At 44.5% G+C, this 975729-nt stretch overlaps 9 protein-coding genes, 8 long non-coding RNA genes and 1 pseudogene across 43 annotated transcripts; 12 read left to right on the plus strand and 6 right to left on the minus strand.

Moving 5' to 3' along the window:
• Nucleotides 1-10809: 10809 nt before the first annotated feature.
• Nucleotides 10810-30957, plus strand: RSPH9 (radial spoke head component 9). Of its 3 annotated transcripts, XR_014006190.1 has the most exons (6): nt 10810-11653; nt 12885-13044; nt 14527-14656; nt 15600-15746; nt 28980-29089; nt 30269-30376. XR_014006190.1 is itself a non-coding variant. In XM_081187288.1 (5 exons), exons 1-5 carry the CDS (start codon nt 11235-11237, stop codon nt 30241-30243), a joined length of 861 nt encoding a protein of 286 aa, XP_081043414.1. In that variant the 5' UTR covers nt 10811-11234; the 3' UTR covers nt 30244-30376. The 3 variants fall into 3 exon arrangements, 2 of the variants coding, with proteins under 2 accessions (XP_081043414.1, XP_081043413.1); XM_081187288.1 differs by lacking the exon at nt 28980-29089 and having other exon boundaries at nt 10811-11653; nt 30239-30376; XM_081187287.1 differs by lacking the exon at nt 28980-29089 and having other exon boundaries at nt 10816-11653; nt 30269-30957.
• A 1483-nt stretch (nt 30958-32440) lies between these two features.
• Nucleotides 32441-72757, minus strand: MRPS18A (mitochondrial ribosomal protein S18A). 4 transcript variants are annotated; one of them, XM_081187290.1, is made up of 7 exons: nt 72602-72756; nt 71701-71753; nt 69682-69713; nt 63937-64041; nt 44612-44735; nt 43476-43548; nt 32441-32858 (listed from the first exon to the last, which is right to left on the minus strand). In XM_081187290.1, the coding sequence occupies exons 1-7, from the start codon at nt 72739-72741 to the stop codon at nt 32714-32716; spliced, it is 672 nt and encodes a 223-aa protein (XP_081043416.1). In that variant the 5' UTR covers nt 72742-72756; the 3' UTR covers nt 32441-32713. The 4 variants fall into 4 exon arrangements, with proteins under 4 accessions (XP_081043416.1, XP_081043417.1, XP_081043418.1 ...); XM_081187291.1 differs by lacking the exon at nt 71701-71753 and having other exon boundaries at nt 72602-72757; XM_081187292.1 differs by lacking the exon at nt 71701-71753 and having other exon boundaries at nt 72465-72607.
• Nucleotides 72166-87267, plus strand: LOC308583395. Of its 3 annotated transcripts, none has more exons than XR_014006192.1 (3): nt 72166-72327; nt 86253-86348; nt 86948-87267. It is a non-coding gene; the product is annotated as an uncharacterized lncRNA (long non-coding RNA). The 3 variants fall into 3 exon arrangements; XR_014006193.1 differs by lacking the exon at nt 72166-72327 and adding an exon at nt 72647-72734; XR_014006194.1 differs by lacking the exon at nt 72166-72327 and adding an exon at nt 80617-81710.
• A 145235-nt stretch (nt 87268-232502) lies between these two features.
• On the plus strand, nt 232503-262562 carry VEGFA (vascular endothelial growth factor A). Of its 5 annotated transcripts, none has more exons than XM_081187255.1 (8): nt 232504-233636; nt 240669-240720; nt 248285-248481; nt 251287-251363; nt 252630-252668; nt 255763-255812; nt 256991-257122; nt 259212-262562. In XM_081187255.1, exons 1-7 carry the CDS (start codon nt 233571-233573, stop codon nt 257104-257106), a joined length of 597 nt encoding a protein of 198 aa, XP_081043381.1. In that variant the 5' UTR covers nt 232504-233570; the 3' UTR covers nt 257107-257122; nt 259212-262562. The 5 variants fall into 5 exon arrangements, with proteins under 5 accessions (XP_081043383.1, XP_081043381.1, XP_081043379.1 ...); XM_081187253.1 differs by having other exon boundaries at nt 232505-233636; nt 255763-255834; XM_081187254.1 differs by having other exon boundaries at nt 232505-233636; nt 255763-255816.
• A 34090-nt stretch (nt 262563-296652) lies between these two features.
• On the minus strand, nt 296653-347722 carry LOC308582626. The gene is made up of 3 exons (XR_014005777.1): nt 347242-347722; nt 344469-345269; nt 296653-297155 (listed from the first exon to the last, which is right to left on the minus strand). It is a non-coding gene; the product is annotated as an uncharacterized lncRNA (long non-coding RNA).
• Nucleotides 347723-378448: 30726 nt separating this feature from the next.
• Nucleotides 378449-380368, plus strand: LOC308583376 (dnaJ homolog subfamily B member 5 pseudogene; annotated as a pseudogene). The gene has a single exon. The product of its transcript is annotated as a dnaJ homolog subfamily B member 5 pseudogene (transcript).
• A 5479-nt stretch (nt 380369-385847) lies between these two features.
• On the plus strand, nt 385848-390314 carry LOC308583394. Its single transcript, XR_014006191.1, has 2 exons — nt 385848-386046; nt 389890-390314. It is a non-coding gene; the product is annotated as an uncharacterized lncRNA (long non-coding RNA).
• Nucleotides 390315-466605: 76291 nt separating this feature from the next.
• On the minus strand, nt 466606-909995 carry LOC308583396. Its single transcript, XR_014006195.1, has 3 exons — nt 909821-909995; nt 895806-895986; nt 466606-466810 (listed from the first exon to the last, which is right to left on the minus strand). It is a non-coding gene; the product is annotated as an uncharacterized lncRNA (long non-coding RNA).
• Nucleotides 630028-654702, minus strand: LOC308583221. The gene is made up of 3 exons (XR_014006134.1): nt 652778-654702; nt 647815-648120; nt 630028-630184 (listed from the first exon to the last, which is right to left on the minus strand). It is a non-coding gene; the product is annotated as an uncharacterized lncRNA (long non-coding RNA).
• Nucleotides 659525-701077, minus strand: LOC308583399. The gene is made up of 2 exons (XR_014006198.1): nt 701024-701077; nt 659525-661160 (listed from the first exon to the last, which is right to left on the minus strand). It is a non-coding gene; the product is annotated as an uncharacterized lncRNA (long non-coding RNA).
• Nucleotides 661990-684885, minus strand: MRPL14 (mitochondrial ribosomal protein L14). 5 transcript variants are annotated; one of them, XM_081187296.1, is made up of 3 exons: nt 684770-684885; nt 672925-673020; nt 661990-662555 (listed from the first exon to the last, which is right to left on the minus strand). In XM_081187296.1, exons 2-3 carry the CDS (start codon nt 672996-672998, stop codon nt 662192-662194), a joined length of 438 nt encoding a protein of 145 aa, XP_081043422.1. In that variant the 5' UTR covers nt 672999-673020; nt 684770-684885; the 3' UTR covers nt 661990-662191. The 5 variants fall into 5 exon arrangements, with proteins under 5 accessions (XP_081043422.1, XP_081043420.1, XP_081043421.1 ...); XM_081187294.1 differs by lacking the exon at nt 684770-684885 and adding an exon at nt 684164-684254; XM_081187295.1 differs by lacking the exon at nt 684770-684885 and adding an exon at nt 684141-684234.
• On the plus strand, nt 684403-768436 carry TMEM63B (transmembrane protein 63B). Of its 5 annotated transcripts, none has more exons than XM_081187264.1 (24): nt 684403-684553; nt 730114-730312; nt 730936-731019; nt 734872-734906; nt 741217-741307; nt 742509-742546; nt 743181-743323; nt 746815-746866; nt 747064-747172; nt 748505-748575; nt 749682-749762; nt 750192-750315; nt 751709-751842; nt 752560-752697; nt 752993-753146; nt 755402-755508; nt 756673-756759; nt 758243-758308; nt 758900-759062; nt 759988-760093; nt 761268-761435; nt 762830-762945; nt 763710-763793; nt 765387-768436. In XM_081187264.1, exons 2-24 carry the CDS (start codon nt 730136-730138, stop codon nt 765552-765554), a joined length of 2496 nt encoding a protein of 831 aa, XP_081043390.1. In that variant the 5' UTR covers nt 684403-684553; nt 730114-730135; the 3' UTR covers nt 765555-768436. The 5 variants fall into 5 exon arrangements, with proteins under 5 accessions (XP_081043390.1, XP_081043392.1, XP_081043393.1 ...); XM_081187266.1 differs by having other exon boundaries at nt 765390-768436; XM_081187265.1 differs by lacking the exon at nt 684403-684553 and adding an exon at nt 684764-684869.
• LOC308583398 lies at nt 736288-740197 on the plus strand. Its single transcript, XR_014006197.1, has 2 exons — nt 736288-738781; nt 738838-740197. It is a non-coding gene; the product is annotated as an uncharacterized lncRNA (long non-coding RNA).
• On the plus strand, nt 778103-809741 carry CAPN11 (calpain 11). 3 transcript variants are annotated; one of them, XM_081187270.1, is made up of 23 exons: nt 778114-778260; nt 788392-788472; nt 789487-789777; nt 792094-792163; nt 792866-792984; nt 793527-793660; nt 793837-794005; nt 795564-795647; nt 795734-795819; nt 797063-797137; nt 797398-797558; nt 797989-798158; nt 798253-798264; nt 798728-798939; nt 799377-799416; nt 800516-800581; nt 801543-801600; nt 801698-801762; nt 803627-803695; nt 803888-803966; nt 804628-804744; nt 805737-805795; nt 806507-809741. In XM_081187270.1, the coding sequence occupies exons 3-23, from the start codon at nt 789532-789534 to the stop codon at nt 806531-806533; spliced, it is 2118 nt and encodes a 705-aa protein (XP_081043396.1). In that variant the 5' UTR covers nt 778114-778260; nt 788392-788472; nt 789487-789531; the 3' UTR covers nt 806534-809741. The 3 variants fall into 3 exon arrangements, with proteins under 3 accessions (XP_081043395.1, XP_081043396.1, XP_081043397.1); XM_081187269.1 differs by lacking the exon at nt 788392-788472 and having other exon boundaries at nt 778103-778260; XM_081187271.1 differs by lacking the exons at nt 778114-778260; nt 788392-788472 and adding an exon at nt 778267-778417.
• Nucleotides 782244-809741, plus strand: LOC308583397. The gene is made up of 2 exons (XR_014006196.1): nt 782244-782319; nt 809358-809741. It is a non-coding gene; the product is annotated as an uncharacterized lncRNA (long non-coding RNA).
• On the plus strand, nt 830413-837882 carry MYMX (myomixer, myoblast fusion factor). The gene is made up of 2 exons (XM_081187299.1): nt 830413-830729; nt 837663-837882. The coding sequence occupies exons 1-2, from the start codon at nt 830628-830630 to the stop codon at nt 837879-837881; spliced, it is 321 nt and encodes a 106-aa protein (XP_081043425.1). The 5' UTR covers nt 830413-830627; the 3' UTR covers nt 837882.
• On the plus strand, nt 838031-880725 carry LOC308583377 (uncharacterized protein). Of its 4 annotated transcripts, none has more exons than XM_081187258.1 (32): nt 838032-839100; nt 843557-843661; nt 846990-847151; nt 848610-848741; nt 849672-849860; nt 850787-850870; nt 851493-851611; nt 851777-851891; nt 851979-852065; nt 853024-853139; nt 854081-854168; nt 854899-854978; nt 856172-856265; nt 857933-858049; nt 858659-858924; nt 859409-859532; nt 861169-861396; nt 861675-861830; nt 862220-862437; nt 863508-863685; nt 863980-864126; nt 864682-865089; nt 865513-865632; nt 868290-870053; nt 870538-870618; nt 871880-871966; nt 873375-873469; nt 875218-875303; nt 875990-876056; nt 876705-876850; nt 878076-878231; nt 879391-880725. In XM_081187258.1, the coding sequence occupies exons 1-32, from the start codon at nt 838687-838689 to the stop codon at nt 879627-879629; spliced, it is 6468 nt and encodes a 2155-aa protein (XP_081043384.1). In that variant the 5' UTR covers nt 838032-838686; the 3' UTR covers nt 879630-880725. The 4 variants fall into 4 exon arrangements, with proteins under 4 accessions (XP_081043386.1, XP_081043384.1, XP_081043385.1 ...); XM_081187259.1 differs by having other exon boundaries at nt 838033-839100; nt 873378-873469; XM_081187260.1 differs by lacking the exon at nt 843557-843661 and having other exon boundaries at nt 838031-839100.
• On the plus strand, nt 887312-968354 carry SLC29A1 (solute carrier family 29 member 1 (Augustine blood group)). Of its 2 annotated transcripts, none has more exons than XM_081187283.1 (13): nt 887312-887465; nt 949451-949542; nt 952261-952342; nt 953359-953552; nt 953896-954035; nt 954672-954806; nt 955260-955357; nt 955817-955913; nt 957389-957480; nt 957623-957731; nt 958992-959077; nt 964201-964400; nt 966931-968354. In XM_081187283.1, the coding sequence occupies exons 2-13, from the start codon at nt 949517-949519 to the stop codon at nt 967040-967042; spliced, it is 1371 nt and encodes a 456-aa protein (XP_081043409.1). In that variant the 5' UTR covers nt 887312-887465; nt 949451-949516; the 3' UTR covers nt 967043-968354. The 2 variants fall into 2 exon arrangements, with proteins under 2 accessions (XP_081043409.1, XP_081043408.1); XM_081187282.1 differs by lacking the exon at nt 887312-887465 and adding an exon at nt 938362-938527.
• The last annotated feature ends 7375 nt before the right edge of the window (nt 968355-975729 follow it).

The following is a 975729-nucleotide window of genomic DNA, read 5'->3' on the forward strand; positions in this document are numbered from 1 at the left end:
ATAGGTTTAGTAGCTTAACTACTTAATCAGATAGGCTAGTCCTATACCCCTAATTCAGCCACAGCAGCTGGAGTAGCATGGAATTTATTCTAATTTCCCCACTCTTAAATTCAGTTTTCCAGACTCCCACATCACTGGAATTTTTTGTGTGTGTGCAAAGCCTCTTGAAAATTAATCAGCATTTTAGTGCAAAATTATTTTTTTATGCAGTCTTGCCCAGCATACACATTTTTTTTTTGTAAAGCAATTTCCCCTGATGTAAATAATTTTTTGTATTTTGTATTAACTAATACATGCATTTTACCCCAATATAGGCATGTTTGTACAAGTTAGTTACTTGGCTTCCATTGCGAAGTTCAGAGAAGTGTGAATTTCCATGATTGTGCTTCAGAAGGTGTGAGATTAGGTAGGTTCATATTTAAATGCAATGTGAATTGAATTTATCCCCCATTGCTAAGTCACTTCATTGCCTCAAACAGAGGCTCCCAAGGTAGCTTACATAAAAGCTAGCAAATTTGCTGCAACATCTGTTGCTCCACAGGGTAGGACCCAAACCAATGAGCTCAAATTACAAGAAAAGGGATTTGACTGAACATTAGGAAGAATTTCCTGATTGTATGAGCTGTTTGACAGCAGTACAGGCTGTCTTGCAAGGCGGTGGGCTCTCCTACATAGGAGGAAGGGTTGTTGAACAGAGACTGAGTGGCCACCTACACCTTTCAAGGAAAGCTCTAGCAGTGGATTCCTTGCATTAAGAGCCAGATGGAATAGATGACCTAGAGGTCTCTTTCAGATTCTGGGATTCTAAAGGCCAAACTACACATTACACTTGATATGTAGAGTCAGTGCTTTTTTTCTGGGGGGACGGACGCATACCCCTAACTTTTGTCCATTTACTGTATTTACGGTATTTCCTCCAATTTGAACGATAAAATGGTGATTTTCTTGAGTCAAAATGAGAGTTCCTCTAAACATTTTTTTAAAAAAGCACTGTGTAGCATGAAGTTATGTCTCCAAGTTTTATATATTTCTATAATTGCAGGTTGCCCATAATTCTGACTGTTTTCAGGATCACAGCATCTGAAGAGTGGAGAAGATGTTTATCCCTTCCTGCCCTGCAATGCAACTACAAGGATTAAGAAAACATTTCCATTAGCACCTATGGGAATTTTTTTCTTATTGTTGTAGCTGTGCTGGAGGCAGTGCAGTTTTTGACCTGATCCTGGCTTGGAGGGAAGAATAAACCTCCCCTCCCTGTGCCTTGTGATCCTGATAACAATTGTTCCCTCTGCTCCTGTTATTAATTAAAATAAAACTGAAGCTATAGCTGCATGCTGTACACTAAGCATTATGGGAAAGCCCAGCCAGTTGGGTGGGGTGTAAATAATAAATTATTATTATTATTATTATTATTATTATTATTATTATTATTATTATTATTATGTGTGGCTTGGACCTTAGTGTGCCTGGGACTGCACTCTCAGTTAACCTCGTGCAATGCCTCTTGCTACCCATAGGTGGCAGCAAAGTGGGGCAGATACCCCATAGAGCAGGCATGGCCAGACTTGGCCCTCCAGATGTTTTGGGACTACAATTCCCATCAACCCTGGCCATTGGTTCTGTTAGCTAGGGATAGTGGGAGTTGTAGTCCCAAAACATCTGGAGGGCCAAGTTTGGACATGCCTGCCATAGAGCATATCCTTCCTCCCAGTGCTTGACCTCTGTGATTGCTGGCATTTTCATATACAAATTATAACAATGATAAACTGGGAATTAAAACAAGTCTGCAGTCCTAAGCATACAAACTTGAAAGTTAACACCATCAAAGTATTTAAGAGTTACCTCAGAATTTGTTTAGGATGGAGGCACTACCATGAAATATATGATTGTTGCTCTTTCAGGGATATCTTGCTCCCACCTATGAAATACAATGTTCCCCTACTGCTCTGCTCCTCCATTCCATCCTCTCACCCCCCCCCCCGGCAGAAGCTGCCACTGCTTACTCCCTGATGCAAAGTTGCACATCAGAGGGCATGCCACACCTATGAACCACATTTCCTGGGGCACTAGAATGCTCTGAGCACCCATTAAAGTACCCCCCCCCCCGATGCACGAATAGCTTCACATGTGAGAAGGGTTTTCTTTCTCTCCAAACCACATATTACTATGCCACTTAACGTACTCAAAGCTTGTTCTGCTTTTTGGGAACGTGATTTCATTTGCCCTTGCACTCCATCAAAACGCAATAGAAATAAAAAGGCCATATAACACCCATTAAAGTATATTAAAACAGATTGTGTTTGCCTAGGAAACATCTTGTGCCTGTTTTTGTAACTGTCAGCTGCATTTGGACAGCAAACTGATGCACTCTGCTTAGCAGAACACTCCAGATAAGGGAGTCTCAATCCTGCTCACCATGATCATTTGTTTTTGATGAACATTTTCTACTTGCCAAGGCCCTGCACACATAAAACACTCGTCACATGGAAGCTGCTGTAAATCACTTTCCAGGGAGCTTTTCTCCACACGGTGAGTTTTTCAGGTGCAATGCTTGCCCATCTACTTTAGAAGTCAAATAAAATGATGGAATGGCATTAACAAAGTTGGTCAATGTGGGTGGTCAGCTGGCATATACAATGGTTTTTTATTGTTGTGGGTTTTTTAAAAAATAAAAACCCACTAAGGTCTTCCTTTCTTTTACACTGTTATACTGGAGGGTGGGAAGGCACAAATCGGGGGGGGGGGGGAGGAAGACCATAGGAGGTGTACTGTATAATTAGGTCATTTGAGCTAACAAAAATCAGTCAGGCAGGAAGGACAAAGACAAAATACAGTTGAATGCATTACAGTGGTACCTTGGGTTAAGAACTTAATTCGTTCCGGAGGTCCGTTCTTAACCTAAAACTGTTCTTAACCCGAAGCACCACTTTAGCTAATGGGGGCCTCCCGCTGCCGCCGCGCCACTGGAGCACGATTTCTGTTCGTATCCTGAAGCAAAGTTCTTAACCCGAGGTAATATTTCTGGGTTAGCGGAGTCTGTAACCTGAGGTACCACTGTACAGGTAGTTTATTTAAAAGGCAGGCACTGTTCTGTCACTCATTAATATAAAAATGGATGTGTTCGCTCTCAATTACTAGTTCTCTTTCCATTGCTAGTGGCAAGGGATGGACAGTTCTCATTTCGTAGGTGGAATCTACACACATATAAAAACTGTTTTGAAAATGCTTTTTTAAAAAGGGTTTTAAAATATACATTGAATTTTCCATAAGGCTCACCACCCCCAGTTAGTGTCACATTGTATATTGCACTTAGAACACACTTAAAACATTTTACAGTCGTACCTTGGAAGTCGAATGGAATCCGTTCCGGAAGTCCGTTCGACTTCCAAAACGTTTGGAAACCAAAGCGTGATTTCTTATTGTCTGCAGGAAGCTCCTGCGGCCAATCGGAAGCTGTGGAAGCCCCGTTGGTAGTTCGGCTTCCAAAATTAGTTCGCAAACCGAAACAGTCACTTCCGGGTTTGCGACGTTCGGGAGCCAAAACGTTCAGGAACTAAGCTGTTTGACTTCCAAGGTGTATTTGCAGCTGTATTCCAAATCAGTTTGCAATTTTTAAAAAGGTCTGCACTAAAATTCTTACAGAATTTCATGTGCATTTCACAAAATATATGCATTTTTGCAAGCAATTTCCCTATTATAGGGAAATTATAGTATATCATTTCACAAATATAAGCATGTTAATGCACAGTTCCCCCTAATACACACTTTTATGGTAGGCATTTTTTGGCTGGAGAAAAGAATCACAATAGTCAGAGAAGTCTGAATTTTAAAGATGAATTTTAAAGAACAAGTGTGCTTTGGTCTGTGTATCCGTTCAGAAAGTATGAATTAAGTAGGTTCACATTAAAAGAACCAATTTTCCACCCCACATCCCTACTGGTGCCATCTTTTGAATCAAGAAAGAAACAAAAATATAGCCAATGAAAAAGAACATTCAGCAAAAACTTTTTCCCAACACAATATAAAACACAACAGGGTAGCTTTTTTACTTCACTCTTTAATATACTGTAAGCTACATATGCTCTACTGTGTTTTGTTGTTGCTAAGCTGGGGGTATAAGTCCATTAACTATTTCAAATATTTCTCATGCGACCCCCTTAAGGAGCTCATATCTGCAATTAGAAGAGACAGTTCCTGTTCTGAATTAGATGTATGTTTATATGAGTGTACAGCTCGATTTCATGCATGTTTACTTGGAAGGAAATCCTACTGAATTCAATGGGACTCACTTCCAATAAAGTGAACAAACATTTGAGGTTCACGTGGGCAAGATTGCCTCTCAGTCTAATGACCCTCTGATAAAACAATGCTGCTTTGACCGCTTTTGGGAAGGATGGGACACAGATGCAGCACATAAAATCAAGAGTGCTATGCCATTAACATAAGAGAAACTGCTTCTAAAGCTGAATTTAGCAACCTAATATGAAGCAGCATTATGTGGTTTCTAAGGCTGTTGTTTCAAATGTACCTGCTATTTAGAAAGTGTCATTCAATTTAGTGGGACTTACTTCTGAGTAAAAAGGCACTGAACACAAGGTTGGTCTGATATATAAACAATAATATGTTCAGGTCCTTTGTTTTTGAAAGTGCATACTCAGTCTGTACATAAAAGGCACTGAAGAATTTTGGGTGCCAGTATTGGGGAAAGGTATTAGCAAATTAAACCATTTAATCCCAGTCTCTACAACTCTCTGCCATCCAGGAGGCTCAAGTTTCTTCTGATGTGATCACAAGATTGAACCACAAGATTGGGGAAGGGGGAGTGTGGATTGGATTTCAGGAACAGGGCAAAGCTTTCTCTGAAGCCAATGCTCCCTTTCCTACATCTTGAAAACCAGAAGGAATACCCCTTCCTCATCACCAATTTTATTCTATAGGCCTTTCTAAATACCTTTTGTGCCATGAATGTGCCATTGTTGCTCATTTGATAGAAGACAGGACGTGTCTCCCATCAAAGCTGTGCTTCTGTGACAGGGATGCCATATTTTTTTGAGGAAAGCATCTATTGCTGTGGCCAGGCACTAGACCAGCATCTTCAAACCCTCACCAGGCTCCTGTGAGGAGAAATAAAGTTGTTTGTCATCTGCATATTGATGACAACGCAGACCAAACCCCACTATGACTTTGCTCAGCAATTTCATGTAGATGCTGAACATCATGGGGATAAAATAGAAACTTGTGCTATTGGTTTGAGCAGAAATTCCTCAGTACCATCTTCTGGAAAGCACTGTCCAGCTGAACTGCCACAAGGCAGACCACAACCAACTGGTTCTGGCCAGTCACTACTGACTGAATGTAGGTTGGTTGCCATAGGAAACAACTCCTAGGGGCCAATAAAATATTTGAGCCCCCCCCTCCACAAGTTGATGGGCATTGCCATTCAAATGGTGTGCGTGCGCTGTGTCATGTGATCGATTTCACGGGATGGGGCTTACCTCCCCCCCCCCGTATTTTATTCAAGTTGGCAGCCCAGCATTCTGCCAACCCCTGTATTCATTTCAGGACATTGTGAGCAGCATATCAGCATTTTTTGCACAGTAACTTTATATTTTCCTTAGAGGCAACAGATGATCTGGGAATGAAGTTCCCTGGAAAGAGCTGAATAAAGTAAAAAGATTGAGAAAACTACATGTAACCACATACTTTAATTAAGGCAGTTCTTTGGCGCCTATTGCCTGTCTTCTCCTGGACCTGGGCATGATAATCACACTCTTTGGGCACACTGCCTTCCTATATCATGCCAAAAGAAGGCAGTGAAAACATGCTATACAACTCCTCAGCACAGCTGTTCTGATCATGACCCTCTGGCCTGTTGGGGTTTGTTTGCTGAAATGCTACTACAGGGGTTCCAGATGTTGAATGCATCCAGGGCACTGCAGCATTTAGAATTAACCATCTCTTCTTTTCATGGAAACTGAAGAAACGTGGCAATATGTGCTTCCTGGGGGTTTGTTCACTCGTGTGTGTGTGTGTGTGTGTGTGTGTTGTTTGTGTGTGTACAACAAGCCCACAATTTACACACATTTAAATTGTGCACATTCAGCTTTATGAGCTTGGCAATTTTTTTAAAAAGCGGGAAGGCATCTGGGGAAAAAAGACTTTGGCAATCCCACCTGCCACTGAACCCAGTGTATTTTGAGTATACATAATTTTGGCTTGAGTTTTACCAAGCTGCTGGAGGCAGTGGAAGACAGGAGTGCCTGGCGTGCTCTGGTCCATGGGGTCACCAAGAGTCGGACATGACTAAACGACTAAACAACAACAACAACTTTGGCTTTAGGTGCAATCTCTGGAACATAAACCTCATGTAAATTGCAGGTGTGTGTATATAACTGTAGTTTGTTAAAAGTGCTTGGAATTGTAGCTCTGTGAGGAGGAAACTACAGCTTCCAGGATTTTGGGGGGAAGCTATATGCTTTAAATGTATGGTGTGGATGTGATGTCATTCCTTACTTCACACTCACTACTACTATTACTACTAATTGCCTCAGCCACTCTGGGTGGCTTCCAACACATATTCAACACTATTTGAATTAATTAAATACATGTTAGGAAGCGTAAGACTTTTGTCTGACTTTTTTTCCTTACCAAAAAAGGTTGGCATAGCTTAGCACTGAAAGATGTAACTCTGACTGGTATCACAAATGAAATGGAAAAAAATAAGTGGAGCACTGACTTCAAGTAAACTGATATAAAAGAAAAGACTTTTAAACAGCATGGAAAATCTAAGAGCTTAAATGTCCTTTTAAAATATAATGAAAAATAATTAGGAATCTAATTAGTAGCTTAAACTGAATGAAATTGGTAGAACCATCATGAGGGGATTAAGTACTTTTAGGGATTGTACTCATGTATTTGGAGCACAATGCCCCTTTATTTGAAAAGGAAAGCAGTTATCGTAATCAAGCCATGATGCAAAATGGTGACGTACGGATGGGAAGCCTGATTATGGAGTCTGAAAAAAGTGGGGCAGAAACCTGGAATAACACAGAGAAGCCAGAGGTATACTGGGAAGACCAGAGAGCAAATAAATGAGAAGAAATGAACATGGATAAAAGATGCCCTCTGTCCCTTGGTAACAAATGTTTGGATTGAGTTAGTCTGCAAAACATTTTGTGTTTGTTTTATACAGAGCTATGCACATTAATTTTTTTTATTGTACTCCCTTTTCAAATTCATTACTAAGAGGTGTGAGAAAAATCCCCAGTGGTTTATGGGGTGAGGTAGGAGGTGTTACTGAGGAAAAGCTTTAGGGTTGGGGAGGGCATGGGTGTAGCAGTGGGGAGGAATAGCACAGTTCCCCCATAGTCTAAGCTCTGTTTTATACTGTACACTAGCAACTGTACAGCGAGAGTGTATTCCTAGAGAATGTGCTTGATTCCTCCTCTTTGAAGTAAATCTTAGAGTTGGTAATAAAACAAACAGTGTGTTCCTAGCACATTGTCAGATAGCCAAAGAACAAAGTGCTACAAATAAAAAACATAAGTATATGCTTGAAACACACTCCTTCAGTACTGAGGGAAGGGAAATGGCAAGTAACTCCAAGAAGTTTTTCTTCTCATATTCTGTGGCATCTTTTTCCTTGACTTTGTATTTAGTAACAAGTTCCTGCTGAATAAATCAGTCTGTTCTAGAGCAGGAACTCTATACACACACTGCAATGAAGAGCAATTATGCTGCAGAACGAGCAAAGTTGTACAAAATGGCTCAGTATATTTATTCCAAGCCATGGTGGGAAGACATGTAATGCAGCAATTTTGCTGAAGCTGATCAAGTCTGGAGCTGGTCAATGATTGGCTATGAGATAGCTTGAGAGCTCTGTGTATTTCTCCTTTAGTTCCACTGTAAAAGAAAGATGAGATATAACTGTATAAATGTAATGCATAAAATGTAGATGTGATCTTTCACATTTTTGTAAAATCTGGAATGTACTGCAGACTCTCCTGTTCTCTTGCACTCATATTCTTCTCTACCTTTCTTGGTTTTCTGACATGTGAATTGGATAAACTATAGTTAGTGCTACTGGGATTGTCTCCAAACAATAGTTTACAAACCTGTTTCAATGAACCTATTTGGAGGCAGTCTAGTTAGCTTGATCAGTTTGCCTGATTTGGATGTCATGGCAAATTATGGTCAAACCATGAAAAGAACTGGAGAATCAGCAGGCAAAAGCAGAGGAGAGGAATGAGACATGATATTTTGTGATGTGCTCCCAATCATCGTTCAGATGATTATCAGTGTGACATCTTAAAATAGACAATACTAATAGCATACGTAAGCTAGCTGTCCCATAAAACCATTTTATACAGACAAACCATGATATAAACCAAACCCGTCACTTCTGAATATTGCTTTCTATGCTCATTTCCCCCCCTCAAACATTTATGGCTATTTGCTTCTCATGTTCACAGTTTACCAGGTGAATCCTTGATTTGGTCCAGTTTCTCATTAATTCATAATATTTCTAGACCATATTTCAACAAAAGTACTTTGTAAAGCAGTTTAACACAGAACAACTAGATACTGGGCTAAACACACAGCATTAATAAAGCATTGTTGCTAATCTTGGGCAGGCTTTCCATAGTACTATAAAGATGGGAAGTGGACCTGAATGTCCCATTGCAATTTGCCGTGGTCCTACAGTAGTTGGCTCATTCATATCTTTCTCAGCCTACTAAGAGCCAAAGTGTAAAAACAGACGAGAAGAGAAGCAGCAACAAGGACCAAATCAGGGAGGCAATAAGTTTCTCCAAGACCATGTTTCTTGAGATACTGGAGTCTAATCCTGGTAAAGATCTAGCAATCCCACAGGAGAGATCACTTTCATATTGTTTAATGACAGTGATGGTAACCTCTGACCTTGATGAAAGACAGTGCTTCTGACCTTCCGTTTGTTAAATAATACCAGCCACTTACTTTCTGATTTTTATCAGTGTTTGGTAATTGGGGGTCAGGACAAAGCCAGCAGAGAACACTTACCACCAAGCTTTATTGAACGTAGAAGAATTTGTATTAAGCAACAGATTTTGTTGTTTTTTGAAAAAAGAAAGCTCAGCCACGATGGGTGGGAAGTGGAGACTGAGTAGCTTGTAAAATCAGTTATGGAATAATGAGCTTTCAACTCTGACATCTGCTTTGAATCCGGTTTGTGCTCAACAGTGGAAAATTCATTAACACCTGAGATTGATTAGTTGACCTTGCTCATATAATCTTGGGTCCTAGGCCAGTTCAAACTGGATAGGTGTTCATGCAATAAAATTTACAGACACCATTTATTCTAACTGGCACCCTCAGAGGCTGACACACCAAAGGTTCTGTGGCAAGACAGAGGGTGTAGGAAAGCAACACATGGCTGCATTTTACAAAGCCATTTCCTGGGGTGAGTCTCTTGGATAAACTTCAACATGAACCCTGCACTGCTCATGCCTCTCTCAGTAGCTTCATTTCACTGGCCCTCGAGATCCCTTCCAGCTCTGTGCCTCTGTGTCTTCTCTGTGTGCTTCTGTAGAATTCAGCTACATGTAAATAAACGTCTGCAAGCCTTTTCAATGAAATCAGAATAGTAAAGCTAATAAATAAAAATACTAATAAATAATCTTTTTTAAAATAAGGGAAGTCTGGTCCGACTGCATTGGCTTTCAACCAGTTTCTGGGCCCAATTCAAGGTACTGGATTTGACCGATACAACATTAAAACAGCCCAGGACCACAACTCTTCAAGGACCACCTCTCCCCATATGAACCAACTCGGACCCTCTGCTCATCATGTGAGGCCCTTCTTCTTGTGCCCTCACCACAAGAGGTTTGGAGGGTGGCAACATTAGAATGGGTCTTTTTTGCAGTAGCTCCCTACTTGTAGAATGCTCTCCCTAAGGAGACTTGCCTGGTGTCATCATTATATATCTTTAGACACTAGGCAAAAGCTTTCCTCTATAACCAGGTCTTTGGTCTTTAACTATCTGTGGTCTTTTAGAAGTAGGTGAGTTGTTCTTAATGTATTTCTCTTTCTTCTTGGGTTTGTCTGTTGGTAGGTTTGTTGGTTGTAAGTTGCTTTGGGTTGCCTTAGGCAAGATAAAGCAACTAATTTAATAAATACAGTGGTAATAAATACAGGTTACAGATGCTTCAGGTTACAGACTCCGCTAACCCAGAAATAGTACCTTGGGGTAAGAACTTTGCTTCAGGATGAGAACAGAAATCGCATGGCGGCGGCGCAGTGGCAGCAGGAGGCCCCATTAGCTAAAGTGGTGTCTCAAGAACAGTTTCAGGTTAAGAACGGACCTCCAGAACGAATTAAGTTCTTAACCTGATGTACCACTGTAATAAATAAAATAAAATAATAAAAATAATAATTAGGTAAGCAACTTCTGTAGTGTGGTGTAGTGGTTAAAGTGTCAGACTAAGATTTGGGATACTAGAGCTCACTTGGCCATGAAGCTCACTTGGTGACCATGGGTGAGCCACTGACTCTCAACCTAACCTCAAAAGGTTGTAGTGGGGATTATATGAGGAGGGGGAGATCCATGTATGCCACCTTGAGCTAATTGGAGAAAAGGTAGGATATGAATAAAACAAATAAATAACCATGTACATTTTAGACAATGTGCATTCAGCTATTAAGTTACACATATTTTGCACAGCCATACAAAACAGAGTTCAGTCATATCACCATTTTTTCAAATACAGGTACAGTATTTTGGTTTGTTTGTACTGAATGAGTGGGTTATCGTTTTCCAAAAAGGGGGAAAAAATCATTTGCTGATTCCATGGAAAACCTCGTACATTTCATATGTTCCCCAAAGTGAAGAACATTTGTTTGTTCACCACTGCAACTCTTGCCAGTGAAAAAAGACAGAATCCAATGCATCATATTTGTTCAGAAGTCCCATGCAGGGCTTCCTCTGGAGCAAGTGTGCATGGGACGGTGCTTCTTCCCCGTTATTATTCTGGGTGCCCTAGACATTGTCGTTGCTTTTTAACCAGGCAGCAATTCCTCAAGCAAAGCTTTCTGGCATCCCGGCGTCGCCGCGGCGAGATCAGAAAAGCTGCGCCTGTTGAACTTTTGTCCGCCGCGCTACGGTTAAAGGGGAGGACGCCAAGTCGAAGCGAGGACGCGTAGCAACAGCGTCAGCTTTCACTGCAGGCCCCGTTTCTAGGGCATTGGGCTCGTTGGCTATGAATGGTTGTGAGGGGGGGCGGGGCGGGGCGGGGCAAGATGACAAGCTGCCTTCGAACGCCGAGAGGGGGCCGAGGCCGACCTCTGACCTCACGTCCAACGCGGCGCCTTGGAAACGGTTGCCCGGCAACGGGACGCAAGCGTCGGGGCCTGCGCTCTCTGGTCCCCACCGCCACCCAAGCCCGGCGGCCATGGATGCTGAGACGCTGCCCTACGCGCTGGACCTGGTGGCGAGCAGCGGCGTGTGCCTGAGCCCGGAGAAGCGAGCGGCCCTGCGGAACTCGCTGCTGCTGGTGCGCCGGGACTACCGCTTCGAGCAAGTCCGCCTGTGGGGCCGCATCCAGGGCATCCGAGGAGCCTACTACATCGCCGAGGGAGTGGGGCCCGACAGGGCGGGGGCCAGAAGCCGCCTCTACAGGTGGGCAGCTGGGCTCGCAGAAGATGGACTGCGGTGAAATAGGGCAGGTGAAATAGCGGGGAGGGAGGGGGGGAAGACATGGCTCCAGCAGGTTGTCCGTCCCTGTCTCCTCTTTACTCCTGTGCCTTTAATAGCAGCTTCCCAGGTAGAGGTTTGCACAGGTGCGCTGTTTTCTGAGAAGGGTTGCGAGATGCCTCCAAAGTGTCAGCTGTCAGACTTTTCAGCAGGTCAAGCTTTTCCCAGCAGCGCAGCACCACGCTAGAAACCCTAATCTCACAATCATTGGTTTTAAGCCCCATACTGGGTGAAAGATTCCCCACATTGCAAGAGTTTGGCTAGATGATCCTCGTGGTCCAACTCTACAATTCTGTGATTCTTATGGTGAGCCTTAGTTAATCACAGCTACTTTTTAAAATCCAGTCAAAACATTAAGTTCAAGTCAATGGAACAGAATTGAGGTCACGAGGGGACAGTAATGTCTAGAAGCAACATCCTCCTGATGCCTTATTAAAAATGTGTGTGATAGAGGGAGTGAGGTTAATTTTAAATGGCAACATAGGTAGAGAGGGCAAGTTAAACTCTAAATGAAAGTTAACACTTGTGGAGCACTTCTGAGTGTTCAGAACACTTTGCAGGCATTATCTATTATCTCCATATTGCAGATGGGGTGACTAAGGCTGAAAGAGTGACTTGCCTAAGGCCATCTAGTGAGTTAATGGCATAGGCAAGAGGTGACCCATGAATTTCACAGCGCAGTCCCTCAACAGTACATTCCTATTTAGAAACTAGTCTTATTGAGTTCAGTGTGTCATACTTCCAGGTATGTTTGTACTGGATTGTAGTCTTAGTCACTTTTTAAAGCCATTTTCTTACTGGCAGTGGCCACTTTGAGGCATGGAGCCACAATACAAGGAAGCTATATATATATATGAAAGTTGTTTTGCAAGGCAAGGGGCATATTCAGGGAGAGGTTCATCTACCGTCTCTTGTGTGTCCCTGCTTTATATAGCACCCTAGCTTGGTAGGAATTCTGACCTGATCCTTTGTGGTGCCATGAGGGGGCAGTTGGTTTTTATCTCTGCATACCATTTGTGGATTCTGCCTGCTTGCCACCTGTTCTCTTGCTTGTTTCTGTGAGATCTTTCAGTAGACCTCCAAATGTCTGAAAACATGAGGTTTTTTGCCAATAAAAATATGCTTTACCCTTTTATTATGTATGTGTGAATAACAGCTTGAATTGTGTGGAATGGAGCCTTCTGCCACCTCCTAATGAGGAATTTACTGCACTGACTTCAGTGCTAAAGGGACGTTTCCAAGGGGACCCATCCTATGAATATGAACACTATGAGAAGAAAGAAGAAGGTGAGAGACCATATGAAGAGGAAGCAACAGTGAGTACATTGCAGCACCCCTGGGATCCCGTCACCTAATGCTCACAAGATATTTTGTCACAATTTGCACTTGTGCTTTTTTGAAGTAAAACATTTTTCCTAGTTTTCTAGGAATGCAGAGCAATATGATAAAATTATGACATAGGACTACTAACATTTTTGTGTTGCTTCATTTTTTTTTACTAGTGTAGGAATTTATTATTTGGATTTTTTTAAAATTGGGTACCAGAGATTTGGAATTTCTTATAAACCTTTCTTATCCATTTAACATATCTGGTCCTTGGAGCTCACTGGACTTGGGGCAGACAAAATACTAAGTTAAAAGGCTTAACAGAAGCTTTTTATAAACACACACACAAACACACCTGCACTCAGCTTCATACAGATATCACACAGGCATATAAAGAAAAGATAAAGGTAAAGGGACCCCTGACCATTAGGTCCAGTCGTGGCTGACTCTGGGGTTGCGGCGCTCATCTCACTTTATTGGCCAAGGGAGCCGGCGTACAGCTTCCAGGTCATGTGGCCAGCATGACTAAGCTGCTTCTGGCGAACCAGAGCAGCACACGAAAACACCGTTTACCTTCCCGCCGGAGTGGTACCTATTTATCTACTTGCACTTTGACATGCTTGTGAACTGCTAGGTTGGCAGGAGCAGGGACCAAGCAATGGGAGCTCACCCCATCACGGGGATTCGAACCGCCAACCTTCTGATTGGCAAATCCTAGGCTCTGTGGTTTAACCCACAGCGCCACCCGCGTCCCTAAAGAAAGGATACAAAAGAGCTAATTCCTATGTTCCAAGGTTGGAATGGAAAGATAGTAGAAGTTAGAGGTACCAGTGGTGACCTGCTATCCTTTATCCACCCCAGCAATCCAGCTACATATTCACTAGAGTTTGTCAAGAGATTCATACCACGATTCTTCTCCCTCTATCCTTTTTTATACAGTTCTTGTAAAACATTGAGGTTCCATAAAAAGTAATGTACCCCACTCCACCACCCTGCTAGTAATCTAGCCTTCCCTTTCCCTCCACATTTGACTTTGGCCTACGCCCCAGATGTATCCTATATGTATGAGTTGAATATTCCAGCAAGTCTCTATATACTTATTTCCCACTTCTCTCTGTGTGTGTCTCATGTGGAACACATACATACATGTGCTGAGTACCTTCTCAGTTGAACCCTAATCTCACTTTCCTGTACTCCTTACAGCTGGTCCCTCTTTTCCTAATCTTGCTGTAACCTAATTGCAGGCTGTAGTTCCTGTTTTGACACAGCTGACCTATTGTGTGTGTGTTAAAACAGCATCTGTCTTAAGCCCCAATGCCATGTAATGAAAATAAATGTATTGGCATATGTTTCTCCTATGACAGATGAAGGCAATATATATTTTAAGTTTGTAGGTGCATGATTCTGTTCCAGTTCTCATTCTAGTATGTAAAACTAAGGTGGCTTTTCTTAATGTTTGCTTTTTACTAAAGAACTTGATCAAGGAAGAAGTCCGTCTTGTATCTGCAATAGATCAGATAGATAAAGCAGTGGGTATTGTTCCACGGGGTGCCTATATAAAGTCACCACTGGGAACTGTGCATGAAAACAGAAACTTTGAAGGTAAGTCCGTGTAAGTCATAACTGCGTCTTTGAACACAAAAGTAGCCACAAACAGTTATTTCTTCCATGTTTGACTTGGTGGCGAGGGTCTCTGGTGCTTGTTTTTAAGTTGTATTCATTCAACTTGTTTTTATTATTGCACTTGTTAGCCGCCCTGAGCCCGGCCTTGGCTGGGGAGGGCTGGGTATAAATAATAATAATAATAATAATAATAATAATAATAATAATAATAATCATTACAGTGAGCTGAGGGGTAATAAGGGGATGCACACACTCTAAAACAATAGAAATACTTAACTAACTGACCACTTCAGTTCTGCTCTCCCTAACCAAGTCCTGCCTCCGCCCCCAAATCCTGGCTATGCCCATGGATGCACAACCAGAACTATTAATTGTTTCTTGGGGCAATGATAGCACTAAAGTAGGAAAAACTACTTTTCTTGATAAATCTTTTTTCAGTTCGTTTTTTGCACTCAAGCTCTTGAGTCTTGCTAGTCATGTGAGGAAATGTTACTATGCATGGCAGTGTAAAGCATCCTGTCCCTCATGTGGAGGACCTTAATCATAGGAGATGTATGACAAGCCTTGTACATTTGACAACATAGGCCTATCTGGAATGACTTTGCTTTTGGAGCTGCCTATCTCATGATCCTGTAGTGCTTTTGGTTATGGTGCTAGTTTGAAGAATTCTTCATTTGATTTCAGGGCTCAGTTTAGATTGCAGCTGCTACCAATATATTTCCCTTGAGCAACTGCTGGCTCAAAGTGGGCTGCATAAAAGTAACTGATTTTCCATGGTGCTGCAAGACTACCTATTTCTAGAGGTCTCTATCTACTTCTGTGGGTTCATTTAGTGTCATCAACACATAGATGCCTTATAAGTCTATTAGATAGTAAGCTTGTAGTAAATTGAAAGATGACAAAGTTCTTATTAACCCAACAGGTCTGTCTTTGGTGGAGGCTAAAAAATTAAGCTCCTATTTCCATTTCACGGAGCCTGTAAATTTGAAGAACAAAACTCTCCTGGAGAAAGCTGACCTGGACCCTGCCATTGACTTCCTGGATTCACTTGAACATGATATTCCTAAAGGTAGGGAAGATGTGACATTCCAAATGCAAAATGAAAATAGTGTTGTGAAGCTTTCATATCCACTTAAGAAGTGCTATCTGCTTTTTCACTGTGTAATAATAACAATAAGCATTTATATGGAGCTTCTTAGTGCTTAGAGAACTCTTATTTCAACCCACTGCAGGTTTGTAGGTCTACAATTTCCATATTGTAGACTGCAGGAAGGACTCTGAGCATGATGGCAGTTTACCTAAGGCCATGTAGCTTTTTCATGACCTAGCTGAGGTCACAGTTTCCACTCTTGTTGGTGTGTGTGCATAAAAAAAAGATGTATGGCCTTCCTTTCAATACAATAATTTTCAAAGTGTAGAACAATCTAAATACAGCAATAAAGCACACACACACAAAAGCATGAATCCCATAAGCAGAGTTGCTAAACCCAAATAAAATCAGATTAGGCACACCAAATAGCGAAGGTTGCCCCAAAACTAACATGCTACATTATTTCTCATAACAAAACATGATACATATAATTTGTGCATGGTCTGGTTCTTCAGATATACCAACCTTTCCAGTGGCAGGATAAAACACATAAAAACAAAATGAGCTGTTGCATCCTTTCACTGGGTAGCTTTGTCTGTGTCTTGTGTCAGCACCCTGTTCTGCTTGAATTTTCTGTGTTTTCTCTTCATTAAAAGGGGCTTGCAGCAGCCAGTGTCCTGGTGGGCAAGATAAGGCTACTTAGAGATAGGAACATTTTTATGTGGTTTGAAGTATTTTGCAAGACCATTTCCACCCAATATCGCCTCTTATCTAAATGGGGTCTTGTTAACTCTAACCTTGTATCCTGGGCAGTCTACGTTCAAACTTTTCTTTGATAAATCTTTTACCTTGGCAGGAGAAAATGTAACAGTTTAGGAAATGGATGAATACACTCATTATTAAATGTGAATATCTTAGCCCCTAAGCGCAATGAAAACAATTAATGTAGCTCTTATTGTTTTCTAATATATGCTGTTTTACAGCTCCCTCCTTAAAATACTTTTTGCTTCCAAATAAACATAACAGAGCTACCAGAACTGAATAAAGATTGCTCTTTTGTACAAATATGACCCTTTATTATCTGCAAATTGAACATGTCAGCCCTTCTGAAGTTTCCTAACCCCTCATCAACACAAACCTTATTACCTCTCCCACTTTCACACATTTCTTTTGCTTCCTATATGCTGTTCTTGAGTTCTCATCCTCTTAATCCCTTCTCCAGAGCCCATTCCACACTGCTCAGTATGTTGAATTAAACTATTCCATGTTGTGTATCCAATGCATCTCCTTCCTCTCTAGCTTCTCATTAAATACTTCCAACAGAGTTTGTGTAGAAAAGGGTGTTTTAGAGGCTGTGGTGCTCAGCCTAGAATTTGGTTTGTAGCTTAGGACCTTTTTTATCATGAATTTTTATATCCTTCACATAAAAATCTTTGCTGATTTTGTTACTGTAGTTAGGGCTAACGGTGTTTGTGCTCATCCATTATTTCAAACAAGAAGTCAAAATGGAACAACAAAAATTACACGAGTTTTTGTATTTAATGCCCCCCCCCCTTTATGGCCAGTATTAGTGAACTTCTCACAGCCAATTTGCTTTTCAAAGTCATTAATCTGTTACCTTTACTTCATGAGCAGAGTAGCATGTGGCATGGCTCCTTCCTATCAGTAGGGTGGCCATTTGTCCTACTTTACAGAGTGTAGTCCTCTGTTTGTAGGGCTGTAAAGTACATGTCCTGAATAAAGATAAAGAGCTTTAAGAGGAGACAGCAGGGTCTTTGAAGTTGCTCATCTGCATTCAGTAGACTGAGCATGCAGACAGGTTACCTGGTCACAGTCTTGCTCTCTGGTGAGAGGTCTTGTATTTCTGTTTCTAAATCTGCATCATACTTCTAAATTGCACTTGAAGCAGCTTGGCTTGTCAGTAAATGCTATAAATTTGATACGGCTTCCAATATGAATTTGATGAAGAATTGTACAGAATTTGAGAATGGGAAGCTGGAGTGAGAGAGGGAGAATATTTGTGCTGTGATCAGCATGACTGCATTCAAAACAGCAGTTATTCATCCTGCTAAATACAGAGTTTTATAAATTTGTAACACAAGGTGGCATCCAAATACAGAAATGTCTGAATAAATTCCACATAAATGCATGAAAATATCACCCCAATATCATAATGCCAGTGAAAATACAATTTTTTTTGCTCATGTTCACTCTACAGAAGTGACAGGAAAGTATAGAAGCAGCTGCAAAAGATAGGACTTTGAAGCAAGTGACAATGGGATAGGCACTCATATGTCTGTGAAAATGTGTAAGGCATGCCTCACAATACAGTGGTACCTCTGGATGCGAACGGGATCCGTTCTGGAGCCCTGTTCACATCCAGAAGCAAACACATCCAGAGGCGTCTGCGGGTCGCAATTCGCCGCTTCCGCACATGCGTGTGATGTCGTTTTGACCGTCTGCGCATGCGCAAGCGACGAAACCCGGAAGTAACACGCTCCGTTATTTCCAGGTCGCCGCAGCGCGCAACCGGAAAATACTTATCCTGAAGCTACTTCAACCCGAGGTATGACTGTAGAGCTATGAACTCTGAAATATTAGAAGAGGTTTTAACAAACAGGCTTGCTATAAATCTTATTATTATACAGCAGATCACTTCATTTGAGCCTAAGCAGTTGCTCTAGTTTTGTGTGGTATACCATATTTTTCGCTCCATAAGATGCACTTTTTTCTTCCTAAAAAGTAAGGGGAAATGTCTGTGTGTCTTATGGAGTGAATGTGTGGTCCCTGGAGCTGAATCGCCCGAGTGTGGCGCGCGCCGTTGCCCTGTGCTCCCCAGTTGCTGGCAGCCTCCCCTTTCCCCTGAAGCCCCGAAAAGGTTTGGGAGTGGCGGGCAGGCTGTGCACTGTTGCCTTGTGCTCCCGGGCCGCTCTCTTTGTCTGATTCTAGAACAGAGATCTGATTTTAATCTTGAGCTCTCAATCTTTCATTTATAGAAATTATGTTGAGTTGTGTGATTCTTGAATTGGCCCTCACACATTTATGGATATGTAAGATGAATAGAACAGAAATATAGCTCGTATTATGACTATAATATACCACAGCTACGAAATGTATATCACGAGCCAGAGACCCAACTTCTTCCAACTCTCTTGCCAAAATAACTGACGATGGTGCTCATTGTGTCTGATTACCAGGAGTCACTATTAGGTCTTATTATACTATATTATACTTCCCTCACTGCTTCTGAGAACTATCTGTATCAGAATTATCCAACACTGGTTTCCTTTGTAGGGTTGAACTTTATCGGTACAGCATTTAATGGGGCTTTAGTATTGGGCGATGGGGCCTCTTTGTGCAAGTGCTTGGAGAAAATCCTCCAGGTTTTATGTTAGTGCTTTAATAGATGCAAAAGCCCCAGGTGCTGGGAGGATTGAAGCTAAGAGACATGAACCTGTTTTATATCCAGGCATTAGCACAACTAATTTATTCCCTTTCACAGTCCCCCCGCTCCCCCTGAAGTGATTAATCCCCTATCAAACTCTGTCTCCAGCTATTCAAGAAGCCTGAGTCTGTAGGGTTTTTGGTGGTGTTTTTTTTTAACAGCCCCTCGCCAGCAAGCAGACTGTAAGGCAGCCTGTTATCGGTGTGTGGTGGAGGTGGTTTGAAGACAAATGGCTGCCTATCTCCCAAGTGGCCTTGCAAAACCCAACAAAGTGCTATGCTGTGCTGGCCACCTACTTTCCCCCAGCCTCCTCTCCCTGCTAACGTTTCACAGATGTGACCTGAGCCCTCCTCTTTCATAGCTTAACACTAAGCAGCACCTCCACAGCCTTGTGAAAACTCTGAGCCCGACAGCACTTTACCTCGCAGCCTGCCAAGAGCCACATGGGCACAAGACCTTTCAAGCTGCTTTTCTGAAATCCAAACTAAGAAGTTTATAATGGATGAGGGGGAAGTAATGGTGTCGGAGACAAAATGATGTTACCAAGAAGGCACAGAGAGGGGGGGAGTCTGGTGGTGCTTCTCTAGTCTGTTCTTGAGTGGGGAAGGGCAGCTTTGAGAACTTGTGGGTTCAAAAGATAACAGCAGTGCAGCCTTATGCAACATAGTAGAACATGCATAGGCAACATTTGGCCCCCCAGATGTTTTTGCTTACAACTCCCATGATCCCTAGCTAACAGGACCAGTGGTCAGAGGTGATGGGAGTTGTAGTCCAAAACATCTGGAGGGCCGAAGGTTGCCTATGCCTGTGGTGGAACAATCCAGGAAGCAGCCATGCAGTGAAATGAGTTGCTGAAGTATATGCTTAACCTTCTGGAGGATAAATGACTCCCCAGACTGTGTGGATAAGTTGATCTGGTCAAATGGCCAAGTTAGCAGGTAATTTGCTTGTCCGTTAATATTATTTTAGCATCGGGCTGCTGTACCAGTCACCTTCCAGTAGGAGACACTGTGGGGTCAGCCTCAGTAGGAAGAACAGAAACCCTAATCAAGTAATATGAGAAAAGTTTGGACTCTTTAGTGAAGTGAAGACAGAGAAACCAGACTGTGTGTGGTATATGCTGACCTCTTGAACTGTGGATATGGAGAAGAGACTATCAGCCCTGCTAGAGTTCACACAACTTTCAGGAGGCTATATTGCTTTCTCTTAGTACCAGCATCTTATGTGTGTTCAGCTCAGGGTCTCCCATGATTTTCCCTATCAAAGGCCACACACTAGGCCTGTTCGTGCCAAGAATGTGTGTCTGTATTGACACTTTTGGAGTCTGATGTTGCTACTCCTACACTGATCATAGGGTGTTCCCTCAAGGTGTGACCTTTTCTTTGGAACTGATCCTTATGAGACAATTGTAACATGAACAAGAGCCAGTTAGAATTGTTGCCTTTGACTTTCTGACCACCCACAATTTGCCCAAATTATTGGAACTATGCCTATATCTCTTGAGCTTTGCTTCTGTATGTAATAAACTGTCATACTGTGTTTTTGGGTTCAAATTGTCAAGTACTTCAGGGTTCTGGTTTATCAAGAAATCTTGGCTACTCTTCGTGAAGGAGACTGTTCATTGTTTCTGAGGTGGTTTTACCGTCCCAGAGCAAACAAGGACAGGGGAGCCAAGAGTCTGTCGTGTCATTCCAGGGCATGTAATTATAGGCTTTTAATTTTACTTTTTGAAAGGGGGAAAAATATTTTCTCCCTTCAATATGTGACTTAGTTTCTGCTTCATATCTTTTCTTTCAGTTTTGTTATAGGGCTCTTGATTCTGCGTTAATAGCTGCTGAAGCCTTGAGACAGAACCAGGTTATATTTATTACATAAATCAGATATGGTCTAAATCTTGTTCTAGGGACTGATGAGCCTTAATGAAAGTAAAACCCTACCACAAGAGGCCGTTTTTAGGAAACCAGAAGACAATTTAGCATAGTCACACTTCATAAAGCTCTATCTGCAACTATCTGGTGGACGTTGCTTTGGGAAAGGAGACATATCCCAGCTTCCCTTTGTAAATGAGGGGAGGAAAGGTAAATGTATACGTCTTCTTTATGAATAAACTGTATGCAAAAACAACTTCAAAGCATGACAGTGAAATTTTCATGCAAGTTGAGAAATAAGGATACAAAGCCCCCCCCCATGTTTTCATAGCTAATCCTTTTTAAAGTTGACATTAGGGATTCACTGTTTCATAGCTCCCAGCTAGCTACCTGTGTGCTCCATTTAGTAGTGGATGGTCTGAATATTTCTGAATACCCACTGATTGACTTTTAGAAAGTCGTTTCTCCTTGGCTGTTCTTAATATTTGTGATGAAGAAATCTTATAGTTGAGCCAGATGTTGAGATCTCAGTGATGGTCATCCTCAGAACTGCCAGTGCTCTTCTTGCATGCTGAAGAACTTTTTTTTAATTACCTGATGCAGTCTGCCAGTCTGACCCTGCACAATTTGTGCAAATGTTGGAAGAATTTTTCACTGTTACTGTCAGAGCATGATGCTTATCCCAGAATTAAATTGTTATCCTACCATGTGTCCCAATGCATGTCATGGTCAATACAGGATATAGTGGTTTTGAATCCAAATACAGATGTTATCAAGTAGCATTATTGGAAACTGCAGCAACAAAAATAAGTGCAGACAATAAACTACCAGTGGATTGTAAAGGAGATTCACTAATTTGAACAACTAAGTAAGAGAAGCCTTTGGAAGCTGTCATCAGAGTTTTTTTATTTCTTATTTTTGTCCTGCTTTGTATGCTATTTATGAATTGGTAGCTTAATTTGCACATTGTATGTCTGTTTCAGACATGTCCCTCTTATTTGTACTGTATGCAATGACCTATGGCAACAAGCAAACATTTATTGTACCAACAGAACATGTGTGCCTTAGTCTTTGAGGTCAGCATGAAAATTTCAGTTTATATCTAGCATATTTGCAAGTTGTTTTGGCATTGTATTCAGCAATGTATTATTCTATTGCAATAGTACCTGACAGAGATCACTGTTACTAGATTGGAAAGCTGAGATGAGAGATAAGAGATGAGTACATGGAGAACAGTAATGCAAAAGAGAGCTTCAGTGTGACTCATTGGGTAATTTTTAAGATATAGACATGGAAGACCTTGTTTCAAATCAAAGTTCAGCCATGGACTCATTGGGTGGCCTTGCGTTCAGTTTCTATCCACAAAGTAGGAAAAATAATAATCTACTTAACAGGATGAAAGTAAATGCTTTGAAGTAAGTCATTCTATAAATCTGAAATAAATAATAAAAATTAATCATGTACTCTGGCATGATGTAAAGGAAATAAAAGAAGCAGCCATCTTATGAGCACAGGTCTATGCTTTCTGGACGAGGCTGCTATACCACCACCCTGCTCCTCCTTTTTTATTTCTGATGGTGAGAAAGGAGAGGTTGGGGTCAAGTTTATGTACATGATACAAACCGGATAAGCTGTAATGAAATTCCCATCAAAAGCCTACCCACATTGACCTAGGGCATCGCTTTCCCCTTGTTGTGGGAAAAGGTTCTCAATCCACATCCTTCTCCCTGCTGTGTGTGTTGAATTATTAGTTGGAGGACTAATTGCCCTTGTTCAGGTTTGCCTCCTGCCCCAGCTTTTTTGGAGTGTGGCCAATTAAGGTGCTTCTGCCCCAGCACTCTTGTCACATTTCATCTCATTTCAGTTTTGATCCCTGTAGTTCTGGAACTAATCTTTATATGTTTCCCATACACGTACACTTCCTCCTACCAGAATTGCTGTTTTTTGTTTTTTTTAAAATATTCCTTTCTTAATAAATACTGAATTTGTACAATTCTATCCATACTCATCTCAACAAAATCTATCATATGTCTGATTCAGATGTAACGGGAAACCATGGTTTCTTATAACTCCCATGAGCTGCGGCAAGCCTTGAGCTGTGTGCTCCCTTCTCCTCTTGCATGCCAGAAGGGAACAGAAGCTGCAACTTCTAATTTTAAACTACCGTATTTTTCGCACTATAGGACGCACTTTTTCCCCTCCAAAAATGAAGGGGAAATGTGTGTGCGTCCTATGGTGCGAATGCAGGCTTTTGCTGAAGCCTGGAGAGCGAGAGGGGTCCGTGCGCACCGACCCCTCTCGCTCTCCAGGCTTCAGGAAGCTATCCCAAGTCTTGCAAGCCCGGCGGGATGTACCGCGGGCTCGCAAGGCTTGCGGGCAGCAGCCTGCACCCAAAAGCTGGGGACAGCGGGGAGGCGCAGAGCCGCCACCCCGCTATTCCCCGACCTGATCTGGAGGCTGGCGGGGGGAGAAGCAAGCCTGCTTCTCCCCCCCACCAGCCCCACAACCTCCAGATCAGGTCGTGGAAAAGCGGGATGGCGGCGCTCCGCTATCCCGCTTTTCCCCGACCTGATCGGGAGGCTGGCGGGGGGAGAAGCAAGCCTGCTTCTCCCCCCCCACATCCCCACAACCTCCAGATCAGGTCGGGGAAAAGCGGGATGGCGGCGCTCCGCTATCCCGCTTTCCCCCGACCTGATCGGGAGGCTGGGGGAGGGAGAAGCAAGCCTGCTTCTCCCCCCCACCAGCCCCACAACCTCCAGATCAGGTCGTGGAAAAGCGGGATGGCGGCGCTCCGCCATCCCGCTTTTCCCCGACCTGATCGGGAGGCTGGGGGAGGGAGAAGCAAGCCTGCTTCTCCCCCCCACCAGCCCCACAACCTCCAGATCAGGTCGTGGAAAAGCGGGATGGCGGCGCTCCGCTATCCCGCTTTTCCCCGACCTGATCGGGAGGCTGGGGGAGGGAGAAGCAAGCCTGCTTCTCCCCCCCACCAGCCCCACAACCTCCAGATCAGGTCGTGGAAAAGCGGGATGGCGGCGCTCCGCTATCCCGCTTTTCCCCGACCTGATCGGGAGGCTGGGGGAGGGAGAAGCAAGCCTGCTTCTCCCCCCCACCAGCCCCACAACCTCCAGATCAGGTCGGGGGAAAGCGGGATGGCGGCGCTCCGCTATCCCGCTTTTCCCCGACCTGATCGGGAGGCTGGGGGAGGGAGAAGCAAGCCTGCTTCTCCCCCCCCCCACATCCCCACAACCTCCAGATCAGGTCGGGGGAAAGCGGGATGGCGGCGCTCCGCTATCCCGCTTTTCCCCGACCTGATCGGGAGGCTGGGGGAGGGAGAAGCAAGCCTGCTTCTCCCCCCCCACCATCCCCACAACCTCCCGGCTTCAGGAGAGCCCCACCGCCAGCCCCACAAGCTCGGGGGACAGCGGGAGAGGCGCAGCGCGCCATCCCGCTGTCTCCCGACATGGTTTGGAGGCTGGCGGAAGGCTTCCTCCTCCCCCAGCCCCGCAAGTTCCCAGAGCGATGCCAAAGCATGGCTCTGGGTCCCGTTCTGGGGGTGGGGGAAGCTCGGGCTTCCCCGCCCCAGCCCCGCGCCTGGCGGGGGGGGATAAATTTTTTTTGCCTTTATTTCCCCCCCCCCAATCTAGGTGCGTCCTATGGACCGGTGCGTCCAATAGTCCGAAAAATACGGTAACCAGTTTTCTGCAGTGTCCACAATTGGGGTAACTGATTTGCCTAAATCGGGGTGGGAATCCATTTTCAGCCTGAGGGCCACGTGTGAATGGCTTGTATAGGTACCCCTCCCTCCTTCATCCAGGAAGCAAGATGTATCACCACAGTTCAAGAACAGGCACAAGCACTTGCAGAGGGATGGGGCTTGGAGTAGGCAAGCAACTGCTGGACGGCTGATTAAAGAGGACTGGAAGGCTGCCTTCAGCCCATGGGTGTGAGGAACATAAGACGCCATCTTACACTGAGTTAGACCACTGGTCTATTTTCCACAGTATTATCTACACCAGGGTTTCCAAACTTGGATCTCCAGCTGTTTTTGGACTACAGTTCCCATCATCCCTGACCACTGGTCCTGCTAGCTAGGGATGATGGGCGTTGTAGTCCAAAAACAGCTGGGGACCCAAGTTTGGTAAACCCTGGTCTACACTGACTCACAGCTGGTCTCTATGGTTTCAGGTGAGGGACATTCTCAGCTGTGCCTGGAGATGCCAGGGATTCTTCTCCATCCTGTTAGTCATCTGTTTATCCCAAACTTCTCAGTGCATCCCCCCCAATCACTTTTCAAACCACAAAAAGTCTCATTTGGTTTTTTAAAGTGGATTAGTTGTGCTAGGGCAAATAACTTTAATCCACGCTTAACTGTTCAAACCTAAAGTTCTGGAATACCTCTGAATCCCTCCCACAAAACAGCGATAGTCTGGAGGTACCCTCAGAAGGGAAAGCAACCAATCCCCTTCTTGTGGGGACAAAAGAGTGGGTTGGAACTGCACAGGGGGAGCAAAGAGGGGATCATTCCATCTGGCAAGTCAAAATGCTTGCCTAATGTTTAATGTTGGCAAGAACATGTTGGGGGAAATGGGAGTAGTTCAAAATCAAAGTGCAACTGTATGTATGGATGCGAGAGAAGTGACGTAGTTAATTCTGTTGCAGTTGTTTTAGCAGGAGAACAAGGAGCAGAAAAGGATGTATGCGAACACAGCCATAGCCATACGATGCTTTGTGAATAGTATCACCTAGATATAATAGAGGTGTCACTGTTTTTGTTTCCCTAATGCGACCTTTTGGAACAGGCAGCTTTTACCAACATTGAAAACTGCTTCTTCCCATCCCCACCCCTGTTCTTTGAAATACATCCAAAACAGGAGTGTTATGGAAGAGTAGATTTGAAGTGGATCAGCTCTGTTGTTTTAAGGGCCTCTCATTTTACAGTTAGTAGATCAAGCGTCTCCATTGCCTGCATATCACAGAGGGCCCAGGTCAGAGCCCAGACAGACATGGGGGATGAGAGTGGATACAGTGGCAGGCTGGAGAGAAAGCAGAAGCCGAGGGGAGGGAGGTTGACGTTTAAAACACAGGCACTAGGGTCCTGGCAGTTGACAGAGGGCCATCGAGGAGTCAGTGGCTGGTTGAGCAGACAAGCTTTCGGAGCAGTGTCTTGCTTGGGAAATGGTTAAGCTCCTCCTCAGCATTCCCACCCGTATTTGGCAGGGTGAAGGTTGCAGCCTGCTCCAGAGGGGGAATGGGAAGCTCCAGATCTTCATCCAAAGGATATTTTTCCCAGGCTCTTTCCTCCCACACAGACCTGACAGGCAATTTTTTTCAGTCCAGACAGTATTTGGCTTAAGCTAGTTCTGGCGGGTGCAGCTTAAAAAGCAAATTATGGGGTTTATAGTTATTTGAAAAAATAACACAGTAACTCTGCAAAGCTTTTCTCATGAACGTGCCATATGCCGGATCTCTGATCCTTAGTGAATGTCATCTTCACTGCTGCTGAAATACTGTTGGAGCCACACCTCCTTGTTCACTGCCTCCGCTGGTGTCTTCTGCTTGCTGCTACGTGCTGAGCTCTGCCCACCAAAGTTTCTGACTGGGATATTGAGGCAAGAAAAGTATCCCCTTCAACCATAGATAACATTTATGTGCTTATTTAAAATAAAAGTTGTGCGGCTACAGGAAATAAAGAAAGCATTAATTTTGGTTATAATCCAGCTAAATTGTGATTAAGTCTTTTTGAAAGTTGCAACTCACTTGTTCCTTTGGTTTCATTGGAAATGCAGTGCAATCTTACAAATGTTTATTTGGAAGTAAGGCCCACTGTGTTCAGCAAGGCTTCCTCCTGTTAAGCCCAATCCTAAACATACTAGGGAGTAAACCTCACTGAATGCAGCGGGGCTTAATCCTGCAAAAACATGCATAGCATTATGCTCTCAGTCATGCTTAAATTTTTTGTTAACTCATTATGAGAACAAGATACATTATGTAGCATTAGTTGACAATTCTGTTACATCCTAGGGTATGAGTTTCTATTGTACATAATACCATAAAAGCTACTTGAGATTCTACTGTATGTAACGGATCATAATTTTGAATCTGAATTTAATACTTAATTTTCTTATAGGATAATTTATATCCAGCACCTTCTGCCCTAAAAAAGTCCATCAGATAGATCTCCCAAGTATTCTGTTAGAACAGCCATGCTACTAAACCCCTAGTCATTTACTGTGCTACGCTGCAGGGTTGTTTTTTACCTGCCTGCTTTTTTTTTTTTACTAAAGTCCTCTTGTGAATAAAAAGTAAAATATAATAATAACTAGCAGGCTAGAGGATGCATAGCAGCTGCTATACTTCCTCCCCTACTCCCCATCATTACGGTCTGTCCATTTTCTCCCCTGCTCCATTACTAGAGATCCTCATAGGAAAGGGCTCCTTTTTCTTTTTCACAGTAAAGGGCAATTGGAGCCGGCTCCAGCTTCTGTCTCCATTTGCTGGAGCGTATCTTGGCCTCAAATAGCAGGCACAGACAGAGCTGGCTCAATGATCCTTGTGCAGAAGCTGACCGGGCTGGCGAAGCAGGGACCCTGCTTCATCAGCCTGATCACTTGCCTTGAAAAAATTCCATGCATTTGCCTCTGTGAAATTCCTGGGCGCCAATGGTGATCAGATGAATGGTTAATACAACTCTGTATTAAAAACAATAATCCTGCCTTGCAGAATTACAAACAGACAAGAACTCAAAAAATCATTGTCTTCCAGGAGTTGAATTGAATTGAGGCATTTAGTGTTTTTAGCACCCCAACTTTGTGTTTTGCTATGTAATTATGTGTAACAAAATAGGTAAGAGGTTCTGTGAATAAATTGCACCTTAATTCACAGCCTGATCTCTTTATGGAAGAAATTTTATAGAATTGAGAACGTAGCACAAATGTTCCCAATTTCACCTCCATCTCAATTGTGTGAAGCAGTGTGTTGATTACAACTAAAATGGTGGCGTGCGCAGAGAGTGACTCATTTGGGATAGTCAGAGTCTCAATTCGGCTGCTCAAAACAGGAGAAATGGGACATTGTGGTGGGTCTGAAGTTTGATTGGCAGGTAACAAGGGGAAAAGCAGTGCTCTTTTACGCAGGGCAGCTGCTTTGTGTAACAGCTGCAATTTTTGAATGGCCTTTAATGGCAGTCCCAAAGAGGATGTCCCAAGGAAAGTGTGTCAAGGAAATCAATATAGGAAAATATGGCTTGCTGGCTGGGGTTGTGCTGGAGAAGATGCATCAAATTGGCCTTCAGAAAAGAAAGGAGAGCACCCCTGCCCATTGCTGCTCTTTCGAGTGTCTCTGATATTTATCTTAAACCTAAGTTGGGATAATGTATGTAGCTAACACACCTTTCAGTCTTCTTGCTTCCTGAACATTTCTTTTGCTATATGAACTACATGTAGCATCAAGCATTTGCCAAAGCTGACAAGCAGCTTTTCTGAATTAGCTCTGTCATCAAGTGAGGATTATCATCTGTGAGTCTTTTTCCTTTCATTGCTGTATTTTGATGGTTTTAGGTTACTGTCTCCCCCAAACATCTTCTAGCCTCATGGAACCAAATCTGCTTTAATACTCTTGCTTCTCAGGCTGTCATTTCAGGAACTGAAATACTCAGCAAGCCATTGAGCAGCTGATTATAGTAGAAAGTTCATTTTCACATTGTCTCTTAACCTTCTCAGCAGCACCAAAGCATAATTAATATTGAAGCTAATCCCTTTACTGCCCCAGTGCACACTTCCTCCAAAGGTGGAGGCAAATTAAGACTCCCAAGGAAAATTAACTCTTCTATAAACTACTTCTGAGCTGGAAGCTCTGTTAAATTTCTCTGTCATTCACTTTCCTCTTGCTTTTTTTCCTTAGCTTGTCCATCGGCCAAATTTCCTTCCTGATACAGGCAATCGGGAGAATGTGTCCCGCAGTTGCATTTTAGCCTCAGGATAATAGTCTCTCAAGTCCCAAATCAAAACATAGTAGGTGCCTTGATTTCAGTTGATCTATGCAGTGTATGACTAATGTTGGCTATTGACAATTAGGATAGCTAGCCCACATGTAGTCTTGCTTCAGGTGGAGCACACACACACACACACACACACACACACACACCAAAAACCCCCCAAAAACTGGATGAAGAGCTGCTTAGTCACTGCCCCTAAAATGCCTCATGCAATAGCTGTGGCTCACACCTATCGATGAAGCTGGGGGAAAATGAACAGCTATTGGCTCCCATTTCCTAAACAGTTTGGTATTATCAATCTGACTGGAGCTGCACATAGTTTTGAGTATCAGCAACTTTGCATGTAGAAACTTTCATTTATTAATTTATTTATTTTTACTATGTTTTTATACATGCTGGAAGCTGTCCAGAGTGGCTGGGGCAACCCAGTCAGATGGGCATTGTACAAATAAATTATTATTAAGCCAATGTGCACCTCATGCTGCTGGTGGTTGGCCCTGAAGGCTTTTGCCCCTAGAAATCAAATAGGCTGTAAGGTGCAATGCTTGTCCTTTTGGAACTTCTCTTTGGAATAAATCTAGCTGATTCCTGTACACCTTCCTGATATTATGGGAAGGGCCTTAGCTCATTGGTAACCTGTTCTGCATGCAGACGGTCCTGCCTTCAATCAGACATCCCTAGGTAAGGCTGGGAAAGACTCTAGGTTATATCCAACTAAGTCTTACTTAGAGAGAATCACGGCAAGTCTTAGAATGAAAAGGCAGAGCACAGAATCCTAGACTTGCAAAATAAGTCATCTAGAGAGGTTACTTACCTATGCTGATATAATAGAGAAGCTGAATGTCGCTCATTAGCAGACCTTCAGCCTCAGGACTTAATGAGAAAAAGGTTATCATATGATAACTGGATCTTACTAGCATTATTTGCTTGTTATTTTGTGGACCTGGGACCTCATGCTGGAGTTAACACGCTTCACATACAAAGGTAGCAGCTACATGAGGGGGTAATACACAGTTACACTGGTCTGTTTACTTGTGTGATTAACTGAGCCAAGAATACAGTAGTCTGTACTACAGCTAAGTCAAGCTTGTTCTAGTGCCAGTGTTCACTGAACACATATGATCCTAGTTTGGCTTATCACAGAAAAGCTGTCTTTGTCAATTAGGATGAAATCCAGCATCCTATTCTTATGCAGGGTCCTGGAGCATCCAGTTTGAGAGGGGAGGCAGAGTGGTAGTACTACGAAGTTTGCTCTGGCCTGGACTCACATTCTACCATGTCCCCAATACTAAACAACATGGCTACATCTACTTTGGCAACGCAGAGAAGAACCTGGACTTGCCCTTCATGCTATGAATAACAGCACAAGGCCGAAAATGGAAGAGATGCCTTGTACTAATTTTGTATTTGAAACTGGGTATGTATTTTTGCTTTAATAGATCAGCATGGAATCAGTCTAATGTGTTAGTGAGACCATATTTTAAAATATTAAGTAGATCAGCTGTGTGCCATCTAGCCTGTAAGCCAGCTGTATGTCATCTACTCCTTCCCTCTAAATTATAAGTCAGTCTCCTTAGAGTGCAGCAAGACCAGTACCAGAAGCATAATTGTTGGTTCACTTTTGTTTTACTTTGTATTTATGTACTTAAACATTGATTTGGCAGGGTTTGTTTGTTTGTTTTGGTAATACTGATTTATTCTGCATTTGTTGAATTTTGATTTTTGTCATTTGAATTTACTAACATGCTCTGTAATTTGTATGTTTGTATTTTCAATGTTTTGATTTTTTTGAATGTTTGGTGTGAGCGGCTTTGGGCACAGCTCATTGTGGAAAAGCAGCTTATAAGTAAACTAAATCATCAGTAAACACCTCTTGATAAATTACCATATGCACTTGCCATGTGTACTCATTCCCTGCAGGGCTCATATTCTGCCTCCATTACTTTACAAAGGAACTAGAAATAAGAGACCTCCTAGGATTAGGAAATCAGGAATCCTAATTGTCGGTTTGCTATCCAGGCACATAAACTATGTAAACACAGAAAATGAAATTGTTTTGTGGTATAAAGTGTTACAGATGGTTATGCATAGTCTACAAGTCTAGTAGGACACACGAGTGATTTCTGGTTTGACTATTTGCTCTGGACTCCAACATTTCCTTTAATTATGCACACTTTCTAAACACACATCACTTTTCCAATTGCACCAACAAAATCAGGCTGTAGTACAATCATTTTTCGTGTACAGTACTTCAGAACTTGATACTTTATGGACATTATTTTTGCTTTAAGTATACATTATATTGGGCTGACTGCACATATTCACAGATTCCATAAGTTGCATGTATTTCTGAGATGTAATTGTGTGTGAAAATGAAGTTTAGAATGCACAGGTCCTCTCTAGAAGGTTTCATTTGCAGCATAAAAAAGCCATTACAAAAATACCATTCTCTCCAGAGAGAATGGAATGTTGCTGTGTCTGATGACTTTGGTTAATAGGTTCAGGTAGGGAGGGATTACTGCGAGCTGGTAGATCTAATAGATTGCTGGCCAGTGCCTCAAAATAGTGGCTGCAATAAAACAAGCATTAGTACTGAGCAGCAGAAAGAATTAAGCATATTTTTTTTGACCCAGAGCATTTCCCAGCATAGAAACTGAGGTAGCCTGTAGAGGACGTGACAACTACAGTTGTGTGATACTAGCTGCCTCACTTCTATCCAGGCTTTCCCCCATATTTCCCCCACCATTTAAGGCTCCCTTGTGCATGTTTCCCAGCAACCTGGCTATAGCAATACTCCCCCAGTCTACCCCATCACCTTGAAATATTCAAAATTTTACAGGACAAAAAGTATGCAAATCATAGGCTACAGATGAAAGGTGGCATACAAATAAATAATAATAACTGAGCAAAGTTGTTTGATTTTGTCCATACTGGTTGCAGGCTGTACTGTTCTCAGAATCTCCTTTTGGTTTCACAAATATTAATCTCATTTTTGTCCTCAAGATCATAAACTTTTCTCTCAAGGCTAAAGTTGGCCTATAAAACTGATCAGAAGATTGAAGCTGAATGTGTATTTATTGCATCTGTGGGGAACTACTTTGCGGTAAATATTCTTCCTAAGTTTACACATGCACTCCTGTAGGATTTTGTGGGCGGGGGGGACAGGACAATGGGATTTTTATTCTGTTTTAATTGTCTTCCTCCCATCAGCATCATGAGCAGTAACAGACACCAGCTATTGATGTCAATTAAGGACATCACTATGGAAGGGGGGAAATCCACTTGAGCAGCGAGTTACAAATTATTTCTCTATTGTACGCGTGCAAGAGGTTGAAGCTACCCAAAGAACTGAAACAGTACACGGCACTAGGAGTCAACTCAAGAGTTTAATTGGGATTTAAATAAAGGAAGATAAAGTTTTGTTATCCTGAAGCAACATCTATTGCATTATCTTTCAGTTAAATGACAATTCTTCTTAGCCATTAAATTCCCTCTTTTCTGAAAATTCCTGTATGCCTCCAGAGGAAAAATGTTCATTTGGCTCTTTCCAGAGCACCAGACATAAAAATACCTGTAATGGATTGACAAATACTGAGCCACAACTATTGTAATTTGCTGTCAACACTAGCTCTATACCATCCTAGTGGTTAAAACGAAGAGGTTTTGTCCCATAAGTAACATTATCACGGAGTATAGGGTGCGATATAGGCATGGGAACCTTGCACCACTTGTGTCCCTTGTTCCAAATGGGCCGCACAGATTTGATAGAGTATCGGGTAAGGTACCTGTGAAGAGAAGCAGAAAAGAGGTCATGAGTGACTCACAATTGAGAAAAGGTCTGACATTCAGGGGTTCTCAGTTTCATTTGTACAAGAGTGAATGCTGGGGCACTGTGAAGCATAGTGCAATAATCTTGGTGTCTTATTCTAATGGGTTTTTGACAAAAAGAAACTGAACATCTTGGAGCAAGTGGGCTGCATCTCTTAGTTGTGACAGCGGGTGCAACTCACTGAAGCTGCACATACCCAGAGCTGCTTGACTCAGCAGCAAGGACTTTGGCAAGGACCAGTGTAGCCTATGACAGGATAAATGCAGCTCCTGTTCCCCTTCCCTACTAGCTGTTGTTACACAAGACTGGGTTGGGGCATGTACAGTGTTTCTGAATCAAGATCATTCACCCTCTTCTCCATTTCAATATTTAAAATAGATCAGACCCAGATACTGACTTAAGCCTCTGGCAGGTTCCAATTCTGACTGGCTATAGCTGGATGTCAGGTTTTTTTTGACTGCATCAAAGGCCAGTTTCATGTGTATTCCTCCCGTTTCATCTTTTTGGGAAGACCCCAAGCTCTACAGAGTCATAAGCTGCAGGCACAAGACAACTACATAATAGGCCAGATTCATTAGAGAGTCTCCAAAGGAATTAAGTCTATTTTCCTAAGAAACTAGGTTAAGTTTTCTTTCTGCTTGGGAATAAGAATTTGGCAGGAGAACATATTTTCACACATGCCTATAAGAGACTATAGTGAGGCTCTTGTAGGATTCCGTTTGATTTGCTAGTGTTGGAAACAGAATCTGCAAAACAAAGAGGTACAGCTCGAAAACTGATGTTATGTGAGTCTGGTTGGCAGTGTCTGTCAACACCCTGGAAGCAGCATTCTGCACCAATTTCAGCCTCCATTTTCAAGGGCAGTCCCACATAAAGTATATTGCAATAGCCAAACCTGGAGGTTAACAAAGGGTGGATTATTGCAGCCATGCTTTCTCTGCTCAGGAATGGACACAGTTGGCAAGTCAGCCATATAGCTCAATGCAGGCACTCCTAGTCATTGTAGCCACCTGGCCTCCAAGTATAAAGGTAGATCAAGGAGTACCCCACTTACTCTTTCAAGGGGAGTGTAACCCTATCCAGAACAGATTGTCTTTACAACTTCTGGACCCCAGAACAGAAGTCCCCCATTGCTATTGGAAATTGTCCTGGAACATTACCACTGTAATACTGAGCCTCCAATGCCCAACCCTCAGAGCTGTTTCAAGAGGTCAATTGTATCAAAGGCTGCGGAGAGATCAAAGAGAATCAACAGGGTTGCACTCTACATGTCTCTTCCCCAACAAAGGTGAACAGTTAGGGCTACCAAGAAAGTCTTGGCACTAATTCTAATCGTGAATCCAATCCTGACTGAAATGGGTCTAGAAAATGTGTCCTCCAAGCATGTGTGAAGCTGAGCCACCACTACCGTCTCCAGAACCCTGCCAAAAAAGGGGATGTTAGCAACTGGGTGAGTTGTCCAACACTTCAGGGTGCAGAAAGGACCTCTTAAGCAGGGAGCAACCCCTGCCCAACTATTTAAAACAGCCTGACACATCAACTCAGGAGGCATTTACCACTCCCAGCACCCACCCTCTGGCTAGCTTTTTATTAGTCTTGATTGGCAAGCCAAATACATTCAAGCAGCTTTCCCACATTCTCAGGCTGCAAATACATAGTGGTTGAGATCATTTTTACCATAAGCAATTAGTATTTTGGTTTTCAATCTACATTAACACAATTGTCATTTATTTATTTGCGAAACATTCTATACCACCAACCTTTTTAAAAGGGTGGTAAACAACATGACAGCCAACAATAAAATTGCACTGATAAAATACAGAATACTTCCTAAATCAATAGGGAAAGCCAAGCTGTAAATGGTGTGGGGGTGCTGGTCTATCAGCATGGTGGTGGTGAACTACTGTTCTTCAGTGCAAGCAGTTGGGATTGGGGGAGGAGAGGAAGCAGGCTAGGTTCTTATGTAGTCTTGCAAGAGCACTAAAGCACTAAAAACATGACCACAGTGTAATCTGCACCACTAGACCTTGGCTCAGTCCAAAACTGGAACTGATCTGCTTCTTCTCTGAAAAAAATGCAACACTGCTGAGCACACAACTCTCTGGTGAGCAGTAACATGGTCTTATGACCCCAGTATGCCCCCTCCATCCCTGTGGTTTGGTCATCCTGTCTTCGTTGCACCATGCAAATTTAGATGTTAAGTGCTCTGGGCAGATCCTAGTGTAATTTATTTGATCAGTGAGCAAGCATTGGGGGCCTGTAAAATGGTAATGAAATCTCAACAACACCAAGCAGTTATGGAACATACAAAAACCTCTCACATTAATCCAGCATTTTTCACAACAAAGGATCCCAAAGAGCTTTTCAAAGAAAGTGAAAAAACAGACTGCATTCTGCATTCAACACTGTCAAGCTTCAGAAACAAAACAGCTTCCAAAGTGAAGCTCAGCAATAACCCTCTATCCTCAGCACGTGGCAGTAGCTAGTATTACAGGTCCATTAGTGCAGAAGCCACTTCAGGTACAAGTCAAAAAGATCAGCAGCAAGGAATTAGCAGAAGTATATTATGCTTTATGCAAAAGGAGCACCAATTATTATTATTTTTTAAATCAGCCCAACGCATTAACTCAAACAAGCCTTTGTGTTTAATTCTGGGCAGAAAAGAAGAAAGCTGGGTCTGTGGGGTCAATCTAGGAAGGACAACTGAAATTTAAAAACTCTAGTTCATTCTGGAAATGCTCTACTGGTATTTCATTGAAAGTGGGTAAATTTGTTTTACCTGAAGGCCAAACAACAATTGATTTCGCCCAAAGGCACTCAAGGTGGCATACACAGTTCTCTCTCCCATTTTATTGCTGCAACAACCCCGTAGGTAGATTATGCTGAGAGTGAGTGACTGGCCCAAGGTCACCCAGGGAGCTTCATGGCTGAGTGGGGATTTGAATCCTGATCGCCCATGGTCATAAACCCAAAACACTAACCACTACACAACACTGGCTCTCCACTGGATTATAAATAAAATCCAGTGGAGACACTGCCTGTTCACTGTAACGGTTGAGGAGGATACCAATGTAACCCGCCAAACAACTTTTATAGGCATTTAATGGAGGAAAGGAGGCTCCTTTGATAATAAATGATCTCACTGGAAGAGGAAATCTGGAGGTACACAAGCAATGAGAGGTAGTTATGTTGAAGTCAATGGCTTAAGACATCCCTCCATTTTCAATTAGAGCCTTGGGAGGCACACACTCCAATTCTGGGAAGGAAAAGGGATTTAGCAAAGGCCAAATTTTAAAGCTTTTATTGTTTTTCTTAAGCAGGTTAATCCAACTCTCTGGTCCAGGCCTGTGGCTTCTTTTGTGAACAGCAAGCCGACTGGGGGCTTTTCACTGTTAGCTGAAACAGACTTTTGGACATATGCCCTTCACGGAACACACTTTACTTTTACTACTTCAAACATGCTTTGTCCAAAACTAAAAAATGCCCCTGTTTATTTACTCCTTTTAACGTTGATGATTTGGCATGGGAGAAAAACAAGCATTTCCCTCAGGCTGGAGGCAGTCTCTGCTACGCCAAACATTCCCTCTTTGCCTAACCCCATTTCACTTTGGTGAAACTTAATTTTCTGCAGAGGAATAGGGTTTCCACATGTCCCTAATTTCCAAATACAGTCATCAGTGGTACACTTGGCAATAAGAGAGATACTGCAGTTCCTTTATCTCTTCTTTTCAAAAAAATTAAACCAAGCAACACCAGAGAAATCCAGGTTAATACTTGTGGGCGTTTATTTTGGACAAAATCCCAAGGTGAGGCTTTTCCTGAAACAGGGAAAGGTGAGGTTACAGGGAACCAGGCAGAGGGCCTTCTCGGTAGTGGCGCCTACCCTGTGGAACGCCCTCCCATCAGATGTCAAGGTAATAAACAACTACAGTGGTACCTCGAGTTACAAACGCTTCAGGTTACAAACTCTGCTAACCTGGAAGAGTTACCTCAAGTTGAGAACTTTGCCCCAGGATGAGAGTGGAAATTGTGTGCCGGCGGCGCAGTGGCAGCAAGAGGCCCCATTAGCGAAAGCACGCCTCTAGTTAAGAACAGTTTCAGGTTAAGAACAGACCTCCGGAACGAATTAAGTTCGTAACTAGAGATACCACTGTATCTGACTTTTAGAAGACATCTGAAGGCAACTCTGCTTAGGGAAATTTTAAATGCTTGATCGTGCTTTTAATATTCTGTTAGGAACCGACCAGAGTGGCTGGGGAAACTCAGACAGATGGGCGGGGTATGTATGTATGTACGTATGCATGTATAAATAAATAAATAAATAAATATCAATCACAGTAGTCAAGATTGTGATCCTGTTGATCCTAAATTGTCCAGCATCCATTGACCTTCAAAAAGCATGCTGCAATTACTTTCTATTGTTTTCAGAGAAGAACAGCACAAGATACAAATATGGTCTTAGTACATCCACAGATACAATGGGTATTACTTTTACCATCTACAGCAATTATGAATTTAACTTCATTCAAGTAAAATAGCTAGGCTACAATTGTTAGAATGTTGGACTAAGATCTGGAAGACCAGGTTTCAAACCTTCATTTGCCTATGAAGCTCATAGGCTATTCTTGGACCAGTCACCATGTCTCAGTTATAAGCCCATCATAATACAACTACAACTGATCAGATACTATGTCTAAACTCAAGAGCATAAACGTGAAAGCTTGCTAAAGGTAAAGGCACCCCTGCCCGTACGGGCCAGTCGTGTCCGACTCTAGGGTTGCGTGCTCATCTTGCTCAAGAGGCCGGGAGCCAGCGCGGTCCGGAGACACTTCTGGGTCACGTGGCCAGCGTGACTAAGCGGCATCTGGCGAGCCAGCACCAGCGCCACACACGGAAACGCCGTTTACCTTCCCGCTATAAAGCGGTACCTATTTATCTACTTGCACTTAGGGGTGCTTTCAAACTGCTAGGTAGGCAGGAGCTGGGACCGAACGACGGGAGCTCACCCCGCCACGGGGATTCGAACCGCCAACCTTGCGATCAGCAAGTCCTAGGCACTGAGGTTTTACCCACAGCGCCGCCTGCGTCCCTGTGAAAGCTTGCTAATGCTTGCCAAATTGATTCTGGTACAAAAGTGTCTACCCCCCTCCCCCCGTGCCAATTTTTATGAATGGCTCAACAAGGCTTGAAACATTATAATGGCATTAACAATATAGTTGGTCTGCACCAACGTAGATGAACACAACAAAAACAGTTTCAGTGGCCTAAAACAGGGGTTCCCAAACTGTGGTTTGTGAACCACTGGTGGTCTGAGCTTCATTCAGGTGACCCACAGCCTGTCTGTAAAAATACAATTTAAAATCATAAAGCACCTATCACAGTGCATTAAAATTGCTACAATAGGCAAAAAAATTCCTAAGTGGCCTGTCAAGATTCTCAGCAATTTTCAAATGGTCTATGGAGAAAAAGGTTTGGGAATCATTAACCTAGAAACTTATAGAAATCCTTGGAATGTGCAAATGCACATATTAACATTTGGTTTATGGAACTATAGGAGTTTCTACACAGAAATCACATCTTTTTAAAAGTTTGCTAGCCATTCCCATTCTGGGACAAACAATGAAAGGAGAAGGGCAGTCCAGCATCCTGTTGCCATAGGTATCTGGTCGCCCACTGCAAGCTCACAAGCAGTACATGAACACAACAGCACCCTCCCCACTCATGTTCCCAGAAACATATTCAAAGGCATACTATTACCAATGCTAAAATAAAAAAATTCCTTCCTGTAGCACCTTAAAGACCAACTAAGTTAGTTCTTGGTATAAGCTTTCGTGTGCATGCACACTTCTTCAGATACACTGAAACAGAAGTTGCCAGATCCTTCTATATAGTGAGAAGGTGGGGAGGGGTATTACTCAGAAGGGTGGTGGGAATCGAAGATACCCCTCCCCACCTTCTCACTATATAGAAGGATCTGGCAACTTCTGTTTCAGTGTATCTGAAGAAGTGTGCATGCACACGAAAGCTTATACCAAGAACTAACTTAGTTGGTCTTTAAGGTGCTACAGGAAGGAATTTTTTTATTTTGACTATGGCAGACCAACACGGCTACCTATCTGTAACTATTACCAATGCTGGAGGTAGTACAGAGCCATCATGACCTTGCCATTGTCAGTTTTATCCTTCATGAATCTGCCTAATTCATTTTAAAGTTGCTCAAGTGGATGGCAATCACTATAACTTGAGGTAGCAGATTCTGTAGTTAACGATTTGTTGTGCAAAGAAGTCCTTCTTTTTGTCGGTCCTGAATCTCAACACTTTAGGTTCATCCATTTTTGCCACCAGAGCACCAGCAAGGGATGATGAGCACTTGTCAGGATCAGAGGGAAACCCCACCCCTCTGCCTCCCATCTATAGCTCTGAGCTGGAAGCAGAGGCATGTTGGCTTGCTCTACCTCCATTCCTGAAAGTGTGAAACAGGGAGAATGCTCTGAGCTCATAGTGCAAACCGACGCACCGTCCTCTCCAGCCTGGAGTCGAGGATGGTAGGCAGAGGCTTGTTACTGCTGTGTACCTGCACCTGCCAAGTGCAGAGCAAAAACAATCTCAGGCTTCTGCCACAAATTTGGAATGGGGAGGGGATGGAATTCATCAACCTTCACTGGAGGAAACCTTGGACTCATCTCACTCTCCAGAGACTGGTTAAACACTCAGCATTGTGAATGGTGAGGGAGACTGTCAAACCCCATGAAAGTGAGAAGTTGAGCTCCTTGGAAGTAAGGCGTGATATAAAATAAACTTATGGTATCTCACTACAAAACTTTAAATGACCTCAGTCTGAGGTTTCATGTAGATGGTAATTCTCTGTGAGCATCTGGATGCAAGATGTGTGTGGTTTGGGAGTTCAGGTTTGGGGGCTGGTGCTTGAACGATATCGCTTGCATTATAGATACAGCCTGAACTTTTCGTCATTTGGTCCTTTCCATTTCAGAATCACTTTTCTTGTTTTCAAGCAGATCATTTACCCCCAAGCCCAGTTGGTTGCTCAGTGGCCATCTGATATCAGCCAGCTTCTTCCCACTGTCCCATGAGAGAGAACGCCAGGCCTTTGTACAGTCAGGGCACCAGGCCAGACAAAGACAGCTCAATGGGTTACTTATCTCTTTGCTTAGGGGGAACAATGAAAAGAATTTTGAGGGGGAAATGGGCATGGAAAGTGGCCTTCAGGTTAAAGTAACCATTTAACCATTACATGTAAAGCAGAATTTCCCATGAAGTCACACACTCTGTATGCCTGACTTTCCATTCTGAGAAAATTAAAAAAGAAAAAACCTCTTCCTGTCCTATCATGAGGTGGTAAAATGCAAAATTCTGAATGCTTGTGTGAATGAAAGAAAAGATCTGAGACACACAAACTCTAGTGGAGAAGTTTCTCAGTTCTGATATTTTTCAGGTAGCACTGCAAGCTGCTCTCACAAGATCTGAACATGTTCAATATATAGTCTATAACGTTTTTAGACAACCATTTCTCATGAACTGTTATTTCTGATTAAGCTTTTTATGCCTTCTTCTCTCAGTACATATAAAGAATAGGGAGCACGAATGCATCTTCCTGCTGAACAATTTGTTCATATTGCAAATAAGGACCCCGCAGAAACAGACACAGGACGGCAATTTTATTAAGGAAACAGCTTTCTGGGTCAATTTGTTTTAATGTATGGTGAGATCATTGGGGGGTGTTGTTGAAAGGAATGATTGGGTGGGACACACACACTAATCAGGGATTTGCTTACTTCACCCCCTTTCAACTTTAATTAACTTTATTTTGGGAAATATATTCCTGTATATTAAAAGTGTGTTAATGGAACCACAATAAGACCACTCTTTTGAAAAGCATCCAAGGTCATTTTCTTGTGTTTGTGTGAAGGCAATCTAGTCAAGCTGTAACCAGTGGGACTCCATCAGTCAAGTCAGAGCCACTGCACAGCTTTTCTGTCACTTTTCCAATTCTTCCTTGGAGAAATATTCAGAACTCTATGGTGGTATTTCAGATGAAGGACCTGCTTGCTAACTGAAGCAAGCATGAGGAGCCTGCTGCATTTTCAAGGAGCTACTTTGATCACCATGGACAAAACAGGCTCAATGTGTGAGGCAAAGCCACCTGTGGAGGGAACAGATGTATCCATCTTTTGTTTCCTTTGTCTTTTGCTTTGAGAAGGGAAGCAAACTGAAAAGTCTGAACAAGCTATGCTAAAGGAAGCCTTGAGCTAAGAGAACTGGTGTTTCCAAAGCAAAAAACATTTTTTCTCCTACAGTAAAGACGTTCAGTGGTCTGCCCAACTGCTCAAAGATGGCACTTCAAGTCTTAGTAGCCCAAAGGCAGGAATGACAGATGAGATGACCAAGAGGAGTAGAGAAACGAAAGTCCCCAAAATATTGATCTTTCTTCACAGCAGGAAAATGTCTCTCTATTTCCTACCGAAGATCCTGTCACTTCCCCCTTTAAACACTGTGATTTATGACACTGCAAATTATGTAAGTCTTACAGGTGGAAGCAAGAAGCACCGAAGTTGGAGGTACTTAAACAAGACTGCGGAGGAGCTGAACACGGCAACTTTCAAGCTTGGGGCCTGTACCTTAAACACAATTGCTTCTTTTGAAGCTGCTCTAAAGAAAATGGGACATGGCAGTTTGGACAGAGTGTCATGACCTAACCCCCCTAGGGCTGTAGAAAGGAAGTGGTTAAAAAGTCTCCTGTCCTTTGCATCACTGGCTGTTCCAGAGATCAACGTGGGAGGCACAGGTGGGGGTAGGCACAGAGCCAAACCCCTCAACACTGCTGTAGCGGTTGAGACATGGCAAGACTCCAAAAATGCAGAATTTTCTACCTCCAGCCGACAGAGACAATACCCTGATGAACTGGAGTAGCATTCCTAAAAAGCAGAACTCCAAGCAGCCCCCTTAAATATTAGTACCTACTTTCCTTAACTATCCCACCCTAATAATGCCTTCTCCACATTTAAAGATCAGCCCTTGTTCCTCCCTGGCTGCCTGGCTCTGTTGCCAGATCCATTTCTGGCTTTCTCCTTGAGCTCCCCACTCACCCCCATCTCTCCCAGATTCCTTCTGGGTGGTGGGAAAAGCAAAGGAAAGCAAGGACAGGAGATGAAGCAGGGATACCAAAACTAATGTTGTTGTAGATGTGATGCCAGACAGAGCGACTACTCCTTTTGCCTGTTCAAATTTGGAGGGGGGCAGGGGACTAGAATTCATCACTTCCTGCCTTCATCTAGTAGGCATTATTTCACAGCTGCAGTGAGTCACCCTGGAGTTAATAAATCAATGTGTGAAACTTGCAAGATACAGATTTGATATTCTGAAAGCAAAGCTGTGGAGCAGCAGGAGTCTTCCTTTTCAAACCTCAGGCATGTGCCACACTTAAAACTCTTCCCCAATATTTGCACAGAACATGATCTTCAGAGAGAAACACTGGCCTATGGCACAACATCTTAAGAGAAATGGACTACCAAGGGCTAGGCCCACACTGCAAGAGGCATCTTGTGCTGAAAGCCTGGAGCCTCTGATTTCTCAAGCAACGTGCCTGTGGCCTTTAGTAACCCCACAGCTTGCTAATATGAACTTCATAAACTGCTTTGACATCCCCATGGAAACAGAAGGCGAGGTCATAAATAGGGGATTAGCACCTCTTAACACAGAGCAAAGCAAAAGAGGCAACAGGGGGTTTAAGTTCCCCCATTAAGGGGCAAGGGGCTGCTTGGCAAGGAGGGAGGGCAGGATGGAGAAGGAAGAGAGCAACAGAGGAAGGGCAAACCGTGGGTGAACTACAAACTGTAGACAAAAGAGGAACAGGCACAGGACAAAGAGGGCAACAAATCTAATGAGCTCCTCCTTCCTGTCCCGTCCACCACCCACTGCCAATACCTAGACAGCCTGTCTATTTCAAAGCTCACACCAGCACAGAAGACGGCAGCGACTCTTTTCCCCAGCTCCATTTTTCTTAAATGGCACTCAGCTCCTTCAAAGTTGACAGTAGGCAAGAGAATTAATGGGAGAGGGAGGAAAGATAAAGAAGGCACCTTCTCTCTCTCTCTCTCTCTCTCTCTCTCTCTCTCTCTCTCTCACACACACACACACACACACACACACGTTTTACAAGGTCAATATAAGCAGGTTCATTCATGTGAAAAAAATGAAGAATGGAAATATCAACCTTTCTGCAGCATTTCTCAAACTTATCCCCTGCCCGTGTCTTAAGCCCTCAATATCTCATTTCTCTGCTCCAGTTCACCTCAAGCACTTGGCAACCAGGCCTGCACCAGTCAGCAATTGGCAATTCCACTCTTTTCATTCAACAAATCCAGTCACATTATCACCAACATAGCATAAAGAGGCTGCTTGCACTCTCTCCTCCCCAGGGCTAGAAAGGCCTGCTCCCCATTTTGAGAGAGGTTACATTATAAGGTCTGGCTCATGAATAAGTTTGTGGCCTTCACTCCATGCATTCTAATTCTGAAAACAACAACAACACCCCTGTTTTCAGAGGAAAACTGACCTGTTGAGCTTTGGTTTCTTGTTTTTTGGAACAAAACCTTCAGGAAGTTTAGGTTTATGATTTGGCAGCAAACCTGAAAATTGGGGTCGGGGAGGGGAAGAGATTGAGATGTCAGTTTGAGGAGAAAATGTATGCCTAAGATCACAGCTAAAGTACATACACACCCACCCCAGAGTGGGATGCCATAGGCTATTCTAGCTTACATACTAATCCCCAAATTATTATTATTATTATTATTTAAATAGAATTATATTTTTAAAATGCTAGTTTTAATGTATGTATGTGTTTGTTTTTGCTTAAAATATTGTAAGTTGCTTTGAGTTGCCATAGCAAAAAAGTCACTAACATATTTATTAATAGAAACCTTACTCAGATTCCATCTATTCACCAAAGTACGTCACCAAAACTGACCAGAATTTTCAAGTCTCTCTCTTAGTCCAAAACTAAAAGCCTCAACATCTCACTGTAGCAGTGTTTTTCTTTTTCCTCAAAAAAGAGATCTGTTTGACATACTGCAAAATAACTGCAACCTAACTGGTTTCTAGACTCCCTGTATGTATCAAAATGCTGCCGATGGTAAATCTCTAGCCATACTGGGCAACATTCCAATATAGAAAACAGGAGTCTGTTTCCTCTGTGTCCTCCTGAATGGTTTATTTCACACACAGCATATGGGAGCCTGCCTAGTATTAAGGTCAAAGAACATAAGGAGAAGAGGGGCAGTGGGGAGGCTCCTGGCAGCTCTGCTGCTGTTTTGCTCTGTTATACCTGGAGCACTAACAGGATTCAAAATCCAAACATTCAATGAGCTCTACAATGTTACACCACTGCCTAGCTAGCCTAACTCATTGTGAGTTGTCATATGCATCGAAATAAGGGTTTAATTAACAAGTAACAGGTAGCCATTAATTACTCAGAAAATCATAGTTGGACTGACACTCTGTGGCATTGCAAAGTAGTAGTCTGGGAAGCATTCTTAAGAAGCAAGGAAATCAGGATGAGCAAATCCTTCTGATCATAACATTATAGGGTCGCTGAGTCCTAGTTATCTTTGGCAGCCCAGTTTTTGCATGTAATGCAATCCAACACAAGGAAGCCTCAAAAACTGAAGTTAGCTCCCAAACAAAACGAGTTACCTGCTCGATGAGCCATTTTCACACACACTTCAACCTTTCTGTGCTCTTCCGTACAGAGGCCTGTGACTCTCCTGGGCAGCATCCTTCCCTCAGAGGTTATGAATTGACTGAGCAATAAAACATCCTTTAGAAGCAAAGAGAAGGGAAAAACCCAATCAACACCAGAGCATGAATGACATAATACCTGCAAAGTGATGTTTGAGCCAAAGCTTCCGAAAAGCAAGAGAGATTAGCAGTCTTTGATGTTTCTGCACAAACAGCTCCTACAACACTATCAGGCCTTTCCAAGGTGCTTTGCTCTATCTACTGGACTAAAAACCACTCCCTCTAACTTGCCATGGAATGCAGAGGATGGAAAAAGGGAAAGACAGTGTCATTTCAGTAGTGCAAGTAACACTGCAAAAGAGGAATCATAAAATAATCTGAGCCTGAGCATGCCCATGTCAGTTACAAATTGGTTTCCATCCTGAAACAAGGCATTTTTTATTTCTTATTTGTAAAAGTTAAACCTGCCTGCTTAGTGTTATTGGTGCCTCTATAAAATGAAGAATCCAAAACATCACAATACCCTCCAGAAGAAAAATGTTTTGCACCTTTTTTGGAAATATATCCACGGAGCAATATTGCAACTCTACCTCAGAGGACATTCCAGAGCTTTCAACCAATATCTTGTGGCAAAATGAATAACATACAGTATTTCTTTAGTGGAACTGGAACAATAGATAGAAATTTTGCTAAGAGGAACATTATTTTAAAAGCTACGTTGAGTTGAGATGAAAGAGCAGGATTTAGGTAACTTAAAAGGCTAACTTGCACATAACTACATCAGCATGGGAGTTATTTCCCCATGAATTCTTCCCATGCTGCACACAATGTCTTGGGCCCGGTCTTATTTAACATCTTTATCAACGACTTGGATGATGGACTCAAGGGCATCCTGATCAAATTTGCAGATGACACCAAACTGGGAGGGGTGGCTAACACCCCAGAGGACAGGATCACACTTCAAAACGACCTTGACAGATTAGAGAACTGGGCAAAAACAAACAAAATGAATTTTAACAGGGAGAAATGTAAAGTATTGCACTTGGGCAAAAAAAATGAGAGGCACAAATACAAGATGGGTGACACCTGGCTTGAGAGCAGTACATGTGAAAAGGATCTAGGAGTCTTGGTTGACCACAAACTTGACATGAGCCAACAGTGTGACGCGGCAGCTAAAAAAGCCAATGCAATTCTGGGCTGCATCAATAGGAGTATAGCATCTAGATCAAGGGAAGTAATAGTGCCACTGTATTCTGCTCTGGTCAGACCACACCTGGAGTACTGTGTCCAGTTCTGGGCACCACAATTCAAGAAGGACACTGACAAACTGGAACGTGTCCAGAGGAGGGCAACCAAAATGGTCAAAGGCCTGGAAACGATGCCTTATGAGGAACGGCTAAGGGAGCTGGGCATGTTTAGCCTGGAGAAGAGGAGGTTAAGGGGTGATATGATAGCCATGTTCAAATATATAAAAGGATGTCACATAGAGGAGGGAGAAAGGTTGTTTTCTGCTGCTCCAGAGAAGCGGACACGGAGCAATGGATCCAAACTACAAGAAAGAAGATTCCACCTAAACATTAGGAAGAACTTCCTGACAGTAAGAGCTGTTTGACAGTGGAATTTGCTGCCAAGGAGTGTGGTGGAGTCTCCTACTTTGGAGGTCTTTAAGCAGAGGCTTGACAACCATATGTCAGGAGTGCTCTGATGGTGTTTCCTGCTTGGCAGGGGGTTGGACTCGATGGCCCTTGTGGTCTCTTCCAACTCTATGATTCTATGATTCTATGATTCTATGATTCAATAATTTATTTATTCAAGCCAAAGGGAAGTCTACTACAGGCAAATAGATAGAAATGCATAAAATAACAAAATCCTTAAAAACAAACAACAAATCACTCTTAAAAAAGTTACTAATAACAGCAGTAATTGAGTCTCTCCTCCCCCAAATGCCAGCTGATAAATATGCTTCTTAATTAGTCACCTAAAATATATAGAGAAACAGAGCCAGATACACCTCAGTAGGGAGGTAGCTACACATATGAGGAGCTACCACTGACTATGAAGGGAAGGGAATTCCAATACACAGTTGGCACCAATTCTTGAGGTTTTCTGCACCCCTTGAAGGCCCATCTGTTTCCTTAGGCATTTGCTAAACATTAGCACTTCGATTGATTTTGTTTTTCTCTCTCTAAGAGAAGGTATTCTTTTTATCATTGCTATGTTTCATTTTATGTTGTTGATTGAATTTTAATGTACCCTGCACCAAAACTGCCTCAGCAATGAAGGGTGGGAAATAAATATTTTTAAATAAAATAAACACTGTAAACAAGTTTACTTGTTAGGGAACTGGGATGGGAGTGGAAGCTGCTTGAAAAGCCAACAGTCAGCTCAAATAATATGCACACCACCCACATGAGCAGTCACTTTGCCCAAGTAAGCTGTTTAATATCATTGGATTGACTCCTTGTTACAAAGTTTTGCAACAGTGTAATGTATGAAACAGCCCTGGGCCACCTCAAATGACCTGGCATTTGGGGACCAGGATGAAGCTTTCAAAGATCTAGGATTACAGCACACGCTCTTACATGTATTATTTTTGAACTGTATTAGCTTGTAATGTGAATTCCAAATCTTGTGTTTTTTGCAAAATGATAACCATTCCCCCCCTTGTCTTACACACTGTCTGGTTTACAAGAATTAAAAAAATAAATCAATTTAACTGGAGTTGGAGAACTACCTAACAGCAATAGTAACTCTGAGCTATGTAAATGAAGGTTGTTTTAAAAGATTTGTGATCTGGTGTATTCATTTGGACCTAGTTGGTGTATTTGCCAAGTTTAATTCAATAAGCATCTCCTTATGAAAAAATATTTAATACAATGGTTTTAAATACAAAAATAAAAATAAGGGTGCTATCCAAACAAGGACTTCTTTTAGTGCCAATAAGTTTGGCTGAATTTCCGCTCCCTGCACCCCTTTAATCTGCTCTGGGTCCCCCATGCTCTGCAGCAGATTTAGGGCATGAGGGGTGTAGTGGGGAACGGAAAAAGTAAAGTTCCACTGTGGAAATGGAAATCCTTGCATTAATGGAACTACGTCCTATTGGAGAGATGTTGTTTGTAGATGACACAGCTTTGGCAGGGCACTCTGAGGAAGCTCTACAGAGTCTCATCAACTGTTTTGCCCAAACCCACACGGAGTTCAGCCTTAGCATCACCCTGATGAAGACCAACATCTTGGGTCAGGACATTGCCAGTACTCCACACATCAGCACTGGTGACTACTTGCTTAAGGTGGTAGACAATTTTGTCTATCTCGGCTCCACCAGAACCAGCAACCTCTCCATCGATGCTGACCTGGACAAGCATATTGGCAAGGTGGCTACAGCAATGTCTTGCCTCTCCAAAAGGGCACGGGAGAATGTGATGCTAATGACCAATACCAAGATGAAGGTCTACCAGACTTGCATGTGGAGCACACTGCTTTATGGTAGTGGGACGTGAGCAACTTACACCCACCAGACATGACGCCTCAATGCCTCCCACATGCACAGTGTCAGGAAGATTTTGGGCATCACATGGCAGGACAAACAAAGTCCTCCCAAGCCCACATTCCCAGCATGTTCGCAGATAATCTACATTGGCTTGGTCATGTCCACAGAATGGAAGGTAGAAGCATCCCCAAGAACATGCTTTACAGGGAGCTGGCTTCTGGCACCAGGCCCATTGGCAGACCAACTCTGCATTACAAAGATGTCTGCAAATGTGACATAAAAGCTGGCAACGTGACATGAAGGCTGGCAACATCAACCCTGCCATGTGGGAATCCCTTGCGGACAACCACAGTGCCTGGAGACAGGGAGTCAAATTGTATTTCCATAGCAGTGACCAGAGGAGAAATGACCACTTGGAGGTGCACAGAGAGAAAAAACGCCATGGTGTATCTGCATCAGCAGACACCTTCATCTTCCCCAGCTGCAACAAAACATGTCTCTCCTCTCTCTACAGCCACAGCAGGCACTGTGACTCTCCAACAGTTTGACTTCACCCGCAAAGGCATATATACTTTCACTGCCTCTCGAGGCAGACATATGCCAACCAAATTCTGTTAAGCCAGGTGGTGCAGCAAGCGGCTGAAAACTCCACAAATTTTATACAACCCAATTTCTCTCTTTTAATTTTTTTAAATTAACATTTGTACCCCATTCTTCAAATCCAGAGAATCATCAGAACAACTTGCAAGATTTAAAATCCATAGCACTAAACAATGAGATAAACACATAACGGACAAAGAGAAGAATTCAATCTCATTGACAAAAGGCCTGGGGAAATAGGTTCCTTTGGGAGCTGATGAGAGAAACTTGGCACCAGATGAACCTTCCAGGGGAGAGAATAGTGAAGTTGGGGCAGCATCGCTGTAAAGGCTCCATCTGTGGTCCTCACCAGTCACAGCACCTTGGCAGTAGCAGAATCTGATGAAGAGCCTCTAAAGCAGACCTGTGAGAAAGGGTCATGTGGGAGAAGGGGGCCCTTAAGTACCTGGGTCCTGTGCCAACTATATGTAGAGCAAAGTACTTAAAAAAAATACGAAGGCAGAAACTCTGTGTCAGGTAAATGGGATCACTATGGGTTTTAGTCATGCTGCTGCTCTCCTCAACATGCCCTCTGGCTTCTCAATATTTAGTAGATCAGTGCCTGCACATTTCCAGACGTAAGATAAGATGTGCAAGCTTAAAAAGCACATCAACAGAAGTTTTAGAACACTTGCCAAAATGACTTTTGTAGCACTGCTATCAGGTTATTCAGAGAACCCATAACCACCTGCCCTCATTCAATATTTAATTTTATTTATTAAACTAGTATCCTGACCTTCTTCTGAAAAGAGTCCAGGGTGGCAATCATCAAAATGTTAAAACAGTGAACTGCAAGTGTGATGGAGTGTTGGGATTAGGATCTGGGAAACCAGAGTACAAATCCCCACTAAGCTCACTAGGTGATCTCAGGCCAGTCACCACCGCTCAGCCTAAACTACCTCATAGGACTGCTGTGAAGAAAAGATGAGGAAGGGGAGAACCATGTATGCCACCATGAAGAAAAGGTGGGAAATAGATAGATGATAGATAGATAGATAGATAGATATAGATAGTCATACTTACCCCCTACTTTTTTAAAAAAAACCTCTATAGAAGTGCTTAGCAACTTGTTGCACTGCTCACTTTATCAATCAAGTACAGTGGTACCTCGCAAGACGAATGCCTCGCAAGACGGAAAACTCGCAAAACGAAAGGGTTTTTGGTTTTTTGAGTTGCTTCGCAAGACGATTTTCCCTATGGACTTGCTTCGCAAGACGGAAACGTCTTGCAAGTTTGTTTCCTTTTTCTTAAAACCGTTAATACAGTTGCGACTTGACTTCGAGGAGCAACTCATAGCACGCGGTGTGGTAGCCTTTTTTGAGGTTTTTGAAGACTTTGGTGATTTTTGAAGCTTTTACAAAACTTTTCCAACACTGTGCTTCGCAAGACGAAAAAACCACAAGACGAAAAAACTCGCGGAATGAATTAATTTCGTCTTGCGAGGCACCACTGTAGCTTTCTTCAAAACAAAGTACAGTGGTACCTTGGGTTAAGTACTTAATTCGTTCCGGAGGTCTGTTCTTAACCTGAAACTGTTCTTAACCTGAAGCACCACTTTAGTTAATGGGGCCTCCTGCTGCTGCCGCACCGTGAGAGCATGATTTCTGTTCTCATTCTGAAGCAAAGTTCTTAACCTGAGGTACTATTTCTGGGTTAGCAGAGTCCGTAACCTGAAGCGTATGTAACCCGAGGTACCACTGTAACTAGTAGTTTGAAAATCTCCTAGTTACTTTGGCCTTTACCTGAAAGTTTCAGCAGCAAGTCTGCAGGAAGCAAGTCTGCAGGAAGTCCTGCCAGAGATGGATTGTAATCTGCAAGGTCCCATCAGCAAACATCATAAGAGACAAACTTATCTAGTGACTGTATAGTTACCAGTTTGTTTTGAGAGGCGGTGCTGACAGTGCTACACCCCAATGACTGCATGTAAAGTGAACTCACTTCCATGGAGGGAACTGAAAGAAGAGTTCAGCACAGGGTGCCCCAGAGACACAGGCCTCAGTTCAGTTACACAAACTGTTTGGGAGCAGCAGAAGTCAGTGGCAAATTTCATGCTGCTCAGAGCAGCTAGCATAATTTACATGAAATATGAGAAGATTTTAGTAAGTCCTATGCCTATTATGTTCAGGTTCCTTAATGTTCCTGTGCCTTTCTAAAATGCAACACTGCTCATGTGACATTTTAAAAATAGGGAGCAGAAAAAGGCGCTGTTTCTTTATCTCAGTTGTCATCAACAGAATGGGCTCGTTTCCAGTTTCTGTTTGACCAAATAGAGGCAGCAACTAATCTGCTTCTCACTTGCAAAATGTCATTTCAAAACAAATCAATTAGGTCCCACCCATTTCCAGCCATGAAAATTGTACCCTAAGCCATTTGGCTTAAGAGGGCTGCTTGTTACCAAAAGGTCACAGCAACTTCAGAAAAGTCCCAAGTGCAACAGGGACTCTCTCACTAGCATCATCACATGGATTTATCTAAGCAACAGGGACAATGCAGAAAGATACAGTCAGGTTTTAGGGCACAGGAGAAACAAACAAGAATGTAAAAGGGTTAAAGGAGAGAAAGAGAATTCTGGCAGATTTGCACACTGCCGTCATGTTCCATGAAATTAACATTTTGTGCTAGTGGGCAGCCAAGACTGCAACCACAGATTTGCTTTAATCACTGGACAGCTCCTGGGAGAGGCTGAACCCAGATTCCCACCCCTGTAATCTGTAGGATCTGATGAAAACAACTTGGATTGAATTAATTCAAGGCTAATAAGCAAATACTGCAGTTCTGTCTCTGCTTTGTGCTGCCAAAGTGAGATGACATTTACTGCATGATCAGACTAATCATGTTCCAAGGGGAAAAAGAGGAAACATGTTTTGCCTTCACCTCCATAGGGTATTTGATTTCTCCCACTAGGTAAACAAACTCCAAAGTGAACAACACATTTTCTGGATTTAGAGGTTCACTGGAACAGTGGACGGAACCAATACCTGAGGCCACCCGGAGAACTGACAAGTGTTAATAATCTGACTGAACACCATCAGAATCTGAGCCAGAGTCTGTTTATACAGCCAACACACTCTTATCTTAGAACACATACTATCCCATCCCCTTGGGTTGCAAAAGATCTGCTGCCTCCAAGTTCTCCTCTGGTACTTCAAGCTATCAATTTAAAGGGTTTTTGCTGTCTAAAGTTTCCACGTTCTAAACCTCCCAATTTCCCAGTGAAAAAAAATCTGTTTTTATTTCCAATCATTTAAGAGTGAAATAAGTAACAAACCTAAAAGAAGCAAAAATTTAACATCAATATAGCCCTTCAAAGTCTTTTTACTATAACCCTTACAATCACCCTATAAAGGTGATTAGTATTACTATCCAGTGGAAGCTGAAAGAGTGGCTTCATTAAAGGCCACCCAGTGAATTTATGGCAAAAGGGAGATTCACCAGAGGTCATTAGCAGCTTGTCAAAACAGTTATGCCTGGAATGAACTCTAAATTTTCACCCCAAATTTGCATTTCACCCCAAATGCAATCCCAAGTCATTGCATTCAACATTACAACACCAGATACATAGATTGCCTGTCATGTCAAATAGACAATGAGAAAAAACTGCATAAAAATGCAAAATTTGAATATCTGGAGGTATGTTAAAACATAGAAGCTCATATTTTGTAATGTTGACTCTAAGACTGCAAATCTATCTATTTCACCTTTCAACAGAAGAATAGCACCAGTTGGAATCTGAAATGTTAAAATCACACCATCAGCTTAAAACTACCGGTAACCCTGCTCCGCACATGCTATGAATTGGGGAGCAGTCTGGCAGTGCACTCAAGAGTGAGACTAGGAGGTCACATCTCTGCAGATCTCTATGAAGGTTTGGCTCGGGGATCAGCTGCTTACCAACTTGAGAACATAGGAAGAGGCCCTCTTTTTACATTACATTTATATGCCACCTTTTCCTCCAAGGAGCTCAAGGTGGTGTACATCATCCTGTTTTCACAGTGGCCAACCAGATGCCTGTGGGAAACATGCAAACAGGAGCACAGCACAAGAGCAATCTCTTCTCCTATGGTTTGCAGCATCAGGATGAAAGTTTGCAACTCCTTGGAAGCAACACTACTACAGTGTTATCAGCCGTGACCCCCGCTAATTGATTTACGAACCTCGATTAGCGTTTTATGGCTGCCCGGCACGCTTCCGCCCCTGCTCCTCTGGCGTCACGGCTCAGCAGAGCTTCGCACAGCGGTGTAAAACTGTCACCAACTTGATTCAGCTTCCAGACAAACACACAGAGTCCCGTTTGTCTATATACAGCATTTTATTCCGACATTCCCCCAGGGATTTCCTGGGCTCCTCTCCGCCATTACAGGCTACGTCTTTTCCCCACAGAGTACACAGTGGGACTGACAAACTCCTCCCAAAAACTCCTCCCAGCTTCTACAGCTGACGTCAGAATGGTGAGGCATCATGGGAACAACTTAACCAGTTAAGTTCCAACTCCAACACCCCCCCTTGCATCACATTCTGACCACACCTTTTTGAGTTCAACACCTTCCCCTTTGCCTTGTGCCCCTTCCCGGCATCTTTCCCAGGCACCTGTTGAACCCCTTCAACATTCCCAGAATCACACTGTGCGACACTTTTCCACGCACCTGTGATCTGATACCCTACTGACCCACTTGGGCCAGCAGTTGTGTCTTCTCCATCAGACGTTTCCCCCTCTGACTTGACAACCCTTCCGTGAGCTTTCTCCATTACCGGAGATGAAGCCTCACACCTGGACACTCCTTTCACAACCCTTGGAGATGCCCAAACCTGCCCTGAACCCTGACCCTGGACCTGGTCCTCATCACCGGGATCTGAACCCTGATTCTGGACCTCATCCCTTTCACTGGGTTCAGCCACAGCCTCCCTTCTCCCTTGAGAAGACTTTGCACCCGTCACCTTGTGACGTATTTCCTTTTCCTTGAAAAACTCCTCCAGAGCAGACCCAGTAAACTGTGACCCTCGGTCGCTCTTGAACCCTTGCACCCTGGTGGAGAAACTTCGTTCCACCCCCGCAACCCAATCCTGGATCAGTTGCGTCACCTCCCCCTCTGATTTGAGAGAGAAACACCAGCCAACCTGGCTGTGGTCACCTGTCAGCGACAGCACATACCTGGCCCCACCCAGACTCTCAGACCTCTTGGGTCCTGACAGATCTGTGTGAACAAACCCAAAGGGCTCTTTGGTTACCCTCCCAAACCCGGGAAAACCAAGCACCTTTGCACCTTTGCATGCCCTGCACCCTTGGGACCTCCCACATTGTGTGATTTTGCACCCTTTTGTGCACCTGTGCAACTTTGGCACATCTTTGGGAACCTTAGCACACTGCACCTGTGCTTTTCCAGCATTCCCACCACCCTCCATAGGTGACTCCAGAACAAAGACGTTGTTCCCCCTCTGCATGTTGACCCGTTGTCTCCCTCCTCTGAAAATGGAACAGGTGTCATTTTCAAAACGAGCATTGTATCCCTGCTTCATTAGAGCTGATACATATAAAAGACAACACTTCAGTCCCGGCACAACGTAGAACTTTTCCTCCTCCTGGAAAAGCACCTCTTGCCAGATCCGCCCCCCCTGAACTGCCGCTTCATTCCAGCACGTACAGTGGAAAACTTTGAACGTGCCTTTGGAAACCTTCCGCCCCCCCGACCTGCTCAGCAGCACTCCTTGTGGCTAAAGCATCAGGGACAGGGGCTCCAGCCATCTTTAGGCTTTTGTATTCCTTCTCCAGGGCTCTGGCCTCCTGCTGAAGCTTCACAGCAAACACAGCAGGACATTTCCAAGTGCCAATAGTCCCTTTGCCCCCCCCTCTGGGGCCCACAGCCTTTCCCAGCTGTGCACCGGCTCTCATATAGGTGATCAGCGCCATCTTGTCTTTCTGTTCTGAAGCAGCCATCTCCCGGCCCTTGCTTTCCGCCTCCAGCCTCACAAACACCCTGGAGCGCTGAACGGCCTCTGGCTTCCTGGCACCCAGAACAGTAGACCTTAGATCAGCAGCCAGGTTGCCCAACTTCTTAAAGTGAGCCTCCCACAGTCCTCCAAGACCTGGCAGCCTGCCATCCTCTTCCGTTCTCCCAAGGGGCCCCAAGCTGTACTCACAAGATCACCAGCTCATCCAGCACCCGTCCGGAGAAACGATTCCCTGCTGCTCTCAGCTCCTGGCAGTTCTCAGCAACACAGGCACCTCTGCGTTTTGCAGCCTGCTGCTTTCAAACTCCGCAGCTGCTCCGTTGCCTCTTAACACCAGGCAAAAAGTCCTTCCGCCTCCTGCCGGCCCCCTGCTCGACACCGCAGATCAAAGCTCCCGACAGTTTTACAAGCGGTGATGACCCATAACCTGTGCTATTTGTTATCAGCCGTGACCCCCGCTAATTGATTTACGAACCTCGATTAGCGTTTTATGGCTGCCCGGCACGCTTCCGCCCCTGCTCCTCTGGCGTCACGGCTCAGCAGAGCTTCGCACAGCGGTGTAAAACTGTCACCAACTTGATTCAGCTTCCAGACAAACACACAGAGTCCCGTTTGTCTATATACAGCATTTTATTCCGACATTCCCCCAGGGATTTCCTGGGCTCCTCTCCGCCATTACAGGCTACGTCTTTTCCCCACAGAGTACACAGTGGGACTGACAAACTCCTCCCAAAAACTCCTCCCAGCTTCTACAGCTGACGTCAGAATGGTGAGGCATCATGGGAACAACTTAACCAGTTAAGTTCCAACTCCAACAGGCTTGTCCCTGTTCAGCTCAGGCAAGTACAGCAGAGCACTTTCCCCACCCAAGAACTTCTGGATGGAACATCAACCTTGATATGGCTGGCTGATTTATTAAAAGGGAGTAATCCAAAGAGACTCCTTAGTGGAAAGGATAATACTTTGAACAAAAAACGTATTACTGAATCACGCCGTATGTCTGCAGAAGCAGCAAGTCTTTATGCCTTAGTCTAGAATGTAGAGAAAATACTATGTCACCCTGTGAAGTTTGGTCCAAATAAAATCTAGCCCCTGAATGGGAAACTAACAGGAGGAACACACACGACAGATGCAAACACAAAAACTTATCTATACATAACCAGTTAGGTATTTAGGATTTTTCAAAAAGAATTATGTTTAAAGCCATAATCTTTGAGGATTCAGCAGCATTAATTAACATGGGCAAGAGCTGGTATTCCATGCTAAGATGGAATCTACTGAAAATTCAGCTATAAGAGATCCTATACTGTTGTTGGCATCTGTCTGTCTTAGGAGACAATGGAGGAGTGCGCCTTTGGGAGTGAGGTCAAGCTGTTGGAAGGTGGCAGAGCCTCCTGTGGCTGTAGAGACCAATGCGGGAGAGACATGTTTTCTTGCAGCTGGGGGAGATGAAGGCGTCCAGTTGTGCTATTGCAGATACACCATGGCGTTTCTTCTCTCTGCACTCCTCCCAGTGGTCATTCCTCCTCTGGTCACTGCTATGGATACACAATTTGACTGCCTTTCTCCAGGCACTGCAGGGATTCCCACATGGCAGGGTTGATGTTGCCAGCCTTCAAGTCCCATTTGCAGACATCTTTGTAAACAGTGTTGGTCTGCCAATGTGACTGGTGCCTGAAGCCAGCTCCTTGTAGAGACACGTCCTTGTGCATCCTGCCATCTTCCATTCTGTGGACATGTCCAAGCCAACGTATACGTTGCCAAGACGGGAATGTGAACATGCTGGGAATGTGGGCTTGGGCGAGCATATCTTTGTCTGGAATTCCGTCCTGCCATGTGATACCCCATATCCTCCTGATGTAGTGCATGTGGAAGGCATTGAGCTCCTGATAGTTGTAAGTTGCTCACAACTCACTTTCATAAAGCAGCACACTCAACATGAAAGGCTGGTTCCAATACTAAATCTTCAGAGTAACTGCTGCCTTAATCAGTACAAATAGAGTATTACAAAACTTCTGAAAAAATGTTTGGCCAGCAAAGGGGGTTCAGTAGTTGTTGAGGGTCAATCAACAATGTTTCCTAATACACCCTAGTTGTCAACTCAGCACACTGATGGTTACTTTGGGATCCTCTAAGTCACCCTTAGCAACGACACAGCCATCTTCTATTGTTCAAACCTATATTAATTATTAAAGACAAGAAGATCACCTTCCCTAATATTATTTTTCCATGTAAGGCAGGCCGATTTGACAAAATAGACAGGAGTTATGTGTCTGGACATCATAGAATCATAGTTGGAAGAGACCACAAGGGCCATCGAGTCCAACCCCCTGCCAAGCAGGAAACACCATCAGAGCACTCCTGATATATGGTTGTCAAGCCTCTGCTTAAAGACCTCCAAAGTAGGAGACGCCACCACACTCCTTGGCAGCAAATTCCACTGTCGAACAGCTCTTACTGTCAGGAAGTTCTTCCTAATGTTTAGGTGGAATCTTCTTTCTTGTAGTTTGGATCCATTACTCCGTGTCCGCTTCTCTGGAGCAGCAGAAAACAACCTTTCTCCCTCCTCTATGTGACATCCTTTTATATATTTGAACATGGCTATCATATCACCCCTTAACCTCCTCTTCTCCAGGCTAAACATGCCCAGCTCCCTTAGCCGTTCCTCATAAGGCATCGTTTCCAGGCCTTTGACCATTTTGGTTGCCCTCCTCTGGACACGTTCCAGTTTGTCAGTGTCCTTCTTGAATTGTGGTGCCCAGAACTGGACACAGTACTCCAGGTGAGGTCTGACCAGAGCAGAATACAGTGGCACTATTACTTCCCTTGATCTAGATGCTATACTCCTATTGATGCAGCCCAGAACTGCATTGGCTTTTTTAGCTGCCGCGTCACACTGTTGGCTCATGTCAAGTTTGTGGTCAACCAAGACTCCTAGATCCTTTTCACATGTACTGCTCTCAAGCCAGGTGTCACCCATCTTGTATTTGTGCCTCTCATTTTTTTTGCCCAAGTGCAATACTTTACATTTCTCCCTGTTAAAGTTCATCTTGTTTGTTTTGGCCCAGTTCTCTAATCTATCAAGGTCGTTTTGAAGTGTGGTCCTGTCCTCTGGGGTGTTAGCCACCCCCCCCCCCAGTTTGGTGTCATCTGCAAATTTGATCAGGATGCCCTTGAGTCCATCATCCAAGTCGTTGATAAAGATGTTGAATAAGACCGGGCCCAAGACAGAACCCTGTGGCACCCCACTAGTCACTCTTCTCCAGGATGAAGAGGAACCATTGATGAGCACCCTTTGGGTTCGGTCAGTCAGCCAGTTACAAATCCACTGAGTGGTAGCATAGTCAAGACCGCATTTTACCAGCTTCTTTACAAGAATATCATGGGGCACCTTGTCAAATGCCTTGCTGAAATCAAGGTAGGCTATATCCACTGCGTTCCCTTCATCTACCAGGCTTGTAATTCTGTCAAAAAACGAGATCAGGTTAGTCTGACATGACTTATTTTTCAGAAATCCATGCTGACTATTGGTGATCACAGCATTCCTTTCTAGGTGCTCACAGACTGTTTGCTTAATGATCTGCTCCAGAATCTTCCCTGGTATTGATGTCAGACTGACTGGGCGGTAATTATTTGGGTCCTCTCTTTTCCCCTTTTTGAAAATAGGGACAACATTTGCCCTCCTCCAGTCTGCCGGGACTTCGCCTGTTCCCCAGGAATTCTCAAAGATGACTGCCAGTGGTTCTGAGATCACATCTGCCAGTTCTTTTAATACACTTGGATGCAGTTCATCTGGCCCTGGAGACTTGAATACATCTAAACTAGCCAAGTATTCTTGTACTATCTCCTTAGTTTTTCTGGGCTGTGTTTCCTTTGCTGAATCATTTGCCCCAAATTCTTCAGGTCGGGCATTGTTTTCTTTATCGGAGAAGACTGAGGCAAAGAAGGCATTGAGGAGTTCAGCCCTTTCTGTGTCCCGTTTGCATTTCACCATCTTCTCCTCTGAGTGACCCCACTGATTCTTTGTTCTTCCTTTTGCTACGAACATACCCATAAAAGCCTTTTTTGTTGCTTTTAACCTCTCTAGCAAGCCTGAGTTCATTCTGTGCTTTAGCTTTTCTGACTTTGTGTCTACACGTGCTGGCTATTTGTTTGAATTCCTCTTTGGTGGTTTCCCCCCTTTTCCATTTTTTGTACACATCCTTTTTTAATCCTAACTCAGTTAAAAGTTCTTTAGATAGCCACCCTGGCTTCTTTAGGCACCTTCCATGTTTCCGTCTCATTGGTATTGCCTGACGTTGTGCTTTTACTATCTCCCTCTTAACAAACTCCCAGCCATCATGAACTCCCTTTCCTTTTAGTATTACTGTCCATGGGATCTCACCCAGCACTTCCCTAAGTTTTATGAAGTCGGCTTTCTTAAAGTCAAGAAATTGAGTCCTAGTATGCTTGGCTGCTCCTTTCCGCTGTATAGTAAACTTCAGAAGAGCATGATCACTCGCGCCTAATGATCCTTCCACTTCTACCCCACTAACCAGGTCATCAACATTGGTTAGGACCAGATCTAAAATGGCTGTTCCTCTTGTTGCTTCTCCCACTTTCTGGACAATGAAGTTGTCTGCAAGGCCAGTGAGGAATCTGTTTGACCTTATGCTCTTGGCTGAGTTTGACATCCAACAAATATCCGGGTAATTGAAGTCCCCCATTACTACTATCTCCCTTCCTTTTGCATGCTTGGCCATCTGTTCCAGGAAGGCATCATCTATGTCCTCCGTTTGGCTTGGGGATCTATAGTAAACTCCCACAATGAGGTCACTGTTATTCTTCTCTCCCTTAATTTTGACCCAAATGCTCTCACTTTGGCTTTGAGGTTCTAAATCTTGGATCTCTTCACAGGTATACACATCCCTGACATATAACGCCACTCCTCCTCCTTTCTTGTCTGGTCTGTTTCTCTGAAATAGATTGTATCCCCCCATTATTACATTCCAATCGTGGGACTTATCCCACCAGGTTTCAGTGATGCCTATTATGTCATATTTAGTTTGCTGCACCAAGAGCTCAAGCTCATCTTGTTTATTTCCCATGCTTTGCGCATTAGTGTAGAGACATTGAAGTCCATTAATCATTCCCTCGTGTCTCTTATTTAAGGATTTTTTCCTCCCACCACTAGGTCTGCGCGCTGTTTGCTCTATTTGGTCTATGACATTTGGATGATCATCTTCATCAATTGATAGACTCCTACCTTCAGGAGCACTGTCTCCCTCCCCCACATTAGTCAGTTTAAAGCCCTCCTGATGAGGTTTCTGAGATTTTTGGCAAAAACATTTTTCCCAACCGTTGTGAGGTGCAGCCCATCGCTTGCCAGAAGTCCATCTTCAAGAAACTGCAGCCCGTGATCTAAGAATCCAAACCGTTCCTGTTTACACCATTTGCGAAGCCAGCTGTTCACTTCCACTATTTTTCCCTCTCTCCCTGGGCCACGTCGTTCAACTGGGAGGACAGATGAGATGACAATTTGTGCATTTAGTTGCTTCAATTTCCCGCCGAGAGCCTCGTAGTCTCTTTTGATCTTCTGGAGGCTATTGCTTGCAGTGTCATTGGTTCCCACATGAACCAAGAGGAAGGGGTATTTGTCAGTGGGTTTTATGATTCCTTGCAGTCGTTCAGTTACATCTTGGATCTTAGCCCCGGGGAGACAGCACACTTCCCGAGACATCTTGTCAGGCCCACAGATCACTGCTTCTGTTCCCCTCAGTAGGGAATCCCCTATCACCACTACATGCCTCCTCTTAGGTTTGGTCGGGGTTCTTCCGTGAGCTGTCTGTTCCAAGGTCGCCTGCACATTCCCTGAGGACTGACTTTGCTGCTAGTCTTCATATACCTGATTGACTGTAATGAGGGAGAGATCCTCAAATGGAGTCTGCTCTTCGTCTTCCATGCTAGGGGAGAGGACCTCAAAGCGATTGTGTATTTCTAAACAATCAGAACGAACCCTGGGCCTCCTACTTCTTTGAGTCACGTTTCTCCATATATCTGGCTCCTGTGTTGGTGAACTAGCCTCCTTCTCAGGGGAGTCCCCTGTCTCCTCCTTGGTGGAGACGGTGTGCTCTGTTGCTTCCAAGAAGAGCTCCAGCTCTCTAATTCTTTGGAGCGTAGCTACACGTTCCTCCAGTTGCTGGACTTTGTCTTTTAAGAGGGCAATCAACATGCAATTGCTGCAGGTAAAGCTGCCTGCAACCTTTGGCAATATGGCAAACATTGCGCAGGAACCGCAGGCGACTGCAGCTGTTCCCTCCCCCTCCATCTTGAGAACGTGTCGTTGGGGGTGGCTACAGCGGTCCTCCATCATAAAAAGCGTGAAGACAGGACAAATAACTCCCCCCACAAAAAAACCTAGGTCTCCCCCAACAAACGTTTGAGACTAGCTCCCCTAAATCTAAAAGATGGATCAAACTGCGCGCGCCACTAGGCGTGCGCCGCTGCCCTGCTAGCTCTGATAAGCTCCTCCCACAGCTAATCACCTGCCTCAACAGAAACCCTGCCCCCTCTGACCTTTGCACAGGGAGAACAGCTAATCAGCCACAAAGAAACACACACACACACACACACACACACACACACGAAAACCCTTTTTGCTCCTTCTTCAACTGCTGCCCTGCATGAGATGAAACTCACATGAGATGAAGCTCACCAGACAACCTTGGCCAATTCATTATCGCAGTCTAAAAGTGCCTTACAGGATTGTTGTGAGGATGAGTTAAGAACTGTATACTGTTCTTAATAACAGTGGATGCCAAAAAATGGCTTGACAGTACTGGGTAAAAAGCAGGCCTGCCAGATGTCTCTTGTCTTAAGGGAATGCCTTGTATTATCAGAATGCACAGACATAAAAAATAATGGGTTCTCTTAGGACAGACACTTCTTCCTAACTTTTGTCTTATTAACCTGTAAGTGCAGTAGGAGGCAAAGAATTTTTTGGAACTAACTATGGCCTACAATATCAGATCAGCTGCTCTGCGGTGATGTTTGTGTACTTTGCTTTACAATTGTTTTGAATTATCTGTTCATTTAACATTATGTTCTTCGAGATAATACACTTGATCTGAGCTTCTCAAAAGCAAATAGCAGCTTCAGAGAAGCTATTTTTGTTGGGCCTATGACAGGGGAAGAAGAGGGTAAATTTTCCCCACCCCCAACAGCCCCAGTGCTGACATAACTCCATACAACTACTATTTGAGCTTAAAACAAAATACATGTGACATTAAGCCATGTGTTTAAGGTCATATAGTGCCTGGCCTTAACACTTTCCATGTGGCAAATGTCATGATCACTTCCTAAACTTTTGATTTTGGCCTGTCATTTTCCATTATTTCCACACAAGCCTCCTCAGCCCTTTGAGTTTCTAAAAATGACTCAGTGGAGCAGTATCTTAGCAAAACCCCTTGGGATGCCTGTATTCCAGACCTGCTAATTAACTCCATGTCTCTACTGTTTCCTTACCTGCTTTCTTGAAAGCTCATTCAACAAGGCCATTACCACTAAATTGTTTATTGCTCCTTTTCAATTCCTTATTTTTCTTGTTTCCCCCTCTTTATTAGTGAGCCAGCCATCTCACAAACCATTTATTTTTCTCCAGATGCATTTTTGTCTCTAGTCTATTAATCCAATTGACATTAGCTTATTCTGCAGCTATGGCTTCCTTATCTTTAATGGTGTGCTCTTGTCTGGTTCTCTTCCTTTCCATTTCCAGCACTGTATTGCCTGCCCCTTGTCTATTCCAGACTTGGAATAACCTTTGGAAAAGCAACTTCTGAGAGTGCAAACATTGTTGCTCATATTCAATGGTACTTTCATTTGCTTATTTTTCTCTCCTTCTGTATTGTGTCTATTATACTCTAAGCCAGTATTGGTTAAAGTACTGGTGGAAAGGTGATGTGCAAACATAGCAATGACAGCTACTTAACTGTGCATAGCTGCCAATCAGGGAAACAAGTGTTCCACTGGTATGTGAATGGCATGGAAGGACGTGGAATACCAGTTTTATCTATGTTATGGACAGCAGACTGAACAGGGTTGATGGTACCAAAAGCCACTGGAATATGAAGCAGAATTAGCAAGGTCACACTTCCCTTGTCCTTCTCCCAATAAAGGTCATCTATCAGCGTAACCAAGGCCGGTTTGATGCCAAACTCAGGACTGAACCAAGAATTAAATTGGTCTAGATCAGGGCAGCCCAACTTTTCATACCAAGTGGGCCACAAGAATACTTTGACAAAGTACCTGTTGTGGCCACACACTGCTTGGGGGGTGAGTGAGCGAAGCCAAAATTTGACGTCTCCCCAAGCCCTCTCATTGCCTTGCCAAAGCTGGCTAAGCGAGGCACAGCCTTTGGGAAGGAGGTGCGAGGCTCTGGCAGGGTCCTAGAGCCTTCCCATCTCTTTCCCAAAGAGCTGTGCCTAACTTATCCAGCTTTCAGAAAGCAGTGAAAGGGCTTGGGGGGGGGAGGGTTAAGTGTTGTTGTGGTCCACTAAAAAAAGGCCTAGAGATACCTGATGGACCATCCTAGTCTAGATAATGTTTCATCCAGAATGCCCGCAGTTGCTCTGCCATTACCCTCTCACCCATCTTCCCAAGAAAAGCAACTGGTCAGTAACTATCCTAAATGAGTGAGTCCAGGGTGTTAAAAAATAAATAAATGAGCAAGTGTTCCACCACCTCTTTCAAGCCAGCAGGCACCACCACTGTGTAACATCGCATTCAACACACCTGGATTCACCCAGTCATGCTTTGTCACATAGATTTTATTAAACATGAACAACCAGGGATTGAGAGAACATGCGGTTGGACAAACAGTTCTAAGCACCTTGTCAACACTCTCCGGCCACATCAACTGAAACTGATCTCATAAAACTTGGCTAGATGTGGTGTTGGACATGTCACAGTTCTACACTAACTATGGCATCAAGACTGCTACTGAGCCAAGCAATTTCACCCTCAAATTGCCTCAAGAAATATGTCATAGTGGGCCTCCAAAGGGTCCAGGAAACGTCCCTCAGGAGCCTGTAACCTCTGAACCACTCCAAAGAGTAATTATTCTGCTAAGAAACAGGAGAGTTGAGAGAGTAACATATAGTAGTATCTGGTAGCTACATGCGATTTTTAAGCCTTGAAAATACACTACAGGTCCTGAAGATGTACTCACCTCGTAAGAATACTTGTGCTTTAGGTTCCAGCGACAGATAGGACATTGACCAGAAGGATTTGGAGGAGTTGGGGCTTCCTCAACTTCCAACATTTTGCCTTCAATCTAGGAAAGAGAGGGCAGATGGAGGGGAAGATTTAGATTTCAGACCTCCAATATATATTGTACTGCTTAATTTCCAACAAGTGCATCCCCCCCCAAAAAACCCTTAAGGAAACTTAAGGAAAGGGTTAACTGGTATTAGCTACTGGCAATCCAGAATACAACAAAGAATGGACTTGATGACAAATGCAGCAGAGACCGCAGTTTAAGCATGCACACACACACACGAGATTTCAGCACTTTTGCAAATGTCAACAAACTCAAGAATATTAGTCAACTACTTACAAGGAAGATTCCAATTTACTATGCAGCAATAAATTCATAAATGGGCATGGCTCCCTCTAAAAGACACAAACTGCACCTCCCTGGCCACGAATAAGAAGACATACTTTTGAAATTGCCGCTTTGAGGATATTAGCAAACATGGGCTCTTAAGTTGCATAAGCCTGGAGTAGACTCTTTTTAAAAAATCGGCTGCAGGACAGAGACACTTCTTCCATTGGTCAAAACTGCAGGAATGTTTATAAAAACTGGGGTGGCTCTCCACAGCACACTTTCCGAAAGTGTAGTCTGAATTTAGCTTTAAATTGCTCAAACTGATGAAATTGATAGCGTTTCCCTTGGGGAAGTATTTAACAACTTAGCCTATCTGACAAGAAGCATTTCCTGCCAAGCAGCTCATGTATTCCTTTTCTTTAAGCAGACCACGGCAAGCTTTTAAAAACAAACCAACCCCAGACCTCTCTCATTTGATACAGCCAGAACCAGGGAGTTCTTTTTTAAGTATTCAGCTGCAGTCAGAACTCATCAATTTAAAACTATCCTGAAGAAAACTCAATTTAGATGCAGTAGGCCTGACAGCTACAAACTTGGACAGGCTATACATATTCCAATTTTGTAAATGTTCAGGCTTTACATGTTTACATGCTATGATATAAAGCCATTATTCATATTCACAATTTATAGTAGTATTCTCAACCAGTAAAAGAACTAAATGGCATATGCTATTTGTTTCACATAGTTGTGATTTGGCGGTGGGGGTGGGCAGAAAAGACATTCCTCCTTCAGTCAGGGAAGGAACACGACTAAATGTTTTTCCTAGAAGATCATTATTCACGCAACAGAAATCTACGTAGATTTGAAGAGCAGCATGTACATTATGTGAAATGATTCAGAGAGCTACATCAATCTATGGCAAAAGAAATATCAGAAGATGCTTTAAAAATGGGCTTTTAGAAAATAGCCTGACAGTTGAGCTTTACATCTCAATGTTTTCCTTCTGCAACTCTTTCCAGAGTCTCTTTGAATGAGAACTGTAAAGCTTGAAACATGTGACACCAGAGCAAGTCTTCAACAGCACCTTTTGGATTGTTTCCTCGTGTTAACTGTCATTTTTTGTAATGATAAATGATATATCTATGTTTAAAGCAAAAAAAGTACATAGTTTGGGAATAAACAGTACTCAAGCAAATTCAGTCTTCTGTAGAAGGATGGCCATCTTGAAATCATTTATGGTGAAGGAACAGAATAATTCTTTTTTGGAGATGTTAAAACCTGTATCCTTTTACTGTAACTTATTATTCTGAAATGAATATAGCTGGGTCACAAGTACACCAAATTGATTTAACATGGTTAGTAGTACACAAGAAGTATATTAAAGATGTATATTAACATCACCTGGCTCAAAAACAGCCTAACAATTCAGATAGCAAAATGTTTTATTACACCACTCAAAATGTAACATGAGTTATTCTGGAAAGGCCCAAAGATCAAAGCTAATGTTCATGCCCCCACCATGAGTATCTTCACAGAGCTTCACTAAGTGCTGGCTAGAGGTACATGCACCTTTCTCCCCCAAGATTTTGGCTTTATTTATTTCCCCAACCAGACATTTATGATGCTAAAGAGAAAAGCAAAATGTTCCAGAAAGCATATTCAGATCACACATATAAAATCAAGAGAAAATTAAAATCAAACGAATGACCTCACTTTTTGAGCATATTTAATTTCATCTGTGCTACATCTTTAACATCGCAGAGCATTCTTTTCCCCATGAGAACATTCACCCTTCATCAAAGCACAGATGGGGATTTTCAGTGAACCATCCCTCATTATTCTTGAGGATGCTAGGGAAATCTTCACCATTCAGTACTGCATATTGATGGTCTATCAACTACAGCAGTCTTGGGAATTCTTCATATCTAGAGTGTTTTTGCTTGCCTTCTCCCAACATAACCTTTGCTTGCAGAGAACATTGCATTTTAAGCAAAAATCCAACACCCAAAGCACCACATGATGCATTTTTATTCTGTAGCGCTGTGAGGTCTCCGTTTCTTCCCAGAGAAGATGTCTCTGTTAGAAAACCTCCCTATACCCAGGAATGATGTCAGCATATGAAGCAGTATTATCATCATATCATAAACATTTTAAGATGTGTTTTCCCCCAAGTGCACCTCAAGTGGGGAAATTCATTCCTTCTGTTTACTGACAGAGAATGTAGGGAAATGTCTCCCACCCAAAACCTCAAAGTATACAAGATACTTAAGGCTGTCTAATTTCTGCTTGTAACTTACAAAGATATTCTGGAAAGCTAATGATTAGGTTTTTCTTGGCTGTATTATCACAGGCAGTTTCATAAGTTATTCCTCCCACTTTCACTTGTTTGAGGAATTCTCATGGGCTAGGATTAACCTAAAATTTCCAAGTTCAACTAGCATTCCTCCACCAATTTACTTGTGAAGAATTTTATACATTGCCCTTCACCAGAAAAAGATTCTATGATTTGTAGAAAAGAATCAATAAAAACCTAAAGTACAAATCAGCATAAAAAAAATCAAAACACTAATGAAAAGCAGCAGACTGAGATTTAAAAATCTGTAAGTGTCTGGGAAAATAAAAGGAGGTTTTCCTGATGCCTAAAGAACTCTCAAGGCTGTGGTATGCTAATGCTAGAAGACTGTATTCTCCTATTAGTATCTTTATATTTAATAATAAAAGCCACAATTCAGCAAACATTTGTTCTGACTTAGTCCCTTGAAAGCAATGGAACCAAACCAAGCTCCATTCCATTGCTTTTTTGGGGCCTAACCAGATAATAAATACTGCCAGAGGAGTAAAAATAATCTATAGAGATAACATACTTTGGGCAATATAATCACTGTAGGGATAACCTGGTATTTAACTTTGGGAAGGAGATCTGGGGTGAGACCAGATGAAGAAATGAAATAGAAGAGGGGACTAGGAAGAGAGGCCACAGCACTAGTACGTAAGTCATTTTGTGAGCTTTGGGCACATTTTTGGGGAGAAGTAGAATACAACTTGATAATCTACTACATATTTTGGAAAGCTGTCTATTTGTTTGCTATGCATTTGTACACCTCTGAAGGTATCGTAACCAAATTTTGCATTAAGGTTCCTGAAATCAAGAATCAGGTTTTCATCTATGTTTAGATATAAATGAATGCCATTTTGAATCAAGATAATGGACTAAAACTTTCAAAGCTACACTAATTTGTTTGTTTGTTTGTTACAATTCCTGAGCAATGCTGGGGACAAGGCTTTTGCGTTTGTTATTAATATTTCTCCTACTAATAGTCACTATGGTAGGCCTTCTAACACACTTGTTCACTCTTCCAAGACAGTGTTTATTAAGCAGTAAGGCTTAGCCTAGTGAATACTATATTTATAGTCTCATGTAGCTTTCAGAATTAAAAATTCTATGCCACTGTGCTTATTAAACTAAATTCCTACTTTTTGGTTTTTATTCATAGCACATTTGGTTGATATTCAAGTTGAGTGCTACTTGTCTCTTCGGGGAAAAAATTAAAAGGAAATTCCAATAAATTAAAGCACAGTAAGACTTATATGGGCACATATAGACACTACATTGTGAGTGCTTAATTTCCATTCAGAATAAAAAGAAAAGTTTCAAAAATATCAATGAATGGAGAGATTTCTTAAACCCTTTTCATATTACTTCATGGTGTGGGAGCCACTGCGGCATGACTTCTTCCTGCACCATGAAGTCAAAAGCTGAAGCAGCAGCTTCCACATACTGTTCTCTCAGCGGCCTTTGACACCATCGACCATAACATCCTTCTGGACCGTCTAGAGGGGCTGGGAGCTGGGGGCACTGTTATACAGTGGTTCCGCTCCTTCCTCCTGGGCCGTGTCCAGGAAGTGGTGGTGGGGGATGAGTGTTCAGACCCCTGGGCTCTCACTTGTGGGGTGCCTCAGGGTTCTGTCCTCTCCCCCATGCTTTTTAATATCTATATGAAGCCGCTGGGAGAGATCTTCAGGGGGTTTGGACTGGGTGTTCATCAGTATGCAGATGACACCCAGCTCTACCTCTCCTTTAAATCAGAACCAGTGAAGGCGGTGAAGGTCCTGTGTGAGTGCCTGGAGGCGGTTGGAGGATGGATGGCGGCTAACAGATTAAGGTTGAATCCTGACAAGACAGAAGTACTGTTTTTGGGGGACAGGGAGCGGGTTGGTGTGGGGGATTCCCTGGTCCTGAATGGGGTAACTGTGCCCCTGAAGGACCAGGTGCGCAGCCTGGGAGTCATTTTGGACTCACAGCTGTCCATGGAGGTGCATGTTAACTCTGTGTCCAGGGCAGCTGTCTACCAGCTCCACCTGGTACGCAGGCTAAGACCCTACCTGCCCGCAAACTGTCTCGCCAGAGTGGTGCATGCTCTAGTTATCTCACGCTTGGACTACTGCAATACGCTCTACGTGGGGCTACCTTTGAAGGTGACCCGGAAACTGCAATTAATCCAGAATGCGGCAGCTAGACTGGTGACTGGGAGTGGCCGCCGGGACCACATAACACCGGTTCTGAGAGATCTGCATTGGCTCCCAGTACGTTTCCGAGCACAATTCAAAGTGTTGGTGCTGACCTTTAAAGCCCTAAACGGCCTCGGTCCTGTATACCTGAAGGAGCGTCTAGACCCCCATCGTTCAGCCCGGACACTGAGATCCAGCGCCGAGGGCCTTCTGGCGGTTCCCTCATTGCGAGAAGTGAGGCTACAGGGAACCACACAGAGGGCCTTCTCGGCAGTGGCGCCCGCCCTGTGGAACGCCCTCCCATCAGATGTCAAAGAGATAAATAATTACCTGAGATTCAGAAGACATCTTAAGGCAGCCTTGTTCAGGGAAGTTTTTAATATGTAACGCTGTACTGTTTTTAACACTGATTGTGAGCCGCCCAGAGTGGCTGGGGAAACTCAGCCAGATGTGCGGGGTATAAATAATAAATTATTATTATTATTATTATTATTATTATTATTATTATTATTATTACTACTACTACTACTACTACTACTACTACTACTACGGTAACTTTGGGCTCTTTTGAGTATACATAACTGCAGGCATTCCTAACCTCTGCATACACCTCTAATTTCTCACAAATTTCTTTCACTGATGCAATGGGCACTAGAAAATTTTGAACAGGGTTCAGGAGATGAAAAGGTCACCTGTTTACTCTCTTCAGGAGAATCACTGTATTCAAGTGAAGAGGCCTAAACTTACATTGGTTACATGATGGAAATTATTCAATTGCATTTTTCTGTACAAACACAGTTGCTGCGTAACAAAGACAAGGATCTGAGACTTAGAAAATAAGTCAGTTATTGTACTTACAATAGTGGTGTTTCCTTCAGTAGTTTCTACAACTGCAGGTACAAAAAAAAAGACAGGATGTCAGATTCATTCAAATACACTTATATGCATTCTTGTTCAGTACAGAAATTGTGCCTATGAAACACTGAGAGGAATGCTGTTAAAAAACTGCTATGACACTGACAGCAAATAAGCATTTCACTAAAACTAAGATAGAGGTATTTCACTTAGTGCAGGTAGAGACAGATGACATTAAGTATTTGTTTTTACTGTCTGCCGTCATAAAATCATCTCCCTAATACTGCTCCCAAAAACTACAGAAAACCTTATTAACTCTTAAGGATGGTGCAATAAAAAATAATGCTAGCCTGTACTGAGGGATTATTCTGCCTTGTTTTACAGATTATTGAAATAACATTTTCATATGCATTATAACTTCTCACCGGGAACCATTTCAGAACTGCTTATGGCAAAAGCTACCTAGCCCTGTTGTCCCTCTGTAAGGCTTTGGGCCACAGAGATAGCATTAGTATTTGTGCTCTCTCGAATATCAGAGGGCCATACCTCTTCCTTTCAGAGGACCTTCTACTGCATAACTCCCTAAATACTCCCTGACAAGGAAGCTAAAAGCAACCTAATACTAGAGTTGGAGCCTTTTTCGAATATGGCTCATGTGCTCTTGACTGCTAGATATCCTGGCTTTTCCTAACCTTTTTATTCTAACTTTCCTGGTCTTGCTTGGACCATTTCCTATCAAGGTTCACTCACAGTAGCTACTCCCCTTTGCAGGGATGAGGGAGTTGGTGACCCACTCCAAAAGGCTAATGAAATAAACATAATTCTCAAGGATGCTTCTGGATTTTCTGTTGGCATAACTGACTTTCCTGTCAATGCTTTGGTCACTCTGTGGAAAGTGGAGATGACTTGGGCCAGGAGCTGACACAATCACACCTAAGTGCCATTTTCTGCTGAGCAGATCCATGTCAACTTGTTAAGGTTCTGGGGAGCTGAGGACACGGAATCAAATAGGAAGGTATCTATAGTGCAAGCAGGAAGAGATTCACTGGGAATCTGAACACTAACGGAGTGCTCATTTTTGAGCCTGCATGGTAGATGTGATGTCAGCAGTGCAACAGCTCTTTTCCATAACCGCTGCATCCTCACAGTGCTGGGTGGTTCAGGGCCTTTTGGAATCTGTTGCTTGTCATGCAGGTTTTAAGTATAGCCACAATATTAAAACAGAACCTCCAGGTTTAGAGGCAATAATCAACTGAATACCAGAAGCTGGGACAAATAATTCTGGTGGTGGGAAAGCTATTGCCTTTAAGTCTTGCTTTTGAGATTCCCAGATCATCTGGCAGGTGTGGTTGCTTATTAACCAGGGGAAAAAACAAGTTCATTATTCTTTCAACTTTTCCAGGCTAATTGCCAAAAAGTAAGGGTCAAGGCTGCTTTTATCTCACTTGTTTTGTTTATTTTCTTTTTTTTAGAAAAGGTGTACACTTTTAACTAAATAGACAGTTCTTTAGTATATTACATTTATAGACCGACCATAAAAATAAATGCTGGAGCCCGCCCTCAAATCCACCATGCCTCTGGCTCTAAATTTCTCATTCAAGGCTAGAAAACCCTACTACCAGGTAACCAGCATTAACAGCCGTGACAGAATTCTAATATGCCTTTTATTCTTTTACAGGACTCTTGAACACAATAATTCAGTGTTGCTCAGGGCAACATAGTAATAGTTCCTGCTGTGACCAACAAGTTCCTGAGAGATACAATGTGCTGGAGATGGGTTATTTTGCTTCTGTTTAGCTGTTGCCCCAACTACAGACAGAGTTCTGATTGCACCATCAGCAACTGCCCCATAGCAGCGAAGAATGGGACTCCCTTGCCTCTGTCTCATCCCAGGCAGAGAGGATAATACTATACACACAACAATCAAAAAATGTGCAATCTGTATACAAGAAGCATACAGTCTTGCATACACAATAGTTCAACTATATAAATCAACAAGTGTACATTTTTTCACACAAATACCTGTAGGTGTGTAGACAGTTTGTACCTGTATTTGGCATAACTGGTGAATAAGCCTGAAATGAAACCTGGAGTGAAGAATAATGCTGTTCCCAACCCGCCAAAGCAAAGAGCAGAAAATGATACAAAAAGGGGAAAACACTAGACTAACAAATGATCTACCTGGGGTCACTGGTGCTTGTGATAAAAATGAGGGGTGCAGGACACGAGAATTCTGAACAGCAAACTAGAATTTTGGGACTCTGAAAGGATTCCAACTTGATAAACTAAAAACAGGATGCTTGACTAAATCTGCCATCCAATGCACCCACCTGGGAGTAAGACCCAGCTCATGAGACCCTTAATCTCAGGGTTGCGGGTTCGAGCCCCAGGTTGGGCAAGATTCATACATTGCAGGGGGCTGGACTAGATGACCCTTGTGGTCCCTCTTCCAACTCTTACAATTCTATGAACTTAAGCGGGGCTTACTTCCAAGCAAACATGCACAGAGCGGCACAGTACAGGTGGATCCTCACTCTGCCCCTTCCACGTCCAAAGGAGACTTGCCCGAAGCTGCTGCCCTTTCAAGCCTTAGCGCCTGCTACCTAGCAAGGGCCCATGGCCACCTCCTCCGAAAGGATGACTAACCAAGTAACTGTCCTTTATTATTGTCGTGTTATTATACTCCCAGCCGGCCTCGTAGCCCCGACTTGAGCGAGAGGGATGGGGGAGGGGGAGGGGGTAACACCGCGGCTCAGTTGTTTATTCTTCCCCTCCTCGGCGGTTACCGGAAAACGAGCCGGCTCCGGTCATCCAGGAGCTGACGGGAAGGCGCCTCTCTCGCCGTCTCCCTACCTCAGCCCCTCGGCTCCCCTCCCCGCTGCAGCCGGGAGAGAGAGAGAGAGCAGGAGCCGTTGGCACTCACCCTGCCTCAATCCGCGAGACGGGGCGCGAGCCCAGCTCCCCCACAAGAACCCAGACACCAGCCGCCTGCAGCCGGAGAGCAGCGACATGGACGCAGCCATCTTGGCAGAACCTCCGACGGCTTCCGCTTCCAGGTTTCATTGGCTGGCGCGAGAACGCGCGCGCGCGAGGGGGAAGCCGCTTTCTTCCTCGCCCGCCCCGCCTCTTGTGGCGGGAAAAAGCGAAAGGCGTTGAAGTGCCGCCATTTTGGTTTCCAAAGCGGGGATTGGGGGGGGGCGGACGGGGGCGCGAGGATGGGATGTGCTTGGGCCATGCCTGGTACACGCTTGTTGTTGGTTGTTATGGCAGATTTGAAATTTCATTTTTCATTTTTCCTTTTAGTAATAGATTAAAAAACCCAACATTGTCAGCTGAAATTTAGGTTACCAAAGCGCACTTTTCTTTCGATTTTTTTTAAAAAAGGTCATTTTATACACTGAGCTATATAACCTGTTTTTAATATTGGGTTCTAATGCTTTAATATGCCTGTTGTCTTTGTCCATGGAGTTTTCTTGGCAAGGATACTGGAGTGGCTTGCCGGTTCCTACTCCAGGAGGATCACGGTTGGTCAAAACTCTCCACTATGCCCTGTGCGTCTTGGGTGGCCCTGCAAGGCATAGCTCATAGCTTCTCTGAGTTATTCAATCCCCTTTGAGAGCTGGACCATAAAGAAGGCTGATTGCCGAAGCATTGATGCTTTTGAATTATGGTGCTGGAGGAGACTCTTGAGAGTCCCATGGACTGCAAGAAGATCAAACCTACCCATTCTTAAGGAAATCAGCCCTGAGTGCTCACTGGAAGGACAGATCCTGAAGCTGAGGCTCCAATATTTTGGCCACCTCATGAGAAGAGAAGACTCCCTGGAAAAGACCCTGATGTTGGGAAAGATGGAGGGCACAAGGAGAAGGGGACAACAGAGGACGAGGTGGTTGGACAGTGTTCTTGAAGCTACGAACATGAGTTTGACCAAGCTGCAGGAGGCAGTGGAAGACAGGAGTGCCTGGTCCATGGGGCCACGAAGAGTTGGACATGACTAAACAACTAAACAACAACAATGCTTTAATCTGCCCTGGGACTGTAGGATGAAGAGTGGGTAATTAATCATCATCATCATCATAACCCATCCTGGCACTTTAGAATGAAAAGTGGGTAAACAACAACAACAACAACCACCCATCCTGGCACTGTAGGATGAAGAGTGGGCAATTAATACTACTACTAACCCATCCTGGCACTATAGGATGAAGAATAGGGAAAATACTAGCAACAGCAGCAGCAGCAGCAACAACAACAACCCATCCTGGCACTAGGATGAAGAGTGGGTAATTAATAATAATATCGTACAAATCTTTTTCAGTACCCTAAAGTATTGGGAGGATGAGATATAGGCGCCTTCCCTTTGCTTAATCACTAGTTTTACTGGGGTACAATGCCAGCCTCTGCTAAAAGAATTTGAGTGGTGCTGGTTAGCTACTTAGCTGCATTCAGGGGATTGGTAGTGGTGTGCAAAGCCCTGGGCAATTTGGGAACAGAATACCTAAAATATTGTTTCAGCCATTGTATATCCAACTGAGCTTCCTACAGGTATTGCTACAACAAGAGCTCTATGATGTACAAATCAGGCCTTCAGTGTGGTGGCACCTGCCCTTTGGGACTCCCTCTTGCTGCACATCAGACAGATACTGTCTCTTTTATCTTTTTGGTGCTCACTGAAGACCTTCCTCTTCCAACAAGACTTTTAAGAAGATTTATATCCCAGCCTTTTTTCTTTATTGTATTTTTAAAAATATTTTCATTGCAGATGATTTTATTGTAAATCATCCTGGGGTGTTTTATGGGAAGTGATTCATAAATTAATGAATCACATAAGAAATGACACTCTGAAATAGCTAACCTTGTAGAAAAATACGAGTGCAAAGTTATTTGCATTGCTATTTGTGAATGAAGTATCTCAAGTGAACTTGTTTCATGTTGCATGGACGTTACCGCAACAACCTTGTGGCATTTACCCTTTTAGGCTGCGGTGTAATTTCTCTTAAGTGCAGGAAGTAAGTCCCATTGAACTCATACAGAGTTCCCTGAACTGTCATAAATTCATATACAAATACACAGTTCATTGAACTGTCAACCACTAACCTTTTACAGGCTGTTACTTGGAACATACATGTTTATTTAGCAAAATGTATACACCACTTGATTGTAACAAAACCTCCAAGCAGTTTACAAGAAATATTAAATTGTCAGGAAAACAGTTAAAAACAAATAGTGAAGAACATTTTAAAACAAAATCAGCAGTAAACTAAAAAGAGATTAATACATGTCTCTATAAAAGGTAAAGGACCCCTGACAGTTAAGTCCAGTCGCAGACGACTCTGGGGTTGTGGAGTTCATCTTGCTTTTAAAGGCCGAGGGAGCTGGTGTTTGTCTGCAGACAGTTTTTCCGGGTCATGTGGCCAGCATGACTAAGCCGCTTCTGGCGAAACCAGAGCAGTGCACGGAAACGCCGTTTACCTTCCCACCGGAGCAGTACCTATATATCTACTTGCACTTTTGGCGTGCTTTCGAACTGCTAGGTTGGCAGGAGCAGGGACCGAGCAACGGGAGCTCACCCTGTCACGGGGATTCAAACCGCCGACCTTCTGATCGGCAAGCCCAAGAGGCTCAGTGGTTTAGACCACAGCGCCACCTTGCCTAAACAAAAATGTTCCAAGCAGGTGCCAAAAGGAATACAGAGAAGGTGCTGACCTGATGTCAATAGGCAGGAAGTTCCGAAGTGTAGATGTTGCTACTCTGTAGCACAGGGAAGTGCCACTGCTGTGGCTGCTGCAGTGGCAGTAGTGGCATCTTCCACTGCTGCCATCCTTGTTGAGAAAGGGGCCTGCAGTGAAGCAGGTTTGCTGCTGCTGCTCACCAACTGCAGTGAGATTGCTCTGGACGGTGCAGACAAGTTTGACCCCTTCCTGCTGCGGAGTTGGTGAGGCATGCAGCTGTAGCTGTCATGGCAGCTGTGGGTGGAAGACAGGAGGCTGTGAAGAGACCTGACCTCAGCACAGCTGCAGGATCCACCCTACTTAGCCCATCCGTGCCATGCTGTGACTTCCTTCTTTCCCCCCAACCCCTACCTCAGCTGTATGACACTAGTCCTGAAAAGTGGACCTCTCCATCTTTTCCAACAGGAGGAGCATCAGCTCATAGGAGACAAGCAGATCAGCACTGGACACACACACACTGCCCCATGCATCTACTAGAAGTGCATCTGGGTCCAAATAGATCATTGCTTCTATTTTGTCTTTTGTAATACAGTGGTACCTCAGGTTACAGACTCAATTCGTTCCAGAGGTCCGTTCTTAACCCGAAACCGTTCTTAACCTGAGGGGCACTTTTGCTAATGGGGCTTACTGTTGCCGGCGCGCTGTTGGCGCACGATTTCTGTTCTCATCCTGGGGCAAAGTTCTCAACCCGAGGTACTACTTCCGGGTTAGTGGAGTTTGTAACCCGAAGTGTTTGTAACCCAAGGTACCGCTGTACTTAAAAAATGTTATCTGTGTGAAGTATTAAAATGGCTATTCTTCAGGGTCTAGCCTTCATCTCAGAAAATCGTGAAATTAAATATTTGAATGGAAGGCAAATGCATCTTTATCTCAGTGGACTGGCAGAGACAGGAAGACAAAAAGCAGTTTTTGACATAGCTAAAAGCCTGTTTGAGAAAAGGCTTCATGCTCCATTTGAACGCATGTTCCTTTTGCCCCAGTTAAACAGGTTTTTAAAACAATACAGAAACCAGTTTATGAAACGGAAATGTGGGATAAATTTACACACCAGAAAATGCCATCTGACTGTTGGACAGTTTTCAGCTTTCTGTCCACAACCAAAATGTCAGTGCATTCCTTTCCTTCCAGCTCCTCACAATCACCTACTATCTAAATTACCTACGTTGCTAAATGTTTTTATTTAGCTGCAGTTATTCTGTCATTAAGTATGACCAATCCACTGAAATGAAATAATCAAATTGTTTAAACTCTTGTTAGTGAGCCAGCATGAAGGACTTTGGACCAAAGGTAGGTCCATATATTACAAATACTCGAGCAATGTAATGTTTCCTCTGAAGTATTCTTTGCTGGACACTTTGGAGAAAGGACAATGAACTAAATTGGCCTGTGATCAAATCCAAAAAGTAGCACCAATCTTCTTCATTTAATGGCATCTAGTGGCAATTCATACTTTCCAGAAGTGACCAGGCAAGTGGCGACCTGTCAGGCTAATCTATGCAAAAATGTAATTTCTTTTCTTTTATACATAAATAACATTTCCCTCCTAAAGATGCATTAATTAATCTCGATCCATACCTTATGTAATGCCACCTGATTTAATGCAAATTAACTGTTCTCAAAGCAAATTGGAATCAGAGAACAGCCTGAACATTTGTTTCTCATGTTTTCTTTCCTTATCTGATCAGACAGCATTTTCTGTCGTGATTGTTAAGTGTAGCTAATTCAATCCCAAGGCTACAAACTGTGTGCCAGCTTGGATAGAAGGCCTTAATATTTTTTTTGCAGGCTAACCATAGCTTTGATTCTTCCCTGCTCTTCTGTATTTGGAAAGATTATAAGATTTGTCCGAAAGCTTTTCGTTGAAGGAGAAAGGGGAGAAAAATAATGATAGAAACAACTTGTATGTTGCAAGAAAAGAGTGTTCATCTCTCTATAGAAGGGGTGGCCAACCCATGTTCCATGGGCCGCATATGACCCCCCAAAGGTTTTGTGGTGCTTCCCCAGGACCCCTCCAAAATGTGTCATTTCTCAAAATAATTAATTTTTAAAATTATTTTTAGCAAATCCTTTGTTTCCCTTGATGTGATGCTATGATGTCAAAAGGTTTCTTTTTGTAGACCCTCAAGAGCACCCCAATTTTTAAAAAAGTTTCAAAAAAATTACATCTTTTCTTGATTTTTCCCATAGGTCCCCCACTGTGATGCCAAAATAGTTTTTGTATCCACCAAGGCCTCTTGTGCCTCATTTGCTTTGATTTTTTGCTCTTTTTTTGCTGGCCGCTCTTGGGGGTTTCCTGCTGCAATTATGTGCTGCCAAAGAGTATTTGTAACCACCCCGCCCCCCAAAAAGTGTATTTCAAAAATGACTATACTCACTTTTACACTTTGGACATGCAAAGTTTGACATAAGGAATTTTTTATTATTGATTTTTAAATAACAAATTTAAAGTAAAAGAGAATAAAGAGAATATGAGAGATGGAGAGAGAGAAAAAGGGAAGACACCCTCTCATTAAAAATAGAATAACCTTTGATACATCCACACAAAAGAATGGTTTCAAATGTAAGAAGGGCAGTGAGGCCCTTGGACCATTGCAGAATACGATATTTCAACGTGAGCATTGACCATGGTTCATGTGACACTTGATATACGATGGTCAATTTTTAGCTTTATAAGCCAAACTTAAACTGAAACTTTGGAAATAGGGGCTGTGTCTTGAAGGAAACGGGCAGCACTTGCTTGCAATACGTGCCCTGCCCCCGGGTATTATAGAGTAGGCAGGCTCCTGTTTTGGAAGAAGGAAAGTGGAGCCATTATTACTGTGATTTGAATATTCAAGAAAAGGGGCTTTCTCTCCATCTGACTTACTCTTTTCCTTGTTCGTCACTTCATGTTATGCCTGCCTGCTTCCAGCCACAGAGGAAATGTTCAGGCTCCCATTCCCCTCCCTGTCCGTGGCCTGCCAATGCTAATGAATGGCATGTGTCTGCCTTGCAGGGTACCTCCATCCAAACTGCAGATCTATTTCATTGGCGGGCTGGTAGCGTTTTAGACAATTCCTAATTAAAGAACTAGAGAAAGGAGATGGAAAAACCTATTAGGTCATCCAGTTCCCACACAGTAATGCCCTATTCAGGTTTGCTCCCCACAGGACATTTTCTTCTCCTTTCCAGAGGGGGCACTGCAGGTCAGACTCAGTGCTATTTTTATTCAACAGTCCTCCCAGATTTAAGAAACTTCAGGAAATTTCAGCAGCAAGTTGGCTGCTGGATTATTATAGTCTACATTTTTGAAGTCATAGCTATTAATTCTTTGTGGCACTGGGAGATACCTTGGGGCAAAAAAACCACCCACATGATCGTTAGATCTACAGCCTCTCACAAAATGAAACTGGAAGACATAGGCTATAATCCTAAACCGACTTTCTGGCACAAACTCTATTCCCTGCTTTGAAAAGACTTGACAAATCTGATTGCCAGTGGCAACTGCTTCTATCAACTGCACCTGCCCTGACAAGAATACTGAGCAGCACGCAGATCCCCACTTCCTTCACGATTTTGCAAATTGGAGAGAATTTGCAGGTCTCATGCACACCTTTAGGACAGGCAGAATAGCTCCCTTTTGAGTTCTCTGGCGTGAACTTGGGGGATAGGTGGGGATCTCTCAATTCCTGCTGAGCTTTGGAGGTGTTTCCACCTGTCTCTTTACTTACTGGAATATTTATAATCCACACTTTGATAACAGCATATAAAGGCGGGACACATCACACAAAATATAATAAAAAAGGCATCCATTAAAACATAATTCAAAAAAATCAGGAAATACTGGTTGTGTAAAAGAGAAATTCCTATTGTGAAGCCCTGTCTAAACTATACAGTTTTCAGAAGACGTCTGAAAGAGCTGACATCTGTTGCACAGCCCACCACAATATGAGACCTCCTCCTGAATCCTCTGCATGCTAGGGAGCTTGGGGGCTGATGTCTTGTGCCCTTTGAAGGGGTGGAGCAGGCAGAAACAGAGACATCCCAGCTGCTCCTGCCTCCTCCAAGCCCAGTGCAATGTGGGAGCCCTCCTCTCGCTTCCCCAAGTCCTCTGTGTGTGCCAGAGGAGGTGTGTGCATGTGTGCGAGGTGGTTGGTTGGTGATGCCCATAAAAAATGATTGCTCCTCTGTGGTCATGGGGAAACTCAGCAGCATGCAATCTGGGAGATTACCCTTGAATTCTGATTTGGAGGTAGAGTTCTTGATGACATTTCATTGTCATCAGATTATGTTATCAGAATGGGAGTAGGCTCACCCACTCGGGTATATTTCCTTTGTAAGCATGGATCTTGAACCCTTGCTGGGGAAAAGCAGTTTGTGCAATGAGGGTAAAGTTGGATGAGGAAAGTGCTGGGAGAGGGGAGTTCCCTCCTCCTGCTTCCTGCCTCTTGCTTGAAATTGTTCCTTCCTGATCCTGCTTCGCAAAGGTGAAGCAACAGCCAGCATTTAAAGGCACATGGTGGAATCAGCATATGTAGTTTTACCCAGATGGACCATTAGAACATTCTCCTGGAAATGATGCATTTAGAATATATAATGGGAATCTTTGCTGCCACTTCAATTTAGGATAAGGTCTTAAAGCCCACAAAAAGGCATAACGGTGGGAAAATATGAATAACAGAGGATGATGGCACACTGAATAGGGAAAAGGGGGAACTGGCCTCAAGATGAAAAAGTGGACTTGAAAACAACATGTTTATATCGCCAAGGTTTCTTGGTTTTCCCAGTGGACATGGCTATTTTTCATAGTAAAACAACCAAGTCATAATTTTATTAGATTTCCTTCAGGCTAAGTGTAAACAAGTCAAATCCAGTGGGGAAATTAATTGAAATGTATTTTGCAACAACATTCTAGTCTAAAATGATTTATTCTACTACAACGTTTGTTCAATAAAGGAAAAGTAAGTGAAGATTTAAAGAATAAGGTTAAGAAAGCAAACATTTGAAAGCAAAGAAATCCAAAATTAAACAGTTCCTTCCCTCGGGGGCTAGCACATGTCCTCTCCTTTGCATTGTGAAAGAGGTGTTAAAACAAACAGCAACTTAAACCAAAATAATTGGACACTTTAAATGAAGTTCACCAATATCAAATAAAATAACCATTGTTACGTTGTTTCATTTATTCACGTTTCCCACAAACTATTAATTTATGGATTGCGAATATATTAGGTGTACCTTCCTTATTTTGCACTTTCCTCTGCTTATTCCTTTTGTGCTTACCTCATTTACTGGTGCAGATTTAATGCTATTGTGCTGGCCACTTGGGTGGGGTAGGGTGGTGGCAGGAATGGTTCAGTTTTCAGTTCTTTTGCTTTTTGGCAGCTAACTTTGCAATTATGATTTTTGGCATTGCAATTATTTGTGTACTTGGTATGCCAGATAGCTAACAAGAGTATCCTGCAGTTAAATATATCTGATATTTGCTCCTAAATAGAAAGCAACTGTGCTAGTACTTGCCTTTATTTCGAGATATTCCTTAACTCTCTGAAACCTCCCACCACCACCTCCTTCCCTCCAATAGTTTCTGCCTTACTACAAATCTCATTTCCTTCTCACTGTGTAGCAGCACATTTTCCTCAGGAGGACATAACCCTATACCTACATTCATATGCAAGCCCAGAACGACCGGCATTTGCAGCCCCTCAGCACTATTCTTCACCACTATCTCTTCAGCCAACAAAACTTGGTCCCTCAACTGTCCTTCCTCTATGAAAACAGAATATTTGGAAGGAGGGAAAAGGGGAAAAATTGACATTCAAATGAAGATTGCCACTAAGCATTGGGACATTGTCTTATTTTTATCTGCCTATTTAACAATTATATATGGCTTGCGGGAGGCAGTGGAAGACAGGAGTGCCTGGTGTGCTCTGGTCCATGGGGTCACGAAGAGTCGGACACGACTAAACGACTAAACAACAACAACAAATATGGCTTGTAATAAGTGTCAGAATAAGTGGTTTACAAAAAGCCAACTTTTAAAGTATCAGTAAACGACAGCTGAAAACAGGCATTTAAAAATATTGAATTCTTGGTGTGAGTGGGCAAGAGAGGGAAAATGGGTCTGAAACCCGAGGACAGGTCTGGCTCAGCACGTCTTCACCTGCGGAAATATAGGTGATACATTACCATGGGAACTAATTCTTAGAGTAATTCTTAGTTGGAGACCGTTTGGGAAAGCTCCCTGGGGAAAGTGAGCTCAGAAAGCCATTTCCCCACAGATAGGGACTGGATTCAAGGAGTACCATTTCCTTAAGGAGCTGGGTAAGGAAATCAGCCTTCTCTCAGTCATGCTTCACGAAGGAGGCTTAGGGAAGCTCTGCAGTTCCTCCGACAAGCTTCCTCCCTGGACTAGGATTGCTCAGGGTATGACTTTCCCTTGTCCCAGCTTCTGCCGTTGTAGCCCGGAAGACCAATCTGACCCTCTCTGGGTGTCCCCCCCCCCACTTTTCAGTGAGTACCATCATGATGATCTTCTTTAGGCCTTCTTATGACTGCTTCAGCTGGATGGCTTTATTCTTCTATCCAATTCTTTGTGTATGGCTTATGGACAAGCCCAATAGAATTTGCGTTCTCCCTTTTCTCCTTTCGCCATTGTGTCTTGCTAATGAACTATCAATTTCTTCTTCCATGTGATTAACCAATAACCCCTCCCCAAGAAAGAACCGTCGCATAACTGACCTAAGCAGGATGATTAAAAACTGTGTGGAAATGAATTACTAAGCAAAAGTTTGCCTTATGGAGATCAAGAAAAGAACAAGGGCTTTTGGAATGACGCAGCAATAAAAAGAGAGTCGCCATGTTGGCAGATTCTGTCGAAAGATTGATGACTGGGAGGAGGAAGCTATGGATTTGTTTTCATACTAGATTCCTGGCAGAACCTCCTCAGAGGACTGAGAAAGGGAGTGACAGACCTGTGAAGATTAACGAGTAGACGGTAAAAGTGTTTTTCTTTATGGAAGCGATGAAATACGGTAGCTGTCTGAATATGACTCTTGGATGAATGAAAAACCCCACACAGGATTACAATTTGTTTCAACCTGCTTGTGGAGACTATCAGAGGTCACAAAGAGAAAGGAAAAATATATGAAAATAACAAGAAGAGATGTGGAAAACAACAAGAAAGGATTGGATAGAATTGTGAACATTATTTGGACAGATTTGTGGACATTAAAGCAGCAGCAAGAAGATGATTGGATCCCCTTAGGAATTCAAAATATGGGTACCCCCAACAAAAATTTAAAATTCGGCTTTGTAATTTGGAATTTATGTGATTTGATTTCATTTGATTGGTCGGTTAATAAGAATTATTTAACAAAAAAAAATTCTTCCTTCCTTTCAAGCCTGGAAGAAGCAACAATATTTTATTTATTAGTTTCTTTGAAAAAAGAAAATCAGTATACATTATTTGGCAAACTGAGTAGTGGAGCTGGCACCACTCAGGCAAACATGCTGGGTAGAAAACAAAAACAGGCCAAATGGATCTCTCTCCAGTTTCTGAAATCAATGTACAATTTTAGCTTCACTGTTTTGGGTGTCTTCACCGATTGTACATCTTTTTACTGATGTTTTCTCCAAGCCTTCCCTTTGCACACTTTACAGAGTTTGATTCAAGTTTTCAGGCAGTTACTGATAGTTGCCAGCTTGGAAAAGCTCCGATATTAATTCCCCAATGTTATTCTGCTCCTTCTAAATTGGCCAGAGCAGGTGACTTTTGGGTGACCTCTGGAAGGATAAAGCACTGAGTAAAGAGAAAATTGGAAGAAAAATATTGATGTTTTTGATTTTATAAAATCTTAATGGGTGGATGTGAGATTTAAACAAAGATTCAAATTGGTTGGATTAGAAATTTTAGGTGAAGGTTCATGTTGACAGTTATGTCATCCAAGCCAGTTTACTTCATTTCTAATCAATGTGTGTACCCTTTGCTCTGCATTACACATTTCCCAATGAATGTTTGTTGATACAGCGATGGAGACATTTTCATTACTCAGAGACCTGTGGCCTGTGAGAGGTGGGAACTGCTGTGAAATACAGCACTCTTGTTCTTCTCCTCTCAAGAAATCATATGCCTTTTAGTCAGGTGGGTTTAATCTCCCAGCAAAGTTTCATGAGAATATGTTTGAAATATTGACTATCTTAGCGAAGGATAGTCATTTTTTAACCCAGATCTTGGAGACCCCTAGCAAAGTTTATTGCTGGTTCTAAGTCTCGGGGGACTGCTCCACCACAAATTAACTCATTTTACACCTGTCTAACTCATTTCTCATTTCCACTCTTCCTGCTTTCTCTGGCATAGGGTATCTGGTTCATGTAAATGTTCTGAGCCATTGTCTGAAAGTAGTAATGTACTGGATGGATGTTAATAAATTGAAATTTAACCCAGAGAAGACAATGGGGGCTGCTAGACTATTACTATTTTACAGTAGTACGGACCCTTTCTTGGTGCAATGCTGCCTAACCTCAGAAACAAACTAGGATGAATGCTCAATAAACAGGTTGTCTGAAAGTGCCCAAATGACAGGACTGCTGATATGGAAAGAGGAAACCAACCCATCTTGGATGGGGTAACACTTCCTTGAAGACTCAGGTTTGCACTTGTGAGGTATTCCTGGATCCTGCCTCCTCGTTCTTTGATGCTCAGGTGGTGCCTAGGAGTGACTTTGCCCAGCTTAGGCTGGTACGTCTATTCCTGGAGTGGTCCAGTCTGGTGGGGGCTACACACGTCTTAGTTGCATCCAGACTGGATGACTGCAATGTGCTCTATGTGCAGCTACTTCTGAGGTGTGCCTGGAAATTTCAGCAGGCTCATACTGTGGCAGTCAGAATGCTGATATGAACCAGACCTTGGAAGCTTGCAAGTCTCATTAAAAGAGGCACAGTGACTTCTGGTTCATTTCTGGGCATAGTTCAAAGTGCTGATCATTAACTTTTAAATATTATAAATGATTTTGGATCAGGGCATCTAAAGGACTGTCTGCTCCAGGTTCTGAGACCCTGAGCTTATCCCCTGAAGTCCCCAGTGTAACCATATTATTGCCATCTGGAGGGCTACTCTTGTGCACAGCAGAAGTGGGACAACACTCCCCACCCCCTGGGACATTAGTGGTATGAAAAGTTACAGAGTTTTCCTGCAGGACATGCAAACAAAGTATTATGACCAACCGAAAACTTTTGCAGGTGCCAACGGTGTTGGAATTGTGATTGCATATAACTGCCCTGGTTACGTGAGCACAGACCATGATGAATGCTCGATAAATAGTACGTCCGCAGGGGCCCTCAAATGCAACAGTCTGATAACTGTTTATTTCTTCTGCTTTTTCCCAAGTTAATTGGCCATAGTAGAGAGTAACGAGCTTGGGAAAGTTTTCTTAAAAGAGGACAGGTTAGATAAACAACCTCTGGGCGGCTCTATCAGCATGATGCTGAAGCTTACGTAGGTGGAGAGATGCACAGCCGTCATAGTTTATTATTACGATGAGCTTGGTCTGTGTTCGTGCATGGCTTGTGAAATGGGGGCAAGAACATATGTCTGAGACTTAGACTCCTGTTGGCCACTCGTTTTTTTGTGTTCATGTCACTGAGATTCTAAACAAAAGCTAGAAGTGAAGTGGTTGTAAGGAAATGCTTGGAGAGTTTGAAAGGGGTGTTTTAGCAGTGGCCTTTTCTCTTGAGTGTCCTTCTAGCATCTGTATCATTAACAACAGAGATGAAATGGTTTTAGGAAAGGAAAACTCTTTCAGAAAGCATTTTTTTCTGCAGGCATTCCTAGCACCAAAAAGCATTGGCAAGAGTAGGCCTAGGACGGGGAAGAAGCTGCAGAAAATATGTATTCCATGGCAAAGGAGCTGTAGGAACAAATGCCAAAAGATCTGACTTAACCTCACTTTCTCTCCGCCTTAGTTCCCCATTCGTAAAATGGCACGATAAGCTACAATATGGATTGATGAAATACAATTTGTAAAGTCCTACTTAATGTTCTCAATATTTTTTGCTATTGATAGTTTGTAAGGATCTGTTTCTGTAGACTTGGACCATCAATTTATATAATCTTTGCAACAACTCTGCTAGATAAAATATTATCACCTCTGTACAGCAGATAAGGGGCTGACTAATGGCCTAAGTTTACCCACGGACCAATGCAGTGGTTCTCAAAGTTTTTATAGTGCTGGAATCCTTTACAAAATTTTGGCAGAACCCTTACAGTAAAATTTAAAATTATTATTATTTTTTTAAAAAGCAAAGCAAAACAAAACAGAATGGGGTTGATTATTGGGAGATCAAGGAAGGGAGAGCCAGACAGAGTGGCAACTTTTAAAATTAGTGACCTTGAGACTTAAAAAAAACTTGGCTGTTGATCTCCTCATCTCTGATAGGAGAAGCCCATGCTTTGCTCCAGCTCATTGGAAAGTGCAAAGATTCCTATGATGTGGGATGGCACAGGCAGCCTGGCATTTATATTCTATACAAGTAAATATCCTGTTGGACCGTTTAAAATCTATTATTTGTCTCTAGTGTTACTTGAAATTGTTTCCATGAAAGGAAGTTAACACCCTCCTCTGTAGACTCTGAACTATTTAGCACATATATACAAAAAACCTAATCTATACTTTCCTGGATTCTTTTCAAGGAACTGTAGAGCCTTGTGAAATCTCTTAGACTGCAATCCTATGCACACTTACCTAGTAATAAGCCCCATTTAACTTAATCGTACTTACTGAATATACATGCAATGGATTGTGCTGTTCATCATGTTTTAAAACACAAGTTCCTGTTTCAGTTGAATACTTTCTTCCTAAACACTAGGAAAGAGGTTTCCAGCCAGAATCTGCTCCTTGCATTTGAGAACTTTGTATGGATTTCCCCTCATCAAACTTCCTTTGAGACTAGCAGCTTTGACATGTGAGTGTATTTGAGAACATGCTGGCTCAGCAGAACCTGTGAGGTCCTCATTTGTCTTGTGAGAAAAAGGACACAGAATTCTCCTCCAGAATTTGGGACAAGGCTACCTGCTTTGAGCACCACGTCCTATTTTCAAATTTTATGCCAATGCATTCTTGGCTTTTATGTTTCAGGAGACACCCTTTGTTTCTTCCACTAATTTGAGGGGAAATAATTTCTGTAATCTTGTAGGGGACTTTTTTTTTTTTTTAGGGGGAGGGGGAATGAAGCACAGTGCTAGTAAAATAACTACCAGGGGCACCAAATCACTGCTCCTTTTTAGCTACGATCAAGGTCCATAAAAAGCTGTGAAAATGAATAATGCAATGCATTTTGTGTGTTATTTTCGATAGTATATGCATTTTGTGCAACCTTTGCCCTAGTATAGGCATATCTGTGGTTTGCCAGGGATAGTACAGCATTATCATTCATGAAGCCCAACGCATAATTAGAAGATTTTTAATGGTTTTGGCTTCAGTGCCCAACCGAGCTCAACATCACTTAATGGTGGTTCCTGCACTATTTTTGTTATGTAGTAACATTAAAACTACTTTGAACAGATGTAAAGGCATGAGCAGCAGTGACCAGGAACAGGTCCAAACCATGCAGGAGAATGAAGCTATGATTACTCAGAGCAAGAAGACTTGTTTGCTCAGAACTAATGGCCAAGATGAAGTCTGACAGGTCCACACAAGTGGGCTACTCTCCCAGCAGGGAATTTACAAGGTCTTGCCTTATGTAGCCACTTCCACTTACTAATGGAAATGAAAACCAGATATGCCCTTCCCAGCAGCTGCCTCGCCACCACCAGAGCTTTGCATAACTCTTCCTCCACCATCCTTCTCTAGGGGAGCTCTATAAAATAAACAGATTCATTACATGCGGATTTCCTCTTCCTCTCCTCTGGTTAAACAAAAAGCCTATTAGAAACAGAAACACACACATGCACAATGTAATTATGCATATATATACATACATACACACAGCACAAAAGGGGTATGCATACACACAGAAACATGCACAGTACGAAAATATTCACTTCTCTCTCTCTCTCCATAGTTTTGCAAATATGTAGCTTTATAGTTCCATGCACACTTTACCAAATGCAAACCGTGTAGTAGAAGGTTCAGTTTGCATCTTCATTTTGTTTGTGATGTTTCTACTTAGGTGGGGTTGCCATATTTCAAAAAGTAAAATTCCTGAAACATGCAAAGTTCTTGAGTTTTTTTGGGGGGAACCCTCCCCCCAAAATAGTGATTTTAAGCTTTTGGAGCTTTCTGCTGCTCTTTCCTTCACATTGCCATACATCCAGGTTTTCCCTGACATTTTGCCGATTTGGCAAAATTCCCTCCGACGCCATTTTTACACCCGAACACCAGGACATGTCAGGAATTTTCCTGATGTATGGCAAGCCTAACTTAAGGCCAAGCTGGATCTCTGTTTCTCCATAACTGCTGAATCAGGAGAGGATCAGTGTCTCGGTGGGTGAGGGGTTTGTGTGTTTGAGACATCGGAGAATCAATATTATTATTATTATTATTATTATTATTATTATTATTATTATTATTATTATTATTACCCCGTCCATCTGGCTGAGTTTTCCCAGCCACTCTGGGCAGCTTACAGGACATATAAAAACACAGTAAAACATCTAACATTAATTTTTTGGGGGGGATGAATTTAAATCTTTGGATGGGGTTTTGCTTCCACTGAAGGAGAAAGTATACAGTCTGATCCTGGATACACCTGAGGCTCAGGTGGCCTTGGTGCTTTTCCCCAGCTTCAGCTGGTATGACAAATGTGGCTGTTCTTGTACTAGGATAGTGTGATCCTAGTAGTCCAGGCATTGGTAACTTTAACTTCAGCTTCAGCTTAAACTTCAACTGCAACTTCAACTGGATTACTGCAACCAGAGGCGGAGCTAGCTGCTCTGGCACCTGGGGGCGGGGCGAGCATCCTAGGGGGGCGGTGCGGAGATGTCAAACTCCCCCCCCCAGGGATGACACCTTCCTCCACCAGTGACTGCAATGCACTCTAGGTGGGGCTTCCCTCAGGCTTGGTCTGGAAACTGCAGTTAGTGCAGAATTCCACTGCACAAATGCTGACACCATGAAAGAGATCCTACCGGTATGTGAGAATCTAAGAAGAGTCGGGGGGGGGGGGAACGACCATATTGCTTTAGCCAGACATAGGGTGCTATCAAATGGTGGCTAAGTATTGTAAATAGGTGTGATTTTTCAAACTTAAAACAGAATTATATGATAACAATATTTCTGTTTAAGTTTGAAAAATCAATACAGAATGTTTAAAAAACTAAAAGCAAAAGAATTTGAAAATGGGCCATTCAGATATTGCCAATGGGTAATTGGCAACAAGATTGTTTACGTTCTTGGATTTCCCCTGAGAAATGTAAATCTGGATTAAATGTGGGGCGGGGATACAGGCTAGAATTTAAATGCTGATGATGTTGTGTGGATGCTGCAGAAATACAGCATTCACTTTAAAAATGAGTACTGAACAATATCCTCAGGAATCCCTAGTTCAAATTGATGGAGACCAATCAAGGTTTTTAAAAAGAAGCAGCTGATGGCAGCGTGGCCACGTTCCTAGAAAAACAGAAGCTGTGTGGAAACATTTCTTACCTTTGTTTGAGGCTCCATCTCCCTTCTCACCACAAATTGCTTCCAGGGACTGAGACAGCAACTAAGACCACAGAGTTCAGCCAGTGCTTCAAACAAATTCTGGTTAACCAGGAATCTCTACCGGCTCCCACCAGCCTTGTGCCTACATGCTTGCCTCATGGCTGAGGGAATTATTTGGTTGCATCTGACCTCCTGGAAGGGTGTGAGGTTTGAGGACCTTCCCAGAAAAAGCTCAGAGATGATTCTGTTTCCATGGCCACAAATATCTACATTTCTCTCCTCCGCAATTGTTTCCCCCAAGTTTTTGTGTGCTGTTTTGATGCCATTGCCTATCCACACCCAACTAACACTGATGTCAAGTAGAAGGGGAAAAAAATATAGTGAGGGAATGATTTTTATTTTTATTTTTTGCTGTTTGGCATTTTGATCTTGAATAAGCAATGATCTTGGTATTCTAGCAGGCTGATTTATCGCCTAGCAGGAAATATGGTGTTTGAAATCACCTCCTTTTACTGATTCAATAGAATTCAACAAGTGAGAAGTCACTACTCAAGGTGTCCTGTGAGTAGGGGCACCATCGTCTGACAGCACCGGGATAGTGGTGGGTGGGATTTCAGCCTTCCTGCTTCTTGCGGCACCCTTGCCAAATCCTATGGGAGGATGGAAACTCTCACGGGATTTTGCAAGGAATTGAGGAGCTGTGGGCTTAAAAGTCTCAGCTGTACAGCAACTTGGGCTATTTTGCCCCATGTGCTCCCACGAGCTGTGAGATCAGGACCGGGTCCTCCTGCTGGAGTAGTCATAAGAAACATACATTTTACCTCGAGGGTTCTGGAACTGGAATGTTGGGATCTCATTAATGACAGGTATTGGCTTGAATTGTTCAGCCCAGGCAGGTTGGATAAAAGCATGGTTGCCCCAAATGGAAAGGCCCTACTTCATAACCCTCCCAAGATGGTTCGCTGGGAGTACAACCAGGGCAAGTGTCATAGGGTTAGCTGCTGGTATGGTCATGACTGTGACTCACACATGGGACCACACCCCAGTCAAATCATAACTATGGGCAGTCTCAATGCCCAGGTAACAAAAAAGACAACCCCTCTTCTGCCTTTGCCACCAAGAAACGACTCAGTTCAGGATGGTGTGAGCTCCCTGGGCTTGGCCCACATCCTAAGGACCCATTGATCTCTCCCTGATGCTCACATCCACTGTCAAACAGCAGTTTGTTTCTGGGAAGGCTTCACCCATGGTTTCCAGATTCTAGCTATGGGTCAGCATTGCACCATTGATGCTCCCAATCCAATATCAGTAAGGGGTATGCTTCATATCACAGACAAAATGATAGAAAAGGAAGTCACAGTGGGCAGAATCACTGGCCCCTTCTCTCCTCCCCCCTTTTCTGGACTTGAGGATTCCTACCTCCATCATTCCAGACAGTATCCAAAAAGGCACCAGGTGAGTTCTGACTGATTCACAACCCAAAGGGTTCTTCAATTAAGGCTCTTGTACCACTTGAGCACTGCTCCATCAGATGTACCTCTGTCAGCAAGGTGGTGGAACTCATGCAGAGCTGTAGCCCAGACACCTTTTTGGCAAAATCCGATACCCATGGGTGTTTTGGGTGCTTCCCAATCATCAGAGGCTGCCTGGAATGCTGACCCAACCTTTACACTTCTGCCATGCCATTTCCCTCATGTATAACCAAATAAAATTGTGGCCTGCTTTACCCAAAACCATTACCTAAAGTATATTCTTCTGTACACATGAAGCACAAATCTGCAACTGCTGCACAAATAAATAGTGGCAAAAATGTGACATTCCACTCTTATCATTTTTAATATTGTAAAAGGCATAGTGGAATACTTGCAACTTTGCTACCACTTCCAGCTACCATGATTTAATTTTCAGCTTTAAAATGAGAACATTAGCTAAGAGATAGATCACCTAGTCCAGCACCCTGTTTCTAAGAGTGACCAGCCAGCTATTTCAGGGACGCTAACAAGCGGGGCTTGTCTCCATTGTTTGCCCTTCAACTGGCAAAGGGATGGGAAACTGGTGGTTCTCCAGAGGTTGTTGAGCTGCAACTCTCATCATCCCTGCCCATTTAGCATGGTCATCAACATCTGTAGGGCCATAGATTCCTCATCCCTGCCCTACCAGCTAGTATTCAGACGCATAATCCCTCCTATTTGGTCTGCAGTTTCCTCCTGGATTCCTTTTTATAATTGAGTTTATGTTGCTCCAATGCTCTGGGTACCAATTAAGGTGGAGAAAGAGGGAGAGAGAAAACACCAGGACCTGCATTGTGGAGTGTCTTCCCTCCCTCTAAATAAATGAGAGATGTGGGGCAAGCCCAACATCCTCAAGGGCCCATAAAAAAGAAGCCCGTAAACCAGGAGTGAAGGAACAAGATGAAGCAATCCAGTTAAGCAGGGAGGAAACCACCAATTAGGAGTAGCCCCAAAGGAATTTTTTTGTGTGGCCTGAGGGCAATTTGCCAGAGGTACATTTTGAGTTGGATCTGGGTTGGCTGAGAAGGGCAGATGTGGTGAAAACTGCTCCCCAAAGACAGCTTGCCCTTCTAACCTCCTCCCTTGTGTCTCTGAAAGTCGAAAGAGCTTGGGCTGCCCTGGAGTTTAATAGCAGTGAGGCAAGTATACCAAGACCTGGAGGGGAAAATGATACATTCTTCTTTCAATTTAAATTATAGGCAGGACAATTTGATCCAGTAGCTAACAGTAAGGTGGGCTTGCCGTACAGTAATACATATATAATCATGGCCAATAGGTTATTTTATGAGTGGGATAAATGCTGAGAAGAATACAGAATATTAATGCTAGAGTAGTGCCATTAAATCCCTGGTTATTTACTGAGGGAAATCCAAATCCTCTCAAGGCACACCAGCAGCTTACATTTAAAGCACTCTTATACCACTTTAACTGTCATGGCTTCCCCTCAAAGTATAATGGGAACTGTAGTTCTGAGGGTCGTTAGAAGATCTCTATTCTGCTCACAGAACTACAGTTTTAAGAGTTCCCTGTGAACAGGGATTGATTATTGAATCACTGAGAATTGTAGCTCTGGGAGAGGGAATAATTCCCAGGCCTCAGACTCTCTACGTACGCTCAAGTAAATGAGACTCCAAAATTCCCTTGGCTGCTTCCTCCACTACTTCTAACATACACCATCTAACAAATACCAAACCTAGTCTTGATTCTCCCTTTTGTTGGCTTTTTGCAGTATAGTGACGCTGCAGAGAGCTTGCTGGGGAGATCATGCATTAAAAAGAAAGGACTCAAAAATAACTTAAAGAAGGTTTTAATAAGAAAAACAAAAACTCCATTTGCACTAAATACATCAACAAACCAGACCCAACCACCAACCCATCCCCCAGGGTAATGGGAGAGCTAGGTGCTGCTCCTTATATACTACACCCAGATGCTGACACGCCTTAATCAAATACAACTCAGCAGCACCTGCTATGTTTCACAGCTGTAAAGCTGGGTCTCGTTATCTTGCTCTGGCCCCTTAAAGACACACACATGGAATGGAACAATGATGAACCCTCACATTTAAAGAAACCATTCAACATTTCCCCTGCGGTTCATCATTGTGGAACAAAAACATAAAGCATACTTTGTACATGTTTTTCATGTGTGATGTAAACTGCAACCTATAATGTTTGGTATGTTTAAGGTACATCACCACTCTCTCAAGAGCAGAGAAACATTGCGTAGTGGGCTTTTCCACATTGTGATGCATCTTTTAACAAAAGCTTAACTGTTTCATATTTTACACTTGGTGAATAGCACAAATCATAATCTTCGCCTGGAATTTGTTGAAAACCTCTAGCAACTAGTCTTGCCTTGTACCTTACAACTTCATTTTTGTCATTCATTTTAACTCTATAAACCCATTTTGAATCAATAAGTCTCATATCTGGGGTTTGTGGTACGAGAGACCAAGTGTTATGCTCTTTTAAAGAAGCTATCTCAGAGTTCATAGCTTTATACCAATTTACAGCTTGGTGCTTAGGTAAATTTTGAACATCATTGTAGCTTTTTGGCTCAAAAACCACCTTATTGGCATACACAGTATTAAAATGTTCATCTGCGAAACGTTGTGGCTTCTGCCTCTTTCTATCTGAACGTCTCAGTCCGGAAGGAGAGTCAGACTCCTCACTTAATGGGACTGAGTGAACTACTAGTTTCAGGTTGTAAATCATCATTGTCAGACTGAAGAGGTGCCTGTAGGCTAAGCTCACGGTCAGAAAACTCAAGAGAATCTAACCTCCCCTCAGGTGCCTGTGACTTTAAATCAAACAAATTACCAGATTCAACAGGCTTTTTGTCTTTCCCCATTAATTCAGAAGCATTATTTCCTCCTGCTGCTGCTTCTTCCTCTTCTTCCTCAGTTTCATTTATACCATTAGCATCTTGGAAAACAGCAACCCCATTCCAATTTACAGTTTGTATCATGCTTCTGGTAATATGAAATTTGCCAGTTGCTGGTATGTAAATTCTGTACGCCCCCTGCTGGTAGCCCATTAATTTTCCCTGAACACTACGTTCACCCAATTTCTGCTTAGCAGGATAATGCATAATTACATCTGAACCCCAAATGCGTAGGTATTTCAGATTAGGGCATTTTTTAAACAGCTTCTCATAGGGGGTGACATCTAAACCAGAATGATAACTGCGATTTCTAACATAACAAAAGGCATGGAGCGCTTCAGCCCAAAAGTCTTTGGGCAGATTAGCATCGTGCAGATAAGTTTTAACCCCTGCCTGCAGGTCACGCTGCACAACTTCAACAAGCCCATTTTGCCAGGGACTTCGGGAGCAAGATAACTCATGAGTAGTCCCCTGCGCTTCCAGGAATTTCTCAAAATCTTCAGAAACAAATTCCCCACCCCGGTCAGAAAACAGGTTCTTAATTGGTTTGTTAAAGTGCGTTTTTACCCAGTTGCAAAAAACCTTGTACTTCTCAAATGCTTGGGACTTCTCAGCTATTGCATAAGTCCAACAATATCTACTATACTGGTCTATCAGGGTAAGCCAGTACTTCGAACCTCCTAATGAGGGTGGGAGTGGCCCAACTAAATCACAATGTACACGCTCAAATGGCTCAGTTACTTTCCTATCTGAGCACCTACCCTTGCGTGCAACCTTAATCTTATTCTTGCAACAGGATAGACACTGCATAAAGAATTTACATGGTTTTAAGTTGAGGCCATTGACAATATTCTGTGTCTTAATTACATCAGCAAAATTCAGGTGTCCCAGAATTCTGTGCGCCATGTGGACACATCCAGAATGTGGTCTTACATTCCTCAACCCCTGGCTTGACTGTGCTGCTCTGCAATTTATAGGCGATTGGGAGTAGGTTCGAAAATACAGTCTATATAAACCATCAGATTCCCGGGCATACAATAGACGTTTGTTCCCCTCGAAAAACTCACACATAGACTTTAAGAAACGCACAGCTATGCCTTGATGAGCAAAACACCTTACTGATAATAAATTGTCCACTGACGGGCAGTAAATGCAGTTCGCTATTGTAATGTTTAAAGAGTCAAGTTTAACAGTACCCCTGCCAAGCGACTGCAGGACTTGCGAATTGGCTAAATGTACATTACCAATTTCCTCTTCGAAAGAAATAAACAAGCTTCGATTGTTGCAGACGTGCTGAGATGTGCCTGAGTCCACAATAAAAGAATTCCACTTGGCACCTTTAATTCTTTTACGATCTGTTGTCCGAGCATGAAAAGCTCGCGGCTCGTTTCTGTCTCTACTATACGATGCCGGCTGCTGGGCTGACGACCGTGATTGACGAACAGAAACAGGCTTGGGAGTACTTTGCTTTCTTTTGGATCTGCAGTCCCTTGCAAAATGTCCTTGCTTATTGCAGAACCAACAACGCTTTGCAGCTTTAAATGCAGTTGTATCACCACAGGTTTGCATATGGTGTTCCTCATTCTTTCTGGAAACAGGAGTGCTTATTGCACAAGCCTCCCTTCTATCCAACTCTCATGGAACTTTGAAGTGTCAGGCATAGCCCTACTGGCTTTAGCCCAAACGTAGCAGAGTTTTTCCTGCACAGCGAGGAAGCTAGTTGCGGCAGTAATGACTAGTCAGCTAGACTCAGAATAACTATTTACAGGATTTATTAAAAGGAAAAATAAAACCAGCAGAGTTTCTGCATACAAATAAAAGCAAAATAAACCCTCTCTTTCTCTCTCTCAAAACCATACACAGCACTTCTAACTCCTAACACACCTCACACCAAACTGTGCTAGCAATCCCTAGATAACAGAGTTGAGTGCTGCTCGTTAACCAATCAGAGTGAGTAGTTTCTAGGTCAAGCAGACCTGGGCTTTCTGCCAAGAGTAAATTGCCACCAGCTGGAGTTAATTGGTGAAGCTAGAATCTGCAAGTTTCTCACGAGAACCAATTAACAGAAACTGAAACCGAAACTGAACACCCCCTCACAGATTCTGCTGAACAATTAACACCAAATACACCTATGTAGGAGATTATTTTTCCAGCAAACCTAAACCCTTGCACATTCGCTTGTTCTTTACCTTTGCCAATGGTTTAGTTAACACATCTGCTACATTTTCTTCACTTGACACATAAGTACAGGTGATTACATTGTCTTGTACACAGCAACGTACATTTTGGTATTTTACAGAGATATGTTTGGAACGCGATTTGAAACCCTCTGTTTTACTTAAGGTTATACAAGCTTGATTATCAATGTAAACTTGTACCGGTTCTCCACAATTTACATTTAAATCTGTTAACAAATGCTTGAAATAAATCACCTCGTTGCACAATTCACTCAATGCGGCATACTCTGATTCCGTTGATGACACACTTACAATGTCTTGCTTGCGTGACCGCCAGCTGATTAAAGCTCCACCGACCATTATGACTAGTCCTGTGACAGATTTTCTATCTGGCAAATTTCCCCAGTCACTATCACAGTAGCAACTCAACATTTCGTCCTCTGAAGAATTTAATTGTAACATATAGCCAATTGTCTGTTTGAGATATCTCAGAACTTGTTTTACCCCTTTCCAGGCATTTAGTGTGGGTTTTGAGACCAATCTACTTAATATGCCTACTGCATAGCTAATATCAGGTCTGGACCACTGTGCTATATACAATAAACTTCCAATTACAGAGTGATATACATCAGGATGTTCAAATTCAGGACTCTCATCTATGTGAAGTGTTTTTATGAAACCTGGATCCATAGGCACCACTGCCCCTTTGCAATCCTGCATCCTGTACGTAGTCAGTAGTTGTTTAACTTTGTTCTGCTGACTAATTAGGCAGCTGCCATCTTGGGCCCAGCACACTTCCAACCCTAGATATGTCCTAACCGGGCCTAAGTCTTTCACTTTGAACTTACTGGACAATTGCTTGGCAAACCTTTTAGTTTGTTTATCTGTTTTACAGGCATACAATACATCATCTACATAAATCAGACAAAACTCTTGATCACTGCCTGTACCACGTACATAAACACAATTGTCAGCTGTACTCTGCTTGAAACCAAATGACACTAAGGCCTCATGGAAACATTTGTTCCAAGATCTTGCAGCCTGTTTGAGACCGTATAGAGCTTTGTTTAATTTCAACACTCTATTGGAACCTGTCTCATAACCAGGCGGTTCAGCTAGATACAGGTCTTCTGATATTGATGCATGTAAATATGCAGTCTGAATGTCAAAATGGTTTAACAGGAGTTTTCTCTTTGCTCCAAGCGTTAGAATCAGCCTTACACTGTCCCCCTTAGCAGTAGGGGAAAAAGTTTCGTCATAATCTTTTCCAGGCCTCTGAGAATATCCTTGAGCAACTAAACGAGCTTTGTATTTGTACTCTCCTGTCACCAGAGGTTTAAGTTTGTACACCCACCTGCAGCCTACAATCTTTGCCCCCTCAGGCGCTGCTACTGGTGTAAAAACCTTGTGCTCATTCAGAGAGGACATCTCTTCCTCCATTGCCTGTTTCCAGCGCTCTGCCTCCTCTTTTGGTAACTTTAACACCTCCTGAAAACTCTTGGGTTCTGCACTTACACTAAACACATTTGCAGTATCAGGAGAAAAACGCACCGGAGGCACTCCTTTGTTTTGTCTTTTAGATCTTCTGGGAGAAAATTTTTCTTCTGACCCACTTTCCTCCTCAGAACTACGACCTCTCTTTTGTTGCTTAGCAACTGGTCTTTGGCTAACTTCACTTTCCTGAGAGCTCTTATCTGAACTTTCCTCCCCCTCAGACTCTGATTCTCTGTGTCTACTTTCAGAGTCATGAAGCTCCTGGGAAGGTTCAAACCAAACCTCAGTATTGGCATGTAGTTTCTCCCAGCCACTATGTTCACAAAAACTGGCATTCCTGGAGATCACAATGCCATTTGTCCCTTCAGCAAAGCGGAAACCTTTTCCCAGCTCCTGGTAACCCACAAACACTAACTGTTTGGTCTTAGGATCTCCCTTCTTCCTCATTTGTTTCGGAATTAATACCCAGGCTTTTGATCCAAACACATGCAAATGGTCAATTTTGGGTTTTTTCTGAAACAATTTAAAGTACGGGGTTGTACCTATTGTTTGGTGAAAGAGCCTATTTTGGAGATAACATGCGGTGAGCATGCTCTCCCCCCAATAAGACATGGGCAAATCAGCATCATCAAGCATGGCAAACATCATATCTTGTAAAGATCTGTTTTTCCGCTCTGCAACGCCATTCTCCTCTGGGGAAAAAACGTTCGTTTTTCTATGCCCAATGCCACGCTTTTGTAACCAATCTTTAAAGGCATTTGACATAAATTCGCCACCTCTGTCCGTCTGAATCCTTCTGAGTTTAACAGACAGAAATCTTTCCACAGATGCCACCCAGCCTTTAAACTTAGTGAACACGTCACCCTTATTTTTCATGGGAAAAACCCAGGAGTAACGCGTGGCGTCATCCACAATTGTTAGTGAAAAGCGCGATCCACCCCTGCTTACAGCAAATGGACCAATTACGTCCATGTGAACCAGCTGTAGCGGTGCCTCACTAACTCTGTCACTTCTGGGGTAAGAGACTCTGTGGGTTTTAACCTTTTTACAGACATTACAATCAAGGTACTTGTTACAACTCTTTAAATTACCCCCATCAGCCAATTCAGACATTTTTAGTACACTTTTCCAGCAAGCATGCCCCATTTTCCTATGCAATAAGTGCACACAGTTGTCATGTATAGCTTTGTTATTCACTGCAGGCTGAGATTTACTGACTACTGCTGCAACTTGAGATCCTGCTTTAAGCCAAAACAAGCCTCCCTCTGACTTAGCAGTGCCTAAAATCTCACCAGCCTTCTTAATAATGCAACTGTCTCCTTCAAAATGCACTTTAAACCCAGCTTTTAGCAAACAATCTACAGACATCAGATTGCTCCTTAATGACGGCACACAAAGTACATTTTGCAGGCATTCACGAAGACAAGGAACATAAACTGCACCCCCCGAAATCACTTCGGAAGTACTTCCGTCTGCTAGAGCCACCTGGCTGCGCTGTGCTGAGTTCTTGGAAACAAACAATTCATCTGAATTCACGATGTGGCGAGACGCTCCCGAATCGACCACCCAGACCGCTTGTTTCTCATCAGCACTCTTGACCTCGCCGGTCACCAGCTGAGCCGACTGTTTTCGTTTGAAGAATTTCTTTTTACGCTGCTGCTGCTGCTGATCTCGTCTCTGCTCCTGCACCGGCAACTGAGACTTGACCAACTCCGGACATTGTCGTTTTAGATGCGCTGAAGACCCACATCGGAAACAACGCCTAACAGCAAACGCTGACTCCTCACCGGTACGCTGCTTTTGCTCCACCTCTGGCACGGCATGAGAACTCCTTCCAAACCGTCCACCTGTAGAAGCCTCTGCAGCCAACAACCTTTCTTGCCTCTTCTGCCATTCTTCAATCAAACGCCCAGTAACGTAACTGACTGATAAATCACGCTCCTGCATGCCTTCTAGAGACAAAACTAAATTATCCCAGCTTTCCGGGAGAGAACTCAAAATAATAGCCACCTTCTCCTGCTGGTCTAGTGCACAGTCTCTTTCCTGTAGCGCAGCAAACTTTAACTGTAAACTGTGTAGGTGTTCCTGCATTGTAACCCCAGGCTGTAACATTGCCTTGTACAATGCCTTGCGAATGAACAGCTTGGAAACCGCTGTCTCACGCACATGGAGTTCTTTAAGTGCTTGCCACACACCTCTAGCTGTCTTGATTCCCCTCACATACGGCAACTGGGAATCTTCCAGCCCCAAGACAATTGTGGCCCTTGCTCTTTGGTCTTTATCGAGGTCTTCATCATCAGGCTTCGTAGGAAACTTACTCACCACTTGCCAGAGACGATCCCTCTGCAGCACTGCCTGCATGCGTTCCGACCACAGCAAGTAATTGGAGTCATTCAGACGCTCAAAAACCATCTGAACTGGTTGTGAGGCCATCTTGAGAGCGATGTCCCTGGAACCCGGAACCAGCTACTCACGACCACCGAGAGAGAAAACAGGAACCACAGCACCCAGCACTCACACGCTGCAGCTGTTGTCCTTGTGTCCGCTGCGTCACCAGCTCACCACGGTCAGGAACCAGCCAGGAACAACAACCTCTGGAACTACTGGAACCAACGCCGTTGATGCTGACACCACCGCAACTCAGGCTGGCAGCACAATGCCCATAACCTCATGGAACTTTGAAGTGTCAGGCATAGCCCTACTGGCTTTAGCCCAAACGTAGCAGAGTTTTTCCTGCACAGCGAGGAAGCTAGTTGCGGCAGTAATGACTAGTCAGCTAGACTCAGAATAACTATTTACAGGATTTATTAAAAGGAAAAATAAAACCAGCAGAGTTTCTGCATACAAATAAAAGCAAAATAAACCCTCTCTTTCTCTCTCTCAAAACCATACACAGCACTTCTAACTCCTAACACACCTCACACCAAACTGTGCTAGCAATCCCTAGATAACAGAGTTGAGTGCTGCTCGTTAACCAATCAGAGTGAGTAGTTTCTAGGTCAAGCAGACCTGGGCTTTCTGCCAAGAGTAAATTGCCACCAGCTGGAGTTAATTGGTGAAGCTAGAATCTGCAAGTTTCTCACGAGAACCAATTAACAGAAACTGAAACCGAAACTGAACAAACTCGCCCATTAATCTTGCCGTTACCCCTTCCACAGTTAATTGTGCTGGTGGAACGGCAGATATCTGGCTAGCTATACCATCAAAGTCCTCATTAAGGGAACAAAGGATGATAAAAACATACTGAATATCAGGTATCTCCATGTCCCTTCGAATTAACTCGCCGCGTATTGCCTCCAGACGTCTCAAGTGTGCTGCCAAATCACCACCAGGCTGCAACTTCGTCTGGTACAACTGCTTGAAAAACGTCAATGCAGACGCTGACTCTTTTCTAACATGCACTGCTGCAAGACTGTCCCACATTTCTTTGGCAGTTTTCTTATTTCTTATATAGACTACTTGCTGGTCGCTGACTGCCAAATTAATTATCGCCCTGGCTTTTGCATCTCCTTTCGACCAAGCATTAGTTACAGGGTTAGGAGGGTCATCAGTTACATAGGTCCATACTTCTCTAGAGGTCAAAAGCGCCTCCACCCGAAAAGACCATAAACTATAGTTCTCATCTGTTAGCTGTGGGAAGACCAGAGCCTTCTCAGCTTCAGGAACCCGGTCAACCATTCTGGAACTCTTCCAGACCCACAAAAACTACGCTAACAGGAGAAGGAGTTTTCAAACCTTTCTCAGAGTCCAAAAATATGCAGTCATCCACTCAGCAGCTGGGCCCATAACCAAAGATGTTGGCTTTTTGCAGTATAGTGACGCTGCAGAGAGCTTGCTGGGGAGATCATGCATTAAAAAGAAAGGACTCAAAAATAACTTAAAGAAGGTTTTAATAAGAAAAACAAAAACTCCATTTACACTAAATACATCAACAAACCAGACCCAACCACCAACCCATCCCCCAGGGTAATGGGAGAGCTAGGTGCTGCTCCTTATATACTACACCCAGATGCTGACACGCCTTAATCAAATACAACTCAGCAGCACCTGCTATGTTTCACAGCTGTAAAGCTGGGTCTCGTTATCTTGCTCTGGCCCCTTAAAGACACACACATGGAATGGAACAATGATGAACCCTCACATTTAAAGAAACCATTCAACACCTTTTCCTATCTATGGAGGGGATTACTCATGCTGTGTCCAGCCTTTCCACCTGCGTTAGATATACACAGTCACTTGGAATAAAACATTATCATATTGGTTGTTCTTTGAAGTATCCATAATATTCCTAGATCATAGTGCCCACAAAAGGCCACAAAACATCAGCAGAGCCCTGGCTACTGCCAAGCAGAAAAGTCTTTACTTCCTGTACAGTATTTGGGAAGCAGTGCTCTCTGAGCAGTCAGTGTAAAATGGATAAAATTATTAATAGATTGAGGATTGCTTTATTGCATAGCAAATGTCCTACACTATCACTTTTCCAAAGTCATTTGAGAGGAATGCACATTATGTAAACTTGCCACCATGGGCTTAACAAATGTGGCAAAATGGGCATGATTTGCACATGGCTTAACAGGAACACAAGCAACAGAAAGATTTAGGCTTGATATGTGATCTTTTATTTCATCAGGTTAACTATCTCTTTGCGTTGACTGTGCTATGTCTGATGTCAGAGTTGTATTGTCCTCCTTCTCCATCTCTGGCAGAAGATAGGACGATCCAACCAGAATCGCTAAGGCTGAAATGCAAGGATGTGGCTTGTGGGCTGACTATGATTCTGTCTAACAAAGACCAAACCACTGTGCTGTGGTTCTTATTCTCTTCATTCATTCTAGCTGCTCAGACTCTCTTGGGGGGTTCAGGCTGTCCACAGGGCAACTTTGTGGGGAGACACATCTAGCTGGAAATCATTGACCAGTTCAGTCAATCCCCAGCCTTTTGTTTGGGAATATCACTATGTCAAAGGCCGCTGTGGACATGTTGCCTGGAAATAAGGAAAGATTGTTGTAGAAACATGCAGCTAAATGGATTTCATTTCTGGGTCAGGATTGGGAAAGATGGATGTTTCTCAAACAAAAACATATTTTGCTGCAGTCGAATAGCTCTGGGAGGGGAATAATTACGCTAGAAACACATTGTTTAGGCTGCTATCCACTGCATGTCTACTCAGAAGTAAGTAACACTGGGTTTTACTGAACTTGTGCTGTTGGGGAATAGGGAACACATGGCTCTCTGGATGCTGCACGTATCCACCAATGTATTCACTTAACAGGGAATAAGTGGTGGATACATGCAGCATCTGGAGAGCTACATGTTCCCTATTTCCCAACAGCACATGTAGCTCTGGGAGCAAGGTGGTAAGTTTACCTTATTGATACATGAAAACCCACTCTTTAGTGCTCAAGAAGAGCAAACGTCAGTCAGGGTTTTCAGAGGATTGCCATTTGTTCCAATTCAGCTTTAAAGAGCAGGTTTTCACATGGAAAGCTCAAGAAGAAGAAGGAAAAAAGTGCTTAGACACAGAAGTTTAAAGTGTGGACCATGCCTGGAAAGAGCAGAGGAAAGCTAAATGTGGATAAGTGTGCATAAACCTCAGGAAGACACCTTTGTTTCTGTATGCATTTGACATGGGGATTTCTGTTGTATCTTAATTACATGTCAGATTGCTGACAGAAGAAATTTGCTGGTGTGAATTCAGTATGTGATATCTGTTCCATTGATGGGGGATATTTTTTTTAAAATGGAATTTCCGAACCAAATGAATGCAAGTCTGGAAATACCAAGATAGATTGGTGGAGCAGTTATTCAGATTATAGCAAGAGAATGATGCAGATTCCTTCCTACTTCCATAAAAACCGCAACATTATGGAAAAACTGAGAAATTTGCTTGGTCAATTAACATTTCCAGGGAAAAGTGAGATTTCAAAAGGAGGGGAGTAGGTGGTTTTCATGGGTATGAACCACTAAGACTTTTCTTCCTGATTCATTTTTGAACTTTGATTCCATGTTACGAGAAGTTAGTGATTCAACAGTTTGTACTTTCCCTTGCTGAATTCACCTAGAATGGCATAACAAGATAGGGGGCACTCAAGCAGAAGAGGTACCATCTTCTGAATGGGATCAATTGCCATTCCTTTTTTTTTTTTTGGTTGTAAAATTCCAAGTAGCGTTTAGACAGTGCTGTGTGGAACCTGGGCAACTTTTATTTTAATTGCTTCCCTTCTGTAGTTTTCAACTGCATGTGAGATTTACCTTTATTCTCTAAAATTGGGCCTGTTTTCTTTCGCTTTATTCTCTTCGATCTTCACTGCTGTGTTACTACAGCACCTACAGAAATCAGGATATAAATATTGACCGTGGTGTTTGAAGGCATATACTGACTAAGATAATGCTGGTTATAGTATAGCAGAATTTGTTCGTTGTGGAAGTGTAATGTTTAAAAAATATCCTCCATCTTAAAATTTCATCCAATATGCCAAAATTTCTCAGTTAAATAAGTTTCTCAGCCCCTTCAATATCACTATATAATATTGTAAATCAGGGGTCAGCAAACTTTTTCAGCAGGGGGCCAGTCCACTGTCCCTCAGACCTTGTGGGGGGCCGGACTATAATTTGAAAAAATAATAATGAATTAGTTAATTCCTATGTCCCACAAATAACCCAGAGATGCATTTTAAATAAAAACACGCATACTACTCATATAAAAACACCAGGCAGGCCCCACAAATAACCCAGAGATGCATTTTAAATAAAAGCACATATTCTACTCATGTAAAAACACACTGATTCCTGGACCATCCGTGGGCCAGATTTAGAAGGTGATTGGGCCGGATCCGGCCCCCAGGCCTTAGTTTGCCTACCCATGTTGTAAATGGTGGCCCCAAATAATGCTGCTCTATTTGTTGTTTTCTTTAAGATCTGACAGTGGCATGCAGGCTTACCAGATTGTGGTTAAACCGCTATCTGATTATACACCAACCACCAGATTGTGGTTACACTGTCAGCTGATTATTACATCAGCCAAAATGCTTGGTTTCCCCCTCTGTGACTCCTCTATGAAGAAAGATTGCGGTGTTTGAAAACGTTTTAGTTTAGAGAAATGGTGAGTAAGAGGTGACATGATAGAAGTTTTATAAAATTATATATAGCATAGAGAAAGAGAGTAGAGAAACCTTTTTCTTCCACACTAGAAACTTGTGGATATCCAGTGCAGTGGAATGCTGGAAGAGTCAGGAGAGATAAAATAAAGTACAATGGTACCTCGGGTTAAGAACTTAATTTGTTCTGGAGGTCCGTTCTTAACCTGAAACTGTTCTTAACCTGAAGCACCACTTTAGCTAATGGGGCCTCCCGCTGCCGCCGCCGCACAATTTCTGTTCTCATCCTGAGGTAAAGTTCTTAACCCGAGGTACTATTTCTGAGTTAGCAGAGTCTGTAACCTGAAGTGTATGTAACCCGAGGTACCACTGTACTTCTTCATGCAGTGCATAGTTAAATTATGGAACTCTCTCCCACTGGAGGTAGTGATGGCCACAGACTTGGATTGCTTTAAAAGAGGATTCAACCAATTCATGGAGGGAAGGGCTATCAGCAGCTACTTGCCATGATAGCTATGCTCTGTCTCCACAGCTGGAGGCAGTAATGCTTCTGAAAACCAGTTGCTGGAAATCACAGGAGGGGAGGGAGCTCTTGTAGTCGAGTCCTGCTTGCGGGTTTCCCACAGGGATCTGGTTGGCCACTGTGAGAACAGGATGCTGGACTAGATGGCCCAATGGCCTGATGCAGAAAGCTCTTCTTACGTTCTTATGGTCAGTCGGCAACAAACTGAGTACATTTCTTTTACTCTGTCACGGTCCGGCTTACGGGTGGTTGAAGTCCTGGCGGAGGACGTCGGGACCGGGGGCAAGACAGCGGGGTGGGAGCAGGAATGGGAGTCAGGAAGTCAAGGGTCTGAGGGTCAGAGAGCCAGGAGTCAAGGGTCCGAGGCTCAGGAAGCAAGGAATCAAGAACCCAAACACAACAAGACAGGAAGCGTGTTGCTGTGGCAAAGAGCCAAAGGGAAATGCTGACCTTATATCCCTTCCCGGCTATTGCCACCAGGTGCTATGAGTTGGCCTCACCTCTGCCTCTTGCCTCTTCAGAACAAACTTAGGAAAGCCCCAGTCCTGCAAAGCCCTACCAGTCACAGGGCCTGGCTCCTGCACACACTCCTGACACTGTGCTCGTCACAGGGTGACACTCTACCTGGATGCATGGTTAAGCAATTGAATATCCACTTTGCCATTGCATTGGAAATGCAATGAAGCCTGTCAGTACGTGATTTTTGATGAAGCTAAGAGGCAAGAGGCAGTGTAAGGATGCTTCCTTACACTGCGTTTGACCACTGATGGTTGCAACAAAACTGGAGGTGACACAGGGATCATTCATGAACGAAGTTATCAGAGGAATTGGTTCTACCATGGCAGGCTCTCTGTGACGGTTGCTATTCTCACCTGCTGATCTTGCTTGTTTGTTGGAACTAGCTGCAGCATGAAGCTGGCACAACTAACAATTGTGGGTGCCAAGCATGCCAGCAAGTTACCGTTCTGGTACTCAGAAAAGGACCCTGTTCACTGGAGAACGCTTGACAGCTGGACAGTTCCTAAAATGCAGCTACTCCAACGAGTAATTAAGCAATTAAAGCATAAGAATCCCCATGTCAAATTACTTAATATATTTTATCTGAAGCAGTGAGGGGCTTATTCCAAAGTGCTGAAAGATATAACTTTCTTTGTCACATAATTGAAGGGATGCTTAGCGCAGAGTGCTTGGATTGACCCGATTGAACAGAACAGTGTAAATATGAGATTTTCCCAGAGCAGACTAGTGAGCCCGTCCAGCAGATAAATGATGCAGAAGCCTATAGACTCTCCAAGGGCTGTTTATCCTCAGCCCAAAAGCGTCTCCAGGCCTCACCCTGGGCCTTTCTGCCAAGTTGCACATGGAGAATGATGTCAGGCTCAACGGCTCACTCAGATTCTAAAGATCTCTGACACATGCAAGGGGGAAGTCGGTGACGATCCTTCCAGACCCCACTGAGGATAACACTTTTAAGGACCAGGCTTTGACCTCACTTTATCAGACATGGGTCTCTGAGTGCAATGTGTGAAATCATGTCCTCCAGGCAACTCACTGCAGCTGTGGGGGGAAAGCCAAAAGAAAACGAAATGGCTTCACTGTGTGCTTAGTAACATGTTGCTGTGAATACATCAGTGCTGCAGCTGCTCAGGACTCTCTGCCTGCACACTTAGTTAAAGGAATCTTCAAGTCTCTTGTTTGCTTTTTGAAAGATAATTGTGCATGCCATTGACGGGGTGGCCCAACGGATGTGACTGTACAGTAGGTTACAGCCCAGGCATAAAGAAACCAGAGGTTTCTATACATATTTATGTATAGTTTCTATACAATTTATTGTTGTTCATGTTTTATACTGTATTTTATGCTGTTTTTGTTGTATCAATTAAGTGTCTTAAATCTGTTGTTAGCCACCCTGAATCGGGAAGAGCGGGGTATAAATAAAAAAATATTATTATTAATTATTATTATATCTATGTCCAACTGGGCAAGCAAGGGCATTATTACTGTGCAAGGACACATTCTAGCCATGCCAAAAAGCAAAATTTAGAGGAAGGTGTGAAGGAAGCACAGTGAGGGGTATGGACAGGGGATGAGGCACGGCCTGTGGAAAGTCCTGGGAGTCAGGCAGAGGAGCTCAACCAACCATGTTTGGCACCCAGGCCTGAGGTTACCCCCTGCATTAGCTGGATAGTGTCACCTTCCTTGGAATCTTGATTGTGTCATAGCTGAGCCAAAGGCAGCCATGAAAAGTGAGACTGGAGATGGGTGAGAGAACAAGCTGCTCCTGAACTAGTGAACATTGTCACTGCCCAGGCAGACTTCAAGTCTGACTCCAAGACTCCTTCCTGGTAAGATCAACCAATGGCCAGCCTGACTGGACAGAGCTACTCCAGTATCCAGGATCTTGTTATTTTCTAGAAAACTATCCTGCCCTGTAGCCCTTGTACATAGAGCTGTGTGTTTCCAGCCCTAGCCCTGTCAATTCCTGTTAGATGGAAACTGCATTCCAAAAACTGGAAAAGCTATCCAGGAACATTAGTATAATCTTGTGAAATCCCTGGCCCCTATCAGAAGAACTTGTGTGTTTCTTTCTGTTTGTTTTTTGCAAAACCGTTCAGAGTAATCAGAACAGTCCTAACTCACAACACCAATATGCTGCTAATTTGAGACAGGGGTGAACAAGGGCTCAGTTCAATAATATATCAAACGAGGGTAAGTGTGCCATGGCTCCTTTTTGAAGAAGAAATCAACTTCTGAAAAGGTGACTGGTAGCCGAGAAGGCATAGACAGGCTGAAACTGCTTAACCCTTTCTACTTGCTCTTTCTGCATTCCAGACTGCTGTTCACCCACCCCAGCAGCTTTCAAATGCATATTATGAGTGCTTGCGTGTAACATGTGGTTGGACCTGAAGTGTTATTCAGTTATGCTATATGGCCTGTATATTCTTTCTTGGTGTGCTGTAGTAGTTGACTGATAGATAGGGCCGTAGCTAGGGGCGGCAAGGAAGGCCCCCATCAGGGGCGCAGGCAGGGGGTGGGGCGCAAAACCGGCTAAAAAATATGTCCATAAATATGTCTATAAATAAACATATTGACTATTGCCTCATAAAAAAGGTTTTAAATACAGTGGTACCTCGGGTTACAGACACTTTAGGTTACAGACGCTTCAGGTTACAGACTCTGCTAACCCAAAAATAGAACCTCAGGTTAAGAACTTTACTTCAGGATGAGAACAGAAATTGTGCGGCGGTGGCATGGCAGCAGCGGGAGGCCCTATTAGCTAAAGTGGTACCTCAGGTTAAGAACATTTTCAGGTTAAGAACGGACCTCCAGAACGAATTAAGTTCTTAACCCAAGGTACCACTGTAGAGGGTCTTTGTATGATATGTGGGGGCCCTGTTTTTCCCTATTTTTCATGGCTAGGAGTTGCAACCTTGATGGTTCTGCCAGGGATGCAAGATCGTATAGCTACAGCTCTGCTGATAGATGCTTGTACTTTGCAAAGAGACTGGAGATAAAAGAATCAACGTGATGCAGTTATTCTTACTACAAAGCCAGAAGGCTCCTGGGTGAAGTGGCTCAGAGAATCCATCCAAGGGAATATATTGACCAAACTGAACTCACTGTACTTCTCCAGTACAGATGTAAGTTAGACTTACTTCATTGCTTTCTGGAATAAACTGCTCTCTCCTTATTCCCTGTAATGTTTAGTTCTAAAGATGCCCAGAGCCAAACTAAACAAGGAAAACGAAGCAAGGAAGTGTCTGAGGAGAAACCCAGTGTAACAGAATAGACTAAGCGCACCAGAGGGGGCACTGCCTGACATTTCAAAGATTCTGCAATCTTCAGAGTGCATCATGACCATAGAAGGGTGGTAAGGGGAAGGCAAGCTTCTTATCGGTCATCTTCAGCATCTAAACAGTTAGATCAGCTGTACGCAAGACTCAGTGAGGCAAAGAAGAGACATAAGTTTGAGGAAAGAGCCAAGTGCACTCATCTGCAGGGAGGAGACAGCTGCATTGCTGGCTCCAGGATAAAGGAGGAAATGTGTAACTAAAGCCCATAGAGAGAAACATGATTAATTCATGCTGGCATCTGCTCACACTTTGCATCTGGCCAGGTAGTTGATATGGAAGGAGAATTGTGCCTCAGAAATGATTTCCTTGGTTGCAGATGTTTGGGGAATAGTGGTCTGTAGGACTAGTTAGATATCTGGCTCTCTGTTCTAGGGACCAAAAATATTAAGTAACAATACCGTAAAAGATGGGTGGAGAAATTGGCTTCCTACTAAAACCGTGGATATTCCAACAAGAAGGATCCACCCCCAATAATGCTGCCATACACATATTTCTTGGGAGGAGGAAGTCAGCAGTTCCAATATTTCCATCCCTAGGCTTCAAAAACTAGGTCACAGGGGACACAGCCCAAGTCTAATCAATATAATGTGCTGTGGCATGCCCTTGGTTCAGAGCCTGAACAAGTCACATTTCTGAATTACATTTATTTAGTTGACCCATAAATCTAACCCCAAGACTTCCTTTGATATGCTTTGCTTCAGATTTCCTGTTAATACCGGATTGACAATTCCTGGGCAAGGTTCAGGTGTCACTTCCGACAGGATCTGTCCTGCACTTGAGACTAGTAAGCACTGACTGTCTTGTGGTTTCTGGTCTAGCACTTGAAATAGGACTCTGATGAACCAGCAAATGTAGTTTGAGACAGTGGGGGTGTCTACTTTCCAATGAGGTCAGATGATGACCTAAACCAATTGCTCCTACAGACTTGCGTGAGTAGATGCAGAAAAGTCATAAATCCCAGATACTCACTATTGACTCACTAGAGAGAAAGTAACATTCACTGGAAAATAATAATTCCATCCAAAGCTTTCCTAAAAGTTTTCAGAACCTAACTACCGAGGCAACTGTTATTGCTTCCAGTTCTCCTGTGAGCAGATGGCTGCAAGGGAGATGCACTCACAATAGCCAAATAACAGCTCCTTCCATCTGCCCCATGGCTCCAATCTAGAGGGCATCAGGTTGACCCACCCTGGGTTGACCCGTAGACCATACCCTTCCCAACAGTCCTTGCATGCATCACACTGTAAAAGAGGTGAGCTATGGGTCTTTGGGGACTGTTGCATGGGGAATGGTATGAGTTGTCCTATGGTGCTTTCGCTGCTGAAGGAGGTGCCCAAAGTATAGGTGTTGACTGCATACCAAGAATTTTGCTTCGGACAGTTTGTGGCATACAAGACAGCATGCAGGCTAGGAAAGACTGGGACCAGGCTGCAGAACATCTGGAGGACATCAAGCTGGCAAAGGCTGCACTGGCACAACCTCCAGATTCAGCTCCAGAAGTGGTGGCAGGCGGACTGGAGGGTGTTGTAATAGTTCACATGCTTTCATTAGGAAACTCCCAAACATTTCTAGAGTACATCAATCCAGTTTCTCTGGCGTACTTTTTTTCTAACACCTAGAGCAGGTCCATAGTACAGGATGCCTACATTAAAGATAGGGACAGGAAAATCTGTTAATCTGTTTCTCATTTTTTCCAATGTTAAATTCAGTTCTCTCCACATTTCCACATCAGTTTGTGATTTTTTTAAAAAATCAAAAGTCCTCATGAAAATTCATCAGCATTTAAATGTAAATTTATCTTAATGCAGATAGGTTTGCGTGCAGTTTTGCGCAATCGACACATTTTTACAAAGCAATTTTTCCAATCATAATGCATTTGTATGTGCTATTCTTGCAAATATATGCATTTTAATGCACAACTTGCACCAGTATATGCATGTTTGTATGCATTGTTCACTGGAGAACTGATCAATTCCAGCTCAGTTTATGCCAAATGAAATTATGTTGTCAGTTTATACTGGTGGGATGAAATAAGCAATCGGCTGGGCAATGTGGACTGGATAGAATAGGGTTCCTCCAACAGTACTAAATTGGGCTGGAATTGCACTGGAAATTCCCTACCTCCTATCTTCAGACAGTGAAAATTGGGGGGGGGGGGATTATCCAGCAGTTCAGAGGCTGCCCCAAAACTAAGATTCCCAGAAATGAGTTTTCTGTTGTCTCAGCTGTAGCATGCAAGTAACACAACTGCTGTGTCAAATGCGGAGCAACTGTGAATCTCCATCCTCTGTGGGGCTGGAGGTTGATCTTGCTGCCCTGGAAACTACTCATGTCCAGTCTCTGCTTACAAGCACACCATGTCTCCAGACAGCCTCCTTCCTCTCCCACATGTCTGGTTGCTATAGACTGAGCTACAACCCAAATTGGTTATGTGCAGCTTTTGCAGACAGCCTCTAGGTCTGTTAAATATTCCAGCTGTCCTTGCGCTTACAGCTGCTAGGCCTTGCTCAACACTTTACCTACCCATCCAGCCAAACTGGCAGCTGAGAATAATTTTAATAGGCATGGGCAGAAGGTGGTTCTGCAAAAGGCCACCTTGCTCTAAACCTCCAGTGGGTGTTCTGTGCACTGTGCCAGAGGAGGTTTCTGAAGCTGGCCTATGAGGTTTTTTTTTGGATGGGTGGGATGTTGTGGTTTAGGAGGAAGTGTCTCATAAGTCCTCCTTAGCTAGGGTGGCTTGAGTCCTATTTTACAGTGCACAGGAATCCAAGTCTGGTTTAATGATAAAGAGTCATAAGAATGGAAAGCAGGAGCCTTGAAGTTGCTCATCAACACCTGGGCACCTGGGCAGCAGCCTGATCAGGCAAATAGATCTCCTGGCCATAGCTACAGCGAGGTGCATTGTATTTCTATTTAAATCATAGTGGTTATTTCTAAGTTTGCATCTATGCCTATGAATCAACATATGCAAATTGCATGCAAATTGCATCCTGACCTGCCTCTTTGTTGGTGATACACTTTCTACATTTTGGCTTCTTCTTCTTTGGCAATCACTCGTAGCTGAGTAAGATTGTCTTCCATGAGCACGGTCTTAACAGTGAGTCTGTAAGTGACTGTCCTTCCACAGTGGGGACATAGGTTTCCAGGCAGAAGTTGATCATGATGAGGGTTTGCCAAGCGTGCCTTCCTCTTTGCATGTTTCCCCCTTTCATCCTGAGTTCGAGTGACTTCAAAACCCATGACACCTTTGGTAAAGGTGCGCTCGCGGGCCAGTGTTTCCCAGTTGTTGGTGTTATACGCAAGTGACCTCCCTATGCTTTGGTACTCTTCAACCCTCACATTCCTCTGTGTCCTCCATCCCTTCAGTTACATAGTATTATAGTATCTGTTTCTCCTGGTTAGTTCTGGTTGCTGATGCATGCTCAATGCATACCCAACACTAGAGCTTACCAGTTAGTTTACTGTCTTTGGCAGTCACGATACAATCTCCCTTACATTACTTTACTGGATTTCTCAATCTTGGTAGTGTGTACTGTATTCTGAAACATGGTAGTAGTCTGGCAATGTATTATTGCATTTAGATTGTATAAATACAATATGTCTAAGGAAAGCAAAAACCTGCTTTGGGAGCCTAGATAGATGTATATTTTGAAATTGTCTTTGGGCATGCCACAAAATTAATGAAGTCAGCTTGCTCATTCGGCTATTATTCTGTGAACTTTGGTTCAGTTAATGAAAAGTACAAATACACATGTTTTTGGTTTTCTTTTCCCTTTGGCAGAAGGGATTTTCATAAGAGGTGGGAAAATGTATCTATTCTCAGACTTTAGGTGGGTATGAGTTAAGGCTTCCTAATTTTGGAATAAGCCTAATTAAGCAAAAAGGTCCTTCCAAGTAAGCATGGATAAATTCAGGGATACAGAAATGTTAGAGGCTATGCAGAGGCATAGGAAGGGGGGTGCGGTGGGTGCAGTGCGCCCTGGATGTCATGACTGAGGGGGGTGACAAAATGGCGGGTGAGTGGGCAGCACACCTCGCGCCCGGCGGAAGCAGCTCTTCTGACCCAGCGGCAGAGAGCAGCCCTCCTCAGCCGTGGAGAGGCACACCTGGCCGGTACAGCTCCAGTGCCGGGTCATGTCTGACCCAGCTGCGGAGAGCAGGAGGAGAGTGAGCAGCAGCTTCCTCACCCCTCTCCTCCCCTGAACTATGGCATGGCGGAGGGCACCCTCTGCGCCCCACCTCCCTCGGGAGCAAGCCCGCCCTGGGCAGCGCAGGCATATGCTCTGCCGCTGAGGCTATGACAGTAAAAAACAAAACTCATTTGTAGAAAAAGGAAAAACCCCAAGCTGTGTGGTAATCATATTCAAGCCAGCCAATACTCTTTGAAGCTCTGGAAGGTCATGGAAGACACATTTAACTCATGAGTGCTCGTGCGGCTTGAGTGGAAAGAGGATGTAACTGCAGTCTCAGATTTCTCAAGTGCACTATGTTCCCTGCCTGCTGACTGCTCCAGCCTTTACTTTGCCAAAAACAACACAACGCAGGATGATTTTGTCACAGATGTGAATCAAGCGTAAGCCATAGTTCTGGAGCACTGTGATGCATTCAAATGAAGTCAGTGATGACACTTCTGGCTCCTTTCTGTGTTGTTCAAGGAACATGCTTAAAGTTAGGTAGAGGCAGATGTCTTAGTCATAGAGCCCCAGATCTGGATAGGCTGACTTGCGTAGGCTGGGCTTGATCTAGGGATGGTAGAGGATTTGGGTTTGGACCACAATTTGTTGCGATATCCTCTTAATCAGGGGTGGCACATCCTGTTTTTCCACCTAAGGTGAAACGAGAAGGTGCTGCTCCAAGCTGTCATAGTTCCATGGAAGCCTTCCTTACCTGGGTTGTGTGGTGGCACCCGTGAAGCGACATCATCTGTGGGTTCTGGCGAGATACCATTGCAAGCTGGCGATGCTTCTCTACTGGTTGCGGAGGTGGGGGGGCAGTTGCCTGCAGAGGTGCTTCTGGCCAAGGCAGTTGCCTCAGCCTGCTTCAGAGGTGGCCTGACCCTGCTCTTAATCACCCATCAAACCATTACTTGGAACAAACCACAGATCCCCAATACCAGTGTTCGAGCACTGGTTTCACCATTGTACTCGTACTTTATGTGGTGGAGCAAAGGCCACTTTCTTTCATTTTCTTGTTTTAGAAACAGTTTGGATCTACTTCAAAGTGTGGCGCTTCCACCACGCTGGGTAGAACTGCTTTTTAAAAACGATGCAAGAAGCAGCACGCCACTCCCTATGCAATTGTGCATACAAAGGGCCACTATTTGGACAATGGGAGCTTAGATCATGCTGATGGCTGTTTATCCTAGAGAGAGATAGAAAGGAAAAGGTGTCTACAGAAACCAAAAGTCAGGTAGACTGCTTGTAGGCCCTTTCAGATGCTCTCTTTAAGAGTTCAATGAATGGGTGGGTCGGGCTGTGGGGATGGACACAGACTAATTTCCCACCATCCATGAGCAGGGAAGCAGCCTGTGCTCAGGGAGGCTCTCTGCATGTTTAAGAGTTATGTGAGGGGCCTCTATGTCACTCCCAGTGTCATAAGATCACTCTCCACAACAGAGACGAGGGCAAAGCTAGTCCCCATAGGCCTCTCCTCACCCATTTAATGAATTCTTAAAAAAAAAAAATGCCTGAATAGGGCTTGGTGAATTGAGCTTATGGTTGAGGGCGGTTGAGATTCATTGAGATGCAGAATTATATTGGTTGAAAAACAGCCACTCCCCAAAGGAGCATGGAGGCTGAGGTGGATTTAGGGGAGCACAACCAGTTTGGTCGCACTGGGTGCGGAGCCTCACGAGCACCTTAGGGGATGCCACAACTATCCTTTAGAATGGAGTGTGAGAGGCGCGGGGCACCAAATTTTGGTGTTGCACAGGGCACTGCTGAAATTTGAGACCCCAGGTTCTGCCACAGATGGGGGACAGGAGTGGAGTGGCAGTTGGCCTGCTCTAACGCTAAGTAGATTAGGGTTGGGGGACGGACACATGTTATGAGGTTAAAAACTCCTTTCTGTGCCCCAGGAAGGGATGTTTCAAAAAGGAGAAAAGTAAACATGAGGTCTTTTCCTTCTCTCCAGAACTTTACATAATGCTCAGCTCTACTGCAACATTTTGCTCCAGCTCCTGCTTGTTTATTTGCAATTATCTAATTGGGGAGTTTGCTGCAGAAATCGAATCTCTTTTGTTTTTATGTTTATAGCATCTCTCTGCCTACTGCTTCTCTGAAATGTTTGTTTTTCGAATGTATGAGCATGACAGGTGAAGGAAGTCTACTGTGTTGGTTGTGGCATTTCTTGGATCACTGTACGCTCCCCTGTGTGGTTTGGCCAGACACCCTGCTATTTCCAAAAGCTGTAGTGTCACAAGCTGCATCTTCCTTTTGCTGTAACAATGGTTCCACAAGGGGTGAGGCGGAGCTGAGTCATGCTGTCTGGGCCGGTGTAAACGTGCTTTCTGGCCACACCACTTGTGCTCTGAATCACAAAGAGTGAGTTCTCAGGAGAAGAAGCTGTAACATGAGGAAGCTAAAGCTGCAATCCTGTGCATGTTTACTCAGGGCATAACTTCCATTGAAATCAACTGGGGTGATTTTTGAGTAGGCTTGCGTTGAACTGCACTCTAGTTACCAGTTTATGAAAAGGCTATACTGAGTGAATGGTGGAAGTCGGGAGAATAAAAAGAAAGAAAAAAAGGATGGGGAAAACAGATAAAGAGTAAAAAGGGAAGGCAAATAAACAAGGCAGGCAAAAGAGAAACAAAATACTTATACAACAGTGGTAACAAAAAAGAAAGATCTCTGGCTATTTAGTTTCTGTAGCAACACATAATCTATACTTGGTGATCTCTTTAGTTATCTAAAGACCCATTCTGCCTACATCAAGATTTCTGCCATATAAAGCTTGTCCTCCTGGTTTGATCTCTTTCTTAACTTTCTACAACCAGAGTTGTAACGTTGGGGTGGTGGGGCAAAGCCCTATCTAATCTAGCCCCCAACTTCATTACTGTATATTTACTCAAACATAAATCCCACTGAATTCTGTTGAACTTTACTCCTGAGTAAATGTGCATAGGAGCACATTCCATCCCTTCCCAAACAACCCAAAGTGTTTTCCAAGTCAGAAAGGCAGTTTAGAATCAAAAACCTGGTAAATGCTCTTCATCATTCAGGAATCCATGAGTTAACAGCAGTTCTCAACCTGTGGGTCCCCAGATGTTGTTGGACTACAACTCCCATCATCCCTGAGCTCTGGTCTTGCTAGCTAGGGGTGATGGGAGTTGTAGTTCAACAACATCTGGGGGCCCACAGGTTGAGAAAGGCTGAATTAGGATGAAATGTTAAGAGCTCCTACATCCAGGTTGCCAACAAGCAGTTCCCTGTTTTCAGGGCTGGCTAACCTTTGCCCCCCTGCCCAGATATTGTTTGAGTGGAATTCCTATTATCCTGGATTGCTGTCTGTGCCAGATGAGGCTGATGTGAGCCAGAGTCAAACAACATCAATAATGCCACCCCATCATTTGGAATCCTGTAATGTGGAAAACCACTTTGGAGGCAACTTGGAGTGGAAAAGCAACTTGGAGTGGGTAAAATGTTAGGGATATCTTCTCCACACCTGCTTCTCAGCTCCAATTTACCCCCTCCCAATATGGCTTGTCAGGGTATTGTTAGATACATTGATGCAGTGCTTTTTCGGGGGGGTGGGGTGGACGGGACGCAGGGGTACGAATACCCTAAACATTTTGTGAATCTAAGTTTGGCCTCATTGAAGGGCAGTATTTCGACATGAGTAGGAAAATGAGAGTACCCCTAAACATTTTTTTAAGGAAAAAAAGCACTGCATTGATGTGTATTGTGTAGTTAGACCCATTATTTTCTGAGTTTCCTAGGTTCATCAGGAAGCTCCATAGACACATTTTGATGGGGATTTTACATGGCATCCTCTAGAGGGCAGCCACTCCTCATTAGCATGTGCTAATTTAGTAAAATATATACAAACCTAAGGCCTCCCATTGCCAAACCACTGATAGTTGCAACACACCGTTTTTGTGAACTGACACTATGTGAATGCTTCATCCTAAAAGAATGAAAACAGAAGACCTCACAGGTACACAGAAGACAATTTACTGCCCAGTGCATTTCAAGTAGTAATAACTCTTCCTTAGTGGCAACTCTGATTCAGTTCTTTCAAGGAACTGAATTCCACACTGTCTCAAAATGCCTACATTTCCCTCTAAAACCCAAGTAGATTTCGAGAGGAGTACCTAAACCTTTCAGGGCTGATGGCTGCATTAACTCAAACCCAACCTTCTGGGAGCTGCAAGTGAAAGTGGCCATGGCCAGTTTTTTGGTTTTTTGTTAAAAGGGACACATTTTTCTATCTTGAGCAACGGTAGATTTTTTTGGGGGGAGTTATGGAACACAGCAGGGGACTCTTTGAGAGTGGTCGGTATTTGTTGTTAAAAAGTATAATTGTTGTTATTTTAATGAGCAATTTGGGGGCAGGTACACAAAACCATTTTACATCTGAGTATCACAGAGGGACCCCTATGGGTGAAGTCAGTAAAAAAACCGGAGAAATTGTATTTAAATTTAGTTATTCTGACAGGAGCTGATGCAAAATGGTAATGCAAAGCATGTGGAGGGCACCAGATTGGGGAAGCATGGAGATGGGGTACACTGAAGGATTACCTTTACTGAAACTGGACACCATATTTTTATTTATCCCATTTTAGCACACCATTAAGGAGAGCAATTTGCTGGAGTTTAGTTATGAACACCAATTGAGGCCCCTTCTGCACTATACCTTTAAAGCAAAACTATACCACCTTAAAAATCATGGTTCTCTCCCCCCCACTCCCGAATTTTGGGGACTGTAGTTGTTAAGGGTGCTGAGAGCTGTTAGGACACCCCTATTCCCCTTATGCAGCCACAATCCCCAGAGTTTCCTAGGAGGAGAGATTGATTGTTAAACCACTCTGGTAATTATAGCTTTATGAGGGGAATAGACGTCTAATAGCAATTCTCAGCATCCTTAACAAACTACATTTCCCAGGATTCTTTGCAGGAAGCTGTGACTGTTAAAACGATATAATAGTGCTTTAAATGTATGGTAGGGATGTCCCCTCAGGTAAAAAGCAGGTTTGATATTTTTCTGTTTTCTTCATTTCTCTGTACATTGATTTCACCCTCTCATTGGGGGCTAATAATAAGGAAAGAACCAGAGGCTGTCATTTTTGCTCATGTTGCCAAAATCACATTAACTTGCTTCCCCCAGACAGCATCTCAGTTGAGGCTGCCATGTTCTCACATGAAGAAAATTGGCCACTGACTATGCCATATGTCTCCTAAATATATACGGGGGCACAGCAGGCCCCCGTATTTCACCATACACATTCAATGTGCTAGCCACTCATGAGACAAAATATACCGGTTACCACCCTATGTGGAAACCCCTCGAAGGAAACCCCTGCTTCATTTCAGTCAGAGAAACTTCGCTTCATCCAGTCCTTCTAAAGCAGAATAAGGCTAACACAGCTGGAAGCATTCTCATTGCCTAACGCATTCCAGATGTGGGGTCACATGCTAGAGTTTCATACATGTGGTGTTAATGGAGGATTCCCCCAGGATGGGCTTACAGATGGATAAATGACATCCACTGTCTTGGAACTGTTGTCATTGTCAGATTCAACTCTTACGGTGAGGTGATTCACTGGGGGAGGTCTCTCTGACTGTCTGCCTCCGCTGGAGCCAATTTAACTCTAGCTGCTGCCACGAGTGAAGAAGGAAGTTTAATAGGTGCATGGTGTACGGCTCCAATGAGCACATACTTTCACAGAAGTGCATTGGATGGAAGTTATTGGGGCTTGCTATCAAGTGAATTAAATGAGCCTGTGGCATGACGCCGTGGTAAAAGGGGCTGAGAGACCCACAGTACCCGTGGTAAAAGGGGCTGAGAGACCCACAGTACCCAAGAGCCTTTCTGTCTTGCCCTCTCTGCATTTAGGCACACCCTACAGGACATGGTAGAGGCCGGTAGTCACATGGGACAGGCATATCGTGACCACATTCCCTGGATGTGGAGACATTTAAAATTCCAGTGGCCTTCTCAGTATGGCCAGACGTATTTTCTCTTATCACATTCCAGGCATAATGGGCTTGAGAGACCTTCCCAGGAGGCGGTTGGAGGATGGATGGCGGCTAACAGATTGAGGTTGAATCCTGACAAGACAGAAGTACTGTTTTTGGGGGACAGGAGGCGGGCAGGTGTGGGGGATTCCCTGGTCCTGAATGGGGTAACTGTGCCCCTGAAGGACCAGGTGCGCAGCCTGGGAGTCATTTTGGACTCACAGCTGTCCATGGAGGCACAGGTCAAATCTGTGTCCAGGGCAGCTGTTTACCAGCTCCATCTGGTACGTAGGCTGAGACCCTACCTGCCCGCGGACTGTCTCGCCAGAGTGGTGCATGCTCTGGTTATCTCCCGCTTGGACTACTGCAATGCGCTCTACGTGGGGCTACCTTTGAAGGTGACGCGGAAACTACAACTAATCCAGAATGCGGCAGCTAGACTGGTGACTGGGAGCGGCCGCCGAGACCATATAACACTGGTCTTGAAAGACCTGCAATGGCTCCCAGTACGTTTCCGAGCACAATTCAAAGTGTTGGTGCTGACCTTTAAAGCCCTAAACGGCCTCGGTCCAGTATACCTGAAGGAGCGTCTCCACCCCCATCAGTCTGCCCGGACGCTGAGGTCCAGCGCCGAGGGCCTTCTGGCGGTTCCCTCACTGCGAGAAGCAAAGCTACAGGGAACCAGGCAGAGGGCCTTCTCGGTAGTGGCGCCCGCCCTGTGGAACGCCCTTCCAGCAGATGTCAAAGCGATAAACAACTACCTGACATTCAGGAGACATCTTAAGGCAGCCCTGTTCAGGGAAGTTTTTAACGTGTGACATTTTACTGTATTTTTGGTTTTTATGGAAGCCGCCCAGAGTGGCTGGGGAGGCCCAGCCAGATGGGCGGGGTATAAATAATAAATTATTATTATTATTATGAGAGGGAGCCCAAGCTTTGTTTTCCTGTGGGCGTCATTGCAAGACACTTATGTGGTGGGGTCTCAGAACACAGGGTTGTCACAGAGGGAATAATGGCACGAGAGGTAGCTTTTCTGTGCATGAAAATGATCATATGGGCTAAGGCTCTAGCTGTCGAATTTCTGCCTGACATGCCTCTTGCAGGGTGGGAGAAAACGATCAGGACACTTTAATCATTTCTTTCTGAAGGACCAAGACTGTATGAAATAAATTAAAACAGACCCAAGTTTACAATCTCGAAGCCAGATGAAGGCCAAACAATGAGAGGAAAGGGAGAGGTGGAAAGAAACAGAGGTTATTTCCAGTGGATAATTGCACGCAAAAGTAAGATGATGAAGCAGGGAACTGAAGGGTTGGAAGCGAACACAAAAGCCAGCCAGGCCAAACTGCAGCCCTGAGCATCCATCCAAGACAGCCAGAATATCAAAAGCAACATATTTATCCACGTTAACAGAAGAATAAAGGTTACTATATCTGATATAGCATGTTGCAAGTGATATACACCAGTAAAGTTTAGTAACAACATAACTATCCTTGTTACTTTATTAATTGAAGGCATTCACAGAAGGTACCACCTGGCTCACTGCTGTTCCACTGGACAATTTCTGGTGACCAGGTAGTAGCTGTCAGTTGCTGGGTTTCTTGAAAACAATGCTGGATTAGATGCGCCTTGGTTTGGATTCAGTAAGGACCTTCTTATGTTCTTAAGGATGAAAGCATACTCAGGATCAGTTAGTACAGATTAGTTATGGCTTACATAACACATTGGCAGCCTGTCAACTGCATGCATCCCTCACTGGACCCCTGCAGCCTCCCGAACACCCCCTGCTGCTACCGATTTTGCCGTTGATCTGGCTGCCAGAAGACTGCCTTCCATGCCCCGCCCCCCGCCAGCCTCCAAATGTTCTAACCAGGGCTGATCCAACCAGCTGTTTCCTGCTTCTCCTCGGAACACACTGTGGTCGCTCTGGCAACCGGAAGCAGAGGACCAACCACAAACAGAGCGTGTGAAGGAGTGGCGAGTGAATGAATGAATACGGAACTGCTTTGAGATGCTAAGTTATCTACAATTTTGCTTTGTAACTTTTAGCGCGACCTGGGGGAGGCTAGTTAAAAAAGGAAAATAAACAAACAGATAACACAAAGCTGACCAGGCAACCTCCATCAATTGCAAGCCTGGAGAATTATGCAACATGCATCCTGCTTGCTTCCCTTTGCCTCTTTCCATGGTTCATTTTGCATATCATAAATTCCTGCATATTTTACATAAACGAAACCATTCAGCATTCCATTATTACATCCATCAAAACTTATTTACACTGTGGAATTTATCTTACTGCTGCCAACGTTTTCAAGTGTACACAATCCCCCCCATATTCAATAAACATTTTTCAATCTTCTCTAAACGTATGTTCTTCTTGTTCTCTTATTCTATATGTTAAGTCTGCAAGCTGCGTATATTCTTGCATCATTCCCATTGGAAATTTGTTTAGTTGCAATGCTACGCTCTGGATTTCACACACACACACACACACACACACACACACACACACACACACACTGCTATCTCAGTGCTATCCTAGCACCACTGGCATGATATTCCTTGCTCACAGATTGCATGGGACTAGCCTTTCTTATGCTCCAAGCGTACTGGCTTGAAGAAAGGCAAACTTTCCCCATCTTAATTCACTATACTGTCCCACCACCAGCACCAAAAGTGCACATAGAGAAGGGAGAGTCTTAGGAAGCAATTTAGGGCTCATCCACACTTCCCCTTGCATGGGGCTGAGCTGTTTTCCATTTGACCGAGATCCGAGTGATTTCCCCTGCCCCACTCCTTTCCAAGGGAAAACCCACTCTTTGGAGATAAATGGGAACAAATGGTAATCCAGGGAAAACACAGATAGCTGTTTGCTCTGAGTGAGTGCTAAAGAGTGGTTTCCCGGGGGGTGGGGGTGGGGAAGCAGCAGGACAAGAGGAAGTGTAGATAAAAGCCCTTGGTCTCTCTCAGATTCAAAAAACATTTTTTGTACATTTCCCCTTGTATACCTGAAGGAGCGTCTCCACCCCCATCGTTCAGCCCGGACACTGAGATCCAACGCCGAGGGCCTTCTGGCGGTTCCCTCATTGCGAGAAGTGAGGCTACAGGGAACCAGACAGAGGGCCTTCTCGGTAGTGACGCCCACTCTGTGGAACGCCCTCCCTTCATATGTGAAGGAAACAAGCAGCTATCCTATCTTTAAAAGACATCTGAAGGCAGCCCTGTTAGGGAAGTTTTTAATATTTAATGCTGTATTGTTTTTAACACTTGATTGGGAGCCACCCAGAGTGGCTGGGGAAACTCAGCCAGATGGGTGGGGTATAAATAATAAATTGTTGTTGTTGTTGTTGTTGTTGTTGTTGTTGTTGTTGTTGTTGTTGTATTTTGTGCTCCCATATGGTTGATCAGGTCAGGGAGTTGGGGAGGACACATCACCTTGCAAAAGTAATAAAATGCAGGAGGTGGGCCCATGATTGATGGAGGCATAGGAAATGGAGGCATAAGTAAAGGAGGAGCCATGAGAGGTGCAGCCAGTCAGCTCCTCTAGTTGGGCAGTGTAAGGATAGATGCATTCAAGGGCACCTCACATATCTAGTTTGGAAGATCACGCCCAAGCAGGAGGCAAGGCTAGAAGCAGAGTGGGAAAGTTGCTAAAGGAGAGAAGACCTGTTGTACATCCTTCTTTAAGAGAACTATTTCTTGTTCAACACCTCTACCTGCTCACCATTTAGACGGAGAACATTACAGCCAGTTCCCGTCAGCCTCAGGCTTCATACACATACACACCATACATTTAAAGCAGCCACCCAAAGAATCCTGGGAACTGTAGTTTATCCCTCACAGAGCTACAGTGCCCAGCACCCTTAACAAACTACTGTTCCCAGGATTCTTTAGGGAGGGTGTTTTAAATTGATGGTGTGCACAAAGGTATAGAGAAGCCTCCTCACAATTAGTAGCCTGATTGTGAGAAAGGGTGAGCTCACAAGAAGAAAGGCAACACTGGTGTAAAATGGGTGTGGACAGACACATAGGCGCCGACTCCATGGGGCTTGAGGGGGCTCGAGCCCCCTCAAAAATTTTTTTGGGGGGGCTCAGCCCCCCCAATAATCTCGGGCGGGCGCCCTTCCAGCAGAGCGCCGCCGCCGTCCCCCGCCTCCTCCCCACCTGCTCCTTCGCCAGCCAGCCAGCCGCGCGCCCTAATCGGAGAGCCCCGGCCGTCCCCCGCGAGATTAGGGAATCCCCGGGGGCGGGGGCTCCTGCCTCGCTGCTTCGCAGCACCACCGCCACTGCCAAGGCACTGCCGGAAATCCCGCGAGAACAGGGGAATCCCGACTGGCCACACCTCCCAGCCAGCCAATCGGCTGGCTGGGGGGGGCGTGGCTTGCCCTATTTAGGGCCGGAGCCACTTTATTTGCATATTCATGAGCTTATTTATTATTCATGAGTTTTCCCGGGCCCCCCCAATATTTTTTCTAAGTCTGCGTCCCTGGACAGACAGCCATGTGTACAAGGCAGAGGCAGGGCTGGCACCAAAGGTTAGTATCACTGGACACCTGCCACAGACCACAGCTCAGTCTAATTTTGATTTCTTTTCTTTTTTAAAAAGTACATAGTACACACCTAAGCAAGTCACATGGCACCCATTGCAAATGAAGTTCCCAGATGTAGGAAATTGTGGAGTTAGCACAAGGGCATGGATAGGCAGGTACTGTCTACATATCTAGCTGGAGTGACAATAGTCCTGCATGTTGGGATCATGTTATGCTTGTTCCCCTCCCCCCACTTCTTCCTTGCTTTCAGTTTTGCATTAGAATGGAGTGTTCCTCTTGAGGGCCACCTTCTTTCTCCAGATTTAGCAATGTAGTAATTTTTCATGTTTCCTTCCAAAGAGATTATTTCCTTGTCTTGCAGTGACAATCGGGGCATGTAACAACTAGGAAAACCCAAAAATGAGAATTTTCTAGAAAAGTTCTCTAAATAATTAAAATGAGCTGCCATTTCATGTTCAGAGGGCAGTAATTCTCTTCCAGTTCTCAAACTGAAAAGTGCAAAAGCTTAATGAAGCTATGTGACAGTTTGTTCGAATTATCTGCAGGAAATGCTTTTTATCATTGAAATGTCCAGCTGTGTAATAACTAGGATTGTGGAAAGAACTTAAACAGTGACAAGTTAATGCTATAAATGTAGCTTATGAGCAGCAGAGATTAATACAAATAAAAAGACTGAAAAGGGACTCCCACTCAAGAGGGAGGCAACAGGAATGTGTATTAACACAGGGCAAAAATGAGGGCCAAAGGACTTTTTGCAAAGCAGGAACTTCTTTTGGGGGGAAGGGAGGTCTAATTCAAACAGATCTCAACTTCACACAGTACAAAGATCTGTAGGAACCGTATACCATGTGGCAAGTCTGCTCAGAAAATCTCTCTCTCTCTCTCTCAGCACATTGGTTTCCATGAGTAGCAAGTTGCAGCAAGTGTTTACTTTATGTATGTCAAGAGACTCTTTTACCATCCATCAGCAGAGTTTCCGGAGCAGCTTATGAATCAAGATAAAACATAAACATGGCATAAAAAAATATTTATACATTAAAATACACTAGAAAGTGGCAAAAACTGTATGACTGGAAATGGAAGAGCCCACAACTCCCAACAGTAAGGGTATACAGTAGTTCCTGAAATGCCTAGCGCTCGCAGGGCTGGAGAAGTTAACTGCTATACAGTGGTACCTCGGGTTACATACGCTTCAGGTTACATACGCTTCAGGTTACAGACTCCGCTAACCCAGAAATAGTGCTTCAGGTTAAGAACTTTGCTTCAGGATGAGAACAGAAATTGTGCTCCAGTGGCGCAGCGGCAGCAGGAGGCCTCATTAGCTAAAGTGGTGCTTCAGGTTAAGAACAGTTTCAGGTTAAGAACGGACCTCTGGAACAAATTAAGTACTTAACCCGAGGTACCACTGTAATATATAGCAATAATGGTTGCCGAAAAATGGAAATGTTTTGTTGAATATAGAAACTTGTGACTTGTCGAGAGGAGTGTATCTGACAATGATTGAACACTGTGCTTTGTGTAACTTTTGAGTTTGTTTATAATAATTATAATGCGAATTAGGGCAGGAAGTAAAGCCAGAGAAAAAGAAAGGCTGAGGAAATAAGAATAAGAAAACAAGAATGTTGGTGCCAGGTGGGCCTCTCTGGAAAAGGGAACACCACGGGATTAGATACTGTGAAAAACCTATATATGTGGTGGTGCCTGCTGCCACTTGGGAATGGTAAGCTGGGAGGCAGTAAAGGGAGCCAAAGCCAATGACAAGAGAGAGCCAGCTAATTCTAGCATTATCCCCGGTCTGAAGGCACCTCTGGGGTCCCCCCCCCCGCATGGAATTAGATGAAGGGAAGCATGAGTCTTTGGGTCACTTTTTGCCCACCCCTGATATACAGAAACAGTCTTGTAGGGTATTCTGGGAGCCTTCTTTGGGTGAAGAGTAGGGCAAAAATGCTTCAGATAAGCAAACAACAAATGAGTAAGAATTGCGCTGTTCCCACCTGGTGATGCGCACATGACTTTAGGTATCAAACATATGCATGCTCAGGCTGGTCCAGCGTTCTTTTCAACCCCCCTCCCTCCGCCATGTTTTGCCATGTGGTTACTTAGTATGCGCAGCATGAAATATACCCATTTCATTTTGTGTCATGTGAAAGATCCCTCTGGGTTTCTTTATTGGGCTTATGTAACGCTTGTTATGTAACGGGTGGCGCTGTGGGTAAAACCTCAGCGCCTAGGACTTGCCGATCGCATGGTCGGCGGTTCGAATCCCTGCGGCGGGGTGCACTCCCGTCGTTCGGTCCCAGCGCCTGCCAACTTAGCAGTTTGAAAGCACCCCCGGGTGCAAGTAGATAAATAGGGATCGCTTACCAGCGGGAAGGTAAACGGTGTTCCGTGTGCTGCGCTGGCTCGCCAGATGCAGCTTGTCACGCTGGGCACGTGACTCGGAAGTGTCTGCGGACAGCGCTGGCTCCCGGCCTATAGAGTGAGATGAGCGCACAACCCTAGAGTCTGGCAAGACTGGCCCGTACGGGCAGGGGTACCTTTACCTTTTAACGCTTGTCACAACACTGGTAAATATCACAGTAGTTTTCTGAAGGGGAGCACTACCCAGGCCTCACAGCCTTCTCGCTTGCTTGTTTAGTGTTCGTTTTTTAAAAATAAATAAATTATTTACTAATTGTAAAATAGATTCATAATGCTCCTTAACTGTAAGAAAGTTGAATGCACAGCTGTTTTTCCTGCACTCCGGTCAGGAGAGGGAGAGGTTAGCCCCGCCTGACATGAGCTGCTCCAGTCAGAGGAAGATCGGAACAAACAGCAGAGCCTGAGTTGGCAGCTTGCTTGGTTGCCTGTAAAGACTGCAGCCGGCGGAAGGTGGAGAGCAAACAGGCGTAAAAGAAGGTGGGGTGGGTGATGTCATTGTGGCTATCGAATACCAATAATCAGAACACATGACAAACGGAGAAATGCAGAGAAAGAAGAGAGTGAGGGCTGTGGAAACACCGTAAGCAGCACCACATTCCCCGGATATCCTTCCTGCCCCTGTCAAATATGAGTGCAGTGTAGACGCAATCTCTTGCCTTTCTCTGCCGATGGGCTGATTGGACCAGAGGAGATGCCAAGAAGCTGATAGGTTCAACCCAGGATGTGACTCAGGCTGATATATATCCCTGAACAAATTGCAGCTGGGTCTGGTTCTCAGCACACCATTGACTAAGCATAGTGGCTCCACCATCATCTGGACCCTCCGGCGAATCAGATGCTGGTCTGCGTCCAGCAGCGGTGATGCAGGGATAGGCTCAGCCCACTTTTCATCATGCCCTGTATTACTGGCAGAGTCAGAACCATTCCAGACGATGATGCAGAACATGTTATTTATTGATATTTTTGGTGATGAAGTCGTGCTAGCCCAGACCCGGGGCTAGTTGCACGATATCTAGGCCACCCACAAGATTCTTTCTGTAGAAGTGTGCAGACGCACTGAGGGCGAATCACCCACATGACTTTTTTATAAAACAAAGTAGATGTGGATTCTAGGGCTGGGGAAGGGGAGAACTCAACTGAGACAGACCAAATCGTGGAGGGCAGAAGCAGGAAATAAAATAACTGGGGTTTCCTGAAGTTATGAAGTTGCTTTGCCAGGGATTGATATAACATTTACAATGTTGGTGACATGGTAATTCAGCTTTTTAAATAGTCAGGGGGAAAAGACATTAAAAACCTTACTAAAGTTTCCAAAGTGCAAGCCCAGAGGAGGAGTGACATTCTTTGTACTCTTCTTATTTCATTAATGAATTGTATCCCATGTGGCATTGTGAAGTGATTTACAATATACAGTGGTACCTCGGGTTACAGACGCTTCAGGTTACAGACGCTTCAGGTTACAGACGCTTCAGGTTACAGACTACAGAAATAGTACCTTGGGTTAAGAACTTTGCTTCAGGATGAGAATAGAAATCGTGCTCCGGCGGCGCAGCGGCAGCAGGAGGCCCGATTAGCTAAAGTGGTGCTTCAGGTTAAGAACAGTTTCAGGTTAAGAACAGACCTCCGGAACGAATTAAGTACTTAACCCGAGGTACCACTGTACTAAAACCATATATAAGAAAATGATATTTTGTTCTTTGGAACTCCCTGCCTATTGACACCAGAAAGACGCTTTCACTGTACTTTTTTGTTGGCACCTACTAAAAGCATTTTAGTAGACATTTGGAATGTTGACATGTGTTTTAATCTGGGTTTTAGTTTATTGTCGATTTTAATTATTTTTGAGGTTTTAAGTTTTTTTACAGTCAAGTGGCATATACATTTTATGGGGGGGGGAAATAGCTATCAATGATTCTAACCCCAGTTTCTGCTATGATTGAAAGACAACAACACAAAACCTGTAATAAAACTCTCCATCCCATGTAGTTTCATAGTGTAATATTTGGGGAGGACAGAGAACCCTTTCCTGTGCTCTATACCTTATTGTGAATAAAATGCAAATTTGCAGCTTGTAGAGCTTCAGCGCTGGTCACTATATGTTCACTAGAACTTCTGTCAGTGGAAGTAGCAAGAATTGGAATGCTTGGGTGAAAAACATTACTGTAGGAAGGCTGAAGAACAGAGGGTTTTCATCCTTTCCAGAGGGAACGAACCATTGTGACAGGTATATGGCACAATGCCTTTCTCAGTTAATGTGGGTGCCTACCACGCCTTTGGGTGATTACCTCAGGGGAGAGTTCCCTGTTCTGTCTGGCCGAGATGACAGTAGAGAACAATGCCATCATTTACATGACAAGAGGGTCAATAGCCACGTCCCTAGCTGTGTCAAAATTTAGAGCACTAGTTGCCTGCCGAGCCGGAGAAGTGGAACAATGGTACCATTTCGTGTTGCAACAGAATCTTGGTGGGATTAGCAGGACACCCGGAAGCTGCCATCCTGCCAGTCTGTGGCCTCTGCATAGGCACCATGGACGGCCCTATTGTTCAACAGAGTGAGGCAGCTTGATCTCAGGTGACTTATTTCAGGTGCCATGAAAGGACAGCAAATGGTTAAAAAGGAAAAGGTAAAGGTACCCCTGACCATTAGGTCCAGTCGTGACCGACTCTGGGGTTGTGCGCTCATCTCACTCTATAGGCAAAGGGAGCCGGCGTTTGTCCGCAGACAGCTTCGGGTCATGTGGCCAGTATGACTAAGCCGCTTCTGGCAAACCAGAGCAGTGCACAGAAACGCCGTTTACCTTCCCGCCAGAGCGGTACCTATTTATCTACTTGCACTTTTGACATGCTTTCGAACTGTTAGGTTGGCAGGAGAGCAAATGGTTAAGTTACTTTAATTATTGTTACATTTTTAGGAGGGAGAGAGGTATTTGTGGAACTTTGCCCATAGAACTTGGCCAGCTTTATGCATCTTGACTTGAGGGAATGGGTGGTGGAAGACCAGTTGCTGCTGTACCTCAGGCTGACCCTGACGGGGGAAATCGAACAATTCAAAAAGTATAAAGTAGAGATTCGGCACAGGATCGCTCATCTCTTTTAACCCAGCACTAGATTCAAGTGATACTTAAAACGAGCCTCAGCTGAGAAAGCCTCAGAATAATCTGAAATTCTTCTCCCATGCTAGTTTTAGCAGCTTTGGGGAAGAATTAAACAAATGTGTGGCAGTACATATGGAGGGAACTGACTTTTGGGGGGGTGGGGATCTCTAGCCTGTTTTACATATACAGTGGTACCTCGGGTTAAAAACGCTTCAGGTTACAAACACTTCAGGTTACAGACTCCACTAACCCGGATGTAGTGCTTTGGGTTAAGAACTTTACCTCAGGATGAGAACAGAAATTGTGCAGCAGCGGCGCAGCAGCAGCGGGAGGCCCCATTAGCTAAAAGTGGTACCTCAGGTTAAGAACAGTTTCAGGTTAAGAATGGACCTCCAGAACGAATTAAGTTCTTAACCCGAGGTACCACTGCATATGAGAAATGGTACTATTCTGCTTTATGTGATTCAGTTGTGGCATGGAATACTATTGTACTGTGAGAGCCTGAGGCATTGGGCTCCAATTCATTTGCTTGCTTGCATAGTTTCCCCCCCTAGTCATTGACTAGCAGGGGGTGGGAGAGAAATTCACTTCTCATTAAAAGATACATCTACCTAATATGCCTTTTCAGAAACAAGATGCAAACCAAAACACAACCATCCTTCAGAAGTCACTTGTCTCTGAATTTTGCAATTCACCTCTTCATTCAAGAAAAGTGTAGAAAAATGTATACACCGAAGTATGCATAAAAACAGTGAAATGGCATACAAAAATGGATTATATCAGGAGAAATTGCTTTGCAAAAATGTGACTATTGGGCAAAATTGGATGCAATAGTGTGTCTATTCAGAGAAATTCAGAACAATATGCTGATGAATTTTCAGGTGGACTTTTCTTTATTGCAAATTGATGTGGAAATATGGAGAACTAAATTTAAGATAGGAAAATAAGAAACTGAGTTAAACAAAAATGGCCAAATTGGCCCATCCCTAGCTACAGCAGTCCCGCTTCCTGATGCACCCTGGGGCTGTTTGTTTTCCACTCCTGGGATTTATGCTCTTTGCACATATGTGGCGTAATATATGGGGATACTGTGGAACTCCCACAAGGCAGAAACCAACAAACTGAAAGTTCCCAAAAGACTCTCCAAACCCATGAAGTAGGTCAGCCTTTTTCATTTTGAAAAAGTCAAGCGGGGAGGGAGGGGGCAGTTACAGAATTGTTCTAGTATGACGTCTAGAAACCTAAAGCGTGGTTGAACATGCATTAGTGCAAATGTCTTCCCCTAGACTTTGCAATGGACCAAAGTGGCAGCACAGATTGATTGCAGGTGCATTTTACCCTGGGGTGTGTGTGGAATGACACATTTGCTTCGTGAAGGTAAGACTGCATAGTGTTAGTGGGACTAGACATGGTAAACAAAGCAGCCAGACAGAGAACCCAGACGTTTTGCTCTGCATATTCACAGAGGCACCTAGACAATATAGGGAGCAATTCATGTATATGGAATATAAAATAAAGGGCAACACTCAGGGAGATGATTGGGATGCAAGCTGCAGCCTTTGTTGACAAAGACCTCACAGGGGCATGGATGCAGCACATTTCTATGTGTAAAGTACATAGAGATGTATTGCACTTGTTTGGGGTCTCTACGATATACAGATCTTTCCTCCCTGCATTATGGTGACAGGCATTTCATTAGAAGATCAATAAACTCTCAATGCCAGGGAACTCAGCTGGAATTTTGTTTTATTTTTCTTACTTTTGGCAGGATGCCAGAAGATCAAATGTAGTCACAGTCCTTATTTCCTTAGGGGTGTGTACGTAGTTCCCATTGCATGAGGCACACAGTCTTTCTTTAATAACAGGGCCATATCCATTTCCAGAGGGGTAGCCGTGTTAGTTTCTTGCAGCAAAATCGCAAGGAGTCCTGCGGTACCTTTAAAGACTTAACAGATTTATTGCCGAATAAGATTTCATTATCTCTGTACACAAAGGGAATGCCAGCAAGCATTCATGTGCGGAGCAGAGAATCTCAGAAAATTATTGAGTGAGGTGATATGACAATGAGAAGGCCACTTGTCTGCTACATTTAAAACTAGGCAGGTGAGATGGGTAGAAAGTCCAGAGAAAACATACTCAATTTTGCTCTCACATGCAGCGTATACAAGAGTGCAGATGAAGGAACTGTGGGTCAGGACAAAAGGTACAGGGAGCATGGCATGATGAGGACATGAGGGGGCAGGGATGGGGTACCTATAGCCCTCAAGGTATTGTTGGACCCCCAACTCCAGTCAGCCTCAGCCATCATAGCCCTATGGCCAGAGATACTGGCAGCTGTATTCCAATAACATCTGGAGGGCCATGGGAGGTTTAAAGAGTGGCACAGACTCGAATCCCTTTGAACCAGCCATGTACTCATCAGCGTGACTCTAGGGAAGAGTATCTGTTTTTGTAAACTGTGACTGAAATAAGATTTATGAGAGTCCCTCCCTATCTATGCAGGATGGTGCAAGAGGATAAGGGGAAACCCTAATTATAGCATCAGGGAATTTCCTTGAAGAGGAATTGCTGGGAAGAAACATGGCCAAATGCTGTGAAACTTTCATTTTCATCTAGGGAAGAACCAGTCCTGATGAGAAGAAGGCTGTTGGCAGTGGGGGGGGGGTGCACACTTTGCAGGCTATGGGGATGAGAAGCTTGCGGCTGGCTTTGTTGAGAAATGATTTGGACCTGGCTCTCAACACTAGCAGTCGTGGTTAATGTGACCTGCTGCCTGAGGCGTTGTGAGGCGGACTTCAGATGAGGTTTATTCTCATTTGCTTTTGAAAGGGTCTCCTGCGGCTGCGTCACGCACACAGTTTGAACAGGCTCCAAGTGTTTCTTTTTATCAACATTATTATTTTTTAATAAAGTTTCCTCATTAGCTTCTAAGGCTTTGTGTAGTCTGAGGGGTCTGGGAATTCATTTCCTCTTCTCTGTCATTCTGAGTGAATTCCAAGACCACTCAGATCTGCGAAAGGACAGAGGGGAATGGAGAACCACTTCTCAGGAGAGGGGGTTAGGGTCAGGGCACCAGCCAGGCTGGATTAAAGAAGGGGGGGCCCTGCTGCAAAGGCACATTCTGGGGCCCTGCATTTCTCTGATCCACAAACCATATTGTTCAGTTCGTAGTCTCACAGACCGACATACAGGCTGAATCTCTTTGCCTGCTCCATCCAATCATATACTTCAAACCTGCCATGGTAAACAGAGAACTTTCTGCTTCTGAGTAAAATAGGATTGTATGGATTTCATGTCCGAAAAAGGACCTCACAATAATTTTATCATGGCCTGCTTTTGATTAGCAGACCCTCCAAGTGTCCCTATTTTCCCGGGACATCCCTGATTTGGAGAAGCTGTCCCGGTTTCTGATTTGATCCCGGAATGTCCCACTTTTCCTTAGAATGTCCCTATTTTCATTGGAGAAATGTTGGAGGGTATGGAGTTTTCCAACCCCAGAGCCATCTGAAGACAATCCTGTATAGGGAAGGTTTTTTTTTTAAAAAAAATGTTTAATATTTTATTATGTTTTTTATATATGTTGGAAGCTTCCCAGAGTGCTGGGGCAACCCAATAAGATGTGTGGGGTATAAATAGAAAAATTATCATTATGGAATGGGACATCCCTGTTTTTATCAGAGAAATGTTGGAGGGTACGGACTAGTACTGGATCACTTTGGCAACTTGGGTCAGTTGCCTTCTTGGCTTTGCTAGTAAGTTGAAAGAAAAAGCAACCAGAAAAGATATTTTCAGTAATTTAAAAGAGAAACTAAGCTGGAAAGGGAAAGGCCTATAGGGAAAAAGGACCGACAGATTCATTATTTCTACTAGAATACCCAGTGCTCTTGAATTACTGGATATAAAGCACTTCAAATTAAGGCCTGGATCTCATCAAGGCCAAAAAGGTTAAGATGAGACTTGGCTGACAGATCACAGGACTCATCCTTCTGGGATGGAAGTTGTTTGGAAATTCCCCACTTTGGCCAATGGTGGGAGTGAACTGAGGGCAGAGATTGGAGAATAAAATCCCTGGAGGAGGACTAAGTGATCTCTCTGTTCCCAAGACACTTGTATGGATGGACCTCTTGGCAAAAACAGAAATCTCTGGATGTTAACAAAAAAAGGGAACTGGTCTTAAAGGAGAGATGGGGTTGCTTTGCTTCACAGATACAGGTAATAATGGTGTCCGGGTCAGGAAGCTATTTGAAATGACTGGGTTTCAAACCACCACACAATAACAGGCTGTCTTCTTCTTCAAGAGGTGTGTTGCTTGGAACTCACCTTGGCACAGGTAGCCACAGGGAAAGGGGGCCTTTTAACAAAGGTGCCCTTATTGTTCTCCTACAGGGAGTTTAATTTAATTTAACAACACAGTGTATTCGTCTATCTTTTCCTCAATAGCAACACACAAAAAAGAATTTTAAATAGTATTTATTAACATCAAAATAGATACATTGCAGGGAACGCTTAAGATACCAGTTCCCAAATAATACTCATGTCCTTCCTCTGGGCACAATGGAAAGGAAGGGAGGACTATAGTTTCAGCCCTGAATTTGGTGTACTGTTCAAAGATTTAGAAAACAAACAGTGGAAAGTTTGCTATTTTCTAAGGGTCGAATCCAGAGATCTGTGAGCTGAACTCTGTTCACAGAATGCTGCTGTAAACAAGGGAGCGGGGGATTGAAAAATATGGTCTTCGCTACCCCCCTTCTGTTTGCAGGAACAGAAGGCAGGGAGGAGGGCAATAGTCAGCCATCCCCACCCCACCCCTGGCAACCCATCGCACCTCTGAAAATTCATTCCTGAGAGTTGAGGGTTCCTCTGGTGCTGGAAGCTGCACCAGGTTTGGAGGGGACTTCAAAGTTGATACCTGAACTAATGGGTGTAAAAAACAGGGAAGTTTACCACAGCCTCCTTCCAAGCCTGAGTGCTCTCAGGCTGCATATTGGGGGAAGTGGAAGGATGAAAGCAAGTGAAGAACTTAGCTGCCTCTAACCAAACAGCAGTGAGTTTGGTGATGAAAGAAGTCCTACTATGGCCCATGTTTAGTGACATGGATAGGCAGAACAGTCACTCTCCGAATTATATTCTCACTTCCTTCCACCCTTTTACCCTGACTATAAAGATATTAGGAGCATGTTTTCCATTCAGTGAAAATGGGCATTATAAACTGCTGCATGGTAGACATGCAGAGTCAGCCATCTTGGCTTAGAGCCTAACTGCAAATTATACGACTGGTTGCTGGGCAGTGAAATCTCTGGCCCCTGGCTCCTCTTGGATTGATGGGAAAGAATGCAGTTTTTGGTATGGGGTCTGCCTCTTATAGGTCAGACAAGTTCATGTATCGATGACAATTGAAAGTGAAGGATGACATTCCTGCCTTCATATTTCTGGTCTCAAACGGGCAGGTAGTTTTCAGCTAGCCTAATTATGACAGCAGATCCTACATTGCTTGCAAAATATCTGGTTTAAGATCCATCCTTAAACCAGAGATGTGTCTGGGTGGGTGTCGGGAGCAGGCCAGCAATAACTCACAAGGTGTCAGGGAAGTTAACTCTTAATTCAAAGAAACAAAACAGCTCAGGCCTGGTGAGCACAACAACTTTCCCCAGCAGATCTCTCCCCCGTGAGGCAGTTGTGAGGACTGAAGGTACCACAGCATTCCCACAGCTCTCTAAGGCCCCTCCTCCCCTGAGTCCTTCCCAAGCAATCTGAGACACCTTGTCTGTCTCTGCTCTGCCCTCTTCATACCTCTGGGAGTTCTGGGAGTCTGTGGGGGCGGGGGGGCAGGGAGAAGCTAGTCACAGCAGGATGGTGAGACCCCCTGGCTTCTTCAGCAGCTTGCCTCATCTCTACCTCTTGGTCCCTCTTCTCTCCTGCCTCCACTTCTGCCTTTGATTCTGGACTGCTCTCTGCCACAGCCTCTTCCTGCTCACTAAACCCATTTACCTCTTTAGATTCTGACACCTCCTCCCAGTCTGCTCCTTCTCCCCACTCCCTCCACTCATCATCATCCTACCACCAGTCCCCTGGCTCTGAGCCTTCTTCCCTTGGGGGTTCCCCAGCTGGTGCCTCCCTGCACTCCACTGCATCCACCCTGTCCATGACAAGATGGGAAACCTGGCTGTGGTTCTCTAGTTGCTGTTGTATTTCCAACTCCTGTCTCCCCTAACTACTGGTCATGCTGGCAGCAGCTGATGGGAGTTGATGTCCAGCAACAGGTTCCTGACTTTAACCTTCAAGTTTCATATTCACAGCCACTTCAGGCACACACCTTTATAGAGAAATTCAGCAATAGCTGTCCTTTAATAACTTTTCAAGAACTCTAGTTGAGTTCTTAAAACAGTCGCAGGCAAACTTTAAGCTTGTGGCACCTACATTGTGTGTGTGCGCGTGCGTAGAATTCCAAGTTCTACCAACTGGAGACAGGTGTGAAACAGCTAGAAAGAACACATACTTTAAGAATTAATGCTTAGCTCAGGAATTAGTTTTAGTACCAGAACTGAGTTCGAAGTCCTGTTACAGACAAAAATCCATTCCTGGCAAAATGGATGAATTGTCTAAACTGGAGAAGTGAAACTTTGATACCCCGCAAGCATATTGTTGGATGAGATAGTTTTAGAGCTAAATCTGTTGGGAGTGGGCATGGGAGCAATACAAACAAGCACACTCTCTGTTCTATCCATAACTGGAAAAAATTGGGCTCCTGAGAAGTGGAACACATTATGCACTAAGTTTCTGCACCACAGTAATGTAAGTTCCTTGACTTGAATAAGTTAGTCAATGTGGTTATTTTGCATAATTATTCAACATGGGGGACTGACAAGGGGCACTGACTGAACACCAATTTCCGACAAGTGTATTGCTGGCCACTGGAAGTTCTCCTATCTGCATTTTGTTTTCTGAGAATCTACTAGATGAGATGGTGTTGTGCTTACCAGGAGGGAAGGGTGAGGCACAGGGAACTTGGTGCAGTGCCATGCATGGCGGCAGAGCCAAGCTGAGGCTCCTGCTGCACCCTTCCTGGTAAGTGTCAGTGACCCACTGTGTTGGGAAGCTAGGCGAGTAATGCTGCCCCACTTGGACCACCTTGCCAGCCATTACTGGAATCTACCAAGAACAGCTTTAAGAAACCCAACACTACCAGTCACTCTGGACTCATCTGCACAGCTGCAAATAAGACGTTTTAAATGTGTTGTAAAGTGCAATATACAAATACAGTATTAGATGGTGACAGTGAGCTATGCAAAATTCAATGTATTTTTCAAAACATTTTTTTAAAAAACATTTTCACTGTGTTTTTATATGTTTGTAGGTTCCACCTCTATAGAGATTTGTGTGAAGTTCTTTCTCCATTTAAGGGCCCATGATGGACCCTCTGTCATGACAAGATCTACCGTGTCGTTCCCATTATGTTGCTGCCATGCTAACATTTATGTATCTCTATAGCCCACATCCTCAGACAGTGATCTCCTGCTAGCTTAGGAAGGAAACCCCTCTAGCAGGCCTTTGACATGCTGAAGAACCACAGTTTGGATGGCTATGTCATGGCTAAGTTAATATTTGAGAGACACGGTTTGTCTTGGAAGGGGAATCCTCAGTTAGAGATGTTAACATCAAGAAGCCTTCCCAAACTGAGAAGCAGCTTTCATCAGGCCTAACAAATGCCAAAGAAATGAGGCAGAAATCTCAGCAGAGAATTATAAATTGCAGAAAGAGTCCACTATTCAAATACTTTCTGTACTTATTTTGGCACACAAGGCTAGAGATTAATACCCTATGCCCTCATATGCTTCCAAAGATATAACCAGAATTCACTGCAGTCACAATTAATCCTGGGTTACAGTACCATTTGTCTTATAAATGTTCTTATGCTCATTTTCTTTGTACCAGAATAATTCAGTGATCAACTTCTAACATGGCCTTTGTGCTCCTTGATACAATATTGCTCTTTGCTTTCGTAGATTTTCACGGGTACAGGAATGTAGGTTTTGGTGTCTTCGGGTGTCTTCCCGTGTAAGAGTTGGGGTGTCTAGGCGACGTTTCGACGAGGTCTCACTCGTCATCTTCAGGCTGGTGCTTTCGGCTTCTTGTTACTAGAACAGAGCAGGATCTCAGTGTTTGAGTTCCTATAAATACTGTTGAGGGGGTGTGGTGTATAGCCTCCAACGTTCTGGGCAGAGAGGAAGTTCCTAGGTTAATGTGCCTTTTCTTCTTTTGTTCATTAATTACTTGAGGGATATCTTGAGTGATTACTTGAGTGATATTCTGAGTACCACTTAGGAGGGTCATTAGGTGTGGATTAGTTGCTAAAGCTTTCGTGTCTTGACCTCTTGACCTTGTAAAGAGTTTTTCTGAGAAGATGGCTGTACTGCACTTAGTTGTGCTCTGGCTTGGCTTCGTGTATAGGGGCGAGCTGTGGTTTTGTGCCCTGTGCCAGCCAGATCTGTGTAGGGATTGCAGGGGGGTGCAGCATCCGGAGGTGCCACTATGGTTTGGCTACTGGATGGTGTCTGTAATTTATCTGTGGAGAGGGTCTGGGTTTGGGTCTGGTGTGGTTGATTGGAGATGGCGTTCTGTGTGCCTCTGGTTCTGGTGTCGGTTTTTGTGGGGAGGGCTAATTTCCAGATGTCTGGCAGGCGGGACGTGTCGTCACGCTTGTTCATGTTGTGAGGGTGTTTCTCTATCTCGATGGCTTCCATGATTATTCTCTTGTGGTGATGTTCCATGTTAAAGAGCAATTTGGAATCTGCAAAATTAATTTCGTGTCCTGTTTCTTTCATGTGTTGGTAAAGAGAGGAAGTTTTTTCTTCTTTTTTGACGGCATTCTTGTGTTCTGCGATACGTGCATTTATTCGTCTGTTTGTTTGTCCAATGTACGTGGCTGGGCAGACTTTGCAGGGTATTTCATAGACCCCTTGGTTTTCTAACTGGATTTTATCTTTTGGGTTTCTGAGGATATTGGCTATTTTTTGGTTGGTACAAAAGGCTGTTTTGATGTTGTGTTTATGGAGGATTTTGCTAATTTTATCTGTAGTGCCCTTGATATAAGGAAGGAGGGCCATGCCATTGTTTTCTTCTGTGTCTTGGTTTTTGGGGGGTGTTTCTTTTTGGATTAGCTTCGTAACCCTGTTTTGCTGGTATCCGTTGGCGATTAACACATTTGAGAGATTCTGTAACTCAGTTGTCAAGTGGTCTTTGTCAGCCAGGCGTTTGGTTCTGGAGATGAGAGTCTTGGCTACGGAGTTTATTTGTGCAGGGTGGTGGTGTGATTGTGCATGTAAGTAGCGGTTGGTGTGTGTTTTTTTCCGGTAGATAGTGTGTCCTAGGGAGCCATCAGGTTTTTTGTAGATTAGGACGTCAAGGAAGGGAAGTTGGTTGTTGGCTTCTATTTCCATAGTGAATTGTATTTTGGGGTGTAGGCTGTTGAGATGTGTGAGGAAGCTATCTAGTTTTTCCTTCCCGTGTGGCCAAATTACAAAGGTGTCGTCAACATATCTGAGCCAAAGTTTGGGTTTGTGTTCTGACTTGTCTAAAGCATTGGTTTCAAAGTGTTCCATGTACAGATTTGCGATGACCGGTGAGAGGGGTGATCCCATAGGTGCTCCTTCTATCTGTTTGTATCTTTGTCCATTGTGGATGAAGTACGTGTTGGTTAGGCAGTGGTTGGTCAGGTCCAGGATGTATTCGGGGGGATTGTATTTGTTTTGAATGGCTGTCAAGGCTTCATTAATGGGCACTTGTGTGAAGAGAGATACAACATCGAAGCTCACAAGTAGGTCATCGGGATGTAGGTTTTGCTTCTTTATTGTTTCTATGAACTGGAAGGAGTTTGTAACGTGTGAAGCGATAGATTCTGCATAGGGCTGAAGTTGCTTAGCGAGAAATTTAGCGAGATTTTGTAGAGGTGAGCCTATGGAGCTGACTATTGGTCTGAGTGGTGTTCCTTCTTTGTGTATCTTGGGGAGACCGTAGAGTTTGGGGCATCTGGATGATTTTTCTCTGGGGATGATTCTTAGCTGGATTTCTTCACTGATAGGAGAGGCTTTTATTTTGGATTTGGTGGTTTTTTCCAGATAGGTGGTGGGATCTGTTTTTATAGGTTGGTAGGTAGGGTCTTGGAGTAGATTTGATAGTTTTGCTTGGTAGTCCGATGTGTTCATCACAACAGTGGCATTACCTTTGTCTGCTGGGAGAATGATTATGTTGTTGTCTTTCCTCAGGTTGGTGAGTGCTTTCTGTTCTTCTTTGTGTAAATTGCTTCTGGGTGGTTTGCTGGAGCAGAGGATGTTGGTGACTTCAAGTCTGATTTTATTGGCTTCATCTGGGTTGATTTTGGTTAGGCTAGCTTCGACTCCGCATATGATGTTTTCCGTGGGGATGCGTCTCGGGGCGACTGCAAAGTTGAAACCTTTGGAGAGTACTTTGGTTTCAGTTGAGGTGAGGATCCTGTCTGATATGTTATGTACTGTTTGTTTCATGGGTTGTTGTGGAGGGTGGCTGGGCTTCTGGCGTTTCTCTAGTTTGTGGAGTTTGTTGGTGTGTATGTCTGTCTTATGTGAGGACTCTGTTTCAGCTCTCCAAACGGCTAGTTGTTTGCATTTGTCCCAGAGTGCAGGGTGGATTTTGTTACAGAGTTTGAGGTGAAGAGTGAGCAGATCTTTGTTGGTTTGGTTTAGTAGGTATCTTTTCTTATGTAGTTCGTTTCTGATTAGGGATAGTTCAGTTCGTTTCAGGATCCTTTCGGTAGCTGGGGTTTTAGAGTGGAATTTAAGTTGGAAGCATGTGGGAATTAAGTTGTTGTCTCGGCAGTTGCGTAGGAACAAGAGATCACATAAGATGGTGGCTCTTCGGATTTCTAGTTTCTCGTAGGTTCTTGTCAGCTGGAAGGTTTCCTCCCCGTAGAGGTGAGATATTTGCTTTCGTAGATTTTCACGGGTACAGGAATGTAGGTTTTGGTGTCTTCGGGTGTCTTCCCGTGTAAGAGTTGGGGTGTCTAGGCGACGTTTCGACGAGGTCTCACTCGTCATCTTCAGGCTGGTGCTTTCGGCTTCTTGTTACTAGAACAGAGCAGGATCTCAGTGTTTGAGTTCCTATAAATACTGTTGAGGGGGTGTGGTGTATAGCCTCCAACGTTCTGGGCAGAGAGGAAGTTCCTAGGTTAATGTGCCTTTTCTTCTTTTGTTCATTAATTACTTGAGGGATATCTTGAGTGATTACTTGAGTGATATTCTGAGTACCACTTAGGAGGGTCATTAGGTGTGGAAACGTCGCCTAGACACCCCAACTCTTACACGGGAAGACACCCGAAGACACCAAAACCTACAATATTGCTCTTTGCATCTACTTCTTTGAGAGGAAGGGCAGGATATAAATTTTAATAGCAATAATTTCAGTTTGAGAAGCTTGTGCTTATCCACTTCATTACCTGCATGCTGATTAGCTCAGGCATCGGGTATAATCATCCCATTTACCCTTTCCTCAGAAATCTGCTTGCCTAAAAGCTTCTTCAATTCACAATTTGCAATGCCACCCAAAAGGCATTTGGAATCCTGCCTGGGTCTCTACAATGCCTGTACTCAGGGTGCCTCCAGACTATCAGTATTTTGTAGGAGGGACTCAAGTGCATACTGGGAAAGGTTTGGCACAATTAAAGTAGATTAAAGCACTCAGTCGCCTTGGTGCAACAAATCCTTAAAAAAAGAGAAAGACACTGCCTTTTTGCAGTTAGGAAAGCGATGGAGAAGTGCCTTGAAAAATGTGAAATGATCCAGTGCTGAACAGAAAGACATATAAACACAACAAAAGCAAATCAGGATAAATGCAGACTCGTCGTCGTACAACCTCCACACAAACAAATCAGAATGAATGCTCAATAAAGACCTGCTACAATCCTACCACGTTAGAGAATCAAGTTGAATCCTCAACAAATACATTGTCTGGAGAAGCCCTTAGGTTTCATAGACCTTTTGGCAAGTCCTTCCAGTAAAAGCTTTTCTGTTTCTGTGTAGTTGCCAAATAACTTGTATTGCAAGGAATGTGTTTTTCGAAACCACAGTGAGCTCCATATTTCAGGACACTAGCATACCCCCCTTTTATAACATTTGTGCCAGGGTACACTGTAACATTAGCTTACTGAATTTTGTTGCTTTCTGAGAAACAGAATCTCAGGAAACGCGACAGCGGCATATGGCTATCCTCCAGTGACGTCGCAGCAATTAGAAGATCCTTCAGATGCATATGGGGTCAGGACCTGTCAATGAAAAAGCTATCCACATCAAGTCCCTATAACCAATAGGATCTCTTCCATCTCTTGAGAGCCAAACTAGATGTTACTTTAATTGCATGGTTAACAAACAAAACAAAGCTTTTAGTAGTTTTCATCAGGGCTACAATGTGTGGAGGTTTAACTCTTCCTTTCCCAGCAATGATCCTAATAAAAACCACTCCCCTTATGGCACCTAGCATTAGAAAAATGCTCCTGTTGTGTCATAGGGACTGTAGGGAAGAGTTAAACCTCCCTTCCCTGTGTGCTCTGCTCCTAATGAAAAGCATCCTTAATATCATTTTTTTTAAAACACCACCCCCACCTCAAATGGCGTTTCTAGCCATGCAATTAAGATTTATTTTGGCCCACAGTTGCACCCAAAGAAGGGAAAAGAAGTACACAGAAATCAGTAGGGCTGTGCAGCAGATTTGGCAACATCCAAAGCCAAATTGGGCTTAATCAGGGGAATTAGGGCCTCGGTTAAGTTGGGTTGAGACATCCCTAGATTGCTGCAGTCAGGTTGAGAGACCCAGAGCCCCCTGGGGGCAGGGGGGCAGACAGGAAGCAGAGGCAGGTGTGAGAGAAGAGGAGCTGTGAAAAGGAAGGACCTATTGGCCAGCTTCTATTGCAGGAGAAGGAAGGAATGGGTGCCTTTCCCTCCAAGTCTCTCCTTCTTCCTATCAGACCTCAACTTCTTCCTGCCCTCTGAAGCAGACCTTCCACAGACCCCAGAGCTATATACTTTGTCCCACACAGGAACCCTTAGTTGAACCTCTTAGAAATATTATTAACACTAATGATTGTAAGCATTAACTATATTGTTATGTGTTTGCCATCTGATTGTTGGGTTTGCCTTGAAGTGATGCTGGATCAAGAGTTTGGGGTTTGGACAGGAGGGAGTTAGTGGTGCCAGAGGGGATGCTTAAATTGGTCAGAACTATTGGCCAGATCTAACAATACCTTTTTTATTTTTGTAAGGGAGACGCTGGAAAATTGTGGAGATTGTAGAAAACAGCTGGAAGGCCCTGAACTGTTCTGTTCTGGATGGGGTGATAACTTTCTCCCCCACACTCTAGCTAAGGATGATGTAATCTAGCCCTTTTTTGTGAAAAGGAACAAAGGGACGGCCGTTTTTAAGTTAGTTGGAGAGGAGGCTGAGTTGAGTTTTTGGCTTCGGCAAACTGAAAGCGTAAGAACATAAGAAGAACACTGCTGGGTCTGACCAAAGGCCTATCTGGTCCAGCATTTTGCTCTCACAGGGACCAACCAGATGCCTGTAAGCAGGACCTGAGCACAACATCACTCTCTGCATCTGCAGTTGCAGGGATGCCTCATTCCACAGATCTGATGGGGGACAGTTTATTTGCTGATAGCATGCTTGGCCACATCCTCCTATGCTCAATGTGCATATTTCCAAATAAATGCAAATCGTTAAGGAAACCAAATTCAGGCAAGTATGCCCTGTGTCCTTGAACTCCACACCACCCAGGGAAAGTTGGGAGCACCGAACTCCATGGCATTCCTCTGTTCTGCCTGCCCAGAGCAATTAGCTCTGTCCCCGGGAGACAGCGAAGCAATGGCTTGCTCCTCCTCCCCCCTCCAACAGAGACAGGTGACAAGGTCTGTCGTACAACGGAGGGTCTGTGTGGCACACTCGCTCCCAACAGGGTTGCTATAGGAAAGGGCAGGAGCTGGGGGGAATGCATGGGACCTATTCACACCCCAGTCCTAATTCAAAGGGTCCCTGAGGTAATGTTTGCTTGGCTTGCTGCGATGGCTCCCCAATAAAAGAGTGGGGGCTGCGGAGGATCTCATTAGGGATTAGAGAAATATTTGCTCTGAATGGGAGTGACTTTTTGAGGTGGAGAGAACAAAGAAAGCTGTTTGAAAGGGTGAGCGAGGCAGACAAGGATGGGAGGATGAGGCGGCACACGGACGCATAGACAAGCTGCCCAGGGCGAGCTGTGAACAGCACTTTCCCTTCACGGTAGTCGACTGCCCTGGTTTCGCTCTTTGCACTTTCAAACAAGGTGAGGCAAATAAAGTAATGTTGTTTCTCCCCTTGCTGCTCAGTAGAAGAAGGCTTCACCAGAAATATGCCGCACCTCGAAAATCGCAGAAAGAGAGTCTTTGCATCAGACCGAAGACTCACCTAGTCCAGCATTTTGTTCTCCCAGTGGTAACCAGACACTTACAGGAAGTCTGCAAGCATGATCTCGGTGCAACTGTGCTCCCTCAGCGCATGGGGCCTAGCAGCTGATATTGAGAAGCTTACTGCCTCTGAAGTGGAGACAGAACTTAGCTATTGTGGCTAGTCCTCCCCAAATTTGACTACTATCCAAGTTGGTGACCATCACAATCCCTTATGAAATCAAATTTAAAGAATGTACTGTGCGAAAAAGGATTTCCTGTTGTTTGTCCTCTGTCATACAACACTCAGCTTATTGGATGGCCCCAAGTTTCTGTACCCTCCACACTACGCCATTGGAGACATGCCACTGAAAACCACCATCTTGGGTGGGTGCTTTTCCCTAGTGTGGTATTTTTGGCTAATATCTCCATGTAGAGCATCTTGAAGCCATTGCAACATTACTCTTTTTGTTCATTTGAATCAGTCCTCTTCTTGGTGAAAAGGCTGGTGAAAGTACCGTCTGCTGAACTTACACTCAGCATGGAGACTTTTCTTGACCACAGTCTGGATGCTTCATGGACTTTTTGGTTGCTGCAAGTACTGTATCACATCATTCTATAAACACAAAAACAACTTTCCCAAACACTTTGGGTTGTCCCCTGCAGGAGGCTTAGGCTGATGATGCAGGCAGGGTCATAGGGGATGAAGCTCCCATTCACTTGCCTGAGAAACTGAAGATGCAAGCTAAGCTATATTATCTCTCACGTTTCCCTTTTTAATGCAATAGTGGTTAAAAAAAAAGGTTCCCTTCCTACAAGAGTGCCTTCTTAAAGCCACATCTTCAGATGTCCTGCTGGCATCTTAAACTAACTTCAGACCCTCTGAGAACTCCTGTGGGTAGCAAGGATTAAGGGAACTGGTTCATATTTCTAAACTAACATATACAGTTCTGTGGATCCAGCTGGAGCCTCCGCAGAAGTGAGGCAGGAGTGGGAACAGAGACATTCAGCGACCTGGAAAGGGATTTAGCCAGATATCTTTTTCTTAGAACTGAACAGAAAATCAATTCAACTCCTCTGACAGCAGTGGAAAGGCTTCAAAAATCCTTCCACAAGCTTTTCCAGCCAGCTGAAGCCCAACGGGAAAGGGGAACCTTGCTTCAAGGACATATCAGTAAATAATATTGGCTGAAGCCTATTGGCCTGCGCTATGTAAGAGATAAGACGATGAAAGCCGTCACTTCTGGCATTAGAATCTAGGATTTATGAATTGTCATCATGGCTGCAGCATACAGGAACTTTATTCAGAATGTGTGTAGAACACTGGCACTAGTTTACTATTTTGTAGCCCCAAAGAGCTGGTAGTGGGATTAGAAAGACAAAGATATTGGGCTGAGTGAGGGCCTGGTGATGTTAAATAAGCATTGAAACATCCATTCTTTTTGTGTCATCTTAAAATAGTAGCCACACTGTGTGTGTCTGTAGGGTGAGGTGTGTGTTCAGGATTGTGATGCATGTGGAAGAGTTTAAATTCTTTCCCTTTCCTGAGGCTAATAACAATTTCTGAGGAGGTATTTTTGGAGGCAATCCCATCTCAATATTATCTGCTTCCCTTCTAGGGGCTCTTCCAGACAGCCTTTTTATTATGCATTCATGATGAATCATGCTCATGATGCTGTTGGAGCAGTCACACGGAACTCAGTTTTGAGTACTGTTTGTGCCTACAAAAGTCTGAGGGTGGCCACACTGCTTCATTCCCAGACAATGCATAACCAGCAACTTTCTGCTGAAATCCCATCGCTTCATACCACAAGTGTCCTGGTTTATTTTTGGTCCCACCTTTGTTGCTCTAGGGATGCGGGTGGTGCTGTGGTCTAAACCACAGAGCCTAGGGCTTGCTGATCAGAAGGTCGGTGGTTCGAATCCCCGCGATGGGGTGAGCTCCTGTTCCTCGGTCCCTGCTCCTGCCCACCTAGCAGTTCGAAAGCATGTCAAAGTGCAAGTAGATAAATAGGTACCGCTCCGGCGGAAAGGTAAATGGCATTCCTGTGTGCTGCTCTGGTTCACCAGAAGTGGCTTAGTCATGCTGGCCACATGACCCAGAATCTGTCTGCGGACAAACGCCGGCTCCCTTGACCTATAGAGCGAGATGAGCGCCACAACCCCAGAGTCGTCCACGACTGGACCTAACGGTCAGGGGTACCTTTACCTTTACCTTTTTGTTGCTCTACAACCCTGCAATAATGCGGTAGCATTTGGAGAAGCATTGCAGAAGAAACTAAACCCACCACTAATGTACCATTATTAGGTCACAAATATGTTGCAGAATCTACCCACAATAAAATACCAGCCTGGAGATGCCCTAGGCTTTCCCCTCTGATATGGGCACTATTCCCTCCACTCATTTGTTTCTTGTATGATTTTGCCAGGTGAAATACTATTCCAGTCTCTCAAATTGCAGAATGCCAGTTTTCTTACCCCATTGCCTTAAAAAAAAAAAAAAAAGAACTGGTTTTTGGAGATCCTTTCACAGTTGTGGCACAATCCCTTCTGGGATGGCCCTAGCGTCTCACCTGATTTGGAAACATAGCTTATGATATGTTCAGGCTATTGTGTGTGATCTTGCCTCTATTAGGGAGTTCCATAAAACGAGGTGCAACTAGAGAAAAGGCCCTGCCCCCAGCAGCCGCAGGGGAACACAGAAAAGAGAAAATCTCTGCTGGCAGGAAGTCTGCGATCAGAAAAAGCAGCCCTTTAAATGCCCTTTATAGAATAGCATAGCAGACTTCTTGGTGTGGGAAATTTCTGTATAAGCCACACTTTCATCAGTCAAAGCTAAATATATTGTGAGTAGAAAAAGCACAGGTTTAAAAATAAGTTTCCAAAATATTTTTCGGGACACCAGAGGGTCGTTTCCAGCCAGGATTGGAGGCCCCGGGGAATCAATCATGTAGGCCTCTCTAAAGGCAGTGGCTCCTTTCCTTGTTCCGTTTCTCTTCAATTTGTCCTTGAGCCTCTTCACACAATCCTATCACTGGTTCTTTCATGTTCCTTTCCCACTCCCAGGGCTTTACATGGAGAGCACTATTGATTTGTTTTCTTAGTGTCACAATCAATCATTGTCATCATCTCTCTCCCACTCCCTCCCTCCCGGGTTTTCTTCTAGGCTTTCATTTCAGTCCAGATTTTTGTAAGCGAACCATACAATCTCAGGATGAATCCAGACAGCTCCTATTTCTTTATAGCAGTGATAACCAACTTGATGGTCCTCCAAACATTGTTTGACTACAGCAACTATCATCCTCTTGACCAGCGGCTAATGGGAACTGTAGTCCAAGGATATCTGGAGAACACAATGTTGATTTAAAGAATGTCATATATTGTTCTCAGTTCCCAATCTAAGTGTGGAGGATTGTCATGGAATCAGACTGACCCTAGCTGATTTAAGTGGGACATCCCAAAATTACAGAAGCCAACTGCAGAAAAGTGCCCTTTGGATTTATTTGTGAGGACACTGAATTAATCTGCCATCAGTTGTGGTAGAACTATTGATCCCAAATCATTTCCCACAGTAAGTCATCAGATTTTGAAGGTCTCCTGTTCAAATAGCATCTCTTTCCAGGAAGTGATAGCTTTTTCAAAATGTTAGTTTAAACCGCAATGATTAACAAGCCCTATAAAGAGATATAGTGGGACATTAGAGGAGCCTTTCTTGGTCACAATAGATGGGAAAAGATGTGAATTCATTGCATTGCATTGTTTTCACAAATGAAACTGACACCTGCCCTTAAAGTAGTAGTTCCTTCCCAAAGACATGTTCCAGAACACACTTTGGGCACTCTTGAGAGGTCAACAGCAGCTAACTATTTTCCTTGTAGATACTGTAGCTAAAAGGGACTGGGAGAGCAAATGACCAATAATAGCTGTTATCTACTGAGTTGAATAGGATCCAAAATGCAGCAGTCTGATTGGTCCTAGAACAATAGGATTCAGAATGCAGCAGTCTGATTGGTCCTAGAACAATGCAGCAGTATGATTGGTCCGCAGGAGCCACCCAATCCAGCTCCAGGTGGAAGTGAATCCACAACCTGATTGGCCTACAGGAGAATCCCAGAATTAGCCAATCACGTGCAGCCCATTGTGTAAATAATGTATATAAAGCAGATATTGTGGGGGAACTTCCATTCCTCCTCACCACTATGAGCTGAATAAAGAGCATGAAATCAACTCTCAACTCCGAGTATATTTCAATAGCACTTTTCAGTCTGCCAGTAGAGGTCATGACAATCCCATGCCATCTTTGCAACCTAGTGCTGCCCAGTATATGCTAAACATCTTCCCACTGTTTGACTGGCTTCCAAATTACTTCCTAGATAGTTCACACAGACGCCATGAATCAATCAACCCTTGCCTCCTAGCTGTCCTTGGGTTACTTTCCTTTTCTAAAAGGAGGGGAGGAAAAGAGTTGTGAATGCTTTAGTGCAGCTGATTTAGGACCTGGTGAGGGTTCCTGTTCAGTACCGGCTCTGCAGCGAGACAGGAGGACTCCATCAAATCATAAAATTTGAGACCAGCAAGTCCATTTTTCTACAGTAAGAATGAGTTGTGCACATGGTGCACATAATACTTATGCCTTCGTAAAAACTGGCTTAGGTAAAGGTAAAGGGACCCCTGACCATTAGTTCCAGTCGTGGCTGACTCTGGGGTTGCGGCGCTCATCTCACTTTACTGGCCAAGGGAGCCGGCGTACAGCTTCCGGGTCATGTGGCCAGCATGACTAAGCTGCTTCTGGCGAACCAGAGCAGCGCACGGAAACGTCGTTTACCTTCCCGCCGGAGCGGTACCTATTTATCTACTTGCACTTGGACGTGCTTTCAAACTGCTTTGAAAAAAAAACTGGGTTACCTTGGTATAAATTTTATTTTCATTTTCATGTAAAACTCACAGAACCCTACACTTTTTTTTAGTTGCTATGTGTGAAGGACCAGGGGGAAAAGTGGGTATATGTCACAGGAAGCTTCCTCATACTAGGATTCTAGAACATAAGGGTTCCTGATCCTGTACACCAGAAGGCGCTAGTGAGGCGCCCATGGGCATACATTTGTTTTTAGAGACCTTCCCTGGAGCCCATGGGGTCTCCTTCCCCCACTGAAATTAGGCTTAAAATAAGCATTTTATTGTAGCCACCAGAGTAAGGTTGCACTCTGTGCTTGGTGTTTGTGCAGTTCCCACACAGTATCTCTAGTTTGCAAAGGCCCCCCAAAAGATTGATAACCGCCTGTTCCTCCTAATATTTAATAAAAAATTGTTTTTTGGAGGGTAATTTTGGAATCAATGGATTCATTACCTACCCTTTGGGGCAGGGGCAGCCAACCTGATGCCCTCTAAGGTGTTAAACTACAACTCCCATCAGCCCCAGCCAGCATGGCCAGTGGTCAGAGAGATGGGAGTTGTATGCCAACAACGTCTGGCAAGCACCCTTGCTCTGAGGCAATAGAAAACGATTTTTCTCCATTTCTATGAGACATCCCAAGAGCAAAAACACAAAGGTGGAATCTCTCAGCCCTGCATTCTTAATGCATTTAATGCTAACCACACTGTTACCATAATTAGTACAAACAAAAAGAAGGATATGATGCAAGTCAGAAAAAAAGAAGAATGAAATGAATATTAATGTGAGTAATTCAGGAGTCGATGGCAGCTGATGACATGCCACTTTGGAGCTGATGCCATACACCCCGAGGTACTTAAGGAATTGGCTGATGAAATTTCAGAGATGTCAGATGAACACGGAGAACCCAAGGAAATCACAGGCAATCAGGGATGGGGAATATTATCTAAAGATGAAAGTACTTACCTGGAATGGCAGACTTCGGTATCTGTTACCAGAGGGGAAAAAGCATGGATGATGCGGACAAGTACAATATATGAAAGATGTAAACAAGAGAAGGGGACGTGGGTGGCGCTGTGGGTTAAACCACAGAGCCTCGGGCTTGCCGATCCAGAAGGTCAGCGGTTCGAATCCCTTTGACGGGGTGAGCTCCCGTTGCTCGGTCCTAGCTCCTGCCCACCTAGCAGTTTGAAAGCACGTCAAAGTGCAAGTAGATAAACTGGTATCGCTCTAGCGGGAAGGTAAACAGCATTTCTAGATCAGACCATTTCACCCATATTCATGACTACATCTAGGGCCAGGTTACACATGTGCACTCCATACAACACTCTCACAAGCATGCAGGGCTGCTGTTGGACTCAAGGCTAGGCCATGGTTATGTCAAGGCACCATCCGTGTGAGCAGCCCTTCCACATGGGCTCTGCACACAAAGCTGCCAACATTTCGGCAATGGCAGTGGCACTGTGGAGCTGCTCTTTTTAGGGAGATCACTGTGGCTGCACATTCCACAGCACACACATGGAGTCGCTTTTTACCAATATTGTACCGCCACTGAAGCACAAGCAGACTCCTTCAGAGGTCCTGAAGCTGTTTGAGACTATCCTCATGTACAAGCTGGTCCTTAGAACGGTGCTATACCATATAATATTATGTGAGTTTAAAAGCACGGTAAACCATATTAGGAAAAGCTGAAGAAAATGTGTGTCATTCTTAAGGGACATGGTAATAACTGCCTTACACTATTGAACATTGTCCCTAAGAATAACAGCTGGCTTCCCCACCTCCTTTTCACTGAGGTAAGGCTACCATGCAATTGCAGTGGCAGATATGGAAAACTTGGATTAAGTAATAAACAAACCTCCTGTTCTAGGAAGAGTCAGTGATGTGTGCAATGAGGGCCAAACTATGTGGAAGGCAGCAAGTTGTATTTTCCACCTATCCCTTACCAGGCAAATAGCAGCTTCCAGGGGGCAAATTGGTTGGGGAAACAGTGCAGGTAGAAGAGTAAAACACCCTCTTTCTCAGTACTACTAATCTGATCTAATCTGGAGTTGCTTGTACCTTTGTTGAAGCTTATTTTTAGTTTTAAAAAGCTGAGAGCTCATAAATCTTTCAGGTCACATGCGGTTTGGCCCTCAGTCTTCTGACATTGTCTGTGTCATGTGTGGTTTGGCTCTGATGGACAGGAATTTATGCAAAGTAATTCAGCAAGCTTTAGAGCCAAGTAGGATCTTGAAACTCTGTTTCCTTCCAGCATCCATACCCTGCACTCTGGCCCTGCACTACACTACACTGGCTCTCAGTGAAATTGACGGTTTCAAAACTAAAATTGACAGTACCGCAAATCCACACCACAGCTTCATTATGGACTCTGGAGAGGCCCTGATTCCATCCACACACATTATTTTTATTTTTCTTATTAGTATTAGTGTTACCTGCCCTTCAGGTCCCGCAGCAATCTAAAATAAAACAGTTGAAAAACAGTTGAAAACAAATTATTGGCACTTTAAACTTTTTGGTTCAATCTGCAGCTACCCTTCACTCCACTGGAAACTGCGACTGGAATGCAGGGAGGAAGACTGAGGAGCAGCACTGGTGGGGCCTGGAAGAGTTTGCTCAAAGGCTGTGTGACCCCAATCCTCTGCGCAGGAGGAAACAGCCCTACTAGCCTAGAGTTGGCTTCTCTAGAAATCAGATGTTCAAAGTGGACCCACTTTCTGAAGTACCATCTTCTAATCTACAGAGGTAAGGCTCCTGAGAAGAAATGGGTGTGTAGTGAAACCCATAAGTAAAGTTTTAATAAAATAAAATAAAATCACACTATAATATAGAATGTGGGACGCGGGTGGCGCTGTGGGTTAAACCACAGAGCCTAGGACTTGCTGATCAGAAGGTTGGTGGTTCGAATCCCAGTGACAGGGTGAGCTCCCGTTGCTCGGTCCCTGCTCCTGCCAACCTAGCAGTTCAAAAGCACCTCAAAGTGCAAGAAGACAAATAGGTACCGCTCTGGCAGGAAGGTAAACGGCGTTTCCGTGTGCTGCTCTGGTTCGCCAGAAGCGGCATAGTCACGCTGGCCACATGACCCAGAAGCTGTACGCCGGCTCCCTCGGCCAATAAAGTGAGATGAGCGCCACAACCCCAAAGTCGGCCACGACTGGACCTAATGGTCAGGAGTCCCTTTGCCTTTGCCTTTGCCTTTACCTTTATAATATAGAATGGAGCCAATGAATCATTTGCCCCAATTTACTGCCCTAAGATGGGGTAATCTGTGTCAATGGCAACTGTAACAGGTGCTTCTTAGCTATCCAGCTTCACAGGTGTTCAAAAATAAGCTGCTTTTCCCTGATCAGCTATAGGAGAAGTGGGGAATCTCAGACTCAGGAGCTGCATGTGGCCCTCCTGGCTTCTGCATCTGGCCCTCAGAATTCTCCCCAGCCCCTCCCCCTCCCTGGTTCTGCTTTGCTCCTTGAGTAACTCTGATAATGCCTAGATGGAGGATGCGGAGGTGTGGGTGTGCCTGGAAACTACCCTAGTGTGTAAAGGTAACATTTATATTTGTTGCTCACCCACTTTTGCCTTTGACCCCACCCATGACTGGCATGGAGCCCTCAGGCTGCGAAAGGTTCCCCAGCGTGATCTACAGAGATCGCTATCCTCAAGATGGTTCCCAGATGCTTTATTGGGGACCTTGGTTTCCTCTCAACTTAATGTTCTGAGTCTTCCAGTGTTCTAGTTTTCACTTATCGAGACTTCACGGATGAATGTATATTTTGGCATTGTGTCAGGCGCCGGGATAAAACTGTGCAATTGTTATAAAGTAGGTGATGCAACTGAACTTTGCATAACCTGACACAACACGTCCAGAAAGTTGAAAGTTGAATATCCTGGGCTCTTCTTTTATATAGCACATGAGGGAAGGCAGTGTGGTTGGCCTGCAACTTTGCCCAAGGCATCACAGCTTCCTTATAGTTATTCTTGAATTTTAAATGGTTGAGTGGATCTCTCACTCATGGGGGGGGGGGGGGAGCTAAGTTCACAGGTGCATTCAAAGCACCAGAGAGGAATGGAGACCTATCAGAAAGACGACCACATTGCCACCGCCACCAAGGAGGATAGGTTATGGTGGGATACAAGGACTGATTGGGAAGGGCATGGGAAGTGTGGAAGGGAGGCCCCCAATGATGTCATTGAAAGCAGATGGGGTCCAAATTTTAGAATAAACTGAAATATTTCCCAGGGAGGTGGTGAGGTGAGTGCGGAAGGGATATTCAGTTTTTCCTACCCAGTTCTGAACTGAGTCAAAGAGTCCACCTTTCATTACCTAGCAATCCTTTTTAGAGCAGTGAGTTTATTATTTATTTAGAGTTTGAAAAATGCAAGTATGGACAGGCTTCAGCTGACCTAAATCTCTTCATTACCTCTAGGATTGTATTTATATAAAGCATACCCACAAACCATTTAGATGGCAAGTACTTCACATCTTCCTGAAAGCTTTCTGCCGTTTCTGTATAGCTTTCCTAACATGAGCATCTATATATGTGGTGGCCGCTTAAAAAATCCTACTCAGTCCGGCAATCTGTGTACATGTCAGAGACGGATGCACACCGAGACTCAACAGAATTGGAGACCTTTGCAGAAGACACAGCTCATGTTGCACAGCACCCAAACCATTAAATTCTCATGAGGCTTCAAAGGAGATGAGGTTTCACAACCATCCAGTGTATGCCTCTTACGATATGCCCTTCATGAAACTGGTGGGGAAGGCCAAAGAGAACTTCTTGGACCAAGCCTGTATCAGCAGCAATAGACTATTAGAAGAAGGATCAGGATGAGCTCACCCTCCCTTATTGCTAGAGCATTGGGAGAGGATTTCAGGCTGGGAAATTGGCAAGGTCCCTTTCACAGTGTGTACATGGGGCCACTGCCACAGGATTCCACTTTCAGACACATGTTGGAGCTTGCATTGACATTTGCCATGGCGTATCCCACACTGAATCCTGAACAGCACCTGCATCTTGGTGGCTAATTGGCGGAGGTGTACCTAGGGCTGGCGACACTGGCACCTGCCAGAGGCACAGGCTAAGGAGATGACGACGAAGCAAAGATCACCTATCAGGTGAAGTTCTCCTGCAACACCTGGAGTGCTGCCCCCTAGCTCAGCGATACAGTACCTGCTTCCACCCGCAGAAGGAATTCGCTGGGATCTCCAGCAGGAAAACCTGTTAGAGGGGGAGATGGAAAGGGGTTCCTTGGAGTGGTTTTTGGGCAAAGAGCAGTGCAGGCGCAAGGAGGCATGTTCCTCCTCTGCAGGCAACCTTGGCTGCTTCTCAATTTTTTTCTGGGGGGTGGATGCCAATAGAGCTCCTTGCCAAGGGTGCAAAGGACCCCAGGCATGCCTTTGCTATTCAAAGACAAAAGAAACAAGAACTGGCTTTCCAAGTGGATTACACGTGAGGTGCTGATGGTTGTATGAACTAGCCCTAAGACATTTTTTTGAACAGCACATGGGAAAATAGGCTGTTCTGCCAAATCATCCTCACCACCTCTTTGCAAGCTCATTCAGGAATCCTGTTTGTGCTACTACACATATCATTAACCTTTCCCATCCTTCCTGTGGCTAATCTGATCCCAGGCACTGCCAGTGCTGCTCAGTTTGCAAACAGGAGGACTTGAAGCAGGAGCCAAGTATCTGTGACTTCTAAAGAGCAAGTGGGAGGAGAAGGATGACGAAAGCTCAGGTCTCCTTCTTCACACAGTTCTTGAACTTATGACTCAACGTCAGGGAAACTTGTAAAACAGTGGAAAAAAACAAACACCAAACCAAACCTGACTACAGAGGATGGCAGGGCACATGGTTTGAAGTATGAATCGCTTTCCTTTCATGTTGGCCATCATGATGCAACAATTCAAATGAATTTCTCTACCAGGCAGTCAGGAATATGCCAAATGGGGAGAGCTTCTTCCCATTGCTCTGTGTGCTTTGTCACATGTGAGTCACTCCTGAGGAACAGGTCTGCAGTTCCGCTTTAGAAGAAGTGTGTACACAGTTTAGGAGAACAAAATGGGTGTAAATAACAGGCAAAGCTTTCCTTTTAGAATGCAGATGTCACAAAGGTAGCAAGTCGAGTCCCAAGAGGATACAACATAGACAATCTGTTTATGCAAAGAACCCAATAAATTCAACAGGAGTCTGGTGGGCTACCATGGAAGGGTTGTTGGGCCACCAGCCCCCCACTCTGCAGTTTATGGAGAAGCCTAGTGTGAAATATCCTACAGTAGAGGAGAATGTTTTGCCCTGACAAAGATGCGCAGTGCATGTTTTTCTTTCTTCTTCTCTTAGTTCTCAATGACTTTGGGCATGTTCTTGGAGGATCTTGCCTAAACACACTTAAAACGATTCCCCAAAAAGAAAAAAAGGGGATAAAATAAAAGAGCGGGAGTACAAGAACCATGAGGACAATGACACAGGAACACAGGAAGCTTCCTTATTCATTGACCTATCTAGGTCAGTATTGCCTATGTTGATGGCCAGCAGCTCTCAAGGATTTCAGGCAGCATTCTTTCCAACGCTACCTGGAGATGCCAGGGATTGAACCTGAGATCTTCTGTGTGCAGATCAAACGCTCTACAACTGAGCAATGGTCCTTTTTGGCTAAGCAGACTATTTGTAGTGCTAAATATAACAGATTCAGGCTGGGGTTTATAGTTAAAGATAGCAAAGGGACAATGTGACAGTATGACCATTTTGAGATGTAGGGATCCATTCAGAGGCAATCCACCTCCTTCCTTTCTGCTGAGGTCCTTCTCCTCCTTAGTTTTCTTTCAAAACTTTTGTCCTGCTATTATTATTTTTTACTCCACTGATGGCTGTTACGTTCCATCTTACTGTCTTGGCAGGCAAACCAGATTTGATCTTTGAGACCTACTTTCCCGCTGCAACCTATCTTTCAGTTGGTTACTGAAACCTGGTGTGTCATCATCCATAACAACAACATCATTGCTAAGACATGCGCTTTAAAGTTGGCAGTGAGCCCCGTTGAACGAATGTATTCATTTAGAAAATTCGCTACTTGCTTTTCACTGTCTGTAGTCCCAAAGTGGGGTACAATGTCAATTAAACACAATAAAACACATAGCAATCTGTCAACAGAACATGCCAACGTAAACAGAATCAGCATATCCATTTAACAGCATAGCACTTCAACTTTAAACAAAGGCCTGAATGAATAAGGGCTCGTACATATCTCAGCTTAAAGTGGATTGTGAGCCTCTCGCGTCTCCTTTAATTCTCCCTTATGCATGCGGCATTCTCCTCCAACTACTGCTGTCCCACACTTTCTCCTCCATAAATTCAGAGATTCCCTGTGTGACATTGATTGCATAGGGAATCTCCAGATTGAGGAAGGAGACTATCCTCTGTATGGAAGCAGCCCCAATAAACTCACCACACTGTCAATGGCGGCATGAATGTTTGTATTGGTAATGGTTGTTTCTTCTTTGTTATTATTTAGCTTTGTCTGTCATTAGCTGCCTGTGTTACTTCATCTGCGTTGGCTACAAACTGTGATAGGACATGTTTGGGTCAACTAAGAGATGGTGGAACAAAACTTGGTGTTTGTGGCACAAAGCACAGGGATAGGCAGGGCTTTTCCCCCCAGCCAGAACTCATCAGAACTCAGTTCCAGCACCTCTCAGGTGGGCGCCATTGCCATTATAAGAGAACAAGGGAGGCATTCATGGTGAGTCCTGGCACTATTTTTTCTAAAAAAAATAGCACTGGGTAGCTTCTGAGGGAACACTAGATTTTGAGTTCCATAGTTCATGCTTGTATTTATACACATATTCATCAGTGTCTGGAGTGAATGTTCTTCAGCTTCTCCTCATCTTTGGTCTTGAATGAGGCCTCTCCACTCAGATTCATCTTTCAGGATTCACTTCTTAGAATGTATCGAACCAAACCTGGTACCCTGAACAGGGTCTTAGTACTGAGTTTGACTAGTACTTTTCTCAAGATTGAGCTGTTGTCAGAGAACTGCAAAAAGGAAGGCAGAGAAGGAGGCCATTGATTAAGGAAATATATCAACTTCTTGTGTGCATATGATTGGAAGTATCCCTGTTTGCAATTCTCTATCAGAACTCTTAGGAGAGAAAAAGATCCATGCAAAGAAAATTGCCAGAAAAAGCAGAACAGGCCTCAATGAGGAAAGGAACAGAATCACAGGAAGAAATGTCTGTGACAAGTACACCTCTTGTGGTGCTGGCCAAAGTGAAGTTCCACTTTCCCTGGTAGTACCAGGTGCCTTCAAATGACAGATCAGCACAGAATTGATCCACTAGTTGTGGATTTGCCTGCAAAACTAACTGTTACATAAAAGCAGGAACCTTGATGTTAAAACAAAACAATGAATGAATCTGGCATGCGTACAAAATGAGAAAGCTCTGTTGTTGGATACACATTAGAAGCTGGTCCAACTGGGAGTTTTAATGGCATTTGTGACTTTCATCCATTTGGCAAGAGCGTTTGGAGGCAAATACATGAAAATAAAGAAATAAAGCAGCATTCCACTGACACGGCAACAAAGGAAGACAAGAAAAACAAAAACAAAGAGGATGAAAGATGACTTTGTTCAATACATGTTCAGAAGCTGCTTGACCTCACCTCTGCATTTCATTGCTTGAAAGTATCATAAATTCATAAACAACCCTGCCCCCATTTCCCTCCCATTTCCCTGTATTTGTTCCAGATTGTAAGCCGCTTTGGGCAAGTATCTTTCGTAATTGATATTTATATAGAGTGGCACTACAGTATTAGATTATTAGGGTGCTGCATGGGGTGTGGCTTTTGGGTCCGTTTCTTCCCAAACTGCCTCCCATACAAGACAACCCCAAAGCTTAGGGGAACATTGGGGGGGGGGACCTATAATGCAGGCTGAGATGTTCCTGGAAGGAGGAAATTTAACAACATAAATGCAAATCTGTGCACATTTATTTTTGCATATGCTTGATGGGACTCTTTGGAGCACTGACATTTTAAAAAAATTAATTTAAAGGAAACATTTTTTTCTACACAATGAAATTGCTATTACTCTACAATAATTAACAAAGGTTTGCACTTGCCTGCCAATAATATTGAAGGCTACTTCTCTTTCTAACATTATCTGTCTGTTGTCTATATTTGATCATTGGAAATGTTAAAGCTTTTCAGTGGCTGACTATAATATTTTTTTCTGGTAACAGATTCAGAATAAAAGGTTTTATAGAAAGATAGAGAGGATTATCAAAATTATTAAGATAAATGATAAGATGATCCATAATAAGATTAGCTTCTGATATTTGACCGGTTAGTATCTCTGAATTATATTAGACTTCCACAAAAGATTTATAGTTGCACATGGGTGATATGGGGAATGTAAGGCACACTGGCATGTTAAAAGTACAAAAAGTACCCAACATGCTACACTGGCAAAGTTGATTAAATGGTAGGCTTCTATATAAACCAGTTACATTTGTGCGTAAGAGTGTGCTATTGTTCCTACTGTCTAAAGGGTTCTCAGACAGTGCATTATCCCGGTTTGGCTCAGGTCTGCTTAGCTTCGGAGATAGAATTCTATGAGGTGCTTTCTCACTATTCTGCTGTTGTAACTAGAATCTGTCCTTTAAATAATAATAAAAAGATTTTTTAAAAGTCTGTTTACTGGGATAAGTGAAGGTGGATTGGGGATTAGCTATAGACTTTAATAGGCCACATATTATTCTTGGTAACAAAGCAGTCACCCTCAACACAAAAATGATTCAGGAAATTTAGCAGAGGAGTTGAATGCCAGTCATATTATTTTAACAGCAAGATTCCCATGAAATGGTGGGAATGTGTTTGGAAATATAGCCATAAAGAGGTTCTATAGCTGATGAGGGCCAGACCCAACTTTCCTTTCCAGTTGGATTTGTCACACTTTTCTTTCCCGTGGACTCTGCAACTCTTGAGATCTTCCTTTCTGCCATTTCCCCAAGGCCTGCATTGTTGCAATGGGCAAATGTCAATTTTAGTTTCTCATTTTCCAACATTTCTACAGCAGCTTGTAGTTGTTGTTTTTTTAAGTCCTCATAAAAATCTGTCAGGACTTGGGTACAAATTTCTCTTACTATACACATTTTTAAATGCAATTTTGTCCAATATACTTTTTTTTGCAAAGTAATTTTCCCCACTTGGGGGTATTTCTGGAACCTTTGTTGTCGTTTGAGGTTCAGTTGACCCCAGTGGCACCGAATGCCTTCCATCGGCTTGGACTGGGGGCCCATCTGCACCATAGCTGTCAACTTTCCCCTTTTCTTGCGAGGAATCCTATTCGGAATGAGGGAAGGTCCCTTAAAAAAAGGGAAACGTTGACAGCTATGATCTGCACTGCCTGCCAATTAGTTTCTCGGCCAAATTCAAAGTGCTGGTTTTGACTTATAAAGCCCTAAACAGCCCAGGACCACAATATCTCAAAGACTGCATCTCTCCTTATGAACCTACCCAAACCCTGAAATCATCTTTATTGGAGGCCTTTCTTGGTGTGTCTTCTCCATGAGAGGTCCGGAGGGTGGCAACACGAGAACAAGGCCTTTTCTGCAGTGGCTCCATCTGCAGAATGCTCTCCCCTAGGAGTTTTGACTGGTGCCTTCATTATACACCTTTAGATGCCAACAACAACAAAATGCATTTGTATATGTTATTTTGTACTCATTATGTGTCTGGAGCACTGCACTACAGAATTGAGATGAACGTGAATTTCAAAGGATAGCTGTTTTTTTTTGTTTTGCATTATGTTTTAACAAATGCACCTTTAAATGTGAACCGATCCCTCCCCTAACCTGTGACTAGTTCTTTCTTGACCATATGCTTCCATATGCTTCCAGGCCTGTTAAGCATTGGTCTGTGCTCTTTTCTTAGCATGTGGTGTTTTGATGTCTAGGCATGCAAATAGGTCTGAGATGAGGATGAAGATTGGAGAGGTAGAGGGGTGGAGCACTTACTTTGCAGTTTAGTCCCCATCATCAGCCCCTGGGAGAGACTCCTGCCTGAAACCCTGGAAAGTGTAGACCATAGATTGATGGTCTGACTTGGTATAACGCATCTTCCTGTGTAACGACTGCTGATGTCACAAAGGCATCAATCCCCCTCCAGAAAGACAGTGAAGAGCAGTGCCTTTGAAGTTCCTGAAGGGAAGAGACATTTTGGCACAGGGATTCTGAAAGACTTTACATTCTTCATCATTTTCTAGCAGCGCCTTTCCTGCCTGGGCCAGCAACGTGGATCAAAAGACAAACAGACTTGCAGAATTGTGGGACAATATTATGTCAAGTTTGTAATGAACAAATATTGTGCAAAATGTGAGGACTGGAGACATAAAAATGAGTGTGTAATGCCCCTCGGGCCTCCAGTTCCTTAGTGGGAGTTTAAATCATTGAGTTGGAGGTACATCAAGGTCAGGATCATGCAGTAGCTCCACCCCTTTCAATGAGTAATGTAGTGCTTGACGCTGCAAACTGTTTGAATGATGCATGTCAGGGATTACTTCCACGAAACTCTTACATAAGAAAATACGACTACTTGAGTGTCACGTCAGCACTGAGCATAAGAAAGGCCTGCCGGATCAGGCCATTGGCTCATCTGGTTGAGCATCCTGTTCTCACAGTGGGCATGCAACAATCAATTTTTGAAAGTTGGAAGATTCAATACAAACAAAAGAGATGCTTCCAGTGGTAGAGCATGGGTTGCCAGTGCCCGGGGCTATGTGCGGGGGTGGGGGAGGGAAACAGATGGAGTAGACATGTGCATTCAACTGCCTAACGGTGTCCGCATCACCCAGGAGATTGCATCCACAGAGATAAGAAAAAAGGAGTCTGGAGAGATCATTTTCTGGTTCATTTTGCACCTGGGGCAACCACCTCTGTAGCCTCCCTGCTATGCCACTAGATACTTCACACAACACATATTGATGTCATATCCATAGGAACCACCTCCACTGTCAGAAGCAATGTGCCTCTGAATACCAGTTCCTGGGGAGCACAAGTGGGGAAAGTGCTGTTGTGCCCAGGTCCTGCTTGCTGGGTTCCCATAGGTATCTGCTTAGCTGCCGCGAGAACAGATTGTATTTATATGAGAAATGAGATCAGACATCCAGCTTATGTTCTGTTGAATTCATTTCTCTCTCTGTTCCTACAGTCTAGACTGTCACTTAACATGAGTCATGATGCCAGGGTGGCCAACATGCTGTTGATCTAGCTAAAGGGAAGGTCAGTGCTTGTACAGTCATCCTATGACCTGGAAGGGAAAGTTTCAAGTGAGATCAAGATGATTTAGAGACCTTGACCCAAAGAGGGAAAACATCTCATTGATGCCTGTGGAGAACGCAAAATACAGCAGACTTACAAGATCCAATTCACAGCAAGGTGAACTGGAGGGCATCTGGCTAAACCATCTCTATCTGCTTGCTCATTCAAATCCAATCTCCCATTTAAAAATCATATTAGCTGTCTAGGTACTGCTCTGGGTTTCAGATTGAGCATATAAGCAGTAATACCTGACCTCGTTTGGAAACCACTTTGTAGCAGTATGGCTAATAAACCTCCTGCGCTTATGAAACATCACATTATGCTTGTGAAATTGCAATGGTGTTATGATGATATTAAACCAGCCTTCCTCAACCTGTCCAAATGCTTTGGACTACAATGGGTAGCCAACATGGAAAATAGTCAGAAAAAAATCATGGAAAACTGTAGTTCAGAACATCTGGACTACAATCCAAAACACTGTAGTCCAAAACATCTGGGGCATGAGGTTGAGGAAGGCTGCATAACAGCACTGTAACATTAACTCAGTCTGAGATCCTATGCTCCCATATCCCCCAACAGTGTAAAGATGCATGTGCAAAATAGCTGTGTTGTAGCTGAATGCACATACAGTACATTTCAACCAGTGGGGGACCTAACAGCTGACCCTTGCTTCCTCTCCCTGCCCCTTGGCCAGCCGCAGATGGATAACCCTTGTCTTCTCAGAACCCTGACTGCAGACGCAGGGAATCTTTTTCAACCCAACTTCTGCATTCCCTTGCGGGGAACGTTATGAACACCTCATGCCCGAGTCAGAAGTGGGTAGGAGCAGAGCTGTGCCTCAACTCTTTTTCTTTCTCTGCCATGTGCACATGACTCGCCCTCATGCAAAAATTAGACTATTATTATTATTATCCCCCATCTTTCTACCCGGACACTGAGGCCCAGCGCTGAGGGCCTTCTGGCGGTTCCCTCACTGCAAGAAGCCAAGTTACAAGGAACCAGGCAGAGGGCTTCTCGGTAGTGGCACCCGCCCTGTGGAACGCCCTCCCACCAGATGTCAAAGAGAACAACAACCACCAGACTTTTAGAAGACATCTGAAGGCAGCCCTGTTTAGGGAAGCTTTTAATGTTTGATGCATTACTGTATTTTAATATTTTGTTGGAAGCCGCCCAGAGTGGCTGGGGAAGCCCAGCCAGATGGGCGGGGTATAAATATATTATTATTATTATTATTATTATTATTATTATTATTATTATTATTATTATTATTATTATCTTCCATTGGCACTAGGGATGAGCAGATATGCCAGTTTCGGCTTCTTTCACTTACTCTCATTTTTTCCAGCCTTCAGTTCTTTACATTTCAACATCAGTTTGCAAGTGTGTGTGTGTGTGTGTGTGTGTGTGTGTGTGTGTGTGTGATGAAAAAGCTATTTGAAGTGAATTCTTGGCTCCATACGCTTCTGGGCTTCTTACACTTATGCACATTTTTGGTTGTTCCTGCTTCAGCTTTGAAGACCATTGAGCTTTGCATTTGGGACATGACTCTCGTTTCATGAAAAGCTTTATGGATAAAGTTGCTTTTCTTCCAAGTGTTGGCTTTTTACCTAACACTGTTTCTAATGCTAATGGCACTCAGATATTGTTTTAATCCCCCCCGCCCCCGCCACACCACCACATTGATGTGGATGAGGATGAACATTTGTTGCATTCAACGGATGTCAAAAGGGCTTTGCCCTTTTATTTACGCTCATCTTTTCATCTGTTTGATGGGGAAAGCATCAAGGGAAAAGAGATTCTGCACAAACTCTTTCCAGGCATATTGTCTCAGCCATTATAGTCTGGATCAAGTAGAGTATTTGTTGCAAATGCACACATGTTCTACTAGATTCCAAGTGACATTTGCTGCTGCCTTCAGAGGCATATTGGAGGAAAACATCTGTAGAGCAGATTTACAGGAGGAACTGTTGCTTTGTGGTTAGAGGGTTGGACTAGAGGTGGAGAGAACAACTCAGCCCTATTCATAGAATCATAGAATCATAGAATCATAGAGTTGGAAGAGACCACAAGGGCCATCGAGTCCAACCCCCTGCCAAGCAGGAAACACCATCAGAGCACTCCTGACATATGGATGTCAAGCCTCTGCTTAAAGACCTCCAAAAAAGGAGACTCCACCACACTCCTTGGCAGCAAATTCCACTGTCGAACAGCTCTTACTGTCAGGAAGTTCTTCCTAATGTTTAGGTGGAATCTTCTTTCTTGTAGTTTGGCTCCATTGCTCCGTGTCCGCTTCTCTGGAGCAGCAGAAAACAACCTTTCTCCCTCCTCTATGTGACATCCTTTTATATATTTGAACATGGCTATCATATCACCCCTTAACCTCCTCTTCTCCAGGCTAAACATGCCCAGCTCCCTTAGCCGTTCCTCATAAGGCATCGTTTCCAGGCCTTTGACCATTTTGGTTGCCCTCCTCTGGACACGTTCCAGTTTGTCAGTGTCCTTCTTGAATTGTGGTGCCCAGAACTGGACACAGTACTCCAGGTGAGGTCTGACCAGAGCAGAATACAGTGGCACTATTACTTCCCTTGATCTAGATTCTATACTCCTATTGATGCAGCCCAGAATTGCATTGGCTTTTTTAGCTGCCGCGTCACACTGTTGGCTCATGTCAAGTTTATGGTCAACCAAGACTCCTAGATCCTTTTCACATGTACTGCTCTCAAGCCAGGTGTCCCCCATCTTGTATTTGTGCCTCTCATTTTTTTTGCCCAAGTGCAATACTTTACATTTCTCCCTGTTAAAATTCATCTTGTTTGTTTTTGCCCAGTTCTCTAATCTGTCAAGGTCGTTTTGAAGTGTGATCCTGTCCTCTGGGGTGTTAGCCACCCCTCCCAGTTTGGTGTCATCTGCAAATTTGATCAGGATGCCCTTGAGTCCATCATCCAAGTCGTTGATAAAGATGTTGAATAAGACCGGGCCCAAGACAGAACCCTGTGGCACCCCACTAGTCACTCTTCTCCAGGATGAAGAGGAACCATTGATGAGCACCCTTTGGGTTCGGTCAGTCAGCCAGTTACAAATCCACTGAGTGGTAGCATAGTCAAGACCGCATTTTACCAGCTTCTTTACAAGAATATCATGGGGCACCTTGTCAAATGCCTTGCTGAAATCAAGGTAGGCTACATCCACTGCGTTCCCTTCATCTACCAGGCTTGTAATTCTGTCAAAAAACGAGATCAGGTTAGTCTGACATGACTTATTTTTCAGAAATCCATGCTGACTATTGGTGATCACAGCATTCCTTTCTAGGTGCTCACAGACTGTTTGCTTAATGATCTGCTCCAGAATCTTCCCTGGTATTGATGTCAGACTGACTGGGCGGTAATTATTTGGGTCCTCTCTTTTCCCCTTTTTGAAAATAGGGACAACATTTGCCCTCCTCCAGTCTGCCGGGACTTCGCCTGTTCTCCAGGAATTCTCAAAGATGACTGCCAGTGGTTCTGAGATCACATCTGCCAGTTCTTTTAATACTCTTGGATGCAGTTCATCTGGCCCTGGAGACTTGAATACATCTAAACTAGCCAAGTATTCTTGTACTATCTCCTTAGTTATTCTGGGCTGTGTTTCCTTTGCTGAATCATTTGCTCCAAATTCTTCAGGTCGGGCATTGTTTTCTTTATCGGAGAAGACTGAGGCAAAGAAGGCACTGAGGAGTTCAGCCCTTTCTGTGTCCCCTGTTTGCATTTCACCATCTTCTCCTCTGAGTGACCCCACTGTTTCTTTGTTCTTCCTTTTGCTACGAACATACCCATAAAAGCCTTTTTTGTTGCTTTTAACCTCTCTAGCAAGCCTGAGTTCATTCTGTGCTTTAGCTTTTCTGACTTTGTGTCTACACGTGCTGGCTATTTGTTTGAATTCCTCTTTGGTGGTTTCCCCCCTTTTCCATTTTTTGTACACATCCTTTTTAAATCTTAATTCAGTTAAAAGTTCTTTAGATAGCCACCCTAGCTTCTTTAAGCACCTTCCATGTTTCCGTCTCATTGGTATTGCCTGACGTTGTGCTTTTACTATCTCCCTCTTAACAAACTCCCAGCCATCATGAACTCCCTTTCCTTTTAGTATTGCTGTCCATGGGATCTCACCCAGCACTTCCCTAAGTTTTATGAAGTCGGCTTTCTTAAAGTCAAGAAATTTAGTCCTAGTATGCTTGGCTGCTCCTTCCCGCTGTATAGTAAACTTCAGAAGAGCATGATCACTCGCGCCTAATGATCCTTCCACTTCTACCCCACTAACCAGGTCATCAACATTGGTTAGGACCAGATCTAAAATGGCTGTTCCTCTTGTTGCTTCTCCCACTTTCTGGACAATGAAGTTGTCTGCAAGGCCAGTGAGGAATCTGTTTGACCTTATGCTCTTGGCTGAGTTTGACAATTCATCACAAATCCCACAGGGTGACTTGGAACCAGTCACTGCCTCTCCATCTAACTTAGTGGTGGGGACCCTCAGGCCTGTGGGTGAAATGTGGCCCTCCAGCCCTCTATATCTGGCCCTTGGGACTCTCCCCACACCCCTCCCCAAACCTGCTCCATCTCCTCCTAAGCTGCTTTTGCTTGGCTGGCATGTGTCCTTGGATAGAACTTGTTTGGATGGAGGATAGAGGGATGCGAGTGGGTGGCTGTAGAAAAATCTGACTTTTGTGTGGCTGGAATGTAGTTTGTTGTACATGGGTAAAAGCCACATCCATTGCTCTGTCCATTTGTGTCTCTGACCCTTCCCACCAGTGGCATGTGGGCCCCATAAGGTTCTCTATGAGGAAATGTGGCCCTCAAGCTGAAAACGGTTCTTTACTCCTGGTCTAACCTATTATACTAGGTTATTTTGAGGATAAAATGAACGGGAGGGAAATAAGCATGGGGAGGAATTCATTTTTGTAAGGATTTTAAACACAGATCTCTCTAATTTGTTCTTTCCAAAACAACGTGCAAACCAAAGCACAACTGTCCTTCAAAATTCATACTTCTCCACATTTTGTGTTGCAGTTCACCAACCAAATAATGTGCATGAAAAGCGTATAGCTACATGTGTGGGCAAGGAGGACATATGATGGCTAGGGATGTGAGGAAAAGCAGGTGCAAAATCTGTTTTGATTCCACAGGGAACACTCTGTCACAGTTCCCTGTGATCTGTTAAAGCAAAACAACAAACATTTATAAACAGAAATAAATATAAATATACCCAACTATGTTGATTCCTGTTCATTGAAGAGTTTTGTTTACTTAATGCTAATCTATTTCTGAAACAATACACAAACTAAAACACAGCCAGCCTTCTAAATTTGCACTTCTCTGAATTTTGCAAGGGAGTTCTCCAGCCAGGTAATAGGGTAAAATGTGCATTAAAATGCATACATTAGTGAAAATAACATATGGAAATGCATTGCATTAGGGAAAATAGTTTGCAAAAACACATCTAGTAGGCAAAACTGCACAAAAAGCAAAATTTGCACTAATATGTTGATGAATTTTCATGAGGATTTTTTTTTTTAAAAAGCCAGAAATTGATGTGGTAACATGGAGAACTGAACCTAAGATAGGAAAATGAGAAACCAAGAAACTGAAACTGATTGATTAGCCTATCCCTAGTTTACAAAAGCAGTGAACTGAGGTGGTAGGAATTTCCCCTATGAAAAAAAACTGGCATGGTTTTAGCTCAACCCTTTCCTTGTTGTTTTGGCATTCTCTTTCCAGGGATTTCCGGATAGGCAGCCAGCACTGTGTGGAATCTGCGACAACAAAACCAACAAAAGGGTCTTGTCGCACCATAAAACACAAGATTATTTTGGCATAAAGTTTCCAGGAATAGAGTCCTCTTTAACTTTTCTTTATCACAAATATTTCTTTCCCAACTTGCAGAGCCAAGCCTTTCCAACATAGCTCACATGCAAAATAGAATACATTAAAAAAGAACATTTCATTACAGTACCAAACGGCAGTCCAAAAACATCGTAAAGACAAGCCTAGCACTCATAGAAGACCAATTTAAAACAAATTAAACAATGCATGCAGTGTTCAAATGTAAACAGTGAGGTCAGGGAAATGTAATGGAAAAAATATAGCACAGCAATGATGTTAAAGCTAGATGTACATAAAGCAAGCACAGTTACCCTTCATAAAGTAGGTTAGTAGTAACATAAAAATTCTGACATTTGCAGGAAAGTGATTGTTATTATTATTCATATCTTTTTTCTTATGTTGAAGAGTTACAGTGCAATAAAAGAACTTTTATTCAGAAACATTTGCTCCATAATGAATTTAATCCATCCTTTCCCTAACCCATCCAACCCTCCCTAAACCAATTATAGCCCTCACTCCCTAAATGTACTTCTAAATATTATCCCATGCCCAAGATGTGCACAGTTAACAAACAAATTGGAAGAGAAAAGAATAAGAGCAGCAAAAAGCAAAAAAAGAAAAGGAAAAGGGGGGGGGGAGAAGGAAAAAAGACAGGGGAAAGGAAGTTTACAGGGTGATTTTAATGTAGAGGAATATTTGTAATAACACCATCTTCAGTCTGAAGTGGTTTACTGCATTCTCTTCCATGTGTGGATTATAGGAGCAAGTGTTACACTGATTCCATTGGCCAGGATTCTCTGGCAGGGCCCCTCTAGTCAAAAACCCAAGCGATGGTGTCATTCATAGGGGCAGTCCTCAAGCAAATGAACCACAATGGGGCCTTGTTCTCCGCCTCCCCCCTCCCCCCTTGACTCCCTAATTTGACTTTCCCTTCCCCCCCTTTCATTTACTGTGGCTTCCCTCCTTTCACTGTTATATAAAAACTTTTCCAACTTTGGTCACTTTTCTCCTTTCATATCCAAACAATTGGCCCTTCCATCTCCTGAATCCAGCACTGAAGGCTTAAGGCCCTACATTGAGGTTAGAGAGAGAACCTGTCAGATCCTCACCCCCCCCTGCCTTCCTCTTCTGCTGACAGAAGGAGGGAGAGTCACTGACCTCCCATCGGGGAGTGACACAGGAAACCTGTAATTACACGCTTGTGACAGCAATGCTCTATCATCTTAATCATGCTGTTGCTGCCATGACAGAGGTGCTGCCTGGTGGGGATTAAGCAAAACACAAACACACACAGTGACGCAGCGGCCGCGGCCATGCCAGGGAATCTCTTTGCGCCAATTGGAGCGGCACTTCTGGAAACGTACGGCTGGCTCTGAACCTCTGAAAACCCTGATTCCTCTGTGTTCTGCGAGAAACTGCTTCTCCTGGCTGCTCACACTAGCCTCTCTGAGTCTATTCTTCCTTCCTCTGTAATTACCGTCTCACGCCCCAGTCAGCATGACGCAGAAAACATAATCGGCCATGGAGCTCAAAGGCTGATGTAATTTACAAAAGATTAGCGTAATTGATTTCGGTGTTATTGTTGACAATTTCCACCATACCCCGATTCAAAAAAGCCACGTTTCCAGCTCAAAACCCGCCGATTTTCATTTTCTGATCTTGCATTTTGTCGCAAATCTCCCTTTCACTGCTCATGTTCCACACCCACCCCACTTTTCAATCACAGACTCTCCAAAAGTGCTTCCAAGATGGGTGTTTCTTGTGATCGGTGCTCCTCATACGTGCAAGTTTTTTGCAGCATCCACACAACATTGTGGTCAACAAAATGACAGCACGTATCCCCTGCCCCGCCCCACAAACTGATCCAGATTGACTGTTTCCAGGGGGAAATCTTGCAAACACCTATTGCCAATGACAATATCTCAGCAACTGTTTATATATTAAACCCCCGTCTGGAAGTACCCAAGTGCCTTGAAAACTTAATGGCACCACCATTCGCTTTCCCCACTGCATGAAGTGTAAACTGATGCTGACCTATGCATATGCTACAGGGCTTTTGCCGTGCAGAGAGATGGGCAGGAACCTCCCCCCTCCCTCCCCACATCATATTTCCTCCATATAAGTGACAGAAGCTTATACAGCACAGTTGCAATACCAGAGCTGGGGCAAGGATAGTTGACGTCCTCTGTTGTTACTACTGCGACGATTCATAGGATAGGGTCACTGGATGAGAAGACTCAACAAGTAGCATAGGTTCATTGCAAAACAAGTAGTTAGAAATCAAATGGCCCTAAACATGAAAACAAAATTGTGGGAATTATGTGCATAATGTCATTTGGTGCTAGTGTTAACATTCTTCAAAAGAAAAGAGTTTGGGTTTCTTTTTTTCTTTTCAAAAACCGTTCCTTAACCGGGTTTTGAGATGAAGAGAAAAAAATAAACAAATCCAAAGGTCCATAATCTAGAATGCATCAGGTTAAGATTATCAGCATGTAAAGTTATTGAGTTCTTGTCAGTCTGCTGCGCTAATACTCACCCTTTGCGTTTTGTTTGACTTTATTTTTAATTAGCATTTTCAAAAAAGTTCAATAAAAAAGAGAAAGTATTATAAAAATGAACAATATGCTTTATGCCCAATGTGCATGGCACCATGTTGACAGTACGCAGAATTCATGGGTAGCACAGTTCCCTGGTTTGCTGGTTATCCAGACAGAACATTCATTTTATTTTGTTTAGAATGATAGCAACCCTTTTAACAAAGAAAAATAGGGTAAACACTGCACATAAAGAGATGGCTGGTGACAGCAAAATGCCACCGAGTCCTCTTTATACTTAGATCTCAGTGTTTATTACATTTAAAACTCATATTAAATGGTGCATAGGATGCCCTTCATTTGTCTGCTCTCATATCTGCTCATCATTTGGCAATTGGTTGTTCGCTGGCTGTTCTACTCTGTGCTCTCAGACCTCCAAGCTTCAGCCCCCGTTTAATCTTGCATACGGCTGAGAGGATCAAGAGAAAGAAAGGTTGTTCTGTTTCAATTCTTTTGAAGTCAGTTCCGATTCTTGGTAATAATAATAATAATTAATAATAGTAATAATAATATCTACCACAGCTTTTCTCCATTATTAACCCAGGGTGGTGTAAAAAGGGAAAGGACCCCTGACAGTTAAGTCCAGTCGCAAACGACTCTGGGGTTGTGGTGCTCATCTTGCTTTACTGGCTGAGGGAGTCGACGTTTGTCCGCAGATAGTTTTTCCAGGTCATGTGGCCAGCATGACTAAACTGCTTCTGGCGAAACCAGAGCAGTGCATGGAAACGCCGTTTACCTTCCCGCTGGAGCGATACCTAAATACCTATTTATTTATTTACTTGTACTTGAAGTGCTTTCGAACTGTCAGGAGCTGGAACAACGAGAGCTCACCCTGTCGTGGAGATTCAAACCGCCGACCTTTTGATTGGCAAGCCCAAGCGGCACAGTGGTTTAACCCACAGCGCCACCAGCATCCCTTAGGGTGGTGAACAGCTAAGCAAAAATTAAAACATAAAATAAAAACCCAATCAATAATAAAAACTCTGTAAGCATACAAAAGCATATCAATACTCAGTTGGTTAGAGTTTGGTGCTGATAACAAGAAGGTCGCAAGTTTGATTCCCATATAGGCCACCTGCACATTCCTGCATCACAGGGGGTTGGACTAGATGATGCTTGGGGTCCCTTGCAACTCTACAATTCTATGATTTAAAATACAGAATTCACAGTATAGTGGACAATAAATAGCAAGTGGTTAGCAGTATTCGGCCCTCCTCAGAGGCTCAGATAAGTAAGTGGGTCTTTAGCTGTTGATGGTAGTGTGGGGGACAAACACAGCTCTACCAGAAGAAAGTCCCACAGTCAGGATGCCAGCTGTGGAATGTATAGCGCTCATGCACCATCAAGGGTGCTTGGGCAGTGGGTGCAGCAAGAGACTAGGAAGTGGCATTGATGTGGTTGAGCTGGAAGGCTAAAGCCAGTGATTAGATGAATCAAGCTGCATGTTCTGAGCGGTATTGCTAAGCCTTCAAGGTATATGATAGGGACTTTCTGGGTGGTGCTTAGTGCTACAGTGCAAGCTGCCAGGGCTCAGGCCAGGCCAGAGTACGTGCCCTTTGATTTGAAAACAACCTTCCCTTCCCCCACCAACCCCAGGGGTGTTGGTTCTGATAATCGCAGTTGCACACTTTGCACATGCCCCATGGACACTCTCTTCATTGTTCTGGATGCTCTGGCTCAAATAAAGCCTCACCTCGGTCACTTTGTCAGCAAGAAAGGAGAAAGCAGGACTTGCCTGCAGATGAATCTGGCGAGGGATACAGCCAGAGAAGGAAAGCAGCCGGCAAGCTTCCAGCCCAAGCCCTCTGCAATTCCTCTCGCTAAGTGACAGCCTACTGCAAACTCCGATCTTATACAAACAACTCTGCTTTGCCTTGCCGACCCCCCTCTTTTAATGAATTCCTTCTCTAGGTTGTTGTTTTGGCCTGGGGAGGACTTTAGTTGTTTTCCTTCCTGCAAGTCACATGGTGCAAACATTGCCTAAATGAAGTGGCTCTCCTGCTCGCTCCACTCACAGACAGGAAGACACCTGCATGTCTACCCCCCACCCCGCAGCCCAGTTTTCCAGACTGGTTCATTATGGTTATTAGAGAGCAATGCTAAAGCCAGACCACACCACATGCCAGCTGTTGTGCCCTCTGGTTTCTGTGTCAAGAACAAGAGAGAATGAGAGGACTCACACAGAGTTCGTTTTCCCCTCTGGCCGTGGCTGGTTGGAAAGACTCTGTTATTAATATGCATATATTTGAATGGTAAACCAATGCCTACATTGCCCAAAGGGGCCAGTAAAACCAAACAGAAATGGTGTTTTACATTAAGGGGCAATGTGTCCCACAAGCACATAAAGCAAGCAACTACATGAACAGGCCTCAGAAGGTTAGGGGGCATATGATGAACCGAGCTGTGGAGGGGGAGGGACGTTTGAGTCATGGCAGAAGGTGGAGGGTTCAAAATGTGTGGGTGGGAGAATGCACGATTCATACCTTTGCTGAGCAACATGAAACCTACTGGACCTCATGTTGCTCCAGTCACATTTGTAAGTAGAGGCTGCATGGGTTGGGTGCATGACCAAGTTCCTTCTCAGGCCAGCATATCATTAGACAAGCTTAATTCATTATGATAAATGTTACAGATTCCAGAGAAAGACACAGAGCTGGTGATGCAATGTGAGGCCTGTAATAGGGATGGCCACAACCTGACCCTCTTCACGCTTACTGTGTATGGTTGGAGCATGGCATGGGTGCAGGTGACGCTGTGGTCTAAACCACTGAGCCTCTTGGGCTTGCTGATCAGAAGGTTGGCAGTTCGAATCCCAGTGACAGGGTGAGCTCCCATTGCTCTGTCCCAGCTTCTGCCCACCTAGCAGTTTGAAAGCACACCAGTGCAAGTAGATAAATAGGCACTGCTGCAGCGGGAAGGTAAACAGCGTTTCCGTGCACTCTGGTTTCCGTCATGGTGTTCCGTTGTGCCAGAAGCAGTTTAGTCATGCTGGCCACATGACCTGGAAAGCTGTCTGTGGACAAATGCCAGCTCCCTCGGCCTGAAAGCGCGATGAGCGCCATAACCTCATAGTCGCCTTTGACTGGACTTAATTGTCCAGGGGTCCTTTACCTTTTACAACATCCAAATTGAGATATTTACATTCAAGTCACTTTGCGGACATAATATTGTTACAATGGGGGTATGCCAACCCTCACTCTCTGCCAAGCGATACATAAGATTACAGGGGGTTCTAGGCAAGCACCCCTGGGTCATGTTTCCACTGAGAATCAAGACATGGCGGAGGCTGTTTAGCTTTAAGAAATATGATTCATTCACATATTTACACCTGAATTGAGATGGAGGGAGTCCAGATCTTACAGCATAGTCATCTCAAGAGGGGCTTGTTCCCCACAGCAGTGCAGCACATGAATGCAAGGCATCTCTCCCAGCCTGCCTTCATCCAGCCTGCCCAGATGGTTGTGTCTTTGTTCTTTTCTTCTTCCCAACACACCTCTGCTCCAAGCAACTCTTCCCCATCCATCTGCTATCCCAAGCCTAGTTTTTTTAAGGCACATTCTTCCTGTGAGTACAGCCTACCTCCTCCCAGTCAGCTTGACAACCCCTGTCTGCCCAGGCCCAAGGATTCCTCTTTGATGTGGGTCCACCACACCTTTTGTCATGTTAATGCCTCAATCCCAGGTGAGGTCCTGCTTTGGGAAGAATGATTAGCCTGTGTTTTCCACCAGCCTCTAACCTTCCCTCCAATACTCCAAGTATTAGCTAGATCCTGAAATTCATAAATTTCCACTATTCACTAATAGACTCTAATACTCCAAATCTCTAACAATACATGTATGCCAAAGCAACTAGCACAATTCAAAATAACTAAGCGCCTTTTTCTTGCTGGTGAAACTATAGACAACACTTTCATTTTAGCAACACAGCGATTTGAATCCTGTAGAATCAAATGATATACATTTGGAAAGCTAGTTTATGCTCTACCAGGAGGAAGGAGTGTAGGGAATCCTAGTTCAAAGGCAGAGCACATGGTTTGCATGCAGAGAGTCCAAAGTTCAATCCCAGGCATCTCCAGATAGAAACGATCAGGAAGCGCGTGATGGGAGAACATGTGCCTGAGATCTTAGAGAGCCACTGTTTGTGGGAGTAGGCAATACTGGGCTATATGGAAAACTAATCTGACCTGGCACAAGGCAACTTCCTATGTACAGTTGGTCACCTTTAATTTCAGCTGATGAGCCATTCAGAGGTGTGGACATAATTCCTGGTGGTTTTCCTTGATCAGACTGCCTGGTGCAATTGAGCTCTCCTACATATGCTGAGATTTAAATATGAAAGGCAGAACAAAGTGCTGGGGGAGGGGATTTTGAATGAAGGCTTGGTTTCCACATGCTCGAGGGAGTGCTTCTTCCATTGTCAACCTGCCATGCCCTAAAGGTTTTAGAGGAGCCATTTCTCTGTGTACCATCTTGGATGTGCGTGCCAGGTGTGGGGAGGTTTGTTGCATGGTGACCCTTCCTGTTAGTGCTGATGTTTTTGCTGTTTTGCCACTGCTTGCTCGGGCTTCTTTAAGGGGTTAAGAGTGGAGTGGTAATAGTTTGCTTTGTTGTGTTAGCAATGGTCAAGTTGCTCCTATGATTTTTTTAAAAAAATATTTTATTGGTTTCCCCAAAAAATAAATTAAAAAAGCAACAAAACAATACAAAACAAACAAAACAAAACAAAACAAAACAAATTGACTCCCCTCTAGTCCCTTCCTTGATTCCATTATTTGTCAACATGCTGCATGTCCATTAAAGTTGCTCCTAAAGTTTTAATACATTTGGATAAGTTTATTCTATAGTGTGCTGTACTGGATTGTATACATTGTAGTTTGCACCCTGCTCTGGGATCCCTCAAGATTAAGGATGGGCTAAAAGTCACTTTAGCCCATAAAAATAAACAAATACTCTGGTACCTTTGGACAGAAGCTTTGCCCTCAAACCTTCCTTCTAAGTCAGCTGATTTCTAAACAGAGCAGTCCTGCCCATCAAAATACAATCACATAGAATGTCACCTTCCTCGGGGTTTGATTGGCTTTCAGTTATTCCAGACCATTTATTCAGTGTAAATTTCCTTGGTTACCCCATATTCTGGATATTCTTGGCTGCCACCAACTTAACACTATGCCAGAACTCAGTAGGCAGGAGCTAACCCAGCCTTGAGTTCTCTTCTCCCCTTGCCTCTGCTCCTCTACAGACTCTCCCTTGCCTTTCTGGCTTCTGATAACTTGTTTAATTTCACATATATGGTTAATTCGTTGCACTGTGAGCAGCTGGGTCTCAACCGTGCATCTGAGATTGTAACCAGTCACCTACCAAGCAGGCTCCTACAACAAAGAAGACTAAAATGATTTTTTTCTAATTTAAGTTTACTGCTTAAATATATTGTTATGAGTTTAGGGTGTTAAGCTGTGTGCCGAGTCCCTTCTAAGCCCTGGACCCAGTAAGTGTTAAAATTTAATCAGGGCTTCTAATTCTTGGAATAGCCAGGCTAGCCTTCTGATGAGGTGATCACCTGGGTGATGGGCCATTAAGGGGAACAAAGGAAGTGGGTCCCTGTGAGTGTAACCCTTCCCAATCAACTGGCAACTGGTTGGTAGTTAGAAAAAGACAAGAATGAGAGTAGAGGAAAAGCAGCAAGCTGGAGAGAGAGTCAGAGGAACGTTTGATTTCTATTTGAATCCAAGGCTATGGGAGAAACAAGACCCTTTAGGGCTGTTAATGCTGTGAACACCTTCATCATAGACTCAGGTTGTATATATATGTAAACAAACCATGTATTATAAAGACACCACAGTCTCCGCTGTGCCTCATTTCCAAAGGACACGTGAACCCTGGGTAAGTGCCTGGAACCCATGGAATCTTGCACTTCTCGGAGATTGGGGTGTTGTGTAATAATATACGGGGTCAAGCCACATATAATGCTGGATTCCCTAGTAATCACAGCTATTCCAATACTCACTGTCTTTTCCCTATGCAAATTAGCACCCCATTATATAGGGTTGCCATATGTCATGTGTTTGGGCGGAAATTTCAAAAATGTCCAGGAAAATCCAGATATATGGCAACCCATGCCAGCAGTGTCATTTTTTGCTTAAAAAGGTCCAACAATTTTGGGCAAAACTAAAAACAACAACAACTGAACAACTTTGCCCCCAAGGAAAAAAAAAAGCTGAATAACTTTTCTCTCTGGATTTTTATCAGAAATAGATATCAGGAGATCTGATCATGGATCTGCCAGCTCAGTCATGTAATCTGATCCTTATAAATCCCTGAAGCAGACCATGAATTTTAAAAAAACTTCCCATCACAAGCTGTATTCAGTACAAACAATGAGGCCATATCTTTGGTTTTCACCAGTGGTCTCACCTCATCTGGGGTTGGTGGTTGCCGACTTACGTTTTATAAATTCCAGACCCACAAATCCTACAAGGAATTTCTGCTTGCGCATACCATAAGTGCTGCTTGATCTGACTGAGGCTGCATTACTTTCCCACAGTCAAGGATTTCATCATGCTGCGTATAGCATCTCCTGGTGTGAGAGGACAAGACTTAAGAAGCAGATTACCAGCTCTCATGCAGCCAGAGATTCTGGCTTTGTTTTCCCTATAATACCAAGGCTGCAGGCTTGTTCAGATTATTAGATTTTTCAAGACATGAGCAACAACTCATTGGCTGGAGTGGATACAGATGTTTTCCCCTCCAGGGCAACTCTGTTGTTAGAAAACTGTTTTTCTGGCACTCTGACTGTTGACTTTGCCAGCACGATCGTAATGTGATTTGCTAAATGGAAGGTGCTTGTGCAAGTATCTGAGGCACGTGATGCCCCTGCTGCCACATGACACAATCCCCTCACACTTGTGCACTTTGTTTACTTTTGTGGTCCCCTGGATTTCTTCCCCCAAATCACCCCTGAATGTACTGCTGTGATCATATAGCCTCTTAAAAAGAAAAATGGAACGTTCCCAGTTCAATCCTCACGATCTCCAGACAGAGCTGGGAGAGAACCTTACCTGAAACAATGGAAACCTCTTGCCAGTTGGTGCAGACAATACTGAGTTTCATGGCTCAGTATAAGGTAGCTTCCTGTTATTGCTATCACATGTGGTTTGGGCATCAAACTATGCAAGATATGCTAATGTAAGGGAATAGCAAGTCCTAATTCTTAAAGCTGGTAAAACTTTGGTGTTGATTTCTAACCTACTATCTGGTTCGGGCCTGTTCATGTGTTGTGCAAAACAGTTTGAGCAGCTTCCTGACTGCTGAGATTTGATAGTCGGGGATAGTCCATGTTCTTAGATTCTGGATGCCTGCAGACAGACACTGTTTTTGAGTGGAATCTAGTCACATTCTGATAAATTAGTTTGCACCTTTTCTCTCTCCCCGCCCTCCCTCAAATCAGATTTTTTCCATTAAGGAAAGTGATGAGGCAAATATCGCTGACGCAGTTTCCTTGATGCAAAATTGTCTCACTTATCCACAAACAAACTGGAATAAATTCTCAATAAATAGTCTGTGTTGTCAAACCTCCCTGAACACTTTGGAAAGTGCAGAATAACATTTGCTTGACTCAACATTCTCTAACTTACCTGTCAACAAATCTGGGTTAATGCTCAATAAACTGGCTGTCTGGGAGCAGCCTGCACCACACTCACCATTTGTGAAATGTGAACTTGGGTCTATTCCAAACAACCTTGTTTATTGAGCACTCACCCTGACTTATTCACAGGTAAATCAGCCGATGTTGAGTCAAACAAATGTTATCCAACGTGTTTCACTGAATTTCCCCATCACTTTCCTTATCACAAAAAATCCGGTGCCAGGGAGGGGAAGTAGGGATGAGGGATAAATTTCATTCAGTTTGCATTTAAAGGCGAAGCTACCAAATCCACACTTTCCAAAACAATACACAAACCAAAACAGAGCCATCCTTTTAAAAAATCAACAGCTCTCCAAATTTTGAAATGTAGTTCTCCACCTAAGTAATGTGTTAAAAAAATGCATATACATGGGTAAAGTGAGCATAAAGATGCATGAGTTAGTGAAAATTACATGCAAAAATGCACCATATTAGGGGAAACAGTCTTGCAAAGAAAGGTGAATATTAGAGAAAAGTGTTTGTTTGTGTGTTATGTGTTTGGAGAAATTTGCACTAAAATGCTGATGAATTTTCATGAGCATAAAAATAAATAAATCACAGACTGCTGTGGAAATATGGAGGACTGAATTTAAGACTGGAAAAATGAGAAAGAAGGAAACCAGAAAGAAGCGATTCCTCAATCGCTAGGGGAAAGTGGGTTTGTTGCACAAGAGCTCCAAATCAGCTTTAATTGTGCAGCCGAAATTTGCTGGGATGTGACTGAATTCCACTCTTCAAAATAATGAAAGTCTGGAAGCACCCTTTGTTGTAGACAAAGAAAAACACTTTTAATTTTTAGGTTTAGGAGACTGAGGGCTGCTGCTGCTGTTTTGGGGGCAGATGCTGGCTTCCTATGTGCTGGCGTGAACACTACCTGGACATTTGTAGATAGAAACAGATACTAAAAAAACAAAGCTGATGTTCATTCTTTTATTGTAAAAAGAAAACTGACCCTGTAAAGCTGCCTTGGAATCTTCCACCATTTGGAAAGAGAGAGGTGTGAAATAGTACTCTGCTGTTACATCACTGTAATTTCACTGAAATAAGGAAATATAAACTCATGCACGTGAAAATCATGTAAAGTATTTTTAATTTTTTTTTAGATGTGCTGTTGTTGCTGTTGTTTGCAGAAGTTAAATGTGGGGCTACATGTAGGTTATTCAGATTTTGCAAATATTCCTTGCCAGGTGCTCCTGCTACTCAGTTTTAGCTGTATGAGCACAATCCACTCAAATGGAATAGATGCTTAATCCTTCACTAATCAGGCACAAACAGAGGGACAAATTAGCTCCTGCCATCCATTTTATTCCAGACTCACCATCTAGAGGCCCCCCACTCCTGCTCCCTGTAAGATCAGAATCTAAAATTACCTAACTGAACCACTGGTCTGTACTGTTGGGTGTTACGGTTATAAGCACACACACACACACACACAGACACACACACACACACACACACACACACACACACACACGTAATATTCAGTATTTCTGTAGTGAAGAGTTTAAATATTCAAAGTGCTTCATGAACATTCACTGGGCAGATCTAAGGGGAATCATAGAATAACAGAATAGAATCATAGAATCATAGAACTGTAGAGTTGGAAGGGACCCCAACGGTCATCTAGTCCAACCCCCTGCATTGAAGGAATCTCAGCTAAAGCATCCATGACAGATAGCCTTCCGATCTCTGCTTAAAAACTTCCAATGAAGCAGAGTTCACAACCTCCTGAGGGAGTATGTTCTTACTAATGTGGAACTAATGTGGAATCACCTATTACCTCATCAATCCTTGCAACAGTCCGATATGATAGGCTATTATTATGACCAAAGGAGTAATTTCCTGGATCAAAATATGAACCTGGGTGGCTGTAAATGCTTGCCTTCCGTCATCTGAGTGGGCAGAGAATTCCTCCTTCCCTCCCACCTCTCTTGGTGGCAGCAACAGCCAAGAAGTCTAGGAGGAAGCCATTTTCCCTTCACAGTGTCAAAGGATGGAAACCAATATCTTTAGCTTCAAAAAAGACATGTTGAAGATATTATTATTATTATTATTATTATTATTATTATTATTATTATTAATATCATCCCACTTATATTTCAACAAAACCAAGTGGTTTGAAGCTGCCTTATAAAACACCTAACCATATTTAATGCTAACCACAGTTCGTCTGTCTGGAGAATATTATTTACCATTATTTGTTACAATATATCCTGCCATTTAGGATACAAATCCTTCCAAGAAACCTTAACTAAAAAACAAAAAAACAAAAACCATACACAATAATAGCAACATATAAAAAGTAATCAGAATCCTGCCCACAGGGCAGTTGATGGTAAAATGTGGTGGTGGGGATACAGGATACAGTGGTACCTCGGTTGGCGAACCTAATCTGTTACGGAAGAAACGTTCAACAACTGAGGCACAAAGGGCGGTTGAGAAAATTGAGAAACCCTCAGGGGAAGCATTTACTTTTGGTTTTCAGCATTCGAAAACCGAAACATTCGGCTTCTGAGATGCTCAAAAACCGAGGTACAGTGGTACCTTGGATTAAGTACTTAATTCATTCCAGAGGTCTGTTCTTAACCTGAAACTGTTCTTAACCTGAAGCACCACTTTAGCTAATGGGGCCTCCTGCTGCTGCCACGCCGCCGGAGCACAATTTCTGTTCTTATCCTGAAGCAAAGTTGTTAACCTGAAGCACTATTTCTGGGTTAGCGGAGTCTGTAACCTGAAGCGTATGTAACCTGAAGCGTATGTAACCTGAGGTACCACTGTAGTTCAGCTGGAGCAGGCCCTGAGGTGACATTCCCCACTGCCCTGTCTCTTCTGGAATCCTTCCCTCAGGACAGTTGATGGTAACTGGCCCTGTGTGGGGTGGGAAGGGAAAGTCCAAGTGGAGCAGGAGTCTATCTCTTCATGACAAACTGCAGCAAACCTAAGGTAGAAAAGCCCAGCTCCTTCTCCTGGCCACATGGAAGGAGGAATGGGGGGCACAAGCCTTGGAGGAAGCTAGGCTCATTCATGTTATGCTGAAACCATGGTTTAGCTTGATGTCCAAATACTCTCTTAAGCATGTTGCCTTTTGTGGCTTTTTACCTGCAACATGCAGCCTTCATAATTGCATCATAAGCCCCTTTGTTCTCTGCTCAAGGCTCTGCTATTTACATTTTAAACAATTTCTCACTGCATGCACAGCACAAGGCTTTTATTATGTCTCGTGCACAATAGATCCTCCTGTGCATTATTATACCTAGAACAAGAGAGGATATTGTAAAGGTATAACATAATATCCCCTCCGTCTGGCATGCTGTTGCACCTAGGATGTGGAAGTGTTAACAAGGCAGGAATGGCTAACAAGTGGCATGTTGTGTATACTGTCAAGCTTTCATTCTGCCAGGTTACCTGAACTTATCTGCTTTCCCTGTGCCAGCAATGTTTCTCTTGTAACTCAGGCAACTGGAGGATTTTGAAGGTCTGGAAGGTCTGTGAAATTCCCTGCAGCTCAATTCCCTCATGAAATTTTCCACTTCTTATGTAACAAAATTAAACCAGGAGGGATAGCAGCTTGGGGAAGTGAGGGAAGAGAACTCTGATCTGAGAGGCACAGGCTGCGGCCTTGAGTGCAGGTCAGTTGTGAGGTAAAAAGTCAAGTTAAGCAGGGCTTTTCTTTTTCTTCCCTTTTTTCTTTCTGCTTCAAGGTACTTTCCCCCTGGAGCGAAGAGGGAGTTTGGCAAGCATTAAAGCTGCGCAATTTTATCACAAAAAAGGCATTACAAACCACCCTCCCTAAAGAACTGCTCAACAAAAGAGGAAGATGCAGAAGTGAGGGAGCTGTCAGGTGCCTCAGTCTTCGCTATATTTCTGACATACTGTACATGTCAGTCGGCAGACAATTAAGCAGAATCAGATGAATGCCCAATAGACAATAATTTATTAAGTAAATCTAGCCTCAGTTATTTGCAGGCTCACACTTTCCCTTCAAAGTATTCAGCATTTCAAACTATTTGACTAGTCAACTTGTTGGGGCAAAAGTGGACTTATCTCTGGGAGCAGGAAGAAGTGGGAGGATGCTACACACATACAAACACATACAAAGGAGTAACCAACAAATGCAAAGATATTGGTTCTTATGTGTAACGGTCTCTTAGCTAGCTAGTATGGTTGACCTCTGAAGTCATCCAGGCTGAGCTTGGGTTCAGGGCCCTTGCTTCCCTCCCTCCAACTCTCTGGTCTATTGGACTATCACCTTTTGTCCATGTTCATCGTTCCAATTTGCTGTTTTATATGTATTATATTTTGTACATTGCCTCGAGACATAAGTGGAAGGCGAGTGAAAAACAATAATAATAATAATAATTGGGGTATCTCTTTCCAATTGGCTCCCAATATTTTTATCTTCCCCTCAGAAATAACCTCTCATCTAGTTTTCTGCTTTGCTGTTCCAAGAAAGTTTGGTCTCCAAACTGCAGTACAAATGTATCCCATTTGGCTCCTCATTTTTATCTTTATCTTTACAAACATCTCAAGCGTACGTGTTGCTGAAAACCAGTGCTCATCAAATCCACATTTTAAAATCTTGCTGAAGCATAATTGCTTCTGTATCAAAAGTCATTTTTGCTAATTTTGTGCTTGCTCTGATTTGATATTAGCCTATACGTGTGGTTCCCAGGCAGTTTTGTGGGTCTAGAACAACATGCACATATTGACATACTATACTTATTACGTACATGAATATACCTATACCCATACATACTGTATGTATGTATGTATGTATGTATGTATGTAAATATGCACATTTTGTTCTAGTCTTACAAACTGTATGGGAACCACATGTATGCTGCTGTGGATTCCATGATGGAAAAAAGATGGACTACAACTGCAAGAAAATAAATATGTATTTCATTTAATGGTTGTAAAATTGGCATTAAATATGACAATGTATAAAACTGAGTGAGGGAAACCTTCAAACTCTCCAGAAACTCCAGGATCAATCTGACAGGCGTTTGAATTAAGTCCCAAGCATTTAAATGTACTCCTGAGAGCATTGGGTCTCTAAAGGCCTTTGGATTGCATGTTCTGTCTTTTACCTTAGGGTCTCTGTACTTTACAAAAGCACTTCCAAAGGACAATTCCTAACTGAATGGATAATAAAGTTTTCAGGACTTTTGTATAGATCAGGGGTGGAAAACATGGCCCTCTAGACATTAGATTACATTTGTAATTATCACTAACGATTAAGATTGCTGAGAGGCGAGTACTAATGTAGTAGACCCACAGCCAGCAGGGGCCCAGACTCTGAGCTTTCATTACAAAAAGTCTCTAGCCCTCCTAGAAGGAAAGTTATAAAGCAAAAGGTGAAAGTATCATTCTAAGCAATTTCTGTGAGATGAGCCAGCCTGACAGCTCCTGACTCTAAGTGCTTTTATCCAATGTGTGAGTCACTGGGGTACCAGGTCATAAAGAGCTGCTGTTTTCCTCTCTCTTTTAGTGCACATTTCCTGTTTCTGCCTCATTTTCTAGTCATTGGAATCTCCAGAGTTTGCTCTCTGTTTCCCCCCCTAGTGATGACACATCTTTCCTGTGGGTTCATCTGAGATCAGGTACTCCCTAGAAATTATTTTCTGCAAATACTACTATACAGTAAGTGTTGGTGGATGTTAAAGATACCACGCCCCAGCCTGCAGATGACAAATACAAAATACAAAAACTTTGCAAAGAAGCTTACCATCTCTGCAGCTTGTTTTCCATTCTGTCCTACAGTCACCACATGGAGCAGTTTCCATTCCACTGCAGTTTGTCTATTGCCAAAATCTATGTTAATTATCCCACTGCCTGCTATGGCAAATTTAGGTCATTTATCTAATTTATTATTTAAACTATGAAAGTTATGTTGTCATCCTGTTATTCCACCCCATTCATTTCAATGCAAAGGAAAGGCAATGCAAATTGCAGGGCAGGTGCGGGGAAGTATTGTTTGTGGTCTGAGAGCAACAGCAGCAGCAGCAAATGCTGACCATATTCACTGGATTTGTTTACGTTCCAGAAACAGGTAGAATAAATGAACAATGGCTACTTCCCATTCTTGTTGGAATTTTCCAACATCCCTAGTTCCTACTGAATTTTAATCCAGATAATCTCCAGCACTTGCTTTACTGTTGTCAGAAACAGACCTGGCAGCGGTGGGGTGGGGGTTCATTCCCAGAGTGACTTCAGACAGGAAGGCATACTTCACGTGGGTGTGAATGTGGCTGGACTGAATTCCATGTTTTATCTCATATCTTTCAGGTGGCAATGCATGAGAATGTCTTGTATGTTTCCTGTGAACCAATTCAGCCTGCTACATGCCCTCTGGTTGTGCTGGATCAACGATTATTTAACAAGATACGCTGAAATTCAGTAAGTCACAATTAATAGGTCATTTTGTCTGTACTACACAGCTAGGCAGGGCAAGAATGAGGATGTTTGTATGCAGGTCATGTGAAACAGAAATTCGTCGTGCCGAATTATTTTTAAATAGCTCTGGGTGTATCCTAAGCCTTAATGCACACATTGCAAATGCTAAGGATGTTTGGAACCCAAATAACCCTAGAAACTATGCCACAAAGCTAGTTGTGCTCTAGATTCAGTCAGCAGCCTTGACAGAACTCACATATCACAGAACTCACAGGTATTTGGATGCCCAACTTTTAACCGTGGTTCAAATAAAAAGGTATTCACACCCTTAACAAATGTGTCAAGGCATCAACTTGTATATAGAATCTTCCCATTTACACATGACACTGAAATAACTTGAATACTTCCAAGTTGCCAGGAACCACTCAGAACAGCAATTAGATCTGTCTTCTGCAATCCAGGTCTGTTCCAATAGACAGGGCTTCCTCACCTCTTTATGTGCTGTGTAATCTTGTAGACTATGCTGTGCTTTGCTGAATGATGCTTGTCCAGCATATTGATACCTGTGGTCCTGGTTATACAACAGTCGTGATCATGTTTATATATTGTACACTTTAAGTGACCTGTGGCAGCCAGCCAATATAGATACTTATGCGGGCATCCCAGTTACTCACTGAACAGGTGGCTGACCTTGAGACTCCGCCAAGGCCTATCTAGAAGGAAATAACAGACTCCCAGCACACACTGTCTTAGACAGATGTAGACATAGCTGGCTCAGCAAAAAATGGCAGCGAAAGCTATAGAAGCAGCAGCAAGGCTGACTTCTAAGAGACTCAGGTAGACTCAGCCTGGAATGAGGCTGTGCAGCACTCCACACGAACTCCTTGACACACAAGGTTTCTGCATATTTCCAGTACAAGTCTTCCAACTTGCCCCCAAACCAGGGACTAAATTTAAGTCATTCTAAGAGCTGATTTCCAACCGGTGGGAAATCATTTTTATATATATGCACACTAGAAAAGGATGGTGTGGGGCAAGAACATTTTTCCATTTCCACTTCTGCCCTGCTGGCAAGAGCTCTACAGAGTTCTGAATGAGGTGGCTGAGATGTCTTGGGTCCCCCCACCCCCAGCAGTAGCCTTAGGATTGCATGGTTAGTGACATATGTACTTTGGCCCTTGACTCATCTTGTGGCTTCATTTTTGACATGATATTTCAGTCATAGGCTTCTTAGCTCCCAACTTGCTTTCTTAACTGGCTGCTCTTCTAGCTAACGCAGTTCAAGGTGGTGCTCAAAGTTCAAATGCAGCTCAACAGAAATGAGGGGCTACTGGACAATGTCATTTGTGCAAACCCAGGTACAATGGTATTCCTTGGAGCAAGATCGGAGCCTCGGGTTATTAGCAGAAATACTCAGCAGCTCCAGCCTGCCTTCTGCATGGCCTTTTCATGCTTTACGTTGTCTGATCGCTCAGATAAAAGTTCAATTCCCCTTTAAACTTTTAAGCGCTTTATAAATTATCAGAGGGCTTTAATCCCCCTTTTTCATGAGATAAATGTAGTCTAAGCCTCAGACTCTAATTGACTGGCTTTGGTTGTGTCCCTGCCCCCAGAGGTTTGTCTCTGAAGGAAAGCAGACCCTTCACACTGAGGGAGGCTTTCCACAAGGAACAAGAATTGAGGAAAGAGAGCAACAAACAGCTTGGCTGCTTTGTTTTAATAAATTATTGAAAGGAAATAATAAAAGCTAATGGATAGGATTTGTAGTCCAACAACATCTGGGGGACCACAGTTTCCTAGGACTATTGTGGAAAGAGTAATTGGGGGCTGACCCACACAGCAAGGTGGTGGGCAGTGGGTAGGAAGGGAAGAGTTTGTACACTGTTGGAAGTTTGTTCAGGACAAAGTGTGCATTCCAGAAACATTCAGCAAAGTACAGAAACATCTCCTCTCAGTAAAAGAAAGTGGGGGAGGGAGGGGAAGAGAGAGCACATGATAAACGCCCCTTGCTGGGGAGAATGAAGCTGGGGCTGAGCTAAGGTTCTGTAGGTGCACTTCAGTATTTCCTGACTTGTCAAGTGATTGACAGATGCTGAGCAGTGTAGAAGATATAGGAGTGGCCAGTAAGAGAGGGGGGGGGGAGGATTTTTTCTTTTTTCTTTTTGCAAGATTACTGGCAGGCATGAAAGTCTCCAGCTCCAGACTTATAGCCTTCTTTGGTTCCTTGCCAGTAAAGGTCCCTTCTGGGTCATGATGCACAATTTACTGTTTCACTCACCATATGATGGAGTCTAGTAAAATCAGTAGACTGGTTGACTCTGCCTTTTGTATGGAGAGCATGTTGCATTACAGTGGCCAACTTCCAAGCCACTCAGTAGTTATAACGATCCACTTTGGGGGAAAGGGTTTCCTTTCTGAACTCTCTTAGCAAAATTCTGGCTTCAAGGCCCCTGGACGTTTTGTGTATGCATTAAAATGGGTCCTGCTTTTCTCTTTGCCCTGGATACTCAGCTTTTTGACCTCAAAGTATCCAGGCAGTCAGACAAGGAAAACAATGGCAATTTTGCAATGTCAACGACCCACCTGGGGAAGGGGGTCCTCCTTCTCTTTATGCATTTTCCAAGAACTTTCTTGCTTATTTTGCCAATAATCTGGCATTTCCAATCTCTTCTTTCTTTCTTTCTTTCTTTCTTTCTTTCTTTCTTTCTTTCTTTCTTTCTCTCTCTCTCTCTCTCTCTCTCTCTCTCTCTCTCTCTCTCTCTCTCTCTCTCTCTTGTCATCATAGAACTGCTCCAACAACCCATCATTTTTTAATCTTTGCAAATGTTTGCAGGGTTCCTGCCAGCCCTGTGTCCAAAACTCATCCATCTGTGAAACAAGCAGCGATCTACAGCAAAGTGCTTTTATGATGGGAGGTCCAGAGTTTCCAGGAAAGCCAGATTCTCCTTGTGAAATATTGCCTTGTGGAAGCCGTGCTTATAGTTACAAGGGTTGTGGGAACATCTTCTGGAGTCTGTGCCTGCCTCATCCCAGATCCAGCAAGCCCTTCAACATCTTTACCCTCAGAGGACCAATGCTTTCATTACATTTTGGTTCATAATGGCCCATGCTCATGCTCAAATATGTGCATATATGCTAATGATTTAGGAATGAACACTTAAGTTTACATTTTTAGGCAGCATATATCCTGGAAAGTCAATGCACATGTTGCTGTTGTTGTTTTCTCACATGATTTGGGGGGATAATATGCACCACATCCCCATTCTTATATTACAACTTCCAGAGGGGAAGCTGTGCTAACTTGTCACAACAAAAGCAATGAAGTCTTGTGGTGCCTTAAAGACAAACAGATTTGTGTGGCATAAGTTTTCATCAGAAGAACTCTCAGTTTGTAAATACAGAATAATGTGTATATGCATATTCACAGGGATAGGAAGAAAAAATGTAAACAGAGGGGCCAGGGACTGTGAAAAGCAAGAGGAGCAGCCTGTGGTACTGCTATAGTCCTATTCATGTGTTCCCCTCACATATTTCCCATTGTGTGAGGGGGAAGATTGAGGACATGCCTGTTTCCCCTTGCCCCTTCCACTTGCATTCCTAATAACCTGCCCCCACCAAACTCCATGCATTGAGACTGAGGGTCTCCAGAAGGAAGCTGGCTCTACTTATGAGGCTCCCAGCATGATTTAGAACTCTGTGTGGGCAGGTTGGCATATGAGAGGGGATGCATTTATATCCCACCTTTCCTTCAAGGAGCTCAAAGTGGTGTACATGGCTCTCTCCTCATCTGATAATCACAAGAACCCTTTGATGTAGGTTAGACTAAGAGGCCGAGTTGAGGTTTGAACCCTGGTTTCCCAAGGTTCTAGTACAGCACTCTCACTTGTACACCACACTGCCTCTCTTCAATTATCCCAAAGAAGTATAAATCTTTATTGTTTACAAAGTGTTAGCGCAAGGGTCAGCAAGCTTTTTCAGCTGGGAGCCGGTCCACTGCCCCTCAGACCTTGTGGGGGGCCAGACTATATTTTGGGGAAAAAATATATGAACATATTCCTATGCCCTCACAAATAACCCAGAGATGCATTTTAAATAAAAGCACACATTCTACTCATGTAAAAACTGTAAAAACACACTGATTCCTGGACCGTCTGCGGGCTGGATTTAGAAGGTGATTGGGCCGGATCCGGCCCCCGGGCCTTAGTTTGCCTACCCATGTGGTAGCCTGTTGGTTGAAGAGAGAGTCAGTTAGCTTTCTGATCTGAGGGAAGAACAGAGCAGATGGAGTTCCCTTGTGTTGCCAGTAGGAAGGAAGGGATGATCATCCCTCCTACATTGCACCATTATCAGCCTCAGGAGGACAGACGTCAGCTGCAAAGTCACTGATGGAAATAAGAATACTTTTACTTGGGGGAGTAGGTAAGGGAGAGATCTGGAAGAATAAACAGATTCAGCAGTTTTCTTCCTGCTGAGCATGGCTGGATTTTGTGATGATGGTAGTTGGACTTCATAGTCTGGTCACTGTCATCCATGTGCTGGTAACCTCCAGGCTGGATTTCTGTTGAGTTCTTTCGACAATTTATATACTGCTTAACTACAATAGCCTCTAAACAGTTTTCAAAGGTAAAGGGAATAAAAAATAGTTAAATTGTCAGGCCATTGAGCTTCTGAGGAGCCTCCTTTTTTCTTTTTTCTTTTACTTTGCCTCAGGAGGCAAAATATACTGGTTTCACCATAGCAATTTGGGTTTCCTGGGCCTTTCCTCTATTGCAAATTTTGTACCCAGGGGCCAAGGTACACTAAAGTGCTTGATGTTCTGTGCCATGGACCATAGATGGGAGTGTCATCACTTGTATCCTTTTGCTATCACTTGATCTTACATCACTTGGTCTTAGTCATACTTGTGATGCCTTGAACAAGGCTTTCTTCTTCTGGATTTAGGCTCAGTCAAAGACTGAAAGTCTCTGCAAAAGAACAGAGATTTTACCTTAAATGAATTGAAAATTGGACGCAGCGGCATTACTAATTTTAGAAAGCTTCTGGGAAGCTACAAAGGTTTGGATTTTTATGTGACTCTGTAAAGTACTTCTGTTCACATATTAGGCAACCTCTGTAAGAAAACAAGATAATTCCCAATTAGGAAAAGATAGTATATCCACCGATATCCAAGGAGGTTCTTCCCATAGACTGTTTATTTGTTTCTCCATAAGATCTACTGCAGAGATAGTGTTGCTTCAGGCATTTTACTGCAGGGATATTGCAGTTTTACCTAGCACTGAAGCCACAGTAATTTGTCATTGGGAAAACACAATTTCTCACCCAGCTACTGGATCTATTCCAGTACGATGTGTTGTGTGGATAGTGGCTGTGTGGCATAACCACCTGCTGGCTACGGTCTGCAACATCACTCATCCCAAGCATTATACTTTCCACCTCCATATACACCTGCCATTGGGAACTTTTAAAAAGAGTTTACATTTCACTTCTTTGGAAACCTGAACATTCCCCAGCTGTACTGCATCAACATAGTCGGGGCTTTTCAAATGGCTTTTAAAAATACAGAAATTCGAATAATTCGGTCAATAGCAGCAACATCATCCCCTGCCTTGCCCCAATGCATTGTCATTCTGGGAAACATTTCTTACTCTTGCCCCCCTTAAATAGTTTTAAGCTATGCAAAGCCATCTTCTGACATTCCTGTTTCCTTGATTTCCAAATTTATTCCTAATTGCAAACAGAGGTTTGCAGAAATAGGAATATAATTCATTGTCACCAGCATAGCTTTACAAAAACAAGCAGTTTTTCTTCTAATTTTGTAAATGGGTTGCAAATAGGGTGTGGGCAACAGGCTTGGGACTAACAAAATGCCAGCAATATTGTGTGAATGCTGGGGAAAACTGCATGGGAGCAAATAGAGATTTGTCCGGAAGCACCCTGTTATCTGTTCCACTGGGATAAAATTACCCTTTAAAAAAGGGCACCATCAATTATAATCATTTTGTAGAATTAAGAGTCTCGTCAGTACTAATATGTGCATATTCTAGATATAACTGTTGGATTAGGCCACTGGCACCACCCAAGAGGAGTCTGCAAACTGGAGGGCCTGGCGTAGGTGTGTGAATTACGGCTGACATTTGCTGACACCTTTCTAGTCCTGCAGTCCAGAGACTCATGACTGCTTTAAGAGTGAAGCGTTTCATTCATGCCTCAGGCCACCCACCTCTCTAACAGATCAATGCTGAATTTTTTAGTGATAGATTTAAAGCTATTGAAGGGAGGTGGGATTAGCAGGTCTGGACCTTTTGGTCACTTATCTCTTCCTAATGCAGCAAGTCCTTCATGCTGCCCTAATCATCTTCATCCATGCTGTACTTCCCTTGCTATTCACTATCACAAGAGCCTTTACTTTCTGATTAGCGAACCTGGGCCAGTATTAATTTAAAGAGGGGGAAATGATGTAGGTTTTACAGTGTGAGGAAGGAAATTTTCTCTCGCATGTGCTCCTAGTTTTTGCACCCCCTGCCTATAATCTATATCAGGAGAGAACTGACTTCCTGTCTTGCAAATAATAATACTAATAATAATAATACCCATGGGGCAGTAATGTGTTTTAAATTTATTTAAAATACAGTGGTACCTTGGGTTAAGTACTTAATTCGTTCCTGAGGTCTGAAGCGTATGTAACCCAAGGTACCACTGTATATAAAACAAGAATACAAAGAATGTTTTCATGCATGGATCTTTTGCTAAGTCAGAAAAAGTCCTCATGGATGTGGAAGAGGCCTTCTCCTTGTGGAATGACATCTCTAGATCTAACCCAGTACATGAAGCAATGAGAAAACGCAAGCGACCTCTTGTTTTATTAAAGATGTGAGTATATTTCTGCAAGTCATATTCATTTTTGAAGAAACAGAAATATAGCATTAGCTGTATTTGCACTGACTGATCTCCATGAGAAGACATTTATAGAGTCCTTTTCACAGTTTTATTTCTGTTTTCTCTCACTTAACATTGATTTTATTGCCGCTGTCTGCTACTACAGCCCTCTTAAAAAGGTAAAGGTTAAAGGTACCCCTGCTCGTACGGGCCAGTCTTGACAGACTCTAGGGTTGTGTGCTCATCTCACTCTATAGGCCGGGAGCCAGAGCTGTCCGCAGACACTTCCGGGTCACGTGGCCAGCGTGACAAGCTGCATCTGGCGAGCCAGCGCAGCACACGGAACGCCATTTACCTTCCTGCTGGTAAGCGGTCCCTATTTATCTACTTGCACCCAGGGGTGCTTTCGAACTGCTAGGTTGGCAGGCGCTGGGACCGAGCAGCGGGAGCGCACCCCGCTGCGGGGATTCGAACCGCCGACCATGCGATCGGCAAGTCCTAGGCGCTGAGGTTTTACCCACAGCGCCACCCGCGTCCCGACAGCTCTCTTACTAAACAGCATTTGCAACATCAGTTTTGTAGCCCAGCTCCTTTCACTAGAACCAAGGGTGCAATTGATGCCTTATGTCAGGGATTGGAAGGTTTGCAGGTTTGTTCAGTCTACTATGATTTTTACTTGATTCATAAGAGCTGCGAACCAGAGTCTGATGCAAAATAGGAATTCGGAGTCAAGGAATTCATTTTGAGTACCAGAACTGAATGAAGTTTGCAGTTTTTCCACACTAAAATGCACCCTTAGCTGCACCCCATTCTGGCTTAACTTCAGCAGTATCGATTTGCTATTGCTGAACAACTGGGAGTCAGAAATCCTATCCAAGGTACTGAAATTCACTCAGAAACTGATCTATCTTCTGCTCACCCTTGTCTTACATTGGGGAGAGCATAATTGGCTTGGAGTTTATCTGAAGATGGTTCTCCATAGTAAAAAACTCCCCACAACCCCTCAGATCCATTTGTCCATACCATTTGCTTGGTAAATGCTGAAGAGGTCACTTTGCTCCATTTTAGGAGGACCAACTGCAAACCTGAATAGCTTCTTCTTGGCCTTTGTGGGGAAGGCAGAGGGAGTTTTGGGAGCAGAGAGCCATTGAGTATGGTGACAGCCACATGTTTGCAACCCCATTTGTGAATCTTGTTTCTTTTCATTTGCTAAGGATAGCCTTCATTGCCTTGTTTATTTTTCATTAGGCCCCTTAGCTATTGCGCTGGAGACAAAGGAGAGATGAGGGCAAGGGAGAAAGAGAGAGAAAAAACAGCAGCCTGACTGGGCTAAGCCACGAGGCCTTTTGAAAAGTGAATTGAAAGCAAGAGAAAGGATCTGTATAATTAGGCCGTAATGATTTCAGACCTTGTGAGGAGCAGAGAGGTGAGAGTATGGCATCAATACCAGCCTCCGTTATGACAGATACTAAAACGCAATGGAGTAAAGAGCAGTACTTTAAAAAAGGAGCTAAAAAGACTCCAAAACTAGTGCTCTCATGTAAAATAAACTGGCCCAGTATTAGGTAGGGCTTCTATCCTTTCTCACTATCTCTACTCTACTCTGTATGGATGGTTTAACCAGCTGGGAAATGTTCCCTCCTTAAGGTACTTGTTCCCATTAGTGAAGCACAAGGGGGAGACTGCAACAAAAATGTGGCAATACCTCCGGCACTTTCCCCATGAAAACCTGCTCTTTACTGCTGAATCGGACCTAGCGGCAACCTGTGGATAACCTGAATTGCCGTTTTGTTCCAATTCAGCATTAAAGAGCAGGTTTTCCTGGGGCAAGGAGCAGGGCAACAACAACCAAAAGCGCTCAGCTATGGCACTTTAAAGTGCTGGCCTGTGCCTAGAAAGCATGGGACAAAAGATAAGTGCATATCCACCAACTGGCTCAGAAAAAATGGGACACCCTGTTTTCTCTCACGATAACACAGCAGCGAAGGTGGCCATTGTGATCTCATGAGATTTCGGGCTGCACTTTTTCTGGGTATGGCACCAAAAAATGTGTTTTATGGGGTGCCATGCAAGATTGCTGCCCTGAAAAGGTGCTTTTTGGGAGCAGCGATCTTGTGTGGGTCATGTGACCTGCATGGGAGTGTGGACCCAGAAGATGGCATCCCAGATTTGGGTCTTATCATATTAGAAGGTATCTATCTGTGGATGAGTCCTTGGACAGAGACAGACCACTGGTCCATCCAGATCAGTATTGGCTGCTCTGACTACCAGCAGATCTCCAGGATTTCTAACTGGAGTCTTTCCCCGCCTTACTTGGAGAAACCAGGGAGTGAACCTGAGACCTTTCGTGTGCAAAACCTGTGAGCTATGGGCTTCACTGTGGGAACCTGAGCTCTTTACAGCTTTATTGAGAGCCAGTGTGGTGTAGTGGTTAAGAGCGGTAGTCACGTAATCTGGGAAACCGGGTTCGTGTCTCCACTCCTCCACATGCAGCTGCTGGGTGACCTTGGGCCAGTCACACTTCTGTGAAGTCTCTCAGCCCCACTCACCTCACAGAGTGTTTGTTGTGGGGGAGGAAGGGAAAGGAGAATGTTAGCCGCTTTGAGACTCCTGAAGGGGAGTGAAAGGCGGGATATCAAATCCAAACTCTTCTTCTTCTTCTTCTTCTTTATTATATAGCTCCGTGTGGGAGTAGAAAGAGGGGAGTAGAGGTTTTTAAAAAATCTATGGTGTGCATCCTTCCCTGACCACCATGCTCAGCTCAAAGATTTTATAAGCTCTCCGTATGCACAGGCAAGCCAATTTCTGCCTCAGTGCTGAAAGGTCAGGGTGGAGCTGGAGGGGTTGAGTTTGTTGGGGAGCAGATGTTGGGTGCAACGTCTTGTCCCCTCCAGGCTTTATTCACCCACAGGCATTTCTGGAACGCTGGAATAGGGCCTGCCCAATCTGTTACTTGTTTTGTTTCTCCCCCAAAGATAAAGAGAAAGCTGTCCATAGAAGACAATGGAGAGATCTTGGATTTTAGCATTGGTGTGAATGATTGGTCAGCAGCGTGTCCTCCACCATTAACCAAAGGTAGCAGTGCAAAACAGCAGGTTCCTTCTTTAGACAACAAGATTAATTACTTTAGTGTTACCTTAATTCAATGACCTTAACCATGAGTGGAACCAGAGGGGGGTACAGGGGACAAGCACCCCCCAAACAAGCAACTTGCCTCCCACTTGCCCTGCTTCTGTTATTTCTCTTTCAGCGATCTTGACATGAGGGGCACAGCTTGCCCACCAATGAATATACTTTGCAGCAGCTGTGCTCCCTCCAGATTTTTCTGGTGTCACTACTGCCTTTAATATTCCATAGGTCCTGGAAGCTCACAGGGCCAGTTTGCTGGTTTAATAAAAGAACACAGCCCCCTCTTTTAATTTTACATATTCTGGAGTCCCCTGAATATGTAGAAAACACTATCTTATTTTTGGGTGGCCCCATTCTGTTGATAGGCATGTAATTACACAAGTTCATGATTAGAGGGACTGATGGCTTTCTCTGAGATTGCTATTCTCTGATAAGGCCGGCATCAGTCAGGGGAGTCTGGCACTGAGGTGTGGCAACATTTTATCCTCTATAACAGCACATACTCCCCCACCCCTGGCAGGCCAAAATTGGCAGGTGGGCACGGCTGCCCATTTGCCAATCAGCTGCTGCCATGGTGATTAGATTCTGGCATGGTATTGTCTATCAGGACTGGCACTGCCTCTCTGGGGTCTCAGGTAGATCCTCCCCACACCCATTATCTGCTCCCTGAGCATTTTAAAATGGGGGTGCCAGGGCTTGATGCCACAAGGAAAGCATGTGCCCTGCCCCTGAGTTTTTGTCCCTCTGCAAGAGAGCTAGGCCTGTTTCTCCCTGACTTTTATCTCAGCCTGGGATCTGTTGGCAGAACACGCAGGCCTCTTCTTCTTCCTCAGTATGGGCAATGTCAAACTGTCCTCATAAGGGTATATAGAAAACAGACCTATGGCAAGTGTCAGGGACAGGCCTGATTTACAGACGAATGAGCACAGTCATGTATTCTTCTCCTGACACAAACCTTCCAGAGCAGATGGCCACTCTACCTACAGTGAAAATAGCTGAGACGATCCCTTTTAGCTCGGTGTCTGCAGAACATGTGGCAATACTCGGAGACAACATTTGCAAACCAGTGTTTATATTGCTGGGGGTTGCCCATGCCCCTGTTAGAGGTTGCATTGCTCTTTAATTTCTTATTAGAAACTGTCCGTGGAAAGCTCACTCAATTACTGAATGAGATACTCCCTCGGAATGCCAGGAGAGAATTTACAAGCCCCACAGATCCCTTCCTGCCTGGGGGATGCTGAATCCAATTAAAGGAACAGAGGGAGTATGAAATGCAGCCTCTATCTCCAAAATATGCCTGGAATCAGATAGCAATGGATAGTGAGCAGATGAAAGACACCAGAGTTCGAATGGTGAACCACAGTTGCTAGGTAGTTTCCAAGACCATTTTGCCCCCTCCTCCAATTTTCTCTCAGAAACCAAAAACCAAATTGGAAAAAGTGACCAGTGAATGGAAAGAAAACAGGAGGAAGGATGATAGCAGCAAAAAAATGTGTGCCAAAAATATAAGGCACGGTGCGGGGTGAGCAGGAGACTAATTTGAGGCGCAAAAGTGTTTGAATTTACAATCCTATTGAATTTCAAATAATTCCAATATGCTAGCAGTGCTGTCCCCAAGAAATGGCTTGGAGGCACATGAGATCACACCTTGATGAAGATAAGCCGGTCACATGGGTGATGGTTTTGTTAGAATTCCCAACCCATGATGGAAGCTCATTGAAAGTGGTTCAGTCTCCCGAGATTGATCTTGGCATGCACTGAATTGGATTTGTCACTATTTTAACATGATTCCAAATCGCGTATCAAAAGGCTGTTCTTGAAAATGTTGGTTGAGTGAGGTTGTGTATATACCATAACTTCAGCCATGTCACAGCTGGGCAAGTTGAATATTGTCTCACTTATCATTGCTGTCATAAAGGGTCACTATTATTGTTTTGCATTATTCTAGCGCTAATTGAATTGTTGCTCTCTGTGACTTACCTGCATTTCAATTTCCTTTGGCCTCACTGCTTACAACTCTTTCCCTCAGTCATATGTGATATCTATCTATCTCTATCTATCTATCTATCTATCTATCTATCTATCTATCTATCTATCTATCATCTATCATCTATCATCTATCATCTATCATCTATCATCTATCATCTATCATCTATCATCTATCATCTATCATCTATCATCTATCATCTATCATCTATCATCTATCTATACCTGAGGATTACACATCATGATAAAATGGGCTCTAGTCCATGAATGCTTATGTTGTAATAACATGAATCTTTAAGGCGCCTCAAGATTTTGCATTGTTTTTGCTGCAGCAGACAAACAGAGCCACCTCTCTGAAAATCTTGACATTGGTCAGCTAATTAGCACCTGGTGTGGGATAACAACCTGCTATCTCAGGTCAGGCCAGGGGTAAAAGAATTGAGCTTCTTGGTAAATAGTAATTCAGCAGTTTCAGGCTGAAGTCTCCCTTTGAAATTCCTTTGCTCAAGAATGTCACTTTAAGAGCATAACAGAGTGACCTGGGAGGCTGACATGTTCTTCCACTGCTTTGTGAATATTGCTCTTTCTAATGCCAGATTCTATCGGTGTGAACATGTTTGGGATGTGGGTGTAGTTTTACTAAGGTGTGACTTTTGTACTATTTAACTGTTGGCATGTTTTTAAAGTAAATTAGAACCACCTCCCTTCCTGTGTATACTGTTAGAAAGAGAGGTTGCTGGCAAGAATAGAAGCAGAAAAAATGGATGGGATTCGCGGGCTGGGAGAGTGCTATTGTGCTGAGATCCTACTTGTGGGCATCCCATAGGATCTCACTGGCCACTGAATGCTGAACTTGGTGTGTCTTTGGCCTGATCCAGCTGGCCTCATCTTATGTTGTTAACTGGAATGGCTGACACAACTAGAGCAGAACACAATTTGGTGGAAAAATACCATTTATGAGCACTTAATGGGCACTGCTGTCCATGTAAAATTTGGCTATTTTATTGAAATGTTATGACTTAGTCCACTTTTGAAGTTATTGATCCCAGCATATTTAAGGAAAATAGAACCCATGGTTTCACTGATATGTGCCTTGCATTGGCTCAAAGGGGCCCAGAAGATAGATGAAATGGAAATGTTGGGGCCCGAGGAATAAATCCTGTAACTTTCTGAGCTTCCTTATCTCAGGATTATTGATTCTGGTTTGAATGTTTGTGATGACAGCTCCCACTTCCTCCCTGTGTGGCCAGAGAGGACACAGTATCGCCAGCCATCTGCTGAATTTACTGCCAAGGGTCTGACACCCCTTTGCAGGCATTGCCTATTCTCTCATGCACCAGATTCGATCACAGGAGAGTTGTGCTTTTCTGAGCACATGTCCCCCATTCAGCAAGCCAGCAGGCTTCCCTTTTCGTGGCATGTTGGTGCGAGAGAAGGTACGTGCATGCAGTAATTGAAGAGATCAAGGCCGGGTGCACTCAACAGACCGACAAAGCCAATTACCTCCCAGGAATTCCTGCTTTTGAGACTCACACAGTGATTACAAAAATCGTTGCCATTTAAAAATTAGCCAGGGGAGGGACTTTTCACTGGAACCCTGTATGACTTTCCCATGGCCATCCAATACAAGGAGCATCTATAGCACACACAGTGATCCCAATCTGGCACATGGCACAACACCACATCCTCCTACAAAGAGCCAACTATATTATTGAGTGGGCTTTGTGAATTGTAGTAAGTGTGTTCATCTGTTACTCTAGGCATTCCTTCTCAATAGTTGTACAAAACATTTTACTATGAACACATCCCTGATTTTGATCCTGTCAGCTTAAACATACAGCAGCTACAAAAATATGAGCAAGAGCAGAAGCAAATATTTTTGTAAGGACAAAAAAGAAGAAGCAGTGAAAATGGGGAAATGACTATCAAGCTTGCCAAAAATTATGCTTGCAGACTTCATAATGACATTCTCAGTGCCACGCTGATGCTTATTGTCAGACATTTTTCCAGACACAAGATCAGAACTCCAGTTTCCAAGGAATGTAAACGCACACAGAAACGTGATCCCTGTCAACCAAATCTCAGTCACAGTTCTAACAATCACCCATTTCCACTCAAGCTGGTAAAACATTAGGAGCCGAGTCCTTTCAGGTGTATAGCAAGGATGCTTTATCTTTAAAAAAAAGCACCCAAGCCATACTATGTATCGTGTCTGCTAGTAAAAAGAAGGTGCCAGCTATGCAATTAAGTCACTGCTTGATAGTTTAGCGGAAAACAGAGGGAAGAAAAAGTGAGGCAGTCAACAGAAGTATAGTGTCCTGATCAAGGGAAGTACCGGTAATAGTTCTGCTCTATTCTGCCTTGGTCAGACCACACCTGGAGTACTATGTCCACAAATTAAGAAGGATATTGACAAGCTGGAATGTGTGCAAAGGAGGGCAACCAAGATGATCAAGGGTCTTTTTTTCCTTTTCTGCTGTATCACACTGTTGACTCATGTACTAAGACCCTTAGATCCTATTCACATTTACTACTGGCAAGCCTAGTGTCACCTATCTCATATTAGGCTAAGTGTAGAACCTTACATTTGTTCCTATTGAAATTCATTTTATTAATTTTGACCCAATTCTCCAGTCTGTTAAGGTCATCTTGAATCCCAATTCTGCCTTTGTGGCATTAACTACCCCTCCCAGTTTGGTGCCAACTGCAAATCTGATGAACATCCCCTCGGTTCCTTCATCCAAGTCATTTACAATGATCAAACAAGACCTAACTTAGTTGGTCTTTAAGGTGCTACTGGAAGGAATTTTTTTATTTTGACTATGGCAGACCAACACGGCTACCTATCTGTAACTGTATTTACAATGATGTTGAACAACAACAACGGGCAGAACCCTTTGTAACCTCATTTGTCAGTTTTTTACAGGATGATGAAGAACCGTTAATGAGCACTCTTGGGGTTCAGTCAGTCAACCAGCTACAAATCCACCTAACAGTTATGTGTTCCACATTTTACCAGCTTCTCTACAAGAATATAATAAAAAAAAAAGAATGAGATTTATATGGCATGACTTGTTTTTGAGAAACCCATGCTGGGTCTTAGTAATCACAGCTTCCTTTTCTACGGTGCTCACAGACCGACTGTTTAATTATCTGTTCTTGGACCTTTCCTGGTATCAACATCAACCTGACCTAGGTCCTCTTTGCCCACCTTTTTGATGATGGGGACAACATTTGCCCGTCTCCAGTCTGCAGAGACCTCATCCATTTTCCAAGAATTCTCAAAGTCTTTAAGCAGAGGCTCTGAGATTACATCCACAAGCTCCTTTCGTACTCTTGGGTGCAGCTCACCAGGCCCTGGAGATTACAATTCATTTAAGGTAGCTAGGTGTTCCCTTACCACCTCTTTCCCTATCGTGGGGCTGCAGCTCCCTCCATACATTGTTTATTCTGTTATCACCATGTTGGGCACTGTTTTCCTTTTGGGTGAAGACAGAGGCAAAGTACCGCATTTTTCGCTCTATAAGATGCACCAGACCACAAGACACACCTAGTTTTTGGAGGAGGAAAACAAGAAAAAAAAATATTCTGAATCTCAGAAGCCAGAACAGCAAGAGGGATCGCTGCGCAGCGAAAGCAGCAATCCCTCTTGCTGTTCTGGCTTCTGGCATAGCTGCACAGCCTGCATTCGCTCCATAAGACACACACACATTTCCCCTTACTTTTTAGGAGGGAAAAAGTGAGTCTTATAGAGCAAAAAATACGGTAGGTGCTGAGCAGTTTTACCTTCTGTCTGTCACCCAATAGGATTTCGCCATCTTCTTCCCCCTAAGGAACCTACTATTTATTTGCTTTTCCTTTTGCTTCAAACATAGCCGAAGAAATCTCTGTCAATATTTTTAACCTCCCTTGCAAGCTTGAGTTCATTCTGAGCTGACCTTCTCCCTGAAACTGTTTACCACTTATGTGTACTCTTCCTTTGTGGTTTCTCCTTTCTTCTATTTCTTATACATTCCTTTCTTACATCTCAGCTCACCTACAGGCTCCATATGCAGCCCCATTGGTTTCTTTAGATGCCTCCCGCTTTTTGTTCTCGTTGGGATTGTCTGTCTTTGTGCCTTCGGACATCTGAAAACTTGAAATTTTGGAAATGAAGTGTGAATTCCTCTACCAATTGCTTTCAGCTCTTGTTAAGATATGGGAGTATATCACATATGCCAATTTCCCCTGAGATATAAGAATTTATACAATTTGGAATATTTAGCCATTAACAGCAGGTATTGTTCCCTTTCAAATCTAGCCCCCCCCCAAAAAAAACCTGAAGTTCAACTTCTTTCACAAAATGTATGCATTATCTCTCCTCTCTCATTTCCCCCTGCCCGAATCTGATGAGTAGCGGACAACATGGGGGGGCGGGAATGGGGCTAATTTGATCTCTGGGGAGATAGAAGGGGAGGGGCACAGTGCCAACTCACTGTCCCTTTGCACTCACTCCTCTACCTCCCCATAAGCAGCAATAATGCAGTTGGAGGCCAGGTGAATGCTGCTGTCCTGCCACATCACCTGCTACTGAATCTGGCATGCCTTTTAGTTAGTAAACAAACAAACAAACAAATCACACAGACTTCCATGGGTACATTCTGTATGACCCATGGGGTCCCTAGAGTTGGGTATCTGGTTCCAAACTATGATGGAGAAACTATGCATTCAGCACTGAAAGATGACAGAAGTGCCCACTAACATCTTTTAGCTGATGTTGACTACCTGTTTAGAAAAAGAAACTGAACCTAGGTTCTTCTCCAGCTTTGCGTGCCCACCTGTCTGGGATAGGGAACTGAACCGAGGCATCCCTCCAGCTGTGTTTGTGGGGTGTGTGTGTGTGTGTGTGTGTGAAGAGCCTGGACTAAGGCTCCCCACCTCTCCAAACAGGTAACGAGTAATTCCAAAGCTGAGAACAGGGCCTGTCTATTTGACAGTTTGTGTTGTTTCATGAGATAATATGTCAGTGATGAGATGATTTTTTTTTAATGTGTGCGATGCTGTGATAGTTCTGTTACCAAGATTCAATATGTTTGTTAATTTTCCATTTTCTTTTTCCATTTATTTTCTCCTCCACAATGGATAGCATATGACTGTTTCACACATGCAAACACAAAATGTACAACTCTGTTCTCAAAACACAGAGTGCTGTATAATCAGTATACCCTACTTTTATTGAGCAACCTTGTTGCATTTCTGTAGCTACATTCCAACAACTGAGTGATGTTCTATGGGCCCCCACTTTCTAATCCCTCAAAGCTAGGTCTTGAGTTCAAGGGCTTTGGACATTGCGTAAGCATAAGCGTTAATGATAACATCTGCTTTTGAAAAGGGACTATAGACAGAGACATAAACAAAGGACCTTTCCATGTGATAAAACAAAACATGCCATGTGTGCATGTTGTTTTTTGTGTAATACATTCAGAAACCCCAGTGATACATTCCAGTAGTGGTGGACTTTGAGATCTCAAATGTCAGCAGCACCCTGTGCAACGCTACAGTTTGTGCTCCCCCCGCCTCTTGCACTCTGTTCTACACCATTGTTGTGGTGCCCCCGTGGCGCTGGTGCCCAGTGTGGCCGAACCAGTCACACTACCCTAAAACCGCCTCTGATTCCAGCACCAATATCACTGTAGAACAGCTTAGCAGAACGGGTAGGCATTCTCCTTTTTGCCGTTCTTTTCACAGTTGTGGGTGCATGCTCTAACACAAGACAGAATGCAAAACCTTCAAATATTTAATTATATAGATTATAAATACCTAAATAGGTAATTCCTAAAAGTCTGTGAATGACAGGGATGAAGGGGTATTGTAGCCGCTATTTTGTCACTTTAAAAAACAGCATTGGCTTTGTACGCATGCTTTGATGAGCCGCCCCTTGCATTGATAAGGACTGGAGATGTGTTGTTTTAAAAATAGAAGTTGATATTCATATACTGAACGACTAACAATGGTTGCAAACCCAATTTACATCCTTTTGACTGTACTGGCACTTTCCCATTTCCACACTAGAAATAATTTTGCAAAAGATTCCTGCATTTCAGGGGTTGGACTAGATGACCCTTGTGGTTCCCTTCCAGCTCTGTGACTCTATATATCTTCTAGTCTCGCAGAAGGAATTGCTCTGAATTCTCCCTAGTTCTTCCCCTCCTGCAGCTGCTTCATTCTGTTTGGTGTTTCTGACATGGCCTTGGTTTTCTGTGGCTACTTCCTGCATAAATGCAATGTATTTGTAAAGGAAATATTTGCACTGATTTGAACAAGTAGATAAGAAATTGCTTGGAGTCTTCTTGCTCTTTAAAAGCTAACTTTGGTGATCAGCGAACGCTGAGGCTGTCACCACACTCAACTTTCCTGTGTTTTCAAGGGTCACATATCAGGCAGACGTTCAGCAGGCCACATCTTTGCTCAGCATGGAGAGGGAGTAATGCCAAAAGCTTCTGTTGAGCTTCTTTCAGTGGGGAACTGTTAGAAAACACTATAATGGTTAAGCAAGAGCAAAGGGACTGTTAACAACATAAGTGATTGCATAATCGTGAGAGGTCCAAGTGTCCTTTAGGTCATGTCTAACTGGAGCTTTCTCAGTACACTCATGAAATTAGGCTAGTGAAATCAATACCCATAATCCACAAACAACTGAACACAGACTCTGCCTGGTACACCAGCAGTCTGCATGGGAGCTCTGGGAAACGGAGGCCATTGCTGAAGAGACACAGTCCACTCTAAAAAATAGCAATTCTATTTCCTATAGTCCTAGTTTTATGACAGAAAAGAGAACTGAAATATTCTTGCAGAGGAACCTTTTAAGAGCGCATTAAACTGATTTTAAATCTATTGTGTTGTTTTAGCTGGTTTTTGGTTTATTGTTTTTCAAAAGTAATTATTTTGATAAAGTATTTTCAATCCTTTGTTTTAATATTGCAAAGATATTTGATTCTAATGTACACTGCCCTGGAGTTCATGTGTGGATGGTGACTGCTGAGCATTTAAACCTGAAGTATGGGAAATAAAATCCCATCAGATGACATAAAAGCATTCTGGATCCTAATGCAGTTCATGTGCATTATTTTCCTCTGCAATAGCTGAAGTCCACAAGTTCTTACACCACAAAAACAAATGTAGATTTCCCCCCAAGGTTTTCCATTACTTGGCTACTGAAATCCTAGCTGCAGCTAACATCCATGTCAAAAGCTGGTAATGCAATGTAGGAAATGCAATAGTCAGCTGGATTCTGTAATAATGCATCAGCCAGGCAGCTGAAGAAGGCCGAACCATGGCTTGGCTTCTTCTGAGGCCTGCCTGGGCCTAACTGCCAGTGACTACAAAACTACTAAGCTGTGTTGTTAGGGACACCCCCCCCCCTCAAATTCACAACACGTGCGCACACACACTCCAAAGTCTCATTAAGCCAATGGTGGAATACATATCTTCATCACACAAAGAATGACTGAACAGTAAGCTTATATGGACCTGGAGAAGCATCTACACAAGGGCCAGTACCAGTAAGGGTGTCTCTCTCCCACTCCCCATAATGAATTGGACATAAAAGCCATCCAGGCACTTCAGCATTACTGAATCAAATCAGTTGGTGCTGGTGGGAAGGCAAACGTTAGTGCTCATCTCTTAAACAAATATTCAAGGTTCAATGCAGGGCAGAGCATAATATTTTTGTAACTGAAGTAATGGGGACAACACTACCAGCCTTGCTCTGCTGTACCTCAAAGTGCATGAAAATGTTGCGCAAAAAACTGTGTTATGTCATATTCTGGGCTTCTGCTTTGACTTACAATGACTCTGGGGAGGCAACGCCAAGTCTTGAACACAAGCCAGTTGTGGGGACGTGCTGCTTTGGGAGCAAGCCAAAGGTTGGGCTGTGTTTGTGTATTTGTAAACATGACTGAGGTCTTCACACCAGAATTATTATTTTTTCAAGATGCTTAGTACTTACAATACGAGTTCAATTTTCAGTCTGTCCGACTGGTACTTTGTACCTCCATTTTCTCCTCTGTTTCTTAAAGAGAAGATAAATGTAATCCTATTTGTATTTTAATGGCATCTCTGTGTGTGTAGTTAATAGCATTTAAAGTGTGTGTGTATATAGTTATGCCACTAATTTTATATTGTAAGTCACCTTGCGTTTATTTTTCGTTAAAAAGTAAAAAAGCTTCAAGAAGTACAAAGCAAACCTTAGCTTACCACAGATTTGGGTGGAGGATATTGTTACTTTCACATTCTTTACTGGGTGGACATGGCTTGTTGAAAACGGCCGATAGATGTAAAGAACATAATGTAACATAAAATAATAAGTTCCTTTCTAGGGTATGAGAGCTTGGGAATACTACTTTGGCAATATGTTATTCTCATTAGATGAAATAAGCAGTATTAAACTACAGCACAGTGAATGATCCTTTTAAGAATTTAATTCTACGTCGGTTTCATAGAATCATAGAATCGTAGAGCTGGAAGGGACCCCAAGGGTCATCTAGTCCAACCCCCTGCAATGCAGGAATCTCCGCTAAAGCATCCACGACAGATGGCCATCCAACCTCTGCATAAAAACATCCAAGGAAGGAGAGTCCACCACCTCTCGTGGGCATCTGTTCCACTGCTGAACAGCTCTTATTGTCAGAAAGCTTTTTCTGAATGTTTAGTCAGAATCTCCTTTCTTGAAGCCATAGGTTTGAGTCCTACCCTCCAGAGTAGGAGAAAAAAAGCATGTTTCCTCTTCCATGTGACAGACAGCCCTTAAGATATTTGAAGATGGCTATCATATCTTCTCTCAGTCTCCTCTTTTCCAGGCTAAATGTACCCTGCTCCTTCAAGCGCTCCTTGTAAGGCAGCGGTTCTCAACCTGTGGGTCCCCAGATGTTGTTGGACTACAACTCCCATCATCCCTGAGCTCTGGCCTTGCTAGCTAGGGGTGATGGGTGTTGTAGTCCACCAACATCTGGGGACCCACAGGTTGAGAAAGGCTGTCGTAAGACTTAGTTTCCAGACACTTAATCATCTTGTTGCCCTCCACTGCAGATTTTCTAGCTTGTCAATATCTTTTTAAATTGTGGCTCCCAGAATTGGAAACAATATTCTAGATGTGGTCTGAACAAGGTAGAATAGATTGGTACTATTACTTCCCTCGATCTGGACACTATACCTCTGTTGATGCAGGCTAGAATAGCACTAGCTTTTTTGCTGCTGCATCACACTGTTGACTCGTGTTAAGCTTGTGGTCCACCAAGACCCCTGGATCCTTTTCACATGTACTGCTTGTAAGCCAGGTGTCCCCCATCCTATATTTGTGCATCTGGTTCTTCCTGCCTAAGTGCATGAAATATACTCAGAGTCGCAAAGTGATTTCATGCTCTTTATTCAGCTCATAGTGGTGAGGAGGGATGAATGAAAGTCCCCTCACAGTATCTGCTTTATATACATTATTTACACAATGGGCTGCACATGATTGGCTAATTCCGGAATTCTACTGTAAGCCAATCAGGTTGTGGATTCACTTCTATCTGGAGCAGGATTGGGTGGTTCCTGCCAACCAATCATACTGCTGCATTGTTCTAGGACCAATCAGACTGCTGCATTCTGAATCCTATTGTTCTAGGACTAATCAGACTGCTGCAATTTGGATCCTATTGTTCTAGGACCAATCAGACTGCTTCAGTTTGGATCCTATTCAACTCAGTACATAACAGTGCAGAACCTTACATATGTCCCTATTGAAATTCATTTTGTTAGCCTGTGCCCAGTTTTCCAATCTGCTAAGGTCATTTTGAATTCTGATTCTGTCTTCTGCGGCATTAGCTACCCCTCCCAGTGTTATCTGCAAATTTGATTACCATCCCCTCAATTCTTTCATTCAAGACACTGAACAACAACAGACTCAGGACTGAACCCTTCAGTACCCCACTTGTCACTTTTCCTAGGATGACGAGGAACCATTAATGAGTACTCTTTGGGTTTGGTCAGTGAAGCAGCTACAAATCCACCTAACCGTTACAATGTTCAACCCACATTTTACCAGCTACCTTGTGGTAATATCCAGGGGTACTTTGTCAAAAGCCTTACTGAAATCAAGATACACCATGTCCACAACATTTCCCTGATCCACCAAGTTTGTAATTCCATTTAAAAAAAGAAAAGAAATCAGATTGGTCTGGCATGACTTATTTCTGGGGAACCCATGCTGGGTCTTAGTAATAACAGCATCCTTTTCTCAATGCCCACAAACCGATTGTTGAATTATCTGTTCTAGGTATTGATTCCCTGGTATTGATTCTCTTTCAGGGGAATATAATACTGTATCAAGAAAATAAGCAGAAACTCCTTTAAACGAAGACATCTGGCAAGCCTAGTACTCCAGGCGCAGCTGATGAAATAAGGAAGGACGCAAATGCAGCTTAGCTACAAAATATAAAGCATTTAAGTTTTAGGAAATCCTCCTGTTGGAGAGGCATGGACTAGAGATGATCCTTCTGGCTATAATCTGATTATAATCTGATTTGGGTGGCCAGTTATGTTACGCATTGCTCCCAAAAAAGAGGCAATTCAAAAGGCAGAAAATTTGGGGCAGGTTTGCACAAAATTTGCACATGATAATTTATATATATAGATGCACATTTAAAAATAATATGCTTTAAATAGGAATTCAATACTTTTCACCCTAGTGGGGAAGACAGGCGGCAAGTCTCCCCCCCCCCCAGCCGAAACTCACCAGAACTCAGCAAAACTCAGTTCTGGCACCTCTCAGGTGGGTGCCATTGCAATTACAACGGTACCTCGGGTTACATACGCTTCAGGTTACATACGCTTCAGGTTACAGACTCCGCTAACTCAGAAATAGTACCTCGGGTTAAGAGCTTTGCTTCAGGATGAGAACAGAAATTGTGCTCCGGCGGCGCGGCAGCAGCAGGAGGCCCCATTAGCTAAAGTGGTGCTTCAGGTTAAGAACAGTTTCAGGTTAAGAACGGACCTCACGAACAAATTAAGTACTTAACCCGAGGTACCACTGTATAAGAGTTCCAGCACCTCTTTTTCTAGAAAAATAGCACTACCAGGTGGCCTGTATTGTGTGTGCTCATTCTGTTCTCCAGGTGCCAACTTTTGAAGGGCAACTTTAAGGCCTTTGCTGCTCTCCCTTGCTAGGGTCCTTCATCTTCAAACAAGACAGCCTTCAAATACTTATTTATTTATTTTGCAAATTCAACAAATAAATATATACCGTAGATATTTGAAAGGGCTGCCTGGTTCATGTCTGGTTGAAAGATAAAGAACCCTAAGGAAGGAGAGCAGCAGAAACCTTGAAGTTGCCCATCAACTGGACCTCTGAGGACTACTCTATGAAAGCTCTTCAAACAGTGGGCAGGACACATGGACCCCCTAAATATGTTGCTAGGATTCAAGGGGGGGGGATCATAGCAGGCATGTGGAAAGCAGTGTGTGTGTGAGAGAAGGAAAGGATGGATTTATACCTTTTTAATGTCATGGTTTCTCAGGGCAACACATCTAGGACAGGCCATATTCAGTGTGGCACTGACTGGTAAGAATCAAGTAGTATTGGCTGAAAACTGGACGCGAAGTAGAGTTGCACACATATACGCCATTGGCCAAAATCTATTCTGGTGTAAGCAGGTTCAACTCAATTGACCTCAACTGGTGAAAGATTTAACATGTCACATAATGTGCGCCTTTGTCTTCCCGAGAAAAGTGAATTTCAATGAACGGGACCTAGGCGGGAGGAATTAGCTGCCAATGAGGAAGAAGGGATCACCAGGAAAGAGTGAAGGCTGAAACCATGGAAACCATCATCCGCTCTGACCCCCGCTCCACCCCCTAGCCCCTTCCTTTCCCTCTGCCTTTCCCAGAACAGACACTGAACTCCAGTTTCTTTTGATGAGGCAGACACTTGGGTCAATGGAGCTGTGATTAAAGTGGTCGGTGAGGTAGCCTAACAAGGGGCGATTGGCGAAGGATCCTCCTTCCCCTCCCCCCACCTAGGCTGGCTGTATTATTGCCCAGTAAGGGAATGTTCAATATCTCCCGCATCTCCCACTTTAAACAACAACAACAAAAAAACACCTTGAGGAATAGGGATGTTGGTGGCGAAAACGTAGCCCTCAGTTAAAAAAAATCTGTCTTACTGCAGCCCATGCCAAAGGTTCACTTATTGTTAGAGATGAAATAGGCCTTTTGAGGAAAATCCAATCAAATTCAGAAAATCTTAGAAAAATATCCTTTAATATACTTCAAAATTCTCAAAAAAAGAAAAAAAATGTTTTGCCTCACCCCAATTTGCCTGAAATTTTGCTGTTGCTGAAATCTAGTAGCACCCCTCAGAATCTTAAAATTGTAGAGTTGGAAGAGACCCGAAAGGTCATCTAGTCCAACCCCCTGCAATGCAGGAATCTTTTGCCCAATGTAGGGCTCGAACCCATGACCTTGAGATTAAAAGTCTCATGCTCTACCAAGTGAGCTATCCCTTGAGATTATGTTTTCCTGCATCTCTCAAATATTACAATGGTGGTCTGTGCAGCAACTTCTGGCATACTATAACCAAACTGACAATGGCCTTTCTGTGCCTCTTAAAACCGTGGGCACATTCGCAGTTTATCTACATCTATCTGTTTATATAGTCCAGTGGCTGGACTAGATGACCCCCAGGGTCCCTTCCAACTCTACAGTTTTTTTATGTGTCTGAAGCCAAATCCTGAATCTTTTCCTGTCTTCTACGTGCAGATATAGGTTTGAGTTAAGTAACTGGGAATCCTGGGAATTTTACTTTGTTAAGAGTCCTGAGAGTTATTAGGAGATCCCCATTCCCCTCTCAGAGTCTCTTGGAAAGAGGGATTGATTGTTAGGCGACTCTGGCAATTGTAACTCTGTGATGGAAATAGGGATCTCCTAACAACTTTCAGCACCCTTGACAAACTAAAATTCCCAGGATTCATTGGGTGAATCTGTAACTGTTTACAGTGGTGTGATCCTGCTTTCAATGTATTGTGCAGGTGGGAATTTAGCCATGCTTATGCTACTCCTCCATCATGCCTAACTTACCAAGTTTGGCTCCAACCCATCTTTATACATACAATTATGCACATCCACACCAGAAAAGTCAGTGTTGCACTGAGCCTTAATGTCCAAAGTTCTGAAAGTTTTGAGGAAGGAGAAGAGGAGAGAATTAGAATTTTTACAGAAGAAAAGAATGACATGGATCTGCAGCTATAAAAGATCAATGGAAGCTGGGGAGTGGAGGGAATGAAGACAGATTGACCAGGCGTAGAAGCTTGGTTTGGTCATTCCCGCGAAGAAGCAGAATATTTAACTATGGATTCTCAGAGAACTGCTGTGTTCTAGGGGCCTTAGAGCAATATGTTCGTCTCTTAGCTCCTGAAAACTGTTGCCGATACTTACATCATATTCTAAGAAGGAGGGGACTTTTACTCATAAAAACACAACAGGAACATTGGGCTCAAGGGAAGGCTACTTGAAAGGCGTGTTTCTTTAGGATTTTATGATTATGTAATTGAACAGATGCAGATCTCTTTTCTTCTGTGTAAAATCTGAAACTATTCTTCTGGGACTTCACCAAGTGTCAGATCTGAGGGTTCAAGACACCCTTACGTGTGTGTGTGTGTGTGTGTGTGTGTGTGTGTGTTGCTTTTGCCCAAGCTGATAAGTATACAATGTGAGCAAGTAAGAGGAGGAGGATTTTAACAGTTTCTCTGTTCTTTGTATTTTCCGAAGCTTATTTGAAAGGATTAACTATGTGATTCTTTGGAAAGCACTGCAAACAAAAGTGAAATGTAAGGAGCAGGGCCGGCTGCCTGAGGTGCAGGAGAAAATGGCACTGTGCTCCCCCTACATAAGTATCTTCCACTAAGGCAGCAGATTATTTTAAGGGGTCAAGGGCAGGTTGTGTCCATACACAGCTCTCTGCCATCTAACATTCTATTGTGAATTCATGACTCTTTAAAGTAAGTTTAATTTTTCCCCCTTGTTTTTTTGAGGCACAATTATATATTTCTCCCATGAATAGTTGCCCGGCTTCAGTTCAGGTGCGAAACTGCATAACTTTTGTTGATCTCCTAAAGTGCTCCTAAGGCTGTTTCTCGTTTGTTTGTTTGTTTGTTCATTATTTTTATATCCCACCTTTTCCCCCTCCAATGAGCTCAAGGTGGTGTACATGGTTCACCCCCTTCTTCATCACAGCAGTCCTGTGAGGTAGAGACAGTGACTACTACCCCAAGGTCACCCAATGGGCTTCTTGGGCACCTGAACTCTGGCCTCCTAGTCCCAACAATCAAACCACTCTTGCATACTGGCTCTCATATGGTGGTTGCTGTATTAACACTGTAAACTGTGAAGGAGAGTGGCATATCTCCAAGGCGTTTGAGATATATAATGGAAACATGCCAGAAAGTTACTGGCCAAGGATTCGTTCAGGCCCATGCCTACAGTTTGCACACTGCAGCGATACCCCTCTCCACAGCATTCTCCCGATAAGGCCACCATCCTCTTTACCGTCAAATCTGCCCTACAGTCTTGCTTCTAGGCAGGTGCAATAGAACATGGAACTGCACCTCAGAGGCTTCTTTCGCAACAGGAGCAATGGCATAACCCACTAGAGCACCAGCGTAACTGATGGGCCCTCCTCGCTCTGGCAAGTAATGAGGTGATAATGAAGCTATCAGGTTTCACTATAGTTTGCAACAGATTAGCAAGGAAACCATTGGGGCTGCGTTTTCAGATTCTTCTTGGTGGGCTGCCATAATGGGCTCCTGCACATCAACAAGTAGCCTTGCACCACTGCTTCTCGAGTTGTTCCTTGTCTTTTGCCGCTCTGTGCTAGGCCCATGCAGCCAAAGGACTAAATGATGGCTTCCCCCACGCTTTATCTGCACCCCACCCATACCCACCACTCCCAGTGACAACGCTGCTTTTGTGTTGTGTGATGTGCAGACTCAACCTGCAAGTGCTTTCAGGAAGGAAGATCAAAAGCAACCAGATTTGTGAAGCGTTCTCTGACAAGTTGGTTGCTTCCGGTATCATATTTTAGGCCTATTGAGTTTCTGTTTCCATCTTCTAACTGAAGGAGGAACATGCTCTTTAATAATAAATCATTTCTAGAGGAAATGCTGAGGGAAGCAGCAGAAGATGGAAGCATGGGATGGTGGAGCATGATGGATGAGAGGTAAATCAGGCCACAGCAATGGGGAGGCTCTTCTTATCTCCCAAGTCAACAGTCCATTGCTTTCTATGTATAGTAGGGACAAGTTAGGGACAGATGATGGTGAAGTGAGGCATCCAAGGACTTGAGAGTATGGAAGGTTAACTAAATGACATACCACAAACATTGTCACAGCAATGGCTAAATTTGCAAGCCCAGCCAGAAGAAACGTAATATGACTACTGATATAGGTCAATGGAAAACCACGCCGTACAAAATGATAAGGCTAATTTCCAGCTATATACACCATGACTGCTTACAAATCCAACCTTTTTTGTTGCTTTTGGTGGCAATGGAATTTGCTTGATTTGGAAATAATTTATATAATTGGGTTAAAATTTGGAAAATCGATATAAAAAAATGAGCAGACTGCAGTGGAATTTGCTTCTTTGTAAACATGCATGGGATTGGTGACTAGATCAACAACAGCCTAATCACAAGATGGCTAGCAAGGGAAATACATATAACTATGCTGTTAAAACTATTATGATTTGCTTAAACCTGCACTTAAATATGATTGGGGTTATAACAAAATAATATGAATGTTCTCAGAGCAGGAACTTGGTGCTTTCTTGGGTCACACAGTGAAGAATGTTGTTCCATTTCCAGAAGAGAAACAAAAGTCTCCTGGAAGTCCCAGATTACACCATGTGTCCCTTTTACAGTAGTACCCAAGGTATTCAGCACCTGAAACATATTCATAAACTCAGCAGCCCTGACTGGCAAGGAGGTGCTACTCATCTCGAATGAAAAGCTAAGACAGAGCTAAAACAGGTAATTTGCCCAAGGCCATAGAGGAGGTTTGCGACACAGACTAACCAGTGGTCCAACAAACATGTCTAAAAATCTGAAGTCTTGGGATGTGCAAACAAACTTCATTCCTGGCTGGAGACAGTGCCAGATGGCACACACATTTCCTTTATCAGTTCACACAGACCAAAGGAGCCATGTGCTGTTATCCTAAAAGAGGTTTGGTTTTCTTACATACTTGTTGAGTACTTGAAAAGTTTCTCATTCCTTTCTTCTCAATAGCTTTGCGTGCCCTCCCACCAAACGAATAGATCTACCAGAGCTCTGCTCATGTGAATATGGAGTTGCATACCTTATGCCATATAGTGATACTTTGTTTTTATTTCTAAGGCTGTATATATTCACTGCTTTTTTATATATAAAAAAAATCTAAAACCTGTTTACGTTCAGCAATTTGAGCAATTTTTGTCCTGCAATTTTGCTGTGTTGCATAATTTGTTCTGGTTTTGCTGGTCGTGGGAAGGGCAGCTCTCTCCCCTTACCATGGAAACCAAATTCAATATATATCCTCACTTCTGGGATTTCACCACCACACACTTTCAAGCACACCTTTTCAACCACAGGGACTAGAAACTTTTTTATTTAATGGAAAACAAAGATTCTCTGGAAGCTGAATTTGTTGCCTAGTGGAACATTATCTGCACTCAATACCCCAATGCTTTTTCCCCATTGTGCATGACATTGGACCTGGAGGAGATGTGATACAGTGACATTCATGCTTCTCTTCTGCTGAAGGACTTTCCATCAGGTGCATATTGCACATTAATGACTTCTGCCTGTTTGAAGCCAATGACTCTTAAAACAGCAACAGACCATTGTTATCTTTTCCAAGGCAATGGATGTAAATAAAGCTTTCCACTACCTTACTCACTGGATGCATCTACCTTTGAAGCCAAGATTCTCCCTGTAATTTCTTTCTAACCTCACAGCTCCCAGTAGTGGGTAATAAAGAGTTGTTTAAAATGGACAGTTTCCCCAAGAAATTTGGCACATGTCTAGAAATGATCTGTCCATTGACAACAGGGAAGTTCAATGGTATTTCTGCTGGAGACAGAAGACCAGTTTACTGAAGAAAATATCTCAAGCTACTAAAGCAACACACATTTTCTTCCTTGCTTGCTCAACCATCGCTGGAAGTGACATATTAGCAAAATCACACCAGGGCTGGGAATGCCTTTGAGTACTGGTTTGGCAAGAAACTCTAGGGAGCATAGAATCTATTCATAGAATCCTGTTTTTAAGAGATTCTATTTGCATTTGGAAGACTTGACGGCGGGAGCACTTACTAAGCAGCATGTGCTGAAAAAATTCCTAACCCTGAGGAGACCTAGGGTTGGCTTTGATTTAATATTTGTGACCAAGTCCATAGAAAATATTAGTAACTCCACTCTTCCCCCACTTGAACCTTCTTTGGGACCTTCTTCAAGTTGACTTCTCCTGTGTCTATGCCCCCTGCAGGCCTTGGCATTCCCACTGAAACCAACTAGGATTTTCCAGTTGGCATAGCAGGCACTCCTGCTGAGGCTCCCATCTCTCTGTGGAATGGCAAGATGGAAAGAGCCATGGACAAGGTCATCCTTAAGCACCTCCTCCATTGTGGAACTTGAATGATTCCTTGGCTTGGGGGCTTATTGAGGGTTAGAGCACAGGTGGCACAAGTACCATATAAAGGCAACTGAGTGAGCACAAGTCAGAGATCATAATCACACCTACTGTGTGGTGGCAAAGAAACAGACTTGTCAGCTGCAACTGCTCCAAGAGTTATCCAGTGGCGCTTTCCCAGGTGGTTAGGGGGCTGGTACAATCCTCTCCTCTGGGAGAGAGCCCTGAGAACTTGGAGGCCTGCTGTGGCAAGTTTCCAGGGCACTTTGAGGCAAAAATCGCCTGCATTGGAGTTGAACATCACATCACAGTTGTTACAACTCTGGCATAGGCATCCTGAGCGTATTGTGTCTGGTTATTTCAGATTATTTTCAGTCGTTGCAGCCTTATTATGTGGCGTAAAGTTGTTGGGCCTACCACCTGCAACTTTGACCCTTTCCCATCATGACTTGTGGTAGCTAGCCAGAGGAGATTGACTAGGTCGGTCCAGGGAGTGCCGACTGCTTCCTCGAAGCAGGGGGTGAGGTGAGCTGCCTTGAAACCAGAGGACTCCATGGCAGAAGCCCTGGTACAACCAGAGTCTCCCCTGATCTGTCAGAGCAAAATATTGCTGTTGTGAGCTGGACCCCTTTATTTTCAAATGCTGTGGCTTGGACCTGAATTATTCGACTGTGTGAGAGAGGGACAATCGCATGATGCCAAGTGTTGCCTTCTAATTCGAAATTAGCAACAACTATTTTCATGGGAACAAGAAGCTACAGGGCCAACCACTCAGAGGAGGACATTATTCAGGATCCTTATCTTTTGGAACTGGAGTTGGTTGTGATTGTGGCTCCTTGTTGAACAGAGAATTTGCTTCTACCCGATCTTATTTGTACTCCCTCTCCTTCAGCTTTCCGTGTGATGTGCTTCGTTCTGCTCGAGTCATTTTGAAAGTGGGACTTGTGGGCCAGAATGGAAACACAGAATGGAAATACAGTTATGGTCAGCATTGTGTGAAGCCTTTTTTTTTTTAAAGTGCTGGACAGTAACCACAGGATATTGGTTTCTGTAATTACTTTTGGTTTTTGTTCCTCATTCCCCCTGGATTTCTAAAGGGAGAGGGAGCAGTCTGCAGAAATTGTATAGACTCTGGGTCTGGAGACTGATTTAAGTTTTTAAGGCCATTTTTGTGCTTGCGGGCAATTGCTGTTTGGACTAATTATATAAGAGTTCACAAAAGGAGGGGGAGGGGGAAACTTGCAATTATTCTTCACAAACATTGTTTGCCTTTTTCTTTTCAAATACATGCATGCTGCTTTATTTTAAAAGACTGTGAGTGTTTTTCACCAAGGGATGCCAAGAACACTTTTAGGGTACAATCCTACCATCAAGTTTGTGCAATGTATACAGAAAGTACAGGAAAGCAGCCTAAAGACAGGAATGTCACTTTTGAACGCTGTTAATGTGGTATAGAAAGCAGAAGAGAGCCATTTTTTAAACTGAATGTGCCTCCTAGACAATGCAGGGCTTTCATTCAATTTACAGACACGGAAAATGCAAAAAGCAGAAGCATCACTTGCGAAAAATAAAAATACCATTTGTCATTCATGTGAAAGCATTCTTCAAGTCAGACAGCAATTATGTCTTGGCTGGAGTACCATCGCCATCTTTAATTGTAAAAGAATGTGAGGACTTGCTATTTATAGTTTGGTAAAATTATTTAAAAACAATAACCAAACAGGATTGTAATAATTACTTTCTGTTTCAATTTACATTGTTTTGTTAAATGAAACGTCTTAAAAAGAGAAAAGAAAGACTGCTAGGGTTTCAGGGCAAGGGCGTATTTGGTGATCCTAAGCCAAGGGATCTTTGGCTACTCCTGTAGGTTAATGGGATTAATGCTGTGGCCTTCCAGTGGTTCCAGGAGCAGGGTAAAATCTATCCAGCAGAGATATCAAAGGCTGGGCTTACGGAGCTTCAGAATTAACAGGGACACAATGGAGTTAGACCAGCACCAGAGCCCACTCCATCGAATGCAGCATCCTGAGGGGGCTGGCTGAAGCGAAACTGTGACATTGCTCCGACTTCTTCTCCTCTTAGTGCTCAGCTGAAACCTGTCCTCCAATTTCTTAGAAGTTTTCTTCCCCTGTGAAAGAGGCTTCCATTTCTCTCTTTCTCATGCTCAAGACACTTCAGAAATTCTCTAGTGTGGATTATTGTTGTGCATTCGTTAAAGGTGGTATGCACTTTTATTTCTTCCCTGTAAACATTTCCCCAGCACTTTGCAGCCCCCCTGTCTGCCCATATGCTTCCTGACCTGAAAAGTCCCAGGAGAGGAATTACCTCAGGATGTCAACCCCTAGGCATTAATTGAAGTGTGGGCACCCAGGAAAGCTGCAGAGTGAAGCTTACCCCTTGGCTGCTTTGAAAGTATAGTAGACACAGCAAAACCCTTGTGACAGCACTATATTATCTTGATGTCTAGCTCAATAACAATAAGAGGATGGAGAAAAGGAGGAAGGAGAAAGAGTTGACCACATCTATCCCAACCACAGAATTACATCCTCAAATTATGCTGGTTTCAAAACCAGTTAGAAATAAATTTTTTTTTTTTTACCTCCAAATTTCTGTTCTCTAAGTTCTGTGCTTTAATAATACAGTATCCTGCTTCTTTAGTAGAGAAAAGAGCAATGGTATTCAGAATAGAGCAATACAGTTTCTAAAAAACAGGGAACTTGCGATCTGTGAGGAAAAGATAGAGGAAAGGGATGTGGTAAATATAGCGATCACATTAAGGACTGGGTGGGAAACCTTGTGAGTTCAAAACAACAACAATTCTATGTGTAATTTTAAGGATTTTATTTATTTAATTTCTATACTGCCCTGTTTAAAATATAAAAATACAAAAATGCACAATCTAGTAACAAACAGAAACAATACATCCACCCACAGTTTAAAAGGCCAAAGCTTGTTTAATTGGCCAAAGGCCTGGGAGAAGAGGAATGACGGTTCATAGCCAGTAGCTGATTGTCCAAATCTGATATTCAGTACAGGGTATTTGCAACCCAAGCTGTCATGGATCGTTAGGGAAGCTATTGGTTAAAAATGCTTGAGGAAATTCTAATCTGGCACCTTACTCTAATTGGTTGCCTGTGTCCCTGGTTGGGTTCTGCTCAATTAACAATGGCTACAATTGACTGGTGTCTAACCTGAAACAGCTGCTCACCACCAGCAGTCGACCACCCAATGCAGCAAAACATCAAGACCTGCCGCTCTGGCACCAGCTGTTTCCCTTCATTTACTCTGTATCGCAGGGGGCATCAGCCATGCTCTCAAAGGTACATTCACCTGTGCATCACTATCTGTTCTGTGCAAGATGCTGGTACTTGTCAGGGGTGCCCTTTAGGATCTACACAAACACAAAAAAGGGAGTTGTCTTTAGTCACATCCAACAGTAAAACACACACACAATGCAAAGGTGAGGGTAAAAACTTCAAGGCTATTTCAGAGCCAAATAAATAGAAAAGATTTATTGATCAACACAATAGAGAACTATAATTCAACAGGCAACACCCCCATTTGATGAATCTGTAGTGAATTATTGTTCATAGTGGCTCATGACACAATTAGCCACGTGCCTTCCTCTTAGCATGTTTCTCCCTTGTGTCCTGAGTTCGAGTGTCTTCAAAGCCCGTGACACCTTTGGTAAAGGCTGTTCTCCAATTGGAGCGCTCGCAGGCAAGTGTTTCCCAATTGTTGGTGTTTATACTACATTTTTAAAAAATTTGCCTTGAGACAGTCTTTAAACCTCTTTTGTTGACCACCAGCATTACGCTTTCCATTGTTAAAACCATGTTTATGGAAGACAATCTTACTCGGCTATGAGTGATCGCCAAAGAAGAAGGAGGTGCTTCAATCATTTACACCAAGGAAAGCCCCTCTGTAGAGGGGGAAAGGCTTCAAAGTGCATGTAGATGGTCAGATATTATTATCAAATCTATGCGTAGGAAGTTGTGACTGAGTGTGGCTTCACAGGCCAAATGTACTATGGGTTGTATTCAACGTAGGGCCAAGGGGAGCGTTCTGTTAAGAGTATCATGCTCTTCTGACTGAACTATCTTAAACCTATATAAAACACATGCATCTCTTCCATACATAGCCTTGCTAATAGCATCAACCTACAGAGGGGTGGCCTGCTAGCCTATTGCGGCAAAAATAAGAAATCTTGTGGCACCTTAAAGACTAACAAATTAATGATGGCACAAGCTTTTGTGGACCATAGTATTCAAGACTAGTACCACTGAGCACACATCTGCTTAAATAAAAGTAAAATTCCCCCAACCCCAGTCTGAAAGCTGTCACTCCTAATCCCAGATGGGTTGAAAGGCCTTGCAGTTACTGAGCACCAGTCAGCACTTCTTCTCCTCATCTTCCTAATTCCCCTCAAGCCTAGCTTTCTCTCACACCACACCTACAGCTTCTGTGCAGTCACACTGTCTGTTTATTCAGCCATCGTCATCATTTGTTTGTGAAAGGCTTGCAGGTTTCTTTAATATGCGATATCCACAGTTTAATGAGCATTCATTTTGATTTGTTTCTGATGAGGTTTTATGACATCTCATGGAGCAAACTGAATCCCACCCTTTTCAGTGCGTTTCTCCATCATGTTCCTTACTGCAAAAGTCTAGTTTTTATTTTATTTTTGGAAGCGGGTTTGTTGTGCAAGAGCACAAAATCCTCTTTAAATGGCGCAACTTGAATTGGCAGGTATGTGACTGAATACCACTCGCAATGACAGTTTGTAATTTTAATATACGGAACAAAATTATCTGTTTTTAACAGGACCACAGAACACACTGTGTGACCAAGAGGAGTCAATTGAAACAATTTATTTAATTTGCATTATTTGTTCCAGTTACAGAGTTTTCCCCCCACCTGGTCCTGGGCCCAGCCTTTGGAAATTTCTAGCAAAATGTTGAAGATTAATTGATTCAAGCAGCAGACCGTTTACAAGGTTCTCTTGAGGATGCAAGATAATTATAGAATGATATGGCACAGATGAAAAAAACTAAATGGTTTGGCCAAGTTGTTGCTGATTACAAGGTAATCACTGTCTTCGAAAGATGCAGATTTTTTACAGCCAGCACAAGTTTCAACCCTAAAAGGGGCTATTAGGGAAAATGGCTTGGCAATGTGCTAATTAATAAATGAACTGCGGAAGTGCAATATAAACGTGTCAGTTGATGCAGGATGCTAGATGTCAACCCCACAAAAGACAGACTGGCCTGAAACTTGCTTTAAAAAGAGGTGGAACAAACAGGAACTTCACTAAAGAGGTGCTTAACAAACAAAGCTCCCTTTTAAAAGTAGTGAACATTCCAAATCAAAAATTAAAAATTAAAAAAATCCACCCTCAACCCAAGCCACCCCTCCCAACAAAATAGCTGCATGCACCCAAGACATGAAGTAAAGAAAGAAGTTTGGTGTGTAAATATATTAGCAGTACCCAAGGGAAAGTGCAGGTGGTAAGGCAGAATAATTAAAATTTAGAAACTACCTCCTGAGGCAAATCAAATGAATATGGTTATTGGAGTCTCGCAGTTCTTCTTTTGTTTGATTTTTTTATTTCCACATTTAACAAAGAGAAGTAAAATGGCTATTTTAAAAAGAAAGAAAGAAAGAAAGAAAGAAAGAAAGAAAGAAAGAAAGAAAGAAAAGAGATCATATGAGTAGTAGTAGTAGTAGTAGTAGTAGTAGTAGTAGTAGTAGTAATACCATTACCTCATGTTAAGGATGCAATCAGTGCATCAATCTTAAAGTAAACATAAATTATAATTAGCCCTCCAGATGTCCAAATAGGTATCAATACAAAATTGATGTCTATATGAAATATGTTCAAGTGCAGTCAGAGCAGTGAGGTCCTCAGGCCATTTTGTGATAGACCGTGGATATTTATGCTTCAAGTATAATCTATTCATGGCCATAAGGGTTTTTAAAATATCAATTTTTGTTGTCCTGCCATTAATTCCCACACTACAGGAATAAAATTTAAAAGGTATACTGCAGGGACAAAACTGTGAACCTTCAGACAACCTCCCCTCCCCACCCCAAAACCCACTGGACAAGGCCACATCATGTGCCTCAATGAGGCCTTTTCAAAATTTCACCTCCATCATCTATTTGTATTGAACAGTGCCTGCCTACACAGATGTTGTGGAGTCCAGTATACCTGAAATATTATGTTTTGACAGACTGATCTCAGCTTCAAATCTAAAGAATCATTCCATATAGATTCTAAAGCAATTCTACATTGTTTACACTGTAATAGACATTGTGTGTTCAGACCCAGAGACCTCCCCCCTAAATAAATTCACACTTGACTCAAATTTTGGTTGGGTTTTTGGCAGAATTTAGGCCACAACTTTATTGATTACAGAAAGTTGCATAGGCTCTGGTTTGATTAGCTCCCTGCACTTGCAGATAGCGCTGACCCAGCGTTCCAGCATAGGTCAGCCAAGGGTGAGCACCTGGATGGGCGAAAAGTCGGGAACAGACTATGTCCGCCACCCAGATGTCCCCCTGGACTCAGGCACGGGCACAACCCCCTCACAGGGGTTGACCAAACCATTTGAGTCCCTGGATTCCTTTAATGGAATACCCTTCACATAGGGATGGCGAGAGCGTTCTCCCATCCCTATCACCTGAACCAGAGCCTATCCGCAACCTTACAAGTTGTGACGATTTGCTACGTGGCAGGCGAAACCCAAATGGCAACAGCCAATCAGCCAAGTGGGGAAAATTCCTGCCATGCCCCTGTCCCAACAACAGACAACACACAATGGCATATCAAGGTCAAGTGCAAAGCCCTAAAAGTAGGGAGAGGTGGGCGGGCGTTCCGAATGCACACACCAAAAAAGGAAGCTCTGGGTCACGTGCATGGGTATATATATAGGTCCCTCAAGCTGTTTGGACTGCGCCCCATTGGCCAGATTGAACCAAACATTGAGGGACCTACCAATCAGGTCTTGTGGCTGACCAATCTTACTCACCCACAAAACAGGGGATCGGTCTCCAGGTCTCACCACAACACGTGCCCTCTTTTAGGGAAGACACAATTTCTAATTCCCTAATCCACACTTCTCTAAGTTCCTGAACTTTTATATCACAAAAGTTCCATTAAGCATTTATAAACAGCAGTTTATCCATAAAGATCCAATAATCCATTCCAACAATTGAGGAGACTTTGAAATACTCATAACAGTTGACCCATACATAGACACTAACAAATGTTGTAATTGAAGATATTGCCATTCATTACTCATGGATAACTGATGTTTAAACTGTAAAATAGGAAATGACAAAAATGAAGTTGTGGAGTGGATGAGGGCTAATAAGCTGATCGGCCAGTTCTGGATGGGTTGCCCTCACTCTGTAATAATACATTCAGAGTTTGGAGATGTTTCTGGAACCATCTTTGCAGCTGGAGTCTTGGGTAGCTTCAATACAGCTAAGGCTGATATGCCAGCCATGGCCGTTCTTGGACAGGGATAGTATACCACTGGTGACTGATCAAACAATATACAAATTATTAAAATAAAAATGAACACAAAGTCTCTCTAACAGCAGAGTACTTAGCTGCTGAAAAGAAAATGCATTTTCTGATAATTTTGGTTCCATCTTCTAAGTATAACTTGAGTGTTAGGGACTGTCCTATTCAATTCATGCCGTAAACTGGAAAATGTACAGAGGAGAGTCATATAAAAATGGTACCAGGATACGCTGATAATGGGGTTACAACTGAGCTTATATGCCAAAGTAACATTTTCAAAGTGGTTGGATGGTGTGATTGTGCTATCACTGCCCACAGTTTATACATATTCCTGTTGTTGTTCTGTTGCAGGATCTGCTCAAACAGGTTTTGTAAGTTTTTAGCATGCATTTGGTGTAGGAGTAAATTCAATTTCTCCTCTCAGATGGGAGACAAATTCTGTGTGCAGGCATGGCCTTTGGAGTGATTGCGTTCTTTACTTGATTTAAAACTGTTACAAATGGCAGACTTTGAGACTTTTCTATCATCCCTTGAAAAAGCTTTGTCTCCCCATCCCGTCTGAGATTTTTAGTTCAATATTTAGCTTGAAGAATACCTAGATAATCAAAAGCTTCCTCACTGCTTGTGATGCATTTAGTCCAGTCCATACATTGCAGTTGAATGAATCCTGAGACAAGCAGTTCTGCTCAGGCTGCAGCTGGGAACGGGCTGGGAATGCCATTTTGGAATGCTTTCCCCAAGGCGGAATGATCTTCATCGGTTGATAATTTTGCCAATATTCCTTAAGTGACCTTCTATTTCTAGGCAGATAAGAAAAAGTGTTTGATCTTAAACTAAGCCAATCCTACCCAAGATAATTGGCATCAGAAAGGAACCTTCATTACTCCTGAATCCTTTATCATACCCATAGCTGTCAATGTTTTCCTTTTTTTAAGGGAAATTCCCTTATTCCGAATAGGATTCCTTGCAAGAAAAGGGAAAAGTTGACAGCTATGATCATACCTATGTTGTACAGTTTCTTTAAATCTTACCCCAATTGGCAGTTTTACTTCCTGTTTCATGTTTGACTCAGTTCAACAGAATGAACTTCACATTGGCTATTGGGCTTCTGTGAGTTAATTTAAATCTAGGTAGCCAATGTGATATATTCCAGATGTTCTGGGACTACAACTCCCATCATCCCTGGGAGTTGTAATCCAACAGCACCCAGAAGGCACCACATTGGCTAGGCCTGCTTTAAGGCTGCACACATAACAATATCCTCTACTTGTGCAGGTAGAAATTAAAAGCTTCAAAGAGGAATAAGTTAAAGTTTAGGAAGGAATAGTGGATGAAGAGGAGCACCAACGATCAAGTTCTACAATAGGCACAGAGAACCAAAGGTCATTTTCACATGGAGACTGGAGCAATATTGTTTTCTCCTGCTCCAGAGTGTAGGACAGGACCCGATCCAATGGCTTCAAGTTACAAGAAAGGAGATTCCGACTAAATATCAGGAAGAACTTTCTGACAGTAAGAGCTGTTTGACTCCCCCAGGAAGTTGTGGACTTTCCTTCCTTGGAGGTTTTTAAGCAGAGGTAGGATGGCCATCTGTCTTGGATGCTTTAGTTGAGATCCCTGCATCGCAGGGGGTTGGACTAGATGACCCTCAGGGCCTCTTCCAACTCTACAATTCTATGATTCATCAGTAATGCTTAAACGCTTAAAAAAAATCCACATGTATAAATGGGTTGATAAAACTAACTACAACTTGACCTTTGATTTGAAAATAATCCTATTTGATTTCTATATTGAAATGAATAGCATAGACTAAAAGGTGTGTGTGAAAACAGACAAAAGCAACAGGCTTGCATAATATACTTTAAAAAATGCACTTCTATGCATGCTGGCTCAGAAATAAATTCCACTGTGCTCAATGGGGCTTACTCATAGGCAATGCTGTTGGTGGGTAAGAAATTGAGGTGCTGGTACTCATAGAATAAGAAAAGGGCCGTGGATGTCATCACAAACTGGCTGCCATCAGCAGCAACAAAAGAGGAGCTGCTACATGCAAGTGGGTGCAGTCACAAAAAAGTCTTGCTCATCAGTGTACACAGGGATGGATCTGAAGGAAAATCACGCTTCCAAGGATGATACTGGGCAAATACAAAGTGTATTTCTGCCTTGAACACACCAGAGGGAGCGTTAGTCATGCTGTGTAAAAAAAGTATCTCTGATATCTTAAGCTACTCATGCAAGTGCAGCTGAAACGAATCTTGCTTTCTTGCAAGAGTCCCAGTACTATGCAATAATACTGTACAACTACTGCATGTGATTGCATTTTTTAAATTTATTTTGCAGTTTTGGTTGGTATGAGTGACCTGAAGCATTTCTGAGATGTGAGGATTTCTGGACTGCTTTTCCTCGGAAGTGAATGCTCTTTGGCCTTTTCCCTTGATCTGCTGAGAAACCCAAGGAGTCGGCTGCTTTTTCTGGTGCTGGGCTTTGGGTTTCCTGTCCAGGATTTTATATGAAATCAGAGTGTGGTTTGAGAGTTAAGAAATAAAACTGGCATCACACCAATACCACCACACGATTCTTCTTCTTGTTTCCCTGACTTCTCTCCCGAATTATCCAAATCCAAATAACTTCACAAGATGGAACTCTAAGAAAATAAGTATTTAGTTTGGTTTCTCTAAAGCCCGGATTTTCTCAAATAGAAACTGACATTTGAATTTTGCATAGGACTCCCTTAAAAATGTTTTGGAGGACACAGATCAAACAGCTTCCAAAGAATGGGAATACAGTCGTACCTTGGATCCTGAACGCCTTGGTACTTGGACGTTTTGGCTCCCGAACGCCACAAACCCGGAAGTGAGTGTTCTGGTTTGCGAATGTTCTTTGGAACTCAAACGTCCGCCGGGGCTTCTGCAACTTCCAATTGGCTTGGGTTTCTGAACGTTTTGGAAGTCGAATGGACTTCTGGAATGGATTCAGGATACGACTGTATAGTTTAATGGGATAAGTTTCAGAAGTTATTACTAATGTGAAGTGCCTCAGACTTTTCAGTGTGCAGGACAATTTACATGGCTTGGACTATCTCTGAGTAGGTAGTACTCTTGCACAGATGCCTTTTGCCGCTGTGGGTTGAACCACAGAGCCTAGGACTTGCCGATCAGAAGGTCGGCAGTTTGAATCCCCGCGACGGGGTGAGCTCCTGTTGCTCAGTCTCTGCTCCTGCCAACCTAGCAGTTCGAAAGCACGTCAAAGGGCAAGTAGATAAATAGGAAGGTAAAAGGCGTTTCCAGGCACTGCTCTGGTTCGCCAGAAGCAGCTTAGTCATGCTGGCCACATGACCCGGAAGCTGTACGCCAGCTCCCTCGGCCAATAAAGCAAGATGAGCGCTGTAACCCCAGAGTTGGCCACGACTGGACCTAATGGTCAGGGGTCCCTTTACCTTTAAATGTACAAAAGAGAAAATCTTTCTTACACTTCTTCTTCTTCTTCTTCTTCTTCTTCTTCTTCTTCTTCTTCTTCTTCTTCTTCTCCTTCTTCTCCTTCTTCTCCTCCTCCTCCTCCTCCTCCTCCTTCTTCCCTAGTGCTTATTTAATGCTGTAGAGCAGGAGTGGATAATTTGTGGCCCTTTGGATGTTGCTCGACTACATCATCCCTGACCATTGGCCATGCTGGATGGAGATGCTGGGAATTGGAATCCAGCAAACATTTGGAAGACCAAAGGTTCATCAGCCCTGCCACAGAGTGTTCAAAGTTATTCATCTACCCTATTGTGTTAATATTCATAGCAGCCCAGTAAGGCAGGTCGCTGTTATCTCTTCATTGCAGTTGGTGAATGAGTTTGAAAAGAGTAAGGGCTCATCTACACTTCTGTTTGTCCTGTCTGGAAAGCATGGGTCTGAGTGGCTTTCTGCTTGACTCACTCTTTAGCTTTAAATTGGAGCAAAGGGCAATCCAGAGAAACCCTAACTTGCTGTTTGCTCTGATTGAGTGCTAAAGAACAGTTTTCTTTGGGTGGAAAGCAGCATCGCCAGAGGAAGTATGGATAAGCCCTTACTTAAGCATGGGTACCTATGGCTATGATGGAATTTGAACTGTGGATTCCTTGGTCTACCATTCACTGCTATGCTTTAAATCTATACACAGAACCTGGGAATAAGCTCCATTGAACAAAGTGAGGCTGGTAGAGGAACCCTGGACATGTCTACTCAAATGTAAGCCTGAAGGAGTTCAGTGGGACTTACCTTCCATGGAAGTGTGCATAGGATTCTAGACTGAGTAAACTTGTTTAGGATTGCACAGGTAGGCTCCTTACATTTGAATTAACATGAATAGGATTGGGCTGCACGCTACAATGCTATACATTATATAATAATAATTTAACAGAAACAATGGTGTGGGTGTGTGAGAGAGAGCAGAAATAATGCACATCATATTTTTAAAAACGGCATTATTTTGTTACTTTGTAATGCTGAATGCCAGCATTTTAAGATCCCTGGAAAAACATATAGCTGTCTCCAACACCAGAGTTTTTGTTGGAATTGGAACGAAATAAAAGAATTGGGCTTTTCATGGCTTTTTTACTGAATTCATGCACTTGCACGAACTCATTTAACGTTGACTGATTTTTTGGGTACAGGATGTTGTGGCAAGTGTCAGGCCCATGAGATCCAGATGAAATATAAAACCAGCCAAGCAAAGCCATAGTGGTAATTTTAGAAGAGAGGCTGCACTGAAGCTTTACAGGGATATCCCCTTTTAGTGGACAGCAAACTATTTTGATGGATTACTTTACCTTGAAATTCTCCCCAGCATGTGATGGTCCAAACAAGGAACCGTGTGCCACTGTGTTGATTTCTCTCCCCTTTATATTCACCTTCATGTATAGTTTCACATACGGAATTTATTTGAGAAACCTGGCCCATGATTCAGCTGCTGATTTACTCATAGACAACTTGCGGTTTGCTAATAATTTGTTTGAAATTATTTGATCAGTAACCTCTAGGTCCATTTATTGGCTCATTGCATTTTGCTGATTTCTGCCTCTTTTATTTTTACCCTGAGTCTCATTACAAGGGAGTATTTATTTTCTTTAACTGGGTGACCAAGCGCCTTGAGAAGGCTGATTTTTCAGATCCTTTGCATTTGTTGTAGATTTTTCAGCTCCAAAGAAGACATTTACAGTGCAAGTCTATGGATGTCTACAGAAGCAAGCACCATTGAGTTCAGCAGGACTTAGGGTTGCCAGACCTCTAGGGCTGACCCAAAGTCTCCAGCTTTACCTTCCCACCCCCATGGCAGGGGGAGGGATTGAATCTCCAGGTGAGGGAGAAGGCCTCTGCAGTTTTTTTAACATTAAGAAAACTATGTGTGCAGCTTGCAAGCTTCAGCCTGGCACGAGCTGGCTGCAAATTATTGCAGAGTCTCTTGGAGAACAATCACCAGGGGCCACTCCATGACATCACCAGGGATTGCCCCTAGGTCTCAAGTTTGGGTCCTGAAATCTCCAAGGTTTTGTGGAAATGCAAAGAAAAAGAAGGTACCTTTTTGTCATATGTGGTGGATGTGTAAAGTAGTAAAAAACTTTTGGGAGATGATATATAATGAAATGAAAAAATATGTTCAAAATAACATTTGTTAAAAAAACAAAAGAGTTCTTACTAGGAATTACAGGTACTGAGATCCCAAAGGATCCCAAAGTATTGTTTATGTATGCAAAAATCTTCCATTCCTGGGTAAGGTGATTGAGAGAGCGGTTGCTGAACAGCTTGGCAGGTTTCTGGATGAAACATCGGCTCTGGTCCGGCTTCCGCTCTGGTCATGGGACCGAGATGGCTCTGGTCGCCCTAACAGATGATCTCCGCAGGCAGCTGGATCGAGGTGGGTCGGGGCTGCTAGATCGAGGTGGGTCAGGGCTGCTGATTCTTCTAGACCTGTCAGCAGCCTTCGACATGGTCGATCACGAACTCCTGGACCACCGCCTTGCCGACGTGGGGATCCAGGGTACAGTCCTTCAATGGCTGCGCTCGTTTCTCTCTGGTCGGGGACAGAGGGTGGTGCTTGGGGGGGAATTGTCATCGCACCACCCCTTGGTGTGTGGAGTGCCCCAGGGTGTGATACTCTCCCCGATGCTTTTTAACATCTTTATGCGCCCCCTCGCCCAGCTTGTCCGGAGTTTTGGGTTGGGCTGCCATCAGTATGCCGATGACACCCAACTCTATCTGTTGATGGAGGCCATCCTGACTCGGCCCCAGACACACTGATCAGATGCTTGGAAGCTGTGGCTGGATGGTTACGTGGGAGCCGGTTGAAGTTAAATCCTTCGAAGACAGAGGTCCTCTGGCTGGGACGGGACGATATGGGATTGAGGGGGCAACTCCCATCTCTTGCGGGGGTGCAATTAGTGCCAGCACCGTCCGTTAAGAGTTTGGGTGTAATCTTCGATACCTCCCTCTCTATGGAGGCGCAGATTACAGTTATAACAAAGGCGGCATTTTTTCATCTCCGCCAAGCTAAGCAGTTGGCTCCTTACCTCTCTCGCCCTGACCTAGCCACTGTGATCCACGCGACGGTCACCTCCAGACTGGATTATTGTAACTCGCTCTACGTGGGGCTGCCCTTGAGACTGACTCAGAAACTCCAGCGGGTGCAGAATGCCACGGCGAGACTCCTTACGGGGTCTTCGCTGCGAGATCACATTCATCTGGTGCTATACCAGCTGCACTGGCTCCCGGTGGAGTACAGGATCAGGTTTAAGGTGCTGGTTTTAACCTTCAAAGCCCTATACTGCCTAGGACCCTCGTACCTACGGGACCGCCTCTCCTGGTATGCCCCACAGAGGAACTTACGGTCTTCAAATAAAACCATCTTGAAGGTCCCAGGCCACAGAGAGGTTAGGCTGGCCTCAACTAGAGCCAGGGCTTTTTCGGCTGCGGCTCCAACCTGGTGGAACGCTCTATCACAAGAGACAAGGGCCCTGCAGGACTTGACATCTTTCCGCAGGGCCTGCAAGACAGAGCTGTTCCACCAGGCCTTTGGTCAGGGCGCAGCCTGACTCCCTCCTTTGGCAATCTTAACAGAACTTTAGTTTATGGTTGCCATCAATTTTGATTTTAATTAATCTTTATAATGTTTTTATAATGTTGCACTATTTTAGTGTTGTTAGCCGCCCTGAGCCCGGCTTCGGCTGGGGAGGGCGGGATATAAATAAAATTTATTATTATTATTATTATTATTATTATTATTATTATTATTATTATTATTAACAGCCGCACGGATGCTACTGGCCCAGAGATGGAAGAGTCAACCTCGACCAGAGAAGAATGACAAATCAAGATTTCGGACTATGCCGAAATGGCAAAACTAACTGGGAAGATCAGAAATCAAGAAGACAAGAACTTTTAAAAAGAATGGGGAAAGTTTATAATTTATATATGAGACCACTGCAAGCAGGTTAAAACATTGGCAGGATTTTCATAGAATCATAGAATCATAGAGTTGGAAGAGACCACAAGGGCCATTGAGTCCAACCCCCCTGCCAAGCAGGAAACACCATCAGAGCACTCCTGACATATGGTTGTCAAGCCTCTGCTTAAAGACCTCCAAAGTAGGAGACTCCACCACACTCCTTGGCAGCAAATTCCACTGTCGAACAGCTCTTACTGTCAGGAAGTTCTTCCTAATGTTTAGGTGGAATCTTCTTTCTTGTAGTTTGGATCCATTGCTCCGTGTCCGCTTCTCTGGAGCAGCAGAAAACAACCTTTCTCCCTCCTCTATGTGACATCCTTTTATATATTTGAACATGGCTATCATATCACCCCTTAACCTCCTCTTCTCCAGGCTAAACATGCCCAGCTCCCTTAGCCGTTCCTCATAAGGCATCGTTTCCAGGCCTTTGACCATTTTGGTTGCCCTCCTCTGTTCACACTTGTAAAGTAAAGGAAACTATGGAAAATTTAGAAGGAAAATATTTGGATAAACTGTTCAACTGTTACTGAGATCCTGGATAATCCTTATGTAGCATCTCTGATTAATACCAAACTAACTTATCTGACATGGTAATTCTGAACACTTCTCCTATCCTAGCATACTAGGACAGATTTTTCCAAATCACTGGCTTTGTTCACTTTTGGCAGAGATATTTTTAATTCCCTGACCGTCATAGGTATACAGTGGTACCTCTGGATGCAAACGGGATCTGTTCTAGAGCCCTGTTCACATCCTGAAGCGAACGCAACCCGCGTCTGCGCATGTCACGTTTCGCCGCTTTCGCGCATGCTTGCAACGTCATTTTGAGCGCTCCGTTACTTCTGGGTCGCCGTGGAGCGCAACCTGAAAAGGCTTAACCTGAAGCGACTTCAACCCAAGGTATGACTGTAGTTTTCTACAGAACCTCAAAAGGAACAGAAAAATAATAATTAAAAAATGATCTGCACTCATAGGAATGGGACTGATGGCATTTGTTGGTTTATATCATTTCCTCTTCTTTTGTATTTGTCCCAAAGTCTTCCTCCCCTAGTTGTGAGTAGTTTCTTGCTCTGAGTAAGTTTCTTACCTCACTGAAACTCCTTCCATTTTGATAATATTGCAGCAGCCACTAATGAGCGATTTCACAATAAACAGGACAAGTTAATAACGAATTTACTGTTCATAAGAAATTTACAGAATTGTTAGTCAAGAGGAGAAATCTGAGTTCAACTGAATCTGATGTCACTGAATCTCTGAAGCTTTTGCTTGGTGTTAATGGGTTGGAGCCAACAATCATGCAATTCTTTGTGTAAAAAGCTAGTGGGGGTAGCCTGGGGAGCCTTGAGCCATAAGGGTGGGGAGAAGAAGGGAAGGAAAATAATAATAACTCTTCTCTCCCTGCCATGGTCCTGATCAAAAACTTCTCCAAAACTGTCCTTTGCATTTCAAGGGAAGCCTCCTTTGGTGCCAAGGAGAGTCATAGCTCAGTGGCGGAGCATCTTATTTGCATCCAGGTTCAATCCCTGGCAACTCCAGGTAGGTCTGGGAGATATTCTCTGTCTGAAATCATGGAGAACCACTATTACTATAGACCAGGCATGCCCAACCGGTCAATCGCGATCTACCAGTCGATCGTGGGGCATCCCTGGTCAACAACTTAGCTGAAGCCTCCCCAGAAAAAGCTCAAAAACTTTGGGGAGATCACTGACAGTTTCTTTTAATAGTGGGAGTAGATCACTGTGTCTTGGGAGCTGGACAATACTGAACAAGATGGACCAAGAGGTTGCCTCTGTTGCCTATAATCCTGTGCCCAGTAGCTTCAGAGCGGAGGTTTTCGTAGTCAGGGAGAGAAATAGTTCTCCACACCACTTACACGAGGCTTTCACAAAACATGTGTGCATTGTGTCTATACAGTTAACATCACAATTGGTTTGGTACTCAGCAGGTAAGTGCCAAAGCAGCAAGCCAGGAGGCAGGCAGGCAGGCAGGTATAGGGGCAAGTGAGGGAAGCAGTTTGGAAGCTCAGTGGAGGTAGATGAAGGGAGGATTGAGCCCTCGTCCATCATTGTGGGCACAATGGGTTCCCATTTGGCTAGGAATCTGGCTTCGAATAAGCTACACAAATAAGCCACATTCAAAAATTCAAAGAAAACGCTTTGGTTTCCTTATTCTGAAGCCTGACTGGGGGAATTTGCTTCGCCTTGTTCTCAGGTATTTGTGCATAGAGTTGAAGGTTGAGAATGTGTGAGGAAAAATAGAAGACCCCCATGTATATTATCATATAAGATGATCCTGATGTGTATAACCTGCTGCTCAGCATGTATACAACTGCATGAAACTGCCCAGTACCTGTATACCTGATAAGGAGGATGGAGTAATTCCCCAATGAGGAAAAGTTGGCGGCATTTGAGACTTTAGAGAAAAGGTGAGCAAGAGGTGACCTGATAGACATGGCATGGAGAAAACGGAGAACGAGGAAAGTTTTTCTCCCTCTCATAACACTAGAACTTGAGGACATCCAATGAAGCTGAATACTGGAAGATTCAGGATGGGTGAAAGAAGCTACTTATTCACTCAGTGCATAGTTAAACTATGGAACTCACTGCCACAGGATGTAGAAATTGCCACCTACCTGGATTGACTTAAAAGAGGATCAGACAAATTCATGGAGGAGGAGAGGGCTACTAGTGGCTTTTAGCTATGATGGCTATACTCTGCCTCCATAGTCAGAGGCAGTATGGCATTCATGTCCAGCTCACAGGCTTCCCACAGGGATCTGGTTGGCCACCGTGAGAACAGGATGCTGCAGCGGCGTAGCGTGAGTTGTCAGCACCCGGGGCAAGGCAAGTAATTTGGGCCCCCCCTAACCCCTAACCTGCCGATCTGAGGCGAGTTGCCGCTGGCGCTGCCGCCCAAACGACACAGCTTGCCCGGAGGAGGAGGGGGGCAGAGAGGTGAGGAAAATGCAACATGGCCCAGCAGCTGCGGCGGAGGCGGGGCTGTGAGGAGGGGCTGCCTGGCGCGTCCTCTGCGGCCCTGACGCGCGGGGACCACGACGAGCGCTGAGAGCCGCTGCCTGCCGGACGCCTTCAGCCCGGACGCGCGCACAGCTCGTCGGTTCCGCGAGACATGGGGCTCTGCTACAGCCTGCGCCCGAGGCTCTTCGGCGACTCCAGAGGCAGTGAGCGCGCCCCCCTTGCACCCCCCACGCTACGCCACTGGGATGCTGGACTAGATGGCCCAATGGCCGAATCCAGCACACTCTTCTTACGTTCTTAGTGAAATATTATATACAGGTGTGAACATCACGCACGATCACAAAGTGCAAGTCTGTTTCACGCTTTCCCCTAAATGGATTCCCCCTGCCACCAAGAGGAAAAGTGTCATATTTAATGTGGCCGGTGCAAAAAACAACAACATAAAAAATCATGTTATTTTCAATCTGCAATAACCATGCCTCCGATTAACCTCGCTGACTAAAAAATATGCTGCCAATGTGCAAAGCTTTAATGCAGCAAATATTCAAATAACTCCTTTCCTCACACTTTCTGTGAGGAGTTAGCCACATTTGCTCGTTTCTTCAAATTTCTGCCACCAGGTAGCGCTACAGTCACAGCTCTGCCCATTTCATTCAAGGTCCCTCGGTTTAGCGCCGACTGCTTTCTAATGATATTTCCTCTCCCCCTCCCCACCCCCCACCGCGCTTTGCTTCCTTCAGCTGCGGCGAAGAGCTTGCATTTTGCCCGGGCTGAACTTCTGAAGTGTGGAAACCATTGCAGAGTTCAGGGAGAGATTCTGATTCAGAAGTCGTTGGGCAGGAAGAGGGGGGTGAAACTGGGCTTCCCAAGTGGGGAATACACTGGGAATGGCTTTCCAAAGCCAAGAGGGGGCTTGATGAACTTGGAGAGAGAATGGTGCGCGCAGCTTTTGGCCTACGCTCACCTATGGAGCAGACAATAAGGCCAGTTCCCTGGAAAGCACAAAGTATGTCCACATGCGCGCTCAGGAGTGGCATGCTTGCCTCTTTTGCCGGCAAAAGCGGGTGGGAGAAGAGAGGCTTACAAAAGCTGCCTAGAACTTTAAAAACTCGCAAGCCTTATATTCAAGAAAAACGGGGCGGGAAGGAAGCCGCCGTATACCAGATCGTTACTCTGTTTAGTTCAGCACTGTCTGCACTGGTTGGCAGAGGCTCTCTAGCATTTCAGATATGATCATTCTTATTTATTGAATTTCTATACCGCCTTTCACCCGAAGATCACAGGGCGGCTCACAGCAGATAACCACCGCACTTCGGTTTTTTTTGTCCCAGGAGATGGATAGGATCGAACCTTTTCTACGCTTTACAACTGAGCGAGATCTCTTCCTCAGGGAACACCGGGACAAGGAAGGAACTCCACCCGCGACTTCGCCTTGTCCCACGCCAATAGCTTAGGGTCTTTTTTGAAACAACCGACCCATGAACAGGCGCCATGGTCACTATATGGACTTGGTACTTCATTTCTTAATGTGTTTTTTTTTTTAAGCATTTTTATAATGAAGGTCATAACCGCACTGGCACAATTCAATCAGAAACCCTCGCGTAAATGAATGGGACATCTGCGCTCTTTCCACTCGTTGAGTGAAACAGACGCGCGCGGAAGCCTTTCCATGCGCCTCGATCCCGGATTCCCGGCTCAACCTTCAATGCGCTGAAGGATCTGCGTGTGCAGCGGAGGGAGGCGGGCGGTGGTAAAGAGGAGGGTCTTTTTTAATTCCAGGTGACAAGTACGGAGTGTCATAAGTAGGGAGGGAGTGGGGGGGAGGAGGGAGGAGCGCGGAGGAGGAGGGCGAGGGAGGGACTACGGAGCCTGAAAAAGAGTCTCTTTCCGAGCAGAGTCGCGAGAGGCAAAGCTCACCGAGCGCGCCAGCCAGTCAGAGCGTCGCTGCTGCTGCTGCTGCCTGACATTCAATCGAGAGAGAAAGGGAGCCGCGGACGCACAGAGAGCGAAAAGTGCAGGCTCCCTCGGGAAAGGAAAGGGAAGAAATAAAAGAGGAAGGAAGGCAAGAAAGACAGAAGAACGGGAAAGAAAAGATTCAGGCGAGGAGGAGCGATCTTCCCTATATCCTACGCATTTAGGATCTGCTATTCCTTTTTTTCCTATTAATTTATTCCACCACCACGATCGGCTGAGAGGTTTCGCTTTCCTCGCTAAGCAACTTGGATTTTTTGATTTTTTAATTTTTGGTTAAGTGGAAAGAAAGAGGGGGGACATTTTCTGCTCCTCTTCTTCACGCCTAGCAGAGGAGAGTCCCGAATCGAACTGGGCTGAGCGATCCCGGGCCCCGAAGGTGGTGCTAAGACGAGAGAAAGAACACCCCCCCCCAACCACTTCTGCTTGGAAGCAGCGACAGCGGCTGCAGGATCCGAGCCCACGCGTGCGTTCGAGAGAGACCCGGGGGAGAGAAAATGCATTGAAACTTCGCGCAAACTTTCCTCGCTTCCCCCTCTCTCTTTTTTTTGGTGTGTGTGTGTGTGTCTGCCTGCCTGTGCAGTGCACGCTCGCTCGCGTGTGGTGTCTTGCCACCGAGGGTTGGAGAGTGAGAGAGTGGGCGGCTGGAAATCTGTTACAATTCAGAACCTTCTGACGAATCTGGTGGGATTCCTGCGGAGAGGCTCCGAATCCGAAGCGAGGAAGCCCCGAGAGCCTTTCTGCAAGCCGAAAAGAGAGCCGAGAGGTGTGCGGAGGGGAATCTGCGTCTCGGGCGCCTAGGGAGCCGGGCTTATGGACGGGTGAAACCAGAGACTGAAGTCTCCCCCCTCCCCCCCACAACCCACCCCTGCGCTTTCCTTGATCGGAGCGGCCCCAGGAAAAGGAAGAAGAGGAGTTCAAGAGAGCGAGCCAGCGCGGCTCCGACCAGCTACTCCGGCTCCTCTTTGCCTCGCGCCAGGAATCATGAACTTTCTGCTCGCTTGGATGCACTGGGGGTTGGCCGCGCTGCTCTATTTCCAGAACGCCAAGGTAAAGCAGGGGGCGGGCGGGCGGATCCGGGGCGGCGGGGAAGCCTTCCTCCTGCCCCCGCGTGGCCTTGCTCGCTGCACGCTCGCTTGGCGGCCAGGGCGCGTCGCGGGGGTTCAGGGGATCGTCAGCCGGGCCAGAAAGAAATCCGCGCGCGCGTGTCGGAAGCTGCCTTGGCGCAAATGGAGGGCAGATCCAGGTGCCTCGGTGCTCCTCGGCGCCAAGCCGCCTTCGGCTTGCCCTGGCGCGCTGGTGCGGACATGCGGTGTCTGCGCCGCTTGCGGCTGCCAACAAAAGGCCGGGAGCGAGGCAGGGTCGAGGCGTGGAGGTTTTTCCCTGCTGGCGTTCGCGCGAACGGGGCGCGCGGGGCCTGTGGCAAGGAGGGAGGCGCGAGATCGGATCCCCCAGGAGGACAGGTCTGACCTCCTCTTCCTCGCACGTTGCCCAGACGGTTCCTGCTGGGCTGCCCTCCTGTCTGTCTGCGGAGTTGAGCAGGAGTTGGAAAACCAGGCGTGAAGACGACACAGGCTCTGCGTCGTCATCGATCGCCGAGCGGGGAGGCAGCGGAGCGCGCTGACTTCTTGCATCAGCACACACACACACTCTCTCTCCTTCCTGACATTGCAAAATGGGGCGGGGGGGTGGCTGTTTCGGCCTGTTTGCTTTAGGTAGAGGCAGGTTTGCTGACCGGAGTTCAAAATTCCTGGCTTGGAAAAGCAAATAGAGATCAAAGACCACAAAATGGATCCTTGTATTTCTTCCAGATTGATTTTCAAAATAAACGGCTGTGCTGAGCTACCATAAGTAGGAAGTTTGTTCTCCTGCCCTCATAACTCCTTTCCTCTATCAGTTTATTGGTACTTCTGATTGTAAAAGTCCACCCCATTACTCCTAATATATACCACAAAGGGCTTTTATCCTGCTCTTTTATCGGACTTTTGTTTGAACTCTCCTTGTTTAAAAAAAGAGAGAGTCTCGAGTTGGGTATCAGAGTTTAGACAGATTTTCCAGCTGAGGTGGCTCATGTGTGCTGTTGCGTAGAGATTCATGTCATAATTAGTACGTTAAGTTTTATTCTGCTGTTTGTCTTGAGAAATTCTAGGGGAGGTCAGTGTGGGCACAGACCACCCCTGCAACAACATGTGAGAATCAGTGTGTCATAGGAAAATGAATCTGCATTTGTTTAATTTAGCAGCAAATGTAAGACCTCAGTTAGGAGCCATTTCAGATGTCCTGTTGCCAGGGGGGTCACATGCTTTTCCTGCTAACCTGTTAGCCTGCCACTTGTCTTCAAGTGACATCAGCAGATTAGGCTGTGCCTGATGGGGAAACGTGGCTCCGATTTCTTTGGGGAGCCTTGCAGCAAGGCAGCGTGATACCATTTCCGTGCTCGCTTTGGAAAGCGCTCTTAAAATGGCATTGTTTAAATATGAGGTCCTGCAGGTGAAGTGAAAGAGGGAGGGTTACTCCGAGGTGAATGAAAAGTTGAGTGTAGATAGACTGAGATAGTTAGGGGGAACCAGAGATGCCTTTTCTTCCAGGGAGGTGTGGTGACGGATGCTCAGCTGTGAAGACTGCGCAGTCTCTTGGGTAGATTGTATGGAACTATAGTCAAGGAGAGTAATAGGAGTGTTAGCCGAAGCTCACGTTCTTGGCAAGCTGTGTCTCTGCTGGGAAAGGGAAATTGATAAATTTATATTTATCAACTTCCTGCAGTTCTGACTACACACATCTGCCTGCCGCTGGATGTGTTGAGGGAGAAGTGGTGTTTGGGAGGAGAATCGGAGTTCTGTGCAATTGCTTTTAAGTGAGCACAAAAGGGGAGGTGCCGGGCTGTGATAAGGTTCCTTTGGTCAAGGGAAAGATACATTTACTAATCACAGATGGAGGCTGTGAAGTGAGTCTAGGAAACCTGCAAGTCAGTGACCTGGCAGAGGTACCACAGGTGTTGGTTTCCATCCACAGGAGGTACATATAGACATATATTGGTGCAGTCAGTGGCCATACCTCACCTCCTTGCCTACCCCAACGATTAGCCAGTTCTGAAACTGCTGGTCAGGATATGGTGGGAAGAGGGTTAGATGACTTGCTCCAAACTTGTCAAGTTACGACTTTGGGTACTTCATGTTCCTGTTGATTTTCTTGCCCTAGTTCAGAGACCATTTGGATCTAGGCTCCGTCCAAGACCTTGGACAGTTCTATTCTGTCCTGGTTTTTACTTAACTGGCATCTTGCAGTTCCCTTTCCACCATCACCTTAGTGCGGTTTGATGTTAAGTTAGGTGTAGTGAACATGCCTTGGAGCTCCTTCCCAGGATGTGTTTCCAGTGGGATCAGGCAAAGATCAAACGCGGAGGGGGGAGGAGGAGGAGGAGAAGGAGAGGGGGGAGGGGACAAGAGCGTGTGACTAGACTGCTAATGATCTTGCAGCCACTAGCCGCTTGCTGTTGATCAGGCCACACTGGGGACAGGGCTTTCCTCCCAACTCCTTGTGTTAAGCTTGAAAGGAACAGAGTGGGTCACCTCCCACCAGGATCAACAAGTATTCTCAGCAAAAGGCAGATTCCCCCCACCCCCCCTTCCAGTGCTCCTCTGATAATATTCCTGTCATTTCTGAACAGTCCAAGCCTCTCTTTCTCCTCTTAATGTGCCATTTCAGAGATCCCTCTCTTGCTGCTTGCCTGGATTACTGGCCTCTCTCCCCTTGTGTGCATAATGGGGGTTGGGGTGGAAGGGGAGAGATTTTGCAGACCAAAGCTCCTCCTTAAGTAGAAACCTCTGAGAAGACTTTTTTAGCGCCTGAGATGGAAAGGGTTTTAACTCCTGTCCCAGGGGGCCTTCCAAAGTAGCTGGATTGTTTGTTCCAGTCCTAAACAGTTACAAAGCTCTTTTAATGAGGCTGCAGAGATTAGGGGGAGGGGGAGGAGGGAAAGGGGTAGTTGTGGTGTGAAGGAGTAAAGTGTGTGTGTGTGTGTGTGTGTGTGTGTGTGTGTGTAATTTATTGGATTAACCTTTTCCTTGGCTCAGACTGGAACCGGGCACCTTGTTGTAAAAGCAGGAGGTAGTGGTTTCAAGAAGAGAGTCTTTCTTGGTGACCTGCATTTTCCCTAGCGCCCAGTTTGCTCTATCTTTGCTCTAAGGCAGAATCTGTCTTATGGGAAACTCTGAAGTGAGATGGAAAGATAGCCATCGTATAGAAACAATGAGTAAAAGCCCAAGCCAGCAAAGGAGATGGGTGGAAGCAGCCTGACCTTCAGAAGGGCACTAGGCCCTTTTGTCCCTCGGAAGGATCCCGCCCCCCTTTAGTGTCTTCCCTGCGATGGAGAAAAGTTTGGTGTAAATGGGGACAAATTGCCCTCCGCCTAAGCACTGCTGCTTTGGTTGGCTGAGGATTGCCCAGTCGCAACAGCAGAGAACATAATTCAGCACTGTAGGCAAGCAAAGCACCTTCATGTTTCTGATATAGACTCAAGGTGACACTGCTGTATAAATAGCTCCAAGAGGCTGTCTCGATCCCAAGGCAAATGGCATGAGCAATGCTGTGAAAATATTGTACGTGATGGCTAACAACTGTGTTGTTACAGGAGCAATGGAGATAGATGGCAATCCCTTTCAGGAGAATACCTCGATGTAATACAGCTGATCTCTGTTAATCAGCAGTATTCAGTCTCGTCTTAACACATACTTAAAAAAAACAACAACCCAGAGTAAATCTCCATTTAGTGTCTGGAATGATTTCTAGTGGCCTTTCAGCCAGCTCCGAAACTAGAGGTTTTAGCAGAGCAAAGTGTTGTAAGCAATAGCGTAGCCCAGGCATAGGGAGCCAGTATCTCTCCACATGTTGCTGGATTATGGCTCCCATCATCTTTGTCTATTGGCTTGCTGGTTGGGGCTGATGGGATTTGGAGTCTAACAAGACATTGCAGGCCACAGGTTCCACATCAATGGCTTAGTTGGCAGTCCCTTTCCTAAATGTATTTTTGTTTTGTTTTGAACATTGAAGATAGAGAGCGAGAGCAAGAGAGAGAGAGCGCTATTTCAAGTGAAATTAGCAGGACTTTGAAAAAACAACACAAAGTACCTCAAAGGCAACTTTAGCTAAAAAGTAATGAGCAGCTTGTAGCTGATTCAGAATCTCCCAAAGAAGAATAAGAGGAAATAAAGGATGGCAAGCTGAGACATTTTGCTCTTTCACTAGGGCCCTGAATGTGTTTGGCCTGCATTGTGTTCTTGCCTACTCATGTGGGAACAGGTGCATGCGATCACGTTTGCTGCAGGTGTGGTATTCCATCATAAACTGGAGGAGTCCCAGGACAGCTTGCCACTTGATGCTTGCTCATAAGGGCTACGTGCGATACGCGGTGCCGGCGAGGTGGGTGGACACCTGCCTGACAGCTGTGGCAGCTTGCCATCTCACTTGCAGGCTGTGCATCTGAGGCCTCAGACGCAACTTTTCCTTGAGTATATTCCAGCTGCCTGTTGGCCTTGGTTGGTTACTGGGGTTCAGGTGTGGCTTCTTCCTCCCAAATCATGGTTATACCTGTTGTCATCACCTTCACACTGGGATAGAAACCGCTCCCTGTTTTTGAATAGAAATCTTCCTCTGTTCTTAACATTGTAGCCTGTTGACTACCAAGCTCTCTTTGCTAAGAAAGCCAGCCAGTTGTGAGTTTTCTTTCTGTTTAAGAACAGGTGGTTCTGTCCACTTGGCCAACACACAGTTTAGGCTGCTTAGATTTCATGGATGTAAATGTGAGTTCAGCAGCCGAGATGTTCAAGAGCACAGGCCGGGCATCTTCTGCTGCTTTCCTCTCGCTTCTCCTGCAGCCACCTTTGTGGGTTCTTATCCATTATCTGCAGATCAGGACTGTTGACACTAATGGAATGGCCTGATGGCCTTCTCTCCTCACTGAAACTGGATTATCGACCTTGGCTGAGTAACTCAAGAGATCTGAAACTAAGCATCACTCAAATTCCTTGAAGTTTTGGGACAGAAACCGAGAGACTTGGAGGCATATTAGTAGCAAATGCAAACCAAAGGGGAAATTTTATGTGAATACTTCCCCCCTTCCTCAATTTTAAACCCCCATTACTCTCTCTAAAATAAATGTGCAAACTGCTTGCATATAGATATGGCCACCTGCTGTCTACCTGTGCCATCCTTCTTCACTCTTCTGGCTAAATTTCCATTCATGCAGCTATAGAAATTAATTTGTTGACTAAACGTGCAACCTGCAAATTGTGTGTTGCTTGTATATATACACTGCACGTTCACCCCAAAACACATAGACACCAGCGAAGAGAATGGCTTAGCTGGAAAACCAGGACTGTTAATAGTGACTTCCTAAGGGTTTTAGTATTTGAGCACTTGAGAAAGGAGCTGGTTTTGAAGAAAGCCATTTAAACAGTTCTCTGATAACAAGAACTATAGAGCGTATCTTGGGCAGGTTAGATGTGAGATAGGTGCTTGTTTGCGATGGAGTGATTGAGAAAAAAAGATGGAAGTATTTTCAGGGATGGTGAGGACTAACACTTATCCGATTTTAATGGGACATCTAATTTCAAAGACTTTTGGGGAAACAACCCAACATTTTGTGATACTGCATTTAAGACTATTTATTTATTATATTTATATTCCTCTTTTGTTCCAGGCAGCTCTAGGTAGCATGAATGTTCTGCCTCCATTTCATATTCACAACAGACTTGTGAAGTAGGTTAGGCTGAGAGAAAGTGACTGGCCCCGGGTCACCCAGTGAGCTTTATGGTGATTATAGCTCTAGTCTCCCAGGTCCTGGTCCAAGGCTAAGCACCACACCACACGCTGGCCCTGAGACTAGCTGGGAGGAGCCACCACTCTTGTGCAGATGTAGCACAGGTAGAGTCTCCAACCTGAGGGACACTTGTTCTCCGAATCTGCCTTGCATCACGCCGTGCCCATCCTGTTACGAAACTAGGAAGGGGAAATTTTTTTGATTGTGGACCCTTTAACGGCTCTGCCAGCTCCCTTTGGCGCTCTGCTCCTGGAGTGCTTTGTAGCAGGCAGGCCCCTTTTCGAAATACCTTCTACTGACTTTCCATGGAACAGGGACGTGTACAAATCTCGTGGCATATTTGTCATGTCAGCGCTAGAAGGTCACCAATGTTGTTTTCTCCTCAGCCACCCCGCTCCCCAGTTCAGCTTTGCTCTCTTGTGTTTCGACCTTAATAATCTGAAATGCCTTTGAGAGCAGCTAGTTGCACTTCTGTTGCCTGTTAAAGTGACAGGGAGAAGAGCTTTCTGTGAGATCTCTCTTCCTGAGCTCCCCTCCTTTCACGGACGGGGCCTGTGGAACTTGGCTCTCTCGGGCCTTCTTTCCCCTCTGCCCTTCCCTTGCCCTGATGGGTGGCATTTGAAGCCCACTTTCCCTCCTGTCTGAGGGAAAGAGAAGGGTCTCTGTGGGTGGAAACGGGAGAAATACACCCCACAAATGAAAAGAAAGAAATAATTCCACGCAGCCCTGCCGTACCCCAGAAGTGTTTCAGCTGATAATTCAGACACGTTCCTTTGAGGATGTCTCATTTCCCAGTGAAGAGAAGAATTGCAGACTTGCAACTGTTTGCCACCAACATTTTTGTAGTAATGCCACAAATTATGGCAGGCCTCATCTGCACTTTATCATAACTGTAGCATCGTGGCCCCCCGCCAAGAGTCCTGGGAAATGTAGTTTGTCAAGGGCGCTGAGGGTTGTTAGAAGACCCCTGTTCCCCTAACAGAGTTACAGTTCCCAAAGTGGTTTAACAACTTCCTAAAGATCACTGGGAACTGTAGCTCTGTGAGAGGAATAGGGCTTTCCTCACAATGCTCAGCACCCATAAAAAACTACACTTCCCAGGATTCTTTGCAGGGGGAGCCATGGCCGTTTAAAATGGTGTCTTGATTTTGCCTTGCTGTAGAGTCCTGGGAAGTAACTTGGTTCTCTTGTTTAAAAGCATTTATTTCTGGAGACAGGTAAACAGTATTTTTGTGTTTTGATGAATTTTCTCTTTGTTTTCACAGTTCTCGCAGGCTGCTCCTGCCCAGGGAGATGGGGAAAAGCAACAGAGTGAGGGTAAGTGGCTTGTCTTCCTTCTGCTCCCCTAATTGGCATGGTGGGTGCAGATACATTATGGGAGAAGGATGGCAGGTTGTGGAGGTGGATTGGATCCATTTGCTGGGCTGCTGAGGGGCGGGGGCTCATTAATTCTGCCACCTTCTGGAAAATGGGTATAAACTGTGGGGGATCAAGCACACATATTAAAAGGAAGGAATGGGAAATACAATTTGAACAGTTAACGACCACATTTAACCTTGCCTTAGCTTCACTATATCCCAGCTTGTCCCCCCCCCCCATTAAAATTGCTCCAACTAAGAAAAATATTGTTTTGTTTTGGAGCACAGACAGTGTGAAACCCTGAGTTTTACCAAACCCTATAAAACATATTTTCTGAAGCTTATTTTTCAGTTTCCAGGATGCTTGCCTTTTAATTTGAATTAATTAAAAATAAAATTAATTCCCCTCCCCCCATTCTCAGCAACCCTTTGAAGAAGTACGGAGGAATTTGCCATGGTTTCTGTGGAAGGTTTGGCAGTTATTTGTTATCACTGGGCACCTATGCATCTTTCCCATTGGCAAGCCTTTGACCCAGGTTGTATTGTTCAGACACAGAAGCAAGACACCAAACTAGTAACCAGTGTTAGAGTCTTCCAAAGATCATGCCACTAGCAAACCTGAGTTAGGGAATTAAGAGGAGATAATTTTCCAGTCAATTCCCTCTCTATCCTTAGCAGCAGTGAAACTTATCAGAACGTTGGCCATCTTTTCAAATGCTGCCATCCTTGGCATACTTACCTTGGGACAAACGTCACTGAACATAGTGGGGTTTACTTTGGAGGAAACATGCACACGATGGCACTGTCAGTGTATTGGGAGGAGGGAAAACGCATGTGGTGGTGTGTGGGCGTGTTTTAATTTTTAGATCAGTTGTTCTGCACAAGGCAGGGCATTGGGGCTGAACTTTTCCAGTCAATACATTGCTGGGGATCAGAGTCCAGTATAGCTGGGAATATGGGCAAAGGGTGACTAGAAGCTCCTTAGTGCGTCTGACGTTATAGATGTTGGAACAGGCAATTCAGCCACTTCTGGGGCCAGGATGTTGTGACTATACCGATTTGGAGGGTAGTGGTGGTGGGTCTGAAGGCATTTGCTTTCTGAACCAGGGGGACCCAACATGCTGCCCTCCAGATGTTTTTGGACTAGAGCTCTCGTCAGCTGTGGTCAGCTTGGCCAATGTTGAGGGGTGATGGGAGTTGCAGTCCAACATCTGATGGACACCATGTTGACTGTCCTGGTCATTAGACTTTCAGCAAGTGCTGGGCAATTAGGTGTTGTTCTGGAAGTGAGTGCAGCCTTTTCACAACAAGCCTCTTGAGAGAGAGAGGGAGCAGCCAGCTCCCTGCTCCTTGCAAAAGTCTTATATCTTGCATGAATGTGCATCATAAAAGAGAAGGTTGAGAGATGCTGGAGGCAGGAATAGCACTGGGTGAAGAGGTGGAGCCAAGAGGAGGATTTAGTGAGTAAAGAGAGCAGAGCTTATTTTGATAGGTGACTGAATCACCTCAGCAAGACTTACTTCCTAGTTGTGAGGACCTCAGTTTAACAATACATGATGCAAACTTTGGACCTTTAGGCTGTGCAGTCTCCACCCACAGTGAGATCACCAAGTTGCTGTTTTCCAGCTTTGCAATGTACCACTTTTGCAACGGCAATGTCACCTGCCTGCTTTGGGACACTCAGGGAGTGGCACTGGGCTGCTGTTCTTAGTGCAGGGCACCAGGGGGCAGCCTCTCATCTTGCCACAGTAGGTTACAATTGCAACAATTTCTTTTGGCTGGGTAAACTAGAGGAGCATTGCCAGAGGCTTATAGGAGAGCAAGTTTGTAACAACGGACCCATTTTATATTGTCGCTGGATTTCTTTTCCTGGTGGGACAGTTGAACATTTGTTACTCTCTGGGTTTGTTTTAACTAAATGGGAGGAGAATTGTTGAGTTCTAGAGGAAGGAGTAGGACCGGAATTCTGAGTTTCTCTTCCCAATTATTGCGTACTCATGCTTAACCTCTATTCCTTAATATTCACAGAGCATGTACTGGTTTGGGGATGAAAGATCACTTTGTTCCCCTGGGGTTTTATATGGGCTTAGGCATACACTGGTCTTCATTGATTAAAATGATTTATTCTGGGGATAGCCACTTGTATTTTACTGTTCCTGGCCAACGACTACTTAGCTGTCGGTCTACATGATTTAGGAGCACAGTAAATTGTAGCGCAATCCTATGCATGCATACTCGGAAGTAAGCGCGCCAGGTTTAATTTCTGCTATCCACAAGGGGATCGGCCACCTGTGGAGCCTGTATATATACAACTCTGTGTGGGTAGGCCAAAGCCGTGGGGTTGATCTCTTGATTTTCTGTGGAGGATCAAATGGACATATTTACCGTATTTTTTGCTCTATAAGACTCACTTTTCCCCTCCTAAAAAGTAAGGGGAAATGTGTGTGCGTTTTATGGAGCGAAAGCAGGCTGTGCAGCTATCCCAGAAGCCAGAACAGCAGGAGGGATTGCTGCTTTCGCTGCGCAGCGATCCCTCTTGGTGTTCTGGCTTTTGGGATTCAGAATATTTTTTTTCTTGTTTTCCTCCTCCAAAGACTAGGTGCGTCTTGTGGTCTGGTGCGTCTCATAGAGCGAAAAATACGGTAGGCCTATGCTGCATAGGATTATATGTGTGCAGGCCCTGGGTTGTCCCTGTGTGGGTGACAGAGACAGGGGCAGCTCCACACACAGGGCCAGATCAGACCTCATAAGAACATAAGAAGAGCCTGCTGGATCAGGCCCATGGCCCATCTTGTCTGGCTTCCTACTCCCAACCAGATGCTCGTGGGAAATCAGCAACCAGGACCCACTTTACCACCTGTGATTCCCACCAACTGGTATTCGGAGACGTATTACCTCTGACAGTGGAGGTAGAATTTGGAATTTACATACCTTTGAAATATGTGGACCAGCGCAGAGAGAATCCAAAAAACCACGTTTGCTTTCAGGGGGAATGCTTCCTCCCTGTAGTATGCATATAAGGGAAAGCTCTGGCTGCTGTGATTGCTCATTAGATTGTATAGCCCTTTATATTGAGCTGCAGGTATATCAATGGCAGCAGAGGCTCAAGCTGTGGTTCATCGTTGATGCTATTCTATCACAAAGCAATTGTTTGGGTTCCTTCATCCTTTAGCTTTAGGCCTGATATCAGTTCTACAGAATGCTATGTACTGAAACTGTCCAGCCAAGTTGGCATTGCTGTCAAAAGCAGGCTCCTGGTTTTGTAGGTTTATCCTAATTACATTTCAAATGCTGTTTAAAGACACTGGAACATGCCTCTCGTGTGCAGATGCTTAAGAAGCAGCCAGTTAAAGTGGCAGCTTCTATAGGAAATCTCTTGTGACAGTGTGTTTTATCACTATGCATTGTCATGATTGTCACAGACGAATATAAGTGGTGGGCAGATGTGGAACAGTCACTGAGCTAGATTCAGGCAACTGCATTTAAAGCTCACCTGCAGATTCACTCTGCTACATTAATAATGAAATTTATCATAATGCACTATCTATAAAGCACCACAACTGTATGTGTAGCCACAGATGTGGGACTCTACAACACATGCTCTCTCCTTCCAGTTGTGCATCACTTTCTCCACAAAGCTGCCTGATTCTGCCATCTGGGATTGATATCTTAGAATTTAGTAGCACTAATTCTCAAAATTATTTATATTCACACAGTTTCCCTTTCTTATTCCTCATCTTAATGTGTAACTCATTGTAGGCAACGGAAACTGTCAGGCCACTTTCTTTGGAAGCTCCTAGCTGGTTTACATTTCTGCTTCTTGTGCTGTAGATGTGGCTGTGTATTGGGATTCCAAGATTCTTAGAGGCTAGGCAACCCCTCTCTTCACCCCCTTCCATTTAAAGGTGAAAATGTCAGAATAAAAAAAGGAGAGCATGATGCCTATAGATTATATTTGGGCACCTGGCGTATTTCTTTGAGTGATATGCAGATTACATGTTCAGTCGCACATTTTGTTCTGTGTAATTAAGTGCAGCCCTCCAGATTTTGATGAATTTTGATGTGACTGGGGGTGAAGAGGTCGCTCATGTAAGAACAGTGGATAAATCAACACACTTAATTGCTACCACTTTGCATACTCTGTAAAAAACCCCACACCTGCTGGCTTTTGTGTTTTTGCAGCATGGATGGAAGGGATCTTGAGATGCTCTGTCCCTGTGCCCATAGCTGCTTGGCACTGGTGTGTGTGTGTATGTACATACATATACATATACATATACATATACATATACATATACATATACATATACATATATATTACAGTGGACTCTTGGGTTACATTACCTTCGGGTAATGTAACTTTGGGGTTGCGAACGTGGCAAACCCGGAAGTATATACTTCCAGGTTTTGCCATGCGTGCATGTGCAGAAGCACTCTATTACACCATGCATGTGCGCAGAAGCGGCGCCTCTAGATACGGACTTTTTGCGGTACGTACAGACCCCCAGAACGAATTAAGTCCGTATCCAGAGGGTCCACTGTATGCAGACGCATACTGAGCAGAAAAAATATTTTTACCCTAACAAGTTCCTTGCTGCCTCATGCTAGGAAAGGTGTGAATAATCAGCAATGTGGTTACGTGTCTGGCTGCATGCCTGCAAGTTTCCCAGGCGCTGAATTGTTTAATTCTCCAGTTTATAGATAGCTGTATTTTAAGGTTAAGGTCACTCTGAAGGGGAAGGAGAAGGAGGTGGCCCCATACCAGGCAAGAAAGGATATGAGAGGCTGATTCCAGACTTTGGACTGGGCAGAGGAGGGGGGAGGCGAAAGCAATGAAGGGGCTTGCATTTCCTCCATGAGCACTGCCAGTCAGTACTCTTCATTTTTGCTTCCTGAGCAACTGCCTCTTTAATAGGCACTTAGGCAGGGCTGCCCATAGAAATCCCAGGCGGAGCCTCCTCCTTAGTTATACCTGCTGCCAGCAGCACTGTGGCACTGTCAGCTCCACATGACCGAGAATTAACTTTTGACAATTAATTGAGAAGCCCTGAGCTCAAAGCCTGGCAGCTTCTGTACATTCCTTTCTTCCCTCCCTCCCTCCCTGCACCTCCACTGCTTCGATGGAACAACCTTTATGCAGGTTTGTCACAGGTTCAGGGCTCTTCAGAAACGCTTACCGGAGTCCCTTTTTTTTCCATGATGCAAGCAGTTTGTGCTTGTTATCACACCGGGTTATCAACCTCACTACTGCAGGGACTCTGCATACGGCCGTATGATCTGAAGGCAAGAAAGCTGGGGTCAGATGCTATCTGCTGTGTCTGTGAACTGAGCCCTGCTAACAGCTTTTTTAAAAAAGCAGTTGCACGCTGGAGGAAGAAGGAAGGATCCCATGCTGCTGGGAGTGTATTTGGAAGTATGCAGCACAATCTTGGAACGAGGACTTTGCACGCTTGCATGTGTTCCTTTTGTGTTGTTCTGCAGCCTTTCCTCCCCAAGTCCGAGCTCTGCTGTGCACTTGGGAACATTGGGAAATTGGTGTGTGTGGAAATTGGTTAAGTTTTTCTCTCTTGGCATATGCACAAGGTCTTTGGGGAAGGGCTGCAGCTCAGTAGTGGAACATCTGCTTTGCATGCAGAAGGTCACCAGTTCTGTCTGCAGGGTGTCTGGGTAGGGCTGGGAAAACCCTTTAACCGAAGCCCTGGACTGCTGGTCAGTGTAAACAATACTTAGCCAGATTGACCAATGGGCTAATAGTATAAAAATTATAATTTAAATTGCTTGCACATACCTTTGCTCACTTTTTTTGGTGATCTTTTCCAACATAAAGCAGTGTATAATTTCTTGAAATCGAGGAGGCAGCTTCCTATGTTTGTATAGCATGGGAAATCTGCAGCTGAAATGGGTGCACCTCAGCCCATTGCACCTTTTCTACTAGCTGCATATTTGTGGCCCTGTTCATGTCTTCAATACTGTTGGAATACAACACTTCCTTTTATATTCATAAAAAATGGTGACACAAGTCTAATAACCGGTCTTGATAATGAAATACATTATTAAAGCTTATGGTGATGACGGGTTGGACTCAGGCTAAGGCTTTCCCCCAATACTGGAAGTCAGGTAGGATCCTTCCTGCAAACACACAAAGTACAGTGGTACCTCGGGTTAAGTACTTAATTCTTTCCGGAGGTCCGTTCTTAACCTGAAACTGTTCTTAACCTGAAGCACCACTTTAGCTAATGGGGCCTCCTGCTGCTGTCGCACCTCCAGAGCACAATTTCTGTTCTCATCCTGAAGCAAAGTTCTTAACCCGAGGTACTATTTCTGGGTTAGCAGAGTCTGTAACCTGAAGCGTATGTAACCTGAAGTGTACCACTGTATAGAGCATGAAACACAAGCAATAGGAAGGGGGGGAGGAAAAGTGCATTAATTTTGCTAATGCCATACCAATATACACCCTGTCTCATTGTATAGTATGGAAGCAGCCTTGTTGGAGGGTGCTGGTAGCTTCTTTGCTCTTTGCCAGGTGGGGTGGGGTGGAGGAACATCCTGGGACACAAGCACTCCAGTGCTGAAATGAGGAAGGAGTGAGAGCACAGCTCCGAAAAAAGTAACCTGAACATTTTCTGAAAGGCTTGCAAAATGGCAGGTCATTCCTTCCTTTACTTTACCTTAAGGGTTTACCTGAGTGATGGACAGGTATCCAGTAGGTGACTCTAGAACTTGCATAGCTGCTGTTCCAGATTCCATGCCAATCGCAATAAGCCTAATATTGTAGTTGAAGGAAAAAGCACATTTTCCTTGTGATGAAACATTATGTGATGAGTGCCAGGAAAATATCCCCACCGCAGAAGTGCTTCCTTAGGAGATGATGTCTGGTTCTCCCCAACAGCTGCCTTTTATTCTGTGAAAAATGCCAATTTTTAAGAGAGGCCCTGAAATACACAATGTCTAGGACTTGTAGTGGATTTTTTGTTTTTCATATGGTGAGCTATTGGGCTGAGTTAACTGGGTTTGGTAAACTGGTTTCTGAGCAGAGTGTGTCAAACTCCTCATTCCACTTCCACTAGCTTCAGGGGAATGCTGCTCTAATAAGGTCTGCCATGGTCCTCTGTGAGATCTGCTCTGATTTCTGAGGCTCGCGATTCGCTTTAGTTTCTGCCTTGCCTTGCAAATGCGTTCAGAATATCTAGCTCATTAAAATTCAAATGGGCAAATGCTGAACCTGCCAGTGATTTGGCCCTATCTTGCTTTTCTACAACCCCTGTTCTACTCTGTATCTCCTTGGGTTTAAGTGCTTTTTAACTGAACTAATGCATTTATTGACAGCATGTTTCAGTGAGCCCATGAGATAATGGGAAAGGTATCTAGGCAGAAAGAGCACCGAGTGCAGAGCCATTAATCCACACACCCACAGCCCTGTTTCCTACGTTGCCTTGAAACAGCTTACGAACGATCACAGTGCAAAACAGAGATGTTCTTAATTCCTAATTTCTCTCCCTCCCCCACCTCTTGTTTTTTTGTAGTTATCTCATTTCTGGTGGTCTTTGAGCGCAGTGCCTGCAGGACAATTGAGACCATGGTGGATATTTTCCAAGAATACCCTGACGAGGTGGAATACATTTTCAAGCCATCCTGTGTGCCCCTGATGAGGTGTGCAGGGTGCTGTAATGACGAGGCGCTGGAGTGCGTACCCACATCAACGTACAATGTCACCATGGAGGTGAGGCTCTAGCTAAGGAACTGGAGGTGGGGGACAGAGCAAAGGGGGAGGTGACATTGCTTGTTTCCTTCAGTGTAACTCACACAGGACCACGGGTGGTTTATCTAAACCAGGAATGGTCAGCTGGTAGCTCTTGAACCACATCTATCAGCCTCCTCCGTCTACTGATGCTGTCGGCTGTCAAAGGACTGGAGCGGAAGGATTCTTTATTATTCTTACTTTTGCTCTGCTTTTTGCCTGCCGGGTGGCAGTCCTTCCTCGAGCGATTTTACTTGCTAGGGAGTGCTAGTGAAGTCAAAAGGAGCACAAGAGACTCCTTGCATCAGAAAATAGGGGAACTGACCTAGTGATTTCTATAGCATTACAGAGACCTCTCCTCTCCTCTTGAGGGAAGGGTACCAAGCAGCTAAATGAGAAATGTGGCTCTTTTTGGGGGGGCAGGTATTACTGGGTTACTGCTTTTATTTTTATTTTATATACTGTGATATTTTTATGTGAACTGCCCTGAGACCTCCGGGTATAGGGTATTATAAGTAATAGCAATAATAATAATAATAATAATAATAATAATAATAATAATAATAGTAGTAGTAGTAGTAGTAGTAGTAGTAGTAGTAGCTTTTCGTGCGCTGCTTTTAGATCAGGTAGCCCCTCAAATTTGAGAAATAGCTAGCTGGTCTATCTAGAAGCAGAGTGTGAATTGTTGCCCTTCACTCAGCTGCTGGGCTGCCCAGCTGGAGTGTCTGTGATTTTTTGAGCAGCTTGAATGGGGAGAATCCATCTACTCCCTGACTGAATGTTGCCCGCTCCAATCTAGCTTACACACTACCCCTTGTACTAGATGAGCTTGAGGTTTTTTGTCCCCATTAAGTCTCATAGAAAAGCTGGGGATGGGGAGCCTCTGCACCTTGAGATGCTCTTGGCCTGTAACTCCCACCATCTCTGACCATCGACCATGCTGGCTGGGACTGGAGGGAGCTGGAGTCCAGCAACATCTGGAGGGAACCCGTTAGCTAGCTACAAATCTGAGGATCTATGTGTAGACAGGGATCTCCTCAGGTCCATTGGCCCCTCTTCACTCTGGCTTCTGCTTAATTCTTGTTTTGGCTTCTGTATCTTCCAACCCCATCTCCCAGTGCAGCAGACTGTGGCATACAAAAGGAGCTGTGAACTTTCTTCATCAAAAGTTGGCCAGGTCAGGGTCCACTGGCCAAGCTAGAGTTCTGACTTGTTAGTTGCAAAGGCACTGCAGGGGTAGGAAGAACAACAATGCAGAGACAAATGGAAGAGCTTCCTCTCTCTTTTACTTTGAATTAAGTCATCCTGAAGGGAAATGGTTGGAAAGAATAGCTAAGGCCAAAGCATACTGTGAGGATGCACGCTTTCCACACAGAGCACAGCCAATACGCCTCTGCCAGAACTTGCTTCCTGTCTATTCCTCTCAGCTTTGCAAAAATGTCTTGAATCCTCATCCGCATCCGTGCCTAAGAAAACGACTGCTGATGCCCCCCAGTTACCATTTACAGATGTCAACCTGCCATTCTAGACCTGGCCTCACCAAAACAGAGGGTGTAAATGCCGTGGTGGTTTTTTGGTATCCAGACCCAAGACCACAAGTGGCAATGTGGATTCCAAGGAAACCAGTTCTACTAATGACCTTAGTGAAGTATGGAGTTAAGCTTGCATACCTGCCAGTTATCATTTTGGTGGTGCCACCCTTGCGTGCTGTTGCACAAGGCAGAGGAACAGGCCCCCAAGCTGAAGGGTTTATCACCTAAACCTGCTGTTCACCAAACAGACTACACTAGCAAGCCTGTCTTTGAGACAGAGTTTAGTGTCTGCAGGACTAGGGAGCCTCATTATTTATAGCATTAGTACCCTGCTCTCCACCCATCTTGCATGCAAGCAGTTCAGACATGACAGTCCCTGCCTGCAGGTGTGAAATCTGAAAGATCTAACACAAAAGGAAAAGGGAGGGAAGAGGAGGAAAAGCAAACTCAGATGCCAGTTCTTAAAAGTTGAATAGTTATTTTAGTGACCAGTTCAGGGCCAGGAGGGGTCAGGGCCAGGAGCAGAGCTGATGGATTGAGCCCTGCTTCCCGTTTCTTCTGCTAAGGCAGCCTCCTGGAATGGCTGCTTCCAGTGGACAAGCGAGAGAAGAGGCCCGATGGCTGATGGAATGAGCCCTGCATGTGTGGTTTGCTCCTGCACGCATCTCTCTTTCCTTAGTATTGCAAATGCACACGCACTCAGTAGCAACCTGCACTTCAAGTTTCATCATCCTGTGTGCTCTACATACATTTGAAATCATTGTGGCTGCCAAAAGTCTCCTGAGTCTGTAGCTGCCTTGCTCAAGTCGTGTCTCATTGTGTCTTCCTGAATCCAGGCACCAATATGCCTCCAGAAATGGTCCTTTGCCCCACCTGTGGAGAAGCATGTCATTTTTGTGGGCAAGTAGGTTGCTTGGTAGCTAAAATTCAAGTAAGAGGAAGACAGTCAAAAAATATGTATAGACTTGCCCTTTTAACAAACTTCTGATTGAGGGTTCTTGTGCTGGTCATCCGGAGCAGGAATTACACAGTTTTATATTTCTTACTGCTTTAGAAAGCAAGTCTATGTATGCCTACTCATGAGTAAGTCCTACTGAGTTCAGTGGGGCTTGCTCTCAGGTTAGGTGGGTATAGGATTGCAGCCTCTCTTAATTTTGTTTTGCCATAGTGCTGTTTGCCTCTTTGTTTTGAGAGGTTGTGATTGGTGAATGAGACTCAGCCTCTACCTTCTTTCTTTCCCCTCCTTTCATTTCAGATCCTGAGAATTAAACACTTTCAAGGCCAGCACTTAAGCCGGATGAGCTTCCAGCAGCACAGAGAATGTGAATGCAGGTGAGAGTGGATACCTTCTTGGAATTGAACCGACTGCTTTACAGTTGCATCTTAAAAAAAGAAAAGACTAAAAAGGTTCACAGCCTTAGTATGGAAGGGCCTCTGTTTGATGATTGCTTGAAGGAGAATATTTCAATAGAGGTATTATGTTCTTAATATAATAGTTGTAGGTTGCTCGCCACCAATTAGGTATGTTCACAGGATGGTGAAGCTATGAATGCATAGTGCTCGCGAAGTTGGGGCAGGGACACCTAGTTAAACTCCCACCTCCAACTTCTCTTGCCACATGGACTTCCCTTTAGATCTTCACTCTACTGGTTGTAAACACCTGGAATGGGTTTATAGGTACGTTCAATCAAACATGGTTAGAAACAACCAGGAACCCTACTAAGCTGTGTCTCCCACTTGTGGGGAGGTTTCTAAGTGTGTTCAATGGAGCACACTTGCAAAACCCTCTTCAGAAGCTTCCATTAAGCTCTCTGTGACCTCTGATGCACGGGCCTAAGGAGGCAGGCCAGGCCCCTCTGAATGGTCATTTCTAGCAAACCCCAGCCATGTGATGGCATTTGACAATTATGTTGACCTTCCTCACCATTTTCCACAGTCTTCCTAGGGCTTCATTTTACGTATTTTGCATTCATTTTTACATATTTTTGAAATATTTTATATACAACAGTATATAAAAGTATGTAAGATATGTTTTGAAACCAGCCCTACCCCCTTCTGCCTCTGCTCCTGCCCACTGTTGGAATGCAGCCCCCGGAAGAAGGCCAGCCAGCTTAGGATCAGGCCCTTGGGCAGAAAGTGGCCCCCCCCACTCCCAATCTAAAGGGAAGCCCGTGTGCCTAGGGAAGCTGGGGGGGGGGAGGAGCTTGTATGCTCACCCCTGCCTCCATCTCTTGCTTTTGAGCATCACATGTTCAGGCAAAATACCTGCACACAGCATGAGACTCCATTAGATGCCAATAGCTAGCTGTGAAACATCTTAGCATCATGGCCAGGAATTATTTTGCATCTGGCTGCGATAATTTATTTAAAATGTTTGTTAATGGCCCTTGATTGAGAGATTCCAGGATGGCTTACAGAAGTGTGAATAAAAACAAATTCACACACAACATTCACACACAAGCAAAATGCTGAAGGATTACACCCTTGTAATCATTTTTTTGGGGAGAGGGGGTTTAACATGGCGAAAGCGGGTGTGTGATACCTGTGTATATATTCTTGGTTCCCTCCTGATATCTCTTCTCTTGTCTTTCCACACAGAGAGAGACCAAAGAAAGAAGTGAAACCTAGACAAGAAAAGTAAGTAACTTGGCTTAAGTTCTTTTTCTCTTTTGGTGTTGGTAATTTCCCTCCCTCCCTCCCTCCTTTCCTTCCAATCATGGGAAACAATAACTGATTTAACAAACAAACAAACAAAATTGCCATCATAAGGGCTGCACCCTGAATCCATTCTTTGTAGGCAGATAACACATACACACACCTAGCTTTGATGACTATTGCTTCTTTCCTGCCTGATAACATACTGAAGCGGCTTACTCATAGAAATTTGTAAAGAATAGCAAGGACAAAATTGGTAAAGAACAACAATGAAGCAACAGAATCTTCCCCTCCCTCCTTCCCTTTGGGAATGGATTCTAGGTTAAAGTTTCCTTCCATGAGCAGTTGTTGTTGTGGACACTGGAAATCATTGCCTCTCTCTTGCTGCTTGGGTGAAAACTTGCTGACTTATTCATAGCTGCTTGCATAGATTCCTAACACCAAGGCTATGCATGTGAGCTTTGCTGTCCCTCTCAGAGAAGGGGAGTTCTGCCCGCTATAGGGGGAAAAGCTGAAAGTAGAAGCCTGTTCAGAGTACGGGCAGTGAGGTGACATAAATGTGAATGAACTTCGCATATTGATCACAATGGGTAGAATAAAATAAAGTGAACCTTCTTGACATGTGAACCTTCTTGACATTGGATGGGCTGCCTTGTGGGAAAGGGACTAGCTGATGTTATAATGTGAATGGCGATCTGCTTTCAGCTTTGTGTGGACTAATGCGGCAGTGTTGATCGGGGGAAAAAATCCCTCTCTATCCATCTCCCAGACCATACCGAACAAGGGCAAATGTAATGTTTTCTCTTCCCGCTCCTGGATTAAAAATAATAATTACACATGCATTATGAGGGCATGAGTAGGACAGTGGACAGTCTCTGATTTGGTATGGCAGCTAGGCAGAAACAGAGAGAGAAAGGAGAAAGGAAGAAAGAGACTCTTAATGGCCAGCTATGTTGCCATTACCATGTTCTAACCTTCTCCTTGGGATTCGTTTCATGGAACCATCAAGAGGGGAGAGCCCAGCAAAGCACTTTCAGCTTGGCTTGTTCTTTCTGGAATATCTTGTTCAATGGAGTGGCTGAAAGAGATCAGGGTGTGCTGCTGCGATGGAGAGAAAATGCTCGTGTAGCCAAAGTCCTCTCACCTTCTGCTGAAACTTCCACTCCTCACCTTTGGCTGAACTTCAGGTGGCTTGCTTCACTTTGCAAATTTCGCAGAACATGGGGCACTCTGCTTTGAGTTAAGCTGAAATTCCTCTTGCGCTCGATGCTGTTGGTTTTGCTTTCCTCCTGGGGAATGTGTCCTTCACGAAGTCAAGCATTGTGGAAAGGGTTTCCTCAAGCAGGCACCACTCCCTCTGTCTTGTTTGTAGCTCTAGCTGCGATTTGGGGGTGCTTACTACCTGTAGTAAGGAAAAGAGAAACTGGTGCCAACCAACAGGCTTGAACAAGTCCCGGGAAAGATGCAGCCAGTTACCCTCACAGCCCGCCTCTTCTTCCCATCCCATTGATGTGGACTTGCCTGTGGGAGGGAAGGAGGTAGATCTTGGGAGCGAGACGTAGGAACCCTCTCAAAATGCTCTTGCTTCTTTCTGTGTGCACCTCTCCCTTGATCTGCTGCTAACACAGGGAATCAGGGTTCCCCAGACATCCACCTGGGTCATGGGGTTGGAGCCGAGCATTCCTGCCGATCTCAATTAATTCACATTATCAACATACATTTGGAAGGGCTGTAACTCAGCAGTGAAGCATAAGCTTTCTACCCAAAGGGTTTGAAGTTCAGTCTTGGGCATCTCCAGGTAGGGTTGGGAAACATGACTGCCTGAAACCCTGGAGAGCCATTGCTAGTCAGCATAATAAATACTGAGTGGTCTTGCTTGCTATAAGGCAGCTTCCCATACTGGAATAAGACTTGAGTTCCTATATTAGCAGGTTATCAGTCTTATCTTAGCTACAGGAAGGTGGCTCCAAATTCTCTGGCAGGACTGTGCCATAACCCAAAGAGTGCTAGCTAGGTTGAGGCTTTACTTCACCATCTCTTCATTTAGAAATAGGCTGTTTGGCAGGTCTTTATTCCCAGCAGGGCTTGAGAGGCAAGAGAAGTTCAGCAGCCGGTTCTTTGGGTTAGGACTCCTCTTCTTGCATCGTTGTTCACCTGCCAGCATCAGTTATGGCTTCAGTCTTTGTGGATGACCCCAGCAGCAAAGCGATAGCAGAACTGGCTGCTTTGCTGTCAGTTGCAACATGACAGTCATAGCTGTGGAGCAGCATGCTGGGTTCAAATGGACCCAGAGTTCATGGTCTCCAGAGTAAGGCCAAAGGGACTGAGGTTGAGATTTTAGTCAGCAGTTCCATTTGCTGCCTGCCTACTTTTGAGCACCACTTAGGGCTGAGTTCAACTAAGTAGTTGTGCTAGCGGGAGCCAACACAAGAAGTCCAGCTAGTGCAATGGGGCTTCCTTCCTTCTGTGCCCCCCAAATCAACCCACAGAGTAGGGGCAAAGATGGGTGGTCTCCTTAGTGCTACTTTGAATTCCACCCTTATAATTTTACTGGAGTTCTTCAAACTGGATTTCTGAGGTCAGAAGTTCTGTGTGTCAGAATAATCCAGACATATGCTGGGCAAGGCGCAAATGCTTTATCAAGGATGCCTGCCTGCACTGTCTCTTACCAGCTGATGGTGAACAGTGCATTTCATTTGGGCACAGGCGGCTTCCAGGCCTCTTTCAGCAAGCCCCACCTCCATGTGGGGAGAAGTAGCTCCTCCCATCTCTTGGGCCAGTGGCAGGGTTGCATGCTGAGACATTGTTGGGTCCTGCCATGGTTCAGCTCCGTAGCCCTGACAGAGGTTGTGCTGGTGGTGTGAAGGGGGCTAGAGTAAGAGGTGGCAAAAAAGAAACCTTGAGCCAAAGGCTTTCCAGCCTTCTCTTCTTCCTGGGCTTCCTCTTCACCCAAGCCCACAGGGCAGTTCCTTCCCCATTTCCTGTCCTCCCTCCCTGTTTTCCTTCCCGCTTCTTCTCTTCCTCCTTCCTTCTCTTTTCTTTCTTTCTGCTTTTTTTTGTTTTGTTTTTCTTCCAGAAAATCAAAGCGAGGAAAGGGGAAGGGTCAAAAGAGAAAGCGCAAGAGAGGCCGGTATAAACCACAAAACTTGTACGTTTGCATCATGTGCTTGTAGACTCTGCCCGTTCCCCATTTCTTCCCATCACCCCTCAAATCAAAACACCTGCTTGCAATACACCTAATTACAACAAAGAGACAATTCCCCACCCACTTCTCCAAATCACTCCTTCGTGGAGAGCTGGGGTGGCCTCACTGGTGGTGGTAGCGTAGCAGCTTTGGCACGTCTGACACAGAGGCATAAAAGGAGGAGCGATTCTTCTTCTTCTTGGGATTACTCTTTCTTTTCCGAAGGCACAACAACATGAAGGGACAGGCAGGCTTATTTGCTTCACTGTTGCTGCACCCTGCAATTCCCCCTGTGTGATTTCCCATCTCCTCGCTTCCCTTAATTTCAGCTTTCCCTTTAAGGCTGTCATTGTTAATGAGGCTGGCAACAAGGGCTTGGTGCTTGCCATTCATGCATGTTTATGTCTGTGTGTGTGATCTGATGGTAACACTAACCAGTGAGGAGCTAGAGGACTCTGGGAAACATATGAGGAGCGCTCTCTCTCTCTCTCTCTCTCTCTCTCTCTCTCTTCTGGATATTGGTGGTTCCTCTTTTACTCTCTCTCTCTTCAATTCACAGAATCCTGCATTGCTAATAATCTGGTGGCAGTTCTGCAGCAGGAAAGGGATTTGAAAAGGAGCTATTTTGATTCAATCCCTAAGGGGAAAATTATTATTATTATTATTATTATTAAGGCCCCCACGCACAAAGCAGCTGAATCTAGGAAACTGTCTCCTCTCCTCTCCACCTTTTGGTATAGCTGTTGCCCCAGTTGACATTAGCAAGACTTTCTTTGTAGGAGGAGCTGCCACTGGGTATTTAACATGTTTTCACTCTTGTTTTGGGGACCTCTGTTAACATGAGGAGGCTCTCGCCATTTTTACCTTGGCCAATTGGACTAATGCAGGATTTGTGAATTGTGCAGCTGCAGAGAGCCGGTTTCTTTCTCTTTAAGCTGTTGCAAGTAAGTGTTGGAACACCTTTGGGACTGTCTGCCAGCCAGCAGTGTTCTGAATGAGCAGTGCTGAGCGAGTGGGGGTTGGGGGCAGGGATTGCTTCAATGTTTAGGGTGTTGCATGTGTAAATTTCTTCCCGCTAAAGCGCTGTAGCTTAGACCTCTTTCCTTTTGCCTTTTTGCAGTCACTGTGAACCTTGCTCAGAAAGGAGAAAGCACTTGTTCAAACAAGATCCCCAGACCTGTAAATGTTCCTGCAAATTCACAGACTCACGTTGCAAGTCGAGGCAGCTTGAGTTAAACGAGCGCACTTGCAGGTTTGTGTCCTGAAGAATGAAAGAGAGAGAAAATACCCACAAACATATGGGCACACACACACACACGCACACACGTGCGTGCAGCTCACACAAACACACAAACACTCTCAAGTTGAGAAAGAGCAAGAGAGAGAAAGTTTGCTTCCTGCTGGCTTCTGTTGCCAATGTTCTATGATCCCTCCTTTCCCCTGCTTGACATGGATAGGGAAAAGGACAGGGCTATTATGAGTCTCATGCCACAAGCTTCCTGTGTTATGGTAGGGCTGGGCTGGAATGACGACAAGACAGGGCGGTGTTAAGATAGAACGTGCTCCTTGGCTAGCAAGATGGCTCATTTCATGCTGCTGGAAACCAGGGGAAAGGGCTCAGTACCTTTGATGCAAGTGCTTGTATAATAGGATATAGGCTATTGGATCATAATAGAAGTCCCCTTCGCTCCAGACACAGGGCTGTAAGGAGAACTGGAGTGTAACTAGACAAGCTCTTTAAAATCTTTATTAAGGCTTGCAGCAGTAGTCCACCTTAGGACTGAGTCCTTCTATCTGTGGTGTAATTGGAAGAGTGACTTGCATGGACTAGAATAGGCAGAGAAGCAATGCCACAAGCCAATGATATGCACCACCTCAAAGTCTGACTGAGTGCATACAAGATGTCATCATCTCTGTATCCACTTTGTAACCACAAATACCACCCAACCCTTCACAAAAATCCCAGAGCTTCCTGCCACCAAGAGGTTTCATACATCCTGTTTTCACGTTTGGAAAATGAGCATTTCTCCCTCGAGAGAAAGGGTCCCCTGCAGCCAAGGCTAGAAGGGCAGGAGTCCATTTAGTTCTCTGAGAATAGCACGTGGTTCTACAGTAGCTTTGTCCATTTGGTGCCCTGCAGATGTTTTGGACTTGCTGGGACTCTGTAGAGTTGCAGCTGTAGTCAGAAACATCTGGAAGACACTAGATTGGTGAAGACTGACCTACAGAATCCGCAGTCAACCATGTGTGCCTGCAGATGTTGAGCTGGATACGTTGGGCTTTTTGATATGATTGGCCAGCAAGCTCCATTCTCTGTTAGTGGAGGAGTTTGAGACACACTGGTCTCTATGCAGGGGAATCTTGCGAGGGGTTGTAACCTGAGTGTGGATGCCTTTTGCTGCAGAAAGAAGGGAGCCAGCTCTTCTTGGGTTACAGTTCACCCTGCAGAAGTAGTCCCTGGAGAGAAACCAGGCATCTTCTTGCCCTTGACCTTTATAGTTTTTCCTCAAACTTTCCAAAGAGCAGCTTTGGAAAACCATCCTTGCTAGAAGCTTAAGGCTCAGAAGGTTTCTCAAAGGAGGAGGAAAAATGCTCTAGGATTTGGAAATTATTCACCCCATGGTTAGGTTCTCCCCTGTGCCAGGGTGAAATGTTGATTTTCAGAGTGTCTTGTCAGTGCATCGGGTGGGAGGAGAGGCTGTATTCGTTGGGGCTGGCAACCTCATATCTGTGTGAGTGTGGAAAGCTGCTTCAGATGAACTTTCATTCCTACTGAGTTATGAAATCTGGACCTTAAAAGGGCACAGCAAATTCATCTTCTTCCTGCTTCTGCCACAAACTGTTGCTGCTGTGTTCAGGCACTAACCACTGTCTCTTGGCAAAGAGTGGAATGACAAACAATATATATTTTTTGTTTCCCTTTTGCCTGCGTGAGACACTCACGGCTTTGTTTGGCTGCACCTCCACATAAAAAAACAAAACAAAAAACAATATAGATTGGGAGGGGATAATTTGTGTATGTGTGAGTTGCGACGTGCAAGGAGGTATGACAGTTTGGAGAGGAAAGTAGTTTTCTGTCATTATTTGGGAGCGGGGATCACATGGAAATGCAGTGGTGTTGTGGTTTCCCCCCCAAAAAATTGCTCTTTAAGACAAATCTCAAGTCACTCACCTCACCTGCTTTGTATGGATTTATGTGGGGGAACAATGGGACTGGCTGATCTTTTAGTAGCTCTGTAGTTCTCCTCTTCCCCTACCACTGCCTTCATCACCTCAGAAAATCCCACACCTGTTACTTCAGTTAACCATAACCTCTTCTCCCCACCCATTCTCTTCAACAGATGTGAAAAACCGAGACGGTGAGCAGCAGAGAAGAAAAGGAGTGGGGGAAGAGAGCCTTGGTTTCTGGAGCCTGATATCTCGCCTGGTCAAAAAACACTAATCCAAATGAACACTAAAATGAAGGATCAGTAGAGCACAGCACTTTTGAGTACGGACGATGGACTCCGGAAGGAACATTCCCCGAGGACCCTCACAAGATTCACCTTTTGGTTTTGAACTGGTTTTCTATAGAGACTTTCCTTCTCATGCTGCTAAATAATAGAGCCAGGGAGACTGGAGTGGTATGTTTTAGGACTCCCGTTTCACATGAATAAAAATATATATGTTTGTAAATATAGATATACATATATATTCTGAGTTTTAAGAAAGAAAAAAAAACATTGCTAACATTATTGGTGTCTTCACTGGATATATTCAACTGCTGTGGACACAAGTGGGCTACTTGGGGCGTAAGAAAGAAACGATGACTGGACTTCAGCCAAAAGCGCTCAGTGTAATCTTCATACTCTTGCTGACTCTGTTAAGCATGCTGCTCCACCAAGCTCAGTTCCCCAGGCCCTGTCTTGTATGGAGAGACATTGGCACCAGAGAGGAGGTGGCAGGGGATTCCAAAGATGGGGCCTTGGAATATTATGGGTCAAAAGGTCAAGGAAGTGACTCTAGCCACTAGGTCTGAGGATTCGGTCAACTTCCCTCTCCCTCCTCTCCAAAACGATCTGCCCCAACTTGTCTTGCAACCTGCCTGTTTTGATGGGACACTGGTGTATGTTGTCGAATTGACTTTGCTGCAGGAACTTTGCCCTGGATCTATGTTCTGGCCTTAACAGTGATTGTCAGTGGCTGGTGCTTGTCAACTTGAGCAGGCGTTGCTGGGATCTACAATCTTGCAACCTCTCTTTGCTACTTAAATCAAGGATATGGGGGCTTGGCAGTACACGGAAGCAAGAATATATAGCCAGGCAGTTGAGCAGTGCTGTCTGTCATCCTTATGCACAGAGCTGCCATTGAAGATGCTTATGGAACATCTCTGGAAAGGGATATTAATCTGAAGTATATATGTACAATAGATTGGGGCGGGGGGTGAGTGTGTGTCTGTGTGGGGAGTATATGCACACAAATATACAGGTTCAAAATTGGAAAGTGGCATTTATAGCCTGCTGGGCAGTATCCGATGAGAGATTACTTCTCGTTTTGTGAATTCATTAATATTCTCAATCTGTTGTAACATGAATGTGCCAAGACATCTTGTGCTATGCTGGAGTTTTGTAACTTTATTTCTTTCCACCATCATGCTGGTGGCGTAATGTTGCCTATCCTACCAATACACGGTCTTGTTTATTTGAAAACGTGCTCCGTTGCAACAGAAACTTATTTAACAAGAGACTTATGAAGCATTCACCACCAAACGTTGGATAATTCATAATGAGTTTATTTGCCTGAAGTAAACTCTCATCTGGACTTTGGGGGTGCCCATCTTAAATTTTCCTTCCCCCTCCCCCAATAACCTTGAGCTATGTGCCATGTAGAATCTTGAATTTTCAGTGTTGAATTGTTCAGAAAACTCTTGTCTAACTTGGCTTGATGTGACAAAGAAAGCCTCAAATTGACCCCATTCATCATGCTTCTGCACTACAAGGTTCGGAACATTCTTATGTGGAACCTGATTAAAGTTGGTAGCACCCTAGAGTGGCTAATATATTCAGGCTCTCTAGATATTGGCAGTATCGTTTAACCCCCTTTAGCACAGCTTTCCCAACTTGGTGCTTTCCAGTGGCTACTGTTGTTTTTACTACAACTAAGTTTTTTGGGGATTACGACTAACTCAGCTAGGTTGGGGAAGGCTGTTGAATTAAAGGTGTGTGTGTGTGTGTGTGTGCGTGTGTGTGTTTGTAAAATCAGGCCCAGTCAACAGCCACTATAAACATGCATTGCCTGCGATGTGCGGGACCATGTGTGCACAACCCTTGGGAAAGTAGAAAAAAACTTTGCAACTCTTAAAACTGGCAAGAGTTCCATTGTAACACTGGTATGGGGACTGCATTACAACACAGAAGCTTGGGCTAGTCACCTAGATATAATGCACAAATTTTGAGTAACGGATGCCTAAGTGCTCTTGTGAGATCAGGCTATAATGCTCAGTGCCTTTGCAAGATAAAACACTATAAACACCAAAGCACACCAAACCACTAGGTATTAAGTAAACATTCTGATCTGGAAAGGAGGTGGCAGCAATGTACTTTAAATATCTGAAGTTTGTTGACTTGCCCAAATGCACCCTGGCCTTAGCCAGCAAATGAGTGCTGATGATAATAGGGCCATATTGATGACTTGGCAAGCGCAACATGGATACAATCCACTGGTAGCCTTTCCTCCCCTCACTCATTAGTTCTAGATGAAATTTACTTGGTGGGTGAGTGGAACTGGTTCTCCTGCACTTGGATTGATCCTGGAAGGGCAGTGCTTCCGTTCCCCCCTCCCCCCCCAGTTGGATTGGACCCAGCACCTGTGACGTTGTGGGCAGCTTCTGCTGCCTTCTAAGCAGGTGCATGTGGTGCAGACTCTTTGTGATTTGAAGCAGCATTGTTGCCTTTGAAAACCTATTCCTATTTAATTTATGTAAAATACGTTGGCGTTCAGTGTGTGTATGTGTGTGCGCGCGCACCTGAGGGATGCTGCATGCATGGACCTGCGGCTGCCTGGCTGCTCAAAAGGTAGTAAGGCCAGCTCTGATTGGCTCGGTGAGTGGGCGGAATGAATCCAAACTTCTTCCCTTGCTGTAGGTTCTGGATTCTCCACCCCACCCCCCCAAAGAGATTCAGCACTTAGCGCTGGCCATCCATTTCACATTGCAGACCTGTTTCCTAATTCAGTGGTGGATGGATGTGAATGCAGAGGTCTAGAACCATGTGCCCATTGTGTGTGTGTGTGTGTGTGTGTGTGTGTGTGTGTGTGTGTGTGGAAGCTTGCTTCCAATTGCCTTCACTGGAGTGGGGTGTACGCCTGGTGCTCAGTTTCAGAAGTTTGGGTTTTTAAAAAATCAAGTTACATTTGGTCTGTGTGAGAATGCTGCCAAATGCCTGTCTGTTTCCAGGCAAGCAAAAAATCAACTTGTTGCAAGTTTGATGATTAACCACTATGAAATTCCCTTCTACCCAATAGCAAGTGTGGTGTATGTGTGAGTGTGGGTGCGTGCGTGTGCGTGCAGGGGTGTGTGTGTGCTTGTGCGTGCACACACACGCACACAGCTGAAATGTATATATTCATGCTGTGCAAGGTGACAAACATTGTTCTATATACTTGTTTAATATCCCTTTTTAAAAATTAGAAATTAAAAATAATAATTTAAACTAGGTATTTTTCAGTATTCTTTGTTAATATTTAATTTTACTATTTATAAGCCGTACCTCTTTTTTTGTACTGTTATGTATAAATTTTTAACTCTTCTGCTCCATCCAATCTCTCCCCAGTTGTTGACAGAGTCAGTAGCATGATCAGTTATTTAATTAATATCTCTTAACACCCTCCCCCTACACATTCCTTTTGAGGCAAGGGTTATACATCTACATATTATATATATATTTGGTTATATGTATGTGTGTGTGTATATATATATATATATGTTTATGTATATGTGTGATTCGGAATAAATAGACACTACGATTTTTATATATGTAACCCGCTCCTGCGCCCCAGAAATATAGAAAAATTTACTATCATTTTATTTATTGGTGCTACTGTTTATCTGTAATGTGGCAAGAAAAGAATACATTTGCCACACTGGCTAATCTCAAGATTCCATATGAAATATTTATTTTTAGACAAAAAAATAACAAATATATCTTTAAAAAAACCACCATCTATGGCTTTTTTTGTAATAAAGAATTTAATTCTCACTTGGTTTATTTTCCCAAACTTCTTTTGCATCTTTTTTTCTGCTGGTGTTTTTGAACTGATTTTGCTAATCGGCTGTGGGGAGGGGGTCACGGGGGGAAGGGCTTGTATAGCTGTGAAAGTGCATTGTGAAAAAAAGCAATGTACAGAATCAACACTCTGGGCATGCCAGGACAATCCATACACTGTAGCCCAGTCAAAGGAAAATCGAGAGTATATGTGAGGTTGGGAGGTAACAAGTAACCAATTAATGGTTAAATGAAAAATGCACTTGAATGGCCAGGATCTCAACTGTCATAGGGGAGAAATAATTGTCTTATGTAGTGACATAAGGCCACAAAACAGCCCTCTTTGATCTATGGGCAGAATACCAGTATGCTTTCAATGCTCCCTACTTGTGTTGTTACGATATCCAAATATTCCTATATACAGTGGTACCTTGGTTTTCGAACGTCTTGGAAGTTGAACGTTTTGGTTTTCAAATGCCGAAAACCTGGAATTAAATGCTTCCGTTTTCGAACGCACCTTGGAAGTCAAATGGCTTTCGTTGAGTCCCCCCCCCCCCCCGTTTTCTCTATTGAATTTGCAGGCGGTCCTTTGCGCCTCGTTTTCGAATGTTTCAGAAATCTTAACGGTCTACTGGGAGTGATTACATTCAAAAACCGAGGTACCACTGTACTAGCAAACAGTTCAGTCAGAAAGTAAGATGTCCACTCAGAAGGCTCTAATGAACACAGAGGTTGCTGGAAGATCTAACAACCTAGCATTTTCATACGACTGCTGTTTATCTGTGCAAGCTAGTTGTGGTGGACATTATTGAAGGCTCTTTCATATGAACCTATGCCACAGATGCCAGTCTTTTGATGGCATTCGCAACTAAGTTTATCAATACCCTAGTGATTTCCTGAAGTACATATCCTCAGCAAGAATGAGTCTGGGCTTTCAGAAAATACAATTTCATCACATGCTTGGGTTAACTGCAGGTGAGATGATTCTGTGGGGCCGTCTGATGGGTGTTCCAGCTGGTTCAGGGCTCCATTTTTATTAAAACATGGACACCATGCCTTTCTTTCAGAGATCTTTAAAAATGGCTCACAACACATAATGGGAAAATAAAAATGTCACAGCTGCAACTGAAATTAACATGAAGTTGGAGTGGTTCCCCTATGAGGAAAGGTCATGATGTTTTGGGTGTCTAGAGAAAAAAGTGAGGTAAAATTGTGGCCAGAGGACTTCATGTTGGATTTTAAACTGGTTTTCCCACTTTGGGCAGGGCTTCAAAGTCTCCAACAACCAGCTGGTTGTCAGGCACTTGGCACTTTGGAAGCTGGACAAGCCCCACTCTTTTGGTCACACACCTGTATGACATCAGTTGCAGGTTGGGGGGCTATGGTTTGCTCAAAATGGCCTCATGGCCCGATTATGGAAGCCTGTCAGGTCAAGACTGGGCCATCTTTTGAGGTCTCTTGCCTGTGAAATGTTGAAGGCAACCTTGGAACACAAAGCATAAATGAATTTCAACATAATTTAAGATAAATGCTACAACCATGGGGAATAATGTCCCTAGGAGAAATGTGATTATGTTGAATGAAAGTGCAGAAGCAGAAACAACCAGTGAACTACTAGTGTCAGTTGGCAATTTCATTATTTTTGGGTTTAAGACTGGGAAATTAAAAAAAAAAAGTGGACTGGGTGATGCAATATTATATTCATTAACATGAAGTCATCTTCAAAAAGAGGAACTTTTTTGGCATTTGCCTTCCTGAAAATGACAACTGTTTCGTTGGAAAGAAGCAAGTCATTTGAGTGTTGCCTGCAGCTAAGTATACAGTGGTACCTCAGTTTACCGTACATACGCTTCAGGTTACAGACTCCGCTAACCCAGAAATAGTGCTTCAGGTTAAGAACTTTGCTTCAGGATGAGAACAGAAGTCGTGCTCCAGCGGTGTGGCAGCAGCAGGAGGCCCCATTAGCTAAAGTGGTGCTTCAGGTTAAGAACAGTTTCAGGTTAAGAATGGACCTCCGCAACAAATTAAATACTTAACCCGAGGTACCGCTGTAAGTTCCTTTGGAAGTTGCAACTTCCCTCATGGACTTGATGCTGACTGGCAACTTGTGAATGCAAGGGGGTTTAGCTTTGGAGCTATTTGTGGATGTCTATCAGTGAATTGTCACATGTTATATTGGTCATGATACATTGGTTCCAGGTCATTTACCAGAGAGCCTATTTCCCACAGTTTCCAATAAACATTACCATAATTTTGAGACTCGTCCATGAAACATTAGCTCAGATGGAAAACAAATTATTGAGCCATATTTTTTTGTGGGGGGGGGGGAAATCAAAGTTACAGATGAATTATTGAGGTTGCAAAACTTTTACTTTGGTCACATTTTTTAAAAAACAAAACCCACAATAAAAAAAAACATTTAAACTACTTGTAGCATATTGATTGGTTGAATTTATTTATATGCTGCTTTTCCACAATGAGCTTTGCCCAAAGCAGCTCACACCAAACATTTAAAAACATCAAAACATTGAAAATACAAACATACAAAAATACAGAACATGTTAGTAAATTCAAATGACAAAAATCAACAATTCAACAAATGCAGAATAAATCAGCATTACCAAAACAAAGAAAAAACCCATGCCAAATCAATGTCTAAGTACATAAATACAAAGCAAAACAAGAGTTAGCCAACAATAGGGCATATTTCATTATTATTTTTGTAGGGAAGATTAAACCAGTTAACAAACAGTTTAATGTTAATTGGAGTTAAATAATGATAGCTAAAACATAAAATATTATTTAAAGAAGCTTACAAATGCTACATTGGTCACCAAAGAATTATCTGTACTTGAGAATACAGACTGAGAGTCCCTTTCAATCTGTGGGACCCTGCTCCTAAGAAGACATCTATGAAGATGACACTGTTAAACTTGTAAATTTGACATTTTCTATTAAAAGTCAAGTGGTCTTGGAACTTGAAAACCCTTCATGATCCTCCAACAGCTGAAGCATGGTCAATACAAGAAAAGAAAAGAAATCCTTGCCTTTTTGTCAGTTTCAAGACCAATTGATTTATTACACACTTTTACTGGATATGTATTTAGTAATACTGCCTCCTAGGCCAAGAACTTTCTGTTAATTTGTTACATAACGTTACACAATATGCATTGCAACCAGGGGCGCCGACTTATAAAAAATATTGGGGGGGCCCATACCGGGGTCCTGCCGCTGGTTCGCTCGGGTAGCCGGGAGAACGCAGTTCGAGGTGGCGGTGTTGGGGAGAGACCCTCGCTCAGGGCGCCACAAGACTTGGCGGCCGGCGGCCTATCTGGCGGGTTTTGGAGCATATTTCGGCGGAGCGTTTGGGGAGGAGGGGGCTTGTTGCCGGATTCTTCAGCTGGGCCGGAGATCCGCTGCTGCGGGTCCCTGGGCCGAGTTGTGAGCACGGCCTGCTGAAGGGAGATCCAGCCGATTGCGCGACGGGGACGGCCGAGGCTCTCCGGCTAGGGCGCGCGGCTGGCTGGCTGGCTGGTGAGGGAGCAGGTGGGGAGGAGGCGGGGGTCCTCACTCTCTTAGGAAACGCACCCGCGCGCCCGATTGCCACGAAGTCCGAAGGGTGCGTGTGTGGAATTAAAAAGCAAAAACGAGATACGGGCAGGGCAGGCAAAGAGTTTTCCGCAAGAGGATGGAGGGCAGGTTGAAGAGAAAATCACTCAAGATGAGACAGTCAAATCAGCCATGATAAAATGGGCTCAGGATATTGGGTATAACATCATGTTTGAGGACTGGGAAAGGTTATGGACCACCGGAATGAAATTCACGGCATGTAATGCCTTGAAGGAAAATATTATGAAAATGATTTATAGGTGGTACATGACCCCAGTCAAGCTTGCAAAAATATATCACCTGTCTGATAATAAATGTTGGAAATGTAAGGAGGCTGAAGGGACATTCTTTCACCTCTGGTGGACTTGTCCAAAAGTGAAGGCATTCTGGGAAATGATCTATAATGAGTTAAAAAAGGTATTTAAGTATACCTTTCCCAAGAAACCAGAGGCCTTCCTCTTGGGCATTGTTGGCCAGAAAGTGTTAAAGAAGGATAGAACTTTCTTTATGTATGCAACTACAGCAGCAAGAATATATAAAAGGATGTCACATAGAGGAGGGAGAAAGGTTGTTTTCTGCTGCTCCAGAGAAGTGGACACGGAGCAATGGATCCAAACTACAAGAAAGAAGATTCCACCTAAACATTAGGAAGAACTTCCTGACAGTAAGAGCTGTTCGACAGTGGCATTTGCTGCCAAGGAGTGTGGTGGAGTCTCCTCCTTTGGAGGTCTTTAAGCAGAGGCTTGACAACCATATGTCAGGAGTGCTCTGATGGTGTTTCCTGCTTGGCAGGGGGTTGGACTCGATGACCCTTGTGGTCTCTTCCAACTCTATGATTCTATGATTCTATGAATACTTATCGCAAAATATTGGAAGTCACAAGATTTGCCCACACTGGAAGAGTGGCAGACGCAAATGATGGACTACATGGAACTGGCTGAAATGACTGGCAGAATCCGAGATTTGGGAGAAGAAACAACGGAAGAGGACTGGAAAAAATTTAAGGACTATTTACAAAAACAATATAAGTTGTATGAATGTTAAAAATTTGCACGATTCGGAAACTATAGCTTCAGCAATTAGATTTGGGAAACAGGAAATTATATTTTAAGTAAGAAAAGGTCAAAATCTAAGGTAATACTATGTTTAATTTAAGATATAAGTAACTGATGAAAAGTATGTTAAATTTAGAGGTATAGTATTTGAAAAGTACAAAATAAGGTACGAAACAAGGTAATAATTTGCTGATATCTTTATTATAAAGAATGCAGGGTAAGGGAGATGCGAGGAAGTCCAGTTAGTTATATAAAAAATGTGTTGAATGGTTGGTTTTCTTTTCTTCTTTTTCTTGTTCTTTTACTTTTTTCTTCAGTGTATGTTTCTAACTTTGTATTTGAAAACTTAATAAAATATTTATAAAAAAAAAAAGAGAGAAAATCCTTTCGCTTTTCTGGGGCGCAGGGAAGTCTCAGAGCCGGAGGTTGGGGAAGGGACCCCCTTTGCTCTGCCCTCTTCTCCCGTCTTAGATTCGCATGGGGGTCCCCGCCCGAGCTTGCCTGGCCACCGGGCCACACAAGGGCCGCGCTCTACGCGGCGCACCTTGCTAGCCGCGCAGCTGTCCTCCGCGGCTGCGGAGCGGCCCTGCGCCGGTGCCCAGCCCCTCTGGGTGCCCGCTGCGCTGCCAATGACAAGCGGGCGACGTCGCGGGCGGGGAAGGCGTCGCTTTCTTTCCCGATCCTTCATCCTCCCAGTCTTCCAGCCCTTTTTTGGGTTGGAAGCTCGTCTCGTTCGCCCTTCTCCTTTCTTCACCCTGCGCGCAATTTTCCTCCCTCGTCTCCCTCCTCATTTCTCCTTCCTTCCTGACTGACTGACTGACTGACGGGCTTGGGCTCGGGCTCAGGCTCGGGCTCGGGCTCCGGGTCGGGCTCAGGCTCAGGCTCGGGCTCGGGCAGCCACAGCGTCGGCGGTGTTGGCGATCGGCGGCGCGGGGGGATGGCCCTCCCGGGGGAGCCGGCGCTGCTCAATGGGGTTGCCAAGGAGACAGGCCGGCCGCCCCCCTCCCCCGGCCCGGCGCCCCCCGCCGCGCCGGTGCCCTATAAAAGCCGCGGACGCGCCAAGCGTCAACAGGCAGAGCCAGCGCGGCGGCGGCGCTCTGCTGGAGGGGCGCTCGAGATTATTGGGGGGGCTGAGCCCCCCCAAACGAATTATTGAGGGGGCTCGGGCCCCCTCAAGCCCCATGGAGTCGGCGCCTATGATTGCAACACAATGGCAAACCACAATGCAACTGTCAAATACCACTTTCACTAATACATAGAAAAGTTGCTTTAAAAAGGTTGAATTAGCTTCTGAAGAACGATAATATGCACTAAAGAGAGAAGAAGACCAACGGATGCAACTTTTAGGAGTGTGCTTGTTTCTTGTTTTAGTTTTTGTGCCCTGAACTCACATATTAAGGGAAAGTCATGTGGAACATTGAAAGACAAGTGGACTGCACTGAATCAAGAACAGAAAGCACACTGGGTATTTTAAGTGTGGGGTACAAAGAACCCAGCTCAAATTAAGGCCTTTTTACAGTGTGATCCTAAGCATGTTCACTGAGAAACAAGTCCCACTGATTTCAGGGGGGTTCACCCCCAAGTAAACATGCCTGAGACTGCAGCCTCATGGTGTAACCCTATATATGTCTTCTCAGATGTAAGACCCATTGAGTCCCTCGTTGTCCATTATTCACAGGTTAGTGGGTTGATTTAATCAAGAGATAGAAAGTTATGAGCTTAACTCATTCGTTGAAATTGAAAAAATTGACCTCCACCCTGCAAAGCATCCTACAGGAAAGATAGGGCAGGTATATAAAGGCCACCAAGGGCAAATATAATGTCAGGAAAAGAAAAGAAAATGTCTTCTTCATCCCCATACAATCTCAACCTGGTGGTAGCAGAATAAATGATGCAAGGAGGGAGCTGCAGCCCAAGATGGGAAAAGAGGTGGTAAGGGAACATCTAACTACTTTAAATGAATTTCAATCTCTAAGGAATGGTGATGGTGCTAAAGGAGCTTGTGGAAGTAATCTCAGAGCCTCTGTTTAAAATCTTTGAGAATTATTGGAGAACAGGTGAGGTCCCCGCAGACTGGAGGTGGGCAAATGTTGTCCCTATCTTCAAAAAGGCGGCAGTGGGGTGGGAGAGAAGACCCACGTAACTACTCACTGGTGAGCTTGACACTGATATCAGGAAAGATCATTAAATAGTCTGTATGTCAGCAGTTTGAAGAAGATGCTGTGATTACTAAGACCCAATGTGGGTTTCTCAAAAACAAGTCATGCCATACAAGCTTGCTGGATCAGGGGAATGCTGTCTACATAGTGTATCTTGATTTCAGTAAGACTTTTATAATAATAATAATAATAATAATAATAATAATAATAATAATAATAATAATAATTAATAATAATAAATTTATTATTTATACCCCGCCCATCTGGCTGGGTTTCCCCAGCCACTCTGGGCGGCTTCCAACTGAATATTAAAAACAGTACAGCATCAAACATTAAAAACTTCCCTAAAGAGGGCTGCCTTCAGATGACTTTTAAAAGTAAAATAGTTGTTTATTGCTTTGACATCTGGTGGGAGGGCATTCCACAGGGCAGGCGCCACTACCGAGAAGGCCCTCTGCCTGGTTCCCTGTAACCTTACTTCTCGCAATGAGGGAACCGCCAGAAGTCCCTCGGTGCTGGATCTCAGCGTCCGGGCTGAACGATGGGGGTGGAGACGCTCCTTCAGGTATACTGGACCGAGGCCATTTAGGGCTTTAAAGGTCAGCACCAACACTTTGAATTGTGCTCGGAAACGTACTGGATAAAGTCCCCCATGATATTCTTGTGGAGAAACTTGTAAAGTGTGGACTGGATGAGGTAATTGTTAGGTGGATTTGTAGCTGGTTGACCGACTGAACCCAAAGAGTGCTCACTAATTATTGCTCATCATCCTGGAAAAAAGTGACAAGTGGGGTGCCGCAGGGTTCTGTCCTGGGTCCGTTGTTGGTCAACATCTTTATAAATGACTTGGATGAAAGAATCAGTTCTATGAAATTCAAGGCTCTCCCTACTTATGGCTCTTTATCTTTATACTAAACTTGGACCAGATATCCTTTCCCTGGAGAAGATGCCTCTTTTGTATCCTGTAAAGTAGGACATATGTCCAGAGTGGGAAGAGGAAGTGATTGTTAAAGCACAATTGTAGCTCTGTGAGGGGAATATGGATCTCCTATCAACTCTCAGCATCCTTAATAAACTACAATTCCCAGGATTCCTTGGGGGAAGCCATGACTGTTAAAGTGGTATAATAGTACTGGATATGGCCTTGCTGAATTGTTTTAACTGGCTTTTAATGTTGTCTTTTAACATTGTTGTAATCCGACCAGGAATCACATGGTGAAAGGCAGGTAAGAAGTCCAATAAATAACACTAATAATATTAAACACACTACTTATACGGTGGTACCTTGGGTTATATACACTTCAGGTTACATACGCTTCAGGCTACAGACTCTGCTAACCCAAAAATAGTACCTCGGGTTAAGAACTTTGCTTCAGGATGAGAACAGAAATCGTGCTCCAGTGGCGCGGCAGCAGCAGGAGGCCCCATTAGCTAAAGTGGTGCTTCAGGTTAAGAACAGTTTCAGGTTAAGAACGGACCTCCGGAAAGAATTAAGTACTTAACCCGAGGTACCACTGTAATAACCTGATAATCTGGTGCCTGGAGCCAAAGTCCTATGAAGGAACTGGGTATGTATAGCCTGGAGGAGGGACAATTAAGGCGCAATATGATAGCCACCTTCAAATATTTGAAGGGCTGTCACATAGATGGCTGAGCAAATTTATTTTCTGTTGCTCCTGACGGTTAAAGCAATGATTTCGAATGACAAGAAAATGGATTTGAACTAAACATTCAGCAAAAAGACCCTAATGGTGCAAGCTGCTTGAGTGACTACCTCAGAACCTTTATTAGAGGTTTTTATAAGCAATGGCAAGATGGTCTTCTGTCAGGGATGCTTGAATACTCTGGGATTCCTGTATGTGGAAAAAAATTATCTAAAAAAAGTTCCCTGCCTCATTTTACTCCAACCCAGCTTCCTCAGGCCTTGATCCTCCTGTGAGCTGAAGTAAGCATTAACAGGAGTGAGCCGACTCCATAACAACAAAGATCTCAGACCTTGGCATGTAATATCCTCCATGCCACTGACTGTTGCTGAGCAATAAACACCTCTCACACTATTAATAAACCCTATATGTCAACCTTGGTATTTGTAATATTAGGACACAGTGCCCTAGTGTGCAGAGCGAAGGCTAAATTCAGATGCGAGTTTTGAAGCTGGTGTAACCTACGCCTTGCTCCAGTGCTTCCTCTGTGTATATGCAATCATGTGTTTGTCTCACTCTGCTATAAATACGGCATGTACACACTGGATGTCATTGCACCGCAGTTCTTCCTGATAATTGTCCATCAGTTCAGCTATACTTGGCTATTCCTAGGGTATCCCTTGGCAGGAAACTCTCCTCTTAGTGGACTTTGCCTTGAAGAGGCATGAACGTGCAAACCCTTCAGCCTATCAGAGGGATGCTATTAAATGCTATTGGCTAGCATGAGTCAGCAGAAGCACCTCAGCATCTTCCAAGCACCCTCTGCCACCTGTTACAGGGGTGACTGTGTGAAAAGCCTTATGTCCCACACATTGCCGCCTTGCGAAAGGCGATACAACACATCATGTTGCAAGTGTTTACAGACACAAATGCCTGCAAGTTGTGGTAATAAAGATTAAGCTATTTGGGTGTGCAGTTTGTGATCAAAGGTCCATGGCTACTCACCATGCCTACAAGTTTTGTTAGGCTCTATGCAATAATTGGTAACTGTAGAGTTAAATATTGTCTCTAGTTATTGTGGGTTGGAACTAAGACTCCACCCTTCTGCTTGTTCTTGTGGTTACTTTCATTTTCCTATGCAGTTGTGTGTTAAGCCTGTTCTAGGCCTAGGAAGTGCGTAACCTTGCCTTGTGTTAGAGAAGAACTATACTAAAATCTGGCTAAGGCTACAACCCACTTACCAGGTTTGGCTAAGCCCCACTGACATGTATAGGGCAGGGTTGGAGAACTGAAGGCTATTCAGATCTTGTTGGACTCCAATGGCCCCAGCCGGCATGGTCAATGGTTAGGGTGACCGTATGCCCTGCTTTACCAAGAACGGTCCTCTATTTTGAAGGGCTGCCAGGGGACATTTGTCCATTGGAAGGTGTCCAGCTCATGTCTGGCTTAAAGAGAATGAACTATAAATAAGAACAGCAGGTGCCTTGAAGTGGTCAGCAGCCTGAGCAGGCACAGATGTCACCTGGTGTCTTCGCCACTATGGTGAGATGTATAGTATTTCCATTTAAATGACAGTAATTATTTGTAAATTTGTAGCTATACATATAAATTGCCACCAGCAAATTGCTTGTCGCTTTTGATCTCCGTTTTGTTGATGCAAATCCTCATTTTGGCAAAGCCTGACTGGCCACCCTGCCAATGACCAGGAATGAAAGGGATCATAGTCCAACAACACTTTTGGCACTTTGGTAGACATGATTAGGATTGCCCCATGAGCAGAGCTTTGGACATGAAGAAGATGTGGAATAACAGGAAGCACAGGTGCCCACACTTCCTGTGGTGGTGCTTCACTACCATGGCTTGAGGTAGAACTTTTGCATATCTTCCCATGGTGAGCTGTATACCTTCCTGGTACAGGAAGCTCCATAGCTTCCTGATTAAGAAATGAGCTGCTGCTATGAAATCTTCTACGCACCCAATCATGCCCACCATCCACGTTTTTACAAAACTGCCACCTGATCATCTGTTGAAGAGTGATGGTATAGAAATTAAATAAATAATACATAAAAATAAAAACCTTTCTGACTTCCTTCGTCTGTTTGCCAGTTTCTTGGATGTGGCTATAAAAGCCATGCGACTCAAAGAAGAAATAATAATAATAATAATAATAATAATAATAATAATAATAATAATAATATTTAATTTATACCCTGCCATCTGGCTGGGTTTCCCAGCAGCTTCCAATAAACCACTGGCAGTTGTGACACCTGCTAGCTCATTGCCATTGGTAACGCATGCTGGGGCCTCCACTCTGGGCAGCTGTGGTTGTGCCCACCATCTAAAGCTCCCCCCTCTGCCATGTAAGGTCCTCCATGATGAATTCTTCCATGGTCTTGTGGGTAAAAAAAGGTGCCCACCACAAAAACATGGCTGCCACCATGTTTTCTTAGTGTCAGAGACTGAAGGAACATCCAGGGCATTGCATTTTGGGTAAAGAAAGATGGCGCCCACAATTAAAGCATTGGGAGCCTATGAAATGGCAACCTACTGAAACCCCGCCCCCTATCCCACTCCTATGTTAATTCATTCAAATGCACATTTTAAAAAACAATTCATGGCCAGCATTGCTGATGACTGCATATTCCTCCCTGCCCAAAGCCTGGGAAGAAAACAAAAAAACGGTTAGGTCAGTATAATAAATACCAGATAGCAATCCTTTATGTGAAAAAGAACATTAACTGGAAACACAGTCAGAGTGACTGAGCTGACACACACACATTGGATTCCCTATGGCCTAAAACATAATAATTTAACAGGAAGAGGGACAAGAATTCTACTCCTGCAGCTTCTCTACCATTGAAGTGAATCAGCAGTTACCTGTTTAAGTATTTACCCTTTGGCCTGTCTGTGTCTCCTCTCCTGGTTCTGCTTCTTATGCAAATCAGGTTGTTTAGAGGAGCTTTTTCTACACACCTCTCACTGCTTTCTCTTTGTCTCCTCAGGCATGATGTGAAACTGATAGCTTACTTTTGTTTATTTTGTTGATTAGGTACCTCCCTCCATTACTCATGTATCCCACACAAAGAAAACCTCTGGGAGGGGCATCTTCACCTGATTGTTCTTGAGACACTATGTACAGTAAGAATAAGATACCCTGGAATGATACCCTCATGGGGCCAGCTCTTCCATTAAGCAGACCAGGCAGCAGGTCCTGGGGGCAGGGAGTGGCACTGAAGGACTGGAAGGCAGATCTTTGTGTGTCCCCTAAGCTAGCCTGCTGCTCTCCATGTAGTGAGGTGTGCTGGCCTGCTGCCAGCATTTAAGCAAGATTCTCTCTCTCTCTCTCTCTCTCTCTCTCTCTCTCTCTCTCTCTCTCTCTCTCACACACACACACACACACACACACACACACTATCACTTTCCTCAGGAAAACCCACTCTAAAAAGGGTAAGGTTTCCATATTTCAAAAAGTGAAAATTCAGACATAAAAGTTGTTAAAAGTTTTTGAGCTATTTTTTTTAAAGGAAATTTGCCCCCAAAATCAACACTTCCAACAAGGGTTGCCATACGCCTGGGTTCTCCTGGACATTTTCAGTGATTTTTGGAAATTCCACACGGACACTATTTCCAATGCACTAATGTCTGGGAAATGGAGATTTAGAGCAGGGGTCAGCAACCTAAGGCCCATGGACCCCTGCTGCCCACTCGGGGACCCCTGCCGCCCGCTCAGTCTGCTCTCGTGAGCAGCACTAAACCGGCGCAGGACAGAGCGGGAACTGCCTTCCGCGACGCCCACTGCGGCATCTGCAGGACTCCGGCCCACTGTAGCCCACTGCGGCATCTGCAGGATCATCTGCAGGACAAACAAAGTCTGGATGAGCCCTAAATTCTTTGGCACCAGGTCTCTGGTAACTTCTTGGATTGGCTGCTTAAAAAGCATTATTTAATTTACTGCATTTATGTAAATGCTATTTCTGAGCACAATTCAAGTGTTGGTGCTTACCTTTAAAGCCCTAAATGATTTAACCATGGGACTGAAACTGCCTTGGTTGCGCTGGTTGATGATCTCCGGCAGGCTAGGGACAAAGGTGAGAGCTTTTTCCTAGTTCTGCTGAATCTCTCAGCGGCCTTTGACACCATCGACCATAATATCCTTCTGGACCCTCTAGAGGGGCTGGGAGCTGGGGGCACTGTGGTTCCGCTCCTTCCTCCTGTGCCGTGTCCAGAAAGTGGTGGTGGGGGATGAGTGTTCAGACCCCTGGGCTCTCACTTGTGGGGTGCCTCAGGGTTCCGTCCTCTCCCCCATGCTTTTCAACATCTACATGCGGCCGCTGGGAGAGATCATCAGGAGGTTTGGGCTGGGTGTCCATCAATATGCAGATGACACCCAGCTCTACCTCTCCTTTAAATCAGAACCAGTGAAGGCGGTGAAGGTCCTGTGTGAGTGCCTGGAGGCGGTTGGAGGATGGATGGCAGCTAACAGATTGAGGTTGAATCCTGACAAGACAGAAGTACTGTTTTGGGGGGACAGGGAGCGGGTTGGTGTGGGGGATTCCCTGGTCTTGAATGGGGTAACTGTGCCCCTGAAGGACCAGGTGCGCAGCCTGGGAGTCATTTTGGACTCACAGCTGTCCATGGAGGCGCAGGTTAACTCTGTGTCCAGGGCAGCTGTCTACCAGCTCCACCTGGTACGCAGGCTAAGTCCCTACCTGCCCGCGAACTGTCTCGCCAGAGTGGTGCATGCTCTAGTTATCTCACGCTTGGACTACTGCAACGCACTCTACGTGGGGCTACCTTTGAAGATGACCCGGAAACTGCAATTAATCCATAATGTGGCAGCTAGACTGGTGACTGGGAGTGGCCGCCGGGACCACATAACTCCGGTTCTGAGAGATCTGCATTGGCTCCCAGTACGTTTCCGAGCACGATTCAAAGTGTTGGTGCTGACCTTTAAAGCCCTAAACAGCCTCGGTCCTGTATACCTGAAGGAGCGTCTCCACCGCCATCGTTCAGCCCGGACACTGAGATCCAGCGCCAAGGGCCTTTTGGCGGTTCCCCCATTGCGAGAAGTGAGGCTACAGGGAACCAGACAGAGGGCCTTCTCAGTAGTGGCGCCCACCCTGTGGAACGCCCTCCCATCAGATGTCAAAGAGATAAATAATTACCTGACATTCAGAAGACATCTTAAGGCAGCCCTGTTCAGGGAAGTTTTTAATATGTAACACTGTACTGTTTTTAACACTGATTGGGAGCTGCCCAGAGTGGCTGGGGAAACTCAGCCAGATGGGCGGGGTATAAATAAATTATTATTATTATTATTATTATTATTATTATTATTATTATTAACACCCAAATACCTGAGGTTGTAAGTCATGTTGTGTTGCCTTGGGCAAGATACAGCAACTAGCAAATTTAATAAATAATAATCATCAATAATAATAGTCCATCTTCCTTCTCCTAGGTGCTTGCATGCATTTTAATGTTGTTTTTAGCATGCTGTATTCATGGTTGCATTTTATCTTGTTTTTGTAAATAAGATAAATATAAACCAAGCAACAGATGAAAAATGAAGTGATTTCTGTACTTGCCACCTTAGAAACCCATGTTCATTTCACAAAGGCATCAAAAACAGAGATCTACCCAGCCTTATGGTGTAATATCTAGTTGTCACTTTTAGGAAGCTCACTGATGTTATTGACCATAAACTTTAGTGGACATCATCATACTGGAATAAAATGCCAGTGTTTCATCTAAAATAAACCATCATGCCTATAAATCAGCCGAAAGGGGATATTTTAAAGGGCCCTGTTTGTTCCTACTGTAAGGCCGCTGTTGATACACTGATATCTTCTCAGTGACACAGGGAATTGACAGTAACCTCCTGTTACAATAATGCCAGGGTCACAGTCTGTCTGATGTTCTCTTGTTATTACCTGAATGATAGGCTTTGTTCCAGAAACTTTCCACATTTCTTGAGGGAATTTCTGAGGCTTGTAAATCTGTTAAGTGTTTACAAGAAGGAATCTGTTTGGTCCTTGGTGGTTCAGATGAGACAGAAGAGACCTGAACAACAGCTTATTCAATGCCACAACTTTTAGCTCCATGTGTTGCATTCATCTATAAATATTAAACCTAAGGATACTTTTAGCCCAATAAGGATGCCTTTCAGGTATTGTTGGCCATGCTGCTGGAGTTGATGGGAGTTGTGGTCCAAAACATCTTCTTAAAGGCTTCTCAAAGGCTGTTTTAGTTTTAGGAAAAAGATGACTGACTGGCGGGGAATAAAATCATGAGCGAAGAAACAAGGAAATAATTAATAGATTTTCTTTCAAGCAGAATCATTCAGGAAATGGATAGATGGCATGTTTAAGAAGGAGATGGGGGGCATGGAGGAAGGATATCTTCACAAAATGTGGATTAACCTATTAGACTCAAATCAGAGTTGGGGAGCATGTGGCTGCCTAGATGTCACTGCACTACAACTCCCACAGTCTCTAAGACAATTGGCAATGTTGCCTGAGCTTTATGGCAGTTGGAGTCCAACAATATCTGGAGAGAGACACAGGTTCTCAACCCCTGCATTAGATAAATGCATAGGGCTAGATCCAACACAGCTTCTGCAAATGGAACTGGGAAAAGGGATTTTTGTTGTGGATTTTCACCCTCTTCCTGTGGCCACTCTGCCTGTGCTGTTGCTGAGCTCATTTCATGGAGCTCAAGATTCAACCCACTGAAGAAAGTTGTACCCATGAAAAATCAATGTCTAACTACTAAGCTCCAGGTCAGTATATCTTCAACGATCTGATGTTGGGAACAATTAATTTTAGCAATTAATATTATGATGCCATATTCCTTCATGACCGTTTCTCAAGGCAATCCTTGTAGACCACCCCAGGGCTGATGCTTTCATGAACAGCAGAGGTGGTGGCAGTAGGGATGTAAGCAAGACATCACTTTCCATTCTGACCTGTGTGGTCACTGCAGCTATCCTGTAAGCAAAGTTTTTTTTGTTGTTTTTTTAAAAAAAAGTTTTAAAGGATTGATATCTGGAGTCTGGTGTAAAAGCCCCAATGTTCTGGCCCCCTGGGCCTCCTCTTAAACAATTCAAAGAAGGGATCTGGATTTTATACTGGAGCGAGAAAGCTTTGGACTCTCATGCAAAATGGCAGAGGTGGTGGCAGTAGGGATGTAGCAAGGCATCACTTTCCATTCTGACCTGTGTGGTCACTGCAGCTATCCTGTAAGCAAAGTTTTTTTTAAAAAAAAGTTTTAAAGGATTGATATCTGGAGTCTGGTGTAAAAGACCCAATGTTCTGGCCCCCCTGGGCCTCCTCTTAAACAATTCAAAGAAGGGATCTGGATTTTATACTGGAGCGAGAAAGCTTTGGACTCTCATGCAAAATACATCAACATCACAAGACTATTTTTCCTGCCTCTGGTCACATATCAGGAATGAATCATCTCTGTGCTAAAGAATGCCATTCGTTTTTTCAAGTAATTTCCTCAGAAACGTGGAGAAGTATGTCAGGGGTTTTGAAGACTGGACATAAGAAGAGCTTGCTGGTTCAGGCCAATGGCCCATCTAGTCCAGAATTCTGTTCTCACAGTGGCCAACCAGATGTCCGAGGGAAGCACACAAGCTGGACACGAGGGCAAGATCACTCTGCCCCCCTGTCATTCCCAGCAACTGGAGATAGAACATAGCCATTTTGGCTAGTAGCCATTTACAGCTTCTTCTTCATTAATTTCTCTAATCCTCTTTTTTTTTTAAGCCATCCAAGTTGATGCTCATCACTGTGTCCTGTGTTAGGCCTGCACGGCCCTCGTCTGCTAAGCACAGTGATGTCAGTCATTTCCAGCCATTTTTATGTTGGGTGGGTGTATCTAGGGATATCCCTCTCCAGTATTGCTCTCATATTTTTTTCTGGGGGGAGATCTCCTGTTGAATCCTCCCTCCTTGCTGCTGAGGGATCCTCTAACACCCTGGTCCAGCCAAAGTTGGAGAGCCAAAAGGGTGTGTATCACGGCTTGTTACAGGAGAACTGGAAATTGCCTTGGATCTGAAGGATCCAGATCTGGCCCAATCCCCTGATGTGCACTCAAAAATGGGAAGAAATATGAAGGAATTTGGGAGATTTGCCTTTATCTCTCCTGCAAATTTCCCACCTATTGTTCCATACCATCCAACGTTTCTCCAATGAAAACAGGGACATACTATTCCATCATCACTTTATTCTTTACACCCCACCCATCTGCCTGGGTTGTCCCAGCCACTCTGGGTGGCTTCCAACATGTATAAAAAACATTAAACATTGAACAATATCCCTATTCAGGGCTGCCTTCTGATGTCTTCTAAAGGTTGTATAGTTACTTATCTCATTGGATTGCCGGGCACATAACTCCATACCCTACACTATTTTTCTCCAAGGAAAATAGGGATGTCCTAAGGAAGAATAGGAGACGCGGGTGGCGCTGTGGGTAAAACCTCAGTGCCTAGGACTTGCTGATCGTATGGTCGGTGGTTCGAATCCCCGCGGTGGGGTGAGCTCCCGTCGTTCGGTCCCAGCTTCTGCCCACCTAGCAGTTCGTAAGCACTCTTAAGTGCAAGTAGATAAATAGGTACCGCTTTATAGCGGGAAGGTAAACGCCGTTTCCGTGTGCTGCGCTGGTGCTGGCTTGCCAGCTGCAGCTTCATCACGCTGGCCACGTGACCCAGAAGTGTCTTCGGACGGCGCCGGCTCACGGCCTATAGAGCAAGATGAGCACGCAACCCTAGAGTCGGACACGACTGGCCCGTACGGGCAGGGGTACCTTTACCTTTTTAAGGAAGAATAGGACATTCCAGGATCAAATCAGAAACCAGGATGGCTTCTGTAAATCTGGGACTGTCCCTGAAAAATAAGGACATTTGGAAGGTCTGTTGTTCCCAATGAAAGAGAATCTGCCAGGGAAGAAAGTGCCCCCCGCCGAAAAGATGAAAGGTCTTGACTTTTTGTGTGTGACTTCACCTGCTGGTTTGATCCAGGGCATAGGATAAGGCAGTTAAGCCACCTCCTTAGGATTGTACCTTTAGTATCATAAAGAGCCTTTGCGATTTATGAAATCTGTGAATCAGGGAGCCACAATCCATTTTAAAGTTAAACCCTTTTATACCACACTGATTCCAATGGGAGAGGTTAAAGATATGCTTACCGCTTCTTCGAAATACTAAGAAATACTTAAGTCAGCTGAATCATGTATGTTTGTAAGGCCTGGAAGCAGACTGGAGGGGGTGTGTGTGTTAATGCAAGCAGCATTCCATGATTATTTTACATGCTCTCCTTTGCCCCACTGTTTGGATACATTGCGTTCCCTCATCTCTTATACACACATGAACAAAACAATACACATGTTGTTGTGATTTGAAGTTCTTTAAACAAGGAGCCAAGGTCTTGGAAGGAACAAGGAAGTGTGTGTGTGACGGGGGAGCAACAGGAACAAACATTGCTCTTTGAGACAGAAGGAAGAGATGAATTACTTTGGAGTCATAATTTCACCCACTTAAGCAAATGTACCTTTATTTTCTCTGAGGAATGGGGTTAACAAAAGCTTTGTGGTCCCCTCACACTTCAGAGGAAAACAGATCACATTTTGAGCAGAATAAAGATGCACTCAAGAAATAAGCCATATTTCTAATGAAGAGTAACGTAACAACCAAACCCCACCATGGCTTACATGGTAAGGATGGGAAATGTGTGACCCGACTTTTGGCCATGCTGGGAACTGGAGGGCCCAAAGTCCCATACTTGTAGGAATGGGGGGGGGGGAATCTGCCAATTTTGGTTTTTCTATTTCTCATTTTTCATTTTAGTTCAGTTTGCCCTATTTTCGCATCCGTTCACATTTTCTTTCTTTAAAATAAGTCTGCATTTACACTTGCATTTCTCCCTATGTATGCATTTTGGCAAGCAATTTCTCCATATAAGTATGAGGTCCGTTCACTAATATTTCCTTTTACTAAATATATTATTACCTGCATGAAATGAGGGCCAATCCTGTTATAGGAGGAAATCAGAGGTTATTATTTCTGATTCATTCTGGCATCTCTGATTTACAGGACCTCATCCAAAGATTCATTGCCAGTCAAATAAGAAAATATTGGGCTAGCTGGAACATTGGACTGATTTCAGTATGTCAGACTCCATATTGCCTTGGAAGTGGAAATCTCCACAAATTTGCAGATGTGGTTTCTTAGTAGGTAATAACCTCTTTGTGCCAATTTCCCTTGCATTGTCTCACACTCCCCATTAGTATCCTTCCACATATGCACCCACTTATACACAGAGCTCATATATACCACAAACTAATATATATATGTAATTTTTTAGAGTTTTCATTTTCTACATTTCAAATTAAACATTTTACAAACTTTAAAAATATCCAATGACTTCCCTTCTCCTTCCATGGTTCATATTATATATCACACTCAACTGCATATTTTACTATAACCATTCAAATCAATTTTCCACTTTTACATCAGTCAAATATTGCTTACTCTGTTGAATTTATCTTAATGCTGCCAGTGTTTTCAGCTGTGTACAATTATTTTTCATATATTCAATAACTATTTCCCACTTTTCTTTAAATATATGTTCTTCTTGCTCTCTTTTTCTGTGTGTTAAACCTGCAAGTTCTGCATATTATAACATCTTAAATGGTCATTCCTCTTTACAAGGGACCTCACTCACTTTCCATTTTGGGGCTAACAGAACATGAGCCACTGTTTTTGCACACATAAATAAACTTTTACGGCACCTGGGAATTTCTGTCTGAGTTATTCCTGCTTGGCAGGGGGTTGGACTCGATGGCCCTTGTGGTCTCTTCCAACTCTATGATTCTATGATTCTATGATTCTATTCCCAACAAAAAGGACTCTGGCTTTTTTGGGAAGATAAATGTAAACATTTCCCCCCCCCAACTCATTATAAATCATTTCCCAATATTCTTTCACCTTTCTGCATGTCCACCACGTATGAAAGAAAAGTTCCTCCCATTTATTTCTATTTCCAACACGTATTTGATTCTGCTTTATACATCTTAGCCAACCTAATTGGAGTTAGATACCATCTATGAATCATTTTCAAATAGTTCTCTTTCAGAGAATAACACGCAGTAAAATTCAAATCCCTTTTCCAAAGTTCCTCCCAGAGGTTTAAGTCTATATTATGTCCTATATCTATTGCCCAGTGTGTCATTGATACCTGCTAGAAATGAATTACCTGTCTCCATCTTTTCTAAAACCTTGATCATAAATGACCAAGAAATATTATCAAAGGCTTTCTCCACATCTAGAAAGATCAAAGCAACCTGTTTTTCATTCCTTACTTCCAGGTACTCAATTAAATTAATTACATTTCTTATATTATCTTTCATTTGTTGGCTTGGTATATACCACAAACTATTCTCATATAAACCACAAACTATTCTCATGCAGTACTCAAATACCACTTTCATACATTCACAGCACTCACGTACAGTTTAGCAGCTGGTTACTTCTGGTGGTTAATAATGCTGCCTATTCTATTCTGTGCAGAACTCTTCCCACCAGTAGCACACAGCCCCATACATCTGCTAGAATGCGTGCTGACAGCTTTTAAGCCTCTGAATATTTGGGATGTTCATAAACATTCCATAGCACCTTGCCAGCCGAACCAATGACCTGAGAACGGCTATTTTGATAAAATGAAACCAGAGCTTTCTCACACAGCATAGCAAGAGAGGTTAGACTGCAGCTTTTGCTTACTTCAGCTTGTTGATGTTGCTTATGTTGTGTGGGGGGGATTGGTACAACCCTATTATTTTTATTCAGTCTGTTTTAATTTGAAGGTGCTTCGTTTGTCTGCCTATGTCAATAGAAAGGGCCCTAACAGATTATTCAAAGCTTGTTTCGACTTTCCAAATCCATCCATCTGTCTCTTCGTATAGCACTGTGATGTCATCATCATATTCTATAAATAGTGGTGCATGTTCTAGAAATAGACTGGGCTCACTCCTTTTCCTATGCAGACTGTGTCTTGTCTTTGCCATGCAGACTGCACCCTTCTCTGTACTTGCACTACTGTGCCTCAGACCTGCTGATCAGACAGGTGGGGAAACAGTACAGGCACCTGAGAGGAGAGCTGCACACAAGCTCCTTTTGCACTCCTACTGTTTCTTAAAGGTGGAATCCCTACTATTCCCCACATACGTTTCAGTAATATGCTATACCCCTTAGATGTGACATAGTTCTTTTCCACGTGGCAATGTTGAAATGGGCCGCACAAGTTGGATGCTATCAGCAATGTCATGTTGGACTGTCCTCAGACACATTCTGATCCTTTCTCTCTCTCATAGGTTGTCAAATGCACACTTCTGCTGTGCATTTTTTGGAACCTTGTGAGTGGTATCAGTGACGATGTCATATGAGAGTTTTTTATGGTCAACGACCCCTCTATTTCCCCTACCCATTTATTTATTTATTTATTTGTTTTATTTGTGATTGCCCCTCTTCTAACAAGAGTCCAGGGCCATGCACAGCAAAGGATAAATAACAGAATTAAACCAATGGCCAAAACAAACTCAAATATCCATCAAATAACAGTCATGTAAAACAAAAATCCACACACAGGGAAAATATTACTATGCCAGATTGAAAATGCCTGGGTAAACAAATGTTTTTAGATGTTCTTAACACTTGTAAATGTTTTTAGATGTTTTCCAGTGTTTTAAATATATTTTAGTTTTCATCATATTGTTTTACCACTTAGGTGTTTGCCATCCTGGGCTCCCTTTGAAACAAATAATAAATATCCAGCTCTTTTATTTTCCCCCTCAGTGAACTTGTGGATGTATCCAACATCATACTGTACACAGAATAGACTCGTTGAAATTAATGGACATTCCTATACTGGTTTCACAACCAATCTCTCTTCCGAGGGTACTCTGGGAATTGTAGCTCTGAGAGGGAAATAGGGGTCTCCTAACAAGTCTCAGCACTCTTAACAAATTACAGGTCTCATAATTCTCTGGAGGAAGACATAGTGCTTTAAATGTATGGTGTTAATGTGTGCATCTACTTTGGATACAAACTTGGCCTCCAGGCCTCACATTGACTATGTTACCCTGTGCTGGTGTCCTTCTTAACCTGCAATGATTATGTCATGAACCTAGGGCTGCCATATATCTATACATCTGGATTCGTTTAATTTGGGGTTTCTTCTATAAAAAAAGCTCAAAAATTTCAGGCAGTATACAAATTTAATAAATAAAAAACCCCAACAACTAAAACATTTCTTCTTACAATCCAGACGCAATACTTCTGCTGACGCAACCTAGAATTACCTTAGCCATTTTAAACTGTCATGCCACACTGTTGACTCATGTTTAGTTTGTGGTCTACTAAAAATCCTAGATCCTTTTCACATGCACTGCTGTCAAGTCAGGTGACGCCCATCCTGCATTTGTGTATCTGATTCTTCCTACCTAAAATGTAGAAATTCATACCCTCCAACATTTCTCTGATGAAAATAGAGACATTCATTACGTAATGATAATTTTACTATTTATACCCCACATGTTTTACTGGGTTGCCCCAGCCACTCTGGGTAGCTTCCAACATATAACTCCATACCCTCCAACATTTCTCCAATGAAAATAGGGGCATCGTAAGGAAAAGTGTGACATTCCGGGATCAAATCAGAAACCGGAATGGCTCCTGTAAATCAGGGATATCCCTGGAAAATAGGGATACTGGAAATTTTGTTTTCATCTCGTTTCAAAATCATTTTGTGAGCTCTGGTCCATTTGTCCGTGGTAGAAATTGCCAATGTCAAATGACTTCTGCAGTCAAAGCTCACTGTTCAGTTGTGATAATAATGCATCACTAGGCCACACATGCACAGCAAGAGACAGCATAAGAGATAGATGAACCATCCCAACTCAGAAAAATAATGGAATAAAGAATTTAGAGAGTGCAACAGAATTGACTGTTGCATTGCCTGGATTCAGAGTGAGTGAGATGTTATGGTAATGTGTTTGTGTGTGGTGGGTAGTGTAGTGTGTACTTAGCCAATGGCTTCAAAAAATTTCTGTGCAAATCTGCCTGAAGATGAACTACTGATTGCCAAAGTTCAGTAATTGGAATAATATATTTTTTAATGGATTTGATTGCCTTTTGCAACATAGAAATGATTTTTCTGCTTGAAGAAATAGCACCTGATGCACCTTCCCTTTCTAAAATGTGGTTGAATGAAAATGAACATTATAGCACTGTGAGAAAGGGTGTTACTTGAACTCAAGTAACCTAGATCTAAGCATTGTCTATCCACATTGGGTCCAGAAGACCACACAGTATCTCACATTGTCACTTCAAGCATGTTTCTCCTCCCTCCTTTCCACCAACACTTGCAACACAGAGTCAGATGACTCGATAGCATTCTTTTTATGCCTCTTGTATGAGTGTGTGCTTTCTAAAGATAGGTCTAAAAGTCAGAGAGTACCATGAGAATTATGGGTTTCTATATCCTATTGTACTTTATAATAATTATAATTATTGTAAATACTGACCCAGACACTGTAATTTTCTGCTTTCCATTGGGCCTTTCTTTGCATTTTCTTCATTTTTTATGACCGTTTTCTAAGAAAGTTTCTACATGTCACCTTATGTATGTTTAAAATAGGAGCCAGATTCAAAATAAAGGGGGTTGGGTGGAAGGTTACTAGAGGTAAAGCAGGGCAAGATCAGGGGACATAACAGTCAGTCCTCTGGCTTGAGAAACACGAAGAATGTTCTAGTTTCAGTATAGAAAGGGCCTTTTCAGTGGTGGCGCCTTTTCTTTGGAATGCTTTCCTCAGACAGATTCCCGAGCCTCCTCCATTATTTCTGTTTAGGTATGAGGTTAAGACCGTCTTATTCATCAAGGCTTTTGATTTAATTGTGCTTCTGCCATTTACTTGGCTTGTTGGTTTTTCCAACTGTTGCTGGTTTTAACCATTTTTCTGGGTTGGGCTGCAACTCTTTATCATATGCAACTCGATTGGGTCTCCCTCTCTGACTCTGGAGACAAAGCTCCATTGTTAGAAATGAAGACCTGATGTGGAATCCTTCTCTCTGCCACAGCAGAAACATCTGATGCCCTGGCTCCAGTCTATGTCAAGGACTAAAAGGGACGTGGGTGGCGCTGTGGTCTAAAGCACTGAGCCTCTTGGGCTTGCCGATTGGAAGGTCGGCGGTTCGAATATGCTCAATGGGGTGAGCTCCCATTGCTCTGTCCCGGCTCCTGCCAACCTAGCAGTTTGAAAGCAGGCAAGTGCAAGTAGATAAATAGGCACTGCTGTGGCGGGAAGGTAAATGGCGTTTCCATGCGCTCTGGTTTCTGTCATGGCGTTCTGTTGTGCCAGAAGTGGTTTAGTCATGCTGGCCACATGACCTGGAAAGCTGTCTGTGGACATATGCCAGCTGCCATGGCCTGAAAAGTGAGATGAGTGCTGCATCCCATAGTCACCTTTGACTGGACTTAACCGTCCAGGGTCCTTTACCTTTACCTTATGTCAAGGACTGAAAAGGGAGTATGTTAGAGGGTTAGGAAATGGCTTGGATCCAAAGCCATCTCAGCCACTTGACACACCTTCAAACTGGGAAAAGATTTAGACTAGCTCAGGAATTGATCTAATTTTGGGGGAAACCTAGCTAGATGAAAGGAGGAGGGCAAGTGTGCACCTCCACCAGGCCAGCATGATCCCAACAGGACTCAAGAAAAGGCACTTCAACTGTTTTCGGTTCCTTTTCCCACCTAAAAACTGCACACATGTTTTGTTGCTTTTTAAATCATTTTAACTTCTGGTCTGTTATTGCCATTTTACTGCCTGTCACTTCAAATACTGTTTTCAATAGAAAAAGCAGCACAGAATACTTGGAATAAATTCTTAAAAATATGCCAATGAGCTGTTTCTCTAAGACACAATTGGAAGCAGTTTCTCTCCATAAGTATAGAACTTCAGACTTCACTTTGCTTCACAGTAAAATGGGAATGAAGGAGCCTGTAGTGTTTGGGAGATTTCATCTTTTTCAAAAAGTTGCTTGCTACTAACATTGGTTAAGTCATGGTTTTGCCACCAATTATTTTTCTCTTCATGCAAAATTGCTTTGAAATGGTTTGAAACCGGCTTAGGTTGACACAGTCTTTCCTCCAAGAAACCTGGGCACTATAGTGCTGAGAATTATTTCTTGAATATACTTCCTTCCTTCACGTACTACTATTCACAAGATTCTCCTTGGCTGGGAGCCATGACAATTAAACACATTTGCAGCAGGGTTAGATTTGCAATCTAGACATGCCTGAAATTGAAACTACCCAAATACGGCACAAACATTTTGGAGGGGAAGTCATGGCGAGGAAGGCAGCCCTGCAGATCAAAGGGCCACTGCCTTTTAAAATTGGGTGCATATCCAGTGTCTCTTCTAGATTTTCTTCGGTCCTTAATATAATTAGGTATCAGTTTACCACTGCAGCAGTTACAAAATAAGGGCTGATTTGGAAGATGCTGAATCTGAAATAACACCCAATAATATGCCATGTTCTATCTCTCACTGATCGAAGTGTTAATTGCCCATTAAAATTAAAAATGGCAGTTAAGTAGCTAGAAGGTCACAGGAGTTAAAAGAACAGCTGAAGCATTAGGAAAAGCACTAAAATCCCCAACTATTTGCATTTTTTTAGCAAATACCATGGATTCTTTAGGATTAGGACTCCTTCAGATTATGGCCCCTTCATTAAGAGTGGATGGAGTTGATGGAACTGGTAATGTTTCTCTGTTTTGAAAAAAAATAACAATATGGGTAACAAGCAACTAGGTCATACTCAGAGTAGACCTTGAAATCAATGGACTCAAGTCCATTTATTTCAAATAGGTAAAAGGTAAAAGTAAAGGACCCCTGGATGGTTAAGTCCAGTCAGAGGTGACTATAGGGTTGCGGAGCTCATCTCGCTTTCAGGCTGAGGGAGCTGGCGTTTGTCCACAGACAGCTTTCTGGGTCATGTGGCCAGCATGACTAAACCGCTTCTGGCGCAATGGAACACGATGGTGGAAACCAGAGCGCATGGTAATTGCACTGGTGTGCTTTCGAACTGCTAGGTTGGCAGGAGCAGGGACAGTGCAACGGGAGCTCACTACGTTGCGGGGATTCAAACAGCCAACCTTCCGATTAGCAAGTCCAAGATGATCAGTGGTTTAGACCACAGCGCCACCCATGTCCCAAATAGATCTGCTGTTGAGCCTGGCTAATGTTGGAGACCATCCTATGTGTTTCCTTGGCTGAGATGTTTCAACAAGTATTGACTTCTACTCCCCCTCCAAAAAAACTTAATTGTGATCACATAAGTAACATCATGTTCAGTTTGGTCCTGATTCTATTTCACCTGGCTAGAGTTCTGTGACAGTCTTGGCGTTGATTCAGATATACCAGAAAGGAACACAGTGCATGCAATCTTTCCTTGACTGTATCACTTGACTGAAGGTAGGTTATCCACCCCAGTAAGTATTAAAGAGGGGGAGGGGGACAATACCTACCATTAACATTTTATAAGTCTTAAAAGGTCAAGACACACTGTATAATTCCATACCATAATTCATTTCCATAGCCCCTTGGTGTTATCTTATGAAGCTGTGGTAGGATCACAGCTCGTTTCTTTCTTCTATACACAGAAGCAAATCACTCTAAGGGGGCAATAAAAGGAAATGAGGCACTTTTCAGTAACTCTTAAGGCTAGTGGGACCATTCTGGCAAGAAAACGCCTATATAACTTTTACTGCAATAAACAGAGTTTGTGTCAGGGCTCTTTAAGTAGTTGGGGAGGAGGCATGCTAGTGTTCATAAATGCTAGCAGAGAAGAGAGTAAAGTTCAACTTTCGACATGCTCACTATACAGAGAATGTGATTTAAAAAACAAAACAAAACAAAAAAACAAACCTCTGGACTCTCCTAGTGAAGAATGATATGAAAATAGGCAGGACTGCTATTAACTCTTTCTATAAACTTCTTACCTGGGATCCATTTATTTAATATATCAGATTGGCAGAACAGCCCCCCCCCAATATAAAACTATTATTATAGTGTGCATTAAGGTTTTGCAATTTCAGCCCACTGAAGGTCCCCAGTACATTGACAAAAGCTTCCCTGGTGTAGATTCCTTACCAGCAGTGTTCTGGTAGTGGGGGAGACTGGGCATGTTGGGAGCAGGCATGGGTCTCTGGGGAAGCTCTTATTTTGGTGGACAGGACTAGCTTTTAATCAGCATGGATTGTTTTCCAAGGCCACTTCAATCAGAGCAGTTTGGGGAAGAGGAATGCTGAGGCAAATAAAAGGATTTTTCCCTCACATGGGTCAAGTTTTGATTGTGAGAACAGAACATAAGAGGTGAATTCTTGGGATAACCGCCTTTTCCCCCTCAATCATTCTTTTTCCTCACAAAAATAGTAGCTCTCTCTATTTTTTTCCTCATGTCCAAAATAGGGGGGGGGGTATACTAATGGCATTTATGTGTTTTATGTATTTATGTAATAGATGCATGCAAAATGCATATCCCACAAGTGGGGTGGGCCCATGACTCAGTGCTGGTGGTGAGATTGAAATGGGATGGGAATAGGTGCTGAGCCCAAATTTAAGTTGCAGCAATGCACTTCACTGGCACAAATATTGCAAGAAGAAATACACATAAAAGCCTTGTTGCACTTAATAAACAGGTGAACTGCATACACATTGCAAGCTGGGCAAGGTTGAAGGCCTTGGCAGACCTCCATTAGCTGGCTTCTCTCTGCCAATGTCCACATGCACATAGCCACACAGAGAGAGAGGGCTCATTCCTCTTGCACCAATGCCACACCAGCCGCAGTGTGGAGGGAAGCACAGGTGTTTTCCTCTTCAGAATCGAGAGGTGACAGACCTTTGAACTGCATTCCTATTCACTTGGGAGCACATCCCATTGAACTCCATGAGACTTGAGTAGCCATGCCTAGGATTGCCCTGCGAAATGGCTCCACAGCTGGGAACACTTTCACAGATCTTTTCCTGAGGGGGACAGGGAAAGAGTTTACCACTTGAGTTTACTACTGAAAACAGGACATACGGCTTCTCCAGCTGGAGCTACCGAGGAATTTCACCACAGCAAGAATTTCTGTTTGGCCGGGACATTTCATAGTAAGCTTGTTGGCATCACTGACTACCTGGCTAGATCATCTGCTGGAACAAGCAGTAGGCAAGCCTACCGCCCCAAAATGACACCCTCTTTTTAACCTGCGCTGGTCTCTCCAGCAGGAGTTCACCTTTACCCCTTCAGCAAATCCTTACGAGCTATATATACACACACAGCTCCTGCCTGAACAGTTGAACTGTAAACAGAGGCTGTGATCAAAGGTGAGACAAACAGGAGGTTATGAAAATCAAGTAGCATAACCAAGCAGCTCTCAAATTAACTGCGAGCTGGAGGCTGAGCTGAAGTCCAAGAGCCAACCCAAACGCTCGTGTTTGCTCGCCCCGAGGAACATAGAACATTGTTTGTTTTCTAGATTCCCTGTCAGGAATTTTGCTGACTAATGCTGACAAGGCGATTCAGGGTGGGGGTGGTTATTAGTAATTATAAATAGGTTATATTTTTGTAATAGTTAAATTACGTATTAAACAGGTGTTTTTTTTAAAAACAACAACAACCACCCTAGCACTTTGCTTCTTCATTTTTGCTTGGTACTTCATTTTGTTCAAGTACAAAATGCATATGTGTAAATCTCATGTGCATGAACATGCACTGCACATCACCCAGCATAGTGCAGGCACTCCAGGCCATTCTCCTCACCAGCACCAGCGGCAGAGTGGGTGCAGCCCTTTGCTTAATTTTAAAAGCTGTCTGCAATGAATCAGTTCAGGTACTGGTAGATCTGTCTTTCTTCTAGCAGCTCACAGAAAAAAGGGGTGTCAGAAGAGAGACTGAGAGAAAAGAGTGGCCCTGTTGAGTTTAGCTCTGCTTCCTATTGGATTTGGTCTTTATTTATCACAAGATCTCCTTGAGCAATTTTATTGGGAGGGGGACATAGCATGTCCCCAGAGCCAAATGACTCCTAGGACCTGTTTTCATGACCCACCATGATTCTATGGAGGTGGTCTGCCCCTTCTGGGATTTCTACTTTGCTAGACTCAGTGCTGTTGTTGGCATACAAAGCGACACCACGTCCAGTTCATCCTTCCCTGTCCTTCCTATAGAGTTTATATCCAGAGATAACCATGTCCATTGGTTCTCTCTGTCCCCACCAGTTTTTTCTTATATCCACCTTGGCTCAAAGGCTGCTAACATTATTGTACAGTCGACTCTCAACTTATGCACATTTAATTTGCACGAACCCAGCTTGATGTGCTTGGCCAAATAAAACTGATTTTAAAAGGGGGCAGGAGAGGTGGGGAAGTGTGGGCAATCCCACCTGTCATTGCACTCACCTCGGGAGAGCATTTGGAAGTGCAGGGAGAGTCTGTCTCAAGCAGCAGAACAGACCACGTTGCCCCTGGGCATTAAGGTGGCTGCCCAGTGTCAAGTGAGCTACTGAGACATCTCCAAATAATGCCAACGTCTTACCCAGAAGCTTCTGTTGTCTGGTGTGTGTGTGTGTGTGTGTGTGTGGATTCAAATGTCTCTCTCCTGGCATTGGCTGAGAGAACCTTTGAGTATTTTTCATTCTGCAGCTATGTCATAAACGCCTGTGTTTTCTAATCTCTCAGTGAATGTATAGCAATTATAAAACCACACCAATTAATGCCTAACTGTTCTGACAAACTGCCAGAACATGAAGGAAATTCCCTGAGTCAGAAATAGAATTCTAAACTACAGTACTTGAGTGTTCTACATTTCAAATGAAAGGTCTGCTGCAATGGAAAGGCAGGTCTTGTGTTGATTGTACCTCAGTGAACAGCTTTGAAACCTACCAGCTAATGATTGCCATGTTTTTTTCCCTCATCAGCTTAAAATGGCTTAGAACCAGTTTTTGTACCTGAGCAATATTACATGTCTTTAAGTGGAATGTGCAACAAAAGGTTGTAGTTTATTTGTACCTCCTAAAAGGAGTGCAAAGGGACGCAGGTGGCGCTGTGGGTTAACCACAGAGCCTAGGACTTGCCGATCAGAAGGTCGGCAGTTCGAATCCCTGCGACAGGGTGAGCTGCCGTTGCTCGGTCCCTGCACCTGCCAACCTAGCAGTTCGAAAGCACAAAGTGCAAGTAGATAAATAGGTACTGCTCCGGCGGGAAGGTAAACGGCATTTCCACATGACCCGGAAGCTGTCTGCGGACAAACGCCGGCTCCCTCGGCCAATAAAGCGAGATGAGCACCGCAACCCAGAGTCGGTCACGACTGGACCTAATGGTCAGGGGTCCCTTTACCCTTTACCTTTAAAAGGAGTGCTTCTGTTCAGAATTCCAGAAGGTCAGCTATGCTCTCTGCAAGTAAGTCCTGGTTTACTACTTTCCTTTCTCATTTGGCATTGAACTTTCTGTAACTATTGAGCATACTAAGGACTCAGCTGTACAGCTGCAAATAAAACGTTTTAAGTGTGTTTTAAGTGCAATATACAATGTGACACTAGACAGCGATGATGAGCCTTATGGGAAATTCAACGTATTTTTTAAAATGTTTTTTAAAAAGCATTTTCAGAACGGTTTTTATATATGTGTGTAGATTCCACCTCAAACTGCACTGAACTGCTTTGTGGGTAGGTTGCTCCCTTAGGCTTTCAAAAATATTTTTATTAAATATTTCTGCGCCGCTCAAGTTTTCCTTGAACTGCCCGATATCTTCCTCTTGTTTCTCAGAGACCATCATTCTCAGAGATGGTGGGGTTGCCTTTAGAACTCATAAAAGCCCCGTTCAGCTGCATTGACTGCCAGGTTGTTTCCAGTTCCAATTCAAGGTGCTGATGTTTAAAGCCCTCCATTACTTAGGCCTCAAATATCTGAAGTACCTCCTCCTTCCCTGTGGACACTTCTGGGTGTTAAAATCAGCAGTGGGGACTCTCTTGGTAGTTTCACCTCCCTCAGAAGTTTGTGTGTGTGGCCCATAGGAGGGCATTCTCTGTGGCAGCCCCTAAGTTGTAGAATTACCTCCCCACAGAACTGGATCTGGCTTTTTCGCTATTTGGCTTTTGGGAAATGCTGAATACTTGCCTCTTTACCCTGGCCTTTGGACACCCAAGATGTGTTTTCTCAGGGCACAATCTATTCCTGTGACTATGATCTGTTTAACAGCAAACTGTCTTAAATTCTGAATTTTAAATGGTTATAACCCACACTGGGACCTGCAGGTGAAGGGTAGGCTTATTTATTAATTATTTGCTTAATGGCTCTCTTGGGTAAGTGTTGTGCTAAAAGGCTTTTATCTTTTAGGACTACTTATGGAGGATTCAGGTGGATTTCTTGCACTCTTTGGGTCCATGAACATAGGTGCGAAATCAGGTCCTCCCTTAAAGAGGGCACATATTGCGGTGAGACCTGGACAACCGACACCCTGTGTTGTGGGTGGGTACAATTGGTCAGCCACAACACCCGATTGGTAGGTCCCTCAAAGCTGGGTGCAGTCTGGCCAATGGGACACAGTCCAAACGGTTCGAGGGACCTATTTATGCCCATGCATGTGACCCAGAGCTTCCTCTTTCGGCGCATGCATTCGGAACACCCACCCGCCTCTCCCTACTTTTAGGGCTTGCGCTTGACCTTGCTATGCCGTCATGTGTTGTCTGTCATTGGGACAGTGGCATGGCAGGAATTTTCCCCACTTGGCTGATTGGCTGTTGCCATTTGGGTTTCGCCTGCCACGTAGCAAATTGTCACAACTTGTAAGGTTGCGGATAGGCTCTGGTTCAGGTGATAGGGATGGGAGAACGCTCTCGCCATCCCTATGTGAAGGGTATTCCATGAAAGGCACCCAGGGACTCGATGGTTTGGTCAACCCCTGAGAGGGGGTTGTGCCCGTGCCTGAGTCCAGGGGGACATTTGGGTGCTGGAGTTAGCCCGTTCCCGGCTTTCTGCTTATCCGGGTGTTCACCCTTGGCGGGCCTATGCTGGAACCCTGGGTAGCGCTACCTGCAAGTGCAGGGAGCTAGTCGAACCAGAGCCTATGCAACCACTCATTTTCTGTAATCAATAAAGTTGTGGCCTAAATTCTGCCAAAAACCAAACTAAAATTTGAGTCAAGCGTGAATTTATTTAGGGGGAAGTTTCTGGGTCTGAACACGCAAATGCATCCTTTCACAAAGGAGTGAAATAATCCTTTGCTAAAATGGAACATCAGTGATGTGTGTGGCACAGCCTTTGCCTTCTGCAAATAAGGTGATGACCTCTCCCCTCCGACTCCACTGCGGAAGGCATTCTCTTGCTGCCAGAGTCATTTACAGCCTCTTGACTGTCACTCCCGCCTTTGGGCTTGTGCTGCCTAGTGTATATTACCCAACAAGCAACATCTGAATCATTGTTCTCCCAACCACCTCTGCCTTGCCTGGGATTGACAAGGTATTCATTTCCGATTTTGAAAGGTGCCCCGTAGCATTTCTGGAAGTGAAAGTGTCATTAGTGTTCCTGTACTTGACGTGTAAAGGAAATGCTGTTCTTGGATATCCGAGAGAGATTTATTGAGCCATCAAATTCGACAGGCTGGAGCGATAAGGAAGCTTGTGCAGGATGGGTAGGTTTTAAAGCTGGTGTGATTGCATTTGGCAGCCGTCGCTCACCGCAGTGTGTTTGGGGAAAGGTGTGTCCCTTGGATGGAAGTGTCTGCCAACAGTAAGAGAGCACAGAAGAAGGAAGCTGTTTCCTCACTGAGTGCATTAAATGTGTGGGACTTCTGCCCAACGGATACAGCATCTGTGTAAATGGTTTGCAGTTATCAAATGAATAGGAAAAGGCAAATCTCTAGTTTGCCTCTTCCCTCCCCACTCCACTGTCCTCCTTACAGTTAGATGTTAATTCTCTTTCACTGGTATATATATATGCATTAGATATACCGTGGTATCTCGGTTTTCGAATGTCTCCGTTGATTAACATTTTGGTTTTCGAACACTGTAAACTCGGAAGTAAATGCTTCAGTTTTCGAACACGCCTCGGAAGTCGAACATGCCACACAACTTACATTTTGAGTTTTCTGTTTTCAGGCTTCTGTATTGAGTATTTGGTTTTTGAACATTTTGGAACTCGAACGGTCTTCCAGAACGGATTACATTCAAAAACTGAGGTTCCACTATACATTCAGTATTGTAAAATCTATTCTTATAGTATTTTTTTCTTTGTATATCTGCCATGTCCATGATGTGTGTTTTTTGTTTTGCTTTGTGTTTCCTTCCTTTTTTCCAGTCTGAAGTTCGGTTCATTGTAGTTTCTCATCAGTTGCAAATTTCACCCCACCCTGAAAGGTCCTCACAAAACTGTTAAGTGCACATTGTTCCTAATATACACATTTTTATTTGCGATTTTGCCTGATATGCATATTTTTTTGCAGATGATTTCCACTAATATAATACATTTTGTATGCTGTTCTCTATAATCTGTTTTCATGCCCACTCTCCCCTAACATATGCATTTTTCGACAGGCATATCTCACTTATTATTTGGAGAACTGTACCCCAAAAATCAAGAAAGTGCAGATTTCAAAGTACAGCTGTATTTTAATTTGCATATTAGGGTGTGAGCATTCAGTAGGTTCACATTTTAGTTGAACCTGAGGCTAATTTCTATTGCATCCCCTCAAGCGAAACAAGTTCAGGAATTTTACTTGGGCATAGTGAAAATCTAGGAAGAATAGCTATTTAAGTTATTGATGTTTTTGTGCAGCTACACAATTTCAGATAATTGTCCAAATCTTAAAAGAATATATTAAGAAGAAAATAATAATAATAATTGTTGTGGAAGCCACCTCCCTATACGCCTGATGACACACTGGGGTGATATGGGGGTGGCAGGATGGCAACTCGGCTGGGCTGCCACCATGGGAACATCAATTTCTGTTTAAATTATAACAATTGATTATTTCAATGAAATTATGAAATTAGCATGTGTCAATGTTATGCACATATGTTACGCAGTGCTTCTTTTCAGCCGGAACTCACCAGAACTCAGTGGGCACCACTGTCATTATAAAAGAACAAGGGAAGTGTATGTACATGGTGAGTTCTGGCACCTCTTTTTCTAGAAAAATAGCACTGGCTATGGACATTGCTGTCTTCGATCTCATGGTCACTGCAGAATGATATGTGGGGAATCTACAACGACGGCCGCCTCACAAACTCTAGAAAGGCTGGATATGTGTGATGGGCCCCAGCATTAACCATGGCTAACTAAAGAAGCTGCTACAGCTGAACCTACTCCCTCCTTTTATTAAAGTTCATTCTTTCCTCATTTTTGTGCTTTACATCTAAGGAACCCAAATTCCTGGCAGTCTCTGCTTTTCGTATTTCAGCACCATTGAGATGGCTCGGCATAAGAAAGCAGTTCAGCCCGGTAGCTGGGCTTTTCACAAGGTTAAGCAGCACAGCCGTGACCTATAACAAAAGTGAACAAAGATATCAAATATTTGACTTGTATTGTAATTCTTCGCAGGCTGCTCCCATTAATCAGCAGAGATATCACCAGGCATTCAAAGGGACTTGGATAAGCACAGATTATTTGAAATCAAAGTATTGCGTAAAACACTTACAAATATATGAATGGCACAGGAAGCCACGCAGGACCTTGTTTATTGAAAAGGTGGCCCGAGCTCAGTGAGATGCGATTGAGGCAGCCTGAGTATTTATCCGCATGGTTTCCTTTCTGGCAGGTTAGAGCCTTTTATTTTTTAAATGAATTGGACCATACAGGTGAGGGGAACTAATAGTGGAAGTGGATGGAGCTGGAGAAGAAATAGCTTGTCACAACAGCATGCAGTGGGGTAAGGGGGGAGAGGGCAGTAGCCACGGCAAGGCGTGGTGTGATGGAGCCACGGTGCTGCTCTCCTGATATTGGCATTGCTGCTGCTTACCTGGACAGAGCTGAGCTGGGCTAATGGTGAGGTTGTGGCTGTGAGGCTTCAAAGGCAGGCATGCTGGATTGGCTGGTGGCAGTTCCACTGGTGTAGCTGCAGGACCCCACCTCACAACTGCCCAGCCCCTGTCCAGGTGAGCTGCAGTGACAACAGTGTTGGAAGGCTGGCTCCACCCCATATTGTGGGGGTGGGGAGAGAAGAGCAGGGCTTAATTCCCCTCTCATGTGCTATTCTTTTTATGTGAAAAACAATCCAACCTCCATTCCCCACTTCATCTGTGAATGGAGCAGATCAAATACACAGGTCTCCTCTTTGGCCCAAAGTGATTTGTAGTTGGAGATCTTTCTCACAGAGCCTCTCAACCTGTCACATAGGAAACTGGGGACACACCTGTGTCCTGTTCTCGTCTAGGGATGGAGGGGAAATTCGATTCAGTTCCCTTTTAGAGACAAACCCTCCAATTTGTGAAAGAATGTGTGAAGCAAAACACAGCCATCCTTTGAAGATTCATACTTCTCCAAATTCTGCAATGCTCCAAATTCTCCAGCTAAATAATGTATACTTGGGCAAAGTGTGTGTAGAAATGCATAGATACGTGATAGTACACTAAAATGAACTCTATTGGACAAAATTGCTTTGCACTGAATGTGCGTGGGTTTTAAAATTCAAATAGCTGCTGCTGAGGTGTGTGGGATAATTATTAGGAGAACAGCAGACAGGGGTGGGGAGCTTAACCCTTCCCAACTGCTGTGGCCCTGACCAATATCACTCATCTGAAGCTACTATTTGCACTGGGAAGAAATTCTCTCTTGAGACTGAAGACACAAAGAAGTAACAAAGATGTGCAAAGATCTAGCAACAGCCACAACATCAGAATAGTCATCACTTCACTCCAGTGAACAACATATATTTTTTATCCATTGTACTGCATATACTGTGCATGGTGTCCATGCAGATCTGAGCCCCAGGCTTATTACTCATCTACTCTTTGCACCTGTTGTTGGAATATGTGAAAAACTAATTTGAAACCAAAGGCAACCCAGCTCCATGGAATCCCACTGGCAGGAATCCAATTTGTTGGCCTGATGGCAGACTCCAGATTCAGAGGAATGTTTGAAAGGCAGGGATATGTGTTGACAACAATGCTTGATCTTCATGTCAAGAGTCGAATTAACACCATACTTCCACCCCAAGCAAGCATAGATCACTCATTGGATGTTGTCATAAATAAAGCTCTAGGGGCTGTGACATTGTTTTCTGAGTGCCTCTGCCCCTTTCTACTATGTTGTTCAAAGGCACCTGCTAACACATAATTGCCTCTCCTAACAATAGTGAACAAGAGATGCCTCGAGTAATTTGGTTCTGGATCCTGTTACACAATTGTATCCTTACTGGTCGGTCAACCGTAAGAGACATTTGATTGACTGACATAAATTTATCCGCATTAAATGTCTGAATGTATTCCACAGGAATTAAAACTTGCTTCAGTTCTGTCCAAAGGGAAAACAGGGAAAGGAATCAAAATGCTCTTGTTACATAAGTGTGGCACTAGGATTTTCGTCTAATACGGGCACTCTGTGAAACCTATTTAATTAGTTTTGACTGGAACTGCCATGTTTAGTCAGTAATTGACATCAAATAGGTGGTGTTTTACTATCCCCCCCATAGTCAGATTTTTCAGTTATTTTCAATTGCAGATGGGTGATGCCAGCTTAACCCAAGCATTCACTCCTGTTTATAAGAGAACAAAGGATGCCACTTCTAAAAACAATGCATGTTGTGTCCATCATCTAATCACAATCATTTGGCTCCTTAGAAGTACCAGCAGAAGATGGTTGGTGGGAGCTGATTCCAGCACTCATCTTCTCCCTTACACCCCAAATCCTTTCTAAAAGCTACTCCAGAGGATCAGGAAACCCACCTGAATGGAGCAGGCTGAACACTGCTGAAAATCAGGTGCAGGCAGAACCATGAGTGGGAGTTCTAGTCATGGAAGGTGTCTCTTCCCTGATATTTGGTGCCCCTCTTCCAGCTGTTTTCACTTCAGCTGGCCCCCTTCTGGAGGATCTTCAGTGTCCAAGACAAATTACAGTATTTCAGGGGCAGAAGGTGGGTCGCCTTCTGCTGGCACTTTTCAAAGATAGGGTTGGAGCAAGACTAAGCTACTTGCACTTAGTTCTCCTTCCATCGCAGTGCAGCCACTACTAACTTTTCACATTCCTTTCAATGGACTCCAAGGGCAACAAACTTAGTTTGGATGTTTTTTTTCTTTAGAACCATTTCTTCCCTCATGTGCAAATTTATACAGGTTTAATTGATTAAATATTCAGTTAAAAATGACCAAGGTTTCTTTCTTTAACCGACAGTCCAAGCCTAATTGTCTCTCACAGCATGCTGTGCTTGTAGGCAGATATTCAAACCACCACAATCCCACTCTCAATTTCCCATTGCCTTTGTAGGAAGATGTGAGTCAGAGACAGTTTGACCGTGGTGAACTCTTAACTACTTTCTGCCTCATGAGGGGATATGTATATGCTATGACAGTCAAAAGCAATTTAGAGCAGAAATTGAATGTCGATCAACTGACATGAACAAGCTAATTTGTTGGCACCTGGAGCACTGAACTATTTGCTTGTGTTACTTCAAAAAGGTTCATCCACAAGAAATATATGGGATCTAACCATAGGTAAAATTAGATTTTACCCATCTGAGGTTTCCAACCATGCAAACAGCTGTTTGGGTCATTTCAACACGGCTGGTTATAATTCATAACACTGGATATGCAAAATGGGAGAATTTGAGGATTTATCCCAGTATTAGGGGAATGGGATGCTTTAAAAGAAAGCTATGTAAGGATTGTAAGACCTCTGTTAAATGTTATATACCGGTACATTTCATCTGTTTAATAAGGCTTATGAAAGAGATGACCCTCATGGTCCCTTCCAACTCTACAATTCTATGAACTGTCTTTTTAAACTTGTATTGCTTTTATTGTCCCTGAGTTATATATTCTATTTCTTGATGTATGCCAGATTGATAACTTTTTTATAGAGTAGTAGCGTATAATTTTTCTTAATAAATACATAAACTAGATTGCTCATTTTTGTTTATTTTTTATTCACAGTGACTTTTGGTCTGGAGGGAGATAAATTTGAGCAATTTAAATCATTCCTGGGGGAGGGGCAGAAATATTTTAAAAACACCCTCCCTTCTTTCCTGTCCACAATTCTCATATTTTTACAGGTGGCGCAAAAAAGAAGAAGAAGAGGAGTGGGATGATACTGTCACATCCCGGGGGCAGCACATCCTGTGTTCAGAGGTTTCGCCTCTTCCAACACCACAATTAGACCTACTTACAATGGTAAGTGTTCTGATGACGGCAAAGGACATGTTGATAGGATGCATCCTTACCAAAAGGGATATTGGTAAAATGAACTGGAAGAGGCCGATGATTGAAATTTGAGTCATATCACATGTCAAAGTCATTAGTTACAAGAGATTATACCTTTGACCAGAGATAATGGCTAAATTCTAGTGACTAATCTGGAAAGGGCTGTGTATTTTCTAGTGCGTTTCTTTAGTTATTTGATACGTTTGTCCTTTTGAGCATGGAGTGAAAACAAGGAACTTTGTGATTAAGGGTGAAATCCCCTGGTTCCTGGAGATATGTCCTGGGGGCTGCCTGTGGGAGAAGGAGATCTGTGCAGGGAGGTGGTGGTCTGCCTTTGCAAGCATCCCTGTTGCAAGCACGGAAATATCCACCACTATGGCTGTTTGTAGTTCTCGAAGCTACGAGCATGAGTTTGACCAAACTGCGGGAGGCAGTGGAAGACAGAAGTGCCTGGCGTGCTCTGGTCCATGGGGTCACGAAGAGTCGGACACGACTAAACGACTAAACAACAACAACATGGCTGCTCCAATGGTGGTAAGGACAACATAGGGGTGGTAGAGAATAGAAGGTGTTGGATCTACTAGATTTAATGCCTGTCCATTCCTTTTACACACCCCTGGAGCTGGTGTACTTATAGTACCTCCCACTGGGAGAGGGATTATTACTTTTTTTATGCCCCAAAGTGTAGAAGAAAACGCTGCCCCACCAACCACCTTCCACTCTGCCAGAACAAGACTGTTCCTCTATCTTGGATCCTGCTTCCTCCAACCATTTTGCTCTGCCCTTCTGAGTACTCTCTGTTACCATGACATGCTGGATGAGCACACATGCATGTTTCATCGTTTGCAAATGTTAGCACATTCAAGCTACATCTGCAGAACCTATCAGCTGGGATGGGTCCCCTTCTTTGGTTCCTCTGATGTTGTCAGGCTGCTGCCAGAGACTCCCGGCCGGCTGCCCAGGAATGTACAAAGACAAGGAAAAGCTTCTTACCGTTCACTTTTTATTCAGTATTTACAGAGAGAGGCTCTAGAACCCAGCCTCTTGGATAATGGCATTGTCCCAAGTGAATCTCCACCTCCTGGTCTCTCCCACTTCCTCATTCGTCAATCTCATCGTCTCTCCTATGGATGCTGCTACATGCCCTCTGTCTTTGAGCTCTTTGCTCTCCTACTTTCAAGGCTCGCTGGGTTCTGGGGCGTGGGTGGGTCTGGAATGCTTTCTAAAGACACTGTGTCCATCAGCTGTCACTCCCCTGATGCTTTCTCATCCTCATCTCCCATTATTTCCCAAATTTCCCCCTTATCTGCCTCTGAGCTGTGACCTCCCTCAAACCCCTGTTGTAAATCTAAACAGTCTTCCTCTTCCTCCTCTCTGGAAGGGTCAAACTGGAGAGGCAGTCTCCACCATTCCTCCTTTGCCCAGTCCCTGAAAGATGTCCAAACATCTGGGGCTACTGTACCTTAGCACTGGGTGCATGCACACACATCACAAGAGAACATCCATTCTTCCTTAAGGTAGGGTATCTAACATGGATACAGGCAGACAGGCAGCTTGCAGACTTATAGGCTAGACAGTGTGGGACCAAGTTAGAAATTAGAAATAGAGCAGGGCTGAATAAACCGAGGCTCTTCAGATGTTGCTGAACTACATCTTCCACCATCGTTCACCATTAGCTATGCTATCTGGAGCTTATGGAGGACCATAGGTTCCCCAGTCCTGAAATATAGGGTGGATATCATTCTCCCAACAGTGTTGTTGTCGTTTAGTCGTGTCCGACTCTTCGTGACCCCATGGACCAGAGCACGCCAGGCACTCCTGTCTTCCACTGCCTCCCGCAGCTTGGTCAAACTCATGCTGGTAGCTTCGAGAACACTGTCCAACCATCTTGTCCTCTGTCATCCCCTTTATTACCATAGTGAGGGAAAGATGTCTGCCTATTGCTCAGTAGCATCAAATTGGACCTTCAGAATCACGTGACTTTTCCAAGCCAGGAGGAGGACCATGGACTACTGTGGAAATAGCCTCTATTTTCTCCTTTGGGGAGTGACTGCCTGGTCAACAGGGCTCCTGACATTTATGTGCATCTTCGCATGTACTAGTGGCAGGAATGTGTGTTAGCACAGCTTGGAGCAAACACTGTGGGTTAAAATAATATGACTTTGTTCTTTCTGCTCTACTGCTTTCTCCCATCATTTGGCGACGTTTAAAGGGAACAAGCTCCTGTTATTAAAATAGCTCTTGCCAGCCTCACTTGGTCTATTTCAGGGGCTGGTTCATTCTGACATATATAGGATACAGTGTCCTTGTAGAAACTGCAGCCACAAGAAGCAATCATTCAAAGTAAAACAAATTCCCGCGGAACCTAGAGCAATTCCTTTATACCACGTTCCCTCACACTCCTTAAAATAAATTGTGGCTATTGTTTTCCTTTGGCTTCCTCTGCTCATTGGGTTTGGTGTGTTTGTGTTTAGTGGTGAGACTGCTGACAGTACTGCAGTGGCATCATGGACCCCTGACCTCTAGAGTTATATATCTGGAGTAACCGTGAGAATAAAAATAAGCCATGTGTGGCTGCTTTGATTCTAGAGCTGAAGGCAGAACCAGACTCCATCTTCCATCAGTCCCAGCCCAGTATAGGCAATGGTCGGGGATGAGTTGCAGTATGACAAGTTCTCCATCCCTGCTCTAGAGGGATTCCTAATGTAAATGAGTCTGGATCCAGCCTGAAATCAATGGACTTGATCCTTGAAATGGTGTACCGGTTGCCTGCAAATTATCACTGGCTAGGGCAGTGGCCACATGAAAACAACACAGGGATATAAGGCAGTAGTTCACTAATGGAATTAATGGAATGAATATTTGCCTTATTTTTGGATACAAATCCTCTGGCCTAGATGACCAGGGAGGTGGGTGGTGAAGGCACTCCAAGTACTGTCTCCTTTTCTTCAGTGGTATTGTGAACTGTGGCCTGAAAACACGAAAGCAACAGAGCAATCCAATTTAACCCATCTTCCACCCCCCAATCTGCTGTGCTGGAGTGTGTTTGGATGTGGCAGAGGCATTCCTCCACCTGGCCCTGCTGGGGTTGCCTGCTGCCACCATGGAGGTCCACACCATGCCTGCCAAAAGTGTGGGCAGAAGCTACCGCCAGCTTACTCCTGCCAGCAATAAGAGACAGGCTATTTCTGGGTGGGGAAGGGCAGAGCTGGACTTGCCAAAGATCTTCTGGAACTTAAGTCAGTCCAGCTACTAGTGACCGATTTGATTTGGGATTTTCTGCAAAAATAGGAGAGACCCACCCCATGGCTGGCGTGTATGGCTCTTCTGATCTTAGCCCAGTTGCTCCCAGCTGGGAGTTAGGATTCCTCCCTTAGTCTGATGCTGACTTCTGTTTCCCCAGCCCCCTCCAGCTGCTTTTTCACTATTTCATGCTTTACTTTGTTTTTGTTTTTTAATATACTTATTTTTTATACACAAGCCAAACAACTCTGTTATGGGGTGGGGCATACAAATGTCACAAACAAAGCTAAGGAGATAGTGATGAGCAAAAATCAACACTGCAGAGAGGTGCTTGGTGGGAGTTCTGAGCAAAGTCAACTGCAATTTGTCGGCAAGTTTTGCAACAGCACCTCTTTGTTTCCTAGCAACTTAGATGATTTTTCCACACAGAGCAAGATATTTAAGAAATGACTATACAGGTGCATGAAATGGTTTGGCAGGTCACGGAGGGCATGCACTTGGGTGCGTGAGAGTCTTTTTCAGAATTTACGACATGTACCGATTTGACATTTAATTGAGCGTTTGGCCCCAGTCACAAGAGAACAGTAGGATGGGCTTGGAAAACAACAGTTTATCCACCTTAACGGGAAAAGGCAAAGTGAAGGCAAGCATTGGGAAACCTGAGAGTTGCTGATAACTTTTTTTGTTCTTTGACTGAAGTATATCTGTAGTTTTAAATCAGCCTGTGGAACATTTTGCCTGATGGGACTACATCAGAGTGACTAGTGGGGTAGAAGAGTGACTAGTGGGGTGCCACAGGGTTCTGTCTTGGGCCCGGTCTTATTCAACATCTTTATCAACGACTTGGATGATGGACTCAAGGGCATCCTGATCAAATTTGCAGATGACACCAAACTGGGAGGGGTGGCTAACACCCCAGAGGACAGGATCACACTTCAAAATGACCTTGACAGATTAGAAAACTGGGCCAAAACAAACAATATTAATTTTAACAGGGAGAAATGTAAAGTATTGCACTTGGGCAAAAAAAATGAGAGGCACAAATACAAGATGGGGGACACCTGGCTTAAGAGCAGTACATGTGAAAAGGATCTAGGAGTCTTGGTTGACCACAAACTTGACATGAGCCAACAGTGTGACGCGGCAGCTAAAAAAGCCAATGCAATTCTGGGCCTCATCAATAGGAGTATAGCATCTAGATCAAGGGAAGTAATAGTGCCACTGTATTCTGCTCTGGTCAGACCTCACCTGGAGTACTGTGTCCAGTTCTGGGTACCACAGTTCAAGAAGGACACTGACAAACTGGAACGTGTCCAGAGGAGGGCAACCAAAATGGTCAAAGGCCTGGAAACGATACCTTATGAGGAACGGCTAAGGGAGCTGGGCATGTTTAGCCTGGAGAAGAGGAGGTTAAGGGGTGATATGATAGCCATGTTCAAATATATAAAAGGATGTCACATAGAGGAGGGAGAAAGGTTGTTTTCTGCTGCTCCAGAGAAGCGGACACGGAGCAATGGATCCAAACTACAAGAAAGAAGATTCCACCTAAACATTAGGAAGAACTTCCTGACAGTAAGAGCTGTTTGACAGTGGAATTTGCTGCCAAGGAGTGTGGTGGAGTCTCCTACTTTGGAGGTCTTTAAGCAGAGGCTTGACAACCATATGTCAGGAGTGCTCTGATGGTGTTTCCTGCTTGGCAGGGGGTTGGACTCGATGGCCCTTGTGGTCTCTTCCAACTCTATGATTCTATGATTCTATGATCTTTGAAATGTGCTGCTGCTGCTTGCTTGTCTGGCTGGAGAGAGGTGTGTTTAGAACCCTTTGACTTCTACTTGAGTTTTCACTGAAATGAGGCTGCATTTTAATGTTTTAATGTTGTATTTTAATCTTGTTTTTTAAGTTGTATTTCAATTAATTGTTTTTATATCTGGTGTTACCCGCCCTGAGCCCGGTCTTGGTTGGAGAGGGCGGGGTATAAATATTATTATTTATTATTATTATTATTATTATTATTATTATTATTATTATTATTATACGTGGCTGGCATGTAACCTACTGTACAGAGGTAAAAGTAACATCTCTTCCTCCACCCATTATTTGCCTCTGGCCCCACAATCTACTGGCATTCAGCCCTCAGGCTGAAAATGGTGCCCAATCCCTGCCCTAGTTGTCTCATAGCCCTTTGACTGGAGATGTCAAGGATTGAACCTTGGATCTTTGTCCCTCAGCTCTGATCAATAAGCACATGTCTCTTTATCCATGACCACATGCACGCCTAGGAAATGACGGCTGAAGTTGACGTCCTGCTAAGGCCATGCTGCTTAATGTTTGTCAGCCAAGGAGCTACGTGCAGGTTATCATGCAATCCTCAAAATGGAAGGAAATGTCATCTCCAGTGAGGAGGCCAGGAGGGGAAAGGCTTCTAGAATGGAGGGTGTGGCTTTGAGGCAGGTTTGAGCAAAGGCATCTCCAGTCTTAGTAGGTCTCACAGTGTCAGTTGGCAAATCCTTTGATTGCCTAGGGTTGATTTTGAATTCTAAGGAACTTGCTCGAATTATATCCAATTTTATACCTTGACTCACACTGTGGGGCCAAGGCAACTAACTGATTAGGGCGTCATAAATCACCCAGTACCCTACACCTAGTAAGGGGCCGAACAATATAATCCTTAGAATTAGAGGGAGGTTTCTCATCTATGAGAGGCACAATTTACTACTATTGTATAAAGTCAGCCTCTGGAAGAAGTAAATTAAAGACACTTCCAAATTGTATTTATTTAAAGATAGATCAATAGATATTGAATGCTTGCAGCATATTGGTGGGTACCTAAGGCCTACTTAGATTGGAGGCTTTTCCACACTGGAGTTTATTGTATGCTTGCAGCTGTTTGTGTTCCCATTTATTTTGGGTAGTCCACATGGCATTGCCCTTAAACAATACAGCCTCAATACTTTCCCTCTGTAAATTCAGGTTTATCCAATATGGGGAAAAACCAGTAAGCTGGGGAAGATTAGGCTCCACACCACTCCTCTCAAGGCCACAGATAATTTGGTTTGATATTTTGGGTTGTGTGGGTCGGTTGTCACTTTTGGCTACTCTCTTTCCCATGTCCACTACTTCCTTCATGTTTTCATTTCTTTTCTGGCAATGCTCGTAACTATTTATGGCGTGGTTCTGAATGGGGGAGCAATAGATTTATAGATCCCTCAGATTTGCTCTGTGGAACGCCCTCCCACCAGATGTCAAAGAGAACAACAACTATTAGACTTTTAGAAGACATCTGAAGGCAGCCCTGTTTAGGGAAGCTTTTAATGTTTGATGCATTACTGTATTTTAATATTTTGTTGGAAGCCGCCCAGAGTGGCTGGGGAGGCCCGGGCAAATGGGTGGGGTATAAATAATAAATTATTATTATTGTTGTTGTTGTTGCTCAAAATCAGAAAATGCAGACGTGCTGAGAAATTACAGTTGCCTGAATGTGTGCTTCTGTGCACCTTCTGGGTGGGGAATTCTTTTAAAAACAAGAAAGTACCTGTTGGCACTTAATCAGCATAGTAGAATTAACAACTTAAAAGGTAGGGACAAACAGAAAAGGGAACGCCTACTGATATGAATGGGAGAGACCAAAGTTGTTCCTCATACAAATTCAAGTATACTTTGGTGTGGATTACTCCAGTCTAATTCAACAGGAGAGCAAGTGGATTAACAGCTGAATAAGGCTCAAATGTGACAAGCTGCTAGTTTTCCTGGAGGTGGTAAATGTGCATGTGCATTAGACCACTTCAGATGGAATGTGGAAAGTCTTAGAACTGAATGATGAGTCTTAAACATTTTTTTAAAAATCTGAACTCCAGAAACAAATATGTCTGGATAGAATAGAATAGAATAGAATAGATTCTTTATTGTCATTACACAAGTGCAACATTGTACAAAGTGCAACGAAATTGGATGCCATCCCTTAAAACATCAAAAGCAAAACAACAACAACAACCAAACAAACCACATTCCAGCCACACCCACACCACACCCATCAAACTCCCAGGTCACACTATCGAGTTACAGCATTCAAAAAGGCCACAGCTCTTGGGCTTCCGGGGGCGGCGCGAAACTGTAATGGCGGTCCTCTTCGAGCTCTGAAGAGGGGCTCCGCGGAAAAGGGTCGTTCGCTGCGGCATAGCGACGACCCATTAAGATAAACCACGGGTAGAGTGAGCCCGTGGCCGTGGGACTCGGCGGGCACCAGAAGCTGCTCCGAAAACACAGAAGGGACCCCGTAAGGAGACCCGGAGTGAAGGAGGGGTAGCGGTGCTGTGAGTTCATCGCTCTTTCCGCGGAAGCGAAGCCGCGCGGCTGTTACAGATGAGCGCTGATCCTTCTTCCTAAAATCAACGCTAAACTGCAAGCAACATACCCGTGAGTAAAGGGGTTTAAAATTTGGCAAAAGAAATTCGGTTAATTTGGCTGAAAGCGGGAGACGAGAAAAGGGAAGTCCGTCTTCCGACATTGCTGACAAGATCAAAGCAAAGCTTTTAGAAACGGAAGCGTTCGAAACGGGACTGTGGGAAGCTTAAACTTTTTCGTGCTATAAGATCTGCTTATCTTATTGAGCTGAAGGTGGAAATGGACATTGATTAAAAGAAGCAGTAAATGGTGACTTTCCTCCTATCTTTTTTCTCCTTTGGGCTGTGTTTTTAAAGAGCCAGATTGTCGGGCTGCCAGAGAGAGAGACTGTGTCAAACTGCGGAAACAGTTGCAAACAGTTAACAGTTAACAGTTGCAAACTTTGCTGGAAAGTAACTGTTATATTTGAGCAGAAAAGATTGATTGGGATACTGTTACAAGCACCTTTCATGAAACTTGGCTGATTTATAAAAGGTGCTTTGGGAAATCTTGAGTTTTTGAAGGGACTTTTGGACTAATGAATTTACTGCCTTGAAACAATTTGGAACTTTAATGGCGGATTACTTCCTTCTTTGTCTTTGAAACCGGGTGGCACTCCCCCTACAGGGCTTTCGGATTATAAAATCCTGGGAACTGATTTTTGTTTTGAATTCCATCTCACTGGTTGTTTACTCCTGAATTTGTCTTTCCCATGGAACAATAGACAATTTGACCTTGAACATTGACAGATGTGTAATGAGTGGTGCAGGGAGAACAAGAGCATCTAAAGCAAAGGAAACTAAAGAGGCTAAGGAAAAAGAAAAAGAAAAGGAAAGAAGACCAGCACAATTTGTACAAACAACATTGACCCAAGGACGCCGTTCGTCGGTTCCAGCTGTACTGGTGTCCCATAGAGAACAAGGGGAAATAACTGAGAAGTCCACTGAGGAAGATATGGCAGCAGGTGGGTCAGATACACTATTAAAACAAATATTGGAGCAACTATCAAGTTTAAACCAGAAGGTGGACGATCAGTCTGTGAAGATAGATAAAGCAACTTCCTCGATCCAAAAATTGACTGACCAAGTTTCCCAGCACACGCAAGCTATAGAGAAATTGCAAGGAGCAACAGCGGAAAATCGAGAATTAGCTGGAGAAGCAATCCAGAAAGTGGGAGTCCTACAAAAAGAGGTTGAAGAAATTAAAGGAGAAGTTAGGCCCCTGCACAAACAGGTGGGTGAACAACAAGTCTATCTGTCAATGGTGGAACTGAAAAATCGTGAGAGCAACATCAAATTGAGAGGTATTCCGGAACTCGAGCAAGGAGACTTGATTGGATACTTAACACAGGAATTCTCGAAGTTCTGGGGTTTAAAGGAAGATACAGATTTTAGGATTGTCTCAGCATATAGACTGGGAAGACTGGTAAGGAAAGACAGATCCAGAGACTGTTTGATAACTTTAAGAACAAAGGAAGAGAGAGACAAGATCCTAGGCCTTCATTTCAAAAAAGCAATTGAAATACAAGACAAAAGGGTGGAAATTTACAGAGATATCCCGAGGCAGCTGCTGGACCTTAGAGCCACCTATACAGAATTAGCAAAATTGCTGAGACACAACGCAATTCCCTATAGGTGGGAGTTTCCACAGGGATTATCCTTCACCTACAAAGAAAGGAAGGTTAAAATAAGAACACCTGAAGATAACCAAAAGTTCCTTCACGACCACGGAGAAGATCTCCAAAAAGGAGCGAATTGGCTTCCAGTTTTACCAGCACCAGTACCGCCCGGAAGTGGGCCAACGCCTATACCTTCGGGATCTGAGCAAAAGGAAGACACCCCATCTTAAGAACATCTTAAATAGAACAGGATGTCTCTGCAGCTACTTAGTTGGAACATAAATGGCGGGAATTCTCCGGAAAAAAGGAGAAGGATATTTCATATCCTAAAAAAAGAACAATTGGATGTAATATGTTTGCAAGAAACACATGTGACTAGGCTCCACAGGAAAGTATTAATCAATAAAAGACTTGGCCAAGAATTTATCTCATCAGACAAAGTTAAAAAAAGAGGTGTTGTAATTTATGCAAAGGAGAACCTGTCGCCAAAATTTTTGTTTAAAGATGATCATGGAAGAATTCTCGCAATTGAAATTCAAACACAAGGAGAAAAGATTTTGATATTAGGAATTTACGCGCCAAATGATGGAAAATCAGAATTCTACAAGAAGCTGCATGAGACAATGATGGACTATTTGGACTATGCCAATATTATTGTGATGGGAGATATGAATGGGGTGGTGTCTACAAATATGGACAAATCCCAAAATCAAAACTTAACAACAGACGGCAGACTCCCTAAAACTTTCTTTGAAATGACAGACAATATGGACTTGATTGACATCTGGAGGACAAGGAACCCCTTGGGTAAAGAAGGAACCTTCTTTTCTGAGGCCCACTTGTCATGGACACGAATCGACCAAATTTGGATATCTAGAGGGCTGGCTCCGAAAACGAGAAAAGTGGAAATCTGCCCAAAAACCTGCTCCGACCATAATGCCATAAAAATGGAACTGAGACTTTTCCCATCTGGATCCTTCAGATGGAGAATGAATGACACCTTGTTAAGAGATCAAGAGATTGTGAAGAAGGCCCAAAAAACACTAAAGGACTACTTTGAAATAAACTTGAACACTACGGTGGAGAAAAGAACAATCTGGGATGCAAGTAAAGCTGTAATGAGAGGGTTTCTGATTCAACAGAATTCGATAAAAAGAAAATATTGGAATGGAAAAAAAGAAAAATTTTTAGAGAAAATAAGTGAAGGAGAGAAAAAGCTGAGAATCAAACTGAAGTCTAAGGAGGTGCTAAGAGAGATCAAATTTCATCAAGCACAATATTCGAAACTGATCAATCAAGAGATTGAGTGGAAAATCAAACAAATGAAGCAGAGATCGTTTGAATCAGCAAATAAATGTGGAAAGTTGCTGGCTTGGCAGTTGAAAAAAAGACAAAAGTTAAATACGGTTACAAATTTGGAGATTCAAGGAAAAATAGTTCAGAAACCAGAAGAAATAAGAAAGTGCTTCCACAGATACTTTAAAGAGCTCTACGCACAGGGGCCTCAGAAAGAATCGGAAATGGACCAATTTCTGGAAACAAATGGACTACCTAAAATAAGTCAAGATAAAAGATCAATTCTTAACAGCAAAATAACTCAACAGGAAATTGAAGGTGCCATCCAAAACATGCAGCTGGGCAAATCTCCAGGCCCGGACGGACTTACCTCCAAATATTATAAAACTTTGAAGGATTTCTTGATACAACCGTTGTTGGAGGTTTGTAACCAGATTATGGAGGGGAGGAAGGCACCGGAAACGTGGAAAGAAGCATTTATCACATTGATTCCCAAGTCAGAAAGGGAAAAGACTCAGCTTAAGAACTACCGTCCCATCTCACTCCTGAATGTGGATTACAAAATTTTTGCAGACATTTTAGCATGTAGACTTAAAAATGTATTAAATGAAGTAATTCACAAGGACCAAGCAGGCTTTCTCCCTGGTAGACACATGTCGGACAATACCAGGAACATTATTGATATATTGGAGCTGTTGCGAATTAGAAACACAAGGGCTGCTTTAATCTTTATTGATGCGGAGAAAGCATTTGACAACATTTCTTGGATGTTTATGAAGAAGAACTTGAAAGGGATGGGAGTGGGACGGGGGTTTGAAAATGGATTAGAAGCAATTTATTCAGAACAAAAAGCTAAACTGATAGTGAACAATGTGGTATCGGAGGAACTTCAAATTGAAAAAGGGACACGACAGGGGTGCCCTCTATCCCCTCTGCTATTTATTTCTGTTCTGGAGGTATTGCTGAATATGATTAGGGGGGACCAGTTGGTGCAAGGTATAGTGGTCGGAGCGAAACAATACAAACTGAAAGCTTTCGCAGATGACTTAGTCTTGACATTACAGGAGCCAGAATCTAGCACAAAAAGAGTTTTGGAACTTATCTTGGAGTTTGGTCGGGTGGCGGGATTTAAGTTAAACAAACAAAAAACTAAGGTTTTGGTTAAAAATCTGACACCTACAGAGATAGAGGGGTATCAGAAAGAGACAGAGTTAAGTGTGGTTAAAAAAGTGAAATACCTGGGAGTATCCTTGTCCACTAAAAATTTAAATCTTTTCAAAGATAACTATGAAAAATGTTGGTTGGAAATTAAAAAAGACTTGGATATTTGGTCAAGATTGAAACTTACCTTGTCAGGCCGAATCGCAGCTATAAAGATGTGTGTTTTGCCAAAAATGTTATTCTTATTTCAAACCCTTCAGGTCGTGGACAGAATGGAATGCTTTGGAAAATGGCAGAAGGATATTTCTAAGTTTGTCTGGCAGGGCAAAAAGCCCCGAATAAAATTTAAAATACTGACTCAAAAGATAGAGGGGGGTTTGCCCTGCCGGATTTAAGGTTGTATTATGAAGCTGCAGCCTTCTGCTGGTTGAAGGATTGGTTTCTGTTGGAAAACACCGATGTCCTAGATCTGGAAGGGTTTGATAATGTGTATGGTTGGCACGCATATTTGTGGTACGACAAGGCGAAGACTCATAAATTGTTTAAAAACCATATTGCCAGAAAATCAATTTTTGCCGTCTGGATGAAGTACAAGGACCTATTAGAAAGTAAGACCCCGAGGTGGTTATCACCCGTGGAAGCCAAGATTTCTAAAAAAAGGCCCAATATGGAGGCCTACTGGCCAAAATATTGGGAATTGATTGAAAGAGTTGGAGATAATTGGAAGCTCCAAAGCCAGGATAAACTAAAAGGTAAGGTGCGAGATTGGTTGCATTATGCTCAAATCCAAGAGGTATTCAAAATAGATAAAAAAGTGGGTTTCCAGTTGGAGAAATCGAAACTGGAGACGGAGTTACTAGAACCAAAGACTAAGGTACTTTCGAGGATGTATGACTTGCTGCTTAAATGGAACACACAGGATGAGACAGTTAAATCTGCTATGATAAAATGGGCACAGGATGTAGGACACAACATTATGTCTGAGGACTGGGAAAGGTTATGGAACACCGGTATGAAATTCACGGCATGTAGTGCCTTGAAAGAGAATATTATGAAAATGGTATACCGGTGGTACATGACCCCAGTCAAGTTGGCTAAAATATATCATCTTTCTGATAATAAGTGTTGGAAATGTAAGGAGGCAGAAGGGACATTCTTTCACCTCTGGTGGACCTGCCCGAAAGTAAAGGCCTTTTGGGAAATGATACATAATGAGCTGAAAAAGGTATTTAGATATACCTTCTCTAAGAAACCAGAGGCCTTTCTCCTGGGCATGGTGGACCGGAAGGTGCCAAAGAAGGACAGAACTTTGTTTATGTATGCAACCACAGCAGCTAGGATTCTCATCGCTAAGTTCTGGAAAACACCAGATTTACCCACACTGGAGGACTGGCAGACGCAGTTGATGGACTACATGGAGTTGGCAGAAATGACTGGCAGAATCCGAGATCTGAGCGAAGAAACAATGGAGGAGGACTGGAAAAAATTTAAGGACTATTTGCAAAAACACTATAAGTTGTTTGAATGTTAAGATAGCGCACGATTAAGAAACGTTATGCTTCTGCAATTTATTTTAAGCAAATGATAAAGTAAGCATTGATGGAGAAAAAAAACGAGACATATTTGAAACAAAATATTATGTTTATTAAGAGTCTTAAAACTAAATTACAAATTTTTGAAATTGGTAACATAATATATTTAAAGGTATAAATTAGATGGGAAACAAGATAACAAATTGCTGAACTGGCTAGAACAATGAATGCAATGCTGAGAGGATGTGAGGAGGTCCAAAAGTGAACTGTTGAAAGACGTTAAGGAAAGTTTATTAATATTTCTTCTTTTTTATTTTTCTTCATATATATATATATAAAAAATGTTTCTTGTATGTTGCCATGTAAACAAATCTGTTAACCTATGAAAAGAAACGCAATAAAAAATCTTTATAAAAAAACAAAAACAAAAAGGCCACAGCTCTTGGATAGAAACTGTTTTTCAGTCTATTTGTCTTTGACTTGATTTTTCTATATCTCCTGCCAGAAGGCAGTAGTGCAAACAGACCGTGTCCCGGGTGAGATGAATCCTGCAGGATGTTATTTGCTTTCCTAAGACAACGGGAACCGTACAGTTCTTCCAAAGATGGGAGAGGATGACCAATAATCCTTTGGGCTGTGGTTATGACCTTCTGGAGCACCTTCCTCTCCCTAGCTGTACAACTGGAGAACCAAGCACAAATACAGTATGTAAGAATGCTCTCTATGGAGCCTCGGTAGAAGCACACCAGCAGTCTCTCACTCAGATTGTTCTTCTTTAAAAGTCTGAGGAAATAAATTCTCTGCTGGGCCTTCTTCACCAGAGCAGTGGTATGTGCGCTCCAAGTCATGCCCTGATCGATAGCTACTCCCAAAAACCTGAATTCCGCCACCCTCTCCACCCGTTCCCCGTTGATATACAAGGGCTGAATGTCCGCCTTTTTTTTCCTGTAATCCACCACCAATTCCTTGGTCTTAGCCGTATTAAGAGCCAGATTGTTCTCTCCACACCAAACACAGAGCCGCTCCACCTCGTCCCGATAGGCGGACTCTTCCCCTCCTGAAATGAGCCCTACCACCGTAGTGTCATCAGCAAACTTGATGATTTTGTTGCTGGAATAGATGGCTGTACAGTCATACGTATAGAGAGTGTAGAGCAGGGGACTCAACACACAACCCTGTGGTGAGCCGGTGTTAAGGCTAAGGGCTGTGGACATGTGTGACCCTACTCTAACCCTCTGAGAACGTTCTGACAAAAAATCCAAAACCCAGAGACAGGTGGAGTTGGAGAGTCCAATCGCCTCTAGCTTGGACACCAGTCTATGGGGGAGGATAGTGTTAAAAGCAGAGCTAAAATCCACAAACAGCAGCCTCACATAACTCCCCGGTTGCTCCAGATGGGACAGAGCAGCATGGAGAGTGGTGGTGATAGCGTCTTCTGTGGATCTATTTGCTCTGTATGCAAACTGGTAGTTGTCAAAAGTTGATGGAAGACAGGAAATAATGTGACGGCGCACCAGTTTCTCAAAACACTTCATGATGATTGGAGTCAGTGCAACTGGTCTATAGTCATTCAAACTACTGATTGTGGATTTTTTAGGCAGAGGGACAATAGTTGACGACTTCAGGCAGGGTGGGACAATAGACTGGTGTAAGGACTTATTGAAGATCTTAGTAAAGACCCTCGCCAGCTGATCCGCACAGCCCTTCAACACCTTTCCAGTGATGCCATCAGGTCCAGCCGCCTTCCTCGGATTCGCCATCCTCAAAACCTGTCTCACCTCATGTTCCTCTACCGTGAATGAGGGGCCCCTATGGGCTGGTGGCTGTAATACCGGCGTCTCAGGTGGCTCCTTCTCGAAGCGAGCAAAGAAGAGGTTAAGCTCCTCCGCCAGCAAGGGGTCACCGTCGACAGCACCAAGGTTAGGTTTGTAGTTGGTAATATGCTGAATCCCCTGCCACATCTGCCACATTCTGATTTTTTTTAAAAATCTGAACTCCAGAAACAAATATGTCTGGATCAGGTTAGTATTAGGTATTAGGCTAGAATACTTCTCACTGACATTCTAGTTTTCAAGCACATGAGCTCTCCACCCCCTGAGGTTAGCCCCTCAGTAACAACTATGTCTTATATTGGTGCTTGGACTGGAGAAGTTGAAATGGTTTTGAGAGAGCTGTCGCTAACCATGATGTGCACACACATTTCTTTTGTTGCCTATGGCTAAAAAGATTTTGAATGCTTTCTGAGCACTGCAAAGCCACAGAGCCTCTTCACCAAACACAATAGTGGGATGAGTGTACACACTGCAATCAGTGTCTTCTGCTTCAAATGGCAATCAGCTTCCTAACCAGAACTCTCTTTCCATTTACAGCCTGTCTCCATTTCCAGGAGTCCACCAATTGGATTGTCTCAATACTATTGGTCTTTTGTGATCTCTCAGCTTTGCTAGTGTTCTAAAATGTCAAAGATCTGGTTTTTTAAAAAGAGCAGTTTTGGCAGTTTGGTAGGTGAAACAATTGTTTATTTCATTGTAGGGGAAAATACACATCCTTCATTATAAAAGCAAACCACATGGCAAATGTCAACAGGATAAGAGCCAAAATGCAGCTACTGGGAAACAAGAGGGAGGCACCTGTATACTGGGGTTTCCCTAGGGATTGCATAAGTATAGAAAAACCCCTTTTAAACACCCTAAGGGTGCACACACCCAATTTTCAAATGTGGACTGAACACACTAGTTGCAGATTTTTGAGTGGCAGATGCAGTGTTGGTTGGCTGGGTGCTGCCACTCACCTGATCTCCCATCACCCACATCCTAGCGGTAGCAGCAGAGTACTGAGGCAGTGTCAGGGTTGGTGCAGTGCAAATGCAGTGGTGGAGTCAACCTGTCCTCTGGCCAATGTGTTTGCACCACACCAACCTCACTGTTGTCTCCTCTACCTTGAAAGCAGCAGTGACTTGGGGAACAGGAAGTCAGGTGAATGCTGCAACTCTGCAAACTGTTACTGACCAGAGGGAAAAGAAAGATGAAAAATGTGGGGAAACAGAATGGAGTATCCTGGAGGAAGATATGACTGGCTGGCCATGACCCTAAATAAGAGCATTCCTGCTAGACAGTGTGGATGCAAACCCATATTTTGTAGTATGTTATACTTGTTGAAGTTACTGTTTAGAACCTTGGCCACAGTCCACCAGAGCAATCTCCTGGGCCTCTCTGAAATGAACAGGAGCTGCTCCTGTTCTTTTGTAGATGGGATCACTTAAGAGAACTTCCTGGTGGATCAGACCTCTTTTGTGCTTGCTACCGGATCCAGTGGATGTGGTTCATTCATTTGGATTGTTCCCTGTTTCATTTGAACCCCTTGTTCTCTGAAGAAGAAATAAATGAACCATTTAAGTCTCCTAAATCTTGTAAGTTTACAATTTTGAAGTGCATAAAGGACGCAGCAGCATACAAATGATTACCTAAGAACTTGGCAACACAGAAACCAATTAATGCAGTTAATGCAAACCCTTTGTTAACCGAATGCAGAACAATTGCATCTATTTTTCTCTGCTGAATGTTGGAGAGCATGCAATAATGATCCCATTCAAAGGCCCCTTGGTATCTTAAAAATGCATGGTAGATGCCCTGTTAAACCAGGTGGGACACACACACAGCTAAAACATGTAAATTATTTCTGGCATCCTTGATCCTAGTCTATAGTGTTATTGTTGAATGTCGTCTGTATTAATTGGAAGATGTGGTGCTTGGATTGTCAAAGACAATAAGCCCAACCCAGGGTGAAGGCACTAATAAAACAACTGTAACTCTCCATCACAAAAGCCAGCGAAAATGAATGAGAAGAATAAAACATAATATTTTTGGAACATTACACATGCCAAGCAATGGAAAATGTGGGTGGGCTTAGGCCATCACCATCAATACACAGGATACAATGGCTTTGTGGAAACTACCAGTTCCCAAGACCTCCAGTCACCACTCCAAATTACAGCGTGCAACTTTTTCGTGCTTTCATACCACCCCCAAGAGATTTTCCATGACGGAAACGTGTTGGAATGTGTGAAGCACCCCTGAGTGGTAAGTAGATGTAGGATTTCCACTTGGTCAGTTTTTAACCAATCTGGCCTTTTGCAGTTTGGGGTGTGTGTATTTGTGTGTGTGTAATGCAAATGTATCTCTCTCCTGGCTTGTTACTTGCCATGCATTTCTCCATTGTCCTGCCAGGATCTAAAGATACCTCTGATCAGAGGTTACATTCCCATCTTGCAGTTAATGCCATCTATGCGTCTTTTGTTTCTTAAAAGAAAATAAAAATAAACATTGCACTTGGACTAGAATCTGTTCTGTAAAAGGCTTCTCATTGTCTCTGAGTGTTTCAGAGGAGACATCTGTCTTCTGCCACGGCATAATACTGTGCTCTTAAAGTTGGCTCATCTTCTGACAGCTTCCTTTGTCTCCTTTTACCTTCTTTCTCCTGCTGTTTTGACTCCTGCTTCAGTGTTATATATCCTTCATCCTTTCATACTTGTTGTTATTTCCCCATTGCCAGGCAGCCATTGAAGTCATTATTTCTTTGGTAAAAAAATATGAGGGGGCCAGTACTCATATCCTGATAAATTGTAAAATGCCTCTCCCACCCCTCTTTTCTCCTTGTGCCCCCCCCACTGGTGGTTACCGTATTTTTCGCCCCATAAGACGCACTTTTTCCCCTCCAAAAATGAAGGGGAAATCGGGGTGCGTCTTATGGGGCGAATGCCTGCAAGCCTCGCGCGCCCGGCAGGAGGTCCGACCGGGTGCGCGAGGCTTGGGGCGGCAGCCTGTCGCCCGAAGCACGGGGAGCCCTCTGGAGGGCTCCCCCTGCTTCGGGCGAGTGTCTGCAAGCCTCGCGCACCCGGCAGGAGGTCCCACCGGGTGCGCGAGGCTTGGGGCGGCAGCGGACTGCTTGCGCGCACCGAGAAGCTTGGGGCCAGCTGAGCTCAGCCCGCCCCAAGCTTCTCGGTGCGCGCAAGCAGTCCGCTGCCGCCCCAAGCCTCGCGCACCCGGTGGGACCTCCTGCCGGGTGCGCGAGGCTTGGGGCGGCAGCGGACTGCTTGCGCGCACCTAGAAGCTTGGGGCCAGCTGAGCTCAGCCCGCCCCAAGCTTCTCGGTGCGCGCAAGCAGTCCGCTGCCGCCCCAAGCCTCCCGCACCCGGCAGGAGGTCCCGCTGGGTGCGCAAGGCTTGGGGCGGCAGCGGACTGCTTGCGCGCACCTAGAAGCTTGGGGCGGGCTGAGCTCAGCTGGCCCCAAGCTTCTAGGTGCGCGCAAGCAGTCCGCTGCCGCCCCAAGCCTCGCGCACCCGGCGGGACCTCCTGCCGGGTGCGGGAGGCTTGGGGCGGCAGCGGACTGCTTGCCGGCACGCAGAAGCTTGGGGCGCGCTGACCTCAGCTTGCCCCAAGCTTCTGGATTAGCGCAGCGCACCTGGGGGGGAAATAAATTTTTTTTCCTTTATTTCCCCCCCTAAAATCTAGGTGCGTCTTATGGGCCGGTGCGTCTTATGGGGCGAAAAATACGGTAGTAGTTTCTGTAAGACAGTCCCAAGAGTAAAGTGAGACAGTTCCAAGAGTAAAGTGACTACTTACAAATAGTAGCAGCAGAAGAGTCAATGGACCTGGGGGGGCTGCTAGAAGGTCATGGAGGTGTGGCCAATGAGGTCATGGAGGTGTGGCCAGGTTGTCCTGGTTTTTTTCTCATCCGCCACCTTTGAAAAGATACTGTGGACAATTAAGTACTGCAGTTGTACAAATACTTGGTACCAAACTAAACTGAAAAGCATCTTTGGAAGCCATCTTTTGAAATTTGCACTTTGTTGAATTTTGCACTATGCTTTTTCCAGCCAACTAATGTGTACAAAAAAATCATGTATTAGGAGAAAGTGTGCATAGGAGTGAATATATTAATGGAACTAACATACAAAGTGTATTAAATCAGAGGATAGTTGCAAAAATGTGTATATTAGGAGAAATTAGCACCAAAATGCTGGTGAATTTTCATGAGGTTTTTATTTTATCTTAAAACAATTGCAAATTACTGTTGAAAAGTGGAGAACTGAATTTAGGGGGAAAACAGAATTGGAAATAATGAATTGGGGAAAATGAGAAATGGAGAGGACCATGGATGGAGAGGTAGATCTGCTCTGCCCTGTGGTTCCTGGGACAGCCTGCCAGGGACCATAAGGCTGTGTCCTAAGTTAAATTTAAAAATCCAAAACTTGCAATTAATACTTTTAAAATATTTTTTTTATTATCTTGAAAAGAAATCTTTTGGGTATATGTTCAATTAGGTCTCAGCCTAGGTGTGACTAACTTTTTCTCATGATGAATTCCAAAGTGATGCCATATACAGAGAGACATTCTTAATGGCTGGTTCACATTTTTTGACCCCCTTTCTTTGGAAAATCATTAGAGTTTGTGACTTTTATACTTTAATACTTATGTCCCCATTAACAATCATGCATATGCTTTGGGCAGATAATGTGTGAACCAATGTGAGTTTGTTGGGATGCTATAGCTTGCTAGAAGGAGGAGGAAGAGGAGGAGAAGGAGGAGGAGGAGGAGGAGGAGGAGGAGGAGGAGGAGGAGGAGAGTTTGGACTTGATATCCCACCTTTCACTCCCCTTAAGGAGTCTTAAAGCGGCTAACAATCTCCTTTCCCTTCCTCCCCCACAACAAACACTCTGTGAGGTGAATGAGGCTGAGAGACTTCAGAGAAGTGTGACTAGCCCAAGGTCACCCAGCAACTGCATGTGGAGGAGCGGGGAAGCGAACCCGGTTCACCAGATTACGAGTCCACTACTCTTAACCGCTACACCACGCTGGCTGCTAACCCACCTTGTTTGACTGAACAGGACAGGTGCTGTGAAAAAGCAGAGAGAGGAAAGAAGATAACAAGTGTTCTGCCCCCATCCCCTGCCCCTTACCAAGGCCACCTGTGTATGCAGGCTTGAGTGCTATTGTGACACAGCAGCAGGCACGAGGCCAGCACAAGCCCATCCCTATTTGCATGATTAAGAACACCTAGTGCTGAATTTCACAGATCTTTAACTAGCTTTGAAGGATCAATGCAAGAAGAATTGCTAGTGTAAGAAGTTCCTCTGGGCTTGGCACAGGAGCTGCCTCTTCTTGCCAGCATGGCTGCCTACTGAGGTCCATTCGCTTCCTTTATTTTCAGATGAGTGAATCATCAAAATCCTTACGTCAAATCTGATTATATAACTTGCCATCAGTGTCATCACCTGTCCTCAATGGGTTCATTGTTGAGCTGTAAAGAATCATAGCGTGAAACCAACCTAATAATGAAATAACAGTTAGATGTTGACTTTTTGCCAGGGCTGTGTGTACTCTGCTGCACTAAAAATTAATAAATTAAATCTCTCTGTTAAGGCAACCTGAATTCTATACCAAGAAAAGCCAGATTTGTTGGCCTGTATGAGTTACACACTTTAAGTAGCTTTCCATAATTTCTTTTGTTCTGCATAATTTATTCTACTTTTTTCCTATTTTGCATAATTTATCATGGCTCTGCTGGGAGCAGGGAGACAAGGTCCTATGCCTGACAGTGAAACCTCAATGTTTTGTCTGCTTAGAATTGAATTTAGCCTCCCTTCTGGCTTCAGAGATTTCATACACAAACTTCTCAAGCATTCTCTTTGCATTCACAAAGATTAGAAACTTGTGGGCTTTTAAATTTTATTTTTAAATGAGAGTTAACATTCTCGGGAAGCTGAAATCTGTATATAACGCCATAGTTTGACTTTTTCTGCACTTCTGTGGCAACCATCCGAGGTTCATTATATCTGCATAAACTGCCTGTACACTGTTCATTCCCATTTCCCTATGCTATAAATTCCTCTGAACAAACTTCTGAATTGGAGATACTTAAGGGCTGGTTGTCCTAATAATACATTGCCTAGACGGTTTGTGCTACACTACTGGTTATTAAAGTGCCTGGAAAGGCAGGAGTGAGATGGCCTGAAGTTGCCAGGTAGGAGACTTGGATGCCAGCCGACTGTCTCCCTGCTCCTGAGGAGACCACCGCAAGGTAGTGGGGATTCCATGCCCCTTCTCCTAGGTGATGCATATACAAATGGTGCCATGCAGAGAGAAAGAAATAGGACGAGTCACCTATCCGGGCTATCCTACAGGGTTGGTGCTGGAGCAGGTGGTGCTGTCCGTCACATTTATTAAGAAACCTGGAAGAGCTGGCACCTTTCCCTACTGCATTAATTCATTTTAGATTTCTTCATTTAAACCTCTTGAAATTGTTTTACTTTCATTTTGTTTACCATATATACTGATTTAAATTTTAGCCTACATTGTTCGAAGGATATAGGATGGGTGACAAGCCTTTAAAGACAAAGCAGTCGCTGCAAATTAAAAGCACCTTCAAGTACAACAACTACACTTTATTACGGTCGTAGACCAGCACCTTCAAGTATAACTTGTGACTATCTCATGCTATATTAACCATGGTTTTTAACTGAAAGGCTTATTCAGCTTGTCTGACTGAACAGCCAGCAGTTCTCAGTACGTTACCTGTGGCGGGTGAAGAGTTCTGGACTAATCACCAGAGCATCTGATCACCAGAGCATACCTGAAGGAGCATCTCCACCTCCATTGTTCATCCTGGACACTGAGGTCCAGCGCTGAGGGCGGTTCCCTCACTGTGAGAAGTGAAGCTACAGGGAACCAGGGACAGAGGGCCTTCTTGGTAGTGGTGCCCACCCTGTGGAATGCCCTCCCATCAGATGTCAAGGAAATAAACAACTATCTGACTTTTAGAAGACAACTGAAGGCAGTCCTGTTTAGGGAAGTTTTTAATGTTTGATGTTTTATCGTGTTTTTAATATTCTGTTGGGAGCCACCCAGAGTAGCTGGAGAAACCCAGCCAGATGGGCAGGATATAGATAATAAATTGTTTATTATTATTATTATTATTATTATTATTATTATTATTATTATTATTATTATCTGATCAGTAAAGTGGTGCTGCTGAACGATGTTTCCCCAGAGAAGCTGCTTGTGCATCTGTATGTCTGTGTGTCATATGAGATATATATTGCGCTCTCTCGCTCTCTCTCTCTCTCTCTCTCTCTCTCTCTCTCTCCTTTTCTCAGAAGCTGACAAACGATCAGTTGCAAGCTTAGTCATATGAGTGACCCTTGAACAGGCAGTTGTATACGACTCATCCATTCCAAGCACACGTTGCTACTACTGACTTCCTGAGGTCATGTGCTACATATTCACTGCCTGTGGCTCCTGGTTGCACAAGAACACCAGCAGTGTCAAGTTTCAAGGCCTGCTATAACATGCTTTCTCTCTCTTGTACTGTAATCTGAGGTTACACGCCAAAGTTCTTACTCATCCCCCCACCCCATTTCTGTTATAGGGTTAGACCCAGCCTGAGACTTAGGTTAGGCTGAGAGATAGGGATCATTAACCCCAAGGCCATCCAATGAATTGAATAGTTGTGTTGGGAACTGAACCCATATCTCCATGGGGTGAAGCTGATACTCTATCAACTGCATCCCACTGGTACATAAACACCCTTATACTATCCTGATGGGCATAAGGATTCAAAATATACATATGGTGGGAGAAAAATGGCGCTGACATTTCAAGTGGGTATTTATATTATTGACTTTGAGGAGGGTTTTTTGTTTGTTTGTTTTTTAAATCAGACCACGCCACAGGGCAAAGCGTTCAAAAAAGGGCCTTCACTCATGCATTGGGTCTCATTCTGGTTGCCTTGCTTCTAAAGTTGTAAAAATGACAAGGTGTGTACTAAATAGGTGAGAGGACTTATCTCTAGTGCAGCCTGATTCAGCCTGAGGCCCCTGAGGCTGTATGATGAGAACTCATCCTCCCTTTCACCCCCTGAAGCAATTGCTGAGGGAGCGAAGTGGTGGCAGGGAGGCTAGGGAGGATGACATCCAGCCTGGATTGTACATCACAGGGAGTCAGTGGGTCAAATCCACCTCTCCATGCTGTGTTGCCAGTCCCCAAACTGACCACTATAATGTTACAGTACTATGGGGTAGGGTGGAGTTTAGAGCTGATTGGAAGACTGCTGAATCCTTCCATCCACACTGGCTGGAGAATCATGGAACCAACCGCAGGGCTGGAAGGAACCTAATCTAATCCAAACCTCTCATAACTGCAGCCAGTGCTTTTTTCAGCTGGAACTCATCGGAACTCAGTTCCGGCACCTCTCAAGTGGGTGCCATTGCCATTATAAGAGAACAAGGGAGGCGTTCCTGGTGAGATACAGCACCTCTTTTTAGCACTGACTGCAGCATTCCTGCTAGGTGACCATCTAGACCATCTAGGAAAGTTTACCACCTTCCAAGGGCAGACTGTTCTCCTGTTGAACAACTCATACCATCAGGGAACTTGAAACCCCCTTCCTCATCATTTAAACCTGCTGAGTTTGGAGCAAGAGAAAACAAATTTGCTCCATCACCTGAGTCTTTCAGAGTCTCTCAGAGTACCCTCTCACTTGTCTCTTCTCCAGGCTAAATATATCCAAGTCTTTCAATCTTTCCTCACTGGACTTGGTCTACAGACCCCCTCATTATCTTTATCATCATTGGAGGCAGTAATGCTTTTGAATAACAGTTGGTGGAAACCACAGAAGGGGAGCGTTCTCTTGGGCTTGGGTCCTGCTTGTGGGTTGTCCACAGGCATCTGGTTGGCCACTGTGAGACCAGGATGCTGGACTAGATGGGCCATTGGCCTGATCCAGCAGGCTTTTCTTATGTTCTTATGTCGCCTCTCGACACCTCCTTTCTAACTTTCCCCCATGCCCTATGGGAAGGTTTTGGGACTGCACAGCCTGTTTTTGCAAAAGTGACACTTTCCTGCACACCCAGGAAGGCCTCCAACAATGCAAAAACTCCCTACCTTCTCTATGGGTGGCCACATTTTATTGCCCTACTGCTGGCACAGGTCCATCAAGTTTGCAGTTAGAGTGAATGGTATGGTTGACTGAGAGAGTTGAATGTGCTTAGATGTTGCTCTTTGATTTGATTGGTTTAGATATAGGATATGCAAATGGGCTGTGAGTAGCTTGAGCTTGATTAGCCAAGGTACTTTGTTGTCTTAAAATAACAAAACTGAAATGAGAACTCCAGAGAGAGCAATTTTGGCATCTCACAAATAATTCTGGCATGGAAGCAATAGATACTATGGCCAAGTGGTTCTGTGGCTTTCACATACTTTTTGCGGCTCCTTGATCACCAAATTTTGACTATGATTATAGCCAGTCGTACTATTTTTGGGGAAGCGCACAATGCATGGGGAGCCATGGAGATATTCTGGGTGGCCTTGTACGGGACAGACTGGAGCCATTGTTTGTCACTGGCAATGCATGATGGGAAATGTTCCAGAAGAGCCACAGACACACTTTCCGAAAACATTCAGTATTAAATCCCTCCTTCACTCTCCACCTCTCTCTCTCTCTCTCTCTCTCTCTCTCTCTCTCTCTCTCTCTCTCACACACACACACACACACACACACAGAGCTATTCCTGATTGCCCTTTTGGGATCCGTTCAATGATCTGAGGAATGGTAGCTAAGAGACATTTCACCTATTGTGAATAGGCTTCCTAAAATTTTGAAGACGCAGTCTCTTAAAGAATGTATGGACATTCTTTGTTGCTTTTCTTGATAGGCTCCCAAGCAAAACAAGGTGGTAGGTTGTCACTATGCAATGGGTGCTGTGCAACATTTCCCCTAGTTTTGCAAATTTGACATAGCTTTGACCAAGGTCACATTTTTTTCAACCATAAAGTTTTGCGAAATAACAGCTTTTCTAATAATAAACAATTCAAACCGAAAAATACCCAAACCAGGGCTCTGGGTAAAAGTTCGCCAAACCATCATAATAAGAAATGGACAATGTGGTTGCATTCATACTGTTACTATTGTGGAGGAGTGAGTCAAATGCAGACTGTAAATTTAGGTTTGTCACAATTAATGTGGATTAAAGTGCTTTGTTGCCCTATTACAACAAACCCCACTTTGAAAAAAGTAACAAGACTCTTTGCAGTTCGGAAGTGGATGGGAAATACATTGAGGAGTGTGGGGTGAACAAATGACTAAAGTGAAGACATATAATCACCCTGTATGTAGATCAGGATGGATGTAGGATGATTACATATTGCCATATAGCTTGGCAAAACAAATCAGAATAAGTGCTCAATAAAGACAGGAAATAGTTGAACCTCTGTGTAAGCTTTGTACAAGCATATCAGGACGAATGCTCAATAAATGGACTGCCTGGAGGATAATATATTACATACATACACACATACATACATACAGTGGTACCTTGGTTCTCATACTTAATCCTTTCTGGAAGTCTGTTCCAAAACCAAAGTGTTCCAAAACCAAGGCGCACTTTCCCATAGAAAGTAATGCAAAACGGATTAATCCATTCCAGACAATTAAAAATAACCCCTAAAGCAGCAATTTAACATGAATTTTACTATCTAACGATACAATTGATCCATAAAATGAAAGCAATAATCAATGTTCTGTTCTATAAAATAAATAAAACAGTATTGTAGACGATAAATATATATATATATATTATCTTACCTGCACTGATGACAGACTGTTTGGATAGGGGGCTTTTATCCATTTCCACAGTCACACAATCAATCAGTCAATCAATCAATCAATCAATCAATCAATCATAAAACGAAAAACATGCCACAGTCACAAAAATGAAAAAGCCACACAAAACCCCCCGCAAAAAAATTAGCAAAAACAAAAGCACCAAGTATCACCTCAGAACAGTGCAATCAGAAACAGAAGGCCTTAATTACGATGAGGAGGGGATTCAAATGAGTTGCGCACAGGTAAAAGCAGGAGGAAAAAAGCCTTAATTATGATTGGGAGGACTCAGATGAGCTGCGCAACAGTAAAAATGGAAGGAAGGAAGCCTTCATTACTTTGCAGGGGACTCAGATTAGCTGCACAACAGTGAAAACAGGAGCACGTTCGGCTTCCGAGGCAAAGTTCAAAAACTGGAACACCTACTTCTGGGTTTGCAGCGTTCGAGTTCCAAAGCTGTTCTAAGCTGTTCAAAAACTGAGGTACCATTGTATCACTATCCTCATGATCACAACAAGACCTTAAGTGTCTCCCTCTAATTATTTTGTTTTAAACAAGACTCGCACTTCGGTGCAAACATAGTTCTCATATAATATATTTTATATGTTTTTAGCTTTTTCTGTCATATCCATGCTTGTTTTAATTTTTGTATGCTGTCTTGAGTCCCACTTCTGGGGGAAAGGGAGGATACGATGATGATGTTGTTGTTGATGATGATGATGATGATAATGACAGGAAATCCTGCCTATGGAATTGAAATCTTAAGATGCCACCATCTGGCAAAGCCATCTGTCAACTCAAGTTTAGTGGAAGGGTCATGGCTCAGCAATAGGACATCTGCCCTGCATACAGAAAGCCCCAGTTTCAGTCCTCAGCATTTCCAGGTAGGACTAGGCATGTCCTCCACCTGAAAACCTGGACAGTTGCTGCTAGTCAGCATACTGAGCTACATGGACCAATGGATTCGGTATAAGGCAGCTTCCTATGTAAGCTTTTCAACATCAGATGATTATTAGGATTTGGACTGAAGTAGTACTTAAGGACCTCATTGGCTCTAGGGCTCTATTGGCAGAAACTTCAAACAGGCAGAATATATATATATATATATATATATATATATATATATATATATATATGCTTTCGTAGATTTTCACGGGTACAGGAATGCAGGTTTTGGTGTCTTCGGGTGTCTTCCCGTGTAAGAGTTGGGGTGTCTAGGCGACGTTTCGACGAGGTCTCACTCGTCATCTTCAGGCTGGTGCTTTCGGCTTCTTGTTACTAGAACAGTCTGTTCTAGTAACAAGAAGCCGAAAGCACCAGCCTGAAGATGACGAGTGAGACCTCGTCGAAACGTCGCCTAGACACCCCAACTCTTACACGGGAAGACACCCGAAGACACCAAAACCTGCATATATATATATATATATATATATATATATATATATATTACAACCCCCCCCGCCCTCCTAGAGGCCAATGTTTAAACAAGTAGTAAGGAGTTGATTGACCCTAAAAGCAAGTTTCATAGTATAGGGAAAGCTTTGATGTGCATTTGTGGATAAATCTTAAAGTAGCAACAAGAGGTCTTCAAGGACTGCTGTGTGTAAGAAAACCCTGGCAGTGGTATCTTTCTTGAATAAAAGTCCAATGGTAATATAAAACCTCGACGCTGTAAACTAGCAAATCTTAGAGCATGCCACATACGCTAAAGCAGATAGGTTTTTCTTACTGTTTGAGGAAGAATGCAAGACTACATGAAAGTAAGTGCAAGCCCCCATCCTCAGTATTGGTCTTAGATAATTTTCTGAAGGTCTGTTGAGATAAATAGACAGGAGATGATAGATGATAGATAGATAGATAGATAGATAGATAGATAGATAGATAGATAGATAGATATAGATAGATAGATGATAGATAGATAGATAGATGATAGACAGATAGATAGTCTGGAGTCACAGTCTTACACCAGAGCAGTTACGTAATGGTCCTGCTCTCTGAGTCTTGTGAAGAGTTGGGAATATTGTGTGTTACATTTTTATACTAAGACTGTTGTGGAGGATTTCAGCTGGGGAAAAATTGTATTGTTTTAGTCCTTTAATATATGAGTACTGTAACCCAGACTTTGATTTTACCTCAGTGAATGATTATTATTTTTTATCATCCTAACAAGAAATAGTGGATAGCACTTTGGGCAAGCTCTAACTGTTTGTGTTCTGCCAAAAATACCTCAGAGCTGGTGCCCAAATGTAATCAATTCTTCTGGGCATGTGAAACTGAAGCCCTAACACCTCGCCTGACTTCAGCAAACCGTACTTCAGTTCAAGGCTTGTGTGGGCACTCTGAGCCTCAACGAGGGCTTTCATGGCATCTAATCCACTAACCTTATCTCCCTAATCGCATTATATATGAACATGATGAAATATAACTTAAGCTGGCACCTGGAAGGCTCTTGGCTTAGTCATTTCAGTTCAGCAATGTGCAGGGGATAACTTGATTTCTTTTGTCGAGTACAGAATTTACTTTGCCAAGGTTTCGTTTTCTTTCTTTCTTCCTTAATTTGAAGCAATGCATATAGGATAGGATTTTATCAGACAGAGGTGACCTACCTGGGGTGGTTTTTTTAGTGAAAATGAAACACTGAAGAGTTATAAGCTAGTGGATTACATTACTACCTGAGAAACATGCCCACTTTCACTGGGGCTACCAAAGACTGAGCACCTTCTAGCTTAGCTTGCTAAGAATAAATAATGGATGTTTTGGCACAAGCATGGAATGTAATTCTTTACAGCTACACCTGATGCCTATTAGTAAAGAAGTCTTCTGAATTATCTGATTCACAGGGGGCCAGTTCTCACTTCATTTAAATATATATATATATATATTCAGCAACACACATTCAAGTATAAAATACATGCACTGTATTTGAGAAATGAAATGGACTCAAGCGCTGTTTTCAGCAATTGTCACTTTAAAATATGCACAACAATTGGGAAAGGATCAGATGCTGCTCAGTTACATTTGAGAGGGACAAGGACCATCTGGGGAACAGCAGCAGGAGAAGGCTCTTGCCTGACTGAAGATCCAACAGGGCTCTTATGCTCTCAACAAAACATGAATGAGCACTTCACATTTGATGCAGCTCATGTGCGTTTTATACTGTATTTTTGTATGCCTAGATAGCCAATTACATAGTTAATGTAAGAACTGAGAACCCATAAATTAATTTTCTTTTGGGATGACGACAGGCACATATACACACGTTAAAAGGATGCTAGAAGTGATTTGGACACCCACCTACTGCATCCCAATGTATTTGCTTTCAGGGCAGAGAGTGTCTATCCAAGCCACTTCTACCACAGTTCAAATGTATGTTGGTCTCCATCCTTTGTTTCAAATGCATCTGCCAGCTGGGTCCTTGAATCCAGATGTCTCCTCTGATCACGGATCATGGGGTGCAGTCTTGCTTTCAGCGTTGTGTCACTGGTAGTGAGCTACTGAACAAGAATTCTGTGTCCACTTCCATAATATGAGACCCACTGTTCTGGGGTTGATTTCTTCAACAGGGTATTTCCCTGAGATAAAGGGCATGGTGTTCTATGCTTGCTTTTCTTCACCCGCTCTTCTGGAAGCAACTATCTATGCAAACTACTCACCTTAATACAATGGGGCAATTTGAATTGTTCATAGATAAAGGTACCTGATTTATGACTTTATCACTCCCTGCCACCAGTGAGAAGGGAAGGGAAGCATGAAAAAGGGGGAAAGATCAGTTTGTGTCCTCTTCTTCCCAGCAGGAGGGCAAGATTGAGCAAGAATAAACATATAATTTTCCCATCCTTTTTAGAATAACAGCCAGCAACGAAGATGATTGAAATAAAGATCTGAATGAAAGAAAACTGGCTACAGCTCAAATCCATGATCACTGGCAAAGGAAATAATAACTCAGGACAGACGGGTGAAACCTCCTTGATGCCCAGATTATCTATTGAAGGTGCAGGTCTATTTCCAACCTAGGAGAATTTACTTACTTTTGTTAGGCAATATCCATAGCTCTAAGGAACAACTAATTCACTAAACACGCCTGGTGAATCATTAAGGCAGAGAGAAAAGTAAAGACAGAACTATACTTATCAAAGGAGTGTTGAAGAAGAAGAAAGAATTATAAGCTGTTGATTTGATGATTATCTCCATCAAATAACACAGCAAAACAAAACAGGGGGAATATCTGTATTTTTTATCAAGGGTTTCCACCCATAATGCTGGGTACTTCCCACCCGAACAATGAAGCAAGGAAGCAATAAATAATCTTTTGCATTCTGGGATACAAAGCAAGATATTGTGCTAAGTTCAGAAAAAGATTAGCATGGAGGAATGAGGTCAGAAGAAAAGGAAGAAAAAGAGTGACAATAACGGCTTTTGAAGGGAGGGGCTCATGAGCCGCTATTCAATTTCTCATGACTGATTGGTATTGTGTTGTATTACTGGTAGGGACATCGCCCCTTCCACAAACTTTTTGAAAACATAAGAACCCTGCTAGATAAAACCAGAGGCCCTTCTAGTCCAGCTTTCTGTTCCCAGAGCTACTGAGCAGCTGTCTATGGGAAGCCCCTAAGCAAGTAATGAGAACAGCAACTGGTAACCAGAGCAGCAGGGCTCACAGCAACAGGCTTTCGGTGGCAGAGGGATGAGGCGACACCGAGTTCAGGACCGTGTGGATCCACAGGCAAAGTTAATCTTGGTGTTCCCACTGATGCACCCACGAAATCCCAGCCTAAATGCCACCTTGCCCCTCGCCATTCCTGATAAGTGGTAGAGCTTCCGCTGCCGAGAAGCTGTTGCTGTGACTCTGTCCAGCCGTCAGGAGCTGAAGTCAGACAATAAAGCAATAAAGCACCTGATGTCAGTGAAGTTAACTCTTTATTCAAAGCAGCAAATCAGCTCAGCCCTAGTGGTCACAGCAACCTTTCCCAGTAAGTCTTGCACCAATGAAGCAGTTGTGAGGACCGCTCTCTAAGGTGCCTCACCTGGTTCCTTCCACAGCAGCCAAAGGCTCTCCTCTTGTCTCTTATTCCTCCATCTTCATTTCTCTGCATGTTCTGGGAGACCAGTGGGGAGGGTCACAGCAGGAGGGGGAGACTCCCTGGATTCTTCAGCAACCTGCCTCATCTCTGTCTCCTGGCTCCCTTCCTCTCCTGCCTCTGAATCTGGACTGCCCTCTGCCACAGCCTCCTCCTGCTCACTAAACCCTCTTGCATTTTTAAATATTTGGTGTTTTATTATGCTTTTATTTTTGTTGGAAGCTGCCCAGAGTGGCTGGGGCAACCCATATCACGCAGTACAACTGTTTCAGACTGCAGGTGTGAAATCATTTGCCTTAATGCTCTTCTGTGGAGGAAATTTTCCACCTGTACATGTCGAAAATGAATATGTCAGGAGAAAATTTAGGCTAAAGCCCTTCTTCCTTATTTTTATGTGCAGGGACTTAGACAGACAGATCATAGATCAATATTTCTCTATTGATAATCCCTCACCCGCAGATTGAAGTGGTTCAGTCTATGATCAGTTTTATCACACAACTTTCCATTTGTGCAGACTAGCTGTGAATTTTAGTAATTTTCTTTAGGACTCAACTGTCTTTCCTGGGTTATGTCCTAGAATAAATAGGATGAGCTCATGGGTCTGCACCTCACCCTGGTCATATTCCCAAATACGGTTCTAGTTTGGGGATCATAATGCCACCCACTGTTCTTAGTGAACAGGCTTTTTGGGTTCTTGTAAACAGTGGTACCTCAGGTTACAGATGCTTCAGGTTACAGATGCTTCCGGTTACAGACTCTGCTAACCCAGAAATAGTACCTTGGGTTAAGAACTTTGCTTCAGGATGAGAACAGAAATTGCAGCGTGGCGGCAGTGGGAGGCCCCATTAGCTAAAGTGGTGCTTCAGGTTAAGAACAGTTTCAGGTTAAGAATGGACCTCCGGAATGAATTAAGTTCTTAACCCGAGGTATCACTGTATATGCAGTGCAAATGCACAAAGATGAACCCAAGACATGAAAGACAACCAGGGGACAGATCAAAATAAACCACAAAGAAACAAACTGCAACAGAGAGGCACTGTGAGCAGGCATAGCACCAATTCATATCTTGTCTCTGAGCGTGTACCTTTTTGTGCTTGACTGTTTCTGTCTGTCTTGGGAGATGAAGCACACAAGGCTTCCATCATGTCCGCATGAACTGTTGCTGCTTGTTCCACATGACTGTGCTGAATGCTGACAAGTGGAGCATGTGCCCCTGACAGCAGGTCTGCCATTACAAAACGATGTCCTGGCTGACATGCAATTGTCTTGCACAAAATACTTTTCTCGAGTCAGAGACAGAATCCGCACATGCCACTTCGAGTGGCATGCATGTGTGAAAGGCAGCTTGAAATGTGCTTGTATCCTTTATATTTTTTAAATGGCTGGTGCCTGTGCAGGGAGCTGGATGTATAGTCGCAGCTTCCAGAGTCTTGTGTGTCATCTGTAAACAGAGGGGTTTTATCTGAATTACATTTTTACTTCTCTAGTTACAATTTCCCCCCACATATCACTTTCGGTATCTTTAAACCTTATTTATTGATTTTTCACACAAAAAACTTCACAGATTTTAACATAAATTGTAAATTACTTTATCCATCCATCCTTTTAATTGTCAAATAATTCTGTGTACATTGCGGCAGCCTTTGGCTATGTGCAATAAAACTGACTGACTGACTGACTTATCCATCCATCCACCCCTTCCATGGTTTCCCTGTTTACACTTGAATGCTGCATATTTCTCATATACTATTCAATATATCCATTTTAACCTATTTAATGCTGTTGCTCATATTTCAGATTCTGCAAGTATCTTTTTGCTCACTCACTTTTGCTTACTTGATTCCTCCTTCATACCCTTGACTGTGAGTATCTATGGTATGGCTGGTACATTCATATACACATCCCTCTGAGGGTAGGGACATCTTTGGTGAAATTAATAAGATGGGGTGTGTGCTTATCAATTTCAATAGGATGTTATTTCTTCTTCTTCATGTGCGTCCACCAATGCTGGTGCACAAAATATCTGTAATTAAGCAATAATCACGAGGTTTCAGTGAAATTGTCATGGCTTTCCTATGTCCTTGTCAGTGTCCAGGCAGGACAGAGAAGTGGTTGTACCCACCCAGCCACCCACACTGGCAGATTGTCACTGACATGTCAGACTGGACTGTCTCTATGTCTGTTGTTGTTGTTGTTGTTTAGTCGTTTAGTCGTATCCGACTCTTCGTGACCCCATGGACCAGAGCACGCCAGGCACTCCTGTCTTCCACTGCCTCCCGCAGTTTGGTCAAACTCATGCTGGTAGCTTCGAGAACACTGTCCAGCCATCTCATCCTCTGTCGTCCCCTTCTCCTTGTGCCCTCAATTATTCCCAACATCAGGGTCTTTTCCAGGGAGTCTTCTCTTCTCATGAGGTGGCCAAAGTATTGGAGCCCCAGCTTCACGATCTGTCCTTCCAGTGAGCACTCAGGGCTGATTTCCTTCAGAATGGATAGGTTTGATCTTCTTGCAGTCCATGGGATTCTCAAGAGTCTCCTCCAGCACCATAATTCAAAAGCATCAATTCTTCGGCGATCAGCCTTCTTAAAACATTAACGTATGGACAATGGTATAGTAAGAAGTGGGAGGAGATTCCTAAGTGATTAAAAACAGCACTTTGTAGGGCACATATGAGTTCAGTCAGAGACATGGATTGTATCTAAACATAATAACGTAAGGCGAAAGTCATTCACTGAAAGAAGGTCCGTGTCATGATGGGGGCGGGACGTGTGTGTCAAACATATGGATGGAAGGAAGTCCTCATGATGGTCCATTCTCAACTGATTCCTCTGACATCCCTAACTGCATCCCAGGTAGTAATAACTGAATCCACTATATTGCCTGCAGAACCTAACATATTTAACTGATGAATATGGTCGGGGAAGAATCCGCTGGGATTCCAATGCATTCCAATGGCATAAGAGCATGGTTGTGCTTTCCCTTTTATTTCTCCCTCTTCTGCTACTGTGCCTGACAGAACCACCTGTTCAGTGAGGTGATGCTTTTAGAGTGAATTGTTTTGATGGGTCAAAGAGCTGCTCTGCTAGAGCTGATGTCTAATGCATGGATGCAAATCTTTGAACTCTCTGCACCACATTCGTATGCATGCCCATTCTGACTATTTAAGGAACATGTTGCTTGAACTGCTAATTGCTTATGAATCTAACAGCAGATGTGAACATGTCTGGCAGTCTTTTTACTTCTTAAGCTTACAGTTTTGGCATGTTCCGCATTGTCTGACCTTTAGATTAATCACCTTTTATGTCTGGTCTCTCCTAGGCAATTTCAGGTTTTTGATCTTGTTTAGCTGAAATCCTGTTACCTCTTGTACTGGAAGCAACACACTGCAAATTCTTGGTATTTAGCTGTGGTGCCATCTCAGGTGACCATAATCATCACCAAGGCTGTGTGTCTCCTGCGTTGTTGTGCAGACAAATCCTTCAAGGGAGGATGAAGGATGTCAGTAAATAAATAAAACAACACTTAATTCATTCTTGGAGATCTGAAAATCCCCAGGCTGAAAATTTGCCAACTTAGTTGGACATATGCAGTCATTTGGTCCGCCTCTAATCACATCATGCATTTTGAAAGTATCCCCAAAATTCCAGAACTTTTCCATGAGCTAGTATATTATCTAATAATGATTCTACCACCATACAGAAGAATTTGCATTGCATCCTGACACCACCTCTTTGCTTTCCCTTGGGTCAACATTGACCATTCCTGTCTTCAAATAACCCCCGACTTAAAGAAGCAAAGTTTTAAGAGTTGTTTATACTTGGATCCATTAAAGAAATAGTGGTGAAAAATAAGTGTCTGGCCTGCTCTTCAAAATACCAAGGTAAACACTAGGTGACCTATTCCTTGTTCTTTGCCTAACCTGGCTGAACTCTGGAAGAAAGTAATAAATAGCAATGGTTAATTGGCGTCATTTCTAAGTATAACATCCCCACTTCCTCACATCAAGTTTGCCCAGGATTCAAAGGTTTGTGAGCTAGACAAATAAAAATATATGGTGCTGCTTGAAAGAGAAGGGGCACAAGAGTTTTGTGGCCTGGCCCAAGACTCAGGGTCAACTCACACATCACAGCGATGTTGCCAGAAATTGTTTCCCAATGGCAACTTTTCCCTGACTGGCCTGTAGCATTTAGGAGCACCACAAAAACTAGTCTTCAAGCACAACACAACTTCAAAAATCAAAGAGAGGTGAGATGCCGCCTGATGATTCCAAGCTCTGCACTCTGGTGAACAATTTATTTATTTATTTATTTATTTACGGCTATTAGCCCATAAAGTATGTACAAACATAAAAGCACAGAGGCATAAAGACCGATATATTCGGCACCAGAAGGCGAACGCCATGATGCAGGGGTGGGTCATTGAGCAGAGCCAGATAAGAGCTTGGGGCCCGGAGAGCTCCAGGGGACGGATCCCAGAAAAAGGAAAAACTGAAGACGAGATCCGACATGCACTCTTCTTCATAACTGTCCGATTAGTTTTTGATGTTGTTGTTGTTGTTTTTGGTGGTTTTTGTGTGTGAGATAACCGCATTCAGGAATCTCGCCACCTGCAGAGTTACAGAAGGATCTGTATCCTGCAAAAGTAGTGCGGCATGTGACTCAACAGGCCTGCCAACCAAGCGCAGTAAAGCAGGGCCCAGGAATTTAGTCCTGGCTATGCTATGTAGGGGACAGTTGAACATTATGTGTGGAAGAGAATCAACAGTTTTCCCGTCACACACGCATAGCGGAGACACCAAACCCTTGGAAAATCTGTGGCTCAGCAGGTTCGATGGAAGGACATTGAACCTTGCACGAATAAATGCAAGTCGGTGTGGTACAGATGAAAGAGATGACATGTATGATGGGAGGCCAAGTGGTGGGGTTATTCCGTGATACCTGGGGGAGCAGACACCCCCACCCCCGGCGAGGTTGTGTTGATTTTCAATGTCTGCTAATCTTTGCTCAATAAGGCTTTTGGCTGAGCGTAAGTTCATCTTTAAAGAGTCCGCTGGGGAAATTCCGATGCTCAGAAGTTTGGCATGGATTTTTCCTACCCACGGATTGACAAAGTCGTCCCGCCAGAGGCACTGAAAAAGGTAATGGTCGGGAAGCCTATGCCAGCTGGACAGCCAATAACCAAAGACTCGCTTCCAGATGACAGTCTCCAATGATGCACTCCTTAACTCCAGACGTATGGCTGCGTTGCTCACACACATGGGGAGTTTCAGGAGGCGACGGAGAAACTGATTCTGCAATGTCCCCAACGATGTTAAATTGGACCCTGGGGCCCAGAGTGGGGCAGCATAACAGAGGGTGGAAACCACTTTTGCATGGTACACCTTCAATGCAGAAGGGATGTGGGAGGCTCCGTCGGCCGCAATTTTCCAGATGGCACAGTTTTGGGCCACAGTCCAACAGAGTAAGGTGCTCTTAAGCCTACTGCTTTCAGCTAGCTTAATCTTGCCTAACTTTTGTAGGATTGTGGGCTTTATGTATTAAAGCCACAATGGATATTTAAGGGAATGTACTGCCACTAGATCTAGTTGTATATCCAAAACATAGATTCTAGATTTGATGCAAAGTCTTTTGCTTCCCGCGATTAAAAAAAAAAGCACCATCAAAACTTCAGCGTTGCCTTCAAAGGAAGTTTATTCTGAAGATGTTTCCCTGAACTACTTGATGGGGCATGACTATAAGAATGCAAGAAAAGCCCAGATGGATTAGACCAAAGGCCCATCTGGTCCAGTGTCCTCTTCTCACAGTGGGCCGCCCAGATGCCTATAGGAATCCAGCCAGCAGAACCGGAATATAACAGTGCACTTCTCAGTTGTGATTTCCAGCAACTGGTATTCAGAAGCATACTTCCTCCAATAGTGGTGTTATAAGAATTCTAAGGTCTCAAATAAAAAAAATAAATGTTCATAAATGTACAAGGCAAACACATACATAACAATATAAACCACATGTCTGACCTGGATTCAGGAACCAAACTATTTACCATCACAAAAGAATGGCTAGGCTGCCCAGGTAAAGCAATCAGTGACCATTATCAGCATATCCTGGCAGACAGGATTTCTGCTGTAGACCGCCTCCTTCTGTGATGTAAGTATGATGTTTTGGGGGGTGGTCTTGAGCTACAGGGTGGGCAGTTTCAAAAGTATATATAAGGGCTTGCGCACCATTGCTCTCGTTTCTCTGTCTTCCCTCCTGTTTGTGGTGAGTGGGGACCTTGTTGCAACAGTTAATAAAGTTCAGGCTTACTAGCTGCTTTGCTTCTCAGTATATTCTGGTTGGCCTCTGTTATTTTCTCCTACCAATAGGGAACCCACTTAAGGATTCTATATGGGCTCTTGGAAGTTGAAAGGAGCAGGTCCCCCCCCCCATAACAGTAGATTCAAAAGTAACCTTTGTGCCCAGTAGCCATTGATATCTTCCATGAAATTTCCTAAACCCATTTTAAAGCCATTTAAGTTAATGGCCTTAACTACCTCTTGTGGTAGAGAATTCCATAGTTTTCCATGTTATGTGTGAAGAAGTACTTTGTAGGCTGTCTAATAGCAGTTGGTGGGGTGGCACAGGTAGGGTGGTGTTGCTCACAAATGGTCCTGCTGCTTCTTGAGAGGGAGGGGTGAGGCACACTCTGGAGTGTGGCCATTGTGTGAGCGAGATGGCAGCAGTGTCAGATTGGCACTACCACCACACCATGCTGAGCTTCCTGCCCCTCTCAGGAACTGGCAGCGATGCTTGGTGTTTAGAAGGCAAGTGAGCAATGCCACCCTACCTGTGCCACCCTACCAGCTGCTACTGAAATTTATATATATATATTATATGCTTGCTGTGGAGACAAATCCAAAACTCTCCACAGCTACATTGCATAGCAATGACAGGAAATCCTTGTTTCATGAAGAGATAGTCAGTCAAAATAATACGTCAGGCCAGTGGGACCCTACATCCACAAAAGGTGACCTAGACATGTTAAGTCCCTGGGCTTGCTTGTTCTCTTCACATTCCTTTCTTCTAATCTCATACTTTGTGTCTGGAAGAGAATGTCTTTCTACTCGGGTTAATAAGAACATCAGTACATCTAACAAGAATTGGTCTTCACTTTTCCCCACCTGATTTCACGAGGAATTTGATGGAGCTCTCAGGATCCACAACAACAACAACTTTTTTTATTTATACCCCATCCATCTGGCTGGGTTTTCCCAGCCACTCTGGGCAGCTTACAGCATATATAAAACATGTATGTTATATATTGTCTCACTAAAATGGCAGTGTTGTTGGTGGAGGGAGGCTAAATAAGAGCAAGGCCCTTGTCGCTTGCTATCGTGGCCATTTTTCTTTTTGCTCATTCTCTTCTTCTGAATCACAACTATAGCATGCATTGGACCAACTGAAGCGAGAGTAAATATATGCTTAGGCTACAAAGAGAATCCCATCCTGATGCTCTTCTTTGAAGTACAGATGTAACACAGGTCCATATATCTTCAAGCCTTCTTTCAGGTATGCCCAAATAGATAACTGAGAATCTTCCCATAAAAAAGCAGCCTAGTTAATTTCCCTGAGGAAATTCACGAGGCTATTCTATACATAAAGCCGCCTGGTTTATTTGCTATCCCAAACACTTAAACAAAGCAGCACAATATGATAGGTATTTACAATCTATCAAAGCCTCAGTACTATTGTAAACTGCATTCCAGCCAGCACGCCTTCATGGTTTAAATAACTTCTACATTTAGAAAAAAGTAACTGGAATATCCAGCCCAGTTAAATTTAGTTTTTTCTTCTGTACCCCAAGCTATCACAAAGCTTCAAGAATGTGTGCATGGGCAATTTTCAAATGGAAACCTACCCAGGTAAGATCTGAGCATATCTGGTAGGTTGGCTCAGACCCATAAAAGGTTTAGAGAACATTCTTATGCATGGCATTTCAGACAGAAGTCCTACTGAGTTGAGTGGAGATTACTCCCAAGTCAGTGGGAACAGGATTGCAGCCTTACTGACACAATTTACCCTGCATTTTCTTTGGAGAAGGTAATATTGTGTCCTGAGCTATCCATGGACACAACCACAACTTCCTAGCAGCTATTTCCATTTTGATGGCTGCTATGATCATGGAAGTTACTTCTGGGTAACTGTGGCAGTATTCCCTAAGGTTCTGGATCACCCAGTTCTTTCTTCATGTGAAGCTTTCAAATATATGAATGTAATGTATGAATGTACCAACTGTTAGTCTATACTGTAAATGAGAGCAGAATGCCTGTGAAAATTCAAAACTGCCTAGGAAAGAGCCATATAAATTTTTTATTTGTACAAGTTTTTCTATGTCGCCATATATAATATCATGGCAGTATACAAAATGAATACAAAAAAACCCACCATTTTCAAAATAAAAGTACAAATAATTGTTAAGACTTCTAATTAAAAATAAAAGATTAAACAGCTGCAAAGGCCTGTTAATGGGGGGGGGGGGAAATGTTTTCTCAGAGATGCCTGAAAGTCAAAAGCAAGGATGCTCTGCCCAATCTCTCCTGGAAGACTATTCCAAAGCATAGGACTGGGGACCTTAACTGCCCGACTTCTGTTCACTCAAATGTAAGCTCCATTGAGTTCAATGGGGTTTCCTCTAAGATAAAGGTGTTTAGCCAGGATAGCCAATGTATTGCCCTCCAGATGTTGTGCTACAACTCCCATCAGCCCTCGCTAGCATAAGCAATGGTCAAGGATGATGAGACTTGTAGGCCAAAAATATGTGGCGCGCACCACATTGTCTATTCCTAGTGTGTTGGACTGTAGCTTTAATTACATCTTTCTTTACTTAAATTCCTCCTAATATACATACATTTATATGCAGGTTTGCCCAAGATACGTATTTTGGCAAAGTGATTTCCCCTAATACGTTGCATTTTTGTATGTTGTCTTAACTGATACATGAAATCTTATGCACACTTTACTTCGTTTTTGTACACATTAAGGGGCTGGAGAACTGCATCGCGAAATTTGGGAAAGTGTGAGACAGAATGCCTGCAGAAAAGTGACCATTTGGAGAAATCATGGGAATGCTTAGACAGACAGTAACACAGAGAAAATTAACTGTGTTGGGAAAAACATGAGAATGCTTCAAGAAGCAGTAGGGTAGAGAAAATAAAATGTGGGTGGGGGAATGGGATACTTCGGGACAGACCTTAGAGTAAAGAGGCAGTGTTGAGAAACCAGAGTGATGTGTGGAAAATCAGCAGACGTCACCATTTAACAGTCAAGTCATTTTCGGTGAAATAAAGGGCCCTTTTTCCTCAAAAAGAACAATTTATGTTTCTGTCAGGTGTACGTCTGGGCTTCTGATGAAGCTTAGTGAGGTAATGTCTCCAAAAGTGGAGGGAAGGGTGCAGAGTAGAGGAGCAGGCCCTATCACTTTGACACGGCCCATTCACATGGTGTACTTTCCTCCAACCATTCACCAAATTTATGCCGAATGTTGGTTATTTTGAAGCCTTTGACTATTTCCCCACCCAACAAAATCTGTGTGAAAGATAGACATTCAAAGGCCATGTGATGATGCCTCTGTCTGTGATATGAGGAAATCCAGTCTTGTTCCAAATAATTCTTCTTTAAACTACAGCGCCTTTTGGCCTGGCTAGTGAAAGGCTTTCAGACAGTCATATCCGCAGGTCAAATGATTGTGACTGGCCATAAGGTAATTCCCCCCCCCCCAACAAATAAACTGCAAACAGTGGATATACAGATACGAGCTGTTAACATGCATCCTATTAGGAATATTCAGGAAACAACAGCTCATACACAAGTTAGCCATGGCCCGCAATCCCAGAGTTCCTGTTTCCTGCTGTTATTCATGGAAAACAACACACTCTGCACATGCTCAGAGGTACTATGCCCAGGGCTGACAATTATCCTGCTTGTTCTGCAGTCATTCTCCTAGATTTCTTTCTCTCTTAGATTTCCCCTGACTCCATTTAAAAACTCATTTGTTGAAAGGTACCTGCGCCTTTAATAGCTGCCTGTGAGGCAGAAATTCAACATGTAACTGGAGTTTTTGTGTTTCTTTCCCTAAGGGACAGTGGCCTCAGTGGGGCTACCACAAAAGCTTATAAAAGAAATGAAGAGTGCTTGCCCAAGAAGATATTTCAATTTGTGGTTGACAGCAATGCTTACATGTGCTGGCAGACATCATTTTAATGCAACTGCCAGGGCACCTAAAAATTGTAATGTTGTGAGGGGTGGTGCTTGCAGTCAGCCAGCATGCACCGGCACACATAAATCTATTTTTAAGTGGCCTGACAGCTCTGTGAATTGACCCTGAGTTTAGTGAAGCCAATGGGAGTGATTCTTTGACTGCACAGAGTGGCACCGCAATCCAAATACATTTACTTCCTTGCAAGTAAATCTCACTGAAAACAGTGGAAGTCTCACTGAAAGCAATGGAATGGACTACCAAATAAGGCAGAGGTGTCACATTGCTTTCTGATCCAAGCAGAGCTTCAGCTTGGCTTGACTCTGTTCTAAGCAAATTAGTCAAACTAATTAAGCCCATTGAAACGGATGTTTAACTTTAATTAAAATGCAAACCGAAGAAATTAATCTATGTCAAAAACTTGTCCAAGTTTTCAAAGAGGTGCAAATTTGAATGTGAGCATTAATCAAAGAAAATGAATACGGTTTAACCTATTTTATTCAGACCTCCCATAGGCAGCCTGCTATATATACTAAATCTGCTTTATGACCTCCTCTATTCTAGACACAAATTTCATGCCCCCCGAAGGGTCTTCACAAAAGAGCCCGTACTGCAGTGGAACTAGATTCATTATCTCTAGAAGTCTTGTTGGCATCAAATCTGGCAGCCACAGTCCCTCTGCTTGCAGTAATGTTCCAGTCTGTAAACATGGTGATGCATTATGAGCTACCTCCATTTTTCAAAAAACAAAAGCTTAAACCTTCCTCCTTTTTCTTTTGTTTCATTCCTCTCTCTCTTTTCTGTCTGTTTCTCTTTAAAAGCAGCACTTCCTTTTTTGTCACCTCAAGCCAAGGTGTATGAAAAAGGAGGTTTATAAGGGATGCCTCACACATTAATTTGTAGCGCGTCGTGTGGTTATTTTATTACTTTTGACCAGTGTTATGTTTCCAGAAAAAGAGGTGCTGGAACTCACCACGAACGCTTCCCTTCTTCTCTTATAATGGCAATGGTGCCCACCTGAGAGGTGCTGGAACTGAGTTCTGATGTGATTTCTAGCTGAAAAAAGCCCTGCAAAGTCTCTTATGAAGTTCATTTAGGAATACTAGGATGAATGCCTTTATGGATCACTCTTTCCCTCAGTGGCTTCCTGAAAGCTCACAAGAACAATAGCACGGCAAAAACCTTCTGCAGTGATGACCCCTCCCCCATCAACAACTATTTGGTGATACGTTGCATCTGAACACAGAGGTTCCAGTTAGGTATTGTGGCTAATAGTCACTAATAAACCTAACCTCCATGGGTTTGCCTAACACAGGTGAGGGGAAACCATGGCCTTCCAGGTGCGATTTGACTCCAAACTCCTCTCCGTCCCAGCAAACATGGCCGACAGTCAGGGGTGATGGGAATTATAGTCCATAAAGTTCACCATCCCTGATTTAATCCCTATCAAAAGCCATTTTAATCAGAGGCCGCCACCACATCTAAAGACCAAGCATTCCACAGGTTAATTATGAGTTTCGTGATAGAATACTTGAGAAGGCGGATCTGTCCTCAAACTATTGCCAGTAAGGTTTATTAGAGGGCCTCAAGTATTATCAAAGAAAGAGAGAATTCTCTCCATGCATTGTCTTTCTTTTTTCTGAGTCACCTAACACTAAACATTTCAGCCTTATGACCTGGGGAAAGTGTCCAAACTGCTGCACCATTGTGGTTCCCCTTCTCTTCACAATTTACAGCTCTGACATCCTTTTCAAAGTGGGATAAGTAGAACAGTACACGGCATTTCTTCAGAAGAAGAGCCAGCTGGATCAGGCCAATGGCCGATCTAGTCCAGCATCCTGTTCTCAGAGCAGCCAACTGGACGCCTATGGGAAACTCAGTTTCAATTTCAGACATACAGGCATTATGATAATGCCTATTCTGTATTTAGTCCTTTTCTGAAATAATCTATAGCACAGAAATTCCTGCCCCCAACCCTCAGTGTTGCATACTGAGTTGATGCTTTCATTCAGCTATCCACCAGCTATCTTTTCCTACTTGATTCTTTTTGGTTACTATGTACATTTGTTCTGTGGTATTCAGTTCAATCTTATAATGCACTTCTACAAAATAAAAAAATAATAAAAAAGAGGCTAGCCACCATAAACACCAAGATCTCTTTCCTGGTTAGTCTTTGCCAATTCAGACTGCATCTGTGTAAAGGTTTCCCTCTGCCCCGATGTGCATGAATTTGTGCTCATTGAATTTACCTTTCCTCCAGGGATCTGAAGACTGTGCCTTGTTGCCTTTGCTTTGCTTTCAGAGCTTATCTTGGCTTGGAGGCTTCTTGCATAAGCATAGACACACCTCTCTAAATGTCATTTTCATATGCGACTGTTCCCAAGACTGTTTTGGCTGCTCCAGACTGGCTTCGCCCCAGTTCTTCTCAGCTTTCCCCCAGAAAAATCAGTTTAAATGCAACTCTGTTGCCTTTTTGATGTTTCTCCATTTTTCATGAGTTGTCTTGGCACATTGGTTACTGCCATGTGGGTTCTGCTTTTTCTAATTAGAGACAAATGGATTTTGCCACACTTGAAATGGGAAACTTTTCCTTCCCAGAAGCTGGAATTGTTGTATGTTAACATTGCTGTGAGTTTGGACCATTTGTCGTTCAAGTGTCAGCGTGGGACCGTGGGAATTACTTGCACTGACACCATCAGGAAAAAGATACCCAGATATTAATTAAGGGGTTTGTGTGGCATCTTTGCTGAACTACTGGCAGCAATGAGAGAACAGAAAATGCAAACTTTATAAACACTTTAATCATGGCTTCCTGTGTGCATATAAAATAGAAAAGCTTCAGACATTTTCCCAGTAGGAGGAGAGCTGTTTCTGCTTCCATAGGAACACATGAAGCTGACACATCCTAAATCATACTATTACTCCATTTCACATAGTATTGTATACACTGACTGGCAAGGACTCTCCAGGGCTTCAGACAAAGGATATTCCCAGCCCTATCCAGAGATGTCAAGGAAGCGGAAGGCTCAATTTTACATTATGTGGTGGATCTGTAAGAAAATAAAGGAATTTTGGGATGTAATTTATAATGAGCTCAAAAGAATGATCAAAGTATCCTTCATAAAAAAACCGGAGGCTTTCCTCATGGGGATATTAGGTCCAGACATACCAAAAAGTGTGAGTGAAATATTATTGTATGCCACAGTAGCTGCATGAATATTAATCGCTATGAACCGGAAAGGGGAGAGAATTCCGACAAAGGTGGAGTGGCAAAGTAAACTGTTGGAATACACCAAGTTGGCAAAAATGACAGAAAAACTGAGAGGTCATTCTGATCAAACATTTATTAGGAAATGGGACATGTACAAAAAATATCTTAAGGACTACTGTAACAATATGATGTCAGTGGCAGGCCTTGAATGACTTCTGTGGTATGATGGATAATTATAAGAGAATATAATATTGACGAAAATTAACAAAAGACTAGATAGACTAAGTGGTATATGCATGATGGGGTGGTGGAAAGCCTTTAGAAACTCAAGAAGAACTTATTGTGATGTGCAATAACAAATATTACCATTTTCTTTCTTCTGGATAATCCTTATGTTTGTTATTTCTTTTTAATCTCAATAAAGCATAAACTCCCCCCCCCCCGAGATGTCAGGGATTGAACCAGGGACCTTCTGCATGCAAAGCAGATGCTGTACCACTGAACTACTGCCCTTCCCCATACAGAGGGAGGAACAATATCTCTTTCTGGCAGCAACCTCTGTGCCTGATGGGTGCTAAACTGGGCAGTTTTTTCAGGTGGCGTGATGGGGAAAGAGACTGAGAAAGCCCTCTGTAAAGAGAGCAGTCCCACTCACATGTAATGTCACATGCATACACATAGAGGACACACACACAGGTGCACAGCTCCCTGTTCAGGTGTGATATATATGCCAGCATGCAAACCAGCCCACCAGAAGCACTTAAGGCTCCCAAGTCATCATTAGCAAAAACTTGGGACTGATCTCTTTTATATGGGAAGCACCTCCAAGTTGCTGAGGTAAAGGTAAAGGACCCCGACAGTTAAGTCCAGTCGCAGATGACTCTGGGGTTGCACCACTCATCTCGCTTTACTGGCCAAGGGAGCCGGCATTTGTCCGCTCCACAGACAGTTTTTCCGGGTCATGTGGCCAGCATGACTAAGCCACTTCTGGCGCAACGGAACACCGAAACCAGAGCAGTGCATGGAAATGCCGTTTATCTTTCCACCGGAGCGGTACCTATTTATCTACTTGAACTTTTGGGGTGCTTTCAAACTGGAAGGTTGGCAGGAGCTTGGACCTAGCAACGGGAGCTCACTCCATTGCGGGGATTCGAACCGTCAACGTTCTGATCGGCAAGCCCAAGAGGCTCAGTGGTTTAGACCACAGCGCCACCCGTGTCCAAGTTGCTCAGGTAACCAATACTGTATCAGGATCAGTTGTCAATAAAATGAAGCCCATCTCCCCCCACTTTGGGATTCCTGAGAAAATAATCTCTAATAATAGGCTGCAGTTTTCATCTGATTTAGCAATGAAAGAATCTGTCAGTTTGGTTCTCTCTGTTTCCTCATGTTTCCAGTCTTAAATTCAGTTCTCCACATTTCTGCAGCAATTTCAATTAAAACAAGAATTCCTCATGAAAATTGCTCAGTGTTTAAGGCAAATTTCTCCTCATAAAAACATTCTTATATACAGTTTTGACTAATGAACACATTTTTGCAAAAGTTATTTCCCCTAATATATTTTACACATATATTCCTTTTTATGCAAACTGCTCCCTAATATAAACACTTTCATGAATATTGTTTGGTTGGAGAACTGTGTCGTAAAATTCAGAAAACTGATTTTCAAAAGATGGGTGTGTTTGGATTCTCATATTGTTTAGGAAACTGAGAATTTCGAAAGCTTGACTTGTAAGTGCAAATTGAATCAAATTTCTCCCCATCCCTAATATGAAAATTTGCAGAGGCTTACAGATTTCAACCCTTCTTACCTCCAAGTCTGTTGTTTCTCCAGAGCGACAGTGAAATAGAACATGTTGTCCTGACTAAAAAACACCTGTGGTTGAAATCATCCATCCTCTACCTTGTCCTATTGACATAGTAGCCAACACCTTTGGCAAAAGGCTTCAGCCCAGTTGTTCCTAAGATGGAAGTTCCATTCCAAGATTCCAGCATTTGCCACCTAACTAACTCCATCTTGGTCTGATTTCCACAGCTTTGCAGAACAGGATGCCTATTATAAAGTTTGCCAGAAGAACATCTGTGGCAAATGGCATAATGCTAAACTCATGAAACCAGAAGACCTGCTCTGCACAAAGGAGTCCTATGAAAATATGCCAGTACAGGAGAATGCAGAGATTCCTTGCTCCTATTTGATTGCAGTTCTAACAGGAATTATCTGTCACAATCGGACACAACTTGTTCTTGTGGGAGATGCTCCAGTGCTCTCCTAAGGAACCACCACAATGCAGGCTGCAGAAAACACTATCCAAGTTACACCCCTAGAGATGTTCCAGCTCCTCCCTCTCAGAGAATATGCCCAGGCAGGAAGCAACAACCACTCGCATTCCTGAGAGATGATGCTTTGCACAGAGAATGTCCCAATCCCCAGCATCTCCAGGTAGGGTTGGGAAAGAAACCCCTGCCTGAAATCTGGAGAGCTACTCCCAGTCAGTGTAGATAATACTAGGGTACAGGGACCAGAGGTTTGACCCAAGTCAGCTTCCTCTGTTCCCTTTTGGAAGCCCACAGAATGGTTAGAAATAGTGGTTGCAATCAAAGCTACCAGCATGAGTTTGACCAAACTGTGGGAGACAGTGGAAGACAGGAGTGCCTGGCATGCTCTGGTCCATGGGGTCACAAAGAGTTGGATATGACTAACCAACTAAACAACAAAAGTGGTTGCAAGTCATCAGAGTAGAGTATTTCCTGATACATAGTCTACCCTGGCCTTCAGAGGATTTTGCAGTATTCATCATAATAGTATATTCTTGTTTAATTTTATTTGTTGCAGTTAGTGTGTTGAGTAGTTACCCCTCAGAAAGGAGGATGTAGCATTAGCTGTAAAAAGGGCTTCTAAGTGTGCTGGCGAGGAGAAGGGAGAACTAAAGCCCAACGTGGTGTCCAGATACTCTCAACTGCAACAGAAGGGTAAATGGACTAAGAAAATGTTCACTGAGTTTTAGTATGCAATGGAGAAGTTGTGTGATTTATTCACTTAACGCTCAAGTCCTGGGCTTGTTGATTTGTTGAACGTTTGACCACATTATTATTGACTAAGGATGGCCAGTTTATACTAAGGATGAACACAACCCCCACAAATGGCTGCTTCTACTCAAATCAGGGCCAGTCTGGCCCAGGCACACTGAGTCTGTATTGCTGCTTTTTCATTGGTGAGAATGAGGAACAAATTCTGAGGCCAGGGCTTTATAGACTGTGGTGACCCAGGATTGGCTAGTGAGGTCAGTTGACTATTCCTGAGGCAGGCTGGTACTGCAGCCGAGTTGGTATGCTCGCTCTGTTGGAGCAGCAAGTAAGGCAATGGCTCCTGACTGCTGAGAACCCTCAGATCACAATGTACACCTTCAAGGACCTTACAGGTCCGTGTTCATGCCAAACGCATTCCTCACCAAGCTAATGGGAGAATGTGATTTGAAGGAGAGAGAAGGGTTTTGTTCACTGATGTTGAGGTACAGTGGTGCCTTGAAGTATAAAGGCAGCCTGCTTTTCAGTGTGTATCCAGTGTGTGTATCCAGCCCTCACTCTTTATACTGTGCCCGAGCCTGGTTGCAGCTTGCAGTTTGCTGCTGCAATACAGATAAAGGAGTAGGGATGGATAAGCATAGCCGGTACAGGCTGTATCGTGCAGGAGTGATTGCAGAGTATTCATCGTTTGTACGGGAGAAAAAAATTCAGCTTTTAGTGGTACAATCTGATGGAGTCACTGAAAAGCCCATGGAAGAGCAAATGATCATCTTGAAATAAAAGCAGCAATATCTAAAAATTGGCATGCATACATATAGAGGGTCACAAATGCTAATGATGGTGTCAATCACTGTTCTGTTGACATTATTTCTCACACTGCATCCATTTGCAAGGGTGCAGAGGCTTTCAGCCACCTGGGTTTCTGTCAGCATGCTCGAAAGGCCCATCTATTAATGTTAGTGAAGCAGCAAAGTGATCCAGTCATTGAATGAGTGTCTTGCTCCACCTGTCAATGATCAATATCTCCAGATCACTAGCAAAATGTACGTTTGCCACCCTTTGGTTTACCAAGGGAGAAACGTGCACAGTAAAATGTCCCTTGTTAAAGTTTGCAATTCTCTATTAGGAAACATCATAAATGTTACATAAGAGGTGTTTTTTTTTACTGTTGCTTTATAAAACTTTATTTGCTGTTGCTTTTTTGTTGACTACCATATTCAAAACAATCTTGTAACATACCCACTTTTGTCTGCTATGGTTCACTCACAAGAACAAGTTATCGGGGCATGAATGCCATCAGTTTTGCTAACAATGCTTCTAATGAAAGGCATCTGTATGAGTGGGTAGGCAATGTACATTTTCTACAGTCCTATGCCAAAACAATGACCACAAATTATTTGACTACATCTGGGTTGTTTTTTAAGTGTAATTAGAAAATTCAGGGCCAGAATGTGATGACAGTTTGAAGACCAAATTGTTTTCATAATGGACTGAAACAGGACAGAGAGCTCTGTTGTCACCATGGTGGGGAAGAATTTGTATTTACATCTGGCTAATTCTGAGTTCCTAAAACAATACATGAACCAAAATGCAGCTTCAAAGTTTTGAAATCTGCACATCTCTGGAATTTGGTAATGAAGTTCTTTAACAAAAAAAAGTCTGTATTAGAGGGATATGTGGATAAAACACATAAATTTATACCCCACCCTTCTTCCCAAAGGAGTCTAGGACAGCAAATGAACAAATGATAGAACAATTAAAACATATTTTTAAAGATCCAATGCAGGTGCATACAGGGAATGATATCTACTTAAAACACTTGTTGGAAGAAGAAGGCATTTAGTAGGAACTGAAAATACAATCCAGACAGTGCCTGTCTAGTATTTAACAGCAGGAAATTCCAGAGGGTGGGTTCCTTAAAACTTAAGGTCTAATTCCTATCTTCTGCAGAATGGACCTCCTTTTGAGATGGTATCTGCGGGATGCTATCACCAGCAGAGAGTAGGGTTTGATTGCTATATAAGGGGAGAGATAGTATTTCAGGTATCCATATATACAACCACATACCTTTCCACCATTGGGTTGGCATTTTGCTAGGAGAAAATTAAGCAGATTATTTGTTCTATGCCCACTGCCCATGTGCGAATTACCTGTTTTGTAAAGGGGTATTTTCAAGTGCAGCATCAGTTCTTGGGATTCTATATGAGGGTAGTCCACTCATAATTCACTCCCCTGTTGGAGTATATTGGATATATGCCATTCATGTGCATGATGAAAGTTCAGCCAACTGAACAGAAGCAAAGATAAATAGTAATAGATGCTTGTGTTCAAACGTCCCGTAAATGCAACATGTTCGGTAATGACAGGGGCCTCTAGGGGGTGCCACTTGCCTCCAAGCATGCTTCGTTGGTCTTTGAGGATCTGGCACACTCTCATTCCTCCAGCTTTTGGATCCTTTTCAGCTGCAACAGCCCAGTTCTTTCTCTATGAAAGACGTTGGCTGGAGGATTATACACCACACCTGGAGAGCTTCCTTCTCCCAAGTCCTTACCCAGGTTGCTAGCCCGCTCTCAAGGCAGTTCACTGAGGACAAGGACATTCCATAAGGATCACCTCAGCCTCCCCAGCTGTCCTTTCGGGAGAGCACATACAACAAGCACATGCACTGGTCACTCAGATCATGGGACGACACCCAAACCAGAACAATGAAGTGTGCAAAGGCTCACAACTTTCTCAGACCAGAGGCTGGGAGAAATCCAAGGAATGCAATGAGAATATGATTCTGCTGGGGCAATGCCAGGGTCTCGGGGCTCACATGCCCACATGATGCTTAATATGCAGCGCATTTCCTCTAGGCTTCGGTTGCCACGCCAGGTCTTAATCTGTGGGCCTAGGAATTAGGAAAGAATCCAACTAAAGGGAGTCTGGGGTGTTTATAGGGGCCTTTCCGAGGCAAAAGATAGGTCTGCCTCAAAACAATATCTCTTGAATCTCTCCATTGTTTGGCATGCAGAAAGCCTTTTGGCTGTAGATCCATAGCAAATGCTGCTAGTGGTCTGCCCTAAACGTGATTTGCTCCTTTTCTTACAACTGTGTTTGTGTGGAGGAATGAGAAAACGGCCTGTGCTCTGTTCTTCTCCGGAATTGCTGGCTAGTTGCTTTGCTGAAATTGGCAGTCTTGGTGCAATTACCACATGCCTTTAATAAGGATGCAGGGGCAGCTGCGCCTGATTTGCATAATAATTTGAAATTTACATATTTCCCTCTTTGTCAAATGCCCTCATCTTACTTCCACCCACACCCCCCGACATAAACTGGGGGCGAATGTATACTACAGTGGGAAGTCAAGAGAACTCAAAACTAAGCAACTGAAGAATAAGCAAAACAAAAAAACATAACAATTCTTTCATAGAGTTTTACCATCCCTTGGTACTTTTAAGATGACCTTAAAGACCTGAAAGACCTTAAAGACCTATCTTTCTACATTGGCTTTTAGTGGGCAATCTGTGTTGAAGTAGTGCTCTGTTTTGATTATACTGGGCTATTGTGAGTTTCGTGCCAGAAAATGAAACGTTCCTTTTAACTGTTTCGTATATTATAGTACCTTGGGGGTGGGGGTTTGGGGGGTGGTGGCATATATTTATTTGTAAACAGCTTGGGGTAGAGTTTCCCTTTAAAAGTGGGCTATATGTTTATTAATCAAATTTTAATCAAATCTCTGCCAATAGGCATTTGCAAATATTTATAGATATTTTAAAGGAAAGACTTTGTTTCTGTTTTTTAAAAAAGTGTTTGTGGGAAAATAAATGCTTCTTGTAGGCAGAACTACATATATGTGTGAATCAGAACCTTCTTGCAGAACAATATTCAAAACCTTGTACTGCTAAGTTGCAACTAAGCATCTTTTCTAAATGGAGACGGAGAACCTATGACCCACCAGATGTTACTGGGCTCTGTCAGTACCTCAGCCAGTATGGCCAATGATCAGAGATCATGGGAGCTGCAGTCCAACAACATCCAGAGGCTACAGGTTCCTCAACCCTGTTATACATTTTTACAGTGTTCCAGAGAAGCCTGAAATAATTTGGGACATTGGGAAAACATGGCTGGCATTCTATTCTTTCACACTTTGCATATTGTTTGGTCTTTACTTTTTACCTGCCCAGCTGGCACAATTACACATCATGAATGCAAATCAAAGCTTTGGGAGTCAGCAGTGATGCTGCTAATACTTAATATGAATACAGTGGTGCCCCGCAAGACGAATGCCTCGCAAGACAAAAAACTCGCTAGACGAAAGGGTTTTGCGTTTTTTGAGCTGCTTTGCAAGACAAATTTCCCTATGGGCTTGCTTCGCAAGACGAAAAAGTTTGTTTCCTTTTTCTTAACACCGTTAATACAGTTGCGACTTGACTTCGAGAAGCAACTCATAGAACGCGGTGTGGTAGCCTTTTTTGAGGTTTTTGAAGACTTTGGTGATTTTTGAAGCTTTTCCAAAACTTCTTTTGCAGCCATTTGGTAAGTTAAACTTTTAAAACTTTTTGGGGGGTTTTTGGATTTTGGGTTGAGGTGTTTGGAATTCAAGGACTTGGTGTTGGGGAGGGGTTTGCAAGAATCTGGAAGCTTGTGTGTTTTTTTCTGGATTTTTATGATTTTCTGTGACCATTGGGCCACTCTGCTGTTTTTTTAAAAAAAATTCTGGATTTGAATTTCGGTGTGGTGGGTGGCTGGGGGAACAGTTGAGGAGGGGGTTCTTCAGCAAGAAGCAAAGAGTGGAAGAGGAACCTTCTTTGAGTTGTCCCCCAGAGTCTTAGAAAATGTACTGTACACTTTGTTGATTTTTAAATGTTTTTCTGTCATGTTTAGAAACTTAATTTATTGTTCCTTCAATTTTTGAAATGCTCTTTACAGTATGTGTGACTTTAAAGAGCACTTAATAAACTCTTGTTGTACCAAATTTGGCTTTGTTTGGACTTTTTTTGACCATAGGAACACATTAATTGAATTTCAATGCATTCCTATGGGATTTCGTGCTTCGCAAGACGAAAAATTCACTAGACGAAAAAACTCGCGGAACGAATTAATTTCGTCTTGCGAGGCACCACTGTACCAGGCTCACAGTCCCCTTCTAAAATACAAGGTGAGCATTAGAGCCTTTGAATTCTTCTGCAGCTCATATTTCGATCTTTGCTGGAGAAGAATTCAACTGCTTCCTCCTCCTCGTACTCAGTCCCCAACCCGCTCCTACTTTCTCACCCACTACTTTCTCAACCCTACCACCTATCCGCCTCCATAACTGCTCCAGTAGCAGCACCAGCAGGTAAGTAGGAAAGGCAGTCTCTTCTCCTCCCTTTGTCTGACTCAGCTGCTTCCTTTTTGTGAATGACAGCTTCTCTCTGCTTCTGGCAAGTGGACTGTCGTCCTCTACCACTACAAACAGACCCTGTCGTTTTGCACATTGCTGTAAAACTTCTTCATGCCATTTGCCTGGGGCCAAATGGGATTTGACACTATCCATGCAATTAGCAGTCTGCCTGTGCTGGCTATTTGCATCAGGAGGAAAGTTCTCCCATCAGGAGGAAAGTTTTGCCTATGGAAGTCTTCCTCCCAATGCAAATAGCAGGCACTAGCCTCCTGATCTGGATTGGGATTGCAGCCAGGGGGTGGGGATGCATTAAAGACCCCAATCTCTGCCAGGGTCCTGATCTGCATCAGGCCATCAACTTCTTACTCTCAAAAAACATACACACAATTGCTGATAACATGCCATGTCTAGTTTTGTCCACAGAGGTGAGCAAAATTGCCAGTTCTATTCATGGTGAATAAGTGAGATGACCTTGCTGCTGTCAGCAAGAAGCTATCAACATGAGCTCACAGATAGAGCAGCAGCCATGATCAAGACGGTCACATACACTGGCCTTGAAAAAGTGTGGATAATTTCCTCTGCAAGGAAGGATCGTCTTCAAACTTGACACGTGCCAGCACAGTACAAGTAGTCTCTTTGTACTGCTCCAGAGTAGAGGAGAGAACAGTGCCTCTCTCCATGAAAAGACCACTTCACCAGCCCAATAGAAACTGGCTGCAAAGGAGAATTCTGTTAATGATGCAATGAAAATGAAAGTTGCAAAGGGCAACACACCACACCTTTGCTTGGATTAAGATAAGTGAATTTAGGGAAGTTCACAAGAGCTTCCTGTCTGTTCCCCTCTCCGATCACCTGTATTCCCTCCTCCCAACCCCATATTTAGAGGCTCAGGGGGTCCTCCAGAATATTTTGGGTCAGGTCATAGGATGCTATTTGGAGAGATGGGATTAAGTGGGATCATGCCTGCTGTCAGTCTTTGCCTCTACCCTGGTCCCATATGTGCATTTGGCGTGTGAAAAAGAGCCTACACACATACAAGCTGTGCATAGCTTGCACCTATGCAATCAGGGACCTTACCAATGCAATCATTCCCCATCACATGAAGAACCTACAGGATGGGTATCATTTGTATGCAGGTCTGCCAAATACGCTTACAAGACGGGGCAGCAGCTGTGATACTACTCCCAAGTCTTGTATTGAGTTGACCACACAACTAGTACCCAAGTTCAATGAGATGATGTGGAAAGTTGTGGGAGGCAGGTTGCCGCTCTGTACAACATTGGGGAGAGGGGGACCTGGACACACCTGGCACACCCCTTTCACACCCCTACAAGCACGACATTTATGTCCTCCCTTTTTCATTTGCAAAATTCAGGACGTCAGAGTTTGACAAGGTGTGACATTTAAGAATAGATGCAGGAGTTCAAGTGAACAGCCTGACATTAATGGACTTTGCAGAGAATAAACAGAACAAAATCCAGTTGTACAAGAGATGGTTATGGTAGGTAGCAAAGTGCACTGGTTATCTGCAGGGCAGGGAAAGAGAAGGCAGTGCCCCATAGACTGTAATGTTGGGACTCAGCTATAAAACAAGCAGCAGAAGTTAGGCAATTCTGAGTGTAACAATAGCAAAGGGGCTTGACAAATAATACAATTTGTAATAGAAAACAAGCAAGTTCTCTCAGGTCCAGGAGGATTATTGCAGGATCTACAGATCCAGCCACTGAAGAGAAAATCTTTTCACAAAGCCAGTGGCGGGAGCAGAGGCTTGAGAAACTTTTCTACAAGCTCCTGAAAGCAGGAAAACCACAGTCTAAGGAAACTTGGGAGAGGAAAAAAACTATATGCAAAAGGATTCAAGAAGTTGGAGGTCATGCTTATGCCAAAGCGATTTTAAAAAAACAACAACTAAAACTCTCAAAAAGCACAATGCAGGTACCTACAGGTGCCAACAGGCATAGTTCCCTTTGATGTAAATGTATCAGATTCTTAAATGCCACTATCTGCTGCAAAACAAATGGGTCAACTATTGAAGTTGTTTCTGAGCTTCTGGGTTCTGTGGATTCTGCCACCACAGGCTTTATGGCTGGAGGCAGGATCAGGCATTTGGCAGGGCCAGAGGGGCACATCTGCTGTAATGTACTAATTCATACCAGAAACAGGAATATTTGGATGGCAACATGTACTACTTTGAAAAGGACAGTCCTGTAGTTGAAGGAGCCCTCTGTTTGAAAGGCTTCCCAGTCCAAGTTTCATTTCAATACAGTGGTACCTCGGGTTACATACGCTTCAGGTTACATACGCTTCAGGTTACAGACTCCACTAACCCAGAAATAGTGCTTCAGGTTAAGAACTTTGCTTCAGGATGAGAACAGAAATTGTGCTCTGGCGGCGCGGCGGCAGCGGGAGGCCCCATTAGCTAAAGTGGTGCTTCAGGTTAAGAACAGTTTCAGGTTACGAACGGACCTCTGGAACGAATTAAGTACTTAACCCGAGGTACCACTGTATAAAGAACTGTGAGATTTGTTGTATTTCTATTTAATTTATAGTAATTATTTCTAAGTTGGCATCTATACATGCAAACTGACACATGCAGGTTTTATGCAAATCTGTGGCCTCATTCTGGTTGATGCATTTTCTCTTTTGAGGCAATGTATAGGTGACAGCACTAGTTAAAATGTGGTCCCCTGGAGAAAGTAACAGATATTTCCCCTATTTTTAGATGCTTATGGTTGTGTACCATAAGGGAGATCAGTTTGTACATTTGAAGGGATGGTCTATTTTTCATTCACCCAGAGTTTCATCTTTCATGAGGACTGTCTTCTTGCAGAAGGGCCCACAACAACCTGGAGCTGGTTGTGGCAGATATTTCATGGGGGTTCTGCTTCAGGACCCCTGCATGTCAGACTAATATTTAGTCTTTTCAAAACAATGAAGCAAACTCGTATTTAACTGAGGATGCTCAGTTTTTGACATATCATCATGCAACATATGAGAAATAGATGTGCATTTATAGTGCAATCACAATGCTGTGCCTCTATGGTTCCAGGGATGCCAACTAGTCTATGTTAGCTTTGCTCCTGTGCCTTTAAAGGTAGGATTATATGCAGAAATTAATTTAACATATAATTAACATATAATTAATAATTATATGCAGAAATTACCTGCTAATCCCCCCACCCAATATTAGGCTGCTGCTGAAGATTCGAGACTGGAATGAAGTTGGCAGCCAAATGTCTCCTCCACTTACCCTACCTCTCTCCCCAACATCTTGCTCATATCCCTAACTCAACATGTGACATTTGTGTCCCACACATTTAATAGATGAACCCTAATTGTAAACCCCATGGTCACAGCTGTGTGCAGACGTTTCAGGTTAAGAATGGACCTCTGGAACAAATTAAGTACCACTGTACAGAATCACGTGGAGAAATTCCCTGGAGTGAAGTTCACTGAATTCAATAGGACTTGCATCTTCTGAGTGGCCATGGTTAATACTGCATCATTAAGTGGTTAAAAGTAAAACCAGAGACAGGCAAGTGGTTGGGAGTTTCCGGTACCGCACCAAAAAACATGGGAGACCAGATCAATGTACATTAAGCGCTGCCCATTGACAGGTTTTCAACCCTGACCTTTGTCTCTCAAAACCCATTCAACAAGGTTTATTTAGGGCCTCTTTGTCAATCAATGCAGACATTAGCAGGATGCAAAAGAGCATGCCCCTGGTGGGAGGTATCCATAGTAACGTGACACATTTATTCAGGAAAGGGCAAAGGGGGAACCTGTGTTTCCTCTCTCCAAAGTGCAAGGAGATGAAATGTGAACAAGTGGAATGATCAAACAATGCTGGTGGAGCATCAAGCCATGGTGATTCAGGCACTTCCTGCTTCAGAGCACCAAGGTAAACCTGTCAGTACCACAAGGTCTTGAGTTTTCATATCTGAAGGTCCACACATTTCCCCAGTTGCAGTCTTCCTTTTTTGTAGTGCCCATGTAGACACATGGATTTTTCATCCCTTTTGTAGACTAATCAGGTGGATTGATTAAAACAGAGCTAGGAAATGAGCTAGTGGTGCCTACATTTGCGCATATGCTCAGACATGTACCTTCTAAGAAGAAAACATCGCCATTTGTTCCATTCTTCTCACCGTTTTGTCATATAATGCTCTGCACTACAAAGGAGTTGCCAGCTTTTTAACAGCGACGTTTTCCTGACATTAAGATAACTTTATGCCGTGGGGGACAGAAACGCTTTTCTAGTTAATTTCTGTATTCCAGACTGTTTTTAAAGGCACAGAAGCAGAGGCAGTAATAAAACTTATGCCCCCCATAAGGCAGCCAGTGAGTCTATCCTCCCACATAGCGATGGGGGAGAAATTTGGTTCTGTTCACATTTCAAGGTGAACCTGCCTAATTCCTATTTTCTGAAAGAATATGAGAAGCAAAACATAGCCATATCTCAGGGTGATTCACAACATAAAAATGCAATGTAAAAACACAAAATGCATAATAAAAACAAGAGCAAAAAACCACAAGCCAATAACCCCCCCTTCCTTCCAGTTCATTTCTCCAGACAAGTATTGTGCACAAAAATGCATATACTAGGCTGTAGTGTGAATAAAAGTGCATATACTAGTGAACATAATATATAAAAATGCATTATACTGGAGGACATTGCTTTGCAAAAATTTGTTTATAAGGCAAATATACACAGAAACATGGAGAAATTAAGAAAAATTCACACAAAATGGTGAATTTTCATGAGGACTAACAAAAATTGAACACTGATGTGAAAACGAGAGAAATGAAATTAAGTTTGTAGAAATGAGAAACTGTTAAAATCTGAAAGTGAATAAATTTGCTTACTTCTTAGCTATCTTCAAGAGAAATTATATAAAAGAGTGTCCACAGGGAAGTTTTTAGCATTCCACGTATTAGTTTAAAATTTGATCTAATGGCAGTGTGTGCAGAGATTCTTGTACATGTTTAAGGTTATCTGCTCTCTCCAACACCCCCGTCCTGTAGCACACACAAACAGGACCATTACAAATGGGTAGCCTTGTGCATGTGTGTGTATTTTCACTTGCAACAAGCTTCTCTCCAACTCTTAGCATGACACCAATTGACAGATCTATAGGAGGAACTGGGCATGGAGGAAGGTGAGTCTGTCTGTGAGTTGGAGTGTGTGTTACATTTTGAATTGCTGGAGTAACAGAAATACTTCCCACTTGTATATATCTGTATCTGTATCTGTATCTGTATCTGCAAAGCCTACAAACTGTATGTATAGATCAACATCCAGAACAGCATTACTGGAGCCTGATCTTCGACAGCAGTGAACTATTTTGGATCTTAAGTTGCCTCTGTGTGGTGACTGAGAGCTGGGGACAACTTCGGCCACGTGGGTATTTCACCTCAGATTCCCAACAAGATCCTCAATAATGATTCACCATAGTTACTAGCTGCTGCTATATAAGGCTCCTAGTTATAAAATAAGGAGCTGTTTCCATTATGGCTGTAGTTCCTATTTCAGAAAGTCAGGTGAAAACATTTGGAAACATGTTCTGCCAGGTATAGTTCTTAAGCACTCCTCTCCTTAAAGCAGGCACTGCTTGACCTTATTTGAGCCTGTCACAAAGAAAATATAGTAGTTTCTCAAAATAAATACAACACTGGGTATTATTATTTTTACTTGTTTGTTATATTTGCTGCAGACTTGTGCACCTAAGAAACTGCTTCCCAGTCCAGTCCTAAATTGCTGAATCGGAGTTCTATTTTAATTCATGGGTTGTTGCCATGTTGAGCCAAGTGAATGAGAGACTAGCTTATGTTCATAAAATATGCTAACCGCCTTCTCTAGAACACAGTCAGTATGAGCAGGGTGAGACTAGGACATAACTTTTTATTATTATTTTTGCACTTTAGCAATAAAGTTTTAATGGTCCTGCTATCTCTGACTTATCTCTTCCCCCTCCTTGTCTCTCAGTGAGATTTGATGGCTGTTCCAGGCTTCACAACTATCCTTGGGCTGTCACTGGCACCCTCTGTCCATTGGTTCTTTGCCTGCCTATTTGACCTTGGCTCTTCCTTTGCTCTCTGATATTCCTGGGCAGCAAAGGCAAGCATGCCAAGGTCTGTCAAATGTTGTCTGCTACCTGGAAGATATTAGCGAATGTTGATGGTTGCCGCATGCCAGCAAGCAGATACTGTCAAATGTTGACAGCTGCATATCAGATACTGCACAGACATTGGTTGCTGCTGCAAAACTATTATATGCTGATGTCAAATATTAGCCTTCCCAACCCAGTGCTGTCAGAAAGGGTAACTCAGATAAGAAGACCCCAACAGTGGTCTGCCTAGCCCACTATCCTGTTCTCACAGTGGCCAAGCTGGCTAGCAGAATCTGAGTGCAACAGCACTCTTGCCCCCTGTAGTTTCCAGCAGCTGGTTTTCAGAAGCATACTTCCTCCAGCTGTGGAGGTAGAACATATCTATAATGGTTAGTAGCCTTTTTCTCCATAAATCTTCCTTTTGAAACCAGAGCAGGCTTATCTAGGATGTGACCAAATCTGATAGGGTCATAGAAACCTCATATCCATTTTCCACCTTTGTAAGCAAAAGGAACTGCCAACCCCAAGTTCCCAGGGTCTCAAGAAAAATTGGGGGAATAATTTGTTAAAATAATACATGGGGTGTTCCTGCAGCATGCTAAGGGTTAAGGCTTTGCGCGGCATGTAATGGCATTCCAATGTCTACTAATGAGTGGGAAGACCGTTATATTGTTCTGAGTTTGTTGTTGTTAACTGTGAGTTTATTTAGTTTAAATAAATATGACATTTGCAAAAAAACCTTCTTATATCTAGAGAATGACTGCTATCAAAATGCACTTAGGAAAAATGAAAGGTGGATTAATTTCAGCTCTAAATAAATACAGCATTTATTTTGACGGCTTGTGAATATGCTGCTTCATATATGAGTACTGTGATTTTTGGAGTAAATGGCGACAATGCACTAGACTTGGACCATAAGCAGCAATCATTCTCAGATGGCCAAATAATTTCTGTAGAAGAAGAAGAAGAAGAAGAGTTTGGATTTGATATCCCGCTTTATCACTACCCGAAGGAGTCTCAAAGCGGCTAACATTCTCCTTTCCCTTCCTCCCCCACAACAAACACTCTGTGAGGTGAGTGAGGCTGAGAGACTTCAGAGAAGTGTGACTAGCCCAAGGTCACCCAGCAGCTGCATGTGGAGGAGCGGGGAATCGAACCCAGTTCACCAGATTACGGGTCCACTGCTCTTAACCACTACACCACACTGGCTCTCTCTCTCTCTTCTGTGTTTATTGTAGGTAGTATTTGAACTTGCATTGCTCATATGAGTAGCAATATCACTGATCTTCGCTTACATAGTCTATGGTGGATGCACAGAGGGAGAAAACGGAAGGTGAACTTATTTTTAGTGGCTCCATTTGGGGTCCAGACCTGTTAGGAACATAGGAGCATAGGAATCTGCCTTATACCGTTGGGCCATTGGTTCATCTAGCTTAGTACATGGAGATGCCAGGGGTTGAATTTGGGACCTTCTGCATGCAAAGCAGATGCTCTACCATTGAGCTATATCCTCATCCTATAGCTGTTATCACATCAGTTTACTATTAGATGGAGTCACATCCCCTATTTCTCTTCAAATGTATCCTGAAAGGGGCTCTGTGAATCTGATTCTGTGCTTCAAACTTCAGCTGCCAGTGGATGAAGCCAGTTCCTTTGAGTAGCCATTTATAATAATAATAATAATAATAATAATAATAATAATAATAATAATAATAATAATAATAAATTTTATTTATATCCCGCCCTCCCCAGCCAAAGCTGGTCAAGCCCAGCCTTTAAAGAAAACTTCTGCTTGCAAATGCAATCAGATGCAGAGACAGAATCCTTCCTTTTAATCACACTATTGCTCTCCTCGGTCTAAGGTTACCTGTTCTTCACAATCTTCTCTTTTGATGATCTAAATGACATAAAGTGATTGTTTCTTGATAATTAATGGGGACTTTTCAATCAGAAGATTTTAAGCCTCTGTTGTCAAGGGTTGGTTAAGAACCAGGATGCACCCGGGCAAATGGAATGCACCCAGGGAGGGAGGTGAAATCCAAAACCAGAGGTTTAGGACACCATCTTAGTCTGAGACATATGCACACAGTGACCCTTAATAGACCCAGCTCCCAGCTGTTGATAAATGGTGGATTTCTGTTTATTTATTTTTCCTGCCTGTTGCAATACTGGCCAGGGAAACCTGTCCCACCAGTGCTGTGATTCCAGTTTCTCATTTATCCTTGGTTTCCAGCCTCTCAAGAAAGTCAACAGTAGTCAATGGAACAATAATGGGAGAGGAGGACCAGGATTAGTGGCAGGGCTTGTCTCTCACCAGAAGACATGTGACCCGGGGGCTGAGTGCTAGCTGCTAATTATTATTAACAAAAGCAACTTGGAGGGTGGAAGGAAATCTGATCTTCCTGTACTGTGGTTTCCAAGTGCTATTCTTGAGTACACGTACAGAAAATGTAACCCTTTAAGGGGTGAAGAAGAAAGGAAGGCTCCATTTTCATGCCCATTTCATTTTAGGCATTGTACCAGCAGGCTACAGAAAAGCTTTCCATTTTTGTTTATTTGCTTGCACCAAGTTTAAGTTACTTGGGCACACAGTGTAAACAGCTTCAGGATATAGGTAAGAGAAGCAATGCCCAGAAAACAAGGCTGGGATATAGACTAAGAGCTGGTTACACTGTGTAGGCGCTTAAATACTGTTGATTATATTCAACAAACTTTTACTCAGAGCAGACCCATTGAAATTAATGGAGCTAAGTTAATTGTGGCCATTCATTTAACTGGGTTTACTCTGAGCAAAAGTTGGTTGAATACGACCCTTTTTCTGTAGGTGTGTTGTTTTATTGTTTATTTTACTTATGAGCGTCTATATTTTAATGTACATGCAGCTGGCTTTTATATTTTGCAAGCTGTTTCAAAGCCTATTTTGATATTGAGAGATATATAAATTAAAAACAAAAGACGCTTGGCAGGTAAATGTTGTCAGTCATTGCTCTCTAATGAGTACATCTGTATCACAGGGGTGGGGAACATTTGACCATCCAGCTGTTGTTGAGCTGCATTTCCCACCATCCCAGATGGGCCAGGCTGGCTGGGTTTATTGAGAACTGGAGGCTAATTCAAGAGACCTACACTGGATCAGAAATTTTATCCCAAATTCTTATAGGACTGAAACCTCAAAGCAGCCTTTTCCAGTTTGGTGTCCTTCCAGATTTTCTGGGCTACACCTCCCAGCAGTGCCAGTTCACACAATTGTCCCGATTCTGGGACTGATAGGACTGTGGTCCAGAACATCTGGAAGTTACCAGATTGGCAAAGGCTGCGTTAGAAACAGTGAGTAAGCCCAAGACCCAAATGAATCTATTGTTGAATAGGGGTATTTATTTAAGCATTTCTGTCCCCTCCATCTAAGGCAAATGCATCACTCAGGGCGGTTTGCAACAAGTTTAAAACAACAATTTCACAAAATAGCAATATAGCTCCTGCTTTTCCAAGAACAAATCCAACACGCTTGCCAAGGTTCCCATTGGCAGCCTAGTATTTTGTGCTGGTTTCAAATGTTATCAACACCTTTGGTTCCAAAGAAGCTAATAATCCAAAAGAATTTGGAAGAAAGTTCAGCAGGATTGAGTGAAAGAGTGTTGTGTACACAGTGCCTGGCCATAATATACTTTATCTGTTCTCAGAGTTTAAAAAAACAAAACAGCTTTGAAAGTATACCAGCTGAAATGTCAACTGTCTTCCTCAAATGAGCTGTGATCATTCCTATCAACCAAGGATTTGTCTAGAAGTTCAATGACCTCGTGGAGGACCATACGCCAGACACAAGGAAGTCATAATAAGACCTTTATCCCCTAAGGCTGGGTTGGGCAACCTGTGGCCCTCCAGAGGTTTCTAGAGTCCAACTCTCGTCAGCCCCAGCTTGCAAGGTCAGGATTGTGGAAGTTGTAGTGCAGCAACAGAAAAGCAATGACAAACCTAGACAGCATCTTAAAAAGCAGAGACATCACCTTGCCAACAAAGGTCCATATAGTTAAAGCTATGGTTTTCCCAGTAGTGATGTATGGAAGTGAGAGCTGGACCATAAAGAAGGCTGATCGCCGAAGAATTGATGCTTTTGAATTATGGTGTTGGAGGAGACTCTTGAGAGTCCCATGGACTGCAAGATCAAACCTCTCTATTCTTAAGGAAATCAGCCCTGAGTGCTCACTATTTATTAAATTGCTATCCATTGTATTTTGATTCTACCCCTCCTCTCAATTTGAAGCCCACAAGCAACTGGGGTGCTTGGGAGAGCTAAGGACAGAGGAGAAAATAATTTATTCATATTTTAATATGAATTTACCTAGTTCTTACTTTCTGAACCAATAAAAGTGCATCTGCTCTTCAAAATTCACACTTCTTCAAATATTTTGAAGTCATTTTCCAGATAGAAAATGCATTTAAAAGCGTATATTAGGGGGACAAAAAAATATTAGTAGGCACACCATTGGCCAACATTGCATACAAAAATGAGCGTATCCGGATAATTGTGCACCAGCGAAAATGAACACAAACTTCCTTTAAAAAAAATATGCAAGTTGATGCAGAACTGAACTTGAGACTCTAAAAATGAAGAACTTAGAAACAGCTAAACTGACAGATGTGTGCATCCCTAGGAGAACTGGATATAAATCAGACACTGAAAAAAATAGATAAACTCAAGCGAAGGCTGCATTTCAGTGCATACTTACTTGGGCGTAGGCCCCATTGAGCATAGTGGGATTTACTTAGGAGTTGAAAAGTTTCTCTTACCTATTTGCCTGTTTATCTCTCTGTTTGTTTATTACAGTAGACAAATGAAGGAGTGGGACTGAAGTCTGTTGTGCAACTCAGAATAGGTTTACAGTCAAATGGGAAATGCAAATGAAGAGAGGGAGGTTGTTAAGGGAACTATAGCACAGATGACAGTACAAAGGATGGGACAAAGGAAAAGGTGGGAGAGGGGATGGAACAAAGTTGGAAATGCAAAAGCCCAAAAAGAAAGAAGGCAGGCCACCCCCCCACCCCCCCACCTCCCGTGCTCAGTATTTATCATCTTGCACTCGTACAATATAAGGGAAGAAAAAATGCATTGGTATGTGTAAACATACACACACACCATTTTTGTCCACTATTTTTATCTGCTGTTTAAAATGGAACATGGCAAAAATAAAATGAAAATCACAATATTCGTTTGCCAAGATCAATACAATTAGAGATTGGCTGAACTATTTTTAAAACAATAAATAAATAGTCCTCTTTGCTGGAGTCTTCCCTGCACTTCATTCCAGGGCCTTTTGTCCTTTCTGGTCTGAGTTTTTGATCCAAAAATACGCAAGGATCTGCCAAACCACTAAATGCAACCAACATAAAGTAGAATGGCAACTGAGCTGAGCGAGCTTGTATATGAGGGTGGTTTGACTTTATGTTTGTTTAAATCACATTTCAATTTCTTGAGTATGGCTTGACAATATTTTAAGTTGAAATGCTGTTTTCCTAGTCTGACCGCACAGGTCACAAATGGGACTGTTTGTTTTACAGAGATAAGAAACAATGAAATTAATTTATGTGTCAGGATGGCACAGACTGATTCGCACCATTTTATTTTAACAACCCTGTAAAGTTGTGACATGTCCCTGTCCACACAGCGAGCCCCATAGCTGAGTACAGATTTGAAACCAGGTCTACATTATCACAGTGGTTCTCCAGTGTTACATGGTGAACAACACATCTCCCCCTCCCAGAAGTGTCCCTCTTCTCCCTCTGACCACTCACTCTTATCCCACCACCATCAATCAGCTAGAAGAAGAAGCCCTCTATATTCCTTCCTCTCAAAAAAGTCCCAATGGATAGCTTGGTTGAGAGGATTCTGTCCAGCTCTTGAAAGTTCTTTACTGAGAAGGAGGAAGTTTTGTGTGTCACCGCATTCGGCGCCACTCACAAATCCACAGCACCTATTTATTAATGCAGGCGTTTGTCCAGTCCCAAGAACAGGCTTTCAGTCAAGTTTATCCCCCCAAAAACCATCACCATGGGCCAAATGTATGACTAGAGATGAGAAGTGGAAATAATATAACACTGTTTTTCAGGGACCATTGTAGATTAGAAAATGTCCCATCCAGTTTGAACACAATTGCTCCATAAAACCTTCTTTAACTAAAGCTGTAGGCAAACACAAAACACATTTAAATCTTGAGACGTGTACATTGCCCCTCAATATACTGTTTCTGTACCATCAGGACAATGGCATCTAAACCATAAGGGAAGTAAGAGATTTAAAGAAAACCAAATGTTCTGGCAAAGATCGGCTCCCTGCATTCATAGGCTTATGGGACACTGAACGAAAACACGTGCCCCCTGTTGGAATGGATGGAGCCCATGTCTGGATTCACTGCTAATTTTAATCCAGCAACAATCCCACTGAATTCCATTCAAGAAGAACATCTTGACCAAAAATGCTGTTGAGCAATTGCAATAGTTGAAAGCAATTACTGGGCCCAACATAACAAAACGACCCTCTGGATGTGTATGGCCTTTATAACAAGGACCCTTTTCCTGGAGCTAGCCAGCACTCTGTTATGATGCGGGATTTTGCAAAAATAACTAATAAAAATGTCCATCTTTTGCCTAATATATTTCATTTCAGGCAAATGGATGCCCATGTGCCATAAAGACAAGAATATGGTAATTTCTGCAATGCATAGGGTTCAGAGTAAAAGTCATAACTTGCAGTGAGTAATTTCAAATTTTACCACCCAAATGTATTATATAAATAGACACATATTATTTATGCTACATAATTTGCTTGATTTGCCATGGAACCTGGGATTACAAAACAAACAAGAATTGAGTTACCATTGGTTGTGGTGCAGAAAACAGGGCTGCTGAAATTACTAGAAGCTACAAGTGAGAAAGACCTAGAGCACATCCCCAGTGCTTGGCATCTTGTAGATTATATGCTCCATTGTTAGGAATCATTGGGTGGAAATCATTGTCGAGCTACGATGAATGTCCTGTCTGCAGAAGCATTTCAGCTTGCCAGACAGAATGATCCCTCAACCCATACCCCCACACACTGTTGTGGGGTTCTCCCAACTTCTCCAGAGCCAATCTTTTGATAGGGGCGGGGGAAGAAAGGGGAGAGCCCTGTTGTGCAAGCAGAAGTCCTTGCACTGGGCTTCCACTGATGGGCCTTGTTAGGTGAATCCCACCCATCAAATTTTGCTATAATTTGCAAAGTCCCAGAAAGAGGACAGACAGCAAAGACCACTCCAGTGGATCAACTGCCATTTTGGCTCCTCTTCTTCTACAACTAAATAATCAGTGGCCATTCCAACTATAAGATTATGTACATTGATAAGAATTTGCTTTCTCCCCCCCCCAATTGCTTCTTTTTTCTTTTCTGAAGCCAGGTACCATCTTTTTTAAAACTCTGTACAATGCTTAGAAAACAATAGGTGCATTGTTTATGATTACTATTTCTTCAGGGCAAGCTGTATCAAGCACACAGCCTTCACAAACCTGATGTCCTGCATATGTTTTGTGCCACAGCCTCCATTATTCATAACCATTGGCCATGCTGGCTGTCACCATTGTTGGTGTGACTCTCCTACCTGGAAAGGTGTCCATGTCTATGGTCTTATGGTGGGATCTTATGAGCCAGCTCCTCATGTGAACTAAAATTGTGATTGCCCCAGAAATATCATAGAGATTCTGTGACACAATGTCAAATCACATGGAGACACCTCAATTTTACCCCTGTTCAACTAGGTATTACAAAAACTTAAACTAAAGTCAGTTCTCCTGGCTTTGGATTATTATTATTACCACAGTTTAGTCCAGCAAATGGTTGCCTCCCTCCATTTCATGACATCATGCATCATAATATGTAGCTTATCCATTAATTTTAGGACCTTCTGAATGAGAGTTAAATATTCTGCAATGATGTTAGTCCACTTTTCACTAATGCATGCACTTGCTTTGATTCAGCACTAAAATGATCCATTAGTTAGTGTGCTGCTTTAAAGAAAATAAAAATTCAGACCTTGCCCTGAGGGTTCATGTGCCTCAGATTAAGTCATAGCGAAGGGTGTGGCATGAATCACTTAAAAATATTCAGATATTACATTAAACTTCTGGGCTTGTGCAATTCTCAATGATTCATACTTCAAACACACCTTTTGCTAGCTATGGAGCTAACTATTCCTTCATTTCTTCTAATGGATGCCGGGGACAGAGTGTTAGGTACCGTACTTAAGAAAAGCCTTGCTGGATTTGAGGAAAGGCCCATCTTGTTCAGCTTTCTGTTCTCATGGTGGCCAACCACTGACCTTTGCCCATTCTTTGATAGAAGCATGAGCAGCAGGTGGTACTAAATGCTCAACTGTGTTTTCCTTGTTTCTAATTCATTACCTCAGAGGTTGCTTTTCCCTACCTGAGGAAGCTAAATCTAGCACAAGGGCCTATGCTCCCGTTAAGGGAGGGAACCCAGGGGGGAAGGATTAGAAACACAAAAAGGTTGGTTGTCAAAGATAGTCATGCATCATAGATTCTGGATGTGCCTCCTCCCCATCTGTCGTCATAGGATTTAATGTTCATTGCAATCGCCTCCATTTGTGCATACACTGTTAGAAGAGCTCTGCTCTCCCAACCTTGACTTTCTATAGCTGTCGTGAGGTCTTCTTGAATTTTCTTAGGAGCAGGAAAGGCATCCAGGTACTTTTCTATCTGGGGGCCTACATGAAATTGTTTTCAGGGGCAGCCCATAACATCTGAGTGCACAGCCAGCTGCTTCTTGATATTTAGAAGTATGTGTGCACACATGCACCAGACTGCAACCTCCTTCTGGCAAATGGATCATATGAGGGCACCACAAGAGACTCGGGTCATGCTTAGACAGTTCACCGCATAATGGGTTGAGTTCCAGGAGACTTTGAATGGGGGGGGGGGGAGAGAACTTAGTTAAGATCTAGAACAGGGGTCAGCAAACTTTTTCAGCAGGGAGCCGGTCCACTGTCCCTCAGACCTTATGGGAAGCCAGACTATATTTTGAAGGGGGGAAAATTTAACGAATTCCTATGCCCCACAAATAACCCAGAGATGCATTTTAAATAAAAGGACACATTCTACTCATGTTAAAACATGCTGATACCCAGACTGTCCGCGGGCTGGATTTAGAAGGCGATTGGGCCGGATCCAGCCCCCGGGCATTAGTTTGCCTACTCATGATCTAGAACCTGTTTGTCACAAGGAAACAATAATTTGGTTTCTGCATATCTCATTGAGCATCTCTCCCTGTGCAAGCTTGCTCACTTAATACTGATCTTCTGGAAACTCTGCTTTGTCTAAATGCTTTCCACCCTCAGAAGAGGAGATATGACCTATCCTATGTATGGTCCTGGGATTGCATCCTTATATTTGTTAGCTGCTTTGTAGGGCTTTTCAAAAAATGCAGATAAGTGGGAGAACATTTTTTTTTTTTAAAAAAAGAAGCTAAAAGAATGGAATGAAGAAGAAATAAGGGGGGAAGAATCCCATAGTCTCTACTTGTGCTATTTCTTTCGATGAAAAGGTTAGCTTTCAGTCAGCCGGTCTGGTGCTGCTGTGTTGGTTGAAAGGTGCCAGAAGACCTAGATATGTTTTTAAAGGGAATGGGGTGTGTGAGTGTGGAGAGGAGAGAGAGTGCGAGAGAGTCATGCGCTTTGCTAAAGCAAACAAAGAGAATTGGTTGGTTTACCAAGAATATTCTAAGAGTAGGATAGCTCCACCAAAAAAGAAAAGAAGAAAAGAAAAGAAAAGCCATCTGACTCAACCTTCAATTTCCCTTGTCTTGAGGGCACTGGAATGTGTTAAGAGGCATTCAGTGCCCACAAAGCCTGATGCTCACAGCCAGAGCATTCTGTGTGGCGCCAGCAGTTGCTCTGAGCTGGTCCTTTTCCGGCTCCTGGGAGGTACCGCCCTTTGGAGCTCCCAACTGCTGCTGTTCCTGCAGCTGCCAGGGATGCTGCTTTGTCTCGTCTGTCACCACCACGCCGGTCCCATTTCTTCGGCTGCAATTACACACCTTGCAAATATTGGTTTGGTGAAAGATTAGGCAGTGAGCTGTGAGTGGCTTGCCAATTGGCCAGGATTTATGGCTAGGGGTTAAATAATAGAATAATTGCACAACGCATTATGCTGCATGTGGGGGTTGGGCGAAGAGGTGGAGAGATTATTTTTTTGGAAAGCATGCAAAAGGTATGCACAAAGAAGGTTTATAACAGGAAACCTCAAGGATCATTTAGGGAGTGCAGAGTTGGCAGACCTCATCCCTCTCCTGTCTCAGACCACACATTACTCAGGAGCACCTCAATCCTGGGTCAGCTCTCCAGCTTTGTGCATTGAATAAACATGATAATAAACATTTCGATGTGCCTGGGCATCAGGGATGCATGCTAAAGGCACACATTCTTATGCTTTTAAAAGAAAGGTCACTGTCTGGCCTGTGATGACACTGAAAGGCATAGATATTATGAGATATAAAGAAGTAACCACAACAGATGCTATTAATATATACTGGGTTTGAGTGGTTTTTTGCAATTTAATCCTGGATATAATCTAAGAGTGGTCTGTAAACCTTGTTGATAATCTAACGCCTTTCAGAAATCCGCACACACACTCAGGAATCTATAATAATGTTCCAAATACAGATTTTATTGTATAGTCACTGATCTGATAAAAGCAAAATAAAATACCCAAATCATTCAATTTCTAACATGAGCCAGGTTACAATCTTATAAAACCAAGGAAGGGAACAAACAAGATATGATTAAATCCACAAAATCTATTCACTGGTCTTTGCAGCAGAAACCAAGCAACTGTTTTTGTTTTTTTGTCTATGTCAGCTGATAAGTAAGTCAAACATCACCCAAAAGTCCTTTTAGTATTTTAGTAGGATGGAGGTAGATTATCTATTTTCCTCATTTCTATAAAAGTTACATACATTCCCTCCCATGTGTTAATGTTTCAGTTGCTCCGCCCCCATAGAGGGCAGACCTATTTGTTTACTGTGTACCCCCAAAATGACCATTGAACAGAAAAGAAAAACACATCTAGCCCTAGAAAAGATTAGCTGATTTTTGGGGAGAGTCAGGCCATCCAATTAATTGGCATGACCCTTAGAAAAGTCAGAAGACAAACAAAGATAAATTGGAAAGTAGATTTTAGGAGCAGCTGACATGGAACACTTTGCATCCATATTCTTAATCAGAAGGCTAAGAATCTTTTTTTTCCTGGGAATGGCTTTGAGTCTGAAGGAAATTTACAGAAAGGCCCAATAAATGTAGTTTATTATTAAAAGCTTTGAACCATGAGCTAACACAAATATCCTTCTGTAGAAGGTACAGATGTCCTGAGAATGTGTTTGCATAAACCATCTTTAGCCAAAATCGTAAGGCTTGAGACTTGCTTTCAAAGGAAGAACGAGTGCTCCTAGATAAAGCACTTACAGATATACAATAGCCTCACCCTCCTGTTTCACGAAGCTGATTTCAGAATGCAGTGGACAGTCTTGATAGTCATTACAAAAGAGAGGGTTGAACTGGCCCATCACTCATGCTGAATAAATACCACTTATAACAGTTCAAAGAAACTTAGTTGTGGGGATTAAATGAGGAGGGGGAGAACCATGTCCACCACTTTGAGCTCTTTGGAGAAAAAGCTGGGATAAAGCTGCAGCAGCAGCAGCAATCACAACAGTTAGTCTTGTTGTGGTTAAGAGCAATGTTCTTAAAGGGACCAGGGGAGATCTGTGTACAGTTTTACCCCACCATTGATTTGATTTTGTCTTTGCAAAAAATTAAAATGGGTACAACCCAATTTAGCAAGATCCAGTTTTGCAAAGCTTTCACACACACTTGCCCAGTTAAGCCTGTCCTGAAGCACGTGACTCCTTCTATGTAGTCCAGCTGTAGTCAGAAGCAACTGGTGCTCTGGATGTGCATGCCCATTTATATCACAAAGCAGTGAGTCATTGTGCTGTAGTGGGCTTTATATGGAACAACATGGAGCCCAGAGCTTGTTTGCTCCAGTAATTGCACACAGGCCACTAAAGATGATTCTGCATAAAGCAGAATACAATTGTGCCCTGGTGAAGAGGACAGTAGGTCAAGGCTGGGTTGCTTATTTTATTTCCCCTGCATTACATCACTGTTCCTTTTCTAACATTCATCCGCTCTGATCTGCCCCCCTCAAGAATAGGACAGCTTACCTAATTTTAGATGCCTAGAGCTATATGTAGGCACATGGGTTGCCTACATGAGGCTAACGCCTGTAAATGTTAGTCTTGCCTAAAAATGGTACAGAGGAGTGGTGAGCGCTTGTACTTTGCTCCATAAAGGCGATGGCTTTGTGGTTCTGAATATGACATTTAATTCAGAGGTGTCCAAGTACAAATTGAAGAAGGGAGCACTGCCCTCCCAAACACCCATTCTGGCCTGTAACTTTCCTTCAAGCTATTGCAGCACCATTGTCTCTGCTTTTTGGGGCCTACTCAAAAACACAGACCCTGTTGTTGTTGTTTAGTCCTTTAGTCGTGTCCAACTCTTCGTGACCCCATGACCAGAGCATGCCAGGCACTCCTGTCTTCCACTGCCTCCCGCAGCTTGGTTAAACTCACGTCCGTAGCTTCGAGAACACTGTCCAACCATCTCGTCCTTTGTCATCCCCTTCTCCTTGTGCCCTCAGTCTTTCCCAACATCTTCCATTCTGCAAGCCCAAGAGGCTCAGTGGTTTGGACCCATTCCCTTTCTCCTGTAGTAGTAGTAGTAAAATTATTCAACTTACACCCTGCCCTTCCTCCTGAAGGTGCCCGGGCAGCAAATACATCAATACTGTGCCAGAAGAGCATTTACAAAGCATTCTAAAAACAGTTAAAAACAGTCTCGCAATCAGGGGTTTTAGGTACTTCTTGAAAGTCAGCAAAGGGGAGATCTTATCAGGGAGAGCATTCCACAGATGGGGATCCACCACTCAAAAGGCCCTGTGGCAGGTCAATACCAACTGGAAAACTCCCAGCTACAGCACCAACAAGACCCTACTTCAAAATTACCCTAGTGAAGTAATTGACTATCTTTCCTCTGAGTAACTTGCTTCAAAATAAGAGCAGAAACCTGGAAGGGGGAAAACAATAAAAGAAAAAGAGGAACGATAATTTCCTCAGGGGGAAATAACCAAAGGTTCAGGGAAATGGATTTGGGAACATTTGTTTGAACAACCAAGCAGGCAAGTAGTGTTGTTTGTTACAGGACAGTATCATTTCTAGAAAGGATAATTCTTCCTTTGAAAGCCACCACTCATCAAGTTCCCACGTGCAGAAAGTGGAACATGTCAGAGGCAGAGTTCTATCCCAAGTTTCTTTCTGATGTGATGGCTTTGCATATAAAACAGGGGTGGGAAAATTTTTTCAGCCTGGGGGGCACATTCCCTTCTGGGCAATCTTCTGAGGGCCATGTGCCAGTGGTGGGTGGAGGCAGAGGCAAAGCAGGCAGAGCAATGGATGTAAACTTTGTAGAGTAGGTTAGTTTCTACATACATTTACAAACTCCTCTCTATCCTTTATCTGAACCAGAGCCACTCGCACAATTTTTGTTTTTAACCCAAAATCTAGGACATTGGCTTTAAAATATAGAATTTCCCCTGGATGGGCATGTAGGACCACCAAAAGAGGACATATCCAGGAATTCCTGGATGTATGGCAACCCTAGCTTTCACTGACACTCAACTTAACATGGCTTTATTTTTACAGCTCCATTTGATTCGGCTTTAGATTTCTGTATTGCCACCATTTCAAGATTGCCACTAAAAGTGGAACAACTATTTCCACAAACTAAACCCCTTGTAATAAAAGCAACTTCCTTTAAGATGATTTTGGAATTTACAAATATAAACCTATATTTTTAGACTGTAAGAAAAGGGACTGCTCACAGTTCAAAAAACAGTCTCTTCCCTGTTTTTTCCCCATGGGAAAATGGAGACAGTTTTCTTATTATATATTTTTTTTAAGGAATGTTTTTGGTTATTTTTGTATTATACACATAGAAATAAACTCAGATTGATGTTTCAGATCTATTTTGGTTGTCATTTCTTCTTGGTGTGTTTTAAGCATGTGCTGTATATGAATTAATTTTATAGAGGTTTAGAAGAAGTTGCTGGGATGAGTTGGCTGTTTTCTAGGAGTCTAGAAAGACAAATATGGAGTTCATTGGATTTATGGCTCGTTCACCTGCTAGCAGAGGGCAAGATGAGGTAAAGTCACTTGGAAGTGTGTTCTTAATGGCAGCATTTTCTGGATGAGGGCCCAGTGTAGGCAAGACAGGTTGTCTGGTCTATCAACAGAACAGACACCCATAGGTGACCTTCATGGATTGCAACGAGCAATTCTCAAGTAGTTGGAAATGGCACAGATCATTTGGGTGGAACTGAAACATGTGAACCAATTAAAAGAGGTGCCTGTGGTGTGAAGAAGGGTATGAATAGAGAGGGATAAAATCAGAAGACGGCCTGGCTTACAAAGGGCAAATGCTGCATAACATAATTGGGCTTTGTTTTAAACCTAAAGTCATATTACTTGCCCCAAAGAAGATTCGTCTATCATCACTGAGTGGGGAAAGCAAGTATTTTTTTGCAGGGTTTGCTGTTTCTTTTGTTCTTCATGCTGTTTGGATTCCTCCAAAGAGATAGGCTGTAGCTCAGGGGGATAGAGCCCATTTGTTGTCATACAAAGGGCACAGGGTATTCCCTAGCATCTCCAAGAGGGCTGGGAAATATTTCCATTGGAAACCCTGGAGAGGAACTGCCAATCAGTACACACAATTCTGAGCAAGATGGACCAATGATCAGGCTTGGTACAAGGCAAATTCCTATGTCCCCCTTTCCAACTATAGTGGTACCTCAGGTTACAGACACTTCAGGTTACAGATGCTTCAGGTTACAGACTCCGCTAACCCAGGAATAGTACCTCGGGTTAAGAACTTTGCTTCAGAGTGAGAACAGAAATCACATGGCAGAGGTGCAGGGAGGCCCCATTAGCTAAAGTGGTACCTCAGGTTAAGAACAGTTTCAGGTTAAGAACAGACCTCCAGAACGAATTAAGTTCTTAACCTGAGGTACCACTGTAATGCTAATCCGGAAAAAGATGGAGTGCTTTTAGTAGTTTATTTTTGGATTATGAATGTCTCAATCTGATATCAATGGATAGAGTTCCAATGAAAATATAGGACAGGGGTGTTCAGTTCTCCAGGCTCAACATGCCTTTGGGCTGATCAATGTGGCAGGGGAGAGGAGACACACTGAAAAATGTTGGTCAATTTGGCAGCATTGTCTCCTCTTACTTTCTCAGAAGAAACCTGCTGGTTCACTGGAGGAAAGCAGCAATGACAGGGTTAGCGTGGGGAATCCTGCACAGAGAGAGGGAACTCAGATGAAGAACATATGTACATATCAATCTGTAGATATCCATCAACAAAATATCTATGCCCAAGTCCACCTGCTTTGCAGCACACATTTAAAGCAATGCTACACCCCCTTAGGAATACAGCCCTAAGAGTAAGGATGGGGAGAAATTCAATTTTAATGTGAGCATGCCTAATCTGCACTTCCTGAAACAATGCATGAAACAAAATGCAGATATCCTTTGAATATTTCAGTTGTATGAATTTTGCAATGCAGGCTTCTGAGCCAAAAATGTGAACCAAAAGTGTTAATGTTAGGGGGAAGTGTTCATTAAAATACATATAGTAGAGAAAATACATTATATTAGGCAAAACTGGATACAAAATGTGCATTTTGGGAGGAACATTCACTAAATTGCTGGTGGATTTTAGGAGTACCGTTTTTTTAAAAAGGAAATAATAATGCAGAAATGTGGCAAAATGAACTTAACATTGGAGAGATGAGAAACTGAGAGAAACCAAAATTGACCCATTTGTTGGATGGAAGATTCAGGACAGACTAAAGGAAATATTTCTTCACACAGCATATAATTAAACTATGATATTTGTTACAGCAAAATGTAGTAATGGCGACTAACTTGGATGGCTTCAAAAAGGAGTTTAGACTAATTCCTTGAGAATGAGGCTATCAATGGCTACTACAGGGCTACTAACATGGATTTGCCTTTTTCCAAACTGCATATGGGGTTGACATTTTCATTGAGAGATTCAGCTAGGTGCCAGGCAGATATCTAAGATCTGGTGTCAATTCAAGATCAACGATCAGAATCCTGTGTTGTTGTTATTCCCCAGGCTTAATATTGAGCCAGTCCTGGGAGGCAGGCAAGCAAATGAATCTGTATGTGCAAAATAGGGTTTGTTTGTTCAGTTTGTATCCTGACTTTCAACCTAATGGTGCTCAAGGTGACTAATAGCAATAAATTATAAACACATTAAGTTGATTAAATATAGTAAAGCAGCAATAAAATGCAAAATTGCAAATACACAAAGCAGATAAAACACATCAGTAAAACTGACAAAAATGAGTTGAAACAAGTGCACTAACACAGAATGTGCATAACAAGTCGAAAAATCTATCTGAATAAAATATCTTTGTCTGCAGTCAGATGACAATTAGAGATGTGATAAGATGCCTTAGACAGAAGCTGCAGAGCCTATGAGCAGCCACCAAGACAGCCCTCTTTTGCATTCTTGACAACTCTGTTCAGATGTCAGTGGGATAGAAAGAAGGACCTTACACAATATTTTCATCACATAATTTGCTTAGATTAAAAAAAAGGCGGGGGTGAGTTTTACTCCCAGGGAGTTCCACGTGTTTACTGGGGACATCCTTTGGGTTCACTGTACTTAGCACTTCCTCATTCAAGAAGTATGCAAAAGAGTAAACAGGTGTTCCATATCCCCATTTTCTAGACTTTTTGCTGTTTTTAATCTATTTCAGTCATGCCCTTTCTCAGCCGGCACTTTTCTAGACTCAAGAGATCTAATCTGAAGAAATTACAAAAGGGGTTTTAACCTCAAGATGAACTTTCCAACATATACACGTCATTGGAAACTGTCGCATTAAGCTCCCTCATTACCTCCTCGAAGCTGAGGCCCACAGCTTGGATGCCATTACAGACCTGATTGTCTTTCATTTTAGTTCTGCTTTGCATCCCCCACGTATCTGAGGAATTGTGAAAAGGCCTCTCTCACCTCCCAGAGTCATTAACCGCTCTGACTGATAGTCACGGTGTGAAGAGGAATCTTAATTTAACAAATGGCTTTGGCTGCAAAACAACTTCTTCCAAGTGCAAGAAAATGCCAGAGCACAACAAAAACAAAAAAACACCACAACACAGCACAGCACCTCCCCAATGCTTTCACAATCCTTGGACTGTGAATCAAGAGGAGCCTGCCAAGAAGGGCAGAGTGGCTGCAATTGTGTTGGCAGGGAAGAAATGATCCTCTGAATCCAGTCTTGCTTTTGATCTTGTCCCAAACAGTAAAAGATACGCAATAAAGAAGAAGGCGTGAACAGGGAGGAGCATCACATTGGCTGGAACACCTTCCTAGATCAGCTATGTAGTGCCATCCCTCCATCTCGCTCCTTAGAATGGATCTCATTCATGGTTGAATTATCCCCTTTGCTCTTGGGCTCAGCTGAAGCAGAACCTAATTACTTGTAGCTGCCTGTAGCTTTTCCCTTATAACCTTTGCATCCGTCCCTGTGCCTTCCTCTGCCCCTGTCCCACTCCCATCTCCAGGGATAAAACCGTAAGACTCTCAGGTATTTGGTGCTTCTAACTCTCTGGTGGGAAGGTAAACGGCGTTTCCATGTGCTGCTCTGGTTCTGTCATGCTGGCCACATGACCTGGAAGCTGTACGCCGGCTCCCTCTGCCAATAAAGTGAGATGAGCGCCGCAACCCCAGAGTCGGTTATGACTGGACCTAATGGTCAGGGGTCCATTTACCTTTACCTAACTCTGTAAAACACCAAGTACAATGATGATGTTTTAGAAAACTTACAAACCGCATGCTCTAACAACAACAACCCCCTCAAAACCTCCAGTAATGATGTCCCCAAGAGGAAGGGACACAGGAGAGGCTGGGCAAAGAAGGGATTATTTACAATCAAGAAGCTAGCAGACAAGCTCTGGGATAGCCAGGTGGTTCCCAAAATGTCCTGGTATAAAGTATCCAGGAGCCTGCTTAATCCTTTCAGAAGGCTGTAATTCCAATAAACAGGTTGCAGGTCTTACAAACCATTGGGAGGTTTTGTTATAATCAAGCAGTATATAAATGTTGTTAAATAAAGAGAAATAAAAACGAAAAACTCCAGATCCCATAGCCCCCAGTGACTTTATTAAGTGTAAAACCATGTCCAGTTTGTAGACCTTCCTAAATACAGTGGTGCCTCGCAAGACGAAATTAATTCGTTCCGCGAGTTTTTTTGTCTTGCGTTTTTTTTGGTCTTGCGAAGCACGGTTTCGGAAAAGTTTTGGAAAAGCTTCAAAAATCACCAAAGTCAAGAGGGCCCGGCCGAGGGAGGCGGGCAGGACGGGACGGGACGGAGGAATAAAGAGTCTGCGGCGGCGGCCGGAACTGTCTCCACCACCAACATGGGGAAGGACTACTACAAAGCGCTGGGGATCCAGTCCGGAGCCAATGAAGATGAGATCAAGAAGGCCTATCGGAAGATGGCCTTGAAGTACCACCTGGACAAGAACAAGGACCCCAATGTGGAGGAGAAGTTCAAGGAGATTGTGGAGGCTTACAATGTGCTGAGCGACCCCAAGAAGCGGGCCGTCTATGACCAGTACGGGGAAGAAGGGCTCAAAACCGGCGGTGGCTCATCGGGCACCTCTGGGAACACCTTCCACTACACCTTCCACGGAGACCCCCACACCACCTTTGCCTCCTTCTTTGGGGGCTCCAACCCCTTCGACATCTTCTTCACCAGCGGCCGCTCCTGGGTCTTCAACGGCTTTGACCACGACGACATGGACATCGACGACGATGACGGCGGTGACCCCTTCAGTGCCTTCGGTTGGTTCGGCTTCAACGGGCTCAACGGCGTCCACCACCGCCACCCGGAGCCCATCCACATGCGCCGGAAGGTGCAGGATCCTCCCGTGGTCCACGAGCTCAAGGTGTCCCTGGAGGAGATCTACCACGGGGCCACCAAGCGCATGAAGATCACCCGCCGGCGGCTGAACCCGGATGGCCAGACCATGCAGCCGGAGGACAAGATCCTGAACATCGTCATCAAGCGCGCCTGGAAGGAGGGCACCAAGATCACCTTCCCCAAGGAAGGGGACGCCACTCCCGACAACATCCCCGCTGACATCGTCTTCATCCTGAAGGACAAGCCGCACTCGCTCTTCCGGAGGGACGGGACAAACATCATTATCCACACGGCCATGATCAGTCTGAAAGAGGCCTTGTGCGGTTGCACCGTCAACATTCCCACCATGGACGGGCGCATCATCCCGCTGCCCTGCAACGACATCATCAAGCTGGGCACCGTGAAGAGACTGCGTGGCGAGGGGCTGCCCTTCCCCAAGGTGCCCACCCAGTGCGGGGACTTGATCGTAGAGTTCAAAGTCCGCTTCCCGGACAGAATAGCCCCCCAGACCCGGCAGATCCTCAAGCAGCACCTCCCCTGCTCTTAGGGCCCCCCCTCCGGGCTGGACGGCCCCCGGCCTCCCTGCCAGGCCGGCCACCTAGCCTTCCAAGCAGCAATACTTCATGCACGGGTGCTGCGGTCCACTCGACCTTCACGATGCACGGGGAGGGGGAAGCGCCCCTGGCTGCCCACCCATGTCCTCCTTTTCCAAGAGACGCTCTGACCTGGCTTGTGTGCATGCTCCCTCTTTTGCCCCATGGCCCGGCTGGCACCCACCCACTCGCTCTCTCCCCCTCTCCCTCCCTCTTGAGCCTGGCACAAGCCTCGAGACCCCTCTCGCTGCTCCTGGAGGGTTTCTACTGGGTAGTTTGACAAGCAGCTGGGACGTGGCTACCCCCAACCTGCTCCGGTGTAAATAGGACCTGGACTTCTCTCCTGCTTCCTGTGGACGGTCTGAGGACCTCTCTAAGCGACTCTTTGCTCTGGCTGCTGCTGGACAATGTGCCAAGGAGCCATCTGATCCTGCCTTGCAGAAGCAGGGCCCATCCACACCTGGACTGGGCCCCCACGGTGCCATTCCTCCGTCGCTGTGTGCCTCCGCGGGGAACGGAGAAGGCCTGCTCCTGCCCTCTGCTCCCACGCCACCTTCGCTTTGGAGCCCACGAGACGTCTGGGCTCTGTGGAGCCAGGCCAAGCTCACCTGCCTGGGTGGGTCTTCCAGCCGGTGTGCCAACTTGCCGCGTTTGCCACAGAGCTTGAGGCCTGCTTGGCTTGGCGGCTCCTGGTTTTTTGGGTTTTTTTACGCTTAATAGAAACTTTGCAAGGGTTGCTTTCTACTGTTCAGTGTGGTTCATCTGAGCACTCCCTTTCTTTTGCGGGGGCCAGGGATGGGAGAAGCCGGTCTGAGAACGGCGCAAGCTACGTAGGCCTCAAGGTTCAGAGCCAGGGTCCGAGGAGAGGTACGAGGGGGGTGTACGTGTGCGTGTCTAGGGGCACGGGGGTGCCATTTTTCAGGGAGATCCGGAAGGGCCAGGCCAGCGTGGGGAAGAGGAGGAGAGTCGCCGGGAGACCTTGTGTGGTGCTTTATTTTAGAGGCTGCATTTTAAAAACTTTTCAGAGGGACATTTTCAGAGAAGTGTTTCTTATCCTCTCCAGCTGAGACTTTGCTCCACCCGCAGGGACGTCTCTGGGAAGTGGGCTTGGCTTCCAAAGGGTTTTGATGCTGTTTTGCAAAAACACCCTTTCTCCTGCCCACCCCCCTATTAAAACCCCTCCCTGACAAAATGTGGTGCCAAAACCTTGGGATCCCTGACTTCCGTTTCGCCTGTCTGGAAGCTGCTTTCTCTGACTTGAAACGGGGGCGCCTGCCTGGGCTGCCCACAGCAGTGCCCCGGGGGGTAGGGGTGGCGGTGAGCAGAGTGACCGCCCGCTTCAGCCTGGCTTTTTTCCTGAGCTGACCCTCGACTTGCCCTGTGGTTGGGCAGAGAGTCTGGACGCAGCGCAGCGGCTGCTGCTGCTTCCTGTATAGCTGTACAGAACCTCACACTTTGGGTCCTTTTAATGTGCAATTTTTCTCTCCGAGGAGATTAAAACTGTTAACGCAGTGTTGAACTTACCAACCAGTTTGAATGGTTAAGACGATGCCTTTCTTCCCCCCCAACGTGTGTGTGTGTGTTTTAAAACAAATACAAAAAAACTCAGGCTGCTGGTGGAGGTTGGCAGGGCTGGCGGGTGAGAGCGGGGCTGGGAGGAGCGCCTCTGGGGTTTTTCTCCATTTCAGGGAGACCCCGAGTGGTTTTATAGCGTTTTTTTTTGTATTTCTTTATTCTTTTGTAATGTCCCGTATTAATATTTAAAGAAAATAAAGTATTTAAAAAATAAAAATAAAAAATCACCAAAGTCTTCAAAAACCTCAAAAAAGGCTACCACACCACGTGCTATGAGTTGCTCCTCGAAGTCAAGTCGCAACTGTATTAACAGTTTTAAGAAAAAGGAAACAAACTTGCAAGACGTTTCCGTCTTGCGAAGCAAGCCCATAGGGAAAATCATCTTGCGAAGCAACTCAAAAAACCAAAAACCCTTTCGTCTTGGGAGTTTTCCGTCTTGCGAGGCATTCGTCTTGCGAGGTACCACTGTAGTGCACACAAGGGAATGGTGGAATGCGAATGATACTCCCTCCTTCTCAGTGTCTTCTGATCCAAGTTGTTTCTGTGTCCTTGTGTACACTGTCCTTCCTGTGGCTATTTTGTTTAGCTCTTTGAATTACCAAGGCTTCTTAGTACGTAAACTTCATTCAGTGCAGCGGTCTAATCTTCCTTCCACAATGGAGGTCTGGTCGTGTTGGTGGTCTGTAAACCCTGCTGCAATAAGAATGATTTATCCTCTTATCAGTCACGAATGGTGTTTCAGATTTGCTGTGCCTTGTAACTTGATTAATTTCCCCATGTTTATTCCTGGTCCAGAGATACATTTCCAGATGCTTCCCTGCATTCCTACCTGGCTTTGCTCCAGTGCACAGGAATTTGTCTAAGTGAACTGTATTTTGTTTGTGGCCATCCAGGTGGGATGCAGATACAAACACCAGACACCTTTGTACACATCTTTCTGCTCCACAGATGACTGATTCATCGCTTTCTCCCTTATCGGCCTTTGTTTCTCATCCCGGAGGGGTCGTCTCGCACGGACCAACACCTCTGGTGTCATTATTTCCTACACATCAACTTCATTGACTTCCTATTATCTCTACCTGATCTGAACCTTTGTTCGATTCAAGAGGTAATTAAACTCAAAGCCAAAACAAATGTCAGGGTGATAGTGAGAGAGATAAGCTGTCTAAAAAAAGAGCCAGAGATGGGGGAAACATCTTTACACACATGTGAAATCCTTACTGGCCAAGCGCCAGTGGAAAGTTACCTTCAGAGTTTGGATATAATCAAAGAACTGACCGTGTATCAATAGCACCATGTGCCTGCTGCCTATAAAGATCTCAGCTCACTGAGCACACATGCACAGGAGCGAGGCAACAGACTCACATGATTAACCATGTGCTTAAAATATGTGTTTAAAAGCTCTACTGGAAAAGACATAAATGAAACACCTGGTTTGATCGTCTGTCACATCCACATTGGAAGCGCTTGCCTCCCCTCAAAGAATTCTGGGAACTTACTGCCATGAAGCAATGCACAGGACTGCAGTCACACTGATCTTCATAAGTTGGTTATTGTGCTATGCATAGCTACTCTTTGGGTGGGTGGGGCTGTTGTTTAATTCAGAGCTTCCTGAATTTTGGGCTGTCCTTGGAAGCATAGTTATGGAGACTGTCATGATCCACTCCTGCACTTCAAAATTTACCACTACACCACTAGCTTCCAGGAAGATCTACTGGTGTGATGCCATGCATAATAATCAGAGGTACAGATTGTGGAAACTTTCCATTGTGGGAGTGATTTGATCCCTTAACACTGTTCCATGCACAGCAGTATTAACAACTACTGTTTAAACCTACTCTAATGATCTGCGTCCAAGAAGAGTTCACACTACCAGTGGTAATGCCATCAGTTTTATTATGATCGAGAAATTGTTACATGGGTGAAGAAGCCTCAGGGTGAAAGCAGGATTCCTGACTGGTATTTACTCACTGCTAAATGTGCGCCCATTGACTTTCTGCACCCGTTGACTTTCTTCTTTGCTTCTTTCTAAGGTGGAATTGCCCATGTATTTAAGTGGAATTGTACAGCAATTAGCACAAGGTGAATTAGTCCATTCCTACCTGGCTGGCACTGATGTGATTCACTCCCAGTGCAAGTTAGCACATGATGGGGAGGGAATTTAGGCATCTGCCAAGATGCCGACTGGGTGCAACCTTTACAGATGGAATGAATTTATGCTCTGAGGAGCATCACACCTCTTCTGTAATTACCACCAGGCAGGAGCAGGAGGAAGGGTTGGGGGGGGGGAGAGGCAACAAATGTGGAAAGGACTGGCTCTGCAACAGAGGAATGGAATCAGAGGCCTGGGAAGCAGTACAGCCTGTAAGGGATGCACATTTCACTGGTGCCACACTCCACCCTGGTTAATGTTTTATTCATGCAGATACATCACCCCCCCCCCCAGTATTTTTATCACTTGCAGTCTACAGTAGTTGGCAGTTTACTGTAAATATCCGTTTCTCACACATGACTCTTTACCTGTTTGGGAAACATGGCTCCTTTCATTGTTGCTATGATGCCTTAACCTAAAAATTAAAAAAAAAACAAATATGCAATTCATAATTAGTTTCACCCACTTTTAGACCACCACCATACCAAGGGCTTGAGGTAGGTACGGTAATTAGCACCAGTTCGAAAGCACGTCAAAGTGGAAGTAGATAAATAGGTACCACTCCAGCGGGAAGGTAAACGGCGTTTCCGTGCACTGCTCTGGTTCGCCAGAAGCGGCTTAGTCATGCTGGCCACATGACCTGGAAGCTGTACGCCGGCTCCCTCGGCCAGTAAAGCGAGATGAGCGCAGCAACCCCAGAGTTGGCCACGACTGGACCTAATGGTCAGGGGTACCTTTACCTTTATGTTCGTGCTCTGCTCCATGGGGTCACGAAGAGTCGGACATGACTAAATAACAACAACAACAATGTTGTTGGAATAACCATGTGCTATAATCTTTTGCTTCACCCTGTGTTACAGTAGGCAGGCAAAACAGAATTGATTGCAATCTTAACTGAAATATGTATCTACTTGTACTCCCTCCCTGCCCGGTGGCATGAAAAGAAAGCAGGATCTCCAAAGCTAAGGAGATCTGTAAATTTACAGGGGTGTTGATTGCATTTGGACACTTGGATCTAAAGATTTACTGGCCATCTCTGGTGCTGCTGATAACTGCATGTTGTAAATAATCTTCTTGCCTATCAGCTGCCTTTACCTAACAATAACATGTGTGCTACCTCCTCAAGTAGGCACATTCCACAGCACAAGGCCACCCTTGTGATTTACCGCCTCTTAAAGAACTCACACGGTGCTCAAGAAGATGCTGTGAAGCTTTCCAACCAGTTCCAGCATCTGTGTGCACATCTGCTTTTGTTTGTTTCTTTGTGCATCACATTTCAGAAATCTTCTGCACTGGTTACAACATCTATTACAACAGGGGAGGTGAACCTGTGGCCTTAGAGATGTTGTTAGATTCGTATCAGCCCCAGCCAGCATGGCCAATAGTCAGGGAGGGAGGAAGATGCAATCCAGCAATATCTGGAGGGCTGCAGGTTCTCCACTCCTGTCTTGCAAGATGGTCCAGCCAAAAACAAATAATGGAGAGGACTAAATCCATGGGTTGCACTCAACTAAACCCTATTCAGAGCAGACCCATTAAAATCAATGAACATATGCATTCACTTCAATGGGTCTACTCTGTGTAGGACTAGTGTTGTATATGGTGTGATTTATGGCTGAATACGTTTTAATGACAATGTCTATTATTTCGTCTAGGTCACATCCAAACCATTAATTTAAAGTACATGGCTTCCTCCAAAAAATCATGTGAACAGTTCCCAATATTCTTTGGGGGAAGGCATGTGCTTTAAATGTGTGATGAGGGTGTGATTATAGCCAAAATGCTACCAGATTGCCAAAGGGGTGAAGTGTAGCTGTTTCAATTCGCATATTGATCCAGGAAGTTATGTATAATAATATGTAGCTACAAACCTGAACAAATTTCTCCCTCATACCTACTTCAGATTCATCCAGGCCCTGCAAAAAATGAGTGCTTCTTCTCGGGATTCTAAAGTGATCTCTTGGTTAAATCATCATCTGCTCCTCAAAGCTAGCTCCTCTAAACTCCCTTCAAAACTTTGCCCAAGAAATAACCTGGAGCCTTCTCTCCCTCACTTAACATCTTTAAGAGAATTAGACGTGTACTATACTATCCTAACAGGCATAGCTGGGGGAAAGAGGTGGCAACCATGTTAGTGAGAAATGAAGCTGAGCTGACATTTCTCATAAAACAATTATCTGAGAAATTCCCAGGGAATATTCTTATTTGGAAGGATGGGGCCTCCCAAAACTACTAGAGACTTTTCATTGAGAATACAGGGCTAAATGCCTTCCATTTCATCATGTGCAAATAGGGTGGAGAATTTGGGGAGGCCGTTTTCAGTCAGCCCTAAGAGAAATCTCTTATTCTGATGGCGGCCTCAGCACTGATGCAGGACAAATATATCAGAGAGGTTAGTTTCACATGGAAATGTGTTAGCTAATGATTTGCCAACTGAGACGTCATGTGATGAAGAAAGGCAATCACCTCATTCCACATTTGAGTTGCAAGAGTCTGGCTGTACGGCTTGGATGTATATACCCTGGCTGCATGGTTGACCTGCAGCTATAATATCATGCCTAATCACGTCATCAGCTACTGGGATGTTCCTGGGTGTGTTTAAAAAGGTGGCCTCATTTTCCATGGGAGGAGCCTCCAAGTTTCGTGTCAGAGGCAAACTGCAAGGTCAGCGGAGGGACACCAAGTAGGTACGGTCAATCATTTGTTTTATTGGCTTGCATTGTATTTATTCACCTTTCTCTTTCTCACATAGTGGTTAGTCATAGTAATAAAAATAGTCCCAAAACTGTTAGCATAATTCAGAGGCAGGTGCTGGTTGGTCCAGCAATAAAAGTTAACTGCTGACAATAAAGGCATACTTGCTATAAAGCTACGAAAGAATAATAATAATTTACAGTGGTATCTCGGTTTATAAACTTAATCCATTCCTCAAGACCATTCTTAAACTGAAACCATTCTTAAACTGAGGCACGCTTTCCCTAATGAGGCCTCCCACCGCCAGTGCCCTTCCACCATTTGGATTCTGTTCTTCGACCAAGGTAAAGTTCGCAAACTGGGACACTACTTCTGGTTTTGCAGAGTTCGTAAACCAAATAGTTCGTAAACAGGACTGTTCTTAAACTGAGGTCCACTGTATTACAGTGGTACCTCGGGTTACAGATGCTTCAGGTTACAGACGCTTCAGGTTACAGACTCTGCTAACCCAGAAATAGTACCTCGGGTTAAGAACTTTGCTTCAGGATGAGATCATAAATCGCGCAGCGGCATCGCAGCGGCAGCAGAAGGCCCCATTAACTAAAGTGGTGCTTCAGGTTAAGAACAGTTTCAGGTTAAGAACGGACCTCCAGAACGAATTAAGTTCTTAATCCGAGGTACCACTGTACTTATTTTATCTTATTACTTAACCCATCTGACTGGGTTTCTCCTGCCACTCTGGACAGTTTCCAAAACACAGCAAAACATCAAACATTTAAACTTCCCAAAGAAGGGCTGCGTTCAGATGTCTTTGGAAGGTTGTGTAGTTGTATATCTGTTTGACATCTGATGGAAGGGCGTTCCACAGGGTGGGCACCACTGCTGAGAAGGCTCTCTGCTTGGTTCCCCGTAACTTCATTTCTCATAGTGAGGGAACTGCCAGAAGGCCCTCAGAGCTGGACCTCAGTGTCCAGGCTGAACGATGGAGGTGGAGAGGTATGCTGGGCCGAGGCCATTTAGGGCTTTAAAGGTCAGCACCAACACTTTGAATTGTGCTCCGAAACATACTGGGCAAGAGGTTCTCAGTAGCTGCCCCAGCATGAGTGCACATAACTCCTTCTCCCCGCCACCATTGTTGCTGTCTCTATGCTTCTCATCTCCCCCTGGGGCCAGTCTACACTCCCTTCCAGAAAGAGAGGGCAATCCGGCTGCTGATTTCTCTTTGCTCATTCACTCGGAGAGGACAACTGAATAGGCAACAAGAGCAAGAACAGGAAGTTGCAGAGCTAGGAGGCTCTGGGAATTGGCAATGGGTCCCTGACTGGGTCAAGGGCCTTGGCAGGAGCTTGGCAATGCCATCTCCTGGTGCTGGAGTTCCCACAGGAACTCGTTTCCAGAGGAGGCAGTGATGAGCACCAACCTAGAAGGCTTTTAAAGATGAGACAAATCCACGGAAGAGAAGATGGCTACAAACCTTGATGGCTATGCTCTGCCTCCACTGCTGGAAGCAGCAATTCTTCTGGAGAAAAGTTGCTGGAAGCTGGAGGGCAGAGTGCTCTTCTGCTCAAATCCTTATTGTGGGTTTCCCACGGACCACTGTGAGAACAGGATGCTGGACTAGGTGGGCATTGGCCTGATCCAGCAGGCTATTCTTACATCTTTATGGCTCTGTGTTTGAGTTACTAATGGAAGCTCAAACAACAGTTTGAAAAATTTGCAACCTTCTTAGTGCCTAAGGGACCGCAGTTTTGGGAACTTTGTATAGTACATGTTGGGGGTCTATATCCAGTGCTTTTTTCTGGGGGGGAGCAGGGGTACGCATATCCCTAAACATTTTGTGAAACTTTGTGCTTTTGTCCATTTGCTGTATTTATTTTTCCTGATTTGAACTATAAAATGGCATTTTCTTGAGTCAAAATGAGAGTACCCCTAAACATATATTTTTTATAGAAAAAAAGCACAATTGATTTGTTAAACCACTTTCTTGTATCCTTCAGGAAGTAGAAATAAATAGAAATAAAAAAATACTTCTCAAATTATGAAGCAAACAGAGGTGAAATCAGGTGAGCTTGTCACATGCCACAGTCAGATTGCCCTGTTAACAAGGCTTCTTGAGTTGGATCAAGGATTGCCTTAATGTCCTATGTTGCTCTGTGGACTCATGTACCCCAAAAATGCTGCATATCCAAAAGCAACCACTATATATTTTAAAAAGCAAAATGAAGATGATTCGGGAAATGAGCTCAAGTGGGAAGGGAGTGAAGAGGTGAAAAGATCTTCCACTTTGATGGACAGGTGTAGCTTTTAATCACAATGAATGGTTTCCCCCAGAGCAATCCAATCACAAGGATTTGGGGAAGGGATGTTGAAGTAAGTATTTAAGTGTTCGTTTTTCATGTGGAGCTATGCTGCCTTCCCCATGAAACAGAAACACTTATTAATATTTACTTCAGCATCCCTTCCCTGCAATATTGTTCAACCACTACCACCACCACCTCCTCCCACTATTCAAGTCAATGGAAATATCTCTCTCTCTCAGGAGCTTATGGTAACAATATCCTTGTTCAGATTGACATGTACCCCATCCAAGTCTTTCCTGGGGATATGTTGACCAAACAATGCTTTCTTATTGCATCAATGAACACGTTAACCAATAGCGCTTGGGTACAAGAGATAAGGTAAAACACAAATAGATTGATATGAAACGGAACAATATTTTAATGGTTTTGGAAAGATATAGTAAGACGCCTTTCTCCCCCTCCCTTTATATAAATATTGAATTAGTGCTGCACTGATGTTTAGTTTTGGGGTTTGTTTTCTCAAAATTGGCTTTCCTGTTGCTGTCTGTCTTGCTGAATAGCAGTTATTGTGGAAATTTGAAAAAAATAAAATATGTGAAGGCTCTTGCAATCATTATCTTTGTTTTTGAAAGGCCTGAAAGGACACAAAACAAGTTTGCTTTAAAGGCAGAGGCCTGCATGTGCCATAGTAAGCAGTTTTTATCCAGAGTCTGTACAATAAGTATCCACTCCATGGTTTGTGCAGCTGCTTCAGATACACTCTCTTCCGCCATCAGCACCACCATGGAACAGAGCACACATCACCGCTTGAAGTCAGGGATCTGCCAGAAAAATCAAGGTGCTGCATTATTTGCACACTTAGATTCACATGTTCATGTTAGGTATTCCCTCCTTGTGAATTCCAGTGCAAACCGACTCAATTTGCTAATGTACTCATGTGAACACAATGAGCCAGCCTTCAGCATCCTCAGCTCCAAAAATTATTCCAAAATATATTTTAAATGCATATTTTAGGATAAAATACATTAAATATATATATACTTTGAGATAAAATCATGTTATCAATTTTGTGCTGAGGGGCAGTCTCCCCATATTCCTAAATTTAGTAAAGAGTAGAATTTAGCTAACATTTGGAGTATGAAGGGAAGATGGCAGGTCAGTGAAAAATACAGGCTGAACCTGGTGCTGTGGTCTAAACCACTGAGCCTCTTGGGCTTGCTGATCAGAAGGTTGGCGGTTTGAATCCCTGCGATGGGGTGAGCTCCTGTTGTTCTGTGCCGGCTTCAGTGCAAGTAGATAAATAGGTACCACTGCAGCAGGAAGGCAAATAGCGTTTCTGTGCGCTCTGGTTTCTGTCATGCTGTTCCGTTGCACCAGAAGTGGTTTAGTCCTGCTAGCCACATTACCCGGAAAGCTGTCTGTGGACAAATGCCAGCTCCCTCAGCCAGAAAGGGAGATGAGTGCCACAACCCCATAGTCACCTTTGACTGGACTTAACCATCCAGAGGTCCTTTACCTTTACCTTTTACCTTGCAGGCTGAACCAGTTCTCCTGTTCAGGAGATCGCTGACAGTGGCACCATTAAGAACACAAAGAAGGCCAAGTACTGGGCTATTAAGAACAATTGACCATGCTGAAGCTCCCCTTGGCTGGAAAGTGGACAGAAATAACAGAAATGAGAGGGGCAGGTTGCCTGGGGAAACACCACAGGAAAAAAGGTGCCCTTTTAAAAGAGAGGTTTTGGAGCAGGGGCTTTTGGGAAGAAGGAGGAAGGGGTCAGGACTCTATATGGCGCTGGCTGCACACAGAGACCCGGGAGCCCAGCTTGCTGCTGCTTTGCACCCAAACTTGCTGAAGCTCTGAGACAAGCAACAAGAGGCACTCATGGTGTGTAACATTCTGCACGCCATCAAAACTCAGGTTGTAAATATGTAAGAAATAAACCATATTTCATAAAGACATGGCAGTCTCTGCTGTGCCTCATTCCCAAGGAATGCAAACTCAGCTTAAGTGCCAAGACCACTGGAATCTGGCTACTGCTTGGCAGACATTCGGGTGGCCTGTAACAAATATGTTTAGAAAAAATACGTTATCAAGCAGTATATAAATGTTATGAAATTAATACATATTTTGTGAGAAAATACAGTCAAAGTGATTATCTATATCTATCTATCTATATCTATCTATCTATCTATAGATCAACTGGCATCTAAATACAATTTTTATGCAGACTAAAAATTATGCAGACATGAATTAATGTGGAAATGGGACAGAATGGAGGGATGAACAAAGGGATGTGGAACTGACACAAACCTAAGTCCACGTGTACAATTTCTCAAAAGGCTCACATAGATTCTGTACTTGTGATGCTGCCCTTTGCACAGATGGGCATTGGGCTGTTGCACTCTATCTCCAATGGATGAATAACAAACTAATTTAATATTCTGATGGATTCAATGTCCTTTCTTCTCTTGGCAAATTGCTGGAATGTTATCATCACCATGAGATAACTGCACAATGCTATTGTTTTGCTGCCCTTTATTTGAGCTTTGGGAAGTTCTAGTCAGAAGGATCACCAAGAACAGACACAACAGTACTGAGGACACACATTGTAATTGTGGCCTTGGAGAGAGAGCATCTATGCACTTCTGTCTACAATCACCAAGAGGCAATTGGGGAGAATGAGAAAGCTTGTTTCACAAAATGTTGGTTCTGAATTGCTGTGGAATCCTACAGTGGCCTATGCTGAGCAGAGATACCATCAATTTTTACATGGCAAAAACCCCATCACAACCACACAAACCATGATTACCTGGTTCACTGCTTGGTTGTGGTGCCTGATAGTTTGGTGCCCATCCTTGCATGAGTTCATAGGTGTCAACTCCCTGGGTGCCCAAGAACCTACAAAATTCCCCATGAGGGGGCTAGGCACCCACAAATTTCTGTACCAGGGCCATGCACACTGCATGGCACCCACAGCCCTGGGCACTCATGGTCGTGGGGCCAAGCCGGCACTCCTGCATGAGTTGCACCTGGCAAATATAGATTTAAATGTAAAGCTGTTTATTTACAAGCCTACGGGTAGGTAGCATTTGGACTAACTTCAAGGCAGAATCACTGAACACTCCACTCCCCAGCAACCTCAGGGGCTTCCAGACTACTCTTGCAGCACTCAAGAATGCAAGCTGGTCCACAAATTTCTCAAAATCCATGCTTTCATCCTTGTAGTTGATTTCCAGGAACTCTTGTTCCTTCTATGTTAGTTGACCAAGCACACAGTTTTTGGAGCATTTCTCAGCTTGGTGCAATGATTCTTTTGTTAAGTTGAATTTGCTGTTTTGTTCAGGGGCTGACTAGCTAAACCAAGGCCCCATCTGCACGGTATATTTAAAGCAGAATTATACAACTTTAAATGGCCATAGCTTCCCATAAAGCATCATTGGAATAGTAGTCTATCAAGGGTTTTAAGAATTGCTAGGAGACCACTATTCCCCTCAAAGAGCTACAATTTCCAGAGTGGTTAAACAATCAATTCCTTTTTCCAGGGAACTCTGGGAACTTAGTGAAGCCTTAGTTAGTGGCTGATGGTTTAATCTGGGGAGAATATATGAGTCCCTCTAATAGTGAACTCAGAAGGTGAGTGATGACAGAAATGGAGCCAAAACAGGTCAACTGCGAAACAAGAGGAAAGTGTCAGCATGTTCAGGGAACCCAGGGGTTTGTTCAAAAAACTTGTTTACATATCTAAGGACGTACCCCCCCCCCCAAAAAAAAACAACCAGCCCTATGAGGACTCCATATAGTTTTACTATCCTGGAAGAAGATATGGCTGCCTAATACCATGAATAGGAGCAGTAGTCAAGCTTTAATAGACTAGCAGGCACATCTGAAATTTTGAGAAAGTACTATGAGCATCAGTCACAAAATGGCAGCTGTGGTGTAACACAAAATGGTGGCTGTGGGGTAATGGCATAACACAAAATGACTGTTGCATCTAAAAGAACAGAAAAAAAGATAAGGGCACAAAAATGTACAGACATGTCCCACCTAAGTCCCAGCCATCAATGGGGAAAAGACCATCTACAACATCTAATACCACATTCTCTCACAGAGTTTTCCTCACTTCAGAATGGAAGGGAGGATAGATTTTCAGTCCTGGCACCCCATGGAAAGCATGCATGTTTAAAAGGGCACATCAGTGTAGGAGATGACAAGCCAATGAAAATAAGAACTGAGCAGGAAAAACAAACAATACACAGTGGATTTTTGGGAGATATTTATGTTTGTGGGCGCCATAAGAAGTATTGGTCAACATACCAGAACCTGTGGGCACTGGGTTGGAGGCTCTGGTCTTGGGTGGGGGGGGCATAGTGTGCAACATTTTGTTGCTGCGGATCACACTTTGTCTAGTAGAATTATAGGGTAGAAAGGTATCTAGCTATGCTGCCACACTAATATGATATTAATTAATGTTGGAAATCAATAGAATGCTTACATTATTATTTCCTGCAGTGGAAAATTAGGTTTTCTGGTCAAGGCAAAGTTCCTTAAAAGAAACACCCCTTTCCATATTGCAACAAAAACTCTGGGCAAACTTCATTTTCCCCACTATTTGCTTTCAAACTACCACAGAAATTACCAACCTACCACCTGCCCACAATTGCCAGTATAATTAGCCTACAACCCTATGCATGTTTACTTGGGCATTAGTCCCAATGACTTTGATGTAATATGCATAGGGCCAGGCTACATATCATTGGTCAGAAGCAGGAGTGTGTGCTGTGGACAAGAACAGGAGAAAAAACAACAGCACCCCCTTCCAGTTCCCTACCAGGTTAACTGGAGGCCACCTGCACTTACTACAGGTGGACAGGTACATGATGTAAATACAGATCTGGTTTCATGCTAAAGAACTGTGCTGAGAGCATATAAAACTGCTGTGTAGATCTGCCTCCTGAAGGTTATTCAGAGGAAATGATGTGCCTTACACCTTTTATTTGAGTTCCTGGTACATTCCAGTTCAGACATCTCTGCAGACCACATTTTTTAAAGCAGAGTTTTACTGCTTGGCTTATGCAACATCTATTTTTAGTTTTTCACACCCCAGCTTTCCTTGTACAGAAGCCTCCTTTATTTGTTTTCTACCAGACAAGTTTTACAATGAACATTTTAAAACATCCGGCTGTGTAAATTAGCCACCGTGTTGTTTTTTCCATGATAAACTCAGTCGAATGCAACGTGGTACAAGGTGTGAGGAGCACCATTTCCCTGTTTGTCTGGGGTTTGTGCCATCATGTCTCATATTCTTCTATTCTGGGGCAATGTATTGCTGTGCAAGAATTATCATCAGCTGAACTTTCTGATCTTGCCTACACTGCAGACAGCTCTGTCCGATTGCATTCTAACTGGCCTGTTAAGTCATTTGAAATTAATCTGCCTACCCTTGTAAGGACCAAGTATGGCCAGGAGCCAAAGAGTGGGAACTGGTGCCTTATTACTTTAAGACTGCAGCCTTTCCTAGAAAATGTGCATGCTTACCTAGAAGTAAACCCACCAAACACTCTCTTCTGAGTGAACATGAATAAGGCCGTGATGTACATGTAATTGGGACTCTTGGAAATGACCAAAATTCTATTATTTCTGGATTTCTGCCACACTTTTCTAGACTGGCATTAGAGCAGCAGTTAAAACAACAATTGTGCACACTTTACCAGTAGTGGGTGGTATGATAGGCAGTGGTGGTCATGTAACCTCTCAGCAGGAGAGTTGCTACTGCTTACTGGGAGGGAGAATAGGGAGGGCAAGATGGTGGGGAGGTTGGCACTGGACAAAGGCACCAACACGAGTGCTATGTTGGTTTTACCGGCGAGTTTGCACAGCACTGAGCTCCCCAGTGTTTCCCCCATTCCCACTCTCCCTCCCTGTAAGTAATAGCAACTTCACTGCCAGGAGGTCAGGTAAGGGCAGCTGTCCCACCCCACTTCACCACTGAAACTGCACTTGACCCTAGTATAGTCATCTTGTACACATTACTTGGCATTGCAAAATTCAAGGGGGTGTGTTTTTTATGTGTGTGTGTTTGCCTTCTGTTGGGCTGTACAGTGTAACTATAACAGGCACAATAAAAGGATATAATAAATATATTATACCAAGCAAAAACAAACACAGAAGAGAACAAAACTGATCAGAAAATGGTGGTACATTTCTATAAAGAGTAAGTAAATGACAATCAGAAGTAGAATTTATATAGCGAAAGTTACAGGTCAGTTCAGATGATGCTCCTGCTTCAGGACCTCAGAATCCAGTCTCTTCAGAAGCTAGCCAAAGAATCCGCTGTGTAGGAAGTGTTGTTTCCTTGAGCGACAAACTTCATGAATGACCACCACACTGCTGCGAAATTACCCCTTTTCACAGCACTTCTGCACAGTTTGTTTTGTTGTGTCAGCTTCTCAGAAGTATGGGGAAGCACTCTGCAAGAGTGAGACTCTGAAACTGGGCTTGGAGCAGTCAGACTATTCAGAGCTGACCAGCTCAGAGGAAACTGACCTAGCATACAGAGGCCACAAGACCAGGAAGGGTGCAAAGAGTACAGTCCACTGAATTACATTTTATAAACCTGTGCAGAATCAGGAGCAATTAAGCTACATGGCCATTTTGCTCTGCGGTTGTGCTTTGGTTCACACATTGTTTCAAGAAGTATGAGTTAGGTAGGTTTGCCTTTAAATGTGATCTGAACCAAATTTCTCCCGCATCCCTTTTTGCCAGACCCTAGACCATGATCAAGTGGATTCTCAACTTTTCACCTTTCTATTTAAGCTAATCTGAAGCTGCAGGAGAAGAAGGCAGAGATTAAGGAAATGAAAACATTAACAGAAAGACATAACATTATCAACGCAGGAAACACCTAGGGAGGAATCAAAGTCAGACATCCCAGAAACGGAAGAGAAATGTTGGCTTGGCAAGGGAAATGGGAAAGTTACAGGATTAAATATAACAATTCTGGTACTGGACTGTTCTCTGAGCTCCTTCTTTGAATGCCCTCTAGCTTTTAAATTCAGCACATGAGTCAGAGTACAAGCTAAGATTTAGAGAGAGAGAGAGAGAGAGAGAAAGGACTAAAGAAAGATGCCAAAAGGTCATTAGAATGTTAATTGATAACTTCCCCAGGGATTCTTTTAAATCCCAGTGAAAGTTTCTGCCTGTTTGAAAGCTTGTTCCATCCCGCTTGTGGTTGCATTGCTCTTTCTTGAAAGTTGACATGCCTGACAATTAACTGTTTGGGAGCCACTGACTGTCTCAGGTAAAGACCAGGTGCAGCACATCAGCTGTTCTGCTTAAAGGTGAACTCTGTGCATAATATTTCCACCTACATTTATCAGATGCTAACGGTATAATCATAGGAGCTGGCGTCAGCAGCAAAAGAGGTAATGCAAGATCAAACAGGTTTGTTGTTTAAAAGCCAGTTGCTTCAAGAGACATAAGAACATAAGGGAAAGCTGTTGGATCAGGACAAAGACCCATTGCGTCCAAGACCCTGTTCTTACAGTGGCCATCCAGATGTTCATGGGAAGCCCACAAGCAGCACCTGAGCACATCAGCACTCTCTGCTCCTGGGATTCTTAGGAACGAGTATGCTGCATCCAACAGTGGAGGAAGAACATGAGATCTGATGAAAAAGCAGGAACGACTTCTGCGCAGGCCACAATTTAATGACCCCTGGAAGCAGGCCCAAGTGTCCCCATTGGCTGGTTGGGCCTGCTGCCAGGGGAACACCCGAACAAGGACTGCCAGCATTGGCCAATAGCTGGCAGCTGGGCAATCCAGCTTGCCACTGGTCTGATCACTTGCATGGCCGCAACACCGCCCACCCAGAAAGGTGAACGGACTTTTGGCTAGACATCCAATGTTAATTTTAATTGGCTTTCTGTGTTGGTCTGTCCTGCTAACTACGACTTGCATCAGAAGTAGGGCACAATAACACCTCCAGAAAAATGATGGCAGGCAACCATTTTCTTAAGAATAAAAAATTGATTAGGTAATGTCAGCCCAGACTTTCCCATTTGCTTTTTTCTATTTTTCAACAAAAACAAACAAGATAACCCTAGTTAGAAACATATCTCTGGTGTTCCTTCCAAGCCTCTTGTGTGAATCATAGCTTAAATCCATTTTCCTGACTAATGTTGCCCACAGTGGAAAATGCTTGGAAGCTCATCTTTAAATGTTGGTAGTAATTTTTTTTATATAGCGTGACTTGATAGGAATAAAATATCTTAAGAAAACCAAGCTGGTAAAAGATACAAGTTTGGTAACTACAGAAAGTGGGACAGCTGAAGGGAGTCTTCTTTAAAACCATTTTTGATAATCGATGGCATATTTTTTAGAGAGGAAACAAATACATTGAATTCTGTGTTCATATTAATGCTCATCCTTCTCAGTGACAAGTGTACAAAATACAGCCAGCATCAGTGCTTTTGCTCGCTTGCCTTTTTCAAATCTGTTTATTTCCTCTGTCCTGATGATCACTCAATTTCAAATGTATTTTAAACTAACTAACTAACAACTAACCAACAAACAAATGACCTCACTAGAAAGCTTTGGACACATGCAAGCACACAGACAAGTTCTGAACACATGAGAGTGAACACAGTCTAGTCAGCTGTGGGTTTTAAAAATTTTAATTATCTTTAAATGCTTTTAATTGCTTTCATCTGTTTTTAGTGTAAATTTTAATATTTCTTGTAAACTGCTAAACGGTTTTACTATAATCAGGTGGTATAAACATTTTGTTAAATTAAAAAAATAAAAGTCTAATTAACAAATGGACTTTGCTGCTTCATGCTGTGGTGATGGATACTGACTTAGATGGCCAAGGGCAGCCCAAGCCTGAAGACATGAGAGATGGCAACCTGTCTCAAGTTAAGCAGGTCTGAGTCTAGTTAGTGTCTGGATGGAGGACTACCTTGGGAACTCCATGTCTGTCTGTCTGTCTGTTGTCAGAGCTCTGTTGAAGAAAGTGGAGGGGGATACAAGTGAAATAAATGCAGGGGTTGGAGAAATGAGACGGTAGATTTTTCAGCAGCTATTAGCTATTGTAGCTAAATGAAAGTTGCATCTTCAGAGACAGTACAGTAAAGATGGGCCACATTCATGATGACCTGTCAGACAAAAGGACCTTCTATGTCTTTTCCAACTCTGTAATTTTATTAGTCTCATGTAAAAAAACAGTTAGCAACTGAAGCTTACTTCAATGCCGGTGTCAAGATAGCATCCTTCACCATACCTGAGAGCAGCAGGCTGGCTTAGGGGATGCAGGGAAGGCCATGTGACACGCAGAACAGTTGTCCTCCAACAACTCAGTGCTGTTCCAGCAACCTCCATCTCACAGGTGTCTGTAGAAATAATTCAGGGGCAAGGGGCAAGGTCTGTGAATTGTAACTGCAGGCTGTTGGCTTATGACTGATCCTCACATACCATAACAGAAGCACCGAGAAACAATAGGGATTTGTGGATTATAAGGGATTGTGCATTTCAGAATGAACAGTTCATAAGCTTCCTTATTTGCCCATTTAACAGTAACAGAGTAAGGCATTTGAAAGTTGTACAGCTTCAATCTGTCTATTGAACAACAATACTGTAGGGCTATGAACCAAATTAAAAACCCGTAAGACTGAATTTCATACCTTTTACACAGAATCTGCCTTGGCTGTAGTGAATGTCAAGCATAAGGTCTGAAACCAGTCAGAGTTTCTTGCTGATGCTAGTCCGTCCATAACATAAAGGAAAAGAGCGGTTCACTCTTTCTGCTGAAAGTGGAGTCCTTGAGGATCTTGGTCATAAAGGTAAATAACGTAAATTTCTCCTTGGACCAGATCTTCAACTTTTCTCTATGGACATTCATCAAAACACAGCCTTCACTCATTGCCAAATGTAGCCATGCCTACAGGCTGCACAAAGTGATAAAGGATTGCTCAACTATACATGTTGTAACTGGAAGGGAAAGTGGTGTAAGGATGGCCGTGTTAATAGCATGCAACTGTTGGGTGTGGTCCCATAGTTCAGTCAGGCTTATGCTGCAGATGCAACACAATGATGGGTGGTGCATTTCTTTGGTACATCTTTTTTTGTCCACCATTCATACAGATTCATCACCCAACATTTCAATGTGTAAACTTCCTGAATGGAATCAATACGGATTTGAAAGTCTTCTTCTCCAGTATGGTACGTTTGAGGTGGATGTAGTTTCAGCAAGCTGTAGGCAGGTTTGTTTTCATCACACTGAAATGAAACCCCAGGGAGGTACAAAGTAAATCCAGGTAGGGAATGGATTGCTGGTAGAAATCTTCTGTGGATTGCCTGGGCCAGTTGGCATGGTTTCCTTGTTGTATGGTTGATCCAAGTTCATTAAGCTCTGCATCTACTTCATCTGCCCATTCCTTGCACTTCTCTATTATTGCATTAAAGGTCTCCTTAACTAGCTCCCCTGTATTGTTCCATCCCTCCCAGCAACTCTTGTCTATGTGCTTACATTTCCATTACAGCATTTCTACATTTCTTGTCATCACTTCTGGTTTTTATTCTTGGCCCCCGTCCTCACCTGCCCCTCAAAAAGCAGGGCCGAGCAGCAGCCACTCTCAACAGGAGTGGTCTTAGAGATCATTCTAGACCTTGTTGACTACCCCCCATCGTTCATCCCAGACACTGAGGTCCAGCTCCAAGAGCCTTCTGGCAGTTCCTTCACTGCGAGAAGTGAGGTTACAGGGAACCAGGCAGAGGGCCTTCTCGGTAGTGGTGCCCGCCCTGTGGAACACCCTCCCATCAGATGTCAAGGAAATAAACAGCTACAGTGGTGCCCCGCAAGACGAATGCCTCGCAAGACGGAAAACTCGCTAGACGAAAGGGTTTTCCGTTTTTGAGCTGCTTCGCAAGACGAATTTCCCTATGGGCTTGCTTCGCAAGACGAAAACGTCTTGCAAGTTTGTTTCCTTTTTCTTAACACCATTAATACAGTTGCGACTTGACTTCAAGGAGCAACTCATAGAACGCAGTGTACATAGTAGCCTTTTTTGAGGTTTTTGAAGACTTTGGTGATTTTTGAAGCTTTTCCAAAACTTCTTTTGCAGCCATTTGGTAAGTTAAGCTTTTAAAACTTTTTTTTGGGGGGGGGTTGGATTTTGGGTTGGGGTGTTTGGAATTCAAGGACTTGGTGTTGGGAAGGGGTTTGCAAGAATCTGGAAGCTTGTGTGTTTTTTTCTGCATTTTTATGATTTTCTGTGACCATTGGGCCACTCTGCTGTTTTTTTAAAAAAATTCTGGGTTTGAATTTCTGTGTGCTGGGTGGCTGGGGGAACAGTTGGGGAGGGATTTGCAAGAATCTGGAAGCTTGTTTCCCCCCCCCCTGCATTTTTATGATTTTCTGTGACCATTGGGCCACTCTGCTGTTGTTGTTTTTTTAAAAAAATCTGGATTTGAATTTCTGTGTGCTGGGTGGCTGGGGGAACAGTTGGGGAGGGGTTTGCAAGAATCTGGAAGCTTGTGGTTTTTTTCTGCATTTTTATGATTTTCTGTGACCATTGGGCCACTCTGCTGTTGTTGTTTTTTTAAAAAAAATCTGGATTTGAATTTCTGTGTGCTGGGTGGCTGGGGGAACAGTTGGGGAGGGGTTTGCAAGAATCTGGAAGCTTGTGGTTTTTTTCTGCATTTTTATGATTTTCTGTGATCATTGGGCCACTCTGCTGTTTTTTAAAAAAAATTCTGGGTTTGAATTTTGAAATGCTCTTTACAGTATGTGTGACTTTAAAGAGCACTTAATAAACTCTTGTTGTACCAAATTTGGCTTTGTTTGGACTTTTTTTGACCATAGGAACGCATTAATTGATTTTCAATACATTCCTATGGGAAACCGTGCTTCGCAAGACGAAAAATTCGCTAGACGAAAAAATTCGCGGAATGAATTAATTTCGTCTTGCGAGGCACCACTGTATCTGACTTTCAGAAGACATCTTAAGGCAGCCTTGTTTAGGGAAGTTTTTAATGTTTGACATTTTATCATATTTTTAATACTCTGTTGGGAGCTGCCCAGAGTGGCTGTGGGAAACCCAGCCAGATGGGCAGGGTATTAATAATAATAATAATAATAATAATAATAATAATAATAATAATAATAATATAGCTAGCTCTTTGTGTCTTTGTACATTAAAATGAACAAAAACATTTAGGATTTGGGAAGGAAGGAGTACCCCTTACCACCCCTGTGGACAACATGCTCCACCTCCAGCATCTGCTGCCTGAGGCCACTCTAATGGTAGGGCCAGCCCTTTCCCAGGATCATCTGACTGGTCAATATTGGAAACAAAAATGCTGGACTAGTCGAGGCTTTAGTCTGATCCAGCGAGTCTTTCTCTTTTACTATGGACATTGGCTGAACTTTTCCTTAAAGAAACCCAATAAGCATTTGCAGTTGTTTTTTAATCTATATATAGGGGGCCAGTCTTTCTCACTAATCATCACTGCAATTGTCAACATGGTACCATATCTCAAAGCCGTGCCAGCGAACATTAACAGGGGACTGAAGTGACAGCCTTGAGTTTCCTGACATGCTTTTTCATGATATTCACATGCAATCTAAGGTTTCTCCCTGTTGTCTTTCCCCTTCAAATGTATGTACAGGGAAAAGAAAGTGATGAAAAGGCTAGGAGAGCCAGGCAGAGGAGGAGTAATACAGAGAATAATTGAGAATGAAAGCACAGGAAGGGAAGTGAAAAATGAAGCAGCCAGACAAAGAGAAACAGGTCTAAAATGATTGGGCTCCCTCAGCTTGAATGTTGCATTCAGCACCACAATCACCAGCTTCCTAGAACTGCAATTGGGAATTTAATTCCTGACTATGGCCACCTAACCTGATTAAGGTCTATAGTGTCAGCCTGATAAAGTTAAGAACTCTGAAACGCTACTAGGAGTTGCTTCTCGGGTTCCTCTGCGAAGACATGGATGCAGCCCCATTTCTGCATGATCCGAATTGTAATTTGGACATGGGAGGGTCAGCAAGGGCACTGAGTCTCATAACTGGGGTGGTGGGGAGAGTTTCGCTTGCCCAAGCTTTAGCCCAAACTCCCCACAAAGTTTGGACCTTGTGGTGTTAGCTGTATAAGTGCAAGGTGGCACTGTGCAAGGAGGTTAGAAGTTGCAAGTAGGAAATATTTGTTATGGCTTTTTCCCCCCATTCCTGACATGGTGTCCTGGCTCTCAATCCCTCCTGCACGGTGTCAGCAGTGGGATTTGAGGACTCATAATGAGCTCTACTCTCAGTGCCACATAAACATAATGTTGCAGTTGGGAAAGAGAGGGGTGCCACTGGAGATGGCACTGTTGTGCCATCACCGCAACAGAGCTCAATGCCAAGGCATCAATTCCACAGAAACTTAGGGAACAGATGCTTTTGATTTCTCCTGGCTCAACGGGACAGCCTTCCCTAACCTGGGGCCCTCCACTGCAGACAGCCCAGCCATTATCCAGGAGGAAGACCCATTGAACGCCTTCTGGACAAGCATAGGATTGCATGGCAGAGTGCTTTGAAGCTGAGATACCAATCAAAGAATTCACATTCCAGGTCAGTGTTAAACACTCACCATAAAAATGCTGCAGATTATTAGGTTAAGACTCTTTGTTTACCCTCAGAGGTTCCTGAGGATGGAATCTTGGCCTTCCTGACGTCAGTAGCAGGATTTCCATTAACTTTGCAGGAGCCAGGATTTTCTAGAGACATAGCGAAGGCAATCCCCTTAAAGGAAAACCATAAGCCCAGGAATCTAAAAGTTCTTATGATAAGAGGAGGAGAGTTGCTTTTGTTCAGAGTTCTGAACCATGATTAATCTAGGGAAAGAAGTGAGTTCACAGGGGTGGCAGACAGAAAGAATGTACCCCAAGAAACTTACAGCTAGAGGTTTGACCTTATACCTGGTCAAACTATTTGCCTCTCTAGCTCAGCAGCTCTCTAGGACCTCAGGAACTCATATTTTGCATTAGCTGCTACTGGGTTCATTTTTAGGGGAGCTATGGGTCCTGATTCATAGAGGACTGTCCTCTATTTCAAGAGTGGCAACCTCCAGCCCACGGACCAAGCTTGGCCCACCAGGCCATTCTTCAGACCCCCTGCCCACCTGCCCCATACCTCGTGCCATATGTGATTTCAGATGTGGAGCAAGTAGAGACGTGGAAGCAGATGGCAGGATTTAACTCCCTCCACATCAGCTGTTGCAGGGGGAGTTCAGTCCTGTGCAATTCAGGTGCACCAATCAATTCCTACTGGGAATGACACTTGCAAGCTATGCACAAAGCAGGATTGAACCCCCCACTGTGAATCGCCCCCCACATCCACCCTGGCATGCCAACTTTGACCACTCACCTGTCAATCACCTGATGCCAATATTATACAGGTGATTGAGAAGTATTATGCCAGATGATTGGCACATGCAAATTCAGTGCAAGTCAGTGTCCCATTTAACCTCTTTTGGGGGAAGCGTGTAAGTGGCCAACTTATCCCAAGGATGAGGAGCTGGCAATTGAACCTGGGACCTTCTGCATGCCAAGCATCTGATCCCATCTATAGTCCCACCAAGAAACTTTCTTGCAATACGCCCATTTTTTTAGTTTTGCTTAGACTATCCTCAATAAAGAGAAAGGTAAAAAAAAAAATCTAAACAAATCGATATGTGCTAACACATGACAGCTGGTGCAGGGCAGTGGCTAAGCCTCAGAGGCTCTCTTTTCAAATCTCATCTTGGCTATAAAGAAACTGGGTGGCCTAAGGCAGAGAACTATCAGCCTCAACTGAGTTAATCCCCAGTCTTAAAATGCAGCTCATAGGACCAGCTACCTTACAGTAATGTAAGGATTAACAAGATAACTTGGACTTCATCAGATCTTTTGTCTCTTGTGATCTCTGGGTGAGAATAGTGCTTTGAGAGCATCACATTCCCCAAACTCCCTTAATTACACCTAGTGCTTTCCCCCTAGAAAATAGGTGCCGGTACTGCCCCCTCATCACCCCCTCTCCCCCTGTGCCTCCAGATACTAGAGGAATAAACAAGTTTAAATCTATCTTGATTTCAGATTAAGCCTCCAAATCACCAAAGCAAATTATAGCTACAGTATTTTATCTAACTCATTTTTCTAACCTGATTTTTTTTTGCAGCCAGTGCATAGAGGGCCACTCAGCTGATAGTAAGGAATACAGCTTCCTGCTTTTCAGAGATTAGAAGGGTAGTTTGCATTGTCCATTAAGTTGTTAGAAAATGATGGATTCTTGCTTTGGTATATGGTTATTTAATGAAAAAAAAATGGTTCATCTGGAAACCCCACACTTCCTTTGTGACTAGAGTAAGGGTGAAGCAACATCCCATAATGAGGTCGGGACCTCCCTTATAAATAGTTGGGCCTTTCCCCTCTGTGCATGTGTAAATGTCAAACAAAGTGTATTACTAAGTATTTTATCAAACAAAATATTTAATCAAAATGACGGGAGAGATACATGTATGCCCCTGGAATGAAAGAAAGGCAGCCAGAATGAGAATTAAATGCTAAAGAAAGCAAACTGTGTCAAGCCAAGGTTTTAAGCAAGCAGATGCTCATTTATCATCCATTTTCCCTCTGTGTGCAGGCTTGGGATCCTGCCTTGAGCAGGTCTTTTGCAACGACAAAAGAAACAACAATGAACATATGGCTAATAACTTGGAAATGAGTTCAATATGGACTGAAAACCTGTTGTTGGCCAAACCTGCATCCTCCTAAAAGCCATTTACAGAAATAAACAATGGCAAAAGAAGGACTATTAGTAAGAATATGATTCATTGATAACAGCATCCAGACAATGGTTTACATTATACATACTGAACGCTCCTTCCTGTGACAGTACATTTACATCATCCTTCCATGTCTGGGTCTTATATAGCCTTGTGACTTTGTGTACCCGGAGTTTTAAAGGTGTTTTCATATAGCCATGATTGTCTGTGGCAAGGGTCAATGCTTTGATCTATCCAGGTCAGTTCTATACTTTATATGTTGTGAAGAGGTTGAGAGAGCAGGACGTAGATACTGCAATCTTTTAGAGTTTTGCAGTGAGACCACCAACTGTCCTCCACCATCCAGCCTGTATCTTAACACATGTTTGGCATATGGTTAGCAAAATATACACAGCATGAAGTCAGCCCAGAGCAGATGTAGGCCGAATTACTCTCAGGTCAACTTGGGCTATGTCACCTTACCCTTAAGATCCTGCTTCTTTTAGGCCTTGGGAGTTACTCATATAGTTTTCATTCTATTTCAGGCTATTACTCAAAACCTCTTTGTAATGCAAACATATCATTTAATTTGGCCAGAAGGGCTGTTTAAACAGCAAATGCCACCAGATTCCTTTGTGGACTCCTCTGTGGAATTTTCAGTGACTAGACACCATCCCTGTGACAGGATTTACTTTTAAGGTGCATTTTTACTAACACAGCAAAACACTTTGAAGTGAAGAATCTTGTTGTGGTAGACCTCATAGGTGACCTTTGGCCAGTCACCATCTGACCCTAACCTTAAAAAGATAAAGGTAAAGGACCCCTGAAAGTTAAGTCCAGTCACAGACGACTCTGGGGTTGCAGTGCTCATCTTGCTTTAGAGGCCAAGGGAGCTGGTGTTTGTCCGCAGACAGTTTTTCCGGGTCATGTGGCCAGCATGACTAAGCTGCTTCTGGCGCAATGAAACACCAAAACCAGAGCAGCGCACGGAAACACTGTTTACCTTCCCGCAAGAGTGGTACCTATTTATCTACTTGCACTTTTTGGCGTGCCTTCGAACTGCTAGGTTGGCAGGAGCAGGGACTGAGCAACGGGAGCTCACCCAGTCGTGGGGATTCGAACCACCAACCTTCTGATCGGCCTGTTAGTTCACAATGGATGAGCACCAACTGCAAGAATAGGTTTGGACCCCAGTTTGGCACTTCAGAAACTGCCTGACTGAGCCCAAACACTTCATAGGCTTCCAGATTCAGCTTTGGGTCTGTCCACATCTGCTCTTCCCACACCCCCTTCACTGTTGGAAAATCAGAAAATGACTATAACTCCCCTCCCCCATCCTGACATTAGTGAATGAAATTTGCAAGCACACTAGCCTCAGATATCTTCTCCTCATCAGCCAAATTATAGGCAAATAGGTCAAGGTCTTTAAAGTTTCATTTTTCTAACAAGGAAATATCTATTTCATTTTAAGGCAGAAGTGGTTGAAATTTGCAGGCAAGTATGCTCCTTATTAGAGCACAAATCTATCCCAATTTTAGAAAGATCACTACACTGTTTTCCTCCCAGTGGCAACCATTGCAGTTTAGGGATTCACTCAAGTCAATTCATTCAGTATTGGAACATCACAAATGGCTATTTTTTTTGGAGTGGGGGCAGGTGTGGATGTTCAGTGAACAGGTCTTCTGGAAATGATAATGGTGTACAATGAAGTGTCAGAAAATCTCTTTTCCCCCTACTACTAAGCCAAATCCAGAAGTGACTTGTTGGTTGAGCCGCTCATCACTCCAACTTCTAATACACTCAAAATCAGGTAAGGCAGCTGTGACATCCACAGTGATTCCTGTCCTAAGTGTAACCCTATCCAGTGTATTCTATACATTTAAAAAGTGCAGATTGCTATTTCTCAGACTTGCTGAGTCTGTTATGAAGATTTTGGGTTAAGTCTTCCAGTTTTACAGAATGATGGTGGGTGTTTTTAAGGCAAGTTTTAAAATTTGATTACTGCTGTAACTTTGTAACATAATTCGTTTAGGTACTGCAGCATGTCACGTCTTGTGAAATATCATTTGAACTACTACTATGCCCTTTAAACATGCCTGTACTTTGTTGAATTATTCCCAAATCATTTCCAGATGCTTGCTGCTCTTTTATTTCTGGTAATTTCATATTGGTATCAGTGTTTGAAAAGGTTAGATCACAAGCCGGAATGGAAAGTGAAGCGCTTAGTTAAAACCACAAGTGGCATTTAATGCCGACAGCTAGAGTGAAAAGTTTCCTAATGACTTCAGTCTTGTCTGGAGAGTCCCGTCCCCCCACAAAGCTAGCCCTTGATCCATTAGCTCACTCTGCTTTCCCCTCAGAAACTCTTACATTACCCTGAGTGTTAAAATCACTCACAAGCTCATAGCGAGGCAGGAAATATATTACAGAGACAGAATTGCAATTCTACAAATATCTTTAACCCAGCAGATCTTGAGATGGGTGTGGGAAGTCTTGGCCATCCACGTCCATCAGAAATACTAGAGTCTAATTCGTTTGAGTTACTTAGCCAGATTGATTTTCTTACATGAAAGGAAGCATGCTAATTATAGGATGAATTTACTAAATTATTTGCACTGTTTAGCACCAGTCATGGATTCACATTCCCACCCAGCTTTTACTGATTTGCTTTATATTTTCCAGTGTGAACTCCTGATATTTCCTCTGGATACACTATTGTGGCAAGCTCTAGGCCAGCCTTCCCCAACCTACTGCCCTCCAGATGGACATCAGCTTCCATCAGCCCCAGCCAGCATCACCAGTGGTCAGGGATGATGGGAGTTGAAGTTCAGCAATATTTGTAAAGACACCAGGTTGGGGGAGGCTGCTCTAGACTTCACAGGACTTAGACCATACCCTCATGACTTTACTTCTAGAGGAGAAAGACTGGCCCACTATCATATAAAATGGACCACATTGGTACGTAGAGCTGGGACCAAATCTGCACTGCCTCTTCCCTTCCATTTCCCCTTTCACACCACTACTCTGTCCCAGTCTGCAGTCCTGTCAGCACCTGGCAACACCCATAATACCTCACCTGTCCTGCACATTTCCTCCTTTGGCACTTTCAGCAAGAATGCATGTTGTAACTCCCTTCCTGCAAACACCATCAACCCAGTTGGCCATTCTGCCTTGTCCTACCAAAAAAAAAAAATGGTAGCCACCTCAGGATTGCTAAGCAATAACAGCATTATTTAATTTATTTGGATGTGGTAATTGAGATTCCTGCATTGCAGGGGGTTGGACTAGATGACCATTGGGACGCCTTCCAATGCTACAACTCTATGATTCTATGGCTTACTAAATTAATTTTTAACTCATCTTTCCAGGCCCAGTACCCTCAATAACTCACCAGCTACTTCTGATTGGATCCACAGTACCTGAAAACCTCATGTCATGAAGAGTCAAAGCCCAGTTCAGATATATAAGCAAATCGATAAAAGGCTCAGCCCTGCTCTCTATGTATGTATTTCATGATCAACCAAACTCTTCAAACATATCCATGAAGAATATACATGCAAATTAGAGATGTGTGATCTTTTCACATTCTACTATGAACTGATCTCCTGGATCAGAACTTAGTTATCCATCAGCTTTTACACTTGCTAAATATTCGAATGTAGTTCTCATCCAGAATTTCCCCCAAAATGCATTTAAAGAATGCTTATTTTGAGAGACAGAATGTTCAAAAATTCATATTTACATATGTATGTTTTAAATTAAAAGGCATACAAACTAATTCAGAAACTGGATTGGAAGGACTTACATGACACTGTGAAATGGACTGCAAATATTTATATTTTTTCTTTGCTTTCTTTGTAATATTTCTTAATGATGTTGTGGTGCGGTCCAAGTCTGGAGCCTAAGTCGGTGCTGCTGTTCTGATGGCACCGTTAGGCATAGGGGACCTTCTAGCTTCCAGGTGCCAGCTTACAAAAGCCTTTTCCTGCCATAAGACAATGGAAGGCTTCCAAGAGATTTGATCCACTTCCACCCAATCTCTCTCTCTCTCTCTCTCTCTCTCTCTCTCTCTCTCTCTCTCTCTCTCTCTCTCCTCTCTCTCCTCTCTCTCATCATTTTGTTGGTTTTTACACTCCACTCAATTATTTTCAACATGGGTGCGCCTTGTTACTTGTGGCTATTCCAACAAAGCCCTTCTCTGTTAAGATGACCACAAATTGGAACAATGTGTTTCAGTGACAGCAAACGCTCCCGCTGCTCTCTTCTCCGGTTTCAACAGCCTTTGCCATGGACTCCAGGTTTCCACGCTGATTGTCCGGAGTCACATCCTGGCCAGCCAGTTGGGCATATCAGGTGGCAGAAGCTGTCATGTGTGCAGACTCCTGGCATCTCATGGCTACCATGTCAGTGCCAAAAGGGAAGTAAAAAAACCCTTCTACTTATTATGCTAACTGGGAAACACAAAGCTGGGATGAGTGGGGGGGGGAGAGAGAGACTTTTAAAAACTGTTTGTACTCCTCCATTCCCACCTGACTCCTGTCTGCTTCTTAACACCATCTCTTGATCCATGTATCCAATGCACCATGGCTTTTTAATGACTCAAATAGCGGGAGCCTCGAGTCTTCAATGCTGTACAGTGCTTTATTTCTCCGGAATTGTACGCAGCGGATGTTTCAGAGTAAAGTGTTTAACGCTAAGAAATGTTTGTTCTTTGAAAACATCAGCAGAGATGGTGGGGAGGTGGAAATAATGCATGTGGCACATTTAGAATCTGGTTGTGGTTTCCGGTAAAACCTCAATAATTCTGCTTAGCTGGGAGACAGATGATGAGCACTGTGTTAACAAAGGCCATCTGCCATCTATAGCTCAGGAAGAAGGCATTTCAGATATCCACTCACTGTTCTCAGGCTCTTGTCAGCACAAAGTAGAGCTGAGGGCAAATGTCCCCTCACAGTTCTCCACCCTATATGTGGGCAGAGACATTGGGTGGATCACATCACCAAATTTCTCTCAGGGATGGGGAAAATCATCAGTTTCTCAGGGCAGTGGCAGTAATGTTTTTTATTTCTTTCTTTTTCATACTTTTCTATCTGCAAGCAGCAATAGCAGTGACTGTATTGGCAGACTGGCTGCCATCTTTCTGGGCAGGTGAGTGAGAGGAAATGGTGGCTGTCGCCAAGCAATGGTGGAGAATATTCAGGGATTATTCTTCAAAATGGCCTCTTTTTCCTTAGGAGAGTGAGAAAAATCAAAGAAATTTCCTCAGAAAAAGATGTTGTCAGCTCTAGGGAATGGTATCAGCATACAAAACTTGGCTTGGGTCACAAGTACCTAAAAAAGTGGCTGTCAGCCATCTTGGGCTCTACAATCAGCAGAGAGGCTGTGATGGTGGTGCCGTTGCTGGGTGATGCCTGGCTCATGTTTACGCATGACAGAGTCTTCTCAGTTGTGGCTCACTATTCGTGGAAGCCCCTGTCTGAGTCACCTAGTCCAACCCCCTGCAAAGCAGGAATCTCAACTACATATATGACAGGTGGGCATCCAACCTCTGCTTAAAAACCTCCAAGGAAGGAGAGTCCACCACCTCTCGTGGGAGTCTGTTCCGCTGTCAAACAGCTCTTACTGCCGTTGCTTAGGCTACCAAGAGATTCCAGCCTCTCTCTGATGAAAGCTCTGGGGCAGCCAGTTCCACTGCCTGACATGAAACTGGAAGGTTTCCCTGCCCCCTACCAAAGCTTACTAGAGTTGCACAGCTGCAGCTTCCAAATTCTGGTGAGAGCTTACAAGAGATCTGTGGGATCTCACCAGAACCCAGAAGCCTCAGTCGCTTCTCCTTGCTTCTCTGGTTGGCTTCAATTGCTATTTATTTTTGTAGCTATTTCTGCCTTATTTCCTTCACATATATTGCTTGCCATTTTGCTTTTATAGCCTTGCTAATATAGAATATGTTGTAGGAGATTTAATATTGCCTTCTCAGTGCTGCGGTTGCTATACTCTTAAGCTGGTATGCTTTGATGTTTGTTCAGTTTACATTTACGTTTATGTTCCTGTATTATTGAAACGCAATAAAAAAATAAAATAAGAGAAAATGTCAACCGCTGCGTGTGCTTTTGAAGGGTTGTGCTCTGGACTCTTCCTTGCAACATTCTTAGGTGCATTGTGCAGATCCAGAATGTGATAAGTGATCTGGTCTTCCTGCCATCTCTGCCCATTGATTGATACGTTTCATACATGGTTAATATGGGGTCGTGATTGGGTGACATGTGCTCTGATGGAATTACTAGGCACCCTGTGGGAGCATTTGTTGCTGCTATGATGCCTCCTCTCTCCCCCCCCCCCTGCAGCTAGCATTGTGTTTCAACATTGGAAAGCAGAAGGTCCCAACATATGCATTAAATAAATTCCAGCCTTTTCTCTGCCGTCTCCACTTCGTGCTGCTTTCACCAGCTGAGCTGGTCTTCTTGCCCCATCCCCCACCCCCTGCTCAAGTCTTGGAATAAATCACTAGAGCAGTATGGCTGCCCTGCTGCATTAACACGCATGAGGCACTGAAAACATGAACTGTGGTTTTTGAGGACCTCCTGAAGAAGAACAAACAGGTCAGATATGTTTGGCTCCTTTTTAGTATTGTGTCATTAGGCTGCTTTTTAATCTATTAGTCTCCATGCATGCAAAGCAATCAATGTTCCAGTTGTCAAAGCGAAGGATGGGCAACGAATTAGAAGGGTTTGCAATCCATACTGGATTTGCCTAATCTGCATCTCCCAGACCAGTTGCAGCAGATCAGACTGTGACTCACTAATGGACTCCAGGCCTTAATAAATTCCTCCACAAGATGGTCCCAGGGCTTTTAGACCTACACTTATAGTCCATGGAGCAGCAGAGCCATTTCCTAGCTACTCCAGGTACTAGCTCTTCCATATAGCAGGGTGACGCAACCAGCTTCAGGAGGACCAAATATCTGGCCAGAACTGTTGTCTGAATGGTGCAGCAAGATTTGTTGGACTGTTGGCTCTAACAGGGTTAAGAGGGCTCTGCTTCAGGCATCAGAATGTTTTGAGCTGGCATTGGTTAAAGCATTTAGAAAGGCTTCATCCCCTCCACCATTTCCCAGGCTCTTTTACTGCATGGGATCAGAAGTACGTTGCACTGGTTTAAGTGAAGCAGAGTCCTGCCTTAATATTCATGTGTCCTCTAGGGCCAAGATTAGGGATGTCAGAAAATTCTGATGGAAATGGAAGCAGAAACAGCAGATGTTCACTTCTTCATCCCATGTCCAGAATGTAAACCAATCAAGCAGATATTATTGGTATTCATTGTTGTTGTTGTTGTTGTTGCTTTCAGTCTGCATATAAATAAATAGGGTGGAATAATATGATTTATGAAATTAATTGTGTAGGTCATATAGTAAGTTATGTAATCTCATCACAGCCAACAGGGAGACAAATAACATCAATTTTGGTGGAAGATTAACTGCAGCAGAATTGAAACAGTACTGCAAGTGACTAATACAGTGTGGAATGGAAAACAATGCCTTCTTATTTCCCCTTTCAAGATACAACCAGTCTACCTGCACAAGCTTAAACTCTAGAATGATGGATAAAGGCGTGACATCCTGAAGAATCTCAGCTCTTGTGCACTTTTCATAGAAACATAGGATCGTAGAATCATGGTGCTGGAAGGGACCAGGAGGGTCCAACCCCCTGCAACTCAGGAATCATTTTCCCCCAAAGAAGGGATTCCTAAAAATTCCTGAAAAGAATGAAAGCAATTTTCCTTACTAAAGCATCGAGATGCCCAGCATCTAAAAACAACAGAATATGAGTTTTATCACCAGGAGGAATTAAAACAGAAACAGCTGGCATGAAAGCAATTTCCTGTCTCATCTATGTTCTTTTGATGTCAAAAGCAGCCAGTTTGGGTGTTGGACTTTTGGCTCAATCTCTCTCCCTTGTTGTCAAATTTGGCATGTTTTAACCCACGGCAGCCAAATGGTTATATGGCTCGACAGATTCCGTGACTGTGCATTTCACAGCAAAGGAGGGGCACATGCTTTTAAAGCTGTTGGCACGCAAACTTGCACTTGATGAAGAGCATTTGCTTTCTAGCTAGACGTCTCCTGGAGTTGGCTTTGCTAATCAAGATTGCAAAAAGTTGCTTATCATTGCAACACTAAATATGCTTCTTCTGTGGAAATGAATGGGAGTTGCTGTTGAGTAAATGGTTCTAGGTCTGTAAAGGATGCACTGAAGGGAGACCACACATTGCTCCACCTGACCACAGTGGAGGTGGAAACAGAGAAAAAAAACCCCAGCTGTGTGCAAATGGCCTCCTGAAATTCTCCATCTTGTTTGTAGATAGAGATACTGCAGTGAACATGTCACCTAATTTATCCATCAGAGAATAAATTCCATGATAGTGACAGGAAAGAGCCAGCAGTAAATCACACTGATAAGGTTGGAGTTAACTCTTTATTAGCAAAAACAGGATCTGCACTCCTGCACTCAGGCCTAATGAGCACAGCAACTAATCTCTGGCAGATCTTGCCCCTAAGAAGCAGTTTCTGAGATGGAAGGTCCATGCCTCCCCACAGCTGCCTAAGTCCGCTCCTCTCCAGGGTTTTCCCCAAGCAATTGGAGACTCTGCCTTTGTGACGTTAACTTCTCCCCCACCCTTTTTATGCCTCTCCTGGTTCTGGGAGACAAGGGGAAAGGGGAGATTGTCTCTGCAGGAGGAGACACCCATGACTCTTTACTCATCTCTGCCTCTTGGCCTTCCCTGTCTCATGCTTCAGCTTGGGGCTGCAGCTCTGGACTTCACTCTGTCACAGATTTTCCTCACTCTGTTACCACTTCAGCTTCCAACATCTCCACCTCCCAGTTTTCTCCAACTGACCACTCATTGTCATTGCACCACAGTCTCTGAGCCTTCTTCCCTTGTGAGTTCCCCAGCTGGTTCCTCCCACCATTCCTCTGCATCTAACCAGTCCATGACGGATATTTTCTCAGGACTGGGGCTCCCCATTAGCAATGGCAAGAGCACAGATTTTCCTGGTCTCCTAAGCATCAGCAACTGAGTTGGTCACCTGGCTATTATTTTGCACCCTCCACAAACCCCCCAGATTTAGTGTTGTTCTGGGGTTCTGGAGCATTGTGGGGAGGGGGAATGCTGTTTACTACCCAAAAAATGGGGGGGGGGCAATCTGCAAAATTGCCTTCCTTTTCTAGCAAAGGAGATGAGAAGAAAAATATCACAAATGTTTTCAGCAAATTGTCTTCTGAAGAATTTCAGCTCAGCTCCAGAGAAAACCTATAGAGGTTGTTTCAATGATGGTTTGTAATGGAGAAGTGGATAACTGAAAAGGGGGAAACCTATGGGGGATATTTAATGTTCATGACCCCAAACTGTCCATTAATCTGCAGATGAGCTTTGGATCAGATAATGTGCCTCTTGCTTTTCATCTGCAGCACCAGAATAGCCAGCAGGGGTTTTTGGCAACAAGAGTATTTACCATTAAAGAGTGTCATTAAAATTTACAATTCATCTATTTAGTAAAATGAAAGCCAACTACTCCAGGGACCAGCACTTACATAGTGCCTTTCCCATTGCTTTGGATACAGTCTCAGCCATTCTTGCAGTCACCCTATGTCATGTGCTCTCCTCTGTTCTTTCATTCCCCAACCTGTTTCTGCATTTTATGAAATACTCTGGGAGAAGGAAGAATGGTGCACGCACAAGGAACAGAGCTACTAAATAAGAAAAAAAAGGAGGCATTGACAAGCTCAGGGGAACCCTGCATACTAGAAGTAAAAATATATTTCAAGAATCCCCACCAAAAAACACCAACCGCCTAGTGAAGACTCAGCGTGGATTGACTGTTGGAAAAGAAAATTGGAAAGCTGAGGAGGAACGGAAGGAGGATGGAATGGCTGTTTGAGCACCTTCCCCGCTGTTTCCTGGTGGAGAGCATGGCCTGCTGGAACTCTGAACAGGAATACTCCTGTTAGGGTGAGAACCTTGTGCTTCTCCAGATGTTTTGGACTACAATGTTCAGTGTCCCTGATCACTGAGTATGTGGCCTGAGGCTGATGCGACTGGAGTCCAGCAGGATCTGGAGGACCACAAGTTTCCCATCCATGAGTTAGGGGGTGATGCTACATGGCAATATTTTATTGTAAGTCCTACCTATCGCTTAGCTCCCTTTACTATGAAGCATTTTAATTCATTGCTTTCTGTTTTGTGAAGTTCAGACACTGAATAACTGGCTCCACTGTTAGTTTTGTCTGCTAATCTGAGTTCTCTAGCACCCCTTGTTTTATCTCTATGAAGATACCAAAAATGTAATCGAACTGTCCCAACATTCTCTTCAAAATATTAACTTTAGTTTGGCTCATATAATTTTATTCTGAGGTTCTAAAGACCCTCATATGTTAGAGGCATTTTTCAGGCCTGTGATTATTTATGTCTAACTGTGGAGGTGGACTGAGGAGACAAGAAAGAGGAAATCCAAAAACAACAAAGGCCATGTGGAAGGCTTCAGGTGGTCTTAGTTACTTTCTGATTAATTATTTTGTTAATAGAGCAGTTTCTACATGGTTGCACTTCTGTTATGTTTTAATGATAAGGCCAAAAATTTGCATGGTATTTTATGCCTAAAAAAAGAGAGAGAAAGAATCATATGAGTGGGATTGCTTCAAAGCATACCGATGTCAGTAACGAAGTTGTTGTTCCAATTGCTGAAATTTCACAACCCACAACTTCTTTGCAAGGGTGCCAACTTGAATAAAATATTGGAGGGGCCTAGGTAATCCCCGCCTCACATAATCAATCACAAGATGTGGTGCATGCACACCATTTAAATGGTAATGCCCATCAACTTTGGGGTTGCCTGGCCCCTTCATATACCGCATTTCTTGCTCTATAAGACTCACTTTTTCCCTCCTAAAAAGTAAGGGGAAATGTGTGTACGTCTTATGGAGCGAATGCAGGCTGCGCAGCTATCCCAGAAGCCAGAACAGCAAGAGGGATTGCTGCTTTCACGGCACAGCAATCCCTCTTGCTGTTCTGGCTTCTGAGATTCAGAATATTTTTTTTCATGTTTTCCTCCAAAACTAGGTGCGTCTTGTGGTCTTGTGCGTCTTATAGAGCGAAAAATACAGTATTTTATAGGAGTTGACTCCTGTAACTCCTTGAAAGAAATGGAGCCCAATATACTCCAATGGGCTTAGAATCAAGAATATAAATTGACATACAAACATATCACTGGGTAAATTGACAATTAGCTATGAAAACAAAAACTCAAAAGCAACCAAGTCAGTATATAGCATTTCTGTAGCCAGGATTACATTGTAGACCAGACAACGTGTGCAGCAAAATGCCCAGTTTTCTGCCTGATAATCCAGTTTCTCTCTCCCCCCCCCACACCACCACACAGAGGACATGCAAAGAGTCCTCCTGGACCAGACCAGTTCTGCATCCTTTCCCCACAGGGGCCAGTCAGATGCACATAAGCAGTAAAGACAGAAAGGCAATAGTGTGGCATTCTTCCAGGTTCAGGTTGCCTATGTATCCAGGGGGTTCTTGGCTTTTGACACTTTTCAAAGCTCGCTCCATTATGATGATGATGATTTTTCACAGTCTGCAGGATTTGTCTTCCCCATCAAAATGTCAATGAACTGTAACATGCTACCAGCCCAGCCATGGGAGAAATGAGGATCACATGATGGAAAGTTCACTGGGGCTTATTATTATTGGAACACACCATGTAAGAACAAGGACGGCAGCCAGTAATAGAAAGCATCTCTAATGGCACGTGGATATATGTTTCTATCCATAAGTTCCTTAGCCACTCCTTACAGAAAGGTCAATGACAGAGAGGCAAGACGGTGGAGCTGATTTATGTCCCAACTACTGTGATAACGGAGTCTTTCATCTAGGTTTGGCTATAGCTGTAAACAGCTTCAGTTATTCCAGCCCGATGGTGTTAAGGTCATAAAGTGTCTCAAAATTCATGCAGACTCCATGCCAACTTGGCCCCAGGCCAGCTGAATCTGTTTCAAGAATCTCCTGGAAACAGTAGGGCAAACCGATGGCAGCAGGTGGCCCGCGGGGTTGCAAACGGACAAGACGTTGTATGAAATGCATCAGATGCCATTTCAACACCTCCTCATTTGGTCCCATTCTCCTGAGCCAAAACAGATCAAAATGGAACAAAGCACTTCAACTGCGCTGAGGATCACCTTGCTGCTAAGGAGAAGGCACCCAGTGAATTGCCAATTCCTCCTTAATGACGTCTGCCGCCCACCCATCACGCAGGCCCAGGAGGTAAAGGGCTGAGCATTCCTCTTTGGGTCAAGCTTTAGGGAGAGTTGACTGTGCAATCTTATTTCAAAAGCAAGCTCCTTTGAGTTGCTTTTGCACAGAAGCAGAGGCTTCGATGCATTCAGACGGCGTGGAAGGCCACTCTCTTTTTCTGCAGAAGCTCATAAATGGTGACTGGCTCTCAGCCTGGCTTTAATTGGTTGTAAGCCTTAAATAAACACTTCCTAGTCAGATCACCCTTCGTTCTTGACCTTTCGCTGGCAACTTTGCCCTGACGCAGAACAGAAGGGACTCCTGGGAAATCAGTCTCTCTTTTCACTCGCCTGGCCTGGGATGCTCGCCGCTGTCCAATACACAGCTGGTACAGTCTTCTTCACTGCTTCAAAATAGTGGCCAGCATCTGAAATAGCCCTTGCTGGATTGCCGTCAATCAATTGCTCAAAGCAACCATGGAGCTACATTTCTTCAGCACCCCATTAATGGTTTGCTAAGATCACAGCTCATCATTTTTGCATCATCGGCACAGTCATATGCTGACAATTATTTTGCAAAGGGTTTACATGTGGATCTGCAAGTGACTGTTGCTTCCCATTGGGGATATAGGCAGGAAAATATGAGATTGCATAGGCACAGCCTCCCCACCCCATTCCTGGCTGGTGCTGCATTAGCTTTGCTGAGCTAACAACTGACACCAGGGCCCTTTCCCTATCTGGGGTTCTTTCATCATACTGTGGTATTAAAGGAGAACAATCACTGGCTGTGACATGAAGGGAAAAGCAGCATACATACCCCAAATTCACATACAGAAACCAACACAAATGACATTTCAATCTTATATCAATACAGCTGATGGAAAGGTTTCCTCTACCATAGCTGATGGCATGAAGGTTGCTCAGGGGGCACAGACTGAATGGCAGGCAGCTCTGCCCTCCAACATTTCACTGCCACTCCTTGCTACCCAGCACCTGCCAATTGCCTAATGGTCAGGCTAATGCAGCCCTGCAGTGCCTATCCCTATATCAAAGGCAAAAGTGGGTGGCTCACTGCATCCACTGTAACAAACCCAATTTAAACAACAACTTCAACTATTTCCTCAACTTTTTATTTTATTTACAGTGGTACCTCGGGTTAAGTACTTAATTCATTCCGGAAGTCTGTTCTTAACCTGAAACTGTTCTTAACCTGAAGACCACTTTAGCTAATGGGGCCTCCTGCTGCCGCTGCACCGCCGGAGCACGATTTCTGTTCTCATCCTGAAACAAAGTTCTTAACCTGAAGCACTATTTCTGGGTTAGTGGAGTATGTAACCTGAAGCGTATGTAACCCGAGGTACCACTGTATATTAGTTCACTTATGCTTCTGTATCATACAGGCAAAAGTAAATTATAGAAATATGGCAAGAGCCTTCCCTTGATAAGTAGTGGGGAAGGCACAGCTCCAAGCTGTTAATTCAAGTTAAACTCCATTAATCAAAGGCAAAAGTAGATGTAACCTCCATTGTGCGAATGTGTGTGTCATTGTTTTTTTGGTCATGTAAACTAACAGCTCTGGGAAACCCTAGGCAGCCCTAGGACAATTGGGAGTAGGACAGTGATCGTTTCACACTTTGTCCTGACAAAAATCACCATACAAAAGCTGCTATTTGCATTTGGTGATAATCAGAACTTCTCTTGAAATGCAAACAGAACTTGGGAGAGGTTATTGCTGTTATTTGTTGACACGATGAGCTCCCCCTGCCACAAACCCCAGAATAAAAACCACAATAAGACTCCATGTATATGATTTACATCCGTGTAATTAATGTCACGTCTCTCTTGGTTCCTCAGTTATTTGGCAGGGAAGAGAAAGGTAAGCAGAATTCTCCCTCTGAATTGTTGATCTGCACAATTTTAATCATTTAAAAAAGGGCCCCATGTCTTCAGGTCATTTAATTGCAGCAACGCAGCCAAGGAAAACAGCAGGGCAAGCAATGGAGAAATATGGGACTTCACCAACTGTGTTGCATGTCTGAAAAATGGTTCTGAGTGGGTAACAGAGGATACACACAAATGCACCAGTTGTGAGTGGCATTATCTGGATTCTCCAGAAAACCTGTGTAAATGAATGATGTAAATTCCAGATAAATTGTGTATGATATTTTCCAGAGGCAGGGCTGGTGACATGCATTTTGGGTAACTGAATGACTCCTCTGGAGGCAAATACTTTCCAAAGTGACTGTGAACATTAATTCCTATTTATACCCAAATTTGGGCTTCACAGAAGGTCAGTCGTGTTAGCTCCTTTATGCTTTCTGGCTATGATGAGTCTCTTACCGTTAGTTGCACTGTTGTGCTGCTGCCAAACCTCCTGAAGTCAGAACAAATAATAGCCTTCAGTTTTCAGTAGAAGAGAATTGGTTACGTTTTCCAGGATCTTATACATTGGCTGAAAGTTAAAGGAATGACAATTAGCCAAGAGGTATTATTTTAATTGATGATTGTGGTCATTATCTTTGCCTTTTCCTCCAGCTTTGGACTAAAATAATGTTGGCTTGGTTTCAGCTGCTGATTGCTAGCAATGAAGAACAGCCCCCAACCCAAATATTAATGGGCCAATGCCCAATTCATACCCTGCTCTTGCCAGTTCCACATAGTTTAGACAGGTGCTCCTTGTAACACTTGAGAAATGCAATCTGACTTTTTTAAAAAGTCAAGTTGTCCTGTTTGGAGCTCCCTTTTGCAAATACTCTCAGTGGCTATGAATCTGAACTATGTACAGTCCCAGCACTAAGATTCAGGAAACAATCATTGGATCCATTTAAAATTGCTTTTTCTTCAAAAGCTACTCTATTCCATATGGTTTAATATTGCCTGAATTAGCAGCAGATAGCTAGCTGATACAATGAATTTGCATCTCAGAAATATGCTTTCATTTGTGGTCTGGATTAGTGTAAAATGGTCTTGGAGCTAGAAAGCTTAGTAATTCAGTATTGAATGAGCATTTGGTTGTAAGTGAGGTCCACAAATAAGCAAAGAACATTAATATTGGGCAGGGCTACCTCAAGACGTTTTGCTGCCTTGTAAGATGAGACCTGCAGGTATAGGGTGGTATGCAGATTAATTAACTAATAGTAACCAGTGCTATCTTTCTAGAAAAAGAGGAGCAGGAACTCACCATGAACGCTTCCATAGGCGCCAACTCCATGGGGCCTGAGGGGGCCCGAGCCCCCTCAAAAATTCGTTTGGGGGGGCTCCAATTTAAGAAAATTATTAGGCACCTTGCCAAAAACCGCGCAGGGGACTCCGCCACGCGCCTCCCAAAGTGACCGGGAGCTCCTGAGAAGGGGCGGGCAGGTCGGTCAGTCAGAGGAAGACCCCCAGTGGCGGGACTTTAGAAAGGAATGGAGCCGCGGGGCCGAGGAACGGCGTATTTGTCGCCGGCGAGGGACCGGGGTAAGGGGAGAATGGAGGGGACGGGAGTTCCCGCCGCCGGAGCGGGGCTTTTTTTCTGGGTTCGGCTAAGGTGACGTAGGTAGGAGGGGGTGGCCGCCTCCTGGCGCGAAGCCTGGGGAGGGCAGGCCGGTTCTTGCATGCAAAAGCACCACTGCCATCCTGCCGCCAGTATGGACCCTGGTATGGGCCCCCCCAATATTTTTTATAAGTCGGCGCCCCTGAACGCTTCCCTTGTTCTGTTATAATGGCAATGGTGCCCACCTGAGAGTTGCTGGAACAAGTCTTGATAGTAGCCATATCTGCTCAGCCCTTGTCCTTCTTGACTAATAACAGCTAGCCAGAGGGGATTGACTGAGTGGTTCCAATGAGTAATGAAGGCCTCATTGTGGCAAGGAGAGGTGCCAGTGGCCTTAAAGGAGGTGGTGGTACACCCTACCCTTAAGTGATCCTCTGTCAATCTGGAAGTGTTAGATAACTGCTGTCCTTCTTGAGCAGGATTTTTGAGAAGAGAGTGGCAAAGCAATTTCAGGTCTGCTTTGAAGAGACAGATTATCTGGTTCCATTTTAATCAGACTTGGTCTGTTTGAACTGTTTTAGTTGCTTGTTTTGATGGCTTTTGTCAAGAAAGAATCAGAGGGAGTGCAGCCCAGTTGATTCTCCTTGACCTCTCAGTGGTGTTTGATACCATTTGACTATGGTAGTATCCCAAGAAAGCCTCCAGGGATTGGGTGTTGAAAGCCCTGCTTTGCAGGGGTCCCGTTCCTATTGCCAAGGGCAGTTTCTGAGAGTAGCAATGGGAAATTTCTGCTTGGGCTGTGAGAATTGGCCAGCAGACTCTTGCAGGGTCCAATCTTGTCTCCTGTGTTAATTAACATCTATGTTGAGCCATTGGGAGCAGCCATCAGGGGATCTGAAGTGAGGTGTTGCAGTGTGAACCTAGTAATTCACACTCTCTGAAAAATTCATGAACCAAAATGTTTGGTTCCTTCTTTGAATGCTCTTCAGAATTCACACATATTTGAATTTGCAATGGAGTTCTTCACATAAACACACACAGAAAGTATGTTCAGGATAATGTATATTAATAGACAGTGTGCACATCAATGCATATATTAGTGAAAATAACACACAAAATATTCAGTTCAGTTCATTATATTCAAAAGTATGTCTATTAGGCAAAATTGCATTCAGAAATGTATGTGTTGTGAGGAATGTACAGTGAAAAGTGATGATGGGTTTTTGTAAGGACTTTAAATATAAATAATAACGATCACCAACCAGTATAGAAATGTGGAAAACTGAAGCGTGGAAAAAACAAGAAACTGAGAGAAATCAAAATTGACTGATTTGTCCATCCCTAGTTGCAATTGGAGATCCTCCTGCTCATTCTGCTGAGTGAGGCCTTGGACTTCTGGCCCAGGTCTTACTCTGACAGCACCTGCATTTTCTCCTTTCTCTCTGTCATTAGCCAGATCCCATCTGGTGCTGTGCACCACACCTGTCATCCCTGAGGCAGCTAGTAGGCCTTGTCTTCCTCTGCCCTCTCTACTACCTGCTGCCATGCTGAACTGATGCCGCTTAATATTATTCAAGCTAAATTATTTAATCTTAAATAATTAACTGAAAGAGAGGAAAACCTACACACAAGTACCTGCTATACTGTTAGCAAGTACTGTTAGGTGCCCCTCCCTAAGTTATACAGTTGTACCTTGGTTTTCGAACAGCTTAGTTCTCAAATGTTTTGGCTCCCGAATGCCGCCAACCCAGAAGTAACTGCTCCGTTTTGCAAACTATTTTTGGAAGCTGAACATCCGACGGGGCTTCCACAACTTCCAATTGGCTGCAGGAGCTTCCTGCAGCCAATCAGAAGCCGTGCTTTGGTTTCTGAACATTTTGGAAGTCAAACAGACTTCCGGAATGGATTCCATTCAGCTTCCAAGGTACGACTGTAATTGTACGGGATCCTTGAGCAATTGTACATGGAATCAAACCGAAGGAAGGCTATAACGCTTACATCCCCAGCAACAAGGAATATGGAGCTGGCAGAACTCCTCATGAATAAAAATAGACACCATGTATTAAAGAGCCAGATACTACTGAAAGCTTTGCTCCAGCTTACTCCAGAAGTCTTCGTTCATGAGGGTGCCAAGCCAATCATTACTTGGCATCAAGACCTTTTTGTTTTATACCTGTGAGATGGTGGTACGTATAGCAAGGATGGCTTCTTGTCACATCACTCCACTACGACCTCCTGTTTGTCTGCGAACTCCGATACTGTAAGTTATGCAGGCAGATGCTGTCTCTAATTGCAAGTTTGCACAGTGCCAGCATGACTGCACATGGTGCATTACAGATCAAAGGAAGTGGCTTCATATCTTAGAAGCGTGAGCTTTTATAGCTGGACATGTAAAGCTGAGATGCTGCAGCTGAGCTGTCCCATCAAGAAATCTTGGTATGTGCAACAGACATAAAACAGGGTCAGGAATCTCCCCTCTCTCCTCCCCAGTTTTCTTTGTAACAAAGAAAGCAATATAGAATTTACAGAAATGATAAATCAGATTATCTGATCAACTTGCTGGCCAATTTTTTTCATTGTAAATTTTATTTAATGTTAACCCTAATGTTATTTGAGAAGTATTAATTTGTTCTCTTCATCCGTAAAGAATCCTATCTGTGGGACATAGTTATTATTGCTATTATTGGTGTTGTTTATTATGTTGCCTTCCACATATATCTCAGGGTGATTCACATCATATAATAAAAACAGCATTGAAAATAACAGCAAATGAACTGAAAGAGCATAGAAGGAGGTGCCCATGGCAGAGACCTCTTCATCAACCTGGGAAAGCTGGTCCAAGTCAGTGCATTTATAATTGGGCTGCATTCCTGCAATCCTAAATCTTCATACGCAGAAGGGAGTCTGGCTGAAATTAATCTTTTTGAAAAGGTAAAACATCTGAGAAGCATTCAGGGTGCAAATAAGACAGCTTTGACCAGGTGCCTGAAAATCAGTAGGGGTAGTGCCTGTCTAACTTCTTGTGGGAGAGAGTTGGGCCCACAACACTGTTGGCAAAACCCCTCATTGGCATGAGCTGTGCTTCTGGCCCAGAGGACACTCCTAATAGCACTTCTCTACAATCTCAGGGATCAAGTTGGTGGTGATGTGTGTGGCATGTCCACACTGATGGGACAGATCCTCTCCAAATCATATAACATATTTTCTTATCTTATACAATGTTTTGGACTTCCATCAACCACATCTGAAGATTTTTCAATCTTTATCACTTAGTCTACATTTCATTAATTTCCTTATTACTTTTAATAGTCCTTAACTAATAATTCTCTTCATAATCTTCTATGCAATATTTCATATAGTCCTCCTTACAAAACTTCTTGCAGTCCTACTAACGTAATCTGTTTATTTTTGTTGTTGTTGTTTAATCATTTAGTCATGTCCGACTCTTCGTGACCCCATGGGCCAGAGCACTCCTGTCTTCTACTGCCTCCCGCAGTTTGGTCAAACTCATGATAGTAGCTACGAGAACATTATCCAACCATTTTGTCCTCTGTCGTCCCCTTCTCCTTGTGCCCTCAATCTTTCCCAACATCATGGTCTTTTCCAGGGAATCTGGAAATTTTACAATTATTTTACAATTTTACAAATTTTATTTATTTACAATTTTATTTACAAATTTTACAAGGGAATTTTACAATTCCTAAAAGCCATAGATTGTTTAAGTAGCCAAAGGCCTGGGAGAGGAGGGGTGCATTTGCCTGGCTCCTAAAGGTATGCAATGAAGGTGCCAGGCAAGCCTCCCTGGGGGAGCATTCCACATAGAGGGAGCCACTGCAGGAAAGGCCTGTTCTCGTGTTGCCATCCTCCAGGCCTCTTGTGGAGGGGGCACGCAAAGAAGTGGCAGAAGCTTCTGGAACTGGAGCAGAGCCCTGCTCATTTCTATCCTGCTCACAAGCATCCTAACAGAGTATTGCTATATTGTAGTTATAAGAGAAAGAACATTATAAGGATTAGAAGGATTCTAAGGGATACGAGTGATTCAAAAGAGAGCATTTGCAAACACCCAGTCCACAGCAGGCAAATGTATTTGTGCATGTGGCAGTTAGGGCAATGTTTCATAGTAGCTGATACAGCATACTCTTATTAGATGATGGTAACTAAATAAGATGGTAAGAGGTAGATGGTAAACCATTTGCATTTGTCAGTTGAAGCTGTTATCAGCTTGGTATAAACAATTATTGTTGGGCATGGCCCCAGAGAATAAGGAAAACAAAATGCATCAAGATGATGTCTCTTTTCCTGAACCACGGTTTGCTCGTCTGAAAGTTTGCATGTTCTTGCATAAAACAGGAGCTGGCTCAATAAAAAATATCCCCTTACCTATTTTGTAGCAATTATTGGGATAGCCTCTAGCAAGAGACAGAGGCTCCTTTCTATAAGGTACATGTTCAAGTGAATAATTAAGACCAGATGCTCATCTGGCATCAATCAGCAGAGCTCCCTAATAAGGATAACTATGCCCACTGACACCGCTTGAGCATCTGGATGAAAAATTCAGACAGGGTCCAATGTGCGCACATGTTCAACACAGGGGATTGTTCAAATTAAGATCAGCTGTACAAATCATCACCTCGGACTTTGGAAAATACAGACAGCAGAGAAAACAGGTTGGCCTTGGAGAGTTTCTTTTCCAAATGGCAGTCCTTTCCTATAGGGGGTACCGTGGCTTCCTCTTGGTGTGGTTTTCTAGGCCTAGACTTGCATGGCAATATCCTCTTCAACATATAACTGAGGGAAGGGGATGGATACAGCTTTGCAGTCAACGAGAAGCCTTTCCTAGTGGGATGGGTGCCTCTCAGCTCTGACGAAGGATGAACACTTGGACTCCAAGAAAATAAATGAGGAATTAAAATTGGCTTGTGCCATGTTTTGCAGTGGTGTCACAGGCCCCCACATGTAACTGTAGCAGAAATGTTGGCCTCGTAGCAAAGCACCTGTGAACAATGGTGGTTGATGCCCATTGGGACTGATGGTGCAAAAGGCAGTGAGAACAACTGTAGGCGAAGCCAGAGCCAAAGACAGACAGGATCAACTTATTCTAGGTTTGTCCCAGTCCTCCACCCTGGTGAGTTCTACAGGGGCAAACCCAAGGCTAAGGAGGAGTGGGAGACAACCAGTGCCGCCACACCCCACCCCGGACTGGATACAAGAAGACAGGCAGGAGGCTGGAGTTGGCTGAGGGCAGACAAAGGTTGATGGGACAGTGCCTCATTTCCCCTCTTGGATTGGTCTCTACTGCCTCTGATAGTTGTGCTCCTTGAGGCAAGAACCAGATGTTACTAGCCTCTTCAGTTAATATGCTCTCTGTGGCAGGTTGTCCACAAGGTGCTTGATAGGGCCATGCCATCTGAGTAGTTCACTGATTACTTCACAGTGTGTCTCCACCACAAACTATCACTCCAGGAAATGTCTCAAGTTATCACAAAGGAGGCAGTACTCCTTCAATATATTCTTAGGGAGCAAGGCTGGGATGGTGTCTGCAGGCTTAAAGAGAGATTGAGGTTAGAAGCATGCACACTGCCTGCTCTGGTGTGTGGCAGGCACCAGTGTTGTTTTTCCAGATATGGAAGTCCACTATATATAAGGGTCTGGTGACTTCTGTTTCAGAAGTGTATCTGAAGAAGTGTGCATGCACATGAAAGTTTATACCCAGAACAAACTTAATTGGTCTCTAAGGTGCTGCTGGGATATGGGTGGTGCTGTGGTCTAAACCACTGAGACTATGGCTTGCTCATCAGAAGGTTGGCAGTTTGAATCCCTGCTACGGGGTGAGCTCCCGTTTCTCAGTCCCAGCCCCTGCCAACCTAGCAGTTCAAAAGCACGTCAAAGTGCAAGTAGATAAATAGGTACCGCTCCAGCGGGAAGGTAAACGGTGTTTCCGTGCGCTTCTCTGGTTCACCAGAAGTGGCTTAGTCATACTGGCCACATGACCCGGAAGCTGTACTCTGGCTCCCTCGGCCAGTAAAGCGAGATGATCACCTCAACCCCAGAGTCGTCTGCAACTGAACCTAATGGTCAGGGGTCCCTTTATCCTTACCTTTTAAGGTGCTGCTGGACAATTTTTTAATTTTTTGATTTATTTCGACTTTGTAGATAAGAAGTCACACATGATGTTTCCTTAAATCAATGCAGGAGCAGGACAGATGTGGTGCAGGAAGGTCATATGCTAGAGTGTGGTTCTGATCAAAGTGTTCATCAGGACAATAAAGGTGAGGCAAGAACATAAAGTCGGAGTCTCGAAAGCAAGGTCAGCCCTTAAATGTAATAGGCAGAAAGCGGGATGGCCTTTCTTCACTTATTATAGAAACGACCAGTCAGTGGCAAGGCAGGGTCCTGTTTGCTCATCTGAGTGTGTTTCCTTCTCACTGCCAAATAATTTGGAGACACATCAGCTAGATTGAGTAACTGAGGTCTCTAATCCACACCTCCCTCTACTACCCACATCAAGTAATCCGTCTCTACTGAGCCAAGAGTGAAACGAGTCTCTGCTAGTCTCAACACGGCAAAGCCCAACATTAAATAAAGAGGAAAGAGCTAACGGCACACTGCCATGCATATATTAGAGCTGTATAAAATGTGGAGCTCATGCCAGCCAGGATGTAAACACAGCAGGGAAGTGTGTGGGGTGTGTGTGTGTGTGTGTGTGTGTGTGTGTGTGTGTGTTGAGACATGGCACTGGACCCATTTTCTAAGCTCCAGAATTCTGTTTATACCTCATCTTCTTATGTAATTCTGGCCACACTTATAATTAGATGACATTGCACAACTGGCATTTGTCTGGGAGCATTCTGTCCTCCCCTACCCCCCAATAGTTTTTGGCAAGGCAAAATGCAAGGGAAGAGGAAGGAGAGTCCTATCAAAAAATGTGGATAAGCTCAAAACATGGCTTGATTGGTATGTTGATCCCCCCCAGTCCGAGCAAATGGCCCCTGATACAGCATGAGGTTAAAAGGTGAGAGTTGCCCATGCAGAGAGAGACAGCACAAGGTCAAGGCATTCTACCATTTGTGTTGGAAGGACGTGGCTTGATGTGATGTGCCTTTTTAAGGACAACTAGCTTTTTCCATTTATTATTTATTGTTTTATTCATGGCCCTCACCCTCCTGGTCTTACCTCTTCGTTTCTCTGTGATTCTTTTCATTTTAACGTATCTGTACTCTGCCTCTGCTTCATTCGAAGCCACTTACAGCAAGAAGGAAAATGCCACCAAACAGCTCAAATCAATTGTCACTGAGTCAATAATCAAAATAGCAATTAAAAATCTACCACTTAGCTATAAATAAATAAATAAATAAATAAAATGCACTGATCCAAAACGACAGCAGACTCAAACTGCACTCCATCTAACTAAAAAAGGGCTGAACAAGTAGAAGGGCATTTTTTGCTAGGCCACAAGCAGCAGCCTTGCACCACCACAAGGAAGATCCTGCTTCCTGCAGTGTTTCTCCTGTGTGGAAGCAAAAGTCCCTTACTGATAATTTTAATAGGAAAGGGGTTCATAAATGGAAAATTCCTTTCTGACAGAATCACAATTAAGCTTTCAGATTCATATAACTGAAAAACGTACCAGAAACATAGCAAACTCCTGCTCGACTACTTAGTAGTAGTAGTAGTAGTAGTAGTAGTAGTAGTAAGGTTTGTTGTTGCTTGACGCTCAGGTGGCTCCATTGCTCATAAAAGAGTTTTGAACCGTTTTAAGTTGTTGTTTATTAAATTTCTATACCATCCTTCATCTGAAGAGTACAGGGTGGTTTACAGTATAAAAACACAAAAATACATACCATAATAACAAACAAGCAAAATATTCCTCCCGCCACATTTAAAAGGCCGTCCATTGTTTAATTAGCCAAAGGCTTCGGGGAAGAGGAATGTTTTTGCCTGGCACCAAAATATATGTAATACCAGGCGAGCCTTCCTGGGAAGAGCATTCCGCAAGTGGGGAGCCACCACAGAAAAGTCCTGTTCTCGTTGGAAAACAAAACCCCTAGATGGTTGTCACCCTTGGAGGCTAAGGCATTGAAGAAACTCAATATGGAGGCCGAATGGCCAAAGTATTGGGAAATTCTGGAACAAGATGGAGATAAATGGAAATTACAAAGTCATGAGAAATTGAAACCTAAAGTACGAGATTGGCTCCATTATTATCAAATAATGGAGGTTTATAAACAAGATAGAAAAATTGGCTTCCAGGTGGAGAAATCAAAATTAGAAACTGAATTGTTAGAACCCAATACCAAGAATTTGTCAAGAATGTATAATTTGCTGCTGAAATGGAATACACAAGATGAAACAGTTAAATCGGCTATGATTAAGTGGGCACAGGACATTGGTCATAACATTATGTTTGCTGACTGGGAATGGTTGTGGAACACCGGTATAAAATTTACGGCATGTAATGCCTTAAAGGAAAATATCATGAAAATGATCTATAGGTGGTACATGACCCCAGTCAAGCTAGCAAAAATTTATCATTTGCCTGATAATAAGTGTTGGAAGTGTAAAGAAACTGAAGGTACTTTTTATCACCTTTGGTGGACGTGCCCGAAGATTAAGGCTTTCTGGGAAATGATATATAATGAAATGAAAAAGGTACTTAAGTGTACTTTTCCTAAGAAACCAGAGGCCTTTCTCTTGGGCATAGTCGGCCAATTGGTGTCAAAGAAAGACAGAATTTTCTTTATGTACGCCACGACAGCAGCAAGAATACTTATCGCAAAGTATTGGAAGACACAAGATCTACCCACCCTGGAAGAATGGCAGATGAAAGTGATGGATTACATGACATTGGCTGAGATGACTGGCAGAATCCGTGATCAGGGGAAGGAGACGGCGGAAGAAGAATGGAAGAAGTTTAAAATTTACCTTAAGGACTACTATAAACTGCATGAATGTTAGAATGTCGAGGTTTTGAGAAAGAAAGGGTTACAGCGATATAAGTTTAGAATGAAGGAAAGATTAAGAGGACAGAGGCTTGACAGAACTATTTAGAAGTTGCTGAAAAAATTTGGACATTGGGATACAGAAAGGGGAGGTATGGGCGAGTCCGAGAAACAAGGTTTATGAAAAAAAAGGTACGAAACTATACATGTTTGTATGTCTTTTTATATGTTTGTATTGTTTTAAAATTTTTTTTTGTAAAACCAATAAAAATCTTTAAAAAAAGAAAGAAAGAAAAGTCCTGTTCTCACGCTGCCACCCTCTGGACCTCTCATGGAGAAGGGCCTCAGATGATGGTTGCAGGGTCCGGATTGGTTCATATGGAGAGGCAGTCCTCAAGGTATTGCTTTTTTTCTAGAAATAACATCGAAATACCTTCATCCTTATTAATACTAAAGTTGTTGGTTTAAGCTTGATCTGATGCCTTGATTTTTCATCCCAAGCCCAATTGTCTTAGCATCCTAACCTAGTGCACTCATGTGACCGGGGTACAAAAATACAGAGGATGAAGGGTTGTTTTGGTGAAGACAGCCAGGTAAGCTAAAAAGCATTCAACTGATGGCAAGAATGAGAACCCAAGAAGGGCTGAACTGGTTTGCTCACCCTTCTCTCTCACTGTACAGGTTGCAGGCAGTACAAGCCAGCACCATCACAATGCACCATTCAATGCCACTTGCTGTGCAGTAACAATAGCAGAGGACTATGGCTATTCTGCCCTGCTTGTGGGCTTCCCAGGGGCTTCTGGTTGGCCAGCATTAGAAACAGGATGCTGGGCCTAATGAATGTTTGATCTGATCCTGCCTGGCTCTTATTCTTTCCTTTTCTATTGCCTTTCAAAAAACAATGAGTACAGCCAGAAATCTCAGAGTGGGCCCTCCATGGAGTCATTGTGATTGTGTGGTGGCATGGCAAGTGTGTAGGCCACTGTACCTTTCTCACTGTTGCCTTTGCCCCATCCAAAGGCTGAAAGATGGCCATTATTGTTGCCGGGGGTCAAGCTGCCTCCCTGGCTCTCTGCCTCCCCTCTAGTTTACTGATGTACGTGAGACTTGTGCCTCAGCTGACCCTCTCAGCTGCTGGTAGGCAAGACTTGTTTGCTCCAGGAGACAAGTGTGGAGAATGTGGGAAAGGATGTGGGAAGTGCAGAGTAGGAGAAACTGTAGTAGTAGCAGCAGCAGCAGCAGCAGCAGCAGCAGCAGCATCTTCCTTCATGGTTATAGAGGGAGACATGATTTCCACGTTCTCGCTTGGCAGCACCATGGACTTCAGCGAGGACCACGTACTTCAGCAAGCCCCTCTCACACTTTGCAGGAAAGGCAACACTACTTTGCCGTTGTTGTTCTTTTCTTTAACCATGCATTCCTTCATCTTGAGTATGTGCAACCATGCCAGCTCTGTGGAGTGGGAATGCACAGCCGACCTTTTAAGAAACAAGACGTATTAATCAAAATTATTTCCATTGTTACAGGACCACATTTCTAACTCAGTTGTTTATACATCCTGAGTGTGTCAAGGCAGGGCATGACTGCTTTGTTTGCACATCACAGTTCCACAGGCAAGTTGTATTCTTCTGCCCTATTCAGTTTTACCCTTTTGTTTTTTCAAATAATGAGAGCACTCATGGTTCATTAAAACTTGGAGATTTTTTTAAACGACATTTTTAAAAGAAGAGATAGGAAATAATGCCCTTGGGCAGCATTTACACACTGGAAGACCATATGTTGGCTAGCAGTATTAAATCTCTGCATGTGCAGGAAGGCTGGAGAAGAGAGCATTGCTGGGCAAGCAATTCTTCAGTCCAATGGCCACAAATGATGGTGCAGCCTGAGCTTCTCCCGCTTTTGTCTTCCCTCATCTTTCAACCCACCCTCTGTTCCAGCTTGCGAGATTCATTGAGTCTCTCTGGCCACAACTATCTACTCCCAACCACACCTGAGGAGGGCCAGGAGGTAGAGCACATGGTCAGGGTTCAATTCTGACCATCTCAGGTTAGGAAGTGCCAGGTGACTGGGAAAGGCCTTGGCCTGAGACTCAAGAGAGCTACTGCCAGCCTAAGTAAACAATACTAGACCAGATGATCTGACTGATCTGACTCAGAATGATAATAAGGCTGTTCATATGTGTAAACGTCCAGGAACGCTGCTTGTATCTCTGCAGTTTCCCTTTCCATGCTGCATCTCCCCCTCCATAATGTAAGCACCAAGTACATCCATACTGGTTCCAGACTGCAAGCCATGTAGGGCTTTCCAGGTAAGCACGAGCACTTTGAATTGTGCTTGGAAATGGGGTCAGTGCAGCAATCTAAGCACTGGTGAGATGTGCCCCCAACACCCAGTCCCATCTAGTAAGCTACCAGCTGTACTCGGGACTAAATGCGGTTTGTAAGCCCTGTACAAAGGTTGCCCTGTGAACAGTACATTGCAGTAGCCTAGGCCTTCTATTCTTCCTTTAAGATCATATGCTGTGGTTCCTTTTTATACTTCAGCATATTCCCCAAGAGCACCCATTTCACTTGCTAATCACACAAACTCTGGAACCCTTCAGGAGGGGAGAATGGAAGGCTCTCTCTAAGCAGCGTCCTGGGGCACTGCCCTCGCCCTTGGATGAAATCCCAGTGCCTGATTTTGCATTTAGAAAAGCAAGAGGAATCTCATTCCACATGGAGTGTTTTCCATTTGTGGTGTGCATCTTCCCAAACATCAGGAGCTCCTGGAACTTCAACGGATAGTGTTGGGAACTGTTTGCAGCTACACCATGCAACCAGACACCAAACTGCATGTTGGGGCAGCCAATATGGTGCAGTCCAGATGTTGGCACACTGCAATTCCCATCACGCCTGACCATTGGCTGTGCAGACCGGGACTGGTAGGAATTGTAATCCAGCAACACAATTGGCTGCTTTTGGCTAGCAATGGGAGAATCTGTCAATGTTGGGTTCTCTCGGTTTCTCGTTTTCCCAGCCTTAAGTTGAGTTCTCCACATGTTCTCATTACAATTCATCAGCATTTTAGCACAAATTTATCTTAATGCGTTTTGTATGCAATTTTGCCAATATGCCAATTTTTGCGGACTAATGGCCCCCAATTTAATGCATTTTTCCACATTATTTTCATGAATATATGCATGATTATGCACACTTTACCTCAGTATATGCACTTTTGTATACATTACTTGGCTGAGGAACTGCATTGCAAAAATCAGTGAATTTTGAAGGGTGGATTTATTTCGACTCATGTAGTTTTGGGAATAGTGAATTGGGTAGGTTTGCTATCAAAATGTGAACTGAATTGAATTTCTCCCCTGATCTCCACCCTAGGCGATGAAAAACAAAAGGCAGCCATGCTTATCCCTAAGAGAGAGAAAACGCCAAAGTCTGCAGTTGGACAATACTTTTATTAGGAACATCACAAAATTGTGAGAAGCTTTTAAGTTCTCCAGAACTCTTCAGCAGAAAACATATTACACAAAGCAGGGAGAACAAGTAGAAAACTAGGCTGAATGTTGTATCCATGAGGTCAGCTTGTATACTCAATTAGTAGATGGAAATGAAGCAATAAAATACCCTTGGCTCCTGGACTGACTGCACCCATGAAGGCTGGCTGGTCAATCTTCCTGGAGATGAGGTTGAGCCTCGCCTGAGCAACATGGTCTTCCTGAGCTTGGGAGCAATCCTGTATCCTTTGGTCGGGCTAGGAAAGACTCCATGTCTGAAACCCCAGAGGGCCACTGCCAGTCAATGTGGGCATTACTGAACTAGTTGGAGCAATGGTCTGACTCGGTATAAAGCAGTTTCCTACGTTCTTTGGTTCTGCCTCCTGGTTCGTCCTGTGATCCTGACTTGCTCTCTGGTCCTGACTTGCGGCTGTCCCTTGACTCTGATCAGCTGGTACAACTCCTGGCTCCTTCTTCCCAGTTCGTCTCAGACTGGAGTCTATGGCTCAACACCAAAATGCAAAAATTTGCCGAATCCAGCTCCTTCCTGGTAGGCATTATATAGAGCCCATAAAAAACGCTATTAGAGTTTTCTGGATGAAAGGTGCTTTATGAATAAAGAGGCATTAAGCCTTTTACAAAACCACGGCGTGAGTGTTTACTTTGGTTCCAAACATCCATTCCTAGTTACTGGAGCGAATAATCTCGCTGTGCCTGTTGCCACATGAATGGCAAGCTGAGTTGCAACTGCTACCCACACAGCCCTTTCAAGAGCCCACCACCATTTTATTTTACCCTGCTTGGACAATGAAGGAGCCCCTTCTCCTCTAACACGACCGAATTGCATTTGCATCCCGTTGAAGCCCCACCCTTCCTCCAGGGAGCTGCATGAAGCATTATATCAGAAAATCCCACTTTATCCTCACAGCCCTGTAAGGTAGGTTGGGCTCTAAAGTAATCACTTGCCTCAGGCTACCCAGGGAACTTCATGGCTGAGTGGGGATTTGAACCTGGGTTTTTCAAGGCCAAGTCCGACACTTATCCATTATAGCATTAGAAGGCCCGGCCCTTTGAGAAGCTCTATTGAGTTTTGAGAGACAGATCCTGACAGGAATGGCGGGGCTGGAATAAGAAGACAAGAATGTGCAGTCCAGTCATGCTGAATGCCTCAGTGTTCCTTCGATGACTACTGCTGGCTTAAACAGGTTGGAACAACCTATAGTCTATTCCGAACCTCTGTTGGGAATGCTGAGTCTGCGGTAGGTTCCCTGTTCTGGTGACTGCTCCACACTTCAGATAGCTGCCCACTGAAGAGATGTTGCCAGCCTGGGGAGTGTTTCCCCTCCCTTTTCCTGAATGGGGACCTGTGCCTTTAACAGCGGGATGATAACACTGGGCAACAATTTTTTTACTTTTTGAATGTTGTCTAGATTTCTACAACTGATTTAGGGTATTTTTGCACTGCTGAATCAGGAAATGGCATCCGTTTCTCTCCATCAGGTCAGGTTTTCTTTAAACTGAATGGTGGGCATTGATAAAGGTAAGTACACGTAAATTGCATGTTGCTTCACCATTTTTCAGGGCTTGAACTTCTGATTCTTGGAACTCCTGGAATGCTCAGCAGCACGGAGGTCTCTCTTCAGAGTCCAACAGTAGTCAGCCATCATGACTGTGTCCCAGCAACCCTGATACCTGGTCTCCATCTCTTTCATGTCCTGATGGAATCTCTCCCCCTGCTCGTCACTCATTGAACCCAGGTTCTCAGGAAACCGGTCCATATGTGAAAATAGGTAGTGCATCTTGACGCTCATGTTGCAGCCCAGGTTTCTGAAAGTCGTCAGCATGTTGTTGACAAGTTCTGTGTAGTTTCTGGCCTTATTGTTGCCAAGAAAGTTCTTCACTACCAGAACAAATGCCTTCCACGCTTCCAGTTCCACTTCGTTCATTGAGTTTCCGAACTCTGCATCTCTGATGAGCTGACGGATCTGAGGACCGTCAAAGATGCCAGCTTTCAACTTCTCCATGGTCAATCCTGGAAAAGCCTGGCACAAGTAAATGAAGCAGTCACCATCCTTGTCCAGAGCCTTGGTGAACTGCTTGATTAAGCCAAGCTTGATGTGCAGCGGTGGGAAGAGTATTCTGTCTCTGTCCACCAGAGGGTCATTGATGACGTTCCTTTCTTTGCAAGGCACCAATTCCTCCCGCACAGGCCAGTCCTCCTTCGTGTAATGCTGAGCACGGTCCCTACTATCCCACATGCACATAAAACATGGGTACTTGGTGAAGCCAGACTGTTTTCCCAACAAAAAGTTCACCATCTTCAGGTCAACACAAATAAACCACTTATGCTGATCATAACCAATTTTCTCCAGCACATACTTTACCGCTTCATAGTTCTCCTTCAGTGAGCCGGGGGTATAGAGGCAAACTGGTTGCCGTTGTGTAGCAGAGCACATTTCAGTGATCGCTTGCTGCTGTCAATGAACAGTCTCCAATCTTTGGGTTCGTACTGTGGCACTCCAAGCTTGAGCAGAAGCTGCGCAATATCTGCACAGTACACCAAGTCCTTCTCTTCTGAGAAAAAACGGAGGTACTCTTGATGCCTGTTGCGGAAGAAGCTGATGCGAGCACTGTCAGAGAGGAGATTTTCCCCCCCTTCAGTCTGGATGCCAACAGTTCGGCAGAGTCCTTTGACAAGCTGAGGTCGCGAACTAGATCATTCAACTCCTTTTGGGAAAATGGATGTGGAGCATCATCTTCAAGAACCACTTCTTCTTCTTCGTGTCCTTCAACACTGGAGGCATCTTCATCACTAATGTCAGGAAGTTCTCTGAAGATAGGCACTGGAATTTCATCACAATGAGCTACAGGACGACGTGCTGATTGAAGATCAGGATACTTCGTGGGGCGACTGCCCCATTAACTTAGTTTTGATCCCCCAACTTTATGCTTTGCTGCACCAATTTATGGAAGATTTCGAGGTTTTATGACTTCAAACTGATCCCTTTTCAACATAATCACCCAGAACTATCGGACCTGAATACTTCTTGTCATTAAAATAATCATTTCCAATCAAAACAATTATTTGACAAGGCATTTTACCCCCACCAACTTCTTCTAAAATGCTCCACACAAGCGTACATGTGAACAAAAATGTAAAAAAAGACATGTGGCCATAGCTCAAAAACTTGACCTGATTGAGCAAAACCAATGTGATTTTTGGATTCAGCACATCAGATTCATCCTAAATCAGCTGAAAAAAACGCAGACAACAAATTTGTTGTTGACCAGTGTAATCAGAAGTTCAAGTGATAGTCTTCCCTGTTGAGAGATAGGGAAAGCTTCACCTGATGGACAGCCAGGGTGGTGTAGCAATTAGATTGTTAGACTAAGGTTTGGCAGAACAGGGTTCAAATCACTGGGCAGCTTTGTGCCAGTCACTGCCTCTCAACCTAACCTACCTCACAGGGTTGTTGTGAAGATTAACCGAGGAGGGGGAGAACTCTGCATGCCACATTGAGCTCTTTGGAGGAAAAAGAGGTGGGAAATAAATGCAATGAATAAATAAAAACAAATAGTCCTGTGTGAAATGCAGCTCTTAAAGAAACAGGAGCCTAGACCAGGTGCGGGATCTGCCAACTCTGTCTAAACCTACATGCAATATCTCTTTGTTGTAATCATCGGGGGCAGGGCAGTTCACGCAAGCAGCATGTGGACATCCTTTTGTGCAATCATTCAGTGGCTTCATTGTGCCCTCTGCCACATGGAGATTATCCCTCGTAAAGTGTGAGTACACATGTCTGCATCTTTTCCCACATAGTCACAGGTAGGGTTGGAGAAGAAACTCAATTCACTACAAATTTAGAGCAAAATCTATCAGATTTTCACTTTCTGAAACCATATGTGAACCAAAACACAGCTATCCTTCAAATTTCACCCTTATCGGAATTTTGTAGGGCAGTTCTCCAACCAAGCCATGCACACACAAGGGCATACACATGGAGGAAGTGTGCGTAAAAATGAAGGCATCAGCGAAAATAACACACAAAAATGCATTACATTAGGGGAAATTGCTTTGATAAATGTGCAACTTAGTCAAAACTGCATACAAAACTTTGCATATTAGAAGAAATTCACACTAAAATTCTGATAAATTTCCATGAGGATTTGAAAATAAATAAATAATTTTCAAATCGCTGCAAAATGTGGAGAACAGACTGTAAGTTTGGAAATATGAAAAAGTGAGAGAACTGGAATGGACCAATCCTTCCATCCCTGCTCACAGATGTGCATAACAACCTACCGTAGAATGAGTTTTGCGGCATTAGCACATGTCTGAACTGTCCCTTGGTTCTATTGGCAAAGGGGCGCAGGGCAACAACAAAACATACTAAAGATTGTCTGATGAGGATCTCTGGGAAAGACTGTTTGCATTAAAACCGTCCGTCTTTTGCTTCACAGCTCATCAAGGGTGAGTCCTCTTAATAAACATAACCCACAGCTTGCAATGAATACTGTATGTCCATTGGGGATTAGAATGACCCTCCTCTTGTACAGCTGATAAAAGGAAATTCAAACAAGCTGTCAGATCATAGCACAATATACTGTGAAAGCCAAAATACTTCATCCAACTGTGTGGTTCTGATCTAGTTCCAAGATCAGTTGTTGTTGCTTTTAACTGTCCATTTTAAAACCTTCTGTTAAGACAAAAAGCAGAAATAAAGACTTGCATACAGATTCACTGGAATTAAACAAGCATTTTCAAAAACAGTTGTTCGCTCTCTATTAGCCAACTGGGATAATGTGACAATCTAATTCCACACTCGTTGGCAACACAGTTTCTGATGTTTCTGTTGAAGGACAATTGCACTGGTGATTACGGGCTGGGCCCAAACTTACCTGTCATTGTTAGGGTAGATCCACTGAAATCAATTGAACTTAAGATAGTCATTATTTCAGCATGCCCATGCTAAGCATGACTAAGTCTGAACCTGACCCTATTTATTTATGTGTGTATACTATTTGCAGCCCAATGATACAAGCTGCCACTCTGAAAAAGCTGTTTAGAAGGTCTGCTGCACTACTGTACATATTTCCCCTCTCACAATACGAAGTCATTCAACTGCTTGGCAGTTCAGGAGAAGAGGGAGCCCAGTTGGCTTGTCATCCAAAGGCAACAAGGCAAGGATTGCTATCCCTTGTGAGATCAGCAGCAGGGCAGGTTGAGGACCACACTGAGGCTGCAAAGTTGATATTTCAGGACATCCAGGACAGGCAGGGCTGACCCAAGACATTTTGGCATCTGAGGTGAATCACAAAATGGAGCTGCTCCCCCACCAGGCCAGAGAGGCTGATGTAGAGGCTGCAGATCCGGCCTCCATCTGTCACTGTCGCTGCAGCAGCGGACACTGCATTCCTTGAAGGCCAGATTTGCTGCCCCTGTAGATCTGCCACCTGAGGTGGTCGCTTCACTTTACCTCATGGGTGGGCTGGCCCTGAGGGCAGGCAAGCCTATGAGCCTACGGGCATTTCCCCCCTCTTTCCATTTCCCCTCCACTTTACATAAAAACAACAATGGCCACCAACTTGAATGACTTTAAAAGAGAACTGAACAAATTCATGCTGAATAAAGCTATCAGTGGCTGCTAACTGGTGGCTATGTTCAAGCTCCACAGTTGGGACCAGTATGCTTCTGAATGCTAGCTGCTGGAAACCACAGGAGGAGAGACTGCTGTCATGCTGGGGTTTGGCTTATAGACTTCCCAAAGGCATTTGGTCAGCTATAGGATGCTGAACTAGATGGCCCACTTCCCTTATCCAGCAAGCTCTTCTTAAGTTTTTAACCAAAGTGTTCACCCACTACTTAAGCATTCTCTCCCCAGTCATAATCTCCATGACAAAAAGAGGTTCTGTTCTTCATGTGAATTGCTGTGAGTGTGTGTGTGTGTGTGTGTGTGTGTGTGTGTGTGTGTGTGTGTGATATTTCACAGAGTTTGAGGAGGGAAGGCTCATACTTCCCCTCCTCACATGCTGTGAACTTGAAAGGAACCCCCCACCCCCCTATATTTTAATTTTTTTAAACATCTCACGTAGTTAGGCCCTGAGAGAGTTTTCCTTTGGTTAGCTAGCTGGTTTTATTATCCCACTGATGCTGTTGCTAATGAATTATAATGAATTTCTTTTGTAATTGGATTGTTGGTTTTATTCCTTTTGTACTGTTTCCATTCGATTTTATTGCGCAACACGTTGTACTATACGAAAATGTGTTTCGTAATAATTGTTTTGATCTCATTATTTCTGTCACAATGTGCAGCATCAGACCTGAATGAACTGTAGGCTCATTCCAAGTCTTTTATTTCTATGGATAAAAGAGCCCTGATTCGGCATTTGGCACGCCGTGTTCCAAATTGCCCGTCATGTGCTCTTGGTTAAAGAAAGAAAAAATTATTTTATTTTATTTTTATAAGATATTTATTGAGATTTTCAAAAGATTACAGAATAAAAAGAAAAAAGAAGAGGGGAGGGATTTGCTGAATTAACAATCTGAACTGGAATACAGAAAAGGGAGGCGTGAGGAGGTCCGGGAAATAAGCAAATGAAAAATATGTGACGAAAAAAATATTTTAAAAGGATTTAAAAAGAAGGGTGACTAAAAATAAATGTGTGCCCATATGGCTTACCTGCTTTGACAGGTTTGTATAATTAGGTCATTACTTACAGTACATGTAACTGCTGCATAGTAATATTTTCTTGATTTTCAGTTCTCCATAGCTACTATACTAAAAAGGGAATAGAGATTCTGCTCTTCCCAGCATTTTAAGGCTGCAGCTAGGAGTAGGCGAATCTGTCTACTTCGGGTTCGCTCAATTTCACATTTTTCCTGTCTTCAGTTTTCCACACCCATCTGCAATTTTTTTAAAAAGTACTCATACTCTGGAGGGTAGGTCTCGAACCAATGGCTTCAAGTTGCAAGAAAGGAGATTCCAACTAAACATTTGGAAAAACTTTCTGACAGTAAGAGCTGTTCAGCGGTGGAACAGACCCCCGCGAGAGGTGGTTGACACTCCTTCCTTGGAGGTTTTTAAATAGAGATTGGATGGCCATCTGTCATGGATGCTTTAGCTGAGATTCCTACACTGCAGCGGGTTGGACTAGATGACCCTTGGGGTCCCTTCCAACTCTAAGATTCTATGAAAACTGATTAGCATTTTTGTGTGGCTGTCTCCCAATATACACATATGGTGTGACGTTCTCCTTAATGGTCACATTTTTGCAAAGCAACTTTGCCTAACATAATGCATTTTGCCTTAGAATATACATTTTTGTACATATTACCTGAGATCTGCATTGGAAAATTCAGAGAAGTGCCAATTTAGAAGGCTCCCTGTGTTTCCAGTTGGATATTGTTTCAGAAGTGTGGATTATGAATGTTTGTCTTTAACTGCACACTGAATCAAATCTCTCACGCATCCCTAGTTGCAATTAGACCATTTCTCTTTATCTGTTTTTCCCTAAGAGGCCTTGTTGTTGAATCTCAGCACTGTGTTAGAAACATACACAACTTGACAACAACAAATGCTCTTCAATCACTTCTCACATAGAATCACATTTATCCTCCCATGAAGAGCCAGTATAAGGCCAATGCTCAGTTTGAACCCAGCTAAAAAGTGCAAGGTGCTAGACACTTGTATCTCTGTCTGCTGCCCATGTGAGCCAACAACATCCTTCTACTCACTGCAGACTAAAGAAAGCAAAATCTCCCAACACTTTCCAGATAAATTCTGACTCTAATCTGCTAGATGTTATGGGCTGGTCTGTACAGGAAAGAAACTGGTTGTCTTGTCTAGCAAAGCCAGCCATTGTTTTGTTCTTAAGCAAACATGAAAAAGGTTTATTTTAACATATGAAATCATTAATCTTGATGGCAACTCTTTCAATACAAATGCCTTAGGAAGATATGGAGCGACTCCTAAATATTAATAATAATAATAATCTGAACCCAAACACACAACCCTTTATCTAACCACAAACCGGTAGTGCATATTTCAAGGGAAGTGTGACTCAACTAGGACCACCAAGCCTACAGGCCTTGTTTTTCCTTTCCATTTTGCATCTCTAAATGAAATCCACAGTTTATCACACCGAAAGACATAATAGAAGACCACTAAGGAAGAAAAACAAAACAAAACCCTTGATAGGTTTAAGACCAAGCTAAACGTGATAAGAGAGATCATTGCCAGGGATGGGCAATGTGTCCCACTTTACAGAGAAGAATTCTCTATTTGAAGGAGCCCTCTTTGGGAAAGCTTGCCTAAACAAGTGCATCTTCAGGAGCTGGTGGAATGCCTGTACTGATGGGGTCTCCTGTATTTCAACAGAGAGGGCATCCCACAGCACTGGTACCGCCAGCAAACAAGCCCACCTTCAATTTACTGTAAGTCGATAATAATCAGACTGCAGCAAAACTAACTGGGTTCTATTAGTTGGAAGGGAAGATGGCTTTTCACGTAATCTGGTCTAGAGTTGTTTAGGGCTTTCTAGGTAAGTAGCAGAAGCTTAAAACCACTTTGGTGGCTAACAAACATCCTGTGTAGATCCTTCAGCGCTGCCATGATACATGCTTGATGAGGAGCAACTCACCACTCAGACTGAAATGTTCTGCACCAGCATCAAAGGAAGCCCAACATAAAGCACATTGCTTTATGAAGTTACCAACACATCTGTCACAGTGGCCATGTTATCCCTGTCCAGGAAAGGATGCTGTTGAAGCACCAGCCAAAGCTGATAATAGATGTTCTTTGCCACAGAGGCCACCTGGGCCTCAATGGACAAAGATGGTTCCAAGAGCACTCCTAAACTACTTACCTGGTCTTTCAGAAGGAATGCAACCCTGTCTGGAGCAGGCAGACTTCTCAGACATAGGAACTACTTACACACAGTGTCTCTGTCTCACCAGGATGCATCTTGGGACTGTAGAACACCCCTGGATCCAGGCACAGGTTCAGTTTATGCATAGCCTCCCCTGATTCAGATTTAATAGAAAGGCAGAGCTGAGTGTCACCAGCTTCCTGATAAGACTGTGCCCCAAACTCCTGGCAATTGGTCCCAGTGGCTTCATATGGATGTTAAATAGCATGGGGACAGAATAGTGCCCTGTGGCATGCTGCCAAGATCCGGACATATAGTCCCACGAATGCAATTCTCGAGTACGGTCGTACCTTGGAAGTCAAACAGAATCCGTTCTGGAAGTCCATTCAACTTCCAAAATGTTCAGAAACCAAAGCACTGTTTCTGATTGGCTGCAAGAAGCTCCTGCAGCCAATTGGAAGTCACAGAAGTCACAGAAGCTATGGAAGCCCTGTCGGACGTTCAGCTTCCAAAAATAGTTCGCAAACTGGAACAGTCACTTCCAGGTTTGTGCCATTCAGGAGCAAAAACGTTCAAGAACTAAGCTGTTCGAAAATACAGTCATGTACAGTCATGGCACTCAATTTGGCATATGAGATAATTACTATTTACAATAAGGTTACCAGGCGACCCCGTTTCCCAGGGACAGTCCCTGGATTTACAAATCAGTCCCCATACAAAACCCATTGAAGTTGAAAAGTGTCCCCGGATTCATTGAAAAAAATCAGGTAACCTTAATTTACAATGACTTAACTAACCTGGGACATATGCAAAAACCATGCCAAATCTGACAATTCCAACTCATGTACCTTTATTTTTTTTAAAAAAAATAATATTTATTAGTTTTCCAACAAATTAAACACACTACAAAACACCAAAAAAGAAAAAACATACAATACAATACAAAAAGGAAAAAAAAATACAAAAAACTAACATACAACTAACTAAACAAAACAAAAACCACTTTGCCTGCTTGCCTTCTATCACTGTGCCATTGAGAGCGTACTCACTTATGGCTTATGTGTGTGGTACGGAAGCTGTACTACCCAGGACAGGATGGGGTTGTGCAGGGTTGTTAAGGCAGCAGAGAGCATTGTTGGCTGCCCACTCTCCACCTTAGAGCAGATTTATGCCACAAGGTGCCATAGGAAGGCACTGGACATAGTAAAAGATCCATCGCATCCTGGTCACTGTCTCTTCGAGCTCTTGCCGTCGGGACGGAGATACAGGACGATGAAGACAAGGACGAGCCGTCTTAAGAACAGCTTCTTCTCCAGAGCGATCTCAGCCCTGAATGGGAAGCCCGGACTTTGAAAGTCATCTAATCTCCCTTGCTGTATTATATTGTATTGTTTAATTAGTGTTTTTATGGAGCAGTCAATAAAGATATTATTATTATTATTATTATTATTATTATTATTATTATTAAAACACAATCCAATTTCAACATCTTATCTTTCTTTCCCTTATTTCCGCGACCTCCTCACACCTCCCTTTTTGTATTCCACTTCTGTTAATTGTTTCAGCAATTCCTTTCCATCTTCCTCTGTTTTCTATCCTATAATTGTCTTAACACATTCTAACCATATTTTTCCCTTTAATCTATTTATACTTAATTCCTTGTAACATTTCTACTAAAGCCATATAACTTCATTCCAACATTTTTCTAACATTCATTAATTTTACAGTATTTCTGTAAATAGTCTTTAAACTTTTTCCAGTCTTCTTCCACCGACTCTTCCCCCTGGTCTCGGATTCTGCTAGTCATTTCCGCCAATTCCATGTAGTCCATCAACTTCATCTGCCATTCTTCCCTGGTGGGTAAATCTTGTGTCTTCCAATATTTCACGATGAGTATTCTTGCTGCTGTTGTTGCATACATAAAAAAAGTTCTATCCTTCTTTAACACCAATTGGCCGACCATGCCCAGGAGAAAGGCCTCTGGTTTCTTAAGGAATGTATATTTAAATACCTTTTTCATTTCATTATATATCATCTCCCAGAATGTCTTAATCCTTGGGCACGTCCACCAAAGGTGAAAGAATGTACCTTCAGTCTCATTACATTTCGAACATTTATTGTCGGGCCCAACTCATGTACCTTTATATTCTATTCACCCCATGACAACATTTGCTTGAATAGAATAATATTCATGTTAGAAACTGAATGTTCTAGGAAACTCAGATGGCCACTCACAAGTGTCTGTGTGCTTTTAATGTCTAATTTGAGTCTATTGTCTATACCTAGAGACTGGTTGATTTATTTATCATATGCAAATGTTAGAAGGGTGTTGTTGGTAGGTGATACCATATGCCATAGCAGAGGGTGTCAGTGTATGACTTTTCTTGTGCTGGGATATAAGGCCATAGTTTTTACCAATCCTGACACTTCCTAGAAATAGCTTGTAATAATAATAACAACCCACCTACCCTTGTTCTCTCTCCAGAGAGGTGAGATATGAGATACAGCCTCTGGCAAAAACCAGGGCTCTTTATGCATTCATTGTTACATTGTCCATCTCATCTTGTTTCTGTGATGGATGAGGATGAAAAGACCTCAGCTCAGTTCAGAGGCCTCAATAAAAACATCATTAACATCAGTCACCTTACAAACTGCCATTCCAGCTGCTCCACACTCTCTTTTTTATTAGATGTTTTTATAAATAATAGCAGCTATGGCTGCAGAAGCTATTAAAATGTATAAGGGATGTTAGTTAATCCAATTGCTTGTGGTCATAAATGGGAAGACACTCACTCCACATTAACCAGAAGTGATGTAGAGGCTGTTTGAAATGGTGGTTTTATCAGAGACCTTGGGGTTTGAACGAGGGGACTCCTGCTCCAAGGTTGTGCATCCTGGCCCTCTTCACAGTTGGAGGGAAATAAAACTAGCACCAAAACAGTTGGCAAAACAATATAAATACAGATAGCCTGGCCTTCTTCCTTTGCCTGGTGAATGGAGGAATATCTTTTGACCACTGCATGTTATGTTCTAATTTATCCAGCTCTAGTTACTTAGCCAGGTCTGGTGTCGGCATCCAGCCTCCTCAGGCAGCTGCCAGGGTCCTCACACCCTAGCAGGGTCTACCACCTCTGCTGGTTGCAAGCTACCTACTCATTTAATTGCCCACAATGTGTCAAAGCAATGGTAAGTGTTCTTCGCCGCTGCTGTCAGCAGCAATGGTAAGCTCATGAGGGGTGGAGGTGAACACCAGTGAAGGAGAAGGCCCACCAGAGAGCCTTTTGTCCAAGGACATCCAATATGGAGCCATCCCTCAGCTGAAGACATACTGAAAGTAGGTGGACATATCTCCCAGACTTGCTCTGACAATTTGTGGGGCAGCTGCTTTCTATGGTAAGCCATTTGTGTTCCACCATAGTTGGCCCATTCTGTGCTGTCCTGGTAAGCAACTCCATTCCATATCAAACCACATCAAAGGGCTGTTTCACAGTCATCTGTGTTCACTTCACTCATTGCTGATTAATCGCCCCAAATATCACTTTCATTTAGCCCAATATCAACTCAAACACAATTCATTGTCATGTGTTAAGTAACCAAACCACAATAAATCAAGTGATGCACATGGATGTGCGAACAACCCCCAATGTTTTGCCATGGCATGGAAACAAACTACATAGCAGGGACCTTTCCAAATATCAGCTGTCCCACAGATGCAACTTAAAATGGGCTCCACAGTGACCAGGATGTCAGGTGACTCAACCAATGTCAAAGCCAATCCCTGCGGGCTTTGTTGGAAAGGCCAGTCAGCTGATCAGCACTTATCGCAAGCCCTGCTTTGGGCAGCGATCAGCTGCACTACGAATGTGGGTCACTAAGTGGAAGCAGAATGTAGTTGAGCCATTGGGGAGATTTGTGCCAGTTGTGGTTTCGTGCTTTTCTCTGCCACAATAATTAAATATAGTATTTTTCTATGAGATTGAGAATGTGGTGGGAGGAGGGCTGAGCACTAGTCAAGCAGAAAGAAGTAGCCCATCGAGTGCAGAAGAGGCACTATTCTAGCTTCTCAGAAGGTGTGTCACTCTTAGTTAATGGAAGGGAGAGGGGCTGGGTAGTGGTGAGGTCAGTGCAGTGCAAATGCAACAGTAGGAACGATGCAGCACATTTGTAACCACACCAACTTCCCTGCCACCTCCCTGCTCCTCATGTCCTTCCTGGTAAGCAACAGTGACCCACCTGCCAAGAAGCCAGTGTAGGGGCTCTGCTCCAACCAGCAAGCTACTTCTGCGTTCCAGGCAGGGGAAACCTGGCAGGAACAGGTCTCAGCTGATTGTACATTGACATGGCAAGCCTGCCTGGGACATTACACTGGCATGTCAAAGTTCATGATTTATAAGGAAGTTAAAGGAGGGCCCTTTGGGGGAGGTAGAAAAGAGAAAGGGTGGATTAATGTTGAAGTGGAGGTTGTTGAGAAAGGCAGGGCCTGAATTGACTGTACAGGTGGACTAGGGAGTTCTTGCACTGCCTCTTGCATGACTAGCTGCTTCTACAAACTGGGAAACACCCTGAATCCCAAGAGGTGTTGCAACTTTTCCTGGGGTACCCTCTTCTTTAGGGCAGGCCCTGGGGCATCCCCATGCTGCTATAAGGAAGCCACAAATCTTGAGCCAGTGCCAATTATGCTCAGGGATGACTATAAAATGTTACACTGTGGTTTAACTGTTTCCACAAAGTAAAGGTTACCACAATCTTTCATTAGGCTTTGAGATTGCTCAAATGTTGATATAAGAAGCCATATATTCATAAATGTGGAGTGTCATACACAGGTCATGGAAGTTTCCTGAAGTAAATATTCCAGAGGAATAAAAAGATAATCCCCAAAAGCTTAACAGGTTGAAATAATAAATCCTCATTTGTCTAGATTTCTGCAGGTGCTGACAATTGATGCTAAAGCTGGGGTGCAGTTGTATATAAATCAACATGGAGGAACTTGGTATCCAGGGTTACATGTGTGCTCTGAGCACTGCTACTGACATCACTGGTGCCCAAGGTAACCTGACTACCAGTGTCAGGCAAAGGTTGTCTGGATATTCTGAGCCAAATAAACCTGATTTCAATTCATAACAAAAGCAAATAACAACTCCAATAGAACAAAATGTGCAGGTAGCATTGAAATAATGCTGTTTGGACTGTTCCCCTGTACTAGGGATGGCCAGATCTGTCAATTTTGGTTTCTCTCCATTTCTATTTTTCCCCCAATCTTATCGTCCTATTCTCCACATTTTCACATCAGTTTCCTTTTTTAAAAAGGGGGGGGGGGAGTCCACATGAAAATTCACCAGCATTTTAGTGCAAATTTCTCCTAGTATACACATTTTTGTATGCAATTTCACATGAGATACATATTTTTAAGTTATGTTAATAATATATGCATTTTTGTACTCATTACATGGCTGAAAAATTGAACTGCAAATTTTGAAGGAGTGCAAATTTTGAAAGATTGCTGTGTTTCAGTTTGTGTCTTGTTTTGCAAAGGATGAATAAGGTAGATATGCCTTTAGATGTGAAATGAATTTCTGCCCCATCCCTACCTCACACTCCTTTAAATTATTTCTGAGGGCATATTCTGATGGCCTCTTCTTGCACTCCTAATGTATTATGCATTTACTTATTTAACACTCCATATACCATGCAATAGATTCTGATAATACAACATCCACTCAGAATGGATGGAGCAGTCAATTTCTGATCCCTGCTAGTTTCACATGTGTTCCTTCCCAAGTGCATTCTGTCCTGTTTCTACATTTATCTGTGGATTTTTTAAAAACTGTACAAATATTTAAATATGTGTGTTCAAATACATATTTCATCTCAATGTACACATTTCTAAATCTATTTTGTCCTAAGGTGTGCCTTTTTTTAAAAGGCAGTTATTTGAGTTGAGAATAGTGTTGCAAAATATGGAGAAGTGCAAATTCAAAAAATATATATTAGCCAAGGAGGAATGAATTAGACCAGTTTGCTTAGAAGACAGATCAGTTGAAATTCTCCTCCATCTCCAGCATCTACCCAACTAGGAGCATTACAGATGTCAAAGGGAAAGACAGATACCTTTGTCCTGGGCTATCCACACAAATTAGTCTTTCCCTTTGACACCGCCCATTTGAACTGTGGGATCTGTACTGTTTCTATGCTAGCATCTGCAAGCATCAGTGTGGCGTTTGCCTCTTAGGATGGGTCATAAGGAAAGGGTTAAATGAGAGTGTTGTGATTGGCCAGTGGGAATGCAAGGGGTGGAGTAAAAGTTAGAGTGGGAGGTTTTGAAAGTCAGTTGAGGTATGGGAGTTGAAGAAGGAAGAGGGAGGATTAGGTGTGGGTTGGTAGAGTTGTATTGTGAGAGAGTGAGGAATTGTCAGGTGGAGTCAGATAGATAGTTGGGAATAATCAGTTTGAAGTTGTTAGGAACTAAGATTAAGAAACTGCCAAGAAAAATTAACTGTAACCATAAGCTTGTTCCTGCATTTAAAAATAAACTTGATTATTTGTTAATGTTAACAACTGACTGGACTCCGTGTGTCCCCGTGAGATACGGGGTGGTGGCAACGGAAAAAGCAATCGCAGTGGTGGCACAGGGTCAATAGACCGTCAAGCGAAACTTGATGAATGTTAGAATGTCGAGGTTTTGAGAATGAAAGGGTTACAGTGATACAAGATTAGACTGAAGGAAAGATTAAGAAGACATATGCTTGACAGAACTAACCTAGAAGTTGCTGGAAAATTTTGGGCATTGGGATGCAGAAAGGGGAGGTATGGGGGAGTCCGAGAAACAAGGTTTATGAAAAAAAAGGCCATGAAACTATACGTGTTTGTATGTCTTTTTATATGTTTGTATTGTTTTAAAAATCCTGTAAAACCAATAAAAATTTATATATATATATAAAAAAACAATAGACCGTCAAGCGTCCGGGGGCCCTGTGTGTGATCGCCACAATCAGTAATGGAGGGGAAACCAGAATGGGACAAAGCAGCCCACAGCATGCCTGTATTGTGGAGAATGGAAGTAATATCCTCCACAGTTGGAGGCAATGGAGCTGAAAGTTGGAGTTGGAGGCATCGGTTGCTGAAAACTACAAGAACAGAGAGTACTGTTGTACTCATATCCTGCTTGCTGGTTTCCCACAGGCATCTGGATGGCCACTGTGAGATGCTGGACAAGATGGGCCATTGGCCTGATCCAGCAGGCTCTTCTTTTGTTCTTATGTTAATAAAAACAGCTGATCTGTGAGAGGTGCAGGGATTTCACAAGCTCAGCAGTCTTGAGTAGACTAAGGCTAGGTTCAAATGCTACATTTGTACTGTGGTCAGCTCCTGTGTACCATCAGTAAATTAAAGTTCTCCATCATGAGCATCACTAGGATTTCATGGATACTTCTGACGATAGTGTCAATGGCTTAAACCAAATGGAGGCTGTGTTGCTTGCATAGGGAATGCACACATGAACCTAGTAACCCATGTAGACGTTATTGACAAGGAATTCAACACTTGATGACCCTTTGTTTCCATCGTCTGCAAAACATATCCAGACACTTTCGATGATGGCTGAGAAAGGATTGGCCTTTGAGTTGTTTTAGAAATACTTCCAAGGTCATCTGTTTACATGCACATAGGTTGGAAGACAGGCAGGTTCTCAAAATATCTCAGAACCTGTTTACCGGCATGTTTACCAGCATGCATAGATCTTCTGAAAATCTGGCCATAGGCAATGCAATTATAGCTGCTACAATAGTGCACACCCCTCTTGTGTCTCTATGCCTTAGGTTAGGCTCTGCCTCAGCCCTCCCTTCTCCTTGGCTTCTCATTCGTCAGTTCCATCTCTCCACTACCAGTTGTTTTCTCCTGCTCCTGCTTACGAAGTCATGCTTATTTGGTCCCACCACCTGAGGCAGCGGTCTCACCCTGCCTAATGGTTTTGCCAGCCATGCTGCACTGACTTGAGCCAGCATCTCTAGCATTCCTCTGATTCTCCCCTGTAGCAGTCACCTCTTCCTGATCTTAAGCACGGTGAAATTTCTTCAGACACCGCACTGTGACTCAATCCTTCTAGCTTCATTTCCCTGCCTCCTCCGTTCTTTTCCTCAACCCATCCTTCCCTTTGCTTCCTGCTTTCAGACCTTTGCATATGCTGGACTTGAGGTGTGGGAATGTGGTGTGGCTATTATAGATATTAATTGTTTGCATCTTTATTTTAGATCTCATGATTTCTGTGGGAATTGTTCAACGTGTACTTTTTGATGTTGTATTTATTGTTTATTACTACTCTTGTTAAGTTTGTAATTATGTGGGTTTTTGTTTTTTACATGTTGTAAGCCACCTTGAGCATGGTTTTAACTTCAGAAAGACGGCATACATACAAATAAAATATTGGTTGATTGGACTGCTTTTTCAGCCATCTTAATTCTGGGCTCCATGCCTCTTAGCATTCCTTCTCATTTAGGGCCTCTTTCTAAGTCTCAATGTTCCTCACAAAACTGAACCTATTCCTTCCTAGGGACTTTGTGAGTTTACAGTTCCATTTCCTCCTGGAAACTGCTGTTCCAGTGTTCTGACAGCTTTGTTTCTTAAGCAGTTGGAATGTTTGTAAACATCCCATGTCTTTACACCAGTTCAGTCAAGAGATGCCAAAGGCTTCACTGGTGCAACAGTGTGATGCAGCCTGAGTGGGTTGTGTTTCCTTGGAGGAAATGGAAGCAGTTCCGGACAAGGCCCACTGCTTCTGGCCTGAGGAGAGGGGAGCTACAGACTGAGAAGGCAATGTAAAACCTTGGTTCTAATAAAATTTTATTCATAAAGCAGAGCCTATTTGATTCTGTAAGGGGCTATGTAGCAGCTTATGAAACAAGTAGCACCATCACATTCCCTTGAAAAACCTGGATATGTAAAAAAGAAATACAGGGGTACCTTGGTTTTTGAACGTCTCCATTGACGAACGTTTCAGTTTTCAAACACAGTAAACCAGGAAGTAAATGCTTCAGTTTTCAAACACTTTTTGGAAGTTGAACATGTCACGTGGCTTCCATATTGAATTTTTGGTTTTCGAACGTTTTGGAACTTGAACAGTCTTCCAGAACAGATTACATTTGAAAACTGAGGTACCACCATATAGAAATTCTCCATGCATAAAAGCTCTTGAACTATTGCTATGTACACATTAGCAGCTTAGAATGCATCAAAGTCATTTTTCCCTACTGCATTTCAATTCATGTTTACACATTGCTGTACACACCAGAGAGAGGGTGTGGATTTCTCCACTCATGCACATTACCTGCTGGCTTCCCCATGCCTGCAAGCCCCCTCATCTTGAAGCTGTCATCTGCACATGTGCAACAACTGTCTCAACCGTACACACCTCAGATTAACTCCAAAGTGAACGTGGCTTACCTTTTCAAATTGGATGGAAGATGGTTTGGGGGAAAATTCATCAAACTGCAGTATTTCGCAACACTAAAGGATAGATATTGATTGTGGCCACTGTCATGTGTAGACAGCTTCAAACACCATTGGTGGGAGCACACTGAAGCCAGAGTAAACAGTAGTGTTTACATAGCCTAAGCCTACAGAAAGAACAAAAACAGAGAGTTGTTTTATTTATCTCATTAAAAAAAACCCTCAGCCCTGGAGAAGGATTGGAACTCGCTTCTCCCAAATCCAAATATCATACTCCATAGCCCTTAGACCACAATAGCTCTCTTGTTGTTCTGGTCTTGTTCTCCTAGGCCTAAAGCTAATACCACACCATTCCTTCCTCCTTCCCCACCCTGGCCTCTCATTTCAGATTACACAATCCAGAGAGCCTTGTTTGAGGGTGACTTTCTACAACAACAAATACTAAATTCCATCCAGTGTGTGTAAAAAAGGAACGTTTTTAACAAACATCTCTATTCAGCTCTGAAAGGTGGGGGGGGGAGGGGACAACGACTAAGGATCGACTGAGGAACATAGGAGAGGCATGTAATTAAAGTCCGTGAAATGGATGTCAGTAGGGGAAAGCTGTAAAAATAAAGATGGGTCCAGGTGAGGATGTTCTCTATCAATCAAGTAAGAAGAATAACAACCATTCCAACAAAAAAGGAAGGGGTGTAAAACAGAGAGCGATTGTGCAAGGAAGAGGAAGTGATCACAGTTCTGGGCACCAACCTGTTGTCTGTATTTTTCTATTGTCTTGGGGGCGGGGGGAATCAAGGGCTCCACATGCCCAGTTCTTCTGCCACATGGCAAAATATGGATTCTATTTTGAGTTCAAGTCTCCATCAAGTGTCTTTCCTTAAAGAGAAGAGCCATTTCCACAGAGGAATTAAGTTAGTTTTGTGACAAAACTATATCAGAGGCAACATCAGAGGCAACTGTGAGAGATTTCACTCAGAATTCCTCATCCGTGTTGCACCTCAAAAATTGTCTCAAAATGTTGCTCAGGGTAAAATTCATGTGCAGCTCTCTAATCCCAGGCAAACGACCAAATGCATGTAGTTATCCAGTTAAGCTAGAGATTTACCTTCAGGATTGGACTAGATGACCCTTGTGGTCCCTTCCCAATTCTACAATTCTATGAGCCTATGACAGTATTAGTTGGAATGTGGCGCTGTTGATGCACCTGCCACACATTCCCAGTTCTAACCTCAGGATGATATGAATATGACAGTTTCTTTAAACCAGAATGGGTAATGGCCGATTTGGATCACATACAGAGACCAGAGACCCAATCACATTTATGAAACCAATAAAATTGACTTAACCGGATAAGCAACTTCACAGCTGTCTTTATTTTCTATTCCTTTAACCAGTGGTCCTGATGAAAGCAGTGGGGCTGCGCATATAGACAGTGTAATTCACGGTGACCCTGAAACCACAGCTGTTTCACAGATCGTTCACCACAACAAAACCCCAGATTTTTTTTTTCAGATTCCTAAATAATGGGACTACATCAGAGAGGAGAGCTTGGCCCTGGTTGAATAGCTGTGCTTTAGGATGTTCTCTGCACTCCTGGATTCTGCAAGGTAGTCCATGGAGTTGTACTGACAGTGCAGTCCTTTGCAATCCCTTCTCATCTGTTCACTTGGAAGTGTAAAAAGGATTGCAGCCTAATCGTGTAATCCTCAACCACCCCAGGGTTGATGACTGGGATGTGTGTTTTAGGCTGGTGTGTAATCCCCTTTTCACTGGTAGAAGTGGAGATGCTCCACTGTGGCCCCAAGCTACTGCTGCTGGTTCTTGCTGCAGGGGGTAGCCAGTGGGCTGCTGAGATGGTATTAGGGTGATGGAGTCTTTGGCTTCGTTGGAGCCAACGCCCTGCAGATCTCTCAAGAGATTCAATCCCCAGTCCTCTTAGCTGTAGCAGCCTGGAGTAGGTGCAGCAAGAAATTTAACAAAAGACACACACACACACACACACACACACACACACACACACACACACACGTCTTCAGTCTGGCGGGTGTGAGTGGCAGGACTTCAAGTGTCTATCTGCCCCACTGCTCCCGACCAAGGGGTTGTATTGTTCTGCAAGACTATTATTTCACACATTCTGAATTGTCAGGAGGGGGGGGGACTGGGATTAGGGCCAGCCCAAGTCTGAGGAGATGCCTAAATTAACATTAGGCATGATCTGCTGAGAAAAAATATATAAATCAGTGCAAATTAGTGGGGGAAATGTGTCAACCCATTTCAACAGGACTTGATCGAGAGATATCTCTCCTGGGTTGCACCCTGTGAGTTCAGTGTTCCGCTCTGCCGATGTAATGGTACCCAAAATTACCCCAAATCCTGAAGTAGCACCTCACTTTGCCTCACAGTAGGGCAGCAACTGCAGAGGACAATCTTTGATAGTCATCATAAAGGGCATCCTAGGGTCACAAAGCCCTTCCAAATGATTGCTGGCTGGATATCATACTCAGGTCCCTTGGCTTACTATTCAGGAAAGAAAACCTCCATCATACTTAGTCCTGAAAGCCCCCTCCCCCCCCCCCAATCTTGCGTCCCTTTTTCAAATGCACATGGATTTACTTCAATGGCCTTCTATGCTAATGACAACATAAAGCCTTTCTCTTTAATATGTATACATAAGGGTGGAAAACCCCGTCTATTTTTGCTCTGCTAATGCTAACATTTGTCTCTCTCTGTTTATCATGCTTCTAGAAAGAGCGTTGCTGGTATACAATATACGTAAACATTTGCATAACGACAAACTACCATGAAATTCACAAACGATCTCCCATTTGGGAGGGACCAAATGCTTGCATAGGTGCTCTTAAAATGGCAATTGCTACAACAAGGATGGTGTGTGAGAAAAAGAAAAAAGAAAAGGGCAGAAATTGTGTTAATTGTTTCAGAAATGGTGGGGCCTATGAACCTCAAAGCTATTTGGGGTTTTGCCCAGCCTGAGTCTGGTGCAAAGAGCTGCAAATAGGGAGAATAGGAATAGCCCTGAAGTTGCCCATTGAGCACAAGGGAAGCAGACTAAGCAGCCACACAGGACTCATGATCACAATCCTCCCCACTATGTTGAGATTGATTTCACTTTCTTTTAAAGGTAAAGGGACCCCTGGCCATTAGGTCCAGTTGTGACCGACTCTGGGGTTGCGGCGCTCATCTCGCTTTATTGGCCAAGGGAGCCAGCGTACAGCTTCCGGGTCATGTGGCCAGCATGACTAAGCTGCTTCTAGTGAACCAGAGCAACGCACAGAAACGCCATTTACCTTCCCGCTGGAGCGGTACCTATTTATCTACTTGCACTTTGATGTGCTTTTGAACTGCTAGGTTGGCAGGAGCAGGGACCGAGCAACAGGAGCTCACCCCGTTGTGGGGATTCGAACCACCAACCTTCTGATCGGCAAACTAACCTTGGCTTCTTGTGGCCTAGTGTCTAAAATTCTTTGTGCTGTCTCTGTTGAAAGGAATTTTTTTAAATTATATTCATAAGTATACATTATAATTCTTAATGCTCTCTTATTTGTCAGCACCCAGGGAATATATATTGATGAGCAGCTATCTAAATTTACTCAACAAAATTAATGTGAAAATCATGCCATGGATAAGTTGCTGTCCTAGCCTTTATTGTCCCCTGTTCCCAGAGAATTCCATGGGGGCTAAAGGGAGGGTTGATATGTACCAGTTGCAGCAGGAACTGGGACATCAAAGTGTAGGGTCATGCCTCCAGTCCTCATTGACCACACTCTGGGATTTGGCAGCCTCCAAGCCAGAGAGCCTATCTGCTATGAAATCATTGTCCCTCTATTAATTATGGCTCAAATGAGGGAGCTCAGTCATCTCTATTTGCAAGGATGCTATGGAAATATTGGAGTTTTCTTTCTTCCAGTCTCACAAAATGTAGCAGCCTGGAGGGATTCAGCAGGTCCCTGTATTTGCTATTGCTATCTTAGTACACAAGGTAGCGTGTACTATGTACACAAACTATTTTGCCAATTAAAATGCTCATGTACCTAGAGGGTAGGGGGTCTGGGGATACTAGGAATTATTGATGATTTGCCCCTTGCTTACTACTTGAAGTTCACTATAGCCTTTGGCATGTGCCCCTGCTGGTATTTAAAAAGCAGAGTGCAGCTTCCCACCAACTTGTGCATTAGCATCAGAGTCAAGGGATGGAGCTGTGAATAATACATAATCTGCTTTGGCAGGGTCTGGTGTGCTGTGTAAATATGGAGATCTAAACTAAGAATAGCATGGTATAAATTACTAAGTAGCAGTATTAAGAATGGCCATTTCCTCAAACATTTGTGTGAACAAAATTACGATTTTAAATAATTATGGGTCTAAAAATGGGAGGGAAAGAAGAACAGTTCAGGATTGAAACAGATGGTCCCATTTACAATAGGACAAATGTTTGCATTATTCAGCCTTTCTGTAACACAGGGCTGTAAAGGTCTCCATTGGAGAGGCCAGGTGGTCACTGCAGCTAGGGACGGCTATCTATTTTGAGTGGTGGTACTCTGCCGCCATTTTATTTCCTGACTTTTATAAACATGGCTGGTTGAGGAAAGGCCCCACCATTGCCCAGTGAAGGGGCATCTTAAGAAAATACCACAAAATCTTTAGAATAATAACACACTGTCTATGGCCATGGTTGGTTGTCAGTCAATACACAAGAAACCATGGATTATATCCAATGTCACTCCCACCTAGAGTAGATCCATTGAAATTAATGGACCTAAGTTAGTTTTGTTTATTTATTTCAATGGATCTACCCTAAGTAGGGCTAGCATGAGGTACAACCCCACACATATAAAGTCCGCACACCAAGGACTCAGCTAGACTGGTTGAGAAAAACATGATTTATATGTGTTGTATGTGCGATATAACATTGTGCCACCAGATGGCGATGTGGAGTCCTGTTTTTCTCTACCTGTTTTCCCTGTTTACGTTTACAATGCTTTAAACTGATACTCTTCTTTGATGTGTCTGGATCCAGCCCAGGACTCTAAGCAATATTTGCATACAGAGTTTCCTTAGGCACCTGAGACAAAAAACATCGTTGCTTTCAGAGAGAAAAACAATGACGTGACCAATAAGCAGCAACGGAACATAGCTTCCAGGGCTTTTGCCCTCTAATTTTTTCCTCTAATTTTAACTGCAAACAGGAAAAAAGAAAGATGCCAAGGATGTCTGTCATTTGGAAGATGCACAACCCTAAGTACTAACAGCAAACTCATTCTCTGATTGTGGGTGCATATGCAGCCAAAAGGGTACAAGTCATGTAGAAGACATACATACACACACACACACACACACACACACACAAACACTCGGGAAGCCCAAAGTTTGCAGTAGCACAAATAGCTAAGGGAAATAACTAACCTGGGAGCCAAAACAGCCCAAGGAAGGTTGTAACTTAATGCTGACTGTTGGGGGCAAAAGGAATTGGGGGTGGAATAGAGTATCCTGCAAAAGGGCATAGCTGGCTGGCAGGGCATGGCTGGTTGGCACCTTGAAAAGGAATGCTCCAGATTGCAGCATTTTCTTATGGGTCACATTTGTATTGGCTACAACGGGCAAAAAGCAGATATCAATCAACTCAAGAGTCTCTTTGTTCCAGCATACAGAGAACACCACAGTAAGTTATAAGGCATCTCCTGCATGCCGTTTCATGCTCTACACCAGGCTTCCTTAACCTCAGCCCTCCAGATGTTTTGGGCCTACAACTCCCATGATCCCTAGCTAGCAGGACCAGTGGTCAGGGATGATGGGAAGTGTAGTCTCAAAACATCTGGAGGACTGAGTTTGAGGAAGCCTGCTCTACACCAATCTTTCCTAAGCTGGGGCCATGCAGATTCCTGACCACTTATCACTCTGCCTTGGTCTGATGAGAGTTGTGGTCCAAACCAGTACTTGTGCCTGGTTGTGAACATTCCTCACAGAATCGAGAAAAATATGTGTTGGTTCCTCCTTGCTCTTCCACTCACCAATGCCTAATCTTCATATCTTCCTTATGTGCTTTCTTGTTCTTCTTTGCATTATGCCCCTTCAACCCACGTTTCCAACAAAATTAGAAGCAGATGGCTGAAACTGTGCCGAGTAAACTTATGCAGGCACCCCTGTTTTGCATTATTGATCCAGTACACATAGAAGTGCCACAAAGCACACATTTGAGTGTTTTGTCCATGTAACTACACAACAGAGAGAAGGCCAGCACAAGTTTCTTCTGCGCCAATCTGCCCCGTGCAACCTGTGTTGTTGCTTCAGGCTTGACTCAGCAGGATAACATCTAGGAAAGGGGAGAGAATTCCTCTCCACAAGCTCATTCAGTCTTCAACTTGTCTCTGATATAAGTTTGCCAGCAAAGGTGCTGAACAATGCCAAGCGCAATAGAGATGTTGCGACACCAGCACCTGAAATCATAAATCCTCATGGCCTGCAGGTATCTGGTACAGCAAGCTATGCTGGAAGGGTATGTGAAGTGTTCTGGATGAGAAAATTGATTATGGTGACGTTTTTACTGACCACACTGCTGGGAAGAATTAGAAGCTGCAAGGTCATCTGAGAAACCAAGCTCTTCCTTCCGCTAGCTCTGTTTGCTGAGGGCTCGTATTACATCAAATCTTCATATTCATTACTGGATAATTTCAACATCAAGATGACACCCATGTGTAAATGGCCAGTCATGGATACACCACCAAGGGATTTTCTTATTATCTTGTATTTCCCAATACAGGTGATCAATTTACCAAGGAGCAAGATTTTCTACCACCACATTGCTTGGTCATTCATAGCCATGGCAACACAATGTGATTTATTTTTGTCATGCATTTTAACATGCAGAAAAGGCTTGGGTCTTTTCAATATTCATGTGGCAAGTTGGTTGTGATAAGTTGTTTGTTTATCTTTACCCAGTGTTGGCTTACCTGCCCATCCTCCAGTGATTTGTCTCCATACATGAACCAGAGCTTAGCATAAAGAAACTACCATTAATCAAAAACCTGTTTACCAATTTGCCCAATTTGCATTTGGTCAATCTTGGGCATTTTTGTGGCCACAGCAAAGTGCTTTTTAAAAAGATCTTCTCCTCGATTTTTTAAAAACAAATTTTTATTGGTTTTTAAACAAATACGAATGGTTTTTAATCAGTTTTAGAGATTGCAGCTGCTCTTGGGCCATCCAGTCTGACCCTGGTGTTTGCCAAGCCCCACCAAGATCTCCTAACCTATTTCCTAATCAAACTAGATGGATGTGCACTGCTGAGATCCCCAGGCTTCCCTGCCTTCCTCTCAGTATGCTCTCGGGGCCAGCATCAGGGATTGGCATGGGTGAACACATGTCAACACTTGCACCCTGTAAGCAATCCACAGTCCACAGAGCACCAACAGGATAAAGGGAATGGAGCAACGCTTTCTACCTTCCTGTCCCTTTCCCTCTGGGGGGTGGTATGGGTTGAGCCCAGAGGAACTTGGCAAGCAATTTGGCAGTGGTAACACCAGTGAGGAGGTGAACATATTTTGGCCAAGGGCCCACCAAGCATGGAAGATAGCATTGTATTCTCTGCTCTTTGGGTTCTAGGAAAGCTTGCCTTCTTTCTCACAGTATCTGGCATTCAGCCCGTGGCCCACTGGATCCCTGGTTCACAGTCCCCATGGCTAATTTTGCCTTTAGCCTAAGCTGGGAAGGTTCCACTGACATAGGACAGCACATCCTTTGTATGCCATGAATAAAAGCCAACTGGACTGACAGTTGACTCTTACTCCAATGCTGGTGACAGAGAGGACTACATAAATACAACAGAGCATAAGTGGCCACCCATCCAAAATTAGCTAGGTTGTTTAAAACAGAGAGGACTTCACTTGGGACCAAAAAACCCACAAAGATGGTGCCAGATAAGGCTCTTTGCTGTGCCACTGCTGAAAAGACCTCTCCCTGATGGCTGCTCACCTCACAACAATTTGGTAGGGTCTCCCAGACCAGGGCCTCTGAGGATGGATCTTAAGGTTTGGGTAACTACACATGGGAGGAGGTAGACTTTCATGTCACTTGGCAACATGTGTACCATCAAGAGAACGCTTGGAAAATAATGCTTTTCTGCTTCTCATGATTCATGTTTGCATCAAAAAGATTTATACCCCACCTTTCTACTATGTACCCGCATATTACCCAAGGAAGCTTACAAAGTACAGTGGTACCTCAGGTCAAGTACTTAATTCGTTCCGGAGGTCCGTACTTAACCTGAAACTGTTCTTCACCTGAAGCCACTTTAGCTAATGTGGCCTCCTGCTGCCGCCGCGCTGCTAGAGCACAATTTCTGTTCTCATCCTGAAGCAAAGTTCTTAACCTGAAGCACTATTTCTGGGTTAGCGGAGTCTGTAACCTGAAGTGTATGTAACCTGAAGCGTATGTAACCTGAGGTACCACTGTATACCAAGCAACGAAAACAGGTATGGCAGATAAAACACATCCTTTAATAAAAATCACTTCAGCCTGGCAAACGAAATTCCTGTGAAAATAAAAATACATTTGCTCTCCAATGGCAATCAGAGAGAAGGGCCACTCAAACTTCCATGTGCAGTCTGTTCTAAAAGACCGACGTGGCCTATATGCTATAGGAAAATCCTTCAACAGATCACTTTTTTCCATGAAGATTGCTGACTGTGATGCCTTAAATTAGTCACAGGACAAATTAAAATTCTGAATAGGGTTGTATATTGTATTATTGCCGCCTGTCTTATCAAAGTATCCTTCGGAATTATTTGTTTTATTAGACAAAGTGGAAAACCACACCTCCTTTTCCTACTTGTCAAGGTTGTGGGATTACATCAGTTTGTACTGCTATCTCCTGTGAGGGCAGCAACTCTTTGGAATTCCTCAGCTATTTAATCAGGTAATGTTTTTTATGGGTTGCACTACTGAGCTGTTGTCATAGCTAACTACTGTACTGCTGCCTTATTGCACATAATACAGACCAGGATCATCTTGTTTCACACAGAAGTTTAAAGAAGAAAAGTAAAAAAAAAGTGGCTGCTTGGTTACATGAGGAGTTCTTAAAACACCCCTCATTTTATCTCTCTCTCTCACACAGTAAATATTGCTCTGTTTCACGACACATTCATACCTTCTATCATTCCTTCAAGTGAAATACAAAAATACCCATTGCACTTGAGGAATCCCATCAGTTTGGCTTGCTAAATGTCTCTTGTAATTGCTTTGAAGGGATGTGCCTTCAGCTAAGAACTCTTCCTTCTTTGCTGCAGGGAAAAAAAAGAAGTATAAAAAATGTGTTAAAAATTGAAAATCAAGGGCCAAACTCTTTATTCCTATTCAGCCATGAGGAAAAGGAACCCCAGACATTTTCAAAAGCAGTCACTCCTTAGGCCCTCACGCTGCCATTTCCCATGTTCAAGGGTTCAGGCAGGACATTGAAAATAGGTTCAGGGTCTAGTGAGACCTGGGGCATTTCAAGGTGGTCACTGTTTTTGGGTGGGACTCAAGCACATACCAGAAAATTCAGGTTGAACAATTAAACCTGGTTCAAAGCTTTTGTACAACATACCAAACTGCCCCCAAAGATCAGAATCTTTGTTATAAGGAAAGTGATTGGAAATGCAGGAGGATCAAATTTCAAATTCAAAACTTTATTAGCAAAGCCAACAGGCCACAGCTGTACAAGAGTTAAAAGTGAGAATAGGGATAAAAGGAAAAAAAGAACAGGCAAAAGGAGGTCCGTCGGGTGAGCAGGTCTGTCACTCAGATGGTGGCCCTCAATTTCGCAGCTCTCTCGATGTACCTCGCGACCTTCTCTGTTATCTGACTATCCGTATCAGATAATAGAAAATACAGTGTAATGTCTGGTGAACGGCCGGGGTTGGAGAGAATGAGTGGAGTAATAATCTCATTCCTTAGGTCTTTGTAAAGGGGGCAAGTAAGAAGGACGTGGGACACTGTTTCCGTGTTACCATCTCCACATGGGCAGAGTCGTTTTTCAAATGGAGTCTTTTGGTAACGACCTTCGAGTACCGCAGAGGGAAGAACATCCCATCTAGCCAATGTAAAGGCACGTCTGTATTTCGGGATGGTTAGTTTAGACAAATATGAAGCTGGAGAATCAAAATGAGAAGGGGGAAAATAGGTATACCATGGGCACAGTTTCTTTAAGATAGTCAGGTTGTTTTGTCGTTCAATGTCTTTCAGGCGCTGGCCTATTAGACTCTTTGCTTTAATGAGGCCCATTGATAGTAGGGACTGTGAGTGCAGACCGCATGTAAGGAGTTTTTGATGCACAGTTTTAAACCACTTGCTTTTGTGAGGGTCTTGCATTACTAGCGGCAGTAGACCAGGAGGATTCAGATTAAGACGAAGCCAATAATTAAATGTTCTCTGCCAGGTCCGAGTTTCCACAGATGGAAGGCAGGCCTCGAGTCGTAATGCTGCGTTTGGAACACAAGAGGGGACACCGAGTATCTGCCTTAGAAATTTGGACTGGACAGTTTCGAGACTGGAGCAATGGATCCCCGTCCAGATTTGCGCCCCGTACAGTAACTGCGCCAGAGGTTTTGCTTGAAAAACTTCAAGGGCTGCTGGGATGTATCTGCCCCCCTTCGTATAGAAGAAGCGGGACAGCATCTTGATGCTTTGAGCAGCTTTTTCTTTGGCACATTTTTGATGGACATCCCAGGACCCGGTCGACTGGAAAACGATACCCAGATATTTGAAGGCTTTGACTTGTTCAATTGTCTGGTTATCCATCCTCCAGCTGTACTGTCTGTGTTTCCTTGCAAAAACCATGATTTTGGTTTTCTGATAGTTTATTGCAAGTTGCTCTCTTCTACAGTATGCTGAGAATTCACCTATGAGCCTATTTAAACCTATTCTTGTTCGAGATAGGAGTATCGCATCGTCAGCGTACAAAAGCACTGATATTGCTTTGTCAGCCAGTTTGGGGGCGTGGAAGTCCGGAGATGACAAACAGTTAACCATATCATTGATGTAGATGTTGAATAGAACTGGGGCCAGGATGCAACCTTGCTTGACCCCCTTACTGACAGGAACTGGTCCTATGAGATGGCCATTTAACGAAGTTCTTACATGCAGCACCGTGTCTTTGTATAAACAGCTGATCAGAAATAATAGTCTTTTGTCTATGCTAGAGGTGCTCAATTTGCCCCAGAGTCTTACACGTGGAATTGAATCGAAAGCAGCCTTTAGATCGATAAAGGCTGCATATAACACCCCACGGGATTTTTTGGCATATTTGTCAATTAAATAGGCTAGGGTGAAGCAATGGTCTATGGTGGATCTGCCTTGCCTGAAACCCGCTTGCTCTTCCGCTAGAATAGCTTCGGTTTCCAGCCAGCTAGTTAGCTTGGTATAAAGATGTTTGGCATATAGTTTGCTGGGTATTGGCAGAAGGCTGATTGGTCTATAACTCGCCGGATCTGTCCTGGGTCCTTTTTTATAGATTGGGATAATTATTGCCTCAGTCCAACCATCTGGGAGTAAACCCGTTGAGTCGATCCAAGAAAATAAAGACGCCAGCAGGGGGGCCCACCAGCCAATGTTGGACTTCAGAAGTTCGGCAGGGATGTAATCATTCCCTGGGGCCTTGTTGTTCTTTAATTGTGCGATTAAATTCTCAACTTCCTTCGCAGTTACTGCTGGCCAATGAGGTAGGTCCTCCAGTTGAATGCATAGTTTGTAATGTTGGGCTTCCTGGTCATAGAACAAAGATTGAAAATGGCGCAACCACTCCATTGGTTCCACTGTACAGATGGAATTAGTACGCTCCTGGTCCAGTAGACCAGATATGGTTCGCCAAAAGCAAGTAGTATCTTTCTCGTGCGATGCCTTAACCAACCTGTGCCATGCGGCTCTTTCAGCTTCCAGTTTCTTTCTCCTTAATGATTGTTTGTACGACCGTCTCAGATAAATATAAGCATTAAGTAGGAGGGCAGTCCCTGATTTCCTGTATCTCCGGTAGGCTGTTCTCATTTGTCTCCTTGTTTGCCTGCACTCCAGGTCAAACCAGCTAGCTCCGTCCTTTGCCCTCTTTGTAGCGGAGCTATGTATCGCTGTTGTTAAATGGGGTTTCAATCTTTCCAAGAGTAATTTAAAGCGTTCCATAATCGCAGCTGCTGAATTTCCTGATACAATAGCGGAGCGAATAAGCTTTAACTCCACTGACTGAAGAAGGAGGGTTAGGTTTTCATTCAATATTGGGGACCATTTGAGTCTTTTGGGGGCAGGTATATCCAAATTTACAGAAGGTATATATTGTGGCTCGGCAATAGAATAGTCAAAAGGCCCACCTGCAAGCTCTAAAATTAGAGGTAGGTGATCACTCAGAGTATTATGGCTCACTTGAAACTTCCTTATAAAGCTGTGAGCAAATCTTGAGATTAAGATATAATCTATAACACTTCCCCCAGCCTTGGAGAAATGGGTATATTCCCCGGGGCGGTCCCCCTCTATATTGCCGTTTAATATCAGCAGTTCCCTCCGTCTAGCAGCCTGCACTAAGCAGAGACCTGGGAAATTACTTCTACTATCTTTGGACAGACGTGTCGCGCCAATATCCGTCTGTTCTTCAGGGTCCATAAATTGGTTGAAATGAGTGTATAGACTGTTGTCATCTGTTCCTATACGAGCGTTGAAGTCTCCACACACAATAGTCAGGGCAGACGGGTAAGTAGATTCGAGAGGCTCTAAAAACGCCTCTAGCTCAGCCCATGTAGCCTTAACAACGGGTTTTTTTTGGCCTGGGGGAATATAGACATTGACCAGCAAGAGAATAGTTCTCTTGAAGCTAAGTAGAGCGGCTGTTGCTAAGGAATTGCAGCTGGGTAGGGCTGTTAGAGAGTGCGCTAGCTCCGTGGAAATGAAGCAAGCTAGGCCACCACTAGATCTGCCGCCCCTTTGAGATGGAGAGGCAGGCAGGTAGTGGCAGTTATACCCATTAAGAAATATAGGGTCATTCTGCCATGTCTCCTGAAAGAAGATGATGTCAAATTGCTTAAGGTAACACAAAAATTGTTGATTATTTTTCTTGGCGTGCCAGCCCGCGATATTCCAAGACAGCACTTTTAGGCCCCGGGCCCTTCGGGGAGCTGGATCTATGTCACCACCATGTCCAGCAATTCTTTGGTGTCTAAAAAAACACACCCGTTGGTTCTTTTCGAGGCTGGCTGCTTGGAGAGAGTGTAGTGATCCTCTTTTCTTGGTGATTTGGGGCTAGATTTTGGAGTTGGGGGAGAAGCTAATTCATTCGGAGACAATTTAAGATAGCTGTGCCAGGAGCTTTGAGGTTTCACACCTTGCTTTGGTCTTACTTTATTGTACATCACAGGGGGCTCTGATTGTAATTCCACGTCTACACATTTAAAGGTGCCTCCCACTGTCTTCTTATCCACCAGACATTTGGGAGATATGGGCTGCACATAAGGGTCCTTCATTGTCTCACCTTGATCATCCTTTTTTTCTAGTCTGCTTCGAAGTAAATCAAATCTTTTCAGGATCTCTGTTTGAGCTGGAGAGTGCAGTGACCAGAATCGCTTTATCAGCGAGAGTTCTTCCTCCCAAACGGAGTCCTCACTATCCCACGTGGGAGGCCCGACGCCAGTTGGATGTGAGGCTTCCTTTTTTTCATTTGGTGCTGTTTGGTGGGGATGATCCTGCTGAAGCTTATGCTTTCTATTTCGATGGTTTTGGTGGTTGGTTTTTTCCCTTTTGTGAACTTCCACTCCTATGCTCTTGGGTCCTATCAGAGAGGTTGCAGGTGCTCTATTTTCAAATATTCTTAACAGAACTATTCTTTCTTTTTTGAATAGGTTTTTAGCTCTAAAAATGAAACTGGCCAGATTATGATCTAAAAAAGTAATCAATGCTCGTACCGAGCAATCATCTTGATGTAGATACTCTATAGCGGCTCCTCCTCTATAGCAGGAGGATCATGCTTGCTTTGATACAGTGTTGTCTAGACTCCCTGCAAACAAATCAGGATGAACTGTCAATAAAAAGATTGTCTGGAAGTGGCTCTGCTTAAAATTTAACCCTGTCTTCTGCACATGCTCTTTGTTATGACTTCTTTCTGCAGAGTTCAGCCTTGGCACGCAATGAAATCAAAACAGATTTAGCTTAACCTTCCCTCATCTCACCCAAGTGCAAACTCTGTTCAAGCTTTTTAATAAACGTGAAATAAAACAGGAATTTTCCTTAGGAAGTAAGGGGTTATACTTCAGCCCCAAGAAATGAAAGTTATCGATCACCAACCGAGCTTGCCCCATATATATATATGCACAGTGCTTTTTTTTCTTTAAATTTTTTTAGAGGTACTCTCCTGTTCCTACTCCTATTGAAATACTGCTCCTCAATGAGGCCAGACTTAGATTCACAAAACATTTAGAGGTATGCATACCCCTGCATCCCACCCGAAAAAAGTGTGTGTGTGATATATATACAGTGGTATCTCAGGTTACATACGCTTCAGGTTACAGATTCCGCTAACCCAGAAATAGTGCTTCAGGTTAAGAACTTTGCTTCAGGATGAGAACAGAAATAGTGCTACTGCAGCGCAGCGGCAGCGGGAGGCCCCATTAGCTAAAGTGGTGCTTCAGGTTAAGAACAGTTTCAGGTTAAGAATGGACCTCCAGAACGAATTAAGTACTTAACCCGAGGTACCTCCCTCTCTCTCTCTCTCTCTCTCTCTCTCTATATATATATATATATATATATCCCCCTCCTAGCCCAGATCCACGCATACAAAACATTACCTGAAGAAAATAGCTGAGGAATTCTAAAGAGTTGCTGCCCTCACAGGAGATAGCACCAGGACTTTTTTCAGCCAGAACTCGGTGGAATTCAATTCCGGCTCCTCTCAGGTGGGCACCATTGCCATTCTAAGAGAACAAGGAAAGTGTTCGCGGTGAGTTCCAGCACTCCTTTTTCTAGAAAAATAGCACTGGATAGCACTGTCCCCTCTCCTCTGCAAAGGGCAGGAGCAAATCAGGAGTTAAAGCACCACACAACAAGCATTACCAAAATTGACGCAAAAGGCAGAAATGAGTCCAGTCTCCAGAATTAGCAAGTTCAATGGTGACAGAAGGGGAAATGGCAGGCTAGATACAGATGCACACAATACAGCTCTTACAGAGTGGCTTCTTCTAAAGCAGCGTTGGGGAAGCAGCTCCACACCCGTTTTAAGTGGGGACATAGCTAGTGGGGTGCTTGATTCTTTCCCTACTGCCCCCATTCCCCACCTTTTGAACTAAACAATGGTGTAGGAAACATTGAGCAACCCCAAACCTTCTCCACTCCAAACAGGCCACTCCTGAAGCTGTTCTTCTGAAGAATAAGCAGCCGTTATGACTGAGTTAACCTGGCTGCTTCTTTGTCTTCCCTGACCCTTCCCAAGCGTTGCACATTCAGACAGGACTATTTTGCTTATTTACATGCATATCCCATGTATCCCATGGACAAGGGGCCTTTGGAGGGGGAAATCAGCAGACAAGAGAAGGATTAACTGCTCCTACCCACCCGCTGACAGTCCCCTGAAGGGCTTTCCACCTGCGCATTAGTCATAGAGTCATAGGGTTGGAAGGGACCCCAAAGGCAATTCAGGAATCTCAGCTAAACATCCATGACAGATGGGCATCCAACCTCTGCTTAAAAACCTCCAATGAAGCAGAGTCCACAACCTCCTGAGAGAGTTAAACAGCTCTTGCTGTCAGAAAGTTCTTCCTGATGTTTAGTTGGAATCTCCTTTCTTGTAACTTGAAGCCATTTATTTGAGTCCTACCCTCCAGAGCAGGAGAAAACAAGTTTGCTCCATCTTCCATGTGACAGCCCTTGAGATATTTGTAGATGGTTTTCATATTTCCTCTCAGTCTCCTTTTACCCAGGTTAAACTTCCCTCAATCATTCCTCATTTGTTGTTGTTTAGTCATTTAGTCGTGTCCGACTCTTCGTGACCCCATGGACCAGAGCACGCCAGGCACTCCTGTCTTCCACTGCCTCCCACAGCTTGGTCAAACTCATGTTCGTAGCTTCGAGAACACTGTCCAACCATCTCGTCCTCTGTCATCCCCTTCTCCTTGTGCCCTCAATCTTTCCCAACATCAGGCTCTTTTCCAGGTAGTCTTCTCTTCTCATGAGGTGGCCAAAGTATTGGAGCCTCAGCTTCAGGATCTGTCCTTCCAGTGAGCACTCAGGGCTGATTTCCTTAAGAATGGATAGGTTTGATCTTCTTGCAGTCCATGGGACTCTCAAGAGTCTCCTCCAGCACCATAATTTCAAAAGCATCAATTCTTCAGCAATCAGCCTTCTTTATGGTCCAGCTCTCACTTCCATACATCACTACTGGGGAAACCATAGCTTTAACTATATGGGCCTTTGTTGGCAAGGTGTCGTTCCTCATAAGGTGTACCAAAGGAAACATAGAATTACTTTGGGTTTTCTTCCTGTGGAAAAGTGTAGTTCCACCCTTAGATACAAAATTCTAACTTTTCACATTTTTCCAAAATGTCCAGGCTCTTTAATTTCCCACCTAGGGCTTCTTTCCTTTCTGTCTTTGCTCTTTTCCATTAATCTACACTTCTTTTCTTCCCTTTCCACATTTTTATGACGTTTCCTTTCCACCTCCTAGTCACTGTCTGCGCATCCTAAGGGAAGTTTTGTCTCACACTTTCAAAGCCATGGTTTCACTGTAATTACTTGGATAAATAACGGATCAGATTTTTATTTGTAACATCTGGGGAAAACATGAGGGATTGTCCTGAGTCCATTTCTTTTATTTACCTCATTTCAAGAGTCCCATTAGCCAGCAGATCACTCATTAGCATCTTTCCCTGCGCTGTTTCCTTAATGAGCTCCAAATGTCACTTGATTGTTTTGGTCAGATGTCCCAAAAATATTCTCCAGAAAAGCAGCTGTGGACGGCTACAAAAGCAAATTTTTAATAGTTGTTGTTTAGAAAGAGAGTTGATGAGCTTACAGCCAACGTCATGGAGAATCTTAGAGCTTTCTGCATCAGGCATTGGGCCCATCTAATCCAGCATCCTGCTCTTGAGGTGGCCAACCAGATGCCTCTGGGAAACCTTCTGGGAAGACCTCACAATCTCTCCTCCTGCAATTTGCAGCAACTGGTATTCAGTAGCATGACTGCCTCATACTGTGGAGGCAGAGCATAGCCGTCATGATCAGCAGCTGGTGATAGACCTCTCCTCCATGAATTCATCTAATCCTCTTTGAAAGCCATCCGGGTTGATGGCTGAAAGATACTCGGAGTCCTGTAGTGATTTCATGCTCTTTATTGCAGCTTGTAAAACAGTGAATGAATTGCCCCCCAAACCTCAGGCTTTTATATACAGAGTCCCATCTGATTGGCTGATTCTGCTTCCCTCCTGGAGCCTGATTGGTCTTTTCCTGCAGGTCAATCAGTTGTTGCATTCTTCGATCCTACCAGCCTAATAGGCTGATTAACTTCCTCCTGGAGCCTGATTGGTCTTTTCCTGCTAGCCAATCTGTTGTTGCATTCTAGGATCCTACTTGCCTATTGTTCTAGGATCCAAGCTTAGTACATACCAATGGCCATCACTGCCCCCTGTGGGAGCATGTTCTATCGTTTAGCTATGCACTGTCGGAAGAAGTACTTCCTTTTATCTGTCCTAAAACTTCCAACGTTCAGCTATGTTGGAGGTACAAGAGTTCTGGTGTTATGAGAAAGGCAGAAAAACTTTGCTCTGTTCACTTTCCTGCTTGGCAGGGGGTTGGACTCGATGGCCCTTGTGGTCTCTTCCAACTCTATGATTCTATGATTCTATGATTCTATGACTTTCTCCATGCTATGCAGAAAATTTTAAACTTCTATCATGTCACCCCTTACTTGCTTTTTCTCTAAACTAAAAAGTCCCAAATGCTGAAACCTTTCCTCACAGTGACGTTGCTGCATTCCCTTGATCGATTAGAAAGAAAGGGCAGCTAACTTGATTAACGAAAGCATTATATGACACAAATAGTTTAAACGCAAAATAAAAGTTTGCAGGAAATTGAGCAGCTCTTTGCCCCAATGCTAGGAATAGAGGAGAAATTCCTGGTTTGGTTCACATTTTATTAAAAACTTAGCCAATTCACACGGTGTGTACCAAAGTGTAGCGATCCTTCAAAATTCGACCCCTCTGAATTTTGCAGTGCACATAAAAATGCATATATTAGTGAAAATAATGCACAAAAAATGTTATATATAAGGGGAATTTGCTTACAAAAATGTGCATACTGTGATGAATGCATACTTAAGCGCTGATGGATTTTTATATATCTAATTAATGATATGGACTTTTAAAAAAAATACAAATTTGTAGCCTGATTTGGAAATGGGGAGAACTGAACTTAAGACTGGAAACAGAGAAAACAAAATCGACCAATTTGTCCATCTTTACTCCATGCTGACTGCAGAAGAGCTGTACCAAATATTATCTCATTTTATTACTGGATCTGAAAGTAGCAACAAGCCACCAACCCCCACCACCATTACCTTGCCATGCATACACATGGTTTCTGCGCTGCTCCTTTGTTCTCCTGGCATCAGCTACTTCTTGGCACCTACTTTGCATCTTCTTTGCACTCACAGCCCTTGGCCATAACTCTACTTCACAAATTTTCCACAATCCCTTTAGGGGCTCTTGACTATAGCTATTGTCATCCCCAGGCAGTAGGGTCGTGCCAACTGGGGCTGATGGGAGTTGTAGTCTAAAACATCTGGAAAACACCCATCTAGATATTTTGAGCACTGAACCGTTTTGGGGGCTAATGGGCAGTCCATACGCACGTTCTTTGATTACTTCCACAATAGCTATTAGGTCTGGAAAGGGGGTCATTCAGCTTTGATTGAAAATGAAGGGAGGGTCTCTTAGTGTAAGGAGTGGAGGTGGTCTACCATCAGGCCACCGAGATGCAACTCAAGCTGCAGCAGGAATTAGGGGAAAAGAGTCCAAAAAGCAAAGGATAGGCAAAGGAACAACAGCAGCCCCATACTGAATCTTCCTGTAGGTCAGCCTTTGCCAATCTGGTGCCCTCCAAATGTTTTGGACATGTGTGTTGACTGGGGCTGATGGAAGATGTGACCCCAAACTTCTGGTGGTCAAGAGGTTGGTGAAGACTGCGGTAGGAGGGTTGAATGATCCAGGAATGCTGTAGATGGAGGGAAACTAGTGGTCCAAGGATGCAGAAACTGTAGGTAAGTGGCATAAAAATAAGGAAAATGTACGCAAGTGAAAGGTGCTCATCACATTTGGGAGGTCCAGGATTAGGAGTTCACTAAGCTCGTAATATTTTGCAAATTATTAGCAGTATGTTCACACTGGTCTAGTGCACAGTTTATGAACGTTCTGTAGTTAGGGACAACATCTAGGTGTTTGCTATCCCTGCACTCTACCGCTTTGCTTGTTACTGAGCAACAAAGTAAAACGTTGACAGCTGCTATTGCATGGAAAAGTCCATGCGAGAGAAGGAGCCCAGATGTGCAAAAGCAGCTCCCAAAGTTTTGCTCCGAAAGGCAAATATTTGCAAAGCAAAATGATCTCAATAAGCCCTCCCTTGGCAAATTTTCTTGTGTGTTTAATGTAAGTGCAACCACTGATCCAGAATAATCACTTTCCTACTTGTCCGGTGCTTCTGCCTTTTCTCGTGTTTCATGCTGCTATTCTTGCTTATATCAATCACAGTGACATTAAGAGCCCCCCAAGAAGATGTGAGCCCCACTGTACGGTCTCTGCACAAGCATGGTTAAACTTTCCTTTGTGTGGACTTCAGAATATTGCTCCATTCCCTTGTCCTTGTGCTACCTATGTTTGGCTCTCGTCCGAAGATTATTTCAGTTTGCTTGTTGCGAGCTGCACAAAAACGTGTACTTAGGAATTGTAAATGGATCAACCAGGAGCTTACGAATAAATCCCATTAACAAAAATTTCCTCTCATGGGTCCCTCGTGTTGACGTCACAAATGAGCACAATTATCACATTCCGCTAGAGCAAAAGCCAAGGCCTGGGTCCCGTCAAAGCAAAAATATTAGTTTGACCTGTTCAGTGTCTTTGAAAAGGTTTGTTTAAAAAAGGAAGGAAGGAAGGAAGGTTAGATAAAATCATTTAAGGCTTTCTGAGAAGTCTGTGATAAAGAGTCCCTCTCCAGCATCTTTCAAAGAAATGTTGTAATCCCAAATCCCTCCTATGGATTGAAAAAAGAATGAGGCACGGGGGACTGAAAGTAAATCCCAAATGTTGCAAAAAATAACTAAAATAAGGTAATTCAAATGTTTTCCTTTAATGAGCAACTTTGTGCAACCTACAAGGACTTTGTGCAACCCACATGCATATTCAATAATATCAGGTCAAAGTCTTTTGCCAGCAACTTCAGCTTTTAGTCCTATTCAGGTGACTTACATTTGTGGATGTGTATTTGTAGACAAAGGAGGGGTGTGTATAGAATGCCTGCCTGGCACCAGGAGGTGGCTTAAGCTCTTGTAAAAACAGCATGGCCGTTGTGTCTTTTCTTGTCTTTAGTTGTCTGCAAAGTTCTAGGCTGCTGGAGGAGGAGAACCCACTTTTAAACAATGAGGATCTGCCATCAATCATAAAAAGTGCCATGTCTATCCAAGATGAAGTGGAAAGGAATGGTTAAAATATTTTGGGTCCTGTTCTTCTGAAATATAGTAATACATTTTCCTCGGTGCATTAGTCAACAAGACCCCTGTGGAAATCTTGCCCTGCATGTTGTCTGCATGTTGCAAGCCTGATTTTCCCACAGACCTCTGTGTAGGCACCTAGATGGGCGCTAGGTTCCCTACACATGATCCTGCAAAAATGTGTAGGGGGCCTGCCTGCGCTGAGGTGTGCATACCTTGCATGCCAACCCCTAGACATGAGTGTTGGCTTTTTCTCTTGAACGAAGGGGCTAGAAAGGCCTTTGATGGCCCCACCTCACTTCATGAATAAAAGAGCCAGCCTAAAAATAATTTAAAAAATAAAAGAGGCAGCCTAGCTGGAAATGGCACCCATGGAGCACCTGGCCAGCACAGCTGTCTTTTGTTTCTCACTTCATTTCAGAAGGGGGGGGACCCAGTTGTGCCACTGGGTGCTGCTCAAAATGGGCCTGGAAGGCACATCCAGGCTTCTTTGCCTTGGGCAGGGGAAGGGATGAGCAGATCAATCTGTTTTTTATTTCTCTCAGTTTCCCAAACTTAAATTCAATTCCCCACATGTCCACATGAGGTTTGAGTGGCTTTTTGTTTTTTAGCCTTCATCATCAGATTAGTGTACATTTCTCAGAATATGCACATTTGTATTTACAATTCTGCCTAAAATATACATCCTTGCAAATAGTTTTTCCCCAACATAATGCATTTTCATGTTATTTCTGATATTGCATGCACTTTACCATAGTATATGCATTGTTGTACACATCAGTAGGCTGAAGAACCTCAAATTTCAAGAGAAATGGTGGTTTGGACAGACGGACGGACAGCTGTGCCATGCTTTGCATACAGTTTTGGAAACTGTGAATTAGGTAGATTTACTTTTAAATGAGAACTGAATCTAATTTCTCCCCCATACCTACTTGTGATACATGCAAGAGTTGCCTTTGCCTTCCTTGCAGACACACCACTGTGGGATTCATAGGCTTACATTACTGTAATGGACCAACGTCCCTTGATCTTCCTCCTCTGTCATTTCTAGCCAATGGATCCACAGCTGTTGAGAAAAATTATTGTCATTAGTCCCCCAAGGCGTGCCTTTCGGACTTTGCATTAGTCAATTCTGTTCCTTTGTTTTTACTCTAGTTCATGAGGCCACCCAGTTCATGCTGTCAACGGGTTCATCCAGTTATACTGTGCCTGGGCAGGTTATCTTCATAATTCTTTACAGAAACTATGGCATTTACCCTCTCAGGGTGTAGTGATGGCCACCAGCTTGGGTGGCTTTAAAAGGGAATTAGATTCCAGTGGCTACTAGATATTATGGCTATGTAACTGCCTGCAGTGTTGAAGGAAGTATGCTGGCAGAGGCCCTGCTTTTGGGCTTCCCAAGGCATGTCATTGGCCACTGTTAGAAGCAGATGGACCTTTGGCCGGATCCAGCATGGCTGTTAAGTACTTTTAAAGACCTATGCACTGGTGCTCTTGTAACAAAACCCATCTCATTCCATGCCACACAATAAAAATTCAGTGACCCATGCCAGGGGGGCCAACTTGAATAAAATACAGTGGTACCTCAGGTTAAGTACTTAATTCGTTCTGGAGGTCCTTACATAACCTGAAACTGTTCTTAACCTGAAGCACCACTTTAGCTAATGTGGCCTCCTGCTGCCGTCACGCTGCCGGAGCACGATTTCTGTTCTCATCCTGAAGCAAAGTTCTTAACCTGAAGCACTATTTCTGGGTTAGCGGAGTCTGTAACCTGAAGCATATGTAACCTGAAGCGTATGTAACCTGAGGCACCACTGTATTGGGGGGACCCAGGTAAGCCCCACATGGCATAATCAATCACATGATGGGGCACATACACACCATTTGAATGGCAATGCCCAACAATTTTGGGGGCCCCAGCCCCCTAAAGTATTTTATGGGGGGGGGATCCAAAGAGACCTCAGCTCCTATGGTTCGTGTATTGTACCTGTTTTCAGGAAGGAACCAGTACAGCATATTAGATTGGCTTGGTTGTCCTAGATCGGACTGACATTCCTTTTCCAAGCCACTGGGAACGTGGGGCTCCTGACAATATTCTCACAAGCTTAGAGCACTACTAGTTTAGAAATAAGTGATCTGAACTGGGTTCTTCTTTCCTGTTGACCTGACACCTAAAACTTGCTATTAAGGACACATCTCAGCCCAACACAACCTTGTGAAATTCTTCCCAGGACAGAAGATTAATAATTTAATCAGTTGAATTCACTTAGAATCCTCTTACCACTTAGGTTGCATAAGCGTGATTGAACGTCTGTTATGCTTGAAGAAGGGAGGGCAAACAGAGTTTGCAGAGCAGAATCTTAAAAAATAAGGATGTCAGTTGGCTTGTTTGTTTGTTTGCTTGTTTAAAAAACTGCTACACTGTTTTTCATAACAGTTGTCTCACAAAGCAGTTTACAGTCAATATCCATCAACCATCAGTAAAATACAGCAATAAACCTATCAAATCCCATTACAATCAAACAAATAAAGATAAACTAAAATAGGCTAAAACCAGAAATACACCAATATATAAGAATATAGTTAAAAGGTTTTTAAACTGTGCAGTTAATTCCAGAGTTCATAAAATACAAAAATAGATATGGTGACACTTAACAGCACAGTCCTAGAGACTTTTTCTTGCAAGTCCCGCAGTGTTCAATACACACTCCCAGGAAAGTGTTATAGGATTGCAGCCTTATTGTACTTTTTGTTGAACATGAATAATATTGACACAACTATTAACTTCTGTATTTTCATCGCATCAGTGGGATTTACTTACAGATATACTCAAGTTCTCAGGCTTTACATGTCTCAAAATATAGTTTCTCTCTCTCTCTCTCTCTCTCTCTCTCTCTCTCTCTCTGTGTGTGTGTGTGTGTGTGTGTGTGTGTGTGAGAGAGAGAGAGAGAGAGAGAGAGAGAGAGAGAGAGAGAGAGAGATATCTGGGGAATGTGGGGGTTCTAAGGGTGATGACCTTATACTAATAATACATTAATTAGTATAAGGCTGAAATGCTATGCACACTAACTTACGAGTATGTCCTATGGCACTGTACTCGATAACTAACTTTTGAGTAGACAAACCTGGGACTATGCTGCTAAACTGGGAAATTCTAGAATAAGGGGTACTTTTTGAAACTAAGGGATGCACTTTGTACTACAGGATATTTGGACATCCCAGCATAGATTATTGTATCTTTCAGGCTCGTTATCATAAGCTTTTGCTTGCTAAGTCTCTGTGCCAGAAAGTAATGAAGGTGCAGAATTCCTAGCATCTATAAAATGGCAAATGCTTTTGAAAGAATGCAAGGTCTTTTAAAACAAAAAGCCCTTCCAAAGATGGAAGATTTACATTAAAAAGAACAGCCCACTGATATGCAAGCATATAAAAACTGATACACAAGCATCATTGAGGTCTGGACTCCTCAAAAAAAGAGATTTTCATCTGGCTTCTTTGATTTAACAGTCATATAAAAAGCATATCTGGCTTAGTAATTACACTGGCAAAACAGACAGAAAGAAAACATTGGCCTGTGTGATTAGATGGCAAACTAGTCAGTGTAATCACGAGGTTTCCAATATATTACACTTTACATCGCTCAACTTCTCTTATCTAATATTCATTTTGCATCTGCAAGAGAGACCTAGTATTAACACCTTGTCTCTACATGATACTTCCTGAGTGAATCAGCCACAATCCACAAAAGCATAGGACTGCAAATCTAATGCCGTTTGTGTACTGAAAAATTAAATAGTTATGAGGAAAAAAACACTGCCCAGGGCTGCTGTGTGCCCTGTATCTCAAAGGAGATGGCACCACACATAAATTAAAAGCTGAGAAAGCAGCATGGGGTACTTCAATACGGGCGGATAGCCCCCCTCTTTCCCAAGAGGCCAGACAAGTGGTGCTGAATGATAAAACCCGCCAGCTGTTATTAATGGGTCAGTCACAAAGAGCCAATTCAGGCACCGCATTGAGGTCTGTGATATTTTTGTTCATGGTGTTTGTGTGCATCTCGGTCCAGTAACCTGTCAAGAATGTTGGCACCAAAATAGCACAGAACCACAAGGTAACCTGCTGGTAGGTGAAATCAACAAAAGAGGACATTGCCTTCAGGCAGGCATTTGGGGAAGGGCTGTGGCTGGATGGCAGAGCATCAGTGTTGCATTGCAGAAGGCTCCAGGTTAAATCCCTGCCATTTCCAGGTAGGGCTAGGAATGTTCCCTGTCTGAAATGCTGAAGAACTGTGACCAGTTAGAGTACACAACATTGAGCACGGCCTGACTCCACAGAAGATTCTACTTTTACATATCTGTCTTTCTGCTGTTTCTAAATGTTTGCCCTGCTGCAGTTTACTGCATGCCATGGACAGTTCCTTTTCTTTTACATTGTGATCGTATGTCTACGTACCAATCTACAGTGGTACCTCAGGTTAAGTACTTAATTCATTCCAGAGGTCCGTTCTTAACCTGAAACTGTACTTAACCTGAAGCACCACTTTAGCTAATGGGGCCTCCTCCTGCTGCTGCTGTTGCCGTGCTGCCGGAGCACGATTTCTGTTCTCATCCTGAAGCAAAGTTCTTAACCTGAGGTAATATTTCTGGGTTAGTGGAGTCTGTAACCTGAAGCGTATGTAACCTGAAGCGTATGTAACCCGAGGTACCACTGTATATCCCTATGTACCAGGAAGAGAGCCCAGGATTAATGCTATGTTACAGCAAGCACACAAAAAACCATAAGAGCCACAAACAATTCAGTTTCTCCTTAATGTTTATCTCCAATAAGGAGCTCTATATTTAGAGGGAAGGTGTGTGAAAAGTCCCAGCTTCCATCCCCAGGTTGGAGAGCAGCAGCCAATCATTGTCAAAGATACCGAGCTAGACGGACCAATGGTCTGTCTCAGTATAGGTAAAAAGGTAAAGGGCCCCTGGATGGTTAAGTCCAGTCAAAGGCATTATGGGATGTGGGCCTTATCTCGCTTTTCAGGCAGCGGGAGCCGGCATTTGTCCGCAGGCAGCTTTCCTGATCATGTGGCCAGCATGACTAAACCGATTCTAGCACAACGAGACACTGTGATGAGTTCCAGAGTGCACAGAAACGCCATTTACCTTCCCACCACAGTGATACCTATTTATCTACTCGCACTGGTGTGCTTTTGAACTGCTAGGTAGGCAGAAGCTGGGACAGAGCAACGGGAACTCACCCCATCGCGCAGATTCGAACTGCCAACCTTCCAGTGGTTTAGACCACAGCGCCACCCTTGTCCCTCCACTCAGCATGAGGCACTTCCTATGTCCAACTCATTATTTGGCACCAACTTTCATCATTTCTATATTGGTTATGGTACTAGAAATTTCTGGCCAATAATTTTGTACAAGCTCAGCGCAATACTCTACATGTTTATTTGGAAGTCTTACTGATTTCAATGGAACTCACAGCCTAGGACTGCAGACTTTTCTTTTTTCACAAGGTAAATTATATTATATCTGTTTTTTAAAGGTTAAACATCTGCCATAAATTTAATTGGAGCGGGTTCTTTCTGAAGGCAATATTAGAATTTTTGATGTAAAGGAAAACAAAAAAGAGGATCACTTTTCCCTGTCATCTGTTTCCTAGGCCTTTCATAGAATCATAGAATCATAGAATCATAGAATCATAGAATCATAGAATCATAGAATCATAGAATCATAGAATAGAATCATAGAGTTGGAAGAGACCACAAAGGCCATCGAGTCCAACCCCCTGCCAAGCAGGAAACACCATCAGAGCACTCCTGACATATGGTTGTCAAGCCTCTGCTTAAAGACCTCCAAAGTAGGAGACCCCACCACACTCCTTGGCAGCAAATTCCACTGTCGAACAGCTCTTATTGTCAGGAAGTTCTTCCTAATGTTTAGGTGGAATCTTCTTTCTTGTAGTTTGGATCCATTGCTCCGTGTCCGCTTCTCTGGAGCAGCAGAAAACAACCTTTCTCCCTCCTCTATGTGACATCCTTTTATATATTTGAACATGGCTATCATATCACCCCTTAACCTCCTCTTCTCCAGGCTAAACATGCCCAGCTCCCTTAGCCGTTCCTCATAAGGCATCGTTTCCAGGCCTTTGACCATTTTGGTTGCCCTCCTCTGGACACGTTCCAGTTTGTCAGTGTCCTTCTTGAATTGTGGTGCCCAGAACTGGACACAGTACTCCAGGTGAGGTCTGACCAGAGCAGAATACAGTGGCACTATTACTTCCCTTGATCTAGATGCTATACTCCTATTGATGCAGCTTTCAAAAAGACATTCAGAACCATCATTGAATCCAATGGTACTACAACACTTAAAAAAACAACAACATATGGATAGGTAAAATGGTAGCTGCCAGGAGGAGCCACCAATGTCTGTTTCAATTCCATTGCCACATTTAGCAGTGAAAAATGACCAAACGAGAGGAAATCACAACATCCAAAGATGAAAGTGAGCAGTGAGACAAATGAAATGCTAATGAATGGAAGACAAGACGAACAAGATTTTACTGAATGAAACATGTAAACAAGCAGGCCTTTCAGTAATGAAGATGAACAGGATCACAAAATGAAAAACAAAATGTTTTTAAATATTACGAAGAAGCTGACTGTGGCTGTGTACACACTAAACATTTAATACCCCACCCCAAAGAATCATGGGAACTCTCATTTACATCTCTTAACAAACTACAGCTCCCAGGATACTTTGCAAATGGGTGCTTTAAACATATGGTTTGTACCCAACCTGTATAACACTGTTTTGTCTTACAGTGCAGCAAGGAATAAAGCCCCGGGCATATTATCTTCCTGTGGATTCATTTGTACAATCTCAATGGCCGGCACCCTCTGATGCCTATTTGCCAGCCTCCCGTTTTGCCCTGACTGGGCCCCCTCACTGCCCCAACCTTCCCTGTGAACAAACAAGGGCACTCTGGTCCCATATGTTCAAAGTCTCAGCCCTCACCTTTCACTAGGACGGTGCCTCACGTATATGTGACTTGTCCCAGCCCGGTGGATAAACATTCAGCTGCATAGTCTAAAGTATTATCAGTCTCTCACCTTAAGCCCGAGTTTAGAGTTTCTTTTGTTTAGTCATAATAGTTGTTAACACAGAGCAAAACATATGGAGAGTAGGGGAGGGAAAGCAACTCTTGCTCCCTTTTAATCATTTTATTGGTAGAGCAGACATGGAAAAAGTACTCTAATCAGTGGCTTATCTGAAATATCCAGTGCGAGTGCGATACCACAGGCCAAAAGCATGCAGCAGTTGTGCAGGGGGGTGGAAAATGTTTATCCTGACTGCCAGGGATCACTTTTGTTTCATTAACATATTCTTTATTATATGTTCTTCTGTTTTATTCTATTTTGTTTTCTGAGAAGCTGGCATGTGAAGCACAGTTTCCACTCCAGATTCATTTTAGCACTCAAAAGCTTGAATAGATGTTTCAGCTGAATATAACGGGATGTCTGATTTCAAAAAAGTACATGCAATAGCCTTCCACAACGAGGAAGCCTCCACTGGGAGCTATCGCCAATAGTGTTCCTACCAGCAGCAGCTTGTGCGAGACCCCCACAGAGAGGGTGTTGAGGGGCTGGGGTGGAACTACTGAATCCTAAGCAAGCCAATTTTCTGGAGAGGGGCCCAAAGGACGGCACTCCCAACTAGGAGGAGCTGGGAGAACCTCAGATTCATCAATTGTCCCACCACTAAGTGTGAACCTGTATTAGAGAGTTTGGATTGCTCTGATAATAATCAAACTGGATGATATATTTTGGAAAGTTGCTTGTCATGCACTGGACATCTCTTAAAATATCTATCTATCATCTATTATCTATCTATAGCTATCTATCTATCTATCTATCATCAATCAATCATCTACCATCTATCTCTATAATCTATCTATCCATCTATCTATCCATCTATCTATCCATCTATCTATCCATCTATCCATCTATCCATCTATCCATCTATCCATCTATCTATTGATCATCTATCTATCATCTATATTTCTATCAATCTATCAATCATCTCCTATCATCTATCTATCTATCTATCTATCTATCTATCTATCTATCTATCTAGCTATCTATCATCTATCTATCATCTATCGATCTACCTATCGATCTATCTATCATCTATCTATCTATCTATCTATCTATCTATCTATCTATCTATCTATCTATCTGAAATATGGTCCCCAGGCTCAAGGAGCAGGTTTTCATCTCTGTTTGGACACAGAGGTCATTTCAAATCAATATGTGAGAACAAACATTTCAAAACTGCACTGATTTGGGGGTTTCTTAGAATTCCAGAGCAATGCCAGGTAGGAGGCTGCTAGTTTAAAATGAAAAACAAACACTGTTAAAAATACATCTTTGTTTGTTTGTATTGGATGCAACAAAATAAGAGCCCATGAAGAGCTAGCCTGGTGGCCCATCTATTCTAACATCCTATTCTCACAGTGGCCAACCAGATGCCCATGGGAAGCCTGCAAAGAGGACCTGAGCACAACGGCACTCTTCCATCCTGTAGTTTCCAGCAACTAGTATTCAGAAGCCTCCTGTTTCTGTCCATTGAGGCAGAGGATAGTCACAGTAGTCAGTGATAGCCTAATCATCCATGGATTTGTCTCATCCTCTTTTAAAGCCCTCCAAGTTGGTGGCCATCACTGTCTCTTGTAGGAGTGACTTCCGTAGCTCAATTGTGTGTTGCCTGAAGAACTCCCAACATTCATCTTCTTTGGATGCCCACTAGTTTTAGTGTCATGAGTGAGGAAGGAAACCTTTCCTCCATCCACTTTCTCCGTGCCAGGCTGTCAAGCTTCAGGGAATCCGACCACCCTCCCTCATGGCAGGCTGCCAGTAATGGAAACACAAGAAGCTCTTTTTCAATATTTACAGAGAAAGATGTAGAAATGTTATCTCTTGGATAATGGTGTTGCTCCGAGTAATCATCTCCCCCCTTCCCTTCTTAGTCGTCAACAGACCCACCTCCCTTACGGTGTCTGTTCAGGGACAATTGGCTCTGGGCTCTCTGCTCTCCTGCTTTCATTGCTCACCATGTTCTGGGAGAAGGGGGGTCTGGAATGCTCTCTAGTGATAACATGTCAGCCAGCTGTTCCTGCTCTGCTTCTCCCATTATTTCCCAGCTTTGCCCCTTTTCTATCCCTGAGTTGTGACCCTCTGCAAACCACCATTGTAAATCTATACTGTCCTCCTCTTCTCGGGAAGGTTCAGGAGAGGGGGGAGGCAGTCTCCACCATCCCTCCTCAGTCCAGTCCCTGACACGGGCATACTTTCATGCACTTCTATCATGTTGCCTCTTGTCATTTCTCTAAACTAAAAAGGTCCCAACTGCTGCAACCTTCCTTCATAGGGAGTCGCTCCATCCCCTTGATCACAGAGGCAGCCTTTTCTGCAATATCCTTTTGGAAGTGGGGCAACCAGAACTGTACACCATATTCCAAATGTGGTCGCACCATAGATTTGTATAAAGGCATTATGGTATCAGATGTTTTATTTTCAGTTCCTTTCCTGGCGTTCTCTAGCACGGAATTTGCCTTTTTCACAGCTGCCACACACTGGATCAACGTGTTAATCAAGTTATCCACTTTGACCCCCAAGGTCTCACTCCTGGTCCGTTACTCTCAGTTCAGACCCCATGAGTGAATATGTGAAATTAAGATTTCTTACCCCAACATGCATAACTTGGCTATATTAATTGCATCTACCATTTTACTGACGTTTTAATCATCTTGGAGAGCTCCTTTTCACAATCCCTTTTTGTTTTAACAACCCTGAACAGTTTTGTATTGTCAGCAAACTTGGTCACCTCACTACTCAACCCTAAACTCTAGATTGTTTATGTGACTTGTGCATGATAATCTAGGATCCTTCATGTGACTCTGAATGATTCTAAGAGTGGGCACTGGGATTTTACTAAACTTTATCTCCCTGTAGCTCAAAATCCTACCCTTCTCATCAGTTGTGTTGAAAATCTGTATTTCCCCTCTTCTCCTGGACTTGTTATAGTAACTAGCATATGGACTTCTATATTGGGGATAAAATTCATATGGTTAGCTTGCTCATTGCACTTGAAATATACCTTCCTTGTTTAACCCGGACATTTGTTGAGTTCATTGAAAACCCTGAAACAATTTTTGATTGCATTAGTTTCCGTTCAAAAATTTCTATTTGAAGTGGCTGACTGATGTTGTATGTTATGGATAACGTTTTATGAAGCTGGCTGCTTAACTAGGCAATGCTTATTTCCCTGCACCACCCCTCACTTTGTTTTCACTATGACATGGAAAAGCAATTATGTTTTGGCAGGATGGGGGAGTGTTTGGTTACATTGCTAAAACTATCAGCTCTTTGGGAACCAATTACTAAAAATTTAGGCCTAGATCTCAGGGCCAAACTAGATGAAACTGGTAATCCATGATCGGATCTCCTGTCTCTCATTTTTTTAAACCGGCTGGGGGAATTTCAGTCGGTGCTAGGACTTAGTGTGGCAGGATGGTTAACCCTTACACACACATGCACACACACATTGTTCAATGGAGCAATGAAAAATATGTCCATTTTACCTTATTAGAAAAAAAGCATTATGAGTATATGAATTAGGAGAGTTCAGAGGAACCCCCAATTCAGTTTGAGTCATAATTTGGCAATTATGACCCTTGCCATAGCCCCAACATGTTAGTTTTCTGACTGTCTGTGCTTTGGTGTGTGTGTACAATCACTGAATCTCTTTTCAATAGTCTGAAGTGGTGTTGTTCAAAGACAGGCATTTCATCACATCAGTGGGAGTTATGCCTAGGATAATATTAAAAGGGCAATTATTTAGAGAGAGGTCGACATGGCAATGGACAGAAATCTTCTTAATTGGTAAGATTTACAACAGTAACACTGGGGCACCACAAATTTCTGCAGTTTAAAAACGATGTACACAACATCTGGTTCTTTGTTGTATTTCTTGAAAATGGTCTAATATGTGAGTGCTCTGAGCAGGATTGGGGGTTATTTTTAAGTTCTTAATAAAAAGCTGTGTTGTATAACAAGGATGCCGTATATACAGTACTTAATAATATTTTTGCTGAAAGGGCCAAAAACCAAGGGTTGCCAAGCATTTTGGGCTCATGGGTGCATTGGCAAATGGGAGAAACTGTTGCGGCACCCACAAAGACTCACACACCGCAACCAAGCATACACCAGAATTTATTATACTGGCCACAACAGCATGCTTTTTTCATGACTAATTTCAGTAGGGTAAGAGGTGACCCTGTGGGCACCAGCCTCTGTGGGTTCATGGGTGCCCACAGGCACCATGCTAAATAATAGAACCCCCATGGGCAGGTCACAGGACAGAAGGAAGCACATTACTCATTTTCTGGCTCAACTCCATTGGTTGTTGATGTGCTTCCAGCCCCAGTTGAAAGTGCTGGAGCCCTTTGTAGTCTTGCATCTCAAGGGTGTCCCAGAGGCCTTTAGGATGCTGCATAACCAAACTATTCCCATCCTGCCCCAGTCACACCCCGCTATGTTCCCTCTGGACCTGTGCCATGATGTAATAGCTTTCTATGATAATGTTCCATTGCATCTGGCTTTTGTAGCTTTGTCTATAGCTGCAATGTGGCCTTTTATGACTTGGCTTGCAGTGTCGGCACAGACACACACACACACACACAGAGAGAGAGAGAGAGAGAGAGAGAGAGAGAGAGAGAGAGAGAGAGAGTTTCTGAGACTGAGCATATTGCTCCCTATAGGCTGACTGCTCATTAATTGTCTTGAATTGTTTTTACTAATCACCTAATTGGTATAAACGTTTTAGCATGTGAATAATACCAATGTTATTTGAGTGGCTTAATGAAAATAAATATATATTTCAAATCAACATAGATTATGCTTGAGGTAATGCATGTTCTGATGCTTCAGCTTAGCTGATAACTTTTGGGATATTTCAAAGACAAGCGAGACTTGCAACCAAATGTTACATTGGGGGCACTTCCAGCTTAGGGTTAGAGCCACTCGATTCCCTTCATCCAGTCCTGGTTTTCCATTTCCAACTCCTAACGGTCAGTATGCAATGGCCCCTGAGCAGGCTCTTTCGGCTGTTTGTGGGGAATTATTCCTCTTAATGTCCCCCAGGCCCAGATCTTTTGTACTTTTGCAAACTTTAGAACTCCCTTGGCCACGCAATGTGCATCTCTCTCCCTTGAATGAGATCTGGAAACTTTGAGAAAGGAAGTACGCATCACACTTCCTTTCCTGAGAATTGTATTTGGAGCAACAAGAGCAACACATCACCAGAGCAAGGGGAATAATTGTCTCTCTGCTAGGAATGTACTGGATAGGGGTGAGCAGATCAGTCTAAACCAGTCCATATCCATTTCATATGAGGCTTTAAGGTATTTGTTCTGCCCAATTGTTGCATGAAACTTTTTTTTCTTTTCAAAAAAACCCTGTACCTGCCCCCCCCCTTTATGAGTTGGATCAATGCCTACATTCAAACCCCTATTTTCTTCTTTGTTTTTAAACGCAAAAGCCATTCAAGCCTAGTAGCAGCCATGTAGGTCTCATACAATATCTTCCAGAGGCACATGACATTGTGATGTCTCAACACTCCAAAGGGCATCTGCAGCCCCATCTGGAACATGGTCAGTCTTTTAGCTAGTTGATTGGGTTGGCTTTTACCTGTCCCTCTATTAGAAAGTAGGGACACGGGTGGTGCTGTGGCTTAAACCACAGAGCCTAGGATTTGCCAACCAGAATCCCCGCAACGGGGTGAGCTCCCGTTGCTCGGTCCTTGCTCCTGCCAACCTAGCAGTTCAAAAGCACCTCAAAGTGCAAGTAAATAAATAGGTACCGCTCCGGCGGGAAGGTAAACAGCATTTCCGTGCGCTGCTCTGGTTCGCCAGAAGCGGCTTAGTCATGCTGGCCACATGACCCGGAAGCTGTACTCTGGCTCCCTCGGCCAATAAAGCGAGATGAGCGCCACAACCCCAGAGTCGGCCACGACTGGACCTAATGGTCAGGGGTCCCTTTACCTTACCTATTAGAAAGTAGAAGAAAACAGCTTTCAAGACTTTTTTTTTAATCACCTTTTAAAGCAATCACAGTTGGGACACTTCATAAGAACAGTTTAAATTTAAATTAAAAATTGGGGCTATTTTTTTATCTGTTGAAGAATGGATTCCAAAGTGGAACAATGTTCTGATATTCCACAATAGTCTGGAATAGGGATCGATAAAACTGCAAATTTTGGTTTTCCCTTTTTCAGTTATTATGTGTCCCCCGCCAACAATTTCCAAACTAGTTTGTGATTTAACAACAACAACAAAAAGTCTATATGAACATTCATATGGTTGCTTACATATATTTCATCTGTTGTACATATTTCTGTATAGAATTCTCCCTAATATATAAGAATGTAGGAACATATAAGAATGCTGGACCAAGCCAGTGACCCCTCTAGCCCAGCACTGTGTTCTCACTGTGGCCAACCAGATGTCTTTGGGAAGCCTTCAAGCAGGATGCAAGTGCTAGTTCCACTTGTGATTCCCATAAGCTACTATTCAGAGGCATACTGCCTTTGACAGTGGAGGTGCGGTATAGCCAGTTTGGCTAGTAGTCACTGACAGCCTTATCCTCCACGAATTCTTCCAGCCATCTTCAAATATCTCAGGGGCTGTCACAATGGATGGAGCAAGCTTGTTTTCTCCTGCTCTGGAGGGTAGGACCCGACCCAATGGCTTCAAGTTGCAAGAAAGGAGATTCCAACTAAACATCAGGAAAAACCCTTCTGGAGAGCCAGTGTGGTGTAGTGGTTAAGAGCGGTAGTCACGTAATCTGGGAAACCGGGTTCGTGTCTCCGCTCCTCCACATGCAGCTGCTGAGTGACCTTGGGCCAGTCACACTTCCCTGAAGTCTCTCAGCCCCACTCACCTCACAGAGTGTTTGTTGTGGGGGAGGAAGGGAAAGGAGAATGTTAGCCGCTTTGAGACTCCTGAAGGGGAGTGAAAGGCGGGATATCAAATCCAAACTCTTCTTCTTCTTCTTCTGGGTGTAAGAGCTGTATGACAGTGGAAGAGACTCTCTTGGTTGTGGATCTTCTTTCTTGGGGGTTTTTAAACAGAGGTTGGATGCCACTATGTCATGTATGATCTAGTTGAGATTCCTGCATTACATGGGATTGCACTAGATGACCTGGGAGACCCTTCCAGCTCTATAATTCTATGATTTAATGATTGAGTTCTCTTTTAAAGTCATTCAAATTGGTGGCCATCCATTGGAAATCAACTTAAAGGATTGCATGGATTAACTGTTTATTGCCTTCCTAATATGTGAGTGTAAGATTTGCAGGGCACCCAAAGCCAGTAACTAGGGGCTTCAGTTCTAAACACAGTGATTGTTCCTGAAAAGGGAAGCCAAAGAATTTCGGTCAGGGTGCCGGGTGGTGGGACTGAAGGAGCGAGCAAAGAACGAGACCAATGAGGAATGTGAATGTGGAAACTAAGGACTGCAAAAATATGGAACTAAAAGTAGACAATTGCTCCCCGTCTGTTGAATACAAATGGGATGTCACACTCTTCTGATGAAAAGGGGACTTGAGGGAGATAATGTGAAAAGGCTGAAATGCAGCTGGGATGTGCATTAGCTTATTACGCAGAAAGGCCATTAAACGTTGCAAGAATTCCCTGAAACAATACAGAAAGTACCATTTTTAAAAAGGGGGGGTGTTAAAACCAACTATACTTGTCTGACTTTTTTTACACATGTACATAATGTCCGTTCCAGTTTTTTGACAATTTGGTCCAGTTCCTTGCTTCCCCCCACTTTTGCCAAGAGAATCCCAGAGAGCCTAATTCACACCCAGCTGTTGCATGCAACTTTGCTAAACGAATGGCGTGTCATTCAGTGGAAATAATGAGGTCTTTGACCACATTATTACAGTAAGTGAAGTTTAGAAGGGACCAAAAGAAATGCTTAAGGACTCGAGATATTCTACATGGGGACATGGGCCATCTGCTGTATTTCAAGGAAATGATCTATATCCCAGCTCCACATCCATGCCAAATGCTATAAAAGTCATTAAAAGGCAATGGAGTGCACATGTCAATTGTATACTAACGGGGACTTGTTAGAAAAATCAACTCATTAACCTTCACAGTGCTTCTTTGTATGATCATATTCCCTCCTCAACAGAGATGGGGAAGCTGTTCATGCTGGGAATGGCAATGGGACACAGTGCTTAGACGTGAGTCTTTCAGGACTGACAAATTTCTTCAAATGGTGCAAAATTAATTTATGGAACTCACAACTGCAATGTGCAGAAATGCCTCCTATCTTAGACAACAATAGGGGTGTTCAAACGTAGCAATTCGTAAGTGTGCAATGTGTATCCAAGTGCTGGCCCTAGGGTTGAGGAAGCCATTTGGGCATCCCTTAAAAGTATGACTGCAAATCAGGCATAAAATGTCACCATAAAGCTGCAATGGAAGTATGGACAAATCTAGCCTGATGCAACTATTGTGGTTAATTTTTATTGCAACTATAGCAGAAAATATTACTTAATACACTGTATCCACACTACACAGGAAATGCACAAATACAAGTCATAAACTAAAGGAAACAAAGCCATTACTTCCATATGTGGTGCTCTTATGTAAACAGAAACATAAAAAGCATATTGTATGATATCATGAAACGAGGGGCCAAAGATTGAATTGGTGATAGCTAGTTATTGCAGGTGGCGCTGTGGGTTAAACTACAGAGCCTAGGGCTTGCCAATCAGAAGGTCGGCAGTTCGAATCCTTACGACGGGGTGAGCTCCCGTTGCTCGGTCCCTGCTCCTGCCAACCTAGCAGTTGATAAATAGGTACCACTCTGGCAGGAAGGTAAATGGCGTTTCCATGCACTGCTCTGGTTCGCTAGAAGCGGCTTAGTCATGCTGGCCACATCACATCAGCTGTACGCCGGCTCCCTCAGCCAGTAAAGCAAGATGAGTGCCGCAACCCCAGAGTTGTCCGCAACTAGACCTAACATTCAGGGGTCGCTTTACCTTTAGTTCACTGATAAATAATGACATAGTGATTCATCATGTAAGAGTCGATTTTCTAGTACTCTGTTTAATGAAAAGAGCCTTTCTGTGCCTTCTTGGAAGCAAAGTCCTCAATCAAATCACTGTTAATGCAAACCTCTACCAATTTTATGTATAATTGAAATCAGTGTTGATCCTGCTAGGCATTCGTGTGACATAGAAGAGAGAAGCTTTTTTAAAAAAATAAGCAATGTTCACCTTTGAAAATGACCTCTGACCAGATGCAACAGTTCCTGTACAGTGAGAATAATGCAAAGTACTACACATATTTTGGATTAAATATCTTCAATATTATACTTACAAATAAACTGAAAGACTGCCAAAGCTGTGCATTTCTCTTGAGGTTGATTATATATCCTAAGAATTTCTGTCAGCAGCTCATTTGGATCAATGTCTCCCTCAAGCTGCAAAGATACATCTTTGCAGCCCTTTTCAAGGTCATCATCTCCTATTTTAGCCAAAGAGTTAACATCAAATACGAAATCCACACTGCTCCTTAAACTGCACAATTTCCTGAAATCTGTCATCCAGGTCAGCAATTGTTTCATTCAATAATTCTATGCAAGATTTATCTTTTCGGTCAAGAATGGGGTCACTTGATATTTCATCTAGGGAAAGTCTGCATTGCTTTCTCACATGCTGGTCTGGGAATATTATTACCTCAATGGGGTCATCAGATGCTGCAACAGTTTCTTCTACTGATTCTTGAAACCCATGATCTCTATATGCAGGCTATGTATAAATTTAAACTATGTTTCCCTCTTCCCAAGAATTCTGCTAACAGTGCCAGGAATTGTAGCTCTGTGGTTCCTGGGGTTCTTTGCAGATATGTGTTTTACATATATCATATGTACACAGTCTAAGTCATATAACCATGAACACCTCTCAATAATGCTACTGCAACATCTAGCTGCCTAGCTGCCTATCTGTATTTTGCATTACCTTACTTACTTTGCTCACTTATAACAGGATGTCACATCGAATGGCAGTACTAAGAAGAAATGTGAATGAAGCCCAGGCAAGAGACTATTAACTTCAGGGCAAGAAAGGGGCAAGGGAGGTGAAATGATGCAATCCTATGCATTTTAACTCAGTTACTATTATCCTGGAGGATTCACTCTCAAGCAAGTATGAATAGTAGCGGTGGCAGGCCTGGTCTAACCAATGGGCCATATCCTTTGCTTCCTTCAGAACAGTTTTAGGATAGCAAGAGTGGTTCAGTCACACTGGGTGCCATGCTGCAGGCACCATAATGCTGTGGAATAGATGCAAGAGACATTGCATTTTAGCACTGCACATGGCACCACTGAAATTTGAGAGCCAAAGTCTGCCACTGCTCCCTTCCCCATTATGGGCCAAATTTGTTGTCACAGTGGTGACTTGCAGTGCTTGCAAAGAGTCTTGTGTGGTGCTTCGTAGCCCTACTGATCATCAAGCCTGAACTCACCAGCAGACAGCTTATGGGTGGTGGCTTCAGGCCTCCTTTCTGTAGGAATTGGCTGTGTGATCAAGTTCCTCGGTTTCACAGCTGATCCGATCACATCTTTACCTGCCTCACCCCAGACATCACAGATCAGGTGTGGGGCAGGTGGGCATGGTTTGGGAGAAATGGCCTCACAGGCCAAATTTAGACCTGTGCCAGGACACATTCCACCTGCAGGCCAGAGGCTCCCCACTCCTGGCGTATTAGATTGCAGCCTCAAGTTTTCTTTCAGCAAGGAATCTGTCCTTCTTTCTCCTCATATTAAAACAAAATGGCGACTGCCTCCTCCTGATGCCTTGAATAAACTGGGCAACTGGGCATGTGCAGTTCCAGATTAAACTCTGTGGAGGCCCTTAGGCAGTTGAAATATCGAGTGGGAGGAACTCTCTCGTAAGACATTTTTGAAAGCTTTGTAGAGGTTTCTCATGCATGCGCTCTAGTGGGATAAGAAAGCTTGTCTGCAATTTTCTTTCCAGATCAAATCATTATTATTTTTATCCATTGTCATGGGCCCCTAAAAGGTGTGGGGCTCATAGGCCATTGCCTACTCTGGCTATTTGGTAATCCAGCATTGGACACATGCAGGGAGAAAAGCATTAGGACAATTCCCTGCCAAGAAGCTATTGCACTACTTATGTGGACGAGCCTGGTTTAAGTGGCATGGTGGGGGTGCTTTACCTGTGCTTTTGTAGGGGAGACTTCCTTGAATGCAATGAGTCAGAGATAAAGCAGACTGAGACTGGCTTACTGACTATAAAGAAAGAAGGTGGGGATTTGTACAAGATTTTTTGGGGAAGCTAAATTGTGGAACCCCGGGCAGTTACTCAGTTTGCCCCTCTCCTGCTGCCATCAAAAAAACCCCACCACTGATGTACCTGTGTACACAAATAGTTGAACTATACACTCATACAGTTACTCATGTGTAACATTCAATGGGCATATAATTTACACCAAGTGTTTTTCCAATGCCTTTGGAGAACTGATCTCAGAACCTTTAGCTGCAAATAGACAGAAGATACTTACTGCATATAAGGACTGTTGGCAAGTTGACTTAAGATCTCCTGGCAATGTGCTAGAAAAGAAAGGCACATTGATGGTTCTATAATGACAAGGGAGGAGCGGGAGACAGAAGTAAAGGGCAAAGAATGAAAAACCTCTAAGCAGATTTCTCCTAAGTGGGTTGTCTAATAAAATCACGTTTCTGAAAAGGAGATGTTGGGTGATTCTGTTATACATTTTAAATGTGTATGTTCAACAAATTAGATCATGTAGGAAGCAAATGCTGCATGTATAATATACTGTGTACATCTCCTGCATAGCTGGAAAACCACAGGATGGAAAAAACCAGCCTCCGCTCTCTAAACACGGTAAACAGAAAGGGAAAGAAAAAGCAGAGAGGGAAATCCTCTCTGACTTTTGTTATGGAAATATGATACAGCTTGACATTTTAATTGTGCTTCTCCCCCATATTATCTGGCACATGTTCATAGCGCCCAAGACATTGTTTAGTGGATCCAGCTGCCTCCTGCTCTCTGTTTGAAGCCCAGTGACTCAACAAGATAGGAGAGAGTGTGAGAGTCGATGTGATTTGTGTATGTGGAAACATAAATATGTCGCAGGAGTTTAGTCTTACAGGTTTGGAGAGTTTATACTCGCAACATTTGTTGTGCCCTTGTTTACGTGCATGGATCGAAAGCCCCGACACACCCTCTTTGTGGACAGAGACCTTCAGCGTTACAGGGTTACGTCTAATGAGAGCGTTTCAAGCCATGTGGATGATATTTGACCACAGCTTAATGTATACAGGGGAAATGGGCTTTCAGATGTTCAAGGGAGCTTTAATCAAAGCTGCTCTTTGCAACTAGCAGCCAGGAGGAGTGCATGCAAGGCTCCAGAGCCACATGGACAAAATGCACTCAAGACCAAAGATCAGCAAAGATCAGCAGCCCATATCTTCTTATTCTCTTACACAGTTTTCACAAACATAAGCCCACTTCAGGCATTGCAGATATAGCAAAGTAAGCATATAGGACTAGTGAATATGTGTATGGGAGCTCCACGTCCTCTGCCACTGTTTTATTGGATTTCCAATTAGGGATAGGGGAGAAGTGCAATTCAGTTTGCATCTTGAGGCAAGCTTGCACCAAATCACATTTTCCGAAATAATATGAGAACCACTACGCAGCCGGCTATGATTAAGTGGGCACAGGATGTTGGTCATAACATTATGTCAGCTGACTGGGAATGGTTATGGAACACCGGTATCAAATTTACGGCATGTAATGCCTTAAAGGAAAATATTATGAAATTGGTTTACAGGTGGTACATGACCCCAGTCAAGCTGGCAAAAATTTATCATTTGCCCGATAACAAATGTTGGAAATGTAAAGAGACTGAAGGTACCTTCTATCACCTTTGGTGGACGTGCCCGAAGATTAAGGTTTTTTGGGAAATGATCTATAATGAAATGAAAAAGGTACTTAAGTGTACCTTTCCTAAAAAACCAGAGGCCTTTCTCTTGGGCATTGTCGGCCAATTGGTGCCAAAGAAGGATAGAACTTTCTTTATGTATGCTACAACAGCAGCAAGAATACTCATCGCAAGGTATTGGAAGACACAAGATCTGCCTACTCTGGAAGAATGGCAGATGAAAGTGATGGACTATATGACACTGGCCGAGATGACAGGCAGAATCCGAGACCAACGAAAAGAGACGGTGGAAGAAGAATGGAGAAAATTTAAAAGCTATCTTAAGGACTATTATAAACTTAATGAATGTTAAAGTGTTGTGGTTCTCAGAAACAAAGGGATACAGTGACATAAGATCAGAATATAGAGAGGACTAAGATGACAGAGGTTGGAAAGTAACAATTGGGAGTTGCTATAAAATTTTGGATATTGGGATGCAGAAAGGGGAGGTATGGGGAAGTCCCAGAAAAGAGGTTTATGAAAATATGTTATGAAATTATACGTGTATGTTTGTCTTTTTAAGTGTTTGTTTGTTTTCTAAAAATTCTGTAAAACCAATAAAAATTTTATATAAAAAAAAAAAGAACCACTACGCAGCCATCTTTCAAAATTTGCACTACTGTGGATTGTGCAGCAATGCAGTTCCCCAGCCAAGTAGTGTGTACAAAAATACATGTACTGGTACAAAGTTGCACAAAATGCATATATTAGTGAATATAGCATGCAAAAATGCATAATATTAAGGCAATTGCTTTGCAAAAATGAGTATATTTGTCAAAACTGCATGCAAAAACTTGTGTATCGGGAGAAATTCACACTAAAAAGGTGGTGATTTTTTTTTAAAAAAATGCAAACTGATATAGAAATGTAGAGAGCTAAACTTGGAGGAAATGGAGGCAGTGAGAGATTTTACTTTCTTGGGCTCCACGATCACTGCAGATGGTGACAGCAGTCACGAAATTAAAAGACACCTGCTCCTTGGGAGAAAGGCGATGGCAAACCTAGACCGCATCTTAAAAAGCAGAGACATCACCTTGCCAACAAAGGTCCGTATAGTTAAAGCCATGGTTTTCCCAGTAGTGATGTATGGAAGTGAGAGCTGGACCATAAAGAAGGCTGATCGCTGAAGAATTGGTGCTTTTGAATTATGGTGCTGGAGGAGACTCTTGAGAGTCCCATGGACTGCAAGAAGATCAAACCTCTCCATTCTTAAGGAAATCAGCCCTGAGTGCTCACTGGAACGACAGATCCTGAAGCTGAGACTCCAATACTTTGGCCACCTCATGAGAAGAGAAGACTCCCTGGAAAAGACCATGATGTTGGGAAAGATGGAGGGCACAAGGAGAAGGGGACGACAGACGAGATGGTTGGACAGTGTTCTCGAAGCTACAAACATGAGTCTGACGAAATTGCGGGAGGCAGTGGAAGACAGAAGTGTCTGGTCCATGGGGTCACGAAGAGTTGGACACGACTAAATGACTAAACAACAACAACAAACTTAAGATTTGAAAAACGAGACACTGAGAGAAACTGAAGTGGATAGATTCTCCCATTTCTACTTCCAGCTCATGGAATGCAACTGTGTGAAGTGAGGAGCCTTTTGTATCTATGGAGGCTTCCCACACATTTTGGAACCCTGGAGAACCTCCATTATGGGGAACCTCCTGGAATAGAAGGAGTGGAACTTGCACAGCCATCCCTGTGGTTCCCCTCCTCCGGGTTTACTTCTTCATATCTCCAGCACCTGAAGAGAGCTATGCATACACTCCCATCTTCTGTTCTCAATGAGATGGCCCTTCCCAGTAAGATGATCCAAGGCCAATGTGTCACTATCTAGAAATTAGTTTCATTTATTTGTTGCATAATCCATGTTCCCTTCTATGTTGGCTAAGCTCCCATCCATAGAGAAAGCTACACTTGTTGATTTGACTAGGATCATAATGTCCAATACACAACCCAGGAAGCCTGCCTACTTAACTAGCTTTCACATGCGCTAATTAAAGAGGCTTATCAGTGGGTCCACCACACCTCTTGCCACCCTGAATACATACTCAGGTCTGGCTATTCCCAGACCTAACATAACACTTCTAATGAAATCCTAACATTTATCAAGCCAAAGCAGTGAGATAACTAGAGATCTATAACAATATAAATTAGATGCTGGGTTTCTCTTTTTTTTTAAGACAGGTATCATCACATGAAGGTGTCTTGGCATTTAGACTAGAAATGTCAGTTCTGGGGCAGGGCCACAAATGTGGAGATCCATTGCCTCCTTTTGCTTCCCCTAGCAGGATGCCATATTCAGTAATTTTTTTATCCCTTCAAATGGCCACTTTTCACGTTTCTCCAGCTCTTCCCCACCTCTTTATCTGCCTCCCCTTTAAAATTAGCAAGACTATGTTTAGCTGCCTTGGCTCCACATGGTCACTCCCGTGGGCTCTGACCCCGGGCAGAGAGAGGGCTACAGTTTTCCATCACCAATGCAGAGAGTTGTGTTTTCTGACACCAGAGCCTGGGGAGGGGGGGACCTGAACCAGAAGGCAGGAGCTTGAGAACTGATCTTAATATAGTCGTGGTGACCAGCTCCCATCTTGTGTTACTGAAGTGTCTCTGTCATATGAGCAAGCAGCCGGGCACCTCAGTGAAACATGACGGGTGGGTGAGGGTGAGGTCACTACAACTCCCTGACGACAGCGGAGGGCAACGAACAAGTGCCTGATTTAGGCAAGGGAAGTCTCAGGGGCCAGAGAAGGCAGCTCCTGGATTTAGGCTTCCCTTTTTGTTTCCAAAAGAGCCACAGATATCCCTAGAGGTCATGCAAGGCCATTGTACTTCTCAAGGGCTGCTTTTCAAGGAATTGGGTCGCCTTTCTTCTTTTGTAGGGAACCTGTGGCCCTCCACAAGTTTTATTGTGTTTTTAATATTTTGTTGGGAGCCACCCAGAGTGGCTGGGGCAACTCAGTCAGATGAGTGGCATGTTGTTGTTGTTGTTGCTGCTGTTGTTGTTGTTGGACCCCAACTTTGGACTTTCTGAAACAGCATGAGGACCAAAATGCAGCCGTCTGTCAAAATTCATCCTTCTCCAAATTTTGCAGTTCAGTTCTCCAACCAAGCAATGGGTACAATAAATAGACAAACTAGGGTAAAGTGTGCATCAGGATGCCTGTATTAGTGAAAATAACAATGTGCTAGATTAGAGTAGGTTGCTTTGCAAAAATGTATATATAAGGCAGAACTGCGTACAAAGATGTTTGGGGGGGATGCTGATGAGTTTTCATGAGGATTTTTTTAAAAGAATGCAAACTGATTTGCAGATGTGGAGAACTAAACTTAAGATCGAAAAAATAAGACATGGAGAGAAACCAACATTGTCAGATTTGCCCATCCCTAGCACACATGCAAGAATAAAGATTTAGTTGATTATTTGTCCTGATTAATCACTTAATGCTAACAACTCTAATGAAGAGGGCCTTGTTTGTGTTGGCACCCTAGTTGTAGAATGGCCTCCCCAGAGAGACTCACATGATGCCTACATTATGATCTTTCTGAATACCTCCTCCCACCCCCAGGGTTTTCAGATTTTAGAATGGTGATGGGAGTACTTTCTTTGGCAGTTGTGTCTTCACAGCTGCTGGTTTAATTCTGATTTTTTTTCAACTTCTGTAGGAATTTTTAAAAATTAAAGTCATAACTTACATTTTAATGAGCAGCATATAAATGCTATAATTAAATTAAATTAAATACCCTACCCGGGATATGTGTGGAAAAATGTCAAGGCAGCGCAGCAACATGGATTATCTAATTCCTTCTCAATGCACACATTTGGATAGACGCTTTCTTGGCTATCCAGACATGTTATTTTAGGTCCCCTCCCCACCTCCACCCCCCGGCCACCAATGAAGGCATTAATGCCAATGCTGGAAAAAGTTACTTGAGAAGCAACCCTTAGAAATATCCAGGGAAGCGATTTAATGGCTTCCACGGGAAAGATGCCCAACTATTCTGTTAGGGGAGGATCTGCTGATAGGCAGCCCAAACCCAGAGTTATGTGTCTCAGTGCTGAGATGAACCTTGCACACAGCTGTTTCCCATCGTTCCTATGCTTGCCTTTTAAAAAACGTGAAAGCTGCTGTCATAAAAAGAGGGAGGGTAGGAGCACCATCTTCCAGAAGGAATTTGCTTATGAGAAATAGCGGTTATTCCCACTAGGTTCCGCTGGGCGCTATCAATCAATGGAAGAAACGTGGAGGCACATAGCAGTGAAGGTTCTCACTACTGTGCTTACTTAGTGGTGTGTATGATATATTCCCCTCCCTGACCCAATCAGAGGCACTTGTGCAGCTATTTAAATGTTGTATTTTGATGAGTTGCCGGGCGGAGGCTCCCTCTCACCCAAGCACAACTCCTCACAGCTCTGCAGGGAGACCTGCCAGACTCATGCCTTTGCAAGATTTATTTTTCACAGGGCTCAAGGATAAATGCTCCTTGAAGTTGTGCCATGCCTTTCATGGCTCTCCCGTGATTCAGATGTGTTGGTTGTCAGAGGGATGGACCAGTCTGATGGGATGGGTCTACTGGGCACGCTATCTTTATGTCTAAGGTTTGTTTATAAATATCACCAAGTTTTATTACAGAAGTTTTTGAAACTCTACCAGAAATACTTGGCCTTCTCCAGGATCGATGACTCAGACTTATTAACAGAAAGCGTTGTCCAGATAAAGGCTCTGGAAAATGCAAGTTATTGCTGTAACCTGTCACGCAGTGTGGTGTTTCCATACATAGGGTGAGAACTTGATTTCACACGGGATCTTTATAGACTCCAGAATCGTCGATTTGGCGCTGTTGCACAACAAATCCCAAACAGTTGACTTCTTGCAATAAAGAAAGTGACAGGAAAGTGTGCATAAGAGCTGCTTGGTGCAACATTGTATCTCATCCCCACAAAGTGACCCCTCTTGCCTGTGCTAAGAGTGGCTGGCCTTCTGCGACATCAGAGCAGCAAAGGATCTAGGATTGTACTGTCATCATACCAGTGGCGTAGCGTGGGGGGTGCAGGGGGGCCGGCCGCACCGGGTGCAACATCTGGGGGTTAGGGTTAGGGGGCGCAAATCCATGGGTTAGGGGGCGCAAATTACTTGCCTTGCCTCGGGTGCTGACAACCCACGCTACGCCACTGCATCATACAATAGGACAATGAGTCAAGAGCATTCAGAGAAGTGGGCCAAGGAGGGGTGCAAAGAAATAATGAAGTAGTGAGGGAGGAGGGAGGAGGGAGGAGGGAGGAGAATCAGGTGACTTCACAATTCAAGATAAAACAATGTGATTCCAAAAGATGTTCAAACATGTAGTTTTCCCCTAGCATATAGTACAATTTAGCAACATTTTTAGGGCTTTCTTCCACACTGAACTGCAAATTTGATGGGCATTTATGCATTTATCAACTCATTTACAAAGACCCTGAACAGCATCCAGAATGGATCTTTCTTTATAGAGCACTTAATGGATTGCTTGTGACTCACTTCTAATCAGCCTAACCCTGATATTCATGCTGAATGTTGCTTTCGGACCTACTAAACACCTATTTTTATTGTAGCACATTCTAATATACATCCAATTCATGTCATGCAGTAGTGTGTCAAAGGGCCTACTTGGATAAGGGCCAAATTCAATGCAATTAATTAATGTGCACTTTTGAATTATGTAAACAGCAGCCAAGAGGAGCTCCAAAGATCCTTGGGATACAACAGGACCAAAGTAGGAAGGATAGGAAAAAAAGCAAAGCATGCAGGCCTAGTTTAGCCTTCCCCAGCCTGGAGCCCACCAATTGTTATTGGACTCCAACTCCCATCAGCCCCAGCGAGCATGGCCAATGGTTGGAGATTATGGGAGTTGGAGTCCAAAACATCTGGAGGTCACTGGAATAAGGAAGGTTGGGAAAAGCCTTTGAGTAAAAGAATTGGGGCAGGTACTGTCACATTTAGGGACACAGGTGGCACTGTGGGTTAAACCACAGAGCCTAGGACTTGCCGATCAGAAGGTTGGTGGTTCGAATCCCATGACGGGGTGAGCTCCCATTGCTCGGTCCCTGCTCCTGCCAACCTAGCAGTTCGAAAGCACGTCAAAGTGGAAGTAGATAAATAGGTACCGCTCCGGCAGGAAGGTAAACGGCTTTTCCATGCGCTGCTCCGGTTCGCCAGAAGCGGCTTAGTCATGCTGGCCACATGACCCGGAAGCTGTACACTGGCTCCCTCAGCCAATAAAGCGAGATGAGCGCCACAACCCCAGAGTCGGTCGCGACTGGACCTAATGGTCAGGGTCCCTTTACCTTTACCTTTACCTTACTGTCACATTTGGAAGGGAACCAGTCTCCCTATTTGGTAAGAAAATATGACCCCCCCTCCCTCATTGTATCCATGTGATGTGCATTTCTTCTATAGCAGATTTTCCTAAACTGGTAAAGGGAGATTTTCAGGTAGGGAACAGGAACTGTTGCAAGGTGTGGAATCACCAAAATAACCTCTCTCCCCATTCTACTGCTGGATATCTTCCAGCAGAGGAGGGTCACCAATTGGACACCAACACCCTACAGTGAAGTTCTCCTATTCTCAAATCTAAAGGCACCCAATATTTATACAACCAAACACCATATTTATTTTTTTATACGATGCTGCTCAGTCCAAATGCTGACTGGGCATTCTTAATGCGAATCGCAAAATCAGGCAAGAGTTTGCTCCAACTCTGGCCATTTCAACAAGGTGCAGGAGGAATAGCACATCTCCAAGGAGATTTCACAGAGCAGCAAAAGTTGTTGAGACAAGGCAATCTCCACCTCACTGCTGTAGATCAGGATGTGTGTCATTCAGGCACCCTCCATGCGGGCTGCAGAGACCGAGGCGTCCACAAAGAACTAGTTTTATTTATTAGGCAGATTAGGAGGCATTAATTGGTTGCTCTCCTGGTTTCTGCTCGGAAAAGGTACAGTAATCACTGGGGCATTTTTGGCATTGCTGACATAGTTTTCCAGCCCTCCTGCTGAGAACCATACTTCAAAAGGGCTTAAAGGCTTGGGCTGTGCCACCACAGTAGCAGTGCTGGCCTAGGACTGGGGTGTGGGGAATTTGCATTAGAAGGATTAAATACCAGGGCTATTGTGGAATTTTAAACTGTGGTTTTCCAGCTGACCACAGGCCCAAAGCTCGTGTGTGGCATGTTTGAGCCTCCAAAGTGATTGCAGCCCTCTGATCTTTCATTTCATAACATTGTCGTCGGCGTCCCCCACTCTGCAATCCTTCCAATATATTTTATGTGTTTTGGTTTGGCTTCTTTGCAGACACTAGCAGACGGGGAAATGTGAATAAACTGAGAACTGCCCAGTGAATAGCATGGGATGCTAAGCTGTTAATTCAGGCAACTTTGAAGTGGATGCATTGCATTTCTCCTCTGCTCTTGCTGAGCGATCTGCTCAACCAGCCACTGGGCCACCGCTGCGCATTGGGAGTGGCCCAGTGCGAACTCCCTGGAGGGATTCTGCACCATGGGGACAATACCAGTTTTGCTCACACAGCATTGAAAAGTGTTTCACACATGGCCCTCTGGATGTTGTTGGTCCCCAACTCCCATCAGTCCCAACCAGCATGGCCAATGGTCAGGGATGATGGGAGTTGTAGTCCAAAACACCTGAAGAACTATAGGTTCCCCGCTTCTGACATCCAATCTTGACAGTTGTGTGTGCAGGCAACATTGTTGTTGTTGTTTAGTCATTTAGTCGTGTCCGACTCTTCGTGACCCCATGGACCAGAGCACACCAGGCACTCCTGTCTTCCACTGCCTCCTGCACCTTGGTCAAACTCATGCTGGTAGCTTTGAGAACACTGTCCAACCATCTCGTCCTCTGTCGTCCGGGTCTTTTCCAGGGAGTCTTCTCTTCTCATGAGGTGTCTTCTCTTCTCATGAGGTGGCCAACGTATTGGAGTCTCAGCTTCACGATCTGTCCTTCCAGTGAGCACTCAGGGCTGATTTCCTTAAGAATGGAAAACTGATCCATTACTGATCCATTACTGACATTACTGATCAGGAAATGCCTGTTTGCACAAATATGTTTAAATCACCCACCATACCACAATTCAGCTCCAGTTTATTGGTCCTCATCCAGTCCACCGCTGCATCCAGATACTAGCTTAGGTCCTGCCTGGCCACAGCTGATTCATATGTTTCAGAGAAACAGAGCTGGGTATCTTCTAAATCAATGCATGTCATTTAACCCAAATACAAAATCGTCAAGTGTGGAGAAGCACCCAGGAATCTCTGTTACCACTATTACCATTCTAAAAGAAACACAGTGTTGGAGCAGGATTTGTAAGTGTGAGAGGTTGGAAAGTGGGGGGCAGGTAACCCTTTTTTTCTTAAAGGTGATTTTCTGCCAAGCATTGATGTTGTTCCCTTGGGTCCTAAGATAAGAATCTCTTCTACCAGGAATGTGTTACACTAAATGAGCATCATATGAAAATAATACATTTCTCGCCAGCTGAGGCGTGAGTTCTTTTTCTTTTGCACAGATGTAATTCTATAGCGGCTTGTGTTTAATTCCCGTCTTGTCATATGATCCGCATCGTTCTGAAGAAGGCATCTGTCTTGGCTTGGCTTTGTGGAAATTACGAGCCTCTTGGAGTTTGAAGGGGTTGAGCATAGTCAAAGTACACAGCCTGGCTGGTTAGACTGTGGGTTTGGTATCCCAGTGGGCATAGAGGGGGAAGTCATTCCATTCCCAGTTGCTGGGGGGTTGGGCCCAGGGCCACTCCATTGCTGCAAATGCCCTTTTGATCTTACTGTACTGCAGTCTGCTGGTAGTAAGCTCCCCACTAATGGGAAGGGATAATGGCCGCCCTTGTCATTTCACCTTTACAACTTTACAACCCAACATGATGGTTGGGTTGTGGTCTTCCTCACAAAACCACAAGGTTCAGAGGAGAGGAGGTATAAATGCCTCATGAAGCAGGCCTGGCGTGCAATGGCATCTGATGAAAGCAGATTCAATACTTTATTTTTATTGAAAGCCAACCCAGATGTGTAATTTTATTGTGTATATTATCTTTAAAACTTTTGATTTTATCTGGATTTTGATCATTATATTATGTCTATTGTCTTAAAATCTATTTTAATAGTGATTATTTTTAAATGAATGTTTTATAATCTATTTTATGTAAAGCACCTAGTGATTTTATTTTATCGATTAAATGGTATATAAATCTTGCTAAATAATCTAGTGCTTACGGTTTAGAAGCAAAGCTGGGGAATGCGTCCATAATATATATTATAGATAATGTAATGAATAGCAGGATGTAGAAGTTTTATACTTTTTACGTGTGCCATTAAAGTTCTGGGACCTTTTCCTGTACATCAAGCATTTCTGTGTGACTATAAGCTGTACTGGGTCACTTTGCCTCTTCAGTAAAGCACAGTTTGAACCACACAAACAGTTTCAACTGTGGTTGCATGCAGTCAGTAACATATTCCGGTTTCCTGACATTGCCTTACCAGTTAATTTTTGTATTTTATTTCATCTTTCACACAATGCAAAAACCACTTCTAGAAATCTATCAGACTTTTCCCGGAAGCTAATTTCCATATTAATTGCTCCCATTAAAATAATAATAATAATCCATTCGCAATTCTGTTAACTTGGAAAATCACAAGAATTTTGTACTGCAAAACATGTCAGTACGTCAATCAAAGATCCACAATTTCCTAATGTTCCATAAGCCAAACATCTCAGATGGTTCTTCTGCACAACCAGAATTTGCCTCAGGTTTGCATTAGACTAATATGAAAACCATTTCTACAAAGCTGCTGTAATTGCCACTGTTTCTAACCCATCAACTGGTTGGGCATTTTCCTGCCAGTTCACTGCTAGCAGGGTTGGCCGACTAGAAAGTTAGTCCCTGAAATACAATAAGGCAGCTGAAAAAGCACAGAGACATTCCAGTATTGCAAACATTTCAGAGTTATGAACAACCTTCATTTCCAGAATGTTGGTCTTTCTTGGAAAGCCAATGTGTGTGACTAAAAACCAGTCCTAGTCACATAACAGACAACTAGCCATCTGATTTGGTTATGGGATGGGCAGATTGATTTGCAGTCTACAAGATCATTTTACCACACCCCTCATCATGAGGTGAAAATGTGCCACAGACACACCATCTACAATCTTTTCAGATCCAAGACCCACCTTCAATCCCAAACTGTAAAACGGGATCCCTTCATAGTGTTGTTGCTGGTTTGTTGTTAAAATATGCCCTTTTTTCTCTTTCACTCTTTAGGGTGGTGAGATAGAAAGGAGGGCAGAATTCCTGTGTTTTCATTTGTTATGTAGAAGAAGGAATGCAGTTGTGAACACAGGAATATAAGAAGCTGCTATACTAAGTTGGACCATGGGCACATCTAGCTTAGTGTTTTCTACACTGACTAGTGATGTATGGAAGTGAGAGCTGGACCATAAAGAAGGCTGATCCCCGAAGAATTTATGCTTTTGAATTATGGTGCTGGAGGAGACTCTTGAGAGTCCTATGGACTGCAAGAATATCAAACCTCTCCATTCTGAAGGAAATCAGCCCTGAGTGCTCACTGGAAGGACAGATCCTGAAGCTGAGGCTCCAATACTTTGGCCACCTCATGAGAAGAGAAGACTCCCTGGAAAAGACCCTGATGTTGGGAAAGATGGAGGGCACAAGGAGAATGGGACGACAGAGGACAAGGTGGCTGGACAGTGTTCTCGAAGCTACCAGCATGAGTTTGACCAAACTGCGGGAGGCAGTGGAATACAGGAGTGCCTGGCGTGCTCTGGTCCATGGGGTCATGAAGAGTCAGACACGACTAAACGACTAAACAACAACAACAAGCTGTGGCTCTGTAGCATTTCAGGCACAAAATGTTTTTCAGCCCTCATTGGATTGAACCTGGGGCCTTCAGAATGCAAAGCAGACGCTCTCTTCCCCTGAGCTCCAGCCCTAAACCAAAATCATGCAACTGCTAAAGATACATGGATTTTGTACTCCTTTGCACGCCGCCACTTCTCTCCCTTTTCCTTTAAGCTTTTTTGCTTCCCTTTAAAAAGAAATGCAGACCAACAAACAAAACCTGGTGGAGCCACTGTGGGGAAGACCAAAGCAATAGGACCATCTAGTAGCTGCATGGCCAGTTGTCATGTCCCTTGAGTTTGCCCTATGTCCAGAGCCAGCTCCGAGAATCTTCTGAATCTCTCTCAAGCATCAACACACACATGCATGTTTGAGGCTGCAGAAGACAGAGCTGTTGACCCCTTTCCCCCTCCCAGGCACTGGAGCACCTCATCGCACACACCCCACCACCAGCCCTGAGTCCTACCCTCCCTTGCTCTGCCCCTCTCCTAGGATGGCCCAAGGGGGAGTTCTCTGAGCTCGCATCCTTCCTTATATGGTCCCTGGCAGTGAGGCTCCATGGGGGAGAACTCGCTGAAAGGTAACACCAGGAGTCAGCTGAATGCTTTTCATCATCTCATCTCCATGGTGTTGGCTTTTTTAACCTTTAAGCCAGCTGCATCCTCCACAGATGCCAGCTCAGCAGGCATTTCACACTAAGAGCTTAGAAATGCTTGTGTGTGCGCGTGTGTGCATGCACGTGTGTGCATGCATTTAGTGTGTTTAGGGAAGCAAAGTAAATATCTCCATAGTGTCATAAAACAGCATGAAAGAGAAAGTGTTGTGTTGGCCAAGTCAAATCACAGAAAGCTTATGCAGCAGGAGGATGTTTGTAATTGTTTCTCTCTCTCTCTCTCTCTCTCTCTCTCTCTCTATCTATCTATCTATCTATCTCTCCCTTTTTCTTCCTTCCTTCCTTTCTTGCTTTCTACCACCTGTGGTGCCAGTCCCAAGGGGCTGCTGGGAAGCAGAGTGGCGTTACAAAGGTCACTCTATTCTTAACTTGAAAGCCAAAGAAGTCATCACGGACAGGTTGGGAAGGCAGGCGGGCAGCGAGTGGATGATTATCGTCCCACTTTGCAGTTGCTGTCTGCAAGTTCGTTTGAAGGCAGCAAAGTGCAAACTCAAACCCAAGGTCTTTGGCATGGAGAGCTTGATGCTTCGCTGCTTTGGGGAAACCTCTTGTGGCCAGGGGTGAGGAGAAGAGACCTTGGTGGACAAGGTGAATTTTAGGAAGGGGCAGGAGAGGGAAGACTTGGCTTGCAAAGTCAATGGTAATTTAATCTGCTGCTGACATTTCTGGCCTGGGAGCGAAATAGCCTTTATTTAAACCATCACATTTCCCACTTCCCTCCCCTCTGACACACATACACAAAGGCAGCCCCAGTCTGGCCGGCTAAGAACTCTGAGCATTTCCCACATGCTCCCCATGCGGTTACAGCGGCTGTCATCTGAGTGACTTTCCTGGATGCTCTGTTGCTATTCTGTCATGTTTCGGAGGAGTGCAAAAGGAGCCAGGCGTCAGCAAGAAAGAACCTCAGCAGTGAGTCAGGGCCTGCTCATGTGCTCCCAGGTTGTTGTGCAACCGGAGACGGAAGGCGCAGGAACTACAGTGGGGACGTGCGGTTTTCCTCATGCACCATTTCGTTCCAGCTTTCTGTTCCTTGGCTGAGAACAACATTCCCCAACTTGGTGCTCTCCAGATGGAAGACTTTGACTTCCATCAGCCTCAGCCAATGCAGCCAGGTTGTGGGAGGCTGCCTTGGAAGAGGGGTCCTTTCCCAACCAAAAGGGGCATTTTTTTAAAAAAAGGGAGTGGATGTGTCAGTATGTGTAAAAAAAAAAATAATAGCACCACATACTTTCCTATTTCCAAAGTTTTCATGTAAAACATGATATCCAGCTGTAATCTTGAGTCCCTGCGGAGCTCCATGCCGGGAAGTGCTCTGGCATTGTTTTCTAGCACTTCCCAGAATTCAAGATATTGTAGCTCTGCTGTTCATCCCAGGAATAGTTTGGTTCTCATTAGGACCCCTTCCTCTGGCAATGCCACATTGGTTTAATTGATCAGTTCCTCAGTGAGGACAGGATTCTGGAGTAGATGGGCCACTGGCCTGATCCAAGAGACTCTTCTCATGTTCTCATTTTCTCAGGGTTCTTGCTGTCTTTCAAAGTGCAGCGGTGCTCAAATTATTGGGGTTGGGCGGGTGAGTGGGGAAGACAGAACGGAATTCACAAGCCTCCCAGTTTTAGTCAAGCCACCTTCCTTCCCCCTAGGTAGCCTTCTAAAATTTAACTATGAATTAGTAGATAAGAAGAGCATTACTTGAGTTGAAGGAGCCAGGTCCCATCTGAGCAGCCTGTTCTTCAAGCGCAGAACATAGGTGAATTTGGAGAAATAGTTGTATCAGTGAAAGCAATGCAGAGCTGAAGACTAGTCTGCCCTCCTCAGCTAGGAACTTAACCACACAGAGTGGGGGAACCTTGAATGATGCCATCCTCATGTAGCCTTCTTAACCTGTAACATAAGGGGGCCTATCACAAACGATCAGAGAGCTGCCCCCGCCATGACTCTGTAATTTGAGCACTGAAAGTCTGCCTGCACTGAAAAAAGCTGTGTTGCTGATGTCGACCCCTTTTCCAAATGCCATTCAGCTAGACTGAATAACTCCTGGGAGGTTCTGTACATCAGGGTGCCATATGTGCTGTCGTTGGATATTTATTTAGTGCCGCCAATGCGCATGCTATAGAGGGAAGTGAGGGGCAGATGAGGCTCATCAGCCTAGGAAGGTAGTCCATCAAGGAGAAGGAAAACTCTGATCCTAAACCTCCACTGCCTTGCAAGATATCTTTGGGAGAAGAAAAGGCAAAGGAGAAAACCCTACACATATCTAGAGTCCCTAAGACAGCTGGATGTTGCCTTGAACGCCTCCTTCTGGCAACTTCTGCAGCCAAACTGGTACCAAACATATCGCTCTGCTTTCCTTTGGACCACATCAGCTAGGCCAAGAGAGGGGTCTTGTCATCTGGGCAGCCCAGAACCTCCATACACACTTGCTTAGGCTTGCACCCTGGAGAGGTCACTTCGGTGCTGTTAACATAGCAGTTTGACTTCATCGCCGGAGGCACACTCCATTGTCTCTCAAGACAGATGTATAATAACAAAAAGACAGAAAAGATGGCCTCTCCAAAGATGGACCATCTACATGGGGCAGTAGAGGAGAAATTCACAAAAAGTGGGCCGTGAGAGAGAAACTGATTAAGTAACAAAAAGCTCCTGTGAACTCCCCCCCCCCAAAAAAAAATCTTCCTGCAAAAGAGGCTGGCTGTTGCTTCTCTGCCCAATCCACTGCTCTGGCCTTGCCTCTTTCCTGTGGGCAGCTGTTTCTGCAGCATTTGTTTGTTGGGTGAGTCCATCAGTCAGAACTCCAAGGAGGCAGCAGAGGTCATTCAGAGGAGGCAACCTGGTGCTTCTCTGCATGAGTAACTGCTCCAGTCAGAAAGAATGCCCAAAGCAGTAACTCGTGCACCCATGCAGGGAGTAGAGTGGCTAATTTTACACTAAAGGGTCAACCACACACCAATAAATGCATACCATATCTTTTGCTCTATAAGATGCACTCGATCATAAGACGCACCTAGTTTTTAGAGGAGGAAAACAAGAAACAAGAAAGCAATGCAAACCCTCCTGAGCAAAGAGGGAGGAGTGCTCCCGCTGCACTCAAGAGGCTTTGCATGGCTATCCCCGAAGCCTCTTCAGGGCAGCGGGATGAAGGCTAAGCCAGAAGCTAGAACAGCGAGAGGGAGCACTGCGCAGCGATCCCTCTTGCTGTTCTGGCTTCTGGGATAGCTGCTCAGCCTGCATTCACTCCATAAGATGCACACATATTTCCCCTTACTTTTTAGGAGGGGAAAAGTGTGTCTTATAGAGCGAAAAATACAGTACTGTACATAATTAAGTCCCAACGATTTCTTACGTATGTGAAAAAAAATCACAGGAAATTGTGATACCGAGTGGAGAAGTGGGGGAAGAGAGTGCTTAACCTAGGGTAGCCAATGTGGTACTGTTCAGATTTACAACTCCTATCAATCCCACTCAGCATGATCATGGGTAAGGAACGATGGAAGATAGTCCATAACATCTGAAGGGGATTGTATTGGCTGCACTAGGCTTAGCCTTTCCCTGACAGCCTTCTTGCTCAGAAACACACAGAGAGAGAGAGTTTCCAGCACTTTATGAAGCATTAATCTGAACCCCTGTAATGGAAAAAATGCAGTTTGGAGGGTGATTTTTAACAGGGAAATGGCTGATGTTCAGTAAATGCTTTTGAGCTAGCCTTCGATTTTAATTCAGGGGGGGGTGCCTTCATAATGAGAGGAAAACTGCCATGGTTGCTTTCCCTCTACATTTCAAACCCTATCTTGTAAACAACAAAGTCTGAAAATTCAGTCTAACTGCTTGACAATTATCTGAGCACACCCTCACTCACATGCCGTGGGCTTTCAGTGTCACCAAGTGCTTTGTGTGAAGGTGGCCTACCCACACATGTGTCACAGCTACCGTTTTGTGCCTCCAAGCACAAGGCAACGAGTTTTCACATCTTGCTTACTTTCCTGCAAAATCGCTGTTTGCAGAGTTCTTTTTAAACCTCCAAACAAAACCGCTCTCTCATAGCTCCACCTTAAACCTTCCGCTTTTGTCGCAACGTCTTTCAATGCTTTCTCCGATTAGCAGACTAGACAAAGCCCTTTGCTAGTAAATATAAACAGACTTTTTATGGGAAGTGGTTTTCTTTCAGCTGCGCTAGAACTCCCATGAAGCTTTGTGCTCAAACATCCGTCCACACTGAAAAGGGGAAAGGCACATCTTTCACTGGCAAAAGTTCTGGTGGGCTTCCTACTGTTGTTAATCACTAGAGACTGAAAACATCTAGAAGATCCCTCTCTAGACACTTCATCTGATCAAATTTGATTCACAGTAATATCAGGAAGACTGACTAGCAAGGTACATCTCTAAAGAGATCAAGTAAAGACACTTTTTTCACTGCTTAGCAAGCTGTTATTTATTCATTTCACTCTCTCTCTCACACACACACACACATATATTACTATATCATAAAAATATCAAACCAGTTTATAACTATATCTCCATGCAATAAAACGACATACAAAAATAAAATAAGAAACCATAACAAACTGTTATGAGAATATGTTTTCATCACTGCCAGCATAAGCCTGGCAGGAGATAAAACTTTTCAGCAGACATTTAAAGGTTGAAACAGAAGGCACCTGCTGAAAATCTATTGGCAGACTGTTCCACAGGACAGACCCTTCTGCAAATCTGAGTGCTCCCAACTGGATCCTGGGATGCTATGGTCAAGAGGGTGGGTGGTCTTTTTCAGTCTCCGTTTATTTTAAATTGGGACTCTTGCTGTACCTCTTTCTCTTAAAAAGGGGGGGGGGTGGATAGGAGGCTAAAGGCTTGTTTAACATACAGTCATAACTCATTACACCCATTACCTTCGTCAGCACTGACCCTCTTGTGAGAAATCAAAAGATATGCAACCAGCCTCAATATAACAAGCTGACATTTATCTCATTTCCCTCCCTCAGTGCTTGCTGTTTTGTCTTGTGCTGTTCTTCACTACATCAGGCAGCTTCAACCCCTAGCTCAACTCCCAAGCTTCAGGTATTCTGGAACTTGCTATGCTATATCTGGATATCTGGATATCAAGATTTGGGCATCAACTGGAGATTTTGCACTCCACTCTCTACAGCAGTTTGTTGGCGGGGGGGGGGGAGGGTTGAGGAGATGTGCAATATTTATTACAGATAATTTTGAGGAATTCATAAATAACACTTGTTGGCACAATTATTTTCTTGGGAACTATTTAGTTTTTACCAAACTTGCCTTTTCTATCAATTTAAACTGTTTTGTTGCACTGCAATTTTCAAGTTTTTTCTATTATATAACAGTTAGGCCCAATGGGACAGGTGACATAGGGTTCATTTGTTAAAGCAAGCATCTGGTAGGCACTTCTGACACATGCTTTTAATAAGGAGAATGAGAGCGTTTAAATTTCAGTTTCATTTCAAAAACTGACACTATTTGCTGCAAGCTGAAAAATCTGATCCAGCTATATGGCATTTTCTTTAGCCAGGAGACTACCAGTCCTTTCTCCTGTCCCATGAAATCTACTACCTTTACATGCCATCAGTGGTCCTACTGAAAAAATAAAAGCGAAATTTAACCCTGGGTGACAGCATGGCCTTTGACACCTGAGATATGTTTTCAGGGCCCACCCTGAAAGTATTCTGTTTTAATTGTTTTTCATTATGTATTTTAAATTGTTATAACCATGCTGGGACCTGCTGGTGAAGGACTAACAACAACAACAACAACAACAACAACAACAACAACAACAATAATATCTCACATTGACTTACATCCCTGTTGCTGCAGGTGTGGTAAACCACAGCTTGTCCATACAGGGTGGAGGGAGGGAGATGGATAAAGAGGTCTGTTGGGGTCAAGCAAATGAGCGTGGGGCAGGCAAGGCTAGATCCTGAGTCCTGTAAGAAGAATCTGGTACTTAGCTAAGTAAGCCCCCATCTGCACATTTAAGACTGTCTCAAACCCCTTAAATCAATCATAGAATCATAGAATTGTAGAGTTGGAATGGACCACAAGAGCCATCTTGTCTAATCCCCCCTGCAGTGCCCAATATGAGACTCAAACCCACAGTCCTGAGACTAAGAGCCTCCTGCTCTATCGACTGAGCTGTCCCAGCAGTTATGGCTTTCCTCAGAGCATCCTAGGAAGCATAGTTTGTTAAGGTGGCTGAGAGTTGTTAGGAGACCCCCATTCCCCTCAAAGAGCTGCAATTCCCAGAGTGGTTTAACAAGCAACCCTGCCCCCTTCCCAGGGAATTCTGGAAGTGGTAGCTCAGGGAGAAGAATGTGGGTCTCCTAACAACGCTCAGCAAACGTAACAGACTACAGAATTCTTTGGAGGAAGTCCTGACTGTTTAAAGAGGTAGGATACAAAATGTATAGCGCAGATGAGGACCAGTTTACTAGAACTAGGCCCCATATGTTGACTGGCTCTGGCACTGCACTCTCAGGTGTGAACATGTATGGAGAGCCACACCCTGGGGTTACATGCAGGTCTTTGATTGTTTAGCATGAGTTTTTTCCCCAGGGTGCATTGCTGATGAGTTTCCATGCCAACCCAACAGTAATGGGAGAAGGCCCGGCTAGTTTTCTCTCACAATGCTGGGGTTTGCAAGATAGGGGTTTGCAAGACTCTCAGGTGCAGTATTCCAGAATGAAGAAAGATCCATGTGCCACAACATGAGGAGCAGTCAGAAACCTATGGACTTACTTACCTACTGCGACAAGCTGGAGCTCTGCCACAGAAAGAACAAAGTTCTGTATTTGGTGATAGCCAAAATGAGAAGTGCCTGTTCCATTTTTGTTCCCTGAGCTTCACTTCTCCTGGTCAATACTCTCATTCATTATACAACAGCAGGATTAGATGGTGCCTGCTGGCTGGCACACTCTGGACATTAATACATGCTGGCATACATTTGTGCATGTGCCAGGGGTGTTCCATGTGAATGAAAAGGCACCGTTTGCCCTCCTATCGCAGCACATGCTGTTGTTCTGGACAGCCAGAATACACCATTGTGTTTGCAAGCACGTGACTCCATCCGGCTTCCTTTCAACTGCCTCCTGCTTGATGAGAAAAGAACCAAAGCAGAAACACATGGCATCAGAAATGTGAATGAACCCGCAGTCTCTGAACCTGTTTCCACAAAAACTTCACTGGGAGACATGTTATAAATGAACTTCAGCAAACCATACACCTGCTAAGCACATGGGTATGTGATTTGGCTGCAATCCTAAGCACACTTGGAAATAATAATAATAATAACAATAATAATAATAATAATAATTTTATTATTTATATGCTACCCTTCTGACTGGGTTACCCCAGCCAATCTGGGTGGCTTCCAACAAAATATTAAAAACAATAAAACCTCAAACATTAAAAACTTCCCAGGGCTGTCTTCAGGTGTCTTCTAAAAGTCATATTGTCAATAAGACCTCTTAACCTAAGTGAGATTTATTTCTGAGTAGACTTACAGAGGATTGTACTCTAGTCCAAACAAATGTGGTAACAAGCATGACTTCTCTCAGTCCTCCCGGTAATGGTATCAAGCTCTTCAGGTAGCCAACAATCTGTATATAATTGACTGACTGTTCGGCTGTTTTACCACCTTTCCACACAATGGTGCCCAACAACACAAAAGATAAAATATGAAGAAAGAGAAACAATCCTGCATAGAGCAGCATATAGAACATGAGCAAGATGTTTTCTTTTAAAAAGACACATAAAAGAGAGTTACTCATATAAAAAAGAGCCAAAATAAAAGGCTCTCACAAAAAGCAATACTGAAACATCAAAACAAATTTCAAGTTCCAAAGAAAAGCTTTTCACAAAGTTGGAAGCACCAGCATAATTTCTTCCAGGAACCAGAAAACCAGCTAACCAAGAGGGTTGACTGTTCCCATCCTGTATCTTTCTTGAATACTTAATTTTATTGTATCTAGTTGTTTATCACCTTTTAGGGTTCCAGTGAGAATTTTCAGGCATTGTTTTCAGATGGTTTGCGGAACAATCTTGCTTCCACCGCCCATTTATAGAAAAAAACACACATGTTGCTTTCACAATTGGGCTCATGTGAGACACAGATGAAGGCCTATATGACACCAATTTCTTTGTATCTAACGCCAACATGAACTTTGGCCAATAGGTAACAGCAGCAGCCACTATCGATCTGATTCCAGTGTAAATTTGCTGCATTAACAAGTGGCCATTTAGAGAAATGAAAACAACTATCAATAAACAGGAACTCGTTTCAACAGAGAACTGGGTGGAGATGGGTCTGGGGACGTGCCCTTCAGTAATTCCTGACAATGTGAGCCATCTCGGCCCAATCTGGTAAAAGTGAGTCACGCATGCAACTAAAAGAGCCGTTTTCCAGACACTGTGCATTGACTGGATGCAAGCGGTGACGATGCAGGATCACATACCCTCTATGTGTCCCGATTTTCCAAGTACAGTCCCAGAATTACGAAAGCCATCCTGGCTTCTGATTTGATCCCGGAATGTCCCTCTTTCCCCTGCCATGAGCTCAAGGAAGAGGATGAATCAGCGCTTGTCCCAAGCAGCAACAGCAGCAGCAGTGAGGGAGCATCCCATTGCCTCTCCTTAGCCGCTGCTGCCAGCCTCCTCCCTTGGGCAGCCCATCTCCATCTCCCTCTCTGAGTCAGAAGAGTCATTGCTGCAGTGGGCAACCATTTGTTTAAAAAATGGACTTCTTTTGTTGGATGCCAGAATAAGAGGAACTAGACCAAGACCAACACTAGAAATCTTTTTATTATAATAAACATTCTGCAAAATGCAACTGAGTTCACAGCCAATAGTTTTTATTGTTGAAGAAATTAAGTTTGTACAGCAGAACTATAAAACATTTTGCCTCAGGATTAAGAACTGTAATTTCTTTTAAATAAATGAGGTGGATTTTTAAAAATAAATAAATTGAAAAATACAAGAAAACAATAGGTTTATGACTGCTGGGGGAACCACACAAATATGTGCAGCGATCATGTACCTTCCAGTCACTGACTCTAGAGTCAGGCACTGACTCTGCCTGAATGAGATATGGTTATTTGACAGCAACACTTCCCTTGAGAGGCATGAAATACTACAAAGTGCTCCACCCTACTCTCAAACAAGGGCAGAAAATGTAATGGAAAGCAAGAGCCATGTCATATTTGGGGAAACATATAGGATAAACTGCAATGCCAAGGTGTTTTTGCTGTGTATTCTGCTCAATGGGTGACCTTCTGTCTACTTCACAGCCTAACCTACCCCACAGAGCTCTTAAAATAAAATGGATAAGGGGAGAACCATCTACACCTGCTTGAGCCCCTAGGAGGAAGGGGGGAAATAGCTTTGATAAGAACACAAGAGGCTGCTGGATCGGGCCCAGGGCTCATCTGGCTGTTTTCATAGCAGCCAGCCAGATGAGCAAGGGATGCTTCATATTTAGCTGAGATTCCTGCATTGCAGGGGGTTGGACTAGATGACCCTTGGGTCCCTTCCAACTTTACAATTCTATGATTATGGCAAACTGGCAAGCAGGACCCAAACATAAGAGCACCCCCCACACACACACACACCATGCCTTCCAGCAACTGGTATAAACTGGATGAAAGGCACTTGTAACCTCTTAGACAAAAAAAAAAACCAACCTCTTATTGTGAATAACAGGCAAACCTATTTTGCTTTGATTTGCTTTCCTTAAAATCACTTTCACAGAAGGCGCTTGAAAATTATGTTCAACTTTTTCTGAGGAAGCTTGGGAAAAAGAGCAGGGGAAGCATGCTAGTTCTTCCCTTCCCAGAAAAAAAATTGAATAAATAAAAATACTTACCTGACAAGGGAGAGGTATAACTAGCATTAGCAGCTAGGAAAGCTCACTAATTACACATGACCGTCCAACCTCTGCTTAACAATTCCAAGTGAAAGAGAACCCACCACTTCCTAGAGTCATAACTTTAAAAAAATAAAATACAAATCAAGCCATGAAATAGGTTTCTGTTTCCAAACAGTGTGCAGAGCCACAACAGTCACTTCCCACGAAATGGTCTTTTCATAATCCACTGAGCCCTAAAGCTTTATGTTTCAATGACTGGACTTGGATGAAACACTGCAGTGATGAAGTCAAAGGGAAGAGCTGGGCTTCGGACTATTTCCTGCTCACCCACCCAAGTGCTTTCTGAGTTTGGTGGGTGAGGGTAAATACAGATATTGAGCAACTGATTCAATGTATGGCTTGTGCTGTCACGGATGGTGCTAATTGTTTTGGAGATTTGTCTACCTCTTTTACACCCTTTGGTGTGACAAAGCAAATGAAAAACAAGGCACGCTAAGAAAGAAAGAAAGAAAGAAAGAAAGAAAGAAAGAAAGAAAGAAAGAAAGAATTACGAAACCCCAGAAAGACTATCCTTTCCCTAATTTCTGCCATTTCAGGAGCTCTTTTTATTTATGTTTATTCCTGATCCTTTCCAAACTGCTCCTTCACTTCAGAGCAGAAATCTGCAGCCTGCAATTTGAAAGCAAAACAATGAACATGATCCTTCACTTGGTAGATGTAAAGTAAATATCCCTCCCACCCACACACCATCAGTCAAGGTGACTCCCATCCCTTGCCTGGAGTGGACTAAATATACTACAGTTGCCCTCTTAAGACCATCCCAGTCTAAGATGTGGCTGGAGAATGCTTTAATTGTCCGGATAAGCCCTGAAGCTGGAACATGAACAGCAGATGTCAGGGGCAGAAACAGCCACACACACACACACAGATCTCTCCGCAAGAAGAAACAAGCCAAACTGAAGGAGAAACCTCTCTTTGCCATAAATAAAGGGAAGGTAACCAAGAGACAGACTGGCATGTTTTAAGACTGGGGGAGCCAAACCAACCCCAGATTTAATTGTCTATGGAAGAGTGATGGCTGAGGGACTTTCCAGCAGAAACTTGTCTGACATGGTTTGTTTCACTGGCACCCATCTGCTGCTTCTGAGAGCTAGCCTGCATGTGTACGTGTGCACTTGTGTGCAAGCCTTGCACAGTGAAACATAAGAGGATTTTAGTCCCAGTTCAGCTGAGATTAAGTGTTGAGCATAATGGGTTAGAGGGGCTTTAGGTAGTCCTTACTAAACAATGAACAGCAGTCCTTTTGTTCATGTTGCTGCTCCCGTTAGCTAGTTATGCAGAGGACTGGGTGCCAATCACTTAAAAAACAAAAAATAGCGAATGGGCAGAAGAAAGAGTGCTAGTTTCCCCGTGCATAAATCCTGTTTGGTAAGATAATTGACATAATTAAGCTGAGAAGGCACGTCTACCCAAAGCACCCCTCCTCTCCCGCATAACAACAACAAACTTTAACATCCAAATAAGACAGAAATAATCTAAAATGAAAAGAAGGGGCTTATGAGTGGAACTTAGTTTTCTAATTAAAAAATTATTAAACAAATAGAATTAAATGTAGAAAAGAAAACCATAGCGATAGGCTGAATTTGGAAGAGAAGCGCTAATGCCAGTATTGTAAAAGTCAAGCTGGAGTTAGGGAGGGAGCCAAATATTGACGCTGTTGGCCATGTATAGAAAAAAGGACTCGGGAGAGGAGGGACAGCTTGACAATGGGACTGGGATTAAGTGTCCTGCAGTATTTACTGGCTGAGGCCATGCCAAAGACAGAGGCCAAAAGGCTCCAATCCTCAAGTCGCTAATCAGAGACATGTCTGACTGACTCCAGGGGAAGCGCATCAGAATGAGCATTGGAGAATTACAAGATTCGAACTTTCTGGACCTCCCAAAGAGCTACTTGAATTGCACGAGGAGAAATAGATCCTGAAATAATGGACACATTGTTAAAACATGCTCTCCCTTGGGGAAAGTTAATGGCAATGTTCCTTGGGCATCCTGGCTCACTCAGATTGGACTCAAATCGCAAAAGGCATCAATATTGTAGCAAACTGAGTGATGGATGACCTTATATATACCTCCTCATACATGAGGCCTACTGAGCCCAGTGAGGCCTATTCATAGATTAGCATGAGAACTGCAGCCAGAGATTGTGAGCTGTGTAATGTAGATATCCCTTGGGCCGGCATCTCCGTCCAACTGCAAAATGGGGATAATATTACTGACTTATTGTTATGAAAAATATTACTGAGATATGTAAGTAAGTGATCAGGGCACTGTAGAGATGCTAGGTAAAAACAATGATAATGGAATAATATAAATAACATAATATCCCAACTAAATTACATGGATGGATAGTGCACTGTAACCCATAGACTTGTAATTTTTGGAACTGTTTGCACACAGTCTTGTTGATTTGTATACTTATTGCTGAATTTCATCAGCATTTACAACAGCATTGCCTTACTTTGACTTCAGCACCTTTGGCCTTCAGAATTACGTGTGATCCATCTCGGAGCTGGCGCCGAATAGAAAAGGAGAAATAAACAAATAAAGACTTCGAGAAACAGAGATGGTGTCAACACAGGGAGCCTAACCTGGTTACTTCTCAGGTTATTACCTTTGGGAAGGAAAGGGTTTAATTGAATATTTCTTCCAAATGGTTCATCCATCTTCATTCTCCTAGCTTGCTTATCAATAGCTGCCAAGCAGCTCATGTACCAAGGACAAGCAAACAGAATTATGTTATTGTAATTTTCAAAACACCATCAACAACTGCCTCATAAGCGTTGGAAAGGAAATTGAGTTATCTAGGCACATGTTACCTTATTAAAAGTTTAAGAAAAGTGAGCTGTATGCTAGCGATCGACCTAACCTTGTGTTGGTAATGGTGATTCCACTCCATAAGTAAAACTTGTCTCCGGCCATGCTGGTAGGAAAGAAAAAGATAGCAGGTGTGGGAGACCTGTGGCCATCAAGATGTTGCTGAACTACAACTCCCATCATCCTTGAACAATGGTTATGCTGGCTGAGGCTGGTGAAAATTGGAGTCCAACAATATCCAAAGCATACCACATCTCCCACACCTGCCTTACAGCCAGTGATGACTAGTGTCAAATGGGACTAAAGGAGCAGAGAGCAGGGAGGCCAATGGTGGTTGGGACCAGAAGTAATAACAGATAGAGACAACTAATTCAAGTTTTGTCCAAATCCTCCTTCTAGCTGAGTTCTACAATGTCAACACAGAGACTTTGGAGAAAAAACCTGACAGCCACAGCCCCTTAGGTTATATAAGTAAGAAAGTAGGGGGGATAGCTTAAGGAATATTGAGGTTGGTGGGGCAGTGCCCTATTTGCCCTAATGGGTCAGCCACCACTTCTTCCATTATACCTTTGCATGCTTGAAGATTAGTCACTGTTGGTGGTCCCAACTTCTATTGGGCTGCTGACCACTGCAGAACAGGCTTTTGGGTGGTGGTCCCTAAACTCTGGTACCAGCTCCCCACCACAGTAGGACACATTGTAGACAGACAGTTGACTGTAGGTAGGCTTTCAACTGGCCCTCTGTTAATTCATTATCATTTTGCTGCTCTATTATTTCATGCTGCATCTGTAATTTTGCATCTCACTTTCAGAATTCCACCTGAAAAGCAGGCTATAAATCGACTGTACGTGCATAACATTAACGCAGAGGCCAAAAGTCTATGTTCTGGCCTTGGTTTGGAAATCGTGACACTTGGGCGGATTATTCTGATGCAGGTACATGTGCCCGAGGCAAAGACAAAACAAAGGAGAGCTGCAATAATCCAAGCTCTTTCGTTTGCCTTCTGTGATGCTGCAGGCAGGCATGTTGAACAACACAGAGCTTTATTCAGGCTTCATCAGAGGAGACCGGTGTTGCATGCTGAGGCTTTGGCTTTTTGTCTCCCAGCCAAACAGTTTAATATTCCAGGAGATTTCCTTATTACCTGGAGTGGGGATAAAAGTAATTTCGGGACTGTCTATTCTACTATGTGGCATGACAGTGCCTCCAGGACAACTGATGATAGTTGCGTACAAGAGCAATTAAAACTCAGTATCAAAAATTAAAAGTTGAAATTTCTAAAAATCTTTAAAGCAGCTTCAGACATAGCATAAAATAGCAAAGAAATAGCCTAAAATTATGGAAGCAACAGCAGGGATCATTCAGTGTACAACTTAAGAGTTAATTTTGTCATCAGTAAATCAGCTAACCAAAGTGGAGGGGGGAGGTATTGCTTAGCAACCAGGTAGAGTGGCAGTGATCTTTTCTGAGGTAGTACATGCTCCGATTGGCTATGTAGATCTGAGGGAGTTTTCTTCTGTATGTTTGGTTGTATGTCTCCCTGTGTACAAGGCTTTAACTAAGAAAGACATCACCTCTCTATTCCTTTCTCCTCAAATTAGACATTGTTTTTGTTCAATTTGCTCCAGACTTTACTCTCAGGACAGCATCTGTGTTAAGCGACTTTGGTAATAAAAATGACCTTCAAACTTCCCATTCCTGCTTGACCAAGCATTTGCCAAGATAAATTATTTCTCCGTGAAAAATAAAAGTAGAGCCGGCCTGTCAAGCTTTTGGTGGGAAGGAAGTTGCATGCTGAGGGTGCCATTGCTGATAAGGCCCTGCTCATAATGAACAGTAGCACAGTATGCTGGTAGGTGTAGGCCCTCTGTAAGATTAACCTTGTGATATGAGCTACAGAATCTCATCATCTGATTGACTGCCGAAGCTTGGCTGCCCTTGGCTTTTGCAAAATGCTTCTGTACGGGCAGGGGGGGTGGAATTCTCAAGAGCTGCTCTTTGTGTGGTCATAAAGGGAATGGCATTCCATGTAGTTGCTTCCTTATTGGAGCCAGTTCTGTAAAGCTGTAGCATATAATCCCGCATCGCACGTCTTGCTCTTGGTGGATATACGCAATGGATTCATTAAGTCTAATGTTCCATAACAAAGTAGATGCTCATTACAGTGTTTACTGTTCTGGGATATTGTTCCCCCTTTGCAGCTGCACCTGAATGAAACCAGGCTCCTAAAGTGTCTCTTTAAACTGCTCTTGTACTGGGATTAACTCCCAGAGAGCAGTTACACATCTTAAATCCCCTGCTGTCATAAACCCTCTTCACACTTTCCCACCCTGCATTGTCCTGTAAGCCCATCATGTGCTTAAGAATAAATCCCTTGGCACAGAGAACTCACTTTCCCCCACTCTTTGAGTACACTTCCCAATAGATCCCATCGGCACTTTAACATTACAGAGTTGCTTGCAACTCGACATCCTGAGGTCCTAGTGTTTAATTTCTGAAAGGAAAGGTGCCCAACCTCACGTTCCTGTGAAACTGGTGTCGTTTCTTGCCCTTCAGGGAGAGCCAACGTGTTCCCTCCAGATGTTGTTGGACACAAAGCTCCCATCAGCCTCTGCCAGGCTGGCCAAGGATCAGGGAGGAGGGCACCACATTGGGAATTCCTGCATTGGACTGGAAGTCCTTCTAGTCGCAGGCATTTGCAGACCGGCTCTGATTTATCCAGCTGTGTGAACAGGGAACTCTGCCGTTGCTCAGAGACAGCTTTCATCATTGATAATATTCTGCAATTCCCGGTGCTGAATCCTGGTGATCCAGGGCTCAAATTCAGCGCTATATCAGATGTGGGGAACCTTTGGCCCCTTCAGATGTTTATGAACTCCCATCATCCCTTGCCACTGGCTATCCTCGCTGGGGCTGATGGGTGTTTTAATTCAGCAACATCTGGAGCATCAAAACTTCCCCACACTGCTCTCTACACCTTTTAGCTGACAAAGAGCACAGATTACACTGTCTTCAGAGCACATGTTATGGTCTAAGAGAAAATTGTATGAAAATGATATATTGATGGTATCTAACACCGAGTAAATTGGCAAAAATGTATAAATCTAAATCAAATAAGTGTTGGAAATGTAAAGAGAAAGAAGATTCTTTGTATCATATGTGGTGGTTTTGTAGTAAGGTTAAAGCTTAGTGGGAAATGATATATAATGAATTGAAAAGGGTCTTTAAAATAACATTTAAAAAAAACCCCAGAAGCTTTTCTTTTGGGAATTATAGGGACAAAACTACCTAAACCATATAGAAACTTATTCATGTATGCTACTACAGCAGCAAGAATGTTACTTGCCCCAAACCTGAAAGAAGCAGAAGTCCCAGCAAAGGAAGAATGAAGACAAAAACTTATAGAATATGCAGAAATGGCAAAACTTAAAAGAAGAATAAGAAATCAAGATAACAATTTTTTTATATAAAAGAATGGAAATAGTTTGTTGAATATTTACAGATAAATTGTAAACAGATTAGAACATTGGCAGGATTATTGTAATAACCTGCAGTTTCATAAGAGTATATATTTAAAGTAGATGAATAAATGAGAAAATTAAGTTAATTTGGATATGCAGAAGATATTAAAAATAAATTTAAGGAACCTCATAAAGAGGGGGAAGGAAGTCAAGTTTTGAAACGATGACAAAATTAGTGAGATGTATAAACCTGAAAAGCATAAATAAAATTAAAAACAAAACAAAGCACTCTCATCAGAGCAGCTTCCAAGGCAGATGAGTAAGCAGCTGTGAGGCTGCTTTAAATTAGTCTACATGTTGCATACAGCAGACATCCAAGATGGAGTCCATATCTGAGAGAGACGTTCCTTTCCAAGGGACACTTGTTAACACTATTAAGGAACCAATAATTTGATTACACACTCTGATGTTCACTGGGAGGTATTAAATGGGGGGTGGGGGCAAAAGTCTGCAATCATTGGTGCTTTGTTCTCTGAACTTGTGCTTTATCCTAGCCCTCAATCTTTTTTGAATGCATTTATCCAATTACAGCAAGTCATTTGCATGCTGCGTAACTTATAACCTGGATTTAACACACACACCCCGACTGCAGACTCCAGGTTGTTATGAGCGTGAATTAAGGATCATTAAGTCTCACCACTGCTGTATCTAATGCTCTGAGAGAAACCAAAATTGACAGATTCACCCATCCCTAGCTTATGAGTAGTGTTTAGGCGTAGATCACTAACACAAGAATCTCAGTGGAGGGAAGGTCCAATTTATGGAAGGCTGAGACTTGCTATTATTATTACAGTTACATTGCCCATTGACATCTGATGGTGCAATACAATTGTTACCTTCCTTGCAATTCCTTCCTTCCCTAGTAAACACTGCAATAAGAATACAGCCCTTGTTAAGCAGAGATAACCTGAGAATGAACAGGAGAGGCCAAAAAACACCTCCTTGAACAATCAGAACCAAAGTCAACAGAGCTAAACTCAGGAAATACATATTTTTCTTTGTTTCTCTTGGGGTGGGTTTCCCTCCTTTTAATTCACACACCACCACCCCGGGACATATTTCTCTAAATTCAACCATGCTAGTGGCGGCAACGAGGAGCTCAAGTGATGCCCTTATTTTGCAGAGGAAGATAAAAAGCAATGAAGCACGGGTGCAAACATACCAGCCTAGGTAAATTTGCACCACCACTTCAAAATTCTCCAGTTGAGATAAGGGGCTGTCTCACACAAGTTCCCAGCAATCTGAGGCAATTCCAGCAGACTGCTTTTTTATTTCTAATCAAAGGTCACTGAGGAAATTGGAGAGGGGGAAAATACCACTACAAGTACAAACAGAAAAGGTTTACTTGTCTTGTTAATGTTCTGCTTGCAAGACAGCAAAATGGCGGCTGTCCCACAGAAGTCCTGGGAAATGTGCTATCTTTGAAACAGGATGGCAATGCACATCTTCATAAGGTCACTGTTATGGATTGCTACATTGAAGCATGGGCAGCGAGTGCATGGGAAAGAGCTGGATATAAGCTTCAGAAGGGGTATGAGCAGCGACAGGGTGTCCTGTTTCGCCACCTGAGGCAAAATTGCCATCTCCTGCCTTGAATTGCCATCTCCTGCCTTGCTCCCACCACACACACACCCCATTCTGCTGCTGCTGCACCTTAGCTCTCACCAAACCCAGCTGGAGCCAGGGCGCTCCGCAAAATGTTGCTGCTCGGCTTCCCCACCCCAGGGGAGGAGCTGATCAGCAACATGGTGTACAGGATTACCCTGGCTCTTGCTGAATCGGAGGGAGTCGGGGCACTCCTCAAAGCATTGCCACTCGCTTGTCTTCTTTCCCCTGGGAAGATGAGCGGCAACACTGCACATCAGAACGCCATGCACCAGAACACCTCCCTTCTTGGCAATCAAAGCTGTAGTGGGATGACAGAGCACTGCCTCTTGCATTTCCGTCACCTGCGGTTGATGATTCACCTCACCTCACGGGTGGGCAGGCTCTGGGACAAGCTCATTCTTGGTATACGTTTTTTGGCTAAAACAATGAAGCGGCCTTGCAACTCCTTAAAGATAAGTGCATTTATGGTTGTACAAGTGTTTGGGTCTTCACCAGGGCTCTTCTTCATGCTCTCTAGTCAATAAAAGTTTGTGCCATGCAAATCTTTGCTGGTTTTGCTCTAACAGGGTAAGGCAACTAGACGGGAAAGGGTTGAGCCAAGTACATTGAACCAAGATGTCCCGCCAAATGTCAGGTTGTGGATCTCTCGGATAGAGCTGCTAGCACCCAACATCTCCTGTGTCCTATAAAGGTCTCGTCCACTGGAGTTCCAGTGTTTACTGATCACTTAGAAATAAGTTCCATGGCAACAGAAAGACCAAGGATTGAGAAGACAGCATTCTTTTTATAATCCACAAGGAAGGAAATCTATAGAAGTCACTGGCAGTGACAGCTAGTGGTTCACCCAGAGTCCATATGTATGATCTCCAGCCTTGGCACTTGGGGTTAACTTAGGTTATTTAAAGTTCCAAAGCATCTGGAAAGTAGTTCGATTTCTCCTTCCTAATGATGTTATGCTTTGGCTTCCTCTTCCTCCTGCTGTTACCCTTATTTAATTTTAACTTTGGAGGCATGAGGTTTCCTGGGCTGTGACTTTGCTTTTCATTTGTTCATTGATTCAATTCTCTTGATGTTATTATTGATGCCTTCCCCAGATAAATGCCTGCTGTGCGGGAGTCAGGGTAGGAGGGGAGCAAAAATAATTTTGTTGCTTTTTCTGAGCCATCGCACTAAATACTTGCCCAGCTGCAGTAACAGCACATCAACTGTTATCCACATTAAAATGATGACCTGGATACTGCAATGGAGAGGCAGCTTGACAGCTGGGAGGAAAAACTGTCCAAAGGTTGCATCATGCACTGAACAGGTCTCCAATGAAATGTCTTACATGTGTTACAAAGACAGGGGGTGGAGAACATGCTAGTTAGCTGATGCATTCCCAATGTACCATCCATTTGGCAGAGGAATGGCTGGTATGAACAGCTGGGTACCACGAGCAATGCCACCATTCTCCATTTTTCACACCACCGTGCTATGTCTACTGGCTTGTTTCCATTTCCAATGTTCAGAAAAGTTGGCTTTATGTACTATTTACATACTGATTATTTATCCCACCCTTTCTCCAAGGAAATCAGGGTGCCATATAAGATTCTTCCTCCACCCCTTTAGCCACACAACAGCCTTTGATACAAAGGGGAAGTGACTGATCCAAGTAAACGTCATGGATGAGTGGGAATATGACCTTCAGTCCACAAGGCTGGGTATGCAGATCCTTTCTGGACTCTTTCTGTCCTAACCAGAAGACATATTAGTGAATCAAAATGTGCAAAAGCAACACTTGGCTCATCATGCATAATAATGGCACACACATACCTTGTACATACTCCATGAAAGCATGATTAGCTGTGGTTCCTCAGCATGGATACATGCCCCATGTGCACACATTAAAAAATATGTGTATGCAGTCATAAGACAATCATAACATGTGATGATCAGTGACTGGTTAAGGGATAAGTCAAGAGAGCCATGGCTTAGCCCCTCACATTTGGAATACTTTTTTTAAAAAAATCTACGATATTTATCTACCCTGAAACAATTTTAATTTTATAATACGCAAAAAAAAAAAAAAACTTTTTAACATGGATGTCAGATAAGAGGAAAGAAGAAGGAGCTTGAAGGGCAGGTAAAAAGAAATGATCAAGTCTTGACAGTTACTTCCTTACAGCTATAGAAAAAAGCTATACAACAACAGGCACCCATTTCTTCTACTAGGAGAGTTGAATCAGAATGCATCTAGGACACATAAGAAGGTTACACAATAATCATATGATAAAGCAGCTAACATAGCGGGGAGATACAATTGCACGGAGCAAAAAAATCTAGGGGAAAATAAGTATACTGTATATATTCAACGTCCTGGACATCTGCTGAATCTTGCTGGTCGTGCTGCAATAGATTGCAGTCTAGATGCAGTGTGTGTGTGTGTGTGTGTGTGTGTTGTGCAACCAATTTACACGTGCTTCTCAGCCTCTACTAAATGCTGGGCAGTTCTCAAATCCTTCTTGGGTCCAGAGTCCACAGTACCAAAGCATCTCTCCAACACTAGGTGGGAAGGACCATGCAAAGGCTGCTTTAGCTATATATTATAATTCAGTGGATGCATTTACTCGTAGCCACATGAATGTAAGTGAAAAGGGTTATACAAGAAAATACGCTTGCATTTTTCTGGAGAAAATGGAAGACTTTGGAATCCTTTGTTAGATTAGTTCCACAAGACCAGCAAAGCCCTACAGGAGCCACAGACTGGCTTTAGCACATGTACAAAGCTTTACATGTTGCCTTATTGCTTTGTGAAAGAAACCAGAGAGCGTTTTGATGAAACTAAACTTAAAGCAAATGAAATCAGCCTGCTGTAAACTAAGATCGTGTGAATAAAATAAAATAAAAAGAGTAGGAAAACAAGTAAGTCTGTGGTGCACTTAATGCTGATGAAAGGCTCCCCCAATTCTGAGTAAGATCCTTTATCCCAAAGAAAAAAGTATTTCATATGTTGCAAAAAGATATACATTTTGGGTTTTTTGGAATCCTCTAAATCAACAGTTCTTCTAACAGTTGTGTGAAGGCATTAACCTTATGATGAAAGACTATTCTGTAGCTGTTAATATCAACCTCATTGAGGAAACCAGGCACATCCATGCTTATTTGAAGCAAAGTTGTTCTGATATAGAACACTATATATATTTTTGAGTCTACATAGCAATCTGCACCATTGGAAGGTCATTTTCGCAGCTGAAAGGGATTAGGAATAAACTGCGGACATCAGTGCTGCAGGAAAAGCTGTCTGTGCACTAAGCTTTAAGTGCACAGGAAATTATAAGCTTCTTAACATGGTGACTAATGGGGCATGAGAGCAGGTTGAGGGAAATTCCCCCCGCTTAGACCCTCCCCAGGATCCTAAGCATCACACTCCCCTGGATTAGCCAGGGCCATGGAAGCCTTCTCCAGGGGCCACTGCAAGCTACCCTTCAATGGTGTCCTGACTCAGCCAGCCCATGACATACGTTAACCTTCCCAAACCTTCTGAACTCTAGCTCCCAGCAGCCCAACTAGTATGGCCAATAGTCCAGGATAATGGGAGTTGTAGTCCATAAGAACTTTTGTAATCCAAATTATTGGGGAAGGCTGCTGAACACTATGTGGTCCTGCTGGGAAGGACGGAAGGAAGGAAGGAAGGAAGGAAGGAAGGAAGGAAGGAAGGAAGGAAGGAAGGAAGGAAGGAAGGAAGGAAGGAGAGAGACCTGACCCATTTTTGGCCTGCATGTTTCGCAAGGGCACTGTTGAGCTAAACTGTAAAGCATTAATAAATAAGTACTAATTAACATTGGCTCCAACCCATCTATTTCACTGCACCTTATCAAATGTTTCAGCTGATTCATGAAGCTGGAGCCTGAAATATTTATCTTGCGTGTTCTTCCAACTTCTGTATTTTTGCACTATTAGTATTCAGACCACTCCTAGATGTACTTGAGCTGGAGAATGTCCTGGTGCTAAAATAGAGCTATGAGGTGTGAATCTGAGTGTGAGAACAGCACACACCAATTGTGTATGAAAAGTGGCCAGGGACACAATGAGGCCTTTATCATCTCAGGTATGATGGCTTTGTGTTGCTTTATATGCTTGCCACGAGGTCATGTCCTGAGGTTGTTTGGGAAATGGTCCCAGCTTGAGGTTCTGCTGAGGTAAACTAAAGAAAAAGGTCGCTTGCCTTTAAGGAATGTTGAATGAGTTCATTCTCTAATGTTGGGATAGTCACCATGATGACCTCCAGATGATGTTGGACTACAACAACCATCAGCCTCAGTTGGCATGGTCAGTGATCAGGGATGATGGGACTTATAGTCCAAAAACATCTGGAAGGCACATCTGGTTGTCTATCTCTGCCTTAAGGCACAAAAACTATGTATCCAACTTGTTTCAGATGCCTTCATGTATATAGCCCCAAAGGGGAATTATTGTCTTCTGTGTTTTTGTTGATATGGAGTATAAAATGCTGGAAATTGTCATATTTAGTTTGATGGATAGGCTCTTAAAGTAATGAAATGTGGCTATTAAATACAAGTGATCTGGTGGACAACATTACCCTATTCCTGTGAACAGGGGCAACTGTAGAAATGCACAGCACTAAGGGACACATCATATTGTGACATCAATACCAGGGAAGATTCTGGACCAGATCATTAAGCAAACAATCTGTGAGCACCTAGAAAGGAATGCTGTGATCACCAATAGTCAGCATGGATTTCTGAAAAATAAGTCATGTCAGACTAACCTGATCTCATTTTTTGACAGAATTACAAGCCTGGTAGATGAAGGGAACGCAGTGGATGTAGCCTACCTTGATTTCAGCAAGGCATTCAACAAGGTGCCCCATGATATTCTTGTAAAGAAGCTGATAAAATGCGGTCTTGACTATGCTACCACTCAGTGGATTTGTAACTGGCTGACGGACCAAACCCAAAGGGTGCTCATCAATGGTTCCTCTTCATCCTGGAGAAGAGTGACTAGTGGGGTGCCACAGGGTTCTGTCTTGGGCCCGGTCTTATTCAACATCTTTATCAACGACTTGGATGATGGACTCAAGGGCATCCTGATCAAATTTGCAAATGACACCAAACTGGGAGGGGTGGCTAACACCCCAGAGGACAGGATCACACTTCAAAACGACCTTGACAGATTAGCGAACTGGGCCAAAACAAACAAGATGAACTTTAACAGGGAGAAATGTAAAGTATTGCACTTGGGCAAAAAAAAAATAATGAGAGGCACAAATACAAGATGGGGACACCTGGCTTGAGAGCAGTACATGTGAAAAGGATCTAGGAGTCTTGGTTGACCACAAACTTGACATGAGCCAACAGTGTGACGCGGCAGCTAAAAAAGCCAATGCAATTCTGGGCTGCATCAATAGGAGTATAGCATCTAGATCAAGGGAAGTAATAGTGCCACTGTATTCTGCTCTGGTCAGACCTCACCTGGAGTACTGTGTCCAGTTCTGGGCACCACAGTTTAAGAAGGACACTGACAAACCGGAGCGTGTCCAGAGGAGGGCAACCAAAATGGTCAAAGGCCTGGAAACGATGCCTTATGAGGAACGGCTAAGGGAGCTGGGCATGTTTAGCCTGGAGAAGAGGAGGTTAAGGGGTGATATGATAACTATGTTCAAATATATAAAAGGATGTCATATAGAGGAGGGAGAAAGGTTGTTTTCTGCTGCTCCAGAGAAGCGGACATGGAGCAATGGATCCAAACTACAAGAAAGAAGATTCCACCTAAACATTAGGAAGAACTTCCTGACAGTAAGAGCTGTTCGGCAGTGGAATTTGCTGCCAAGGAGTGTGGTGGAGTCTCCTTCTTTGGAGGTCTTTAAGCTGAGGCTTGACAACCATATGTCAGGAGTGCTCTGATGGTGTTTCCTGCTTGGCAGGGGGTTGGACTCGATGGCCCTTGTGGGCTATTTCAACTCTATGATTCTATATTCACCAAGTGCCATTCTTTACCCTGCAGGGACACGGGTGGCGCTGTGGTCTAAACCACAGAGCCTAGGGCTTGCCAATCAGAAGGTCGGTGGTTCGAATCCCCATGATGGGGTGAGTTCCTGTTGTTCAGTCCCCACTCCTGCCAACCTAGCAGTTCGAAAGCATGTCAAAGTGCAAGTACTTGTAGATAAATAGGTACCACTCCAGTTCACCAGAAGTGGATTAGTCATGCAGGCCACATGACCCAGAAGCTGTCTGCAGACAAAAAGCCAGCGAGAGGAGCACTGCAACCCCAGAGTCATCTGCAATGGCAAGCATCTCCAGATGTGGCTGGCCTATAACTCTCATCATCCCTGACCACTGGCCATGCTGGCTGGGGCTGGTGAGAGATGGAGGCCAACGAGATCTGGAAGGCCAAGTCCACCACTCCTGCCCATGCCTTTAAATGAAAATGCAAGGCATCTCACCATAGTGGAGAAGACTGCCACCATGCCACTGGGTGACCTATATGCCTGCTCAGTTTGATGTCCAGGTGCTACTGTTGATAGGTAACTCTAAGGCCCTCTTAGCATTCGTTAAACCAGATGTAGACTGAGCTGTTGCTTCCAAGAGAAGGCTCTTTCAAATGGAATGCTGTGAACCCTGCTGGTTCACAAGGTGTGCTCACTGTTGAGGACTGCTGCAGCGTTTGTTAATTTGCATATCAGAATTAACCAGCACAGTTCAAATACCAGAAACAGGAATTTTCATATGACCTCAAGCACGTTTTACGAACCAATTCAAACATGGAGATTGTGGACTCTCCTTCCTTGGAGGTTTTAAAGCAGAGATTGGATGGCCCCCAGGATGGCCCCCCACGTGCCCCGGGACGCACACCAGCCCTGCCCCCGCCTGCTCTCTGCCCCAGGTGCCGGAGCATGAAGCTCTGCCACTGAGTAGATGACCCTCAAGTTCTCTTCCAACTCTACAGTTTCATGATTCTATGGGCTTGTCCACACTTCCTGCTTGTCCCATGGCTAGAAAGCATGGGTCCAAACAGTTTTCCACTTGTCCCATGCTTTCTAGGCATGACTCCAAGCAGTTTTGCCTTTGCCCTGCCTCTTTCCCCTCGTAAAACCTTCTCTTTTGTGATAAATCAGAACAAAGAGCAATCTGCAGAAAACCCAATTGCCATTTGCTCTGATTCAAATAGAAGTGTGGGTGAGCCCTAAGTGAAAGAGCAAGTTCTCTGGCCCAAGAGATCTGTGCGTCTTGGCCTTGACAGGCACCTCATATTGTCAACCACTGGCTCCTGCCATACCTCTGATCCAAGACTGTATTTTTCGTGCCTTGGATTTTGGTGCTTGTATTGAAATAATGAGGTAAGCTGCAAAATAAATTTGCAAACAACAATCCTTTGTTTAAAAACAGGTTTGCATTCTTTCCCCCTGTGCAGTTTTATAACACTGAAAATAGATTACTAAGGAAAGCAGTAACTGAGAGGACCCAGAGATGTTGGCAACCCACATTTTCTGAGGCTTAAGGCAGCAATCCTCTACCCACACCTGGAAGTGACATCCCTGGAACTCAATGGATCTTTCTTGTGAGTCATAGGATTGCTCTGTTACTTTCTGAACCTTGGCTAAACGCAACCGCTATGTGAAAGCAATTAACATAAAAATGTGGATCTGGAGAAAGTGAGTTTGAAAATAATCCCATATGCAGTGATATTATATGCAGTAGGCCATGGGCTACAGCAGATGGAAAATAGCAGAGGCATTGGTCACTGTCCTACTTTCCTAGTGCTAACATATTTCTTTGATGTAAAGAGGGCCCTTGGCGGCCACAAGGAGGCTGAGAGATGCCCTTGCCTCACTTCTCCAAAGAGGAGAAATTACCAAGCCAGGATGCCAACATACCTGGGCTGGGTAAATTTGCACACACACTTCACGTTAGAATAGATGGCCCTTCTGGGTGATAAAGGCGCCCTGCAGGAGTCTGGCACCGGGACAGGGGAAGAAAGGTCATGCCACAAATTCCAGCTATGTTGATAGGAAAGGAGCCAGATAACATCTACAGTCCCCAAGAAAGGAAATCGAGAGCTCATAACATAAACTGATGTGAAGGGCTCACAAGCAGGAGACTCCAAACAGATTCGGGAATGGCAGAGAACAGAGATTGATAGCATTACTGTGTTTTGCATCTGCCTGAAACCATTAGTAAACATAGATTACCTCCTGCTTCTAGTTGCCACTGGAAATCTTCCCTTTCCTAGTTTAAGAATTATTAAGGTGTAAGGGGGGCCCAATTCCATAAATCCACTATTCTGCCATTTGTGATTTGTTCAGATTTGTTTTCTTGGTGGCTATTGCAAATTTCATTTTCCAATCTAAGGTGAATTCAAACACATGACATGAGAATATCCTCTAATCTGTCACTCTCTGTCAGCAGTGATGAGCCCTGTCTAGGCCCCAGACCTCAGCATTTGCTCAGTACAGTGGTGCCTCGCAAGACGAAAATAATCCGTTCCGCGAGTCTCTTCGTCTAGCGGTTTTTTCGTCTTGCGAAGCAACCCTATTAGCGGCTTAGCGGATTAGCGCTATTAGCGGTTTAGCAGATTAGCGGCTATTAAAGGCTTAGCGGCTTAGAAAAAGGGGGGAGCGAAAAAAAATCGGAACACTCGCAAGACATTTTCGTCTTGCGAAGCAAGCCCATAGGGAAATTCATCTTGCGAAGCAGCTCAAAAACGGAAAACCCTTTCGTCTAGCGGGTTTTCTGTCTTGCGAGGCATTCGTCTTGCGGGGCACCACTGTATGTTGTATACCTGAACTGGGCCTATGCAGATGAATGCTCACCTCTTTCATTTTAAGAGCTGTGATGGATAGCATGACCTTGCTCACATGTAACCTTAAGGCAAACTATTGCATACTGGGAACCCATGAACATTCTGACTCCCAGAAAAGGGCATACACCCACTTTGCTCCTCCCAATCCTTTTAGCTCAGCATGGCAGTGAAGCCAAGGTTTGTCTTAGCATGTCAACCAAACTTGGGTTTGTGGTTAAATTCTCTATTCCTTAACCGTGATCCAAAGCCAAGATTAAGTCTTGGTTTAGCTGGAACACTGACCTAACAGGACCAGAATGGAGCAAAGGGCAGTGAACTCCTCTACAGGAGCCAGCACATTCATTTGCTCACACTAAGCCATGGTTTGGCTTAGCATTACATACAAACATGGCCATTGTCTGTTCCACTTTTTTTTTTTTTTGCTAACCCTGGTTATCTGCAAACCACAATTTACAGCCATGACTAGAAGTGGACATACAAACTATGGATAGCCTAGCATTATCTGAGCTGCAAGAAATCTCCAAGGTCTCAAGCAGCACTCTTTCCCAGCTGCTGTCAGAGATCTATTCTATTGGATGTGCCAGGGATTCATTCTGTTTGAGACCTTCTGCATGCAATGTATGGGTTTGAATGGTGAGACACAGTTCTTCCCTAAGGAGAGGGAGGGGTAGACCAGAACTACAAACATAAGTACAGTGTTACAAAACGTGATGCTACGAGAGTGTTGCAAGAACATCTGAGAACTCTAGAGTCTTTCTGTTGTGGGCAGACCTCCAAGCTTTATGCCTGGGTTTCCCCAAAGATATTGGTTTCTTTTGTGAGATCTATGGATGCAAAACTCTCTACAAGATACTGGTACATACAATGAATTGCAAAAGTGTTGTGAGGCCTGACCCAAAATGGAAATCTGTGCAAAAAAAAAAAAAAGTTATTTATTTCAGGAGGCTTTGGTTCAAATGAATGAAGGAGAAATAGGATATGTATAACTCTCCTCAGACTGAATAATATTCCGTCATTCTAGTGTACACATTTGTGCCTCCCCGTTGATTTCACCTGCTAAAAATAAAAAAGACCAGTTTGTGCCCTAAACGATCAAGATTTTTCTGGTGTGCATGGCAAGAATAAACCATTAACCAGATATGAGCAGTTCTTTAGACAGGAGGAAATAAGGACAGATTAGGATCAAGTCTCTGAGCACAAAAGGAAATCACAGGCCAAAGAATGAAAAGTGGAATGACATATGCCATGAATAATGTTGATAAAATATTTTACAGTATTAGCTAACCCAATTGTCTCTCCCCCCCCCCCTTAAAAGTGCAATCTGTATGACCTTAAGAGCCTGATAAGGCAGTTAGACAAAATGTCTGTGAGGAGCACTGGGTATTTTCTTCTTAACTAGCTCCCCTCCTTCTCTCCACCACCACTTGTTTAATACACCCCTTAATCAGGAAGACAGGCACTCAAAATGGGAGGTTGGCTGTTGGGTTTCACAGTGGAATTTGAACTATATGTGTTTAACTTTCCCTCAGATATCAGTTAGGCAGCCTTGTGAAACCAGGGAAGGAAGGGATCCCTGTGAAGTGACCAAGGCTGGCATTAGAGGAGCTCTTTGCATAAGTCAAAACTCCTCAAGCCTGCAAGACAAAATAGGTCAGTAGAGTTGCTGGGAGACTTACGTAAGGTAGAAAGTGGCAATTCGCAGGGAAGTCCACTTACACACAAAAAAGGCCAAAGTTCTCAAGCTTGTATAGGGACGGTGAAAACTAGCTTGTGTCCCATGCCATGTTCAGACTTTAATTAAAGTGAATTGTCTTTTATTTAAAGGAGGATGCCTTTCTGTTTCAAAGCATTGCAGAATGATTATCAGATAATTATTTTCATTGTATTGTATTGAGTCCCAGAGCAAGGAATTTTGTGGCTTGGCTTGTTAGGAATGCATTAAAACCCTGAACCATCTGACAAGGGTGTGCTCCACGATCTGGCCATCTGGATCAGAAGTCATTTAGCAAGCTATGGAAAGGTCAATATATTACAGAGTGAGAGTTTGTTTATTCATGGTATTCCTACTTAACATAATGGTCATCTGCAGGATCTGGAATTCTTTCTCCTAAAGGGGGATCAGTGCAAAAAGAAGAAGAAGGGCTGTTTCACACACAACAGATAATTTTGCAGAGTCAGCCCAGTCATCATGTTGGTTGAAGACTTCAAGTCATCTGAAATGTAACCATTTTCCACCACCAATTCCTTGACAGCTGAAATACCATTGGAAGCTGACATGGGGCACCTGTGGCTATCCAGATATGCATGGATTCCCAACTCCCATGAGCCTCAGCAAGTAATGCTGGGAGATGATGGGAGTTGTTGGCCAACAACATCTGCAGGGCCACAGGTTCCCCAACCATGATTTAACAGGAACACATAAGTGTGCAGGGGCTGTTTGCATGGGTCTTTCTCCTCAAATTGGCACCATCCCTTCTGGCATAGTGCCGATCTCATGACTGAAACATTCTTTGTCTCAATAGGTGGGTCATTTAAATGTTACTCCAATCCATGCAGCAGCTGCTCATGAAAAACTGGTTCCATCAAGGCTAAGGTAATGGGTTCCTCACCCAGCAGCAAATGCCACACATTCCACACACCCCCACATACATTATTTCCTGGGTATGATGGTGTTGTGTTGCCTTGAGGCATTGATCAGCTGTGGAAAATAGGTGCATGCTTAAAGGTATTTGTGCAAATGGTGTGTTTCCTGATCAGTAACGTTGCTTGCACACACGTGTCAAGATTGGATTGTAAATGCCAAAGGTGGGGAACCTGTAGTCCTTCAGATGTTTTGGACTACAACTCCCATCATCCCTGACCATTGGCCATGTTGTCTGGGGCTGATGGGAGTTGGAGTCCAGCAACATCTGGAGGGCCACATCTTCCTACTTCTATTATAGATGAAAATGAAGTGTCCATGGCTGATATTGACTTGGTGCAGCAGCAGTTACAGGAAGAACAGGCAGTTGTAAGTCTAAAATACATTTATCCTTCCTGCCCATCTCTTATATTAGTACAAAATATGCCTTAGTGGTATTGCAGTGCTAAGCAGATTTTAGTATAGTTTAGTACTGTATAAAATGATAGCTAGCTTAAATTTAAAAGACAACCAATAAAAACCTAAATTTAATGTATAATCTTTAGTACAAAACAATAGAAGCTTAAATTAAAGACAGCTTATAAAATCTAAATTTATTATAGCATCATTATAATGCAATAGAAGTTTAAATTAAAAACAGCTTATAAAATCTACGTTTTTTAATACAATGTTTATATTATAAAGCAACTGTTTAAATTAAGGACAGTGCATAAAATCTTGAGCTGTATAATTTAACCTCTTAAAATCTTTCAAATTTAACCTTCTATTTCTTTGTAATAAATCCAGACTATTAACCTGTGGCCTTTTCAAGATTGGTTCCATTGTTTTATAGTAAGAAATAAAAGTGCAGCATTACTAAAATTTAGATCTAAGCAATCAAAGTGCATTCAGTGAATGTGAGTTGATGAGCTGGCGCCCTAGCAGCAGGCTTTACTTCTGACCTATGCACATTCATGGCAGCGCCTGAACAGAGCCTCCCAAAACATGATATACAGAAGTTCAGAAGAAGTTCTGAATTAGCGTCTGGAATCAGTGATGGACTGAATGCAAAGCGGCAGATTAGAAATTTCATCCAGACAAGGCACAGGGGATGGTGGTCAGTAGGACAACAGATCCAGGAATAAGTATACAGCCTGTTCCACATTCCCTCTGAAGAACTAGGTCTGTAGTCTGTGGGTGCTTTTGGATAGCTCTGAGATTTTTTGGGTGCTCTGAGAAGATAAAGTGGCAGCAGCAGCCAGGGAAGCCTTTGCACTGGTGTTGCTTAAACACCAGCTATTATCCTTCCTGCAGAGGCAGGTTTGCCCATTGTCATTTATATCTTGGCCACATCAAGACTAGTGTAATATGCTCTACAGGTGTAATTTGTACAATTTGAGGAGAAAGGTTTTGCTTTTCTCACTTCAGCCCTTGTACATAGCAGGGAGATAGTCAATCAAACATACAGAGGGGGAAAACACCCTGAGAAGTCCACAGTCAAACAGGGCATGTGCTACCTCATACCACTCTGTTAAGCAACACTACCACCCATCCTCCGCTTTGCTCATTGACTTTATCAGCAACAGAATTAACCCTTAAGTTACAAACTGAATGATCCCCGCTGTTGCACTTCCAACACTAATTGAGCCCTTGGTTCAGGTCCCACCACCATCAGATGTACAGCTGGTGGTGGCACAACAGGGCCTTTTCTGAAACAGCACCCAGGTTATGGAATTCCCCATTCCTTAAGCAGCCTCTGGTTCACACACGTCGGGCTTTCCTACTGGGCTTTTGAGCTGGCATTATCATTGTTGCATTTTTATTGCCTTTTTTTGCTGCTGCTTAAGTGCCACATTTCCTGTTGTATTTTACTGTTAACCACTTAAGAAGGATGCCTTTGGGGAGAAAGGCAGCATATCTTTAAAGTAAACTAAATAAAGAAACAAACAAAATTCACAAAATGATCTAGAAAAAAATGCAAATATGCAAATAAATCCAATGAGGGGTCACTAGGAGCTGATGTTTACACCCATACTTTATCCATGCCATCGCATTGGTTCTCTCTTGTAATGGTGGGCCTTGCTGCTTCATGAAACTCTTATCAATTTCATATGTAATGACATGAAAATTCCTTCCACTGATTGACTTTATTTTTTTAAGTGACCTAAAAATTTTTTTTTCCCTTTGGTCCCCCTGGACAATATGTTCTGTTCTTTAGTTTAAGCCAGGTCGGTCACACTTTTTAAAAGGTTATCTTTGTGTGCACATGTTCATATTTTCTTTAGTAAGTGACCAGTCGCTTGAACAGGTAGTCACTGAAAAAGCCAGGTATCATTTCATTATTACACATGACTGGGGCTCCAATCACTCAAGTGGCAAAAGGGCCATTTAGCTAGGGATGTGAAAGAAATTAGATTCAATTCTAGTTTATAGCAAAATCTGCTTGATTTGTAGTTTCTGAAATATTTTGCATATTGAAACACAGTCATCCTTCAAATATTTCACACGTCAAAATTTTGTAGTGCAGGTCTCCAGCCAAGTAATGTGTACATTACTTCCCACTACAGTGGGAAGGTAAATGGCGTTTCTGTGCACTCTGGCACTTGTCACAGTCCTCTGTGCAATGGTAGTGGTTTAGTCATGCTGGCCACATGACCCGGAAAGCTGTCTGTTGACAAACGCCGGTTCCCTCAGCCTGAAAAGCGAGATGAGCCCCGCAACCTCATAGGTGCCTTTGACTGGACTTAACCGTCCGGGGTCCTTTACCTTTTATCTTCCCTTTACAAAAATGCATGTACTAGGCAACTCATAAAAAAGTAGTATAAACACCAACAATTGGGAAACACTTGCCTGCAAGTGCTCCAATTGGAGAACAGCCTTTACCAAAGGTGTCATGAACTTTGAAGACACTTGAACTCAGGATGCAAGGGAGAAACGTGCTAAGAGGAAGGCATGCTTGGCAAATCCACACCGTGATCAACTCCCACCCGGAAACCAATTTCCCCACTGTGGAAGGACACGTGGATCCAGAATTGGCCTCCACAGTCACTTACGGACTCATTGTTAAAACCATGTTTATGGAAGACAATCTTACTTGGCTCCGAGTGATCACCAAAGAAAAAGAAAATACATAATATTGGTGAAAATAACATACAGAAATGCATTGTATTGGGGGGGGGACTTTGAAAAAACTGTATATCAGGCAAAAATTTATACCAAGGTGTTTGTGTGTGTTCACACTAAAAAAACATTGCACTAAAATGTTGGTGAATTTTCATGAGGACTTTTTTTTAAAAGAAAAATCTCAAACTGATATGAATAAGTTATGTAGACTGGATAAATGAGAAACTGCGAGAAACCAAAGGTGACAGTTTCGCCCAGTAGCATGGCTCCATCTTTTGAAATACTGCCTCTTCTGATCCCTAAAGCTTGCCAGATTCTCTCAGGTCAAAATGTAAAGCAGGGCTGTACTCTAGTGAGTAAATGATGTAATTACGGCCGCTTGTTACAAGGCACAGCTTTCACAGGCAAGAATGGGATAGGGAAGGGTAGTGGACTCTTTCCAGGAGGTGTGTCATGATGACAAGCACCTCGGCCAATCACAGACCAGAAAGATCATCACATTTGTGCCATAAAGAAAAGAAACTGCTGCAGGGGAGAGAGAGAGGGAGAGATTCATTTGGCAAAGAGAGCTTCTGAACTTGCAGCTGGGGCTGGAGAGCTGAGCTTTCTCCTACACAAATCAAACAGATCCAGCTCTTCCTGCTAGACACCCTGCTGCCCTCTCCCATTTCCTCCCCTTCAGTTTCTTGAGCCAAAGTCACTTGACGTGTATTCTGTACTAGGGATTCTTCCAAGTGTCTGCCAATCACACCAAAACCTAGTGTGGGTTCCCCTTACCCTCAATTTTAAAACCGACTTGAATGAGATTTATGGTCAGATCCCTCCTCACCTCTCCCCCCTTTTGAAAGCGGGGCCCCAGTATGAAGCAACCAGCAGTATTGCTTTTAATTTTGCAAGGAGTGGACATATTGTATTGACCAGTCTATTTTTGTGACACCCCCCCCCCTCACAATGGGTGTGTGAGGTCTAAACTCAGATCCACCCTGGGTCAGCCCCCTACTCACAACCTGATAATAATTCCAGTGTTGCAGAAGCCTCCTACCTCAGTGTCCCACTGCTTAAATATTTACGCACACCACCCACCAGCCGTTTTTGTCAGGGTAAGATCTCAGCTGGTTTGCTATGTTACAGAGTGGGAGGGAAAGCAGGTTGCGTTTTAACCAGGGGGCAAATGGTCAGGTTTTAGAAATGCTGAACCATCAAAAAGAAGCAGATCGAACTTTTATTTCACTTGGGAGGTGGCGGGGGGCAGGGAGAGACAACAATGTGGACAACTTTAGCCACACCTGAACCACTTTAGCTTCACCTTTTTGCATTTTTTGTGCTTTGTTTCTCAGTAGTCAATCCATTGGCAATCTCTCCATCCTGGCATGTTCTGATCTAAGCAGATCAGGCTTAGTGTGCTAATAGATGAATCAAGGTCTTGAAGGACGCAAGAACAAAGCTACTGTACTTGGCAGTTCAGGTTTAGCAAAATATCAGTGTTTTATTTGGAAATGGGCAGATTTTTTGCTTGCCAGGGCCCAGTTGTGATCTGATGCCTCAGGTTCTACAAAGCGTATTTTAATTGCAATGAACAGATTGTTCAGTGCTTCTGGCTAATCTAGCATGTCATTTACATTACTAGCCAGTAAATTTGTTTTTAAAAACTCAATTAAAATGAAACTGGAACAGTCCACAGATCATAGTTCAAAGCAGCAGGGGAAAGGGAGATGTCAACCTTACAATGCTGAGTCGCCCACTTAAATTCGGAAAATTGGCAAGTGGTCTTCTCTAAATCACATAAATAGATGCAGTCTCCTTTTCATGTCTATATTAGATAAACAGGGCAGATTCAAGGTTTGTTTGGAAACAATGGTGCTCAAAAGCAACTAACTAGAATTAGCACCAATATGCTTTTGCATCATTTCTCAGTTTTCACACCAGATATATACACTAGCACATGGGTAGGTAAACTAAGGCCCAGGGTCTGGATCCGGCCCAATCGCCTTCTAAATCCGGCCCATGGACAGTCCAGGAATCAGTTTGTTTTTACATGAGTAGAATGTGGGCTTTTATTTAAAATGCACCTCTGGGTTATTTGTGGAGCATAGGAATTCGTTCATATTTTTTCCCAAAATATAGTCCGACCCCCCCCCCCATATCGTCTGAGGGATGGTGGACCGACACAGGGCTGAAAAAGTTTGCTGACTAGCAAACCTCAGAGGGGGTGAGTGGGATGCTTTGATATAACTAGCAATCTCCGTTTATAATACCCAGAACGGGCTAGGATGGAAAAATGATGTAGCTGAGATAATCCATTAAGAAGTTTTAGAAATTGCTAGACTAAGGTATATGAGGATGACACAAATCCCTAAACTCCATTTAAGGTATGAATGAGTCATGCTATAGTTTTTTATTTCAGGCACACACACATGGAAAGGCATGCCTTTCTGAGTAAAAAGCTGCCATTCAGCAGAAAGAAAGTTGATGACAGGTACTACCTGCAGGACTCCAACGTTTCGCTGCACATGAGTGAGAAGATATTTAGATATGATAATCTGATGATCATGCAGGCGGATGCCCACATTGGTACCATGCTGTGTCAGCACTTCATAGTTTCTGCAAGCCTCTTTTACATCCGCAGGTGGATATCACAGTGTCCCATTTCCTTCTTCTCAATCCAAACCATCACCATGAAAAACTGATAGCTAAAAGCAGAGATCAGGCATGGGGACTTCTGCAACCGCCCATTCTTCTTATGCTCACCTGGGAGATACTGACCACATTCACACCAGGCATTTAAAGCCCTATGATACAACAGCCATGGCTTCCTGCAAAGAATTCTGGTAGCTGTCTTTTGTGAAGGGTGCTTAGAGTTGTTAGGAGAACCCTATTCTCCAAGACTTCCATTTGAAGAGGGTTTGAATGTTAAACCACTCTGGGAATTGTAGCTCTGTGATGGGAATAGCAGTCTCCTAACAACTCTTATTGCTCTTCACAAACTGCAGCTCCCAAAATTCTTTTGGGGAAGCCATCACTGTTTAAAGTAGTAGTAGTAGTTGTAGTAGTAGTAGTAGTAGTAGTAGTAGTACGTTTTATTTATATCCTGCCCTCCCCAGCCATAACCAGGCTCAGAGCGGCTAACATCAAAGTATAAATACATTAAAACATAAAAACCAGCAATCGACTGAATTAAAATCAAGTAAGATCAGAAGGCAATCGACAAATTATGACTATAAGGGTTGGGAACCTTAGGTACTCACTAGGCTCCGCTATTTATATGAGCCAGTGAGAGAAGTTAGAGAAGCCTCTTATATATAGGGTCTTGTAGGAGGAGAGAGGTCAGACTGGGCCCCGACCAAAGGCCTGGTGGAACAGCTCCATCTTGCAGGCCCTGTGGAAAGATGTCAAGTCCCGCAGGGCCCTGGTCTCTTGCGGCAGGGCGTTCCACCAGGCTGGGGCCTGGGCCAAAAAGGCCAGTTTAACCTCCTTGAGACCAGGGACTTCCAAGATGTTATTGTTTGTGAACCGTAGGGTCCTCCATGGGGCATACCAGGAGAGGCAGTCCCGTAAGTATGAGGGTCCCAGGTCATATAGGGCTTTAAAAGTTAGAACCAGCACCTTAAACCTGACCCTGTACTCCACCAGGAGCCAGTGCAGCTGATGTAGCACTGGATGGATATCACAAAGTAGTATTACAAAGCTTTAAATGGGCATTGTGAATGTAGCCACTTTCTGCTTCTGCCATCAGTCAAGGGACCTGGGGCCACTGGGAAGCTGCACACCCTGTCTCCCCAGGAATAATGTCAATAAAGAACATTCTGCTCCAGCTGCCAGTTGACTGCTGAAGCAAAAGGAAAAAAACATTCTGGCCCCATCTATCGTCTAGAGGAACAAGAGTCACCAAATGCTATTCAAGGGAAGGTCAACCTGTCGTGAACAGGATATCAATGCCCACTAGTCAACAGGCTCAATTCTATGCCACCAACAGTTCAGGACCTGCTCTCGGACAGGAATGATCAAATTACTTTAATAGTGGCTGAATTTTTGAGTGCTGTCCATGTAGAAAGACTGGGCCATTATAAAGAGATTTAGTGGTTCTTAATTGTTCGGTGATGTGGTAGTGTTATATTGTATTATTTATGCAAATTGATTTTCTCTGGAGTTAAAGATCTGACTGGGACAAACCTTGTTATGCTGAACTCGTATTTTGCACAATTTGTATACGGTGTCTGTTTGACAATGTGTGGTTTGCTATGCCTAATAAAGGATTGACTTTTTTTAATCAGTGCCCACTTAAAAGAATATATTCATGGAAATAGCATAGAGAAATGCATTAAATGGGGGGGGGGCTTCCAAATAAGTATGTATGTATGTATGTATGTAGGTATGTATGTTAAAAATGGTAGTGGCGCCCTCCCTGTGGAACGCCCTCCCACCAGATGTCAAAGAGAACAACAACTACCAGACTTTTAGAAGACATCTGAAGGCAGCCCTGTTTAGGGAAGCTTTTAATGTTTGATGAATCATAGTATTTTAATATTCTTTTGGAAGCCGCCCAGAGTGGCTGGGGAAACCCAGCCAGATGGGCGGGGTATAAATAATAAATTATTATTATTATTATTATTATTATTATTATTATTATTATTATTATTATTATTATTAAAAATGCTTACAAAAAAGGTGCTCATTGTGAGAAATTTGCACTAAAATGCTGGTGAATTTAAAAAAATAATAATATGAAAATTGCTCCTGAAATGTGGAGAACTGAACTTAAGCTTGGGGGGGAAATGAGAGAAAGCAAAGCTGACAGATTCTTCCACCCTGTGTCTAACTCTTCACTTTGTTCTGGCCTTCAAAAGACTGATCTTCTTTCTCTACCTCTCGTCTTTTTAGTTTGTAAGCCTGATAGCAGCCGCCCCAACTCTTTTCCACCCCTTTAATTGATGTGAGCCACTTTGAGAGGCAGCAGTTGTCTAAAAACACAGTAAACAAATCCACAAATGTTCCAAGGAGGCCCTTAGAGAAGGTTAGCGTTAGTTTAGAGAAAAGGCAAGTAAGAAGTGAGGGGATAGAACTTCATAAAATCATGCAAGGCGTGGAGACAGTGGAAAGGGGGAAGTTTTTCACCATTTCATCACATTAGAAGCCAGGAATGTCCAGCGAAGCTGAATGTGGGAAGATTCAGGACAGATAAATTACTTTTTCACATAGCGCATAGTCAAACTATGGCACTCACTCCCACAGATGACAACTTGGATGGCTTTGAAAGAGCATGATATAAACTGATGGAGGATAAAGCTGTCAATGGCTGCTGCCCATTATGCCTATGCTCTGTCTCCACTGTTTCTGGAAACTGCAGGAGAAGACAGCGCTCTTGTTCTTGTATTCTGCTTTCAGGTTTCCCACAGGCATCAGGTTGGCCACCATGAGAACAAGAGATGGGACATTAGTCAGATCTAGCAGGCTCTTCATATGTTCCTTTGTCCTGCTGTCAATTAGCCAACAAGCTAGGAAGCATTCTGCAGTGATGGGCTATCAAAGAGCGATAGCTCCACAGGACATGTTATTTTCATTTCCTTAACATTTCTACCCTACCTTTCTTCCATCCTAGAGCCCAAGGCAGCATACAAGTGGTTCCCAGGTGCTCGCCCATCCAAGCACTGACCAGATCCAGACCTGCTTAGCTTCAGCAAAGTGGTGGCCTCATGTGCCTTTGCACCATACCCTGAAAGCCTGGGCTAGGCAGCTCAGACTCCTTGGAAAACGCATTACACCTATTTAGCATTCCACTGTTGAATAAGATGTTATTGTTATTCCTACCAATTTTTGAAACTTTGAACAAGGTTTTACAGAATGGAGGTAATTAGATGGTTGAAGTAAGAAGATACTTGAACCCCACAACCTCTTGCTTTGAGCACTAAAATCCTATATATCACATACCCAGGTTTTGGCAGATCATCCTAAATGCAGAGAATATAGCTCTGTCCCATATGGATCTCATAGCCAGCTGATGATGTGATGTCTGGCTGTATGTGTGAGAAATGGAAGAGAGAACTTTTATTTTATTCCAGACTAAAACAATTGCAGCCGCCGAGCCACTGCCAGCCAAAGCCATAAGCAGCTAATCCCCGAGATGAGAGCTCTGAGTTCAAGTGTCAGGCTCAGAAGTAAACTTACTCTACAATACAAGTCAGTGTTTTTCATGCGAACATCTGGAAGGGATAGTCTTGTTATGGTGAGCCACATGCTTTCTGCGAAGCTACTGACGATGTCTCTTAGAACCCAGTGTTTGAATTGTGGGAAGTCTTTATTGGAGCTGGGTAACTTTGAACCACTTGAGACACTGATAATCGTAATCATCATTTTATTATTTATACCCTGCCCATTTGGCTGGGTTGCCCAAGCCACTCTGTGCTGGAACTGAGTAAGAAAGGAGTCAGAAGACAGGGCAGTGAGTTTACCAGCACCAAACTAAGAGTTGTTGTATGTTTTTTGTTGAAGAGTATTTTTTATTTTACAAAAATGTCAACAGCTACAAATAAATAAATCAATCCCAGCAGAGTTGAATAAAACAGGTGGGAGGGGTGATTTTCGGCCACATGTATGAATTTTGCTGAGTTTCATTAATGAATCATAGAGGAAGTCATTAATTGATGGAGTGGAAGTGCTTGTTGCATGTTCTTGCTCCTTTTTGCTGCCTTTGCACCTTCACGTAGTTCCCTCTTCAGGGTGAGCCTGCTTTTGGCCTCCATGGAGGTGGAGCTGTGGGAATCTCACTCAAAGGGCTGCCCTGCCACCTACCGGCTAGCAACAACTTTTTAATTAGTGACTTCCTCTTGGGACCCTGTAGAATTAACTGTTTCCTGCCTTTCACTCCACGATTTATTATGGTTCCCCTCTCTGGATTAATCTCTGTGTGAAATCTGCAGTGCTTCATGCCAAGGAATACTGCAGTGTGCCAGAAAATCCTCCTTTATCAGCAGCTTCTTGTTATTTCTTTGGTGCATATTTCTCCCTGGAGCATTTGATAAACGTTTTTGTGAAGGGAGACTTTCCACCGAGATTTGATATGGTGCAAGATGGATGTGCGCTCAGACCGGGTGGGCAGAATCCGAAAAGGAGGCTGTCCTTTCTCCTTTTGAGAATGGCGTGGTAGAAGAAAGAGATATGTGAAGTGGATAAGGGGAAGGAGACGGAGATGGAAAACCCATGGCCCTCCAAAAAAAGGCTATAACTCAGTGGCACAACATCTACTTTGACCACAGAAGATCTCCAGGTTCAGTCTCTGGCATCTCCTGGTAGGATTGGGAGAGAGCCCTACCTGAATCCTTGGAAAGCTACTGCCAGTGTAGACAACATTGAGCTTGATAGACCAGTGGTCTAACTCAACAGAAGGCAGCTTTCTATATTTCTCTGTCATTGCTATTGTGATGCCTGAGCCAAACAGAGCATTCACCCATCCCTAAACTATGACAGCTATCAGCGCATGGGATTCTGCGAGTGGTGCTGGTGCTTCATTTACAACCTTTTTGTATCACCGCATCAGATAGGTTGCTGCTTTGGAATGGATACAGAATCCCCGACATTGCTGGTGACTTCAGATTGGTTGGTTAGGTTCATTGTTCTGAGTTAATGTTTGTTTGTTTGCCTGCTGAGTGTTGGAGGACTCACATGCCCTTCCATTCATTTCCCAACCATCTGCATTTGCTTTAGTAAAGGTCATCTTCACCCATTTACACGATGAGAGAGGGCAGCCCTCCCTGCCCTCAGGGTGTACATGACTTTCGTTGGCTTCCCTGGGAAGCTGCTGGGCCATTCTTCCTAAGCATCTGAGTCACAGCACAAACTGGAAAACCGCCAGTCCATTACAATAATAATAAAACAACAACAACTCGGGGAGGAAGGAATCAATGACAGCGACAGTTTCTGGGAGGCGGAGTAAGGGGTTAAGAAAGTAATTAAGTTATGAGCATGCATCAACAGCCTTGTCTGTTGAATGCTGGCAATGCACACACAAAAGCAGAACCTCCACTTGGAAAGCCTTGTGATTCATTAAGGGACAAGGCTGCTCATCCGACAATAAGACCAGCACCAAGACAGGTGAAGCTCCTATTATGAGCACATTATCTCCAGCCTTTGTCGCTCTGCGTCCCTTTTACTGAGCATGTGGATAAACCCTAAATGTCTGGCCTGCATGTGGGGAAACACAGTTTTGCATACATAAGAGAAACAAAACTCAAGAGGCCTTTCTGGGATACCATTCTGGGAAGCAGTGACAGTATCTGGACAATAGTTTATAGCCGTACAGAATTCGCTAAGAGCAACCCTGATTGACAGCAAAGTTCAATACCAATAAATCTGATTATTGAAATGGAGGGGCTCAGAGGAGATGGGATTGTGCTTTCAATGGACCCTGCATTGATCCAGACTGCAGAAAATGCCAGGGTGCTGTTTGCATACACAGCTCCCAGGCTAGCTTGATACAGGAATTCCTATGCAGAAATGGTCATGATGCTTCATTTTGTTGGTGGGTTTTATTTATATCTCACCATAAAGGGTAAAACAGCTCACAATCCACTGGGAAGGCCTCTAGTGCAAGCCTCATTGAGATGAAAGGGAACTCCTTGAGGTCATAGTAGCTTCTTTTGCAACACCCATAATATATACAGTAGGGCTTGTACAAAAGAATATTTTCCTATGAACTATGCATTTAGTCAGTTTCAAGTTTAAGGAAACTGATCACAGACACCCAAAAACCCATATGGTCTAAAAGATAACAGAAAGAGAGAATACCCATCAGATTTATAGCTGGTCCAGAACAGCCAATCTGCATTGAATTCAGCTATCCAAATCATCAATACCTAACCCGTCAGACATCTGGGGTAGCATATTGTTACAAACGTAACACACTTTCACAAGGAAAGCACATGTGTTTATTGGATTTAAATGTGCCCACAGACTTGTGAATAGTTCAGCCTATGACAAGAATTTTGAACAGGATGAACCAAGACATGACAAACTATGATTTAGCATGCAAGGAATCATTCACGTACAGCACACAAGCACCAATCCGCAAAAAAATGTGAGTCTGTGAGAACTTAAATAAGGGAAGAATTGTCATTTTGAACTGGCAAAAAGCTGTCCATAGGACAAATGGCAAATTTCCCCTTAGTTCTTCTAGCCTTGATTCCCCCCAGTTCTGAAGTCCCAAGGCAGCCATTTTACTGGACTGAGGAGAAAGTAGCATTTATTCCTTTCCCCATCTTGCATGAGACAAAGCGGCCAGATAGGTAATCTGCAACAGCAGCAAACAGATGGGAAAATATGAGACAAACAACTCAAAACCCAGAAGTGAAGCTGGAAGGGGGGAAGAGCTGGGCCTCCATCATTTGTACCCCAGATCCTAACATCAACATCATTGTAAACAACAGAATTAGGAGCTCTTATGCCAATTGAAGATCTGCCCTCACAATGCACTCACTCAGAAACAACCCCTGTTCCAGCAGCTAACTTGTCTCCTTTCCCTAGCCAAGAAATTCCAGTTCAGTTCAGCAAGCAGTTTAACAAAGGGGAGAGATTACATCTCGTAATAAACATATCCAAGCGCTTGGCACCTGGGCATCTTTTGTCCTGCCAAGCCGGTTAGCTCCAACACCCATGTCAGCAGCGCAAGGAGGCTGCTTCCACATGCATTCCAAGGAAGTCTTCCAAGAAGGCGGCAAAGGAGGTAGTGCTTAAAAAGAAGCAGGAAAAGAAGCCAGTTGCTGAGAATCACAAGTGGGGGAAATGCTCTTGTACTCAGGTCCTCTTTGCTGGCTTCCTATAGGCATCTGATTGGCCACTGCAAGAGCAAGATCCTGGATTAGAAGGGCTATTGGCCTGGTCCAGCTGGGCTTTTCTTGTTTTCTTAAAGCCATTTTCCAGACAGCAACCAAAAAAGATGCCTCCCATAATTTGAAATAGAGAGCGTGTATATGATGAGATTCCAATGGAGGCATTGACTGTTGTCAACAATGAGCATAGAATTCAGCTTCCCAAGAATCTCAATTTTCATTTAAAAAATTTATACTGTAGACCTTATGGTTGGGAAAATATGCTTGAAGCGTGGTAGTTAAACCTCAGAAGCCAGAGAGCGAGCTGAGTATGATTTGCACTGGATGTGAGTTTCTGCATTTCTCAACCAAAGTTGCATAACCTTTATAGGTGGAATTCAATTTTTTTAAAGCATTAGACAAGCTCATAACTAGGGATTTAAGAAAGCATCATTTCTCTTCCACCCTGCATTCATTGCATGCAGCACAGTTTCCTAATTATACTGCAGTTCATTGCCCACTAAAACCTGCGTTATTTGTCTCATTGTCCGCTTTGGGAAAAGTATATGACTTAATTAATTCCATAAATTACATTGTCATTACATTATTCCATCCTCATTAATTTCAGTGCAAACAATATGAAATGCAATGGGGTGGGGGGCACATATAATAATATAAATAATTTTTTTAAAAAAATTTATACCCTGCCCTCCCCGGTCAGGGTCAGGCTCAGGGCGGCTAACATCAAATATGAATTACAATAAAACATAATAGGGGGGGGGGAATCAGTGATGTGAGCAGGAAGGTGTATAATAGAGGACTTCCTGTCTTGGTGATGTTATGCTTCAGCAACGAGAGCTACCTGAGTTCTGCTTTGACTTGTGTTTCTGGTCTTGCTCTTCTTCAGTCTTGCCTTCTGTCTTGTTCTCTGGCCCAGCCTTCTGACTCTCAGTTTCTGACTCCTCACTTGCTCCAGACTGCTGACCATAGTCCAGTCCTGACAGGATGTGACTTGGTTTACAGCTCACCTTAAGGTAAAGCCGTGTAGAAATTTTCTGGATCACTACAAGCATTTTTAGACAGAAAATCTTTGTCACCACAGCTGAGAGCAGGCCCGGCTCTATTATTGGGCAGAATGAGGCAGCTGCCTCAAGTGGCAGCTGCTGGGGCCATTCTCCTCTGCTGGAGGATGGAGCTGTGTGTGTCGTGCAAGCTCCCCTGCACCCCCTGAAATAGCATTTTCCAGGGCACCAACTTTTCCTTCACCTCAAGCAGTGAGTGTCTTGGGCCAGCCCTGACTGAGACTAAATCAATTCCTTCAAGTAGATGCAGTATCAGGGGTGCCAACTTGAAAAAAATATTTAAGGGGACGCAGGTGAGGCCCGCCCCACATAATCAGTCACATGACACGGTGCACACACACCATTTGAATGGCAAATGTCTAGCAACTTCAGGGGGCCTGGCCCCCTCAAATTTGTTTTTGGGGGAGGGTCAAAGACCCCTCAGCCCCTAGGAGTCGGCTCCTATGTGCTGTATCCATTTTACCACTGATCTTAGAGACAAGAAAGCAAATACCACACCCCACTGGGAATGCATGAACTATGAAGAAGGAAAAGTGTGGTATTAGTCAATATGTAGTACCAGAGCCGTACTTACAAAAGGAGGTCTGGGTCACAGAGAAGCCCAGCTGGGCGGGAAGAAAGCTGCCCAGTCTGACCCTTCCTTTCTTTAGTCACGAGGATTTTGTGATGAGCTGGGGAAAGCTTTAATGCACAGCAGCCCTGTGCCAACCAGGAAAGTCAAATCCAAAACCAAACACAAACCCTGTTTGCAAGTTAGGACTCAGCCCTAAATCCTTCCAAGGTCCACCCAGTCTTCAGACATTGTTTTCACCCAGCCTGAGAAATCCAAACATTTACCATTTCCTGACACAGATGGCCACTGCTCTGTGGTAGGTCTCTGCGTATTACTTCTCCTCCTCCTCTCACTTTTATTACATGGGATTTTTGCTAGGTGTTTCTTGCCTGTAACTGCATCTCCTTGCCAGATGATACAGTGATTAGAATCAGTCGGAAGGGTCCCATGGGTCATCCAGCCCAACCCCCTGCAATGCAGGAGTCTCAGCTAAAGCATCCATGACAGATGGCCATCCAATCTCTGAATAAAAACCTCCGATGAAGGAGAATCCACAACCTCCTGAGGGAGTCCATTCCACTGTCATACAGCTCTTACTGTCAGAAAGTTCTTCCTGATCTTTCGTCGGAATCTCCTTTCTTCTCCAAGATCAGCTTTATCTGATCACTTCCTTTGGCTCTGCCTCGGTGAGTGGCATAAATGGGTAGGAAAACTTGTGTTGATCCAACAAAATCCATAAACTACTTACATCTGCGAGTAAAGCTATGCCCACCCTAGACTTTGCATATGATTTCTACCCCTAAACACAGTGAATAGCTTGAGCAGTCTGTAATGCGTGGTATTGTTGTCCAGTTAATTCACCTGCGCTGCATTTCTTTTCATGAAAGTTAGGATCTCATTGAACATGTCCTCATTTTTCCATAATGTTACCATGGTTTGCCTTGGTCATACATCCCTTGCAGTACCCATTCCAGTTATTGTCTCACCTATCCTCCTTCGTTATTAGGACGTTTTTCTTTTTAAATTTGTTTTTTAATAAAAAAATTATTGAACAATTTCAACATAACAAATTATCAGTCCAATTAATCAGTTACAATATTTTTCCCCTTCCCCCCATCCCTCCCTCTCCCTCCCACCAAAGACTTCCCTTAGCTCCCCTCTCTGACTTCTTTGCACATATCATTCTCTGCATATTATAAAAGTGTACATGTCTTTATTTTGTCTGTCATAATAAATTTGTGGATGTTTTTTCAAAACTTTCTTTTTAAATTTGTTTAGCTGGCTTTGCACCTAACATGTTAACCCATTCAGTGCTGTCGTTTTGCCACTCTCTTTTGAATCAGTGTTGTTTTGAGTAACAGCAAAATATAGCAGGAGTGATGGCTTCAGACTGGGCTGGAGAGACCTGAATTCAAAGATATGAAGTCTTTGTCTCTCAGTCAGTTTCAAGAGTAGCCAATGTAGTGCCTTCCACATGCTTTAGCTTGCATTGTCCATCAGTTCCAACAAACATGGCTGATGGGAATTGATCTGAAGGGCACCATGTTGAATACCCCAGTCTTTTTTACATCACAGATTTCTTGCAAGGAAAAAATGGGGGGGGCATACAAAACCCTAGCTATTTCACCATCCTAAATACTAGCACACAGAGTTTTTGAAACACTGGGGGACAGTGATTCATGTGGTTGGGTACACCATTATCTGAGCACCTGTTTAGCATTATTTGTTGGTGGTAGTGTTAATTCATGCTCCACATTCCAAGGCCATATTATTAGAGGTGTACACAAATAATCAGGCAAACAATAAGGAACAAACCAAACCAAAATACAGTGAATCACAATGTCTTTATTATCATTGGTTAAGGACATGAAAACCTGCTAGATCAGGCCAATGGCCCATCTAGTCCGGTATCCTGTTCTCACAGTGGCCAACCAAACACCTGTGGGAAACCCACGAACAGGGTCAGCTTGCAGCTGACTGTGGATGCAGAGCATAACCTTCAAAGCTAGTAGCCGATGATAGCCTCATCCTCGAAAAATCTGTCTAATCCTCTTTAAAAGCCAGCCAGGTTTCTTTCATTGGATGTCCACAAATAGAGTGTTACGAGAGAGGAGAAAAACATTTCTCTATACATTTTCTTTTCCCCCTTGCCATGAATTATAAACTTCTATCAAGTTGTGTCTTACTCACCTCTTCTCCAAAATGGTTTGTTATTCATGTTTGTTTATTACATTAATATACTGCTCTTCTGCCAAGGTGGCTTACAATTTTAAAGTACTAAAATGAATTATACAAAATGTAAAGTTGGCACAAGGGCAGGGGCAGGTCTGGCAGGATGCTGTGTGTGCCCACCTCCCTCTGTCTTCTTCCTTCTCCCAGGGCGGATGGTGTGTGGATGTGGGTGTTGGTCCTGTGGGTCCTCCTCTTATCCCCATAGCCTTTCCAAATGCCCCTTTGCTTCTGTCTGCCTTACATTGCCAGCCCATGGAGGCTGAGGACAAGTCCTCCATCCATTTGTGTATCAATAGAGCATTCCTATCTTTTCAACCAAATACATAGCGACTAATAGGGTTGCATCCCTCTCTTCCAGCTAGGTGTGAAATCCCATACCTTCATGTCTGAAATTCTCATCTCAGCCTCTAGGGCCAGGTTAATCCTGAAATAACCATCAGATCAAAATGGAGAGATAACAGTCCACTTCCACAGCATATGAATTAACATACCGACAGGGCACTTGCACATCCAGAAACTACGGGTTCTAATTGGTTGCAGAACAAGGATTATGGTATCAAATAAGTACAAAATGTGGGTTTTGTTAAGCATGGTGTTTTATGCTACTGTCTAGAAGAGATTGCCGAGCTCCACTGAACTGTCTGAACACTTCTCGTTCCATTCCTTGCACAGTGGGGGACATGTTCAACTTTATTCTGGCTAATAATTGTCAGCAAGTTTGCCATACCCACTGAGTCAATCACCCATCTCCTACTACCCTTCTGAGAAAAACCCCACCCCATCCTCCCATTATATATAAGGGTCTGGTGACTTCTGTTTCAGTGTATCTGAAGAAGTGTGCATGCACACAAAAGCTTATACCCAGAACAAACTTAGTTGGTCTCCAAGGTGCTGCTGGACAATTTATTTTTTAAAATTTATTCTGGCTGTTAGCTAGCAGTATTAGAAAATAGGAGGCTTAGGATGTCACACCTGCTGCCTTTGAGATGCTCCAGTTCTCCTCAGCCCCAGCCAGTATAGCCAATGCTTGGGGATGAGTTGTAGTCCATAAGCATCTGCTCCATGCCAGTTTAGCGTGGCACACAGGAGCTGACTGAGCGGGCAGCGGGGTTCCCCAAGCGGGTGGCTGAGAAACATCTTCAAGGCTAGCAGACATTCAGACACACTGCATGCAGCTGGGCCATATCTGGAAGTGAAAAGTATTTCAGTAAGATATCTCATGGCAGCTAGCGGTGCTATCAGGGTGTTTATGGGTTACTGGAAGGTGTGGGAAGATAAGAAAGTTATCTTCATTTATAAGCTGGTGAGATTTCTCGAGGAATTTGATCTTGCCAATTCCAGTATGAACTGACCTGATCTGCAGATAGCGTGGAGATTTGGGACTGTTCCAGCTCAAAAAAGAAAAGAGGGGGGAAACAACCCACTACCAAAATAATTTATAAAGGAGTATTTTGGGATAAAATGTTAAACACGTATTTTAAGCATATTTAAAAGGAATTTTTGCAACATTAAAAAAAAAAGAAAATGCAGGTTTATGTGAAAATGGAATGGAATTTAATGTGAAGGCAATCTGGCTGGAACATCTGTCACCCCATCATTCACCAGGGTTGACTCCGCTAACCTGGTGAAATTTTCATGGATGCTTGCAGGGGTTTTGTTGCACTTACCTTACTTTTGAAGTAACTGGGGGTGGTGTCCACGAGCATTATTTCTCTGTCATTCTGCAAATCATCTCACCAGACCTCTGCACTCTGCAGCCTGCCTGAGTGCTCACACTTCAAATAAAGATGTCCCATGGGGTAATTCCTCCCATGGTGCTTTTTCAAATCAGAAAGCACAGGCAGCCAGGGAGGCTGTAAAGTGCTGGAAAATCATTTAATGGAAATAAAATATATATACAATATATGGGCTTCTTGTAGCAAACGTTCAAAAAACCCACACTCCTAGAAATTCTTTAAAAATGCCAGAGTTCCCTGAGAACAAAGCAGAAGAAGATAACCATTGAAAACTGAAGGACAGATTTTGACACAGCATTAATTTTAACCAACAAATTTACCATGCAGCTAGACTTTGTATTTGTTCTTTCTCTCAGTTCAGTAAACTAGTGTCATCATTAGAGGCACATATTCTAGACCAGGGGTCAGCAGCCTAAGGCCCATGGGCCACAAACACTCTTGGGGGTCGTTTAACTGGCCCATGGAACCCCGCTGCCCACTCGGGGAAACCCGCTGCCTGCTCAGTCGGCTCTCGTGCACCACGCTAAACTGGCACAGAGCGGGGACTGCCTTCCATGACACTGGCTGGCTTCCCATTGGCCAGTGGGAAGCTGCACAAGCCTCCTCTGCACCGGAAGGAGCGCTGGAAGTAGCGTTTGTGCATGCGTGTGTGCGCATGCACCCTGGCCCACCACAGCGTCTGCAGGACCATGAACCGTCCCAAGCCACAAAAACTTTGCCTACCCCTGTTCTAGACAAGTGTTTCTCAACCTTTGTGCCAGTGGGCGCTCAGCATCAAGGTCAGCAGCCACGTACCACACTGGCCTCAGAGACGTTCTCAGTCCCGGTGGCAGAGCTGGCAGCTCCTGTGTACCAGCTAGCTACTCTGCAGTCTTCCACCTCTGGTGGTTCCTAGGTGTCAGCCACAATGCTTCTCCCAAATTGCACCTTGTCCTCCCACTGTCCAGAGGCACAGCAGCTCCCTGGCATGACCAACACATTCTTCCACTGTTCAGGCAATACTCTCCTTGCTTCCTTCAGCCAGCATTGCCTCTGCTGGTCTCCAGTGTTCCTCCTCCTGTGTGATTCTCACATCAAGTGAGCATCTACCCTCTTATTTCATCCTTAACAGCTGGACAGGGACTCACCAGCTGGGACTTGGCTCCATTGGTTTCAGGTGCTGGCCTGGCTCTTAATTGGCTTCAGATGTTGAGTGCTGTCAATCAGGCACTCCTTCTTCTCGGCTGCCCCAGCTGTTCTGCCCTCCTAATCCTCCACCTGACTCTTGGAGAGAGTGGGCTAGGGGTGGGAAGCCATGTATCCTAGCTCCCTCTGTGTTGGACAGCTGTGTGATCTCTTCTTCTCTGTGTTCCTGGCATTCCATGCTGTTTTCCTGCTCTCTGGTTGGCTTTGCATCCACCAGCTCCTCTGATGCCTCTCCATATTTCATGGGGGCACTAAGGTCTCCTGACCCGACTCCTGAGGAACCTCAGCAGCCACTGAGTCATCCTCATCCTGCCAGTCCCGGTACCCCCACCACACCATGACAATCCTGGGTTCCCAAATGTTGTTGCACTGCACCTCCTACCATCCCTGACCACTGGTCCTGCTAGCTAGGGAAGATGGGCATTTAATTCCAACAACAACTGGGGACCCAAGGTTGAGAAAGGCTGCTCTAGACCTATCAATGTTTTCTTCCAGGCACCCTTTATTATTCAGCAAGCATCTCTTCACACCAAACATGCTAACCCCTGACAAAAGACATTGGCAAGAGCTCTTAGACTTTGCCCAGCATTCCTAGGAATCAGCCAAACTTCCAAGTTATGTAATCAAAGGTGTGAAAGTCTGTTTTGGCCAGAGAGAATTATTAAAAGAGAAGTGAAAAGGATTCCTTTCACTGCTGTGTTCTGGAACAGTGATATTGTTTAGCGTGTGCATAACATACATGCATCAGCACCTTTTTAGCTCGCAAGGGCTTTGCAGAGCTATGAGGATCATCTGGCAGGGAACGATTTGTTCAGAGCAGCTGTGTTTGAAGTTCAGAAACAAAAGGTTGGCTTCCTCCAGAAATGCTAACTGAATTCAAGACGGGCCACCCAATAACAGATGCCTTCCATTTTTCTGGCACTCTATTGGGAGAGGTTGGGCATGACAGAGAACCTCAGTTGCAATTTCGAAAAAGCATCCTCACATGGGAACGGGCTACATGGCTCATTGGCAGAGCCCAACTTGCAGGCAGAAGGTCCCAGGTTCAATTCCTGGCATCTCCAGATAGGGCTGTGGAAAACTTCCACCTGAAACGCAGGACAGCTGCTCCCAATCAATGTTTACAGTATTAAGCTGGATGGACCCAATGGTCTGGCGCTGACCAAGGCAGCTTCACTCTCAGAAATGTAGCTTTGGGAGACAATATGCAGAAACCAAATAAATGTTTATTTTTATTCACACCGTCCATTTGGACTAGGTCCATATTGCAGGTTATTTATATCTGCTTTTGTTTCAATATATCTTGGTTTGAAGGAAGTGGAGTTTGCAACATATGTAAACAAACAACAGCACCTGGCTGGGTGCAAGTGACCTTGCTTTGGGTCATCTGAGCTCTTCTTTGCTAGCATGCCTAGTTTCCCTTCAAGAATTCCACCCGCAATTGTGCATTTTCCTTTCTAATTTTCTTGAAATAACTATGCCCATCATGATCCTGCATTTGGGTCTTCACACAACAGAGCAATTCGAAATGAAGCCATTGCGTTTATGCCTGCTTCTTGACCAATTTAGGGCTGATTAGGGTCAAAATGGGGCCAGTAGACTAAGGGAAATGGGAGGAATTGTTCTTTACTGTACTTTACACTACACTGGGGTCTACACCTCCAGAGACTGACTGAATCCCAGAGTCATCCATTCTGATCCTTTGCCACTAAACCATTATATGGGGCCATTAAATCAGTAGCCTCACTCCCAAATCTGTGTCCCTAAAATACATACAGAGAGCAGAAGGCTGTAAAAAGATGCTTGCATAGCAAATGGCTCTCTGTGTCTTCAGAAACAGGCCCAAGTGGCACATTAATAACAACAACAACAACCTCAGGAGGATCCACAACCACTTTGAATGTAGAAGGCACCAAGGTGATACCATTTGCAATTCAAAACCTACCAAGATTTATGCAGCTCCCAGTTGGTATGGGCCTGCATTTAATAGCCAGACAAGATAGTTTTCCTGCGCAAAGTGTTTTGAAATGGTTGTCTTGCTTGTTTATGCTCACAGCCACAGTGTGAAGTGGGTTATGCTCCTTCCCACCTTACAGATGGCAAACTCCAGCTGAAAGTGCATAACATGCCCAGGGCTGCATTCACACTCCTCTTCTAAAAGCGATACATTCTGATAAACAAAAAGCCAATTCCAACCCTAAGGTTTCTGGTGGCAAATATATTGCCAAAGAGTTCACAGTAGGGACAGCAGTTGGATGTTAGTCTCTTGTTTACTGGTCCTTAATGAGTCAGAGAGCTAGGTGGTCTTTGAGTCCATTCTGCCAAGCACAGGGAATATATTTTCAGTACTTGGTGATGGAGGAGATTTCCCCACCCACACCTTACTCTAATTTCCTGTTTCAGTTTCTCCAAACTGATCAAAATTAGGCTCAACTGACACCCAATGATAAGACCAAGGCCAAACTTGTGCCCGCCAGATGTTTTGGACTCATATCAGCTGCAACCAGCACAGCCAATGTTCAGAACTGATAGGAAGAAATTTGGAAGGCACCAGATAATGAGCTGCTGGGTGCCATTGTCATTATAAGAGAACAATTACCCCACATTACCCCACTTCCCAGGGCTGAGGTTCCCCACCCATGCCCTAAAAGATCATGTTCACCATTTGTGGGTACATCATGCACTAGGTGATTACTTTTTAAATTTTCTTGGGCCTTTTAAATGTCTGTGTTTTAAGTATGTGAACCACTGTTTACGTGCTCTATATTGCTTTTATTCCTCTCTTTCCTGGAAATGTTTGTGTTGCTGCCAATTGCTGTTATACTCTGTTTTTAACTATATTTTATCATTTTGTGCAGTAAGCAGCCCAGACAACAATGCTACCAGGTGGCTTTGTAGCATAGCTGTCAACTTTTCCCTTTTCTTGCGAGGAATCCTATTCAGAATAAGGGAATTTCTCTTTAAAAAAGGGAAAAGTTGACAGCAATGCTTTGTAGAAGTATAGTTAGTAAATAAATAAAATAACTGGTTCAGGATGTAGGCCAAGGGTCAGCAAACTTTTTCAGGAGGGGGCCAGTCCACTGTCCCTCAGACCTTGTGGGGGGCTGGACTATATTTGGGAGGGAATTGAATGAATTCCTATGCCCCACAAATAACCCAGAGATGCATTTTAAATAAAAGCACACATTCTACTCATGTAAAAACACACTGATTCTTGGACCGTCCATGGGCCGGATTTAGAAGTTGATTGGGCTGGATCCAGGCCCCGAGCCTTAGTTTGCCTACCCATGATGTAGGCGCTTTTCACAGTGGAACAATGAACATGCAGAAAGTGACTTTGACCATGCTCTTACACCATGTAGTCAATGTATCAGCATTCAAACTGTATGGAAAGGCTTTTTTGGCCGGGTTGGGGGGGGGGCACTGCATAATGCTTTCCCTTTATCTTCTCCAGCAGTTTATTTGTACCTCCTTAGGGAGGTGCACTTCACACTTTGAAAAATACTGTTGTGAGTTGGTGCATTATGCCTGAATCCCTTCTAATATCTAGATCCAGCAAGGGTTAAAGTCTAATAGAAGCTTCCATTGTTGAATTGGCCATAATGGCTCTAAGATCTGGGAGCCCTGCTAAGAAAAGAAAAGTTGGCAATTCTAATAGTGATGATGAAAATAAACAACATTTCCATGCCATGAACAAGGATTGGACAGACTTTCTGATAATACTCTCTGAGCCTGTAAGTCGTAAATACCATTAAATAACAAAAGACTCTTGTGCTCTTGTAGCATGGGGCTTTGAAAAGGAATATGGTCACCTTTCTCTGAAGGCAAAATACCTTGTTTATTTGCACTGATGGCTAGGGTAGGATCCTATTTGAGGTAAAGGGACCCCTGACCATTAGGTCCAGTCGTGACTGAGTCTGAGGTTGCGGCGCTCATCTCGCTTTATTGGCTGAGGGAGCCGGCGTACAGCTTCCGGGTCATGTGGACAGCATGACTAAGCCACTTCTGGCGAACCAGAGCAGCGCACAGAAACACCGTTTACCCTCCCGCTGGAGCGATACCTATTTATCTACTTGCACTTTGACGTGCTTTCGAACTGCTAGGTTGGCAGGAGCAGGGACCGAGCAACGGGAGCTCACCCCGTCGCAGGGATTCAAACCGCCCACCTTCTGATCGGCAAGTCCTAGGCTCTGTGGTTAACCCACAGTGCCACCCGCGTCCCTCAGGATCCTATTATCTAATAGCAAATTCAGTCACTGAGCATAGATGCTTATACACACCTAATGCCATCACCATGCTCAAAATGGTGGTACCAGAAGGCTTAGGAAACCCCAAGGTTTGCAGAAGTATAAAGGGAGATATGGGAGGAGTGCAGGGGGACCCAAATCAGCCAATGGTGACAGTCTGGGGTGGGGATAGTAAACTAGAGGAAAGGGACAGGAGTTCATTTGCACTAGTTTTGAGGGTGGTGTTCTTTGTCCTTTTAGATCAGAGCACTGTTGTCCTTCTACTCAGATACAATAGTGGAGATGGCAGCAGTAACATCACTACTTCTTTGTGCAATCTTGTTTTTAGGATTCATCTTCCACACTTGTAAGTTCCTAATATTAACTGTTCAGTTTATGAGAACACGGGGCCCTCTCCAATCGTCTCCAACAGTTTACTAATCCATTCTGTCATACTTTGAAACAAACTGTTGGTTGTTGCTGTGTTTATTTACCGATTTCTAATGCTTTTCATTGCCTTCGGGCTCCTCTAAGCACATGGCAGAGATTTAAATGCCTTCTGTTTGTTTAATTATGTTCTAATGCCAAGTTTACAATGAACAGGGACATGCAAACACCCTGAAGAATTTGCCCCCCTGAAGTCCATGCTGTGGAAAACGCCACAGATTTCCACCCAAAATCCATTTGCCCTGGATTTTGTCTAGTCCCATTTGTGCCACCCTACTTCCTATAGTTACAATTACAAAATAACAGAATGCTTTCACATATGTATACTTTTCTCACTGTTGCACTGCATCATGGTTTAATATGTGTGTGGTCAGTCTACAAGTACTGAATGCAGCATTAGCCTGTGCAAAGGAAGTGGGAAGGGACTGGGTCACTCTAGTCTACACAGAAACCATCTCTTTTGTCAGATGACTGGTGCAATCTACTTTCAGCTTTGAGTGAATGTGAGCGACCAGCTATGAGCCTTATACCCTCCTCCTGAACACACTTCCTAGTTGAGCTGAGTGAGGTGAGGGTGGTGTTGGTGTTCTCCAAATGGCTGGTTGCACAGCTCAAGATTTCATGACCACCAAGGCAGAGATGAGTGGTTAGAAAGATTTTACTGGATCTAGGTTTTCTATCTGACTATCTACCAGAATTATGCGCTCTCGCTCTCTCTCGCTCTCTCTCTCTCTCTCTCTGGAATCCAGTTCAGATCCCAGAAGCTCTGGGAAGTGCCAGAGGCTTTCAGCAAGTTCAAATGGCTTCTGAGATTTTGACATTGCAGCACACCACAATGTACATGTCAAGGGCCTTCTGCACTTGCCGACACAATACAATGATATCATGGTGGTGTGAGAGATAACTGCTTGCTGCGGATTCAATTTCTGTTCTGATGAGTCTTTGCCACAGATGAAAACATGTGTTAGCTCCAAGTATCTCCAATACATGCTGTAAGCTATATGCTTTGGTGTTTTCTAAAAAGAAAGACCATATGTTGATCACCATGGCCCACTTCCACATATTTATGGATGCAACTGGTTTACAGAACTCTTTGATGGAATCCTATACTCACATTTGTCACTATCCTTCTGGTTGACCTGCTAGAATGGGATGCTGACTTGAGCCATCAACTAGATTGTTCCTAGGTATGTTCATGTGTGGCTTCAAGAGCAGGCCTCTCTCTCCTTTATGGGGGAATGGTGAGGTATGAGCCAGCAGGGACAGGGGACATTAACACAAACAGAAATAAAGTCAAGCCACATCACATCAAAGATGGCATGGAGCCCATGGGAAGAGTTCATTGCACTATAATGCAAAAGACATACCAATAATGTGATCGGAGAAGCATTGCAGAACAACAGATAAAGTGGGATGGTGTGTGGACCAATGTGTCATTACTGTGTGCGTAAAATGTGTAGTGGGGGGAACCCACAAGTCTTTATGATATGAAACGCTACAGGGTTTCAGAAAGAAACTATGGGAACTGCATCTATTGTAAACAAAGAGTACGACCCCCCCCCTTCATGGATCACTGCCTTGCCGTGGCGAAGGGGCTTGAATAACTCAGAGAAGCTATGAGCTATGCCGTGCAGGGCCACCCAAGATGGACAGGTCATAGTGGAGAGTTTTGACCAAACGTGATCTGCCTGGAGCAGGAACCGGCAAGCCACTCCAGTATCCCTGCCAAGAAAACTCCATGGACAAAGGCAACAGGCATATAAAAGTTATGACGCTGGAAGATGAGCCCCTCAGGTTGGAAGGCGTCCAACATGCTACTGAGGAAGAGCGGAGGACAAGTACAAGTAGATTCAGAGCTGATGAAGCGGCTGTGCCAAAGCCGAAAGGACGCTCAGTTGCGGATATGCCTGGAAGCGAAAGGAAAGTCCAATGCTGTAAAGAAAAATATTGCATAGGAACCTGGAATGTAAGAACCATGAACCTTGGTAAGTTGGATGTGGTCAAAAATGAGATGGCAAGAATAAATATTGACATCCTGGGCATCAGTGAACTAAAATGGACGGGAATGGGTGAATTCAGTTCGGATGACCATCATATCTACTACTGTGGGCAAGAATCCCGTAAAAGAAATGGAGTGGCCCTCATAGTCAACAAAAGAGTGGCGAAAGCTGTACTGGGATGCAATCTCAAAAATGATATAATGATCTCTATACGAATCCAAGGCAGACCTTTTAACATCACAGTAATCCAAGTTTATGCACCAACCACTGGTGCTGAAGAAACTGAAACTGATCAATTCTATGAAGACTTACAACACCTTATAGAAATGACACCAAAGAAGGATGTTCTTCTCATTATAGGGGATTGGAATGCTAAAGTAGGGAATCAAGAGATAAAAGGAACAACTGGCAAGTTTGGCCTTGGAATTCAAAACGAAGCAGGGCAAAGGCTAATAGACTTCTGCCAAGAGAACAAGCTGGTCATCACAAACACTCTTTTCCAACAACACAAGAGACGACTCTACACATGGACATCACCAGATGGGCAGCATCGAAATCAGATTGATTATATTCTCTGCAGCCAAAGATGGAGAAGCTCTATACAGTCAGCAAAAACAAGACCTGGAGCTGACTGTGGCTCAGATCGTCAGCTTCTTATAGCAAAATTCAAACTTAAACTGAAGAAAGTAGGAAAAACCACCGGGCCAGTAAGATACAATCTAAGTCAAATCCCATATGAATACACAGTGGAACAGGTTTAAGGATTTAGATTTGTTGGACAGAGTGCCTGAAGAACTATGGATGGAGGCTCGTAACATTATACAGGAGGTAGCAACTAAAACCATCCCAATGAAAAGGAAATGCAAGAAAGCAAAGTGGCTGTCCAACGAGGCCTTACAAATAGCGGGGGAGAGAAGGCAAGCAAAATGCGAGGGAGATAGTGAAAGATACAGGAAATTGAATGCAGATTTCCAAAAAATAGCAAGGAGAGACAAGAAGGCCTTCTTAAACGAGCAATGCAAAGAAATAGAGGAAAACAATAGAATTGGAAAAACCAGAGATCTGTTCAAGAAAATTGGAGATATGAAAGGAACATTTCGTACAAAGATTACCATAATAAAAGACAAAAGTGGAAAGGACCTAACAGAAGCAGAAGACATCAAGAAGAGGTGGCAAGAATACACAGAGGAACTATACCAGAAAGAAATGGATGTCTCGTACACCCCAGGTAGTGTGGTTGCTAACCTTGAGCCAGACATCCTGGAGAGTGAAGTCAAATGGGCCTTAGAAAGCACTGCTAATAACAAGGCCAGCGGAAGTGATGATATTCCAGCTGAACTATTTAAAATTTTAAACAATGATGCTGTCAAGGTGCTACACTCAATATGCCAGCAAATTTGGAAAACTCAGCAGTGGCCAGAGGATAGGAGAAGATCAGTCTACATCCCAATCCCAAAGAAGGGCAGTGCCAAAGAATGCTCCAACTACCGCACAATTGCACTCATTTCACACGCTAGCAAGGTTATGCTTAAAATTCTACAAGGCAGGCTTAAGCAGTATGTGGACCGAGAACTCCCAGAAGTGCAAGCTGGATTTCGAAGGGGCAGAGGAACCAGAGACCAAATTGCAAACATGCGCTGGATTATGGGGAAAGCTAGAGAGTTCCAGAAAGACATCTACTTCTGCTTCATTGACTATGCAAAAGCCTTTGACTGTGTCGACCACAGCAAACTATGGCAAGTTCTTAAAGAAATGGGAGTGCCTGATCACCTCATCTGTCTCCTGAGAAATCTCTATGTGGGACAAGAAGCTACAGTTAGAACTGGATATGGAACAACTGATTGGTTCAAAATTGGGAAAGGAGTACGGCAAGGCTGTATATTGTCTCCCTGCTTATTTAACTTATATGCAGAATTCATCATGCGAAAGGCTGGACTGGACGAATCCCAAGCCGGAATTAAAATCGTCGGAAGAAATATCAACAACCTCAGATATGCAGATGACACAACCTTGATGGCAGAAAATGAGGAGGAATTAACCTTTTAATGAGGGTGAAAGAGGAGAGCACAAAATATGGTCTGAAGCTCAACATTAAAAAAACGAAGATCATGGCCACTGGTCCCATCACCTCCTGGCAAATAGAAGGGGAAGAAATGGAGGCAGTGAGAGATTTTACTTTCTTGGGCTCCATGATCACTGCAGATGGTGACAGCAGTCACGAAATTAAAAGACGCCTGCTCCTTGGGAGAAAGGCGATGGCAAACCTAGACAGCATCTTAAAAAGCAGAGACATCACCTTGCCAACAAAGGTCCATATAGTTAAAGCCATGCTTTTCCCAGTAGTGATGTATGGAAGTGAGAGCTGGACCATCAAGAAGGCTGATCGCCGAAGAATTGATGCTTTTGAATTATGGTGCTGGAGGAGACTCTTGAGAGTCCCATGGACTGTTGTAGACATTGGCTACAACATTATGTTTGCTGACTGGGAACAGTTATGGACCACCGGTGTGATATCACGGCATGTAATGCCTTGAAAGAAAATATTATGAAAATGATTTACAGGTGGTACATGACCCCAGTCAAGATTGCAAAAATATATCATTTGCCAGACAATAAGTGTTGGAAATGTAAAGAAACTGAAGGAACATTCTTTCACCTTTGGTGGACGTGCCCAAGGGTTAAGGCTTTCTGGGAAATGATCTATAATGAACTAAAAAAGGTATTTAAATATACCTTCCCTAAGAAACCAGAGGCCTTCCTTTTGGGCATTGTCGGCCAGAGGGTGCTAAAGAAGGACAGAATTTTCTTTATGTATGCGACAACAGCAGCAAGAATACTCATCGCAAAGTACTGGAAGACAGAAGATTTGCCCACTCTGGAAGAATGGCAGATGCAACTGATTGACTACATGGAATTGGCAGAAATGACTGGCAGAATCCGAGACCTGGGAGAAGAGACAGTGGAAGAGGACTGGAAAAAATTTAAGGACTATTTGCAAAAGTATTGTAAAATGTATGAATGTTAGAATGATGCAGGATATAAAGACAACATGGCATTAGTAACCCAGTTGAAAGAAATATGAAAATAACTGATTTATAAGAACAAAGATGAAATTTGAACAATATTATGTCAAGCTTTAATATTTAAATATTTGATAACAAAGGGTAAAATTGGAGACATAATAGCTGAAATATTCAATTTAAAACAAATTCTGAGAGAAGGTGAAGCATTGCTGAACATGATTTGGTAAATGGGAACACAGGAAAGGGAGATGTGAGGGGGTCAAGAAAGAGGGTTATGGAAGTTTGGTTTAATTATGTTGTATGTTTTATGTTTGTATTTTTGTATTGTATTGTTTTTTGTTTTGTGTGACTTTGTACTTTTTTTGTCTTTTACTGTGAAAATTTAATAAAATATCTTTTTTAAAAAGAGAGAGAGTCCCATGGACTGCAAGAAGATCTTTTTTAATAATATTTTTTATTGGTTTTACAAATTTTTTATGAACAATACAAACAAATAGAGAAACAAACAAACATGTATAATTTCCTCTCCTTTTTTCATAAACCTCACTTCTCTGACTCCCCCAAACCTCCCCTTTCTACATCCCAATTTCCGAAATTGTTTCAGCAAATCCTAAACTTAATTTTATCAAATTTATCCCTTATTGTTCTTTTCTTTTACTTAATCTTTTGTCGCTATAATCTCCTTTTCTTACAAAAACCTCAACATTTTAACATTCATCAATTTTGTAGTATTTCTTGAGATAAGCTTTAAATTTCTTCCAATCCTCATCCGCCGTCTCTTTCCCCTGTTCACGGATTCTGTCAGTCATTTCAGCCAATGTCATATAGTCTATCACCTTCATCTGCCATTCTTCCAGAGTGGGTAGATCTTGGGTCTTCCAATGCTTTGCGATGAGTATTTTTGCTGCTGTAGTAGCATACATAAAAAAGTTCTGTCTTTCCTCGACACCAATTGGCCAACGATGCCCAAAAGAAAGGCCTCTGGTTTCTTAGGGAAGGTACATTTAAGTACCTTTTTTATTTCATTATATATCATTTCCCAGAAAGCCTTAATCTTCGGGCACGTCCACCAGAGGTGGTAGAAAGTACCTTCAGTTTCTTTACACTTCCAACACTTATTGTCAGGCAAATGATATATTTTTGCTAGCTTGACTGGGGTCATGTACCACCAAAAACAAAGTAGCTTTCCAAGTAGCTATTTAACTCACTGACAGTTCTCTTCCAGCATTCTCACTTAGACAGTCCGCTTCAGGGACGTTTGACACAGCGGTAAAAGTTTTAAAACTCTTTTCCAGCAGGTTTAAATCGCAAATTCAGCCCCCTTCTGCTCCTGCCAAGCAAAAGGGGGAATTTTCAAAGCCAATGTCTGGTTCGCTTGGTTCTTTAAGATCTTTCAAAGGTTGCAGCTTTTAAGTTTCTTTGCTGTATACTTTGTAGTCCGGGAAAGGCTGACTTCCTTGCTTTAAAGCCAATCCCGTTTTTAGCCAAAAAAATTTAAAGTAATTGTAAATCCAAATTAGTTTCAGTCCTACTCACAGGTTTTAATTTGTAATCCAGATTTCAGGAAGGAATCGGCGCTCTCCGGCTATGGCGATGCGGCTTCGTTTCACGAGCTGGGTGACGACTCTCAGCACCGCACTTCACCCCCGCTGCCGTTCCGGAGCCTTTAAAAAGGCTCTTTCGCGATTTCGGGGGGGCGCAATGGTGCCCACCGAGTCTCCTTGTTTACAGGCTTCAGCACCTGTAATTTTTAAGGGTCCTCGCTTCGCCGTAGCGACAGGACCCAAACTCGGAAAGCAGACCCCCTCCGGAACTCGGAGGGAAATCCGCCATTAACCGATTGCGCCGACCGGAAGTCCTGGACTGCAAGAAGATCAAACGTATCCATTCTTAAGGAAATCAGCCCTGTGTGCTCACTGGAAGGACAGATCGTGAAGCTGAGGCTCCAATACTTTGGCCACCTCATGAGAAGAGAAGACTCCCTGGAAAAGACCCTGATGTTGGGAAGGATGGAGGGCACAAGGAGAAGGGGACGACAGAGGACGAGATGGTTGGACAGTGTTCTTGAAGCTACAAACATGAGCCTGACCAAACTGCGGGAGGCGGTGGAAGACAGGAGTGCCTGGCGTGCTCTGGTCCATGGGGTCACGAAGAGTCGGACACGACTAAATGACTAAACAACATGACCACCCCAAAATATTTGCAGGCATTGAAAGTGTGGTGGTGTAGCTGACCCAATAACATAGTGAGTGCAAGTCATGACAGATGTGCAATAAAAATGCTCAATTATCTAGGAGCCCCCCCCAATAATTATCATACAAGCCAGAAGCATCTCTCAGCCACTGTTTTTAGGAACATAGACTGAGCCAGACCATTATCCATCTAACTCGGTACGGTCTACCATGACTGGTAGTACCTCTCTGGGATTTCAGACTGGGGACATTTCCAGCCCTACCATTTCCAAAGCAGATCCTCTACTATTGAACTAAAGCTCTTCCCCCTAAGTTGCAGGGGTTGTTTAGTATCAGTTGCTATAATCAGTTTCAGTTGTCTTAGCGTTTTATTAAAGAGCAGTGCAGTTTCAGTGCAGAACCTTCTTATCAGAATGAAAAACAGGTAAAGCAATCGGTTCGATCGGACCAGTTTCTGAAGGTGATGGTGATCTCTGTAATTTGAAGAGGTGACATTGTTCATTTCACTTCTTTCTCCCTCTGCAGGGACAATAAAGCAGAAGGAAATATAATAGCACACTAAGACTACTACTACTACTGCTGTGCTATTACAACATTGGAATGAAGTTTCCTGTTCTCTGACTCTTTGCTAATAACTATTCATGGAGGGATATTCATGGCAGAATAGACTGCCAGAGTTGAAAGAAGCAGCAAAAGCAGCCGCTATATTTGACTCTCAGGCTGGCAACCCTGCAAAAGATGAAAAAGTAGCCCTAGTATTCTGAATGAGTTGTGGACGAAGAAGAGAAGCTGGCAGAAAGCAGCCAGCTTTCTGGCCTGTGCCAAACCTATATCTGGATTCTCTCTCCTCCGGAGGAAGCCAACTACACACTGTCAGTGGGGAAGAATGTAAGAGGAGCCCTGCTGGATAAGACCAAAGACTCGTTTAGTCCAACACCCTTTTCTCACAGTGGCCAAGCAGATGCCTGTGGGAAGCCTGGAAGCAGTGCCTGAATGCAGCAGCGCTCTCCTCGCTTGTGATTCTCAACAACTGGTATTCAGAGTTGTAGCTCTGCATTATTGGAACACCCAAATAACCAGACATCCCAGTTGTGTCTTGTGGATCCCCTACTTGTGAGCAGGAGCTCAGGCATTGGGTTTTCTGTGCTCCTATCTTGTGGTTCTTTGGAGCAGGGCAGTGGCATAGCATGGGTTGCCAGTATCAGGAGCAACATGGAGGGGGTGGGTAGAAGAGAGGAAAGTGGATGGAGTACACATGTGCATTCAACAACCTAATGGCATCTGCATTGCCCAGGAGATCACAGCCACAGAGATAAGAAAAGAAGAGCCATTCTGTTGTCTGGAGAGGTCGCTTCCTGGTTCACATGGAGAAGCCATTTTCAACAGAGCCCAGCAATGGAAATGCACAGTTGTATTAAGGCAAAGCCAGGTGTTCAGATTTTGTGCCCCTAACAATTTTGTAGCCGGTCAACTGCCTCTGTGCCCTCCCCACAGGCACGCTATGCCACTGGAGCACAGAAATAAGACGCTATGGAGGAGCTAAAAGGCTCCTTGCTCTACATACATGTTGGAAGTACATATAACAGCAGGGATTATTAAGGTCTAATTCTGTTATTGGACTGGATGACAGCAGACTCTGATTGGCTGGAGATTCTAGTCAGTGAGGAGTTAGCTGTCAGTGAGGAAAATGGCTGAGGTTTCATCATTGGAAGGGAAAGTAGTCCTGAAGGACTTTTTCCTTTTGTAGACCTGCCCTAAGAAAGACCAGCCTCTGTTTTATTTCTCCCCATGTCATATGCTGTTTTTCCTCACTTTACCTCAGTAAAATATTATCAGTTTCTTTTTCTCTCTGGACACCATCTGCATTATTCCAGTCACTCTGCTAACAACACAAGCCCTACATGCAAAGAACATGTGGACAAGGCTATGGAGGGCTAAAAAGGTGGATTTACATGAGCCACCCTGGCTTGCAAGCATTTGGTTTGACATGTCAATACATCCTAACTATCTATGGCTGTCCACTTGATTCAGAACCCTACTTTCCAGGGTTGCTTGTCATGAGAAAACAGCCCCATATCAATATCCCCCCTTCTTTGCACAGCAAAACAGCTGGTGCCATGCTAAGCAGCTGTTCCACTTTTGCTCCTCTGTGGTTGCAAACAAAACCGAGAGAACGGGGTGTCAAAAGCCCCAAACCTATGGAGAGACTCAGCTCAGAAAAGCTTGGATTGATCAAGCACGCCCCGTCTGTTGGCTTTGAGGGGTCTGAATCTCCTTTCTACATATGTTAGTAAGGATGGCTACATTTCTGCTTTATGAAATAAAGGTCTTATAGGGAAAGGAAAGCACCATTCGCCCCACCTCCTCGGCCTCGCTCCCCTCAGGCTGCCATTAAGTTTGTTTGCCTGTGATTCCTTCCAGCTGACAGAGCCAGTCTGTTAGCAGTTAAGTTAAACAGAGCTTGTCCTGTAATAACCTCTCTTTCAGGCTGCTAATTGGTACCAGCACCCCTAGTCCATGCCCTGGCCTACCCTCCAGCTGGGAGCTGGTTCAGTGAAGCTCTGGGCCTGGGACTCTGCTCTAGCAAACCCCTGACCCCAGTCGCTTAGCTGAAGCCCAATATCTCCCTCTTGCCGCTTCTGCTGAAGCCTATGACTGCACGTTTGGCAGAAGACGTGGGAGCCCAGGTTCCTGCCAAAGAAAGCAGTGGGGTGGTTGTCAGCTGAGAAGTGGTGGGCAGAGTGAAGCCAAACAAGAATCCCACATAGGAGAGGTGTTGCCCAATGATATTTGGCCCACACAACCATGGCCTAGTTAGCTTTAGCGGCACTTTTCGTTCTGCACTCATCCTGATTTATAAACAATTGTGGTGGAGACGTGATACCTCTTGTTCTGTATATTAATTTGGGCGTGATGCTTGACTTAACCACAGCCATTTTGGAAATGTGTGGTCTGAAATATTAAGGAAAATAAATTCTGCTTCCATGATGATGGCCCCAGGATGTGGTCTGAAGGCAGCTCCCTTGCTCAGGCTGGACAAGCCTGCCTTCTCTGGGTTTCAGTAGGAGCCCTCTAGGGTTCCCTGGTGGCAGGAGTGCCTTGCCCAGTAGCAGAGAGGCAATAGCCTCCCAGGAGTGGCATCACTGTTGTGCAACCGGAGGAGAGAAGCAAAGTGGCGGGGAAGTCAAGGATACTTGGGCACAATCTGACACTCTCAGTGTGCTCACACAGCTCCAAGCTTGGCAATGCAATGTTCCTCCTTTTCCCCTTCTGGCAAGCAACAATGGCAATGCGGTCGGGAGTCTACTGCAGTAGCTCTATCCCACTGGGTGAGCCACACTTGCCTGGTGAAAAGAGGGGAGGATATAAATATCTGCATTTTAAAATAAAATAAAATGAATAAATAGTTCACCTCCTGGTGGTGCATTAATTAATAAAACTGCTAGCACATTTTGCAAAGCTCAGCAGGGTTCAATAACGGTTTCAAATTGGATGAGGGAACATGTTGAGATTGGACTAGATGACACTTAAGGTTCCTTACAACTCTACAATTCTATGCTTTAAGGCAGACATCAATATACTCCATAAGAAGAAGTGGATCTTAGCTGGTCAAATGCCCCTCCTTGCCCCTCCAGCTCTTCAGATGTTTCAGAAGTGGACACCCCACTTAATGAAATAGTTATTAGTGCTGATCCTTAGGTGTTCTTTCAATACTTCCAAGGTAATTTCCAACAGCAGACAAGTTACAGCAAGCTATTGTTTTTGCAAGATGTTTGCTGATCCTGAGCCAAGCTAAGCATGCATGGTGGTGGTAGACCAGTGACTCTTCATTGTGGGTTCTCTAGCCAAGCCACATGTGAAGTGGAGTAGGATAGAATGTAAAGCACTTTGGTGACGGTGCTGCCCTCTCCGACACACAACCACCTCCCATTATTACTATTGTTCTTATTATAATTAGGGGAAGGGCCATAGCTCAGTGCATCTGCTTTGCATGCAGAAGATCCTAGGCTCAGTCTCCAGCATCTTCAGATAGGACTAGAAATAGCCCCTGGCTTAAACCTTGGAGAACTGCTGCCAATCTGAGCTAGATGGACCAATGGTCTGATTTAGTAGGAGGCATCTTCCTGTGTTCTGGTGAAGGATGGACCCAAAGCCAAGCCAGCAGCTTTCTGAAAGCTTCTGCAAGTCCCTTCCTTGAAAGGCTGGTGGCTGTGATCATAAACCAGCAGTAGAACCAGAGAGCAAAAAAGGGGAAGGCAGTGAGGGTACTAGTAAGGTGTTGCTTCAGGAACAGCCTGATTTGGAGCCAGTTCCATAAACTGGCAAATGTTGAGAGAGTAGCCGTAGACCCCGAGTCAATCACCTTGCGTCCAGAGGAATTGTTTGGTTTGTTTTCAGCTGCAGCTCCCAGGCTTTTAACTCTCTTTGACAACCGCAGGAAAGAAAATCACTTGATCCCAAACATGAGGAGGTTGATGGAAAACAGATCTTTATTGGGCTGCTTTATCTCCAAATTGTTATAAAGTATAGGGGGCGGGGGCAGGGAGTGGACTATATAAACAAACATACACACAATAAATCCACAAAAGAAGCCGCTGGAATTATTCTCTGCAAACTATTTGGCAAATTTACTCTCTTTTTTTAATCAAATTGTTTGTGGCTAGAGGATGTGTTTTTTCTATGCAGCCATCACAAGAAATTGTTCATGGAGCAGCCTGTACAAAGGGAGATTGAATCATCTTGCTAAATTGGAGACGTTGAGCACATGGTGGGTATATATTTGGTCTAAAAATTAATTGTGACAGTGACTGTGACGGGGTGTCAGCAGCGCCATATCTTTTCAGGGTTCATCTGAGTACAAATTGTGCAAAACACAGCTGGTACATGTGTAGCCTGTGGTTTTTATGGATGGCTCCCTCAAAGATCTTTGCAAAATATCCCGAGAGGCCTTTTCTGCTTAGAGCACAACCCTGAAAGCACTACCCCAGAGACAATTCTATTAAAATATATTAGAATTGTCCTAGGGAGCAATACTGAGAGATGGTCCTTGGGGCCTTTTTCTGCAATTTAAGAAGGTCCTCTTTCTTCATTATTTCAGATGGGGGAAGTGGATAAGCTATCTGGTATGGCTACTATGGGTCCTACTATGGGTCCTACAGAGGACAGCCCTCTATTTGAAGGAGTCCTCTAACTGAAGGGATGCCTGGCCCAAGCCTGGTTTAAAGATTGTGTATCCCTCCAGGCTGTCACTCTTTTGTGAAAAGGATTCAAGAGTATGTCAGGTCTTTAGGTTTGCACAATTAAAATGAGACAAAGGGCTCTGCTATCCCAGTGCAACAAATCTACGTAAAAGAAAAAAGTCCAAGTGACTTTTTGCTGCTAGAAAAGTGATGGGGAAATAACCATCACCATGGCAACCTCTGTCTGCCCAGGCCCAAGAATTCCTCTTAAATGGGACTTTACCAACTTCTGTCATGTTAATACCTCTATCCAGGTGAGGTCCTGGCTTGGAAAGGAAGCATAGCCTGTATTTTTCCACTAGCCTGCAATCTTCCCTTTAATACTCCAATTAATCAAAATCCTACCATTTATTAATTTCTAGGATGGGGGGGGGGGGGGTTCCCAGCTCAAATCTATAACAATGGCAGAAGTAGAAAGACTGGTGATGTGATGACGACAACGATGATGATGATTTTATTATTTATACCCCACCCATCTAGTCGTGTTTCCCCAGCCACTCTGGGCAGCTTACAGCATATATAAAAGCATAATAAAAAATCAAGCATTAAAAAATTGCCGATACAGGGCTGCCTTCAGATGTCTTCTAAAAGTTGTGTAGTTCTTTAGCTCCTTGACATCTGAAGGGAGGGTGCACAAGCAAAAGTAAAAGGACATCACTTCTCGCAATGTCCAGTTCAGTCAGTGTGAAGTGGTATACATGAGATCATTTCTTTTGAGATTATTAACAAGAAACATAACACAAAGCGATCAGTCCAAAATGCACAATAGAATAATCATTCATTGCATTTATACAATGCATTTCAAAGGTCCACGGTGCTTCACATATACCACCTCAGCAATCCCTACAACACAATACAGATCAGTGTCATTCTTCATGTATTGCAGATGGTTGATTGAGCCTGTGAGACAGATTGCCTTTGGCCACCCAACAAGTTCATGGATGGAATTTCAACTGGAAAGATCCCAGCAGCTTACATTTGTAACCAGCTCTCATGGAGAATAACTGGCTAGGCAATTATGCTGCTAGGAAGTGTCTTGGAGTTCCTACAAACTAAATATGAGTCAACCTATAAAGTGTTGCATAAAATAATAATAACCACGTGCTGCTGGGAGACGCGTCAACAAATGCCATCACATGAAAGCTTCTTGAGTAAGCCAGTGAACCAAGTGTATCGGGTTGTCCCTTAATTGACGTCCTCCTTGCTCTGCCCTCCACTGTGATTTGTGTCTATGCCTTACGGCCAGATGTTTTCAGAACACTTCACATTTGTTCCGGACAAAAGTTTCTCCAAAAATGGCGAACTACAAGAGTTAGGTTTTACTTCCACTCCTGTCCGTTCAGCGGGGTCCTGACCTTCTCTGGAGTATTGTATCAAGGTATTTGAACTATACTTGAAGAAAGATGGAGGCAATCTGGCAAAGCTTCAGAGAAAGGCAACAGCTTCACCTTCTGTTTCGAGGAACAATTCAAAGCACTGGTTAAGACCTACAAAGCAGAAACTGGCTTGGGTCCAAGCTATCTGAACAACCATAGCCTTTCTCTTGGATTTACACAAACCGAGGGGCATTTATCACCAACCAGCAGTCATTTATTTTTAGGCTGTTTGGCTGATGAAAGGCTTGGTCCTTAGTCCTAGTCCAACTGCCAGCTTCCCCCACTCCATATCAGATACTCCATTCACTTTGCTACCCTGGCTTCCAATATTAGTGGAGGAGAGGCACCTCGTAGTACATTATCTAGTATGAAGCATGTGCTGGCTGGGGCTGATGGGAATTGTAGTCCAAAACATCTGCAGGGCACCAAACTGGCAAAGGCTATCCCATGGCACCTGATAAATCCAGGGAGTGCCCTCAAACCAAAGGTTGACCTCCCTCAAATCTGCCTTAGTTCTCTAACTGCTGCTTGCACGTCATGTCACATCACATGACAGCCATCCTCGTTATCAGACTTCAGAGACGGAAACCTCACTTGCCACAAGTCACATGTTCCCAACTTAGCAGCACCTTGCAAGGAAGTCAAAGGACAAGGGCCCTTGGCTCACATCCCAGTCAAGGTATTCTGGAACAAACAGGCCAGCAGATCCTCAATTTGTCCTTCAGAGTTACCAAGCGCTACACCCTCAACCCATTTCCTCTTCAGTCCACCTCCTCAGGCATGCTGGTGAAATATCAGAAGAATGCAAGTTGTTGGCAAACGTTAGTCTCCATGTCCTTCACAAATCTTGAACTTTGGATTTGTGAGGGCAGAAAATACTGAGCCACAGTGATGGCAATATATCAGTTGCTTCACTCTCTGGAAAGGGGATGGAAACCCCCTGCTGAAATTGCTCTTTGGGAATATTGGATCTAGGGTCAAATCCACATCATACATTTAAAGCACTCATATACCACTTTAAGCATAAAGGCTCTCCGCACCCAAGAATACTGGGAACTGTAGTTTAAGGGTGCTTAGTATTGTTAGGAGGCCCCTCAAAGAGCTTCATTTCCTACCACCCTTAACCAACCATGGTCTCCAAGAATTTTTCAGGGAAGCCATGACTCTTAAACTGGTATCAGAATGCTTTAAATGTATAGTGCAGATGTGACCTAACATGGAGGATATTTATATGTGAGTAAAAAACACACACATGTGTACACCATGTCACCAAGGGTTTTCCATTTTAAATCTGGGGAAGCCATTGTCTAGAAATGTCCTCTCATGAAAATTGCTGCAAGGACACGGGTTTGGAAGCCTGCTTGACATCGCCATAAAAAAATGAATGCAGCCGTTTTCTATTGGCTGTTTAATGAGCATTCCTTCAGAACTCTTTGTGGGGAGATTAGATGGTGCTGCATCAAACCAGGTGTTATCCCCCACTTTCTTATGCATTTCCCTGCCACTTTGCTTACTGCAAAAAGTCTGACCTTCTGAGAATGTGGGTTTGTTGAACAAGAGCTCCCAGCCAACTATAATTACGCAACCTGACTTTTCTCGTATGTTGTTGAATCCCACCCCAAAATAGTCTGCAAACATCCAAGGTGAATATAACCCTCCTCAAATTTCCTCTTTTGCAATACTCATAAGTTCATGACTCTCAGCTAGGTGTCAGTTCAGTAATCTTTTTTCTGAGCTTTGAAGAAATCTCCCAAAATTTAAGCCTTTCCATCTCAGGAAGATTTTCATCTCTCCTGTATCCTTTCACCTCTGTGAGTGTGTGTGTGTGTGTGTTTTTCCCTCACCAACACTCAGGAGAGGGGAGAGTACTGCAGGATAATATCAGGTAAGAATAATCCCTCAGTTGGTTTCCTTGTTTACAGAACCTGGAAGGGTTTTGCTTTGTTTTGTTTTTTAGCTGCAGAAATCAAGAGCCTCCAGTTTCGGGGTGGCAGAGAAAAGTTGAAGATCGTAGCCAAACTTAATTTTTCTATGGCATATTAAAGTAACCCGATCTAGCACATTTGCACAATGGCTCTGTCTGGCTGAGGATTATCATCTTGTCCTGTCTGCCTGAGGATTGCGGCACGAGTGCCAGCCAGCAGTTTGAAACAGGCCCTGTTTTCTCAGGGCATTCTTTTGGTCACAGTTCCATCCCCGCTAGACGTCAGCAGTGCAAAAGACCAGCACACCAACAGGTAGGAGGGAAACACTCTCCCTGAAGTCGCAATGCACTTATAGTGTCTTTCACTAGCCAAACCATAATGCTAAGTGCAAACAGATGCACATATCATCATTTGTGTTTGCATGTGTCATTGGTTTCTCTGATTTACAGGACTATTTTCCCTCCGCTCAAACTCAGCTATGCTCCGTCTGGTACAAAAATGTTTATGGTCCAACAAACCCATTTCCCATGAGAGTGGGAGAGCTTCGAGTAAACTAGCTAAAAAACATATGGCACGCAACAGGATTACAAGGCTGAAATCTCAGAGGAGCCTGGGGGGTTGGAGAATTCAAGCTGCACTATATGGCAGCTGGCAGAGAGCAGTCTAGAATCAGAGGCAGTGAAACAGGAGTGTGGAAGGAGAGAAGCTAAGTGAAGATGCTGGTGAAGAGTCACAGGTGTCTCTCCCTCCTGCTGCGACAAGCTCCCCTTCCTCGTGGTCTCCAAGAACCGGAAGAGGCATGAAGCAGGAAGAGCAAAGACAGGTATGCAGGCATAGTCTCCGATTGCTTGGGGGGTGGAAACCCCAGAGAGGAGGGGACTTAGGCAACTGTAGTGAGGTGGGGACCTTCAGTCTCAGCAACTGCTTCATGGGCGGCAAGATCTACCGAAGATGAGTTGCTGCCTTCTGACACTTGATGACAGGTAGAGGAAGGTCAAGGGCAGCCATTTCATTGGCTGTGTGGGGCCCCTGGGTCTTCCAGATCCACAAGGCAGTGCAGCATCCAGCAGTTGGTTTTTTAGTGTAAAGGTTATTCCAGGTGACCTGTGATCTTAGGTGGGGGTAAGTCCCGCCCCCATCTGATAGTACACAGGTCCTATTATGTCCATTTACAGTTTACCCAGAACTCCTTCATGACAGAACCTCTCTTACTTCAAATGCTGCCTCAAAACCCAACTTTTTCCTATGAGGCCTTTGCCACAGCTCTCTAATGCCCATCAGAGATGGGGGAGAAAGTCAATTTTGTTCTCATTTTATAAATCACCTAATTTTCATATATCTGGGAAAGTGTGCATAAAGTTGTACACACTGGTGAAAATAACATACAAAATGCATTAAATATGTGTATATTAGTTAAAACTGCATTCAAAAATGTTGTTTATTAGTAGAAATTTGCATGTATGCTGACAGTGCTGTATTAATAATTAAAACAATGCCTTCATCGGTTCCGCAGTTGTGAACCGCTGAAATCTTATCCAACTCCTTTGATAGCTTTTCAAGCTGCCCTGACACTATCTTCCACTTTTCTCCATGTGATGACATTTTCCTTACTCTATTTTTTCCTAATCAAAAATCCAAACAAAATGTGCTTATCTTCCAGTGATATGCTTTCTAATTTTTTTCCTTATAAAATTGTGCCAGGATTTTTCAGTTTGCTGTATCTGAAAGCTACCAGACACGTGTGGGAAATTTCAGGCCAAGGAGACATTTTTACCCAAATGATGGTTGCTTCCACCATCACTGATGAATATTCCTCCTTCCTAGTCCTGTAGGCATTTGGGGTTCAAGCATGTAGAATGATTAAGCATGCAGGCGGGCACAGAGTTTAAATCCAAGACAAGTTGATAAAGTTGATTAAAAGTCAGTTTCTTATTAGGAAATCCAAACATTAGAAAAGAACATAGTACTAAAATGAGTTTTCCGTGCAGCATGATGATAAGTGGGTCAAAGGCAGACTAGGATCTAGCCTAGCAGACCAGCAAGGATCTCTGATTCCCAGCTGCTGAACAGTAGCAACAACAACATGATTTCCCCTGCCCTAAAATACAGTGTTATGAATCTGTGCGTACAAGACTCCCTAAACTCTGGATCAAGTTAGTATTAGAATTTAACTAAGACTGCTGTGTTAAAACTGGTTGCTAGACCTGTGTGTGTTAAGATGTGTGTTGGATGCTTTTCATCCTTTGGAATTAACATGTGTGAAACTACTAATTTAGCTAGGTAAACTTCCTAAACTGTGTGTTAGACACTTCACTAATCCCTTGGTATCTGAAGAAGTGTGCATGCACATGAAAGCTTATTCCAGAACAAACTTAGTTGGTCTATAAGGTGCTACTGGACAATTTTTTATTTTATTTTTAATTTTTATTTCGACTGCATCAGACCAACACGGCTACCTACCTGACCCTTGGAATCTACATGTGTTAAAACTAATTAACTCAGGTTAATTTCATTGGAAGTGTTAGCCTGTGGGGACCCCTCTATCATAGACTCAGGTTGCACATAAGTGTAAATAAGCCTTGTATCATAAAGAAAATGCTGCACCTCGTTTCCCAAAAGAAAACATAGACCCTGGCCACAGCGCCTCGTGGGGTTGGGACTGATGGAGCTCATACCTACACACTGTGGCAAGGCACTATGGCCAAGGGAGCTTGTTTCTCCCTTGGCACACTGGGCACACAGGGCTGTGGTGCCACGGCAGGCTCCTTTACTCGGCGCCCTTCCCCCAGAGTCCCCCACCCCTCAGTGCTCACGCTTGCCTGCCCAGGGCCCCGTGAGCTCACACAATGCCGCTGTATCACTGTTGCACTATTTTGCTTAGGCTGTTGTTGTTTTGAGCTGTTTTGAGCACAGACGTATTTGTGGAAAATGCAGCATATAAATAAATTGGCTGTGGCTATGACTACAACGGGAGTCACTGAGATGGGAGGCGCCCTAAGACTCCTTGCTGCCCAGGAGGAGCCCACAGCCAACCTGGGTGGAGTCAGTCACTGAGAAGCTGTATCAATGTGCTTCAGCAATGGTGGGAGTGGTCAGCAGTTCCGGACATTGTCATGGTCTGTTGCAGGGTCTCAAGTAACACAGCAGGGAAAGATTTCTGCTCTGGATCCCAAAAGGCCTTTGTCTGTCAGGTGAGATAGTTCTTAGGGCTCTTCCACGCTCCAGTGTGTTTTCTGCTTGACCCACACTTTCAAGGCACAGGTCCAAGCTGTTGTCCCCTTGCACTGCTCCTTTCCCATGGAAAACCTACTCTTTAGCTCTAAATCGTAACAAACAGCAATCCTCAGCAAAAAGCCCTATTGCTGTTCGCTCCAAATGAGTGCAAAAGAGTGGTTTTCCCTGCAGGGGGAGAGTAGCAGGACAGATAAGCCCTCAGAGAAAGCACTGGCCTGAGTTGATAAAGGGCAGCTTCCTACATGATATATATCCTACAAGTGTGTACATGATTTCTTGTGTATATATAAACAACCGTAGAATACTTCTTTTAATATATGAGAAGGAGAAACCCGAATTTACACTCCTCTCAACAACTTAAATATCCCTGGGTCAATGTAAACATCCCCCAACATTTTCATTTACATCTGGCAAGGAATAAAATTGTATTAACTTTGCACAATCCAAATTGGATCTAGCAGAGGCGTAAGCCTTGTTCTGGATGTGTAAAGAAGATTGTTCATTACACTTGGGCAATATTGTTGTCAACAACGGCAATCCCCTGTACACCTGGATAAAATTAAGTCTTGCCATTCTAAGCTGAAAGAGAGCAATACAAAACAGCCATTATTCAAAACGATCAAAATATCTTTATCCCCCTAATCGAAAGCATCCTTTAAGAAGCTTCTTCAGGAATGTCCGATGTTTTTAAAGCTAAACTGTTATAATTAACATCCTTAGATCAAGGATTACACTGTCCAGAACTGGAAGGGTAGGATTTGGCACATGGCATGACACGCATAGAAATTGTGGTACAAATAAACTCCCTGTGTGGAGCCTGAGGCTACCCAAGGCTCATCCACATCCTCTTGTGTCATTGCATAGTTTGAAGCAGGGGGTGAAGAGACAGCCCTAAAGATACTCAATCCACAAATATAATGAATACATTTTGTCCTGACCTCATGGGCAGAAAAGACATTTTTTTAAAAAATCTCCAGTGCGTCAAACATTAATCATTGTTCTCCTCAGGTAGAAAACTAATAAGGTAAAGGTAAAGGGACCCCTGACCATTAGGTCCAGTCGTGACTGACTCTGGGGTTGCGGCGCTCATCTCGCTTTATTGGCAGAGGGAGCCAGCGTACAGCTTCCAGGTCATGTGGCCAGCATGACTAAGCTGCTTCTGGCGAACCAGAGCAGCACACGGAAACGCTGTTTACCTTCCCGCCGGAGCAGTACCTATTTATCTACTTGCACTTTAACGTGCTTTCGAACTGCTAGGTTGGCAGGAGCAGGGACCGAGCAACAGGAGCTCACCCCGTCGCGGGGATTCAAACCGCCAACCTTCTGATAGGCAAGTCCTAGGCTCTGTGGTTTAACCCACAACGCCACCCGTGTCCCAGAAAACTAATACTGGTTGACTAATTCCTCCCCCACTCTAATGGCTATTAGCCACAGTGGCTCTGTTCTGCTGTCATTGTAGGAGGCAGTTGCCTTCCTTCTCACCAACTCAGTTCACTTCTGATAGTGGAGCTTGGCTTTTTTTCAACCAAGCAACTGGTGCTCCATTTTACTTTCAAATGTTAGCCCTCACCACCGTTTCATGGCCCAATAACTAGTGAGTATGCATGCATCTGGTTCAGTATAGAAAATATTTCAGGAATAGCAGCGCAAATGGGTCAGATCAAAATCAAAACAGGCAAATAGATTTTCTGCAAAACCCGCAAATTAGAGCTTGAAAATTGGGATTGGACACAGAATTCTTCTTACAGGTTTTCCAAATCACTGTGATTTGGAGGCCTCCGGGTATAGAGTGGCATAATAATAATAATAATAATAATAATAATAATAATAATAATAATACATAACTTGGAAGACACCTCATTATCTCCCTACAGCATTCCTTGCAGTGAAACTACAGTAAGTGACATTCTTGAAATATAATGCCTTCTGCTTAAGTAGTTTACCGTTCCCTTCATTTGCACACATTTATGTCATATTGATTTCAATTGGGACTAAGCATGCATAACTGTGGGCTGGTTAGCAGCCACCCTGTGTACACAACCTTGTCTGGTGCCCTTGGAGAAGGGCTGATGTCTGGGACACACAGTACCACAGCCTATTTCCTAACATCACATTTTGCATTAAAATTCTGACATTGAATGCATTTAATTATAAAGCTACCGACAACAGGACCCAAAAGCTCCTCCTTGCAGATGTGACCAACTATAAATAGCCTGCAGGATAAATAGACAACTGACAATTACAGGCTGCAATTCTCCAGCCTTAGCATGTAGACAACACCTGCTAATAGGCCATTTTTACTGGTTTATTTATTTGTTTTAAGGCACAAAGTTTCTGCAACAATAAACCCCATGATGACTGATTTACTGCTTTCAGCAAAAATGTTAGCCCTTAATGATCACTTGCAGGTATTTTCCTCACCCCCTGCACTGTATTTAGGGGCATTTCTCCCATTCCGATGCCATTCCAGTGGCACCCTTTAAGACATCATCAAATGTCAAAGATGCACAGTGGCATCACTTCATAGCGGAGAAGATTTTGACGACATCAGCACACTGTGCATTATTATATTTAGCCACTTCTTGCAAAAGACATCCAAAGATGGGGTACTTAGAAATGAACCTCCAAAATATTCTAAACTAACTTATCTGGAATTTTTCTTCTAAATAGCAGTAGCGAAAGACATATGCTGCTTGGGCAGAGCATAATACTGAGTGTAACAGGTGTTTCTCCCCTTCACCCCACCATACAGTGATCCATCTTTGCTGATCTTCAAATTCTGAAGATGCTAAAACTGTATCACTTTTACCATAACTGTGCATACTGCTCTTGCTGGCCACATTGAAAAGTTAGAAACATCTACATAACCCCCCCCCCAACAGCATACAACTCGACATGGCTAATCTGACCCAACAACCCCCCCACTCCTTCACATCCACAAACAAACTCACTGCAGTCAACTGAATACAACCAACCATGCGCTGGACTATCTAACCTCTTGCACAGCCAACAAAAAGAAACAGACAGACAAATGAAGCACCTATTCAGGACCTTTAAAGCCCTATGCGGCCTAGGACCCACGTACCTACGGGACTGCCTCTCCTGGTGTGCCCCGCAGAGGACCTTAAGGTCCACAAATGACAACACTTTGGAGGTCCCAAGCCACAAAGTGGTTAGCTTGGTCTCAACTAGGGCCAGGGCCTTTTCAGTACTGGCCCCGACTTGGTGGAACGCTCTGTCACAAGAGACTAGGGCCCTGCAGGACTTGACATCTTTCCACAGGGCCTGCAAGACAGAGCTGTTCCGCCTGTCCTTTGGTTTGGACTCAGTCTGACCCTTATGTTTCCCTCCCCTTATGATTTTGAACTATTGGCTACTATTAAAATGAGGCTGCATTTAAAATTGTATTTTAACCCATATTTTAATTTGTGTTTTTCCCCCCTCCCCTATTATGTTTTTATTGTGATTTTACTGGTATTAGCTGCCCTGAGCCCAGCTCTGGCCAGGGAGGGCGGGGTATAAATAAAATTATGATTATTATTATTATCCATGCAAAGCTGACACAAGAACTCTACAACTATACGAAGCAAAAGAATGAATGAATATCACCCATCTTCTATCTCCCCCCTCCCCCCGCAACCTCACAATGTCTATGACAGCAGTGTCTCACGCCAAATGGAACTGACCTGTAGAAAGGACTCTATGAACTGAAAACAGAGACGCTGTATGTACCCTTGTTAACTATGAAAATCCTTTAATAAAAGCATTTTTTTAAAAAATTCCCAGTGCAATAACTGTGGTGCAATTTCTTATCAGTACAACTCAAGAGTGGATCCACACATGCTTGCAACAGATCAAACACTGTGTTTTGTCCACCCCACATTAGGCATATAGATGCAACGGAGTAACTCGCCATTTGCACTGACTCTATCATATAGAGATGTCACGGTTGGGGGGAAATGCAACAGGTAAGTGAGCTACTGTGCCATCATCAAAAGCTAGCAAAAGATCCCAGTGTGTATTGAGTAAGTTTGTCAGGAGAAATTGTTTAGCAGTTAAATTGACACAAATTGATTGGATTGGATAATTCCTCTTGCCAGAGCTGTACCATTCCCAGGAAGGAGAGCAAAAGAACACCTTCCCTCCCTGCACAGCTGATGTGCCTGCCTCCAAATGCCCCAGGCATCTATGCAGAAGCATAATTTTCTATTAGGGCCTCCGCACATGAAATCTGGGAATTAACGGAGCTTACATGAATTGGACTCTCTGCATCATTGAGCATGCAAAAATGGTCAGCACACTTTATGTATGTAGGACTTATTTAAATGTCACCCCTTTCTTCCAACGCACACATATCTGGGGACATATGGAACATGCAGGTGCAGGGAGTGGGCAAGTTCGAGAGGCTTAGCACATGCTTTGTATGCCAAAGATCCCGGAATCAGTTCTTGGAATCTCCAGGTATGGCTGGGAAAGACGACTGTCTGCAACCTTAGCCATCACCAACTAAGGCTTTTTGGGAGTTGGAGTTGAACATCATCTACAGGGCACTAGCCTCTTCACCTCTGAATATGAGCTTCTCAAAACCCAGAGCTCCTGTTCTGCAACGTGACAGGATGTACTGTATGATTGTTGTATAATTATTCCATCCAGTCCCACAGCCCTGCCACTTCCCTTCCTTTGCCAATACTCCCCATTCCTGATCTAAGCTCCTTGCTCCTTTAAGACCGAGTCCCTTTCCATCCCGACTCCCTCCATGCCCACTGGCCATGCCCCGTCCTCCCTGGTCTCCTTCTCCTTCTACTCTGCAGTCGTCCTTGACTCCTGAACTGCAGCACCACCTACTGTTCCCAATCCCTGTTGTTGTTGTTTTGTTCCCCCTCTCTCTCAGCCATCCTCCCACCCCACACCCTCTGTGTCCATCTTTACCAGTCCCTTTACATTCATCACATTAAAGAGAACATTTCATGGCCATCTCTTTTATCTCCTTCAATGAGCACTTAATCAGAAAAAAATGCTTTCATGTTGCTAAATCAGGGCCAGTGGGCAAAGCTGGGCTGACAAGAGACATTTCCCTCTGTCATTAGCCTGGCCAAAATAGTATTAATTACACAGGCTGCCCTTTGATTGCTGGAGTGTGGAGAGGGCTGGGGGTGGTGACAGTTACAGCTCTTCCGCCACCCCCGCCCCATCCCATCTCTGCTCCCTTCCACCCAAGTGGCCTCGGTCACGTTTGGGCTTTGGGGTCCACTTCATTGTCTCCACATCCCATCTTGCTTTTCAGCCTGAAGTTTGTTTTATGGGGAAAGAGAGTGGCTAAGAAATGTCATAAAATATCTTGTTTTACAGACCCAGTTTTCATTGAGGTATTAAAGTTGCTTCTGCTAAGCCTGGACTGAACATTCCTTCACACCAAAAACAAAAATAAAAGTTCCCACACAGTGAAACTAGATGCTGAGAGGAAGCTTTATCCATGACATGCCCTTGCCATTTTGCACACTATCTATCTATCATCTATCTATCTATCATCTATCTATCTATCTATCATCTATCTATATTAGAGAGAAATCTGCAACTGCATGAGACACATCCTGGTCCTGTAGTATGGAGTAATATGGTCAGACAGGCACAGGTTTTGGTGTGGACTTAAACTTTTTTGTCACACTCCTCGGGATGCACATCACAATATGAGTCTACTTTAGAAATAGGTGACTCTGTCAATTGCAATTTTTCATATTTTTTTTTTGAATCTTGTTTCCCATATTTCCACATTAGTCTATGGTTATTATTTGTTAACAAAGAAGCTGAGAATTCATCAGCCTGTTAGTGGGAATTTCTCCTAATATACTCACATTTGTATGCAAAGCTGTTTCCCCTAATGCAATGCAGTTACGTTTGCTACTTTCACTAATGTATACACTTTAATGCACACTTTACTCGAATATATGTATTTTGGTACGTTACATGGCTTGAGAACTGAAATGCAAAATTCAGAGAGGTGCAAATTTCATAGGATGGCTGTGTTTCAGCCTTTAGCACTTCTAACCCTGGAAGGCTCAGGACAGCATGTGCCTCTAAACCAAAAAAAATTGGAAGATTATAAGAGGCAATCACCTCACTGGTTTGAACCTAGCAAGGGGAAATTAACACATTGATTGCCAGGATAGATAATGGAGGCTAAAACCTCCATTATGTGTTATTAGTTGGATTCAGACTTGCATTTTGGAAGTACAGTGGTACCTCTGGTTACAAACTTAATTTGTTCTGGAGGTCCGTTCTTAACCTGAAACTGTTCTTAACCTGAGGTACCACTTTAGCTAATGGGGCCTCCTGCTGCCGACACACCACCAGCATGCGATTTCTGTTCTCATCCTGAGGTAAAGTTCTTAACCTGAGGTACTACTTCCGGGTTAGCAGAGTCTGTAACCCGAAGTGTTTGTAACCCGGGGTGTTTGTAACCCAAGGTACCACTGTATGCCCGATACTTTGCTAACAAGCTGCAGCCAGTAAAGCCCTGTATGTGGTTTCATGGAATAAGACCAATAATGGGCTCAAGGGAAGAGAAGTTCCTGTCAACAAAAATGTCTTTTCTTGTAGCCAACCTTCTGAGGGCCTCATGCCAGTGGTGGGCGAAACCAGAGGCAAAAGTGGGTGGAGCAACACATATGAATGTTGACTTTGAACATTAGGCCAGTTTCTACACATTCACACAACCCTCTCTCTTCCCTATCCAGAGCAGCAAGAGATATTATTAAAGTTCAAGGACACAGACCAGCCGTGCAAAAATATTCAGGGTGCAAAGAATGCCAATGTGGGGTGTTGCCTCAGGGGAGTGATATGGCCCGGGTGCAGTTCAAAGGGCCAAAGAGAAAGTGTAGAGGGCCACTGCACAGGACTCCATTTTTTTTTTAATCAGACCAGCAGTAATGCATTAGGGAGTATTTAGCTTTTTCTCCCTGCACCATTTCCCTGTTCAAATTATCCATCTACATACCCCAAGCTGCTATTAGCAACATGGTGTTAGGCAGTGCTTTTTTTCCTTTAAAAAATGTTTAGAGGTACTCTCATTGTGATTCAGGAAAATCACCATTTTATACTTCAAAGCAGGAAAAATAAATATAGTATATTGACAAAAAGTACAAAGATTCACAAAATGTTTAGGGATATGTGTACCCCTGCGTACCCCCAGAACAAAAGCACTGGTGTTAGGGAAGTAAACTACAGGGAGTACTGCTGGTCTGATCGCAGCTATGAGGGGAGGCATTTTGAAACAGTTCCTGGAGGAAACCATTACATTCTACCAGCATTTCTTCTCCAATCAAAATGGGGGCTCCTTCTCCAAATTAAGTCACCGTTCTCCCACACCAAATCCATTTTAGTCTTGTGTTACCAAGGCTGCTCTGTGTTCCACGTGGTGATCCTGGGCTGGGAATTTATTTTGCCTCATGGTTTGAGCCCCTTGTAAGTGGTCGGACAGAGCCCTCTAAGAGGGTTTCCAAGTTAAGGATCAGGTGCACCCACAAATCATTTTAACATATAATGAATTAAATACAAAACCAAACTGATATTTTGGTAACCTGCTCTGTGATGATTTGGTGAAGGGCGAGTACAAATAAGAAGTAAACAAAAGTAGGAAGGTAAGTAGGTAAGTAGACAGATGTAACATTAAAATGTGAATGTCTCTATCCTTCCTTCAACTTGAACACATGAACATGTCCTCCTCATCTTGCAAGTGAACATGTGGGCCCACAGACCACCATTTTGCAATCTTGCTCCAGGGCATAAGAGCAGCACTGGGCTTCTTGGGGGGATTTTTAGTTCCTAGTTCAGTCTCAGATCTTCTCCCATTTGACCTTGAGTAAGTCACTGAGGTAATTTCACATTCAAACCAGCATGCACTGCTGTTGTGCAGGCAGGGTGTGCAAAAACACGTGGCAGTGAATTACCCGACAGCCTGCCAATAGCTGATAATAGGCAGAGTGGAGGGCCTGAGCCCCACATTTTTTTGTTCATAAACTTTGCCTGTCCTTCCCTAGGTCTCAGGGCAGTAAGTTCAGGTTCCACTGACAACATTAGCAATTAGCTGGTTAGGAGTGTATCTCCGCATATTAAAAACAGCAACAACAAAACCAGCCCTCAGAGCAGTGAATCATCCCACAGGCTCTGTTTAGACTGGGTGGCATTTCCAGGCTTCTGTGCACCCACTGAGGCTGAGCTTGAGGGTTCATGAGGGAACCACAGCTGAAATGTAAACAGCCACTCTCCATTTCCAAGACAATTCATTGGGAGCACGGTTGAGAAAAGGACGCTGAAGGCTAGGCCAGATCCCTGTGGGTCCCCAGGCAACAGAACTGCATGAATGCCCTCTTGAACAGTAAACCTGTCCTCTCCTAGTGATAGTATGCCATCTACATCTTCATCTGATCCAGCTGTCCAAGAATATGAAAGGTGCCTTTTGCCTGGTTAGCCAAGGGGTCTATCCAGCCCAATGTTGCTTATTTTGACTAGTTGCAGTTTTCAGATTGCCTGAGGTTCTTTATCACAAGTCTGCTCTTTGTCTCTGGCTCCCATCAGCACCAGCCTGCATGGCCAATGGTCATAGATCATGGGAGCTGTAGCTCAGCAACATCTGGAGGGCCACAGGTCCCCCACCCATGCTTTAACAGGAAATGCTACAATAGGGACTGAATCTGAGATGTTACATATGCAAAGCATACTTGATCACTTACTCCTATCAATATGGATAATTGAGAAAACCAAGCTTACAGTGGTACCTCGGGTTAAGAACTTAATTTGTTCTGGAGGTCCATTCTTAACCTGAAACTGTTCTTAACCTGAGGTACCACTTTAACTAATGGGGCCTCCCACTGCCGCAGTGCAATTTCTGTTCTCATCCTGAGGTAAAGTTCTTAACCCGAGGGACTACTTCCGGGTTAGGGGAGTCTGTAACCTGAAGCATCTGTAACCTGAGGTACCACTGCACTCTGTTTTCTCTCACAGCATACAAAACATTTGTCTTTTACTAAAGATTTCCATGGAGAAATACGTCTGTATGGGGAAGGAGGGTGGTACCTTACTGCCAGAAAACATGCTTTGCATGCAGAAAGTCCCAGATTGCCATTGTAGGAGCTTCATGTGGGAAGGACTCTTGCGGGGAACCCTGGAGAGCCACTGCCAGTCAGTGTAAACAATACCGACCTAGATGGCTAGTGGTCTGGCTTGATACAAGGCAGCTGCCTATATTCCTATCAGTATTGGTTCAGAAAGGGGAGTGCATCAACGTTTTTAGTGTCTATGGAGGACCTTAGCTGGGACCTTTTGACCACCATGAGCCTGACCTTGCTGGCTAGTGATCCATTGCCCTTTCCCAACCCCTTTGTGGATTAGCAGCGCAGTGTTCAATAGGTTGAATGCATGGCAAGTTTCTTCCTGAATAAGCACAACCTTCAGAATATAACAACCACCCTCAGACCTTTTGATAAAGGGTGGTATAATATTAATATTGCAGTCCTGCTAGATCAGGGTAATGGCCTATCTAGTCTAGCACCGTGTTCTCACAGTGACCAACCAGATGCCTGTAGGAAGCCTTTTGTGTTAAAAGTGGGAACAGTGCACTTATCCTGGTCCATGAAGGTTGGTTCAAACATGTCCACCTGCTTGTGAACCCCTGCAGAAAAGCTCCATGCTCCATACAAGAGCAATGATGTCTAGAGGCTGCTTGCCATATCTCCACCCATACAAGTTCAACATGTGTGTGCCGGTAAGAGCTGCTGGTGCTGCATGTGTTCTGGTAGACGGGACCTAGAGAAGAAGCAGCCCTTTGGACCTTGCAGCTTCCATGCATTGAACCAGTACACTTCCATGGTAATGTCATTTGGGGTAACAATGTGAGAACTGACTCCTCTTTGGTGACAATTGCCAGCGGTCATGCCTGACAATTGCTCGTTGGATGAGAAATGCAGACTCTGCCAGTTTTTCATGCTATTTTCAGTAACCAGATTGCAGAAAAAGGAAACTGGCGTGGACATGCTCAGTGAATAAATATGATGACAACTTGGCAGAAAGTACCCATTTCACAAGCTGTTGCCAGCATACATCGTATTTTGCTGCTTGTCTTTGTTTCTGGTGACACTGACCCAGACTCAGGCATCAGACCTTCTGCATCAGGTTATCAGTGCATTTCCCTACGCATGGTGGCATCTATTCCTTCCCCCTCCTCTCACAAGATCTCATCACCTGCCACAGAGAATGAAAAAAACCAAAATGGGAAAGAGCCCTTTCCTGAGTTACGCTCCAAGATTCCCAAGCATGACCCACTTCTGAGCGTCTAGGAGTTCTTCCAAGAGTTTTTTCCGGTTTGGAGCAGCACAAAAGCACCAAACTTTAAAAGATTACTGGCTACATCTCAAAGACCCGTCATCAGGTATTTGAAGATCAGCGAACAAATTTTGAAAATAAAAGGCTTTCATAGGCCTTTACATACTAGATATTTCCATTAATATCCTCAGGTTTGAACAAGTGTTTAACAGGGGATTGTATTTCTGAAAATGAGTGCAACACCTCTAAACTGGTGAGCCAGACAATAATATTGCTAAGTTCTTTTTTTCCTTCTTTTTAATATCCAAGTTGACTTTAAAAAGTGCAAAAGCAAGGTATCCTTCCCTCTGCTAGTACAAGCATGATGATTTTGAGGTTAACAGTGCGATCCTAACTAGACATGTTTTCTCAGATGTTAAGTCCCATTAAGTTCAATAGTACTTACTCCCAGGTAAATGGGTACAGGATTGCAGCCTGAGCATTGTGTGTGATGTGGCTGTGTGAGCATCCCTGGTACCAAGTGGAATTTTTTGTGTGGCGTTGCTAAATACAAGTGACACAATTCCCACCCCACTCACCAATGCCATTGTATGAACCATGTTAGGATCATCCAGGGAGCCATTTATATAAACATTGTGGCGGTGATGTGACTTTACTCACAAGTGACTTACAATCCACATGTGGTGGGAATGCCCCAAAATCCAACCCTTCTGGACAAAAGTCCTACAGAAAATAAGCAAAATAACTAATCAGCTATTAGAAGTCACTCAAGAACTGGCCCTACTGAAAATCATCCAAGATAATAATTGTACTGCAATTATATTCTTTATTACAAATGATGTTTTTCCCCCTTTAAAAGAATCCATTGCTATCTTTTGGTGGCATAATGGTAAAGAGCAAATTATAATTGCCTCTTTTCTCAGTATTCCCAGATTAAGAATTATAACTTTCCAGCAATGTACTAGTTATGGCAAGAAATTAATTTTAGAAATTACTGGGTGGGGATGGGGGTTTAAAAAAAGTACAGTAGATTATCTGAAATATATCCCTTATTGCTTGCATAGTGTGAAGAAAGGGAAAGTAACTATGAAAAATTGGATAAAATCCTGAGTAGGCATATCAGGTTAGATATTTGGAAATACTTGTGGAAGCAGAAAATTAAGGCATCTCATTGTGTCAGAATAGCTGAAAATAATTATTAAGTGCTTTCCCAGTGTTACAATACTCCTTGGTAATTGAAACAGATGTTGTGGAGACAGATGGGAACTGCTGGAGATGCAGTCATATTAAAAGGGGTTCCTGCCATATTTACTAGCTTTGTCCTAAGATTAAGATTTTTTTGGGAGGAGGTGTTGAAAATTTTAAGGAGTGGCACAGATAAGATAGTGGCTATGATATGCAGCACTATACATATTTATCTAGGAGTAATTTGCATACAACTCAAGGAGACTTACTCAGTTGAAGGAAAGGTATCACAAGAGGAGTTTGAAGGCATTATCTTTGCATTAATCACATACTTACATCTCAGCAAGGACTTCAGAGAGTCCATGAAACCACATTGCAGGTCAAGGAACTCATACCCTCCAACATTTCTCCAATGAAAATAGGGATGTCCCATTCCACAGTGATAATTTTACTATTTATACCCCCATACATCTTACTAGGTTGCCCCAGCCACTCTGGGCAGCTTCCAACAAATATAAAAACACAATAAATCATTAAACATTAAAAAAAAACTCCCCTATACAGGATTGCATTCAGACAGCCCAGGGGTTGCATAACTCTATACCCTCCAACATTTCTCCAATGAAAATAGGGACATCCTAAGGAAAAGTGGGACATTCCTGGATCAAATCAGAAACCAGGACGGCTTCAATAAATCAGGGACATCCTTGGAAAATAAGGACACTTGGAGCATTTGGGAACTTCAAACACTTGCCAGATTCGCCCATCAGCATGGTTTAGTGTTTTGAAATACTGCCTTTCCCATTCCTAAAGTCTGCCAGATTCTGACAGGCCAAAGTATAAGACTATGGAAAGAAGCATTGTAACCATTGCTAATAATATTGATGGGAGAACCTTGGACTTGTCCCATCTCCTTCACCCTGTGTTACTGCAATTTCTTTTAAAAATAAAAATGAACATCCAACCATGGGCCCATAACTGAGGGGTAGAGTATATGCAATGCATATATAAGCTCCCAGATTGAATTCCCACAACCCCTAGCTAAAAAGCGATCTCGGGAGTGGGGCATAAAACCTTAGATAGCTGTTGTCCACAGTAGGCAGTGCCATTCTAGATGGACTGGGTGTCTGACTCAACAGCTTCATGTGTTTAATATCCATATGGAAGTACAGAGTAGCAGAGAAGCATTATTAACAAAGCTCTGACCCAAAGCAATTGGTCAGAGCAACTCGCATTCACAGGGGTAGTAAATGGAGGCTGGAAAGGAGCATCATAAAACTATCCTAGCAGCATAGTAATGATGCTGGGTTGCCACCAAGAATTCTGGAGTTTGCTATGGTTTCTGAAGGCTCTCTGGTAGACATCTCTGAAGCCATGCACAGAACTACAATTCCCAGACTTACCTGCAGAGATTAAATCTCTGTCATGCCTGTTTTAAATCTCTAGTGAGAATATGCTATGTCTCTCTCTCTCTCTCTCTCTCTGTGTGTGTGTGTGTGTGTGAGAGAGAGAGAGAGAGAGAGAGAGAGAGAGAGAGAGAGAGAGAGCGCCAACAAACATTAAAGGACACCAGCAATGCCCTCTGAGGGCAATTTGAACCTCCCATTTCTATCTATGCCACTTGTATACGGTGGTACCTCAGGTTAAGCATTTAATTCGTTCTGGAGGTCTGTTCTTAACCTGAAACTGTTCTTAACCTGAAGCACCACTTTAGCTAATGGGGCTTCCCGCTATCGCTGCGCCACCGCTGCGCGATTTCTGTTCTCACCCTGAAGCAAAGTTCTTAACCTGAGGTAATATTTCTGGGTTAGCAGAGTCTGTGACCTGAAGCGTCTGTAACCTGAGGTGCCATTGTAAATTCCACTTGCAGTTCCCCTTTTATGCCCTCAGTGCCTACACATTCTCTCCAAAGTGAGGTAGGTTTAATGACCATTTAACAGATGAGGAACCGAGATAGAGAAAAGTGATTGTGGACCTCCCAATGAGCTGGTGACTGCTGGGCCTGAGAAACCCAAACCCAGGGCAATCCAAAGCTCTGTGCTCCTCTAGCCAACATCACCAGCTCCCCGGTGTCTCCCCCACCCCACCCCCACCCCTCCATTTGTCTCCAGCTTACATCTTGCATTCAGCCTCAAATCAGGTAATCAGCTCTTTTGTGCTTGTGCGGGACTCACTTAGGGTCTCATTAGGGTCTCCGAGCCACTTGTCGTGTTGGTATTGCATTAATTAATGGGAGCATGAGGCACCAGCAAAGTGCAACGCATTTACTCTCTCCTCCTCAGTGGAGGCTTTTTACAAATCAGATCAAAGAGTTCCTCCTGGGCTCTGCACAGATGGCTTAAAAGAATCCATTCCAAGGACAATAGAAATAAGAACTCTAATAACCTTCTCCTATGGAGACCTGCCAGCTCCAGAAAGCAGCCAGTCTGGTGACCATTAAAGGGGATGCCTCTTTGGTTTCCTTTCCACTCTAATTACCCTTAACTGGCTGCTGCACCTGGAAGCAGAACATCAAGTGCTCTCCAAGGATCAGCGTGTCAAAGCGGCTTGCACTCAAAGAAGGATAGCCGCCTTGGTGTTTTTCCTTTTCCCAGCACTGAAATACAATAGCCTTTCTGATAGAGAGATAGGGCGCAGAAAACCACACGCTGCCGGCCTCGAGGTTTTTTTGGTACACACTCACACACACGTACAAACACAGTCACCCCACACTTTCGAGAACCTTCTGTCAATCCTCCAGCAACCCCAGGTTCTCTTTCTTACGCCACCATCCTCTCTTACCTGCTCTCTTAAGCAGAGGATAGCAACGTCATCCACATCTTTCAAGGAGGACATTTCTAAATGAGACTCAATTTTCCACCTCCAACCTCCGGTTTGTGTACCATTAAACGAAATGTGTGTGTGTGTGTGTGTGTGTGAGAGAGAGAGAGAGAGCGAGAGCGAGAGCGAGAGAGAGAGAGAGAGAGAGAGAGAGAGAGAGAGAGATATGTCGTATTTAAATTTTGCTTCAGGCCACCACTGCTCTTCAAAGAATGGGAAAAGCTTAATTGGTAACAAGCATAGCAAGCCACTAAACAAGAGGTAACCAAACTGTTGTTCTCCAGATGTTGGTGGACTACAGTTCTCAGCATGGCAGCAATCTGAGATGTGGGGAGTTAAAAGTCCAAGAAAAACTGAGGTATGCTATGTTGACTACAATGCACTAGGCCCTACTGTCTTAACTTTAAATCTGCCAAATGAGGATATGGAGATTGCAAATAAAAGTTGAATGAATTCTCTGCATCTGTCTTTATCACTGCCTGAAATGACTTTCACAGGAAGGGAGTCTGAGGAACTGAAGCAGATAGTGTTGGCGAGAGACAAAGGTCTACACCCAAGAGACAAAATAAAAAGTGACAAATCACCAGATCTGAATGGCATTCACTTGAGAGTTGTGAAAGAACTGAAATGTGAAATCGTTGGTCTTCTAGCAACAGTATGTAGCTTGTCCCAAAGTCTCCTTTCCTGAGAGATTCTGGGAAGTACTATTGCCCATCCCAGGAAAGCTGACAGAAAGTATTGTTAAAGAATACTTTAATTCATAGATTATCTAATGTTAGGGATGAGTAGTGAGATGGCCAAGTCTGCTGATGATACTAAAATGTTCTGGGTCATTAAAACGAAAAAAGATTGTGAAGAGCTCCAAAAGGACCTCTCCAAACCCATTAAGTGGTCAGTAAAATGGCAAATACAATTCAATGTAAACAAGTGTTAAGTGTGTGTGTCTTAATTTCACATATACACTCATGGGCTCTGAACTGACAGTGACCGACCAGGATTAAGATCTTGGGGTTGTAGTGGATAGCTTGATTAAGAGGTTGACCCAGTGTACAACAGCTGTGAAATGGAAAAAAATCCATGCTAGGGATCTGGGATGCAACCACATCTGGGATATTGTGAACAGTTCTGGCTGCCTCAGCTCAAAAAAGGGTATAGTAGCGTTGGAAAGGGTTCAGAAAAGAGCACCCAACATGATCAAAGGGTGGAATGACTCTCCTATGAGGAAAGGTTACAGCATCTGGGACTTTTTAGTTTAGAGAATACAAGAGTAAGGGGTAACATGATAGAAGTTACAGTATTTTCCCATGTATAACATGCCCCTGTGTATAAGACGCCCCCTATTTTGGGGGACTCCAAATTAAGAATATGGGGGGTGATTGCCAAGAGTTGTTCAGCTTTTGGGGGGGAGGATTGCCCAGAGTTGTTCAGCTTTTGGGGGGGGGTTGACCAAAATCTCTCACCCACCTGACAAACGCAGCCAATCTCACGTGGTGCCGAAACCACCAATCGTATGCCCGGTCGCCACCAGCACCCACCAATCACCCGCCCAATTGCCACAGCGGCAGCCAATCGACAACAGCCCTTGCCGCAGCCATCAATGAAACGCCCAATCACTGATGACAATCTCCTGCTCGCGGCAGCAACCAATCGCCGCTCCCCACACTGCACTATCCATGTATAAGACGACCCCCAATTTTTTACATAATTTTAAAATAAAAAATGCTCATCTTATACACTGAAAAATCTGTTAATTAAATTATGCATGGCATGGAGAAATTTGGAAGATTCGGGACAGATAAAAGAAAATACTACTTCACACGGAGCATAGTTAAACTATGGCATTTCCTCCCACAGGAGACGGTGATAGCTACCAATCTGGATGGCTTTAGAAAAGGATTAGATAAGTCATGGAGGACAAGGCTATCAACAACTACTGGCCACAATGGTTATGTTCCACCTCCACTATCAGAGGCATTTGTGGGAATCACAAATGGGCTGAGTGCTGTTGTGCCCATGTCCAGCTTGCAGCCTTCTTGCAGACACCTGAGTCATTGGCCTGATCCAGCACGCTCTTCTTATGTTCTTAGTTTAATATAAAAACCCATGGAGCTGTGCCACCACAACCCCTCACATCCCTTGATCGAATTCTGTGGCTGGTTTGCTGGCTGAGGCAACATACTATGAGCATGTTGCATCTGTGCTCAGGGAGCTGAACTGTCTGCCAATTTGCTACCAGACCAAGTTCAAAATACTATCCCTGAGATATGTGGATTGGGGAGAAATTCTGCTCAGCTGCATTTAAAGGGAAATCTTCCACATTCACAGTGTCTGAAACAATGTGTGATCCAAAACAGAGCCATCCTTCGAATTTTGCAATACAGTTCTCCAGTAAAATGCATATAATAGTGCATACGAATGCATATACAACAGTAAAATGCATGATATATGGAGAAATTGCTTTAGAAAAAATGTTTATTAGGCAAAAGTGTGCATATTAGGAGACATTTGCACTAAGGTGCTGATGAATTTTCACAAGGATTTTTTTCAGGTGTGGAAACATGTAGAACTGAAGACTTGAAAAATGAGATGAACCAAAATGGACAGTTTAGTCCATCTCTACTTCCCAATAAGAACAATCCACAGGCTCTGGAAAGAACGCAAACCTCTTCAACTTTCCCTCTATGCTTCAAACATGCTCACTCCTTGGAGTATTTCCCAAGCATCTTCAAAATGGCTCTTCACCATGGCTGAGCTAATTTGTTTATCTTCCCAAATGTTTGCTTAGCAGTGGTTTTTTTAAACACATTTTTTCACTCTTTTTCACCTCAGAACAGGACTTTCTACTGGGGGTGGGGTGGGGCAGGGAGGCAATATGACTCCAAATCACTTTCCCCTGATAGAATATCGTTCCCCCTTGCCCTTAAAAACAACAACCCATCAAGCCATAAGACCCTATTTCTAGGTTAGTAAACCGCTTGCAAACAGGTCCTTGTCCGTTGTTTATAGACCACGTGCATGCATACATAAAATAAACATGTGCCCAAAATGTAGCAAATTGACTTTTGCGGCAGACTCACAGGTAAAAGATTTACCCAGTTTCACACTGTATTGTCTAGTCGGCCCCTTCCTTGCAACCTAGAGGGTCAGCTGCTTTCCCTTCCCGTGAATTTCACTGGTCCTTCATTTTGGCAGCTGGGATTAAGATAGCAAAAACCCTCCTGTGTCCATCCACCTGCAGTGCCACAGCTTGGCGTTCTCCCCAGACCTACTCCCGCACATTCCACAACCTTGCTTTGCCCAGCAGCAGCAGAAAATAAACTGGTATCTTCCTGTTCCTCCCCCCGGGAACCTGCTTCTCCCTCTCCCTAGTCTATTCCAAAATGGTAGGGAGAATCACATGAGCGATAGGGCTGTCTGGAAAGCTGGCAAAGGCCCGAGAATACAAACACAGAACCTGGCAACAAAAATAGGATCGCCAAGGAGAGAGGGGTGACGTCTTCCTGTTAGGGTTTATTTTTAAACTGTTTATCAAGGATTTGCTCCTATTGGCATTTGAGGCTGGAGGCTCTTTGGGGGCAGGTGTTGCAGCAAGTGTCTGTCGAGGTGAGCTGGCATTGGACTGGCCCTTTCGCTCTTTCTGACTGGCCTCTAACCTTCTCCTTCTGCAGTATTTATTTTTGCATATTCATACCCAGGAGCCAGTAACAACTTATATGGCAAATAATGTCCACATCACAGATTTTACCGGTTAAGTAACTCCTTTGGCATTTGGTTAAGAAGCAAGGGTAGGGGGAAAGCAACTCCGAAAGAAGATTGGCTGTTTCAAAGTGTGACTTTGGAGATGTGAGAGAGATGAAGACTGCAAACCTAAACCTACTTTTCTGAGAGTAAGCTGCATTGAAATCGCGGGACTTTCCTTTGAGGAGACAATGTACATACCATCTAACTTCTTCAGACCCATAACCAGACATGCGTCTTCCAGGACGCACTCCTGGGCTAGTCATGTGACTCGTGCCTCACTCTAAGGTTGAAAAAGTGCTTTTTTCAGAGCAAGAGCCCAACACGAGAGATCACAGCACCCAAAATGTCCACTGCAATCTTGCACACAAAAAGGGGATGTCCCATTTTTTCTAGGGGCACTTGGCAGGCTTTCATGTGCCTCCTCAAGAGATCTGGAGGGTGGCAACACGAGAACGGGCCTTCTCTGCAGTGGCTCCCCGTCTGTGGAATGCTATCCCCAGGGAAATTCGCCTGGCGCCTTCATTATACACCTTTAGGCACCAGGCAAAAAAGTTTCTTCTTAACCAGGCCTTTGGTTGATCTGATGGCCCTTTGAAAATGTGGCTCTTGGGGAGGGGTGTTATTGAGTTGCTGTTTTTATTTTGTTTATATATATTGTGGTTTTTATGTCGATCTTTTCTGTGAACCGCCCTGAGACCTCAGGATATAGGGTGGTATTTAAATTCAATAAATAATAATAACAATAATAATAATAATATAGGATTGAGCTCATAGGTTAAATGGAACTTACTTCCCAGGAAAGTGCATAGGATTTTAGGGATGGGTGAATCTGACAATTTCAGCTTCCCTCCTTTTCACATATTTCCAACTTTCAGATCAGTTCTCCACATTTCCACATCAATTTGTGAGTTTTTTGTGGGACTTACTTCTGTTTAGACATGCACTCAGGTATGTGTATGCACTCTTCCTCCCATTCCCAAAATGGCCCAGTTCACATGTCACAGTAAACCACAGTTGAAATGAAGAGTGCTGTCAACCGTAGAGGTTTACTGAAATATACTCGGAGTCGTGTGTGAATTTCATGCTCTTTATTCAGCTCATAGTAGCAATGAATGAAATGTTCCCCAAAATGTCTAGCTATACAGTGGTACCTCGGGTTAAGTACTTAATTCATTCTGGAGGTCCGTACTTAACCTGAAACTGTTCTTAACCTGAATCACCACTTTAGCTAATGGGACCTCCCGCTGCTGCTGCACCGCCAGAGCATGATTTCTGTTCTCATCGTGAAGCAAAGTTCTTAACCTGAAGCACTATTTCTAGGTTAGCGGCATGTGTAACCTGAAGCGTATGTAACCTGAAGCGTATGTAACCCGAGGTACCACTGTATATACATTATTTACACAATGGGCTAATTCCGGGCTGCTCCTGTAGGCCAATCAGGTTGTGGATTCACCTCCTCCAGAAGCCTAATTGGCTGCTCCTGCAGGCCAATCAGGTTGCTGATTCACTTCATCCAGGAGCCTGATTGGCTGCTCCTGCAGGCCTATCAAGTTGCTGATTCACTTCCACCTGGAGCTGGATTGGGTGGCTGCTGTGGACCAATCAGACAGCTGCATTCTGGATCCTGTTGTTCTAGGATTCAGCTCAGTACATAACATTTACATACTGCACGGTGAGCAATGACACACACACCCCATGTATTATTTCTTCCCTACAATAGCGATAGCATGTGGACGGGAGCCGTGGGATAGGCTTTGCCCGAAAACGTTGTGGGAATCCAACTGCTAAACAGACTATTCAGATTGCAGTCACCCTCCTGCTTGTGGTCAGCACTGCAGGTCCCCAGCAAAAGGTCTTTTCAGGCAGGGTGGAAAAAGCCAGCCTCATTCTCCTCTCTGCAACAAGGCCAGGCAAAAGCAGCCAGAGAGTACCTCGGGTTACATACGCTTCAGGTTACAGACTCCGCTAACCCAGAAATATCACCTCGGGTTAAGAACTTTGCTTCAGGATGAGAACAGAAATTGTGCTCCGGTGCCGCGGCAGCAGCAGGGGGCCCTATTAGCTAAAGTGGTGCTTCAGGTTAAGAACAGTTTCAGGTTAAGAACGGACCTCCAGAACAAATTAAGTACTTAACCCAATGTACCACTGTACAGTGGTACCTCGAGTTACAAACGCCTCAGGTCACAAACTCCGCTAACCTGGAAGATTTACCTCGAGTTGAGAACTTTGCCCCAGGATGAGAACGGAAATAGTGTGCCGGCGGCACAGCGGCAGCAAGAGGCCTCATTAGCGAAAGCGCGCCTCTAGTTAAGAACAGTTTCAGGTTAAGAACGGACCTCCGGAACGAATTCGGTTCATAACTAGAGGTACCACTGTACAGACACTTGGCAAAGGTTCTGGAGTCGTGAAGGCCAGAACGTCTCTCTCCTGGCAGACAGCTGCCTCCCTTCATTGCCTTTACTTAATGTCTTCCTTTTTGCAACATTGAGAAGTCCGGGGGCGAGCAAAGCGGGGGAGAGGAAGAGAAGGGAGGAAAATGGAAGGCACAAACAGCTGCCTGTTAGATAAGAAGGAGAAACGCCGCAAAGCAAAGCACCGGCAAGGCCTGAGGCGCATACGTGCAGTCAGTGGTGTGAGCCGGTGCGGAGCGACACGCACCTCTGTCTCAAAATGGCTTTGCTGGCAAGCCAAAGGCAAGTCAGCTGAGGCTCCTGTCCGCCGGCCAAATCAGCTGCCAGGGAGTGAAACAGATGATGGCATGTGCTTATCCCTTGCGCGCTCCCTCCATTAGGGCTGCACCTGGCCTTGATGCCTTTGTGCTCGGATACCGAGTGTGCGTGCCTCCTAGCACATGAGCCTCTCTCACTCCCTTTCTCTCCTCCTGGCACTTCTGTGCTGATGATGCCACATGCCCTAGATCGGCAAGTATCGCTTTCAGTGGGAAATCAGAGCTGTTCCCAATCTCAAGCGTCCTAACTTGTTCCAACGATTCCAAACCGTTTGCCGGATGGTCACCATTGTGGACGGGTCACTTGGCTACCCTTGGGAGGAAGCCTGGAGAATGGCTTGTAAGGCAAAGAAAGAGGTCTGTTTGTAGATCCCCCTGAATTAAAACAACAGGGAAAACTGCTCGGGTGGATTGCGGCCTGCCTACCCAGGAGAGGAGAATTATATGAATCCTCATAATACTGCTGATTCCAGTTCTATGCTGATCTGGAGGAGCTGGGTTGTATTCAGCTCAGAGCAGACCTGATGAAATTGAAGTTAACAAACTAAGGTAGTTGTGTCCTGGATAGGTCTACTCTGAGTAAGAAAACACTGACCACCACCCTCTGGCTGTATAGGAGGAGGATGGATAGGATAAAAACTACAGGAGCCAGTTCGCTTCTTGGCCCAGTTTGAAGTGCTGGTTTTAATCTATAAAGCCCCAGATAGGTTGGGGCCAGGTAACCTCAGAGATTGCCTCCTAGCCCATATGCCTACCTCAACCTTCAGATTTGTTTTGGAGGCCCCACCAAGAGAAGTGAGGTGCTTTGCTACCAGGGAGATACCCCACCTCCTCAAAAGAAGTTCTCCTGGCACTTTCTCCATATTTGCGGCACCTGAAGCCCTTTTTAATCCACACCAGCTTTACATTTGGGTCGTTTTGTTCCATCTCTGTCGCAACAGACATTTTGCACCTGGACGCTCTGCACCAAAGTCACGTATTTTAGAAGGGGACACCCGGTTGCCTGCAAATGCCCTGCTCCTACTGCACACTGACTTTGCACTGAACTTCACGCTTATAATCTCTGTTTGTTTTTGTCAGATATGCAAGAGTAATTATCAGATGTGCTCCTTCCACGTAGCCTTTTATTCCAGAAAACATTCCGGGTGGCATATCCTTATCCAATGATGATGGATCAGTTGGTGGGGCGGGGGGGGGGGATCTGCATGGTGCAAAGGTGGTGCTGATATGTCAACTTACCATTGATTTCAGTTACAGTGGTACCTCAGGTTAAGAACTTAATTCGTTCTGGAGATCCATTCTTAACCTGAAACTGTTCTTAACCTGAGGTACCACTTTAGCTAATGGGGCCTCCCGCTGCCACCACACCACCAGCATGCGATTTCTGTTCTCATCCTGAGGTAAAGTTCTTAACCCAAGGTACTATTTCTGGGTTAGTAGAGTCTGTAACCTGAAACATCTGTAACCCGAGGTACCACTGTATTTTTGAAGGGTTTAAATAGGTTTTTCCCCCCCCACAGCAATTTACTGATAATTGAATTGTTTTATTCTTTCTGCAATCCACTTTGCTGCCTGTTTGTTTGTTTGTATGTATGTATGTATGTATGTATGTATTAATGAATAAATAAATAAATAAATAAATAAATAAATAAATAAATAAATAAATAAATGGAACTGTGGACCATGGTGACTCACTGCTTAGGGAACTTCTGTGTGGCTGGCACTTCCCGATGTGACCTTTCCACTCCAAGTGCTCATGAGAGCGATGACATAACTGTCAACGGGAGTGGCAACTTTTATTGGGTTGATGCAATGGATAGTACTATTTGTCTGGTTTGTTTGTGAGCCGGGGTTTCCCCCACCTTGCTTCTTTTGTCTGCTGCCAACTCCGTACTCAACTGCAGCAGGAGGGACTCTCTCTCTCTCTCTCTCTCTCTCTCTCTCTCTCTCTCTCGTAGTGCTGACTTTTATCACCTTCGGGTTCTTTTGTACTTCAGCTCCGGTTGAAACCACGGCCAGTTAGGTACTGCACAAAGTGCTTGAGCGAGACTCTGCCCCAAAGAGCCTGCAATGTAAGGGTGCATAAAGGGAGAGTGGTTGTTGACAGCCACCAGGAGACACCTATTCTCTCTGATGATGAAAACGTTCGTTATGATAAACTGAGAACTTGTCCATTATCAGGGTTTTTTTGCAGTATGTGTTACAGCTGTTCTCTTTGGAGACAGCATGGAGATTACAAAGGAACATAGATCCTGCCTGGTGCCCTAATAAAATTTATATAATAAAATTTATGCATTGCTTGATTGTTAAAAGAAAATCTCAAAGTGGTTTACAAAGAGAATAAAACAATAAAATTAACAGTTATAGCCCTGCCCAGTCATGGAGGTCTTCAGGGGAGTCACTGTTAGTGACTAATAGTGATTGATAGCCTTATCATCCCATGGATTTGCCTAATCCTCTTTTAAATGTATCCAAGTTGGTGACTGTTACTACATCTTGTGGGAGTGAGTTCCATAGTTCAACTATGTGCTGTGTGAAGTACTTCCTTTTATCTGTCCTGAATCTTCCAACAGTCAGCTTCACTGGATGTCCATGAATTCTAGAGAGGGGAAGAGAAGCATTTCTCTCTCCACTTATGCATATTAGTCTCCATCTGTACCTTTTCTATTGTTGCCCTCATATTAAAGGGACTCCCTTTCTAGGGAAATTCTAACAGTCTCTCCTCTCTGCTTTCTGCTGACCAATAAGCCATTTGGTTGTTTCTGACGGCCTTTGGGAATTAACCACTGATCTGCCCTGTTATATTTGGATGGCTTCTCTGTTGTTTTTAGCTTGTAGGAAATATTTCGTTCCTTTTATTGTTGCACAAACTGTTGCAGACAATGAAGGATCTGCAGTTTAACAGGAATACTTTAAATACTTCACACCATGAAGCCCATGCAGCTTCCCCCAGTTGTCCTGGTTGGCTGTACAGACAAAGGCAGCGGAGTCAGTTTAAGATGAAGCCCCAGTCTGCTGCGAGCCACATTGAATGCATTTTAAGCTTCACAGCAACCTGCATATTGCACATTCACCCTGATGTGCTTGTAGGGAGATTAGACAACGTTGGCTGTTTCATTAGCATTCGTTCCGATTTGTGTGTGAGGAGGTTAGATGCTGCTGCGGCAAAGCAAAGGTTACCTCCCACACTTTCTGATGCATTTTCCCATGGCTTTCCTTATTGGGGGCTGGGGAGCCCGATATTTTGTGGAAGCGGGTTGCTTGCGCAAGATCTTCTGATCAACTTTAATTTCACAACCTGAAATTGCTGGTACGTGATGGAATCCCACCTGAAAATAGCCACAGTCTGGAAGGAACCATGGTCAGGATGCAAACTCACAACTAGGCAGTGCAGAATAATAATAATAATAATAATAATAATAATAATAATAATAATAATAATAATAATAATAATAATTTATTTATACCCCACCCTTCCCAGTTCAAAAAAACGGGCTCAGGGCAACTAACAACAAATTTAAAACACTTAGTTGATGCAACAAAATACAGCATAAAACGTGAATAACAATAAATTCATAATTCAAAAATCAATTTAGGGGGGAAATCCGTCCAATAGATGATCACCAGGGCAAGGAAGGTTACCAGGCAGACTAAAGGCATTGGCTGCACTTATGCAGTCTCTGGAAGAAGCACCCTCCTGGCTCCAAGGCACCCTTGTTTGTCCTGCCACAGAGCTAGTATTATCATCTGGACTATGCCCTGAGAGCACACCACGATCGAGAAGTTGTGAAACGCACCTGCCCCAAAGCTTTTCTGCCCGGAAAATACACTTCAAGGAAACCGGGTGAGCTTGTTATTGTCACTACGTGCAGGGCACCACTCGGCTGCCTCACAACTAGGTGCTGTGGGAGAATGAAATGTCTCCTCAGTTCACGAAGTCGAGAGAGGAGGAGAATGAACCAAAGAGCACCCACATTTGCAGTTTTACAAGGAGCCTGGGAAGAACGAAGTCTCAGAGGTCATGGCTGCATCAAAGTCAAAGTTCAGAAAGCAACTCTTCCCTTCTAAATGGTCTCAGCATCTTCCGCATGAGAGTGAGGCAGAAAAAGATGGATGTGGACGTCCCATGTCAACAAAGGCTGATTTTCTATATTTTGAGGTTGCCAGTTGATCAGTATGCAAGGGACAGCCTGGACTATTATTGTTCTTTAAATAACTAAACCTGGGACCAGTTTACTTGTAGGGTCGTCCTGCCCAAAGATGCCCAATCAGCTGCTTTAGTCTACAGATCTGGCCTTGTTACAGGTGTTGCAGATAGTCATTCTGCACTTGTAAGAAACTGATCTTTTACTGTAGTACACCTACACTTTGGAACTCCCTGCCTGTTGACATTAGGCAGGTGCCTTCATTGCAGACTTTTATGCACCTGCTTAAAATATTCTTGCTTAGGTGAACCTATCCAGACACGAAGCATGCAGAATGCTGACTGCTTTGCTTACTGTCGATTTTAATTATCTTTTGACTGTTTGAAATGCCTGTTTTCAACTGCCTTTTATTTATATATTAAATAGTCTAATTTAAATTTTTGTAAACCGCCTAGAGGTTTCTTACAATAAAGGGCTACGCAAATGTTGTGAATTAGATAAAATAAATAAATAGAAGCTTGATCTGCAGAAATCAGCCACTGAAGCTGATTTTCAAAGCATGGAGACAGACAATGTCACCTGCTAATGTCTGAGCATCACATTTCTATTAAAAAACACTCCTGCAAAGGCTAGTTGAAAAGCTGGCAACTGTGTATTGTTTGGAGGTCTCCCCCCCCACACACACACAAAGGGTAACAAGGAAGGTCAGACAGTACTAATAAAATGCTTCAAAGAAGTTTAGTTTTACATGGATTAATGATGCTCTGTGGGCCTTTGTTGCTTGCACTCTCCATATAAGCATATTCAACTGTTAATTTTCTTAGCCCTAGTTTTCAGCTTGTTTCCTTGCCTTTGCTACAGTTATTTGCTTTCATCTTTGTTTATCATTTTCTCTGCCATTGCCGTTTTAGAATTGAGGTGGGGAGGGAGAGGGAGTTTTCCAGGGAAAGAGTTCAGAAAAATGTGAATGCATATCATAAAGTTAGATTTGCTAACTGTACTGTTTCTGCTCCTGAGACTTTAACAGCAGCCTAACACATACACACACAAACAAATATATAATTGGAAGCTTTCCCAATAGGACAGGAGTGGGGAACCTTCGGCCATCCTGATGTTTGCTGAACTACAACTCCCATCATCCCTTGCCGTCGGCCATGTCTGCTGTGGCTGATGGGAGTTGTAGTTCAGCAACATCTGGAAGGTCAAAGGTTCTCCATATATGCATTCTCACTAATAGCATATTTTCACTAAGATATGCAAACTTAAACTAGTATATATGTTTTTGTACACATTGGAGAGCAGTTTTGCAAAAGTCAGAGCAGTTGAAATTTTGAAAGAGGATCGTGTCTCAATTTGCTTCAGGACGGACAATGAAGTAGATTTGCCTTTAAATGCAAACTGAATGAATTTTTTTCTGCATCCCTAAGACATCTTGAGCTATTAGGTTGGTGTGCCATGGGATTAGGCCAGATGAGAATGAGAACAGTACTCCGGCACATTTAATAGCTGTGCAGTGGAGATAGTTTCCGCAGGTTTAGCTAGTCATGCAATCTACGCCTGCTGGAAATCCCTCTTCTGCACAACGTCTAATGACACAGGAGCCCTGGAGCCCCTTTGAACCTGGCTGCCCTACAGGGGCACAGCTGAGATGCCCAGTCAGAACAAAACAGCACCAGAAAGTTAAGGAAAAGAAAGCATTGATTACAAATCAAGGCCGGACTCATTTGCTCATTCTCAATTAATTGAGTCCTTCAGTTTCGAGGCTTTCAGCCCCTTCTCATCGAGAGAGACAAAAGTTGACATGCACAAGGGATTCAGGATGCTGGCAAGGCCCTGCGGGGGTGCTGCTGAGGCCCCTGCCAATGCAAATTACTACAAGCAGCTGAGGAAACCAGGAGCATTTCCGCTGGGCTCCCGCAAGAGCCATGCCTGGAATCACGTCTGCCCACAGACGACTATGTTTGTATAACTCTGGAATAATGGATACTCAGTTATGACTGAAGGTGCCAGCACCTGGATCTTCCCTCTCCAGCTGTGCAAAGCTCTGTGTGTGTGTGTGTGTGTGTGTGTGTGTGTGTGTGTGTGTGTGTGGTGCAGCATCAGCATACAGCTGTGAAGGAAATGTGCAGACAATAAGTGATGCCTATTAGGAGAGCTGTAGTTATACACGTACAGCATTTAGCCATTGTACATGTATGAATGCCTAGCCTCACACTGTCCACATTGTTGGTAGTTATTTTAAAATAAAGGTGTGCCAGGATGCCAATCTGCTTGAAGGCTGCATCCTCCAGCCTGGGAACTTTTGCTCTGATTCCTCCAGACATAAGAACATAAAAGTGATTGATGCTCCCCCCCCCAATCATGCATATGATGTATTGCGGCCGCTCTAACTTCCCAATTCTAACAATCTTATCCACAATCTGCCATCGCTACCCATGTAGCTCAACCACTTCATACAGGAAGCATGTGCAAAAAAAGTTTCCCAGGTTGCTTTCCCAGGCTCAGCTATACGTGAGCTGAGCTTAGGATCCTGGAATGCTCACACACCCCTCTTCTCCTTTGGGCTGTGGTGCAGTTTTATGAGGGAAACTGGCAGGCAGCCACACTGTAACAGTCTGGCGGAAGGCGATCTCATTGCACAAATGCAATCGACATGCACTTTTTAGAATGCAAAGAGCAACCAGGCCTGTGCACTTACTGGAACCAAGGGAGGATTTCCCTGAAAGGCAAATAGCAGTTTCGGGGAGGAGATTCTTGTCAGTTCAGGCTGCCTCTTGGCTGCAATTTATAACCCCCCCCCCCAAAAAAAGGATATTCAGGGCCCTTTCAGACAGACGTTTTATTGCAGGTGTATTCTGCAACATATTCTTGACATGATAATAGTGCATTGGGGTGGATTTATTCTGCTTTAGTATCGGTGCAAGAATGTTAGTGCAAGTTCCAGAATTTCAACAGTGTGACTGCTGCCCCCCTCTTAAAAAAACACCTTTTGCAGGCTCATATAGTATTGAATGTGGGATTGTGTGGGAGCACCCCAAAAGGAACAGGAGCACAAATCATCATGAATGCACAATAAAAAGGACATCTGGAGGAGCCCTCAGTTTCTATCACACAATTGTCACATCTCATTTAGCCTTCAGCAAGCTTATTCTTGCTATGGAGCTCTTAAAGGCAGGATGTCCATGCCTGGTTAGGAGTTGACATTTCTAACTGGGGTGACCAAAGGGAAGAGAGGGCAGAGCTCCTGCACCTTACTCTGAGCCACTCCCATTCCATGTATGGAGAAACCAACAAGCAGCCAGTGTGGTGTAGTGGTTAAGAGCGGTGGACTCATAATCTGGTGAATCGGGTTCGATTCCCCGCTCCTCCACATGCAGCTGCTAGTCACTCTTCTCTGAAGTCTCTCAGCCTCACTCACCTCACAGAGTGTTTGCTGTGGGGAAGGAAGGTAAAGGAGATTTTTAGCAGCTTTGAGACGCATTAGGGTAGTGATAAAGCGGCATATCAAATCCAAACTCTTCTTCTTCTAGACTGACAACTGAATCTTACTTAAACACTGGCAACAGGACAGCATCCCCCTCTATTCCTGAGGGGAGCAGGCTAGCTTAGAGGGTACATGACAACCTCCATGGCACACACAGCTCTCTCCTCCACAACCTCATCGCCATTCCCTTTCCTCATCTGCTGACTGTCACCTTATTCTGGCTAATGATGGGGTTTGCCTTGACTTTAAGAATTTCTTAGAAGAGGGCATGTCAGCAGATGCTAAGGAGGTCACTTAGGCATTGCCCAAAACAAGGAATTGCATCACCAAAAGAAGAGGTTGCTTCTTTGCATAAAATTTGCAAGTGCTCATTTAGAAACAGCAACTGAAATTTAAATACAATACATCCCACCATAGTGGGGAAGACGGGGACCGAGTGGCTTGTGTGCCTGTTCTGCTGCCCAAGTGCTGGTGATGGGACACTTCAAGGCATTCCCTGCTGCCCTCCCTTCTTACAGCTGTCTGTCTTTAAAACAGACTTGGGTTGGACACCTTTTTAAATAGAAGGTGCCTTCAGACAGAGGACTATCCTGTAAAGTGGTATGCTTTGCCACACTAAGACCTGCTGAAATTCTCTCTTCTATGCATCTACAGAAACCCTGTCCCCTTATTAACTCCCAGAGAGGATCAGTATGAATAGGGATGCTCTGGGGATGGCTTCAGGTGTCTTTAAAAGTCCAGGCACTGGATATAAAGTCTTCTCCTTTAAATGTATGTATTTGTTGTTGTTTAGTCGTTTAGTCGTGTCTGACTCTTCATGACCCCATGGACCACAGCACGCCAGGCACTCCTGTCTTCCACTGCCTCCCACAGTATGCAGAGCCCTATTTGAATGCTCCACTCTGGAGACGATGTGCATGGCAGGCTTGTGATGAACAGGAAGAAGAAACCAGTCAATTAAATCCTTTTTCCAAATACAGAAGGGAGGAAATCTGCCCCACTTGCTGAGCCCTAGAGGGTGGGGTCTTCAGCTGGGGCTTATTAAGGAGCAGCCAGCCTCCTAGTTAGCCACAAGGAGGGTGGGTGCATTTTCTCCCACACTGATCAGAAGATCCACAACTCTGTGCCCTGAAGTCAAAGGACCAGGTTGAAATGTTTTGTTTACTCCCTTCTGTGAGAAAGAAGAGATTTCACAGGGCTATTTTCCCTGCCACGGAAAAGCGAGCTTGGTGAATAGATCTTGGCAAAGAGGGGCTTGTTTATTTATTCCTTTGAGGCAAGGAAAACATCTGATTACCTCCCTGAGACTTTGGTTTTCCTGGTCTGATGAAGACAAAGAAAGACCCTTAGCGTAGAAGGTTCCCAATGATCCCTGGAGATTAGTGGGAATCATTGCGTCTAAGTCCCCTAGTACAAGAGAGGAAAGGCACATGACTGTGTTTCTTCAAGTACCCCCCCCATCCTGTTTTCCACCCAATATAGGCTGGAGTTCCTCAATGCGTACAAACAAGCATCTTATGTTCCACTACAGTCTGTGTTCTCTCTTGGACAAATACTATCCAGCGGTAAGAAAGAGTCATAGTGTAGAATTGGTTGATGTCAAACAGTAGACAAAGGATGGGATTTCTTGTGCTTAATCTCTTGTATCGATCCTATCCATGAACTCAGGTATCTGTCCCTAAAACAAGAGTGTTGTCTTTTTCTAGACCAGTGTTTCTCAAACCTGGGTCTCCAGCTGTTGTTGGACTACAACTCCTATCATGCCTAGCCAGCAGGACCAATGGTCAGGAATGATGGGAGCTTTGTCCAACAACAGCTGGAGACCCAAGTTTGAGATCTAGGCAGAAGCTCTGTGGCAGCTTTCCTGGAGCTCTCCAGATATTTTGGATTACAACTGCCATCAGCCCCAGCTGGTGCAGCCATGATTATGGGAATTGTGGTCCTAAATATATGGCGAGCACCTGGTTCAGGAAGACTACTCTTTGGCTTAAACATCCATAGGTTTCTCCCACTCCCACCATCACTGCACTTCTGTGCTGGAGGAAGTTCTACCTCTTGAATTCTGCCTGCTATGTAGGTGTTAAAGGCATGGAATCCCCATCTATGAAAAACATGGCGGCAGCAACTCTATCCTAAGCATCTAAGGTACATCTGCATAGATGTTTTTTCATCCTCCTGATTATGTGCTAAGCCACCAAACCAGATGTACCGAAAGCAAATAAATACCTTTATTGGGCATTACAAGTTAAAACATTTCAAAACACTAGGATAAATTTAAAGGGGACAGGAGTGAGGCTGTTGAGGATCACAAGGTACTCAATTGTTCTGCTTCACCCTGTCTATTCCCTAGAGGGATGATTCATTAAGAACCCTTTTGGGTAAGATGGAGATTAAAAAGGAAGCCACTGAGGCAGTAACGTCCTTGTCCCTGTCCACTAGGAGGAACCTCATTTGGCTTTCTCTCAGAGCCGTGGGTCACAGGTCCAATATCTTGCTCAGCATCTGTTTGCGGAGTCTGCTGTGCAAGGGGCAGTCCAAAAGAATATGATCCAGTGAATCTGGTACTCCCTGATTATAGGCACACAGGCGAGCTTGATAAGGAGTTTGCAAGTATCCATTATTATTATTATTATTATTATTATTATTATTATTATTATTATTTATACCCCGCCCATCTGGCTGGGTATCTCCCCCTGCCCCCATCTACCTGTGGTCACTGTGGAGGGGAAAGCATTTAGTCTTGCCAGTGTACAGAAAGCAGTGCCTGGGGAAATAATGCACAAACTGTGCGGCAGCATTTCTTACTACAATAACATTTTAATTTTTGGCACTTCTAATATACGGACTATGTCATCAGGAGTATGCAACCCAGTGCTCTTCATGGGTTTTGGATGGACACGTGGGAGGAGCAGGGCTAGATACAAGCACTGTGTGGCTTAGAAATTTCAAGTGCACCGAATGAACATATCCAAGACCTTGATGCAGAAGGAGCTATTACTGCCTGCCAGTGATATGTGGATCTTTCTTTCTTTCTTTCTCTTCTGTTATTTCCAGTCTCAGGAAATAATTCCAAAACATCTGCAAAATCAAAACTTCAAAACCAAAAGAAAACATTCCAAATTCAAAAACGAAGATCTGCCCAAATGACGGGATATATTCCCACCACAGAAGTTGGGTTTTCTGATTGCATCATTTGGATGGAGGAAGGATTAGTGCAGAAATCTAGATGGCAGTTCTATTCTTTTCTGCTTATAGTGCTGGGCAATATAAATTACACCATGTATAATTTCTGCTTAGCTTGGCAACTGGAGTCTTCCTGCTTGGTAGACCTCATCCTTAGTCACCGTTTCTTATAACTAGATTATTTGAGGTCTACCAGCTCCTATTGACCATGAGTTCTGTAGAAAAAACACTATGTTAGTTTGTGTTTAAGAGCTGGCACAGAGATGCAAGATGCTGGGGAAAATATGTATTCTGTGTTGGGGATTACTGGGAAAGAAATTGAAAATAAAATTGCATCTATGATAATACCACTATACAAATCTATGGTGCAGTTGCACTTGGATTACTGTGTTTGTAGAGCTGGGAAAGGTATAGAAAAGGACAATCAAAAATGGGGTTGGAGCAACTCCCCTTTGAAGAAAAGTTACAATGCTTAGGGCTTTTTAGTCTAGAAAAAATATGAGTTAAACAGAATATGATAAAGGTGTACTCTGCTCCCCCCCACCCCAAATAATGCTAGAACCCAGAGTAATCCAATGAAGCTGAATGGTAGGAGACTCAGGACAGACCAAAGGAAGTAATACTTCACACAGCACATAGTCGAAACATGAAATTTGCTACAGCAAAATTGCCACCAACTTGTGTGGTTTAAAAGACAAATTCATTGAGAAGAAGAAGAAGAAGAAGAAGAAGAAGAAGAAGAAGAAGAAGAAGAAGAAGAGTAGTAGTAGTAGTAGTAGTAGTAGTAGTTTGGATTTGATATCCCGCCTTTCACTTCCCTTCAGGAGTCTCAAAGCGGCTAACATTCTCCTTTCCCTTCCTCCCCCACAACAAACACTCTGTGAGGTGAGTGGGGCTGAGAGACTTCAAAGAAGTGTGACTGGCCCAAGGTCACCCAGCAGCTGCATGTGGAGGAGCGGAGACGCGAACCCGGTTCCCCAGATTATGAGACTACCACTCTTAACCACTACACCACACTGGTGTAGGTTAAAGCTATCAATGACTACTAGCCATAAGAACTATACTGTTATGAGTTGTGGGGTCAGTCTGGATGATAACCTAGATCCCTTCCTGTTCTTGGGATCCTGTATCTGTGAGTGTAGAATGGATAAGAGGAAACTTCCCAAACCAGTTCCTTTGTCAAGTTAGTGGTTTTGGCTGCTAATTAAGTACCACAATTTAACATATCTAAATAAGTTGCTGTGTGCCATTGAACAAATGGATGGGCCTTTAACCAATCTTCCCTCACTTGGCTGGTACATAGGAGAATAATACACAGAGTTGCGAGAGAGAGCTGGAAGCTGGATGCCGGCAGCTGCAAACACAGATATATTTCTTGGTCTGTGCTGAACCTAAGCTGGACTTCAGGGCTTCACTGGAAACCAGTGGGGAAGAAAGATCCGCTGGGGTACTAATGCTGTGATATCTCCCTTCCTTTGCTCAGGTTGCATATATGTGTCAATAAAACCATATATCCTAAAGACACTACAGTCGTCATTTTCCTTCATTCCAAGGAAACCGAACCTGGTAAGTGCCAGAACTCCTGGACCTCTCGCTACTTGGCTATTGGGGTAGCACTTAACAATATTTTAACTCCAGTATCAAAGGCAGCATGTCACTGCAACCAGTTGCTGGGGCATACGAACAGAAGAGGGCTATTGTGGTCATGTGCTGCTTATGGGCTTCTGGTTGGCCACTGTGGCAACAGAATGCAAGACTAGATTAGACTTTTGTCTGCTCCAGTTCTTAGACTGTGTTCTCTTGTTCTTAGACTGTGTTCATACATGGTTAGGTCATTGCTGGGCTACACACATTTTTGTACAATGTTCCCTTCTCAGTTTTGTGACCTGCGCTTAAGATATTTTTGCATGCTGACTATCTTTCACCCTTCTAGGCTGACTTCTTTTAAACTAGCAAAACATCCATCGTTATGAGACACAGTGTGTTCAGATATGTGAAGAACCTGAACGCTGCAAAACTCATGGAGATAAAGGCTGTGTTTTGTCCACGTGCATCACACTACAGAGCCAGGAATGGTTTGGGGTCCATGGCTGTAAGCATATGTTTGCTGCAGAGTAATGTATGGAGAAACCCCTATGCTGGTGGCAAATTAATCAAAGTCCTGAATAGCACCTGGAGTGGTTTTAGTCTGGTGCCTCATCTGTCAGGCAGGGTCCTCTATACACAAACCCTCCTGACTGGTTGGCCTATATCATCAAGCAAGACAGAACTCCTGTGCTCGCAGGACAAAGAATCAATTTACAACAACAAACCTACATGGCTGAGGCAAATGAGCCATGCCACATATTTCAAGAAAATATTTTAAAAAAACAGGAAAGGTCACCAAACAGGGTCACAAGGCTTTTGACCTCGTTTTTTTTAATAAAAAAAATCCTTCCCAACCCTAAATATCAGTTCGGCACAGAGCATGAGGAGAGAAAACCTGTCTGCTGAGTTCCTCAGGTGAAAATGTACTTTGGTTAATGGGCCCATGTCTAAAACAACAGTAAGGGAGGTAGAAGGGAGACTTGGACTGGACAACAAGGGGGTAATTATAATTGTGTGGGTTTAACAGCATATTTTTCATAGAAAGTCATTCTAAATATGGCTTCTATGAAAAATAATTTTGTATTTGTGATATTATTATTATTATTATTATTATTATTATTATTATTATTAATTACTATTTAAGTGGACAGAAGGCACCTAAAAACATGTTAATGTCTACGTAATTTAATAAGATTCCATTTGAATATTTAACCAGTTCAGAAAAAGTAGAGATTCAGGGTGGTCTTTCAACAAAGTGCTACTCAGAGTAGGAATTAATGAATCTAAGTTAGATATGTTTCTGAACTTCAATGGATCTACTCTTAGTAGGAATTGAATGCAATACCACCAACAGAAATCACACCTTTCTTTCTTTCTTTCTTTCTTTCTTTCTTAAAAAAAAAATCATATTAAGGACATGAGGAAATAAGGAACAAATGTCCAACGAAGTCCCTGTCTGGGGGAAATGTGGGATTTAAATAAATATAATGATAATAATACCTTCTTTCTGTTCATCTTAAGCTATTTCTCCACTATCCAAGAACACCAATGAGAACAAAGTACAGTGGTGCCTTGGTTGTTGAACTTAATCCATTCAACCCCCAGAACCATTCGAAAGCCAAGGTGCGGCTTCTGATTGGCTGCAGGAACTTCCTGCACTCAAGCGGAAACCGCGGAAGCTGCGTCGGACGTTTGGCTTCCAAAAAAGTTCGCAAATCGAAACACTCACTTCCAGGTTTGCGGCGTTCAGGAGCTGATTTCTATACAACCCAAGCCAAGATGGAGGGGCTCACAGCATTAACACCTGGATAAAGTATTGCTTCTCCTATAGTCACAGCCTTGGATTCAAGCAGAAATCAAGCATAGCTGTGTCTCTCTGGCTTCCCAGCCTCATTCCTTCTGCTTCTAGCTTCCACACACCTCACCTCTGGCTTTTATCTTTCTAACTAACAGACAATTGAGGGAGAGGAGCCACCCTTTTGGCCTGTGGCACAGAGCCACTTTGTTTGCAACCTTAACAACCCATATTTAGGCCATTACCAAGAAACTTGTCTGGCTATTCTAGCAATTGAATCCTGGTTGGATCCTGGAATTAGAAGGGACTTGGGCATATAGCCTTACTGCCTGCCCTCCAAACCCACAACAGGATAATTTCACAATTCTTCATCCTGGCACTGCCCAGGAAAAGCACTGGGCTGACACTGTTGCGCCAGTACTTGAGTAGGGCTTGAGGTTCCTCAACCAATTGTCCCTTCCTCATGCCAGCCATATGCCTAAGCCACTGCCTCACCACAGCAACTCAACAACTTGGCCTGTAAGAAGTGTTATGAGTCTGGACTCTGTTTTCAGTCACGCCATACTCACAGTATTGCTTAGTGGGGCCTTTTTTTGGCTTGTTCACTTCATCTGTGGTTACCTGACTAAGAGCTTCCCACCACCACCGTCAAATGGCTCTTCATGCAAATTTCCCCATGGAAATTCTCTCCACAGCTAATTTGGCCCTTGGGTGTTGTTCCGTCCATGAGACACACAGGCCTTTAATCTGCAGGTGGCCGTGAAAATGAGATACATTTGCTAGCAGCTTCCCTTGATTACCATATGGTCTGCACACATACCCATGACCTTTATTAACCCAGGAGGATGGCCAGGGAGGGAGAATTTACAATGGATGCACTCAGTTCAGCTGAGTGGAAAAGTAAAGAGAGTGTTGTGCGGTCAGTCGCTTCTGCTAACCACACAATGAAGCGCTTTGCTCGCAATGTCGTTTGCTGCCTGGGACATTCCTGCAATCTGAACAGATGAATATGGATGCCGTAGCAGAGAGCAGAGACCCCATCTGAATATCAAGGTGGTTGGAGACAAATGACACTTTTAAGGGCACATAAATACTTCATTTTAGCCATGAGTCCATTATAGAAACATGCTCATGGCAGCTGGGTCAGATGTAGAATCTTCTCCCCTCCATCGGACTCATATAAGGAAAAACTCGTTCTTCCTATCTGAAGCAGAACTGATAGGCTGGCCTTGTGACAAACTGGAAGTCACTTTTCTCCTTCCCTCTTCCTTAGAGCAGTTTTTTTGATGGTAAAAAGCACAGAACTCCCTCACACACATTGGATACCTCCACATGAGCCCTGCCCAACCACAAACCTGGGCGCAGACTTGCCTCTTTCAGAGGCACTCTCTGGGGGAGTCGTCATGTGTGCCCCAGCCCATACTAATCTATGAATCGCTCACAAAACTTTCAAGCTCCAAAATGACCCAAGTCTAGTTTCCGTTCACAACACTGGGGTGTCTAAAGTCCAAGAGCAATGAGAAAGTTAGGAAAGCTTCTTTTCCATAGTCATAAGCAAGCACCTGGATGCTTGGCAGTAGACCAGAAACACCTGATTTTCTTGAACTCATAATCTCATCAGGTCCCTTTCACCTGCTCCCTTACTTTTTATCTCTCTTTACCATTTGGCCTGTTTATTTTATGGCCCCTTTCCCCATATCACATGCAACTTCTGTGTCATGCCGTCTTTGTCCCTCATAAGATCTCTTTGCTTCCTGGCTGTTTTTCTTTCTTTCTCCCTCCTCTGTTTACTTTAGGAGGAGAGGCTATGGCTCCACAAAATGCACATGTCACAATCATAGTCTTGCCTGGCAGTAAGGAGTAAACTGAAGACCCCAGAATATGAATTGCTATAGTTTGAGGGAGAAAGAAAGAAAAGTATACTGAGGGGATCCCTTCTCAGTGGCGTAGCGTGGGGGGTGCCAGGGGGGCCGGCCGCACCGGGCGCAACATGGGCGGGGGGCGCGCTCGCACTAGCAGCTCTCTGCCCCTACTAAAATCCACGGGTTAGGGAGCCCGCGCTCGCTCGGCTTGGCGAGGAGGTCGCGGAAGGGGGAGAGCGAAGCCTTCTGCCGTGGGCAAAAAAAGGAGAGGAAGCCGGGCGGGCGGGCGGGCTGGCTGGCGGGGGTCTGGCTGCACCTGCTGCTGCCGCTGCCGCCGGGCTTTGACAGCTTGGCGAAGCGGAGGGAGAGGAGCTTTATGGTAATTGCGGCTCTCTCTCCACTGGCCGCCTGGGTAGTGAGCCGAGCCGAGCAGGGAGTCTGGCGAGGGGGCGGGAAGAGACTTTTCCACCTCGCCTGGTCAAAAAGGAGAGCGGAGTCTCCTCAGGGCGCCCTCAGGCAGGGCAGGGCAGGGCAAGGCAAGCAGAGCGAGGAGGAGAGAGAGGGGAAGGGGGGGAAGCAGCCAGGAAACGCTGCGGTGTGGAGGAGGAATCAATTAAGGAGAGAAAGCGAAAAGCCTTGGATAAAGGGAAAAAAGGAAAGAAAAGAGGCAGCTCCAGGAGAGCGCGGGGGAAAGAGAAGCCTCGCTGCTGCTGCTTGGGAGAGTAAATTACTGTACTTGCCTTGCCCCGGGTTAGGGGGCGCAAATTAATTGCCTTGCCCCAGGTTAGGGGGTGCAAATTACTTGCCTTGCCCCGGGTGCTGATAACCCACGCTACGCCGCTGTCCCTTCTGTCAGCCACAGAAAGAGGCACATTATACAAACTGATAAGTGGGAATCTAAACAAAGTTTCCAACCTGTTGACTTGCCAATAATTAGGATAGAGAGAGATTTGACCCTATGGATTGTGAGACAAATTCAGTTCATGTTTAAAGGTAGTGTACCTACTCACTTCACACTTTCTCAAACTGAAGCACAGCCATCCTTCAGAATTCACACATATCCAAATTTTGCAATATTGTTCTCCAACCAAAGGATGTTTACAAATTGCATGTACTCACAAAAAGTGCATGTTAAAGAATGTATGTTAGTGAAAACAACATACAAAAAGTCATTATGTTAGAGGAAATTACTTGTAAAAATGTGTTGTCAAAACTGCAAGCAAAAATGTGTTTATTTTGAGGAATTCACACAAAAATGCTAATTGATTCCCATGCAGATTTTAAAAGTGGGTTATCCTTTACTATTTGGTGGCGTATTTGTGCCTGCTTGAAATAACAAATGCCATCCATGCTGCTGCAATGCATTTGTACCGATACAAATATACATTGTGGTTTCTCCAGCTAAGTTCTACTCAGAGTAAACCCATTGAGATTACTAACATTAACCATGTTCATTAACATCAATGGATCCACTCTTAGTAGGGCTAGCACTGGAGACAACTCTTTGTGCCTGCCTGTTTCTTCCAGGCATTTTTGCATTACAATTCCAGCCATACATCTCATTGCCACAATGCATTTGGATCATATGTGCATTTCCTCCAAGAGCCGAGATCCTAATGCCATGCTTCTATGCTGAATTTTTCATGCTAGTGGTTTCTTTACAAAGCATTATGAGATTATTTTTCATAAACCTGGCACTAAAAAAGCCCATTCACATTTTACTTGTACTCTGGTACAGAAACCCAAGCAGGTTCATCTGGTACCTCCAGAAATGCTGACCCACATTAACATTTTTGGATGACTAACTGCATTGCTGGGTGCATCATGAAGTGCAAGGAAAACAGGCAGGAGTTGCTAAAGAAGTCATGTTGGCTGGGGGTGGCGGCATGTACATTCAATACGTGCAGTTTACATTGTAACTTTGTTTTCTTTTAGAGTCACGACTGAATTTTGCCCTGCCAAAGTGATTCATAGGCTACAAAAAAAACCAGGCTATGATCAGGCAAATTGACAGTGGTAAAAGTCAAAAGGTATTTCAGGACTTGGCTTTTGCTCTAAGGGGCACAGAATCCTACTGCCTCTGTAATAAATTTGTCTCAGTTTTCAGGGAGCCTGATGGTTAATCCCACTTGGCATAGTGATCAAAAATACCCACCAACATCAGGTTGTAGAAATCTTCAAAGAACCTTGCTGATTACTTCAGATCTGTTCCCTTCCTAACAATAGCCTCAAACCCAATCTATGTCAAACAGACATTTATGATACCTTGTGAAATGATGTGGTTGGTAAACTGTCATGTACAAGCTTAGGTAAATCTCCTTGTCATCCATCAAAGGAAAGTTGGAGACTGACTGGTGTTTCCGTCTTCCTTTTATGACAGCTAAGCAGCTGTCATAGGAATTAAGGTGGAAACAGCTTCTTCCTAACAAGGATCTAGCAACCACTCCTACAACCCATTGCTGAACATTTCCTCTTGTGGAGCTGTGGCTACATCTTCCACTACGTATACATATATACAAAGTTCTGTAACAATCAAGTTCACTCATGAGATAACAGCCTGGGGCTATTCCCACATTTACAGGCAAGTGGTAGTGGCATACTGAATCTCAATATCATACGGTGAGATTTCAACTTTTAGACTGTGCAATTGTGCATGAGATCATAAAGCTGGCTGGCACCTACATGGTGTGAGCAGTGGTGTGATTAAATGTCACTGAACACCATTCCATTGTTGACTGAAGCTGCATGGTTATCGGTTGTCTATAACTGGAATTGACTATTAGAATTAATAATTTCTAATTCTGAGGGTGCAAATGTTCTCCCTTTTTCCTTACATGTGAGAACATTATTGGTCTTCAGCAGAATTTCAGCTACGTATCACCTCAGATGTAAACATAACAGAATATAAGTCTGAAACAAGGTTGGGGACATGTCCTCCAGTTTGGAGTGGTATTTTAATGATTTTTCAGCCAAATGTGCATGTGTACGAGGATTATGCTTTTTTCCCGAAAACTTGGAAGATACAGCTCCATTACATTTGGAGAGAATATTGCTTTTAATGAATTTTCACCAAAATTCAAAATTGGGAGAGAGAGTGGATCAAGAGAATTAAATACAACCTTACAAAAAGAGCCTAGATTTTTTTCCTTCAAAATAGTGATACTTCTACATTAAAAACCCCAGATTAAAAATGTCCAGAAAACTGGGCCTTTGTGACAGTGGCCTCTCTCCTCTTTCTTCAAGAGCTGCCTGTTCATGAATGGAATAACAACAACAACATATGTGAAACTGCTGCCTCTCCAAGAACCAAGAGATACACAAGTCAAGACAACATCTGCAAATAGATAAATACATGATTCGACACAAAAAAATCATAATGGTGCACATTCATTATATGTTTTCACCATCCTTCTCACTCTCTTGTAGTAACAACATGCACACTCAATGAAGAAAGTCTAAACTGGAATGTGATGCAGAAGCGCTACCGATCCTTCTCGTTGATTTTGCAATGTAGCCACTGCCTGCCCACTCCACACCTTCTGGCTCCGAACTGGGTATGTGCCTCAGCTTGCTGAGTATATGTGAAAAACAAAGCACAATGCCAGATTTAGCATCTCTGGTTGTTGTCAGCTAACATGTTGTAATTCCAGCCTCCCTGAGGTGATTGTGAAGAGCACAGGCAGCAAATATTAACATGGGCAACATCCTGTCCTCAAAACGTTTTCATTCAGAAATAATGGTCTACAAAATGCCTGTTCAAAGTGCAAATTTTCAATGACAAACTTCAAAAATGGGCTACTAAACTGCCATTTCCTACTCAGAAGTACTTTCCATGCGGGAAACCTTGCCTCTGATAAAGCAGCACTCAGCATGAGGATCAAGCCCCCTGAGTCTGCACATTGTCCTGAATGCAGAGGAACTAAAGCACTAAGGCAAGCATGTTGTGTTCTCCTCTCCCAACACAATGAGGTCCCCCCACAGGGGATTCCCTACACCAAACAGCTTTCATCTGCTGTGGGTTGCAAGATGTACTTTAACTCTCAGTGAGAGAGACTCAAGAACCTCATGCTCCCTTCCAAATGTTTGGGTCAGTAGCAGAGGAAGGGGGTGGGGTGCCACAGGTGGCACTGGGGCTGCAGGGCGCCCTCTAGCGGACAGGCCCAGCGCTGCCTGAAAATGCAGTGTGGGACACATGTGGAGCGCGGTCTGCAGGGCACTCCAACCACTGCCTCCCTCCTGGCTGCAGCCCCCCTCCAGCTGAGGGGGAGGTGGCTGGCCCCTGCCCTGCGCACCCCACCCCACCTGGTGGGCAGCTCGCCCCGCCCCATGGCAGCTAGCCCAATCCCCGTGGTGACTAGCCCTGCCCCCATATGCACACTTCCCCGGGCGCCCGAGCAGGTAGCTGCACCACTGGTTTGGGTTCCCTGACCATGGATGGGTCTCATGATCACAAGATGTTGATGATAATTAATTATAATTAGTTACTATCCTTCATCCTAAGATCCCACTGTGGGTTACAACAATTAAAACACAATGCTAAAAACAGTTTAAAACCACTTACAATCACATAAATAAGCCAGGTCCTATAAATATATGTCTCTGGGTCAGAAGCCACAGCAAAGAGGTGTGTCTTCATTGTGATAATTGCCACTAGGTGGCATTGTTTTTTAAAGGGTTAGGTGTACACATGGAGAAAAGATCTATGGACAATGATTTGCTAAGATACCTAAGAGTGGGACTTCCACATGCACTACAGCAGTGATTACTTGTCAACACTACCTTTTAGCACATCAGGCCATGGGCTGACCCTGTACTGCCTATTCTGCTTAGCTGCAGCTCCCCACAGGCTCTGGGGCAAAAGGCCTTTTTCCAATTCAAGTAGCTAAGACCTAGCTAAGACCTGGGGACTTTTTCATAGAAAGAAGGTCAAGTTCTACCACTGAGCTACAGCATTACCTTTTATCCTATATGCTAATAGCAAGCTCCGTTTGCCAATCACAGATCTTTATATAGCCCAACCTATCAATGCACAAGAAGGAGTTATCAGCAAGTTGAAGGGAATCCACAGGTCTGCAGTATCCTGGAAGATGGTATGAACATAACATAATACAGTGGTACCTCGGGTTAAGAACTTAATTCATTCTGGAGGTCTGTTCTTAACCTGAAACTGTTCTTAACCTGAGGTACCACTTTAGCTAATGGGGCCTTCCGCTGCTGCCACACAATTTCTGTTCTCACCCTGAAGCAAAGTTCTTAACCCAACTATTTCTGAGTTAGCGGATTCTGTAACCTGAAGAATCTGTAACCCGAGGTACCACTGAAATATAAGAAGGTGCTGCAGGATCAAGCTAATAGCCGTCTAGTCTAGCAGCCTTTTCTCACAGTGGCCAACCAGATGCCTGTCAGACAGCCCCAATCAGGATCCGAGCACACTAGAACTCTTCCTTCCTGTGGTCTCCAGCAAAAGGTTTGGTTGGTGGTGGATTGGTTGTCTGGTTGGAACCCTGAACAGGAATATATTACACAGCAGCTTGTCCCTCCCACCCCACCCCGCAAATCCCACTTGTTACAATCTAGGAGCAAACAACAGGGAACAGCTATTGCCATGGTGCCCTGCTTGGGATAGTGTCATCTGTCTGGCCATGGCTAGAGATACTGGATTAGGTGGAAGTGATCCAGCAGCTATTCAGTTCACACTGTGGAAGGGGTGTTCACCTCTCACCAACAGAATGGTTGCATACCATTTTACTAGAGGCTGGGGTCCCTTTGGCCCACCCCAATAAAATACTTAAGGGGGCCAGGACCACCACCACCCCAAGTTGGTGGGCATTGCCAGCCAAATGGTGTGTGTGCACCGCATCTTGTGATTCATTATGTGGGGCGGGGCTTGCCTGTCTGAAAAATCCATGACTTGGGTGCACCAACACTAGCTAATCACAGTCAGGGTCTGAGTGGGAACAAGGCATTAGTAAGATCAACAGCTAAGTCCAATTCCATTTCCTAGGCACTGAGCTAGTTCAACTTTTCTCAATCTTCCTCTGTCTCAGAGCAGCACATTATTGCCCCGAAGCTGTCAAGATCATGATAAATCTGCTCATTCTCAGGGCCATAAAGTCATTTGTGTATTAGTTAAATCGTCCACTTATAGGATATTATGTAGCCAAATTTTCTGCACATTCACAGCACCTCCCACGGGCAGTCTAACAGTGTGTCTGGGGCTGCCAGAATTCGGTCAGGGCTTTAGGGCACTCCTCCTCCTTCTCCTGGCTTTGTCTGTGATCACTCCACATTTCTCTGGTACCTCATTGGCCACTGAGGGCTGATACCATTGCAGTCTCATGCAGATTGTTCCCTTGCAGGTTGTTAAGAGTAAATAATCTAATGCTGTGTCTGAGTGCCTACGCTGCTGCTCACAATCTGCAGTGTGGCATTTTCCTCTTCCTTCCTTCATCTCTTGTCCAAGCTTGCCAGAAGACCTTGGATCACAGAGCCATACAGGCTGATTCTCAGAGGATTCGGAAGAAATGAAAACAGCGAATGAAAGCAAAGTATCTCTCTGCAATGCCTTTTGTGCATCCTTTTAAAAATAGGTGTATATTGCTAAAGCTTAACATGTGCTACGGAATTCAGAAATAGTAGCAAAAAAGAGACCTTACTGGGTACAAATAATACATCCCACGTGCAATACTGGCAGGCTTTTCCTGGTGCTAAAAAATGGGGGGGTTTATTGCTTGCCATGTACAATGCAAAGGATTGGGAAGGGTGCTGTTGCCCTGCTTACAAGTTTCCCATACTTCATATTTTTTGCTCTATATCATAAAATCATAGTGTTGGAAGGGACCCCATCATCTGGTCCAACTCCCTGCAGTGCAGGAATATGCAGCTGCCCTATATGGGGATCAAACCTGCAACCTTGGCATTATCAGCACCATGCTCTAACCAACTGAGCTATCCAGGCATCCAATTGGCCACTGTGAGAACAGGATGCTGGAGTAGATGGGCCATTGGCTTGATCCAGCAGGGCTCTTATTAAGCTTTGTGGTAAGCCATGCTTCCAGTGGGAGGAAGAGTCTTGTTGTGGGGACAGCTTTTGCACCACTTTTTTATTTTGTTTTCAGACAGTAGAATTGAAGAACCATATATAGGCATTTAAAGTTCACAAAATGGCAAAGCCTTGCTACAAGGGGAGAGGCATTGTCGTTGATGCTCATCATGGGTTCCCCACCACACCACACCCCCATCTGCTCACAGAGTGTACAATGAAAGCTGGTGTCACATAGTGGTTAATGGAGTGAGTGAGCTGTGAGCCAGGAAGTCGCTAGAGACATTATTCTCTCATCCTCAGTTTCTCATTTGCAATATGAGGATAAAATACTGGCCTGCTTTACAGGATTACTGCATATAGTCATGGCATAGTGGGTGTGCCACACATTAACCCTGCCTGAAGTGTGCTATATGAATGTTAAGCGTTTATCTGGAAAGTGACAACCTGGGAAGGTCAGAGGCTGACCATCTAAACATACTTACTTGGAAGTTCTATCAAAATTACTTCCAAGTGAACCTGTTTCAGACTGGGCTGAAACATCGGTTCACTTTGCCCAGAACTACAGTAACAAACTTTGTGACATGCCAAGCTATATATTTACTAATTTGATAGGATAGTTTGGACCCATCTGCATATGTTGGAAATGCATAGGTACAAACATGTTTTACGAAGAGGAAAAGGCAGCAATACAATCAGGTACAGCAGCCCTGCTATTCCATCACCGCAAAGTCCGTAAATGTTTGTATCTGTGTGTAAATTATGTCTTGCCCTAGAACATCTGACCATAATGATGCACCACTGGGTCTCCAAAATTGTATGTTTCTGATTAACAATGTAAGACATTCAGTTAAATATATGGCCGATATAGTCCAGGATCAGAACGGTGGTGTCACGAGACACATGCATTCCATTGTTTTACTGAACGGGGAGGCTGAGGTTTACTCCCTTGACTCCAGTGGAATTCCCTGTGCCTTAGCTTTTCCTGGCTATTATGAAGACTGCCTTGCTGGAAAGGACAAATCCGTGAGCTCATAAAGATTTTTCAGAGCGGAAACATTTTCTTTTTGGAACAGATCGGATCACACCAGGTATCAAGTGTTTCAAAGAGGGAAACATCAGGAGTTCCCTAGAGAGGTCTTCACCCCCATCTCAGATGGCATGGGTCACACCAGCAATTTGCCCCAGTTCAGCAAAAAACTCAAACATCTTTTTTAACTTCAGAGATCGTTTTCTTCCCTTTCCTTTTTTCCTCCTGGAAAAAAATTGTTCGAATCAGTTCTTTCGCCTGTCCCCATCACATTTTAGCATTCTTTCTCTAAGAACAGGAGGAAATGAAGCCAGGCTACCTTACTATCATACAGTACAGGACCTGCACTGCCTTTTCTGATATGAATGGCAAGGAAAGATAGAGCTGGCTGTATCATTTTGCGCCGTCTTAATGATCAGGTGATAGCTGTCTAGCATATCAAGGGTGCACCAACTGGTAGACTAGACCAAATTTAACCTTCTGAGAGGCATCACCTGGTACTCTGGTTGCCAAGCCAGATAGGAAAGAGGGTGTGGAGCAGGGACATGGCTATGAAAACAGGTTTGGCTAGAACAAAAACTAGCATACTACCACAGCACCATAATGCCCCCACATCAGCATTCTTGCCATGACTTATTCAGACATCTCTTTACCCATGGGAAGCTGTGACTATCAGGAATGCTAACAGAAAGCTGTGCACCATCCATACCAAACTATCACTGAGCTGTAAGTTGCCCCTTCCTCAACTCATTTATTCTACATAAGTTTGGTTACTAAGTAGCTTGCCATAAATATTTCTAGTACAAAGAAATTGCCACTAAATGATCAAGGTATTTCTCATTATTATTTTGTTTTTGAAATAGACCTAATACTCTCTGGTGCCAGGTGGTTTTGTGTGTGTGTGTGTGTGTGTGTGTGTGTGAGAGAGAGAGAGAGAGAGAGAGAGAGAGTCCAGTCTACATTTGCCTAATCATAAATCTTAAAAATATGTATTATTGTGCAGCTGCAGTCTATGCAGTGTATGAAATTCTATGCTGATGTCATATGCTAAAATAATATATTTTAAAATTAGGTAACTCTGGTAAGAAGACTTTCTAGTTCCCACAAACTGAAGGCATGCTATAACCAGAATCATTCTGCACAGTATATTCATTTAATGTCATTGTAAAACCATTTCCAGGAGAAATGTCTGTCCATTGTCAGTATAGCCTTTTTGAGTACCCCAGGCACACCAGTAAGTCCTATAGAAATTATAATATGTATCTCATGAATCAATCCATTTCTTAGTCTTTAAGGTGCCACAAGATGCTTCCTTGTTTTATAGAAATGATCAGTAATAAAACCCTATCCCTATGATAAGAAGTTCCAGTCCACTTCACGTTCATCCCTATGGCAGGTATTCAGTACTTCAAGAGCATTTAACAATGCACTTGCAGGGGGTTTCAAGAAAAGTTTGTGATTTGGGAGGGAACTTTCACAAGCCTTTGTACAATTATAGTTCAATCCTGTACCTGTCTAATCATAAGGAAGTCCCATTAAGTTCAATAGAGCTTACACCCAGATAAATGGATATGGGTGTAAAGTTGGACATTGCCATTCAAATGCTGTGTGTGTGCCATGTAATGTGATTGATTATGTAGGGCAGGGCTTACCTCCCCCCCCCCCAATATTTTATTCAAGTTGGCACCCCTGGTTAGGTGCTTCCCAACCACAGAACAGAAAACCACTTCAACAGCACTGACTGTAACGAAGGATCAATTTCTGCCACCCTGCCAAACAAACCCTGCTGTATAATCAATAAATGTGTGGCGTGAGGTCTTGGGAACTATAATTTATCCCTCACAGAGCAACAATACTCAGCACCCTTCAGGAACTACAGTTCCCAGGATTTTCTTTGGGGGGGGGGAGGAGGCGAGACAGTTAATTGTAGGCGGGGATATGCCAAAAGGCTAATTGATCTGCGTTAAACGAACAATTCACTCTAAAATATAAGGCAACACCTTGCCTTAGAAATAAACGGCCGGTCCTTTGTGCTGGTCTGTGCTTGACCTCGACCAACCCACCCGGAGTCCTTCATGGCGGGCACTGAACCTCTGAAGGAGAGGAAAGCGAAATGACCTCCAAACTCCCCTCCCTCGGCAGGCAGCGAAGATCAAACCCTTCAAGGCAGCGCCAAAGAACAGAAAGAGCAAAGGCGCAGCCGGCGCGTATGTGGCAGGAGGAGACGGAGGAAGAGCCCCGCCTGCTCGCGGTCTCACACGCAGCCCTTGATGGTGCGTCGGAAACTGAATAGGGGGGATAGAGGGGGGTGGGGTCCGCCACACGCGGCGCAGCAGTTTCCATGCGCGCCGGAGGAGGAGGAGGAGGAGCCCGCCTCCATTCGCTACGTGCAGAGTCGCGAGTCCGCACCAGCAGCCGGCGGAGGCGAGGAGAGAGGGAGTCTGTCCGTCTCCCAGGTGGGCGGGAAGAGGAGGGGCCGGGCGCGCGCGCGCGGGAAGCAGCTGCTCTGGGAAAGGTGCCGCTGGCTTCGCGCGAGCCGGATTTACAAAGGCGGCGGGCGGGGGGAAGGAGGCGGTGGATTGAGTGTGTGTGTGTGTCAGGAGGAGGCAGGTGGCGAAGGCGCTCCCGCCCATGCCGGAAAGATAACGCCGGCTTGCGAGCGGGATTTCGTTTCGTTTGGCATATAGACGTTTTGTGCCGCTGCTGTTGTAAAACGCGTTTCTGCTCGGTTTCTCCCACATTATAATGAGCGAGGAGAAGGAGTTGGGGGGGGGCAGGCGAGACATGTCTTTGTTATCACGCTTGCCCCCCCCCCCAGGTACCTGTGGCAACTCGTCCAGAGAACCTGGGCGCGCGCGCGCATTCAGAGACCATATTTTTGTTCCTCCATCTCCCGAACTGCACATGTTGCCATTAGCTCGTCAAAGAAACACACCATAGATATGGGGGGGGGGGTCCGGCTTCCAACACACCCGCTCTGCTCCTAAGAAACAGACCGCGCCGAGCAGTCGAGAGATCTGGGATGAATCTCCCGTCGCTCCGCGGCTGTCAGGGCTCGGGAGGTGACCCCTGTCTGGAAGCGAAGGAATAGGGTGCGGGGTAGAGTCTGAACTTTTTCCAGAACAGGGTATCGGGGACGAGGCATCTTGGCCTGTATAGGCAGGGGCTAGATTATGGGGTGTGGAACAATGAACACACTGGCTGCTGGAGATCCAATATATGTGTGTGCGTTTAATGCGAATAACAGCCATAGGGAAGGGGGGGCGCACTATTTGGGCTGTAACCATGGCACCTGCGGAAGTATAGCTAAACCTCATGCTTTGCCTTCTTGAAATCCCCTCCCGTGCCACTCCCACTGTGGTTGCCCGTTTTAAAAAGCTCCAGAGTTCTTGTTTAGGATCTCCCGCATCAGTTCTAGTTTTGCTTTCGAAGAAATTTATAGCACAGAACGACTGTGTGTAATATGCCAGTCTATTGCCCTCTGATCAGTCACCAGATAAAATAAGCCAAGAGCTGCTCTTGTACCAGGTTACGTCAACACATACAACATACATACCACTATATACAGTGGTGCCCCGCAAGACGAATGCCTCGCAAGACGAAAAACTCGCTAGAGTTTTGCGGTTTTTGAGCTGCTTCGCAAGACGATTTTTCCTATGGGCTTGCTTCGCAAGACGAAAACGTCTTGCAAGTTTGTTTCCTTTTTCTTAACACCGTTAATACAGTTGCGACTTGACTTCGAGGAGCAACTCATAGAACGCGGTGTGGTAGCCTTTTTTGAGGTTTTTGGTGATTTTTGAAGCTTTTCCAAAACTTTTCCGACACCATGCTTCGCAAAACGAAAAATTTGCTAGACGAAAAAACTCGCAGAACGGATTAATTTCGTCTTGCGAGGCACCACTGTACTGCAGGTCAAGTCCTGCCTCAGCCACTTCACACTTGACACAGTTGTGTTTGGGGAATAAAGTATGACTAGCAGGCATGTATTCTTAAACACTGGGGAATAAGCACCAGGGGGACATAATTGTGGCCTCCGCTCCCCAGTGCTTATTCACAGTGCATTTACACACTGATAAATGTACACTTTTTGTATACAAGTGCTTTCAGTATAGACAATGCAGTAAGTGTGAAGTGGCCCTTCCTTCAGCAAATCGTTTTCACTACACCTCTGTTTCAGAGCTGTCATCACTTTGTGGTGTGTGTTTGTGTGCTCTCCCAATATATCTCTAAAAGAAAGGTTAAAGGGAAACATCCTTGCTGATTAGCCTTTCATCATCTCATATGGCAACCATGTGATTCCCATATTAGAATGATGTAATTCTAATCAGGAATAATGCATTCACTTGTAAAAATTGTTTTGGCTTCTTGGCCTTTTGGCTAAAATCAAGTGTAAACATCATTTGGGTGGAATCATTTTTTTGAGCATGTAGGAAAAGCACACATCCACCTGTGTATAGCTCAAGGCAACGGCAGCTGTGGAAATGAGATGCAGTGCAACTGATATAGAGTTAGGTGTGGAAATGGTGAAGAGGGAAAAAGAGGTAATGGTTACAGTACATGTAAAAGTCCTGCTTCCCAAGCTGACATAATTTCATTAATACAGCGGGGGGGGGGGGAGAGAGAGAGCAAGCTGCTGCAAGGAAGCTGAAAAGATCACAAGGAGCTGCTTTACTGTGTGGAAAGTGTCTCTTGGTCTTGAGGAATAAATAGTGGCTCAGTTTGAAAGGAGACATGTATGCATTTCTCCAAGAGTCTGTGGTTTTAGCATGTCCAGGAACTAAAATTTATTCCTTATTGCTAAATGGTTCTCCACTTGTGAGGGTGGACAGCAAGGGAGATTAGGAAAGTGCCACCAGAAGCACATAACTCTTGCCTGGCTTGTAAAACCTATAAGAAATTTCAGAGCTCGGTGGGGGCAGAGATTTGTGGTGAAAAGCCTTGGACCTGCCCTTGCAATCTTTAATTCTAATCTTCTGAAATACAGCACCAGATCTCTAAACCCCCCATTCCTATTATATCTGCAGCTCACTGCTGCTAAGGTACTGATCTCTATACCAGCCATTTCCTGGAAATGTGCTGAGCTGTCCTGCTGTGACCCTGATCTTTGGGACAAATTCCTGATTTTGCTTGTGATTGTTCATTTTTTCTTGATATCGGTGGATTTGATAAAAAAATTATTTCCTGAATTTATCGCAAAAGCAAAATCAGATTCTTGGATCATAATGTTGACTTAGGGTTAATCAAATGTTTGTGTGTGTGTGTCCTTTCTTTCTTCCCAGGATGTGTCAATACAATTTGCATTCATAACAGATATTTAAAAGGGGCACAAGGTAGCTTCTAGAAAACATCTCATAGTTTAACAATTTGAAATTCTGTGGAAAGAGCAAGCAAAGACAGATTATGACTTAGACATTCTGTCAAAACCATTTTATTTTACTACGTATTTGAGTTGTGCTGAATTTTTCTCTGCTACATGGATCATTGTAAATGTGTTCTGTTTGTTTTTGATGGCTGTATTGGTCAATATTTTAATTATAAGTGAAAGTTGCATTGGGAGTTACTCTTTTTAGGGCCAAAAGTCAGGATATTAATGGTTTTATAACAATTAATCAAGGATTAATATTTAGTCAGACCAACTGTCCATTTTCTGGCCCCATACTGTGTCTTCCAAAAGTGTCCAGTAAAAGTGGTGTTAGTAAGTTTTAAGAGTGCATTGTACTCTTATTTTTAAGCAGGCAGTCTTAATTCCCTGCTATTCACTCCCATTCTCTGGATTGCTAGTGATATCTCTATAAGCTTAAGAAAGGATACTGCAAATATCCCACCACATAGTTGTTGAGGGCATGGAAAGTGTCCTGATTGAAATTCTGGAGAGGAGAGCTGTTGCCAGTCATTATCAACAATACCCAACTAGATCAGGGGTGGGAAACCTTTGGCCCTCCAGATGTTGCAGAACTACACCTTCCATCATCCTTGACCATGCTTGTTCAGCAACATCTGGAGGGCCAAAGGTTCCCCATATCTATACTAGAAGGACCAATAATCAGCTTCCTATGGTCCCCTCCAGAGCAGTTACCAAGGCATGTGCCAGCTCTTAGAAGGTGGGTAGATGTTTGTTGGCAGTACTGAAAAAGGGAAATCCCAGTCGTGCTGCTGGTGCACAGCCCAGTGCTGCATTTAGCTGAGAGGATGGTGTTGCCTTCATCTTTCTCTCTGACTTACACACTCAGACCTCTGAATCGTACAAAACTCATCATGCAAAAATGAAAAGGAAGCTGCTGATTCAGACCTTCGTTGCCTTACCTTAAGATAAAATTTGGCAGTCACTTGGACTGTGGCTATTCATACAGAAATCCATTATACAGTAAATGGGATCAACACGTTTCTTGTCAGTTCTGCAATCATGTAAAAAGTAATGATAAATATCAAGAATAGGTATATTAGCTGCACATTCCCAGGACAGCAAGTGCAAGCATAAAACTGATGTAAGTTTTTAAAAACCCATTAAATCAGTAACAAACAAGAACCATAGCATACCAGAGTGGGCAGAGTTTGCCAAAACAACTCAAAGCAGTGTTTTTAAAGGCCTGTGATAATGCAAAGATCTTAATCTGGCACAAAAAGAAATGAGTAGGAACCAGTTGAGCCTCCTTGGGAAGAGCTTTTCTCAGCTGCAGAGCCACAGATGAAAAAGCCCTCTGCAGTTGCCACCCACTTACAGTAAATTCATCAGCCGCTAGTGCTGTTTCAAAACTGGTATATGATTCCTAGGGCTAGTCCCAGCTGGCAGCCTAGTAGCTGTATTCTAAACTACATCAAGTATTCAGACAAGACATTTAGAGGCCTTTCCATTTTACCCAATTAAAACTTCCGTATTTCATGGGACTAATATGACAATACAACCTCTCTTGGTGTCCTTCACACATACACAATATAATTTTACATGAGACACAGCAATAGCAGAGTAACATGGAGCAATGGTTACCCTACAGTCTATTGTTAGGGATCTACCATTACCTTTCAGAGTTACCAAATGGGAAATTAACTTACCTCTTCCAATTGCCTTCAGCTGACTCTGATGTCAAATCATTGTGTTCCAGCAACAGGTTCATGGTGCACTCAAAGGCTGGATGAAGGCTCAAACTGGATGAATGAGAGATTATGTGAAGCCAAAATAGTCAAATATTGATTCCTGTTGGTTGCCTGAATAAGGTCTCATCAATCAGCAGCATCCTTCCTTCAAACAAGAAGTCTACCCAACAAGGAGGACTATATTATGTTAACTATAACAGTGGTGGCTAACTAAGAAGCTATTATAGTGTGCCTTGCCAGTCCCTGAATCACTTTAAACTAGCAGCAGAACTGTCCACTTTCGTTTTTCTTCAGTCTGCTATCTTCTTGCTGAGATTTCCCTTCGAGGTAATTCCAAACCTCTGTATTACTACTTCTCATGACTGCAAGAAAGTCTGTATTTCCTACAATAGCTGATTTATAAGGACCTAGCGTTATATTCAGCTTGTCTATTAAAAACAATTATTTGACATTTCATATATCTCAGTGTGTAACCAAAAACAATCCAGGAATGTGATGAAATATCTGCCATATTCCAAGGACCAGGAGAAGCCCAATATTATAATGCGAAGGCTGATAAATCAGGCTTTTCTGCAGTGTTACAAAGTTCTGGACAACAACCTAATGTCTAGATGAGCAAAGAATCATTGTTGGTGTGAAGAAGGGTTCCCAACAAAGCTATCTATCCCCAGCTAGCAATTAGCAAAGACGAGATGAGAAGAATTACATAGAAATAATACTTCCAAGAGGGAAATAATAGTGGTTAAGATAAAGCGCACTCCTCCCATTAGGAATTGCTCCTCCCTTACAGGCCTTTGTATCTTTGCACCCTCCTCCTTTCCCTTCAGCCCTAGAACAAGAGTCTAATGCAAGCAGAGGAAAGTTAAGCACAGCTGCAAATCTAATCAGAACTGCCCTGGCAGGCAGGCATGCACAGCTGGGAGCTGGAAATGCTCTTTTCCAGGCACAAATTGATACCAAATGGAGCAGATGGAAGAAGGCCAGTTATTATGGCTCATGACTCGTGCGTCTAGATCTCAAAAAATAGTTTTAGACCTAGAAGCATCACCAGATGACTGAGCATTGCTGGGAAGTTTGGGGTGGGGGGGGTGTTGAATCACATGAAGTGCTTTTGATATATATATATATATATATATATATATATATATATATATATATATAATGCCAAAGGAAGAAGTCAACCCAGTTTGAATTTGCAAATGGTAATCTGGTTGTCTGAGAGTTGGCAGTAGCCTTGGTAGTGAGTGAGCCTACAAAGATCTACATGACCCAGAAGACCAGTTCACCTGGTGTACTCTCAGATAACGTTTACTTGCTTCATCAATCAAAAAGGCAATTTATGTATTGTTACAAATCTTTACTTGTCTGTACTGTAGACTAGGGATGGAGATTCTGTGGTCCTCCAGATGTTGTTGGACTTTAGTTCCCATCAACCCCATCTAGGGTGGTCAATAAGGGATTGTGGGAACGTAGTTTAGTATCTGAAGGGCCACAGGTTCCCATTGTTGAAGCAGACTATGGACCAATGCACTGTCCATTGGAAAAAGTGGATAATTATTTTCTATCTAGCCTGATATCTCTCATATACCCGATCTCTGCTGTCTTCCTAGTGAAGCAGCCTGCGTGCTCAGACTCAAGCCACATTTTGTTGAGCTGTATATCAGCCCACTGAAGGGCTTTGTAGCCGAGTGCTGAATAATTCTTTGTGCATATGGTTCGATAGCCACTTCCCACCAGAAAAGATGAGCCTGCAGATAACAGTAGTCTGCCATGGCTTTGCATAGATCCTAGAGTACACCTTGTGCATCCATAGAACTACTGTATCTCCATGCCATGAGAATGAATCTGCTATATACACAACAGATTATGTCATACACTTAATTTCTTTTTTCTTTTCTTTTTTGGTAGAGCACTTTAATATGGAAAACTTTATGGAAGTACAGCATTTATGGAAGCCTCCTTAGGAAACCAAAGGGATGTGTATGTTGGACCTTAGTCTTCTACCATAACTTTCCTCATTCACCTACATGAATATTTTCTTTATTAACAGAATGGAGAGCCAAGGAAGATGGATACTTAAGAGCTTGTTCCAAGTCACACAAAAGGTCTGGAGCAAAAGTTAGTCTTGAATTCAATGGACTCCAGTGTAAGCCAAGTTGATTTCATTTTCTCTTTTCAAGCTGTTCCCTTGTACACCAAGACACTGGAATATAACTGAATCCCATCCACCCACATGTGAAGGTATAATAAAAATAATAATAATAATTTTTTATTTATACCCCGCCCTCCCCAGCCAAGGCCGGGCTCTTAGGTCTGAACTTTATCTCCAGAGTGTCCCCTCTGGAATTATTGCTTCTTGCATAGAAGTAGTTCCCCCTTCCTCCAGTAAATTCGTTGTGGAAGTATTAGAAATTTTACATTCCTTTGGGGCAATGAGTTCCCCCAATATGACCAGGACCAAAACCCCATCTGTGAAGACAAAAGCAAGAAGAAATACAACTCTTTGTATTGTGGTGAATGATTAAAAACTGCTGTAAAAACCTGAAACCTGACACTAAACTCTCTATAGCTATCTACCCGAGAACCACTGGCTTGATATCTGAGGAAGAAGGCAAGTAAAGGAAGGAAATGCCACAAATAATCTTCTTCCTGGTTCCTTAGTGCTAAGGTGCGGGGGGGGGGACAGAGATGGGAACATGCTTTGGGCATACAAAGTTAGCAAAATTTGGGGGGGGGGGAGAGAGACTAGTGTTAGTAAACCGTAACATATCCAAAGGTATACCTAGGAGTTGGCCCTAGCCAAGGGCACAGGCAGGGGGCGGCGGCGCAAAAATCACACCTCTGGCTTAGAGTGGCTAGGAACCCACCCACCTGCCCGTATGCTCCCCAGGCCACTCCTCCAGTGCTTTGGGTGGCCGGGCAAACTGAGCAGGCTCATCTGGGCACCTCGGTGGAGGAATCTGGTTGCTGGCATGGGCTGTCGCAGCAGCCCTGCAGGGCCCCCTCCTCAGCTGGCCAGTGATGCTATTAAAAGTGTGAGCTGAGCACCCGGCAGGGCTTGGAGGGAAGAAAGAGGGAAAGAGTTGGCAAGAGTTCCAGTGGGGGGTGGTGGAAGGGAGGGAGGAAGTAGGCAGAAGCGAAAGCAGTGAGCTGAACCAGGCAGGCAGGGAGACCAGCAGAGGAAGAGGGGAGGTGGAAGACAGCAGACCCAAACCTGATGGCTGCAGAGGAAGAAACTGGTGGAGTGCAAAAGTAAAAAAAAAAAGCAAACTTTCTGAGTTTCTGGTACTCCAGCTTCTGAGGCGCCAATACAGCTCCTTGCCAAGGGCAATAAGGGAGCCTAGTTACACCTTCGAATGTATCCAAATTCTGGTGCAATCATTTGAGAAATGCGCTTTCTAAAATGTAGGAGCTTCATATTCACAATCCTAGATGGGTTTAACACAGCTCAATTACCCTAGATGGGTACATATTTAGGGGCCAGATTTTTATCTTGTGCAAATCAGTGCTGGTCCACTGACTTCAAAGAGAGCAACATTCCATATTCTAAATAAGCAACAAACCAAGGAGGAACTAAACATCCATTACAGTAAAAAAAAATAAATCCTGGAATGTTTCTGATGCTCAAAATGCTTTGGCTTATTGTGGCAAAAGAATAGCTTTTTAATAGCAAAGATGCTGCAAAGACGTTTTTTTCATATTAGTAACACTAAGATATCACCAGCCATGAAGTTTTTACTTGGATGTACAAGGAAATACAAATAGCTTGGAGAATGCCCAGCTAAATATTTTCAGCTCGTGGACCTGACAAAATTCAAGAATCTATATTGCAATTACGCTGTACTGGAAAATGCTCTTGCCAAGGAGACTAGTTAGCCTTTCGGAGAAATCATGATTTTTACAGACGGACAAAAAACAATGTGCTATTACTCTGGTTTCGGTGTTCCGTTGTGCCAGAAGCGGCTATTCCTGCTGGCCACATGACCCGGAAAAACTGTCTGCGGACAAACGCCGGATCCCTTGGCCTTTAAAAGCGAGATGAGCTCTGCAACCCCAGAATTGTCTGCGACTGGACTTAACTGTCAGGGGTCCTTTACCTTTACCAGTCTTCTTAAGAAGAAGCCCCTGATAAAGTTTTCCTGGATGCAGTTTGGAAAGCACTGGCCTAGAAGATAAAACTTCTAAAAATTAGGCTTCCCAGTCCTTCTAAACTTTCGCTAATCAAGATTCCAGGCTGGAATAGCAAAGTTATACCACCCCGCCAGTGCTCATGGGGCAGGTTCAGGGTTGATTAGGGGAGAAATGGCACAAGAAAGTTAAACCCTGCTGAGCTGCAAATGTGTGTCTGAGAAGGGAGATTCTTTTTCTTCAGAAATTGAGACAGGTTTGTCAGTGGTAAAACTGCAGCAGCTGCTCTGTCTTTCTCTGGGGCTGAGTTCTAAATATGTGATCCTGGAAATCTCTCCAAAAGCACACAATTGTATGAGAGGGGACATAGACAGGCATTGGATGAACCCTTTAAGGTGAAGATGGCAGGGATATTTCTGCCTGTGGGCTTGTGTTCATCATTCACAGAAATTGAAAAAAGAAGACAACACACATCCCCTAAAAGTTAGGAGGACAAGGAAAGGGCAGGAACAAGGATACGGGCTGCCCATGAGCTGCATTCCCTCACAGGCAACTCCTGGGGGAAGAGGGCACATGCCAGGGTGGGCAGGACCAGAGGCAAAAAGTGTGGGATAGCCAGCCTCAGATAACCAACATGCTTCAGTCTAATTAATGCATGATGGGGTTAAGACCATAGAGTAAGCTGTGCTGCCAGGCTTAGCTCACCTTAGAAAGGACTAGGCGATCAAGCTTTTGCTCCCCTCCAGTTCACCTTAGAAGTTCAGCTGCAGGCTCAGACCAAATGGTTCTTGAGTTCCTATACCAATAATTTTAGGAACTATCACCACTTTGCAATTAAACCAAGTTTTACTGCCTGTGCAACTTTTCTGAATGCTGTATGGAAAAGCACATGAATCTGACCTTTGGAGAGTTTGTAAGTAAACCATCTTTTAAACTTACCAAACGTGTGCTCTTTATCTATGCCAGGGAAAGAGAGGAGCTTTCGGAACTCACAAGGGCACATTTAAAGATCTAACAGCCTATATTTCCACACTTTATTTTACTGCATATTTTGTGGTTCTGTGGGGGTACTTGCCCCAAACTTGGATCATAGCTTCCAGGAATTCATCCTTTATATACTTATTTTTTCCTTTGCCACTAACAAAAAGTGGGTGGGGCAATATATGTAGCCTTGAGCCTGAGGAGGGGTGTGGCCTGGGAAAAGTCCTGAGGGTCACGTAGACATTTCACTCCCAGAACTGAGGTTCCTTGCTCCTAGACTAGACAAAGGGACTTCTGGGACAAGTTGCCCCCATTCATCCTGGGAGAATCACCCATCTATGATGCTGTCATTGATCTAATGCAGGTGGGGCATTCAAGGTATTTTGTAACAGCATGTATATAGTCTAGGCTACAGATTACAATAACAGGAAAGGACTGTATGAGGGGACTTTGCTTAAGCATTAACACTAGCAGTAATATCTAAAGGGTGTTAATCTAAGCAACAACAGTAAGCACTTTTAAGACCTGTTGAAATCAGTGAGGAGACTTTGGTTCCAGGCAAATGCCTTTTTATTTCCCCAAGCTTTTCAGATATGATTTTAACCTTGCTGGCTGTTCTTTGCTGCTTTTATGATTGTGTGGCCTTTTCATTTTATGTTTTTTTTTCATTTACACATGAATTGTTTTATTCTTACTTGTAACCTGAGGATACAATTGAAGGCTGCTATATTATTATTATTATTATTATTATTATTATTATTATTATTATTAATGACCTACAATAAATAAACAATGACCTTATCTTTATTTCCATGGGAACCGCCTGTGATGTCATGAAACAGGATTTGGTGGAAAGCGCGAGGGGGAACAATTCAATCAGTATGGAAAGGGAGATCAAGAAATACCTAATCTTGCATAATCTTAGGCTTCCTGGATGAAAGAATGTGGTTTTGCCTGGCATGGATGGGGACAAGAAGATTGGTTTAAGACAACCCTTTGCTTCTAATGGAAAGAATGCTAATTCACTTTGCATTCTAATTGTGGGAGAATCCCTTTTCCTCTTCAAGAAGCCTAATTAATATTTCTCCAGCTCTCTGTTGCTACATAGAGGGCTCCCAGAATTGTCACCTGCAGTGGCTACTTTGAAAAAGAAGCAGAACTTTGCAACAAAGCAATTCTTAATTTGCAATGTAAGGCCAAACAGTGCCAGGAACTGCGGCTTGCTACCTTGGCAGGCTGAAGTTTGGTTGCAAGCGGGAGTGATCAGTGTTGTTTTCTCTCCATACTGTGACACTGTTGCATCTTACCATTTCCTCATACATGTCTGATGTGCTTTGCTTTGAGATTGATTTCTATCACACATCTGGGAGGTACACCGGAGACCATCTAGTCCAAACTCCTGTTCAGTGCAGGATCTAGGATGAAACGACAGCATCCCCAACAGAAGACTGCCCAGTTTCTGTAGGCCAACCCCAACCTCTCTCACCACCAAAGGAACACAAGTGAACAACACAAGCAACGCTGACACCAAACTCTACATACATTAAACATAATAGAAACACCGCCACCCGACCCCACCCCTATCCATCTTCCCTCTCTCCACCCCCCTTTCTTTTTTCTTTTTTCTTTTCATCTCCCCCTAATGCCTCAACAAATGAAACGGATTTGTAAAAATGTTACATAAAAAAAAAATACGAGGCACTACACTTCTGTAAAACAAGAAAATCCTGAATAAAATATATATTTTAAAAAAATGCTACAGGGAAGGAGAGCTCTCACTTCCCAAGGTACTCAGTGTCCTCCCATTCGTTCTACTCCTGCTATCCAGAGCAACGTGAATTCATCTGACTGCACCCGCTTGGCTTCATGCTTAAGAAGGATCTTGTCCTCTAATTTAATTGCATTAGGGGCTTCATAATACAGTGGTACCTCGGGTTAAGTACTTAATTCGTTCCGGAGGTCCGTTCTTAACCTGAAACTGTTCTTAACCTGAAGCACCACTTTAGCTAATGGGGCCTCCTGCTGCCACTGCGCCGCCACTGCATGATTTCTGTTCTCATCCTGAAGCAAAGTTCTTAACCCGAGGTACTATTTCTGGGTTAGCGGAGTCTGTAACCTGAAGCACATGTAACCTGAAGCGTATGTAACCCGGAGTACCACTGTAATGTCCCTGAGGCTTTTGCAGAATCTTTAATGGGGTATGAACTTATGGAGCCAGACAGCTGCTATTTGGAGTACACACAGGTAGATATCACGCACGCAGGTGATATGGACAAAGATCTGGTGCACTTCTTTTGACAACCATCAGTGCAATGAAGGGTTGGCTTCCTAAGAATGCCATAATTGCTTTCCTTTTTTTCATTCAGAGGGAGAGAGAGAGAGCTATGAGGTGGTGGCAACAAAGCCAGATTGTTCTGGAAAATGCACATGCATGCATACATATATATACCCATGTCCTAGGAATATTCAACGATAATCAAATTTTAAACAATTAAAAATGGAATATCCTTTGCCTGTAACAAATCAGCTGATGTTTTCACAGCTGTGTTTTAGATTCTTTTAACTAAAACTCAGGGAAGGCTGAGTATGAAAATGTGGAAATGTCAGTGATGTAAGTCCCAGGGCTGTGAATGCCTGATTCTCTGCGTCGAGCTCAAACCGGGGGGGAATATGCTGAATGGAGCCATGTATAAGTTCATATGCAATGTAAAAAGACTTCTTGTTCTGGGCACACACTGCTTGTTCAATCTAGTTCTGTTTAAATGCCCATTCTTTTGCATTGGCATCACCTCTCCTCTCTTTTCTCTGAATGAAAAGGGGGGTGGAATAATGACATAATTATTATAAAAAGAGAGAAGGGAGGGAGAAAATCTTCAGACCCAGCTGCAGCACAGAAAAGTCTGAAGGGAAATGTTCTTTGTTAGGGTTGCCTTGGCTATGGAATATGGTAGATGAAACATTTTGCTGTGAGTGTCTCTTTGGTCATATGGATGGTCTGCTGGAATCCCTCTCTCTCTCTCTCTCTCTCTCTCTCTCTCTCTCTCTCTTAAGGTGGCTCCTTATATCCATCTGGCTCTTGCTCTGAGCAACAATTCTACCTGCTGGGACATCATCCCTGTTCCCTCTGTCCTAAGGCATGAGTCTGTCAGGCTTTTGGCAGAGGGCACACGGAAGTCGCCCTTTCCGAGGTAACGAGAGACTGTGAATTTAGCCTGCCTCATCAGATGGTCATTCCAACTTGCACAAGTTTGAAAGAAATTGACACTGCAAACAACACATGAATAAGAGAGGAGAGACATGCTGAAAGCTGCACTTAGGAGGAGGAGTTACGAATTAGCCACTTTCCTCACAAAAGTGACCCAAAACAACTTACAAGTTCTCGCCAGAACTCACTTTAGGCAGGGCTTCACATCACTGAATGCACCTCCATTAAAATAAAATCCCTCCAAAAAGGAAACTTTGGTCCAAACTACATAGGTCTCTGAGGGATAAACTACAATCCCCAAGATTCTTTGCAGGGAGCCGTGTGATTGTACTGGGTACAGTGGTACAGAGGTACAGTGGTACCTCGGGTTAAGTACTTAATTCGTTCTTAACCTGAAACTGTTCTTAACCTGAGGTACCACTTTAGCTAATGGGGCCTCCTGCTGCCGTGCCACTGGAGCATGATTTCTGTTCTCATCCTGAAGCAAAGTTCTTAACCTGAGGTACTATTTCTGGGTTAGCGGAGTCTGTAACCTGAAGCATATGTAACCTGAGGTATCACTGTACTGTTTAGGTGTGGATGTTGCTGCTAGTTCCTGACATCTTTTGCCCAAAATAGGCAGCAGGGAAGCAGGGTGCTGATTGGGACCATAACACAGGAGAAGGCTTCACACACACACACACACACACACACACACACACACGTATTGTCCAGGGACAGAAGCTTCCATTGGGTCAGTATCAATTATGTTCCAGCCTAGCCCAAAAGTATCCCATCCCACCTAAGAAGCCCATTTACAAGTTGACCTGAAGGACAGTCCTCTGCTTGTTACCATATAGGCAACATGAGACAATGTAAAGAGAAATGGTAGAACCTGCTCCTACAAAGAACTCTGGTCCCAGTACCATCACAGGAATGTCCCTGACTACATACATACGTGCATACATAAATTTTCTCCAGATGTTAATAGATGGCATTTGCCCCTAAGGGAAACAGTGCTGCAATGTGGGAATATCATTGTAGTGGCAGCAAAAGCAAGTGAGCTAGTGTAGCCCTGCACAGACTGAACTGCAAATAAGGAAAACTCCAGTTTAAATCTCATCTCTGCCACCAACTCACCAAGTGGTCACAGGAAAGTCACTCCCTTGCAGCCTCAGTCTTCCAATCTTGAAAATGGGAACAACCATTTTCACTTTCTTTAGAGGGCTGGAGAAAATATTAAAGGAAGGCCATTCAAGTTGCAGCAACTAAAATGCCAATTGTTGATTTTACACATTTCCTTTCTGCTCTGAACTTCTGAAGAGCGTGAGGTTGCCCATGCCACAACTGACTGCTTTCACCACCACTTGGGAAAAGATTAGTTTTGCACCGCAGCAAGTCTGAGAGGCTCTCTGGGAACATTGTCTCTGTGTCATGAAAGAACATTTCCGAGTGCCTGGGAGTGAGGCAGACATGGATTTGTCTTCTGGGAGTCTTTTTTTGTGGTGTTCAGAAAGCATTGTGGAGGATTGTTGTGATATATCTTAATCCAGGCTGGGAAATGGGGAGCTGCTGATCTCTAAGTGAAAAAGGGATAAATAGGAGAGCAATCCCTCTGGGGGCATCAGAGTCTCTGGTTTCTTCCAAGGATGTAGACACAAATAGTCTAGGTGTGGTGGACATGTGGTTTGAACATAGGTTACCTCACCTGCCCTGTAAACAAATGCCTCAGAGGGCAGAAACTGTGTATTTGAATCACTCGTTCTAACACACTTGAGAAGGGTTAGCAACAGTCCCTTCCACTGAGTCAGACCATATAGCTCAGTGTTGTCTTCACTGGCTGGAAGTGATTCTCCAGGGTCTCAGACAGGTGTTTTTCCCAGCCCTACCTGGGATGCCAGCGATTGAGCCTGGACCTTCTGCTTGGGTAGCAGATGCTCTACAAGTGAGCTAGGGCCCTTCAAGCCCAGGAAGACTCCTACCAGTGACACTTGAAACAGAATCACCATATTTAGCAAGAGCATTCTTCGGCCATCATCACAGCACAAGCCTGGATGCTGCATCTCAACTACAAAGTGTTCTACCAAGAAACAAGCTCCCTGCTGCTGCTGCTGCTTCAGGAGCTTTGTTCTCTGCAGAATCTTCCTGCCATGGACCACCCAGCAGACAAGGAAAACCAAACGCCCAGTGCAAAACGGCCAAGTCAGCCAGATGTCTTCTGTGCAGGTTTTATTACTCCTGCATGGCCCTGTGAACTGAATTAGTGGGAAACCAGTGACTGGAGATTTACAGCTTGTTGGGAAAGGTGATAACTGGCCATTTTAGTACTAAGAGCATAGCAAACGAAAGTGGAGAATTTGAAAATCAGCTTTCCAGAGCCAGCATGGTGGAGTAGATGGAGCGGACCTAGGAAAACTTTGTGGCATGAGTTTGTTTTGTGGTAGTGAGCAAATCTCTTGGCCTCAGCTCCCCATCCATAAAAGGGGAACAGTTACAGTGAGCAGAGACACAATACAGATTGTAAAGCACTTTTGCACTTGTTTAAAATTCCAGATCAATTATTAGCAGCAATAAATAAGGTCACTCCCCAAACTCTGTTAATGGTAGAATGGTTACATCAGGGCATTTCTTGTTCAGACTGTTGCTCTTTTCAGGTGGGATTTAATGACATATGGACAAATTCAAGTCGCACAGTTAATGTTGATTTGGACTTCTTGCACTATAGTGGTACCTCAGGTTAAGAACTTAATTCGTTATGGAAGTCCATTCTTAACCTGATACTGTTCTTAACCTGAAGTACCACTTTAGCTAATGGGGCCTCCCATTGCTGCTGCGCCACCGCCCTGTGATTTCAGTTCTCATCCTGAAGCAAAGTTCTTAACCTGAGGTACTATTTCTTGGTTAGTGGAGTCTGTAACCTGAGGCATCTGTAACCTGAGGTACCACTTTACTAACCCCCCCCCCCCAAACCCCAGTCATCTTGCAGTAAGGAAAGTGACAGGGAACAGTATGGGGAAATTGTGGGACAATATTTGCTTGACGCAATCTCCCCTGACCTCCCCACAAAAAAATCAGGATGAATGCTCAATAATCAAGGCATCTGGAAGCAGCTTTAGTCTCAAGACTGAGGCATGCTTGGTGTCGGAAGACTGATAAAGCTGTCCAGGAACCCTGATCTCTCCTGTCCACCGCAACAGGAGTTACATGATGCCACAAATTCCCTTCCTTTCAAATGCCAGCTGTATGTACATACTTCATTCCCTTTAAAGTTTTAGAAGCCTTTGGAGGTTTTTTTTTAATCATAAAAAAGATAAAGGTTAATCGGTCAGTGCACATGCATATGCTAGACATCTGAGTGCCTAAATAAATGGTGCCCACAGATGCAGAGAGGTGGGATTATAATCACTGAAATGATCAACATGTTGGGTGGCAGCCCAAATCTACTGTCAGAAGAGGCTCTTTCATAATGCTGGAATCAGGGTGCATGTAAGTTATTTCACTCCATTGTTCCTAATTAACTGATCATCTAGCTATAGGAACAGGTCACATGCAAGACGGTCTCCTGTCCTCTAAGTCTACCTATTGAGTGCATTCATCACTGAAGGCCTTGCTGTGTGTCATTCTGCCTTCAGAGACTTGGCTGACTGGAATGTTTGGCAGAGCTTCCTTGACAGTGGTGCCAAGATAATAGAACTCTCTCCCTGGATTGGGTCCTTTTTTCTTGGCTTTCAATGTGGTTGGCATCCACCTGTCTTGAGAGGCAGTGGAAGGGTGCACCTTTGGGAGCGAAGTCAAACTGTTGAAGAGTTACAGCGCCTGCTGTGGCTGTAAAGACCAATAAGAGAGAGACATGTTTTGCTGCAGCTGGGGCAGATGAAGGCATCCGTTTGTGCTGTTGCAGATACACCATAGAAGAAGACGAGTTTGGATTTGATATCCCGCTTTATCACTACCCGAAGGAGTCTCAAAGCGGCTAACAATCTCCTTTCCCTTCCTCCCTCACACTCTGTGAGGTGAGTGAGGCTGAGAGACTTCAGAGAAGTGTGACTAGCCCAAGGTCACCCAGCAGCTGCATGTGGAGGAGTGGGGATGCGAGTCTACTGCTCTCAACCACTACACCACGCTGGCTCTCACAGCATTTATTCTCTCTGTGCTCCTCCCAACAGTCATTCCTCCTCTTGCCGCTGCTGTAGATACATAACCTGCCTGTCTGTCTCCAGGTACTATGGTCGTCTGCAAGGGATTCCCACATGGCAATTCCCACACACTGGGGTTAACGTTGCCAGCCTTCCTGTCATGTTTGCAGACATATTTGCAACACAGAATTGGTCTGCCAACAGGTCTGGTGCCTGAAACCAGCTCCTTGTAGAGACACGTCCTTGGGGATCCTGCCACCTTCCATTTGGTAGATATGACCAAGCAGTATAGGCATTGCCAGGCCTGGGATAGGGTTTTATGTATTTACTTGAAAGTAAGTTCCAAGCAAACATCTCCAGGTGTTTGGTTTGCTTTTGTCATTCACCTGCTATTGCAGCTTATTTGTTTTTATTGTAGTTCCTGATTCTTCTAGCTCTCTGTTATCAACTGCATTTTTAAAATACATAAAATCTTGCGGTGGTTCCCTACTCACACAGCCACTAATATGCACTAAATCCATAAAGGTGCATTTAAGAAGAGGCAAGGGAAACCATCCTTTAACTGCCCATGAACTGCACGTACCAAACAATGACTAGTTTATGTTAAGTGGTAATTAATCAGTGTTAAGTGATTCTGAAGATGTGTCTGTGCAGAGGATACTACACACAAACGCTTCGTGAAAGGAAGGGTTAGATCCAGAGCAGGCATAAGGCAATGACAGATCCTTGAAAGCCACAAGGAGAACTAAGATCCTCATCCCTAGTGAAGATCATTGCACTCATTTTTTAATTTTTTAAAAAAGCCCCTCACTATAAGGGAGGAGGCCTAACCTATGACCTGCCGGCTGTTGCGGGACTCCAACTCCCATTGGTCCCAGCCAGCATGGCCAATTGCCAGTCCTGCTGGGAGTTGCAGTCCACCAATCTCTGGAGGGTCACAGGTTCCCCCTTCTGCTGGGCTGGACACTCTGCAGAGCTGCTATGAGGGGTGGGGGGTGAATAAGGATGCCACATTTTGGCCCCAGAAAGCCCTCCTCTTTCTTTAGCAGACATGGAACAGGCAGACATTCAACATTCATAGCTTTCTGCAGCTCGGGGAAAGCTTCACCTGTTGAATCTCCAGCTGTCACAAGGCTGCTAAAAAGGCGGAGGAGGACGTGATAATTGCTTATCAGTCAAAGGCTGGCAAGACAGATTCGCAGCCCTTGCTGAAAATATTCAATCATCACGCTGACAGATCACTGCTTCGCTTCTTTTCTTTTCTCCCCCACCCCCCAAAGAAGGAAGCAGAATCCTGCTAGGTTGTGATGAGAAAATACAGAAATGAGGGGGGCGTTAGAGAGAGATACTGTACTTTTGCTATTTTTAATTTTATTTTTTAAAAAAATGTCCGTCCTGGGCTGCTGTCTGGGCTGCCGGTGCCCCCTTGCCCCACGGCGGCCTCTTTGGGCCGGGGTCCCTCCGTGCCATGACGCGGCTGGCCCGGGTGCGGGGACACCTTAAAACCGGCGCCGGGGCTCCGCGCTCAGCCCAGCCCAGCCTCCTTCGCCGCTCGGAAGCAGCTGACTCGCTGGGCGGCTGCCAAGGCCGGTTGGTTAAGCGCCTGGATCGCTGAAAGGCAACGTGCAGAATGACATGTAAACCTCCCCCGCCCTTATGCTAATACGAGGGGGAGGGGCCGCCTCGCCTCCCTCCTTCGCCACACACCCCTCCCCCCTCCAGCCGGCGACGGAGCAAGAATGGGGGGAGCAGCCTCACGCGCAAGTCGCCTCCCCACCCCCAGCCCGACGCCGCTTCATTCATAAAAATTGAGCAGCCACTGCCACCTAGTTTTGGACAAGGCGAAGCTCCGCGACGCGGCTTCATCTCCGGAGAGGATGGGAAGGAAGAAGCCAGCAGCCACTTGCGTCTCACCTTTTAGCTGCTAGGATGAACTGCAAAAGGGGGCGTGGATGCTGAATTTATTTCCTTTCCTTTCTTTTCTTTCACTTGTCTCCTCCAAGGACCCCAAGGTGGTCTCACAGTTTTATTCCCTTACATTTTATCCTCACAACAACCCTTTGAGGTAGGTTAAACGGAGATTTAAACGGGTCAAGGCCACCCAGTGAGCTTCACAGCTGAGTACAGTCTCCGATTTTCTTCTCTGGGCTATCATCAGGGTTGTGGGGCTTGCCATTGAGGAGTGTCCGCTGATCTCAAACTCACCTGCCCTCCAGGGTTTCATTTGAGCCTGCAAACTGCTTTACACTTCCTTAACCCCCTTGGATTGACAATGTGCAGAGATTTCCGGTGACCCCTGACCAGCATGGTACAGAGTGCCATGCCCTTAAATTACTGCCTCTGCTTTTGGGTTACTTCACACCTTAAGGTAAAGGTATAAGGGACCCCTGACCATTAGGTCCAGTCGTGGCCGACTCTGGGGTTGCAGCGCTCATCTCACTTTATTGGCCAAGGGAGCCGGCGTACAGCTTCCAGGTCATGTGGCCAGCATGACTAAGCTGCTTCTGGAGAACCAGAGCAGCACATGGAAACGCCGTTTCCCGCCGGAGCGGTGCCTATTTATCTACTTGCACTTTGACATGCTTTCGAACTGCTAGGTTGGCAGGAGCTGGGGCAGAGCAACGGGAGCTCACCCCATCGCAGGGATTTAAACTGCCGACCTTCTGATTGGCAAGTCCTAGGCTCTGTGGTTTAACCACTTGGTGGCAAATGTGTGTTTTTCGGTTGTATGCATGATGGAGAGTCACACAGCCCAGCGAGCAGATCACTGGCATGGTATCACTGGGATAGCTTGGTTGGTGGAGCATCTCAGGATTGTGGGCTCGGGACACACATTGGGCAAAAGATTCCGGCATTTGCAGAGGGTTGAACCAGATGATCCTTGTGGTCTCTTCCAACTCTAACTGCAGCTCAGAGGATGGGGGTCTAGAGGGGAAGAAGGAAGCTTCCAAGTCAGACCATTGGCCTCACTCAGTCAACACCGACAGTCCAGGGTTTCAGGCAGGGAGCCTCTCTGCTCCCTTTTGGGGACTGATCCTGGGACATTCACCCTGCAAAGCAGGTCCTCCAGCAGTGGCCTGGAGCCCCTCCACAAACAAGATCATCCATAAAGCACGTCACTCTTTCGAAGGCCTTTTGAAACGCACCTGCCCCGTTAAACTTAAAAAACAGCAGTTCTTCCTTGGTGTGAATTTGCTGCGCATGTGCCTGGCAACCACATATGCAGGCGAAACCCCTTGGCAAACTGTCCTGTATGGGCAGTTGCTAGGCAGGCTCAGGTCCTGGCACGCCCACATTTTAATTAACCACTGGCACACATGTGTGTGCGCACGCAGCAATAAGCGGCATCTGGCAAGCGCAGCTGGACGTGATAATAAACCTAAAGCCCAGGGAAAACATGGCTCTCCTTACCTCCCCTACCCCCACCACCTCCGTCCTCCCTGATGTTTCATGCCCTACCGCCTCCCTTTAAACCTCTTTCCCCTTCAAATGTGCCCCTTTCTGGAACATGGCCAAATCATCTTTTCCTACCCTTTCCCAACACTCTCTTCCCCAATTTTCCTTTGTGGCAGACTTCTCAACTGTCCCATTTCCCCCTAGCCTTCTTTATTTGCGAATCTCCATAACTCAAGAGGAACCTTTTGCTTCCTAAAATGCCACAGGAGGTGGGGGAAACCCAACCCAGCCTGATCCTTTGCAGAGTCAGGCAGTCCAAAGCCCATTGGACTAAGTTGTGTGCACTGTGTAAAGGATCAGGCTCCTAGATGCTCCTCCCATTACCTTGCTCAGGTTATTTATGGGTGACCAGAATTGTTCCAGTCCTGGGCTGACATCTAACAGAAGTGTTTTGCTTCCACTGCTTAAAAGTCTATGGCTCAGGTTTCTGGAACATACAGGACTCACTGCAAAAGATTGGGGAAATCCCCTGCAACTGCATCACGAGGCTGTCGTTTCATTGAACAATGCATTAGGCTGCTTTCTTGATTTATTTAGCCCTCACTATCCTTGAAGTTCAAGGTGAGCAACCATGTCGTTTCCTTTCCACGTTCGTCACTAAGTATAGGTCATTTTTGTTTCAAGAGTACAGATGACGGAACAGAGTTGTGTGGCGATGGCTGGGCTCAAGGACAATGCGGGAGCTAAGCCCTGAGCTGTATTTCCAAAGCTGTATAGCACTAGCCTGGCCGGTATAGGGCTGCAAGGCTGCAAGGGAGCTCTTTGTAGCAGGGTGGAGGGAACGACCCGATGGAAATGTTCTATCAGGTGCTGAACTACATGTTCCAGCAGGGATTGCAGCAGTTGTAGGTAAGCAACATTGGGGTGGGCAAAATGTGCTCTGTAGGGTATTCTTGGCTCCAGGAAGTCCGGGTGGTGTATACACCTGAAAATAAACACATTGCTAATCCAAGTGCATGCAAAAAGGACCTCAGCACCTCCAAACAGGACTGTCTACAATTCTGCCTGAAACCCTGAAGAACCACTGCCAGTCAGGTAGGCAGCTGTGTTAGTCTGAGGCAATCGAAATAAATAAATAAAAATTAAAAAATTGTCCAGTAGCACCTTAGAGACCAACTAAGTTTGTTCTTGGTATAAGCTTTCTGAAGAAGTGTGCATGCACACGGACGCTTACTGCCAGTCAGTGTAGAGAACAGATAGATTGACTAATAATTGGTGGCTTCCTTTGTTCCTAATCCTGACCACTCCTTTTCCTTCTAAATACCTGCGCCAAGTACAAAGGGGAAGGAAGAAAAACCCACTCCCGAGAATCCTTTTCTTTTTGCACAGGGGTTAAGAGAGCCCCTGCAGAAGCAACAGATACAGGCACTATCTCTTTCTTCTGACAGGTGAATAATCCCAGAGCTTTAAGGTGCCATCACTCTAATCCTCCCAGGGTGAAAGCTCCAGGGTCCCTGTTCTTCCTCTTGCTTGAGATGTCCTAATATTCAATCACACACACACAAAGCGAAAGGATCCTATCTGTTGTGTGCATGGGGCAGGACTCTGTGTGTCCTGACCCTGAGCTTGATGCAACAAGTCACCTCCGGGGCAAGCTGCCTCGGCTCTTCCATGCCTCAGTTTCCACCCTTCTGCAAAGCAAGCCTCCCGCAACCCCCGATAGCCCAACCCACGCCTGCCTCAAAGCGGCTGGCGCACGTACAAAAGTGTCCTCCTCCTCCTCCAAACGCAGGTGCAGGATCAGCCAGTTTGCTAATCTCAATGGAGCTGACTGTCTGCCTGAGCATCTCCGCCGGGGGAAGGAAAAAGAAAGAAGCAAACCCCTCTGTGCATGAGCTGGCAGGAAACAGTATAGCTGGAGGAGAGACAGCATCTCTGTACGTGAGGCAGAGCACGCAGGGCTGCACCTGACCCAGACAGCTCCCTTCAGCATCACAGGGGGAAGCACTATTGGCTGCTGCTTCCGCCTTAGGCAGCCAGCAGGCCTACCAGGGCAGGCGAGGCAGTGGGGCTCAAACAGAGCCACCCTTCCCCTGTCACATCCTAGCTCTGGAGACAAAGACATGGTGACAAGGAGGGTGGCCATCTTTAGGACAGCTGCAGGGAGGCAACAGCACTCTAAGGCACCTGTGTATCTGTCCTGATTTCGGCAGAGATTTCACACCTGATTCTTTGCAGAGTCTGATCTGTTTAAGACTGACCTCGGTGGTGGTGCTGTCAGGGCAGGACGAGGCTGCAGAAGTCCAGAACCAGTTGGCAGAATGAATGGGCAGGGAGGGGAGGGGCCAAACCAGGCCATTAAAAAACGGAAGGGGTTAGGCCCACAAAAAACCTGGAGCAAGCCCTGGCTGTTACTTTCTAAAGCCACCAGCCGGTAAGACCGGAAAGTCCAGCGTCTGCTGGAATTATCTAACTGTGCCACTGACTGCACTCCTCTGCCTAATGTGTGAGAGACTTGGGAGGCACTTCTGGTCGTATGTAGGCAATTGCGGTGTCTTTCCTCCCTCCGCAAAGTCAGCGAAGACATAGGGGCTGAAGCACTGTGCAGAGGGGGGAACCTTAGTCTCAGGAGTCAAATGCAGCCCTCTCTCTCTGGCCACACACCCTCTTTCTAGGCCACACCCACACTGACCTTGCCTCAAGGCCTGCCTGGGTGTTTTTGCCTAGCTCAACTGCATCCCTGGACTCTGATGATGCCTCTTGCTTACCTAGATGGTAGGGAGAGAGAGGTCTCAGAGTGCGCAGACAAACTAAGCCAACATTTGCCTCTGGCTCTGACCACCACTGGCCCTTGGAAAAGAATGCAGAAGCCCTTGGGCTGAAAAGCTTTACCCTAGGTGCTGCTTTACTGGATGATGCTCCAGTCCCAGTACAGCAGACAATAGCCTACTCTGTCCAATGTATGTGCGCCAACTCCAGATCCTCTTCCTCGGAATAATACCCTGCTGGTTTTGTTTGGTGCCGGCGGTGTCAACGCCCTGTTACTTGCAACACATTATAGAACAGTAATATTGTGCTGTAGAATTGTTAAAGCCAAGCACAACTCTTGGGGTCTTTGCACAACTCCACCAGTGACTGACTGCAGACCCAGAGAACCTCATTTTATTTTATTTTATTTTTATTTTTACTAGTGTATGAAATTTGTCGTGCTTGCTCAAAATTGCCAGTAATCCATTTTTAAAGCTTTTTCATGATACAATAAGATAAAAGACAGTAATCTAAATAAAACAAAAACAGAGAAAGAAGAAGAAGAAGGAAACATGGAGTCCTCTCTCAAAGGTAGCTCTTAACCTTTGACTCACACAGAAAGTGGTGGACCCTCCCAGCTCTCACCTGGGAGCTTCCCTTTCTTCTCCCAGACTCTCACCCTGGCAGGTATTTCCCTTGCCTGCCAGGAATCCTGAGGAAAAAGTCTTCCCTTTCATTTTCCCCTTCTTATTTCCACATCCACAGAATAAATAATAATAATTCTACATTTTGTCTGCCCAGTCCTACAGAGAGTTGGATTCACCCCTACACCCAATGAGATCGGTCGGTCTCTGCATCAAATTGAGCCGTAGCTGCTGCAGTACAGTTTTTCATTCTTGGGAATCTGATTCCCGAAAATGCTGTATGTGCAGTAGGAAAGGTGAACCTGTGGCCTCCCAAAAGTTGCCGGACTCCCAACTCCCCTCATTCCCCAGCCAACACGGCCAATGGTTAGGGGGAGCTTTAGCCTAGCATTTTCTGGAGAGACTCAGGTTCCTCTGGCCTCCAGTCTTACAGGAGCTAAAAGAACTTAAGACCCTTTAAGTTTCATACTCCCTTGACCTCCGAGGCCTGGTGCCCAGGAACTAAGACATGCTGGGATTTCTGCAGAACGCATTATCCCAAAACTACTTTAGCTCAACACTTACATCTGCCCAACAGCAACTGCCTTGTTAAACAGAAAAAGGAGAGCAGGGGGGGAGGGAGAGAAACACCGCAGCTGTCAGTATGCAGCTGTATTGGGGAGACCAGAGTGTTTCGCAGCTGCCCTGCAGGTGAGATGTGCCCCCTAAGTGTGGGTGCTGACTTCTATTAAAGGAAACAAGAGAAAAGACTTCCTGAAGCTGATCCTATGAAGCAGGAAATGGCTATGAAATCCCTTTCTGACCCCCTCTCTCCTTTTTCTCAGATTTCCACTCACCATTCACTTTTATTATTGTTCATCTCCATCTCATTTCTTTACTTACTCTCTCCATATAGTTGCTTCTTTGACCAGTGACTCGGGCAGAAACTTAACACCGGGGTGCCACCTAGTGGCTTTTTCGTGTTCTGTGGTGGTTCCTCCTGTCAGGGACCATTGTGAGGGCTCGTCCGCACTTCCCTTTGTCCCGAGATTTCTTCCATTTGTTCTGGGACAAACCTCCTTGGAGGGCGGATTCTGGGCTTGAACAGGATGGAATGAGATCTGCACAAGGAGCCCTGCATGAAAGCAAGAAGCCCCCTCTCCCCGAGGTGCCTCGTGGCTCTTTGGTGACTTGGACAGGAGCAGCACGCTGCAGGCAAGGGAATGAAAACAGTAAAACTAGCACCGCTTCATTATCACCACCCCACAAGAAACTTATCTGGCTAATGCCTTTGCCATTTTAATGTGTTTCTAATTCCTTTTCAGAGTGTGAGGTTCATCTTCGTTTTGTTTTGTTTTTTAGCTGTGGGACTATCAGCAGTAAACTTGCTATATTGCAGAGCAGGATCCAGATAAGGCTGTTGCTCCAATGAATGTTTTTTATTGTTGCAGTGGAATAATTGATTAGTAGCATTTGGACTGCTGCACTGAGTTGCTGGGAAAATGAGGTTCTTCCAGCAAGCAAATAGCTGTGGTTTAGAGCTGTGGAGAGTGGTTGCATGCCTAAGTAGAGGCCTCCATATCAGGGGAGGGTGGTGAACAGGTGGCCCTCCAGATGTTGTTGAACCTCCACTCCAACCAGCCCCAGCTAGCATGACAAATGATCAGGGAAGAGCCGTGGCTCAGAGGGCAGAGCATCTGCCTTGCAACCAGAAGATCACAGGTTCAATTCCTGGCTTTTCCAGGTAAGACTGGGAGATAAACTGTTCTAAAATCCTGGAGATCTGCTTCCAGACAGTGTAGACAAATACTGAGCTAGGTGGACTCAGGGTCTGACTCAGCAGCTTACTATTGTTCCTATGATGAGTCCTGTAAGTCTAGCAACCTCTGGAGGGGCACAGGTCCTTCACCCCTGGCTCTGTATAATGAATACTGACAGAGGAACCAGAGCTGACATGCTCCCACTACTGCAGTTCTCCTCATGTCTTGGCAACAGCCATTGGCAAACTGCAACTTGTCCCCAGAGAACACAAGGCTCATTCAATGGTGTGCAATGCATTCTGCAATGGTGAGCAAATGTTGTGATTCAAGCCAGGGGTGCCAGCTTGAATAAAAGAGGGGGGCAGCCTCGCCCTGCATAATCAACCACAAGGCATGGCGCACACACCATTTGAATGACAATCAATTTTGGGGGGACTGGCCCCCTCAAATATTTTAGGACGGGCAAAGGTACCTCAGCCCCTAGGAGCTGGCTCCTATGATTCAAGCCGTGAGATGTATCCCTCATAGGCTGCCCCGATACTATAACACCAAGGTTGCAGGTTCAGTTCCATATGGACAGCTGCATATTTCTGCATTGCAGGGGTTGGAATAGATGATCGTTGGAGGTCCCATCTAACTCTACAATTCTATGATGCTATTCTCTCCCCACCCCCCCAAAAAAATCCTCCAACTGTCCCTACCTTTCATTGCCAGGAATGGGAATCCATAAATTTATTTATTCTGCCTGGCTGATCGGCACAGGGCAGCATTTCAGTGTCTACTATGCCATGGAGGGGGATCACTGACACAGTCATGATGCAGGAATTGCAGCATGAGGTGTCTCTCCCCCCCCCCCCCCACCATCCCATCCCATAGAACATGCCTCAAGACATTGGGGCCAGTCCCCACTGCAAGGGGCTGCAGGAAATCGGCAATCCCAGTGATGCCTCTAGTCAAGCCAGAGTTGAGAGCCATTAAGATATCTCATGGTGCAATAGAACTACCTGCTTGATACCTTCAGTGCACTATAATCACACAGCTCTCTACCACACAACTGAGTTTAATTTGAATGTCCAATACTCCTTCTTGCAAGGCCCAAGGGTTTGTGGTGGTGGTTGTTGACAATGGCGCACCCTGCAAGACATTAGGAATCATACTTTCTGGGAGTTATCTTCTTGGCAAACATTTCAGCAAAGCAAAGTTAGCATGGAGGGAAAGTATACTGTACACAGGGGCCTGGGCACAGAGAATGTGGCAAGCTGGCTGGCTGGCCGGCTTGCCGCTCATCAGCCGGAGGGAAAGAATAGCAGTTGTAATAAAGCAGCATGCATGTGTCCAGGCCATTACCTCAGGAGCCCTTGGGGTATGGCTCAGCAAGTCTAGAACAGATAAAATTCCACTTTCATGCTAACTCAGGCCACATTGGCTCAGACACACCAAAGCAGGTGTGGGGCGTGCAGGTGTGCAAGGGCCACCGGATGTAAACAAATAACACATGCATTCCCTCATGCTGCGGCTTCACGTGAGACTGGCAAGAAGGCTTTTGCTCTAAGCCCATAAAGAAGAGCCAGGCAAAGCAGCCAAAGGGGAAGTGTTGGCTGAAGCAGGCAGCCAGGATTTGTCCTGCATATCACAGAGAGGGAGGAGAAACTCCACCCAGGGCTGCTATTTTCAGCAAGAGACCTGCATTTCATGCAGTATTGGGGGTTATGGGAAGCAGAGGCCTAGTAAGGCCGACTTCAGAGAGTCCTTGCCATCTGAAGTAAGGCAGGTGGTTTCAAAGAGAACATAAAAATGGTGCCCTGTTCTCACAGTGGCAACCCAGATGCCCATAGGCAGCCTGCAACCAGGCTCCGAGTGCAACAACGTTCTCCCCACCAGCAATTCCCAGCAATTGGTATTCAGGGCCATGCCACCTCCATGATGGCCTTTTTAGTAACGGTTCCTCACTTATGAGGCTGTTTCTCAAGAGCATCTTACTTGGTGCCTATGCTGAAGTCTCTTCTGCACCACATAAAGACCTTTTAATATCCCAAGGTGTTTAATCTCTGGTGTAGTTTTTCCTCTGCTGCAACTGTTTTTAGCACTGTATTTTTAAAAATTGAAAATATCGTCCAGTTAAGGGTGGTGGCAGCTGATGAAAGTAACTATATGCGGAGGTAGAGAATGTTTGAGGGCCTAATCATGCTGAATGCACGGAGGCACGTGGAAAACAATTGGCTTCCTGGAATCACATGGAGATATAACGGAAAAACTTCAGGGTCAGGCTGGGCCGAGCCTAGAGCCGTTTAGCAGTGAACATGACGTTTCATTCTTGATTTGCTATCACCCGCATCCTCCTTCCTCCCCAGATATATGAAAAAAAACCCACCCAGGTCAGCTGGCAGAGAATGAAACAGGTGCCATGGAGGTGAATGGGCTTTGATTTGCATTCCATTCCCAGAGAGCAACCCTCTCTTATCCAGCCGGTCTCCATTAAAGGGAGTCTGACTAGGTTAAAACACAATTTATTTCTCAGGCGTTCTGTTGCGCTGCCTGTGGAATGTTGGCAGCCAGCAATCGCTGAGATGCGCAGCCAGTCACTGTAAAGGGAGGGGAAGCATTATCTGTGGTGGAGAAGCAGGAGGAAGACTAAGGACTGGAAGAGTGTAGAAAGCATCCTGGCTTCTGGGGTGCTTTGCTCCTGCATCTGAAGGCATGGCACCTCTTTGTCTGATCATAACCAGTGGAATGGTGTATAAGAGTCAAGACCAAAAAGCTGCCTTGGGAAAGACCATGGCTCAGGGGTAGAACATCTGCTTTGCATGCAGAAGGTTCGTCTTGGTACAAGGCAGCTTTCTATGCCCGTGAGCTGGATTTGCAGTTTTCTGGCAAAGGCTCGGCACTTTGAACATGCCAGGGTTTTTCATCTCCAAATTGGGGCAGGGGTGTAGTTTCACTGGTGGAATTCCTGCCTGTTGTGCAGCTGTTAAATGCAAATAGCCTTTGTTGGGATGAAAGTGGCAAGTGCGGATAGGCTTGACCCCAGGCACCAAGAACACAGCTTTACCAGAGGTTGAAAGAAAGTCTTTTCAGAATTGCAGGAAAACAGGCAAGCTCAGGAGGGTGGCAGGTTAGGGAGGGGAGCAAGGCCAAAACTTATGATAATGGAAAATAGGCTGGAGGTTAGCATGATCAGAAGCAGTCAGTCAAGCCTCAGGATTGAGAAGTAGGCAATGGCTTGTTTTAGACATAATGACCTTAGCCTGTTGTTGTTTAGTCATTTAGTTGTGTCCGACTCTTTGTGACCCCATGGACCAGAGCACACCAGGCACTCCTGTCTTCCACTGCCTCCTGCAGTTTGATCAAACTCATGTTGGTAGCTTCGAGAACACTGTCCAACCACCTCATCCTCTGTTGTCCCCTTCTCCTTGTGCCCTCAATCTTTCCAAACATCAGGGTCTTTTCCAGGGAGTCTTCTCTTCTCATGAGGTGGCCAAAGTATTGGAGCCTCAGCTTCAGGATCTGTCCTTCCAGTGAGCACTCAGGGCTGATTTCCTTCAGGATAGGTTTGATCTTCTTGCAGTCCAGGGGACTCTCAAGAGTCTCCTCCAGCACCATAATTCAAAAGCATCAATTCTTCGGCAATCAGCCTTCTTTATGGTCCAGCTCTCACTTCCACACATCACTACTGGGAAAACCATAGCTTTAACTATACGGACCTTTGTTGACTTTAACTATACGGACCTTTGTTGACTTTAACTATACGGACCTTTGTTGACTTTAACTATACGGACCTTTGTTGACCTTAGCCTATCCATGGTTTATTAGACCAAGAACAAGCTTTGGACCTACACAGTCCTTCTGTCTTGCCCCACTATTGAAAACTTCCAGGGTTTGTTAAATGACAGTTTCTGTTACATCAAACTTCAGAAACTTGTTTCTCCTCAGATTGCAAACCAGGATCTGACTCTGGATATGGCTTGGATGTAATGGGAAATTAAATTCTGGAAAGATGAGGGAGCTTTGTGGGTTTATGAGACTGAGGTTATGACAACTGAACCAGGCCAGCAGTTGCCATGTTGATCCAAAAAGACAGAAGAAACGAAGCACACAGACTAGAGTACCTTTCTGCAGACTGAATTGGTTTAGCGGAGGCAGCGTGCTTCTGCTGCAGCCTCTGTCTCACGACGACCCCCGTGAAAATCAAAGCTTGCAGTATCCCATCTAAGTAGGTCTAAAAATATATCATTTAACCTACTTTGTAGCATCTAAGAACTGATGAGGTAGCCAAAGGTCCATGAGCTTATAGGGAGCTAAGAAAAATCTCAGGGAGTCCTTCCTGTTTCAGGAGCAGCTTTGAAATGGGCTTCCAAAGAGAGTACAAAAATGTCCAGCTGAGATCCACATACAAAGGAGAAAGAGAGAGACTGTGAGAATGAATTAGCTACTCCAGTGACAGTTTTTATGCTCAGCTCCCTCCTCCCTGAGCTAAATTTGATGCTCGATTAACTTGCCATGAAATCCTACGCAAGTCTACTCAGAAGTAAGCCCCACTGAGTTCAAGTGAGACTCACTGGATTGCAGCCTCATGTGATGTGATGGATTCAGTAGGGCTCACTTCTGAGTGGACACGCATAGCATTGCATTTTTAGGGATCATTTCTCCCCACCAGTTTATACTGAGGATGGTGTGGGTTGTAGCTTTTCCACAGCAATGGAAATGAGAGAAAAAAATTGAACCTGGAAGCGCTGAAGCTGTTGTATGAAAACGTTGATCCTCCAGAATGTTGAAAGTATTTGTTACTTTTCTGAAGCTTACCCCACCCCACCCGCCGCCACCATCCTGCTGTGGCAAGCTAATTTAGTAGGGGATCATCCATGTTTTAAAATGATTAAAAGGAAAAGAGTAAACTTGGCAGGAGCTAGCAGTTATCTCACATGTGAGGAAAATTACACAGCTCCTAATATCGTCCAAAAAAAAAGCTTATATGCAAACATATTTAGATTTAATAAATGAAATGTAAAATTGCCAAATGACCAGAGGGGTGTGTGGAACAGCCTGGTCTGCAGGAACCAGCAAGCCAAGCTTTCCAATGGGTAGAAAAAGAAACACCATCGGCTGCTAATGTCTGGGCATCAAGAGCTGCCAGAAGCTGATTGAAAAGTTGGCAACCCAAATCAAAAGCCGGAATATATTTATTTATTTTAAAAAGGATTATTAAAATCAGTTGACGGCCCCGCTCAAAGCCCATTAAGGGGTGTAAATATTTGATAACACACATTCATACTTCAGCAGCCTGGTTCCAATATGTTCATTGGTTCCTTCTTTCCAGCCCAAGAAACCAATCGGGCTGCAGACACAGCCAGCCAAGCAAAACTGGGATGTAACTGTCTCAGCCTCACCGCTTGCCAGCTGCTGGCCTTGAGGCAAGGAAGTGCTCTCATGGCAACGGCTGAGCACACCTGCCAGCATAGGAGAGCTCGAGGCGGGGGCCTGGATCCTGACGCAGAGCACCCCGCAAAAAAAGCAAACCCAAAAAACAAGAGGAGCAGCAGCCAGGAAAGGGTGGAAAAGAGCTACGTGAGCTTTCTCAGGGAGACCCAATCTTATTAATAAAAGCTGCTTCTTCCCAAGGCCTTGATAATCTCTCCTGCTACAGATTATTTACAGCTGTGGAATTTAATACTCCAATGAACAAAGCTTCCCAAGGCACGCCAGAGAGAGAGAGAACGAACGCGAGAGGGCCTAGTTTTAACCCTTCTGAGCACTTTAGTCTTCCATGATGAATCGCAAGGGCCTTTCTATGCAGCTGTTGCCACCTTAGGTAGAGTTGCTAGATCCTATACAACACAGAGCCCCTGGCTTTTAAGAGTCCTGGCATGTGTGAGGGTTCTTCCAAAAGACCTGTTTGTGGAGCATTCGCCCTGATGTGTTTGCAGAGAGATTGGAAGATATTGGCTATTTAATGACAATTCATTCTGATTTGTTTGTGGGGATGTTAGAAGACCTTAGTGTTACTCTACATTTTCCAGGCTATTTTCCTGGCATTTCCCTTATCTTTTGGGGGCAGTAGGTTTGTGCAAGACCTCCCCAGTCAATGATAATTATGCAACCTGGATTTGCAACCTGGATGTGATTGAATCCAACTCCAAAATAGCAACAGTTCAGAAGCATCCTAAGTTTGCAGGGGATGAAGCACATCTCCCAAATTCTAGGCACATATTTCTTCTTCTTCCACATGGATTCTACACCCTGCAATGCAGCAATCTCAGCTATAGCATCCATGACTGATGGCCAGCCAACCTCTGCTTCAAACCTCCAAGGAAGGAGAGTCCACCATCTTCAGAGAGAGTCCATTCTACTGTTGGAGTTATTATCACTGAAAAGTTGTTCCCGGTGTATAGTCAGAATCTCCTTTCTTGTAACTTGAAGCCATTGGTTCAGGTCGTAGCCTCCAGAGCAAGAGAAAACAAGCTTGCTCCATCTTTCATGTGACAGCCCTTTAGATATTTGAATATGGCTATCCTATCGCCTCTCTATCTCCTCTTTCCCAGGCTAAGCATATTCAGCTCCCTCAATTGTTCCTCATAAGGCTTGGTTTCAAGACCCTTGATCATCTTAGTTGCCCTCCACTGCAAATGTTCTAGCTTGTCAAGATCTGCCTTAAATTGTGGTGCCCAGAATGAACCACTTTGAGCCTTACAATCAGCAGCAGAGGCCCTGTTGGTTGTGCCACCACTGGGTGCTGCTTGGATGGTAAGGTAAAAGGTAAAGGTAAAGGACTCCTGGATGGTTGAATCCAGTCAAAGGAGACTATGGGGTTGTGACATTCATCTCGCTTCAGGCCGAGGGAGCCGGCGTTTGTCTGCAGACAGCTTTCCAGGTCATGTGGCCAGCCAGACAAAACCACAACTGGTGCAACAGGACACTGTGACAAGTGCCAGAGTGCACAGAAACACTGTTTACCTTCCTGCCACAGCAGTACCTATTTATCTACTTGCACTGGTATGCTTTCTAACTGCTAGGTTTGCAGGAGCTGGGACAGAGCAATGGGAGCTCACCCCGTCATGTGGATTCGAACTGCTAACCTTCCAATCGGCAAACCCAAGAGGCTCAGTTGTTTAGACCACAGTGCTACTTGGTGGCCCATGACAGGGCCTTCTCAGTGGTGGCCTCCTCCTACTTATGGAGTGCCCTCCCTGGTGACATATGACTCCCCCCTCTTTGTTGTTAACATTTAGGTGGAGCTGAAAATCATTCTTGCTTATTGGTTTGGGCTACTTTTAAATTATTAGTTGTCAGGATATTGTGTTTCTTTTCAACTGTTTTTCAAAAAAGTTGGATTGTTTCATTGACTGTGCTGCTCTGCACTGCTTTGGGAGGATGTGCAGCATTAAAAAAAATCAAATAAATACATCAACATCTTTGACTACCAAACTTACAGCTGCCAAGTTAACATTCTGGCGTGGCATTCAGCACCTGTCTTGGGAAACTAGTTAGCTTGACACTCTCTCATCGCTAATGTACCAAGGCAGTACATTTCACAGACGCTACTGGTAAATGGTCGTTTGAATAGGTGTTTAGTTACGTACAGCTTTCAAAAAGAAATCTTACTTTCAACACCCTGGACTATTACTCCCTAAAGAGTAATAGTGCAGTTGAAGTTTGTTTAAGTTGAAGGACAGAAAGACCAGCATTTGAAAAGATTATAGAAAGCATTATCAGGACCTGGAAACTTTGACAATGACTGTATTACTAATGCTTACTGGATAAACCACAGGCACTGCTGTAGGGGTCCCTGAGCAAGAATAACGCTTCACATCTCCTCCACCCTAACTAGTACCAGGCTATTCTGACAATCTCACAATCACACCATAGGTAAGAGATGCTGCTGTCAAAAGCTGTCAGCAGACTTGATTATCCCTTGGCCTGTTTATGGCAGTCTTCCACTTAAACTATCAACCTCTACCCGTTGCTTCTTTCCCTTGGACTCGGGAGGCCTCCCTGTCTAAGATTTCTCCCCATAGGCTCCAGCGGCTTTGTCCTTCCTCAGTTGCCTGTGGCTTGGGAAAGCGCTGACAAAGGTAGATTTTGGCTATTTAATGTCAATCAGGATTAGCACAATCTCTTAGAAAGCCTCTCTGCCACTCAGGCAGAGCTGCTATTTCTACACCCAAGCTGCCCTCTTGTGGTAATCATAGGATGTCTTTACACTCACGAATTTCAGAATGAATGCCTTCGTGTGGTACAAGGGCATCATTTTACACTAAAACTGTAAGGAGATTTTTATTTCTCTGGAGCAATGGGAGTCACTATCTTTTTACTCCTACATGAACAGTAGCCTTAATCCAGTATTGAGAGACACATAACAAACCTAAATGGGATAAGGATGATGAGGGAGAAATCTCACTGGCTTAAAAAGCATTTTCACTCAGTTCTAATTCCTAACAATTGTTTTCTCCATATTCCCCCTGCCCAAGATAATCTGAGATCCTCAAGGTTGGGGGGGACGGGACGACTGCATCTCCACCATCTTGAGCCATCCCCACCCCCCAGACAGTTAGCTAGTTAGTTAAAAGCATTTCCAAACCACTTAATATTTCAAAAATCTCTAAGCAATGTATGTAATCAGTGGCTCTCAGCTGCAGACAGACCAGTCTGCTGTACTCAGCCAGAGTTAGAAAGCACTACCTCTGCAATTCTCTGTTCTTCTTAGGGGGTGCATTTATTTGTTTTCAAGCATTCCCCTGCATCATGCCTCTTTCCAAAGCAATACTGATGAAAACTGTAGGTGGCCCCCCAACAGGAAAATATTTGCTGAGCTGTCTTGTAATACCTATTTATATTGAGTTCCCAGGTTAAGGATTTGTTCAAAATATTACAAATCAAACGTCTTTCTCTGTTAGGATTAAAGTAGCATGTTCTATTGTCATGCCCTATTCCCCTGCTCACCAGCTCTATAGGAGAGATATAAGATTTTTAGCATAATAGGTCAACAGCAGGAGCTATTCAGCTCTTAAGAAATGCACGACCCAAATTTTAATAATGAAATGGGAATGTTGAACAGCTTTTTTTCTAATCCCAAGTAGTGGTCTGACCTGGGTCCTTGTGTTAGCGATAATGGGCCTTTGAAGGATTTTTCTTTCTTTTTAGTCAAGATTTTCAGTAAGCGAACGTGGGTTTTTATAGTATCAAAAATAATTTCTGCAGAAAGAACATAAGAAAAACCCTGCTAGATCAGACCAAAGATCTATCTGATCCAGCATTCCGTTCTCACTGTGGCCAACCAGATACTTATGGGACACTCACAAGCAAGACGTAAACAGGATCGTTCTCTCCTGATGTTATTCACCAGTGACCGATATTAAGAGGCATGGACACCTCTGATTCTGGAGGCAAAGCACAGCCACCACAACCAGTAGCCACTGAGAGCCTCATCCTCCATGAATTCGTCTAATTCTCCTTTTAAAACTGCCCAAGTTGGTAGCCATTGCTACATCTTATGGTTGAACCATGTGCTGGCTGTGTGAGAGAGAGACTGTTCCACTAAGAGTCCCCAAGTGCAAATTCTGGCTAAAATAGGGAAGATGAGTCAAAATAACTCCAGAGAAAATTGAGGAATGAGGAAAGCTGAGTGAGGAACCCCCTGCCATAAGGAAAATGTTATAGCACAGAATTTAGGAGTGTCGGGAGATATCCATAGAAAGTGAGGTCAGTAACTGCCAGCTCATCATGCCAAACTCTGCCTCCATGTGCCATCAGTTTGTGACTAACTTTGTTCCTGAACCACCATTTTGAGACTAGAGGGCCTCAGGAGCCTTCAGTTGTGTCAAGTGGGCCCTGAGCTTCAAAAGCTTGAGAACCTCTGAGGTAGATTAAGCGACTACTCATAACTTACACAGAAAACCCTAACAAAACCTCACCCGATTCAGAGCAACTTACAGTTCAAACCAGCCACATTATTCCGAAACACATGCCAACTTCCAAAAAACAATATGGATTTATGGATGTTGTTAATATTTGGTGGGCATTTTAAGCACTGTAAGGAAGTGTGTAAGAATGAAGCAGAGCGTGGAGTTCAGACCAAAATGAAGGGGGAGGGTTGCCTCAACTATTCTTATTATATTCTTGTTTTGGGTGTATTAATATGCCATAAAGGTTCTCTACTGATATTTCATATGCGTCATGGATGTGAGCAACACTATTCTGTAACTAAAGTCCACCTTGTAGATAGGCACAGGAGGAAGTTGCGGGACAGGGCACAAATGTTGCTTGTTATAGTATGGAAACACTTGAAACAAACCAATAATAATAATAATAATAATAATAATAATAATAATAATAATAATAATAATAATGAGTCAATGCTGTAGTCAAGAAGGTACGAGTGTGAATGAGCATCCAAACAGCTATTAGTCTGTCAGGGACAGTGCCAAGGTTATGCCCTTCCTCCACAGTGCTATCCCAGCTGCCCAATGCTGTGAAGGGTCAAAGTGGGCACCTGCAACCCCTGCCATTTTCATTCAAAGATCCAGACAGTCAGCACAGAACCTACCTTGCTGAAAAAATAGAATGTGGGAAATCCAGAACTGAAATTTTGCATGGAAGTTTTTATGACCTTAGTTCTGGCACAGATCACAAATGCCTGGGCTATGCATGTGCTCAGAGGAACCTTAATTCTTAGTGTATTTTGCTCCAGTTGGTGGACTTTTGGGTTCTAGCAAAAAGCAGTTACCACAAACCTCAAGTCTGCCCATCCCTGATACAGACAATACTGAACTGCATAGACCGATAGTGTAGCTTGGGTACAAGCCTGCCTCCTATATTCCTGAGGCTTTCATAAGCAACACAAGGCTTTGCAGTAAAACACATGGCTTCAGAACTCAGATTTCTTAAGAAAGTCCGTTGAATCTAGCCTCTCTCATAGGCCCCTTTACCAGTGACACATATCTGGCCTTAATATACATTTCAGCTCCAAGGAACCACGGCAGTCCTTTCCACTGACTTGGACGGGGGAGGTAGTTTGAACAAACGAAACAGCCATGACGGGCATACGTTAATGATTTAAAATACAAGTAGCAGGAAAATATTGTCATCATTCCTTTAAAGGAAGAAGTGAGGAAACTCTGTCCTGTGGGCTGGTTTTGACTTGCCACTTTGGCCCATGAGGCCATTTCCCCCAAACTATGCCCACCTATCAACTGATGACAAAGAGTCATATCAGCTGATGGGCAAAGGGGTTCAATCCTCCTGGGTGATGCTTTGCCAGGACCTTTCCGGTGTGAATAAGCTGGCAAAGCAGAGCGCACAGCTGATGAACAGAGTTCAGTCCTGCTGGGTGCTGCTTTGCCAGTGCATTTCCTGCAGGGAACATGGTGGCGAAGCAGACCCCTCCCACCACCACAGGTCAGCTTGGCAGGTGTGTGGATGCCTATCCCACCCCCTGCCTTTGGAAGTCTTGCAAGCTGCTGCAGGGGGTGGGAGAGGGTTTTCTAGATAGGACCAAGGTGAAACTATCAAGCTCCCTTGTTATTGTTGCCATTGACAGGAAGGGTAATGTTGTTAATGCACTCGTTTGTAGTACTGAAATGTTACGGGGGTGAGGCGGGCTGTGTGTTGTTACATTCGCTATTATGTTGTTGGTTTATTATGTTATGAAATTTTTCTTGCAGTGGTTGATTTTGAGATGTGTTCCCATTTTTCTTTGTTGTAAGCTGCTGTTGAGCATGACTCTTTTTGTGGAAAGGCGGCATACAAATAAATGATGATGATGATGATGATGATGATAGCTCAGTTGGTTAGAGAGTGGTGCTGATAACACTAAGGTGGCAGATTCAATCCCCGTAAGGGACAGCTGCATTGCAGAGGGTTGGACTATATATACGATGCTCAGGGTCCTTTCCAACTCTATAATTCTATGTCAGATGAGTGACCCCACCCTGCTGTTAAGGTTGATCTGCAGGATGGAGGAAGATACAAGATCTGGCCTGCCAAGCCAAAAAAGTCCCTTGCTCCTGCTTTACTTTGATATACATAGTGGGGGGGGGGAGAGAGCATGTCACATGCAATATAATGCAAGGGTGTTGCTCTTGACAGACACATACAAGCTGTGGATTTATATGTATCCCATAAGTCACCACCAGATGGCACAAAGAGAGGAGAAATCCTCAATGTTCACCATAGGAGCAACATAAAAAGCAGATCTTTCATCCTTGGTTCTCACACAATGGCATCACATCTTGAAGGCAGGGTATTATTTTTTAGTAGCATTTTTCTCACATTCAAACGTTTTAATTTTCACATATGCAAGAGCCACAATCTCACCATTGCTAGAGAATATTTATTCCGTTTTCAATGTTGTTATCCACCGCAAACTTTTGTTCATAGGGTGTAATAAATATCAAATGACTTGTCGTCAAGCAACACTGGGGTACTGGGGGTGGGGGACAACTGCAAACACAAGCTTGTAGAAGAAGAGGAGTTTGGATTCGATATCCCGCTTTATCACTACACTAAGGAGTCTCAAAGCAGCTAACATTCTCCTTTCCCTTCCTCCCCCACAACAAACACTCTGTGAAGTGAGTGAGGCTGAGAGACTTCAGAGAAGTGTGACTAACCCAAGGTCACCCAGCAGCTGCATGTGGAGGAGTGGAGATGCGAACCAGGTTCCCCAGATTACGAGTCTACTGTTCTTAACCACTACACCACACTGGCTGAAATCCATGAGGTTCGTGTGTTTTGAAATTACTCTGGATTTCATCCACTGAAAAAAAGTAAAATGGAATGCCACCTGCCAAGGCACTGACACAGTCCCATTTTGTCACTCAGAAGCATGCACACCACATTTGCATGTATTAATTGTTCGTAACTGCTTCTGCTTTCAGTATTTCACAGAATCTGGAATTATTTGGCAAGGACTGAAGAAGGGGGAAGCCATGGAAATCCCTCCCCCAATCCACTGATGGATTCCTTTCATCAACCAACAGACGGCATTGGATACCACCCTTTGTGGGTTGTTGTTTTTTTCTTATTTCCTTTCTGTTGCTCTTGAACAAAACTACTGGCTTAATGTTTTGCTATACAGTCAGTTATGTATTTTGTTTTTGCTGGTTGGAGCCTGGACGAGCCCAATATTTATCAATACATAAAACATATTGACAAATGTTCTGGTTTAAGAAAGAAAGAAAGGGAACACAGACAGGACAAATTGGGAGATTAGCACAGGATATTCACTAGTCTGCTCCTGCAATTGGGTCATATCACATCTTCTGCCTTCCCTAACCCTTCTGCCTCACCCTGCCCTCCCCAAAGGCATCAGCCACGCAAAACAAGCTACTGGATTAACAGTCTTGAGCTTTAATCATATCATGTCGCAACGGTCACTGAAAAGGGCAACAATATGGCTTTCAAAAAGAAATCTTGACGTGTTTTCAACCCATATGCCGATGTGAAACTTCCCCTTATTACTGTTTTATTTAGGCTCAGAAGGGTTTAAAGCGGGGGGGACAGTACTACTTAACTGGATGTTCCCTTATTTGTCACACAAAGTTCTGGGCAATGGCCAACACTTTCGAGAATTCTTGCCGCTTCCTCAGCAGAGAGGGAATTGGGGTCTTGATTCTCGTCCCTACTGGGTTCCCGTTGTCTTCAATGAGCACCACGTTGTTAGAATCAAACCTGGGAGTCATGCGAGGGCCCGGCATCTTGTGGCCAACGATTAGAGCCTTTTTCTTCTCCCCTTTGATAGCCAGAAGGATCTTGTCACCGACTTTGCCCACTCCGTTCTTGTTGTAGACATGGATGCATTTTGGAGGCCGGTGGTACGGAGTGTTTCCCAAGGCGCTGTTATCTACAACTCGCACGCGGGTCATCTTCTGTATTGCACTGCACGCGCTGCTGATGCTGCCAAAAGATAAGTTCGAAGGCAATAACAAGTCAGACCAACGGTAGCAGTCCCAATCAAGGACTATCATGTTCAGAAACATGTGCCGTTACTATGACCTCCCTCACACTCAAAATACTGTTTAAAGCCAAAAACTCTAAATACGCTACCACAAAGGCAGTTTAGTACATTTAATTCAACAGTGGATAGCATGAGAGGGTCAAAGGACAGCTTTTTTATATATAAAGCAACCCAAGAAATGCAAATATTTTCAAACTTTTGCCCTTCAGAAAGTAGCTTTCCACACCAGCTTATCTACTAAGGAATTGCTAGCGTGTGATAACAATTGCAGAGGATTCTGGGAAGTATTCTAGGGTGAACAGAAAGAAGCCATCTCACAAACAGAGGGTTGGGATGGGGGGAGAGTTAGCCCATTTCAATGTGAAGGTTGATTCCTCACAGAAACCAGATGCTGATAAGGAAGGAACTGGTCTTGTGGGGTTTTCTGTCTTCCCCCTAAACTGTGAAAGAATTGTATACAGAGTGGCCAGCTTATATATATTTCATTGGAAGCAAGTCCCACTAACTCCATGAGGCTTACTTCTAAGTAAAATGGGTAGGCCTGCACTGTTAAGACTCCAAAGGATTCCTCAGCTGTTACCATCATGGCTTACTATTACAAGTAATGTTTACTCATTCAGTATTTGTAAAGCCATACAATTAGTTGTTTATTTTTACAGTGAGATAAAACACACGCTGGGTGATCCTTCAGTCAAATAATTTTCTGAAATACTTTTTTTTTTTTAGCTACAAAAATTTATACACCAAATGACCGAACATTGTTCAGAAGGCAAGCAAGGGATTCTTAAACTACAGTATCTGGTACTTAGGGGACCTAATAAGGATTTGACGCTGGCTTCTCTACTAGAATGTTAATTTCTCACAAGAGGCTTCTGCTAATTAGATACTAGTCTGACAGGTTTTCCTGGAGTTTTGCTTCTTTTTTGCCTCATCTAATAAAGAGGAAAGGATTAGAGAAAGGGAATCTGGTTGGTGAGAATCCATAAGTGACTTCTGAGCACTTTCTCAGAAAGGAAAAGCAATTATTTTTTATTAAAAACTGGGATTAACCAGACAAATTAATGGAACACATCCAAATGAGATGTCAGATTTGTTGATCAGAAAACATATTTCCGTATCTCAGTTCTCAATATCACCACCACTTTTGGTAAATTTATGAATTATTTATCTCTTAGAAGCAGTTCATTTATGACACCCTTTATATAAAAATAGTCACTGTTAGTTTTTTTTTAAAGAACTGGGTGGCCTTCTTATCAGGAGGTCCATTCTGTATGATGTCTGAATTGGGCCTTTAGTGTTGTGGCACCTGCTCTTTGGAACCCAGTTGGTGTTGGATTAGAAATTGTATTTATATACATAATTGTTTCTATATAACTTTTAATTGTACTGTGAAAGACACCAGAATGCTGACTCAAACAGAACAGGCCTTGAGAACCCACTATGGCATTTGTTTATTTTTAACACCCATTTCCTCTTTAGCAACTCAGAGCATGTGGTACCCTCACACATGACCCCTTCCTTGAGATCTGCTTGCTTCTAGGTTGAGATGAAAAACAATTACAGACTAGATCCTCAATCTGAGTTATGACTCAAGCTGAGAAAACCACTGCAGCAAAATTTGAAAACCTCAACTTTAGAACCACCTCCTGCCCCCCTTCAGCTTTCAGTGCGTGGGAAATAATAAAGTTATTGCCATCAGTGAATTACTGTCTTCATTCAAAAGGAGACACAACTAGAGAATGATCGATGGCTTTGAAGCACCAACATCCATGCCTATTCCATGGGACCCATAAGTCTCCATTTTAGCCCAAGTGAAGCCCAAGGGCTGGCTGATGTTGTTGACTTCTGCTGCATCCTTCTGCCTCTGTGATATAGCCAGATAGAGGAATTAAAGCAGCACAAACCTATTTGATCTTTAAAAGCTTGTACATAGCTCAGTGAAGGAGCACATGGTTTGCACACAAGGGGTCCCACGTTCAGTTCCTTGATCTCTCCAAGGGGTTGAGCAATCCCTCTCTCTGAAATCCTGGGCAACTACTGCCCGTTTAAGCTAGAGGGACCAATGGTTGCCTATGTTTCCAGGTCTGGCATATCTGAAGAGGGCAGAAATGCAAAATGGCGACATAAAGCCAGACAGACTAGAGCTGCAGATTTTTGACAAACCTAGATAGCATCTTAAAAAGCAGAAACATCACCTTGCCAACAAAGGTCTGTATAGTTAAAACTATGGTTTTCCCAGTAGTGATGTATGGAAGTGAGAGCTGGACCATCAAGAAGGCTGATCGCCGAAGAATTGATGCTTTTGAATTATGGTGCTGGAGGAGACTCTTGAGAGTCCCATGGACTGCAAGATGATCAAACCTATCCATTCTTAAGGAAATCAGCCCTAAGTGCTCACTGGGAGGACAGATCCTGAAGCTGAGGCTCCAATACTTTAGCCACCTCATGAGAAGAGAAGACTCCCTGTAAAAGACCCTGATGTTGGGAAAGATTGAGGGCACAGGGAGAAGGGGACGACAGAGGACGAGATGGTTGGACAGTGTTCTTGAAGATATGAACATGAGTTTGACCAAACTGCAGGAGGCAATGGAAGACAGGAGTGCCTGGTGTGCTCTGGTCCATGGGATCACAAAGAGTCAGACAAGACTAAACGACTGAACAACAATTAATTGGTGCATATGAATGAAGAGTAACATATTTGAAGACGGTTCCAGAAAGTGTACTGGCCTTTGGGACAGAAACTTACTATGCACAGCATCTAAGGAAATGTGCACCTGTACACATTGAGATCTGCAAGGGAAACCTGCCCAACCTCAGTGCCAAACTAGGGCCTCAAAGCAGTTTCCAGTTTTTGTTTACAATGCCCACTCGAGAAATTCATGAACAGCCAGTTTCTCTCTTGGGAACTCTCTTATACCACAAAGCATTCATTATACAATGAACCACAAAAGTCAAGGGTCTTTGTTCCCTCTTGAACATGAAGGAGTTGGCAGAAATATTCCCCACAAAGAGTAGCACATTAAATGCCGAAGGGGGGGGGCACATACCTGTACCCATCTGAACTTAGGAACATTTTTGTGAACATACAAAGAATGAAATATTGCGTCAGACCATTTAATCCAAGCAGCCCCATGTCTACGACTTCAAACACCGATGGCTTGACAAGGTCTGAGGCAGGGCTCTTTCCTTGCTCTGCTACTTAAAAGCCTTTTAAGGAAAGATGCCAAGAATAGAACCTGCCTACAACAGGAGAAGAATATGGCAAGGGAGGGGAAGAAACAGATTTAACCCTTATCTATCCCAGGTAGTTCTGCAGGTAAAATAAGACTGTCTTCACAGGTGTCATTGATTTCCACTGTCTTACATGTACCGTATTTTTCGCACCATAGGACGCACTTTTTCCCTCCTAAAAAGCAAGGGAAAATGTGTGTGCGTCCTATGGAGCGAATGCAGGGGGGAGGCAGGCGGGAAAAGCCCCCAAGAGCCGCACACAAGCTCCGTGCGCTTCGGGCTTTTCCACAGGAGGGAGAAGGGACTGACTGGCCGCATCAGTCCCTTCTCCCACCTCCCAGGAAAGCCAGGAGAAGCCGCGCAGCCCCTTTAAAGAGCTCACGGCTTTTGCAGGCTTTTGCGAGAGGTGAGGGAATTCCCCCACCTCCCAGAAAAGCCAGGAAAGCCCTGCGCAGCGTCTCCCGGCAAGGAGAGGCTGTACGGGCTAAAGGGAAAGGCAAAACAGCGAGCGGGATCCATCCCGCTCGCTGCCTTGCCTTCTTCCATAGCTGTGCGCAACCCCTCCGCAGGGAGACGCTGCGCGGGGCTAAAGGGCAAGGCAAAACAGCGAGCGGGATCCATCCCGCTCGCTGCCTTGCCTTCTTCCATAGCTGTGCGCAACCCCTCCGCAGGGAGACGCTGCGCGGGGCTAAAGGGCAAGGCAAAACAGCGAGCGGGATCCATCCCGCTCGCTGCCTTGCCTTCTTCCATAGCTGTGCGCAACCCCTCCGCAGGGAGACGCTGCGCGGGGCTAAAGGGGAAGGCAAAACAGCGAGCGGGATCCATCCCGCTCGCTGCCTTGCCTTCTTCCATAGCTGTGCGCAACCCCTCCGCAGGGAGACGCTGCGCGGGGCTAAAGGGGAAGGCAAAACAGCGAGCGGGATCCATCCCGCTCGCTGCCTTGCCTTCTTCCATAGCTGTGCGCAACCCCTCCGCAGGGAGACGCTGCGCGGGGCTAAAGGGGAAGGCAAAACAGCGAGCGGGATCCATCCCGCTCGCTGCCTTGCCTTCTTCCATAGCTGTGCGCAACCCCTCCGCAGGGAGACGCTGCGCGGGGCTAAAGGGGAAGGCAAAACAGCGAGCGGGATCCATCCCGCTCGCTGCCTTGCCTTCTTCCATAGCTGTGCGCAACCCCTCCGCAGGGAGACGCTGCGCGGGGCTAAAGGGGAAGGCAAAACAGCGAGCGGGATCCATCCCGCTCGCTGCCTTGCCTTCTTCCATAGCTGTGCGCAACCCCTCCGCAGGGAGACGCTGCGCGGGGCTAAAGGGGAAGGCAAAACAGCGAGCGGGATCCATCCTGCTCGCTGCCTTGCCTTCTTCCATAGCTGTGCGCAACCCCTCCGCAGGGAGATGCTGCGCGGGGCTAAAGGGGAAGGCAAAACAGCGAGCGGGATCCATCCCGCTCGCTGCCTTGCCTTCTTCCATAGCTGTGCGCAACCCCTCCGCAGGGAGACGCTGCGCGGGGCTAAAGGGGAAGGCAAAACAGCGAGCGGGATCCATCCCGCTCGCTGCCTTGCCTTCTTCCATAGCTGTGCGCAACCCCTCCGCAGGGAGACGCTGCGCGGGGCTAAAGGGGAAGGCAAAACAGCGAGCGGGATCCATCCCGCTCGCTGCCTTGCCTTCTTCCATAGCTGTGCGCAACCCCTCCGCAGGGAGACGCTGCGCGGGGCTAAAGGGGAAGGCAAAACAGTGAGCGGGATCCATCCCGCTCGCTGCCTTGCCTTCTTCCATAGCTGTGCGCAACCCCTCCGCAAGGAGACGCTGCACGAGGCTATGGCTTCTTTAGCCCTGCGCAGCGTCTCCCGGCAAGGAGAGGCTGCATGGGGCTAAAGGGGAAGCCAAAACTTGGCTTGCTCCATAGCTGCGCACAACCCCTCCGGCAGGGAGAGGTTGTGCGCACCCTGTACGCTGCTCTTTGGGGCTGGGGGGGGGAAGATTTTTTTTCTTGATTTCCCCCCCTAAAAACTGGGTGCGCCCTATGGTCCGGTGCGCCCTATGGTGCGAAAAATACGGTATGTAACTGCACAGGGTCACAAAAACACAATGAAAAGCTCATATTTGTATTTGGAAGACTTTTATTTTTCAGCCTACTGCTTCTAAAGGAGAAATTTTTCAGGGGAAAGGATATTACAGTGCTTTTTTATTCTGTTTCTCTGAGTTGCTATAAGCAGCCATCACCTTTTTCCATCACTATCTCTAGCTATGCTGGAAGTTTCTGCTCTCCAGCTCCTTGGCCTGCAATTCAGTAGCAGGAAGTGGCACAACTCCAGGTTCACCACACAAGAAAATCTTCAAGGATCCCACCTGTGGGAATGGTTTTCCTGTGCTTCAATAAGATGAAACCACAAAGTTATAACTCCTCTAGTTAAAAATGGATTGGAGAAGGAATTAAAATAAATGCCTACAATGATATTTGACCTCTTTTCTCCTAAGAATGTATTTCTCACAGACATCAGAAATAAATACATTCACAATGGTTGGTAACTATGCCATATGTAAGAACTTATTCTCATAAAATGGAAAATGTTTGCAGTCCATATTTTTGTTCCCTATTACCGTATTTTTCCATGTATAAGACTAGGTTTTCTTCCTAAAAGATAATGTAAAAAATTAGGGGGTGTCTTATACACAGATACATCTCCCCCCATTTTCTTAAATATGAATCCCCCCAAATAGGGGGCGTCTTATAGGCAGAAAAATACGGTACTTTTAAATTATTGTTTTATTGTTAATGTTTGACTTTAACAGAGGGCCTTCTCGGTAGTGGCGTGCGCCCTGTGGAACTTCAGATTCAAAGAGATGTCAAAGAGATAAACAATTCCCAGACATTTAGAAGACATCTGAAGGCAGCCCTGTTTAGGGAAGTTTTTAATGACTGATATTTTACTGTATTTTTAATCTTTGTTGGAAGCCGCCCAGAGTGGCTAGGGAAACCCAGCCAGATAGGCGGGGTATAAATAAATTATTGTTGTTGTTGTGGTGGTGGTGGTGGTGGTGGTGCAGCAATAAAACTTCTAGCACATTGGCAAAGCTAAGCAGGGTCTGGTACGGTTTCAAATTGAATGGGAGACTCTGTGTTGAGATTCCTGCATTGAAAAGGATTGGACTAGATGACCCTTGGAGATACCTTCCAACTTTACAATTCTGTGAGTCTAAATAAAATGTCAGGAAAAGTAATACATACATTGTCAGGGGTTCAGGAGCAGAGGCAAGGGCAAGGGAGGAAACAGAGAGCGAGGGGGAGGAGGCAGAAGAAAAGATGAGTGATGACGACGACCCGAGATCTCCAAGTCTTTCCAGTGAATCAGAAGATTCACAGAAAGGAGCACCAGTGGTCAGGGCAAGGGGGGAGCCTAGGGGGACACCCCAGGAAGATAGAGCCAGAGGGGACTCAGAGGAGAGCAGTTGGAAATCGGGACCAGCGTCACAGCCAGAGAGCAGGGAAGAGGAGGAGCGCCAGAGATCAAGCGCTGGCAGCTCGCAACAGGGGGGAGGGCACGAGTCAGGAGTGGCCACACCTCCATCGGGGAGCGAAGAAACGGTCAGACGGAAAGTGGAAGGTTGGGCGCGCGCGCCAAGTTCAAATGCACAGGAAAGTGACGCAGTAGGCAGCCAGGAAAGGGAGCCAGGTCCTAAAGCCCGGCGCAAGGAGACAGGGAGTTCCGGGGGGTCGGCGTCAGAAGAATCCCGGAAGGAAGAGACCCCGGGGGGCAGAGGGACCCAGAGGAGAGCAGTCAGGCGGAAAAGGTGGAGCAGGGCTAGGATATTAAGTTGGTGCACAAGGGGCGGAGACTCAGACGGAGCTTCGCCGATCTAGCCATTTGACGTAGAGTTGCACGCAGCAGCTTGGGAATGGAAACTGTAACTCAATAAAGACTTTTACTTAATGACCGCTGACTAGCATGATCCTCTGTGAGCTAGGATCTTGAAGCAGCTCTGACAGTAAGCTCCGTCTCTTCGCGTCGGAGTTGCAGGAGGTCCACGATCAGCTGCGGCGACACCTGGAGCTGGCCAAACATGCATACAAGGTGCAAGCGGACAAACACAGAAGGGTTGGCGAAGAGATCCATGTGGGAGACTGGGTCTGGTTAGCAGCCCACGCAGTGCCGGCCAGGTCGTTGGCCAAGAAGAAGCTGGGGCATAAGCAACTGGGGCCCTACCAAGTCGAAGAGCAGGTCAACCCGGTGGCTTTCAGGCTGGCGCTTCCGGAGGGTTCCAGAATGCATCCGGTGTTCCACAGATCGGTGCTCACCCCCTACAAGGCACCGCACAGGTTTCAGGAACCCGGAACGGCACCGAGTCCGCTCAGAGAAGGAACCGGGCACGCGGGAGTGGCACAGAAGGAACGCATCAACGAAGTCACGGAGATTTTGGACTCCAGATGGGGGGAAGAAGGGGTAGAATACCTTCTCGCCAAGGAGGGCACCCCGGCCAGTGCGAACAGCTGGGTGCCGGGCTACGCCTTGGACGAACCTCTGCTCAAAGACGAGTTTCATGCCCTCTTCCCACATAGACCAATGCCAGCAGAATTTTTCGACGACTGGCTTTTCACGCCAACGCTTTCTGCCAGCACGTTCCGGGGGTTCGACTCGGACGAGGACCCGATACGAGACGCCCGTTCCCCGGAGGGGTCACCCTCGGGATCTGCCTCAGAACCCTCGTATTGGTGGGACGATAGACCAGAGGAGCAGTGGCGCAGGAAGTGGCAGGAAGGTCCAGGACGAGCAACGCCGCCAGGAGGAAGTGAGGGAGAGACGGACATGGACGTTTTCGGGGACGACCCTGGTTTCGAGCACGGCGGCACAGAGATGGAAGCGGAGGTGACCGTCGTCGACGAGAGCAGGGAGGCAGAACCGGGAGACTTCAGATGGAGGCCCGCCATGGGAAGCGAACTGTATCCGACGTTCGTCCCTCTGACACAGCAGCACCCAGTTCCCGCACCGGAAGGAGGGGAGGGGGGAACGGGGGGCTTCGAGGGGGGGATGGATGTCAGGGGTTCAGGAGCAGAGGCAAGGGCAAGGGAGGAAACAGAGAGCGAGGGGGAGGAGGCAGAAGAAAAGATGAGTGATGACGACGACCCGAGATCTCCGAGTCTTTCCAGTGAATCAGAAGATTCACAGAAAGGAGCACCAGTGGTCAGGGCAAGGGGGGAGCCTAGGGGGACACCCCAGGAAGATAGAGCCAGAGGGGACTCAGAGGAGAGCAGTTGGAAATCGGGACCAGCGTCACAGCCAGAGAGCAGGGAAGAGGAGGAGCGCCACAGATCAAGCGCTGGCAGCTCGCAACAGGGGGGAGAGCACGAGTCAGGAGTGGCCACACCTCCATCGGGGAGCGAAGAAACGGTCAGACGGAAAGTGGAAGGTTGGGCGCGCGCGCCAAGTTCAAATGCACAGGAAAGTGACGCAGTAGGCAGCCAGGAAAGGGAGCCAGGTCCTAAAGCCCGGCGCAAGGAGACAGGGAGTTCCGGGGGGTCGGCGTCAGAAGAATCCCGGAAGGAAGAGACCCCGGGGGGCAGAGGGACCCAGAGGAGAGCAGTCAGGCGGAAAAGGTGGAGCAGGGCTAGGATATTAAGTTGGTGCACAAGGGGCGGAGACTCAGACGGAGCTTCGCCAATCTAGCCATTAGACGTAGAGTTGCACGCAGCAGCTTGGGAATGGAAACTGTAACTCAATAAAGACTTTTACTTAATGACCGCTGGCTAGCGTGATCCTCTGTGAGCTAGGATCTTGAAGCAGCTCTGACATACATTAAAAGTGATTTAAAAAACAACTGCACTTTAACAGAAGCCTGAGACCCAGAATCATACCATCAGTGTCTCTCCATCCTACGAAAATTTCTAGGATGTCAAGCTGCCATGTAATTTTCAAGGCAGAGAAATAGGGCTAGTGCTTATTAAAAAGCCAGCAACACATTATATACTGTTATTGGGAATCTCATTAGCTACAATGGCACAAAGGATGGTTTAGCCACATTTCCTTATGTAGGCAGCCACTGCCTCTAAGAAAGCAACTCACAGCACCTCAAGCTGTGGCAATTCTCCTTCTATGGTCTAGGAAGACCTGCATGGTGCCTCTCCTAGCTCTGAAATACATGAGACACTGCCACGACTACCACAGTGGTTGGAAGGGGTGGAGTTATTTATATCACACTTTTCCTTCACCATAGAACCCAATACAATATGCATGCAGTTACCAAGTGGTCTCCCATCCTAGCACTGGCCAGACCCAAAGCCCCCATGTGCCTTCAGACCATACCTTGAGACAACAGTAAGACTACAGCAAATTTAAGTCGGTGAAAGACTTTATATAGCATCCTACCACTGTGAATACTACTTGCTGTTTCCTAGCTTTTAACACAGCTTTTAAGACATTTTCTTCTTTGAGCAATGCAGAAAACCATTATTTTTAATAAAACACACACACATTCAATTGCACTTTAAAACCACTGCATTATTATAAAGCTTCAAGGTATTGGAGGGATGTCTTGAATGAACTAGACTCAAAATTATCAACTACTTGCTAAGCTAAACAAATTGAGATTTGTCAAGGGGCATTGTTGAATGAATTTATGAGTCAAGACTAGAAAGAAATAACCTCCAAGTGGAAATCTGTTGAGGCCCCGACTAGATTATTAAAGGACAATGCTATACACACCTACTCAGAAGAAAACCCCACAGAGTTCAATGGGACTTACGCTAAGGTAAATATAGAACCACAGACTAGAATTATATGGGAACGGCAAAGTTAACAAATCATATTAGGACAGGAGGTGGCATATGTAAGTATAAAGATTTTCAGCTGAGGTGGGATTTTAAATGATTTTAACCACTGGAACAAACCTGCAGTATTCTTATCAAAAGGATAAATTCATGAAATACAGTCCTGTACAGTAAACCATGCCCAATGTAATCTTGTAATTTTGCTTATATAGAAAAGAGGGAGGAGTCTGACAAATGAACACTAGGTTTGCTTCATCTGATTCATGTGCCTGTAAATATACTCCAGAGTAAAAAGCCATTATCTGTATTGGAACACATACCTGAAATTTCGCTGATTGGTTGCTCTGTTTATTTGGGCTAGAAAAAGCTCTGGGCACTTTTTCCAAAGCGCCATCAGGATTCTGGTTTTAAAAAACCTGGACAAGAAACAAAAGATTACTAATAATATACTAGTAGTAGATAGGTAGCCGTGTTGGTCTGCCATAGTCAAAATAAAAAAATTCCTTCCAGTAGCACCTTAAAGACCAACTAAGTTAGTTCTTGGTATGAGCTTTCGTGTGCATGCACACTTCTTCAGATACTTTATCTGAAGAAGTGTGCATGCACACGAAAGCTCATACCAAGAACTAACTTAGTTGGTCTTTAAGGTGCTACTGGAAGGAATTTTTTTATTTTTAATAATATACTACTATTGATGGTTACAACTTTGATAAAGATAAATCACACTATCAATTCCATGGGATACATTCGGGGGGAGGATATTCTGTTGCAGTGTCCCCGAAAGCCCTCAAAAGCATGCATTGTATTGTTAACAAAGCGCAGCAACATTCCCTCCTCAGATCCGAGTCAATGCAACTCAGTTACATATAACACAATGGTACTGTATTTAAATAATAAAAAAGCACTGCAGTGCAGCTTTCTTCTTCAAGGGCATAGATCCTCTCTGCACAAACATCCTCCTACCCTAACAGCTGTAAGTTTTTACAGCCACTGGCATTTTAAGAATATCCGTGCATGGAGAGCGCAAAAGCCCACAACTCTTAGTAAGCTATACAACGGAACCATTTAGCAGTCACAATAAATTCATTTCTAAAATACTAAAAGCATCAAAAGATATACTAATTTATTTGCTGCCGCGTTTTAAGGGAAGCTAGCACAAACATTTTAAACAAGTTTGGGGGACAGGATTTTAAAAAGTATATCAAAATTACCGGTAAGTTTTTATGTTTTATTTGTATACTATTTGGAATTTTTAATTTTTTTTAATCAGAAAGGAGTCTTTAAATTCAATGGGAATATAATCTTAAAATCAGTCACCAGCCAGCATAGAGCCAACTCCTAGGGGCCAAGGGGCCTTCCCCCAAAAATAATATTTGAGGGGGCTGCCCACCCAGTTGATGGGCATTGCTATTCAAATGGCGTCCATGTACTGTGTCTTGTGATCAATTATGCAAGGCGAGGCTTAATTGCCCCTCCTCCAAAATTTTATTCAAGTTGGCACCCCTGCCAGCCAGTCATATTTCTAGAACGGGAATCATAAAAATTCCCAAAATAGTCTGTCCTTAGGTTATCTCCTCTGACATATATGAGCTTTTATGAATACAGTCCACTAAGCTTGCAGTGCCTTCACTTTGCTTTACCCAAGTTAAAAGGTGTATCACAGTCACTCTTAACTTTTACTTCAGGCACTTGTATGACATAGAATTTTCACTTTGGATAATTATTTTCCTAATTACAAAGATGTAACATAGCAAAAGTTGCTACAATGCAAGATTCTCTGCTACTTTTCAGCTTCAAGTGACCCACATAGGAGAAGAGAAAGCACTTCTGGCACACAGAGTAGCAGTAGTAGCCACACTGCTAGAGCACTAAGCACTAAAGGAGGCGAATGCATTAAAATGTTTATTCTTCTTAACTTCTGAAGCACCACAATTATCTGCATTCCAATGATATGCTTGGGAAAAAAACATTTTCTTTCACCCACTTGTCCCCCAGTGATCTCTTGCCACAACAACTCCCCTCTACAGAGTCCTAAAGACAGTCTTCTCCAACTGGCACATAGGGGCAAGTGTGAGATACCCAAGACAGGCAAGGAAAATGTATCCTTGCTTGTGATTTGTATTCTTCTCGCAGCTCAATCATTCACGACACGCCGGTTTTGAGGCAGATGCTGACATTTCACTCCTTTTCTTCAAACCCACTGATCAAAAATAACTGTTAAATGTGAAAAGCGGTGTCTGACAGGAGAATATTCACACCACTAACTACAGATGTGGCTCCTGTAAATGGCAACCACACACAAACAGGGTGGTATTCAACTAAATTCTACTCACCGGTATTAATGGATATCACTAAGTCCATTAATTTCAAGGGGTCTCCTATGAGTAAAACTCAGCTGAATACAACCCACACTTTCCCAAATTATGCCACAATTTCCATGCTTGATCTCTGGTCATCACTTTTGTTTTAAAAACGAGTAAGCCCCTCTGAATACTTTGAAGCAAGAAGCTATTATTTTGTCTCATTCCCCTCTGTCTTTTTATTTGGACCGAAATCCAGTTTGAATTCAGAATAAGTTGTATAAAAAGATGGAAATTAATTAGTATAAAACAGGGATGTCCAACTGGTAGATCGCCGGGGGGGGGGCATGGTAGATTCCTGGTAGAAGAAATTTATTGGAGATGTAATTTCCATAGATCATGATCACCCTACTAGGTAATCAATCCTCTGGAAGCGCAAAAACTTTGGATCTCTCCAAAAAGCTCAACAACTTTGGTAGATCACTGCCAGTTTTTTTTTTATAGTGGGAGTAGATCTCAGTCTCTTGAAAGATGGACATGCCTGGTATAAAAGAATGAAGAAAACTATTAATTAGGTAAGGAAAGTTATAAGTGTTAAGAGGAATGCTCAAAATTTCCAATAATGTGTTTCTCACGTATGATAAATTTAGGAGAAGGGTATCTGCAGGGAAAATGAAAGGCCTTAACCATTCCCTTGACCATTAGGTTTCACCAGCAGGTTTTCCACACCATGTCCTCTCCAGCTGAACTCTAAAAAAACAGCCCATCTAGTGCTAGGGAGGAATCAGCACTTGGGGTGTGTATAGGTATCAAGGATGTGAAGATATGTAGTTATGTGTCCCTGGAAGCAAAATATAGGTTGCTAGGGAGGAGTTTGAAAGCTGGGGCCTTCAAAGCAGCTTTCTACAAAATGCTACCAGTTCCACTTGCAGAGCTACCTAGACAGGTGTAGCTGTGTAGTCTCAATGCATGAATAAGATGGTGGTACTGGCAGTTTTGGATTTGTTTGGAGTTTGGCTTCGTTAGTCACTGAGAATATTTTGGGACAAGCTTGGCCTGATCAAAAGGGACAGGGCTCCACTTGAACTGGGAAGGAACCAGATTGCTGATGCTTGAAATAAAAAAGATGGCAGAGCAGCTTTTAAAGTGATTGTTGGGGGGAAGCCAACAGAAGCTGAGGAGCATCCAGTTCAGAACAAATCATCCCCCAGGGATGAGGGAGGGACATGTTTATTATAATTCAAATGGGAAGAGGGCAGAACTAGGCACTGAGATTGCTGGAGCCCATGATAGTTATTCAGAGAAACCAAAGCACCATAGGTTAAATGCAAGTGCCAAAGACACTTGGAAAGAAATGCTGTATATACGGTAAGTGTTTGTATAGCAATGCTAGATGACTAAGGCAAGACAGAGAAGCAAGAGCACTTGGTCTCAGAGGAGAGCACACATACAGTGGGAATAAAGAAAACCTGGTGAAATGGAGGAAACCAGTGGAGCGTCATTATCACTGGATACAAAGTCTATAGAAAGGCCACAAAAGGACATAATGAAGGAAGTGTCACTCTGCACTTCAAAGAGGACACAGAACTCAACAAGCAGGAACTCTTCAAAGGGCCAGATTCCTCCACAGAATATTTATAGGTGGTGATACCAAACCCAAAGAATAATTTAGTTTCCTCCTGACCAGAACAGAGAATGAAATAAAAAAGGCATCCCAAAGAGGAAGTGCTGTAGTAATGGGTGACTTCAATTACCTTCCCATACATTTGGTATATGCATTATTCAGTAGTGCAAAGAATTAAAATTTCTTAATACCTAAAATGATTGTGCACTACATAACTGTGCCATAGAACAGTTTGGTCACAAAACCAACCAGAGGGGTTAGCCCTGGACTTAACTTTAAGTGGTTCCAACAAACTGGTGCAAGATGTAGGTATTGTTGAATCAATTTGAATCAGAACGCTGATCATAGTGCTATCACAATTGCCAAGAAATTCCAACAGAGGCATTTGACTTCAAAAGAGGGAACTTCCCAAATATTAGGGAATTGGTAAAAATGAAGTTGAAAGGCAAAGTCAAGAGGGTCAAATATCTGCAAAATGCTTGGGAGTTACCGTATTTAAAAACACAGACACTCAACTGGAATGCATGTCACAGATCAGGAAAGCACCAGCAGAGGCAAGAGGATGCTTGCATAGTTAACAAGCAATTCAAGGAAATTACTGGAAGGAGGCTTCCTTCGGAAAATGTTCTCCTCCAAATGAGAACAAAAAGTAACACAAACTTTGGCAAAGGAAACACAAGCAGGCAATAAGGGGTCAAAAAGAATCTGAGGATCCCACTGCTAAAAACATGGCAAACCACAACAACAAAATCTGAAATTAGCAGCAGACCATCACTTAAGGAAACAACTGGACTTTGGATGACAAGGGTATGCTAAAGGAGGAAGGGGGAATTGCAGAGCAGCTGGATGAATTCTTTACAATTGTCTTCACAGATGTGGATACATGGCAGAACTCTGGGCCTGAACTAACCCTCTCAAGAGAGGAGTCTGAGACACTGGGACCAAGGTAACTTTTAGGGCGGAAGAACATTCAATTGTGTAACCTGCAGTCTGACACAGGCTTACTATCTCAATGATAGAGCTTCCTAGCATATAGTCATAAGGAACAGAGGAAATTTTAGTCATCATAAGTCAGTATTTGTGCACCAAAACATTAAGTGCCTTATTAAAAACCACCACCCATACCCAACTCCGTAAAAGTATTTTATTCCTGTTCTGCCACACAAGCAAATCTAGAACAATTCCAGAAAGTTACATTCCAATTAGCAGAACAGTAGAACACCTAATACAGGGTGGCCTGAAAAACACCTGCACAAACACACCTTTTCTTATCTGTTGGGTCTACTGCTGAGGCCGGCCAGAAAATAATGTAACCTGCTTGGGAAAAATGAAGCATGCAATTGCCTAAGAATCTGGAAGTTTCAGCAGCCCAAGCACGTTCCTATTTGATGTCTTGCTCCCAGAAATATGATGTGGCACTTAGAAATGTGAAGTATTGTGCAAACCTACTTTTAGTTAAGGGTCAAAAAAGCACTTCACTACTCTTGAGTAGCAAGGTGCTTTTCAAGCTCTGTGAGAAGGAATATAAGCGTCAAAGAAGCTGTATGGCAGGCATGGCCAAACTCAGCCCTCTAGATCAGTGTTTCCCAACCTTTTTTGGGCAAAGGCACACTTGTTTCATGAAAAAAATCTCGAGGCACACCACCATTACAGCCCCGTGACGTCAGCGTGCAGCGTCACGCCGGGAGGGACGCACGAAAGTGTAAGTTTCAATTTTTCCCCCTCCCCCTTGCCTTCCTTCTGTGCCAACCGCCAAAAAGCCAAGAAAAAAGCCAAGACTTTAGGGCAGCAGGTCAACACGGAAGAAGCTCCTACCTAAGGACAGGTGCGACGGCCGTGTCCTCTTCTGCCACACTTGGCAGCCCTGCCTCACGGTCGTGACTCCCACCCTGATTTCTCCCCGCAGGTCGAGCGGCACAGGCAGCCCAATGTGTCCAGCCCAGACACAAGCCCCGCTTCCCCACTCTAGATCCTGAATGCGACCAAGTGCTCTGGACTCCCGAGCAGGGTGGGAAAGAGGACTCGCATCTGGTAGCCTCCGGGCTCCTCGCCTGCTCGAGGGATGGCATTGCAGGCAAGCTGCCGGCCGTCGCCATCACCGCCCCCTCATGCGAGTGGACCTGCCCGGAGTGGTGGGCCGGGGGAGGCTCGCTCTCTGTGGGGATGTGGCCCGCATGCGCGGCCCCGCTTCCTTCTGCCCAGGGCTGAGCTCCTTACCCGTGATCTCGGTCTCGCGCATGCGGATCCCACTTATTCCGAAGCTTGCGCCACTAGCCGGGGCTCTCACACCGTGCCAGGGCGAGGCGGCGCGGCCCACTGACGTCATCGCGGCTCGCCGCCGCCCTCGACTTCCCTGTTCCCTCCCCTCCCTCGGGTCGCCGTGGTTACCGAGGACTGCAAGCTGCTCGGGCGAGCATGGGGCATTAAGTGGGAGAAGGAAAATTAAAACTAAATTCGCCTGAAGGCCGCCTCTCCGGATATGAAGCTATCTTTCGAATTTTTTAATTTTTCCCGCGGCACACCAGGCAACGTCTCGCGGCACACTAGTGTGCCGCGGAACACCGGTTGGGAAACACTGCTCTAGATGTTTTGGGACTACAATTCCCATCATCCCTGACCACTGATCCTGTTAGCTAGGGATGATGGGAGTTGTAGTCCCAAAACATCAGGAGGGCCGAGTTTGGCCATGCCTGCTGTATGGTATTATAGTGTTGCTCAGCGTTAGGGTAACCCAGCAGGCCTATAGCCTCACCTTTCACATCTCCAGGCTCACCCTAAGCAACATCCTTACAGATATATCCATGCTGATAAACTCCAACTGCTCAATAGGAGCCTACACCCTAGAAAAAAGCTACAACCCAGCTCCATCCCAGGCCCCAGAACACCGCCATCATGATTGGCTAAGCCAGTTTGGAAGCAGAAAAAAGGCAACATTTTCAAGCCCTCTTAGTGAATAGTGCAGATACACATGCAACAGAACACAGAAAAATGCAGCTTGCAAGAGATTGTAGATCTTTATCTATAATTGGGGGGGATTCCCATTTATGGAAAAACCTTGACTGCACTCAGGCACCTTCCTTCTCATGTAATGTGGGTCAAGTAAATGCCTGACATGAGTGCAGATAATAGTGCACAAACTGGCTTTTTAAAACGCAACCTCACCTTTTCACTTAGCATGTAGCCAGTTACTATTCCCCTCTCGCAAACAACTTTCTCATAAAGAATTCCAGGATCCACAACATTGGAGTTGGGAGGCGGGGGGGGGGGGAGAGAATAGCAAATGGAATAAGGTAACAGTTTTCCCATGGCTGTTCAAATACACATTGTTTCACTTTATCCTGCCTAACTCCAGGTGTCCCCTTCTCAGGAAACAGATCTTTTTCTTCAACATGACAAATCTATGGAACAATTTGGATCCCTTCCACTTTGCAATTACCCAGATCTGTACCATTTCCACAGACCGGCTGATTCAGCTTTCGTGTCCTGAGCAGTCTGTTCCTATGGATGTTTCCTTGGAATTGAGTCCCACTGAGTTATACTTGCACACCAAATATGCGTGCACTGGACTGTGCTGCCTTAGTTTAGATAGGGTTGCCATACATTTGGATTTTCCCAGACATATCCAGAATACTGCAGTCGGCAGCAGTGTCCAGGTAGAAATTGGGAAAATCCCGACGTATGGCAGCCCTTGTCAGCAGTGCTGTTTTCCAAAAAAAAAAAAAAGAGCTCAAAAGCAGCAATATTTTTTATTTTTTTGCGATTTCACCTAAAAAGCTCAAGAACTTTGGTCAAAACTAAAGAAAGCTCAACAATCTTGCTAAAAAAAAGCTGAACAACTTTTCTGTTCAGATTTTCACTGTTTGAAATATGGCAACCCTAGTTTAGACATGTTTATTTGGCAAATCTGATTCTAAAGTATCATTTTTACTGCAGCAACTAGAATTATATTTAGCGAATTGTGTACACTCCGGATTTTAAACCACAGAAAAGAGCAATTTTTGGAGTAAGAACATGACCAAAAGGTATCAAATGTAAACAATGGCCACATGCACTGCAATGTGTTACACTACCTCTGTAGCTTCCACAAGCCCATTATCGGTTTCTTTTGTACAACAATCTACAATCCACTAACTTGCATTATAAATGGAATCAGGACCAGAGTATCAAAAACTTTAACTTTAACCTATTGAAGGTCTGGTTGCAATTTTGGCCAATGACTGAGGGAGACAAGTCTACAAACAGAATGAACCTTAACTTAGCAGCCTCCAGTTTTAATTATAAGGTTGCAACACACTCAGCCTCCAGTTTATTGTTAGCAGAAATGTAGCAAGCTGTGATTGTTGCACAAACATGAAGTCTAAGTCTCAAAATCCAAACTTCATTTTAAGTCCTTAATGCAGGCTCCCTTGTCCTATACAGTGGTACCCCGCAAGACGAATGCCTCGCAAGACGGAAAACCCGCAAGACGAAAGGGTTTTCTGTTTTGGAGGCGCTTCGCAAGACGAATTTCCCTATGGGCTTGCATCGCAAGACGAAAGCCCATAGGGAAATGCTGGCGGTCGGGAGCAAAGACTTTCGCCCACAGCCGGCCTTCAGAAGAGGACCTCTTCTGAAGGCCGGCGGGGGGCAAAAGTCTTTGCTCCCCCCCGCCTGCCTTCCCCCCCGCCTGCCCCGGGCGATCTTAAAATGCTGGCGGGCGGGAGCGAAGCGTTCGCTGCCGACCCCCAGCATTTTAAAATCTCCAAGGGACAGCAGAGAAGTCTCTGTCCCGGGGAGATTTTAAAATGCTGGGGGTCGGGAGCGAAGCGTTAGCTGCCGACCCCCAGCATTTTAAAATCTCCCCCTGTCCCGGGGAGATTTTAAAATGCTGGGGGTCGGGAGCGAAGCGTTAGCTGCCGACCCCCAGCATTTTAAAATCTCCCCCTGTCCCGGGAAGGTTTTAAAATGCTGGGGGTCGGGAGCGAAGCGTTAGCTGCCGACCCCCAGCATTTTAAAACCTTCCCGGGACACGGGGAGATTTTAAAATGCTGGGGGTCGGGAGCGAAGCGCTGCCGACCCCCAGCATTTTAAAATCTCCCCGTGTCCTGGGAAGGTTTTAAAATGCTGGGGGTCGGGAGCGAAGCGCTGCCGACCCCCAGCATTTTAAAATCTCCCCGTGTCCCGGGGAGGTTTTAAAATGCTGGGGGTCGGGAGCGAAGCGCTGCCGAACCCCAGCATTTTAAAATCTCCCCGTGTCCCGGGAAGGTTTTAAAATGCTGGGGAACCCCCAGAAAGCTGTTCCGAAGTGGGGAGGGGGGCGGGGACACCTGCCCCCGCCGCCCCACTTCGGAAAGCTGTTCCGAAGTGGGGAGGGGGGCGGGGACACCAGCCCCAGCCGCCCCACTTCGGAAAGCTGTTCCGAAGTGGGGAGGGGGGGGCGGGGACACCTGCCCCAGCCGCCCCACTTCGGAAAGCTGTTCCGAAGTGGGGAGGGGGGGCGGGGACACCTGCCCCCGCCGCCCCACTTCGGAAAGCTGTTCCGAAGTGGGGCGGGGGGCGGGAACACCTTCTGAAGGCGGGCAGGGGGCGAAAGTCTTTGTCCCCCCTGCCTGCCTTCCCAGGGGCTTTTAAATCACCCCGGACAGCGGAGAAGTCCTCCGCTGTCCGGGGCGATTTTAAAATGCCGCCCGCCAGCATTTTAAGATCGCCCTGGACAGCGGAGAAGTCCTCCGCTGTCCCAGGGTTTTTTAAAATGCTGGGGGTGGGAAGAAAAGCCCTTGTCCCCCCCCCCCAGCCTTCAGAAGAGGTCCGGGGGCAGACTGTCCCCGGACCTGGTCCGAAGGCGGTTTCCCTAGGAACACATTAATTGATTTTCAATGCATTCCTATGGGAAACCGTGCATCGCAAGACGAAAAAACCGCAAGACGAAGAGACTTGCGGAACGAATTAATTTCGTCTTGCGAGGCACCACTGTAATTATATAAGGGGTTATCATTTGACTAAAGAAATGTTAGTGAATTGTAAATGTGCTGTTGATACAGTTTTGAAGGGAAAAGAGCATTCTCCCTTTGTTTTTAGATTACGCATGCTCATGTCACAGCAGGTACCATCTCTAAAGACATTTCCCCCTGTGTGAGAAGAGGAAAAGTGAAAAGACCTATAAACATGCACCTGCTACCTATGGATTTGAAAATACTTGCATTTTTTTTATAAAAAAAGTTTTTAAAAATCTGATGCCCAGTTAATTGGGAGCACACTTTTAATTGATCCAAAGCACATTGCAGTGTAGTCCCAAGCACTATTAATGTGATGATTTCAAAGATCAGATTTGACCAGGGATTTTGTATTTAAGAAACTGGTCCCAAAATACTGAAACAAGACACACATGGACAGAGCAAGAAGTTTCTGACAGTAGATACTGGAGACAAATGAGCAAGACGGAAGTCTCCAACAGTCATTAATATGTACTGAATAAAGATCAAGGTAGGTAAACAAGTATGCTGCAAAAGAACTGTAAGTCAAACTGAGGCCTCAAGCCGCAGTCTTAATCATTACCCAGTACAGAAAGAGCTGAATCCTGGAGACTGGGTTCAAATCTGACCTTTACTTTGGAAGTGCTATGTGGCTTTGCTTAAAGTGTGGAGTACATTAGTAGTTAAAGTGTCAGGCCAGTCACTATCTGTTACCGTAACCTACTTCCCAGGGTTGAGGCTAAAATGGGAAGGGAAACAGGTCGGACATGAATGCCACCCTGAGCTCCTTTGAAGAAGGGTAGGGTAAATTTAAAAAGCACATCACCTTGCAAATTAAAAACTATGTGCAAATAAGTAGTTGTAAACACCCATGCTCATATGCGAGATCCTTTTGGATCCAAGGAGGTTGCTCTGCCTGATTGTTTACATCTCAGAAATAAATACAACCAGGCATACTCCCAAGAAAAGTGTGCATAGGACAGACACTTTACTCTCAAATAAAGTAGCAATGCCAAGCATGCAAACTAAAAAGTAAGTGCCGCTTAACTCAAGTGTAAACATGCCCAGGACTGGGCTTGTAACCCATTTAAGATGGGGGCTGTCTTAATACTATAATAAGCCTGCATTGCCTTCAGCAGTGCTAGCTGGAAACACTTCCCGCGCAGTTAAATGGGCAGAGGATCCTGCTGCTAATGCCCTTATGATGGAAAAGCGTGAAATTCCAAATCCACCTGCACGGGAGTAAATCCTACTGAAAACAGAGGCCCTGATTTGTGAACAAAGTATGATGCTGCCTTAGTAAGGGAAGAGCTTTTCGGGCATCCCGAAGGGAACCGGCTCCGTAGGGCATGCGCTCTTCCGGATCAAGGCTGCAATCCCAAATACATTTATCTACCCCATTTATCTATTATGCAACCCCAAATGCATTTATCGAGAATGCACGCGCGGGACCGTGCAGCCCCGCTTGCTATGCACGGAAGTCCCCGGGACCTTCGTCCGAGGAAGCCTGCACAGGTTGAGGCTGCGGCTGGTCTGGCCTAGGAGCCTCTTCCCCGCAAGCAGAAGCGAGCCCCGTCCCCGCCGCGTGCTCCCCTCCCACTCCCGCGCTGCGGGGCGCCGTAGGGCACCCAAAGGACCCCAGAGGGCAAAGAAAGACGCACACACGAGCACCCTTCAAACTCACAGGCTCCTCGGGCCCAGACTCCCTTCCAAACGCGCAGGCGCAAAGCAGCACAGACGCGCATGGCAGGGCCCGGCAAGAAACCTGGGAGGGCGCGCGTGCGCACAGCGCGAGGCGGGTGGAGGGAGGGGAGGCTCCTGGCTTTCTCCGCCCGCCCTTTCCCCCGGTCTTCTGCCTGCGCCGGGCGAAAGGCCACGCCTCCCTGCGCGGCTCCCTCCCTCCCCCCTCGCTTATTCCCGAAGCCGAGAAGCCGGAGCTGGGAGGCGCGAGTCCAGGAGGAGAGGGGAGGTTGGGGCGCCTTTTCCTCGGCGGAGGGGCGTCAGCGGGAGCCCCGCGCTGAGAGGGCGAGGGAGCAGAAAGCCCGGAGGAGCCGCTCTGCCTTTGACAAGTGAGGTAAGTCGCCGGGGAAGAGGCTGCTGCTGCTGCTGCCTGTGCCTGGCAATATCCCTGCGCTCCCTCCTCGCCTCCTTCTCTTTCCTGCCGGGCTGCAGCAATAACAGCTCCAGAGCCCCGTTTCCAAGGGCGCCCGGGACGGCTTGGCCATCCCCTTGGCGGAGCCCTTCGGGGCGAGACGGCTCCCGGTGGCGCCTTCTTTTCCCTCCCACCTACCTTGCCAGTGCGGTATCTGTTTACTCGCGAGAGAGCGAGCGGGCGAGCGCTGCGTTGCTCCCTCTTGCCTCGAGGTGGAACAATGGCAGCGGAGCCCAAGGTAGGGGAGGTGGCGAGAGGGTGCCGGGCAAGGTCTGCCGCTCGCTGGGCGTGTGTCCCTTTTGCAGAGCCCTGCGGCAGGCTCGGGGGGGGGGCGCTTAGCAGGCTGCCCTCCTCCCTCCACCTCCCAGAAAAAAACCTCTGCTCCCCCCCCCCCCGCTGCCCACCCAGACACAATGACAGTCGTCCGCCGATCCCGCGCGCGCCCCTCCTCTCGAAACTGGTCCAGCTGCTGCGTTTCGTCGCAGTTCTCTGGATTCTCCCGCACAATGTCAAAGAAGGGAGAAAAGGAGGGCAAGATGCTTTTTCTTCGCCGTCAGACAAAGCGGCCATCTCGCTGGGGTGTGTGTGTGTGTGTTTTAAAGACCCGATCAAGCTTTGTGTGCATTGGGCAGGGTGGCGAGAAAGGAGGGACGGGGTGTGGGGGCGCAGGCTTCGTGTTTCTTTGTTGCTGTCTCTCCTCTTGGTGGTGTGATCGCGATGGTGGTGCTGCTGATGATGTTGGTCCGCGATGCTGCAGTCAATTCCCCCCCTTCCTTCCTTCCTTCCTTCCTTCCGCGTCAGGTGAGGTAGGGAAGGGAAAACCGAGAAAGCCATTTAAGGGACTTAACAGTGCGGTATCCTATAGACAAGCCCGCTCGGAGTTAAGCCCCATTCGCGGGACTTATTCCCAGATGTGTGTGTGTATAAGGAGTGGTGTCTTTTAAGTTCTCTTTCGTGCTGCTTTTGCTCTGGAGATTCCCCTGCTGCCTTCAGAACAGCTTTCCTCCCAACGTGATGGTTGATGGGAATTGTAGTCCAAAACATCTGACCGGCACCAGGTTGAGGGAGGCTGCTTTAAAAAAGAAAAGGAAAAGAAATGCACCAAATGCTCAGGGAAACCAGGCCCAAAAGGAGGCGGGTGCAAAACCAAATCCATTTTCTATCCTGCCTTGCTGTTCCCATGCTACCCTGCCATTGCGCTGTGCCTCCTCCAGGGATTTTCCTTTGATCTAGTCCCAAAGATAACTGAGAGCAGCCAGGCAGTCAAAATACCTTTCTTTCGCCTGTGATGTCCAGATGTTACTGGGCTGCAATCCCACCATCTCTTACCATTGGCCATGCTAGCTGGCGCGGATGGGAGTTAGAATCCTGCAACATCTGGAGGGCCACAGGTTACCCATCCCTGGGCTAAAGGAAGCATTGTGGTCTATTTCTGTGACGGATGGCAGGGAAGCAGGATGGACAACTTTTCCCAGACCTTCTCATGTGACACAATTATAGCACTTCAGTGGTTACCATCTTTGCAACATCTGGAGGCTACAAGCCATTCTAAGTCTAAACCACAGGTGTATGCAAATGAGGTTTAATATAAAATAGATTAATAACTGCTGCTATATCAACTTAATTCTCCTACTTCTTATTCCCCCGCCCACCTCATTTTAAATAAAAAAGTTGGCTTGAATGCAAAGGGAGGTGTATTGGAAGGAAGAGACTGAGAAGTGAATCTTCCTATTGCTATTATTGTTGTTATTATACAAAAACCCCATTTCCACCACCCTAATGACAGTGCCTCATTCTGAGTCAGGGTCAGCTAGTGTGGGTGTTACTGGAGCTCAATGTGTCAACAACATCTAATGATATCCATGGGAGATGGCTTCCTTACTGTTGGTGCGGCAATCTGAACATTTGGAATGCGGAATGAATGTAGAGGGTGTTTTTTATATAGATAGATAGCATAAAGCCTATCTCCAGCTGTGTTTGAATCTGGCATTCAAATCAAAGGGTAAAGATGTTTTGGCTGCACAGATGCTCAAAGGCTGCATGTTCTAGCAAGTAATAAATGCTGTTGCTATTGGGGAAGCCATAGGGCCATGTTATGTCTTCTCCAAGTGCACAACAAAGAAAGTTCCTTTAGATGACAATTTAATTGGTGACAGGCTTTTGCAAATGTTTTATGGACTTTTTTGCGGGGGGGGGGGGGACAAAAGCAAATGTAAAATATGGATAACCATAGATGAGATGTTATTAATTACTATGCTGTTTATCATTTGCATAATATTTTTGCATTGCTGTGTTTGCCCTTCTGGTTGCATGGAAGGAAAGTCAGTGTCACAGGGATGGACCTAAGGCAGGGAGATTCTGACCTATCCAAGGTCACACAATTAGTCCAAGCTGTTAATCCTCTCCTTCAAACAATGCCTGCCTCATCTCTGAAACTGCTATGGCAAATGCAGCTACTGTCTTCATTACTAGAGAGCCATGTGTAGCGCAAACCTTATCATGTTTTCTGACACAGGCTTCAGTGAGTTCAGAGGGAGTTACTCTCTTGTAAGTGTGTTTAGGTATGCAATCATAGTCTCCTTACAGATAGGAGATGATCAAAGGCATGGAGTAGAAGATAACGGCAGTCAAAATGGGGTTCAAAGGTTTGGATCTTTCTCCTAGGTAGCTGAGGCAATAAAGCAGATTCCTGTTACATCATGAAACCAAAGGTGCAATAATTCATGGCTGTTTTTAAGGTAACAGCCTACAAGACATAGACGACATGGCATACTGAAAACAAAAAATTGAAACCTCAGTGCAGAGAATATCTGTTTAAGAGGGTGTATTGGTTGGGAGACAATGGAAGAGTGTGCCTTCAGGGGTAAAGTCAAACCATTGGAGAGTTACAGTGCCTGCTATAGCTGTAGAGGACAGGACAGATATATTTCAGTGCAGGTACGGCAGATTACCTAGTAAGATAATGCTTAAAGCATCTCTGGACACAGTGATTCCCAAACTTAGAATAATCATGCATCTCTTTTGAGAGTTTTACCGGCATATCCCCTTCTTGGGCGAAGATAATTTTGGGGGTAATTTTAATAATATTATTTTATCTTTGAATTGTTTTCCGCAGCTAAAAAAACCCCCTGCAATAAAGTAAAATAAAAAAGTATGCTGTGTGCCCTTTGAAACACTTTCCTTTCTTCTTCTTCTTCTTCTTCTTCTTCTTCTTCTTCTTCTTCGGCGATCGCTCATAGCCAAGTAGGATTGTCTTCCATAAACATGGTTTTAATAATGAGTCCGTAAGTGACTGTGGAGCCCAGTTCCGGATCCATATGTCCTTCCACAGTGGGGACATTGGTCTCCAGTAGGGAGTCGATCACGGGGGTTCCCATACCCCCAGGGGTACATGTACCACACTTTGGGTAAGACTGCCTGGATGGATGGATGGATGGATGGAAGAATTCCACCTTGCAGCAGGGTGGCAGCAATGGAATGGGCTAGGGCAGGCCTGCCCAACCGTTCGATCACGATCAACTGTCCCTGGTTGATCCTGGTCTATTGCAAGATCTCCAGCGATCGACCAAAAAAAGCTCAACAACTTTGGTCAATCCAATGGGTAGTTTATTTTTAGTAGTGGTAGATCGCAGTCTCTTGGAAGTTGGACACCCCTGGGCTAGGGAGTTGTGTGGCTCTCCAGCACACACAAGCAGGGGACCAACTTGCATGCAGGGGTAGAGCAGCTGCCAGACTCCCTCTCTCAAGTGGGCTCACAGCAGCAGTGACACTGCAATGGAGTCAAGGAGCTGCTCAGCAAGCCTGTGAGTGAGCTTGAGGAGGAGGCTGGTGAATGGAGCAGCGTGAGCAGTGTGGCAGCCAGGGGGGCAAGTGGCAGCAAGCACTTTGCAGGGCAGGCAAGGCATCAGCTCCAGTAAGCCTTGTCAGGTATGTGGGTTCCTGCTGTCCTACTCTTGCCATTTTTGGGTGGGGGGGGGAGAGGGGGCAGGGCAGGGCAAGACAGGGAGAAAAGTGGGATATAGGGCTGTGGATGTGGTTTATATTGCTACAAAACTTCTGTGACCCCTTTAACCAGAAGTTTCTGGTTTTGCTTGCCAAAAGATTTAATGAAATCTTCTGTCAACATCTGCTGTTTAATCAAACTTGGAGGTTGCATCACACACACCAGTTTTTGCTGTCTGCTGAAGAAAGGATATTTTAGGTGTTCTAAACTGTTATTGATAAGGTTAATCAGGGTGGAAAGACAAGAGGATTTTGCTTTATCAGTGGAGTCGTGACTGATCAGCAAATCTTTAAATACAAACTATGTATGTTTCTTAATTTTTTTAAAAAAAGGAAAATGTAAAGTTGTGGAACCTCATGCTTTCCCACATTTTCTGTTAACCCACAGGTGGAAAAATAAAGAGTATATAAGGAATTCAAAAGTTAGGGGAAATGAGGTGACCTGGAGACTGTTCAGAGATCATGACCAGCCATCATGAGCTCATCTTTGGACTGATCCATTTCAGCCACTTGGGGATACACGCTTGCTTAAATAACTCAGTAAATGCAAATACGGCTTTAATCTGTGGAATGGTTTCTGGAGGCATTTGTTTCCTTTGATGAATTCCTGTAGAGCTCAGGTTCTGGACAACAGGCTAGAAAGATCCAAGAAGGGATTTTTCCAAGACGGATTGTACAGTTTCCCCAACAAAAGGTTCCGGGGTGCATTCACAGTCTTCACCACCCAAGTTGTCAGTCCCCCATTGCAGCTCTCATTTACTGGGAAGCAAAAGGGTCAAGGGGGAAAGTGCCATCTTCTGAGCATCCTGTCCATATCCTCAGATTGCATGAACTGAAAGGTATCCAGAACCAGTCTGCATAAGGTCTCCAGTTGTGGAGTCCAAGCTGGAATAGATGCAAGCAACTTGATCAGCAATCTGCTCACAGCAGGCTGCTGAGTGCTCCACTCTTTTCCCAGACAAGTCAGAATGAAGTAGGCCTCAATCATTCACAACTGCTGTTTCTGTGCCAATGCAGTGGTGAATGCTTCTGATGTATGTTAGCATGAATGTATGGTGCCATCAGCCAATGAAAGAAAATCTCCAACCGAGGTGCTGAATAAGCTCTAAACAGGAAGAAGGGGGATCTAGTACAATTCTGTCAAGTGCCAGAAAGGGTCTCCTGATTCCAGAGATTAGTCAGAGTCATTAATGGAACCATTAAAAGACCTGTTGAATTCAATCCCACTGGAGGGCCCAAGAGGTGGTGGGTACTTGGGGGTGAGAGTTCATCAACAGCAACCTTGCTAGGGCTGCTAACAATGTGAAGCCAGATGACTAGTAATTGTAGCACAGTACTCCTAACTATGCCTATTCAGAAGTATGTCCTGTTCAATTCAGTGGCAATTACTCCCAGTTAAGTGGAGCTAGGATTGCAGCCTTGGGCATCTCCTAGAGGGCTTGAGCTAACCAGGCCCCAAGTCTTACTAGGGCAATCATATACTACAGAGACTCTCTCATCCATCACTCACCCCAATTATAAAGAGGACTGGTGTTATTGCAGTCCACCCATTTCTTACTTATCTGAGTCAATAGGTAGGTTTTTAAATACGAAATATGCCATGTAAAAGTCTACTTTAGTTGTTACTCCCACTGACAAGGGTACAAGGCTAAATAACTTTCAGTGTCCAACTTGCCTTTCTTGGGCAAGGCAAAAGTGTATGTTTTAGTGCCTTAGCTCCAGGTCTGCCTGGGGGATTCCAAACATCATTATTCTTATCAATCTGACTATCAGTCTGGATTTCGTATGTAAACCTTATTGGTCCCTCTGCTGGATCACATATGTGGAGGGATGCGTTGAAGGAGTGGGATCCTCTTATGTCCTAGATCTCTCTGTAGCATACTAGTAACATTCTGGACCATCTTTCATGGATGAAGATTGGAAGCATCATGCTTTGGTAACACTTATCCTAACACTGTGGTTGGGTTCAGATAGTGGTACTGCATGGTTGCAAGGGCACTGGTGGTTGTTGGTTCTGCTGAGCTATATTTAAGTGCTTGGCCTATTTGAAGTTCTACTCCACCCTCAACCTCTCCCAAAGGACCAGGTAAACAGCACAGGAGTGCTCCCAAGAATACAGTAATTGTAAAATATTAAGTACTGAGGCTCAACATTATGTATAAAGTAATGCCCAAGGAATTCCACCCATCCAAGGCTCTAGTAAGTATTGGTTTGTGATTAATTTCCTTCCTGTTTCCCAGGTGCCCAGTCTTTCCTCTTCCCCTGAAATCTCTCCCTAGGTAACTGCATTGTCCCAGGGCAATTTTCCAACCTAACTTTAAACTTAGTATGTGTCAAAAATTCTGAATGTCAAGCAAGGCAATGAATTTAACTTCATTAATTGTGCTAGTACTTCTATGGCACAGAATTTATCTAATCTAGTTGTGAAATTTGCATTTGCTTGCACTAAATCACAACGGCCTGGGAAGGCTCTCATGGTGGGGGAGAGAGAGTGCAGCCTTCTGACACCTATTATTCAGTATTAAGGAGCACAGTGCTCCACTTTCAGATCTATTATGTATCATTCAGGTGTTTAGCACATATTAAACTCCTGCTGCATGTTACGCATTGCAGCAAGCACAAACCTTCAGGGACAAATACATGTGCCCTGGTGTGTAGTGGGGGGGTGGGAGCAGGGGGGCAACTATTGGTTGTCAGAATCTGCTTTTCTGAGCTGACTGTGAAGTCTTTGCAATGCTTCTCTCTTGGCAATTCTTTCAGATGACAGCTTGGCCTGATTTGTCATACTGTAGCTCTGTAGCTTGAAGTGGTTTTGCAGTTATTGCAGAGGAGTGTGCAACACTGCATCAGCAAAAAGTAATAGGAGCTGAAATCTCCTAAATAGAAAGAGGGAAGTGTCTGTGATTCCCATGGAGTCTGAGATTGGCTGCTGACGCTGTGAATGGAATACCTTCAGCTGGGCTGCTCTCTTTAAAAGCCCCAGTTGGGCCATCCTGGCACTACCCTCACACATCAAAGCGTACCTTCACACACTCAGGGGAGCTTTTCCACATTACTGGGGAATGCCCATGTGTGAATCCATGTGTGAATTATACAACTTCATGTGTATTTTCAACTGGCACTCCACCCCCACTAGCTCGAAACAGAGAAATGACAGGCACATATTGGCAAAGAATGGGTGGGTCTTTTGCATCAAGTCTCCAGTGTTTACATCAATACTATGAGAAGGGCGTTGGATTTATTGCCTTGGGGCAATTGTGCAATTGTTAGGCTTCCAAAAAGGCAGTCATGGGAACCTGTGGCCCTCCAGGTGTTGTTGGACTCCCAACATCCATCAGTCCCAGCCAGCATGGCCAGTGGTCAGGGATGGTGTTGTTGTAATCCAGCAACATTGAGGTGTGGGGGTGGGCCACAGGTTCCCCATCTCTGGTAAGTGTTTGGCCTAAGCATAAAGACAGATGCAGCATTTTTAGGGCAGCGGAGCCAACTAGAATCTCCTTCATCACATTTATTCCAAACATGTCTTGCCACATTAAAGCTGGATTTTGAAAGCATCAGCTCTGTGCTTGCAGCAAAAGCTTAAAATGTACTGTTCTAATTGGCTAGTGCCTGTGACTTTCTGAAGCAGTTATACAATTATTGTTAAACGCTCTATGTTTTTTATGATTTAAAAATGTGATAGGTGAACATTTCAGTTAATAAATGCATATGCCATGCTTTAACATATTTTAAAAGATGGGGGGCTGCCTAAAATGTGGAGGATGAAAGACTGAATCGGAGTTTGACTTTTTGGTATGAGTGACTGTTATAGGCTTGAACCACTGCCAGAAAGGCATGCTATAAGAGTCCATTCCACTCCTATTAAATCTGTTTTTACCAAAGTCATGGGGCAAAGGGACAAGTGCTTTTACGGGTTGACTAATAAACATGTAGTAAATGGTAGAAATAAATTAATAGTTTTCACAGTGGAGGGATCTTCCAGTGATTCATTTTTGATATTTCATTTGTTCAAAAAGTTAAGGGTCAGCATTTTCATGGAGTAGTGGGGTAGTTTTGCTCACATTCACCAGTTTTGGCAGGAAGGACTGTATGGCCATGTTTGGGCATGATATTTCGGCTTTCAAAGCTGAGAAGTGTATGAGCCTTTTTGCCCATTCAGGTGGTCTTTTTCTTTTCCCTTTGCACAAGCCATAAGTAAACCAAGAAGCCTCTAGGTAACCAAAGCTGACATATTGTTACCAGCTTTGCACCAAACCAGAATACTCAACCATATTTTGAAGTTGATTTAATCTCCTATCTTGGTAAAGTTGCAGCCTTCACACTAGATGTAGAAAAGTACCCATGATCACTGCTACAGCCCAGTGTGTTGCATTGTAACACATGTAGTCATGAGAGCCAATATTGTGAGTGCTGTGTTTATTTTTCTAAGATTGGAATTCTCAGCTTTAGCATTTGTTTGTCAAGAGAGAGATGACTGGCAGTGGCTCTGTTAAGTTTTCAGTGCCAGCTAGCTGAAGGCTCACTTATTTGCCCAGGCATCCAGAGGAGTCTGCAGAATTGTTTTTAATTTGCATTTTGTATTTACTTTGATGCAACCTAATATGGCAGGAGTTGGGAACTGGATCTCACTGGCAGGTCAGAACCTCATCTCTGTGCATGCGCAACCAACCATCTACGCCCCCCCCCCACATATGCACTAAATTTGGCAAGTGAGTGGGGCCACCCACCTGCCATTCACCTGGAATTGGGATAATGTAAGCCTCATAGAGTTCAGTGTGTGCAGTGCTTCCCAAGCACTCACAATCAGCTGATCATTGATGCTTGAGAAGTGCTGCATAAGGGGTTTTGTAAACAGCTTATTGGCGATGCTTTCAGCGGCTCTTCTATCCAGGTCTCACCTTTTCCTGCCTCACACTTGATGTCATGTATGTTTTGGTTTGGCCAGAATTAGGCCTAATTAGCGCTGTGGGATGTGGGTGGCGCTGTGGTCGAACCACTGGGCCTAGGACTTGCCGATTGGAAGGTTGGTGGTTCAAATCCCCACAATGGGGTGAGCTCCTGTTGCTCTGTCCCAGCTCCTGCCAACCTAGCAGTTCAAAAGCACATCAAAGTCCAAGTAGATAAATAGGTACCTCTCTGGCAGGAAGGAAAACGGCGTTTCTGTGCACTGCTCTGGTTTTGCTAGAAGTGGCTGAGTCATGCTGGCCACATGACCCAGAAAAACTGTCTGTGGACAAAGTCAGCTCCCTTGGCCAGTAAAGCGAGATGAGCACCGCAACCCCAGAATCATTCGCGACTGGACTTAACTGTTAGGGGTCCTTTACCTTTTAAGTCTTTAGTCTGGAGATTCCTTATCCCTGTGCTTTGGGATTGCCTTGGCAATGAAAAATGAGAGGGGGCAACTTTACTACATTTTCCAGCAGAAAACTTAACACTCCAAACTCTGGTATGTTCCAGATGTTTCAGACTACAACTCCCATCAGCCTCTAGCAGCACAGCCATACTGCCCACAGCTAATGGAAGTTGCAGGCCAAAACATTTGGAGGGCACCAGGTTGGGGGAAGGCTGTTGGAATTATTATCAAGTATTATCAAGCATCATGCAAAGTACTATTTGCAGACTGGACAACCCAAACCATCCCTGGCACAAAGATGCCCCCATGAAATACTTTTCTTCTTATAAGTTATTCTCTGACTGGATGTTTCCGGACTCTGTGCGTTTTCTCTCTTTCTCATTCTTCCCCTTCCCCTATAGCCGTTATATGACCTGTTCAGGTTGTCCCAGAGCTACAGTTAAAATGAATGGATTCCAAATGTTTTTGTCTCACTCAGGACTAATTCATTCATAATTTTTATTAGTGTTTACATCTGAGATGAGCAGAACTCATTTGTAATTAGAATTTGTTTTAGAAATTAATGGTGACCCCTTTTTTTAAAAAATAGAATATGTACTCCACTCAATGTAGTTTTTATTTTATGATGCAAAGAGCAGGTTAAGCAAAACTTGTACGGTTGGTCTTCTTAGCTGCAAAAGATGCCATGGAATTAAGACGCATAGAATAAGGACCTTTGCATAGGAGACCTGAGCCATCTGTGTGGTGAAAGAGTTGGTGCTGAGCCCATGAGTAAGGGGGACCTTGAGTATACTCATATCTAGGATTGGCCTATAGAAGTAGTGTGTCTGATTCTACAACTGCTATATTACTTCAACAAAGGGAAAGGAGGATTCAATATGCTGCTTTGTTGTAGTTCTCTAGCTTTGATGAATTACTAATGGAGCTTGTGGTGGAGCTTCCATGTAAGCAGAGGGATGAGTTATATGACATTCCATCCTAGATTTGCTTCTTAATGACTGCCAATGATCACCATTTATCCTTGAATCTCCCTAGTGACCTGTTCATAAATACTGTATGTGGCTGATTACGTGTCCCCAGAGTATGGATATGTGCATACAATGCAGTTTTTTGGTGTGTGTGTTGTTATTTTACAGGATCTTAAATACAGAAATACAGATGACCAGCTGAAACCTTCTATAAAACAATGATAGCATAAACACTTTTTTTGCAAGCAAAGCACAAATGAATATGAGGAAGTAGTCATGCGTTTAGTGCCTTCGCATGCATACATGTCAGTATACTTGTCTAAGTGTCACATTATATAATTGAATAGATTTTATGACATAAAAAATGAACTTACACATGTATCTATAGCTACTGGAGCATGAAAACAGAGCATTCCACATAGTTTTGGGTTCCTCCCCTCTCCGCTAAAATTAAATATATCATATATGTAACTTTTATTTCAATTAATCAAGACCTTTCCAAAAGAGTTATAACAATTATCAATGCAGCTCCATGTTTAGGCAAATAAATTATTCATGTTCATCCATAGGGTCTGCACAATTATGAATACTAATTAATTTTACATGTAGCTAAACAGCTCTGTAATTATTTCAACTATAATATATTACCACTATAGTTTTCACTGAGGGACACCATTTTGCTTCCTAGATTACTTCCCAATATTTCTATCCCAGTCACTTATATCCAATGCTATCCATTCATGAGCAGAACAGACTTGCACAGTGGGACGTCCTATTCCTCTTCTTGCCCCTGCAGCTGCCTCACCCACAAAATCTGGAGGACCCTCTGGACCAGAGCAGATTTGGGGGACTTTCAGGGTGAAGAGGAAAAAGGTGAAGTGCTAGTGGTAGTTTACTTTTATATTAAATATTCTGATTCCAATCCTGAATTTACCAACTCTAAAAATAAAATAAAAATCTCCTATCAGCCCTGAACATTGGCATGCGTGCTGCTTCTGGTAGGAGTTGTAGTCCACCAACACCTGGAGGGCACCAAGTTGGGGAAGCCAGACAGTATTTTCACAATGCGACTGCTTGACTGTGTTCATAGCTATTGCCACACTTTTTTTGCTGTCAGTCAGCAGCATTATCCCATTGGCTTCACTCCTTCGCCTCACCTTCCCACTTGGCTCCTCTTGCATCCTCCAGTGTGCAGAATGCAGAACAGTGGGATCATTGTGGTCACCTCTTTGCTTTCCCCTCCGGCATATCTATCAGTTTGATGTATAGCTGGAAGGACTTGGGGGAAAGATGCTCCTCTGCTTGCAGCAGGAACCCAGACTCCCCTTGAGTCACCTTACCACGTCAGCAGCCGCCACCAGCCCCATGAAGTAGCCTTTCAAAGCATGCATGTAGCATGCACAGTCATGCCCCGAACCACTCAGACGGTCACAGGCTCCCATCAGCGACTGTATAGCAAGCATCATAAGCTGTGGTGCTTACATTGGCAATTCAGCTTTTGTGTAGTTCTTCAGAATTATCTGGAGGGGCTATGCTCAAAATTATCCAGCTTTTGCTGGCTTGAACTGAAGAGTTGAGTGGAAATTAAGCTTGTTTGTCTTAAGATATTTTATTGAGCTGCAGCAAAGCGGACGTTTCCAAACACAGAAATTATCAAGTAGTTTTATGATTTCTGATGTTTTCATTATGCATCTGAATACCAGTTGCTGGGAATCACAGAGCGCAATTGCGCTCGTGTCCAGCTTGCAGGCTTCCCACAGGCATCTGGTCAGCCACCATGAGAACAGAGTGCTGGGAAATCTGGGAAGTGTGGTATTTTATATGTGTTGAGAAAATGGTACTCAAGACTGGATACCAAGGGAGGACTACAGTTCTTTTCTCTCTTTTTTTGAAAGGGCCATAGCTCAGTGGTAGAACGTCTGTTTTGCATGCAGATGGTTCCAGGTTCAATCCCCAGCATCTCCAGGTGGGCTGGGAATATCTCCTACCTAAAACCTTGGGAAACCACTGCCAGTTAGTGTAGAATCAATACTGACCAATGCTCTGATTTGGTTTAAGGTTGCTGGGCAAAATGAACGTGCCAGAGGAGAGTGGAATTGCAGAAGCAAGCTGACCTGCCCATGGTCATTAAAACATATAAGTTGTGATGTATAGATTACACCCCACACTTTGCAAAAAGAGCTCTCCTCCTGCAACTGTGCTTCCACTTCGTCTTCTCTCCCCAGTTCCTCCCCCTTTAATCTCCAAAGAGTCTCTCATCCCTCTGGAGCAAATTGTGAAGGTGGGAGGGAGGCTTTAGGGTGTGGAGGAGAGGAAGAGGAAATGGCTTCTCTCCAGACATCCCCTGCTAGGACCCCTAATGTCAATAGGAGTCCCTTTACCTTTACCTTTACCTTTACTGGCACAATAAAAGATAGAGTTCTTTCACATGCAGATGCAGAACAAGTATTATGTAGCACCTCTAAGAGTGCTACTTTTGCAGATCAAAGCAGTCAGTCGGTAAAACAAGATTGTGTGCCTGTGTATGCATGCACACCTACACATGTTCACAGTCACAACAGATGAGAAGAAACTGAATTGAAACCAAGTACAGCCTAGAAAGCTGTTGTAACCTGGGTAGACATTTGACCCACTAAATGCTGCTGTTTTTTTTTTAACTTAATGTTTGCTCTTTTATCCCAGAGGAGATCAACTTGCTGAGCCCTGAAGGCCATACCAAAAATATGTTATGAGCCAGAGATGTCTGCAGTGAATTTGCGTTATTTGTCTGCATGCAAGTGACAGAACCAGTGTGGCACAGTGGTTAGAATGTTGGACTAGGACCTGGGAGTCCAGGGTTCAAATCCCCACTCAGCAATGAAATTCACTGGGTAGTGACCTTGGACCAGTCACAATCTCTCAGCCTAAACTCCACCTCACAGAGTTTTAGTGGAAATTAAATGGAGGGGGGGGACGGACCATGTAGACTACCTTGAGCTCCTTGGAGGAAAAGGTGGGATAGAAATGCAGTAAATGAATAAATAGAACCTACATATAACAACCACAAGGATTTGTTGTTTACAATCTGACTTTATTTATCATCTTTTGCAGCATGTCTCAAGGTGATTTACATCACAGAACAAAAAATAATTAAAAATTGATACAATTAAATAGAATTTCAGACTGAAAGTGCAATTTAAAACATCCAACAGTCACCAGAATCATTCAAAGTCTACTTGCTGGGAGGAATTTATTATCCAAAGAAAATAAGAAATCATGAATACAAGTTGCACATAATGTTGTGGGTTATGCTGTACTGTATACAGGTTGCGCATTGTGGGGCTTCACAGTTGTGTAGAAATGATTATTTTGGCGCAGTCTACCTCTCCCAGTACTGAGGTCCAAAGACAAAGTTGCGGCAGCTGAAATTCTCCCTTCTCTCTGTTGCTGTTAAAGACACAGGCACCAATCTGGTGCGTTTTGTAAATTGCCTCCCTTCTAGCTTCCGGTCTTGAAGCATCACCTTCAAGGGAGGCCTTACACTTCTTAATTATGCCTTGGAAAATGCCTCCTGGGCTGCAAGCAGTGCTACCGAAGGCCCTAGGGCAGCTTTGCTGCTGGAAAAACTTGAATTCTCTGCTGCCCTCAGGTGCATATTCAGCTGGTTTGGGGCTAGGTGGTTTTCTTGGACAGTGTGGCCCTCATTCCATTTGGCAACTGCAGATAGTTTGGCACCGGAGAGGCAAAGAAGGGAATAAATTATGTGTTCTGTCTCTGGAAGGCTGGTTGAAATGAAGTGCTCTCTCTCCTAGTCAGTGCCCCCAGCCATCAGCAAATAGCACCGGGAGCCCTTGTGACTAATCGGAAAGATGCCTCAGCCACAGCAAGATATTCCTGAGTCATCTATAAGTCACCTCTATGATGTGTCACATGCACAGTTAGTCTACAGCCAAACAAAGGAGACTCCCCCACCTTGGGCAACTTGTCCTACTGCCCGCTGGCCCTTGCAGCTAAGAAGGCTTGGCTAGCATTTCCTCTCACTTAAGTCTTACCCGAGTTCAAGTAAATTCCTGTTTGACTTGTCTTTCTCAGTCATCACAGCCTATGAGTTACAGTCCTAGCTGAAAGAGATCCAGTACCCCTCCTGACACAACTCTGAACCCTAAATTTGCCTACTTGTCATTTCAAAGCAATACTTCACCCATATTCTGAGTAAACAGCCAGAGCAACTCTTTCCTCTTTGTTCTAAGTTGTAAATAGCCATTCAGAAATCCTCCCCCGCCCCCTCGTTTCCAACCCCCTTTCTATTCCCCTGCCCCACTTGCCTATTTCAAACCAGTCCCTTTTTTTTCATACATCCTTTTCACTCAGAGGCCCTGGAATCTGTTCTTGAAGCTCTTTGAAGCATTTAGCTTCAAATCTGCTCAAGCACTAATGGGCAAACGGCAGTGGAGAGCACGTTGATTTATTAATGTATCCAAGACGATCTTCATGATTTCTCCTTCCCTTTTTTTCTAGGGGCAGAAATGTAGGATACCCATGTGCAGGTCCTGTGCTATAGTGGTGGGCTGATGTTCCGGGAGCCATAGGTAAAGGTAAAGGGACCCCTGACCATTAGGTCCAGTCACGGACGACTCTGGGGTTGCGGCGCTCATCTCGCTTTATTTTTTGAGGGAGCCGGCATACAGCTTCTGGGTCATGTGGCCAGCATGACTAAGCTGATTCTGGCGAACCAGAGCAGCGCACAGAAATGCCGTTTCCCTTCCTGCCGGAGCAGTACCCATTTATCTACTTGCACTTTGACGTGCTTTTGAACTGCTAGGTTGGCAGGAGCTGGGACTGAGCAATGGGAGCTCGCCCTGTCGCGGGGATTCGAACCGCTGACCTTCTGATCAGCAAGCCCTTGGCTCTGTGGTTTAGACCACAGCGCCACCCACATCCAGGAGCCATAGCTCTCCTTAACTTGCTATAACTCTCTTTATTTCCTTTAGCAAAGCGGTGGGGAACCTCTGGCCCTTCCGATGTAGACCAGCAACATCTGGAGAGCAACAGGTTCCCTTTTTGTGCTTTAGAACCCACTACTTCCCCCCCTTTGTGGGAGCTGTGGGAAGTTTTAGATTTGTCCAAGGCGTATACAGTGCACATGTTTCTCTACTTTCTCACAAAGCAAAGTAATTGCTGTGTCAGTATCTGTTTCATAAGTCATGTAGCACATGGTACCTTTCCCATGGGGTAGTGGTGCTGGATTAGCTCTGTGTAAAACATTGTGCTGCTCCACATCCACCATTATAGATAAAGGATGTGTTTGTGTGTGGGTTGTTAAAAAAAAAAATCTGTAAACTGCTCTGGAAGCCTTTTCAGTTGAAGAATAGGATAAAACTGCTTCTAAGCAGATTCTAATAATAATAATAAAAATCCAGTGAGTATTTCTCAACTATTTTCATTCAGATTCACTGGTTCCCAAGCCATGTTTTCTGGGCACCTCTCTTATCAGTTTTGTTCCTCTTCTTTTCTGAACCTCCTTTATTAAAGTGTGCAAATTAGAAATAACACCGAGTGCAGGAATGGAACAGTACTGTTGCTTTTTGAGTCAACGATACATTTCTTTCTCTCTACCAAGCCAGCACAAATGTGGCAATTGTTGCAACAGTTCTGCACTGCTGAATCACGGTCACTTTGTTATTCACGAGATGTCCTTTCAGGTCTCCCTCCAACTGAACCCTAAATTACTTATTAATAAACATATTCGGACTGTGGGTTTTAATGGATTGATTTAGGCCATTTGGAATGGGGAAAATTAGTTGCATACTGCAATGGTAGTTCATTCGAACCATGTTTCTGCACTTTGTGACAGTAACACAAAGCGGGACCGTGCAATGAAAGCCTTACTAAAGTTGTCTGTGATGTTTTCTGCAGACCTAATAGAAGTTAACGTTATTAACAACTGGGTTCATTTGACATCATCTGTGCTTGGCTGTCAGATGTTACACTACTGCTGGCATCATTGGAAGAGTGTATGCTTTGCCTGTGGATGGTCTTAAATGAAGAAGAAGAAGAAGAAGAGTTTGGATTTGATATCCCGCCTTTCACTCCCTTTAAGGAGTCTCAAAGCGGCTAACATTCTCCTTTCCCTTCCTCCCCCACAACAAACACTCTGTGAGGTGAGTGGGGCTGAGAGACTTCAAAGAAGTGTGACTGGCCCAAGGTCACCCAGCAGCTGCATGTGGAGGAGCGGAGACACGAACCCGGTTCCCCAGATTACGAGGCTACCGCTCTTAACCACTACACGTGGGGAACCGGGTTCGTGTCTCCGCTCCTCCACATGCAGCTGCTGGGTGACCTTGGGCCAGTCACACTTCTTTGAAGTCTCTCAGCCCCACTCACCTCACAGAGTGTTTGTTGTGGGGGAGGAAGGGAAAGGAGAATGTTAGCCGCTTTGAGACTCCTTAAAGGGAGTGAAAGGCGGGATATCAAATCCAAACTCTTCTTCTTCTTCTTCTTCATTTAAGACCATCCACAGGCAAAGCATACACTCTTCCAATGATGCCAGCAGTAGTGTAACATCTGACAGCCAAGCACAGATGATGTCAAATGAAATCCCTAACATCTCCAGTTTAAAAATAAAGGCCAGGTAACAGGCAAATGAATGGGAGCAACCACAGTCTGAGACCCTGGAGAATGAGCTATGTTGGGCTAGATCAGGCTTCCTCAAATTTGGCCCTCCAGATGTTTTGAGACTACAATTCCCTTCATCCCTGACCACTGGTCCTCCTAGCTAGGGATCATGAGAGTTGTAGGCCAAAAACATCTTGAGGGCCGGGTTTGAGGAAGCCTGGGCTAAATTAAAGTTACCAGACATCCCCATTTCCCAGGGACAGCCCCAGATTTACAAATCAGTCCCCTGACAAAATCCATCTATTTAGTAGGAAGTTGAAAAGTGTCCCCGGATTTATTACAAAAAATCTGGTAACCTTTGGCTAGATGGAGAAACACTTTCCATGCAGAGATTCTATGCAAACTATAGTCACTTCTTTTAAAAGTGTCAGTGCTGAAATTATGTACACAAGCCTGCAATATCCCAGAGTCCAATTTTTAAATTTAAGCCTGTATCTGCACTTTTCTGCTTACCTGGAACCATCCCTGTCCTCCATAGTGACCATCTATAAGGCCCACAAGACACAAGCAAGCTCGTTCAGCATTATAGAGTTTACTTTTATTGAGCTTCATTGAAGTGAAGTCCTTCATACTGGTTCAGTAGTCTTTGACTGCCTGACTTGAAGCACTTTTAGAAACTGGAAGGTCAGTCTGGCATCCTGATACTAAATACATTTACTTGGGGCTTTCCTGTTTGTTTGAGCAAAGCACACCCTCAGTTTTATCTTTTGTGGGACAATGCTGTTGGTCGCTTCTTCTGGGTGATGCTCATGAGATGAGAAACAAACATGACATTTGCACTACATACCAATCCTATACAAAGGCACAGAGATTCTGTCGGCTGATTTAATGTCTCAAGGCAATTTCCCATATATTCTGAGCAGCTGGGCTTTTGTCTATCATCTATTCCACATTTTTCTCAAGTAGCTACTTGGAGCCCATTAAATCTTTGTTCAATGAGCAAGGATCTGCTCTGCAAAAAGAAGAGTGCAATTATGCCTGTAATGGGCAAGTGATGTAGCCTAGTGGCTAAGAGGCTGGGGCTCTAAGCGAAAAGATCCCTGGTTCAAATCTTGCTTCTGCCATGAAATTACTAATTTATGTATTTATTTAAAATAGTTATAGCCTGCTTTTCTGAGCAGCACCATATATATATATATATATATATATATATATATATATATGCAGGTTTTGGTGTCTTCGGGTGTCTTCCCGTGTAAGAGTTGGGGTGTCTAGGCGACGTTTCGACGAGGTCTCACTCGTCATCTTCAGGCTGGTGCTTTCGGCTTCTTGTTACTGGAACAGAGCAGGATCTCAGTGTTTGAGTTCCTATAAATACTGTTGGGGGGGTGTGGTGTATAGCCTCCAACGTTCTGGGCAATATCCTCAGAAACCCCAAAGATAAAATCCAGTTAGAAAACCAAGGGGTCTATGAAATACCCTGCAAAGTCTGCCCAGCCACGTACATTGGACAAACAAACAGACGAATAAATGCACGTATCGCAGAACACAAGAATGCCGTCAAAAAAGAAGAAAAAACTTCCTCTCTTTACCAACACATGAAAGAAACAGGACACGAAATTAATTTTGCAGATTCCAAATTGCTCTTTAACATGGAACATCACCACAAGAGAATAATCATGGAAGCCATCGAGATAGAGAAACACCCTCACAACATGAACAAGCGTGACGACACGTCCCGCCTGCCAGACATCTGGAAATTAGCCCTCCCCACAAAAACCGACACCAGAACCAGAGGCACACAGAACGCCATCTCCAATCAACCACACCAGACCCAAACCCAGACCCTCTCCACAGATAAATTACAGACACCATCCAGTAGCCAAACCATAGTGGCACCTCCGGAGGCTGCACCCCCCTGCAATCCCTACACAGATCTGGCTGGCACAAGGCACAAAACCACAGCCCGCCCCTATACACGAAGCCAAGCCAGAGCACAACTATTTGCAGTACAGCCATCTTCTCAGAAAAACTCTTCACAAGCTCAAGAGGTCAAGACACGAAAGCTTTAGCAACTAATCCACACCTAATGACCCTCCTAAGTGGTACTCAGAATATCACTCAAGAAATCACTCAAGATATCCCTCAAGTAATTAATGAACAAAAGAAGAAAAGGCACACTAACCTGGGAACTTCCTCTCTGCCCAGAACGTTGGAGGCTATACACCACACCCCCCCAACAGTATTTATAGGAACTCAAACACTGAGATCCTGCTCTGTTCCAGTAACAAGAAGCCGAAAGCACCAGCCTGAAGATGACGAGTGAGACCTCGTCGAAACGTCGCCTAGACACCCCAACTCTTACACGGGAAGACACCCGAAGACACCAAAACCTGCATTCCTATACCCGTGAAAATCTACGAAAGCAAATATATGCAGGTTTTGGTGTTTTCGGGTATCTTCCCGTGTAAGAGTTGGGGTGTCTAGGCGACGTTTCGACGAGAAAATCTACCCGTGAAAATCTACGAAAGCAAATATATATATATATATATATATATATTCCAAAATACAAAATATTTCCACAAGTGCACCAGCATTAAAAGCTTAATAACCAGGAAACAATAAAGCACCCACCCAGCCCAGAATATAAAATCCACTTTCCCAATTTATCCATATCACTGAGCATGCCTCAATAATAGGCTGTCTGCATGGTCAGCCCAGGACATTTTGCTACTTCAGACAGAGCCAAGTTGAGATGCATAGCACCTAAGGTCAGTCAAATTATTTCTTGCACAAAAGACAGAAAACCCCACAAGCACCGTTCCCCATGTCTGATTGTTTTTGGCAATAATAATAATTTTACAAGCTGCCCGTTCAAGACACTCCAAATCAGTAACCATTTCATTAGGATAGGGCCTAGCTTCAGAATCTTTCTAAAAGACTGGTGTATGGTGGTCTTTTGTAGGATGAAAGAAAACAAAATTGAGAGCCCCATGCCACCACTGAAAAGGCCCTTACACTGGTGTTAGGCATCAGTAGGAACTCACCGCATCTGTAAGAACTTGGATCATTTAGTGTGGCAGCACAGACACTTTGGAACTCCCTGCCTATTGATATCAGGCAGGCGCCTTCACTGTATTCTTTTTGGCACCTGCTAAAGATATTCCTGTTTAGACGAGCCTATCCGGATTTTAATCATAAAATAAAAGTTAGGAAGTTTTTATGAGTTTTAATTTGTTTTAGTCTATCCTATGGTGGATTTAACTTCCTGTAGGCTTTAAATTATGGTTGTAGATTTTATAGTGCTAATTTTATTGTTTTATCTTTTTTGTAACCCACTTTGAGTCCCCCCTATAATCAAATGGTATGTAAATTTTATGAAATAAATAATCGGCCGCTTTTCTCTTTCCTCCTCCCCACATAACCACCATTTGCAACATGGGGATAATTATCAGCCTATATTACAGGGGGTTGTAATGATTATAGCAATATGATTATAGCAATATGATAGTAACACTGTACTATATGTGATAGGCTTTAAATATTCTAAAACACTATATAAATTGCTACTTTTTATTGCAGTGGTCTTAAATGCAAACGCTCTCAAAGACAGTTCAATAAAATTGATGTAATCCCATTGCAATTAGCTGTCAAGGAGCCATTATAAATAAATTACCTAAATCAGATATTGTTATTTTTATGCCTTTGGTTTGGGCATGTCTGCACTGCAGGGTAAGCGTGTGAATGTGTTGGTTTGTTTTTGTGAAGGTTTTTGGGGGTCATGTTAGCTGAAAGCTGAAATCCCTCTCTTGGAATTGGATAATTTGTGGCCTTGAATTAGAAGCACATCGTGTATCTATATGCAATTGGACTCAAAAGACAACAAAGTTGTGTGCATGCATTCCTTGTTTTGCCATTTCTGCAACCTGACACACACGCACACTTTTGCCTTCTGGGGATTTTTGTTTAATCTCTGGCAAAATCGAGATATTGATGCATAGCAATGATTAGAACTGGCCTTGGGCATTTTGCTACCTGAAATAATAGTACCTTGCTGCAGAAGAAATTGAAAAGAGAATTGCTGGCACATCACTGCATGTAAATAACCAATGAGTAACGGTTTGTTTTTATTTATCGTCTTCTGTGTTTAAGGCCACAAATTCAGGGAGTAATGTACAATAGGCAAGGTCGTCTTGCATTTAAATAGTGATATGCAAAGTCTCCACTTGTGAAATTATGCTAGTTTATGCGTGTCAATTAATCCTGCAAACCCCCCCCCCCCCGAAGAACATTTGTGAGAGATTGTCTTTCCCCTATTGGGCTTTTAAAGATTGTAATGATAATACATCTTAATTAATGGTCATAGCAGATGAGCGGTCCTGAGAACTGTCAGTTTGAATCTTTCATGGGAAATTATACAAATGGCGTTGCAGTGGGGTTGAGGGGAATTAACTCTGCATCTCCTGGATTAGTTTGCATCTTATGCAGCATATATGTGCAGACCTCATAAAGATGTGGCCCAAATCCAGCTTGCAGTTGGATAATGCACAGTGCAATCCTACTCAAAAACAAGCCCTTTCGAATTCAGTGGGGTTACCCCCAGGTAAACGGGGCTAGGATTGTGGACTTAGCTGGCAGTCCTGTTTTTATCCAAACATGTGACTCCAATTTAGGCAGCCCTTTACCTAATGATTTCTGTTCCAAGAAGCCCTGTCTGCCTAAGGCAGTATGGTGATGTCAAGTATGAGTGGGCAAGGCTATGGCAGGTCTGCAGAGACAGGGGACAAACTCCCTGGAGCTCACTGGAGCAAGGGAGTAAGTATGCAGCATAAATTAAGCAAGCCATTTTCCCTCCTGTATGCCTGCAAATGATGCTTTTCTCCCAACCCCCAGCCAACCTCCTGATTTAAAACATGCACCTTTGTGCAACAGTCTGGCACAATTCACACTTTTCCAAGTGTTCCTTCACGCTGAATGATTTGCTTCCTCTTGTTCTAGCACAAGCTATTGAACTGAATCTTATCACCTCTTAGGAGGGGCTGGGCAGGGAGGATGTCAGTGTTTTGATGTAGAATTTATTGGCGCTTTCTGCCATAAAAAAGGAGGGGCAGGGAGTTCTCATTCTCCAGAATGCCAATTCCATCTCCCTCCCTTGTTGTTTTCTTGGTTCAAATAACTGAAGGCCTATGCAAAATATGATCTGTATCACTTTCTCACCATCAAGACACTGTAATAATTATTGCTATGTATTTGCATGAGTAGGAGAATGCTATTCGAAGCAGAAAAGGTGACAAGGTAGGAACAAATGATTGCTGTTATGTCCTGATATGTAAAACCACAGAATTCAAAAAGGGCGTACTTTCTTTTTCCCATGGCTGTAGCTAGACCTCAAAGGTGGGGTGATGAAGGAGTTGGGATTTAAAAGTGTGTGTGTGTGTGTGTGTGTGTGTGTGTGTGTGTTTTACCCTGCGCCATCAAGAAGCAGGTTATAGGTATGGGATTGTGAATTACAAAAACAATAAAAAAATGCTATATGTAGCTATGACACATCTTTCACAGACCACACAGAAGAGTTTTTGCCATGGTTTTTCACTATTTGTTATGGCATGCAGAAGTTTAAACATCCTATCTTCATCACGGGCACATCCTTCTTTCTCAAATATTCAAAACTGGGCAACTGGCTCACATGAGAAAAGTGATATTGGAAAAGAAATTAAGCTAATAAGTAACTCCACAGGTGAATTTTAAAAACCCTTCTAGATTTCTTCTGGCTATTTTAACACTGATAAAACAGGAGAGCTCTTTCTCTCTTATTCACTCACTTACACATGCACAAATAGAGAGAGAGGGAGGGAGGAGTTTACAAAGTTGGTGGCATCCATATATCTCGAGACAATGGAGTGCACTTCCTAAGTCAGGGGTCAGCAAGGTTTACCTCGCCTGAGTCGGTTCACTCCAGCAGAGATCCCTCTGTGGGCTGGATTGCACACTGCATGAGCTCATGTGCCTGCATGAACGCGCGCACCTGTGATTTCTGGCACCTGTGCAGATGCAATTTCCGGGGCTGCGGAAACGAGTTCCCGTCCTGGTTTAGCACAGCACATGGGGACTCGCCAAACGGACAGCTCGGTTCAGGGGTGGCTCATGACCAGTTAAACAGCCCCTGTGGGCCATGGACCTTAGGTTGTCTCCCCCTGTCCTAGGTGAAGTCAAACTGCTGTGTTAGCAACACCAAAGTGACCTCCCTGGGGCTGAAGCCTGGGCAGTGTGTATAGATGTCCTGGGCAGCAGAGCAATACATTTGGCATCAGCTTGACTGCAGGAGTTGCCAGGAGGAGGAGTACAAGGGATCCAACCATCTTAGGGACTACACTCCAGATTTGTGTAGGGTTAACTCCTAAGCATTTTCTTCTCTCAAAAATATCCTGCAAGGCAGTGGAGGTTTAGGATCAGAGTTTTCCTTCTCCGAGATGGGCTACCTTCTCAGGTAGACAAGCTTTTTAAATTTATTTTTAAACATCCAACTATGCCATTTGCCATCCCCATTTCCTCTGGCAATGAATTTCAGAGATCAATTTACTTGTGAAAATGATTTATTTTTAAACTACCCTCTGTGTCTTTGAATGCCCTCTAATTATGTGAAAGAGATTATTCATTAATTTACATACATCTTATACCCTACTCTTCAACCCTGAAGATTCCAGAGCCACTAACAATTGCAAATCATCCGATTATCACATTACATCAATAATCAATTACAATAAATCACCAATTTAAAATTGAGGGTGTTCTCAGTGGTGGTGCCTGCCCTGTGGAATGCCCTCCCATTAGATGTCAAGGAAATAAACAACTATCTGAATTTTATAAGACATCTGAAAGCAGCCTTGTTTAGGGAAGTTTTTAATGTTTGATGTTTTATTGTGTTTTTAATATTCTGTTGGGAGCCACCCAGAGTGGTTGGGGAATCCCAGCCTGATGGCCAGGGTATAAATAATTTATTATTATTATTATTATTATTATTATTATTATTATTATTATTATTATTATTATTATTTATTACCTTAAATTGTAAAATAGTAATACTGGCAGATGTTAAAACTATATAAGATCAGAAATTTACAACATACATAGAAAAGAACTACCGTATTTTTCGCCCTATAAGACGCACTTTTCCCCCTCCAAAAATGAAGGGGAAATGTGGGTGCGTCTTATGGGGCGAATGCAGGCTTTCGCTGAAGCCTGGAGAGCGAGAGCGGTAGGTGCGCACCGACCCCTCTCGCTCTCCAGGCTTCGCGGACCTCTCCCCAAGCAGCGGGAATGCTCCCGCTGCTTGGGGAGAGTTGCCGGCATCCCGAAGCCTGCCCGCGCTGATCCCAGCGCCGGCAGGCTTCGCGGATCTCTCCGCAAGCAGCGGGAACGTTCCCGCTGCTTGGGGAGAGTTGCAGGCATCCCGAAGCCTGCGCGCGCTGATCCCAGCGCCTGCAGGCTTCGCGGATCTCTCCGCAAGCAGCGGGAACGTTCCCGCTGCTTGGGGAGAGTTGCAGGCATCCCGAAGCCTGCCCGCGCTGATCCCAGCGCCGGCAGGCTTCGCGGATCTCTCCGCAAGCAGCGGGAACGTTCCCGCTGCTTGGGGAGAGTTGCAGGCATCCCGAAGCCTGCGCGCGCTGATCCCAGCGCCTGCAGGCTTCGCGGATCTCTCCGCAAGCAGCGGGAACGTTCCCGCTGCTTGGGGAGAGTTGCAGGCATCCCGAAGCCTGCCCGCGCTGATCCCAGCGCCGGCAGGCTTCGCGGATCTCTCCGCAAGCAGCGGGAACATTCCCGCTGCTTGGGGAGAGTTGCAGGCATCCCGAAGCCTGCGCGCGCTGATCCCAGCGCCGGCAGGCTTCGCGGATCTCTCCGCAAGCAGCGGGAACGTTCCCGCTGCTTGGGGAGAGTTGCAGGCATCCCGAAGCCTGCCCGCGCTGATCCCAGCGCCGGCAGGCTTCGCGGATCTCTCCGCAAGCAGCGGGAACATTCCCGCTTCCTGGGGAGAGTTGCAGGCATCCCGAAGCCTGCCCGCGCTGATCCCAGCGCCGGCAGGCTTCGCGGATCTCTCCGCAAGCAGCGGGAACGTTCCCGCTGCTTGGGGAGAGTTGCAGGCATCCCGAAGCCTGCCCGCGCTGATCCCAGCGCCGGCAGGCTTCGCGGATCTCTCCGCAAGCAGCGGGAACGTTCCCGCTGCTTGGGGAGAGTTGCAGGCATCCCGAAGCCTGCCCGCGCTGATCCCAGCGCCGGCAGGCTTCGCGGATCTCTCCGCAAGCAGCGGGAACGTTCCCGCTGCTTGGGGAGAGTTGCAGGCATCCCGAAGCCTGCGCGCGCTGATCCCAGCGCCTGCAGGCTTCGCAGATCTCTCCGCAAGCAGCGGGAACGTTCCCGCTGCTTGGGGAGAGTTGCAGGCATCCCGAAGCCTGCCCGCGCTGATCCCAGCGCCGGCAGGCTTCGCGGATCTCTCCGCAAGCAGCGGGAACGTTCCCGCTGCTTGGGGAGAGTTGCAGGCATCCCGAAGCCTGCCCGCGCTGATCCCAGCGCCTGCAGGCTTCGCGGATCTCTCCGCAAGCAGCGGGAACGTTCCCGCTGCTTGGGGAGAGTTGCAGGCATCCCGAAGCCTGCCCGCGCTGATCCCAGCGCCGGCAGGCTTCGCGGATCTCTCCGCAAGCAGCGGGAACGTTCCCGCTGCTTGGGGAGAGTTGCAGGCATCCCGAAGCCTGCCCGCGCTGATCCCAGCGCCGGCAGGCTTCGCGGATCTCTCCGCAAGCAGCGGGAACGTTCCCGCTGCTTGGGGAGAGTTGCAGGCATCCCGAAGCCTGCCCGCGCTGATCCCAGCGCCGGCAGGCTTCGCGGATCTCTCCGCAAGCAGCGGGAACGTTCCCGCTGCTTGGGGAGAGTTGCAGGCATCCCGAAGCCTGCGCGCGCTGATCCCAGCGCCTGCAGGCTTCGCAGATCTCTCCGCAAGCAGCGGGAACGTTCCCGCTGCTTGGGGAGAGTTGCAGGCATCCCGAAGCCTGCCCGCGCTGATCCCAGCGCCGGCAGGCTTCGCGGATCTCTCCGCAAGCAGCGGGAACGTTCCCGCTGCTTGGGGAGAGTTGCAGGCATCCCGAAGCCTGCCCGCGCTGATCCCAGCGCCTGCAGGCTTCGCGGATCTCTCCGCAAGCAGCGGGAACGTTCCCGCTGCTTGGGGAGAGTTGCAGGCATCCCGAAGCCTGCCCGCGCTGATCCCAGCGCCGGCAGGCTTCGCGGATCTCTCCGCAAGCAGCGGGAACGTTCCCGCTGCTTGGGGAGAGTTGCAGGCATCCCGAAGCCTGCCCGCGCTGATCCCAGCGCCGGCAGGCTTCGCGGATCTCTCCGCAAGCAGCGGGAACGTTCCCGCTGCTTGGGGAGAGTTGCAGGCATCCCGAAGCCTGCCCGCGCTGATCCCAGCGCCGGCAGGCTTCGCGGATCTCTCCGCAAGCAGCGGGAACGTTCCCGCTGCTTGGGGAGAGTTGCAGGCATCCCGAAGCCTGCCCGCGCTGATCCCAGCGCCGGCAGGCTTCGCGGATCTCTCCGCAAGCAGCGGGAACCACCGCTGGGCTCCCACGGCTTGCAGAGAGCTGCCTGTTTGCGGGCTGGGGTTGGGGGAAGCTCGGGCTGCCCCAGCCCCACGCCTGGGGGGGAAATAATTTTTTTCCTTTATTTCCCCCCCAAAAAACTAGGTGCGTCTTATGGGCCGGAGCGTCTTATGGGGCGCAAAATACGGTATACAAAAATAAAGACTCGCGGGACTGCAATAGACCTCATAAGGTTTATTAAAAATCATTTGGTTTGGACTTAAGAACATTGAACAAATATATTACAACAATTGAAGGATGTACATTAACGAAATTTTGAATAGTACTACTTCATAGTATTAAGTATACATAGAATGTAAACAGGACAAATGCATAAAGATAAAGAAACTATAGAGAAACCAGAAGAAGGAGGGAGGGAAGTACAAACTTGTTAGAGTTAAAGCATTAAGGTAAAAAGAAATAAGCTATGTATTATGATGGCGAAATTTGTAAAATTTGTAAAACCAATAAAGATCATTAAAAAAAAAAAAAACTATATAAGATCTATGCCCGTAAGTAAACATTATACAGTGGTTTACAGTCCTGGTTTAGAAGGGTGTTTTTTTTCAAGTATAGTTTGCTCCATTACTCAACCTCCCCCCCTTCAGGAAGAATTTCTTGACAATCAATTAATCCTTCTTGCAGTTTAAACTCATTACTGCCTGCTGTACCCTTCAAAGGCCATGATAAATGACTCTGCTTCATGGCAGCTCTTAAGGAAGAATCTGGTCCCTTGACCTCTAGTAGCCTGAGTCTGGATTCCATTCTTCTGCATGCTCATTGGTGGAACCTGCTCCCTAGAAGTCTGCTGGAGCATTTGCATACTCTTGCAAGGTGCTGGGATAAACGAAGGCAGCCTGCCAGGTGTGAAATTCCACCCCTTCTGCTTATTCCTAGGGCTGTGGCAAGATTAGAGTGACAGGAATAGACTGTAAACAAACCTGGCCCACTGCAATGAGTTCCTCCCTTTGACGTGGACCGGTGTATTTTTCCATCTCTGAGTGTGGCTAGTCTTAATATAGCCTACAGCTTACTTTGTGGAGGTCTGGATTTTCTCTTTAAGAGCTCCGTCCTATTTAACCTAGTGTTTCTCAAACAAGCTAGCCAGCATTCCCACTGCCTGTGCCAGTTAAGCTCTGTCTACTGCTTCCTGTTTCCACTGCATAAGAAAACAGTGATGGCCTAAGTTAAAACAGCCATAGGTCTATCACTTGTCTGAATCCTGTGCAGTTTCATGGAACATGCCATCCATTGCTAATCATGGCATTACGCACCACATTAAGCAGTGTAACATTAGTGATACCATTAAACAGGTCAAGTAAACCAGGTAGCACCTCTGTTGGAGATTGTATGCACCCTTTATCCCTTTATCAATTTGTGGCTAGTGGGTTTCCGCATCGTAGAATTGTAAAAAGGGGGGGGGGAATTATTTCCTGGTGAGCAAGGATATATAATATTTTTTCACACTTTTATCCTGCTCTTTCTCCAAGGAGCAAAGGGTGGGACACCATTAGGTTATCAGTGAGTTTGTCAGCGAGGTGGAAAAACACGTGACTTATCAAGGCCTATTCAGTGAGCTCCTTGACTGACTGGTCAGGGGTGAAATAGAGATGGACAATCTATTTACAGCCCATGCTAATTTCGCATGCTCATTCACAAGACTGTTGCATCCTGTTTCTGTATTAATCTGCATTTTATTTTATTTAAAATCTGCATTAAAAGTTGCATTTAAATACAGTATATATATATATATTTATGATAAAAGATGTGTTTAGATAATGCTTCTTAGTGTGTGCATTCTGATGGCATTTTATCTTAAAATACACATTTTTCTTCCTTTTTTTTAACCCAAGGGCTGATTGGATTTTAAAAAATTAAGACATTATCTGAAACAAGGGACAATGGCTTACAGCTATGCCATCAGTCATGAGGAAGCATTTCATAGGAGTACAGGTTTTAAACACATTTTATCCTGTGCTACTAGCACAATCCTCTAGCACAGAAGGCGTACTGGGAGTGATCTTGAGAAAGGTGTACACTGGTGTGGGCTGAAACCGCCTGCCCAAATACATTGAAAGAATCACTTGTGTCCTTACTGTTTGCCAAAGGGCATTCAGAGTTTTAAGGTAGGTTTCCTGACACTGGCTTCTCCTGAGAACAACGATTGACATATGTCTATGCTCAGTCAGTCAGAATAAATTAGGAGTGTTCAGTATTTGAAATAATAATAATAATAATAATAATAATAATAATAATAATAATAATAATAATAATAATTTATTATTTATACCCCGCCCATCTGGCTGGGCCTCCCCAGCCACTCTGGGCGGCTTCCATAAAAACCAAAAATACAATAAAATATCACACGTTAAAAACTTCCCTGAACAGGGCTGCCTTAAGATGTCTCCTGAATGTCAGGTAGTTGTTTATCGCTTTGACATCTGCTGGAAGGGCGTTCCACAGGGTGGGCGCCACTACCGAGAAGGCCCTCTGCCTGGTTCCCTGTAGCTTTGCTTCTCGCAATGAGGGAACCGCCAGAAGGCCCTCGGCGCTGGACCTCAGCGTCCGGGCAGAATGATGGGGGTGGAGACGCTCCTTCAGGTATACTGGACCGAGGCCGTTTAGGGCTTTAAAGGTCAGCACCAACACTTTGAATTGTGCTCGGAAACTTTCTCTCCGAAAGATAATGATGTAGACGAGGGTGTCAGATTCTATTAACTATAGCAAGCGACACAGGGACACTTCCTTCCAACTAAAGCTGCTGGGGCACAGAGAGGCCCTGAACTCTAGTCCAGCACACAGATGCCACCTACACCCTGTCATCACAGGCTTGCTTTTTATTGTATTCCCAGATTCCACTAACCCATAATTCTAAAACAACCTTCGCTGCCCTGCTGATGTTTTAGATTACAACTCCCATCAGCCCCAGCTACGACAAATTTTGGGAAGCTCCAGGGAGCCTTCCTTCCTGTTTATACTACAGAGGGTGTATAAAGTTCCATTATCAGACATTAGTCCAGCCACCAGCTTGTCTCTCCTGGGGTCAGGCGTTCCTTTAAGAGGCTTGGCTGCCAGCTGCTAGGTTTGTTTCTTTGTTTATTGCTTTTGACACCCACTGCAGTTGAAGCCTCACTTGCCTCTGTGTTGCTTTTCTGCTTTCGACTCCCAATTCCTGTCCTAACTGCATCTCTGTATGTGTGTACATGCCAATTACTAAATTAAGTGTCACCTTACGACTATGGGGATAGATCTACTACTCCCCAGTTCCCTTGATCATTAGCATCCAGCAGCAAGCATGTAATTGTATAACGGTGTCTCTTGTAACATTTAATAATATTTGCATTGTTATCGTCGTCTTCTGCTGGGACTAGGAACTTGTACGTGGCATAATTCCTTTCGCGGAAATAAATTCAGAGAAAGAAAGAAAGAAAGAAAGAAAGAAAGGGAAAGAGATGTCTTCCTACTGTACGATTCATTAGACCTTCTCACACTGCTTTCCTCGTAGAAAGAAAGGGAAAGAGATGTCTTCCTACGGTACGATTCATTAGACCTTCTCACACTGCTTTCCTCGTACATGTGCTGAATCTTACAATGCAGTTCATGCTTATAGGACCAGTCTCCCACTTCACATGTTAATGTACTAAAGACCTATGTGAAGACACATAGGAACACATGAAGCTGCCTTACACTGAGTCAAACATGGTGGATTTGATTTAAACCAAATTGATTTAAATCACGATTTAAATCACTAGTCAGTATGACTTGATTTAAATAAAAAAAAATTGCAGAAAGATTCATTCTTCCTGGTATAATCTTAATATTTACAACCAGATGAAGGTTTCATTTTCAGAATAATAAATTTTCAGAGTAGTTTTTACAGTTCTTTCAAAAATTACTGATTTGGTTATACTATTAGAAATACATAGACAGATAATTATGAAATTATTGTGAGGTTTAATAAGTTAACTGTTTATATTTGGACAACTTTTCTGTTGTACTTTACTGGAAGGAGAAAAATAATAATTTCCTTAATAACAATTTAAACAATTTATTTAACTAAAACAATAGCATTATAGCATATGGATCCATGTTTGTTAACTGATGTGGTTAAACTTTTTTTTAAAAAAACAGCTTAAACTGAGTTTTAGCACACATGAAAAACTTAAAACAAATCCTTATTTCCTTCGGACTATAATGTAACTTAAATAGAAAACTATCTTTAGAAAGATTTTTCCTCCAAAAGCATTTTATTTTAAAAATCTGAATCATTGATTTTTATCCACCCTGGAGTCAAGTGATTGGTCTATTGCACTCAGCATTGTCTACAGTAACTGGCAGCAGGTGTCCAGGATTGCAGCCCTACCTGGAGATGCCAGGCATTGAACCCGGGACCTTCTGCATGCGAAGCAGTTGCTTGACCATTGAGCTATGGCCCTTCCCATTTTAGTTTATGAGGCATGCTTATTGCTGCACCAGTGTAGTTTTAGTCCATATATGAGTGCTATGAAACCTAATTATTTCTCTCCAGCATATTGACAAAATGTGTGGATGTAGGAAGGGCTTTCATACAGAAGGTACCCCAGCTGATGTGGGAGACCTGCTTGTTCAAAAGCATAGATGTCCTTCCAAAAACCAGTCACTTCTGTTATATACATGCATGCCTGAAATAAATAGCCATGGGTTCTTAACTGGGTGGATAATGATTGCAGAGCACTATGCGGAAGTACAGTTCAGATTTTTATCTTGAAATTATGATTTGCCGTGCCCTTCTACAAATGTACATTAACATCGCTTCAGGTTCAGGTTCATCTATCTTAGAAGCATCTGCCTCTACAGATGCCCTGGCAACTGAAATCCCAGGACAACCCAATAGCCAAAAGCTAGCATAGTTGAGCTGGTAACATGTTACGCATTTGAGGCACTAGCTTAAAAAACGTTTTAAGAAATAGCCTCTACAACAAAGCGAGTCAGAAAATGCATCTAATGCTTTACATTGAAGGAAAGGGGCATTAAAAAAGTAGACAGTGTTAAACCTGTTTTTGTGGGCTGCAGTAATTTTGCAAAGGGTTTTTATTACTTACTTAGGACAAAGATCAATAGAAGCAAGAGAAAAGGAGAAAGAGAGAAACAATGAAAACAGAAGAATGTGCCACGAAGCACACAACCAAAGGAAGTTTGGGCCCAAGGGAAATTAAAGGACAATTATATGAAAAACTACTGCTACAGAACAGCAGGAAATATATGTTCTAGCTCGAGTAATTATTTAAAAAGATTCACAGAAATCTGCTATGTATTCCTAGCTTTAGTAAGAATGGAAAATGCTTGTCACATTTCACTGTCCCGGGGTCTGCTATGAGAGTCTGGCCTAGCAAAGACACTGCAGTCCTGCACATGGTTGTTAGTGCTCATTTCTGCCTAAATAGGCTGTATATTGGACTGGTCCAGTCGTCTTTGCTTCTTTGCAAATCAAAGACTCGGCTGCTATATTATGGCGTGCCCATGCTGCACTCTGCCACAATGGGAGTTCAGTCCAATGGCAAAACTGTCTTCTCGCTCAACAAGCGACTCATTGTCAACCAGCCTTGCACAGTCAAGTCCACTGCTTGCCTGGTGTCAACCCCTGCTGTGCAGAATGCAAATGACGCTGCACAGACCTCCCTGAGCTGCTCTTCCCAGACAGCCCTGCAAGTGTATCTGCACACAAGGCACCAAAGTAGAACAGAAATTGGCTTCAGCCAAGTTGTATGTGCAGTCCCTGGTGAAATCTCAGAAGCTGCCTCCAGCTGCCGTTTATTTATTCACCCAATTCATTTATGCCCTGCTCTGTCCTGTCACTGCTATTGTAGTGCTCAGGATGCTTAAAACATGCAAATGTTACAAAATCATGCACATTTTTTTAATTAAAAAAAACCCCAAAAGTAGTAAAGGAGAAACAGCTGGTAGATGAAAGCAACTAAGGAGGGATCAGTGCAGACCAGCTTGAGCAAAAATGTATTTGACTCATGGTAGAAGACCAGGGGGGGGGGCAAACCAACTTTCTGAGGTAGAGTGTTCCATAATCCAGGTGCAGCTGCAGAGAAGGCACTGTCTTGTATCCCAACCAATGGTGCCTCAGCCATAACTGGGATGCAGAGGGAACTCTCTCTAACAAGTCATAAGGAGGATGCGGGATAATTTGGCAGAAGACAGTCCTCTGTCTCCCCAAAAAGGAGACTGCTAAAAATTTTCCCTTCACTCACTTTGTCAATCTGCCTCATGTCTCCCATTCATAAGTAGAATGTTACAGCAAATATCCGTGCTGCTCTTTTAGGCAAAAATCCTTTTAAAAGTTTTATAAAATTAAGAAGTACTTACAGGGTAGTCTTAAGTGCTTTTCTGGCTCCCTCTCTTTTTGTTTAAAAAACCTTTCTAGCTAGTTGGAGCAAGAAGAAAGCACAGTGCTTTCTGAAACCTCCTACTGAAAAGTCTCTGGAAACTGTAGTACATTAGGATCTGCCACCTTTTCCTGGATAAATGTACAAAGAAAAAGATGGATGCCCCTATGTATCTTTGGGGTACAGCCATCTTTTTTCTGTATCATGTCTCTCTAAGGCAGTGTTTCCCAACCGGTGTTCCGCGGCACACGAGTGTGCCGTGAGACGTTGCCTCGTGTGCCGCGAGATGCCTGGAGGGAGGCGGGCGAGGCGGGCGGCGAGAGGCGGGGCGGCGGCGGCGAGGAGAGGCCGCGCCTCCTGCTGCTGCCTGGCGCTCCTCCTCGCAGCCGGCAGCGCTGCCTGGGCGCCTCCGCGCGACTCTGCCTCGCTGGGTTTGGTCTCCCAGCAGAGACGGGTCACACGCGCACCTCCCTCCCTCCCTCAGCCTGCGCGGAGGGAGAGCCAGAGAGAGGCATCGCTCCTGCGCGGCGGGAGAGGGAGCAGCCGGAGCGATGCCCCAAACGAGCTGAATTCCGAGCGAGGGACTGAGGGGGGAGGGAAAAAACTTTCACTTTCGTGCGTCCCTCCCGGCGTGACGCTGCGCGCTGACGTCACGGGGCGGGGCTTTAATGGTGGTGTGCCGCGAGATTTTTTTTCAGTAAACAGGTGTGCCGTTGCCCAAAAAAGTTTGGGAAACACTGCTCTAAGGCACAGCCCTTGCTTAGAAGGGTCCGTGGACATGTAATCTACTCCATGTGTTTACATTCTGATCCAAGCATGACCTGTCCAATGCAGATCAAGGAGCTTTTATTCAGATTGTGGGGTCTGCTCATCTCTAGTCATCGAGCATAAAGAACTACCTGTAATATAAAGCCATTGTTTCTTGTTTATTCCTCTTCTTTCAAAGCTCCTGTCTAACATCTGAAAATAACTGCAAGTAGGGGACTCTTCAGTGAAAGATCCCCTTGTATTGGGAAATCTGTGATGTAGACATGAGGGAGTCCGTCTTCACACCCCTATTTCCAGGATACGGGAGACAAGTGGTTCAGAGAGAAAAAAGGGAGAGATCAGTTTAATTCTAATAAGAAACAAATGATTAAGTGAAAGTGACAGCTTGGATAACACTGTTTCATAGTCTGTCGGGACTGGATGACAGTGGATTAGAAAGAGACTCTTTTGAAGAATCACAGCTATGAGACAATGGGGTGTGGGAAGTTCCTTATGAACTGACTACTGTCGCAGGCTACCCAGTTGCTCTTTCACCTCTCTCCCCCAGGAGCCTGGATTTGGGGCAGAGGTGGCAACCTTCTACCTGAGCATTCACAAGGGATGCCTTGATCACATAGCACTTACACAGTCCTGCATATGCCTCTGTCTTTTCAACAGCAATAGTGAAATGTCTGAGGTGGAAGAATAGCCTTGGGGGGAGGGTGTTTCTGGGGAGAGAGGCCTGCTTGACTTGGTTGTGGTGGGGACCCAGGCACCAAAGATGTTCAAAAGGTGGGCCTTGGAAGAGGAGGGTTGAAAAACAGCCCAAAATGATTGAATGTAATAACTATTAATACAAATACACTCCAATAATACAAAAATGTTGACCTACTCTAGTAGCCTAGTACTAAATGTGAATGAAGCCTAATACAGAAGTAAAAGTGCACTACATGCAAAGGCAAACAGGTTCCCATTTGACAAAAGCAACATGGGCTTCTCTACAGCTAACCTTCACGCATTAGTTGGCAGCCGCACCTCTCACTTTCGGCAGCCTTTCTCCAATCTGCCTTCAACATCTCCCTATCTCTTCCCCACCTTAGAGAGGTAGGGAGACCTGGATGCAGACTGGTGGTTCAACAAAGATGCAAGAAAGGAATCTGAAATATACTCAGAGTCGCAAAGTGATTTCATGCTTTTTATTCAGCTCATAGTGGTGAGGAGGAATGAATCCAAAGTCCCCTCAAAGTATCTTCTTTATATACATTATTTACACAATGGGCTGCTCATGATTGGTTAATTATGGAATTCTACTGTCAACCAATCAGGTTGTGGATTCACTTATATCTGGAGCATGATTGGGTGGTTCCTGCCAACCAATCATACTGCTGCATTGTTCTTGGACCAATCAGACTGCTGCAATTTGGATCCTATTGTTCTAGGACCAATCCGACTGCTGCAGTTTGGATCCTATTCAACTCAGTACATTACACCCCTCCCCTCTAACTTCCAGTCCTGCCCGGGAGGTCGCATTCATAGTCCTCGAGGTACGCCGGTGGCCTACGTGTGCGTTGCGGCCTGTGGTGTTCCCTGGTCTGGGGTTCAGGTTCTGGCTCGTGTTCCAAGGATGCTGGCTGTGATGGGCCTGCTTGGTCTGGTGCAACCGGCTCGCTCAGTCGTGGTTCTGGTTCCGGTGTCCTTTCGGCCTCGCGGGTCCTCTCTGTATTTACTGATTCTGCCTCTCCTGCTGGCCCCTCCTGCTCTATGGGCCTCACTGCCCCGCTGTTCCCTTGGGACTCCTCTGACCTGTCCTCCTCCTGGGTTTCTCCCGGGAATTGTCGCCGTATCTGGTCGCAGTGGCGGCGCCAGCATTGCCCCCCATCCGTTAGCACCTCGTACGACACGGGGCCAGTGACCCTGGTGACTGTGGCGGGTACCCATGCTGGGCCTGCCCCAAAATTCTTTGCGTACACTGGGTCCTGGGCCTCGAAGGTCCGGGGGTTCCTGCCTTCCCCCACCACTACCTCATCCTGAGCTCTATCGGGGTGAAGGCGGTCCAATCTGATTGCAAGGCGCCGACCCATTAGTAGTTCAGCGGGGCTCCGGCCAGTCATTGAGCTGGGGGTGCTGTGCTGTGCTAGGAGGAATGTGGCAAGGCGGTACTCCCAATCCCCTTGCGTCATGCGGCGAAGGGTGTCCTTGGTGGTCCGCACCATGCGTTCTGCTTGGCCATTGGTGGCAGGGTGGAATGGCGCCGAACGGATGTGGCGGATGGCGTTCTGCGCTGTGAAGGTTTGGAATTCTCCTGACGTAAATGCAGTCCCGTTGTCTGAGACGAGAGTGTCAGGGAGCCCGTGGGTTGCAAACCGCCTGCGTAGTACCCGGATGGCTGCGGACGTGGAAGTGGACGGTACCAGTGCGACTTCCAGCCATTTGGTGTAGGAGTCCACCACTATGAAGAATGTTTTCCCCTGAAAGGGGCTAGCGAAGTCCATATGCAGGCGTGACCATGGTGCTCGGGCGGACTCCCAGGACTGGACTGGGGCCCTTGGGGGATCTGGGCGGGATTCTTGGCAGGCCTGGCAGTGTTTGACCCAGGCCTCTATCTCTCCGTCGATCCCTGGCCACCACACATAACTCCTGGCAAGGGCCTTCATTCTTACTACCCCTGGGTGTGTCTCGTGTAGGGCTGTGATGACCCTTTTGCGGAGGGGCTGGGGAACAACAACCCTGCTTCCCCATAACAGGCACCCCTTGTGGGCCGACAGTTCATGTTTGCGGGTTATGTAGCCAGCGAATTCTGGCCCAGGGCTGCTGCTGGGCCATCCCCTCCACACCCAGTCCACGACCCGGGAGATGACCCTATCTTTCTTGGAATGGTGTGCAACTTCTTGTGCCTGAATGGGGCGGTCGGGAAGCATCTCCAGGCTCATAACCTCTTGTGCAGGTGCTGGGTCGGAGCCTGTTTCCGGTAGTGGTAGCCTGCTGAGGGCATCCGCATGGCCCATTGCCTTCCCCGGGCAGTGAATCAGTGCATACTGGTAGCTGGCAAGGAAAATTGACCACCTGAGGACGCGAGGAGACAGCACTTGGGGGGTCTGCTTTTCGGGGGCAAACAAGCCAAGCAACGGCTTGTGGTCAGTCACCACGGTGAAGGGCCGCCCCTACAAGAAATCATGGAATTTTTTTACTCCCTTCACGATTGCCAGACCCTCCTTGTCTATTTGCGAGTAGTTCCGCTCGGTTGCGTTGAGTGTCTGGGAAAAGTATGCCACCGGTACCTCTCTTCCATCCGGGAGTTGGTGTCCCAGGACAGCGCCAATGCCATAGGACGAGGCGTCGCATGCTAGCACCACCGGCAGCCTCTCGTCGAAGTGTGCCAAGACTGAGTTTGAGACAAGCAAGTCCTTGACTGCCTGGAATGCAGCCTCCTGGCGCCGGCCCCACACCCAAGGGGCCCGCTTGTCCAGGAGTCTGTGTAGGGGCTCTGCTACCGCCGCCTTGTGGGGAAGGAAGGAATGGTAAAAGTTCAATAGTCCCAAGAAGGCCTGAAGTTCAGTCTTGCTCTTGGGCGCTGGGGCATCACAGATGGCCCGTATCTTGTCCCCAGTCGGGTGGACCCCTTCTGCGTCCACCATAAATCCCAGAAAGTCCACCTGAGGCACTCCTAGTAGACATTTTTCCCGCTTCACCTTGAGACCCGCCGTCTGGAAACGGTGCAGAACGGTGCGGAGGCGGTCCTCAAACTCCTCTGGTGTGGGCCCGGCAATCAACACATCATCGAAGAAGGGGGTGACGCCAGGAATCCCTTTAAGGAGCGAGTCCATTAGATTCTGGAATATGCCTGGTGCCACGCTGACACCGAATTGCAGCCGCTTTACCCTGAACGCTCCTCTGTGCGTCACAATCGTCTGTGCCTCTGCTGTGGCCTCATCTACTGGCAGCTGTTGATATGCTTGGGCCAAGTCCAGCTTGCCAAAAATTTTCGACCCAGCCAGGGTGGCAAGGACATGGCTGACCACTGGTACTGGGTATGCGTGGGCCGTGAGGGCCTTGTTTATGGTACATTTGTAGTCTGCGCAGATGCGGACCGAACCATTAGGCTTGACGGGTGTGACGATTGGGGTTTCCCAGGGGGCATTAGGCACCGGCTCCAGCACTCCTTGCTCCACGAGCCGGTCCAATTCCTCGTCTATACGGGGTTTCAGGGCGAACGGGACCCGGCGGGCCTTGAGCCTGACCGGTCGTACTGCGGGGTCCAGCTGTAGAGCAATGGGGGGGCCCGTATACTGTCCCAATTTCCCATCAAAAACCCCTGGAAATTCCTTGCAGATGGCGTCCACGTCCACTTGTAAGGTAGTGTGGTTCACCCTGGTGATGGCTAGCCCCAGTGGTCCAAACCATGCCAATCCCAGTAAGCTAATGTAGGGGCCCTTGACCACGAGCAAGTCCAGTTGCCGCGTCCGCCCTCGGTATTGTACCCTGAAGGTCCCCACCCCCATTGTGGGGACCTTACGTTTCTGGAAGTCCCGGAGGGTGAATGGGGCCGGCCTGAGTTTGGGACCCCCAGTAGGACACAGTTTCCTTAAGGTCCTTGCCGAGATTATGGATAGAGTTGAACCCGTGTCAAGCTCCATGCGGCATGGGGCCCCTTCTATCTGTACCTCTACATAAATTTTCTCTACGTTGGGGTGGGGCAACTGGTATACCTGGAAGTCCGTGAGCTCCGTAGAGTTGCCTTGGTGCGTTGGGCCCCGGGACCTGGGGCTCTTGGATTGGTCATCTGATGCCTGACGTCGGGTGGGCCGAGCTTGACACACCCGGGCGATGTGTCCCAATTTTCTGCACTGCCTGCACTCTGCGTTGCGGAAACGGCAGGTCCTTCTCTCGTGACTTTCCCCGCAGCTTGCGCGGTTCCCTCCTTCTCGTCGAGGCAGCTGTGGTATGTGGGCTGCTTGAGTGCGCTGCTGTACTCTGTGCACCTCCTCCCTGTCAGATCCTGAGTCGTCGGTGAGGTCTTCATGGTGGACCCTTGGTTGGGGTGGCAGGCTCGGCCGTGCCTCTTGCGTCGACCTCTTGGCAGCTTCCGTTGCCAGGGCCTCCTCCAGAGCGACCTGGAACGTTAGGTCCTTCTTGGCGTAGAGGCGTCATTGCAGCTTCTCATCCTTCAGGCCACCGACGAGGCGGTCACGAAGCATGTTCTCCAGCTCTGAGAAGTTGCAGAACCGGGCAGCTTGGCGGAGAGAGGTCCCAAACCCAGTTATGGTTTCCCCATGGGCTTGCCGCTTTGCGTAGAAGGCATTTCGACGAGCCACCACTGAGGGCTGTGGCGAAAAGTGCCCCTTCAGCTGTTCCATTATTGTTTTGTATGGAACAGTAGCGATGTCTTCAGGTGCAAGGAGAGCCCGGGCGATTTCAAATGTCTCCTCTCCGTAGACGCTGAAGAATATTGCCCTCTTCTTGGCGTCTTCTTCATCGGTGACCCCTTTGGCTTCTAGAAGGAAGGTGAAACGGGAGGCGTACGCTTCCCAGTCTCCAGATGCTGGGTTGAACGACGAGAAGCTGCTGTCGGTTGCCATTCTGAGTTCCTTGTGTCCCGGAGCTGAAGCCTGGATACACGGTGCGAGGCAGCGGTGCGGCAGGTGGCGGTGCTGCGGTGCTGTGTGTGGCAGTCAGCTCAGCGGGATCCCACCTTCGTCGCCAGTGAAATATACTCAGAGTCGCAAAGTGATTTCATGCTTTTTATTCAGCTCATAGTGGTGAGGAGGAATGAATCCAAAGTCCCCTCAAAGTATCTGCTTTATATACATTATTTACACAATGGGCTGCACATGATTGGTTAATTCTGGAATTCTACTGTAAACCAATCAGGTTGTGGATTCACTTATATCTGGAGCATGATTGGGTGGTTCCTGCCAACCAATCATACTGCTGCATTGTTCTTGGACCAATCAGACTGCTGCATTCTGAATCCTATTGTTCTAGGACCAATCAGACTGCTGCAATTTGGATCCTATTGTTCTAGGACCAATCCGACTGCTGCAGTTTGGATCCTATTCAACTCAGTACATAACAGAATCTGACCATGAGTTGCTTGTATTGAAGAGCTTGGTTAGATGGGACCCTGTTGGCTCCTTCTCTCACCTGGTCCCTGCTGGGCTGGAAGTTGCAGCACCACAGTGGCTCTATCAAGGGTAGCCCTGCAGACAGTGCAGCAGAGATGAAGGCAGCATTTTCCTTTCCTTTCCTAAGCTGTTATGGTGCCCCCAGGAGCTGAGGCACCTGGATTTAACAGTGTTTCATGGCAAAAACTGTAGCAGAAGATATTGGGGTAGCAGTACTTCTGCTTTGGGATCTTCTTGCCCTTCAGCAGTTGTGCACGAAGGACCCACAAATTTATGGGTCTAACTGCATCCATCTGATGAGGCATCTCTTCTGCCATTGACTGGCTATATATGTTTATTAGTGCATTTCAAAGCATGCTGCCGATCAGGGATATCTATCAGTACTGACTTCCCAGCCAGAAAGTACTGGGTAAGGAGTGGCTTATCAAAACTGACCACCTGAACGTGTGAGCTAGAAAGTTTTCATGGCGGTGAGCAAACAGGGTATGGAGCTCTATACAGTGGTACTTCGGGTTACATACGCTTCAAGTTACATACGCTTCAGGTTACATACTCCACTAAGCCAGAAATAGTGCTTCAGGTTAAAAACTTTGCTTCAGGATAAGAACAGAAATCGGGCTGTGGCGGCAGCAGGAGGCCCCATTAGCTAAAGTGGTACCTCAGGTTAAGAACAGTTTCAGGTTAAGAACAGACCTCCAGAACGAATTACCGTATTTTTCGCTCTATAACACGCACCTGACCATAACACGCACATCGTTTTTAGAGGAGGAAAACAAGGGGGAAAATATTCTGAATGAAACAGTGGACGTATCATTTTTGTGCTTCATGCTGTGGCCACAGACATGTGATCTGATGGTGAATTTGGGGTGACCCAATGCAAAAATCCTGAGAATCCCTGTGGATCCATGCTTTGTAACCACATTTTTGCACCATTGCAGCCGCAGGCAACAGTGGGTGCGTGATTTTTTTGGGGGGGGGACAGGCTGTAGTCATGGACATGCTATGTGCTCTGATGGTGAATTTTGGCTGACCCAATGCAAAGATCCTGAGGATCCATGTGGATCCATGCTTTGTAACCACGTTTTTGCACCATTGCTGCCCCAGGCAACAGTGGGTGCGTGATTTTTTTGGGGGGGCAGGCTGTAGCCATGGGCATGCTGTGTGCTCTGATGGTGAATTTGGGGTGACCCAATGCAAAGATCCTGAGGATCCATGTGGATCCATGCTTTGTAACCACATTTTAAGTGGGGAGGGAAGGAAAAACACAGAAGGCTAAGAATGCAGGAGAGGGCTATAACGTGAGGAAAGGAAGGCAAAAGTTTCCCCCCACCCACCCACCCAAGCCAGCCACTGTTTAAGGATTTCATCCTTTTAAATGGAAGAAAGCATATTTGAATGCTGTGTGTCCCCAAAAACAAAAAGCAGGAAGTCAAATCAGAATTTTAAGCCGAACCTGTAGTCTCTCTTCCCTTCACAAACATTGTTCCTCCGGAGCAGGGACAGGATAGAAGGACGGACGCTCTGCTTTCCCTCTCTACTTGCCTGGAGGGGAGGGGCTTTCCCTGCTCTTTGTTCGGACGCTCTGCTTTCCCTCTCTACTTGCCTGGAGGGGAGGGGCTTTCCCTGCTCTTTGTTCGGACGCTCTGCTTTCCCTCTCTACTTGCCTGGAGGGGAGGGGCTTTCCCTGCTCTTTGTTCGGACGCTCTGCTTTCCCTCTCTACTTGCCTGGAGGGGAGGGGCTTTCCCTGCTCTTTGTTCGGACGCTCTGCTTTCCCTCTCTACTTGCCTGGAGGGGAGGGGCTTTCCCTGCTCTTTGTTCCGTTTGAGCAAACACAGCAAGGAAACAGAGAGGGCGGGCAGTAAGACCCTGAGGCAGAATGCAGGAAAGCTGCCACTTGCTCTCTTCAGGCTTCCCTTCTCCCTGAAGCGCGGTTTGATTTTTGCCTCATTTTTCGGCTCCAGGGACACACATTCGCTCCATAACACGCACAGACATTTCCCCTTCCTTTTTAGGAGAAAAAATCTGCGTGTTATAGAGCGAAAAATACGGTACCATAATTTCTTAACCCGAGGTACCACTGTACAGGGATAATTTCAGTCTACCTTACAGAGCTGTTGTACATAAGACAATACGTGTGGAGCTATTTGAAGAATTTCTAAGTCTTAAGATTATTGCTACACTAATAGGAGAACTTCACCTAAGGAACTAATCTTTGTTCTTGCAGCATTACCACACATTTATGTCATTTATGTCATTGAGGCTTGCGCAGGAGAGCTTCCCTGTGGGTTGCGTCTCATTGGGCAGATTAGCCACCATAAGGCTCGCCAAAATCCACTGCCTGTAGCAATTGTTTTACATTGTCGCATGTTAGGGCTGCAAAATATGGTTTAGCAAGTGCCTCCTAAGCAGTTTAATATGGTCCTGAAAGCTCCTCAGTCTTTTTTGTTGTAAGTTCCTCCTGCAGTGGAGAATGTTGCAGATTCCTGGCTGTTCTGCTGTCCGCTTGCTTTCTCTCCCCGCCCCCATTGCCTTCTCCAGGTTATTCACAGGTACCTTGGTTTCCCAGTTCCCCCTGGTAGCTGTCTCATTAAGAATCCTTGCTTGCAGAGTTTACGCCCACTCGCTTTCCCAGGGCTCAGGCCTGGCCTTCTGCTTTTTGTCTCTTAATCCATCCACTGCTGCTGCAGCATCTCCCTGCTTTTTTTCCACCCCGCCTCTGTATTTCTTTTAATGCGTTGCATGGCTCCCTTCCCAGATCTTTTGGGCCTCCTATTAAGCAAGTGAAGCCTCAGCCTTGTGGTGATTCCCTGTGTGCTCCACATGTCAATCAATACCCTGCGTGGCCCTTTGTTTATCATTCCTCTGCCAGCTTGAATCCCTGTGAGCAGGCCTCGCCCAAGCCAATAAGGAATTAATTTGTGGAAGCAAAGACAAGACTCCTGTGATATGACAGTGCATGTTTCATAATAAAGTGTGTTTCGTTTCCAGCAACGCTGTTGGGACGCTGCTATGTTTTTGGGGCTAAATAGCTCAAGTGGGTGGCTTTTGATATTAGGCCATGTTTGCAGTGTACAGTGGTACCTCGGGTTAAGTACTTAATTCGTTCTGGAGGTCTGTTCTTAACCTGAAACTGTTCTTAACCTGAAGCACCACTTTAGCTAATGGGGCCTCCTGCTACTGCCGCGCCGCTGGAGCACGATTTCTGTTCTCATCCTGAAGCAAAGTTCTTAACCTGAAGCACTATTTCTGGGTTAGCGGAGTCTGTAACCTGAAGCATATGTAACCTGAAGTGTATGTAACCCGAGGTACCGTTGTATGTTCATCACAGATAGGTCCTGGACTGAGGTAATGTGTGGTGCACATTTGATTTGAAATTGGAATTAGCAATGTTAACTAAGCTTAAGCGTTATACTACATTCCTCACTGTTGGCTGGGGCTGATGGGAGTTGTACTCGACAATATCTGTAGGACGCCAGGTTGGGAAAAGGTGCCCTCCTAGTTTGAAGACAGGCACATTTCCAGGTTGGTTTGGTTTGTTTCTAGCTGCCTCGGACCCTGGGAACCTACTTGGTGCCTCTTGGCAAGTTCTGCTCGCTGCAATTAGAGAAAAGTAGTGGCTGTGCATTTACAACCGATTGGACAGAACAAATGATATACTCCAGTGTATACTTGCCTAGTGCTGGATGTTCCCATTGCACCATAGAACAATGGCAGACAGTCCTTGGGGCACATGCAAGCTCCAGAATTAGGAGCATTTCGAAGTCTCAGTCTAGCACTAAAGCAGATAAGAAGCCCCTGAAATGGAGCCAAATATTATTTATAGATTCTCAAATGTTTCAGATCAGTAATGAATGCATTTAAAAGCAACAACCTGCCTTCAATCCAGTGCTATCCTTCTAGAAAAAGAGATGCTGGAACTCACCATGAACACCTCCCTCATTCTCTTAGTTGGCAATGACACCCACCTGAGAGGTGCTGGAGTTCCAGCTGAAAAAAGCCCTGCTTCAAACATTCTGCAGATTTGTCAGATTTTTATATTCTGGGTTATAGTTATATGATATCTGATTTGATGAGGTGCACCGCAAGTTTGTTTTCAGTCTTGAGCCTTTGAACTATGAAAATGTTACAGCTTTGACCTTTTTCCCCAGCTATGCATCTGGAGGGGTAGCTTTAAAAATAAAGGGAACTCAGAAGAGGAGGAGCCAGCTGTCAGAAAGCAATAAGCACAAGAATATTTCAAAGGGTGATCAACGTCTTTTGGAAGATTCAATAGAATTCTGGTCATGCTTCTGAGTCCGTAACTCTTTTCAACATGGGTGACTATTATGATGAAAACACATTTTCAATGGCTATTGGGCATGATAGTTAAAAGGAGCACCCATGCTCAGAAGCAGTCTGTCTCTTGAGTTTCAGATGCTAGAGACAAAGTGGAGGAGGGATGCACCTTCATGTCCTGCTTTTAGGCATCCTAGAGGCATCTGCCTGATCCTTGTTATAATACAGAATGCTGGACTAGAATGCCCTTTGGTCAGATGCAGCAAGGCTGCTATGGCTCTTATGTACATGGAGGTGGTGAAGTCATTGAAACAGTTTCCAAGGAAGCTTCTTAAATCCAGACTTACCCACAATGAGCAATGGGAACATGGCTATTAACCCATCTGCTACTGCTACTGCAGAGAGCCAGTGTGGTGTAGTGGTTAAGAGCGGTAGTCTCATAATCTGGGGAACCGGGTTCGCGTCTCCGCTCCTCCACATGCAGCTGCTGGGTGACCTTGGGCCAGTCACACTTCTTTGAAGTCTCTCAGCCCCACTCACCTCACAGAGTGTTTGTTGTGGGGGAGGAAGGGAAAGGAGAATGTTAGCCGCTTTGAGACTCCTGAAGGGGAGTGAAAGGCGGGATATCAAATCCAAACTCCTCTTCTTCTACTGCTATTGTTGTTTAGTCGTTTAGTTGTGTCTGACTCTTTGTGACCCCATGTACCAGAGCACGCCAGGCACTCGCTTGCTTTATACGTTTTGGGGGTGAAAGGTTGACTCATCTAGTTCACGATGCATAGATTGGCAACCTGAAACCACTCCTAGTTATGTACCTTTCTACAGGTGATCTGTTCAGGCCTCGCAAGAACAATTTGTTCCTCTCCCCCCCCCCCAGCGTACTGGATGCAAAGAAAGAGGGGGTGGGAAAAGCAGGTAGCAGAAATAAAAAAAATCAAAAGCTGGGGAAGAGAGAATGACTACACCCACTGGTGGCTTTGACTGCATCACTGTTAGCATGTAGACTCCAGATTACTCCGGCTAGGTGGTCCAACACCTGGATAGCTCACTTGGTTAGAGTGTGATGCTGATAATGCCAAGGTTGCAGGTTTGATCCTTGTATGGGACATCTGCATATTCCTGCGTTGCAGAGGGTTGGTCTACATGATCCTTAGGAACCCTTCCAACTCTATAATTCATTGTATAATCCAGAAGAATGTGGTCCTCTTCAGAAAAAGGGTTCTCCACCTGTCTCCACTTCCTAAATTTGACTGAAGCTTGGTGATTCAAACACTTAACTACTCTCTTTTGAACTTGTGCAACACAAAAAGGATGGTGAACAGCAGGGGCCAAGGGGGCTGGGAGATGAAAGTTTGGTCCTCCTCGAGCTTCCCAACCCACCCTTTTCTTTGCCTCTAACCAGGTTTTTCTCTTCCTTCCACAGGGAAGACAATGAAGCACTAGAGATGCTTCCCTTTGTGTTCGCCATCCTGGGCTCAGCAGAGGCTACCTGCAGGACCGCCGCCTGCAACAACACCACCAAGGATTACTGCTACAGCGCCCGCATCCGCAGCACTGTGCTGCAGGGCTTGCCCTTCGGAGGGGTGCCCACCGTCCTTGCCCTTGATTTTATGTGCTTTCTTGTAAGTATGTTGGCAGTGTTGCTGTCTGGCTTGGCACTTGAGCTAGGTCTCTTCCCCCTGCATCTGTCGCAGAAGGAAAATCAGATGTCATATGGAGATCTCTCCAGTGCCATACAGCAAAAGATTATGAAGGGAGAGGAATAGGTGACCATGCAGAGCATAGAAATCTTGCCTCAAGTGCTAGAGTCATTTGCAGATCCTGTGTGTTTTCAAATGTTTTCATGAGGACAGGAACCCCCCCCCCTCTCTCTCTCTTGTTCTGAAAGTTGAGATGCTGGAAGAATCTGTGTAGATGCCAGATACTTCCCAGACATCCACACAATCTATAAGTCGCAGTACTACTGCTACTAGCACTTTGCAAAATCATCCACAACCTACATTACAGCTTCTTGCTAAAGGACCGAAAAAAATTAAATTGTTAGAATAAGAGGCGTTTGCATATTTTTATGTTGTGTGCATATACTATTTTGCAAGCAATGTGGAGAATTTAGCTTTCTCTATGGTGGAAACAAAAAGCTATACTATTTTTTATATATCACTGGGGGCACTGCAGTTTGGTGGAGGACAGAGTATCTACTAACCAGGGACCTTGGCCTTACATTTCCTTATTTGCTTTTCTGCAGGCACTGCTGTTTGTTTTTTCCATTTTACGTAAAGTGGCCTGGGATTATGGGCGTCTGGCACTGGTGACTGATGCTGACAGGCAAGTAGAACTCTCTCTCTCTCTCTCTCTCTCTCTTTTTCTCCTAGAAAGTAGAGAAATATCCTCTTTTGTCAAATAACTTCACCTAGAAGTTAGGATCCGTTACTGAAATGCAGTCCAACAGGTTAGCATTTTGCAATCCATCTGTGGGCCAGAACTCTAAAGAGGTACTTTAGGTGCACTCAAGTATTCGGTAATGCCTAGTGATTTTTTTCTTCTTTAGACAACAGTCCCTCAAGTCCTATCGTAAACTTCTTTTTCCTGCAACTCCCTCAGTTTTGAAAGAGGTGTGATGTGGAGGGTTATTGCTTGATACACTCACATCCTTCCAAGTTTCCTTTTGGTGTATGCAGTTCTTTAGACGTAGCTGGTGCCCACATATAATATACTCCTTCTCCTAGCATAGTAGAAGATCCAGCCTGACTAGTCCTGGGTGGCTCATAAAACGTCTGGCCATCCAGTCATTGCAGGGCAGGGGAGGCAGATGAGTGATTGCACAGCAACCCAAGAACTTGCTCCTCCACCATTTCCCACTAGGGATGTGGAAGGGGGTGTGGACCCTCTGCCTAGGATATTCAAGGTCAAATGGCCATCCCTTTTAGAAGAGCAAGTGATGGCAGCCTCATATATGCTAGTAGTGAACTCCTTCCCCAAGTGATGATTCTTATGTAGCAAAAAGGTCACCATTCGTGCACAAGAGGGAGCTAATGGGGGGGGGGCAAAGTTTCCAGAAGTACCAAAATGGGAGGGGCCTTCAGCAGGGGGATCCCAAAAACAGTCCCTTGAGGAATCAGGTGGGCATAGAATCTGACGGACTATTGGAGAGGGGAGATGGATTGGAGTATACTGAAGAAAGGCATGACGAGCTGACAGAACCCAAAGCGGAAGCATTTTATACTGCAGCATTTTATTGCAGGTTCCACGTTGTTGTTATTTTTACATACATGCATTCTGCTCAGGAGGGCAAAAGTACAATCATTAAGCATGTATTCAATCAAACAGCAACTTCTCCCTTTTGATGCCAGCAGTAGGGATTCTTTTAGTAGAGCAGCAGTTAAAAGTCATCAGTATGAGATACAGGCCAAAGGCCTGTAAAAAATTAAAAAAAGGAGGAATGTTTTGCCGCAGGGGTGATAAGTCAACAGTGAGGATGCCAAAGTGAGCGTCTCTGGGGACAGCAGTCAAAAGTTTAGGTGCAGCCACAAGACGATGCAACCCTGGTGTTGGTGAGAGTTCAGAGGTACATGATTCATAAATAATTATCTGAAACACAGCAGTTCACAGACCCGAAGAGACAGAGAGAGCCTGCCAAGGAATGGTACACAGACGATGGGGGGGAAATTGTTACAGGGTATGCAAGGTTGTGGTTGCTGCTTTCTTAGCCTGCAAAATTGCTTACAAAGGCAGACAGATCTTTGATTTTACAGATGTTCATTTCCCAATGAAACTGGAGACCACATACTATGCTCTTGGATGCTGCAGCTTTTTATTTGTACAGATGTTACAGTTTTCAATCTGCAGAAGTGAGAGCTGGCAAGTGGGGACAGTTCCACAGCGGCAGTTCCCTTGAGTCAGAAAGTTGGTTAGGGGAAGTCTTGGGAAAGAATGGTTAATGATAGCTTCTGTGACTGGAGGGGAGAGAGAAATGACTGTTGTTAACCAGCGTCCCTTGTGCATGTTGCTGCAACTCTGCGATGCAGAGCAGAGTTGCATCGTGAAGTAGGGGAAAGCATTCTTGTCTTCACAAAGAAGGGAAACAGGACAGGAAAGTGTTCTTAGAGGGCTCATCAACACTTCCGCTTGTCCCACTGCTTTCGCCCAGGGAAACTTGCTGTTTACTGCTGATTCAGAACAAAGTCAATGGTTTTTTCTTTTTTAAAAAAATAATAATTAGATTTTCCACAATTATAACAAAAACCACAGAGCAGAATGACACACAAAAACAGAAAAAAGAAAAATACATCAATGAACGAAAGAAGAAAAAAGGAACAATAAACAGATAAACAATAACAACAAACTTAATTCTTTACAAGTCCAACCTTTTAAACATCTTGGTTGACTTCCTCTAGTCCCTCCCTTCTGAGTTTCCTTGTAGTTAAAAGTAACAGCTTTCCAATATCATTATTAAACTAAAACAATTTCCAATTGTAGTCCATCTTATTCACTTTTCTTAACATTCTAAATACCATTTATTTAATTATAACTTAGCTTAATCCTAGGCCTATTTGTTTCTTTCAAGTAATTTCTAATTTTTTATATTACAATATTTATTCAAATAGTCCTTAAATTTCCTCCAGTCCTCTTGAAACTCCTCTTCTTTCTGGTCCTGGATTCTTCCAGTCAGGTCAGCTAGCTCCCAGAAATCCATCATCTAAAGTCAATCGTTTTTTCTGCAGATTGACTTTTGTTCCAATTCACAGTAAACAGTGGGTTTCCCTGGGGAAAGAGGTGGGACAAATGGAAAACCGCTTGGAGCCATGCCTAGAAAGTCTGGGACAAGTGGAAAACCTCTCGGCCCCATGCTTTCTAGCATAGAAGTGTGGCTGAGCCCAGTGCGTACATCAGTGCTGTCATGAGTGACTCTACTGCTGATAAAAATGGATCTCATATGGAAACTAAAGCTGCCACCTCAATGCACAACCCATCTTCATTGGTCATAGCTCAAGGGTCTCTCTGATCTTGGGCCTCCTGGACTGCCATCAGTGGACAGGTTTCAGAAAGTTGAAGCCTCGCTCTCATGACAGCAGCAGCAAACCAGAAGAAATGAGGACACAAAGAAATGGGAGTCTCAGTGTATGAGAGAGAAATTAGAAACCTTTACTGTATTTTATTTGCCCAGCCGTCCCCTGCATTGCTGACTATCAACATTTCAGTTTTGTTGAGGGCCCCTGGATTTGGATTGGTCCTGGTTACCTGATGAAGGACAGCAAGAAGGACAGCAAGAAAAAGAAATGTAGAGATTTGTGCAATATATCCGGATAGGAGGCTTAAGAGAACCAACACAACTTCAGTTGATGGAATTGCTAGTTTTCTGAGCAGTCCACCCTCTGCTGCACATTGGCCACAATATGATCTACTTAGTTGCATCGCCTCCCTGGTTCCTTTTATGATAGGCTCAGAGACCATGTAAGCATGGTCATGTCCGGAAGGCCCCAAAGGATCACCGTCTGTAATACTAGCTGATGCAGTCAAAGAGTGTATACTAAGGAAACTTTCCTTAAAATGTGCACATCTTCCACCCAGGCACTGGCCTGGCTTCAGGAAGGGTACCAAAGACCTAAGGAGAGTGAAAAACAAACGAAACAGAGTTTGCCTGAAGAGCAAATGCAGTTATATGTACATAGGCTTTGTTTGCTTTAGAAAAGGTTCTGCTTCTCAAGGAGCAATTCAGAATATCAGCTGGTGTATTTCAATTTGCTGTTGTGGCTTTCATCTACAGCTGTTTATCCACCTGTTGCTAATAAGAGGGCATAGAATCTCATTTCCGAGGGAGGGCAGCCACATCTGCTTTGCATTTAAGTTTGCCTGGAGACGCGCATGGCCAGGCAAATCTGAAATGAATGTACAATAGATTTATCCCAACACCAGAGTGAGCAGGGGAACCCTGACAAGAGAGAGAACTGGCTCCAGTCCTGAACAGTTTGCATGAACCATAAAACTGAATCTGTAAGCCAAAAAAACCTAAGTTTATTTTCTTCCTCTGGATGAATTTGGTGAACGATTTCCTTCCCAGGACCCCAAAATGTCAGCACTGAGAGAGGAGGACCCTGGCTCTTGATTGAAAGATCCAGTTTGCTTGTAACTCTCCCTTTTTCTCCCCCACCCCCTTCATTCTTTTTCTTTTGTCCCCAGGCAGAGGCGCTGGCAGCAGGAGCAAGAGGAACGGGAATAGTACGTTGCGGGTTTTCCCAGGGTGCTTCTTCCATCCTTCCTTAATTCTCTTTTCCTTCCTGCTTCTGTTGAGGTTTTCTCCTTTTGCTTCTGAACTAATCTTCACCGGGAGAGCAGGGCTTGTGATTGTTGTCCACACTGGTCACTGCACACATAACCCTCTTGTGTCAGTCACGCGACACCAAAATGGCGGTGGGGGAAACTTTCCTTCAGGGAGCTCAAGGTGTCAGACAACATTCTCTACCTCCCCATTTTGCCCTCACAGCGTCCCTGTGAGGTAGTTTAGGCTGGGAGACTGCGACTGGCCCAAGGGACCATCTGTAGTGGGGGGTGGCCAGATTTCTGCTGGGCAATTCTGCCACCACTTTTCAGCAATGAGAAATGTTATCTTCTGCTTTGAAACATTCTCTGCCTCCTCGGCTGGCTCATGCAGGAGCCCAAAGAGCTGATTTAACTAGACTCTTCAAATTGCTCTTCCCTCAGGATTTAAAAAAAATAAAAATATTTAGGAACCTGTTCCCTAGCCAGACATCCCATGAAGCTGGTAAGAGTTTTCCACCACTGATATGTTCTAACCAAGAACAAACTGGGGCCCAGGGCCAAGCAAAGATATTTGGCTTCCTCAGAAGAAAGGATGAGATGGTTCCCTCGTCCCCCATCAACAAACAAAAGCTCACTAAATAGGGAGTGAAACCTTCCATCATTCCTAGTGACAGAACAACACCCTTTGCTACTCCTGAGGGCAGCAAGCTTGCTTAGGGGGAAGCAGAGTGGGTCACGCCACTGTGTTCTCCAAATCTTGCCACCACCATCCCACCCCCCTTGCTGTATGTTGCCTGAGGTGACTGCATCACTCTGCCTCATGGGATGTTCTATGTAGAACAGTATTCTTGTTGAGATGTAATAGGCACCCATTATCTTCACTTCCTGGAAAGATTTGAAAACATTTTAGTGCTGAAAATCTTGCCTATCTAGGTGGATAGGTCTCTGCCATGGGTGTCTACTTTAATAATAATAATAATTTCATTTTCTGTGCTATTTTTAAACTGTTTTAGCTGTTTTTATTATATTCATCCCTTGGGGCATATGTGGAAGGCAATAGCAATCAGGGGCGAAGCAAGGTGTCGTGACACCTGGGGCGGGCGTCACGACATACGACGCATGCGCAGTACATAGTGACACTGCACATGTACTGTATAGCGGTTTGCCGCCAGCGCCACTCCAGCGCTGAACAGACGGTGCTGGGATCCCTCCATCACCGCTGCAGCCGCAAACACGGCTGTAGCGGCGACAGAGGGATCCCAGCACCGTCCATATGGTGCTGGAGTGGCGCCGGTGGCAAACCGCTATACAGTGCGTGTGCTGCGTCGTTATGTACAGTGCATGCGTGCGATGCTGCACATGCGCTGTACTTAGCGGTTTGCTGCCAGTGCCAGGATCCACTGCTCACAGCTGCAGCCGCGAACAGAGGATCCTCCAAAGGCGGCTGCGGCAGCGCGATAGCTGCTTTCACCACTGCGAGCCCCCGCAGCGTGACTTCTTGTCACCCCCACAGGCATGGAACCCAGGGCATACTGCCCCCCACGCCCCCCCCCATTGTGACATCACTGATTGCAACAATGCCCACCCTGCTGGTATATTTGGGGGGCCAGCCCTGCTGTGATGTGAGGTGCAATTCAAGAGAGCCAAAGAGTCAAGTTATTTCATTTGCTTTACCACATGAAAACCTAATTTGGATTTCCTGACTCAGGCACAAAATTCCCCTTCAACCAGGCCTTGGTCTGATTAATATTCTGTGGCCTTTTAAATGGGTGTCTTTTTGTGGGGGGCAGGTTATTGTTTTGTTTTAGCTATTTATTTTGTGCTTTTATACTGTATTTTTGTCTTGTGAGATATTTGAATAAGGGGTGGTATATGCATTTAAGAATCATAATCATGTTTCATGAGATATGGCAACGAAAGGAAAACCTGGACCTCACAATGACATGACAACCGGTTAATTTCTGAGAGGAGAGTGTCTAAAGATGTGGTGAGGCTCGTATTTGTGTGTGGAATCCCTGCGCCAGTTGTCGGTTTTAGCTCCAGATTTGGGCAGGGAGAAGGGCTTGTGCCCCTCCTGTCAGGAGACCCACTTGCTACTCACCACCATTACTGCCAGCTACTGCTGCCAGCAGGGAGGGGGGCAGGAAGGGACAGTGGAGAGGGGATGAAATAAGAACAGATCAGTGGCAGCAGTACCTGCTGCTGCTCCTCTTCATCGCCATCCTCACTCACTTGCTCACCTTCTTTGAAAAATAGCAAAAAAAAATAAATAAATAAATTTAAAGGTGCGGGAGCCATAGGGCAAGTTTGCTCTTGGGCCATGCCAGGGCATGTGTCTGCCAGCCATGCCACCAGTCCCAAACATTTCCAAGATGGCTTCCTTTTATTACTGCATTTATATACCTATTTTCTGCAAAGGGGGGGCGGGTACATGGTTCTACCCCTCCCCATTTTTATCCTCACAACAGCCCTCTGAGGTAGGTTAGGCTAAGAGACCATGACTGACCCGAAGTCTGCCAGCAACCTTCATGGCTGAGCCCCGGGGGGGGGGGGCAGACTTTAAACCCTCATCTCCTAAATCCTAGGCCAACACGCTTAACCACCACCCCAAACCTGGCACAGCACTACTTGTTGATGAATGGAAAATTCACTAAATGGGTGTGGAGGCCTACTTGATTATCATCCCACATGTTCCAGGAGTGAGTCCTGGCATAAGAAAAGCAGGCTGCCAAGCCGAGCCCCAAGTCCTAGTTACCGGTAAGTGGCCCAGCCTAGCAGCTGGTCATGTCAGGGCCTTTGGCACAGGGCGTGTATTTCGCTGCATAGCACTTTGTTTCCTCCTCACTGGAACAGTATGGAAGTTTCATCACACACAGTGTTTCGTAGCTCGGTGATAGAGCGCCTCAGCACTGCATACAGGCCTCCCTGGATCCATTCCCTCACATATCCAAGAAGGCATAGGAGTGTCCCCTGCCAGAAAATCTGGAGAGCCACTGCCAGTCAGTGTAGACAGCACTGAGCTGGGTGGAGGAATGGTCTGACTCAGCCTAAGGCAGTTTCCATAAATCTCCTTATCTTCTTCTGCCTTTACTACTCACTGTAGCCGTTATTCTCCCCCTCTACAGCCACATTCACATTTATCCTTCAGTGGGAGGAGGGGAGCATATGCCCACCCCCTCACAGGCAGATTGGGGGCAGGGGGTGGATTTCGCAGCCCTACTGGGATCCACATTGCCACTTCTTACATCAGGCAGCGCCAAACCCACTTCTGAAATCTGCCTGGCAACATGCTGCCCTCCAGCTCCCCCTTGTGACTGTTCCCTTTCTATGTTCCCTTTTAATGCACCCTGTTGCGAACATTTAAACAAACGCACAAGCAAGTCACTATTGCACAGAATGAGCATTAGGATTAAAGAAGGAAAAGGCTACATAGTGCTCAGCTAATCTGTGTCTGGGACATGAAGCTGTCATACCTTTTGTTTTCCCAGAGTGCCACTTGAGTGCACACTATACAATACATCTGCAGTCCCCTTTTAGGGCTTGGAGGCATTTGGCCACTGTTCTGATCTGTGAACAGGGGGAGGAGTGGAGGCCAGACTCGATGCTGTTGCCTTGCTTACATGACTCCCTTCTCTCCTAACTAATGCTAAATGTGCATTAATCATCCAGGTCCCTGCAGGGCCTTACCACGAAGCCTCTCTTGCTAGCCTCCAGACTTCTTGAAAATCCAGATGGGTCAGTTTAAAAAATATTGTCATAGAGGTTAGGCAAGCAACACCCCTCCAGTGTGTGTAAGTGTGTGTGTGTGTGTGTGTGTGTGTGTGTGTGTGTGTGTGTGTGTGTGTGAGAGAGAGAGAGAGAGAGAGAGAGAGAGAGAGAGAGAGATGAGTTGTACCTTTTGAGAACCTGCTTGTACTCTGAAGGCTCATTCTGATGGTGAGCAGAGAATCACTAGGATGGGGCAATACTTTCTCCTCTGTGCTTAAAATGAGAAGCAGGCAGCGCTGCCTCCGCTGGTCCCAGAGAGGCCTCTTGCCACTCACATGGTCTGAAAAGACCAACAGGGATTGAAGCAGACTACAAGCATCTGCAGCTGGGATGGGAAACATGTGGCTCTCCAGATTTTTCTGGACTACAAGTCCCATCATCCCTTGCGCTTGGCTGTGCTGGCTTTGGCTGATGGTGGGTTGGAGCTCAACTTCTGGAGGTCACCAAGTCAGCCACCCCTGATCTAGAGCACTGCTTACGTTCTGTGCTCTTGGTGCCCAGAAGAAACACAATCTAGACAAGGACTACACTACCGTGTATCAACCATTTCACATACTCTGGGGGTAATTCTGTTCATCTCCTGCAATGTCCAAGTACCCGACACAGAATTTAGAGAATTTCAGCTTTCAAATACACATGCATGCATACTTCTAGTCTTCTTGGCTTACATGGTGTTGGGAGCTAATCATGGTGACAATAATTAGTTAAGTGGGCAGAAATTACTGAGCTTTTAATGACACATTGAATGCTGCATACTCAATAAACCACATTATGCACTCAGGAATTCAAATTGTTTATCACCTACTGTATCATCCAGAAGACGAACAAAGTGCATTTCCAACTCCTAAAATTTCCATCTAATACAGCCTAAATTCCATAGTCAGCTGAAAGGCTTTCTGTTCAAAACTCTAGTTTACTTTATGCATACTGTTATTTCTGCCACTAAGAGTTTCATCTTCTTAACCCATGTTTTTAATTTAAGTGTGGCACTGAGATCCTTAGGTGTTTGCTGGAGGAAAGAGGTTTTCTTTCTGCCTTGGTAGCCATGTGTGTGCTGTCTTCTAATAATTCCATAGGAAGCCTCCCTGACTTGTCACAAGAGGGGAGATGCAGGCCATCACATCTGACCAGTTGTTGATTTCACCTTCTTCTTGTTCACTCATCTCCTTTTCAGAAGACTTAACCTTCTCTTTCTCGCATCTCCTGACTGTCGTATGCAAGTTTGGCTGCATAGTAGGTGATGGGAGGCCTGGATTGCTTCTGTCCAATGCATGTGGCACACTGGTGGTGTCTGAATTCTTTGGGCATCGCTGATGGGGCCTTGTGGTGTTGGAGCAGTCTGGTGAATAAAAGCCCTTCTCTTTCTCTTATGTTGCAATGTTAACGTCACTTACCTAGCAGTAAGCCCCATTGAATTCAGTAGGACTTACTTCTGAGTAGGCATGGTTAGGATTGCACTGATAGTCACAAACTACTCATTTTTTAAACAATCATTATCATTTATTCCGGTAGCCCTTTCCTGGCCATAAAAGATGCATTCTATTTACCTTACATGTGTAAAGTAGATTAGGTTGAGGGACCAGTAACCTGTCAAAGACCACGAGGATATATTTGGTTATTTGTATTTTTAAAATTATCTCTCCTTTCTGGTGCCCATGTATCATTTCATAAGCTGCCTTTCCCCCTCAAAAATGGCCATATCTTTTCTGCTGCAAGCACATGGATTGGGCTGTTGCCGCAGGATTAAGCTCTGTGTTGGAAATTGGAATTCATGAGCAGAGCCGCATGTATATTGCGATTCCATAGGAGTGCAGAACGTAACATCTGGCATTGGGCACACACTGTAGCTGACTGGAAATATTTCAGTTTTTAACAATGCTCCTAGCTGTTAGGGCTGCTGAGACATGCTCAAAAGAATACGGACAATGCCTGCTGAAATCTCCAAGGTGGCTGAATGAGAGTCCAGCAGTTGAGGACTAGATTTCTTTTGCCTGGTCTTTGCCTTACTCCATGAGTAGCAAAAGCGGAGCAAAATCAAAGAAAAAAGAGGGGGGAAAGCTTTAGAATGCAGAATAAATGAAAGTACATGTAATTTTATGTGAATTGAGAGCATCTATACAGGATAAAGACTTGAGATTTTTCTTGATGAAGCACTTTGATTGGGTGCAGAGTACACACATCCTTACTTATGAAGCAGCCCTGGAAGTGCATCGCAGACGCCCATGTCTGTCCCTAAACCTCTAAGGCTGCTTCTGTGGAGCCCAGCATCTTGGCTCTTGTGATGGAGAGGTTTGCATTGGATCAGAGTAAAGCGAAAGAGAGGGGCAATCTCTGCTAATGGCTTTTTTCTCTCTTGCCTTTTCTCTCTCTGGACTCTCTGGAAGTTTTCTCTTCATCTCGCCTGGGGCAAACTGGCTTGCGTTAACTACTCTGGTGGCCTTCTGGTTTTCTCAGCCTCTTCCCAGGCCCTGATTAACTGTCCCCTCTGTTGCAATTCCAGTGTGGCGTCCGCCTTGCATTCTGACAGCCATGACCGCTACGAGCGCCTCACTTCCGTCTCCAGCTCTGTGGACTTTGACCAAAGAGACAATGTGAGTGGCAGGCAAAAGCAATCCATAGTTTTCCCAGCAGCGCTCTGCAATTAAGCCCTTCCATCGAGGAAAATGGGAAATGAAGGGGTGGTGATGCTCCTTGCTCAATTTCAATGTGCACAGTGATGATCGATAGTGGGGATGTGGTGTGAGCAAAGTCCCCTAATGTTATTGATCACATAGGGCAAGTGCATGAGAAGCCATATAGGAGGGGCAATTTCCACTCCAGTTGGGTCTCAGGAGGGAAGACGTAACATTTGCAGCAGGAGTAGCACCCACTGTGGCTGTAACTTAATTAATAAAAATGGATGTTGCAATGTGCTGCACAGTTGGTGTGATGTTATTTCATAGAATTGTAGAGTTGTCGGGGATAGCCAACATTTAAGGAGTCAGTATCTAAGGTTGTCAAGCAGCTTCTAATGAAGGCAAGGTGTTTGAGCCTTCACAATATTCAGAGCTGGGACCTAGAAGAGCTTCAGCTTCTATCAAAATTTTGGAGAACAACAATATTAAAGAGCTGGCATTTCCCAGCCCAAGGGCTCTTCCTGGGATTGCATGCCAGCAGGTATGGCCTGGGGCAAAAAGTAGGTTGGACTTTTACAGCTGGGATAGCATGGTACTCTTAATCTCAGGGTTGTGGGTTTGAGCCCCACCGTGGGCAAAAGATTCCTGTATTGCAGGGGATTGGACTAGATGACCCAGGTAGTCCCTTTCAACTCAGCAATTCTGTGATTTATACAATAGGCTACGTTCAGTCTCACAAAATTCAGAGCTTAAACACCTATTCCTTTCTAGACAAGCATGAAGCATTGTTGCAGTACAAGGCATGTTCCACCCATCAAAAGCACTTGAGGGGAGGGTGCAGAGCAGGGCCAGCAAGGGGTAGCCTAGGCAGAGCCCTTAGGGGCAGATAAAGAAGCCTAGGGGGCCACATGCAAGCCTGAGGCCTGGGGTCCCGCACCATAACTTACAATGACTTGTGATTATATGGTGAGTTTGTCCATGTGGGCCTGTTTGTAACCTTACATGTCTTAGAACTGATCTGGCTGTTGCCTCGTTTCAGTTCTTCCATCTTGGTAGAAGAAGCTGGTACTGCAGATCTGAGGTTGTAGGGGCCTCTGTACTAGTTGAGGAAAAAGTAGCAAAGTGGGATAAAGCGAAAGAACTCTGATTAACTTGGGCTTGTTTTGTCTCCGCACAGGGCTTCTGCTCCTGGCTGACGGCAATCTTCAGGATAAAGTAAGTTCTCCCATCTTCTTGCAGAAGGTCCCCCCTTCTCATTCTTGCATCTATCACCAGCTGTCAGAAGGAGCAACATGGCAGAAGTCCTGACACTGCAGGGTCATATCACTGTCATCATTCATTGTTAGACCAGGGGCTCTTTGGAATCGAGAGCAGGGATGGGGAACCTGATGCCCTCCAGTGCTTGTTGAGCTCTGGCTCCACTTAGCTGCAGCCAGCCTGGCCAGTGTGGGATGATGGAAGCTGTAGTCCCTGAGCCAAAGGTCCCCAACCCAAGAATAAGGATCCTCTGTTGCTCAAGATGAAAACAGATTTCGTCCTCAGGCTCTCCTGGAATAATTAAAGACGGCAGCACCAGAATCCTCAGTATATAGACTGAGAGCACTGGTGGGAAACAGAGCTGATAATAATTCTGCTGCCAAACACAAATGTTCTGTGACCCAGGGGAGCTATGAGCAGAAGGGTGGAAATAGAGGCTAGCTAGTGAAATTTGACAGCATTTGGGCAGGGGAGTGGGTGGGGGCAGCAGTGCACTCACTTCATTGCTCTGAAATGTTGGCAGCGCATCACACCTTGCCCCCACGATTCCTCTAGGTAGCCAGCAGCTCACCCCCTTTCTGTTCCTTCCCAGGGATGATGAGATCCGGGAGAAGTGTGGGGCCGACGCAGTCCATTACCTCTCCTTCCAGCGGCACATCATTGGTCTGCTGGTGGCTGTGGGCGTCCTCTCTGTGGGCATCGTTCTGCCAGTGAACTTCTCAGGGGACCTGCTAGGTAAGCGGAGAGGCGGCTTCTTACTATTCCTGCTGGGAAAGTATTAGACAATCTCACTCAGTGCTGGGAGGGACCTGCTCATCCTAGTGCTGGCTAAAGAGAATAGTGGTGATTCAGACACAGGTGAATGTCTTTCTACCTCAAATAGCTCGCCATGACGCAGGAAGGCCCCTTGGGAGTAGTAAAAGGAAGCATGAGGAGAAATAATCAATACTAACAGTAATTTCAACCTGAGCTTTCTAGCTCTTCATCTCTGAGCTTTAGGGCTGAGTGAGCTGCAATCTCTACATCTATCCCCAAACCTGGATGGTACAGCCTGAAAGGGAGGATATTTTACCTCCCAGCTCTAAGTGGAAAATTGGGATCAGGGGGTGCCCATCCGATAGCATGCATCTTTCTACCCTAATTGCACCATTTACCCAATTAGGAAACTTTTGGCAGTCAGCCTGGCTGTGCTCATCTGCCCGGCTTAAAGAATCATTCAAGGGATTATTTGGAATGGAGGAAATGCTTTCTTCCCAATCTTGGTTAAACTTCCCCAAGAATCCTTTTAGCATTGAAGCAGACAAAACACATAAAAGCTTATAGCATCCCTCACAATTGCTAGCCCCCACCCGCATTTACTGACCTCTTAAGCTCCAGAGAGTTTAGACCACCTGGCAGATGAAATAATCCTGAAGATGGGTGGGAAATTAGGGCCAATGGATGGGCTCCCCTGACCCCAACTGACCTCTGACCCCTTTAGGTCCTCGGCTAAAGGGAAGCAAGGGACAGACCTTTTTCCCACTCTTCAGCCTAAGACTGTACCAGCACTCTACCCTCTTGTTGCCACGTTCCTTCGTGTAGGCCTTGTTTGGTCTTCCATTTTGAACCAATATTTTTCTAGAAATCTAGAGGTTAATTGACAAAGCACAGTGTTTTACATAAGGGGGGTTTCTGTCCAACTCTGCTTGTCTGTCAGAAGGTTCTGCCACTGCCTTGACTAAATAGTGTAGTCATGTACTCAGAAGTAAGCCCTATTGCATTCACCAGGCCTTACGCTCAGGTAAGCGTGTATAGGATTGCAGCTTAAAGTCTATCCTCCCTCCCAGACAGCTATTCAAACACCATGCTGTTTTGAGTTTAGACTTTGTTAATGTTACCAGCATATGGTGTTGGTCTTTCAGAAGCCTTAAACTACCCGCTTACAACCTAAAGCTCAGTAATGCAGTTCAACAAAGCATACAGCTGCAATTAGTTTGATGGTGGGTTCAGTTCTTATTTCATACTACAGTAATTTTTTAAAAACAAACAAACAGGATAATGTTTGGGTTTGTTTTCTGGTTTTTAGTAGAGTTATACCTCTAATAATACATTATTCTCAAAATATAAAATATAGACTAAGATAAGTTCCCAAGTCTTACCAGCTCTTGTTTAAGTTGCTGCCATCTTGGAGGTACAAGCAAGAGAGCTTCAGATGGTAGGATGCTCATACATTCAAACATCATATCATTTTATACAGTTTTGTAAAATCACATGAAGAGGTTAACTGCTCCATAAATTTGGCACACAATCTAAACTATCCAATTGTTTATTGAGATTAAAACACATAAAAGAATACCCCTCCTTACTAAATTATTATTCCTAAATTATTCCTAAGCAAAAAGTCCCATATATTTCTATTAGATAAGGTCAATCCTAAATTTATTAATTCACTTTTGGCAAGTCTTAACTCAGATTTTTAACCATAAAATTAATACGTGACCTTTTGCAGCTATCCTTGTCATGACAAACATACACTTAAGTTTACAATGTTTACAATTTCCTTACATGAAATTATTGACCCTTTACATTGATTATTATTTATTGACCATTAACAAAACTTTAAGTACATGTTAACAGATTGGCCATCTGACTGGCCTAATTCCCCGGCTAATCCTCTGACCTGAGTCACAGGGTTTTGACACAGCATTCTTTTTATAGAAATGATACCAATCATTTGGTAAATTAAGTAAGTTACCAGAATCAGTGGCGTAGTGTGGGGTGTCAGCACCCGGGGCAAGGCAAGTAATTTGCGCCCCCTAACCCGTGGATTTGCGCCCCCTAACCCTAACCCCCAGATGTTGCGCCCGGTGTGGCGGCCCCCCCTGCACCCCCCACGCTACGCCACTGACCAGAATTCATTATAGCCCTTTGCTCTGTGGGCAGCAGCCTCCAGGAAATGCCAGAGAGCACTCACTGTTTGGTGGGACATTTGGGATGAGATGAATTTCATTTATATTCTGCCAGAGCCCTGGGACATTTATAGTAATGGCTCACCCCATTGTGCAGATTCAAACCGCCAACCTTCTGATCGGCAAGCCCAAGAGGCTCCGTGGTTTAGACCATAGCGCCACCCACATCCCAGCTTCTGCCAACCTAGCAGTTCAAAAGCATGCCAGTGCAAGTAGATAAATAGGTACCGCTGTGGCAGGAAGGTAAATGGCGTTTCCGTGCACTCTGGTTTCTGTCACGGTGTTCCATTGCGCCAGAAGCAGTTTAGTCATGCTGGCCACATGACCCAGAAAGCTGTCTCTGGACAAATGCTGGCTCCCTTGGCCTGAAAGCGAGATGAGCGCCACACCCCATAGTTGGCTTTGACTGGCCTTAACCATCCAGGGTTCCTTTACCTTACCTTATTGTAATGGCACTGAAGTTTTTCATGGTATTCATCCTTTTCAATGAACCATGAGATACTTGGATGAAATGGTTAAGGTTGGAAGTTGAATCTCTGGAGCAGCTCAAACAGAAGTAAATGAATAGTCACTAAATGAAGAAAGATTGAGCATCAGCAGAAGAGCATGGAGAATTTCAATGTCTCCCATTACAGCAGGCATTGGGCTATTTGCCTCATCATCTAATCCAGTGTTTCCCAAACGTTTTTGGGCAACGGCACACCTGTGTACTAAAAAAAAATCTCGCGGCACACCACCATTAAAGCCCCGCCCCGTGACGTCAGCGCGCAGCGTCACGCCGGGAGGGACGCACAAAAGTGAACGTTTTTTCCCTCGGCAGCTCCTCTCAGCTGCGCTCAATCCGCCTCGGAGCGCAGGAGCGATGCCTCTCTCTGGCTCTCCCTCCGCGCAGGCTGAGGGAGGGAGGGAGGGGCGCGTGTGACCCGTCTCTGCTGGGAGACCAAACCCAGCGAGGCAGAGTCGCGCGGAGGCGCCCAGGCAGCGCTGCCGGCTGCGAGGAGGAGCGCCAGGCAGCAGCAGGAGGCGCGGCCTCTCCTCGCCGCCCCCGCCCCGCCTCTCGCCGCCCGACTCGCCCGCCTCCCTCCAGGCATCTCGCGGCACACCAGCCGGTGTCTCACGGCACACTCGTGTGCCGGGGAACACCGGTTGGGAAACACTGATCTAATCCAAGCCACTTTGAGTCTCTCTGATAAAAGCAGAGCAATTTTGTTCCAGCAATTTGATGCCTTCTCGTTGCATTGCACCCAATTCATGATTCTTTACTTGTTTTCTTGCCAGAGAACAACCCCTACAGCTTTGGGAGAACAACTATTGCTAACTTGAAATCTGGGTAAGTATGATATTGGGGTGCCCTCAAGGAACCGTTTTTTCCAAAAAGGAGGAGGAGGAGGAAATATTCATATTATTGAAGGGGAATATTATCTGGGAGGTTTGTGGGTTAGCACTGGGATAAATGGGCTGACCCAAAATGCATAAGATACATTCAAGCAGAGATAAGTATTGGGCATTTCCTTTCCCTTGTGACAGGAATAACCTGTTATGGCTGCACACGTCCTTTGCCTTCCTGTACCTGTTGCTGACTGTGTACAGCATGCGCCGGCACACCTCCAAGATGCGCTACAAGGAGGATGATTTGGTAAGTCCAAACTGGCATCCAGCTAGACTTGGTCAGCTGGAGCAAGCAACCTCCTTAATTGGGTGGTGTCCTACAGTAGGTCATGGGCATTGCATTTCCTGCTCCTCTGATTTTTAAGCTTCTCTTTTTCATGCTCCTTTTGCATCTGTGATATCTGTTTACTTGTTTCAGGCATGCGAGTTTGGGGAGCTTTCCTTAGTACCTTTTCTAATAGTTTTGGGTTTTTTTAAAATACATTGTTCTGACCTTTCAGTTATTATTTTGCCATTAAATGAGATCCTGTTCTCTTCAAACACACCCATTCCTACCTCCCTGGTGCCAACCCAGACATTATTATCATTTATTATTTACATGGTGCCATCAGGAATAAAAACGTTCAGATATTAGCCTTGAAGAATTTAAAACCTAAAATTCAACTCAGCAGGGACGATGGAGGAATGAGATAGAGGGGAAAACAGGAAGAAAAGGAATCTGTTTTATTTATTTAGAATTGCTTCTATTCCACTCTTCTTTCCTAATGAGATCAGAGTGGCATATAATTTAAAAACAGTAACAGAATATGTAAAATAACAAACAACATTGTTCTCCTAGCAGTGCAACAATAAAACTGCTAGCACGTTTGCAAAGCTAAGCAGTGTCCAGTATGGTTTCAAATTGGATGGGGGGCTGCGTGTTGAGATTCTTGTGTTGCAGGGGGTTGGACTCGATGACCCTTGGGGTCCCTTACAACTCTACAATTCTGTGACTAAACATAAAGCAGCCAAAATATCCACTATTACAAAGAAAAGTTCCCTGATATGCAAACAGTGAAGTAATATGACTCTCCCAGGAGAAGGAATTCCAAGGGTTGGGAGGGTGGCACAGAAAAGGCCCTATTGAGTAATGTATTCTTATGGATGGCTGATTGGGAAATGAGAGGGACCTCTGTGGAAGAGCTCAGTTCTTGAGCATGTGTATGTGGGGAAAGGCAGTCCTGGTCCCAATTCATTTAGGCCAGTAAATGGATAGGCAGCCAATGTATTTGGTAAGAAGGAGAGTACCCCGAGCCCTGTGTATGACCCCCATGAAAAGCCTAGCTGCCATATTCTGAACAGACTGAAGTTTCCAAATGGTCTTCAAAGGTAACCCCACTTAGAGTTTATGAACAATGATAAGATATATTCCATTTCTGCTTCTCCATTTCACTTGATTTGAGAGCAAGGTACATTTAACATAAATGCACAACACATAAATCCCATAAACTGATACTTTGCTTGGGCTTAGTCTCCATTTCCTGCTTCAACTGTGAAAGACCTCAGATCTAACGTTCTCTTTGCCTCTTGTCTGCTCCAGGTGAAGCGAACTCTCTTCATTAACGGAATCTCAAAGTATGCCGAACCTGAAAAGATCAGAAAGCATTTTGAGTGAGTCTTGTTCTCTGGATCCATTAATTCTTAGCTCGACCCACCTCTGACAAAGAAAAATATATATAAATCAGTCAGTTTTTTTGGGGGGGGGGGATAATTTTTAAACCCAACACCGTACCTTTGTATGCCTTAGATCAGGGCTAGCCAATGTAGTTCCCTCCAGCTGTTGCTTGCTGCAGCTCCCATCTTCCTTGAGCAACACAGGGACATTGGAAGCTGCTTTATACTGGGCCAGACCATCGGTACATCTAGCTCAGTATTGTCTACACTGGCAGGCAGCAGCTTCCCAGGATTTCAGATGGGGAGATGTTGAGGATTGAACTTGGTACTTTCTGCAAGCAAGGCTGATTCTCTGCCACTGAGCGTTGTCCTTTCCTCCTGCTAGCTAGGGCTGAAGGGAATTGTAGGGCAGGAACGTTGTCTACCCTTGCCTTAGATCAGGCATAGGCAAACTCAGCCCTCCAGATGTTTTGGGACTACAACTCCCATCATCCCTAGCTAACAGGACCAGTGGCCAGGCACCTGGAGGGCCGAGTTTGCATATGCCTGCCTTAGATGGACATGGTGTCACCCTAGGACAGGGGTTGCATTCACTTCTGGGCAAGCTTACAGGGTTCACATGCTAGAAATGGGCAGGGCTTCTAGACATACATCCATGTCCCTCTCTGTCCTCCATCCAGGCATGCAAGAGGCATTATTATCAGCTAGGCAAAAGCATTCATGGAAGGTGCATGGCAAGGCTGGTGAGGGGGGTGACCTGAGGAGAAGGGAAGTGCCTGGGAGTGGGGCGGAGAAGTGTGACCTGGAGAGAATTTGGAGGGCCACATTTGGCTCCTGGTCCTGCAGTTCCACACCCTCTGCCCTAGGTGGTTGTTACACTTCTTAACAGGAATGATGGGCACTTATTTCTTTCAGTTCCCGCCCCCCTCTGCTTGCTCCTACAGAGCTTCAGCTTGCAGCTGAATCAAAAGCTGAAGAAGCCTTCCTTTTCAGAGTCAAATGTGCCGTTTCAAGCCTGTTCCTTGAATAGGAACTCAACCAGGTTTTGCCGACCCTGCAGGTTTCTAATAAGCTCCTGCACTGTTGCTTTTTCCTGACTGCAGGGAAGCCTACACCAACTGCACGGTACTGGAGGCACGTCCCTGCTATGATGTGGCCCGGCTGATGTTTCTTGATGCAGAGAGGTACAGTCTGGGATTCGTAGGGAATGGGGGCTTTTAAACCTCATGTGAGCAAGGAGAGGTCGGGGTGTGTGTGTGTGTGCGTGTGCGTGTGCGTGCGCGTGCGTGCGTGTGCATGTGAAATGCGCAGTTTGGCCCGCCATGAGGTTGCTTATGCAGCAGCAAGCCACATCCAGTTCTAGCACCGCTGTTCACAAATCCTAGGATCCCAACCGTAGTGGGAGAGGGTACAGTTCAGAGGTGAGGGCAGGTGAAGCCAAGCTGAAAAGAACAGAAAGGAACAGGAACAGGAAGAACAGGAAGTGAATATACTACAGGACTCAGTTGTGCAGAAGACCCAGTGCACACTTTCTTTCTTTCACACCCCAATTTGCCTGCTTTGTCTTGCTAGCTTCTCTGAGCTTCCTCTTCCCCTGCACTCTTCTGTTTCAGGAAAAAAGCGGAGCGTGGAAAGATTTACTTCACCAACTTGCAGTCCAAGGAGAACACGCCCTCCATGATCAATCCCAAGCCCTGTGGCCATCTCTGCTGTTGTGCCATCAAAGGCTGTGAAGAGGTGCAGAGGGGGGAGCAGGGAAATGCAGGGGACTGAGGGGTCCCTGCATAAGGGAGGGGGGTTCTTGATGGCCACAGGTCTATTTTTACCACTAATGGCACTCTGTGAGGCTCATGCTTGTGGAGAAAGTTGTGCTAGGGACCCAGTGGTCACCTAAGCTTGGGCCTTTGGGTTGGATCCAAATTGTCCCTTCCACAATTTGTCCATTCCATTTCAGGGAAGGGTCTGAGATTCAGTAGAGACTCCTGCTGAAGGAAGTGAGGCATTTTTGTCAATTTATGCCGCCTTTCTGCAACCACCAGTGCCAGCTTCCACACTGCTCTGGGGGGTCCGCAACACAAGATCACAATTTTGTGGGTCACAGGAGGCTTTTGGGGTGGGGTGGGGGAGAATTAGCTAAAATCACTTCTGTCCTCCACGCTTCCTCCAACAAGGAATCCCATGGGTAGCGTTCCACCTATGCAAAGTTTGGATCCAACCTTCTGTCTTGGCTGCTGTTCCCTTATCTGTTTCATAGTATCACTTGAGAACCCTCTGCAGAATACATGTGCCCTGTTCAGCTGCCCTTTTCCTGCACAGTTGCAACTGATGTACCCTAATTATCAAGTGGCCCTTTTATTATGCAAGAGGATCTGCATCCAGTTGTTCCATTCTATACTCACAGCAACTGTCTGGGTGAGATTAGACTGAGGAACTTGCTCAAAGTCACACAAAGGAGCTTAGTGGGTGATGAACCCAATTCTTCCTAGTTCAGGTCTACCATCTAGCCCTACACTAACAGAGCAAACTAAAACCCCTTCTTGCCAGGCTGCCGGGGTGGATGGCTAGATTGGGCAGAAGTGTTGCTCTCCCCAGCCCTGCCAGCCTCTGCCTAGAGAGTGACACCAGCATCACTCCTACAGTTCAGAGTTTGGTGTTCCAGCTGCTGAATGGATTGCAGCAGTGGATAGCCCTGGAATGGGGCATTCTGGGGCCATGGGAAGGAGCTGGGTCAGCCTCAGAAATCTTGAACCCTGAGCCAGCCCCACAACTATCACATTAAGTTCAAACTGGGTCCAATTGCTGGGCTATTTCCAGGCTGGCACAGTGCTCTGCCTGTCCCTCACCTTCTAATCCTGCATGCTTGGCAGGGCTGCAGATGATCCTGCTGCTCCAGGTAGCAGCTGGGGTTAAGACTGAACACCAGTGTTTTATCATACAAGAGCCCATGAAACCAAAATATCAAGCGGCTGGTTCAGATAACCAGTTGGTTCCCACTCGCAGCCACTGATCCTGAATAAATTGTAATTCAGTACCACTGTGTGTTGGGCTAACATGCCATAAGTTAGCCCATCGTTTGAGGTGGTGATGGGGCTGCAGGGCTTGTGTTCTCACCTTGTGCATGGTTGCCTAGGTGGAAGCCATGGAGTATTACACCAAACTGGAGGAGAAGCTGAAAGAGGACTACAAGAAGGAAAAGGAAAAGGTGAACGAGAAGCCGTTGGGCATGGCCTTTGTCACTTTCCACAACGAGGCCATTACAGCCATGTGAGTGCTGGGAGCACAGGGTGATGGGGAAGAATCATTTTGATGGCTGGGAGGTAGGGAGGGAGGGAGAACACTTCCCAGAAAAAGGCAACTTGGGTGTCGTTTTGAACCAAGACGGTGGATGGAAACTTTTAAAACTCTATTAATTTTAAGCACTTACTTCAAAACTGCAGTGATTTTTTGGTATCTTAGAACTGCTGACAGATAGACAGACAGACAGACAGACAGACAGACAGACAGATAGATCTACCTACCTACCTACCTACAAACTATCATTTTCTCAAACTCCAGTCATGTGCATGGTTGCCTGTCTGCTTCAAAGACAGAGTTTTAGTTGTGACTTGTAAAGCAGCTGAGTGAGGCAATAGCTACTGCCACATTGCAGAGACATGAGAAGGCCTCTGGCCCTCCTCCAAGGAAGCTTCATCTGTCCCTTCCTCCTCCTCCTCCTCCTCCTCCTCCTCCTCTTCTTCTTCTTCTTCTTCTTCTTCTTCTTCTTCTTCTTCTTCTCTTCTACTAGCCACAATGGATATGTTCTGTCGGTGCTCTCATGCCTCTGAATCTCGGTTGCTAGGAGTCACAGGAGTGGGCAGGCTGCTCTTGGGCTCAGGTCCCACCGGCCTCTGCTTGGCCGCTGTGAGAACAGGATGCTGGGCTATAGATTGTGCCACTGATCCAGCAGACTTGCCTTACGCTCTGGTGTTCTTCTTCCTCCAGAATCCTTAAGGACTTCAACGTGTGCAAGTGCCAGGGCTGCAAGTGCCGTGGGGAACCCAAGGCCTCGTCCTGCAGCGAGTCTCTCCATGTCTCCAACTGGGCAGTCTCCTATGCGCCTGACCCTCAGAACATTTACTGGTAAGCAAAATGGTGCCTCTCTGTGGCCTAAACTGGGAATTCGCCATCCTGGCGCCATGCTTTGTGCAGGACTCTTTCTGGACTGCATGGATGCCAGAGCAAGAGATGCTTGTTGTTTGCTTGTCCATAGGCTTGTTGTTAAGGTAGCTATTGGTAGCAGAGTGTTTTTAAAGGGGATGCAGCCACATGAGGACTGGAGTCCACAAGGTTTTCCAAAAGCCCCTCCGGTCCAATGTCTCCAGTGTTGGGTTCTGCCACCCTTAAAGTTTGGTTCTTCGCTTTGTCTCTCCTTCAGGGAACACCTGTCCATTCGTGGCTTCATTTGGTGGTTCCGCTGCCTGATCATCAATGTGGTGCTCTTCATCCTGCTCTTCTTCCTCACCACTCCTGCCATCATCATCACCACTATGGACAAGTTCAATGTCACCAAGCCTGTTGAGTACTTGAATGTAAGACCTTGACCCGAGAGATTTGGAACTTCCCTTCTCTCTTTAGCCCCATGATACAGGAGGGCAACGGCCTTTGAAAAATGGCTATTTCCCTTCATATTCAGTAGGATTAAGCCCAGCCTCATGAGCTCTCCCTCTGTGGTTTTGTGGAAACAGAGCAGGAGCAAATTATATTCATGTAGCTATCACTGCACTGTTTGTGTCCTCATGCTGTCAGTGAGGTTGCAAGGAGAAATGACGAGTGTGTGTTTGTTTGTGTGTGTGTGTGTGTGTGTGTGTGAGAGAGAGAGAGAGAGAGAGAGAGAGAGAACACCTTTGATAGCATAGAACAAGTACATACTTTTAAAAATTTAATAAAAATTCATGGTACTATGTCTTTTTGAAACTTAAGTTCATTCCTTCTGGTTCCTTGTATAATTTTAAGTGCTATAATTACATTCCTTAATGTAATTGTGATAGCTTGACTTGAGGTAGCAGCCTCTGAGGTCCATGTATTATGGGACTGTAGGACCATATAACATCTGGCTCAAGTGATGATGTTATCTGTTGGATCTGAAAGATGTAATTCCACTGGTGGTCAGTGTTTAGAAACTACTACTTTTAAATTAAGTTTGTCTAATTACGTTTGCACAAATGAAAGGGAAATTATTGACTCAAACCAATCTAGCAAGACCGGTGGTGTTTAAATGGTGTGTGTTCATGCTCAACAGCAAATGACACGTTACCAACCAGTTGCCAGCTAAATCAGCTTATATAACTAAACAGATCCAGCTGTGTGTGTGTTCTTTAATGGCACTCCCCTGTGCGATGTTGCCAGTCATTTGCTGAAATTTAAATTAATTAAAGTGGCCTTAGGAATTCTGCCGGCCAGTTTCTCCAAGTTAAATACAACCATGCATTTACAGTACTGAGGCCCATTAAATAAAAATAACTACAAGTTTCTCCTAAAGTAGTTTGTGGGAGATCTGAACTGACTTGTACTGAGTGTGCAATACTTGAATCAGATAACAAAGAATCCTTCTGCTTTTAAGATAATGAATATTTGTATAAACTTGGCTTATCTGTTAGTATACTGGTTCTTAAAATATGGGGTGGACACATCTTAGTCAGGCACGGTTCTGGGGCATGAAATAGTAAGTGCTTTCATCTTTGCCAAGAGAGCATTCTGGGTGCATTGAATACTCCTGGTGTTTCAAGTGGTGTTAATTCACCTGGCAGAGGACTCTTTCACTGATGTGCTTTGGATTTGTGGGGATCACTGCAGCTTCACCCATTCTCTTCCCAATGTAATTCGGAACAGAGTTCAGAAAAAGGTGCTGCTTTGTTCCTATTCTCTTTTCCTGTGCCTGGTTTTAGGAGGAGCTCAAAGATCTCTTATGCTATTTCACATGTATCCCAAACTGTAATGTGTATGGGTTGCTCATGCGTAAGTTGCTGCCCCTCCAGTCTTTGTTGCCTTGCTAAACCTTTCAGTCTGGGCAGCCCTTCACTTCGTGGCTGCCTCAGTCGTTAGCAGAATCCGTCAGTGGGCGTTTCTTAAATCTTTTCCAACATAAAAGTTGTTTGACACCCAGTCTCCTCCTACTCTCTCTGCGCGGAAGTCTTCTGTGCAGGGTGGGCGTGGGTAGCGGAGGACCCGTGCTCTCCCCGCTGGTGTCCGGTGAAGAGTCCTGGAGCCCTCTTGCCGATTCCCCCATCAGCCCCTCTATATCCCTGGTGTTGCGCTGATTTGCTTCCCCATCTGTGGAGCTGCCTCTCTCCCTGCTGGGCCCTTCTCCAGCATCATTTGAGAGCCTTCCCTCCGCCTCTAGCTCCGATGTCAGTTCCCTGACACAAACCACAAATCCTGGCCTGCAGTGGCAGGCAGTAGACACACAGTTGTGTGCAAATATCTTTGCATGCTTATCTACAGAATTGATTGTTCAAGCTGTGTTGTGTAGGGGGACAGAAAGCAGAGTAAGCTTTGAATTCAAGAGTTGTGAGAAACACAGGGCTGGCAGCTACGACTGACTAACATAGGTAGGCAGGTCAGGAAACCCACTCATTCCGAAACAGACCAGTAATAATATCTCAAGAAAAGAACACCATGTTGGAATATCAATATTGGATTTATATATTTCGCACACATACACGTTATGATAACGTACCACCAACCTAGCCAACCTAGTGCTCTGCCATTGCACACTTTGTATTCTTGGTTGCTATATATTATTCAGAGCAGGTGACTGATGGTTTCTTTCTCTTTCTCTTTCCAGAATCCCATCATCACCCAGTTCTTCCCCACCCTGCTGCTGTGGGCCTTCTCTGCTCTGCTTCCCACAATTGTGTACTATTCAGCATTCTTTGAAGCCCACTGGACCAGGTAAGATGGGGGGAAATTGTCTCTGCCTGCCTGAGAGCTGAACTACTCAGAATCTCTGCTTGGAATATCTCCCTCAGGCCCACCTGCACTGCACTAAGATTTGATTTCTATGGACTTCATGTTTCTTTTAGCAAACTTTAGAAAAAACTTCATGCTTCTTCAAATCCCATGAATCCCTACTGAGGAAAATAATAAAAGGCAAAAATATATTGTTCCAAGTTCTTCTTTTTGCAACTACAGTGGTGCCCCGCAAGACGAATGCCTCGCAAGACGGAAAACTCGCTAGACGAAAGAGTTTTCCGTTTTGGAGCTGCTTCGCAAAACGAATCTCCTATGGGCTTGCTTTGCAAGACGAAAATGTCTTGCGAGCTCCTGCGGTTTTTTTCCCCTCCCCCCCTTTTTCTAAGCCGCTAAGCCGCTTATCAGCTGATCCGATAAACCGATAAGCCGATAATAGCGCTAATCCGCTAATCCGTCAATGGGCTTGCTTCGCAAGACGAAGAAACCGCTAGACGAAGAGAATCACAGAACGGATTCTTTTCGTCTTGCGAGGCACCACTGTAGTGTTCTTCTCTGATATGTATTTTATTCTTGGAGTTCTACAGTATTAATCTAACAGTATATTGCAGACTACCTTGAGAGCCATTATAGGATGGAAATATGGCGTAGACAATTAAAAATATTAAATCAAGGAGGCCTTTCCAGCCCTTACTCACATGTTATGTTATGCATACCTTAATCTGTACCTCAGGAAGGTAGCAGCACAAGAACAAGCCTTTTCAGTGGTGGCCCCCTTGCTTGTGGAAGGCCCTCCCCAGGGAGGCATGCCTGACACCTTCGGTATCTTTTTTTAGACACCAGGCAAGGATTTTTCTCTTTTCCTGGGTTTTTGGGCCTTAATTTGAAGGGTGGCATTTGTGGCCTCCTTTGGCGGGGCAGGATTTGTTGGTCCTGCCTTTTAATTGTTAAGCTGTGTTTTTCGGTAGCTTGGTTGTTCTTATTTGTTTTAATGTAACTAGCTTTGGGTCACATACAGGGCAAGTCTTTTAAAAAAGGCCCCGTAGAACATGTGTACTCTGTATCTACGGGGCCTCTTTTAAAGGACTCACCCTCTATAATAACTAATAGTAATTAATAGTAATAATAAATTATCTGTGCCACTAGGTCTGGAGAGAACAGGACAACCATGCACAAATGCTACACTTTCCTCATCTTCATGGTATTGCTGCTGCCGTCGCTGGGCTTGAGCAGGTAAAAGAAAGGTTGCTGAGTAGAAGAGAACATATCTGGGATGGATCCAAAATATCTATTCTTTCCAATGGTGGTGGCACCTTTCACCATTTTCCCCTTTCTCCTGTGTCTCTCTGGAGTGCTGCAGGGGAAAAGAGGAATTGCCAAAATCGCCTCCCTGCCAAGAAACAGCACCACTGCTGAAATCTCATCCCAAATGGATGGGATCTTGCCCAAAATTGGTGCTGATGGTAGCAGCGCTTCTCTGCTGTTGGCTGTGGCGGTGGGGCTGACAGGGCATCCGCACGCGTGCCACCTGGGAGCTTCAGCCACCTGAGGCAACCGGCTCACCCTGCCTAATGGCTGGACCGTGTCTGGCTGTTGTACATCAAAGCAGTGAGGTTGAATGTCAACTCAACATGCACACATCTCCACACCATGTATTTTCAATTCTCAAGTGTTCATGCAGTCTCTTCTTTGTTGTTTTCATTTTTAATTGAGAAAGAGAGGGTGCATGGCAGGACATCACAATAACCTCCATTCAGTGTGTATAAGATTCAAATTAGCTCATGGAGAACTGAAATGGTCTGTTAAAATTGGAGCTGAGGTGAAAAGCTTGGCTTCAGTCATTGGGATAGTAAGGCTACAGTCCTGGGCCTACTCACCTTGGAGTAAGCAATGAGTGCTGTGGAGTACACACGTAGAGAATTTTGCTGAATATTACCTTGAATGAGGCCTGCTTTCTCAGCTTCAGTTCCCTATCTCTAAAAAGAAATATTGAATGGCCTACTTGTGGGATCTTGTGAATGGAAAGTGTGTGTGTATATATCTCCACACTAAAGTAAAACAAATAGGATTAATTATTATAATAATACAATTTGTAACAAAATGAGTAACAGAAACATGGGAAATGATTCCTTTGAAGTCTAAGTATCTTTTATTTTTGAAAAAAGTAAGTTACTTTAAAACAACACTAGAAGGCCAGCATATCTAAAATGCTTAGTTTTTTGTTGTCTGGTTGTAATACATGCTTTGTTTTCTTAAGTGGCTGTATTGTATAGGCGGATTTGCTTCTGTAAATGTAACCTCCTCTAGAACTACATTAGTAATAAGACCCAGTAAATGCAAAAATAAACTAATAATGGTTCCATTCCCCCATCCTTGGCCTAAAAGAATGGAAGCATCTTTTGTTCCACTATCGATCTCTTTAAAATCAATGCTTTTAAAGCGATCCATATATAAATATAATGCCAGTGTGGTGTCAGGGACTTATCTGAGGAGGGAGAGAAAGAATACACAATAAGAAACAGGGTTGGGTTGTTTAATGTGGCCTAGAGCTTTTTCTTGGTCATGGTCTGAGACAGAGGGCTGGCCTTAGTTGGACTGGGGCCTTGACCTAGCATAGCAAATAGAGCCTCAAGAGACGTGTGCTGGGACTGCAGTTGCATCCCAAGTGCCTCTTGGTAATAATTACTCTTCACTCTTTGTGTGCTTCACTTTCTAGTCTGGATGTATTTTTCCGCTGGCTGTTTGACAAAAAGTTCCTGGCAGAGGCTGCTGTGAGATTTGAGTAAGTAAAGCCTTAAGAGGAGGGAAATGCGTGGTTTGGTGCCACATCTGCTGTGGCGCAAATCTCTGCTTCTCACAATCTTCTCCTCCCACCACTTCCTGCTTCCCTTGGTAGGCCACTGTCCGATAACATCAAGCCATTTAAGCATCTGCCCATATGCTGTCGAAATCTTATCCTTCGATGCTCCTAGTTGCCATATTTCCTTAAATTACCTACTGTGTAGGCTGTGAATAAGACAAAGCTTTATTTTCTTTGTGAAGGTGGGACACAGAGACCATGCTAACAGAGACACACCTACCACGGTTGGGGAATAAAGGGAAACCACTGTATTTGAACCAACATGGTAACACAGGTGGATGTAGGAGTCACAGGTGTGTTAGACAGCTATTAGCCCCTAATTGGTGGTTCCGGCAGTGGGGACATCCTACACAAGGAGAAAATGACTCAGACGAAGTAGTCAAGGGCATCAGTATATACACGTCTGACCCAAAATTTACTACCCGCCTTCCATTCTGTTAATCCCCACGCTACATTCCATTTGCTTTCCTGGTTGGGAAGCTTTTTTCTATTGCCCTCCTTTCTCTTTCCCAGGTGTGTGTTCTTGCCAGACAACGGGGCCTTCTTTGTGAACTACGTCATTGCCTCTGCCTTCATTGGGAATGCCATGGACTTGCTGCGTATCCCCGGCCTCCTGATGTACATGATTCGCCTCTGCCTTGCCCGCTCAGCTGCTGAACGCAAGAATGTCAAACGGGTACGTGGCTCATGCCAGCAAGAGTTGGTCCAGTCACACAACTAAGGACAAAACTGGAACCAGACGTCATAAGGGGATGTTTGACTGCTGCCTGGAGTGATCCCAGACACGACTGTCTAAAGGTTTCAAAATAGTGGTGCTTTGAAGACAATTTGGGAGGTTCTTTTGCCTTGTAGTGTTAAAAACAACAACATGGAGATATGACCCCATAAAAATCATATCTAGGGCTGTCAACCTATCAAATAAATATTAAATTTATTACATGCTCTTTAGTCGATTAATCAATTAATCAAATTTGCATATGGATTTTTAAAAATTGGTTCTGGAGCTAAAAGCATCCTTTTTTATTTTAGATTATATATTCATGTGTCATAGCAAGCATTATCTTAGGGGAGACATTTTTGCTGTGTATGAGAGCTTTATTTTAACCTGCCTGCTTAATCAGGGATAACTTTTCTATTCAAAAGGTCTCCCCCACCTCAGTTAATCTTAATTAAATGTTGCAACCCAAATTATATCCTGTAGATCCTTCTGTTGAGCTCCTAGATGCTTGAATTTATTTTATTCAGAAAACTTGCACAAGTATTCCACAATCTGGGCGCAGTCACTATGAAGGCCCTCACTCTCATCCCCCACCCCTACCCCAAATAGCCGGACTCCCAGGCGACCTTAAGCCAAGGCAGGGGACACATTGGATTGACATACTGAAGTGATTGCACCTTGCCTGTTTCCACAGCAACTTAGGGAGCCCAACTTCCAGTACCATCTTGGTGTGAGAGCCTCACTGTGAATCTGTGGACAAACGGACTTGTGAAAATCGTGGCTTGCTTTGACACACATCCAGAATATAGTCATGTGGGCTCCTCACTCAGACATTCATGTGTATGCCAACAGGATCTCTGTTTTTGTTCCTCTTGCCTTTCAGCATCAGGCCTACGAGTTCCAGTTCGGGGCCGCTTATGCCTGGATGATGTGTGTCTTCACTGTGGTAATGACCTACAGTATCACCTGCCCCATCATTGTCCCATTTGGTAGGTACCACAACATCTCCTTGGACTTCTTTTGCCTAGCACAGGCATGGCCAAACTTGGCCCTCCAGGTGTTTTGGGACGACAACTCCCGTCATCCCAAGCTAACAGGACCAGTGGTCAGAGATGATGGGAATTGTAGTCCCAAAACATCTGGAGGGCCAAGTTTGGCCATGCTTGGCCTAGCAGGTTTTAAATACACCAAATACTTAAAGGCAGCAGACATAGGTATATTCACAAGGGTTTTGTGTCGATTCATTACAGTGAGTTTCTTAAGATGACACCTGGGTGACAACATAGCAACTGACTCTAATCTTGTGAGCTGTGGGTTCAAGGTAGCTTGAATGAGATCTGCAAGCTCCCATTTTGTGATTCATTTCCTGCTGGAAGCTTAGGGCAGGTACAGCATTGGGGTTGGCACTGTCGGCCACTTGCCAATGGCCTGAGGTGACCCACCATCCAGCTTCCCCTCTGTTTACTTTAGGGAAGTAAGTAACAGAGGCAGCAACAAAGTCAGTTTAGCCAACAATGCAGACACCGTTTCAGGGGGAGGGACCCTATCTCTGGGACCCCAATGTAGCACTGCTCCAAAGATATCCTATATTGGACCTCTCCAAAGCATTGTGGGAGAATTAAAACAATGGATGTCATGAGCAGTGCTTAATCTGCTGGCTATACTGGCATTTTTGGTATCTGCCTGCTTCAAGGTAAAGGGAGTAGAACAGAACTGCTGTCTCCTGGAGCCATTTTGGTAACTTCTCTACCACCACCTGAGGCAGATTTTCTCTCACTACCACCCAAACAAGGGGTATTTTTATCAGCTCTATTGCTGCCCAAGGAAGGGACATCTTCTGCCACTGCCAAGGGAAGGACTTCTTTGCCACTGAAGAGCTTATGTTGTGGGGTCTAATAAGGACCCCTCCAAAGCTGGCACCAGTCCTGGCTGAAGAATCTGTTTTGGTGACCCAGCAAAGTTGTGGCTAAGTAGGTAATTTTTTCAGGCTTTCTCCATTCCTCCAGAAACAAAGAAGCTGCCAAGCGAAGCATTGGTCTCTCATATGTCTGATTTCTGTAGAAGCTGTTTAGGAGGCACCAAACAAGTGGAAATAATTAATAAGTAAAGCTGCTGTTCATTCAGCCTTCCAGCTGATTGCTCCATCCCTTCCTATTCTGTTAGGCCTGATGTATATGCTACTGAAGCACCTGGTGGACAGGTACAACCTCTACTACGCCTACCTGCCTGCCAAGCTGGATAAAAAGATCCATTCAGGGGCTGTGAACCAGGTGGTGGCAGCACCTATCCTCTGCCTCTTTTGGCTCCTCTTCTTCTCCACCGTGCGCACAGGTAAGCAGATTCTTTTACGTCCAGTCTGATTTGCTAACGTCTGCCTTTATAATAAATCTAGAAGGGCTTTCAGCGAGACATTGATGCCCAAGGTTCAAGAAGCATGCTGAGCAGCTGCTCCACAAGCAGTGCAGATGGAACCACCTTCTGATCATTAGAAAGTGCAGTTAAATGAGTTAATTGCGTTAATCTGGAGCAGTTATGGGGAACTTGCTAGATCGGGTACGTTCAATCCCAGGACCCATTTTTAAGTAAAACATGCGTTTGGGGACCCATATCTTAATCTTTTGCCATATATTTGCATGGTGGTAGTGCTCCTGTTGTGACCCACTTTGGATCAGGTTGCTCAAAACCAGTGCTCTAGATTTCCCTGGCCATCAACTCCCACCATCCCTTTCTATTGGCCAAGCTTGCTGTGGATTATGCGAGATGGATTCCAACAAGGTCTGGAGTGGCCATGGGTGGTATTCACTGTGTTGAAGAGATAGCAAAAGCCTTGTGTATCGTCACTGTGATGTTTAGGAGATTTGCAGGTGGCAGCTCCATACCATGGAAACAGCAATGGCCAACTTGAGTGGCTTCAAAAAAGGATGAGACAGATTCACGGAGGATAAGGCTATCAATGGCTCCTAGCCATGATGGCTGGGCTCTGCTTTGATGGCCAGAGGTAGTAGTGCTTCTGAATAACGATTGCAGGTGCCAAGAGGGCTCTTGTGTTTGGGTCCTGCTTGTGGACTTTCCACCGGCATTTGGTTGGTTGTGAGAACAGGATGCTGGACTCGATGGTCCAGTAGTCTGACCCAGCAGGCTCTTCTTATGTGAAAATGTGGCCTGTGAGGGGTGGGAGAGATAACAATCTGGCCCTCTGGAGTAAAAATAAATAAATATTCCCCACCCCAATCTATTGTTTCTTCATGGGCTACTGCCTCCATTTTGCTCCTTCTGAATGGGAACCTATGACCTGACACAAAGCAATGTCACTTGGAGCCACCTCTGCCCACAAAACGTCACTTCTGTGACATAAGAGCCCACCCTGGCTATCATGGGGACCTGTGTTGCCACACATAACCATTGTATAGCCACTCTGGAGTGCCACAACAGATGATAAAGATGAAAGGATCTTCTTTCCCATCTTGCTTACACACACACAACACAAACACACCACTATTGCTGTTCAAAATGGTGAATGTTGGGTGAATGTGGAGGGGGTAGAATGCCTAGCTGAAGGCGGCCATGCTTCAGCAGAGAAGTGGCTTACCCTGTTCTTTAGGTCAGCAGCTATAATGAGAGAGGGCCAAGGCCTAAAGTAAAGCCCCTGGAGCAAAGAGCAAAGGCAGAGAAAAGAGAAGGTATATACCTGGCAACCTTGACAGAGGTTATTTTGCATTCCTCAGGGTTCCTGGCTCTGACGTCCATGTTCACCTTTGTGGTTCTCGTCATCACCATCGTGATCTGCTTGTGTCATGTCTGCTTTGGACACTTCAAATACCTCAGTGCTCACAATTACAAGGTAATTGTAGTGGAAGGGTGTTTTCAGGGCAACTGAAAGGGTTGTGTGGTGGCTTCCCCTAAGAACTGCTTCACATGTTTCCCTAGAGAGATTTGGGAAGGGGGCAGAATCCCAGGCACACCTGTGTTCTTCGTCCGTCTGTTGAAGAGATGGGGAAAGCCCTGTGTACATGCAATTGGAGAAGCTTCCTGCAAGAGGCGGACTCCATTCTAAGATGAAAAAAGACCACCTCCTAATCCCTTGGTTTTTGTCTTGGTCTTCCTGCCCTCGCTGCATGTCTCAGCCGCTTTAGGAGCTATGTGGGGGCTGGACCAATTCCGTGGTCCCTCCCCACAGGAGGGGAGGAAAGCCCTGGCAGGGGAAACCAGTCCATCTCGCGGTTCTTCCATTTTCAGGAGCCACGTGAGAAGAAACTGTGAAGAAGTAGCTTCCATAGTGATGCAGCTACATGGAACTTGGCCCTTCAAAGTTTTATTGCTGTGGAGGCTCAGAGCTTCCTTCTGCTCCTCTTCTACATGCAGAGCACCTGAAGCCCAGCTCTTGCACATAGCTATCAACGTTTCCCTTTTTTAAGGGAAATCCCCTTATTCCGAATAGGATTCCTCGCAAGAAAAGGGGAAAGTTGACAGCTATGCTCCTGCAGTGATTACCACCACTGGCACCATTCTGGTTGCATCATGTTCCCGCAGGGCAGGCAGGTCCAGAACTGGCAAGCTGCTGCCTTTGCTGTTTGGTTTCCTGCCACGCATGCTTCTGTCTTCCAGATCGACCACACAGAGGTGGATGCTGTAGATGGGAGGGAGAACGGACGGCCCGCTGCCAGCCACCCACCAGCTCCAAAATCAGCTGTGAGTCTCCGGCTCCTCCGCTTGCCTTCTGCAACATCGGATATTCTGTGCCCTCTTATGTCTGAGTATGGGGAGGAGGAGCAGGAGGAGGAGGAGGAGGAGGAGGGAGAGGCCTTTGCAGATTTCCTATCAGGCCCCCACCTTTTTGGCTGTACACGAGCAGCATCCACGGAGCATGGGCAGAAAACAGGCCTCTCTGTTACTGGCCCTTTCTGAGATGATGGACCGGCAACCTCACTCTGCCCCTCCCCCGGTGCTGTTTGTTCACTTTCTGCCTCTGTCTCTCAGCTTGGACAGTGAAGCCAGACTGGTCAGTGCCCCTTTCTCTTCTGCTTTCTGGCTCCTAACGCATCGGCATGCTCTGTGAGCGCTGCAGAAAGAGCTGCGGCTGTCATTTCCCAATGCAAGTTAGTTTTGAGTGGGACGGGAATCTTTAATTCATTCAAGGCTTTGTGAGTCACCCCTTTCCCTGCACCCCAAGTTGCCCGAGGTCCAAATTGTTTGCAGACAAGCACTGTGGAGATGATGTCAAAGGCTACAGTCACACCATAGAGAGCACAAAAGAGCAGCTCCAGAGCCAAATCCTAAGTATTAGCTTAATTGGGGGCAGGGAGGAAACACACACTGAAAACAAGTGGATTGGTTACCCTAAAAATATAGAAAATAGAGAGAGCCTGTATTATCATCATCCTCATCCTCATCCATTTAACACAGCATTTTAGTTGTGCCAAAATTATTTACAATCTTTCACTCCAGTCCAGAGTCCCATGTGTGCTTTGGTGCACGTACGGAGCGTCTGCATGAGCCAGTTTCTCCTTTTGCTGTACATTGGAGGAAGACAGTCCACTTGCCCATCCTCACCTTATGTGTGTGTGTGTGGAGCTGCACCGTACATTGAAGTGAATGGTGCTTTACTGGTACACCAGAGCTCTCCTTCCTGTGAATTGGGATGTTCGCCTCTTTTTGCCCTCAAAATGTATCCAGTGAGAGAGGTCACAATTCACCTTTTTTACACACGAGGAGCTAAAGCTAAGCTATCTTGCTGAGACAGACCTATCGGTTGCAGATCTGAATTGCAGCCACAGTATTACCACGAGGGGTTACTTCTATTCCTAGGGACGAAATGCCCCTTGCAATGGGTGGTTTCTGAATAAGGCCTCAGTAGCTCCCTTCAGGCTTGCTAAAGGAGGACAGAATCCTTGATGCTAAGGCTCAGGGCAAGGCCCAGGCTGTCGAGGATCCTCAGTGTGGGTTTTTGAGGCTTCAGGGCTGTGTTTCTTCTACTGGATGTCTCAAGATCCTGATGAAATTAGGGCTGAGTGTTACACCTCAGAAATACTGCCGTACTATTCGAGCCTAAGCTCTGGAGTCACACAGCCCTTTCCCCCCTTCCTTCTCCCACCCTCATTTTGCTGTCAAACAGCTATTCCACACAATACAATTCTGTGCCAGCATGACTGCTCTTGGGCTCCCGACTGCATGGCACTTACCCATCATGCTCTGCTGCCTGAGTCCCCACAGAGAGAGGAAGAGGGTGGGGGGCTAACTGGTCCATTGTTTTATTCTTCTCTTCTTTTTATACCGGCTCTGCAGCAGAAGTACATTGCCCAAGTGCTGCAAGATTCTTCACCTGAGGGCGACGTGGCAGAGTCTGAAGAACAGGGGTCCCAGGACGAGGAGCTCATCAACCCCAATGGCATAAACGATACAGATTTCCAGTCGTGCGAGGACAGCCTGATAGAAAACGAGATCCATCATTAAGGGCGCTGGAATGCAAGAGGGGGCAGGGGGAGTCCTGTGAGCTGACGAGGCTGCTGGGCACCGGTTGTATATGTGTGCGTGAGAGGGAGTGAAAAGCTGTGTATGTGTGAGAGAGGGAGCGAGACCAAGGAAGCGGAAGAGAAGGCAGCACGAGACGAGACAGGTGGCATCCATTGCTCCTTCCTACCTACCTGGCTGCTGCATTATTGCTCCTTCCAAGATGGGGAGAGAGAACCTGTCCCCTTTCTCTCTCTGTATTCTTCTCTCTCTCTCTCTCTCTCTCTCCATCCTTTAGTATGGGAGGTGGATTTCTCTTACAAGCTGCCTACCCTGAACTCCATCTGAAACACCCTACAAACCCAAGATGGAGCAGAGGAAATGGCCTGCCTCTTTGCTCCATTGTGGCCGGGATGGGGAGCAAAAGGAAGGTGCAGCAGAAACCAGGCGAAAGATTCTCCTCCTCCCAGGGAGCCTGTCCTCCCCCATTCCCTGCTCCCCTGTCTAGAATCACGAACACTAATAATGTATTAGGTCTGAAAGCGAACTGAGCTTTAATCAAGGCACTGAGTTTCCAAACGAAGAGTCGAGTGGCTTTGAACCTGGCTGGGATCAGGGATTCCAGCCAAGCGGAGCTGTTTTGTTTTTTAAAAAAAAAAATCTGTGTGTAAATCGCCCTCCATGCCTGTGCATCAGTAAGCATTTCATCTCTGGTGCCCGAGGCACGACCCTGTGACGACTGCGGTCTCGGCCAGCCCTTTCCACTGTGTCTCTCCAGGGAAGGCTGCCAGAGCGTGGTCTCAGAGCCAGAGGGATGCATGCAGGAAAGGGCCCCTGCTACCAGGAATGTTCCTCGATGAAAGCTGCAACTGGAGAGTGCCACCCAGCAGCAGAGGCTGCCCCCGGGCAGCTGCTTGGGGCAAACGCAGCTCCAGTGGCAAGAGAGCCCCCTTGCAGGGCAAGGGGAGCGCAGGGGGATTGGCAAGGAAGATTGTCCCAGGCAGGCTGGCAGTACTTCCCTTCTCTTCCCTCCCTGTTCACAACTCAAACCATGATGGTAGTCCATGTTAAGTGAGACCCAGGGGTCTTGAAGCAGAGGTGCCATGACTTGGGCTCTGCAGCATTTTTTTTTGCACTTTTGTTTTATCTTCAAAACTGACTAAAACCCAAGCCGCCCTCTTGCCCGATCTAATTTTTAGGGAGGCAGAGGAGGGAAAGACGGGTTGGTTTCCTGAAGACTGCTAGAGGGAGCAAGACCACAGGATCCTGGGTGCCATGAGGCTTCTGAGCTGGTCCAGCTGTGCCCCAGGTCCTTGCTTTTGAAGCCTCTTGCGCATTTTTAGTAACTGGCAGCTTGGCTCCTGAGTTTGATCAGGCTCCCCCAGCCCCGCTGCCTTGCATGTGACTCCAAGGAACTGCCTTATGACTCAAGGTGTCGCTGCCTCCTGAGCTTTCCTTTTCAAAGGGTTGCAAAAGAACCTTCCATCCCACCCATTGCAGCATTTGCACAGAAGGTTGGGGTTGCCCAACTCATAGGGCTCTTTTGTTTTTGTTTTGTGCTTCTGTAAGATTGGCATGAGCCAAAGGGTGGCACGGAATCCATTTCTGTGAGCACTTCGAAATCTATTCGGAAAGGTATTTCCAGCCTTCGAGGCAATGGGCAAATAGAAGGGATACAGGTGGAGCCAGGAATGGCCTTTGGGGTTGTTTTGGGGGTGTGGGGAAGCAACAAATCCCCTTTCACTCTTGGCGAGTCTTGCCTTCAGCTGGGGACACTGGGCCTCTTGTCTAGGTTGAGTTGGTTCTTATTCTTGAGCTGAGTATCTGCACTGGACCCATTTCCCAAAACACCAAAACGAAAACCCACACACAAACAGAAAGAAGGCTTTGCTGCTATAGCTGTCTTAAATTTTCCATTCCCTTCATCTCCACAACACTGTCCCTCCCCCTGCCGTAAGCAGTCCTTGAGGGATGCTGCCAGTGTGACACAGAAGCAGAGACCAAGAGACCAACCCTCCCTTCAAAGAGGAAGTGGGTGCAATTTGCTGTCTTTGTTCTTCCAGCCCAGGGACCTGAAGCGTTTTCAAAGATGGGACTAAATGTCTCGGTCGCTTTTAACACTGGGCAGGGCTGCGGAGAGGGGGCTGATCCACCTCCATGGGGGAAAACAAGAGCTGAAGCGCAGGAACACAAGATGCCTTCACGATTGTACAAAGTCACGGACAGTCACAAGTGCAGCCGAGAGAAGCCCTTTGCTTCCTGCTTCTTGACTTAGGAACCCCAGAAAACGGGGAGAAGGAGCTGGACTTTGTACTCCCTTCTGGGAGGAGACACATGAGTTTGAGGAGGAGCCCAGTTCACCCTAGGGAGCTGGGCCATAGCTTGGGGGGGGAGTGTCCAGGAGTTGGGGGGAGGGGGGAGGAGCCTGTGTTCAAAGTGACCCTTATTCCTCCCCCACCATGATCATCGCCGCCGCCACACTGCTGCTGGAATGCATGTGGGTTTTATTTTTAATTGTTTAAGGATGTTTTTCTTGGATACTGTCTAGAAATAGTATGTGTTCCATGCCAGGGTTTCCTGTCCACACCTGTACTGGTCCCTTGGCACCATATTCCTAAGCCCAGCCACCACTGCCCTATCTGCATCGGCCCCACAACCTCAACCTGGGATGACTGGGATGGCCCTGGGATCTCCCTGTACATACAGCTGCAGCGCAGGGCTGGCCTATGCTGGTGATGGATGGATGTGTTGGGTGCGGACCACTGGTGCCCCCCCTTTGCAGGGAGCTGTGTTCTAACTGGCACTGTGTCTGTGTAGAGATGTGTATAATACCCTGTATATATTTGTGTAAAAAAAGGAGAAGAAAAAAACAGGAACTTATCATATTTCTAGTCTCTCTGTGTGTGCATTTGGGGAGTGGTGTAACTGGGACGAGGAGTGGGGGGAGAGACCAGCCTGCTGCTTGGGGGGAAATGAATGCTAGCAGATAATATCAGAATTCGAGGTGTGTTTACATTACACAGCCATTTACTGTGGCTGGTGATTATCTTTTTCCACAAAGTCGTCAAGAATAGCATCATCTGGATGGAAGAGAAGTTATGCGTAATTATTTAAGTGGGGGTCACTGTAGATCTTAAGGAAGCAAAACAGGACATTGGTAAGGCTACCTGAATGCTGTTAAGTTATAATTAGCCCTGTGAAGTGAAGCAGGTTGATTAATTGGGAGAAATCTGCCCCAAATTTGGAGAGGGGAGACATCATAGAAACATGGGAAGCTACCTTATAACAAGTCAAGTCAGAATTTTCTACAACAGTAGTGGGGAACCTGCAGCCCACAGGACTACTTAAGTCCACCAGGCCTTGCCACTTGACTTGTGCTGTGGTTTGGTCCAAATCATGCCCATGTTTCTATCTCCTGATGACCTCGTGACAGGTAAACCTTGGGGCCCAAGTGAAAAGGAAGAACCAGAAACATGCTCTGCTTTGCAGAGGAAGACATTTCCTTGGCAGACTCAGCTTGACTTCAAGTCATGGTTGCCGCTACAAAACTGGAGGGTGCTCCCAATTCTTCCATTTCCATTTGATCCCAAGGTTTACTGCTGGAAACAGGTCCATGGGTGCAGCAGAAGGGTTTCTATGCCAAATAAACACTTCTCATTCCTTGCCTTCTCTGGGCATCTGTCTACTGCAGCCCTAATGAGAGAACATATATCCTCCATTTAATTTAAAGAATAGAGCAGGCACCTTGCATCCAGAGGAGTTTATCTGCCACAGTGTTGATGAGCTTGACCAGGACTTCCCGGGGTGTGGAAATCTTTTGTGCCCATCTCCATGTCTCAGCCTGTCAGTCAGTCACTTGGTGCTACAAACTACTGTAGAGTGCTCTGTGCGGTGCAGCAGAATTCTACAGCTGGGATGGCTGCTACTATCCAAGGTCTATTAGTTTAGGAAGCCCTAAAGAATATAAAGCCCTTAACAACTTGGGACCAGTGTACCAAGATCGCCTTGCCCACTGGACTGCTTCAATCGGCGGAACGGGCACCACGTAACACCCACATTTGTAGGAACCTGATTGCTTAATGTGGCAGCAACTCCACTTTGGAACTCCCTGCCTATTGAGGTCAAGCAGCTGCCTTCACTACTCTTTCTGGCAGCTGCTAAAAGCATTCCTGTTTAGGCAAGCCCACTCAGATGTTTAGAAAGTCAAGGTAATTTTAAATCTGTTTTTAGTATTTTAGCTTTTGTATGTTTTTAAGTGTGGCTGAATTTTTGTTTTGTTTTGTTTTATCGTTTTGTAAACCGCTTTGAGTTTTTTGTTTTGTTTTAGCAATGAAGCCACGATAAAAAGAGTAAAGCAAATCGCGAAAGGAATTTCGCTTATAAAATTACCCATTGAAACAGCAATGTATTTTAACTATCGAGGGAGCCATATCTATACCCGCCTCTCTTGGCGCATCCCGGACTAAGTAATGCCCGGGATGCGCCAACAGAGGGAGCTCGCAAGTTTCGAAAAACTGATTCGTTTTGCCAAGAGCCGAAGCTCCAGTCCCGTTTGCCCACCGAGATCCCGCAGCCTGGGCGGGGCGGCGGCTTTTTAGGGGCCCAACCAGAAGCTGGTTACGGGCCAATCGAGTAAAACTTGCGGAGTAACTGCAGCTCTTGCAGCGCACGCTGAGTCATGGCGGGGGGGGGGGGGGCGGCAAGCTGCAAATTCTACAATTAAAGGCGCTGGATCTCCAGCTCGCCGACAAGCCAAGCCTCTCTTGCCCGCCCCAAACTGAGCACGGAAGCTCTCCAAACCGAGCCGGAGGGGCGAGTGATCTTTTCGAGGGTTCATCTCATTGGCGAGGAAAAGGCACTTTGCACATTCCTCGCTCAGAGCCGGTGCCACGTTACTCCAAGCATCTCAGCCCTCACCAGTGCGCGAAACTAGTTCCGGGGCTAAGCCCGAGATGCAATGAAACCCTGAGTGGCAGCTGCTTCCCCGCCCCGTCGGTCTGGGTGTGGCGGCGGCGCGGCCAGCATAGCTGAGGCCTGACTCAGACAGCGGGGCTGCGGCTCCAGAAAGACGCAGTGGATCCGGGCCTTTGACTAGGAGGGGGAGGCGGGCTCTTAGACGCCGAAGTTTGTTGCTTCCGGGCTTATTACCTCATGGTTTGCCTTCAAATGCCCCCAGGGGCGCCGACTTATAAAAAATATTGGGGGGGCCCATACCGGGGTCCTGCCGCTGGTTCGCTCGGGTAGCCGGGAGAACGCAGTTCGAGGTGGCGGTGTTGGGGAGAGACCCTCGCTCAGGGCGCCACGAGACTTGGCGGTCGGCGGCCTATCTGGGGGGTTTTGAAGCGTATTTCGGCGGAGCGATTGGGGAGGAGGGGGCTTGTTGCCGGATTCTTCAGCTGAGCCGGAGATCCGCTGCTGGGGGTCCCTGGGCCGAGTTGTGAGCACGGCCTGCTGAAGGGAGATCCAGCCGATTGCGCGACGGGGACGGCCGGGGCTCTCCGGCTAGGGCGCGCGGCTGGCTGGCTGGCGAGGGAGCAGGTGGGGAGGAGGCGGGGGTCCTCACTCTCTTAGGAAACGCACCCGCGCACCCGATTGCCACGAAGTCCGAAGGGTGCGTGTGTGGAATTAAAAAGCAAAAACGAGATACGGGCAGGGCAGGCAAAGAGTTTTCTGCAAGAGGATGGAGGGCAGGTTGAAGAGAAAATCACTCAGGATGAGACAGTCAAATCAGCCATGATAAAATGGGCTCAGGATATTGGGTATAACATCATGTTTGAGGACTGGGAAAGGTTATGGACCACCAGAATGAAATTCACGGCATGTAATGCCTTGAAGGAAAATATTATGAAAATGATTTATAGGTGGTACATGACCCCAGTCAAGCTTGCAAAAATATATCACCTGTCTGATAATAAATGTTGGAAATGTAAGGAGGCTGAAGGGACATTCTTTCACCTCTGGTGGACTTGTCCAAAAGTGAAGGCCTTCTGAGTTAAAAAAGGTATTTAAGTATACCTTTCCCAAGAAACCAGAGGCCTTCCTCTTGGGCATTGTTGGCCAGAAAGTGTTAAAGAAGGATAGAACTTTCTTTATGTATGCAACTACAGCAGCAAGAATACTTATCGCAAAATATTGGAAGACACAAGATTTGCCCACACTGGAAGAGTGGCAGACGCAATTGATGGACTACATGGAACTGGCTGAAATGACTGGCAGAATCCGAGATTTGGGAGAAGAAACAACGGAAGAGGACTGGAAAAAATTTAAGGACTATTTACAAAAACAATATAAGTTGTATGAATGTTAAAAATTTACACGATTCGGAAACTATAGCTTCAGCAATTAGATTTGGGAAACAGGAAATTATATTTTAAGTAAGAAAAGGTCAAAATCTAAGGTATACTATGTTTAATTTAAGATATAAGTAACTGATGAAAAGTATGTTAAATTTAGAGGTATAGTATTTGAAAAGTACAAAATAAGGTACGAAACAAGGTAATAATTTGCTGATATCTTTATTATAAAGAATGCAGGGTAAGGGAGATGCGAGGAAGTCCAGTTAGTTATATAAAAAATGTGTTGAATGGTTGGTTTTCTTTTCTTCTTTTTCTTTTTCTTGTTCTTTTACTTTTTTCTTCAGTGTATGTTTCTAACTTTGTATTTGAAAACTTAATAAAATATTTATAAAAAAAAAAGAAGAGAAAATCCTTTTGCTTTTCTGGGGCGCAGGGAAGTCTCAGAGCCGGAGGTTGGGGAAGGGACCCCCTTTGCTCTGCCCTCTTCTCCCGTCTTAGATTCGCATGGGGGTCCCCGCCCGAGCTTGCCTGGCCACCGGGCCACACAAGGGCCGCGCTCTACGCGGCGCACCTTGCTAGCCGCGCAGCTGTCCTCCGCGGCTGCGGAGTGGCCCTGCGCCGGTGCCCAGCCCCTCTGGGTGCCCGCTGCGCTGCCAATGACAAGCGGGCGACGTCGCGGGCGGGGAAGGCGTCGCTTTCTTTCCCGATCCTGCATCCTCCCAGTCTTCCAGCCCTTTTTTGGGTTGGAAGCTCGTCTCGTTCGCCCTTCTCCTTTCTTCACCCTGCGCGCAATTTTCCTCCCTCGTCTCCCTCCCCATTTCTCCTTCCTTCCTTCCTGACGGGCTTGGGCTCGGGCTCAGGCTCCGGGTCGGGCTCGGGCTCAGGGTCGGGCTCCGGGTCGGGCTCAGGCTCAGGCTCGGGCTCGGGCAGCCACAGCGTCGGCGGTGTTGGCGATCGGCGGCGCGGGGGGATGGCCCTCCCGGGGGAGCCGGCGCTGCTCAATGGGGTTGCCAAGGAGACAGGCCGGCCGCCCCCCTCCCCCGGCCCGGCGCCCCCCGCCGCGCCGGTGCCCGTTATCGAGCTGGTGCGCGCCGGGCGCCCTATAAAAGCCGCGGACGCGCCCACCGCCGCCCGAGATTATTGGGGGGGCTGAGCCCCCCCAAACGAATTTTTGAGGGGGCTCGGGCCCCCTCAAGCCCCATTGAGTCGGCGCCTATGAATGCCCCCCAAAACACACACACACACCCGTCTGAAATGCGGACTAACCGAAGTGCAATCTCTGCTCTCTGTATAACTGCTGGCTGTGCCCATCATTGATAATGCAACACAATGCACACACGCAATTGTAATTGTTTCTGAAAAGATACTTAAGTTTGTTAGAGCTTTGTTGCTTTGCCACATATATACCCTCAAAGGGAGTTCGTGAAGAGATACTTCTATGTAACTCTTGACTTGCCACTTTATGAACAAGATTCTCAATTTCCTGCAAGTTGCACAGAATGTAGTACAGTAATGTATTCTGGAAGTATGTACTTTATTCTGACCAAACTAGCATTGGTTGCCAGAAATGAAATACAGTGGTACCTCGGGTTAAGTACTTAATTCGTTCCGGAGGTCTGTACTTAACCTGAAACTGTTCTTAACCTGAAGCACCACTTTAGCTAATGGGGCCTCCCGCTGCCGCCGCGCTGCCGGAGCCCGATTTCTGTTCTCATCCTGAAGCAAAGTTCTTAACCTGAAGCACTATTTCTGGGTTAGCGGAGTGTGTAACCTGAAGCGTATGTAACCCGAAGCGTATGTAAATCGAGGTACCACTGTATTTATCTAGCCCAGTTTTGTCAGCCCAGCTCCTCAGGGTTTCCGGTGGGGGCCTCTCCCAGTTCTGCCTGGAAATGCCAGTGTATGTTCTCTAACCACCGACCCACAACCCTTCCCCTGATGTCCTCCTCACCAGCCCTCTGAGCACACCATTCCCCTTTCCTTTCAAGGGTGGCAGGAGGAGGGGGTTGCATTAGACTTGGCTTACATATACTCAAGCCACATCTGTGGCTTTTCCATGTGGAGCTCCTCCACATGCCAGTGCCAACATGAATGGATGCATGCATGAAGCAAGCCTTAGCATTGTTACCACCCATCAAGCACAGACACAGCAGACAACTGTTATTAATTTCCCCATGCTTCCACCAAGCAGTTTTGGGCACCCCATTTTATCCTTGCAATAAGCCTGTGAGGTAGGTGCCGCCTTTTTCAACCTGTGGGTCCCCAGATGTTGTTGAACTACAACTCCCATCACCCCTAGCTAGCAAGGCTCAGGGGTGATGGGAGTTGTAGTCCAACAACATCTGGGGACCCACAGGTTGAGAGCCGCTGGAGGGATGCCGACAGGTGGCCCATGGTCACCCAGAAAGCTTCAAGCAGGAGGGATTTGAATCTACGTCTCCTCAGTTTTAGACCGACACTAAACAACATGGCTCTACTTTATGATATTTTAGTAACAAACTTGGGTGCTGAGTGTATGTAACCAAAACAGGGCTACCTCTGAAAATAAGGAAGTACAGGTGCAATAGAATAATAGAATTGTAGAACTGGAAGGTACCCTGAGAGTCACCTGGTCCAATCCCCTGCAATGCAGGAATCTCAACATGCAGCCCCCCATCCAGTTGGAACCATCCCAGGCCCTGCTTACCTTTGCAAATGTGCTAGAAGTTTTATTGCTGTGCCCCTAGAAGCTGTCTGTTGTCCCATCTAACTCAGTATGGTCTTTGTTGATTGGCAGCAGTTCTCCAGGGTTTCAGAGAGCATTCTCTGCTAGTCCTACCTGGAGATGCCTGGAATTGAACCTTGGAACTTCTACATCGAAAGCAAATTCTCCACCGCTAAGCCACGGTCCTTCCACACAGTCAGCATGCTCAGAAGAACCTCAGTGTTTGCAGAATTTTTCTTAAAAAAGAGGGGGAAAGTCAAAAGCCCCTTGTGCTTTATTGTCAGTGTTTACATTGCATGTTATGTTGTTGGCACTTGGTGGTAATATCAGTGGCTATATCTGCTTAGTTGAAAGAAATCACGGAGTGCAAATTGTTAGATGCAATGCAGCACATAGTAAGTCACACCTAGCCAAAACTAGAAGCGTAGCATGTAAGCAAAAAATGGATGACCAGAGAGGAAAAAATTGCCCTACCTTGCAGGATAAACATACCTCTGAGAAGCCACCTGCCTCTCTCTCCATTCCAGTTGCTACCCACTCCTGTTACCTTGTCATCTCTATTGTCCTTGTTACCAGGCACCGTGCATTGATCTGCTCAAAGATGACATGGAAAACAAATAAAATGGAAGATTCAGGTGAGCTTAAACAAATAGGGGAGGGAGAGTTCCCAAGCCACTCTCACCCAGCCACATTTCTCGGTTTTCCTTCCCCAGCTCACGGAGCAGCACCCTGCCTGGACATTCCTCTTGGGCATGATTTAGTACCACAGGCCAGCACAGCATCCCTCTGTTCACACCCAGCCAGACATGCTGCCAGTGATTTTTTACAGTCCAATAAAGACATGTATGCATCCAAACAGTGTAATGAATACTGGCTGGGTATGCACACACAACTGCAATAACATATACATTGTAAATCCAGCTGGGATGACAACAGTGAAAAGACAAGGGACATAAATGTTGTGCCTTATTCCATTTTAAAGACATGCACTGAGATTGCAGTCCCATGCACATTCCCTGGGAGGACTAGGTCCCACTGCATATTTGCCAAGATCCCTTCTAAGTAAGCATGCAGAAGATTGGCAGCATGACTATCTACAGATAAATTGTCATTTTAAAGCACATTGTTTGTCTCTCTGTGGCACTCCCATTGCTCAACCATTATCCCAGCTCTCATAGGGTCTCAGTTGTGTTCAGATGGACTAAAGGGCTTCAAGGCTATGTACACATGTGGGGTTTGAAATGCACAGGGCTCTTTTTTTGCAGAGTTTTTGTATGTAAGTGCTTTGCAGTTGTACATACACAATAACATTGCCTAAATCGGGAGTTACTATCCATGCTGTCTGTACATACAAGTGGATGAAGAAGAAGAGAAGAGTTTGGATTTGATATTATCACTACCCAAAGGAGTCTCAAAGCGGCTAACATTCTCCTTTCCCTTCCTCCCCCACAACAAACACTCTGTGAGGTGAGTGGGGCTTAGAGACTTCAGAGAAGTGCGACTAGCCCAAGGTCACCCAGCAGCTGCATGTGGAGGAGTGGAGACGCGAACCCAGTTCACCAGATTACGAGTCTACCGCTCTTAACCACTACACCACACTGGCTCTCACTGGATGAGTTTACGAAGCAAAGTGCATCAATCTTTTAATCTGTGCTCTACTTAGTTAGTCTATCCACCCACCATAAGCACTGGCAGAAACCAAGTAACACACCTGTGAACGTGCAGTTCTTCAATCAGTGTATCATGAGGTCTATTCCAGCATGAGGTGACCTAAGAAAACACTCTCTGTGTACATGGCAGCAGTGCTTGAGAAGTGCACTCCCGGCACAAAATGGATTAAACCCGTTCCTTTAGCTCAAGTAGAACCCCCCCCCCCCAAATGTGCCTGTATTCATCACTGTATGTACATTATCACACAATGTGTACATGCCCAAGGAAAAACCTCTCAGGCTTGAATGGAGGTCAAACTTTTAGAAGAAAGGCCTGGTTATTAGGGTAGCAGCAGACACAAGTCTTAAATCAGAGCGTGTAAAGATTAATAAGAACACTCATTCATATTTCAAGACAGGAGAAATTCTCAGCAAGGTTGAAATGCCTGTTCTTGGTTACATTCAAGATCAAAGGGTGGGCAGTGCATTTTAAGAGTATTTTAACCTCATAGAAATGTTTCTTTATTTCTTTATTTCTTTGATAAAATGTATACAGCGCTTGGTTGTGGGGAAAAACTCAAAACAGTTGTCAACAAATTCCAAACATCATCCTCATCCTCATCATTTATGGAGTGCCATCAATGTGCAGTATTTAAGGACAGGCCCCTTGCCCTAAGGAGCTTACAATACAAGCATTGACACAGGGGAAGCAGGGAGGGAAAGGGGGGAATTAAAGGCGGAAGTAAACAAGGAAAGAATGTGCAGTTGGTTCAGTTAATACATGCCTGGGTTTGGTTACAAGGTTATTTATTAATATTGCTGCTGCTGCTGCTGGGGGTCATTTTGCATACACTTAAACTGATTTCCACAGACTCTTTGCACTCCATTGCCATTTAAGTTCAGTCTTTACATTCCCGCCACTGCTTCCATCGCTGTGTACCTGTGTACCACTGATCTGATGAAGTGGAGCTTAGTTCACCAAAGTAAATATGTTATCATTTTTGGTTGCTGTTTTTGCTGCAACACAGACAAAGCTAACCACACAGGAATAATAATGAATTATTATCAGCATCACCACTTGTATGCTGCCTTTCAAGGTAAAGCCTCTGGAGGCGGCTCACAACATACAGAAGCCATAAAACTCATCAGAATCTGACATAAACCTATGCTAACCAAACACGAACACATCCAAATATATCATCCTGGCAGCAGTCTGAAACAGCACAATAAATTACATATGAATCCTAGTAACTAAAAATAAGATATGGAAAACACCCACTTCCTTATTTTTCAGCAGAGATTTGTGCTGTTAGCCTGCCGATACAAACTGTTCAATATGATAGAACCAGTGACTTGGGACGGGATAGGAGGGCAGTGGGAAGGACAGGAACTTATGAGGATGGGATCTGAGATACAAGAGGAGCGATGCCCCCTTTCCTGAATTTGCACCCTATGGGTGTGAGGCGCCCAAGGTCAATATCACACAACTTCAGGCTCCCCCAAATCTCTACCACCAACCGATGATGATGATCTTTGGGGGTCCCGTGCATAGAGGCCCCTCGCGTATAATTGTCCTGTCCCGCTCCTTGGGCCAAAGATAGCCTGAGAATGGTGGCAGGCTAACTTGCACTTTTCCAGGGCAGGTTTACGATGCCTTGCACCGGACGGCCGGGGTGGGGCGGGGGTCAGCTTCGCCGTTTGCCCGGGGCAATCAAAGATCGGCTTTGCTTTGGCCCCTTCGAGGGGCTTTTGTTCCGAACACGACGAACGCCCGGGAGTTCTTCCAAATGCAGAAGGAAGCGGGAAGGGACCCCGAGCTGGATTTGTGCGGCGCCTTTAACTCCTCCGCCCTTGCCCCGCCCGCCCAGGCTCAATCTGAGCCTCCTCCGCCGCGGCGTGCACATTCTGCCAGGCCAAACCCCACCTTCCCCGCGCGGAGCCTGGAGGGCGGCAGCCGAGCTCCGACCGTGCCTGGCCGATGAGCAAGTAGCAGGGCGTGGGGAGGAGCCCGCCTGCCCGAGGAGGGAGCGGACCAGAAGCGGAACTCCGGCCTGGCAGAAGTAAGTGGTTGTGGGCGCTGGAGATTTCCTGCAATCCGATTAGGAGTTGCTAATTCCAGCCCCTCCCGCTGCTGGCAGCAGGGCCTCGGGACCCCCCCCCCCACCCGGCGCCGGCGCCGCCGCCAGCCCTGCCCCGAACTTTCCGGCACCAGGCCAGGTAAGCGACTGTCCGGGGGGAGAATTTGGCGTCTCCGTTACTTGCAAGAACTTGGAGGAAGCCAGGGAGATCTTACTTGCTTTTTAGTCCAGGGAGAAGAGTGTTTTTTGGGGGGTGCTCCTTTTCTGTCCTTAGTTAAGGAAGAATGTCTAGGGGAGCAGCGACCTTCTCTTAAATGCTGTCTGTTAAAAGGGTGCTGGGGGGGAAGGGATACTCGATCTCTCTCACATCTCCGATCCAGCATTTTATACCTTGTATGTATGGCTGGAAGCAGATCTGGGTGGGCGCCAACTTATGTGTAACGCTCTGCACGGCCTGGGCTGGGCCAAGCCAGAAGGAACAAGCAGGATTAGCCTGGGACTCTGGAAGGAGAAGGCGCATTTCTTTGAGGATCCCTTTAAAGCCAGCCAGCCCACTGGCTAAACTCCCTGGGGATGCCCTCCCTACACCCCTTGCGCTTCTCCAGCAAGCTTGTGCAGTGAAATGCCGGGTCTAGAGAGAATGATCAAACGCTGCTTATCTCCTATCTGATTTTTCTCCTGGTGTACCTTCTTTTTTGGGAATGAAGCCAAGCAACGGGAGGCGGCCTGGGAAGAGCATCCTGTCTGTACCGACATATTACTGAGCAATTGGGAGAATGAGCCTGTGCTTTGTAGCACAAAGCAGAATTATTAGCATTCTGGGCTTTGTAGCTGGGTTCGTATTCAGGACAGGGTCATAGCAGGGATAGTCAATGCTGTGCCTCCCATATGTTGTTGGACTGCAACTCCTAAAACCCCATACCAGTGCCCATGTTGGTTGGGGCTGATGGGAGTTGGGAGTCCAACATGATCTGGAAGTAGGGCTGACCCAAGGTATTTTGGCTCCTAAGGCGAGCCAGAAAATGGCACCCAACTCCCTGCCAGGGAAGAAGGGGTGTGTGAAGATCTACATCAGGAGCAAGGGGAGGAGTAAATATCTACGTTGGGACCTGCTGCTCCTGTGGATTTGCCACCCAAGGCAGTTGCTTCACCTTGCCTCATGAGTGGACTGGCCCTGTCTGGAAAATAACATGTCAAGATGCCTCCTTGTTAGTTCCTTGCTGTTTTTAATTGATGTTGACTGTGCACTTCAGGAGGTGAAGCACTGCTGAGGTCTCTCTGGGACCCCCTCTCTATACTGCACATAAGAGCACCCATGTTTTTCATCTGTATTGATGATAAAAACATAAGAAGAACTCTGCTGGATTATCCCAAAGGCCCATCTGGTCCACCATCCCGTTCTCACAGTGGCCAACCAGATGCCTGTGGGAAGCCCCTAAACTCGTATTTGAAGCACTACACTAGTATTTGGAGACCTAAAGTTTAATGAAGTTAATAGCTCTTGCTTTGTTTACTTATTTCTACAAGCAGAGAGTCTTTCACTTCTAAAGCCAACCACTAGCCTCTAATCTGGCCAGTTTAAAATGTCCTAATAGCTACTGTTGACTTATGCCATAGTTATGTCCTATATAAACAACTAAATACGTGCTTGAAGTATCAGTGGAAAAATCTCACTCTACTCCTTGGGCTGTGCATCTAGGCATCCAAAACTGGCCACTTTTTATGGACTTGGAGGCAGTGGTTGATGACTAATAGTTTCTCTTTGGTAGATAGAGCCCAAGGCCAGGGTCCTCCACTGTTGTGTAGAAGCACACACAGGATGGCCATGCTAAATTGTAGTCTGTTTTTTTCTTACAGTCAATATGGATTCCCAGTATCTGTTGGGTTTCCAATGAGTTGTCCTGCTGACTCCTTCAGCCTGGCTCAGCTAAACAAGCATCTTCCTGCCATACTTCTCAGGGCTGGAGTATAGGACTACAGTTCCCAACAGACCCAGACATGTTGGGAGTTGCAGTCCAAGAACATCTGCAGGTCACCATATTTGTTCCACACACACCCCATGGCCTCACGTAGCTGCTGCATTCTACTGTGTTCCTCATGGATGCTTTTGTTCTCATGCTGAGTGTTCTCCCCCCCCCCATTCATTTTTGTGGCTCTGGAACATGAAGTATTTTGGGATGGTTGGATGCAGCTCATGGCTGCTCTTTGTGCTCTGCTGGATTTATTGTGGCAATCTGTAGCTTTTCCTTTTCACATATCTAGGAGGAATAAACATGGGACTTACTTGCACTGATAGGGTACTTAAAATGGAAGCTGCTGTGGATTTTCCTCCTGCAGTGTAAGCCAAGCTTCCTCCTGAGTTGCCAGTGTAAATGACAGTCATACACACTAGTTGATTCAATAGTCACTTTTCGCTCTTTACCATGTTTTGACTAGGCTGTCACATTTTGATTTTTTAATTGTCATTCATCAAAAGTTTTGTTTCCCCCTGAATTTGTTTAATGATTTAAAAGGTTTGCAAAATACACTTTGGGAATTTGGAGGATAGAGAGGAACTGGGGAAGCCATCTTATGCTGAGTCAAACCATTGATCCGTCTAGTTCAGAATTGTCTACACTGAAGTGCAGCACTTCTATGCGATTTCATAACAAGGATATTCCCAGCCCTACTAGGGATGCTCGGGATTGTACCTAGGGCCACCTGTTGATGCTCTGCCACTGAAACGTGGTTTGTTGTGTCATGGACACCAGCCAAGCAGTGCTGTGCAGTCTGCTGCTGCTGCAAAAATGTTGAAATGGATTTTTCTGAGCTTGGCACTGGAGAGAAAATGACTTTAATATAATGGAAGGAGTGTACTTGCAAAACAATCTGCTGCTGAAATGTTATATCTGTATGCACCCCTGAAGTGTTGGGGTGGAGGGCAAACCTTATGTGAACGGTAGTTTTGATCTAGACCAGTCCTGTTTTGATTTGGCTGCAGTTATGGAGTCTTGATTTAAAGTGAAGCAATACACTCCAAGGAGCACTGGGTGAGTGCTTCATACTGCCACCTTCTTCCAGAGGTAGGCAATGTGGTGCCTTCTTCCAGAGGTTACTAGACAACAACTCCCATCACCCCTGACCATTGACCATGCTGACTAGGACCAACAGGAGTTGGATTCCCAACAGCATCTGAGGGCACCACGTTGCCTATCTCTGTCACTAGAAGATCTAATGCAATCCGATGAATCTATATTATTTGCCAAGGAACCACAAGCACCCAAACTAAATTATGCAAATTATCTAACAGTCAGTATAAGTTTATTGTTCTAGTCAAAAGCTATACAAACCTGCAGCATCAGTACCAGTAAAACAATGCAGAGCATGCGTCCATAATACGAGCCAGCACCCATGATGTAAGAGAGAGGTTGCCGGAGACAACAAACTTAAATCCAGCTTGATTTCAAATCAAACCTTTGAAACACCACAACAATTTATAGTGATTTTATCTAACTCCCCTTTCCTGTTTTTTTGGTTTTTTTATTTGCAGCCAGTGCATAGAGGGACACTCTCTGTTTTACAAAGCTATTTTTGTTGCTCAAGGGAACTGGACCATTTCTGCCAGGGTGTACCTGCTTGCTTGTGTTCAGGGGTGCTAACTTGAATAAAATATGGGGGGGCAGGTAAGTCCCGCCCCGCATAATCGATCACATGACACAGCAGACGAACACCATTTGAATGGCATGCCCATCAACTGCGGGGGGGGGCTCAGCCCTCTCAAATATTTTATTGGGGGGTTGAAGCCCCCTTGGCCTCTAGGAGTTAGCGCCTATGCTTGTGTTTATGAAAATTAATAATATCTGCATATATTTCCAAATTTATTGTGCTTCCAGAATTCAGGTTTCCGATCTACTGGACTTTACTCTTTTTATTGATTGGGGGGCTGAGAGTTGGGCTGACTAAAACAGGCATAGGCAAACTCGACCCTCCAGATGTTTTGGGACTACAACTCCCATCATCCCTAGCTAACAGGACCAGTGGTCAGGGATGATGGGGGGCCGAGTTTGCCTATGCCTGGACTAAAAGCATGGTGGTAAATGGAACCTGACTGGACACCACCAGCACATTCCTGCTTTCCTCTGCAATTGTGAGGGCTTTTTAAAGAACAAGTGCTGTATTGTATGAGCTAGCTGATATCTACCACGTGTACTAAATCTGTATTGTCCATGTTATCCCCAGTTGTATGGGGTGCTAGCAACTGGGACTGAGCCACTGGAATGGACTGCTTGACTATTGCTTTCCCCCTTCCCCTTATAGGATGCTCTGGTGGCATTGTAATCACCTTCTCCTTTGAGCGGTTCTGTGTAGAAGCCCTTGGCCAGGGTGTTCGTGCTGCAAAGGAGCTGGGAAAGCAGGAAGGAAAGTGCTTCTTGCACTGCAGCAGGCGCCTAGTATTAATCCCAGAGGGTGGCAGGGAGCCAAGACCGTCCCAAATACAGCAGAATGGTGTAGTGACTGAAGTGCTGGAGGCCATCACTCTGCCTGAAAAAGTGCATTGTATTCTAGCGGTCAGTTGCTATGTCTTCAGTGCTAGATAATCTGGGAGCTGCCTGCTGACATAGCTGAAATAACTTGCAGATCACTGGATATAGCTTACAGCTGTTGATGTTTCTGTCTCAATTTTTAGGTGTAAGGACAGGTGGCATTTCTCTTGGGGAGGGCAGAGGAGTAGTGGGAGGCAGGCAGCTTCTGCATCTGCTTGGGCTGCTCTGTGTCACAGCTCCACACTCCCATCATTTTCTCCATGGCCATCTCTAGCTCATGCACAAGATTTTGCTAAATGCCAGCTCATGCAACCCAGCAAGTCCTCCAAGGGCTAAGAACTGTTTCTTGGACTGTACCACTTAGGCTGCAGGTGTCAGTCCTCCCTGCAAATATTAAAGGATGTAAGAAAGGAAGCTGTGCTGAGTGGCAGGCAGTGTTTCACCTTGAGGAACATCTTGAATATCCTTCCCTCCCTAGATTGACTCTAGACAGATTCTGCTTCCGATGAAGGTCTCGGTGTTTGGACTTGAATGTCATAAAGAGGCCCACAACTCAGAAATCTGCAGCCCGATACAACCCTTCTCACAGATCAGAGTCCTGGTAGCTGGTCATTTTGGTCTGGTACAAGGGGAGAGGTAGAAAGCGAGGAACTCGGGACTTGACCCTGCTGCCAGTGCTGCAGAGGAACGCTGCCTCTGGGAAACTGCGCAGGACTCTCTCTGCACTGGGAATTCAGAAGTACCATTTTTAGTTTGCATGTACAGCAGCAGGAAATTGAAGTAGCAGGAAATGTTTTCTTTCTGCAAAATCAAATGATTGTGCCAGCTATGTGAAACCCATTTCAAAGCTGCATGGTCAAGAGAGTGTGCTGAAAGGCTGAAGGGAGCGGCAGGGAGAAGAGGGTATCCCTTTCCATTTTGCAAATGTTTAGAAGCTGATTAAGCACTGGCTGATCTGATTGGCAGAGTGCCTGGTTTGGGGGAATATTGGAGACTGGGAAAGTGACTGAATTAAACAATCCAAAATAGTAGCCGTATGCTAGGACTTCAGAAAAGCAGGAAGGCCTTTTCTGGTTATAGTATATAGACTATAGCACTTGATCTCTTGTGGGCAGTGGGGGGAAGTGTGACTTTGGGTTGTTGTTTTTTACAGAGGATGGGAGTTTGTTTGTAAGGCCACTTTAAACCTTCTTAATCAGAACTCTGATCGTCCACACAAGGCAGTATTTTGGAAACTTGGGGACTTAAAGAAAAAACATAGAATCGGCTGTTTAGTAAAACTGGGCATCGAATGATGGGTTGGATTTGGGATCCTGCCCTTGTGGGTGCCTGCCCCTTGGTCTCTAATCCCTATCCAGACAGTCCCTTGGGAATGAGTCCAGTGAGTGTGTACAAGATGCACGAAGGAGGATAGAGGTGGCCCTAAAGCAGGCATAGGCAAACTCAGCCCTCCAGATGTTTTGGGACTACAACTCCCATCACCCTTGACCACTGGTCCTGTTAGCTAGGGATGATGGGAGTTGTAGTCCCAAAACATCTGGAGGGCTGAGTTTGCCTATGCCTGCCCTAAAGCATCTCCTGTCATCTTCTGCCTCCTTGCACTGACTTAAGAAGCAAACATACGCTGAAAGACGCATCTCATCCAAGGGGAAAAGCCATAGCTCAGTGGCGGAGTGCACACTTTGTGTGCAAAAGGTCCCAGCATCAATGCCCAGCATCTACAGGCAGAGCTAGGAAAGGCACAGTCACTGCCAGTCATTGCTGGATGAACTAAGGATGTGATTTGTTATAAAAGCAGCTTCCTGTGATCCACATTGCCTCTTCCTATGGTTTTCCTGGATGTGGGGCAAAAGACCAGCACACAGGTCTGCCAAGTTCACCCCTAGTGGCTGTACCACTTGTAAAACCCCATGGCACCTGCCAGTGTAGCCAAAGCCAGGCATCATTTGTGGTAATGGCAATAGGCAGCTGGCTGACATTTTGTTAGGTTACTTATACTTCTATGAGAAAATGAGGAAAGACGCATTCTCATAATACAGGAATTGATAGTGGAAAATGTAAAACACGAGAAGTTACATATATGGGTCTCTTACCTTACCACCATGTTTGCAGACAAACTTTTTGTTGGTGAAACACTAGTGCCTTACAGCAATAATAGCTACTGAGTTGTGCTCTGGGAACCAACAGAAGCTAACTGTGCTAATGTGCAATTAAAATGTGCTACCTGCATCTATAAATACTGCCAGCAATTGGTTGCTGATATGATACCAGTGTTTCTAAGTACTGGCAGCAATATAACTGGGAGTGGCTCTATAAGGAAGGTGAGCAGCTGTTTCAGCAGTCTGCCATTATAGCACCTGAAAAGTCTTATTTGTCATAAAATCAAAACAGTTTGCACTATCAGTACAGAATTTGACCCGCAAGAGGGAGAAATCTGACCTAATGGCAAGAACCTAGCATTCATTATTTCTTTTAACTTCGGGAGATGTTGAAGTTTGTTTAAAGGTTGGATAAATATTCCAGAGCTATTTTTGTATAACATTGCATTAGAGTTCATCCTGGAGAAATATCCTCCCTATTTAGCCATTCTGATACTAACAGCTGCATAATACATTCTTAAATTAAGACAGTTTACTCCTCCTCTGCTAACAGGCTTTTGTACAGTTGAGGTTTTTCTGTCTTTCTAGAGAAATGCCATTTTTGCCTACCCAAAGAATGGCATTTATTTATGAAGCTTTATTATTTATGTTTCACCTGTTTAACAGAATATAGACCTAGAGACTAACAATAAACAGAAAATAAATCAAAATATAAATGAAGACATATTGAAAATGCATATTGAAAATGCACATACCTAATAAATAAACAGCAGAAAAAAAGACAGCAGTAATATATACAAGCACTCAGATAAAAGCAGCCAACTGATAGACTGAAATACAACTGAAAAGAAAAAGTTTTTGACTCCCAGACGAATGCCAAGAGTGGGGAATCCAGTGACTGAGAGTGGCCATGAAAAAGCTCCTTTTTTGTCCATATATTGTGTCAAAAATTCAAGGCTATTGTGGAAATAAATTATGGATCCCATTTTAAAGGAATCATTCAACTAAAAGGGGTGCAATTTGTGTCTTGTTGGCCAGATTGACCTTTCCCTAGCAGAACAGTTTCCCAACAGAAAAATGGCTGCAGTCTATGACAATGTGCATTTGTAGGAGGGAGAAAGGGAGTTGCACTACGTCTGTGTGTGGCAAGTGTTTTCATGTGCTGCAACATGCTACAAGTGTACACTAAGGGTAAGTGTTAGTGCATGGAGGCTGAGTCATAAGCGAGCACAATATATGAGATAGAAGGCGTTTTCCTGCTTGTGTGGCAGTGAGCTAAGGCCAGGTGTCGTAACTTAATGCTCCCAAGCTTTTTAATGCGTGAGTGAATTTGTATACACCTTAACTTTTCTCTTAAACAAAGAGGTGGGTGCTTTTTGTTTTGTTTTTGTTCCTTCATACTTAACAAGTATACGGGGCTGGAGTTAGTCTACTTTGACTTGCACTGCTGCATAATGTGTCTCTCTCTTCTCCCCCACCCTTTCCAAGCCACTACTTTTTGTCAGCTAATAGCACTGGGTTTCCCTCCTACATATTGTTCTCAAATAGTTTCCTGTGTGCTGGCTGTCACAGTTGTTTAAGATAACTTCAGCCATCCGTTCTGATATGGGGCTGCCCACAAGGCCATGAAATGACAGGGAGTGGGGCCTGGCTCTGTCACAGGATTGTTCCAGGATCCTTCCCTGAATTTTCAGTTTTAAAAGTATCTGCCTGCTCCTTGCAGGTTTCTGTAAAGTTTACAGAAATGTAAAGGGGAAACATGCAGCGTTCTATCCAAAAGAGCTCAATAAGAAGAAAGCTTGCATTTTCAATGTTATGACCCACAAATGCAGCCTGGTAGTGTAACAAGCATGTGGCGCTTGATTTTAATAAAACCAAAACAGAACACAAATGTATTATTACAATTATTTCATAAATTAAGGGTTTCATCCCATGCTTATGCCCGCTGAGGGGACCTGGGAAGTGGCTTAAGTAACATATTGGGAGGTGACCCAGTCACAAGTTTCCCATCTCATGTGCCTCAGTGCTCCTATGTGCCAGACTTGGTTCTGTGGCTGAGGACCTGCATCAGGGACACCCTGTATCTGAGGGGGACACACACACATCCATGTCATAATTGTCTAAGTGTGCTTTCTGTTAGCAGACTGACTTCTTTAGAATAATGAAACCACAGATCAGGAAACGGTTGCTATGATGAATATGAATGTGCCTGGTGATTCCGTTTCACTCTGCCCTGCCCAGTGAGTCAGAGAAAGAGAGAGAGAATGACTGGTCTGATCTGCATGGAAATATGCATACCTTGTGGGGTGAGAAGTTGTGTGAGCTTGTTTTTTGTGACTTTTACCCTGATGTAAACTAGTTTTCTCTCTCATGATAGCTGCCATCAAGTCCCAACAGTATGCTAGAGGCAGTTAAACCTTGGTAAGATATTTGCTGACATTGAATATATTGCCCCAAAGCATAGTTCTGAGGTAAATTTGACTTTTGTCTTTCAGAACAAGCAGCCTAGAGGGGTATGTAGAATGCTTGAACTCAGCTGGGAGTAACTCTGTGACAAACATTGTGTGGAAAGTTCTGGTTTGTGAAGGGTGGATTTGTTTGTCTTCCCATATAGGAAACTATGTACATCGAGGATCTATTTCACTATGTGAATGGAAGGCAGAGCTGCTGATGGATTCCTGTAGCATGTAGATGTACAGATATATGTGCATACAGCGAAATGGGCACATCTTCATGTGGGTTGCAAAATACTGTAATTTCCACACATGCAGGCAGTAGTGAATCTCTACCATTTACACAGGGACCCTGTGGCCCTCCCAATGATCTTGTACTCCAGCTCCAATCATACTTGACAATTGGTTATGCTGGCTGAGGCTGATGGATCTTTTTGCATTAGAAGAAAAAGCGTTTTTAAAAAATACATTGTCCCAGAATGCTAGCTGAATAATGATGACAGCATCACCTGGAAAAAATACAGCAACTATGCCATTATCAATGATAATGCTCCCAGTTGCTGGACATCGCAAGGGGGAGAGCGCTGTTACACACAGGTCCTGCTTGTTAGCTTCACATAGCTGTTTCTCACCACAAGAACACAATGCTGGGGTGGGTGGGCCACTGGCCTGATCCAGCAGGACTCTACAGTGAACTGCCCTGAGACCTCCGGGTATAGGGCAGTATATTATTATTATTAATAATAATAATAATAATAATAATAATAATAATAATAATAATAATACGTTAAGTGCAATGTTTCTCAAACTTGGGTCCTCTGCTGTTGTTGGACTACAACTCCCATCGTCCCTAGCAAGCTTGGACAGGTAGTCAGCAATGATGGGAGTTGTAGTCCAACAGCAGCTGGGGATCCAAGTTTGAGAAACACTGATTAAGTGGGATTTTGTCACTCGAGTATCTGTTACATTTTCTTTCTTTCTTTCTTTCTTTCTTTCTTTCTTTCTTTCTTTCTTTCTTTCTTTCTTTCTTTCTCCTAGGGTGTCTTAATCTTCTAAAGTCTGCCATAAAAACCTCCCCAAACTGAAACATAACCCAGGAAATTTGGAAGTCAGGATGATGTAAATATTTTCATGCATATACAAACACATCTGTTTTGCATGGTATTTCACTAACACCTGGTTACCAAAGAGTGCTTGCATTTCTCGGTAGTCTTTTCAGGCATCTGAGTGTGGGGTGACTGGTGGCACTCTTCCCAAAACGCTCATCCTGTCAGATGAGCTCTATTTGCTTCTTTGGTTTTCTTATTCCTGCCAGAGCTGGGGCTTCTGGGATTTCTTTTCGCTGGGTCTGCAGGCATTATTGTCTCTGGCCTACAGCTGCGCACAGCTGGAAGCCACCTTCTTCTGGGCTGCCCAGAATGTCCTAACCTGATCTGTGCTCAGCAAAGGGTGTCCCCCAGGCTGTGGTGAGATCCATTTGCTGTGTTGCATGGCCTGCAAGCCAGTGTGGTGCATTTGTCTTCGCAGGTGTGGAGGAGCCCAGGTGCAAATCACAACTTGGCCTCCAAGCTGACAGAAGGCATGAAAGTGGATGACCTATTTCTTGGGTTGTTGTGAAGGAATATTGAGAGGACTCTTTCTGTGTGTGATCCTGAGCTCCTTGTTGAAACAGTGGGGTATATAAATGGCTGGGAGTATCTTTGACAAATACACCCAACTACATAGTTCAACCAACGGACAAATATTGTTCACAAGAGCATGAAGGCTTATTCCGTCAATGCATTGCCACCTGTAGTCTGGAAGAATATCTCCAATTTGGTGATTTGCCCTCCCCAGTATGCAGAACAAAATGGAGAATCCTCCCCCCCCCCCAGAAGACAGTACTACTGTTTTGGTTTTTCCTGATTAGCCATGAGGATTAGGACTGTTTGAAAATGTTTTTCAGTCTTTGGCTTGTTTTTCCCCAAACTATATCTTATAAATAGATATTGCACTTCCTTGTTTTACCTGAAAGGCAAGACAGGAATTTTAAAATCTATAATCATAGAAACATAGCTGCACATGCTGGATACCCTTAATCAGCTTCAGTAATCTGTGTCTCATCTCACAGTGGATTTTTATTTTGGATTTTAGGAGTGTTGCTGAGGTATCCGTTGCCCGCGCCCTGCTTGCTGTGCCATGATGCCTTTTGGAGGAATGGCTGCCAAACTAGAATGGAACCGTTTGCGGGCTGAGGGTGTGGGCCAGCACAACAATGCTGTTAAGTTCCTCGGCCAAGATTATGAGACCCTGAAGCAGCAATGTCTGGAGAGTGGCACCTTGTTTGAGGACCCCCAGTTTCCTGCCATCCCATCAGTCCTTGGATTCAAGGAACTGGGGCCAAATTCTTCCAAAACCCGCGGAGTTCGCTGGATGCGTCCTTCGGTGAGTATCTGCTTGAAGGGACCCTCGGAGGACCACTTTGACCTGCTGTTCTGCATTCTGTTAGCAGCTTTTATTAAAAGCCTCTTTGTTCATGGATCCAACTCTAGCATTTATTATCATTATTATTTGCTTCTGGTGGCCTCTATCCATCTTCTAATTAGTCCCGCTTTTCTCATTTGGACCTCTTGCTTTGCGCCTTCAATAAGTTTTAGTTGAGTCTGGGATCCAGCCCAACTTCAAATGCATTTGAGCTTGCAGAAGATCGTCTAGTCTGCAAAAGGGGTGGAGAAATGCCAGACAACCAATTTTCACACTTGAATATTCACTACAATAGAACTCTCTAGAGTTCCCAGCAGCTTCCTGTGTATCGATGGCACAGGCCCATGTTTTAGAGCCATTATTTAGCTGGATAGGATTATCCATTTTGCTTCAAGGTTTGGGGTATGTAGCAACATTTATATGCAAAGTCTCCCTCTAAGCTTTGGTATGGCCTGGTTCTTGGTGAGGAAAAAGTAGACCGTAATAGGGCATAGGAAGAAATCCTTTGATACAAGCATATGAGATCTGCACAAGCTGGTGCAAACCAAATCATAGATGATGATATCCAGTCAGTTGTGGACTCACAGCCTTAAACAAGCTGCTGTCTCACATTCCCCATCTATTATAAGGTGACAAAAATGCTGGCCTGCATACTGTATTTTTTTGTGTATAAGATGCCCCCAAGGTGATTCCTATTTTTTGGAACCCAAAATTTAGAAATTGGGCCAGAGCCCGAACCCAAGCCTGGGCCACAAGAGCCAGAGCCCAAACCCTGCCCAGACCATCTGCACCAGACTCCGAGCTTGAACCCGAGTCCAGGCAGCCTGCACTCAACCCTGAACCCCTGTACATTCACCATCTGGGTATAAGACAGCCCCCAATTTTTGACTAAAAGTTTTAAGCAAAAATTGTCTTATACATTGAAAAATACGGTATTTATTGTAAACTTGGTACACTCCTTATGTTGATAGACTATTGTTTCCATCATCTCTGACCATTGGTCATGCTGGCTGGAACTGATGGGAATTGTAGCATCTGGAGGGCCACAGGTTAGCCAGCTCTCTCCCCCTCTCCCCAACCCCGAATGGATAGATGAGAGTGTATTCAACTAAGTTTTTTTCAGAGTACAAATTAATGAACATGATTATGTTGGGTCCATTGATTTCAATGGGTCTACCCTGAGTAAAACTTGTTTGAGATTATAGGTGGTATTCAACAAGAAGAAAACATTGTCCACTCACATTAATCTTTTTAAGACAATCATTCCTGATTTAAGCATGTACATTAATATAAGCAATCCACATGTCTACTTGTTCACATGTAGAAAGAGCAATGAGATATTCAGGGTGGGTGGTGGGTGTTTATGCTTCCAGCCTTGAAGTATAAACCTCTTTGCAGCCATAAGGTTTTGCAGGTTCTGCTTCCGTTGCCCATCTGTTAATCCCCACACCACAGAAATATAATTTAAAAATGTGTGAACACTTGCAAATATCAAGGATTTTCCTGAAACTAAAGTTAAAACTAACGATTTCTGGTCAGAAAATAGGGCACCACAAAACACAGTCATAGTGTATGGCTCAAAAATTTATTATCAGCATTAGATTGCCAGCATCTGCCTGAACTGGCCACCTGTGCTTTAAATGGTCTGGGCGATAGCAGCTGCCTGGCTCAAGTGAACTCTGATGCCAACCATTCATTACTGTACTTCAGTGCCAAACTGAACCAGGAGATGTTCCAACATAGAGTCTCCCTTTAACACCAGAAGCTTTCACAAGTAACAGAATACTTCATTGAATGTGTTAGATTTGGTTTCTAGATTCTGCTGGTTTTTGTTTTTGTAAAAAAAAAAATCACTCTCCTTTTTTGTTATGGCACTTCAACTTTTTATGTAAAGCACTGCAAAAATAGCTCCTCAGCAAAGAACTTGTGCATTGTATTCATTTCTCACATGCACAGTAAAATAAAGGAAAATAAAGTTGCAAGAATCCGAAGATTTGTGTGTGTGTGTTCTTAAACTCTCCAGAATACATTTAGACCAACCCATAACCCAAGAAACCAGAGCAGGGAGGTCAGAGAGAGCAGGAGATACTAAAAAGAAGAGCAGCACTGAAGTGGGAGAACGGAACACAATATGGATCTGAGCCATAACAGTCTTTGCCTGTCTCCGTTTAAGGATGTTGCATTCATGTTGTGTATTCAGTGCTCCCACTATGTGTGTGTGAGTATTCTGAAGAACCCAGCCACAGTTTATATTCCATTTTTCTTTCCTCTTTGCAGGAAATTGTGGATGACCCTCAGTTTATCGTTGGAGGTGCTACAAGGACAGATATCTGCCAGGGGGCTCTGGGTGAGTAATGTGTGTTTATCCCTTGGATTGAGAGGGGAGCTGGAGGCACCATAAATGAATCTTAAGAGCAAGAAAGGATATTCCAAGTTTTCTGGTGATTTCAGATGATGAGGAATTTGCTGATACTGAAAACCTAGAGAAGAAATAAGGATATTAGGAATCCAGGTCCACTGGGAAACTGAGGCTGCATTCAGACAGCACTTCATTCCTTCCCCCTCGTCGTCGTCCTCCCCCCCCCCCGGCAAAGTTTATGTGATCTTTCACATAATATAAAAGCCACTTCTGGAAGTGCAGCGGAAGTTTAGTGGTCATTCCCCTATTAATTGCTTCCAGGGAAAATCTGTTTGCAACACCATTAACTGGGGGGGGGGGGGATTGGAGGATGAAATTTGGGGTGGTATGCCAACATAACTACTCTTTCCAGCCATTTTCGTGGGGGAATCGTAGCACACCTGAGCATAAAGGGTGGGATTGTGGGAACATGTCTGCTGTCTGCTTTTGTGTACCGCTATGCTTATGGGAGTGAGTGGAATTTAGTGTGACCTGGCAGTCAGTCAAAAAGCCACTGTTCCAAAATTCAGCTAGCAATGCAGTGTAAAAGGAATGTCAGAAACTGGGACAAAAGTGTAACCAGGAAAACTGGTTCAGCAATCCCCACATCTGAATGCAGCCTGAGTTGACATCTATTTCCTTATTTATCAGGTGACTGCTGGTTGCTAGCTGCTATTGGTTCCTTGACTCTCAATGAGGAACTTTTGCACAGGGTTGTACCCCATGGACAAAGCTTTCAGGAGGACTATGCGGGCATCTTTCACTTCCAGGTAAGGCTCATCTTTCCCACAGAAAGTACTTCAAAGGAAAGCCTGTCTCACAGGTGGATGGGACCCTAAGCTATAGAAAACGTAAAGCTGCAAACAGAGGAAGCCTTGGCTAAGAAGTGGAGTTATTCCTGAAGGGGATAGTTGCCCTGTTCAAACCTAATGTCTACTATCCCATTACCTCAACCCAATCAGCAAAGCTCATAGCTCAGTGGTAGAGTACGTGCTTTGGATGCAAACCATCATCAGTTCAAGCCCTGGCATCTCCAGGTAGAGCTGGGGAAGAACATCTAAGACCTTGGAAAGCCACTGCCAGGCAATATATATTTTACTAAGGTGGTGTAGTCCTCTTCCAGTTTAGTGGTGGAGCCTATTGAGCCTGAGCACCTATCTCAATGCTGCAGTACCCAAGGTGCAGGGTTCTTCAGGAGGAAGAGCAGGATATAAATTGAGGAGTTGTTGTTGTTAATAGATGGAGTGATGGACCATCTTGCTATGTTACTCTGCCTTACCTCATTATTATTCTCCGACTTCTTATTCTTCAGATCTGGCAGTTTGGTGAATGGGTGGATGTAGTGATTGACGATCGGCTGCCAACCAAGGATGGAGAGCTGGTGTTTGTGCACTCAGCGGAGTGCCAGGAGTTCTGGAGTGCTCTGCTGGAAAAAGCTTATGCCAAGTGAGTGCTGCCTCAGCACAGGTTATGCCCTTTTGTGTGTTTTTCCCCAGCAAGACCTGGTTTGGATTTGTTTCCGTTGTTCTTCAACTCACCACCCTCTGTAACTGGGCCTTCCGGTTTCCAGGAGGCCAGGTTTAAGGCTAGCCTACTAACCGCCAATTCTCTTTGCCATACAGGTTGAACGGCTCTTATGAGGCCCTGTCGGGGGGCAGCACCACAGAGGGCTTTGAGGACTTCACAGGTGGCGTGGCAGAGATGTACGATCTCAAGAAGCCGCCTCGCGACTTGTGCAGGATCATTTCCAAGGCTCTTGAGAGGGGATCCCTGCTTGGCTGCTCCATTGATGTAAGCAGTGCCCCAAAGAGGGAGCTTGTGGGATGTTCCAGATGTGGAATCAAAGTGGGGCAGCAGAGGGAGATCTGGCTTCCCTAATCTGGATCTGATATTTGTTCTGAGGCCAGGGATTCAGTCAGTGGAAACCTGTCAGAATAGAACAGTAGAATAGGCCCAAATGTTAACTCAAGTCTCTGTTTGGCTGTGAAGTTCCATTTCACATGTTCATCTGTAGCAAGAGACATTTGGTTGGTGCCCCCTTGTGTTAGGGAAGTGTACGGACAACCACCCTGTTTCAGGCAAATACAGGCAAAACAGTTCAGGTTGCCATTTTCTTTTAGTCTTTAGTTGAGTTCTTTTAAAAGTTAGAAAACAATGACGTGAAAAACAGGGACATATGAATAGTCTTGTTATGTGCAAATTAGTCAGCTGCTGGTCTGAGATCCATGCTTGACTGAGCATTGTCTGGGATGTTTGCCAAACACACATCTTTTAATTACTCCTGTGTTTTTAAAATGCAAGGAGAGAAAAACAACATTGGTGACCACGCACAAGTGCACACCAGTCTAAGCAAGAGAAATGGAATGGTGCCAAGTTGTGAAGGAGGAATGCCTCTGAGCCAAGCATCCTACGCAACAGCTTTTCCTTTCTCCATACCCACTCTTATTGCCCTGCATGCCTGCTCACACATTGTCCACAGGGTGATCTTCTATAAATGTCCATTTGTGAGTTGTAATAAGTCATCCCCCCTCACACTCCATATATATATATATATATATATATATATATACACACACACACACACACACACACACACACACACACACACTATGATCTAGTGGGCCAGAACTAATCTGTACATTATCAGAGCATTTGCTTTTCACTGTTTGTGTATTCTGAATAATACAAGTGGCCAGTTGGTGAATAGCTTGCAGCTAATCTATGGAATAGCTTTGTGTTGTAAAATGGGGATGGGTGAAGCTGCGGCCCTCCAGATAATGTTGATTTCCAATTCCCATCAGGCCAGCCGGTGTGGCCAGTGATGATGGGAGTTGTAGTCCTAACAAGAACTGGGGGGGGGGAGGGCTGGAGGTTCCCCATCCCTGCTATAGAATGTTGCCTTCAAATGTGAAGAGCTGGTCTTCTCTTGTTGAAAAAGTAAAGAAATCAACCTGGATGTTGTCAGCACTCCCAGTGATGATTCACCCATAGTTCTCTGTCAAGTTTCCAAATAACAGTTTTCCAGAAGTCAAAGCCTACACCCACTAAAGGGCCCATTTCCTATGGAACCTATGGAAACTGAGCACCTCTTGATGTAGATGCTGTAATGCCCACAGCGTTACTGCATGACTTTTGCATCCTTCTGAAATGAACAGGCTTGTAAGAGTTCACAGCCTCTTCAACATTGTGAATGAACTTTTGCCTGAGGCAACTAGGATATACAGGAACCAACACCGAGCTATGAACTGCTGCTGGTACATTGTGTTTAGCAGCCATTTTAGTCCGTTGCCTTTTGGAGAGAGGGGAGGGTTAAGCCTTTTGACCAGTGCCATATATCCTCTTTCTACAGATCACAAGTGCATTTGACATGGAAGCCATTACCTTCAAGAAACTGGTGAAGGGCCATGCCTATAGCGTCACAGGATTGAAGAATGTGAGTTTCTCTTCAGGGGGCTGTGGAGACCAATTCAAGGGCTTTAGCCATGTGTGTCGGTTGTCTTAATACCTTAACTTTGACAGGTGGACTATCGTGGCCGGCAGGAAGCGCTCATTCGGATAAGGAATCCCTGGGGTCAAGTGGAGTGGACTGGAGCCTGGAGTGATAGGTGGGTTGGACGTGTTCCTGCAGTGACATTAGTAGATGCCGTGCCCAACTGTGACATCTGATAGCGATCCCATTTAGGATGCATCCGGGTGACACTTAAAAAAATGTTCCGCAAATGCATTTGCCATCACTTGAACATCAGGTGATGATCTGCATGTGCAATTAAGCCATCACAGGTAGAATTTCCATCTCCTTTCTAACGCAGTGCTTTTTGATCTAATTAGCCATCTAATTAGATTTTAATTTGATCCTGACTTGTTTTTAGGAGGTAATTTGATTATTGTTTGATTTTATACCAGTGTTATATATTTGATGTTAGCCACCCTGAGCCCAGGGAAGGCGGGATACAAATAAAAGTTGTTTTATTATTATTATTATTATTATTATTATTATTATTATTATTATTATTATTATTATTATATCTGTTCCTCCATGAGCTGGAATGAAACATCAGGTTAGGGTCATGGGTAGCTGCCTAATAGAGTCAGATCAATGCACTGTTTAACTTAGAATTGTCTACACTGACTGGAAGCAGCTCTCCAGGGTTTCAGACAGGAGGGAGAATTGAACGTGGGACTTTTTGAATGCAAAGCATGGGCTCTACCACAGCCCTTTCCTGCTACCAGATAAAACTGGAAGGAGCAACATGTCACTAAAATTCTACTCAATACTGATCCAGAGTAGATTCCAATGTATAGTTAAAAACTTAGCACGTTGCAGGATTCTCAAAAAATAGACCAGAGGCAATTTTATTTCATCCAGCATTTGCTACTTGAAGGCAAATGAGCATAATGGTCACAAATCCAGTACGTTCAGGATTGGCACTGTCCATAAGAAATCCAGTTGCAGCAGACTTAACTTAAACTTACAATAACTTATAATAAGTCTAAACCTTAACACTGAGCACACTGTGTACAGAACACCACACCAGAAGGAAAAGAGACAGAAAGAATAACTGAACCCCAGGCTCCTTCTGGCCTCTTATTACAGTCAGCATGACCTTGAAGAAGAGATAACAGAACCAGTTTAAACCAACTGTACTCAGCTTCTCTGAAGGAATAACTCAAACATCATGAACCTTCTGCTTGTTTCTTTCACACAGAGAAACTTCAAGAACCCTCTTGAATTAATTAGAATAGGAGAGATCTCCACACATCAGCTCAATACCTTCTGCACTAAGAAATGCAAACTGACACAACATGGGGAGGACGCCCAGCATAACTGTCTTTCTGTTGCTATCTTAGCTCTTCTGAGTGGAACGAAGTGGACCCCGATCAGAGGGAAGAACTGCAGCTAAAAATGGAAGATGGTGAATTCTGGTGAGTTCTGAGACTTGTGGCATTGTTTGTTCCTGGTGTGTACACACAGAGAGACATGCAGATACCCCCAATAATTCCTAATTCTGCAGTGGGATATGCAGAAGCGTTTGATGCCAATTAATTGCCTCTTTAAAAAAAACAACAGAACAAAACACCCATAGCTCCTTTCTGTTTGTACCCTAAAGTTGTTTAAAGAGTATGTGTGGAAAGTGTTTTCTTTTGGCTTCAAGGTTCTTCAACATACCTTTTTGTCCCTGCAGGATGTCTTTTCGAGACTTTCTACGTGAGTTTTCCAGGCTGGAGATCTGCAACCTCACCCCCGATGCTCTGACCAAGGATGACATGAGCAGATGGCATACCACCCTGTTTGAGGGCACCTGGCGCCGAGGCAGCACAGCAGGAGGCTGCAGGAACCACCCAGGTAACAGCTGCCACCTATTCTTTGTCCGCCCTCTTTGGTTCTGATGGACCAGTAAAGTGACTCCCACATTCTGCAGAGGTGTGATATATAAATTCACCATCCTGGAGCCTCTGCTTGAGCCACGATTTGTAGCCTGATGTCCTCCTTTCTGGATGCCTTAGTTGTGGAAAACTACCTTGAGTTACCACTGTAGTTTCTTAAAAAAAGAAATAGATGAGGAAAGATAGGAAGAAGTAGGAAATGAAGATGAATACTGGTTGCTTTCAAATCTTGATAACCTTGTAGTATATTGTGAGGCTAGTTACTTGACTAGTCAGAGGCTTTTATTGACTCGTAGCAAACTCAAACAGTTAATCTAGGTATACAGTCACTACACACCAGTACAAAACAAACACAAGATTGTGCACCACCTTCCCTCTCCCCCTTGCAGCTACATTCTGGATTAACCCCCAGTTCAAAATCAAGCTCTTGGAAGAGGATGACGACCCAGACGACAATGAATTGGCTTGCAGCTTCTTAGTGGCCTTGATGCAAAAGCACCGGCGGAAAGCACGTAAAGCTGGGGAAGACATGCACACCATTGGCTTTGCAGTCTATGAGGTAACCCCATGTGGCTTCCTGGTGTGCCCTTTTGAGCATCATCACTTAATAGGAGCGCATTCCTAACCTTTGCCTGCTTTCTCTCTGTGTGCAGGTTCCTGAGGAGGTATGCCCTGAGCCACCGAAACCCCGTTACTGAATTGTGTGCGAGAATTAAATGGGTCGAGGCCACAGAGTGCTGCTCCCTATTCTGGATGGAATCTGAAACGTGTACCTTCCTCCTGCTTGATGCAAACAGAGACCCATAATGTTGTGTACATCTCTTTGATGGCTGCAGACCAAATGGTCCAGGCTGTATAGGTTCTAAGCTAGAAAGGGGGGTCCAATTCTGCACTGGATGCATCAACAAATTAAGCAAAATCAGTAAATGTGCGGTGGTTGCATGATTTTAGATGGGTTTGCCAGATGCCTTCACGAGACTTTAAAGTGGGATTGTAGTGCTTTAAATGCACGGTGTGAGTATATGTTTCTAGATATGCACGTGATGCCTAGGCCGTTGTCATCAGATGAAGGAGGGGGCTGCCCCTTTGCTGCTCTATATAATATACCTGAACTGTTTCCTGTCCCAGAACCAGGGCTGCCAGAGTATTCACCTGAAGAAGGAATTCTTCCTGAGGAACCAGTCTCGGGCACGCTCAGAGACCTTTATCAACCTGCGGGAGGTGAGCAACCACATCCGCCTGCCCCCAGGCGAATACATCATCGTGCCCTCCACCTTTGAGCCTCACCAGGAAGCAGACTTCATCCTGCGCGTCTTCACGGAGAAGCAGTCAGACACAGAGTGAGTCCATGCCTTCGGTGTGAGCTACTATCATCCTAGCTCCTAGGTCTTTGTAACGGGTGTATGAGCTTTCCTCGTGACTCAGCTACATTTCTGTAAATTAGCTTGGATGCTAGTTGATTTTTGGGGGGTTAAGAAAAGGAAGGCGCTGAGCAGCAGAAGATACTCTAGATGTTGGAGAAAAGACTCAAAAGCTAGTTGAGGAATAGACCTGACTTGTATTCCACCCATTGTCTTTATCCTCACAGTGGCTTTCAATGTTTTGCTGCCTGAGTGAGCTGCACAGCAAACTTCCAGATACATCTATTGGGACTGCTCTCTTGAATGGGGACAGTCAAAGTGGAGATGTATTCTACCATATCTCTTGCCCTTCTGCCAGGCTCTCCTCCATCTTCTCAGAACTAGAGGCTTTCCTAACATTGTTCTTTCTTCTCCAGGGAGCTGGATGAGGAGATCAGCGCAGATCTGCCTGATGAGGTAACACTCCAACCCAAGACGGGCAGTTTTAAGTGTCAAACCTCCCTCTTTTTTAATTCTGACTTATTTATGAGAGCATTTAAGTGTGTGTGTGTGTGTGTGTGTGTGTGTGTGTGTATTCTGCAAATTTCACTGTATCTGGGTCTTAAAGCAGTTTACAAAAAGTAAAAACAATACAGTGTACAAAATTTAAAACATCAAAGATGATAATACCGAGACAAGTATTCATGGTGCAAATGCCTCCTGGAACAAAATGGTTCTAACCAAGCGTGTGAAGCTCAGCCTGTCTGATTTCTAGTGCGAAGGCGTTCCATAGAGTTGGGCTCGCTACATTCAAGGCATGACTCCAGTGTTGGATTAGGAGCTGGGAGAGCAGTGTTTGAATTCCCACTTGGCCGTGAAACTCACTGGGTGACCTTTCAGCCTACCTCACAAGGATGCTGTGGAGATTAAATGAGGAGAGGGGGAGTGATGTATGCCACCTTGAGCGCCAAAGTTGGGCTAGGAAAGCAATAAATAATACTTTGGTCCATGGGGGGTGATCTCTGTAATTGGCTTGGGACATAAAGGGGCAAGGCGGTTCTTAAGGTATCCTGGGCCTTAGTTGCTCAGGGCTTCGTACACCAGTACAAACACCTTGAACCTGGCCTGGTAGGAAAGGGGAAGCCAATGCAGGTCTCTTAACCCTGCCTTTTCCCATTATCCATCTAGCTGCAGCAATCTGCTCTAGATCAAGCTTTGAGATGAGTCCCAAGGACAGCTCCCCATAAAGCATGTTGCAGTAATATAGTCTTGGGTTACTGTATAAATCACCTGCACATAATAAAATACTTTGTTGAGCATTTGGCTAATGTCCCTTCACGCCAATGTTCCTCCTTCTTAAAGCTACATTTTAAATCATCCTTGTTGGTTAAAACAGGATGGGATGAAGCGTGGAGAATTAAGGGAAGGGAGAAAGCCAGCTGATGGAAAGCGAGAAGATAGCATTTAATGATGGGAGTGTGTAAGATGCTGTCAGTGGTTTTTGAAGATAGCTAGAGGGAAAATTAGGTAGTCAGAGCAGTGCTTCACCTGCTGGTCCTGGTTTTTGTTTCCTCAGGAAGAGATATCTGAGGATGATGTGGACGAAAACTTCAAGAACATGTTCCGGCAGCTTGCAGGAGAGGTAGGTACTGTGACTCAGCATTCCTGTCAGTTTCTTCCCCCTTCAGTTGTTGTGTGCAACGAGCAGGTAAAGTAGCGCCAGTGGCTTTGACAATGTGGAAGTGAGAAGGTGTCAAAGGAGCCTGTTCACCGTGGAAAGAGGACTTCACTTGGATCAGAGACCTCTCTGAAGTCTCCTTCCTTCAACCTCATCTACCTCACAGGGGTATTGTAGAGATAAAATGAGGGTGACAGAGGCATGCACATAGAACTTGGAGAATGGAGGGAAAGTTGAGGGGAAGCACAATAGATAAATATCATTGAACAGAAGCATGCTTGTGATCTCTGGAGGAAGATGGCAATAGTTCATTGGAATATGAATTTGAGGCTGAAGGGCTCATAGTCCGGACAAATTTCCATGACAATTCAGTGACTTGGCCTTCCTTGATGTTGTCCAGAACCATCCCTTAATACTAGGGATGCTTGAAGAATTTAGTTTCTGAATTCTGATACAAACTGAGTTTCAAATCTGGGACTGAGTTTCAAATCAGAAAGCAATTGTCTTTCTGATTTCACACTACTCTGAATTTTGTGATGCCATTCTTGGCTCAAAAAACGTATACCAAAACATGTAAATAAATCTGTTTTGTACATTTAGTAACCCATTTATTGATGCAAAATGCATTTAAATATATATTTTGGAATAAAATACATATTTAAATATTAATTTTGCTGTAGATAAAAACAACAACACAGAATTGCAGATTGGTGTAGAAGCAGGGCACAGTGAACTTATGAATAGACATGTATGTGAAATCAACATGGATTGTAGATAGAGTGATCTATTCATCCCTGTGCATTGATAGGCTGCCCGAGGTGGGATCAGAGCCTGAGGAGTTAGGAGTGAGCTGCTTTTGGACCCCTGACAATCTCTGAGCCATGAAATGCTCTTTTAATGATCTGCCTTCTCTCCCTTCCTCCAGGACATGGAAATCAGCGTCTTTGAGCTCCGAACCATTCTGAACAGAGTCATTGCCAGACGTAAGTGCTTCTTATTCAGACTCCTGGCCTATGCTGTGGATATCTCTGAACATCCCATCCAAGTGTAATAACAGTGTCTCTTTCCTCCCTCGGCCAGACAAAGATCTGAAGACGGATGGGTTCAGCATGGATTCTTGCCGTAACATGGTCAACCTGATGGATGTATCCTTTCTGCTGAGAAGGGAGAAATGGGGAGGGTTATCTTGGTCAAAGAAAGTGGGGCAAGGATACAAATCTGCTCATAGCATAGAACTACAGGCAAAGGTAGTTTTGCGAGGGGGGGGAGTGTTATTATATGAAGCTTAATAGCCTAAACCTACTGACCAAGTTTGCACATCACAATAAGCTGTAGTTAATGGTTATCCCTGGCTTCATTTAAGTCTGCACCAGGGATCATGCTTCATTTCATTCCCCAAAACCCAAGATTTGTGCTTAGCTTACTGATTTCGAAACACCAAAAAGTAAGGAATTGTGATTTGTTTTCTCCAAGTAGATGTGAGGAGGGAGAGAACAGCCTCTTAGATGCTAACATGGTTCCCTTTAGATACTGTACTACAGCTTCCATCAGCTCCTGCCAGCATGGCTTCTGGTCAGGGATGGGAGTTGTGTATACCATTACCTATGTGAAGGGAGCCCCTGTGGCCTCATGATGTGTTCATCATTTACGAATGCAGAGTAGGACAACTTTTGAGGTAGTTGCCTCTTTATTCCTCTTAGTTGTAGGCAGGCAGTTGCTTTCAATTGTGCAGCCTCTGTGTATAGTTTGTCCTAGCCCTATAGCAGGCCAGAGACTTATTGTAACTTGCAATTGTTCGCATATTGTGGGAGCCAATCTGTGTTAGTTGAAGGTCATGCAGATTCTCTGGCTTATTCATGGTCGCACTGCTCACAGAAGTGTATTAGGCCACTGTATTTTGTTGCAATTCCCCTCTTCATACACGTGTGTAATTAGTGTATGTGTTGTGAGCTGTGCTTTGGAGGCAGTTGTCTGCTTACATTAGACACTTCAATGTGTCAAGATCTTGGGAGCATTCAGCCAACAAGATAAATGTACCATGAGATGGGCCTTATTTTATCTTTCTTTTCCAAATAATTTTTATTAGCTATCCAAATTAATACAGTGGTACGTCGGGTTACAAACACTTTGGGTTACAAACTCCGCTAACCCGAAAGTAGTACCTCGGGTTGAGAACTTTGCCCCAGGATGAGAACGGAAATTGCGCGCCGGCAGCAGCAGGCGTCCCCATTAGCAAAAGCACGCCTCAGGTTAAGAACAGTTTCGGGTTAAGAACGGACCTCTGGAACGAATTAAGTTCGTAACCCAAGGTACCACTGTACAAATAAAACTTAATTAATTTAATTTAATACATTTTTTAAAAATCAGGTTTCCCGCTCCTGTTGCCAACATATGTCCATCTCTTCTGTTGTTGCCACATTCTTTTTTCTTGAAATCCTCTTAAAATCCTCACTAGATGTAGATGGACCTTTTCCCCCAGTACTGGAATGAAAAATATGGAGAAATATTTTCTGTTGCTAGCCCTTTCTTGCTAAAATAGAACACTATCATTATGTAAATTTTCTTTCCCCTCTCTTCTACTTCACTTTTCACTTCACGTTCCCCCTCTTTATTTTTTGGAAGTGAAAGCGTGTGTGTATATCTCATTCACTCAATATCACTGTGGCCTAGTGCATGATTCCTAGCTGTTCATACCTTTCCCTGCTATTCTCGCTTAAATAGAGTGCTTCATTCTATTGTACAGAGCAGTTCAGAAGTGCAGCCACTCCAAGGTGGCAGACGTGTGGTACTAATGCAAAAGCATTAGGCTGTCTTGTGTCCAACTGGAAGACAAGGGTGGGTGAGGTGAACCTGGAATCCAGCCAACACTATCTCTAGGCTTCTTGTTTCTGTCTTCTGCCATGTTGAGCTTACACCTTCCTCCTCTATTCAACTCGCTCCCCAATACTTTGGGATTAGAAGTCCTCCTTTTTGCACTTAATGTCTTCCCTTGACTCTTCTGCTCTTCAGAAAGATGGCAGTGCTCGACTGGGCCTTGTGGAGTTTCAGATATTGTGGAACAAGATTAGGACCTGGCTGGTAAGAGAAGCAGACTTGGCTTGTGTGTGTGTGTGTGTGTGTGTGAGAGAGAGAGAGAGAGAGAGAGAGAGAGAGAGAGAGAGAGATGTGCTCAACAGAACCTTCGGTGGGAGGAAGGGGCTTAAGGATGGCAAGGGAGTGTGTGTGGAGGAAGCAGAATCTCAGCATCATCTTCTTTCTCTATCATGACAGAATGTCTTTCGCCAGCATGACCTGGACAAGTCAGGCACTATGAGCTCTTATGAGATGCGCCTGGCTTTGGAAACATGTGGTAAGCATGGAAGGGGATGTTTCCAAACACTTTGGTGGTGGGTTGCTGGGATCCTTATCGGCTGCAGACCCTGATATTGTGACTGTGCTATGTAGTCTGAATCCATACCAGTCTCCTACAATAGCATTATTTTCTAATCGCTATCCAGGGCTTTTTTTTGCCGAGGTGGGGGGCAGAATTCATTTCTCAGAATCTGAACACAGAACCACTAAACTATGCCATCTGAGGAGGAGTGATGGTCTTTCTTCTCAGACTTCCTGTGTGGAAGCAGTTCGGCCTTTAGTTTCTAGTGCCATACCCCTACTGGAACAGCTTTGGATTTGGCAGCAATTCATCAGAACTGCACGTGGGTAGAAAAAAAATATTCTGTGACTTGAGAGCGAAAATTCTCCTTCAGCATTCCTTTTCTTTAAAAAAATCAGGAAGGACATTTGGCAACATCTGTGTGGTAAATATAGGCGCAATCTTAGACCAATACAATTAGCCAAAGATGGTCCTGTGCCCATCTTCACAAGTTTTCACACTCTTACCCCACCCCCCGGGGTGCAGTGAATATTGAACTGTTTTTTCTGGCCTTGACTCTTATGCTGAACCTCATTAAGGCAGAGAAGGCCTCCGTTTCTTTCAAGCTGGTTTAACACTCCCATTTCTACCTTTTTAGGCTTCAAACTGGACAACAAGTTGCACCAAGTGGTGGTGGCACGTTATGCTGATGAGTCATTGGGCGTGGACTTTGATAACTTTGTCTGTTGCTTAGTCAAGTTGGAGACGATGTTCAGTAAGTGGTTCTGAGAAGGGAGCCATCTCTCTGGGCAATCTGCCCAACGGCGTGTAGGAACATGCCTTTAGGCCTGAAGTGCACACACTTGTATTTCTCTATTGGTGGCAGTTGGTATAAAACTGCTATCCCAGACAAACTGTTCTTTTGGGGTGTAGGTAACGGCTACACAGCTATCACTCCTTATTAATTTCAGCTGGGTTTCTCCTCGAGAGAAAAGAGGAGGAAGTAGCTCCCTCCAGACAGGCCGCTGCTTGTGGTAGGCCTTAGATAATATCTTAGAGGTTATCACTTTCCTCTGGTGATGGTTATATGGACTCAGAGGGGACATAACACCCCCCACACACTTGGCTTGTCAGTGTTTCTGCTGTAATGGACATTCTGCCAGCAGTGAGGATCAATTTGAGCCCCTCTTGGCTTTTGAAATGTGATGGTGTTTCGCCTAAGGATGTAACGTATCCTGGTTCCTGGTATACAACAGATTCTCAGTGTACCAACTCCTTGCCAGGTTTTGAAGGGCAAGTCTCCTTTTGACAGGGTTTAGGTAGGAACATGATAAATCAGGAGCCAAGAGCCACATATAGTTCACCGCTCTGACAAGAAGGATATTTTAACTATGGCCAGCAGGCCGCCAACTGAATGCATCAAGAAAAATAAACAGGCAAGGAAATTTATGAGTAGGCATTTTTAACATTCATTGTGCCTACAAGCCATTGAAGATCAATTCAGTGCTTACTGGATTTAGCTGAGGCCCAATTCCAGGCATCCTTGGACAGGCCATTTCGGAAGTGGTGGTCTGCCTGTGGAGCTCCATCCCTAGATATGTTTGTATAGTTCCTACTTGTTTTGTATTTAAAACATCAATTTAAAAGGATCTGGATTGCTCCAGCCTTTATTTGTAAGTTTCCTTAGGGATCACCTTAATGAGAACAGATGGAACAGAAGTCCTTTCAATGACTGATCACCTTGTGTTTTCTCTTAAAACTCTCTAGGATTCTTCAATAGCATGGATCCTGAAGGCAGTGGGAGTGCTGTGATGAACCTCGGTGAGGTAAGAAGACTGAGGCAGGACTTGAAAGGTGACAGAAAGTGCGTTCACAATATTGCAGCCCTGCTGTCCCTTTCAGAGCTCCTGTCATGCGTTAAATGTGCGGAGGGCACTTAATTGATTGCATCAAACTATTCATTGGAAAGGTTGGCCACTGAGAAATTGGAAGGGATGAGAAGGTTGACAGCAGAAGGCTAGGCGGGGAGAAGTGACAGGAATGAAGCCAGGGAATGAAGAGGAATAGCCCATGTTTTTGCCATGTTGTGTGGAGAGAACCATTGTGTTTTGGTGATGGGTTGAAAATGGAGAATAAAGGAGGAAGAGACGATAAAGGTCCAAGGCCTAGTGCCTTGTTAATTTGGTGGCAAAGTGAGGCGCTAGTCTCAGGCAGCTAATAAATGTAGGGAGACCATGAAGGCTGTTCCTGCTGTGTCCCTTAGCTATGCCCTTCTACTGGAAGCCTGTTCTGCAACTCCTCATCTAGTCTATTGTCCTCAGACGTGGTGGAGGACAGTACTAAAGTAAGATTCAACTGCCAATCCAGTAGAGTTCATTGGGGAGGGTACCATCTTGTCCTTTACCTCGGGTAGCCAAATATCTTGGGCCACGCCTGAGTCAGATTTAGGTGGTGGGGGGAGCAGTTTATGGTCCAGTTCTTCATCTACCTTCTGGCCCCTCACAGGTGTACTCACTCTTGCTTTCCTTCTCTCACAGTGGCTGATGTTCACAATGTGCGGCTAAAGAAGAGACAGGCGTTTGCTGAGACGACCCTCTTGGACTGGGCTGCCCCAAGTGCCTCCCTTACGTTAGGCTGACTGACCTAGGATGGCCCATTATCCCTATTTCTTCCTCTTACCTCCTCATTCCCAAGCTCAGAGCCTGCTTCCATTTTCCCCCTCCATGAAACAGACACAGCCGGTACCCTGTGATTTAAGCTCCCTTACATCACTTATTTAGGGGGATCAAAAGCTCTTCTATGGGAGCTGGGCAGAGAAGGAACAGCTCTTATCCTGCTGTGAGTGTGGCTTGTGGTAACAGCAGCACTTAGGCGATCAGGGGGTAGTGAGAGAAGCGCATGGGTGCATGTTGGGCCATTGCATGCAGACATTTGTGTAGCTATACCCTTTGCCAGGAGGAGGCCTGCCTGCCTTCACAGTTATCAAAAGGAGGCAGGGGTGCGGTTGTGCCCTCTTCTCAAAGGTTGGCCTCTCCCTACTCACCGGCTACTAGCAATTTGGATCTTGCACAGAAATCTCGCTTGTTCTCTCGCCGCTCTGAGCATTGCAAGATCCCCTGCTCTGCTTTTCTCCAGTAAACTCGGTGGCAGGATGGAAAGGGATCTGTGTCCTTAATTTAACTCTCAAAGAGTTTTCTGAAGTGATGGCATGACCTCCAGAGCTGGTGCCAAAAGGGTGGTGAAGTCAGTGTTATTTGTCAAGACAAATAACTGGCCCCACTGCCCACAAGTGCCACCATTCTCGCTTTGCACAGAACATCCATGGAAGTTGGAGGCACAGGAACAGAGGAAACTGCCTTGGTCCATCTAGCTCAGCATTTCTCCACTAACTGGCAGTGTGGCTCTCCAAGTATATCCTCCCTTTTACTAGGAGATGCTGGGGATTGCACCTGACACTTTCTGCATGCAAAGCAGACACTGTCTACCACTGAACTACAGCAGTTTGGCGTTAGTGGGAGAGAGTTATCTGTTTGCACGCTAGTCTCTTCTGAGTTAAGAACTGCACTGCAGCCTCCTTGCATGCACACTGGTGAAAGAAGAGGGCTTTGGATAACTTCACATTCCTTCAGGTTCCCAAAGCATCAGAGTTCTTGCATCGTTAGGACCCAGTACTCAAAATAAGTAATTCACGCTTTTAAAGGCCAAATTTTCAAAACAATAAAACATCACAGCTGTGGCAGTGCTTTCAATCTCATTGTTACATGTTTGGGCAAGAACCCTTTTTAAAAAGCAAAACCAAAGCATTCAAGAGTTGGGGAGGACCCCGCAGGCTGCCTCAAGTGTCACATGAACTTGATGCAGTATCCCTAATAGGTGAAAGGATCCAGAAGTTAAGAATGAAGGATTCTGGCTCCTTGCACCTGATGGGTTAGTGACAGCTGGGAGCACCTGGTACTGCTTTCTTGCTGGATTTGTAAGCACAGGCTTGCCTAATCATTACAAGCCTTGTGGAAGCACTCTGACAATAGTTTTAAAACCATATAGTAAATACACAGATTAGCCTAAGCAAAGGGTGAAGTCCTTTGTTCTGAGGACTGTTCCCATGCCTGCCTTTGACTTGCTCTGTCGCCTTGGCCAAGTCCTTTTTATGCTTTTAGCTTTTACCTTCTGAGTGGAAAAATAGATACAAATTCAGGAGTGTGTTGCTCTTAGATTGCTCATTAATGCTAATGGCTACAGTGTAGTTGAATGCAGTGCTGCCTCTTTCATTCTTATACCTTTCCATCAATTTCCTGTGATGAGGACAAAGATCCCCACTTAATTGCAGTTCCAGCTCTCTGCAAGCCTTCCAGCCTAGCACTGTAGGCAGCCTGAGGCAGGATTGGTTTTCTACTGCGACGTGTTCCCAAAATGGCTGCCTCTCTTTGGATTTACTAGTACAGAACAACTGCCAGCCTTTGGTGCTACTTTAGCATGGATCAGAATCTCCACTCCCTGTTAAAAACGTCATTGAGAAAAGTGGGGTGTGGTAGAGTCCTAATATAGCAAAGCTGTATGAGATGGGGAAAGGGAAGATCTTAAAAGCCACCTGAGTTATTGCTTGATACACAAACATTGCAGTTGCCTCATTTTGATGTCAGTTGTAATATCTGATGCTAGTGGTAGGGAGGTTATTCTTTGGATTGCACCTGTAATAGGTAGCACTTGGCCCAAGTCATACCTCATGTCTGGCTCCTGAAAAGGGTTCTGAATTTGGTGTCCTGAGCTAAACCGGGCAGATTAAGAAAATGGGAGTCTGCTTTGCATAAATTCTGTTTCTGAGGCTGAGATTTGGGGGGGGCTAGGATGCCCCAGTAAGGTCAGAGGCAGATAAAACAAAACATGGATGTGAGGGTTTTGTGTAGCCATTCAGGGCTGAGGTCAAGTACCTCTGAGAGCAGGATACAGAGGCATGTGCTGAAGGCATAAGGGTTAGAAGCCCTACTCTGCCACCTCCATGTGCAGGCTTCTTCAAACACTGCCAATGCACTCCCAAGTTAATCTCTTCCCCATCTCTCTTTAAAATTTGCCAAAAGAAAACTGAAAATGTTCTGGATGCCAAATTCCCATGCTGCATTCTTCACTTGTCTAGCCCTTAGTCATGCTGCTTAATTCTTCACCCATTTGAGAATGTAAAATGGGAGTTTTCTGAAGGGTACATTCAAGCCAACTATGTACAACCCAGGCCACTTAATGGAAAGGAGATGCTTAGGTGAGATGCAGCCAAATTGGATTTTTCAAAATGGAACAGCAGGCATAGGCAAACTCGGCCCTTCAGATGTTTTGGGACTGCAGCTCCCATCATCCCTAGCTAACAGGACCAGTGGTCAGGGATGATGGGAGTTGTAGTCCCAAAAACATCTGGACGGCTGAGTTTGCCTATGCCTGTTCTACAGTTCTTCTATGTACTCTCATTCTTTCCTGTCTATATCATACTCTTCACTCCCATGAGGGCATTTCCAGCTTCTGGGTCTTTTCTTGCCTCCGTTGTGAGGAACCTACATGCGGCATATCCTCCTGCCCCATCACCAGCCCAAACCCCTTCATGGCCCCTGTCTATATCTAGGCTGCTCATGCCCTTAGTGCTTTGTTGCAGGGACCCACAACCACCTGCTGCCTTAGAATCCCTGCAGAACTTGGCTGCAATTATAACCACTTCAGCTCAGAGGGCAGAGCTGCCTCCTCAGTCTGATTTGCGACATATGTGAAATAATAAATAGAGATATATATATATCAAGCTATGTTTATTCTGACATTTTTATTGTATGTATATAGAAAATGTTGATCTATACATTTATCGCTGTATATATTTAGGGGTGGGGGTGCTCCTTGAATTTGTGTCAATATCTTACTGGAGAGTCCAGCACTAGCTCTTAGGGTCGGAGGCGAAGGCACCGGAGGGCGGTCTCGCTCCTTTGCGCTGAGGTTCTCCCCTAAATTCCTTCTTTAAGGTGTCTTTAAGTCCAATTCTGGTGTGGGGAAACCCCTTTTTGCGCCACTGAGCCTCTGCTCCCGGGAAATCCACCCGAGTAGGGGCAACTTACGCCTCCCGTTGCTCCTGCTTAGCCTCTCCAGGTACTGAGTCTGTCTTGAGCAGCTCAGATCGCAAACTCCAACCTGATTCTGAGAGTGCTTGTTCTGAAAGCCCCCTAGAAAACTTCTACAAACTTCAGGTTTCCTTCTGTGCATTATATATTTGGGGAAGACAGGTATTTCCCAGAAATAGTTTGTGCGCAGTCCAATAGGAGCAAAATAAATAGAATTAAAAACTATTTTTGTTAAGGTAGTTGCAAAGCAAATATATAATAACATCTGTAACTCCAAGTTCAGATATAAGAGTTTGCCAACTGACACCTAGTATCTTGATGTCAACATGCCTTTTATATATTTAGCAGCGTTCATATAACAAAATAAAAAAGTCTTAAGAGGCTTACAGAAGTGGTATAAAATATTCAGTAAAATAATAAAGAAATGCACACAAGCAGGCATTAAAAAACTGCAACAGAGGTGTGTGCCTGATACAAGCAGAGCGTTCCAGAAAATCGCTACCATGCTAAAAAAGATTTTTCATGTATGGAGTAAAAGTGTGGCATATGATCAGTGTCAAAGATTACAGGTGTAATCTTTACTCCTTTTGGCAGAAGAAGAGAAAAGCTACAGAGTCAAGCAAAAGGTAAAGTGGGGCAAGATTGGCTGTTTGTTTACCAGAAGGTTACTCCTCCCAGGGATTTACCGTATTTTTTGCACCATAACACTCACTTTTTTCCTCCTAGAAAGTAAGGGGAAATGTCTGTGCGTGTTATGGAGCGAATGCCTACGGATGGCGGGGGGATCTGCTGCAGTCGTGAACAGAGGATCCATGGTTCCCCTTCCTTCCCTCCTCCATGGCTTGCTTTGAAACACCAAAGCGGGAGAAGAGCCGCTGAGTGGGGAGGAGAGAGGGACAGAGAGCCTGCTTGCTTTAAAGGAGCAAAGCGGGAGAGGAGAGGAGCCGCTTACACGAGTGTAAGCGGCTCCTATCCGGTTGGCTCCTTTAAAGCAAGCAGGCTCTCTGTCCCTCTCTCCTCCCCACTCAGCTAGCTAAATAGCAGCAAAGTTTTTCAGCGAGCTGGGGAGGAGGGAGAGAAACAGAGCCTCTTCTGCATTATTAGCAGCATCCTTCTCCACCCACCCCACGCGTGCTCCTTGTCCCTTGAGTGCTTTTTCTTCCCTCCCCACTTGGTTACAAGTGGTTTCTTCCCTCCCCAACGTGGTTACAAAGCACGGATCCACATGGATCCTCAGGATTTTTGCACTGGGTCACCCCAAATTCACCATCAGATCACATAGCATGTCCATGGCTACAGCTTGCACCAAAAAAATCATGCACCCACTGTTGCCTGGGGCCGCAGTGGTGCAAAAATGTGGTTACAAAGCATGGATCCACATGGATTCTCAGGATTTTTGCATTGGGCTACCCCAAACTCACTGTCAGATCACATGTCTGTGGCCACAGCATGAACCACAAAAATCATACTGTCAGGGGTTCAGGAGCAGAGGCGAGGGCAAGGGAGGAAACAGAGAGCGAGGGGGAGGAGGCAGAGGAAAAGATGAGTGATGACGACGACCCGAGATCTCCGAGTCTTTCCAGTGAATCAGAAGATTCACAGAAAGGAGCACCAGTGGCCAGAACAAGGGGGGAACCTAGGGGGACACCCCAGGAAGAAGGGTCCAGAGGGGGCTCAGAGGGGAGCAGTTGGAAATCGGGACCAGCGTCACCAACAGAGAGCAGGGGAGAAGAAGGGCGCCAGGTATCAAGCGCTGGCAGCTCGCAACAGGAGGGAGGGCATGAGTCAGGAGTAGCCACACCTCCATCGGGGAGCGAAGAAACGGTCAGGAGGGAAGTGGAAGGTTGGGCGCGCGCGCCAAGTTCAAATACACAGGAAGGTGGCGCAGTAAGCAGCCCGGAAAGGGAGCCAGGTCCTAAAGCCCGGCGCAAGGAGACAGGAGGGTCCGGGGGGTCCGCGTCAGAAGAATCCCGGAAGGAAGAGACCACAGGGGGCAGAGGGACCCAGAGGAGAACGGTCAGGCGGAAAAGGTGGAGTAAGACTAGGTTAGTAAGCTGGTGCACAGGGGGCGGAGACTCAGACGGAGCTTCGCCGGTCTAACCCATAAGACGTAGAGCTGCACGCAGCAGCTTGAGAATGGAAACTGTAACTCAATAAAGACTTTTATAAAGTGAACGCTGGCTAGCGTGATCCTCTGTGAGCTAGGATCTGGAAGCAGCTCTGACACATACATCCACTGTTTCGTTTAGAATATTTTTTTTCTTGTTTTCCTCCTCTAAAAACTATGTGCGTGTTATGGTCAGGTGCGTGTTATAGAGCGAAAAATATGGTATTAATTTTTTTTAGTGTTCAATAGACCACTTCAGTTTCTCTTGGTACTATGATTTTTATCCAGAAGCCACTAGGTGGCAGGAAAGCTCTTTCCTTGGCGCTGCTGAACTCCCAGACTCCTATCTGCCAGTCCTACTGCGATCTGCAACTTTGCCAGTGGGCTGGATTCCAGCAAAGTTGTCCTGCTGGCTTAAACTCTGGAAGAAGCCTGTATTGGAGTTAATGAAGAAAGGGGTTGACTCAAGAAAGGCAGGGAAGGGCTTGCCAGGTTGGGCATCACCTCCTCCCTCTCACACCACTCACAGCCTTGAGGCCATACAATTCGGTCATCCAGCTTCTAAAAGTACCTTGAGGAGAAAGGAATGGTGTGAAGAATTTTTTTTTTTGCAAGGCACTTGGCCACCTCTTGTTCTTTCCCCCCTTATTTCTATAAAGCTTGGAGCGATCGCAGTGCCCTAGCCTTGTGGGTGGGTGCCCTTCTGGCCCATAGAAATCCTGTCCTTCAAGGGGATTAAGGCCCCTTGTGTTTAAGCGGTTGTACCTTGTGGTAGGACAGCTCTGTGGACAGCAAATTGAGAGAAGGATTGCATCGGAGAGAGGGAGTGGCCTGCAGGCGCCAAACAAAGCTGTGCATATGTCCATTGCAGCTGTGCTGCCTGTACATCCAGGGTCTCTAGAGGAACTCGAATGGTAGCTTGGGAGACCACAACAGGACACACACACACACACACACACACACACACAAAACCTAATGTGAGTATTGTAGATGATATGTTAGCTCTACAGTGCCATGTCCAAGTGTCTGGAAACCTATTGCCTGAAGATTCTATGCAGAAGATTTTGAGCATGCCTGGCCCAGAAAAGGGAATCCAACAGGAGATCTAGAGGAAGGAGAAATCTCTCCTGCATGTTAGCAACCAAAGTGGGAGGGTGTGCTGTGGCAGATCTTGGTGTCTCAAATTTCAGTGGCACCCTGTGTGGTGCCAAAATCTAGCACCCCACCCCACTTTTTGCCTTCCATTAGATAGTTGAGGCACCTGCTGCGGTACCCCAGAAACTCTGTGCCCCTAGATCAGCCTGTGTGTGAGAGAGAGGGACTACAGAAGCGTGATTTCAAAAAATTGATCTGAAGCTCTTGGCCTCAACTGTTGCAGTAAATGAGCTGTTAACGTTCACTTCCAAGTGGTGATTTTAATGGTAAAGAAGCTAGCACTTAATATCTTTCAGCTTGGAATATTTACAAGCCCTTGTGGAGCACCAGCGGACACTTTTCTCCTTTGGCAACAGACGCCGATCTCACTAGGCGGGCCCAACCCAGGAGCCCTGTGCCAAGGCTGCAACAAGAGCAGATCTTGTTCTTTTCCACCTGGCCGTTGCATCTCTGCAGCTCAGCCGTCAGGGTGCTGCTCGATGAAGGCTAGTGAGAGCACTGGGAACATGAAGAGCTTTCTCAGAAGCCTGGGGATTAGCACGGCGGGCAAGGAAGCAAGGAAAATCCAGCACTTCCGGCCTGCTGGGCTTGGGAGAGTGGACCACACACGGCACTTGCCCCGTGGGCAGCCTCTGTAGAAGGCCAAAGCTCTTTCCTGTGTTTTTAAGCAAGCCGTGGCTCACAGCTGGATATAAAAAGCTTCCAGGAAAACTCCTACAAATGAAGGAGGTGGGCACTCACGTCACTCAAACCAGGGTTCTCCTGCTCTTGGCTGAAACAGATTACTCAACAACTGGTTTTCCCCACATATATTTAACCGCCCCTCATCTGAGGTGAGAAATCATGGGATGGGGAAAGCAACCCTCAGGAGAAGCCATTCCCACGCACTCTGAAAACAAACAAAAATGCTGTGTTGTATATTGCTTCAGGATGCCTCACAGGAAGTGACTCATAAATGAAATAAATGGTAACAATGGGAACAAAAAAGGGATTGCTGATTCTGTCAGGAGTCCCTTAAGATGAAGAGCTGGGATCCTTGGGCATCTACCTAGGCCCTGAGAGGGCCCACTTAATTCCCCTGCCCCAGTCATAGCACTTGGATCTAGCCATCCTTTTAATTTGCCACCGCACCCCTGAGTGTGGGGCATGATGGGAAATGCAAAGGGTGGCTGGGCACAGCCCCACCTGGTGCTCCTTAGTGCGCACTGCCACCATGGCCAGGTCTTCCTTCCAAGGTACACTGACAGAGGAGGCGGCCCACATGGAGCTACTTGGGCCAGTGACTCTTCTGCCCTGGAGTCAGTCCTGAGAAAGTGCTGCAGAGAGCTTCATTGAGATAGTACCGCCTAAAACAGCTCTCAGAGGGATCTCTAGCTGTGCAGCAGGGATGGGACACCTCAGGCCCAGGGAATAAATGTGGCCCTTCCAAGACCCTCTGTCTGGCCTCAGGACTCTCCTCAGGTCACATCCCCTCTCTCCAGCTTGCACCTCTCACTGGCCCTACTTTGTCTGTCCTGGTATTTTGAAAATTTGTTTAGTGTCTTTGCCTGGCTGGAATGTGTCCTTGAATGCTATTGCTTGTTTTGATAGAGGATGGTAAGAAAGGAGTGAGTGAGTAGAGGAACTAGCCTACTGTACAAAAGTAAGATTCTCATTCTTTCCTCCACCTGCTTTTGCCTCTGGCCTTGCCCATGACTGGCCTGAGGGCCCTGGACAATTGCTCAGAAGGGGATCTGTTCTGAGGCTGAAAATGGTTCCCAGTCCCTGCTGTACAGCAACTAATAACTCTAGGCACTTTAGGAATAACAAGGAATAAGGGGATATAGAGTACGTTCACATGCCAGTATCCTGTTTCAGACCTTACAGGGTGGCGTACATGGTTCTCCTCCTCCTCATTTTATCCTCAAAACAACCCTGCGAGGTCGGTTAGGCTAAGGGACAGTGACTGTCTCCAGGGTCACCCAGTGAGCTTCATGGATGTGTGGGGATTTGAACTCTGGTTTCCCAAGTCCTAGTCCACCACTCTAACCACTACACTGCATTGGTTTTAAAGGACAATTTTGGCACAGAGTTGAACTGGTAAATCAGAGGATGACAGGTAGGCATAATTTGAGATGTGTTTGCTTGTCAGAAGTCACCTTTCAACAGCAGGACTAGCAAATGGCTCCAGAAATTAACCCCAGGTAGGGGTTTGGGAGCAAGAAGGAATAGTAAGTGAATTCTAGATGGGATAACTTTGATCCTGATTGGCCAACTCAAAGTGTTGTGTGATTATTTGCAGGCAGGGAATGGAGGCAAACTAGTTATTTACGTAGAGGTCTGTCTCCTTGGAAACAACTTTGACCTCATTCTTCTTATGCACCTTGAGCAGCTCCAGGTTTCGGACAGGCACCTCTTTAGTTCCTCACATGAAAGAGGGAGGCTGTCAAAACTCTGAAAAGGAACTTGTTTGTGGCAAAGAGCAGCTGGGGTCAGAGCACAGAAGCCCAGGAGAGAGAGGGAAAGTAGGAGATTGCAGCACAAATTTGCGAGAAATGCAGTTGACATCAGCACAGGGCTAAATACAGGCAAGCAACTTAACTTTACCATGTGGTAAGTGTTGGAGGAAACTGACTACTAGATAAATCCCTCAATCTTTCCTACACATTAGAATGCATAGTAGGGGGACAGGGAATCATGGTACCTTTTTATTAGTACATACAACCAAGCAAAACAAGGGTAAAAAGCTTGATAAGTTGATTGTCTGCATTTATGTGGAGCAATATATCTCAGGAGTCTTCAGTCCATGGAGGAACTGTGATACTGGTAAACTTGTTCTGATATTAGGACAACTTATGACATTCTTGAGTCTCCCTCACAACGTGCGCGCGCGCGCACACACACACACAGTCCCATTTACTACTAATCTCTCATAAATACTTGGCCACTACAAATAAATATAAACATACTGTATTTCAAAGACAGTAAAAAATAGGACTGATCATGATTTTTAAGTGTGCTTACGTGCATGTGTGGGCATGCACACAGAACTCTGGATTCTGAAGAAATTCAAGTTAGAATGATGAGTTTCAACCCAACAATGTTCCAGTATTTGCAAATAAGACACTTTGAACATGTAGCACCTAAAAAAATCACTTCTTTAAATAGAGAACATATTCTTCAGTCTCTACCATTGAAAGTCTTGGGATTTATTAGTGCTGAACTTTTGTTAATTTTTAAAATCACAATACTGGGAATAAGGGAATAGTTATTAATATAATTAATAACTAGAATACAAAAAAGGGAGGTGTGAGGAGGTCGATGAAATAAGTTAATGAAAGTTAAGGATTTGGGAATATTGGATCTGTTTTTAATTTTTTTGTTTATTTTTGCTTTTTGATTTTGATGTGTGTTGTTGTTTTTTTGACTTTGGTTTTTTATTGGTTTGTATTGTTCAATTGCTATTTTTGTCTATCTGCTTCTTTCTTTTTCTTTTTCTCTTGTTTCTTCATTTTTTCTTTTCTGTAATTTTAAATTCTCAATAAATATCATTTAAAAAAAAATACTGGGAATAAGGCGGGGCATGATCTCCTTTTTCATGAACAAAATGGTCTTTGTTCAGTCACTTGTAATATACCTATTTGTCTAATAGACCAAAATGTACTAAATGGGCAGGGGATCTTAGTAAGCCAATATCAGACAGGGAATGGAGATATACACAACAGAGCCAGGTTCAAGGTTTTTGCATTTTACAGGGCCCATAACAAGTTGGGTCCAGAATATCTTAGGGACCACCTGATCCCCGATCCCTGATTGATCATTGAAGTCTTTGGAGGTGTCACTGCTAGTGGTCCCCCAAAGCTTGTTATCCGGAACCGTATGGTCAATGTTGTGGGCCCAATTTTACAGAAATCCATTCCAGTGGAGATCAGACTGGCCCCACCCCTGATGAACTTCTGACACTTACTGAAGTCTTCTTTTATTACAGCAGACTTTTTGACCAAGTTCTGATGTAATAGTTTAAACACATTTTTAGTTTCATTGTATTGAATTTCCTCTGCACCACTTAGAGATGACTGTCAGTAGGTGGTACACAATTTTTTGAAATGAATAAATATACTCCATTACTTGAACCTGCTTCTTTTTCTTTTAGTATGAGCTTGAAATAAATGGTTTCTCTCTCCCCTCCTCCAAATTCTGTGTCACTTAATGTTATACCATGCGATCTTCCTGGCAATTCTGATTTCCTCTTGGGCACTAACTAGTTTTCTCCATTGCCACTTCAGTCAAGCCAAGGTTCTGGCCTCTGCTACTCCTTGGAGCCAGCTGTCTTTCCTGTCCCACCATTTGTTTCCCCTCCCAAGCAACTGCTTGCATAATTCTTGAGCTTCTCCCAAGCCAGCCAGATACTTCTTAGCAAATGGAGGGGTGAGGGGAATCCACACAGCTGGTGCCCACCTGCTTATGTCAGCTGCTGCTGCCCATTGCACGCAACACGCTCTCTGACACTCCCTCTGTGTCCCTCAGATGCGGGTTCTCCCTTCTCCTCCCTATCTTACTTGCTGCAGGAATTCCAGGCTTGCTGGCACAAAAAGTCCCTTTGTAAGATTGGGCAGGGGTGGGGAGAGGCACCCAGGATGCCCCAGCTGCTGCTTCTATTCACAGGGTGGATTCAGCTTTTGGAGTCTTCTTAACACTTGCTGTAAAAGGATTGCGGTTGCTGAGACTAGGTGAAGAGCCAAGTGGGAAACTGCAGCAGGAATTCCAGACTGGGAGCAGCAGCAAACTAAGCTCACTGATCACTGACTACCCCTCAGACAAAAGGGGAAACTGAGTCATGCAGCCCAGATCCAAATTGTGTGCCTATCTTTGGTCAGGAAAAGAGTGAAATTATATGGTATGAGACCCTGCTTCTCAAGCCGTTTGAAGTCATTGTGCCCATTAATGGAAATGAGTCCCTGGCAAATTGCAGGAGCCACTCCAGGTTTGGAGAAGTTGGCTTTTGGCCCATCTATAAATGGCTTCTTCTACTTCAGCCTTCCTTAGCCTGGTGCCCTCCAAATGCTTTGGACTACAATTCCCATCAACTCTTGCCATTGGCCATGACAGCTAGGAGCTGTAGTCCAAAACATATGGAGGTCACACACCAGGTTGGAGAAGTCTGTCCTGCATCAGCGAGCTCCTCTATAACACCCTCATCTTTAGCAGGTGGCAAAACTGTTCAACAACGGCTTGCATTCCCCATAACTGCCTTCCATCCACTTTGGGGGAATAATTTTTGACTTATTATCTGACTTGTGGCCCTCCAGGTAGGGCCAACTCCCATCAGCCCCAGACAGAGTTCAGAGATGATAGCACTGTACCCCAACAACATCTGGAGTGTCATTAACTGGCAGGATGATGGGGAGGAGGAAGAGTATCCTGGCAAGGGTGTAGCCCTGACTGGGACACCAGTGAAAGCAGGGGAAGGGGAAGGAAGTACTCACAGGGTGACGGAGGATGGCAAGGCGGTGAGGGTCAGTGCACAGGAACCAGAGCAACAGGATCCATCAGCAGAGCTAGAGGAGCTTGAGGAGCCCCTGTCTCCACGAACATGGCAGGCTCTGAGATGTAGGAGCAGCGGGAGGGTTGCTCCAGGAGGCTGAGGCAGGCAAGGGCCCACAGCCCAGCTCCCTGTGATTCCTCAGCTGGAGAAAGCTTAGAGCAGGTGCCCATGTTGATGGACCTTGACTTGGATGCTCCTGGACTTCTTTGGGACTTTGGACTTGTGGATTGATCCCTGGTCTTTGAACGTTGGACTTGACATACTGAGGTAGGATAGGGGTTCAGGACACGGAGGGCCATAGGTTACCCATCTCTGTTTTTGACATGGTTGCTCATTGCCTCTAGAAAACTTTTTTTCTTGGTGCCCGAAAGGCTTCCCCATCCCCATTCTTGAAAAGAGACACAAAACCAAAAACTCATCTCTTTGTAAAAACCTTTATTTGCTTTCCTCCCTTAAAATTCATGCCAAAACAGCAAATACAGTTACTGACTATAACACCTTCAGGTTAGAGCTAGTCATTGACCAGATGGTTTTCAAATTATATGACCAAAGTCCAAGAAGCTATTCTGTGCTGTTTAGTCAGCTCCTTCTTATCCTTCATTTGGCACACATGAGCAATGTATGTAAGCTAACTGAGCAAAGCAAATTGCAATTTTTGTACTGAAAAACTTCCGCCCTGAAATGACACTAATAAATCGCTTTTTGTGAAGCAATACTAACTTGTGCAATGGTTCTGCTATTCCCTCCCCCAGCTGTGCATATTTTCACTTTCTTTATCTGTACCATATCACACAGTCCCTCCAAATCTTCCGATGCTTTTCTGCCCGTGAGGATGAGTGAAAACATATTTCTCTCCCTTCTGCTCCACAACACCTCAAATGGCTTGAAGTTGAAAGCAGAGGAGACTGGGAGAAGAAGCTCTCTATGCAGCCTCCTGCCCAATACATTACTAGTCAAATGATCAATATTTTGCTAAACATATTAAGTTAATGCTAACCCAACTCATGTCAAGGTAATTTCATGTCAGTGTCAGAGAACTCATGGAACTAGATTGTCAGAAGAGATCCAAAATGCACATCTTGCCCAAAGAGTAACCTCTACAGAATCCATTGTTCGTTGATGATGTTGCATTTCTAACTCCTTGGATCAATTTTATCTGTAAGCTACTTTGGAAGCCATTTTTTTGGCTGAAGCATAGTATAGTTACATATGAAACAAACCCCCTTCAGGAAACCCTATTCCATTAGGCTTCCACAATTCAATTGCAAAAGCCAACATTTGAAGAGGAAATACCTGTCTGAATGCTGCAACCATTGTTTCCATTCACCACCTCTTCCATTCCATGTTTTCTTGCTAGCTTCCTCCACAGTTTAGCCCAGCAGCAGCTATCTGTCAGCTTCATTTTGAATGTGCTTTTAACTATATTAAAGATATTGCAGCTTCATCTCTTTTGATACAACAAATGTAAAAAAATGATTTGCAAATGGACAGCTTTGAAGAGATGCTTCATATGGACATATGGGTAATGAGGGGGTAGCAAATGAAGGGGTAAGTAGGCCCTAAGCCTAAGGACACCAGCCTGGCATGCAAGTTTATAAGGTGGTCTGCGAAGAAAGAAGGAGTGAGCCATTTCCGGCTGTGATGAGCATGTTAAGTCTGAGCCCACAGAATCTTGGGAAGACAAGATGGAAGACAGCTGGCCTACCCCACCTGCCTCAAACAACTGATGTTCCAGAACTGGCAAAGTTATCAGACAATTAGTTCTTATTTCCCCAAGTTATTTATAGTCCCTTAAGAATGAATGGGCCATATTGTCCCTTCTCAGGAACCGGTGGAGGGTTTAGCCTGCCATACTTCTCTTACATCAACCACAGAACTACGTATGTCAGCCACGCAGCTGCTTTCAACAGGCTTCTCCTCTCAGAAGGGGAGATTTTGATACTTCCTGGAGCCAACAACAAATACAGCTGTCTTTCCAGGGCTTAGCTTAGGAGCTGTAAAACTGGTGTGAAGACCACAACAAAGGTTGCTTGCTGCATTTGCCAACAAAGGTTTTGCCCCTGAGAGAGTATTGCCTTCTTGTATGTGTTGTCCACATTGGACTGGACTCCCTGTCTTGAGCAATAATTCCCAAAGAAATAGAAAACAGTATATGCCTTTGATGAATTCCAGGCCATGCCACAAAGCCCAGAATAACCTCCTTGCTGCAGCTATATTTCCGTGCCAATCTATCCTCCAAGATCTACAGCAGACTAAATGAGGGTGCTTTGGCACATGGGATTTGTTTAGTGCTAAGATGTTCTCGTGCTGTGCATCTGAAACACAAAGACCACAGTCAATTTGTTCAAATATTGTATAAAACTATGTTGTCCATTAGGTAAAATTGCAGCTAAGATTAGGGCAGGGGAACTGGCTACTTAGCAAAAGACATTGGTCATGCTGTTGTAAAAGCATTATACCTGACTTCTCAGCCTGTATTTATGATCCAGTCTGCAGTGTGTCAAACTTCTTGGAGTGATTCTTATCAAGGTCTCCTCATTAATCTTAGAGCTTACACTGCTGTCTGCCTCCCATTCCTTTTCTTTCAGCAAATAAATCTTTCCACATCATTCATGTGTCTGTCTGCAAATGCAGTGATGCCATGGCGCCAAAATCACCATTTGGCTCCCCTCCATTCTCTCCTCCCATTCCTTTATTCTCTGTACCCCATCTCATGAAAGGCTCTAGCTCTAGATTTGACCTCGGAGTACTTCCTTTGGGCTCTTTGAAGGAATGATCTCATGTAAAAAATAAAATAATGAAAAGGTTAATTGCAAATTGTCCCGGGCCTATAGTGTAAAAGCTTGTCACACACTGTCTCAAGTGCCCCTATCAGAAATCTTTTTGGCACAACAAAGGCTGATTTCCCACTAGATATAATTTTTAATATGTTAAGTTTGGCTTTTAGTTGATGGCTGATGAATTTACATAATGGATTGCCTCAGTTAAGATGCCTTTCAGATAAATTGACGTATTTCAAAGGTTTCTTTGGGGAACCTGAAGGAAGATGGATACTATCTTTTATCTGTAAACTACTGCTTATCATTTGATAGAAAGGTCATCTTTATCATTTCCCTTTCTTTAGCAAACTGGGGAATATGCTCCGTTAGCTACTCCCCAATACAGTAGCACACAAGAGAAAAAGTAAAATGTTTATTTTAGAGCATTTACATAAGGCTTTTCTTTTAAAAATCACAAAGCTGCGTACAGCAGAATGTAAAAAAATTTAATAAAACTAACACTTATACAATAATAGTCGTAAAACTGATGCAAACAGATAAAGAACAGACTGGTATCAACTGCCAGCAAAGGCTTGGGATGATGATGATGATGATATTTATATGCTGTCCATCTAACTGGTTGCCCCAGTCACTCTGGGCAGCTTCTAGCATAGGATAAAAACCCAACTATGCATCATATATAAAAAACTTCCCACTATAGGCTGCCTTCAGATGTCTTCTAAAAGTCATGTAGTTGTTTATTTCCTTGACATCTAATGGGAGGGCATTCCACAGGGTGGATGCCACTACCAAGAAGGCCCTCTGCCTGGTTCCCTGTAACTTCACTTAAAGGTAAAGGTAAAGGTACCCCTGACCATTAGGTCCAGTTGCGGATGACTCTGGGGTTGCGACGTTCATCTCACTCTATAGGCCGAGAGAGCCAGCATTTGTCCGCAGACAGCTTCCGGGTTATGTGGCCAGCATAACTAAGCCGCTTCTGGTGAACCAGAGCAGCACTCGGAAATGCCGTTTACCTTCCCGCTGGAGCGGTACCTATTTATCTACTTGCACTTGGCATGCTTTTGAACTGCTAGGTGGGTAGGAGCTGGGACCGAACAATGGGAGTTCACCCCGTTACGGGGTTTCGAACTGCCTATCTTCTATCGGCAGAAGGTCAGACTTGATGGTCCCTTCCAACTCTATAATTCTATGATTCTATTAAATACTTTCTTTCATCTCTCCTCAATCTTCCAGCATTCAGCTTCATTAGATGTCATGAGCTCTAGCATTACGAGAGAGGGAGAAAAACATTTCTTTATCCACTTTCTCAGTGCCACTTGCTTTTTTTATCCTGCTGCTTTTAATTACTGTTTTATTGTTGTAGTGCCTGTATATTGTGCTTTCTGATTTTAAGCATTTTGGAAACAACCTGGAATCTCTGATGAAGGCTGAGCTGGAAGTTGTTTAATGCATACAGAAAAAAATGGAGACAGCTCAATAGTATGCCCCTGCTTGTTGTCATTAGTGTGTGCTGAATTTTGAAGTTCTAAAAATGTCAGTATTTTAGATGTTGTGTCGTAATAAATATTTACAGAAACAAATGGGTGACATCTTGTGAAATGGTACTTTCTGGGATGTCAGAAAATGTATAATTTCAATATAAACACAGAAGGCTTTTGTCATGGTATGTGTATTTGACTTCTGTAGACATATTGGTGCCTGAGGCAAATCACAATATGGCGCTCCCCACACCACACCAGGGAGCAAGTGGTAAGTGAAAATTGACATCGGGAACAAGGGGAGGAATACACCAGCAGCTCCTCCTATTCTCCAAAGGCTGTTGCAATGCCGGATTTACGTATAAGATAAACAAGCTATAGCTTAGGGCCCCACTCTCTTGGGGGCCCCCCAAAAAATTAAAGGGAAAAAACCTGGATGCACATTTCCAAAATATAAGAAAAAAAACAAATAAAATCAAACCTACATACAGCAACAATGTTTTGTGTTGTGTAGGCTCCTATGAAATACATATTTTGTTATGTGCAAATGGCTTTAGTTACCTGTTAGGGCCATAAATTACCATATAGCATATATTCAACACACAAAAACAGCGACAATTTGTCTGAGGCAGTCACCTCACCTTGCCTCATGGGTGGGTTGGTGTAGCCTTTCAGACTTTTCCCATGGGTTGGGTGCGCATTGCTCCCCGGAGGGAGGAAGGAGTCAATAGACACCGAGGGTTGATTCAGAGAAAGAGTTTATTTCTGCTTTCCGGATAGCAGAAAGGCACTGCGTGATCAGTCACAGCAAGCACACTTAAAGAGCAGTTACATACAGCTTATATCCCCTTCAGGTCCCCTTTTCCCCTCCCCAGGAATCACTGGTGGTTCAGTGGTAGAATTCTCACCTGCCACACGGGAGGCCCGGGTTTGATTCCCGGCCAGTCAGGTTTGGGTAACTTGTTCCTTCATTCTTTCATTGGTCCTGACTAATATAACCAGAAGTGGCCTGTTTGGCTTGCTCACTGTCATGTTTAGACTAAGAATTATTTGTGTGCCATAGATTTCAGTTTCTTTATTCAAAAAAATCAGATTGATTCAATATTCTCAGGTGGGGAAAAAAGTATAAAGCAAGCAGAGCTAAACTAAGCAAATATGAACACTGAGGGTTGTTGCTTCTTAATATAATACATCTCTGACATCTTTCCCTAAACATTTTTCCTCTAGGCTAAGCACACCTTTCTCCTTCAACTTTTTCTTATGTGTTTTTCTTTCTAGATGTTTCATCATCTCTGTGGTTCACCTTCAAACCATTCCAATTTGTCAGTTGCCTTCTGCATTGTTAAATGAGGTTATTTGTGGCAGTCCCTGCATACTTCTGCGCAATCCAGCTGCTGTTAAACCTCTTTATGTTTGTGAATTTCATTCTTCGTTTCTATGTTGCACAATTTGCATTAGTTCTTGTAGAACAGCACTTGTTATCACCTCTACCCTCCAGTGTGTTTGAACTATTTTTTAATGTTTAGTTTATGCTCTTAAGATGTTTGCAATTCTTCCCACTTTTGTATAATCTGAAAGTCTGACAGGTGTATTACTCAACTCTTTTCTCCAAGCAGCTAGCAAAGATGCTGAACAGCACCAGACCCAATAATGACCCCTGTAAAACCACAAACAAGGTTTCTTTCTAATCTGAAGCCAATCCATTATTCCCCTTTATATGCCATTATTCAGCCAGTTACATATGCACTGAAAGTCTGGTCTTTCTCTTCCATTTCCCAAGCTTCCTAAGGAGGATTTATCATTCAGAATCTGCGCTAAAGTCAAAAAAGGTTATATTGACTTTATATCCTATGTCTACTAAATCAATCACTTTATTGTGGAAAAAAGGTTTCTTTTAATAGCATCATTGAGAGGTACCAACATCTCTTTGGCTTCCTTCCAGATTATCTCCTGCAGTCTGGCCAGTATGTAAACATCTAACATTATGTAAGAGCTGGGACTTATTGTCTTATTTTCCTTTTCTCACCCCATCCCTTTTTCCTTTTCAGTCATGTCTATTAGGTTGTTAGAGATGACGATAGTCCCTTCTAATCTACCCTTCTTGGAACAGCCTCATATCTTGACAATGCTCCTGCTGCCATTTTTCCAATCCTAAATTTGGTTCTCCGCAGTTGTGCAGCAATTTGCAAAAAAAAAATTAAAAAAATCCTCATGAAATTTTGTCTGTATTTTAGTGTAACTTTCTAATAAACACATTTGTGCATGCGGTTGTGACTGATATGCACATTTTTGCAAGCAATTTCTCCTATAATGCATCTTTGTATGTTATTTTCGCTTATTTTTAGGCACACATTTAACTAACACGTGTATTTTTGCAAACTCTGGGCGAATGCAGAGCTACATTGCAAAAATTGGATAAGCGTGGATTTCGAAGGATGGCTATGTTTTGGTTGTCCTATGGTTACTGAAAGTCTGAATTTGATAAATTCAAGTTTTAATGTGAACTGAATTGAATGTGTCTATCTCCCATCCCTACTCCTAACAGATTTGTTCCTGCTGCCAAATAATTCCGGTATCATACATGGGCATAGCCAGGATTTATGTTGGGGGGGGCAGGCTTCATGTTAGGAGGGGCAGAACCTCAGTTAGTTATTTTCATTGATTTTCTTGATCTAAGGAGGCAGCTAAGCCCATGTTGTACCCATGCTTTCACATGCTGTTGGTTCTCCCATGCAGTCCAGAGCACTGACTGATTCACAACACTTATATGAGCAACAGAAACATTATACGAATAGCATCACTGTGCACTAAATGATACTGAGTGTGCGGAAAGGAAAGGAAGGAACAAGTTCTTCATCAGCTGAAAAGAATCAGGCAAGGCAGAGGGCAGCTAGGAAGCAAGCCCCAGGAGTCTGACATCACCATTGACCCTTGCTGCTCCCTCTTGCTAATGACTGAGCTGTTGAGTGGCTGTTTCTGATTTTGGAGCATGATGCTGCTGTGCTGGGGCCAAGCTGGTCCCTTGGGTTGATCTCTGTCTCTCCGTGAGAAAGCTGCAAGGGGCTGGGAAAGGTCAACCCAGCTGAGCTCATGGCAGCAGCCTTTAAGGGGCAAAGGATGGGTCACATAGTCAAGATCAGTCTGGACTGGAAGAAAGAAGGAGGAAGGGCTGATCTGTACTCTCAGACATAAACCTCCACACGGCGTCAAACAAAGTGAACTACTTACAGTCTCCCACTTCCTTGTTTTTTCTCAATTGTTCCCCAGTTAAATCTTGCGTGAGTTAACTGCAAAGTATGAGCAAGAGGATCCACTTCCCAGCTCAGAGAATGTTAGGTATCACTCGGGCTCATGAACATAATAATACTCTAACTGTTAAGTAACCAATCGATTCATTGCCAATTTTCTTCAGTGTTAAGCCTATCCACAATGCAGTTAAGGCAGAGCACTTGGGTTTGAGCCAGTTGAATCTCATTGGCTTCAAGAAAATTAAATCAGTTGAAAGCCAATTTAATGTGAAGTGATTTGAGAAAGGGTCCCTCTCACATCATCAAGTTCTGCAAATATTTGACGCAGCACAAGTCAGGGTGATGATGGAATAGAGAAGAACTGCATGATCAACCCTCTCCACATAACTGTGGTCTTTACAAATGTACTTTTTAAATTACTTCCATTATTTAAAATGTTTACTATCCCCAAAAGTTCAAAGTGACTAACAAATAACAAACACTATACAGAGATTTTTTTAAAAAGCATCACTTTTTTTTAATTAACTAAAACATCGTTACTTAAGAAGCAGAGCAGCAAAAGCCACAACATTAAAACCATAAAAACAGTAATAAAAGCCTGTCAACCAAAGTTCATTAAAATCAGTAACAAAGGCCTTCCTAAAAATGAAGGTTTTCCCCACTGTGGTAGAAAATATTCAGGGTCAAGGTGAGGCAAATCTGCCTGGGTGGGGAATTCCAGAGTCTGGTTGTGGCCATGGAAAAGGGTTACACAGATGAATGGGATTGCATAATGGGAAATAAAATCTCATGCTGCTGCATATGTGGGTGGAGGGGGCCTGCTTTCAGGGACGCGGACTTAGAAAAAATATTGGGGGGGCCCGGGAAAGCTCATGAATAATAAATAAGCTCATGAATATGCAAATAAAGTGGCTCCGGCCCTAAATAGGGCAAGCCACGCCCCCCAGCCAGCCGATTGGCTGGCTGGGAGGTGTGGCCAGTCGGGATTCCCCTGTTCTCGCGGGATTTCCGGCAGTGCCTTGGCGATTAGGGCGCGCGGCTGGCTGGCTGGCGAAGGAGCAGGTGGGGAGGAGGCGGGGGACGGCGGCGGCGCTCTGCTGGAAGGGCGCCCGCCCGAGATTATTGGGGGGGCTGAGCCCCCCCAAAAATTTTTTTGAGGGGGCTCGAGCCCCCTCAAGCCCCATGGAGTCGGCGCCTATGCCTGCTTTGACATGTGGTGGTGACATTTTTTTGCCAATGCTCAGCCAACTTGCAGTGGAGTTTTTACCGCAGTATGACTAGCCACTCCCTCCAACATTACAGTGCTTAGATAAATGTGGATTGATTAGCAGTGTGTCGGTTAGGTGCATGGTTGCTTTACTATGTGCCAGATATGCTTTCCTATTTGTGTCGGACGTGGGTTGGATCCATTCAACCCATACAACATGCCACATTTTTCCACAGTGTTCTTATCATGGCACTTCCAGTTCTAGGTTCCTGCAGACTCAGATAAATTAGCCAGGCTCCTAAAATGGTTTGGAGATCTTTCTTACAGAGATAAATGATTCTGAAGGATTCACTTGCCTTCAAAGGGTTTTCTATCTGCTGGGGAGTCTTTGAGAATAGAATCACTGAATCGTAGAGTTGGAAGGGATCTTCTAGTCCAACTCCCTGCGATGCCCACAGCCATCCCTGGGTGGGCTCGAACCACCAACCTTCTGCTTAACAGCTAGATGCCCTAACCCACTGTGCCACAGGATGTATGGGAACTTAAGAAGTTGTCTTATACCAGGGCTGGCTATTTTTACATCAGGCCCAGAGTTGTCTACTCTCTCTGACAGTTGCTCTCCCAGTTCTCAGGCACAGATAAATTTCCCTTAACTGTATTTCTTGAACTGGAGATAGCAGAGACTGAACCCTTAGACTCCTGTATGTACAGCAAGTCTTAGAACTGAGCTACAGCCTCTCCCAGACCAAAACAATCCCTCCCCATGTGGACACAATTTAAGCTAATTTGAATATTTATAATCAGAATATTTTTGCATTTGAGGCGAACCACAAAATGGTGCCCCTGCATGGCTAGGAAAGAAAGAGTGACTGCAGATCTACATCAGGATCAAGAGGAAATAGAGATCTATATTGAAACAAGGGGGGTGGGGGGAGAGACCACCTCCTATTTGCCAAGAGGACACTGCTGAGGAGGTGGGCAGATCCTACCTCCAAGGTGCACAAGGCCAGATCTGCTGTATCTGTGGATCCTGCTGCCCAAGGCGGCCGCCTCAGCTTGCCTCATGAATGGGCCAGCCGTGCCTGGGTGGACAGTGAAAAGGCATTCTATCCCTTATCCCCCCTCCCAGTGCCTTTGGAGAGTGGCAACTCGCTGGGTGCTAGAGGCCACCCTCTCTTCCCCCCTGCTATACAATAACGTGTGTCTACATTTTTTGGCTCCTTGAGGAAATGAAGTGACGCTCATTAGCAATTCAGACAAACCGTCGCGGAGCTGTGTTTTTAAGCTAGTTGCCTGCTCAGAGTTTGAATCGGGCTTTTCAACAGGTGCTACTTGTGCCAGATCTTATGACTGTGCAGCACAGATGCTCTGTGATCCTTTCCCTTAGCCCCATCCCTTTCCCCCAGTTAGCCCCGTCTGCATGTTCCAAGCACCAACATTGCCACCCTAACAGATGGGGGGAGGGGGTTCACAGGGTTGGCAGAGATCCCTTACAATGAGCATGTGTCCTTCTCCCTTCCTCCTCTCCCTTGTTTGTTGGGCGAGACAGAGCTGGATATGGGTATAGAGTTTAAAGGACAGCTGACAAGGAGGAGTCTTTTTTAAAAAAGAAAGAAAGAAATGTGTCCCTCATTGTCTGGGCGTAATCGGGGTGCTGCTGCAGGCGAGTCGCTTTGCCAGAGGTAGTGCAGAAACCTGAAGGCTGGCCTTGACACAGGACCATTCTGCTATTCTGGAAGAGGAGACCGAGGAAGGAGACAGTAAGAGCTTCTGTGGTTACGCATTTGTAGAGCTGTCTTCTGGGAACTCTACTAGTCAGGGATGTGTTCCCATCCCATGGCAGAGATGACCTCTGGAGGTCAACAGGAGCACCCAAGCTTCCTGTTCCATGTTCTTATGGAAAATGTAAGAACAAGGGGGAAAGCTAGTCATGGACTACTACAGTCCTTACTTGCTGGCCATTCCAGCCTAAAACTGAGCTGGTTTTCTATTTCTATGTTGGAGGATTGCACAAAAATATTATAGTTTGGGGAGGATTTAAAAAAAAAATTGGTGGAGGGAGGAGAATATGTGAAGATGTACAATTCCTTCTTCTTTCTCTCAACTCTAGCTTTCTCTTAACCTAAAGAAAGGAAAGTGCATACTGAAACTGAGTGTTTTGCCTCTGCTCTTGCAAAGATTTTGATAAAGAATAAAGGAAACAGCAGGTGAAAATTAAGGGGTAGGGTGGAAAGGGGGTAGGATAGTAAAGCTGCTAAAGTGGAAGCTTAAAATGATATTGTTGGGGAAAATGGAGGGATTAAAGGAATCATAAACAGTCTGATTGATGTCCTGGAATATTATATTTAAAGTGTAGTTTTTCATCACATGATTTCAAGATGTGCTTTACAAATAGGGTAACTGGTGCAGTAAACTTTGAACAGCTTTTGAATTAGACATGCCTTTAAGATGTATTAATTGAGAGAACCATTATAATTGTTTATTACATATATGTGGCTGTCCATCAGTAACAGTTCCTGGGCCACTTACAAAATATTAATCTAATACAGAAATATTATCAAACATTCAGAAACTATCTGCATGAAGATAATGTAGTTATTTAATAGGTTGATTAATTTATTAACAGTTCAAAGACAAACCACAAGTTTGTCTTTACACATAACATTTAAAACACCAGTGTCCCATAGCTAAGTTGGAATCTGCACACATATAAAAAATGCTGTGAAAATGCTTTTTTAAAAAACATTTTGAAAAAATACATTAAATTTGGCATAGCTCACTGTAGCCATTTAGTGTCAAATTTGTATATGGCTCTTTACAACACATTTAAAACGTTTTATTTGCAGCTGTATAGCTGAGTCCTAAGATGGCTTTCCATGCTGCTGTTTGGTAATAAATTAAAAAGTTTATTTAAAGCATTCAGAATCTCTGATGGCAATCTTGGCAGGGTAGCTAAAATTTAGATTTGACCTTACAATTATAATTGTTATAAGGCCCATTGGTGATAATAAATCAGGCCCATATTTCCAGATGATAGGAATGCCAATTTATTCCCTACCATCTGTTTTGGCAGATGTTTTATGAGAACCTTTTTCTTGCTTTCCTAGCTTTCATACCATTGCAAACCAAAAAGGACAACTCTTCCTATCTGTGGAAAACAGTTCCTGGGCTTGTGGTAAGACTTTATGTGATATATCCTGTCCCACAGAATCACCCAGACATTTCAGTCCATTAACCAGGGCAGAATAGGGAGGCAAGTGGCTGTTTACATGTGAACAAGCCCTTGGAGGTCAATCAGTCTGGAAACAATTAGGGAACTTAAGTCACGATAAGCTGAGCCTGAACTGTAGAATCTCATCTCCAAAAGAGAGTACGCTTAAACTATGCAGTTTTAAGGCCATTATTTGCATGATCTGGATGGCAAATGATATCTTGATTAGTCTACCTTTCTGCTTGAGAGGTGTTATAATTTTGACGTTGTGAACAAATACAAACCCATGTGGATGGAGAGGATTAGGTAGCCTCAGTGGCTAGCTGTGACTGGTATGACAACTGTGGCTGTTCCTGGAGAGCTTGCTTGGCCACAGTAGTTCAGGCACTGGAGACTTAAATGTTGAATTACTGCAATACTTTCTCTGTAGGGCATCTCCTAACCTGATCTGGCAGCTGCAGTTAGTGCAGAATGCAGCAGCACAGCAGACCCTCCAAGTGCCCCAAGATTCCAGGGACAGCCCCAGATTTACAGAAGCCATCCCGGTTTCTGATTTGATCCTGGAATGTCTCGCTTTTCCTTAGGATGTCCCTATTTTCAACAGAGATGCTGGAGGGTATGGAGTTACCTGAGCCCCGAGCCTTCTGAAGGCAATCCTGTATAGAGACTTTTTAAAAATGTTTAATTTATATATACATATATATGTTGGAGTGTCTGGGGCAACCCAGTCAGATGGGTGGGGTATAAATAGTATAACAACAACAACCACAACAATGGAATAGGACATCCCTATTTTCATCAGAGAAATGTTGGAGGGTGTGAGCACAGCTACCAGCAGGAATGAAACCCTGTCAGCACATAAACACTTCTGCTCAGAGAACTGCATTGCTTGCTGATGTGTTGCTGGGCCACATTCAAGGTGTTCCCGTTAGTATATAAAGCCACTAACAGCTTGGGACCAGTTTACTTGCAGAAGCAACTTATTCCATATATGCCCAGAATACAACAGTACTTACACTTTGGAACTCCCTGCCTGTTGACATCAAGCAGGCTTTGCTGTACAGTCATACCTCAAGTTACAAACGCTTCGGGTTGCGCGATTTCGGGTTGTGCACTGCGCCGAACCCGGAAGTACTGGAACAGGTTACTTCCAGGTTTTGGCACTTGCGCATGAGCGCTAAATCACGCTTTGCACATGTGCAGAAGCACCAAATTGCGACCCGCGCGCCCGCAGACGCAGCGCTGCGGGTTGCGAATGCAACCCAAGTGTCCTCTGTATAATGTTTTCAGCACCTGCTTTAACATTTTTGTATAGGAAAGCCTATCGAAACATGTAGAAGCTGCATGTGTTTTAATCTGTGTTTAGCTTACTGTTGAGCTTAATTAGTTTCAATTGTTTTTTTTTAAAAAAAACACCTGTTTTTAACAGTATTTTATTAGTAATTTTAATGCTTTAGTTTGTTTCTTGTAAATCACTTTGAGGCTTTATTACAATCAAGCGGTATATAAATTTTGTTAAATAATGAGAATACAAAAAAATAAGAGAGCAAGGGATGCAGGGCTTTCTGCAGTCAAACTGACCCATCTTGCCCCTGAGGCTCATGGGCTCTCCCCTAGCCCAGGCCACAGCAGTTTGCAAATGTGCCTATAGGCCCAAAAAGGTTGGCAAGCTCTATAGTAACCAATCCTGTTCAAGAAAGAGCTCTTGCAGATATTACTGAGAATCTGCCTCCTTCTAGCCTCAGTCTCCAAGTGCTTCCTGTTCAGTGCGGTCACAGTATTGCAGATGATTTCTTTCCTTAACTGTTCTTTAAATAGAGCAATTCCTTTTCCTTATGGTCAGATGTTAATTACTGGTTTTCTCTCATTTTCCACTGCTCTTTTGTTTCAAAATTGTGCATTTTCAGAAAGACAAAGTAAAATAATGAAAGGAAACCAGTAATCAAGGGCAGTGGAAAGCTAGAACAAGCTAAGAATGGGTCAATTCATCAGCAATGGCTTGCTGCGCTGAACAGGAAGCAATCAGAGGCAGACACCACAAAATGGTGTCTAATTAAAGACACAATAGCCCTGGAAAACCTCAGTGGTATTTTGCCTGTCTGCACTGGATAGACCGATGCTACAAGTGCCCTTTAACCATGAAAACGATAAGCACAAATTAAGTTGAATATAGATGGAAGGACAACATGGGGGTGTGGCGAAATTGAATGCAATAGGTTGGCAAAATCATCTGGATTCCCTGCAAAAAAGCAAGCGAACAATTGCAGACTGCATAGCTAGATTGGAAACAAACTGACATCTCCTTTTGTCACAAAATTCCAGTTTGGAATTCCAATACAAAAAGCCCTTGATCTGGCTACCATTATGTCATCAGACATGCTACAGTGAAATGGAAAAAGGAAACACATTATCACTGCTAGCTTTACCTAACATACAGACAACAGGTCCCAGTCGGCGGCACCAGAAAAAAAGGGGATGAGGCACGCAGAAGGGGCAAAGCATATTTACAAGTGAGTGATTTTTATAGGTCATCTGTCATAGATGTGTTAGTTGAGATTCTTGCATTGCAGGGAGTTGGACTAGATGACCCTTCCCTTCCAACTCTACAGTTCTGTGATTGTATGTCCCACGCGTTAAGCAGCTATTATCTTATCTTTAAAAGACATCTGAAGGCAGCCCTGTTTAGGGAAGTTTTTAATATTTAATGCTATATTGTTTTTAACACTCGATTGGAAGCCACCCAGAGCGGCTGGGGAAACTCGGCCAGATGGGTGGGGTATAAATAATAATAATAATAATAATAATAATAATAATAATAATAATAATAATAATAATAATAATAATTATTATTATTATTATTATATCTCTGAAAGAAAACCAAACGTATATGTTACAGGCAGGAGTTCAGCATTAGAGGGACAAGGTAGGGTTGAGCTCATTTTTCAGGAGAATGCTTCCCCCCCCCCCCGGCACCACCCATCATGATGGGTCTTCCCACAAGCAACCCATGTGGCTTACTGGAATAGTAATAGTTTCCAAATAGTTTTATTGTGTTAAGTTATTACATTGTTGCACGCCATTCCAAGCTCTGAGCAGTGCGGGATTCCAGGGGCTCCAGCCACTCATCCAGGATATGTGTTTCCTTCTGGAAATGAGGCACAGTGGAGACTGAGGTGTCTTCATGATATATGGTTTATTTACACATATATACAACCTGAGCCTATGATGGAAGGTTCAAAGCATAAACATCCCAAGAGAGTTTTGTTTCTTCCATAGCTGCAGCCCTGAATAAGCCATCATGCTCCATCTGCTGCTTTGCTTCTCCCGGACACATAATTCCTAGCTCTAACCTCTACAAATTATGGCTTTATCTGTCGAAGGAAAGTCCTCACTCCTTCAATCTCACACCAAGAACCTTTTGATCCTTGGTTGTCTTAACGGCCCATCAACCAGGAGGCTTCCCTGACTAAATTAGCTTTTAGTACTTGCTGAATTGAGGGATTAAAGTAATCTGTCACTGAGTTTAACACCCCAAGTCTTCATTAGATTCTAACACTTTGCTGAATCCCGGGATTGTAGTGATCTGGAAATTTCCTGGAGTTTCCTGGAAATTTTCCTGCCTTTAATTAAATTCTTAAACTTACTCATTCCATGAATTTAGAAGTGTCTAGCACTCACAAGCTCATAACAATATATATATTAATCACATTCAAGGCGGAATTCTTTTGTTGTTGAAACATAGTCAGGATGTCAGACAGAATTTCCTAATAAAAGCAAGATGTTTCCCTGTCTGGTGCAGAAACAGCTGTAGCGGCACTCTGGTTACAGTGAAATTTTTTTTTTGCAGTGACTTTTGACCAGGGATGTGGGGTTGCAACTCATATTGTCACTGACTATTGGTCAACTTGGGGCTGAGGGAAGTCCAATAACATCTGGAGGGTCCCCATCCATCCTTAATTTAAATGTTACTCCCTGTCAATGACTATTGCAGAAAGATCTTCCCCATCGCAGACAGCTGAAGCATTCTGTGTAGGAATTTTTGTGCACCTTGCCCACAAATTTCTGTATGCAACAATAGGGCTCTTCACAAATTATGCTGATTGCAGTGAGACTGCACCTTCTTTTCCTGCCCTGCCTCATGGGTGCATCCAGGATTTTTGTTGGGGGGGGAGGCTTTTGTTAGGGGGCCAGAACCTGTTATTTAAGTATTTCTTTATTGATTTTATTTATTGGGGGGGCAGCAGCCTCCCTGCCCCTTCAAATTTGGCATTAAGTTTTGAAGTAGCAAGCATATTTACAAAGCAGCATCATGGTTGTTGTATGTGTGAATCTGTATTCTTTGACTGTGCAAAGAGCCTGCAACTGTTCCGTAGCATGGCTTTCTATGGGTTTTGTCAAACATGCATGAGGAGGGGGGTGCCAGTGGGTGCAGTCCCACTTTCTACTGTCTCCATGTGACACGTATGATGCTTTAATCACACTTGTAGGTTTTTCACTATGAGAACATTCATATGTGCAGCCAATTGCGATACACAAAACAAAAACCCCAGTTGTCATGGTGTTCAGACATTACTTTGGATGCATGAGGGGAAGGGAGGAGATCATGTACACTCGCCTAACCCAAGCATGTGGAGCTTTAAATGTGAAATCTACACAAGCACAAACTTGATGGCTATAAATCTGTGTTCACGGCACAATCGTGTCTGTCTTAACACTTAAAAGAGCACTCATGCCAGGAAATCATATCTGCCATGTGTTGCAATAAATCTATGTCTTCTTTAAAAACTAGTTTAGTACTGGTTTTATTTTGAATTACGTGGGGGCAGGGCACCATACTTTTTTTTAGTACTTAGGGCCTCTGGAGGTCTTAATTTGGCCCTACGCACATGCCTATAAATTCACGTTTCTAATTGCACGTGCGAAGAAGGCTCTTTCAAACACCAGATTCAAGTAGGTGGAGCGGAAAGGGCCTGCAGATACGCTTCCGCTGCCCCCCTGTGCGACTGTTCAGATGGAAGCCCTGCCCGAAGGCCTATGCAAGCAGGGCCGGATTTAGGTTTGATGAGGCCCTAAGCTACTGAAAGTATTGGGGCCCTTTATATGTCCAGCTGTCCTTTGTCAACAACAAATTGCCGCTTTTGTGTGTGTTGAATATATGCTATATGGTAATTTACTTATGTCGTAGGAACCTACACAACACAAAACACTGTTAGGTTTTATTTTATTTATTTTTATCTTATATTTTGGAAATGTACATCCAGTTTTTTTTTCTTTTGGGGGGGTCCAAGAGTGTGGGGCCTTTAGCTATAGCTTGTTTAGCTTATACATAAATGTATAATACAAGCCGCAGTTGACATTACTCCAGAAAAGTGTCTTCTGCCCAGTTGTGTGAAGAGCAAATACCGAGGAACTCTCTCACAGTGAACGCCCCCCCCCCCATCACGCTGCGCTCAGCGCGCATTGGGCTGCGGCGCCGTAACTGAAGCCCCTGAAAAGGGCCGGGGCGCCGCAGGAGGGAGCGCGGATCCTCGGCCAGGCCGGGAGTAAGCGACAATCAGCGATCCGGGCTCCGTCCCAGTCTCTGGCCGTCCAGCGCTCTAGTCCCGCCTCCCCTGCCCGGAGGTTGCTGGAGTCCGTGTTCTCCGTTGCCATAGCGCCCGGGGAAGTTTCCTTTCCGAGTCCCCGCGCTTTGAGCCTATCCTTGTGGAATTCAATTGCATCATCGCCTTCGACGCGCTCAGTTGCTAAGACAACTCTGGGCACTTGCAGGGAACGCTCCTCTCCCCTCCGCCCGCCCGCTCTCCCTTCCCCCAGATTCCAGCGGCCCGCGCGCTAGGCGGCAGGAGAGGACGCGCAGCAATAAGCAGGGAAAGCGGGCTCGTGGGGTTCCTTCGATAGTACAGGAAGCGGGAAAGCAAAGAACCTTCCCGCGCGCAGTTCCCTTCTATAACCCCATCCTCTAGCTAGCAAGAGGCTGGTGGCCGGGTTACATTACTTCCCGCGCAATTTTACAGCTTCACTTTAGGCGAACGTGCGCGCACGCTTTAAAAGGGGAAATGCACTTCAAGCATACGCATGAGATTGCAAAAAAAAAAAAAGAGGGGGAAAAGTTTGCCCCATCCTTTTCTTCCGTGGCTCGCAGGTTGCTTGCAACTAACTCCCTCAGGCTGCTTGCAAGTAACCCGAAGAAGAGAGCGCGAGGTGTAGCGGCGTGCGCGTCTGAGTGAGGCGCTGAGGCGGCTCCTGTTGTCTTTAACAGCCTCCCTACGGGCAGAAATCCAGCAAGCGATACGTTCCTCAGTACGGCTGCCTCGCGCTGGGAAAAGCTTCACCTGTTGGATTTCTGTCGCGCGGCCGTTCAAAGGCGCCGGAGAGGCGCGGTTCGTTCCAGCTGCTGCCGGAGTCCCTTCCCGCATGGCGCGCGACGGGATGGGTGCGCCCTTTCGTTGCCTTGTCCCGGAGGCGCCCCTCTTCTCCCCTCCACAATCCGCGCTCCTTTCCCCCAACTGCACTCCGAATCTCCTCCGGGAAGCGGCCGACCTCCACCCCCGGAGGGAGGAAGGCTGCGCGTTTTTTTGGAAGCCGTCTTTTCCCCTTTGCCCAAGCCGCATTACCTCATGCTAAAGAACTCCCTGCCTGAAGGGCTGGGCTAAATATCGGGACTGGAACCGGGACCGGGAGTGGGAGAGAAGTGAAGACGGGGCCAGGAGGGAAAGGGAGAAAAGGAGACAGGCCCGCTTGAACCCTGGGTGGGTGGTGGGGGGGGGGCGCGCTCCTTCCCTTCCTTCCTTCCCTCCCTCCTTTGCCCTCTTGCTTTCGGCCGCCGAGCAGGATGCGCGCCTTTCCGTGCCGCGGCTGCTCTGACCGCGGTGTGTGTCTCTGTGCCTCCCCTCGCAGATCCCCGCCGAGCGCCCGGAGCGCAGCATGCCCGCCCCGCTGCTCGCCCTCCTGCTTCTGCGCACCCTGCTGACTCGCCTGCTGCTGGTGGCTCGCCAGCGCCTCCTGCCGCTGCTCCGGCGCCTGGGGGCCCGCCTGACTTCCCGGCAGTCCCGCGAGGCGCTCCTCACCTGCCTCCTCTGCGTCCTCAACCTGCGCAAGAAGGTGGACGACGCCTGAGGCGAGCTCTGCAGGGAGACGCCAAGGAGAAGGGGCGGACGCAGCAGCAGCAGCAGAAGCCCTCAACTTTGCAGGTAGGTAGCCCCACCACCTGTCGTCCTCGCCGCCGCCGCCACCACTCATGCAGACACTTTCGAAGTGGAGCAGCACCCTAAAGAGCGAGGAGGAAACCGACTTCACCCCGCGCGGCAGCCAATTTCTCTCTCTCTCTCCAGCATCTGAAGGGACATTTTTAGCTTCTGGGTGAGTGCGTGTGGAGAAGGAGCTGCTCTCCGCCTGCCAAAGGAGAGGGAGAGCAATCAGGGAGCAATCAGCAACTCCAGCCCTCCCAAGGAAGAAGATTTAATTTCTGATCTCATTTCTCAAGATCCACCCCCAGACAAAACGCTTCCAGCTTCCAGCCTCGCTGAATGCTTTTCTCCTCTTCGCTTTGAAGCCAGGACCAAGCTCCCACCCACAACCCCACACTCATGGTCTTTTGGTTGCTGGTGGAGAATTATGGATGGGGAAGCAAAGCAACACCACCATTGCTGACCAGAGGCCTGGCGTGGTGGTAGCAGCGTGATTTCTCAGGCCTGGAAGTCGAAGAAGACTGGAAGTCCCCTTCCGTCAGACATTTCCGAGCAAGCTTAACTTCTGAGAGAGTTCCCAGGAGGACTGAGGGGCAAATTCTGCATCTGCATGGTTTGGAAGAGGCTGGAGAAGAATCTCTTGTGACTTTGCTATATGTTTTATAGTCTCTTGTTAGAGTTCAGGACTGGTGGCCCACTCTCCCCTTCCCTTTCCCCTGTCTCCTGTGTGGCCAATGCGAGGGGGAGAAATGTCTGGCAGCAGAGCAAGGAAGGTCCAGCCGTTCACTATTACCACCAAGCTTTCCCTACCCAAGTGCTCCCTGGACTTTCCAGGAGACAGCTGTCCTGACATAGCTGCTCTGGATAATCATGCCCTGCACCAAAACCTCAATGAGCGTGTGTCTCTGTATCTGGCTCAGGCTTCTCCAGTGTCCTCTGAGGGTAGGTTTGACAGCACCAGCCCCGTTGAGGAGGTGGCCACCAATGAAGATCGCATCAACCGCAACTCCCTGTCCCGCTCCATCAAGAAAATCACCTTGTCCAACTGGCACGGAGAACCTAATCCAAGGGAGGAAACATCAACTCATACCCGTTGCGAGAGGAACTGCAACAACAACAACTGCAGAACAGGGAAAGCACAGTTTAAGGTAAGGTCTTTTATATTCCTCCCCTGTCTTGTTTTGTTTTGTTTTGTTTTGTTTTGTTACACTAGAGTGCATTCCTCCACTCTATATCACAGTCACATCAGGCCTGACCTCTCCTTTGGTTTCAGGATCCTCTGAGAAGGGGTGGTTATGTGTGGGTCAGTATGCATCTCAAGGGTTTTTCATAGCTTAAGTTTCCCCCTTTTTATCTGTTGAGGAAGATGATCTTGAGAGCTTTGATTGCCTGAAACTAAGGAAGCAGAATAACCCTCATATCATGGTAGAAAATAATTCTGAACAAGGGACAGTTCAGAATCTCAAAGAAGATGATGATGTCATCTTTTTTTCTGTAGGGATAAGATGAAACAAAGCACCTGCCTCCCTTGAATCACCACTGAAGTTTCCTTCATTATCATATTTTGCAGTGTCTGATGGTAGTTTTATGCAGATAGATCGATAGAAGCAGCACCAGCCTTGCTTGTCAGAGATAGCGGTAGATCCTGGATAGTTTAATCCTTATTTTGATTACAATGGCTTTTCCATACAACCCTTCCCAAAACTTGGAACAGAGCCCAGGGATTTCTAGTTCTGCCTTGCCTTCTATTATATCATTTCTATTCTATCTCTTATCTGTTGGATTCATCTGCCTTTTTGGATGGCCTGTGGATGATGTAGTGAGAAACCAACGAGCAGAGCATGGTACGGCAAGCCCAGGAAAGGCTTCCTATATCTTTAGTAAGCCTCTAAGTTTCCTTTTTCCATCATGCTTCGCCCACAGGCATGTCAATGATGGGCAGGTTTTTATAGGGGTAGTGAGCAGAGTGATGCTGGTAAAGGCTCGGAGGTACTCAGTTAAAAGACTTCATATTTCTTTGCAGCAGTGCTTCCTGGGCTTGAAAGAAAAGGCAGCCTGCATTCTGGTGCAGCCTTCTACTTTTGTAATCCAGAGTCTCTCTACATAGTATTTGCCAGTGCTTAAAAACCATACCTAGAGTTGCTTTCATTTCTTGCTCAGACTTGTGTTGTTGTTTTTTGTATACACACAACCCTAGCAATGCCCTTTATTCCTGCTATGCTAGTACTAGGCTTGTTTTGAGCAGATCTGAGGGCTGATTGTTCTGTCTGTGTTTGTAAAGTCTATGCATGGAAGTGCTGGCAAATCCCTGAAGAGATGCGTTGTTAGGCAAACTTTATAGAAGCACCATTTTAAAAGTGGATGTCTCTGGATCACATAAGATCCATTTCCCCATTACAAAGGTGCATTACTTGCAACTGTTTTCTAGCCACTTCTCTGCAGAACTTTTATACACTCAGAGAAGAAGAAAGTAACACTGAGACTAACTCTATCCTCATGACACATCAGCTTTGTGAAATTATGAAACATGCCCCAATGGGATAAACTGAGGACACCCTGCTTATTTCGGTTTTGAGTGAAGTCAAGATTTTGTCAGGTTCTCTGTAGTGTCTGGTAAAGGCATTACCTCATTGTGCTATCTCATAGGCCCCAGGGAAAGCGCCCTCCAAATTGACCTTGACATCTCAGCCAAGAGTCTGTCTATAAGGCCTTCTGTGTTTCCCTGGCATCGAGCCTCATAGGACCCAGGCTAGTTCTTCCTTTGGATAGACATACATTTGCCCTCATTTGTGTAGTCACACCAGCCAGCGAAGGTTCCAGCCAGTCACTTCTCAGTTGCTACCTCTACTTTCCAAATCAACAGAAAGACTAACTCGTTTCTTGTTTTCACATGTGCTCCCGGCTGCTGCTTGTTGGATGGGATGATATGGCAGGGGAGGGAGGGAGTCCTGCCTCCGCAATCCAAGCAGAGCAGCTCTACAGGAAGGATGAGATCATCTTTGTGCTGACAGCCTTGTTTTCCTGCAGCTGATGGATTGAGGGAGCTTCGTATGTAAATAAAGCACTTATGTCACCTGCAAGCTTATCTCCCATTACTGAGCTCTGGCTGGAGAAGGGCCAAGTGGGTTGTGGTGGGGAATATGTGGGCAGGTTTAACCGTGAACATCTCAGACCACAGGGCACTGTGCCAAACACAGTAACAACCATTCCATAAACAGGATAGGAGCAAAGCATCACCTAATGCACTGATAGGATAGTTGTCCAGGCCAGGAAGTCTAATTTGTTTGTTTGAGCTCCTCATCTCTTGGATGCTTTGATAGTTCAAGCCCCTTTAAGTCTTATCTGGATAACAAAATGTATCGCAGAATCCATCGTGGAATATTTTTGTTCGTATGTATTTTGGAGAGGATTAGCCTGGCTTCAGTGGCCTGGCTAATGGTTTTCTTACCCACACACACACCCACGCCAGATCTCAGATGTACACTCCAGTAATGAACAGAGGGAGTGTACATACTTCAAAGAAATTGTGATATGGTGATTCATACATTTATAAAACACCCCCAGCTCCTGCTAACTGAAGATCTTCTGAGCAGCAAGAAGCTTGTCTTGGGCTATCATTTCTTTGCTTGCAAAACTGAGCCCCAAACTTGCATGATCCACCAGAAATCTCAAGAGATTTTGGAGCCCCGTTGGAAATGAGGCATTCAAAGCTACTTAACTTGCCCTAACCAGACCCCTCTGCACATAAATGACACTTGGGCTGCAGTGCAGTTCACAAAAGTTGAAAGTAAGTCCAGAGGGTCTTTCTTCCAAGTAAACGTGCTTAGATGTCTGCTGTTGTAAGCCCAACAATAATTAAACAACCAACAAGCTTATTTAGAAAAGTGCAAGATATTGAATGCTCATATAAGATGGAAATAAACAGTACCAAAAGCCAACATAAACTTCTAATATGTGCTTAAAATGTAGTCATGCTTGAGTGCACTTAAGTGCAAGCTTAACCTCTATTTTTTGTTCTTATTCCCAGACCATAGCTTGTCAATACAGTGGTACCTTGGGTTAAGTACTTAATTCGTTCCGGAGGTCCGTTCTTAACCTGAAGCACCACTTTAGCTAATGGGGCCTCTTGCTGCTGCCGCGCCGCTGGAGCACGATTTCTGTTCTCATCCTGAAGCGAAGTTCTTAACCCAAGGTACTATTTCTGGGTTAGTGAATCTGTAACCTGAAGCGTATGTAACCTGAAGCGTATGTAACCCGAGGTACCACTGTATTCTAATATACCCAGTTTAGGGTTCAGAAGCCACCACCACAGTAGCAAACCACCTGCTCTCCTTTGTTCTGAATCATGAACTCTGACAAGCAGTTGTGTTCTCTGGAACACAATAAATAATGATGATGATGATGCTCCCATGCTGTGTTCATCCTTTGTTCCTTCCAAAAGAAAGTTCTTCAAGTCTGCTGAGCTCAGTCACAAGCATGCTACAACCACCTCCAGCAAGTCTCCCCTCAAAAAAAATGTAGATCACATAGCTTTGGGTTGGGTGTTTGGGAGCTGATTTACTGTTTCCCCACAGAAACCTATGGTACTTTGTCTAGCACCATGTCACCTTTGCTTCTAATAACATTGGTTGTTCACTTGTGTGAATTGCTTATAGCCCAATGTGTACAGTAGAGGTACCTTTCTTTACTGCTAATGGAAGACAAATACAGAGAACAAAATGTTCTATGTCACTACAGTCCATATCCTTCCTGGTTAGATTTGACATTTGTCACTGTTCTATGCCAGATTTGTTCATTCCTGCTTCCCTCCCCCCTCACCTCCCCCCACCCCATATGCTAAGTCTTTGGGTATAGGTGAAGAACGTTTCTTCAAATTACTTAATTTGATATTTCAGGCTTTGTGGATAAATGTCTGGCATAGGTAGCGCTGAGTGTTTATAAAGATCTGAATCCTGAGAAAGTATAGTTTTGTTAGACTTCAGGGTTTCTGCCTCTTCAGATAACACCTGAAATGTAATGCCTTCCTTTCCTTCTTGATAGCAAATGATATGTAAAAAGAGGTGAGTCCATTGGCCAGAATGTTATGCTTTTTGAGGTGGCTTTGGATATTAACTTTAGTCACGTACTTGCTGGGTTGCTTTGGAAAGTAACGTATTAGCTTCTGTACCTCAGATGTAAAATAGGAATAAGTATTATTTCCATTGCTCTGTTCTTCCAAGAGTGAGAGTGGAACTAGGCAGTATTTCCAAATATAATAAAGGATTGAATAGGGTTGCAAAGTGATGAGCCTTTGCTCCTTATTCTCATGGAATGGCTGCCTGCAGATTTGTGACACAGTAGCAGCTGGCAGATAGGCTTTGTCGAAATTGTGGTTGACCAGCTAGCAAGGGTGTGTGATGCTCACCTAAGAACATAATTTGGATGAGACCTTGCTTTATGCTGCAGTTGGGCAAATGTGATGAAGTCTGCCCCTGAGAAGTTTCCTTTCTTCTTCGCTCTGCCGTTGAATCATTAGTTGTCCAGTTCAAGTATTCTCTAATATTCTTCAGAACTGGATGAGGTTGCACTCTCCTCATCCATTATCTGTTTCCCCCCACTTTTTAGGTCTTTCTCAGAAAAGAGGTGGAAATAGAAGAAGAAAAGCAAGACTCTAGGAGGCCCCAGGCTAGTGGCCATTCTTCATTGGGCAGAGTTGCTCCTCTTCACATGGTATGTGCCTTTATACCCCCTCTAATATATAAGCCCTTTGTTTGTGAGCCTTGGTGACTGTTTTGAGTCCTTTCAAATGGAAATAAAGGCAAACTCAATTATAGAATATGGACTGCATGCTTTCATTTTTGTCCTTGTAGAGCAGTGCAGTCAAATGAAGAGGAAGGAATGAGCCCATGAGAATTCCTTGCGTTCCTCGATAGATCATTGAAATCTCAAGGATGCAAAAAGCCTTTACAAATTAATTGTCTCTCCACAGTTTCTCTGTACGTTATCTACCTATATAAGTGGAGGTGCACACATTCTGAGGGTTGGATGGAGAGCCTGCGGCTCTCCAGATGCCATTGGACTCTCACTCCCATCAGTTCCAGCCAGCCTGGTCAGTGGCCAGGGATGATGGGAGTTGTAGTCTAAGAGAGTTCAGTTTTCCCATCCTGTTCTAAGGGCTGCCTGTGTTGTGGCTGTACATTCTGACTCTGTTAAAGCATGTACAAAAAGCTACCTGAACCAAGGAAGAGCACATTCCATGAGAAGCTGCACAAGTGATTCATATATGGGATGTAGAAGTAGCAACAGAAGATATCTTGCAGTGCAGTCCTGAGAACATTTGCTCTGAAATATTGCCAAGTTCAGTAGAAGTTAATCACCAATGTGCCTGTTTAGCATTGTAGCTTTCGTGATTCGCACGACACCTTTCCAGGTTTATGGGGTCTTGTCTGAAGGGGGAGCTCTCATAGCTCTTCCATGTACAGATGTGTGTTCTTTCAGTTCAGTATATAAACATGTAATCTGGGAGACCCTGGTACCAGTTTGCATTTTCTTTCAGCTAATTGGCATCCAGCGTAAAGGACCATTACCAGTTCATCACTTTCTAATGCGTCCTTTGAAAGGCCACCACTCATACCATGAGAACATGGCATGCCATTTTGTCTGAAGGCACAAGCTAATGGGAAATGTCAGGGTATTGTGCCCGCCTCCAATCTTTCAAAGGCTGTGCCCCACCATAGTCTCTTTTTTGTGTCCTTGTGCAAAGTGTCTTCCTTGTTCATTTCCAGCTTCCCTCGCTATATCCTGCCAGACAGAAATGCAAATGAAAAAAAGTTCTGGGGAAAATGTCATGGGAGGAAATTAGGTTATGCCTGGGGCATGTCCACAAGCTTATCATGCAAAAACTGAACAGGACATCATTAGAAGGGTGATAGCTTAGGCTATAAACAACTATAGATTATCAAGGACTCAGTCATCTATGCTGTAAAGTCCAGTCCCTTTGATAGTGGCTCCCCCTCCCCCTTCTTGAATAAGAATAAGAATAAGAATTATTCTTGTTTTCTATAATGTGTCTAGTCGTGATCAATTTATGAGGCTGTTGTGCTGCCCCCAATCTTGATAGGGAGCTACTTTTCCATTGCAGATATGTGTGTCCTTACTGACAACCCTATGCCACTTGCTGTCCTGTTTCTGTTCAGTCTCTTCTGTTTTCATTCCATATTTGTATTCTGAGACATTCCCATGCCAAACCTCTTGGCTTTCATTCAGGTCTCCTTTTTGGATGCCCCTACACTACAACTGGTTCGACAGTGTTGGGGGCCCTCTATGAGGCGATGAGAATTCTTTGCTAGACATCTTTTGCTCTAGAGTCAGTGGCAGAGCATCTGCTTTACATGCAGGAGGTCCCAGGTTCGATCCCTGGCATCTCCAGGTAAGGCTTGGGTTGTCCCCTGTCTGAACCCCTGAAGAACTGCTGCCAGTCAGTGTATATAGTGATGAACTAAGGTGGACCAATGGTCTGACTCAGAATAATGCAGCAGCTTCTGTCTCTCCCCCTACCACCTAGTTTACATACACTTACAGAAAACGTAGGGATGCGGGTGGCGCTGTGGGTTAAACCATAGAGCCTAGGATTTGCCGATCAGAAGGTCGGCAGTTTGAATCCCTGTGATGGGGTGAGCTCCTGTTGCTCGGTCCCTGCTCCTGCCCACCTAGCAGTTCAAAAGCAAGTCAAAGTGCAAGTAGATAAATAGGTGCCGCCCCGGCGGGAAGGTAAACGGCGTTTCCATGTGCTGCTCTGGTTCGCCACATGACCCGGAAGCTGTATGCCGGCTCCCTTGGCCAATAAAGCGAGATGAGTGCCGCAACCCCAGAGTCGGTCTCGACTGGACCTAATGGTCAGGGGTCCCTTTACCTTTTACCTTACAGGAAACGTATCTCCAGGAATCATTGAGAGGGGTGAAACTGATCATTAAACTGGATTGAAACCAGCTTGTGTTTGCAGTGTAGAGCTACCCTTAGCATGAACTTTGTTGGGAATATGCGCCCAAGCTTTAATTTTAAAATTGTTATATTTCTGAGTCGTGCTCTTCATGCATCATGAACTATTTCCCTCCTGACTTACACCTTCTCTGCTTGAAGGTCTCAAATTGTATCTTTCATAAGTGCTCTGGTATGTGTGCTGTCAGTGTTCTGAGTTCAGTAGTGTTAAGCTTCTCTTTCCATGCTCTACCATTTAAGAGCAGCCAGTACTGACCTCTCTTCCTGCAGTGGGATTTGAGATACTGTTTACAAATTTAGCCCTCCATGGTAGTTTGCAGCTGGACCTTGGGCTGAGCTTGGAGGAAAGCCATTTCTGCAGTTGGCTGACCTTAGCGGTCTTGGAGTGGTGACAGAACATTGCATCATTTCTGACCACAAGAACAAAGCCTGGAAGAAATCCAGACTTTCTCCCATTTGATGAGTTACTTAAAATAAGTATCTCTCTAGACTGCTTTTGAGGAGCAGGGTCTGAGCTCATTTGTAAGGCAGGCAGACAAAAAGTCTCCCTGTTTGTTCAGGAGCTCTTTTACCTGAGGGCTGGGAGTTTTGCAGAAATAGGTTTACTTCTGCCGAACCTGAGAGAGGCAGGATAAGATGAAGTTAAAGATAGGACCTTTCCTCTTCTATGTTTTGCTTAGATGACGCCTTAGGCTTGATCCCTGGCACCTTAGTGGATCTCGAGTAGCAGTGCCAGGAAAGAACTTCTAGAGAGTTTTGTCTTCAACTATACCACCAGCCTTGTCCATATGTGCTGAGAAAGATGAACCATTTACTCACTGTGTACAAGATTCTTGCAGTGAACGGATAATACAAAAACACTGAAGGATTTCAGTGGAAGCAAGCTTTAAAGGTACAGTGCGTACATAGCCTAAGACTCTATCTTGTTGATTAACTTACTGCACAAGGCCGTCAGTTCCAAACCCCCCTGAAGCTCAGTTAGGGCATTGCTGCTTCCCCTTTATCAGATGTGGACCAAATCTAAACAAACTTTTTCTTTCTCTCTGTTTCTCTCTCCTAGATGTCAAGCTGTGCTGTTGCAGGTCCCTGGAAGGAGAATGTCAAGAACATACAGGCAGGCAAAGTAGCAGGGCTGAAGCCTTGCCTCCAGAGCAGCCCAGGGCTGGCCGACCTTTCCAAATGGAGCCCTCACATAGCTCAGTTCAACTGTGACATGATGCAGGTAAAAGAAAATGGGATTGGCAGAGGAACAAATCCCCTTCAGTCTCTCGGTAGAGCAGGAACATGTTCTTCTCTTCTTTCCCATACTACAGTAGAAAGGAAGGGAAGGCAGCCTTTTCCTTGCCAAAGGTCTTTCCTCTGTTAAAGTGAGAGGAACGTGCAGATGGAAGGAGACAAGGTCCCTTGGCTAGAGGGAGGCTGTTGTTATGGCATGAGGTCATCCTTGGCAGCTTGTCTTTAGGATGGAGGACCAGAGGAGAGGGGGTCAGTCCACAGATATGTGATTTCTTTCCCATCTCTTTGAGGTGAAGGGGGCACAGAATAGCAGTAGTGACATCTAGGTGATAATAAAAGTGTATTTTTTTATATCAGAATGTTTGAGTATGTAGCTTTTGTCATGTGACTTCACAGCAGCCCTGTGAGAAAGGTGGCTGTCATCCCTCTCCCTGCCAGGTGTCTTGAACCAGGAACTCTTAGCAGTGGGACTCAGCCACTTTACTTTCTGCAGCACCATGGCTGGTTGCCATGGTTGTAGAAACAGGAAGCCTGTTACCCATATGGCACTCAGGAGTTTAGCAATGGCCAGGTGACACAAGGGACCAATTGCATTCGACCTGCTCTTGTAAAGCTGCTAATTCATGCCTGGCTCTTCAATCGGAGCAGCTCAGACCAAACCCAGGCTGATCTCTTGCACTGCACATAGCAGCTTCTTTGCTCCCCTGTTTTCCAGCTCTTGCTAATCCCAAGCACATAGCTGGAACATGTCTCAGTGCTTGTAGACATGACTATGAGCTTTGTAACTGAAGAGCAGTGTAGTATGGGTAACTACATAATTAAGATAAACTAATTCACACTTGTGCCACTCTGTCACTCACTGCTTGAAGCATCTACTTAGCATTTTTCCATTCTATGGATTGACTTCTGAAACTTCCGGGGTAGATCTGTGGTGAGGTTAACTCCAGGGCAGCCTTTGCCAACCTGACGTCCTCCAGATGTTCTGGACCACAACTCTCATGAGTCCCAGCCAGAGCAGCCATCTGTTCACAACATCTGGATGCTGCTGTAGGGGAATATTGGAAGGAAGTCACCTTTTACCTGGTCAGACTGTTTGCCCATCTAGCCCAATATTGTCTTCTCATGCCGGCAGCAGCTCTCCTGTGTATTGAAGAGAGACCGTCACCATCAAACCCAAGCTTTGGTTAAAACAAACAAACAAATGATTAAAAACATTGCAATTCCACAGGATTACATGCTGTAGCAATGGGGAGTTACATGGAATAATCCTGTACTGGGTTTTCTTTAATGTCATGCCAGAACAGGCATCTTCTCCATTTTGCCCAGAGTCTCTCCTTTCTCCCATACAAAATCAGACTTTTGAGCTTCCTAATGGAAGCAGAAAGAGTGCTTTCCCCCAGCTGCTTGTCCAGTTCCCATCTTGGCATTTGTCTTCATGTTTCAGGCTGAGAAATGGGTGCGAGCGAAACTCCGAGACCTGAAGGATGGTTGCAGTATTCAGGAATGGGAGCGGGCAGCTCAGACGTTACAAAGAGACATGAAAGACTTCGAGAATACCATGATCAAACTGAACCAGGTACAACAAGGTCTCTGGAAGCCCCCTCTCCCCCCTGCTTTGAGTTCTTTAGGTTGCAGCACGGCTCTGAATAGAGACCTGAATCCTGTTCACCCTTGCTCCCTCTCCTGTAGTCCAGCGTCTCTGTGTTTCCTCCTGTTTCTGCACTCTTGATTTCTAGAGTTTCCATGAAATCAGTGCTCTGGCAAGACTGGATGACTTTTAAGTCCTGCCTCTCCATGGAATGCAGATTCCATGTTAGGTATCGCTAGGAGAGGGACTGAAAACAAAACCATCAGTGTCATAACACTTATATCTATGCCGAGAGAGCACACTTGGAACACTGTGCAGAGTTTTGATTGCATCACTTCAAGATGGTTATTATCAGAGCTAGGGGGGAAACACAGGAGGCAGTAATGGCCATCAACTTGGATGGCTTTAAAAGAGGATTAGACAAATTTGTGGAGGATAAGACCAGGGGTCAGCAAACCTTTCAGCAGGGGGCCAGTCCACTGTCCCTCAGACCTTGTGAGGGGCCAGACTATATTTTGAAAAAAAATATGAACAAATTCCTATGCCCCACAAATAACCCAGAGATGCATTTTAAATAAAAACACACATTCTACTCATGTAAAAACACGCTGATTGCAGACCGTCTACAGGCCGGATTCAGAAGGCGATTGGGCTGGATCTGGCCCCCCGGGCCTTAGTTTGCCTACCCATGGATAAGACTATCAGTCGCTACTAGCCACAATGGCTGGGTTCTATCTCCATGGTCAGTGCCAGTATACCTCTGAATACCATTTGCTGTGAATCACAAGTGAGGAAAGTGCTGATATGCTCAGGTTATGCTTGCAGGCTTCTCACAGCCGACTGTTTGAACAGGATGTTGGGCATCATCCTGATCCAGCAGGGCTCTTCACGTGCTCTTATGTTCTTTCCCATCCATAGATGGGTGACCAGCTTACTGTCCAGTCCAACTCCAGTGCCGAGATAGCGAGGCGACTACAAACCCTGTGCGAACAGTGGCAACTGCTGAAGCAGATGGCAGCAAATCAGAGCAAAGCAGTGAGCGGACTCAGAAACTTACAAGAGTTCAACCAGAAAGCTGAGCAACTGGAAGCTTGGATCAGGCAGAAGGTATGTGCCAAAGCAGGGCCAACCCTCAGTTCCCCTGTTTCTGCAGCACGTATAAATATATATGTATGCTGCCCTGATCTCCCTTGGGATAGAAATGTAATGAATGGGTGAATAATAATGAGAGCTAGGGAAGAGCTATGCATAGCCATAGGGAAGAGGAATTTATGTTTTGCCTGCAGATTCTGGACACATATATGGAAGGATTTCCCCAGCTGGTCAGATTTTTCTGAAATCCACCTATGGAATTGACTCAATAGATTACATTTTAAAAAGAAAGCATTCAAAAAATCTTCCAAGATTTTGGAGCAAAGGTCAGAAAGATTTAGACAGTAGTTGGTTATGGCAGATGGGGAGCTAAGGTAGTCATTTCCCCATGGCATCGATAGTTTTCTTTCTCCTCTGTCTGCTGACTGCACTGGCCATCTAATAGCAATTTCCATGTGCTCTTGTCTTCGCCCCCAAATTCCATTCCATAACAAGACGTTCTAAATTCCTAGAAATCCTAAATCTTTAAAAGAGGAAAACAACCCTGAATACAAAAATAGAAGCAAGATTAATTGATTTTCATAATTTCCTCTCCATTTGGCCCTTGGGACTCTTGCTTGCCTAGATGGAGAGAGTTAGAGGGGCGTATGTAGAATCCTCTGTCTTCGCACGGCTGGAATGTAGCCTATTGTACAAAGGTTAGAGTGACACCCATGGCTCTGCCTACCTTTGCCTCTAGTCCTGCCCAGGAGGGAATGTTGCCTTTGGAGTGAAAATGGTTTCCCACTCCTAGTCTACAAGTTGGATTCTAACTGTGTATTCTGAAGAAAAACCAAACCACTCCACTTTACATCTCTTAGGATTGGGATGAAATTGTAACACTGTAGTCACTGTGCCTTCAATATCTCATATAGTCTAACCATTTCCATCTGCCCCTCTAGGAAGAGAAACCTTTGCTAACTGCCCTGCTGCAAGAGAATGCAGACAAGATTCAGCTTACCCGACGCATCCTTGACTTGAAACAGGTGACAGTCTTACTGACAGTTGTGTGGGATTCTCTTCTCTGTACAGTGTTGGGGGGGTGTGGTTCTGATAGTGCTGTTTTACCTGGGGTGGTTGCAGTTAGGCTTTGCATCCTACCTCAGATGATATAAATGGCATTGTAGTTCATACCTAGGTCCTATTGGGGTAGCAAGAGGGTAGTCTGGTGCAGTCCTTCATCACATTTTGCAGCTGCCATCTGCAAGAATAGAAAGGCGCCACTACGAAGATTTTGTCTCTTGTCTGTTCTGGATAGTACTACTGTTTTCTCAGCCCTCCATCCCCTCCTCCCTGCAATTTGGGAATAATAATTCTTGGCCTGCATCATAGTTGTTGCAAGGATTGCTGAGATAATGTATGAGAAGTACTTGGAACACCTGAAAGCACTGTAAAAAAAAAAAAGTTGATGCTTAATTATTATCAGGAGCTCCTAAGCTCCTTTCGAAAACAACTTCTGAGTACAAGGTTTATTCTGCTGGGGCTCAGTTGGCAATGCCAGTAGCGGTTAGCTTCTTATGAGGTCATACTTTTATAGAAAGTAAGTTTATGTTATTCCTCTTCTCCCCCGTCTCTCCTCCCCTTTTCTCTCTCTCTCATCCAACTTAGGAGGAGCAGCAGTTCCAGGCCCTGCATGAGGAAATGAACAGCCTGGCTCACAAACTTGAGAAGCAGGGGAAGAGCGAGAGCAGGAGCATTATGGCACGGCGCAAGCATCTCAATAAAATGTGAGCTAGAGCAGGATCTGGTGGGGGAAGAGAGATGGGGCATAACCAGCATTAGGATGGGCTATGGAATCATCTGACCACATTTGCTTTACTTTAACTGTCAAGGATGTGCAGGCTAAGCTACTTCCCCGTTCCTAAGATCCTTCTGCCCGTTTCACCTTCCAGGTGGCTGCGGCTCCAGGGGACACTGAAGGAACACCATGAGACCCTGCAGCTGGCTCTGGAAGCCGCTGCCTTCGTCCAGCAAGCAGAAGTGCTCCTTGGGGCCATCCATGCAAAGGTAGATTCTAAGAGGAGGTGGTGGGTGCTTTCTAAGAACTGCATTGCTACTTGTCTCGGGGCTTAACGCCTGTTGTTTCTGTTGTAGCGGAGGAATCTCTGTGGAGTGGGGAAACAGAGGGAACCTGAAACCAGTCCAGACCTGGATGTCAGGGATATAGCTAGTCAGGTCATGGTAAGTTGGGCAACGCCCAGGAACATGACTTGGAGCCCCTCCAGATGCCCTCTTTATTAAGCATTCATCTTGAGTTGCTTACATAGAGGTCAGAGTATATCCAGTCTTTACTGAGCAATGATTCTGATTTGTTTGTGGGGTGGTTATACAACAATGAGCAGCTGTCCTGCATTCATCCTGATGTGTTGATACATATTCATGTTAGCCATTTGTTCATCCCACACTTTTCAGTGCATTTTCCTGTCACTTTCCAAACTACAAAAATTCTTGATTCTTTTAAAACATGGATTTGTGATAGGGCAGCAGAGTGCTTTGATCCACTTTAATTGCACAAACCCAAATTTCTGGTATGTGCTTGAATCCCTTCCACAAAATAATGACAGTCTGGTGGCATGTTTAAAGAAGATGTGAGGGGTGGGCAAAGGTTTTTTAAAAAAAGATTTGTAGGCATGTTCATTTCTCCCTTAGTTTAGAGAACAACTTGTCATCCTGTAAATAATGAACTAAGCAAGATGGCCTGGACTCAAAAACTGATATCCAGCTGAAGTACCAACATCTGGTACATATCCTACCCCTCCACTGCTGGAGTGATTGTATCCAAAGTGAGGTGCTCATCCTGGCATTCTGAAAGAAGCTCAGTTTTCAGCAGAAGCTCCTGAATGCTGAGGAATGATCCACAAGAAAGGGAGTTAAATCCTGCATTGTCACGCGTTTGCATCTTCTTTGGAGGCAGTCTCTAGATTAGACATGCACAACTTGTCACCCATTAAGATGCATGGTAGCCCACCAGGGACTGAACAAACCACTTGGTTTTAGGGAACCAGGGGCTACTGGTCATTATAAGCTACATGATGTGTATAGCTAGTGAGGTTATCTTGATGGGTCAGGTTAATTTAAGCCAAGTGACCAGTTGTCACTCCTGCTCACTCATTCATTGCCAGCCTTTTTTGCCACCCAGATGCTGGATGTGACCGTGTCCCAGTTGACAAGCCTCCATCCCAGCCTAGTAGCACGAGTCTCTCTCAAGCATCAAGATGTGAAGGAGAGCTGGGCCCAGCTCCAGCAGTTATTGAGGTATTTGCTGAATGCCTAATTTTTTTGTCTCTGCATGAGGTGGATCCTGAGCTGGTTAATGTTTATATTTAGCAAATGTCTCTAATTTGGGCACGCCAGAGCCATCGTTGACAATACTACTACCATTTTCTGTTTTGCTGTGCACCTTTAACAGGAGTGTGGCATACAGAAACTAAGCAGGTGAGGAATCTACTGTGCCTGGAAAAGCTTTGCATGCTACTGATATTAGATGCACAGGAGCAAAACTGCTAGGAAAAGGTGGCAACCCTGACAATGTCCTCCCCCCCCCATTTCATTCTGTTGGAACAAGGTACTATGCATGGTAGTTTAATCACAGTTTTTTGAGGTTGTAGGCCTTCAGGCAATGCATTTGTTTAGATTTTTAAGTTATGAATATGCAGCCTATATGTGTGAGTGCTGAGGGTGGCATCTGTTTCTCTCTACCAGTCAAGGCAAAAGACAGTTTAGGAAGTAAAGGGAAGTCCCCTCTTTTGCTTACCATCAGCACTTACTTACTATCTTCCTTGATGTGAGTAACTTGAGGAAACTTTCACCCAAAGTTAATGTGGACTCTGGAGACTGAGATGGCCTCTGCTCCAGCAACAAGGCTAAGCCAGCAGCTCTGTTACTATCACTGCAACTTCAGGATGCTCTACCCAAGACATTCCTTTCTCAACAAAAGCTGAAAGCATAATGAAAGCTGAAAGCATAACGTGTCAGAATAAAACAACCTGAGAAAGCTGAAAACAGTTGGGTTAGGTGCATAAGCCTGAGACACTCTACCCTGGAATACTGGATTTCTTCAAGGATGTCTGCATTTATTCTGTGATGATTATCATCTCTCTTTTTTGCCCTTTTCTGTTCCCTACTCTAACAGTTTTCTTTGTTTTTACCCCTCTGCTTCCCCTCACTCCTATTGCCCCACTACTGGCTCCGACCAGAAGATCAATTGATTCCCCGAATCGTGAGCAAGTGAAGATCATGTCCAACAGTGCAGGGAGAGAGGCTGGAGGAAAACCTGTATGGGAGGTAAGAAAAGTATTCAAGATAACACCTCAAGATCTCCTGGGTACTGTGCGTAGATGACCAGCCTCAGAGCACCCTCCATTTGCAAGGCATGTCTCATGGGTAAAGGTAACCTCTGGAGAAAATGTTTCACGTGTGGATGCGTAGCAACAGGCAAGACTAGTCTGTCAATCTCAGGTGGCCACACTTGGGCCAGAACTGGTGGTTCAAGTGTCCCAGCAGACAAGGAGGGTCTCTGTAGCCTTCTCAGCTGTAGCCTTCTTGTTATAACATGGTGGTGCTTAAAAGCCCAAGCCAGTGCAATTACTTTTTATGGTGAGGAAAAGCAGAGAGGAGTGCTATGTACTCTCTCGCCCTGAATTAGTAAAGAAGACCACTGGTGATTGCTGCTAAGCAGTGGCCTGTTTCCTTTACCAATATCCCAGAACAGACTTCATGCTACTTAAGTTTTTTTGGCCTCAGCCAAGCTCTAACACAAGAACGTTGCAGCTGGCAAAGGTGGGGAAGAGGAAGAGGATGGTGAGTGGCAAATTCATCCCCCTTTCTCCCACAAGGTGGCATCTGGGAAGAATACAAAATGCTTGGCATTGGGCCAAGAGCTGGATTAAGACAGATCTCTGGGAACTGGTTCCATAATTTTGGAGCCACTTCAGAGTTCAGACAAGGTCCTGCCCAGAGTCTTACCTCTCAGGATTCTGAGCAAAATATATTCTTACTCTTCTTTTAACCCTAGATATGGAAGGACATCCAAGGAAGCCAAGAGGGCAACACAGACTCACCAGGCAAGGAGGCCATCACCAGTGACAGCAGGAGGTATTGGCACACACAGTGCTTTCCTGGGAGAGGAAAGCTGGGGGAAAGCTATGTGGGAAGTGGTGAGGAGAAACTGGGACTGGGCAGGGTAGAAGTTGCTTACTGGGATCTGCTTTGTTGCTTAGCAACAATTCACTATGGGAAAGAATTTGTCTCTTACTCCTAGCGGAGGGGCTGGCCCTTTGAAGTTGAATGGGTTGGGGGGGGGGTCCCTGTGGTCTTGGCACTAAGCCCAGCCTCATTATGGGTAGATGCTGGGAGCTCCACAGGAAAACAATGAAGCTGTGAGGTTGAGCCACCACCCAGTGGCTTCTAATTGAATCTAAGTGGCACCTGCAACAAAACGCTCAGTTCAGCGTTGCAGTCAGTCATGCCCCCTTCCATTCAAGTTTTCCTGGTTTTCTATCACTCTCTTCAGTTGTCAGCATTCCATGGCCACTGAGCATGCTCAATCCTCATTTGGCTGGGTATATATATATATTTGTACTTCTGTAAACCTCGTGGTTCTCCTGAGCCTGCTGGTACTTCCCCATTGAGCATGGATGCTTTAGTTACATTAGGACCTGCACTCAGAGAATTGAGTTCACTATTGGTTATAGAATGCAAACTGCCTTCACTTCAAATAACAAAGAATCTTAAAGACTCCCACATTTATTATAGCAGAAGCTGTCATAACAAATTTGTCAGAGTGGAATTCAATGTTGCATTATTATGAACATTCCATCTGCGCAAGCATTTCTGGAGGAGACGATCCCTCCCTCTCCTAAAGGGCTGTCGCATGGAAGATGAAGCAAGTTTGTTTTCTCCTGCTCTGGCTTCAACTAACAAGGAAGATTCCAACTAAAAATCAGAAAGAACTTTCTGGCAGTAAGAGCAGTTCAACGGTGGAACAGACTACTCAGGAGGTGGTGGGCCTTCCTTCCTTGGAGGTTTTTAAGCTTAGGTGAATCCTACCCAGTGTTTAAAGTGCAAAAAATACCCCCAACAGAGTAATATGGCTACACTTCTGAAAAGCCATTAAAATGTGTTGTGTTTTAGGGTGATCTCGGTATGTATAAATGCTTGCTTGCTCTTGCGCTCTCTCTCTCTCTCTCTCTCTTTCTGTGGTGTTTCGCACATGTGTACTTGATGTGGCAGTTATCAAGCAATGAATTGGAATATATGGCCTCACCCTAATTTTCTGTCTTCTGCAGGAGGAGGAAGAAGCTTCTCTGGCATTCAAATGCCTTGAAGGACCTGCCCCAGCAGGAGGCACACCTTCAGGACTTCTGCCAGGTCGCTGATGGGGTAATGTCTCTCTGCAAGCTTCACCAAATCCCCAAGTCTTTGTCATTCTGCAGCCCACATAGATTCCCTTACTGCGGTAGTCATTCTGGCTTCCCTTGGGCTGCTGGTAGGCTGCCACTTGGCTGAAGAACAGGCCTAGTCTACAAGCATAGCTGAATGAGGTGGTTATCGGAAATCAAAAGCAAAATGTTGACAAATTTATTTTTAAACCTTGAGTTAATGAAGAGGAATTTTGTGTTTCAAATACCCAAGTATTTAAGCAGGTTTGTAGAATTAATGTGTGTTTCAATTAGGACTGTTGTGGGTGGTAAGAAGAAGCGAGGCCTGAGAGAGGCCTGTTCAGCAGGGATGCTCCCAATTCCTTCCCAGCCTAGGGTTGCCACCTTTGTTTTGGCAAAATACATGACAGAGTGGGGAGGGGCAGTTGGGGTGTGTGTGATTCCCACTCCCCCATGCTGAAGTGACTTCAAAGCAATCCATTATAATCTATTGCAGCCTGACAGGATGGCCCCTCTGGAATTTGACTCACACACACACATTTGTAAACCTGTCTGTGCTTGGCTACCCAGAGATTAAATACATGACCTTTCACACACCCTTTCAAACACATGCATTTGGAGAGGATCCCTAACTTGGCAGAGAGAGACAGGGAGAGTAGAGACCTGAAACACAGGACAAAACTGTGTCAATACAGGATGTAGCATCTTACATTGAAATATAGGACAATCCTGTATTATACAGGACAGGTGACAACCCCTAGCCCAGCCTGACAAAGGCATTTTCTGGGTCCCATAAAAGATTTCGTTTATTTTTTGCATTTCTATCCCATCTTGTTCTCCAAGGAATTCAAGATGGTATTCATAGTTCTCCCTCCCCTCATTTAATCCCCACAGCAACACTTTGAAGTAGGTTAGGCTGAGAGGCAGGGACTGGCCCAAGATCACCCTGTGAGCTTCTTGCCTGAGTGGGGATTTGAACTCTGGTCTCCCAGGTCCTAGAGTCTAACCTACAACCACTACACCACACTGGATCTGTTAATACCTCCCCAACAGGGACAATGGCTTCTACTCTTAGAGTATATCTGAGGAGGAAACTGAACAAGTGGGGGCCATGGCTCAGTGATGGAGTGCATGCTTTTCATTCTGAAGATCCTAGGCTCAGTCCCCAGCATCTCCAGTTAAAAGGCTTTCTGGTAAAGGGGCTAGAAAACACACACACATACCTCATACCCTGTAATTCAGCTGCCTATCACTAGATGAAACTGGAGTAGATGGTCCAGCAGTCTGACATGGCTTCAATCAGATTCATATATTTGAATTTTATTTATACAAAAAAAAATGTATCCTGCTTTTCCCCTTCAAAAAGTCAGTGCAACTCGCAATGTTTTAAAAAGGCATAAAAATAGCAACCCATCATTAAAACATAATTACCCGGTTAAAAGCAGCACCCAAGGGCCAAAACTAATCACCAATAAATCAAAGCATGAAGTAATGAACAGAATCAAAAACTTGTTAAAGAGAACTGCTTTCATTTGCTGTCCGAACATATATAGAGAGGATGATAAGTGAACATCCTGGGGCAAAGAGTTCCACATATGCAGAACCACCACAGTGGGAGCCCTTTTCTTCATATGTCTTAATGGCATGTGTGTGTGCTGTACATCTTAGGAGCTACACAGGTGGAGTCCTCAGATGGAAGATGCCCTTGAGGAACTGGAGGGTCTCTGGGAGGAACTGAGAAGGCGGCACCAAGAGAATGGCGTGGCCCTGAGGGAGATTGATACAGTGAGTAGTGGCTGCCACTGGAAAGGGTGTCGCACCTTTCCCTTTTGGAAACATGGTGTGCCAGTTTTTCACATCCTGTGATCTCGTGGCACTGCGTGTTTCTCCACCCTTGCTGGCAACAACCAAATGATGCAGCGTGGAGGCAAATGAAATCTACGCCATCGTCAGATGAGACGAATTATGCTAGACATTAATAAAAGGTTTTGGGGTGGAAGGGGGTGAGACAGCTGCCGACCTTGGCAGCTGCTCTATGTTGTGGGTAACATGTAGTCTCAGCCTCACTCAAAAGACCCTAGCAATTCTAATATTTGTAGCTCTATCCCTGACAGAGGTCACATTTCCTGTTTAGTTGGATTGCTTGCCTGTCATCCATGCACTGAAAAGTTTAGCCGTAGGGAACAGATTATTTGTGGTGTAGGGTTCAGTTTTCTCCCACAGTTAGACATTTGAACTTTGGGATTAGGATACACTCTTTTATTTATTTAAGAAAGTTGTTTGCCATCTTTCAGGGTGAAGACCTTCTCTTGCAGAGGACAGTGTGCAATCACTTTCTTGTCATATTCAGGCTGGGAGGGCTGCCTTGCTCATGCCACTCCTTTCTATTTGCAGGCTCTGCGGTTGGTTGGGGAGGTAGAAGAGGCTGAGTGTTGGCTGGAAACTGTGCTAGGCTTGCTCTCTGAGCCAGAAGCAGCAGCAGCAGCAAAGAACCTTGATGACCTCCATGGGGACCTAGAGAAGGTTGGCACCCTGGAGAACCAAGTGGAGGCGTGGCATATTAAGCTTCAAGCCCTGCAGGAGGAAATGAAAATTGACTCCTCCTCGGAACACACAGCAGCTGCAATGATTCATAGAAAGATGGAACGAGTGAAGGAAAAGTGAGTTCTTGGGAACAAAAGAGTGTTCTCTGTATGGAGGTGGTGTAGGAAGGAGACTTGGCTTCTGAAAAGCTGGAGAAGGAGAAGAGGTTACTTCAGGGTGGAAGAATGGTTTCAAAGGAATAGATGCAGGCAACCAAGGAGGAGGAGAGAGCCAGGGTTGTTGTTTTTTAAGTTTCCCTTGTCATAGGAGCATAGGAAGCTGCTTTCTGCTGAGTCAGACCATTGGTCCATCTAACCCAGTATTGTCCTCAAACTACATAAGCAGCAGTTCTGCGGGATTTCAGACAAAGGTGCTGGGGATTGAACCTAGGTCGCTGTGCATGCAGAGCAGATGTTCTACCACTGAGCTGTAGCCCATGTTGTTCTAGACCTATCTCTCATCTCCATCAGCTTTGTCTGTCCGAATTGAAGTTGCGTATGTTCAGGCAGCATTGCCCTCATGAAATACGCTTTTAGGAAGATGTCATGGTTTCCTTCCCAGGTTCGCCTGTGTGCAGGAGGCTCTCCAGCGCCGAACATCAGACTTGAAAGATGCCCTGGTTTTAACCGAGTTCTTGCAGAATGTGCATATGGAAGAAATGCTGAGTCACAGGAACCAAGTACAGGTGAGAAGCAGAGAAGACGTGGACCAGGGAAGGGAAGAACAAGGTGATATGCAGAGGTGTGGTCTGAATTCCGCCCTGTCATAGGAACATAGGAATCTGCCTTATAGCAAGTCAGACCATTGGTCTGCCCAGCTCACTACTAACCAGGCTGACTGGCAGCAACTCTCTAGGGTTTCAGATAGTGAGTCTCTCCCAGCCTGGAGATGCAAGGAATTGAACCTGAGACCTTTTATGTGGAAAGGAGATGCTCTGCCACGGAACTACAACACTTCCCCAGAAGAGTCAGAGTTCAAAAATAACAAGCAAGGGGCTTCTCGCTTTATGTTTAGTTTGAACAATGAGGGAGCATGGCGCTGAAGGGACACACATCTCCATAAAAGTCCCTTGTGCTGCATTGTATCTAAGTGGTCAGATTAGTGACACAGGAACAGTTTGCGTGACTCTCCTGTTTGGGTTCACATGATTTCAGTATGGTATGCCATCCAAATTACTGAGGATGGTAATGGTCCTGTACAGCTAAGTTCTATCACCATTCTAGCTCTGGTCGCATTTAGTCATGGAACTCTTAACTATAATGCCACAAATTGCAACTTTTGACACTGTTGGTTAATTGGCTACTGCTGCTTATTGAGGCCTTATCTTACTGATATCCACTGGCAAGTATCTGGGCCTTCAGCGAGGTGGCAGAAATTAGCTTCCCAGCTAAATATACTCAGGACTTAAGATCAGTGTTGGAAATTGAAGACACTTTTATTTCAATTTGTTTTTAGTTTATAAGCATAGTTTCATCACTGCCAGTTTTTAATGCGTAGCATCTTTTACATTTGCTGGTGTTGGGTCTTCGTTAGTTTGAAATGTTGGTTATATCACATGTTCTTTGTTGCTGCTTTTAGAAATTGGGTATTGGCTCTGAGTTATATTATTAGTAGATTGCATGGTTTTATTTATTATTTTGATGTATGTTGTGGTAGATACAATTAGTAGTAGAACAAAGATATAACCAAATCTATTATCATCATTAGGGACGCGGGTGGCGCTGTGGGTTAAACCACAAAGCCTAGGACTTGCTGATCAGAAGGTCGGTGGTTCGAATCCCCGTGACGGGGTGAGCTCCCGTTGCTCGGTCCCTGCTCCTGCCAACCTAGCAGTTCGAAAGCACATCAAAGTGCAAGTAGATAAATAGGTACCGCTCCAGCGGGAAGGTAAACAGCATTTCCGTGTGCTGCTCTGGTTCGCCAGAAGAGGCTTAGTCATGCTGGCCACATGACTCAGAAGCTGTACGCCGGCTCCCTCAGCCAATAAAGCGAGATGAGCGCCGCAACCCCAGAGTCGGCCACAACTGGACCTAATGGTCAGGGGTCCCTTTATCTTTACCTTATTATCATCATTATTAATATTATCATCATTATTAATATTATTAATATTATTAATATTATTAATATTATTAATATTATTAATATTATTAATATTATTAATATTGAGTGGCTTTAGTCAAGCCTCTCTCTTGAAGTTTCACTTTCCTTCTCTGTAAAGTAGGAATCATGGCAATTTGCTCAGAAGACTTCTGTGAGAGAATTAACAGGGTGGCCTGTCTAGATTGGTACCCAATATTATTCATGTTCTTGTTTTGCTTTAGGCAGTGCCGAATCAGCTAGGCTCCCAAGAGCCTCTGCAGCTTCTCATAGCCCAGAGTGCCCAACAGCTGAGCAATGAGGACATGAACAGGTCACTGGAGGAACTGCAAGAAGCAGTGGACATGCTGAACAGTGTTGTGAAGGAGCGCGAGCGGGCCATGGAGGCAGTGACCAAGACAGAGAATCTGAAGTGCTTTGTGCAGGCCTTGTCAAGTGGGGAGGAAACTAAGGTAAGAGAGGGTTAAGAGGGGCTGCATGCTAAAAAAAATCCCTCTTCCCTAGTGGTTAGAGGTGGAAAGCCTCAACCACTCCACCCTTCAGTGTTGGTTATTGCATTTGGGCAAGAAGCTACCAAATCTATCTTCTTGTTTCATAGAGGTGGACTGACCACCTATTAAATGCTACCAGCACTACTCTGTTGCAGTTCCAGCTTTGGCTTGGTTGTCCAAGCAGCCTGTAGCACAGAGAGCTGTTTCTCAGTGTCGCCTTTCTTTTTTCAATTTTTCAGCTGGCCTGGGTCACCTCACGGATCAAGACAATGAGGAACAGAGCAGAAACACTGGCTCAGGACATAATGCAGGCAGAGAGAAGCTTTGCCACAGTGAAGAGTGAGGCAGATCTTCTGGAGCTGCAGGGGCTCACGGAAAGGCAGAAAGAGATAGAGGTGAGATCAAAAGGCTATTTGAGGGCTTGTAACAAGCACCCCATATAACCAGTGTTTGCTCATGGCAATGTTGGAGGAGAACTAAATCAGGCATTACACACACCTTGGAAGTCTGTTCTTCCACCCAGCACCATTGTAAATTGCAGGTTGAGATTGTTATGCAGGTTTAGGTTTGACCATCGGTTCTGAGCTCTCACTTTTTTAAATGGGTCAGCATAGATCTGATGTTTGATGATACTGCCCTGTTGTTTGTTTGGCTTCCTAAAGCCAGTTGGGAGTCTCATGCTTGTTTTTAGATTGGGCAAGCATTTACTGTTGGGAAGGAGCCAGGAGTTCCCCATTTGAAAGCCCTATTGCTAGCCTGAATCCTGCGGTCTTGTATTTCATAGAGTGAAATGTGTAGCCTGGAAGGGGACATGGAGAAACTAAAGAGAGCCTTCATTGAGCTGGAAGATTGCTGTTTGATGGAAATGCCAAATGAGTCCAGAAGAATCAGTGAAACATTGGAGGCTTGGAAAGATCTGCAAAAGCTGGTGTCGGGAAATGCAGTTCATGGACAGCAAGCCGCTCATTTGCGACAATTCTTCAGAGCTTATTTAGCCATTATGTAAGTCAGTAGACCTTAGTGGACTCTTCTTGTCCGTTGAAAGTTTGTTTTGCAATGTCTGACTCACCCATTTGTGATATTAAGCCCTCATCTGGAAGCACCCCTTGTTTTCAATTGCGCTTGGGGACTATCCATCTTATCTACTTTGAAGTCAGTCCAGCAAGCTTGAGTCTCAGCATCAATTCTAACTCCCGTTCACACACCTGGATGGGGTGGAGGTGGGGCAGGGTGGAAGTGAGGTTTGGGACCTTGCAGGGGTACCTGCGCAACCAGGTGGTTGCTCCCGCTGGTGCACCTGTGAAGGGCTGAGCTTGCTGCTGTCTCAGCCCAGCACCATCCAGGCAAGCGGCAGCAATGCTTGCACCTCAATGGCAGCTCCAGCCCACCAAATATGCTCTTACTGAAATTGGATGCAACTTCAGTGTAGCACGTCACAACTTATCTTGGTGCAGTTACACATGCCCTGGATGTTGTGATTTAGCTGCAGATTTCCTGAGTATTTACTCCTCTTTGCCAAGACTGGTGATTTGCTTGTGAGAGGTAACACCAACTTTTCCATGGAAAGGCTTAGTGTGTAGATTGTTTTGCCACAATGGAAGCAGCCCTTAGTGCAGGCATCCCCAAACTCAGCCTTCCAGATCTTTTGGGACTACAATTCCCATCATCCCTGACCACTGGTCCTGTTAGCTAGGGATGATGGGAGCTGTAGTCCCAAAACATCTGTAGGGCCGAGTTTGGGGATGCCTGCCTTAGTGGTTAACAAAGAGAGAGAAAAACTATTTTTACTGGGACACATCTTTTTAATACGGTTTTAAAAGGCCTGAGGAAATGGTATGTATCTTAACTATATGCAACTACTTGAAAGACAAAGCTGTCTAGAGGCTGAGACAACTTGATGCAAAATAGGTTTTTATTGGGATTCTTCCAGGTTTCTCTATCAATTGGTAAGTACCCTGATCTGTAGCTTTGTTGGAAGGGTAGAGGATAAATTGAGCTGCAGTTTTGTGAGGTGTTAAGACACATTTCTTCTGGCCATATTCATAGTTGCTCCTCCTTCCTTGACTCTCCAGCTCCTGGACAGAGGATACTCGGGCACAGATCTTCTCTGAGACTATGAGTACCCACGGTCTCTCAGAGGCTCAGTGGGAAGACCTGGAAAGGAACATGGAGACTAAGTTCAAGGAGTTTGAGGAGCTGGCAGCAGTTGGATGGAAACTGGTAGCTGAGGAGCACAGCTTGAGTGAGACAGTAAGTGTGGCAGGCCATGATACGCAAGCTTCCTATATGCCTGCAGCATCCTTTGGGGAACAACCTCCCATCCCACCTCACTTCCCTTTTCTTTCTTTGCCGTCACTGCTTTCGAAAGGGAGGAGGCAAAGCATCTCATCAGGTGGGTGGGAGCTAGACATTTGTTCCAATTGTTTGTCATCCAGAGGGATGGCCCTGACTGAGAGCTGTACCTAGAAGAGAAAAGAGAGGAATTCACCATGTGGCCTTTTTTCCTCCTTTCATTTCTTTCTCAGTTTTGTTCTGTCTTTTTAGATAAAGGAGCGAATGGAGGAGCTGCAAAGCATGCTGGGATGGGTGATGGTGCGCTGGAGAGCACAGAGTTCCCAGAAGGACCCTGGCAGTAAGAGTGATGGCAGGGAGACTCAGAATGGCACGCTGAACATGACCGAGCACTGCCAAGTTAGTATGCAGCCCCTGAGTGGCAATACTAGAGCTAAACTTGAAAAATAGCTTGGCCTGCACTGTGTATTTATTGTGGAATAGCTATGCTTTGTTCACTCAGTTTTTATGGGGCATCTGCACAAAGTTATAAACAAAACACCCCCTTTCATGTTTTCTCTTTTTAGCTTCCTTCCTCTACCACCCCCACCCCACGCTTAGAAATCTGTCTTATTTTAAACTTGGTGGAATACCTACACAATTTCCCCATGTGTATATTATCTATCTTGTTGCTATTCTGCCTCATAAAGACCTGTATATTTTTTTGCATAAATTTTTATTTGCCTTTCTATAACATACCAAGCAATACATATTGACATAATCTTTGGCTGCTGTTCACACACACACTCACACTCACACTCACACTCACACACACACACACGTGAGTAGAGGAAATTTTAAGCTTCATGTATTGGTCTTTAGGTGGGGGAGATGCCATTTTAACAGGAAATCCTAGAATTAACAAAGAAGCTATCGCTGCAATTTCATTCTTCATTGTATTACCTTACTCCACAGATTAAAGTAGTTCCTGAATCAGGTGTGGGTGAAGCAAATGGTATCCTAAACTCCAGTGTTTCTGAGAGGCCTCCACTCACCCTCAGCTCCCTCCAAAATGGTTCAGCAGCACAGCAAGAGAGCAAATCGGTCTCCACTGCAGTGCTGTCTACCCTGGATGTTCTTCCAGGGCACAGGCAGAGTTTGGAAGAATTGGAAAACCACTTGCCCTTTGAGATGGACGTCCCGAAGGAGACTCTGATCCTAGAACCCTTGGAAACCCCTGTGCTGCTGGTGCCCCAGCCAGGCCCTGGCAGTCTGGGTGGCACAGTGAACTTGATACTGAGCATTGGGAAGAAAGCAGGGAGAGAGGCCACAGGAAGCCAGGTTGGAGCAGCACCATCAATGGGACCGGAAACCTTGCACAAGGTAAGTTGCCCTTTACTTTAGGTGTGACATTGATAGAGCTGTTTGCTATCCCCAGGACATCAAATAAGTGCCCCTGTGGCAAAGGGAGGCAGTGTTTTCATGATGCAAAGTATTGCCAAGTGTCCGGGCAGGACAGAAGTGGGGTGTCAAGTGAGGGAGTGCCAAGCTTAAAGGCTAAGGCTTGCAAGTGGAGAACTTCTAACTTCCCTGTGAGCATTAAGATGTTAATGGACACTCTGAATCAGGGAGACTGTTGCTTTTTTACTTCTCGTTTAAGCCACTGCCAGGCGTGGAGTTCTAGAGCTTCCTTTTCATGGGTCAGGCACTGATTTTGCCCTTTTCTTCCTGGCTTTTGCAGGTCATCCTTGCTATTCCTTCACTTTTATTTTTTATTTTTTGTCTCTCTCTTTCCTAAAAATCCAGCTCTCTGAAACTAAATCCTCAGCCTGTAAAGCTTTCTGGAAACGTTGCCAGGGGCTTTTAGGAAGTACTTTGGGTAGTTTAAAGAGAAAGAAAAGGCCACCCCGCCAGCATGCAGAAGAGGTAACATGGAGCAGTGGGGGAGAGAGAATGGACGATGAAGCATGTCAGACTGAGAGTGGTTGCATGGTGCAAGGAAACCTTGACTAACCCATCCAATAGCCTCCTTCAAAAGGCAGCTCCTAAATTAGGAGAGGGAAACGCTCCAGATGTGACTTGGCTATCGTCCTTGACCATTGGTCTGGCTAGCCGGCTTGGGACTTAGCAAGTTGGAGTCTCAACAGCTTTGTTCCCTTCTCCTATATCACTTAAATGGCATCTCCAAAATGTTAAGAGGTCACAGAGATGCTGTGTCTCTCCTTTCCAAGGCTATGGTGAATAGGCTAGATCAGTGTTTCCCAACCTTTTTTGGGCAAAGGCACACTTGTTTGATGAAAAAAATCTCGCGGCACACCACCATTACAGCCCCGTGACGTCAGCGCACAGCGTCACGCCGGGAGGGACGCACGAAAGTGTAAGTTTCAATTTTTTCCCTCCCCCTTGCCGGGGAACCTCCAAGCTTTGGGGTGGGGGGGGGAGGAGGCAGCAAAGCGAGGCAGGAAGGAGAGCACGGCTTGGCTGGGTGAGCTTTGGCAGGGGCAGGGAATGAGAGCCACGAGGCGGGCGCTGCGGACGGAGGCGCTGCCCGCCGAGCTCGCAGACAGCCAGGCAGGCAGTCAGCAAGAGCCCCGCGCTGGGCGGCCTATCCTCGCCGCCGCCGCCCTGCCTCTCGCCGCCCGACTCGCCCGCCTCCCTCCAGGCAACATCTCGTGGCACACCAGGCAACATCTCGCGGCACACTAGTGTGCCGCGGAACAGTGGTTGGGAAACACTGGGCTAGATATGCATTCTGTGCTTGCACCTGTACTCCTGAGGAGATGCCCCCTTAGGAGAAACACCTTCAAATATTTTGTGACTTCTCCTGGTTAAAGCACAGGGTTGCCATGTGCAGCACAAAATGTGGATTCTGTACCTTTTAAGAGAATTTCAGCTGGCACAACTTGGTCATATTATTGCCAGGAATCCCCCCTTCTGGAATATTCTTAGAGGCACAGGACCATCCAAACAGACAAACCAGAGTTTAAATGTGCAGCCAGCACAGTGGAATATGGAGATGTCTTCCTCAGCACAATAATTCATATCCCACAGCAGAAGAGCTACCAGATTTGCTAGAGGAAACAGGAAACGAGCCTGAAGTGCACTGCCTCTTGATACGGGCTGAAGGCAGGCCAAACTAGTTTGCTGTGAGGAAATGACCCACATGACAAGAAAAACTCACTTTGGGTTGTCCCATGAACAAGATTTCAGAGTCTTGTGGTGATTTGGGGATGAGATGAACTGAGGGTTGCGCGAGAAGAGGAATACACCTATTTGCTAGCAAGCAAGTCTTCGTAATCACTCACACATTAGCAATTGTGATTAAAAGGGCACGGTGAGAAGATAATTAGGGATTGAAGCAGGTGGGTAGCTGCTACAATTGAAAGGCTGAGGCATGCTGTCCAAAACTAGTTTCTGGCGAGGTGCCTGAGCATAGACGCTACAGTAGCTCCAACAACTTGTGAACTGGAGAGGAGGATTTCAGGGCTATAAAGTGTATTCATTTAGAAAGTCAGCTGCCAGTCATGAAGGGAAAGGAACATCAGCCTCTACTGTGTACAGTAATAATTCCTGAATTAAACTTCTAGACATCTCCTGCAGCTGTTGCAGGAAGGGGATTCCTGTTATACTGAGAGCTGATTCATGTGCATAGAATACCCCTGGTACATCAAGGCGCTCATACTTTATAGAGCCAGATCTTATAGAGGCCTGATACAGTCAGATCACTAATCTTTCTATTTCAGGATTGTCTGCTCTGAAAGGCAGTGGCTATTCCACATTTCAGACTGGAGTTTTCTCAGATTTTTCTGAAGAGGCCGCAAAAGGAACCCAGAATCTTCTACATGCATTCTGCAAGCATGTGTTCTATGTATTAGCTGAGTCCCTGCCTAAGGGTTTATTTAAGCCCAGTTCTCTTCCTGTTGTGATAGCTTTCTATGTAGAGGAAGGGTTTCTTTGTTTCTTTGTTTTTTACAAGGAACATGCAATCTGCACCACATGCAATCTGAAACCATACAATGTAAGATTCTTCATGCACATTTCATTTGGCCCTGAGCTGGCCTCAACTGTAGCACAGCCCATAGCTGCTATCGTGGTACACACACACACACACACACACACACACACACACACACACACCCAATCATGCTGGGCTCTTCAGTTTCTACTGCAATATTTCATACTGAGTTCTGTAGCCTCTTTTCAGGCTGCATCATCTATCGTGAAGTAGAGTGGGGTGCATCTAGCAACCTTGCAAGTTGGCAGTGTGCCCCTTCTGGAAAGCCCAGCAGAGTTGGGTTGTCTCCAGTAGTAAGCTTGGAACCATGGTAAGCCAGAAGTTTTGTTGCCACTCCCTAGGACTGAACTAAAGTGATCCTAACATCCTGGAACCTGTTGTGGACAGTCTACCTTAGTGTCTGCTACGATTAATGAACATGCATGCATGTATACTCGCTGAGTTGAAAGGAGCATGTGCTAGTGCATGTCAGTTTGCTGCTGTGGCATCCAAAATAGGTAGGTTGAGGCTCCAGTGACATTGTGCAATTCGAAGAGTGCTCCTCATTGGGTCTTCCCTCTTTCCGCAGGTGAGCACCTATTTGCACGTGAAGGAGAAAGAGGGAGACAGAGATGGAGGCATGGTTTGTGGAAGCTCTACTATGCTGCAGCCTGCTAAGCAAACGCCTCCCGGAGCTCACTCTTCCCCATTTCCCAGTCCTGGGTGGGGCACCTCAGCCTTCCACACCTTGCCCAAGATCAGCTCCAGCTGCTTCTTACGGAGCCTGAAGAGAAAAGGCAGAGTGGAGGCAGAAGATGCCCAGCTCCTCACCTTGCAAGGGATCATGGGAACCGAACCAAGCGACCTGCAGGCAGGGCAAGGGGAGAGGCGCAGCACTAGTAGCACCTGGCCCCCAAAGGGTAACAGGAGGGCACAGGCCTTGCAGGCAGAGTGCCCAGCACCCTGCAGAGAGTTGACAGACTATGTGAAGAACCCATTGGCACGGGCTATTGACGCTGAATGTGACTCGGTTAGGGAAGTATCTGGATGTCACGTGTTCCCAAGAGAGAGCAGAGGTCTCAACAGCCCCCCGTCATTGGCAGAGCGGATGAGCAACACATGCCAGCATCTTTCTCTCGGTTCTGTCCTGAGCCTGGAGCTCCCCAAGGATCCCACAGTCCTAAGGAATATCCATGATACCATCAGAGTAGCAAAAGAGGGAGCAGCAGGAAGGAAGGGAATAAGACAGGCCTGCCAGGGAGCTCGGAGCAGCCCAGCTGGAGCAAAAGTGCAGGAAGTTGGTAGTAGCCTGCAAAAGAGGGTGCTTGGAGGGCAGCCAGTCATGCACCAGAGGCCCCTCAGGCCTGAAGACGCTCGTGACAAGCTTCCCCAGGGTAAGGGAGGCACATGGTTTGAAGAGGTGAGCATCAACCCAAGCTACAGCAGGCAGAAGGCCTGCTTCGTTGCTCTTTCTGGAGAAGACAGGCAGAGTCCAAATAGCCAGAGCAGTCCTAATGATGACTTCCTGGATTTCAAGCAGAACCGGCTATCCCGCATTAGTGTCCTGCATGAGCAGATAGGTATAGAGTGGGACAGACTAGCTACCTCACTGGGTACAACTGGCAGCTCCAAGGAGGCGCAGGTAAAGGGTCCGGCTGACCACAAAGTCAGAGAAGCATCCCGGGTGAAGCTGAAGCCCTCACCTGCTAAGCACACAGGCAGCTCCGATGCAGTTTCCAGTATAGCCAAAGCTAAGAACCCTGCTGTGAATGGGGCAGAAGAAAAGGGAAGCTGTGTGAGAACCTCGCCCTCGTTCCTCCACCTGGGGGTCAAATCTCCTGCCAAGCTGTCTGTATTTGAATGTGAACTAGGCACCCCAACACCCTCAGTGCTGGACCCTCTTGTCCCGGCTCCTGGAGGAAGCACGACTAAAGGGCCAAAGTTGCCGGAGGCTTGTCACCCTGCCCACGAGTTGTTTGAAGAGGAGGAAGAGGAGCTGCAGGCCATATGGAGCAATGTGGAGAAGCACAAGAAAAGCTCAGGAATCCACAGCAGCCCTGCTGGAAAGGTGGATAAGATGCAAAGTCCAGACAGCTCTGGTGCAAGACTCCTCCTGGCAGCGGCAGACAATTTGTTGGTGGCTAAGTTCAAGCTCCCCACCTCTGCCCAGCTGCTTCAGAGGTCTGAACGAGAAAGAGGGACTAGTTGTGACAGTCCGAGTCGGTGCCGGGCACCCATGCCTTCTGTCCAGGAGCCATCAGAAGGGGCAGTAGCTGCAGCTGTGAGGTCACTGCAGAGTACCTGCCCAGGGGCCCAACAGAAGCTTCAGGCAGAGGGCAGAAGTACTGCCAAGGTCAGAACCATTGGCTTCTATGGGGCAGGGGTGGGGATTGTATGCCTGGAAACCAGGCGTTTACTGTTCTTTTCCTCAAGTCCCTGGATACTGCTGGCATTGATCTGCAATGTGTACTTAAGCAGTTTCTCATTGCACAATTATTAAAATGTGTATTTTTTTCCTATCAGGAACCAGCAACTCCGTATATGTGGAGTATTTTCTTTTAAAGGAGATACAGATCTCCTAGCTAATGAGATGCTTACCCTTGAGATGTTTACATCAGTACTGTTCCTGATTTGTCTGGGGGGGGGGGGAGATCTCCAAACACTTTCCTAGCATGAGCCATACAATGTATGTCTTTTCCATGAATCAGTGACTGCTCAAAGTACACTTCTTCTTTTTTGCTCTGTTTTCGGGAATGTGGTGTTAAAATGCCTTCGTATTTGAAACACTGCTGCTTTCATTGTGGTTGCTTCATTCATTGTTGCCTGCCTCTTTCTAGAATCTTCCCAGTAAACTAGAGCTTCAGATGATGGAAGGAGCTTTGGAGAGGAAGCATCTGTTGCAGGCAGGAGGCAAGAAGGTACTGTCAGAGCTGCGTGGCATTATGTGAGGGAGGGGGATGTGAAATATGGATGCCAGTGACTTGCCACCAAGAAACAACTTCATTGGTGTTCCAGTAACACTTCAACAGAGCCTAGCCCTGTACAGCAGATCTTTCCAAACTTTTCATGTTGATGACACACTTTTTAGACATGCATCGTTTCATGACACAGTAATTCAGTTTTACTAACAAGCCAGAGGTTGAACTAACCCCTTTCCAGCCCCAGGAGCAGCGCAGGGAGCATTCGTGTGACACATCTACACACTGCAGCTGACCCACTAACGTGTCACAACACACAATTTGGAAAGCTCTGACTTATATCAACACACACAGAAACACTTCTGAGTGAGGTGGTTCAGGCATAACAGCAAACCAAGATTCGATCCTGATTTGCAGGGGAAGCATAAATAACAGTTTGCCGTGTGACAAACTAGCTATGGTTTGATCCAAGCCAGGATCTGCACAAGGCTTGGTGGCTGAACTCATGAAACTGAGGCTCCTTGCTGCTTATTCACATAATACCAAGCCATGGTTATGTCTAAACCCAGGGGTGGGAAAACTTCCAGTCTGTAGGCCTACGAGGCTGTTTCATGAAGCCATGCCCACCTGCTCTGTACCTGAAGTCAGGTGTGGAGCAGGTAAAGGCAAAGTTTGGATGAAAGGCAGCTAGTTGCCACTTTGCAGATTTTGTCTGCACATTTTTATTTCAAACCACACAGAGAAATACAGGCCAGTTGACGCTATTGTGTCATCAACTGATTGACAGGTGGATAGCCCCACCCACTGGGAAAATGTCGCCTGTGATGGGGTGTGGATATAAGGATCTGGATCACTGGCCTAGCTTAAACCAGCACAGTGTGGGTGGTGCAGAAGGCAAAGGGCCTTTCCAAATGACGAAAAACTTGTGGATTTTATTCTTATACTGTACTGCCAACTGTAGCTGCTGCAGACAGGAGGTGGAAACATAAGGTCCAGAGTAAGCTGACCATATATCTGAAGGTGATGTTCACTTTTCCTTTGCACTAATGTTCATGTTCCCATGCTTTGAAGAGCTAGAAGGGGCTCTCAGGCAATAGTTGCCTATCTTTGCCTCCAGGGGAAGGGAGGGGCCTTACTCTGGAGGCAAGCACAGGCAGATAGAGACTTCATGCACATGAAACCGTGTGAACAGGTCACCCTATGAACCAACCTTAACTCTTCACCTACTTCAGATCTGATCTTTTCATTTCTCTTCTCCTAGGCAAATTGTCGTTCCTGGAACACATTCCACACAGTACTGATGAGACAAACTTTGTGTTTCTACCAGGACAAGAAAGACACCCTCAAGGTAATGGTAGGCAGTGAGATGCCCAGACACAAATGGAGATAAGAAATGGGTATGAGTAACGCCTGTGTCACATTTTCACATACCTCCAGCCAGTGGTTTTTTTCTTAAAAAATTGTTTAGGGGCACGATTTCCCTACTCATAATGAAATACAGTGGTACCTCAGGTTAAGTACTTAATTCGTTCCAGAGGTCTGTTCTTAACCTGAAACTGTTCTTAACCTGAAGCACCACTTTAGCTAGTGGGGCCTCCCACTGCCGCTGCACTGCTGGAGCACGATTTCTGTTCTCATCCTGAAGCAAAGTTCTTAACCTGAGGTACTATTTCTGGGTTAGCGGAGTCTGTAACCTGAAGCGTCTGTAACCCAAGGTACCACTGCACCAGCCCCTCAATCAGGCCAAGCTTAGATTCACAAAATGTTTAGGGGTATGCGTACCCCTGCATCCCCCCAGGAAAAAAAGCACTGCCTCCAGCATTTTCATATCCTGTATAGCCCTTCGCCTACTGACATCTCCTGTGAATGTTTGGCATGCATAGATTGTCAAGCATCTGCACTTTGCCGATTGCATTTATTTTTGTCTAAACCTTCAGTACATTCTCTGCCAAAATAGAACTTGAAATTCTTGTAAAGACTAACTTACATCTAAAACTAAAATAAAGACCGTCCACAAATCACAGTAAAACCAAGTCTAGTCATAAGTGGCAAATCTCAAAACCGCCGGGCAGCGTTGGCAGAAGAAAAGCTCAACAAATTTAAAAGCTCAGTGTACCAGCACAGGCCCACCCAAGAGAAGAGTGAAATAGCTAATAGGAGCCCACTTCAGAGTGTGAGAGCACCACCACCAAGAGAGCCCTGCAGTTTGTAACTGAAGAAACAAAGGCTGCATGCACACCATGCCTTTTAAAGCACATCCTCACCCCATGAATCCTGGGAATTGTAGTTTACACCTCACAGACCTACTGTTTCATACACTCAGAACGAACTATTTCCTAGGTTTCTTTTGGTGGGTGGGGATGCTTTAAAGGCATGGTGTGTATGCAGCTGAAGAAAGGCAGAGCAGTAAACTCAAGCAGTCCCTTTCTTCAGACTCAGCAGCCATGCCTGCCTTTCCCCCCATTAAAACCTGTCCCTAATTTATAACTTCAGAAAGAACAGCTTTGCCACGGACATTGCTCCCTGGTTCTCCAGTTGAACTCTTATTCATGTGAAAATATTATTATTGTTAGTTATGCACCCTTCATCTTAAGTTCCCTGGGTAGGTTACAACAATTAAAAACACAATGTTAAAAACAGTTTAAAACAACAGAAACAAGAAGGGTCCTACAAATACATATTTGTACTGACATGCAACTTAAAAACAGTGACTTTCTAATTCCAGGGACTTTTATCATTTGCATTCCTTTGCACAGCAGAGTTCTGTAGTGGCCTTACCACTGAACCTCCGTGGAGCCGTTTGCACCCTAGAAACAGAGTATATCAAAAAGAACAACTGTTTCACACTACAGTGAGTAACCTCTATTTCTTTTCCTTCACAAGATAATATACGCAGCGTACATTAAGCTCTATAAAGGGGTAATAAATGCTAAATAATAATACTATTACAGATTTTAAAAAGAAAACTAAAGGTAACTCAGAACCGTAATACCTCAGGGACAGCCTCTTCCCATAAGAATTGATCTGGATCCTGCAGTCATCATCTGAGGCCCTTCTCCATGAGAGCTCTGGGGGGTGGCAACACGAGAATCAGCCTTTTCTGTGGTGACTCCCCATTTGTGGGATGCTCTCCCCAGGGAGGTTTGCCTGGAGCCTTCATTACAAATCTTTAGGTGCCAAATGAAAACATTATTCTCCCAGGCGTTTGACTAATTAATCAATATGTGGCCTTTTAAACTGGTGGGAATATTGTTTCGTTTGTTGTTATGTATGTTTGTGTTTTTATATTGTAAGAGACCCGATGATCCTCAGATGAAGGACGGTAAGATACAGTGGTGCCTCGCAAGACGAAATTAATTCGTTCCGCAAGTCTCTTCGTCTTGCGAGTTTTTCGTCTTGTGATGCACGGTTTCCCATAGGAATGCATTGAAAATCAATTAATGCGTTCCTAGGGAAACCGCCTTCAGACCAGGTCCGGGGACAGTCTGTCCCCGGACCTCTTCTGAAGGCTGGGGGGGGGGACAAGGGCTTTTCTTCCCACCCCCAGCATTTTAAAAAACCCCGGGACAGCGGAGGACTTCTCCCCTGTCCGGGCGATCTTAAAATGCTGGCAGGCGGCATTTTAAAATCGCCCCGGGACAGCGGAGGACTTCTCCGCTGTCCGGGGCGATTTAAAAGCCCCTGGGAAGGCAGGCAGGGGGGACAAAGACTTTTGCCCCCCGCCAGCCTTCAGAAGAGGTCCTGGACCTCTTCTGAAGGCGGGCGGGGGGCGAAAGTCTTTGCTCCCCCCCCGCCTGCCTTCAAAAGCCCTCCGGGACAGGCAGGCAGGGGGGAACAAAGACTTTCGCCCCCCGCCCGCCTTCAGAAGGTGTTCCCGCCCCGCCGCCCGGCTTCGGAGCACCGTTCCGAAGCCGGGCGGTGGGGGCAGGTGTTCCCGCCCCTCCGCCCAGCTTCGGAGCCGCGTTCCGAAGCCCGGTGGCGGGGGCAGGTGTTCCCGCCCCGCCGCCCGGCTTCGGAGCATCGTTCCGAAGCCCGGCGGCGGGGGCAGGTGTTCCCTCCCCGCCGCCCGGCTTCGGAGCATTGTTCCGAAACCCGGCGGCGGCAGGAGGAGGCGTTCCCGCCCCACCGCCCGGCTTCGGAGGAGGTCCGAGGACAGTGGGGAAGACGCGCTGCGCTTCCCCGCTGTCCCGGATATTTCCCTATGGGCTGTCGTCTTGCGAAGCAAGCCCATAGGGAAATTTGTCTTGCGAAGCGCCTCCAAAACGGAAAACCCTTTCGTCTAGCGGGTTTTCCGTCTTGCGAGGCGTTCGTCTTGCGAGGTACCACGATAGATAGATAGATAGATAGATAGATAGATAGATAGATCGATCGATCGATCGATCGATCGATCTGGGAAAGAAAGACTTGAACATGCCTGGGTTCCATTGTGGGGACATGGATGAAATGCCAGCCCCTGAACAGCATAAATGGTGATTATAGAAATCTTTGTGGAGGGTGCCTGCTTCTAGCTCCTAGACTGCTAGGTATTTGAGGCTGGTGCTGGTTGTTGTATCTGTATCCCCATCAAATTCCTTCAGCTGATTTCCTTGCATACCCCAGGTTGAAGGATGGCTCCAAGTACCTCCTTAGAGCTCCTACTGAGCCACTCATGCAGGAGTGGATTACCAAATTGCAGCAGAACTCAGGTAAGACTGAAGTAATTATAAGGAAGAGACCGTGGGGGCATTGGAGGTCTAAGGGAAGGAGATATGGTTACCACTCAGGAACAAGAGGTAATTTGAGGCCTCCTACAGACCACTCTGGTGGTCTACATGAGTGAGAGGCCCACATGGGCACTCTTGGTTCCCCCTCAAGTTCACTGTTGAGAGAAGCAGCAATGCCATGTCATGTTTTTGGTAACTGGTTTTATATTTGTGCCAGACTTTATATCTCCCACATTTCCCACTGTAACTGAGTCAGACCTGAGTTCAGAAGGGGGATTCATCTTTGACATAGAGAAGGCCCATAGTGTGCTGGGACTTGCACGTGGGAGGCTGGAGCTCAGATTCCAGTTTAGTTACAAGGTTTTCTGCAAAACAGTTGGCTCCTGGGCTCCATTCCTTTTGTGTAAAGAATAATAGTCTGTCCCGTAGGTTCTATGGGCTACTGTACACATTGCATTTTTTAGGTGTACACCCCAGAAACAAGTGGGCGTGTGGCAAAACAGGTGAATGATATGTAGTTTTAAAAGTCTGCTTATCACAGAGACTACCACTCTCTATTGCAAGGCAGCAAGCATGTGGAACAGACCTATGCCTCAGGTTTGTTTAGGTGAACAACACTCTTGATTTTCAAAAGCCATCTCTCAGTATTTGCTTTTCTTTCCTCAAAGGCTTGCCTGAAGTGGACTTTTTCCAGTCAGCTTCCCAGACTGCCCAAGAGACGACCTCTGCTGTTAGGTAACTACTATAAGCAAAGCTTGATCCAGCTGTATTTGCTGGGGGCAGGGGCTAGCTTTTTAAAAAGTTCTTCTCATAACATTTGTCCTAATGAGGACTCCTGTCCAGTGGCAAGTAGATCTTCTCATAAATCATATGGTGCTATTTTGTCAAACTCAGCATATTAAACAAAAAAACAGGTTTTGGGATTTGTATGCATTCAAACCAAAATTCAAATTTTGGAATGCAAATTGGTATGTGTTCCTCTTTTTCTTCTCTCTCCCTTTTTAAGGGCAGCTTAAGATTTAGAAGTGTATGTAGGACAATTTGAGCTGAGGCCATTAGTTATCCTGTTTAGGAGTGATCCCATTTGCCCCTTGCTGCTCTGCTCTAATTTCTGCCTTTATTAGTGATAGCAACTTCCTTGTGCTCCCCACCCGCCAATATGTTCACATCCCATTATTGTGCAATCTGCTGAATTTTCTCAGCTGTGTAGAAACCACTGGTACATCAAATGTCCCATTTAGATATTCTAGACCCAGGCTGTGATTATGGTGGCTTGTATTACCTTTGCTACAACTAAATTTTACTCTAGCTTGGCATAGCCCTGTGCAGCTGGGTATGTGAGACCATTTCTCTATTTTCTGCTGCTTCCATTTTTTCCCCTAGCCATGGAGTTCCTCACTTCCTTGGCCCTCATCAGTCTCTCACAGCCAAGAGCCAAGAGGCCATACTCTTGCCCAGATCAAGTGTCAGGCTGCAGCTGCCTTACGAAAATCAAGATGACCTATTGGATTCAGCAGAATCACGGACAGGTGTGTGTGTGGGCTGTTCGCAGTTTCTTGAGGGTTCTCTTTAAAGCAGGGATAGGGGACCTGTGGCCTTCCAGACTGAGCAGTCTCATATGATTCTGCAAGCAATTCGGGAGGGGGTTGCACTTACCTGAAGGATGTGGTTTGTGGATTAAAGCAACTATTGGGTCCATTGCTGTCCATGGGGGCAAATGTAGCCTTGTGGTGCAGAATTATTTCTATCAGCTTCAGCTATCCATGTCGTGACATAAATAATCTAGCTTTGGTGGTCTGTGGCCTCATAACCTCCCAAGTGCATTCCTTACATGCATTATATATGAGGCTGCCTTTCTAGATGGTCCAGAAACTGCAACTGGTGCAGAATTCAGCAACCATACTGCCAATAGGATCAGACAATCTGAATGCATTACAGTAGGTCTTACTCCATGCACTGGCTTCTGATACATTTCTGGGCCTAATTCAAAGCGTTGGTTTTAACTTATAAATCCTTATGTAGCTTGGACCCCAATACTTCATGGTACCCTTTTCTCCATATGAGCCTGCTCAGTCAGTTTAAGATACTCTTTGGAGACCCTCCTCAGAGTGCCCCTGTTGACAGAACTTGGATGGTGGCAACAAGAGAGAGGGCCTTCTCAGTGGTGCCCCCCCCCCTTGTGTCATGCTCTTCCAAATGAAGCTTGCCTAGTGACTATGTTAAGATATTTACAGTATGAGGCACAGACTTTTATCTTCTGTCAGGTCTTTGATATTCTCCTTGTTGTTCTTTCTTTATTTAGATTTCTTACCAGCCCTTTACTATGAAGTCCCAGGCAGGTTACAACAATTTTTAAAAAAACAATATTACAAACAGTAAAAACAGGTGACCATCAAGAGCATAGAGTGGGTCCTAAAATACGTTTTTAAGGTTTCAAAGGCCATGACAAAGAAGAGCAGCACCTCACTGTTGCTGCTGGAATATTTCTAGCTGTTGATGTTGGTTCTGCTTAAGACAGTCAGGGGAGAGGGCTCCTTGATTTTATTGTGACCCTTGTGATTTTGATGACTGTGCTGCATTTTTAAATGTGTAAATTATTGTTGTTGATTTTTTTTTTGGTCCATTATTTTAAATCATCTTGAGACTTTGGTATAATGTGGTAAGTTCAGTTAAATAAATAAAAATAGTAGTAAGGAATCCCTGGAGGTCTGCCTCTGTGTCACATCCTTGATTTCTTCCTTACTCTCCTCTTAGAAGACAGCCAGAAATCTGCTGCCATTTTTACCACAGATCACAGTCTGAGGCAGTGCTCTCCTACAGCATCTACAAGGTCGCAGGAACCTTACATTTTTGAGGAAGAGGACTATGGGCTAGTGGCGAACAAGAGGCGATCATATTCCTTTACCTCAGGTACATACTGTATAACCTTGAAGAAGAATGGGTTACTAACTGGGGTTGAGGCTACCTCTACCCCTCTGCCTGTTTGTACAGGGAAATCTGAGTTTGTTCATTTGCTCATGTTCTGCATTTGCTCAGTTTGGCCCTTTGCCAACTGACTTCTGTTCAAATGCAGCTGAAATCTCTCTGACTAAATCCAGTCTGTTGTGTACCCAGCATGATATCATTATGCTATTTTCAGTGCTTGGCTGCATTCATTCAAAGCACGGTTATTCTCAAAGGAACAAGTTCATTGCTTAATGTCGCCATTAGGTGTCAGCAACACGCTTTTGAATCAATGGCACATGTCTGAAGTTGAAGCTTGTTACCTTTGTAGGCTGTGCAGACACTACATATGTATAGCATATCCCTTGTCCCTCGCCCCCGCCCCCGCAAAGTGAAAGTAGTCACATTTTAAAAGAAGAAGAAACAGCAATATTACAATTTTCCAAAAACAATTTCTGGAGGGCCTGAATCGCATAAAATGCAGACCTTCAGAAACAATAAAGTATGCAAGCAACAGCCAGAAAGTAAACAAAGATGGTGTGTGCTTAATCTTACAGGCCTTGGAATTGTACATCCTGGGAGTTACAACAGGAATGGCTCTTTTCTCTTGTCCCCACCTAGTGTACTTTGTGCGGGGGACAGACACCACAAAGAAAGGCCTCTCCCACAGCATGTAGAAAATGGGACAGTTTTGTATGGACAATAGAGTCTTCGTCCTAAGCCATTTAGGGCTTGAACGATAATGACCAGAACTGTGCATTGTACCTAAATATGTTGTGGGTGGAGGTAGGCGTTCCTTGGTGAGGGGAAAGCATATTCTGAACATACTCAGAGACAAGGTGGTCTAGTAGTAGTAGTAGTAGTAGTACTACTACTACATCACATGTTCCATGGCTGAGCCTTGGCACCAGAAAAGATCCTGGGGCAGAGGCATAATAAGCCTCAGTTCAAACACTGCCCTGAATTCTCTTCTCCTCTCTTTACTTAAGAGATGGGATGAACGTGATACTCTGGAGTAAAACAACTGTGTGTACCACAGACTCTTAACCAGCCTCTGGCACATTCTGCTGCTTGTTTTCAGTTCATGGTGCTGCTGTGCAACCTTTCCATTCCATTTTTCCCCCAGCTACGTACCAGAAGATCACACCTTTGTCGGTGTCCAAGGAACCCTTGGGCCTTGGCAGCAGCTACTCAGTCACTCTGTACATTGGAGAGCAGGTACCGACTCCTCCCAGGCCTCGCTGCCATTCCTTCATCGCCTCTCCTGGTGGCGCCCGAGAAACCTTGGGCGAGAGGAGCCAAGGCGCCTCGCCTCGCCAGAAGAACAAATCTGTCTTCAGAAAGTTCTTTGGGAAGAAAGACTGAGATGCCAGCTCATTCTCCTCAGCCCAGGACTGGGCCCAATGGCTACCAGGACACACTGTTATGCTGCACCATTGCTTGACCTTTGCTCTCTCTCTTTTCCCAAGGAGGTCGGGTGAGAGAGGTGGGACTGGTAGGCTCTGCACAGTGAAACAATCCCTTATTCCTCAGCCCCCTATGCCATTTAACTCAACCCTGATAGGGGTAGCAACCCCAGGGAATAGCAGCTGAAAGGGTCAAAGGTCTTCGGGGAGAAAGAAAATTAAAGTTAAAAACCACCCCACCTCATTCATACTGTTGCAGGGTAGTATATTCCAACTACCATGGGCTTTTTCTCTACAAGCACAGAGCACAGCCTTTGTTTGACATACAAGCTAATATAGGAAATCAGGTAATACATTCCCAGGCACATACATATTAATACTGTATTTGTATTCAAGGCAGGGGTTTGTGGAAGACTCATGTTGCTTCTCTTCCTTCCTAACAAATGTTTGCATGGCTCATGATGGGATCAAAAAAGGAAGCGCTTTCTCGGAACCAATTATCCTGACTATGTTATTTACGCAGGCATATAGGGTTGCCTTTTGTTTTTTTAACTTGACCTGGTGCCTTCACAGATATTAGCAGGGGATAATGTGTAATCTCCTGATTTCTGCAGGTCAAGCTGCTGTAAAATGCACATGTCAACACACACACACACACACACACACACACACACACACACACACACACACAGAGAGAGAGAGAGAAGCCAGGCCAAGGATTATTCTGGATAGTCAGCAAACCTGAGTCAGTCCTAAAGTCTGCAGCAGAGCCCAGAGCAGAGGAATTATTTCTTGGGCAAATTGGTACATTACTAATTTAGAATGGGCGTGGATTAAGGTTTGTGGAGGCTTTTGGAACTAGTTTTTCTGTACCTACCCTTTTTATGGTTCAGAAATACAGGGTGAGTTCTCCACTGTGTGTGCGTGGGCGCAAGAAACCTTAATGTTTGCTTTCTTTTCTCCTGCACTAAGATGCCTAATGCAGCAGCAAATGAGACTTGTTAAATGGTCAGTTGCATCTCCTCAAGAGACATTAACACCACATTAAAACACCAGTTGGCTGTCTGTGTGCCTTCCTTCAAAGTGTAATAGAGTTTACGGAGTTATTATTTAACTGTCTGTCAGTGAACCTGCTGCTGAATAACCCTGCTCTAAGGCTCCTTAGCACACTTGGCACTCCTTGTCCATTGAGCAATGCCGGCTGGGGCCGATGGGAGTGGTAGTCCAATGATACCTGGAAAACAACAGGTGGCTTGTCCCTTTAATGGTGGCGGGTTCTCAAATGGGAGGAAGTGAGGGAATTTATTATTTATACCCCAGCCACTCTGGGAAGCTCCCAACAAAATATTAAAAACAAAATAAAACATCAAACATCATACTGAGGTCCAGTTCCGAGGGTCTTCTGTTGGTTCCCTCACTGTGAGAAGTGAGGGTACAGGGAACCAGGCAGAGGGTCTTCTCCGTAGTGGCGCCCACACTGTGGAACGCCCTCCCATCAGATGTCAAGGAAATAAACAACTATCTGACTTTTAGAAGACATCTGAAGGCAGCCCTGTATTAGGAAATTTTTAATGTTGGACATTTTAGTATGTTCTGATATGTGCTGTGAGCCACCCAGAGTGGCTGGGAAAACCCAGCCATATGGGCAGGGTATAAATACTACTACTACTAGTAGTAGTAGTAATAATAATAATAATAATAATAATAATAATAATAATAATAATAAATATCAAATGTGAGGAAGCCTTTAAGCAACCAGCAGTGGGCCACACCTGTTTAATCATCTCATGCTGTCAGTGACAACTTGTTCAGCCCACTCATAAGAGCAAAGTGTGGAATGGCAATCAGAGGTGGTGTTTAAGCTGAAATTGGCACTGGTTTCCTGGAGAGCTGGAAGCAGCTCCGCTCTAAAAGGCAGGGGCTTTTAATTATCTGTAACCATCTAATTAAGGCGGTTCAGCCTCTTAAGATCTGCAGACGGAAATGTTTTCTTATACATGAAAAGTTGAAGTAGTGAGAGAGACAATACTGTATATGAATCTGAATATGCAGAATTGTGAACCTAGGAGTGCAGCATGAAAAACATGGAGCACGTCTGCACTGCAGTTTTGTTGGCTATATTGTGGTCTGGTGCAGTTCTGACTTACAGCACCTATGCCTCGCTAGATGTTATAGAAAGATGCATGTACAGTAATTGTAGTGAACACCCTCTTAAGGGCTGAAAAGCTGATTTGTTCAGGAGGGCAGTTAAGAACAGGGAAGTACTGTAGTGGGAAATGATGCAGTTAATTTTTTTGCCTGTTCATTATTTTTCTCCAGAATCACACCATAGCTTGTGTGTGTGTGTGTGTGTGTGTGTGTGTGTGAGAGAGAGAGAGAGAGAGAGAGAGAGAGAGAGAGAGAGAGAGAGAGAGAGAGAGAGAGAGAGAGACGCATGGGAGCTAAGAGGTTCAAATACATGTTTGAAAACCCAGTTTGCCAGGGTTAGCAAAAGGCAGTTTATTGCAAGAGGTGAAGGACAAGATCTGTCCATATAAGCCAACCAGCCTGGCAATTTAATACTGATTTCAACATTGGCAGTGAGTCCGTGTCCTTGACTGCCCTTGGTGGCAGTAGGCCAGCTTAGAGGGTGCAGGGCAGGCTCTGTCCTCCAGTACCACTTGCCTGAGGCACCCACCTCACTCTTACCTAATGATAGGGCCGGCCTGTTTCAAACAACATCAATAGGCTGCAAGCTATACATGCCTGCATAGAGAATTCCAGAGGGATTAGGTGTGTGAGACTGTTGTAGCAAAAGCAATCTCAGGACTACACATTTCTGTAGCACATGCCCCCCCCCCCAAGTTTTGTACTCCAGGAATGCATTAGTCTAGAAGTAGAGAACATACATGATGCATCACATATATAAAGTCTGGGATTCACTGGTAGTATCACTAGTTTAAAAGCATTTCTGTTTACCAGAGCAAAGACAGATCTCTTCTTGAGACTCCGGAGTGCTGCTTCTAGTCATGGGTGATAACTCTAGAGTGGTGGCTGCAGCATCATCATGGGCAGGACCCTAGTTCCATAGTATAGTTTTGCAGAGTCATCATTGTGTGACCAGTCAGTGGCTTGTGTTAGCTTTATAGAATACTAACTTCCCAGCTCTCTTGTTACCATTGTATTGCTATCCATGCTGCTTTTGGGGATTTGGGGTGGCTTTTTAAAGGATTAGACAAATTCATGGAGGATAAGGCTCTCAGTAATTACTAAGTGTAATAGCTATGCTCTCTGGTCTGGTGCACTCTAGTCCTCCTTGCAGGTTTCCCCATCAGCATATGGTTAGCTAGTGTGAGAACAGGATGTTGGCCTGGATTGGCCATTGACCTGATCTAGCAGGTACTTCTTTCTTTCTTTCTTTCTTTCTTTCTTTCTTTCTTTCTTTCTTTCTTTCTTTCTTTCTTTCTTTTAAAAATAGTCTTTTTTTGTTAATTTTCCAAACCTTAACAAGCGAATACAGTGACAAGTAACTTGGTGGTTGTCCCACTTAGGGAGTACAAGGTGCATCAAAGGGGTATGAAAGTTTGTGCAAAAGCACAGACCATGGCAAATCATAACAGCTTCAATCTACTAAGTCTTTCCAAAGTCCTCTGTCTGATTGAGGTGGTCTCCATATCTGGCCATCCCACTGCTTCTATGTGAGGTGAATGGTTGCCAAGCTGCATAGAGGGATAATGGGTCTGATTTCCCCTTAGCATGTATTTGACGTGTCATTTTCCTCTGTTAGCACCACTGTCCAAACATAAGTATACCAAGAGTCAACAGATAATCTATCTGCAGAACGCAAACACCTGGCAAATTCTAAACACACCACCACTATCAGCAATTCTTTATAACATAAAAGCTGGTTGGCTTCTTCTGTTATCCCTAACAGCACTAATGAAGTTGACGTGGTCATGTTTTGTGTTTTACATTAATTCCATTTCCGCAAAGACATTAGTCCAAAAGGTGTGCACATTCTGAAAGTGCCACTAGAGGTGCAGAAATGCCATAGTAACACCATAGCAGCTTCTTATGTTCTTACTGTTTAATTTGGGGCAAAGGCCTGCTTAGCAAGTGATGGTGCATATAGGCTAGGAGTCACCAAACATTTGGAGCCTGATGGCAAATTTGCAGGCACCACACACCCATCTCATCCTGTTTCCTTGGCTACAACAGAATGCTTCTTTCAAGCCTAATTTCAGCAAGTGGAGGGGAACTGATGGACGCCAAGAAAAGGCAGGTACTGTACTGATAACCCCTAATGTAAAGCCTTTGAACCAAGTCTACATGGCTGTCCATAGTGTTGATTAACCTTGGAAACAAAGGGAGCCTGGCTCAATGCTCAAGTACATGTTTCATATGCAGAAGGTACCAAGCCCACCCCCTGCCTCACATCTCCAGTAAAAGATTAAGGAGCAGGTGAGGTGAAGGAACTGGAGCCTGATACCCTTGAGAGTTGCCATTGGTCCAAGGATGAACAAACAGGCCTATACCTTTCCTTCTCTGCTGGCAGCCCTCCTAGTTTTTGCATTAAGGATATAGGAGATTCCAGGTGAGATTCTGGCACCTCTCTTTTGAAATTCAATTGTGCTCACACCTCTTCCCTTCAGAAGCAGGGCCTCCTGCATCAGGATTTCCAGAGTGTAAGAGAGGGCAAGAGGCTACAAGCTATCTGCACCCAAACAGGAAATGAAGGTCATGAGATGGCAAGAGGAGACTGCACTTTGTTAACACTTTGCTGCTAGGGTTTCTCCTGCTCCATTGATTCAGGCTGCCTCAGCCTATGCTGCTCCCCATTCAGCATCGGAGTCTCTGTTGAAGCCACTGCGTTCCAATGTACAGAGCTGGCTTCAACTAAAACAGGCCCTTGGTCCAGTTCTAGCCTGATATCGTCCACTCCAGGTGTGGAGATCCTTTAGTCATCCTGATGTTACTGAACTACAACTGCTGTGTTTATTCTGCGTGGAAGGGAAACCATTTTAAAAAGTGTGTGGCAACATTTATCTATAAGGAGATACAGGAAAGCTTCACCTATTGCATTTCTGCCTGCAATGCAGAGCTGTCAGCAACGCCTAGGATGCCCTGCCCTAGGGTGGGGGAGGCACTCTGCACCTGCTCAAGGGCACTGCTTTGATTACTGATTCACACGTGCCAGAGCAGAGTCCTGCTTTCAAATAAAAGCCTCAGATCTAAGCAGGGGCGCCGACTTATAAAAAATATTGGGGGGGCCCATACCGGGGTCCTGCCGCTGATTCGCTCGGGTAGCTGGGAGAACGCAGTTCGAGGTGGCAGTGTTGGGGAGAGACCCTCGCTCAGGGCGCCACTAGACTTGGCGGCCGGCAGACTATCTGGGGGGTTTTGGAGCGTATTTCGGCGGAGTGATTGGGGAGGAGGGGGCTTGTTGCCGGATTCTTCAGCTGAGCCGGAGATCCGCTGCTGGGGGTCCCTGGGCCGAGTTGTGAGCACGGCCTGCTGAAGGGAGATCCAGCCGATTGCGCGACGGGGACGGCCGGGGCTCTCCGGCTAGGGCGCGCGGCTGGCTGGCTGGCGAGGGAGCAGGTGGGGAGGAGGCGGGGGTCCTCACTCTCTTAGGAAACGCACCCGCGCGCCCGATTGCCACGAAGTCCGAAGGGTGCGTGTGTGGAATTAAAAAGCAAAAACGAGATACGGGCAGGGCAGGCAAAGAGTTTTCTGCAAGAGGATGGAGGGCAGGTTGAAGAGAAAATCACTCAGGATGAGACAGTCAAATCAGCCATGATAAAATGGGCTCAGGATATTGGGTATAACATCATGTTTGAGGACTGGGAAAGGTTATGGACCACCGGAATGAAATTCACGGCATGTAATGCCTTGAAGGAAAATATTATGAAAATGATTTATAGGTGGTACATGACCCCAGTCAAGCTTGCAAAAATATATCACCTGTCTGATAATAAATGTTGGAAATGTAAGGAGGCTGAAGGGACATTCTTTCACCTCTGGTGGACTTTTCCAAAAGTGAAGGCCTTCTGGGAAATGATCTATAATGAGTTAAAAAAGGTATTTAAGTATACCTTTCCCAAGAAACAAGAGGCCTTCCTCTTGGGCATTGTTGGCCAGAAAGTGTTAAAGAAGGATAGAACTTTCTTTATGTATGCAACTACAGCAGCAAGAATACTTATCGCAAAATATTGGAAGACACAAGATTCGCCCACACTGGAAGAGTGGCAGACGCAATTGATGGACTACATGGAACTGGCTGAAATGACTGGCAGAATCCGAGATTTGGGAGAAGAAACAACGGAAGAGGACTGGAAAAAATTTAAGGACTATTTACAAAAACAATATAAGTTGTATGAATGTTAAAAATTTACACGATTCGGAAACTATAGCTTCAGCAATTAGATTTGGGAAACAGGAAATTATATTTTAAGTAAGAAAAGGTCAAAATCTAAGGTAATACTATGTTTAATTTAAGATATAAGTAACTGATGAAAAGTATGTTAAATTTAGAGGTATAGTATTTGAAAAGTACAAAATAAGGTACGAAACAAGGTAATAATTTGCTGATATCTTTATTATAAAGAATGCAGGGTAAGGGAGATGCGAGGAAGTCCAGTTAGTTATATAAAAAATGTGTTGAATGGTTGGTTTTCTTTTCTTCTTTTTCTTTTTTTCTTTTTCTTGTTCTTTTACTTTTTTCTTCAGTGTATGTTTCTAACTTTGTATTTGAAAACTTAATAAAATATTTATAAAAAAAGAAGAAGAGAAAATCCTTTCGCTTTTCTGGGGCGCAGGGAAGTCTCAGAGCCGGAGGTTGGGGAAGGGACCCCCTTTGCTCTGCCCTCTTCTCCCGTCTTAGATTTGCATGGGGGTCCCCGCCCAAGCTTGCCTGGCCACCGGGCCACACAAGGGCCGCGCTCTACGCGGCACACCTTGCTAGCCGCGCAGCTGTCCTCCGCGGCTGCGGAGCGGCCCTGCGCCGGTGCCCAGCCCCTCTGCGTGCCCGCTGCGCTGCCAATGACAAGCGGGCGACGTCGCGGGCGGGGAAGGCGTCGCTTTCTTTCCCGATCCTGCATCCTCCCAGTCTTCCAGCCCTTTTTTGGGTTGGAAGCTCGTCTCGTTCGCCCTTCTCCTTTCTTCACCCTGCGCGCAATTTCCCTCCCTCGTCTCCCTCCCCATTTCTCCTTCCTTCCTTCCTTCCTTCCTGACTGACTGACTGACGGGCTTGGGCTCAGGCTCAGGCTCGGGCTCGGGCTCCGGGTCGGGCTCAGGCTCAGGCTCGGGCTCGGGCAGCCACAGCGTCGGCGGTGTTGGCGATCGGCGGCGCGGGGGGATGGCCCTCCCGGGGGAGCCGGCGCTGCTCAATGGGGTTGCCAAGGAGACAGGCCGGCCGCCCCCCTCCCCCGGCCCGGCGCCCCCCGCCGCGCCGGTGCCCGTTATCGAGCTGGTGCGCGCCGGGCGCCCTATAAAAGCCGCGGACGCGCCCACCGCCGCCCGAGATTATTGGGGGGGCTGAGCCCCCCCAAACGAATTTTTGAGGGGGCTCGGGCCCCCTCAAGCCCCATGGAGTCGGCGCCTATGGATCTAAGAAGGGTTCGCCAAGGGCGCCAGAGGATAAAAGCAAGCGCCGGGCGCGCTAGGACCTGGGGATACTCAGCAGGCGCCCGAGCAGAAAAGTCTCGCCGGGACGAGCGAGCGAGCGAGCAGTCTGGTGGAAGGCGGCGAGTTTTCCGCGGGAGAGGCGGAGAAAGCGCTGGAGCCGGCGGCGAGGAGGCCGAGCCCTGGGCAACATGTAAGCGTGCGCGGTGGTGCCTCGGGGCTCCAGCTTGTGCTTCCTGCTTGCGTTTGGTTGAGCCGAGTTCCCTGCAGAGGGAACCTACAGGTTGTAAACACCCGGGGGTGGGGGGAGTGAAAGAAGCCGAGACGGGCGCCCTTCGTCCGGGGCTGGGGTAAGAGTCGTCCGCAGGGCTACCCGCTTCTCCCCGAGGGGCTCATTTCTGAACTGCGTCTGGGGGTGGGGGCGTCCTTTTTCCGGCTCCGACGCGCAAGGACGGATCTCGTTGGCGCACAGCCGCTGCTTCCAATGTGGAGCCTGGGCGCACGCCTGCTTGGCCGCGTCTGTCCCGGCACATGTCGTTCTTCTGAAAAGCAAGTCGGGCCGAGTGCTTTGGCGGGTGTGCCCGGAGGCACAGTTCCTCAGCAGCATGGAGAGGAGATTAGATCGCCCTTTACGCACGCCCTGCCGTGTTCTCGATCGCGGTGGATTTCCTACCCTTGTCACAGCTTCGGGAACTCAACGATCCCCGTTCATTGCTAGATGTGCACATCCAGGGAGAAATAAATCTCTTATGTTAGCTGGTGCAAGGTGCGCGTGCCCTCCAAAGTGTAATGGTGCGAAATCGCCCAGAGGGCATAAAGCGTCTGCTAAATTCTTAACTGGATTTGGCTGCAGAAAGCTTAGAAATTGCCCTTTGAAGCCTCCCAAAGATAAACTAGCTGATGCTCAGAAAGCTATCGGTTGACCTGATGCCGTTTGCTTGCCCGTTTGATGCAGCAGCAACAGTGCTTGGTTTTACCCCTTGGGTTGGGTGGAGTGGAATAAAACGGAGCTCCAGATACAATTGTGGTGTTCGGCGTAGCATGTCTGTGGCAGGGAACCAGAGAGCTTGCCTGGAAGTTGCATGTAAGTTGTTGACTCTGCTTCCTCCCTCAGGCTTTAATGCTGACTAAGTAATAGAACTTTGCCACTAATGTCTAGGCTAGGCTGCTTCTTTTTCTTTTTAAAGCCTGGAGGCGTGCCTCATGTTTGCTTTATCTTAGTCTAAACAAGGTTAAGAGTGTTGGGATATTCCATCAAGCAGGTGCAGAGCAGGCATCGGTGCTAAGTCTCCAGGGCTGGCTATGTGTACAGATCTCCAGGTTTTCAAGGTCACAGCTTTAAATACAAATCTGTGAAACACAAGGCCGTTTCTGTTGCACGCTAGCAGTGTCTTCATCCATTCTAATCCCCCCACCCCAATTTTCTTCTGTTGTTCTCTTTCCCCACTAGCCAGAGCTGTCCTAGGTCAACTGTGTTGGCATCTCAATGATGGAGCTGTGCCAGGTTTGGCCAATCGGCACAGGTGTTCAGAAGGGTTCCCAGGTTGCAATCCAGAGGTTGTGTACTGTAGATGATTTGTACTGTTTTTACAGGAGCAAAAGAGGAATCTGTTGTGGTTTCCCTTCTTCTGTTGCTCTCCTGATGCCTTTTGCCCATATGTTTCTGAACACCATTGCTGGAAACCACAGGAGGGGAGAGCACTGTTTCCATCAGGTCCTTCTCATAGGCACTTGGTGGTCCACTGTGAAACCAGGATGCTGGACTGGGTGGGCCACTGGCCTGATCCAGCAGGACTCTTATGTTCATATTCTTCTTCCACAAAGTTGGCAAGGTTTCCTTTTGCCCACATGCCCCTCTTGCTCTAAAAACTGTGTCTTCCCTTTGCATTTGACACCATTTTAAACAGAAGGGGTCTGTCACCATCACACTGAGCTCAGCTCAGAGTTCAATATGTAAATACATGTGGGTCGCCAGTGGTAACAAGGCAAAGGGAACTGCAGTTGCCAATGTACTGTGTGACCTTGGGAGGCGACTGATGCTCTTTGCTGAAATTTCCCTCCTTGCACCACCAGGGAGGCTACTGCCTTGCTGTGCAGGCTATGAGGCTCTGTTCAGGAGATGCAGAAGGTTGATTGCTGTTAGGCGTCCCGTTCCTCCTGAGCTTCCTTCCCTTCCAACTGCTATGGAGCTAATGTTGTGGGAGACCTGCCCTCCTCTCAAGCTTAAGCTTGATTTCCGACAGCTGTGAAACAAATGATTGGCGGGGACAAGAACCATGACAACAATCTCTTGTGCGAACGATGGCTGTTTTCACACATGCAGTTTAAAGTGGCCAAAATGCCCATTTGCAGGACAAATGCCTTTCCTGTTTTTCTCTTCCGCATGAAGAGTAACGTGAAGCATGCGCTTCTCTCCTTCTCTTTTAAGCATCATGTGTGAGATGCTGTCTATATAGACAGATATAGCTTAATACTGTCTGTACAATTGGATCCAAAGTTTCTGAATTAGCTGGGAGAAATATACCGGTAGGTGGTTTTGCTGCATTTTGGTAGGTTGTGATGATTTGCTCAAGTGTGGAAGACCAGATTCCCACTAAAAGATGAAGGCTCCTTTATCTCAAGCAGATTCCAGGGCACTAGTCTTGAATCCTGCGGTCAATGCATAAGCAGGAAATTCCATTTTATGGGTGGCTTTTGGAGCAAGGCATCACTGAACGGGTGAATTTGTACAAGGGTAGGCAGTCCTTCAGAGCCTCTCATGCACTGGGGCTCAGGCACAGTTGCTGTGCTCATGCAATCGTCATGGTAACGTACAGCTGTAATCTGCCCCCCCCCCCCGCAAGTCCTTCCTCTATGTGCTTATTCTAGCCTGGATAAAATAGCTTTTTGCATGAATACCGCAGCAAGGCAGTTCCTTGTGCTTCCAGCCCTGATCTGCTGATGATTGTGCTGGACAGCACCAGACACCTGTGGAGAAGTTAATGTTTCTTTATTGTCTAAAGCCAAATACCGAATACTGCAAATGCTGTCATTTTGGCGCTGTCGCTTTGGTGGAAAAATCAAGCTGTCTTAATTATCACTCTTTTAGCTACTGTTTTCTCTGTGAAATCATAGGACCCTGAGGTTTGTTTTTTTAAAACACACACACAGGTAATTTATTGCACAGCTTTTCAGATATCCATCCACTGATTTTTTCTCCAAAGGGGTGCAGCAATAATAATACATGCTTTTGACTAATAAAACCACTTTGCAAGAGCCTTGTAGGGTAGGCTGGTATTATTGTTTCCATATTGCAGATTCCCAGCTGACTCTGGCTGAGAGGGTGGATTGCTGTGAGTGCGGTTAAGAAGTGAATAGAGGACTTCTTGCTGATGGCTCAAACTCTTAAGTCACCGGATCCTAATTAGGTTTGGCCAGAGACGTGGATGTGATTGGATACTGCAGGCTAGCTGTCACCTTATTTCCCAAAATAGGTGGTAAATTCTAAGGCCAAACATACCTCTTAGGGCAATCTCAATTTACCAGTATATCCAAAGGAAAAGACATGTTGGAGGAAATTTGCGGCCTCCCCTTCATGGCTTCTCTGCTGATACCAGTGGCATACTGGAAAAGGGATGAAGCACCATCACTTATATCAAAGCAGGGGTGCTGATGTCCTATGCTGGAGCACTATTTGCCAATCAAACCTGTAAGTTATTCCTGAGAGAGGAATCCATTACATGAGCTAAGCAAGAGGAAGGAGCAGGTTACATTGGCATGCAGGGCTAAAGATTAAGCTGTGGCTTCTGTTTTGAAAACTTTTGACCAACCAAAATGGCACAGAATCGTGAGCAAGCTTTCAAGTCCACCAGAACGCGTCATCAGGCTGAATGTTAAGCCAAGTGCGTATGTGTGTGATTTAGAGAGAGAGACAAGTTGACTTAATGCCTGCATTAGTCAAAAGTTTGTTTTTGTTGTATGTATAGTCTTAGACGAGGTCTGGGAACCTGACATGGGGAAGTGCCTGCACTTCAGAATTTACTACTACACACTGCCTACCTTTTAACCTTTCTTTCAGCTCTTGCCTTTCTTAACACGTCCAATAGCAATCAGCCTTATCACCTTTTTGCTTTGCTAATCTGTCCCTGAAGTTCTTCTCTGTTTAATTCTCCCCATGCATCTTTCAGTGTAATTTCACTATCCTAGTAGCTTTCTGCTTTAACGTTCTCACCACATCAGTGCATCCATAACTCTGAGAACTGCCTTCAGGCATGTGACTCAGCGTGATTTTTGGCTGCTCAATCAGCTGCTATTTGAACTAGTCAAGTGATCCTTCCTTGAGGGGAGATCCCTACAGCTGAGGGTGAACAATTCCTGCCTGAGGAGAACACTACACGACAATTAACATCTCTTCCAAATTTAAAACTCTCCCAATGAGCATGACAAACAATTATAACTTAACACTGGAAAAAGTTTTGCTGTTTTGCGAGTTGTGAGAGAGATTTCTGCTGTTCCCATTTTACAGAACTCGGGCTGAGGAATCATCTAGTGAACTCATGCCTGGGCTGGGATCAGAATTCAAAGAATTTACTCACAAGGCCACAAAGATGGGCCTGCAGTTATGTCAAAAGGGTCTATAGCTCTCACCCCATGCTTTTGGGAAAGAAAATGCCATCTCTAGAAATCCCTCCCACCAAAGGTTTTTCAGGGGCTTATATTGTTTTCTTTTCAGTGCCAAGCGCAAGACATTTTAAAATACATTCTTTCTGCCTTTTAAAGTTCAGATGTTAACTTGCACTATTTTAAAAAGGGTTTTATTTATATTCAAGTGAAATTCAGCAACAAATGTCAACGCAAGGTAAATAGAAAAGAAAGAGAGATGTAAAAACAATTCAAAAACACAAAGTTCCCAGGGAACAAGCACAGTGCCTTATTCATCATATTGTCTACACTGGTGTGAATAACATTTAAACCAACTTCTGCAATATCTGTTCTCTTATTGCTGTATGGCTGATTATTTAGTTTTTGTATTTTTGAAAACCGTGTCTAAAGGAAAATAAATCCACCCAAGGAAACATTTTGGCAATGATACATAGAACAGCAGCAGAAATGGAAAGTGCAGAGGCCAAAGCTGGCATAAAAGCAGTTATAAAATAAATGTTTGTCCCAGTCACATTTCTCTAAAAGTGGTTGCTTTTTCTTTACTCTTTTAAGGGTCCAGTCCTCAAGTTATGTCGGCTTCAGAAGGTATGCTTCGGTCAATGGGATTACTTGGGAGATAAACTTGATTTATAATTTCTTTCTTAAAATGCTTCCCAGGACCTAAAATTACCAGCCAGTAGCAAAATCACATGCCCTGATTCTCTCTCCCTGGATCTTCTCTTTAAAATCCTATAGCTGTGACCCCATATGGACAGACCCCATAGCCCAGCTTTGGTTATCTACATTCTGGTAACCTCTAGGCTGAATAACTTTGATGCATTATATGTGGAGCTACCTTTGACGACAGTTTGGAAACTACAGCTAGTGAAGAATTAAGTGACCAGACTGCTGCCTGGATGTACATAACACCAATACTGTACTGGCCCAACTGCATTGGCTGCCAATTAGTTTCTAGGCTAAATTTAAGGTGCTGGTTTTGATAAAAGCCACTGGAGTGGGGTAGAATGTATTTTTTTTATGCTATTCCAGGATGGACACTTGTTATTGTTGTTTTTTAGTCATTTAGTCACGTCCGACTCTTCGTGACCCCATGGACCAGAGCACACCAGGCACTCCTGTCTTCCACTGTCTCCCACAGTTTGGTCAAACTCATGTTCGTAGCTTCAAGAACACTGTCCAACCATGTCGTCCCCTTCTCCTTGTGCCTTCAATCTTTCCCAACACCAGGGTCCTTTCCAGGGAGTCTTCTCTTCTCATGAGGTGGCCAAAGTATTGGAGCCTCAGCTTCACGATCTGTCCTTCCAGTGAGCACTCAGGGCTGATTTCCTTCAGAATGGAGAGGTTTGATCTTCTTGCAGTCCAGGAGACTCTCAAGAGTCTCCTCCAGCACCATAATTCAAAAGCATCAATTCTTCGGCCATCAGCCTACTTTATGGTCCAGCTCTCACTTCCATACAATACCATAGCTTTAATAATATGGACCTTTGTTGGCAAGGTGATGTCTCTGCTTTTTAAGATGCTGTCTAGGTTTGTCATTGCTTTTCTCCCAAGAAGCAGGCGTCTTTTCATTTTGTGACTGCTGTTAGCTTCTGCAGTGATCATGGAGCCCAAGAAAGTAAAATCTCTTGGACACTTTAAGTTAACAAATTTCTTCTATTTTCTGATATGTTTTTAATTTGGTAGTGTATGGTGTCGTCCCCCCAAAAAGTAAGTTACTTTGAGACAAACTTTTTTTTTTGTAGTAAACAGATAAATGTAATAAATAACAATGATGACACGGTTGACGCCAATGTGGAAAGTACAGGCGTATGGGCACTTCCCTGCGTATTTCCTCTGACAGGCCTTGCTCACAGTTTCTCCTTGTGTGGGAGGACAAATCTGCTAAGTCATGCAAAAGGGAAATACAATGCCGTCACGTGCTGCTCCCAGGGCCATGCCAGGATTTGGCTTTGGGCACATCGTGGCAGACTCTTGAAAAAAAAGCACTGGCATGTCGGTGCATGCCAGAAGTTGAATCCTGTGGGCAGCAGCAGCAGCACACGTACGTGACAAGTGTGTGGCCAGCAGAAGCAGCTTGGACATTAGGCATAGGGAATGCTTCTCTTTACGTGCGGCATGTCCAGATGAGCCACCCTAAATGGGAGCCAAAGAGAACAGGGACAATGGCCCTGTGCTATAACGTGGATGCCGTTGCCACAAGCAGATCTTGGAAGGTTTACCTCGGAGTTTAAAAAGTTTCTCCATTCTTTCGTCAGGCTATCGGAAGCGCTTAATTCTATAAGCCATTTAATCCAGCTCCTCATGTGCCTCATGTGACGTCTTGATCCTTGCTAGGGAAATAGCACAGTTCCTTTCCTTCTCCTCCATCCGCCTGTAACACCCCTTAGCAACAGAGAGTCCTGCTCTCCCATTTTAAAGGGTGGCAGAGCTTCCCAGGCTGCTCCAGCTAAGGTCAAAAAGTACTTTGTCTCTTTAACACCGCCTCTCTGCTTTCCCTATGGATCAGATGTATAAACATTGCACTGCCCTCCATAAAGCTATTACACCCACTGCCTGTTTTTGGGGGGGAAATGGGAAGCAACCGCAGTTTAAAGTTTCACGTAACTATCAGTTTACTTAAGCGCTGTGGCACAGCACATTTAGGATGCATGCAAAGTAGGCAGAGCGAGCTGGAGCAAAACGCTTCTCCTGTGGAAAGCATGAGTGGCTCCTGAGACAGTAAAATGACGAGATCTCTGCTCCCAGCAGTAAAGAATTAAGATGGAGCCGGTCACTTTAATGGCAGGGGGCGAGACAAAGGCATGTGTGTCTTTGATTTCTTGGCATAGGTTCAATGACTCTGGGAGGCAGGTTCACTAGAGAGACAGGGACTGGCCGAAGGTCACCCAGTGGCCGAGTGGGGATTTGAACCTGGGCCGTGCTGGTCCTGGTCTAGTTGCATTCTGACCATTGCATCACACAGGCTCTCCAACGAAAGACATGTTGCTGCCTTCTTGTTTTTTGTTTTAATTCAGAACAAAAATTCTGCACCACTAAAACACAGACATAACCCAATCCAAAGAAGTATCTAATAAATTTCACAGCACTTAATTTTAACTACTAAATAAAATGCAGCAGTCAATAGTTGGAAATCGAAGGGCACTGCTCAAAGAAATGAATGAAAATCTTCAGAATGACAGCATTATATGATGTTTTTAAAATTATCACCTCTCCAAATTATATTTATTTTTAAGAAGGGAAACCACGTTACTATTAAACTGAGGATGGTGCACCTGTAGCCCCCTGTATGTTGGGGGGCTACAGTTCCCACCACCTCTGACCATTAGTCATGCTGGCTGGGTTTGAGGGGAGTTGGGAGTCAGATTGCATGAGAGCCAAAGGTTCCCCATTACTGGTCTTCCACCTTGTTTTGGCACTCTGAATGTCTCAATTACTGCATCAGTTTTTCCAGCAGTAGTCCCTAGACTCTCCTTTTCATACCCATTTTTAAAGAAGATGGTAAAGGATTGTTGTTGTTTAGTCATTTAGTCGTATCCGACTCTTCATGACCCCATAGACCAGAGCATGCCAGGCACTCCTGTCTTCTGGTAAAGTAAAAAATGGGTGGATTTTGTTTTCCCCATTACTCCACATGTGATACAAAATACAAATTTTGCTATAATCTGTCCAGCATCGACTAGCAGATGCCTTACATTTAATCCTAATTGGAGTCAAGTGCTAGCATACTAAAAATAAACTATTGAATTTGTGCACAAAATGATTTCATCAAATGTTTCATCAAAGGCTTTCTCTTTTACTAAGAGCTTACAGAGAACCTTAAATTCCGATTTTCCATGAGTACTGGTTTTTAACTTGCACTTGATGGAATACTGTGTAGACTTCACTCGTGCACCCGTTGCTAGCTCTTATGTAATATGATCAAATCAGAGGGTGGGAAATGAGCAGAAGGGAGGACGTGTAGGTCAGAGTTCTGAAAAATCTGCAAGATCTCCATCTAGAAGATAAGTTTGTCACAAGCCATTTTACAGTTAATCAATGCTGATGTTTTGGTTGGTGGGCTGGGAACAGTGACGCTGCAAGAGATTAAAACAGACCAATCAGGGAAGGCAGAGAGACTTAAGATGTTTTGGTACTTGTGGCAGAAGATCCAAATGATACCCACAATGGGGGTGAATATGCACCAGTAAATTACATAATGGATAGATTACTGTACATTGATCTACTGTGCTGCAAACAACAATGTGAAAAAGGATCTCTTAATTATATTATGCTACTCTACTAGGAAGATGCATCTTGGGCCTGTTCATACCACTGACTGCTAAAGAAGGAATTGCAGCTTGTGTGAAGGACTATGCCAGGCTTCCTCAACCTTGGCCTTCCAGATGTTTTGAGACTACAATTCCCATCATCCCTGACCACTGGTCCTGCTAGCTAGGGATCATGGGAGTTGTAGGCCAAAAACAGCTGGAGGGCCAAGGTTGAGGAAGCCTGGACTATGCAATTCCCCACTGAGCCAACTATTTATGGTTTTACTTTTCTTTTTCTTTTTTTTAAGAAGTCCTGGAAAATTACCAGGCTTGCCCAAAGTTTAGCTTATTGCGCCACATTTCTCCTCTCCCTGAAGAAACGGAACACTTTGTGTTAGGCAATCTGATGAAATGCAGAGTACATATTCTTAAGGACCACTTGAAATAAGAGAAGCTAATTGGTTTCTAACTTTAATGAGATAAAGAAAATGAAATGGTGCCATTTCTTAGAGGCCTGGACTTTGCTTCTTGGCTCCTTGCACATCCTATGAACAAAAGCAGGGCCAGCGTCTTTATTTCTTTATTAGTTATGTGGCTAGTTACATTTTAAAATATAAATGTAAATGCCAGCATCAACAGTTGGCACCACTGGGCTTCTGCCATTGGTCCACAGCCCAGCAGGGGACCCAATGGCGACAGCCCACCCCCTGGGGGGGGGACCTCTTCCAGTTTGTTCCCTCCAGGGCTGGCCCAGGACATTTTGCAGCTACAGGCAATTCGGAAGATGCTGCCCGCAGGCGCCCCTCCCCTGTGCTGAAGGTGACTGAGAAGCAAAAGGAAGTTGAAGAGGAGTGGGCAGCAGGCAGGTACAGAGGAGGTGGTGTCAGGGCTTGAGTCAGGTGTAGGTCAGCAACAAAAAAAACCATAAATCACCCGAGACCAGTGAAGTTAAATCTTCAATCAAGGAAACAAAACCACAGCTCAGGCCTAGGGGTCTCGGCAACTCTACTTGGAGGTCTTGCCCCGACGACACAGTTGTGAGGACTGAAGGTCCCTGTCTTCCCACCCCTCCTTAAAGCTCTTCCTTTCCTGGGTCCCCCCCCCCCCGTCTCAAACTGCATCTGCACACAAGTAATCTGTGTTCTGGTCATTTCATTTCTCTGCCCGTTCTCAGACACCAGTGGGGAGGGGAGCTGGTTGCAGCAGGAGGGGGAGACTCCCTGGATTCTTCAGCAGCCTCTTGACCCCCATCCTCTTCAGCCTCTGCTTCTGCCTCAGAGTCTGGACTGCACTTTGCCACAGACTCTTCCTGCTCATGAAACCCTGTTGCCACGCCAGCTGCCGACACTCCCCCCCCCAGTCTTTTCTTTCTATGACCACTCATTGTCATAGAATCATAGAATCTTAGAGTTGGAAAAGACCCAAACGTCATCTAGTCCAACCCCCCAAGATGCTGGAATCTCAGATAAAGCACCCGCCACCAATCCCCTGGCTCTGAGTCTTCTTCCCCTGGGGGGTTCGCTAGGGGGTTCCCCGGCTGGTGTCTCCCACCACTCCTCTGCAACCAGCCAGTCCATGACAGGTGGGTGGACATGGGAGACGAGACGAGATCCTTGGAGGCTGGATCTGCCACCTAAGGCAACTGCTTCACCTTGTCTCTGTCAGGAGCTCGTCCTACTCTCCAGTAGGACCCTGCCAGGGACACATGCCCAATTGGCATGTTCGCACCCTCCTGGTCGATCGTTCGGGAGCTTCAAAAGCTTTCTTCTGCCTGAACATCACAGCGAATGATGCCAAGAGACTTAGGGATCCGCAGAGTCATCGCAGCTCGCATAACAGACCTCAGCAACTGAGCGTTTTGGCTAATCTACTTTATTTACATACATTACATACGGAGCACTGCAACATGGCTCCCTCTCTCTCTAGCATCAGACAGCAAAGAGAAAAAGAACAAAGGACAATAGTCCCACTTCACGGAACACAGTAACACAAACATCCTGTCTCCGTCACTTCCCACTTTGTGGAGTCAAAACATACACCGTCATGTGATAGACAACAATCCCATGACTGCAATCACGGAGCAGGAATTCTAACAGTCTCATGGGCTGGCTAGCTCTGGCTCACTACCTCTCAAGCTGACCCAGACAACAGATGTGGTGGGAAGAAGGAGCAATAGATGCCACTGCCTGCTTGCTCACTGGCTCTCTGCCTGGAAAAGAAGAGTGTGGTCATGCCAATGGGGAGGAGGAGGAGCAGGTGGTGAGGATGGTAGTGAGAAGGGATTCTCACTGAGAGGGGTGGAGATGGCCTTGCCCTAGGTGGGTCTCATCAATCTGGAGTGGAGGCTGAATTAAGACAAGCCTTGCAGTGAGCCAAGTACTAGGTTGTGCTATAGTAATACTTTTCACTTGTGAGCTACTAAGGAGCGCTCTGCAGAGGCCTGCCATGGGCACAGCTTGTCCTTTCATACCATTTCACACAGCTGCCACTGACAACTGCCAGCTGGTCCTGCAAAATCCTGGCAGCCGAGGAGAGTTTATAGAGCAGGAGGACAAATCCCTGAATCCCCATCATTGTATCCTTCCCTGGATCATCTGGTCTAAGGATATATAGTACAGACTGCATACCTGCTCCTGAAATCTCCCAGTAGAATTAGACTACCCTGTAATAGGAGCATGTGGCGGGAGTTTTTTCTCCTGTTTCTGGAAAGCTACTAATCCATTTTCAGCTGTTTTTAATTGCACCTTAATTGAAAGTGAGCGGGCTGCTTTATGTTTGACTTTAATATATTGTTGGCTGGCCTCGGGAAAGGTCAGTCTTTGAAGTGAGAGATCTGGCTTAATGCACAACTAGAGGTGAGGCTGAGTGAAGGCAGGGAGGTCAACACTAGGGGGAGCCAGAGCCAATGAATACTAGTCTTCACCCCACCCCTCCATTCTGAGATCTATACAGACAAAACTGTGACACAGGCGGAAGAAGCTGACAGCCAGTGCTGCCCCTTGGGCTAGAACACAGGCAGGTGAGGTCTGGCTGAGGTTGTGGGGGCAATGCCCCATTGCCCCGTTCACCCTCTACTGGTGAGGGTGGCTCTGTGGCACAAGACCCTTATCCTAAGCTCAGGACTCTACATTGGCTCTTTTGCTCCCTGCTGGTCTTTGGCCTCCACTTAATTTTATGGCCTAAGAGCTTGGCTAAAGTCCAATGGTGCTCCTTCGCTGGAGTCTGGCTCCACTTGCCAGCCAAGGAGCTGCTCCTCCTGTACAACAGCTTAATAGACCCGATGACCTTGGAGCCAGGACATGCCGATTTCCTTGTTGAGCAGGTCTGTCGGCTCCCTAGTTTGCCAACATCCCAGGGCAGGGGGCAGTAATGTAACCGGCCAAGTCTTTGATGGGCTCAAGGTGATCTAGGTTGGGGTGTCAAACTCAAATTGTTCAGAAGGCCACACTTCTATTTTTGGTACCTCAAGAGAATCACATTGCTATCCCTCTCTTTACAATTTTAAGCCTGTATTATTATTATTATTATTATTATTATTATTATTATTATTATTATTATTATTATTATTATTTATTAATTTATTAAAGAAAAATATTTTAAAGTCATAATACAAGCTATACTACAAAAAAGGAAACAGAGAAGAAAAAAATACATTATCTTATCTGTAAGTTGGAACATACCGTAAATGATATCTACTCTTCCATAAATCTCTCAATTTACATTCATAAGACAAAAGTTATATATACACACACACAATATAAATAATAAGAGGAATAGTAATATGGCTTTTGTTAATATGTAATAGAATTTGCAATCTTTAAGCCCTCTCTGTTTGCTCTCTTAGTGATGTTTGCATTACTTTGCTTTAACTCCGTTTACTTTGTAAAACTCTCTTCTTTCTCTCTATGCTCCCTCTGTACCATCTTTGACTTCTCTCTGTTAGATGTCTCTTTTCCTCTCCACTCATTAGCAGGCCCTCTCCTCTCTCTTTGCAGTGTGTGTGTGTGTGTGTGTGTGTGTGTGTGTGTGTCTGTGTGTCTGTCTGTCTGTTTGTCTGTGTCTTCTTGCACCGCCAGTGTCTGCAGCCCTATCCCATGTTATCCCCTGTCTATTTCTGTTACCCCCTCTTTTCTTAGGACCACAAATATATAGAAAGCTGCCTTTTGCAGAGTCCATCTAGCTCAGTACTGACCACACTGACTGGCAGCAGCTCTCCAGGACTTCAGGCAGAGGGTCTTTCCCAGCCCTACCTGGAGTTGCTGGGGATTGAACCTGGGACCCTCTGCGTGCAAGGCAGATGCTCTATAATTGAACTACACCCCTTCCTGTTCTTCACCCCAGAGGTCATCCAACATTCCATAGTTGAGTTTCTTGCATTTCAGGGGGCTGAACAAGACAATCCTCAGGATCTCTTCCGATACTACAGTTCCATTATTAGGTATCATAACAGTTTGTTCCAGAGTGGTATAGAACGGCTCTCGCCTCATCACAGCAATTCAAAAGAACATATTCATTATGCAAAATCAATGCAGGGGGGGGGAACCGCCCTCGTGACAAATGGGCTTGGGAGGTGTAGTTTCTTTCATTATGATTACAACCTGCTTTTCTTCCACATGGAATTCAAGGCAGTTGGTGCCCAAGGAAGTTCACAGAGAGTCTCCCATCCAGGCACTGGCCGGATCCAGACCAGCTTAGTGTCATGTGATGTCAGATCATGCCCTGTGCAGTCTAGCCATCCTCATCTTTGAAGGTGGCTGGTGGAGATGGTCTCGCATGCTTAAGAGAGGCATTTTGATTTCAATGGCTAGGAGGAACAGGGAAATTCCAAGGCTGAAAATGTATGTTAAATTTGAATTAATTGGAGGTTCATTTGTTTTATAAAAAAATGAAAATCAATAAAAAAATTCATAGGCATAAAAGAGAGAACTTCTGCAGCCTCCAGAGTGGAATTCCTGCCATGGGGCTCTTTTGGAGGGTACTTGAGATGGGACATCAACCAGTTTGCCTCTTCTGTGTCATGAGAATTCAGAGGTGAGACACAAGGTCTTCTCTTTCTGCAATAGAGATGGCCAACTACATTTTGCTGCCTGTGCCAAAGGAACACAGGAAACCCAGAAATGTAGGCATCTGCCTCTTACTGAGTCAGACCACTGGTCCGTCAAGCTCAGTATCGCCCATCCTGACTAACAGTGGCTCTTCAGAATTTCAGGCAATGAGTCTTTCCCAGCCCTACTTGAAAGATGCTGAGGATTGCATCTGGGACTTCCTTCATGCATAGCGGATGCTCTACTACAGAGCTATGGCCCTTCCTCAAAAGTGTTCCCCATCCCATATGCAAAAGCCAGCTGACCTGGCAACTGAATCTTATTTCAGCACTGATGATGGGACATTGCCCTTTATTGTAGCAGCAGGTGAGCTTATGGGGCAGGTGACATGGTGCCCAGAGCTCTCTCCTCCAACACCGCACCCCAGCATCCTTTGCCACCTTGTTCTTCCTACTGGTAGGACCGGCACCCCTACTAATATTTTAGTTGTGATAACTTGTGAGTTTTCAGTTTGAAAAACTGGAACCACGATCTCGTGTCAGATTGAGGCTCCAGTATCGCACTGTTCCTACAAGCAGACTGTGAATGTGAGCAAGATTTTGTGGAAGGTCAGCTGGCAGGCAAATATCAGTAAAGACACAACCTCATTGTATTGGGAAAGTGTGGAAACAACTTTTGAATCCATACAAGCTATTTATTAATCCTAGTAGGTGAACTGAAACTGTTTTAAGTGTCAGTCATCTTGGTCGTTTGAGCTCCCAGGCTATTAACTTCTGGGAAATAACGTCAGCTGTGAGAAGGAGCTGCCATGAGATCCATTTTGGCTTAATATTTACCTCATGTCTGAATATATACCACACCCCATATCCATGGTTTATGAGATTCCGGTGAGTCAGAATCTTGCAATGCAATTGTGTGGAATGTGCACAGCTGAGAGTCTGCATGCGTGATGGTGGTGCCCCCGACAGAGTTAAAGCCTGAGCTACGGACAATGTAGGTTTGTTTCTGCTTATTGAGCCAGAAAGGCAATGCTCAAATTCCTGCTTGTTCCAATATAGAGAAATGACAGCTCCCACTGGAAGCCTGCAAGACCCCAGAGAGCCTCCACAGACAACAATCTCAAGATTCTATCAGCTAGAAGGTTGAAAATACCAGTAGCTTAGGGAGGGTTGAGCGTGAACTGTGATTGTCATCCCAAATGACGGGCATGCATTTGCTCAGCCAGAAGGGCTCATTTCGTGATGGTGCCACAGGATACAATTGACATGTCTCCCGGACTGCCTTATCTGTTGAGTAGGGAACCTGTTTTCCCCAGCAGAGGGCAGTCATTTCATGTATGTACTGTATTGGATTGGCATTTTGATAGCACCCAGGATTAAGTGGAACTTTGTGATACTGTATATAATCTCACTATCCACTGTACAATTTCAGCCTGTAGCTTTCTTAATGTTACTTATGCATATACATGAAGCACAGGGATCACTCAAAATTAATTTGCCACCCAGTAACATAGCAAACTAATGACCCTTTCAACATTTTAGAAACACAAAATGAGTAAAAAATTATTGCAACTGCAATATAATAATGGGTATTGCTAACTATAATTAGCTTCATTATTAACTATTGAAGAATTGCCCTTATTTAGTAGCATTCATTACTATCATCTTTTGTGTTATTTCAGTGCAGATTGCACTGCATTGGCAGAGAACAAATCAATTTTAATTCAGTCTCTCAAGGAGGTCTGGATACATACGGTAATTCATGCCAAAATTAGGGTTATTCACTGTGATTTTATTATGAGAAATAATCCATGGGAATAAAACAAATGGATAAATTGCATCCATAAGAAGTGTACTATTTATTAAGAGCCAGGCTCCGATATATAAAATTAGGGATGGGTAGCAGCTTGATTCAAAGTATACATAATATGGTGACAGACCACCTAATGGCATTTCCGTCCTACAATCACTTACGGCTCACAATGAGCAAAAAACCCCACCCATCATGCATGTGAGATATGTTGTATAACACATCTTTTATAATAGCAAATTATATCAGTACTCCCCTTATCCTTGTACAATATCTCACTTATGTTTTTTGGTATCACATGTGTATCAGAGCTTAGCTTGCCTGCAATGACTGTGGATTAGAGTTGAAGTGTGTGTGTATATAGTTGTACAATCCTATACATGTTTAAGTAAGTCTCATGGGTCTCAGATGAGCTTACTCCCAGCTGTGGGTAGAGGACTGCAGCCAATTGCATCTTTGTACGATGGTGGTACTTAGGCTTTAATAACCTGGCACCTATTATTGTGCCATTTTTACAAATACATAAGCTCCCAGGCTTTTTCAAATATTGGATGAGCTGATTTTTAACACTCTTTCCATTCTGTTGCTTTTAGTGTGTGTGTGTCCATCGGCCTATTGCAACAATTGTTTTTTATATTATTTTTCTTTAACAGTTTAACATTGAATATGTAACTTTATTTAAAGTTTAATATTATTAATTAAGACTTGTATACATGGCAGCCATAGGTGACAAGGAATTGCAGGAAGGCAAGCGCATAGCATGCCTTGGGGGGTGTGGAACTGTTATTATACAGGAGCCTTGGATTTGGGGGAAATGTGTACTAGGAAGGAGAAGGGGAACAGAGGGAGAACCCCGTGTGGTGCTGGCAAGAGGAGGCTGCACTAGGAGCCATGATGATGGGTGCTACTTTGCACCCAAGCTTGCTGAAGAGAGGGGCCACGAGATACATTATTGAGGTACAATGTTCTGTACCTCCTCCGCTGCAGACTCCCAGGTGTAAAAATGTGGTAATAAACCATATATCTTAAAGATATTAGCCTCCACTGTGCCTCAATCTCTCCATTCCTGGGTAGCATCTAGAATCCCTGGAATCTGTAACCACTCATGGAGACGGGCCGTGTGCAGTCATTGCAGCAGATCTACTAGCCTGTCTCCTATAGGCCTTCTCGGTATAGCCCAGTTCACTGTTGGTATGTTTTACGCTGACACTGCTGCTTCTCTTTGTTTTTGCAGACAAATGAGTCATGGCCTTGTTTCTTCAGGCCTTTCTTGATGCTCCCCTGCCCCTTTGTGGATATATTGGCTCATAAGGAGCTTCTTAAAAGCAATGTTGGATGAATTAAAAACAACATTCTCCTTCTGCTTCACTTTCGCAAACCAATAAAATAACGTTTCCAACCTCTCTGTCTTCTCTCCCCAGCACTGGCCAATTGTTAAGTGAATACTTTTACAACCCATGCACCAAATTGGCCGTCGTATAAGTCAAAGCGAGAGAGTTTGCTGGAATTTTGGGGGTGGGGGAGAGGAGGGTATTTGCCCTTAAAGAGCAGCAGATAGTCAGTTTCTATAGTTACCACAGCAGTGCTTTTTTCTGCACCCTTCAATAAATCCCAAATCATGGTGCACCTCTTGTTCTCCCCTCCCCCTTCATTTCCCTTGGACAAGAGAAGGAATATAAGGATTTGCTACAATTTCAAATTTAATTTTTAAAAAGCATGCTACCCAAGCCCTAGGTTCCAAGTCCTCAAGGTTGCAGGGACAATGCTGACAATATTGTCAAATGTTGTTGCAGCTACATTATCTATGCAATAATTTTTCTTTCCATTTAACCCTTTCCCCTCTCCACCCCTGAGCATGCACTCTCTTCTTTCTGCAAGCTCCTCTTTTACTGATCCCCCCCTATTCATTCTCTACCATCTCAGAGATTGGGGTGGCGTGCAACAATATATAAATTTATAAATATGTGTGGAGAAAGAGTTAATCACCTTGCCCCTGCCCCTTCGCTGCCCCATGTACCTAATGCTCCCCAGGCTGTTTGATGAAATTGAAGGATACACGATTGGGCCTCCAAATTTTCAAGTCATTTGGGCCATGGAATCAAACGAGCCATGACAGCAATCAACTAGTGTCCTGATAATGCACCCAGCAGCCATTTGTGCCAAGAAGCGTAGCTTGGCCTTGCTTCCTGGATAATGGGATCCTAATGACCAGAGGGTTTGTACCTTTTCCCCTGTTCTCAGTTGTTTAGCAGCCATGGCAGAATGAACCCTTGGCAGCAATCTAGGACTGAGGATTTTACGGGAGCAGCAGAGAAACTGGGGCAAATAGCCCTGCATGAATTTGGGCTTAACACTGCTAATGGATCTCTGCAATAGGAGCAGTTTGTTTGTGAGTGAGCCTTGAATTTTGCTTAGTATATGTGTATATTTCCCCCCTCTCAACACTGCTAATAGCTGCTTTGGCAGATGGCATATAGGTCTGGGAAATGGTGTGTGAGACAGGCTAAACACTATGACCGCTGCTCCCTCTGTTTAATTAGATGTTTGCAGACAACAAAGGCTGAGTGAAGTCCTGAAATAATTTTCAGCAGTTAAACTCATAATCCATTTATGTTAATTTTCATTTTATTTCTATATTTGGATACTGCTTTAGAGTTGTCATTTGCAGGAAGATATTTATAGAGCATTTTGCACTTCTTTCCTAAATCTACTGTCCTTGAAGTAAGTCCTGTTGACTTTCAGAAGGATTAACTTACAAAATGAGTGATTTAGAATTGCAGCTGTGGACAATATTGCTGCTTTGGGTTTTCATTTTACAGGATGTTGCTACAAGAACATCTCTAGAGAAAATGAATTACTTCCAAATTCTGGCACCAGCCTTTCCTCAGGATTGGGGGTGTGCTGAGTAATTACAATCGTTTCATATGATGATTCCTAGTTAGAATGAGTGAGAATTCACTTTGTGTTTATTATTTGATATTATATGCAGAACTGCATTTAACCCCCAATCCTCAGCTTTCACTGTGAGCTGGCACTAATGGAGGCAAAACTCTCCATAGAGTAGTTCCTTTTCTTGGAACTTCTTTTCTCTTGCAAGTGAAATGACGATTTATCATGCTTTTGAGGATTAAAAGATCTTTTACGTATGCCTAAAACTATCATAATCTTCATAACCTTATTGAGCGAATAGTGTGTTTCCTTCCCTTTGCATTCCTGATATAAAGGCTAAATAAAAGCCAGTGTGGTGTAGTCGTCAGAGTTCAAATCTGGCAGGGTTCAAATCCCCCACTCAGCCATGAAGGTCACAGGGGTGATCTCAGGCCACTCACTGCCTATAAGCCCAACCTACCCACAGGGTTGTTGTTAGGATAAAAGAGGGGTGGGGAGAACAATTTCTGCTTTGAGGGGTCTTTTTTCTACATTCAAGCAGTATGTAAATTTTATGAAATAACAAATAACTATGTAGTCATCTTGAACACCTTGGAGGAAAGGTAAGATATAAATGCAACAACAACTTTTAAAGTAAAAAACAAGTCTTGCGGCACCTAGTACGTAAGGCAGGCATAGGCAAACTCTTACCCTCCAGATGTTTTGAGACTACAATTCCCATCATCCCTGACCACTGGTCCTTTTATCTAGGGATAAAACATATGCTTTGAATGCAGAATGTCCCAGGTTCAATTCCCATCATCTCCAGTTAGGATTGGGATATTCCTGTCTGAAACCCTGGAGAACTGCTGCCAATGAGTATAGATTGGAATCCATGGATGACCAAGATGAAGATTACATTTGCAAGCCTATCTGTGAGCTGCCCTGAGTCCCTGTCAAGCAAAAAAGGTGGGGTATCACTTAATAAATAAAAATAATAAAATTTAAATAGGTCTTGTTTCCATCCACAACCAAGGTTGAAAGGAGGACTCATAGGACCTTGATTTGTATGGTAACTACAATTAACTACATCCAGTGTAAAGACAGCGAAGAGTCTACTAACACAACTACTACTTCTCTGGAAATCACTCACTATTGATCATTAACATGGGTGGATCAATTACACTGATAGCCGACTCTGTGACTCCATTTGGTGTCATGACCTGTTTTGAGAACACTACCTGTGTGATGACATTTTGAGGTCCTGTTCTGCTTAGCCTTTCCTTGTATTCCTTTTCTCATGAGGCCTCATCAGAGAATGCTAAGTGCCATCAAGCCTCTTTGTGAATTCCAGTCTGCTAACAGACTATACTGCCTTGCTACCATGGCTTGCCAGATATTATTCAAACAGTAAGTTAAGCTGGTTCTTGGCATTCAGGGAAGTCCTGGTTGCAGTAATTATCTATTTTACCAGCTTCATGATGGGCCTTGTTTTCCCATTGAAAGAAGAGGTTGACAAACCCCAGACTGCTCCCTTATTTTCTTTTTTTTCCTGTGGAAACCCAGATTCATATATGGGAGGTGCATTTTGCACAGATGCAACCCTTCACCCTGTGAACAGGATTGCTGAGGCCAGTGTCTTTGGGTCTGCCTTTCTGAGCCTATCTCAGAGTAAGCCCTGACAGCCAGGGTGAAGCCTGAAAGGGGAGAAAATAGTCTGTTCTGCATCTAGATTGCTCATTATAGAAGTGAGTGTCTCCATGCTATCCTCTGAAATATGCAGTTGAACACCACCCCAATCTCTGAGCAGTGCAAGATTTCAGGGGTTCCAGGTGCTCATCCAGGGTCCGTGTTTCCTCTTGCAAATGAGGCACAGCAGAGACTGTGGTGTCTTTGTGGTATATGGTCTATTTACACTTATATGCGACCTGATCCTATGTTGGAGGGGTTCACACCATTAACATCCCCAAAAGCTCTTCTCTCATAGCCACAGCCTTGGATTCAAATACACAGCAAACATTGTGCTCTCTCTCTTCCTTTTCCAGTCTGCAACACACACACACACATACCCACCGCTAGGTTTCATCACAACCAACTCTCAATCCTGACTTTGGTCCTTCCCACTATCTAAGAGCTGGAGGTGGGGCCCCACTCATTTGCCATCTGGTACAGAGCCCCTCTCAACTTTCATAATGGGGTATCACTCTTCCTTTGTTTTCTTAATGGCTTATCACCCCAGGTGATTACCTCAACAGGAAACTAGCCTGGGTTATATTTTACCACTTGCTGAATGAATGTTCAGTGTCTGGCACCCAGTTTAACACTCCAAGCCTTGATTAAATTCTAACACTTACTAGATCCAGGAATTATATGTGCCTCAACTCAAAACAATACTGATGCCCTGAAAATCTCTGGAAAAGCACATAAACCCTGGCATCTCCTCCTAGCAAGGATGCAAGGCAGAAAGTGGTTCCTTAAGCAGGGAAGAGGCTTTCTGTGTGTGGCATAAGGCTCTGGAAACTTATTCACATTCAGACCCTGTCCTGGGTGTTTGGAAATAGCAATGACCCACTTTGTCGTCTGGGCTCCTGAATGGAGAGGCTTGAAGAGAGCAAAAGACAAGGAGGGTAGGTAGGAGGAAGCAGAACATTAGGGGCAGGGGCAGTGGGTGAGGGGTGGCACAGCTGCCAGCCAGAGTGAAATGTGTGCCAATTAGAAGAAAGGAAGGGGGGGTCACAAAGACCTGGTGCCAGCCAAATGATGATTGGAGAGGAGCTGGCTGGAGGCAGTGCCACGGCAAGAGAAGGGTGCTAGGGAGGGGTGTGCAGAGAGGCAATCAATTTCAACTAAGGGTGCCCTATTCAGAAACTTAGGTCCCTGCAACTGGACCCCTGACCATTAGGTCCAGTTGCAGACGACTCTAGGGTTGCAGCGCTCATCTCACTTTACAGGCTGAGGGAGCCGGTGTACAGCTTCTGGGTCATGTGGCCAGCGTGACCATGCCACTTCTGGCGAACCAGAGCAGCGCACGGAAACGCCATTTACTTTCCCGCCAGAGCGGTACCTATTTTTCTAATTGCACTTTGTGCTTTCAAACTGCTAGGTTGGCAGGAGCAGGGACTGAGCAACGGGAGCTCACCCCGTTGCGTGGATTCAAACCGCCGACCTTCTGATCAGCAAGTCCTAGGCTCTGTGGTTTAACGCACAGCGCCACCCGCATCCCTTTCAGAAACTTGCAGTGCACTGAAATGAATAGGAGTTAAATTCCAAGAAAACATGCTTAGGATTGGGGCCATAGTCCAGGCATGGTACTAGACATGTTTACCTGAGGGCAGTAACTTACTCCAAGTGCCTGTCTTGCATTTATAACCTGCCATACCTCACAACAATCTTGTAAAGGGGGAACAGCTAAAAAGAGTGACTGTCCCAAAGTCACCAAGTGAGATCTATAGCCGAGTGGGGATTTCAAACCCACACCTTCCAATGCTCTTTATCACTGGGGCTCTCTCCTACCCCCAAAATTAACACACATAAGAGAACTATGTCCCCACTTTCCGCCAGGCCTCAGACACTTCTTCATGCGGTACATAGTTAAAACTATGGAACTTGCCCCCACAGGAGGCAGTGGTGGCCACCGAGCTAGCTGCGTTTAAAAGAAAATTAGACAAATTTATGGAGGAGAGTGCTACTGATGGCTATGCTTTGCCTCCACAGTTGGAGGCAGCCATGCTTCTGGAAACGACAGGAGGGCGGGCAGACTGCTGCTGTGCTTGGGTGCCGCTTGCTGGTATTCGGCAGGCAGCTGGTTGGCCATTGCGAGAACAGGATGGTGGCCTAGATGGGCCATGGGCCTGATCCGGCACAGCAGTTCTGAATGCGTGAAACTCGGAAGATAGGCAGGCCCCTTCCTCTCCTCACGCCCCGCTTTGCAGTCATACCTCATGGCGAATCCCGAACGAAGGGCTTCCAGCCGCCTTCCTCATTTGGGAAGCGCCCTGCCAACTGGTCCAGGCCCAGGGCACAGTCACCAGGCACGGTGCCCAGCAAAGGCGGGAAAGGGGGCGGCTGCTGCAAGCCGAGCGAGTCCCTGCAGTGGCGCGCGATGAGAGGAGGAGGAGGCGGGCCACGAGGCGGGGCTGCCCCGGAGTGAGCCGGCCCCTTGCATGGAATTGCCGCCGCGAGGACGCTGCACGCCGAGACCGGAGAGCGCGGGGGCCGGAGCGGCTGAGGCGGCGCAGGTGAGTTTCGCCTGGCGTGCGTAAGGAACCGCTTCCCGCTGCCTGCCCGGGGGACCCAGGCGCTAGGCGGGAACGGAGAGACCCCCCCGAACCGGGAGGAGCGACGTGGCTCCGCAAGCCGATGATGGATGGGCCGGGGTGGTGGCGCGTGTGCCTGGCATCGGGAGCCAACTCTCCCCGGAGCGATGAGCGCGGGGAGCGCAGTGGCAGGTGCCTGTTGCTGCTTGGAGGCGCTGCCTGGCGGAGGGCGGAGATGGGCTTCCTGCCTTGCTCGCTCCGCGGCCACGAGGCGAGCGGTGCCAGCCTGGCACTCGGCTCTGCTTCCTTTCCAGCAGGCGGCTCGAGGAGTCGCTCCGGTTTCACGGAGGCGGCAGAGCAGATCCTAAGGGCGCGAGCAACTTAGTGTCTGTATTTATATATCTCTGTCCGTCCATTCATCCCTTTCCCCACCCGCTGCCCTGAAACGTAGGTTGCCAGAGTAACGCTTATTTCTCTCTGAAGAAAGAGGCACCCAAGTAGCGGCTGTGGTGACATTTTTTGAAGTTGGCGGGAAGAAGTTGGCGGGAAGGGGGTTAGGATGCCCGCGGTCGGGGCTGGGGGGCTCTTCCCCATCTTCGCCCACCTCTTATGTGTCATACTCTGTTCTTTTTCGACATTTAAGAGCTTCTGAGCCGTTCCCCTTTCTTTGAATAAAAGAGTAACGATTTCTTCCTACCTCGTGGTAACGGGGACCGCCCCCACTGGAATCCCTTTATTGCTTCTGACGTATCGCAGCGCCGCCGTTCGTCTTAAAAGGAATTGCTTATCTTTCCAGATGGCGATCGTGTAAGCTGCGTACCCCTTACATTTATTGAGCTATTCCATACTGCATGGAGGTGGTTAGCGCAGACTGTGCGAGAGAGTCCTGTGAGCTGGTCTTGGGCACACCATTTTATTTATTTTTTGCACACCTACGGATGGTTGCCTGTGCACAGGACTGTGTGAGTGGTATAACTAATTTGTACCCACATGCAACGATTGCTGCTTTTTCTTGGATCTTGTTCGGTATTCCTGAGAGATCTCACCCAACCTTAGTGTGCTGCCTTTTTTAAGCAGGGGTGGAGAACCTGGGCCATATCTTTATTTCCCCTCACAGTCAACTTTGACAGGCGGTTGAGACTACTCCCCAGTCAATCACCTGTGTGAGGAAAGATAGTGACCAAGCAGAATAGCGCGCGCACACACACACACCCATGCATCAGATGATCAGGCTTTCTGCAGGCTTTGAATGGCAGTTGCGGGAAACCACAGAAAGGAAGAATACTTTTATGCTTGGGTCCTGCTTATGGGTTTTTCACAAGCATCTGATATGGGTCACTGTGATAGCAGGATGCTGGACTAGTTAGTTAGGCCATTGGCCGGATTCATCAGGCTTTTTCGGTGGGAGAAAGGATGTGTGCGTATAAGTGGTTTTTAGCTACATGTGCCTAGGGTTTTAGAGTAGGTTCATGGGGTTATGTCAGCATCGGATTTTGAGGAGCAGTTTGAAGCAAGCAGGAAATTAGGAAAGTGCCTTGGTCTGTCCAGATCACTCCAGATGTGGTAGGTCCAACATCTGGAGGGCCACAGGTTCCCTACCCTATGTCTACGCAGACTGGAAGTGGCCACAGTGGCGTAACGCTACTTGCCGGCACCTGGGGCAGGGGCAGACCATGCTCACCAGGTGGTGTCGGAATGCATTTGCCCAGCCCTCACCACTGTTGGGCAGGCGTGTGCTGGGTGGGCACGGAAGGTGCCCATCACTCTCTGCTCTCACCAAGCCCCCACCACTGAAGCAAAGCAGGGCATGGGGATCTCTGCACAGTCCCCACCAGATTCTGTGCCCAGGACCTTGGCACCCCTGGGACCCCCCACGCTACTCCACTGAGTGGCCATCCAGGGTTTCAAAGAGGGGCATTTCCCAGGCCTACCTAGGGGTGGCAGGGATTGAATCTGCATACAAAACCTGTGCTGTGCTACTAAGCTGCAACCCTTACTCAGGTAAGGCAAGTGGCATCGTACAGGTGTCCTGAGAGGCAATTTCAAGCATAAGGGGTAGCGAGAGAGATAGAGAGCAGAATGCATTAAAGGAGCAGGAGACTTGGCTGTTTGAGGGTGATGGAACTAGAGAAGTGAACATTACAATTGGAGATGGATTGAGGCAGGATAGTAGGAAGATGAGGGAGAGGGCAAATTGTGAAGGGAACCTTCAATTGCTCCCATTCCAAATGCACTTTCTTCATGCACATTCAGCTCACTTTTTCCTATTCAGTCTGCCAGTAGTTACTGTCAGGTTCCTTACCTCTTTCCCTTTAACATGGACTGAAGGGCGAGCTAGACAATAATCAGGATCTAAAAAGTTGGGGAAGTGGGAGTTTAACAGTTTCCTCAGCTGCTGCAGTCCTAACAAAAATTCCTCTACTGAAACTGCTTTTTTGCATTGTGAGAAAATACCAATGCAAATAGTAGCAGAGGAGGAATTTTTGTTGGGATTAAGGCAGGGTAGCAAATGTTTAAGCTTCCCCCTCTTGCTTCTGAGATAATGATAATTATCACCCCCATAAGATGGTATTTTCATTTAAAGAAACATACAGATTAAAGGCAAAGTCACATTTAGCTTTTTGTCTTTTCGATAATCTGTGCTGCTCTTCCCACACCTGGTGCTAAATGGCAGAGAAATAGAATAGGGAAAACAAAGTATTTTATTGTAGCAAAGCAACGAGTTATTCAGTGTGTCTATATCTCAAAGCTTGGGAAAGCATTTCAGTAGCAAAGCATAAGGAGATAAGACAGTTTGGGAAGAAGACGGAAATAAATGAATATTTCATAGATTTTTAATAGGGATATTTGGGATTGGCATAGACTTCATGCTGTTGTGAGTGGTATTGGATTATATTATAAATGTGGGGTCTTAATTAGAAACAATTTGTGTAAGTTAGGCTGTCAATAAAAGTACAGTTTTATTTAATATAATGACAATGTATTGCTTTCAGTATTTATTAGGCAATGATGATCATACTCTGGAGTTAAGCTATTATATACTGAGCACTTTAAGATAACAAGAGTAGCCTTGTTACTCTGTAAGAAAACAACTCCAATTTCCACAGTTGGGTAATACCTTTATTTGGACCGACTGAAAGATTACAAAGATGTGGCAAACTTTTGAATTCTCCAGAATTATTCAGCAGGCAAGATGTTGCACAATTAGGGGTGGTTGCACAGGGCAAGATGTAATAAAGTAATAAAAATAGACTGAATGTTATAGGTGTGGGGTCAGTTTACAGACAAAGTCAAGCTGAATTCCACCCATTGTTTTTCTGTGGTGTGCAGAATTATTGCTAAATCTTCCAGCAGTTGCAAAAATTGATTCACTCCAGATAAAGAGGCACATCCTTCAGCAATAGAAGTACCTCCTTGTATCCATCCATCAAGGTATAGATGAGGCTGCCTTTTGCAGAGTCAGAGCAAAATACACCTGCAGCAGTAGTGTGTATTTTCATGGGCAGCAGATTTCCAAACTCTCATAGTTGAGGGGAGGCAGGGAGATCTGATTGATTAATTATTTAATTTCTATACCATTTAATACATTTAAAATATATCTAAACTATATAAAAACTGAAACAACAACTTAAGCAAAATATTACAAGTATTCACAGTTACATATAAAAATATTACATTAATACAAATATATAAAAATCAATATCAATCAATATAAATTCATTTTTCAATATCAAAATCAGTTCATTTTCCTTCTGACACACCCACCCTCTCAGCTTTCAATTTGCACCCAGGGTCTGATGCGTGGATTTTTAAAAAAACAAAACAAAACCCAAGTACCCGTTATCCACTTTTACAGTGGTGAAATGCCCTTATACTTACTAAGTTAAAATGATTCCTTGCCCTCTTTTCAAGGGGCACCCCTGCTCACAAAAGTTGTAGAGAGACGTAAAACACAGAACGTCATATCAGCAAAGCACCCCATCAAACCTGCTAATTTACAGGCCAGCAGCAATAAAAACAAAAAAGCACACAATAAAATGAACCAAACCTGGGCTGGTTAGAATGTCTTTAAGATCTTCTTGAAAATTGACAATGACTGGGCCATGGGGGCCCCTCCTTAGGAAGGGAGTTCCAAAGGTGCCAGTCCACCAATGAAAAGCCCTTGTCTCAGGTACCTACCAATCTAACTGCTCTTACTAGCAGGCCGGAGGGCAGGGCCCCCTCATACAGACTACAGCTCAGGCAGTGTTAGAAAATAGATATTGATGCTAGGAGCTAAATGGCACCTTAAACCTAGGTTATGGGTGCAACAACGGAATGTTTAAGCACACTTTTTTATAACAAGAATACAAAGCTGAAAATGAACTGCATCTAAAATATTATGTTCATTTTTTCACATGGTCTACTCCTTCCCCTGCCCACCCCCTGATATTCTTAAGAGGGTCTCTTCTCCAGTTTTCAGAAAGTAGCTGGAAGTGGGGAGGCAGACAAAAGGTGCTCCTTTCCTTCCACTCTGCAGTTTTAATCTGAAATTTTAGGCGCAATACTTCACCCACAGAGCTCAGAAACTGCTCGTGCTAATGAAACTCCCTATCTTAAAATGCGCCTAGAACAATGGGAGTTTCGAACACTTGAGCTCAGGCAGGTGTATTTGATCACAGGCAGGGGTAATAATTGTTCATTTAAATTGTTGAGGAAAGTCTTTGTGCCAGGCACTAGTAGGAATTCCCCCCCCCACCTCCCAGTTCTGCATCATTCTGACCACCTCTTGGCTATTTGCCCTGCAAGACTTGTGCCACCAGCGTGCCAAGCAAGCCCTTAGCCACACTTGGGAACAACAAGCACTGAAACTGTGGGGCCTGAGAGTTGTGAAAGAACAAGATGTTATAAAAAGATTGAGATTAATGCCTCTGTGAGTCATAACACTCCTAGAACAAGCATTTCAATACTGAGCTCTCTGATAGACTTACAACCTGCAAGCTGACTCTTAAACAACAGGGAAGGAGGATCCTTGTGTTCATTTTACACATAAAAGGACCAAAGACCATAGGTGGGGTTTCCACTTCTCTAGTCACTCTAAAAAAAATGATGCTAAGTAAGAGAAGGTGTAAAGAAAGCAACTCCTGCCAACCTAGCAGTTCGAAAGCATGCCAGTGCAAGTAGATAAATAGGGTTGTTGTTTTTTAACCTTTACCAAAGAAAGCAACATATTTGCTGCTCACAAGGCTTAGGCCAGGGGTCAGCAAACTTTTTCAGCCAGGGGCCGGTCCACTGTCCCTCAGACCTTGTGGGGGACTGGACTATATTTTTTGGGGGGAAATAAATGAATTCCTATGCCCCACAAATAACCCAGATGTGCAATTTAAATAAAAGCACACATTCTACCCATGTAATAACACGCTGATTCCCAGACTGTCCATGGGCCAGATTTAGAAGGCGATTGGGCCGGATCCAGCCCCCGGGCCTTAGTTTGCCTACCCATGGCTTAGGCTATGTCAGGCATAGGCAACCTCGGCCTTCCAGATGTTTTGGGACTATAATTCCCATCATCCCTGACCATTGGTCCTGTTAGCTAGGGATCATGGGAGTTGTAGTCCTAAAACATCTGGAGGGCTGAGGTTGCCTATGCCTGGGCTATGTCAACACCAGCACGTTTGAAATGTTTCATCCATTCTTTTTCATTTATTAGTTCCAGCCCCACACTGAAATAGCCCTGGATTTGCACCACTGTTCTCATGCATGCACACATTAGGTGTAGGCCATGTTTGGATGACATGCTAGATCATAAAACATGACTTACCATGGATTAGTAGTGTGCAAATGGAAAAATGTTCCCAGATCTGAAAGCATGCACCCCCCCCCCAATAAATTTAAAGCACATGGCTTCCACACAAAATTCTGGATTCTTGGGGAGAAGCCATGTGCTTTAAATATATGGTGCGTTCTCAGCCTCTGTTTGGATCTGTACTGGCCAGCCTTCTTATTGTATCTGATATAGGAAGATGGGACATATAACCTCATAGTTTTCTGTATACAGCTCAAGCTCTCTCACTTAGCCTTTGCATGTTCAGATACAGAAAAAGTGCATACTTAGTGCAAATTTAAAGGAAACCAAACCCCTTACATGAGAGAATGGGAATCTTATGTTCTACAGCAGGGGTGGCTAACGTTCTTTCAGCAGAGGGCTACATTGACTCATGGTTAGCTGTCAAAGGGTGCAGGGGTGCATGTCAGAATAGGTCTGGCCAAATTGGAAAAGTAGCTGCATTAAGAACTGTAATTCTCAAAGCCGTCTTACATAAGACATCCCCGTCAGCTACCACTATTTTTAATCAATTTTAAATCATTCATTATTAAATTATGTAACCAAAAAGTATTTTTAAACAAACATATTTTACGGAGCGGCTTGGAGGGACACACACAAACACAACATTTTGCCATCACAGTAGGGGACCTACAGGAGCAGTCAATTACCGGTACTTTTTAAAAATAAAATAAAAATGACAAATTGGGGGGGCGGTTGCTTTTGCCGTGCATTCTCTCCAGTATGCCTTTCCTCTTTAAGCCAGTGCAGAATCTGTACATTGATCCCTTGCCCATGCTTATTTCTTAAATGAAAGGTGCCAAAGTTCAGCTCTGCCTCAAAGTCCCACCCCACTAACCTTGATGCATTTATCTCTAATTTCAGATAGGTGTGAGCAAGTTGTGTTGATACAGTCATAATAGAAACCAAGGCACTCTAGACATGCTCTGTCATAGTCTAGCAGCTAACAATGCACTCTGTTTATTTGTTTCCGCACTGACCCTCTCTTTGTTGCTGAGATTATCTGCTCATTCATGCTAGATGTGCTGCAAGTGGCGCAGACAGTAGGTGGTTGTTGCACTCCTGCACTTGGATAAAGCCCGGTGTTGCACAACTCTCTATTCCCTAATTTGTGGCAAAACCACATTATGGCACAATACAGTGGTACCTCTAGTTACAAACTTAATTCATTCTGGAGGTCTGTTCTTAACCTGAAACTGTTCTTAACTAGAGGTGCGCTTTCGCTAATGGGGCCTTTTGCTGACGCTGCACCGCCATCACACGATTTCCGTTCTCATCCTGGGGCAAAGTTATCAACTCGAGGTAACTCTTCCAGCTTAGCGGAGTTTGTAACCTGAAGCATTTGTAACCTGAGGCGTTTGTAACTCAAGGTACCACTGTATTTATTATGTTATATTATATTATTATTATTAATGGATACTGTGGTGTACACCAGAGGAACTCAGTCTTCTACTTGGTTGTACGCTTGCCAAAAAGGTTGCTGGTTGCTGATCTAGATACTGTTTCGGTTGGGGACCTGATACTTTATACCTTCAAAAGTTCTATTTAGGCCTTAACAGCTGCATCCAAACCCAAAGACCTCTTAACTTCATTTTTAGTAGCAATGGAGATCTCCATTTTTCCAGATGTGCCCCGAAGCAAAGTGCTGGGCCCTCTTCCTTAATCTGAATGGACCCCCACTAAGTACTCACTGACCTCTTTACAGGGTCCAGGAGAAAACGGCCAAAAGCTGCTTCTTTTCCAGCTGCTACAGAAAGTTGGTTCTGTTGGGCTGGCCCACACTGCCTTCTTATAACAGGGTGGGGATAGAGCTTAGTCCTGGGGCCAGGAGAGGCAGAAAAGGATGGGCTGTTAGGAAGGGAAGGGCTTTCTTGGGTTTTAAATGTACAGATCCTCTCCTGTTCTCTTTGGGGCTTGGTACGCCAGCAGAAAGCTTTGATTTTAGGGATAAAAAAGCTATGTGAAGAATGACTGTGTCAGCTGGGGCATATACTGTCTCCCTCTTAAATTCAAAGGTTGCACCCTGTACCTTAACCAAGGCAGAGGCTCCCACCTTCTGATGGAAGGGTGGGTGGAAACCAAATATACTTCCTCCTTTACATTAGTGAGGCAGGTGGCCCTTCCCCTTCACGCACCCCTCATTTTTGGACAAACCATCAAGCACTGGTAAATACAAGCCCAGTAACAAGAGGCTTCTGTTATTGCAGACACTCAAGTTAATCACAACTAAACCAGCATTAAGATCAAACCTAGAACACAGATGGCACAGATGTTGCAGGGAGGGGCTGGTTTTTAAAGATGGAGCAGTAAACTCCTGATTCAGCAAGACTTTCTATCCTTTTGGGTTCTGTGAATGGAGAGCTGTTCTTTAATCTTGGATGACCCAATAAAGAGGGGAAGTCCATCTATCACACAGGAAATGTTGACAGTTGTGTGAGTCTACTTCTTTTAACAGATATCTGAGATTAGTTTTTGGAAAACATCATTCGAAGACTGTGCTGACTTGGTTGCCTTCCAAACCACCTGATCTAGCTCTCGTGTACTATGCTACAAGTCCATAAAAACCTAGGCAATAATACATTTGTTGATCTTTAAGGTGCCGCAAGACTCTCTGTTGTTGTTTTCCTGCAAGAGATTAGCACTCTGGAACTGGCTGACATAAGAAGTGGCAGAAACTTATTGCATTTCTGTCTCTTGCAACATAAATTAAGTCTAGGCTTGGCACACTTGTTGTTGCAACCAACCAAAGTAGCCACTTTTCCTTGTAAATTATATGAAAATTTTCTTTGGAAAGTTACTCCTGCTGACTCTTCATTTCCTGGTAAGCATCTGTAATTGTTTTCCTGTGGTTTGTCATCTGAGCAGACAAATATTGGAAGAAGAAGCAGTGGATGTACAAGAATGTCAGGTTGTTTCGGAAGGTGGATTAAGAAACTTGTTAAGGTTGCAGTTCCTCCCTCACTGACCTGAGAGTAAATCCCATTGACTTCAGTTGGGTGTGCTTCTGAGTAGACATAGGATTGAACTACTAAGATCAGGCACCCCCAACCTGCAACCCTCCAGATGTTTTGGCCTACAACTCCCATGATCCCTAGCTAACAGGACCAGTGGTCAGGAATGATGGGAATTGTAGTCCAGAACATCTGGAGGGCCAAAGGTTGGGGATGCCTGACTAAGATGGTATGGAATGTTTTGCAATATATTACTTTGGGAAGACCATGCTACAGTGATAATGGAAATGCTTCTCAGATAAAGATTGCTGGGGCAAGAAGCCCAGCTACTTAATGCTCATGGAGAATGCCAGGGTATTCTAGCTAATCTGAAAATACCGCTTTGCTTATCTGAAAAGTCCCTTTTGCTGTTGGCAGTGGAAACTGAATTATGCTTTTTAGTCTGCTGTTTGGTCATTGCTTGCGCACTGTTTAAAGGGCAGCCAGGAACATTTTCAAGAGGTGTCAGCAAATCAAGAGATAGTGCCAGTTCTGTTGTACAAAGTATGTGTTTACGTAAAGCCTTCCAGTCTTTCTGGAACCTTAGTTTATAGCCCCAATGGCCTTTCAACTATCATGCAAATATTTCTGGAACAGGATACTAGATGGTTGGCTAGCTCCAGCCCTCTCCCATGGTGGTACTTGATGGAAAGTCCCTTAACCAGTAATGCTTTCCGCAGAATCTAGTTTATAGTTTGTTTATAAAACCATTTATATACCTCTGTATCATAACGTATCACAGGGATGGCTGTTAGTATCACCCCTTTGGAACTTAGCAGAGGCTGTCAAGGCCGCTTGTGCTCCAGATAATTTCAGTGATTGAGTTAGGTTCCGGTGGTCCTTAAAGTATCCTGGGCCCAAGTTGTTCAGGGCTTTGTATATCAACGCAGCACCCTTGAACCTGGCCCAGTAGCATATGGGCAGCCGATACAGGTGTTTCACCTGAGGTTCACATCCTGTCATTTGTCTGCCCCACACTGCTTTCTGCACTAACTGGAGTTTCTGGACCAGGCCCGAGGGCAGCCCCACAAGGAGTACATTGTAGTAATCTAGTCTCAAGGTTACCCATGTATGGACTACTCTGGACAAATTATCCTGATCCAGATACAGCTGTACCTGGCATACCACATGAAACTGGTAAAAGGTAGACTTAGCCACAAGAGAGAGGAAAGTATTTTGGTTATTATAGACTGCAATATCCCTTAGCAAGGTTTTATTAGTTGTGGTTGTTATGTGCTGACCATAGCTGTCAATGTTTCCCTTTTTTTTAGGGAAATTCCCTTATTCTGAATACACAGGAAAAGGGAAAAGTTGACAGCTATGGTGCTGACATATTGTCGTTTTGCTGACATATGCTACTACACCCTTAAAGTACATATGCAGCGCAAATGTAAACTAGTTTAATTGCAAGACCTGTCGTGTTCTCTTGTTCTATCCGTCCTACCCTGAACATAATAGTTGGGAAGGAAGGATTTTGCTTCCTTTGGGGCTTTAGATGGAACAATTGTGACTTGCAGCAAAGTGTTGCAGCATAGCCTCAGCTCTGAGGAGCAGTTTTCTTTTTCATAGTGCCTGTTAGCCCTTCTCCAGGATACTTCATTTCATTCTCTCTTTTTCAGGTTTCCCCCCAAGCTGAAACTCAACGTTCCCTGTCTGAGCATATTCATTTGTGAGGGGAGGTTGTGGGGAGGGTGCCCCCTTTGGTTTTTCCTCGTACCACTGGAAACCTTGGTATTCAGCTGAGCATGTTGATACCTTCCTGTTGTTTCATTTTGGCTCCAATCCTGTCGGCACTCGACCACTTGAGTTTGCTATTAAAGGGAATTGTTTGTGGTGCAGGAGTGCCTTTAGGCCATACCTGAACCATGAATATAAACCAGTTTAGCTCTCCTGGATCCTTCCAACTGATCTGTGGCGCTACAAATTATGAGCATTTTGCCCTCTATTCCTGCAGTTCCCTCAGAAATGGATATATAGCTTAACTTTGAGAGATGCCCTTCCTGGGGCCTACCCTAAACCTATGGAATAACTAAAGAGAGTTTATATTCACTAAGAGAATTGAAAGCAGATTTCATAATGAGGTGAGTATAACATTTCCCCCCCACCACCTTGTTTGAGTTCAAGTGGTCTAAGGTTCCAGAAAAGTAGATTTCACCAGCACGACCCTGATGCTGCATAGCCAACATCTTGGGTTGGTTCCCCCAGATTTCAGTGCTAAGTGTCAAAAGAATTAACATTTCTGTTTATCCAACCAGATGATTATAGAATACACCCAATTCAGCACTTGGCTCTCCCTGCCTCATGTCACGTTCAAACTGACCACACCTTCAGCAACTTGGCACAGAAATTGGTATGAGTAGGATTTGCCTGCTGGGTCACATGCAGAGAGGATTGCTGGCATATTGGCCTCAACGCTTGCTTTCCCAACCAAGATGATCAATGTAAATAAAGGTAAAATAGGGGTTGCATCATAAACAAGCTATGCACGTGAAATATTTTTGGTTCTTTTTAAAAATGAGGCAATGAACTCAAAGTAGATGTCATGAGACTGAAGTAATCATGGAAGCAAAATATCCAAAGAATGTAAGATGAGCCCTATTGGATCAGATCAATGGTCTATCTTTTATGTCTGTGATTTTAGTCATCTTTTGAGTGCTTTCAAATGCCTTTTTTAAACTTTTCCTTTTTTTTGTAAACCACTTAAGAGGATTTGTTGTTTTTTTACAGTCAAGTGGTTTATAACTATTGTAAAATAAATAAATAGGCAGGAGGACAGAAGACAGCTGGGGACCATGAGAGCACTCTTGAAATACTCAAAAGGGTTGTCATATAGAAGAGAGCAACAAATTGTTCTCTGCTTCTTCAGAGGGCAGAACTACATCCAATGGGGTTAAAATACAGGAGCACAGATTTCAGTTGAACATTAGGAGAAACTGCTTAGTGGTAAGAACATCCAACCAAAGAACTAATTTGTTGGAGTGGCGGGGCTCTCGTTTGACGTGGGGAGGTATATTCAAACAGAGGCTGAGCAGCCGCCTTTGGTGAATGCTGTACTCTCAACCCCACCCCAAGAGCATTTGAAAATGGCTGAGGTTCCTGGTGCACTACTTAATTATTTTTCTGTTGTTTAGCAACTGCAATATTCTGTGCTAGGAACTAATATATGTAATAAAAAAATGGAATTCAAATGTTAATACAATAAAAAAGAAGCAATAAATATACAATTAAAAATAAATATTGGTGTCTTAATGTAATGGATGGGCCTGTTGTGTTAAATGAAGTTCTCAAAGTTTAGTGTAACTCTGAGTCATTCCTGACTGTGTGTAGAACTCTACATTTGGCCCTATTGAAATGCATTCTCTTAGTTTGGGCCTAGTTCTCCAATCTGTTAAGGTCTTCTTGAATCCCGATTCTGTCTTCTGCAGAATTTGTTACTCCTCATCTGGCCTACATTTTGCCAGCTTTTCTGCAAGAATATCATGGGAGACTTTGTCAGAAGCTTTACTGTATTCAAGATATACTATGCCCACAGCATTTCCCAAGCTTGTAACTCCATCAAAGAAACAAATGAGATTTATCTAGCATCACTAGTTTTGGAGAAAGCCATGCTTGGTCTTAGTAATCACAGCATCCTCTTTTATGTGCTCACAAACCAACTGTTTAATTATTTGTTTTAGGACCTTTCCTGCTATTGACATCAAGCTGACCAGTCCTTAGTTATCTTGGTCTTCTTTTCCCTTCTTTTTGAAGAAGGGGACAACATTTGCCCACCTCCAGTCTGCAGGAACCTCACCCATTCTCCAAGAATTCTCAAAGATTATAGACAGAGGCTCTGAAATTACACCTGCAAATTCTTTAGTACCCTTGGGTACAGCTCATCAAACCCTGGAGATTTGAACTCGTTTAAAGTAGCTAGGGGCGCCTTTACCACCTCTTTTCTTGAGCTCCCTCCTTGCACCATTTGTTGTGTTATCACCAGGTTGGGCACTGCTCTGCTCTATTTCCTATGGTTATTTAAGCTAGACTGCCTCTATAAAGCCCCCTTCAAAGTCTATGGGCTCATCAACACTTTCACTTGACCTGTATTTTGATTGCATTGTGTACCAATTAATTTCCCTGGGTCCAAGAGCCTTTCTCGTGGTTATGTGGCTGTTCCTTGCGAAAATCCATTCTTACTGGCTGAATTGGATCTTACCAGATGTGCAGAAAATCTGAAGAGAGATTTTACTTAGCTGAGTAAGCAGGTAAGATAGGATTTTCACAAGGCAAGAGTTTTGGAACAATGATAAAAGCTCTTGGAGCAGGGGGACTTAACCAGTACACAAAACGATCAAAATATGGGTCAAGTAAAAGGTTGGAGGAGCCCCAAGATTCTGTGAAGTACTTCCTTTTCTCTGTTCCAAATCTTGATTTGATGAGCCTGAGTTCTAGTATTATGAGGGAAGGAGGAAAACTTCAGTCAACACAATGTGCAATTTTACAAACCTCCCTTAGTCACCTTTCGTCAAGACATTACGTTGCCTCCTTCCCCCAAACCAGAAGTCCTACTTTCCACTTCTCTCTGGCAGGAAGGGAGTGAATTACAAACAGCAAGAGGATATGTGGCAACCAGCGATTCATTTTTAATGAGTAAATGTTTAGGTATATAGCTTTTACAGCCTAAAAATAGAGATTGGGAGTGTGTGTGATTTTGTATTTCCTTCTTTGCCTTTCCAAAGAAAATAATTGGGGGGGGGGATTTCAGTGTTGAGCAGGGATTTAGTCTCCATGAGTCCTAACCTCACATTCTACTCACTATATACCACAGGAAGGGTCCCTTAGGATCATCTAGTCCAACCCCCTGCAATGCAGGAATATGCAGCTGTCTCATCAGGAGATCACACCTGGAACCTTGGCTTTATCAGCACCCTGCTCTAACCAAGAGGGTGTGGGGTGTCACTAAACACCTTTGTTGGGGGTAGATAAGGCCTGTGGTGCTGTGGTCTAAACCATTGAGCCTCTTGGGCTTGCTGATCAGAAGGTCTGCGGTTCGAATCCCTGCGACGGGGTGAGCTCCCATTGCTCGGTCCCAGCTCCTACCTACCTAGCAGTTCGAAAGCACGCCAAAAGTGCAAGTAGATAAATAGGTACCGCTCCGGCGGGAAGGTAAACGACATTTGGTGTTCTGTTGTGCCAGAAGCGGCTTAGTCATGCTGGCCACATGACCCGGAAAAACTGCGGACAAACGCCGGCTCCCTCGGCCTGTAAAGCGAGATGAGCACCACAACCCCAGAGTCGTCTGCCACTGGACTTAACTGTCAGGGGTCCTTTACCTTTTTAAGGCCTGTGGTCTGGCTACCCATGGAACTGATTGTTAGTTTCATCCAGCAAGGCTCTTATTTCCAGAGCCAGGTATGTTCAGATTAAAATAATAATCAATTTTCTGCTGGTGTCATGCATAGCTCCAACTGCTATTGAAGTTAAAATTCAAAGTCTGTTTGCAGCTGCCCAACTTGCTAAGTCTTCTGGTGATTACAACCTTTTGGGAACATGTAGTGAGCCAGCCTTGTTGACCTGAATGGAGGGTGTGCCAAATGTGTTGGAAGGCAGCCAATATTTATAAATGGCTGATAAAGCTGGAAGTGGTACACATACGCAGCAATCAGTGCTAAATAGCAAGTTTGGGAAGGGCAAAGGGATTGTACACCTTGAATGAAGCAAGTGGATGTGCAGAGGAGTTTTTGCTGCTTCATGAGGCACTTTGAAGATGCTAGGAATACAACCGTAGGCCTTTTCAGACAGGGCCTATGTTCCACCAACAAGCTGTGCTATTCATCCCATTTTATGTGACACTTTTGGACCAGATGGTCTTCAAAGCGTCCAGTGATGCGGAATAAAATCTTCTGCACAGCAGTTTAAGGTTGTTTGCAAAAGGTCATCTGTCATAATACAATGGCGCCACCAGTGGCGGACGTGTGTGTTTGTGTGTGTGTGTGTGTTTTTGGAATAAACCACCAGCATGGGCCAAACACATGTAATGTCTTGCCTTCATTTTGGGTTCAAATTCTACATACAGAGGTATAACAGCAAAGGCAGCATTTCTAGTAGTTAAATTCCTACAGTGGTTGTACCTGTAGTAGGGCCTCCAAGCTTGCATCTCCGTAATTGCGTGAGAGTGAATGAAGAGATGGGAGAAGAAGCGTCCTCAAATGAGGGAGGGAAGAGGCAGGAAAACAAGGTGTTTCCTTGTGGCTTCAGAAGGGGTCTGGAGAAGTCACTCTGCCATAAAAGGCAACTTTTCCCCTAACAGCTTCTTTAAAAACATGAGGGTTTGTTTTATTTTAGTAGCCATGGTCCTCCTCTCTGGGTGATACTCAGAGTCTCTTATAGCACAGATAGGTCCCCAACTGAGGCTGGTTCCCATAATGGCTGCTCACGATGCCTATGCCTCCTTCTCTCCCACTCCTACTTCCATGCTTGGAAGAGCTTCCCTTCTCTCTTTTAAGAGCCTCTGTGACCTACTTGAGCAATGGCTTTCCTGACCACACCACCCCCAACCTCACTGTACCTGCTATTCCACCCCCATCACCACCATCACAACAGGGCTACTCCACCCTGTTTGAGTTTCCATTCAATAGCCTCTCCCACAACCCTGTCTTGCTTGCCTCTTGCACACAATGTGCCTCTGGGCAATAATTGCACCACTTTTCCATTTTGTGCAGTGGCTTGTTTCTCACGGGTGCATGAGCCGCATCACTAGAACGATGGTTCCCCAACCTTTGTTCATGGGAAAAACACGCTTGCACAATCTATTCTCTGACCCCGGGTGACTCCATGGTATGTATTACACTTTGCTATGATCTACTGTGGTCAACCAGCCTTTCTCGGTGTTGTCACACAAGGAAGCTGTTGATGCTGCAAGAAGGTCCACTCAGGAGCGTGGGGCCAAGAGACACTCTAATCTTCCTACCTTTCCCCCCATTTTAATTGTTCTATGGAATTGTACATTTTATATGAAGATATCCTTCTAAGTCACTCATTCCGGCGGTGTGAAACAATACATGCACGAATGATCAAATTATTTATTAATCATTTTGTTTAGGAATCATTTCCCATGAGGCATCCCAAAGCGATTTGCAATATACCGTAATAACACGTATAAAACAAAAATATAAAAACAGTTTAAAACAACAAAAGCACATACATGGAATCAATTCAAATCCAAGACACATTCCAACTGGGATAAAGATTTTAGAAGGCTCATTGAAAGACAAATGTCTTTAGCAAGTGCTGAAAATTCAGCAGATGGCGCCTGTCTGACATGCAATGGGAAGGAATTTAGGCCTGATTCTGACACTGTAAAGAAAGGACCTCATGGTATCTGCAGGATGCCCTCTCCTGCAGAATTCAGTGATTAGTTGGGGATGTAGGTTATGAGGCAGCCTTCTAGGTATCCTGGCCCCAAGCTGTGTAGGGCTTTGCACACCAATACCTTAAAATCAGTTCAGTAGCTAACTGGCAGTCAGTGCAATTTTTCAGTAGCAGTGCAGAGAGAAGAAACACCCTGGTGCATCTGCAGCAGCACAACCAGATGCCTTCATCTGCCCCAGCTGCAACAAAACATGTCTCTCCTGTATCCGTCTCTACAGCCACAGCAGGTGCTGCAACCTTCCAACAGCTTGACCTCACCCCCCACCCCCCAAAGGTTCACTCCTCCGTTGTCTCCCAGGACAGACGGATGCCCATGAGTGTAATATGATAGTAATACTCCATGCCACTTAGAAGTTGAGCCTCCACATTGACTACGACTTCCTGTTATCTGGGATGTTCTTGCTGGTGCTGTCTTTCAAATAGTAGTTAAATTCCCAACCATCTCCTAACCATCAGATGACCATTTAGCCCATAATCTGCATAACAAAGGAATGATAAGCCAGAAGCTTAACACATTACTTCTTGACCTTAGGCTATCTCTTCCTAGCTCCTCACCTCCCTCCCTGTTCTGGTCAGGTGTCTTGTTTGCTTATGCCCTGCTTAGGCTACCACCAAACAAAATCCAGCCTGGTCATCTTAACTGGTGGTGTGTTCTGTGTCAATTCCTGCTTCTGAAGAGTTGCCTTGTGACACCTGAAGGCTGTTTTATGACATAAGATTTCATGGACTAGAGTCTACTTCATTGGATGCATGGAATGTTATCTTAAATTGGTAGGTGTGCGTGTGTGTGTGTGCATATATTCTATTCACATGTGTGGCATGGAGACATTAGCAGCGAGGTCAAATTATTATTATTATTATTATTATTATTATTATTATTATTATTATTATTATTATTTTATTAATACCCCACACATCTGAATAAATAAAGAATAAAACAGAATAAAACTTCAAACATTAAAAACTTCTATAAACAGGGCTGCTTTCAGATGTCTTCTAAAAGTCAGATAGTTGTTTATTTCCTTGACATCTGGTGGGAGGGCGTTCTACAGGGCAGGTGCCACTACCGAGAAGGCCCCCTGCCTGCTTCCCTGTAATCTCACTTCTCACAGTGAGGGAACTACCAGAAGGCCCTTGGTGCTGGACCTCAATGTCCGGGCTGAACAATGGGTGTGGAGACGCGCCTTCAGGTATACTGGGCTGAGGCCAGGAAAAGGAAATGCAAGAAATATGAACTCTGATAATTGTGTACAAAGCCGTATTAATGAAGAATTTGGAGCAAATGATTCAGCAAAGGAAACACAGCCCAGAATAACTAAGGAGATAGTACAAGAATACTTGGCTAGTTTAGATGTATTCAAGTCTCCAGGGCCAGATGAACTGCATCCAAGAGTACTAAAAGAACTGGCAGATGTGATCTCAGAACCACTGGCAGTCATCTTTGAGAATTCCTGGAGAACAGGCGAAGTCCCGGCAGACTGGAGGAGGGCAAATGTTGTCCCTATTTTCAAAAAGGGGAAAAGAGAGGACCCAAATAATTACTGCCCAGTCAGTCTGACATCAATACCAGGGAAGATTCTGGAGCAGATCATTAAGCAAACAGTCTGTGCGCACCTAGAAAGGAATGCTGTGATCACCAATAGTCAGCATGGATTTCTGAAAAATAAGTCATGTCAGACTAACCTGATCTCGTTTTTTGACAGAATTACAAGCCTGGTAGATGAAGGGAATGCAGTGGATGTAGCCTACCTTGATTTCAGCAAGGCATTTGACAAGGTGCCCCATGATATTCTTGTAAAGAAACTGGTAAAATGCGGTCTTGACTATGCTACGACTCAGTGGATTTGTAACTGGCTGACTGACCGAACCCAAAGAGTGCTCATCAATGGTTCCTCTTCATCCTGGAGAAGAGTGACTAGTGGGGTGCCACAGAGTTCTGTCTTGGGCCCGGTCTTATTCAACATCTTTATCAACGACTTGGATGATGGACTCAAGGGCATCCTAATCAAATTTGCAGATGACACCAAACTGGGAGGGGTGGCTAACACCCCAGAGGACAGGATCACACTTCAAAACGACCTTGACAGATTAGAGAACTGGGCCAAAACAAACAAGATGAATTTTAACAGGGAGAAATGTAAAGTATTGCACTTGGGCAAAAAAAATGAGAGGCACAAATACAAGATGGGTGACACCTGGCTTGAGAGCAGTACATGTGAAAAGGATCTAGGAGTCTTGGTTGACCACAAACTTGACATGAGCCAACAGTGTGACGCGGCAGCTAAAAAAGCCAATGCAATTCTGGGCTGCATCAATAGGAGTATAGCATCTAGATCAAGGGAAGTAATAGTGCCACTGTATTCTGCTCTGGTCAGACCTCACCTGGAGTACTGTGTCCAGTTCTGGGCACCACAATTCAAGAAGGACACTGACAAACTGGAACGTGTCCAGAGGAGGGCAACCAAAATGGTCAAAGGCCTGGAAACGATGCCTTATGAGGAACGGCTAAGGGAGCTGGGCATGTTTAGCCTGGAGAAGAGGAGGTTAAGGGGTGATATGATAGCCATGTTCAAATATATAAAAGGATGTCACATAGAGGAGGGAGAAAGGTTGTTTTCTGCTGCTCCAGAGAAGCGGACACGGAGCAATGGATCCAAACTACAAGAAAGAAGATTCCACCTAAACATTAGGAAGAACTTCCTGACAGTAAGAGCTGTTCGACAGTGGAATTTGCTGCCAAGGAGTGTGGTGGAGTCTCCTACTTTGGAGGTCTTTAAGCAGAGGCTTGACAACCATATGTCAGGAGTGCTCTGATGGTGTTTCCTGCTTGGCAGGGGGTTGGACTCGATGGCCCTTGTGGTCTCTTCCAACTCTATGATTCTATGATTCTATGATTCTAATGATAACACAAACTTTCTGGCATTGTTCAGCTACTTAACTCCCATACAGGGAAACCCATTGTTTTGATTCAGGCCACGTGTGATAGAACGTAACTTTATAAGTGTTCATTTAGCAATTTCATGCTAATTCCTCTATGAACTTCCTTCTTTCCATTGAAATGACAGCAGTTCAGTTGATGGTCTCATAGTGATTTTGAAATACATCTGCTTTTTATGTCATATTGGTACCCACTTACTCTTTTGTGTTGTGACTGAATTGTTTGTCTTATACATAGAATATAGATAGGTATTACTGGCAGATGATAGCATATACTGTATTGGAAGATGATCAGGTTCGATTAATTTTGGTGTTGTGGCTGACATTATTAGGCCCTATAGCAGTACTGGTTGAGTGGGGTTGATATCTTGGTTTGCTGCAGGATCTGGTCCCTCAGTTTGTATTTTGTGTTATGTGCAAATAACAGAACTTAGTTTGGGTGGAGTAAGAAAGATGATAGTTTTCAGGTCTCAGGATGACAGTAATGATATTTTTGTCTGACTTGCAGCAGTGGCGCTAGTCATTATTTAAACCATTCTGTAAATCAGCCTTCCCTGGAGGTCTCTCCTCTGTTGCTGAAAAAAGCTTTTGCCAAGATAGAATCCAGTCCACTAAATTTATCTGTTGCCTAAACAAAGCAAAATGCTTTGTCTGTTCCAGGGAGCTATAAATTAGACAGGACACAGCAGGCTCTTCTTCAGCCCCCCCTAATGCATAAACATTCAAGCATATTCTTGAACTGGAGGGTGGATGGCCTGCTTTGAGGAAAGTTTGGAATAATTATCTGGTGCCCAAGACAATAGGCGGAAGAAAAGAATCTGTGCAATATATAGCCTGGCTCACTCTTGAGTCACTTCCACTATTTGCTTCACCCAATTGCATATGTTGATATCTGGGGTACTAGTGGGTAGGAGTTGGATGAAAAAGCCTTTAAGTCTTTTTCAGACCTGGAGAGGGCAAGAACGGGAAACCTGTGACCTTCCAGATTTTACTGGATTCCAGCTCGCAAAATCTCTTGACCATTAACCATGCTGACTGGGGCTAATGGGACATGGAGATATGGAGGGTTATAGGTTTGCTACCCTTGCAACAAATGGCTTGTTTCAGTTTTCTAGCCTGAATTTGAAAGGCATTCTGCAGACTTGTGGCATGCTGCATCCTTTTCCGTTCCGTTGATGATGGTGCTGGGAGCCAATGTGGGTTTCTGCCAGATTTTTGGCAGTGTTTTTGCATCCCTCTCTCAGGGGTGTCCATACTTGATCCTATGCCTTCCCCCCTCACTTTGATAATTGATATGTTCATCCATGGACTTGGCATTAGGATGAACGCTGCTAAGAAAACTAATCTTTTAGTTTTGCATCTGTTCCATCCCCTCTTAAGGTTTTGGCTGCTAGTTTAGTGCCGTGTGAATGGATGGTGGGTTGCTCAGCCTGAAATAGACCCGGTATTTTAGTCCTGTGTGTGTCGTGAATGAGGTGGGGAGAAAAGCCATGAATCCCAGCCATTATGTTGGCTGGCATTCCTCCAAGAATAATTATTGGTCAAATTCAGTGTCAATCATGGCCACAAACAGCTCTGCCTTGGTATTTTACTTTTAATTGGTGGAAGTGATGGTATTTTAGCACGTAGAACGTTTTGTCCTGCGTTTTGGCTTCAACCACACTCCCTCTAAATTGGGACCAGCTGCAATGCTGTAAGTCTTGCATTGGCCCCTAGGCTGAATAAGAGAAGGGCAGATGTCTCCGAAATATAGATGAAAGGGAGCAGATGGCAACTGAAAATAGCTCAGTGGGAAGCTGTGCCTTTGTAAAAATGGATGAGTGCTGTGTCTATATGAGGCAGGTCTCTTGCCGCCAAAGTTTCTGTGCACCAGACATTCAGAATAATTTTGTGCTATATTGCATGCACACACAAGTCCTCCAATCATGCTCTTGTGGGCTGAGACTGAACCAGCTTCACAGTTGTGTTGGAAGTAAAAGAGCAGAATGCATGTATCACTCCACTCGTGCAAGACCAAGTATCTCATACTCTGCAAACTGTAGAATTTTGCAAGAGCGTACCTGCATCACCATGATTGCTACACATTCTGATTGCAATGATAATGAGTAAGATAATAGGTGACTTTGAAGGAGAGCCACAGGATGGTACAAAGAACTCTTCGCTGCCAACATGGTGGCTGTAGTAAATCCGGATTCAGAGAATGAGAATTGCCCAAGCTGCTTTGTTCTACCTGAAATGATTACTATGAATTACCTGTGGGTGGAATTCAACTAATGAGTACCATCAACAGAAGCCCACACAAAGACTTCCACTTGCACATGGCAGGGGCAATCATTCCATATGACAAACTGAAATGGCCAACAGAAGATTGAATTATTCCTTATACAGTATGTCACCATCTGCAATGGCACTATATTGCACATGGTCTAAATACTTGCTTGGGATCCATGGAACTTGCAGATATGGAAAAGGAAAAAAGAATAATAAATTGTTGGAGGCTTAGGCTTCACTTGCATACCCACATTCCTTGAAGTAAGCCCCACTGAATGAGTAAACATGGGTAGGATTATGCTGTTGGGCTGGAGACAGACAATAGGATTTTTGAGAGTCGAAATCTGTTTGCTAGAAGGACCACTGTGTTGTTTACTATCTTCCCACTTTGGTTTCTGGCAAACAGGTTAGGCATTTTTTTGGTATTGTTTCAAAAGCCTGCAAAATCCATTTGACCAGAAGCAATAATTGAACTCAACCACACAAAAAAAACCCTGTGTGAGCACTATGGGGAGTAATGCCTCTCTTAGCTCACCTTCTGCAACGCTCTTAAAATGTTTACAAACTTAGTTTGATTTATTACTGTTAATGTGTGACTCATGGCTATTTATGTGTGATTCATCACTGTTTGGCCATTATTCCATCATCCCTTCAGAGGAGCAGCCAAAGAGCAACCACAGTCACTCTAAATTTGCTTGTCAGTGGTCATGCAGTTCCTTATGTTTTCTTTTTAAAGAGCTGTTGACATGCAAGGGTTAAGATGTAGCTGCAGGTTAGAAGCTGGTGCACTGTCTTCCTTTCTGGGAGGTAGTAGCACTGGAAAAGCCAGCCTGATGCAGTGAATAAAGTGTTGGGCTTGGATTGGAAGGCCTGAGTTCATATCTCATTCCCCACGTAGCTCAAAGGGGGCCTTTGGTGGCCTTAGCTGACACAGCCGAACCTTGTTGTGAGGATAAAATGAGAGATCTCATTGGAGGAAGGGCAGGGCAAATAAAGCAAAACTGCCTCCACTATCTGGGATTAGCACCTCCCTACACACTGCGCCACCACTGGATTGATTAAATGCTTGCTTTTGCCAGTATGTTTGTTACTGAAAGACCTACATTGGCTCCCAGCACGTTTCTGAGCACAATTTAAAGTGTTGGTGCTGACCTTTAAAACCCTAAACGGCCTCAGCCCAGTATACCTGAAGTTGCATCTCCACCCCCATCATTCTGCCCGGACATTGAGGTCCAGCACCGAGGGCCTTCTGGTGGTTCCCTCACTGCGAGAAGTGAGGTTACAGGGAGGCAGGCAGAAGGCCTTCTCGGTAGTGGCACCTGCTCTGTGGAACGCCCTCCCATCAGATGTCAAAGACATAAACAACTCCCAGACATTTAGAAGACACCTGAAGGCAGTCCTGTTTAGGGAAGTTTTTAATGTCTGATATTTTAATGCATTTTTAATCTTTGTTGGAAGCCGCCCAGAGTGGCTGGGGAAACCCAGCCAGATGGGCAGGGTGCAAATAAATAATAATAATAATTATTATTATTATTATTATTATTATTATTATTATTATTATTATTATTATTATTTGATAATTGGATGCAGGACTGCACCGGTGAGATAATATTGGGGTACTTAAGCGAACTGCCATTTTGCTGGTCATTCTGTGGCAAGCTTGTTCCTTTTTCCCCCTTTCTTTTTTTGCAAAGTGTTACTTTGTAAGTCACAGCTAAAAGTTATTTCTCTCTTGGCACGTTATCTCCTACCTCTACAAATTCAGGAATCAACCCTTGCTGCTACTAAAACCTACCTAACCTGACTCAGTCCATCTCTTGCAAACAGGTACACATGAGCAGTGGAATGCATGCACCATTCACAGCAGGGCACCTTCATCATGGCTTTTTAACAAAAGTGCTCTGGGTGCCTATCATTCTACATGGCCATGATTTAAAGGGCCAAGTTCATAGCACTCTTTGCAGCTGAGATAGGGGGCGGGGGGCTCAATTCACAGGGGAGCTGCTTGCTTTTCATGTTATTAACATTCCTCAAAGTTTCCCACAATCAGGATACTTTATTATGAAGAATACTTTATTATTATTTTATTGCTGCTTCCTATATAGAATCTTCATGGGAATAGGAAATCCTACTTTTCTGCCATTGTGTCATTTCCCAATTTTGCCCATAGGGAGTAATTCTCTTCCATTCTTGTGGTAACCTCCCCCTCCATCATTGTTTGCTCATTGTCTTGCTGTTCTAAGGAAGGTTTATGCATCTCATTCACCAATGCGCCTTGACCACTATTTCCAAGCTGAAACCCTTTGACTTGGCTTGCCTAGCGATTTAATCCATTGATCTGCGACCATCCTGTAGCAAGTACTTCAGCAAGCTTGCCTAGCTTCCTGGCTAAGTTCAAGGTACTGATACTGGTGTATAAAGACATATACAGCTTGGGACCAGGATACCTGAAAAGGTGTCTCACCAATTAATCACTGCACTCTGCATTGCAGCTGGTTATTCCTACCTAAGAGGAAACATTCTGCAGCGGCGTAGCAACCCCTGCCGGCGCCTGGGGCAGACCAAAGTTGTTGAGCTTTTTATGGGAAATCAAAGTTGTTGAGAAAGCTCCCCTGCCGCCCAGAAACAAAACCCCTGACGCACAGCAGGGAACATAAGACAGACCCCTGTGCCATCCTATAGACCGCTCCCGCCCCTGCCCATGGCTACCTATGCTACTGCATTGTGAGTGCAGAATAACTTTCCCATGTGACCAACCTCATGGCCTTACTTTGCCTCAAAGAGCATCCTTTGCTGCAATGGGAAGCTCTGTGAACTAGGGGCAAGTCCCCAACCTGGGTCTCCATCAAGTTCCTTCCTCTCCTCCACCCTTGGGACAAAAGGGGTCTTGTTTGCTTTTATTCTTTGATTAGCACACAGCCATCAGAGCCTGAGACTGACCCTGGGAAAATGTCCTCAAGCTGAGCCAAGGGAGCCTTACAACTTCCATTTGCAAACTTAATTCACTGCTCTGGGGGAGATGGAAATGTTACTGCCATTCCTAGGAGCATAGTTAGTTAAAATCATCCCTGTTGGCATCGTCTTTCCAGCCTGATGATATTGGTTATAACAAGGGCAGCCAATGTGGTGCCCTCCAGGTGTTGTTGGAGTCCAATGCTTACTTGCTTCTGCAAGGATACCAGCTGTCAGGGATGATGGGAGTTGTAGACTAACATCTGGAAGGCACCACATTGGCTTACCCCAGTGGTTTAACATGCTTTTTTTTACTATTTTCACGATTCTGCAAAACATACTTTTAACACACTTCTCAGTGCCTTGGAGCCAAGCAGTGGTTTGACAACACACAGCAAGTCTGTCTTAACTTTTCAACACAGCAAGACATAGACTCTCTATTTCTCCCTGGAGTTGAAAGAGGGTGTTTTGTGTGTTCGGATTTCAGCAGTAGGCTTGGACTGTATCTATGACGTACTTAAATTAGAATCAAATTCTCCCCAAGGAAAGCAGTATCTGTGTTCAGAATGAACTTTGAACTTCTTTTTCCTTGAGCAAAATATTTTTGCAGTATTTTGGAATATTTTGGCAGGAATTGGGGCGATTCAGGCCAAGGAAGGGGGAACTTAGGTCAGGGTTGTTGGTGAAATGGAATTGGGAGGAGTCATGGCTTCTTCTGTATTATCATTTTAATAAAACGTTTATAGCCAGGTCCTAAGTATATTTTTGCTTGAGAATTTAAGACACATTGATTTCAGTGTAGTTCGCTTCTAGATTGCTTGTGTTTAGTATTGCAGCTTTAATTTGTAAAGTGCTGTGCTTGCTTAACACATTTAAGACATATGGCTGCCTTCCTCAAAGAATTTTGGGAACCGTAGTTTGCTAATTGTAGTTTGTTTATTGGGACGCGGGTGGCGCTGTGGGTTAAACCACAGAGCCTAGGACTTGCCGATCAGAAGGTCGGCGGTTTGAATCCCTGCGATGGGGTGAGCTCCCGTTGCTCGGTCCCTGCTCCTGCCAACCTAGCAGTTCGAAAGCACGTCAAAGTGCAAGTAGATAAATAGGTACCGCTCCGGCGGGAAGGTAAATGGCATTTCCGTGTGCTGCTCTGGTTTGCCAGAAGCAGCTTAGTCATGCTGGCCACATGACCCAGAAGCTGCACACCGGCTCCCTCAGCCAATAAAGCGAGATGAGCGCTGCAACACCAGAATCAGTCACGACTGGACCTAATGGTCAGGGGTCCCTTTACCTTAGTTTGCTAAGGGTGCTAGCTCTGTGGGGGGGGGGGAGACTACTGTTCCCAAGATTATCTGTGGGTAGCAATGAAAATGTGCCAAAGAAAAAGCTGCTCAAAGCATCAAGATGCTGTCCCGCTTCTTCTATACGAAGGGGGGCAGATACATCCCAGCAGCCCTTGAAGTTTTTCAAGCAAAACCTCTGGCGCAGTTACTGTACGGGGCGCAAATCTGGACGGGGATCCATTGCTCCAGTCTCGAAACTGTCCAGTCCAAATTTCTAAGGCAGATACTCGGTGTCCCCTCCTGTGTTCCAAACGCAGCATTACGACTCGAGGCCTGCCTTCCATCTGTGGAAACTCGGACCTGGCAGAGAACATTTAATTATTGGCTTCGTCTTAATCTGAATCCTCCTGGTCTACTGCCGCTAGTAATGCAAGACCCTCACAAAAGCAAGTGGTTTAAAACTGTGCAGCAAAAACTCCTTACATGCGGTCTGCACTCACAGTCCCTACTATCAATGGGCCTCATTAAAGCAAAGAGTCTAATAGGCCAGCGCCTGAAAGACATTGAACGACAAAACAACCTGACTATCTTAAAGAAACTGTGCCCATGGTATACCTATTTTCCCCCTTCTCATTTTGATTCTCCAGCTTCATATTTGTCTAAACTAACCATCCCAAAATACAGACGTGCCTTTACATTGGCTAGATGGGATGTTCTTCCCTCTGCTGTACTCGAAGGTCGTTACCAAAAGACTCCATTTGAAAAACGACTCGGCCCATGTGGAGATGGTAACACGGAAACAGTGTCCCACGTCCTTCTTACTTGCCCCCTTTATAAAGACCTAAGGAATGAGATTATTACTCCACTCATTCTCTCCAACCCCGGCCGTTCACCAGACATTACACTGTATTTTCTATTATCTGATACGGATAGTCAGATAACAGAGAAGGTCGCGAGGTACATCGAGAGAGCTGCGAAATTGAGGGCCACCATCTGAGTGACAGACCTGTTCACCCGACGGACCTCCTTTTGCCTGTTCTTTTCTTCCTTTTATCCCTATTCTTACTTTTAACTCTTGTACAGCTGTGGCCTGTTGGCTTTGCTAATAAAGTTTTGAATTTGAAATTTGTGGGTAGCAATGTGCTTTAAGTGTATAGTGTGTGTGTGAAGCCTTTGTTAAAAAAGAGAAAGCGTTTACTAAAGCTCTGCCATGGGTTTATGGAAGGAATGGAACCACACTGGCTCTCAGATGGAACAGGGATGTCTGTATGTCTGAAGCCTTTCCCTAATGTGTGAGGGAGGGCAAAGCTTTTTTTTCCGGTCAAGGCCTGCATTCCTTTGGGGGCTGCATGCTGGTGGAACTGGTAGCAGGTGGGGCCAGTGCCAAAAATGGGCAACACTGCCCCTTTTCTCTCTTTCTGTTCTCTCCACCCTCCCAGCAAGCTGCTTTGCATTTCAGTTTCCAGCTTTCCCCTTATCCTCCCTCTTGGTTCCCCCCACCCACATGACATTTAGCCAGGGGCCTCATATCACCCTTAGACTGCAAGTTCCTAACCCCTGCCCTAAACACCCCTTCCCCTTTGCGGTCGCATTACTCAGATACTTTGAGATCTTAAAAAAAACCCCAGCATGCCAATGGAAAGGGAAGCAATTGATAAAAGAAGAAATGAAAAAGTGAACAGTTTTTGTATTTATTCTGCCAGCTCCTAAATGTCAGCAAAAGGTGGGGGGAGTGGCAAAAAGATAAAAGAGAGGGGCACTGATAAATTTCATCAGAAAGCTTACTTTGTAGTTTGAGGGCTGTTAGTCCTCCTCTGGCCAGCCATAGTTCAAATCAACCTCTCTTGCACACTCTCTAAAGTTCTGAAGTGTTGTGGAGGGCAGTCGCCATACAAGGGGACTGGGCATAGTTCATTGGTAGAACACATGAGATTTGCATGCAGAAAGCTTCAGATTTAACCCCTGGCTTCCTCAATTTTAAAGAAGAATGTCTGTTAGCACAGCTGCCACCTGGAAATCCAGGTTGGGAAGACACCGACTAACTCTAGTGGCCAGATTTAGTATATGGCAGCTTAGTCAACCCAGAATAGCTACTTCCACCTTTACCTGTTAGCATACTTACATTCACCAGCAGTGCTTGGAATCCCATACACACCAATTCCATCCATTTTACAAGCTGGTTAAAGAGTGCCTAATCTGCGATAAGCAAGCTTGATCTGCATTAAGTAAGCTTGAGTGAATATCCTTACATTCAGTCTCATGGTGATTCCTCTTGGCAACTCAGTAGAAAAGATGTTGTGTAACACCCAGCCTTATCGCTGTTTTCACTAGGTTGCCTTCTTAGAAAGGGGCCCTTGCTGATGGCAAACTGCTAATCAGCAGGTGGTTTGGCTTAGATACTGCACATGTGCGTGTGTTTGACTCATTCCTGGACCACTGATAGTCTACTGGAACTCTTTATCACATGAGCGTTAAAGGATTTATAGAACTGGTGAACTAGCCTCTGCTCTAAGTAAGTCTCTTTTCAACGTTACCTTAAGATTTGTAGCGGGCAAGGGCATGTTTGCCTAAACCTGCCTATTCTTTCCAGCTGAAGGATCTGGAACTTGAAGTGTCGATTTGGCCAACTGGTCTGTTTCCATAATGCTGAAAAGAAGCAGGACAGGGGACTTGGCTGCTGCTTCTGCTGGGTGGAGGCCCCAGGGTTTGCTTGGATGCTGAGAAGGTATCATTACTGATGTAATTAATTACAGCCACTGAGCTGCTCTGTGCAGATATTCCCTGTGATGGATGTCCATGTATATATATGCTAGAGGCTCGGGAGAAAGGCACAAACAGCCCATTAGTCTTGTGGATATTGGCAACACATTGGCTGGTGCAGTTCCAAGGGAGTCTGGCATTTTGCTGCGATGGGGCCCTTTGGAGGATTTGCAGGGCGGAATCCTAACTGTGTTTTTGCTTTGAAAGCTGCCTTGGGGGTGGGGAGTGTATAACTGAGAGTTTGGCTTTGCTGTCCTTTAGAGGAGCGTAATCTCCAGCGAGCCTTAGGTTTACAACATTATTATAGAGAAATAAATTTAGATTCCTAAAAGATCAACCTAGCAAGGGCAGCATCCTCAAGTAGTGTTTATAAATGGGCCTGGAGGTAATTAGTCATGCAAACTAGCCCAGTTCTGCCATCAAAAGATATAACCTAATGGGGGCAGGAGGTGTGGTAATTCTATTTTATCTAGTGCCATCACTGTGTGTACATAACCCAAAGAGGCAAATGTTTTCCCTATTGAGTTTGCAATGTAAATTCATTTCTTTTTAAAAATTAAGATAGGTCCTAACTGGTCCATATTTTCTTGTAGGTTTTGCAGGTTTTGACATGAACATATTTAACCCTGGATAGTGTAGTATGGACCATCTAGTCGTAATACCCCATCCTGGATTTTATTTCCAAGACCTGATCCTTATTGCCCTTTTGTTCATTCTCTTATGGCCGGTGTCAAAGCCAGACTGGATCCAGCAAATGCAGTGCTATTGGATGAAAACTGGGGCTTTGCAGCACTTGTATTCTTGCCTTTAGCTCCTTGTATTGCAATCTCAACATCTACGGGGGCAGGAGGGTAAGGGTGGAAGATGAGCACAGCAGTGCTTATTAAAGACACCTACAATTTGATCCCATTTCACCACCTTTTCTGGTAAACAATGACAAACAGAAGGGAACTTCATACTTCTTTGGGTGGTGGGAAAAACTCAAGGCACATCCGAACCTTTGGGGACCTTGCACCACAGCTTTTCAAAAAGGCCAGGTGGCAACTGTGAGATAAGATAGTGGTTAGGTGAATCCGGATGCATTTTGAACTGGAGCAGTCTTCATCAGGGGAGTATGAGAAACAAATGTTGATACAGCCATTTGGTAGAGTGATGAATGCTTATGTCTCTTTGAACCTTGAGCATGTGGAAATTGGGAAGTTTGTGGTGCACACAGATCAAGTCTGATTTTCATGAAATGTGGGAGAGTGGGCAGCCTTCAGTGTGAAATAGAAAAATATTTATGTTTGTTTACAAACTACAGTGCACCTGGAGTAAAGTTCTCCCAGTCCATCCTTTTTTCACTCCTACTGTGTTTATTCTAAGGAACTGGGGGATGTTACACTCCAATCTCGTGGTCCCCTGCTTACATCAAAGGAGGAAGATGTGCCTGACCTCTGGAGCAGAGAAAAGCTTATCAGCTTAAAAACAGGGGGAAGGAAGGAAGGGGGAAGAGATTTCGGCATCCTTTTGAACTCCAAACAAAGGATTTGCCATTCAGAATGTGTGAAACATTCTGGGTACTGTGTAGTAATGTAAAGGAGTGCTGAATAGCAAAAAATAATTGACCCAAGTTAAATATCTGCTTGATCTGCTCTGAGCTGACAATGAAATAACAGCAGTCGCTGTGTGTGTGCATGGTACTGGGTCCCCCCAAAATGTGGCCTCCCTGTTAGCAGGTTAACTGCAGAATTAGCCTTAACAGCACAATCCTAGGCATGTCTGCTCAGATATACGGTAAGTCTCATTGGTCTCATGTGCGCTTACTACCAGGTAAGTGTGCATAGGATTGCAGCCTAAAGCTACGAAACCCGGTATATAAGGCTGTTGTGTGGATATACTGAGCCTTGAACAACTTTGACCCAGGATACCTAAAAGACCACCTGAGCCCTTGTATCACAGTTTGATCTTCGGAAGGAGCACTGCTAGTTGTCCTTTGTTGGGCATTTAGCATCACTGGTCCTACCCAAGCTGTGGAACACTCTTCCAGCAGAGATTTGGCAGGCATCCTTATTTTGGACTTCAGGCATCTCTTGAAGGCTTTTTATGCCAACAGGCCTATGTAGTTGCATAAAGCACATCGTTTAGCCAAATCCTGTAGTGATAATCTTGTACTGGTTTTAATGATGTTTTATGTTTTATCAACGTGCACTGCCTTGATATGGTAATAGTCGTATAAGACCACTTCAATAAGTAAATAAGATAAAATAAAACTATAGTATACTATATGAATCACAAAGCAAATTCTAACTCTCAGAATGTAGAATAAAATTTAGAACTTCTCTGCTGTGCACAATTACAGGGTTTTGTGGGTTTTCTTTAGAAAGCACATCCATGGAAACTGGCCACAGCAAACGGATATAGTTCATATTGCCATTCTGATTCCTTTTACCACATCCCTAAATTCATTCCAAAGAAAGTAGTGTTGTGTTGATTTGGAGGCGATGTCAGAACAAGGGCAAAAATTGAAAGGAAGCAATGTTGAAACAAGGAAAATATTACTTAGGCACTCTTCTCTTACCAGCAATGCTGCAGAGAACAAGTAAGTCATTGAGCATAGATCAGTATAGGAAAAAGCTCACCTGCTCTCAGTACCCTCTGTTTAGTTCCCTCTAACTCCTTTGGTCCCTTCCCTTGCTTGGAGCAGTCATCCCCCGTCCCTCTTCCATCAAGTTAAGTTCCTCCTTTTAACACATTCTTTTGCAAACCTTTCCCTGTTGACTGAATCTAATTTTGCCAGCCAAGTCTGCTAAACCATTCCTTCGTCTATGCTAATCTTTTTTCTAATTTCTGGTTCCCCCGCCTCCACTGTCCTACTGAAGTTTTGCTACATGTTACACATGGATGAGTAAACCTCCAATAGATGCTTTCGTAAATAAAAGTAGCAGGGCCGGCCCTGCCGTTAGGCAGAATGAGGTGGCAGGTGCTGGAAGGCACAGAGTGGCTGCAAAGAGTTGGAGAACAGAACTATGTGTGCCCCATATGACCAGCCCTGCACCCGCCAAGCTAGCTTGCTGCTCTCAGGTGAGGCGCAGTTGGTGCTGTGGTCTAAACCACTGAACTTCTTGGGCTTGCAGATCGGAAGGTTGGCAGTTTGAATCTGCGCAACGGGGTGAGCTGTTGCTCTGTCCCAGCTTCTGCCAAGCTAGCAGTTCTAAAGCACACCAGTGCAAGTAGATAAATAGGTACCACTGTGGTGGGAAGGTAAACGGCATTTCCTTGTGCTCTGGTTTCCGTCACAATGTTCCATTGCACCAGAAGTGGTTTAGTCATGCTGGCCATATGACCCGGAAAGCTGTCTGTGGACAAATGCCGACTCCCTCGGCCTGAAAAACGAGATGAGCGCCACACCCCATAGTCATCTTTGACTAGACTTAACCATCCAGGGGTCCTTTACATTTTACCTTTACTGGATGATGCCAGTGTTGACATAAGAGTCCCTGAAAAGTAGCTTCTGGAAGGTGAGATAGAGAAAGAGAGGCAGAGGTGGGGGGGGGTATATAATGCTTTCCTTGCTACCCATGTTTTAACTCAATACTACTCATGTATCCAGTGCTTTTGCCTTTGTGGAATTCTAGATTTGTCCTTGCTGGGCTTTTTTTCAGCCAGAACTCACCAGAACTCACTTCTGGCACCTCTCAGGGCGCCATTGCCATTGTAAGTGAAGAAAGGAGGCGTTCATTGTGAGTTCCGGCACCTCATTTTTCTAGAAATACAGCACTGTAATAGGGTATACACACAGCTGAAATCCCACTGGGGATTGGATGGGGGAGGGGTTTGGAGCCAAAAAATTGGTGGTGGGGAAAGAATTAATTCTGTAGAGACACATACAAAAGCTTCTCTACTTAAAATTGCCTTACCCCCAAGCCACTTTTCTTTCCTGAAGGTTTGCCTTCAGGGATTTGTTAGTCATGTTAGTATATGCATATTTAGACCCTTCAAATGTAGCATGCACACACCCTACCACCCCCACACAAAAGTTGTGCCTATCAGTGGCTATTAGATTGCCAGGTGTTGGGGACAAATGCCAGGAGGAGTTTGTCGCTGTCAAACCCTGCTTCTTCTGAGCTTCCTTGGGATTGTGTTTTCTGTCTTTCTGGGGCTCCCTTTCCTCAAAAGAGGCAAATTTCCTAGTCAAGAGAAAACCTGGACAGCTTTGTGGCACTTTGAAAAATATCCAGGTGATAACATTACACAATCAGTTCTAGGAAAGATATACTGTATGGACTGTCCTTCAGAAAGGAAAATGCCCTCTTTTATTTTTTGATAGTCCATTTTCCTAAAGGCGCATTGCCATTACCTTTGAAGCGCCCCATTACACTTTGCTGTGACAGTGCTGTGAACATTTGTAACGTCCTCCACATGTACCAGCAACTGGCTCTAGGCTGCAGAATTGTGCAAGAAAGCTGACCTGAACTATGTTTGCTGACTGACCATACCCAAGAGGCTTGCTTGTTGTTATAAACCTTATCAAATTACTTGGTTATCATGTAGGAGTGCCCAAACATTTTAGGTTGCCCTAACTTACTTTGCCCTGGTCATGTTCCCCAAGCTGGTGCTATCCATATGTTCTGGACTACAACCCCCCCCCCACCATGCTGGCCACAGCTGATTGGAGTTTGTAGTGCAAGGGAAGATTGCATTAGTCTGGGATGGCTGAATTACTCTTGTGGTAGGGAAGTTTGTACCATCAGGGCACCTTCCCACCCACTCCACCCCTAGTTGTTTAGCACTGCCTCATTTCTCAGAAACAAAACACAGCTTTCTTTGGAAAGGATTTGGAGGCATGTGGCGAAAGCATCCAGGAAGACCACGATGAGCCATGTCCGTTGTGGCTTTTTCCCCCATGCACATCCTTTCCAAAGGGTTCTGGATTTATGCCCACAGAACTGTGTCCCTGGCATGGATGAAGGTTTCAGTTTGTATTTTCCAGTCCATGAGTTTTCACCCATTCATAGCTTTGTGGGCACCTGCGAAAGTAAAATAGGTAATCTGAGTAGATGTGTATAATGAAGCCTTCCTGAGAAGGTGCTGGACTTTGCTGTGTCTGAACAACAGGCATCCTGTAGTAGGGAATTGAAATTCAAGTAAGGCTTTTAACAAAGTCCCCCATAATATTGCAGAGAAGCTGGTAAAATGTAAGCCAGATGAGGAGTAGTGAATGCTGCAGAAAAGAGAATCAGGATTCAATTTGACCTTAACAGATTGGAGAACTGGGCCAAAACTAACAAAATGTTCTGCACATAGTCAGGAATAGCCAGCTGCACAAATATAAGTTGGGGGACACCTGGATTGCCCATAGTACCTGTGAAAATGATATAGGGTCTTAGTAGACCACAAGTTGAACGTGAATCAACAGTGTGATGTAGCAGCAAAAAAACCACCTAATGCTGTTCTAGGCTGCATCAACAGAAATCAAGTGTCCAAATCAAGGGAAGTAATAGTACCACTCTAGTCTGTTTTGGTCAGACCCCACCTGGAATACTGTGTCCAGTTCTAGGTGTCACAATTTAAGAAGGATGTTGACAAGCTGGAGAGTATGCAGAGGGCGACCAAGATGATCAAGGAGCTAGAAACCAAGCCTTATGAGGAATGGTTGAGGGAACTGGTTATGTTTAGCCTGGAAAAGAGGAAACTGAGGGGAGATATGATAGCCATCTTCAGATATCTAAAGGGCTGTCACATGGAAGATGGAGAAAGCTTGCTTTCTCCTGCTCTGGAGGGTAGACCCAATTCAATGGCTTCAAATTACAAGGAAAGAGATTCCGGCTAAACATGAGGAAGAACTTTCTGACAGAACAGTTTAACAGTGAGGGGAATGGACTCCCTTGGGAGGTGGTGGACTCTGCTTCACTGGCGATTGGGTGGCCATCTGTCATGAATGCGTTCAACTAAAGCACCGCTCTGCATTGCAGGGGGTTGGACTAGATGGCCTTTGGTGTCCCTTCCGACTCTACAGTTCTATGATTCTATGAAATGCAACTCCTGCCCTTCCTGATAAGAAGAGAGCAGAGGGGAGTTGGGTGTTAGTGACAAACACAGACTAGCTCGACCCAGCAGATACTGCAGACCTACTTAGCATTCCTGACAGAGACAAGCATCCTCCATCCCCACCATAATCCCAGAGTTGGCAGCCGCAGCTGCTCCTACCCATTATGTGTTTACTTAAGCCGTGACTCAAGCGACAGACCAGATGTAGCGCCAGACACTGATCTGACCGCAAGTCAGATCCAGCCCATGATTCTGACATGGTCTTTGCCCCATGTCAGTCTCAAAAACAGTGGAAAGCAAAACACATTATCCACTCCTTTCAAATACACAGCTCCCAACACAGGACTAGGCTCAGCAAAATTGAGACACGGTAAGTGCCAGTTTCCATTCCATCTGGCTTAAATTCTCTCTTGTTTCCAAGGCAGGAAAGCTGTGCTTCTCCTCGCTCTTGGACTTGTATCTAGAGCCTCTTTCTGTGGTGGAAGCAGGGACTGTGTTGGAGAGAGAGAGAGAGAGAGAGAGAGAGAGAGAGAGAGAGGAGAAGCTTTGTTAGTAGTGGTACCCTGGTGAGGGTCATGGAGTGTTGTGTTCACAGGTTGGCCAGGTTGCTATGAGGGCAGATTGATCCCCAGCTGAAGTATCGAGTAGCAAATAATCTTAAGAGCACTCAGGAACACAAAGACGAATTTGAAACTGTATGGCGCATACTTGTTTCCAGTACATTAGAAAGGACAGTGTTGCCTTTTCGCCCATGGCTCACTTTAGGACAATCTGTTAAGAGAAGAGAGTAAAAGACACCTAACCAGTGGTTCTAAACCACATCCAAACTTTTTTTTGACTTTATTATTTACATTGTATGAGCATGGAATGTTTCTTGGAGGGTGGGGGTATATGGTGGGGATTGTTTGTTATATTCCACACAGTGCAACCCAATTGTCTGGGGCTGCCTTTGCATGCATAAGTATAGCCTGACCCATCCCAGATCCAGCTGAAATTTCCGGGTAGTAATGAACATGGCAGCACATTTCTCAGCTGCTGCACTGATTGGACTTGTCACAGGGATGCTGGATGTCTGGAGGACTTGGTTCTCACAGTATGGTTTTCCATGGCAGTTCATAGACAGAAACACATGTGCTGAGCCTTGTCTTGTCCTGTAATGCTAACACTCAGATGTAAAATACTTGAGTCTTTGGGGGAAAAAAAATTTAAATCATTGTGAGCTTTTACCAGAAAAGAGAAGGGAAAAATCTCTGTGTACCCTTTTACTTTTCCCTGAAATGCAATGCTGTTTCAAACTTCTCTTTGAAACCACCATGGTTAGAAATGTATTTTGAAATGAAGGTTGTGACGCTCTGGATCATAGCAGCAATCTCTGCCTTTTACAGAAGTGCCTGAGGGCTTGGGTGTGATTCATGGTATGTATGTTGCTTGCACCTGGCTAAAAGCATGAAGAAAAAATCCTGCAGCTTCCAGGGAACCTGGTGTTTTTGCATGATGCCCTTTAGGATTATGGGCTTTCAAAGCATTTTACAATTCTGAGACCAGGGCATTTCTTCCGCTTGAAAATGAAAGTCCAGCTTCAGCCCCAAATTCGGCACCAGTGGGGTGATATCCTACTATGGTATATCTCTGCACTGCAGTGGAGCGTGTGCCACCTGTGGGAATGGTTCTGTTTTGGATTTGTGTGATTTGTACCATCCTTTATCCTTATGGTTCCTTATTGATAGTTACTTGCTCTTTTTGTGTGTAATACTGTAGTTAACAGTACAGATAGATATAAAAAAATATTGTGGGCTTTGTGGAGAGAAAGAGAGTGTAAGAGAGAAAGAGAATGTAACGAAGAACCTGGAATGATAATTCATAAGTGATGAGGTTGCAAGGAAATAAAGAAGTTTTGTGGAATAATACACGAGGAACTTAAGAAAATGCTAAAAAAAAACCTTGATAAAAAATCCCGAAGCTTATCTATTAGGGTTGGTGGGCAAAGACATACCACATATGAAAAAAACAGTCTTTTTATATGCAACAACAGCTGCCAGGGTAGTGATTGCCACTAAATGGAAATCTCAGGACACACCAACAAAGGAAGAGTGGATTTGTAAATTGAGTATATAGATTTGGCAAAATTAACTTCAATTATAAGATATCAATCAAATCAAAAGTTAAGAATGGAGTGGAAGTATTTCAAAGATTATATGTCAAAATATTGTTCTAAAAAGGACATGCTAATAGGCTTAGAATAAAAAATGCAAGCAATAACAAAAACCAATAAAGAAAGAAGGAAAAATCAGAATTTAACAAAAATAATTTATTATAGAATGCAAGGGGAAGGAAAGGTCGAAAGAAATATAAAGAAGTTGAATTGCTGTGGAGGGAAGTAGAGGGTGGGTGGTGGGTTTTATAATTAAGTGTATAATTATGCAGCTGTTGTAATTTAGATATATTTTATGTGAGGGAATCATTGGGAATTTTGGTTATTATGTATATATGTTATGTTTCAATAAAGATCTTTTGTGGGGGGGATAGAAGTACGTCTTTGTAACCAGTGGTGTCATGGGCACTAGCCAATAGGTACCTGTGGCACGTGCACAATTGAACTTACTGTATTCCAAACTGCAGCTGCTTTTTGCAGATAAATTGCATTTTCCCATCAACATAAGTGCTACAGTGGGGAGGAAATCTGGATTACCCAAACAATGTGAGTAACAGCTCTATGTTCACGGTGCAATAAAACAATAGTCTTGAAATACCTAGTGGTATAACAGGCCATTATTGCAAGCCTTGGAGAGAAAAGACCAAGGGGAAACTCTGGTGTCCTCTGATTCCAAGAAAGGCTGGGAAAGTATTGCAGCAGAAGGAAGGGAGAAGTGATTATGTGCCCTTTGTCAAATGGGGCCATATAAATGTGATAAGAATGAGATGGATAAAGACTGTAAATCAATTTGTACACTAATTATGCTGTAAAAAGTATTTATTTATTTATTGTGCATGCTTTAGCAGAATCACAGAGATTCAGTGTATGTGCAGTGCAGACAAGTAAGACAAATTAGAGAGTTTTTTGGGGGAAATCTCAGGACCTGGCACAAATAGATGTCAAACAGCTTTTAAATATAACCAGCTAAGCTCCATTCTTATGCAACTGGAATTTGCATATTTGCTGTAGCCAGTACTTAAGTCACCACAGGAGCTGTGGTTTTGACCTCTTCGTTTCATGTATGAAAGATGCTAAGCTTTAGTGGGAAAGCGAGAAATGTTGTCAAGGCAGGAATCTGTCTCTTCAATCTGCATAAAAAGAACAAGTTGGCAAACCACGCGGAAGACTTTTTGTTTTAACGATTTCACGATATGTTGTTCATTTCTTCAGACTGTACCCAGTTAAAGTTTCTTGAAGTATTAAGTGATACGGAAGTGTTTTAAAATAAATAAATGTCACATGCACACAGGAGTGAAATCCCAATTCAAAGAGATGATGTTTGGGTAGCACCTTCCCATTAAAAGTTATTTCATTTTGTAGCATCTAATCTGAAGATCACTTTCTCCATGTCATGGTATAAGGCAGATGATAAGTCCCCATCCCCAAATGCACTTAACCAGGGGGAAATCAAGTTCGATGGGAAATTGCCGTATCTTGTTAGGAGCAGGGAGCAAAAACTTTATAAAGTATCCCAGAGTGATGCTCTTTCTTTGCATCCTATTATGCTTGTGTATGGAAGGCTTTGGAAGGAGGCTGTGATGTGCCCAGGCTGTGGATGCCGTGCAGTTATGGGCAATAATGGGAGAGGGCAAAGGGCTCACAAGTTCAGACTTACGTGTGGATCAGATTGGAACCACTGTATCTGCTCTCTATCCAAGAAATATTGCATATTGCTATGATTGTGCCTGTGTAGCAACATGGTCTTGTTTGCTCTCCTAGTCCTTATCACGTCAGATGTTGGTTTCTCTTCACTTTGTCCGCCAACTTCTACTTGTTGTCTTTTGATCGCTTGAGCACATAAGATCTTTTATGTTGGCTGCTCTACCTCTGGCCTTTTCCACTGTTGTTTCTGCTTACTCAGATTTCCATCGCTGTATTTGTGTGTAGATTTCTGGACGGTATTCATCCCCATTTTTCCATTACTGATGCAGTTCTCAGCCTTTGGCAAATAGAACATTGTGTGTGGAAGGTGGGAGAGCTAGGAGTGAAGTGGGGAATATATAATTATGGCAAATCAGTAACAGCCCAGTAGTAACCTGTTGTGTGCAACTTCTGAAAGGGCACAAGGATTACATCCAGATCTTGTAATGAGATGGACCTGTGTGAGAGTTAAAGGGATGGATCCACAACAAATCCCTGCTGAGAGCATTTCCCCAGTATTCACAAGCAAGATTTCCTTTTTAAAATGCCACTGCTAAATGTATTTTTGCATGTATTTTCTAGAGAGGTCAACAAGGGCACTGTCTATTAAATTTTCTATTTGTGTTCCTGAGGACTAGAAACTTTTTTTTTTTAAAAAAAAGGGACAAGCTTGTCTGTAAGCCAGCACATTCTATTCTAGAAATCCACATGCATCCTTGTTCTGTTCAGCTGCTTCAGTGCTGATGTCTAGAACCACCAGTGTTTCTAGATCCTTTCAGTTTCTTTGGATTCTATGAACAATTTCACTGGACTCCATTGTTCTGGCTTCTCATTAACTGTTTTTTTCTTTCCTTTTAAAAAAAATCTATTACTTTTATTTGAGCATAACGAACAACCAAATATTTTCAATGAAGCTCTGCGGTCTTGTCAATATATGGTGCAAGATGTATAATATATTCATAGTAATCTAATGCAGCAAAATTAATCAGTAACTAACCCTTTTCTTCTCTTTTGACTCTCCAGGGGGCCAGCTGTGAAGTGAATCAGTGAGAATTTGCTACACACAAGAAACACCTGCAAAGTGCCAAAATGACAGGCAACAGCCCTCAGGACAGGTATGGTTGGGGCGCAGTGGAACAGAAAGGGAACTGTCTGCGTATATGGGCAGATGCAAACACACACACACACACACACACACACACACACACACACGTGTGTTTATTTAGCACCAGGCCCACCACTAACGCACAACACACAGCTGCTGGAGTCCTGCTACCTTATCAGGGATCACTGCTGACAGCTACTTTAGACCACCTTTAAAAATAACGGTTTTGGTGGTCCAGTTTGTGCCCATGCAACTGGGTCTGGGAGTCACCGTGACTTTAATGTCCTACAATACCCTGGATTGATGCGATCTCAGGGGCATTGTGAGTAATTTTAAAGATGCAGACATCCAGACGGAGCTGCCTGCTCATCAGATCATGGCTGCTGCCTACTATGGTCACTAGGTAAGTCTTATACTTACCTAGCAGACTTACCTAGTGACCATGATAAACCAAGCACTAGGGCACTTTAACAAAGACCCCCCTAAAACCCAGAACCAGCTTTGCTAGCACTGTATGAAACAGCCCCTTCTTTTCCTACACCTTGATTTTGATGTCACATGACACATTTCCCCACATGGAAATAGGAAGCTGCTTTTATATAGATTCAAGCCAAGGAGCCATCTAACTCAGTACTGTTGACACTTACTGGCAACAGGTCTCCAGAGTTTCAGGCAAGAGTCTTTCTCAGCCCTGCTTGGACCTGAATTGAACCCAGGACCTTTTGTCTGACTTATTGTATGGAAAACGTAGTGTGAGTGTTTTGGATGACTGGATTTATGTTCCGATGACTGCACTGATGTCTCTTAAGAGACTTCCTTGTTCCGAGGCAGGAGCAACAACAAACAGAATCAATTGGCAGTGGGAAAGCTGTGGCAGTCCCTTTTAGAAAATGAGCTCTGTCTTTTTGCCTGCTTCTGAATCTCTTTCTTCCTAGCTTTGTTCACCACGAACTTCTCACTTTCTGACATAAGGCAACATGCTTAGCGCTGAGGGCTCCTGGCACGAGCTTAGGATGAGCCACAGAAAGCAATTCCAGAGCTTGAACAAAGCCTCTGTGCTCTTTCTTCCTAAATGGAAGCCATGGCAATGCTGCTTGCCAGGAGACCATGCATAAAATAAATCACATTTTTACACCATTCCCCTTGCTGTACGTACCTTGCCTCATTTTAGCCACCACCCAAAACCTCCTTTGCCACAAATCTAGTACTTTATCCTCTGCTGAACGTGTGAGCATTGTTGTATGAATGATCCTAAGAGACTGGGCAGGTATTCTCCCACTCAACGCTTCTGTGACTGTCATAAAAGATAGCAAAGAAGGACCCCCCCTCCTGTGTTTCCATGCTTGGTGCCTGAGTGCTTTGGAAGATCACATATTTACTCAATTAAAAAAAAAAATTGGTCAAGCACACTTACTCATTCATTAGCCCAGGCAAACACATGCTTAAATTTATCTTGCCGAAATCAACAGGACTCTTAACTGTAGCTGCATCGTACACTCATTTGTTTGTTTAGAGCTACAGATGGTCCATCCCAAGTCTCGAGATGAGAATTATTTGTATACGAGATGGATCCATGTCCCTAACAAGCTCACATATTAAGTTTGAAGGACGGGGAGGAATGAAATGAGAATAGTACTGAAGTTACCTCACAGAGTCTGGCGAGAACTTGCAGAGCAAAGGATCTTGACAGGATTTATATAGAACCTTCCCTGGCCTTGTGCCCTCTGGATGTTTTGGACTTGACTCCCATGATCCCTGACCATTGGCCATGGTGTCCAGGGCTGATGGGAGTTGTAGTCCCAAGCATCTGGAGGCTGGGAAAGGCTGATTTATATTGTACTCAAGAGATTCTAATAAGAATCTACAAGTTGCCCCTTACTGGCTCTGGGGCTATATATAGCCTGAAGGGCATGTTTATAAAAACGGTTGCTCAGTTTCCCACCACTGCAGCCTCGATACCAACATATAAACATCTTGTTGAAAGATGAAGGTCTTTCAGTAGGCTCTCAAAATCAAGAGAGATGGCACCTTTTTAACATGCAAGTAGAGGGGGTTCCAAGGGGTAGGTGCTGCAACCCTAAGAACCCTAGATTGTGTGGAATGAACCTCCTGTTGTGATGTAATCTGCAGCAAGCACTCAACTGCAGAGTGCAACTGTTTTGTGTTGGTGTCAACCCAGATCAGCCTATTGGTCTCCTTTAGTTACTAGCGTTCCGGCACGGGATAGTGGGACTCTCCAGGTGAGGAAGGAGCAAGATGCGATTGCCCTGTTGGGTGCTGCAACAGTATAGCTTACTCTCTAACTCAATCAGTAGAGCATAAGACTTAATCTCAAGGTCTTGGGTTCAAGCCCTACGTTGGGAAAAAGGGATTTGGACTGAAATGACCCTCATGGTGCCTTTCAATTCTACAGTTCTATGATTATTTGTTTCTTTAGTAGAACATTAATTTATTTTCTTTACTCCAAGGGTTCTCAGCCTCCCCCTTCTATCCTTGCAACAGCCCTGTGAGATGGGTTAGATTGAGAAATGGTAGACTTCATGGCTGAGTCACAATCTGAATCCTGGTCCATGTTTAGTACCTTTAGCACTTGCAGCGTTTCTAACATTCATTTAATCCTTGAGCGGTATGCAACGTTTTGCAATATAGAAATGTCTTAAATGGCTAGGCTGTCCCTTGTCCAGGAGCTCCCATTTAAGTCCCCATTGGTTGTTCTTGTTTCTTGCAGGTATAAGGCTGTCTGGCTGATCTTTTTCATTCTTGGCCTTGGGACACTTTTGCCATGGAATTTTTTCATGACTGCTACGGGGGTAAGTTCAAGGAAAGTGGGAGCCACTTGTGTATATATAGTTGATGTGTTTGGTACTAGAAGCCTTCACCAGGGCTGGCCTAGATCAGGGATTCCCAAGCTGTGTGTCAGGGTTAGTGTGCTGCTAGAGGGACTGAAATGCACCTTGAGGAATCAGGTTGTTTCTTGGATGCATCCACCACAGCACATTGCTCCACAAGACCAGATTAAGAGGCATGGTGGCTCTGTGTTAGTCTGTGTCCAAGACACTGTAGTCATTTTTACTTCAGTGGGACTTCATTACATCCACTTCCTGTGGCTTGCACCCATACATAAAAGGTAAAGGGACCCCTGACCATTAGGTCTAGTCGTGGCTGACTCTGGGGTTGCAGCAGTCATCTCGCTTTATTGGCCAAGGGAGCTTCCGGGTCATATGGCCAGCATGACTAAGCCGCTTCTGGTGAACCAGAGCAGCGCACGGAAACGCCGTTTACTTTCCCGCCGGAGCGGTACCTATTTATCTACTTGCACTTTGACATGCTTTCAAACTGCTAGGTTGGCAGAAGCTGGGAGCGAGCAACGGGAGCTCACTCCGTCATGAGGATTCGAACCGCCGACCTTCTATTCGGCAAGTCCTAGGCTCTGTGGTTTAACCCACAGCGCCACCCACATCCCATACATAGGAGGTGCCTTTTGATGAGGATTGCTTGATGAATATGAGCAGCGATAAGGGCAACTGTTCTGCCCAAACCCCTTCTATCCCAGGGGTAGCACCCAAGGCGAGCCAGCCTGGACCTTCCCATTGGAAAGGTGTTTTATCTTTCCAAGATGAATCTCTTCAAGGCATTTATGAGGATCCATCCTCCACAAAAAGACACGCAAAACAGCTCTTTGTTTTGCCATCATAAACATGGCTTAGCATGATTTAGAGTTGATTATTTTAACAGGTGACAGAAAGCCCTGCTCAGTGAAGAACTTAGCAATTGCTTAGCAGGGAAGCTTCTTTTCTTTATGCTCTCCTCTGTCCCCTCTCTGCAGTACTTTACTAGCCGCCTGAAGGAGGATACTTACAACAATGTGTCCTCCATTGATCTCCATATGAACATGAATGACACAGAGACTGAGAAACCTCCTGCCACACACTTGCAGTCCATATTCAACAATGTGATGACACTCTGCGCCATGTTGCCTCTACTCATCTTTACCTGCCTCAACTCCTTCATCCACCAGAGGTGAGATCTTTGTAGTTTTCTTCTTCAAAGGAGGTCCCACACTTCCTGCTTCGTCCCTCTTCTCCTTTTGGCCCAACAATAGCCTTGCCATTTCCAGCGGAAAGGAGCCTCTTTTTGATAGAGTTATATTCATGGTGGATCGTGTCCTTTTTGCATCTTTGTTGGGCTTCTTAGTTTTCGACAATGATTTCTTAATCATGTAATATGGCTTATGCTGTAACTGTGATGCTCAATTAATGTCATTGTTATTTATTGTTTGTAAGCACTTTTGGGATTCATTTGAATGCATATCAAACAATCAATCAATTTTCTCACGCTCCCTCTGTCAATGTCAACTTGTTAGGATCCCTCAGCAAGTTCGGATCCTATGCAGCCTGGTGGCTATCCTGTTGGTCTTCCTAGTAACAGCCATCATAGTCAAGATCTCCATGGACCCTTTATCATTCTTCACTATCACCATGGTCAAGATAGTCTTCATCAATTGTAAGTGTGGGTCACTTGTAGACTGGCCTTGATATTGACAGAATGGAATATAGACATTTCTCACATGCAACCCTTCACCAACGGGGAGAGAGAGAGAGTTTGTCTGAATGCAGGAAGGCAAATCCTGATTGCCTTTGGAGGAATGGGAATGTCAGAAGTCACAGCTATGACTCTCATAGCAGAAGATATTGTGGTGACTTGGATAAATGATTATTTACAAAACTGTATAAAATAGATAGATGATAGATAGATGATAGATAGATACATAGACAGAGGAGGTATTTGGTGTTGAAGTGAGAAAGTAGCTTCTTCATCTCTGTAAAACCTGCATATGGAAACTTAAGGTTGTCTAGGTATTGGTGTGCTCTGGTCCATGGGGTCACGAAAAGTCGGACACGACTAAACGGCTAAACAGCAACAAGGTATTGTTGGACTTATGGCTTCCATCACTCCTGGCAATTGGCAGTGGAGGCTGTAGAAGGAGTAGTCCTTCCCCAGCAAGGCTGAGTGCGGCATGTTTACCCTTGAGAGTGCATATTCAGGCTGCCTCCTGCTCCTCAGCACTGGGTGGTGTCACAAGATCTCCTCTGCACCAGACCTCTCTGCCACTCACCTCTCTGCCTTTTCTCCCTACAGCCTTTGGTGCCATTCTCCAGGGCAGCCTCTTTGGACTGGCAGGACTCCTGCCTGCCAGTTACACAGCACCTATTATGAGCGGGCAGGGCCTTGCAGGGACATTTGCAGCTCTGGCCATGATCTGCGCTCTCGCCAGTGAGTATTGCTACACAACCACCCATCTCCTTTCAGCATAACAGCCTGGACTACTTGGGTGGATGAAATCTCAGATCAGAAGAAGCCCTTAGTGTACGTTCTTGAAAGGGCCTTCTCTCCACTGGGGTCTAGCTTCTGTGGTCCCTAATCTTCATGTCCCTTCTCAGTCACAAACTGCAAGGCTTGTCCTTTGCAAATGCCTGTGAAGGACAAACCTTGAGGTTATGGTATCTTCAAAACCCTTGGCTCTGTGGTCATTATCACTGGTGACCTGCATTTTGTGTGTTGGTTTGTGACTGGACCTCCATGCAAAGGGTTGCATTAGATGACTCACTGGTTTGAAGCAGGAATCCCAAAGTTCCTAGAATCCTAATTTTCAGGTGGCTGCCTCTGCTTTATCCTCAGGTGGGAGGGAAAGTTTCCCCAGTCACCATTTCTTTCCAAATCTTTCAGGTGGCTCTAAACTGGAAGACAGTGCCTTTGGCTACTTCATCACCGCCTGTGTTGTGATCCTAATGGCCATTGGCGCCTACATTATGTTGCCTCGTCTGGTAAGGATTCTCTTTTCTCTTAAGGTGGCCCTGAAATAGTGGGCAAGTGAGCAGTTCCTTGTATTCCTGGCCAATGGGCACCATTTTGCAGGGAGGTGGGAGCAGGCTCTGTGTCCCATTCTCAGTTATACAATAGGTCTGTGGAGCCACAAGGAGTCTCTGTTTTTTGCTTCAGAAGAGTTCCCAAGATCACCCAAGAACACCCTCCCACCAGAGAAAAACAACTACCAGACTTTTAGAAGACATCTGAAGGCAGCCCTGTTTAGGGAAGCTTTTAATGTTTAATAGGTTATTGTATTTTAATAGTCTGTTGGAAGCCACCCAGAGTAGCTGGGGAAACCCAGCCAGATATTATTATTATCACCATCATCATCATCATCTTTCCCTTTGCCACCACTATGTTATAGTTGTTTTTACCTTCCACACCAACACATGTTCTCTGCTACGCTCTGTCTACAGGACTTCTTCCGCTACTACTCCATGAAGGATAAGACAGAATATCGGACCCATGAGGTCTACTCTGAGGTGGAAACCAAGATGGACCTCATCAAGAAAGGTAAAAGAAGGAAGAGATGATGGGCTGGGAAGTGTGCTGCCAATTTAGTTATGGGGGTGGGGGGTCCCCACCAGCACTTAGTAACAGTCAAAAAAACATGCTTTAGTACAGGGCTGAGGAATCTGTGGCCCTCAAATTGTTGTTGGGCTGCAACAGAATGGCCAGTGGTCAGGGATAATGGCAGATTTTATCCAACATCTGGAAAGCCACATATTCCTCATCCCTGTTACAGAATATGCAGCAAATGATAACTCCTCTAACACACCAGTGGGCCGCTTTATTTGGGCAATTCCCCAAGGTAAGATTAGGAGTACCTTTTGCCATCTATGACAGGTCTGCCAACTATATGGCCACCATGGTGCAGGAATAGCCTGGCTACAATGATTCATGCACTGTAACCACAAGATGCTGTTATTGCAATGCACTCGGTGGGGGGCTATCCTTGCACATCGCCTGGCGCAAAATGCTGTGGCTGCATCGCTGAGAGGGAGAGGCTACTGCCAGCCCATAACTCGTTGCAGTGGCTGCCCATATGTTGCAGGACCAGGTTCAAGGTTCTTGTATTAATTTACCATAACAACTCAGCTCCAGGATATCATAAGGGGCCCTCTGATCTCTTATATCCTGGCTCAAACACTGAAATCTTGAGTGAAGCCCCTGTTGGTGGTTCCCCACAGCTCAAATGCATCCCTCTTAACTATTAAGACCCACAACACTGGATGCATAGCTTCTATCTATGGAACTCCACACACACACACACACACACACACACAGAGAGAGAGAGAGAGAGAGATTAGACTCTCCTTGCTGAACTTCAGGCACATGGCAAAGACTTTCTTACTACAGAAGGAACTGTAGGGGAGTGTTTTGGATTTATAACACATTTTTACTTTTTTATTCTCTGCATGGTTATTCTCCGTATGATTTATCTGTATAAATAAATAGATTACATAAGCCACGGAACCCTTATGCTCAACTTACATCCTATTCCCTGTTTTGGAACGATGGTCTTCATTGATGTGCACTGTTATAAACTCCCCTCTTCTACCAACCAACCCAGCATTTCTCGCTTGAACATTGGCCGATAATGTAAACATTTGAATATCCCTAGCACGGGGGGTGGGGAAATTTGTGGCCCTCCAGATGTTGCTGGACTCCAGCTCCCGTGATTCCTGGGAATCATGGTCAATGGTTGGGGTGATGAGAGTTTGGGTACAATGTCGTCTAGAGAGCCACAGGGTCCCCACCCCAGATCTGTTAGTGCTTTGTTAGGATTTTCTTTATTATTGTTTTAACTTTTGTGGGCCAGTTATTAACAACATCCTATGAAAACCCATAATAAAAACAATTTTAAAGGAAGTTTGCAGGTGCATTCAGCAAATACTCAGGCATAGTGTACTTTATCAGAAATGATCATAATAATTATTATTTTAAAAAGCGTGAGAAATCATTCTAAACATTGTCTTTTTCTGCAGATGACCTCAATGGTGTGGAACCCCCACATGCTGCAAATGGGGCCTCCTGTGCACCAGACCACAACCCTTCAGTACTGAGCATTTTCAAAAAGGTATTGGAACTTAAAATGGGCCTTGGAAAAATTGGCTCTTCCAAGGTTGGGCCTTGGAATGGGCCTGTCCCACACCCACGTTTCTAGGGTTTTCTTGCCCTGAATTTGTCTTCATGTGTACCTATTCCATTTTCTTCACCAGATCTGGGTCATGGCTGCTTGTGTCTGTTTTGTCTTTACTGTCACTATTGGGGTCTTCCCAGCTGTCACTGCTGATGTAAAACCAACCATTGCGGGAAAGACACTTTGGGGTAAGTGAAAGTGCACTCCATTGTAAGTGGCTGGGGTCAGGACTATTGATGGCCAAACCCTGGGAGATTTTGGCAGACTAAAAAATAAATAAATACATGAATGGCCCACCCTTTATTGGGGGAGCTCAGAGCTCCTTACATAGGGACTCCTAGGCAGCCTTTTATCCAGGAACTGACTTGGCTGGTGCCTGCTTAGCTTGAATAAAGTTACACCACCATCATGCCATCATCAGCTGAAACCCCATAAAGCAGCCTTCCCCAACCTTGTTCTCTCCAGATGTTTTGGACTACAACTCCCATCATACCCATCCAGCATGGCTAGGGCTGATGCAAGTTGTAGTCCAAAACTTGTGAAGTGCATTAAGCTTGAGAAGGCCGCCATCAACTGTGGGTAAGAGCAGGAGGACTGGACAGGTTTAGCCTGGAGAGCTGAAAGACTTTGAAGGGAGGATTATCTGTTGGAAGAATGACAACAATGACTAGGGTCTGAAAATTAAATGCATCCTTCCTGTTCTAAGTTTCTACATCCTGCTTGGACAAAACATGCACATTTTCTTATTTCTTCTTACTATACCTCTCTGCATTTACACCATGCATGCATGCTACAACAGACTCTGTACAATTATCGACGACATTATTTGTTGGGAAAGGAATAGCAGAGGGCTGTGACAATCCATGCATATTATATAAATAAGTTCTCATGAGCACTGTGCATGAAAAGTATGCTAAAGAAGGGAGTATGATTTCACAGTGGAGAACAGAGAAGATTTCAGAAGGTGTCTTATCGGGGTAGGAGAAAGCTATGCCCACCTCCTCAGCTGCCTGAATTCAACTCTCTTCGAAGATGGAGCAAACCTTTTGCTGCTTTGATAAGACAGAACAGTATCGAAAGGGAAAGAATGAAGGAAATTTCTACAACCACCAAGTCCTGGATGTGGGATGCTCTTCCCCCAGTCCTTAACCTACTATTTTGGGAGGGGTGGTGGTTTTTTTTGCATGTATCTCAAAGGGCTGAGTTTTCTTCACCACTCACTAGTGCTCCCATAGTGACTGGGTACAGGAACAGACTGACCCATGGCTGCAGGGCTCCTTTCATCAGCAGCATGTTCCATGTTCAAAGAAGGTGGAAGTGTGTGGCTTACATGCACCTCAAGCATTCCGTACCATTTGCCTGGGGCTTGCTGTCCCTCTGTTTGACTATAGCAGGGGACTGAGGTCCTGGAACTGATTCCTCCTCTCCACTTCTCTCTCTCTCCTCAGCTGATTACTTTATCGCAGTCTGCTGTTTCCTGACGTTTAATGTCTTTGACTGGGCAGGTCGGAGCCTTACAGCTGTCTGCCTGTGGGTGAGTATCCACTAGAAAGGCCATTGGTATTGGCTTAACCGGACAGAGCCTACCCTTCCTAAAGCTCATTAAACAAGTTAGCACAACAGCCAGTAATGTTTCTGAATATCAGTTGCTAGAAACCACAGGAGGGAATGGAGCTCTTGCACTTGAATCCTGCTTGCGGGTTTCCCATAGGGATCTGTTGGCCACTGAGAGAACAGGATGCTGGCCGGATCCAACTGGCTCTTCTTCTGTTTTTAACAAGAAAAGGCATGTTCATGTGAAGTCAAGCTGGGATGGGTAGAAAGTCGATTGGGATCTATACTTGCTGATTTTGGGGGAGATTGGATGGGCAAAGATTTCTGGCTTGCAATTGTTGAACAATGGCAAACAACAAAACTACCTTTTGCAAGTATATTTAAGCTGCCGAAATGAGCGAACCAGGAATGGGCTTTTAGGTGAAAGGACTGAGTGCTGAGTTCAGTTCCAGTACTGAAAAACTAAATTCCTAAAGTGTGCTTTGAGGCACCTCGTTCTCTTAATTTTAACTGCGTCTTTTGCACTTGGCTCTTGAGTCTGTGGTGTTCTAGTGAAAACACAAATTAAATCTGAGAGGGCCTGAATTCTACAGACCCCTGAAGCAGGGGGCAGAAAAAGGATGTCCATATACTGGACCCAAGTTGGATACAGAGACTCAAAAACAGCCATTTCCTCCCTACTTTTATATTTAATTTTTTTGGGTCAGGCTCCGTTGGCTTTTTAGAAACTTCCTGTCTTTCCATCTGAGATATGCGGGTATTATTTCTTCCAGGTTTTTTTTGCCTTCGAATGAGGGCAGATGGATTCACAGTTTTGTATATAGTAGAAGAGAATAGTTAGAGCTGAAAATAAGTATCTATAGAGAGAATGTGCCACAAATGGAGTTGAAGGAATAGCCCTCACAGCACACTTTCCCTTGCTTCTTGAAGTTGTGGTTCATATTAAGATGCCCCTCTGACTGGATTGAGCATAGTCTCACCTCATAGTTTCACCTCATGGTCCTCTGCGGAACATGCAACATATTGGCCTGGCATCAAGGGTTGACATGGGTTGGGCATCTGCCAAGGGGTCACTGCCCACAGTCTCACTGGATCCTCTGCCGCTCTCCATCATTACAACCAGCTTTATTGTTCCGCTGTGTCTCGCTCTGGCCCTGTAGTTCTTATGGTTTAAGGTTAAGGAGAGGCAAGTTGAGCTGAGCTGCCTGACTGTCGTAAAGCAGGAGATGCCAGGCAGTGACAGAGGGGTGAGTCAATGTGTGTTGTGTAATCTTTAAGGTACCACAGAAGGCCACAGTCGCTGTGGAGAGGAATAAAGTGTCTGGGAATAGTGAAGGAAGGGGAAAGGGCTGTAAAGGAAGAGACTTCAAAAACAGGAGGGAAAGTGGGAGGCAAAGTTGATGCCTGGCTAACCAGAGACATGAGCAACCATGGAAAGAATAAGAAGTGCAGAGGTGGGGAGGGAAGAGTCAAAGACAGCTCATGGTTTTGCTTGGCACATGAAAGAGGCACACCTCTGTGTCCCCCGCCCCCATGTATGTGGCTTGGAGAAAAACACCTCACCGATTGCAGACTCTAGTAAACAAGCCCACGCTTGCAGTCTCTCAATGAGCAGGCTGTCTGGTACAGCACAGAGGCGGCGTGCTGGGGGCCAGTCAACAGAGAAAGGGCTTTGGGTACAGAGAACCCAAAGATCAACCACCTTCTTCTCGTGGGTTGTGAGAAACAGGTTTCCTCTTGGGCCCCTCTGCAAGATGAGCACCTGCACTACAGCTCACCACTTTGGCCTAGGCCCCTGCAGTTCAGATAAATATATTGGTGCACACCAGTAAGAGACCCCATCCTGGTCTGAGTCAATAGACCTCTGTGGGAAGTCCAAGCCCACACTTCACCTTTTGCTTCCCTCTGTCTGTTGGCTGCTCTCCCGTTTGCCAGGTCTCTGAACAGTAGCCCATGCAAAGAGATGGATGTACAAATAATGCTTGCAAAACAGCAGTGTGGGAAGCCTGATGCCACAGACTGCCTCTTTGTATGTGGTTTGAGCCTCATGATCCATCCAGGCCCCTCATTTCCTCTGGCAGATCCATTTTCCTGCTGCCTCCTCTTTTGGCAGAAATAATAGTTGTGTTCGTTCGCCACAGTATGGTCAACACTGAGGTAGATGGAGGGCTGCTCGTCCCACTGTTATTGAAGTGCTGCATATGGGCCCATTCAGCTTCTCATGTTTTGATAAGGGACCAGTGCTAATTTGGCAAACCGGGACTAGTTAAACCCCCAGGAAGTCTAATTCTGCTCTTTATAATGCCATGACCCATTTGGTGGAAAGTTCTCCAGTAAATCAGGACTAAGAATTTGACCTCTGCTATGGTATATAATTCTGCCTTTGTGGGTGATTCTCTCCCCCCCCCCCCCATTTTTTGGAAAAGCTGAGACATTCTGTTGAAGTTATAAGGAAAGCTGAATCAAGCCACTATGGTAAACCCTACAGATGGGGACAGCGTATACCAAAAGACCCCTTAGCAGTTGTGCACACTAAGCCATTTTGTCAACATAGGCAGTATTTTCTGGCTCTTATTAGTATTGTACATGGAAAAATAATGGAAATAGTTCATAAGAACTCTCTCTCTGTCTGTCTGTCTATCTGTCTCTCTCTCTCTCTCTCTCTCTCTCTATATATATATAGCTACGTGTGTAACAGTTCAACAACATTTTGGGTGACTGCCAGTAGCTCTCTGTGTGAAGCTTTCTTGAGGATTATGCAGTCTTACAGCTAGCTGTATCCATTTAATGTGGGGATTAGGCAGGGGAAGGGAGAGAGAAATGATGGCAAAAGAAGGCAATTTGAAGGTCCTCTAGCAGTCCTGAGCTATGGAGAACCCAGTTTAAAGTACTGTCTTGAACTCTTATCTGTATAACAAGAAGAAGGGAATTAAAGGATCACCTGACCTGTTTCAATCAGGAGTCATGCTTATAGCTATGAGGCAAATTACAGGCCTCATGTTGTCATTGGAAGCCGCCTTATATGGAATCAGACCATCTAGCTCAGTGTGGCCTACTCTGACAGGCTTTGGGTAGGGGTTTTACACAGCGCTGGTACTAGGATTTTAAGCAGACAGTTTTCCTGCTTTCCAGCTGAGCTATCGCCTTTCCCCAAAGGCTCGGTCAAGAGAGCTAGGCTGCAAAACATCTCGAGTTTAGATTGTGGATATGCTGTTGTCAGCCAATACTAAGGATGTTCTCTTGGGAGGCTTTTGAACTAGCTGACCTTTGTGCATGGGGTAAGGATCTAGAAAGTCTTTTGGAGACTAATGTGAGCATTGCAACATGCAGGCACTTATCGAGGTTTTGCCAGGTCCCCTTGCCAAAGCTCAGGGAAGGGTGAGCTGTTCCATAGTGCGTTAATGTTTGTGTGAGTGGCTTTTCCAGCTGCTTTCTTTGCCACGTATTGCATCTGTGGAATTATTGTGCAGCGCTTTGCCATTGCCAGCGACCCAAGCAATCCAGCGGCTCTTTCGATCATTTTCCTTTGCTCTCCTTTTGCTTGGGCACAGAGGAGTGTGTCTGTGGAGCTCTGCACAAGTTCTCCCACTTTGGTGGGAGGAAGTGCCCAATGAGAGGGGAAAGTGGGAAAACCCTCAACTTCCCGATGTCCTTTGTGACCTCTGTAGAGTCACTTCTCCCCGTGATTTGGCCGACAGACTGCGACTACACAGCCTAAGGATGCGTGCAAGGAACAGACTGTTCTCTCTGGTGTGTAATTTCAGTGGGAAGATAACAGCAGTTCACAAAACAGAACCCACAAGGGTATGTTGGTAGACTAGACTGAACATACATGAGATTTGCTGAGCAAATCTGTACCCTCCTGGAAACGAATAGACCAAAGGCTCCATTGGGCAGGGACTCATTTTGTATGTATGGGTTGTTGTTTTCCTGATGGTTGCTTTTGGCTCAGGCACGACTTTGTTCTCTTTTCCCTTAGGATCTTACTGTTTTTCTTAACTCCGTTTATTATAATCATTTCCCACAAAATAGCTCCTTATGGATGTTTGCAATAAAAACAATTGTGCAATTTCATATATTTAAAAAAATTGTAACAAGATCACTTCTATATGTAAAAACAGTTTCAAATCTAGTACAGGTACAAACTAGGATAAAGATGTTCAAAATAAGAAATAGTTTTGTCAGTTGCTTTGGTCAACTAAATCACGACTAAACAAGTGCTGCTTTAAATACAGAATAATATTGGGAGCCCACCTCCCCATTTAACAATTGCAGAATTAAGAGCACAGAGCTGCAGTTTGTATATTCTCAGTCAACCCAGAGAACAATATGTCTTCCAGTGAGCAGGGAGAATAAGCAGGGAGATTCTATGGCATGGAGCCAAACAAGATGTGACATAAAATGTGTTTGATGTTAAATGTAACATGCATACTCTGAAATATACCTATCTGTCTGCTGATGCATCTGATAAATACCAGGATTTCAGTAGAAAGGAAGGGGAGTTTAGCCCTTACAACCCAGTTGCAAAACTGACCAAAATTGCTCCTCTGAAGCTACTTGCATTGGGAGGAAATACCAGCAGCTTACTGCAGTCAGGGACTGGACTGAAGGGGATGAGCTTGATGAGGAATGCTGGAGATCTCTCCCCCCCCCCTTCCTGAAGCTTCCATAGAAGAGGAAGGCAGTATTGAATTACAGCAGTGGTTTGAGGAAGGTCACAGCTCAGAGACAGGTGAACAGAAGAGTTGGGAGAAGAGAAGGAAGAGACAGAGACAGAGCAGCCAGGTGACACGTTATCACTGGAGAGTATTTCTGACCCTGCTTCTCCCAGAATTTGGCATTCATTGAGAGTGCAAGAGCAATTAGCCCCTGGCGGCCACCTTAAGGCGAAGGGCTGTTGCTAGGGAGAGGGGAGGAGATCAGTTGGAGCAACGCCATTAACGGGATACAGACTGCATTCCTTTGTCTCTCGCCGTGATGATTGAATAAACTCATTAGTAAGAACTCTTCCTTGTTTTCTCTGCTTCTTGCTGCCACCGGGGAAGGAATGGAATTCCTCGAAGCCTGACAACTACTAATTTTCTTCTCCTCCATTTCATACAGCCTGGGAAGGACAGCCGCCTGCTGCCCATCATGGTGGCTGCCCGTGTGGTCTTCATCCCCCTCTTCATGCTGTGTAATGTGAGCCCGCGCAGACACCTGCCTGTCCTCTTTGCCCATGATGCCTGGTACATCGTCTTCATGTTCTTCTTCTCCATCTCCAATGGCTACCTGGCCAGTCTCTGCATGTGCTTTGGACCCAAGTGAGTAATCACCTGAGAAGAAGGAAGGCCTGAGCAAAAAGGCCAAACTTGAACTCTTGCCAGACTCTGTTTCTCCTGCTCTATGGGAACTGGCATGGAGTTTGCCTGAGGGGCTACCATTGCAGCCCAAATTGCACTTGATGACTAGTCGCTGTCTACCACAGAGGTTTTCAACCTTTTCAAGTCCATAGCTCCCTTGACCAGCTACATTTTTTCTGCAGCACCCCTATGGGGCTCAGGAGCCCAGTTGTGTCACCACTTGCCTGCAGAACTGGCAGCCCCTCACCCATTTTCGAATACCCTCCCTTGTGGAGTGTTCCTTCAGCCTTCTCTCCTCTCTCCTTGGGAGTCCTCTGCTCTCTGAGCTGCAACCCTGCCCCAGATAGAGGTGCCTCCTCACACCGCCCCTCAAGAGCCTGGGAAGAGGATGCCCCCAACCTTAGCAACCTGATGGAGGTGAATGTGAGGCCAGCACCTTACTCACCTTGGCAGCCAGCAGCAGGCCCTGCTGGGCTTGCATGGCAGAAAGGCTCCCGCCTTCAGCATCAGGCACTCATCTCCCAAGCAGGTTTTGCACACAGCAAGCCCAAGAAAGGCCAGCACACTGCCTGCTTGGCCTCCTACCAGTCTGTCCGTTCCCAAAAGCAAGGGCTGGTGGACTGGCTGGCTGGGCTTCCTCACCTGCTTGCTTGCTTCCTCCTTCCGCCTCTGGAGCTTGTAGCCAGGGCTGCTGCAACAAACAGCTGTGCAAGCCTTTGGGAGGCAGAGATGTGAGAGGAAAAGAGGCCATCATTCAAGGCACCACAGGGTGCCACGGCACATTGGTTGAAAACCACTGGTCTACCACATTGGTCCCCAGCAATTTCCTTGGGTTCAGGGAATTTTTCACAGCAAGAGACTGCCTCCAACCACGTGGCGAAGCACAGCATTGCCTCCATCTGAAACCACTTCAAAATCTAGGGCATTGAAGATAGACAAAGATTCTATTTGTATCTGCCTCACGTTGCTTCATGTTTCGGTCAACCTGTGTGCATCCCAATCTTCCACACTCTGCAAAACACTAGATCAGTGGTGGGGAATTTCTGTCATGTGGGGCTAATTAGGTCTTTCATGCCTTCTCGTTTGGTCTGTGAGGCCATTGCAGCCAAGCCACACCCACCCACCCTACTGAGCTGGGGGGGGGGCATTGTAGGCACTGAAGAGCCCTGTGCAAAGTGCTGATCCACCCACCTGTCAGACACCTGATGTCACTGTTGCCAGGTGACCTGTATTTTTGCCTGTCCTTGAAATCAAAATGTGCAGGTGTAAAGGCACAGCTTGCAAAGCACCACCAGCTGATTATTGGGCCTTGCGAGGCATTGTTTGGGTGTTTCAATGATAGCCTACATAATAATAATAATAATAATAATAATAATAATAATAATAATAATAATAACAACAACAATAATAATAGTATGATATTTTATGTTGTAATGATCTCAATAATAGCCAAAATATGTACAAAATGCTTTTGTTTTGTTTTGGGCAACCCTAAAATAAGCACACCCTGAAATAAGCTTTCAGCCTCCACCACAAAGGATGAATATCAATACCTCCTGACTTCCACTAGGTGGTGCTGTTTTACGCATGGCACTGCCATGTCATTAATAGTCAGAATATGTAGCCGGTCAAACACAATCCCACCCAGGCAAGCAAGAGGCTTTATCAGAGTTCAACGACACATTACAGTCATGCAAACAAACAAGTTGATGAAGGTGTGGGAGAGGAACAGTGATGTGGCACGGCTGGGGGTGGGTCTGGCCTGGTGAGAGGCCCCAGGGCCAGTTAGAGAGGACTGAACATTTGTCCCCTGGACCTAAGATTCTTCACCCCTGAGGTAGTGGCCCAGCAATAAAACTGCTAGCACATTTGCAAAGCTAAGCAGGGTCTGTTTAAAATTGGATGGGGCACCCTGTGTTGAGATTCCTGCATTGCAGGGGGTTGGACTCGATGGCCCTCGGGGTCCCTTCCAACTTTACAGTTCTATGATTCTAGTTAATCTTAACCATCTATAATAACTGCCAGCTCCTTTCTAGTGCTTGAGGCCCCAGCTTCAGTCCATCAACCAGATATGCCAAGGTGGGAACTGCATGCAGGGTTTGTGCTTCCCTTGAGCTCCCTTAGCAGCATAATGTTGGGCCACCTCTGCATTTCTGGTTTGGGATTAGCAAGATATTGCCCGGGTTTTTGGCACAGCGCTGCCCATGCGCTTTGCACACTGGTGCCTACAGAGTGACGGAAACAAACGAAACCTTAAAGGCAGGCCTCTGCCCCAAGGTGCTTACACTCTTAAATGGGAGAGGCGAAGGGAAGAATATAAGCAAGCCCAGCTACATGCCCCTGGCATCTCCAGGCAGAGCTGGCACACCTGCTGTCTGAAACCCTTTGTTGGGCTGGCTCACTGAAAGGACTGTGTGCAAGCAGTTGGTGGCTTGGGTAACAGGGTGTCGGCCCTGAACTGACCAGGTTTTCTCCTTCCTTCCCCCACTAGGAAAGTGCTGTCCCACGAAGCAGAGACGGCTGGGACCATCATGGCATTCTTCCTCTCGTTGGGCCTGGCCTTGGGAGCTGTCCTTTCCTTCCCAATCCGACTAGCCATCTAACAGACACACTCTGAGTGCTTTGCGGGCAGAGGATCAGCTCAGAGAGGCCACGGTGCCAGGGAAGACATTTTGCCTGCTGCCCGGGAATTCACTGCCTTAGCTGACTCAAGCACTTCTTGGCCTGCAGTGGGGCTGCGCTAGCGGCCTGGCTCTTCTTCTGTGCAATACGCCCAGCCTTCCCATCTTTTCTACTGCCAGCTATGAATGACCTCCACTTCCAAGGATTGTGCCAACCCGCCGTGCTCCCGTTGACATTGGGATGTTTGTCTGTCCTGCCTCCCAAACCCAGGACCATTTACCGTGTTTCCTTATGCGGGGACTGGCTTAAGAATGTCTGCCCTACTTCTATTTTTTTGAACACCATTGCAGTCTCCGCTGCTCCGTAAAAGGGATTCTTCCCCTGCACCTCACTGCCACTTCAGTCTCCCACCCCTGCTTTGGTTGGAAGGACTTCCTCCTAAGTGTCCAAGCTTCTCTGGCGTCTGCTTTGCTATCTGATGGGGGAAATCCCAATGTTTTGGCAATAATTATACCCAGAGTTCTGTCAATCGGGTGTCCTGTCCTGCCTCTGGAAGGCAACCCTTCTCTTGAGGTGGACTTCTGGCACTCCCAAGCCACATTTCCCCAAGGCATAGCTGGTTTCTGTCTATGAAAAGAGCATGGTAAGAGTGCCAAGTCCGAAGAGGAGGACCTTGGCTACTCCTGACCCATAACTGGCGGAAGTGTGTGTGTGTGAATATATATATATATATATATATAGAATATGACTGAGCAAGCCAATGATGGAGAGTATTGCTTTCAACAGCCATAGTCCTGGAGTCTCAAATTACTCCCTATTACTTTGCCTTTGTAAATATATGTGTGCATTTGCCATTTTGTATACAAACAGAACATGCCCCGGTTTCAAAACTGCCTCCATGTCTTTGACAACTTTCTACTCACATGGTCACCAGGTGGCAGCACCAAAGGAGTGCATTTTAATGCATGGAATTCAGGAAATGCTATAGTGGATGGCAGATCTCATCCCATACCCTCCCCTGCCCTGGTTGTTTAGAGCAAAGGCCCAAGGCACTTGCAATCCATTCTCAGCTTGTCTCCTGCCCTCCTTGAATTTATAAAGCTCAGGATTGTAGTTGTTTTGTTTGTACTCTGTTTAAAAAAAGGCAATGCTTGTGATATATATTTTTTATTATTTTGGGGGGGGAGTAGTTCGTAGTCCTCTAGCGTGTGGAAGAGATTTGTATTATTAAATTAGGAGATGCATTAAAATAGGACTGCTTTTTTATAATTAAAAAACGTGCCTGGAACCTTATCTTGTGAAAGGTGTGGAGTAAAGTGTATGGGAGGTAAAGGTTCGCAATGAACAGCACATTCCATATATGCCTGCAGAGAAGTTCTGTTGTAAGTGTGTATAAAGTAAAGGTAAAGGGACCCCTGACCATTAGGTCCAGTCGTGGCCGACTCTGGGGTTGCGGCGCTTGTTTCGCTTTATTGACCGAGGGAGCTGGTGTACAGCTTCCGGGTCATGTGGCCAGCATGACTAAGCTGCTTCTGGCAAACCAGAGCAGCACACAGAAATGCCATTTACCTTCCCGCCGGAGCGGTACCTATTTATCTACTTCCACTTTGACGTGCTTTCGAACTGCTAGGTTGGCAGGAGCAGGGACCGAGCAACGGGAGCTCACCCTGTCACGGGGATTCGAACCGCCAGCCTTCTGTGTTTGTTTTTTTTCATAAAATTTTTATTGGTTTTCCACAATTTATATAAACCCAAACAATACACAATACAAACAGACAAACAAATAAACAAACATGTATAATTTCAAATCCTTATTTCTTAAACCCAACTTCACCGACTTCCCCATACCTCCCCTTTCTGCATCCCAATTTCGAAATTAGTTTCAGCAAATCCTCCCCCTTAAGTTTATCTAATTTTCCCTTGTTCTTTTCTTTTACTTAACCTTTTACAGCTGTAATCCCCTTTTTCCTATACCCTCGACATTTTAGCATTCATTGATTTTACAATATTTCTTAAGATAAATTTTAAATTTCTTCCAATCTTCTTCCACCGTCTCTTTCCCTTGGTCTCGGATTCTGCCAGTCATTTCAGCCAGTCCCATATAGTCTATCACCTTCGTCTGCCATTCTTCCAGAGTGGGTAGATCCTGTGTCTTCCAATACTTTGCGATGAGAATTCTTGCTGCTGTAGTAGCATACATTAAAAAAGTCCTATCTTTCTTTAACACCAATTGGACGACAATGCCCAAGAGAAAGGCCTCTGGTTTCTTAGGGAAAGTACATTTAAGTACCTTTTTCATTTCATTATATATCATTTCCCAGAAAGCCTTAATCTTCGGGCACGTCCACCAAAGGTGATAAAAAGTACCTTCAGTTTCTTTACATTTCCAACACTTATTATCGGGCAAATGGTAGATTTTTGCTAGCTTGACTGGGGTCATGTACCACCTGTAAATCATTTTCATAATATTCTCTCTTAAGGCATTACATGCCGTAAATTTTATACCGGTGGTCCACAACTGTTCCCAGTCAGCAAACATAATATTATGACCAATGTCTTGTGCCCACTTAATCATAGCTGATTTAACAGTTTCATCTTGTGTATTCCATTTCAGCAACAAGTTATACATTCTTGACAAATTCTTAGTATTGGGTTCTAGCAGTTCTGTTTCTAGTTTTGATTTCTCCACCTGGAAGCCAATTTTCCTATCCTGCTTACACACCTCCATTATTTGATAATAATGGAGCCAATCTCGTACTTTAGGCTTCAATTTCTCATAACTCTGTAATTTCAGTTTATCGCCCTCTTGTTCCAAAATTTCCCAGTATTTTGGCCATTTGGCCTCCATGTTAAGCTTTTTCATGGCTTTAGCCTCCATTGGCGACAACCACCTTGGGGTTTTATTTTCCAACAAATCTTTGTATCTAATCCAGACATTATATAATGCTTTCCTAACAATGTGATTTTTGAAAACTTTATGAGCTTTCACCTTGTCATACCATATATATGCATGCCATCCGAAAACATTATTAAACCCTTCCAAATCTAAGATATCTGTATTCTCAAGAAGTAGCCAGTCTTTCAACCAGCAGAAAGCTGCTGATTCATAGTACAGTTTTAGGTCCGGCAGGGCAAATCCCCCTCTTTCCTTTACATCAGTTAAAATCTTAAATTTTATTCTGGGTTTTTTGCTGAACCGCCAGCCTTCCGATCGGCAAGCCCTAGGCTCTGTGGTTTAACCTACAGCGTGTGTATAGGACTGCAGAATTGTCAATTATTAGAATGGTTAAATATGAAGAGGGAAATTAGGGGAAGAGCACTTGGATGAGATTGCATCCAGCACTTGGGTGAGAGCACAGCCAAACACTACTAGAAGAAATGACCAGACCTGTTAAAAGGTTGATGGTGTGTTAGCACTGAACGAACTACAAGGACTGAGTTATGTTAAATGCTCTGCAGGCAGTTTGCATCTTGAAACTCCCTCCTCCCCTTTCCCACCACAAAGAACAATGGGTGGAGAGAAGTTTGAGGCAGAATGTCTTGCCTGCTCAGTTCCACTCCAGAAAATAATGCTTTCACAATTTTTCCACTAGTTACTGCAATTTTGTATCTGGAAACTTCAGCTGGTGGGTGGGGGGGATGGAGGTGGTACAACATTCAAGGGGGGAGGGGGAGAAGTGTTAAGTATAAGTAGACAAATGTCAACTACAAGAGGTAAAGCTTTCCAAACATTGTTTGTTATTGGCTTTGGCTTCTGAAGGCAATAGTAGAACTAGAACACCACCTGTTGGCCATATTTCTATACTGCAAGGCAAAAGTTGGTTTTTTAAAAAACTCATTCTCAAAATATATTTCCCTGAAATTTTATATCTGAGCAAACATTTGAGTCCCATTTTAAGACGGCTCTATGATAACCTTGTTAAAATGTAGTGACCAAAACTGTACACAGTATTCAAAGTTTGACTGAACTATAGATGTTTGTATATTGGCGTTATGGTGTGGACAGTTTTGTTGTTGTTCCCTTTCTTAGAGATCCTAGCATGAGATTCACCAGTTCAATATTTTCATGGAGCTATCTACTATGCACCAAAGATTTTTTTTCCTGGACAGTCACTGTCTGTTCCAATCCCATAATAAGCATCTAGGTAAAGTGAGGATTTTTTGCCCCAACTTTACACTTTCTTACACGGAACTGCATTTTTCACATTAATAGCAATTCACTCAGTTTGAAGAGATCCTTTTGGAGCAGAGCATTTTAACATTCAATCTCTCTTCCCAGGGAACTCTGGGAGTTGTAGCTTTCTGATGGGACTAGGCGCCTCCTAAGAACTCTCAGCATCCTTAATGCGCTACATTTCCCAGGATTCTTTGGGGGGAAGCCATGAATTTAAAGTAGTACGATGCTACTTTAAATGTAAAGTGCAGATGGGGCCATTGTTAGTGTGCAGGAGATGCCATTTCAAATTCCTACTAAGATATAGGTGGCAGCAGCAGAGTGACAGTTTTCCCTTGTATCTATTTTGTCTCTCACATTTATATCCCCTGCCTCTTCCTCCAGGGATTCCAGAGTGGTGGGCACATGATAGCACAAGGATGAAGTTACCCCATTTTATCATCCTCACAAACAGGCCTGTGAAGCAGGCTAGGCTGAGAGGTCACCCACAGTGAACTTTGGGGCCACTTTTGAACCCTCTCATGGCTTGCTGGGCACCTGGCCAAGGCAGCCCCTCTTGCTTTTGCAGCACCAGTTACACCAGGGGTTGTCAACCTGGTCCCTACCGCCCACTCGCAGGCGTTTCAGGATTCTGGGTGGGCGGTAGGGGGTTTTACGGCACTTGCTGAATCCTCCTTCCATCAAGCGCTGGTGGGCAGTAAGGAAATTTTACTATCAAGAAAGATGCATTAGTGGGCAGTAGGTATAAAAAGGTTGACTACCCCTGAGTTACACAAACAAAAATTTACGATATACGATATACAATATCTTTATTGTCATTGTCCCATGCAGAACAATGAAAAATAACAATGAAAAATAAATACAATTACAGTGGTACCTCGGGTTCAGGTTACATACACTTCAGGTTACAGACTCCGCTAACCCAGAAATATTACCTCGGGTTAAGAACTTTGCTTCAGGATGAGAACAGAAATCATGCTCCGGCGGTGCGGGGGCAGCAGGAGGCCCCATTAGCCAAAGTGGTGCTTCAGGTTAAGAACAGTTTCAGGTTAAGAACGGACCTCTGGAATGAATTAAGTACTTAACCTGAGGTACCACTGTACTATCTGGCCTATACAGAGGTAGGCTAGGCAGAAAGCAGATCAGGATTTATTGGTAATATTCTGGATGATTTTTTAGTAGATGGCCTAAATGTGCCCCTCCCCCACACCGAACTGCACTGTTGAATCAAGAAAAATTATTTGGGGGGGGATGCTAGCTGGGTTCAATTCTGGTCCTCACACACACACACATACAATCCTAGATTTCAGAACTACTTATTGACATTTGCATGGTGCTCTAGTTGCTGGATCTTATGGTTGAGCACACAACCCATTTAAAGCACACCACAACCCAAAAAGAATCCCGGGAAATGTAGTTTAAGGGTGCTGGGAATTGTAGTTCTGTGTAGAGCTAAGCTACAGTTCCCAGCATTCTTGGGGGTCTGGGTGTTTTAAATGCACGGCTTGTGCGGCAGAGGCCTGAGTTACGGCTCCCCCTGGTGGCCACGCAATGAGCCCGCCGCTGCGTCAGAAGCATTCCCGCAAGGCGGGAAAGCGGGCGCGAGGTAAAAGAAAGCCACAAGCCGAACAGGGAGGGAGGGAGGAAGGAGCCTCGCGAAGAAACTACTGGAAGGAGGTCGCAGCACAGCCAACCGTCTCCTTACGCCACCCATGCAGAGTACCTCAAGAAAAATAGTCCCCGCACAGCCTCGCCGTCGCACGCCAATCAAAGCCGGCGGCCGCGGCTCCGCCTCGGACCTCGAGGGAGCGCGACTGCGCATGCGTACACCGGGAGGGTTCTCGCAAAGCAAATCTGCGTCTGAGAGCCGTGATTCCGTTCGGGAGCAGCGATTGTCTATAGCGCCCATTTGGCCCTTGCTCTCCGCGGGCGTTTATAAGCAAACCGGCCCATAGGAAGCACTCAAGTGCTTGGGTTGAGAACGGGAACGCACACAGCAATAGACGAGAGCGCCTCTGGGCATGTACAGAGTGCTTTGTCTAGAGACAAGGCGGGGGGGGGACGGGAAGCGGAGTCAGGGCTTTGGGGCGAAAAGAGTGTGGGGCCCCATTGCCCCGCCTTGGGCTTTCGAACGCAAGGGCTCTCCTTTGATTACAGGAAATGTGTAGTAATCTGGCTATTAAAAGATCTGGGGGAGGCGGGATAACTGAATCGGCCCCAGAGCCTCTGCGTTTCCTCCCACAGCTTTCTCTTTCACTTAAGAGGGAAAGATCTTGTGGGTCCCACAATGTCAGCTCCAGCCTGAGAGACGAAGCTGTAGCAGGGCAAGGACGTTCCTCCTCCAGTGTGTGAGGAGAGGAGTGCAACTCACAATCGAGCACATATATCTTATTTTCATTCCTGCATTCCCGGTATTTATTAGCTGCTTTTCAGGGCCAAGTCCCCACAAAGCAACATGCGGAGAGAAATTGTAGACACATGGGTAGTTTTGTATATGTAAGTGCGTAGGGTCATTTCACATGCCTATTTTTAAAGTTTTCCAGCAGATTTCTGTTCTTCCAGCTAAGCTAATGACACTTGGGCTATTTAAAGCAGTAATCCTGGTAATGTTTATGTTTGTGCCCTCCAGCATTCAGTTCATCAAGACCTGAAAATCATTTGAAAGGCCAGTTGAACCTGGTGGATCCTGAGTTGGGATTTATTTTCCCTGATCCAAATGGAAAGTGAAGCATTTATACACAGGGCCTTAGCTACGCGGGGAGCGGGGGCTAGCCAGATTTTTTGCCCTGGGTTAAGCCTCCAGATAGGCGCCATTGAGGCTCCCAGCCTTTGAATGTCTGGACGCAATTTTGCACCCTGGGCGTGCCAAACTAGGTCTTTAACCGGGTGAAATAAAGCCTAGTTTCGGCCCTGTTTCTACACTTGATGCTTAAATTGGGTTTGGGCATTTTCTGTGTTTGTAAAAGTAACATATTTACATGCATCTGACTTCGAACTGGCTCTCTGCAGCTCTTTGTCCTAGTTTAACAGCATTCCATTCCACAAATATAATTATTATTATTATTATTTTATTATTATTAGTGAGAGAAGCTCTTCTACAGGAGTCTGAGCACTGAAATAAAAGCTCTTCTGCAACTCTCTGAAAGTAGGGTCTTTTATCCTGAAGCCTGTTGGTCACAACATGCTAGAAAGCCAATACCAATTTAATGAAATACTAATTTTGTGTTTTTTGGGGCAGGTTACAATAAAGTAAATACTGTTTCTATAAACCTGTGCATTCTGGTCTGGGACTCAAAACCACTAGGCCCCCCCAGACTCTTGTGGCACCTTAAAACCACAAAGATTTCATAGACTGAATGGAATTCACTTTGTCACATTGCCCAGCTGAAACCCATTTTCCAGGGATGTGGAACCAGATGTTGTTGAACTACAACTCCCATCACTCCTGGCCATTAGTCATGGTGGCTGGTGCTACTGGGAGTTGGAGTCCAACAACAGTTTGAAAGGCTACAGATTCTCCACTTCTTTGGTACTCTGTGGAAGCTGATCCCACAATAAATGGTCCCAGAGCAACAAATGTTTGTGCTACAACAGAGTTAGCTTTTTGAATTAGGGTTAACAAGGTTATAAATCTGGCAGAACTGCAACACTTTCAATGGATCAATCTGTTAGATTAACCAGTTACACACATTACCTTTTATTTTAGCCAAAAAGCCAAGATGGAATCATTTAAAAGCTTTTGAGGCAATAAAATTGCTGGGTATACAGTATTTGGTCCAGAGAAGAGATTAAGAGATTAATGGGAGGAATAATAGCAGTCCTCCAATATCTGTCACAGAAGGCAGGAGTAGGATCGATGGGTGGGAATTGCAGGGAAGCAATTTCCAGTTAATTATTGGGGTGAGAGCTATGTGACCTGCAAAAAGACTGCCTTGAGAGGCATTGGGCTCTCCTTTGCTGGAGACTGGGCTGCCATTTTTTAAAAGCATCCTATATTTGCATCCGGGACGCGGGTCGTGCTGTGGGTTAAACCACAGAGCCTAGGACTTGCCGATCAGAAGGTCGGCGGTTCTAATCCCCGTGACGGGGTGAGCTCCCGTTGCTCGGTCTCTGCTCCTGCCAGCCTAGCAGTTCGAAAGCACGTCAAAGTGCAAGTAGATAAATAGGTACCACTCCGGCGGGAAGGTAAATGGCGTTTCCGTGTGCTGCTCTGGTTCACCAGAAGCGGCTTAGTCATGCTGGCCACATGACCCGGAAGCAGTACGCCGGCTCCCTTGGACAGTAAAGCGAGATGAGCGCCACAATCCCAGAGTCGTCTGCGACTGGACCTAATGGTCAGGGGTCCCTTTACCTTTATATTTGCATCCAGCATCAAAGATCCTGCATAGAGATCTACCTGCATAGATCTACCTCCAAGGTAACTTCCACCTCTAATATTCCAGGATTCCAATGAAAATAAAATATTTATTTATTTATTAAAAAACCTGTAACTGG

Source organism: Podarcis bocagei (assembly GCF_964188305.1).
Source record: "Podarcis bocagei genome assembly, chromosome: 3".
Lineage (NCBI taxonomy): Eukaryota > Metazoa > Chordata > Lepidosauria > Squamata > Lacertidae > Podarcis > Podarcis bocagei.

Coding starts and splice junctions, on each gene's coding strand:
- RSPH9 (XM_081187287.1), top strand. CDS start 11,235: ATGAATGGTTGTGAGGGGGGGCGGGGCGGGGCGGGGCAAGATGACAAG. Junction 11,654..12,884: donor GCCAGAAGCCGCCTCTACAG/GTGGGCAGCTGG, acceptor TGTGAATAACAG/CTTGAATTGTGTGGAATGGA. Junction 13,045..14,526: donor CATATGAAGAGGAAGCAACA/GTGAGTACATTG, acceptor TTTTTACTAAAG/AACTTGATCAAGGAAGAAGT.
- MRPS18A (XM_081187290.1), bottom strand. CDS start 72,741: ATGAAACCTGGAAGCGGAAGCCGTCGGAGGTTCTGCCAAGATGGCTGC. Junction 64,042..69,681: donor CTGAAGGAAACACCACTATT/GTAAGTACAATA, acceptor TCTCTTTCCTAG/ATTGAAGGCAAAATGTTGGA. Junction 44,736..63,936: donor AGCACAAGTATTCTTACGAG/GTGAGTACATCT, acceptor TTGCTTCTAAAG/GATGTTTTATTGCTCAGTCA.
- VEGFA (XM_081187253.1), top strand. CDS start 233,571: ATGAACTTTCTGCTCGCTTGGATGCACTGGGGGTTGGCCGCGCTGCTC. Junction 252,669..255,762: donor GTGAAACCTAGACAAGAAAA/GTAAGTAACTTG, acceptor TTTTTCTTCCAG/AAAATCAAAGCGAGGAAAGG. Junction 257,123..259,211: donor TTAAACGAGCGCACTTGCAG/GTTTGTGTCCTG, acceptor TCTCTTCAACAG/ATGTGAAAAACCGAGACGGT.
- MRPL14 (XM_081187296.1), bottom strand. CDS start 672,998: ATGGCGCTTTGGAAAAAGTGCCCAGAGCTTTTTCTAGCCCAAATAAAC. Junction 662,556..672,924: donor ACCAATCAGCGAAATTTCAG/GTATGTGTTCCA, acceptor ATCTTTTGGCAG/CATCAGCAGCGCGTGCAGTG.
- TMEM63B (XM_081187264.1), top strand. CDS start 730,136: ATGCTTCCCTTTGTGTTCGCCATCCTGGGCTCAGCAGAGGCTACCTGC. Junction 747,173..748,504: donor GCTACAAGGAGGATGATTTG/GTAAGTCCAAAC, acceptor TGTCTGCTCCAG/GTGAAGCGAACTCTCTTCAT. Junction 759,063..759,987: donor AACGCAAGAATGTCAAACGG/GTACGTGGCTCA, acceptor CTTGCCTTTCAG/CATCAGGCCTACGAGTTCCA.
- CAPN11 (XM_081187269.1), top strand. CDS start 789,532: ATGATGCCTTTTGGAGGAATGGCTGCCAAACTAGAATGGAACCGTTTG. Junction 792,985..793,526: donor CGGGCATCTTTCACTTCCAG/GTAAGGCTCATC, acceptor CTTATTCTTCAG/ATCTGGCAGTTTGGTGAATG. Junction 795,820..797,062: donor ACTGGAGCCTGGAGTGATAG/GTGGGTTGGACG, acceptor TTGCTATCTTAG/CTCTTCTGAGTGGAACGAAG.
- MYMX (XM_081187299.1), top strand. CDS start 830,628: ATGTTTTATGAGAACCTTTTTCTTGCTTTCCTAGCTTTCATACCATTG. Junction 830,730..837,662: donor AAACAGTTCCTGGGCTTGTG/GTAAGACTTTAT, acceptor CTCCCCTCGCAG/ATCCCCGCCGAGCGCCCGGA.
- LOC308583377 (XM_081187258.1), top strand. CDS start 838,687: ATGCGAGGGGGAGAAATGTCTGGCAGCAGAGCAAGGAAGGTCCAGCCG. Junction 854,169..854,898: donor GAGGAAAACCTGTATGGGAG/GTAAGAAAAGTA, acceptor TTTTAACCCTAG/ATATGGAAGGACATCCAAGG. Junction 858,050..858,658: donor CCCTGAGGGAGATTGATACA/GTGAGTAGTGGC, acceptor TTCTATTTGCAG/GCTCTGCGGTTGGTTGGGGA.
- SLC29A1 (XM_081187283.1), top strand. CDS start 949,517: ATGACAGGCAACAGCCCTCAGGACAG. Junction 952,343..953,358: donor TTTTCATGACTGCTACGGGG/GTAAGTTCAAGG, acceptor CCCTCTCTGCAG/TACTTTACTAGCCGCCTGAA. Junction 954,036..954,671: donor CAAGATAGTCTTCATCAATT/GTAAGTGTGGGT, acceptor TTCTCCCTACAG/CCTTTGGTGCCATTCTCCAG.